Source organism: Schistocerca gregaria, chromosome 2 (genome assembly GCF_023897955.1).
Source record: "Schistocerca gregaria isolate iqSchGreg1 chromosome 2, iqSchGreg1.2, whole genome shotgun sequence".
NCBI classification, from domain to species: Eukaryota; Metazoa; Arthropoda; class Insecta; order Orthoptera; family Acrididae; genus Schistocerca; species Schistocerca gregaria.
In genome coordinates, this window is record NC_064921.1 from 417,204,305 (window position 1) to 418,357,737 (window position 1,153,433).

Consider the following 1,153,433-nt stretch of genomic DNA (forward strand, 5'->3'; position numbering starts at 1 on the left):
GCCTCAGTAACTGAACTCCTTCAGGTTATCCTACTAACCCTCCTTTTCTGAGGAAGAAAGCACTTTTTGTACAAATATCTTGTTGCATTATGTTTAAATTTACGACACACTTCTGTTCAATATTGTATGGCATAACTTGGCTACAATACATCAATGTTAGAAAGGGTTATTTAAAGTGTGTTATTATGCAGTAATCTACTTGCATCAATGTTTATCTCAGAAGGTGCAAAGACCCGTACTGCAGGCCTTTACTCGCTTTTTTAGGCTAAGACTCCACAGTTTTTATTTGAGCTAAAATGCAAATTTCTCGGTAATCAATCTCAGTGAGAGATGGGATATGAATGGGATAAAGGTAACAACCCTCGCTATGACTTCAGTCTGAAATAGTGGAGAATTCTACCCTCCATTGACAACAATATTAGAGAAATTGAAAATTATTGTGTTTTACCTCCATCTAGCCTACGACGTGTCCAGACTGATCCACTTGCTGGGTATTAGATCGTGCAGTTTCACCAAACTGTGGGGATGATGATGTCGGTGTTTTACCCTCTATTACAACAAGTCCCATATATTTTCTATGGAGTTCAATTCAAGTGATTTTTGCCCTCAAAGACAAATTTCCAATAACGTGAGGCACCACAGTTATTTGTGTAGCTCCGTAAATTATCACGTGCCCCTTGGACGGGTAGCAGTGATCACTACTGGTTTCTGTAGTTGTAGCCTCAATTGGTGACGATTCCTGATTGTTAATGGCGTCGAATTTGAATACTGACCTGAGACTATACTTCATTCCCGCCCCCTTCATCGTCCACTAAATGATTAAGTTGTGACTAAACATGAAGTGACTATTTCCAAACTTATTTCAGTGAATACAGAACTGTGACACGTTATGCTAGTGTTCAAATAATTATGTTGTGTAGTTACCTGACGTTGTCAGTGTAGAGACGCGATCTATTATTTCAGTGAATATCAACATTTTTGTAAAATTCTCAATAGCCAAGATCTCATAGAGGAAACTGGATAGCTACTTTCGACCGTCGCCAGTTATCGTCAGAGCAGAATATATATAGTAGTGTCTATGACTATAAGACAGTTTGTCAGTAGACAATTAGCAATTATGTAATAGCCAGAAACATCAAACCACGTCTGTTTCTTTCTCAAACCACGTCATTAAGTCAGAGCACAAGAATCTGTCTTCATCTGCCCAATATTTATTGTTTGTAACTCTGTCTTGTTACTTATTTATTGAAAATTTACAAGCATGTCTCCTTTTGTGTTCACGATACTTCCGAACGGAGGTATGTTGATGCATTTGACTTTCTGTTGTATGGACTTTCCATTTACTTGGATCCTCTAATAAATATTAGCTGTTTACTTAAAGAACCGAAAGAAGAAGACGCATACACCTATCAACTCTTGTTATGGGGGCAGTCTCACCTTGCCAATGCCTACAAAACACATAATCAGCTCGCGGGATCCCCACCCATATCTTACTGAAATAGGTATTCAGAAACGCTGCTAACTCCTTGTCTTTGTTTACAAATGTTACTGATATAGGCAGTGACGGTGTGACGTCAGAAGAGTGCAGGTAAATGTAAAGGGGCGTTTGCTGTACCACCGGCCTTCAACCTATATAAAAAAAAACTGCTACTTACTATTGAAATTGCCACACCTGGAAGGATAGTAAACGAATTTTTTCTTATTGTGTATATACAGTATAGAAGGCAGGATGCACAATCAATTTTTAGACGTTTTAGGCGAAATTTTGTGTACAAAGCTGTGCAATGTTTCAAAAGTATTTATCTCTGATAGTATACATTTGCTAAGACTAATTAATCCCCGCGGTCACAGTAGCTGATTAAGACTGAGAATCGCATCATAAATCAACATAAATTGAACGTACAAACCTTATACAAATATCAGCCTCCAACCGCGCCTCTCTTGATCAAAGGACAAACGAAGGCTACCTAAGCATTCAAGCGAGCGTCACAGGCTCTTACAACTTTAACGGCTACAAGAAGACAAAGACAGTAATGTTTTAACCTCCACTATTTATAGGTAATTTAATATGCATCTTTGTAATTATTTCTAAGTACAATTGTCTGCTTCGATACGTACATTCGCCGACCACAGAGTTATTTGTGGAATATAAATACACTACTGGCCATTAAAATTGCTACACCACGAAGATGACGTGCTACAGAAGCAAAATTTAACCGAAAAGAAGGAGATGCTGTGATATGCAAATGATTAGCTTTTCAGAGTATTCACACAAGGTTGGCGCCGGTGGCGACACGTACAATGTGCTGACATGAGGAAAGTTTCGAACCAATTTCTCATACAGAAACAGCAGTTTACCGGCGTTGCCTGGTGAAACGTTATTGTGATGCCTCGTGTAAGGAGGAGAAAGGCGTACCATCACGTTTCCGACTTTGATAAAGCTCAGATTATAGCCTATCGCGATTTCGGTTTATCGTATCGCGACATTGCTGCTCGCATTGGTATAGATCCAATGACTGTTAGCAGAATATGGAATCGGTGAGTTCAGGAGGGTAATACGGAAGCCGTGGTGAATCCCAACGGCCTCGTATCACTAGAAGACGAAATGACAGGCATCTTATCCCCTTGGATGTAACGGATCGTGCAGCCACGACTCCATCCCTGAGTCACCAGATGCGGTGAACGCACATTCGAAGCGTGTATTCGTCATTACCATACTGGCGTATCACCCTGCGTGATGGTATGGGGTGCCATTGGTTACACCTCTCGCTCACCTCTTGTTGGCATTGACGGCGCTTTGAACACTGGACGTTACATTTCGGATGTGTTACGACACGTGGCTCTACCCTTCATTCGATCCCTGCGAGGATAATGCACGATCGCATGTTGCATGTCCTGTGCGGGCCTTTCTGGATACAGAAAATGTTCGACTGCTGCCCTGGTTAGCACATTCTCCAGGTCTCCCACCAATTGAAAACGACTGGTCAATGGTGGCCGAGCAACTGGCTCGTCACAATAAGCCAATCACTACTCTTGATGAACTGTGGTATCAAGTTGAAGCTGCATGCGCAGCTGTACCTGCACACGCCATCCAAGCTCTGTTTGACTCAATGCCCAGGTGTATCATGCCGTTATTACGGCCAGTGGTGGTTGTTCTGGGTTCTGATTTCTCAGGATCTATTTACCAAAATTGCGTGAAAATGTAATCACATGTCAGTTCTAGTATAATATATTTATCCAATGAATAAACGTTTATCACCTGCATTTCTTGTTGGTGTAGCAATTTTAATGGCCAGTAGTGTACATAAATATTGCACAAACATAAAATTGAAAAATTGTTATTCTTTTTGTACATGATCTACAACCATTCGTACAGTAACTAAATAATAATAATAATAATACAGATAAATGATTATTTTTTAAATTTTTATATATATTCTAACGATTTTATAAATGTCTTTACAGGAGACGTCACACCGACTATTACTTCTTGTTCAATATCTTCACATTTTTCATGCAGCCATTTTCTGTTTATTTCACTCCTACGTGCCTTGCACTTCTCTAATCAGGAACTTCCCTCAACATTTCTGCACTTCCTTCTTTCCTCGATCAATTGATGTATTTGTCGGTTACCACTGGTTTCGTCAAAGGTAAATACCTTGTACCTGTGTTTTTATTTAGAACTTCTGTGATTGCCGTTTTTAGAGGTGTATATTTCTCTTGATCGAAAGTATCTACAGAACTACTCCTTGTCGCCGAATCTATAGACACGCGTTTCCCTTGTTTCCTTAGTTTTTCCGAATCCCAGTCCTTTGAAAACTGATTCTTCCTGACTAGTCTCTTAAACTTCAACCTACTTTTCTACATCACTAAATTATGATCCGGGTCTATATCTTTTCTTTTGTAGGCCTTCCTTGAACAGATTATTCGCTATTATTAGCTGAAATTTGTTGCCTTTGTCCTGTATTATTTCTACTACTTAGCCAATATTCCCCCGTAATCCTTCCTTGACTTCCTTCCCCTGCAACAGCATTCCAGTATCCCACTACCAATAGATTTTCAGCCCGATTTACAAAGTGTTGGGGCTTATGAGCGCTCAACGCCGAGGTCATCAGTGCCCTGACACACATTAAAAAGAACGAATGTGGACAGACCTAATAAAAGTGAAGCACACACGCAAACAAAGCAGGAAGAGAAGGAAAATGCTACATAAGAAAGTAAAATGTAAGGAAAGGGAAACCGTAGCAACAAGAATGCCACAGGAAATTGTCATGGGCTGGCCACTTACATAAAACATGAGCAAATTAAGATCCTCTCCCTGGAATCTTTCTAAAAACTTTTGACATAGCACAGAATTTTACAACATTAACCACATTCGTCCGAGTGTTGCCTAAAAGAGATGGCAGGTCCGCTGGCAAGTCAGCCGCGGCCCGCTGGTTCGAAAATAAAACGCAATTCAATAAAACGTGGCGCACAGTGACCTGGACGCCGCAAGCACCACACATTGGAGGGTCCTCTCTCCGGAGCAGGAAGCCATGTGTCATAGGGCTGTGGTCTATCAGAAGCCGAGTGAGGAGAACCTCGTCCCGTCGACGGGGCTGAAAGGAAGTACACCACACACGCGTTGTGGGCTTGACTACACGGAGCTTATTGTCAGTCACTTCCAGCCACTCATCCTCCCACCGAAGCATGACCCGTGAGTTCAAAAGCGAGGTGAGTGCGTGCAGGGGGATAGCACACTGAGATACTTGTGGATCGAGACACTCCTCTTTGGCTGTGAGATCTGCCCTTTCATTCCCAGCAATGCAGACATGCCCCGGAACCCAGCAGATAGCCACCACCTTCCCCAGTCGCTGTAGTTGGAGGAGGGCATCCTGGATGGTCTGGACTATTTTATCTGCTGAATACAAACGTAGCAATGAGTGAAGGGCACTTAGTAAATCGGAACAGACAAGAAATTTAGGACAAGAAGAATATCTCATCTGCTCGAGTTCCCGCAAGAACGCAGACAATTCTGCGTCAAAGACAGTAAAAGTCTGAGGCAGTTGGACGTTGAGGACACGATACGGAAAAACAACAGAGCAACCAACGGAATCCCCTTGTTTCGACCCATCCGTAAAAACAGCTACATTGTTATGGAGCTCACATAAAATGGCAGAAAATGCTGCATTAAAAACTGTGGCAGGAGTGCAATCTCTCTTGTACTGCAATAAATCTAAAATCACTCCGGGCCTCTTCAGTAACCAGGGTGGCAGGCGTTTGAAACCCATAATTTGGGGTTGTACAGACTCCACACCGAGGGACACTAGCACGCGTTGCACACGGATGCCAAACAGCAACGTAGCCCGGAGACGGTGGGAAAAAAGGCTTTCCAGAGGTGGATGAGCAACAATATGGTGAGCAGGCGAGGTCAGAGCTGCAAGAAACTTACAAGCCTGGCGCACCAGCAGGAGGTGCCGCCGGATAGTAAGTGGCGGTTCCCCAGCCTCAGCACGGCCTAGCTGACCCATACACTGTGCACCCATAGTCCAGCCGTGAACGCACAAAAGCTCGATAAAACTGAAGGAGACGCGCCCTGTCCGCACCCCAAGACGCGTGGCTGAGGCACTTGATGATGTTCAGTGCCTTCTGGGTTCTGGCTTTCAAGTCACGGAGGTATGGCAGCCACGACAACCTGGAGTAAAAAATTAGGCCCAGAAACCGCACTGTGTCTCTAAAATGTAGGACAGTATCCCCCATATGCAAGGCAGGCAAAGTAAAAAGACGACGAGAACGATTAAAATGAACACAAATACACTTATTAGCAGAAAACCGAAAACCCGTCTTTGCAGCCCACTCCTCTAACCGCCGCATTGTTAGCTGCAACTGACGGCTGCAACACTGGAGGAGGAATAGAAAACAGCAAAGTCGTCCGCAAATAAGGAGCACTGTACTGGACTCCTCACCGTAGACGTTAGATTGCTGATGGCTATGGCAAAGAGGGTAACGCTTAAAACACTGCCCTGGGGGACACCGTTCTCTTGCTCAAAGCGATCAGACAGTGTGTTACCAACTCGGGTCCGAAAAAATCGCTGAGACCGGAAAGACGGAATGAAAATGGGAAAGCCCCATTGATGCAGTTGTGCAAGTATACAGTGTCTCCAAGTAGTATCATATGCCTTACCGATATCAAAGAATATACCGATACAGTGATGCTGACGGAGGAAAACCTGCTGAACAGCCGCCTCTAGGAGGGTCAGGTTGTCGACTGTGGACCTAAATGTTCGGAATCCACACTGACAGGGTCTAAGGAGCTGTCTGGGCTCTAACAGCCAGACCAGACGACGGTTAACCATCCGTTCCAGGGTCTTTCCGACACAGCTTGTCAACGCGATACTCCGATAACTACTGGGGCATGTGCGGTCCTTTCCTGGTTTGAGGAGAAGGATGAGAATTGCCTCCCTCCACGAGGTGGGGAACACTCCTGTCTGCCATATGAGATTAAAACATTCGAGGAGGTTTTCCTTTGACGCCGATGGTAGATGTCGAAGCATGGAGTACCAGATGCGGTCGTGACCTGGTGTAGTGTCAGAAGTCTCAGTAAGTGCCAATTCAAGTTCCCACATGGAGAAAGGGGAGTTGTAGGCCTCAGAACGGTTCCACCGAAAGTCCAAGTTTGTTCTTTCGACAGTCGCAAGGGTTGCGACGAAACGCTGGATCCTGGTTTGCAGTGGCAGTACTTTGTGCAGAATGCTCTGCCAGCATCTGAGCAATGGCTCTGAATGTCATTTGGAGGCATCCCTGGTTCAGGACTGCAGCTATTTGTAAACGGATGCGTTTACCGGAAATCCTCTGGATGGCTTCCCATACTTTTGTGGAACAAGTGGAACGGTTGATGGAGTCCAGGAACTCCTGCCATGACCTTTTCTTGCTCTCGTTAATGACACGGCGTGCCCTGGCTCTCGCGATTCGAAAGCGGTAAGACTGACCACTGTAAGGCGGCATTTAAATCGTCGAAGAGCCGCACCCCTGAACCGGATGGCTGAATGGCACTCTTCTGTCCACCAAGGCACAAGGCGCCGCTTAAGAGGGCCAAAAGACTTTGGTATGGACAGGTCAGCAGCATGATGGATGACAAGTGTGATGTGATCCACCCATTTCTGTACGCTGTTGCGGCGGTCAAACGGCGGTCAAAGACAGCCACCGACTGAACAGTGGCCAGTTAGCCCTGCCAATAATCCACGATGGCAGCCTCTGCTCCAGTAATACACCATCCAGGAGATGAATGCGGATGGGGAAGTGATCGCTGGAATGAAGGTCGTCAATGACCCCCCAGTGAACAGAGTCGGTGAGGGTTGGAGAACAGAAAGATAGGTCAATGGCTGAGAATGACCCAGCAGCAGCAGAGAAATGAGTCGGATTACCAGTGATGGGGATGTGCAACACTTGAGATGTCAGGAGGCTCGCCAAAACTCGACCTCGAGCACAAAGAGAAGTGGAGCCCCACAGGACATGATGGGCATTGAAGTCGCCCAGGAGGAGAAATGGGCAGGGGAGTTGTGCGATAAGATCTGTGAGAGCCTCTAAGTTTACTGCAGGTCAGTATCCAGGGGGAGAGCAGAGAAGTGGTGGTCATTATTGACAAACAAGGCGACCCTGTCTTTGGCCCTTCCCCTGTCAGGTCATCCTTGCGATATAACGTATAGCCCCTTGGTACAGGAGCATCAGATAGTTTTAAATGCGTTTCCTGTAAACACAAGCACAAGGGCGTTGCTGCGCTAGGAGGTTCATTTTCTCCACATGTGCCCGGAATCCATTCATGTTCCGCTGTATAATGAGAGCCATCTATCAGGGTGGGAGTACCTTCATCCTCACTTTCCGTCGGGCTGGAGAGCCCCAACAGGTGGAGGCTCAGTTTTGGGCGAGATGATTGCCCCAGTCTGACATCAACCTCCATCGCCTCTGAAGAGGAGTCGAGAGAGACGTCAGAGATAATGACATCAACATCAGCAGACTGTGTAACTTCAGTCTCCTTCAACGGTCGAGTCTTTACCTTTGGCTTTGGCTTACAGTTTTTGGTCTGAGGTGGCATTGGAGCTAAAACTTCAGAAGCAGTAGAGGGTGTAGCAGCGCTGGACAGTGCACAAAGACTGGACCCGGGAAGGGGCAGGAAGGTCAGCGACCACGGCCTGGTCAGAAGGCCGGGGGGGGGGAGGGGGGGGGGGAGCAGCAGGCTTCACAGGAACGGCAGCAGCACACGTACATTGACAAACGCAGGTGCTAGTGCTGACAGTAGCAGCCTCCTTTGGTGTAGCGGCATCAGTTTTCAAGACTGGCTGTTTCAGAACGGAATAAAAGGAGGCAGCGAACGTTGGCGCTGCATGGACTTGTATATTTTCTTTGCCTCACCATACAGGATGTGTTTTGTGGTCTTAAGTTCCTGGATCTTCCGTTCCTCAAGGAAAACTCTGCATTCCCTACTCCACACAGGCTGATCCCCAGAGCAGTTGACACACTTGGGAGGAGAGGAGCAACCAACTCCCTCATGGGCGGCTTTGCCACAGTTCCCGCAAGTGGCTTCCCCTTAACAACCGAGAGTAGTGTGTCCAAAGTGTTGTCATTTAAAACACCGCATGGGGTTGGGGTGATAAGGCCGTACACTGAGACGTAGGAAACCTGCCTTCACATGCTCTGGCAATTTGGTGCTGTTAAAAGTAAGGATAAATGAGCCGGACTTCATGAGAGCACTATCCACACGTTTCATAACGTGTTGCACGTCGACAATTCCTTCCCAGGAGCATTCAGCCTTCTGTTCATCTTGGGGAATGTCAACGAGATCCCTGCAGGTTACAACATCTTTTCTGTACTTCAAGGTGTTGTGAAATTCAGTCTTTATCGCAAACTTCACAAGGAATTGTGCCTTCTGAAGGTTCTTGACTTGTTGGAAGCTAGTTATTTCAACCAACAAGGTGCCATTTCACAAGCGCTTTACAGATTTTAATGTGCCAGCAATATCTTCTAAGTCTTTCTGTATATAAAATGGTGAAACTTTATAGAAACTCCCAACCTTTCATTTAATTATAAGAAACACATTCTGCCAAGCAGCATGCGTTTTGTTACTACTAACTGAAACAGGAGGACTGGCTACACGAGCCCTCTTGTTGGATTCAGTGTTAGAAACTACCAGCGGCCCACCCTTTCCGCTGGGAGGAGAAGACGAAAAGTTCGAGGGTTCCGTCTAGGGAACTAGAGCAGCTAAGGAACTAGAAGTCCACCTACACAGAGCGCCGCGTGCCTATGTTGTTGTTGATGCGGTCTTCAGTCCTGAGACTGGTTTGATGCAGTTCTCCATGCTACTCTATCCTGTGCAAGCTTCCTCATCTCACAGTACCTACTGCAACCTACATCCTTCTGAATCTGCTTAGTATATTCATCTCTTGGTGTCCCTCTACGATTCTTACCCTCCACGCTGCCCTCCAATACTAAACTGGTGATCCCTTGATGCCTCAGAACATGTCCTACCAACCGATCCCTTCTTCTGGTCAACTTGTGCCACAAACTTCTCTTCTCCCCAATCCTATTCAATACTTTCTCATTTGTTATGTGATCTACTTACCTAATCTTCAGCATTATTCTGTAGCACCACATTTCGAAAGCTTCTATTCTCTTCTTGTCCAAACTATTTATCGCCCATGTTTCACTTCCATACATGGCTACACTCCATACAAATACTTTCAGAAATGACTTCCTCACACTTAAATCAATACTCGATGTTAACAAATTTCTCTTCTTCAGAAACGCTTTCATTGCCATTGGCAGTCTACAGTTTATATCCTCTCTACTTCGATCATCATCAGTTATTTTGCTCCCCAAATAGCAAAACTCCTTTACTACTTTAAGTGTCTCATTTCCCAATCTTATTCCCTCAGCTCCCACCCGACTTAATTCGACTACATTCCATTATCCTCGTTTTGCTTTTGTTGATGTTCATCTTATATCCTCCCTTCAAGACACTCTCCATTCCATTCAACTGCTCTTCCAAGTCCTTTGCTGTCTCTGACAGAATTGCAATTCCTCTCCATGGACTTAAATACCTACTCCGAAATTTTCTTTTGTTTCCTTTACTGCTTGCTCAATATACAGATTGAGTAACATCGGGGATAGGGTACAACCCTGTCTCACTCCTTTCCCAACCACTGCCCCTCGACTCTTATAATTGCCATGTGGTTTCTTGTACAAATTGTAAATAGCCTTTCGCTCCCTGTATTTTACCCCTACCAGAGGTTGCCCTCTAACGACTGTTCCACCTCAACAGCTGTGCATCTCATCAGCACGCAGCACACCTTGAGATTGAGAGGTTGTTTATAGAGGTTTATTCCATCCTCGTTATCCCGGCGGTCCAGCCAAGATCCCCATTCCCTGAGACACACAACATTCCACCGCCGCGCCGCACGGTGGTCGCTGAAGTATGCCCAGAGCTTACAGTGACAGGGGACTGGCGGCGCTGACCAGTCCCCAGCTCAGGAGCCCCGGAGTCGCCAAGCCTGTACCCAGCACAGGAATGCTGAGCCCCTGGGGGCATTTACAAAGCGAATTACATGTTCGTCATCCTTATATACTTATGCTATCTGTTCATCTTCCGCTTGCGACGTGGGCTTGTGATGGATTCCTGTCATTTATGATGGGAAACAACCCTATTACAGAATTGTTTTCACTCTCTGACCTACCTTCCCTTTAATAATGAATCTTACTACCTTCATACCATTTTCCTATTTTCTGCCTCTGATGATATGAATCTATAGTCACCTGTTCATACATGTTAGCAATTCACCTAACTGCCCCCATTATGTTAGTTTGATCCACAGGATTTTCCGTTTCTGATTGTCAAGCTCCAATACCACGAAACTTGGAGAACTGGAGGACTAGCACTACCAGAAGAAAGATATTGCGGAGAAATGGCTTAGCCACAGCGTGGGGGAAGTCTGGAAACATACCCCAGGCTGTGGTTAAGCCATGTCTCTACAATATTCTTTGTTCCAGTAGTGCTAGTTTTCCAAGTTTCGCAGGAGAACTTCTGTGAAGTTTGGAAGGTAGGAGACGAAATACTGGCGGAAGAAAAATTGTGAGGAGGGGTCGTGAGTCGTGCTTGGGTAGCTCAATTGGTTGAGCATTTGCCCGGGAAATGCACAGGTCCCGAGTTTGAGTCTCGGTCCAACACACAATTTTAATCTGCCAGGAAGTTTCAAAATCAGCGCACACTCCACTGCAAAGTGAAAATTTCATTCATTATGTTCACTGCCCACCTAGAGGCTAGCTGCCACTAGTGACACTCCTGGCACGTGACGCGGTAGGGAAAGTATATTATCGGAATAGGGACGCTGGGTATCGTTTTAGCGACAATGAGGCTGGAATGGGCAAACACACTGACGCAAGGCTTGTAAAAGACACCGTAATGATAGGGCGCCTGGGGACGAGCATCACGGAAATAACAAAGTTGCTCGTCTGTTTGCGTAGTTTTATCATACCTATGGAAAACGGTAGAAGAACGGTGAAAAAAGGTGTTGGCGACAAGGTTCCAGACGTCCACGCCTCATCACAGCACATGTAGGATGGAGTCTTTCCCGCTAAGCAGACGAATGGCGATCTCTGGCAGATATGAGGACAGAACATAACACTGGTGCAGACACAAGTGTTTTGGAGCACACCGTTCAGCATAAATTGTTGAACATATGACTTCCCAGCAAATGATCCATACGTCCCAACGTTGAATCAATGACACCGTCATTTCAATAGCAGTAGACACCAGATAATCACCGTTGGACCACGGAGCAACAGAAACGTGTCGCCTGATGGGGTGAACCATGTTTTTCGTTGTACGAAGTGGATGGTCGTATCCGAAACTGTAGTCAGCCCAACAAACAACCGTTAAAAAAATTGACCACTTAACGGACGGAGGACAGTGTTGGCTGTATTATGCTATGGAGGGTACTCACAAGGAGCTGCCATGGGACCTGGGGCAATACTCAAAGGATATATGACAGCTGTGTGGTATGAGAACACTATTTCGGGCCAGCTGCACCCCTTCATGAATGATGCTGACATGACTATGACATCTTCCAGTAGAGTGACTCTCCATATCATCAGGTCCGAATCGGTCTACGGTCGTTTGAGATGCATGTCAATGAACTTTCTTCACTTTTTTGGGTTGCTAGTTCACTTGATCTTATTCTGTTGGAAAACATGTGGCACGGCGTACCTGTAGGTCATCAACTCCGTGTCCGCAAACCACCAGCCCTTAGTTTATGGGAACTGCATGCTCTGTGCGTAGACAGATTCTGTCACATAATTTCAGGACTTCCAAGGACTTGTCGAAGACGTGACTTGCACAATCTTAACTCCGTTGCTTTAGAAATGTTGACCAACGAGCTATTAAGCAGTTGGTCGTAATGTTTTGTTTCATTAGTGATACTGCTGTCTAATATTGGCATAAATGAAGAAAGATAATATGGAATACCCATAATGCTTATTACACAGATCCACTTTGTAACTGCGGGGTGTAAGCCAACTATTCCTACGAAATTTTAGCGTTTAAGGAAGATCTAAAGAAACACATATTTTATGTGACAAAAATATCAAAGGTTCAATCATTTGACGCTAGTAATGTGCAGAGACGGTATTCAGACTGCTATGTGATGGGTACTGTTTTAGATATGTTGCTCAAAATGTCATCCGTTTACATGGATGCACAACTGACATCTGTGTGTTCATGATTGTCAAACATGCTCCAAACAAACACGTGTTTGATGAACAATGGCTCCAGCTTCATCCAAACGGGCATGCGGCGCTTCAAGAGTGTCATTTGGTGACTCGTGCACAAAACGCTTCATCTCCTTCCACGAAACGAGCGAGGCTTGGAGAACGTGGTGACCACGTTACTGTTCCACCCCTCATAATCCAACAATTGGGGAAACAAACGGGAAATGTTGTGTGACATCAACGGATAAAGTAATCTATGGTGAGACATTCCAACTGTTCGATATTCCACATAAAGTAGCTCGTGCTAAGAAACACATGAAAAAGCCTGGTGGTGTCCTGCGAGGTCCCACTCAATGATTCTTTCGAACCGATACGCTAACAGGTTTTATTTACAAAAACCAGCAATGAAGCAGATTCATTCAGGAAATACACTGAAGAGTCTCCACTTGTGCATAGAACTGTGGCTCGGATACTTGGCCTCCACCATTTCATTTCGGGAATACTGTAAGAACACTGTTTACAACGGGAACATTATCCAAATCACCTAAGGAAAGTGTAGAGAAGCAATTACAACTGAAACTATTGAGATGCATCGGAAGATATCGTCTTGGAGTAGCTGTCGTTCTGACATTTGGCGAGCAACTAATAGTACAGAAATCCAAATCCACTTGATGTTTATAGAAGCTTGCACATTTGTGATTACTGCAGTGTAAAATATGTATTTTTTACGCTGCAACTAGTAAGTAAGTAAAAAATATACATGCAGTATTTCAGAGTTGTCAAGAGCTGATGATCAAATATAAATTTCACCAGGATGTAAGCGGTCGCCCTCTTATTGTGTTCCTCGCGTAGAAGGGTAGAATCTGATTCTGGCACTTCACGAAGATCAGTTTACTGTAACAACGCATTTAACGAATGACTCTTGCGCGGCCTTTTACTACTCATGGTAAAGGCCCAGGATGGCTTTTACTTTATTTGACACCATTTCAGGACCGTTACCATATACGTTGCTGCAAACACTTTTGTGATATCTGATACCACAAGTTGTTCGAAGCTAGTAGTTAATAAATATGTATTTCAGCAACAGCTGTCTGTGGTTCTTAAATACGACTTTCTACTATTTCTGTAACTATGACTTGTGTAATACAATTTTGGAATCCTTCCGTACTCTTTCGATAACCTTGTATCGCGACTAGAAGTACACAAGAAATGTGTTGTATAAAATCAAATTGGATTCCGCAAAGGCAGATATTATTAAACTCTGTTCGCTCCGTTTGTTCATGAGATCCAGAACACTGTAGATGACAGTGTCACTGCTGATAATCCCTTCACTGACTTTCGGAAGGCATTCCATACACTTCCAAGCTGTCATTTAAAGAGAACAGACTAACATAAACAAAAATACGGCCTTACCGTGTATCAGAACGGATTTGCGATTTTATTCAGGGCTTCCTTGCACATATAACTGAACGTGTTGCTCTTAGTACAACTGAAACGACGTATGTTAAGGTAATTTTGGTACTCCAAGAACGATTGATAGCACCGCTACACGTATAAAACTGGAATATGTAGACGGATGTTCGCAATCGCTGCAGTTTCCTATATGAGGGGAGCGACGCCAGTCAACCGTCGTGTATTGGAAGAAGACCTGCTGAGGAACGTTAATAGGTGAAGGGACTTGCAGGTCACGCTAAACGTAAATAAATGTAGTGTATTGCGTGGAAGTAGGGGAAGAAACTCAGTGCTTGTCGACTGAACTATTGGCGACAAATCAGTGGAGGTAGTCATTATCCTAAAACAGCTAGGAGTTATCCAGTTAGCCAGAGCGCCCTAAAGTAAAATAACCTCATTAAAAGGTTTGTAGGAAAGGCAGGTATCAAGCTGACATTCGTTGGGAGAATATTCAGGAAATGTAATTCACCGAGGAAAGAAGTCATTTACAAAACACATGTTCCACAGATTCTTTAGTTACTGTTCATCTGTTTGGGATAGTTTTCAGATTTGATTTAATCTAGTAGTGTACACCTATGAAACTGTCACACGAATTGTACACCAGGGTCACAGTTACCCTCAACTATTTTCTGGAGGAACTGCCTGAATGTAGAATTTTTTTATGAAAAGGGACTCTCGCATATGAAACTAACTTTATTTTACCTCTATTACGTTTTTTTAATCAATATTAGTCGTTTTTCATCCAAAGTTCGAGACAAAGATAAAACTCGCATGGAAGTTTTCGATGTTGAAACTTGAAAGTGATGCGGCTCTAAGGCTTTTAATCCCAGTTTAATTAGCCGAAGATGATATTCATTTAATGAAATAAACATATTAGACATTTTGAGACCTCATTTACACGTAAACTCATTCATTAATTGTTTCCACGCTCTTGGAATATGGACTACAAAGTTATCAGCAGCTGGCTTCTGTTACCGGCAGCTGTGTTCCAACGATGTCCGTTCTTAGCGTGAACGATTGTATTTTCTTCATCGCTGTCTGAAGGTTCGGCAGACTGATCAGTTTCCGCACTGTCCATAAATCCGGCAGGAGCATCACCTTCAGAACCACGTTGATCAGGAAAATCATTTACGTCACTGTCATGATTTTTTCTTCCACTAGTAAAGTGTCATTCACATGTCCGATTTCCTCATAAATTTATTTCACACTCAGCGACTGAATAGCAACACACCCACCAGGATAGCCGAGAGCGCTAACGCGCTGCTTCCTGGACTCGGGTAGGCGCGCCGGCCCAAAGTCGACGTAGGGCCGGTGTGCCGGCCAGCCTGGATGTGGTTTGTAGGCGGTTTTACACATCCGCCTTGGTCAATACCGGGCTGATCCCCACGTTCCGCCTCATGTAAACGGCTCGCAGACATTTGCAACAGATTCGCACTATTCCATGGCTTACATTAGACGCAGACAGCTGGGGTACACAAATTCCTTTCCGGGGGCTACAGAGTGGCGGCAGCAAGGGCATCCGGCCACCCTGTAAACTTACCATGCTACATCCGATTAACCATGGCCGACCCTGCGTAACTATGGGACAAGACTCAGACGCATTCGGGAGGACGACGGTTCAATCTCGCGTCCGGCCATCCTGATTTAGGTTTTCCGTGATTTCCCTAAATCGCTCCTGGAAAATGCCGGGATGGTTCCTTTGAAAGGGTACGGCCGACTTCCTTTCCCGTCCTTCCGTAATCCGCTGAGACTGATGACCTCGCTGTCTGCGATCCTCCCTCAAAAACAACCCAACAAGGCTCAGACAAAGAAAGAAAGACTAAACAGCAACACAATCTGTACTTCATATTTCTGTCATATTAACTAAACTATAAAATCTTACAATTTTGAACATACGTCCTCCACTAGGTCTCATTTGAGGTTGAGTTTGCACGGTGGCAACGGGCTGTGTATGTGTTGTGGCGCATGCACAGTAACAAACAAAATACTCCAGGGTCAGACTGACCCTGGTGTACACTCTTAGCGTAAACAGAAGGGACAGAGAAGATACAACGACTAGCGGCGCATTTCGTCAGAAGATCGTTTACTCGGAACGAAAACGTTACAGAGATATTTAAAAAACTCCGGGGTCAGGCGCAACAAGAAAGCCAAAGAGGTATTTTACACCTCAGAAAGGCTTATTGTTAAAACTCTAGGATCGTGTGTTCCAAAAGAGACGGGTCAACATTACTTCTTCCACATACGTCTGACTAAACGGCCACAACGTGTGAATAAGAGAAAATAGAACTACTACGGTTTATCCTCAAAAACTCTTCCCACGTGGCATTCGCTAGCGGCACAGGGTGGATGGGAAAAGATAGTGCCTCCAGAAGTACCCCAACCACGCTGGCAGAGTGTAAATATGGATCTTATCGGTCTTCGGTCGAAGAAAAGTACGTGGTGAAATTTGTGCGGCAAACTTTTAAGGTTATTTGCAGACTCTTCCTCGCACACAGAGGGTGCTGCTCGAAGTGCGCAATTACCCGGTGGACTGCTTGACCGGTGATCCGTGTTGTAGTGCGGTCCCCCGAGGACGCTTTCCGGCAGCGCGCATTAACATTTACCGTCGGAGCACTAGGCCGTGGAGCGCGCATGCGCAGTGCCCGGCTCCAGGTGGCGGCGACTGGGCTCCACGGCCAGTGTGGCTGGGCGCGCCGCTGCTTCCGCCCGTGCTCGGCCGCTGCGCCGTCGCCGTCGAAGTCGCCGCCGCCGCCGTCGCCACTGCCTTCGCGAGCCCGGGCTGCCGAGCTACGCGGGTCGTCGTCTTTCAGGCGCCCACAGTGTCCGACCATAGGCCGGCCGGCGCGTTGGCTGGCGACGCAGGAGGTGCCAGAGGGGACGCGAAGCGACAGGTGGTGGCAGCACTCGTTTGCGTGGACGAGCACCGCTCTGTCGGCCGGTGAGTACGCGAGTTTTTTCCATGTTACAAGGTACTTCTACGACGCCAATCCACCTCCGGCTGCGTCTGGTGGATTCGGTGCTGCCTAAAAGAACTAACGTGTTGCTGATATCGCTTACCATCGACTCTAGAATGTGTTGTGAGGTCTAATAGAATGGATCTATCTTTTGAGTATAGTAATAGTATTTCGTAGCAGATTTAATTTTTACTACATAGCCGGTTTGTCTGAACTCGACCATCTTGATGAAAGCGGACGATGGAGGACTTACGAGTTTATTCGATTGCTTTTTTGTTCGTGGAGGCTAAAGACAAAAATAGGATTCACCTTTATTGACAAGCATTTTTCCCAGCCTACAGACAAAGCTTTTAACTCATTCAGAGAGTGTTCTACTAGTGCCCAAACGCTCCAACGTGCATGACTTTAATATTCACTAGTGATTGCTGTCATGTAGCTCGGTCATTCAGAGTTGCAAATATTAAGTAGTTGGGAGAAGGGGAGGAGATGTTTACAACAATACTCGTTATCTTTGTTACGTCACACATCTTCCTGCGTTGTTCACACGAATATGAACTGAACTGATCATGTATTTGAGTAGCAATGACAACTTAATTGAGACATAAAACTGGCTGTTAGCGCTTCGAACAATTCACAACACGTTGTACATCAGTCGGTGTTAATAACGTGGATGGATATTGCTCACCAAATGCATGGCCAGTTCCTTTCACATTTATGAAGTGATTCATTAAACTTGTAGAGATCAATTAAGTACGCTGTGTTTTCATGCAAACGTGAAGTGGCCGCTTTCAGACTGAAACTGACTGTGTAATGAAGATTATTCTGTGTGATTATGGGTGTGATGCATATTGTTACATTTAAAAATATTTAATAGCTGCTGACCACTTCCTATTCAAATAGTTATATCTGTAACATTAAAGTACCTTTTGTAAAGCCTGTGATATTATACACGAAAATATCGAACTTTTTTGAACCACGCACGCTGTCTGTTCACACATCCTAAGAGCCCATTACAGTGTTAAAAAGGTGGATTAGATTCTCCTATATCTGGGGTTCAGTACCACCATAGAGAAATACACTGACTTCTATATAACATTAGGCTTGTTGCAAAACAGAACGTGCCTTGACAGCCAGAGTGAAACTCGTTGCGGAGTCATCCATAAACATGGAAGCAATTTCAGATTTATCGCAGTAACTCGTGTGAGTATCATTACCATAAATTAATGAATTAATAGAGAGTGTTAGATTCAAGATTACTGATAAAATACATGCAAAATGTTGAAATTGTGACATTACTCAGTCTCATCCTCATGAAGCACCAGCGTGATGGAAATACTAACAACCATCTCTTAATCTTAGCAAATGTAAAATTGATAACTTCACGAATTGTAGAAATGCAATACATAACTAATGAGCAGGTGATGTTATATAAGTACGTGCAAATAAATATGTATGGAGGTCCGAAATGAAATGAAATATAGGCCTAGCTCCAGATATAACAGAGAGTTTACTGCGAATCTACCTCAGATACCACCTTGTAATAACTGTGCACCTTGCGTATCTCAGGTAAGATACTGGGAAACTATCTTTTGTGTACAAGACAGATTACATTCAATAAGCGTATACCTCCCATACGGGATTACCACCCTGTTACGTTGGATCCATACTAGATCGGACTATCAAGGGTCGGGAAGAGAAAAGAGGAAAGAGACGTTGCCAGAAATACTGAAATCTCTAAACTGGGAAAACTCGAAAGAGGTCTCCCGAAAAGAGGCTTAGAAAACTGCCTGAACCGTCTATCAAGGAGAAAAATATAAATAACATTCAATGTACTAGTATGAGGATGACACGAAAAATAACTCTTATGTATAGTAGAATAAAAATCACCCCCTTTTACGAACATGACTGTCGTTTATGCAATAGATAGGTAGATGAAGTATTTCATGAAGGCTCTGTTTAATTTTCTTGTGCGAATAAAAATATTACTTACACTGATAACAGTAGTCATTTGTTATAGCCACAATCACCAAATCTATTTTATGTCATGTTCAATTAGTAGCACATAGTAATATTTTGTGAATGATACTGAAAGGATTATAATTTAAGTAAATAACATTCTGTCACCAATTTTTCGTACAAGCGGTACATGATTACGAATCAAATTTCATTGCAGCATATGCAGTTGAACCGTCACAACTTCTGGCTTTGATAATGAGAATAATTACGTGGAGGTATAGACCATTTTCAGTCAAGCCAAATAACGTGTTTGTTAACAAAATTTTGCCAGAATAATATGTTCATGCTGACTCAACTATTCTTGTATCGCTACCGTCAGAGTTATATGTCTGTGTTAGTGTACAAATGAAGTCAGTTGCAGCCGTCACATTTTGCTTTCACTGGCACTTATGAAATGCTCTTCTTTACAAAATGTTAAGAAAAAGACCACGAACATACGTAACTAATATCGTTACAACCTATGACTTCGGTTGCATAGGTGTTACAGAAAATTTAGGTAATTTTTGAATAAACTGTGTTCTATTTTGCTATTTATGTACAGCAAGCAATATTTACTACGAGTGGCAAACAGATTGGTAAATTCATGCGCCACAGCGTTTGGAGAGATATCTGTTGATTTATGGCTATGGTCTCTTGTACAGTTCACGTTGTGTCTCCGGTCGAGAAGTTAAGGCACAATACATGTATGAATAATATTGAATGAAACATTGGTTTCAGAACTTCGCCTTCGTATAGATATTGTTTCATTTTCCGCATTCGAGATATTTGCCAGCAAAAAAACTTGTTTCGTTTAAAACGTATTATTAAAATGTATTCGTTTCATGTTAATATCTTTATTTAACCAATGCTTTGCATATACGTTAAGTTGTATTGCAAATCGTATGGGCTTTCCGTTAGTATCTGGTAATTGCTTTCACATTAATGTCACCAGACGAATTACGTAACTTTCAGTAAAAATAATTTACGCATTTTCTTGCTGCCCGTTACCATGAGCGACAGCTTGCGTAAAACCTTTCGCTTTTTAAAATTTCATCCTGGTTTTTTTCGTTTATCACCAGTCCTCCATGAGAACATTCCTTGAGCCATCATTTTCATCTCAAAGTGGTAGGTTCGAATCCTGCCTCAGCCATGGATGTGTTTGATGTCCTTAGGTTAGTTAGGTTTAAGTAGTTCTAAGTTCTAGAGGACTGATGACCACAGATGTTTAGTACCATAGTGCGCAGAGCCATCAGAGTGGTACTTGCACTCTGCATCCTCAATTATTTGTTGGATGTATTCCAGTCTCTGTCTTGCCCTATAGTTTCTACCCTCTGCGGCTCCCTCTGACACCACGGAAGCTAGTCCCTGTTGTTTTAACATATGTCTTGTCATTCTGTAATTCCATCTTGTGATTTGCTTCCATATGTTTTTGTTCATTCTTTATCAGTCCACTTAACTTTTAATATCATTCTACAACGCCACATTTGGAAGCTTCGATTTTCAGATCTTCTCACAGTCCGTGACTCACTGCCGTACAACGTAAATTCCAAGAATTTTCTTCCTCAAATTAAGGTATGTACTTATTACTAGCAGACTTATTTTGGCCAAGAATTTCCTCTCCACTTACTCTAGTTCCTTTTTCTGTCCTTCTCGCGTCGTCCATCATGTGTTATTTTGCGTCGAGGCAGAAAAATATCTTAATTTCATGTACTTAGTTGGCTAACATTTTTGAGATTAAGTTAATCGTTACTCTCATTTCTACTGCTCCTCACTATTTTCGTCTTCATTCGGTTTACTCTCATTCCATATAGTCAGACTATTGATTGGCTTCAGTATCCCTTGTAAATCTCTATCACTGGGGATAGCAATTTCATCATTGAATCTTATCATTAATATACTTTGATCCTGAATTTTAATCCCACACTTGAACTGTCCTTTTATTTCATTACTTCTTCGACGTATAGTCTGAACAGTAGGAGCCAAAGACTGCATCTCAGTCTTAAACACTTTTTAATCCAAGTGCTTGGTTCCCTTTTGGCTTCTGTAGACATTATATATTACCCGCCTTCTCCTGCAACTTACTTATCTCTCAGATTTTTGCACATCTCTCACTATTTCACTTTGGTGAACGGTTCTTCTAGGCCTAGAACTGCTGTGAAAGGAAGTTGATTTTTCTTGATTTGGTTCCATTATCAAGAGCTGCGTCGGAATCGCCTTCCCAAAAGCCAAAGTATCGCTATTTATCAGTTACAGATTTCTTTTTCCCATCCTTCTGTATTTAATTTTTGTAAGCAATTGGGATGCATGAACCGTTATTTCAATTGTGCGATAGTTCTCGCATTTATCAACCCTTGCTCTCTTTGGAACAGAGTGGTTGATTTTTTCCCGAAAGTGTAAGAAGTTCTACACATCAATTTGTAAGTATTTTGATTGCCACTTCCCCCCAATGATTTTTAGAAGCGCTGAAGGAATATTAACCATCTCTTATACCTTATTTAATCGTAGAACGTATAATTTCTTCCTGTATAGATCAAACTGTGATTGAGCTTGTGGTGGTTATTTGATGTTAAGATCAAGTGTTTTTACGTCGTAACTCTTCGATTGTGCAAATCTACTACAGTGGAAATTCAATGGAACAATTGTACTTGAATTGCCGTATTTGGCAGAGATGTATGTTTGACCAATTGAGGTGAATGTGGTAGCCAGTACCGAAACCAGTAGAGAGCAAATAAAATAATACAGTTTTTGGCACAAAAATGATCTCTTAAAAATGGTTTTCTTTTCGTTGGTAATTTACTGTTTTTCTCATTCTCATCTTCGCGTTGGAAATTCGGGAGATACGAATGGGGGCTATACTTCATAACCTTATAACAGTGGAGTGGTCAACAAGACACTTTTTTTCCAATTACAAGTCACAAGTCCTTTGCATACATATTACGTGTCTTTAATTCCGTGCTTTACAATGCCTTCCGCATCCTCATGTCGTGATAGCTGCTGATTCTTGGCCTTTAAGACAGTTTCCCACTCGAAGGGAAAGAGGTTTCCCTGAATCTCTGACCTCTATTTTGCCCTCTCCTCCGCCCTCTTTGATAATACTGTTATGAGCGTGACAACGCCTTCTTTTACCGGAGTTTTCGACCGAAATTGCAAGTAAATTTTATTCACGATTTAAGCAGTAGCTGGATTAGAAGCCACGACACAGGACTTTTTGATTACTAGTAAAAGACGCTATAGCTATACCACAACTGGGAACTTTGCTTAGGAAGGTTACTAATGCAGAAATTTGAGCGTGGATAAATGAAGTTTAAACGCCACTTCAGTTATGCTCAAAAATATGTTTACAAGCTTTCAGTTCCTGTTAGACGTAAACGACCGAACACTTCAGTCATTTCGAATAATTTTCCGTTTCATTTTTAGTAATGTCAGTAATTTGAAGTTTGCCTCTGTTCTTAATTGCAGTTATCCCGAATACTCTGAAATTATTTTTCATACTCATAAAAATACCTCTGAGGAACAATGCGATTCCATTCTTCAAGAAAAGAGATAACATATAGGTGGGGAAGTTTAATTAGACTGCCAATTAGTTACTACAAGCTTCTGAATTGTTATATATCCTCTGTTTCGTAACGTTAAAATAATAATTGAAATATGTGTGAGTGCATTCTTAATTAGTTTGAAAATGTAGTAATAAGCACTGCTTTTTTCATGCAAAAATGTGATAGCAACATCAGCTTTCGTGTTTGTGAACTATTTTTGTTACTTAGTTTCTGTTTCCATGGATCATTTGCGCGATAAGTCGTGGTGATGTGGAACGAGTCATTTTGCATTGACATCGCAAATTAATTTATAAATATGGCTACATGTTGAACATTTATAAGTTTCTTGTGCATTTATCTCAGAACTTATCTGCTTATTTACGTAGCACTGTCAACAGCACCCATAATTTTTGCTCTGATTAGTAACATATTTTGTTAACATTGAAATCTCTGTAGCCACTTCCTTTTTATCAGCAGCTATTCATGTGGACCTCAAAAATAAGATATATCCTTATGAGGCCCTTACATCAGTCCAACGATTCGCGAATTATACTCGCAGTCACTGCAGATATGCACATCTACATAAATACTCAGACACCTGACCGTGCTTGGAGGAGGGTGCTGCTTGCACCACCTCAGATCCCCTTCCAAGTTTCGGAAGCGAATGATTCACGGAAAGAAAGACCTTCCCGGGTTCGATTCCCGGCGGGGTCAGGGATTTTCTCTTCCTCGTGGTGACTGGGTGTTGTGTGATGTCCTAGGTTTAAGTAGTTCTAAGTTCTAGGGGACTGAGATGTTTAGTCCCATAGTGCTCAGGGCCATTTGAACCAAAGAAAGACTGTTAGTATTATAAAGTTGCGTCTCTATAACTTACCTCCAGTGCCTTTTAGTGAGTGATTCAGAAGACAGCAATGTATTAGTCGCTTCCTCTAGGAACGTATGCTATTAGAATTATATTATTAAGTTCTAGGGGACTGAGATGTTAAGTCTCATAGTGCTCAGGGCCATTTGAACCAAAGAAAGACTGTTAGTATTATAAAGTTGCGTCTCTATAACTTACCTCCAGTGCCTTTTAGTGAGTGATTCAGAAGACAGCAATGTATTAGTCGCTTCCTCTAGGAACGTATGCTATTAGAATTATATTAAAGTCATAATGTGTTAGGCCCCTCTTGCAGCGTTTGCCACTAGGTGTGGATGAGCTTCTCCGTGACGCTTTCGCGCTACAAAAACGAATCCGTTCCATTAGAGTAATTACAGTGCGCGCAGAAGCATTTAAGCAGTCAATTTGCGCGATTAGTGCGGACAGAAATCTTGTGGTCCTATACAAAGAACCCTCTGCCATGCACTTCACAGTGATTTGCAGAGTATGTATGTAGATGTAATTGTGCACTATTCCAGCAGCCCTTGTTTCGGCCTTGTGTATTTCCTCTGTCAATACTACCTGTTAAAGGTCACAGATTCAACAGCAATACTCAGGTTTCGCTCGAGCGAGGGTTTTGGGAGCTACTGCCTTTTTACATTAAATTTCATGAGGATTCTTCTGCTGAACCTCCCGATCGCTTTTTCTACGATTTATCGTGAACCGTGCAGCCAAACAGTATGTGCATAAAGAAACATGGGAGTCTATACGAAACATGTACAGAAACAATATTTAAATATGATAAAGCAGTTGGTGGAACACCGAGATTACAAATTATCATGCAAATACTCACCGACTGAAACCTCCTGGCAGAATGAAATTGTGTGCCGGATCAGGGCTTAAACTTGGCAACGTTGCCTTTCGTCAGAAAATGCTCTGCCGGTTGTGATAACCATGTCCAACTGACGATCCGGCCTCACAGCTTTATTTCTGTTGTTACAGTCTTCTTAGGGACTTAAGAATATTGTTCGGCCTACATACAATGTTATATCGTCATTCATTACCGCTTTGTTGTGTGTGACACTAGCCACATCAAGGGGTATATTTACTTGGAACCTGTTACTTACCATGATATGGGAGAGAAAATATTAACTTAGGTGATGGAACCGAGATTAACGTGACAGACATTCAGATGAGTTCTGCACATGCATGACTGTTCTTAACAATCATGAAATCTGGAATTGGTGTTCTCTACAAGGTTTCAGTGAAAGCACTTTTCCATTGCCTTTCTCGCATCTCTTAGGAAACGTGATGTTGATGAGTCAAGACTACTTGTGCAATGATTTATTGTGTTGTGGCTGTGTATGGTATGAAATAAAGGGGGAGAGTGAATCTTGCTGTGGACACTTGCATAAAACCAAAGGTCCCACCGAGCTTACCGTCCTCTTTCATCGGACGAACCGTCATTATAATGGTTGAATGTCCTCTCTTAAGAGGCACTGTAGAGACATATGGAGCTTAATCCTGTACATTTCAGGAATATGCATTGTTTATCATTATTATACAATCATCTCTGTATCTCTATACTATCGCAGTAAATGAAATAGTAAATGACACGAAAAATTCTTCAATCGCTTTTGTACTTGCTATCTGTGAATCAAGTGATATTCCAACCGACGTGCGTTAGGAACCTCGGCTACCGGAGCAGGTTGTGGGACACATAGAAGAGGTCTCCCGAACCACCTATTGACTTCATAGATAGGTGAGTGTCGAGCACTCAGTGGTGACCGTACAGAGAAACATTGAATTCCTAGGTACAGATGCATAAGGTGTATTGCCAAAGAAAGCAGAGGGAGGAAGCCGACAGGGATAGTCTGATTACACGTAGTGAATGAAGTTTACTGGTAGTGTTGGAGGGTGTCGATCAGAGATTTTCTTGGGGAAAGGAGTGGGTGTCGGGTGGATGGTGTTTGAAGATTCAGGGTGACAGAAGCAAGTGGAGACACGCCACTACGAATAACTGTTTCTCGTAAATGGGTATGAAGAGTGAAGCAGTTAGTACCACAGATTATCAGGTGTTTAAGTTCTTCCTGTGACAGAATTTTACCTGTCAAATAGCTAATGGTAATTTTCGTTCTAGTAATTGTAGCTACAATTTTCCCTGCTAATTATCTGACGTACCTTTTAAAAAAACATCAGAACTGGTAAGGCTTCAATTTGTAGGTCGGGTCGTGCACTTATAATCATAAACCTAATGGTGTACTAATATGAGCAAGAAATTTGATTTATTAAAGTCACGAGAGTCATATGCGGAAAAATTATGGAAGTCTTCTTTATTTGAAACTTTAGTACTGAAATTCAATGTCAGTGTAAATTTTGAGTGAGTAAGATTCGTAATTTGCTTGCATGAAGTTTGTACTGAATTTAATAAGGTATTTGTTTTAAGAGGGTTACGTAAACGTCAAAATAAACAATAAAAGAATCCTTCAAAGGTACCGCAGGTCTCTGCATGTTGATGCGTAAATAAAACCTATGAGCCACTGTGTGTGTGTGTGTGTGTGTGTGTGTGTGTGTGTGAAAAAGATATATGCAACTACACTCTGCAAAAATGGTTGTAATGTCGTGGAGAACAAACACGCAATCACTGGTTTTTAAACATAGCTATTATCAGTCTTGATTGCATTAATTTTTAAATAGTCGGTTTCTCTGCAGTATGAAACATCCTCGGATTTAAATATCGATTAAAAAAGTCTATCTTTCAATCATCGACACATTTTCATAATGCATCACATAACAAAAATGTGACGTAGGATGTAAATTTACTGGTAATTTGATGGCGCACCCTTGTAATGAAACCTGTCATTTGAAAAACTGAACATTCAGAAAGGATAATAAATCAGTTACTCTCCTTTCAAAACTACTTTAGAAACGACAGTTCCGCAAGAATACACGGAGATGCGGTGCAGAGTTGCCATGTGGATGGACGGATGGATAGGTTAACATTCATCAACGATCTTCTCCAAGATCGTGGTACTGATGAGAGATACCATGCCCCGTCAGGAGCACACGCGTGTACGAGTACAGCTGCCCATGCAGCTTCAACACGATACCACAGTTCATCGTTGGCTAATTGTAACGAACCAGCTGCTCGGCCACCATTGACCAGACGTTTTCAATTGGTGTGAGATCTGGAGAATGTGCTAGCCAGGGCAGCAGTCGAACATTTTCTGTATCCAGAAAGGCCCGTACAGGACCTGCAACATGCGGTCGTTCATTATCCTCATGAAATGTAGGGTTTCGCAGGGATCGAATGAAAGGTAGAGCCACGGGTCGTAACACATCTTAAATGTACCGTCCAAAAGCCGTCAGTGTGAATACGAGGTGACCGAGACGTGTAACCAGTGGCACCCCACACCATCACGCCGGGTGATACGTCGGTATAGCGATGACGAACACACGCTTCCAATGTGCGTTCACCGCGATGTCGCCAAACACAGATGTGACCATCATCCTGCTGTAAACAGAACCTGGATCATTCGAAAAAATGACGTTTCGCCATTCGTGCTCCTGTCTGTGATGCAGCGTCATGGATAACCGCAGCCATGGTCTCCGAGCTGATAGTCCATGCTGCCACAAACGTCGTCGAACTGTTCGTGCAGATGGTTGTTGGCTTGCAAACGTCCCCATCTATTGACTCAGGGATCGAGACGTGGCAGCACGATCCGTTAGAGCCATGCGGATAAGATGCCTGTCATCTCGACTTCTAGTTATACCAGGCAGTTGGGATCCAGCACTGCGTTCCGTATTACCGTCTTGAACCCACCCATTCCATATTCTGCTAACAGTCAACGGATCTCGACCAACGCGAGCAGAAATGTCGCGATATGATAAACCGTAATCGCAACAGGATACAATCAGATCTTTATCAAAGTCGGAAACGTGATGGTACGCATTTCTCCTCCTTACACGAGGCATCACAACAACGTTTCACCCGGTAACGCCGGTCAACTGTTGTCTGTGTATGAGAAATCGGTTGGAAACTTTCCTCACGTCAGCGCGTTGTAGGTGTCGCCACCGACGCCAACCTTGTGTGAATGCTCTGAAAAGCTAATCGTTTGCATATCACAGCATCTTCTTCCAGTCGGTTAAATTTCGTGTCTGTGGCACGTCATCTTCGTGGTGTAGCAATTTTAATGGCCAGTAGTGCATTTTCTGATAACGAACCGAATTGCCTATGTGAAGCAAACATTTTTGTTATTGCAGTAAGGTGAATATATTACAGGAAGAAATGTACTCCAAACTGGAAATGTGTGACAGTTTTCAACGAGAAGTCATTTCAGTTATATATGACTCTGAGTTCAGTATAATGTAGGTGCATACAATTAGTGACAGAAGTCATGGTATACCTCCTAATATCGCGTTGGACCTCCTTTTGCAGAGCCCAGTGCTGCAGCTCAACGTCCCAAGGACGCAACGAGTCGTTGGACGTTCCTTGCAGAAATATTGAGCCCTGCTGCCCCTACAGTCGTCCATAATTCAGAAAGTATTGCCGGCGAAGTATTTTGTGCACAAACTGACCTCTCGATTATGTCTCATAAATGTTCGATAGTATTCATATCGGGCGATCTGGGTGGCCAAACTATTGACTCCAGAACGTTGTTCAATCCAGTCGCGAAGAACTGTGACCCGGTGACAATTCACACTCTCATCCATAAAAATTCCATCGTTGTTTGGGAACATGAAGTCCATGAATGGCTGCAAACTGTGTCCAAGTAGCCGAACATAGCCATTTCCAGTTAATGATATGTTCAGTTTGATCAGAGGATCCAATCCATTCCAAGTAAACGCAGCCCACGCCATTATGGAGCTACCATTAGCTTGCACACTGCCTTGTTGACAACTTGGGTTCGTGACATTGTGGGGACTGTTCCATATTCGAATTGTACCATGAGCTCTTAATGCCACATTCGAATCCCACCATCAGCTCTTACCAACTGAGATCGGGACTCATCTCATCAGGCCACGGTTTTCCAGTCGTCTACGGTCCAACCGACATGGTCAGGAGCCCAGAAGAGGCGCTACAAGCGACGACGTGCTGTTAGCAAACGCACTCGCGTCGGTCGTCTGCTTCCATTGCCTGGTCAATGCACTGTCCTAACGGATACGTTAGGTCTCACATTAATTTATGGAGTTATTTAACGCAGTGTTTGTTTTCTGTTGGCCCTGACAACTTTACACAAACGGCGCTGCTCTCGGTCGTTAAATGAAGGCGTCGGCTACTGCGTTGTCCGTTGTGAGCGGTAATGCCTGAAATTCGGTATTCTCGGTTCACTTTTGACACTGTGGATCGATTTTCGAAATGAACAGTCCTATGCCTGTAGCTCCACTACCATTCCGCGTTCGAAGTCTGATAATTCCATTCCTGCGGCCATAATAACGTCGGAAACCTTCAGACATGAATCACCTGAGTACAAATGACAGCTCCGCCAATGCACTGATCTCTTATAACTTGTGTACGCGATAAGAACGCTATCTGTATATGTGCACCGGGTCATCCCATGACTTTCGCCACATCAATGTGTAGTGTACATAATAACATATGTTTCCTGAGCATCGTCTCAATTTAGTGAATGATTGTAGTATTACATGAAGGAACACGCACCAGAGACCGCCGTGAGCTGTTTCCGGTTTTTTCTACTATTTTTGTTTTGTGCAGTGTTTGTAAATTTTTCATACCTACACATTATGTGCTGTATAATATACTGAAGTTGCCTAGAAGAGACTGTTAATCGTTCAGTTACAGAAAGAATTTTATGGTGAGCGAAATTCTATACGTTTCTAAAACTAGTTATGTAATGTGTCCTTTGAAACAGAAGAAGGTGTACAATGGAGAATGTGTAAATTAACTGAGTTTCTTTGATTTTTTAGCAGTTTTACCTTTCTTGAAAACGGATATATCTCAGTTTTCAGTAGGTCCTGTTCCAAAATGTATTTAACTTGTAAATGATTTTTCATAATTTACTAAGTTTGATTTCACTAGTTATCGGTGTGTAGTAGAGTAATAATGTAACAGACACACTACTGACAAGATTTCCGCCGAGTGGTTCTGGGCGTTTCAGTCCGGAACGGCGCTGCTGCTACGGTCGCAGGTTCGAATACTGCCTCGGCAGTGAATGTGTATGATGTCCTTAGGTTAGTAAGGTTTAAGTACTTCTAAGTCTATGGGACTGATGACCTCAGATGTGAAGTCCCACAGTGCTTAGAGCCATTTGAACCATTTGAACAAGATTTCCTCGAGTGAAATACTTTTAAATTTAAATACGGGTATATTTCATAAATAATTGGTATTATTGGTATTATTGTGGACTGTTGATGCAACAACAATCAAAATTACCTTAGTTGTAGTCGACAGGAGGTAGAAGCACGTGTTTTCGTTTTTTCGTTGTGTACTCTTAAAATTGGCGAGAGGTAGAAATAGGCCCTGCAGCGGTCTCAAGTACTGAGCGTGTTGAAGACCAGAGGTTGTACATTAAGATCGAAACTTTACGCTGCAAAAACCCGACAGAAATTCTCAGTGTGTTAAGCGAAGTTTGCGATGAGTTTACTGTGGACCGTAGCACAGTTTCACTCTGTATTAATCGTTTTCGTGGTGGTAGTATGAGCATAGACGATAATCCAACACCTGGAAGATAAAGAAGTCGACAGATGAACGAAGTGTGAAACTTGTGTGGCAATGCTCTTCTAGAAGATCGCAGTGCGACTTGTGAGGAACTCTTTGGAGTCACGGAATTCCCCAAAAATCAGTATTCCATATGCTCTCAGAAGATTTGAAGAAGAGAAAAATTTCTGCAAGATGGGTCGCATACTGTTGAAGAGAAGCAGAACCGCCTGAACATTGCAAACTTGCTCAGACAGCCATTCAACCTTGAAAGTCAAGGAGTCTTAAGTCGAATTGCCGCTGTTGATGAAACATGGACTAGAGGCTTTGAACCGGAGTTGAAACCACAATCCAATGAGTGGAGAGCTTCAGATTCTTCACGTCCAAAAAAATTTCTACGAGTTCCATCAACGCTCCAAGCAAATGATGATTTTTGCTTATGATAACTAAGGAATCATTATGGCAATTAGACTCCCACGTGAAACAAGTGTCAAAACAGTGTATTATCGTAACTGCAAGTAAAAGCTGCGGAGAAAAATGCGCAAAAGTCGACCAGTGTGAAGTGCGCAGTGCGCACTCTAACCAAGCAGCAGAATTCTTTCTACTTAATTTCCTAGGTTGTACTGGGAAAACTTCTCCGACAACACTTCAATCCCTGACAGATGTTAGGAGTATCACTGTAACTGACATTGTTAGTTGACTGTTGTTCAACCCTATTTACCAGAACTATTACAAACTACTATGGTCCCTCCATATATTTCCAGTGACGACGTTTGTAACAGCGTCTTTTATGAGTGCTTTGCCTGTAGAAAGCGTAAATTTATAATTATTTCTGGCAACGTAATCGTTAATTTGGGGACATATCAAGTCTATTGGATTGAAATGGCAATAATGAGGTGGCCGGTGGTTGGCTGATTCGGGGAAGGCGAGCAAACAGGGAGATCATTGGTCATGACGGTCATGACGTGACAGCCAAATGATTCTATGCCCATACGTTGTTGCCAGCTCTTACATGGGGCTCTTTGGTTTATGGAGAATTATTTCCAGCTTTGAAACGTTGTCACATATCTCGACGCTGAAGTCACTCAACATTTCATCCTTTCACTTCACCACAGTAGGTGTCTTACCAACAACAACGGCAAGGTTAGAAGCATTATCTAGAACAACTGTTGGTGGCTTTCCCAGAGAAGAGCGTGTGGAAGAAAACCTTGCGTTGTGTTTGCATCATGATGAATAAGCCTGTCCTGGTTGTCGGAAGGCACTTCCACTCATTCCAGACCTGCTTGACAAGATCGCCAGAATGGGTCCACGTCTCTTCAAGCTAACTGATCTATCTGCCTTAAAAATCAGAATCGCCATGCAGCTTTAGACTCGCTCTCCATAAAAAGCTCATAGCTACAGAAATATCCAATGAACTATGTTGTGTAAAATTGTAAATAGCGATGTGCAACTCCATCAGAAAAGACCAGACTCTTCAAGGGTAACTAATAACTTGCTGAGTGTGAATCTTCCTTTCTGCGATAATAATCATAAACATGATCGCGAATAGCATCCTCAGTAAATGAGTCTGTGATCTGCCTATCCATACAACGTTTTTTTAGTTTCAAGTTCTCAAGTTTTTTAAAAGTTCCTTTCCATTGTAAACCATTTCCTTGCAAAGCTGCACTGTAGTGTTTTTGTTTACATTCAAAGCTACAGCAGCTACACCAATTTCCTTGTTGATGTACAGCAGCGGGCCGCAGTTATTTCAGTCGCAAAGTGGGACGGCAACGCGAATATTATTTCTCTCGTTCGACCTCGAATGGGAATCCCTTGAGTAAGAGAACTACGTCGAATTTTATCACTCGTAATTTTCGACGAAATTATTTCTAACATTGCTCACTACCTTACAAAAATAACAGTAACAACGAATAAAATAAAAACCGAGACAGTAAAAATTATAACAAACAAAACTACAGGGTTCAACAAAAACATAGGACAGAAAACTACCTCAAACTGCAGCACTGCGCAAGCACGAAGTCTTGCATAGGAGTCGGTGAAGCTTTGGCAGCTTCGGATAATTGCTGCGGCTACAAGGCTCCTGAGATTGATAGAATGTGTCTTGTGCCTCTCTGGGTTCTGTCTTCCATCCTCTTGCTTGCACTTCTGTCCTAGATGTTAATCTTTAAGTAATTCTAAACAGCATTTAAGATTGTTAGAGTCACTAGGATAATCAGTAAGAGAATATTTTTATGTTGGGAAGATGAACCTTTAATGGAAGTGTAAAACACGAATGACACCGCAATTATAGTATATTGTTCATGAGTAGTGTGGTGAATCTGATTCAGACACACTTCCTACAAGAGACGTAATAATCTGTTAGGAACTAGACGAAAGATGAAACATTGTAGGATAGCTTTAACGATTGCGCATATTGGAAAGCTCGACAGAAAATGTGCCATTACTCATCTTCTGCTCATGGGTGATTTTAACGCCAGGATTGGAAATCGAACAGAAGGGTATGAAAAGGTTATGGGTAAATTTGGAGAGGATATGGAGGCCAACAGGAACGGGTAACAACTCTTAGATTTCTGTGCCAGTATGGGCTTAGTAATCACAAAACTTTTTTTAAACATTAGAACAGTCACTTGTGTACTTGGGAAGGCAGGGGAACCAGATCTGTCATTGACTATACAATAACAGACCAGGAATTCAGGAAGGCTGTGAGGGACACACGTGTATTCTGGGGATTCTTTGATGACACTGATCATTATTTAATCTCCAGTGAAAAGGGGACTGTGAGCCCGAAAGTGCAGGAGGTCAGGTCCATATGTAGGAGGATAAGAGTGGAGAAACTTCAGGATAAGGAAATCAGGCACAAGTACGTAACAGCGATCTCAGATATATACCAGTTAGTTGAATGTAGTCAATTACAGTCATTGGAAAAGGAATGGACAAGGTACGGGAACACAGTGCTAGAAGTGGCTAAACAATGTCTTGGAACAGTAGTGTGTAAAAGTGGGATGAAGCAAACAGCTTGGTGGAATGACACAGTCAAGGCAGCCTGTAAAAGGAAAAAGAAGGCGTATCGAAAATGGCTACATAGTAGAACTCAGGTAGACAAAGAAAGTTATGTTGAAGGAATAAACAAAGCCAAACAAATAATTGCAGCATCCAAGAAGAAATCTTGGGAAGACTTTGGAAACAGGTTGGAGACTATGGGTCAAGCTGCTGCAAAACCATTCTGGAGTGTAATTAGCAGTCTTCGAAAGGGAGGTAAGAAGGAAATGACAAGTATTTTGGACAGGTCAGGAAAACTGGTGGTGAATCCTGAGAATGCCTTGGGCAGATGGAGGGAATATTTGGAAGAGTTGCTCAATGTAGGTGAAAATGCGATCAGTAATGTTTCAGATTTCGAGGTAGAATGGGATAGGAATGATGATGGAAACAGAATCACATTTGAGGAAGTGGAGAAAATGGTCAATAGATTGCAGTGCAGTAAAGCAGCTGGAGTGGATGAAATTAAGTCGGAACTCATCAAATACAGTGGAATTTCAGGTCTTAAATGGCTACACAGGATAACTGAAATGGCCTGGGAGTCGGGACAGGTTCTATCAGACTGGACAAAAGCAGTAATCACACAAATCTTTAAACATGGATACAGAAAAGATTGTAACAACTACAGAAGTATCTCTTTAATCAGCGTTGTGGGTAAAATCTTCTCAGGTATTGTTGAAAGGAAAGTGCGAGTATTAGTTGAGGACCAACTGGATGAAAATCGGTGTGGGTTTAGGCCTCTTAGAGGTTGTCAGGACCAGATCTTTAGCTTACGGCAAATAATGGAGAAGTGTTATGAGTGGAACAGGGAATTGTATCTATGCTTTATAGATCTAGAAAAGGCATATGACCAGGTCCCTAGGAGGAAGTTATTGTCTGTTCTACGAGATTATGGAACAGGAGGCAAACTTTTGCAAGCAATTAAAGGTCTTTACATGGATAGTCAGGCAGCAGTTAGAGTTGACGGTAAATTGAGTTCATGGTTCAGAGTAGTTTCAGGGGTAAGACAAGGCTGCAACCTGTCTCCACTGTTGTTCATATTATTTATGGATCATATGTTGAAAACAATAGACTGGCTGGGTGAGATTAAGTTACGTGAACACAAAATAAGCAGTCTTGCATATGCGGATGACTTAGTTGTGATGGCAGATTCAAAAAATGGTTCAAATGGCTCTGAGCACTATGGGACTTAACATCTGAGGTCATCAGTCCCCTAGAACTTAGAACTACATAAACCTAACTAACCTAAGGACGTCACACACATCCATGCCCAAGGTAGGATTCGAACCTGCGACCGTAGCGGTCGCGCAGTTCCAGACTGAAGCGCCTAGAACCACTCGGCCACCAACGGCCGGCGATGGGAGATTCGATTGAAAGTTTACCAAAGTAATATTTCAGAGCTAGATCAGAAATGTAAGGGCTACGGTATGAAGATTAGCATCTCCAAAACGAAAGGAATGTCAGAGTGAAAGAAATATAAACGGATTGAGTGCCAAGTAGGAGGAACAAAGTTAGAACAGGTGGACGGTTTCAAGTACTTAAGATGCATATTCTCACAGGATGGCAACATAGTGAAAGAAGTGGAAGCGAGGCGTAGCAAAGCTAATGCAGTGAGCGCTCAGCTACGATCTACTCTCTTCTGCAAGAAGGAAGTCAGTACCAAGACTAAGTTATCTGTGCACCGTTCAATCTTTCGATCAACTTTGTTCTATGGGAGCGAAAGCTGGGTGGATTCAGGTTACCTTATCAACAACGTTGAGGTTACGGATATGAAAGTTGCTAGGATAATTGCAGGTACTAGTGGATGGGAACAGTGGCAGGAGGGTGTCCACAATAAGGAAATCAAAGGAAAACTGGGAATGAACTCTATAGATGTAGCAGACAGGGCGAACAGGCTTACATGGTGGGGTCGTGTTACGCGCATGGGAGAAGCAAAGTTACCCAAGAGACTCATGGGTTCAGCAGTAGAGGGTAGGAGGAGTCGGGGCAGACCAAGGAGAAGGTACCTGGATTCGGTTAAGAATGATTTTGAAGTAATAGGTTTAACATCAAAAGAGGCACCAATGTTAGCACTGAATAGGGGATCATGGAGGAATTTTATAAGGGGGGCTATGCTCCAGACTGAACGCTGAAAGGCAAAATCAGTCTTACATGATGACGATGAAGATGATGATGACTCATGTTAAAAAGCTAGCAACGAAGTTTAAGTAGGCTTTGTCACACCAATCAGCTGTTATTGACGTTTGGATCTTCGTGCAGGCTAGCCGAGTATGAAATCTCCGCCTCGTCTTTAATATAACGTCTGGGATTCTTGGCCGGGGGTAGGAGTACCACAGATGACTGTCAATGTCTTCAGAGAACATGAAACAGAGGGAACTTATCATAACTTCTAGCTCTACTTTGATGGACAGTTTAATAGGTTTTAGACGCACAATTGATGACTTATCTTTAGCGGTATCTCTAGTATTTAAAGACCTTATTCCTTCAGCGTGCTTAGACTGGCCTGTTTATCACGCGTACTAACTTATTTGCATTGCTTTTGAAGAGTACCATTCAATAACAGTTCATTTTATTCCCCTGTGGTCACAAATTTTCGCTATTTGACTGGAAAACAGTTCGTCATCACTAATCATTTTGTGGCAAACATGGGTTACGTTTCTAAAGAAACGTTTCTTAATTATTTATCCACACAAACGTGATGTGTCTTTACCATTGCAAACAACAGGAAACTTAAATGTGCAAACTTCTACGTGAAAACTTTGTAATAGTAAAGTTTCCACGTTCATTATACACCGAAGAGCCAAAGAAACTGATACACCTGCCTAACGGGTGCAGAAGAGCAGCAATACGACTACACTAATGTCTGAATTAGTGCTTGAGAGAACTGACACCATGAATCCCGCAGGGCTCCCCATAAACCTGTAGGATTATGAGGAGGCAGTGGTCTCTTCTGAACAGCACGTTGCCGGCCGTTGTGGCAGAGCGATTCTAGGCGCTTCAGTCCGGAGCCGCGCGACTGCTACGGTCGCAGGTTCGAATGCTGCCTCGGGCATGGATGAGTGTGATGTCCTTAGGTTAGTTAGGCTTCAGTAGTTCTAAGTTCTAGGGAACTGATGACCTCAGATATTAAATCCCATAGTGCTCAGAGGCATTTCAACCATTTCAACAGCACGTTGCAAGTCATCCCAGGTATGCTCAATAATGTACTTGTCTGGGAAGTTTGGTGGCCAGCGAAAGTGTTGAGAAGAGTGTTCCTGGAGCCACTCTGTAGGAATTCTGGACGTGTATGGTCTCTCATTGTCCTTTTGGAATTGCCCAAGTACGTGGGAATGCACAATAGATATGAATGGATGCAGGTGATCAGACAGGAAGCTTACGCACGTTTCACCTGTCAGGCTGCTTCCATATCACTGCAACTGCACACGCCCCATACAATTACAGAGCCGTCAGCAGCTTAAGCAGTTCCCTGCTGACATGCAAGGTCCATGGATTCATAAAGTTGTCTCCATACCCGTAAATGGCCATCCGTTCGATGCAATTTGAAACGAGACTCGTCCGACCACCAACATATTTCCACTCATCAACAGTCCAATGTAGTTGTTGATGGGCCGAGGCGTGGAGTAAAGTTTTATGTCTTGTAGCCATCAATGGTACACAAATTGGCCTTTGGTTCCGAAAGCCTATATCGATGATATCTCGTTGAATGGTTAAAAAATGGTTCAAATGGCACTATGGGACTTAACTTCTGAGGTCACTAGTCCCCTAGAACTTAGAACTACTTAAACCTAACCTAAGGACATCACACACCTCAGTGTCGGAGGCAGGATTCGAACCTGCGACCGGAGCGGTCGCGCGGTTCCCGACTGTAGCGCCTAGAACCATTCGGCCACTCCGGCAGGCCGCTGAATGGTTCCCACGCTGACACTTGTTGAAGGGCCAGAACTGAAATCTGCAGCAATTTGTGTAAGGGCACATTGTCACGTTGAACGTTTCTCTTCAGTCGTCGTTGGCCTCATGCTTACAGGATCTTTTTCCGGTCACAGTGATGTCCGAGATTTATGTTTTGCTGGATTCCTGATATTCACGGTACACTCGTACCGGAAAATCCCCACTTGATCGCCACCTCTAAGATGCTGTTTCCATCGCTCGTGCACCTACTATAACTCACTTAAATCTTAATAACCTGGCACTGTAGCAGCAGTAACATATCTAAGAACTACCCTAGACACTTGTTTTATTTAGACGTCGCCGACCGCAGCGCCGTATTTCATATCTGTATTTGAATACGCACGTCTATACCATTTCCTTTGGTGCTTGGATATATAAGGCACGACCATTCTTGATGGCGTGTATATGCGGTACAGAATAACAGAAACCGTCCCTACCTGCAGTACGACTTTGTTCCTAAAATACGAAACAATGGGACAAAACGCTGCTCTAAGGAAACGTACATGTTGTCATTGTCAGTGTCAGACGCTTACATTAAGATATTCGCCGATTTTAAATAAAAGCGTTTTATTTATTCTTCTCTCAGGTGGCTCGTAGTGAGAGGAAATTACACACTGATCTGATAATGTTCTGATCTGCCTAAACGTTATGGCCAAGGCTCTACTACCGATATTAATCCGTCCATGCGACAGCAGCATCGCCTGGCGAGGAATGACTGCTAGACACACTCACAGTCCACGTAGTATCAGTGAGGTCTCTGTCCGTGTTTAGAATGGGAAAAGCGTGCAATCTGCCTGAGTCTGATCGAGGGCAGATTGTGATGGCTCAGAGGCTCGGCACGAGCATTTAGAAAAGTGCACGACTTTTTGAGTATTCGAGTAGTAGTGTGGTATCTTCAACACGTGACGAAACCAAGGTGAAACCACATCCAGATCCGTTGGGCGGCCACCACTCATTTCAGATGTCGAACGTCGTACACTGGGCAGACTGGTAAGACAGGAAAGGCGGAGAACTGTGGCGGAACTAACATCAGAGATTTCTACTGGACAGAATAAAAGCGTGCCTGAATACACAGTGCACCGAACACTCCTAACGATGGGCCTTCGCAGCCGACGATCCATGGATGTGCCAATGTTAACACCACGTAATGGGCACGTGACAATCGGCACCGGCCGTTGGGGCAGTGACAGGGTGTTGCATGGTCTAATGCATCCCGATACGTTCTTCATCATGCTGATGGGAGGGCGCAGATCCATCGTCTTCCAGGGGAACAGGTTTCTTGCCACCTGTACTGCGGAATACTGTGGGACGGAGACAAACTGGCGGTGCTCCACTATGGTCTGGGAAGCATTCACGTGAGCACCCATAGGCCCAGTGCAGCTCGTGCTGGGCACCATCGTGGCCAAGGACTGCCTCACACTTGTTGCGGATGACGTACACCCATCATGACGGTTACGGTTCCCGACGGCAGTTATATTTTTCATCAAGATAATGCGCCATGTCACAAAGCCAGGAGTGTGATGGAGTATTCCAAGGAACACAGAGGCGAGTTCCAATTGATGTGATGGCCCCAAGCTTAGCAGATCCGAACCCCATCGAACTCATTTGGGATGGGATTGAACGTGTGTCGGAGCTCATCGCCCCCCTCCCCGGAAATTACGTGTACCTATCAAGGCCTCGTCGCTTCCATGCCATAACGGGTCGTCGCTGTCATCCTGTCAAAGGTGGACATACCGGCTATTACATAGGTAATCATAATGTGCTGGATGATCAAGTGTACAGATAGTTTTTGTTGACGTCTCATCGCAAATCGTTGGACACGTCCTAAATGGTTTAGCTTGCTACTGTGAGTATGGCTAAAACTACTGTAATCGCCAACTGTGTCGGTTCTTAGTCTTCTCTTACTTCTAAAGTTGCAAAATTTGTAACTCAAACCTAGGACCTCCACTTTAATTTTCTCTGGGTGAAATATCTTCATTTTATTCTTCATCTGAGGTTTAGTCAATACTGTTTCACTTATTTAACGGACCATCTTAACTATTGCACTTCTTGCTCCAGAATGCATGCGAAACTCAGTTATTGAATGTCGATAGGCTCCGACTGTGTGTGTTCTCTGTGGTATACCAGTTTTATTTCATTAGTGTTACGCGTTCTACGTAAAAACTGGAAATTGCTCTCCGCCGTTCGGTGTCGTAATAGGTAATAATCCTGATTCATTTGTTGTCCCTTTTAATCCTCGCAGCATTCTGATCCGGATGAAGTACAGCTTGTATGCTTTTGTTCTTCGTTTAATCGTTCCATAATCTTGCGCTAATTATAATCCTCCATACCGTGTTTTTTACCTAATCTGTAGATTACATTGGCCAGTTAGCCTGTTTTGTACCTGTATCTTTTTGTTTTCAGAATTAAACTCGCCTAAACTCTTGCGGTATATCTGATTATTTTCAAGCTACAATGAGACAAAATTATTATGAAAAGGTAGAATACTTTTTAGTCTAATGAAGGAAAAGTCTTTCAAAATAACGGTTTCCCTTCTTTTACCAATCCATTTACGTTATATAAAGGGCGATCAAAAATTTTCATTCCAAGGTGTTCAGCTCCTATTGTACTGGGATAACACGTCCAGCAAGGCAAGAGAAGCTTATTGGATGCAGGCAGAATCTGCTTTCATTTCTGAAGACCGCGGTGCGCCATTCTATCTTCTAAGAGATCCTCTGACGGCACCAGTTGGGCCGTGTGCGTCTTTGCTGTGGTATGAATGGAAGGAGGGATTGTGCATCCCCTTAGTCCCACGGGTAATAGCCAGTTAGCAACAGTTCTTGCTCACACGTATGGCCTCATAAGCCCTCTTATCTCTGCTGTGCTTACAGCACTACTACATTCACGAAGATCCAAAGCTGGTACTTTTTGCCAATGATACAAGTATAGCTATCACACTCAACAGACAAGAATTAACTAATGAAATTGTAAACGATGTTTTTCAAAAAATCATTAAGTGGTTCTCTTCAAATGAGCTCTCATTAAACTTTGACAAAACACCGTATATACAGTTTCACACAGTAAATGGAATGACACCATTAATAAATATAGAAATCGGTAGCTAAGGCAGAATACTCAAAATTTCTAGGTGTATGCATTGATGAGGGGCTGAACTGGAAAAAAAAACACAATGAAGATCTGCTGAAACGTTTGAGTTCAGCTACTTATCCTATTATGGTTGAAACGTCCCATAGAAAAATTATACGTGACTGTGCTTAAACTGACACATATTATTTTTAGCGCAACGCATTCTGACTTTCAAAAATCCCTACGAAAGAATGGCCCTGACTAACATTAACCTATACCTTTCACAAGTCACTTACCTCACCAAAAATCTTCGTTACTCGAACTACTGCAATACAGCGAGCGCCACTACTGCCAGCTAAATAAAAGATTCAAACTACAGAAGGCACTAACTACTGATAGGCATAGTTAGCGAATCAAAGATTTTAATACAGAACAAACAATGTATTTACCTTAATAGTCATAATATATATAGCAGTTCATGACATCCATTCTTACAAATTTCAAAACTCCGCCATCTCTCTCCCCACATCCACCACTGCTGGTGGCTCACCTCCAACTGCGCAACGCTACGCGCTGTTCACATCCATCTGCCCAAAGCTACAATAGCGAGTATTACAACAATGCCAACCAGCCACAGACTGCACACAGCACAGGCAGTGATGTTCATACAGAGCGTTACCAATAAAAAAAACCTAAACAGCATACTTACATAGCCCCCATGCTACCCACAAAAAATTTTACCAATTGTTTCAGACAGTGGCCAATACAGATTTGAAAATTTTTTCATAATTACAATAACAAAGATATAAAATGCACACACTTATTGATACAATGTTGGTCAAAAGCTAAAATTTTCTCACAGTTCATAAAGACAGTCCTGATCATTCATCACAGTAAAATTGCAGATTTTTTTTCAAAGTCTGAGCAGTAAAAGAAAATGCACACGGAAGTAGTGGATTTCCATGCTGTCTTGAAGAAGTAGTGTTGTCCTTCCAACAGACAGCCAGTGCTGACTCTTGACATGCAGACAGGTAATGGGCCACAACAGAGCAAACCCACAGCAGAGTCAGTCGAAGTTTTGAAGACTATTGGTAGGTATGTCATCACAGAACAGACCCACTGTAGTCTCAGAAGAGATTACGGTATTAGTGGGCCACCAGAGATGCAGACCCACTAGAGTCCTTGTAGAAATAATGGCATTGGTGGGCCCTCAAAGATGCAGACCCATTGTAGTCCTTGTAGAGATGGCCAGCAGCCATCTATTGTGACTGTGCAGGTCCACAATCACCATCGAAGAGTCTTGAGGAGAATACAGCAAGTCCATAAACCACCACTTGCGCACTCACAAATTTTTTTTGAAATATCCTTAGAATGAGCAATGCTGTTATCCAGTCCCTTGCTGAATTATTAACACACGTGTAAACACTATCAGTCCCTACTTTTCACATATTGTCCATATACTATGACCAACAGAAACGTGTGCAGTGAAATTTAACTTACAAGTTACTTAATTTGATGAACTGGTGTCAATTACAATTTTATAAGATAAGAATACAATAAAGGTACTAAGTTCACCATTAACGAACATAACAATTCAGATAACATTTGAAGTAATAGGGGCTTTACAAAAGAATAGAAATAAACATATACATCAGTGTTACAGGAATTATGACATAAGTAAATACATAAAAGATCAGTATAACTTTTGAAACATCAACTCCACACGTGAGCATTAAAACAAAACAGAGCAAATAATGGCTAAACATCTTTATGAAGTAAATGACATATTATTAATTATATATATATTATATAATATATTAATTATATATATTATTTAATAACATTATTATTAATTATATTTGAGGATAACAGTATTCCTCATCAGAGTACACAGAGACAGGAAGAAAACAAATACACAAGGACACACAAACACATAGTGGGATAACACAAAAGGAAAGGCCAGGGTTTGTTTTCAGTGTAACATTTGGTACTGCAGTCCAACCCAAAACTTCATTCCATAGATCGTCCCTCTTATTTCAACATTTGCTCCAGCCAAAATAATTCTTATCCAAGCATGCTTTCTGTATTTATATGTTCACATATTTCTTACCTCATTATTTATTTTCCATCACCTTACCTCATCATTTATTTCCAAGAAAATGCTACCAAAACCTGTTGTCCCTAAACCCTACTTTTTTGTTCCTATCCTCTTTCAAAATACTTTTTTGGCCAAACCATTTTCTTATAGTTTCTCAATGCATTCCTTCCAATTCATCGCAACTCATTCTCTTATATGGTCTACCCTGTCTTAAGCTAACTTCAATCTACTCAGCTCAGATGCTAAACTAAGGGACGAGGCAATGCAGCAGCACAAAACTTGTAATACAAACAGCAATGAAAGAAATGAAAATTTTCAAAGCAAGCAGCAAATCAATTTGCAATATTACAACTGATATAAGGCAATATGCAGCAAACAAGAAAATAAATCCATAGTAAAGCTGGCGTAACAGAGTAATACAAAGTCAAATTCAGTAACACTATGCCTGGCAAACAGCAGCAGCAAATGCAATAATTTATAACTAAACATGACAAAGCTGAAGCAGAAAAACTTTTACAGTAAAAATGGCCATATTTAATACCTATGTCACATCTTTACACTAGGGTGATGCATCACAAAAACTTACTCTGCAAGAAAGTTACCAAGTCGTTAAAAAAATTATTTATACAATTCCTTTGAAGAGAATGTCTGTTTGTGCTCTCTTTTCTAAGAAAGTACATGGCTCTGAGCACTATGGGACTCAACTGCTGTGGTCATCAGTCCCCTAGAACTTAGAACTACTTAAACCTAAGTAACCTAAGGACACCACACACATCCATGCCCGAGGCAGGATTCGAACCTGCGACTGTAGCAGTCGCATGGTTCCGGACTGCGCGCCTAGAACTGCGAGACCACCGCAGCTGGCCAAGAAAGTACATCATGAAATTATTCTTTACTGGGTATGTAGACAGAAAACGTTTCTATTAGTACATCTATTAAATTTTAGTTTAAACAATGCTGCGGTGCAACAAGAAACTAGATATTGAACTAAATGAGCAATCTCTCAACTGCAAAGACAATAGATGTAAAATGTTTCTCATTTCATTATGCATTTTAGTAAATATCACAAATTAAGAGCTCCACAGTGTAATCATATGTTTTAAGTTTCAGCGTGTCGTATTTGCGATGCTTTCAACAAAGAAATGTCAATAGTGAGGATAATGGTCTCTTTTTTTTTCTTCACCTAACGGCATTGTTTTGTCAGACGACTATTTCTCAGTTGGGCGCCCAAAACGCATTACGTGCAGGTAGTCACTTAACTTCCTTACCGAAATATTTACGACAGCAGTTTGCGCTACAGTGACAGTCTCATATAAAAATTTTACAGGTCGAGAATTTGCGTTACAAATATGTAGAAACAAAATCCCGTAAATATAACAGCGTCCAAAAAATTTTCGCCAGCATTGTGATGCATTCACACATTTACACACATTTCATAATTCTTAAAGTACGATTCTTGGTTTCCAACATCCTTTTCCACAAATCAGAGTCCCTAACCGCTACTCATTATTCGTTACCTTATTACACATATACATATTCATCAACACATCTGCAATATTTCATCATAATAAATACATAGCATAATCAGATTCCTCATATAGCATCATCTCATTGATCATAAACACACCTCAACAGCATACACATCATCGTCGTAATAATAATATCAAAACAGATCAATCACATCTCAAAATCGTTGTAGCTTTCTGAATATTTTAAAACCTAAAAAAAATTCTCTGCTCATTTCAAAATGTCATCTATCTCAAACGTACTTTAAAAATCATGATCTCATACCAAATACGACAATCAGAGCTCTCATAGTATCCCAATGGTTGCGAAAAAATATGAACATTTCACAAAGTACAGAGAAAATACAGTTTCATATGTGTGAAGTTATCCAACTGTGTAATTACGCAAACATCTGTCACTGGTGTAGTAAAAAAAAAAAAAAAAAAAAAAAAAAAAAAAAAAAAAAAAAAAAAAGATTGTCTCTCTAAGTTAAATGATCAGACAGCTGTGTAATTTATGTGTTAGAGAAATGTGGTACCGATGTGTAAAGTTGTATAAGCAAATACTAAATTAGCTAGGGCTCCTTGTGTTTGCCATACACATGGTACACAATGTAAGCGTGTACCCCCCTGAGGATTAATGTAATTATACACTCAGGTGTTACAGACTACAGCAATGGAATGAAATGTATCAGGGAACACCTTTGTATCATTGTAATACAAAAATCTTTAAAAATAAATGTTTTAAGTACAAAATTAATCACTCAAATACGTGTACTGTAGCGCTAAACTGTGCGTCTTGTTGTAAGATATTCTGTGGAAGTGTCGTAGTTATCGTCCTCCGAAAACTAAGTTCTGCAGAAGTCAATGTACTTACCTCTTGATAAACAAAAGTGAAATGCTTTGCGTATAGGTATCGTAATTAGTAAGCTTATTGCCGTGATGAAGTAAGTACTGTACTGCAACGTATTGTTGTGCTACAGAAAAGGCTGTCTCATTGTAACTATACTACAAAGTTACTATTAAAACATGTTTTCCTTTCCAGAATAATTCAGAAAAACTGTGCAGATATAAAACAGATACAACATAAAAGCAACAATGTCACACATTAGTAGCGTCGTGGTACAATCGTGTAGCTGTCAAAGAAACCAAGTGCTAAGTCATCTTTAATCCCACAGAATGTATTTTCAAGTAAACCAAAGTGTTGCATTAAAATCTCATTAGTAGTGACAGTATATGTTCTAAGTATATAAGCTTAATAGTCGTTAAGTAATCGTGCAACTAACAAGCAAGAAGGTACAAATAACAACACTGTGTCGTCTGTTCACTATGACAATGCATTCGTTATTTCTGTTTAAAAATGTTCCCTAGGTTTTAGACTGGATGTTTAACTTCAAACATTGTTGCATGTTAACAGTTTCTTAAGTCTGATAAGGCATACTAGAAATGTGAAGTGAAAAGTTTTATGGCAAAGACAAAGTTAAAAACAGATTGTCTCTCAAGAAACGGTTTTACATGTGAAATGTGATGCAATCATTCACCCTTTATAGTGCGCAGAGTTTCAACTTCCAAGTAACTATCATGTTGTATACGTCGGTAAGGAATGCTAAAATTTTTCTCAAGGTTAGCGTCTATGTTATTTTTCGTTGAGCCAGCCGGTGCACGTGGCTGCCTGCGGTGCGAGTCATTGTCTGTCTTTTTGTTGGCGCGCGTCGTTATTGGGATTAGTAGATCTAACTGCTACAAATTCACCTTGTCGGGAGTGCCCTGCTCTGTTTGAATCCCGCCAGTTCTGATGAAATTCAGGTCTGTCGTTATGATTATATCGTCTGTCGTCATGTCGGTAGTTCCTGTAGTTTCATTCTTGTCGGTTACGTGGTGGAGAATTTCTCCCGGAATCGTAACTGCGCGCTGGACCGTTGCGTCTGTAGTTATTCTGTCTTCCTTGATAATAATTATTTTGATCCCCATATTGTGTGTTCTCTGATTGTCTCTGTGATAGTCATTACTGCGGAGAGGTGATCTTTCCCTGTAATTATTACTACTCTGCCAACGGTTGTCATAAGGGTGGTGTCTGTTTTGGTCACGATTGTGTTGTGAGAACAGCCTTGTGTCCAGTTATTATTTCTTTCATCGCGGAATTGTGATGGATGTGACCTGTAATTGTTGTGTTCCTGTTTTCGCGTTCCGCGATTGTCAGTGTCAATTTCTAATTCTTGTAAGACTCCCTGAAAAGCTTCAGTGTCGTCTTTGCAACGGCCTGCCAAAATAATATGTCGTTAATGTTCAGGTAATTTGATTAAGCAAATGCGGATGAGTTCTGAGGGGCTGTATGGGTTTGACAGGTACTGATTCTTGTGCAACAGGTCTTCAAAATATTTCACAAGACTGGAGAATTGACATTGTTCGAAATGTTTCATCATTATGATGTTATGTTTTACTCGGTCTTGTGTAGCTTGAGACCAATGCGCTGAGAGGAAGGCATGGTAAAATTCTCCTTCACTCTCCTTTCTCTAAGTAGCCACACATAAATTCTAATCTGTGCTCCAATGACCAGTTGGGAGGAAAACAATGAGAGAATTGATGAAGCCATGCTTGTGGATGAATGTCGTTGTCAGAATTTTTAAATATTTTGAATTTACGTGTAGTAATGAACAGCTTATAGTCAAAATCATCGTGTCGGCGAGTCGCATGTCGGTCATTGTTACGTCGTTTCGGCGGTTCCATCTCAAAATTCGGTGTACCTTGCCAATTTCTTTCATAATTTTCGAAGTGCCCTGTGTTATTATTTTGTGGCTGTCCCGTATTTCTATGTCCCTCTTGCCGTATTGGAGCGCGAGTGTCCTCTGAAATATGTAATTCTTGTTTTACCTGTGTCAGCTGATCTTGTACTTCCCGAATTTCTCTTTGGTGTTGCGTATTAATTTGATTTTGATTTTGTTTGAATTTCCTAATTTGTTCGAACTCTTCTGTGTCATTAAAGACTGCCGGTTTTGTGTCATTCAGATTATCATCTATCTTCGTAGATAAATTGCTTAGCTGATCCGAAAGTTCAACTACTTTCTCTGATAATGAACTGATTTCCTCCATGTGTCTTTATGAACCAATTTTCAGAGTATCTACTGTGTCCTTTAAGTTTTTGCAAGTTGCGTAACCGAATCGGTATATGCAAGTGAGTCACTGTTAGCTTGCAAGGTCTCATGATTTTCATGAACAATAGTTTGCAGTTCTTTTATGGCTGCTTTGTGATTCTGTAATGCTTTTTCATGCCGCGAAAAAATAGTTTGGAAGTGCTCACAAATTTGAGTTTTTACGTCATTACTGACTTTTTGATATTTCGAATCGATTTTATGTAACTCAGTAGTTAAATCTTCACGTGTTTGTTCAAGCGTATGTTCCACTGAGTCTAACTTTTGAAGCTTTTGTTCCATTGTGTCTAACTTTTGAAGCTTTTGCTGTGTTTGTCTGATTTTGTTCCATTTGTTGCATTAATTGCAATAATAATGTATTAGTGTCTGGAATCTGTTTCTCTATGCTTGTTGGCAATGCATTTTCACCGGCAACATTCACATTCTGACTAGCAGAAAATGTGTCTTGACTCATTTGAGAAAACGGTGAGGACCCCAAAACATGAATCTACAGTATTTACAACATTGTGTTCTGTCATTTCGGATTCCTGAGGCGAGCTGTTGCCAACCGATCGATCGATAATGCTTCCCTGTTCACTAATTGTTTCACTGCCTACACCATTATTTGCAGCCCACTCCATTTACCTATGCACAGTTACCAAATTACTACTTTGAACATTAGTTATTCATTACTCGGCGGCGATAACACACTGCTTTCGTCTTCACTGTCATTTCTCAGTTTCCTTTGAAGCTTAGTCTTACGTTTTTCACACGCCATTACTGTCACAATATTTCACACGGCAACACAGAAAAGCACAATTTGAAGAGTAAAATAACAAAACACATTAACATAGCATTGAAAATAATATCTAGTTAATTGCAAGCGCAACTGCGAAATACTTGGTGCAAATCTACATGCATGCCACAACTGTTTTACTGTACAACAATGAAAAACTACAACTACAAAGGAAATTCTCTCTATAATTACGCGCTAGCAATAAACAAAAGCTACACTAATTACACAAACTACAAGAAAAAATCAGAAGATTCCAGTGAGGTATCCTCGGCTAAGGGTCGACATATGAAACACCCCCTTAGAAAAATTATACAAGACTGTGCTTAAACTGACACACAATATTTTTTTAGCGCAACGCAATCTGACTTTCAGTAATCCCTACAAGAGAATGGCCCTGACTAACATTAACCTATACGTTTCACAAATCACTTACCTCACAAAAATCTTCGTTACTCGAACTACTGCAAGACAGCGAGCGCCACTACTGCCAGCTAACTAAAAGATTCAAACTACGGAAGGCACTAACTACTGATAGGCATAGTTAGCAAATGAAAGATTTTGATAGAGAACAAACAATGTATTTACCTTAATAGTGTTCAAAAGTCATAATGTATATAGCAGTTCATGACATCCAGTCTTACAAATTTCAAAACTCCGCCATCTTTCTCCCCACATCCAGCACTGCTGGCGGCTCACCTCCAACTGCCCAACGCTACGCGCTGTTCACATCCAACTGCCCAACGCTACAATGGCGAGTATTACAACAGTGCCAACCAGCCACAGACTGGACACAACACAGCCAGTGATCTTCATACAGAGCACTACGTGGCGTTACTCTGCTTTCGTGTGGCATCATATTCTGGAGTAACTCATCATTAAGTAAAAGAGTGTTCATTGCACAAAAGCATGCAATAATTGCTGAAGCTCATCCAAGATCATCCTGCAGACACTTATTTAAAGAGGTAGGGATATTCACTGTATCCTTTAACAGTCCGAACGAGTTCAAAATAATAGCAGTGTACATTCCTGAAACACTAGGAGAAAGGATGATCTTCACTACTCAAGGTTAAATCTAACTTTGGCTTAGAATGGCGTAAATTGTGCTGCCAAAAAAGTGGTTCAAATGTCTCTGAGCACGATAGGACTTCACATCTTTGGTCACTAGTCCCCTAGAACTTAGAACTACTTAAACCTAACTAACCTAAGGACATCACACACATCCATGCCCGAGGCTGGATTCGAATCTGCGACCGTAGCAGTCGCGCGATTGCTGACTCAGCGCCTACAACCGCTAGACCACCGCGGCCGGCTTATGCTGCTACAAAAGACTTTCGTCACTTACCTAATACCGTCAAAAATCTGAGAAATAGCCATATAGAATTTAAAAGGAAATTAAAAGAATTTCTGAATGGTAACTGCTTCTACTCATTAGATGCATTTTTTGATATAGTAAGTGGGTAATTTCCCCATCCCCAACCCCACCAAAAAATTAAAATTATGAAGTGTCATGTAATACTTTGTGTAATGTAATATCTTATATAGACACTTTTTATTAACCTGACACGTTCTACATCATTACAGAGTGTCGTATTCATGACCTATGGAACAAGTAATAATCTAATGTAATCTGTACGGTCTGCCACTGCTGCCCTTACAATACGTCTCTGCTGCTTGGACGTCCAAAACCTCGTCTATGGGTGTGAGAGACTATTCACGTGCGGCAGCACGTTTAACTTGTGTGGCAGTTATCCGAAACGACCATTCCGCTACTCGGAAGGCAACAATTTGACTTCTTTCAAATTCGCTCAGTTTGTTGTATTAAGCACGAGTGCGTGTCTGTCGCATGGTTGCCTGCTTGCTTCTCGCAGTAGCACCACACTGAAACTTCTGGCTGTTAGCAATCCATATGAAAAGGTGCACGCAGATGGCGCTCTGGTAGCTGTGACACTACTCTACCTGTCAGCGGAAGACGTAAAAATCATTATCGGTACATCTACTATCACCCAGGTGGTATATATTAACGACTCGGTGGGAGCGAATGAAAGAGCGGGATCGTGTTGTTAGATGTCTCCAGATCGTGAACAAAAAACTGTACGTCACATAGCATGAGGTCAGCGTGACTTTGATGGCAAATGGGACAATAGGAGGCAGTTGAAGGAACGAAAACTGTTTATGTCAATCAACGAGCAGTAACGGTGCACTATGGTGGTGTTCCGCATTACAAATGGTTCAAATGGCTCTGAGCACTATGGGACTTACCTTCTGTGGACATCAGTCCCCTAGAACTTAGAACTACTTAAACCTAACTAGCCTAAGGACATCACACATATCCACGCCCGAGGCAGGATTCGAACTGGCCAAAGTAGCGGCCACGCAGTCCCAAACTGAAGCGCCTAGAACCGCACGGCCACAACGGCCGGCGTTCCACATTACAGAGTGCCCCGGAGGCAACTTTTGGATGACTTCACACGAGGAAAAATCATCGGGGAACTGGAAGACGGGTGCAGTGTGACCATCATGGTTCACGTCATGCGGAGCTTTCCGGACCAAAGGCACTGCTGCCCGAAGGAAAGTAAGTGATCGCGATTGGTCGAGTACAGCAACAGACGACGGTACATTGTGAAACAGCCAAGATGGGAGCCACGTCGAACAGTGGGCTCAATTGCATACAGATTTTGCACAACTGCAAAGCACTTATTATCATGCTCCGCTTTGGCATAGCAACCACATGAAGTGGTCTCTTTGCCAGATGACCATGGGGTCCTGGGTTCGATTACCGGCCGGATTTTCTCTGCCTGGGACTGGGTATTTATTTTGCCCTCATCATTCCATCATCATTTCGTGAAAGTGGACTGTGTACAGATCGGGAATTTGTACGGCCACTGATGAAAGCGCAGTTGAGCGCTTCACAAACCAAATATCATCATCATCATCATCATCATCTTTACCTTTTCCAGAGGACCAATATATGGGTCACTGGCTCATTTCGGATGAGAGCACATTCAGTTTGTGTTATGATACTGGACGTGTCCTGATATGGCGAGAAATGAAAAAAAAAACATAACGTTCCAAGCAACACGGTCGAACGTGATCGTTTTCGTGGTACAGGAGGTGTGGTAAGGCGATGCATAATGTTGCATAACGTTCTGACCTCCATATATTTGAACACGGTACATTAAATTTTATTGCGGCTCTGAGCATTATGGGACTTAATTTCTGAGGTCATCAGTCCCCTAGAACTTAGAACTACTTAAACCTAACTAACCCTAGGACATCACACACATCCATGCCCGAGACAGGATTCGAGCCTGCGACCGTAGCGGTCGCGCGGTTCCAGACTGTATCGCCTAGAACCGCTCGGCCACTTCGGTCGGCAAATTTTATTGCGACAGTGTTATCCTTCCCGATGTGCATTTTTGCACAGATACATTCGATTCTGACTTTATTTTTGTCTATGACAGAGCGCGACAGCGTCGAAAATCGCATGTGGAGGAGCTCATTGAATAAGAGGGTAAACACCAACGAGTATGCAGCAGTTATCAACCACGCACTTGGTGGAATGGAGCGCCCTGCCACAGGAACTCCAAACCAACATTGTGGCCACTGTGGGAGGACGTCACAGCGCATGCATTGCCGTCAGTAAGATATGCCGCCTTTTGTAATGTCCAGGGCATCATCTTATATCTCGGTGACTTCAATGTAAATACTGTGTTTCAATAAAAGTGTAATTTCTGTTGGCATCATCGCGAATCTATTTCAGTTATATTCAGTACTGTGTTGTACTGTACTGTAGCAGTTCTTTCAGTGAATAGTCAAAGTTCTACGGAGCTACGATACTTGGCAGTGGCACATCGTGTGTAAGTTGTTTTCGTCGTTAAGTTTAGCACACCAGTGTGTATATATAATGGATCTTCATAAATACACTTAAGACGGCTCCGTACAAGCACGTTGCTTTGTGTATCGCGAGAGTTCTTATACATGGCAGAATGCCCAAAGTGCTATCAACTTCTCTTTTCGGTCATTATTGTCTCTGGTGGAGCTCGAAGTGAGAATCAGTAATGCTTCAATATTGTCTACGTTGTACCTTAGAGTAATTTTCAACGGCGCCTTACTGTAGTGAAGATTAGGACAAAGAAACAAATAAAACAGACATTGGGAGATTTTGTCATTAACGGTTCTCACTATTTATGCTGAGAAGTGGAAGACAACACATTAGATACTTCTAGATGCTTGATAGTGAGACGAGACATGATAATGTCATTTCAGTGTGCAGATGATCAGGTAGTGATCGCAGAATCAGGACAAGAACTGTAATTTTAGTCGGAGAGGATTATAAAAATGTGAAGAGGATGTATGTAGAAAAGGTCAAAGCGGTGATAACCGTCAAACATGAAAAATCTGTCAAAATATAATTGGAAGGAATGAAACTGAAACAAGCAAAATCTTTTAGTTACTTGGGAAATTTGGTGACAGAAAGTGAGGGGGAAAGAGGTATATCATCCATAGGTAAAACAGCTTTTGGAACGAATCCTCCCCCCCCCCCCCCTCCACAAAAAAAGTTGCTAGTGTTCTGTCTGAAGCGTAGTAGCGTATGTCAACAATTCATGGACAGACGGAATATAGTTTCGGTAGTGTTGCAACGTGGTTGTGAGGAAATATGCTTTAAGTGAACTGGAGAAACAGAATGACGTATAAATCAACATAAAATTATAGGAGAGGCAAAAAAATCGGTAGACAGGGTAATAAGAAGGAAGACGCCTTGGGTGGGATACTTACTCCGAAGGAAGTACCAGCAACATAGAGTCACAGATATAAGACGGTAGCAAGAAGTAGAGTTCGTAGAGTGGACATTACGAATGGACGAAGCTACTAGCAGGATACGGGAGGGACACAGAGCAAAGTCGAGAATGTAAAGCTGACACCTGTCGTAAGACACACATACTAAACACAAAGTGCTCTATACAACCTGGCGCTGTTGTAGCTGTAGCTGATAACTCCCTGTCCAAAAATAAAGCTTTTCTCAACCTGAAGGATCATCTGAATATCACCGTACTTTATTACGCTTCGTCCTATTGCAGGTGAAACGCCCAATGCGTACAAAACTATTGCGAGTTTTAAATGATCCAGCTCGTACACGTGACACTCATCGAGTTCATATGACGGCTTAACGTGGGGGAGTGTACATGGTATTGGCTTCGAATATATTATGAAAGCGATGTGCTCATCCTGTTACCTTCTCTACTATCGGACCAGTAGACCTCACTTGAAAATATTCTGTTTCCTGGATTGTGGTGGCGTCAGACTCCTTCACGTCTGGCGGAAATTTCGGTTGCAGGTTAAAATTAGTTTATTACTGAAGGTGGAAAACACGTAAAACACAACAGAAATAATGATAACTAGTCCTCAGAGAGAGTACTGAGAGTGCTGAGCCCGCCCGGTTGGCCGTGGGGTCCAATGCACGGCTTTCCGGGCAAGAAGGAGCGCCTGGTCCGCGGCACGTATCCACCCGGCGGATTTGTGTCGAGGTCCGGTGAGCCGGCAAGTCTGTGGATGGTTTTTAGGCGGTTCTCCATCTGCCTCGTCCAGATACCACGTGCAGACACGATCCCTACATCGCAACCGGCAACGCTGCGTATTACATACGTTGAGGCAGCGAGGAACATGTCGGACGCGGACTTTGTTCCGTTCCAGTTGCCGAACCGCGTGGGACCGGACTCCCTGGACGCGACGACGCTGCCCCGGTCGGAACCGTCGCCAAGCTAGACAGCATTGACCACGTCTCCTCTTCAGCCGTGTGAGGCAAGAGAGCACCAGCAGATCGATTCGAGTTCGGACACGGAGATGCGGGAGGTGCCTACTACTTGTCGTGATTCACAGGATGTGGACATGAGCACCCGCAAGCAGAAGTTGCCCAAGCGAGGAAAGAAGAGGAAGCTGTCTGCAGGAAATGCTTTGCGAGATGGTGACACGTTGCAGGAGGATGAGCAAAATCCATCTGCGGCCCGGGCTGTGATCCCCACTCCAACGGCTCCTGATTCGCTGCTGGCATCGTCCGCCCAAGAACAAAGCCACATTGACGATGCTCAACTCACCGGCGAACCCCCTGGGGATTTTGCGGCTAAGAGACCTGATGAACGTAATGCGTCACACAACGTACCACACCTGGAGATTGGTGACTGGGCTTCCGAGATGGAGATGGAAAGAATATCAGACCTGATGACCGCGGCCAGCGGATCGTCGGACGGACATCTTGGCTGTGTCGATCAGTAATATCTACGGATGGCAGGATGGTCGGACGGGCGACGTGGCGCTTACTGGCTTAAACGACTGCAGGATACCTCATCGTACTATCAAATGACCCATGTGTATCGAATAGATATAGTCAGTGTCAACGGCATTAGTTCCGCGATCAAAACCCAGCTGTTGAAGGACGTGATTCGGGCGAAGGACATTGATATCGTCTTGCTTCAAGAGGTACGGCATGATGTGCGCCTGGATGTTTATGGATACGAGTCTTACGTCAACCCAGCATCCGACGACGGTGGTGGTACGGCCATAGTACTACGCGATGGCATCGAACCAACGGCAGTTTTTCCCAACAGCGAGAGGCATTGCGCTTACCATCAGTACAGTCTGACCTGTGAATCTGTATGCCACATCTGGTACTGCGAAGCGTCGAGAGAGAACACACTGAAGTAGCTTCACTGTTTCAAGGCGCTACAGAGCACTTCGTGGTGGGTGGAAACTTCAACAGTGTCTTAAGCCCTGCGGATCAGATCCATCACCATGTCCCATGTCCTGTCTTTCAAGGTACGGCCAGGGATCTCACTTTGCATGATACATGGACATCCATCCACGGTGACCGACGCGGATATACACACTTCACCAGCCACTCGGCCAACAGGTTGGGCAGGATTTACGTCTCCCGTTGTTGTGTCACAACTGACGAGCTGTAGTAGAGTACATTGGACTGTTAACGTCAACATTCTCCGGGAAGGGGCTTGCCGTGTAGCCTCACCACTACCTGGCACATATGTGAGCGATGGCGGCATACCTATGACTCCACCACACGATGGTGGAACACTGCACCTAACCAGCTCATCACCGCTCGCTCCTGACGTATAGACGAGACGGGGCGCTTTGGCTCCAATCCACCTATGAGTTTTACGACACGGTCTTGCGGGAACTATCGTCGCAAAAACATTTACCAGAGTGCCAAATGCCCGTTCACCGGAGAAACCCACGGCTTATGCAGATCACTGCTGACAGATTGGACGGCACGCGGGTTCGAGCGAGACTGCAAGATTCCATCCCAGAGGAACGTGCTTCCCTTTATCACATCGTCAGAGAACGGAGACACCGTAAGAGACTACTCTTCACGGCAGTTATTGCGGCGGAACGGCAACGTACAGAGACACCGTCTCCCGTGCCCTCACTGACAATGACACTGAGGACGTCCTACACGACCTGCCCCCTTCGGGTAGGGCGTAAGGCGATGGCACATTCTTGTAGGCCGTCACGTGGGAAGAAATTCGCATGGCCCTGTCGCGGGGTGCGAGAAATAAATCCCTAGGACCTGATGATCGTCTGCTTGAATTTTATACCACCTTTTCTGTCATGATGTTGAAAGTTTCGCGGCAGATCTGCTGCGAACTCCTGGATTCAAAGTTTCGCGTCCTCCGCCCTCCTCCCTGAATTTTTTGAGGGCATGATCATTCCTTTCCCAAGACCAAACAGGGGTTTCAGACCGCAAGACTTCCGGCCGTTGGCGTTAGTGAATTCGGATTAAAAGCTGTTCGCCCACATTCTTTATGCTCGCCTCTTCGCTGTTGTCAAAAATGCCATTCATGCTGACCAAACACGTCTGGGAGGTGGCAGTATTATACACACGGCGTTCAGCTCTTATAGAGATCTGGTGGCACTCATGTCGGCATGCCGGTTAGAAGTCACCCTCTTGGCAGTTGACATAGACCACGCATTTGACCGAGTTGAGCAACACTTCTTGCAGGCTGTCTTAGAGAAGATGGAACTGTGGCTCTCCGTCTCATCCACGGAGCCCATTCCACAGTCCTGGTCAATGGCTACCGCTCGCCACAGTTTACTACTGAGCGCTCAGTGCAACAAGGATGCCATCTATCATTCTTTTTCCTCGCTGCCGTCATCGAACATTCGTGGTCTAGACAGCATTTGGAGGGCACTCGCTTCCGAAATGTGCATTTTAAATGTTCTAACTACGCGAACGATGCAGTTCCTTTTGGGGAGGTCGGTAGAAGATGTATGTACGGCGATCGCATGGCTTCAGTGATACGGTGAGGTGACCATGAGCCGTATCAAGTGCCCATTACCAAGGGCCCCGCAATGAAAGGTTAGGGAGTCACCTTCCGTAGGGCACGAGCAGCTTACAGCAACAGACATGAATCGCAGACTACTCAATGCCATCCGCATGCAAGTTCACCTCCATAAATTTTAACACTTTACTTGTTCATGCGAGTACATTTTGCCAACATCTATCTCGCTCCGAAACTTAAGCATTACACACACGTTCTCCCAGTGGCCGCTACGGCAGCTGCCAAGTTCCAGGGGGCCTTAGGTCATTTTGTCAGCGAGTGTAGGGTGATCAAGAACCGTTACTAGACGCTAACGTTGCTCACACATGCAGGCGGCATTGTACTGATAAACGTACACAACAGGGCCCGCGCTCTCTTTCTGCAGACGATGCATCGCCTGCTTACTTAGGACAAGGAAACCTTCCCTGTTACACTGATCCAGGAGGTATTGCCTCACTCCTTCCGGTTGCCGATTGCTGTTGGTTATATCACGCCAGTACTGCCACATTCGCACCTATCTGGTCGACATGGGTTATCTACGGGATGTCTTACCCAACAGGCAGGATCCTAGAACCGAGGACTTCTACCGCTACTTTCAGCGGACACTGCCTGATAATGCTGTTGAACGCCGACATCCGGCGGTTGGTCGGAGGCGGCTGTGGAGTTAACGTACGCCCGCCTTTCCTTCCCACCACGGTCAGGGCGCTGTGGTACGTGACAACTGAAAAATTCCCCACCCGACGACGTTTACACATGATATACTCCAATCTTGCCGAGGCTCCTGTCTGCCCCAGATGTGGCGCTGACGACACCGACATGCACCTTTTCGTTTATGGGTCGGCTGCCGACTGCTGGCTCCTCACACGGCGCATATTGGCGATGCTGCTGCGACGGACACCTCAGTCCCTAGAGCCCGCCGAACTGATTCATCCCGACGTCACTTACTACCCTACTACTCGTCATAACGCCACGGTATGGGTTCAGTGTATGGCATTGTCATACTTTTCTAGTGAGAGCGTTGCAGGAGTGTTAGATTTTGGCTTTATTTAAAGAGTAACTACATGTTTTTACGGCCTCTTTGCGAATTACTTGGGGTGGTTTTTTACATGCCCTCCAGACCATTGGGGTGTAAGAGTATGAGAAGAGATTGAGTTATAGCAAATGATGAGAGACATGAACGGTAATTACAGGGTGTTTCAACATCGCTGAACGAGAAGACGACCTGGACATCCCGCCGTCTGGCTGCTGTGGATACCCACGAAAACAGATAAAAAATATGAAAAGATATTACAAATAAAAACAAAGCACTACAGAAATGAAAGACAAATAAAATATACTGCAAGTATTGTACCCCTTCCTGTATCATCTTCTTTCATTAACGAATTTTTTTTGGTGGGCGGAGCCTGAAGTGGTGGCAAACAACTGTCCTAGTTAGCTTTTAGGGTGAAAGTGGGGGTGGCACTAGCTTTGTTTTTGTTTTTAGGTTATATAGGTTTTTGAGGATAGTATGGATGATAGTGACCAACACCTGAAGTGGAAAAAGAAATGGTCAGAGCATTCAAATATCTTAAAAACATAAAAAACAGATGGTAGAGCACTTGTCCGCGAAAGGCAAACGAGTTCAAGTCTCGGTCCGCCAAACAGTTTTAATCTGCCAGGAAGTTTCATACCGGCTGCACACTCCGCTGCAGAGTGAAAATCTCATTCTGGGAACACCCCTGGGCTGTGGCTAGGCCATGTCTCCGCAGTATCCGTTCTTCCAGGAGTGCTGCTTTTGCAAGTTTCGCAGGAGAGCTTCTGTGAAGTTTGTAAGGTAAGAGACAAGGTAGTTCCAGAAGTATAGCTGTGAGGACGGGTCTTGAGGCCAGCCGGAGTGGCCATGCGGTTCTAGGCGCTACAGTCTGGAGCTGAGCGACCGCTACGGTCGCAGGTTCGAATGCTGCCTCGGGCATGGCTGTGTTTGATGTCCTCAGGTTAGTTAGGTTTAATTAGTTCTAAGTTCTAGGCGACTGATGACCTCAGAAATCGCATAGTGCTCAGAGCCATTTGAACGGGTCTTGTGTCGTGCTTGGATAGCTCAGATGGTAAAGCACTTGCCCTTAAAAAGCAAAGGTCCCGAGTTCGAGTCTCGGTCCGGCACACAATTTTAAGCACCCAGGAAGATTCAGATTAAACTAATCTTCTTTTTAATTGAAGGGTATACATCCCTGTTCCTTCTACACTGAGCTGGACTGCCATAGAGTTTTCGCTACGTGCTCTAAATGTCTCTGATCAACCTCTATTTTATAAGATCACACCATACTGTAACATCTAAGACAGCATCATTAGTTTTGTGATACGACTGTGTTGTATAAAGTTGGTTTCACAAAGGTGTGTGCTTGTTGGAGGTAAAACGTGATATGTGTGTAAAATAATGTTGTTGGTAATTGATCTAGGATCGTATTTGAATTCTCCTGCCACGTAATGTTAGCCCTACATTCGAAAATATGATCTTAACGTTGTATCACAGGAGGAAGGGAAAACATTGTGAAATACTGTGCAGAGTGGAACTGGGATGGAATGCTACGCAGTGTGCTCCATAAAGCAGCAGAAACCCCAGTTGAACCGCTAAGCACGGTTGAGAGCGGTGTGCCGTGTCCATGCGGGCCTCCCTTCCCTTGGCCGCCCTTTGAGGACAGGCGACCGGCGCCCGCCCGCATTCCAGGGCCCGCCCTCTGCTATAAACGGAGCCCTGCGGCACCTCCGGCGCTGTAATCTTGGCCCGCGGGCTCCGCCATCAAGGATATACAGCCGAGGCGACGCGCCGGACAAAGGATTTTGTGGCTGTCGTAATACAGGATAAGTGTTCGCCTCTCCAGGGGAAAATAGTTTAAAATACCGTAGCTTTACAACAACTTTTCTTTTAAGACGTGTAATAAGTAGGCGATAGTACCTAGAAATCACTGAATTGTATCACAAAACTGTGTTTTAGCTGTAGTTGAACAAAATTTGCAGAACCCAATAGCGGTCTCAAAGAGGCTTGCCAAATGTTTTGTGCAAACAACATTGTGGCGCAGGATTCCGGTGGGTGCAGACTTCAGCCAGCCGCTGCTCAAGCATCGACTGTGCACTCGTCGACTCATAACCTATAATAAAAGATGTATAGTAACTAAATTTTATTAACTGAACGATCTGTACATTTACGATTCTGAATCCATTAGACAAAACAAAGAAGGAGCTCGCTCTTCGTTTTCCAAATGACTTCAACATCTGATATAACAGCATAAAAATCCATGAAAGTGGCCTAGCGGTTCCAGGCGCGAACCCTACTGTCGCAGGTTCGAATCTTGCCGCGGGCATGATTGAGTGTGATGTCCTTAGCTTAGTTAGGTTTAAGTACACTGCTGGCCATTAAAATTGCTACACCACGAAGATGACGAGTTACAGACGCGAAATTTAACCGACAGGAAGAAGATGCTGTGATATGCAATTGATTAGCTTTTCAGAGCATTCGCACAAGGTTGGCGCCGTTGGCGACACCTACAACGTGCTGACATGAGGAAAGTTTCTAACCGATTTCTCATACACAAACAGCAGTTGACCGGCGTTACCTGGTGAAACGTTGTTGTGATGCCTCGTGTAAGGAGGATAAATGCGTACCATCACGTTTCCGACTTTGATAAAGGTGGGATTGTAGCCTATCGCGATTGCGGTTTATCGTATCGTGACATTACTGCTCTCGTTGGTCGAGATCCAATGACTGTTAGCAGAATATGGAATCGGTGGGTTCAGGAGGGTAATACGGAACGCCGTGCTGGATCCCAACGGCCTCGTACCACTAGTAGTCGAGATGAAAAGCATCTTATCCGCATTGCTGTAACGGATCGTGGAGCTACGTCTTGATCACTGAGTCAACAGATGCGGACGTTTGCAAGTTAACAATCATCTGAACGAACAGTTCGACGACGTTTGCAGCAGCATGGACTGTCAGCTCGGAGACCATAGCTGCGGTTACCCTTGATGCTGCATCAGTCATGGGCGTCTGCGATGGTGTACTCAACGACGAAGATGGGTGCACGAATGGCGAAACGTCATTTTTTCGGATGAATCCAGGTTCTGTTTACAGCATCATGATGGCCGCATCCGTGTTTAGCGACATCGCGGTGAAAGCATATTTGAAGCGTGTATTCGTCATCGCCATACTGGCGTATCACCCGGCGTGATAGTATGGGATAGCATTGGTTACACGTCTCGCTCACCTCTTGTTCGCATTGACGGCACTTTGAACAGTGGACGTTACATTTCAGTTGTGTTACGACCCATGGCTCTACCAGTCATTCGATCCCTGCGAAACCCTACATTTCAGCAGGATAATGCACGACCGCATTTTGCAGGTCGTGCACGGGCCTTTCTGCATACAGAAAATGTTCGACGGCTGCCCTGGCCAGCACATTCTCCAGATCTCTCATCAATTGAAAACGTCTGGTCAAAGGTGGCCGAGGAACTGGCTGTTCACAATACGGCAGTCACTACTCTTCATGAACTGTGGCATCGTGTTGAAGCTGCATGGACAGCTGTGCCTGTACACGCCATCCAAGCTGTGTTTGACTCAATGCCCAGGCGTATGAAGGCCGTTATTGCGGCCAGAGGTGGTTGTTCTGGGTACTGATTTCTCAGGATCTATGCACCCAAACTGCGTGAAAATGTAATCACTTGTCAGTTCTAATATAATATATTTGTCGAATTAATACCCGTTTATTATTTAGGTTTCTTCTTGGTGTACCAATTTTAATGGCCAGTAGTGAAGTTGTAAGTTCTAGGGGACTGATGACCTCAGAAGGTAATTCCCATAGTGATCGGAGCCAAAAAATCTTCAAATGTGTGTGAAATGTTATAGGACTTAACTGCTAAGGCCATCAGTCCCTAAGCTTACACACTACTTATCCTAAATTATTCTAAGGACAAACACACGCCCATGCCCGAGGGAATACTCGAACCTCCGCTCAGAGCTATTTGAACCTGTCACCCCACAATAACAATAAAAACGATAAGAGGCACAACTGCATAAACAATTAGAAGTCCTTGACTGAGATGCTCTACATATAAACAGCCTGAAAGAAAAGTTAGTCCACCTAGAAAGGCGTCATCGATTTTAATATGAAGAAAGCATATGCCTCCTGGGGGATAGTAGACGAACTGATGCCAGCGTCATCTGCCGACAGATAGTGTAGTTGCATAGCTACCAGAGCGCCATCTATGTCTACCCTTTAATACAGAGTCCTCGCAGTCAGAAGGCTCAGTGTGGTGCAGACTTGTGGAGTAAGCGAGCAACCATGCCACGGAGATTCTCTCATACTTCCTACAGTTACCGGTGAGTTTGAAAAGGGTCAAACTGGGATCCTGTGAGTGCCGGGATGGTCCTTTCGGAGAATTTCCAAGAACGTTAGACGTTCTGACTCACTTGCGCACGATGCTGGTATCAGTGGTCACGTGAACATTCTTACACACATTGAAGAGGTTCAGGTCGTGCACCCAGTACGGAAGTGCACCAGGATCGTCGTATTGCAATGGCAACAGTCGCTGATCGTACAGCTACCACAGCACAGATAAGAGGGCTTGGGAGGCCAGACGTGTCAACAAGAACTGTTGCAAACTTGTTGTTAGCAGTGGGACTATGAGCACGTAAACCTGTAACCCATCATTATTCACGCAGCATCATCGATATGCACTACTCGACTGGTGCGTCACCGAGCGAGATGGCGCAGTGGTTAGCACCCTGGACTCGCATTCGGGAGGACGACGGTTCAATCCCGTCTCCGGCCATCCTGATTTAGGTTTTCCGTGATTTCCCTAAATCGTTTCAGGCAAATGCCGGGTTGGTTCCTTTGAAAGGGCACGGCCGATTTCCTTCCCAATCCTTCCCCACACCGAGCTTGCGCTCCGTCTCTAGTGACCTCGTTGTCGACGGGACGTTAAACACTAACCACCACCAACACCACTGGTGCCGTCAGAGTATCATCTGGAAGGTGGAATCACTAGCTGTGATCTTCAGCGATAAAAGCAGATTCTACACGCAAGTGGCGGTCGTTCGCGCATACAATGTAGACCTGGTGAGCACTGTCTCATAGAGTGGGTTCTTCCAAGACACGCTGGCCCCACGCGAGGCCTTATGATATCGGTATGCGATAAATTACAACTCTCGTTCACCTTTGCGGTTTCTGGAGGGGACACTAACCAGCGCCCGATAAGCTAATCCGCTGTTTTTCCGTTCTTGCAACGAGAAGGTGATGTGTTGTTCCAACAGAGTAACGGTTCCAACAGTAGTGATCGCTCAGACACTATCAGTGAAACTTAACGTGCTCTGCAAGATGTGCAGCAACTTCAGTGGCGAACACGTGTGCGATACGATGCGACGAGAAGTGACTCGAGTGACTTGTCAGTCAATAACTCTTAAAGAATTAAGTGAACAGGTCGAGCAGGCGTGGCATAACACATCCCAGGAAAGTATTCGCCATCTGTACGATCGACTGGATGCCGAGCCAGCACCTGCATTTGGCGCCAATGGAGACTACACCGTTAACTAATATGGGCGTTTGAGCACGGGACGATACCTGGTACATCAGAAACGATTGTGCCAGTGATCTGTAAGTGTAATCATTTCATGTACTTAATGTGCGCTGTTGCAACAATAATATGGAGTGAATTGTAAACCTCTAAAAGGGCGTACCACTTTTTATTCGATATAAATACTTGTCTCCACTGAGATTACCCTTACAAAAACGGAACTCAGTTTAATCTAAAACGACTGACTCATGTCAAGAACATTGCACGAGAGCACCCCATATGAGCAACACCTTAAGCAAACGTGAAAGCAGAAGTCAGATAACATACACGATACACAGCGACACACCAAGAAACGTACAATGTAGACGTCAAGGCACGTAGGAAGGCAACTTCAATTGCTAAAATACAGAGAGAAGTTGCTGTATTAAGATTCATGTCCCATGCAATCTTACCATGTTGCACCCAAATACATGACATATGTATAAGGCACTGTTCCTCAAATTTCATGAATTCAAAATCTTGCCAATTCTTTATTGCCGTCAGAGATTCAGAGGTGAGCTCAACAAAATAAGTCACTCATCATCATCATCATCATTCATCGTAAAGCAAATATTTTCTGGCTCCATACCGCTATATACTCTGGCTTTACGTAGGCAGACACTGTCTGTTGTTCCAGCCAAATGAGGCCTTGCGTTAACGACGTGTCACACGCAGTGTTGGCGGTCCATAACCTCACTACCTTGATTCCTCCCACACCACCTGCTCCGAAACGAGGCAGGACTGTTGAGTTTCCTCCAGGATGGCTTCGCTTTCTTTGGTGGGATCCAACTGCTTGTGCTCCATTACAGCTGCCTCACTGATAGCGACAGCTGCCGGACGTCCTCTTACTGCACAGAGCCGCGCCATCACCAGGAGCTCCATGAACCATCACACCGATACAAAACAAGGTCGGCCAGGGCGCCATGCCTGGCCTCAACGTCACGCCAACCACTTGTCTGTTGTAGACCATGACTGCTGCAGGCTGTTGATGCGGCCGATTCTGTCCTGACCTTCAAACTGTCCACTGGTATGATGCATCTCAGCTGCAAACTTCTGCGTGTTGCTGTGCTCCCAGAGGCAGCAGAGAGAAAGAGAAGACCTGTGCTGTTGCTGTTAATAGGTGTGGAGGGAAAAACCTCTGCTCAGATTGCAAAAACGTGTCATCATAGTCCATGTGAATAGTGATTGTTGAATGACAGATGCTAATGGTTTGAATGACGTGTCAAGTATACCTGGTATTACACATACATCTATACTCGATGATATTAGCGCGCCCCTTCCAGGATTCAGGGAGATGCAACAGCCCCAGATCAAATCCTTCCAGCATATTAACAATGAGGGTCCATATGCCAGCCAGCCTGAATGTACTTTCTAGTGGTTTACCACATCCAACTACGTAAATACTGCGCTGTCATGCCTCAGTTACACAATTCACAATCATTTCGGACACGTTCTCACACTTTCAAAAGTGGTAACATTAGATGCAGATGGTGTACGTAAGTTCCGTCTCGGAGGGGAAGGGTGTAAGGAAGGGCATCTGGCTACCCTCTTTCACTAACATTACTAAATGCTGATTAACACGCTAGCTGTGAAGATAAGGGGTATTAAGCTTGTAAAATTTCTTGCCGCTCGGCAGTGGCGTTCGATAGGAGGCAGATTATATGAATCCCGGAGTTGAAAGAAATTTTCGCCATTGAATGGCCAGTAAGGAAAGAAAAGTGCTTGCTTTAATTTCTTGGCCATCAAATTTTGCGCGGATATTCTGGATTAAATTCAGAATCTCCAGAATCTCTCCACAGTCTCTCTGAAAGCATGGGGATATGAATCTGTTAATGGTGATTCATTAACACGAAGCTCATAGGTCTCCTTGGCTCTATTCGAGGGAAGTAGACTAAGTGCCTGCACCAGGGTTCACCCCTTCTCCCTTCTTCCGTCTCTCTTGATTACGAAACAAAAAAACATGACGCTACACTCTTTCCACACATTCCACTGTATCATTTTGCAGAAACGCTAATATTTTCCGTGCCTCTTCTTTCTCACTTTGCGAAATTCCTTCGGTTTCTTTCAGATGAAATGTCAATTTCGACAATTGCTGTTGTAGATGTAATGCAATGTTTCTTTCGATTGTCGTCGCCATTGCACTGTTTTGAACTAACGCCACTAGCACTGTTAGGAGTTATTTGTCGACTAAGCAGTTCAAATAGGCTCCGTAGGCGCTCACCGATGGATACCTCCAGTTCCTCCCCTGTTGCCACCAGCAGCCAATATTGTAGTTGCATGGTAGTCAAGATATAAGCTGAACATCAACAAAAGTAAAACGAGAATAATGGAATGAAGTCGAATTAAATCAGGTGATGACGAGGGAATTAGATTAGGAAATAACTGATGATGGTCGAAGTGGAGAAGATATAAACTGTAGACTGACAACGGCAAGGGAAGCGTTTCTGAAGAAGAGAAATTTCTTAACATCGAGTATAGATTTAAGTGCCAGGAAGTCTTTTCTCAAAGCATTTGTGCAGAGTGTATCCATGCATGGAAGTGAAACGTGGACGATAAATAGCTTAGACAAGAAGAGAATAGAAGCTTTCGAAATGTGGTGCTACAGAAGAGCGCTGAAAATTAGATGGGCAAATCACGTAACTATTGCGGAGGTACTGAATAGAATTTGTGGCACAACTTGACTACGAGATGAGATCGGTTGGTGGACACATTCTGCGGCATCAAGGGATCATCAATTTAGTGTTGGAGGGAAGCGCGGAGGGTAAAAATCGTAGAGGGAGACCAGGTCATAATACACTAAACAGATTCAGAAGGATGTAGGTTGCAGATGAAGAAGCGTGCACAGGATAAAGTACCATGGAGAGCTGCATAAAACCAGTATCTGGACAGAAGACCACAACAACAACAGTATGGTAGATAATAAGTAGCCCACCAAACATCGTAAACAACACTGACCTTTTGTGACATCGCACTCAATGGGTTTCTTGTTAGAACTAGAGATTGGGAGTCATTTCTTGGAAAAAATGCCGTAGATCATGAGCGCTGTCGAAACACCACGATTAAGACTGGTTGTTTTCTTGTCAACATAAACATCTTATTTGGATGGGAGAAGTCAAGCGCAGATTAACCGGAACAACAGCAAGGAATCTGATTTTTTTTAAAAAAGGTTGAAGAAAGAACCACACACAGCGACATCGTCACGATGGTCTTAGTAGCAGTACTCATCGAAGCGACTAAATTATTATTTAGGCACATTGATCAGCACGCAGCAAAGATCGTCGAAACGTTGGCGCTGTAGTTGTTTTAGTGTCTCTATCACAAATACATTTATTTGAGTGGTAACAGATTTTACTCAGTTTTTGACCATTGTCTAGGTGACATATTTGATTAACATTGCAAGAGCACCTGCTAAAGGAAGCGCAAGATAAGCCACTGCAAGTGTGAAATGCTGGCTCATTAATAACTGGTATATTTGCCAGAATGTCGAACGCAGGCATGCAAACGTCCATGCATTGTATTGTACAGTTGCCGGTTGTCAGGTTGTGGCATGGAGATCCATGCTTGTTGCTCTTGGTCTGTCAATACAGGGGCGCCTAATGCCAGTCGTCCGATTATGTCCCATATGTGCTCTATTGGGGACAGGTTTGCTGACAGACGAGGCCAAGGTAACATGTCGACACTCTGTTGGGTTACAACAGAAGAATGTGGGTGAGTGTTATCTTGTTGGAAAACGTCCTCTGGGCTGGTGTTCACGAATGCCAGCACAACAATTCGAATCACCACAGTGACGTACAAATTTGCAGTAGGCGTGCGCGGGCCAACCTTGAGAATGCTCCTGCTGTCATACGAATTCGCGCACCAGACGATAACTCCAATTGTATATCCAGTGTGTCTAACAAACAGACAGTTTCGTGCAGATCCTGAGCTGGCCCCCTACTAATCATGCACTACCATGACTGGCACGAGACAGAACCGGCTTTTATCAGAAAACATAAAAGACCTCCATCCTGCCCTCCAATGAGATCGCTTGACTCGACTAAAGTCGCAAATGGCGATGGTTTGGCGTCAATGGAATGCTCGCTACAGGGCGCTGGGTCGGAACTGTCGTTGACGTAACCGATTTGTAACAGTTCGTTGTTGCACTGTGGTGACAGCTGCTGCCCAGATTGCTGCTGCAGATGCAGTACGATATGCCAGAGGCATAGGCCGAATACGATAGTCTTCCCTCTCGGAAATGCGACGTGGTCGTCCGGAGCCCGTTCTTCTTGCGACCGTACATTCTCGTGATTATCGCTGCCAGCAATCATGTACATTCCGCCAAGTCTTTCTGGAGTATCGCAGAAGGAACTTCCAGCTTCTCGTAGCCCTATTACACGAACTCGTTCGAACTCAGTGAGGTGCTGATAATGATATCTTCGTAGCCTTAGAGGCACTCTTGATTATCGTCAGCTCACCCCGTCCAATCTCAAAGGTAACTAATGCTCACGACCGTTACAGCGTAGATGTAAGGCAATCTGATTTGCATCCTGCTAGCACCACTCGTATGCGACTGGCGCGAAATTTGAGTAGACATCTTCTAGATGTAAAAAAAACGTCTAGCACCTTTCATTTATGTGTCACAACTCCTTCTTGGTGTTGCTATTTTCTTCCGTCCTTGTATTTATTTTGAAGACACAGCTAAATGAAATAAGACAATTAATAATGTCACACAAATAGCTTTTATCGAATACGTCAAGGCGTTTGGTAGATTAAACAGGAAAAAATCTGGTCAATACTACACGACAGCGAAATTTCACGACACTGGATATGGACCATAATGAAACTAAATTTGCCAGAAAAAGGGAGCAAAATAAGTAATTATGGCTGTATAATTAACCAAGATGTTGGAGAAGGTTTCAGTCTCTTTTCAGTTACATCCAAGTTATGTATAAATGACATGACTGAAAAACGGAATGCTGATAGAAAAAGAGCGAAGGGCCACTGGATAGAAACGTAAATACACTCCTGGAAATGGAAAAAAGAACACATTGACACCCACCATACTTGCTCCGGACACTGCGAGAGGGCTGTACAACCAATGATCACACGCACGCCACAGCGGACACACCAGGAACCGCGGTGTTGGCGGTCGAATGGCGCTAGCTGCGCAGCATTTGTGCACCGCCGCCGTCAGTGTCAGCCAGTTTGCCGTGGCATACGGAGCTCCATCGCAGTCTTTAACACTGGTAACATGCCGCGACGGCGTGGACGTGAACCGTATGTGCAGTTGACGGACTTTGAGCGAGGGCGTATAGTGGGCATGCGGGAGGCCGGGTGGACGTACCGCCGAATTGCTCAACACGTGGGGCGTGAGGTCTCCACAGTACATCATTGTTGTCGCCAGTGGTCGGCGGAAGGTGCACGTGCCCGTCAACCTGGGACCGGACCGCAGCGACGCACGGATGCACGCCAAGACCGTAGGATCCTACACAGTGCCGTAGGGGACCACAGCGCCACTTCCCAGCAAATTAGGGACACTGTTGCTCCTGGGGTATCGGCGAGGACCATTCGCAACCGTCTCCATGAAGCTGGGCTACGGTCCCGCACACCGTTAGCCCGTCTTCCGCTCACGCCCCAACATCGTGCAGCCCGCCTCCAGTAGTGTCGCGACAGGCGTGAATGGAGGGACTAATGAAGACGTGTCGTCTTCAGCGATGAGAGTCGCTTCTGTCTTGGTGCCAATGATGGTCGTATGCGTGTTTGGCGTCGTGCAGGTGAGTGCCACAATCAGGACTGCATACGACCGAGGCACACAGGGCCAACACCAGGCATCATGGTGTGGGGAGCGATCTCGTACACTGGCCGTACACCTCTGGTGATCGTCGAGGGGACACTGAATAGTGCACGGTACATCCAAACCGTCATCGAACCCATCGTTCTACCATTCCTAGACCGGCAAGGGAACTTGCTGTTCCAACAGGACAATGCACGTCCGCATGTATCCCGTGCCACCCAACGTGCTCTAGAAGGTGTAAGTCAACTACCCTGGCCAGCAAGATCTCCGGGTCTGTCCCCCATTGAGCATGTTTGGGACTGGATGAAGCGTCGTCTCACGCGGTCTGCACGTCCAGCACGAACGCTGGTCCAACTGTGGCGCCAGGTGGAAATGGCATGGCAAGCCGTTCCACAGGACTACATCCAGCATCTCTACGATCGTCTCCATGGGAGAATAGCAGCCTGCATTGCTGCGAAAGGTGGATATACACTGTACTAGTGTCGACATTGTGCATGCTCTGTTGCCTGTGTCTATGTGCCTGTGGTTCTGTCAGTGTGATCATGAAATGTATCTGACCCCAAGAATGTGTCAATAAAGTTTCCCCTTCCTGGGACAATGAATTCACGGTGTTCTTATTTCAATATCCAGGAGTGTATATGCTGACGGCCAGACATTATAGCCCCTTCAGAGAAAGTATTGCAAAGACACATTTTTAAATTAAATAAAATTGGCCAAAATTATAATTCCAAAATACTTAAGGAAAGGACAAAACTAATGGTATTCGGAGAAAGAACGTAGTGACAGAAAATAAAATCATCGAGCAACTGAGCCATTTTAAATATCTAAGCTGTGACGTTTCTTTTGATTATGATGATAATACGAATAATAAAACGGCAAAGTTTGTGGATGTCTGCGGAACAATGAAAACAACATACAACAAAAAACAACTACAACAGTTCAAGGAAACATAAAGGGAATGCCTCAGGTGAGATAACGCATGCAATCTAAGAGACAAAGAAACGAAGACATTAGTAAAGAGCTTAAAATATTTGTAATGACAGAAAGAATCGGCTCGTACAAGCAGAAATGGTAGCAACTGTTAAACAGAAGGCAGCAAGGCAAATATCATATAAAAGTTTCGTTACAATTACCGAAAGGGGTAAGGGGTGTAGGTCGGCCCAGGAAGCAGCGGAACTAAGACAATGAAGCCGAAACAGGCTTCTCGAACCTAATCCATGAACGACGATGATGATGTTGCCTCTCACATTTTCCCAGTATCCTGCTAATAGACCGATGTTTGCCACCTGCCTTAATTCCGATCAAGCCTACGTGATCATTCTATTTCCTATCCCCATAAAATGTGACACAGATATTTGTGTGAGATGACCGATTCAAACTGGGACTCACCTCTACTGTAGTTCTAAGACCCTTTCTACGTATTGTGAAGTGCACCTCACCATCTGTAGCCCGTTAGCCATCCTACAATGTGCCGCTGGGCACCGAAGCTATCACGTCTGATCTCCGAAACTAATAAACTCACTGAAATAATTCTCTTTCATTGATTAACAAAACACCTCGATCAGTTACGTTTCTTCCCAAAGTCGCATATGGCATTGTGTTGTCTTTGCATTAGGTTCGAAAAATGTACTGTCAATTTTTACCTCGCGACAAATTTAGGGCCTGTATCTCATGCAAATAAACTTAAATATTCTTGAATTCATACATGGTACCGATCTTTATAGTGCCTTTTAGCGTTCCAAAACCCTTGCTAATTTAAGTTAGAGCTGAAATTAGTTTTTTTTTCTAGATACAGGCGAAAATATGGCGTCCAGAGAAGTTTCCTACTTAAGGTCTGATAGGCACAATGCCATGCGCAGCTGAAGTTGCAATATAGTGGGAGTCGACAGTGTCAGGCTCCGACTGGAGTACTGGTAGCGGGAGCAGTCAGGTCAGCTGGCTGTCGTACCCCAGCTCCTCTAGATCGCCCAGTAAACTCGCAGTCTGGGAGCTACTGCTAGCCCTCATCTTTTTCCTGCCTTTTCAGACTTAACGTGTTTAGGTTCTCCATGGTTTCCCAAAACGTCGAAATAGTTCCATTCAAAAGGAATCAACTGATTGTCGTCGTCATCCTGGTTCTACCCCAGCTTGTAATACATCTCGAATGACGTCATCATGCATGTGGCAGGAAATATTTATTTTCCTCCCTTATTTTCCAGGTCACTCTATTGGCTCGTTGCTGCAGTCTTTTTTTTCCTGATTAATGAACTGTCGTTTCATCACTCATAACGATTTGCATTGCAAAAGTTTGACCTTTTCAATAACTGCCGCAACATTGACACAAAACGCCTGCCTCTCATTAGTGTGCAGAGTGTAGACTAATTGTATTTGATACGGGAGACAATCACATTATTTTAGTGTTATGTCTCTCACTGTTTATATTTCCAATGCTAAATACAGGCCGACTTTGTTCACATATTTGTATGTGACCCTGAATAATACTTTAAGTACTTCAAAAACTTAATACATTGTTAAAGATGACGTTCTTTATTCGCACAATTTTGTCTTCTATTACCTGACAAAGTCACTTTTATATGTTCACCGTTGACACGTTTAGAATACCGCTGATCACCTTTACACGTCGTATAAGAGGCAACCTGCTTTAGCATGTTATTAGTGCTCAGGTTCGTCTGTGAAATCACAACCGTCAACAAATAAGTGTTTCTGACATAATTTTAATGATTCTTTACAGACTTTCTGGACTACATCGCTACATTTGGTTCCCCTGTGCGTCACTTTCCTTGAAGAATTATGTCATGAAATTTAACTAATGACGAAAAACCAGTCCAAGTTCAAATATTTTATTTTTTATACGATGACTAATTCAGGGCCTTGACTAACAGGAAACTGCTGTACTTTTAAGACCAGTATCGCTATCTGTTCCAAGCACTTAATCTTACATCAGTTACAATCGGTTTCTTAGGCCGCCATATTCTCCTACAATTACGAAGTACACTTCCGCTGCTGCAGGCTGTATATTATTATGCGCAACCACGAAACAAAGTATCCTTCTTTAAGTCTGTGGTACGATCATTATTTATATAGAATGACGGTGAAATTACACATGAAGGAATGGGTCAGTGCTGTATAACTACCCCGTATAACTACTGGTTGACTTATGGAGCCGCACTCATAATTATTCTATATAGGTGCTGAGATACTATTGTTAAGGTACCCCTAAAAAATATTCAAGGAGAGTCAAAATTGCAGGTTTCAGGCGAATGGGAGACAATTTGAAGTACATCTTATCCGAAAACGTCCTACATTTTGTGAGAAAATTTTCATTAATGTAATTACATAAGTAAATGAAAAAAGCATGCTAAACTTAAAAGAACGCAACATCCCCAAGCTTGGAAAAGAAGACCCAAAGAGATTCTAGTCATACATAAAGCACACCAGTGGGAAGACACAATCAATACCTTCACTGCGCGATAACAACCGTGAAGTCACTGATGACAGTGCCACTAGAGCAGATTTATTAAATACGGTATTCCGAAACTCCTTAACCAAAGAAGACGAAGTAAATATTCATGAATTCCTATTAAGAACAACCGCCAAGATGAGAAACATAGAAGTATATATCCTCGGAGTAACGTAGGAGCTTAAATCACTTAATAAAGCCAAGGCCTCCGGTCCAGATTGTATACCAGTTAGGTTCTTCCCAGAATATGCGGGTAAAAAAGCTCCATATTTAGCAGTTATATACAACCACTCGCTCACAGAAAGATACGTACCTAAAGACTGGAAGATTGCTCAAGTCACACCAGTATCCAAAAAGGGAAGTAGGAGTAAACCGCTGAATTACAGGCCTATATAACTAACGTCGATTTGCAGTAGGATTTTAGAACTTATTCTGTATTCAAACATCATGAAATACCGCGAAGAAAACGATTTATTGACATACATTCAGCACGGATTCAGAAAATATCGTTCTTTTGAAACACGACTAGCTCTTTGTACTCATGAAATAATAAGTGCTATCGACAGGGGATGTCAAATTGTTTCCATATTTTTAGGTTTCCAGAAGGCTTCGAACACCGTTCCTCACAAGCGTCTTCTAATCAAACTGCGTGCCTACGGAGTATCACCTCAGTTGTGCGACTGGATTCGTGATTTCCTGTCAGAAAGGTCACAGTTCGTAGTAATAGACGGAAAGTCATCAAGTAAAACATAAGTAATATCCGGCGTTCCCCAAGGAAGTGTTATAGTCCCTCTATTGTTCCTGATCTATATTAACGACATAGGAGACAATCTGAGTAGCCGCCTTAGATTGTTTGCTGATGATGCTGTCATTTACCGTCTTGTAAAACCATCAGATGATCAAAACGACTTGCAAAATGATTTAGATAAGATATCTGTAAGGTGCGAAAAGAGGCAATACAGCCTGAATAAAGAAACGTGCGTAGTTATTCACAGACATGATATGTGAATTGGAGTGTCAATCATTAAAACAATGGCGTTTTTGCGACGGGATCTTCTCGTGAAATTTCAATCACCAGTTTTCTCCTCCGATTGCGAAAACATTCTTTGGCATCCACCTACATAAGGAGAAACGATCATCAAGATAAAATAAGAGAAATCAAGGCTTGCACAGCAGAAATTAAGAGCTAATTTTTCCGGCGTGCCGTTCGAGAGTGGAAGAGTAGAGAAGGTGGTTCATTGAACCCTCTGCCAAGCACCTTATTGTGAATAGCAGAGTAATCACGTAGATGTAGATGTAGAATGAAATTACTAAATGTGTTTCATTACCCTATTGAAGACACACACTACTAATCGAGAGCAAACGTTCCTTGCAGTAAATTTTCAGTGAAACCTTCCAAGCACGCTTTATGTACGGAAGAAACAGTATAAGTCTCTACTAGCAACCAAGACAGGAAGATGTCTAGTGGAATCCTTGATCTCAATTTCAGGTAAATCACACATTATATTTTTACTCTTTAGCAGAGCTTACACTATGATAATCACTTGTGATTTGTTTAGGTTGCATTATTTGTCGGATGTTCAATGTTAGTGAATGTATCGCGTGACTTGTTGACTGTTCTCTAAGAATAAAATCGCCTCCCCACATGCATTACACATAGTAAGCATCTGCTGCTTTAAACTAACAAGAGCTATTTAAAAAGAATGAGGAAATTTGTCTCTCAAAATTCTCACAGAATAGCAGTAAAACTCCTACACAGAGAAAAGTTGAAAGTTTTGCTCAGTTCGCGTAAAATTTCAGTTGAAAGTTAAAGTCACATAGTTGCGTGTTTATAGAAAATGGCACCGCAGGAACGATCGTTCTTTTTACTACAGTTAGCAAAATAAGAGTTCATTGCTGATGTGTCACTAGCGTTTGGACACCAATTTCACCAACATCCGCCATGTCATACGCAGATTTACAAGAAGCGTTGAAAATTCGTGGAAGATGATTACTTAATGAAACACATAAGTACGGGTCGTCCACAAACATCGACCGAAAATGTCGTACGCCTCCCGTCGGCTTACGGAAGGAGCCCTAGAAAATTCACGAGCAAACACAGTCCCTCTGGAACGTTTGCATCATTTAACCTTTAAACCGCAAATAGTTTAAGCATTCATTACATTCTGACGATCACACAAAAAGGTATGAATTTTGGGCTGAAATACTAGAGGACAAGGAAGAGGACAGTTTTTCAGGATGATATTTTCACCACTTTTGTAGAGTTAATCGTCGAAATTCTGGATTCTGGGTTAGTGAATATAACTCTGTCACTTACCAAAGACTGAGGCCCTCTGTGCTGTTTCTGGGATATAGCTTTTGACCATTCATTTTCACTGAGAACACTCTCACAGGGATCTCACATCTGAACATGTTACAAAAATGGTTATTTCATTAACTTTAAAGTAATTGACTTAACTTCATCTTCTTGCCAAGTGGCACCCCACTTTACTTACCTAGGTTACACTTTTCCAGGACGTTGGATTGGTAGAGGATAAGATCAGGTCATCAAATCTTACACCTGTGATCTTTATCTATGAGGGAACCTAAAAGAACGTGTTTCTGCCGCACATATTCCTGCTGCTCTTAAAAATCTGCGGTATCTTACTGTTGAAGCTGCTACTTCGCAAACTAGGCAACGGTTGATTTGTGTGTGGCATGAAATGAGGTACAGTTTTTATGTTTGTTTTGTAGCAGATGATGATTCCCGTGAGTGCACAACCCTTTGAACTCTGGAATCTGAACTTTTCTCTGACCAGAAGCGTTGGACTTGTGTTTATACCCTTTGTGAGAAATTTTTTTTGAGATCTACTTATTTTTGAATAACTGTGTGTTATTCTGTCATTGTGAAAAATACATACACAAATTAGGAGGACTTGTAAATTAATCGATGGAACATACGTTTTCACTACCATAAATTCAAGAAAGATTGTTAAACCCTACGTCATTGTCGACTGGTGGAAAAACAAAATCGATTGTTACAGCCATCTGTTTTATGCCCATAAGCATCTGCAGAAGCCTGAACGCCTGCCTGAATTCTGCATAGAGCAGCATTGTTCGACAGCCCCACTGAATATCGAAAACGTTAAATGACGCCTGACGACATTGATGTTACTGAAATACTGTTTGCGGTGGCAAAGCTGAAGATGAACGGCCATGCTATTGAGCGTCGGCGATTTGCAAAGAGGCGTAACGTTCCGACAAAACGATTATGTTGCAGCGAACGGGCGGGCAGTAAAATACAACGACGCTACGTGGAATGTAGCGCCAGCGAATGACGTTGCAAATTATGAGACACTCTTCTCTAATCACTATTAAACCAATGACAGAACTGATTACAAGATGCTTTTAGAATGCTGGAGTAGTCTAACATAATAGAGCATTCGCTTTTCCCATAACCTAACAGAAAACATATCTGATGGAATAAAATGACCATAAGAGCAGTTGTTTTTATTTTTTATTTCTGTGACAATGATTGTATATCAGATGGTCTGCCTCATGTATCGTTATATCCAAATGGACTATAAATGTTAAGCTACATTCAGATTCGATGATGGCACCTTAAGTGTGCTGAAACCGGTCATCCAGTAAACAGCATTTAAGCGATCTTGGCTTTTGAATTATTTCTACAGCAGAGTGATCGCCCCACAACACACTATGTGCTACGGTCGCAGGTTCGAATCCTGCCTCGGGCATGGATGTGTGTGATGTCCTTAGGTTAGTTAGGTTTAAGTAGTTCTAAGTTCTAGGGGACTAATGACCTAACAAGTTAAGTCCCATAGTGCTCAGAGTCATTTGAACCATGTGTTCACAAAAAACAAATCAACGTACATTTACTTAATGTGGGGAGTGATGAGTAATCGGGGCCCTACCGTTAATCTGAAATTCAGAAACGGAAATGATATATAAACGGTGACTATAGAGGTATAATTATTTTGATGATTTTCATTACTTTTCAGACTTTATTTTTCCTAGCCTTATCCCGTGATTTCACGGGATCGGCACATGGTTCTCGGTTTGGTAATTTGTACCCAATCTGCATAGGTCTAGTGTTACCCCAGTAAGAACGTTTTCAAAGCTGTACATTTTTTTACTGAAGCCGGACGTGGGTACCAGCGCGTTCCTAATCTTGTACAAACAAGAAATACCAACAAACGTCCTTTCTATAAAATAATAACGCAACCAGTGTCAACACTACATTATTTTTATCTTTAGGACCTTATGCAAACTGAATGGTGATATCCAACCCTAGATGCATTACGACAATGCCCACGTACATTCAATGGTTTCATGGATTTTTATTTATACGATGTGTGTTCTAAAGCTATATAACAACTACTGCTCTCTTATTTCTACAGGTTTACGATATGGCGCAATCCCACGTCCGGTTCAATGATTGATAGTCTAAAATCGTATTCATCTTGTCCGATGCCTAAATACCGCACGCCCAGACTGCCCAGCACACCGCGGAGACGCTAGCGTCTGTGTCTGTGATGGCGTTGATGTACGTTCTCTGTCCGCCCTGGACGCCACATCGTTTTGCCTGCTGAGAGTCTTCTTAATGAAACTCTATGCTAGTTCCAGAGCCATTGCTAAGGTTATAGACGCCATCTCAGTTGATGAGATCGTTCCTGGTTCGAAGTTATGTGGCCTCTCTAACGACGCTATCCCATTATTTAGAAGTCTGTGCCAAGGTCGTTTTACGTTCGTACCCCGTGGAGCCAGAGGTAGCAGGCTTCTTCTCATTATACGAAAATCCGGATTCGAATACTAAAGGCACACCAAATGAACTTGTCACGTGTAGTTATGTTCGGGTGTAATTTCGCTCGTACATTAATATAAGTGTCTAATGCCCTGCAGCAAGCAAGGTGGAACATTGACTAGACACCGGCCTCTTATGTGTATGGACAATTGTTCAAATAGATGGCCAGACATTTAAGAGACTAAACTACCATCACGGAAACTCTGACTGTCGCTGTCTCCAGACAGCTTGACTGCTGTATACGTCACTCTGTATCCAAAATTGTGCTTGTCTGTAAGTAAGATTTACTCACGTCATTAATTCGAAGCTGACAATCCTTTGCGTTGTTAACAGCCAATTGACAACGTGTCCTCTTACCTTAGTCACTGCTGTGCTTACTTTGATCAGACGATGGACGATAACGGTCGAAAATAGATAACAAATTTCCTGTATGGGATCTTGGCTAAGAAGAAATTTATGAAAAAAAATCAACTTTCATAGCATAAATTGTTTTGTGTTGGCAGAAGAGCCAACACCGTGTAATGAGTGGAGGCCGAAATGCACGCGTTTTAGCTCACGCAGGCTGGCGTGAGGAAGGAAGAACTATACTGACGTAAGGTCTGGAACAAGACAAGGAATGAGAATTCAGAAAGCGGACAGAATTAGTTTGATACTTAACTTTAATCCATTAATGATGATCGTCCCTCTTGACGGTACACGATTCACAATATTATCTGTAAGAATACATTCTTGAAGATAGTAATTATAGTAACTAAATATGGCACCATGCTAGGTCGTAGCAAATGACGTAGCTGAAGGCTATGCTAAACTGTCGTCTCAGCAAACGAGAGCGTATGTAGACAGTGAATCATCGCTAGCAAAGTCGGCTGTACAACTGGGGCGAGTGCTAGGAAGTCTCTCTAGACTAGACCTGCCTTGTGGCGGCGCTCGGTCTGCAATCACTGATAGTGGCGACACGCGGCTCCGACGTATACTAACGGACCGCGGCCGATTTAAAGGCTACCACCTAGCAAGTGTGGTGTCTGGCGGTGACACCACAAATCGCAAACGCCATTATGGGATCTATAAAAAGGCCATTGCGATAGGGTCGCCTCCTTTCTTAATCCGACTTTGTGCTGCATTTCTAATGCAGGTTGACCCTTACGTAACAAATGATAGCAACTTGCCACTTTTTACGATGCCATGAATTTAATTAAATTGCGCAGTTACTGGTTTCCAACATTACAATTCATTTTCAGACGGCTAATTCACCTTAAGATACATTTTACATTAGCTTTCATTTGATGTTTTCCCACATAATGAAATTTCCTTGGGGTGGTGAAGCCTTACAACCGGAACAAAATGTAAGACAATGTCTGTTTAACTGTAATTGTACCTCACAACGATTTTAAATGATGTAAAGAAACTATTAAAGTGAAGATGTTTAGGTTACTTACGTTGAAAAATTAGCGCCATTGCGTTCCAGTGCTGACCGCTACACTATAGGTGCTCAGACGTGCTTCGTCGTCTCGTTTCTCTGTAGTACCATTGCCTATTCTATACCTTTATTAATATGGATTGAACTTACGCGGTGACCGTAAAATACACTCCTGGAAATGGAAAAAAGAACTTTTTGACACCGGTGTGTCAGACCCACCATACTTGCTCCGGACACTGCGAGAGGGCTGTACAAGCAATGATCACACGCACGGCACAGCGGACACACCAGGAACCGCGGTGTTGGCCGTCGAATGGCGCTAGCTGCGCAGCATTTGTGCACCGCCGCCGTCAGTGTCAGCCAGTTTGCCGTGGCATACGGAGCTCCATCGCAGTCTTTAACACTGGTAGCATGCCGCGACAGCGTGGACGTGAACCGTATGTGCAGTTGACGGACTTTGAGCGAGGGCGTATAGTGGGCATGTGGGAGGCCGGGTGGACGTACCGCCGAATTGCTCAACACGTGGGGCGTGAGGTCTCCACAGTACGTCGATGTTGTCGCCAGTGGTCGGCGGAAGGTGCACGTGCCCGTCGACCTGGGACCGGACCGCAGCGACGCACGGATGCACGCCAAGACCGTAGGATCCTACGCAGTGCCGTAGGGGACCGCACCGCCACTTCCCAGCAAATTAGGGACACTGTTGCTCCTGGGGTATCGGCGAGGACCATTCGCAACCGTCTCCATGAAACTGGGCTACGGTCCCGCACACCGTTAGGCCGTCTTCCGCTCACTCCCCAACATCGTGCAGCCCGCCTCCAGTGGTGTCGCGACAGGCGTGAATGGAGGGACGAATGGACACGTGTCGTCTTCAGCGATGAGAGTCGCTTCTGCCTTGGTGCCAATGATGGTCGTATGCGTGTTTGGCGCCGTGCAGGTGAACGCCACAATCAGGACTGGATAGGACCGAGGCACACAGGGCCAACAGCCGGCATCATGGTGTGGGGAGCGATCTCCTACACTGGCCGTACTCCTCTGGTGATCGTCGAGGAGACACTGAATAGTGCACGGTACATCCACACCGTCATCGAACCCATCGTTCTACCATTCCTAGACCGGCAAGGGAACTTGCTGTTCCAACACGACAATGCACGTCCGCATGTATCCCGTGCCACCCAACGTGCTCTAGAAGGTGTAAGTCAACTGCCCTGGCCAGCAAGATCTCCGGATCTGTCCCCCATTGAGCATGTTTGGGACTGGATGAAGTGTCGTCTCACGCGGTCTGCACGTTCAGCACGAACGCTGGTCCAACTGAGGCGCCAGGTGGAAATGGCATGGCAAGCCGTTCCACAGGACTACATCCAGCATCTCTACGATCGTCTCCAAGGGAGAATAGCAGCCTGCATTGCTGCGAAAGGTGGATATACACTGTACTAGTGCCGACATTGTGCATGCTCTGTTGCCTGTGTCTATGTGCCTGTGGTTCTGTTAGTGTGATCATGTGATGTATCTGACCCCAGGAATGTGTCAATAAAGTTTCCCCTTCCTGGGACAATGAATTCACGGTGTTCTTATTTCAATTTCCAGAAGTGTAGTTCGTGAGCTCTGAATTTAGGCCATGACAGCCCCGTCACAGCACACGGGGGTCGGCGACGGCCACTCAGCCGGAAAATACTGCTCACAGTATGCTTCACAATGACAGTCAGCGTACTTCACTGCCCCTACATACATAAACCTGAACTACTTCAGTGGGTCATAATTCCCCTCCGAAAGCTCGTAGAAACGGGAAAGTTGTTTTAATGGTCTCTGTAACTCAGGGAGCATCTGAATCACTACCCGTTGTTTGCAAGTTGTCGATACAAAGTATGGCAGTGTTGTCGTATGTGAACCCCATCTGTCTGTAGCCCTAATCACATTTTTGCGAGTAAACAGTTCCAGGTACACACAAATAAATGCAACCTCTGTGTGGCATACTGCCGGTACAACAATGATTTCACTTCTTTTGTGCTTCATTGATGCATGGTGCGTACCGAGAAGATTCAAGTTATGCCTCTGTTTGAGCAGTGCTTTTCATATCGTCATTTTTTCTGGAAAAGGGGGCGGGGTGGGCGCGGAAGATAATGTTTCCTGGAATCTTGAACGTATGTCACGGTAATTCAACACTAATATCCTACGAGGTGTGCATCTACACTGTTGCTGCCTTAGTTATAGAACTCTGAAGAGCATCTCCATAATCGTCTCGCATTTACTAAACAAACACATAACGAAACGCTCTGCTCTACTTTAGATCTCATCAGTCTCCTCTAGTCCCACCCGGTAAATTTCTCACGCTGTCGTTTTTCAAGGGAATCATCTCGACATATCTCATGTATCGATGCTGTCAAAGCATGTCGATTGCAAAATATTCCTTAGAAAATACGTATTTTTCGCACTCTGAAACACTTACCAACACGAATTAGAAAAATAGGAATACATGCATCAAATAAGACAGCCGCATTAGAAAAACGACTTTGATTTTAACTGTTATCTTCAGATAGTCAGCTCTTAATACGTCTTGGAATGGCGTCTATACTTGACTTCAAAGAAGAGCTGCGTGGTTCGTCAGGGGTTTGTTCAGTCAGCGAGAAATCGTGAGGGAAATGTCGAAAAATTCTATTGGGAGCAATTGTGAGAAGAAAGTCACATGCTTGTGAATCATTTCTGTCCATTTCTCGTCTGAGAACCACTTTGTAGCTGAGCGCAGTAGGACGGGAGTAGGAACGCCGGTAGAAAAACGGTTTCGGGCGTGAGGTGCTTGCAGGGACCATCGGTGGGTGAATAGCTGATTGATTGTGCACCCAACTGCGCGCTCCCTGAATACAAAATCGAGAATGGCCTCCCACGAGCCAGCACTAGCGGCCGTTGCTACTAAGACATTCCTGGTGGGCTTGTATTCTAAAGGAGCAGCGTTCACACATCTACTCTGGCCGTCTGATTACGATTCAGGCGTTTTCTCTACGGGTGCAGAGATGTTACATTAAATGTCGCGAAGTTCTAACCGTTACGCTATCGCTGATACCCACGTTACTGCTCCATACCTAGCGACGTTGAACTCTAGTGGTTCATATCGTGAATACGATTTCTGTCACTCTCCTACGAAGTAAGTATTTTACAGAACCATCTCTTCATTGTCCCTCATACTAATATTCACGATTTAGTATTTTTAATGTAGTGATCAAAGAAGATAAAACAAGTAGCAGACTTCAGTTCATTGGTTGGATACTGAGTAAATGCAGCCAGTCTGCAAATAAGATTGTTTAGAAAGCACCTGTTTAATTCATTCTGTTGTTCAAATGTGTGGGACCCGTATCAGGGCATGTTAAATGTACACAAATAAGAGGAGCACGAATGGTACATAGATTTCTTGGCTTAAGCACGAGCATCAAGGGAAGGCGGAAAGACTCAGCTGATACACGCTATTAGCAGCTAGTCCCTACTTACAGAGTTTCGAGAACCAGTGTTAAGTGAGGACTGTAGAAAAAAAATGGTTCAAATGGCTCTGAGCACTACGCGACTTAACTTCTGAGGTCATCAGTCGCCTAGAACTTAGAACTAATTAAGTCTAACTAACCTAAGGACATCACACACATCCAGGCCCGAGGCAGGATTCGAACCCGCGACCGTAGCGGTCGCTCGGCTCCAGACTGTAGCGCCTAAAACCACACGGCCATTCCGTCCGGCTGAGGACTGTAGAAATGCACTACAAAAATCTCTGTCGCTCATTTAGGAGCACTAAGAGAAATTTAGACCAATTACATCACACAAAGACACATTTAAGCGTTATTCCCGCTCTCCTTATATAACTCGAACGAGAGTATATGTGTTAAAATGGGAAGAAACCTTTGCCATGCACTTCACAGCGCTTTGCAGAATATAGATAAACGTAGAAGCCATTGAGACTCCGACGCTCAGAACATCCCCAGGAGACCAAATGAACAACCCTTACAAAAGGTATATAAAACTTCGAATGTTTTCTCAAGGCATAGGAAAGAAGGACAGCACGGTTCACTGGAGGAAGATCGGTCGTAACTCCGGGGGCACTGTTGGATGGAACGATTCCACACGAAGCTGATATCTGCCGATATCTTAAGACGGAAGAAGAGCAGAGGAGATGGAGCGATCACCCCTAGGTTTATGCAATTCTGAATCCGGAAGAGATGCCCTTTGGAAGGAACCATCCTGGAATTTGTCTTAAGCGATTTAGGGAAATCACGGGAAACCTAAATGAGGATGGCCGGACGCTGGTTTGAACCGTTGTCCTCACGAATGCGAGTCCAGAGTGCTAACCACTGCGCCACCTGTCTCGGTATTTGTGGAGGAGGCCGTTAGGCATTGTTGTAGCCCTTCGCTGAAGAAATTTGATAATTACATTGAGAAAGCAGCAAAGGAAACCAAGGGGAAATTTGGAATGAGCATTATGGTTCAGGTAGTAAAAATAAAAACTTTGAAGTTTGCCGATGCCATTGCAAGTCGCTCAGAGACGGCAAATGAATTGCTTCAACAGTTGAAGACAATGAATAGTATCTTTAAAAGATATTACAAGCTGGACAGCAATAGTAGTAAAACATAGAATGGTTTCAACTTGCATATTAAAAGAACGGAATACCTCTAAGGAAAACAACGTGTATTATTTTGCACTAAGAAAAGAGCAGCCAAAAGAAAAATTGAGGCGTGCTAAGTTTCCATACCATGGACGCGTTTCTGATTAGATAGCTAGGGCTTTCCGTAATATAAAAGTACAGGTAAGTTTTCGGACGTAAAAACAGACTAGCAAATCCCTACGCCATTTCACCTACAAGGAAAAGTGATGAATCAATGTTGGATATGTAAGTCAACTGTGATGATTTTAGAAAATATTACATAAGGTAGACGGGGAGAGTCTATGGAACTAGGTCGATGGAAAGTACTTTTAGTAGCAGTAACTAATCTTCGCTCAGCAATCACTTATATGCTATACACATAATGGAAAAGGCCCTAATGCAATGGGAGGTCTACATATAACTAATAAGGGTACACTGATGAATATCCATGGAGAAATGGTAATTCATGGCACTTTTTAATATACATACCGAGCCTGTTCTAAATGAACAAACGGATTTGAAAAGCAGGAATTACTTGTAGAATTTTAAAAAGACGTTGTATTCGTCTCTGTATATCGTATTTGGATGTTCCTCTTACTGTTATGCGGCCTCAGGTCCATTGTGTTGAATTTTCCTAAGTCATACGCAATTGTTTTCATTTTCTGGTGTCACCTGTCTTTGACAATTTGAGGTCAGTGCTATGTAAACCCAAAGGTTTCTATGGTTGTTTTATAATTTTATATCGTATTTGTATCATGACAACAAGACAGTTTAATGTTTTTATTACATGATGTACCCAACAGTGACCTCTATACTTCTTATTGCAGGTGTTGTTTGTTTGCTGCTGCTCTCTGCACTTTATGTCCTTTGACGCCTTGTTTACTCTTAATAAGTAGTTTGAACTAGCTCATACCTTTACACGACGTGCATCATGTAATAATTTTATCCTATGCCTTTCTTAATCTTGATGGTTGGTTACCATACGTATTTCCTGAAACATTGTGATCTGTTACTATGTATTTTTCTCAGTGTTAGCTGCATACATAAGATTGTGAGAACAATGTTTTGGCATCCTTCTGTATCCAGTAACGTATGCTGCAGTGAACATTGAATATGTATCGTCACAAATTGTTCCTTTATAGGAATATGGTGTTAATGTTTGCAGAGTTTATGCTTCAATGTTGTTCTCACTGTAACTGGCCTCAAACTATTTGTGCACACCCTTCTGTTTCAGGAACATTGATTTTCATTTTTCAACGTTGTCCTTCCACGTTATTTTGCATTTACGTTGAACTAGATACTTACTTTTATATTATTATAGTATTACTTACTGTAGGTCATGAATTACATGATGTACCCAATGTTGGTTCTTATACTGCTACCAAATGTGCCATTTGGTTGCCATCCTGCCTCAAATTACATATTGGTTGATAGTGATAAAAAAGTTTTCTTATCTTTTGGTACCCTCTATGAAATTTCTAAAACCGATTAGTGAATTCCACTTTCATACCTAACTACTCTCATTAAGGAATCTGTAATAACTGACATTTTTTGTCCGATGTACATCATGGAATATTTCTAACATGGGGTTTCTCAACTTTATTAACTGATTCTGTATATTTATCTCGAATGATGTGATGGGTTAATAATCTTAAAGTAAAATGATATACATGTTTCCGAGAGGGTCGTTTGGCACCCTAATATATCGAGTAAAGTGTCGTTTATACTCGACATCTTTTGCGTTTTTGTTACCTAATGTCACTACTTACCCGTTTCATTGAAAAACAAAGTAAACATACAGACATATGTTTATGTGCATACGTAAATGAAGAACTCTCAGAAAATGATAACCTATGATATGAGGCCGTAGTTAAGTCTGGCTTGCCAGCAATTAATGGACTGTTCACTTTTCAATATTTTGTGAAATTTGGAATTTCGTATATTATTGTTAATGTAATGTGTAAGATAATTTATTACATCTGTTTGTATGCTCTTAAGTAGTCATTGGTATTATGATATACAACATGTCAATTAAGCCTGGCACGAGGCTTCCTGGCAGATTAAAACTGTGTGCCAGACCGAGACTCGAACTCGGGACCCATGCCCTTCGAGGGGAAATGCTCTATGGAATGAGCTTCCCAGGCACGACTCACGACACCACTGCATAGCTGTACTTCCGCCAGTATTTCTCCTACGTTCCACTCTTCACAGAATCTCTCCTGTGAATCTTGGAAGAGTAGCACTTGTGGAAGAGATGATATTGCTTAGCCACAGCCCTGGGGATGCTTCCTGTTTCGAGGAGCGTTTAGTTTCATCTTACACCGTTCTAGACACATTGATTTGCAAGTAGACAGGGCAGATCTTGGCACATCATGCCGTATGTGAGGTGTCATTTTTAATTATCGGAATCTATTGGACCTGTTCGATGTCAGTCCAGACACATTTAAACAACCTTTTTCTTACTTCTTGTCTTTATTTTTTTTACTTTTATAAAAATCCCCCCCCCCCAACTATTATTATATTACGAAAATTTTTCACAGTTCATCCTATTAGCCGCACGGTATTGGCCGAGCAGTCTAGGGCGCTGCAGTCACGGAGTGTGCGGCTGCTCCCGACGGAGGTTCGACTCCTCCCTCTGTCAAGTGTGTGTGTGTTTGTCCTTGGGATAATTTAGGTTAAGTATTGTGTAAGCTTAGGGACTGATGACCTTAGCACTTAAGTCCCATAAGATTTCACACATTTGAACATTTTTCATCCTATTGTGACGTAGGCATAACCACGTGAGGTCGTATAAATTCCTGCTATCTTTCAGTTCAACAGATGTTTTTCGAGTGTTCTTCTCCAAAATAAGTCATCCGCTTTTACACCATTAAAACCACATCAAAACCATATCTTCACTTTATAGTAAAGCCCCGGTGCTCGTATGCTGCTGCCGACTGCGACATACACTCTCTGATCCAAACTGTCGGAATAGGCCTACGTATTGTGGAACTGACCACGAGATGTCACGACAGATGCAGGAGGAGACGGGAAGTATTGTCGTTAGAGCAACAGTAAAGTAGAAATGTTCGGTCAGTAGAGTTCAATGATATTGGATGTAAGTAGTTTTCGTTGTCACAGGAGTAATAAATCCTTCATGTAATTTCAACCCTTGTAAGCTGCTGTAGTTGACTCTTGGAGATGTGACTGGAAAGTGGAAATGTGAAGGAATAACTGCAGCTAAACCAGGACCAGGTAGGCCTCATGTGCTGAGGCATGGGGACCATCGATCATTGCAGAGCCTTGTTGTAAAAATGGCACAGTCGGCAGAAGGAATCACTCGTGAGTTTCAAAGTGCTTCCGGCAGTCCATCAAGCATTATTATTGTACTTAGGGAGTTAAGAAGTGTAGGGTAGAATGGTCGAAGAGCCTCTCATGAGCCACACAATCCTATAGTCAGTGCTAAGCGACGCTTCTTCCTCTTCTTCGCCTTCTTCTCTTCCTCCTTTGTCTTTTCCCGTTTCTTCTACGGGTTGGCGTTGTTACATAGGTTGCGGCAATGTTTGTGACCGGTTGCCTTTCTTCACGCCACGATTCCTCCCCGCAACAGATTCTGCGTTCTCCATCTACGTCCGACTAAAGCGAATGTATGATCAAGCGTGAGGGCGTTTTCTCACATCTTGTTTGGCGGACTCGCTAGCCTTCGTCGACAATCCGCTGGCGAATTCGATCCGAGGCAGATTTGGTTCAAATGGCTCGAAGCACTATGGGACTTAACATGTGAGGTCATCAGTCCCCTAGAACTTAGAACTACTTAAACCTAACTAACCTAAGGACATCACACACACCCATGCCCGAGGCAGGATTCGAAACTGCCACCGTAGCAGCCCCGCGGTTCCGGACTGCAGCGCCAGAACCGCGCGGCCACCGCGGCCGGACGATGCAGGCTTGTCCACCCGTATAAGATAAGCGGTGCCTTAATGTGATCGGCTGTCCGGGCGGGTCAATGTTAAGCGATGCTTGAGGTAGAGCGACGCCACTGGACAGTGGATGGCTTTAAACCTATGATTTGGAGTGATTAATCTCTGTGTTCTATGGAAGGATTTGAGCACCGCGAAAGTCTGTAGGAGGTTACCTGCCCTTGTGTGTGCTGCCAGCAGTGAAGCATAGAGGAGATGATGCCACAGGATGGGAGTACTTTTCGGGGTTAGGTTGTGGTCTGGTTGTTGCGTTTTTTTAAAAAAAAAACTAAAACTAAAAACGCTATAGTGCAAGGATACGTACGCATTTTTACAGTAAAGGAATAGATCGGAAACGGTAATTGTTTGCATCAATATTACACTTCACCTTGACATAAATCAGCATTTGGGATGCAACATTTTCTGAACAGTGACATTCCTGAGATAGACTGAACTGCCTACAGCCCTAACCTGAATCCAACGGGACGTCCTTGCTATTAGTTACAACATCTACTTCTCTGGTTTCGACTCTTGAAGATGAATGGACTGCCATTCGCTCACAGATATTCACACGCCTCATCGACAGAGTCACTAGCAGAGTTTAAACCTTACTAAAGCAGAGTGGAAGAGTGGACACATCCCATATTAATGTCCACTAGTGGGTGACGGGATACTTTTGATCAGCTATATGGACTTACTCTTACCCACACTATTTGTAGGTAATCAGCGATAAAGCTAAAAACGCAGGGACAGCGCCCAACTGCCCTCAGCAAAGTGGGTGGCTAGCTTGAAATGTGCGAAGATACGGCTACGCCAGAGCAACAGATTGGCGAAATGAACGATACTGGATCGTACTGAATGGGACACTCCATTTGCGAGGGCGTACAGGCACCGAACTTTTCACGAGACACAGTGGTAAGGGTGTACCGTGAACACCTCCATTCGAGATGAACTGCGTACGCAAGCATCAACTGCCGCTAGCAGCAGCGTTTCTACGTATTAGCGTGTCCCCGTTGACTATAGTTGATCATACTAGCCGACTGATCAGTTAAGTGCAGCAAACAATCCAACAGCTGGTGAGCAGCCGTAGCATCCACAATTGCTGCTTACCATGGGGTGCGGAAACCAAAGCAGCGCTCGTCAAGTGCCCCTCATCTCACTGCACGCCATACAGCCTTATCTGATGACCTTACGCTTATTTTCGTACACGGTGACAGCTAGTTGCAATTAAGTCGAAACCTGCGCGAGGCGATGCAACTCACTTGCAAATGAGGCGACATGCTATGTAATGTCACCGTCTGCCACAGTCTCTCACGGATAAACCTTATTGATTGTCACTGGTGATAGATTTTGTGGCGAGTTTGGTCGACTACAGTACCACAAAGGTGGGCTGTAGCTCCAGGAAGACACTACTCACCAATGGCTTCGAAATGAGGATGAGTTAAGAAATGTTCTGCAACTATGAGTTTGCTCTCCGTTTCCTCCCTGTCACATGGTTTAAATTTAAAAGACATCATTGCCTTTCCATCAGCTCCAATGAATCTCCATGTTTCCTGTCAATCCCCTAATAACTGGTTATGAAATGGAAATGAGCTTTTGGCCCTTAAGGGGCCTTCGTACAGGTCTTATTACATTAGACGCCACAGTGGGCGACCTATGCTCCGCATGGGGTAGAAATGATGATGAAGACAACACGAGTCCCTGATGGAGAAAATCCCCGACACAGCCGGGAATCGAACCCGGGCCCTTTACGATGTCAGTCCGGCACGCTGATCATTCAGCTATCGGGGTGGACATAGCTGCTTATGAGTTTATGTTTACATCCCATCAATTATGTTTGAGTGTATCGCTAATGTGGAAGTGCGTAATGAGTAACTGAATAATCCATGTCCCTCTGTCTCTGTTTTACTTCTTGGGACTGGACTACCTGGAAGTTTAATGTCACAGTGAACTAGAATAAGAAGATATGAAACTACCAGTATTGTCTTCATCAGCAACAGCTGAAAGTACTTTTACGCATATATCAAGATGAAGACAGAAAACCATTATTTGAGCACGAAAGAAAGGGCAGCAATGTTTGACAGACCTCAACGTGACACCTGTGCGAAATCGTTCAAACACGTCCTCCAGACGTTTGGGATCCTTGTACTTTAACAACACATGTGTCAGCCAAGAAACTGTCAATCAGTGGACACTTTTTTTTCAAAGTTGGTCGCTTTGTTACTGACACGTAACACAAGGCTGAATAATCACAGCTTAGGCAGAACATGTCACTGCTAACTACCCAAATTTCGCGGTGCAACCACTGGACTTCAAATATACAACAGTAAGAGCCCGCATTTAACCTCTATTTGACTTTTTTTTTCTTTTAATTTCCGTGACTCGCGGCTCTGCCTGTAACTGCCGATCAACTGTCACAATAGTGAAACTTCCAACGGTAAATCACAAACGCTCGAGATAATGACCAAGATCGTCTACGAAAATTGGAATGGGAACTCTGCGATTTCCAGAGTTTACAGCAAAACTCAAAATATGTCGATAATTCGAGCTATATTAGGCTATCAGCGTAGTAATTCGGGAATGATTGACTTGTTTCTCCCGCACGGGCATTCGCGTTCATTCCTATATACAGCTAATAATCGCACATTTGGTTCGTTCGTAACCATATATCCCAATTTATTGACATAGAAGAGCCCGCTACTCACGCGACCGTAAAATTGCGAAAAATTCCACAGTGCATAGAAACCTTTCCCGAGTATACATTACGCTCGTACAAGGGAATACCCTTACTTCTCTAAGGGTGCCATCAAACGAAATATCCCTGTTCCTTAGTGATGCACTAATGTTCGCGCCTGTCTCAGTGATTAAGGCTGCGTGTCAAAACAAAATTAATGCACGTACAAGTCCTCTATGGATTTAAAGAGGTATCCTTCAATTACTCGTTTCACGACAAACCCCCTCACCTTGCGAACATAAGACGCAACCGGAAGTTTCTCGAAAGTCGTTCGAGAAAAAATATGGCATGAGTGAAGACTCAGAAGCAATTGTTCAGTTCTATGAAGATCTCAGATAGGCAAATATTAATAATTTCAAATCATACAGCTTCGAAACAATTTTTTATGACTTTCGTGGGTCTGACAGATGCCGCAAGGAGTTACATTTATTGAAATCGTACAATCTAAAACAAACAATTGATTCTCTGTTTGAAATAAAACTTGCACATAAACGGTTCTATGAGTATCGCCGAAATCAAGAAAGTTTGTTATAAAAATCTGTTTTAAGACGTTGGTGAATAATGGCAAACGCCTCCGGAACTTGTCGCATATCGCTTTAGCAGGACGATATTACAGAGAAAGCCACCGAGTAAGGCAAGATACGTTAGTATCTGAGAACGCAAGTGGCTCTGAGCACTATGGGACTCAACTTCTGAGATCATTAGTCCCCTAGAACGTAGAACTAGTTAAACCTAACCAACCTAAAGACATCACACACATCCCTACCCGAGGCAGGACTCGAACCTGCGACCGAAGCGGTCGCGCGATTCCAGACTGCAGCGCCTAAAACTGCACGGCCACTTCGGCCGGCGGAACGCAAGTTCTAAGAACATACCAAGTTGTTGTTTACTGAGCTTTTCGCGTCAGTATCGCACTTATCATGGAAATGAACAGAACCAAGTTTCTTTTTGTAGTCTATGGCCCACACACACACACACACACACACACACACACACACACACACACACACAGAGAGAGAGAGAGAGAGAGAGAGAGAGAGAGAGAGAGAGAGAGAGAGAGAGAAGAGAGAGAGAGAGAGAGAGAGAATTTTCTCATGAGATGTACGTTCTTGGCCATCTCTTGGAGCAAATCACGGAAGATTTGACAACTGCAATGGCGTCTTGACGATATCTTGGTACGACGAACAAAAATAGCAACTACCCGTGAACTGAGTGAACTGTATTAGTAGAGCTCTACACATGCTATCTTATTTGCGTCTGGTCTCAACAGAAGCTACTTATTCATGTGCGTCAAGAGCGAAACAATACAGCGTAATGGCATCTACTACCTGGTAATTCGGAAGCGCTAGCAATTTCATGTGTTAGTCGCCGGTATGACAGACTAGTTCTAGTCCTGAAATAACGAAGTTGCTAGCGGTACATCAGGTCCTGCAAGCGATACACCCGCCACTTACAATCCGATATTGTGTCATTTCTGCTGTGCAGCACGTCTTACGCCTCTGTCACGGTTCCTCCAATCCCGAAACCTAAGAAAATTACATAGACAGTCACATAAACAGAAAAACTGACTTCAATTATAAAGGACAATCAAACGAAAACGAGACACATGGGAAAAAGTAATTAACTATTTATTATTTCCGAAGTGAAAGTTGATGGCCCATGTGTTGCCAAGGTTGTTTCGAATACGCTGCAGAAGCTTCACTGGGAAATCAGCGCTATTTTCCATACAGTCCCGATCTCTCCCGACGAGAGACATTCGTGGCCGTAGATTCGCTTCGGACGAAGAGGTGCACGCCTGTGTACAGTCACGGTTCCGTAGGTAAACGCAAACATTTATTGTACGAAGACATTGGCCGTCAGGTCTCACAGTGCGATTGCTTTTGAGACAGTAGATCAGTAACTTTTTTCCATCTGTCTCGTTTTCATTTGACTGTTCCTTACACTAGTATGAGGATGTACGCGTTGTTACCTGTGCTTGTGTTAAAAGAGAAATAAATATAAACAGAGAAATTGAAGTAAGTGACTACTTTCACAGCATACGTGTATACCATAGACAGGAACTAACATTCGGAAATATGTGATATTTCTTTCAGTTTATGGAAAACAGTCAATTTCTACAATCCATTTTTTTTTATTTTTCGTTTGTCGATTGACTATAGTCTTGTCCTGGGAAAAAGATGGCTGTTACTACTTATTGCGGTGACTTACCTGCACTCCTTAACCATCAAAATATTTATTTCTGGTTCCATTTTGACAGAAATCAATAAGCCAAAAAGTTATAGCCACTGTCCACCACAAGACCTAATGTCGCCTTGTGTCGCTATTGGCACGTGACATGGTAAGCAATGCCTATGGACGGAGTAGAGTCCAATGGGGAGTCGTAGAGACGATACGGGCGGCGAATGAGGATGTCCATTGATGTAATCTGCTTTCACAAACAGTAGACAGTTATGGCCTTGCGTCTGGGAACGATCACCTCTCACACGACAAGGCTGCGGCTGTTCGTGTGGTACTGTCGCCAGCATTTATGAAGATTGGTTTAAGAATGCTGCAGACATATCTTGGTGTCCAGATGTCAGACGTCCACGACTCTTCACAGAAAATGGAGGCTGGAGGTTTGCGTACTCTGCAAACCAGGGTTGGGGGACTATCCGTAGAAGATCTGACGACAGAATACAATGCGGTTGCAGACCTTATTGTTGAACATGCCAGATGAACTCTACTTGTTCACATGTTGATCCAAAGACATCGTCACTTAATCATTACAGTGGACACGGGATCATCTAGATTGGCCCAGGGATCGATGGAAACATGTAACCTGGTCATACGAATCACGTGTCTTATTACATCTAGTACATGACTGAGTACGGATGTGTCACCATGCAGGAGAATGGCAGCACGAAACATGTATGCAAGCTAGTATTGGCTGTATTATGCTTTAAAGGAAATTCACCTAAACTTTTATGCCACCTGTGGTAGTATTTAAAGGCACCGCTACTACTATGGACTACGTAAACATTATTGTGGGCCATCTGCAAAACTCCGCGACTGATGTCTCTGACGGCGACGGCGTCCTCCAGCTGGATAATTATACGTCTGACAATGACAGACTCGTGCTCCTGTTGATGGAGGGGTACGGTAGTGGACTAACGATCTCTTGGCCACAGAATCCACTAGACTGAACACAGTGTAATACGTCTGAAATAGTATGGGGCTCCAGTGGCACACCCGCAGAACCACCGGTTCGTTGTTTGCGTTGGTTGTGTGACCTGTGGGCAGACATATGGTGGCGCGTTACTCCGGAAACCTACCAGACATATAATGCAAAACTGCTCTTGTATTGTCCTCCAAAGGTTCACCAAAACACTATTAACAATGTGATGAAATGATCGTGTGGCATCAACGGCCGGGAGGCCCAATTCGTGGAAATTCGGTCGCCTAGTTGTAAGTCTTATTTCAGGTGACCCCACGATGGGCGACTGGCGTGTCAGTGATGAAATAACGAGGACAACACTACACCCAGTCCACGACCAACGAAAATCTCGGACACAGCTGGGAATCGAACCCGGACCTGTCACACGGTAGGCAAGGACTTACGGTATAGTTAAGCAGGCAGACAAGAAGTGATATTATGTTTAGTCTCATCAGTGTACATTATGTGTAACATTCTAATGACAGATACTGTCTGTTGGTTTACCGTAATCCTTAAAGGCAAACGTTGAGCGAAATACTATTTTTAACAAAGGTATTTTCTTAACCTACTCGTTAAGTTATATGCATGAGATGTATGTGTTTGGGGATGAATAATGGTTACAACTCCATTGCATATTTATAAAAAGTGTATTCTAATACATAAACAAGCGGTTTTAAATATAGTGCTCTGAAGCTCATGCATTGTTTAATACATTACGAGCATTGATCGTGCTCTCTAAAGTCAAGCACGTCTGTTTTTCCGTTCGGAATATACCCCACATTCGTGAGACGGAGTCAAAGACTAATTAAGAGGCAGTAAACAGGGCAAAAGCTCTAAGCTCTGGCCGTGGAGTGACTCCTGCTCGACTTGTCTGGTGTTTCCGAAAGTGCGCGTCCCCCTCAACAATGAGGGCTGCTAGCGGCTCCACCTCGCTGAAACTAGACATTGTTGTACACACAAAGCGGTTGTGTGTCCAGCGGTTTCGTAATTTATGCAGAAAAAACCTTTTTTTCGGGTATGTATACCATTCAGAGATGTTGTGTGTCATCTAACGGCAATCATATGGTGATTATCGTTATCCTTGACGAGACCACTCTATTAAAATATCAAGCAGAGGCAAAGCGGGCCTTATAAGTGAATGACATATGTGTGTGTTTCAAACGAAATATCATTGTAACTTTCATGAAAAACTTTTAAGTCAAAATGCATGCCATATGTGATAATGGAAGGTCCAAGTACCTACAACTTTAGAATGTGATACACTTGTAGCTCGTAATAACGTTCAAAGGGTTACGAGAACAGTGTATATAGTACGCTGCTTGATGATGCCTTACTAAGCCTCTGCTTGGCTGACGGCACGATCAAGTAACACCTTACGCTGCCAACAAGATCAGGATGAACATTTCTTTTCTCTCAAACGAGTCTGTGAAGAGCAGACTAATCTCTTCTTTTTCGGTCTATGTGCAAAAGAAACTTTGTTTCGTAATATCTGGAAATGGCTGACGCACTATTTCGCTGCATTTTTTTTTCTTTGTGTACTGTTGAATTACATCCTCTTTTGCCAAATCCAAGCTACTTGGGACTAGGGCAAAGAGGCTGAATTGACTCTGGGTTTCATATCTGATAAAGTTGGGCTTCATAGAACAGCAAAACGTCTTGTTTCTTTTGCAGGTGTTTCGTAAGGTTATACACCAATGTCGAACCCTGTTCCTGAAAGGATCTGCAAGCGGATGAGATTCATTTTATGTATCCTAGTATTACATGAGGACACCCGTCATCTAGGGGAAGCGTCTTTGATTAGTAAACAAAACGATTAGTGGTTTAGAAAGTCTGATTAATATTTGGCACTGGCAGCCAAAGACTTTAAGCAGTCTCCATTCTGCAACGGTCTTGTCAAGGAAGGTGGAGGATAGGACAGAGGTTCAAGACACTCTCTTGTCCTTGGAATGGGAAACTGCCCATAAAGACGGAAGAATCACCAATGATCAACGGAATGAGGATGCAGAAGGCAATGGAAACCACTGCATTAAAGACACGTAATGTGTGTCAACAGGAAATGTGTTCTGTAATAGAAAAAGTGTCATGATGATCTCTCCATTGGCAGAAGATTCCGGAATAGTCCCCATTCGGATCTCTGAGAGGAGAATGCCATGGGGAGGTAGCCATGAGGGAAAGGGTGAATAACAAACGAAAGGGTAACGTTCTACGAGTCATGAGTTTGAACGTGGTAGGGAAACTACAAAATCCGAAAAGAGAAATTCAAGGGTTCAGTCTAGATATAGTAAGGGTCAGTGAAGTGAACTGGAAAAGAGACAAGAATTTCTGGTCAGATGAGTAATATCAACAACTGCAGAAAATGATATAATGGGAGTAGGATTCGTTACGAACAGGAAGGTAGGGCAGAGAGTGTGTTATTGTGAACAGTTCACTGATAGCAAACCAGAACCGACAACGATAGTTGAGGTATACATAACGATGTCGCTAGCTGAAGATGAAGAGATAGAGAAAGTATGATATCGAAAGTATCACCCTTTCGATATCATACTTTCTCTATCTCTTCATCTTCAGCTAGCGACATCGTTATGTATACCTCAACTATCGTTGTCGGTTCTGGTTTGCTATCAGTGAACTGTTCGCAATAACACACAGTACGTAAAGGAAGATGTAGATCTAATAGTCATGGAGGAATGGAGTACAGTAATAGGAGAAAGAGTAGAAGAAAAGTTTACTGGAGAATATGGGCTTGGGACAAGGAATGAGAGAGGAGAAAGACTAATTGTGTTCTGTAATAATTTTCAGCTAGTAACAGCGAATACTCTGTTCAAGAATCATAAGAGGGGAAGAGGTTCTTGGAAAAGGCTGGGTGATACGGCAAGATAACAGTTACATTACGTCATGGTCAGAGACAGATTCCGAAATCAGATACTTGATTGTAAGGCGTACCCAGAATCAAATATAGACTCAGACCATATTGCAGCAGTGATGAAGAGTAGGCTGAAGTTTAAGAATTAGTCAGGAAGAATCAATATGCAAAGAAGTGGGATATGGAAGTGCTAATGAGTGTTGAGATATACTTTAAGCTCTCTAAGGCTACAGATACAGCAATAAGGAATATCTCAGTAGACAGTACAGTGGAAGAGCAGTGGACGTCTCTAAAAAGGGCCATCACAGAAGCTGGAAATAAAAACACGGATACAAAGAAGATATCTGCAAAGAAACCATGGGTAATAAGGATGTACTTCAGCTGATCGAGGAAAGAAGGAAGTACAAAGACGTTCAGGGAAATGGAAATTCAGGAACACCGAAATACAAGTCGCTGATGAATGAAATAAATAGGAAGTGAGGGGAAGATGAGACGAAATGGGTGCTTGAAAAATGTGAAGAATACGAAAAGTAATGATTGAGGGAAGGTCTCACTTAGCATATACAATAGTGAAGAAATTGAGAGCGAGGGTGATAACATTAAGAGTGCAGCGGAAACCCGACTGTTAAATACGTCGGGTGAGTTGGTACATGGAAAGAGCACATTGAAGGCCTCTATGAGAGGAATATAAGAGAGCTTTGGTGGACTTAAGATCAAATAAGGCAGAAGAGATTTATAACATTCCATCAAAATTTCTAAACTCATTGCGGGAAGTGATAAGTAACCGGCTATTCACGTTGGTTTGTAGAAAGTGTGAGTCCGGCGACACATACTTTCTTAAAAATATCATCTGCACAATTCCGAAGTCTGATAATTCCAGAATTATCACACAATCAGCAAAACAGCTCAAGCATCCAAGATTGTGAAAATAATGAGATAGAGATGAATGGAAAAAAATCGAGGATCTGTTAGATGACAATCAGTTTGGGTTTAGGAAAGGTAAACACACCAGAGAGTCAGGTCTGGTGTTGCGATTGTTAGTGGAAGCAAGGCTAAATGAAAATCAGGACACGTTCGGAGGATTTTTCGACCTGGAAAATGCGTTTGACTATGTAAAATGGTGCAAGATGTTCGAAATTCTAGGAAAAATAGGGTAAGCTATAAGGAGAGATAGGTGAAATAAATATGTACAAGACCCAAGAGGGAACAATCAGAATCGACGACCAATACTGAAGCTTTAGGATTAAAAAGGCAGGGATGTAGTCTTTCACCATTAATGTTCAATCTGTACATTGAAGAAGGAATTGTGGAAATAAAAAAAAAGGTTCAAGAATGGAATTAAAATTGAAGGTGAAAGAATATCGGTGATAAGATTCGCTGATGACATTCTATTCTGAGTGAAAGTTAAGAATAACTGCATGATCTGCTGAAAGGAATGAACAATCTAATGAGTACAGAATACTGACAGAGATAATATCGAAGAAAGTCGAAAGTAATGACAAGAAGCAGAAATTAGAAGAGTGAGAAATTTAACATCAGGACTGATGGGTACGAAGTAGATGAAGTTAAGGAATAGGGTATTTGAATATTTTATGTAAATTGTCTTAAATGTATAATTATGTCATGCTTTTTTTTTCTCTTGAATTTCAGTATTCTTTTTCAAAACGGAAATGAAATTCAAACAATTTGAACGCCGTCTAGAATGCTCCATACGAGTCTTGTGATGCCTGTGACGTCACTGGCTAGCTCGCTGTCCCTACTGTCATGATGCTAATTAATAGTGATGTCCTGTTTTGGAAAATAGATTACAAATTGAGTGTAGTACCATGCTGTACAAATTTACAAAAACTCATGAAAAGTTGTTTTTGAGTGTTCCAGAGAATGAGAAGAAGCGTAAACGAGAAGATGCGTAATACGTGGTTGCACTGTGCCTGTAATTATCACCACGTTGACACTAAATTAAAAATACGTTGCACTCTGAAGTTTATGTTAACTTTTCTCCGAGATATGCTCTCCCGCTGTTACAACAAAGAATAGCGTCATTCAACGAAATTGAACTTCTTGTGGAAACTGTCGTCTTACCTAGCTACACCTCAATTGTTGGTCAGTTCAGTTGTTAGAGCGCTAAGCCGTCGAATTTTCTAAGACGATGTCCATATATGGCTGGTTCTGTTCTAACCCGAAACAACATTTTGACTTATTTGGAAAACCACTCGACAGTCCTCTCATATGAAAACCATATCACTATTCCAAAATTTCATCACATCGATCAGAAACAGAATATTATTGTGTTTTCCTGGCTATTTGCATGTGCTTACATTTACAATCGGTGTTCACAAATGTCACGTTCAAAAGGATATTGTCTAGTTAATGTGCCCACACACTTTTTACTTTATTAGAAATAATGTTTTATATTGGTAATGTCTAGCTAGGATTATTATTGCTTAAACTTGCGCATTTTCATCATCTTACATAAAGAGGAAGTAAGCCTGCTTCAGACGCTAACTTTAGTTTGCACAAACAAACATCACACCCCTTATTTGGGTGTTACTCGCATGTTGTACACGCTTCATCTCTCCGTATAACCTCATCGTCCTACACCTCGTTATACTTGGGCGTAAGATGATATCTTCACTACTGGCAATACTTTCTAGAAAAGCGAATTGTTTGTTCGCACAGTAAATGCATTTATCCTCTGTTGTCCGTTTCTCGGACTAAAACTAATGCAAGGTTGTGTATAATACATCCCACAATCGAAACAACTGTTACTATCAGTTTTCGCAAACGCAATTTTCGTATTTTTTGCAAAACAGTTTAAAACATGTGACCCCCACTGTAGTCGAATGTGCTATCCGTATGGCCACGGAACGCCTGACTGATACATACCTATGCTGAGTGTCCTCCACAAAGGAAATCAGAACTAAGTTTTGTCAAGAATAATTTTATTGTCTTTGGGTTGTAGCTCATAACTGACAGTCGAGAAATATATGGCTGAATTTGAAAAAGTTATACAGTTCCGTAGATTTGAGCGGGCTTAATGAAGTTGCAGAAAAAAGAATGTCCGTCGTTGCATGTGCGTCCTTGCACATATCACTGATCTAAGTGACAGGACCGTAAACGCATCTACTTTCGCAAGGCTTTCACTATCAGCGTTCACAAAATTCCTTTTTGTAGTTACTTAAAAGTTGTAATTGTGTTTCTCATCACTAAATAGCTAAACTGTTTGCATTATAAGTATGTAAAAACCGTGTATCTTCGGCTAACGCTCCAACAACACAAGTATAGCTTCGTTTTACTCCTAGAATGTGACGTCCCCAGAGCATCAGCCCTTAACAGAGCGTTTTCGATCACGTGACCAGATATCGACATTTCATGATTTTTTAAGCTCTAATTACATAAAAATGATAGACCTTTCGTCAGAATACTGACCGTAAATTCTATTTAAATGTTGTAATCAATCAGCATAACAACAATCCGAACTATATTTTTAATACTGGAAAATAGACTTTTCTGCTACCTTGGCAGCAAAACAGCCAATGATGGATGGAGCAAGGAGGACATCAAAAGCAAAACTAGCAGTAGCAAAAAGGGGATTCCTGCCCAATAGAAGTCTATTAGTATCAGACATACGCCTGCCTTAATTTGAGGAAGAAATTTCTGAGAGTATACACAGCACTGTGTAGTAGTGAAACATGAACTGTGGGAAAACTCGGATGGAAGAGAATCGAAACATTTGAGATTTGTGTTACAAATGTTGAAAATTAGATGGACTGATAGAGTAATAAATGAGTTTCTCCGCAGAATCGGAGAGAATCAGAGTAAAAGAGAGGAGGAACAGGATGAGAGGACATCTGTTAAGACAACAGAGAGCGAGAGAGAGAGAGAGAGAGAGAGAGAGAGAGAGAGAGAGAGAACTGTGGAGGGCAAATCATAGAGGAAGACAGAGAGTGGGATACATCCAATAAATAATTGAGAACGTAGGTTGCAAGTGCTACTCTGAGATAAAGACGTTGTTGGTACAGGAGAGGAATTCATGGTGGGCCACATTAAACCAGTCAGAAGAATGATGACTTAAAAAATAAAAACTATTACTTGCTAGTTTGTGCGAATGGAAATGCGTTTTCCCACAGCTCAAAAATGGTCATATGATCATCGGTTGAAAAATTTTCAACTAGAAACCACAAAATGCATCTATTTTTATATGTACACCTGACCTGTCTAATATTATGGTGGGATTTAATTTACTAATTTTATGAAACGTTCCATGCCAAACTCTGTTGGTGACCCTCTACCGCAGCCTATTAAAATAGGTCTCCGACATATCATCAGCCAGCTACTGACTGAAAAGCTCTGGAACATTTTTGTATCCCAGCATAGTCAAAGCGCTCCTCTGACCGTGTGTTTGAAATGACAAGATAGGAGACAGTCTGTTCGTAAGGATGTGATCAGGTAAATTGCTATGCAGTATGTAGTGTTGCTCTCTACAGATTTAGGTTTTCAGTTAGGAAGATGCCAAAGTTGCTATGTGAAGATTTATTGTGTGAAGATTTGCTATGTGAACATTTGCTATGCGAAGATTTGCTATGCGAAGATTGGCTATGCGAAGATTGGCTATCTGAAGATTTGCTATCTGAAGATTTGCTATCTGAAGATTTGCTATGTGTAGATTTTTTAATAGTTACTGTTGACACCTTCAGTTAAAAGGTCGAATGTGCAGCTCATGGGCTCCCAAGTTATTGCTTGAAGTTAAACGGTTGAATTTTAGGTTCCATTACCTTATGTTGTAAGAAAGTTGGCATTACGTAGATTAGTGAGGTGACTGTTATGCAATATTAACTGCGTCAAGAGATGGAATTGCAGAAAGTAATGTATGTCACACTTTCATGAGGGCGTACTGAAAACTAACGCCTCCGAATTTTTTCTGTGAAAACTCAGAAAGTTTTTGGAATAAACATCGTTTTACGCTACGTCTTTATTCTTCATGTCTACATATTTATTTCTCAACATATAGTCACCCTGGCAACGAACACATTTCTGATAACGAGAGACCAGTTTGTTGATACCGTCACTGTAAAATGTCTGACTTCGTTGACGGACCCACGAACTCACTTATGCATGTACCGATTCATTACTGCAAGTGTTCTTTAAGTTTTGGAAACAGTTGAAAATCGGGTGGAGGCAAATCTAGTTTGTATGGAGGATGATCGACGACAGTGAACACAAGGTGCCGGATTGTTGCAGGTATCGCAGTGCTCGTGTGTGGTCTGGTACTGTCAGGGACGAACTATTCGAATTACAAAGTCGATTATAGCACGTTGTTTCGCACCTTCCGACTTAACTACGTAGTTACGTTACACCGAGAAATGTCAAGTGCTACAATTCGGAGACCTCTAGTGGCCGAGGGCTGCAAATATGTAGAAGAATAGGTATGTTTTTAAAAAAAGACTTGAGCCTTTTCAAATAAATAAATCGGAGTAATTACTTGTCGGCTCTTCCTCGCAAATATTGTTTCAAATTGGAACAGAAAAAAAAATCGTTCAAATGGCTCTGAGCATTATGGGACTTACCTTCTAAGGTCATAAGTCACCTAGAACTTAGAACTACTTAAACCTAACTAACCTAAGGACATCACCCACATCCATGCCAGAGGAAGGATTCGAACCTGCGACCGTAGCGGCCGCGCGGTTGCAGATTGTAGTGCCTAGAACCGCTCGGCCACCCAAGCCGGCAAATCGGAACAGAATTAGTTTTCAAAGCCTTACAATTAACCTGACTGTTCAAAAATAAGTGTTAACCACTCGGCACATCGACAGTCGGTCGATAGAGTTCGTTACTCCTGCTGTAATGTGTGTGCATAGTTAATTATTTAGGCAAATTACACAAGGAAAAGCAAACAGTGACGATGAAGAAATGTCCTTGTAGTCCCAGAATATGTGGCCGATGTTTAGAAGACTCATGCTAGCATTATTGTCGTACGTATGCAATCTGATTTGGTCAGTATCGATCTAATACTATTTAAATGTGTTGTGTGAAATGCTTGGACTGAAAGAGAGAGGATGCTTTCTAATCGGTGACTGCAGGTATTGAAATTCAGTCCACAAAATATCGTCTATCGTTCACTTACCTGTGGGAAGGCGATACCACCATGTCTCAGAACCAGTGTTCAAAAACGTTAAATGTAGATCCATATATTGAAATATATCTTCTGCGATACGTATGAGTTTAGCCAGTGATAGACTTCCTTTACGCTGATGCAGAGGAATAAAATGTCTGAGAGGTTCTTGTGACTAATCCAGTGAGATATTGAAGACAACGAATTTGTTAAAATGTTATTGACTTAATCATCAACATTTTTGTGCACTTTAGTCGAGACTGATATCAGTAAATTCGCTGACCATGTCCTTTTATTCGTTTCGCTTTTAGCGCGTGAACGATAAGGAGGACTGTAACACAGGTACCTTACGGCAATGATTCGTTAGAAACAATCTTTGAGAGTACTCATCGCGGACAACTTTGCAGTACTACTTTTCGTACCCCTTTGTTCTTTACACCATTCTTAAGGATTCTTCATAAAAGAAAATTTCCTGATCATCTGTAACCGTCACCTGAGAATGCGTCTTCTAGCGGCGTGAAACCGATCGTGATCTCTAATAATAAATACACAGAAGCGCCAAAGAATCTGGTATATGCATGAGTATTCAAATACAGATATATGTAAATAGATATAATATGGCGCTGTGGTCGGCAACACCTGTATAAGACACTAAGTGTCTGGCGCTGATGTTAGATCGATTACTGTTGCTACAATTACAGGTTATCAAGATGTGAGTGAGTTCGAACGTGGTGTTACAGTCGGCGCACGAGCGATGGGACACAGCATCTCGGAGGTAGTGATGAAGTGGGGATTTTCCCATACGACCATTTCACGAGTGTACCGTGAATATCAGGTAAAATATCAAATCTCCGTAGAAAGATCCCACAAGAACGGGACCAACTACGGCTGAAGAGAATCGTTCAACATGACAAAAGTGGAACTACTCCGCAAATTGCTGCAGCTTTCAATGCTGGGCCGACAACAAGTGTCAGCATGCGAACAACTGACCGAAAGATCATCGGCAGGGGCTTTCGGAAATGAAGGCCCACTCGTGTGGCCGCGACACAAATCTTGACTCCTCAACTGGGCTCGTGAACACCGACTTTGGACTGTCGATGACAGGAAACATGTTGCCTTGTCGGGCGAGTCTGATTTTAAATTGTATCAAGTGGATGGACATATACTGGTATGAGACAACCTTATGAATCCATGGGCCCTGGATGTAAGCAGGGAACTGATCAAGCTGGTGGAGGCCTGTAAGGGTATGGAGTTCGAGTGATATGGGATCCCTGATATATCTAGTTACGTCTCTGACAGGTGAAACGTACGTAACCATCCTGTCTTATCAGCTGCATCCGTCCGGAGCTCGTAGTCGTGCGGTAGCGTTGACGCTTTCTACGCCCGGGTTCCCGGGTTCGATTCCCGGTGGTGTCAGGGCTTTTCTCTGCTTCGTGATGCCTGGGTGTTGTGTGCTGTCCTTAGGTTAGTTAGGGGGACTGATGACCATAGATGTTAAGTACCATAGTGCTCAGAGCCATTTGAACCAGCCAACTGCATCCATTCATCTCCATTACACACTCCGACGGACATGGGAAATTCCAACATGACACTGCGGCACCCCACGCGTCTACAGTGGCTGCAGGAGCTTGAACACTTCCTCTGGCCACCAAACTCCCCAGACATGAGCATTATCGAATATATCTGGGAAGCCTTGCAACGTGGTGTTCACAAGAGATCTCGACCCCCTCGTACTCTTTTTTATGGACAGCCCTGCAGGATTCATGGTGTCATTTCCCTGAAGCACTACTTCAGCCGTTAGTGGAGTCCATGCCACGTCGAATGGCGGCACTTTCGCGCGGGGGCCCTACAAGATATTAGACAGTTGTACCAGTTTCTTTGGCTCTTCAGTTTATTTTGCAGCATGTCTTTACTGCGTCGAGTGAAATATAGATTCGACCATTGACTTCTAGAAACAAGTAAAGTAGTTGTTGTTGTCTTCAGTCCTGAGACTGGTTTGATGCAGCTCTCCATGCTACTCTATCCTGTGCAAGCTGCTTCATCTCCCAGTACCTACTGCAACCTACATCCTTCTGAATCTGCTTAGTGTACTCATCTCTCGGTCTCCCTCTACGATTTTTACCCTCCACGCTGCCCTCCAATGCTAAATTTGTGATCCCTTGATGCCTCAAAACATGTCCTACCAACCGATCCCTTCTTCTAGTCAAGTTGTGCCACAAACTTCTCTTCTCCCCAATCCTATTCAATACCTCCTCATTAGTTACGTGATCTATCCACCTTATCTTCAGTATTCTTCTATAGCACCACATTTCGAAAGCTTCTATTCTCTTCTTGTCCAAACTAGTTATCGTCCATGTTTCACTTCCATACATGGCTACACTCCAAACAAATACTTTCAGAAACGACTTCCTGATACATAAATCTATATTCGATGTTAACAAATTTCTCTTCTTCAGAAACGCTTTCCTTGCCATTGCCAGTCTACATTTTATATCCTCTCTACTTCGACCATCATCAGTTATTTTACTTCCTAAATAGCAAAACTCCTTTACTACTTTAAGTGTCTCATTTCCTAATCTAATTCCCTCAGCATCACCCGATTTAATTTGACTACATTCCATTATCCTCGTTTTGCTTTTGTTAATGTTCATCTTATATCCTTCTTTCAAGACACTGTCCATTCCGTTCAACTGCTCTTGCAAGTCCTTTGCCGTCTCTGACAGAATTACAATGTCATCGGCGAACCTCAAAGTTTTTACTTCGTCTCCATGAATTTTAATACCTACTCCAAGTAAAGTACGCACGAGAAAACTGCTCGCTTCCAGTCTCTGCTCGTTGGTGGTGAAGGCTGTAGGGAGAGGCTGCGTCAGGACACCCAGAGGCACGATTCCTCGCTGCGAGCAGGCGGGTTCGGCGCCCGGTGTGAGCAGCAACAATAGGCGGACACGGGAGGCGCGGCTGCGGCCGCGGCCGCGGCCGCGGCGGGGCTGTGGAGGTGAGGCGCCTGGGATCGCGGCGGCGGCGGCGGCGGCCGTGCTGCTGTCAGCCGGCGATCGATTGTCCGGGCGCGCGGGGTCAGCGCCGGACCGGCCGCTCCGCCCTCGTGCTCAGATGGCCCGACCGCCCAGCACTCGGCGCCGCCGCTACGAGTAGCCGATATGCCTGCCTGCCAGGCACTCTGCTAGCTGCGCCGTGCCGGTAACAGCGTGCCGAGTCAGCTCTGAGCAGCCCGCCACTCCGGGGACGTACTCAAGTGCACAAGTTCTGCACCGGCTTGTCAAGTTGGGCAACTTCGTCCTTCTCTCTCTCTTCCCCATCCTTGGCTCTCTGCCTCCCCCCCCCCCTTTCCTCCGATCTCCTCTCTCTCTCTCTCTCTCTCTCTCTATTCTTGTCTCGCAAGAAGACCAGATGACAGTCGGATTCTTGTAATTTTTCTATTTGTGGTACGCGAAATTTCAGAAATCACGTATCAATTATCAAAGTACTTCGAAACGATTCTCAAAAATTTTCGAGAAAATCGAGTTTGAATTCCTTCGAGGAAATCGATTCTGCAATTTCTGCGAACCACTTTCATTTAATGAAAGTTGGACGTCCCTCGACGTGCCACGTATCCAGTGGCGGCTGGTTATCAGGTGCTAATGTTCTGCAGCACACTGTCAACATCGCACTAAAATTTTGCCGTTTCTCTGGGAATCTAGGTCATATATAGCAGTAAACTTACACACTTCATGTAAGTGCTGGCCGAAAATTGACATAAAATTACCCATTTCTCTTTGAATGCAAGTTGGTATGCACTGATTGCCATGATTGCAATTACATTGGCTTGGGTCCGATTCCTGCTAATACTATGTTTTTTTTCATTTTATTTTATTCCTTTCAGTGTTAAACAATGAATTACAAAACTTAAATCTGCTAAACAATTCCATTTATGTACATAACATTAATGTGTTGAACTTAGTTATGATTACTCTCCTTGTACGTCACAAGGGTATAACCCACCACATTGCAGCACATTGTTAAAATTGTGCACAAGCTGCTACTGGCCATTATTATCGATAATAATTGAGAATGGTAACTGGTGGATCACTGTTCCGAGTCACACTTCAGTTTTTATTTATTTATTTTTTGGCCAATTCGATTACCTATTTAATCCACACTGATATATAAAGACAAATAATTGTTTAATGTTGCTACCAAAAATACTGAAAAAATACTGCACCGATTTACTTAAGATTGGTACATGATTGCTATAACAAAATTTAGGACAGACCTAAGCTACATATACTTTTAAGCGCTGTGTGTATAATATATATTCGTATCTATACAACATATCACGGGGAAATATTGTCACCAAAAGACTCGAAAACCCCTTGGACAATTTATTTCAAATTTTTACAGAAAACTGTAATAAACATTCAGACTGAAAAAGGCTATATAGCGAAATGTTAGCAAAAGTCTGGAAAAGTTCTTGACTGGTTTATCGTACTTCACATTTTTACGTAATACTCTACAGGTGTTCTTTTGAAACCGTGAGAAAGACTGTGATAAAGAAAATGTGGTGTGATATAAATGTGCGGTTTGTTTTCCTTCTCGAAGTCACTTTTAACTACGATAGCAAACTATTAGACGAATTATATTTCCCACATACATCCTTCATTGCTATATACAATTTTAAACAACACATCAGTGTAGTTTTCTTCCTAGAAGTCAGTTTTACCGAAAACAACGAAGTTCTGTTTATGGATTATCAGCTTTGGAATCTGAATTTCCAATACTTTTTAGTCCTATCCATTCGCAGATTGAAAGTATGTGAAATGGTGTCGTTGAAGCTACACGGATCTATCAGCTGGAAAGGTCACTCTCATACATCGTGTACCAATGATTCCAGCTTAACATTGTCAACCAGTATTGACGCACGCATTTCAAAGTTTGTAAATACATGTAGATAACAAGTAGAAGTACGTGCAGTATTACTTTGCCACTATCTGCGCAGAAGGGGCTGTACGGGGAGCGATAACGGTAGTGGTGGGGAATCGCTTGCTGACAGGACAGCGCGGCAGGCTTTGCACAATCGGAAATCGCACAGAACTTGTAAGTTACGGCCAGCGAGTCAGCAAAGACATTTCTAACAGATTATGCCAATACGACAAATAATTCGACCAGTCAACTGTTTATTATTAAAAACACAGTGCGCACAGGAGTACGCTGAAATTAGACCAGAGTGAGCGATTTATTTTCGCGTCACTTGTACACGCCCACTAACAAGCTAATGCGGCTGCACCTGCGACAGAACCATGAAACAGTCTACTATTAATCAGACAATTGGAGGTCGATAACATAACGAAAATCTCAAGCTTAGTATGAAAGGAAAACCTTGATTCCTTTATTTATGGTGTTACAAAATCCAATTAATTCTCATTCCACCAGCTGTTGTCGGTAGCCCCTGGGTGGATTACATTATTTCATTGAAAATATTTGTGGTCACTCATATATAGCAATAGATAAGAAAGTTATGCACGTTAGCTATGTGGAAAAACAGTTTATGCTTTGCGTGCTACCGATCGAGGTGGGGCAGTAAGTAGCACACTGGACTCGCATTTGGGGAGACGGCAGTTCAATCCCGCGTCCGGCCATTCTGATTTTCGTTTTCCGTGATTTCCCTAAATTGCTGCCGGCCACTGTGGCCGAGCGGTACTAGGTGCTTCAGTCCGGAACCGCGCTGCTGCTACGGTCGCAGGTTCGAATCCTGCCTCGGGCATGGGTTCGTGACCTCAGATGTTAAGTCCCATAGTGCTTAGAGCTCTTCGAACCTTTTGAACCTAAATCGATTCAGGCAAATGCCGGGGTCGTTCCTTTCAAAGGGCACGGCTGACTTCTTTCCTCGTCCTTCCCTAATCCGATGAGACCGATGGCCCCGCTGTCAGGTCTCCTCCCCCGAAACAACTCCCCCCCCCCCCACCCCATTTGTGTACTGTCATTTGCCAAAAATTCGTTCCGGTATCTCGAATCATTTATGAGAATCAAAGGGTAATAGTAATATTTCACTTCAGCTCTCGTTTGCGCAGCCGATCAGAAGTGAGCACGCTACATACAATTTACATTCATAAGATTTGCCATAGATATAGAACTCATCTCACGAAAAATTAAGTATGTGACATCCATTTCTTACACAGCAACGTGTAGACTAATATGTACCAAATGCAAACTCATAGCGTCCCCAATTTTTCACTACAAATTTGAAATTTGAATTTTACAGGGTATTTTATTAAATATAGAAATATCACAACAACTATGACCGTTAACGAAATGATAGGCAGTTCATCATGAAGCTGACGAATGAGGTTATGAGATAGTGTCACAATCAATTTTTTTACCCAATAGTTTCTTCAAATCATTTGATAAATGTAGCAGTGCAGCAGACAAGCACACCTCTTTGTTCTTGCAGTATAGCAGAGGCGAACGGATAATGATTTGTTCTAACGGACGAAACTCGCAGCTGTTTAAGCGATAGGTAACTAAGGTGACCGCCCCTTGGGAACATAGGGGTGAACTCGCTCAGCGCTGGGAGCGCGAAAGCGTTTCTGAGCACCGGCCAAGTAATCTTGCGCGAGCATTTCTGTTAACACTTCTCGTTCGCATTTTCCTACGACATAAGTGCAGATTCCATAAACAATGTTTGTTATTTATTTAACGAATTTTAAATTTAAGTAACATAGGTATTGGAATTGAATCAGTATAATGTATAAAAGTAATGCCCCGATGAGAGACTCAAATCATCAATCCAGAGATTACTAGCCTGAATTAGCAATACAGCCACACGGCCCATCAAAAATCGTTTTACCTTTAGTAAATTAAAGGCGACTGAAGGACTTCAAAGACGATTGTGTGCACAATTTTTGAGAGTCGCACCGAAATGCTTTGGAAAATTCGTACTTCAGTTGTGATCTTCACGGACAGCAAATAAAAAAACTCACAAAAATCTGATTGTTTCATAGTCCTGATATCTCTCTCTCTCTCTCTCTCTCTCTCTCTCTCTCTCTCTCTCTCTCTCTGTCTCTCTCAAGAACACAATCACACACAGAAACACAAAGTGTGCAGGTAGACATTTGAACAAGAAAACATAATACACTGTAACAGGTTTTTGAGACGTGTACACAGTTGGTTAAACAATGGAACATACTGGAAAGAGCCTCACAGTAAGACGACAACCACATTTACTCCTGCACAATATTTATTTTAACAAGCAACCAAATTTTGAAAATAATATTAATACTGGTTAATACGTCCCCTACAGCAAATGACTTGCAAGAGCAGTTGAACAGAGTGGGTAGTATATCGAAAAGAGATTACAAAAGAATATCAAAAAATTAAAACAATGATAATGGAGTATAGTATAATTAAGTCGGACGATGCTCAGGGAATGGGATTTGGACGTGAGACACGAAGCGTAGAAATTACGTTTTGCTATTTTGGCAGACTGGCTACATCAAGAAATTTGTTTCTGAAAAAGAAGTAATTGGTAATATCCAACACAAATTTAAGCAGTAGAAAGTCTTTTCAGGCAAGAATAGAAAAGAATCCTTAGATATGTTGCGCTGCAGATGAAGCTGAAGATTACGCCGGTTCATTGAATAGCTAATGACAATGTACTCAGTGAAGCTGGGGAGAAAACGAAACTTTCTCCACAAATTGACTAAAAGAGGGGTCCGGTTTTCACGACAGATCTTTAGGCACCAGCAAAGCGTCGTCGAGAAACGGACGGCAGTGTGCGGAGGGACGAATACAGTAAGCAAGTTCAACGGGATGTAGACTGCTGTAGTCATGTGGGGATGAAGAGCCCGGTACGGGACAGGCTAGCGTCGATAGCAGCATGAAACACGTGCTCAGACTGAACACCACGCACTTGGTGCACCAACCCAACGATGTCAGGAATCTAATATATAATAAAATTAGCTTCTAAAACAAAGACGAATCGCATGAGCTTCACAGCTCTTTCTATTCCGTACAACAAATTTTGAATGTGTAGTAATGCTGTGTTTTACTATGTGACTGAAGGTAGTTTATTGTAAAGTTCTGTAGGAGAAATAAACATTTATGCTGATAGCTGAAAACTAATGCAAAATACGTAGTCACAAAGTTGCCATATTTCTAAGTTTATTATTGTTCGTGGAACATGCGATAAATAACCTGCGTCTTGTCCTAAAACACACTGCACTCTAGAGGTGATTGAAGTTTTACGTGTTCCTTCTCCGCGAACACTTGCTTCTGTCTGTCCAACAGCGAACCAGAGTTTGCCACTTTCCTCGGCTTTTCTTTTCTTCATATCATCTGCCAGAATGAGACTGTATTTCTTCGGATCGTTCAACTGTCTTTCAAGTTTTTTATGAAGCATTTATCATCAAAGCTTTCCGAGTTGCAGTAAATATGTTTGGCGACTAGCTTAGAACCAACTGGTTCTTTCTCCAGCCTGGTCTACAGAGGCTGCACTGGAGGTGTCTGAACTTATTTCATCATCAACAGTTATTCGTTGGTTCGCCTTCTCAAATGGGACACGATCTACCAAAGAAGAACCTTGCATGTCTTTTGAGTTCACTCTGTACAGTTCTGGTAGAGATTCTTCTCTTTGTTCTGCCGTTCTCGGTAAAAAGCACTACAGTCTTTTGTATTTACAGCAACCGAGGTTCATCATCACTTTTCACTGTATATAGGTGGCACTAATTGTGAAGAACCAAAAACGGGCCGGCCGTGGTGGTCTCGCGGTTCTTAGCGCTCAGTCCGGAACCGCGCGACTGCTACGGTCGCAGGTTCGAATCCTGCCTCGGACATGGATGTGTGTGATGTCCTTAGCTTAGTTAGGTTTAAGTAGTTCTAAGTTCTAGGGGACTGATTGACCACAGATGTTATGTCCCATAGTGCTCAGAGCCATTTGAACCATTTTGAACCAAAAACGGGCTATTTTCATGGTGAATGGAAAAAAGGGGAAACGTGTTAACTTTTCTTCCTTTCTATTTCATTCTGCTATCTTCCTTAGCGCCTTTGTTTCTCTTTTTCCCCACCCAAAACTTAATTCGGAATCCATTACCAAGCACAAATACAGACTTAAACCTCTGAGTACCAATGGTTTCTGCCAGCAATCACCATATGCCTTTCACATAAGCCATTGCGCAACGCCATTATTGGAGATTGTGATATGTGGTTTCTTTATTATAGTGATGATACGTAGATCACTGGCAGTAAATATTTCTAACGTTATCTTAACGTGTATTTGAGTTTTTATTCCTCTTATTATGAGGAGTTTCGAAATAATACCGCTAGAGCTGTATGTACTTTTGATATCAATTTATTAAATTTTAGACCAACTGTGGCTTGTAATTGAGGACTATAATTCAGTTTTACGCATTTTTAATCCATGGACGCTCCGAGAATTGTGACTGTGTCAAAGAAAAGTGCGAAACTGCTTTCAAATATATCTTGTGAAACGATAGGTGGTTGAAAGCTGTATGTATCAGTGGTTCCCAAGTGAAACCATAACTTCAAAACAATTGATTGTCCATATTTCACCAACTTCTTCTTGTAGTCGTTACTTACTATGACAATAAAGGTTAATTTGGTGAAAAACTGAAAACTATATACGAAAGTGAAGCAACCTCCTTAAAATAAATGGTTGTTTACTTTTTGTCAATTTCTTTTAAAAAAATGGTTCAAATGGCTCTGAGCTCTATGGGACTTTACATCTGAGGTCATCAGTCCCCTAGACTTAGAACTACTTAAACCTAACCTAACCTAAGGACATCACACACATCCATGCCCGTGGCAGGATTCGAACCTGCGACCGTAGCAGCAGCGCAGTTCCAGACTGAAGCGCCTATAACCGCTCGGCCACCGCGACCGGCGTCAATTTCTTCTTATATTCGTAGCTTACTTTTATGATAAATGTAAGTTGTGTGAAAATTTTAGAATGAATTTTTTCTATGTCGTTTAATTTCAAATGGTTAACGAGGGGAACAACTTACTTGAAAAAACACAATAATTACTAGGAAGATGATTAGAAGCATTCAGGATGAAATGTTGCCAACTACTATAAATTGAGAACGGCTGTTTTTGATTGTAAAGGGTGGCTATAATTAAAATTTCGCTATTCGAGAGGATGATCGTAGGACAATGAAACTTCGTGGAAACGTCTGTATGGAAATAATTAAAAGATAAACTATTGGAAGAATAATAAACGTTGCTCAATGTGACGTCCATTTGCATACATGACAACCTGACATCGCACTAGAGATGGTTCGTGGCAATTCTTGAACGGTGGACAATGCGTTGTTCAGCTGTCTTTACACAGCTCGTGCACTGCTTGAAGATGGCACAGTGCGTCAAGCATTCACCACCACGGCAACAGTAATATCTTCAACAATTTGTGGTGAAATTCGCTGTCGGCATCTGTCGGGAGCAATTCCCACATCGCCATTTAATTCGAACTTCTGAATCATGTTTTTCAACCCCACTGCAGAAGTAGGACCTGTTTGTAATCCTTTAATGCGTCGGCACTCGCAAAGACCAGCAGTGGTATTGCTGTTTCGATAAAAACACTTTACGAGTAAAGTCTGCTCATCTTGTCCGGACTCACGTTGACTGTTTGCAACTGCAGTGGACTATGATGATTGTGTTTCAACATTACGTCGCCGTACCAGTACCGGCGCCTAGCGATAAGTCATAAGACTAACGCTGCTAACAACGCAAATCCTACAGAACACAGCCTGAAAATCATTCCTATAAGACTGGATACCCATATGGTGAAAAGAATTTCTGCCTACGCTGGCTCAAGCAGCCAAAGTTTCTGTCTTAGAGCCATCCCATGTTCAAGCTGCAGTTGTATTGCATTAAAGAAAGTAATGGATCACGCACTTGGTAAACATAATTCACCACAATCATGAAATGTGGAAACTCTGACTCGTTCAGTTTGTGCAATTTACAAGTAAATCCCTCTCCCTTCCAAAAATACAAGAGACACGCCAAAATATTAGGATATTCGGTAAAACGAGCAACCTGGGACGTTTATTGTGCGGAAATGCTGTGGTTCAAATGGCTCTGCGCGCCATGGGACTTAACATCTGTGGTCATCAGTCCCCTAGAACTTAGAATTACTTAAACCTAACTAACCTAATGACATCACACACATCCATGCCCGAGGCAGGATTCGAACCTGCGACCGTTGCGGCCACGCGGTTCCATACTGAAGCACCTACAAATGCTATGCAGGTGAGTGATTCAGAAAGACGTGTACAAAACTCAGTGGTCTGGAAGGAGCACTAAGTGTAAATAAGTGACATATTCAGCACAAATTCTGTCTCTAGGAAAATGAAATCAGTCATTGTAATTAAGTAATTACCTGTACGCTCAAGAATTATTCATAAAAATGGTACACTAGAGACACTAGATATAAAACTTAATTGGAAATAAATAAAAGCTTATAGCTAAAAGAAGATATATTTGTCGAAGAATTAGGAATGAATCTTTTAAACTGTATTGCGATCATATGGGGAGGAGGATTTTAGCTTCAAGTCAAAATATGAATAGTCAAACTGAATTTTCACTCTGCAAGAACTCTTAGCAGCAAACGTATCACATTTAAATCCACTTTGCTGCAATCAATCACGATGAAAACATATTTCGAAACTAAATTTCTTGCAATCAGTGGAACCTTCAAATAACACACATTAACAGAAATAGCTCTGCAACTCTCAAATACTCTGCGATCAACACAGCGTACTTGTCTTGTGCAGTGCATAGCTCAGCAGCGACTAGAAGTCCACTCACGACGAGTCTTCAAGGCAGACTCTGAAACTTACCTGACCGAGTACGACTCACGACCTGTCGTCATAGTTGCACTTCCGCCATTACTGTAGCGTTGCACGAGAATTTCTGTGAAGACTGAAGTGTAGGAGGTGGAGTACAGGAGGAGGTAAAGCTATAAGGGCGGATCGAGGGTCGTGCATTACAAATCCGTCAGTACAGCACGCCTGCGAAAGGCAAATATCCTAGGTTCGAATCGCGGTCCGGTACAAGGTTTTAATCTGGTAGGAAATTTCAGAAATACTAATATTTTGTCATAAAAGTATTCAGACAACTCCTTGAAACGCAATAACAGAAAAATAAAAAAAAAATAAAATGTCTTTAGAAAAACAAAGAATTTTTATAAAACGAAGAAACACAGGAAACAAACATACGAAGTATAGAAGAGAGAAGAGTGCCAGCGACTTGCTGGAACTTGTAGTAAGTTATAGTTGATCGTCTATTAATTTGCCTCTTTTCTGATTTCCGCTGATGATATATGCAAATTTTATCTCAGTTTCCTTAAGCTCCTCACAGCCATCAGGTTTCGGTCCGAGCCAAGTTTTAATTTGTTTTAATGACATATATCCAAGCTACTTACGAAGAAACCATCACCTTCCTACCAAGAACTGGTAATGGAATAAATTATCGTACAAAATAAAATGTGCGGCTGTATTACCTTGGACCAGTAGTAGCTTAGGAAGTCAAGACGAAACGGAGTCACTAAGAGGAGTTGATGGGACTGAAACCGACTGTTCCAGATTGCAAGTGCTGTACTTTGCTGCACCGTACCATTTCAAATTCCTGTGTTCTTTGCTTCGCAGAGAGATGTCTGCGTGCCTAGGCAGCCGGGTTATAAAAATCCTGCATCATTTCGACCAGACAGAACCCGGTCCCTGCAATTTTCATTATGCAGAATTTACGGTTTCTGCTCCGAGAACCTTGAATAGTTGGCGTAGTTGGCGGCTGGGCTTCCGTCACTGCCTGAGCTCGTCACTTTTTCCCCCACTCATGCCCTGCAATTACGTGTGGTCTTTCTGCAACAGTAGGCAGACAATTCAGGGCTAAACAAAACATTTGCTGGTAGTTACGTAGCTGAAATTATGCGCATCTGCCAGTAGCAGAAGGTATGAATTAACGCTGAAAAGGGTATACATAAACATTCACTTTAACAATTGTGGTCCGTCAGATAGCTACTGATAACGAACGAAATTTATGCTACATGAAAAGAAGTTCTAATCCGTTCAGACATTCGGTCTGAGACGCGGATAGCTGCTACTTTCATAATATGTTGATGTTTCTTTTAAAATGAATGTTACGACAACATGAAAAAAGAGTGTGCTGTCCTTCATTTCTAAAAATAATTGGCGTTGTCTTGCCAACTCTTCGTTTTGAACGCACTAGAAACTCTCTTAATTACTGAAGTACTAATGACACTGACAAAGTGATTTACGCAGAATGAATCTGAAATTAAATATTTCTGGTAACTGGGAAAGCTAATGCTGGTAATTGACTCACATGTAGCAAAGGTAAAATCATATCAATAGTACGAGTGTAAAGACTAAAATCATATTTATATTTCATGAAAGTTGGAAAAATGAGATGAAACTTTACCTGAACAGCTAATATTCAGTACCTTTCTAGTCATTAATAGTATAGACTCATAATAAAGATTATAACAATGGCCATATTGATGAAGGGTGCACAGTCACTGTTAGAAGCGAATACAAACAATGGATGTAATCTCTGTTAGAAATTAAACAGTCCGATTGGCGAAAATTAATAAAATTGTGATGACAGTTTTCTGGTAGAGTGCTTGAAAGATACAGAAGTACAGAATGGAATCTCGCAGTCAACAGAAACTTCATGTATGCTGAGGATGCATAGCACAGACTCATAAGGTATTACATTCTTTGGTACTGGTGCCAGATATTATGCCGGATGTTAACTGTTTTCAAACACTATAATTAGTAATTCTTGTGATGATATGCTTCGACCATTTGTTTCATGATTCATTAGCGTGAGATAAATGTAGAACATTTTAGCCAAAGGAAACTGTCAAGAGACAGGCGAATGACATTAAATGGTCATTATTACCAGAAAATGGATTTCTACGACACTTGATATCCGCCATAAGAAACTTATACAACGAAATTAAATTTCTAATAAAAAAGGAACAAAATAAATAATGAAACTTTTGCAAGGTTCGCAGAAGAGCTTCTGTAAAGTTTGGAAGGTAGGAGACGAGATACTGGCAAAAGTAAAGCTGTGAGTACCGGGCGTGAGTCGTGCTTCAGTAGCTCAGATGGAAGCCGGCACGGTAGCTCAGCGTGTTCGGTCAGAGGGCTAGATGTCCTCTGTAATAAAAAAACTGAGTGAATGGATCAATAGTGAACTTCAATGGGCGTCAGGGGACGTCCGCCATGAACAATTGCAACGAACTAAAACGAACAAAACGAGATTAAAAAAAAAAAAAAAAAGATGGTAGAGCACTTGCCCGCGGAAGGCAAAGGTCCCGAGTTCGAGTCTCGGTCGGGCACACAGTTTTAATCTGCCAGGAAGTTTCATATCAGCGCACACTCCGCTGCAGAGTGAAAATCTCATTCTGGAAATAAATAATAGTGGCATTATAATTAACCAAGGAATTAAACAAGGCTTCCTTTCTATACAAAGGATATGACTGAAAAAAAGGCATAAAAAGAGTGAAGTTAGATAAGGATAATTATATAAAATGAAAAGGTGAGAATGGCATTCCGAGATAAATAACCGTTACTCAGAAATAGTGACAAAAAACAAAACCATCGGGCAAACAAATTATTTTTTCTACATGGGGTGTGAAGTTTCTTTTATGATTAAGCTATAAAAAATAAAACGACAATATTTCAGGGTATCTCTAGAACAATAAAAAGAACATTAAACGAAAAGTCATCTAAAGAAACGCGACTGCTCCAGTACTGCTTTATGTATCTGAGACTTCGATGGCAAACAAGGAAGAACTAGATCGAATCAGAAGTGAAGTTCATCAGATCAATTAATTGATGTAAACTAGAAGGTAGAATAAGAAACAAATAGTATCGAAAATAAGCTTAAAATATTAGCAGTAACACAAAAAATATATATGAGCAGAAATGGAAGCAAGATGCAAACAGAATACAAGGCATATGTCCTAAAAAAAGTTAACAACATATTCTGAAAGAGGGAAGGAATGGAATTAACACGCTGAAGCTGAATAAGGTACCTCAAATCTAATTCATAAATGCAGACGATAACATCATGACAAAGACTTTTCCTGCAACAAACAACACATAAAATACTCTGTCATTCAACATGCAAACAGAAACTGCCGAAACAGCCACACTTAAGATCTCATAATCGTGACTTCACATCAGGTTACGCATGTTTAATTTCCAAGGACGCTGGACACAGATCGTCGTACAGAAGGAGCAAGCTTTCGACCTCCACGTTTTAGGATGGGTCGTGGACGTCCAACACCTTCTCGTCTACTCGTCACTTCACCATGCTTGAACCACTTCCCATACACGCTGACGACAGTACCACGTAACAGCCGACACGCTTCACCGTTTCCGAAACGCTCGTCACTCGACGCTAGGTATAGGACCACAACAATACACACTTTGTCAGTGGACTTCTCTACTTGCGGTCCGTCTCGTTGCTAGAATGACTTTCTGTTCGCGTCTTCTCCGCCGACATGCTTTCCTTTTCACGTCACATGGCCACACCTCTATTGGTGGCTTTCAATCGTGCGGTCGGCAGTTAATGTAACATTTTTGGTCTTCAGTAGAGCAGTGTTTCAGGAAGCAAAATCAAGTTGCAAGCTTAGTGTTGGCATTATCATTTCGCTTTCTCTAGTTAGCCCATCGAAAGGCGCTTTCACTCACAGTCTTTACGGTCTGCCATTGATGGAAAAATATATTTGCATCATTTCGTTAGAAATGTTCCCATTAGTATGTCAGAGGAAATACGGTTATACGATTCATATGAATGTGCCGTCAATTATTCACAAAAAACCTGATAGAAGGAATATCGTATCACATTAATAAGAGTAGCCAATAGGATGAAACTGATATTAATTACGACAAAAGATTAAATGAAGGGTGATGGCAACTGTGGGGTGTTTCCACTCAAACAGGGAGAGCTCTGCCTGACAAATTGATCGTTGCATTATCCAGTAGCTGTCAGTACCTTCACATCCGTAAATTAAGGTTTTGAAAATACAAATCGGTAGGCGCTTTGTTCACGAAACAAGTTTATCAATACCACCAACAACACCATTTTTGCTTCGTGGCTATGCAAGAGAAAACGCTACCTTCTGGAGGTCGTGAGCGTTGGTTTGATGGGGCATACTGTCTACATTGCAGTCGGCAACGAGTCCAGGTAAAAAGTTTGCTTTCTGGTACGTGTTACCCTAAATGAACTGATTTTATCTACAGCAATTCGTCAGGCCTCTTGGGATTACACGTCGCAGACACCCGCTGTATCTCGTTCCCAACGGACAATACTGGGTTAGCTTTGCTACATATCTGAGAACCCAGCGAGAACGACGGAGGAGACGAACGCCCAGTGTCAGTACCACGATGTGTGCTGCCCTAGGAGCACCAGCACTCACCATGGTCGCCAGGTTTTGTGGAATTGCGCTATCGAAGTTGTCAACTGCCACAAAATACACCCGAAAGTCTACAGTGTATCTCTTGTAAGCATTTGTGAAAACTGCAAATATTTGGAAGTTAAAATTGATTGGGAACGCGTAAAAAGCTTTTTAAAAGAAAAGGGAGAAGATGGGAACTAATGTTTCTAGTTGTTCTCAACTATAAAAAGCTAAAAATAAAAATGGCTGCGTTGTCCCTCAGTACCTTTTCAGCCGTCAGTTGACTAACGAGACAGCTCACCATTAGAGCTAATACAGAGGCTTACCTACAATCATTCTCCCCACGCCACGCAAGGAGGAATCAATTAGTCATACCAGAAGTGTCTTCCACCACTCACTGTTAGGTCACTGGCGAATTGTTTATGTAGATGTAGATGTCGCTGCCAATGACCACACGGTGCTTGGAAAACAAGCTCGGACCTACGTTGACAGTCAAAAACACTGTAGTGAACGAACCCAGGGATTACAAACAACATGAGCTTAAATCAATGCCAACGAGTGAATCCAGAACCATCTTAAATGGTAACACGACATTTCACAGATCTCTAAGAATATAGTCAATGGCCTTGCCGCAGTGGTAATACCGGTTTCCATCAGATCATCGAAGTTAAGTGCTGTCGGACTGGGCTAGCACTTGGATGGCTGACTATCTGTTCTGCCGAGCGCTGTTGGCAAGCGGGGTGTACTCAGACCTTGTGAGGCAAACTGAGGAACTACTTGATAGAGAAGTAGCGGCTTCCGTCTCGTAAACTGACATACGGCCGGGAGAGCTGTGTGCTGCCTGCATGCACCTCCATATCCGAATCCAATGACGCCTGTGGGCTGTGGATGAAACGGCGGCCGGTCGGGACGTTGGGCCTTCCAAGGTCTTTTTGGACAGAGTCTAGTACTGTAGTTCAAGAGAGTAAGGTAACAGTTTCACTCGATAAAGAGTACATAAATTTCAGTAACGATGTGTTAGTTGTCGATAGCAGTAGATTTGTTTCCTGTAGTGGACCGAAGGTCATACCCACGTGACGTCTTTGCCGCGAAATCTGGAGTCACAGCAGCCGAAGTGTCTGTAGACAAATAATGCCACCGCCACTCCCGAACAAGTTACCATATGGCTGGAGTGTCGCGATACTAGGCCCGTCTCCGATTTAACAGGTGCTTAGGTGTGTTAATGAACGCCGAATTGAATCTAAGCTTGGTGACTCAGGCGCTGTAGATCAACGAGGTTACGGAGGCTACGCCCAAGTTGGATGTAAGTTCAACTATGGTTGGGTACAGGAGCGAAACTCACGAAACAAAGAAGTATAGTAGTGCTTCCTCAGAGATCACTTTCATTTTGTTTATTTGCGTCTTTAAAGGTTTGACCAGGCGCTCTGCTTCAGACTTCGATACAGGATGGAAAAGAGCGCTGGCTAGATGTTTAATGCCGTTCCCTTGGAAAAATCATTGGAAGTTGCCCTATGTGAGGCAGGCCATTGTCGGCCGAGGTGGTTGTGACGCTGCGGCTATTTGAATATTGCACGGATGAATCTTAAGTTGCTTACCCTTCGAGAATGGATACCGCACAACGCAGCGAAATATGGGAAAACTGTGACGTCATCGAACTTAAGTCTTTCACCAACACTGTTGGATTAGATTGAGTGCTGAATTATTAACAGGTACAGTTTTTTGCGTCATATGGCCCAAGTGACTTTTATTGAGGGCTGAGTTTTAACCAGCTGAACAACGTTATGTTGTACTGCCCTTGTTGTTCTCACTTGAACAAATATTTCAAAACAAGTTAAAGTTTTAATCAATGTGCTGATTTCAGCTTTAAAAAGTTAATAAACTTCAGGAGGAAATATTACCTTTCAGTGTATGAATAAATTCAGTTTTTAACACATGGACTTTTTTATTTTCCATTCTCCGTTGTTGGCTGCTCCTGCTTTTCTTTCTATTATTCCTAGACTCTCTGTCTCCATTCTAGGCGTCTCTGTGACAGTTATTAAAAAACTGGCAACTTCACCGAAGAGGGCACAAAGTGACCCATTTACTGTATGATGTTGATTTTTGCTTATGAACAAGATTAATACGACTAAAGTGACGTCAAGAGATCTGTTATTTATTTGAACCTCGTATCTTCTACATCGTTTCACCAATCATACAAAATTTCTAACCCCTTCGACGGTGTAGATACAATGGCTATCGCAGTAGAGAGGTATTGTAGCTTTGTCACAGCCTCAAAACGTGTGTCCGCACTATAAATTCTTGGAGCCACGGTAAAAATTCTTGCACACATTGTTTCATATCTTTGTTTATGTTTATATTTCTTTTTCTATAGCATTACCATAAATTTCTCCACCCTTAAATTAACCTTTAATTCGATGGATAAAATCATTATCTTCTCATTAAAACCCCGCTAGACATCAAGGGCCTTCGCTGGAAAAAAACTGGCTTTGTTTATGACCGTTGAGTAAATTTATTTACTTATTTATTTTTCTGTTCTATTGCTTTGTGTGTTACATAGAATGTTCAGTACTGAAAAATGATTGCTCCGATTTATAACCAGGACTAGGGTTCGTAAACTAAGATATTACAATAAATATATTAGCAGCAGTCAAATACAAACGAGACAAATGGAAAAAAAATTTAGTAAACTATTCATAATTTCAGAAGTAATCGTCATAAATGTTTCTACATTTGTTCCATTGTGACACAATGCTGGCGGTGCCTTCATGGAAAAACGTTTGCTGTTGCGAACAGAATCGATATTGTACCGAGGCGTGTACATCTCCGAAGCAAATGGACGGCCACGGATGTCTTTCTTCAGGGCTCGAAAAACATGGACATCGCATGGGGAGCGACCGGGACTGTAGCGAGGTTATGTAAGGGTTTCCCAGCAAAACGTGTGTAGTGTACTCGCATCACCCTTGGCCCACATCTTGCCAAGGTTCTTTCAACAACGCTGCCGAAGTTTCACTGGGTCACTGGGAATCCCTTACACATCATCCATTATCTCCATGGTGCCCGATTCCAGAACTCAAAGTGATTTGTAATCACTGAAGTTGTGGTAGGGGGATGGGTTGCGGGTGGGGGGAGCGATGTATTGTAAGGACAGTAACTTACCGCCATCTCTCCCTAACGCTTGAAGGATATTCTACGAAAATTACCAGGAGTGCACGGCAACCATAGCACCTGTAAGGCTGAGGCTTTAACGTGAGAGGTGGTAACATTGGAAATCTTTCAACCAAGTGTACCAAATGCTTAACTTATCACTTTTATAAAAACGCTATGGTACTAAGATATCGCCATCCATGTCAAATTCAGCCATGTCTGAACGGCATCAAACCACATGAAACAAGGTTTTATACAGACATAGTTGTATCTCAGCAGTACTAACAAAACTAGTATCATACATTTACCTGTATTGCGAGAACGCCCATTTAAGTGCTTCCCCATGCTAATAGTACACGACTGAACACCTTTTTGGCGCTTCTTGATGTATGAACACCTGACAGATCATTTTATTTATTGTCTGAATGAGTTAGGCTGAAATCATGTTGCCATTACACATCAGTAATTAAGGAATTTGCGGTAAAGTCAGCTCAGAGTAGCCTGTCGGGAAAACGAATTGCTCTCCACAATTCAGTACTTCACCGCATCGGAGGAATCCTCATTAACTGGTATTTTTGTATCACTGCGGCACGTCCTCGCCTGTTAGGCAACGAAACAATGCACATTTGAGAGCTACCGACTGCCAGAGTTACGCGTTCTCCTGTTCTAATTATTCAAAATTTGAACTTTCTGCTTCGAAAAATATGAATAGATGACGCAGTTCAGAGCTCTCTTAGCAAGGAATGAACACGCAATTTTTTCTGTGTTTCTACCATCATAATCACGTAAGGTACCGCGACGGTGTCCTATTCCAGAGTGAAAAAAGCGCTGACAAAAGCTGAATGCCAGAAATTATACGTCTCTGTAAACGGCAAACGGGAAAGTTGCGACTCTGATTAAAGTTCGAAACATAGTTTCGCGCAAATTTGACTTAAGCTAAACTAGTTCTCATTTGGCAACCAGTTCTACTCAAACAGGATATCAGTCCCATGAGGTCATCAGTCAGTGGACTACTTCCTCAAACACACGAAAAAAAAAGTATTTGAAACGATAGTAAGACCCAAACAATACAGGATACTATATTGGTATCGCTATGTGGGTGACATCAAATGACTTCTAAATGAAACAGCTAGTCGTATCCAACAACTTCACAATGATATGAGCACAGTTCACCCATAAAACTTCGCCAAAGAAACGGAAAATGGCAAAATATTGAAGTTCCTGGACATCACAGTATACAGCCACAACATTCGACTGCAGTTTTTCATGTACTGGGAAGTCACCACCACATGCACTGCCATACACAAATACTTGAATCACCCAGTTGCACACAAACGAGCCGGTTTCCAATTTATGCTGCACAGACTGAACAAAATTCTACTCAGCGAAGAAAGTACAAAAATTAATCAGAAATAATCAAACAAATGGCTATAGAGGTTGGATATGATAGAAATATTATAGAGCAACTGAATCAAAAAATTAATACAAAAATACAGAGGACACCTAGCACATAAAAGCAAACAACCTGTCACCCACTTACAAACACAGAGATTCAGAACAAACACACAAGAAGCTGTTAACAAGAAACACCCATAACAACAAACACAGACACCTAGAACATAAACATATAGAACCCAGACACACAGAACAAAGACACATGCGCACATGAACAAGAAACATCCGTAACAACAATCAAATAGTACACCGTCACTTACAACAACAAAGCATCCCATAGAATAGGCAACATACTCAAAAAACAAGGGCTAAAATAGCCTACAGAGAAAACTAAGGGCTACCAAGCACAGACCGACACAAAACATTTGGAATTTACCAACTGGCATGATAGGACAGAAAGTCAAATCGTATAGGACAGACAACGGGAAACTTTAATATCAGATACACACAACACAGAACAGCTTTAAAAAGTTACAGCTGCCATTCTACATTTGCTAATCACCTTATGGAGATGAAACACAAGCCAACAAACATTAACACTGACTTGAAATTTCTCAAATGCAGCAATAGCCCCCACAAACACCGATAATTGAAGAATAGCTCTCAGATCCAAAAGCCATAGCATAAATGAACACACAGTTCTTTGCAGAGGAACTTTGTGCTCCGCCTTCAAAGAACTATCAGACAAAACCAGCCCCTAAAGACTCCAAATCCCCCCCCCCCCCCTCTCCTCTCCTCTCTCTCTCTCTCTCTCTCTCTCTCTCTCTCTCTCTCTCTCTCTCACACACATACACACACACACACACACACACACACACACACACACACACACACACACACAGATTTACGTGATATCAGGCATAACCATAACTCTCCCAGTCGTAAAATTTAGTGGACTAACTATGAAAGAAAACAACTGCAATAAATGACATAAATATCCAGGGAACCACAGAACGTGATAACAAAGAATACAAAACTGTGTTTTTCACATTTGGAAATTCTGCCTTAAAGGCTAGAATGTACATGTGGACAAGTAGGCGCATTTTCCTGCTTTACAGAAAGATAATAAAAGCCTACTAATAATACTAAAACTTAAGCGAAACATGTATGGGAAATAAAAATTGTTTTTGCTTAAGGTGCATTCTTTCCACAAAAGTAAATCTAAAAATAACTTTGTTAAACCGTCCTATACATTATTTTGTTGGTTGCTACTGCACACATCAGCAGAATTTCGCTGTAAGCAGTGTTTGGAATCTTCAGAATCCATATCAAACACCGTTTATTAATTTAACTTACACACACCTATAAGTGTTCCAAAGCATAGCCAACCATCATACTCGAATCCATTACATTTCCTTATTCCTCCGTAGGATGCCCAAGGTATCGTCTGTGTGGTTGATATAATAAATGTTGCTGAAATTTTATGTGTTCATTGTTGACTGCATGTAGTATATAGATTTCTCTATTGTAACTGCGATTTCTGCCTTCAGCGTAGGAAATGCATACTTGTTAATTTCCATGATAGCTAATATCCCCGCCCCCCCCAATCCCATTCGCTTCTTTTGACGGCGACGATCTGCTGATTCATACGATACTAAAACGTTAGTGAATATTTGGTATCGTTACGTACTAATACAAGTAACATCAGATTGTCTAAATCTGAAACAAGAATAAAAATTTCTCTATGTTTCGCAAATGTCATGACGTCTTGTCGCAAACTACATTATTCAAATATTTGTGAAGTCGTTTTCATTCCCGATTTGTGCAACTTCTAATAGTTAAACACTTAGCAACCGCAGATAGAAGGCGCGTATCTCATATAAATCTAATTTCCACTGTAGGCTGCTCAAGTTCTTCCTTACAAGTTATGACTGAAGAGACCGCGCGACTGCTACGGTCGCAGGTTAGAATCGGGCATGGATGTGTGTGATGTCCTTAGGTTAGTTAGGTTTAAGTAGTTTTAAGTTCTGGGGGACTTATGACCTCATATGTTATGACCCATAGTGCTCAGAGCCATTTGAACCATTTTATGGCTGAAGACGCTTCAAAATAGCTTTGAAAATCTCTAGCTGAGTTCATAAATAGAAACAAAGGCCAATTTTAGCAATAGTGGAGGTATAAATTTACTATGATTTCTGCTTCAGCTCAGTGTCCTCAAAATAAGGAAAAAACTGTGAACATCAGCGTAACGTAAATAATGTTTTGACGTCATTCGACAATCTTTGGCGAAATTCAACAATGAAAAAGAAAAGAAAAGAACAACGCAACTGGGTACTTTTGGATACATGTTTAAATATATTGAACAATGTTTAGAACAGTTGCATTACTCCGAAATGAGAAATAAATCTCACGTGGCAGCTAGTTACTACACATCGCAGTTATCTTTCAGCTAGCTCATTTGCGAACGAATGATTACTGTAACGTGTTTCCTTCAGTTTTGCTTCGTTTCTTAGTTATTATCGAAAGAACACTACTCTTTTAAACAATGTACTGACACATCTGACAAATCATTCCATAGTTAGGAAAAGTGCGATAAAGAAGATTCACGTGTTTAATACTTTATGGATTGTTCAATATGCACTGCTGAATGTCTGTTGTGACTGATTAACAGACTGGGCCATTTTTATAGGATGCATTTCCGTTGATTTTAGCCTCTAGATTTTTATTTTCTGGGGGCATCTACAAATTATCGTAGCCAACGACAATCCTAAAGCAGAGAATGCTGATAAGATTGTCATGAAACCTGCAGAAACATGTGAAAGAGTTCTTTACCTGCCAAAATCTATCACTGAAGGGGTCATGCGTGTAAAGATCAGCAACGCTGTGATCAATTCTTATAAGCTATCAACTGCAAAGATACTAAGTGAAAATGTGCAACTCTCCGATATTATAGCAGTATCAACTTATAAAGGAAGCATTACTGCGCAGTGTACCAACCTGTCTTGGCGGGACCAAGTAACCGTCGATTTTCGTCCAAATATTTTTAACACTCGTACTCAACAGCAACCGTTGTCCCAGCAGCGTGCTAACAGTTTCGAGACACCTAGATCGTTATTTCGTAGAATTAGCCACACCTAAACAATTTCTCAGTGACACTTCTAAATTATTCAGAAAATAAAAAAATCGTAAAGCTACGATTCAATAATTCAATAATGCCTCTGTGCGAAAATTATCATCAAACAATGTCTGCACTCACAGAAAGAACTTTCGGCATCAGTTTCTACTGATTGGAACACTCCTTCCCTCGTTCCTCCATTCCTCTTTCTCGCCTCGCTCCCAGAGAGAGACAGAGGAGACCTAAGCTTCGTTTATGCGAGTTTACTTGGCCTGGACTGGATCAGCCCTTTAGTCGCGCTGCAGCCGTTCTTATCTGACGCTCTCCAGCGACGATGGAATTGATTTTGTCTCAAAGAAAGCTACCGGCTGATTTATCTGCATTGTGCCTTTACCCTTCCTTGTTCAAGTGATGCAGAATAATTGGAAGACCTTTGAGCAGATTGGAAGGATTAAGGAGGAAAACTCTGTGTGTGCAAGATTTTGGGCCTTTCGCTTGTAGAAGTTGTAATGGAGTCACAGAGCTACCAGTATCGGAGGGAGACCATACAAAATAAGGTACAGAAGAAGAAGAGCACAGTAGACGTATATTACTACAGATATACTGCAGAGACAGTATATGTAAATGAAGCTATCGAGGAGGTACAATTAGGGCATCATATGTCGGAAGTCAGAAATACCGCGTTATATCCAACGCAGATAGTAACCTTGGACACGGGTGCCTGGAGTGGGTAACAGTATACCAAAACGGAAGCAAATACTTTACAGTAATCATTCGTTTGCAAATGAGCCTCCGGGAAGACAACTGCGAATGTGTGGTAACAAGGTGCCATTGACCTAATGATACTGTCCTATTTATTAAAAATGAATTTGAGATATAAACTATTACGTTAGGTTCCCATATACTTGGTATCTTGGTGGGGGAATGTGGCAGATGTATGATGCAATACCGGAACATTTTGCAGATAGTGTAAGACATAATTCAACGAGCCGCTACAGCCCAAGATGGATAGGACGAGCAGCTACTGTGACTCCAAGATAACATGTGACGCATGACACGGTGTACTGAGATATTCATCACAATTTTGTGTATAGTATTCATCACTGACAAGTTATGTTCCAGTAAACGCACAGAAGCGTTGACGAAGAGACTGGCGGAAGACTAATGTTTGTTTTCCAGCGGGGAAGAAGGACCACATAGATTTGTGTGTTTCTCTACGTACGAAAAGAGAATGGTTAATAATGGAAAGCGGTATGCTAGTGAGATAGGTGTTTCCAGGCTAAAGAGCAACTGTTGAACGTAACATGTATCGTGTATTTCTATTAAGATGTTTTCCTCAAATCAAAGATTCGCAAGTCTTAGGACGAATTCTATCACTGGCCAATTCAGTAGTTTCTTTGGCCATCCATTTCTCTGACAGGCGCACGAAAAGTAAAAAATTATTTTCTGAAAACCTTTTTTGTTTGTAACTTAACAAAGAAGAATCGCTCAGCTTCCCAACAACCTTGAATCATTTATATTTTGTGTACCATCTATTCCGGATCTGTTGCCCCACCCTGCACCACTTTGCCGTTTTAGAGTAGGATGCATCGGAGAGACACATGAAATTCTCTTTAGTCTAACGTTTCGGGAGGGGCTGGACTGTAAACGTGACGATTTAGTGGTAACTGGAGGAAAGGAAGTCAGCTACAGAAAATGGGAAGAGATTGTAAAATCAGTGCCGGCCGTAGTGGTCAAGCGGTTCTAGGCGCTTCAGTCCAGAACCGCGCAGCTGCTACGGTCGCAGGTTCGAATCCTGCCTCGGGCATGGATGTGTGTCATGTCCTTATGTCCTTAGGTTAGTTAGGTTTAATTAGTTCTAAGTCTAGGGGACTGATGACCTCAGCTGTTAAGTCCCAAAGTGCTCAGAGCCATTTGAACCATTATAGTCCCACCATCAGTACACAGCGCATTAGCTGTCAGCAAAATATTCTACAAACCCGAGTGTGGCGTACGTAACATTGCGATGGACTGTACCAATTCCATGGACATCCAGTGCTTAGAGCCGTTTGAACCACTTTTTATTTGTTGCAAAATCAGTGTAGCTCAGTGTAGCTATTAAGATTTAATATTTTGCCGTGACTTTCAAAACTTGGAATGTTTTAAATGGAGATATGCGTTTATGATATATGAAGCGTCGAGGATTCGAAGAAAATTTTCAGGATGAAATATAAACATCTTATCACTATAGCTGCGTTTGAAAAGTGTTTTCTTAAAACCTTTACTTTAGATAAAAGTCTTGTAATCCATTTCATTATTAAACATTCGTATATAAATTTATTATAGTCATTTGGTTTATAAGCGATTGCAAAGAAACACACGTGCCATGGTGCAAATTTTAGTCGATAAAGAGGCGGTCTGTAACAGTTTTAATGTTGTTCGATGCATTGGGAGAGAATTCCCCACTTAAGTCGTCAATTCTATTAGTTGTTCTGTGCATGTATAATAGACTCAGCACGGTAATAAGTTTCTTTGACGTTAAGTACAATGAAAAACAGATTTTGTTAAACAGGACAGTCGCTCTGAAGTACTGAGGTACTACAGGAGATCTCAACAATGCGTAGAAGGTGCATTACAGAGCTTAGAACGAGACAGCATTCCGATTATACGAGTATTACGGTAAACAAAAAACAGGTAAATCATTCTATTGAAATTTTTGACTATCGAAAACTATGGTTTAAAATTCACAGCTGTCTTCATTGCTTTTTTCAGAAATTTCTTGTTCAAATGTCTGATAGTCTGCCCTTTTTGCAAGTGCTAATCTGCTTTTAATGTCCTTGCCCCGTCCGTCCCTGGTTATTTTGTTGTCTGGGTAGCAGAATCTCTTAACTTCGTCTACTTCGTGTCTATCAGTACTCGTTAAGCTTCTCGCCGTTCTCATTTCTGCTACTTCTCATTACTTTCCTCTTTCTTCGATTACTCTCAATCCATATTCTCTACTCATTAGACTGTCCATTTCATTGAACAGATCATGTAATTCTTCTTCACGTTCATTCATTGCTTTTAATTACACCGTAGGTTCTTTTGGTTTTACTTCTGTGTGGTAAGTCAGTCTTAAGGACCGTCATTTTGTTTTCAATTCTTCACATTTTTCATTCAGCCATTTCTTCTTAGCTTCCATGCACTTCCTATTTATTTCAATTCTTCAGCTACTTGTATTTCTATGTTCCTGAATTTCCCTGAACATTTTTGTACGTCCATCTGTCATCGCACAGCTGAAATATTTCTCCTGTTACCCAGGGTATCTTCGCTGTTAACTTCTTTGTACCTATGTCTTTCCTTGCAACTCGTGTGATTTACCTTTTTCGAGATATCCGTTCATCTTCAGCTGTGCTAGCTACTGAGCAGTTCCTTATTGATTTTTGAATAGCCTTAGAGAAATTCAAGGGTAACTCGTCATTACTTAGTACTTCCGAATCCAACATCTTTGCGTATTAATTCTTCCTGACTAATCTCTTTAACTTCAGCATACTCTTCATTACTACTATATTGCGATCTGAGTCTATATCTGCTCTTGGGTACGACTTACTGTCCAGAATATGATTTCGGAATCTCTGCCTGACCGTGAAGTAATCTACCTGAAGTCTTCCCGTATCACCCGGCTTTTTCCAAGTATAGCTCCTCCTCGTGTGGTTCTTGGACAGTGTATTCGCCACCACTAGTAGAAATTTATTGCAGAATTCAATTAGTCTTTCTCCTCTCACATTGTTTGTCCCTAGCCCATATTCTCCTGTAACCTTGTCTTCTACTCCTTCCCCTATAATTGCATTCCAGTCCCTCGTGAGTTACATTTTCATCTCCCTTTACGTACTGTATTACTTACTCCATATCCTCATATACTTTCCTTGTCTCTTCATCTTCAGCTGGCTACGTCGGCATGTATACCTGAAATATCGTTGTCGGTTTTGATTTGCTGTCGATTCTTGTAAGAACAACCCTATCACTCAACTGCCATGCCTCTTATTCATAACGAATCCTGCTCCAGTTGCACCATTTTCTGTTGCTTTTGATATTACCCAATACTCATCTGACGAGAAATCTTTGTCTTCATTCCATTTAACTTCACTGACCCCTACTATATCTAGATTGAGCGTTTGCGTTTCCCTTTTCAGATTTTCTAGCTTTCCTACCACATTCAAGCTACTGACGTCCCCCGCCCCGACTCGGAGAACGTTATCTTTTCGTCGGTTATTTAACCTTTTTCTCATAGCTATCTCTCCCTTGGCAGTCTCCTCACGGAGATCTGAATGGGGGACTTTCAGAATGTTTTGCCAATGGAGAGATCATCATGACACTTTTTCAATTACAGGCCATATGTCCTGTGGATATACGTTATGTGTCTCTAAAACAGTGGTTTCCATTGCCTTATGTATCTTGGTGCCGTTGATAATCGCTGATTCTTCCGCCTCTATTAGCATTTTCCCACCCTAAGGACAAGGGAGTGCCCTGAAACTCTGTCCGCTCCTCCATCCTCTTTGACAAGGCCTTTGGTAGAATGAGGGTGACTTCTTATGCCGGAAGTCTTCGGCCGCCAATGCTGATTATTAATCAAAATGTAAGCAGTGGCCGGTTTGATTACCAATCAAAGACGCTATCCTTGTACCACGGGTGCACGCGGCAATAAGAAGAGATAATAAATGAAAACAAACAATATACGCTAGAGATCGGAAATGGCGCCAGTAAGAATCCTTTGTTGAGGATGGCATACCTAGAGATCAAGGCGCCGCTGGTCCATCAGTGGTGTAATGGCCCCTTGCCTTCGCGCTGTAGCTCCGCGTGTCTGAGGAGTCTGAGAAGGTACAGTTGCTGTTGCTTCCTACTCGTCGACATGTTCTCGCTTACTGAAGCGTTCAAAATGGTCAAATGTGTGCGAAATCTTATGGGATTTAACTGCTAAGGTCATCAGTCCCTAAGTTTACACACTACTTAACCTAAATTATCCTAAGGACTAACACACACACACGCCCATGCCCGAGGGAGGACTCGAAACTCCGCCGGGATCAGCCGCACAATCCATGACTACAGCGCCTCAGACCGCTCGGATAATACCGCGCGGCTACTGAAGCGTGCGGGGGTATGAAGGAAGTCGTAAACTAGTACTTAGTTGAGGGCACAATCATGCTGTTGTAATGTAGGAGTGACAGGGCGAAATGTCGGGATCAGATGTCTTTTAAAGAAGCTGTTGTTTCTGAAGCTGTGGAGGGTTCAAGAGAAAAAGTAACTGATGCAGTGTATTCACTGGCGAATGTGCTCCACAACAGAAACAGTGATGTCTGGGAAAAAAATTATATGCTGTAGTCTACCGATCAGACGGGAAACTCACAATTTCACCTAACGTAGGCAAAGTGGTTGTATTCTTGGTTATTCCATCTCCACCATGAGAGAAGACATGTGCTCGCTGAAATAAAAAACAGGGTACAGAGTAGCGCCACTGTTAGGTCCCTGTGATCGAAAACCGCGCAACTTGTGAATTCTTTTAGTCTTAGCAACTTGCATTTATGGGTAAAGGCGAGCTTGTAGCTTATCATTCATTTGCATAACATTTTTCTAAGACTTCTCTAAATTTACTTTAGTAATTAATCAACATTTAGAGAAGAGAAACCGTCCTCGTGTCTTGTTTTCTTGTACTGTCGTCCTAACTGCCAAAAGTGTTTGTATAACAATGCACTTGTTGGGCGTTCTCTGAATGTAGATTAAATATTAAGACAAAATGCAGCTTTCTTCCAAACTGTTTAATACACACACAGACACACACACACAGACACACACACACACACACACATATATATATATATATATATATATATATATATATATATATATATATGCTCCACTCTTTTTTATCGAATAATTATTTATTGAACATGACGATACGTACTCATTGAGAGGGATAGGTCACTGGATGAGATAAAAATTAAGCAGTCCTGTTTAGTGATGTCCTCCGAAATCCTCAAACTTGTATAAGTCCGAGCGTCACCATAATCAGGGCTGTTACGGCACCGAAGTCGCTGGGAGTGCTTTTTCTGTTTGGTTAACGTGTTTGCATATGCTTCAGAACCGATGGTGCAGCCTCTTAGCACCACATCAATGAGTATGACACCCTCACAGTCTCAAAGCTTAGTGATAAAGTCTTTACCGGCGAAAGCAGTTCCTTAGAACTGGACATTGTGTCAAACAAAGCTTCTATGGCGTGTTCAGGTACAGCTGCCCATGCAGCTGCAACACGATACCATTGTGACGAGCCCGTTGCTCGGCCACAATTGACCAGACTTTTCAACTGGAGAGAGATCTGGAGAATGTGCTGGGCAGGGCAGCTGTCGAACATTTTCTATATCCAGAAAGGCCCGTACAGGACCTGCAACATGCGGTCGTGCATTATCCTGCTGAAATGTAGGGTATCGCAGGGATGGAATGAAGAGTAGAGCCACGGGACGTAACACATCTGAAATGTAACGTCCACTGCTCAAAGAGCCGTCAATGCAAACAAGAGGTGACCGAGATCCGAGATGTGTAACCAATGGCACCCCATAGCATCACGCCGGGTGATACGCCAGTATGGCGATGACGAATACACGCTTCCGATGTGCGTTCACCGCGATGTCGCCAAACACGGATGCGATCATCATACTGCTGTAAACAGAACCTGGATTCATTCGAAAAAATGACATTTTGCCGTTCGTGCACCCAGGTGCGTCGTTGAGTACACCGTCTCAAGCGCTCCTGTTTGTGATGCAGCGTCAAGGGGGGTAACGGCAGTCATGGTCTCCGAGCTGATAGTCCATTCTGCTGCAAACGTCGTCGAACTGTTCGTGCAGGTGGTTGTTGTCTTGCAAACGTCCCCATCTGTTGACCCTGGGATCGAGACGTTGCTGCACCATCCGTTACAGCCATGCGGATAAGATGTCCGTCATCTCGACTGCTAGTGATACGAGGCCGTAGGGGTCCAGCACGGCGTTTCGTATTACCCTGCTGAACCCACCGATTCCATATTCTGCTAACAGTCATTGGATCTCGACCAAAGCGAGTCGCTATGTCGCGATACGATAAACCGCAATAGCGATAGGCTAGAATCCGACCTTTATCAAAGTTGGAAACGTGATGGTACGCATTTCTCGTCCTTACACGAAGCATCTCAACAACGTTTCATCAGGCAACGCCGGTCAACTGCTGTTTGTGTATGAGAAATCGGTTGGAAACTTTCCTCATGTCAGCACGTTGTAGGTGTCACCACCAGCGCCAACCTTGTGTGCATGCTCTGAAAATCTAATCATTTGCATATCCCAGCATCTTCTTCCTGTCGGTTAAATTTCACGTCTGTAGCACGTCATCTTCGTGGTGTAGCAATTTTAATGGCATCAGCCTCTTTGCCGAGCGACTAATCGTATATCTGTCGACAGGGTTTTCGATATACTGCATACAAAGATTTGCGAATGTTCACAACAGTCTACCAGTGTCGACAGAAAGTATCTGTTTGTTTCCACTTGCAAGATGATTTTTAAAGCAGAATTTTACGTGTCCGTTCTAAAGAGCGGTTCCAGATTAGTCCAGTTCGATATTCGGTTCATTTCTACGTATTAAGGGGGAGAGTAAAACAAGAAGAATAACCCGTACTCCAGCAGCCGGCTGCATGCCGGCTGCACGCAGCACGGGCCACGACTGTGCTGGAGTACTGGTTGTTCTTCCTATCTAACGGACCTTGTTAGTATATATCAATGAAATGAGTATTGCACTGGACTAATCTGGGACTACTCTTTCGAATGAACACGTAAAATTTGCCTTAAAATTTATTTTATTTGTATCAGGAAACGAATCGATACTTCGTCGACACATGTGACGTACTAACAGAAGCCGGCCGATGTGGCCGAGCGGTTTTAGGCGCGTCAGTCTGGAACCGCGTGACCACTACGGTCGCAGGTTCGAATCCTGCCTCGGACATGGATGTGCATGATGACTTTAGTTTAGTTAAGTTTAAGAAGTTCTAAGTCCTAGGGGACTGATGACCACAGATGTTGAGTACTATAGTGCTCAGAGCCATTTGAACCATTTTACTAACAGAAATTGAAAGACGTAATAAAGAGTACTTATTTGCGATGACTGCAGCTGCATATTGCAGGAACGGAATCACAAACACCCGCCGAAGTACCGGAGAAAACGAGCCTGATGTCTCTTAGGAGGGACACACTGTGCGTCGATCAGTCATTGAATTGTCGTATAATAATCCTGATGCTTAAAGATTGCTACTACAGAGACAATTCCGCGAGTCCTCGACTGTACTTGGGAACTCCTGTACTAGCTCTCTTTTCCACGCTGGCCCATTTTTAATCGACAAGATTCGGCATGATTAGCGTCGTAATTGGGCAGTGGCAAAGTCTCGCGAGTCGTCGATTCTCCTAGGGAAGAGAGACGGCGATTTCGGAGATGACGTCTTAGTATCAGCTGACGGGTTCAAAGCAATTATATGGAGCTCATTTTTGATCTCTAGTACCTGATCACTGCAAGAACATATTCCACCCGTCGACACTGAGGTTACACAAAAACTGGCTTCCAGAAAGTTCATAACGTTCCACGTGAGAAGGCAAAGATGGAACTGCGCAAGAAGAAGACAGCTTAACTGCACCACGCCTGATTGAGAACAGGGCAACAGCTACTCTCTGGCCACAAAGAAAGCCAGTTGATCTTGAAGGCTTTAAAATGCTACGATCAGGAGCGGGCAGATCCTACGAGACCACTCCGCTCTTGAGGCTTCAGTACATTCGATATCAGTTGTGATGGTCGTAGCAATGAAAACGTTAACGGAATGTTACAATGTCGTGCATTTGCAACATTCGCAAATTGAATAATGTTCCGTCAGCCACTTGACGCATAATGGATGTGGCGAAGTTCTGGGAACGTGTAAAATGGTAACATTCCGTGCAGAAAAGTATCCCTTGTGAATATAGCTACACTACGATGTATACTAACAGCATTTTTGTAAGTTTCCAGCTCGACGAAAAGCAAGATACTGTAGAGAAGTAATCACGAAACCTACCTGCGTCAATACGAGGGCTTGACAAGTCAGCAAATGACTTGTAGCAGACGACGCATAGGGTATTAGTGCCTTCCCCTCAGGTCTCTCTTTTATATGTTACTTATGAATGGTGTGCAGAAAGGATGACAGTCGGTACTCCACTCTACGTTCAGTAACATTCCTGTTATAATCTTTACACGAGACATTTGTGTATCTTGATTCGCTCGAAGGATTCCAAAGGTAAATTTTCCATAATACGTAACGTCATTCTGGTAACGTCTTAGTAAGCGAACGGATGTGGGAGGGACCCAGTTTGTTAACGTGTTTGTTCAATACAAGTGTTTCGCGGTAACTAAGAAAACAAACGCTAAAGCCCTTGAGGTATGCATTTTAGAGCGCATGTTTATCTATCATTTTTTCTTTTCGTTTTGGTCCATGCTACATCCTCCCAAAATATGGAAGGCAAAGAGCTTGCAGTATAAGAGAGATGTTTCACAGTATCGAGACGGAGAGGTGCTCATATCTCTTAAGGTATGCATTTTATAGCCAATGTATACCAGATGTTCTTTTATTCTTGCTCTTTGAGGCATCCGTTGCTGATGTTTTGCCGTCGAGTTTTGAAACATCCTGTGTAGGTTCTGGTCACTCTCAGGTAACCATAATACCTGATCGTAGTGCAGGAAACATCAAACATTAATAATAATAATACCAATAATAATAATAATAGATTTATTGCAGCCAAATAGCCATTTAGTGCGTGAAGTACAGGAATTATTCTCTATTCATTATTATTATTCTTAGTCACTACAGAATTTCACCAGCGATTCTGTTCACATCCTACAGATTAGCACATGATATCTCTCACGCTGGCCACCGCACCTCGCACGTATACAGCTCGTGCTGCGCTCGTGGAAACTCTGGATGTTGCACCGTTTGTGGTGAAGAGAGAGTCTTGTCACTATGGGGCGGAGTTCGTATCCTCTCTGCGTCCATTCACGGTTTGTCATAGCATCTGCAACACATAAATCCTTCCATATCATGCGTTTCGTCTCCTGTAGTTCCGTCAATAAGTCCTGGCAGGCTGTCGTCATTGGTAGTAAGTGCTTCAGTCACAGTTCTTCTATGAAGAATGGCTCTCTGACCAATTCATACACAAGCCACGAGTGTGTGTTTGGAGAGACATTACACCCTTTTTAAGCCAGTAGCCTTCAGCTTTTTTCAAGATCTGTCTTCTTCAGATGAATCCATATGTTTGCCAATCGGTAAATTGCAACAGGTTCAGCTTTGTGTTCAGACAGTCGTAGGGAGAGTTTGCCTATTTTATGTGGCATGTGAATTCTGTCCCCTGTGACTGAAGAGTAACTCCTACGTACGTGAAACTGATGACTGACTTTAGCGGTGTCCCTCCAAAGTAGGAAGTGCCGGGTCTTCCTCCTCTTCTGAAGGCCAAGGAGACTTCCTTCTCTTCATTCAAGGATAGGCCATTTCTTCGTGTCCAGTACACCAACTGGTTGAAGGCTTTCTGCAGATCATACTCAAAACCTCAGGTTAATGGCATGTTGTTTACATACAAGAGTAGATTTACATTGTCCTGTTTTATTGTCTCAATGACGTCTGCCGTAGCTAAAATCTAGGATAAGAGGCTCAGTGGGTCACCTTGCAACACTCCAACTGATTTCTGTATCAGGCTCGACTTATCTATACTTCCATGTATTTCCACCCATTGAAAAGAAGTCTAATGATTGGAAACAGGTAATGTCTTTGACCTAAGGCGGTTTACAGTTTCTTCATTACAATAGATCTATTGATTGTGTCGAACGCCTTGGTTGAAGTCTATGAAAATTGCATGAAGGTTTCCCACTCGGTTCGCTAAATCAATTTTTATTTCGGTTTGGAGGCAGTGTAGAGCTTGTTGATTTCCCACATCTGAAACCGAACTGTGAATAGAGGAGTTTCTCATCGATGATATCTCTAAGACACTTGCACAATAGTGTTGTAAATATCCTGAATAGGGTTTTCTCTAGTTCAATGCCTCCGTACGCATTTGGGTCAGCCGTGTTACCTTTTCCCTTGTACAGCATTATCACCTTCGAATGTTTCCACTGATCCGGTACAATTCCTCGTTTCAGGCAGTCATTGAGGAGCGCTGTGAGTCGAGTCACTAGAACAGGGAGCGTAGTTTTCAGGTGCTCTTTATAGATGTTGTCTGGGCCACATGCTTTATTGTTCTTCGCGCTCATAATTGTGTGGATTATTTCTTCTTCTGTGAAAAATTCAATCTCCTGTGTAGGGGCTGGAGTCACTGTGGGGCTTCATGCCGGCGTCTGTCGTTAGCCTGAAGGATTGAGGTTGAATGTCTTCCCCAAACTTCCATTGGGATGTTTCTGGGAATTTTGGTTGCTTCGGCTGAAGAGCCTTGTACGGTCTCTGTCTCGCTGATTCTATTAGACGTTTTTCCTCTTCCTCCCAGAATACCCTTTGCGCTTCCTTAATCTTGGTTCTATACTCTCTTTTCAGCTTACTATAGCTGTCGAAGTCATCCCGTGATTGAGTTCTTCTGGCTATATGCATGGCAATGGTGGCTTTCTGTCTGACTTCGTAACATTCCTTGTTGAACCACGGTTTAGCTTTCCGTTTTTCTATGTCTACTGTGTGAGTTGCTTTTAGGATGAGTCCTTGTATCCCTGATGTTGCTTCATTGCCATTCTCTCCTTGTAGCAATGTTGTTATTGTACTGGTGTCGATATGTCTGCTGGTGTGTGCTGGTGTGTCTGCCTTCCTGCTTAGCTTGACTGGAATTTTCGGCCTATTTTTTACTGTTATAGCGATGTTTGTTAGGTGTTTCCTTTCCACTTCCAGGATGATGCGTTGTTCTAGTCGTTTACGTTTGGATTTCACAAATACGTCAGTTGGCTTGAACCGTTATGACAGAAAGAAGTTGTTATTGACAAGTGCAAAGCCTTCCACTTCCAAGCAGTTCATGACACCTGTCGTTCTTAAAAAAAAAAAAAAAAAAAAAAAAAAAAAAAAAAAAACCAAATTATGCTAAGGACAAACACACACACCCATGCCCGAGGGAGGACTGGAACCATATCATGGTATTCAATGGGATCCCGTGGTTAGTCTGCAAGGTTGCATTATTATCTAAGATTACACGACCATTCTGGATGATCAGTTCCACCTCATGGTACAATTTTTGTTCCCTCTACGGTTATGTTATGTTCCAAGGCGATATGGTTACTGTTCACACAGCTCGTATCGTCCAGGAAAGACTTGGTGAAGGCGAGGAAGAATTGCCGCATCTCCCCTGGCCACTAGAGTCAAATGGTTCAAATGGCTCTAAGCACTATGGGAGGTCATCAGTCCCCTAGACTTAGAACTACTGAAGTCGGCCGGTGTGGCCGTGCGTTTGTAGGCGCTTCAGTCTGGAACCGCCTGACCGCTACGGTCGCAGGTTCGAATCCTGCCTCGGGCATGGATGTGTGTTAAGTCCTTAGGTTAGTTAGGTTTAAGTAGTTCTACGTTCTAGGGAATGATGACCTCAGATGTTAAGTCTCATAGTCCTCTGAGCCATTTGAACTAGTTTTTTTTTAGAACTACTTATACCTAAGTAACGTGAGGACATCGCACACATCCATGCCCGACGCAGGATTCGAACCTGCAACCGTATCAGCAGCGCGGTTCCGAACTGAAGCGCCTAGAACCGCTCGGCCACAGCGGCCGGGCCACTAGTCTCCAGATGTTAATACACTCCTGGAAATTGAAATAAGAACACCGTGAATTCATTGTCCCAGGAAGGGGAAACTTTATTGACACATTCCTGGGTTCAGATTCACACTGACAGAACCACAGGCACATAGACACAGGCAACAGAGCATGCACAATGTCGGCACTAGTACAGTGTATATCCATCTTTCGCAGCAATGCAGGCTGCTATTCTCCCATGGAGACGATCGTAGAGATGCTGGATGTAGTCCTGTGGAACGGCTTGCCATGCCATTTCCACCTGGCGCCTCAGTTGGACCAGCGTTCGTGCTGGACGTGCAGACCGCGTGAGACGACGCTTCATCGAGTCCCAAACATGCTCAACGGGGGAGAGATCCGGATATGTTGCTGGCCAGGGTAGTTGACTTACACCTTCTAGAGCACGTTGGGTGGCACGGGATACATGCGGACGTGCATTGTCCTGTTGGAACAGCAAGTTCCCTTGCCCGTCTAGGAATGGTAGAACGATGGGTTCGATGACGGTTTGGATGTACCGTGCACTATTCAGTGTCCCCTCGACGATCAGCAGAGGTGTACGGCCAGTGTAGGAGATCGGTCCCCACACAATGATGCCGGGTGTTGGCCATGTGTGCCTCGGTCGTATGCAGTTCTGATTGTGGCGCTCACCTGCACGGCGCCAAACATGCATACGACCATCATTGGCACCAAGGCAGAAGCGACTCTCATCGCTGAAGACGACACGTCTCCATTCGTCCCTCCATTCACGCCTGTCGCGACACCACTGGAGGCGGGCTGCACGAGGTTGGGGCGTGAGCGGAAGACGGCCTAACGGTGTGCGCGACCGTAGCCCAGCTTCATGGAGACGGTTGCGAATGGTCCTCGCCGATACCCCAGGAGCAACAGTGTCCCTAATTTGCTGGGAAGTGGCGGTGCGGTCCCCTACGGCACTGCGTAGGATCCTACGGTCTTGGCGTGCATCCGTGCGTCGCTGCGGTCCGGTCCCAGGTCGACGGGCACGTGCACCTTCCGCCGACCACTGGCGACAACATCGATGTACTGTGGAGACCTCACGCCTCACGTGTTGAGCAATTCGGCGGTACGTCCACCCGGCCTCCCGCATGCCCACTATACGTCCTCGCTCAAAGTCCGTCAACTGCACATACGGTTCACGTCCACGCTGTCGCGGCATGCTACCAGTGTTAAAGACTGCGATGGAGCTCCGTATGCCACGGCAAACTGGCTGAAACTGACGGCGGCGGTGCACAAATGCTGCGCAGCTAGCGCCATTCGACGGCCAACTCCGCTGTTCCTGGTGTGTCCGCTGTGCCGTGCGTGTGATCATTGCTTGTACAGCCCTCTCGCAGTGTCCGGAGCAAGTATGGTGGGTCTGACACACCGGTGTCAATGTGTTCTTTTTTCCATTTCCAGGAGTGTATAATCTTCAGATTGTTAAGCACCACAGCTGATAGTAATGTTAATGATTAATGAAAGCCACCTTAGGTGTATCACTACACAAATTTTTCTGCTACTACCCGTAGCTGCACTTAAGTTCTTTTCATTTCTTGTAGCCACTGTTATAGCACAGGGGACTATCGCACCCGACAGAGGCCAGATACTGGGTTTACATGTTTGCCTGTGTCATAGTGCGATGCAGCCTGGGCAGTATACTGAACACAGAATGCCGTGTCTACTCGCCATACTTCCGCCAGGAGGAAATGTGCAATAATCCAGCTGACGCGGTTTTCATTAAACATTAAGATCTCAATATTAATTGAGCCTTTGTGGTCTACTCTGAAGAGAAGGGTGCGTGATAGGTGTCCACGTCCATGTGATAGCTATCCACCTCCATCATCGTTACCTGAACTTAACCCTGTTCTGCAAGAAGAATGGCATAAGATTTCCCTGAAAGTTGTACAACATCTGTGTTGTTCTTTTCCGTGACGACTGGAAGCTGTTTTGAATCCCAACGGTTTTCCTACGGCATGGTAACTTCTTGTGTGTGTGTTTTTTCTTTTTTTGTTAATGAACACACCTCCATTTAAGTATTGTTGTTTATTTAATTACGACTCAGGTTTAGTCCTTTTACGCCATTTTCAAGTGATTGAGTTTATATCATTAGCATATATTGCAGGATGTTAAACTGGCCATATATTAAGAAAAATATTCGCCATATTATTGGCCAGTTTTAAGTTGATGTTCTGCAATATATAGTAATCACATAAACTCAGTCACTTGAAAATGGCAGCATAAAAGGCCGAAACCTGAGTCGTAATTAAATAAACAACAGAACAGTCTAGTGGTTGTGTGTTCATATAAAAATTATTGTTGACCGTTGCTCAGCAACGTAAAAAAACTGTTTGTTATGTGTTTGGTGCTTCCATGTTTTTGTCCACCGCCTGTTTTCACGCAGGCCTAGAGTTAGTATGCCCTGCTTCTAGTGCAGGTGTCAGCGACCGGTCGTCCCATGTTATGCCGAGTGTTTGCCTAAAGCTGTCTTCCTGAATACTTTGAACGCAATATCAACATTTGACTACTAATTATTTTTCAGCTTTTGACCTTATTCGCTCTCGATCGTTGTCCTATAGGTACCGCAGACGCTTATTTTGCACCGAAACGTGTGAAACATTACATCTCCTATGTCGCTGGTGGCCTCAGGTGAGCGCTGCAATTTTGTCGCGGACATCTGCATTCGAGAGCCCTTAGAGGCTCTTAATGAAGCATCGATTGTCCATAACCCTCTGAGATTTCTCTCCTACACTACTGAATCAAATACGCAAGTGTCACAGTTTGGGCGAAAATTGCCGCATTGAATGTACAAACAGGCAATATGCGAAAGGAAATATCGCTCATTATTTGCGGAACGAATAATGCTGACATTTTCAAAGTATGCTGCGAACCTTTTTCTAGTTTCTACCACACATAATGAATGTCACATAATATATAGAGTACTTACAAACAGCGGATTGCGTGCTGTATATCAGGTGCCAGATTGTGAATCAATCTAGGACAATCTTGTACAGTTGACTTACAAGGATAAGTACTATGAATACATTAAAACTGTGAATCAATCTAGCACAGGGTTGTACAGTTGACTCGCAAGGATAACTACTATGACTTATCACTTTCCAAACACTGAGCTACCAGTGGAATCGCACCACGAAATCAAAAGAGAAATTCATGATAATTTGAGTCTGTTTCTGAGGTAGATACGACGGATTCAGACTCCTAGTTGGTCATGAGACGATATCAGCTCGACGAGTAGATGAGAGTGCTGCCCGCGAAAGACAAGTGCCAATGTGGCACACAGTACAATGTTGTCAGGAACTTTCAGTTTTTCAGTTCTACGTTCACGAAGATATTTGCTTTCGGTTCAGAGGCCCCGCCTCCCCTATACGTACAGACACACGTAATAACAGAAGTTCAAACAATGTGCTTAGTATGGAGCAAAAATAACATTTAAACTTAGTGCAATGAAGGACAGTTCTGTGTGAGTACAATACACGTAACTATGCATGTTTACCGGTAAGCTTTTTAAACATGTGTTAATGATTTGTGAAATGTTTCGCATCAGAAAAGTGAACAGCAAGTCAGAACTGGAGTGCCTCTGGAATTAGTACTGTTTCAGTATTTGGACTCTCATCAAACTGGCATGAGAGTACCGATACGACGAAATCAGAGACGCTGTGCTAAGATCGTAATACGTCTGTGAAAACATACGGTGGTGCACTGACTCCCAGCCTGTTGGTAATTACCCAATGAGGGGAAATGTAATCTTCTCAGGGGTGACTGAACTGTATTATTTATTTAAAAATGGTTCAAATGGTTCTGAGCACTGTGGGACTTAACATCTGAGGTCATCAGTCCCCTAGAACTTAGAACTACTTAAACCTAACTAAGCTAAGGATGTCATACACATCCTACTGCAATCTTCTCTAAGATATTCTAAAAAGTAATGTACTTAAGAGTGGTCTCACATTTAAGTAGAAACTGTTTACTTAGAGTATCACAGTTTGAGAAAGTTATTAGCACATTCACCTACGAAGTAACTCTTAAGTAATAAAATGCCGCCAGTTGGTATTTTTTCTGAAATTTCTAAGGTGTTTGATTCTGTAGATCACGTTGTGCTCTAGGAAAGAGTTAACTTTTATGGAATTGTTAGCTTTACACACAAATGGTCTGAGTAATTCTTAACAAACACAATGCAAAAAAGTACGCTTATTAATTCAGACAATGTTGAAAAACAGGATATGTTTGCGACTGGTGAGAAATCACAAAGGGAATACCACAGGGTGCAATTCTGGGCTCACTCGTGTTCCTTATATGTGTAAATAACCTTTCACTTCATTTTCAACATACAGAACCCTTCCTTTTTGCAGACAGTACTAGAGTTAGAATAAATATCATAAGGGAGAAAACAACAGAACAGATTTTTAACTATGTTTTACAAAGTGATATCACAATGTATTATTTGAGTGCTCTCTGAACGTGTATTGTCTCTAAATGTCGGAAAATCACAGAATATTCAACTCTGTTGAACAAATAGTCATGTAAAATTAATGTAGCACTTTAACAGGAGTCAGTAAATACGGTAGAATGCTCCACAGGTTTGGGTGTACATATTGATGAAAACGTGAACGGGAAGAAGCTACTTTTGCTCTTCGTGTAACTGGTAATCCTGAAAACGAACGAATCAACCTCCTGACATATTTCGCATGCTACAAGTCAATAATGTGTTATGGATTAATGTTACGGGATATATCATAACTTGGAATGAAAATAATGACTGAAAGAAAAGCATTAGTAAGAATAATACATGGATATATAGTGTTTACCTTTGGCCGACATTTAGGCACCTTTTCAAAGAGTTGGACATTTTAACAACACCGTCACAACACAGACATTCACTAATGAAATTCATCATAAATAATTCATCACAATTTGAGAAGAATACTGATATCCATATCAAAAACACTGGAGAAAGAAGCTCTTAGCGGCGACGAAAGAAGAATGACACCCATCGACAGAACGTTTTGGTCAATTGCCCAGTAACATAAAATGTTTGACATGTAACATAAAATGTTTGACATGTAACCTAAAATCATTTCTCTTGGACACCTGATATTCCGTGGACGAATTTCTATTTGGAAATTGGCAGCCTATAACAAAAGAAAAAAGCATGCCGCATTTAAAAGAACGTAAAACCTCAAGATTTACAGTAGCTCGAAAAGTTGCACGAATTTCAGTGCTAGACGCTTTTAACTCTTTCTACAACGAAACGCTGTCGCTAAATGTAAGGGAAAATCTAAACACATTCTGGTTCTATGTAAAGTACACAGGAGGAAAGACAGTCAATATCTTTACTGTGTGATAACAATTATGATGTTTCTGACGATAGTGCCAACAAAGCAGAGTTACTAAACACGGGTTTCCAAAGTTACTTCACCAAGGAAAACTAAGTAAATATTCCAGAATTCGGACCATGAGCAACTGCCAACATCAGTAACTTAGAAATAGTTATCCTTGGTGTAGAAACTTAAAACACTTACTAAAGGCAAGGCCTCCAGTCCTAATTGTTTATCAGTCCGGTCCCTCGCAGAGTATGTTGATACAGTAGGTCCATATTTAGCAATCACATTCAACCTATCGTTAGTTGAAATAACCGTACCTAACAATAGAAAGATGCACAAATCACATCTATGCCCCACAAAGTTAGCAGGAATAATCCGCTGAATTACAGACTCACCTCGCTAACGTCGATTTGCAGTACGGTTTTGGAAAGTGTACTGTGTTCGAACATTATGAGTTATTTCTAAAAAAACGATTTATTGACAAACAGCCAACAAGGGTTCTGAAAATATCGTTTTTGTGAAACACAACTAGTTCTTTATTCTCATGAAATAATGAGTGCTATTGACAGGGATTGTCAAACCGATGCCATACAATTAGATTTCCAGAAAATTTTTGACACCATTCCTCACAACCGACTTCTAGTCAGATTGCGTGCCTATGGACTATGGTCTCAGTTGTGTGACTGGTTCGTCACTTCTTGTCTGAAGGGTCACATTTCATAATGACTGACAGAAAGACATAGAGTAAATGGAAGATTATTTGGCATTCAAACAGCAAGTACTATATGCCCTCAGCTGTTCCTGATCTAAGGAAATGATTTAGTAGACAATCTGAGCATCACTTTTAGATTGTTTGCCGATGATGCTGTCATTTACCGTGTTATAACGTCTTCAGATGATCAGAACAAATTGTAAAAAGATTTCTGCAAGAACAACTTTAAATAACGAAAAGTCTAAAGTTATCGTCATGAGTACCAAAAGAAAGCTGACAAATTTCGCTTACAACAGAAGTCACTTAAATCTAAAGGCTGTGAATTCAAGTAAACACTTAGGTATTACAATTATGTATAACTTAAGTTGGAAGGAAAAATGGTTCAAATGGCTCTAAGCGCTATGGGACTTGACATCTGAGGTCATCAGTCCCCTAGACTTTGAACTACTTAAACCTAACTAACCTAAGGACATCACACACAGCCATGCCTGAGGCAGGATTCGAACCTGCGACCGTAGCAGCAACGCGGTTCCGGACTGAAGCGCCTAGAACCGTTCTGCTACAGCGGCCGGCTAAGTTGGAACGATCACATAGATGATCCTGAGGGTAAAGGATACCAAAGACAACGGTTTATTGGCAGAACCCTGAGAAAATGCAAGAGGCCTACTAAAGAGAGTGCCTGCTCTATGCTTGCACGTCTTCTTCCGGAGTACTGCTGTGCGGTGTAGCATCCTCTTCAAATAGGTGTGATGTGAACTAGGGTGGCAATCATTAAAACAAAAACGTTTTTCGTTGGCGCTCACAATGCACAGGGAGGGTTAATCACCATAATAAAATAACAGAAATCAGAGCTCACCCAGAATGATTTAAATGTTTGGTTTTCCCGCGCGTTCTTCTAAGTTTAACGGTAGGGAAATAGCATGAAGGTGGTTCGATGAACCCTCTGGCAAGCAATTAGCTGTCAACTGCAGAGTAACGATGTAGATGTAAATGAAAATTGTTCTGTCACGGGCACCATATGTTGGTTAGCTAGTCTGTGAACTGTATTTGACAGACTCTGTACCCCACATATGCGTAACAACGTTAGTTCCCTAACGCTTCACTAAATTTTGTAGTGGTCACGATAGAATACCTACGTTTACTGGTGGCTGGCCGCCCAGCCGCAAATTTCGGTTCACAGCGCGCGCCCAGTACGGTTGCACGTGACGCGGGCGCAACAGCAAACAGCGTGTCACCAGCGGCCGGATAATGCCATACACTAGCTTTATGGCTGCAATACGCAGGCGGCGAACATCAACCGCGAACGTGCTGCATGCCTGACACGGGACCGACTGGAACACCTGTCGCCAATGGAATGTCGTTTGTTCTCGCCGCCACCACACGGCAAACGCGCAACGCTGCCATTTCTCTTCAAACGTGAAGTTTGTACTTATTAAGCGGGATAATGGATGCAACGACCCAATAATTGGTTGTTAATATTTTTAACTACTATGTAAATTCCGTGCAGTAATGAAAGCACCATTCTGTGCCACTTTCGTATGATTGTTTCACTAAACTTTATTACGGACCGCCATTCCTAAATTCCCAGTAATGTTCATTTTAGTATTCATTCCGATACACCGATTTTTTTCATTGAAACAGAGGATGGGGATATTATCAGGGACATGGCAGATATCAGAGAAGAGATGAGAATTATTTTGAAACCTTACTGAATGGTCAAGGTGCACAAGAAAGTGACACCGAAGTCATTAAATTAGAGGAGGAGCAGGATCCAATCTGTTGGTTAGAAACCGGGAATTCTCTGAAGCAGATGAAAAGCGGGAAGGTGGCTGGAGTAGATGAGTTGACACCGGATATGATTAAGGCCGCAGGAATAAAAAAAAAAATGGTTCAAATGGCTCTGAGAACTATGGGACTTAACTACTGTGGTCATCAGTCCCCTAGAACTTAGAACTACTTAAACCTAACTAACCTAAGGACATTACACACATCCATGCCCGAGGCAGGATTCGAACTTGGGACCGTAGCAGTCGCACGGTTCCAGACTGCGCGCCTAGAACCGCTAGACCACCGCGGCCGGCGCCGCAGTAATTCATGGAATACAATGGTTACACCGGGTCCGGGGGTGATATGGAAAGAAAACAAAGTGCCGGATGAATGGAAAAAAGGAATTATGACACCAGTGTTCAAGAAACGTAGTAGAAAGAAGTGCGCCAACTACCGAGGAATCACACTGTTATCACACTGCCTTGAGATAAGGCCCTAAGGTCATAGAAAAAAGATTGGGGAAAATTCTGGAACACCAATTAGAGGAACAATAGCACGGGTTCAGAAGCAATAGGGGAACAAAAGTTCTCATTTTCTCCCTCCGTCAGTTAATGAGGAGTATTGGACGAAAGAAAAGGACTTGATAGTAATATTTGTGGATTTGGAAAAAGCATATGACAGAGTACCAAGGGATAAAATATGGGAATGCTTGAGAAAACATAATGTTCCTGATTCACTAATTAAAAAGGTCCAGATGCTGTACTATGGTTATAAGAGCAGTGTACAAGTAGGAGGTGGAAGACCAAAATGGTTTAATACAGAGAGAGGTGTTCAGCAAGGTAGTGTAGGAGGTGGAAGACCAAAATGGTTTAATACAGAGAGAGGTGTTCAGCAAGGTAATTTGCTGTCTCCTTTACTCTTCATTACACTTATGGACACAAGCATGAAAGAAATCAACGCTTTTGTTTTTGCTGATGACATCGCCATGTGGGGAGAGACAGAAATCGAGGTTCAGAAAGGACTACTTTACTGGAACACAAAATTTAAAAAGTTTAAAGTTAACTGTGATTAGGAACAAGACAGTGGCAATGAAGCTGGGCTGGCCAGCCAGACTTTCTCAAATCATATTGGAGGGGGGAAGGTTGCATGTGTGAAAACCTTCAATTACCTGGGTAGCTTCATATCAAACGATGGAAGATCCAAATTAGAAGTCTTAAACAGAGTAACAAAATGATCTAGCCTCTTCCACCAAGTACGAAATCTAATCTGGGACAAGGAAGTCCCTGAAAAAGCCAAACAGACCTTGTATAAAACTTATCTCCTGCCAATCGTGATGTATAGTCTAGAGGACTGTGCCATAAAAGAGAGGAGAGTTCCTTAGGTCAGCTCTATAAAAAACTGGGAGAGACAGACTTAGGAATGATTACGTAAGGAGAGATCTACAGGTGACATTGACTAGAAGCGAGAGGATGAGCGCTTTGAGATTGCAGTGGTTCTGTCATGTGAAGCAAATGCCCCCAACTCGAACTCCTCGCCAGTATTTGGAGATAGAGGTACCAGGAAGAAGACGAATTGAACGGCCTAGAATGAGAAGACCAAATGGGCGGAGTAGAAAGAGATGGACGGACCAGGTTAAGGAGGATCTCAAGAGGAGAGGAATAACGTGGGATATAGTGATATAGCGGATATATCAAGACAGAAGCCCTGTTCACAAAGTTCCTACCCGGCTCACTGGAAGGACATCGTGATGATGGTGATGATGATGATGATGGTAAAAGCAAGAGTAAAAATAACAATAGGCGTAGAAATAAGAACGGTATTATGTTTCAGTCTTTATCAGGGAATAACACTGCAGTTTTTTATTTCAGTCATTTTTTCAGGGATATGATAAAGGAGGGAGCAGTGCGTTAACGTTGTGAAGAAACAGCTAAAGGTTTTAGCAGAACATTCAAAAGATTCTCATCAGGGGGCTCTTATTGTATACTGCAAAAAAATATAAAGTGTAATGATATTCGTTGAAGAATGACACGATCTTTAAGAAATCACGAAGGTTTAGTTTTCATCTTTTCCATTCATAAACATGTCTTGAAGGCTACTGCCGCAGCTATTATGTATTTTTTGAATACGTGACACACGGCTGTATATATGTCCATTATTATCACTGTCAGTTTGTTCGAATAACGATCACGATGGTACAAAATGTCACTACATTATTTACGTATCATGCCAGCTCATATACCAGAAAACGACAAATTTTCATACATTGTTCAGGGATACCTTCCTACGTACACTGTCTCCTCTTTTTTTTCGGTTTATCAGTCTTCTAACTGGTTTTAATTGGCCCGCCACGAATTTTTCTTCTTGAACAACCCCTTCATCTCAGGGCAGCACTTGCAACAATAGTCATCAAATACTTGCTGAATGTAAACCAATCTCTATCTTCCTCTACAGTTTTTGCCCTTTACAGCTCCCTCTGGTACGATGGAAGTCATTCCCTGATGTCTTAACAAATTTCCTATCATCCTGCAACTTATCCTTGTCAGTCTTTTCCACATATACCTTTCCTTTCTCAATATGCGCAGAACCTCGTCATTCTTTGCCTTATCAGTCAATCCAATTTTCAACATTTGTCTGTAGCACCACCTCTCAAATGATTCGATTCTCTTCTGTTTCGGTTCTCCCACAGTCCTTGTTTCACTACCATACAATCCTGTGCTGCAAACGTATATTCTCAGAAATCAAGGCCTCTGTTCGATACTACTAGAATTCTCCTGGTCACGAACGCCCATTTTGCCAGTACTAGTCTGCCTTTGATGTCCTTCCTCCTTGCTCCGTCCGTCATCGGTTATCTTGTTGCTTAGGCAGTAGAATTCTATAAATTCACCTACTTCGTAATCATCAATCCTGATATTAAGTTTATCACACTCGCTGTTCTCTTTTCTGCTACTTCTCATTACTTTCGACTTACTTCGATTTACTCTCAACCTATATTCTGTACTCATTAAACTGTCCATTCCATTCAGTTTCTCGTTACAGAGTAACAATTTAGTTATGATCTATTTGATTCGTCCCTGCAATCACCCTTGAAAAGTGCTGTAGTGTGTTTTCGTCGCTGTGGCAAAATCTCAGCATGGTGTGGTTATGTTGCTCCTCAATTGCTTTCATTGAATCCACAAATGAGATGCTTATCGACCAGCTCCTCATCAGCAATCGTTTCCCTTCTGCTGTATATCACAACTAAGGTACGACTAACACTGCTCCGAAAGCCCGAGATTGAGCAGTGCAGTACGGAATGCAAGTTCAAGGTCGAAGTGTAAAATGGGAGTTACTGCTGTCAAAAGGTAATACCTTTGAGTCTATGGAACATGTTCGTTTCTAAACAAAACAAACAGTGTATACTGTCGATATGTTTACTATTGTCCATTGTTGTGCACTATTGTCAGTGCAATATATGTATAAAGCTAATTGGGGAAAGAAACCAAACGAAATACAGTAATTGTAACGAGCTACCGGAAGCCGTGAGCCTGTTATACCAAAATACTCAAAAGATATCCTCTGCAACCTCTGAAAATTTGTTTTTGGGGTTCTGGTGCATCCTGTGAATGACACGACGTCACATTAAACGTAGAGCATACATAAACTTTTATACTGTGATTTTGATGTTGTTGTGGCTGTGATCTTCAGTTCAGAGACTGGTTTGACGCAGCTCTCCATGCTACTCTATCCTGTGCAAGCTTCATCTCCCAGTACCAATTGCTACCTACATCCTTCTGAATCTGTTTAGTGTATTCATCTCTTGGTCTCCCTCTACGAGTTTTACCCTCCATGCTGAACTCCAGTACTAAATTGGTGATCCCGTCAGCCCTTGAACATGTCCTACCAACCGACCCCTTCTTCTAGTCAAGTTATGTCACAATTTCTCTTCTCCCCAATTCTGTTCAATCCCTCCTAATTAATTACGTGATCTACCCATCTAATCTTCAGCATTCTTCAGTAGCACCACATTTCGAAAGCTTCTATTCTCTTCTTGTCTAAACTATTTATCGTTCACGTTTCACTTACATACATGGCTACACTCCATACAAATACTTTCAGACACGGCTTCCTGGCACTTAAATCTATACTCGATGTTAACAAATTTCTCTTCTTCGGAAACGCTTTCCTTGACATTGCCAGTCTATATTTTATATCCCCTCTACTTCGACCATCGTGACTTATTTTGTTCCCCAAATAGCAAAACTCATTACTACTTTAAGCGTCTCATTTCCTAATCTAATTCCCACACCATCACCCGATTTAATTCGACTACATTCCATTATCCTTGTTTTGCTTTTGTTGATGTTCATCTTATATCCTCCTTTCAAGGCACTGTCCATTCCGTTCATCTGCTCTTCCAAGTCCTTTGCTGTCTCTGGCAGAATTACAATGTCATCGGCGAACTTCAAAGTTTTTATTTCTTCTCCATGTATTTTGATGCCTACTCCGAATTTTTCTTTTGTTTTCTTTACTACTTGCTCTATATACATATTGAATAACATCGGGGCGAGGGTACAACCCTTCCCGAACACTGCTTCCCTTTCGTGCCCCTCGACTCTTATAACTGCCATCTGGTTTCTGAACAAATTATAAATAGCCTTTCGCTCCCTGTATTTTTCCCCTACCACCTTCAGAATATGAAACAGAATATTATAATCAACATTGTCAAAAGATTTCTTTAAGTCTACAAATGCTACAAGCGTTGGATTGCCTTTCCTTAATCTATTCTCTAAGATAAGTCGTAGGGTCACGTGTTCCAGCATTTCTACCGAATCCAAACTAATCTTCCCCGAGGTCGGTTTCTACCAATTTTTCCATTCGTATGTAAACAATTAGCGTTAGTATTTTGCAGCTGTAACTTATTAAACTGATAGTTCGGTAATTTTCACATCTGTCAGCGCCTGCTTTCTTTGGGATTGGAATTATTATATTCTTCTTTAAGTCTGGGGATATTTCTCCTGTCTCATACATCTTGCTCACCTGATGGTAGAATTTTGTCAGGGCTGACTCTCCCAAGGCCATTAGTAGTTCTAACGGAGTATTGTCTACACCCGGGGTTTTGTTTCGACTTAGGTCTTTCAGTGCTCTGTCACACATCACGCAGTGTCATATCTCCCAATTCATCTTCTTTTACCTCATCATCCATTTCCATAATATTGTCCTCAAGAACATCGCCCTAGTATTGACCCTCTATATACTCCTTCCACCTTTCTGCTTCCTCTTCTTGGCTTAGAACTGGGTTTCCATCTGAGCTCTTGATATTCATGCAAGTGGTTCTTTTTTCTTCAAAGGTCTCTCTAATTTTCCTGTAGGCAGTATCTATCTTATCCCTAGTGATACATGCTTCTACATACTTACATTTGTCCTTTAGCCAACCCTAATTATCAATTTTGCACTTCCTGTTGATCTAATTTTTGTTTGTATTCCTTTTTGCTGACTTCATTTATTGAATTTTTGTATTTTATTCTTTCATCAATTTTCTCCTTTTTACTAGCCCTCGTCTTTTCATCTACTTGGTCCTCTGCTACCTTCAATATTTCGTCTCTCAAAATTACCCATTCTTCTTCTACTGTATTTCTTTCCCCATTCTCGTCAATCGTTCCCTAATACTCTACCTGAAACTCTCTACAACCTCTGGTTCTTTCAATTTATCTAGTTTGCATCTCCTTAAGTTCCCACCTTTTTGCAGTTTCTTCAGTTTTAATCTACAGTTCATAACCAATAGATTGTGATCAGAGTCCACATCTGCCCCTGGAAATGTCTTACAATTTAAACCTTTGTTTCTAAATCTCTGTCTTACCAATATGTAATCGTTCTGACACCTTCCAATATCTGCAGGCTTCTTCCATGTATACAACCTTCTTTTGTGATTCTTGAACCAAGTGTTAGCTATGATGAAGTTATGCTCTGTGCAAAATTCTACCAGGCGGCTTCCTCTTTCATTCCTGAACCCCAATTCATATTCATCTACTACGTTTCCTTCTCTTCCTTTTCCTGCTGTCGAATTCCAGTCACCCATGACTATTAATTTTTGCCTCCCTTCACTATCTGAATAATTTCCTTTACCTCATCATACATTTTGGCAACCTTTTCGTCATCTGCGGAGCTAGTTGGCATATAAACGTCTACCATTGTGGTAGGCGTGGGCTTCGTATCTATCTTGGCCACAATACTGCAATTACTATGCTGTTTGTAGCTGCTTACCCGCATTCCTACTTTTTTATTCATTATTAAACCTACTCCTGCATTACTCCTATTTGATTTTGTATTTATAACCCTTTATTCACCTGACCAGAAGTCTTGCTCATCCTGCCACCGAACTTCACTAATTCCCACTATATCTAACTTTAACCTATCCTTTTCCCTTTTTAAATTTTCCAACCTACCTGCCCGATTAAGGTATCTGACATTCCACGCTCCGACCAGTAGAACGTCAGTTTTCTTTCTCCTGATAAAAACGTCTTCTTGAGTAGTCCCCGCCCGTAGATCCGAATGGGGGACTATTTTACCTCCGGAATATTTTACCCAAGAGGACGCCATCATCATTTAACCATACAGTAAAGCTGCATGCGCTCGATAAAAATTACTGCCGTACTTTCCCCTTGCTTTCAGCCGTTCGCAGTACCAGCACAGCAAGGCCGTTTTGGTTAGTGTTACAAGGCCAGATCAGTCAATCCTCCAGACTGTTGCCCCTGCAACTACTGAAAAGGCTCCTGCCCCTCTTCAGGAATCACACGCTTGTCTGGCCTCTCAACAGATACCCCTCCGTTGCGGTTGCACCTACGGCACGGCTATCTGTATCGCTGAGGCACGCAAGCCTCCCCTCCAACGGGAAGGTCCACGGTTCATGGTAGGGGGGGGGGGGGGGGGGGCGTGATTTTGATATTTAACCGAAACCAGTAGCAATTATAAAGGACTTATAGACAGCTGTGTGTTACTCATTTCATAAAATTTTCCAGTCTTCATGAGCTTCATAATCATCTTATAGTAATGGAACGTATCATGAGATTCCGAAAATCTGTATCTGTAAATGAATAGTCAGGCTAATAAATCTGGAACCATTCTTTGAACTCATTTATTCTTCCCTAAGTTTAATATGAGAGGGAGAGTCGAACGAGAGCTTTAAATTTGAATAAAAATGTACAGTTTGTGCCATTTTCCCTAGGCTGGCAGTACTTTTACCAGTGGTGTAAGGAATGCCGTATAGGCGGCACATAGAACAGATAAGGGAAGCGCATCCACAACACCAGTTCAAATTGGTTTCCATGCATACGACATGCACCAAAGAACGCCGTCCTGCCATACATTTTCTGAACTGTGAAGGTGCGAAACATGGTGATATCCATCCAGCGAATGAAGATCCAGTTTGGTGAAGCGTGTCTATCACTTCGGGAAATGTATGAGTTGTCCAGAGTGTTCGGAAATGGCGTGACGTCTTTGACAGACGCTCAGCGCCCAGTCAGGCAAACCGAGTTTCGTGACCAAAGTCTAGGGCTGCAGTTGAAGCCATGAGTGAACTAGCCGGAAATCTGGACGCTATTCATGGCTCAGCAGGTCACATCATTCATGAAGTGCGTAAGTTTCGCAAAGTGTCTGCAAGTTGGATGCCACAGCAACACACTCCAGAGCCGAAAGAGACACACGTTGACGTGTGTGAACGTGAGAAAAACTTTCGTAGCTTTTTTATGCGGATGATGCCTTCTTCGCGAGAATCTTTACAGAAGACGAAACCTGGGTACATTACCAACAACCCGGAACAAAGAAGGCAAGCAAGGAATGGCACCATTCTTCATCACCAAAACCGAATAAGTTCCGGAAGCTGCCATCTGCAATGAAACTTCCTCTGACTGTCTGTTGGGATGAACGAGGAGTGTTCTTGGATCACTATATCCAATATATCTTATTCCAATATGTTGTAAAAATCAGCTTCGTCAGCAATAAGATGAAAGCAAATGGCTTATTACTACTGGTGTCATTCTGAAGAATGACAATGCTCGGCCTCATACTGCTCATGCAGTACTTGCAACCATTGACGACCTGCACCTTGATACTCACCCACATCCGCCATATTCACCAGCTCTCCTACGGAGTAATTAACACATGCTCGGACCACTCAAAGAGCCAATGGGAGGAAACAAATTTCGTTACGATGAAAAGGTTAAGCAGGTGGTGCACGAGTTACTACGCACACGAACAAACCAAATATTTTTCAGAGGAATCTTATTACACGTTGGACGAAATGTGTTAAACGACAGGGAGACTATCGAAAAATGATACAGTTGTGCTCCACTTTCGTTCAGTAAAAGAAATTAGAAAAAATTGCTTAAAGTATACATTTAACTCACCCGCGTATTATGAAGTCCGTGAATTGCTATTATACGTGAACTAATTTTGACGCTTTTTGATATTCTGTAGAAGATGTCTCAGTACAATTCGCTGTTACAATGAACACATTTGTTGACTTTAAGTAAACGTGAATACCAAACTTTAGTATACAACGAGAACGTGATATCTATAATATACAGGGTGTTACAAAAAGGTACGGCCAAACTTTCAGGAAACATTCCTCACACACAAATAAAGAAAATATGTTACGTGGACATGTGTCTGGAAACGCTTAATTTCCATGTTAGAGCTCATTTTAGTTTCGTCGTCCACCTACGCTCAATGAAGCACGTTATCATGATTTCATACGGAATACTCTACCTGTGCTGCTAGAACATGTTTCTTTACAACTACGACACAACATGTGGTTCATGCACGATGGAGCTCCTGCACATTTCAGTCGAAGTGTTCGTACGCTTCTCAACAATAGATTCGGTGACCGATGGATCGGTTGTTGTTGTTGTGGCCTTCAGTCCTGAGACTGGTTTGATGCAGCTCTCCATGCTACTCTATGCTGCGCAAGCTTCTTCATCTCCCAGTAGCTACTACAACCTACATCGATGGAACGGTGGAGGCGGACCAATTCCATGGCCTCCAAGCTCTCCTGACCTCAACCCTCTTGACTTTCATTTATGGGAACATTTGAAAGCTCTTGTCTACGCAACCCCGGTACCAAATGTGGAGACTCTTCGCGCTCGTATTGTGGACGGCTGTGATACAATACGCCATTCTCCAGGGCTGCATCAGCGCATCAGGGATTCCATGCAACGGAGGGTGGATGCATGTATCCTCACTAACGGAGGACATTTTGAACATTTCCTGTAACAAAGTGTTTGAAGTCAGGCTGGTACGTTCTGTTGCTGTGTGTTTCCATTCCATGATTAATGTGATTTGAAGAGAAGTAATAAAATGAGCTCTAACATGGAAAGTAAGCGTTTCCGGACACATGTCCACATAACATATTTTCTTTCTTTGTGTGTGAGGAATGTTTCCTAAAAGTCTGGCTGTACCTTTTTGTAACACCCTGTATATATGATCATTAGGCTCGTTCTTCCATCCATTTAACCTTTTTATCTCTCATAATGTAGTGTATTTGAAACTTTATTTGTTCCTGTTAAACAACGGTTACGTTCACCAGGTACCATTATTGAGCAGATAGCGCAGAAAGAAGTGCAGCAGCAAGCATTAGGAATCCTATGCGACAGCATAGCATCTCCTTAGAAATTTGTCTTCCTATACGGCTCTCAGGACATAACATGGCTCACTACACACAGACGTTTTCAGTGTACTTCTAGATTAATTACCTAAGAAGTGATCTGCACCACATGTCGTATGCCAATGCATTTTGTTTCTTGTTTTATGTACTTAAAACAGTCCTATGAGTTTATGACCAACGACATTTCTCCTCGAATATCTATTAATCATCTTTTCTTAAAGATAAGAAAACAGCAGAAAAAGTAGGAATGAGCATTACGGCAGTGATTGATTAACCTTAGGCAATCAATATTGCTAGAATTGGCAGGGCCTATACATCTGCCGTCGTTTTGAGAGAGTTATCCCTCAAGTTGTGGTTTATGGTACTGGAGCGAAACATTGACAAATGTCCCAGACGCTCCCATTCTTTGCCCTCGTACACGGTCAAAGTGTTTTCCGCGTTCCATCCCCCCACTCTCCTTTGGCTGCAAAGAAAGCAGTTCCACTTTCGGCTCCTCTGGCCATTGGATTTGTGTGCTGCTGCGTAGCAGCGGCTGATGGCATATAAAGCTTTTGCTGTTATGCCTCTGAGCTATTTAACGACACATGAAAGTCTTTGGTGCGAGAAAGAGTACAAAGAAACGCAGATATTATAACATATTTTAGTTTCATGAACAGGAAGCTTCTGCATTTCAGATAGTTCTTGATATTTGTTCCTGATATATATAAAATAATAGTTCACCAGTTTACCTTCCATTAGGAAAGTGGGTGCACTTGACTGTGATATGATTTATAAATTATAGTGCAGCAATCGGTCGTCTTTTCCTTTTTTTTTGCTGGTTTTATTTGGCAAATCTAGATTTTGGCTAGGGACCTAGCCATTATCGATGCACTATTTTCTAGTCTTGATGCATGTCAGTTCCCTGGTGAGTTTATAAAATAGTATGGTAAATGACAATACAAAAGAACTGGAATTTATGTAAGTAGTCACATCACTTTCTGCTATACATATACAAAGACGTCAACATAATTCTATGTCTTGATTCAAACAACAACTAGAGCACGTTTTGCGGAAAGTACTTTGTAGAAACCGCTTTTTGTGCTTTCTGAAAAACTGCAGTATAACATCTACTACTTTAGAGTGTCATTCAGTGAAGTATTAGTTGCTTCATTCCGAAATGGATGGCAAAGTGTGGATCCCAATTTACATTAAATCTTTCAAAGGAAGGATAACACCTAATTTTTACACAATTTTTTATACAAATCCGTTTCACAGGCTGAGATCATTGACGCTCAAATGCCACTGACGTTACCAAAGCAGAACTCATGTTTCCTGTGTATCTGTAAATATATAATGACAGAACCGTATTATGACTTCAAATGTAACATCATTCGAAACCAGTGTCCCAAACTATTAACAGACTGTTACTAAACAACAGTCAGTCAGTCACTTTCCACAGATTGTCATCATTCTCATTACTATAGCATCATTTACAGTTCGTTATCTTTGGCATCATTGAGGAAATATGGCGATCGAACTTTATTTTACTAATAAAAAACAGCCTCCATTGTAATAAATCATTTGTATTAAATCACGATAACGGATTTCGATCTTTGTGGCCATTCTCAGACAAAAGATTCCAGATGAGGTGAGAAGCCTGTTCACACAGCCGCTGTGTCCCTCCTACTTTTGCCTAGCACACACTGCTCGTAGTCTGAAGATGGACTAAAACCAGTTTACCGGAATAAAAAGTAAATAATTTATTGCGATCTGGGCTGAATTTTATTATTATAAATTGCAGCATAGAATATCATGCAGTTGCTCTCCATACTTAGGCACCCGCATGATAAGAAATAACTGATAGTCCATACACAGTACTGGCTGTTACCAGCAACTGCACTCACGTATTGGTAGTTTTGATATGATGAGTGTTTGTAGTAACGGAGCTACTGTACGTCAGCTGCCCTCACGTGTCTACTTGTTAAGGTAAGTATAGTTCACGATGGAAATTGCACTAATGCAGGCAACGACGGGGCATGCGCAATGTCGCTACCAGGTCATGCGTGCGGCCGACTTTATTTTTTAAGTAGCCTATGCTTTGCCTTAGGACCCAAGCTATCTCTATACTAAATTTAATAGAAATCTGCTCTGTGGTTTAGACGCGAAAACGTAACACACAGTCAGTTCTGCATTTACTAATATTAGTACGGATTAAGCACATTGACGATTATGTAAGCATTGTATTCATTACGTTGAATAGCATTACGTAGAACATACGAATCTTTACCAGCATTTTCACGGGTGTGTTAAGGTTCAAAAGTCAAAGAGTAAGTAGATATTTCAATGCGTAATTATTTTTCCTAAATTCTCGTTATATTCAGCAGTCTATAGATATACTACACACTTCATAAAGTAGACTGTGTTCTTCCTCGACGTTCAAGTTATTTCCATGCCAAATATCATGGAAATCGTTTCAGCAATTTAATTGCGGAAACATAACAGACAGAGATACTTCTGCTGTTAAAGTAATAGTAGAACATATAGAAGTCTCTTCGACTGTAGACAAAATAACAACCTGTAATTCTGATCGTTTGTGAAATTTCATGGACTAAATCCAAAGTAGCATTGGCGCCCGTAGTCGCCCCGTGTGAGGTTCCGCCGTCGTTTCGCCAGTGGCCTTGTCAAAGGGGTCGGAGGACCAGCCAGAGGTTTATGGCACTCTCTTGTATTTGTGGATGCAACTGCCCCTAAAACGCGGAAGAATCAGCAATTGTCAACTGCAAAAGAATGCAGAAGGCAATGGAAACCACTTAATTAAATCCACATAAAGGTATTAACAGGTCATGTGGCCTGTAATTAAAAGACTGTCATGATGATCTCTCAGTTGACTAAAGATTCCGGGTCCCGAACTCGGATCTCTTGAAGTGGACTGGCAAGATTGAGGTAACAAGGAGAGAGAATTTGAAATAGTGGGGCAGTGAAATGAAATGGAAAGAAGGTAAGGATATCTGGGGAGATGAAAAGAAGTAATATCAATATCGGCAGAAAATGGTACAAAGATTACGAATAGCAAAGTAACACAGAAAGTTATTACGAATAGTTCAGTGATTGGGTTGTCCACAGTAGAATATACAGCAAACCAATGCGAACTGTAATAGTTCAGGTATACAAGCTGGGTTCACAAGCAGAATTGAAGAGATAAAAGAATACTGAACAGGTGTTCAGTATGTAAAAGAAGTGATAACCTAGTAATCACGTGAGATTCGAACGAAGCTACAGGGCAAGGAAGAGAAGAAGGAATTTCGGCAGAATATGGGTTTGGTAGCAGAAATGAGAAAGGAGGAAGATCAACTGAGTTCCGCAATAAACTTCAGTTAGTAATAGCAAATACACTGTCAAAAACCATAGGAGGAGGAAGAACACCTGGAAACGGTATGGACACACGGGAAAATTCCAGTTGGACTTCATCATGGTCAAAGAGAAGTTCCGGAATCAGATAATGTAAGGCGCACCCAGGAGAAGATACAGACAATTTATTAGTGATGGACGCTAGGCTGAAGTTTTAGTGAGTGATACAGAAGAATGAATGGGAAATTAAAAGTAAGGATCTGGATATTAAGAGTGCAATGGGAAATGCGTTAATAGGCGCAGAGGATAGGTGGAAGAGTATACTGAAGTCTTCTCCGATCATGTGACTGAGGAAGAAATGGCAGTTGATAACGAAGACATTAGAGATCCTGTATTACAGTCAAAATTAAATAGAGCATTTGAACACCTGGAGTCAAACAAGGGAGAAGAGTTAAGTAACATTTCTTAGGACTTTCTGAAATTATTGGGAGTTCTGGCAACCAAGCACTTATTGTCGTCGGTGTATTAAATCTATGTGTCTGCAGACACTAGATTCTAGGAAATATATAAACACATTCCCGACGAGAATAAGGGCAGTAACCCGTGAGAAGTACCACATAATCAGCTTTACATCTCCACGTATCCAAGCTACAGACAAACCTAATATAGGAAAGACTGGAAAAGCAGACTGTAGGTCTGTGTGCCGTGTAGTTCTCATATCTTCGGAAATTTGAAAACCCACCTTTTACACCTCCCAGCGATTTCATTGAAAGTGACTCCATCTCGTGACTGGTGCCACGACCTGAGACCTACAGAAACGCAGGACATATATGTGGCGTTGAAGGGTGCGGAACTCGGAAGTCGTATTTGCCGCGTTTTATTTTCGGGTGTCAGTTTGTTTTGCCTTGTGGCGTGAAATATTAGTTTATCTAGGTAGATAACGGAGTATTTCGATTGCGCCGTTGGTTTCAGAAGGAGGAGGATGTGCTTAGTGTGTTTTCGCACAAAGGTTTGATGGTGATCTTTCAGAATTGGTTTATTGCGGTGTATAGCGGAAGGCCAACGTTGTGAACCTTTTTGGACGTGGTTTTGTGTGTACTCTCGAGCAGTTAGTTTCACGTATTTGAGTGAGTGTTTCCATATTAACAGGCTGTTGTTAAATAGGACACGTTGATGGCTCTTGTGTGTGCGAAACTGTTGTGGAGCTCACGAGCAATAGTTTATGTTCTAATAACCTGTTTTCTCAGCGGTGCTGTAAGAGTTTAGTGCCGTGGAGTTGGGGCAGGACTTGTACGGATGACATTATAGGAGGAGTGCCCTATTAGTGTTGGTATTCGTTAGATGTCGAGCAAAGCTAGTATGGCATCGATAGGACACGTTTCCTAAGTCTGCTGTGTTTTGTTGTTACACGTATTGATTCACCATTATTGTAAGTGGTTGGCTGAATTAAACTCGGCGGCGCCATGAAATTTCAGTCGTTTCGTGCTCAAGATGCCGCTTTTGTGTGAGATGGTGACGTGAGCTGCGACAGAATAGAATCCGAATGAACTTGAGTTTCATTGTGAACCTTTACTAGTTTGATGTTGGGCCATGTATTTCTTCTGTGGCCATGAATGCACGCCCTTTTGACAAACTTAATTTAAGAGGTTGGTTCTGCACCACGATTGCTCTCTTGTTTTTAGGTAAATGAGTGAGGAGGCCTTGTATCAGGGGCCTCGTTGCATTTAGTGTTCATACTGGTCCCTCTATATTCAACCATAACCGCGAGTAGAGCACTGCGATTGGAGTGTTGCTGTCATGGTATAAAGCATGGCGAACAGCATTAGGTGCTTAACTGCGGTGTAGAGGGCCATGCAAGGTGATCAAGATGTTCAATGCCTTGACCGGCGTGTGTGTCTTACTCTATGGTTAACAAAGTCAGTGATAAATTAGGCTTCCTGCCTGTCTGTGGGCACGCCACCACCACACACCAGCGTTAAATGAGGTAGTGTTGCCTCGTATTGAGGTTCTAATCCTGCCAAGAATTAAAATCCAGATTAAACTGCGGTTAGTGCTATTAGAATAGTGCTATTTGAATAAAAGAGCTGTTATCCGTTAGTAATAAGTCGTAAGATTCCATCGGGGCTAATACCTTAGTTTAAGTGACAATGTGGGTATCAAGATTAGACAGGACCAAGGAGACTTCTATATGGACAGTAGTTTGGGTATTGTTAAATGTGTGGCCAATAGCCTCCCATTCCTGGAAGCTATCACCTTAATTTGTGGTTGAGTGGTACCTGTCGTATGTTGTGTGTGTCCTGTTGCACTGCAGACAGACGTAATGAACGAAGACAAATTTTATTTAAGTTTTACCAGCCAGCTCTAAGCCAAGTTAGACAATGCCAACACACTTGGTAGCAATCAGAATAACAAACAGGCAGGGAGCCGATACAGTAAAGAATATGGCACACCAGGAAGCTATTGCTTCACCTCACTTGAGTGAGAGGTATAACCCGGTAATTCAGCAACATGACATCACTGAGGAGGGATGATAACTTCATTCTGAGAGCACTGCTCGATGCCGCACGAATGAGTAGATATTACATAACTACTTCAGTCAACTGACATGATCTATAGTGACACAGAATGAGACAAAGAACGCTGATGATCCCACAAAGTTAGGGCAAATACGGTCATCCTCACCCGGACATAGCATCATTACCTCAGGTGAACAGTAATAAATACGCGGGCTTCCAAGCCCATAACAGTGAACCAGCTATGACGCAGAGCCTGCGACACACTGCCAACCGTTTTTGAGATGGCTTCTACCTTCGAGATTGGTTTTTTCATAGCCAACTGAACCTGGTTGCTGTGAACTGTCAACATCTCAGACATTGATGAGAAGTCTTAGGATTTCTAGCTCCTGCACGCCGAGAGCCTTACAGGGGCATTATGTACTTGTTGCTGTATTTGTTATCGGGAAGACGTGCTGAAGGCTGGTGCCCCCGACTTGTGTCTGTGAGCAAAAACTGGCACCTACAGTCATCCTCTGTGGGACGGGCACGTTTGTATCTGTACCACTGTCGACAGCACATGCACAGCCCTTCAATACCCACTAGAGTACCCTAGTAACACCAAGTCTACGATCTGGTGGTCAGCGCCGCTATGCGAACTGCTTCTGCTGCACACTGCCATACATGAAATCACGGTATTACGAGAACTGTTGCAATGGGACAGTGGCCCTGAGAATCTGCTGAGGCGTTCTACTCTCATTGCTGTCATCGCAGTCTTCCTCGCTGCTGCTGAAGAGAAGATTGCTCAGTTGTAACAGTTGACATGAACAAATACATATCTTACTAATGCTATTTCATTAGTATGCTTTGCGAAGGGTCTCAACAAAGGCCCTTAAATCGCAACCCCGTGAACTATTATAGTTGGTTCCTAAGGTTCGCTTACTTACGCAACACTCTAACGCCTTGAGGGAGTATGCCGCCCATCCAAAGTTTATTGGCTGTAAATAACGTGTTTCCATGTAGGGTCACCTAACAGTGAATTCGAAGTGTGTTGTTTCATTATTATTACAAAAAAACGTTTTTGAGTTCAATAAATTTTAAAATCCCTTAGTAAGGAATTTTACAAGCATTTTATAATGTTAATTTAAATTTTGCAGTTTATAGAATTTCTAAATTTATTCTTTTATTTATTGCATTTTGAGGGCCCAATCTTTCAGCTATCTAGACTGACAGAGACAGATAGCGCTTGATACCTAGCATTAGTCCTTTGGTTTCTGTTACAGAGCAAGCTTGTATCTGTTTCAAACTGCCTTTACCCCAAGCACTTTGACAGTGCCCGGAAGAGCTGCGTTTCCGTGTTGAGCCTTCTTCCATGGACATCGCTGGGTCGAAATCTTGGAATCATATTTGAATTGTAATATTGAACATATGAAATTAAGGAAGCAAGGTAATTGGTACAGGAATTTGACCTCAGCACAACCTACTCGCAGTAGTAAAGCCCCAGCATTCCACTCGCAAATCGATTTACACTGGGTTACAAACAACGATTAATTTGGCTTTCGGATAGGTAAAGGTACCAGAGGGATAGTTCTGACATTGTGCCTGATAATGGAAACAAGAGTTACAAAATTTAACACTCGTTCATAAAATTTGTTGATCTCAAAATAGCATTTGTGAATCCAGAATGGTGCTATATGTTCGAAATTCTGAGGAAATAGGTGTAAGCTCTACGGAAAGAGAGATAATACGCACTTTGTACAATAACCTAGAGGGAACTGTAAGAATGCAAGACCAAGAAAGAAGTGCTCGCATTAAAACGGGTTGTTAAGGGGGGATGTATCCATTCGCTCCTTCTGTTGTTTATACATCGAAGAAACAATGATGGAAAGAAAAATGAAGTTAAAAATGAAGTTCAAGAGTGAGATGTAAATGCATAGTGAAAGCATATCAATGCTTAAGATTCGTGATTTTGAGTGAAAGCGAAGAGTTACAGAGTTGAAGGGGATGAACCATCTAATGTGTGAGGAATATTGATGGAGTGTAATGCTAAAGAAGACGAAACTAATGAGAAGTAGCAAAAATGAGAAAATTGCTTTTCGGAGTCGAAGAGTTTGTCATAGTAGAAGAATTCTGGTGTACCTCATCAGTATAGAAGAAGAGTAAAAGGAATAGCCTTCTTGGATTTCTTAGTTTTCACAGTTTGTGTCCGTATATAACGAAATTTCTGATAGTTTGCGTCCCTGTAATACATCTTATGTGCATCTGGTAAAGGACTCTAATTCTAAAATCCAATATTAATCCTAATAATTTAAGAATTTCCAGGTCGCGGACTGTTTCGTCCGTATGTGGAAGAAAAGTATCCTTCACAACTGAATACAATATGTCAGTGCTTCGTTTTACTTGTCAGTACACATATATCAACAACTCTGAGGCAAGTTCGGGATGTAAGAAAATTTTTACGACATGAATAACGTTTGTTTTACTTGCCGTCAACCCTTCGCTGATCGGAATAGTGACTACATTACAAGAAAAATTGATAAGGGCTGCTTGTCTTAACTGATCTCTTTCATGGTTTGTCAGTCTCGTTCTTTATGATCATTGCCCAGTGCATCAACGGTCAATATATCTCTGCTAACTGTTGTAAGGTGTACGTTCATCATCAGCAAACAGAAAAAAAGATGAAACTGGACAGCTGTCTGTATATAGTTTTACTTCCTGCGACCATTCTCCACAAAAAACTACGTTTCATTAGAAAAATAGTCTTTATTTAGAAAGGAAAAGGAAAAAGTAAAAGAAAAATGCGTTGAACAACTAAGGTATTTGGCACATTGTGAGTGCACCTAACTAGAGAGCGCTGACTGATTTACGAGACATGGAGTTTATATGAAACCAGTAGTCTTTTACTGAAAAAGGTGTTGCACATGGCTCGCCGTGATTCACGGCGTACGTAGGTATGTATCTTCCACGTCGTAGATCAATTTTGTTTTTCATTTCCTCGCCACAGGCTACTATAATCATTTATAACCCACGTTAAGTTCTGGTTTTCCTCTTAAAACTCTGTAATGAATTTCCATGAAACACGAATTTCCAAGAAAATTTACAAGAGTTGACAACAACGTGGACTAATTCGTTTAGAGCTAGTGAGTATACATCCTTGAAGAGAGGGAGAGAGAAAAGGACAGTATAGAAGTAATAATAGCTTTTCATGTGCCTTAGAATATTTGGGATGCACTTTCTGCACTCTCCATGTGACAATTCAGATGAGTATCACCTGTTATAAATTTGTATTAATTTAGTTCTTAAGCAAATATGATTAATTACGAATACTCACACCTCACGAGTCGTTAAGTATAACTAATGCAATCTAAAAGGTGCAATAGAAGTACACAACGTCAGATGTGCTTCAAGTATTAGCATCTGCACTACTGTTATTTCCTGTCTTTGTGTACAAACGACCTATTTTCTGTGCTATTATTATCATATCCATTCACACGACGTTCTACAGTATTAGGCCGAAAAATCTAAAGACAACCATAAACGTAATTAATGACCGTGAAAGCGCTGTTTACCATTATATCAACAAAATAGGATATAGGAATAGTTGGAAAATCACATAAACCACGAACTTCTCGTAGAATCACATTCGTTTAAATCCTGAGTATCTTCCTACATATCCCATAAGTTAATGTCGCCATAAGTGAGAACCTGGCCGGTGAGTCGATAAAAGTTCATTTGCGTCGAATGATAGTTCATAAACAGTTTTAACTTCACACATACAGGATGTCTCAGTTTTCTAAAGCGCCCCGAGTAACATTTCGTCCAGACGCAAAGTAAAACATCTATAAATCAAATTTTGCTTAGCTAACAACTTGACATTAACCTGCTTGATTGCCTTTCTTGTACAGCGTGGCAACTAATGTTCCGTATGAAATGAAATCGTCATAACTTCTGAACGGTTTGCTTTAGGACGTTCAAACTGCACGGTTAGCAACGAGGCATGACAGGAATTCGAATGCGCATGCGCACGCAATGAAACCCACTTCCATTTGCATGGGTTCGTCAATAGCGCGCTTGGGGAACTGAGAATCTGCATGTCATAATGGAAAAGTCTCTTGACCCCCAGCCGCTGACTGTGTGGTGTGGTGTGCAATGTCCAGTTACAGAACAATCGGTGACTACCGAACGGTGCGTGAAGGTTTTGGAAGATCATTTCATCGCCGTTATCCAAAGTGACCCTGATTTCGACAAGATGTGGTTCATGTAAGACGTAGCTCGACCACAACGAAGCAGGAGAGTGTTTGATGTCCTGGAGGAGCACTTTGGGGACCGCATTCAGGCTCTGCGGTACCCACTGGAATGGGGCCTTATAGGTCGCCATTTTCTCTTGATCTGAACACATGGGACTCCTTTCGTGGGGCTATATTAAAGACAAGGTGTACAGCGATAACCACAAAACTATTGCTGGGCTGAAAACAGACTTTCAGGAGGTCATCAACAGCATCGATGTTCCGACACTTCAACTGGTTATGCAGATTTTCGCTATTCGTCTGCGCCACATCATCGCCAATGATGGTAGGCATATCGAACATGTGATATCCTAAATCCGAATACCTGCAACGACGTTTAATGTTGAATAAAGTGTGTGCACGTCGTGTTTTGCATCTAATTTACGCTTTCCTTTATATTGTTCAATAATTATCACCCCATAATTCTGTTCGTTTCTGAGATATGCACAGTAATCCGTCTTTGTAAATAGCATTCCATATATTTTTCCGGTAACACACTTCTCCTTATAGAAACCGGTTCAGAAACTTAGAACACTGAATCATTTACGTGGAGACGACTTTATTGAAGACACACCAAAACTGACTTTGACTCCCTGTGCTATCACGCAGTGCATTTAGCAGGAATAACTAACTCTTCCAACCTCTGGAGTTATCAGTAACCAATATAAACACAAGATAGTGCACACCATTCATTTAGGCAACTGTCTTCAGCCGAAGATTTGTTTGAGTAAAATGTACATTAATGACCGGAACATAGATACACGTATAAATAGAATGTTAGTTAGCAAAACAGTAATGGATATATGTAGCAAAGCTCTGTAGTACTTTTAAATGATATGCTGTGCATAATAACCCCAGTTGGAAGGATAGTCGATTAAATTTGTAGGTGATTTGAGGTCATGCAGGGTGAAAAATTTAAATACACGGAATTGCCACATCTGGAAGCAACAACGGCTCTGGCTGGAAATGACTCCGAACTGAGCCAAGGTGACTGTTACCGGCACTTGTTTGCAACTGCTTCAGTTTTATGCCAGAGTTCATCAATAGTAGTGGATCACAAGTAGTGACGTGGCATTCTCTCAGCAACCATGACCAAACCTTTTATGTGGTTGGGAAATCTGGAAAGCGCGATGGCCAGGATAACAGTCGAACACACTCTTTATTGAGGCATCTCGGAAGAAGATTGTTCAAATGGCTCTGAGCACTATGGGACTTAACATCTATGGTCATCAGTCCCCTAGAACTTAGAACTACTTAAACCTACCTAACCTAAGGACATCACGCAACACCCAGCCATCACGAGACAGAGAAAATCCCTGACCACGCCGGGAATCGAACCCGGGAACCCGGGCGTGGGAAGCGAGAACGCTACCGCACGACCAGGAGATGCGGGCAAGAAGATTGTCGACCGGTGCTCTTGCAGTATGTTGTAGTAAGGTACAGATAAACCCTTTATTATAGCGCTAAATGGATGAAAGCACAATGACGTATGGTATGTTGTCCTTATCTCTACCTTTGCCTCCTCTCCCCTACCCGATAGGTCGTTGCATTCAGTGTAATGGTGTACTGTTATCCTATTGGTTAAGTGAGAGACAGAGGTATTTATTTAGGGTCCTTATCGTTATTATGTATTACCACTTTATTACCCTGATCACTATAATTTATCACCAAGTTAGAATATTTTTTACCCTGCATTCTTCATTACTGTAATTTATGACCCAATTAGGCTACCCTGATATCCTTATTGCTATATTTTATGAGCCAATTTATTACACAAGTAGCATAATTTGTTATGTACAGTTAACGTTATGAGGATAGGCTGGGTGTGGCAATACTTTCTTTAACGCTTTAAACAATTTGGAAAGCGTAGGACCTTAACTTTTCCCGGCGAATTGAATGTTCAAATAATTTACTGGTTTGTTGCCGGGTAACGCCGTCGACCACTGCGGGTGTTTTGACAGAAGCACACCCTGCCATTCTCAAGGCACAACTGCAAGGAGGAAGCAGTGTGCAAGGGAATGTAATACCGCGGTTCACAGAGGAGAAACAAGGAAGATACCACACACAGAACAAGTAACCGCAGAGTCAACACACAACCAAAGATAACCAACGTCAGAAATATCGATAGTGACTGTTAATCAACAGGTGAGGTAGCCCTAATTCTGTCCCTCTGTTTTTGATGAGAGTCAGAGTCGGATTCCAAGCACAATTTGGACAAAATTGTGTACGTCCAAATGCTGCTTGGAATCCAGCTCTGGAGTGGTGTACTGAACATCGGTTTTATACCTTACACCCATACTGCTGCTGATTCAAGTGTAAACGTATTATGACTTCCTCACCTATGAAATCGACAAGATTCCCCTCTTGCTCTACCGTACCCAAGGCGGAGAAACGTAGTAGTGGTCCTATTTAACCTTTAAATCGGAAGTCCATTGCCTCTTATGTTGTTTTCATTTTTGTTTTGAGTGTATTAAAGTTAGATGGTTGTATAACTCATCGGTATCACAGGAGCCCGGGAGTCCCTCCACAACTCTATCATTTCCTAGATGTAGTTTATTGTTTGCCCTGGTGATATTAGGAATATCCCATTCCCCGTTGCTTAAATGAGTTCATGGTAAGTAGCTCCCATATGATACTGAAACAGTGATGTCTGTGGCCGTCGTTTTTGTGGGTTCAGCACGAGGAACATTAGGCATAAATGCCCACATTGAAGTTGTAGTAATGTTGGAAATAGTAAAACACGTAATTTTTATTGAAGTATTAATGCAATTCTTCAGATAGGTATAAGTCTCTGGATAAATCAGAGTACTAGAGGCTATTCAAATTTCTTTAAAATCTGCAACTCAGTTAGTTCCAGGTCCTCATGCACCATACAAATTTACGATCTCAATTTCTTTAGATATACACATTTTCTTAACAGTCATATTCCACATAGTCAGTCCACAGAATCTTGGAATGCAGAACTTTTATGCAGTTTAAGCAGATTTGTGTTTGTAAGTGGTATAGCTATAAGCTTTTTTAAATAAGAGTTCAAACTATTTCCTGTGGGGGTTTAAATATGATCATCTCCCAATAGCGACATACCTTATTATCGTATTGGGTCTTTTCGACATATAAAGCTCTTATTGAGTGCTTTTTACATTTTTTAACTGTTTGAACAATGGCTGCTACTCCTCCGCCTTATGAAGGCCATTTAATAGTTTCTGTCAAAGGTTTAAATATTTCTGAGAGAGAAGGAACTTGTTACAACTGTTCTAATTACAGTATTCCTGATTTATGCTGAAGTGCCTTATGTTCCTCGATAGCTTTGGGTTTTATTGTGTACTAAACTGACTTCAATATGGCATAGAACTTATATTAGGTGTGTGGATGGTCTTACCTTTTACTTTCCAGCATTTTTTTTTTTCAGTTCCATCAGAATTTGTAGTGACAGTATTCTTGTGAGTCAAAACACCTCTAGTGCCGTTCTATTCTTGGACATTTATAGCCCTGAGTCTTTCAGTGACCAACGTAACTGAGCTAGAATGAGTTTTGAGAATTCATTGATTGACACTCCCAGGCAGCTTAAAACTGTGTACCACAAGATGACTGAAACTTGGGGCCCTTGCATTTCTCGGGTAAGTGCTCTACTGACTGACCTACCCAAGCGCGACTCATGATGTGTCCTCAGAGACCTTCTTCCGCCATTACTTCGTCTCCTACATTCCAAACTTCACAGATGTTATCCTACCAAACTTGCAAGACTAGCTCTATTGGAAGAAAGGATATTGTGGAGCCATGGCTTAGGCACAACATTAGGTATGTTTCCAGAATGGGATATTCCCTCTGCAGTAGAATGTGCACTGATATGAAACTCCCTGGAAGGTTAAAACTGTGTACTGGACCGAGACTCGAACAGGGCACCTTTGCCTTCGTGAGCATGTTCTCTACTGACGGAACTACCCTGGTACAACTCACGACCCACCCTCACAGCTTCGCTTCTGTCATTACCCCGCCGCCTCCCGTTGAATCCTATGAGAAGAGGCTGTATGTCGTGCTTGGGTAGCTCAGTTAGTAGAGCGTTTGCCAACTAAAATGGTAGTTTTCGAGTTCGATTCTCGGTCCGACAGACAGTTTTAATCTGCCAGGAAGTTTCATATCAGGGCTAACTACACTGAAAAGTGAACATTTCTTTCAGGAAAACCACGTCTTGAATGACGTTTAATACTTTCGATGATAGGTTCACTTTTTGTATTGTTGTACAAATGGATGTTCGGTATGTTCATCAGCCCCTGGGAATGAATACAAGAAATGTGTACAAATTTGTCCTTAGTCTAAGGAATAATTGTGTGATTACCTTTTATCTTTATATATGGATGCATGTCCATAGTATGCAGTTTATACAGTTAAGTATTGGTAAAAATAAACTCTTGAAAATCTCGTATGTATCGCCTGTCATTCAGTTTGCTTGCTATATCCAATAAGTAAGTGCCAGTATCGTTTGTGATTTCAACAAACGTTGCATATGGTCCTAAACTCACTCAGCTTCATATCATTTCCTACATGTACTTGATAAATGTGAATTAAATTCGTATTGTCTTGGTTGACAGCAGTAATAAGGTTTGTGTATTCCCTACCAGCTGTTGGAGTCCCCTACAAGGTGCATGGCTCAAATAAAAGACATCAATCCCCATATGATGAGCGATACAGAAATATTTCCATATTTGATCCTGGTTTTCCACAGCAACATCATCCAATATAAACACAGTGCTTGGATTTTTTCTTTCTGGTGACGGGATATAGCTACTTTTTCTGAATGTTGTGTGTGTTATATCGTGAATTACAGACAATATCTGCTGTAGCAGCTGGTATTTGGGTTGCAACAATATTTTTGAAAATATGTACACATGCTTGGGTGACGATTTCCTTAAATGGATGCAGAGTTTGACACAATAAATCCATGAAAGTGGTTCATATTTTCTGAAACACAACATATATGGCTCCAAGCTTAGTCATCTGTCCAGAGTGTGCTGGATCAAACTACTGGAATGCATTATCTTTTTAAATACTTGTTCTTGCAAATGAGTGCTCTCTCTTGGTTAAAAGTTCAACCATTAATGGGCAGCTCCTTCAGAGATGCTAATAGCAATGAGGGAGTTTGAGTACTTCCACCGAGCATGGCAACAATTTCCACTGAAGTAGCAAATAGATGATTCCACTCATCCAAGGATAATGTCACTTTCGTTTCACTATGTGTAGGATATCCGGAAACCACTACTCGAGAGAACTCATGATCTGACAACATTTTGCTGTCACTGCTGTTTAAACTGTATGTTTAAACATACTACATTATTTTCACATCAGGAGAAAATACCAGTGAGCTATACATATACAATCAACTATATTCTATTACCATCACCATCATCACTAATAGGTACAGATATTTGTACTCTGAGCTATAAATATCATTTGGAGCTGTGTATGCAACTTTAAAACAGAAAAATGTGTAGCTATCTCATCTCTGCTTTGGGAATAAAACAAAATTCATTGCAATGTGGCTATTTCATCACCATCACTCGTAACATCACCACGTGCAATGTTTAAAATGATTAAGATTATGATACTTGACACTTCGTGTACAAAAGAAAGACCGATAGTTTTAGTTGTTAATCTTAGTTGTAGCAGTGAATATGTACTACAGGTTATGAACACTGAACATCTTTCAGTTTTTGAACTCACCCATTTAACCACTGTTAAAAGAGATGGACAACTGCAAGATGTTTCTGTTTCCATGAAATCTACTAAGCCCAGTCTCCCTAAATACTCTAGAACAAATTGATGCCACTCATTTCACAATGCTGCAACTCGAATACTATGATTTCGACGAGAATGAGCATCTTAATTCTTGTTACTTGTTGAAGTGGCTTAAATGTAAACATGTCTAAATATGTGTCAACTTACAGAAAAATCACCTAATTTGAACGCAATTTACTTTTATCGCGTTCTTAAACAACTGATGCCCTATTTACGTAATTCGTTACATAGCTTCTACAAGTTCCTTCGTTTCAGAGTCATGTGTGCTTATTTCTAACTATTACCATTGTTTTAATCCATATGATTTATAGAGAATGATATGTTTATGGACCTGTTAAACTGTGCTGTGAAAGTTGTGTAGGGTAACAAAATATATTTTTCTGTGCATTACGTGCGTTGCTATTTCTTAAAATGCAAAATTTTCAATCGTTATTTTAGCCAGTGGGGTGGAGTAGTAATGGGAGTTCTCAATTTTGTGTTAAGCTCTGAAATTACCTACTACAGCAACTGCCCATCTTACAAATCACATTAAAAGTAACTGCGGAGAAGTAAAACAATTTTGTAAGAAATGTTAATATGCACTGCTGAAAATAAATCATTTTGGTTAAAATATTGTCATTCCTTTTTTACTTGCGCCAGCTACACTGTAATATTTTCCAAACAACTGTGTCTTATATCCTTTAAATTCATTCTGTTTCGTATTCAAGCCAATAGGAGCAAAAATATAATTAGGTTTTCTGTTTGTAAATTTACTGCAAGTGCAGTTGAAATGCTGTTCGAATGATTCTTTACAGTCGCGGGTGTCTTTTTATCTCGTTCCGATCATGTCTAACTTGCTGGACAACCAATTTTCAAAAATATCTGCCGCATAAATATTGAGCAAAACATGTCTGAGGCCAAATATTTTCGACAAGGCTCTATTCGAATTAATACATCCTTGTATTTTCTCTTTGGTGCGCTTTAATTTGCAAAATTGGTAAAAGAACTACTAAGATTGTTAGATCATTTCGTTTCAGTGACTATTTTAAGCTGCTTGAGAAAGTTCACAGATTCTGATTTCTAGGGCTATGACGGAATATAGCTTCGAGGTGAACCCAGGGGGAACTGAAAATTCTTCCCGGAATTCTTAGTAGTGACGCGTCGCCTTTGTTGCCCGCAGCCCCTACTATGGAAAGGCCCAGGCGACACCTATACCTGGAGTTGACGGCGTCCAGGGCGGCGAAAACCAATTTTGGCCGCCGTCAGTCATCAGCTTTGACGGTGGATAATCTCTCTCACCTGAAAGAACGGCCGCACACAAAAGCCGGCTGGCGAACAAAAGCGATTTCTAATTTGGCAGGAGCAGTTGCATTGACGTCTGCTCACAGGTCCTCACAAAAGGCACCTCATTGTCTCTGCTAACAGGCAGGTGGTGATGACGTCAGGTGCTCTTACATTCAGGGAGCATTCAGCTTCCACTGCAGACTTCTGACGACTCTGAGGTGGGCGGCAGCGATAGGACACAGGCCAGCTTACTCCTTGCCGTTCATTGACCCCACTCCAGTACCTACGCATTTCAACTATACGAGTCGTATCTTGGTGAAATGTGTGTACTGGGCTCTCTGTGTGCCGCTGATTGCAGTGGTGATGGTCCCTCTTTTGAGGAAGCGTCTAGTTTTTGAATTACTAAGATGGGTGCTATGCGAACTATATGCCCTTGTTGCGCCCAAATACACCACTACACTGCATACTGTTGGGTATTGTTATGAGTCCTTACGGTAAGTTCATTCAGGTAATACGCGGTATAGTTGTGCAGAAAGAACTGACCATAGTGCACTAGTATGTACCGTATTTACACATCCTAGATATGGCTTCATGCTGTTTAATAGTCTAGTAAAATGTTTTTTTATTCCGATCTTTGATCACAATGTCAATTCTTTTGACTATGACAGGTCTCACTCAGTAACGACCATCCTCAGATTTTTTTGCGCACCATGTCGTAAAGTGATAAGGCCTTAATGTCATAGTCAAAACATCTAAATATACGGCCTTATCACTTTAGGACATGGTGTAGAAAATATCTGAGGGATGGTCAATACCGATTGGAACCCGTCATCGTCAAAAGAATTGATATTGTGATCAAAGACTGGAATAAAAAACATTTGACAGTATTGGATCGCTGTTCATATACGCGACTTTTCGCAGCTGGTGAAACAGTATAGTATATTTAATATAAATAGCGATGTTTTTACGTTCGCACTGTTAGTAAAATTATTCTTCTCGTTAAAAGTTTTCACATTAATAATATGAAGTTTGTTTGTCAACCACCGTGGATCACATCAGGCAAATTCACGTCGTGGACATTTTACGAAACTATGTATCGTCTAGAAAGCTATGTAACGTAATGTGATGGAAGATGGAATAGAAGACCGCTCTTTTGTGAACACCCTATTCGGTCTTATTAAAGATAAGCTCTTCGAGTAAATATCTCTATCTGTAAATGATTCATTGTATGTTGATGGTAAGAATTTCTTTGAGTGTTGAAGTGTTTATGGGCCGCGTCAATTGAAAGTGGGAATGAGGGAGGTTATTCTACAAGCAACTATTAATCCTGATCACTAGCTAAGCGAAACAAATTGACAGAAACCACTACAGAGAGGTACAGGAAAAAGTATGCAGATGCAGAAAAGTTTTTTTAAAAAAAAAAAAAAAGAAGCGTGGTTGAAAGTAGATTCTGGCGCCCACAAAGAAGTTTGATTGTACATGAATGTAGTTAATAAGGCGGTAATATTTTGTAAAATCGCACCGTAATCAAATCACTGTTCCTTAATAAAAAAGGAAATGTATAAAAAATTTAGAGAACACACGGAGTAGTAGGTTGATTGTCGTTGATTACAATTTACGAAACTGTGCTATTTTTTTGCCGTGACGAAACCTTTTGCAGCTAGATTTAAAAGAAGAAACTGCAGTCGTTCCCGTAAAATAACATCAATTTCTACGAAAGAAATGGAGAGCGAAAAAGAAATAACCGGGTCCATTGCAGCAATCGTATACAAGGTCATCGCCCTTTCGCAGGCGAAGGGTACAGAAGACACAGTATTTCCAATACATACCAATTACTATTTTAAAATTTTTGATAACTTTATGGAGACAGAGATATCGTAATATATATAAAATCAGTGAACAAGCAGTCTAGATTGCTATGGTACTTTATTAAAACGACCGGTTTCGGCCTGTAATTATACAGCGCCATCAACTGACGAGGATGGTGCGCCTCACAGGCAGTTGATCTCAGTTGCTGAAACTGCTCAACTCAGCTGGCTGTTAGATGCACAGTCATCTTCGTCTGATGGTGTTGTTTGAAGGTAGGCTAAGTATAGGCCGAAACCGGTCAGTTTAATATAGTACCACCGCGATGTAGACTCTTTTCCACTGATTTTATAATTACATTTTAAAATGAAATCACAAATGAAGGAACTTTATCGAATGTAGGAGGAAAGCACGCATGTGCTATGGTGAACTCTATTTCCGCTGTAACACTTTCTTATACCATTCAGCTTCATAAATCACCTTCTGGATTTCTTGGTACAAAGATGTACTTTTGTTTTCTAAGCGAAGTGAACAGTTTGAACCAAGTGTGAGACGGTTAATAACACAGGAAAATCCTTTTAACATAGTCACTGATGCTAACATTTCTGGTAAGCTGACACGGAACCATAGTGTCCGTTGGTTAATCAAGTTTCCATTCCAAATTTAAGAAACAACACCTTACTGATGCTTGGGTCTTTTGGTGGGCAAACCGATAGAGGTATGCTGCTAGAAATTGAAATTCAGATATCCTCACATGAAAAACGCATTTGCTCAGAAGTAATCCCCGCCCAAACCACTAAATACACCCATCAGCTAAAAAACTCATTTTTACCCAAAAATTTAGTCATCGCGAAAAATTTTTAGTGATGTCACATTACATGAAAATCATCAATGAGATCGCCCCACACTGGGAGTCAACAATTGACATCAATTATTAAATGAAAGTACCGAAACGCTATGACATTAAGGGGTTGATATAAAAAAGGAAAGATCGATTGGTGATTAAAACGTAAAAGACATGTATTTATTTCTGTATCGTTTATACAACACAGAATTACAAATCCCGGTGCCGATTCTACAGGGCATCGATACGACTCAGTTACTTAGGAAAAGGAGGGGGACGAATCGTCTCACCATTATTTGTGATCATTCGTCGTCTGCAGACACTGAGACGGTGCAGCGCGTGCCTTCGGAGCGTGAGTCTACAACCCTGATCAGCAATCGCTGCTACACGCGAGGCTCAGCCAGATACGATCTCGGCGCTGTCTGCCCGTTGTCGGTTGCGAGGCCGAAGCTGTGATGACGGAAGGCGGACGTTGGTGATGGATGGAAGAGCCTCCATATCCTCTTGCCTCCTTCCTGCTTCATCGGATCTCTCTTCACTCCTCATCCACCTCTCAGCTCAACGATTTCTCGATTATTTTTTCTGCATTTGACGTTGTCATTGGTAGACCAAATTTTCATTGCAGCCCAATGACTAATCACCGTTTCATGGCCACGCCTCCCATTGCGTGAGCTGGTGTGTGACTCGGGATCTGGCGCGTTTCTCATACCTAACGTTCTCACGATGTTTTTCATTTTCATTCCGATACTGTTGTGAGAGCAGCCACACAACAGTTCTTTGTATCCGCTATCTGCGCGAGAACTAAACAGACTCATATCTTGGCTTCGTCACAGAGTCCGCTGACGTCTTTGATTGAAGCGATAAGTCACAGGAACCAGAAGGCTGCAAATTCATCTAAATACTTAGGAATTACAATTACAAATAACCTACAAAGTGTACAACATTGCTTCCGCCGTTTTTCCCCAATATCTGAGGTTTTAATGAAACAAATTGCTTACACATGCATCATTCAAAGTATTTTCCATCGCTGGCCACTACTTTCTCCCAACTTTCGGGCAGTGAACGAATCCGGCGTCGAAAGAATTGTTCATGTTTTGAAGCGATCCACGAATCGATCCAATCTGTGACTTCTTCATGAGATCGGAAGTACTGATCAGCCTGGCCGTGCGCCACTGATCTAAACAGATGATAGTCAGTGGGAGCAATGTCTGGAGAATACGGCGGGTGGGGTAAGACTCCCCATTTTAACGTTTAGAAGTACGTTTTGACCTCTTGGCAATGTGGGATCGAGCGTTGTCGTGCTGCAAAATCACGTTATCGAGCTTCTTGCTGTATTGCGCCGTTTGTCTTTTAATGCTCTGCTCAAATGCATTAATTGTGTTTCATAACGAGCGCCTGTGATTGTTTCATTGGTTTTAACACCTCATAGTACACGACGCCGAGCTGGTCCCACCAAAAGCAGAGCATGAACATAGAGCCGTAAATATTCTTTTTGGCTGTCGAAGTGTAAGCATGGTTATCGTAATGAACCCATTTTTCGTCCCTGGTCATAATGCGATTCATAAATCCCCTCTGTTTTTGTCTCTGAAGCAACTGTTCACGAACACACTAACGCCATTCAACGTCTCCTGGTTTCAGCTCACACGGGACCCAAGTTCCTTCTTTCTGAATCATAACCATAGCCTTGAGACGTTTTGAAACTGCTTCCTGTGTCACTCCCACTAATCGTGCCAATTCTTCACTCAGCAATGTCTCCAATTTTGGCCGGCCGCTCTGGCCGAGCGCTTCTAGGCGCTTCAGTCTGGAACTGCGCCACCGCTACGGTCGCAGGTTTGAATCCTGCCTCGGGCATGGATGTGTGTGATGTCCTTAAGATAACCTAAGATGTTAAGTCCCATAGTGCTCAGAGCCATTTGAACCATTTCTCCAATTCTGCGCCTTGGGAAACATTCTCTTTTCCACCGCTATTCCAGTCTACGACGTTAAAATCACCGTTCTTGAAGCGTTGAAACCACTAACCATACGTTCTTTCACTAATAGCGTCATAACCATACGTACTTGAGAGCATTCGACGAAACTCAGCCCCTGTTTTCTTCATATTGAAACAAAACAGTAACACCTCCCGCAAATGACGAGAATTAGTCCCGGAAACTGACCTTTTCAATCAAGAACTCCTTTATGATACAGACACAAATCCACTAATGTTTGAATGAGGTTATGTTGACCGAGGTCCAAGCTAACTGCCTAACGTCTGCGATCTGTTTCTTTCGTTCGCTACTTACCGTTGTCACCACCTATCGGCAAACGGCGGAACAAAGCTGTACACCTTGTAAATTCGAATGATAATGTTGTGGGTAGAGCAAACCAAAGACTGCGATTCATTAGCAGATCACTTAAAAGGTTCAACAGGCATACTAAAGAGACCCCTTACACCACGCTTGTCACCATATTCTGGAGTGTTGCTGTGTGGTGTGAGGTGCGCATCAGGTGGGACTGATGAATGACATCGAAAAGGGTTCAAAGAACAGCAGCTCGTTTTATACTATCGAAATAGGGGAGATAATCTCACAGATTGGAGTGTCAGTCATTAAAACAAACCTGTTTTACGAAGCCGAGGGATCTTCTCATGAAATTTCAGTCGCCAGTTTTTTGCTCGGATTGGGACATTCTGTTGGCACCCAACAACAAAGGGAGACATGATCATCACGATAAAGTAATAGAAATCAGGGATCGCACAGAAGAATTTGAGTGCTCCTTTTCGCGCGCGCCGTTCGAGAGCGGAACCGTAGACAGACAGCTTGAAGGTGGTTCATTGAACCCTCGCCAGGCACTTTATTGTGAAAAGCAGAGTAATCACGTAGATGTAGATGTAGAACGTTGTTACTGTCCAGGAAACGCCTCTTTAAGAAGGCTGACTTCTTTCACACGCCTTCCTGTGCGAATTCTTCACGCTTTGTGTAGGCTCCTCCTAGTGGCTGTGGGGTTCTGGAATTGACGGTACTTTCCTACTTTCTAAGACAACTGAAACGAATTCTGCCAGGTCACAAGAAATCACATTCTTTCGTGATTACATTCCTGACATTCCATACTACTGGTTGCAGGGGTCCAACAATTTTCGGCACGCTTCTTACTGTCCGCCAGGCTCTTTGCAACGTATCCATTCTTAAGCGAGGAGATGACGTCCGCTGGACACCCGCTATGTGGTTGCAGAATGGCTCCTGTGTTCACTTATCGACGTCCACCGGGTGGAGTCTGGCTCCCTCATCCTCATCAGTCGCTAGCTCTGCGAGTTGGTGAAAGTGGTCCCGGGCGGAGGTATCACAATATAAAATTCTTGTTCGCATGTTTGAATATTGCATTAGGCATAAATTTATTTTGAAGGCATCACAAGATACATTACATGACCGAGTATTAGTAATAAAACTTCATTAACTTGTTCATCACCAGATGTATTTGCCAGGTTTTAAGGACGTGCTCATTTATACCTGTGTATATGTGACAGAGGGGGAATGTAACGGATTTAAGTGTTGTGTGAGAGTCAATGTCAGGAGCAGAGAATAGTGACTGCGTTATCAAACACTTTGGAGACGGCGCTGTTAATAACTGTTCGCGGTGTACTCAAAATTTCCCACAAAAATTATTGTAATAATACCTCATTATCACTTAAAGATACTGTCGTATGATGCGGTAAGGTATATCAGTATACAAATGATATTTTACAATAGAAAATTATAAGCCTGTATTTGTTATACAGATTGCGAATGAATACAACCTTTGTACATATAATCATGCACGTATTTATGCACTTATTTATGCATGTAGGTTTGTATCTGAGAGTGTTAAAGGATCAAAATAAATGTGTCACTATTGTTTAAACAGCCTCCTCCGTTTTGTAGTATACAGTATATTTCGGAGTTTAATATCGTTAGGGAATAACAAAGCCGTTTTCCTAAGAAACCGGGCTTATGGCTAACTAATGAATGGCCGTATTGCTCGAAAACTAGGCTTTTCCCGAACAAGAAATCTTCACCATTGCGTTCACCGACTCGAAATGGCCCTGACATATTAGTTTCACCCAAATGCTACTCATACAGTTGAAACACATCCCTTGTCAGTTACAGCAAGCTTGGCCCATGGTCCTTTACGTACTTTACTGCTAATACATACTCCTTTGAGCTGGTACTAACTCTGATTACGGAGAGTACGTGTAGGAAGTAACTACATGACGAGAGTCAGTCTACGCTCTGCTTCAAAATTGCTTGTGTCGCTGTTATAGTCATATGTTATTGGACGCTTTCTTTGAGTTGTCAAGGCTGTACGCCTAGTTGGTTAGGAAGGAGTTAAAGTTTGTGATCTCCGAAGATGGGTGCAATCCGGAAACGTGTAACATGTTCTAATAAAAGAGTCAATTGAATATCTCATGACTTTATTGCGATTGTACAGCATTGGTTGCCAATTATTATTATATGACGGTGAAAGGTGTTGCGTCAAATGGAATACAATATAAGGAGATGAAAATGTACCAAGCGCCATAAGTATTCTAACACTTATCAAATTAACTTCAGACGCGCGGTTTATCTTTTAGTAATGCTTGTGGGCAAATTATTGATCTAACATGGTTGGGAAGCATTTACTAATAGATCACGTACAGCGAAAGTTGTGAGAGGATAAATGAACGGTGGCAATATGAACGCACTGAGAAGACCGTCAGAGATTGCTGGTTGGTTGCTTGATTTGGAGGAGAGGACCTCAGTTCCACATCGATTGATTGAAGTTTTCTTTAATTTTACCAGTTTATCTGATTTTTAAATTTTATTAGTTTTAAATGAAAAATCATAGCATTTGCAATTTATGTTGGTCCTTGGTGATGGGGGGGGAGGGGACTGAACATCGGTCCCATCGGGAAAAATGGGCTAGGATGTCGGCCTGAAGCGGTTTAGGGTAATTGCGTTAAAATCCAGATCAGGATGGCTGGACAGGGGTTCGAATCATCATCCTCAAAATGAGAGTCCAGTGCGCTAACCACTGCACCACCTAGATCGGTCTAGAGTTTGTGTTCTACTTTCTTATTACCACTACGTTTCGTGTCAGAAATGATATACAAAGCCGAAATAACATAATTTGCTGATCTTTAATACAACACTGTAGCTTAGCAGAATAAATAACCACACAATATTGAATCTCCAGTATAGCACAATTTTTTATCATCAAGTAATCTGTTCTTATTTGACAGGGAACTATGTAACTGCCTCAACTACGTATTATAAGCTACTACTACGCTCAGAACGCTTATCACGCGCCTAACTTGTTATCTGTTGTCTCTCTTTTGGTTCCTTATACACGTCTATCTGAAATGAATCTGAGAATCGTCATAGTTAGAAAAGTATCACATACTAGGTGTTCGGAAATTTCCGTTACAAACTTCTAGGACTTTTGAAAAGGTAACCATGTCTGGAAACGTACCGTTTCCGTGCTATAGCCGTGTGGAAATAAGATTCCTTGGTTGGTATGCAACGAAGTAGTCGTGGTGGGAGTACTTACGTCGGATGGACTGACGTCATTTGACATCTATCTTCCATCTCTGACCTGTTTCGTCTGTCTGTGAGTGTAAGTGCAACAAGGCTGAGTACAAGTTCACAGAATACACTGCTATGACATTCAGTATGGCGAAGCTCACGGTGTAAGTAGGCTGCTTAGGTTTTCTTATTGGTAACGCCACGTAGCGCTCTGTATAAAAATCACTGGCTGTGCTGTGCGCAGTCTGTGGGTCGTTTGCATTGTTGTCTGCCATTGTAGTGTTGAGCTGTTGGGTGTTAGCGGCGCGTAGCGTTGCGCAGTTGGAGGTGAGCCGCCAGCAGTGGTGGATGTGGCGAGAGATGGCGGAGTTTTGAAATTTTGTGAGACTGGATGTCATGAACTGCTATGTACATTATGGCTTTTGAACAATATGAAGGTAAATAGATTGTTTGTTCTCTATCAAAATCTTTCTTTTGATGACTGTGCCTGTTTGTAGCTAGTGCCTTCAGTAGTTTGAATCTTTTATTTAGCTAGCAGTAGTGGCGCTCGCTGTATTGCAGTAGTTCGAATAACGAAGATTTTTTGTGAGGTAAGTGATTTGTGAAGCGTATAGGTCAATGTTAGTCAGGGCCATTTTTTGTAGCGATAATTAAAAGTCAGACTGCGTTGCGCTAAAAACATATTGTGTGTCAGTTTAAGCACAGTCATGTACAATTTTTCTAAGGGGACGTTTCAACGGTAATGAAAGAGCAGCTCGTCGCCTTTGTCAAAGGCGCTATCCACACCATCCGACTCCATCGCATACCATTTTCGCCACAATTACGAAGCGGCCCCGCCAGCAGGTGTGATTGTGGTGCTCCAAGGAGACACCGCACACAAGGATTGGAATAGGCAGTACTGCATCACGTCCCATTTTTTTCTTTGGTTATTAACGAGTGGAATTGGAATCAAGCTATGTACTGTGTCACGCTTAATATATTATTTTTTAAAAGCGGTCGCTTTACCAACATGTTTTCAACTGGTCGTAGCACAGAAGTGGTACGTTTCCAGTTCAAAATATTATCTTCTCAGTCCCCTCTACAACTAATGCAACATTGTAAGGGAATTTTCGAACACTGTATATCTCCGTGAAACGAGGGAAATTTGGTAACACTGATAAACATTTTAAGGTGGCTACACACGCTTGGGTTTGGAGGAAATAAATTTGTATTACCTTTTACACCGTGTAGGAGAGAAGAAACACCATCTCCCAGAGAATTTTCTCTCTCTCTCTCTCTCTAATTCTGTTCTGTCAAAACCAATGACATCTTAATGTTACTAGATATACAGTATTTTCACAGTTGGTTTATCCCAGTACTGTGATTTTGTGGGTTTGCGCTGTAAGGAAGGAAGACTGTGCTCACTCTGATGGAGCAATCATGTAAAAGCTAGTGTTGCATTACGGACAACGACAACATTTTACGTACATTCGTTATCTTCTCCATCACATGACTATGTTATGTTTTACTTATTTTATTTTTAATCTCATTGTGACGTGTTTCATGTTCGCAGCGCCATTCTCAAGCAGTCTTAATCAGTTCCACAATAAATAAAATAAATAGAAGAATTTATAGCTGTGGAACACTAATTTCCAAAATATATAGTAAAATATTTTGTGAACGTGTTAAATTCAGATGACGCAGTTATCTGCAATGTCATCGTTTATTTCATTGTAAGACTACAGAATGGGGTTTTTCATAAAAATCAACAGGATTCTAATGGAATATAGTCAACGCTTTACTTCATTACCCCGCACTTCTATGTAGTCACTGGTTCAACCGAAGTAGAATAGTACAGACTGATATTCCAGATATTTTGAGGTTTCCGTGTCTTTTTGAACCTGAATGGGTAGCACACTACGTTACCAGCAATATGTGCAGTGGGCGTTCTGCAAGTTCAGAGGGTAAAGTATTTTGGATAGCTCCTGGCCTGGTGATCTTTTGTATACCTATCGGAGGAACTGGCATGCTGTAGCTATCCTAAGGTACAGGGCCAAAATTTAAACAGTACATTCTTCCCTCATGCAAGTTGAGTAAATTGCTTATTTCTTTTGCGTTAGGTGTGGTCTAGGGTGGGCTTTGGACCGTTTACAAAAGCACACTTTGTTCGTGGGCGGTTCTCGAGAAAAACGTGGAAACCATTATTATTGGAGACCGAAAACACCAGTTGTGGGAATGGCCACTTCTGTAATTTCTATTCTTGACAAATCGTTCACTCATTTACCATTTCTTCTTGGAATGAGGTCCTCGAGGAACTTTGAGATTGTTTTACATACCCACATCCAGTGGTTCAAAGTTATCATACTTATTCACGTAAAGTATGCGCGTATACGTTGGTGCCATCTGGCGGCGTAAAAAATCTTACACAGATATACTTTTGTCACACAAAATTGTTTGTACTTGCAAATCCAAATCCGCATTTTTGCTTTACTGTAGGTGTAGCCTATAAATATTGTCCAACTTGCGTCAGGTAGTGTAAAGCGAACTTGATCGTATGGGAGAACGATTTTGTTTTGACCTCATATTATGCGTAATTATTTGTTGTTTACATGTGTCAATGTAGATAAATGTGTCGAATATATAAATACAAAACCTACTAACCTACATAACTCCTGTTATATAAACAGGGCACCAAACAGAATTATATTTTACACTGATGATATGCATTTACACCTGGAAACAGCGTGAAATATTATGCAATGTCGGGTGTATTTGTGACACATCCAAGTGGTGATTATGATTGAGCGTGGATTAGCGTGGATAATGTTTTTTTGACTATTTTGAAATTTAAAACATTATCGTCCTAGGCAAGCTACTATCGTGTATCATAGCGAACTGAATACAGGCGTTCTACGGATCGGAGCGTGGAATGTCAGATCCCTTAATCGGGCAGGTAGGTTAGAAAATTTAAAAAGGGAAATGGATAGGTTAAAGTTAGATATAGTGGGAATTAGTGAAGTTCGGTGGCAGGAGGAACAAGACTTCTGGTCAGGTGACTACAGGGTTATAAACACAAAATCAAATAGGGGTAATGCAGGAGTAGGTTTAATTATGAATAGGAAAATAGGAATGCGGGTAAGCTACTACAAACAGCAAAGTGAACGCATTATTGTGGCCAAGATAGATACGAAGCCCACACCTACTACAGTAGTACAAGTTTATATGCCAACTAGCTCTGCAGATGATGAAGAAATTGAAGAAATGTATGATGAAATAAAAGAAATTATTCAGATAGTGAAGGGAGACGAAAATTTAATAGTAATGGGTGACTGGAATTCGAGTGTAGGAAAAGGGAGAGAAGGAAACATAGTAGGTGAATATGGATTGGGGCTAAGAAATGAAAGAGGAAGCCGCCTAGTAGAATTTTGCACAGAGCACAACTTAATCATAGCTAACACTTGGTTTAAGAATCATGAAAGAAGGTTGTATACGTGGAAGAACCCTGGAGATACTAAAAGGTATCAGATAGATTATATAATGGTAAGACAGAGATTTAGGAACCAGGTTTTAAGTTGTAAGACATTTCCAGGGGCAGATGTGGACTCTGACCACAATCTATTGGTTATGACCTGTAGATTAAAACTGAAGAAACTGCAAAAATGTGAGAAATTAAAGAGATGGGACCTGGATAAACTGAAAGAACCAGAGGTTGTACAGAGTTTCAGAGAGAGCATAAGGGAACAATTGACAGGAATAGGGGAAAGAAATACAGTAGAAGAAGAATGGGTAGCTCTGAGGGATGTAGTAGTGAAGGCAGCAGAGGATAAAGTAGGTACAAAGACGAGGGCTGCTAGAAATCCTTGGGTAACAGAAGAAATATTGAATTTAATTGATGAAAGGAGAAAATATAAAAATGCAGTAAATGAAGCAGGCAAAAAGGAATACAAACGTCTCAAAAATGAGATCGACAGGAAGTGCAAAATGGCTAAACAGGGATGGCTAGAGGACAAATGTAAGGATGTAGAAGCTTATCTCACTAGGGGTAAGATAGATACTGCCTACAGGAAAATTAAAGAGACCTTTGGAGAGAAGAGAACCACGTGTATGAATATCAAGAGCTCAGATGGCAGCCCAGTTCTAAGCAAAGAAGGGAAGGCAGAAAGGTGGAAGGAGTATATAGAAGGTTTATACAAGGGCGATGTACTTGAGGACAATATTATGGAAATAGAAGAGGATGTAGATGAAGACGAAATGGGAGATACAATACTGCGTGAAGAGTTTGACAGAGCACTGAAAGACCTGAGTCGAAACAAGGCCCCCGGAGTAGACAACATCCCATTAGAACTACTGACGGCCTTGGGAGAGCCAGTCATGACAAAACTCTACCAGCTGGTGAGCAAGATGTATGAGACAGGCGAAATACCCTCAGACTTCAAGAAGAATATAATAATTCCAATCCCAAAGAAAGCAGGTGCTGACAGATGTGAAAATTACCGAACTATCAGTTTAATAAGCCACGGCTGCAAAATACTAACGCGAATTCTTTACAGACGAATGGAAAAACTGGTAGATGCAGACCTCGGGGAGGATCAGTTTGGATTCCGTCGAAATGTTGGAACACGTGAGGCAATACTGACCTTACGACTTATCTTAGAAGAAAGATTAAGAAAAGGCAAACCTACGTTTCTAGCATTTGTAGACTTAGAGAAATCTTTTGACAATGTTGACTGGAATACTCTTTTTCAAATTCTAAAGGTGGCAGGGGTAAAATACAGGGAGCGAAAGGCTATTTATAATTTGTACAGAAACCAGATGGCAATAATAAGAGTCGAGGGGCATGAAAGGGAAGCAGTGGTTGGGAAAGGAGTGAGACAGGGTTGTAGCCTCTCCCCAATGTTATTCAATCTGTATATTGAGCAAGCAGTAAAGGAAACAAAAGAAAAATTTGGAGTAGGTATTAAAATTCATGGAGACGAAGTAAAAACTTTGAGGTTCGCCGATGACATTGTAATTCTGTCAGAGACGGCAAAGGACTTGGAAGAGCAGTTGAACGGAATGGACAGTGTCTTGAAAGGAGGATATAAGATGAACATTAACAAAAGCAAAACGAGGATAATGGAATGTAGTCAAATTAAATCGGGTGATGCTGAGGGAATTAGATTAGGAAATGAGACACTTAAAGTAGTAAAGGAGTTTTGCTATTTAGGAAGTAAAATAACTGATGATGGTCGAAGTAGAGAGGATATAAAATGTAGACTGGCAATGGCAAGGAAAGCGTTTCTGAAGAAGAGAAATTTGTTAACATCAAATATAGATTTATGTATCAGGAAGTCGTTTCTGAAAGTATTTGTTTGGAATGTAGCCATGTATGGAAGTGAAACATGGACGATAACTAGTTTGGACAAGAAGAGAATAGAAGCTTTCGAAATGTGGTGCTACAGAAGAATACTGAAGATAAGGTGGATAGATCACGTAACTAATGAGGAGGTATTGAATAGGATTGGGGAGAAGAGAAGTTTGTGGCACAACTTGACTAGAAGAAGGGTCGGTAGGACATGTTTTGAGGCATCAAGGGATCACAAATTTAGCATTGGAGGGCAGCGTGGAGGGTAAAAATCGTAGAGGGAGACCGAGAGATCAGTACACTAAGCAGATTCAGAAGGATGTAGGTTGCAGTAGGTACTGGGAGATGAAGCAGCTTGCACAGGATAGAGTAGCATGGAGAGCTGCATCAAACCAGTCTCAGGACTGAAGACAACAACAACAACAACATGTAATGTCATCTCGTTTTACTTCAGTTTTCAGTCATTTAGTATTCGCTAAATGATCGTGAATTGACTTATTTAAATTAGGTTAAAATGAAACGAAGGTATCATCATCAAACTTCAGTACTAAAATAAGAATAAACTATTACGGACGTTCTAGAAGCGCGGCTTATTATTCCTTACTCACTACATCAAATTTGTCTATAATGTGTAATTATTTTTCACTTACCTCGCCATGTAAATACCTAATACTGGAAGATGCCGTACAGTCTTCAAAAAAATAGATTCTTCTCCTCTGAGTTGCGCCCTACTGTTTTCAGTAATTATATTAAAGACATCTTTCCACCACCAGAAAGGTGTTACTAAATTAGAATAGAGTGATTTAATAGCTTTTGGTACTATGACATAATGACATCCCTAGAAAATGAATTGTTATGTGATCATTGATTTAGAAAAGTTTTTCCACTCAACCTTAGCTTTGTGGACAAGTAGTATTTAGCGACGGAGAATTTAATTTAATTCAATCCCTGAGTGCAAAAGCTTATTTGCAGGCGTCCCAGCTTCCCTTGTGCTCACTGCTTGAATAAATGAGCCAGATTAATAGAAGGACCTACATTTCCATACTTAAGTGAAGGGACAGAGGATACTTGTGCGTCTCACTCACTCTCTACCCCCATCTCCAACGCTTTCCCTCTCTCTCTCTCTCTCTCTCTCTCTTTCTCTCACTAGGTGCAAGCCCAATCTGAGGATCTGATTTTCTAGACGTCTACACATTTGAGAGATCATTGCTCTCTTCTGTACTACGTTTAATTTAGCCAGATTACTTCCGCATCTGTCTTCCTCCTTAGGTGAGGGGTCAGAGCGGCTGACTTCCATATGGAAGACCTGCGTTCGATTCCAGCACTGCCAGCGATATTTCCTTGGTGGCAGGACTGGAACGGTGTGTGCTCAACCTCGTGACGCTCATTGAGCTGTGTGGCCGAGTAGCAGCGGCCCCAGGTCACAAAAATGAAAACGGCCGGGAGATCGGTGTACTGACACCCGCCCTTCCATACCATATTCAGTGACGCTTTTGACATAGGATGACACGGCAGTTGGTCGGTACCTATGAGCCCGCCAGAGCCTGTGGATGGAGTGTATGCTGCTGCCTCAACAAGTCGCAGATCCCCTTCACTAATTTTTGTAGGTGGAGTGACTTTCCTATGCCACACTCGTTTGGACGATTGCAACAGTGATTGCTTTCATAGTGTACTGCCTGAATGTTATCAACTCTTCATTCATAGTGCGCAATAATTGCTCAGAAACCTGTTCTAAAGAAGCAAACTTTTCAATATTTCCCGCGGCACTGTTCCCTCCGTTCTCAAATTGTCTAGTTTTCCATGCTTTGGCACACTACCTGTCAACCTGTTCCTGTTTCCGGTGAAAGTTTTTATGATTAGCTGCTTTGCCTTTCACAGTTATGTACCCGCCTAAATGCTCAGATTGTTTTAAAGCACCACGTTTGAAATTCTTTAGCTACTATTTTTCCAGTTTTCCTCGTATCACTGTCTCACATCGATCGAACGTTGTACTACCGATTTAGTTTCAAAAATCATCCTAATTTCAGGCCTGTACATCTACCTGCACATTCTTATTTTTTAGGATAAAAACAAAATGATAGGAAAGATGTTTATTTGCTTCAGTAACCTATTATTTTTTATCGCGGGTAACGCAATCTTGTCCCATACACAGTAAAATTTCATGGTTTTAGTGCCTCCGAGGTCATATATTTCACTTACACCACCGTAAAATAATATCTCTAGTATGATGACGACAGTAATTAATATTAATATCCTTACACAGCCAAATATTTCATTCAATTGTTACATCTCATTTCTCTCTTTTGCCTATGGCACTGTGTCGATTTGAGAATTTTCTTGCTTCAGTCAGCTTTCATATGTTCCCTAACACAGTTACTAGAGCGTCTGTAAGCTATAAACTTCGATAACGTAGTTAAATGTGTCGCGTCTCTCATGAGGTTACGCAGCAATAGTCATGGCGAATATTGGAAAATGAGTGGAGAGGTGGAATGATACTTGGCTTGATTTGATACCTTGGTGTTCATGTGCAGTCAAGATACATTTAGCCTAGTGTTATATACCGAAATACATGAGACATCGGACAGCGATCACTGAGAAAAGCAACTAAATGATGGCGGAAGGATAATACAGTCCAGCAAAAAGTTTGGAAATTTGTGGTAAGTCCTATGGGACCAAACTGTTGAGGTCATCGGTCCCTAAGCTTACACACTACCTAATGTAACTTAAACTAACTTAATCTAAACACACACACACACACCCATGACCGAGGGAGGACTCTAACGTTCGACAGGGTGAGCCGCGCGAACCGTGACAAGGCACTCTAGACCGCACAACTACCCCATGCGGCACAGCCCAGGAACACCAAGACAGTTAATGGATCACTTAAATCTTCGTGTTTAAAAAAGAGAAATAAAAATTGGCGACAAATGAAAATTTGCACCAGGATTGTAATTCGAGCCCAGGTCACCTGCTCACTATCCAGATGCGGTAACCACTACACCACCCTGGCACAGTAGTTTTGCACAACTGCACGGACTACACGAGCATGCCTCCCTTCTGAGTCTAAATCCCAATTCATGACAGACCATTTCTTATCTCCCCTAGACTCTAACAGCATTGCAGAGGCTTTCCAACTATACTGGATGAGCAGGATCCTCTATTTCGTTCGATATTGAAGTGCTATTCCAATAGAGTTGGCGAGCCTCTGCAATGCTGTTCGTGTTTACCAAGTGGGGATATGGACTCAGGACGGATGTATGCTAGGGCAGTCCCCGCAGTTGTGCAAAGTCACCTGCCCGTATGGTGTAGTGGTTATCGCATCTGCCTAGTGAGCAAGAGACCCGCTTCGAATCCCAGCCATGATACATGTTCTCATTCGTCACTTCAGTGTGCATATACGTAACAGATGTTTGAGGCTTGAAATCGTCTCTGCAACCATATAGCTTGATTAAAGGCAAATACGTCAGGAAAGCATGTACTAATCTCCTTTCTCTAACGATACGTGTTCTAGTCTTCCCAAGCCACGACAACTCCATAATAAGAAAATCAATGTGCACTTATGTTAAATAACTTTCGTGATCTACGAAGCCCTAACTACACTCCTGGGAATGGAAAGAAGAACACATTGACACCGGTGTGTCAGACCCACCTAATTTGCTCCGGACACTGCGAGAGGGCTGTACAAGCAATGATCACACGCACGCCCCAGCGGACACACCAGGAACAGCGGTGTTGGCCGTCGAATGGCGCTAGCTGCGCAGCATTTGTGCACCGCCGCCGTCAGTGTCAGCCAGTTTGCCGTGGCATACGGAGCTCCATCGCAGTCTTTAACACTGGTAGCATGCCGCGACAGTGTGGACGTGAACCGTATGTGCAGTTGACGGACTTTGAGCGAGGGCGTATAGTGGGCATGCGGGAGGCCGGGTGGACGTACCGCCGAATTGCTCAACACGTGGGGCGTGAGGTCTCCACAGTACATCGATGTTGTCGCCAGTGGTCGGCGGAAGGTGCACGTGCCCTTCGCCCTTGGACCGGACCGCAGCGACGCACGGATGCATGCTAAGACCGTAGGATCCTACGCAGTGCCGTAGGGGACCGCACCGCCACTTCCCAGCAAATTAGGGACACTGTTGCTCCTGGGGTATCGGCGAGGACCATTCGCAACCGTCTCCATGAAGCTGGGATACGGTCCCGCACACCGTTAGGCCGTCTTCCGCTCACGCCCCAACATCGTGCAGCCCGCCTCCAGTGGTGTCGCGATAGGCGTGAATGGAGGGACGAATGCAGACGTGTCGTCTTCAGCGATGAGAGTCGCTTCTGCCTTGGTGCCAATGATGGTCGTATGCGTGTTTGGCGCCGTGCAGGTGAGTGCCACAATCAGGACTGCATGCGACCGAGGCACACAGGGCCAACACCCGGCATCATGGTGTGGGGAGCAATCTCCTACACTGGCCGTACGCCTCTGGTGATCGTCGAGGGGACACTGAATAGTGCACGGTACATCCAAACCGTCATCGAACCCATCGTTCTACCATTCCTAGACCGGCAAGGGAACTTGCTTTTCCAACAGGACAATGCACGTCCGCATGTAATCCGTGCCACCGAACGTGCTCTAGAAGGTGTAAGTCAACTACCCTGGCCAGCAAGATCTCCGGATCTGTCCCCCATTGAGCATGTTTGGGACTGGATGAAGCGTAGTCTCACGCGGTCTGCACGTCCAGCACGAACGCTGGTCCAACTGAGGCGCCAGGTGGAAATGGCATGGCAAGCCGTTCCACAGGACTACATCCAGCATCTCTACGATCGTCTCCATGGGAGAATAGCAGCCTGCATTGCTGCGAAAGCTTGATATACACTGTACTAGTGCCGACATTGTGCATGCTCTGTTGCCTGTGTCTAGGTGCCTGTGGTTCTGTCAGTGTAATCATGTGATGTATTTGACCCCAGGAATGTGTCAATAAAGTTTCCCCTTCCTGGGACAATGGATTCACGTTTTTCTTATTTCAATTTCCAGGAGTGTATCTCTGTGTGTAAGGGGAATATATAGGAATTTGTTTCTAGGACAGCTTGTGATATTATAATGTTACTATGTATCAGGTCGATTCAAAAAAGGGAATAAACGTTCTGACGGACAAACTTCATGTGCGTTACATGTAACTAAGCAGCATTTCACAGACAGACTTCTAAATCTACAACCCGCAAGCCGTGTTTGTTGTTGCGTTCACACCGCAACCAAAAAATCCCTTCCACCCACCCTACCCCCCGCTCCTATCCCCACGCATCCCAATCTCTCCCCTGCCTTTTCCTATTCCGTTCGAGAACGGTGCGCAGAAGGAAAGATAGTTGATATCGTTCAGTAAGAGCTCGAGTTTCTCCAAGTTTAATGTCTTGATCACTACGCGATGTATATGTCACAGGAAGTAATACGCTTCTTTTAGTTCTTGTTCTTCTTAAGGCCTTTTAAGATGCACAAGGTCTGGTTTTTAAGGTTTTATCTAAAGCTTGTTGATCTCTCTAACACTCCGATGCTGAATGAAGCAGAAGAAACCAGTCGTGCAGCTCTTCTTTGGATTCTTCGTATCTACTGGGTGATCAAAAAGTCAGTACAAATTTGAAAACTGAATAAATCACGGAATAATGTAGATAGAGAGGTACAAATTGACACACATGCTTGGAATGACACGGGGTTTTATTAGAACCAAAAAAATACAAACGTTAATAAAATGTCCGACAGATGTCACTTCATCTGATCAGAATAGTAATAATTAGCATAACAAAGCAAAGATGATGTTCTTTACAGGAAGTGCTCAATATGTCCACCATCATTCCTCAACAATAGCTGTAGTCGAGGAATAATGTTGTGAACAGCACTGTAAAGCATGTCCGGAGTTATGGTGAGGCATTGGCGTCGGATGTTGTCTTTCAGCATCCCTAGCGATGTCGACTTCAGGTAACCCCAAAGCCAATAATCGCACGGACTGAGGTCTGGGGACCTGGGAGGCCAAGCGTGACGAAAGTGGTGGTTGAGCACACGATCATCACCAAACGACGCGCGCAAGAGATCTTTCACGCGTCTAGAAATACTTTGTTTTATTTTTGGTTCTAATAAAACCCCATGTCATTCCAACCACGTGTGTCAATTTTTCCTCTGTATCTATATTATTCCGTGGTTTATTAAGTTTTCAAATTTATACTGACTTTTTGATCACCCGATACTTGCGATCAGCTAATTTGGTGTGGGTCTCAGATAGACGAATCCTCTAATAAAACATCTGCCTTCCGCTCATCGAGATTATTTCTTTGAACATAGAGTTATTCAGATATTATTACAAGATGGTGCTTTTAACCGTTAACGGTCAAAGTAGTCACAGTGTTTATTCAAGTATTTGTTCTGTCGGTATTCTTATTTAGCTGGATACGCATAGGAGATGTATATGCTTCTTCAGCGAATCACACGGACGAAAATCACATGTCACAGCTTTAGAAGCAGCTCAGTGTATCCCACATGATAAGTGATCGCTATAGCTTACACCTGACGCTAAGAGCTATGGTTGTAGAGGTTGCCCAGTCCTGCAGAATTTCGGCATATTATCATGAGCTGCCTACAAGCAGCTGATGCAGGTTTCTTTCATGAGAGCGAGAATATGGTGCAGTACTGGTGGAAAAACTGCAAAGCAAGGATGGATATGTGTGACCGATATGAACAGTGTACAACAAATTAGGTACATTATAATGAGTGAATAGTTAGATTTACAATGTATACTTTGTCTCAGACTTGCAAACTGGAACTGTAGCCACAGTTCTGAGAAGTCTTGACGTAGAATCGGTCGGAATGCCGTATACACTCATTGGTTATTTTTTTTCTATGCATTATGTGTGTCTTTAGGACAGAATAAAAGCTACAGCTTGGGTTCAATGACGACAAGTTGACAAAAATTGCATTCGATATCTGTTCTATGATACATATCAAATAAACATATAGGCCAGGGAGCAATTCTCCTAAGAAGGCTTCCCCATTTCTCGCTTAATGTCATCGGGCATCGTCCAGCACATAAACTCACGTTAAAAAGGGGCAGTATATGTGACTCCAAAACTAGCCAGATGTAGCAGTTGTTTTACAGATTACCCTCAAAAAGTTGGAGACGATATTGTATATAATTTTGATTGTGCCATAAATCATTACACTTGCCTTTGTCAATTATTCCATCTGTCTTGTTGGATCCACCACGGTAGCTTGTAACACGCCAGCATCCAGCTTAGAAAGTTAATGAAATCGCACATCTTGCAGACGCTATGATATGCATGCCACAAACCAGTAGACCATACAGAGTAATTAGGTTAATAACTAATGAAAATTTTTGCCTTGAGCACCGCAGACGAGCGCGTAAGCAGTATTGGCCGCTGTGGTTATGGTTATGTTTGGTGGGCATCCAGTGATGTGCTCAAATTGAGAAATCGAGTTCCAACACCCATCTGCATTCGGTTGTCTTTTAACTGTAGCTTTCTCTCACGCACCGCTGTCCATCAGTTGTTCCACGTTGGTAGTCACTCCGGACACTGTGGGCGAATATATGGATATTTAACACTACCGAATTTGCAATACGTAACTTTAACAGAAATTAAATGGACGGGGAACTAATTTAATCAGCATTTTGTGGTGGCTGGGAGCCGAAAACTGAGATTTGTTTAGTGCACACTGCACAGTCGTGTTAGTCAGCAAAAATAGACACGCGTTGAAGATATAACTTATTTTGTGTGAATTATTGTGAATGCCACTTCGTTTCTTACTCGCTGAGCTGGAAGAAAATTAGTTACTGAATTCATTAGTTGTAATGAAATCAAATGTAGATATTGATTTCTGCAGCAATAATAACTGTTGGTAATTAGATTCCAGCTAGTTGGCTGTAGAATGAAAACTGGACGTGGTTTCCGGCGTTCCAATTAAATTAAGCACTCTTTTCAGAACTACTGTTCAGCTAGCATAGGCTCAAATCTATCGCTCTGGTATACACAGAGACATAATAACAGAGTACGTACTGCAACGTCATGTGTAGTCATCTCATCACCTGAACTGTTTAAGTTCGCTTCCACATGAAGTCCCGAACCTCCCCGCAATACTGAAAGTAAACAGCTTTGTCACATTTTGCTAGAGGACATTTCCACCCTCGAACGGTGCAATGGATCAGCTTCTGCCGGTTTCTAAGCAATATCATTTATTGCTTCTTTGCTGTGATTTCAACCATTCTGTTTCATAAAAATACGTGTATTTAATACCTTTTCCTTAGTACAAAAAGTAACTTGAAGATTTGAATTGAAGTTATGAAGCAAGGTGTTAATGCACTCTAACTCACACACAGTGTTGTAGGACGCAGTCTGGGAAAATGTGTTAAATAAAAGTCAATAATACTTTTAGGGGATATCCTATCGATTAGGTTACAGTATATGGACCGCACATCGCTTGTGAGAGCACTAACTTACAACTATTGTATGACGTGTCTGTAAACGATTATTAAGACACACTAGCTAAACTAACGAAGTGTGTATTCACTTAATTATTTCTATATCCATATCTACACCTGTACTCCGCAAACTATTGTGTAGTTCCTGTCAAAGCATGTTTGATATTGCACCATTCCCTTCACATATCTACCTCTACATCTCCCATTCTTAGTTAAGGGCCTGGCAGATGATTCAGGCATGGAGCTACCTTGTCACCATGATCTCAACGGGAGTGATAAATAGTATATTCTTGGATTCATCACTCTTCACTCAAGTTCTTTTCTGTGATTTGTTAAGGTTAATTGAGGTTAAATTTGGTGTTGAATTAACTAAGTTATTTCGACATTTGTTGGCGTCCACTTACTTTTTATTAAATGATTATTTCCGTGAACACGCAGATCGAATTGTGAAGGGGGGTCTTTTGTCACCAGTTATTGCCAATGTGTTTATGGAAGATTTTTGCATATGTCCCCTGGAGTTAGCGGCATTGAAAGCTGTGGTTTTTTTTAAATTGATTTTATTTTGCCTCATTGAGTTTACACATATTTTAGAACATAAGAATTTAATCCATATGAATATTCTTTTCACTATATAGGTGGAAAAGATTGACTGCCTTTTCTTCTTGCAAGTGTTGGTCAGGAAGAAGGCTGTTAATACCTTCGGACATACCATTTATAGGGAGCCCACGCACACCGGCTTCTGTCTTCAGACTGGTAGTTGTCGCCATCCGGCTCAGGGTGAAGAGATACTTCGTACTTCTGTTCATAGAGCTCTGGTCATCACAGACCTACAAGAATGTCAGAACAGTTAGCCCATCTTGGTTGAAATTATTCTGAATCCTTATTGTCAAAGAAAAGATGAAACGCGCAATGCATTATGGACCAACTGCGAATCGGGTGAGTGAGGAAAATAAGGAAGTGTCAACTTTGTCTGCGGCCTGTTTGCCTTAGCAAGGTGGTAAAGTGGTTCAAATGGCTCTGAACACCATGGGACTTAACTTCTGAGGTCATCAGTTCACTAGAACTTAGAACTACTTAAACCCAACTAACCTAATAACATCACACACATCCATGCCCGAGGCAGGATTCGAACCTGCGACCGTAGCGATCCTGGGGTTCCAGACTGTAGCGCCTAGAACAGCTCGGCCACTCCGGTCGGCACCAAGGTGGTAAACAAGACTGGTTGTAGTAGAAGGTACGATGCTTGTTTTTCAAATACTATCTAACATTATGGCCGTTTAAGAGTCTGTGAAGGAAGATCTAGTGTTGCAGAAGGCTTCTGTCTACCGTATCCCTTGAAGTTATGGCATGTCAAACATTGATCAGAATATGACCATGGAAAACCGATCTAATCAGCATAAGCGTCACACCCAGTTTAACTGAGGAGAAAATCTGTTATTGCAGAACACTGCCTAGGTACTGGTCATCTTATGGAGCATAACAACACAGAGATTCTAACGTGCATTTCCAACTACTGTTATAACGTTTTTAGGGAAGAAGCTCGGGTTGAATTAACAATTGACCTTATAAGGATAGACGGAGGTCTTTGCCTAAATTCTGCTTGGAAACCTGGTCCCTCTAGGTAAAACAACAGAGGGACAGACTTAATACTACTTGGTGACACACTGCTAATTAATATTCGATACTGGTAACTTCCGATGTTGATCGTTTTAGGATGTGTCCTGGTGCCATTGTTTACAGTGTGTATGTTCTCTTTCTGTGATTCTTGGTCAGCGATTCCCGTCATACCGAGTTCATAAATTTCCTTGCACAGCGGTCTCTCGTAGCTTTTGTACCTTGAAAATGGCGGGGTGCACACTTGTTGAAATATCAGCTGTTGCCGAGGATGTTACTGGCTGCATTCTCGTCAGTTGTTTGGACATACTAAATAAGCTTTCACTGGTTGCTTGTCAGTTCACTTCATCCACTAACTCCGTAATCCTCCTCTGTAGGTGACAAATACGTGACCCTTTACGCTGCCCTTATTTCCCTTCTTTGTACACCTTTAGTATCTTCTGTTGGTTCTATTTGGTACGGGGTCACACATTTGAGCAATGCTCTAGGTGAGCCGCTTGAGAGTTTTCTATGCAATTTTCTTCGTCGGCAGTTTGCATTTGCCTACTATTCTACCAATGAACTGAAGTCTGCCACATTTTATTCATAATCCTGCAGTTTGTGGTAGGAAAGCCACCACTCTCATAGTATATTTCAATGTAGATCCTACAAAATGTTTGAAATCGTTAGAGAAATAGATATACGGGCAAGCAATAGGGAGAGACGGCTAATATACAAAATCTACAGAAGTCAATAGAGAAGAATAAAAATGGAAGATATATTATATTGAATAATATTAATTTTTCCTTCTTTTCTTTTCTTGCGTATAAGCTATATGTAAAGTGAATGAGCTATAAACCGAAGACATCACCAGAAGTAAATCAACGAGTTCTTTATGGCAAGCATAATGTTTTGATACATCATTAAATATCTGTATGAAACAAAGTAAGAAATACGCTCTTCAATTTATTAATTCATGTATCTTCACAGTTTTCTTTCAAGAAGTGGTAGCGTACGGATGTGTGCCTGATTCTGTCGTGCCAGCATTGTTAAAAATGTATATTTTAACCAATCATTAAATGTGTTATAAAAAGTTATTAGAAAAGGAATACCTATTCGCACGGCTGTAAGTTCAGCTCTTACTTGTTCATCTTTTCACTTGCCGCCGCGACCCTTCATCAGAAGGTTCGGTGCAGACAAGAATAATTAGCGATTTACCTGGAGGAGCGTTCCTAGATCGACATTGTCACACTCAAGAGTAAACACAGTGGAATTAATGTGAAGGTAATGACTCAGACTTTATAGGCACCTACTGAACTTGATTTACGTATACTTAAAGTGTTGCGCTTCTTGTGTTTAACAACTTGTAGACAGATCGACAATTTTGAAGGTTGTGGTGATTATTTGATACTGCACACTACTGGAAGCAGCACTACGCAATGCAAATTATGTTTATTGACTTTGAATGTAATGGTATTCAAGGTCTGTTGGCACTGAAATCAGCTAAAGTCCACCCAAAATTGTGCACAGATTCAAAAATTACCTTCAAAACTTTCTCAACTATTCTGTCCAGTCAATTTTTTCCAATTACTTAAGGAATTATTAATCCATTTCCATTTTCACATCCGTATCGAAAGACCAATACAGTAATCACTTGGCTAACAGTGGTATAAGATGGGGACTCAGTATATTTTCTCCAGTAGTCGACCCTGCATCTATCGAGAAAGCTACATAGGAAATAAAAGAAATTTTCAGAAGGAGGTGTTCAATTGGTGGGAGTATAACGATGATTAGATTCACTGACGACATTATCTTATGCGAAAGTAATCTCTTGAATTAAATGAATAACCTACTGAGAACAGAGTGTGTATTGAAAGTAAACGAAATAAAGACAAAGTTATAGAGAAATAGCACAAATGAGAGTACCGACAGACTTAACATGTAAATTGTCTACCACGTAATTGAGCATGTGAAGGAATTTTGCTACCATGTAAGAAACATAATGCATGGCGGATGTGGGGCTGTCAGTTTATTGTTTTGCATACCCCTCCGATCTCTGGTGACCGACAGAGAGGGAAAGCACCTGATATGGTCCTGCAAATTAATTAATGGAAATGATAATATTGCACAACAGAAGTACGTAATCGAATGAGAATTACTAGAGGTGACCCAGTCAAGCATGAAAATACGGGCATCATACCATGTGCAGACACGTATTAATGAATGGCGTGATAATCTTACCTATAACAGAAGCAAGTGGTCAGGTTTATTACTGAAAAGCAAAACACATGAGTTATCCACTGTGAAAAACAACTGAACAGTTAACCCTTAAGCAAGGGGTTTTAATGGTGAACACAGGTGGCTCAGCATGATAAATGCAATGTTCTATGAATAACACCCGAATACTTTCAATGTTTAGTAAACTACTAGAAGAACACGCAAAAATAGGTTCGAACACCAGTTATATCGCCAAACTACGTACGGGAGGCAACTAGCAGGCGGCGAAGCATTAAAACGTAATAACTGGCAGAACTAATACCGCGACCTTACAGATATGATGATCGAAGTTTTGACCCATCTTACTAAAATTGCAGCATAATGCAGAAGGCAGTGTCGGTAATGACTGGAGATTCTGTGTCTCCCGCTGTGCTCGGTGCTCAAGTCGAGACGTAGTTCTGTGCAATTGCAAGTCTCAGCTTCTCAGTTGTCAGCAACAAGTCTTTGCCCAACGATCGCCTAGCGACCATTGTCTTCACTGTTTACGCCAGAACAGACTTTTCTGTATCTGTCAGAGGCAGAATGTTCCCAGACAATGGTGGCATTGCGACCTCCGTCCAGTAAAACGTCAGTAGAAGCGTTACATATTCTTCTAATCTTTCAGATTTACTCTATGTTTAACAAACATGACAGGGTTGGAGAGGGAGGCAGAAACGTTCTCCGACTCCACATAAGCTTTTCGTAACAGGCCTTTGAAACGGCCGGCATGTGGGTCCAGACGAGAACGTGTTTACTCTATGCAAAGTAAGAGTGAGAATCAGTCAGAACGTTGGGTTCTGAAATTTAAACTGGAAGATATTCTTTGGTGCCGCTCCTCGGGCAAATTGCTTTAACGACAGCCTCTGGAGTAAAACACCTGACTAGAGATTCCTTGTCTTTCTGAAGGATTCTACAGACAATCCGGCTGTTTCTTCGGCGGGCTGGAGGACAATGTCGGTCTGGCAACTTGGAGGTGAAACTTTGCCTTGTCTCCCTACAAGCATATTGCGCCCCTGACATATAATAAAGATACCTCTATTTTCCCAGCTACACTCTGTGCCCCAGGTCTGCATTCCTCCACTCAAATGGAAGGGAAAAGAAATAGACAGCAGCTGGTGCTAATGAATCTTGATTCCAGATATTTTACAGCATCATAGATCGACGACTTGATCAAGATAGCAAGCATAAAAACATACTTAAATATGATGCATGACTGTTCCAAAGAAAACTGGCCACGTAACACAGACGAGGCAAGGAAGACATAATGAACAGATTAACATCAGCGAAGGGTTCATAACTTGCCAACAAAAGGATGCTAGTACCAAACACAGTTCTCAATTTCAGAAAGTAATTTCTAAAAATGTGGATATGGATCATAGCGTAATTATGAAGTGAATCATCTGCTGCAGAAATGTTAACGATGTGATGTTATATAGGAACACTAAAAATTAGGTGGGCAGATAATGTGGGAAATGGAGAGGTTTCTCGCAGCACCATGTAAAAGAATATGTGAGTACACAAGTGTAGAGCAAGGACTAGGATGATACAAAGCATTTCACCACAGAATGTATTTCATGGCACTAGTGGAAGTTATAGAGAATAAAAATTATAAAAGAGATACTTAGAAAAAGTAATAGAAATAACTGAGGACTTTGCATACAGATGTTACTTACATGTTAGGAAACGACAGAGAATTGGGGAGGAGATTGGAGTGAGAATACAGAAGATCCCAAAAAAGTTTCACACATACCATTATTTGTTGCTGATGCAAGTTCTGTGCAAATCGTAATAGATGATATATGAAAAATATTCATCCAAAGCGGCGATACAAGACACTGTAAAAGATTACTCGTCCGTTAACAAAACCAAACTCAGCTATGTCCTTGGATGAATACCCTCAGAGCTATATATAAAAGATATATCTCTCCTATGAGGTTATCTGTGATGTGCCTTCACGACAAACCTTACATTCGTGATAGGCAACGGCATGAAAACCTGGAACGTTACTGGGCTGGGTCTGCTGGTGTACAGCGCTGAGACGAAACTGTTGGTATTGTGGCGCTGGGAGTGAACTGCTGATGCTGGTAGTGTCAACTTGAGGCACAAGGTGTATCCGGCAGTAGCCTAAGTAGTAGGGAGAGGATTGACATCCATTAGTCGCTGTGAGGCCACGTTACTTGGTGTAGCAAAAGAGTGCCCTGCTGACTTCTCTCTGCTGCGACCAGCACGCTACCTATTGGCGAGGTTGGCGCTCCCAGACGCTGTGGAGGTGACGCGTAACTTCGTGGTATATACCGCAGGGCATAGAATTAAACTCTTTGTTTTGATTAAAGCCAATCACGCACGTCCTCCTGGTGGGGCAGCTGCCCGTACAGCCTGCCTGGTGTGCAGCAAAATCGACCACCAGGCGGATACAACAATACCGATAGGTGCACCGTCAGACAACGTGTGAAACAACGAAAAGAGATGTACAGCGAAAGTGTGCTGTCACGATATTTCTGAAGTAAGTATAAGCCAAATGATAAAAGTCCCAGAATAGTACCGACGCTGTACCAGCCTGTGTAATGAGGAGGCTTGTTCACAGAACTTCGGTCGTCTTTCTCATTTAACAATTTTCAAAACGAATTTCTTCTTACCACAAAAAATGAAAGTATTAACTGCGCAGTGATAGAGATGGTTTAGTGTGGTCATTTGCCGTGAATGCAGCTGGCAGTTTGAACAGAGGTGGCCCGGCGGGAGGGAGCATACGCTTTGCAGTCGCTTCACGCCCAGCTCTGCCTCCTGTACGCCCACACCCCGCCATTACCGCGCTGCGCCGCCAGAAAATCAAAGGCAGCCCCCATACCCCCCTCCCTCTGTCCCGCCCACCCTCACGCTGCGGCGCTTCGGCCGCAATCAGCGCGCCGCTCCCAGTTGCGCCGCCGTGATACAAGCAGGCCCCCAGGGACCGTGAGCGATGCCTGGCAACGGCCGCAGGGGGCCGTGGGAAGGCACACGGTGTGCACCTAACTAGCCACGCAAATGCTCGCACATTCTTCTCCTAAGCGAATCTCCTTCTGCAGCCATTCTACAGACGATGGTTGTTCAGAAAACAGTGCCTTCAATTTATCTTCAGGAAGACTCCAACATATGCAGATGCCATAGTAACAGAGTAAATAGGGCAAGATTTGTTACTGCATACTTTAAAAGAAATATTGTATAGCTAAGATCGCTGCCTAAACTATTTTTGTTGATTCGTTTAGACAGAGAAGACGGTATCTTCGGATCTTCATAGCCTTTGATACTTGTACGTTATGTTCCATTCTGCGTTCGTTACACATACCATGTTCACATTATAGTGGAGGGTATACTGCACATTCTACATAAGTTTGTCAGAAATACAATTAAAAACAGGTTTACCACACTTAAGAGCCAAACAAATTGGTGTAGGGCCCCCGTAAGCACGCAGAAGTGGCGCAACGCGACGTTACATGAACGCGACTAATGTCTGATATAGTGCTGGAGGGAACTGACACCATTAATCTTTCAGGGCTGTCCATAAGAGTACGAGCGAGAAGAGATCTCTTCTGAACAGCACGTTGCAAGGTAACACAGATATGCTCAATAACGTTCATGTTTGTGGAGTCTGATGGCAAGCGGAAGCGTTTAAACTCAGAAGAGTATTCCTGGGGCCAATCTATAACAATTTAGGACGTGTGGGGTGCTGCATTGGCCTCCTGGAATTGCCCAAGTTCATCGCAATGCACAATGGACATGAATGGATGCAGATGATCAGACAGGATGCTTATGTACGTGTCACCTGTCAGCGTTGTATCTAGACGTATCAGGGGTCCCATATCACTCGAACTGCACACGCCCCACACCATTACTGAGTCACCACTAGCTCGAACAGGCCCCTGCTGGCATGCAAGGTACATGGACTCATTAGGTTGTCTCCATATCCGTACACGTACATCCGCTCGATGCAATTTGAAACGAGTCATCAACAGTCCAATGTCGTTGTTGACGGGCCCAAGCGAGTCGTAAAGCTTTGTATCGTGCAACGATCAAGGGTACAAGATTGGGTCTTCGGCTCCGAAAGCCCATATCGATGATGTTTCATTGGTTCGCATGATGACACTTGTTGATGGCCCAGCATCGAAATCTGCAACAGTATGGGTTGCACTTCTGTCACGTTGAACGATTCTCTTCAGTCGTTGTTCGTCCCGCTCTTGCAGGATCTCCTTCTGGCCTCAGCGATGTCGGAGAATTTATGTTTTTGCAGACAGCTGATATTCACGGTACACTCGTGCAATGGTCGTACGGGAAATTCCCCAGTTCATCGATACTTCGGAAATGCTGTCGCTCGTGCGCCGACTATAACACCACATTCAAACTCAAATAAATCTTGATAACCTGCCATGGTAGCAGCAGTAACCAATATAACGACTGCGCCAGCCACTTGTAATCTCATACAGGCGTTGTCAACCGCTGCGCCATATTCTGCCTGTTTACATATCTCTCTGTATTTGAATACTTATACCTGTACCAGTTTTTATGTCGCTTCAGTGTAAAAGTACACACAGTTAAAATGCTCGTTGCAGAACTTGGCATAGCTACATATTTAGCAGTCAACTGATGCTTGTAAGTTGTTAAAATCCACAATATGAGTTTATAGCGACAACTGACAAACTTCGACGGTGTGCTACGTTTGTATACATGCCAAGCTCCGCAAGTTGCATTTTAGTTGTCTATATTTTTGTATGTGACAAACTTGTTAATAATTTTATTTTCCACAAATCTATGTGGAATGTGCAATATTCTCTACACTAAGTTGTTAACATGGCGTAAGTAATGAACTCACAATGGAACATGAAGTATCAAGTTTTTCAAGATTAGGAAATGACAGTCTTACCTGTCAAAACTAACCAATAAAAATACTTTTGAACGCGATGTTGGATATAAAAATTTTCTTTAAAGTACAATCATATCAGTGCTTCTCGTTTCTCAGTATGAGGAACTTCTATCTTATTGCATACTGTCATTTGCCTCAGAGTCACCCCAATTTTGTATACACTTCTGACAACGATGAAAAATAGCCGGCATGTCACCCTCATTAAATCTTGAACAAGCCGAAGCTAGGTACTGTATTATAGGTTTCGAGTTCTTCGAGTACTAATACAAATTAGTAGTGCTAGATCCGTTATACCTACTTCCTACTACGCAGTTACTTCAACAACAGGTTATTATTCTATATGAGCTTTTTATACATCTACGCCGAACCACCCAAATAATATTTAAATCCAGTTCGGATGATTATTTCACTTTTTTTTTTACAATGATTTCGGTTTCCCTGCAGCACGTTCTGTAGATGTTCTCGTACGGCCACCACATCGTCGAAAACACACTTAAAAAAAACTAAAAAAAAACAGGCTAACCGTGAAGGAATTGTCCAAATGGAAAGCAACTCGTTGGATGTGATGTACATTTAAAACAAATAAATGATTACAGTTTCACAAAAATGAGAGGCAAACAGCTTCAGAAACTGCACCGGTCGGTAACACGTTCGTCGACCTCTAACCCTTATGCAAGAAATTATTTGATTTCACATTCACTGATAGAGGTGTTTGATGACTACCTGAGGGATATCGCGTCAAGTACTGTCGAACTGGCGTGTGATACAGTTTAAATCCAGAGCAGGTTGGTCCTACCCATAATGCTCCAACATCCTCAACTGGTTAAAGGCCCGGCGGCCTTGCTTCCCAAGTTAGGGTTTGGCAAGCACAAAGACAAGCACTACAAACTCTCGCCGTGTGCAGGCAGGCGTTATCTTCTTGAAATGTAAGCCCAGAATGGCTTGCCTTGAAAGGCAAGAAAACGGGGGTGAAATATCATCGGAGTACTTCTGTGCTGTAAGGGTGTCGCGGGTGACACCTAATGGGGTCTTGCTATGAACAGAAATGACGCCCTAACTCCTGTATGTTGATGTGTGTCCATCCTTCTGACTGAAGGATTGAGGGACTTTGGCCGTTTATGTAATAAAAATATTATATGGCTGCCAATTTCTGACCTTGAGGACACCACGCCTTAACTGACCCTGTGGGGTCTAACACCAATGTTGACACAATTCCATCAGCGGCCAACCTCTACGGACTGGTTTCCGCAGAGTGTAACAACCATCAACTGACTTCTGCATGTCGCGCCGTAAGGCGGACCACAGGTTGATACCCTACCACAGCAAGGGGCGTGTCCTGACAAGTGTCACTGAGTGTAGAAGAACTGTCTTCAGTGATGAATCCCGCTTCGAATTGAGTCCTTACGACTAGCAAAGGCGTTTTTGGAGACCCCTGGACAGCGCTGAGATACCAACTCGCATTTTGCCCGCCATACGGCCGTGCAAACGGGAGTATTAGTCTGCGTTATCATTTCATTTTATAGCAGGACCCGTTTGTATGTCATCCTAGGCGCCCTTACAGTACAGCGGAACGTTGACGATATTCTATGCAATTTTTGTTGCCTTTCACGGAAAGCCGTCCTGGGCTTGCATTTCAGCAAGATAATCCACATGGCGAGAGTTTGTATTGCCTGTCTTCGTGCTCTCCTGCCTTTGCCAGCGAGGTCACCGGATCTCTCCCCATCTGAGAACGCTTGGAGAATTATGGTTAGGGCTCTCCAATCACATCAGGATTTTGATAATCTGATGCACCTATAGGACAGAATTTGTCACGATGACCCTCAGGAGGCTATCCAGCAACTTTCTTAATCAGTGCCATATCGAATAACTGCTTGCATAAGGGTCAGAGGTCGACCAACGCGCTATTTAGTTCCTCAATTTGTGAATATCTTTCCTTTGGAAGAAAAAGAAATTATCGTAATTGTTTTCCGAAACTAAAATCAATTGTTTGTCTTTACAAGTACATAACATCTACCAATTCGTGTTCCATTTTGATAATTATCTTGTGGTTCGCGGTTTTTTCTTTCTTAGAGTGTAATTTTAACGTCCCATGAACGTCGTCGTATTTACTGATGAGGCACAAGCTATCACGGGAAACATTGCGGCATCAAAGTGATTTGAGCAAACGACCGATCACAGTAAATATCGGCATCTCCTGAGTCCCAATAAAATGTGAGAAAATATGTAATTTAAAAATTTTCACAAAATTAACCTATATTGTCATCGTTAGCAACGAAAATGATAAGAGTGTGAGACCTTAAATTTTCCCGGCTTGCACGTCCTATGGAATACAACAACACGGGTATTTTCGCTTGCACGTCCAGCTATTGGGATAGTGTTAATATGGAAGCTGTTGAATTGGAACTATCAAGCAACATTATAAACACAGATGGTGGATTTTGTTTAAATGCTGCTTGGAATCCGGCTCTGTCTCTCATAAAAAAAAAGCAGGCGGACAGAATTAGTGCTACCTCACCTGTCGATGTTTCTGACGTTCGTTATCTTTGGTTTTTTGTTGACTCTGCGGTTACTTGTTCTGTGCGTGGTATCTTCCTTATTTCTCCTCTGTGTGAACCGAGGTATTAAATTCCCATGCACATTGCTTCCTCCTTGCAGTTGTGCCTTGAGAATGGCAGGATGTGGTCCTGTCGAAATATCGGCGGTGGTCGATGACGTCACCCGGAAGCAAACCCGTAAGTTATTTGAATACGATAAGAAATTCTGAAAAAGTCAACAACCAATTATTTTATGGAGGTGGTTTCATTTTGGAACCATTGTCACATACCCTTATCATTCTTCCAGCATTCCTTGTGGAAATAAACTCAGATACACTTCTACGGAAGATTCACAGCTTACATTAACGTATGGTCCGACCTCTTCAGCGAAGTCTCCCATAGCTGTTAATTTGTACGATGTAAACCACGTTATTGGTGAGTTTATCATGGCAGGCTCATCTTAATAGTCGTCATTATCATCGTTATGAACTGTATTGTCAATTAGTAGTTCAGGACGTGCTACCCCTGATGTACTTGCTTGATAGGCAGTATTCACAGAAGCATTTTCTGTCTCAGATGTCTTTAAATCGAAATCACTTGAAGTGTCTTTTTATTAAAAACGGTCGTTTGCATCATGGGTAAAATCTCGAAACCTCCAAGTACTCATAATGCCTAAAACAAATTACTGTCCTAAATAACAAGTAGAAATGGGCCTAAAGTTAATAAACTTACAACCAGTTACAAAATTTATTTTAGAAGTACATAGAGTCCAAGTGGTTCCCTGTAGGAACTACTCGAAAAAGCTGTACTACAAACTCAAATTTACGTTACAGTAGGTTTCCTAGGCATACTTACTTTCTCAGTCAATGATCTCTACTATCTTAATCATGAATATACAAACACAACATTTCAAATAAATTATGTAGCAAAACTTTCGAATGCAAATCTCCTACAGTCACGTGGCAAAGACTCCGCCCCTTACTGTAGCTTTGTGCGCCGAAAGAGCCTGCTGCATCCATCACAATCGTAGAAATACCTCTGCGTACCGCTTGGCTTCTCAGTTTTGCATTAGCATCGTTGGTTTCAAACGAAAGGCAACGGCACTTCAAGGAGAAAGAAAACTAATAAAATGGTGGTTCGGAGAAAAACCATTGCGTTCAAATCAAATGGCTCTAAGCACTATAGGAGTTAACATCTGACGTCATCAGTCCCCTAGACTTAGAACTACTTAAACCTGACTAACCTAAGGACATCACACACATCCATGCCGAGGCAGGATACGAACCTGCAACCGTAGCAGCAGCGCGGTTCCGGACTGAAGCATCTAGAACCGCTCGGCCACAGCGGCCAGAAAACCATTCTGGCTTAAAGGGTTCAAAACTAGGACAACTTACACATTGCCATACAGTTGACACGTATTTACTGTTGTCCTGAGGGTGAGAGGTCTACCGTTGAATATGGAGCAATATTGCTTCCACAGAAACACATGGCAATCATTAGCACTGTACAGTTAACATCCAACGAACCAGACACGCTAGCAGCCGAAGGGGCGTCCAGCCGTAAGACCGCTATCACAGTATGACCCTAGGTAAGCTAATTGGAGCGTTTGTTGCTTCAGGGCAACAAACATTTCATTACCATATTCCGAAAACAGATTTTAATTAGCACCCTAGCTGTGGGAATAGGTTGTATGGTTGTGTCAACCTGCAGGTTAACGCTTTGTTTCGTGAGAGTCGGAATGTGTGTACATGCACAAAGACAATTTCAGCAGGGGTGGCACTAATGTGAAAATAATTGCCATTGCAGAACTTTAATCTGCTTCAGAGTTCCGTAGAAGCTAATTACACTCTCTAACTCTATCGGAAACAATTACAATTCCTCATAAATTGAGTTCATACTACTATTTCAGCTGCAGCCCTCTAATTAAAGAATTCTTTAAAGCGAAATGAGAGAATTAATTTAGGACTTCTCTCTTTCATAACAACGTCATTAATGCTGGTGATACAAAACATTTATCAGGCACGCACAGAAGCGGGAAACAGCTGAAAACGTCGTTTTCAGGAATTTCTTTTCCCATGTACGAAGAACTGCCTGGGGACTGATGACTGATAACCATCACATTCCATTCCATATTCAGCAAGACCATTAGTCCATTATTTTTAGTATCTAGTTCTATAAGAATTTATTTTAAATGGAAAATAAAGATTTCAAGTTCTTAATTATGTCAGTAGGGTATAGGGGCCTCCTTTAAGTGCCTATATCCTACTGAGATAACTGAGAGATTTAAAGCTTTTATTTTCTCTACTGACAACTTTAGACTGTGCGCATGAAAGAAGCTATACAGGTAACAACAAAAATCTTTTTGTCAATAGATATATTTACGAAACCAGCTAGTACGAAAAACACGAGTCATCTTTTACACTGCAAAATAATTTACCTCGATAATATGTGTGTGTGTGTGTAATCAGTCCCTGTTAACACACATCGATAAAAAGAATATCGCAATATATTAATTTAAAAGTCATTTCGTTTTATAATGGGAAACAAACTGACGCTTTTCGTCGGTGCTGGATGGCCTATGAAACACGTGAGGAGCAGTATTTGTTTTGGAAAATCAAGCTGCAAATATCTGCTGAAACACCAGACAATGCACCTCACGACCTCTAATAGAGACGTCCTGCATACACGGTGTTTCAGAAGTGATTTTCAATGTACAGGGGCATGACAGGAGTGTCTATTGGCAGCAAATAGATCAAAAAAATGGGCTATGACCAATTGTAGATGTTGGCTACTGTGAAACAAACCTCCTCTACTGCAATATTTTTGCTTTCCTATGTTTTGAGAAGTGGCAGTATGGGCTAAATTAAGAAATAAAGTCCAGTAAACATCTGGTCTAAAATGCATACCTTAAAACGTTATGAGCACTTGTTCACTAGGGAAGCTGTGTTTCAGAGTAGTGAAGATGAAGAATTGCTCATAGCCCTTAAGGTACACGTTTTAGAGCCTATGTTTGCTTGACTTTCTTGTTTCGAATCAACATTCCTGTCATATCCGTTAACATTGACCATCACTTCTCAAGTACCCTGTTTACACTAGCTTTACGTCAAATGTTAGAGCGTCGAGGAGCACATATTTTTCTTTGTTTGGTTAACCTTTTTGCGCTGGTATCAACGGGGATATTGGAGCAAGCCAGGTTTAAGTGGAACAGAAAACATTTTACAACTACATTCGATAGCTCTTGAGAAGACAATTACTGTGATGTAGCATTTGTTAATGTTGACGTTTAAACCTATCGTACAGTATTCGAGAAATGTGTTAGCCTTTGAGAGCACGGTGGCCGACTCTGACGTTAGCGTTGCAATCACCGCCAATCAGAGCTCTCGTGCTACACTGTGTCAGAATGTCAACAAATTTGCTTGTTTATTTGTCCGCACTGCCGACCGCTCATTTGTGCTTCAAAATTCGTTCCGTGCAGACACGTAAACCAATGAGAGGTTGAATACACTACTTAATTAATAATCAGCAATGAGAGCTAGAAAAAGGGGTGTTAGCGTCTTTGATTAGTACTCATTACATCGGTTACGGGTTGGAAACCAGCCACTGCTTTAATTTTGATTAATAATCAGCATTGGAAGCAGAAGACTTCCGGCATAAGAAGTCACCCTCATCCTACAAAGGCCTTGTCAAAGAGGGCGGAGGAGAGGACATAGGCTCAGCGCACTCTCGTGCCCGGCTTAGGAAACTGCTGCTAAAGGCGGAAGAATCAGCGATGATCAATGACATGAGGATGGAAAGGCAATGGAAACAACAGCGATACAGACCCACAGAATGTATCCACAGGACATGCGGTCCGTAATTGAAAAAGTGTTATGATGACCTCTCCATTGGCAAAAGATTCCGGAATAGTCCCCCCATCCGGATCTGCGAGGGAGGACTGCCAAAGGGAAGCTCACCATGAGAAAAAGATTGAATAATCAACGAAAGTATAACGTACGAATAGTTGGGGCCTGAAATTTTTAGAAGCCTGAATGTGGTAGGGAAGCTAGAAAATCTGAAAAGGGAAACACAAAAACTCAATCCGGATATACACTCCTGGGAATGGAAAAGAGAACACATTGACACCGGTGTGTCAGACCCACCATACTTGCTCCGGACACTGCGAGAGGGCTGTACAAACAATGATCACACGCACGGCACAGCGGACACACCAGGAACCGCGGTGTTGGCCGTCGAATGGCGCTAGCTGCGCAGCATTTGTGCACCGCCGCCGTCAGTGTCAGCCACTTTGCCGTGGCATACGGAGCTCCATCGCAGTCTTTAACACTGGTAGCATGCCGCGACAGCGTGGACGTGAACCGTATGTGCAGTTGACGGACTTTGAGCGAGGGCGTATAGTGGGCATGCGGGAGGCCGGGTGGACGTACCGCCGAATTGCTCAACACGTGGGGCGTGAGGTCTCCACAGTACATCGATGTTGTCGCCAGTGGTCGGCGGAAGGTGCACGTGCTCGTCGACCTGGGACCGGACGACAGCGACGCACGGATGCACGCCAAGACCGTAGGATCCTACGCAGTGCCGTAGGGGACCGCATCGCCACTTCCCAGCAAATTAGTGACACTGTTGCTCCTGGGGTATCGGCGAGGACCATTCGCAACCGTCTCCATGAAGCTGGGCTACGGTCCCGCACACCGTTAGGCCGTCTTCCGCTCACGCCCCAACATCGTGCAGCCCGCCTCCAGTGGTGTCGCGACAGGCGTGAATGGAGGGACGAATGGAGACGTGTCGTCTTCAGCGATGAGAGTCGCTTCTGCCTTGGTGCCAATGATGGTCGTATGCATGTTTGGCGCCGTGCAGGTGAGCGCCACAATCAGGACTGCATACGACCGAGGCACACAGGGCCAACACCCGGCATCATGGTGTGGGGACCGATCTCCTACACTGGCCGTACACCTCTGGTGATCGTCGAGGGGACACTGAATAGTGCACGGTACATCCAAACTGTCATCGAACCCATCGTTCTACCATTCCTAGACCGGAAAGGGAACTTGCTCTTCCAACAGGACAATGCACGTCCGCATGTATCCCGAGCCACCCAACGTTCTCTAGAAGGTGTAAGTCAATTACCCTGGCCAGCAAGATCTCCTGATCTGTCCCCCATTGAGCATATTTGGGACTGGATGAAGCGTCGTCTCACGCGGTCTGCACGTCCAGCACGAACGCTGGTCCAACTGAGGCGCCAGGTGGAAATGGCATGGCAAGCCGTTCCATAGGACTACATCCAGCATCTCTACGTTCGTCTCCATGGGAGAATAGCAGCCTGCATTGCTGCGAAATGTGGATATACTATGTACTAGTGCCGACATTGTGCATGCTCTGTTGCCTGTGTCTATGTGCCTGTGGTTCTGTCAGTGTGATCATGTGATGTATCTGACCCTAGGAATGTGTCAATAAAGTTTCCCCTTCCTGGGACAATGAATTCACGGTGTTCTGGAGTGTAGTAGGGGTCAGTGAAGTGAATTGGAAGAAGACTAGGATTTCTGACCAGGTGAGCATAGGATAATAACAACAGCAGCCGAAAATGGTACAACGGGAGCAGGATTCGTTATGAATAAGAAGGGTACTGTGAACTGCTCAGTGATGGAGATATTATTTTAAGAATCAAACCAACACTGACAATAATACTTCAGATATACATGCCGACGTCGCAAGCTGAACATGAAGAGTTACACAAAATATACGAGGGTACTGAATGGGTAATACAATATGCGTAGGGAGATGAAAATCTAATAGTCATGGGGGACTGGAATGCAGTTGTAGGGGAAGGAGTAAAAGAAAAGGTTACAGGGCAATGTGGGCTTGGGACAAGAAATGAGTGAGGAGAAAGACTAATTTAGTTGTGTAATAAATTTCAGCTAGTAATAGCAAATACTCTGTTCAAGATTCACTACACGTATACTTGGAAAATGCCAGGTGACACGGGAAAATTTCAATTAGATTACATAATGATCAAACAGAGATTCTGAAATCAGATTTTTAATTGGAAGGCTTACCCAGGAGCAGATATAGACTCAGATCACAATGCGATAGTGACGAACAGTAGGCTGAAGCTTAAGAGATTAGTCAGGAAGAAGCAAAACGCAAAGAAGTGGGATACGGAAGTACTAAGAAAGGACGAGATACGTTTGAAGTCCTCTAAAGCTATCTATAGATACAACAATAAAGAATACTCCAGTTGGCAGTAAAGTTGAAGAGGAATGAACACCTGTGAAAGGGGCAATCACAGAAACTGGAAAAAGAAACATATATACAAATTAGGTAACTGCAAAAATCTATGGGTAACAGAAGAAACACTTCAGTTGATCGATGAAAGAAGGAAGTACAAAACTCTTCAGGGAAATTCAGGGACATTGAAATACAAGTCGCTGACGAATGAAATAAATAGAAAGTGCAGGGAAGCTAAGACGAAATGGAAGCATGGAAAATCTGAAGAAATCAGAAAAGAAGTGATAGTCAGAAGGACTGACTCAGCATATAGGAAAGGCAAAACAGACTTCGTGAAATTAAAGCAAGGGTGGTAATATTAAGAGTGCAACCGGAATTCCATTGTTACATCCAGAATAGAGAGCGAATAGGTGGAAAGAGTACATTGAAGGCCTCTTTGCGGGAAGATTCGTCTGATGTGATGGAAGAAGAAACAGGAATAGATTTGGAGGAGATAGGGTATACAAAATTAGAATTTAAGAGAGCTCTGGAGGACTTAGGATCAAATAAAGCAGAAGGGATGGACAATATGAGTTCAGAGTTTCTAAAATCATTAGGGAAAGTGGTAAAAAAATGATTATGCACGATGCTGTGTAGAGTGTATGGGTCTAACAATATAACGTGTGACCTACGGAAAAATTTCATTCACACAATTCCGAAGATTGCGCGAGCTGACAAGTGCGAGAATCAACACACAGTCAGCTTAAAAGCTCATGCTGCCTAGTTGCTGACAAGAATAATATAGAGATGAATGGAAAAGAAAATTGAGGACTAGTTAGAGACCGATCAGTTTCACTTTAGGAAAGCTAAAGGCAACGGTAAAGCAATTATGACGTTGCGGTTGATAATAGAAGCGAGACTAAAGAAAAATCAAGACACGTTCAAATAATTTGTCGACCTGGAAATAGTGTTCGACAATGTAATATGTTGCAAGATTTTCGAAATTCTGAGAAAAATATAGGTAAGCGATAGGGAGCGACGGGTAATACGTAGTATGTAGAAGAAACAAGAAGGAATAATAGGAGTGGACCACCAAGAGATGCTCTGATTTAGAAGGGTTCAATCTGTACATCCAAGGAGCATTGGTGGAAATAAAATTAAGATTCAGGAGTGGAGTTAAAATTCAAGCTGAAAGGGTACCAATGATACGATTTCCTGATGACATTGCTATCCTGAGTGAAGGTGAAGAGGAATTACATGATCTGCTGACTGGAATGTACAGTCTAATAAGTACAGATTATGGACTAAGAGTAAATCAAAAAAAGGCGAAAGTAATGAGGGGTAGCAGAAATGAGAACAACGAGAAACCTAACATTAGGATTGACAGTGAGGAAGGAGCTAAAGAAAAAGAATTTTTCGACATAGGCAGCAAAATAACGAATGACGAGCGGAGCAAGGAGGACATCAAAAGCACACTAGCACTGGCAAAAGGGGCATTTCTGGCGAAGAGAAGTCTACTAGTATCAAATATAGGTCTTAATTTGAGGAAGAAATCTCTGAGAATGTTCGTCTGGAACACAGTATTGTATGGTTGTGGAACATGGACTGTGAAAAAACCGGTACAGAAGAGAATTGAAGCATTTGGGATGTGGTGTTACAAACTAATGTTGAAAATTAGGTGGACTGATAAGGTAAGCAATGAGGACGTTCTGTGATGAATCGGAGAGTAAAGGAAACACTGACAAGGAGAAGGGACAGCACGATAGGATATCTGTTAAGACATCAGGTTTTGGCTTCCATGGTGCTAGAGAGATTGGAGGACATCCAGTAGATAGTTGAGGAGATAAAGGGGTTGGCACAGGAGAGAAATTTGTGACGGCTGAATAAAACCAGTAAAAAAATTGGTGGATGTGAAATAAATGCCGTAAAACCAGTATAGCGGTGTCTGGCTGTCTATCTAGAAAGCCAATTTCCGACGCGTCTGACAATTTGTACAAATCTTTAAGACTTTAGAGCGCACAGGCTGCCTGATCGTAAAAAAGAGGACAAGGATAAGACTGCAACTGACAGAGTACACGAAGGAGCTGTTCTCGCTAAGACGCTAATAAACCCGCACACTGGTAGGAGATATATTGCCAAGGAATGTGGAATGAGGCAGGAGAGTGTCATTCTCATCCTGCACAGATAGAGTTTGCATTCCTATCATATGTCACTTCATCAGGCACTCGACAACAGTGACTCCCAACGTAGTATATAATTTTGTCTGTCTGGCCTTCAGCAACTAAGAGACGATCCTACGTTTTTTCAACGTGTGCTTTTCACCGATGAAGCATCGTTTACTAACCACATTAGTGTAAATTTGCACAACATGCACTGTTGGGCATCCGAAAATCCACACTGGCTTCGTCAATTGCAACATCAACGGTCGTGGAGCGTAAACGTACGGCGCGGTATCATATGGCATTACATTGTGAGATCTTCCTTTATCTCAGGCGCTCTAAATGGACATTCTTAAGCACATTTCTGACGAATACTCTGTCGATTCTTCTAGAAGACGCACCACTGGATATTAGAAAATGTGTGTGGTTCCGACACGATGTTTGTCCATCTCACCCGTCCCGAGTTACAACGAAAACACCGAATGAGATCTTTCCTAGATGTTGGACAGGACGAAATTCTGTTTTCAAATGGCCTGCGAGATCACCCAATTAGACTCCTCTTGATGTTTTGGAGAGCACTCAAAAACTCAGTCTACGACGAAGCCCCAACTACGCCAGTCGATATGTCTCGTCGATTCGCCAGTGCATGCTCTACTATGTCAACCACTGTGATTTCATCCGTTCATCGATCTTTCGAAAGGTGATTGTAAATTTTCCAATTTGCCTCTCAGTTCATTGTCTACAGTTTAAACACATACTAAATTAAAGGATAAAGTACTGCAATGACAAACAAGTCGACAATGTGTTTTGGACGTAGTTGATAACGCTGGCATTCGTGCTTAACGTTCAGCATGAAACTTCGTTTTTGCTACGTATAGGCCACCCAAAATATTTTTAATAAAATGTTTAGTTCAAAGAATGTACCGCATATGACATAATTTAGAGCAGTGCAGGTAGATACAGTTGTCCGACGGCATGTATCTTACTTCTAAGCAACACACTGCCGTGTACTGGAAAACAAATCTTCCTTCTAACGTTTAGATATTTAACACAGTAGGTGCTTTTTTCAACGTACAAGACCTCTGAGCCTGGCGAACTGGCGCCAGTGTTATTTTGTTCTTGTAACGTTTACGTCAATTGTGGTTGAACTAAAATATCTTTGATTTTGGCGTGTCTTATCTTCCGGGTTGGCGGGCGAAGGGATTGGGTTGTTAGCCTTCGACGGGTAACCCTCGAGATCTCGTGACATTCGCTGGGAAGCGAGTGTCGACTGCTGCCAAACGAGCGTGATGACCGTTATATGTTGTGGTGTGAAACTGGTCGGGCGTTTTGACGACATGGGCAACTTGGAGATACAAGTTATGGCACTACGCTGGCAACAAAATTTGAAGTGAAACGGTGAAGCTGTGAAACCCGCTCCTTCGTATTGTGTACGTGATATAAAGTAAGTGGCCGTAATTGTGTTTTGTTGACCGACGCACTCAGAGACATTTAAATTTTGTTATTATCGTGAGACTTTCACAGTTGAACTTTAAGTTGGTGTGGAAGAGTTCAGTTGGCCTAGTTAAATGGTGGCCGTTATTTTAGAGTTTTCTCAGAAGTTTTACTAGTGATCTGTGTTTCCGGTAATCAAATGATTTTATGTTGTCGCTTTCAAAGTCTGCACTCTATTAATACATTTATCCATGTGTAAAATATTTAAGGTCAAAGTTGCTAATTTGTCAGTAGGGTAACGTGTTCCTTTACACGCTTACCCTAACGAGTCAAAAGTTCTGTCGAGTGTCTCTATGTTTCAGAATAATTGGAATGTCTTTGTGATTCGCGTAAAAATCTTTGATTGTGCCAGCGCCTTGGCAGGGAGTGAAATGTCATCCGAGGTCTAGGCCTGACAGTGTTTAAGAACCTGGCCACTACCGGGAGTTGTTCACATACCACCATCCAAGGTTTGGTATTTATCTTCCTTCCCTCGAGATGAGTTAAGCTGATAAATATATAAATGTGTATTGTATGTAACCTGTTCTCATATGAATCTGTTTCCTTAAATATTAGCGACTGGCAACTGGATAAACTTTAAATTGCAAAGCATGTGCTGATTTCCTTGCGCAGCTCTTTCTAGTACTCTTTTATTAACACGTCTGAGCACGTGAACATTCATTTTTTAAAGATCAGTGTTTCTGCTATAGTTTTTTATGCTAGTGGTTCTATCATGTTATGTAATTGGATCTTAGTGTGGCACTTGTGTAGAAGTGTCATTACGTCACCCTTTATTGGTAACTGTTTACATTACATGAATTTGAGGGAAATTCTATATGGGAGTTAGAATTTCTGAAGTTGATCAGTAATTCTTTTTTCTTAATAAGGGAAAATAAAGCGAGGGGTATTAGTGCCCGGCGTCGTTAAGAATGTAATTGACCTTTTAACAAGTGCTTCTTTAACGGATTGAAATAGTAAGTTTATAAGGGTATTTTAGTGTAGAATGTTAAGTGTGGCCATCTTAATGTAATAACTGGTTTTAAGAAGTCTGATGAAGTGGGTATGTGAAGTAATTGATAATTGCTCTGCTTAAGGTTCCTACAAATGCCTGGCACAATAAATTTTTATAACTTTCTCTTAAGGGGCTGTTTATTTGAGTACTGAGTACCTTGAGATTCTAACTGTATTTGCAAAGCTTTATCTAGTGGCTCGTCCACAATTTGTAATTGTCAAATTCCTTAGAACATCTAATTGTGAAAATTCATTTAAATACGTATTGTTAATAAACTATCTTAATTATAATTAGTGACTACCAACCATGATTCCATCTCACTTCCTCTTTTATGGTACCTAAGATAATGTGGGCAAGTGTGGTACGAAAATGGGACCACGTACCAACCTCTTCATTTTTGAAGAATAAACAGTTGATTTCTCTGTTTCAGCTCACGTAAATCTAAGATGGTTCTAGGGGAAATAAAGATTGATCTCGTAGCGCAGGCCGACCTTACGATATACAACTATGCAGCCTGGACCGAGACACCTGCTTGGCACTGTTTGCACCGTAAATGCTGTTTTCGGCCACCGTGCTCTCTCACTCTGACATTTCTCGAATCTTTTTAGGACAGGTTTCAACGTCAACATTAACGAACGCTATATCACTGCAATTGTCTTCTCAAGAGCTACTGAATGCAGTTATAAAAAGTATACGATTCCATTAAAAAAAGGTATCTGCACCAATTTCTCCCTTGATACCAGCGTTAAAAACATTAAACAAACAAAAAGATACGTGGCCTTCGGGGCGCTAGCATTAGCCGAAGATCGCGTTTCAATATGTGTAACTGTTCACGAAGTAAAGGGGGTGTTACGTCTTACGTGGTTCACCCTGTATATATAATCTAGCGTTTGTGGGTGAAGTTGACGATAACTCTAAAACTGCACATCGCCAATCAGTGGTTTTTGTGTCTGGTGCAACAGCCGTTGTGCTGGGCTGTTGTGATTAGGAGAGGTCGGGGGGTTTCATGGGTGTTTGACCTGGTCGCCATCTCATTATAGTGGCCATCTGGACCTTCCTGTCCCTTTCAGAGAAAAAATTCTTGATTTTTCTGTAACATTCTCGACCTATTACCAATATTTCTCAATGTTGACGAATGTTTGCAAAAGTTGCAGACTGTTCTCGAATGATCTAGATTACTATTTTGAAACTCCGCACGTTTCGTTAATCAACACTCCAGCGAAATTGCGTTAAGCGATGAGTAGCAGACGATAGAAAAACTCAATAAAAAGTGATTCCGCTTGCACAGAATAAACTAAGTAAAGAGAATGGTTGTGTAAGCTGACAGTTATAGCAACAAAAAATTAAGTACTTCAATAAAAAAGTCAACAAATACAATTTTGATATCAGGGCACTTAGAAATACTTAAATGAGTAAATATGAAATCGCAAACTTCACAACAAAATTCCTAAATCTGCTTTGTGTTCCCGGCATGCTTTCCCAAAAATACTTCTAAAGAACGCCACAGAAGCGGAAATATTAACCCATCCCTTTCATTTCACCTTACTATTCAACTTCAGATCTTCAGATTACTGGCATTTCCGTTAAGATTACGGTACTCTATGACCATTAATGAAGCGCGAGGGAAAATGTTCCAGTGTAGAGGAGATCGTTTTCAATGTACCGTGTTCTTCGCATGGCCAAATATAGGTAGTCTTGGCGAGTTGGACAGACACAAAACTCGAAAGTGAAACACCAGATGTAGTTTACAAAAAATGTATTTGTGTAAGATTGTACACGCATACCCTAAAGGAGATGATGAAGTGCGTTTTCACAATTCAGAAACCAATGGAAGCAGCCCATTTTCAGTTAGTAGTCTTTTAACAGACTGCTGTAATACTGTGATAAGAGAGCTGAATTCGTAGGGGGAACAGATATTGAAAGAAACGGTGAGACAATAAGAAAAATAAAGAAAGAGCGCAGAGACCAAAGGCTTCTTTCTTACGAAACTTGCTCCGAAAATGCTTTCCTACACATGGTTCCGTTGTCGTTCCGTCATACTACCTTATATTTTATAGGGGGAGCCTCAACTTAAAGTGGATGGAAGAACATGTTGCTTCTCTCGAATAGATAGGGTTGATCAAAAATATGGAAACACAAGAAACGCAAGACATTAGTACGCCTAATACGACGAATGAAATCGGTTGGCATTCAAAATAGTTTCCAGTCGTCTCCGTAAGAGTAAATAGAGATCCGGGTATTACTTTCAAGGAGCTCTTTTACTACTGTTCTTGCAAAATAGAGGCAAGTACAGGTAACAATGATGGAGATGGAGAGCGATCACGGATCCTTCTCTCCAAAGTGGACCACAAAGAGTCACTTTGGTGGCCATGGGAGGTGCGGCAATTCGTCCTCGTGCGCACAACACCAGTCCTTTAGGATGCAAGCAGTGTGAACAGGTAGTCTGGGAACACAGCATCACCACTGGGGAATCAAACATTTCACCATGGAACTTCCTGGCACATTAAAACTGTGTGCCGGACCGAGACTCGAACTCAGGACCTTTGCCTTTCGCGGGAAAGTGCTCTACCAACTGAGCTATCCAAGCACGACTCACGAACCGTCCCCACAGTCGCGGTCCGGCACAAAGTTTTAATCTGCCAGGAAGTTTCAATTCAGCACACACTCCGCTGCGGAGTGAAAATCTTATTCATTTCCGCATGGGTTCGACTTGATCATGCACCACAATCGCATAATCCTTGCAGAGTAATCATGGGGGCCATGGAGTACCACGATATGGCTGCCCAAATCATCATCGTACCGCCGGCCGCAGTGGCCGAGCGGTTCTAGGCGCTACAGTCTTCAACTGCGTAACTGCTACGGTCGCAGGTTCGAATCCTGCCTCGGGCATGGATGTGTGTGATGTCCTTAGGTCAGTTAGGTTTAAGCAGTTCTAAGTTTTAGGGGACTGATGACCTCAGAAATTAATTCACATAGTGATCAGAACCATTTGAACCATCATCGTAACCCCCCCTCCCCTCCCGCCATGTTCCACAATTTGGACGTAAACAGGACTAGAAACTGGAAACAGTGTGAAAGTAAACTCAACATACTTCAATTGCTCCATAGTCTAGATTTTATGGCATCGGGACCACGTTTTCTTGTTAGTGGCTTTTGCGTCACAGATTTGTGGTTTTAGAATTCCAGCTAGTCCTGAAATGCCCTGTCTACGGAACTCGCTTCGTGTTGTTTCGGTGCTGCCTGGGTTCACAACTGCGGTGTTTAGTTGCACTTTTGTCCGAGTTTTGACTTAGCTGTTGATGTTCTTCCGCTTTCCCTGTATGCAGAATAAATCTTCGACACGGTGCCTCTTGGAGCACCTTCGGCTAACTTGGATACTCAAGCACTCACTATAATCGCCTGCCCGGTTAGCTGTGCGGTCTAAAGCACTGTCTAAAACACTGCTTTCCCGGCACGAATCCGCCCGGAGGATTAGTGTCGAGGTCCGGTGTGTCGGCCAGTGCGTGGATGTTTTTTAAGGCAGTTTTCCATCTGCCTCGGTGAATGAGGGCTGGTTCCCCTTATTCCGCCTCAGTTACACTATGTCGGCGATGCTGCGCCAACACTTTCTCCACGTACGCGTATACCATAATTACTCTACCACGCAAACAATGGGGTTACACTCGTCTGATGTAAGACGTTCCCACGGGGGTCCACAGGGGGTGAACCGCACAATAACCCTAGGTTCGACGTGAGACGGCAGTGGGGTGAGTTGACTGTTGTAGCCTGTTGGGGGTTGAGTACAACCGCGGGCTAGGGCTGGGACGAGGCCTCTTTGTCGTTTCTACGTCCCCAGTCCATACAATACAAAACAATGTAATATGCACTATATGAGAGCAAACTGTCTGTTCATGTTTGAAATCACTTTGCTCCGATCAATGCACTCACGCCTGTACATAACACTGTTGTGACCACGCCTGATCCTTTCAACAAATTGAGGACATTGCACAGGTGGCGTTTCTGGTGGAATGTAGCAGCGCAGGCTGCAGGCTTGGATAGCATCTACATTTATATGCAAGCCTGCACTTGCGGTATTTACATATTTTTGTACAATCCTAGTATGTGCCACCATTCCATTTAGGTCTGTCACTAACTTAAGATGGCTAAGACGAAGATCAACGTACAGACATACCTTTAAAATTTTACTCGAAGTTTTAAATTCATGTGAAAATATTAAATTTAGGTAACAATATGGTTACCGTTTTGATCAGGAACAAATTTTCAATTGGCAGCCGTATGATGTACTAAAGCTTACCATGTTCACTTTCGAAATGTGCCCGTTTTATAAGGCGAAAACAATCTGCGCACCCGGGCTTCTCAGCACTATTCCTCACATAAACTCTGCACAGGAATATCTTGGACAAAATTTCGTTCTGCATATGTTTGGGGCGTTAAAAATTGGCATATGGCAACACTGTAATCACACTACCGTAAGTACCTGTCAGCGTATGCAGCAGTGCTGTGTAGATGCAGTGGATAGGTTTTGGGCTGGCATGTAGGAGGTCGAGGGTTAGATTCTGGGACGAGGCATATTTGTTAAAAGTAGTCTGGGTGGTACGGTATTTTGGTCTCTTAATAGTTATACAGCGATTACAGTGGGGCCTCTACAAAACTTTTACAGCTACGTACTGCGAAACAGAAATAGAAGGACAATCGTTTTCATTCTTCAGCTCTTACGGAAGCATTCTACACGTCGTGGACACGAATTGTTTCGCACCACTGCATCTACTAGATGTTTTCTGTGTGCCCTCCTCCAATGGTCCCATCGAAATTATTTACAAAGCACGTTGACAGTCCTACTAGCGACTATGGCCCTAATGAATTTTAATGAACCCAAACGTGACAAGAATAATAGTTTAATTGATTGGACCATTGGGGGAGCGTACACACAAAACTAGTTTGTAAACTAGTAGAAGCATTGGTGTGAAACAATTCGCGTCGACGACGTGTAAAAGGTTTCTTTAAAAGTTCACCAATGTAAACGATCGTATTTCCGTTTCTGTGTTCGTATTACGTAACTAAAAATGTTTTGCAGAGGACCCACCGTAATCACTGTATGACTACTGAGACGCCAGATTCCGTACCTTGCTGACTACTGGTAGCAAATAAAAACAAATAATTCACGACGCAGAATCGAACCCTCGACCTCTCCATTCTAACCCAAAAGGCTATCCACTGCACCAACTGCACAACACTATTGATGAATCGAGACAGATGTAGTCACGAACTCGTGATTACAGTGTTGCCAGATTGTCAATCTTTAACGGCCGTTTACTGCCCGAAGTAAACGAAGGACGAAATTTTATGAGACACATTTTTGTATTGCCATCATGTGAGGAATCGCCTGCGAAGTCCGAATGCGCGAATTTTTCTTGATCCTGTACATCCAAGAACTAAACTATTACACAGAATTTTGTTAAAACATCTAGGAAAGATGTCTACATCATATTTTAGTTAATTTGGCGTTCCGGAAGATTGTTAGATCCAGCTTGCTTCACGGGCTATTAGGATACAGTATTTATGATGGGCACTACGAATAAACTTCATTAATGTTACAACTGGTTTTAATTCATTTTGTTACTGAACATAGTTATTTATTAACCGATTGCAGAATGCTTATTAGGTACTGTAACAGCAATACTCTCCTTTGTAGTGTCCAGCACTGCTATATTTGACATTCTCGATAATTTTTTATTCATATTGCAATAACAATCAAATTATTATGAATACATGAACTCTCGACAACGTTAAAATTTTATTCCGTCATGGAGAGGGTCGCACAGCGAACGAAATGTATGTAAAATTTTCTCCTGGCTCGAAACAACATTCTCGGAAATATTACAATTTTTGTGTAAGACTCCAACTACTCATTACCAATGAACTTCAAAATGGAAAGTACCACAATTTCTGGTGAAAACGCAATAATAATAATAAAATAATAACAACAATAATACTGCCGCTTTCAAACCTTGTTTTTTAGGGTACTTCTCCTCGTACATATTTGTTAATAAGCGGCGCGAAAATTCTTGTATTGCCGGTGGCGATGTCTTGTGTGTATCCACTAGGAAGCACTCGGTGCGTGGTTTTGCTTCCATATCGTTAAAATCGGCTACTTTTTCCAACATCTGGATGTAAGTATTGCATAGAGCTTTTATATCTTGTATAGGAAGCTTATTTCGGCCACCGTGGTCATTTTTGAGAGAGCAACACGCGCAAATATCTCAGGGAAATTTACGTTAAGTCCAAGTACAGTTTCAGAGCTAATGTCGACCATAATCTACAGATGTAGACTCCAGATCAACGAAATTACAGAAAGTATGGTTTGATTATGGAGAGTTTAATATGTGCATAGTCGTTAGAAGTTAAATGTCTGTAAAACTGTTACGCTGGCGAATGAATCTAGTGTTGGCTTTTTTTGTATTTCAACAAGATTTCCTATGTTGTACATGTACTCCCAAATTATAGAGTAGTGATAGGGAGAAGGTTTTGAGTATGAACTCGTCCGTGAGCTCATTACTGTCCTCTTCAATATTTTACTTATTATCCTTCTGAAAACAATTATTCATCTCGATCCCCGAGTGCTTCTAGTATCACATGAAGTGAAGAAAACGCAGTCTTAGATGAGTGACTTTCGACGATGCTAGCAATGTTTCCGTCCCTTCGACAGAAGGACGTTTATTTGTTTCAGTGATGGTATTAAGAATTTACCCTTAACGCGATAATGAATATTAAATACGCATTCATTTGCACGCTTTTGTACAAAGGGCTTCGGGTCTGATGTAGTGGGCTACGGCCACTACAAAAAATTTTGATCCATTGTCTGTCTTAGGGTCGATAGCACTCACGTCCAACATTTCCTGAACTTAAAGCAAGAAGATTTGCAGGGGCTGGATTGTATGAAGTACTTTGATTATAAGTGCTACACTGTAAATAACGCAACCATAAAAAGTTTCTACTTTAAGAAAGTTTACTTGAATTATAAAAAAGTTTTGGACTGTATTGCCATGACTGAATTTCTATATAGTTATTTGAGATCGCTGTAATTTACTAAATTCACTACTCATAGAAAATTTAATCTCCCCACCTTGTCCATGTCTATAAAGTGGTAATCACTATTTGAACAAACTCTAGACTAAATGTTACTGATAACGGTTTTGTGTTCGTCACTGAGTGCCTTATTGCCACTCCTATCACCGAATGTTCACCTCTGACATTCCTCTATTTCACGATCGAATGGACCCATCTCACTGCTTACTAGTATGTAAACATTTAATGAATTGTGTTAGAAGTATAAAAGTAACACGGATAGATGTGAGCTGAAGCGATGATGAAAATGGAGTGCCTATTATAATTCTGCACTTAAATTACTCCTTAAAATCATTGATTATAAATTTACAAAATGCAACAAAGAGCTGTAGCAAAAATGTAATGGTGCCTTAACAAACACGAGTATGTCTGAAGAGGCCGCTCTTTGAAGCGCGGTGTGGGGGGGAGAGGGGGGAGGTTCTTGGTGCTCGCTTCCTATTTGAGCTAGGAACATAGGGTAAAAGTTGGTTTAGCCGTGGACCAGCGGTCATTTGTGTAGCCATTCGAAGTTCTCTTTTACTGACTTCGTTGCAGCATATTAACCAATATTTAAAGGAAGAACTGGAACTGGAGTCCATGCAGATAGTGCGATTCGATTAATTCTCTTTGAAAAAGATTGTAACTAGGTTGAAATTAGTGGTTAGATAATGGAACTATTTATACACTCCTGGAAATTGAAATAAGAACACCATGAATTCGTTGTGCCAGGAAGGGAAAACTTTATTGACACATTCCTGGGGTCAGATACATCACATGATCACACTGACAGAACCACAGGCACATAGACACAGGCAACAGAGCATGCACAATGTCGGCACTAGTACAGTGTATATCCACCTTTCGCAGCAATGCAGGCTGCTATTCTCCCATGGAGACGATCGTAGAGATGCTGGATGTAGTCCTGTGGAACGGCTTGCCATGCCATTTCTACCTGGCGCCTCATTTGGACCAGCGTTCGTGCTGGACGTGCAGACCGCGTGAGACGACACTTCATCCAGTCCCAAACATGCTCAATGGGGGACAGATCCGGAGATCTTGCTGGCCAGGGTAGTTGACTTACACCTTCTAGAGCACGTTGGGTGGCACGGGATACATGCGGACGTGCATTGTCCTGTTGGAACAGCAAGTTCCCTTGCCGGTCTAGGAATGGTAGAACGATGGGTTCGATGACGGTTTGGATGTACCGTGCACTATTCAGTGTCCCCTCGACGATCACCAGAGGTGTACGGCCAGTGTAGGAGATCGCTCCCCACACCATGATGCCGGGTGTTGGCCCTGTGTGCCTCGGTCGTATGCAGTCCTGATTGTGGCGCTCACCTGCACGGCGCCAAACACGCATACGACCATCATTGGCACCAAGGCAGAAGCGACTCTCATCGCTGAAGACGACACGTCTCCATTCGTCCCTCCATTCACGCCTGTCGCGACACCACTGGAGGCGGGCTGCACGATGTTGGGGCGTGAGCGGAAGACAGCCTAACGGTGTGCGGGACAGTAGCCCAGCTTCATGGAGACGGTTGCGAATGGTCCTCGCCGATACCCCAGGAGCAACAGTGTACCTAATTTTTCTGGGAAGTGGCGGTGCGGTCCCCTACGGCACTGCGTAGAATCCTACGGTCTTGGCGTGCATCCGTGCGTCGCTGTGGTCCGGTCCCAGGTCGACGGGCACGTGCACCTTCCGCCGACCACTGGCGAAAACATCGATGTACTGTGGAGACCTCACGCCCCACGTGTTGAACAATTCGGCGGTACATCCACCCGGCCTCCCGCATGCCCACTATACGCCCTCGCTCAAAGTCCGTCAACTGCACATACGGTTCACGTCCACGCTGTCGCAGCATGCTACCAGTGTTAAAGACTGCGATGGAGTTCCGTATGCCTCGGCAAACTGGCTGACACTGACGGCGGCGGTGCACAAATGCTGCGCAGCTAGCGCCATTCGACGGCCAACACCGTGGTTCCTGGTGTGTCCACTGTGCCGTGCGTATGATCATTGCTTGTACAGCCCTCTCGCAGTGTCCGGAGCAAGTATGGTGGGTCTGACACACCGGTGTCAATATGTTCTTTTTTCCATTTCCAGGAGTGTATGTGCACCGTTCAGATTTTACGTGCAAAAATATGCCAAAAAAATCGTTTACTGGGAGTTTTTTTGAAGCGCGCCACTTCTGTGCTTTAATCCAGTACGAAGTGGTTCAAAACTGGCACAATGATAGGTGAGTGGGTAAAGTCGAAACTTTTTTTCCGATAATTTTTATCCATTGTCGAGGTACGATGGTTTAAAGTCGAACTAAATGTAGCACACATTTTTCTTTGAGGTTTCTGAAGCGCACCACTTACATACTTTAGACTTAAACCAAGTGGTTGAAACTTTCCTCGAATGTGGATAAACGGATAACCTCAAATCTAAATTTCCGTTATCTTATTGTGTTTATCCGTTAACGAGATACGATTATTTAACGCTGAGCTAAAATAGCACCTAAAATTCGTTCTTATTTGAACTGAAAGCGCCGGCCGCGGTGGTCTAGCGGTTCTAGGCGCGCAGTCAGGAACCGCGCGACTGCTACGGTCGCAAGTTCGAATCCTGACTCGGGCATGGCTGTGTGTGATGTCCTTAGATTAGTTAGGATTAAGTAGTTCTAAGTTCTAGGGGACTGATGACCAGAGTAGTTAAGTCCCATAGTGCTCAGACCCATTTGAACCATTTGAATTTTAAACTGAAAGCGCGGTGACGGTTTTGAGCGAATCAAATAAATAAAACGCAGTCTTGCGATAAAATTAAAAAACCTGTTTCATAAGTTTACCTTCATTCGGGTTTCACATGGAGAGTCATGTTTTTGTAAATTTTTTACTCGTACCACTTCTACGTTTCAAACTTATGCGACTCGGTTTAATTTTTTTAAGAAGGTGGACAAATACAGGTACTTAACGGTGGTCCTTTGCTTTGTGAAAACATTAACTGTTACCATGATACAAGCAGCATGGCTCTAAAATCAAAGAAAAGCCTTGACTGGATGAGTCATCGTCCCAGCCAACAAATATCTACATTGCTTGCGAAGTTATAGTGGGCTAATATGAAAATTATGATATAATAAAAGTTGGCAACCAGAATGGAAAATTATACTATCATAGCACAAAAAAGGCTAATATATCCTGGCCACAGGATGTAAAAGAAGGGAATTAGCTTTACGACTTATCTGGCACCTTCAAAGACGTTTAAATCAAAGGATACTGAAATATTCTCCCTTTTTTATGATTTTTACCCTACTTCCCAACGCACTGAGCTGTGTTAGTTACAATTTACAAGCTGAAATTCTTGCCTTTTTCCCCAAAAGCCAGAATTACCAGTCAGTGCCAGTCAGATAATACCAAGAGCATACATGTAATAGCTGAAACGCTATTCCCGGTGGGAAGGAATGTAATATTTCTCGGCATGTATATGTTTCTACGGGGGAGTACGAGTACAGTGAGACACAAATTTATGTGTTAGTAGTGCGTCGGATGCATTTAAAATACGATGTATCAGAGAGCAGGAGTGCGTCTATAATGGGAAGTATAGTGGGAATACATACACCCTAAACTTCAATGATACGTTGTGTCATACTGCTCGACGTGACAAATGCCATGTTCGAAGATATGATGATATGTGGCATGTTATAACACACGGCATTATCATGCTGCTTTACGTGACATGATGCCTTGTATTACGTGACATGGGTACTAATACTAACGAGTAAAAAAGCGGGAATATATCAAGATCTTTAGATATAATTGTCTCTGAAGCTGCCTGATAAGTCGAAAAGCTAGTTTCCTTCTTTTACATCCCTTACTCTGCACAGGATACATTCGCCTTTCTTGGGTTATGATTGGTGCATTTTTCGTCTTGGTAATGTTATATTGGGTAATTACGATATGATGATAAATACTGTTTTTTGTCCACTATTTTGGTTTGATTAGTCTGTTTTGCGTACCATGCGCCATGTTTGAATCATGGTTATGGTTTGACCAGTAAAACTGCAGCTGCGCAAAATGCGGTTAAAAACATCGAAAGATAACAATATCACAACACTTTATGGTAAACCTATTCTAGGTCTATCACATGTTGTTGTTTGTTTATGAAATAGGAGACAAGTTCCGTGCCAAAACTTTTATTAACGAACAGTTCTAGCCTTTGAACGCTACAGTCTGTGTATAGTCACACACAGACTGTTTATAGTCACACACAGATTGTTTATAGTCACAGACAGACTGTTTATAGTCACACACAGACTGTTTATAGTCATACAGGAGTGTGGTGAGGTAAACTGAAAGCGCTCTTCACTGACTATCGTCTGATCCCTTGTATGTTTCTGTGGGATGACTCTGTAAATGTTTATTAATTTGTTTAAAAATTAATCCTGCTGTGTGTTCACAGCATAATCATCACAGATGGAGCGTCGTGCCTCAAAATCGTCGTTAAAATAGCTTCCACATGAACGACGTGTTTGCTTTCTGAACCCGACATTTTCCGACATTTTCATAACACGGATACACAATGGTCCATATATTCACGGTGTTTTGTAAATATTTTTGGAGGTGGTAATTTAGACTAATTCTAGTAAAAATTTCCACACAACCTGTGTAGGACTTTAACTGATTACAGAGAGAGAGAGAGAGAGAGAGAGAGAGAGAGAGAGAGAGAGAGAGCTATTAGAATTTCACCCAAGTACATGCTGATGGCTTTTAGTAATGGCAAATGATTATTTTAAATGAAGATTTTTATAAATTCCACTTCCGACTTAAGTGCGCTTTCTAATAATCTTGACATCAGCTGTAGCTCTTCTGTCTTCGTTCTTTTATGAGACCAGTGCTCTTCACAAACATCATTATCTGCTCGTCTGTTGTATTTACTATTTCATCGTAGACCTTGCCTTTCTACCATCGCAAAGGGAAAAGTTCTTAAGGGGTGACCATTTTAGCTGTTTCGTCTTCCTGGAAATATTAGCTTTGCGTTACTTGATGATCAAAATGAGCAGCGGCCACGTCACCCTCTAAGCGCAAGATGATCCGCGTAGATTCAAAGACCACTCCGATAAAGCTGAAAATTCGTTTCAAGAAAGTCTGGATAACAGGGCCCTGTAAGACGATGCCGTAACACTAGAGCTTCAATCAACTGTCTGTCATAACACAACACAGCTTTACAGAAAAGCATTCTTCAAAATGCGTCTCCAGAAATAAAAGTAGGTTTCGATCGGACCACTGATGTGAGTAATGAGTGTTATGAATGCCATGACGAGTGAAAGTGGCTACATTAGTATACACAGTTAATATGATTAATGCGCGACTTGCAGCTGCCCAATGACTAAAAAGCAATTGGTCTACGTTCAACGCCTTCTGTAAAGTTTTAAATATGCTATAGATGAAAGAGATGGAAGCTGTACTCGCGTAATGTCTGTCATACTCTTGTACAAAGTTGGCAAAATAAAACTGTCCCATGAAATATTCAATGGAACCCAAGTGACACAGATGATATAATCTGCTTTGCCTTTTCTATTATGGGTGAAACACACTCTAAGAAGGAGTACACCCTGGGATGGAAATCAGTAGCTTCCCAAACTAGCAAGTCAGTAAAGCACTCTCCTCCTCTGACCCTTATGCAAGCAGCTATTCTACTTGGCGTTGATTAATAGCTGTTAGATGTCTTCCTGAGTGATATTGTGCCAAATTCTGCCCAATTGATGCGTTATTGTCAAAATCCCGAGATGGTACGAGTCTCCTGTCCATATGCTCCCAACATTCTCAACTGGGGAGAGATACGGTGACCTTGCTGGCCAAGATAGGATTTAGCAAGCACGAAGACCAGCAATAGACGCTTTCGCCGTATGCGGGCGGGTGTTATCTTGATGGAATGTAAACTCAGGATGGCATGTCATGAAGGGCAACAAAAAGAGGTATCGAATATCGTTGCCGTACTGCTATGCTATAAGGGTGGAGCGGATGACAACCAAAGGCTTCCTGCTATGAAACGAAATGGTAGTCCCGAGCGTCACTACTAGCTGTCCGGCTGCATGGCAAGCGATACTCAGATCGGTATCCCACCGTTGTTCAGGGCATCTCCAGATGTTTATTCGGCCTGGAATCTCATTCACTGGAGTGGAACTGTCTTCAATGATAAGCACCGCTTCAAATTGAACCTGGATGACCATTTTCAAAGAAGGACCCCTTTGGCTGTCTTCCGCGGCTTCTTTACAGCACAGCGGCATATCGACGAAATTCTACGTCCCGTTGTGTCGCCCTTCGTGGCCATCCATCCTGGGCTTACTTTACAGAGGGATAATCCCCGGCCGCACACGGCGAATATTTCTACTCCTTGTCTTCGTGCTTTCCATATCATACCTTGGACAGCGAGGTCGCCGGATCTCAGTTGAGAACGCTTCGAGCATTATGGACAGAGTTAGGCACGAGATACCTCAGGAGGACATCCAACGACTCTATCAATCAACGCCCAGCCGAATCACTGCTTTCATGACGGACAGAGGTGAACCAATGAATTACTGACGTACCCATTTCGTGAAGCTCTCTCTCTTCAATAAATCATTCATTTTTTCTGAAATAGAAATCATTTGTGCATTTTCTCGGGGCGTATGAATAACCCATTAAATTTCGGGCTTGCAGCCAGGCAAATAATACTTGTGCAACTGATATTTCGCCGGGGTATCATTTGGCCAGGCCGAAATATCAGTTGAAGAAGTAATATTTGAGCTGCTGCCTGCCAGAAATTCAGTGGATTATTATTAGTTTTTTGTACATGTACATCACACCATCGATTTATGCCACATTCGGATTTTTTTTTTCTTGGTGTGTATTTCCTGGGCCAGTTCAAGTTTCTGCATCCTGTGTGTAGAACAAAAACAAGAGTAGAAATTCAGCGAAAATGGGAATAAATACTCTTGAATCGGTGCCCTGCGGTTAGGAAATCTGCTACTGTGCTCTCTACAAGCAGCAGCAGCCTTTGGATTACAAAACCCATGCACAAATATCAGATCGATGTATTCGGCATTTGTAAAGATGTGCTGCGTGCCTGAACGATACAGTAGAATTGACTAACAAATCATGGTAGAAAAATCAGTTATGTAACCTGAAGCACAACTTCACAGCATGAACATCAAACAAAAATGATAAACTATATATAAAACCATAGCGAAATGAAAACCTTGTTAAGGTTTCTAGTTTATTTTTGGTATTCCGTTAAAGTAATGTGAGCTCTATTTTCATTGTATATCTGTACACTGGATATTTTTCTAACAGTCCTCAGAGGTTCTGATTACAAGGAATGTGGCATTGTGATCTTTGGTTGCCAGTAGCATTGTCGTTGCCAGTATCATTCTGTGAAAATTAGGTGAGTCGGGTGTTTGTCTTCCTACTAATTGGGCTGAAAATTCTACGAGACCACAGAGAAAAAAATGTAGAGGATGTTGAAATTTGGAAGTATGATTTCGTAAAGCTCGATTTGAGAAGTGTGCAGATTTTCAGGTACGTTGTTGCTGCGTTGATTGCTAGCACGTAATTAATTTTGTGCTTCAAAAGGCGAAGTTTTTAATGGAATTTTTCTTTATCGTTCTGGTCAGTCAGCTTGACATCAAGTTGTTGTTGTTGTTGTTGTTGTTGTGTCTTCAGTCCTGAGATTGGTTTGATGCAGCTCTCCATGCTACTCTATCCTGTGCCAGCGCCCAGTACCCACTGCAACATACATCCTTCTGAATGTGCTTAACATATTCATCTCTTGGTCACCCTATACGATTTTTAACCTCCACGCTGCCCTCCAATGCTAAATTTGTGATCCCTTGATACCTCAGAACACGCCCTACCAACCGGTTACTTCTTCTTGTCAAGTTGTGCCACAAACTCCTCTTCTCCCCTATTCTATTCAATAAGTCCTCATTAGTTACGTAATCTATCCATCTAATTTTCAGCATTCTTGTGTACCACCACATTTCGAAAGCTTCTATTCTCTTCCTGTTCAAACTATTTGTCGCCCATGTTTCACTTCCATACACGGCTACACTCCATACAAATACTTTCAGAATCGACTTCCTGACACTTAAACCTATACTCGATGTTAACAAATTCTTCTTCTTCAGAAACGCTTTCCTTGCCGTTGCCAGTCTACATTTTATATCCTCTGTACTTCGACCATCATCAGTTATTTTGCTCTCCAAATAGCAAATTTTATTTACTGCTTTAAGCGTCTCATTTCCTAATCTAATTCCCTCACCATCACCCGACTTTATTCGACTGTATTCCATGATCCTCGTTTTGCTTTTGTTGATGTTCATCTTATATCCTCCTTTCAAGACACTGTCCTTTCCGTTCAGCTGCTCTTCCAAGTCCTTTGCTGTTTCTGACAGAATTACAATGTCATCGGCGAACCTCAAAGTTTTTATTTCTTCTCCGTCGATTTTAATATCTACTCGAAAACTTTTCTTTTGTTTCCTTTACTGCTTGCTCAAAATACAGATTGAATAACACAAGGGAGAGGCTACCCCCCTGTGTCACTCCCTTTCCTACCACTGCTTTCCTTTCATGCCCCTAGACTCTTATAACTGCCGTCTGGTTTCTGTGCAAATTGTAAATAGCCTTTCACTCCCTGTATTTTACCCCTGACACCATTAGAATTTGAAAGATAGTATTCCAGCCACTGAAGACATCAAATAAAGTTATTTATTCACATGGCTTGCAATCAGAATTTATAGATTTACCATTCCTTTAGCATTCTGTTAACTCAATTCGTGACAGAGTATGTTCTTTTGTGCAAGTGACTTTTATAAATCTGCTTGTTAAAGAGTCAAAATTTCAATATAGTTTTTAAATGCTAGTCTCTTTGTCTTTTAATAAGGCGAATCTCCATCACCGCCCCCCCCCCCCCCCCCCGATGAGAATTACGTTTGGTAACTGTGTAGCTTCACATTGCGCTTTTTGGAACACAGTGGCTGAAACCACAGCTTAATGTGCTTAGCGTAGCTTCACGTCCTTGTACTTGCATTACACTTGAGCCAGGCGTACCTTTCTTTAGATGCTTTGCTACTGCGATTTATATGGAATACTTTATATGGAGTGCTTTATTGGTGTTAGTCCTGACATATTTACTACTCAACCTGAAACATGCTGCTTATTACTTGCTTATTGGCTATTTTTGTTTCATCATTCGCATTCTCCATTAAGACTTACCTGACCTGCCGCTGAGTGTTGGGATTCACATCTGGATGCTCTTCTGAGAGGGTCCTCACCTAGCCTGCCTACAGGGCCTCAGACTTCCCTCTAGTACAATACCACAACACCACGCCCACTCTTCCCCGCCGTGTCGTTGTGCTGTTCAATGTCACAATGTTAGCACAAGATCGTAAAAGATGAAGTGAAGCATAAAACCATTCGAAAGGTGGTAACAGTGATAACACATGAAAGCTTCCAGCAGCTGACGCCTGCCAAGTTTAAGGCGTCAGCTACGTACATAGCTATGTAGAAGGATAAGAATTTCCAAGTTTGTTTTAGAAAAACCTTGTTTTAGCGACGTTTTATTGTGCGACTACTGCGTGCTGTCATGTGAGATAGTAATTAAATTTTTGCCTCGGAAACTTTGGAATGAAATTAAACAAAAGTATAATTAACTTTCTAGGAAATTTCCTCTGATATAACAATGTAACTTATTCTAGGGAATCTGGTGTATGTGAAGTATATGGATTAACAAAGTTATTAGCGCGAAACGCACTTCCGTGTCCGCCCTTGGACTAATTCACGTGAACTTCTCTGCAGCCCTTCCGCTTAGCTCCACTGCTCCGACTGCTGTGTGCTGTGCAAACTCCTGAACTTTTATTTCCTGTAATTAAACGGGTAGCGGCGCGGCATCGTTTCGAGTTATCTTTCTACAACCGGGACTCTCGCGGCAAACAGTTGCTTTGCTGATAAGCTAGCTATATGTGCAAAGTAAACATGTCGCTGTGTATAAACCGCATCGCTTTCTTCAGTAGCATCTGACGTTAAGAGCGTCTGCAACCTATTTTTCTCGAGGACCTCATTTCATAGCGAAAAGGTTTGTTTCACGGTGTTGACTTTTACTGTCAACTATGTTGATGAAAGCAGTGTGTGAAGGATTTACATATCGAATACTTCCACATGTACATACATACTCTGAAAATGTGCGTAAAGTGCTTTGGCGGAAGATATCCATCATGGCGCTCCCTGTTAGGGCTTCTTTCTCTTATAATCGTGTATGGAGCGAATGTCTAATTGCCTCTCGGGGTGCTGTAATTTTATTTCGTACTGACCGCCCCTACGGAGCGATACATAAATGGCTGAAGAATACGACTGTTCACTTAGTGCTAGTAAGCAGGAATTCACGGGATAATTTTCATCTATTTTCAAGAGGGTGCCGTTTCGAATTTTTTATTTCCACCCCGCAGTCCCATCTTTCAGACAAACTTAGGACAATTAGTGCCGCTCTGCTTTCTACACTTTGAATAGTCCTCTATCTGATGCAGATCATACACACATGGGCACTATTCTTAGTTAGGATGAATAAATTATTTGTAAACCGACCATTTTCCCAGAATCCTGCCACTGCCAAAAGAGGTGCCTGGTAATGAGAAGTAGCATTATGGGATTTCTAGGACAGATTACGTTCATTGGGTGGAACTGCCCTACCAAAAAGGCGTATAGAGTTTTATGTAAGGGGTAGGAAACGTGCCTAAGATGCCTGTAATTAATATCCCTCACAATAACTAAGCTAATAACATACTCTCTTTAACCGCAAAATGTGGATTTTAGTTTAATGCCAACCAGTGATGCACATTTTATGTAAGAATGACATGTAAATCATCTATAAATGTCTGTCACATATACAATGGTCCTGACACGTCAGAGAAGAGATTAAGCCCTGTCATGAAACTAATTCATCAAACGATATGCAATGGTAATTCAACACACGTCACACCGTACGACAACATGATTCAACTCGCATTTTTCCTTTACAAATGTCATGAAATTCTTAACAAGTGTTCTACAAATTCTAATACGTTAACTTTCTGTTGTAAGAGGGAGGCAGTGATATGATGATTAAAAAGGAGATTTCATGTGCAAAAATCAAATTTATTACTCAGAGTGTCTTACTTTTGGCTGTAAATTAAAGCTAGTTATTGTAAGTCCCTATACCATAACATAATATATTATGATTTGTATGGATATCATCTCAGTAGTCGTGTCTCTCTGGATGGGGAATAAGATAAAACGATTAGGAGAGCAAAGTGAAGTATGGACGGTAGTTTGACCGTTGTGGAAAGAAATCTTGGATCATTGGAAAGGAAAGTCACTACTAATAACAAGGACAAGAATATTAATCAGTTAACTCCACTGTAGCCCCAACCAAAGAATTATCTACTCGCCACGAGGTATCAGGACTGAGTACAAAGCAACAAGATTCTATCTCTTGTAAAATTACTCACTCTTAAATATTCATTGAGCACACCAATTAAAGTATAAGCGGGAAAATCACTACACTGATCTAAATAAGGCTAAAGACCTTACTTAGCGAGGATACACTTCGGGTCTACGTGCATGAAAATGAATAAGGGACAAAGCACTAGCACAAAGTCCAAAGCTCCAAAAGAGTAAGTGATTTGACAGGCAGTAAGTACATCATACACTAAGAATTTTTGGAGGGCAACAAGAAAGCGCTGACTATTTAAAGTCTAGTGATTTCCAAACTCAGGTACATCGTGACTTATTCTAATTTCCTGTGCACTAGGAATACAACTGCTTACCAACCGAGGACTGGAAAACCATTCCTCGACACAAAGTCAACCTCTATCGCTTGTTCAGAGCAGAATCCGAATATTTGAGGAGAGGGAGGTGGCGCCCGCTACACTACCCAACGAGAATGGGCAGAAAAGCCGCTAAGGGCTTCTTGCTGTTTTAGCAGTCGACTTGAAGGCGGGAAGGCCTGTGATTCGCTAAAGTTGGTTCAGGGAGATATATTTGCGACACCTAAAACGCGACATTCTTAGCGTTTATAATGCCACCGGAAAATAAGCAAATGGACTTTTTTGACGTCTACAAAGCATTTAAACCATTCACCCGGTGCTTTCAAACTTAAAGGTCAAGGCGGGAAAAGGAAACTATTATGGCTACATCAGAGACACTGCTGAATTTGAGGAAAAATAAAACAAACTACCTGCTCCCATATTTCGTCAAGTTTGAGATTTTGATGCGCAAATGAAGAGCAACAAGGTAATGTGTGAGTTAACGAGTATTTCGCTCCCATTTAAATATATGGTCGAAAGAGTCAGCGTTCAGGAATTGTGAAACGAACTCTGTCGTCCAGGATCGTGTGCCACAAAGAACGCAGATTCGCCATGAGATGGGGTAATTCAAAGGCGTCCATTGTGCAGAATGAGGCTTAGCCGCTGTAGTGTGCGAGTGAGACAGACGAGAACCTACATGACAAGGAAACCCCATAGAAGTTGTTTGTGGCCAAGGAGACGTAGCAGTGTTAAATATGGCGGACCTAAGATCGGCCATAAAGGGAAACATTTAAGATAATTATTTAATTCTGTAGTAATTCAGGAAATGAAGCCACTGTAATTTTAATCCACCATCCTTCATTAATTTTGATAGTGATGCCAATAAAACTTGAATATTGATCATATCTATAATAGTTTAGTATTTACTGTTTAAGTGAAATTAACAAGTTTTGTAAAAAAGACCTGATGCTAAAATCTAAACGCTTTGGTCGATCTTAACGATCGCCATTTCATACAGAAGCACATCATTAAAATGACAAATGTTGTAAATATCAGCTATGTAACTTTATTTGTTTAAAATATATAGTAAATTTAAATTATCAGTACTTTTTTAAGCATCAGGTCCTAATTTCCTCCACACAGAACACATTGAATGACGACAGTATGACACCTTGTTGAATCATTAGATAATAGGATATGTGTTGTTAAGTTTAGTGCATAATAGTTACTTTTATTCTTTATTTATTTATCTGAAAGCGCGTTGGTGCAAGGCTACTGACCGTGACTTTCAAAGTAAGGGAGGAAATCGTACTGGTTTTGTGTAAAAGAATTTAACGTTTATTATATAATGGATACATATTGTTACTTTATTTAGAACGTGAAAGTGGTCAATCTTTGATTATTTAACGTGGGGGACGCGGCCGGAGACGGGCAGAGGGACTGTTCTGGTCCAGACACCAAAGGGTACAGTTCGGATTGAGACGCAAAAGCGGCCAGTCGGTCTTTAGGAAGTGAAACGACTTAGAACATTTCGAATAGTGTGGTATCACGGGACTTAGTCTCTGAGCGGTGAGCAACCACGCGCCTGGTGCGAACTCTTAACTTTTCGTGTAAATGACCAGGTAGCGTATCGAACTTGCGTTTCGCGATGAGATTGTGGATCGAACTGTGTGAAATGGATACGCGCTCAAGTGTAACAGTAATTCTAGTTAATAACAGTTTCGCTATTAGTTTGCTTTCTGAATAAACATTATTCTAACCAAATCGCATCTGTGTGGTTTACATCATTTATGGGTCGTTAATTTAGTTGCCGATATTATTATTACTGTTATTATATGTTATATTAACTTCGTATTTCCCAAATTTGCCACCAGCCAGACAATTTAACCAAAGGGTCACAAGTGTCTAATTTAGAGCATGTAATGCGACAGGTGCGGTTCAACCCGTAGAATAGTTTGAGCCAAGACATTTCGTCGAAGAGGAACCGCATGTGAGCCCGAACATCTTTCGGATGTTAGCTTGCAAATGCCATCGCAAGAATAAAAATCAAATAAGATATGGAAGGAGTTACAACATTCCGTTAGAGCTACTTATAGCCTTGGGCGAGCCAGCCAAAGAAAGCAGTGCTGGCAGGTGTGAAAATTGCTGAACTATCAGTTTAATAAGTCACAGCTCCAAAATATTAACATTAATCCGACCTTGGGGAGGATCGGTTTGCATTCCGGAGAAATGTAGGGACACGCGAGGCAATACTGAACATACGACATCTCACAGAAAGAGATGAAGAAAAGGTAAGACTACGTTCATAGTATTTGTAGACTTATAGAAAGATTTGGTTTGATGCAGCTCTCCATGCTACTCTATCCTGTGCAAGCTTATTCATCTCTGTGTAACTACTGCAACCTACATACTTCTGAATCTGCTTAGTGTATTTATCTCTTGGTCTCCCTCTACGGTTTGTTACCCTCCACGCTGCCCTCCAATACTAAATTGGTGATCCCTTGATGCCTCAGAATATGTCCTACCAACAGATCCCTTCTTCCTGTCAAGTTGTGACACAAACACCTCTCCAATTCTATTCAATACCTCCTCATTAGTAATGTGATCTACCCATCTAATCTTCAGCATTCTTCTGTAGCACCACATTTCGAAAGCTTCTATTCTCTTCTTGTCCAAACTTTTTATCGTTCATGTTTCACTTCCATACATGGCTACACTCCATAGAAATACTTTCAGAAACGACTTCCTGACACTTAAATCTATACTCGATGTTAACAAATTTCTTTTCTTCGGAAACGCTTTCCTTGCCATTGCCAGTCTACATTTTATGTCCTCCCTACTTCGACCATCATAAGTTATTTTGCTTCCCAAACAGCAAAACTCAGTTGTTAGTTCAATTGTCTCATTTCTTAATCTAATGCTCTCATCGTCACCTGATTTAATTCTACTACATTCCAGTCCTGACAAAACTCTACCACCTGGTGGGCAAGATGTATGAGACAGGCGAAATACCTTCTGACTACAAGAAGAATATAATAATTGCAATTCCAAAGAAAGCAGGTGTTGACAAATAAAATTGCCGAACTATCAGTTTAATAAGTCACAGCTGTAAAATACTAATTCCTTACAGACGAATGCGAAAACTGCTAGAAGCCGACCTCGGGGTGTATCAGTTTGGATTCCGTGCAAATATTGGAACACGTGAGGCAATACGTACCCTGCGCCTTATCTTAGAAGAAAGATTAAGGTAAGGCAAACTTACGTTCCCAACATTTGTAGACTTAGAGAAAGCTTTTGGCAATGTTGACTGGAATACTCTCTTTCAAATTCTAAAGTTGGCAGGGGTAAAATACTGGGAGCGAAAGGCTATTTACAATTGTATAAAAACCAGATGGCAGTTATAAGAGTCGAGGGGCAGGAAAGGGAAGCAGTGGTTGGGAAGGGAGTGAGACAGGGTCGTAGCCTCTCCCCGATGTTATTCAATCTGTATATTCAGCAAACATTTAGAACTCCTATCAAGTTGCTATTGTATATTTTCGCAGTTACTTCCTTGACAATATTTAATTGTAGACAACTGGAATATGTGCTAAAGTTCTTAAATTGCTATTAATAGTGGCTACCAAGCCATTAATACGTAACATGGAGAAAAAGGATCCAAACACAATTCCTTGGGGCAAGCCTAAAGTTACTTCTACTTTTGTCGGTGACTATAAAGTGCTGCATCCTACCTACCAAGATATCCTCAAAGCAAAAACATATTTTGTTTGATACTCCATACAATTTTCCATTTTATTGCTGAACGTATAGAGTCAATTTTTCATAGAAGTATAGAAATACTGAATCCACCTGATTTCCTTGAATCAATTCAGTACGAACATTATTTCAGAAAAGCGCAGATTTAGCTTATCAAGATCGATGTTTTCTTAATCCTTACTGGTAGGCACGTAAGACGTCATTATTTCGCGATATCTCGTTACGCCTGAATTCAGAATTTCTTCTTGGATGTAACAAGAGAGGATCGTCAGTGTGACGGAACATTAGGTTTTGTGTGAAATTTGTTACCCCTCTTGTAGATGGGTTCTAAATGTTGTTTTTTTTTCAATGAATGGCCATAAGTTTTTATTCAAGGTTTCTACGGTATATTATTATTCAGTTGGGAGATAACTCAGCTGAAAATTCTGTGTAAAATGTGGCTGGAATCCCATCATCCCCTGGAAACATATTTGACCTTAATGATTTTAGATGTTTCTAAACACCACTGACACCAATATGCAGTTTCACACTGACAGAATGATTCACTTTGATCTTTTGCCAGATTGTAATTCCGTCCTGCGAATACTACTTTACATATGAAATTTTATTAACTGAGAATTGTTTTCCACATAAATCAGTCTCGTATACTGTGCAACATCAATATGTTTCCTTCTTCCTTTCATAGTCATGTTCTGAAACCCCACTGTTGCATTGGATACATACTTATGCATTCAAGTTTTCGAAGCAACTGACTATTCAAAGCTGGCAGGGATAATTATAATTTAGTTAACGTCGTTTAATAGCTCAAAAATTACTTTGAAGCGGTCTCCCACATATTTACCACCTTTACTATATATGTAAAGTGTCAAATATAAGTTGTTACGTGTTATCCTGTATGGCCATCACTATATATGTAATTATATGGTAGATCATTAACATATATTTTTTTTAAATTCAGTAGCTATAGTCATGTTTTTCGTCCAGGGAGGTATCACAATGTTCCACATTATAGAAGTTGAGCGACCGGCAGTAGTCACGCTATGCTGATAGAACATTTTCACGCTGTATAATAAAGATATTCGTTTTTGCGAAGGGCGTAATGCAACACACTTTTTTTCTGAATGCTGATTGGTTTTATTCAGAATTCCAATACACCATATCATCACAAATCTGTTGGCTACAAAAACAATTTTTTAACATTATATCGTTTTTTTGCGACGGCCTTACACCATCTTACTGCGAGGGCCTGTGTAGTAGCGTGGTACGACTCTTTTGGTCGACGTCGGAGCCAACGTCTTGATGCGTCAACAACCTCCACATCATCCACGTACTGGCTACCGAGGAGTGTATCCTCCTTTGGGGCAAACAAATGTAAAGCGAAATGTGCGATATCGAGGACGTAGGGTGGATGGCAGATCTGACGTTGTATTTGATAATGGGAGCAAGTCTGAAGAAACATCAAGTCACATTTATAAAATTTGTCGACTTGTAGAAACTCTTCGATCACGTAAACTGGTGCAATAAGTTCGAAAATCTGAGGAAAACAGGGATAAGCTGTCGGAAAAGATGGGTGACATACAAAATGAACAAGAACCAAGAGGGAACAGGAAGAGAGGAAGACCAAGTAAAAAGGGCTTAGATTTAAAAAATGTGAGACATGGATATAGTTTTTTGCCCCTACTATTAAATCTGCACATCGAAGTAGCAATGGCGAAAATAAAACAATGGTTCAAGAGTAGAATAAAAATTCATTGCGAATAGATATTAAAAGATTCGCTGATGACATTGCTATCCTCAGTGAAAGTGAAGAAGGTGACAGAATCTGTTGAATGGAATGAACGATCCAATACAGAATGTGGACTGAAAGTGAATCGAATGAGGATGAAACTAATGGGAAGTAGCAGAAATTAGAACAGCGAGGGACCCAACATCGGAATTGGTGATCACGAAGGAATCTTGTACCCCGGCAGCAAAATACCCCACGATGTACGGAGAGAGGAGTACATGAAAATCGGACTGGCATTGGCAAAAACGGCATTCATGCCCAAGAGAAGTCTGCTAGTATCAAACAGAGGCCTTAATTTGAGAAATAAATTTCTGAGAATGTACATGTGGAGCACAGCTTTTTATGGCAGTGAGACATAATGGGGAAAACCAGAAGAGAAGAGAATCGAAGCTTTTGAGATGTGGTGCTACAATAGAATATTGAGAATCATATCGATTCATAAGGTAGGGAATCAGGAGTTTCTCTGGAGAATCGGCTAGGAAAGGAATGTATGGAAAACACTGATAAGAAGAAGGCATAGCATAGCAGAACATGTGTTAAAACATAGTGGAATAACTTCCATAGTACTAGAGGGATGTGTAGAGAGTAAAAACTAGCGAAAGACAGAGGCTGGAATCTATGCATCAACTAATTGATGACGTGGGTTGAGTTACTGCGAGATTAAAGGGTTGCGACAGAAGAGGAATTCATAGAGCGCTGCATCAAAACTGTTAGAAAAATAATGACTCAAAACAAGAGGGGGGGGGGGGGGGTTGATGAGGAAGAACAATGCTATGAAGTTCTGTGAGCTCCACTCGGGTGTGCACACATTTGTGAGGCATTTTGTGGCCTGGAGAGGGTGAAGTTAGTCTGTATTTTTGTGACGACGAACACATTGAAGTGGTTTCTTGGGTTTCCTGGGAGTAGTAGAATACATTTCAACGTTGATCGTTGCAGCACGATGGAGGAAGTCAAACAGAACAACCGTTCCAGAGCCCCAGAACACCGTCGCTATAACTTTACCGGCTTTGAACTTTTTTATCGAGGAGAGGTGGTATGGCGCCATTCCATGGATGGACGGTTTGTTTCTGGTTCGAAGTGATCAACCTGTGTATAATTGCCTGTGACGATGTTCGATAAAATATATATACGTCAGGCTCGTGATGCGCAAGCAATTCCGCAGAGATGGTCTCTCGTTGCTCTTTATGGTTTTCTGTTGCTTGTCGAGGAACAGAGCGGGCACACGGCTTTGAGAATTCCAAATGGTGGATGAATTTATCAATGCTATCAACAGACACATCAAGTTGTGTAGCGAGGTTTTTGATTGGTATTTATAGAATGAGAGTGTAAGCACGTTCTGACATTGCAGGACCGGCCGACACGCGGGAGATCCGATGGGTTTGCGCGACCTTCTTGCGATGATGGCGACGTTTCGTTCAACGACTTAGCGTGATTTTATTCACTGTCAGGTCTCCGAAAGCATTCTGAAAGTGCCTTTGAATATGTACGATGCTCTGGTTTTTCGCTAAGAGGAACTCAGTGACAGTTCTCTGCTTGGAACGTTCTCCGTTACAGAGCCCATATTAAGGTTGCGTATAGCGCCGCCACCTGTCTGAACTTCATGAAACTGAAGTGGCTGATGCGGGTATATTCCACGATGACCCATAACAAATTCCACATTTTTCTAACGAAAAGTGGCCCAGAAAGAAAATGTGTTACATCATTTATAGAACTTCACTCGTAGGATTGATGTTTCTTGACTCCTAATCCAGACTGGCTTCGAATGTTCGGGGATCTACCGTATACAAGTCTCAAGTCGTCTTCTAACACCTCATGTGAAGTTTTATTTGAGGTGTGGGCGCACACACACACACACACACACACACACACACACACACACACACAGAAACATAATTTTTACTTGTCTCACAATTTTATATAATAAAGTTCCATATCTCATGCGATTGTACGCTAACTGAGGGTCCTTGGTTCAGTTTATTGGGAAGAAAACTGTACCCACTAGCACCAAAAGTGATGAAGTTCCATTTGTCTCCATCTAATTCTGTCTGCAGTATGAAATAACTAACATCGCCACAGTTTATTGCAATGTTCAAACTTTGCTGCTACTTAACACCATCGAATCAGGGTACTGAATTATTGAAATGCGATGTCACAAAAAACTCGACGATTCTTAAAAATGTTGCCTTGGGACTGCTTGTTACTTGGATGCTTTCCATGCATCCCGTACTTTGGATAAGCAAACCTCTTTTGGAAAACGTCCTCTTTCAACCACTCCTGATAATAAATCTTTATTTAATGCAGATTTACACCATCAGATCTTTTTTCAGATACGGTAAAAGTATTTATAACAACCTACAGGAGAACGTTTTATTTTCTGTGTTTGTTTCTGCAACCTGTTACAAAAAGTTTATGATGTCTGAAGATATAAACCGGTTCTGAACATAGAATTCTGTATTAACGTCCGCTGATGATTGAAATAAGTCGTTTTTCAAATTCTTACGTGCTGTAACCACAACCTGCTCGGAACACTCATTACGTTTCAACGTCGGTTCGTTCATTTACCTGCCGCTCTGCCTGCCTCTAACCTAAATATAATGACCCGTCGCTAATTGTCTCCACAATTAGGCACGCCTCTGTTTGTGAGTGCTGCATCATTTGCATAAAGCACCACTTCAGACACCTCAACATCTTTCCCAGCGAAATAAGCTACAATATTTGTGAGTTTATATATTTTATATGAAATGAATTATGTGACAAAAGTCCAAGCCGAAATACCTCCAGCGAACTGACCTTTCCTCTCCGCATCTATAGTTAATTCATTTTTACTATTTTTCATAAGTAAGGCCACTATTGCACACGAAATGCCACTGATTTGAAATAGCAGGGAAAAATTTCTTGTCATTGACTAAGGATAGCTGGAAAGTCTTTCCGCCTCACATAACCAGATATGATATTGGATGAAAGGCTAGCCACAGTTAACGAAGACCATGCAGGCATGCTTATTACAAAAGGTATAGTGAGACACATTTCCACTTTCCATGCCTGTAATTATACTTTTCTTCTGTGCTTCTTAATCACTTTCGACGACTTTGGATTGGTTCCATAGACAAGGCGATAGCATTTCCACATCATAATCCAAATAATCTACTGAGTATTACCAGATGATCTTCCTGCTAACGGAATACCTGCCAAAGGAGTAAAGAATAGAAAGCGAATTTTTCCCAAGATAGCCTGTTCAGAGGTATTTGTTAATTAACTTTTATTGGTATCACTCATAATTCCCCGATGTGTCCCTACAGTTTTTTCCAAACATAGTCACCCTTAGACAGCTACAATACTCACACAAATTAAGCGGGAAGGTTAACTGTAATGCAGTTATGCTTGAATGGATGTCAGTTGTCAATGCTGACAGTTAAATGTGCTCGTGCCAAAATGGCTCACATCGATGTTTACCATGGGTATGTTCTATTGTTCAAAATGGTTCAAATGGCTCTGAGCACTATGGGACTCAACTGCTGTGATCATTAGTCCCCTAGAACTTAGAACTACTTAAACCTAACTAACCTAAGGACATCACACACATCCATGCCCGAGGCAGGATTCGAACCTGCGACCGTAGCAGTCGCACGGTTCCGGACTGCGCGCCTAGAAACTGAGAGTTCTATTGTAGTACGGTGATAGTCTATTGCATTACAATAAGTATATAAGAAATTAAATTAAAGCTACCTTCCATGTAGGTCGCGACTCTTAGTAGTAAGATATCCGGAAGCTTTGTGAATCTGTCTTTATCCATAATAGATAAATCAACTCTCGTGGCTCTTTAAAATTATAAGATCGGTCCCGAACAAAGACATTCAATTTGTGGCGCACTTATATTCTCAAATGGATTTAGGTCAGGTGACCAGGATGGCAGCACAAGTACCCTTCTGTCCATAGTGTACTTGACACGATTATGACACGATCTGCGAACGGACAGGAAATTTGTTACAAAGGCAACCTGTGAGTTACTGTAGGGTTCTAGGCGCTTCAGTCTTGAACAGCGCGACTGCTACGGTCGCAGGTTCGAATCCTGCCTCGAGCATGGATGTGTGTGATGTCTTTAGGTTAGTTAGGTTTAAGTAGTTCTAAGTTCTAAGGGACTGATGACCTCATTTGTTAAGTCCCATAGTGCTCAGAGCAATTTGAAACATTTTTTTTTTTTTTTGTGTGTGTTGCTGTAGGCGTACACCACGATGCCCAGAATCTGGGAGTAGCTTCCTGAGTTCGCCTCAGGAAAAAAAAAGAACCTCAATCATTAAATGTGAAACAACTAAGTGGAAAAAAGGCTCCTGTACTATTCGAAATTCCATCACATTTACTAAGAATCTTGGGGAAGCCAGGTATCACAAAATAATTTTATCTGCTGCGCAAGGTATTTGAGGCAGGGGAAATACCCTCAGACTTCGAGATGAATATAAAAGTTCCAGTCCTAAAGAAGGTGTGTGGTGACGGCTGTGAAATTAGTGGACACACATGCGAAATATTGATACTAATAACTTACAGAAGAATGCAAAAATTCGCAGAAGCCGACCTCCGGGAATGTAATTTTGGGTTCCTGAGAAACATACACGCGAGGCAGTAATTAGTCTTATCCTAGCAAAGATTGTTAAGAAATATGCAATAACCTTTGAGGCAGGTGTAGATTTAAAAAAAAACTTAGTGCCGGTTGGACAATACTCCTTTCAATTCAGAATATACACTCCTGGAAATGGAAAAAAGAACACATTGACACCGGTGTGTCAGACCCACCATACTTGCTCCGGACACTGCGAGAGGGCTGTACAAGCAATGATCACACGCACGGCACAGCGGACACACCAGGAACCGCGGTGTTGGCCGTCGAATGGTGCTAGCTGCGCAGCATTTGTGCACCGCCGCCGTCAGTGTCAGCCAGTTTGCCGTGGCATACGGAGCTCCATCGCAGTCTTTAACACTGGTAGCATGCCGCGACAGCGTGGACGTGAATCGTATGTGCAGTTGACGGACTTTGAGCGAGGGCGTATAGTGGGTATGCGGGAGGCCGGGTGGACATACCGCCGAATTGCTCAACACTTGGGGCGTGAGGTCTCCACAGTACATCGATGTTGTCGCCAGTGGTCGGCGGAAGGTGCACGTGCCCGTCGACCTGGGACCGGACCGCAGCGACGCATGGATGCACGCCAAGACCGTAGGACCCTACGCAGTGCCGTAGGGAACCGCACCGCCACTTCCCAGCAAATTAGGGACACTGTTGCTCCTGGGGTATCGGCGAGGACCATTCGCAACCGTCTCCATGATGCTGGGCTACGGTCCCGCACACCGTTAGGCCGTCTTCCGCTCACGCCCCAACATCGTGCAGCCCGCCTTCAGTGGTGTCGCGACAGGCGTGAATGGAGGGACGAATGGAGACGTGTCGTCTTCAGCGATGAGAGTCGCTTCTGCCTTGGTGCCAATGATGGTCGTATGCGCGTTTAGCGCCGTGAAGGTGAGCGCCACAATCAGGACTGCATACGACCGAGGCACACAGGGCCAACACCCGGCATCATGGTGTGGGGAGCGATCTCCTACACTGGCCGTACACCTCTGGTCATCGTCGAGGGGACACTGAATAGTGCACGGTACATCCAAACCGTCATCGAACCCAACGTTCTACCATTCCTAGACCGGCAAGCGAACTTGCTGTTTCAACAGGACAATGCACGTCCGCATGTATCTCGTGCCACCCAACGTGCTCTAGAAGGTGTAAGTCAACTACCCTGGCCAGCAAGATCTCCGGATCTGTCCCCCATTGAGCATGTTTGGGACTGGATGAAGCGTCGTCTCACGTGGTCTGCACGTCCAGCACGAACGCTGGTCCAACTGAGGCGCCAGGTGGAAATGGCATGGCAAGCCGTTCCACAGGACTACATCCAGCATCTCTACGATCGTCTCCATGGGAGAATAGCAGCCTGCATTGCTGCGAAAGGTGGATATACACTGTACTAGTGCCGACATTGTGCATGCTCTGTTGTCTGTGTCTATGTGCCTTTGGTTCTGTCAGTGTGATCATGTGATGTATCTGACCCCAGGAATGTGTCAATAAAGTTTCCCCTTCCTGGGACAATGAATTCACGGTGTTCTTATTTCAATTTCCAGGTGTGTAGTAATGGTGACACGAAGTGATTTACAGATGGTGAAAGATGCAGACTGCAGTTACGACAGTCGAAGGCCAGGAAGAGGAAGAAGCAGTTCATAAGAGAGTGATACAGTGTTGTAGCTTATATTCTATGCAATTCAATGTGAACATTGAGCATGTAGTAAAGGAAACTAAGAAGCATATTTGAAAGACGATTAACTTACATGGATAAAAAGTGAAGTTTTGTCACGACTTAGTAATTTAGTCAGAGAGAATAAAGGAAATGGAAGAGCAGTTGAATGGAATGGATAGTCATGAAAGGAGGTTATTAAGTGAACATCTTCTAAAGTAAAATTAGGAAATTAGAATGTACTCGAAATAAATCAGACGATACTGAAGGAGTTAGATTTGGTAGCGAGCCAATAAAAGTAGTGCCTACATTTTTCTATTGGGGCAACAAAAAACCTGATGGCAGACGTAGAGTGGAAATGAAATATATACTACCAATAGTAAGAAAAGCACTTCTAACTAATAGACATCCCCCAGCACTAATTATGTTTCTATGCCTGAGACACCAAGGGATAATTTTGTAATGTATGGAAGTATGTGTGCTCGCGAGAAGGGGAAGGTGTCGGATTATGGAGGGAGACCAAAGTTAAAAAACAGTAAGCAAATACAAATTAATTTAAGTTGTACAGATCGAAATACTTGGTCCGGACAGACTAGCGCAGAGAACTGCTTCACACCAGTCTTCAGTCTTTCACTAGGACAATTCACTGGACAAATAAATTATACTTGGACTGACATGTGATTACATTTTCATGCAATTTGGGTGCATAGATCCTGAGAAATCAGAACCCAGAACAACCAACTCAGGCCGTAATAACGGCCTTGATACGCCTGGGCATTGAGACAGGTAGAGCTTGGATGGCGTGTACAGGTACAACTGCCCATGCAGCTTCAACACGATACCACAGGTCATCAAGAGTAGTGACTGGCGTATTGTGAGGAGCCAGTTGATCGGCCACCATTGACGGACGTTTTCAGTTGGTGAGAGATCTGGAGAATGTGCTGGCCAGGGCAGCAGTCGAACATTTTCTGTATCCAGAAAGGCCCGTACAGGACCTGCAACATGCGGTCGTGCATTAACCTGCTGAAATGTAGGGTTTCGCAGGAATTGAATGAAGGGTAGAGCCACGCGTCGTTACACGCCTGAAACGTAACGTCCACTGTTCAAAGTGCCGTCAATACGAACAAACCGGTACCGAGACGTGTAATCAATGGCACCCCATACTAACACGCCGGGTGATACGCCAGTATGGCGATGACGAGTATTCGCTTCCAATGTGCGTTCACCGCGATGTCGCCAAACACGAATGCCACCATCATGATGCTGTAAACAGAACCTGGATTAATCCGAAACAATGACTTTTTGCCATTGATACATCCAGGTTGGTCGTTGAGCACACTATCGCAGGCGGTCCTGTCTGTGATGCATCGTCAAGGGCAACCGCAGCCAAGGTATCCGAGCTGATAGTCCATACTGTTGCAAACATCGTCGAACTGTTCGTACAGATGGTTGTTATCTTGCAAACGTCCCCATCTGTTGACTCAGCGATGGAGACGTGGTTGCACGATCCCTTACAGCCATGGGGATAAGATGCCTGTCATCTCGACTGCTACTGATACGAGGCCGTATTACCCTTTTGAACCCACCGATTTCATATTCTGCTAACAGTCATTGGATCTCGACCAACGCGAACTGCAATGTTAAGATACGATAAACCGCAATCGCTTTAGGCTACAATCCCACATTTATCAAAGTCGGAAACGTGATGGTACGCATTTCTCCTCCTTACACGAGGCATCACAACAACGTTTCACCAGGCAACACACACACACACAGCCGACTCATGAACAATCAGCGAGCAAAAACGCGTCGTCTGATAGGGCGACCGACCGACGATACACCAAGATCCGATCCGGGTCAAGTGATGCGTGGTGGCAATGGTCGGGAGAGCCATGTCGACGCAGACCTCAAAGCTGCTCCAACCCGACTGTGCTAGTGCCGCATTGCAACTTCCCGACTGGCACGCCCGAATTGCGCTCCAGACGTGTTACAAATGATTAGCAGCCCGAACTCGCGACCCGAACTCAACTAGCTTACGACAGACAACGACCGGGAAGTAATAGCAGTCGAGCAAATATACTACGAGAGGGAATATATCGATACGTATTGCTAGCGCCGGTCACGGTCTGGCAAGTAATTTAAATTAACATAGTGAGGTGGAAGTACGTTAAAAGCAGGGTGTAAAATACATGATGGCGGGAACATGAGCCACGGACGGCAAACACATAAGAATTCCCAGAATTGAATCTCTGCTCACCAGTCTGGAGTAAGTGTTGATGGAATACCTCCTGACATTCGAAGAGGAGTACTACCCAGAGGGAAAAAAACCAAAGCAGTAACATCTTCAGATCGTTCTCATTTTATTCACTGAAAGTACGCTCACAAATGACGATGAGAAAGTGTTTATTTACAATGACTGAGATAATCAAAGAACCACAGTAAGGAAATAGAAGACTTTCATGGCGTGTGAAAACCCAGGAGAACGATTCATGGATGACACTTCGAACCCAAGGCCACATAGAAAAGTGCTGTTGCGATGCCACAAAAGGACCAATCTTCAGTGACAGGTTTACGGTGGAGTGACAACGTTTTGTGAATGTGTTGCCGAGCAGACAGCTATTTACATTGTTGCGCGTTTATATCCTCAGCTATTGTAGAAAACTTGTGACAGTCTTAATTAGCATTTTTGAGGTAGCTATAATTCAGTGTGCAGTTACGGAAAACAAGTAGTCCTTTCCCAACGTTATTAATTAAGGAATTTATGCGAAATTTAAGGCATGCAATACTTCCTTTCTTACTTCAGATAAGTCAGAAAGCATTAAAAGTGATTAACCTGATTATCTACTAATAATGCATAAAGATCACGGCTTTTCCTTCTCTGGCTATGATTGATAAATACGTTGTAGCGTTTCGACGCTACATGCTGAAACCTGACCTCTGTGCGTGCGGTCGTTAAAAAGCTGTTTAGTCACCACAAGTTTAAAAACGTGCTCTCTTCAAGCCTGCGAAAGGCCACCCCCCTCCCTCGCCCCTCCCCCTGACCCCTGTAGACGATAGGGTTGCGCGTGCGCTATCTGTGAGCTCCAAGGATGGGCAGGCTTTCAAAGAAGCTGAAAGCTCCGCCGTATAAAGTGGTAAGTTGCTGTCTTTCGGGGTCAGGAAAATCCCGAGCTACTGGATGCACTTTTGCTGCTGCAAGTAACGGTTTTTTAGCGGCTGAAAGTCGCTTGAACCGCTCGTTGAGTGCTGTAAGCTTACAACTTTTCAAGACAAGTGACGTGGAGCTGACACTCACTCGCTCTCTGAAGACGTATAAGTAGGATACAAATCCTGATATTGAGATCCTGATTCAAATGATTAACTATTCCTATTAATGACGCCACGCGAAGAGCTGGATGGCAGACGACAGGACGCTGGGCGAGAAAATGCCAGTGTGATCTAAAAAGCCTTAAAACCATACCACACCAATACGTTCAAGCAAAGAAGTATTTTTACTTAATTAAAATCACTGTGACAGTTCGCTTCTAGATCGCAGGTTAGAATTATACCATCAGATTGTGGCAAGGAATGACGAAGTGTGAAAATTATTATGTCCAGAATTAAAAAAAGCATATATTGAACCAGTTTATATTCCTAAATACGAAACGATCTCTGCTTTTGATAATTTGTCTATTGCCTTGCCGCTATACGTGTAGTTGCAGATACAGACGCATGCTTTTACCTGGGTTGTCAGTGCCAAACCACATTGCATTTTTTATTTAATGGCGTTATTATCGTCACTATTACTTTGGCACCACGCATGTCCTTGATTATGGTTTCTAATTTTCCATCCACGTTTTTATTTTATTAGTTATCAACATATTAGCTATACTTATTACTCGCTTTGCCTTTAAAATGTGCTGTTGCAAATGGTAGACTATACCATCCGCTTTCAGTTCTTTTTACTTCGTGTTCGACCTTTCATAAAGTGCTGGTAAAGAAAAAGTACACCTGAAGATATCTAATGGCTCTGAGCACTATGGGACTTAACATCTATGGTCATCAGTCCCCTATAACTTAGAACTACTTAAACCTAACTAACTTAAGGACATCACACAACACCCAGCCATCACGAGCCACAGAAAATCCCTGACCCCGCCGGGAATCGAACCCGGGAACCCGGGCGTGGGAAGCGAGAACGCTACCGCACGACCACGAGATGCGGGCATACACCTGGAGAGACGACATCGATTTTGATCTGATGACGGGGTATACCGCCTGCGGGGACTAGATTTTCTGATAAGATAGCATAGTAGCATGCCTACCAGAGCGCCACCTGTGTCTCTCTTTAACAGCGAATGCTCACAGAGAGAAGGCTCAGTGTGGTGCAAACGTGTGAAGCAAGCGGGCAACCACAGCACAGAGACGGACTCGTGCTTCCTAAAGCCATCTGAGTGAGCTTCAAAGGGGTCAAATTGTGGCTTTCCGAGTGGCGGGATGATACTTTCGCAGACTGCACAAAGTTAAATATGCTGCTTCAATTTTTCAACGATGCTGGCATCACTGGTCATTCTCCCACCCGTAGACGAGGCTCTGGACGTCGATGTATCACACACGCCCGCCAGGTTCGTCTTATCGTAAGGGCAGCAGTGGCAGATCGTACAGCTAGCACAGCACAGGTTCGAATGGTTCAAATGGCTCTAAGCACTATGGGACTTAACATCTGAGGTCATCAGTTCCCTAGACTTAGAACTACTTAAACCTAACTAACATAAGGACATCATACACATCCATGCCTGAGGCAGGATTCGAACCTGTGACCGCAGCAGCAGCGCGGTTCAGAACTGAAGCGCCTAGAACCGCTCGGCCACAGCTGCCGGCACAGCACAGGTAAGAGTTCTTGGGAGCCCAGACGTGTCAACACGACATGCTGCGAACCGATTATTAGGTGTCAACACGACCTTCTGCGAAACGATTATTAGCAATGGTACAAGCACGCCTCTAGCCTGTCTTCTACTTTAGTCAGAGAATCGATCTCTAGACCGTCCTCCATATACGCCACAGCATAGACGAGCATGGCTGGCCTGCTGTCAGAGCATCACTTGGAAAATGACGCCGTGGTCTTTAGCGATGAAAGCAGATACGGCTTACACGCAAGTGATGGTCATTTCTACGTACGACGTAGAGCTGAAGAGCACTGTCTCGTAGAGTTCATTCGTCCAAGACACATTTGCCACATCCCACGCATTATTGTCTGATGTGCTTTAAGCTACAACTTTTATTCACCTTTGTTATTTCGGAGATTGGAATAATGGGAGTATAACCCTTCGTGATTGTAAGGATAGAGTAAACCAATTAATTTACAGTAAACGAAGTTCAACAATATTTCAGATATACATGTCGATGCAACAAGCAGAATATGTAGAGAAAATATATGTGGACATTGCACTTATGATTCAGTACATAAAGGGAGATGAAACTCTAATAATTGTGGATGATTGCCACGCGGTGATAGCGGAATGGATAGAATGATTTACGACATAATATGGACTCGGGAGTGAAAATGAGTGAGGTGCAAGACTAATTGATTTCTCCAATCATAATACGCTGTCCTAAAATCACAAGAGGATGAGGCCTGGAGAGAGGGGAAAATTTATAATGGATTACGTCAGCCATTCAGTTTTGTTTGTAGACCCTATTAGTCTGGAGACATACCATCAGGTCTGCGGAAAGAATATCAGCTGGTTAGCACCGAAGATATCAGCCGCAGTTAAGCGCGAGAACTGTCGCACAATCGGCTCATGCTTCCAAGTTACTGAACATAATAATATTCGGAAGAACGAAAACAAAATTCACAATCAGTTGGGCTTTATGAAAGGTGAAAGAATCACTGAAATGGCTGGAAGCAAGATCTAAGAAAATGCAAGAACCTGTCGACCAAGAAAAAGCATTCGACAACGTACAGTGGTGCAACATGTTTGAAATTATCAGAAAAATAGGTATAAACTGTACATAAAGACGGATAATGCACCATATAATGCGTGTTATAACCAAGAAGGTGCAATAAAAATGGAAGACCAAGAGAGAAATGATGGGATTCAGGTCCATGACGCATATGGCACGAGCTCAGTGTATACATCATTACTTTTTCTGTATGTTTATAATCCGTACTGGTGCATTTCTCTAACGCGACTGCGGATCAAAACTACATGTAATTTATATGATAGTACCCTAATTATTGTTCTGACCATTTGGAACACGTCTTAAGCATACCTGCAGTAAATGCGTTTCTAAAGTATTGAAAGTTCTGATAAAAACTCGCCACAGCATCCGGCTAAGCACAGTTTACTTATTTATTCTCTCATTCAACAGTGCGGCTTAACCATCTGAAAAAAATGGCGTGTGACGAGGGCCTCCCGCCGGGTAGACCACTCGCCTAGTGCAAGTCTTTCGAATTGACGCCACTTCGGCGACTTGCGCGTCGATGATTAGGACGTCACAACACCCAGTCCCTGAGCGGAGAAAATCTGCGACTCAGCCGGGAATCAAACCCGGGCCTTTAAGATTGACAGACCGTCGCGCTGATCACTCAACTACCGGGAGCGGACAGCCATCTGAAATACGAGTACAACAACGTAGTTCAGGGTGCTGAAGTTAAGGGCTCTATTATGTCATTAATTGAAAGCCCAAAATAACTGCAAGAATAAGCAATGATATACCAGCAACTCACTTTAGGCTAATGCATCTTGAGGAGAACGATTCGATGAACACTAAACCCTATAACTCCTTGCTACGTTTCTCATCATATGCAGGCGCGGATGTAGACGAACGAGAAAAATTCGAAAGTAATACGCTGGACATTTGCACAAGTAATTATCTATACTTGCAGATAAACTGATTTACGAAGTTTCTAATTAATTGAAATGCATTGAATTTCATTAGCACTATGTTGGTGAACCAAAAGAGAAAAACGAATTCTGATGACGTGAATCAAATAAATAAACACATGAAAAAATCATAATACGGAACTGAGTTATTCTCGTGCGTTCGAGAAGGCGAAGGTAAATGTTCACTGTGACAAGACAGGTATTGAAAACGAAGCGATCTTCTAATTTAATGTACAGGATATAAGTTCACTCTTGGTTCCTTTTTATCTCTCTTTCGCTCGCTCGCTCACGCTTGATAACACACAAAGTATCTCTCTCTCTCTCTCTCTCTCTCTCTCTCTGTCCGAGCTTTCTCTCCCTTTTTCTATCTCCAACCCTTCCCCCCCCCCCCTTCCCCACCCACTCACTGTACGTACACAAATACACTGACGGGAACAAAATACATTTTAGAGGTTTCCAATTCCCTCAAGGCTATTGTTGCAACAGTGCTAACAGAGTTGATTAAATTTACAGGTAAATAGCACAAGTGATTCTAAGATACCAGGTATCGATCCATGCTGCAACAACCATAATAGTACGTAGTGTGGCCTCCACGGGCGGCAATGCGAGCGCTGACTGTGGCATCCGGTCGATCGTACAGATGGCGAATACTGTCCTGGGATACGTTATGCGCCGCCTGCCCGGCCGGTTCACGCTGTTTTGTAAGAGCTGTTGGTTGACGAGTAGCACGACTCACTTCTCGGTCCATCATATCCAGCACGTTCTCGACTGGAGAGAAGTCCGGGGATGGAGCTGGCCAGGAAAGTTGCTGCACGTCTTGCGGAGCACATTGAGATTCACGAGCAATATGTTGGTGAGCATTATCCTGTTGTAACAACACATCAATTTTCTGTAGCAAGAACGGCAAAAAAAAGAAGGGTCCAACAACATTCTGTACGCTAATTGGTTTACTGTATATTAATAAACTGTCCAGAGTAACTCAATTTCTATGCTACCCTCCTAATCATGAAGGCTTCCACTCCAGTTATTCCGTTTTCCATTACCGTTATTATCAGCCGATATTTGTCTCATCATAAATTCGTATCTGCTATCGATTTCAGTTCACTGACCTCCTCTCCCGACCCTTGGAAGCATTTCACTTTTAAGATTTTTTGCTTCCTCCTCCACAACATTCAGACTTGCGACACACCAAGCTCCAACTGATAGTTTAATAGTCCCTCGTTGATTATGCGATCCTGTTCTCATGCTCACCTTCTCAGTGGCTATACCTCTCCGGAGATCCGAATGGGGGACTGATACAGATTCTTTTCTCAGTGGAGAGAGCATCACGATTCGTTTCCCTTACAGGCTCGCATCTCTTGCAGACACACATTAAGTGTCTTTAATGCAGTACGGTGACCTGACCCGCTCCTCCGCCCTCTTCAGGAAGACAGTTGGCAGAACCCCAGGTTGACTCCTTGCATCGGAAATATGGATCAACACTGCCGATTATTTTTATTCAAAATCTAAGCTGTGACTGGGATCGAAGAAGGACCCAAGACGTTTTGATTGTTACCCGAAAGAGCTATCCCTAGGATACGGGGACACAGTGATAATTGTTAGTGAAGGTAAATTATGTTTCAGCCGGGTGCTGCATGCACCCTGTTTTGTGTGGCTTTCTTAGTGAGTTAGGCTTGGAGCACGGAATGGCTGAGGTGCAGCTTTCCGAAAGAACGTAGGCGCTTGAAACCCTGACCGCAATGAAAAAATCATTGTGTAATAGGTTGCGGCTACTCATTAGAATGACAAGACTCGATTATGTTTATCTGTTTGAGACTTATGCTTAACAGCAGGAAGAAAAGCAATTTAATGCAAAGTGGACAATTTTATAAGGCTGACCTGGTCGAGAATGAGGAAAAGCTATCTCAGTTTTGCATCTAACATTTATTTGCCTGGATTGCGGTTTCCTAAAATGATATTACCGGTTTCGATATTGCTAACAATCATCTTCGTATCATACACTACTGTTAAAAAGCGTAACACGTCACGTGCTGTACGACCAAGAAGTGACTCAGTACCTGATTGTACAACATGTACCGTGTTACACTTTGTATCAGTATTTTATGATATGAAGACGACTGATAGCACACATATAAATATCACACTGAAAATTTATAGTTTCTTCATTGCTACCCAAGAACGCGGGAAAGACAAAAACTAGTTTTTCTGTTGGAGTACCCGTGGTCTAAGGGTAGCGTCTTTGATTAATGATCAAAACGTCTTCGGTCCCGGGTTCGATACCCGCCACTGCCTAAATTGTGATAAATAATCAGCATTGCCGGACGAAGACTTTCGGCATAAGGAGTCAGCCTCATTCAAAGAGGGCGGAGGAGCGGATAGAGGTTCAGGGCACTCTCTTCTCCTAGGGGTGGGAAATTGCCCCTAAAGGCGGAAGAATCAGCAATGAACAGGATTCAGAAGGCAATGGAAACCACTGCATTAAAGACACGTAAAGTGTATACACAGGACATGTGGCCTGTTGTTGAAGAAGTGTCATGATGATCTCTCCATTGCCAAAAGATTCCGGAATAGTCCCCCATTCGGATCTCCGGGAGGGGACTGCCAAGGGGGAGGTTACCATAAGAAAAAGATTGAATAATCAACGAAAGGATAATGTTCTAAGAGTCGGGGCGTGGAATGTCAGAAGCTTGAACGTGGTAGTGAAACTATAAAATCTGAAAAGGGAAAGCAAAGGCTCAATCTAGATATAGTAGGGGTCAGTGAAGTGAAGTGGAAGGAAGACAAGGATTTCTGGTCAGATGAGTATCCGGTAATATCAACAGCAGCAGAAAATGGTATAACAGGTGTAGGATTCGTTATGAATAGGAAGGTAGGGCAGAGGGTGTGTTACTGTGAACAGTTCAGTGACCGGGTTGCTCTAATCAGAATCGACAGCAGACCAACACCGACAACGGTAGTTCGGGTATACATGCCGACGTCGCAATCTGAAGATGAACAGATAGAGAAAGTGTTTGAGGATATTGAAAGGGTAATGCAGTATGTAAAGGGGGACTGGAATGCAGTTGTAGGGGAAGGAGTAGAAGAAAAGGTTACAGGAGAATATAGGCTTGGGACAAGGAATAAAAGAGGAGAAAGGCTAATTGAGTTCTGTAACAAGTTTCAGTTAGTAATAGAGAACACCCTGTTCAAGAATCACAAGAGTGGGAGTTATACTTGGAAAAGGTCGGGAGATATGAGAAGATTTCAATTAGATTACATCATTGACAGGCAGAGATTCCGAAATCAGATACTGGATTGTAAGGCATACCCAGGAGCAGATATAGACTCAGATCACAATACAGTAGTGATGAAAAGTAGGCTGAAGTTCAAGACATTAGTCAGGAAGAATCAATACGCTAAGAAGTGGGATACGGAAGTTCTAAGGAAGGACGGGATACTGTTGAAGTTCTCTAACGCAATAGATACAGCAATAAGGAATAGCGCAGAAGGCAACACAGTTGAAGAGGAATGGACGTTTCTAAAAAGGGCCATCACAGAAGTTGGGAAGGAAAACATAGGTACAAAGAAGGTAGCTGCGAAGAAACCATGGGTAACAGAAGAAATACTTCAGTTGATTGATGAAAGGAGGAAGTACAAACATGTTCCGGGAAAATCACGAGTACAGAAATACAAGTCGCTGAGGAATGAAATAAATAGGAAGTGCAGGGAAGCTAAGACGAAATGGCTGCAGGAAAAATGTGAAGACATCGAAAAGATATGATTGTCGGAAGGACAGACTCAGCATAGAGGAAAGTCAAAACAGCCTTTGGTGATATTAAAAGCAACGGTGGTAACATTAAGAGTGCAAAGGGAATTCCACTGTTAAATGCAGAGGAGAGAGCAGATAGGTGGAAAAAATACATTGAAAGCCTCTATGAGGGTGAAGATTTGTCTGATGTGATAGAAGAAGAAACAGGAGTCGATTTAGAAGAGATAGGGGATCTAGTATTAGAATCGGAATTTAAAAGTGCTTTGGAGGACTTACGGTCAAATAAGGCAGAAGGGATAGATAACATTCCATCAGAATTTCTAAAATCATTAGGGCAAGTAGCAACAAAACGACTATTCACGTTGGTGTGTAGAATATGTCAGTCTGGTGATATACCATCTGACTTTCGGAAAAGCATCATCCACACAATTCCGAAGACGTCCTCAATTAATTGCTTGACGTATTCCAATCTCTGCCTTCCCCTACAGTTTTTGCCCTCTACAGCTCCCTCTAATACCATGGAGGTCATTCCCTCATGTCTTAGCAGATGTCCTATTATCCTGTCCCTTATCCTTATCAGTGTTTTCCACATATTTCTTTCCTCTCCGATTCTGCGTAGAACCTCCTCATTCCTTACCTTATCAGTCCACCTAATATTCAACATTCGTCTATAGCGCCACATCTCAAATGCTTCGATTCTCCTCTGTTCCGGTTTTCCACAGTCCATGTTTCACTACCATACAATGCTGTACACCAGACGTACATCCTCAGAAATTTCTTCCTCAAATTAAGGCCGGTATTTGAAATTAGTAAACCTCTCTTGGCCAGAAATGCCTTTTTTGCCATAGAGAATCTGCTTTTAATGTCCTCCATGCTCCGTCGGTCATTGTTTATTTTACTGCCTAGGTAGCAGAATTCCTTAACTTCACTGACTTCGTGACCATCAATCCTGATGTTAAGTTTCTCGCTGTTCTCATTTCTACTACTTCTCATTACCTTCGTCTTTCTCAGATTTACTCTCAAACCATACTGTGCACTCATTAGACAGTTCATTCCGTACAGCAGATCTTTTAATTCCTCTTCACTTTCACTCAGGACAGCAATGTCATCAGCGAATCGTATCATTGATATCCTTTCACCTTGTATTTTAATTCCACTCCTGAACGTTCCTTTTATTTCCATCACTGCTTCCTCGATGTACAGATTGAAGAGTAGGGGCGAAAGGCTACAGCCTTGTCTTACTCCCTTCTTAATATGAGCACTTCTTTCTTGATCGTCCACACGTATTATTCCCTCTTGGTTGTTGTACATATTGTATATGACCCGTCTCTCCCTATAGCTTACCCCTACTTTTTTCAGAATCTTGAACAGTTTGCACTATTTTATATTGTCGAACGCTTTTACCAGGTCGACAAATCCTATGAACGTGTCTTGATTTGTCTTTAGCCTTGCTTCCATTATTAGCCGTAACGTCAGAATTGCCTCTCTCGTGCCTTTACTTTTCCTAAAGCCGAACTGATCGTCACCTGGCGCATTCTCAATTTCCTTTTCCATTCTTCTGTATATTATTCTTGTAAGCAGCTTCGATGCATGAGCTGTTAAGCTGATTATGCGATAATTCTTGCACTTGTCAGCTCTTGCCGTCTTCGGAATTGTGTGGATGATGCTTTTCCGAAAATCAGATGGTATGTCGCCAGACTTGTATATTCTACACACCAACGTGAATAGTCGTTTTGTTGCTACTTGCCCTAATGATTTTAGAAATTCTGATGGAATGTTATCTATCCCTTCTGCCTTATTTGACCGTAAGTCCTCCAAAGCACTTTTAAATTCCGATTCTAATACTGGATACCCTATCTCTTCTAAATCGACTCCTGTTTCTTCTTCTATCACGTCAAACAAATCTTCACCCTCACAGAGGCTTTCAATGTATTCTTTCCACCTATCTGCTCTCTCCTCTGCATTTAACAGTGGAATTCCCGTGGCACTCTTAATGTTACCACCATTGCTTTTAATGTCAACAAAGGTTGTTTTGACTTTCCTGTATGCTGAGTCTGTCCTTCCGACAATCATATCTTTTTCGATGTCTTCACATTTTTCCTGCAACCATTTCGTCTGAGCTTCCCTGCATTTCCTATTTATTTCATTCCTCAGCGACATGTATTTCTGTATTCCTGATTTTCCCGGAACATGTTTGTACTTCCTTCTTTCATCAATCAACTGAAGTATTTCTTCTGTTACCCAGGGTTTCTTCGCAGCTACCTTCTTTGTACCTATGTTTTCCTTCCCAACTTCTGTGATGGCCCTTTTTAGAGACGTCCATTCCATTTTAACTGTGGTTCCTACTGCGCTATTCCTTATTGCTGTATCTATAGCGTTAGAGAACTTCAAACGTATCTGTTCCTTCCTTAGAACTTCCGTATCCCACTTCTTAGCGTATTGATCCTTCCTGACTAATGTCTTGAACTTCAGCCTACTCTTCATCACTACTATATTGTGATCTGAGTCTATATCTGCTCCTGGGTACGCCTTACAATCCAGTATCTGATTTCGGAATCTCTGTCTGATGTAATCTAATTGAAATCTTCCCGTATCTCCCGGCCTTTTCCAAGTATACCTCCTCCACTTGTGATTCTTGAACAGAGTATTCGCAGTTACTAGCTGAAACTTGTTACAGAACTCAATTAGTCTTTCTCCTCTTTTATTCCTTGTCCCGAGCCCATATTCTCCTGTAACCTTTTCTTCTACTCCTTCCCCTACAACTGCATTCCAGTCGCCCATGACTATTAGATTTTCGTCCCCATTTACATACTGCATTACCCTTTCAATATCCTGGTACACTTTCTCTATCTGTTCATCTTCAGGTTGCGACGTCGGCATGTATACCTGAACTATCGTTGTCGGTGTTGGTCTGCTGTCGATTCTGATTAGAACAACCCGGTCACTGAACTGTTCACAGTAACACACCCTCTGCTCTACCTTCCTATTCATAACGAATCCTACACCTGTTATACCATTTACTGCTGTTGTTGATATTAACCGATACTCATCTGACCAGAAATCCTTGTCTTCCTTCCACTTCACTTCACTGACCACTACTATATCTAGATTGGGCCTTTGCATCTCCCTTTTCAGATTTTCTAGTTTCCCTACCACGTTCCAGTTTCTGACATGCCACGCCCCGACTCGTAGAACACTATCCTTTCGTTGATTATTCAATCTTTTTCTCATTGTAACCTCCCCCTTGGCAGTCCCCTCCCGGAGATCCGAATGGGGGACTATTCCGGAATCTTTTGGCAATGGAGAGATCATCATGACACTTCTTCAACTACAGGCCACATGTCCTGTGGGTACACGTTAGGTGTCTTTGATACAGTGGTTTCCGTTGCCTTCTGCAGCCTCATGTCGTTGATCTTTGCTGATTCTCTCGCCAGGTGCTTAACTCATTTAAATATCAGTTATTAATGACAGATTCATACAAGGTGACGAAAGAATTTTTTTCCGGGTTATCAACGAGATTACCTTCAGAATGTTGTTACGTACCTGGCAAAATATATTTTCCTCCCCTTTCATGAATATGCATTTAACTGTTGTTGTTTATATAAAAGACACACGGAATTGCCCAAGTATTGATTTTGCCAATTTTCCATTATAAACGAAGACAAAAAATAATATGTGTAATATCGAAAAAATTTCATTTCATGCATTCTCGGAAACATCTTTGAAATTATGAAACAGTCGTACAATGAAATACGTATAATTTACAAATGTATAAGTACAGTATCCAAACTAAGAAACATAGTATGGAAATTACAAATCCTCTGTAATATTTATTTAACTCAGATCTAGATTATAAACGGTTTTTCTTGTTATACATCTTGGAGCTACGATGAATAAATTATTAAGTTAGCTATCTCTTGAGCAAGCGACATATCCTGGGCTCAGCTGCTTTGTGTGTCTACAACGCGATTCTGTAAACGTCTTTATGGCAACACTTCATAGCTCTGTAGACAACTATTGTTTCCGCCTACAGCCGCATGCACATTGCAGTTGAAAGCCGTCAAAAGCCCTGTCAGGCGTCGCGGGCTTGCTTCAATTGACGCGACTGTAGGATTGTCTTAGTAGAAAAGAATAAATGTACGCAAGTCCGGCATTTCTTCACGCATCTCAGTGTTTATAACGTCATATTCTGTGGGCTGTGTGTCGTACAGTGATAAATTTGTGCAGGTACATTCAGCGGATACTGTCTACTGTCTGCGAGACATCTTTCGATTAGACTTAGTAACAAATAAGTAATAAATTGTTTTTCACTCACCTCAGTGTTTATGATGTATACTGCGTGATCAAAAGCATCCGGACACCCCCCAAAAACAAACGTTTTTCGTATTATGTGCATTGTGCTGCCACCTACTAACAGGTACTCCGTATGAGCGACCTCAGTAGTCTTTAAACTACTTGAGAGAGCAGCATAGGACGCTCCGTGGAACTCACGGACTTTGAACTTGGTCACGTGAATTGGTTTCACTTGTCTCATATGACTGTACGTGAGATTTCCACGCTCTTAAACATCCCTACGTCCACTGTTTCCGATGTGATAGAGAAGTGTAAACGTGAAGGGACACGTACAACACAAAATCGTAGAGGCCGACCTCGTCTGTTGACTGACAGAGACCGCTGACATTTGAAGAGGATCGTAATGTGTAATAGGCAGGCATCTATCCAGAACATCACACAGGAATTAAAAATTGCATCAGGATCCACTGCAAGTACTTTGACAGGTAGGCGGGAGATGAGAAAACTTGGATATCATGGTCGAGTGGCTGCTCATAAGCCACACATAAAACCGGCAAACGCCTAACTAGGCCTCGCCTGGTGCAAGGAGCGTAAACGTTGGACAATTGAAAAGGGGAAAAACGTTGTGTGGAGTGACGAATCACGGTACACAATGTGGCTATCCGACAGCAGGGTGTGGGTATGGCCAACGCTCGGTGAATATCGTCTGTCAGTGCGTGTGGAGCCAATAGTAAAATTCGGAGGAGTTGGTGTTACGGTGTGTCGTGCTTTCATGGATGGGGCTTGAGCCCCTTGTTGTTTTGCGTTGAACTACCACAGCACATTCTTGCTTCCCACTTTTGAAGAGCAATTCGGAGATGGCGATTGCATCTTTCAACACAATCAAGCACCTGTTCATAATGCACGGCCTGTGGCGGAGTGGTTACACGACAACATCCCTGTAATGGACTGGTCTGCACAGAGTCCTTTACCTATAGAATATCTTTGGGATGTTTTCGAACGCCGACTCCGTGCCAAGCCTGACAGATCGACATTGATACCTCTCCACAGTGCAGCACTCTGCGAAGAATGGACTGCCATTCTCCAAGAAACCTTCCAGCAGCCTGAGAGAGTGGAAGCTGTCATTAAGGCTGAGGGTGGGCCAACACCATATTCAGTTCCAGCATTACCGATGGAGGGCACCACGGACTTGTAAGTCATTTTCAGCCACGTGTCCGGATACTTCTGATCGCATAGTGTTTCATGATCTGCAAGTCATACAATAATTTTGTACGTAAATTCGTAGCGTATGTGGATACTTTCTCAAAAATGTATTGCTAATAGAATTGGTTTCATGCCTTTCAGTGTGGACGATGTAATATTTTCTGAATTAAGTGTAATACCACCATGTGTTTTTCTTGGTGCACTCACCGGCTATGTGGGTACTGTATGCGAAATTTATCACGAATATCATTAGTAACACAGAAGTGATAAAGCGTCATGCCTTATGCGGCAGTATTTTAAGCATCTCATTGTTTGTGACGTCATATCTCCTGAACTATGATAGGTGGGTGATTCTAGCCCCCACAGTGATGGTTGCCTGACAATAAGGGGTATGTGTACCACGTTTGTTAGAAATCAGTCTAGAGGTTTTGCAGGGGATGTGGAACACATTTACAGAAATACATAGATATTACATTTACTTACACACTTACATACACATATACATTTTCATAATATGTACGGATTATATTAGCAGATATCAAAGAATTAGATGCAACACGGAAAAAATTAACATTGTTCCTTTGACCAAGTGTAAGATTGAGGACGAGAAGTCGGTTTTCCAGTCTGATAACGGTTGCGACTACGGGTAATTGCGATTGTGAAGGAAAAATCTTTTTTGTTGTTAGGTCGCGTCATATTTCTGCTAACGATCCACGTTTCGATCCCTCGTTTGGGGTCTTCTTCAGGATATTGTAGTGCTCACCGTAGACTGAGCATCAGAGACCAGTGTCGCCTTGTCTTATAAAGGGAGTTCTCTTATGCTCGTGCTGTAGAAATGCTATTATTAGGTAAAAAACCCTAGGCTACCATTGGGATGCTCTGACCGTTTCGCTTCTAGTCAATTATGTGAACTCACCAACAGCAGCAAAAGGAATTTTACCAATAACACTTTGGCACGATAACTGCGGGATAAATCCCCCTCTAACTACCAGTGTTAGCCACAGGAGATTTAGCCAATAACCTGCTACTTCAGCATTAGCTCGGGAAAATTTCTCTTACTATCCAATGTCGACGGTCCACCGTTGGTGACCCAAAATTTTTAATCCAATAACCGCACTTCTCCTGCAAAAGCGAGAGAAAAAGCACCTTTATAAGAGAAGGTCTCTGGCACTCTGAATCTACAGAGGACACCACAAAATCTTGAAGAAGTTCTCAGCAGAGGATCGAAACATCGATTATTTGAAGAAATTTTACGCCGCCTAACGACCCAGAAGATTTTTAACTTCAGTGACATAGGCCACGAAACCTGCAGACTTACATAGTTACCTCTCTAGTTGAAAGGTAGACGCCCCAACGCCCACTAGGTGTCGCTGTCTCATTGGTCTGCCGCTGGCTGGTGGGTGAACGCTTACTGCACGTGCTCGAAGCGCGTCCCGTGCTCTCCAGTGACGGCCGGTCCTCGCGGCCGAGCATATCGATTTCTAATCGCAACCAGCCACGTGTACAGCGGGACGCGCCGTGTACTCCAGGTCGGCCCCAGAACAGAAGTCAGCGGCGGCGGTCGCATCGATCCCCTCCACCTCACCTGCTGAGCGCCCGCCGCCGCTTCTTCCTCCCCCACCCTGCCCCTTTCTCCCCGCCCTGCTCCAGCCACCACAGCTCCTGTGCGCCAGCGCTGGGGTTCCCACCCGGCTTTTACTCACCGGCTGCTTCATCCTCGCAGCGCACACAAACCTCGCCGAGTCTGGCCGCGCCGGTTGAAATGCGGCTCCACGGTCTCACCTTTCTACCCTTCGCTCTCCGTTCCCGTCGCTTTAGACGCACCGTTACCCAGCCTCCGTGCAAAGATACTGCGGCAACTATCTTTTCCTCTACTGCAGCAGTCAGCGTAGCTGCCACTCCTAGAAACCTTACTGAGATGTGCTTCTTGCTGCCTACGGTGTTTGCGGCATTTGACGTCCCACATACTGTCTCCCGTGCGTTGAGAACGGAAACACCTGAATTTCCGTTAATCTAAAGTAGTATGAGCATTTCTCTTCCGTATAAGACAAAAGCCTTATTCAAAGCAGAATCTACACGACTACTCTGCAATTCAGATTTAAGTTCTTGACAGAGGGTTTATAGAACCACAATCATACTACGTCTCTACCATTCCACTCCCGAACAGAGCGCGGGAAAAACAAACACCTAAACCTTTCTGTTCGAGCTCTGATTTCTCTTATTTTATTTTGATGATCATTCCTGCTTATGTAGGTTGGGCTCAACAAAATATTTTCGCATTCGGAAGAGAAAGTTGATGACTGAAATTTCGTAAATAGATCTCGCCGCGACGAAAAACGTCTTTGCTGTAATGACTTACACCCCAACTCGCGTATCATATCTGCCACACTCTCTCCCCTATTACGTGATAATAGAAAACGAGCAGCCTTTCTTTTTGCACCCTTTCGATGTCCTCCGTCAATCCCACCTGGTAAGGATCCCATATCGCGCAGCAATATTCTAACAGAGGACGAACGAGTGTAGTGTAAGCTGTCTCTTTAGTGGACTTGTTCTATCTTGTAAATGTCCTGAAACTTCCTGGCAGATTAAAACTGCGTGCCCGACCGAGACTCGAACTCGGGACCTTTGCCTTCCGCGGGCAAGTGCTCTACCACCTGAGCAACCGAAGCACGACTCACGTCCAGTACTCACAGGTTTACTTCTGCCAGTATCTCGTCTCCTACCTTCCAAACTTTACAGAAGCTCTTCTGCGAACCTTGCAGAACTAGCACTCCTGAAAGAAAGGATACTGTGGAGACATGACTTAGGCACAGCCTGGGGGATGTTTCCAGAATGGGATTCTTACTCTGCAGCGGAGGCAAAGGTCCCGAGTTCGAGTCTCGGTAGGGCACACAGTTCTAATCTGCCAGGCAGTTTCATATCAGCGCACACTCCGCTGCAGAGTGAGAATCTCATTCTTCTAAATGTCCTGCCAATGAAACGCAACCTTTGGCTCGTCTTCCCCACAATATTATGTATGTGGTCTTTCCAACTGAAGTTGTTCGTAATTTTAACACCCAAGTACTTAGTTGAATTGACAGCCTTGAGAGTTGTACTATTTATCGAGTAGTCGAATTCCAACGGTTTTCTTTTGGAACTCACGTGGATCACCTCACACTTTTTGTTATTTAGCGTCAACTGCCATCTGCCACACCATACAGCAATCTTTTCTAAATCGCTTTGTAACTGATACTTGTCTTCGGATGACTTAATAGACGGTAAATTACAGCATCATCTGCGAACAACTGAGAGAACTGCTCAGATTGTCACTCAGGTCGTTTATATAGATCAGGAACAGCAGAGGTCCCAGGACGCTTCCCTGGGGAACACCTGATATCATTTTAATTTTACTCGATGATTTGCCGTCTATTACTACGAACTGCAACCTTCCTGACAGGAAATCACGAATCCAGTCACACAACTGAGACGATACCCCATTGGCCTGTAGCTTGATTAGAAGTGTCAAAAACCTTCCGGAAATCTAGAAACACGGAATCAATTTGAGATCCCCTGTCGATAGCTGCCATTACTTCGTGCGAATAAGGAGCTAGCGGTGTTGCACAAGAACGATGTTTTTTGAAACCATGCTGATTACGTATCAATAGATGTTTTCTGCCTACCACCGGTTATGAACAAGTACTTTTGAGTGGGGTATTTATTTGTTACGAGACTCAGATTTTCTCTGAACCGTTCAGCAACTATATCACCGGAGTCTGGGGGTCGGTAAAAGGAGCCAATTATTAACTGAGTTCGGCTGTTAAGTATAGCGTCCACCCATACCAATTCGCACGGAGTATCTACTTCGACTTCACTACAAGATTGAATCAGTAACTTATCATGTTTTCGTTAAACGGGGAGGTAACACACAAGCAACCCTCTGCGTGTGAAGTCCCAAAAGACCAACGATGTTTATCGCATTCGACGGCCCACATATTGTATACTATACAACCACAATATTGGCTGATAATGGCAACACGGAGCGGGACTGCAGGTATCCAATAATGAGCACAGCGTGAGCGTAGTTGAACTGCTTAGTCGACAACTCAAAACAGTACTGCAGTGCTAGTTCACTGGAGGTACAGAGGAATGGCAACGATAAACAAAACAAATATCGCATTATATGTATAACAACAGTTGCCGAAGTTGACATTTCGACAGGAAGGAGCCCATGGAATTTCGCATAGTGAGTCAGAAGCTACATATGAAATATTTGCGTTTCTGGAAGATGAGTCAATGGAATATGTGGTGTCGTATACGCTCGTTGTGCGGACAATGTACAGGAGGAGTACAATAAGACGATGCGAGGTTAACAAGTGAAAATCATACTGAAACAGGTGTCAAGACATGTAGCTTATCAGGACAGCGAGCCACAAATCCCGTCTCTAGTGAAACGTAGTAAAGGACAATCGTTGTCCAAGGAGAGGCTAATAAAAATAATTACGTACACAGAAGATCATCCGCAGCATAGAAAAATACGCTTATGAACAGATTTCGAGTACGTCCGCATCAATATGGCCGTGTAGTGCCTGAAAATCTGGAAATGATATGTCACATCGTTCACTAATGAATTTGTTTCTAACTCTGACCAGTCAGGATCAGAAGAGGAAACGCATATGAAAGGAACCCTGGATAGTAGAGGTACCAAGAGAGTTGTATGAAATCAACTATAATCAATACCTTAATGCATTTGTATACGATTACGCTGACTATTGATCTGGATGGCAAACTGGCTGGAAAGTTATTTACTGTCCTGCAAGAAGTTGGAGGTGCTCTTCCCCCTGCGATTCCTTCTCATGTGCTTGATCTTGCAAGGGAAGTAGGGAATATTTACGTCACAGGAATCAGGAGTGGGCAAATGAGAGTAACCCAAAATACAACTAAGTCTACAGTATTGACACTGCTTTTGGGCATTTAGCTCTATCTTGATTCCTGGTTTGCGTATAGAAATCATTGTCCTTTAGAGCGAACTACCCCTCCTGAGAAGTGTGTCCCAATGCAAGTCATATCACCTGGAACCACTGAACAGATTCAGCCCCTGGACGTGCCTATAAAACATATTATGGCACTACCTGCAACTACACATTCAAAACAGCCACTGCATGACAGTGATAGGCTGTTTCAAATTCGGTTGCATGCCATGACATTCCATCAGTTCTCGTCATCCCGTTACAAAAATACAGGCTGACAATTGTTGAACTCTATGAAATAAAATCGTCATAACTTCTGAACGGTTTGTGTTAGGTCATTGAAACTGTATGGTTGACCGCGGGGTATGATGGGAATCAGAATGCGCTGTATGGTTTGGTTTAGCGACGAAGGCCACTTTCATTTGGCTAGGTTCGTCAATGACCAAAACTGACGCCTTTGGGGGACAGAGAATCCGCATTTCACGATCGAGAAGTCTTTTCACCCTCAACAGGTGACTGTGCGGTGTGCAGTGACCAGTCACGTAATAATCGGTGCGATATTCCTTGATGGCACGGTGAATGCCCAACGGCATGTGGAGGTTTTGGAAGATGATTTCATCCCCATTATCCAGAGTGCCCCTGACTTCGACAATATGTGGTTCATGCAAGACGGAGCTCGACCCCATCGAAGCAGGAGAGTGATGTCCTGGAAGATCACTTTGCGGACCGTATTCTGGCTCTGTGTTACCTAGAGGCCTTTGGCTTGGGCCTCCATTGTCAGCAATGTTCTCCAGATCTGAACATATGCTATTCCTTCTTGTGGGGCTATACAAAAGATAAGGTGTACAGCAATAGACCCAAAACCATTGCTGAGCTGAAAACAGCCATTCAGGATGTAATCGACAGCATCGATGCTCCGTCACTTCAGCGGGCCACGCAGAATGTCGCTATTCGCCTGCGTCACATCATCGTCAATGACGGTAGGCGTATCGAACATGTCGTAACCTAGATCTGAATATTTGTAGTGATGTTTACATGTTGAATAAAGTGTGTGCACGCCGAAGTTTGTAACTAATGTACATTTTTTTATACAGTTAAGTACCTTTTACTCTATATGATTATATATGCCTTCTTTAGGAGTGGCCACCTAGATACCCAGCTGAGAGTGTTGCATGGTTTGTAACTCTCAAAGTCTTAGTCTTCGATCTTTCGATCTTGATGGTGCGAACCTTTCGTGATCACTGTGGCCCACATTTTTCATACTGTGTTCATGGTGTAAGAATTTTTTTTATGTCGAGGGTGTCCATTTTGTGAAATGTGATACATACATCCGATAGAAGGTTGATCTCTGCCACTCCTTGACACTCATGTCTGTCGCCTTTCTGATACGCATGGTAAGTCATTGGCAGCTAATATTTTTCCTCTCATAATTGATAAATAATATTTTCAAATGAGCCTTCCAAAAGACTGCACTTGCGGACACTCACTGAAGATGTTCCTTGTCAGATTGACGTTATATTTCTTTCAGAAATCTACACCTACCATGATGAGAGACACCAGTCAACTGCTCAATTTCATATGTATTTTCTCCCAACGAGGGGAAACAGTGCCGTCAGGTGGCTATTTGTTGGGTATTTCGAAGTCCTTGCATCAAACGACTTAGTGTGATAGATCATGTCATATGGGTCATGGGGAACAACTGAGAGACAAAAAAATTGGCTGACGCTTCCCCGCTTTGCTAGGGGGTCCCTTTATTTCTGCTAGACATGGGACGATGAGATTTCACCGAACTATCAAGACCTATTTAGGAACCAGGTGTCCTGCATCCTGCGGTATTGACAGCGTCTTTGCCGACCACACCCGGCGCGACGATGCTGCGAGGAAGATGGCACTTTTAACTTTACCACTAGCACTCTGCTGGCGAGCTCGAGAGAGCACTTCCATCACTCGGCATTAGGGAGGGGAAGGGGGGGGGAAGGGGAGGGGGTGAGTGCCCGAGTACGCGTCACTAAAGGACCCTATATTCACATGACCTCCCTACCGGCGTCCCTGATAGGCTGGCGTTTCGTTTTTTTCCATCAGTCACCTGACTGGTTTGATATGGCCCGCAGTGAATTCCTCTCCTATTCCAACCTCTTCTTGCACTTCCAACCTACGTCGTCAATTATTTGCTGGATGTATTCCAATCTCTATATTCCTACAGATTTCAGCCCCTACAGCTTCCTCTAGAAACATGGAAGTTACTCTTTGATGTCTTAACAGGTGTCCTACCATCTTGTCCCTTCTTCTTGTCATTGTTTTCTACACTCCTGGAAATGGAAAAAAGAACACATTGACACCGGTGTGTCAGACCCACCATACTTGCTCCGGACACTGCGAGAGGGCTGTACAAGCAATGATCACACGCACGGCACAGCGGACACACCAGGAACCGCGGTGTTGGCCGTCGAATGGCACTAGCTGCGCAGCATTTGTGCACCGCCGCCGTCAGTGTCAGCCAGTTTGCCGTGGCGTACGGAGCTCCATCGCAGTCTTTAACACTGGTATCATGCCGCGACAGCGTGGACGTGAACCGTATGTGCAGTTGACGGACTTTGAGCGAGGGCGTATAGTGGGCATGCGGGAGGCCGGGTGGACGTACCGCCGAATTGCTCAACACGTGGGGCGTGAGGTCTCCACAGTTCATCGATGTTGTCGCCAGTGGTCGGCGGAAGGTGCACGTGCTCGTCGACCTGGGACCGGACCGCAGCGACGCATGGATGCACGCCAAGACCGTAGGATCCTACGCAGTGCCGTAGGGGACCGCACCGCCACTTCCCAGCAAATTAGGGACACTGTTTGCTCCTGGGGTATCGGCGAGGATCATTCGCAACCGTCTCCATGAAGCTGGGCTACGGTCCCGCACACCGTTAGGCGGTCTTCCGCTCACGCCCCAACATCGTGCAGCCCGCCTCCAGTGGTGTAGCGACAGGCATGAATGGAGGGACGAATGGAGACGTGTCGTCTTCAGCGATGAGAGTCGCTTCTGCCTTGGTGCCAATGATGCGTGTTTGGCGCCGTGCAGGTGAGCGCCACAATCAGGACTGCATATGACCGAGGCACACAGGGCCAACACCCGGCATCATGGTGTGGGGAGCGATCTCCTACACTGGCCGTACACCTCTGGTGATCGTCGAGGGGACACTGAATAGTGCACGGTACATCCAAACCGTCATCGAACCCATCGTTCTACCATTCCTAGACCGGCAAGGGAACTTGCTGTTCCAACAGGACAATGCACGTCCGCATGTATCCCGTGCCACCCAACGTGCTTTAGAAGGTGTAAGTCAACTACCCTGGCCAGCAAGATCTCCGGATCTGTCCCCCATTGAGCATGTTTGGGACTGGATGAAGCGTCGTCTCGCGCGGTCTGCACGTCCAGCATGAACGCTGGTCCAACTGAGGCGCCAGGTGGAAATGGCATGGCAAGCCGTTCCACAGGACTACATCCAGCATCACTACGATCGTCTCCATGGGAGAATAGCAGCCTGCATTGCTGCGAAATGTGGATATACTATGTACTAGTGCCGACATTGTGCATGCTCTGTTGCCTGTGGTTCTGTCAGTGTGATCATGTGATGTATCTGACCCCAGGAATGTGTCAATAAAGTTTCCCCTTCCTGGGACAATGAATTCACGGTGTTCTTATTTCAATTTCCAGGAGTGTATATATTCCTTCTCTCATCGATTCTCCGGACAATCTCTTGCTTTCTTACAGTATCGATCAATGTAATTTTCAGTATTTTTCTGTAGCACTACCTCTTAAATGCTTCGATTCTCTTTCGTTCCGGTTGTCCTCCTGTTCATGTCTCACTGCCAGACAAAGCAGTACTCTAAAGGTACATTGTTAGAAATTTCTTAATGTCTTGTGTTTGAACTCGTAGATTACCCATTGCCAGGAATGCCATTTTGCCAGTGCTGCTCTGCTTTTTATGTCCTCCGTGCTCCGTCCGTGAAGAGTTATTTTGTTGCCTAGGCAGGAGAATTCAAAAATGCTCAAATGTGTGTGAAATCTTATGGGAGTTAACTGCTAAGGTCATCAGTCCCTAAGCTTACACACTACGTAACCTAAATTATCCTAAGAACAAACACACACACAGCTATGCCCGAGGGAGGACTCGAACCTCCGCCGGGACCAGCCGCACAGTCCATGACAGCAGCACCTTACACCAATCGGCGAAGGAAAATTCCTTAGCTTCATCTACTTCGAGATCACCAATCCTGATGTGAAGTTTCTCGCTGTTTTCATTTCTGCTACTTCCGATTACTTACTTCTTCCTGCGGTTTACTCCCGCTTCATAATTTTACTCATTAGACTGTTCATTCTATTCAACAGATTCTGTAATCCTTCTTCATTTTTATCCACGATAGCAATGTCATCACCGAATCTGAACAGTTACGCTTTCACCTTGGATTTTAATCCCACTCTTTAACACCTCCCTTATTCCTGTCTTTGCTGTTTCGATGTATAGACTGAACAGCAGGAGCGAAAGATTAGATCCCTCTACTACACCCTTTCTAATCCGAGCACTTAGATCTTGATCTTCCATTTTATCTCTTCCACTCTTATCGCTTCCTCCTGGCTCTTGTACATGTTGTATATTACCTTTCTCTCCCTATAGCTTACCCCCATTTTCCTCAGAACTTCGAACATCTTACACTGTTTTACACTGTTGGACGCTTTTTCCATATCGTCGAAGTCTGAGAATGTGCCTCGATTATTTTTCTGTCTTCCTTCCACTGTCGCGTAGAACGTCAGAACTATCTCTGAGGTGCCTTTCCCTTTCCTAAAACCAGACTGGTCGTCAACTAACAGATCCACGGTTCTCTTTTCCACTATTCTGCATCTTATTTTTGATAGCAACTTGGATGCATGAGCTGTTTAGCTGCTATCTTTGGAATTTCATCATCTACATCTACATCTACATCCGTACTCCGCAAGCCACCTGACGGTGTGTGGCGGAGGGTACCCTGAGTACCTCTATCGGTTCTCCCTTCTATTCCAGTCTCGTACTGTACGTGGAAAGAAGGATTGTCGGTATGCTTCTGTGTGGGCTCTAATCTCTCTGATTTTATCCTCATGGTCTCTTTTCGAGATATACGTAGGAGGGAGCAATATACTGCTTGACTCTTCGGTGAAGGTATGTTCTCGAAACTTTAACAAAAGCCCGTACCGAGCTACTGAGCGTCTCTCCTGCAGAGTCTTCCACTGGAGTTTATCTATCATCTCCGTAACGCTTTCGCAATTACTAAATGATCCTGTAACGAAGCGCGCTGCTCTCCGTTGGATCTTCTCTATCTCTTCTATCAACCCTACCTGGTGCGGATCCCACACTGCTGAGCAGTGATGTTTCTCCGAAGGTCTGTTGGATCTCGTCAGTCTCATACATTCTATCGTGAATAATGGTTTTGTTGCCACTTTCTCCAATGATTTTAGAAATTCAGATGGAATGTTATCTATCCCTTCTGCCGTACGTGATCTTTAGGCTTACAAAGCTCTTTCAAATCTGATTTTAAAACTGGAACTCCCTGTCGCCTTCTGTTTCTTCTTGTCACGTCATCAGATTAAGTCCTCCCCGTCATAAAGGCTTTCAATGTCCTCTTTCAATCTATCCACTCTCTTCTCTGCATTTAACAGTGGGATTCCCATCGCATGCCCAATTTCACCTTTCTTACTTTTACTTTAACCGAAGGCTGTTTTGACTTTTCTATGCGCCGAGTCAATCTTCTTAAAAATCATTTCATTTAAGATTTCTTCACACTTTTCACAGAGTCATTTCGCCTTAGCTTCCCTGCGCTTCCTGTTTATTTCATTCGTTACTTGTATTTCTGTATTCCAAATTACGCTGTACATTTTTGTATTTTCTTTTTTCGTCGATGAACTGAAATATTTATTCTATTACCCATGGTTTCCTCCCAACTACTTTCTTCGTACCTATGTTTTTCTTTCCAACTTCTGCGACTGCTGTTTTTAGAGATTGCCATTTCTTTTCAACTGAACTGCCTACTTAACTGTTCATTATTGTAGTATCTACAGTCTCGGAACTTCAAGCGCGTCTCTTCACCACAAAGTACTTGCATATCCCACTTCTGTACACATGGATTCTTCCTGACTACTCTCTCAAACTTCGTCCGGCTCTTCATGATTGCTTCCGGTTGATCTGTTGCTTCTGGACGGACGGTGACGTCGTAACGCCGCGTTCGCTGCTGAGGGGATTGTCGACGTCGGTGGAGGTGCCACGTCTGCGGTAGCAGTTGAGTGGTTCAATGTTGGAGGCACACGGTATGTAACCGGCCCTCCCCTACCACATCCGGAACACGTTTTAGGCTGACTGTCATAAATAACTATGGCCCGACAGTCTCGTATCAGGATCAATTATTCAAAAGGACAGCCACAATTGCATTATTTATTTTGCCGTCAACCGGTTTCAACCCGCGATGGGGTCATCCTCAGGGCAATTTACACTGTAAAGTTCAAACATTGGTATGTAATCATGTACGTCATCTACAAGTCATTAGTCAAAGTTACACAAACAAACAGATTTTTATACCCATTTGGTCGCCCGCTCGTCATGGTAGCCGCTTCGTATAAGTCGTCTGCAATAATATCAATTTTGCGCGGCGTTTGTTGTTATGGTAACGGCATACCGTAACGATTCTTCCGCCATGTTGTTGTTAATCCATATGGTCATCTGCTGCGGCGTTATCTTCGTACACCATGCGTTGTCGTGGTGTGTTCTGGCTGCTATCCATAAAAGTTGTTCCTAGTAATAAGTAAAAAAAACTTTACAACTGGAACAAACTTTAAAATTTACGTTTTCTTGCTTACACATGTAACTACCGTTGGTCACCGTGGAGGTCGTTACCTTCTGCCCACGTGTTGTTGGCCGTTATTTAAGCTCATGCAGAGAACTAACCATGCATAGTTACCAACCATGCAGAGGCAGGGTGACGACTCCAGCGAGCGACCAAATAGGTTTCCAAATCTGTTTATTTATGTAACTTTGACTAATTGCTTGTAAATGACGTGCATGATTACTTACTTATATTATAACTTTACAGTGTAAATTGCCCTGAAGATGACCCCATCGCGGGTTGAAACCGGTTGGCGGCAAAATAAATAATGCGATTGTGACTGTCGTTTTGAATAATTGATTATAAGTAAGTTAATCGCTGTTATCTCCACACAACTATGTTGTCTAAAAATACTCCTATTTGGAGGTTTGATGGTACCTGCCGTCTGAGTTCAGAGCGCATCTGGCATACTCCGTCTTAAATTTAGTTCACTTTTCAGGCGCGTGTTCGTGTATTGTGCCATAGGGATGGAGCGCCACCACGATGTCTGCTGCCGATAGTTCGACGGGTAGCTCGAATATGCGTATAGTCTTTAGTCCCAGTCCGGCATGAGCAACCTCGACGTTGCTAACATTTCCGTTTGCATGACGGAAACATAGTCCTTGTTTCATGTATTGAAAGATCCTGTCGCATGTAGCATCGTTAGTAAGTTTCATATGGAACGTGTTACGATCGAAAAGTGGATGTCGACGATGTCGGTAGCCGGGATCATGCCCTATTCCTTTCAAAAGCACTAGACATAGAGGCTTATGGTCTAGCAAAGTACTTTCTAAAAGCGAATCTCAATGCTGATTTTCGTAACTGATTCGCTATGATCTTGCCGCGCGTCATGCTAGTGTCGGTCTAAGGAAGTGACCAAGGCGCGCTTGTCCAAACTACAGGTGGAAACACATAGCACGTCCACTTTCTAGCACATGTGTTAGTCTTATTTGCCTGCTTTGGAAAAAAAAATGGTTCAAATGGCTCTGAGCACTATGCGACTTAACTTCTGAGGTCATCAGTCGACTAGAACTTAGCACTAATTAAACCTAACTAACCTAAGGACACCACACACATCCATGTCCGAGGCTGGATTCGGACCTGTGACCGTAGTTACGGAGAATATCTTCAGATCTAGTTCTATTGAATGATTATGATATCAGTCTTGACTTGTGGAACAATATAATCAAGCAGCTGCAGTCACTAGTACATAATCATGTATCTTTGAGAAAACTAACGAATGTACTGAAACGTGTCTGCTCCAAATCAGGATATTTAGAGGATCACCAGCGACAATTTGAAATCCTACTGACTTCTATTTTAAATTATTTATTTTGTTAAGAAATTACGATCATTGTAGGTGAACGGTGTAAAAAATGTTATGTTTAAGCATTTCTTTACAGATTATCATCATTCTAATGGTTTTGTATCATAATAATAAGTTAATTATTATGTTCAACTAACAAAGTACACGTACGTAGAAATTTAACTTAAAAATATGAATGTTAAACATAAAATAACAGTTTAAAATATTATAGAAATACATGTAAAATAAATAATTAGAATAATATCGAATATTTAGATATTTTAATTAGGGATGCTAAATACTCGCAAAGTGTACAGTTTTTCTTTCAAAAATGGTATTGCAGAAAGTAGTTGTATTACACAGCGATGTATGCGGCTTGAAAGCTATTTTAATTTTCGTTTTGGTGGAAGTTTTCACTTTTGAAAATTAATTGTGGTGCGGTATTTTGCTAAGTTTCAAATTATTATAAAAATAGACTATACAGTTTTTAAGAACGTTAATTACACATCGTCATCTTCTTCATGAAAAACTTTTTTTTTAATATCATCGTTTCGAAGATATTCCCTCTAAGCCTAATATGCCAAAGTACCTTTTGGTGTGTGTTTTACTCCTTAGAAGAGAACTTCCAACGACTTGAGTTGCTAACTAAGCCAGGGAAAAGGATGTACGACACGATGTCACGATATTAGGTGGAATTCCATGACTTCTGTTACCTCGGTGTATAACCTTACATGTAAATAATTGTTTCGTCATATCTCGTAAGTAGTGTTCTTTTCTTTCACCATGGACGAGCACAGAGCAACAATTTTACATGACGTACCATGCTCTAAGTGTACGTAGCTCGTTTTTGTGGAAAAAGTCACTTGTGTAGTCGGCAGCATCGCTCCCTACGCTCCTCGGAGTATGGGACCACATCATCATCATCATCATCATCATCATCCCTCTGCTTATGGAGCCCTCATATAACAATTCTAAAAAAAGTTGTAAAATATTTAAAAAATGTAATTCATAGAAATTTGTTTTAGGAGTTTCTATGTTTGTTAACCATGTAAGCTGCCATGAATTAAAAAATTAATTATCGAGGGTTAATTAAGTAGGTAATGTTTTATTTCAGAATTTATAGTTTTCATTAAAAGTTTTTGCCTTTCTTGAAAAAACAGCTGAAGACGGGGGAACGAAAGAGACGACTAGCTACGGGAAGTAGAGCCTTCAACGACGTAAAAGAATCAACGAATGGAAAACGCTTTGCTCCGTATCGCGGGAAGTAGACAGAGTGGGCAATCTGATCACTGAACTTGGAAATCTGATACTGCAGGCGGGGATAAGAGGAATCAAAGTTGAGGCGCCCGTAAAGACGTTACTGGGGAGCAGGTGCGGCCCGCTGCCATATTGGAGCACAGGTGGGCGCGCTGCGGCTGGGAGCGGCGCCAGGCGGCGGCTCGCCTTATTGAATCTGTGGCTGGCTGCAAGAGGCGCTCAGCAGCGCGAGGGTGCCGGCTGGAGGACGCTCATATCCAGCAGGTGGCAGGGGGAGGGGGCCGCCTTCATAACGGGCCGTGTGGGGACCGCCTCTGTGCACAGCACACGGCGGACTGACATTTTGGCAGAGAGTTCGTAGGCAAGCGTGATCCAGAAAGAGTCTGCAGGCATATACACTTATAAATGTTTGTTGTTTTCCTTGTCCTTAGTCCTCTACCTGATAACTGAATTCATATGCACTCTAAATTAGAAGAAGGGAAAATCAAACGACGCAACACGAACAAATTATCTGAATGGGACAACAGATGTGATGTACAGACAAAACAAATGATTACAGTTTCAGAAAAATTGCATGATTTATTCAAGAGAAGGAGCTTCAAAAATTGGGCAATCAACAGAGCGTCAGCTCACCTTTGGCCGTTATGCAAGCACTTATTCTGCTTGGCATTGAATGATAGAGTTGTTACATGTCCTTCTGACGGATATCGTGCCAAATTCTGTGCAATTGGTGCGTTAGATGGTCAAAACCACGAGCTAGTGGAAGGACCCTGCCCTTAATGCTTCAGACAATCTCACTTGGGGAGAGATCCCGGCGACCTTGCTGGCCAATATAGGATTTCGCAAGCGCGAAGAGAAGCAGTAGAAACCCTCGCCGTGTTCATATGGGTCAAATGGCTCTGAGCACTATAGGACTTAACATCTGAGGTCATCAATCCTCTAGGCTTAGAATTACTTCAACCTAACTAACCTAAGGACATCACACACAACCATGCCCGAGGCAGAATTCGAACCTGCGACCGTAGCAGCAGAGGGGTTCCGAATTGCGGCGCTTAGAGCAGCTCGGCCGCAACGGCCGGCCACTCGCCGTGTGCCGGCGGGCATTATCTTGCTGAAACATGAGCAACAAAACAGAGAACTGGACATAGAGATGTCGTAGACACACCGCTGTGCGGCTGTAAGTGTGCCGCGGAGCCGGCCGATGTGGCCGAGTGGTTCTAGACGCTTCAGTAGCAGGTTCGAATACTGCCTCGGGCATGTATGTGTGTGATGTCCTTAGGTTAGTTAGGTTTAAGTAGTTCTAAGTTCTAGGGGACTGATGACCTCAGATGTTAAGTCCCAAAGTGCTCAGAGCCATTTGAACAACGTTTTGGGTGTCGTGCCACGGATGGAACTGAAGGGCTCCCGCTGTGAAAAGAAATTGCGCCCCAGTACATCACTCCCGGTTTTCAGACCATACGGCGGGTGACAGTCAGGTTGGTATTCCACCGCTGTCTGGGGCGTTCCCAGACATGTCTTCGGTGGTCATCGGGGCTCAGTTCGAAACAGGACTCATTACTGAAGACAATTGTACTCCATTCAACGAGGTTGCAGGCCGAAGACGTCTTGGTAACGCCCCGGCCAGCGATGGGATACCAACCTGATTGTCGTCAGCCATACGGCCCGACATATCGCTTTGGTTGTCACCTGCGGCACTCTTACAGCATAGAGGTACGCTGACGACGTTCTGGGGCCAGTTTTGTTGCAATTCATGGCAAGCCATCGTGACCTTACATTTCAGCAAGATAACGCCCGTCTGCACACGGCGAGAGTTTATAGAGTTTCTACTCCTTGTCTTCGTGTTTGAAAAACCCAACTTTGGCCATCACGTTCGCCGGATCTCTCCCTCATGAGAACGTTTGGAGCATTATGGCCAATTAACTCCAACCAGCTCGGTATTTTAAGGATGAAAGGGCCAATTGTATAGTATTTGGCACGATATTCCTCAGGAGGACATCCAACAACCCTGATAATCAATGCCAGACAGAAGTACTACTTACACAGAGACCAGAAGCGTTACTGACTTGCTCAATTTATGAAACACTTTCCCTTCAATAAAATTTTGAACTTTTGTAAAATTGTAATCAGTTATTTGTCTGTAGATGTATTGTACATCCACTAACATTCGTCCCATTCGGATAACTGCTTCGTGATGCGTCGTTTTATATGTCTGAGAGATTATTTCTCCATGCTAGTCTAACCTGTGCATCTCTATTTCTGCATTAACGGCTGCCACCTACGTCTTCAACGAACTGCTGTGTGGGTAACAATTGGTCTCAAAATTTTACTCCCCAACTACAACTATATTCTGATAGCCACCTAAAGTCTTTGGCGGGAAGGTACCTCTCTGGTACCACTATAATTTTCGTCCTCCTGTGTATCATTGATGAATGGTGAGCCGGAAGAACAAATGTCGATAAACTTTCGTAAGAGCTCCATATTCTCTGGAGGGATGTAATAAGTTACCCAATTTCTTCTTTTCGTTGGATTTTCTCCATTTCATTAAAGCTAGTTGATAAGGACTCGTGAACAACACTTAAGAATCGATCGAACAAGTACATAGATTTGTGATGAGTTGGGGCTTTGTGGCTGTAAAATAATTGGGAACTTCATTATAGATGAACATCAGTGGCTTATCTTGATGCTCAGTTGAACACAAAAGCAAACAGCTGGTGATTTCATGATTTTTCATGCTCAATTGAGCAAAGAAATAAATATCTGACGGTCGTCTACAGTGAAGTTTCACAAGTATGTCGTAAGGCACTTCTTTGGGTATGAGTAATACGGTAGCTGATCAAAAGTATCCGGACACCTATTACCAGAAACTGTTACGGGATGTGTGCACTCTTTGCCCCTATGACGACTTCATCTCTGCTGGTGACACTTCAGTAAGTTTGTTAATGACTGTGGAGGAATGACAGCCTACTCTCCCTCAAGAGCCGAAACCAGAGTGATATATGAAGCGACGTCGACGTTCTAACTCATCCTAAATGTGATTCGTTTTATTCAGGTCACGATTTAGGGGAGTGTAGTAAATTTTACTAATGTTACTCTCAACAAATCATATCCTCACAGATACTGCTTTATAACAGGATTCATTGTCATGCAGATACAAAGAATCATCGTTTACGAACTGTTCCTCTACTGTACGCAGTACGAGGTGCTGTAAAATATGTTCATATTCATCCGCATTTAGCTTTCCCTTAAGTGCAATAAAGGCAAGACATCTCAGCACGAGAAACATCCCCGTACCGTTTAATTACCTCCTCTGCACTAAACTGTTGACAACGTACGAGATGGCATGTATCATTCTCCAGACAACCGCCTCATCCAAACCATTCTACCCTAGTGCAAGAGTGTGGAGAATGATACATAATTCCAAATCAATCGTTTCCGGTCGTCCATGTGCTAGGCTGGGAATCGGTGGACCAATCTCAAGGAACTACACCATTCAATCTAAAGTATCAGGACGCACGTATGTGAACTGGCCGCGGGAGGCGGAGGCACTAAAGTAAAAGTTGGCGGCGAGTATTCTGTTGCCTTTTGAAGAACAGGTCAGTCAGAAGGGCTCAATGGTTTCGAAGGCGGAAGAATCTTTGCTTATCATCTGAGTAGCAAATCCATCCCAGACATTTCGACGCGTTTAAAGGTGCCGAAGTCGGCTACTGGTGACGCAGTTCTGAAGTGGATACGTGAAACAGCATCCATAACTAATAAAAGATCAGACAGGCGTCCGCAGCTCGTGCCGCCTCTGTATCATGGGGTCCCAGATTCGATTACCGGCTAGGTTGGAGATTTTCTCTGCCCGGGGAGTAGGTGTTTGTGTTGTCATCCTCATCATCATCATACGTGACAGTGGTTAGATTTGACTGTGTAAAGAAATTGGACTGTGTAAAAATCATCAAACATCAAGATCAGACGTCGTGTATTGAAGGATAGGGATACTTTCCATCACACAGCGTATTCTTCCACTGAATCTCAGCCTAGAATCAGCTTTTCCTACCATTTTTATGTGTGCATCGCACTTTAGGCCGATCTAGACAGATATTCGTAGATGTTTTACATTATATTTGAATGCGAACGTTTTAGGATAGGTTTTATCGTGACTGCTATTGATACCGAAAGAAACAACACGTATATTATTACCAGGAACCGTTTAAGTTATTATTTATGACTTTATGTTTTTGACTCCGCCTGCCTATAGCGGGTTAAATCTACGAAACGCATTGAGGAATTAAAAAGTGACTGGTTACAATAAACTTGTTGTTTCATTAGAAGTATTTCGCAGCTTTTACTATTTGCAGTGATTTTTCCTCAAGAGCGTGATCGAACAGTAATGAATTTTTTTCTCTATTTAGGCACAATATGTGACACTTATTTACGTTATTGGTTAACTTATTGTCGCTGCAGTAATCATTGTCAATCTGCGTTTCATTCTACATGTCACTAGTCTCCTGGTGTTCAGATATCAGCATCCCCTGAAGAAAGCCTCATACAGCTTTCGACGTTGTCCACTAGATCATTAAAACATAAACAATAATGGCTCGATAACCCCACTTTGGGGGTGCTCCAAAAATTGCTTTTAAATCTATAAATTTCATCCCGTTCAGAAGAACACATTGATTTATACCTGTCAGAAAATCCTGAATCCTGTTACACATCTGCCTCGATGTCCGGTAAGCTCGTATTTTGTTCACTAAACGACATAGTGGAGCTGTATCGAATACCTACCGAAAGTCAAGAAGCCCATAAACTTTGACGCCTTTGTGTACTGCTGTCTGGATTCAATGGACGAAGAGAGAGCGTTGTGATTCTCAAGTTACTGTTTCTGTAATCTATGTTGGTTTTTATAGAGGGTATTTGTAATTGTATTGCGCATAGCAGCGATCACAGTGACCAGTAATAAAATACACTCCTGGAAATTGAAATAACAACACCATGAATTCATTGTCCCAGGAAGGGGAAACTTTATTGACACATTCCTGGGGTCAGATACATCACATGATCACACTGACAGAACCACAGGCACATAGACACAGGCAACAGAGCATGCACAATGCCGGCACTAGTACAGTGTATATCCACCTTTCGCAGCAATGCAGGCTGCTATTCTCCCATGGAGACGATCGTAGAGATGCTGGATGTAGTCCTGTGGAACGGCTTGCCATGCCATTTCCACCTGGCGCCTCAGTTGGACCAGCGTTCGTGCTGGACGTGCAGACCGCGTGAGACGACGCTTCATCCAGTCCCAAATATGCTCAATGGGGGACAGATCCGGAGATCTTGCTGGCCAGGGTAGTTGACTTACACCTTCTAGAGCACGTTGGGTGGCACGGGATACATGCGGACGTGCATTGTCCTGTTGGAACAGCAAGTTCCCTTGCCGGTCTAGGAATGGTAGAACGATGGGTTCGATGACGGTTTGGATGTACCGTGCACTATTCAGTGTCCCCTCAACGATCACCAGAGGTGTACGGCCAGTGTAGGAGATCGGTCCACACACCATGATGCCGGGTGTTGGCCCTGTGTGCCTCGATCGTATGCAGTCCTGATTGTGGCGCTCACCTGCACGGCGCCAAACACGCATACGACCATCATTGGCACCAAGGCAGAAGCGACTCTCATCGCTGAAGACGACACGTCTCCATTCGTCCCTCCATTCACGCCTGTCGCGACACCACCGGAGGCGGGCTGCACGATGTTGGGGCGTGAGCGGAAGACGGCCTAACGGTGTGCGGGACCGTAGCCCAGCTTCATGGAGACGGTTGCGAATGGTCCTCGCCGATACCCCAGGAGCAAACAGTGTCCCTAATTTGCTGGGAAGTGGCGGTGCGGTCCCCTACGGCACTGCGTAGGATCCTACGGTCTTGGCGTGCATCCATGCGTCGCTGCGGTCCGGTCCCAGGTCGACGAGCACGTGCACCTTCCGCCGACCACTGGCGACAACATCGATGAACTGTGGAGACCTCACGCCCCACGTGTTGAGCAATTCGGCGGTACGTCCACCCGGCCTCCCGCATGCCCACTATACGCCCTCGCTCAAAGTCCGTCAACTGCACATACGGTTCACGTCCACGCTGTCGCGGCATGATACCAGTGTTAAAGACTGCGATGGAGCTCCGTATGCCACGGAAAACTGGCTGACACTGACAGCGGCGGTGCACAAATGCTGCGCAGCTAGCGCCATTCGACGGCCAACACCGCGGTTCCTGGTGTGTCCGCTGTGCCGTGCGTGTGGTCATTGCTTGTACAGCCCTCTCGCAGTGTCCCGAGCAAGTATGGTGGGTCTGACACACCGGTGTCAATGTGTTCTTTTTTCCATTTCCAGGAGTGTATTGTATAGAACACTCTTGATCACAAGAAAACACTTTTATTCACAGGTGGTGAACGGTTCCGACCCGGTACGTATCACCTCCGGACCATACTCCAATGCTGATGCGTGGAGACGATGACACGGAACAGGAACTGTGGATAACACACACTGCTGTCCATTGCTCGACATCAGCATCTTCACGGCACTATATAAGTTCTTCTCAGGCAAGCAGTTTTTAGGTTTCCCTGCTGTTGTAACATCTAGTTACGTTCATCGAAAGCCGAGACGGTTTATACAACTGTAACGTTCGATAAGGCTAGAAGTACTTTCATATCGCATATAGGGCGCATGATTCTGGTCAGAAATATTGAGTATACCGCTTTTCGTTACCTGACTTTACTTAAGTCATCCAAAATAGTATGATAGGAGTACTTCCGTATATGACGTGCGTAAGTGACCTCCAGAATAAGATCTGTAGTTGTCTGACACAGTTGGCATAGACGCAGTTTGTGTAGAAAGATAATGTTGTTAAAGAATTGTTACGAAATACGTAGATACTTGCAGATGAGTGGCACATGGTTCAAACCTTGCCACCACACCCTCAATTGTATAGAAATATACCGTAACGTGCATAAAAAAATACGATATCTATTAGTGCAGTGTCCATATTTTACACTGTATGTATAGTTCGATGCAATGTTCCTTCGGACATGCATACATTTTCTAAACAATGCAATAATCCTTAGGACATGCATGTATGTCCGAAGGAACGTTGCATCGAACTATACATACAGTGTAAAATAGAGACACAGACCTATGGTGTCTCATGTCAAAGCAAGGCAATCTGATGAGGAAGAACACCTCTCCGTGTGCGGGAATCATACGATTTGCATGCGAGCGCTACGGGACGTAGACACTAGGACATATTAGTGCACGGATAGCCAAAGCGATTAAAGCGACCGCTTATGTAAAGCTGGAAATACGGATTCTAGTCCTGCTCCAGCACAAATTATTCTTATGTTATTAGTAAATCGTATGGTCATTGTAAAATCGAATTTGCAATTTGTGAATGCGTCAAGCATCCAAGAGTATCTGTAGGTATCGATTGATAGTCGAAGGATCACATTGGCTGAATGGGTCGACCACACAAAATGTGTCTGGCAAATGCAGATGCAGATGTATTTTCTGGAGGAACCATAAGTACATATGGTTAAGATCGTTAAAATTGCTTTACTGATTACTAGTCTCAGCTCAATCTTCAGAAAAATAAATTTATCTTAAGATAAATAAAAATTGTTACTTAACAGAGAGTGTGTCATCCGCCAGATATTACACATGGCCGTAGCCTGCTGAGTTGAACGTCATCAAGAATGTGTAATGTCTCCTGTCTTATTAACACTGAATTAAGTAATATATTTGTTTTTTACCTGGCGACTGCTCTTCAATGAGCTGAAATCAGTAAACAACAAGGAAATTGTAGCGTGATTGTACAAGGATAATTATCCGCACATTTCAACCCTACGGATCGCCTGTCTCCGGACTTGACAATGTCAATTCCTAAGGAATCGTACGGCTAGAGCCTACAGTCCTGTTACCCTTCCTACGGTTCTGTATTGCGTGTTGCCGACTTCCCCATCCGCTTGTTACACGGACACTGCAAATTATACCGAAGTACTTACAAACTGTTTTCCGCCCGTTCGCCAGCAGCCGCCACGAGTCCTGGTGACGCGACCCTCCTGACAGGGGGCACTGCCGCGGTACCACATCGTTGCCTCTGGTATGGGACCTCCCACGCTGTCCCCTGTACTCATCCGCTACGCGGCTGTTTAGGTCGCCGCTTGGCCGATCTGCGGTTGCATACCGAGAGTTCCTCCGTGACCAGGCGCCGACCGTACCCAGTTCTTCAGTATGGATCTTCCCCTGTTGAGCGCAGCTGCAGCTCACGGTTCTAGGAGCTTCAGTCCGGAACCGCGCTGCTGCTACGGTCAGAGATTCGAATCCTGCCTCAGGCATGGATGCGAGTGATGTCCTTAGGTTAGTTAGGTTTACGTAGTTCTAAGTCTAGGGGACTGATGACCTCAGATGTTAAGTCCCATTGTGCTTAGAGCCATTTTAACCATTTTTTTCAACTCACGGGGAATCGTTCCGAGACCAGCGTCAAACCTCTGTCGATCCTGAGGAAGTATCTCTCGGCGGATCCCAAACAGCGATGACCTACGCCGATCGTAAGAGGAGTCTCTCCGCGGGTACTGACAGGCAACGACCTCCGCCGCCTGGTGGCGGATGTCCTCCTTTACTCACGGTCGGTGACTACCCGCATCCGCTAAAGACGTTCCAGAATACAGAGACTGACTTGAACTCTGTATCAGGTTATCGTCATGTTTTTTCATAGTGTATCACATTACACACAAACAGACTACTGTTGTGTTTGCTTATTTGCCATTGTCGACAGGAAATGAAAACGTGTCAAGTCCAGAGCTTTTCTTCATGCGAGGATTCTTCTTATTAAAATGAGTTTTTCTACCAGTTTATTATTTATCATACATATATCTTTTATCTCTTGACAAATTAAAAATGGCGCCTGCAGCCCTTGTCAAAATATGTGCCTCACAAGGCGCCCTGCTTGGCGCGCAGCGTGATACAAACTTAAGGCTATTTCTGAAATCCGTAAAAATAGATAATTCCGAAATTGGAATGAATTTTGGTCCCAATCACGATGGAGATTTCGAAAATACTTGGAAAACACTGCAGCTCTTTGAAAACCATGTCAGTTTATTGGAATGTTTTCTAACTTCAAATGTTTAAAAAGATATTTAAAATTCGACTACAAAAGATGCTCTCGCTAAGGCCCCCAAAGTTTAATTATATTTAATTTAAAAAGAAATCAAATGAATCGGTTCATCTGTGGAGGCCGTTGGTCACTTCCCGTACTAGAAAATTTTGTTTCGAGTAAAACGCGTTTAAAGTTTGGAGTAACAAAAAAAAGTTGTTTGAAAGCTTACAGTGCGTGGTGTTCACACATCCTATTGAGAAACATGTCCCGCCATATTTAATGTGCAGGGGGCCATCATGAATCACGGTAACTTCATTGTAATTATTGTCTTTGAATGACAGCGTCATTCCTATTTGTCTCATTGAGTAATTTCTTCAGTACTATCTTTGCTATACTGTAGCTGTTCTTTCCTCGTATGGATAATTTTCATCAAGGTATGTTACTTTCCCCGTTTTCTGCGCACCAGTTTGTAGAGTGCAGCGCTACAGAGAGCATGAGTCAGATCCAGCAGCTTCAGACCCGCTGTCAGCCGCCTGGCGGCAGTGCAGCTTCTCGCGACAGCTGGGCTACTTCACGTCCATCAGAGTGAGCCCTCATTAGCAAACCTGAAGACGCCTCACTACAAGTTATTCTCCGCTGTCAGAGAGACTGATGTTTGCTGAGAGCACTACCGAGAACACTGTTGTTTTGTAGCTGCCTGCTGACTAATTCTGCAATATTAAACTCAGTAGCTAAGTATTCCAAAATACGTTCATTTTCCATGAGCTCAAAATAAAACGCAGATGAGCTTTTTTCTCTAACAAAAAATGGTTGAAATGCCTCTAAGCACTATTGGACTTAACATCTGAGGTCATCAGTCCCCTAGACCTAAAACTACTTAAACCTAACTAAGGACATCACATACATCCATAACCGAGGCAGGATTCGAACCTGCGACCGTAGCAGCAGAGAGTTTCCGGACTGAAACGCCTAGAACCGCTCGGCCTTTTCTCTAACCATTGATCTCAAAATAATAATAGCAACAGAAGAAAACCATTTTGAGCTACCAAATGTACTTACATTCCTTCATCCTTAAGCAGTTTCAGCTTAAGCAGCCATCATCGCAGAGAGCTTACACATAAAGAATTGTAAAAACGTTTGTAGAGATACAGACAAGCTTTTTAGAAACACGAAACACTTGTGTGGCGGATAATCGTCTGGAAAGTACTATTAAAGCTGTACATCTATTAAATTCAAACAGAATGCAGCTGGATCTTGTAACACACGAAGAAACCCGAAAACCCAAATAAGAATGTCATCATAATTTAAAGTAGGGAACAGTGTTATCTTGACAGGTACGACAATTTTGACAATAATATAATACCTTAAAGTTTTGATGAACACCAGTTTCAATAATTGCTGAGTATGTCATGATACAAAGGTAGAAAGAAATATTTTAATTAGCTATCTAACATCTCAGTTGTTGTTGTTGTGGTCTTCAGTCCTGAGACTGGTTTGATGCAGCTCTCCAAGCTACTCTATCCTGTGCAAGCCTCTTCATCTCCCAGTACCCACTGCAACCTACATCCTTCTGAATCTGCGTAGTGTACTCATCTCTTGGTCTCCCTCTACGACTTTTACCCACCACGCTGCCCTCCAATACTAAATTGGTGATCCCTTGATGCCACAGAACATGTCCTACCAACCGATCCCTTCTTCTGGTTAAGTTGTGCCACAAACTTCTCTTCTCCCCAGATTTTATATCCTCTCTACTTCGACCACCATCAGTTATTTTGCTCCGCAAATAGCAAAACTTCTTTACTACTTTAAGTGTCTCATTTCCTAATCTAATACCCTCAACATCACCCGATTTAATTCGACTACATTCCATTATCCTAGTTTTGCTTTTGTTGATGTTCATATTATATCCTCCTTTCAAGACACTGTCCATTCCGTTCAACTGCTCTTCCAAGTCCTTTTTCTGTCTCTGACAGAATTACAATGTCATCGGCGAACCTCAAAGTTTTTATTTCTTCTCCATGGATTTTAATACCTACTCCGAATTTTTCTTTTGTTTCCTTCACTGCTTGCTCAATATACAGAGTGAATAACATCGGGGAGAGGCTACAACCCTGTCTCACTCCCTTCCCAATCACTGCTTCCCTTTCATGTTCCTCGACTCTTATAATTGCCATCTTTTTTTTGTACAAATTTTAAATAGCCTTTCGCTCCCTGTATTTTACCCCTGCCACCTTCAGAATTTGAAAGAGAGTATTCCAGTCAACATTGTCAAAAGCTTTTTCTAAGTCTACAAATGCTAGAAACGTAGGTTTGCCCTTCCTTAATCTAGCTTCTAAGATAAGTCGTAGGGTCAGTATTGCCTCACGTGTTCCAACATTTCTACGGAATCCAAACTGATCTTCCCCGAGGTCGGCTTCTACTAGTTTTCCCATTCGTATGTAAAGAATTGGCGTTAGTATTTTGCAGCTGTGACTTATTAAAATGATAGTTCGGTAATTTTCACATCTGTCAACACCTGCTTTCTTTGGGATTGGAATTATTGTATTCTTCTTGAAGTCTGAGGGTATTTCGCCTGTCTCATACATCTTGCTCAGCAGATGGTAGAGTTTTGTCAGGACTGGCTCTCCCAAGGCCGTCAGTAGTTCCAATGGAATGTTGTCTCCTCAGGGGCCTTGTTTCGACTCAGGTCTTTCACTGCCCTGTCAAACTCTTCAAGCAGTATCGTATCTCCCATTTCATCTTCATCTACATCCACTTCCATTTCCATAGTATTGTCCTCAAGTACATCGTCCTTGTATAGACCCTCTATATACTCCTTCCACCTTTCTGCTTTCCCTTCTTTGCTTAGAACTGGGTTCCCATCTGAGCTCTTGATGCTCATACAAGTGGTTCTCTTATCTCCAAAGGTCTATTTAATTTTCCTGTTGGCAGTATCTATCTTACCCCTAGTGAGATAACCCTCTACATCCTTACATTTGTCCTCTAGCCATCCCTGCTTAGCCATTTTGCACTTCCCGTCGATCTCATTTTTGAGACGTCTGTATTCCCTTCTGCCTGCTTCATTTACTGCATTTTTATGTTTTCTCCTTTCATCAATTAAATTCAATATTTCTTCTGTTACCCAAGGATTTCTACTAGCCCTCGTCTTTTTACCTGCTTGATCCTCTGCTGCCTTCACTACTTCATCCCTCAGAGCTACCCATTCTTCTTCTACTGTATCTCTTTCCCCCATTCCTGTCAATTGTTCCCTTATGCTCTCCCTGAAACTCTCTACAACCTTTCGTTTAGTCAGTTTATCCAGGTCCCATCTCCTTAAATTCCCACGTTTTTGTAGTTTCTTCAGTTTTAATCTACAGTTCATAACTAATAGATTGTGGTCAGAGTCCACATCTGCCCCTGGAAATGTCTTATAGTTTAAAAACTGGTTCCTAAATCTCTGTCTTAGCATTATATAATCTATCTGAAAACTGTCAGTGTCTCCAGGCTTCTTCCATGTATACAGTCTTCTTTTATGATTCTTGAACCAAGTGTTACCTATGATTAAGCTGTGCTCTGTGCAAAATTCTACCAGGTGGTTTCCTCTTTCATTTCTTTGCCCCAGTCCATATTCACCTACTATGTTTCCTTCTCTCCCTTTCTCTACGCTCGAATTCCAGTCACCCATGACTATTAAATTTTCGTCTCGCTTCACTATCTGAATAATTTATTTTATTTGATCATACATTTCATCAATTTCTTCGTCATCTGCAGAGCTAGTTGGCATATAAACTTGTACTACTATAGTAGGTGTGGGCTTCGTATCTATCTTGGACACAATAATGCGTTCACTATACTGTTTGTAGTAGCTTACCCGCATTCCTATTTTACTATTCATTATTAAACCTACTCATGCATTACCCCTATTTGATTTTGTGTTTATAACCGTGTAGTTACTTGACCAGAAGTCTTGTTCCTCCTGCCACGGAACTTCACTAATTCCCACTATATCTAACTTTAACCTATCCATTACTCTTTTTAAATTTTCTAAACCTACCTGCCCGATTAAGGGATCTGACATTCCACGCTCCGATCCGTAGAACGCCAGTTTTCTTTCTCCTGATAACGACATCCTCTTGAGTAGTCCCCGCCCGGAGATCCGAATGGGGGACTATTTTACCTCCGGAATATTTTACCCAAGAGGACGCTATCATCATTAACCATACAGTAAAGCTGCATGCCCTGGGGAAAAATTACGGCCGTAGTTTCCCCTTGCTTTCAGCCTTCGCACTACCAGCACAGCAAGGCTGTTTTGGTTATTGTTACAAGGCCAGATCAGTCAATCATCCAGACTGTTGCCCCTGCAACTACTGAAAAGGCTGCTGCTCCTCTTCAGGAACCACACGTTTGTCTGGACTCTCAACAGATACCCCTCCGTTGTGGTTGAACCTACGGTACGGCTATCTGTATCGCTGAGGCACGCAAGCCTTCCCACCAACGGCAAGGTCCATGGTTCATGGGGGGAATAACTGCAAATCATTACGACGAAAGTTAAGTCCAAAGTAATATGTCGGTCAGAGATAACATTGTGAAGGAGAGTTGTAAAAGGAAATTAAATGCGTGTACATTGCTCGATCATGGAAATGTTAGTCTCTAGTTAGCTAGCTAGCTTGCCTGCTATCAAATAGTGAGATAGCACCTTTTGTTATAGTACTACAAACAGAACGCTATGAGATTGTTTCTATTCAAAAAAAGTCCTATTGTGTGACAGAGATGCACCGACTTTGTTCTCAGTTATTCTGACTTGAGAACTTGAACTGAAATGATACTCTGATAATGTACGACGAGTTAATGAACTTTAATTGTTAGAGATATTAGCTATTGCACTAAACCTTCATGAAAGTAAACAGTTACAACGAAAAATGTACATAGTATCGAAGAATGCAATACCTGATTAGCCATGAGTAGGAAACATTAATACGACTACACGAAGATAATACAAATACGCCGATTGTAAAAGTTGTAATTGTCAGGATCACCGAACTGAAAAAAATAGTAATTAATCTGATCCATCGGTGTGCGTGTGCGTGTGGTGTGATGATTATAAACTAACTGCGAAGAAGGAACAATAAAAATTGTTCGTCAGTAATGGAAATCTCACGTGTTGGCTTCATGATTAATTGAACTGTGGGATAGTTCATGATCAAAATTAATCAACTGTGAACATATTAATTGAGAAGTGACTTGGTGAACATTAAGCATTGAAATGAATGTTTTGCCAAAATAATATTACGACGCACAAAAGCAAGATAGCATTATAGATTATCTCTGAATTTGCGTCATGCCGTAGTGAACAATTCTGCCTCGCAGCTTAACAACAACTACTGATACTGAACTGCAAGTGAATTTTTCCTGGCTTCAGTGGTGTGAAACGACGCCGGTGATGAATGATTCACACAATACTGCAATACCTAACTAACCAGGAATAGTGAATCATCATAAAACCATAACATACAATTAAAATCAGCAGTTCGCATGGCTGAGAAGACTGTGCGGACTCGCAAACGGACTTTCATACATTACGCGAGGAACAATTCTTTTAAGAGATTTTCAGGTGCTGTTCCACGTTATCCGACGGGGACAACCACCACTGCGCGTCGCCTCTCCATTCCTTCGACCGAGCTGTAGCAGTAGAGGCTCAACATCAACAGCGACAACACAAGGGGAGTGGGGGCGTCACTACAAACTTGCTCAGTAATCACATGCATAAACTTGATAACTTTCAAAACACTATGGACCATAAAAATACAGTAATATGTAGTAGTCTACTTTAAGTTCAGGCTTACAGATGTATAAATTACAGAATAACTGTCTATGATAATACATCTACATTTACATCTACATGACTACTCTGCAATTCACATTTAAGTGCTTGGCAGAGGGTTCATCGAACCACAATCATACTACGTCTCTACCATTCCACTCCCGAACAGCGCGCGGGAAAAACGAACACCTAAACCTTTCTGTTCGAGCTCTGATTTCTCTTATTATTTTTTTTTATGATCATTCCTACCTCTGTAGGTTGGGCTCAACAAAATGTTTTCGCATTCGGAAGACAAATTTGGTGACTGAAATTTCGTAAATAGATCTCGCTGCGACGAAAAACGTCTTTGCTTTAATGACCTCCATCCCCTATTACGTGATAATACAAAACGAGCTGCCCTTTTTAGCACCATTTCGATATCCTCCGTCACTCCCACCTGGTAAGGATCCCACACCGCACAGCAATATTCTAACAGAGGATGAATGAGTGTAGTGTAAGCTGTCTCTTTAGTGCACTTGTTGCATCTTCTAAGTGTCCTGTCAATGAAACGCAACCTTTGGCTCGCCTTCCCCACAATATTATCTATGTGGACTTTCCAACTGAAGTTGTTCGTAATTTTAACACCCAAGTACTTAGTTGAATTGATAGCCTTGAGAATTGTACTATTTATCGAGGAATCGAATTTCAACGGATATCTTTTGGAACTCATGTGGATCAACTCACACTTCTTGTTATTCATTGTCACACCATACAGCAATCTTTTCTAAATCGCTTTGCAACTGATACTGGTCTTCGGATGACCTTACTATTCGGTAAATTACAGCATCAGCCGCGAACAACCTAAGAGAACTGCTCAGATTGTCACCTAGGTCATTTATATAGATCAGGAATAGCACAGGTCCCAGGACGCTTCCCTGGGCAACACCTGATATCACTTCAGTTTTACTCGATGATGTGCCGTCTATTACCACGAACTGCGATCTTCATGACAGGAAATCACGAATCCAGTCGCACAACTGAGACGATACCCCATAGCTCCGCAACTTGATTAGAAGTCGCTTGTGAGGAATGGTGTCAAAAGCTTTCCGGAAATCTAGAAATACGGAATCAAATTAAGATCCCCTGTCGATAGCAGCCATTATTTCGTGCGAATAAAGAGCTAGCTGTGTTGCACAAGAACGATGTTTTCTGAAACCATCATGTTAAAGATTTAAAAAAAAACGAGAAGATGTACAGCCAAACAGTGAAGGATCTATAGTCAATATTCTCAACAAATGGCGTCCATAACGATGTATTATGTAAGTCTATAGTGACATTTCGTCTAATCATAATAAAACATTTAATGAAATCAAGAGTATTTAAATGTTTTTATGTGAATCAAAAAATATCTTTAACAGGTATTAATCGTAAAACCACAATACGGCAGGAAAATATAATAATATACTTGAAATGATGATGCGCAATGTGGATCTTGTTTTTCTGTTAGACAGTTTTAGATAAATAATAAAAATGAGACGTCACCAATATTGCTACCTTTATGGGGATTCAATACTTTAAACCAATGTGTATAAATCGTAATAAGTGACGTGTCATATGAAAATGTTAATAATAGGTAACAACAATCAAAACAGTGAACCACTTACGTTCGTTATATCTGGATATGAGTTGTAAGGGCCAAAATCAAACCCAGTTACATGGGCACACTAAACCTAGAACTCTGTCTACTAAGTACTTAAACTTTAGTTACTGTTTGTATAATCTGTAAATGGAGCATATATAAGAAGCAGAGTAATTAAGTTAGGGCTAGTCATTAGGCAAAAGGCCCAAAATAGAATGTGCTATACAGATGCTCGAAAGGAAGACCTTGGGAAACTAGTAACATAGACCTTGGGTAATACAAGTTGTAACATGTCTATCTAATTAAAAACTTCATTATTTAAATGAAATAATAGTTGAATGTCTTTGTAGCCAACGAAAAACATAGAAATAGAAGACGATTTGTGTGGACTAACGTACGATACGTCTTAAAAATATGTGTCACGTAATTGTGACAGACCAATTAACCTTTATAAATGCTGAACTACGCTTCAAAGAGACAGTATTCGTCAACATGAATCCCTGAAACAACATCCCGAACGTTCTTCCTGTCGTTTAACTCCCGACGATAGAAGTCCGCTCCTTCGGTACGGAACCATTCGAGAATCTCTGTGCGAATTTCCTGATAACTGGAAAACTTGTTTCTTCCAGACGTTCTTTCAGCTGGCCGAAACGTAGTTGAAAGGGGACTGTCCTATTCGCCATGACGGTTTTCAAGATGTTTTGATCATAAGTGTAACTCATGTTACGAATGTGAAAAACGTGAGTCTGTTCTTGAGACAACGGATGTTTGTCAGAGAGGTTACATATTTTGAAAAGAGTAACAGTCTGTGTGTGTTATTCTGGCAATAGTCTTGGTTTGAGAAGAATGGAGGCTGGCCTGTCGTGCAGTCGAGGCAGCATTATTTAAAAAGGAATTTGTAATATAGTCAGAGGAATATTTTTTGTGAAAATGGGATTATATGAATGCAAGAATGTCAAAAGCGGAATTTTTGAAAATGGGATTATATAAATGAAAAAATGACAAAAGCGGAATTTTTAAGTTTACACATATATATGTTTGAAGACTGTAAAACTATTATAATGCAGTATATAACTTATAATTGAAACAAGTGTGAAGGAAAGTAGTGGTACACAGAAAAATGATAAAAACATATTTTACTAACTTGTCCAGTCGTGGGAAGTTTATGAAAAGCTATGTTGTTATGGCTGAGTGAAGCATAGTTACACCTGGAGTCTTTGTTCTTATTTGTCAGTCGTCAAGTTTAGTTCCTACATTCTTTACCTTTATGAATGTGTTTTTATACTCGCATTCCATATCACGAGTTGTATACTGTGAATCATGTTTATGAAATGTGATTTGTCTTACATTGCACATCGCAAGTATGGCAAATAAAATTTGTTTTTGGACAGTCATATCAATATTCGTAATAGTAACAAGATACAGAACAGACGAGCGTTAGGTGCGCACTGGTAGGCCAACATATGTAATTATCATGAACATTCATGTCCAATTTAAGGCACAGTGATTGGAAGATTTGTGAACATTATCAGTTCAGAGGCTTAATACTAGTAGAAGATCTCAGTAAAATGCTATTCTCTGAATTTTCAGTCAGTTATATCGGAAAGTCAGATGCGTTACATTTTATGTTCACTTGTTGTGTAATTACATCAACAGTACGGATACATTGATTGTTTACAAGACTAAGGTAAAGATTAGCAGTATTGAGGGCCAACATTTCAATCCCATTTATTTGTTTTGCAGAAAAATAGCGTATGTAAATTTCATTGAAAATGGATTCATTCGTCGAAGACGAACTGTGTCATGTACCTATTAGTCTGGAGATTGCATCGTGTAATTTGAACTTCACACAATTTCCTACAAAATTTAACTGTAACAGAGTTCTCTTGCCCTGGAATGAGATTTACGTATTCATATATCAAAATATGTTTTATCAATTTGTAAGAGAGTAACTTGACACAAAGACGGTTGTAGAAGCCTCAACATTAAACTTTCATAGTGAATAGAATTATGCAATGTCTCGACTGAATGGCGGATTAGTATCAGCGACATTTTTGCGGCCTTGCTGAAATTGTTTTCATTATTTCACTATGGCTGAACGCAACACAGTATTTAGTCCGTATAGCAGCCAAATTTCATGGTGAATCTGTGTGCAGTTTAATCCTTTTGTTCACAAGAATAGTACTGCCCCTCACATTTCAACCTCGGAGTACGTTCTCAGTTGCCATGAAATTTTACTCGCACACTGTGATGCAGCTGCTAGTTGTACCGTAGAAAACTCGGATCATATACTCCCTTCTGAGAATACCCTGCTCTTGTTGTGCACTGGTTTCAGGGTGGGACGACATGTGTCACTTAATTTTTGTATTCCGTATGTACTTCTGAGCACTTCACGCTTCAAAATTTCCATCCCTTGAATACCATAGCAATGCTTCCAATTTGGTTTTTAGTGTGATGAACCTGATGCAAATAAACGACTCAAGTGACAGACTAAGCAAATTACAAAGAGCTAAACATTAATTATTTGCAGACATCCTGGTCAAAATTACAGGAAACCAAATTAAAATTGCGATTGGAGCGGTTCTAGTACAATATTTACCAAGTTTTGTTGATCGAAGTTACTTTAAGTGCTGGTGACTACTTTAGGACGCTTTCACATTATCTTCCAAGTAGCGTCGCATCTGTTATTTCTGGATAACAATAATGTAATACTACAGGTAGGCAATAAACTGACACTATCAGAGCATATAATATCTCTGTTTACCGTTGACTACTCAATAAAAACTCACTAAAATTTGAGAATTACTTCATAGTATAAAATAATTTTTCTGACTTGCATTAAAATTATATCCATTACATATTTCTGTCTATAAATTAAGATAATTTTTCTGACTTGCATTAAAATTATATCCATTACATATTTCTGTCTATAAATTAAGATTTGGGCTGTGTCGCGTGTCTGAATCAGGTGCCTTGTTTCACTACTTAGTGGACGTACGAAAAGTATTACGTATAAGAGCAAAGAAAATACCGCCTGGGTAGTCTTCAGATAGAGACGATTGTAGGATATAAGTCGTCGATCTGCGATGACAAGTAATTGCTCTGTTTTGTTTGTCGGACTCCTGTTGGCTCTGATAACAATTTAGATTTTTCTTGCACCTTAAATAAACTCATATAGTCTTCAGTATTAAATGTTCTGTTTGAGTTATATGGTAGGACTGAACAATTCTCAAAAACCCATTTCTTTGCTGTAGTCTTTTTCGTAGACTGCATCACAATCTTCCTGTAATCCGATACGTTGCCTTTCTTGCACAAGGCAGCAAACGGTTAAAATTTTTAAGTCCCGTTGCGAAGCTATCTCGCTTAAATTATGGTGGTGTTGACACGATGCGCGTGGGAAGAATAACATTTCGCCACTGAGAATGGGTCAGGGAGAAACACAAGCAGCGCTTCTGACGAGCCAGACAGTGTACCTCAGCTGAGCTATAGTGTGTGGAGCATCTAGATAGGATTATTTCACCTTCATTACGTGATGAAAGATACGCTATTGCTGCCGGCCGTAGTGGCCGAGCAGTTCTAGGCGCTACAGTCTGGAACCGCGCGACCGCTACGGTCGCAGCTTCGAATCCTGCCTCGGCATGGATGTTTGTGATGTCCTCAGGTTAGTTAGGTTTAAGTAGTTCTAAGTTCTAGGGGACTGATGACCTCAGAAGTTAAGTCCCATAGTGCTCTGAACCATTTGAACCATTTTTGAACTTTACACAGTCCATTTTTTTTACACACTCCAATCTAGCCACTGTCACGAATGATGATGAAGAGGAGAACACAAACACCCAGTCCCCGGGCAGAGAAAAGCCCCTACCCAGCAGGGAATCTAATCCGGGACCCCGTGATCCAAAGATAGCAACGATAGCCACTAGACCACGAGCTGCCGAAGCTATAGCTCCCTGAACGTAAGTAACCTCCGTACCAGTGACTCAAATGTAATGAAGAGGATAGTTATCTTCTTCCCCTTCGTTGGGAAGACTGCTACCGTAATTTTTTACTTATTCCACTGCCTCAGTTCCAACTTTTGGCTCCAACAGTGCGACAAGAGAAATTTCATTACTAATTCGTTGTTTTAATTTTTCCCGTTGTCGTTCACCAATTTGTACAGACAAGATTTTCAAGATGAAATACGTAAGAAATAAGAGAAATACAATCTTCCACTACTGCAATTGCGACAGAATCTGCAAATGGCACGCATACTCAACAACTTCTCACGCAGCTACCTGAAGTACGTGATGCTACAACATTCAGTGCAGGAATTGGAAGACGTGGAGAACTCTGAGATACAGACGGAAAAAGAAAGATTACCGTAGCAAGATAAAGATATAGATTGAAGGCCCTCATGGTCCCCTGTTCGTTTTCGGAAACGTCCGGTTAGCTGAACTATTATGAAAACTGCGCAGTCTTTAAATTAGCTGTATTGCGACGGAGCACTTTTCCAGTTATTACAAAACAATTTTACTTTCACTCCAAACCACAAACTTTCACAACGGTAAGCAATTTCGAGGTCGACATAACGAGATCGCCATTTCTACAGAATGATAAACCGTCATCACTAGATGCCGAAGGATTTAAACAACGCCTAATAGATTATTACGGTAATAGGGTAATATCAGTTATGGAGAGAATTGAGAGCGCTATTTGACAGTGCACCAGACTACATCTAAATAGATGACCAGCTGTTGCACATTCAGCTGTGAAGACGACGTCCTCTAGCGGAGCACGAGCCACAACGGGCGAATATTCATACATATCTTCATTACTCATATGCACCAGTTTCATCAAAATTATCTTTTGGATTTTTGTTTTAATATTTTAGCAGGAAATTGGTTATGCTTATTAATATTTTAGGACACTAAACTGCTGTGTCATCAACGCCTTTTCACGTACCAGCTACTAGTAATGGTCTATACTTAAGAATGGTTCGCTGATAATGTCTTAAACATTTAAGCTAGTTGTCGATATAGAATTTTGCGTCTGGTCATCTTTTTTCCATCTCTTTCTTGTGCCTTTGTCCAGCATCGGTACTGGATCGATTTGGTTAATAACGGGTGTGGCATGTTTAGCTTATGGGATGGCTGGATGCCCTTCCTGTCGCCAGTCCATGACGCCCTGAAACAACTGGTTTTCGGTTACAACATTTTCTTCCAAGACCTGTTCAACCTGTTAAAGCCGCTCAAAATAACCGGTATCCAAAATAACCAATTTTCGGTCTTTTATTCCTATTATTTCCTATGGCAAACGTAGAAATTCCACAAATACTGAAATATTTCGGCTGCCTGTGTTTCAAGATATGTAGAATTAAAATATTAAATTAAATAGGCAAATAAAAGAAAACTTCGTCCATCCTCCGTTCGAAAATTTGTAAGTGTTTGAATAGCACAAAAAAGGACCAGTATTGTCCTACTGATCCTAATTTTTTGAAACTCTGCTCAAAAACTGTGATCATGTTGCAATCGAGAATCATACTATTATCTAGGTATTTCGAATGGCTTGTGCTAAAGGGAGAAAACTGAGGGTGAGGAATAAGGCTACAGTCAGATAAAGGCATATTATATGGACACAGACAAGAGATCAGCTGCTTTTTATTTTTGTTGTAAGCTATGAATGAATGGTTAAGTCTTATGTTTTGTCCTTATGTAATGCCGCAAGCGCTGGCCGCGATGGCCGAGCGGCTCTACGCGCTACAGTCTGGAACCGCACGTCCTCTTCGGTCGCAGGTTCGAATCCTGCCTCGGGCATGGATGCGTGTGATGTCCTTCAGTTAGTTAGATTTAAGTAGTTCTAAGTTCCAAGGGACTGATGACTTTAGAAGTTTAGTCCCATAGTGCTCAGAGGCATTTGACCAGGTAATAGATTAAAGGAAAATGGATCTCATTTGATATGCAAAGCTTCTGCACAAAGTATCACCAACGGAATGCCGTTGACTTCGTAATCGTTCGTATTGTGTGGAGTGCATACAGCTCAAAGTTACCCAGACGGTATCTCTTTTAGAGCCGAAACAACTGAAAGCTTTCGTTTCTGGAACCCCTGACCATGTTGCCTCAACAGGAGCAACTAGAAAACGGACACTGTTTATGCAAAAACATTTTACTTCTTAATTGATGACACCGTCTCCCAGGACTGTTGAACGACGAGGCTAGGATTGGTAACGGTTACTACTCTACAGCAGCACACATTGGAAAAACAAATTTAATTCAGAAATTCTGCACAAATTATTCATCATAAACTATACCGTAGTGGCTCTGCTCATTTTTTTTTAGTGAATAATGAAAGCGTGTTTCATTAATGTGACCACTAAAAATAATTACCTATGAAACAAATGCTACTTCCATCTTTCTTAACCGCTGTTTCTGCTTGCTGCTAAGAGACAGCAGCATATGAGAACAAGAAGGGAATTACTTGCAGTAGTACAAACGTGATGTTGATCCAGTGAAAAGTTGTTTGTATTGAAGAAGAGAATTACTCGGAATTATACGAACGTGGCGTTGATCCAATGAAATGTTGTTTCTTTGGTATTAGAACATGTCGTGCGATAACCTAAGTTAAGTGCCAACTTTATATTTGGAAAATAAGTCCTCATTTCTAAATTAGTTTGTTTCGTTGTAATGCATTAACAGGACCACAGTGTACTGAAATTCATCCATTTTTGAGGTATATTTGTAAAGAACTTTTCCTTCTCTTTCTCCTTTTGGCAGTGCTACTGACAGTTGTCCGGAGAAATGGAAACCACAGACGAGATTGTTCAGTATTTGTTCAGTCTTGTTTTGATTGGTACCTGATGCATTTTTTCATAAAACAAAAGAGGCCCAAACTATATTACACGAAGAAGTGTCAGTACATTTTGCATGAAGATTAATTACGACGAAGCTTTGTTACAAAATCAGTGTTACACTTGTTGTCAAAATGAATGAGCAAGAACGCTTTTCACAACAAATTTTGGATTGTTTCAGACATGGTTCAACCAATTTTTTGCTGTTGCTTTTCTAAGAATGGTACATGTGTTTGTATCTTTGGAAACGAAATAAGTCAAAATCCTGTGTCCAAGATGATGGCTTTGCTTTGCAATGGTTAAAGGAATAACAGGCAAATACGTCACAAAAATTCTGGACCGACCTAAACAATTGTACTTGAAGAAGTTTGTATTTTAAAACGAAAAAAAAAATAACTACCATGAGGGCAAGTGCTTCGCCTTTGAAACATATTGAAGGATCATCTCCACGTGTAAAAAGATTTAGTGTTCTGGGGACTTATTTCTTATCTTGCCGCGCGGGGTAGCAGCGCTGTCTAAGCCGCCTTGTCACGGTCCGTGCGGCTCTCCCCGTCGGAGGTTCGAGTCCTCCCTCGGGAATGGATGTGTTCGTCCATAGCTTAAGTTAGTTTAAGTTAGATTAACGAGTGTGTAGACCTAGGGACCGATGACCTAAGTGATTTGGTCCCAAAGACCTTACCACAAATTTCCAAATTTTCCATCTCTTAAGGACTGAACACCGTTTTATATGAAAATATGAAAAAGTACACTGGTGTCAAGCACACTTCATAGCGATGCCATTCAATTAGAAATTTATTTGCAGAAAGATATTTGCTCGTAGTACATTTTTCCAAAAAGGAATTGTGTCCAAATACAACTGCTGTTGGGTACTAAAAAGCTAGCGCAGAAGCTCTATTTCGTTGTTGAGCACAAAGGAATTAATTTTTCAGTATTACTGTTCTCTTTTTCAGGTGTTCTCCAAGGAGAGAATATTAGTTGCGTCGAGTCAAAGCAGCGCAGAAGCATTGTTGATCCGTGAAGCTGAACACCGTGCGCTGAAGAAATAAGGTAGGTTGTTCTCTAGCTGCACAATGACAGTCAGTCGTAGGTATACTAGCGAGACTGTCGGTCCGACACACTGATTGACATCATTCACGTAACAAGCTGACAAGCTCGTGCCAATAACAGTTCGGATGTATCACCGCTCATCTCTCGGAGGGAAACTCTTGCAATCGACATGTGAACATGTCAGCGTCAGTGAGATTATTGACTGCACTGTATATCATTCGTTTTAGTTCTGAGAGTCAGTTTCAGTTTAGTTTATTGTGATGCTTTGTGTATCTACATGATAATATAATGACGAGACTGTGCTGAATATTATTTGGCTTATATAAAAATCTCCTCCTAACACAGCTAGATACATCGTCTTGTTCCTTCACTATTAAGCTTCTGACGTGAAAAGGAAGCCAAGAGCGACTACAGAAATAAAAACGTAAATGCTTCATAATGATTTTTGAATATTTCGTTATTCTGGAAGTGCGTGTCAGCATTCACTTGGCCATGGCTAAACTTACGTTGGAAATGTTACTTCAGTTTATGAACCGTTTTCTCGAAAGACTTTTACGTAACCTACTAAAACATTGCTTCAGCCTTTTTCCTCGAAGTTCAAGGTTTTATTGTGAAAAACTTAAAAAAACATTTATGGCTCAAAGTATTGGCCATCGATGGCCGTTACATTCTTCCAATTTTCGGGCAGCATACGAATCCCACAACGGCATAACTGTGCGTCGTTTGAGGAGATCCATGAATTGATCGAGTTTTGCACTTGTTCGTATGAGTGGAAGTGTTGTTCAGCCAGGCCGCGCGCATTTGGTCGAAAAAAGAAGGTGGTCAGAGGGAGAAACGTGTGAAGAATACTGCGGATGGGTTAGGACTCCCCATTTCAATGTCTCCAAGTAACTTTCGCGGGTTTTCCGACGTGGAGTCAAGCATTGCCATGCTGAAAATTCACTTTTTCATGTCTATCTTTGTGCTGTGGCCGTTTGTCTTTCAATGCTCCGCCCAAACGCTTCAACTGCTTTCGATAACAGCCTCCTGTGATTGTTTCCGTCGGTTTCAGTAGCCTCGAAAACCTTCGGTCTTCCACCACCACGCCGGTCTTCGAGGTGAAAAGCACCGTTCTTGAAGCTATAAAACCATACTCTGCGCGTTTTTTCACTAACACGTGCCTCACCACAGGTCTTTTCCTCGTTCTGTGAGCCTCTCACGTTGAATATTTTACTTTAAAGCTGAAAATAAAAATTTTCGGCAAATTACGAGAACTGGGCTCGTAAGTTGACATATTCAATCGAGAATAACTTAACGATGCAATCACAAATCGAATATTATTTTGATGACGTTATATTTACAATTGTCTAAGCTTGTTGTATGACACTACCTACCACCTGTGCCACCGCGCCTACGGATATTTACTGCAAAACGGTGTATGGAAAGTGGTAGACCTAATAGAATTGGTGACAGGATTCTCTCGAAGTCGTTTAAGAAACCTGCCAGTAAACTAAATCTCAATGACCAAAATTGTTTTTTAATTCCTTGTTGGCCAGGTATAAACTACAAGCGTTAACCAATACGTTATCTCACTAAGTTTCAATTTCCAGCGCTCCTAATGCAACGTGTCTGTATCCATCAGCTACCTATCAACCATAATTGTTAACGAACCTTTTACTTCTCTCTGTACTGTTCAGATGTTTCCATTCCATCTCATAAGAGATACATCATATATCTCTAACAGTTCTTTTTAGTAAAAGTAGCAGTCCTACGTTAGTAACCCTAAGCCACTGTACTCAGTTGAGTTTAGAGGGGTTTCCAACATTACATTTTTATGATCTTACTTTTTGTTTTACAGCTCTATAAACAGGTTCTTTCGAAATGGTTAACATTGTAACCATAAGATTTCGCGTTGAGTTAGATAACAGTTTAGTATTATACTTCATGTTTCAAATTGTCCAAAATTTGAATACTTCTCAAACGTTTCACTAAAGTTTGGTGGCACCTGTATACAGAGTGACTGAAAAAGTAATGGTGATTTATTTTGACTCTAGTAATTATGCTATCAGTGAATTACGTATACCACACACTGAATGTAAGGAAGCGGCACGAGACGTAAGAACTGGAGGCTTGAAGAAGTCTAAAGTAGTAAACATGGCGGAGGATCGTCACTTTTCAAAGAGACCAAAGCAGTTAGGGAGTGAGTGAGTGTCTGTTAGTAATTACAGCGTTTGTAGTCGGCCATTTAACGATAGCAATGCTTCATACTAACAGATAAAAGCAAAATAAAATATTTGTGTTGCTTCTGCTACATTCGGTGTCACTTGTTCCACTTACAACGCAGATTTTGTGTGCAATATGTCATTACAAAAAAAGAAGACATGAGCGTCTCATAGAAAGACACATGCTAAGCTTGGCTTTTGAAATTTAGGAACGTCATTTATAGCGCTTACATATTACGTGTACCCATCTCCATTTTTAGAAACATGTTGGAAATACGACCACTTTTACGTTTAATTTATTTGCCGTGACTCAGTACATCATTTGTTTTACAGTTCCACCCATTAATAATGAACGGAAAAAAGAGACTTAATTAGTTTTCACGAACATTGTTGTTTACAGATAAACCGTTTTTGTCCTTCTGAAAAGACCCGTATTATTCTGATCTACTACAAGTAACGTTCGATGTGACGACCATCAAGGTCGTTGTACACATTGTCTCTGCGAATGATGAGGTGGTAAAGGCGCTCTATCACACATAGTGTGTCTGCAGACTGCCCTGCAGCCACCACAACTCGTGTGTCTCAAACTGTGCAGTGAATTCAATTAATTGTAAACCAATCTGGAGTAAAATTGAAATCTGTTGGGAATTTGTTCTTCTTAGTGAGAATTGCGAGCATAAGTGAATTTCAAAGGGAAGCTGCTGACAAAGTTATTATATCATCACATGAGCAAAGGGTTTAGCACGGTTCCAGAGTAGGTCCACATTTACTGCTGTGCCGACTGTGGCTAAAGAAGTAACATGAATAAACAGTGGTTTGTCAATTAAATAGAGAAATCACATAAATAAATTCATATACTTTAAACTGAGTGCTGAAAATATCGTTACAAGCTGATAATAAAAAGTCACCAATAAAACCTTTAAAGTCCGCAGGAAATTGTAAATTTCAAATATAAATAAAAGTCCTTTTAGTCTGTAAATATACATGCCACCCAAATAAGAACATTTGAATGGATGATAGAATTCTGTATGTATACTGAAAATTATTAATTTGTTATTCAAACTGTTGTAGCTGCCTCAGTACACAGACAACCCGTCATATGTGGCGAGAATCGCTCCTGCCCGAAACTGAGGAACTGTGGTCTTAACCGGGTCAGACACGTGCTCGTTCTGCTGCGTCGGCTGTCGTGCTGGGTCAGTCATTACGCATGCCATCAAAATTCTGTTTCACTCCGGTGAAAGCCTCTCATTCATAGTGCGTTACCTCGGTCTCGTCGTCAGCAGTGACCATAATAATACTGTTATTTCAGAAATCCTGTGTGCTACTGTTCTCCTTTAGACTTCCTACTGCGAGCCCGTTTTACTTAGCTTGTAATTTTTGTACTGGCAATGGTAGGGAGTTTCATAAAGACCTAAAATTTCGTTACATTTGAAGGTATTAATCTAAGTCACAGAACGGCTCAGAATCGTTTTCCATCAACCATCCCTATTAAATGAATTAAGCCGAGCTACATGCTTATATGTATGCAGTGAAACTTTATTGTACATACTCATTAGCTAATTCCATTTAATCAGTCTTATTGATGGCTAAGGTTTCTTCATTTCTGAAGTTTTTCTTCGTAACGAGAGGAAGAAGCAAAACATACCCATATAGGGGAGAGATGCCTGAATTGTACCACTTTTGAGATTTTATTTATTATAGTGCAGTAAGTTATAAAATTATTTAAACAGTGCCACTCTCAACTGTAGGGTGTTCTTGGTATCTGAATTAAAGAATGGAGCTTCTGGGAGAAATAGATACACTACACTTAATTTTCTAAATCTCTGCAAGCAGTACAATTTAAGAATCAGGTTTTCTAACTTGTACCAGTTGGTCCATAAATTGTACCGCCCGTGTAAATCATCTCCCTGAGCTTGAAGGTATGTTCTACTCTATGGAGATGTTCCATATATTAGTTCTTAAGTCCTACTTTCAGACATTACAGTATAATTGTCTCACTCCTTTTCTCACTCCTGCACAATTCTCATGTATCCACATTTTACATTTCATGCATCTGATGACATTTTTCCATTCGACTTTCTCCGTACAACCAGCAGTACCATTCCTCCTTTTTACCAACGAATTTCTGTGGTGGTTTCCCCGCAAAGTTTACAAAACCCTTCCTTTTCACAGGTGAAGCTATAACTCCGTTTGTTTCTGCTGTGCCGAAAGCAAGTTTTAATTCTTCCAACACGCAAAATCTGAACACCGTCTCTCCAAACGTTACAATATGCTTTTGCAGTTAATATTCACCTTCATTGGGAAATAGTTTCTCTGGTGCAAAAAAGTTTGAACTTCGTTTGCATTTTTATTTTTGTTTCCAGCATGCCTCTTAATTTTTGGCTTAGAAGCATTTATGTGCGTGCACATTCTTTTAATCCATGATCCCCATTTAGACACACTGTTACAGCAAAAGGCTATTCACCTGTGCTCCACTTTACATAACGTCTTCTTGTTGCCACACTGTGGTACAAAATTATTATTTGACTAACAAATGAGTATAACGATCACATTAGAAAATTCATCCCATCCTTTCTAAACATTATGTTCACTAATAATGCTAAATATATTTTAAGCTCACTATAGGAGCAAGTTTTTAAATCGCACCCGTACAATATTGCGAACTTACAGCGGACATTACTGGCAACGTCGTCATTTTTTCGGTCTCAGTTTCCCACAAATAAATTCAGATAGGCGACGACCTAAAATGTAAGGTTATTTCATAAACATTCATACATAAATAAAACATTATGTTACTACTTAATTTAACAAGGATAATTCTTTTGCCGCATACAGAAAAACTTAGCTGAAAACTATAACAAAATGAAAGCTGTCTTCAGACGATCTGCTCCTCATCCCACAGAACTTGTAGCTGACAATACGTCTCCATGCCACACGCAGCTCACGCTGACCGCAGTATATGTCGAACAGAACAAAAGGCACAATAAAAACACCTCTCAGCCTTCACTCGCGGAATTTGACGAACTGTATCAAGGTTTGTCCTATATATTGAAGTGAATGGCTATGAAGCTTCGAGACAGAAGCTTGTTCATTAAAACCTGCCAATGTGACTTAGGTGTAAGTCTAAGAACCAAGAGGAACAGCTCTTGTGGAGTCGGGTCAACATTGTGAAAGACTTAATTTAGATACAGAGTCTACATAGGATGTGAAATGATCGAAGGTGGTTGAAACAGGAATGTCTCAGTCAAACGCCGAAGGAAAGCTGCTTTGAGAAATATGTTCTGAAGCAGACTCGTTTGCTTTATGCCGAGGTCGTTTTCCAACGTAGACAGGATTTTCTCATTAATAAGCAATGCAATCATTCTTGGTTATGGTGAATTTTTGAAACAAAGTGCGTGGTTCGCGAGCATTTTCGTTAAGCGAAAAATAGCTTGTAATACTTTTTTTCAAATTAAACTATCATTGTTTCAATCGTTTAAATAGATTGGCAATCAAGAATTTATATTTGCAGTGTAGACTGGATTTTTGCGTGCAATACGTAATTCGAAATAAGAAGACATGAACTTCTCAAAAAACTACAATTAAATATTTTTCAATTAGCATATATTTGACGACTTTTATATTTCCATATTACTTATGTGTCAAAATGTATGCCGTATCAGCTGTGAGGTGTCAGCACTGGAAGACAAACAACAAAATTATTCGCCCTCTCACATTCCTCAACCTCCCCCCAATGGCCGCGTTAATTACTCATTTGCCCTTGAGGTAAACGGCGAACTATACTTACCTCACGGCCGAGTTCACCAATGTCAAATAAAATTAAGTACGCTTTAAAATATTACACTATAAATTGTTTTTTAGCATAACACTACATTTTAAGAAGATTCACGACAGATGACTCATAACGTTGTTGACGTTTTCAGATTGGGCTGTTAGTTGGTAGATGCTTGTTATTGAGAAATATTGCTGAGTGCTGCGGGCCGCACGAATACTTGACTGGGGCCACATTCGGCCTGCGGCCGCAGTTTGAAGACCACTGCGCTAGAGCGTTTTTTTTAATATTTTTAATCGACTTCCAATACGGAGGAGTTTCTCAATTTTTCAAGCACATCATTAATTTTTGTAAATGTATAGCTATTTACAGCGTTGAGAGCTTTCGTTTATGATAGATGGATTAGATGGAGACTGCATCTGAAATGTTATCGGGATAGAGTAATATAAAAACAGTTGTAGAGGACACAGCTGCCTTTGGGTCTGCCTACTTTTAGGCGTACTGATACAGCTTCATATGCTATATTACTAAATGATACTCACCTGCGTTTGATACTTGTGAGGCAGCAATTATTTTGAAAAAATCACTGTAGGATTCCTTTCAGTTTCTCGTATGATCAGAAATCGTCTTGAAAGCTGCATATTATCACGATTTTCTGCTACTTTAGGTAATCTATCCTTGATTCAGTGACGGCGTTAGTTGTTCACCTATCTCGGTTGCATTTTTGGCAAATACAGTGACTTGTCATATGGACCAGTCATGGCTGAAAAGCTTTTGTACTCTGCTGATTTAATAAAAAGGTGTGACTCTACATCACAGACTGTGTTCAACCCCTGATACAGACATCATTTCTATTTTACGTCGAAATGCCTGAATAGTAAGGTTGCATGTATTAGCATTACTGAAGTATCGAGAACTTCTCATGATCAATAATTTTGGTGGTATAAGAGATACTATTTTATCAGCACAAGTATCATCCCGTTGCTGTGGGCATAAAGTTTTCTTTCATATGGAAAGAGGTACATGGAGTAATCTATGCCATTCAAAAAAGCTGGTCTGAAATGATATGTTTGTACTTAATTCTTCCGAAAGTTGAATATTCGAAGGGAGGAAACATCACAGTGATCAAAGCAGGAGTTTAATAAAGTAATGTGACACTGATAATTATAAGGGGCTAAAGCACAGAAACACTTTTGAGAAACATTGATCCTTCTGAGAATCATATTTATACACAAACAAGCAATGTCATCGGTCCGAATTGTTTTTAACCAAATCTCACCATCCTGTATCTCCTAGGAAAAAATTGTGTACTTACTTTATGTTTTGAAATATTAATCAATACTTGAAGTTACATTTGTTGTTTATGGTAATTCACAAAATTTCCATATATAGAATACTGACAGTAGTGTCTTTTGCCAGTTGTAAAGTTTGTAATTAACGTGAAACTGGAATTAGAACACAAAGAACACCTACTAAATGCACCACACACACGCACACACACACACACACACACACACACACACACACACACACACACACACACAATTAATACTTATTCTAACACTTCCATGTCCTTGCTATCGTCATCTTCATTAAGAACAATCCGTGAATTGAAGTTCACATAAAACTGAAGTATCGCTACTAGTGCACGATGTAGACACTTAATTATGTTGTCAGTTCAGCACTGCATAGCAACAAAATCATGCTTCGTGCTTCGGACCCATGCAGAATTGATCTGAGAAATAGGTGAGACGCCTTGTCGTGAATGAACAGTGAATGTACATGAATGTACAATATAGAACCAAAGATAGAGATCCAGGTGTCAGGAGCATGCAATGGCGCTACAATCTTAGCACCGATTACGGTGAGCGTTAGATCCTTGTGCTTCTCAGCATCTCAAATATATAACGATAGTTTCAATTTATAATGAATGTGAACCTCCTACTTGTAAAAAACGGCTGTTATATGCTGCTCTTATTTTTTCCTTTGTAGTTAGGTACACAGTTGTTACTAGGTAGCAGTTGTTGATGGCGAGCTGTGACAATATTATTTATCACGCAACAGAATAATGTGGGTTACACAAATAAAGACTGTAATCTGAAATTTAGATTGCAAGGTTCCACTTATGAAAAATGCAAATGTGCATGGTTCAGCGCGCGGTTGGCCGACAACTGACACGTTACCAACCATTCGCATCCCATCGTTTAAAAAGAAAACTAAAACACGAAAAGAAGATTTAAAATTTATTAGCAAAGGTTAGTCATGTCTCTTCCAATAAATGAAAACCAACTCCCGTGAATCATATCTATAAATAGCGACAAGATTACAAAGAGCAAGGAAATGGTGTGTTTACTTTCTGCAAGACGTGAGACAAGAGAGTGGCAGACATAAAAATATGCCCTTTATTTTGTTTTAAAACAGCAGATAAATGAAATACATACGTAGGTGTGGTTAGCACAATGACATGCGTTAGGGAGAACCTCAAAATGAAAAGCTCGCTTACCTTACTGTGTACACTAATTTATTATAATTAGCCATTACATCTTCTTCAAGCATCTGCATTTATTAACCTTTCATGGGGCGATCATCACGTTGCTCATCAGTCTCCTTTGTAAGACGCTTACGTACTAACAGTAAATGACACCTTACCATGCGCAGTTTTTCGGCAGAACCTAGAATTTAAAGAAACATTCCCCAGAAGATTTCATTGTGGCTGTGTTAATAGATTTTCCTTAATTTGTAGCGTTTCTTAAAAGCTATTTTTGTTGATACCGGTGGGCAAACAATAATTTCAGGCATTAGGCCTGATATGACTTGCCGGCTTATGAATGTGACCAACAGCCAATTTTGTGTGTGTGTGTGTGGGCGGGGGGGGGGGGGGGAAGGGGGAAAACATCAATGGAACGTTTATAGATGTTTCCCAGCCACATTACACACTCGTTCGCACTCCTCTCCCACTATTTCTTGTCTGCCCATCATATTTAACAGTAACTTCGTCCGCATAACATAGCAACCTGTGTCAGTACTCACTCGTGTAGTATTGTACATTCGTATAATTTCGTTCTTTGAGCATAATGCAATACAAAGTTTATTAATTTGCTTATATCTTCTTTTTGCCTGTGTTTTTGTACTGAAATGTAAATACTCACTGACAATGTGTTGACTATCTGTTTAGTATTGTGTTGTACTAGGATGTCCCAGAAAGTCGGAAGTCTGTTCACAGCGAACTAGAAAACAAGTATTATTGCGGGAAATCAGTACTCTCTATTTCTGTTTTTAATAAGACAGATTTAGTTTTATTCAGTTCTATTTACTGTAACATATGGACGCACGAAATACAAATATCAAGAACGAAAGGGTAAGAACTACGATAACTCCTAAATAAAAATACATACAATTGACATATCATTTGCCTGAGTTTGGGTTCGGTAGCTACTATGAGAGAATTAACACTTGATGTTAATTGCTGCGATAGCTGTAGAAGAAGATAATTACGCTTATGCAGTGCAGAATCGAAAACAGGACTGTGCATCCGCAGTTCTCGATTACAATTTCAGATGCTGCTCGCTTCCAGACATGAATCAGCAATGAAGGGTCACCGTGTGCCCAGCTCCGCTCCAAGGATAGGACCTTATCTCGCTCCTCTATATTCGCCGTAACTCGTGGCTAATTGCCTGCTGCGTGTTCGGTTTGGATAATACCGCAGGAGATGTACAGCACATAATTAGTAAACACAAACGAACCTGCGTCCATTGTTCTCGCCTCTAGTGCTCCCACCGCAGAGTGCCGGGTGCGTGCGCTAAATGAATTACGAGTCCGTTACCTCCTGCGAGGAGCCTTAACTAAGTTCCCGGAGAGAAAAAAGCTTCTAAATAAACTTACATTCTTTTTTTCCCTTCTTTTGTTGCCTGCAATGAGAAGCAACTGTCGTACAGCGCCTGGAATTACAGGCTTAACAAACGTGTGGTATAAAATTAGTTCGCCGGAGAAAATATTTGTGACTTCGTTAGAAGAGTACACTGCTCTCTTGGGACTACTATAAATGTGGCTTAACTTGTACCTGTTGGTCGTGTGATCCTCAATTATCGATATAAGTCGTGGCAGTGGAGTGGTGCATATGTACCAGTCGTTTGTATGGAATAAGTGCAATAAGATGTTCTCTTATTAATTTAATGGCCTTTGGCATTAACCATTTAGCAAGGGAAGTGAGTAGCTACAGATCTGGCATACAATATGACATACATAGCTTAAGTATTATATATTACATTAATTACAGGTAAGCTTCATGATACACTTTGTACATTCACATACTCAATGCAGTCCATATATCACAACTTCTTACGCTGTAACCTTTGTGTCTGACTTGCAACTGGATACCCGCTTCCTGCAGAAATCGGGCAATACTGACACAGGCCGTCATAGACGTAGGTTGGGGAATTCCTGCTCAGATTAAGGCCTTAAGAAAGTAGCGGTGCTGTCTCTCATAGCGTGAATACCCTAGTGTCGTATGTCTATGGTCTGCAATCTCAGTTGGGTGGACTTCGCAGTATGGAGGTAGCTGAACTTCCATCCTATAAAGCTGGGGTGCTGTCTCTCATAGTGTGAATACCCTAGTGTCGTATGTCTATGGTCTGCAATCTCGGTTGGGTGGACTTCGCAGTATGGAGGTAGCTGAAGTTCCATCCTATAAAGATTTGAAGGATAACAGCCGCAACCCAGCCGGATGAGCGTTATAAGTAATGGTATGATTTTTTTGACACCTTGATGTGGGAGAACCAGGTTTTACACAGAATAGTCGGCTGTGTGGCATAATGTCTTCCTTTGGGCTGTTGTGTGATCTCCCACGTCCCTGAACAGTCTTTATAGACCTTTTTCTTTACGCCAGCAACAAAATCTGTATGTAGAACGCAACTGTATTAAAATTGGTGAGCAAACACATTTTGTCTCGCCAGGTGGTCTGCCATCTCGTTGCATGAAATTCCAGTGACCCTTGATACATAATAACTGGAAACATTAATGTTGACTTTCATACTTAGAGATTATTTTAACTGCATCGAGTACATGGTGGTTAGTGTTGTAGTCTCACCGCTGTTTTTCCAGGTTTTCCAGTGCAATTATCGAATCGGTGACAATAAGGGCGCCGTTGATCTGACTTTCTGCGTACTGTAAGGCTTGCTAAATTGCAAGAACTTCGGCAATTAAGATGCCGGCTTCTGTCGGTAGCTTAAACATATCCCAAGATAGTGGATCTCCACAGAAGAAAGCAAAGCTGGTGCCCCCTCTTCCTTTGGAGCCATCAGTAACTATTTTGATCGATGAGAGCCACGTTGATGAAATTAGATGGGAAACGTTAGTAGAAGCAGCAAAAGTACGATCCGACCCTCTGGGCTGATAGATTGTGGACCGGTAGTTCAGAACTTCATATTCCAAGCTAAATGCAAGGGGCAGAGAGTCTTTTAGGGCGAGAGGTATCACGTATATTTGCCACCTCGACTTGGAGACATGTCAAAACAGCATAAAGAAGCTATTTTTTTGCCCGTGTCCGATGTTTTAGTGCGTCAACGCTGAGTGTCGAACGTGTCTACAAGGAATTATGTGCCGCTCGTAACAGTGCAACCAGTCGAAAATGAACTGAAGAGCCAACGAAACTGGTACACCTGCCTAATATCGTTTAGGGCCCACGCAGAAATGCAACACGACGTGTCATGGACTCAACAAATGCCTGGAGTAGTGCTGGAGAGAAATGACACTATGAATCGTACAGGGCGGTCCATAAATCCGCAAGAGTACTAGGGATGGAGATCTCTTCTGAACAGCGCGTTGCAAGGCATCCCAGATATGCTAAGTAATGTTCAGGCCTGGGGGTTTGTTGGCCAGCGGAAGCGTTTAAACCCAGAAGAGTGTTCCTGGAGGTACTATGGAGCAGTTCTGGACTTGTGGGGTCTCGCATTGTCCCACGGGAATTGCCCACATCCGTCGGAATGCACAGTGGACATGAATGGATGCATGTGATCAGACAGGATGCTTACGTACGTGTCACCTGTCAGAGTGGTATGTAGACGTATCAGGGGTCCATGTCACTCTAACTGCACACGCCCTACACCATTACAGAGCTTCCACCAGCTTAAAGAGTAATCTGCTGACATGCAGGGTCCATGGGTTCAAGAGGCTGTCTCCACACCCGTACACGTCTACACGCTCGATACAACTTGAAACTAGACTCGTCCGACCAGGCAACATGTTTACGGGCCCAGGCGAGGCGTACAGTTTTGTAGCGTGCACTCGCCAAGGGTACACGAATGGGTCATTGGCTCCGAAAACCCATATCAATGATGTTTCGTTGAATTTTTCGCACGCTAACACTTGTTGATGGCCCAGCCTTGAAATCTGCGGAAGGGTTGCATTTCTGTCATGTTTTACGATTCTCTTCAGTTGTCGTTGGTCCCGTTCTTGCAGGATATTTTTCCGGCCGCAGCAATGTCGGAAGTTTGACGTATTATCGGATTCCTGGTATTCATGGTACACTCGTGAAATAGTCGAACTGGAAAACCCAATTTCATCGCTTGCTTGGATATGCTGTGCCCCATCGCTAGTGTGTAGACAGTAGCACCACGTTCAAACTCACTTACATCTTGATAACATGTCATTGTAGCAGCAATAACCGATCATAGAACTGCGCCACACAGTTGTTGTCTTATACAGGTGTTCCGGACTCAACGGCATATTCTGCCTGTTTACACACCCCAGTATTTCAATACACATGCCTACTCCAGTTTCTTTGGCGCTTCAGTGTAGATCCCAGCAGACAAGGAACGGAGACGAGTGTCACGTCTTGTAGAAGCAAATCGATTTCAAATCCAGTTTCTGGCTGTCAGTGAATGTAAGTATAGCTCAACTACTTCTCGATTCTGTTACACAAAAACCGGTACAAATGCATATTAGTAATTAAATACAGACCGCTGTCGATGAAATTTGTAATCGGTCCGTGCACGACAATGCTCGGTGCCAGATTATTCCAATGAGCAGCGTAACAAAACGTGATTTTTCAGGGGACGATATCTCGGGCTCATCTGGACACAAAGATAAGGTGTTAAGTGCTTTGGATAGCCGTTGGCCTAGCGAACATTTCTATACTTTTCGAAAAAATGAGCAAACTGTTGCTATCCTACGGCACAGGGTCAAAATTTAAACGTAACACACTCCTCTAACCCAGGAAAATTGAGCAAATCTGTTGTTTTTCGCATTAAGTGTAGTCTAGGGTGCACCTTTGGTAGCGTATAAAAGCACCAATTGTTCATCGGCGGCTCCTGAGAACCCATGATTTTTGGATACGAAAGTACCAGCAGTGGGGATGGGAAATTTCTATTCATGGCAGAGTGACGTTATTTGTTCTTAACACTCTCCGATATCACTATCCATTACCGAGATCCAAATGTTCAGTTACCGTAGTTATGAACGTAAAATATTCACGTAATAACCGGTCGCAGGCGTAAATGTTGTTTCAACTGACGAACTGAAAACATAGCAAGGGTTTCTAGAACATCGCAAGGGTTTTGAAGTCACCAAACTATGTTTTTAGTCAACATTTTGTCACCATCAAATCTTTGGCACGCTGTCTCTTTTCAGTGGCGACCGCGCGTATATAAACATGCCGAAAGTGGTGCTTCAGTGAAAATTAGGTTATAAAGGGTTTACTATGTCAGAAAAAAACTTAAAATAACTTACCAAAATTTATAAAATGGAAATACAACAAAGTCAGTAAATTGATCTTAATGTCATTTTTCAAGATAGAAATCATAGCCCTACAGTTTTCGATGAATTGTGATCGACGAGCAAAGTATCCAGAGAAAATGTAAAATCAATGATATTGTGTTACCCTTTTATTATACTTACTTATTTGTTACTATGCTCCAAAATATATAAATGTGTCGAAATATATAAGTAAATTCAAAACTTTACAGGACTGTGGAATTCGTTTTATATAAGTATCAGACACTGCTGTTGGACTATAAAGGAGGGCACCAACTAAGGATGAAAAAAATGAATTTTCTCCTTTTTAAAGGATTCTGACAGAAAAATGGGGAACCACCTGCATCAATCCTTATTCCGTCTTCGTCACCAAAAATTCTGACTTTCGATCATATTCGCGCTTTTTTGTGCACAGAAAGCGACGGTGGGAGAGAGGAAGAGAGTGATATTAAAGAGAAAGAGAGATGGGTAGACACACTAGTAGTAAGAGCCAAAGAGATAGGAGTTACTGATGATCAGAGACAGTGGTAGAAAGGAGAAAGAGGTATGGGTGGAGATAGAAGCAGTGGGACCAAGAGAGAGAGAGCAGACAGTGAACATGAAAAATACAGAGGAGTGGAGACCATACATCGGCTTCGGGGTCTGAACACTCCTTCACCGGCGAATTTTAACACGTAGGTATAAGGAAGGGCAGATTTTGGACTGAAATTTTAAATGCCTGGGTAAAGGGAAAAAATAAGCTGGACACCCCAGAGTTATCCTGCAGCTGAAGTATGGTGGAGATAGTGACAATGGGAAACATAAAAACAGTCAAAGAAAAGACAGTGGTATAGGGATATACTGTAAATAATCAATGAGAGAAAAGGTGACAGTGGGGGAGAAGCATATGCATACAGCTACAGTGAGAGAGGGATGCCCAGTATGAAGAAATAACTAAAAACGAGAATATATTCCCCTGCCAAAATTGTTTGGTGTGGAAGAAGGAATAAGCACTGAGGCAGATGGTTCCCCACTCCTCTGTCAGAGTATCTTTAAGAGGAACATGTACGCAATTTTTGTGCTCCGATAGAAGCATTTCACCGCTGTTATAAATATATTAGGTGTTGTTTTAATGTGAAATATTTCACAATACTTACAATTCGTGCTTTACTTGCCGAGTTTTTTCTAATCTACTTGCCGGTCTCCACCTTTGCTCTTCCCTCACTGTCCACCTCCTCCATGCTCCATCTCTGTCCACCTCTTCCTCTCTCTCTGTCCATCTCCTCCTCTTCCCGTTTTTGGTCCACATCCCCCTCTCCCTGTCTCTGTCCTTGTCCTTTCTTTGTCCATTTCCTCCTTCGCCCTTTCTGTCTATCTGCCTGCGGGAGAAAGTTTCGTAACGGTTTGATATAATGTGTACTGTTTGTTGCAAATCACTAAGTGCTGTCATTTTCAAATTATGGAGAAATATTTTTGGATAATACTACTTTTTCATCCCCACTCCCCATACAGCGATTCTTTACATACAGAATATGACACGCGTACCAAGTTTGAATCAAATTGGTCCAGTTATTAAGGATGAGATGTGAAACAAACATGCATACTGGAATTATTTCGGTGTATCATAAAACGCCTAAAGAACTATATGGAACGACTGTACCCTCGGTCAGGGGAGCATTCACTTCTTATTGTTTACAATAGTTATTGAAGTCAATCAACAGAAATAAAGATTATCATAAACTTCAAGTGAGAGAACATTGGGACATGAAGCCCATCAGTTGCCTGTAAAATCCAAAGAAAGTAGAACAACTTTTTAAATCAGAAAGATAATACATTTTTATAAACAATAGAATACACTGAATTCCTAAAGGGCTACCGTTTTAAAACCTTGCCCAAATATATTCCTTTAAAAGAAACAGTAACCTTACATAAGGACTCCAGCTACACAGGCAATAATATACATCAGACACTTCTCTTACAAATAGTTCCCAGCTCACGGCATCGGCAAAGTGCGGACATGAAAATCCTGTGGAGCAGCAAAGACGGGCCACACCTGGTTTTGCCGCTTGGGCCCGATTTATCGGCCCGAAAAAAAATGGCTTTGAGCACTGAGACTTAACATCTGAGATCATCAGTACATTAGAACTTAGAACTACTTAAACCTAACTAACCTAAGACATCACACACATCCATGCCCGAGGCAGGATTCGAACCTGCAACCGTAGCGGGTGCGCGGTTCCAGACTGAAGCACCTTGAACCGGTCGGCCTTACAGGCCCGACCGAGGGCGCGAACTGCAGAATGTGCGTCCAGCTTCACTCCCCGGACGCCTCTTCCCCCACCTGATTAACTCAGAGGGCTGTCATTGGGTGCTCCTGAGCCGTAACGGAACGTTAAATTCTTTCAGATTCCAGAACACCTATTTGAAACAGAGGGGGAACCGCAGCAACGTCCCCACAATCTGGTAACATTGCGTGCCAAGAGCTGCAACAAATATGTTCGATAATACCTCACGCAGAACCACGGTTTGAGGAAGAGAGGTCTTAGTACCCAGTTCTTATCTGACCAAGAGGTAAAAACTGTTTTCCTTAGCCCCAACCGCGGCCGTTTGTACAGCCATTCGAACAACTGTCTTACTGTAGCTATGTTACAGTATATTAAGCAAGATTTGAACGGCGAACCGGAGTTGGCACCCACGAAAATTCTGCGAATCGAGTAATGATGGTAATTGAGCTATAATTAATTCTCAGCTAATTTCACCACTTGTACGTGCGCCGTTCGGATTTTACGCGCAAATAGGTGTAAAAAGCACTTTCTTGTGGGAGGTTTTCGAAGCGTTCCACTTCTATTTTAAACCTGCACAGATCGGTTCAAATTTTACACTCAAGTAAATAAATGGATAAACTCAAAACGAAATTTTTTATCCAAAAAAATGCTGAGGGATCGCGTTTTACATTGGATGTAAATGTTGCACGTAAAAATCATTTTCAAGATAACTGAATGGCAGATCTGTTCAAAGTGATTCAAATAAATAAAAATATCACTGTTACTATAAAATAGAAAACTTGCTTTGAAATATGTAACTTCAGTTAGATTTTATGTGCAAAAAATATGTTTTTGGAAGTTTCTTATGTGCGCCATTTCTATGTTTCAGATTAGTGCGAATCGGATGATTATTTTAATGGTTTTTCTGTTGTTTTTGTCGAAGCTTTATCCGTTGTCACGATGTAAGCAACTTGGTTCAAAAGACAATGAAGAAACCTACACAGGATCAGGTCGTTCGAGTCAAGAAAAATCTACACTCCTGGAAATGGAAAAAAGAACACATTGACACCGGTGCGTCAGACCCACCATACTTGCTCCGGACACTGCGAGAGGGCTGTACAAGCAATGATCACACGCACGGCACAGCGGACACACCAGGAACCGCGGTGTTGGCCGTCGAATGGCACTAGCTGCGCAGCATTTGTGCACCGCCGCCGTCAGTGTCAGCCAGTTTGCCGTGGCTTACGGAGCTCCATCGCAGTCTTTAACACTGGAAGCATGCCGCGACAGCGTGGACGTGAACCGTATGTGCAGTTGACGGACTTTGAGCGAGGGCGTATAGTGGGCATGCGGGAGGCCGGGTGGACGTACCGCCGAATTGCTCAACACGTGGGGCGTGAGGTCTCCACAGTACATCGATGTTGTCGCCAGTGGTCGGCGGAAGGTGCACGTGCCCGTCGACCTGGGACCGGACCGCAGCGACGCACGGATGCACGCCAAGACCGTAGGATCCTACGCAGTGCCGTAGGGGACCGCACCGCCACTTCCCAGCAAATTAGGGACACTGTTGCTCCTGGGGTATCGGCGAGGACCATTCGCAACCGTCTCCATGAAGCTGGGCTACGGTCCCGCACACCGTTAGGCCGTCTTCCGCTCACGCCCCAACATCGTGCAGCCCGCCTCCAGTGGTGTCGCGACAGGCGTGAATGGAGGGACGAATGGAGACGTGTCGTCTTCAGCGATGAGAGTCGCTTCTGCCTTGGTGCCAATGATGGTCGTAAGCGTGTTTGGCGCCGTGCAGGTGAGCGCCACAATCAGGACTGCATACGACCGAGGCACACAGGGCCAACACCCGGCATCATGGTGTGGGGAGCGATCTCCTACACTGGCCGTACACCTCTGGTGATCGTCGAGGGGACAATGAATAGTGCACGGTACATCCAAACCGTCACCGAACCCATAGTTCTACCATTCCTAGACCGGCCAGGGAACTTGCTGTTCCAACAGGACAATGCACGTCCGCATGTATCCCGTGCCACCCAACGTGCTCTAGATGGTGTAAGTCAACTACCCTGGCCAGCAAGATCTCCGGATCTGTCCCCCATTGAGCATGTTTGGGACTGGATGAAGCGTCGTCTCACGCGGTCTGCACGTCCAGCACGAACGCTGGTCCAACTGAGGCGCCAGGTGGAAATGGCACGGCAAGCTGTTCCACAGGACTACATCCAGTATCTCCACGATCGTCTCTATGGGAGAATAGCAGCCTGCATTGCTGCGAAAGGTGGATATACACTGTACTAGTGCCGACATTGTGCATGCTCTATTGCCTGTGTCTATGTGCCTGTGGTTCTGTCAGTGTGATCATGTGATGTATCTGACCCCAGGAATGTGTCAATAAAGTTTCCCCTTCCTGGGACAATGAATTCACGGTGTTCTTATTTCAATTTCCAGGAGTGTAGTTTGATTGCCGAGCTATGGCGGTCTGATGTCAAAATAATGGAAGAGTGAAAGATGGTAGCCAGAACGAAAAACTCACCAATCATAGCACAAAAAAGGTGAATATATCGTGGGCAAGATCAGGAATGTAAAAGAACGGAACAACATTTCGACTTGCCTAACAGCTTCAGCGACATTTAAATCAAAACATGTCGACATGTTCGCGCTTTTTTACGACTTAACCCTATTTCCCCAGCGCAATTAGCTGTCTCAAACCCATACCTTATTACAAGCTCGGTAAATGGTGTGAGAACAAATACACACAAATTTCTGAGCTTCAAGGTAGTGGGCTGCGTATACAACAGGAAGAATCAAAGGATGGAGGTGCATTTACAATAGGAAATAGTCTAGACGGGCGATGCATGCGTCCTACACTTTAATGATATGTGGTGCAATATTGCACGTCACGACAAATGCCATGTATGATGACATGAAGGCATGTGTCAAATTATAGGCGACATGACATCATTTATCATGTTACCTTACTTGACACAGTGCATTATATTACATGAAATGTGTACTAACTCTGACAAGTAAAAAAGCTCAAATATATTAAGATGTTTTGGTTAGATGTCCTTGAGGCTTCCAGATAAGTCCGAAAGCATGGTCCCTTCTTTTACATCCCTAACTCTGCCCAGGACATTTTCGCTATTTTTGTGCTGTCGTAGAAGTATTTTTCATTCTGGTAATCAATGACTGGCGCCCTCAGGGCCTCAGCACTCGTTTGGTGGGTATGGGCTTGCCGACCCGGAGTTCCTGTGCTCCTGACTGGTATGCGGTATGCACCGTCTGCCACTGTAAGCTCTGGTCATACTTCAGCGACCACCGTGAGGTGCGCCGGTGGAACGTTGTGTATCACAGGGAACGGGGACCATGGCTTCACCACCCGATCGCGAAGATGGTACAAATCTCCATAAAAAAACAACCTCAGACTGAAGGTGTGCTCACCAAAGCATACAGGGCTCTGTCTAGGTGAACATTTATTTCCCCAACTGCTCTTGGGGCCTAGATGTATCCTTCGAAATTTGCTCTTCCACATCCCAGCGGAATGGGTGGGTCGGTGGTGGGTGCCAACCCCAATCAAATAAGAGGGCTCATGCAGCCCGACCTCCAGACTCAGTGATGTTTCCGAATCCTAGTATCTTCGGCATCAGAATGCATGCTGCTAGTTAGAGAATGTTTTTATTAGTTAAAGGAAAGAGGGAATCTGAAAAATCTCGCCTTTTCACTTTCGAAAGAATTTAGAGGGGACTGCAGGCACATTAAAATCTGTTAAGCAGTTATGGAATTGGATGCTGTTCGTCAAAACCTCAAGTTCACAACAAGTGGCATACCTTCAGAAGGCCAAAAGCCTTCCGGAGTAAGTTATTGAGACTGAGTTCCATGCCACCTTAGAGATGAAACTTCCTGGAAGATTAAAACTGTGCGCCCGACCGAGACACGAACTCGGGACCTTTGCCTTTTGCGAGCAAGAGCTCTACCATCTGAGCTACCCAAGCACGACTCACGACCCGTCCTCACAGCTTCAATTTTGCCAGTGCGTCGTGCAGATAGGAGGCGAGGTACAGCAGGAAGCAAGTGATGACCTTCATTCCAGTGCCCACATCCCGCCATGGATCCAACGACTGGGTGGACGATTACTTGAAGAGAAGCCACCGAAATGGAAGATGAGCAGGGATAACTGAACGCTGTTCAGCCAGATGGCTGTGTTTGAGCATTACGACAGCGTCCAGGACTGGCTTGTTCACAGTAAACAAGTGATTCATCATCTTGGGAGGTAACCTGTTTTTGGTGCACCAGTGAGTACCACTTAGCAATTCGCGACAGGCTCTTCGACGATTTAAATGCTGCCCAACAACAGGCAACTTCACAGCTTTGCGGGTAGCGAAAGCCAAGTCTTGATGAATAATTAAAGAGAATAAGAAGAGGTCATAGTAAGCGTTTCTCGACCCCGTCAACCGTTCCCTTGGTCTTCAAAGGTATAGGAAACCATAAGAAAGTTTTCCGTTGAACACACATTTACCAATGACAACATTGCTGAAACGGTGGTGCCTCGAAACAACGCCTGGAGACATCGCAACTACTTCCGATACCAACCAGGATCCGGCGTTTCGTCGCTACCGTATGACTGCAGACAGGGGAAAGTTGGATTCCAGAACCACAATTCCAGATCTTACAGCTGCCCTTTCTCCATGTGGGAGCTGGAATCGGCACTGTGAGACTCGTGGTACTGCATCCAGTCAGCACCAAATTCGGTGGTGCATGCTTCGACATTTGCCAGCTCCGTCAGATCGTGTTGAGCAGACGAATGATATTCCTCTGGGCAGTGTTTTAAGTGTTACCCTTTTTACGAAAGCCATAAACAATATCGTATCTATGGTAAGGGGTCCTTTACTCTTTATTTGTATATTATTTTACTGTTTCGTTTTCCTCCAGTTTTATGTTGCTTCAGGTTGAAACAGTGATCTGTCACTTGAAACTTACAGTGCAAAGATTAGAGGAGTGAGCTGCAGAGACAGGTTTCCTGTTTTCTGCAGATAAGTGTTGGTGTGTTCATTTTAATCACTCTTTCCGTATTTTTACTTTACCTGACTTGCATATGAGGGATACCATTCTAGTTTTAAAGATTCAGTGAGGTTTCTGAGCCTTATTTTCTACTCCTGACTGTAGTGGCTACCATACGTGAGAGACCTGGATTTCAGAACCGAGAAGGAGCTGAATATCAATACGTGCCTTAGCCATAGGTCTTGGTGAACACACAGGGCGCGTATGCTTCACTTTTATAAGGCTATGGATGCACAGTGTGTGGATCAGTGAGGTCTTCTTACGAGAAGATTACTGATGTAATTCACCACCAGGGGATTAGACTGCCCACAAGTGCTTGAAAGACATGCCCCGTATCCAGTCTCTGGGCTGAGGCTGGGGAACCATCACTCACCATCCGGCGAAAACTCCTCACGCTGCGTAAGGCATGTATGTTCCTCGCAGCTCCGACTTCACATGCGTACCACTTTGTTGCTCGTCCGCCTCTGGAACGTCGTTCCTCCTATCGTCCACGAGCAACATTGCTTAGGATCCACGTGCAGCGTGTGCTGGAGTCACTTGGTATGAAGCACATACAATCTCAAAAACAGCGTTTTAACCGTCTGCCACCCTGGTTACTGCAGAAGTCCAGAGCAATTCTACATTTAGTGTAGTACAGGAGAGATCACGGTCCTGCATACGTTCTTAATACATTACTTAAGAACTTTTTAACTGAGCACAACAGGTTGACAGCTGTCTTTACGATTGGATGGAAACATGCCGACTCTGTTGGTTAGTCCGTTGTTTTCTCAGTTCGTGTCGTCAAGGTCTGACTGCCTCAAGACGTTACTGTCTCTGATGACGAATTATATGGGTTCTTACAGGCACTGGAGTAGATGATATGGGTTTCGAGTGCTAAATTCCATGTCTGTTGCGTTTCTGTGTGTGCCCTTCACTCTTTACAATGTTTGTACAGAGTAGATAAAGTAGTTCAGAATATCCAGGACGGCTTCCTCCTACTACAGCGGCTACCCAGGGAACATGGCTACTGCGGAGAATGACAGAGCAGAGGTAGCAGCCAAGCAGGCATTACGCGACACTGGGTTATCCGGATATTTTTCATCAAATAATGTGTTCATATTGAAATAGCAATGTGTGTTCGCAAAATAAGCCCATTCAGATATGTCTACAATTTCCTAAGGTTTTTCCAAGTAGAGATGGAGTCGAAAAGGTCCAAAATGAAATTACGATTCGTATCGTCGGTAAGGATAGAATTGTTGTTCCCTACAGCCGATTAGGAAGGGCACATACAAGATTTGTGCTTTTCGGAGAACACTTCAGGTGTAACTACTGACCCATGTTACATGCAATCAACAAAAATCGCACCACCATCCAAAAAATGGCTTTCGACCAGAGTAAGAAGATTAATTGAATCTACTTTTCATCTTGGCAAAATGAAATGGTGCTACTGCGTTGTTTAGATTGATTATGGGTGACATAGCTCCTCCATGTTTCGTGGATAAACATGCCGCCAACCGCCACATTGTCGAAACGGCCCAAAACACCTCACATCTTGGACATTCTTCGCTCTATATACTGGACAGTAAGCACACAATTAGTGGTATCCGTGTTTTTCCTTGACAATCGTGCAACTAATGCAGCGTTCTACACGAATAAATTAGCCATAGCGCCATATGTCAGTTTTTGATAGACTCGCAATTAGTAATTGAGAAGTTGACGATTTCATCGATTTATATCATGGGCCTGCCACCTCACTTCTCATCGGTAACATTCTTACGGCATATTTTAAGTCTCGGCTAAACTGCCTTATTTTATCTGCACAAATTGCTGTAGAACAATGAACTGGACACAGCTGATAATGAAATCGAGAGACTGTAGATCCTTCAGTACACGGTAATCAAATTACAGCATCCGCTTAGAAACGGGTGGAAGAAACTGTTTACGATGCCATTGTTATTTGCATCAACCGAAACTGAAACAGCTTCTGACTCAAAGAAACAAAAAAACAACAGACTGTGCCAAATTTGCCCAACTTTGTTTTGAGCTGTCAGTATTTAAATGTAAGCAAATGGTCCTTAAATTACGAATGTACCCCATATACCTCTCAGAAGGCTCACTCTTCGTGCATTCGTTAGCTTAAGCAAAATAAATGCGTTTGAAGATTCCGCCTTGACACAAAAAACAGTTTGTTGTTGTTTATTATTATCCTCACATATTTTGCTGGAGCAGAATTGGGGTTACCTTTATTTAATAGAACAAAGTAAATAATATAAAAAGAGCGCCGTCAGTTTCACAAAACTTTGAACTGAGGAGCACATTTTGCTGCTACTGTTGTTTTTGCCTTGTTGCTCGCAGGCAGTGTTTTAATACAGTTTGTTATCTGCAGCTAATAATGTTTTTACACTTCGTCATAATGTTCATGAAAAGAAAGACGAAACTGTTGGTATTTAACAAATTTTTTCACTGTGTCACGGTTTTCGACTGCTACTGCTAAACAACTATTATAGTTATGTTATCTTCGTTTCCAGCATCTGATTTAGTGATTTTTTGCGGTTTTTACTAAAGTGCCAAGAGTCAGCGAATGTCTCACTTCGGAAAGTTTGTTCAATTTCTAAATAAAAAAAGGACTGCAAGTTGGATTTATCTTTGTTGCTGTATTGTGATTCTGTAGAAGTCACTAATTCCTACGTCTCTAGAAAACTACGTGTTCTTTTGGCTGTCTTACGGTCCGTGTACATTACCATTATTCTTGCTACGTTACATACGCCCATACTCTTACTGAAATGGAAAAAGGCTAAGTGATATTATAGGAAGTACCCTCCACCATACACATCGCAGTCGTTTGAAGATTGTAGATGAGGATGATTCGAACAATACTTTGACAATAGAATTTGAGATTTGTGCATGGACTGTGCTTGCCTCAGTGTTGATAAATTTCTTCTAATTTTTGTTTTTTTGTTTTGTGACCGTAGTTCCTTCAGAGATCAATTGCATAGAGCTTAGTGCTTGTTCAGTATTTCTGTCCTTACGGCATGTCATTTTGTCCGTTGTAGGTCGCCTCAATATATTTTTTTTTCCAGAGTGTTGTTAGCTATTACGTTTATCGAACTCTTCAAATTTCAGAAAACTGATAGCTGACTGAACTAGTAGCAAGGGCCTGACTAAATTCTATGTATACAGTCTGTTGGCTAAACATTTATGTGCAAAGTTCTCGGCAAGAACGTTGGGAAAAATGATATCTTCTTCTCGTTGTTTTCTGAACGCCAGTATCTGATTGCTTTTCTTCTGACTTCGAAGAAAGCCGCAGACTTATGAAATATCGGATTTCTTCGGTTATATCGTACTGTATTGACCGTCCACACGAACGAAATATTTTACGTTCTTCGTGATGTCGACGTCCAGTTTTTAACTTCAGTGGGAAAGTTGATGAAATGCTTTTGTTTCCCGTTTGCAATAACATTCGCAGTGCGACCGTTTAATATTTCTGTTTCTGCAGCTATTTACAGAGGTAATGACTGTTGGTTCCGCTACATTTAACTACAGAAATTTCAGCAAAACTTTAGTGTTATAGCTTACTGATATATAAAGGTGTATGTTGAGTCTCACGCAGTGGTACTACACTCCTGGAAATGGAAAAAAGAACACATTCCCACAGGTGTGTCAGACCCACCATACTTGCTCCGGACACTGCGAGAGGGCTGTACAAGCAATGATCACACGCACGGCACAGCGGACACACCAGGAACCACGGTGTTGGCCGTCGAATGGCGCTAGCTGCGCAGCATTTGTGCACCGCCGCCGTCAGTGTCAGCCAGTTTGCCGTGGCATACGGAGCTCCATCGCAGTCTTTAACACTGGAAGCATGCCGCGACAGCGTGGACGTGAACCGTATGTGCAGTTGACGGACTTTGAGCGAGGGCGTATAGTGGGCATGCGGGAGGCCGGGTGGACGTACCGCCGAATTGCTCTACACGTGGGGCGTGAGGTCTCCACAGTACATTGTCGCCAGTGGTCGGCGGAAGGTGCACGTGCCCGTCGACCTGGGACTGGACCGCAGCGACGCACGGATGCACGCCAAGACCGTAGGATCCTACGCAGTGCCGTAGGGGACCGCACTGCCACTTCCCAGCAAATTAGGGACACTGTTGCTCCTGGGGTATCGGCGAGGACCATCGCAACTGTCTCCATGAAGCTGGGCTACGGTCCCGCACACCGTTAGGCCGTCTTCCACACACGCCCCAACATCGTGCAGCCCGCCTCCAGTAGTGTCGCGACAGGCGTGAATGGAGGGACGAATGGAGACGTGTCGTCTTCAGCGATGAGAGTCGCTTCTACCTTGGTGCCAATGATGGTCTTATGCGTGTTTGGCGCCGTGCAGGTGAACACCACAATCAGGACTGCATACGACCGAGACACACAGGGCCAACACCCGACATCATGGTGTGGGGAGCGATCGCCTACACTGGCCGTACACCTCTGGTGATCGTCGAGGGGACACTGAATAGTGCACGGTACATCCAAACCGTCAGCGAACCCATCGTTCTACCATTCCTAGACCGGCAAGGGAACTTGCTGTTCCAACAGGACATTGCACGTCCGCATGTATCCCGTGCCACCCAACGTGATCTAGAAGGTGTAAGTCAACTACCCTGGCCAGCAAGATCTCCGGATCTGTCCCCCATTGAGCATGTTTGGGACTGGATGAAGCGTCGTCTCACGCGGTCTGCACGTCCAGCACGAACGCTGGTCCAACTGAGGCGCCAGGAGGAAATGGCATGGCAAGCCGTTCCACAGGACTACATCCAGCATCTCTACGATCGTCTCCATGGGAGAATAGCAGCCTGCATTGCTGCGAAAGGTGGATATACACTGTACTAGTGCAGACATTGTGCATGCTCTGTTGCCTGTGACTATGTGCCTGTGGTTCTGTCAGTGTGATCATGTGATGTATCTGACCCCAGGAATGTGTCAATAAAGTTTCCCCTTCCTGGGACAATGAATTCACGGTGTTCTTATTTCAATTTCCAGGAGTGTATGTTCAGCCAATATGAAACATCACACTTGACGTGCATTATGCGGTACGAGATCTGCATATCCGACTGGCACAAGTTAACAATTAGAAAAGTTAATAGAATGTTAATAAACACAACTCGAGCCTCTACATTTCATTTATACGTCATATTATGCTTTAGTGTAAATATAAAGTAATTTTTGTATTATTAATGAACTGACGTTTAATTTGAAGATTTTTTCTGTATTCAATACACAAGGTCATAAATTTTCACGTACGCTTTTTTTAAGAATAATCACACACAACTTTCGTAGTTTTCATCTACTATTCTGCTTTGCTATATAATGTAACAAAAAACTGATCAAGTACCAATCGAATATGGGCTGCCGAAAATAAAAGAAATGCTTTTAAGTGTAAATTTACAGTTAGTATATTTACAGTTTTTCTCACAGACAAATATTGTAAAAATACTCCAACAAGTTTCTGTTATACTCTGTTCTGAGTAGCAGTAAATATGTAGATTTTTTAGCGGAATATCTGCGCAAAAAGTAACATATTCGGAGTGTGTGGTCTGGAAGTCAACTAACTGTGTCAGTTTATTCCATTAATGCTTTGCATTCCTTTCATATAAGTTTTATGGAGACTTTTTCAGGATTTGCTAGACTTTGAGAATCTTTAGCACTTATCTCACTTTGAACGAATCCTAGTTTACTATACAAAGTAGTTGTGTGGTCATATTCATGAAATAATTGTACGAGAAATTTAAGAGTTGTGTATTTGATAGACTCTTGCACTTTTTAACTAAAGCCGTGAAACTTATTTCCAGGCTCTCTGGTACAAGTTGGGAAGTTACGTGTATGTTATTATCGGTGTATTATCACCGGCTCTTTGATCGAACATTGAGTTTCTCTGAGAGCGATCTGATACCAACAGGTCTCAAACCATAGGTGTAAGATTTGAAATTAATTAGCGTACTTTTGTGTGCCATAGCGAGGCTGCCAAACTGATCCAAGAACTCACAGATGTTATGAAATTGTTGTGGGTGACCTAATGAAGTGTTTACTGGCAGTGACGTAATAACTTCGTAGAGTTGTTGAATACGTCACAAAATTGTCTGGATCACGTGACCGATGACAGAAAATGTTCTTGCGACGCCACTAGAAGACGAAGGTAGTAATATTGCGCTATGTTAGGCTTACAATTATTTCATTAGAGACGTGGCACGAGATCGGAACGAACAAGACTGGTGAAGGAAAACGGCAGCGTCCTTTCCAAAGGAGTCATCCAAGCGTATGCCCGTAGGATTAGAGGAGATACGGAAGACCTAAAACTGGATGTTCCTCCTTCCCTCACTCTATGACCGTTTGCTCCTCCCCCTCACTTCTCTTATCGCACACTCTGATCTTCAGCTTCGATTATTGTTCCTGCAAATGAGTTTTGGATTGGTAACTGAAAGCGCTCAAAATGAATGGGTAAATCGTATCGCGTAACTTTTTGAAAAGTGAATGAAATAAAATATTCTGTTAAATTTGGAGTGAAATGTTTTGTTAAAAACATCTTTTATGTTCGTTAAAAGCCACGGCTTATTTTTTCAGGACGCTATCGTCAGAAATATCATACGTATTCGAAGGTGAAGACATCTACCTTACCATGGATACAAAAAAGCTTTCTTTAATGTTTTGCGATAAGCAAATTAAACACAATACTCAATTAATCATTTAGTTTTCTCTGTGAGGCTTGATGCTCCAGTAAAGCCACCTAGGTGCAATGGCAGCGTATACAATTGAAATAATTGTTTTTAATAAAACTGTACATCTGGCCTAAATTGAAATAGGATATATTATAAGACGCCGTTTTCTATTTATTGAGATTAAATTCTTTCAATACTTTCAGAAGTAAATGACTATTAAGAAAGTTTTTATCATTTTAACAACAAAGGTGTCGGTTCAATAATGCACTTACACAAAACGGCCAGGGCAACATTTAATTGTTACGTAATTAAATAAGGGGCAGGGAAAATACTTTCTTGCTACTAACAAAAACACATGCTACATTCGATACTGACATATATATTTAACAAAATTATAATTACAGTACATATAGTTAATTAGAGACCGTGATCTACATGCGACCTTACAGCTAGGAAGTCAGAACCAAGAAGATGAAAGAGAAGAAGAGCACAAAGAAATAAAAGTTCTTTTCTTATGTACTACGAGACAAAGATCATGCTTATTACAATCATAGGAGCGCATATAGCTCCTTCACTGTCGCTGAATATAGATCACTAGATTTTACATTCCTTTTCTTCAAGAAGCAATGCTATAACGGTTGGAATCATTGGTATAGTGGGTATAAGAGACATCTTTCCAGTTGCTGGATCTGTGGGGATAGTAGCTTCAATGACAGTACTTCGCATGGTTTTAACCTGTGAGTGGTTATGATTAGAGGATTCAGATTCTGTAGCAGTATTCTAATGTAATACGGTAAACCGTATCCATAACTTTCCTGTTTCCTGTAAAGCTGATGGCAAGGAAGAAAGCAAACCAGCACATTTTTGTGTAGAATTTTTTTTCGAAAGTGTGTTTACGCATAAAGAATATATATGCGAGAAAGTAATTTATCTAGTGTTTTACATGCGTTCACATCGTAGTTGAAACTGTGTGCGAGAAACATGTCGAAACCGTACATTTTCATAGCACAGCTCAGCATTTCCTCCTCGCAGTTGGTATTAACAGAAAACCTGTACATTACTGTTTAAAAAATAAGTGTCCTTAGCCTACACAAATACTCATCAGAGGATCGTGCAAGAAATTAAAGTAAATTGGCCAAGAACTTTTCAACATTTTTGATAACAACAGTTGTTACTTTCATATAGTAAATAACCGTGTCGTGTAAGGATATAAAGTGAAGTGTTCAAATAACTGTGACTGACGCCCGAACAACAGGGAACTGACATGCATCGAGACTAGAAAATAGTGCATTGATAATGGCTAGGCACTAGCCGAAATCTGTATTTCCCATATAAAACCTGAAAAAAGGACAACTGATTGCTGCGCTCTATAATTTATAAATAAAGAAAAAAACTAAGAACTATTCAAGATTTTTAGTAAAACCTTAATACAGACATAGATACGAGGACGCGATCGTTCAGTTATTTAATGCTGATGGTATAGTACCAGAGTTATTTAGAGTGCCGCACCACTCGAACTTACATTATTATAAGAATTATGGCTCTATACGGAGATACTGTGCTTATCGCCTGCTTCGGTAATGCTTTGTATCAACGATTAGGATAAAGTCTTCATTATGAGGTAGAAAGCGAGCAGGAACGACAACTTGGTTTGTTTCCACAAGGCCAAGATATCCTTTGCTGGGCAGCAAAGCACCCAGAAGATCATTTCGTTTCAGGCTGAGAGAAGGGCTACAATTCTCAATACTAAAATTGTCAATAGCTTATCCAACGATTCACAACTGATTCAATTACCAAAAAGTTGTAAAATGAAAGGATTTCTGAATATTTATGCCGTTAATAGCATTTCTTTGTTCGACCCGCAAATACGCTCACTTAACATTTCGTTTCATAAAAAGAAAAAGAAGCAGTGCTTCTTACAGATATTCCAATACTGTTCAACACAAGCAGCGACGGAATTCAGTTTTCCAATACCTCTCTCGTTTCCCCGTTTAATCAAATTAGATTCACAGTGTTGGAATTTAATTCGAGCAGCTTTCTGTCATGCCCTTTGTTGTCCTCTTCGTCGACATTCTTATTGTAGTTGATGTTCAGTCTCAGCAATGAAGGTTATTTGTGAAATTAAAAATGCCAGAAAAATTTACTGCCAGCTGGTGTGGCCTCGCGGTTATAGGCGCTTCAGTCTGGAACCGCGTGACCGCTACGGTCGCAGGTTCGAATCCTGCCCTGGGCATGGATGTGTGTGATGTCCTTAGGTTAATTAGGTTTAAGTAGTTCTAAGTTCTAGGGGACTGATGACCACAGATGTTAAGTCCCATAGTGCTCAGAGGCATTTGAACCAAAAAGTTACTCTTTAAAACTGGTACTTACATTGCGACCGGTAACACATTTAATAATTTTTAAAAGGTTGTGCAATAGAGATGGCATCTTGCAAAAGGTTCTCGCTCGGCGCCCATTGAAAGTGTAACTACCGTTACCTTTTTAAAGTTATTAGGAGAAAATGTCTTTACTAGAGAGCTTCATTTTAAAATGCACGAGTCAAGGTAGACGGGATTCTTAATTCACTACGTAACAGCAAAATTTTTGTCCTGCCGAAGGCATGTCTTGTATATTTCTGTTTAGTCTAGAAATATGCCATTTTGACCTGACGTCCAAGTCAAAATGAAATCGAAAAGTAATTAGAAACAAAATACGTAAGCAAACTGCCTTTTAATATAACACCATTTTAAAACGGACTAATAAGTAGAAAGTAATTGCTTCTAGCCCCCATACAGATTCCTAACTCCAACAGGTAGTCCTGTGCCTGTTAATATTTGTAAAATTTTAAACGAAAAATTTCGGTTGCATGCAATAGATAATTGGAGTATTAATAGTTCGCCAAGTTACTAAGAGTTTCATTGGACTAGAAATTATATGAACTGTTATGTCGTTTTGTTGAACGACAGCTACTCTCTACACTCCTTGCTATAATCTATTTCATGCAACAGACTTTTTGATCTTAAATTTTTCTAGTATTGTCGCAGCTACTAAAAATACGCTAGAACAAATTTTTAGGGCTACTTGTATAGGGTGAGGAATCTGTATGGACTAGGAAAAATTATTTCATATTTTTTGGTATGTTTTAAAAACGTGTAAAATTAAAAATGATTTTTGATTTAGATAATTATTTTCTACTTTTTAGTCTTGTGTGTGAAATTTTTCAATCGATATCAAACATACAGATGAGATTACGAGAGAGTCATGTGGTAAATTTGTAGGTTTATTTCAATTTCTCTTGACCTGACTCAGTCAATATCGTGCTGCCTCCTACGCATATCTCGCGGAAAAGATCATGAAGAAGACATGAGAGAGATTCCAGCTCACACATAAGCTTATCAGCAATCGTTCTTACCACTAAAAGCTTTTGTGTGGTACAGAAAAGGGGGAATATCAACGGTACACAAAGTACCGTCTGCCACACCACAGACATAAAGCTAGTTTATGTTGCATTTTCATCCAGTTCTGAGCGATATCGAAAGTTTTCAAGTGTCTATCTCGTTGGGAGGAGTTTGAAATAAATCGCAAAATTTGTACCGAACGGACAAGTAGACAGGAAAATAAAGTAACCTCCACCAATCACCATACACGAAAGCGTGTTAATCTTACTTTATCGTCCAGTTCTGACCTATTGAAAGTTTAACTTCTCTAGTTCATCGGGAAGGTATAAAATCAGTTTCAAAATATGTACCGAACAGACAAACAAACAAGAAAGTGACCTACAAAAATCTTTTAAAACTGCAGGGACAATAAAAATTACCCGAAACTTATTATACACAAGCGGTCAGCTTCCACAGTGCTCTAAGAGTCTCACTCAAAACAAAACAAAAAATGTAACTAAAGGAAAAGGTTACATTATAATAACAGTTCACCATTGCGGAGGACATATGATACGAAGAATGTGCGTACTGTGAGCCCCAAGTGGGTTTTCGTCTCACTTTCTTTAATAAGTTGGAGAACATTACATGAGACACCTAGAGAATGCACCTCTACTGTGAAGACATTTCACAATCCCTTTAGCAGTCACTAAAGTAATGGAAAATAATCAGAACGATGACTGGTATTGAAAATAAGAAGTTCGAATGCTCTCATTCATAAACCTCTTCCCTTGTGTCCTAAGACGATTGTAGGTGACTAATATGATGATCTAAGTATGAATGTATAGAGGACCAAAAGCCTATCTGGGTCTAACAAATTGTACAATAATTTGTCGAAAGTGATAGCTGGGATTGTGGAAGCAGTTCTTTACAGGATGCAGAATAGTTTTCTTTTCTGTCACTTCCCAACAGAAATTTACAAGGGAAGCGTAAAAATGTTTGCCCCTGTTGAAACGAAGCAAGAAAATAAAACAAAACGGCCCAGTAACAGTTCAGCTCTTCACTAACTACAATTTCTCTTTTAAATTCCTCCATCTGTTCAGACTGAATAACAATCGATGATAGAGGATGGAGATATCAGTATGTAGCCCATATACTGTTTCTTATTTGCTTCTGTCAGCAAGAAGATTCATGTGTGTGGAAGTCCTGGAATGATCCCTTCTGATTAGACTGACTTTTTGTTCTGCATTGTTGTACACTATTCAGTTCTGTGCACTGTAACATCTCCATATGTTCAACAGCTAAAGTTTACATTTCTTGCACTTCTGCTGAAAATCTGTCTATGCATGACGAATGTTTGTGTAGGGATATTCGACAGTCATGTATCTTTGTCGCTGGTGGTACTTTTTATTGATGTGTTTTGCTTGTCACTTTCTAGATATTTATCAAGTGTTTCATTATTAAACGAAAAGTAATCTTGTTTACAATACATCACACATCCTGAAGTTGACGACCTTCTCAATTATCGCTACTTTTTGAACTTTACCTATGATATTCTGCATTAAGTGGAGGGAGGAGGAGATCAGTGTTTCACGACCCGTCTACAACCAAGTCACTAGAGACGGAGCAAAAGGTCAGATTAGGGAAGGATGGGGAAGAAAACGGGCGCTGCTCTTTCAAAGCAATCATCCCGGAAACTGCTTGAAGCTGTTTAGAGAAACCACGGGTTTGAACCTTGGCGGATCTAGAAGACTGACTGGTGAGGTTTATCTTGGACAGAAATATCTAGCATTACGACGTTAGAAATGGAGGTAATGGTGGAACCTATATGGAGAGACAGATTGTAATATTAACATTAGTGAAATCCGTGTCGCAGTTAGGTAGAACACAACAGTACTAAACAAATACTTCATCTAAGTTTTGCAGCTATTACTCATTTATTCGCTTGTAGGTCAACAAAACAAATACTGTAGAACATCTTGTATCCTCATTGTCATAGTGCTTGCGACCGAGATCTGGCTGAAACCCGAAGTAGGAAGCTCTGAGATATATATCGTGAAGCCAGATTAGAGGCCATAGGAGAGTGAGCGTACTATGAAGTTGACAAAAATATTGTCGCCATTTAGGTCGAATTTGAGTGTGACAGTGAAGTTATCTGGTCGCCTATAACTGGTGTAGGCCAAACAAAGGTAACTTTTGGTCTTATTAAAGGCCACCCGATTCTGCTGTAACACCTCTAGAGTCATTCAAAGAAAGTCAACGATCATGCAATACTTGTTGGAGGCGACTTCAACCTTCCGAGTATAGATTGGGATGTCAGTGGATACACGCGAAATACTTTCCAACAGTTCATAAATCGTCGTGTGGAGAGCTATGTGCCTAGTAAGTGGATAAAGGATGGAAAAGACCCACCATGGTTTAATATCGAAATTCGGAGGATGCAGCTAGCTCGGTAATAGTGGAACCTATATGGAGAGACAGATTGTAATATTAACATTAGTGAAATCCGTGTCGCAGTTAGAACACAACAGGCTGTTGTACTCTGTGTTCAAAAGGGAAAGCGCAAATGACGAAAAGCGACGTATTAGCTAAAAATGGGCCGTACCTTATCGAAATGTCAGTATGGAAACGGGGATTATTGATAATGACGTCATTATAGAAACTGCGATTACGAAAGTTAATAAATCAGTCAAGTCGGCTAGGAGAGTGATCCTGCTAGATAGAGCAGATAAGCAGACATTAGCTTCTCACTTAGACAGTGATTTGGCATCACTTAGTTTCAGTAAGATGGATGTAGAGGAATTATGAGCAGAGTTTAAGTAGACTGTAAATCTGGACAGGAGAGCTATGTGACTAGTAAGCGGATAAAGGATGGAAAACGCCAAGAGGGTTTAATAACGAAATTCGGAGGATGCTGAGGAAGTAGAGGCTGTTGTACTCTGTGTTCAAAAGGGAACGCGCAAATGACGAAAAGCGAATGTCAGTAGATATTCGTGTGTCTGTCAAAGATATGTGTGAGATGCATAGAACAGCTACCACCGTCACAACTTAGAAAAAGACCTGTGAGAGAACCCGAGAAAATTCTGATCTTACGTAAAATCGCTAAGCGGGTCTAAGCCATTGAGTCCATTGTTGACCAGTCTGGTGTGGCAGCTGGAGATTGCAAAATCAAGCCGAAGTTTTGAATTCCATGTTGAAGAGATTGTACAGAAAGGATATTCGTACAACCGTACTGTCATTCGACCGTCAGACCGACTCCCGTATGAACGACATAGTGTTTAGCGTGCCTGGCATTGAGAGACAACTGAAAACTTTAAAAGCAAATAAATCACCAGGTACGGATGGAATCACAGTTCGATTTTACAGTGAGTACTCCACGGCATCTCTCGCCTAGCAAGAAGTCCCAAGCGACTGGAAAAAGTACGGGTGACTCCAGTATATAAGAAGGGTAAAAGAATACACCGGTAAAATTGCAGATGAATATCCCTAACTTCGGTGTGTTGCAGAATTCTTGAACGTATTCTCAGTTAGAATGCAATAAACGTTCTTGAAATAGAGAATCTAATGTCCACGAGACAGGACGGTTTTAGAAAGCATCGCTCATGCGAAACTCAGCTTTCCCTTTTCTCTCATGATATTCCGCGAACTTTGGATGAAGGGCAACAGGCACAGTGCATATTTCTAGATTTTCGGAAAGCATTTGACATGGTGCCCCACTGCAGGTACGAGCATATGGAATAAGGTCACAGATATGTGAGTGGCTCGAAGAATTCTTAAATATTAGAACCCAGTATGTTGTCTTCGACGGCGAATGTTCATCAGCGAAAAGGGTAGGACCGCTATTGTTTTCTATATACATAAATGATTTGGCGGACACTGTGGGCAGCAATCTGCGATATTTTGCTGATGATGCTGCGGTGTTGGGTAAGGTGTCGAAGTTGAGTGAGTGTGCGAAGATACAAGACGACGTAGACAATAGTCTCCATTGCTGTGATGAATGGCAGCTGGCCCTAGATGTGGAAAAAGTCAGCTAATACGGATGAGTAGGAAGATCCAACGTGTACTGTCCGGATACAGTGTTACTAGTGTCCTACTTGACACAGTCAAGTCGCTTAAATATCTCGGCGTAGCGTTGCAAAGCGATGGAAAATGGAACGAGCATATGAGAACTGTGTTAGGGAAGGCGAATGGTTAACTTCGGTGTATTGGGAGAATTTTAGGAAAGTGTGGTTCACTTGTGAAGGACCGCATACAGGACGGTGGTGCGTCCTATACTTGAGTACTGCTCAAAAGTTTGGGATCCGTACCAGGTCGGATTAAAGGAAGGCATCGGAGTCATTCAGAGGCGGGTTGTTAGGTTTGTTACCAATAGGTTCGAACAACACGCAAAATGCTTCGGTAACCAAATGGCAATCCCCGGACGGAAGGCGACGTTCTTTTCGAGAAACAATACTGAAAAAAATTAGAGAACCGGCGTTTGAAGCTGACTGCCGAACTACACTCCTGGAAATGGAAAAAAGAACACGTTGACACCGGTATGTGAGACCCACCATACTTGCTCCGGACACTGCGAGAGGGCTGTACAAGCAATATTCACACGCACGGCACAGCGGACACACCATTACCCGCGGCGTTGGCCGTCGAATGGCGCTAGCTGCGCAGCATTTGTGCACCGCCGCCGTCAGTGTCAGCCAGTTTGCTGTGGCATACGGAGCTCCATCGCAGTCTTTAACACTGGTAGCATGCCGCGACAGCGTGAACGTGAACCGTATGTGCAGTTGACGGACTTTGAGCGAGGGCGTATAGTGGGCATGCGGGAGGCCGGGTGGACGTACCGCCGAATTGCTCTACACGTGGGGCGTGAGGTCTCCACAGTACATCGATGTTGTCGCCAGTGGTCGGCGGAAGGTGCACGTGCCCGTCGACCTGGGACCGGACCGCAGCGACGCACGGATGCACGCCAAGACCGTAGGATCCTACGCAGTGCCGTAGGGGACCGCACTGCCACTTCCCAGCAAATTAGGGACACTGTTGCTCCTGGGGTATCGGCGAGGACCATTCGCAACCGTCTCCATGAAGCTGTTCTACGGTCCCACACACCGTTAGGCCGTCTTCCGCACACGCCCCAACATCGTGCAGCCCGCCTCCAGTGGTGTCGCGACAGTCGTGAATGGAGGGACGAATGGAGACGTGTCGTCTTCAGCGCTGAGAGTCGCTTCTGCCTTGGTGCCAATGATGGTCGTATGCGTGTTTGGCGCCGTGCAGGTGAGCGCCACAATCAGGACTGCATACGACCGAGGCACACAGGGCCAACACCAGGCATCATGGTGTGAGGAGCGATGTCCTACACTGGCCGTACACCTCTGGTGAGCGTCGAGGGGTCACTGAATAGTGCACGGTACATCCAAACCGTCGTCGAACCCATAGTTCTACCATTCCTAGACCGGCAAGGGAACTTGCTGTTCCAACAGGACAATGCACGTCCGCATGTAATTCGTGCCACCCAACGTGATCTAGAAGGTGTAAGTCAACTACCCTGGCCAGCAAGATCTCCGGATCTGTCCCCCATTGAGCATGTTTGGGACTGGATGAAGCGTCGTCTCACGCGGTCTGCATGTCCAGCACGAACGCTGGTCCAACTGAGGTGCCAGGTGGAAATGGCATGGCAAGCCGTTCCACAGGACTACATCCAGCATCTCTACGATCGTCTCCATGGGAGAATAGCAGCCTGCATTGCTGCGAAAGGTGGATATACACTGTACTAGTGCAGACATTGTGCATGCTCTGTTGCCTGTGACTATGTGCCTGTGGTTCTGTCAGTGTGATTATGTGATGTATCTGACCCCAGGAATGTGTCAATAAAGTTTCCCCTTCCTGGGACAATGAATTCACGGTGTTCTTATTTCAATTTCCAGGAGTGTATTCTACTGCTGCCAACGCACCTTGCGCTTAAGGGCTACGAAGACAAGATACAAGAAATTAGAGCTGATATGGAGGCGTATAGACAGTCGGTTTCCCTCGCTCTATTTGCGAGTGGAACTGGAAAAGAAATGACTAGGACACCCTCCACCACACACCGTACGAAGGCTTGCGCAGTATCTATATAGATCTAGATGCAGAAAGCAAATCACGATATGGCCGCCAAAATTAGCACCGAACCACCTCAATGTTTCACTCTTGGCAGAAGTTAGAAACAATTTGTAACAGGACTCGTACGACCAGATGACTTCCATTGCTCAGTTGTCCCTGATTTATGGATTTATCACCACGTCTTCCTGTTATGATCGTTAGCATAGTTTTGGGATTCCTGCTTCCCCTGCAATTCCCACCCCCTTCGTGTTGCTTGGCTGCACACAGGTTTCTCGAGTGTGACATTCAATTCTGCAGTGACCTTTACGGCTTTCATTCTCTTACTTTTGTCAGCCCTCTTCAGCGCCAGTCTGCAACGATCATACAACACATAGTTTCGTCCGCGCTGTGGCTTAGTGCATGAAGCGTTCCGCTTTCTCTGTATGCGATATCAATTTCCTATATGGTGCCTTTGCAAAACCGAAGCATACACACCATACTAGCAAGAGCAGTACACCAAGTTTGAAGTCACTTACGTCTGACATAATGCACTCACAATTGCACAGAACACTGTTCTGGCAACGACTGAGACTTGCAACGGTTTGAGGACATTTGCACAGGACATTGCAACAGTACTATCTGCAGGCTTCACGGTAATCTGCATTGTTTTCGAGCATGTATTTCTCACGTTTTTTCGATATTGTTGCCCAACCAAAGTATGTATCTTAATGAAACTAACTACCTACAATAAGTTATTAAAATAGTAGGTGCACTATTTTATGAGAAAATAAACGTCGCGACTTATTGTGATGCTTGTACTATTGACCATTCAGGCACATGATCAGTCCTCATACGCGCTCGGTGTTGAGCATACAGTGCATAGACTAAAATATCAAACACTGACAATTCTAACGATGATAAAATCCAAGTCGGAAGCGTGTACGCAAGATGTAGCGATCTGTGTTGCTTTCTTACACTTATTGTACTCGTAGTTAGATATTCTTGGCCGTGTCCGCCAGTGTTTTATCTTGCTACAAGCTATCTTTGATGCAGCTTGATACACGTGAACTACCATATGGTACAAACGTGGAGTGAGGTACAAGCTGCAGATGGTACAGTATGTACCATTCCCGTAGGAGTGTCCGTCAATTGTACTGAACTTGCTTCTGATTGGTCGGCACACTCGCGTGTTACGTGTCAAAACGCCTAACTTCTCTTATTATTTATTTATATGCTTTCCATTTTATTTAACCCAGTTTTCAGTATGACAGTCTCTCATGGCTACGGTACGAGTCTACCGTTTTCGTTTATTAAATTTCACTAGTTTTGAGAAACATAAGAGTAATGATATTACAACAGAAGTCCTTCGGACACCTCCGGGTCACTTTTGTGCGTCCGGGAGACGAAGTTAAGAACTTTAAACATTGCAGCGTGTCAGCAATCGTAAGTATCGAAATAATTACCTGGTGTTTACCTAGGTTTCAGCGTGGGTAACCACGCCTTCTTCAGAACAAATATGAAGCAGCTTGCCTAAATAGGCATTTAGCCTTTTACTATTTTTATTTAGGCAAGCTGGTGTATATTTGTTCTGAAGAAGGCGTGGTTGCCCACGCTGAAACCTAGGTAAACCCCAAGTAGTTTTTACAATCAAGGCGGATTTTTCATAATTATTTGGAGACGAAGTTCTTCGGCTGCGCTAGTCACTCTGATCCGGGTGTTCTTCACAGCCGAACGTGTATCTCTGTTTCGTACGGACGTGTCGTACTCTATATCGGAAGTTGTCAGAAAAGGTACCGTACTACAAAAAAAGCTATGTCGAGTGTTGTCGAAGCCAGTGTAAAGAACAGTGTAAACAAACAGTATACATTAATGAGAGGTGTCGCTTACTATCATTGTCAGTACTACAGATCTTGCCCTCAGCAGATACAGAGACTAACCTGGGCAAGTGGCATCCCTTAAAAACACAATCACAGGTTCACGTTGGAGATGACAGCATAGCGGCCTCCGCCGAAGAAGACCCCGCAACCGACGAGCTGTCTTCTGCGCTGGGGCAGAACTTTAGAAGACGACAGGTTGGTAGGAAGAACAGTTAGGGACTATTATTCAATCTCTCCAGCATCCAGATCTGACTTCCAACACGATAACGTATAATTTATAATAGTTTACTAAAATTTATCAAGGGGAGATAGTTCTGAAAACGCCTAGGAGGCAGCTGGAACAGCCGAGGTAACTTTGACAATTTAACGTTTGCGTCGGTGATGTCAAGTCACAGATCATACGTCTGCCTATAGCTTTGTTTCTAGGCCGGCCGAAGTGGCCGTGCGGTTCTAGGCGCTGCAGTCTGAAACCGCGTGACTGCTATGGTCGCAGGATCGAATCCTGCCTCGGGCATGGATGTGCGTCATGTCCTTAGGTTAGTAAGGTTTAACTAGTTCTAAGTTCTAGGGGACTAATGACCTCAGAAGTTGAGTCCCACAGTGTTCAGAGCCATTTTATTTTATTTTTTGTTTCTAGTTAACTCTGCATCTGCACAGCAAAATATAGGAGATTAGTGAAATAGGGTTAAATCATTTCGGGAAAGAAAGGAAGAGGAGACCCAAAGAAGTACAATATTTGGAAATGACAGTGAGTACCACTACTACGAAACTGCTCATCACTGGCGGTGGTTGCCGAAACTCATATAGAAAAATGGGTGCTAGGAGTAGTTTCTTGTGAGTCCACGAAAAGAAAATTACCGAGACAGCGTCTGACAGAGCAAAGCGAACGCCTGCGGAACAGATCCGCGAACGAACGCTTCTGCAGAGCGAGGCAGCGCTGACGTCACACGACCCCCAGGAGCTGGCGTGACGTCAGAGATCCGCACGCGTGTAGGGAGTGCTCTGCCGCACGCAACGACAAGCGCTATCGAACACAGCGTAATGCGCCGCGTAGCGTTCGCGGTTAACCCGTACTCAGACTTCGAGTTAACAGAGCATACGGACTGCAGACATCTGCTTCCCCATTACAAAAGGGTAAGGACACTAGCGATATAAAGCAAGGATTATGATAAATAAACTGCCAATATAAAATAACTGTGGATTTATTTTCATAACCTGCTATTAAAAAAAATGGCTCCGAGCACTATGGGACAACTTCTGAGGTCGTCAGTCCCCTAGAACCTAGGACTACTTAAACCTAACTAACCTAAGGACAGCAAACGCATCCAAGCCCGAGGCAGGATGCCTGCGACCGTAGCTGTCGCGCGGTTCCAGACTGTAGCGTCTAGGACCGATCGGCCACTAACCTGCTAATAAATGTACCATAAAAATGCCGACAAATTATCTGTATTTTGCGTTCCCAACAATTACATTGCCTTCAAAATCGCTTTGGATGACTCGAATGCTAAAAAAAGCTTTTCTACATGCAATCATTCCACCTTCGGGTGTTAAACATGATGTATTGTGGGATGTTGTAAATTACTCAATAATATATGCTGCGTAAGAGCAGTGTATGTTGTGGTGTGAACTTATACGATATAAACACCATCTTCTGCATCTACATCTGCATATATATGATTACTCTGCAATTCACAATGGAGTGCCTGGCAGAGGGTTGATCGAACCACCTTACCTTCAGGCCACTTCTCTACTGTTTCACTTTGGAACAGCGCACGGGAATAACGAACACTTAACTCTTGGCATCAGCAAAATATTTTCGCACTCTGAGAATAATGCTGATGTTTGAAATTTCATAATAAGAGTCTGCCCCAACGAAAAATGCCTTTAAATGATTTGCTACCTCAGCTCGTGTATCATAACCAAGGCACTCTATCCCCTATTTCGCGATAATAAAAAAACGAGCTGCCTTTCTTTAACTTTTTCGATGTCCTCCGGCAATCCTTAGTAAATGGGTTATGTTTTCTAAGCGTTCTGACTTTCATTTGCTTTCCCCACCAGCATGATCTATGTGATCGTTCTAACTTGCGTTATGCGTAAATGCAATCCCTAAATATTTAGCTGAACTTTTAGCCTTTAGATTTGTATTATTTATCGTGTAACCAAAATTTTGCCGACTTCATTTTATTATCCATCTGGAGGACTTCACACTTTTCATTATTTAGAGACAATTGCCTCATTTTGCAACATAGATGTATCTTGTCTAAATTTTGCAGTTTGTTTTGATCGTCTAGTGACTTTCTAAGACGGTAAATGACAGCAGTATCTGCAAATATTCTAAGATGGCTGCTCATATGCTCTCTTAAATCGTTTATGTAGATCATTAACAGCATAGGGCCTATAACACCGCCGTAGGGAACGCCAGATATTACTGCTTCACTCGATGACTTCCCACAGTTACTACGAACTGTGATCTTTCTGACAGGAAATCACAAATCCACTCACACAACTGAGACGATACTCCATAGGCACGCAATTTGGTTAGGATCTGCTTGTAGGGATCGGAGTCAAGCCCTTCAGTAAATCTAAACATATGGATTCAATTGGACTTATCCTGTCTACAGCAAAAATTGGAAATTTGTGGTAAGGTCTTATAGGACCAAACTGCTGAAGTCATCGGTCCCTACGCCTACACACTGTCACACTATTTAATCTAACTTAAACTAACACACAGACACATGCCCGAGGGAGGACTCGAACCTCTGATGGTCGACGGACGGGGGAGGGGTCGGAGGAGCCAAGACGCTCTAGACCGCGCGGCTACCCCGCCTGTGACGACGGTGCTCATTACTTCGTAAGAATAAAGAACTGGTGGTGCTTCACAAGAAAGACATTTTTTGGATCTTTTTTTTTCGAGGTAATTCATAATGTTCGAACACAATATCTGTTCCAAAATACTACTGCAGATCGACGTTAGTGCTGTGGGTCTATAATTCAGCGAATTACTCCAGTTACTTGGCTATTGGCATATAGAAGAGCACATGAATTCACACCACCAAATTTAACTGTTCTTGAGCAGCATGTCACAGCTTTCTATTAGTGAGCAGTCCGCCCCCGGCAGCTGAATGGTCAGCGTGACGGATTGTCAGTCCTCTGGGCCCGGGTTCAATTCCCGGCTGGGTCGGGGAATTTTCTCCGTCCAGGGACTGGGTGTTGTGCTGTCCTCATCATCACCCTATCATCCTCATCGATTGCAGGTCGCCGACGTGGCGTCAAAGTGATAGAGCGCCACCCGGCAAACGGCCTGCCCGACGGGGGACCCTAGCCTTACGATTAAATAAATAAAATTATTGCGTAGGTTACAACATCCTACAATCCTTGGAAATGACCATGTTTCGAAATTATAACTGCAGTAAATAATGATTTAACAACCTAAAGAGGTGTGATTCCATTAAAAAATTTAGCGAAGGCTATGGACCGAGTCATCATCAAACTACTGCTCAAAAAACTGTGACGATTGGATAGCTCATTGATATCTATAATCTGTACTTCCAAAACTATTATGTACTGTACATGATTTACGTACAGCATATGAAGTAACAAAATCCCACATATTTATTTGTTTAATAGCTGCCACTGAGTTAATTCACTGTCTTGCTTGTAGATGGCGAACTGTAACAGTGGCTTCAATTCGTAAGTTACGTGGTTTACTACACAACCAGTTGTCGTCTTTGCTTTTTTTTATAAAATTTATTATACCGTTAGCTAATTATGTAGTTACTGCATAAAATGTATTATGGCGTTAACTACACTCCTGCAAATTGAAATAAGAACACCGTGAATTCATTGTCCCAGGAAGGGGAAACTTTATTGACACATTCCTGGGGTCAGATACATCACATGATCACACTGACAGAACCACAGGCACATAGACACAGGCAACAGAGCATGCACAATGTCGGCAGTAGTACAGTGTATATCCACCTTTCGCAGCAATGCAGGCTGCTATTCTCCCATGGAGAAGATCGTAGAGATGCTGGATGTAGTCCTGTGGAACGGTTTGCCATGCCATTTAAACCTGGCGCCTCAGTTGGACCAGCGTTCGTGCTGGACATGCAGACCGCGTGAGACGACGCTTCATCCAGTCCCAAACATGCTCAATGTGGGACAGATCTGGAGATCTTGCTGGCCACGGTAGTTGACTTACACCTTCTAGAGCACGCTGGGTGGCACGGGATACATGCGGACGTGCATTGTCCTGTTGGAACAGCAAGTTCCCTTGCCGGTCTAGGAATGGTAGAACGATGGGTTCGATGACGGTTTGGATGTAGCGTGCACTATTCATTGTCCCCTCGACGATCGCCAGAGGTGTACGGCCAGTGTAGGAGATCGCTCCCCATACCATGATGCCGGGTGTTGGCCCTGTGTGCCTCGGTCGTATGCAGTCCTGTTTGTGGCGCTCACCTGCACGGCGCCAAACACGCATACGACCATCATTGGCACCAAGGCAGAAGCGACTCTCATCGCTGAAGACGACACGTCTCCATTCGTCCCTCCATTCACGCCTGTCGCGACACCACTGGAGGCGGGCTGCACGATGTTGGGGCGTGAGCGGAAGACGGCCTAACGGTGTGCGGGACCGTAGCCCAGCTTCTTGGAGACGGTTGCGAATGGTCCTCGCCGATACCCCAGGAGCAACAGTGTCCCTAATTTGCTGGGAAGTGGCGGTGCGGTCCCCTACAGCACTGCGTAGGATCCTACGGTCTTGGCGTGCATCCGTGAGTCGCTGCGGTCCGGTCCCAGGTCGACGGGCACGTGCACCTTCCGCCGACCACTGGCGACAACATCGATGTACTGTGGAGACCTCACGCCCCACGTGTTGAGCAATTCGGCGGTACGTCCAACCGGCCTCCCGCATGCCCACTATACGCCCTCGCTCAAAGTCCGTCAACTGCACATACGGTTCACGTCCACGCTGTCGCGGCATGCTACCAGTGTTAAAGACTGCGATGGAGCTCCGTATGCCACGGCAAACTGGCTGACACTGACGGCGGCGTTGCACAAATGCTGCGCAGCTAGCGCCATTCGACGGCCAACACCGCGGTTCCTGGTGTGTCCGCTGTGCTGGTGTGTCCGCTGTGCCGTGCGTGTGATCATTGCTTGTACAGCCCTCTCGCAGTGTCCGGAGGAAGTATGGTGGGTCTGACACACCGGTGTCAATGTGTTCTTTTTTCCATTTCCAGGAGTGTAGTTATCAAGTCGCTATAGGCTCATCATCAGATGGATGTCTTAAAGGAACATTTCTGTTTCAGTTTCCTTGCATTTTCCCTACAGACATTTTGCTTTAGCTTCCCTGCACTTTCTATTTATCTCATTCCAGAGTGAGATATTGCTGTACTCCTGTCTGTTCCTAAGCATTTAACACTTCCTTCTTTCGTCAATCAAACCTAAATTATTTCTTTTGTTACCTAAAGTTTCTTCGCAGCTATCTTTCTTATACCAACATTCGTCTCTTCAATCTCTACGACTGGCCCTTTTTGGAAATGTCCATACAAATGAATAGGCTACTTTGGTACGCAGTATTACAGTATCGGAAGACTTAGAGGACAGTAAACAGATCTTATCATTCCTCATAACTGCGGTGTCCTTTCCATATTGATCCTGCCAGATGATTCTCTTAAACTTCAGCATACTCTTTACCAAATTGTGATCGTATATGAGTTCTGGGTACATCTTACAATTCTAAATATCATTTCAGAATGCCTTTCTGACCGTGAGGTAACCCAGTTGGAGTATTTCAAGACGTTTTCAAGTACATAACCTCCTCTCGCGATTTATCAACAGGGTATTCTCTATAATTAGCTAAAATTTGTTGAAAATCTCTTTCCTACATCCTAGCCAATATTCTCTCGTAACTCTACCTATTACATCCCCTAGTACAGCACTCCAGTCATCCATGCCATTAAATTATCATTTCCTTATTCATATTAAACTATACTGTTAATATCCTTACAAACTATCTCTCCATCTTCTCTTTGTGATTTCGGCATGAGTACTGGAACTAATATGATGGCATTGGTTTGCTTCTGATTCCGATGAGAATAATCCTATCACTGAGGTATTGAGAGTACCTCTCTGCTTTACCTTCCTCTTCGTGACGAAACCTTCGCCCGTTACACTTTTTGCTGCTGCTGTTGATATTGTCTCCCACTCATTTAGACTAAGCCTTCGAATTTCCATCTTCAGATTCTCTATCTTCACTGCCACATTCAGACTTCTGACATTCCACGCCCCAAGTCGTAGAATGTTCCCCTTTTGTAAGTTCTTAAATAAGATTACTTCATAATCAGACAGTGATTACGAAATTAGATAAAGAAGTTCTAATGACGAGATACGTTTGACGTTCTCGAAGGGAATAGAAACAGCAATAAGGAATACCTCAGTAGTCGGTACAGTTGAAGAGGAATGAACATCTCTAAAAAGAGCAATCACAGAAGTTGGAAGGAGAAACAGATACTAAGAAGGTAATTGCGAAGAAACCACGGGCGACAAAAGACATACTTCTACATCTACATCCATACTGCGCAAGCCACTTGACGGTGTGTGGCGGAGGGTACCCTGAGTACCTCTATCGGCTCTCCCTTCTATTCCAGCCTCGTATTGTTCGTGGAAAGAAGGATTGTCGGTATGCTTCTGTGTGGGCTCTAATCTCTCTGATTTAATCCTCATGGTCTGTTCGCGAGATATACGTAGGAGGGAGCAATATACTGCTTGACTCCTCGGTGAAGGTATGTTCTAGAAACTTTAACAAAAGCCCGTACCGAGCTACTGAGCGTCTCTCCTGCAGAGTCTTCCACTGGAGTTTATCTATCATCTCCGTAACGCTTTCGCGATTACTAAATGATCCTGTAACAAAGCGCGGTGCTCTACGTTGGATCTTCTCTATCTCTTCCATCAACCCTATCTGGTGCGGATCCCACACTGTTGAGCAGTATTCAAGCAGTGGGCGAACAAGTGTACTGTAACCTACTTCCTTTGTTTTCGGACAGCATTTCCTTAGGATTCTTCCAATGAATCTCAGTCCCTCATCTGCTTTACCGACGATCAACTTTATATGATCATTCCATTTTAAATCACTCCTAATGCGTACTCCCAGATAATTTATGGAATTAACTGCTTCTAGTTGCTGACCTGCTATTTTGTAGCTAAATGACAAGGGACCTATCTTTCTATCTATTCGCAGCACATTACACTTGTCTACATTGAGATTCAATTGCCATTCCGTGCACCATGCGTCAATTCGCTGCAGATCCTCCTGCATTTCAGTACAATTTTCCATTGTTGCAACCTCTCGATACACCACAGCATCATCTGCAAAACGCCTCAGTGAACTTCCGATGTCATCCACCAGGTCATTTATGTATATTGTGAATAGCAACGGTCCTATGACACTCCCCTGCGGCACACCTGAAATCACTCTTACTTCGGAAGACTTCTCTCCATTGAGAATGACATGCTGCGTTCTGTTATCTAGGAACCCCTCAATCCAATCACACAATTGATCTGATAGTCCGTATGCTCTTACTTTGTTCATTAAACGACTGTGGGGAACTGTGTCAAACGCCTTGCGAAAGTCAAGAAACACGGCATCTACCTGTGAACCCGTGCCTAAGGCCCTCTGAGTCTCGTGGACGAATAGCGCGAGCTGGGTTTCACACGACCGTCTTTTTCGAAACCCATGCTGATTCTTACAGAGTAGATTTCTAGTCTCCAGAAAAGACATTATACTCGAACATAATAGGTGTTCCAAAATTCTACAACTGATCGACGTTAGAGATATAGGTCTATAGTTCTGCACATCTGTTCGACGTCCCTTCTTGAAAACGGGGATGACCTGTGCCCTTTTCCAATCCTTTGGAACGCTTCGCTCTTCTAGAGACCTACGGTACACCACTGTAAGAAGGGGGGGGCAAGTTCCTTTGCGTACTCTGTGTAAAATCGAACTGGTATCCCATCAAGACCAGCGGCCTTTCCTCTATTGAGCAATTTTAATTGCTTCTCTATCCCTCTGTCGTCTATTTCGATATCTACCATTTTGTCAACTGTGCGACAATCTAGAGAAGGAAGCACAGTGCAATCTTCCACTGTGAAACAGCTTTGGAAGAAGACATTTAGTATTTCGGCTTTTAGTCTGTCATCCTCTGTTTCAGTACCATTTTGGTCACAGTGTGTCTGGACATTTTGTTTTGATCCACCTACCGCTTTGACATAAGACCAAAATTTCTTAGGATTTTCTGCCAAATCAGTACATAGAACTTTACTTTCGAATTCATCGAAAGCCTCTCGCATAGCCCTCCTCACACTACATTTCGCTTCGCGTAATTTTTGTTTGTCTGCAAGGCTTTGGCTATGTTTATGTTTGCTGTGAAGTTCCCTTTGCTTCCACAGCAGTTTTCTAACTCGGTTGTTGTACCACGGTGGCTCTTTTCCATCTCTTACGATCTTGCTTGGCACATACTCATCGAACGCATATTGTACGATGGTTTTTAACTTTGTCCACTGATCCTCAACACTATCTGTACTTGAGACAAGACTTTTGTGTTGAGCCGTCAGGTACTCTGTAATCTGCTTTTTGTCACTTTTGCTAAACAGAAAAATCTTCCTACCTTTTTGATATTTCTATTTACGGCTGAAATCATCGATGCAGTAACCGCTTTATGATCGCTGGTTCCCTGTTTAGCATTAACTGATTCAAATAGTTCGGGTCTGTTTGTCACCAGATGGTCTAATATGTTCTCGCCATGAGTCGGTTCTCTGATTAACTGCTGAAGGTAGTTTTCAGATAAAGCACTTAAAAATATTTCACTGGATTCTTTGTCCCTGCCACCCGTTATGAACGTTTGAGTCTCCCAGTCTATATCCGGCAAATTAAAATCTCCACCCAGAACTATAACATGGTGGGGAAATCTACTCGAAATATTTTCCAAATTATTCTTCAGGTGCTGAGCCACAACAGCTGCTGAGCCCGGGGGCCTATAGAGACATCCAATTACCATGTCTGAGCCTGCTTTAACGGTGACCTTCACCCAAATCATTTCACAATTCGGATCTCAGTCAATTTCCTTAGATACTATTGCACTTCTTATAGCTATAAACACGCCTCCCCCTTCACTGTCCAACCTGTCTCTGCGGTATACATTCCAATCTGAGTTTAGGATTTCATTACTGTTTACATGTGGTTTCAGACAACTTTCTGTCCCTAGTACTACACTCCTGGAAATTGAAATAAGAACACCGTGAATTCATTGTCCCAGGAAGTGGAAACTTTACTGACACATTCCTGGGGTCAGATACATCACATGATCACACTGACAGAACCACAGGCACATAGACACAGGCAACAGAGCATGCACAATGTCGGCACTAGTACAGTGTATATCCACCTTTCGCAGCAATGCAGGCTGCTATTCTCCCATGGAGAAGATCGTAGAGATGCTGGATGTAGTCCTGTGGAACGGTTTGCCATGCCATTTCCACCTGGCGCCTCAGTTGGACCAGCGTTCGTGCTGGACATGCAGACCGCGTGAGACGACGCTTCATCCAGTCCCAAACATGCTCAATTGGGGACAGATCCGGAGATCTTGCTGGCCAGGGTAGTTGACTTACACCTTCTAGAGCACGCTGGGTGGCACGGGATACATGCGGACGTGCATTGTCCTGTCGGAACAGAAAGTTCCCTTGCCGGTCTAGGAATGGTAGAACGACGGGTTCGATGACGGTTTGGATGTACCGTGCACTATTCAGTGTCCCCTCGACGATCACCAGAGGTGTTCGGCCAGTGTAGGAGATCGCTCCCCACACCATGATTCCGGGTGTTGGCCCTGTGTGCCTCGGTCGTATGCAGTCCTGATTGTGGCGCTCACCTGCACGGCGCCAAACACGCATACGACCATCATTGGCACCAAGGCAGAAGCGACTCTCATCGCTGAAGACGACACGTCTCCATTCGTCCCTCCATTCACGCCTGTCGCGACACCACTGGAGGCGGGCTGCACGATGTTGGGGCGTGAGCGGAAGACGGCCTAACGGTGTGCTGGACCGTAGCCTAGCTTCATGGAGACGTTTGCGAATGGTCCTCGCCGATACCCCAGGAGCAACAGTGTCCCTAATTTGCTGGGAAGTGGCGGTGCGGTCCCCTACGGCACTGCGTAGGATCCTACGGTCTTGGCGTGCATCCGCGCGTCGCTGCGGTCCGGTCCCAGGTCGACGGGCACGTGCACCTTCCGCCGACCACTGGCGACAACATCGATGTACTGTGGAGACATCACGCCCCACGTGTTGAGCAATTCGGCGGTACGTCCACCCGGCCTCCCGCATGCCCACTATACGCCCTCGCTCAAAGTCCGTCAACTGCTGGTACGGTTCACGTCCACGCTGTCGCGGCATGCTACCAGTGTTAAAGACTGCGATGGAGCTCCGTATGCCACGGCAAACTGGCTGACACTGACGGCGGCGTTGCACAAATGCTGCGAAGCTAGCGCCATTCGACGGCCAACACCGCGGATCCTGGTGTGTCCGCTGTGCCGTGCGTGTGATCATTGCTTGTACAGCCCTATCGCAGTGTCCGGAGCAAATATGGTGGGTCTGACACACCGGTGTCAATGTGTTCTTGTTTCCATTTCCAGGAGTGTATATGGGCGTTGTGACCGTTTATTAATGAGAGCAGTTCTTGGACCTTTCTATAGACGCTCCTGCAGTTTACTATTAGCATATTTATATTGTTTTCCCTGTTGCATTTTGCTTACTCCTATCTTGCCGCTTCTCAGGAGGCGTCTTGTCGGGCCTAGGGAGGGAATTCTCTAACCTAAAAAACCCCCATGTGCACTCCACACGTACCCCGCTACCCTTGTAACCGCTTCCGGCGTGAGGTGCACGCCTGACCTATTCAGGGGGATCCTACATTTCTCCACCCCATAGCGGAGATCGAGAAATTTGCACCCCAGCTCTCCGCAGAATCGTCTGAGCCTCTGGTTTAAGCCTTCCTCTCGGCTCCAAACCAGAGGACCGCGATCGGTTCTGGGAACGATACTACAAATAGTTATCTCTGATTCCACCCCGCGAGCGAGGCTTTCCGCCTTCACCAATTCCACCAACCGCCTGTACGAACTGAGGATGACCTCTGAACCCAGACGGCAGGAGTCATTGGTGCCGATATGAGCAACAATTTGCAGTCGGGTGCACCCAGTGCTCTCTATCGCCGCCGGTAGGGCCTCCTCCACAACTCGGATGAGACCCCCCGGCAAGCAGAGTGAACACTGGCCTTCTTCCCCGACCTTTCCGCTATTTCCCTAAGGGGCTCCATCACCCGCCTAACGTTGGAGCTCCCAATAACTAATAAACCCCTCCCCCCGTGTGCCTGCTCGGACCTTGCTGAAGGAGCAGCCACATGTCCACTCACAGGCAGAGCGGGCGATGCCACACGGCCAGCCTCCACATTGACCCTCCGCCTCGTGCGCCGCGAACGCCGCTGAACCCGGCACTCCCCTTGGTGAGAGGGTGGCCCAATCGCGCCCGGTACCCGCGAAGATGTCTAGACAGCAGGGACAGTGGGTGAAGCATGTAACACATGGGGTGTACCTTGCGACGCACCAGACTCCCCACTGCCGATACACTCCGAGGCAGCAGCCTGAAGACGACTGACCGAGGCCATCAACACACTCAGCTGTTCGCGAACAGTGGCCAGCTCCTCCTGTCCTCCTGCGTCCGTACGCAGCAGTCACACATCCTATCCATCCTAAGTAATTAATTTACTGAAGAGACTTAATCAACTTTTAACTGGACTGCTAATTAACTAAAGGCGGCTGTCTGACTAAACTGTGATTGCTAACCACTTCTTGTAGAAAACAATGAAAATAGCACCACCTGTCTCTGGACTGTATTGAAAACAAACACTAGCACTATGGTTGACTAAAGCGACTCTCTCTGACTGTATTCAAAACAAACACGAGATCTGTGGAACACTATTACTAGCACTCGACAATTAAAGCTTCCAAATGCAAAAACACACGGAAGAAGAAGTGACAAGTAAGAGAAATACAGTTAATACTTAAATTAATGTAGCTCTCTGCACAGCAGACGTGAAGCAGACGGCGGTTAGGACGACACTTCAGTTAAACGACGAAAGATGGAAGTACAAAAATGTTCAGGCAAATTCAAGAATACGGAAATACAAGCCGCTAAGGAATAAAATAAATAGGAATTGCGGAGAAACTAAGACAACATGGCTGCATGGAAAATGTGAAGAAATCGAGAAAGGAATAATTGTCAGAAGGACTGACCCAGCATAAAGGAGAGTTAAAACAACTTCCGGTGAAATTAAAAGCAAGGATAGTAATATTAAGACTGCGACAGGAAATTCGCTGTTAAATAAACAAGAGAGAGCGGATAGATGGGAAGAGTACATCGAAAGCCTCTTATTACACGGAAGATTTGTCTGATGTGATAGAAGAAGAATTTGGAGTCGATTCAGAAGAGATGGGGGACAAAGTATTAGAATTTAAGATGGGTTTGGAGGACTTAAATAAGGCAGCAGGGATAGATAACATCCCATCAGAATTTCTGACATCATTGTGGAAGTGGCACCAAATGACTATGTAGAACATATGAGTGTGGCGAAATACCATCTGACTTTCGGAAAATGTGATTGACAAAATTCCGACGACTGCAAGAGCTGAGAAGTGCAAGAATTATGGCACAATCAACTCAACAGCTCATGCATCCAAGTTGCTGGCAAGAATAATATACAGAAGAATGGAAAAGAAAATAGAGGACGTCTTAAATGACGATCAGTTTGGCACTAGGAAAGGTAAAGGCACGAGAGTAGCAATTCCGACTTTAAAAAAAGAATACCATTCACACAATTCCGAAGACTGGAAGAGCCAGCAAGTGCGAGAATTATGGCACAATCCGCTTAACTGCTCATCCATCCACGTTTCTGTCGAGAAAGTTAAACAGATCAGTGGAAAAGAAAACTGAGGACGTGTTAGATGTCGATCATTTTGGATTTACGAATGTTAAAGGCAACAGAGGGGCAATTTTGACATTGCAGTTGATAATGGAAGCAGGACTGACGATGAAACACTTCCATAGGATTTTGTCGACCTGGAAAAAGCATTCGACAACTTCGAACAGTGCAAAATGTTCAAAATTCCGAGAGAAAAAGGGGTAAGTTATAGGGGAAGGATGGATAACATACAATATATACAAGAACCAAGAAGGGACAATTACAGTGAAAGACCAAGAACGAATTGCACGGATTAAGAAGGGTGTCAGACAGGGAAGTAGTATTCCGCCCCTGTAGGAAATAAGATGCAGTGATGGAAATAAAGGTTCAAGAGTGGGATTAAAATCCAAGCTGAAAGGATACCAATGATAAGATTTCCAGATGACATTTCTATCCTCAGTGAAAATGAAGATGAATACAGGACCTGTTGGTTCAAATGGATCTAAGCGCCATGGGACTTAACATCTAAGATCATCAGTCCTCTAGACTTAGAACTACTTAAACCTATATAGTCTAAGGACATCACACACACCCATACGCGAGGCAGGATTCGAATCTGCGACCGTAGCAGCCGCGCAGTATTAGCCGAGCGGTCTGAGGCGCTGCAGTCATGGACTGTGCGGCTGGTCCCGGCGGAGGTTCGAGTCCTCCCTCGGGCATGGGTGTAGGTGTTTGTCCTTAGGTTAATTTAGGCTAAGTAGTGTGTAATCTTAGGGACTGATGACCTTAGCAGTTAAGTCCCTTAAGATTGCACACACTTTTTTTTTTTTTTTTTTTTTTTTGCGACCGTAGCAGCAGTGCGGTTCCGGACTGAAGCGCCTAGAACCGCTCGGTCACAGAGGCCGGAGGACCTGTTATCCCCGTTGAATGCAACAAACAGCCTGATGAATACAGAGCAAGGACTCAAAGTAAATCTAAGAAAGACGAAACTAATGAGGAGTAACAGAAATGAGACAACGGAAAACGTGTCACTGCTAGTGATCACGAAGCAGATAGATTTAAGGAATTCTGCAACATAAGCAGCAAAATAACCCATGACTGATGGAGCAAGGAGGATATTAACAGCAGATTGGCTTTAGCAGAAAGGGCATTCCTCAGCTAGAAAAGTCTGCTACGAACGGAAGAGAAACGAAGCATATGAGAAGACTGTTGACAATGAAGTGGAATCATAAGGTAAGCGATTAGGATGTTCTCCGTAGAAACGGTGAGGGGAGGAAAACGCTGATACGAAGAAGAGACAGGGTGATATGACAACTGTTAAGACATCAAGGAATAAATTCCATGGTACTGGGGGAGCTGTAGAGGGTAAAAACCCAAGACTGGGTAGCCGGCCGTTGTGGCCGAGCGGTTCTAGGCGCTTCAGTCCGGAACCGCATGACTGGCACGGCGGCAGGTTCGAATCCTGCCTCGGGCATGGATGTGTGTGATGTTGTGAGGTTTAAGTAGTTCTAAGTCCCACAAACACGTAACCACATTAACCAACTGTTTGCAAACTAACTAGTTAAAAAGATGTCGATCAGAATGAGCGAGAACGAACTTGTTCCGTGCCCTGCTGCCATCTCTTGGGTATGTGTGGCAGTAGTTGGGAGACAGAAATAAATCCTGCCTTTGTTTTCTTCTTCTAACTTACGGAATGTTGAGACCTGGTTTTCAAGGCTTGATGGGTTGGTTTTCGTTCCATTCTTGTATTTTATAGTTGCGTGTATCCTTTCATGACTCGAATTCTGCCAAATCTCGATTTATTATTTTCGGTGTTTATTCCCTTCTTCCAACTACCAATTCAATTGTAATTTCTGTAAATTTAACTTCGAACAATGTGCAGTTTCAGTACCGGTTATTGTGACTATATATAACAGCCCGGAGTCAGTCATTCCACAGCCGAGTTTCAGACGAATAACCTGTGCTGGTTAGAACAACAACAATGCTTCAGATTAACTGTGGAATAAGTGTTAAGCAATTAGGCCGTGTGTAAAAACTGTGACATTGTCTGCTCCATACGTACTTGATTATTTTTCAAGACCTGTGAACTTCGTGGTTAGGTTTTACTGCCCTTATTAATGTGGTATATCGAAGGTTACATAGTAGTACACTGTCCATATAACTGTATTATTGGGAGGTTGTGAACAGTGAAATTAAAGTGCTATGAAAGAGAACCGTGCACCTGTCGGGTATCTCATTTAAAGTAGTCAGTGTCGGAATCCACAAACCCTATTTTTCAGCCAGTGTAGCAAAACAGTATGACGACACCGAGGTAAAACATCAAAATAACGGAGAAATAAGAGCAGGTGGAATCGCGGGTAGGATCTGGCTTAAACTGGCGGTTTTGACCGCACGGAAATAGTTTATAATATATGGACTGAGCTGAACTGAATGGAGATAGAAAGGACAAAAAAAATGGTTCAAATGGCTCTGAGCACTATGGGGCTTAATTGCTGAGGTCATCAGTCCCCTAGAATTGAGAACTACTTAAACCTAACTAACCTAAGGACATCACACACATCCATACCCGAGGCAGGATTCGAACCTGCGACCGTAGCGGTCACGCGGTTCCAGACTGTAGCGCCTAGAACCGCTCGGCCACTCTGGCCGACGAAAGGAAAAAAACAAACAATATTAGCAGAAGAATACACGACCATTAAAGAAGAAGAATGTTATCGTGATTAGTAACAAAACACTCCGTGTCATCAGAATATTACGAAGATAAAATTGACTTTTGCCTAGGCAACTTAGAGAGTGGTTATAATTGAACTTCCGCTAATTGAGCCATTACCGTATGGGTACCAACTTCGTAGGATGATTTTAAGACTGCGCTGCAGGATTTGCCTTGTTGGTAGTGGTAATGGCATGAGTTTTCGCTAGGAGCCGGTACTGGAACGGCGACGTGTGGTTGAAATAGAAGCATCAGTGTGCATTACATTTGCAGGCAGTCAAGGTGAGTCTCGACAAGGTGAGTAGGACTTTACTCGTAATTCTATTTTATGAAAACAACAAGTATAATGCTGTTGTTCTTCACAAGAATGGGCTCGTTAAAGGGAAGACTTATCGCAGCCATGTTGAAGAACATGATTGGGAAGTTCGAATTAACTGACGACTTGCTAATTGCTCTTGGGAGAGGCTGATGGCCAATTGCACAACCAGTTGTTAAAGAACATAGTGTCGCCGTGGCTGAAAAAGCTGGATGCAATGTACTATCTCCAACCATTGCACGAGCTATGTCACGACAGCTCAACATACTATGATCCACCGTTTCTAACGTGGAACATAAACGTCGCCAGCAATTAATACATGTTACCCTCTCATGTGGTGATTAAAATGTGCTTCGTTCAATAATGTATTCGTTAGTTTTCTTCCGCATGTCGTCACTATCGTTTCCACCAAGTTTCTTGCCGTGCGATCACTCGTTTTTCATGGGGCACTCTCAGGTAGCGAAAGTTTAATTATAACCACCCTGTATTATGAGAATCAGTGAAGTAGCTTTGTAGATATTTAACTTAATTAATGCTGGATAAAATGTAGACTTCTAAGCAAAAATAATTTCAGTGGTATGATCCCAATAGAGTACTAAAATCTCGAAGAATCATGGGTAACGTAGACACTTATGGGTGCTGTCGAAGAGCTCTGTGAACAGAAGGCTTTTGAGAATGGCTTTTTATGTATGACGCTCCCTGCTAGAGTCAAGAGTCAGGGTTTGCAGTGGCACTCCTCCATGCACACAGGGAAGCATATAAACGCAAGATGTTTCTCTTCAGCAGTCGATTCCATTAAAGTATGAGAGAGGAAGGTCAGCAGTCGTTTCTTGACTTGACGAGAAGCCTCATTATCCAACAATCACATAGACGTCTTCAGGTGGAGGAAGATCTGCAATACTTTCCAATTTAACTTCTCCCTGGAAATGACCATCAGTTTTGAAAGCATCAACCACTTTAAACCCCACTCGCACAAGATATGCCTAGTGCCACGGATAGAAGAAACCAGGAAGATTAGAGTGTCTAAATGGTGACTGAGTTCCTCATCAACGCTTTCCTAATAAAGAATGTTACTATGGGTAGTTTCTTTGATTAACAGTCAAAATGTCCTCGGATACGGGTTCGGAACCAGCCACTGCTTAAAATTTGCCTAGTAATCAGCACTGGTGGCCGATGACTTCTGGTATACGAAGTTACCTTCAATCTACCTACGGTGTTGTTAAACGGGGCAGAAGAGCGGACAGAGGTTCACACCACTCTCTTGTCCTTGGGGTGGGAAACTGCCCTTAAAGGCGGAGAATCACCAATGATCAACGGCATGAGTTGCATAAGGCAATGAAAACCACTGCATTAAAGACGCATAACCTGTATCCAGAACACATGTGGGCTGCAGTTGAAAAAGAGTAATGGCGATCTCTCCATTGGCAAAAGATTCCGCAATAGTCCCCCATTCGGATCTCCGGGAGGGAATTGCCAAATGAGAGATGGCCATGAGAAAAAGAGTGAATAACCAACGAAAGGATAACGTTCTACGAGTCGGGGAGTGGAATGTTAGAAGCTTGAATATGGCAGGGAAGAAAATCTGAAAGAAGGTAAGTTTTCTGATCAGATGAATACAGTGTAATATGAACAAAAGAAGAAAATGCTATAATGGGAGTAGGATTCGCAGTGGTAGGTAAAGGATTAGAAGGAAAGTTTGCAGGAGAATGTGGGCTTGGAACAAGTAATGAGACAGGAGAAAGTGTAATGAGTTCTGTAGTAAATTTCATCTAGTAACAGCGAATACTGTGTTCAAGAGTCAGAAGAGGAGAAAGTATAGTTGGAAAAGGCTGTTAGATACAGGAAGATTTCAGATAGATTACATCATGGTCAGATAGAGACTCCGAAATTAGGAACTTAATTGTAAGGCGTACTCAGAAGCAGATTTAGATTCAGAACACAATGTAGTAGTGATGAAGAGTAAGCCGAAGTTTAAGAGATTAGTCACGAAGGATCAATTTGCAAAGTAGTGGAATACAGATGTTGTAAGGAATGACGGAATACACTTGAAGTTCTCTAAGGCTGTAGATGCAGATATAATGAATAGTCCAGTAGGCAGTGCAGTTGATGAGGAATGGACATCTCTACAAAAGCAATCACAGAAGCTGAAAAGTAAAATTTAGGTAGAAAGAAGATAACGGCAAAGAAACCGAGGGTAACAAAAGAAATACTTCCATGAAAGAAGGAAGTACATAAATGTTCAGGAAAATTTAGGAATACAGAAATAAAAATCGTTGAGGTACATGGAAACTAAGACGAAATGTCTACATGAAAAATGTGAAGAAATCGGAAAAGAAATGATTGTCGGAAGGATTGACTCAGCATATATGAAACTAGAAAGAACCTTCGGTGAAATTAAAAGGAAGGGAGGTACCATTAAGAGTGAAACGGGAATTCTATTGTTGAATGCAGAGGAGAGAGCGAATAGCGAAGAAGTACATTGAAGGCCTGTATGAGGGGGAAGATTTTCTGATCTAATAGAATAAGAAACACGAGTCCATTTAGGAGAGATGGGGGATGCAGTATTAGATTCAGAATTTAAAAGACCCTCGGAGGACTCAAGATCAAATAAGGCAGAAGAGATCGACAGCATTCCATCAGAATTGCTAAAATCATTATGGGAAGTTGCAAGAAAACGACTACTCACGTTGATGTGTAAAATGTGTAAGTCTGGCAATATACCGCTGGACTTTCGAAAAAATATTGTTCATACAATTCCGAAGATTGCACGAGCTGACCAGTGCGAGAATTATCGCACAATCTTGCATCCAAGTTGCTGATAAGAATTATATATAAAAGAATGGAAAAGGAAATTGAAGATGTGTTACATGATTATCAATTTGGCTTTAGGAAAGGTAAAGGCACCAGAGGCAATTCTGATGTTGCGGTTGCTAATGGAAGAACGACTAAAGAAAACTTCAAGATGCGTATAGGACTTTTCGACCTAGAAAAAGCATTCCACAATGTAAAATGGTGCAAGATATTGCAGATTCTGAGAAAAACCGGAGTAAGCCCTAGGGAGAGACGGGTAATATACAATATACATAAAAACCAAGAGGGAATAATAAAAGTGGACGACCAAGAAAGAAATGCTCAGATTAAAATGGGTATGAGAAAGGGATGTAGTCTTTTGACCTTACTGTTCAATCTATACATCGAAGAAGCAATGATGGAAATAAAAGAAAGGTTCAAGAGTGGAATAAAAATTCAAGGCGAAAGGATATCAATGATACGATTCTCTGATGCCAATGCTATCCTGAGTGAGAGTGAAGAAGAGTTACATGATCTGCTGAATGTAATGGACAGGCTAATGAGTACATAATATGGATTAAGAGTAACTCGAAGAAAGGCGAAAGCAACGAGAAGTAGTGGAAATTAGAATACCGAGAAACTTAACATCAGTATTGAAGGTCACGAAGTGGATAAAGTTAAGCAATTCTGCTAACTAGGTAGCAAAATAACCAAGGACGGACGGAGCAAGGAGGACATAAAAAGCACAGTGTCAGTGGCTAAAAGAGCATTTCGGGGCAAGAGAAGTCTACTAGTTTCAATTGGTAAATGAAATTTCTGAGAACAAACGTTTGGAGCATGAGCTGTATGGTAGTGAGACCTGGACTGTGGAAAACATCAACATTAGGGAATTGATGCATTTGAGATGTGGCACTACAGGCGAATGTTGCAAATCAGATGAAATGATAAGGTATAGAATGAGGAGGTTCTGCTTAGGACCTGAGAGGAAAGGAATATGTGGAAAACACTGACAAGGAGAACATCAGTTAAGACGTCAGGGAATGTCTTCCATGGTACTAGAGGGAGTAGTAGAGGGCAAAATTTGTAGACGAAGACAAAAACTGGAATATATACAGCAAATAACTGAGGACGTATGGTCCAAGTGATGCTCTGAGATGAAGAGGTTGACACAGAAGCACAGAAGCGGCCCGCTTCAATCCAGTCGAGAGACTGATGGCTCGGGGGAAAAAAACAAGGTATATTCATCCTGGTGAGTGACTAGTAGTAAATGGCAGGTGATCATGGGAGCAGAACCGCTCACCATAGGTAAGAACCCGCAAGGAAATGTAGTAATATTCATGTTGTACTTTACTTACGGGTATTATTTGCTGTAAATTCGGAGTTCTCGTAGTTAAAGCCTTTCTCTATGGAGAAAGTCCACCCGTTTAAAATTTTTATCTCTAATTAGTTTGCAACAAAATACCAGAGTGCTGCAAAGGATATCAACTATTGCTAGATGTAGACATTGCATGTACGAGCCTTATACGAAACGTAAAAGAGTGGTACAGTTAGATTATAGGATTAATGAGCCACAAATTCCATCGTTTCCAATATTTGGGAGTAGAGATATTCAATGGAACGAGAAAGTACACTTAGCTGTAGGTAGAGAAAATGATAGACTACTCGGATAATAGAGAGCTGAAGTACATCTACAGAAAGAGATTGCATATAAATAGTTGTACGACTTGGAATGGGACCCCACATCACGCCTGACTAGAAGGCAACATCAGGTCGGTACGAATGACCACTGGCTTGCTCAACAGGTAAGAGCTTGTTGCAAAAAATTAATAATGCAGTTAGTAAAATATTCTAGGGAAATGTTGTAGGGCATCGCGTGGCTTCAAGTGCTTGAAATGCCACATGCTTTCGAAAAATCGCCACCTGCTCTGTTATATGTTTTTATTTCTCACTTCTTTAATCAAACTGTCCCAGAACACGTTAGTGCGGGTCATAACAGACGTGTCGTCTGTTTTGGCCCGGTGACCGTCTTCTAGAACACTCAGCTAAAGCAGATTTTCCGCTGCAGGGTGGGCGAAAAAGTCTCTCATGTTCCTTCGTTCCATATTCTGAAGACTCACTGTTTGTCATTAATGAAACTGGCCGGACTCTCAGTGTGTTATGTAATCTCCAGTTTTTCTAAGACGTGCAGCATCTCACCACTTACCGCATTTTCGGCGGAGGTCTACCGCTGGACACGTGTTGTATCCTCAACAGGCAGATTATCTTATCCTAAAGGGAACCATAGCCGGCCGCGATGGCCGTGTGGTTCTTTGCGCTTCAGTCCGGAACTGCGCGACTGCTACGGTCGCAACTTCTAATTCTGCCTCGGGCATGGATGTCTGTGATGTTACGTTAGTTAGGTTTAGGTAGTTCCAAGTTCTAGGGACCTCAGCAATCCCGTAGTGCTCAGAGTCATTTGAACCATTTTTGAAGGGAACCATAGAACGGCAAAAATAAAAATTTATTTTCCTGCCCCTCGTTGATGGTCTTATAGTGATTCACACTAGACATCACTTCATTTATTTGGTAATCTCAATTCCATGGAAGCTGCGACTACAATAATGCATCTTCTACGTCTTTCACATCGACTCCAATTTCTTGTTCCGTCACGACGTGGTCTCTCTCTGCATAAGGATTTGCAGTTTTCTATTGCTTCATCTTTTACTTGTCACGTCGGCCCTCCGCCACACACCGTCAGGTGGCTTGCGGAGTATGGATGTAGATGTAGATGTAGATGTAGGGCCTGTACCCCTAGGACCTATACCTGAAATGTTACTCCAGTTGTTAAGTTTCTATCGATTCTGATGAGATTAAACTTGTCACTGAACTGTTCACAGTATTTCACTCTGCCTTCCAACGGCTTCAATTACTTGTTGAAGGTACTCCATTCACTGTCTTCCCTTACAGCTTTCACCATACACAACTTCCTCTAGTAGCATGGAACTTCTGCGATCATCCTGTCCCTTCTGCTTGCAAGTGTTTTTCATATGCTCCTTTCTTCGCCGATTCTGCGGTGAACTTCCTCATTCCTTACCGTATCAGACCACATACTTTTGAACATTTTTGTGTAGCGCTGAATCTCAGACACTACGATCCTTTTCTGCTCCGATTTTCTTGCAGCCATGAGTCAATATTGTACGGTGCTGTGCTCCAAACAAAAAATTCTCAGAAAATGCTTCCTCAACTGAGGCCTACGTTTGATAATAATGGATTTCTTTTGATCAGAACTGTACTCTTTGCCTGGGCTAGTATGCTTCTAACGTCCTCCTTGCTTCGTCCGTGAGGAGTTACTTTGCTTTCAAGGTTGCAGAAATCCTTAACTTCGTCTCTTCGTGATCACAAATTTTCGTGTTGAGCTACTCGTTTTTCGTATTTCTGCTACTTCTCATTCATTTCGGTTTTTTTTTCAGTTAATTCTCAGTCCATATTCTGTACTTATTAGACTGTTTATTGTCTTCATTTTCCTTTAGTCTTGCTTCCGTTAGGTCTCTTGTGCCTCTACCTTTCCTAAAACCAAACTCATCATCATCTAACACAATGTCATTTTTTTCAATTTTCTGTGTATTATTCGTTTCAGACAGATATATGACTCTGTATGTCCATCTTTTTAACGATAGTTGCCGGACTGGGCTGTTCCATTGAGGATGTCAAACTAAACTCCTTTCAGCCGTCAATTTTCAAACTTATTTAATTAGGCAACCAGTTTCGGCGCTTTATCACGCCATCTTCAGGCGACGTCATGCAAAGGTAACCAGTTCCAGAGTACTCTGACATTGAAACTTCCTGGCAGAATAAAACTGTGTGCCGGACAGAGACTCGAACTCGGAACCTTTGCCTTTCCCGAGCAAGTGCTCTACAACTGAGCTACCCAAGCACGGCTCACGCACCGTCCTCACAGCTTTACTCCCGCCAGTACCTCGTCTCCTACTTTCCAAACTTCACAGAAGCTCTCCTGCGAAGCTCAGTTGGTAGAGCACTTGCCCGCGAAAGGCAAAGGTCCCGAGTTCGAGTCTCGGTCCGGCACACAGTTTTAATCTGCCAGGAAGTTTCATATCGGTACACACTCCGCTGCAGAGTGAAAATCTCATTCTGGCTACTCTGACGTTGGTCACTTGTACATGACTCCATACCGTGTGTATTGACAGTCGGCGGGTGAAGTTTGAAGTGGTCACTGTAACAAGTAGACATCTACTAATACCGGTATTGCTGGCCCCTGCTTCGATCACAAGAGAGGTAGATTATTCCTACACGTCTGTCAGGGGCCTGCAGATGGCGTAATAAAGCGACGAAACTGCTTCGCTAATAAAATAAGGTTGAAAATTCACTGCTGAAAGGTGTTTGATATGACATCCTCCTTAGATAAATGAGTTGTAAAGCTGATTGTGCTCTAGTTGCCGCACTTATTTGTCCCTGCTATCCAGGAATTGTGTGGATGATATTTTTCCGAAAGTCTGATAGTATGTCACCTGTTTCATAGATTTCAACTTGAATAATGGTTTGGTTGCCACTTCCCCCTTTCAGAAATTTAGATAGAATGTTCATCTATCTCTTCTGACTTATTTGATCTCAGATCTTCCATAGTCCTTTAAATTCTGGTACTAATACAGGATTTTCTATCTCATCCATATATCTGTCAAGTCACCTACCTCAATCCTTCCACTTATCCACTGTCTCGTTTGCTTTTAACAGTGGGATTCCCATTGCATTCGTAATGTTGTCACTCTACGTTTTCATTTCACAGGAGATTATTCTGACTTTCTATATTTTTTGGGGAGTGACATGAAAACACGGAAGTGTAATGTGGATATTTTATATATTTAACTTTTTTTGTAATTTATACATTGCTTTAATGGTCGCTGGAGAAAAATTTAGTCACCTGAGATCAGCAACTAACTTTATTGACACTTTTCAAGCAAGCTCATATCCACAATAATAAAGGAAATTAAGGGCTTCATAAACACGATAGGGCGTCATGCACAAGTAATCCGTTCTGGAATACATACACATGACAGGGCGTCATGTACAGGCCATCAGTTTCGGAGTGCATGCACTCGGCATGACGTCATTACAGGTGACTAGTTTCAGAGCACTCTGACATTCGTTGCTTGTAGATGACGCCACACCGTGTGTATAAAGCCCTTACCTCATTTGATATTTTGAAGATGAGTTACTTAAAACGCCTAAATAAAATTCAGTTGCTGCACATTAGGTGACTAAATTTTTCTCCAGCGATCATGATAGCAAAACACAAGTAAAAAAATAATGCCCACATTTATATAAGCTCTATAGTCTTTCCAACCAACATTTCTTTTCAGACTTCCTCTCACTTTTCCTGCAGGCCTTTCGCCTCGGCTTCCCCGCGTTTCCTATTTATTTAACTCCAAACTGGTTTATACATCTGTGTTTCTGTCTTCCCTGCATATATTTGTACTACATTCTTTCACTGATCAGTTTTATTATTTCTCCTACTACCCAAAATTTGCATCTATATCTGTCGAACATCTGTGGTTGCTTTTTTAGAGATACCCACTCCTCTTCAACTGGACTCCATGCAGTGGTATTCCTTATCGTGGCACACACATATTTAGCGAATTTCAAACTTGCCTCATCATTCATCAGTACTTCTGTATTCCCTTTCCTCCCACATCGATTATCCCGTCCGCTTCTCTTAAGCTACAGTTTGCTCATCATTATTACTAAGTTGGGATATTAGTTTATATCTATTCCTGGATACGTCTCGCAATCCAATATCTGATTTTGAAGCTCTATCTGACCACTATGTAATCTCATGCCCCGGAACCTATTCTAAGTATACCTCCTACTCTTGTGTTTCTTGAACAGAGTGTTCCCTGTTATCAGCTGAAATTTATTGCAAAACTCAATTAGTCTGTATCCCTCCACTTTATTTGGTCACTTCTGGGGTATCCAACTTTTAGGAGCAGTTACCTATTCCTAGGGCAAAGGGTGCCCGAACCTTCCGTCAGCCACTCCACCCTCTGTGACAAGGCCGTTAGCAGACTGAGGGTGACTTCTCAAATTGGAAGTTTTCCAGCCCCCATTCCTGTTCATATTTATTCAAGGTTTCAGCATTGCATTGATCGAATCTGCGGTCAAGGACTTTTTAACTACTGGTCAAAAACACTAGCACCTATTTGATATTTTAAGATTTCTGTGTAAACTTCACTCTTACGAAATTAACCTCTACGTCACAACATTTTTTTAAATATTGTTAACTGTCGTGGGTTCATTTCGTTTCCCATTCAAACAGCATCAATATTGTCGATATATGCGGTAACCTAATACTGTTTTCGACGTTGTTACAAAGTTTGATAGGGAGCAGAGTCTAAAAAACGTTCCAGAAACGAAATTATCTTCGAAAAATCTGTAAGTCTGATCGCAGGTTTTTCCTTCGTTATTTAAACAAAACATTTTGTTGGCAAATGTACACTATCTAATCAGAAGGAACCGGGCACCCCTAGGTAATGTGGAGGTGACCGCTAAATGTCGCGAGAGGTAGACCCGCCAGGATAAAAGGACGAGGTGAAAATTGTCATTAGAGAACCAGTAATAGCATACTGGGTCGGTCGGGCGAGTTCATTGACTTCCAACATATACTACTCACTGGATATCACCTGAATAACAAATCCATGAGGCACATCTCGATATTTCTAAAGATGCCCAAGTCGATTGTTGGAGATGTGATTGTGAGGTGAATGTGCGAAGCAACGACCACAGCTGAACCGAGACCAAGCTGACGTCATATACTGCCGGAAAGGGTAAATGGATATTGAGGAGGGTGGTTGTAAATCATTGCATGAAATCAGCAGAATGATTCAGTCAGGATTTCCAGTTTTCTACCAGCAGGCTAAATACCACAATGACTGTGCACCGGGGGTTAAAAGGCATCGGGTACAGTAATTGAACAGCTTATAAAGACACGATGCTAAACAACAATTGAAGTGGTACAAAGAGTGAGTCCACTGCGTTATTAGCGTTGAGTCGTAGAATGGACGCAGGAATTATTAGACTCCAGCGAGTAATAATGGAACAGTGAGTACGTACCAGCATGATAAGGTTAAAAGTGAAGAAATCAAGGGTGGTGATGCTTACACAAAAAAGACAAGAATTAAGGGACAGACTTGTTATCAACTATACTGAAATGCAGTGGACGGACTGGGTCAAATACCTTGGCCTGATAAAGGAAAGTATACTTCTGTTCAGATTACACATTATGACAAAAACGAAGAAAAGAATGTTCGCCTTATTCACAAGCTGTTCCCACTGCTCTCAAAGAATCATACGAATATCATAATGAAACGTGGCTCCACAAATCAATAATCCTTCCAGCAATTTATACAGGTGCTCAACTTTGAGGGGGGAGGGGGGGGAGGACAGCAATTCTGTCGAATATTAACAACCTGCAAGTTACACAGAACATGTGCATAATGCAGGGTGGTTCAAAAAGAATACCACAACTTTAAAAATGTGTATTTAATGAAAGAAACATAATATAACCTTCTGTTATACATCATTACAAAGAGTATTTAAAAAAGTTTTTTTTCACTCAAAAACAAGTTCAGAGATGTTCAATATGGCCTCCTCCAGACACTCGAGCAATATCAACCCGATACTCCAACTCGTTCCACACTCTCTGTAGCATATCAGGCGTAACAGTTTGGATAGCTACTGTTATTTCTCGTTTCAAATCATCAATGGTGGCTGGGAGAGGTGGCTGAAACACCATATCCTTAACATACCCCCATAAGAAAAAATCGCAGGGGGTAAGATCAGGGCTTCTTGGAGGCCAGTGATGAAGTGCTCTGTCACAGGCTGCAGACAGTGCTTAAACCAATTTCAGACGATAAGGTTTCATAACTAACCTTTTTCGTAGGACTCTCCATACAGTTGATTGTGGAATTTGCAGCTCTCTGCTAGCTCTGCGAGTCGATTTTCATGGGCTGCGAACAAATGCTTGCTGGATGCGTGCTACATTTTCATCACTCGTTTTCGGCCGTCCAGAACTTTTCCCTTTGCACAAACACCCATTCTCTGTAAACTGTTTATACCAACGTTTAATACACCACCTATCAGGAGGTTTAACACCATACTTCGTTCGAAATGCACGCTGAACAACTGTCGTCGATTCTCTTCTGCTGTACTCAATAACACAAAAAGCTTTCTGTTGAGCGGTCGCCATCTTAGCATCAACTGACGCTGACGCCTAGTCAACAGTGCCTCAAGCGAACGAATGTACAACTAAATGAAACTTTATAGCTCCCTTAATTCGCCGACAGATAGTGCTTAGCTCTGCCTTTTGTCGTTGCAGAGTTTTAAATTCCTAAAGTTGTGGTATTCTTTTTGAATCACCATGTATTAACCCTAAAAGCACCCAGATGGGAGCAGTCATTAGGGCGTAAATCTAACGTCCTGATAAGGCATGACTATTGTTACAGTTATCTTGGAACACAAATGAACAAGTCCAGCCTTTGAAGAAGGGAGCACTTCTGTAAAACATAAAAAAATAAAAGAAGTAAAATAGCTATTTCACTGGACAGTGTATGACATGACTGGAACCGAATGATTTGATGTGATGCATGCAGCCATTACATGCGACATTCCGATGGAATGCCTGGAGAACGTGGCCTGCCATCATGTGTAGTGCCAACAGTGAATCACGAAGGGATATGGTTCTACAGCATAGGTGGTTGGGTAGTGTTTAACGTCCCATCGACAACGAGGTCATTACAGACGGAGCGCAAGCTCGGGTTAGGGAAGGATTGGGAAGGAAATCGGCAGTGCCCTTTCAAAGGAACCATCCCAGCATTTGCCTGAAACTATTTAGGGAAATCACGGAAAACCTAAATCAGGATGGTTGGAGACGGGATTGAACCGTCGTCCTCCCGAATGCGAGTCCAGTGTGCTAACCACTGCGCCACCTCGCTCGGTCTCTACAGCATAAGAGCATTTCACATGTTTAAGTATGGTCCCTTATTACACTTGAAAAGTCGATGAACGCGAAAGGATTGAGAACATTGTTCAGCGTTATTTACAGCATACTGCAGTCGAATACTTCGCAGGACTATGATGGTACTAGTGTGACAGTGCAAACCTGTATGAAGCAACTGCTGTGGTTTATGGACAATGACTTCGCAGAAGGAGACTAACTTGCCGGAAATTCCGATCAGAACGCATGGAAAAAGTCTGGGGTGAGTTAGTAAGTCGAATTCGCTCTAGATCCCAGGGTCCTACATGACTACCTTTTCTGGTTTCGACTCTTGAGGAACAGTCCTAGTGAGCAACTGCCGAATCATTTACAACGAAGTCCCTGAGTTTGCAACAGTTCTAACCTCATACAGTGTTATGAACTGAAAGATATATAAATCAGAAACTGATAGCAGGGAGGTTTATCGAGTAAACCGAAGTGCATATCGAAAGGAGAGGGTACTGGGAAATGGAAGTCCTATATTCGTCGCATTAGGCAAGAAACTCAAATCCACAGAGATAGAAATTAAAGCTGCACCTGAGATGGCTTGAGAGAAACTCAATATTATATAATTTTAATTGAATCATTCTATCGACCGCCAGACTCAGTCCTGGATGTAACCGAAAACTTCAGAGGAAACCTCAGTTCGATATTACGAGTAGTCCCCTGTCACCCTGCTATTGTTGGAGATAACTTAAATAATCCAAAAATCTTTAAATAACAGTAAAGCTTCTTAAGTGATGGGCGTAATAAGACATTTGGCGAAGCGTACTCTGGAAGCTACCTACAATAAGTGTAAGTAGATCGTAATGGAAAATAACAGCCCTGGCGTCTTTGCGGATGTTCGTATTGATACTGGTATGTGTGCCAATGAGAGAGTTGCAGCAGTAATGACTACTGAACGACAAAGGGAATCTTAAGAATAATTATGAAGATTTATATATTTAGTAAGTTACATAACGAGTTAGTCTAGTAACATGTCATAGAGTAAGAGCTTTCTTTGGACAGAAACTGCGGATCAAATTTTCCCATGCACTGGATAGACATGTACTAGTAGATTAGTTTGGAAGTTACATTGCTTACATCCTCTGTAAAGAGTCTTCTAAAGAATGAATGACTTTTCCGTAATGTAAATGAAAGCATAGACTAGACAGGTGTTGAATGAAACGTATTTGGCTGTCGACAAAGCAATGCATGAAGACTTTAATGACAGCCGTGGCAGAATCTTACCTAAGATCTCTCAAATGACTCAAAGAAGTTCTCCTCATATGAAGAGGCTCTCAGTGGCACAAAAGCTAGTGTCTACTTGGGCATGACACAGAAACAGAAATAACCTGAAAATTGCAAATCATAAACAGATATACTGCCCTAGTTTACTTCTCATGCCACAGCAAAAGTGAGTGATATAGGCATTAGTGTTAGTCGAACTGAGAAGCAGCTAAAATTTTTAAAGTTACGTAAGCATCCATGGCCAGATTTTTACTGCTGAGTTAGCTTCCATTTTGGGCATAATACATCGCAGATTCATAGAACAAAATGTTGTGTCCACTTTACAAGAAGAAAGCTCAGGTCACACCTGTCCACACTAAGGGATTGACAAAACCGTCTTCGAGTCCCTCATATAATTCTAGAACACATAATGCGGTTCGAATAGAATTACGTCCTCTAAGTCAACCACCACGGATTGCGGAAATAATGATCATGCAAAAACAAACTTGTACCTTTCTTATCACAGCAACATTTACTAGCAAAAATATGACTATGTGAATTATTGAACAAAAGTTTAGATGGAATTCAGGATTTCCTTGTGGCCAGAATACAGCAAGTTATATTTGATGGAGAGTTTTCAACAGAGGTAGAAAGAAGTGAGTTCAGATGTGCCCCAGGGTAATGCATGGGGACCATCGTTGTTCATGTCGTGTATTAATTACCTACCAGACAACATGAACGTTTACCTCGACCTTTCACAGACGATGCAGTTATCTACAATGGAAGAGTGGCTGAAAAGAGCTACAGAAATATTCAATCATATCTTTATAAGATTTCGAAGTGGTTCAAATATTAGCAACAAGCTTTAAACCTACGAAAATATAAAATCATGAACTTTGCAAAACAAGGAAGAGATGTATTCTATGAGTAGAATATGAGTAAGTCATAATTACAATCACGGAATTGAAAGTTTCAGTAAAGAAATTACAAATAACATTCATCTACGACAGTTTCTAGCATACAGACTAGTGAGACACATGTAGCAGAAAGCGAAAAATACAGCCAAAATAAATGTAATACATTTAGAACGATCGGAACAGGGTTATAAAAATCTCTGGGTTCGTGATTCACCCACGAAGAAATTTCGTGAGAATTGCTTAATCAACAGAAACACAGAGCTCATCGAAATGATTGAATTAGATGGAACTGTGCAAAAGATTGTAGAAGCGGAAAGCAGCAGGGACAGACGGGGTAAATTCCAAATTGTTTAGACACGTAGGCCTTCCAGTGATGCAACGCATTCTGCAGCTCATTAACCTATGTTGGACTGCGGGTATCTGCGGAGTGAAATATCGAGAAATATGGCTAAAATTTTCACCATATTCCATATTAGAAGAAGTTAACAGAAGCTACTGAAACAACTACAGAGGAATTATCATCGTTTACCCTGGATATAAAATATATTGTACTATCTTAAGTAATCGACTTCGCCCTATCTCCGGTTCAGTTAAATTAGATGAACGAATAGGCTCTAGAAAAATTCGATCCTGCACTGATCCTATGTTTAGTGTGAAGCGACCGTTAGAGAAACGTACACAGTGCTTGTAGACTATGAAAATGGTTTTGACAAAGCCAGTAGATAACTTCTGGGACACATCACGCAGCAAGAGAAACCCTAGTGCATGTAATTAGCTATTAAAGCTGTTTACAAAGAGACAAAAATTGTAGTCGAACGGTAGAATTTGTGTATGCAATTAAAACCAACGCACGTAGACAAGGATGTGGCCTGCCTCGAACTGTTTTTCAACATCTACGTAAATGAACTGGTCATGACTTGGAAACAAAATGTCACCCTCAGCATAAAGGTTAACAGAGAGAGGTTCCCTCTTAGTAGTACCCTACTATACATGCATGACCAAATAACGACTCACGAAAACTAATGTATTCTTCAAAGAGCTGTCCATTATATTAATTTTTTTTCTAAGTATAACTTGAAAATTTCCACTAATAAAATAGAAGTTATAGCATTCAAGGGAATCCCCCATAATGTGTAATAGTATGATAAATAATGTAGTTTTGGAACAGGTAACCTACTTTCAACTTCCCATCTGTGACACACGTAGAAATTTCGGTCTTGATATTGATACCAAAATCCTATAATTTAACGCAATCTATGACACAAAAGCAAACCACGAAAGAGGTACAGATGAATATTTACGAAATCGTGGCAGTATCTACTATGGTCTACGGATCATAAAGGTGGTGCTCCACTAAAAAAGACATGAGCAGGATCCAAACAGCAGAAATGTCATTTATCTATAGTGTTAAGGGGTCCACTGTAGACGATCCCTTCAGAAATACAAGCTGAGGTGTTGAACAAGAAAATCGATCCAAATGGGAACAAACGGTGAGAACATATATATCGAATGCCTGAAAACAGACTTCTAAAACAAGATAGAGGGAAAGTCATGGAATAGATGGCTGGACCTTGTTGAGTGAACACATGGAGTCACCTAATACATTAAAGGAAAGGAGAAGAAGAAGAATAACAAGGGCTTGTACAATTATAAGGATGTAAGAGTTAATAGGGATATAAAAATGGAGTGATCACAGAGGCTTAATTGTAGGTAAAGCAGGTGATAGACTCCGTAGGATACTATGAAAATGCAGTACGGGATGGAGACTCCTTACAAATTACTTCTGGGTATCAAATATATACCAGATAAAATTAAAATATTATATTGAACGTAAACAAAGACTGGTGGCTAGAATGGTGACATCTTTATGTAACTCACAGGAGCTGATCATAGAAATAATAAAAGAAAACATGAACAGGCTGCTGATTAAACACAGACTCAAATTATCCATCGTATCCCTACTTATAAAGTTTCTTGAAGCTGTATTAAGTGAAGAATCGATGATCATTTTACAGGGCCCGTGAAGATAAAGTTACGCCAATTACAGCACACACACACACACGCGCGCGCGCGCGCTCACGCACACGGAGATACATTGAAGCAGTCATTCTTTCAACGCCTCATACACAATAGGAGCCGGAGATACCTACCAGTAACAAATCTAGCAGCCCGACTCTGGATTGCTTCTATGTCCTCCCTCAATCCGACCTGATAGCAATCCCAAACGCTCGAGCAGTACTCAAGAATAGGTCGTATTAGTGTTTTATAATCCGTCTCCTTTACAGATGAACCACATCTTCCCAAAACTCTACCAATGAACCGAAAACGACTATCCGCCTTCCTCACAACTGCCATTACATGCTTGTCCCACTTCATATCGCTCTGCAATGTTACGCCCAAATATTTAATCGACGTGACTGTGCCAAGCGCTACACTACTAATGGAGTATTCAAATATTACGGTTTTCTTTTTCCTATTCATCGGCATTAATTTACATTTATCTATATTAAAGTTAGCTGCCGTTCCTTACACCAATCACAAGATCATTTATGTAGATAGAAAACAACAGCGGACCTACCACAATTCCCTGGGGCACTCCAGATGATACACTCACCTCCGATGAACACTCGCCATCGAAGACAACGTACTGGGTTCTATTACTTTAGCTGGCCGGTGTGGTCGACCGGTTCTAGGCGCGTCAGTCTGGAACCGCGCGACCGCTACAGTCGCAGTTTCGAATCCTGCCTCGGTTATGGATGTGTGTGATGTCCTTAGGTTAGTTAGGTTTAAGTAGTTCACAGTTCTAGGGGACTGATGACCTCAGCAGTTAAGTCCCATAGTGCTCAGAACCATTTTTCTATTACTTAAGAAGTATTAGAGCCACTAGCACACTTGAGAACCAATCCCATATGCTCGTACCTTAGTTATGAGTCTGCAGTGAGGCACCGAGTCAAACGCTTTCCGGAAGTGAAGGAATATGGCATCCGTCTGATACCCTTCATCCATGGTTCGCAAGATATCATGTGTTGGAAGGTTGAGGTAGATAGAGGGACGGAGGGGACAGGAGGGCGTGGGTGGGGAGAAAAGGGCTGGAGAAAAAGGACATAAAGAGGGACTGCGGGCGGGGTGAGAGGGAGACGTGGGAGAGAGAGAAGGGCGAGTAGGGGAGAGAGAAGGGGAAGGAGGAGAGGACAAAGGAGGAAATGAATAGGGAGGAGTGAATAGAATATGTACAGAAAAACTGTATTGAGGAGAAAGTCGACATACAGAGGGAGAGGGACAAATAGAGGGGCGAGGAAGGGCATCATATTTGTCGAACGGATATGTGGCTGAAGCCAAGAGAAAAAGACAAGTTGCAATAAAATTGAATGGGCAAATTTGCTTCGTTTATCCTGAACTTACGAGAAAGATGAGAAAAGTGGGTTGTGGAGCGTGCGGCCTGCAACGGAAGACCAACGTGAAGTGGAGAGGCGTTGCCGGGGTTCTGGCCAACTGCCAGAGCGACAAGTGGTAGCAGCCAGGCGCCGCCAGCGACAGCGACAGCAACAGGTGCCGCCGACAGCCGCCGCGCGCGCTTAAAGCGGCCCTCCGGCGGTCCGGCCACTCACCGCGGATGAATCTATCAGCAAATGGACCGGCAACTGTCTCGCCGGACCGGAAATTACATAGGCGTCCGCGAGGACGTGGGGTGGAAAGAGGAGGCACTTATCCCCTTCTCGAATTTGGGGTACAGAATTCCGGCTCAGGCTGTCCACGGGAAATTATGCCCTTCATTCGTAGCGGTGGTGGTTTCGGTATTGTGCTGCATTCAAGGCAGTTGCGACTGCTCGCAGAACATTGCTAAGATACAGTGCGCAAACTAATCTCTGACCAATCTTCACCCAGTCGCCATCTAACTGCTGAAAGGGTCCATTCCAACACTGTTGTGTGAATTCTAAGAGCTACTTTCAGCATGAAGGAAGCATTGCTGCAGTGTACCTGCCCAGTATCCTTCCTGACCGCACATGGAATCACTCCTTCCTCTTACTGTACAACTCAATCGCAACAGTAATTCAGCATTTTTCTGTGGTCAAAGAAGACTTTTTATGGTTTGCTTGGACCACATTACCTTTTTCAGTCCCACAGTGATTATGGAAGAACTGAAATATACGATCTTTCTATGGCGTATGTGTGTTCCTCTGTACCTCATTTATCGAACATAATGCATAAATATCATTTTCTGTGACAGAAGAGAGGAAAAAAAAGCATGAAAATCCTAGATTCAAAAGATCCCACTTCAAGAAACAGGATCTTCTGAAGCTGCATCAACTGCAGCACAGCATCAAATCCTGTGATAGAATTATTCAGTAATAGAATTATGGATTCCGCGGTCTAGTTTTCATGACTACACACTAAATTTTGAGACGGGGAATGGGGAGGGGAGATAGGGAGTTCAAGGAATAGGTCTCATATTTGTTCACTCTTAGGCCGAATGTAACGGGAAATTTGTATTTATGTAGGTTTCCGACTTTAATTTTTGCCTGAGTTACACTTTGCTGACATGACCTAAAAAAACGTTCCTTTAAAAGAAAGAAAGGAATGAAAATAACGCAACGATGTCAATTAGTATGATCATAAGTGAAGTTTTGTAAGAAAACAGTAGTGGAATATGTTGAACAGCCATTTTAAAAGTACTCTTCTTGTTTATTCACTTTGAGGAATTTCAAGCAGTTGTATATTTGCTGGTATTATTAATAATCAATATGACATTCTGAAGTTTTCAGATCTTAAAGAATGGTAGTGTTAACTTGTGCCCTCTTGCACAAATTTCTATGGATACCCTTGGGCATTTAATGATTCAACCTTAGCAGTTCAACGTTAATGTAAACAAGGCGTTTCGACTATTCTGTACTAGCACATAGTGCAAGTAACCGCGATAAACCAAATCGTTCACTTTCTGGAGTTGACAAAAAACAAATGGAAATGCAAAGTGAGCCATGCTCACTCCCAACTATGCGCTTTCGTGAACTTCGCTGTCTATCTGTGTTTGGTTTCCCACCCTTGTTGCTGTTACATCGTGGTTCTTCTTCCTTCTATGTGTGGCAGCAGCGATGTGTATGGATATTTCTCCATGTACCATCTTTGGTTTTGTGCATATAGTTTCCGGCTAGGGGGTCTGCAGTGAGTCGGTCGGTTGCGGCGGACCAGGGAAGTTAACTCGCGTGGTGCAGTCGGCTGGGTCCGCTAGCAGTCCCTGCACAGTGTCGGAGGGTGTGTGGAGCTGTCCGATCGCTACAAGCTGAGTAGTGGTTTCAACTACCCAAGCAACGTCTGAAACGTCCCCTTCGAACAATTATACAGGACTGGGCTTAAACTGACACACAATATTTTTTAGCGCAACGCAATCTGACTTTCAATAATCCCTACAAAAGAATGGCCCTGACTAACATTAACCTATACCTTTCTCAAATCTGACTAACATTAACCTATACCTTTCTCAAATCACTTACAAAAATCTTCGTTACTCGAACTACGGCAATACAGCGAGCGCCACTACTGCCAGCTAAATAAAAGATTCAAACTACTGAAGGCACTAACTACTGATAGGCATAGTTAGCAAATGAAAGATTTTGATAGAGAACAAACAATGTATTTACCTTAATATAGCAGTTCATGACATCCAGTATTAAAAATTTCAAAACTCCGCCATTTCTCTCATCACATCCACCACTGCTGGCGGCTCACCTCCAACTGCGCAACACTACGTGCTGTTCACATCCAACTGCCCAACGCTACAATGGCGAGTATTACAACAATGCCAACCAGCCACAGACTGCACACAGCACAGCCAGTGATTTTCATACAGAGCGCTACTTGGCGTTACCAATATAAAAACCTAAACAGCCTACTTATATAGCCCCCAAGCTCCCACAAAAAATTTTACAAATTGTTTTGGGCACTGGCCAATACAGATTTGAAATTTTTTTTCATTATTATAATTAGAATAACAAAGAAATCAAATGCACTCACTTATTGATTCAATGTTGGTCAAAGGCTAAAATTTTATCACCGTCCATAAAGAAAGTCCTGATAGTTCATCACAGTAAAATAGCAGTGTTTTCTCAATGTCTGAGCAATAAAAGAAAATGCACACGGAAGTAATGGATTTCCATGCAGTCTTGAAGAAATAGTGTTGGTTGTCCTTCCAACAGAAAGACAGTTCTTACTCTTGACATGCAGACAGGTAATGGGCCACAACAGAGCAAACCCGCATCACAGACAGTCGAAGTTTTGATGAATATTGGTAGGTAGGTCATCACAGAGCAGACCCACTGTAGTCCTGGTCGAGATTACGGTATTGGTGGGCCACCAGAGGTGCAGACCCACTGCAGTCCTTGTAGAGATAATGGTACTGGTGCTCCATTGAAGATGCAGACCCACTGTAGTGCTTGTAGAGACGGCCAGCAGCCATCTCTTGCGACTGTGCAGGTGCACAATCACCATCAAACAGTCTTGCGGAGAATATACCAAGTCCATAAATCACCACTTGTGCACACACAAAGTTTTTGGAATTGTCCTTAGAACCAGCAGTGCTGTTAACCAGTTCCTTGCTGAATTATCACCACACGTGCAAACACCAACAGCCCCTACTTCTCACATATTGTCCATATACTATGACCAACATAAACGTGTGCAGTGAAATGTAACTTACAAGTTACTTAAGTTAATGAACTGGTGTCAATTACAATTTTATAACATAAGAATTCAATTACAGAGACACAGAAAACATCATGAAAACATAGTAATACAAATAAGATTTGTAGTAATACAGGCTTTACAAAAGAATAGAAATAGACATATACATCAGTGTTACAGGAATTATGACATAAATGAATATATAAAAAAATTAGAATAGTTTTCGAAACATTAATTTCACACATGAGCATTGAAACAGAACAAAATAAATAATGTCAAAACATCTTTACAAAGTAAATAATGTAGTATTAGAAAAATTCTACAACATAAATCTTATTAGCTAAACACATACAGACAGGAAAAACACAAATTCACATAGTGTAATAGCAGAAAAATACAGGACAGGATTTGTTTTCAGTGAAACATTTGGAACTGCAGTCCAACCCAAAACTTCATTCTGTAGATCTTTCGTCTTATTTCAACATTTGTTTCCAACAAAAAAATCCAATCCAAGCTTGCTTTCTGTATTTATATCTTCACATATTTCTTACCTCATTATTTATTTTCCATTATCTTACCCCATCATTTATTTCCAAGAAAATCGTACCTAAACCTGTTGTCCCTAAACCTTATTTTTTTGTTTATATCCTCTTTCAAAATACTTTGTTGGCCAAATCTCTTTCTTGTAGCTTCTCAATGCATTTCTTCCAATTTATCAGAACTTGTTCTCTTATATGGCCTACCCCATCTTAAGTCAACTTAAATTTACTGAGCTCAGATGCTAAACTAAGGGACAAGGCAATGCAGCAGCACAAAACAATTAACACAAACAGCAATGACAAAAAATGCAAATTGTCAAAGTAAGCAGCAGCAAATGCAGTAACTTACATCTAAACATGACAAAGTTCAAGCAGAAAAAATATTACAGTAAAAATGGCTATGTATAATACCTATGTCACATCTTAACACTAGAGTGATCCATCACGAGAACTTACACTAGCAGATAAGTTACCGAATCGTAAAAAAAAATTATTTATGCAATTTCTGTGAAATGTCTATATATGTGCCCTTGTTTTCTTGGAAGTAGATCATAAATTTATTATTGACTGGATCTATAGGCCTAAAATAACTATATTAGTACATCTATTAAATTTTATTTTAACCAATGGTGCAGTGCAACTAGAAACTAGATATTAAACAAAATGAGTAAATAAATACATATAGCAAGCCATATGGCATTTCTCTCAACTAGCAAGACAATAGCCGTGAAATGTTTCTCATCGTTTCATTAGACATTTTAGTAAATATCATAAATTAAGAGCGCCACAGTATAATCATATGTTTTCAAGTGTGAGCGTGTCGTATTTGCGATGCTTTCTACAAAGGATAATGGAATCCTTTTTTCTCCACATGTGCCTCTGAAAGGCACACACTAATGGCTTTTTTCCAGGTGACTGTCCCGCAGCTGGGTGCCCACAATGCTTTACGGGCAGGTGGTCACTTAACTTTCGTACCGAAATATTTATGACACCAGTTTGCGCTGCAGTGACAGTATCATTTAAAAATTTCTAAGTTTGAGAATTTGCGTTTCAAATCTGTAGAAACAAATTCCTGTAAATATAACAGTATCCAAAAAATTTTCGACAGCATAGTGATACATTCATGCAGATACACACATTTCATAACTCTTAAAGTACGATTCTCGGTTTCCAACATCCTTTTTCACAAACCAGAGTCCCTAACTTCTATTCATTATTTATATACACTCCTGGAAATGGAAAAAAGAACACATTGACACCGGTGTGTCAGACCCACCATACTTGCTCCGGACACTGCGAGAGGGCTGTACAAGCAATGATCACACGCACGGCACAGCGGACACACCTGGAACCGCGGTGTTGGCCGTCGAATGGCGCTAGCTGCGCAGCATTTTTGCACCGCCGCCGTCAGTGTCAGCCAGTTTGCCTTGGCATACGGAGCTCCATCGCAGTCTAACACTGGTAGCATGCCGCGACAGCGTGGACGTGAACCGTATGTGCAGTTGACGGACTTTGAGCGAGGGCATATAGTGGGCATGCGGGAGGCCGGGTGGACGTACCGCCGAATTGCTCAACACGTGGGGCGTGAGGTCTCCACAGTACATCGATGTTGTCGCCAGTGGTCGGCGGAAGGTGCACGTGCCAGTCGACCTGGGACCGGACCGCAGCGACGCACGGATGCACGCCAAGACCGTAGGATCCTACGCAGTGCTGTAGGGGACCGCACCGCCACTTCCCAGCAAATTAGGGACACTGTTGCTCCTGGGGTATCGGCGAGGACCATTCGCAACCGTCTCCATGAAGCTGGGCTACGGTCCCGCACACCGTTAGGCCGTCTTCCACTCACGCCCCAACATCGTGCAGCCCGCCTCCAGTGGTGTCGCGACAGTCGTGAATGGAGGGACGAATGGAGACGTGTCGTCTTCAGCGATGAGAGTCGCTTCTGCCTTGGTGCCAGTGATGATCGTATGCGTGTTTGGCACCGTGCAGGTGAGCGCCACAATCAGGACTACATACGACCGAGGCACACTTGGCCAACACCCGGCATCATGGTGTGGGGAGCGATCTCCTACACTGGCCGTACACCTCTGGTGATCGTTGAGGGGTCACTGAATAGTGCACGGTACATCCAAACCGTCATCGAACCCATCGTTCTACCATTCCTAGACTGGCAAGGGAACTTGCTGTTCCAACAGGACAATGCACATCCGCATGTATCCCGTGCCACCCAACGTGCTCTAGAAGGTGTAAGTCAACTACCCTGGCCAGCAAGATCTCCGGATCTGTCCCCCATTGAGCATGTTTGGGACTGGATAAAGCATCGTCTCACGCGGTCTGCACGTCCAGCACGAACGCTGGTCCAACTGAGGCGTCAGGTGGAAATGGCATGGCAAGCCGTTCCACAGGACTACATCCAGCATCTCTACGATCGTCTCCATGGGAGATTAGCAGCCTGCATTGCTGCGAAATGTGTATATACACTGTACTAGTGCCGACATTGTGCATGCTCTGTTGCCTGTGTCTATATGCCTGTGGTTCTGTCAGTGTGATCATGTGATGTATCTGACCCTAGGAATGCGTCAATAAAGTTTCCCCTTCCTGGGACAATGAATTCACGGTGTTCTTATTTCAATTTCCAGGAGTGTACATATAGACACATCATCACATTCCTGATATAGCATCAACTTATTGATCATAAACATACCTCAACAGCATAATACACTTTGTCATCGTAATAATAACATCATAAAAACTCAGTCAAATCTTAAAATCGTGGTAGCTTTCTGCAATAATTTCAAATCATAAAAGATATTCTCTGCTCATTTCAATAGTGTCATCTACCTCGAACGTACATTAAAAATCATAATCTCATGCCAAATACATCATTCAAAGCCCTCATAGTATCACAATGGTTCTGAAAAAATATGAAGAGTTCACAAAGTACAGACAAAATACAGTTTCATAAGTGTGAAGTTATCCAACTGTGTAATTGCGTAAACATGTCACTGTTGTAGTAAAAATGTTTGTTTCTGTGTTAAATAATCAGGTAGCTGTGTATTTTATGTTGTAGAATTGTGGTATCGATGTGTAAAGTTGTATAAGGAAATACCATATTAGCTAGGGCTCCTTGTGCTTTTCACACACATGGTACACAAAGTAAGCGTGTACCCCCTGAGGATTAATGTAATTATACCCTCAAGTGTTACAGATTACAGCAATGGAATGTAATGTATCACGGATAACCTTTGTATCATTGTACTTCAAATATCTTTAAAAATAAATGTTTTAAGTACAAAATTAATCAAACAAATATGTGTACTGTAGCGTAAACAGTGCGTCTTGTTGTAAGATAATCTTTGTGGAAGTGTCGTAGTTATCGTCCTCCGAAAGCTAAGTTCTGCAGACGTCAATGTACTTACCTTATGATAAACAAAAGTCAAATGCTTTGCGTATAGATTTCTTAGTTATTACGCTTATTGCCGTGATGAAGAAAGTACTGTGTTGTAACATATTGTTGTGGTACGGAAAAGGCTGTCTCATTGTAGCTATACCACAAAAGTTACTAGTAAAACATGTTTTGCTTTCCAGAATAATTCAGAAAAACTGTGCAGATTTAAAACAGATACAGCGCAAAAGCAATAATATAAATTGTGTAACTCATTAGTAGCTTCATGACATAATCGTGTAGCTGTCAAAGAAACTAACCACTGTGTCTTATGGTATCTCACAGAAAGTACTTTAAATCCAGAATGTATTTTCAAGTAAACCAAAATGTTGCATTAAAATCCCATTACCAGTACTGATTAATGTTCTAAGTATGTGATCCTTATAGTCGTTACGTAATCGTGCAACTAACAAGCAAGAATGTACACACACAATAACACTGTGTAGTCTGTTCACAATAACAATGCATTCGTAATTTCTGTTTAAATATGTTCTCTTGGTTCTTGACTGGATATTGTTCAAACATTGTTGCATGTTAACAGATTCAGCGCAAAAGCAATAATATAAATTGTGTAACTCATTAGTAGCTTCGTGACATAATCGTGTAGCTGTCAAAGAAACTAACCATTGTGTCTTATGGTATCTCACAGAAAGTACTTTAAATCCAGAATGTATTTTCAAGTAAACCAAAATGTTGCATTAAAATCCCATTACCAGTACTGATTAATGTTCTAAGTATGTGATCCTTATAGTCGTTACGTAATCGTGCAACTAACAAGCAAGAATGTACACACACAATAACACTGTGTAGTCTGTTCACAATAACAATGCATTCGTAATTTCTGTTTAAATATGTTCTCTTGGTTCTTGACTGGATATTGTTCAAACATTGTTGCATGTTAACAGATTCTAAGTCTGACAAAGCATACTAGTAATGTAAAGTCAAAAGTTATATGGCTAAGACAATGTTAAAAAGCAGATTATCTTTCAATAAACGGTTTTATATGTGAAATGTTGTGTAAACCTTTACTCTTCCTAGTACGCAGAGTTTCAACTTCAACGCAATTAACATGTGGTATACATTGGATTCTGTAAGGTCCATTTCAAACTAGAAAGAATTTGTGACTCAAGTCTTTCTTCTTATGTGACAATGAAAGAGCTTTAATGGGAACTTTCGGACCAATATATAATTTCTTTGCATTTGCTTTGTCGTTTAGTTTTCTCCTTTTGTCTGCTGCACATTTTATATTTTTAATAGCCAAATCAATTATGTCTTTGTGTCGAAGTTTACCTGTATTCGGAAAAGGTACAAGCTCTCTGAATCTGTTCGGTGGTTTTTCATACTTCAGTACATGGGTAGGTGGTAAGGCAGTGGCGTCATGAGGCATTTCATTCAGCACGTTTTGAAATAAGTGTAAATATCTGCCTCAATGCTGATGCTTTCTGTGACAATAAAGTCAGCAAAGCTTATTGATTTCTTTCATAATCCGTTCGGAGGGGTTACAATGTGGTGAGTACAATGAAATAATAACAGGTTTGATTTTATGATTCCGAAGTATGCGTGACCAAACAGCAGATCAGAATTGCGGTCCGTTATCTGAAATTACTTTACTAACGTGTCCAACTTCACGTAAGAAATTTTTAACAAAGGCGTTGGGTACCGACCGTCCAGTGGCTTTACGTAAAGGTGTGAAAAAAACAAATTTTGAAGGAAGTTCAACAGCGACTAGAACGTACGAAAACCCATTAGATGTTCTAACAAGCGGTCCCAAGAGATCAACAGCAGCAAATTCTTTTAATTTAGAAGGAATGATAGGAAACAGCGGAGCACGATGGGAGATAGTAGATGGTTTCGCCTTTTGACAAAGTTTACAAATAGACAAGACTCTTCGAATTCTCTTTTCCATATTGTTAATATAACATATCGTTCGAAGAATATGATAACATCTCAGTGAGCCAAAATGTGCATAACTGAAATGAATGTACCAAATGAGCTTATTAACAAAATCGTCAGGAATGCAAAATACCCATAGCTTGTCATCAACAGTGCAGCGTTTGAACAGTATGTTGTTTCTAACCAGATAATAATGCCGAATCTGTGTGTGTGTGTCTTTGCATGCCATTTGCTTTTGATGTCTTTCCAAATCGGACCTTTATCTTGTTATCGGACCTTTATCTTGTTCATGAGCAATGTCCTTTAAAGATGTGGTGATGAAGTTTTCAAAGGCGACTTTCTGAATGTAAAGAATACTGAAATTTTTCTCGAGGTTGCCTTCTGTGTTACTTTTCTCAACCCCAGCCGGTGCGCGTGACAGTGCGTCCGCAACAATGTTCTCCTTGCCGGGAATGTAGACTTTGTGAAGTGGAATTCTTGCAGAAACAACGCCCAACGATTTAACCTGTCATGATTTAATTTTGAAGACATAAGAAATTGTAATGCATGATGATCACTGTACACTTTTACGTGCTTACCAGAAAGAAAGAGACGGAATTTGTAAAATGCCCAAACGATAGTTAAGCTTCTAATTCTGTAACGGAATAATTTTATTCAGATTTTGTTAGCACTCGGCTAGCAAAAGCAATGGTTTTCTGAACGGTAGTGTCATTTTCTATGGCTTCTTGAAATAAATTGGCACCAAGACCGACTTTAGAAGAATCCGTGCTAAGGCAGAAATCTTGTGACAGATCTGGATGAGCTAGTATTGGCGCGTTAAGTAGCTATTCTTTCAAAGAATTGGATTCCAACTGTGCTTGTTCGTCCCAGTTCCAAATAGTATTTTTTCCAGTTAGAGGACGAAGTTTTGGTGTAAGAAGAATTTGCATATTCAGAAAACGACGGTAAAAATTTACGAGACGTAGAAAACTGCGGACTTGTTTTTTGTGTGGATGGAACTGGAATGGCTCTGATTGCTTCTAACTTTTCAGGATCCAGCTGAATGCCTTCAGAAGAAATAATATGTCCCAAAAACCTCACCTTTGACCTGCCGATTTCAGACTTTTCCAAGTTAACTGTAATTCCAGATTCTGCAAAAATACGTAACAAACTGTTGAGGATGCGATTATGTTGTTCCCATGAAGCTTCTGCTATTAAAATATCGTTCACATATAAGGTGATGTGATGTTTTAAGAACTCCGCGAATGAATGCTGCTGAAGAAATGTTCAAACCAAAAAGAAGTTTCCGAAACTGATAACAAACGCCGAAACAAAGGAAAGCTGTGTATTTTCTACATTCTTGATGAAGTTCGATCTGATAAATGCTGGATCTGAGATCAATGGAAGACAACACTTTTACACCATTAAAATTTTAAAGAAGTTCTTCCAACGTTTGCGGCCTGTCTGTTTCAGGAACAATGATAGTATTGACTTGTCTCGAATCTAAGACAAGCCTGATCGATCCATTTTTCTTCTCAACAACATTAATGGATTGTTGTATGAGCTTACTGCAGGCTCAATAATGCCCTCGTCAAGCATAGATTGTATTTCTGTTCTAACACGGTCCCTATAATGTGCTGGAATTACGTATGGTCTAACACAAAATTTAGTATGCTCATGAACAAGAAATTGGTATTGAAATCCCTTGATTGTTCCTGTTTACTGAGTAAAAACTGTGGAATGTGCTTGTAAAATCTCAAAAAGGCCCTGCCTATCAGTGTCATTACAATTCTCAATTGTTTGAATTTTATTCTGAATTAACTCATTAGTTTCAAATATGCCGTCGATATCATCCCTGTCAGTACTTGAAGAGTGATTGTTAGTGTCTAGTTCCGTAGAAAATTCCGAACTGTTGTCTAACAGAAGGTAAAGGCGAATAATTTCCTCGTCATGGTTTGAGAGCCAATCTTCAAATTTCAAAGCTATTTACTTACCTTCTTTCTCTAAACTTATTTCAGCACCGTGAAAGTTTAAGATTGCTCTGTATTCATTCAAAAAGTCTACTCCCAGTATAATTTCCGTTGACAATAATGGAACAATAAGAAAGTTCACAGAGAAGCTGTGGCTTTGGCAAAAGAATTCTAACTCGGTTTGTTGCCGTACATCTACACTTCTACCAACGATTGCACCTTGTAATTTAATCTTACGTAACGGATGTGTGGGGCAATGGTTTGATTTGTTGCATTTGCTAAAAGCTGTTTCATTGATTATTGAAATGGGACTGCCAGAGTCAAGTACTGCCGTAAATTTTACTTCATTTACAGTAATGTGAATCACAGGATATGCAATGTTGTTATGTTTTACGTCGTGTTCCTGGAGTAAGATGTCCCTAATGTCTTCCATTTTTACGTAATTACTAGCTACGGCAGCTGCATCGTCAATTTCATAAGTACGTTTTGTGGCTGCCAGCGGTATGAGTCATTGCCTATTGTGTCTTTGTTGGCCCACGTCGTTATTGGCATTTGGAGACCTAACTTCCACAAATTCACATTGTCGAGAGGGCCTTGCTCTGTATGAATCCCGCCAGTTCTGATGCAATTCAGGTCTGTCGTTACGATCATATCGTCTGTCGTCATGTCGGTAGATTCCATAGTTTCTTTCTTGTCGGTCACGAGGTGGAGAATTTCTCCCTGAATTGTAACTGCGCGCTGGACCGTTGCATTTAAAGTTATTCTGTCTCCCTTGATAATAATTGTTTTGGTTCCCATATTGTCTGTTTCTTTGGTTGTCTCTGCCATATTCATCACTACGGAAATGCGATCTTTCTCTGTAACTATTACTCTGCCAACGGTTATCATATGGGTGGTGTCTGTTTTGGTCACGATTTACGTTGTAAGAGTAGCCTTGTCGTGTCCAATTATTGTTATCGCGAAAATGTGACGGATGTGACCTGTATTTGTTGTGTTTCTGTTTTCGCGTTCCGCGATTGTCAGTGTCAATTTGCTGTTCTTGTAACAGTCCCTGAAAAGCTTCAATGTCGTCTTTGCAACGTCCTGCTAAAATAATATGTCGTAAATGTTCAGGCAATTTGATTAAGCAAATGGGAATGAGTTCTGAAGGGCTGTATGGGTTTGACAGGTACTGATTCTTGTGTCTTGTGTCTTCAAAATATTTCACAAGACTGGAAAATTCAGATTGTTCGAAATGTTTCATCATTATGATGCTATTTTTTACTCGGTCGTCTGTAGCTTGAGACCAATATGCTGAGAGGAAGGCATGATAAAATTCTCCTTCACTGGCAAATCGTGAATGACCGATTGCATTCTCACAGCTGGCCACACATAAATTCTAATCTATGTTCTAATGACCAGTTGGGAGGAAAACAATGAGAGAACTGATGGAGCCACGCTTGTGGATGGATGTCGTTGCTGGAATTCTTAAAAGTTTTGAATTTACTTGTAGCAACAAAGAGCTTATAGTCAAAATGATCATGTCGGCGAGTACCAGATCGGTCATTGTTACGTCGTATCGGCGGTTCCATCTCAAAATTCGGTGCACCTTGCCAATTTCTTTCATAATTTCCGAAATGCCCTGTGTTATTATTTTGTGGTTTTTCCGTATTTCTAAGTTCTTCTTCCCGTGTTGGAGCGCGGGTGTCCTCTGAAATATGTAATTTTTGTAATACTTGTGCCAACTGATCCTGTACTTCCCGGATTTCTCTTTTGTATTGCGTATTAATTTGATCCTGATTTTGTTTGAATTTCTTAATTTGTTCATACTCTTTTGTGTCAGTGATGGCTACAGGTCTTGTGTCATTCAGATCGTCATCTGCCTTTGCAGATAAGTTAGTGAACTGATCCGAAAGTTCGGCTACTTTCTCCGATAGTGTACTTATTTCCTCAGTGTGTTTTTCTGAACAAGTTTCAGAGTGTCCATTTGTGTTGAAATCTTATCTACTGTGTCCTTTACGTTGTCCTGAGTTTCTGCAAGTAACGTAACCGAATCGGTAGATGCAACTGAGTCAATTTTAGCCGACAAGGTCTAATGATTTTCATGAACAGTGGTTTGCAGTTCTTTTATGGCTGTTTCGTGATTCTGTAATGCATTTTCATGCCGCGAAAAAATAGGTTGAAAATGCTCACAAATTTGTTTTTTTACGTCATTACAGACTTTTTGACATTTCCATTCAATGTTATGTAACTCAGTAGTTAAATCTTCACGTGTTTGTTCAAGTGTGGTGTCTAGCTTTTGAAGCTTTTGCTGTGTTTGTCTCTGATTTTGTTCCATTGTGTCTAACTTTTGAAGATTTTGTTCCATTGTGTCTAACTTGGTGCCAATCTACATGCATCCCACAACTGTTTACTGCACAACAATGAAAGACTGCAACTACAAAGGAGTTTCTCTATACAATTACGCGCTAGCAATAAACAAAAGCGGCACTAATTACACAAACTACAAGAAAAAATCAGAAGATTCCAGTGAGGTATCTTCGGCCAAGGGTCGACATATGAAACGTCCCCTTTGAACAATTATACAGGACTGTGCTTAAATTGACACACAATATTTTTTAGCTCAACGCAATCTGACTTTCAGTAATCCCTGCAAAAGAATGGCCCTGACTACTATTAACCTATACTTTACACAAATCACTTACCTCACAAAAATCTTCGTTACTCGAAGTACAGCAATACAGTGAGCGCCATTAGTGCCAGCTAAATAAAAGATTCAGACTACTGAAGGCACTAACTACTGATAGGCTTTGTTAGCAAATGAAAGATTTTGATAGAGAACAAACAATGTATTTACCTTAATAGTCATAATATATATAGAAGTTCATGACATCCAGTCTTACAAATTTCAAAACTCCGCCATTTCTCTCCCCACATCCACCACTGCTGGCGGTTCTCCTCTGACTGCGCAACGCTACGCGCTGTTCACATCCAACTGCCCAACGCTACAATGTCGAGTATTACAACAATGCCAACCAGCCACAGACTGCACACAGCACAGCCAGTGTTTTTCATACAGAGGTGGCGTTACCAATAAAAAAACCTAAACAGCCTACTTACACGTTCGTTCACGTTGTCTGGCTCGTTTCGGTGGTTGGCTGTTGGAGAGGTTTTCCTGAGAGGAACACCGAGTGTTTCTATTGGTGAAATTTAGCCGCCATGAGTTGCAATTAACTATATTGGTTGGCTACAATTCAAGAGCACCAGCGGAATTTTCTGCCTTGTGACCGTTAGTGTTCCGGTTAGCTGCCCTGGCCACTAACGTAATTTCAGGCAGCGTCCTTTCCTCACCTGTTGCCGCCGTTCCAAATGGTGTGCAATTTTGGTACTCCATCGTGGGTTATCGCGTTTGTAAACTTTTATGTTTGAGTTCTCATGTACTTATTGACAGCAAGCAAGTCGTTTTATCGGTCGGTCCGTGGGTAGCCCCTGGTTGGGTTCGACGGATCAAATGTAGCTGGGATCACCACCTGTCTCACCTGAGGGAACGAGGGCAGACCTCCCTGGAGGTTTCTGAGTGCCATTTTCTTTATCGTATTTCTCACAGGTGTTTAGTTGCCTGTTTATAATCTACCATAGCCAATGATTTAAAAAATTCTTGTTTCTACTGGGTTTTATGTTTTTTTTAAATTTTGGAAAACCAATTGTGGGCCTTCAGCCACTTAAATCCTTATTCTTAAAAAAAAATTGTGGGCCTTCAGCCGTATGTATGGCATGTTGTTTATGTTTGTCTATTGGTCCTTGCCTGTTAATTACATTATTTGCAATTTTAACTGCATGTTTTTACCACTTCAGATTTACATTGCATTTATCTTGTTGCTTTCCACAACCCTAATCACCAGTTCTGCCCAGTGGGTTTAGCGGCGTCTCACAAGGAAAATGCTCACTTTTGATTAACTGTGCTGTCATCAGTTAAAGGATTGTACGAATACAATGTACACAAACGAAGACAAGTTGGAAACGCTAACCACATATAAAGAATTCAACTTGGCAGAACAGTAACCGTTACACTACATGTAGTACAGTAGTTAAAAACCTTTATACGGTGTATTATGTACGGTTATGTTGTGTAGAGTAATGGCAGCCTTTACTTCGAAAATGTATTACTTTTATTTTAAATTCATCGTAGGAAGGAGTAGTGCTACTGAGGAGGAGGAGGGAGAGGAGTTGGAACTCTGCAGAGAGCGATATCCCGTCGGATCCAGAATTAAATTTTCACTCTGCAGCAGAGTGTGCACAGATATATAACTTCCCGCCAGTCTAAACCTGTTTGCCAAACCGAGACTTGGCAAACCGAATAAAACAGCTATAGCGAAACATGTAAATGATAATGGACACAGTGTTACAATATACAACGATCTCAAAGTACTACGTAATTTAGGAAAGAACTGGAAAATGGACATCATGGAAGAAATAGAAATATTCATCCATGGCCACAATGGCCAAATAACGAGATGCTGAATGAAATGATAGATTTCAAAAATTTGCTTTTATTTTTCAATTTCACTACAGTAGTCCTAGAATAAAAGATGCATAGCATTACAGTCGTTTGACTCTAGCCCCAGCAATAGCTTAGAAATATGTAGAATAAACTAGTTTTTATCATGATGTGTTCAATAATATCGTAACAGGTACTCAATTTGTAATGTATTTCGTCAACCTACATCTGTAATACGATAACAAGACGTGTAAACATCTGACACCATAGAGATCGATAATTCGACAGTCAAATCGAGACCAACTTTATTACGACCGCCATCTTGTCCACTGCTCTACAGAACTGTTTGTGATGGTGTTTCCTAGTAACTGCTATGTTACTGACAATTTGTGAACAGTGACCAAGAGAGCCATGACAATGGAAACACCCCAAGGCATCACAACGAGACTGCCACGCAGGAAGAAAAAAGTAAGTGACCGTTACAAAACATTTTCGTGCAAACATCAGTCCAGCTCCCAAAGTGACACCGCCTCTTAATATGTTCTCTTCTTCCACAGGGTGACGACAGCATTTACGAAAAGACTATGTAACATCAGTATGGCCTTATTGTAAAGTTGTTTTTGTTATGCCATTTAGTCTGAAGATGAGGTATTACCTCAAAACTTGTTGATAAATATATAAGTAATACAATAGTTGACAAAGTTTGTGGGTGGTAGCGGTAATATATATTTTCTAGCCTTTCTTCCTTAGGTGTGCATATATAGACTCCGTCTATTGCGATATTCCAGCAACTCCAGAGGACTTACAGGAACGTGCCGTGTTTGCTTGTAATTCATTGCACCAGGAAACACCGAAACCAACGTTGAATTGTTTCATCCAACGAGTGCACGAAAGTACCACTGTCCAGACTCACCACTCCGACTCCTTTTTGTGCTCACAGTGACTTACAGTGTTTTTTTTGTCATCAGTCTTCTGACTGGATTGATGCGGACCGCCAAGGATTTCTCTCATGTGTACCATCGAAGTTAGTCCCTGATGTCTTAACAGATGTACTATCATCCTGTCCCTTCTTCTTGTCATTTTTTCCGTGTATTCCTTTCCTCTTCGATTTTGTGCAGAACCTCCTCATTCCTTATCTTATCAGTCTACCTAATTTTCAACATTCGCCTGTGGCACCAGATGTCAAATGCTTCAAATCTCTTCTGCTCCGGTTCCCCCAGAGTCCATATTACACTGCCATACATGGCTGTGCTCCAAACGTACATTCTCAAAAATTTCTTCCTCAACTTAAGGCCTATGTTTGACACCAGTAGACTATCTTGTCAAGGAATGCCATTTTTGTTAGTGCTAGTCTTCTTTTGCAATCCTCCTTGCATCTTTCCCCATATGTTATTTTGCTGCCTAGATAGCAGAAATCCGTAACTACATCTACTTCGTGACCATCATCCCTGATGTTAAGTTTCTCGCTGTTCTCATTTCTACTGCCTCGCTAGTGCTTTTATGTTTCCTAAAGCCCAACTTGTCAGCTATTTCAGTCTTCGGAATTGTGTGAATGATACTTTTCCGGAAGTCAGATTGTATGTCGCCAGTCTCGTGCACTCTACACACCAACGTGAACAATGGTTTTGTTGCCACTTTCACTATTGATTTTAGAAATTATGATGGAGTGTTATCTACACCTACTGCCCTGTTTGATCTTAAGTTCTCTAAATTTGTTTTAAATTTTGATTCTAATGCTGGTCTCGTGTTTCTCCTTCTGTCACATCAGACATATCTTCCTCATCACAAAGGCCTTCAGTGTTCTCTTTAAACCTAACCGCTCCCTCTTCTGCATTTAACAGAGGAATTCCTGTAGCACTCTTACTGTTATCACACTTACTTTTAACTTCAACGATGTTTGTTTTGACTTTCCTGTTGCTGAGTGAGTCCCTCCGACAGTCATATCTTTTCGATTTCTTATTTTTCACGCATCCGTTTTGTCTTACCTTTCCTCTACTTCCTGTTTATTTTGTTCCTCAACCACTTGTATTTCTGTATTCCTGAATTTTCCTGAACATCTTTGTACTTTCGTTTTTTATCGATCAAGTGAAGTATTTCATCCGTTACCCATGGTTTCTTCGCAGTTACCTTCTTTGTTCTTATGTTTTTCTTTCCATCTTCTGTGACTGTCGTTATTAGAGATCTCCATTCCTCTTCAGCTGTACTGCCTACTGAGCTATTCCTTATTGTTGTATCTATAGCCATAGAGAACTTCAAGCGTATCTCAACATTCCTTTGTGAAAACAGTTATCGAATCCTTCCGTAGGAAAAAAAATCAATATCTGTTCGGGCACGTAATTTTTGGGTTCAACTAAAGTAGCGTGCATTATTAAGAAAAAAAATTTGTGTAGTATTTATCAGAAAAAAATTTTAAGTATCTTTATGAAAATGTGGTTCAGAAAGGTTTGTAATTTGCATTGTAGTGGCTTTGATATGTTTCCATAACAGTTTTTAGAACAAATTGGACGTAGTGGAAATGGGAAAGCGAATACCTTTTTGAATGAAATTTGCATATAGTATTTTTCAACTTCATTGCGTTTGGAGGTCTCCTAGCACTTATCCGACTGAGCAAAAATTTTGACACTAGTTGGAGCAGCAAATCGTTACTTTGAAGAAAATGACGTACAGCTAACACCGACCCCTAGGTATACGGATAGGGGGCTAGTTCTACTTAAGACTTGTCCATCGGCTGCCTATACTTGTCTGTGAAAAACGTTGAAGTGTGCTGGTCTTTAGTATATGACGTACTAGTTTAAGAGAACTTGCCTGTAGTGTATGCTGCTTTCATGTTGGATGATTGTTTAATTTTTGGATATTGGCCGTTCAGCTTCATTTTCGACGGATAACGGGTTGCCATTGTGTCGTACTACCACATCTGTGTAATGATACTATATTAGTAGACGGCCGCAACAGCACGCAACCGGTATTGTGTGCAATCATCTATCTTTTTGTAAAGGTTATTGGATAGATTTTCACTATAACAGTCTACCACTGTTCCTGAATTCTACTGCAGTGATACTTTTGACAACCGCAGTGAAAGCCATAGCTTGTCATCCAGTATCACCATGCATGTAGTTGAACCTACTTAGTATTACATATTACAGACTCTCTCCCTGTATAAAGAGTAACGTGTATTATTTTCAAAGCGATAAACCCACAACCAAATTTTTCGATTATGCAATTCAGAATTCAAATGATGCAAGTTCATTTTTTTTTAAATTATATGGTTGATATATGGAGGCGTGCTGAAAAGTAATGCCTCCGATTGTTTATGTGAAAACTCTTAAGGATTTTAAATAAAATTAAAGTTATTAACATTCCACATCTTTATTCTTCATGCCTACATGTTTATTTCTCAATACAGTCACCCCAACGACTAACACATTTCCCCCAACAACAGACCAGTTTTTTAATGCCGTCATTGTAGAATGTTTCACTTTGTTGACGGAGCTGCAACCTCACCTCTAATTGCTCACTATCAACATGAAGTCGTGAAAGATGTTCATTAAGTTTTGGAAACACATAAAATTAGGATGGGTTCAACTGGTGACTGTATGGAGGATGATCGATGACAGTGAACCTATGGCGAGGGTTTGTTGCAGATATCGCAGCTTTCGTGTGTGACCTGGCATTGTCATACCGAGGAAGGGAGTGCTCCATGTTCGATTCGAATCCCTATTACAGATTACTATTTCTTATGCACCGTCAGAGTTAGGTTACACACCGCTGTGTTACACGTTACAGTTCGGAGCCCTGTAGCGGCAAAGTGCTCCAAATGTGCAGATATAAAAAATAACAATGTAGGATGTTAACATCTTTTGTTTTACTTGAAAATCTTTAATAGTTTTCACGTAAAAGGTTAGGAGGCAATACTTTTGTACATGGAAAATAAACTAAGTAAACTCCTCATTCATGTAGACACATCGTATAAATAGCTGGAAAAAGCAACATCCACATTTGTATAACTTTATAATAATCTTTGCACCTTATAAGAATAACTAACATATGACAACTCTGTAAGTAAGAACAGTACATTTGAAACAATGAAAGTGTTAAGCTCATATGCGGTGGCATGTGGCATAACCACTTTATTTGTCATGTTGCCGAGTAACGTGTTTGTTTACATCCGAAAAATAAATCTACAGTCGAAGGTTGTATTTTGCTTACAGATTTTCCTATGTTTGAAGTTGTCCTTTGCTTACGCGTTCTGTATGACAAAAAGAAACTGGAACGGTTTGGCATGAGTCTGATGAGAGCCCCATATGATTATTAAATAAATGCAGTGGTGACTGTTTAATTATATTGTATGAAATTTTATAAAAATAAAATAATATAATACTCTTTATACGGAAGAAGTCAAATTACATTTTTCTCACAGTTGATTGACACTTACAAATCAGTAAAGACATAACGGATTTATGTTATATAGAACTAATTTATGCACAAGTCGGACTCAGGTTGGGTGGTTTTTACGACACTGTACTTAGTGTGTGGTTGTATGAGGAAATTATGGAAATTCCTTAGCAAAAATGTGTTTGGTATCTCCGGTAATTAACCATGTCATTTGGGGATGCATATTTATGAGAACAAATTTCGGTTTCTTCAAGTAAGGTAATTTTTATCCTTTGTTGGCCGGGTGGAGTACTTGTAAGTTGTGAGCTTGGAAGCCATCACTTGCTTTAATCATAAATATGTGTGCAAGTGATCCTAAATGTTGTTACCTTTACATAGGAAAAAGTATTGTCTTCTTAAAAACCTTCAGATTGTGTGCTGCAACCTTAATTTTTTACATATGAAATTAGTGAATTTATTCTTCGCTCTTCTGTTGCCTGTGTCTACCATCACTTCCAGAAAAATTAGTAATCAAGTTAACTAATTTAGATTAAACTTTGAATTGTTGATCTACCCATGTATCACCTCAGTAAAATAAAAACGGCGAATGGCTGAGGGAATATGAATGAGAACAGTGACGGGTTTAAGTTTACAAAAATATTGACAAGTTTTTATTAATCCCTTTATAGCTACAACGAGCTGATGAATCTTACACAAAAAAGGACAAACACAAACCAGAAAATGGATGAGGTTGATTTGCAAATCATTTATTGGTATGGAAGCTACACAAATTGTTCCCTAAATTAATCCCTTTTACATCGCAATCTGGCATTCTTTACATGAATCCACTGTGAGGCTCAATTCTATTCAAGTGAAAACAACTACGACCAAGTGCACCACAAACTATGGTTAACGGAGAACAGGGAGCTCTGAATATCATGTAACAACCATACGCCGGTGCAGCAGTACCTTATCATTTCCCCTTGATTCAGGCGGCAGCAGAAATAGGCGCGCTGTGGGCGAGGAACGGCACACTGCGGCAGCTGTAATCTTCTGACACGTCCAAGAAAATTTGCAAACAACGTAGATGGGCGTTCTGACAATTAGAACGCAGGAAACTTCCCTATAAGAGCCCTCAAACCTTGGCAGATATCAATGTGAGGTGCTGGTCTGGCCAAACCAACTTGATTCTTGGGCCGACGGTGCTTTCTGGAATTGTCAAACATCAGACGGCCTACTCACGACGAATAAGTTCACCCTTCTGACGCAGGATATGTCTGAGATAATATGCAGTTCCACTATCGGTACAGTTACAAACTGCCACTGGCTCTTAGTCCACCACAAGCTACAGACTACAACACTCGCCCTCTGAGGAAAGACCTCAAGTTTTCCGCCAGGGAAGGAACAGAAGACGGAAAATGCAAAAAATTACAACCACTTTCCACGAAGCCTCGATACGGGAGCCGAATTAGCAAAAATGCGACAGCCTCCACACTGTACAAACCAGTCGAACTACCCACGCTCATTGAATCTTCCCTCTTGATAGTTGTGTTAACCTGGTAGCCAATCCAGACACAGCACCAGGGTTCCCACACTGGTGGGAGCAAGCCTTTGCTTTGGGTATCCCGAGAGGGGCCAATCAGGGACTCAGTTACTCTCTTGTCTAGAAAAAGAAGATTTTAGACTAGGTAGGCGTCGTTCTCAGGGTTAGCATGGCCATGTTTCCGCAAACAACGTCTACCTAGATTGGACCACAGTCCCTCATTTATAGAGGAATCTTTCCAGAACGACAATTTCCAAGGCTGTTAAGCTTCCCGACAGGTGTTTGGACGAAATATATGTTTTTGCCGGTCTTTAAAAGAACCTGGCAACTCTCTAGCATCAGGAGGTTACAATCTTGCCTGCTGTAACCGTACCATCCCAGCTTCCAACATGGGAATGCTTGAAGTTTTATGACCTGCCCACCGTTTGCACAAAAGCTGAGATTACACCGCCGGCCGCGGTGGTCTTACGGTTCTGGGCGCTGCAGTCCAGAACCGTGGGACTGCTGCGGTCGCAGGTTCGAATCCTGCCTCGGGCATGGATGTGTGTGATGTCCTTAGGTTAGTTAGGTTTAAGTAGTTCTAAGTTATAGGGGACTGATGACCTAAGATGTTACGTCCCATAGTGCTCAGAGCCATTTGAACCATTTTTGAGATTACACCACTCTCTCTTAAACGGCTTCCTCCATCCACTTTCTGCCAACTGGCCAGCTTCGGGATTGGTCTGCTGTCTGGCCCAGGTAAAATGTTTTGTGCATTGGCTCCTTCCTGCTGCAACCCTAAGTGGAAAGCATGAAGTACGACAGCCTGAAGTCTCTCTGCAGGTACAATACTCAGAATGCTGATTCCCAGAGTCACTCACACAGCCAGGTCGCTAGGACCAGCATTTGTGGCCCACAATACATCACTTTATCCCTGTCCTCCCTCGCCTCTACTGCGGCTCCTCGGGTACAAGTTCTCTACAGGCTACACATGCTGTTATATTAAGATGCTGCCCACAACTTCCTCATGCAAAAAAGTAATAAACCACACATATAAAATGTACAACTCGTGAAAACCAAGATCATGATCTAAAATGTGATAATTAATGTGAATGAGAGTGTTGTTAAAATGAGAGAGAGGAGTGCCACTTCTCAAGCTTTGTCTGTCCCTTGATGTTCATGCTCAGCTACAGGTAGGACACATGTGGATTTGCTTAAGTTTTTTAAACGAAGGGCACCCGTGTGTTGCTTGAATCATGTGTTCAAATTTCTTCCTATATGCCCAATGTATATCTTTAAACACTTATTGCAGTTAAACATGTATATTCCTGATCGATTGTATGGCTTGCTGTTAGGTTTAATATTATGGATGGCCTTGCTCTTCATTTTATCTAGAAACTGATTCTGAAATTTGTTTCTTGGAAAAGGTTTGCTACTTTATTCAAAAGTTTTCCTGAAAATGGTGATGTACACATGTATTTCTGTTACCTGTGATATGGTGTTATTTACTGCTGGTTTATCTTTGTGGTTGATTATGCGCAAATTTATTTTATACCTAGCTCATCCACAAGTTTTGGATTGTAGCCTTTATTGTAGGCAGTTGCTTTAATGTTGTTTACTTTGGATGTAGCAATTCCGTGTAAATTTGGATGGCATGAACTTGTATTGATTGTGTCACTCCTACGGAATGTAGAGTTTGTTGCTCTGTCTTTATTGCTCATAAGAATCATTCCAACTATAAGATAAAAGAGTAACATTATTTCTTCTCTATTGAATTTAATATTTTATTTTATAATATCCCATATAATCGAACTACAGTCACGAATGCATTTATTTAATAACTATGCAGGGCACTCATCACACCCATGCTAAACAGTTTCAATTCTTTCTAGGTATTCGGAACCTATAAGCAAGATATAATTTTGACCATACCAGAATCTGAAATATAACCTTTAACCATCGATGTATCTTTCGGTTGTAAACAATGATATCAGTCGGCAACATGGCAGGTACTGGGCTGTTTTTGACGGGGGAAAAACGCGAACATCAGAATAACAACAAGCACTGTAGAAAGTAAGTACACCCAAGCAGCAAAAATATGATAAATATACAACTCGCTAAGTCTAGTAGCTAAACAAGCCTGTTAATTTGCACGGGGCAGGTGCAGCATTTAGTTTGCTGCCGATGTTGTAACTACACAGTTGGACAGAAGTATTCACACACAAGTTTGATTGTAGTAGATCCGGCCCTTATGACGAACGTGATGAGCTGTCGATGGTGTTACGTCCAATATTCACGCTTTGTGCCCCAAATGTTTGCGTACACACAAATTTGGTTAAATCCAAAGCACTGGTTAAAATCCTGAGACCGAAACGCTGATAGGTGTTGTAGTTTACCTAGACATAATTATTCACACACCGGCTGTACATTCCAAACACACCACCACAGTTCCAAGCTGGATGTCGCTGAGTGAAGGTAGCAGCAAGTTCAGTGTGCCGAACACGCAAATACGCCAGTGAGAACAACATGGGTAGAAAAGAGAAGGGAACAGCTACAGAAGAGAGGAAGATAATGGTAACGTTGCATGAAGAAGATAAATCATATGCCGAAATAGCAACGATCGTTATGAGGAGCCGTTTTACAGTGTGCAGTGTTTGTTAACAGGTACTAAAAACAAAAACATTGATAAATGGGCATCGTGTTGGAAGACCACGTCACGTTTCAGAAAGAAAAGAGAGGCACATTGTAACGGTTATTAAGAAAACACCTAAAATAACACCTGCACAAATACACGAGCTTCCTGGGAAACTTTCACCCAAAGACTATACGGAGGATATTTCATCGAGCTGGCTACAAAGCTCGAGTTCCAAGAAAGAAGCAAGGCAAATAGGAATAAAAGGTTGCAATCTGCAAATCAATATTTTCTCTGACGAGAGAGCAGTTGATGGACGTATTTTAGTGTGGAGAAGGCAAGATACCGAGTTTGAAGCCGGCCGGTGTGGCGCTGCAGTCTGGAACTGTGTGACCGCTACGGTCGCAGGTTAGAATCCTGCCTCGGGCATGGATGTGCGTGATGTCCTTAGGTTAGTTAAGTAGTTCTAAGTGAAGTCCCATAGTGCTCAGAGCCATTGGAACCATCTTGAACCGAGCTGGAACCTGCTAATATGGCCTGTACTGTAAAATATGGTGGTGTCGGTATCATAGTCTAGAAGTGTATGACTGCGTTAGGTGTGGGGAAACTGGTATTTATTACTGGAACTATGGATCACTATTTGTATCTGGATATTTTAAAGGGAAATTTGAACGTCAGTGCTGAAAAATTAGATTTGAATACTGACAACAATTTTCAACAGGGCAATGATCCAAAACATACAGCATACAATGTACGTTTGTGGAGTCTGTATAATACCCCTCACACCCTACAAACACCACCGCAGTCCCCAGACATGAACCCTAATGAACATTTGTGGGACGAGCTAGAAAGAAGAAACAGAAAACATCATATTTCCGGTAAAACACAACTGAAGGAGGTGATCAAGAATGGGGGAAGACTGACGCAGAAGTCAGAAGGAAGCTAGTACAATCAATGCAGGATAGGCTGAAGGCTGTTTTTAGAAGCAAGGGAATGAATACACGCTATTAGATGTATGAAGCTAAATCAAATAGCGCAGTATAAGTGACTATGTGAATACTTATGAACCTCCATTATCACAGTACAGTTAAGACTTTAATTTTGTTTTCGTAAAAATTATTGTTAACTAAATAATACGTGTAGAGAAGAAAAACACTGGTGTTGACGTTTAAACTAAAAACAACTTCCAAAACATTTTTAACAATTTTGGCCTGAAAACAATGATAAACACTGCTTCTATGTTATCCATAATTTCAGTACTTGCCTGAGAACAAATACTTACAAATTTTGACAGAGAAAATTGTGACTTATTTTTAAAACTAGGTATGTTTGTAATGTATTTATAAAACTTGGCCTCTGTGATTGTTACTGTAATAAAAAGCTAAAGATAGGCTTGGTAAAACCCACCATAATGCAGACTTGCCAAAGTCTCCTCGGATGGCAAATTAGTACTTTACCCTAGGACTTTCGCAAATCAAACCTGGGTTGAAGTGTATATGGAAAACCATTTAGATGTTAAATTCTCCAAATCCTGCGCATTGCTTAAATTAATTTTTGGGAAGATACTTGTAAATGAAGCCACTTCAACAGTAGCAGCTCAGTAGAACAGAACCACAACAGCAACTATTATAAAGTCCTCCTAGATTATTCAGTTTCACAGTTCCTTGCAAATACACTACACTAATCCACAGTTTCTAGATGACTATAACACGTACAGATAAGTATACAACAGGTTCCTGCATACTGCGAATACATCATTTAATGACAAAATAATATACCAATACAGAAAATAAAAAAGTGTTATAGTACGTCATAAAGTATGGAACTGGAAAAGGAAGCTACAAGTATAATAACAATCAGATATGAGCGTAGAGTAATTGGAATTGTAAATGACTGCAGAATTTCTCCGGTACTGCGGAGCAGTTGCAACAATATCTTCCTGAAACACATATGTAGCACTCAAAATAAAATACAAGAGAGCTTGAATTCAGAAGGCCACTACAATAATTAAAAGATAAGAAAGCAGCAGCTATAGATGAGGTCCACTCTCGACTCTGAAGGCATGCATACACAGAAAACAAACCATACGAATGAAATTAAACTTCCCCGCAGATTAAAACTGTGTGCCGGAGCGAGAATCGAACTCGAGACCTTTGCCTTTCACGGGTAAGTGCTCTACCATCTCAGCGACCCGTTCTCACAGCTGTAATTCCGCTAGAATCTCGTCTCCTATCTTCCAAATTTCACAGAAGCTGTCCTGCATACCGTGCAGAACTAGCATTCCTGGAAGAAAAGAAACTGCAGAGACATGGCTGCATTACAGCCTGGGGGCATGGATGTTTTCAGAATGAAATTTTAACTCTGTAACGGAATGTGCGCTAATGTGAAACTTGCTGGCAGATTAAAACTGAATGCCGGGTTGACACTCGAACTCGGGTCCTTTGCCTTCGAGGGCAAAGGCTCATCCATCTAAGATACCAAAGCACGACACACGAACTGTCCTCACAGCTTTATTTCCAGCAGTAGAGCACTTTCCTGCGAAAGGCAAAGGTCCCGAGTTGGAGTCTCGGTCTGGCACACAGTTTTAATCTGTCAGGGCGTTTCATACTAGCGCACACTCCGCTGCAGCTTGAAAATTTCACTGTGGCACATTAATTATCATAATGCATTGGTACATTAGTTGAGGTATTTTTCCACAGTATGTGAATAAAGGTAATGCAGGTCAATTCCATTACTGTGCACTCCACCCGAGCAGGTCTCAGAAGGCCCAACGGGACCGACCGACCACCGCGTCGTCCATAATATAAGGGCGTCACTGGATGCAGCTACGGAAGGACACATGGTCAGCACACCACTCTCCCGGCCGTTGTCAGTTTTCGTGACCAGATCTGCTACGTCCCACTCCAGCAGCTCCTCAGTTGGTCTCAAAAAGGCTAGTGCAACCCGCGTTCGGCAGACGGGGATGGTCTTTCTTCCAAGAGGTAGACAAGGCCAACAGCTCTCATCTTCCGTGATCTGACAGGAACCAGAGATGTCACTGCGACAAGACCGTTGGCTCATTACTGTCAGCTTTCTCAGAAATCAATGGTGAAAGGTAGACTAATGCGTTACATAAGTAAATACAATTTAATTTCTGAAGCGTCAGAAGATCAATAACGCACATTACAGAGCTCACTAAAATGGTACCTGAAGCCCTTAACAAGGATGACTGGGTTACAGGCATATTCTTAGATTTCTCCTACGCTTTTGACATTGCTTACCATAAATACTTCTAAACAAGTCAGAAAGAATACAAGAAACGTGTGGTTCCAGTTTTACCTATAAAACAGGCTACAAAAGTAGAGACAATTTTCAGGAGATGATAGATTTGTAGTGGAACTGTTGTCAGAAAAGTAACAGATAGAAATAGATGCGCCTCAGGGTTTTGCATTAGGTACCATTCAGTTCTTAATATCTATCAATGACTTTGCAGACAGTGTAAGAATTGGAAAGAAGTTCTCTTTCCTGATGTCAGCAACACCATAGTCACCGATAAAATAACAAAGCTCACATTAGAGAAATAAAATGAAATCTTCAATGATATTTACCTTGGACAGTGTACAATAAATGAACACAGTAGACTAAGGAAGTAAACACCATCCACTTCCGCGTAAAGAGGGAAAACAACTCAGTCGCCTTTTAGGCGACTGTGTAATAAATAGGAATTTTGTAGGGGGGAACGTTGATTGTCAGTTAACACGGAATGAACACACAAAGATACTGGCAAAAGCAATGTCATCAGAATGATATGCTCTTAGAATTCTGTCACCAATCTGCAGCAGCCACTGTCTTGTAGCGACATACTGTTCCATATGAGCTCATTTCTTAGCTGTGAGAATCTTTTCTGGAGATCTAAGGCACAAAACATGGATGCAGCTTTCAAATTGCAGGAATAATGTTGAGGAATAATAATTAGAAGTAGTAGTCTGACTCATTGCAAACAACTGTTTAAAAAATTGCTTCTCCTTTATGCACCAAGTAAGTACCTATCTGTGTTGTATCTATTTTGTATCTATTCCGTAGATCAGGGAAAACATTACTAAACATTTCCCTGATAGTTCTGCATACAACCATGGAACAAGTACTACTTTAGACGTATTTTATCAAGGACAAACAAACGAAAAGCTCAAAACTATATATTCTACTTGAGAATGTAACTGAATAATAAACTACCACTGAACATGAAACGCATGGTGAAATACATATGTTGAAAAAGTCTGCTACATGTTTCATACGAAATGCATACTGTTCGATTACGTGTTACTTAGAGGATTAAGAGCAGTGTTTCACAGAAAAAAAGGGCAACTATAACATCCTGTCACATTACAAAACATGATTATAATGTAATGCTTATATAAGATTATCATACGCCTAGATCTACAGTACGCGACACGACGCCATTCACTTGAGTTCAACATCTAACTCATTATTGGGGGGGGGGGGGGGGGAAAGGGGGGGAAGAGGGGGGGGAGAGATGCTCAGTTTTTTAGACTGACTGAAGCAACGACATGAAGGCGTACATGAAGAGAGATTTTTGAACAGACTGGTGGAAGACCAGGAGCATAGAAGCATTTTCGTGGTGAAGGAGTCACATGCGGATATCCGTACTGTGTGAAGTGATACATTATGTTTTATAAGTTATCTGTCGTCCTGTGTAGTGCCAACAGTGAAGTATGGAGGAGGTGGTGTTATTATACAAGAGAGTTTTTCGTGGTTAGGGTGTGACCCCCTTGCACTTAAGAAAATACGAAGTGCAGAAGGGTATGAACACCGTTCATTTCTCTGTGTACTGCATACAGCAGAGGAACAGTTTGGAGACAACGATTCTTGATATGAGTCTGACAACGCACCCCGTCTGTGAGGCAAAGATCTGTGGACAATACGATTTCCGAAACAAGTTGGCCTGCTCGAGAGTACTGACCTCAACCTATGGAACACCTTTGAGAAATAACAGGCTGCCATTTCTCGACAGACGCACAGATACCTCATTACAAACGTTCCCAGTAGAGTTCAAGCCGACATAATGACGAAGGCTTGACTGACCCCACATTAGTGTCCATTAGTAGGTATCCGGACCCTTTTGGTCACATAGCATATACTTTCCCGTAAGATGACAAACTTCTCAAACACTGCAGCACAAAAATATTTTACGAGTGACAATCAACGCTTAATTGTCGTTCTTCGCAAGGAAGGTTGGGATTTTCTTTTCAGGAGACGTAAATATTACTGGAAGAAAGTCTGCCCCCGGCAGCTGAGTGGCCGACGGCAAGGTAACCCAGCGTGTTCCGTCAGAAGGTTAGCTGCCCTCTGAAAAAAAAAAAAAATGCGTCGACGACGCACTGAAACGGGTGTCTTTCGACATCCACCCCGAGCAGATACAACGAGCGAAAACGAACAAAATGAGATTTAAAAAAAAGAGTGGTCAGTGGGACAGAATGTCATTCCCGGTTACGACAGAGATTTTCTCCCCTTAGAGTCTGGGTGTTGTGTTGCCCTAATCATCATTATTTCATCCCCATCGACGCGCAAGTAGCCTAAGTGCAGTCAAATCGAAAGACTTGCAGCCGGCGAACGGTCTACCCGACGGGAGGCCCTAGTAGCACGACATTAACATTTTTTTACTAGAAGAAAGAAGAAAATCAATACAATATACAAGACAGGTAATTAGACACTGAGCACAAGTTCCGATTTTACAGAAATCTTTTAGGAAATCACCATGGCTTGACAGAAGGAACCATGGCAGAATCTGCCCGAAACGAATTAAGTAGAACAGTGAATACCTAACTTTGTATTTGAGGACGAAAATTTGAAGCGTGTTCTTGCAAAATGCGAATCCATCGAACCACAGCGCTCTTAGGTACCTAATTGTCCCTTGTAGACAGTGGCTGGGGGAGACTTTCAAGCTCGGGAGGTAAGTACCTGTTAAGCATACATCGGTAACTAACAAATAATATCTTCACATATACAGGACAAGTGATAGTCACAATCTCCAATGAGAAATTCGTTGTCAGGTGGTGCACCACAGATCTTAAGTGTTTGAAAAATATTCTGCGTCAAGCCACTAAGAGTTACTGTTAAAATAATTCTTCATTTATTAAAAGCTGCGATCTTCTAAAGATCTTTAGGTATCACAAAATTATTTTTTGTTAATAAGTAGACATGAATAATGGGATGTAGTCGAATTAAATCAGGTGATTCTGCGGGAATTAGATAAGGAAATGAGAATCTTAAAGTAGTAGATGAGTTTTGCTATTTGGGGTGCAAAATAACTGAAGATGGTCTAAGTAGAGGGGTATAAAATGTAGACTGGCAATGGCAACGAAAGCGTTTCTGAACAAGAGAAATGTGTTAACATCGAGTATAGGCTTAAGTGTCAGAAAGTCTTTTCTGAACGTATTTGTATGGATTGTAGTCATGTATCGAAGTGAAATATGGAGGATAACTAGTTTAGACAAGAAATAAATAGAAGCTTTCAATATGTAGTGCTACAGAAGAATGCTGAAGATTAGATGGGTAGATCACGTAAGTAGTGAGGAGGTACTGAGCAGAACTAGGGAGAAGAGGAATTTGTGGCACCTCTTGACTTGAAGAAGTGATTGGTTGGTATGTCATGTTCTGAGGCATCAAGGGATCACCAGTTTAGTATTGGAAGACAGCGTGGAGGTTAAAAATCGTATAGACAGATCAAGAGATGACTACGCTAAGCAGATTTAGAAAGATGTAGGTTGCAGTAACTACTTGGAGATGAAGAAGCTTGAGCAGGATAAAGTAGCATAGAGGGCTGCACCAAACCAGTCTCTGGACTGAAGACCACAACAACAACAATATGTATAACGACTCCACATGAAAAAGTGGAACCTGATCGGCAGTGTGTATAACTGATTCAGTATGTTCTGTATTATATGGCACTAGTTACTGTTCAACTTTTTTAATATTGGCGACAGTGACGCAGGATGGTTTTTATTTGATGTGACGGCACAGTAAAAACATGTCCACGTATACTACTGTAAATAGTTTTGTGATAGCTGTAAATTATCATAGGACTGAAATCAGAAGTAAACGAAGAATTATTCCAGCTGCATTATGACGTTTTTGATCACAGACATTTTTAAGATCGTCTATTATTTGAATAACTAGATTTACTAGAAGGAGTACAATTCCTCACATTAAAGTTATATTATTTCACACGCTAAATCTATCTATTTTAAATTAGATATGAAACATTACTTGTAAATTTTTTCCCCCTGTGATGTAGAGTAATATCGGCGGGAATCTACCTTCAGCGTTGAGATTTTTTCTCTCCGCAATATGAAAACCACACCACAGACATGAAGAACGATGTCCGTCGGCAAAATTACAAAGCAGTTTCCCATTTACAAGGCTTGTGCGCTATCTGTGTTCATGCTCTGAATGTTCGCTGGAAAGATTCTGGGCATCGCTCCAAAAAATAGCGAGAGTTATGACCGTGCGATAAAGTGTCTTCGCCGCACTCGCATTTATTCACGTTCTAGAGGAAAAATTAATCTAGTAGCATGTATCTTAGATCCTTTCAGTGGGGCTGTACTTTTTACGAGAGGAAAGAAAGGGAAAACGCTGTGTTACTGGTAAGGAGAATACCAGTTAATTAATTCATGGAACAATTCCGTGCTTTCTCTACATTTCGTATTATTTCTGAACGTAGGCGTATTTCTGTTTATAAACTCTGACTTTTTCCCTTTTTTTTGTAGCCTGCTAAGGATAATTGAAATCTTTAAACATGGAAACAGAAAAGATTGTAACAACTACAGAGGTATCTCTTTAATAAGCGTTGTGGGTAAAATCTTCTCAGGTACTGTTGAAAGGAAAGTGCGAGTATTAGTTGAGGACCAATTGGATGAAAAACAGTGTGGTTTTAGGCCTCTTAGAGGTTGTCAGGACCAGATATTTAGCTTACGGCAAACAATCGTGAAGTGCTATGAGTGGAGCAGGGAATTGTATCTATGCTTTATAGATCTAGAAAAGGCATATGACCGGATTACTAGGAGGAAGTTATTGTCTGTTCTACGAGATTATGGAATAGGAGGCAAGCTTTTGCAAGCAATTAAAGGTCTTTACATGGATAGTCAGGCAGCAGTTAGAGTTGACGGTAAACTGAGTTCATGGTTCAGAGTACTTTCAGGGGTAAGACAAGGCTGCAACCAGTCTCCACTGTTGTTCATATTATTTATGGATCATATGTTGAAAACAATAGACTGGCTGGGTGAGATCAAGATATGTGAACACAAAATAAGCAGTCTTACATAAGCGGATGACTTAGTTGTGATGGCAGATTCGGTTGAAAGTTTGCAAAGTAATATATCAGAGGTAGATCAGAAATCTAAGGACTGTGGTATGAAGATTAGCATCTCCAAAACGAAAGTAATGTCAGTGGGAAAGAGATATAAACGGATTGAGTGCCAAAGAGGAGGAACAAAGTTAGAACAGGTGGACAGTTTCAAGTACTTAGGATGCATATTCTCACAGGATGGCAACATAGTGAAAGAACTGGAAGCGAGGTGTAGCAAAGCTAATGCAGTGAGTGCTCAGCTACGATCTACTCTCTTCTGCAAGAAGGAAGTCATTACTAAGTATAAGTTATCTGTGCTCCGCTCAATCTTTCGACCAACTTTGTTGTATGGGAGTGAAAGCTGGGTGGATTCAGGTTACCTTATCAACAAGGTTGAGGTTACGGATATGAAAGTAGCTGGGATGATTGCAGGTACTAGTAGATGGGAACAATGGCAGGAGGGTGTCCACAATGAGGAAATCAAAGAAAAAATGGAACTCTATAGATGTAGCAGTCAGGGCGAACAGGCTTAGATGGTGGGGTCATGTTACACGCATGGGAGAAGCAAGGTTACGCAAGAGACTCATGGGTTCAGCAGTAGAGGGTAGGAGGAGTCGGGGCAGACCAAGGAGAAGGTACCTGGATTCGGTTAAGAATGATTTTGAAGTAATAGGTTTAACATCAGAAGAGGCACCAATGTTAGCACTGAATAGGGAATCATGGAGGAATTTGATAAGGGGACTCTGTTCCAGACTGAACGCTGAAAGGCATAATCAGTCTTAAATGATGATGATGATGATGAGCCTGCTAAGAAACGGAGATTTTCTGTGTGATTCTGATAACTCAGGCGCGCCAGATTCCAAATGCTTTGAAACCGTTCGTTCACGGATACATTGGTAACCAACCGCCTGCGCACCTGCGAGAAGGAGCACGACGACTCGTAATTAAGATTTTGAACAGTGCGTTTATTACACCTTTGGTACCGAAAACATTATGCAACTAATAGTAATATTGATCTGAAAACCAGCTTTTCCGCTGTCAATCATGCTGTCGATTTCAGTCATTTAAAACTCTGTGTTGACGTCCTAAGTACGATTCGTATTTTTATATCGTCGGATGCTTTTCCTCCTTTACAGGCGTCTTGCCCGAAAGTGGCATGATAGGTATGCGACTTTAATGAAATTTAAAGAAATTATGGGGCTGTAGATAAATGGGAAACAGAATATCAGAATGCTAATAAGGTGAAGAGCTGAAACGTCTATCGAAAATTGAAATACATTGTTCACATAAAACATTTAGTACTTCCATTTTTGGTAGCACAGTTCTTTATTCTTGGTTTTTAAATAGAAAGTTGTTTCAAAATGATCTCTCAACTACAAGAAACTACTACAGAGTGCCACCTGTGTGGCAATCAGTGCATTTCAGTAAGTCATGTACTGGCTGCAGTCGTAAACGGGACAATGTTGGATGTGCACATGACTGATTGGCGACGTGCGTCGAAGAATCATTTCAAGCTAACCACGTCAGTCCAAAATGTATCGAGACTGGATTGATAAAGAACAGAAATACCTGAGAACGGTGCTTTTAACGCCTCAGGGGTGCTACATAGTCACCACATACTCGAGTACAACGCTCGGAACATACACACACCCATGTGAATCTTTCAGAAAAGGCCTCCTTTTGGGGTGCTGTACAACTCGCTCGTCACATTGACTTGAAAATTTCTGCACTTTGTCCAATTTGTCGTTGAGTGGTAGGTTCGCACTGATAACAGCAAATCTCGTCATCAGTGATGACTGTTTTCAGGAAGAAGTGTCAAACTTTTGCATTAAAATCACGTCGTGGCTACCGTCCTTAAGACGATGCTTTTTTTTCGGGAATCACGGCGCGCTGGATACACTTTGCAGACACTTTTCGCTTCTTCAAAACAGCCTTCAGAATGTCTGGAGCACTTGACTGACGAGATATTGCTCCATTTCAATTTATGACACAACAACGTTGGCACAGAATGGCGCCCTTTCGATACTTAACACTGTGTGCTCACAACTGACTGGTCGAGTATACATCTGCTGTTTACAAATGTTACTTCAAGCTGCCACCGTAATGACTGCACTAACGTCGCTTATACGCCAGGAATAAAACCAGTCTCAGATGTTGGGCGCTGCTCAGCCCGTCTTAGTGACACGATTCCCCAGCCCCACAGACAAAATGTCTGCGATTCCAGCCCCACAGATGAAATTTCTGGGAAGAGTTAGTCATTCCAACGCGGTGCTCACAACGTGAACACCTTCCACCCAGTGGTAGGAAACAGCCAAATGGACAGTTGTTCAGTCTCTGCTGACGTAAATAGGACTGAAAGGGGTTGGGACCAGCTGAGACATGCAGTGCGTCATCTCAGAAGCTTTCCTGGCCTCACAACGGTTGCCGTTGAGGAGTGGATCAGGCTGCTGTTTCTCAGTTATCTTTGGACGACATTTTAAAGAAATTGAAGTGTGCTACAACGCACTGGTAGGGGAGGGAGTGGGAAGAACGAGGATAGACGGACGAACATGATTGTGGGACTAAATAGTCAACATGGTAATGAATGACACTCAGCAGGAGATTTATTCCACAGATTTGCGAAGACCTGCCTTCACTACGATTATTATTTTGTTTCTGATACACAGTATTTTTTGTTGCATAATGTTTACTCCTTTATTCTTTGCTCCCCTTAAATTTAAGCCCAAAAAATTAGCAGATATGCAGAATGTGCAAGAAAGTTCAGTTTATTTGCATCCGCTTCGTCAAATATACATTATGAAATCTTGACATAGTGCCCCACTGCAGATTGTTAACGAAAATCGGAGCATGCTGACACGCCCGCTAAACCCGCAGGGCAGAACAGATGATTAAGATTGTGGAAAGGGCCAAGTAAGGTATCGGTCAGGTTCACTCAATATTGTAATTTATTACAATTTCATAACACCTTTAAACCAAAACGGAACTTAGCAGAACCTTTAGAGCTACAAGTTTCAAAAAACGCAATTATTTCACAGCTGAGGGCCTCCAAACAAGAAATCTTAAAACCAAACAAAATAAAAAAGCAGTTAAAACAGCAAATAAAATAATTAAAACATACAGGGTGTTATAAAAAGATACGGCCAAACCTTCAGGAAACATTCCTCGCACACAAATAAAGAAAAGATGTTATATGGACATGTGTCCGGAAACGCTTAATTTCCATGTTAGAGGTCATTTTAGTGTCATCAGTATGTACTCCAACGTGATCAAATTGTAAATTTTCACAATAAACATGTGTGGGCTGACAAGAATCCGCTCGCAATTCTGCAATCACGTCATCAACACAGATTTTCTGTGAACGTTCAGGCAGGCATTGTTGGTGATGTCTTGATTGGGCCCCATGTTCTTCCCTACGCTCAATGGAGAACGCTATCATACGGGATACTCTACCTGTGCTGCTAGAACATGTGCCTTTACAAGTACGACACAACATGTGGTTTATGCACGATGGAGCCCCTGCACATTTCAGTCGAAGTGTTCGTACGCTTCTCAACAACAGATTCGGTGACCGATGGATTGGTGGAGGCGGACCAATTCCATGCCCTCCACGCTCTCCTGACCTCAACCCTCTTGACTTACATTTATGGGGGCATTTGAAAGCTGTTGTCTACGCAACCCCGGTACCATATGTAGAGACTCTTCGTGCTCGTATTGTGGACGGCTGTGATACAATACGCCATTCTCCAGGGCTGCAGCAGCGCATCAGGGATTCCATGCGACGGAGGGTGGATGCATGTATCCTCGCTCAGAGGACATTTCAACATTTCCTGTAGCAAAGTGTTTGAAGTCACGCTGGTACATTCTGTTGCTGTGGGTTTCCATTCCATGGTTAATGTGATTTGAAGAGTAGTAATAAAATGAGCTCTAACATGGAAAATAAGCGTTTCCGGACACATGTCCACATAACATATTTTCTTTCTTTGTGTGTGAGGAATGTTTCCTGTAAGTTTGGCCGTACATTTTTGTAACACCCTGTATATGGTATCACAGCTAGGCTGGAAAGCCTCAAGGCAAAAGTAGATAAAACAAACATATGCAAAGTGCAATACGAACGGTTGAGGGCCACAAGTATATTTGAAAATCTTAAAATATATTACCGTAATCTTTTAAAGCTGAAGTGCGCAATGTTTTTGCTTAAAGAGTAATTTCAAGAATATGGTTTTAAGCGGCTTAAGGCCAACAATTGATATTCAAAATTCTAAAATACATAATGTCCAGTATTAACAAGAATCTTTAAATCATTTGCTATGATAGATTATTAACAGACAATTAAACACCGGTGAGATGGACAATAAAGAAAACGGCACTCAGAAGCCTCCAAGTACATCGGTCTGCCCTCGTTTACTTAGGTGAGACAGTTGGTGAGCCTAACTACACTTGATCCTTCGAAACCCAACCAGGGGACAGCTACGGACCGACTCTAATGGTTAATAAAAAAGAAAAAGAGAAGAGAAAAGAAATGATTAGGAAATGTGGGAAGAAATCGTTAGTGGCAAGAGCTTTTTTAAAAAAAATCGTTCATGACCGTGAAAAAGATAAAGAATTAAAAGCAAATCGGACTTCGTGTTACAGAAAAGCTATCGGAGTTCGTGATTCGGAAAGCTATTGTTAGGGTGGTCGTTGTTGCGTTTTTGAGCAAAAGTTAACCCAATTTTCACTACAAGAAATTGTTGAAAAAGAACAGAGACTAACAAAATGTAACTGACAGGGGGAAATGGCGTAGATAAGAGTTCATCCTTTACCAGGTTAACTTGTCTTCTTTCTTGTGGCGTCCAGGTCTTCAAAAATCTCCTTCATTTCTGCGTGAAAAGTCTGCTCCGAAATAAGTCTGCCCCGAAATCTTGCAATAAGTTTCATTGTCTAGGAATTTCTAATGTATCCAAAACCGTCTTGATATTAAATGCAATTTATGTTAGTTGCTTCTCTCTCCATCCTCCGAATTTCATAACAACTTCCACAATGTCTACATATTAATAAGTTTTTTCGTCTTAAACAGATCACGTCTGCATTAAGCGTCCGCTCTCGAGAGACAAAAAAGAAACGGATAGAAAAACATACAAACAAACAAAAAAAAGGAGTTACTCTCTGCCGTCTAGCGTTCATACCGCTACGACGGTATAATTTTTATCTCAGGGAACGAGTGTAGCGCGGCGAAATTCCCGCCAGCAGTCAGTACATGAGCACTCGAACACCAAAGGTTATGAACGTGATTATCCACAGTGAAATATGTATTAGTTGTCAGAACTACATACCGTGTTGGACAACAACAACAGGTGAGGAAAGGACGCTGCTTGAAATTACGTTAGTTGCCAGGGCAGGTAACCGGCACAATAACGGCCACAAGGCAGAAAATTCCGCTGGTGCACTCGAATTGTAGTCAACCAATATAGTTAATTGCACCGCATGGCGGCTAAATTTCAGCAACAGAAACACTATGTGTTGCCCACAGGAAACCTCCCCAACAGCGAACCACCAAAACGACCAACACAACATGAATGGTCGTTGGTAGTTGAAACCACTACTGAAGTTTGACGTCCTGGGTCGTAGCGGTCGCTCAGCTCCACACACGCTCCGACACTGCGCAGATCCAGTCGACTGCACAGAGCGGAGATAACTTCCCTGCTCCGCAGCAACCGACCGACCCCCTGCAGCCATCCTAGCCGGAAACTATATGCACAAAACCATTGATGGTACACAGTGCAAATATCGATACACAGCGCTGCTGCCACACGTAGACGGGAGAACCACGGTGTAACCGCAACAAGGGCGGGAAACCAAACACAGGTAGACAGCGAAGTTCACAAAAACACATAGTTGGGAGTGAGCACAGCTCACATGCTGAATAGATTCCCAGGTATGTGAGTGACTCAAATACTTCTTAAGCAATAGAACCCACTACATTGACCTCAGTGACGTGTGCTTACCACAGACAAAGGTATCGTCAGGAGTACCCATGGAAGAGTGAAAGGACCCCTCTTACTCTCTGTCTATATAAATGGTCTAGCAGACGTGGCGAATAGCAGTCTGCTGCTATTTGTTGATGATGCTGTGTTCAACAGGAAAGTATCACTGAGTATCTCTAAACGCAGAAAAATGTAAGTTAATGGAGATGAATAAGAAAATCAATCAAGCAATGTTCGAATACAATCGTGTCGACTAAATATCTAGACATAACGATGTGAAAAGGGCCGAGCACCTAAGGCCGGTAATTGAGAAAACGAATGGACGAATTCCGTTTATTTGGACAGGTTTAGGAAAAAAATGGTTCAAATGTCTCTGAGCACTATGGGACTTAACATCTATGGTCATCAGTCCCCTAGAACTTAGAACTACTTAAACCTATCTAACCTAAGGACATCAGACACATCAATTCCCGAGGCAGGATTCGAACCTGCGACCGTAGCACTCGCGCGGCTCCGGACTGAGCGCCTAGAACCGCTAGAGCACCGCGGCCGGCTGGTTTAGGAAAGTGTAACTCATCGTCAAAGGAGACCGCATGTAGAACATGTCCGTGACCTATTCTTAAGTACTGCTCTAGAGTTGGGTACCCCAACATGTCGGATTAAATGAAGACGTCGAAGCAATTTAGAAGTGTGCTGCTAGTTTTACAATAGGTCCGATGGACATGCAAGCGTTACGGAGAAGCAACGTGAACTCAAATAGGATTCCGTGAAGGGAAGACAATTTTTCGCGAAACTCTACTAAAAAATTTAGAGAACAGGATTTGAAGCCGACTACCGACAACGTACATTTCGCATAAACACCGCGAAGCCAGGATAAAAATTTTACATAGCAGTCGTTTTTACCTTGCTCCATTTGCGAGTGCAATAGGAAAGGAACTGGGGCGGTAGTGGTTCATAGTATCCTCTGCCCCCCCACCCCCCGTCCCTCCGTACACCATAATCTGGCGAATTCTTGTGTACACGTAGATACACTGAAATCGAATGTACAGAGAGAACTAGTATTGGTAATAGGCTTCAGTTGTCATCCGAAAAAGAAGTCAATTAAAAAAGGTACACATTTAGTATTTTGTATTTCAAAACGCATTACAGGTATGAGACAAGCGAGAAAGAGAAATACGGTAAACGACAAACGATAATGGATATTATGACTTGTCACATAGGCTGTAGGCAATGGCATCTCTATTGTGGCAGTAGACTGCTGGCCTGAAGATCATTCTCCCATCGACTAAACTATACAGGGGAAAGCAATGCTCTGTACTAGACACTCATTTGCTTCTCAGAGTGTGTGGCCTCTCAGGATAACACTTTCGCCAATATGGGGCATAACAGGAGGTCCACTGTTTTGGACACTGACTACAATGGCTGCTTCAGGAAACCGACAAAAGTGAGGCTAGGTGCTTCCACTGAATCCCATTTAAAGACTCAGTTTCAGCAACAAAACAGTGTATTATAGAAGTTACATTTCTTACTTTTGCCACTATAACAGACCTTGCTACAAAAAAGCTATGTCAATTTTGCAAATTAGGTTTGTTGGCTGCTATTACCTCACCGCCAGCTACCTACCAACCCTGTCCATCCTCTCATTACGTCCTTCTAAACGACAAGGTTCTATCTTCACCATCTTGGTGAAGGTTTCAGAATTACTGTGGCTATTCACGTAGAGTTGTCTAATGGAGAGCTACATAAATCTACATGTCCTTCAACAAACACAGGGTGTCCCAGGAGGAATGGTCAGTATTCAGAGATATGACAGGAACGATCATCCTAAGTAAAAATCTCCATTAAACATACCTCAAGAACTATGAGAACTTCATCATTTCGATATTGTGGACCAAATCTCTTCTACAATAAGCTCTTTGCTTTCCATATTTTGAGAGGTATTAGCATGGACCAAAACACGAAAAAATATTCAGTAGGCATGGGTTCTAAAGCGCATATTTTGAGATCTCCGACCACTTGTTCGCCTTCGCTATTATGAAACGTACCTCTCGTACTGGACTCGTTTTCTCAGCTCTAAATATATGAATTTTACAGTCCTTGTTTACTAGATGATTTTTTCTTCTATTGGTTCATACTACCTCCAAAAAATGGAAAGCAGAGTGATTCCAGTAGCACACATTCGTTTCACAGCATCGAGGATGAATTTCTCCTAGCTCTTAAGGTACACATTTTAGAGACCCTGTTAACTACATTTTTTTGCTTCCAATGATCGTTCCTGTCATAAACCTGAATATTGACCATTGGTCATAGGACACCCTTTATTCAACACCTGACAAAAACAAAAAAATTGAAGCCCCCAGTAGGGGAGGAGAAAAGGAAATGAAACTTTATGGGTTGAGAGGGTGTGTGATGTTATTTTAATGGTTACAAAATTTAGTTAAATCAACAAAAAACGGTTCTTGTTATCAATACGATATAACACCCCCTCTGACTTGAATGCATACCCCCATTCGGTTGGGAAAGCCATCGTAGCCATTGTACCATCTCATTGCGGAATCTGGCCTTAAATTCTTGTAATTGTCCCATGATGGTCTGGATATAGGCAATGAAACGGAGTTGACGTCCGAGGTGGTCCCGCACATGTTCATCGGAGGCAGATTTGGTGGTCTTGCTTGCCAGAGGTGTATCTGAACACCATGCAGACAGTTCACACTGGCGCGTGTGGACGTTACGGTTTGTCGCCTGAGAGAAACACATGAGGAAGACCGATGTCCATGAGGTAACTTTGTGCCGTTTACAGTACCCTCAATCACTACCATACGTCACACGAAGTCTTACCCCGTGCTACCTACAGCATTATGCTTGGCTTACATCGCTGCTATGCTTCCTCAGAACATTGGAAGAGTGGTAAATTTCCCAAGGTCGTCGCAATACTCGCCGTCCATAATCAACTGGGAAGTCAAGGAACATGATTCATTGCTGAACACAGTGCCATGTCTTGTCATGACACCACGCGAAACGCGGATATTTAGTTAGGCTGCTGCCAGTCTCCAAACAACTGTCCGGCATGACACAGAACGTTGCAGGCCACCCATGGCGTGCTCCCGGATGGAGGATGCAGATTTGAAGGGGTTGCGATGTGCTTGATGCACAGTACGGCTTGTGGTGCACGGCCATCGTCTGCGGAAAACCGGACGACGAGAATACCTGCCCATACAGTTCAACATCATGCCACTGTCACATCCGAATGCCCCAAAAATCTGCACGTTGCATGATTGGACAACCTGGTCAAATAGAGTTCCACAATGAGGCTCCTATCAAATTCTGTCAGGTGGTAATAATGCTCTTCCTTACGAGTAAGTGGCATCTCCATGCTCTTCAGAGTGGTCAATCAACGCTTGACGCTATTCACACTCCTTACATGTCCCACTAAGCCCGGTAACAACACGCAACACGGACAACACTAATACACTCAGGCGCCCGTACTATATCTCACAAAGAATTGCAATTCTCATCATTTACATATCCGCAGATGTGCTGAGTTACAATGATATGAGACCATGTCTTCGGGGTGATTCAGCTGTATATATTCGACAATGCGTTCAAAGGGCATGGCAGATATGTTTATGAGTTTTTCAATCAAACTAAGACATGATATTTTCCAAGATGTTTCTTTGTCCTTTAGAGAAACCATTGTGTTCCCAAGAACGTGCTTATTTCAAATGAGTACATCAAAGGTATTTTCGTGGAGATTTTCTGAGTGAAATCCCCATGCGAGGTGCCGCAGTCATTAGGAAACGTGGTTAACGTTTGTGAACCAAGTATATATTTCAACTGGTTCATCTCATGAGTTCCCAAAATCGTTTAAGGCCTACTCTTCGTTATCCCTCTCTAATCGTAGCTTGTTCTTCGTTTCTAGTAGTACTATACTTGATGACACCTTAAAATCCAATTTCTCTTTGTGTATAAATAATACGTAGTGTATAAACACAACACAGTTATTGTACTGAATCACGAAACCAGCCTGGCCAGATGGGGCAAGAATAAATGAGGCTAACTTACGTCAGATCGATATAGCTCCCAATGTACCTATAGATAACAATGCTGAAGCGGCTGATGGACCCTTTATGAATCATATCTCTAGCTCTGGTACGCCAACAATCTTCGAGAGCCAGAATTTCCTCTACAGGAATCAGCACAGGTACCGCCCGTGTGAAGTCCAGCTTTTTACCCTCGTATACGATATTCACGAACCTAGAGAGACTACTGCTAAGGCAATGCATTGCAGTTTGAATACAGTTCTGCACTGATGCCTAATAAACAAACTGCGTCTTATTCAGTACTGGACATGTCTGCAATTGGATTGCAATTGTCCTAACAAACTAAATGCCGCACGTCACTTATAAAATCGAAGGTAGCGCCTGGTCTGTCTCAGAAATGTGACGAAGAACCTTTGCCCTTTACAGAATATATAAAATATCTGTCAGATAAAGTTTACAGTCCTCTGATGATAATCGCCGTTTTCTACAGAGGTGAAGTTGTTAGGAAATTATTTGTAAATATAGGGAAACTCGAAGATGATCAGCTAGAGGTGCGAAGATAGCCAGTTGACCAATATAAATCACTGTAATGTAACACCCATTTATATATGCGTAACATCGTTTATCTATTCACTCACCCGATTCATGGTTGGTCAGCAGCGTCGATGACTGAGCTGACAAACTCTCAGGGTCTGAGATGAAATAGGCCAGTCCTGGCCAAGATATGCTGTCTCAGCTTCTCCCATCATTGCGCTATTCGGTGCTTGTGTGTGTGAATGAGACGCCCATATACATATGCAGGAAACATAGGATGAAAAAAAAGAATATTCAAATGCATGTCTCCAGCCATCATTGATAGCGGATTGTCTGTGCAGTCGAAGATATTGCCCTTGAAGTAACATTTTATAAAAGTCTTGTAAATGATTGGATTGGACAAACAGGTCGTTGATCTGAGTGCTACAGTGTGTCAGCTCAAATTGGAATTCATGAGGAAGATTAACAGCCAAATAGGAGAATGATCTGGCAAGTATATCGAAATGCGTCTTCCGTCATGTAATATTTCTGAGAGCTCATGATTAGTTTGCTGAAACGAAGAAAGACGTATCCCTTCCACAACTGATTGCTTTGAGTTACGGGAAAAGTTATATGTCATGAACTTGAGGCTGATTTTTTCAAACGATTACTCTGTTACCTAATTAGTCTCCTCTTGCATTAATACACTCAACGAATTCAAATGACTGGTGGAGTCGATTATAAAAGATGTCATCACCGCTCTAATTACTCTTAACACAGTTTTTTTCGTAATGGCCACTTTCAGTTATGCCAACATTAACTGTCCTTCGTCAGAAAAAAATGTGCGTCATATAGTCTTTGTGGGCTGTGGTGTAATGACGTTCCAATAAGTGTTTTTCCAATTCATAATAGTACGATGGCATGTTAATCACTGTGGAATGCCCTTAAATCATGAAGAAGTAAGGCAGTTCCCACTCTGCTATGAACGATCTGGTTTTTCCAGTTTGTTACTTTTGGACAATTGATTGAACGCCATAGTGTTCTTAATGCACAACGAAAATCTACTTTAACATAAGTAGTGTTTTTCAACAAAGGCCCTGCATTGCTCTAGCGTATCCGTCTGCAGCCGTCCTGTTACCTCACCTCCTGGCGCCTCTCTGACAGCCCGAACGCTGTTGCCTTCGGAGTGTAGCCGCAGCTCTCGCACTCCCGGAACGTTGTTTGCCAAGCTTTCCAGGGGCTGTATAGTTACGAAGTAGCCGTTCATACAGGACCGGGTGGTGAGAAATATCATCCTAAAAACAGCATTTCGGAACGCAGCATCTCCCTTCCTCTTAACTAACATACACGGTCCAGTCACATGGATATGGACACATCAGCATCCAACAACCACTCACAGTGGGCAGGTAACATCACTAGCATTAGAGGTTATATAAAGCAATTCGGGGAAGGAGGGGGGGGGGGGGGGGGGCTGAAAAATGCAGTCATTATCATAATGCAGAAACGGAGCGATTTATCTAACGTCCGAAAGGATGATCATTGGCTTTCGGGCCAAGGGTGGAAGAATATTTGAAACAGGTAAGTTTGTTAAGTGTTCCCGTACCACCGTCCTTAATGTATACCGTGCATGGAAAAGTAGCGCTATCCAAAACTGGCATCGAGACAATAGTGGTGCACCATTGGCCGTAGATAACAGGGACGAACGTCGGCTCCGGAGATGCGTATGGGCGAATAGTCGTGTAACTGTGGAACAATTGGTTGCCCAGATGAACCAAGGGACTACCAACAGTGTCTCATTAACGACCGGTCAGCAAACTTTGCTACATAAGGGTCTCCACAGCAGGCGCCAGCTTAATTTAGCCATTGTGACTGCTGGAATTTGCACGTCAATACCGCAGTTGGACGTGCGCTGTGTGATGATAAATGGCCTTTTCAGAAGAATCATGTTTTATACTCCACCGCGCAGTTGGATGTTGGTGAGCGTGGCCCTGAAACAATCTTCATAAGGGTCCATGCCGAAGGAGGGAGCACTGTAGGATGAGGAACGTTTTCGTATCATTCCCTGGTTGCTCTTGTCATTCTGGAAGGCACAGAGGATCAACACAAGTATCAATCTATCCTTGGGGACCATGACAACGCCTACGTGCAGTTTGATTTTTCCGCAGTGCGATGGCACCTGCCAGCAGGATAGTGCAACGGGTAAGACAGCTCGCAGTGTACAAGCGTGGTTCGAAAATAACCGAGATGAGTTTGCCATACTCTTCTGGCCGCCAAACTACCCGAATTTAAACACAACGAGATTCTGTGGAATCATCTAGATAGGGCTGTTCGTGTCATGTATCCTCAATCGAGAAACCCAGAAACATTGGAGTCGCTATGGGTTCACATACCTGTCAGTACCTCCCAGGACCTCACTGACACTCTTCCTGAATGTCTGCGCGGCACAAGTAGTGTATTGGGGCTTGTGACAGGTGGCAGGACCATGTATAAAGGAAAGGAAAACAATTGTCCTCTTCCATCTACACAGCAAAAATTCTCGCTGCCATTAGATTAAATAACAATATTGTCGTCCACATATCTAAAGAAGCATTCAGGTTTCAGTGCTGCCGAATGCAGGGCACGTGCCCGAAATCTTCCACAAAAGGATTGTCAACAGTGTACAATCCGACTCCCAGCCTCCATGAAAACTTTGTTCAGTATTTTCGTGAATTCATTTAGTTTCTTGGTAATTGCTTCAGAGAATTCATTCAGTCTCTGGAGAAAGAGTACAGGTGAGTTTGTTGTTTGCCAGCTCCAGTAATTCTGAATAATGGACACCCTTGACATCGTTCGCCCTTCCCCCCATATTAAAGTTGCGATTATGTTACAGCGTAAGTGATAAACCAGTCCACTCATTCAGCATCCGACAAAGTGTTTACCGTTCTCTATCACACAACACAACCGTTCGGACAGCATGGTGACCTTCTTCTTCTCCTTTGCCTGGGCCGGCCTCTGTTGCCGAGCGGTTCTAGGTGCTTCAGTCCGTAACCGCGCTGCTGCTACGGTCACAGGTTCGAATCCTGCCTCGGGCATGGACGTGTGTGATGTCGTTAGGTTAGTTAGGTTTAAATAGTTCTAAGTTCTAGGGGACTGATAACCTCAGATTTTAAGTACAATAGTGCTCAAAGCCATTTGAACCATTTGATCCCCCGCACGGATTCGACCGGGGGCCGGAGAGCCTCCACGTGCGCCGGGAGCACGCACTCGGCTTTCTGGTCAGGTCCCAGGCAGAGTGATAATGCAGAACTCGTTATGTTTTCAACGCCGAGAAATATGGTTTAGTCAGTTAACCGAAACTCGTACACTGTCATATTTTTTTCCTGGAGCCATACCACTGCTCATATTTATCTTTTCTTTTTTGTTTTTTGTTTTTGTTTTCAGTCGACCAGACATGATGGCAATAGGGCAAATTCTCTCTCACCTGTCTGTCCAACTGTTTTCTCCATCTTCCACTCGGGTTTTCGTGTGCTTGTATGTAGGCGTGTGTGTGTGTGTGTGTGTGTGTGTGTGTGTGTGTGTGTGTGTGTGTGTGTGTGTGTGAGATACAGAGAGAGAGAGAGAGAGAGAGAGAGAGAGAGAGAGAGAGAGAGAGAGAGAGAGTTGCGATTCTGATCCTGAATTGCTTTTGTAATAAAATTTAATATTGGTATTATAAATATTGGACAGGCAGAATAAATTACATTCTTCTGTTTCATTACGTTAATTCCAGTCAAACGCTGCTGCAGGCAGGAGGTAACAATCACATTCGCCTCCTACTAAAACTAATTCAGTACGAATGATTATTTTTGCAGTCGCCAGAACAGTTATATCGTAATTTGATAATAGTGCACAACACAATTCAGAATAACTATTGTTCTCAATGGAAACATCTGAAAATCACAATAGTATGTGGCAGGCTCCATTGTAGAACCTAACGAAAAATTAATGCTTTCAAGAAAATTCTGCAGAAATAAATGAGGATAACTACGAGCAACAATGAGACCGTAAGAAGTAGGACAGGTTGATGAACGGGGATCTGTTGATCGTACTCGTTCCTTCCTGACGATTGGCTTCTATGCCTATAAGCAGTACCGTAAGCTTCGCAACTCGGTGGGCCTTGTGCTTACTCTGAAGTGCTGTTATTTTGTGACTCCAGGAAGGACAGAGTAGATGTAGTGGTTAATATTATCTGAGACCTGACTAATAACACAGGGTGTCCAGGCTAGAGGTGTACACCAACAAATGCAATAACCCAACGTTTTATGTTGTTGGGCAAACACACAATCTATAGAACCTCTCTTCATGATGTGATCCTCCTCACATAATGAACAGCGCTGCGTCGCATGGTGCATGCGCGCCAGTGGCAGGCCAGACCTATCTCGACATTTTGGAAAACTGCATTTCCAAATGTGTCTCCCGGTGTCATTTTCCACCCAGACGGTTGCCCCCCCCCCTCCCCCCTTTGCCTACGACTACCCTGAGGATGTTACAAATTTTCTCTATGAGACGTTTCCCGAGCGTATGATCGGAAGGTGAGTGGGTCCCACTGGCTGGTCCTCGCGGTCTCCACTGGATCTCAAATGGCTCTGAGCACTATGGGACTTAACATCTTAGGTCATCAGTCCCCTAGAACTTAGAACTACTTAAACCTAACTAACCTAAGGACATCACACAACACCCAGACATCACGAGGCAGAGAAAATCCCTGACCCCGCCGGGAATCGAACCCGCGAATCCGGGCGGGGGAAGCGAGAACGCTACCGCACGACCACGATATGCGGGCTCCACTGGATTTCAGTGCATGGGGATTTGTTGGGTTTATCGAGAACGTTTTTATAGAACAAAGGTTCGACATCTCATTCATTTGAGACAATGGATCTGCGCCACAATGTAGATCATAACACCTACCGACATTACGAACATGAGGTGTACAATGATGGACGAATAAACTTGTAGATCTCAATAGGTACTGAAATATAAACAAATGTTTTAAAATACCTCTAGCCTATTCTAAAACTACATCTACATATATACTCAGCAAGCCACCAAACGGTGTGTGGTGGAGGGAACTTTACGTGCCACTGTCATTACCTCCCTTTCCTGTTCCTGTTCCTGCCGGAAAGCCTCCGTGCGCGCTCTAATCTCTCTAATTTACATTCGTGATCTCCTCGGGAGGTATAAGTAGGAGGAAGCAATATATTCGATACCTCATCCAGAAATGCACCCTCTCGAAACCTGGACAGGAAGCTACACCGCGATGCAGAGCACCTCTCTTGTAAAGTCTGCCACTAGAGTTTGCTAAACATCTCCGTAACGCTATCACGCTTACCAAATAACCGTGTGACGAAACGTGCCGTTCTTCTTTGGATCTTCTCTATCTCTTCCGTCAACCCGACCTGGTACGGGTGCCACACTGATGAGCAAAACTCAAATATAGGTCGAACCAGTGTTTTGTAAGCCACCTCCTTTGTTGATGGACTACATTTTCTAAGAACTCTCCCAATGAATCTCAACCTGGTACCCGCCTTACCAACAATTACTTTTATATGATCATTCCACTTCAAATCGTTCCGCACGCATACTCCCAGATATTTTACAGAAGTAACTGCTACCAGTGTTTGTTCCACGATCATATAATAATACAATAAAGGATCCTTCGTTCTATGCATTCGCAATACATTACATTTGTCTATGTTAAGGGTCAGTTGCCACTCCCTGCACCAAGTGCCTATCCGCTGCAGATCTTCCTGCATTTCGCTACAATTTTCTAATGCTGCAACTTCTCTGTATACTACAGCATCATCCGCAAAAGCCGCATGGAACTTCCGGCACTATCTACTAGGTCATTTATATGTATTGTGAAAAGCAATGGTCCCATAACACTCCTCTGTGGCACGCCAGAGGTTACTTTAACGTCTGTAGACGTCTCTCCATTGAGAACAACCCGCTGTGTTCTGTTTGCTAAAAACTCTTCAAGCCAGCCACACAACTGGTCTGATATTCCGTACGCTCTTACTTTGTTTTTCAGGCGACAGTGCGGAACTGTATCGAACGCCTTCCGGAAGTCAAGGAAAATGGCTTCTACCTGGGAGCCTGTATCTAATATTGGCTGGTTCTCATGAATAAATAAAGCGAATTGCATCTCACACGATCGCTGTTTCCGGAATCCATGTTGATTCCTACAGAGTATATTCTGGGTTTCCAGAAACGACATGATACGCGATCAAAAAACGTGTTCTAAAATTATACAACAGTCCGACGTCAAAGATATAGGTCTATAGGTTTGCGCATCTGCTGGACGACGCTTCTTGAGGATTGGGACTACCTGTGCTCTTTTCCAATCATTTGGAATCTTCTGTTCCTCTAGAGACTTGCGGTACACGGCTGTTAGAAGGGGGGCAATTTCTTTAACGTACTCTGAGTAGAATCGAATTGGTTTCCCGTCAGGTCCAGTGGACTTTCCCCTGTTGAGAGATTCCAGTTGCTTTTCTATTCCTTGGACACTTATTTCGATGTCAGCCATTTTTTCGTTTGTGCGAGGATTTAGAGAAGGAACTGCAGTGCGGTCTTCCTCTGTGAAACAGCTTTGGAAATAGGTGTTTAGTATTTGAGCTTTAAGCGTGTCATCCTCTGTTTCAATGCCATTATCATCCCGGAGTGTCTGGATATGCTGTTTCGAGCCACTTACTGATTTAACGTAAGACCAGAACTTCCTAGGATTTTCTGTCAAGTCGGTACATAGAATTTTACTTTCGAATTCACTGAAAGCTTCACGCATAGCCCTCCTTACGCTAACTTTGACATCGTTTAGGTTCTGTTTATCTGAGAGGTTTTGGCTGCGTTTAAACTTGGAGTGAAGCTCTCTTTGCTTCCGCTGTAGATTCCTAACTTTGTTGTTGAACGACGGTGGGTTTTTCCCGTCCCTCACAGTTTTAGTCGGCACGTACCTGTTTAAAACGCATTTTACGATTGCCTTGAACTTTTCCATAAACACTCAGCATTGTCAGTGTCGAAACAGAAATTTTCGTTTTGATCTGTTAGGTAATCTGGTATCTGCCTTCTATTACTCTTGCTAAACACATAAACCTTCCTCCCTTTTTTTATATTTCTATTTATTTCCATATTCAGGGATGCCGCAACGGCCTCGTGATCACTGATTCCCTGTTCTGCCCTTACAGAGTGGAAAAGCTCTGGTCTTTTTGTTATCAGTAGGTCCAAGATGTTATCTCCACGAGTCGGTTCTCTGTTTAATTGCTCGAGGTAATTTTCGGATAGTGCACTCAGTATAATGTCACTCGATGCTGTCCCTACCACCTGTCCTAAACATCTGAGTGTCACAGTCTATATCTGGTAAATTGAAATTTCCACCTAAGACTATAACATGCTGAGAAAATTTATGTGAAATGTATTGCAGATTTTCTCTCAGTTGTGCTACCACGAATGCTGCTGAGTCGGAAGTTCGGCAAAAGGAGCCAATTATTAACCTAGCTCCACCCATAATAATTCACCCTGTAAATGGAACAAACACGTTTCAGCGGAATGCATTTTGTGTTTTATTACAGTAACAACGTTAGGTATATCTTTGGTTCAGTACAGATGAGACAGATGGATGGCAGATGGATTGCCTTGTGGGGTAGCCGCACGGTCTAGGGCGCCTTCCCTCGTCTGAGGTTCGAGTCCTCCCTTGGGCATGAGTGTGTGCGTTGTCCTTAGCGTACGTTAGTATAAGTTGGATTAAATAGTGTGTAAGCTTAGGGACCGATGACCTCAGCAGTCTGGTCCCATAAGACCTTACCATAAGTTTCCAAATTTTTTGGAAATAGGTTACAGGACGTATAATAACGTAAGTGAACATAAGTGACAAAAGTTACGAAAGGTGCGTCACCTCAAAACAAAAACAAAAAAAAAACCTCATATATTCCTTGGGAAACAGCGAGAAGCTGTAGATCCAAGAAAACAACTCCAAAATTTCTCGAAATGATATCTACATGTTGTCAACTGCATGGAAACTGACCACGACGTGTGAAATCCGGCAACGACGCAGAGTAACTATAGCAGACAAGCAAGGAAACTCTTGAGTGCGTTGCCGCAAAAGGCCAATGATATTTACGGAATTCGACATCCCATTCGACACCCCACATGTTGTGTACCGTGCAACCACAATGTTGGCTGCAATAGGCAACAGGGGGCGAGACTGGAAGTACCCAGTGGTGAGCATAGCATGAGGCTACAAAGCGTAGTTCAGATGCTTAGCCGACGAGCAACCCGTAGCCGAGCTACAGTGCTCGTGGTGCTGACACAAAGCAGAGCAATGGCAACGATGAACAAAGCAAACATTGCTTTATATCGGCAACAACAGTTGCCGAAGTTGACATTTGGTCAGAAAGGAGTGAGAAAGAAGTGGCCGATGAAAGTCAGCATTTCTGCAAGATTCGTCAGGGGAATGTGTGCTGTCCTATAAGATCGACTGTGCGTAAAATGTACACGAGGAGTATAATAATGGCGATACGTAGTTAACAGGTGAGAGTGATACTGAGACAGCTGTCGAGTCACTTAGTTCATCATCCTTGTCTGACAGGGAGTCACAAATCGCGTCCCCAGTGAAACGTAATCGAGGACAATCGTTGTCCAAGGAGAGGGTACAAAACGTAATTACTTACATGAAAGATCATCCACAGTCAAGTAAAAAAAAATTATGAACAAATTTCATATAAGTCCGCAGCGATAAACCATTTATTGCAGCATTGCATTAGAAAAACTACAGGTATTCAAGGGAGAGTAAGACGCACTTGTTACAAAAATTCGTGTTTGCGCTTTTTAATGTAGTTCAATACAATTTAATGGGCGTGCAGGATAGTGATCTATTACGTTATGCACATTAAACTGCGCGGGACATAGATTTCAAGGGAGGCAGAGGATGACTGCATAACCTACAGAATTGGAAGATGTAAGATAACGAAATTTCAGGTAAAGCGTCTACTTGACTATGCACAGCAAACTGCAGAATCACGCCGAAAATTTGAAGATGAGATAAACAAACTTATCATAGTTCAACAAGGAATTTTCCAACTCCCATCAAAAGGGATTTGAAGAGGAAATTCATATGAAAGGAAACCTGATAATCAGAGGTATCAAGAGAGTTGTACGAAGATCAGCTAACATCAGTGTCTTAACGCGTACGTATACAGTTATGCTCATAGTTAATGTGGATGGTAAATTGGCCGAAAAATATTTTATTATGGCGTGAAAAGTGGAAGGTACTCTGCCCCCTATGATTCTTACTCGTTTGCGTGGTCTTACAAGAGCAGCAGGAAATATTTGCGTCATTGGAAGCACGAGTGCTAAAATGAGTGTAAGAGAACAACTATGGTATGGGCACTGCTTATGGCAATAGCTGGTCAAAATAATATGTTTTTACTTGATTCTTGGTTTGAGTGTAAAAATCATACTCCTGTAGAGCGAACTATCCCTCCTGAAAATTGTTTGACGTAGCAGTTCATATCACTGGTCTTCATGGGTTGTCAGCCGAGTAGCGTCATCGTCTCGTAGCAACGTTTCGATGGAATGTGACTCCATCATCTTCAGGCGAAGATGAGTGAAGCCTTCATATATGAAATTCGCCGAGAAAGCCTGCACTCACATTCACCATCTTGATGTTTCTTCTTTCCGAGTCCATAAAACACATTATGGTAAAATCTGCAGCTACGCCTTAAAGGACAGCCAGTTTCGCGATAGATCCTTGACAGATCGTTTCGCATTTGGTTCCATGCCATTACAGTCCATCAGTTCTCATCACTCCGTTACAACAATATGATTCTGTACGCGTTCTTTAAGAGTGGATACCTAGCTGATTGTCCTGCAAGGTTTGTAACTCCCAAGGAATTCGCCTTAGACCTTGATGGTGCGAACCTTTGTGATAACTTTGGCCCGTCATTCTTCAATCGGTGCTCATTGAGTAGGTTAATGGTTTGTTTTGAAGAATTTTTGAATGTCGAAGACATCCATTTTGTGAAGTGTAATTCATACATCCGATAGAAAGTTTACCTCTGCACTTCCGTGACACTCATTTTCTGCCGCTTTATTAATCGATATAGTGTGTCATTAATAGCTAATATTTTTTCTGTCGTAACTGTTAACACAACAGTTTCAAATGAGCACTCCTAAAGATTGAATTTGCGACCTCGCACTCAAGGGGTTCCTGTAAGAAAAAAAATGTATCATTGCGAACAACCGTGACCAAGGAAATCCCCGACACGTCCTTTAAGTTCCCGGGGTTTCTCTTAATACGAGAGATATGTCCACGATCCATTTCCAGGCATATCTTTATCCATTTCGAACAGAACCTCTGCTTATAACGCCATTGTCATCAGAAGGACATTAAATAATTGTCTTCCTTACTTCTATTCAGGATACGAAAACATAAAGAAAGTGGCCATTTCTGCTACAGAATGTCAATCAAACACCTTTTAGCCGTCTATAATTGCACATTGTTATTTTGTTGGGCTACCAGTTTCGGCGATATATTACGCCATTTTCAGGCTCTTGTGTACAGACAACAATAGTAACAGTATGAAATACATAAAAAGGGTTGATTAAAGTGTTATATGCAGTGGTAATACGTCATAACATTACAACACCAAAATGTACAGGAAACTACATCAAAATTACAGATTAAGGAATAAAATAAGATAAAATTGCACAGTGTGTTAACATAAACTACGGAGAAAAATATGTATATTATATAATCGTGAAGGAAACCTGCTGAACGCAGGCGAGTATTACATGTTATGCATAGATAATCACGGTGTAGCCGGCTACAGTTGAAGTAAAACAATATAGTTGGTATGCTAATGAGTATAGACTAAAAGTAAAAGATTAGAGTACATATTGCCATATGTTAGTAAAACATAAAGCACCTACTGGATGTCAACCCCACAACTGTATCATCAAGTTCCATATACTAATAATAACTAATAAAACGAGAATGTAAAGATGAAACTTACTTAATAAAACATTTTTAATGAACCAATTTATGAATCTAATGTAATATGCTGTGACGAATTCTCAATAAGCAGTAACCATTGAAAGATATTGAAAAGGGCACAACGAGCGTTGTCATGAAAGTGATAAGTTTGCTAGTAAGCATTGCGTGTGGCTGGGTGACATACCAAACCATAAGCTGTGAAGTAAGTCTGAAGAAGAGTTCTGCGATACACAGGCAGTATAATGGAAAGACACTCATTTCAGTCAGAACAACGAAAGACATTCTTCACTGAACAGCCGATGTCCCGCAACATTTCTGAAAAGATGGACGTACAGAGACGTTTCTCCTTCTTCCCGCCCAGTAGGCACATTACATGTCAGCTGTCGGCTATAACATTGTCCGCACTGATCTCTCCGGCAGCTGTGCAGAGCGAATGAGTTTTTAACGGAAAAGGTGAGATAGTCACCTAGTCGCAACTTGGCATGGCATTCTTCGAATTATGTCCAGGAGCTACGTCCGGACAGAAGAGATGCAGCGCAGTGGAATTGAACGGCTGGTCGAAGATACTAGCCAGTACGAGTACCCAAAACGCTCACTGTAGTTAACTAAAACACTGAGTAAAACTGTATCACAAAATCTAGGGCACATTATGTTCACCAAATGTCTGATGTCTTTACTGCACAATAGTCACATCTTAAAGTGTGCGGATATTTTATTTCAGTCTCTCTGTATGCTAGTCACTTACGTATGTTCATAGATTTCTTAATATGATACTCCCTTCCCAATAATTACGTCCCCAGTCCTTCCACAAGGCTTTTACACAAATGAAATACATTCCCATACATGCTCGGAGTGAAAAATTTTAAAGGGATGGTTGTGAGTGAACTGGCTGGACCAAAGAAAAATTCATTCCAAAGGAAGCACTTGCTTTATTTTGTAAAGTCAGTGGAAGAAAAGAAAATCTGGTAGTTATATATGAACATACGTATGTATATATGATGTTCCACATTTCCTCCTAAGCCAATGTAGCGATTTCAACCAAACGTGGTACACATAGTATTATTTACTGTCCGGAGAATATCGCTGTGGTTATAAGAACCATCCACTTATCAAAGGAGAAGCGATGGAGCTGAAAAAGCAGTGTAGTCCACTTCGCAGGAATACCCATAATTTAATTATCCAGTGTTTGAGAATGAGAGCACTGAAGATACTTGCTACAAACTTTACACTTAATTTGAAACCTCTACGAAACTGTTTCTAGCTGAAGACCCCCACAAAATGATGAAAGGAAAGAAGTCTGCAGCTCACTACATTTTCGCTGTTCATGCAATAAAAGTGCTACATAAAAAATGCTGATTTAACTTATAACCTCTTTTCTATTAACTACATTCATCACACATTTTGCAAACAATATTCACATATATCACTGAACGTACCAGAGAAACTATGTCATTGCTCCATATTTAGTTCAGACGATACGACGTCGCTAAGACTAACTGCTGAAAAACCATCTCATCATGCAAAACGTTTAAATTGATTTCTTCGCTGCTACCAATTCTGTTTGCAAAACTTTCCGCACACAGTGCCCGGCTCTGCCGCTGAATGTACCTACAATCATCTATCTCTGAACGACAAAAAATTCAGGAGATACGTCGCCAAACACTGAGATGCGGAGAAACTGCTGTATGATGCATGACGCTTAAATTTGTTATTTCTTTACTACTAAAGATATTCGCAACACGTTTCGCAGGCGCTATCCACATATCGAGCAGAATTTACCTAGAAAAATATATCACTGTTCAACACACAGCTCACGACAGATGATGTCACGAGCGGTAATGCGTAAAAAGTTGCCGCATCATAGTCTACGTTTTAATTTACTATTTCTTGACTGACAATTATGTTAGCAACACATTTCGCAGACGGCTGGTTGTATCTACAAAATTACATGATTGTACAGCATGCAGTTCACCATACCGTGCGTGGCGGAGGGTACCTCGTACTGTAACACCACAGCTCTTATGCTGTTTGGATTTATTAGGCTTTTGTTTTATTTAATGTTACATCGTTGAACTTCTGTAATTATGATTGATTGAATAGATGTCACAAAATTATATACTCTCTTCTTTGTTTAAAACTTTGATGTCATGATTTGATTCTATGCAATGTAGTGTATCTGTCATTTGAATTCTTTATCTCATTTGGAGGGAACAAAACTTACTGTATATGATTGTAATTTTGTATGAATAATTTTTGATAGAAATGTCAATATGTGCAAATGTTTTGTTTTATTTAATGTATTTGATTATTGTTATGTAAACTGCTGATCCTCACTTCGGGTTCTTAGTTCTTTAGTATATAAAAGGTGTAGTGGTTCCCCTCGGGAACGAAACTGTGTAGCGCGCGCAAATTGTGGTTGGCCTAGGTGGAAAAGGTGGAACAAGAGTTAGTCGGGGACGAGCCACGAGTCGTGGACGAGCTACGGGTCGGGGACGAGCTACCAAACTGTGCACTGCCATGTAAATGTTGCATATTGTGCTGGTTCCGAGAGAGGTTTTTTCCGCTACTTTCCAATGCCTCGGATGGGTGGATAAATAGCTAGAACTATACTGGAGTTAGTATCTATCATCGCCACCAAGAAATGACTGAGTCCAGCAATTCTACCTGTAATTCCACCTACCGACATGCAATCGCCACCACATTGCGCAATCACTGTAATGGAGCACTATAGCAATGTACAGTGAAGGATCAGCTTAATGGATGTGTTAGTGTGCTCAAATATAAGGTAATTTGTAACTGCATTTATGTACCTACCTTGATTTTTCTCCTTATCATAACACCTCTCAGGTTCCTCTCCGTTTGAACTAAAGTGATTTCCGAGTGTCCCTACTGAAAGAACATTAAATACCAGTGTTTTTGCTAATTAATGCCTCTCGAACATAGTAGAAAAAAAGAAAGTTAAAGTTAATGAAAGTAATTTTCCTAATAAAACTGCTTATTAATGTATTGTTGCCAACTTCAAATTAAGAGTTCGTAAGACTGAGGCTTATAAAGTTTTGCTTCGTAAATGTTCTCATTACCGCCTGTTGTAAATCACAGAAGGTGAGTCAGTATCTTATATATATGTTAATTTTGTCTCTCAATGTAGTATGAGTGGAAAACTGCAGTATGAAACGTTATATACTCATGTGTGCTAAGTGTTTATCTCTCTTGTGTATTAAAAGTGCATATGAATAGTATACCAGGATCCACAGTTTGTCTATTGTGTTAATGCTTGGTAACAAGTAACGGAAAGACCATTAATTATGATAACCATAATTTCTTTATTGAAATGATAGTGAGAAGCAACCTGTTATTGGATTCCAATTAACTTTCATATTAAATAGTAAAGTATTTATCTGAGAGAGACTTAACCTATATCTAATTAATGATTTTGCAGTGAATAGTAATAATAACGTTATAAAGACCATTCAGTTGGTGTAAGCCCTGAAAGTAATAGTGTGTTCCGGTATCTGTTACAATTTTGCAAATAGTTTGTGCTGCTCCAGTTGTTAGCTTCAATCTTAAAACATACGTATGTGTCAAGAGTTCACTGCACTCACGTGTGACAAAGTATAGGTTGTGTTTATACATTAAAGTTACTAATAACTATTTTCTTGAACGAGAATGTTAATCATTCTCTTGCCTAGTTAAGTTCGCGACCGTTTTCTTTACCCGTTAAACAGTACAGATAGACAAAATTTTGTTTGTTACTGTTCAAATATTTCCGTAATTCTGACTTTCACTTCCGATAAGCCACCTTCGTTAGGTACAACACGGTCAACACAACAAAACTCCTCTCAGAGGGTAACACTGCTCTGTTGCGTTATACCATAATTGCTTTAATAAGATTGTTTTATTTCACAACCTGCTTTAAGGTTATGGTACAGCAGTGACAGACACTAGTGTTATAGTACCACAACTAGCATGTTCCCTCCCTGTTCCACTCCCAAACAGAACGAGGGAAAAATGACTGCCTATTTGCCTCTGTACGAGCCCTAATCTCTCTTATCTTATCTTTGTGGTCTTTCGGCGAAATATAAGTTGGCGGCAGTAAAATTGTACTGCAGTCAGCCTCAAGTGCGGGTTCTCTGAATTTCCTCAGTAGTGGTTCACGAAAAGAACGCCTTCTTTCCTCCAGAGACTCTCACACGAGTTCCTGAAGCATTTGCGTAACACTCGCGTAATACTCAAACCTACCAGTAACAAATCTAGGAACCCGCCTCTGAATTGCTTCTATGTCCTCCCTCAATCCGACCTGATAGGAATCCCAAACGCTCGAGCAGTACTCAAGAATAGGTCGTATTAGTGTTTTATAAGCGGTCTCCTTTACAGATGAACCACATCTTCCCAAAATTCTGCCAATGAACCGAAGACGACTATCCGCCTTCTCCACAACTGCCATTATACGCTGGTCCCACTTCATATTACTCTGCAGCGTTACTCCCACATATTTAATTGACGTGACTGTGTCAAGCGCTAACCTACTAATGGAGTGTTCAAACATTACGGGATTCTTTTTCCTATTCATCTGCATTAATTTACATTTATCTATATTTAGAGTTAGTTGCCATTCCTTACACCAATCACAAATCCTGTCCAAGTCATCTTGTATCCTCCCACAGCCACTCAACGACGACACCTTCCCGTACACCACAGTATCATCAGCAAACAGCCGCACATTGCTATCCACCCTATCCAAAAGATCATTTATGTAGATAGAAATGTATAGAAGTACATGTGAAATTGTTAAACACATGTGAAATATTTTCGCCTTGTGTGTTTGCTAGCAAAGCCATGGGTGAAAAGTTCATCCTAAAGCCCTGGAAGGATTTTAGTCACGTTTGGTACACAATGTGACGAGCGATACTGTAGGCGTAAGAACCACCAGACTCCTATTGGGGTGAATGTGATAACATGGGGACAGGAAGACGTGGAGGTGGACAGGTAGCGAGGGGAAGGAGGAGACAGGCACAAATGAAAGGACGAGGATGAAATGGAAGAAGAAGGAGATGGGGATATAGACAGAGAGAAGGGAAAGGAGGACAAAAACTACAATGATGAAATGATAGGAGGAAATGGAGAGAGAGAGAAGGAAGAGGAGGAGTAGTAGGAGGAGAATGAGTAGATGGACAGAGAGTAGGGGTGGGGAAGGCGGACAGAGAGAGGGGGCGATGGAAATGGACAGAGGGAGGGTGGAGGTCATGGACAGGGGAGATGAATACAGAGAAGAGCGAGGCGAAGTAGAAAAACAGAGAATGGGTATAGAAAGACGAGGGAAGAGGACGTGAATAGAGAGAGGGAGAGAGGGGCATGTACAGTGGATGGAGGAGGAGATGGACTAGTAGAAGAACGGAATTCATAAGTACCCAGAAACGCCAGGTTTCTCATACATTAAACCTTAGAAAGATTACCAAGTCTAATGGTAGTATTTTAGAAGCTTACAAATAACATTAGACGCCACTAGAGCTACATCATTCTGTCCTAACATTGCAGAAGACGACGAAGCGCGGCAAAAAATTAGTTTAGCTAAGGTTCCTCTAGTGCAAACATCAGTTAGTGGCTGTACAAACGCTGCAAGCGAGTATTCTGAGAGCCTTTTCACAAAATTAATTGTCCCTAGCAGTGCATGTGATGAAGTCGCCACCACTTAGCTTCTCAGAGCCAAACGGCGTCTGAAACTTCCCGGAACCTACTGACTGCAACGCGTCTCTTCAAATACAGTCCGGCGAGTGCGTCACCTCCAAAGGGCTAGTGTGAACAGCGGACAGGCCGCTACAGCGCCTCCTGCCATTGTCTGCTGCAGCACGAGCACTCCAAACGGATTAACAGCGAGCCTTTTTTCTTCATTATTATCATTATTATTATTGTTGTTATTATTTAATCCCCCCCATGCGCCATATGACCAGGAGGTGGACTGACAGCGGTATAGGCATCCCTCTCTTCGGACAATTGACGGTAGAAATCTTACTAGGTGAAAAAGAGACAAGTAAATAGGGGCGGAAAATAAAATGGAAGAATGTGAATGCCGGGAGAAAAGAGATGAGCGGGTGGAGTAGAAGGGGAAGAGGTGACGCTAATAGTTGTAGGGAAAAGAGGAGAATGGGGAAAGAAAGGCAAATGAAAAATAAGTGGGAAAGAGGAAACGTGAGGGAGGGGAGGGAGGAGAAGCACTAATGACTTGGATTGGGTGGGATAAACAGCTTGTTGTTGTTGACGACTTCAGTCCTGAGACTGGTTTGATGCAGCTCTCCATGGTGCTCTATCCTGTGTAAGGTTCTTCATCTCCCAGTGCTTACTGCAACCTACATCCTTCTGAATCTCCTTAATGTATTCATCTCTTGGTCTCTCTATACGATTTTTATCCTCCACGCTGCCCTCCAATTCTAAATTTGTGATCCCTTGATGCCTGAGAACATGCCCTAACAACCGGTCCCTTCTTCTTGTCAAGTTGTGTCACAAACTCCTCTTCTCCCCTATTCTATTCAATACGTCTTCATTAGTTACGTGATCTACCAATCTAATCTTCAGCATTCATCTGTAGCACCACATTTTTGAAAGATTCTACTGTCTTCCTGTCCAAAGTATTTATCGTCCATGTTTCACTTCCATACATTGCTACACTCCATGCAAATACTTTCAGTAACGACTTCCTGACACTTAAATCTAGACCCGATGTTAACAAATTCCTCTTCTTCAGAAACGCCTTTCCTTGCCATTGCCAGGCTACGGTTCATATCCTCTCTACTTCTACCGTCATCAGTTATTTTGTTCCCCAAATAGCAAAACTCCTTTACTACTTTAACTGTCTCATTTCTTCATCTAATTCCCTCAGCATCACCCGACTTAATTCCATTATCCTCGTTTTGCTTTTGTTGATGTTCATCTTATATCCTCCTTTCAAGACACTGTCCATTCCGTTCAACTGCTCTTCCAAGTCCTTTGCTGTCTCCGACAGAATTACGATGTCATCGGCGAATCTCAAAGTTTTTATTTCTTCTCCATAGATTTTAATACCTACTCCAAATTTTTCTTTTGTTTCCTTTACTGCTTGCTCAATATACAGATTGAATAACATCGGGGAGACGCTACAAGTCTGTCTTACTCCTTTCCCATCCACTACTACCCTTTCAGGTCCCTCGACTATTATAACTGCCATCTGGTTTCTGTACAAATTGTAAATAGCCTTTCGCTCCCTATATTTTACCCCTGCCACCTTCAGAATTTGAAAGAGAGTATTCCAGTCAACATTGTCAAAAGCTTTCTCTAAGTCTACAAATGCTAGAAACGTACGTTTGCCATTCCTTAATCTTTCTTCTAAGATAAGGCGTAAGGTCAGTATTGCCTCACGTGTTCCAACATTTCTACGGAATCCAAACTTTTCTTCCCCGAGGTCGACTTCTACCAGTTTTTCCATACATCTATAAAGAATTCGTGCTAGTATTTTGCACCTGTGACTTATTAAACTGATAGTTCGGTAATTTTCACATCTGTCAACACCTGCTTTCTTTGGGATTGGAATTATTATATTCTTCTTGAAGTCTGAAGGTATTCCGCCTGTTCATACATCTTGCTCACCAGATGGTAGAGTTTTGTCAGGACTGGCTCTCCTAAGGCCGAGTGTAGTTCTACTCCCAGGGCCTTGTTTCGACTCAGGTCTTTCAGTGCTCCGTCAAACTCTTCACGCAGTATCGTATCTCTTCCATTTCCATAATATTGTCCTTAAGTAGCCTACATCGCCCTTGTACAGACCCTCTATATACTCCTTCCAACTTTCTGCTTTCCCTTCTTTGCTTAGAACTGGGTTTCCATCTGAGCTCTTGATATTCATCCAAGTGCTTCTCCTTCCTCCAAAGGTCTCTTAAATTTTCCTGTAGGCAGTATCTATCTTACCCCTAGTTAGATAAGCCTCTACATCTTTAGATATGTCCTCTAGCCATCCCTAGTAAGCAGTTTTACACTTCCTTTCGATCTCATTTTTGACTCGTTTGTATTCCTTTTTCCTGCTTCATTTACTGCACTTTTATATTTTCTCGTTTCATCATTTAAATTCAATATTTATTCTGTAGCCCACGGATTTCTACCAGCCCTCGTCTTTTTACCAACTTAATCGTCTGCTGGTACGATGAGTAAATGTCAGAGTTCATGATCTGGGAGGGGGAGATGGAGAGTAGGTGGAGGGTGTGTAAGTGCAGGTGTGGTGCAAAGCGAGCTTCCGTGGACATCGCTCTGGAAGCTGGCTGGCCGTGTGAGTTGCTTTCTCTAGCGGGACGCCACAGCACGCACTGCTAGGCGACCAACTCAAAGATACGGTAGAGGAAAAACTGCTACCGGTAGGAGCAGATACAGGTCTCACACAGAAGATAGCATTTTTTTCCAAGCCTCCATTCAGATTTATGTTTTCGTGATTTTCCCTAAATAGTTTAAGGCTAGTACCTGTATGCTTTCTTAGAAATGGAAGCCACGGACATGCTTCACAAATATAGAAAAATGCCGATATGATTCCTCAGAAAAGAGGAACGCCTATTTCCTTGCACATCCTTCCGTAAATATGAGCTTCTCCTGCTCGCCGAGTAGTTAAACTGTAATTTTCCTTCTTCTATATTTTTTCCCCATCCGATTTTGTGATTTGTCACTAATGTCACAAGTGGCAGGGGTTCTTGTCAGTGAAATGCACGCCACAGGATGTCTGGCTCAGAGCTGTCCCTGAAGTAACTGTTTTGTAAGAGTTTATTCTGTCACCGTGAGGCCGACTGCTGCTCAGTTTGCTTTTGCAGTTTCAGTACAATGTGCAAGAGCCATACACTGAACATGATAGTCCTCCCTCTCAGTAGCGCCATGTGGCGTCCAGAGGCCAGTCTTCTTGCGACCAGACATTCTCGTGACCACCGCTGCCAGCAATCATGTAGAGTAGCTACATTCCTACCAAGGCTTTCTGTAGTATCACAGAAGGAACGTCCAGCTACTTGTAGCCCTATTGCACGAACTTGTTAGAACTCAGAAACATACTGACAATGAGTCTCAGTCATATTAAAGGCTATCTTGACTAACATCAACTCATCACATCAAATCTCAAGTTAACTAACGCTCATTATCGTTACAGCATGGGAATGGAGCAAAATTTTAATGGACATTATATTTCCTATGTAGAGACATGCTTACCAACTTCCATTCATATCTTGGTGTTTCGCCTTTTTTTTTCATCAGTGTAGATGCGTATGCAGTCGTTTACTCGAGATCCGACCTCTAAAAAGCGAGTGACTGTGACTTCTAGAACGAGAGAACGGGCAGAGTAGCCCGGTAGTTAGCTCACTGGACTCGCATTCGGCACAATGTCGGTTCAAACTCGCGTCCAGCCATACTGGTTTCGGTTTACCGTGATAGCTCGAGACGGTTTTTTCGAAAAAGCATGGTCGCTTTTCTTCTCCATCTCTCCGTAATCCGGTTTTGTGTACTGTCTCTAATGCCTCATTGTCGACGGGCCATTGAACACTTATAGCTGTGGCCGCCCACTTCATAAAATGTAGCGCCTACTGCATCGGCATCCGACTTCACGCACAACCACCACAGGATGCCTGCTTCACAGGACGTATACTCACCAGGAAAATTACGCCGTCTGTGTCGTCAACACAAATACACTCCTGGAAATGGACAAAAGAAAACACATTGACACCGGTGTGTCAGACCCACCATACTTGCTCCGGACACTGCGAGAGGGCTGTTCAAGCAATGATCACACGCACGGCACAGCGGACACACCAGGAACCGCGGTGTTGGCCGTCGAATGGCGCTAGCTGCGCAGCATTTGTGCACCGCCGCCGTCAGTGTCAGCCAGTTTGCCGTGGCATACGGAGCTCCATCGCAGTCTTTAACACTGGTAGCATGCCGCGACAGCGTGGAAGTGAACCGTATGTGCAGTTGACGGACTTTGAGCGAGGGCGTATAGTGGGCATGCGGGAGGCCGGGTGGACGTACCGCCGAATTGCTCAACACGTGGGGCGTGAGGTCTCCACAGTACATCGATGTTGTCGCCAGTGGTCGGCTTAAGGTGCACGTGCCCGTCGACCTGGGACCGGACTGCAGCGACGCACGGATGCACGCCAAGACCGTAGGATCCTACGCAGTGCCGTGGGGGACCGCACCGCCACTTCCCAGCAAATTAGGGACACTGTTGCTCCTGGGGTATCGGCGAGGACCATTCGCAACCGTCTCCGCTCACGCCCCAACATCGTGCAGCCCGCCTCCAGTGGTGTCGCGACAGGCGTGAATGGAGGGACGAATGGAGACGTGTCGTCTTCAGCGATGAGAGTCGCTTCTGCCTTGGTACCAATGATGGTCGTATGCGTGTTTGGCGCCGTGCAGGTGAGCGCCTCAATCAGGACTGCATACGACCGAGGCACACAGGGCCAACACCCGGCATCATGGTGTGGGGAGCGATCTCCTACACTGGCCGTACACCTCTGGTGATCGTCGAGGGGAAACTGAATAGTGCACGGTACATCCAAACCGTCATCGAACCCATCGTTCTACCATTCCTAGACCGGCAAGGGAACATGCTGTTCCAACAGGACAATGCACGACCGCATGTATCCCGTCCCACCCAACGTGCTCTAGAAGGTGTAAGTCAACTACCCTGGCCAGCAAGATCTCCGGGTCTGTACCCTATTGAGCATGTTTGGGACTGGATGAAGCGTCGTCTCACGCGGTCTGCACGTCCAGCACGAACGCTGGTCCAACTGAGGCACCAGGTGGAAATGGCATGGCAAGCCGTTCCACAGGACTACATCCAGCATCTCTACGATCGTCTCCATGGGAGAATAGCAGCCTGTATTGCTGCGAAAGGTGGATATACACTGTACTAGTGCCGACATTGTGCATGCTCTGTTGCCTCTGTCTATGTGCCTGTGGTTCTGTCAGTGTGATCATGTGATGTATCTGACCCCAGGAATGTGTCAATAAAGTTTCCCCTTCCTGGGACAATGAATTCACGGTGTTCTTATTTCAATTTCCAGGAGTGTATTTACCGGCGGCCATTACACAACACAACACCAGGTCTCCACAAACGGCTGCCAGGGACTGCTACTCGTTCACGGAGCCTGCAAGACAACTTCACCAAGGGTCGCATCTAGCCCAGGAACTACTTTCATACGCCAGGCGCGTGACTGCAAATGGTTCCGGCAGATACATCCGCCGACCGGGCTTTATAGGGACTGCTGGCAAAGGGCAGTTCGACGCACCGTTTGGAAGTAAACAGAGCTGCCACACCGGCAGCCATAGCCAGACGCCTGTTCCAGCTGGCCGATCTCTTGCAGATGGACTTGGTATAGTCGACGAACATCTTGACTTTGTAGAATTCTTTTATTGTGCCCTCTCCCCGTGAAGAGTCGCGTCTTTTCTATTATTATTTGTTATTTTTGTGACGATCCACAGTTGGAATCCAGTACTGTTTCATTTTTGTGAGTCTAATAAATTGTTTTCTGACATGTGTTTTGCCGGCCGGTGTGGCCGAGCGGTTCTAGGCGCTTCAGTCTGGAACCGCACGATCGCTAATGACGCAGGTTCGAATCCTGCCTCGGACATGGATGTCTGTGATGTCCTTAGGTTAGTTAGGTTTAAGTATGAAACTTACTGGCAGATTAAAACTGTGTTCCAGACCGAGACTCGAACTCGGGACCTTTGCCTTTCGCGGGCAAGTGCTCTATGCCATTCCGAAAATAGCTGGGGCAGTTGAAAGCGAGAACTATCGCATTATAAGCTTACGATAGGGAAAAACGAGTGACATACAACAGGTATAAGAACCATGAGGGAACAATAAGATTGAGTGACCAAGAGCGAAGCGCTCGGATTAAAAAGAGTATAAGACGAAGATGTTGTCCTTCGCCCCTGCTGTTTAAACTATACAATGAAGGAGCTACGATGGAAATAAGAGAGAGATTCTGGAGTGGGATAAAAACTTAGGGTGAAAGGATATCGACGATAAAATTCGCTGATGACATTGGCATCATCAGTAAAAATGGAAAAGAGTGACGGGGTACGATGAATGGAATGAACAATAAAATGAGTACAGAATATGGATTTAGTGTAGACCGGAAAAATCAAAGGTAATGAGAAGTAGCAGAAATGAGAATATATGCTCTTAACATAAAAATTGGAGATCGGGAAGTAGACAAGGTTAAGGAATTCTGATACCTTGGAAGCCAACTAACCGTTGCCAGAAAAAGCAAGGATGACATAAAAAGCAGAGTAGACGGGGATAGAGGGCATTCACGGACAAAAGAAGTCTTCTGGTATCAAACATAGGACTTAATACGGGAAAGAAATTTCTGAGAATGTATGTTTGGTACACGGCAATGTATAATGGTGAATCATCAACAGTGAGAAAACCGGAACAGAATAAAAAGAATCTAAGCGTTTCAGACGTATTGCTACATAAGAATGTTGAAAATCAGGTAGGCTGATAAGGTGAGGAATAAGGAGGTTCTCCGAAGAATCGGCAAAGAAAGTAATATACGGAGAACACCGCCAAGAAAACAGAGCAAAATTGTAGGTCATGTGCTTTGACATCAGGAAATAATTTTTATTGCAGTAGAGGCAGCTACAGAGGGTAAAAACTGTACAGAAAGACAGAGATTGGAATACATCCAACAAATAATTCGACTAGGTTGCATATGCTACTCTGAGAGTGATGGAGAGGAATTTTTGGACAGCAACAACAAACTAGTCAGGAAACTGATGACTCAAAAAACGATGTAAACAGCAGATTATACAGAATGGGTCAAAACTCAGCTGTTAAGATACTTTAATAAGGATTCTCTCATACTCACACTACTTCAAATGAATTACAATGAAAGATTTAGTTTCATCGGTTTCAGTACTGTAAAGTGGACTATTAATTAGATTTGTACGAACATATCGAACGAAACAGCCAACACAAAAATAACTCATCGCTACTAAATTCATATTCGACAGAAGCGGTAATCAAATGGCTACCTTAACGTGTTTTTCATAAGTCACCTCACGTGAATACAGGGGTGTAACATAACTGAACCTTTTCCTCTGAAGTTTAGCTTAAGGTCTTGTTAAATCTTCCTCGTCGACTAAAACCATGCGCAGGAACGGGACTCGAAGCTGAAATGTTGCAGGTTCATAGCGTAAATCTTTCAGGAAACATTACAGTACAACATTTCAGTACAATAGAATGTTTATTTGCCTGTGTTATAGTTTCAGCATTACTAATTTAATGTAACTTATGTGCAATCTGGGCTTTAACGGATCATCCGTTTCAGATTGGTATTTAAATAATTAATAGATTTGCCTGGCATTTGTCAGTTACGTGCAAAGTAACGTTGGATAGCCGTTTAGTTATTTTTTGTCTTTTTGAAAGTACACGTCTGCAGCTCTGGTACACATTAAAATCCCAGCACTTCAGCACCGTACCACGCCGCTGAAACGAAACGGTACAGTCAACAAATAACATTGAATCATTCCTGCAGCTTAAGGATAACAATACATGAAGAATTCCTGCTGTATGTGGCAACAAATCTGTCATATAACACAGTGGTTAGACGCTTCCAACAGGTTGAATGACGAAGACAACAGTACCAGACCTGGTCTTTGCGAAGAGCCAGATATCGCAAAGGAAGTGGAGGCTCTGCTGCTGGAAGCCCCCCATGTCACTCATGGATCAGTTTTCAATACCTTGCACAAAATTTGGAGCATGACAATGGTCGCCTCTCACTGGGTTCCAAGACTGTTCACGTCCATTCAAAGATCTCGTCCAACGAGGGCCGCAGAGGAACTGTTGCAGCTGTGATGGGTCAGCGCAGACTATTTCTTGAATCACCTAACAGGCGAGAGATGCGCGTATCACAATCACCGAAGACCAAGGAGCAAAGGAAGCTTTAGAAAGAAATGGAGTCACCACAGCCAAAAAATGTGAAGCCCTCATCGGGAAAAGTAATGCTGGGTGTTTTTCGGGACTGTTGTGGCTAGTAATAAGATATTCTGCTCGTAAGGGGAAAACTGTCAAAGACCATATTACTGAAAGCTACTGACGATGTTAGGATCGTCAAGACGAAGCGTAGCCGTACACTGTCCAAGGCGGTGTTTTTGCTGTTATGCCTTAATGCCATCATAGTTTAATTTAATTATCATTATTAACCTGATGAATGTTCTATTATCCAAAATTATTATTGTGGCAACAGAAGTCCGCATGTAAAGCCTCTGTCTCTGAGAATATTATCGTTACCTGTACTATTTCTCTTCCATAAAATCTAATATGTTGCTGTACAATCTGAATTATGAAAATCTTTATTCCGACTTGACAGCATTCCGACAACAAAAGAACAGAAATAAACTACTCTTCCTACAAATCATGAAAAATCAATTCTCTTGTATGTGACTGCGATATTTTTCATTGTCTAACATCTGATAACAATTATACTGTAATGCTCCTGCCCACAACAGAGGGCTTACTTCGTCTTGCCGCTGCAATTTCACAAATACACTGTATCCAGGAACGTGCTGAAGTAATTCAAAAGAAATACTGAATGGTCATAACTACTGATGCAACTACTCCCTTTTTCTCTGTTACAGAAAATACATGGTCGGGAGTGGTTCAGTCAACAACTCTTAAACAGTGTAAAAAACGAAATCAATCAATAAAAACTGTTAATTAACTGTATTCTGAATGCTGACGATTCACACACTGACAAACCTTACTCAGACCTTTCTTTTCCTTCCACAATTTGATTATCAAATACTTTATTCATTCCACAAAGTTTCGGTCAGATCGACGATACGATTATTACTTTTAATGTATGCATACACAAATCTGACAGACACTTCCAGTGCGAAAGCAAGCAACAGCTACGCACAGCAGAAACGCTAATTACCAAAAATCCTCGATGAATACAAAAATCTCTTCTCGCACTACTGGCACACTCAGAGCGGGCTGAGCCTCTCTTGACGCACGGCTTCTCTCCAGGACAGGCTACGCCCGAATACCAACAAGTGTTCGCTCGCTACTACTCGTCACAATAATTCCTCAGGCTCAGAGTCTATGTATGCACGCAACAGCAGAATCAATACCCAACTTTATATATATATATATATATATATATATATATATATATATATATATATATATATATATATATACTTTCAGCTTCTTCATCTCCTTTCCTCAGATAAAGAAACCGTTTAGTAGCGGACACCTCCAGAATCGCGACGAGCTCTTTTCCTAAGTGGAAGTGATGGTGATGTTGGTTTGTGGGATGTTCAACATCACGGTCATCAGCGCCCGTAAAAGTTCCCAATCTTTCCATTTCCAGTCCCGCCACGTCTCGAATGATGATGATGAGATGGTGAGGACAACACAAGCACCCAGTCCCCGGGTGGAGAAAATCCTCAACGTGGCCGGAAATCGAACCCGGAACCCAATAATCCAGAGGCAGCCACTCGCGCACGAGCTGCGGACAATAAGTGGAACTCTTCTCTACAATCCCAGAATATTTAGGGGAGAACTAAAACCGCAGCCGCTGTTTGATATTTTCAAAGCGAGACCTCCTTCGTTCACAGTAACTGGGTGATGAAATCTGTTAACTTTGTGCTGGGTAACAGAAGTGAAGAAGTCGATAATTGGGCTGGAATCGCCTGAAGAGGAGGCGACCGGTCTAAAGGCATTGTGAAACGGTGTCAGCCTCTGCGGTGGAGCGCTTTTATTTCGCGGAGTGCTGTGGCTGTGCGGGCGTGTGGCTGCTGGAGGCTGCGCCCCTGCGCCCAGCCGGCCTGCAGCAACGAGATTGTGGCGGCCGGCGTCAGTGCCCACAGCTCGCGGCCGTCGATATCGATTGCGCAGTTTAACGTAAAAGCAATTCCGTGTGCCGTCCGCGCCAGCATTAAGCCGGTGTCGCCGCAACGTGCCACAGCCGACCTCCCACGCGACTCGATAACCCAAACTAGAGCTCCGAAATCAGCGAGGTAATGGCGTGTCATTAAACGTACATCGTCATCAACATTCTGCTGCGCGCAGCTGCCAAACGCCAGGAAAATCAATTAGCTGGTCTGAGTCGGATGGTCTGTGAAGCCCTGAGATAGTACTTTTCAGTTATATTAAGTCACTGATATTGTAATTATAGCGCAGACAACAGCAGTGTTGTCACACTTTTTGGAACTCCCTGGCTCTGGACTAAGACTCGGCCCAGGATGGTTTCCAGACGTTACGGTTCAGCACGCTACTAGCAAGGGAAACTCCCCATCGCATCCTCCGCATTTTTAGTGGTAAGAGGGTTCAGTGAATAGCCCGTCAAAAGCTGACCACAGGTCAAGACTGAAAACGGGAAGAAAGTTAGTGGACTGTCAAAGAAAAGCAAAATAAAAACAGTAAAGGTCCAAGAACAGGAAGAACTATAAAGAGCAATCTGCAACATCAACGGCGTCGTAGATTAAGTTGTCGTGTTGGACTGTCCACCGGGCGCGCCATGTCAGAATTTTTTTTCCTTTTTTTTCTTTTTTTTTTTTGTTCGCTTTATTGAAATTTCTGTCCGTGTCGTGGTAGAACATCCGCCGTTTGCAACAGCGAGGCGTAACGTAGGGGCCTATAATCATGGTTGATTCTGCTCAACTACTCATTTAACATCCAAAAGGAAGTAGTTCAGATGGTTCAAGTGGCTCTGAGCACTATGGGACTTAACTACTGAGGTCATCAGTCCCCTACAACTTAAACCTACGTAACCTAAGGACATCACACACATCCATGCCCGAGGCAGGGTTCGACCCTGCGACCGTATCGGTCGCGCGGTTCCAGACTGTAGCTCCTAGAAGCGCTCGGCTATCCCCGCCGGCAAGGGAAATGGGTTTCGAATGGGAACCGCAAACGTTTGATGGCAAGGCGATAACTGAATCGAATCCTCCACCGAGAAACACGTCTAGTGTACCGTAGACGGCATTAGCGATAGTACGTGTGTCATATCATAAGATTTCTTACAGACGGGTGAGGTGACGCAGTGGTTAGCACACTGGACTCGCATTCGGGAGGACGACGGTTCAAACAAACGTCCGGCCATTCAGATGTAGGTTTTCCATTACTTCTCTACATCTCTTCAGACAAATACCTGGATTATTCCTTTGAAAGGAACCCCGATGGGACTAATGGCCTCGCTGCTTGGTCCCCTCCCCCAAACCAACCAACCAGTTTCCCGATATAGATGTTCGTATGAATGTGAATGTGATCACTCTCAAGGAAATGTTGTTGTTGTTGTTGTTGTCTTCAGTCCTGAGACTGGTTTGATGCAGCTCTCCATGCTACTCTATCCTGTGCAAGCTGCTTCATCTCCCAGTACCTACTGCAACCTACATCCTTCTGAATCTGCTTAGTGTATTCATCTCTTGGTCTCCCTCTACGATTTTTACCCTCCACGCTGCCCTCCAATGCTAAATTTGTGATCCCTTGATGCCTCAAAACATGTCCTACCAACCGATCCCTTCTTCTAGTCAAGTTGTGCCACAAACTTCTCTTCTCCCCAATCCTATTCAATACCTCCACATTAGTTACGTGATCTACCCATCTAATCTTCAGCATTCTTCTGTAGCACCACATTTGGAAAGCTTCTATTCTCTTCTTGTCCAAACTAGTTATCGTCCATGTTTCACTTCCATACATGGCTACACTCCAAACAAATACTTTCATAAACGATTTCCTGGTACGTAAATCTATATTCGATGTTAACAAATTGCTCTTCTTGAGAAACGCTTTCCTTGCCATTGCCAGTCTACATTTTATATCCTCTCTATTTCGACCATCATCAGTTATTTTACTTCCTAAATAGCAAAACTCTTTTACTACTTTTAGTGTCTCATTTCCTAATGTAATTCCCTCAGCATCACCCGATTTAATTTTACTACATTCCATTATCCTCGTTTTGCTTTTGTTGATGTTCATCTTATATCCTCCTTTCAAGACCCCGTCCATTCCGTTCAACTGCTCTTCCAAGTCCTTTGCCGTCTCTGACAAAATTACAATGTCATCGGCGAACCTCAAAGTTTTTATTTGTTCTCCATGAATTTTAATACCTACTCCAAATTTTTCTTTTGTTTCCTTTACTGCTTGCTCAATATACAGATTGAATAATATCGGGGAGAGGCTACAACCCTGTCTCACTCCTTTCCCAACCACTGCTTCCCTTTCATGCCCCTCAACTCTTATGACTGCCATCTGGTTTCTGTACAAATTGTAAATAGCCTTTCGCTCCCTGTATTTTACCCCTGCCACCTTCAGAATTTGAAAGAGAGTATTCCAGTCAACATTGTCAAAAGCTTTCTCTAAGTCTACAAATGCAAGAAACGTAGGTTTGCCTTTTCTTAATCTTTCTTCTAAGATAAGTCGTAAGGTCAGTATGGCCTCACGTGTTCAAACATTTCGACGGAATCCAAACTGATCCTCCCAGAGGTCCGCATCTACCAGTTTTTCCATTCGTCTGTAAAGAATTCGCGTTAGTATTTTGCAGCTGTGACTTATTAAACTGATAGTTCGGTAATTTTCACATCTGTCAGCACCTGCTTTCTTTGGGATTGGAATTATTATATTCTTCTTGAAGTCTGAGGGTATTTCATCTGTCTCATACATCTTGCTCACCAGCTGGTAGAGTTTTGTCATGACTGGCTCTCCCAAGGCCGTAAGTAGTTCTAATGGAATGTTGTCTACTCCGGGGGCCTTGTTTCGACTCAGGTCTTTCAGTGCTCTGTCAAACTCTTCACGCAGTATCTTACCTCCCATTTCGTCTTCATCTACATCCTCTTCCATTTCCATAATATTGTCCTCAAGTACATCGCCCTTGTATAAACCTTCTATATACTCCTTCCACCTTTCTGCCTTCCCTTCTTTGCTTAGAACTGGATTGCCATCTGAGCTCTTGATATTCATACACGTGGTTCTCTTCTCTCCAAAGGTCTCTTTAATTTTCCTGTAGGCAGTATCTATCTTACCCCTAGTGAGATAAGCTTCTACATCCTTACATTTGTCCTCTAGCCATCCCTGCTTAGCCATTTTGCACTTCCTGTCGATCTCATTTTTGAGATGTTTGTATTCCTTTTTGCCTGCTTCATTGACTGCATTTTTATATTTTCTCCCCTCAAGGAAATAATGAAAACGTAATAGTTTGTGACACAAGATGCAACAAAAGAACGCAACAATTTCTCTGTGCTCTCTCAAAACATATGTTCCTAACATTTTTAACTTTCTTTCCGATTTGGAAGTTTTGGCTCTTGAATTCCTTTTTTGTAACATGGTTTACACCCGTTTATTTGTTGTTTTCGTTTCTGTGAGAGGTGTACGTCGTATCTCGCCTGTTGTCACTATTCATCGCATTTCCTTGCGACGTTAACGTATTCTTACCACACGATTCATATTCGATAACCAACATATAATGTGACGACTGCGAAGACAAAAGAAAGAGAACCAACATTTCAGTGACCGGACGGACAGTTAATGATGTTGTGGGGAAAAAAAAGAAATGGCACGAGAAAACTTTGATCTCGGTTCGCCCGCATGGCACTGCAACACGATGACCACTTACCGAGAACACCGTTATTAGTTAAGACTACTCTTTATTTGTACTTCTTGTTCTTGAACGGTGAACTGTTCCTAATTTTCTTTTTTTTACAGTTCTGTACACGTTCATCCTATTTTCATGCTTGATCTGTGTTCAGTTTTTGTTGGCTGTACACTGGACCATCATACAACTAAATGTGAGAGATGTGGGATGGGGAGTTTCCCTCGTAAGAATAGGCTATAGACTGCTCTGCAAGACGAGCTGGATAAAGTAACATAACATATTAACTACTCGGAGCAAATGCAGTTGTCCACGGAACGTTCGACGTCCCGAGGTCAGAGTGGCTGTAACGTCGAAAAGGGCTATCCCACAGCAGTTGAAGGAACCAGAAATGGCAAGTACTGTGCCAGTCAGCGAGCACTTACGGTGCTCTGTGTCGTTCTTCATCACAACGTGGCCCGGAGACGACATTTCGATGACTTCACTTAGCGAAGAATTATTGGAGAAATGGAAGGAGGACGAAAGTCTTAAGAGTGTCGGTATTGCTCGCAGCGTTCCGAACCACAGATACCGCCGACCGAAAGAGACGATGTGGTCGACCACGGTCAATTACAGCAGCTGATGACCGCGACTTTGTACAACAAACAAAAAGCGACCCACGTCCAACATATTTAGCAGAACTGCAAGACACGAAATGTCACGCTCCACAAAGTGCGGTGACTGCATGGGGTGGTCTCTTTGCACGACCACCAGTTCCGTTGACACCCTGAGATTGGAGGCACGATTTGCGACTTTGCCAAGAGGAGTGGATTAGCATGCTCTTATTCAGATTCAATCCGGCTAGTGATTCTGAACGCACTCTCATTTGACGAGAGGTGGGAACATACAATACACCCGGGAACATTGTCGAACATGATAACTTTGGTGGTCCAGGTGCTATCGTGTGGGGGAGTCATAATGTTGCGTAGGCGTACTGACCTCCAAATCCTGAGCGCATTTTTATGGATGACAATGCGTGGCCGCATGGAACAGTGAAGGTGCAGGAGCTCTTGGAAGGAGAGAGTTTTCGGCGAATGGACTCACCTGCCTGCTCTCCCGACTTATGGGGAGTTGAAACGCCCTATCTAGACCACGTTAAATTTAGTGAATGGCTTCCCTGTATTTCAGGAATCACTGTATCCATTGACACGAAACTTTTACAGGACATTAAACTGTGTATTCTGAGTCTACGGAAATACAATCATTGCATTTCAGCCACTACTTTCGGAAATACAATTTTTTTACATGCTTAAAATTTTGTATACGTTTGGTACGTTATCCTAAATAATTTCAATTATACAAAACATTATGTTTTTCTTTTAGTTCAGTAGACTTAGAATATGGATGTTATTACTCCCTGAAAATTTGTGTACTCTGCTCGAAGTGGTTTCTGAGATTTACGGCAAAATGCAACAGAAAATGTAAATTTTGAGGAACGGCTTCTAAAGTTTCAAAAGACTGTAACGCAATACATGCTTAATTTTTTATTTTTACCCACTCAGAAGCACCATGCATCATACTATGTATCATCCTCTTGATCTTTTTCCAAGTTTTTTCTTCTTTTCTTCTTTCTGGACTCAGTGGTCAGCTGTGCTGCATACTCTCCTTTATCTATGACCTAATCCATCTGTTCAAGTTCTCTGATGCAGTTTGCTCCAGAATTAATTCCCATATGCTGTAGCACTTTCACCCTACCAATGTTGACATCATTAAAGTAATAACAGCATCACTAACCCCCCTCTTCCTTAAGTGTATTCATTCCAACAAAAACATTTTTTGGTAAGCGAGTCCATATAAGATTATTGAACTACTCATTGGGATTTTGAATCTGACCATGCAGACACTTGTTCAGTAATGCAGGATTTGCCACGTCTCTGTAAGTCGGTTTTATGACATCCATGACTGCTGCTGGGATGGAATGTTTATGGCTGAATGAACTGTTTGAGTACTGAGCACTGCGATAATTGCACCATGTTTTGTGATTGGCAGGAGAGCCAACACCGTGTTCCTAGAGGAGGCGGTAAGGCACGCGATTTAGCTCTCGCAGGCTGGCGTGAGGTCTGGAACAGGACAAGGAAATTAGAATTTAGAAACAACGGACGTAGCTGGTGGAATACTTAACTTTAATCCATTAATGATGAAGGTCGCTCTTGACGGTGCAAAGTTCACAATATCAATAGTAACTGATAATAGCGCCTTGCTAGGTCGTAGCAAATGACGTAACTGAAGGCTATGCTAAACTATCTTATCGGCAATTGAGAATGTAAGTAGGCAGTGAACCATCGCTAGCAAAGTCGGCTGTACAACTGGGGCGAGTGGTAGGAAGTCTCTCTAGACATGCCGTGTGGCGGCGCTCGGTCTGCAATCACTGACAGTGGCGACACGCAGGTCCGACGTATACTACCGGACCGCTGCCGATTTAAAGGCTACCACCTAGCAAGTGTGGTGTGTGACGGTGACACCACACCATGACTAAGGTCCAGGAGGGCAAAGGTGGTGTATTGGTTATTCATCAGTTGACAGTACGTGGAAGAAGGTAGCCCACACTGCCTCTTTCATTTTCGACTAATCCTCAGTATTATTTCTAATGGCCATCCCATAATACTGCTGTTGTTCATCAATCATTTTGTCTGTCAGCCTGCTTCTTATGGTTTTACATCAGAAAGTTTCTTGTCTCTCAAACTTCGTTTCAACTTTCCCAACCTGGTGTCCATCCTTTTCTGACCAATACTAACACTTAAATTAAGCTTTATAACAGGTCATCCACAGCGTTCTATATAAAAATTACCCATTTTATTAGGTCTTGAAGCAATGCACGTAAAAATTTTAACATTTTCAACTGGTGTAGATTGTATTAAAAAAAATACCTCCCATGTGAGTTTATAAGTGATGTATTTATCATTTTATTTGTAAAATTGCAAATTTTATAGTGAGATATAATTCTGAAACGTGAATTTTGTTTTTCCTTTCTAACTCCACTTAAATCTCTACGAGCACGTGTGGGTGCTTTAGGAAGGCGTACGTCCACATTCAGCAACGACCATCCTGCAGTTGTCAACCCTGGTGCCCTAGTGATGGAGGAATGGAAAGCCCCACCACAAGAACAGCTTACATAAAGGTTTTCTGGGTACGGTACCGCGTCATAATGTATAAAACTACTGCTGCTTCAGAAAAGAAAAGAACGTATCGGCCAAGGTTGCAGCAGCCTTCTTCTGGGTCTATTGTTCGCCAGTATATATATACACTCCTGGAAATGGAAAAAAGAACACATTGACACCGGTGTGTCAGACCCACCATACTTGCTCCGGACACTGCGAGAGGGCTGTACAAGCAATGATCACACGCACGGCACAGCAGACACACCAGGAACCGCGGTGTTGGCCGTCGAATGGCGCTAGCTGCGCAGCATTTGTGCACCGCCGCCGTCAGTGTCAGCCAGTTTGCCGTGGCATACGGAGCTCCATCGCAGTTCTTAACACTGGCAGCATGCCGCGACAGCGTGGACTTGAAACGTATGTGCAGTTGACGGACTTTGAGCGAGGGCGTATAGTGGGAATGCGGGAGGCCGGGTGGACGTACCGCCGAATTGCTCAACACGTGGGGCGTGAGGTCTCCACAGTACATCGATGTTGTCGCCAGTGGTCGGCGGAAGGTGCACGTGCCCGTCGACCTGGGACCGGACCGCAGCGACGCACGGATGCACGCCAAGACCATAGGGTCCTACGCAGTGCCGTAGGGGACCGCACCGCCACTTCCCAGCAAATTAGGGACACTGTTGCTCTTGGGGTATCGGCGAGGACCATTCGCAACCGTCTCCATGAAGCTGGGCTACGGTCCCGCACACCGTTAGGCCGTCTTCCGCTCACGCCCCAACATCGTGCAGCCCGCCTCCAGTGGTGTCGCGACAGGCGTGAATGGAGGGACGAATGGAGACGTGTCGTCTTCAGCGATGAGAGTCACTTCTGCTTTGGTGCCAATGATGGTCGTAAGCGTGTTTGGCGCCGTGCAGGTGAGCGCTACAATCAGGACTGGATAGGACCGAGGCACACAGGGCCAACAGCCGGCATCATGGTGTGGGGAGCGATCTCCTACACTGGCCGTACACCTCTGGTGATCGTCGAGGGGAAACTGAATAGTGCACGGTACATCCAAACCGTCATCGAACCCATCATTCTACCATTCCTAGACCGGCAAGGGAACTTGCTGTTCCAACAGGACAATGCACGTCCGCATGTATCCCGTGCCACCCAACGTGCTCTAGAAGGTGTAAGTCAACTACCCTGGCCAGCAAGATCTCCGGGTCTGTCCCCCATTGAGCATGTTTGGGACTGGATGAAGCGTCGTCTCACGCGGTCTGCACGTCCAGCACGAACGCTGGTCCAACTGAGGCACCAGGTGGAAATGGCATGGCAAGCCGTTCCACAGGACTACATCCAGCATCTCTACGATCGTCTCCATGGGAGAATAGCAGCCTGTATTGCTGCGAAAGGTGGATATACACTGTACTAGTGCCGACATTCTGCATGCTATGTTGCCTCTGTCTATGTGCCTGTGGTTCTGTCAGTGTGATCATGTGATGTATCTGACACCAGGAATGTGTCAATAAAGTTTCCCCTTCCTGGGACAATGAATTCACGGTGTTCTTATTTCAATTTCCAGGAGTGTATATCAAGAAGCAGTTTGTTCAAGATTTGCTTCCATTCATTTACGGACTTGGCTGATCAAACAGAACAGCAACCTGCATTTCCTACCTCTCAAATCTGATTGAGTGTCTCACGTACATCTTGCCAAAGTATACTGAAAGATATACCTCGGTAAGTGCATTGCAGGATTTATCATAACAACGTTAACATCAGAGAGAGTAACCTCTGTCTTTTAATCAAATCAAATAAACTGTAGTACAAAAAAATTCCGGCTTCCGTATAGGCAAAACTGTTTTCTGTTGTTAACTGCTTCGTGACCGTCAACATACTTCATTGTAGAATAGAAGGATACTGATTGGATTGCACGATCTTGTCGACGGCGAACTTATAATAGCCAAGCTCCTTCCAGTGTGTTAAAGTTTTTAATGTTTCCCTCTTCGTAATTAAGTGTTTAAGCAGACATGTTAGTGCTTTCATAGTCACGCTCAGATCTTCTTCATTAAATACAAATTACTTCTTTCCTCGCTGTCAACAAGGAAACGAATTCGTAATGGCTTCGAGTTGAAACTGTGGAGGCATTTGCTTCATTTTTATGTAGAGATACTACAGAAAACATGTACAATGAAGAAACAGATCAGTCATTGCACTTAGAATAGAATGTGTGTTCTTGGGAGAGTCAGGAGTACGGCACTTCGTACTTCACATATAACATTAGACATAAACAGCATTGGTCGGTTCTCAAGTGCTTTATTTTTAGTACTTTCAGAGAGGACTTTCAATGGGCAACAAATCCGCGAGTGACCAGTGCGCTTGTGAGTACTCAGGCAGAAAGAGAAGTCAATAGCGGGAAACAACCTGTTGCTGTGGTGAATGTGTTACTTGGGTTGTGTTTGGTAGAGAGATATTTCCTGATGCAGTACGACTCTGCGTTGCCGTAAGGTTGGAGGACCGGCATAAGGACCGCTTGGTGTGTTATTTGGGCAACAATTTTCAGCAGATTGAGATTGTAGTGGAAACTTCCTTCCTACAGCCTGTCAATGTCTCATGTTCTGTTAATAATGACATATAATTTAACATACACGGAGATGTAAGTAGTTGCTTGCTGCTGATTGCTTCTGTTAGTACTGAAGTTCGGAAGACCTTTCGAGCGTGCACAATATTCGAGGCACTGGTCAACCATTCGGGTTAGTGAGGTCGAAGTCTCTCCTACACCCCCGGGTTTATGTCTTTAAAGAACATCTTATATCACGTATTGTGAGATTCAGTATTGTTCCTTTGGAAAGACCGAATTTTACATTCACATCCTATTCGAGACTTTACGCCAATTCTATTTTCGCCATAGATCTCTTTATCTTATCTCATTTTGAGTATATTCGAACTGGATCGTTTGTACGAGGTCGTTCTCCAATCGTGTGTTTCATCGGAACTCTTACAACTCTTCCTTCCGCATTCTTGAAGAAAAACAGTTTATTCAGTTCGTGACACCTCGAAAACAGTGAAGACAGCAGCAGCGAAATGCCGAATGTAAAGGAGACTTAGAAAGCCTGTTAACAAAGCATTGCGACATATTTTGCACGGAATGTGGTTCAAGGTTCAAGAATAAACAAACCCAAGAAAGGATACGGAGGTTAGTTGAAATTACTTGATTAGGAACGAAATTTGGTTGACGTGGTAGTGGAAGAAGTGAAGTAATCCTCCTACCTAGTGAGAAAGATTAGGATGTTCAAGAAAGTAGAGACGCAAAGGAGATGAAAGTTTTATTAGGTACAGCAGCGCTACCGATATTAGATACTGATAAGGAGAAGGAGAAGAGAAACACAGAACTATACAGAATTCTAACTTGCCCGAATGTTTAGAACGCATCATTACGGAGAACTGAAACTTGGACCACTGGAAATATGAAAGGCGAAGAACTGGAAGCAACTGAAATTTGGTGCTGTCGATGAATATTAAAATTATGCCTGCGATAAAGCAGGAAATGAAGACTTAGTAATATATTAGGTGAGGACAGAAGTCTGTTGAAAATACTTCCCAAATAAGTTAATGGAGAAACTGCTGTAGCATTCATAAACATTTAAACTGGTCACGAAGACAGCAACAGAGAGGAAAATGGAAGGGTCAGAGAAAGACTGAAATATGAAAAATGGATTAGCATCTTTATTGTTTTAGTTACCTAGAGACAATCGCAGCAGCTTTAGATAGGGATAGATCGTTAGAATACAACCAGTCCAAAGATTGATTACTTACCAAATGCAGCTATGTACATGGTCTCGGCTAGTCAAGTTATTTAGTGAAAATGATCGGAAAGTAACGTACAATGTATTTATACCCTCGTATTACAGCTATAATATTGAAATTTCACAATGATGTAGTTTGAAGTTTGTGCTATAATGTCATGTGGCTAGGGCCTCCCGTCGGGTAGACCGTTCGCCGAGTGCAAGTCTTTCGATTTGACGCCACTTCGGTGACTTGGCCGTCGATGGGGATGAAAAGATATGATTAGGACAACACAACACCCAGTCCCTGAGAGGAGAGAATCTCCGACCCAGCCGGGAATCCAACCCGGGCTCTTAGGATTCACATTCTGTCGCACTGACCACTCAGCTACCGGGGGCGAAGTTTCTGCTACATGGTGTATTTTGTTATCATGTGCAGGTCTAGAGAGAGAAGCCTGAGCTATGGAACAAAAATGGCGTGCATATTATTGTCATCAGCTCGTGAAGTTCTGTATTTGTGACACAAAGGACATAGACCAAGTGAAATGCAAAGCGACATGCCTGGTGTCGATGAGCACGACTGTAGAGGCCTTAACAATGTTTCCAGGTAGTGTGTATCCTTCGAAGCCGGTCGTATGAACACAGTGATCCGCCAGGCCCCGGCTGGCCGTTAACAGCTACATCCCCGCAGAGTGTCGGATCAGACGCTCTCCTGGACCAATGCACATCACCTGGATAAAGTGCTATAGTCCATACAAGCCATGTATGTCCCTGTCAATTTTTCTTGGTTTATGCCCTTTGGCCCACGAATATCTAACTAGACTTCGCTGCTCTTCACAAGTTGATGCACTAGCATTTGCGCCAATTTTGTTTAGTAGTTTGGACTTCTCTCAATAGAGGTGCACATAGAAACAAAATACCCTCTGTAGTGCTCACTGCAGACTATATCGTCGTGAAATTTCAACATTCCACCTGCAATACCAGAGGAGAAAAAAATATTGTGGGTTACTTTCCTATCCGTCCTCGTATATTATTATTAGGAGGGATCCTTTTCCTTATTTTCCAACCTCTGAAATTAAAACTTAAGTGACAGTGCAGTGAAACTTGGTACAGATGTGCTGTGGATTGTCTTTAGTATGTCCTTCCATTTTGTCACGTCGCATTTTTCAATTCTGAGTATTGAGAAAGCCTGTAAAGAAGCCTGAAAATAGCATCTCCCGACAAGTGTGAAGTCCTGCTGAGGGGTTTTACTTGAATTCATATACCTCTCCCAATGTAACTGTAATACGTTTCCTCCTTCAAGACAATTCTCGGCCGTATACTGCAGCTGCAATGAATACGCTGCTGCGGCTTTTCAATGGGCATTATACACTACTGGCCTTTAAAATTGCTACACCAAGAAGAAATTCAGATGATAAACGGGTATTCATTGGACAAATATATCATACTGTAACTGACGTGTGATTACATTTTCACGCAAGTTTTGGATGCCTAGATCCTGAGAAATCAGTAACCAAAACAAACACCTCTGGCCGTAATAACGGCCTTGATACGCCTGGGCATTGAGTCAAACAGAGCTTGCATGGCGTGAACAGGTAAAGCTGCCCATGCACCTTCAACAAGATATTACAGTTCATCAAGAGTAGTGACTGGCGTATTGTGACGAGCCAGTTGCTCGGCCACCATTGACCAGACGTTTCAATTGGTGAGAGATCAGGAGAACGTGGTGGCCAGGGCAGCAGTCGAACATTTGCTGTATCCCTGAAAGGCCCGTACAACACCTGGAACACGCGGTCGTGCATTATCCTTCTGAAATGTAGGGTTTCGCAGGAATCGAATGAAGGGTACAGCCACGGGTCGTAACACATCTAAGATATAACGTCCACTGTTCAAAGAGCCGTCATTGCGAACAAGAAGTGACCGAGGCGTGTAACCAATGGCACCACATACCATCACGCCGGGTGATACGCCAGTATGGAGAGAACGAATACACGCTTCCAATGTGCGTTCATCGCGATGTCACCAAACACGGATGCGACCATCATGATGCTGTAAACAGAACCTCGAATAATCCGAAAAAAATGAGGTTTCGCCATTCGTGCACCCAGGTTTGTCGTTGAGTACACCATCGCCGGCGCTCCCGTCTGATGTGGCGTCAAGGGTAACCGTAGCCATGGTCTCCGAGCTGATAGTCCATGCTGGTGCATACGTCGGTGAACTGTTCGTGCTGATGGTTGTTGTCTTGCAAACGCCCCCATGTGTTGACTCAGGGATCGAGACGTGGCTGCACGATCCGTTACAGCCATGCCGATAAGATGCCTGTCATCTCGACTGCTAGTGATACGAGGCCGTTGGGATCCAGCACGGCGTTCCATATTATCCTTCTGAAACCACCGATTCAATGTTTTGCTAACAGTCATTGGCTATCGACCAACGGGAGCAGCAATGTCACGATACGATAAACCGCAATCGCGATAGGCTACAATACGACCTTTATCAAAGTCGGAAACTTGATGGTACGCATTTCTCCTCCTTACACGAGGCATCAGAACAACGTTTCACCAGGTAATGCCGGTCAACTGCTGTTTGTGTGTGAGAAATTGGTTGGAAACTTTCCTCATGTCAGCACGTTATAGGTGCCACCATTGGCGCCAACCTTGTGTGAATTCTCTGAGAAGCTAATCATTTGCATATCAAAGCATCTTCTTCGTGTTGGTTAAATTTCGCGTCTGTAGCACGCCATCTTCGTGGTGCAGCAATTTTAATCGCCAGTAGTGTATGATCACCTGCCACAAAGCCAGGGATTGACTCCCACTGAATTTCATGTTTTCGTTCAACATGCTGCTCGCTGGCTATGAGGACAACATTTGAGTACAGAAAATGAGCTGCAGACGAGGGTAGGTAATTGGCGTAATCCACAGGTGGGTGCTCTAGATGACGAGGATTTGGAAAGTTGGTACCACGCTATGACAAATGCCTTGGTCGCAGCGGTGACTACGTACACAGGTAGCAGGAATATATAGCTAAATGTTGCAAATAAAACATTTTTGAATTTCACAGAGGTTGAAAAAATAGTTCTCGTAATATTGTTGTTATTTTTATTACTATTGAATATAGTCGGCACTGTGAGTTTAGAATTTTTTTCTCTTAAATTGCTTCTGTAGTAAATTTATGCCAACAATTTGATATACAATGCAGTCTTCCGTGACCGGTTTTTACAAATGTAAACACTTCCTGGTTGAGAAACATCGTTAGGCGCATTTACATTGCGTGTTCATCTTCAAGAAACATTTTCAGAAATGAAAAACTTGTAAGTGCGTACAAAGCTCATGGGGTTCGAATTCGTACAGATATCATGCACTGCAGAGAGGGCATAACAGTTCATCACATGATGCTAAATCTATTTAACTGTCACTGACAGGAGACATCATTCTTGACTGCCAATAATCGATCGTTAAAAATTCCTTCTTTGTGAAACATCAATATATATATATATATATATATATATATATATATATATATATATATATATATATATATATATATATAACAATTTTTACGGTTCTCTATTGGCACTCTGTTCATATTTTACAATGAATATTAATACCAATGGACGTTGCCTTTTGTCCTACGTTGAAGCAATCCATTTTTTCTCCACTATATTTATACGTGGGTATTTGGCATCCGGTGGCGCCACAGAAGTTAGTTAACTAAATGCACTGTTTTCCAGTGGTTTATTTCGGTAAGGCTTCACAGACTTTACAGACGTCTGTATAAAACGTGCCCTTTCTTCGAACGAAAGGGAGTTTCAAATTGTATTCTCCAGACACTCCTATTGCCATTGCCGCACTTCCCTTTTGAGGGCTCCCTGGGTTAATGAAGCCGCTGTTTCACAAAGGTGACTTTGAGAGATACATCCTTGACGTGACTCATCTGGATCATTTACACTCACCGGATAACCATCGTTAAACATATACTGGGTAGCTTCTGTTATGGTTTCACGAGTTTTTCAAATCTCAAGCTGATTCACCTGCTCGGAGACAACGCAGCAACATTTAAATCACAACTTCACGCAAGACAAGCTTTTAGTCGGTCAAAGACGGATTGCGCTAACGTCTTTAGGCTCTTAAGGTGACTAACTTATGTGGCGAAGGGAGAGGCATTCGGCCACAGAATCAGAGTCAAATTACTCGCTGAATCGTGGATGGTCGACAGAATCACAGGTGGAGCGAACAAGGGGGTTAGAGCTTGCAGATTCTACACAGTAACTTTATTTATAGACATTTGTAAACTAGTATCTGTAATAAAAGTATGCAAGGTAGAACAATGGTAGTGCAAAGATAAAGCAATATTATAAATTGCGTATCGGTTCAAATGTGGAATTTGAGGTATGTTAACTGAAAAAATTGAAATTGTATATTGGGAATCAAAACAACGACCACGAGAGAAAATTTATTATTTACTTATTTTGTAATTCTGTTCTTATAATTAGAGGCTTTACAGTGTGTGAAATTATATTCCTTTTATGTAGAAGGTTATCACGTATGAACACTAAGTTTATATCACTTACATGTCGTTGTTCCCGTTCTTGGTGCGTACTCAAAATGTACGTCTGCATCCTCTGGATTTTTCAGTTAATCACAATAGAAAGATTTGAGAAAAGCCACGTACGCTGCTCGTGTGCAAATCATGTGAATTTTATTGTATGTGAACAAGGTTGGAGGGATCAGACAGTGGTACCGAAAGTACCCTCCGACACACACTATTAGGTGGCTTGCGGAGTATGATGTAGATATAGATGAAATTTATCTAGATGCAGATGAATGTCGCCTACGACGAGCTACATTGGCCAGTGCAACCAGACCCTGGAAATTCAGTTCCGAGAGGTGACATCTTTTATATGGCTCACTGTAAGTTCATCTAGCGCGATTCTCCCTAAGCGTTACTGTTCGTATCTTAGCTAACGTAAAACGTCCGTAGCCCTGTACTGACATTATACTGACGAAATGATTTTTTGAGCTGGTACCTGCTGCACAATAAAGTTAGTCAAGTGTCAATGCAAGATAGCCTGTTCTTAAAGTAATATTTTTGAGCGTGTTTCACTCGAATAGATGAAATGCAATATCGAGACTTTCTTAATCTCTGCCTTGCATCACTAGCTGAAATTCAGCCAGACGATGTAGCTCGAAAGCGTGTTGATGACCGAAATTTTCGTCAGAAATGAGTAGACAAGATAAAAATTTTTGGGACCACTAGAAAAATGTTATTGATATCAATAAAATTTCGTTTTGTTATTTTGTTGCACGTTGAGCAACAACATCAGACAAGTATCCAACAACTGAGGAGAAAAATAGGTTCGTTAAGCTTACAAGGAGAATTACACCAAGCGTAGACATAAGTAAGCATCCTGCAAGATGCGACCTATATTTTTTCTTATTATTATACTGACCGTCATAAATGCGGAAACACTTCTGCAGCAATGCTAGCACTGTTTTAAAATCTATGCACTCAATTTTGTTTGCTTAGAGCTACCACTTCATGATGAAAACTAAAAGACCTCGTAGATGTGTCAGGTGTTCGTGTGTTGGTAGAAATGGGATCGTTTTGATCTGCTTATGGAAAAGGTTTTAAGAAACGTAAAAAGAATTTTTCATGTTAATTATCTTCCTAGCGGCGAAATAAGGACTCAAGAATATTACAAATGTCTTTTGGAGCAACTGGATAAGTAATGCGTTATGTGGTCTTAATTGCAACAAAAAAGTTTAATCAGGTCAATTACAAATAGTTTGGCAGCAATAAAACGAACGAACTGGAAATCCCAAATTGCGGCGTGACTAAAAAGTGGAATTTGTATCAGTGTTTAGCCGCGCTGTAGGTGCCAAGTATAGTCACGAAATCACTAGACATCTGAACATAACAACTTACGCTTTCTATAGTAAAATGGCTCTGTACACTCTTTGAGTATATTTTCTTACATGGGATAAATGATAAGTTCGTACTATAAGTCTTTTTAATTTTGCATTAACCTAGGATGCGCACCCATCTTTTTGTCTACATGAACATGCGTGTGCTTATTGCAGCCATTTGGAGGTTTATGTGGTTTGGCCAATATTCGATCGCTTTTAACGGACGATATTGTGTACAAGAGAGTTGGGAGTGTTAAATGGCAAGTAAAACAGATTTAGTGTTTCTGCAGAGGTCGTTCAGCAAAGTTAATCAAATGCCTGACTTTCGCCACACTAAATTTTATGAGTATATTCCAAAGCTATCGTTCTCGTAGTGCAAGTAAGCTCCCTCTGCAAAGCGAAACGCAACATTAATGAATAAATCATCTGTTATTTACGTAAAGCACACACACACACACACGCACACACACACACACATACATACGCACACACATATTTGTCATATACGAAGATATTATGTTTTACTGGATGAAAATAACTACTATACTGAGATGGTATATACTAGGTTAGTTTCATGAAATAATAAGCAGTCAGTTTCATAAAGGAAATTTAATTTCTTCAGCAGTTATGGGCACTTAGGGCCCTTCTTCATAAGGTTATACCTATCGCATTATTTGCGGGTATCAGTAAAGTGTATACAGCACAGGGCATGGTCCTAAAATATATATACTGTAGGAATAAGTAATATAATAATCCATTAATACAATAAGAGCTCTTAGATGCCCACATATTGAGCACTGTGAACTACATGTAGGTATCTAACAGCTCTTGTTGTATTAATGGATCCAGTAGTCCATTACATATTTCTCCTACGTATATTTTTTGGAACTGTGACATTGTGCTGCGTACTTTATTATTGACATACAAATAATATGATAGGCATAACCTTCTGAAGAAGGGGACTAATTAAATTTCGTTTATGCAACTGGTTGCTTATTATTTCATTATATACTAGGTTGGTGAGTAAGTACGTATCGTTTTTCCATAAGTTCAATATATGCAGCAGATACACGGAACAGAGACTTTAGTCATCAATAATATATTCTCCTTCAGTACTTACAATAGTCCGCCAACAATAGGGTAGGTTCTCGATTCCACGACTATGGAAATCACGTGGTTTTGGGGCGAAGAACTAATCAAGCCATGTAGGTAGCGCATTTTCACCCGCAAACCGAAGTTCCTTGAAGGTAGTTCGGTAGAACGTAAAGGGGAAAAATCTGAGGGCGCAAGATTGACTGAATAATTTGGGTGCGGAATGACTTCCCAACCTAACCCAGTACAGTGTTTTCTCTCAATATAGCAGAACGCAGGCGAGCGTTATGGTCGACTATCATGAAATTACACAGTCTTCCTGGTCGTTGTTCTTGGATAGCGTCTGCAAGACGTCTGAGCTGTCGGCAATAAATGTCACCAGTGGTGGCTGCATCTCGTTGAGGCAATTCCTAGTACACCAAACCGTCGCTGTTCCACCAGCTGCACGACATTATCTATTGTGGATTCGATCAGGTCTTTGTATGAGGTGTTGCTGCTTTGTTTGGGCTCAACCATTCCTTTTGACTCCTTATCTCAGCATAAAGACATTATTTCTCGTTACCTGTAACAATACAGGACTGGAATCGTCTGCGTTGTTCGCGAGTCAGTTTATGAAGAGCAAGCAGAGATGTACATATGTTGTGATTGTGACTTAGAGGAGGGGTGACGAGAAACTCGTCACGCGGGCGGCACTTTGGCACGCGGGCCGCTCCGTCTCGTCTCACTGCACGTTTTCCCACGACATCGGTGTGCTGTCTGAGCGGGCGAACTGCAAAGGCGCCGCTTCGACGGTAGAACGACCGCGCGCGAAACAGAGTCCGGCTTGCATGCGGCTTGATTTCATATTGTGTCACATTAGGAAATTTTAAAAACTTAAGGTATTTATTATGAAGAGCGGTATTATATTGTTAGTGGATGTTGGTAGAAGCGTATATACAAACAACGGCCGGTCGGAGTGGGCGTGCGGTTCTAGGCGCTACAGTCTGGAACCGAGCGACCGCTACTGTCGCAGGTTCGAATCATGACTCGGGCATGGATGTGTGAGATGTCCTTAGGTTAGTATGTCCTCAGATGTTAAGTCCCATAGTGCTCAAGGCCATTTGAACCATTTTTGTAGTTAATGGATATTGTTTAATGGTAGACAATAAACTGTTACAGCTAAATAGTTAATAAGAAAGCAGTAGTAAAGGTGGACTGATAAGGTAAGGACTGAGGAGGTTCTAGGCTGAATCAGGAAGGAATAGAATATGAGGAAAACAATGATAATGAGAAGGATGATAGGACATCTGATAAAAAATGAGGTAATGGCTTCCATGGTACTAGGACGGAGCTGTGGAGGAATATAGGCGTTGGAATACATTCAGCAAATAACTGAGGACCTAGTTTGCAAATGCTACTCTGAGACGAAAGGTTTAACACAAGAGAGGAATTCGTAGCGGGATGCGGACAGCTGCAGGAGATCGTCGCTGCCAAGAAGCGGTGTCTGCGTGACCATCGAGCATACCATTTACTATTTACTCACCTTACTGTTTTATCATTTACTCTTTCAACTGTTTTACTGTTTACCTGTTTAACCATTTCACACCCCATTTATCAATTTATCCGTATACTTCTTCAACCCCTCACTGTTTACACTTCACCCCTTACTAATTACCTATTACTCATTTCCTAGTTACAATTTACCATTATCTGTTTACTATTTATCATTTACTAGTTACTGTTCAACACTGACCATTACACATAATAAATTTCCCGTTATGCATTACCTGTTACCATTATCTGTTATCCGTTTCCTAGGAACACTGAAAAACTCACCACAGTAACGGACATCCCAGTAGCTGGCACCTACTCCCCTGTCCCCTCCTCCCCCCCCCCCCCCCTCCAGCACTCCTCCTGCGGCGGGCACTGACAGTGAAGTTGAGAGTACAAAAACAGTAGATTCCTCTGCGTGATAGCATTATATAGCATTATCAGCATAAAATGACAAGCGTTTTCTACTGGGAGATAAACTTACTACCTCTACCATGCTGTAAATATGATGCCTGACTGACCTTGGAAGTCGGTAGTTGAAAGCATAGCAACCATAATTTCTTGCCTGCATGAATGTGTATTACTAATGCACTATAATGTTGGGCATTACGAGAAAAGTGAGGCAAGTGTTTTGTACTGAAAGGTGCAGTTGATTCTCCAGCAGCTGGCCGATGTGGCCGAGCGGTTCTAGGCGCTTCAGTCTGGAACCGCACGTCCGCTACGAATTCTAATCCTGCCTCGGACATGGATGTGTGTGATGTCCTTAGGTTGGTTATGTTTAAGTAGTTCTAAGTTCTAGGGGACTGATGACCTCAGATGTTAACTCCCATAGTGCTCAGAGCCATTCGAACCATTCTCCAGCATGGAGTCCTTACGATGTTTGACTGACTTTGACAGCATAGCAACCATCGTTTGTTACCTAAAAAACGGCCTGTTACTACAGCTCATTTTTCTATTCCATCAAAGTGTCTCCATCACTGTGAGACAGCATAGGGCTACAATCGTTTTGAACTGCAAGATGCAGTTTATAGCCCCGATAGTGTTCCTCTAATATTTGGTTGGCGTTGATATAGCTTTTATGACCAGGTTTTTTCGAATTTATACGTGGGAATAATATTGTTCACTTTGGTAACTCTCGTCAACAAGTGTACCGGGAGCTATAAATTAGATCAGCAGCAGGGTCCATATGAATTTAGCACGTCATATTTCACAAAGCTGAGAGCCAAATTCATTGTATGTCAGCCAAACAAGACTTGTAAGAACAAACCAAACGAGTTTAGTCTTGCCAATACCTGCCTACCTGCCCTGTTACACTTTAAAAGCATCATAGAACAATTCAGGTGCGAGAAATAAGTTTGAGGCTCTATTGTACAAAAACCGTTCTTTGCAACTGCAATTTTATGCAATGTTTAGGATAAATACATTTGTACATGGCACAAGAATTTCAGAGCAGTGAGATAGTACTGAGAGTGACCACGTTGGCTGCACTGTGAGCTGAATTTGGTACTATGGTGTGACTGGCAGTTTCATTTTAATGAAAATTGTTCTGCCAGTATCATCCTGTATTTCTAAAATTTCCTACCAGGGCCATCTAGCATACAATTAAAGTCCACACCATTCACTATCCGTAATTTTTAAATTTGTCACCCATCCGTTATCTTTAATTTTCAAATTTCTCACTGTCTCCCAAATTTAATGTTTAAATTTCTCGACACCCGCTGTGTTTCATTTTCCACCATTTGCTATCTTGATAACGTCATGTATTCAAGGTCAATCAAGACATGCTCGCAAATGCCAAGGTCATTGTTGACTCAGTATGTAGAACGCCAATAACTGCAACATGACGTCATCTTGGTTCAAGGTAATTCAAAGTGGTATGAAATATCTTTAGCTATAATACTAGAGATTATTGTGCGGCGAAATGTTGAAGCTGGGGTGTTCGCTTACCTGAGTCCTCGGACAGAAAGCCTTTGGTATCGATCGACGCAGAAACGTACAACCATCCACGGTTATGTTTGCTATAAAGCCTATGATTTACTTAGAGTAGTTACGGAACTGTAGCGTCTCTGGGAAACTGGGGGAAATTTTTGAACGCAAGACGAATGTGGCTTTACAGCTGCGAAGTGTTACTTTCCTTTTCTAAAGTGATATCTACGTTACAGAATGGCGGTTATATCGCAAATTAGGTTGTGAGGGCCAAGCACGGCAGTGGGCGGCATCACAGGAGCAGAATGAGCAATGAGAACTAGGTTCTACGTACCTTTACGAGAGGACCAATCAAAAGAACAAGAAGGCGAAAGGTGTGTCCGAGTGCAGGAGATGAGGCGAGCTAGGGAAATAGATATTAGCGTGCTATTGGGGTTCTCAACTGTGTAGGATGAGCGGTGACTGTGGCAAGAGGGATGGAGTGTAACCAAATCGATGACAGACAGAGGTTTGCAGCTCTACCTGACGCAAAGAGACCCATGTTCACAGCGCAAGGTAAAATGCAGGAGCGAGATCGCTATAGTTTGTTTGTAGGTGGGAAGAAGACTGGAGGACACGTAGCATTCTGTTATGGTAACTAGCATTGTCTGAGCGATTTGAAATGTCTGTGAGTGTTACTCAGTTAAATTAAACCTTCCGTTTCTTCTTCTTCTCCTTCTTCTTCTTCCTCTTCTGCACGTTCCATATTAGGGCAATTGTGGCAAGTCCGTTTGTCATTTTTTTCTCAGTCTGACAGGGTCTGTTTTTCCTTTGGTTTAAGGTTCTTTATCAGGTGCTGTTATCTCTTTGAATCCGTTCATTGTAGATCACGATTCCAATTTTTTTTTCATTCAGTTTTAATTTAACATTCCAGGTTTTCAATAGAGTTCTGATATCTTCATGTCGTATTTTGTTTATTCGTTTACATCCTTTCACTATTCATTTCTACTTCTTATCCTTTATTCAGTTCTTGTTTCTTTCCATGTTTTATGCTTTGAAGTTCTGTTAGTTGTTCCACAGATTCTTCCACATGTGTTCAACTTAAAGTGTATATCTTCTTCATAATCAAACGATATTTTGCATTGAAGATAGCTAAAACATTTTACTTGTTCTATTCTGCTTTCAACGACAACTTTCTTAGTTCCCACTCGACGCTCCTCTGCAAAAAGCCTTAGAAGAGATTTAGTAGTAGTTATTTTCCTATTATATTTCTTACATAATTTATTTAGTTCACAAAGCTCTTTTTGTAAATGTCTTCTGTTGAAAACGTAGTCAAAGGGTGTAGAAGTACATTTTATTAAAGAAAATCAATGAAACACTTTCTGTTATCATTAGTTAGTCTTATATCCTTCGAGTGTGTTCGCGTATCATACCTACTGTACGTAGTCGATTCTTTTTCAGTGTGCCCCGTAGTCTCTGTGTGTGATGGTATAACGGAAAGGATGGTAGCCTAACTCTATGTACAGTTGTCAATCCTCCGGCGTTGATAGCCTTACAGTTCATCGATCCCATGGTGGGTCTTAGACCCTGCCAGAAAGGCCTGTCTTTCACTTTTTTTAAAAAAAGTTACTTTTGTCCTACGGGATGAAAAACTTTTATAATGAGAGCAGAGACTCAACTACTTACAGGTAGAGATACTAGTGGTGGCAGAACGAGGCTTCTGAGAGTGAGTATCCTTTTTTATTTTTTATTTTTTTAAGTTGGCTAAATAAAGGGGTAGGACGCCACATTACCACGGTGCTGAACTTTACGATTGACTGTGTAATAGACACAGCATGCCATGCGGTCGTCATCTGCAGCGTGCCTTACAGCCACGTCCCGGTTCTAAACACGTCGGCAACAGATGGGGAAGCGCGCGCGCAACGGCCGCGAGGTAGACGGGGATTCGGCCCGCACTTTGCCGGCCGAACGGGACGAGCGGCGGCCGGTGAGCGCTTTTTCAGCCTCTGCCGGACGGCCCCGCTGGAATCTGGCCATAAAGCGTGCCGCGCCTGCAAAACGAGCACCGCGTCCGGCCGACAAGTGAATGCACGGCGCGCTGCCGGGCCCTGCGAGGGACGCAGGGGCGCGGCGAACCGGCAGGGCACAGCCAGAGCACGCCGGCGCCGGTTTATCTGCTGCTATGCGTCACGGTCCAGGCGCAATGCTGCTGTGCAACGCGCCACAGGCTGCTGCTGACTGCAATACATGCTGCTTAAGAACGAGCGACCCGATGCGTAACAATTCATACTCTACTGGCCATTAAAATTTCTACACCAAGAAAAAATGCAGTTGATAAACGGGTATTCATTGGACAAATATGTTATACTAGAACTGACATGTGATTACATTTTCACGAAATTTGGGTGCATAGATCCCGAGAAATCAGTACCAAAAACAACTACCTCTGAGCATAATAACGGCCTTGACACGCCTGGGCATTGAGTGAAACAGGGCTTGGATAGCGTGTACAGGTACAGCTACCCATGCAGTTTCAACACGGTAACAGCTCATCAAGAGTAGGGAATGGCGTATTGTGACGATTCAGTTGCTCTTCCACCATTGAACAGACGTTTTCAATTGGTGAGAGATCTGGAGAATGTACTGGCCAGGACAGCAGTCGAACATTTTCTTTATGGAGAACGGCCTGTACAGGACCTCCAACATGCGGTCGTGCATTATCCTGCTGAAATGTAGGGTTTGGCAGGGATCGAATGAAGGGCAGAGCCACGGGTCGTAACACATCTGAAATGTAACGTCCACTGTTGAAAGCGCTGTCGATGCGAACAAGAGATGACCGAGACGTGTAACGACTGGCACCGCATACCATCACACCGGGTGATACGCCAGTATGTCGATGACCAATACACGCTTCCAAAGTGCTTTCACCGCGATGTCGCCAAATGCAGCCATGGTCTCCGGGCAGATAGTCCATGTGCTGCAAACGTCGTCGAACTGTTCGTGCAAATGGTTGTTGTCTTGCAAACGTCCCCATGTGTTGACTCAGGGATCGAGACGTGGCTGCACGGTCCGCTACAGCCATGCGGATAAGATGCCTGTCATCTCGACTGCTAGTGATATGAGGCCGTTGAGATTCAACACGGCGTTCCGTATTACTCTCCTGAACCCACCGATTCCATATTCTGCTAACAGTCATTGGATCGCGACCAACACGAGCAGCAATGTCGCGATACGATAAACCGCAATCGCGATAGGCTACAATCAGACCTTTATCAAAGTCGGAAACGTGATGGTACGCATTTCTCCTCCTTGCACGAGGCATCACAACAATGTTTCACCAGGCAACACCATCGCAGGCTCTCCTGTCTATGATGCAGCGTCAAGGGTATCCGCAGCCATGGTCTCCGAGCTGATAGTCCACGCTGCTGCAAACGTCGTCGAACTGTTCGTGCAGATGATTGTTGTCTTGCAAATATCTCCATCTGTTGACTCAGGGATCGAGACGTGGCTGTACGATCCGTTACAGCCATGCGTATAAGATGCCTGTCATCTCCACTGCTAGTGATACGAGGCCGTTGGGATCCAGCACGGCGTTCCGTATTATCCTCCTGAACCCACCAATTTCATACTCTGCTCACAGTCATTGGATCTTGACCAACGATAGCAAAATGTCGCGATACGATAAACCACAATCGCGATAGGCTACAAACCGACCTTTATCAAAGTCGGAAACGTGATGGTACGCATTTCTCCTCCTTACACGAGGCATCACCGGTCAACTGCACCGCTGGTCAACTGCTGTGTGTGTATGAGAAATCGGTTGGAAACTTTCCTGATGTCAGCACGTTGTAGATGTCGCCACCGGCGCCAACCTTATGTGAATGCTCTGAAAATCTAATCATTTGCATATCACAGTATCTTCTTCCTATTGGTTAAATTTTGCGTCTGTAGCACGTCATCTTCATGGTGTAACAATTTTAATGGCCAGTACTGTATTTATTTATAGAAACATGTTATGCAACAGGGACGAATTTCAAAATATCCTAATGATTTTAGCAGTGTTGTTACATAGGCTCTATGATTTCAGAACCAGCTTCAATGACGAAATCAAGGCAACAGGCAACCTTTATTCGTCCACTTTCAGCAATGTGTTGTATCCGGTATAGCTGACATACGGATTCTAAACTAGGAAACTGTTTATTGACACCTGTGCCGGCGTAAGCTGGCATCAGCACTCCAATCTGCAAAAGGACTGCGAGAAGATCGATAACAGGCACCGCAGCAAGCGAGCCTATCAGGAGAGAGGCCAAAGATAAACTCGCCAGAAACGGCCCGACGACGCCCTCTCGATCGCCAGTATTTACATCGCCGCCACGGAGGTCCCTGTCAGTCGTCCAGTGAGTCACCGAGTCATCATTCACAGCCCAATCACGTGCAGTCGCAGGCTCAATCAGAGTCTCTTTCTCAGGCAGCACATAGCGACCCGAGCAATCTACATAGCGGACTTGTACTTCAAAAGCTGTAAGACTAACGTCGACTATTGTGGAAGAGCTTGTACCACAATTCATGGACAAGCCTAAGATAAGAAACTTCTGGTTCATATGAATGAAGAATCCTGTTAATGCATGAGTGCAGTTATTTTGTAGAAAGAGGACACTGGCCACCAAATAACTTCCTCTCCTTGCTTCCCGTGGTACAAGTCTGCAGTGACAACAAGACGATACAGTAACACCATTATGTTCACCCTTCTAGGCCTCTAACTAAATATTAACAGTATAAAAAATGCCTCTTGCAGCGTTCTCCAGAACTTATCAGCTAACCCCACGGAAATTGAAAATATCTTCAGAATACTTACTGTGACAAAAACAGCTATTTTTGAACACTGTAGTAAACAATACAGTCTTGCCAAACATGAGTAAGTGGAAAATAGGTAATCAAGGCCCTTCCAGAATGAGATTTACACTCTGCAGCGGAGTGTGCACTGATATGAAAGTTCCTGGCAGATTACAACTGTGTGCCGGACCGGGACTCGAACTCGGGACCTTTGCCTGTCGAAGGCAAGTGCTCTACCACCATCGTCTTTTTCCATTTTGTTCGCTTTAGTTCGTAGCATCTGCTCGGGGCGGACGTCGTCAGACATTCATTTAAATTCGTTGTTAATTAGTTAACTCAGTTTTTTTTTCTTTACTTTATTACATGGGGCACATTACCCTCTGACCGAACACGCTGAGCTACCGTGCGGCTATCATCTGAGCTACCCAAGCACGACTGACAGCCTGTCCTCACAGCATTACTTTTGCCAATACTGCCTCTCCTACCCTCCAAACTTAACAGTAGCTCTCCTGCGAACCTTGCAGAACTAGCACTCCTGAAAGAAAGGATATTGGGGAGACATGGCTAAGCCACAGCCCGGGGGATGTTTCCAGAATGATATTTTCACTCTGCAGCGGAGTGTGCGCTGATATGAAACTTCCTAGCAGATTTAAACTGTGTGCTGGACCGAGACAGGAGAGCTTCTGTAAAGTTTGGAAGGTAGGAGACGAGGTACTGGCAGAAGTAATGCTGTGAGGACGGGGCGTCAGTCGTCCTTGGGTAGCTCAGATGGTAGAGCACATGCCCGCGAAAGGTAAAGGTCCCGAGTTCGAGTCTCGGTCCGGCACACAGTTTTAATCTGCCAGGAAGTTTCAATGAAGGCCCTTGCTGGAAGACATGACTGGTGGAAAAAAGTTGAAATTCCGACAAAATACTACGGAGCACACTCGTAATGAGAACTAAGTCTATGCGGAGCAAGACAAATGAAAAAGTCAGTATTCCTAGCCACAATCAAGGAAACTATGACGAAGTCCAGTCGCTACAAGCTATCCAACTCCAGTCCTCAGGGCACACTACCTTGGTTGAAGATCGGCGATGGACAGTAGACTCCACGGCGGCGGCGCTGGTGAAATTCGTCGGTTCCAGGTTGCCTTCTACTGTCCCAGTGCAAGCTTAAGACCTCGATTTGTGGAGTGCTAAATCTTTCTAGCAGGCTCCTTGGCCGTGTCGCGGAAGCAGAATATAGTCTCGATCAGAGCACGCCAGTGCTAGCTACGCGACGATTGAGATTTTGGCACGGCCACCGTCGTCGCCCTCTGGCGGTCTACTGCCTGACTTCCTGGTCCTGCAGCGGTTTGAATGGAGACGCGAGAATCTGAATTGTGCGGCCAGCAGATGTTCCATCGCAGGAACTCTGCGGTAAGGGCGCCACAGTACAACATCTTTATTGGTACAAGCTATTGCTGTTCTCCTACTGTTTTTTGAGCCTCTTTATGTCACAAGCTACTGCTGGAAATAAAAATACATTCATTCACGTATCCCAACAAGAAGAAGCCGTGTGGTGTAATGTCTGAAGATGTCAGAGGCCAAGTATCTGGTACTTATAATTAAAATGCAGCTACTCAGAGAGGACCAGTCTGGGCTGTAATCATCGTATTGGAGCGATATTTGGTATATATACTAATGCATTAATGTGGAACAGGTTTACAAAAAAAAAAAAAAAAAAAAGTTTTGACTCCAGGTGCAGATTGGTGATGTTCACAGACTGTGTGTTGGTACGACATTCACACTGTCACCTGAAAATCCTAAGTGCCGTTCCTAATCCATAACAATTGGAAATATTTCTATATACACATATCAAAAGAAGTTTTGCGTCACCCCAGTTCCCAAAACTTCTGAATATAGATGTCGGCTGTGGATACTGTATCACAGTCCCTTTGCTGTTCTGATATGTCACTAAACCCGCCGAAAGATGTAAACAAACGTGCATGAGCAGCGTCTATTTGACGAAGGGGTCTGACAGCCGATAAGTTCCAGACATTCCACTAGGAAGGAGGTACACGCCTCGTGTTGTATGTGGTCAAACCATGCCTTGGTACGATCTTGTCCGCATTGTTACTTTGTGCCAGGAAGGGCTCTCAACAAGGGAAGTGTCCAGGCCCCTCGGAGTGAACCAAAGTGATGTTGTTCAAACTTGGAGGAGATTCCTAGACAAAGGAACTGTCGATTACATGCGTCGCTCATACCGCCCAAGAGCTACTACTGCAGTGGATGACCGCTATCTGCGGATTTTAGGTAGGAGGAACCAAGACAGCAACGCCACCAGTCTGAATAATACTTTTCGTGCAGCCACAGGATGTCGTGTTACGACCCAAACTGTGTGCAGTAAGCTGCAGGATGCGCAGCTTTACTCTCGACGTCCGTGGCGAGCTCCATCTTTGTAACCACGACAACATGCAGGTCTTCACAGATGGGCTCAACAACATGCCGAATGGACCGCTCAGGTTTTTTCATCACTTTCTCTTCACTGGCCAACCAGACAATCGTCGGAGACGTGTTTGGAGGCAACCGGGTCAGGCTGAATGCCTTAGAAACACTGTCGAACGAGTTCAGCTAGGTGGAGGTTCCCTGTTGTTTTGGGGTGGCGCTCCATGGGACCGACATACTCCGCTGGTGGTCATGGAAGGCACCGTAGCGGCTGTACGATACGTGAATGCTATCCTCGGACCGATAGTGCAACCATATCGGCAGCATATTGGCGAGGGGTTCGTCTTCATGGACGACATTTCGTGCCCACAACGTGCGCACCTTGTGAATGAGTTCCTTCAGGATAGCGACATCGTTCGACTGGAGTGGCCAGCATGTTCTCCAGACATGCACCCTATCGAACATGCCAGTGATAGTTTGTAAAAGGTTGTTTATGGACGACGTGACTCACCAACTACTCTGAGGGATACATGCCGAATCACAGATGGTAGTGGGACAATCTGAACCAAGAGTGCTTTGATGAACTTGTGGATAGTATGCCACGACGAGTACAGGCATGCATCAGTGCAAGAGGACGTGCTACTGCGTATTAGAGGTATCGGTGTGTTCAGCAGTGTGGACTACAACATCTGAAGGCCTCGCTGTGTGGTGGCACAACATGCAATGTGTGGTTTTCATGAGCAATAAAAAGGGCGGAAGCGTTGCTCTCTGTTCCTATTTTCTGAACAGTTTCCGGAACACTCGAAAGCGAGGTGATGCAAAACTTTTTTGATGTGCGTAACTTCCTTGAAGCCACAGAGCCACGTTTGTACCTAATGACCACAGCTGGAACTAATTTTTTCCAGCGTAAATCGGTTCCGCATTAACGCATTATCATGTCTACCGAATTTCGCTGACATGCTGTGAGTAGCTGCACTTTAATTGTAACCACCCAGTGTATACTGCAGTGTCTCTGGGACATGCGAGCACAATGCGGAGTTGAGGCAGTATGTCATTGGCTAAGTGTTGTACGTTGTTGTACCAGTATGGATGAGCTGCTTTCTGTTACATCAATAAATCAGTAGAGTCCTCTTGGAGTGATGGAAAAAATCAGCAAAATTTCAACAATATTCACTATAATTATTACGTTGCCCATAAAAAAGAGTACTGTCACGCACGGTCCCAGAAAAAATGAAAGAAAAGAAAATTACGTTACGTGCACCTTTTGTACGTTCAATGGTTTCCTAAACGTGCACGCTATGCGGCTTAACTTTCTCACTAACATGTAATGCTGATTCATAACTGAATTAGCTGTGATAAACATCTGCCGCTTGTCATGTACTGCGTAAGAGCATTGTTGATGTGAATCATTTTCTTGTAGCACCAACACGAAGCGCTTGCACTATTTATAGTCTGAACAGCTTGTCGCCTTACCACTCGTTAAGTGGCCGTATGGACAACTGAAATAAAAAGATAATCACATTCTGAAATCGTTAAGAAGTTGTACATATGAATTGCCGATATGAAGAGATCTGACTGGAATGTATCAAACAAGTTAATATCGAAACACGTATTGGGCTGGAAACTTCCTAGCAAACAGAAGATACGGCCGTATCGAATGCGAGGTGGTAGAAACGCTACTGCTCATCATCATTACAAACGATGTAGCGACAGACATCGTTTACAGCTCCCGAAAAGGTATCAGACTGCAAAATCGAATTTAGAGATGTGAATTCGTTAGAAAAAAGTTGCGAAAGGTATAAAGACCAGAAGATCAGCTGCAACAACACAAACAGATTCACTTTCTCTTCCCCATCATCCTCAGCGTCGTTCCAGAGCGCATCATATTCACTCCCGTCCAGAGTATTTTAAATAAACCATTCCTTGAATGGTTTTGCGATTACTGATGCTTCCATTGTTTTTCAGGCAGCCAAAACCCAATATGCAGCAATGAGGAATGGCATAATGTTTAATTTTTTGTCTCGAAGTCAGCCAATGGTCTGGTTCGAAGAATCATTTTTCGTGCTGTTCCTCAACGTAATCTTTGAAAGGTTTATTTGTACTAATGTCTATGGTTGAAGCACAGAAGTCATTCCTCCAGGAATAGTAACAAGGGGTCTTCTTTTTTAACATCATCAGTTAGCTGACCACTAAATGACGGTAGTTTGGAAAGGCGATTAGGATGAAGTTGCCTATGTTTCGGAGCCGGTCAAGCATTAAGTTTCAATCATCACGAGTCTCGTTTCAAATTGTAGCGATGGACGTGTACGGGTGTGGAGATAACCTTACGAATCCATGGACCCTGCATGCCAGTAGGGGACTGTTCAAGCTGGTGGAGGCTCTCTAATGATGTGGGGCGTGTGCAGTTGGAGAGATATGCGATACCTGATACGTCTAGATACGACTCTGTCTGTAACCTGTACCCATTCATGTCCGTTGTGCTTTCCGACGGAGTTTGGCAATTCCAGCAGGACAATGCGACACCCCACACGTCCAGAATAGCTACAGAGTGGGTGCAGGAACACTCTTCTGAGTTTAAACACTTCCGCTGCCCACTAAACTCCCCAGACATGAACATTATTGTGCGTATCTGGTGAATCTTGCAACGTGTTGTTCAAAAGAGATATCCACCCCCTCGTACTCTTACGAATTTATGAGTACCCGTGCTGGATTCAAGGTTTCAGTTCCATCCGACACCACTTCAGACATTAGTCGAGTCCATGCCACGTCGTATTTAGGCACTTCTGCATGCTCGCGGAGCCCTACACAATATTAGGCAGGTGTACGAGGTTCTTTGGCTCTTCAGTTTATCTCGTTTTAACATATAAGAAGCAGTGTACATCAAAAATGGTGTTTATTTTTCTGGTATAGTTTCATTCATGTAAGGGACATTCAAATGAAAATGAGACAGCTGGAAAAAAGTAAGTAAACTGGTTATTATTTCAAAAGTAGTCGCCATAACTGTTAAAACATTTAGGCCACTATCAGAGAAGACGGTTAGTACCTTCATGAATAAAAACTTGCAGTTGCCTACAGAACCTTGATTGTACCACGATGTGCACTTCTTCGTCTGAAGCAAATCGACAGCCGTGAATGTCTTTCCACAGAACTCCAAAAACATGGAAATTATATGGTGAGAGAGCGTCGCAATTAACACAATGTGGTACATAGTCACTTAGCAAAAATTAAAGTGCATCATCATTCCAAACGTCAAGTAATGCTGACCGACATCATGGTTGTCTTGAGTACGCTGCAGATATTTCACTGGGAAACTATTGCACATTCTTACAGAGTTTAGAAGGTGTCAACAGTCTTTGATGATTTGACTGATAACTTAAAAAGTCTGACAGGTTGCAAAACAAGTTTAAAATGTAAACTGAAACAATTTCTTCTGTACAACTCTTACCATTCCACAAACTAATTTTTATTTAAAACTGGTAGCCAATAAGAAACCTTGTTTTTAAGTCTGGTTGCTTGAGTGGGATTACCCTAGATATCGTGGAAGCTGACTCATTCCATATCATTTCGAAAAAAAAAAAAAATAGTTCAGTTGGTCTGTGCAACAAGTATCTATCGAACTAGTAATTGGTACTGTGATGGCCTTGTTCTGTACACTAGCGACTTTCTCAGTGAGGTCATTCTGTGTCGCGATATGTGAGCAGTATAGCAAAAGCGGATGGGCTGGCCCATGTAGACCAAGTGAACAGTTTCATAGAATGAGTTCAACTGACTGCTCTATGTATCGTCAACCTCAGCTGATGGTGCTGTCTGAAGATGGCCTAAGACTAGGCCGAAACCGGTCATTTCATTAAAATAACCATTGTGATCTAGACTGTTTTTCCACTGTTTTTATACAGTTGACTGGAACCTGGCGACACTGAGCTGGCGCTGAGCAGCCCCTCGCGTTTGAGGCGTGCTAGTGTGGGCAGGCACTGCGCAATGCATACCGCTGATCTTAAACTTCTGTGGCATAACGTAGGTGCATATGTCTCGTTGCTACTGTTTATGGCGAGACAGAAATTAGAGTAAGTAGAAGAGAAGAGAAGAAGAAGAAGAAGACAAGAAAGGTATAGTCAGAATTTCTATAGTTCTTCAAGTGAGCACAGGTCCATAATAAACAATTGAGAGATGCTCTTAACTGGTGGTGTTTCTTTAACTATTCCGTTGGTGCAGTTAACCATTGGTGCAACATTTGTTGGTAAGTACCATGCACATTCTTATGTGACACAAAAGAGTTAGATTTGTGAGCCTCGGTATCGTTCAGTTACACGCTTTCAAAATATGATGAAACTAAAGTGATGTACTTCATACAATATCGTAGTTAACATCGTAGGATGTAAGTCAGTATCAAAACAAATACCTAGTTTCCAAATGACTTATCATCCAGTTTCAGAAATGTAATGTGATTTCAACCGTAGATGCGTATCTACGCAAATGAGTGGCGACAGCTGACAGTAACGCTGCAATTTGCATTTAAATTCAGGAAAATCCAAAACAAGGATTTTCGCTTTTGTGCTTTAGTCTGTGGCTATATTTCATCTACATCAGTAAGATAATGAAATCGCACACGCTTACTACGTTGTCCATTATGGGTCCACAAAATTATACCTTGAATTCCTTGAGGGATTTAGCTTGTAGAAACTTTGTGACTACGATATCAGTTGCTGAAATACGAGATCCACGATAAGTTACTTTGGTTTCTGTTGAATGACCTCTCTTCAGCGATGGAGAATGTATTGACTTCTCGCAGTAACTGAATGAACTACACTGAAAAGGAGTGTCAGGAATTCTTCTGCTTTACCAAATATTCAAGTAATAAAATATCTGGCCCAAGCTCTGGAAGATATATTTGTGACGTCTTTTTGACATCAGTACTGTTCTTGTGATGGTGGAATTTTCTGATGCATTAAAATGCTTATCAGACGAGGACTCAAACCAAATTCAGCAAAAACAGTTTCAATTTGTGTGACTTCCAAAAAATGGTTCAAATGGCTCTGAGCCCTATGGGACTCAACTTCTAGGGTCATTAGTCCCCTAGAACTTAGAACTACTTAAACCTAACTAACCTAAGAACATCACACACATTCATGCCCGAGGCAGGATTCGAACCTGCGACCGTAGCTGTCGTGCGGTTCCAAACTGAAGCGCCTAGAACTGCACTGCCACACCCGCCGGCCGGAGAAATATTTGATAAGAGGCCTCATCAAATAGCAAAAATCTGACAAAGGGATAACCATTCTTTCGATCTGATTTTCTTATTGCTTATAACCATGTGCTGTCCTAACTTTTATGCCCTTTTTCTACACAGGGACAACAGCCTTTGTCTACGGAGAAGCCCCAGCGGTTATATCCAATGGGCGTTCATCATTTTCCCGTTTCAATCTTATACCTATCACACACCGTTTTAAGGCTAGTGCTCAGCTGGCATCTTTGGATCTATGTAGAACAGGACAAAATGCCAGATTATTTGCGAATACGTCAGTTTCTCTGAAATGTTATTTGCATGCTAGGTGAGGTATTTGCCTTTCCCAGCAGACCTTAGATATTGTAGTATACTTACGCAGCACACACACACTATGAACAAACTCTGATAACTAATACCGATTTCATGTCTGGCTAACATTTTCACCTCGATGAGAGCCTAGAGAAAACAAAGTGTGTGTCTTTATCTTAGCACACCACTGCATGAACGCAGACATTCAGAAAATCACAAAGAGTGTACCAAGATGTAGGGAGACTCGATAACGTTTTTCTCGGAAAAAAATATGCAGCTGTAATAATTTACACGTAAGATTAAGAACGTTTTTCTTCGTGATGCGAGAAATTTGTTATATATTTTCATAAATATACAGCTCTTTTTCGGAAAGATTGAAATAGAGCACACGATCAAATACAATGCAAAACAGTAAATATGTTAGCATAAAGGCCTGGAAATAACATTTTATCTTAAGAACTGCATTTAGCTATAAAATTTACGTTTGAAAATTTGGTTCTAATAGCTCTGAGCACTATGGGACTTAACATCTGAGGTCATCGTCCTCTAGAACTTAGAACTACTTAAACCTAGCTAAGGACTTCACACACATCCATGCCCGAGGCAGGTTTCGAACCCCTGACAGTAGCTGTCACGCGAATCTGGACTGAAGAGCCTAGAACCGCTCGGCCACCCTGGCGGGCGAAATTTTGGCAGTGATGTTTTGACACGTAATACAGTAAGGACATAAAATGGGAAGCAGACTCCGTATAGAAAGACGCCTCGTACCTTCCTTCTGCTGCTGCAGATTTGTTCCCCCGTGTCAACGCTCTGTGTTTCTGCAGCATGATGTTGATAGGAGGCTGTCAGTTTGGTGTTGTTAAACAGTTTGTTGGCCGGCCTGGTTGCTGACATTTGTCGCAGTTTTTAAAGCTTGCGTCTATTGCAACGATTACGATGATAATACACATTTTTACTATATTTTGGCATTTCTCTCGTTAGGTGTCTTAGGTAAGATAGAGATTGTAATTTCTCGGTATGTCGTAGAGCCACAGATACTTTTGTTACAACATTTCCAAACTGCCTCATTTTGTATGGAGCTTAAATTTATTGCTTCTTTGCTACTAACTCTATTCGCAAAATATTTCTCGTACAGTATCCACATATGCCGCGGAAGGTAGGTACATGAATATATCGTTGTACGACACATAGTTCAAGAGATATGACGACATAAACACTGAGATAAGTGAAAAAATGCCACATCACGCATGAAGTTTTAATACACTTATTCTGTACTACTACGACAGTCCTACGGCCGAGTCAAAATTAGAAAATCCCTGACACCTGGCAGAATTATCGACAGCTTTCAGTTTCGAAGCGAAAACGGCTGTAGACGAAACGATAGCCGTCTGTAAGAGCTGTGAAGAAGCGTTGCAATACAGGCGTTTACAAAGTCGCGTTGTAGATAGGCGAAGCAGCAGCACACAGTGAACAAAATCTGTCCAGGATGATGATCCTTAATTTAGGTACTGTAGTTCTACATTGAGCATATTTCTTTGTACAACTGTTTCATAATTTCAAAGGTGTTGAGTGCATAGTTCCGCGTGGTCAGTGCGTCAAGAAAGTTCCCACTAGAGCGCGCCCTGCTAAGCGCAACAAGCGCAGGCGCAGCACTCGTCCGTCTCCGCACTACGAGATGGCGCTGCCTTAGAGACGGACCAAATTCTGCTTCCGCCGATACGCGTATTAATATGTAACGGAGCCAATGAGATTGCTGCTATCGTAAAACCTTTTCTCCTCGCGGATCACACTCGCGCAATAATACATGAACGTGCGAGGTATTATAATGAGTGTACAGACCTCCGATTAGTCAGTCCCCATTAGTCTGCATTTGTCTGCACCAGTTTGTGCCGGTCTGCATTAGTATGTACCAGTCTATAGTCCCGTTTCAGTCTGAACCTAATAATATTACCATATTCCTGTACATAGCCATGAAGGTAAATGAATAGACACTTTGTCAATTATCAGAGATATGTAAGAATAAGATAAAGTACCAAGACCAAAGGAACTCCAGATTGTCAATTGTAAACAGCATCCAGAATCAAGTTACGTAATACCTATGCTTTTTATTATTTTAATAAATGTGTGTGAAAATTAATCAAGTTCTGTTTAAAGTTGGTCACCGTCACTCTGCTACTCTAAGTGTGAAAGTGTCATTTCTATCGTCTGACCTAACGGCAAAAGATAAACACGCCACGTCAAGACCACGAGACATATTGCTGACACTCGCCTACTTCGTTAGAGCGACAAGTCAAATAATCTCATGGTGTGTGTATTGAAGGTATGCACACCACACATGCAAATGAGATTTTTTCGATACTACACTACAAACAGAGTTCAATTCTTATTTTCCTTTCTACACTACTGGCCATTAAATTTGCTACACCACGAAGATGACGTGCTACAGACGCAAAATTTAACCGACTGGAAAGAAGATGTTGTGATATGCAGATTGTTAGCTTTTCAGAGCATTCACACAAGGATGACACCAGTGGTGACACCTATAACGTGCTGACATGAGGAAAGTTTCCAACTGATTTATCACACACAAACAGCAGTTGACCGGCGGTGCAGTTGACCGGTGATGCCTAGTGTAAGGAGGAGAAATGCATACCATCACGTTTCCGACTTTGATAAAGGTCGGTTTGTAGCCTATCGCGATTGTGGTTTATCGTATCGCGACATTTTGCTATCGTTGGTCAAGATCCAATGACTGTGAGCAGAGTATGAAATTGGTGGGTTCAGGAGGATAATACGGAACGCCGTGCTGGATCCCAACGGCCTCGTATCACTAGCAGTCGAGATGACAGGCATCTTATACCCATGGCTGTAACGGATCGTACAGCCACGTCTCGATCCCTGAGTCAACAGATGATTTGCAAGACAACAATCATCTGCACGAACAGTTCGACGACGTTTGCAGCAGCGTGGACTATCAGCTCGGAGACCATGGCTGCGGATACCCTTGACGCTGCATCATAGACAGGAGAGCCTGCGATGGTGTACTGAACGACGAAGCTGGGTGCACAAATGGAAAAACGTCATTTTTTTCGGATGAATCCAGGTTCTGTTTACGGCATCATAATGGTCACACCGGTGTTTGGTGACATCGCGGTGAACGCACATTGTAACCGTGTATTCGTCATCGCCATACTGGCGTATCACCTGGCGTGATGGTATGGGGTGCCTTTGGTTACACGTCTCGGTCACCTCCTGTTCGCATTGACAGCACTTTCAACAGTGGACGTTACATTTCAGATGTGTTACGACCCGTGGCTCTACCCTTCATTCGATCCCTGCGAAACCCTACATTTCAGCAGGATAACGCACCACCGCATGTTGCAGGTCCTGTACGGGCCTTTTGGATACAGAAAATGTTCGACTGTTGCCATGGCCAGCACATTCTCCTGATCTCTTACCAATTGAAAACGTCTGGTCAATGGTGGCCGAGCTACTGGATCGTCACAATACACCAGTCCCTACTCTTGATGAACTATGGTTTCGTGTGGAAGCTGCATGCGCAGCTGTACCTACACACGCCATCCAAGCTCTGTTTGACTCAATGTCCATGCGTGTCAAGGCCGTTATTATGGCCAGAGGTGGTTGTTCTGGGTACTGATTTCTCAGGATTTATGCACCCAAATTGCTTGAAAATGTAATCACATGTCAGTTCTAGTATATTATATTTGTCCAATGAATAGCCGTTTATCATCTGCATTTCTTCCTGGTGTAGCAATTTTAATGGCCAGTAGTGTATTAGAAACTTGGCACAATGATACCCGTACAACGCTGGATTTATCAGCCAGTATTATTATACAGTAACTACAGGTCGTATACATGTTTAGAGATTAACACTATAAAAAACCTTATGTTGCCATCTTTCATATTCCACAAACATTCCCATGTTTCTTTGGTGTATTTCGCATTGCAACCTCATAGTACATACACGAAGTTGCCCCAGTTCGCCTCTTTTTCTGCGTTTCTATGTCTCTAACTGGCGGAAAACCAACGACAAATATACGGGGCTCGATACCAGGCTATAGATAATGAAACCCGCAAAGAGAACCTTATTTCTGAAAAAAAAATAATTACATAAATAAAGAATCTCAAGGTATCGGAATTCAGACACGCCTCAGCAATTGGGGAAGAGCGCTCCACAAGAAATAAAAAAAAAGTTCTCTTCAATCGACTGTTACTAAGGGAAATACAGACATGACCTTGAGAACGAAGGCTGACTTAATTTATTTTTATCAAAGCAGTAAATGTTCTACTGTAATAATTAAATGAATATGCTATCTACATACAACTGCATTATACAATATTTTCTGAGCTCTTACACCATGCAATTCATCAAAATCTCCAATACATAAATGTTTATTTTGCTCTGCATCGACCGCATCTGTGGTCTCTGTTTTGTGCTGACTAACTTTGTTGAAGTCAAATGTAAAACATAGAATGAGGATAAAGATCTGAATACTCAGAGTATTGAAAGACGCTTCAGTACAGATAAATGACCGGCTTCCCGAAGGGGAAACATGTTCTTCGATCTCTGTGCACTTTGAGCTGAGAAAGAATTGACGAACACTTATAACTCCTCCGCCAAACAGAAACAGTAAATCTCAACAGAAAATTAGTGTGTAATTACTACTACCGGCTCATAACACGCGAGCAAGTAGTCAGAACGTGTGGTTGGTCAGTGTTGCTGAACTAGGTAGAAACCAAGCCCTAAAATTTTAGCTGTTGACCTCAAAGCTTGAACCTTCTGACACACAGGTCAACGATTCTCTCTATCCACTGCAGTAGTAGCCTTTGGGCGGCCTGAGCGAGGCATGACATCGACAATTCCAGTCTCTCTGTATCTCCTCCATGCCAAAACAACATCGCTTTGATTCACTCCGAAACGCCCGGACACTTTCCTTGTTGAGAGTGCTTACTGTACAAAGTAACAAAGCGGACGCGATCGAACCACGGTATTGATCGTCTAGGCATGGTTGAACTACAGACAACACGAGCCGCGTACCTCCTTCCACTAGAACTTACCTGCTGTCGGACCCCCTCTTCTAATAAGCGCTGCTCATGCATGGTTGTTTACATCTTTGGGCGGGTTTAGTGACATCTCTGAAAAGTCTGTGTCTGTGTCTGTGTCACAATATCCACGGTCAACGTCTGTCTTCAGGAGTTCTGGGAACCGGAGTGATGCAAAACTTTTTTTGATGTGTGTAGATCAAATATTTTTCTTTTTGCTCAAAAGTGGTCCATCGTATACGTCGTTTTAATTAAAGAAACTATCTAAGACTTATGTTTGGCCAGTTAGGGATTCTTACGCTGACTTCGAAGTGCATCTGCTTCCTTGTCAAGTTTATGATTACCAACATGGAACTCAAAAAATGTGTGTGAAATCTTGTGGGACTTAACTGCTAAGATCATCAGTCCCTAAGCTTACACACTACTTAACATAAATTATCCTAAGGACAACCACAGACACCCATGACCGAGGGAGGGCTTGAACCTCCGCCAGGCTGCATCCACCGATGTTTTCTATACAAACACATTGATGAAATCGTTCACAACTGTTTGTAATCACGATACGGTAGTAAACGATTTTAGAATTCATTCCTACGAGCTAGATCCTATTACCACCAAAAAGCAGCTTAGGACAATCCCCCAGAAAAACTAATTCCATTCGCTATAGAAACACTTTACCTCCGTTTATTGCAGGAATATAATTTACCGAGGTAAATGGAACAACAGACAATAGTTTAATGTGCCATCAACTGTAACTCAATGCGACTGATCATGTGGAGAGAATGTTAATTAACCATATCAAGAAGATTGTGACTTTTTACCCGAACCAGGATATTTTACAGTATATTGTTTAACCAAACAATTTCAAGAGAATGTCCGAATGATTTCTAGTAATTTGACTTCCTAATTACCGGCCCATAATGAAAGTTAGTGCAATTAATTGCACCTAAGAAGTATTTTTTCTGTAAATTATACAAGTATTTTTGTAAGTAGTCTCACTTGTTTGACCTTTTCTGCTCACGTCCCATTCCCAAGTGATTACTTAAGGAAGCATTTCTATACACGTCTTCCTTGCGTTTGCACATATGCACCTGCTGGCAAAAACTGGGACTAACATTTTGTTTCCATCGTGAATCGGTTTCGCATTAGAATGTCTACCAGGTTTCGCTGCGATGCAATAAACACTGCCACATCTGTGTGAGTAGCTACATTATAATAACACTGGAGAGACAAAGTAACTGGTACACCTGCCTAATAATGTTAGGAGCCCCGCGAGCAAGCGGAAATGCCGCACGACGACGTGACAAGGACTCGACTGATGTTCGAAGTAGTGCTGGACGGAGCTGACTCCATTAATTTTGCATCAGTCTGTAAGGGTACGAGGGGCTGGAGATCTCTTCTGAACAGCACTTCGCAAGGGCTTCCAGATATGATCAATAATGTCTGGGGAGTTTGGTGGTCAGTGGAAGCGCTTAAACTCTGAAGAGAGTTCCTGGATCCCCTCTGCAGCAATTCTGGACCTGTGGGGTCCCATTGTCCTGCTGGAATTGTCGGAATGTACAACGGACATAAATGGATTTACGCGATCAGACAGGGTGTTTACGTACGTGTCACCTGACTGAGTCGTATCTAGACGTATCAGGGTCTCATATCACCGCAACTGCACACGCCCCACACCATTACAGAGCCTCTGCCAGCTTCAACACTCCCCTGCTGACATGCAGAAGTTGTCTCCATACCCGAACGCGTCCATCCACTTAATACAATTTGAAACGAGACTCGTCGGACCAAGCAACAAGTTTCCAGCTATCGACAGTGCAATGTCCATGTTGGCGGGCCCAGGCGAGGCTCAAAAATGGTTCAAATGGCTCTGAGTACTATGGGACTTAACTGCTGAGGTCATCAGTCCCCTAGTACTTAGAACAACTGAAACCTAACTAACCTAAGGACATCACACACACATCCATGCCCGAGGCAGGATTCGAACCTGCAACCGTAGCGGTCGCGCGGTTCCACACTGTAGCGCCTAGAACCGCTCGGCCACTACTGCCTGTCCCAGGCGAGGCGTAAAGATTTTTGTCGTTCAATCGTCAAGGGTACACGAGTGTGGCTTCGGTGCCGAATGCCCATATCGACGAATTTTCGTTGAATGTTTCGCCAACTGACACTAGGTGATGGCCCAGCATTGAAATCTGCAGCAATTTGCTCAAGCTTTGCACTTGTCACGGTTAACGATTCTCTTCAGTGGTTGTTGGTCCCGTTCTTGGAGGCTCTTTTTCCGGTCGCAGGGATGTATGAGATTTGATGTTATATCGGATTCCTGATACTCATAGTACATTCGTCCATACCACCACTTTCAAACTCACTTACATCTTGATAACCTGCCATTGTGTCAGCAGTAATCGATCTAACAACAGCGCCGGACACTTGTCATATATAGGCGTTGCCAACGGCAGCGCCTTGTTCTGGCTCTTTTCATGTTGATGTATTTGAATAAGCATGCCTATACGAGTTTCTTTGGCGCTTCAGTGTATAACCAACTGGCAACTGTGGATGATCCGTTTACGAGCGAAACTGCTAATTTAAAAGAGAATACAGCTGTGTGCAAATCATTATTTTCCACAAATTTGTAGAAGCTAAAGCGAATGCCGTGATGCCAAGATCTCTACTTCGTGTGCCAAAAAGAACAGAGATCGGAAGCTGGAGTACTTTAGGCAGTCGCTGTAGTCATGTTGGTAGTACACTGTTGCGGTAGGGTGCAGAGCCTTTTAAGACGGAACGACCGGCCGAGAAATCCACGCGGTGTAACGGGGCCAGCGGCACAAGGGTGCCGCTTCGTTAAGTGTGGCTGGGGAAGCGGGGGTGGGGGAGGGGCGGGGGCGTGGGGAGGCGTTAACGATTCCAGACCGCGCCGCGACACGCCCGGCGCCGGTCCGGGTACAGCAGTGAGAGCGTCTGCCGACGCGCCGTTAAAAGCGCCCCGGGAGCGACGGACAGGAGAGGAAGCACTGTGCTAATGCCGCGGGGCCGGAAGGGGCGGGCCACAGGCGGAGGCGAGCGAGAGGCGGATTACCGGAAGCCGGGAACACCCAGCTGCGCAGGCAAATGGCGGCGTCTGAGTGGCTGCCGGCTGCTCGCAGGGAACCCCCTCCCAGGGAGTGCCGCGCTAACGCTATCACCACGCGCCGCCGTTAACAGCGCTGCCACCTACACGCAGAGCGGCTGCAAGGCGAGATGTTTCCACCAGGCGGCACGGTGGTATCTACTCGCAGCATTCGGGATAAAAACTCTCACATAAATGCTAATTTTACGCTACCGGATTTACTTCTGCACGGACAAAAGTTGTCTTCCTGAGTGCGTTTTCTCGAATTTTAGCGGACGGAAGGGAAAAAGCAGAGTGTGCACCTTTAGTAATACACTCCCGTCAACCAAAAAGTTTCGGGACTGTCCAGGTGCAAATAAGACTCGCACACTGAACATTCTGTGAAAACTTCATTATGTATCTAGTCCGTTTCTACCATTAGTCAAGACTAGGCGGCCACCTAGGGCAGCAAAATTTGGTTTGAATTTCTCCAAATCAGGTAGCGGAAAAGCTGATCAAATGAGGAGAAAAAGTACGAAAAAGAAGAAAAAGTAAAACATCGTGCAGTTTTCAAAAGCTTAAGGAACAGTTACTTAATAAGTCTTTACTCACTTTGACGAAAGCAGACACATAGCCTCTACCTACCTCAGAACGAAAACAGCCGAGTAGAAAACGGAAACAAACATGACGTTGATTCATCTACGTTACATGCTGGAGTGGGAAGCTCGTGCGCTGGTCTGTGATCATGTGATCATACCTCCATCAACTCCTCTTTTTCCTTTTGTCTCAGCAAATCATTTCTATTGCGTCAGTTGAACTGAGGACCGTACCCAGAAGATTTGGAAATCTGGTCGACTTAGATTAGTGATTGAAATTATTATAGGAGATTTGCATTGTTGTGCCCTTGTATGTGGGTGCTAGTGGGGCGGGAGGTGGATAGTAGCAAGAGAGAGGGGGCTTAATTTTTCAGTTCTCGTCAAGGGTGTCAAAAACACGTAGTAGCAACGGCCCTGTTATGTACATGGATAGTTCATCCATCTTGGGACTCGAGAATGTCGAAGTTGCTTGGTATCGATACATAGCCACAGTGAATTCCGAGACTTCCGAGAATGTATTATTTTTTCGTACGATATAATCACAAATTAACAATTTTGTGATTTTTTTCCCTTTACTTGTATTGTGAAACCTTCCTTTTTGCCAAATTTTGTAGTTCTAGTGCAGCGGGAAGTACCCTATAGGTTTTGATGACTGAGTTGGCGAATATCAAATTACATGATATAAATTACAGTACCTTCTAGTTTCATTGACTTTTTTACAGAATTAAGGAACCGTGGATCTAAGTATGAGGCGTAAATTCCAACGATACGTCTACCTGTTCCTGAAGAAAAGGAAAGTTAACGGAAGGACGGACAGACAGTCGGACAAAGAATTATAAAAGAGTATTTTCTTACGATATAATTACAAATTAACAATTTTCAAGTTTTTTTCCCTTTACTTGTGAAACCTTTCTTTTTGCCAATTTCCATGGTTCTAGGCCAACGGCAAGTACCCTACAGGTTTTGATGAGTGAGTTTGCGATTAGCAGAATACGTGACATGTATCGCCGTATATTTTCACTATGATGACTTCGAAGCCTCAGTTTTTTAGATCATAGTATGTGGCATAAATGTTAACTTGATTTCTCAGAAAATGGGTTCTGAACAGCAGGTCAGACTGACAAACACACAGAAGGTCGATTTTACTGATTACGCCACGGAACCCTAAAAACAGGGAAACATTAAGGTAGTGGTTTTAATACTTCAGATGTTCAATATATTCTTCCCCTACTTCAGTACGATACACAGAATGTTCATACAACAATGTTAAACCGTCATAGAACTCCTTTTTTGGGATGTCGTTCAACTCGCGCATCACATTGGCCTGAATGTCGGTGAAGTGGTCAAATCGTTGACCTTTCATGCGAGTTTCTGCATTTCGTCATTTGGTGGTAGATTCGTATTGATAACACCAATTCTAGTCTCACGTGACGAGTTTTCCCAGAAAATAACTGTCCGCGTTTCGTCATTTCAGTCAAGTTGCAACAGGCAACCCAGAGGTTTTTTTTTTTTTTTTTAACATTTCCTGCCCGCAATTGGCCAGTCGAATGCAATTCTCAGACGTTGAATTAAAACAGCTACCAGTCGCAATAGAAGCTGATTTAATTTCATGCACGACCGCTTTTGGGACTGCGCCTATCTTCAGATGGTTTAAATTCAATTACATGTTACATTGTTCAATGTAGGAGATCAGTGTTGAAATAACAAACAAATAATGTGTTGATGACTAAACAGATCTAACTGAAGCAGTTGAAAGTTCCTAAGGAAGTATTATGACACATACACACACCTGGAGTATGCATGACGTTTTCAAGTTACATTAGTCACTTTTTTTGTTTGAAACAGATATCTTGTATTTTTACATATTAACTGTATATAATTCACGTTGGCACTTCCATTTTATGCGTTTGAACCGTACATGTTAATAACTTCAGAGGCATATACACATACAACATCTAAGACGTTTTCATAGGAAAACAGAGATATGACCAAACACTATACATCTAAGATGTTCAAAGATGTTACACGTACTGAAGCGTAAGAGATATTACACATTATGGAACTGATACATGATTATGGAACCACACTATCGTTTATAATATATTGAAGTTCTTAACACATACTGCATACGTCCACTGGGGCCCGAACAGCACAGTAACCCTGGGTTCGGTGAGGGGGGGGGGGGGGGCGGTGGGGTGAGTGGCCTGCTGTAGCCTGTTGTGGGTTTGTGAACCACTGTGTGCTACGGCGGGGATGAAGCCTCTGCGTCATTTCTAGGTCCCCAATTTCCATACAATACAATGCATCTGTAATATCACTTTTTAAAAGCTTCTCATGTCGTCTCATCGTCGAGATTTAAGGCTACACTCCATACAAATACCTGGAAAACATTTAAATTTATACTAAACATTAACATACATTTTAGAAAGATCTGCGTTGTTAGATCCAGTCCGTATTTTATATTCTTCAGTCGTTACTAGTTATTTTGGTGCTCAAACTGCTAACATCATCTACTACTTTTAGTGTCTCGTTTCCAAATCTGTATTCAGCGGCATCGCCTGAGTTAGATAGACCGCGTTCTGTTACTCTTGTTATAATGTTTTTGATGTTCATTATAAGCCATCTTCAATACACTTGCCATTCCGTTCAACAGCGCTTCCAAGGACTTTGCCGTCAATGACAGAATTACATAGTCGTCAGTAAACCTCGTAGTTTACGTTTTTTCTCCCTGAACTTTAATTCTCCTTGGCTGCCTTTACTGGTTGTTCAGTGTAGACATCGAATAACATCGGTGATAGTCTTAAAGTCCCATTTCACTCCCTTCTCAGTTACACCGTTTCATTTACTTCTTCTACAGGGCATTATACTTGGCAGAGTAGTTGGTTCTACCTGCACTGGTCTGATGCTGGGTTGTCGTATGACGATTCGACTTAAAGCCGAGTTTATCGAGTCCATTCTTGCTTGCACATTCTATCAGAAGCAAAGATTGGTGCTAAAGACTGATAAACCTCTTCCTCAACATTCTCAATTCCCTCCTGACGTGTAAGGTTGACTTCCATAGTGCTATTTCTTGGTTACTAGGTCCGGCATAGCGGCTGCCATAAAATGCTCTTTGTCGTCCTTTATCAGAAGGGCTCGGTACATGTTTTTTGCTACTATTTTGTGTTTCTGTCATGTTCGGATGCTGCGTAGGACCAAAAAGTTCTGTATCTAGGACTGTGTCGTTTCCTCAAGACACTGGACCCTGTCCATCAATTGTTATTCCGCTATGCGAGCGAGCTAGTGATTTTTGCAAAACGTTTTCTTCACTTTTACCTGGAACTTATACCAGCTGTTGATCTTCGTTCTTCTCGAACCACTGCTAAACACATTGTGTTATCGACGTGTTGTATTTGGCGACTCGGTCGAATCCTTTCAGCCATTCAGTATCTCGTAAATACTGTTGGATGCCTGACTTAACAGCGGTTTCGGAACCCGTTGGTCTCCTTAATATATGATAAAAGTGAACGATGTACTGCTTGTATTCCGGTTCCTATTTGTCCAGGCGACGACTCTTACAGTGCCTAACCGTAGCCATCCATACTGATGTTTATGTTTTCATATACCTAGCATCTTCTCCAGAAATGTCACGTCATAACCAGCATTAAGACCAAACCCGAAAGCAGGATCATCAATGAAGTACATCAGTTAGCACTGAAAGCACGTTATTATGAACACCAGTGTACAGATAGATCGGAGCATAGCTGAACTCGTGACAGAGTGTGCTGTTATTTATACCAACATCGAATATTCCAGGATATACAAATAGTAAAAATACAAGAAATTCCAAGAACCTATCAGACATTCTTTCGCTTACGCCATAGTCCCACAGCGATCGCAGAGTCGGCGTGGTTACAAGAGAGTTGGCAATGTTAGTTGTAGGGATGGCCGGATGCCCTTCCTGCCGTCACTCCGTACCCCCCAGGATGGAATCAGTGTACCCCAACTGTCTGCGTCTAGTGGAAATCTTGAAATAGTGCGGACGTGTTACAAATGTCTGCGACGCGTGTAACTGAGGCGGAACGAGGGGACCAGCCCGGTATTTACCTAGCGGGATGTGGAAAACCGCCTAAAAACCACATCCAGACTGGCCGGCATACCAGCCCGCGTCGTTAATCTGCTGGGCGGATTCGATCCAGGGCCGGCGCCCCTACCCGAGTCCAGGAAGCAGCGTGTTAGCGCTCTCGCCTACCCTGGCGGGTAAGAAGCTATCAGAAATGATATTCACTACATGACTGCTGGTGGTCGGCATTCAGCAACGCTAACCGTTACACCACACTGTAGGCACCACAGCTCACGGCAAAGCTCACTTTAAAGGAGAAACAACACACTCGATTTCAGAAGTTCTCACTGGAACCGACACCAGCACTGTGGGTCTAGATCTTGTCAATGGTCCTCTTTGTGGTACCATTATTAGATCGCCACTTTCTGGCCGCTTTGTCGCTTCCACTTCGCTATGACGAGGATCCGAGCTAGCTCCTCCCACTGGAACTTCCTGATCGCCGGGTGGGTCTCCATTTTCCTGGAACCAGAGGCCTTCGTTGGCGTTCTCCGCATCACAACTGTAGTACTGGCTAATATGAAGAACACGTACATGGTCTTGATGGTTTGACTTCATGATGAGAGGTTAAAATCCTCGCCTTCATATGTGACATCCAGCAGCCAACGAAGGGCACGATACGGCCAAAAATAGGGCTTTGGTGTTCATTCCCATACTCCCACTTTCCACGTGCATAAACGCCAATGCGTACCGCGTAGTCATCCTAAGTATCATCCACTTGAAAGGAAATATACAGTGACGTTTTAGCCTCGCGATCATGGAGCAGAAGGAACAGAGTCAAGCTTCCACTGTCTTCCTTTCGGTGTGTTGTATGGGAATGTTAGGAGGGGTAGTATCGTATTCCAATCTAAAAGTTTGACATCAATCATTATCAGGACCACATCTGCCAATATCTTAATAAAGCGTTCTGTGAGACCATTTGCCTGTCTCTAAACAGAGTAATTGCTACCTTTTGGTATGAAACCTCTCTATACTTATAGGATGATCACAATGACGTACTAAGTTTTTGATAATAAAAATAATTCATTAACAAATACATAATTATATTATATAAACATGACGATGTCAATTTTTCAAGATTCGTATTTTCTATTCTTTTATATTGTGTTTGTGAAGGCTTAACCATGGAAAAACACCATAAAAGGAAGATTTAAACAGTTTCTAGAAACAGTAATGTCACAGAAAAGACCGATACAGAAATCCAAATACAAAGTTCTGAATTAAACAGAATATATTATAAATTTACGAGGCACCAAATTCTTCTAAAATTACGTGCAAAATAACATTTTTATGGGAGAAACTCAGAGGTTAAAATCAAGGAACAAGCACAGATTTTTCATCCTTTAAGTTTAATCATTGAAATTAAGTGAAAGAGATGGAAGCATTTCATACAGTAGGTCAGAGACGGAAAGGAATGCCTGCGTGAACAGTGTACTGCCTTAGGTGGGTAACGATGTGAGAAATACTGTACATATTCGCTGCAACAATCCACACACTGTTGGAATTACCAGTGTATAGCCTGTTACAGAAATTTTTCTCAAGTGAGCACGAAGAAACCGTGATGTCAGAAACAATGAAAAATTGAAGTAAATAAAACTTCAAGATATTGAATGTACATATGCTGCAAATTAAATTAGCTGGGCGATGATTCTTAAATGATAAACTGTCATTCCCTTCCGACCTACACTATCACAGTGAATATTTATTTTGACCATTAATTCTGATGTTAGTTTCACTAAACTTGACTTACGAGACTATGTCCATCACCTTTGGCGTCATACTTGTACATTTCAGTAGTTTGCTAAAACGAACATTTGCTTTACCTTGGAAGTCCTTTCAAGCCTTGCGTAGCTTCGACCACTTAAAAATCTTCCATACAAGTGATTATACTTTTTATTGTTTCAGAAAGAGCAATGGCTAGTCAGTTCATACCAGATGACCCATAGCGTCGTGTTCAGAATTATCGTTCTACATCGAAGTCATGGGTGTGTATGGAATAGACGAACCCATAAGTGTAACATACCTGAGTGAGGTGGTGCAATGGTTTAGCCACAGGGTAGGTATTGGGGAAAGCCGAGTTCTAAATATCGATCCAGAAATTTTCAATCGTTCAGCTGGAGAAAGTTAAGGAAATGTAGATGCGGTTAGCTGTTCAAAACACTAGGTGATTGCCGTCCGCATTCTTACTGAGTTGAAACCATTTTCCGACTCAGATGACGTACTCATTAGCACAATGTCAACTTTTGAGATTTTTTATCCTTATTTTTCTGTCTTTTTATGTTTACATCTGAAATTGGAGCCAAAGTTTTCTCAGGGGCTCATCTCGCGTAATGGGCCCTAGTAACCGATTGGCCCATCCTTCACTTTTATGACGGTCTCCGAACTCGCAGGCGCACCTGCCGACCCAAGTTTTAGCGAGAAATGACAACCCATTCATCATGGAGGCTGCCATTGCAGTAAGTACTGGCGTTGGTTCCTGCAGACAGGAGACCAATAAGTTTTTCTCGACATCTGGCAAAAAGATCTGTTGTGTTAAAACCGTTACTCGTAGCGGTACATAGTACGGTTTTTTGGTGAGAACTCGCTCCTCTATACATTACGCAGTATTAACATATGTTATTAGATATTGCTATACACTTTTCATTTCCACATTGTTATTCTATAGTATAAATTACATAATACTTATATGTTATGGAATACGGAAATGAACAAGTATCCATAGGTGAAGAGAAACGATGAAATTAAAGAAGATAAGTAACAAATACTGAAAACAGCAATCAAGATTCTCTCTGCACAGCAAAGGATTCAAAGATAACTAAATCTGAATGTCAGGACCACAATACCAACCGTGAAGACAGTGCTGTTTCTCAGTGAAGCTTACGACATAATTCCAATGAATGAAAGCTGTTTCTAGGCTTTAAAAATTCTATCCAAACAGTTGAAATTTCCACCGTACTTATATCAGTACTGATCATCTAAGCAGAACCACTTTCTGGCTTAAGCCAATGAAGAAATCTAATCATGGCTTGAAACCACCTGTCTAGCTGTACGCTGCATTTCGACGTGGCACCGATTCGCCATTGGCATGACTTTGTTACAAACTGTCAATGTCCTTTTTTCGCTTAGTGTACAGAAGGAACATGCAGTCCTTTGAAGAAGAAGTCCGAGAATTTTAAGTAATTGCACAGCATAAAGCGGTTACCAGATCGTGATATGCAATTTACATCCCAAAATTTCCACAGGCACACTTCGTTAGTTGCACTGCGCCTAACACCAATCGTTGAGAATAATGGCACGATCTTATTTAGTGAGCGGAGGTGGAAGTCCACTCGCAAACATCAGTCACTGTCGTGTTACCTGTCATCAGGTTTTGCGGAGGTAATACCCAAGACTAATCTCTGTTTTATAGTGGACATTACTTCATAAAATTTTGTGATAATTTCATTACAAGAGAAGATTCACTTCGAAACAACAGTGTTAAATAACCAATACACATGAAATATTTGCAAACACAGAAAAATTTCAATTGTCACTTTAGACATAATTGAATATTTACTTTCATTTACCAGAAATATGAAGTTACTTTTACTTTGCACGGTCTTTACTTAGTTGCTGATAGGATTTAGCAGAAACACTGCAATGTTGTATGAATTTGAGTTAATTATTATCGCATGTAGTTTCATGAACTGATTGAATATCAGTTAATTGGCAAGTGCAATAAAATTTCTCACAGTTGAAATAATATTACCTGTCCTACTTGTGATTCACCCGCCAATGAAGGTGGAAGGACGGGAAACTACTTTGTGGTGGGTTGCAGATGGTGCGTCGTAATGCGTCTTGTGCAATAATTAATGACAACAGGCTCTTTTTCAGTAACGAGAAACTATTTATAACTTAAACCATACAGAACTTTCCTTGCAAAATTTTAATTCCCAATTGTTCTTGCACACTTTGCATTGTGGTCAGGTACGAGCACGATAATCCACGCTTTGCCATACTTAAATCGCCATTTCGACAACACACTTCAGTACGTCCTTGAGCACCACTGCACTACGTCGGTACTTCACGTCCGATAACTTGCAACTATACCTGACCTCTCGCTTTCTGAGCGTGCTCGAACCGAACGATATTGTTGCTTCACTTGAAATTGAAACGTATTCTTTGGATTTTGTACAAAACGAATTTCCCTGAGCTTGCCATCGTTTCAGTCAGAAAGTTTTTCGGGACCATTCTCAATTACATTACAGATTTTAAGTAATGAACATTGACAAAAATAACGAGGTTCATACACTTATAAGAAATTACATAACAATTAAAACAATAATTAATTAGTAATTACGTGACAATGTGTTTAATGTTATACATTACAGTCAATATTAACAATTAGGGTAAGATAAATGACAGATAAAGAAGAAAAAGAAAAAGCAGAACAAGATTAAAAGTGCAAAGGCCTTGCGTAACAATATTGAGACAGCAGATCCTATTGCTCGTAGTCACAATGAGAAACGCAGGGAGAAGTACCGTTATGTCAATAGAAAAGCGAAGTCATATTTGGTAAATTTCTTACTGCAACATAACAGCGCACGTTATTCATGACAAGATCACTTACGAAAAGTAGGGTCGCTGAAAATAACGGAAAATTAAAGTTTCTGGTCCCTCACAAAATTTATGGTATACAACTACAATATCTGACTATAGATAGTCTCCATCGTACCAGTTATCCCTTACTTGTGACTCTCAGACCTGATGTCTAATATATAAACAAGAAAACAAAACCTAAGTGACGCAGAGAAAGCTTGTTAAATGTAACACAAAGAGGAGAAAATTTTCGCTGACTGAACGTAACACACTAAAACGGCATGTGATGATTAGATCTGATGACAGATGGAGCATTTTAACAACAAAACGGCTTCTCGTAGAAGGAAGACAAAGAAGAAGATGGGGAGATGAGCTACAACCTTATAGATGACCATAACACACACTACTGAAGGAAGTTCGGCGAGTCTTTTGTCCAGAAAGGGGGAATGGGGCATTATTTGCTGCAGAACAGCGAAAACAGCAGCAGCAACTGCTACAAAGATTATTGTAGACTACAGTAGCGAAGAGCGTGATAGTCGTATCATCAGATAATATTCATGGAGAATAATAAAAAGAGAAAAGAGCATTCCGTTACATAATTTCGTCTGTTACGCTTCATATTAATTTTCTTTTCACAGCTTCACTGCGAAGTTTCAGAGGTTCATGGAACATATCATTTCATTAAATGAACAGTAATGAAATAAACTTAATAATAATAATAACATAACTGAGAAATGAAATAACTGTAACGGAAGACGGAGTGGCGAAGGAGAAATACTGTTCCACTTTTCAGATCTGCCCGCTATTTCACTGCAGTTAACTATACCTTCTGCTGTCAAGTAACTTCAACCTTCTGTATGCTACACATTTCTTCTTTCCTTTATTTTATTCCTCACATATAACAAATTGGGCGATGTTCACACAAAAAATTGTTCAAATTCAATGAAACGCAGTCCGAAGAGTGTACATGGTGAGATGGCTCAAGTACTCAAAATGTTCAAATGTGTGTGAACTCCTAAGAGACTAAACTGCTGAGGTCATCGGTCACTACAAAATGGTTCGAATGGCTCTGAGCACTAAGGGACTTAACTTCTATGGTCATCAGTCCCCTACACCTTAGAACTACTTAAATCTAACTAACCTAAGGACATCACACAACACCCAGTCATCACGAGGCAGAGAATCGGTCACTACACAAAAACTCAATGGAGAACATTAATTAAAATTGAAAAATTTGGATCGACATTAGAACCACAATCCTGTGAGCTGGCATTTTTGTTGTTAAATGACCTCACGCTGTACTTTACGATTGCATCACAATCAACTATCGGTCTGCCTCTACACAAGCACATCGCACTAATTGATTTCGTGCAGTGGTGGGAGCCGTGGTGAAATAAAGACTTTTATTGAAAATAAGGTTTTGCTTCCAGTCACGTAAGATGATGTACAGAATGGGTCTCTGAAGGAGGCATAGTCAGTTGCTTTCCACGCTGTAGAAATAAGCAAGGGCTTGGCTTTTATTGCTTTATTTTACCAGTAACTAGCGTGGTGAAGGCTTTTTATTGCATTACTAGTATGGTCGGGTCATCAAGACCCCAGTTTATTGTTTCAAAATTAGGACCGTGACAATAACATAAACCCTTACAATGAATTTAATTTTAAAAGTTATTAATTTTTTTAAGGTGTACATACTTAAAAAGTGTGAACTGCAATGAACTGCAAGCATTTACTTGTTAATGAATATTTTAAAGTAACAAAAATTCACTATACAAAGAAACGTCGAATTTTGCCTTCACATAGTTGTTGACATTGAGAAATTATTGATAACTTACAATATGAGCCATAGCTATGAAATAATATAGATTTCGAACACTTGATCAAGGATGTAACGAAAACCACAAAGAGGTATATACACAGTCCTTACGAAAACTTTTTGTACAGTTACTACACATTGGTGTGTTGCAAGTAATAGCGCAAATTCTTGTTTTGCTGTCTTTTGTACTGGTTTTTCCTAAAACCCTTTCACTTTCCATCTCATTTACATTTCCCTCTTGATATCCTAACTCTGAATCACAGACATGTCAATATCTGAGTCATCAATGCAGATGAACTCACTCTCTTTTTCATCAAGGGTTGGTTACACACAGTTTTCGAGTTTAGGATTAGTTACTTTAATTTCATTATGAGAGGGTAACGCCATTCAGTCTAGGATAGCAAAAAATACTTCGTCATAAAAATCTCTTACTCGATATGGTGGGGTCGGTCTGACCCAAACGAAAAAAAAAAAAAATCGGTCTTCGGTCACAAACATACTTGTTATACACGACCGCTCTGTTCAACAGCTCAGAGCACACTGTCGGATGGTACGAGACCCGTAGCGCTACAGTGTTACAAGTTTTCAAAATAGACAAGAAGAAAAACTTGGTTCCGCATGGCTCCACCATACCAGTTACGAGTTAAACGCAAAGTACAGATTTATTAATGTTTATCACTACCGCTGTCCAGATTAGAAACAGATCTTTCGTCATTAACGAAGCTCGTACACTTATTAATTGTCATTAATTAGTCGCAATACAGAAAATGATCTTATATGAATGTGTGGTGTCTGTTTCTTTGGACAAGCCCGAAAGAATATACACTACACTGTGATACGTACTATGTAAACTGAAGGCGGAGGAGAAAGAAAGGAAAGGGATGGAACTACTGATTTCAACGCATCGCGACTTTATGCGAAATCAGAGGCGACGAGATTCCACATAAATTTCCCACGCAACTGACTACGGTAGTTCCCTTCCTTTCCTTTGTCCCTACTCCACATTCAGTTTACATAATAAGTACCCCATCTGCAGATTCCGTGTGGTGTCTGTTCATTAGGACACGTCCAAAAGAACAGACACCACACACATTCATGTAAGTCATTGGCCTCGAAAGGCAATAAATCCACCAGCTCCAGTACGGGTGCTCCTCTTGTGGGGATGTCAAAGCAGCAGGTGTAGGGCTCATGGACGGGTAGTGCGGTTAGGTGACTCTAGATGAGAGTGTGGGTCGGCTGGGAAATGTGCCGGGAGAGTCTGCACAATTGTGATACACACTGTGTCTGGGTGGTGCAGTGGTTAACGCAGATGCCTAACAAGTAGGAAATTCCATGTTCGAACTACGGTCTGGCACTCTTTTCCACTCGTCGCCGCTTAGTCTGCCTGAAGACATCGATAGTTCCTTTCCTTTCCTTTCCTTTCCTTTCCTTTCCTTTCCTTTCCTTTCCTTTCCTTTCCTTTCCTTTCCTTTCCTTTCCTTTCCTATCATATCCTCGACCTTCAGGTTACATAATACAACAATTTCGTTTGTACCGTCTCTCATAACAATTCCGGATAGTTTCCAAAAACAACCGTTCCTTCATCATCAAATTTGCACCTGAATTTTTTGATGTTATTGGACAATGCTTACATGAACAGTAAACGGCGCTTGGATGCAAGAAAAGAAGAAAGGAAGTTCTAGCGTAGTCGCTTTCGTGATGCAGTGCTTCAATGCGTTTTCCGTAGCAGTTTTTACGAAACTTTTGGATAACTTCTTGTTCGTCGAACAATGGAATGACGAATATTGTAGTTTTTATTTGAACCTTCTTTATCCCTCTTGGCTGCAGAGAAACTATAGTCTCCAAACATAAAGGTTACCTCTGTTTACAGTATTTCGCATTAACAATTTTATTGTTAGAAATGTACGAACACTTTTCTGACTGAAGAAACAAGGCAAGCGAAATCACACTTTATTTCGCCTTTAGATCTTGCATGATCCTTAAATAAACAAAAACAGTCAGCAATGTGTTTCTACATGCTAGAACGTTCGCCAATTCTTCTATTGTTCTCTCTAGACAAACAAATTTTCATTTATTTAAAAAAATGTATGCATTCATTCTGTATATAGTATCAGGCGTCAGAAAAGGTATAATATCCACATTTTTCGAAAAATGAAGTATACAGCCAACCGGATGCACAGGACTAGGTTTCAGTACCACTAATGGTATCTTCTTGAAAAGGAAAATCACCTATAATGTTTTAAACATATTATAAATAAACATCTAAAATACTTAATACTTTACAACATTGAAGTGGAGTTCATTGAACAAAACTGTTACTTAGATAAGTTACATGGCGTTAAAACTGTTGCTGGGTGCTAATAGCGTAATGACTTCGACTGTATAAAATACACAACTGTTAGAGTACTACATCAGTTAGATGTTTTAACCATATTATATATAGTACATGAGCAGGGATGTATAAAACATACAAAACGAATAAAATAATTTTTACGAAAATGAAAACGACAATAAGTGGTAAACAACGGTTAAAATGATTGATTACAAATACATGCTATATTTTACATAAAATCTGCAAAATAGAATGTGGTATACAGTACCATCTGGCGTGCTTTCAGCAAGGAATTACAGAGTCCATAAAGGAAAGGGAGAACGGCGCTTCCGAAATGGAAGAGAACAGAAAGAGGAACCAAAGCACCATGTAGTTGCGAGCCGTGCCTTAAAGGCGTCCAAGAACTTTGTTTCTTAACTGTAGTTATTCGTTTAAGATGAGGACATAGTTACTGACCATGTGTCTAAAGATCTCAACTTCTTCCAAGAGATCATGTTTAAACCCTTTCTTATCTCTCTGTAGAATCGCCATTTTGTCTACTCTTTTTGGATTGTGTCCCTATATTAATAAATGCTTCGCGAAGGTATAATTATAAACATTGGCGTCTTTCTTCCTTAGCAAGTGTTCCTTATGTCTATAATTTTAAACTGCATTACATCTGACATTAAAATAAATGTAATGAAGTAAAAGTTCAGTAATAATAATTATAGGATTTCTAATAGTATCGAAACCAGGCATATAAATATTATAATAACTCAAAATGGATGTTTTTTCCTTCTGAGCAGCTACTGGATGTGTTACTTATAAATTTCGTCTGCGTGAGGCCCCTTTTGCATGTGGAAAATGGAAAACTGGAGCTATTATTCAGATCTTATCTTAAAGTGCACATGTTTCTGTATTAAGTGATGAACTGGTTCACCGGCGGAAACGCCCAATGTGTTTGCAACCACCACGAGTGTCCCGCCTTACAGAAATGTGTGATGTTCCAGCAACCCCATAACCACAAAGCTGCTAGGAAATGGAACAGGGAGGAATAACTGGCGCGCTCTGCTAATAATATGCTCGTAGGCAAGGTGGAGCCTTTCCGTAGGTAGAGTACGCTCAGCTAAGGCTACAGTTTTTAGAGGTGGTTGAATTTATCAGAGAACAATAGATCAAAGTGTTAAAATTTCCTTGGAACTGGGTCTGGAACGTATGGAAGGTAAATGTTGGCGTAATCGTGGCATTAACCGATACTTGGACAGTGTGTACTTGAAAACCAAATTTTGATTTCTAGGATGTATAGGTTTTATTGATTTGTTCAAGGACACTGATAAGTGACAGTTAGAGAATAAGTGTGGGGGTAGTTAGATAAATAAGGCGAGATAATGTGAGGGCCTGTAAGAAATTGTAAACGCTTGAGGTTACGGAGAGCCAAGCTACGTTGTCGCACGTGAATGGAGCTGGTAGGTGATGCTTGCGGTGATCGTTGTCTCAGTAACCTACATATACCAGTCTGGATGGCGGCTCTATTCTGACTGAACCAAAAGTGGGACCAGTCGGTCAGAAAACCTGAAGATGGTTTAAAATATCGCCGAAACTGGTTGTCCCGCAAAATAAGAATTTGGAAATTTAGAATATTCTGTACGGAACAGCTGAGGTCCTGCAACCACCTGTAAAAAAATGGACATGCAGAGACTTAATTAACGTGTGTTCTGAGGTTTTTGGATCTTATTTTCAGATTTTTTTTCGTGTTGAGAGTTAGTACATGAGATTTTAATGGCTTAGTAAAATTAATGGAGCTTTTGTTGGTTGTGAAAACGAAATTACAGATACAGATGCATCCCCTGTTTATAGCTTTGTTGTTGATGGGATGAATTTTAAGGTACGAGGGATACATATATTGTTGTGGGTCGGAAGGAAACATTCGAAGGTATACAGTGCTGGATAGTGAACACGTGTGATTGTAGGCATACTAGAACATGTGAAACAGAGAAAGTGACATCTCCTGTGTAGATAAGAGAGGAATGGCGATATTTGGGACAACAGTCTTGTGTGACAGTGAGAGGTCAGATTTGAACAGTTGTGAGGATAGGAAGTGGATGTGATAGGTAGGTGTTGCCGAATATTGTGCGTTCCCTCTCATACGACCATCCATATCATGCTAAAAAACTTGTTAATAGCTGGTCATCAGATGCGCAAATTTATTTATTTTTATTTATTTATCTATTTATTTTTGTACGTGAAGCAAAGCTAGATCCGTCTCTGTCGCTAGTTTCTCAATAAAACTTTTACTTCTCACGTAAAATTAAAAAAAAAAAAAATACTGCTCTGTGATTCACACATGTTCGCCTCCAGTGTTTCTCATTCGATTTTGAGGAGACTGTTCGGTAACAAAGAAAAATGAGGTTTGTATATCTTGTATTTCGATATCACAGGTTGATAATGAACTGGTTTTCTTTTTCTGTTGTCCATAGTTATTGTGATACTTTTCAGAAAAGTAAACAAGTGGGCGTGTTCTGAAAAGTTTGCGGTGAAGAATATAATCACTGGCCATTTTACATTTGGCGCGTTTTAGTTCGCAGACTACAGTGTGAGAAATGTAACGGTGGAAAGACAGCGATACGTCTTTTCAACATCATCATCATCTTATTATTGTTATTCTTATTCTTATTCTTATTCTTATTCTTATTCTTCTTCTCTTCAACTACTAGGCGAAATCGCTTTTTACGGTACCCATCTCTCTCTTTTCGCGATATTTGAGGTTTCTGGACTTTAAGGGGATTCTGTCATTCTGCATTCTTTCTAGGTGTTCATTTCATTTTCTTCTATAATCTAGAACTTTAATGTTTGGGCTAAAAAAATTTGGTTCTTCTCTAATATCTTGATTCCTTGGTCTGTGTTGTATTGTGCAACCTTTAATTCGTCTCAGGAATTTCTCTATCGGGCCTGGATACCACTTTCTCACTTTTTGATAATCATCCAGGTCTCATTTCCGTCGAGCAGGGTAGTAACTACACAGATTTGTAAAATTTAATTCCAGGGTCTTTCCTAGTTTTGTTTTCAATATTTCTGTTAATAGCTCCCCACACCCGGGCAAATTTGCTAAGCTTAATTTCTATATCTTTGCTGTAGCCATATGTCACCTCACTTGCTAGGTAACTGAAGTGCTTTACTTGCTCTAAAACCTTCTGATTTACCACTATTTTCGTTCTAATATATTCCTTCTCCGTGAAGGCCATTGTCTTAGTTTTTTCTCTTGAGATCTCGACGTGAAACTCCGCACTTATTTGTGTCAGAAGTAGATTCCTTTCTGAATGTTCTTTTCTTTATCTTCTAGGGCCCCTGCATCGTCAGCATACAGTAAATTATTTAGGCCAGACAAACGTGTGGTTCCTGAAGAGGGGCAGCAGCCTTTTCAGTAGTTGCAGGGGCAACAGTCTGGATGATTGACTGATCTGGCCTTGCAACATTAACCAAAACGGCCTTGCTGTGCTGGTACTGCGAACGGCTGAAAGCAAGGGGAAACTACAGCCGTAATCTTTCCCGAGGACATGCAGCTTTACTGTATGATTAAATGATGATGGCATCCTCTTGGCTAAAATATTCCGGAGGTAAAATAGTCCCCCATTCGGATCTCCGGGCGGGGACTACTCAGGAGGATGTCGTTATCAGGAGAAACAAAACTGGCATTCTACGGATCGGAGCGTGGAATGTCAGATCCCTTAATCGGGCAGGTAGGTTAGAAAATTTAAAAAGGGAAATGGATAGGTTAAAGTTAGATATAGTGGGAATTAGTGAGGTTCGGTGGCAGGAGGAACAAGACTTCTGGTCAGGTGACTACAGGGTTATAAACACAAAATCAAATAGGGGTAATGCAGGAGTAGGTTTAATAATGAATAGGAAAATAGGAATGCGGGTTAGCTACTACAAACAGCATAGTGAACGCATTATTGTGGCCAAGATAGATACGAAGCCCACACCTACTACAGTAGTACAAGTTTATATGCCAACTAGCTCAGCAGATGATGAAGAAATTGAAGAAATGTACGATGAAATAAAATAAATTATTCAGATAGTGAAGGGAGACGAAAATTTAATAGTAATGGGTGACTGGAATTCGAGTGTAGGAAAACGGAGAGAAGGAAACATAGTAGGTGAATATGGATTGGGGCTAAGAAATGAAAGAGGAAGCCGCCTAGTAGAATTTTGCACAGAGCACAACTTGATCATAGCTAACACTTGGTTTAAGAATCATGAAAGAAGGTTTTATACGTGGAAGAACCCTGGAGATACTAAAAGGTATCAGATAGATTATATAATGGTAAGACAGAGATTTAGGAACCAGGTTTTAAGTTGTAAGACATTTCCAGGGTCAGATGTGGACTCTGACCACAATCTATTGGTTATGACCTGTAGATTAAAACTGAAGAAACTGCAAAAATGTGAGAAAGTAAGGAGATGGGACCTGGATAAACTGAAAGAACCAGAGGTTGTACAGAGTTTCAGAGAGAGCATAAGGGAACAATTGACAGGAATAGGGGAAAGAAATACAGTACAAGAAGAATGGGTAGCTCTGAGGGATGTAGTAGTGAAGGCAGCAGAGGATAAAGTAGGTAAAAAGACGAGGGCTGCTAGAAATCCTTGGGTAACAGAAGAAATATTGAATTTAATTGATGAAAGGAGAAAATATAAAAATGCAGTAAATGAAGCAGGCAAAAAGGAATACAAACGTCTCAAAAATGAGATCGACAGGAAGTGTAAAATGGCTAAACAGGGATGGCTAGATGACAAATGTAAGGATGTAGAAGCTTATCTCACTAGGGGTAAGATAGATACTGCCTACAGGAAAATTAGAGAGACCTTTGGAGAGAAGAGAACCACGTGTATGAATATCAAGAGCCCAGATGGCAGCCCAGTTCTAAGCAAAGAAGGGAAGGCAGAAAGGTGGAAGCAGTATATAGAAGGCTTATACAAGGGCGATGTACTTGAGGACAATATTATGGAAATAGAAGAGGATGTAGATGAAGACGAAATGGGAGATACGATACTGCGTGAAGAGTTTGACACAGCACTGAAAGACCTGAGTGAAAACAAGGCCCCCGGAGTAGACAACATTCCATTAGAACTACTGACGGCCTTGGGACAACCAGTCCTGACAAAACTCTACCAGCTGGTGAGCAAGATGTATGAGACAGGCGAAATACCCTCAGACTTCAAGAAGAATATAATAATTCCAATCCCAAAGAAAGCAGGTGCTGACAGATGTGAAAATTACCGAACTATCAGTTTAATAAGCCACGGCTGCAAAATACTAACGCGAATTCTTTACAGACGAATGGAAAAACTGGTAGATGCAGACCTCGGGGAGGATCAGTTTGGATTCCGTCGAAATGTTGGAACACGTGAGGCAATACTGACCTTACGACTTATCTTAGAAGAAAGATTAAGAAAAGGCAAACCTACGTTTCTAGCATTTGTAGACTTAGAGAAAACTTTTGACAATGTTGACTGGAATACTCTTTTTCAAATTCTAAAGGTGGCAGGGGTAAAATACAGGGAGCGAAAGGCTATTTATAATTTGTACAGAAACCAGATGGCAGTAATAATAGTCGAGGGGCATGAAAGGGAAGCAGTGGTTGGGAGAGGAGTGAGACAGGGTTGTAGCCTCTCCCCGATGTTATTCAATCTGTATATTGAGCAAGCAGTAAAGGAAACAAAAGAAAAATTTGGAGTAGGTATTAAAATTCATGGAGACGAAGTAAAAACTTTGAGGTTCGCCGATGACATTGTAATTCTGTCAGAGACGGCAAAGGACTTGGAAGAGCAGTTGAACGGAATGGACAGTGTCTTGAAAGGAGGATATAAGATGAACATCAACAAAAGCAAAACGAGGATAATGGAATGCAGTCAAATTAAATCGGGTGATGCTGAGGGAATTAGATTAGGAAATGAGACACTTAAAGTAGTAAAGGAGATTTGCTATTTAGGAAGTAAAATAACTGATGATGGTCGAAGTAGAGAGGATATAAAATGTAGACTGGCAATGGCAAGGAAAGCGTTTCTGAAGAAGAGAAATTTGTTAACATCGAATATAGATTTATGTATCAGGAAGTCGTTTCTGAAAGTATTTGTTTGGAGTGTAGCCATGTATGGAAGTGAAACATGGACGATAACTAGTTTGGACAAGAAGAGAATAGAAGCTTTCGAAATGTGGTGCTACAGAAGAATACTGAAGATAAGGTGGATAGATCACGTAACTAATGAGGAGGTATTGAATAGGATTGGGGAGAAGAGAAGTTTGTGGCACAACTTGACTAGAAGAAGGGATCTTGTTTTGAGGCATCAAGGGATCACAAATTTAGCATTGGAGGGCAGCGTGGAGGGTAAAAATCGTAGAGGGAGACCGAGAGATGAGTACACTAAGCAGATTCAGAAGGATGTAGGTTGCAGTAGGTACTGGGAGATGAAGCAACTTGCACAGGATAGAGTAGCATGGAGAGCTGCATCAAACCAGTCTCAGGACTGAAGACAACAATAACAACATAATATATGTATTATTTCAAGAACGCAAAATTTTAAACAAAGCTAGGGAGACACAACAGGCTGGTTGGTATCTCATTAGTCATTTTTCCGTTGAAAGCTGGAATGATAGTGATGTTCTGATACAAAGATATTGTAGCGTTTATAAGGTGTTGTGAATATTAGGTGTTGAATATTAGGTGTTGTGAATACTGCACAGGCTTTTGTCTACATTTTAAAACTAATATCAGTGTAGTAATATTCCTCTCTTTGGGGATATTCTTTCTCTTCCAACATTCTTTTATGAGATGTAGCATTCGTGGACATAGCATCATTCTTCCATATTTTAGCAATTCAGCATTAATACATCTCTTCCTGTCGTTTTTCTGTTAAGTGGTGTCAAGGCCTACGTTATTTCGTGAGAAGGTATTTCGTCTAAGCCCTTGTCTACTGTTTCAATTTCACTTTCTTGTGCTGTATCATCATGCCACAACCCTTCGTAGATATCTATACATTGTTCTTCTTCCCTATTGTTTGTTTCTCTCTTCTCTTTTTCTTTTTTGTTTAATGTTTTCAAAACCTTGCAGGGCATTTGCTGTCTCCCGTGAACATCAATCTCGACATTAGAAATAAATCTATCCCGATGTTCCTGACGTGCTTTTCTTTCTACACATTTAGCAACATTTCTTCTCTCCGTATAGGTTTGCATGTTTTCATTTATGGGGCTGCTTAAGTATTTTATGGCAACGACCTTTGCGCAGTGGATACACCGGTTCCCGTGAGATCACCGAAGTTAAGCACTGTCGGGCGTGGCAGGTGCTTGGATGGGTGACCATCCAGCCGCCATGCGCTGTTGCCATTTTTCGGGGTGCACTCAGAACTCGTGATGCCTATTGAGGAGCTACTCGACCGAATAGTAGCGGTTCCGGTCAAAGAAAACCATCATAACGACCGGGAGAGCGGTGTGCTGACCACACGTCCCTCCTATCCGCATCCTGATCTGATGTGTAGTGTAAATTCGCGTAGTCGTCTGTCTTCTGTTTTTGTTGTGAACGGCCAGTGTCGGTTGGTCAGTCAGTGTGCTCCCTGCCGCCGTTGGATAAGCAGCTGCAGCAGCAAGTCGTATAACCCTAGCCTACTTGTTTGTTAGATAGTTTAATTAATTTCTTTGCGTGTTTTTGGGTACTTCCATTTTAATTCATATATTTTGGGCGTATTATAGTATTTGATAGTTGTAGCATCGCGCTTTAGTGTTTCCTTCGTAGATTCTTATTTAAATTGCGTGTGAGTTTCGTATAGGAGGTGCAATTTCGAGTTTTAGTTACTGTAATCGTAAATTCAGCAGATTGTAGCGCAGTCGTTAGGCATTTGTACAGGTTAGTTGATACATTCTTTGCGTGTTTCGCTTGCGTTATCTAGGCACGGACTCGTGTTTCGGTAATTGTTGTTCAACATCGATTAGAATGGACAGGAACTGCGATTGCTGTGTTCGGATGAGGGCTGACTTGGCATCCCTTCGGTCACAACTGCAATCGGCGCTGACTTCGGTCGCGCAGCTTGAGGCTGTTGCCAATGGGCACCACTGTGGGGAGCCGGACTTGGGTATCACGGGGATGTCAACCTCGTCCCGTCTGTCCCCAGATCGGTCTGCCGCTGTGGTTGCCCCGGTTGCTGCCCGCAGTGGGACTGAGCCCTCGCCTGTGGTTGATTGGGAGGTCGTTCAAAGGCGTGGCAGGCAGCGAAAGGCGTCCCCGGAGGCTGATCAGAAAGCCTTCCCGGTGCGTCTGACAAACCGGTTTCAGGCACTGTCTCTGGCTGAGCCAGATGCAGCTGCCTGCCCTGTTTCAGAGGATCATTCTCAGCCTTCAAGGTCCGGGCAATCGCAGAGGGTGTGCTTACTGGTAGTTGGGAGCTCCAATGTTAGGCGCGTAATGGGGCCCCTTAGGGATACGGCGGCTAAGGAGGGGAAGAAATCCAGTGTGCACTCCGTGTGCATTCCGGGAGGAGTCATTCCTGATGTGGAAAGGGTCCTTCCGGATGCCATGAAGAGCACAGGGTGCAGCCAGCTGCAGGTGGTCGCTCATGTCGGCACTAACGACGTGTGTCGCTTTGGATCTAAGGAAATTCTCTCTGGATTCCAGCGGCTATCTGATTTGGTGAAGGCTGCCGGTCTTGCTTACGAGATGAAGGCAGAGCTCACCATCTGCAGCATCGTTGACAGAACCGACTGCGGACCTTTGGTGCAGAGCTGGGTGGAGGGTCTGAATCAGAGGCTCAGACGGTTTTGCTACCGTATTGGCTGCAGATTCCTTGACTTGCGCCATAGGGTGCTGGGGTTTCGGGTTCCGCTGAATAGGTCAGGAGTTCACTACACTCAGCTGGCGGCTACACGGGTAGCGGAGGCTGTGTGGCGTGGACTGGGCGGTTTTTTAGGTTAGAAGGCCTCGGGAAAGTGCGAGATGGGCTGCAATGTCAAAGGGTGCTTGGCAATTACAGGACGTGCTTGGATCAAGGAACAGTCGGAATTATAGTTGTAAATTGTTGTAGTTGCGCTGGAAAAGTCCCTGAGCTTCAAGCGCTAATAGAAAGCACAGAAACTGATATCGTTATAGGTACAGAAAGCTGGCTAAAGCCTGAAATAAGTTCTGCAGAAATTTTTACGAAGTCTCAGACGGTGTTCAGGAAAGATAGATTAGGCAGAATTGGTGGTGGAGTGTTTGTGTCTGTCAGTAGTGGTTTATCTTGTAGTGAAGTCGAAGTAGATACTCCGTGCGAATTGGTATGGGTGGAGGTTATACTTAACAGCCGAATTAAGTTACCGACCCCCAGACTCCGATGATACAGTTGCGGAACAGTTCAGAGAAAGTTTGAGTCTCGTAACAAATAAATACCCCACTCATACGGTTATAGTTGGTGGGGACTTCAACCTACCCTCGGTATGTTGGCAAAAATACTTGTTCAAAACCGGTGGTAGGCAGAAAACGTCTTCCGAGATTGTCCTAAATGCTTTCTCCGAAAATTATTTCAAGCAGTTAGTCCACGAACCCACGCGAATTTTAAATGGTTGCGAAAACACACTTGACCTCTTAGCCACAAACAATCCAGAGCTGATAGAGAGCATCATGACTGATACAGGGATTAGTGATCACAAGGTCATTGTAGCTAGGCTCAATACCATTTCTTCCAAATCCATCAGAAACAAACGCAAAATAATTTTATTTAAAAAAGCGGATAAAGTGCCACTAGATGCCTTCCTAAAAGACAATTTCCATTCCTTCCGAACTTAGTATGCGAATGTAGACGAGATGTGGCTCAAATTCAAAGATATAGTAGTAACAGCAAATGAGATATTCATACCTCATAAATTGGTAAGAGATGGAACGGATCCCCCGTGGTACACAAAAAAGGTCCGAAAAGCTGTTGCAGAGGCAACGGAAAAAGCATGCGAAGTTCAGAAGAACGCGAAATCCCGAAGATGGGCTAAAATTTACAGACGCGCAAAATTTGGCACGTACTTCGATGCGATATGCCTTTAATAGGTTACACAACGAAACATTGTCTCGAAATTTGGTAGAAAATCCGAAGAAATTCTGGTCGTATGTAAAGTACACAAGCGGCAAGACGCAGTCAGTACCTGCGCTGCGCAGTGCCGATGGTACTGTTATCGACGACTGTGCCGCTAAAGCGGAGTTATTGAACGCAGTTTTCCGAAATTCCTTCACCAGGGAAGACGAATGGAATATTCCAGAATTTGAAACACGAACATCTGCTAGCATGAGTTTCTTAGAAGTAGATATCTTAGGGGTTGCGAAGCAACTCAAATCGCTTGATACGGGCAAGTCTTCGGGTCCACATTGTATACCGATTAGGTTCCTTTCAGATTACACTGATACTATAGCTCCCTACTTAGCACTCATATACAACCGCTCGCTCACCGATAGATCTGTACCTACAGATTGGAAAATTGCGCAGGTCGCACCAGTGTTCAAGAAGGGTAGTAGGAGTAATCCATTTAACTACAGACCTATATCATTGACGTCGGTTTGCAGTAGGGTTTCGGAGCATATACTGTATTCAAACATTATGAATCACCTCGAAGGGAACGATCTATTGACACGTAATCAGCATGGCTTCAGAAAACATCGCTCTTGTGCAACGCAGCTAGCTCTTTATTCGCACGAAGTAATGGCCGCTATCGACAGGGGATCTCAAGTTGATTCCGTATTTCTAGATTTCCAGAAAGCTTTTGACACCGTTCCTCATAAGCGACTTCTAATCAAGCTGCGGAGCTATGGGGTATCGTCTCAGTTGTGCGACTGGATTCGTGATTTCCTGTCAGGAAGGTCGCAGTTCGTAGCAATAGACGGCAAATCATCGAGTAAAACTGAAGTGATATCAGGTGTTCCCCAGGGAAGCGTCCTGGGACCTCTACTGTTCCTGATCTATATAAATGACCTGGGTGACAATCTGAGCAGTTCTCTTAGACTGTTCGCAGATGATGCTGTAATTTACCGTCTAGTAAGGTCATCCGAAGACCAGTATCAGTTGCAAAGCGATTTAGAAAAGATTGCTGTATGGTGTGTCAGGTGGCAGTTGACGCTAAATAACGAAAAGTGTGAGATTATCCACATGAGTTCCAAAAGAAATCCGTTGGAATTCGGTTACTCGATAAATAGTACAATTCTCAAGGCTGTCAATTCAACTAAGTACCTGGGTGTTAAAATTACAAACAACTTCAGTTGGAAGGACCACATAGATAATATTGTCGGGAAGGCGAGCCAAAGGTTGCGTTTCATTGGCAGGACACTTAGAAGATGCAACAAGTCCACTAAAGAGACAGCTTACACTACACTCGTTCGTGCTCTGTTAGAATATTGCTGCGCAGTGTGGGATCCTTACCAGGTGGGATTGACGGAGGACATCGAAAGGGTGCAAAAAAGGGCAGCTCGTTTTGTATTATCACGTTATAGGGGAGAGAGTGTGGTAGATATAATACACGAGTTGGGATGGAAGTCATTAAAGCATAGACGTTTTTCGTCGCGGCGAGACCTTTTTACGAAATTTCAGTCACCAACTTTCTCTTCCGAATGCGAAAATATTTGTTGAGCCCAACCTACATAGGTAGGAATGATCATCAAAATAAAATAAGAGAAATCAGAGCTCGAACAGAAAGGTTTAGGTGTTCGTTTTTCCCGCTCGCTGTTCGGGAGTGGAATAGTAGAGAGATAGTATGATTGTGGTTCGATGAACCCTCTGCCAAGCACTTAAATGTGAATTGCAGAGTAGTCATGTAGATGTAGATGTAGATGAGGGTGACACGGAAGTCGGATGGTCCCGATGGCCCACTTGTGGCCTGAAGACGAAGTGCTTTTTTAAAAGTATTTTATATACGCATCCTCTTTTCATTCTCGAGAAAATGTGTGACATGTATTGTATGTTGTCCGTAATGAGGATGGCAGCTATGCGTCACGCTTGGAACTTCTACCACGTGCTATGGCCTGCTTGCGGAGCTTTCTTTAGTATGTTGCTGTAAGAGCAGACGCCGAAAATTAAAAACTTACTGACATGAAAAGACACTTGACCCATCAACTGATGATGTTGATTTGAAGTTTTTTCAGTCTGTATTCCCTGATTTCAGGAAACTTTGTGACAGGCGTAGAAAATGTCTTAAAGCTAAGTTCATGTCATTTCAGAACAAGCAGCTGAACGAAGCAGAGCAGAATATGTTAGTATTTTCATTATAATCAGGGGCTGCTTCCATTTAGTCATAACACATTTTCTACCCCTACTTGGAGTTCATCACCCAATGCTACAATGTCGATGGTGACTGATTTCTCTTTAAATCTAGCAACGTTTCTCCTGAATACTCCTCAGCTTGTATCATATACTACGTTGCGACACTCAACAATCTTAGAAACTCTGTCCGAGCTCTTTTATTTTGTAAACATTATTTGTATACTGCATGTACCACTTTCAGTAAAGTAGAGTTGGCAGTCAAAGGAAAACAGAGCGTACCATGAAATGGTTCCAGACAAAAGCGATAGTGATCACCAGACGCATTAAGACATTGTGTCCAATGGGAATGGAGACGATCATTTCCTGTCTCATAGAAAGCGGTCGTCCGATGACGGATTCACAACCGGATGCTCTTCCTCGTCGACTGAAACCGGCGTCTATGCATGTCTTTTTTCAGCTCCTCAAAGATGTTAAAATCTTATGATGAAAGGTCCAGGCTGTACGGACGATGTTGAAGTGTTTGCCAACTAGATCGTTGAAGCGTAGGCTTCGTCCGATTGGCAATGTGGGGGCAGGCGTTATCGTGCAACAGGATAATTCTGTCTGACAGTATTCCTGAGTGTTTTGATTTCTTGGCGTGTCGCAGTCACTACCTAATGTCTTCATAGTACTGCATATTATTGTGGTTCCACTGCCGAGGAACTCCACGAGAAGAGGGCCCCCTGTAGTCAAAGAAGAAGATCATCATGACCTTACTGGAACAGCTTTGGATTTTTTTTCGGTGGGGGGGGGGGGGGGAGATCTTGGATATTTCCACTTTTGGCTTCGCCGTTTGTCTGTGGGCTGTCGAATTCCTGAGCAACGAAATCATCCTGTTTTACGATAACGCTCCACCCCACTCTGTCAATAGCCGAAGGCTAAGATTCAGCGGTTTTGTTGGTAAACAGAGCAACGTCCTCCGTACAGTCCTGATCTTTCACCATGTGATTTTCACATTTATGGCGACCTGAAGAAAGACGTATATCGTATCGTCTCAGTATGAACCACGACTGATGTTTACCACATATTGTAAGATGGCTTGCGGAGTACAGATATAGAAGCACTGTTTTGTGTTACATTGCACGTCGGCCACAAAAAGTTGTTTCCTCCAGCAGAAACTATACTGAATGCTGATAAGGAGAAAAGTTTGTAATTACTCAAGCCTGTAAGCTGGGCTACGTTTTCAGAGCGATTATATTCCCTAATCGGAAATTTAAAATGGCGTGAAGTGAAAGGTGTGCTTCAGTATGGAGATGGACATAAATGTCAATAAATCAATATTTGCAGATAAGATATGTGGCAATTTAATAGCTGATTCCTGTCGTATAAATTTCCTGTAAGCTTCTCTGACTTCACCGAGAATAAGTACCTGTAATGGATTGCATGGAAGCATTTATAGCAAACGAGCGCCACCTAGCAAATGGTAAGTGTAAGCTGAAATTTAAGTGTTGTGAAATTGGGACAATCGATCTCATCCATTAGCAGGCCCAAATCTGCGGCTCGTGAATGACATCAGGAATCAGTGGTTGAGTGATTTTTTGCTCGGGGCTTTATACTGTCTCTCTCTCTCTCTCTCTCTCTTTCTCTCTCTCTCTCTCTCCCTCCCTCCCTCTCCTGATGCCGCCCACCACCCGAGCCAGCAGAAGAAGCGTTGCCTGCCAGCGGCTGATGGAAGCCTGTGAGGCCCGTAATAAATGATGCAGCCTCTGCGGCCGACGACGCGCCAGAATAAATGACTGTCGTTTGCTAATGCCCCAGTTTTGACTCCGCCCACATCAGTCAGCCCCACCCTCCTCTCTCCAGTCCCTCGCTCTCATTACGGGCCTTACTCAACGTTGTCCATTTCTTTCCTCCCTCTCTCGTCGCCGCTCTCCATCCTCTATCACTATCTACCTTTCCTGCATCGCTCGTCTGGTCTATCTCCATGTGTATATCCCTTCACATAAAACTTCACGTTTACCATTTTCACATTCGCTTGTTGACTGTCCAAACGTTCAGAAACCATAAAGATAGACGGTCGACCACGTTTCCTTCTTTCCTCTGAAACTTAAATTCGTACCTATTTTTAGGCATCTATTATCATCCATCCATTTGTTCTAAATGACCATCCCAGGAGTTACTTGTAATTTTTTACAGTCACTTGGGATTTTGCGCTGGACGAGACATTCGCGATAACTGCAAAGCTAAGTATAGTACTCTCTGTGGAAACGGGATTCCATCGTGATCTGGCATCTTTTTGCTTTCAACTTTTTCAGTGGTTTCTCTACATCAGCGATGTTTATTACTATGTCCTCCATACGGGAGTCTCTACGATGGTCAGACAACGCTATCTTGGTAAGATTCTCCTGCGTGAATGATGTCTTAAACCCGAAATTTGAAACTTTGGCTTTACTTTTACTATCTTCTACTGCGATGCCTGTCAACGACTGACTGGCTAGAAGCCTTAGACCCACTTAGCGAACTTATTTAATATCTCTGTGTCATACGGCTTTACTTAGTATACGAACGTGAAAAGGAGAGTTTGCGCTCTGCGAATATGACCGAGTGAGAAAATACTCTCTACGAACACTGTTGCCATTTGGATATCGTCCCTGTTATTGGTCTCGTGTTCAGTCATGTTACTGGTCAGATGCAGCTCTCAACGCTAATCTGTTCCGTGTAAGTTTTTTTTTTTTTTCATTTCCGTATGATTTATGCAGTCTACCTAATGCAACCCTGTAAATTTGAACCTGTTTATGGATTCGAGCCTTGGTCTCGCTCTTCAGTTTTAACCCGCATTCGTTCGTCCCTTACCAGAGTGATGTTTTTTGGTGCCTTCGGATGTGTCGTAAGCTGATCCATTCCAGTCAAGTTGCGCTAATTTCATTTTCTTCAATTCGATTCAGAACTTGCTCATTTATTATTTGACCTACTCATCACATTTTCAGCATACTTCAAAAGTTTCTATTCTCTTTTGGTCTGAACTACTTACATTTCACGTTTCACTTCCGTACAAGGCTACACTCCATACAAATACCTTCGGAAAAGGCTTCCTAACACTTTGATGGCTATTGCATTTTATATTCTCTCTACTCGGCCATTGCCATTTGTTTTGTTGCTCAAACACCAAAACTCATCTACCACTTCTTGTGTTTCATTTCCTCATATAATTCTATCAGTAAAGGAATTGATAATATCTTCAAAGAGGTTATAAATTAAATAATGACACAAGCAAAATGAGGATAATGAGATGTAATTGAAACACGAGACCTATCAGTATCCATTCTTTTCAGCTGTTTTTCTAAGTCATTTGCCACCTCTGAAGATTACAGTTCCATGTACAATGAAGCGCCAAAGAAACTGGTATAGGCATACGTATTCAAACACAGAGATGTGTAACCATGCAGAACACGGCGCTGCGAACGTCAACGCTTATATTACACAACAAATGTATGGCGCTGTTAGATCGGTTACTAGTGCTACAATGGCAGGTTATCAAGATTTAAGTGAGTTCGAAAGTGGTGTTACAGTAGGAGCACGAGTGATGGGACAAAGCATTCCGAGGTAGCTATGAAACGGGGATTTTCCCGTACGAGCATTTCACGAGTGTACCGTGATTATCATAAATCCGGTAAAACATCAAATCTCCGACATCGCTGCGGGCAGAGAAAGATCCTGAAAGAACAGGTCCAACGACGACTGACGAGAATCGTTGAACGTGACGGAAGTCCAACCCTTCCGAAAATTGCTGCAGATTTCATTGCTGGGCAATCAACAATTGTCAGCGCGTGAAACATTCAACGAAACATTACCGATATTGGCTTTCGCAGCAGAAGGCCAACTAGTGTACCCTTGACGACTGCACGAGACAAAACTTTACGCATCGCCTGGGACCCTCAACACAGACATTATACTGTTGATGACTAGAAACATGTTGCCTGATCGGACGAGTCTCGTTTCAAATTATACCGAGCGGATGGACGTGTACAGATATGGTGGCAACCTCATGAATCAATGGACCCTTAATATCAGCAGGGGACTGTTCAAGCTGGTGGAGGCTCTGTAATGATATGGGGCATGAGCAGCTGCAGTGACAAGTGACACGTATGTGAGCATCCTGTATGATCACCTGCATCCATTCATGTCCATTGTGCGTTCCAACGGACTTGGGCAATTCCAGCTCGACAATGCGACAACCCACATGTCCTGAATTGCTAAAGAGTGGCTCCAGGGACAGTCTTTTGGGTTTAAAAATTTCCGCTGGCCACCAAACTGCCCAGATATGAACACTATTGAGCATATCTGGTATGCCTTACAACGTGCTGCTCAGGAGAAATCTCTAGCCCTTCGTACTCTTGCGGATTTATGGACAGCCCTGCAGCACTACTTCAGACATTAGTCGAGTCCCTTCCACGTCGTGTTGCGGCACTTCTGCGTGCTCGCCGGGACGCTACACGATATTGGGCAGGTGTAACAGTTTCTTTGGGTCTTCAGTACATAAGTCTGAAGTTTCTATTTCTTATCTTTGAATTTTAATAACTTTCCCAAATTTACCCTTGCTTTCCTTTACTTCTTCTTCAGTGTACAGATTAAAGTACATCGCCCGAGGCTACAACTATGGCTCACTCTTTCATTTTTTATACATTTTCATGTCCTTTGATTCTTACAATAAATTGTCTAATTTCTATACAAGTTATAGATAACTGTTTCTGTATTTTACGCATGCTATCTTCAGAATTTAAATTAGTGTATTCCTATCGACATCGTCACGAACTTTCTACCGATCTCCAAATGCTGCAACAGTAGGTGTGCCTTTCCTTGCTTTTAAGAAATTTTGAAGTATCAGTAAGGACCTGCGTGTTCCTGCATTTTTCTGAAACCCAAACTTATCTACCCCCATAGAATAAAATGTTATTGCTGTTTCTTCTACAACCGAAAATTGTTCTCTCTGTGTAGATGACGTGGTGTGCAGCAACACATGAGGCAATACAACTGGAACGAAGTTATTAACCTAAGTTCACGCTCACAATTTAAATGACGATTTAACTTTAACCTTAATAGACATAATAGCTTGCTGTCTCAAAAAACAGCAACAATGACTTTTGAGTTGCGTCGCAGATAATTCATAATGGTCTTCTTCAGTTCTGGGGCTGTCTCATAAATCATATGTTCGGTGTTCATTGCACAGTTATTAATTATGTAACATTTTCATTTTGCATGCAGTACGGCATGTTAAAACTGTAATGAACAGGTGGGTGGTAGGGTTAGGGTGGAGGGCGTTATTGGGATTTTCTATGTGTTTCATTTAACTTATAAAGTCCTCATTTGCACATCACAAGCATTCTAGTATCAGAGAGACCGATTTAACTCGGCGTCGATTCATTGTATCAAAGGGCGATAAAAGCATACCTGAGAGAGTCATAAACGCCATGAGGAGCGTGCACTGTGCTCAGTTCCCCATTAGTTTGGAATTACGGTACAGGTCAAAGTCTGAGACAGAAACTGAAACACTGATGTATTCATGTAGACTTTATGCTATATTTCCCAGTTTTACCCCTTTATGATGTACTGCAAAGAATTATACACTTACCTGTCTGTACTTGAATTACTTCGCGAGTGTAAAATTGAAATTCTACCTCTGTCCATGGAGTCTCCAGACATGTCTTAGACCTGTAATCTAACTGACTGGAGTAGAAGTGTCTTCTGTGATGAGTCCAGCTTCGAATTGAGCTGCGGTGACCAACGAAGAGGTGTCTGTTGACGCCCCGAACACCGGTGTGATACTAACCTGAATGTCGCCCGCCCTGTGGCCACACAGTCGAGAGTGATCATCGCTGGTTCCATTTCAGTTTATAGCAGAGACTTATCGGTTGTTATCCGCGACACCCTTACAGCAGATCTGAAGGTTTTGTTTCCCTTCGTTGCAAACCTCACTGGGTATACATTTCAGCAAGATAAAGACCACTCGTACACAGCGAGAGTTTCTACTGTTTGTCTTCATGTTTGCCAAACCATACCTTAGCCAGCAAGGTCGCAATATCTCTCAACAATTTAGAACGTTTGGAGCATTATGGGCAAGGTCCTCCAACTAGTTCGCGACTTTGACGATCTAACGCCACAATTCTACAGAGTTTGGCACTATATCCCTCAGAACGACATCTGGCATTTCTGTCAGTCAGTGTCAAGCTGAGCAACTGCTTTCATAAAAGAGCCAGAGGTGTACCAATGCGACACTGACTTGCTCAATTTGTGAGGCTAGTTCTCTTGAATCAATCATCCAGCTTTTTTTCTGAAATTGTAATCATTTATTTGTCTGTAGATGTACATCACATCTACCAATGTCCATCCGATTCGGATAATTCTTTCGTGGTGTGTATTTTTCTTTTTCCATTATTTCTTTTTTGTCGTAGAATGTATTACAGACTATAAGTACGACAGTTATTGATGTTGATGAAGTTCAGCTACTGTTACTCGTTGGTATTGTTCTAAGCCGAAAGAAGTGCATTAAGTAAACGACAGTTTCTTCTTTTCTTTTCTCAAATAAATATTTAATCTACCATGTACCTCCGAAAGAAACCAATGGTGTAACACAAGGATCACTAATTCTATTGGATCACTGTCCGAGTTGAAACCATTTGAGTTTGAAGCACATATGTTAGAACACGCTATTCGAATGTAATCGACAACTTGTCAGACTGTAATAGCGCGTGATCAACATGCAATTGAATTCAGTTCTGCTACGTATGTATACGTCGCACAGTATCGTCAAATCTGCATACACACTAATTATTCCACCAGGTTGCGACCGCCTCACAACGAGATTGCTGTCGGAAAACTACCCTGTGGAAGAGTTTCCAACAAATAGCACAACCGTCACATTATTACACGTGCTACAAAACATCCTACGTTCTCGCAGAGCGACGCACGCCTAGTAGTAAGATAAGCTAGTAGACATATGATAGGATTCGGGTTGTGTGGTGTACATCACATACTGCAGGTCACGTAGCCGAAGATAACTGAATTCAAATCTGGAATGCTATGGACCAGACTTCTTTTCTTTTGAGCGGCGGGGATTCGTTCTATCACAGTCGAATATACAGGATGATTTAAAAAACTATGTGGAGGAATTCTCCCATCCATCAAAGAAGACAACAGTTTTGAGAGAGTGACCGAAATTTGTGTTACGGATGTGCAGATGTTCGGAGATGGCCTATCGCAAAGATGAGTCGGCTCACGAAGTGTCGTATAAACTTCTCGGAGAGCACTGCTGCTTTCATCTCATCCGGAAGTTGTTGCAGGGCTTTTGTTATTCATTCTGTTGAGCTGAGTTCCAGATGCGCATCGATAAAACATTACATAGAATTTCCCTGTGTAGGATAGTCATCGTTAATCTGTGCACGTCGAATTCCGATATTACGTTGAAAATAGCAACTATCAGTATATGTTCACGATCAGTGCCTTGCATCTTAGTCCAAATTACCTTGCCGTAATATCCCAGTATGCTCGGCGTTTTTTGCAGTAGTGATTCTGGTGGAAGGCTTACGCACCTCAATTAGGCGCCCAATGATGAAATCGAGTCCCATCGTTTACAAGGCATTAATGAAAGCATCTCTAGCACATGGTTCCCCTGCAGAAAGAGAAGTAGTATTTGCCAGCATGAGTGAAATTTTTTAACATTAGCCAGCATGAATTAAAACTTTTAAAATTTGACAGTTTATGACGAAAGAAGTGTATGTCATATTTTCCATAGTGCCCAAAGATATTTGTTAGGGAAAAAGAGATAATTTAAAAATAAATAATACGCACCCCAGGTATTCATCGTTGGATCTGATAGTCAATTTGCTGTAATTAGTATTTACTGAATGAAGTAGCATTCAGCACGCTTAAAGGATGTTCACACTATACCACACAATGTGTTTACAAATATGTTGTTGTAAAAGATGGCTTCGTTCCACAAGTTACTCCGTCGCGACCTCGTCACGGTATTTAATTTTACTTTGCGGAACTTCTATGTCGTTGACATGAGAAACATTACTCATATATGAGGAAAAGCCAGGCGTCTCTTCCTTACAGGTCACACATATGGGAACAACCGGCTTTCCCAAACCCCATCCATGACACATCCGACTCCAATGCTTCCACTGGTTGGAGTCATTCCGCATGATACTGGGGACATGCCGTTTGTGAGTGTTCTTGAAATCTTAAGTACATCACAAGGTGGTGGTAGTGGTGGTGGTGGTGGTCGTGTTGGTGGTTTCGAGAGCATACAACGGCTACGATATGCAGCACTCTTATTGTTATAATGTAGGAATTAAGTTCATGCATTGAAAATTAACATTATGATAGTGAACAGAGAGCAATCACCGCTTGCACTTACGATACGCATGTTCAGAATCACGCTGTAACAAGATTGTAATCTGGTACTTCCTATATCTCATTTATGTTATTTATTTTATTTCTGTGTCTATGAAACGACACACCTAGCATGTGGGGTATTTGCGTTAGCCACTTTCAGACTATTAAAACGTTACATCAGGAATAATATTAACGCCTCTCTTATTTCTCGTATTGATAAGGGAACATTTGTCAGCATTAATTTTTGGTCTTATTTAAGATCTTGGCAAATGAGACAGCAACGCAAGTTCCTACTCAACTTAGCGACTAACTATCGGGCATTCTTCCATTCAAGTGCTAAAAATGCAACAACAGTTTAGTAAATGTGATTACACGTTATTAATAGGTACTACAAACGATACACTTTAGTAGAAACTGATGTGGTACTACGATCCACCCACTCAAATGAGAATTTAAAAACAAGTAATTCACATCCCCAGGCTTTCATCATTGGATCTACTAGTGAATTCTGTATAACTAGGGTTTACTGAATGCAGCAGCATTCAGTACAGTGTAAGGACGTTCACAGTTCTCTTACACAATACCAGATACAATTGTGCACTTTGATGTAGAACAACTACGTACTCTGTCAGTAACACTAAAAAGCAGTGTAAGAAGCAACGCCATTCAAAGCAGAAATACATACTCATTCCGTGACAAGATGGAATAAAGTTGAGTAACAATTCTGTCAGAAGTTACTAACGCGGAGTTCTCCATTAAATGCGAGAAAATGGGAAATACTGATGCGAACTAAAATAAAGCAGAATACCAAAAACATATTTACAACGCATTTGAACCGTGCTGTTCACACACAGTTTCTTAATCAGGAACAAACATGACTGCACAGGACTCTATGCGACGAAACAAACTTTCTCTAAATGTAACAAAAAGACACATAGAGTCAGTTATTCCACCCAATATTACGGATGCGAAAAAAAATCAAGCAGAGTTACGAGTAACATATTCACAATGCAAATGAAAGAGTGCTTTACACACAAGAAACCGTAACCAGGAATACAGAACGATAGAAGCAGCATCTGTTTACTACGAAACGAAAACAAATGTGAGGGACTTCAAATCACCCAATAAGAAACTGAGCTGCAAGGTCGTGTTACAGGAAATTCCTACTGATTTTCGCCCATCCTGGGCAGCAGTTCCTCGGGAAGACGACAAGTGCCTCAGTCAAAGGTTTCAATTTAAATGCAGCAGCATATTAAAGAACACCATAACCCTTCTAATACCGAGCATTTTTTGTTACACTGAGTACCATTGGGGTCTTTAGTGACCCAAACGGAATTTATTTTTATTAAGGATAGTTTTAATAATGGTAGAATAAAATCACATTTCTTATTTTTTCCACAATCTAAAACATGATGTCAGTGACGTTACATTAAATTAAAATACATATTTTTAAATTATTTATTTCAGTAAAGTTTACAAATGATTCTCATGAAACTACAAACATTTTAATTAAATTCCGCATTGACATTTATGACGCATTACACTTGCAGAATAAATTGCAGAGAGGTTTTTACACACAGAATATCCACTTTTGAACATTTATCGGTCAATTTTCTATCCTCAGACCTTTTACAAAACGGACGCCTTCCTCTTTTTTTGTCTGTACTGTTGATGGAAGTACTGGGGAAATAATTTTGTCTGGATTTCTTCCGACGAGCATCTTTTCTAATTCTGTGAGAAACGCCCGTCAGTTGTTGGTCTTTTCTGCCCAGTCTGGTGCTAAGATGTAGCCATATGACAAATGCATTGAGAGCACTGATATCAATCATGTTGTAAAGTAATACCATATGCCAGCTTCTGCTCATCCTCTACGTAGCGTACGTTCTAACCAGCTTGTCCACGGTATCTACTCCTGATTTTGTTTTTATTATAATCCAGAATCATTACTGGCTTGCATTCTTCACCATCTTTCACTACCTTCCCCGAATGCATTGTACTGAGGAAAGTAACAACTTTTCGCTTTTTCGGACAATATGAAACAATTGAAGCATGCTCTTGTAATCCAAAAATAGATGAATATTGGACTCGACCTTTGGTTTGAGTGAAAGTTTGTGGTAGTTCTCCTTTATTTTTTCTAATTTTTCCTAAGAGTGTGAGATTCATTTTCAGAAGGTCTCTCGCCAAACTAAGGCTAGTGAAAACATTGTCAGTTGTTACATTTTTGCCACTGTTTTCTAAGCCTTTCGCCACATCTAAAGCACCTTTATTGCCTTCACCAACTTTACGAGATTCATTTTCTTGTCGACCAGTGTAAACTTGGAGATTGAGAACGTAAGACGTTGCACTATCACATGCAGCCCATAATTTCAACCCATATTTTCCTGGTTTTAAAGGAATATTTCCGAAAGGGACATCTACCACAAAATGCAACAAGTTGTTAATCAATTGTTACGCTGCTGTGAGGAACCTATGCCTATTGCAATGTGTGTAGACTACCCACATTTCAAATATTTCTCTAATGGGAACCAGCTAGTCAGGAGCACGGTTGTGATGTCTCACATCTGCGTCAACAAATCGGATGCACCTTGAAATTTCTGTAAAGCGATTTCTAGCCATTGCTTCACTAAAAATTGGTCTACCATCCTCTTTCTTCCACAGATGTGTAACTGCATCATTATGGGCCTTGTAAGCGCCTGCTAGGATCAAGACAACGATAAAGCACTTCAGTTCAATGGCATCTACTGGATTCCATTTACTACCGTAAACAGGACTACCCTGTTCGTTAGACCACTTTAGAGTTACATCAACAATGTTACTCCTAAGAAACAACTGAAAAGCTGATTCTATGGAGTCTACATTTTTCACTGTGAATTTTGTTGGACCTGGCTTTACTAGCATTATGTTCCATCTCTCTTCTCTTCCACAAGCTCTTCTCAACTCGTGTTTGTGCCACAATCCTTCTTTGTTTTTAGACCTAAACAAAATAAAAAAATAAAAAATACAAAGGATATATCTTGGTGCTAGACCCTAACGCGCGTTACAAAAATACAATGTGTACTTACATATAACGGTCAGAAATATGTGTTACTTCCTGTTCAGGCTGGACATCTGCACTACCCAAATGTACTTCTGAACTTCCGTCTGATTGAGGAATATTCCCATCTAAGACGTCAATTTCTCCATCGCTGCATGAGACGTCAAAAAATATATCGCTGGTATCACTATTTGATTCTCCAGATAGAGAATTATCCTACAGTAATATTTCAAGCACATCGTCTTCGGAAAGATGAATAGATATTTTCCACTAAATGCATTACACACAATAGTAGTCTCCACTTGTATGGAACAAATAACTGGTGGCTTATAAAGTATTGGCAACAATCACACATTAAAACATTATTTACAAGAATAAAACAAAGGAAAAAATAGCAACAGTTACGGATTCAATGCAGCATTATTGGGTAATAATACCGCAAAGAGAAATGGGGTCACATTTAACCTCAATGGTATTCAGTGGTTCTCTCTTGATTTTCTGCAAAACTAAATATTTTCAAAAAGTTATATTAATATATTACAAACCCATTACTTAATTCAGGAATAGTCTGAATTTTTCATAATTTTTAGGAATAGGATATAATGTATATTTTATGGAAAATTGTTAAGTGCAGTCGAACACATCAGTATGCAGTCGATTGATGCATTTTTCACAAGTTACAGCCGAATGCAGCAGTAGATATTTTGGCAACTACACTGAGTAAAAAACTCATATTGTGTGGAAAAGGTATCAATATACGTCACAGCAGCTAGAAAGGACTCTTAGTGCGAAACGGATTCCAATGAGAAAAAGATTTATTTCCTGTGTTTTTATCACCATATGTTAATAAATGGTGGGGTTAACTTATTTTGGGTAATGTATGTTGACTGAATTATTTCGGCGAACCTTGATTTTTTTCTGTTTGACAAATGTCTCTTATTGCTATGCTATAAATACACTAAAAGCGTTCTCTTGCACACACTGTTTTGTTTGTTTGACTATCGTATTTCTCTTAATAGCACATATGAATTATATCGTGACATCCTAGGAAGGTTAATGGGAAATGCACATAGCTTAAATCTTCCACCTGATAAATTATATGACGTGCATGACAGTCACCTGTGGAGGAGATATTACCCGCGGTCTTCGAAATATATAGCTGCCTGGAAAAACTGGGACGCACGAGGCGCACAACTTTGTTCTGTACATTGTCTGTGTTTAAATTCGTTTTTTCAGTTTGTATATCACATTATACTATCCTCTTCGTACATACTCGCTATTTATATAAATTTTTATGTATTTGTAATCCCCCATGTGCTATTCTTCTTTTAGGTGTACATCAAGATGTAACTCTAAGGATACATACAGCAACTCTTCACTGTTTATTTTTCTAGCATTGATAGCTACAGCTGTGTATGCTCTTTTAATAAAGATTGCTGTTATTAATTGCCATGCAAGGCAAAACGGGCTTTCCTCGTTTTTTAAATTTCAAGAATAGAGACCACAGTATTATTTGTGTCCTGCTTTTAGTCGACCTATCAATATTTCAAAAGGTTATGTACTCTAGCAGGAACCTAGTGACAAAGAAATTCAGCTGCTTGTAACACTGGAAGCGTTACAGTGGCATAATTTTTCTCTTTTTTGGTTTGCCGCACATTTACATCGCCAGATTTACATGACCAGTCATCATTTTGGTTTTTAAGTTTCTTTTATTCCTGTCCACTGGTTCTGAGTGCTTTCTCCGTGTCTGATCGATCCTCACTCTTCTTCACAGATGATGTTGACATCCAACATAAATGACTCTGGGTGATCAACAGTGCCTCACGCTTCTTTGGCAGCGCTTGTAGCACTACGGATGAAATCCACCTTCTTCAGAAGAGCATGTGAGAAGCTACAGAAAAGCAGAAAAATGCCACTGTAGATGCAATAGATATAATATCCTTGTGATGTGGTGTTTGACTTATAGCTGGTTCGAATCTTGGTACAGGAAGAAAATTTGACCATCGATATTTGGCAGTCAAGAAGCGTGTGGTGTCATAAAATTTCTGATTATCAGCCTTCGCATCATTGTCTTGAATTAAATTGAATTTTTTCAGTGTTTTGTTGAGTCACCACTCGTAGAATAACGTCGCAATGTTGATGAAGATCCACCTCTTGGATTTTAATCGAAGCTCTGGCTTCATCGTTATATGCAGGCATGGAGGCTCTGCGCGATGCAAGCTTTTATTCAAAACTCAATAACTACATTCCACATAGTTTCATCACGACCACATACACGCGACGATTACGCATTTCACAGTCACATGAGACAATGATCAACATGGCAGTGAAAATAAAGTTTTGAAATACCGAGACAGTTCTCCAGAACGTCAATAACCTTCTTTCCTGCAGCTGGGATAATTCGTATCTTATCAAGTGTACGTATAGGTGATATGCACCTTATGACCGATCAGAAACTTTGTTTATCTATTGCGCGAGATTATGAGACGTAACAGGCAGCCAGATACGTTCGTTAAATGCAGGAATTTATTATGTCCTGGTTCCCTTGTGTAATTATTCAGTTTTCAATATTCGCGTTTTAAGAAAAGAAGAATTAAAATACTTTTTAAGGAATATAGTGGGAAACTAGTAAAGTTTTAATTTTGTTCATTAATGTCGACCCATTTCCAAATGTGCTGATGGAGTTTCCTAATACGTCTCACGCCTAGATACAAAGATCACGGTCTGGCACAGAGGTAATGGTGTATCAATTAAGCTAGTTTCCTTATAGGCCTACGCAAGTATCTGTTAAGTAATAAACTGTGGAATAGTTTTGTTTATGAGGCCTTTGAAAATATTCTTGTTACATGTATGTTTTTAACCCATTAAGTACCAAATTATTTTTTTAAATGATTAATTATAATGTACATAGTGTATGAACCACAATAAGTACAAAAATAGCCAAAGAATATTTATACATGCTGATATAATGGCCGTCCTCAAAATAGGACACTGGGATCTAACAGTATCGTATACCATACTAAACTGTATTCAAGACTTAACTATTTATTTCTTGTGAAATGGTACAAACCACTTCACGCACAGTGTTACAGGGCATTTAACACAATACGTTTTGGGTTTCCCATTGCATTTAGTTCTCACACATCTTCTTCGCGTGCTTCTTTTGTCAACCATACGACCAATTCCATCAAACCTGATGTCTGGTATCATTCTCAACTGACTTGATGGGTATTCCATTGGACGTTCAATATTCGGTCTTCCAGTGTCCAATTTCAGGTATGTAACTGTAACAGCACATCTGAAATCCAGTAAATCCTGTGCATTTTTCCCATGTACTAGTCTGTGGAAGAGTCAAGCATTTACGAGGGCCATTTCCAGCAAACGTGTAATAGGACCCAGTACCATTTTGTCCTTCTAATTACCGTCGTATATTTTCCAACTAACCAGTCATGGTGGTCAACACCTCCCATGTACGCGTTATACGACTTCAAAACGGCAGGTTGTTGCACTTGTGTCTTCTTACTTGCTGTCTGCTGTACCGCATAGCTGCTCCCAAAGGCTCAACTTGGTAAAAATTTGTACCAATTGTAACACATCTGTTGTCGTGCCATCGAACAAATAAGACTTCACCATTCCAGTCGAACTGGTAATCATAGTTTCCTCGAACTGTCTTTTTCATTTCGTTGTTGCTCAGTTGTGGACAGTCACCAGCTCGATTCTCTCTGACAGTCCCAGTTGCTCGAAAACCCAAATTTCTCAGATGAATCAGAAGATCTCTACTACTGAAGAAATTGTCAAAGTACACACAATGATTCTCGGGTTTTTCGATGCAGTAAAACAAGTTTAGGACTACTCTTGATCCCAATAGTAGGTCATTCCTTGCAGTATCTTTTGTATCCTTTCAAGAGTATAAATCAAATTTGAAACAGTAGCCACTTGCTCCACAAAGAGACCACAACTTATAGCCAAATCTAATAGCCTTGCCTCGGATAAACTGTCCACCTGGAACTGTATTATTTACTAATGGGTAACATATTGATAAATATACTTACAAAATACACTGTAAATTTCAAGCAACAAAATCTGGTAAAATTACCGCGTTCTAAAAAGAAAATACATCAGCAGTAGCAGAGATTCATATTCGAACGTGCAGTAATACAAATAACTGAAATGATCCCAGTGTCCTATTTCGAGTACATCAAATTTTATAACAATGGAAAACAGTGAATATAGCTCCAATTGAGCTAACAGTGCTAGTGGTTTAAAAGACACATTGTTGACTATAAATAATAGCAAAAAGATCTTTGCAACGCATTTCAAATATTACTAAATACTCGATAAAGTACATACCTGTAATAACGAAAAGTGTGCCTTAGTATTCAATAATCAATTAAAGGTAGGATTTATTGCTTTTAATTTCCTGTAAGCATACATTTGTTATAAAAAGCATCAACAAATGACGTAGAACAGTAATAGTTGCAAATTAATAATTTATTGTGTATTTATAAAAAAAATATGTGCTCTGTCCTCAAAATAGGACACTGGTACTTAATTGGTTAAGGCCGTTAAACTCGTGTGCCGTGACTGCATTACATTATTTTTTTTCTAAACAGCGTATTCTGAAGTTAATGAAAGTTGGTTAGGTATCTCTTTCTTCATTCTGAAACTTTGAGAAAAAGGACACTGGACAAATGTTTGCGTTATCCACGTGAAGGATGGTATACTAGAACTTCACAGTAAATCCAATGTAAGGCGTCAGACAGACAAGAGTTGAAGGTGTACAGAGTAGCTTACGCAGTAGCCTGGTAAATAGGAAGAGTAGAGGATGTTTTATATGAACACATAATGTCATTCAATTTGGTTCGGAAAGGTGTCTACTATTCAGGAACAGACATTTTCAGTTTCTTGGCAGCAGTACAATTTAGGAGAAATACAGTACGTTGATGAATTTCTTAGCTAACTGTGTTCATACACTTAATATTAACTCTATCACTTAATATTAACTCTATCACATCACATGAATCTTGTGTAAAACCTTACGTCTTCACAGCCTCTGTGCTATAGTTTGATCTCGGTACTTAATGCCCTGTCTCTTTGTCGATGATGGACGAAAAAGCCTAGTAATTATGTTATTCGCTGTTGTATGTGTGCATACAAATGTCCTTAGTAAGGTTTTCAGGTAACTTGTGGTTAAACAAAGAAATTTTAACTTTTATCAATAAACATGAGCACCTCACTTCGCAGTTGTGACAGAAATATAAACAAATTTCTTTTCTAAATAGGTGTAACGTATCTTTGTTTTTCTCATGTGTTTCACAATCTACAGGAGCTTCTCACTAAGATTCTACGGAATGAGGAGCGTATCTCATCTAACGTAAACTTAATACAACATTAATAAAGCATTGTGCTTGACGGGGACCATTCCTGTCAATGTAGGGCAAGGTAAACCAGAAAACAGGGCAAGGTAAACCAGTAACGAAACCTCCAAGCACATAAAAACTATGTGTAGGACCAGAACTCGAACCGGAAGTCTGCCGTGTTCCACTCCTAGCTTTCATCTGTTAGGTGGTTTCAAAACGGTGAACACTCCACCGCAAAGTAGAATAGTTTTGATCTGAGTAATGACTGTACTGTTTTAAAAAAGGCTCTTCAGATTCCGTACGTCAGTCTGATGTTTCTGAGAATGTTGAATGGTTTCACCACTTCACATCGTAAATGAAACAGCGGTGAAATCCGTGGGTACAAAAAATACACTCCTGGAAATGGAAAAAAGAACACACTGACACCGGTGTGTCAGACCCACCATACTTGCTCCGGACACTGCGAGAGGGCTGTACAAGCAATGATCACATGCACGGCACAGCGGACACACCAGGAACAGCGGTGTTGGCCGTCGAATGGCGCTAGCTGCGCAGCATTTGTGCACCGCCGCCGTCAGTGTCAGCCAGTTTGCTGTGGCTTACGGAGCTCCATCGCAGTCTTTAACACTGGTAGCATGCCGCGACAGCGTGGACGTGAACCATATGTGCAGTTCACGGACTTTGAGCGAGGGCGTATAGTGGGCATGCGGGAGGCCGGGTGGACGTACCGCCGAATTGCTCAACACGTGGGGCGTGAGGTCTCCACAGTACATCGATGTTGTCGCCAGTGGTCGGCGGAAGGTGCACGTGCCCGTCGACCTGGGACCGGACCGCAGCGACGCACGGATGCACGCCAAGACCGTAGGATCCTACACAGTGCCGTAGGGGACCACACCGCCACTTCCCAGCAAATGAGGGACACTGTTGCTCTTGGGGTATCGGCGAGGACCATTCGCAACCGTCTCCATGAAGCTGGGCTACGGTCCCGCACACCGTTAGGCCGTCTTCCGCTCACGCCCCAACATCGTGCAGCCCGCCTCCAGTGGTGTCGCTACAGGCGTGAATGGAGGGACGAATGGAGACGTGTCGTCTTCAGCGATGAGAGTCGCTTCTGCCTTGGTGTCAATGATGGTCGTAAGCGTGTTTGGCGCCGTGCAGGTGAGCGCCACAATCAGAACTGCATACGACCGAGGCACACAGGGCCAACACCCGGCATCATGGTGTGGGGAGCGATCTCGTACACTGGCCGTACACCTCTGGTGATCGTCGAGGGGACACTGAATAGTGCACGGTACATCCAAACCGTCATCGAACCCATCGTTCTACCATTCCTAGAACGGCAAGGGAACTTGCTGTTCCAACAGGACAATGCACGACCGCATGTATCCTGTGCCACCCAACGTGCTCTAGAAGGTGTAAGTCAACTACCCTGGCCAGCAAGATCTCCGGATCTGTCCCCCATTGAGCATGTTTGGGACTGGATGAAGCGTCGTCTCACGCGGTCTGCACGTCCAGCACGAACGCTGGTCCAACTGAGGCGCCAGGTGGAAATGGCATGGCAAGCCGTTCCACAGGACTACATCCGGCATCTCTACGATCGTCTCCATGGGAGAATAGCAGCCTGCATTGCTGTGAAAGGTGGATATACACTGTACTAGTGCCGACATTGTGCATGCTCTGTTGCCTGTGTCTATGTGCCTGTGGTTCTGTCAGTGTGATCATGTGATGTATCTGACCCCAGGAATGTGTCAATGAAGTTTCCCCTTCCTGGGACAATGAATTCACGGCGTTCTTATTTCAATTTCCAGGAGTGTAGATGGTCATGCACCACGCAGGCGAAATATATTTCATTTACTGTAAGAGTTGTGCCTAGCATTTTCAAAAATGCTGACTGAGTTGTTCTTACATATTATGTGTAGAAAATAGAATTATAAAATTACGAATGTCAGGCAAATTAAAAGGAAAAATGTACATAGGAAGAGGCTTGGATTGTAAAGAAATAAACCTTCATCAGCACAATGCAAATGTGTTCAGTTCTTTTTTTTTTAATCAGAGGAATTAAGAATACAAAGTGCAAATTGTTGCAACATCCGTCATGTTTACAAGAGATCATTAAAAACGCATATGTATATTTTGTAAAGCTTTCAGAATCATATTTCAGAGCATGACATCACTCACTGGAAAGATATTTGACAAAGTGCATCCAACGAAGAGAGCTCCAATTAAAACAGAAGTGCATATTTGCGTATTTGACACACTGTCTGGTCACCTTCCTGTTACTATGAACTCATGCAGTGTCTTAAATATGGATTACTGATCCTAAGCAAAACTGGTATTAACGATAAAAGTGTAAATCCCTGGGGCCAAAACCCGTGTCAGAAACCCCTAAAGTGGACTAACAAATAGGGTAATCCTGTTTACAGTAGTAAATGGAAACCAGTAAATTCCATTGAACTGAAGTGCTTTAGCGGTGTCTTGATCCTAGCAGTCGCTTACAAGGCCCATAATGAAGCAGTTACACATCAGTGGAAGAAAGAGGATGGTAGACCCATTTTTAGTGAAGCAATGGCTAGGAATCGCTTTACGCAAATTTCAAGGTGCATCCGATTCGATGACGCAGATGTGAGACATCACAATCTTGCTCCTGACAAACTGGCTCCCATTAGAGAAATCTGTCGGTCGGTCGTTACCTGCAGGCATGCATAATTGGAGGGGTGTCAAAGGGGTTACCTGCCTATAGGTGCTAGAGCGGCATAGGAGCGCCATTCAGCTGAATGGGTGTCGACCTGTAGGTACAAGTACGTTTTTAAAGCGCTCAACAATGACAATAGTGTGCGGGTAACACTGACGGTGTTGCCAAACTGAGTGGTCTTACAGGGACCATTTTATTCAAGCACGTGTCAGTGTTGCAACACCCTTACCCCCCTTCTTCCCCGTGATCACGATACAGGAAGATGAGCAACAGAAGGATCGCTTCAGACAGCGTCGAGATTTCGTTGAATTGTTTTGAATGGTCCCTATTGGTCCCAGCATGTATTTTATGAGTCATCAGTCTTCCAATTATTTTGATGTGGCCTGACACAAATTCCTCTCCTGAGCCAATTTATCTCAGAATATTTGCTGAATGTATTCCAGTGTCTGTCTACCTCTACAGTTTTTACCCTGTACAGCGCCCTATAATTATTCTGTGATCTTTTAACAGACGCCCTACGTACTGTCTCTTTTTCTTGTCAGTGATTACCATGTATTCCTTTCTTCGCTGAGTCTCCTGAGAAAGTCCTCATACCTTACCTTACCAGTCCACCAAATTTTCAACATTATTCTGTATCACCATATCTCAAATGCTTCGATTTTCTTCTTTTTTTTTGGTGTTCACACAGTCCATGTTTCACTATCTTGCTCCAAACGTATATTCTCAGACATTTCTACTTCAAATTAAGGCCTACGTTTGATGCTAGGAGACCTCTCTTGACCAGGAGTGCCATTTTTTCCAGTGCTCGTAGCTTTCTGTGTCCTCCTTCCTCCGACCATAGTGGATTATTTTGCTGCGTAGCAGAAGAATTAATTAACTTCATCCACTTCGTGATCAATCCTGATGTTAAGTTTTTCGCTGTTGTCATTTCTGTTACTTCTCATTACTTTCGTCTTTCTTCGAGTTACTCTCAGTCCATATTCTGTACTCATTAGACTGTTCGTTCCATTCAGCATATTCTATATTCTTTCTCATTTTCACTAAGGATAGCATCGTCATCAGCAAATCTTACACAGAAGTCTTTTCACCTTGAACTTTAAATTCCATTCTTGAAACTTTCATTAACTTTTGTCGTTGCTCCTCGATGTATAGATTGAGCAGTAGGGCCGAAAGACTAGATCCCCGTCTTACATGCTTTCTAATCCGCGCACTTCGTTCTTCGTCAGCCACCCTTTTAGATTTTGTACATTATCCGCTTCCCCTAGAGCTTACAACTATATTTCTCAGAATTCGTATATATTGCACCATTTTAAATACTCTAACGCTTTTTCCAGGTCGACTAATTCTAGGAACGTGTTTTGATTTTTCTTCAGTATTGCTTCCATTGTCAACTAGAACGTCAAAATTCATTCTCTGGTGCCTATATCTATTCTAAAGACAACTCGCCGATACACAACAAATATTGTAATTTCTTTTCCATTCTTCTCTATATTATTCATATCAGCAACTTGTATACAAGAGATGCTAAGCCCTTGTTGGCTCTTCCAATCTTCGGAAACATGAGGATGATTTCTTTTCCGAAAGTCAAATGGTATATCGCGAGACTCTACAATTTACACACAACGTGAATAGTCGTTTAGTTGCCATTTCCTCAACGGTTTTAGAAACCCTGATGGAATTTTCAATGAATATAACTCCATATTCTGGTGAAGTATGGGACGACAGCTGTTCAATGTTCAATAAAAACAATACCGATCACCATTATATACGCCTAGAAATAAACCTATATAACGGCGATTGGTATTTTTTTATTGAATGGTGGAGTGTTATCCATATCATCTGCCTTATTCGATTTTAAGTCTTAGAAACCTCTTTTAAATTCTTTTAAATTCTTATTCTGACCCTTGATCCCCTATTTCTTCGATATCGACTCCTATTTCTTCTCTCACGTCATCAGACAAGTCTTCCCCCTCACAGAGGACTTCAATGTACTCCTTCCTCCTATCTACCCTCTCCTCTGTATTTAACAGTGGAATTCCCATTTCACTCTTAATGTTACCGCGTTTGCTTTTAACTTCACCAAAGGTTGTTTTGACTTTTCTGTGTTGTTGTGGTCTTTAGTACAAAGATTGGTTTGATGAAGTTCTCCATGCTGTTCAATCCTGTGCAAGCCTCTTCATGTCCGAGTAATTACTGCCGCCTACATCCTACTGAACTTGCTTATTGTATTCATCACACCCCACGCTTTTCTCCAGCACTAAATGGTGGTCTCGTGATGCCTCAGAATGCTTCCCTCCAACCTATCCCTTCTTCTAGTCAGGTTGTGCCACAAATTTCTCTTCTTCCCAACTCTATTTAGTACCTCCTCATTAGTTAAGTGACCTACCCATATAATTTTCAGAATTCTTGTGTAGCACCACATTTCAAAACTTTCTATTCTCTTCTTTTCTAAATTGTTTATCGTCCATGTTTCACGTCCATACTTGGCTACACTCCATACAAATACTTTCAGAAACGACTTCCTGACACTTAAATCTGTACTTGATGTTAGCAAATTTCTCTTCTTCAGAAACGCTTTCCTCACCGTTGCCATTCTACATTTTATAGCCTCTACTGTCTTACAGTTATTTTGCTTCCCAAATAGCAAAATAGAATTTTATAAATGCTGAGTCAATCCTTCTGGCAACCATTTATTTTTAGATCACATTTTTCCTGGAGCGATTCCGCCTTAGATTTCCTGCACTAATGACTTGTATTTCTGTATTCCTGAATTACTGTGAACATTTCTGTAGTTCCTTCTTCCGCCGATCAGATGGAGTATTTCTTCTGTTACCGTCGTTCCTTTGGAGTGACCTTGTTTGTACCTGTGTTTTTCATTCCAGCTTCTGTGATTGCCCTTTTTATAGATGTCCATTCCTCTACCACTGAACTGCCTACTAAGCTGTTCTTTATTGCAGTATCTACTGCCTTACAGAGCATCAAGAGTATCTCTTCATTTATTAGTAATTCAGCATCCCACTTACATGCACGGTCTGAAGCGCTTTGCACCTTTCGCGCGGCTCGCCCTGTCGGAGGTTCTAGTCTTCCCTCGGGCATGGGTGTGTGTGTTGTCGTTAGCGTAAGTTAGTTGAAGTTAGATTACGTAGTGTGTAAACCTAGGGACCGCCGGCCGGTGTAGCCGAGCGGTTCTAGGCGCTACAGTCCGGAACCGCGCGACCGCTACGGTCTCAGGTTCGAATCCTGCCTCGGTAATTGATGTTTGTGATGTGCTTAGGTTAGTTAGGTTTAAGTAGTTCTCAGTTCTAGGAGACTGATGACCTCAGAAGTTGAACTATTGGAAAAGTAGGGACCGATGACCTCAGCAGTTTGCTAAAATAGGAATTTACCACAAATTTCCAAAATTTCTTTGTGTGTTGATTTTTCCAAATCAATCTCTTAAACTTCAGCCTACTATTTATCACAACTTCGTTGTGGTCTGGGTCTATTTCTGCTCCTTAGTACGAAATGAAATCCAGTATTGGACTCTCTGTCTGACTATGATGTAACCTAAGTGGAATCTGCTCGTGTCTCACCGCCTTTTACAGGTGTACCACCTCCTCTTGTAATTCTTGAACAGAGTATTCACTGTTAGCAGCTGAAATTTGTTGCAGAACTCAATTACACATTCTGCTTTCTCACTCCTGGTACCAAACTCGTATTCACCCATAACCCTTTCCTCTACTCCTTCCCCTACAGCTACATTCCCGTCCCCTATGACAATCCTGAATTACCCGTCCAATATACTCATGTACTTTCTCTATTCCTTCATCTCCAGCTTGCGACTTAGGCATGTGTTGTAGTCGGCGTTGGTTTGCTGTTGATCCTGATGAGAAAAACTCTTTCACTTAAACGTACACATTGACTCACTCGCTGCCCTCCCTGTTTTTCACAACGAATCCTGCCCCTGCTCTACTACATTTGCTCTTCTTGATTGTACCTTACACTAATCTGACCAGAAGGCCTAATTTTCGTTCCATCTCACTTCTACAACCCCAACCATATCTAGACCCCAGGTTAGTATTTCCTTTTAGATTTTCCGGTTTCTGTATCACTTTCACACTTCAGATATTTTACGCTCCGACTCGTAGACGTTATTCATCTACATCTACATCCATACTCCTCAATCCACCTGACGGTGTGTGGCGGAGGGTACCTTGAATTGCTCCATCGGTTCTCCCTTCTATTCCAATTTCACATTGTTCGTGGAGAGAAGGATTGTCGGTATGCCTCTGTGTGGGCTCTAAGCTCTCTGATTTTATTCTCATGGTCTTTTCGCGAGATATGCATAGGAGGGAGCAATATACTGCTTGACTCCTCGGTGAAGGTATGTTCTAGAAACTTCAACAAAAGCCCGTACCGAGCTACTGAGCGTCTCTCCTGCAGAGTCTTCCACTGGAGTTTATCTGTCATCTCCGTAACGCTTTTGCGATTACAAAATGATCCTGTAGTGAAGCGCGCTGCTCTCCGTTGGATCTTCTCTATCTTATCAACAGAATCTTCCGTCGGTTCTTGGTAGAACAACATTATAATAAATGAAAAGCACCAGTTTACTTTTGTTCTACAATATTCTTCTCTATCTCATCTATCAACCCTATCTGGTACGGATCACACACTGCTGAGCAGTATTCAAGCAGTGGGCGAACAAGCGTACTGTAACGTACTTCCTTTGTTTTCGGATTGCATTTCCTTAGGATTCTTCCAATGAATCTCAGTCTGCCATCTGCTTTACCGACGATCAACTTCATATGATCATTCCATTTTAAATCACTCCTAATGTGTGCTCCCAGATAATTTATGGAATTAACTGCTTCCAATTGCTGACCTACTTGACTGTAGCTAAATGATAAGGGATCTATCTTTCTATGTATTCGCAGCACATTACACTTGTCTACATTAAGATTCAATAGCCATTCTCTGCACCATGTGTCAATTGGTTGCAGATCCTCCTGCATTTCAGTACAATTTTCCATTGTTACAACCTCTCGATATACCACAACATCATCCGCAAAAAGCCTCAATGAACTTCCGATCCACAAGGTCATTTATGTATATTGTGAATGGCAACGGTCCTACGATACTCCTCTGCGGCACACCTGAAATCACTCTTACTTCGGAAGACTTCTCTCCATTGCGAATGACATGCTGCGTTCTGTTGTCTAGGAACTCTTCAATCCAATCACACAGTTGGTCTGATAGTCCATATGCTCTTCTTTTGTTCATTGAACGGCTGTGGGGGAACTACCTCAAACGCCTTGCGGAAGTCAAGGAACTCGTCATCTACCTGCGAATACGTGTCGATGGCCCTCTTGAGTCTCGTAGACGAATAGCAACAGCTGGGTTTCGCACGATCGTCTTTTTCGAAACCCATGCTGATTCCTACAGAGTAGATTCTAGTCTCCAGAAAAGTCATTATACTCGATCATAATACGTGTTCCAAAATTCTACAACTGATAGACGTTAGAGATATAGGTATATAATTCTGCACATCTGCTCGACATCCCTTCTTGAAAACGGGGATGAACTGTGCCCTTTTCCAATCTTTTTGAACGCTACGCTCTTCTAGAGACCTACGATACACCTCTGCAAGAAGGGGGGAAGTTCCTTCGCGTACTCTGTGTAAATTCGAACTGGTATCCCATCAGGTCCAGCGGCCTTTCCTCTTTTGAGCGATTTTAATTGTTTCTCTATCCCTCTGTCGTCTATTTCGATATCTACCATTTTGTCATCTGTGCGACAATCTAGAGAAGGAACTACTGTGCCGTCTTCCTCTGTGAAACAGCTTTGGAAAAAGACATTTAGTAATTCGGCCTTTAGTCTGTCATCCTCTGTTTCAGTACCATTTTGGTCACAGAGTGTCTGGGCATTTTGTTTTGATCTAGCTACCGCTTTGACATAAGACCAAAATTTCTTACGATTTTCTGCCAAGTTAGTACATAGAACTTTACTTTCGAATTCATTGAACGCCTCCGTCGGTGTGGCCGTGCGGTTCTAGGCGCTTCAGGTTCGAATCCTGCCTCGGGCAAGGATGTGTGTGATGTCCTTAGGTTAATTAGGTTTACTTAGTTCTACGTTCTAGGTGGCTGATGACCTCAGAAGTTAAGTCGCATAGTACTCAGTGCCATTTTGATAACTACATTCCGCTTCGCGTAAGTTTTGTTTGTCTGCAAGGCTTTGGCTATGTTTATGTTTGCTGTGAAGTTCCCTTTGCTTCGGCAGCAGTTTTCTAGCTCGGTTGTTGTACCACGGTGGCTCTTTTCTATCTCTTACGATCTTGCTTGGCACATACTCATCTAATACATATTGTAAGATGGTTTTGAACTTTGTCCACTGATCACAACACTAGCTGTACTTGAGACATGACGTTTGTGTTGAGCCAGCAGGTACTCTGAACTCTACTTTTTGTCACTTTTGCTAAACAGAAAAATCTTCATACCTTTTTCAATATTTCTGTTTACGGCTGAAATCATCGATGCAGTAACCGCTTTATGATCGCTGATTCCGTGTTCTGCGTTAACTGTTTGAAATAGATCCGGTCTGTTTGTCACCAGAAGGTCTAATATGTTATAGCCACGGGTCGGTTCTCTGTTTAACTGCCCAAGGTAGTTTTCAGATAAAGCACGATCACTTCTCTCTTGGTAGTCCCTCACTGAGATCCTAATGGAGGAATCTTTTGCCAGTGGAGAAATTTGAGTGAGGACAAGTTACTCTATTTTTAGTATATGGGAATTATTAAAGATTTTTATTACAACCTGATACACCTTGATCAAGACTCCAGAAAGTTAACAGCCTGTGCAGATGTTGATAGAGTCTGGTAATGGACTAAAAGCATGAGGTATTTTTATGATTCTTAGCTCGTAGAAATGGTTTCTTTGGAGTTGAAAGCAATTAGTGGCGGACCCATTCCTTAGTAAATGTTGTCAGACAGGGCTCCAGCAGAACAATGCCGCGATACCTGTTGTGGCGTCAGCAGAAGTTTGGGCAGGGGTGATGATCTAAAGGGACAAATCTACATAGTGGAGTCATAAACCAGGCATTGTGTGCAGAGCCACACATAATAAAAATTCACAAGGTTTTGTGTTCACCAATATTGCAAGTGAGCCACTTCCCTTGGCCGCCCCAACTGTGTAAGAGAACTCCAGCATCTGAGAAACGTTTAGAGATGGAATCTTTATTACACCTCATAGCTACGAATAACACGCTCCAAGGCAGAGGCGAATTAGATACAGATCTTTGAGATTATATCTGTACACTTGTTGCCATGGGAAGAGACATGACTTTGGAGAAAATCCTCTTTTCCCCCTCTGCAAAAACTTTAAAAAGCCGGTAATTGGTGGTTTCTTTTTCTTTTTTTCAGAAACGCAGGTTTCTTAACTCTTGCCCTGGCTCGACACGAGTTTGTGCTGTCGTGCAGGAGAGAAGATTTAGCAACTCTAGAGCCTTGTGATTGGCTCAAGATGGTGTGAAAGCGGTGTCCTTCATGCACTTTGCAGGAAAACGGAATTTTTTCTCGATAGGTGGGAAGCACTCGGGTGCGGAACTTTGGTCTGGTAAGCACTTCTGGTCGAGGCTCTGGCATGTGTGTTTGATTCTTGAGACCTGTCCTGAGACTGACTTCACTTGCAAGTAGTCTAGACTGGGGAGTATGAGGTGAAGTTCTTACTCTACCTACAGTGTGACTTCAAACGTCTCAGACTACTCGTCTACAGAGGGCACACTTATTCATTTTTGGTTTACCAGTCTTGCCGTTTGATATCCGTGTGCGCTATGTCGTATAGGTGAGCCAAATTAGTCCTTGGTACGACCAACGAACAGGTGTGTCACATACAGAAATCTACTGTGATGTCAGGGCTCTGGTAGAGAGTAAATTGCGATCCGTCTGCCTGATCGCTAGACCGTGATATTTTTGAATTTCTTTCGTGGCCGCGACCGATTCACAGGTGCCGCTTCCATGTCTCAACACCTCCGCCGCACACATCTCGCGAGCTGCAAATCATGTCGCCGACGAAGTACACAGGGTAACGTACTGCGTCTCTGGCAGTATAAATCTCAATCGCCACTTGCGCTCAGCTGCACCTATACAGAGAAACTTCAGTAGGTTTTATCAAAGTCTGCTCACAGTCAAATCACTTCAGCTTGCGTTATCCACATTTTTAGGGCTACTGTACTTGGCTCACTGATCACCTTGTTTAACTGTTAGTTGTTTAGGGAAGTCAATGTATAACTTATTTTGTATAATTTATGCCTTGTTTGGTAAAATAAATGTGCTTAGTACACTAAATTTTGCCAACATTCTCTGTCAGTTAAATAGTCCAAACAAGTTACTTTTCAAATTATCATGAAATTTTTTCCAATAACAGGCCACATGTTTTGTGGATATAAATGACGTGTATTTAATGCAACGGTTTCCACAGGCTTCTGCATCCTTATGGCGTTGTTAGTTGCTGATTCCTCCGCCTTTAGGGGCAGTTTCGCATCCCAAGGACAAGAGAGAGTCCTGACCCTCTCTTCGGTCCTCCGACTTCTCTGACAAGGCCATTGGATGAATGAGGGTGACTTCTTATAACGTCAGTCTTCGGCCGCCATTGCTGACGTTTATTATTCAAAGTTTAAGCAATGGTGAGGTTAGAGCCTACGGGTGCAAACTAAAGCCCGCATACCATACCAAAAATTTTGGTCATGCTATACTCCAAACGAGTAAGACAAAATGTCGAAAGCTGTGTCAAGGGTGTCGTCCTGTTGCTCATGGCACTGCGAACAGTTGTGGAAATCAACGTACCGAGGAAAGGGGTGGTTTCATTGGCGCTCTTTATGCCACTCCCTGAGGCCTTTAGTGTCAGTTCTGTGCGGCAGTATGTCTGAAGAATTTTCCCACACCACCGATGAGAGAACCAATTGATTCAGTGCTGGGTGTCGCAGTTCTGATCTTCATCGCAGAAGCGCCGACAGAAGAAATGTTGATGAGAAGGGGCGTGACGACCTTCCCACGGTGTAACACGCCCAAGGTGGCACTGGGTACAAATGTGGTAAAATTTGGTGTCAATGTCAAATCATGAAAATACCTAATATATTTCATGAACTTCTGAGGTCTGGCATTTTTTTTTTTTTTTTTTTTTTTTTTTTTTTTTTTTTGCCTATGTCGACACCTCGCTACGTGCAGTGTCGCCGTGCCTTAGGGTGACTTTTGCACCACTAAAGAGGCAGACCGTAAGTGACATTGAACCAAAGTTCAAACCATTGCTTTGCAGTAGTGGACAGTTACGGATTTCAAATGACTAACCCTTTAATTCTGTATATACGAAATCAACGCCAAATGGAAATGGCGTTTATAGAAAAAAAAGGTTTTCATTTGGTAACAGGCATGCCACATGCATCCTACAAACACTTATAGAGCAAATGTGTTGCCACTCAATGTTTGTTATTAAGATCAGGCACTGTCAGTGCGGCCTCAATAGGCCAAACTTGGAATCTGTAAAGTTTGGAGATAGTTCCCTAACATATACTGCAACTGTTCACGGAACTATTAGCAAACGCTGTAAATCATTTAAATAAACTTGCTGTTCCGCGTCAACGAAATGTTGAAACCGAAGAAAAAAATGAAAATATTGTTGGCATTGTTTACCTTTACCTACACAAATGGCAATGAAATTTAATGAGTCTGTATGGACTACTCTGATCCTCAATTTTCCCAAATAAGTGTTCAGCGTCATAGCGATTGCACATCTCGCGCTGTTCGCAGGAGGGCAACATTGCTGGATATTTTCGTAACGCAGTTATTATGATGGCCGCTGCCTCGTGCTTTATTGGATTTTCGTTTCTCTCTTTCACTGTTATACAGCCTCATAAAAGGAAATATCTTCTAGTGTCGTATGCATGAGACATTAAATAGAAGTCTGAATGAAACGAAAATTCGTTTTGTGTTGCTGTATTATAGTACGGCTATTTAGTGAAGAGATGTCTAACAACATAACACTCACTTTGCGATGGGCAGAGTGGAAAAAGGCAGATGAAGAGTCGTATTACTGGTAACATCAGCAGGCTTGGAAATGAGAAACAGTGTCGAACAAAAGCAAAAGAAAAAGTTTCTTTAACTATCACAACATTCCACCAATAAACATTTCCCTTCAGTCCCAACGGTTAGATACGGTTTGTTCGCAAAGTCATAGGTAAGCAACAAAGCAACCGTAAGAGCAACCGCTAACTGTTGAGAGTAACGAGGAGCATTTGGTGACGTGGAAAAAATGTAACGATTTTATAAATGCAAAAGAAAAAGTAATAGAACAACAAAAGGCCTACACTAATCAGGCGGTCATGAGTACTTACACAGAGGTACTTCCTGGCAAACGTAACACCAACTTCAACCGCAAGTGGAGCAAAGGCAACAAACGATATACAGTGTGGGAATATCTGTTGCAAGGTGCCTGCTGGGAATTCACCAATTATATAGAGAGATACAGCAATTCGCTAATTTCTGTAAAATACAGTTCGCATTTTAGGAAATGACACTGAATTCCAGTAATCTAAAGAAAATTTCTGTAATACAGACAGTTTTTAGCCAATCGAAAGCCAACGTAACTACTTTGACGGTAACGTCATTCAAATACTAAATAGTCCAGTGCTGTTGATAGTAACTTCTAAAAAGTCTGTTTTATAGTAGGTGCTAATCTCTCCCAGTCTGTATGATTTATGCTTGATACCGCTGATGACAACAAGGATCCAACAGTGGTAGCGTACCAGTCGGCGTAAAAGGAACCATTAGTTGTGGAATGAGAGCTCCAGTCTTAGATCCGTTGCAGAGCAGTTGCTGTAATTCACCTACGTTTTTGAATATACGCTCCTGGAAATGGAAAAAAGAACACATTGACACCGGTGTGTCAGACCCACCATACTTGCTCCGGACACTGCGAGAGGGCTGTACAAGCAATGATCACACGCACGGCACAGCGGACACACCAGGAACCGCGGTGTTGGCCGTCGAATGGCGCTAGCTGCGCAGCATTTGTGCACCGCCGCCGTCAGTGTCAGCCAGTTTGCCGTGGCATACGGAGCTCCATCGCAATCTTTAACACTGGTAGCATGCCGCGTATGTGCAGTTCTACATCTACATCTACATCTACATCCATACTCCGCAGACCACCTGACGGTGTGTGGCGGAGGGTACCCCGAGTACCTCTATCGGTTCTCCCTTCTATTCCAGTCTCGTATTGTACGTGGAAAGAAGGATTGTCGGTATGCTTCTGTGTGGGCTCTAATCTCTCTGATTTTATCCTCATGGTCTCTTCGCGAGATATACGTAGGAGGGAGCAATATACTGCTTGACTCTTCGGTGAAGGTATGTTCTCGAAACTTTAACAAAAGCCCGTACCGAGCTACTGAGCGTCTCTCCTGCAGAGTCTTCCACTGGAGTTTATCTATCATCTCCGTAACGCTTTCGCAAATACTAAATGATCCTGTAACGAAGCGCGCTGCTCTCCGTTGGATCTTCTCTATCTCTTCTATCAACCCTACCTGGTGCGGATCCCACGCTGCTGAGCAGTATTCAAGCATTGGGCGAACAAGCGTACTGTAACCTACTTTCTTTGTTGTCAGATTGCATTTCCTTAGGATTCTTCCAATGAATCTCAGTCTGGCATCTGCTTTACCGACGATCAACTTTATATGATCCTTCCATTTTAAATCACTCCTAATGAGTACTCCCAGATAATTTATGGAATTAACTGCTTCCAGTTGCTGACCAGCTATTTTGTAGCTAAATGATAAGGGACCTATCTTTCTATGTATTCGCATCACATTACACTTGTCTACATTGAGATTCAATTGCCATTCCGTGCACCATGCTTCAATTCGCTGCAGATCCTCCTGCATTTCAGTACAATTTTCCATTGTTGCAACCTCTCGATACACAACAGCATCATCTGCAAAAAGCCTCAGTGAACTTCCGATGTCATCCACCAGGTCATTTATGTATATTGTGAATAGCAACTGTCCTATGACACTCCCCTGCGGCACACCTGAAATCACTCTTATTTCGGAAGACTTCTCTCCATTGAGAATGACATGCTGCGTTCTGTTATCTAGGAACTCCTCAATCCAATCACACAATTGATCTGATAGTCCGTATGCTCTTACTTTGTTCATTAAACGACTGTGGGGAACTGTGTCAAACGCCTTGCGGAAGTCAAGAAACACGGCATCTACCTGTGAACCCGTGTCTAAGGCCCTCTGAGTCTCGTGGACGAATAGCGCGAGCTGGGTTTCACACGACCGTCTTTTTCGAAACCCATGCTGATTCCTACAGAGTAGATTTCTAGTCTCCAGAAAAGACATTATACTCGAACATAATACGTGTTCCAAAATTCTACAACTGATCGACGTTAGAGATATAAGTCTATAGTTCTGCACATCTGTTCGACGTCCCTTCTTGAAAACGGGGATGACTTGTGCCCTTTTCCAATCCTTTGGAACGCTTCGCTCTTCTAGAGACCTACGGTACACCGCTGCAAGAAGGGGGGCAAGTTCCTTCGCGTACTCTGTGTAAAATCGAACTGGTATTCCATCAGGACCAGCGGCCTTTCCTCTTTTGAGCGATTTTAATTGTTTCTCTATCCCTCTGTCGTCTACTTCGATATCTACCATTTTGTCAACTGTGCGACAATCTAGAGAAGGAAGCACAGTGCAGTCTTCCTCTGTGAAACAGCTTTGGAAGAAGACATTTAGTAATTCGGCCTTTAGTCTGTCATCTTCTGTTTCAGTACCATTTTGGTCACAGAGTGTCTGGACATTTTGTTTTGATCCACCTACCGCTCTGACATAGGACCAAAATTTCTTAGGATTTTCTGCCAAGTCAGGACATAGAACTTTACTTTCGAATTCATTGAAAGCCTCTCGCATAGCCCTCCTCACACTGCATTTCGCTTCGCGTAATTTTTGTTTGTCTGCAAGGCTTTGGCTATGTTTATGTTTGCTGTGAAGTTCCCTTTGCTTCCGCAGCAGTTTTCTAACTCGGTTGTTGTACCACGGTGGCTCTTTCCCATCTCTTACGATCTTGCTTGGCACATACTCATCTAACGCATATTGTACCATGGTTTTGAACTTGGTCCACTGATCGTCAACACTGTCTGTACGTGAGACTAAACTTTTGTGTTAAGCCACCAAGTACTCTGAAATCTGCTTTTTGTCACTTTTGCTAAACAGAAAAATCTTCCTACCTTTTATAATATTTCTATTTACGGCTGAAATCATCGATGCAGTAACCGCTTTATGATCGCTGATTCCCTGTTCTGCATTAACTGATTCAAATAGTTCGGGTCTGATTGTCACCAGAAGGTCTAATATGTTATCGCCACGAGTCGGTTTTCTGTTTAACTGCTCAAGGTAGTTTTCAGATAAAGCACTTAAAAAAATTTCACTGGATTCTTTGTCCCTGCCACCCGTTATGAACGTTTGAGTCTCCCAGTCTATATCCGGCAAATTAAAATCTCCACCCAGAACTATAACATGGTGGGGAAATCTACTCGAAATATTTTCCAAATTATTCTTCAGCTGCTGAGCCACAACAGCTGCTGAGCCCAGGGGCCTATAGAGACATCCAATTACCATGTCTGAGCCTTCTTTAACCGTGACCTTCACCCAAATCATTTCACAATTCGAATCTCCGTCAATTTCCGTCGATACTATTGCACTTCTTATCGCTATAAACACGCCTCCCCCTTCACTGTCCAGCCTATCTCTGCGGTATACATTCCAATCCGAGTTTAGGATTTCATTACTGTTTACGTCTGGTTTCAGTCAACTTTCTGTTCCTAGTACTATATGGGCGTTGTGACCGTTTATTAATGAGAGAAGTTCTGGGACCTTTCTATAGACGCTCCTGCAGTTTACTATAAGCACATTAATATTGTTATTCCTTGTTGCATTTTGCTTACTCCTGCCTTGCCGCGTCTCAGGAGGCGTCTTGTCGGGCCTAGGGAGGGAATTCTCTAACCTGAAAAAAAACCCATGTGCACTCCACACGTACTCCGCTACCCTCGTAGCCGCTTCCGGCGTGTAGTGCACGCCTGACCTATTCAGGGGGACCCTACATTTCTCCACCCGATAGCGGAGGTCGAGAAATTTTCACCCCAGCTCTCCGCAGAATCGTCTGAGCCTCTGGTTTAAGCCTTCCACTCGGCTCCAAACCAGAGGACCGCGATCGGTTCTGGGAACGATACTACAAATAGTTAGCTCAGATTCCACTCCGCGAGCGAGGCTTTCCGCCTTCACCAACTCCGCCAACCGCCTGTACGAACTGAGGATGACCTTTGAACCCAGACGGCAGAAGTCATTGGTGCCGACATGAGCAACAATTTGCAGTCGGGTGCACCCAGTGCTCTCTATCGCCGCCGGTAGGGCCTCCTCCACATCTCGGATGAGACCCCCCGGCAAGCAGACAGAGTGAACACTGGCCTTCATCCCCGACCTTTCCGCTATTTCCCTAAGGGGCTCCATCACCCGCCTAACGTTGGAGCTCCCAATAACTAATAAACCCCTCCCCCCATGTGCCTGCTCGGACCTTGCTGAAGGAGCAGCCACATGTCCACTCACAGGCAGAGCGGGCGATGCCACACGGCCAGCCTCCACATTGACCCTCCGTCTCGTGCGCCGCGAACGCCGCTGAACCCGCCACTCCCCTTGGGGAGAGGGTGGCCCAACCGCGCCCGGTACCCGCGAAGATGTCTCGACAGCAGGGACAGTGGGTGAAGCATGTAACACCTGGGGTGTACCTTGCGACGCACCAGACTCCCCACTGCCGCTACACTCCGAGGCAGCAGCCTGAAGACGGCTGACCGCGGCCATCAACACGCTCAGCTGTTCGCGAAGAGTGGCCAGTTCCTCCTGCGTCCGTACACAGCAGCCACACATCCTACCCATCCTAAGAAATCAATTTACTATAGAGTGTTAATAAACTTTTAAATAGACTGCTAATTCACTAAAGGCGGTTGATTATTGACTAAACTGTGATTGCTAACCACTTCTTGTAGAAAACAAGGAAAATAGCACTACCTGTCTCTGGACTGTATTCAAAACAAACACTAGCACTACTAGCACTATGGCTGACTAAAGGGACTCTCTGACTGTATTCTAAACAAACACGAGATCTATGGAAAACTTAATAGCACTCGACTATTAAGGCTTCCTAAAAGCAAAAACACGCAGAAGAAGAAGTGACAAGTAAGAAAAATACAGATAATACTTAAATTAAGGTAGCTCGCTGCACAGCAGACGTGAAGCAGACGGCGGTTAGGGCGACACTGACACTACTGGCACTATGGCTGACGGACTTTGAGCGAGGGCGTATAGTGGGCATGCGGGAGGCTGGGTGGACGTACCGCCGAATTGCTCAACACGTGGGGCGTGAGATCTCCACAGAACATCGACGTTGTCGCCAGTGGTCGGCGGAAGTTGCACGTGCCCGTCGACCTGGGACCGGACCGCAGCGACGCACGGATGCACGCCAAGACCGTAGGATCCTACGCAGTACCGTAGGGGACCGCACCGCCACTTCCCAGCAAATTAGGGACACTGTTGCTCCTGGGGTATCGGCGAGGACCATTCGCAACCGTCTCCATGAAGCTGGGCTACGGTCCCGCACACCGTTAGGCCGTCTTCCGCTCACGCCCCAACATCGTGCAGCCCGCCTCCAGTGGTGTCGCGACAGGCGTGAATGGAGGGACGAATGGAGACGTGTCGTCTTCAGCGATGAGAGTCGCTTCTGCCTTGGTGCCAATGATGGTCGTATGCGTGTTTGGCGCCGTGTAGGTGAGCGCCACAATCAGGACTGCATACGACCGAGGCAGACAGGGCCAACACCCGGAATCATGGTGTGGGGAGCGACCTCCTACACTGGCCGTACACCTATGGTGATCGTCGAGGGGACACTGAATAGTGCACGGTACATCCAAACCGTCATCGAACCCATCGTTCTACCATTCCTAGACCGGCAAGGGAACTTGCTGTTCCAACAGGACAATGCACGTCCGCATGTATCCCGTGCCACCCAACGTGCTCTAGAAGGTGTAAGTCAACTACCCTGGCCAGCAACATCTCCGGATCTGTCCCCCATTGAGCATGTTTGGGACTGGATGAAGCGTCGTCTCACGCGGTCTGCACGTCCAGCAGGAACGCTGGTCCAACTGAGGCGCCAGGTGGAAATGGCATGGCAAGCCGTTCCACAGGACTACATCCAGCATCTCTACGATCGTCTCCATGGGAGAATAGCAGCCTGCATTGCTGCGAAAGGTGGATATACACTGTACTAGTGCCGACATTGTGCATGCTCTGTTGCCTGTGTCTATGTGCCTGTGGTTCTGTCAGTGTGATCATGTGATGTATCTGACCCCAGGAATGTGTCAATGTTTCCCCTTCCTGGGACAATGAATTCACGGTGTTCTTATTTCAATTTCCTGGAGTGTAATTCTATCATTGATGTGTTTCCAACGAATCTCTCTTGGTTCAGACATGATTTTAAAAAGTTGCAACTCAACGAAATACACTGGGGTGCAATATTTAAGTTCGAAAGTAACTTCCGGATGACGTGACACCACCACAGAGTGTAGTTCGATGGAACTTGGGCCAACTGCTATTATACAGTACACTAGGTAACAGAAAGGGATGCTGATTGAGACGAACGGAAGCACTTTTATCCGAAGACAAAATATGAGAACGAAGTTTTTCGCGCAGGCTCTGATATGTAATACATTCTCAGTTTTCTTGCCGCGTCAGTTCGGGATAACATCACATCAAAAACTCCCATATGTTCATTGAGAAAATCAAACAGATAGAGTTGGTCCAAATGACATTCTAGTTAGATTGGATGTGGTATAGCTGTTCACAAAAGTTCATGTCGAGAACACTTTGAAAATTCTGGCGGATCTTTTTCTCCTGAAACTATGAAGTTGTTTCGGCATGTGATGACGACTACCTACTTTTTGTGTGGTACTAAGTTTCATTAAATTACGGTCGGTATGGCGGTGGGCTCTCCGTTGTCTCCGTCATTGGCTAACTTTTTTATAGAGAATTTTGAGGAACGTGCATTAAATTCGGCTCTCCTCCGTCCATCCTTATTTTATCGTTATGTCGACGATGCGTTTACGGTCTGGCGACACGGCACAGAAGCACTGGAACGATGCGTGGAACAGATGCATAGCGTACATCCGATCATCCGGTTCACTGTCGAAATGGAGAAGGAAGGTTGCCACTCTCAGATGTCTTGGTAGAACGACAGGCGGACGGGTGTCTGGGCCACTCTGTGTACCGCAAGCCAACACATACCGATTTATGCCTTAATGCACAGAGTTTCCATCATCTCATTCAGAAGGGAGGCGATTTGAGGGCGTTGGTCTTTAGAGCAAAAATTGTTTCTGACGAGAACCACCAGAAGTCTGAAAGAATGGCTATGGTGCATGCGATATAAAGGCAGCGTTTTCCAAGAAAATGGAACGTGAAAATGCTGTACACTCACAGGATGAACCACCGATTGCGGTTCTTCCTTTTTGTGGACCTATATCCAGTAAAATAGGAAGAGCCCTGGGTGGACAGGGTGTAATACTGATTTTTCGTCCTCCTAAGAAAATTAAGGATATGATGCGCCCTGTTAAGTACCGTCTCGACTTCAGGGTCCCTGAAATATATAATATATATTATATGCAAAGGCTGTCCAGAAAGTAAGTTACGATTGATCGCGAAATGAAAATCAGAGTGAAAATCATAAATGTTTCATTTGTAACAGTTAGCTACTCCTTTCAGCTACTTCTCTACGTAGTCGCCGTTCTGACTCAGACATTCGTCGTAGCGTTGTACCAACTTTCCAATACCCTCATCATAGAAGGCAGCCGCCAGTGCTTTCCGCCAATTCTCTACGCTGGCATAAAGCTCGTTGTCTGTGCCAAAATGTTGCCTTCATAGCCAGCGGTTCGTTTGAGAAGAGATGAAATTCAGTGGGAGAAAATTACGGGCTGTATTGTGGGTAACCAAACATTTGCAGGAACATCTTCATTGCCCTGCAGAATGAGGCTGAGAATTGTCTTGAAGACAATTGAAGAAGACATTGAAGAAGAAACCGCACGGCAGTTATGTAATGTTGGTTGCATAACTTCAGGGGAAAATTCTTACCAGGCCCTCGTACTCGGCGGGAGACACTATTTTCTATAACATCTGTACGCGCTCACTCAGAGATCAGGAATGAAAAGAGCGACATAATTCTACCTAGACACTGCCCAACACATCTTTGCAAAGCGTTATCGGATTTTCATAGTCGTTTCCATTTCGCGACCGATCGTAACTTACTTTCTGGACATCCCTCGTATTGTATAATATATATTCGAAGGACAGTTAGATTTCATTCAGGCAATTCCACTACGACAGCTTTCCTTTTTTCAGGTAGCCTAATTCACATGCTCGTTTCACCTTAAATCGATCGAATTGGATATTATAATATGCATGATCTATTACGGTGAATGTCTTGCGATAACGTAGTCATACAACACTGAAACGTTTCAACAGCTGAACGCCAGAAAATCCTCTTGTCTATGTTGGACGTCGACTACCACCATTTAAAGCGAACGAAATGGCTGTGTTATTTGCAAACCTGGCACCATTATTTACACACCTTGCAATTTCCCTGCTACGTTGCCTTAGAAAAAAAAGGAAAATGTTCAAATGTGTGGGAATTCCTAAGGGACCAAACTGTTGAGATCATCGGTCCCTAAACTTACGCACTACTTAAACTGAAATAATCTAAGAACAACACACACACCCATGCCCGAGAGAGGACTCGAACCTCCGGCGGGATGGGCCACGCAATCCGTAAAATGGCGCCTCAAACCACGCGGCCACACCGCGCTTTTGCCTTTTACTTCACGTCTATCCCTACCTCTTTAATAAACAACAGCCATACTTAATAACTACCTCAGTTTATCCCGTCCTGGAACTCTCTTTTCTGCTAATACCAGTGTACCTTGTATTTAGCTGACATGAACTGAGGTTGAGATACATATTAAGTATGGTTGTTGTTCATTGGAGTACATGAAATATCCCTGATTTCCACATGGAATTAAAAATTAACATGTAAAGCGACTCAAAAAGTTTTGTGTAGATGTTTTGCGAATCGACTCCATTTATTTTGTCACAGGTGTTAAACAATTAGCAAAAGCGAATAAACATCAAGACAGAGTCCAATACATGGCCTGATATACGGAAAGGAACTGCAAAGAAAAATCCGACATGAAATTTAAAGGAAGTTACCAGACGTTAAGACGATTTAGGCTTGCCATGATAACTTCCTAGCCACTGGGACTGTAAACAGACAGTCAGGGTCTGACAAAAAGCGCACATCTTATGAAACGCTACAGCTCACCAGAGAGACCTTCCAAGGAAGACTATCAATAATAGTTTGTCGAACATGACGAGGGCTAAGGATCTTTCGTTCAACAGCTCACAAGGTACTGTCCAAATGACTCCTCTTGCACGCTTACACAGCGTAAATATTAAATGGAAATGACTTGCACCTTCGTCACGAAGTTGCTATTGATATATTGGAACGGATCGGACGAAAACCAAACGATCTGGGAAACATCATTTCCTCTGACAAAGCATCCTTCCACATGTGTACAAAGGTTTATCGGCACAACAATCGCTTCGTATCACACAGAAACGCTTATCTACAGAGTCTGACGCAGAATATGGTCTAGACATTTCACAGGTTACTAAAGGAACCCATATGGAACTGTATAATTATTTTTTTACGTAACTTATTAGTTGGGTTGGGTTGGGTTGTTTGGGGAAGGAGACCAGACAGCGAGGTCATCGGTCTCAAGGGGAAGGAAGTCGGCCGCGCCCTTTCAAAGGAACTATCCCGGCATTTGCCTGGAGTGATTTAGGGGAATCACGGAAAACCTAAATCAGGATGGCCGGAAGCGGGATTGAACCGTCGTCCTCCCGAATGCGAGTCCAGTGTCTAACCAATGCGCCACCTCGCTCGGTCAAACATATTTGTACTTTACATGATATCGCAATGGGGAAGTATGTCTCATGGTTCTGTTCGACTGCATTTGGAACTCGTGCGCTTTCATGTGAAAATATCGCACTTCAGGACAGCGAAGGAAAGAGAAATCAGTGATCGTAAGGAAGCATATACACAGTCGTTTTCGCTCACTTCATTTGAGAGTGAAGCACAAAAGGGAACGTCAAACAACAGAAATTACTTTTCACCAGGCGTTATAGTGGTCTGCGTAGTACGTATGCAGATGTAGATTGAAGCCGGTGTTTGACTAGGAAATATAAATGTTCAAGTATATTCTAGGAAGGAGACTCCCTCATTTCCATCCACAGCCTCCATCTACAGGAATTTTTACGTAACGATGTTTCAGATTACATAATCCAGACGAAAATTTCCACACGTCAGGTTTAAGGCTTGGTTGAAAGTAACCAAACTTTACCAAGTAGTATCGAAGTATTTCCTAGACAGGTAACAGCTTATACTGATAATGACTTGTCATTCAAAATTGGTCCAGTCCGAGCGAGGTGGCGCAGTAGTTCACACATTGGACTCTTATTTGGCAGGACGACGATTGAGACCCGTGTCCGGCCATCCTAATTTAGGTTTTCCGTGATTTCCCTAAATCACTTCATGCAAATGCCGGGATGGTTCCTTTGAAAGAGCATGACCAACTTCCTTCCCCATCCTTTCTTAATCCGATGGGACGGATGAGATCGCTGTTTGGCCCCTTCCCTAAATCACCCATCAACCAACCAACCATCCACGAACCTAAGAAACATTCTGCGGCGATATAACGTGATATTAAACAAACAAGACGACGCTATAGATATACGAAGGCGTTCAGTAAGCTATGCAACACGCTTTTTTTCTGGAAGCAGTTTGACTTTATTCAGGATTCCAATACACCATATTATTCTCAACCCCTTTAGCTACGAAACCCTATATTTCAACATATTCTCCTTTCAGTTCTTACTGGGAGGGCCCACATGGACCACAGAAATGGTCGACGTGGGAGCCAACGTCTTGCTGCATCAATAGGCCCCCAATCATCCACGTACTGATCCAGCGGAGTGCATCCTTCATTGCCCAAAGAGATAGCAAGTGCGACAACCAGGCTGTAGGGTGTAGGCGGAGGGTCTAATGAAGTTTTGTGAGCTCCTCGGGTGCGCAGACTCGTGGGAGGCCTTGCGTTGTCAAGGAGAAGTTCGTTTTCACTCGTGTGGCGACGAAAACGCTGAAGTCGTTTCTTCAGTTTTCTGATGGTCGCACAATACACCCCGGTGTTAATCATTGTACCATGACGTAGGGGATCAGTCAGAATACAGAACATTTCTGGCTGAGGGTGTGGCTATGTTTCTTGGGAGAAAAATTGGTGTGATCCCACTCCATGGATTGCAGGTTTGTTTCCGGTTCGAAGTGATGAAACCATGTTTCGCTGCCTGTGACGATGTGGACATAAACTTTTCACGATCATCCTTGCAATATGCAAGCAATTCCTCACAGATGGCCCTTTGTTACTATTTACGGTATTCCGTTGGACAGCAAGGAATTAAACTAGCACACACCTTTAAGAGCCCCAAATGTTGCACGTGTATGTCGACACTGCCAACAGAGACGTTCAGCTATGCTGCGAGCTGTTTCATTGTGATCGAGTGAGGGTGTCTGCACGTTCCAACATAGCAGGAGTCACAGGTTTCTGCGACCTTTTACAGTGACGACAGCTCAACGTCTCACTGTGCTATTATTCACTGCTTGGTCTCCGCAGACATTCTGTGTGCGCTTACGAAAAATTGCAATACTCTGGTTTTCCGCCAAAAGACACTCAATGACAGGACTCTGATTGGGACCCACCTCCGTTAGAGATGTCATTTTTGATGGCTACGTATGGCGCCACCACCCATTGACATTTCGTGAAATTATAGGGGCTGAAGCGAGAACATATCGCGATGCCCCACGAAATTTTCTGCATTTCTTCAACAGAAACCGGCCGAGAAAAAAATTTGTTGCAATAATTATTGAACTCCCGACTTATTTCTGGCCGAGCGGTGTTGAAATCTCTGTCCGGCGGCCCAGGTTTGGATTTCCCGTAAAGTCTATTTTTAGAAGAATTCTGAGATTGTTCCTTAAGCCATGGATTGGCACTCCTTCTTAATTTTCTAATCCTCGTCTCTGACGAACGCTACGGCTACAGAATGTCCAGCTTCAATACTTCCATCAGCCCTTCTCTGAAAGAGGCGAGTATTGCAGCTAAGTTTCCTGAACAGACTATTGGGAGGCGTAATGGCAGTGACGTGTATTCTACCAAAGCAGATGAGACACTCGTTAGTTAGAAAACAAAAGCATGTTGCATTTTTTGTTACTGTTATACTTTTGTTGTAGAAGTGACGGTATTGTTGACGCAGGATACGTTGTTTTTTTATCGTAGCGACTCTATGCAGCATTGCTACTGTTGCCTATCTGTGTATCAAGTGTATTCTTACTGCTGCGGTTGCTAACGCCCTGACAAAGTTATGTCTGTTTTTTTCCAAACAAATTTATACATTTTATGGCACAAATTTCGGCAATGCGATGGTCAATTCTAACAGTTTAATGAAGATATTTCTTCCGACCGTTAACCTGTAGTGCGAGTAAATGTTATAAGTTGCTTCCACATGGCGACGGTGGGGAGACGAACCTTTTAGGGGCACTAACTGTAAGCTATCCTGTGGTGTCCTCCGGCATAATCTGTCCGTTTACAGATTTCGCGACGTCTGCCCAACATTTATTACTGTCTTCTATGTTTACTTGTATTCTGTGCAACAGAAGCGCTGTATCAGTTCCTTCGTTCATACGAAAACTCTGAAAATAATGAGAAAATTTTTAAAAATTCCTAACATTAAGTAACTGATTAAAATCGAAATGTTTTATGACATGTTAATTGAATATTACTCTCTGATAAACTCTCAGATAAACATTTAATAACGAAATGTGAACACTGGCTCGAAAATGTTTCCTTTTGTGGAGGTTCTCCAAATATTCGTGAGTAAGACGTCTTCAATTCCTGATGACACAGCTAAAACAAAAGTTACTACCATAAAACACACCCACGTTCTCAGCTGAGTTAAGTGACAGCTACACCAGCGTCTGCACTGGGACCTACAACATTGTGGGTGTTAAGGTATTGATGTAATAACAGGATGAGTAACCTTAAGTTACAGCTCCCGACTTTATTATCTTTGGAAAAGGAAATGGTACCATAGGCTTGTCCATTTGGAATTTATAACATTTCTGTTAAGATATTTGGAGACGCAAATTATAGTTCTGACACGATGATTACTTACAAATACACTTCTTAATTGTGGACTCGAATTCTTCTGGACAATTTAAGTTTATCAAGATGCGCTGATTATTTTGAGCATTGTACCATTACGAGCGTAGAATTTATTTTGATTACATTAATTATATTCACAAGAGGAATCTACGAATAGAGTCTGATGTAATTTTTCTTAAAGAGATGACTGGTAAAACTCGATTTTTCGGCAGATGATTTACGCCGTACTTCTCCTTTCGCTTTAAACGTACTTTCGAAATTACCTATCTGGTCAAAATAGCTGGCATTGCAATATAAGCGACGTATTTTCTAGGTTACTGCTGTAACAGATCTATAATGGTACATATTAATATTGTAGATTAATTACATTACTAATGGTTTTGTATTGTATACGAAATATGAAGACCGAATTTCGGAAATGGAACACTTACTTTGTCGGATATTCTACCACACATTTATACACTCCTGGAAATGGAAAAAAGAACACATTGACACCGGTGTGTCTGACCCAACATACTTGCTCCGGACACTGCGAGAGGGCTGTACAAGCAATGATCACACGCACGGCACAGCGGACACACCAGGAACCGCGGTGTTGGCCGTCGAATGGCGCTAGCTGCGCAGCATTTGTGCACCGCCGCCGTCAGTGTCAGCCAGTTTGCCGTGGCTTACGGAGCTCCATCGCAGTCTTTAACACTGGTAGCATGCCGCGACAGCGTGGACGTGAACCGTATCTGCAGTTGACGGACTTTGAGCGAGGGCGTATAGTGGGCATGCGGGAGGCCGGGTGGACGTACCGCCGAATTGCTCAACACGTGGGGCGTGAGGTCTCCACAGTACATCGATGTTGTCGCCAGTGGTCGGCGGAAGGTGCACGTGCCCGTCGACCTGGGACCGGACTGCAGCGACGCACAGATGCACGCCAAGACCGTAGGATCCTACGCAGTGCCGTAGGGGACCGCACCGCCACTTCCCAGCAAATTAGGGACACTGATGCTCCTGGGGTATCGGCGAGGACCATTCGCAACCGTCTCCATGAAGCTGGGCTACGGTCCTGCACACCGTTAGGCCGTCTTCCGCTCACGCCCCAACATCGTGCAGCCCGCCTCCAGTGGTGTCGCGACAGGCGTGAATGGAGGGACGATTGGAGACGTGTCGTCTTCAGCGATGAGAGTCGCTTCTGCCTTGGTGCCAATGATGGTCGTATGCGTGTTTGGCGCCGTGCAGGTGAGCGCCACAATCAGGACTGCATACGACCGAGGCACACAGGGCCAACACCCGGCATCATGGTGTGGGGAGCGATCTCCTACACTGGCCGTTCACCTCTGGTGATCGTCGAGGGGTCACTGAATAGTGCACGGTACATCCAAACCGTCATCGAACCCATCGTTCTACCATTCCTAGACCGGCAAGGGAACTTGCTGTTCCAACAGGACAATGCACGTCCGCATGTATCCCGTGCCACCCAACGTGCTCTAGAAGGTGTAAGTCAACTACCCTGGCCAGCAACATCTCCGGATCTGTCCCCCATTGAGCATGTTTGGGACTGGATGAAGCGTCGTCTCACGCGGTCTGCACGTCCAGCAGGAACGCTGGTCCAACTGAGGCTCCAGGTGGAAATGGCATGGCAAGTCGTTCCACAGGACTACATCCAGCATCTCTACGATCGTCTCCATGGCAGAATAGCAGCCTGCATTGCTGCGAAAGGTGGATATACACTGTACTAGTGCCGACATTGTGCATGCTCTGTTGCCTGTGTCTATGTGCCTGTGGTTCTGTCAGTGTGATCATGTGATGTATCTGACCCCAGGAATGTGTCAATAAAGTTTCCCCTTCCTGGGACAATGAATTCACGGTGTTCTTATTTCAATTTCCAGGAGTGTACATTGTAGTTTTAAAAAGCTATTTCTGATTTTCCTGTTCTGTTCAGTGCTATGGACGTATGCCCCAGTGGCTCGTTCCGGTCGATCTGTGACCGCAAAAAGTTGATCTGTGCCTCCTTTCCGGGTCCGATGATCAAGTGGCGCCTGCGGCGAGAGAGTCCTCCTCTGATGTGCGCAGAGAGGTGTTTGCGGATTTGACGACTAGCTCTTGTGTGCGGAGTTGCTCGGCAAGTGTTTGGTCACTTGGGAGCCGTGGTAGAGCCTGCTGCTGCTGGAACGTGGCCGAGGTGAAGAATCGATGGTGCGGGACCTCCCGGAGGCCGGAAAGTTCATCCTCTAGTCCCTATTGCGGCGAGCAGGAGGCTTAAAGTTGGTTTTCGTTTTGCGACCTTGAAAGCCCATGACTGTCTCACGTCGGATGAGATCCAATGACCTTCTTCTGAAGGGTCATAGATGTAAGAATTAACAAAAGTAACATTTTAATTACCGTGTAGTGTGTTCAAGGAATTGTGAGCGAGACTTTAACATACTGTACCTGGATTTGCAAATGAGATTTTAAACCTTGTGTTCAATACTAAGCAACAACGAATTTAACTAAGAAATTTTTTTCAATAGTGATGTTCTATCTTGTCTAATGTGTTATTTTAAATAGTTTTAGTTTTTGTCGAATCTCAACCTACATGAAGGTATAGTGTGACTTTATATGAACAGGGCAATGAAGTTGTGTATGACAAATTGTAAGTAGCTATTAAAATTATGGGTGAATTGCGTCCTAGGCCTTAGCAGATCCTTATTTCATTCTCATTCTGTCATTTGCTAAGCCATTTTAGTGAACTTAGTTGTTATTATTAATTGTGTCCTTGCCAGTATATTGGGAGATTTCTAAATAGTGTTGTAATTACTAGAAATCTGGGTGTCTCGTACTTTTATGAAGATATGTATTTCAGGATAGCTGTTGCAATCGGTACCGCAGGCACTCTGCTGTCGCTTATTGTGTTAGCGCTGTGCTAAATACGCTCGGAGCTGGCCGAATGATTTGTCCATACATCGAATGTAACGTTTCCTCTTGGCAGTCCAGCCCTATGGGTGCTGTGTGTGGTATAATAGCTTGTGCCCCTGATACTCCTGTATCCTCGCCACATTCATACCAAAGTTAAATTTTCTTCCGTTTCACTAAACAATATTCATTACTGTAAATTATATTATGTTTCCTCTTAGAGCATACTTAGTCTTTCTACGTTCAGATCATTCTTGGTACTTGGGTTCCGTGATTAAACGTTGTTTGTGTTTTAGAGTTATCTCACTTCAGGTACCGGGTTTAATTTTACCTACTTTGAAGTATTACAGCAGAGCTCCAATTTATACACGGTGTTTCCCAAATTCAAGACAAAGCCTCGACGCCTGTTGTTCAGGGTTGAAAACGTTGTGAACCTTCTGTCATTCCATGTTACTTAGTTTAGGGAGTTGTTGGCTTCTGGGAATTTAAATTAAACGCCCATCGTGTGAATTCCTGCTGTATAGTATTAATTGGACTGATTATTCATTATCTTCAAATATCTGTAAAAATGAACCTAACAATTCTGAAGATGTGCAAAGAGCTTTGCGCTGAAAATTTAGGGTGGAGGCCTGCTCCACAGATTCTCACCATTTGATTGCTACTCAGGCTGATTATTCATTATTATAAAATATCTGCACAATTGAATTTAAAAAACTTGGAATTGTGTAAGAAGCTTTATGCTGAAAATTTGTTCTGGAGGCCTACTCCACAGATTCACATAGTTTGATTATTGATTGGGCTAATGATTCATTTTTGGAATTTGTAAAACTGAATTTAAAATTTTCATGTGAAGAAAATTTAACCAGAAATCCCCTTTTACGGGTTCATTGGTTTTATATTATCAGGGCATATTGTGTGTTTTGTACATTGTAAAACATTTGTTTGAATAAATCACGTATACATTGATGAATTGAAAACAGCGGAAAGTGTTGTAAATGAAGCTGAATTTGGGGCCCAGTCTTACCACCTTGCTTTTCCTTAAATTTGTTCAAGGTTCTGGTAAGCAGTTGCAGCTCTACCTCTACGTAATTGAAGAGAATTCTGTTAAAAATGATGTACATAAATAATTCCCTTTTCTGAGTCAGATGGCATAAAGTGTTGCCAATAATTTTGTCTGTACAGGAAGTTTCTGGCAGATGGCAAAGCTGTTTCTTACTGTCGCAATTAATGGAAAATTTAGAAACGTTTACAATATTATGTGATCTCTGAATAAATATAAAAATATCCCCTTGTCTTAAGTGTCAGTGGGCTTGCCATATATACTTCGCAGTTTTGTGTGTAAATTGACCTTGGAGTGAGAAGTGTTTGTGTTAAGACCACCTTATAATTCACAGTAATATATTTGTTATTGCAACTGACTGGGTACTGGTATACGGTGTACTAACGTCAAAGGTGATGAATACTGCTCCGCTTGGAATGACTGTAAGACTCTAAGACGTTCACTTATTTATGGGTTTTCTGATTGGAATTCATAACATGATGCGAACTTACAATGCGATATACAATTTCTTATCAAAATTCACACCTCTATTATTAATTACCTTGATTATGGGTCAGTGAGTTCGACCTTAGGTATTTCCGATTGATTATTTTATTCAGTATATAGGCAGAACAATTTTTGGTCGACTGTTCAGTAACATAAAACATCTGACAAGTAGAAACGCTAATAAAATCATTCATTCCGGATAACATTTTCTACTCTTTAGACAAGTTGTTGATTGATAATTAGTGGTATACGTAGTATAGAACTAAAGTAAATTCCCTCCTGTAAATTTAAAACCTTGCTCCTATTTAGTGATCTGTATAAAACCAGTATGAAACCATACATACCAAGCTCGTTCTACACCATTCTCTTAACTATCGTACCAGTAATCTATAGAACTTGAAGACAACGTAATTTTTTCGTGTGCCGTTCGTGGGAGGTATGCAGATACGATATCCGTACCTCCCATGCTATGGGTCTAATGTCTGTGCTAGCTGCAGACCTTTTCTTAGTATTTGTTCCCCATGAAACTATACCGATAGACACTATGAAGATGAGGGGAGTTATGTGAAAACTGTCCCTACGTCTTTACTGATAGAACATCTGTACTCGATTTTGGAGACAGGAAAAAGTTAAACGACACGTAAAGGAGACTAAAAGCGACTATTATTCTTTGTCTTATAGCATGCGAACTGCATTACTTCATATTTTTGTGATATAATACTTCTTAGTTTGACTTCAGCTTGTTACTTTCGAATTCGCGAGGAATGTTTAATAAACAAACTGGTACCTACTGTCTTGTGTTGCACCAGACACAGATTGCTGCTCTTTTGCTACGTTAACTGCGTTGCGAATAATTAATGAGCTCTCGTATTCCACCTTTACAGGCAGCGGGCATCCAGAGTCGATCCTCTCTACAGGGCAAGATCCAACAGAGCCTTTCAGAGTTGCCTGCGTCGCAAGTAAGTTATAGTCTCCTACTTACCCGTCACTTTTATCAGACCCATGATTTTAGTAATCAGTGACAATAGAATAGTTCATCTGTTCTTGGAAGTATGCTATGTGTTTCGGAAGGTAGTTGTTATTAATCTCGTTTGCAGTGAAATAAATAAATTATCGACTTGTTTGATGTTCTAAATAGGTACGTATAGAGTTCTGTTGGCCGGTTCGAATTCTTGATGTTGTATAGAACGAGACATAAAGTATCCATGTAACCCTCCAGTATAGTAATTGAGAAAATTTTTCTGCCTGATGATGGTTAGTAGCTTTTGAAGCTGGTAACGAAAAGAAAGTTGTTCTTGTCAGATGACGGTCGTAGAACATGATTTTCTAGGTAAAGGAAGATTCAAAGCATACCTTTCTTTTATGAAAAGGTCATTTGTCTACTTTTGATATACAGGGTGTTACAAAAAGGTACGGCCAAACTTTCAGGAAACATTCCTCACACACAAAGAAAGAAAATATGTTATGTGGATATGTGTCCGGAAACGCTTACTTTCCATGTTAGAGCTCATTTTATTACTTCTCTTCAAATCACATTAATCATGGATGGAAACACACAACAACAGAACTTACCAGCGTGACTTCAAACACTTTGTTACAGGAAATGTTCAAAATGTCCTCCGCTAGCGACGATACATGCATCCACCCTCCGTCGCATGGAATGCCTGACGCGCTGATGCAGCCCTGGAGAATAGCGTATTGTATCACAGCCGTCCACAATACGAGCACGAAGAGTCTCTATATTTGGTATCGGGGTTGCGTAGACAAGAGCTTTCAAATGCCCCCATAAATGAAAGTCAAGAGGGTAGAGGTCAGGAGAGCGTGGAGGGCGTGGAATTGGTCCGCCTCTACCAATCCATCGGTCACCGAATCTGTTGTTGAGAAGCGTACGAACACTTCGACTGAAACGTGCAGGAGCTCCATCGCGCATGAACCACATGTTGTGTCGTACTTGTAAAGGCACATGTTCTAGCAGCACAGGTAGAGTATCCCGTATGTAATCATGATAACGTGCTCCATTGTGCGTAGGTGGACGAATCTAAAATGACCTCTAACATGGAAACTAAGCGTTTCGGACACTTGTCCACATAACATCTTTTCTTTACTTGTGTGTGAGGAATGTTTCCTGAAAGTTTGGCCGTACCTTTTTGTAACACCCTTTATTTGGTTATCATAAGACCTATAGAGTAGCGTTATCATAGAACATTATCGTGTACTAGAATATTAGAAGCATGATTTATTTTCGAACTAGTCTATGAGTGAGTCAAGGACTAAAACCAGGGTGTTGAGAGATGGCAATACGTTTTCCTCAGTATGGATAAACAACACTAGTGAGGGTGCCAATCTCCTGCAAATATTAGCTGGTAAGTTACTTTGGAATAGTTTACACTAATGAAGTGGATACACAAGGAGGATGACAGGTAGTCCAGATGCATATCATTTTCTGCTGAGATAGACGAGAGCGGAGGCACTCTCTGAGATTAATAAGGGATTTTCTCCCACTTCTGAGTCGTAGGGTACGCTTTTCCTGAATAGGGGAGATTTACAGACCTGCGGCTGTGAGGTTAGCGTGTAATGTGAGAATGGTATCAAATTTGTGTGGCTCAAAGTGACGTTGTTGTTAGTGTTAACCAGTGGCCTCGGTGACGAGGATACTATAACGGACACGTAAAAGTGCAACCGCCAACCATCGAAACAAACCAGCAGGCAACGTGGTTCACGTCTACCGCAGCAGCTCAGCCATGCTGCTATGCAGGGTATTCCTAACCAGACGTGCGGACAGTTCTAGCAGCAAAGCGTCGGCAGGAAAGTCCATATGCTGGCTCGAATGTTGCTGATTGACAAGGTGTCGTTTTCTACCAGAAATGTTTTTAATTTTTATAAGATGTTGTAGCGCACAGCTTGCTTGCAACGCCAGGAAACTGCGGCAATGAGCAGCAACAGTTTCACAGATTTTAAACTTCTTGTGTCAACTAGTGGCAGTTGGCCACCAGCATAAATGTGACATACGTAAATTAACTGTAAAGGTGGTTTCTCTTTCGATGTTAGTCAATTGTCAGGATGAGCATTACTGCTTAGGGCATTTGATTCTAACGAATTATGTCAGAGTGAAAAACACTAAATAAATTACATTTTCTCTCTTAACAACATGTCGGCAGGATGGGTTCTTCCTTGGCTCGTGTATGAGGTAGAATGATACAGCATTTTTACATAAAATGACTTTTGTAGAAAGTTTTGTACAACGGTTTCTTTACTCGATAGTTCTGGCTGGGAGAGCGGCAGCTGTGTCGTTTGCGAAGCCTTCTGCTGCGGCAGCGGCGGCGTCTGATTACGCGTGGCGGTGTGTACCTCGTGTCGCCGTCTCGCCCAGCTGACTGGAGACGCCCGTCGTGCGGTGGCCTGTTGCGCGCGAGGAGGCCCGTCGTCCTGAATCGGACGGTGATACCTTGGATGTGGCGTCCCAGTGTTTCTCTTCTCTAAGCGGCCACGTGTGTCAGTGTTGAGCGTCGGCCAGCGGAGCGGCGCGCGGGGGAAGGCCAGTGTCCCGGACTCGAACAACGGACTCCCGCTTGCCAGTCTCCGGCTGACAGATCTTCATCCCAGCTCACAGGTGACTGCCGATGTGAGGCCGTCTCCTTCCCGACCTCACTTGGGGACGTACAAATCAAATACCTTCTAACATCTGTCTTCTCACGCCGAGGCTGCTGCTTGCTATTCAATTACAGCGGCGGACTTGCTGCTTCTGTGTACGATGTAGTCTCCTTCTGCATGAAGGTCTTCAGCTCCGAAACTGAACTGAAAACTACTCTTCCTCTCGGGCCCACTGCGTCTCGCGTATTTATTCACTTCACTTCACTGGAGGTGAACGACTTCACGGTCGTTTCCTCTTCTGTCACGTTGAAAAGCTTCTCGAGGAATCTTCTTCACGTCGGTCATTGGCTCTTGGAATGTAGGCGAGGGCCTGTGATCACATGTTAGAATTGAGAAACAAATGAGCCGGTCGGGCGATGCCCTGACGTCTGAATCGACAGCGTCTACTTATGTGGGGAGGGCGATGGCTTCTCCTGAACGTGTTGACTTGCAAACGCCGGTCGTTGCACTGCTGCTCTGTCTACTGTTTGCCAGTGTGTATTTGTTCTAATTTCTTAAGTACCACTAACCAATACGATATGGAATATTATTTGTTGGTTATACGATTGTTAATCACCGAAAACAAAGGGCGAAATATCTAGCATGCCTCCGGAAAAATTTCAAATGGATCGGCCCACAACTATTTGCAGGGTAGGCAAACTCCAGACAGATTCAGTTGAAAGAGCTTAAGGAGGTTATGTTACAGTAACCTGATTCGACTTATTCACACTAATAATGCTGTGTCGTCCGAACAAGACACAGGCAGGGCAAGAGCACCACATGTTCAAAGATGCAAGCTGGTGCCAGTGCCATAGAGATTCACCACTCGCACGAGCTCCACCATTGCCACGTCGGCGCTGAGAATGAACATATCGACTTCATCTCGGCCAACTGCCGGCCGAGTAGAATCCGCCAGTGACCGGACGACAACGGACAGAAGCCCACTAGGAGGATAGAAGAGCAGCTCTAGCCCACTTGGTTGTAGATCTTATCCCACGCAATTGAACCTCGTGAGTCTAAGAGACACATCTACATGAACATGCGGAGGTATCGGAACCCCCGACAACACAATCCTATTCTACGGGAAATACAGACAACACAGGAACACATCAGGAATGCAACACTTACAAACTGAACAACCCATATACGATGCAATCAGAAGACCAGAATTATGGGAACTAAACTCACTGACAGAAAAAATCTCAGATGAATGCTATAAAGAGTACAGACGCTAGAGACCGTACAGACGACAAACCTATATGCAGCACCTACATAGACGCCATAGTGCGGAGGTTGAAAACCGAGACAGAAAGAAGACCGACGGAAATGCATTAGTCTAAACATAGTGTACAGATATCACAATAGATTACTCATAACTAAAGCTTAACATAAATAGATGTAAACAGTGTCGGCACACCGTCGCAATTTCCACAGGCAAACACGGCACTTTAAACTTGTGAATAGCGTAATTATCTCAGTAACAGCTTTAGTAATTAGAATAGAAATTATAAATTAGCATAGATCTTCTTAATTAAAGGTAAGAAAAGAATTGGAGACTGAAGATCAATGGCTTGGCCGGACGGAGTGGCCGTGCGGTTCTAGGCGCTACAGTCTGGAACCGCGTGACAGCTACGGTCGCAGGTTCGAATCCTGCTTCGGGCATCGATGTGTGTGATGCCCTTAGGTTAGTTAGGTTTAAGTAGTTCTAAGTTCTAGGCGACTGATGACCTCAGACGTTAAGCTGCATAGTGCTCAGAGCCATTTGAACCATTTGATCAATGGCTTGACGACTAATTCAAAGGCTTTCATCCTCAGTTCCCCAGGGTGGAGGGACTGTAAACTTCTTCCTTTCCTATCTTCTTTCCTCTACTTCATTCTGAACTACATTTTTTGATTTCTTTTTCAAAATTTAAACTTCATGTAAATTTTTGCTAATCGGTTTGGGAAGGCTGCCTTAAAGAAAAGAAAATAAAGATGAACAGCGAACAACGATAACCAAGTAAAAGAAAACAAAATAAAAGATACAAAAAACAAAACACGATCAACTATGACCCGCCTTCACGTGGCGGGACACGGGTGACGGTGCGATCGGATGCCAGAACTGGTGTGGAGGTTCAGCCATATCAGCGCCCATATACCGATGGCAGCGGCTAAGTGGTCAATAAAGACCCACCTTAAGCAATTAGGTGGTGGGGGATGAAAATGAGGGCGGCAGGTGGAAAAAAAAATCATCCTCCAGGGCTGACTTAGACAGGGAACGTCGTTTAATGAAGTGAACAGACAGTTGTTGTAAATCGGATTTTCTATGTACTGTGAAGTTTACCTGCAATTATTCGCACTTAGCCGTTGATTGCCTTTTTCGTGTAGTATTACAAGCATTGTTGCAGACATCACTATTGGATTAGTGACAAAGACAAGTAAACCTTTTAACTCATTTGTGTGTGTTACGAATTTGTTAGAGTGTTGTAGAACCTTCGTTCTGCTATTCTGTTACCTGACCTTGGGGCGTAGCTGCGTAATAATGGAAGGGAGAAATTATGTTAGTGGTGCACTGCACCACAAGGCGTGTCACGAACTTACAAACTCGGCCTACCGTGACAACAGTGGCAGCTCGGCCTCCACAGTAGAAGCGACGAGTCCTTTACAAAACTGGCGTGACCAATCGCCCTAGTAGTCTGGTCCCTTCAATCCCACAAACCGATCGACCAAAACTGGCGACGAGGGTTTACAAAAAGTAACAAAACCACCAACTCGTCGAGTCTGTCTGTTTGACGAATTTTCATGCGGTTTCCATAGATTGCTTCAACAAATCTTGGGCCATAACGTAGGCTTCATTTCATCAAAACTGGATCAGAGAACAAAAAAAGGTCGTTATTGACAACACTATCGTATTAGTAGTCTGTTGAGCTTAGTAGTTGGGGTGTTGACACTAACGTAGTAGTAGTCTGTTGAGCTTAGTAGTTCAGGTGTTTACTTTAGTGACGAGGTGGTACACGAAAGAAGCAATAGATACCGCTGTCAGTTCAGCAGCACACCAAAGAGCCTATAAATAGTGCTGTTAGTCTTTTTTATGTCATAAACAGATGTATTTTCGGAAGTTCGCGTCAGTGATTGAATTAATCGCAAAACTAACAGCGAATTTGCTTGGCTAGGATACTCGCATTTACTGATGTCGTTTAGTATATTAAAAATTTAATTACACTGTTTCACATTTCTCGATCTTTAACTTCTGTTGCAAAGCTCTTTGCTGGTTGTGTGTCTATTCTTTTACCTGTCTGCTTCATATGTATATTACTAGCATCATCAACCCTTTATTTTATGTTTTAAGTTCCACGATTTTCCACCATTTTACCATTAAGTCACCGATTTTATCGCCTGTTTTTATTATTTATCTTCATTTTTTTAAAACAAATTCTGTAGGTGGTTCTTACCCTTAGTGGCAGCTTCTTGTTATTACTCCTGCAGTATATTGCAGCGTAACGTAGCGTGCTGGCCTCACTTATCCTTACTCGGCACTCTCCAGGCTTCGCTTGGCGCTCTGTCTGTGTGCGTCCTTGCTTCAGCTTGTTTGCAACTGTTAGCAAGGGTATCCGTGCTGAACTTACTTCGCAATGCCACGATCGCCGGCTGCCTCTATTTTGCCGTTCTTCTCTGCGTGGAGCAACTCTTACTACATGTAGCCGCAACAGAATACCAAAAAAGTGAAAATGTACACACCTGGAAATTGAAATAAGGACACCGTGAATTAATTGTCCCAGGAAGGAGAAACTTTATTGACACATTCCTGGGGTCAGATACATCACATGATCACACTGACGTTCTGACAGGCATATAGACACAGGCAACAGAGCAAGCACAATGTCGGCACTAGTACAGTGTATATCCACCTTTCGCAGCTATGCAGGCTGCTATTCTCCCATGGAGACGATCGTAGAGATGCTGGATGTAGTCCTGTGGAACGGCTTGCCATGCCATTTCCACCTGGCGCCTCAGTTGGACCAGCGTTCGAGCTGGACGTGCAGACCGCGTGAGACGACGCTTCATCCAGTCCCAAACATACTCAATGGGGGACAGATCCGGAGATCTTGCTGGCCAGGGTAGTTGACTTACACCTTCTAGAGCACGTTGGGTGGCACGGGATACATGCGGACGTGCATTGTCCTGTTGGAACAGCATGTTCCCTTGCCGGTCTAGGAATGGTAGAACGATGGGTTCGATGACGGTTTGGATGTACCGTGCACTATTCAGTGCCCCTCGACGATCACTAGAGGTGTACGGCCAGTGTAGGAGATCACTCCCCACACCATGATGCCGGGTGTTGGCCCTGTGTGCCTCGGTCGTATGCAGTCCTGATTGTGGCGCTCACCTGCACGGCGCCAAACACGCATACGACCATCATTGGCACCAAGGCAGAAGCGACTCTCATCGCTGAAGACGACACGTCTCCATTCGTCCCTCCATTCACGCCTGTCGCGACACCACTGGAGGCGGGCTGCACGTTGTTGGGGCGTGAGCGGAAGACGGCCTAACGGTGTGCAGGACCGTAGCCTAGCTTCATGGAGACGGTTGCGAATGGTCCTCGCCGATACCCCAGGAGCAACAGTGTCCCTAATTTGCTGGGAAGTAGCCGTGTGGTCCTCTACGGCACTACGTAGGATCCTACGGTCTTGGCGTGCATCCGTGCGTCGCTGAGGTCCGGTCCCAGGTCGACGGGCACGTGCACCTTCCGCCGACCACTGGCGACAACATCGATGTACTGTGGAGACCTCACGCCCCACGTGTTGAGCAATTCGGCGGTACGTCCACCAGGCCTCCCACATGCCCACTATACGCCCTCGCTCAAAGTCCGTCAACTGCACATACGGTTCACGTCCACGCTGTCGCGGCATGCTACCAGTGTTAAAGACTGCGATGGAGCTCCGTATGCCACGGCAAACTGGCTGACACTGACGGCGGCGGTGCACAAATGCTGCGCAGTTAGCGCCATTCGACGGCCAACACCGCGGTTCCTGGTGTGTCCGCTGTGCCGTGCGTGTGATCATTGCTTGTACAGCCCTCTCGCAGTGTCCGGAGCAAGTATGGTGGGTCTGACACACCGGTGTCAATGTGTTCTTTTTTCCATTTCCAGGAGTGTATGTTCTGCAAGAAGTTCTCTCTGCCAGATAGAGAAAGGGAGCTTCAGGCTTGTACAGGCAGACATAGATGGGCACAGACTCGTCTGTCTAGATACGTCCATCTAACGTGGCCCCTCCCGCTGGAGGTTCGAGTCCTCCCTCGGGCATGAGTGTGTGATGTTCTTAACATAAGTTACTTTAAGTGGTGTGTAAATCTAGGGACCGATGACCTCAGCAGTTTGGTCCCTTAGGAATTCACAGACAGTTGAACAACATTTGTCCATATAGGATACGTTGACATGCATGGAAGGACACGAGGTGTTTGGCGTATTCTAAATCAGAGCCAGAATGATATAATGCTAGCTCCTGTGTACCGTGCATAGGAGTGTGATGTTTTAAATATTGACGAGCATGTTGTGTGGAAAGAATAAGGGATGTGGGAAGCAATAGTTAGTTGGGGTGTAGGTTTTGGGATGGAAGAGTGATGGCAGCTGAGGAAACGGAGGGTGGAGACTTATTTTGGGACAGAATGATGTAGTGGTCTAAGGAAGTGGTAGGGCTGGGTTCAACAGTGAGCGACCATTGATCGTGAATTTTCTTTTGTAGTGGTCTAAGGAAGTGGTAGGGCTGGGTTCAACAGTGAGCGACCATTGATCTTGAATATTCTTTTCATAAAAATTTCGTGCAGCACAATAAGGAAAGGGACACCAATAATTGGAAAACTCACTGCAGTAACTACAACTTACAATCCTTGAATAGGGCATGGAAGTTTTTTCTTGACTGCTAATGATTCATATGACCACATTACATCTCCTAAAATCATTTAAAAATTACATGCCCTCTGCTCACGTCCTAGTAAAATATATTTAAACTTGCTATTGAGGAGTTGACTGGTAATAAAATAGAATAACTCTACATTTATTTTACAGATCCCTGAGAGCAGAACTGGAGCTAACAAGCATGAGGACTAATTAAAATTGTAACACCACTGTCATCAATAAAATCGTTACTCATTTACTTAAATAACGCTCCTTAAGCTAATTTTTTACACATCATATAAAATACGAGGGGCGTGACGAAAACTAATTCCTTTGTTTTTTATGTGAAAACTTAAAATTTTTTTAATAAAACAAACTTTATGAAAATTTTACATCTTATTCTTAATTTCTACATGCATTCAGCCGTCTGACGCTGGAGGGCTCCGAGTTGTAGTCTGTAAAATGACAGTGTACAAGGTAGTCAGGTCGGTGCTTGAGAAACAGCGTGCTGTTATCTAGTTTGTAATTCGAAGAGCTCGTCCACACTTGGAGCACTCTCTCCTGCAGAATAACAATGCCGGATCATTCAAGAGCGCTGCGACGTCTGCAACAATCCGAACCCTTTGGTTCGCTGTCATTTATCACCCCCATGCAGTTCCCACTTTGCCCGATTTTCATGCGTTAAAAAGCTTAAAGAACACTCACAAGGGCTTCACTTTAATAGTGTTGAAGCGGTCCAACCAGGGCTAATGTTGTGGCTCCGTCAACGAAGTCAAATATTCTGCAGTGACGCTATGCATTAATCTGCCTCTCATTGGGTGAAATGTCTTCACTTAAAACTTCCGGGCTGATAGGCCGTGGTCAAAGTATAAAACTCTCTCCTGACATTTCGTCTCCGACTACGAAAGACATCCTCCGAGGATGTCTCCCGCAGTCGGAGACAAAACGTCAGGAGAGAGTTTTATACTTCGACCACGGCCTATCAGCCCGGAAGTTTTAAGTGAAGACAATACCGGACGTGAAAACTTACATTGTAAGATGGGTGAAATGCGTTCGCCACGAGGGTGACTGTGGTGAGAAATAGATAAATAGAATAATTAAGATTTGGAATGTCAATAACTTTCTTTTATTTAAAAGGCTCTAAGAGGTTTCACATTATCTTGGAGGTATTACTTTTCAGTAAGCCCTCATATCATGGATATACAAGAGAATCTAATGCCACAATTAGTGATCGAAAAAATTGAAATGATGATCAAATCGACCCTGCTTAAGTAACATGTAATAATTGCACCAACGTTCTCTGCAACATTCTTCTTGCAGCGGTGTACCATAGGTCTCTAGAAGAGGGTAGCGTTGCAAAGGATTGGAAAAGGGCACAGTTCATCCCCGTTTCAAGAAGGGACGTCGAACAGATGTGCAGAACTATAGACCTATATCTCTAACGTCGATCAGTTGTAGAATTTTGGAACACGTATTATGTTCGAGTATAATGACTTTTCTGGAGACTCGAAATCTACTCTGTAGGAATAAGTATGTGTTTCTAAAAAGACGGCCGTGTGAAACCCAGCTAGCGCTATTCGTCTACGAGACTCAGAGGGCCATAGACACGGGTTCACAGGTAGGTGCCATGTTTCTTGACTTCCGCAAGGCGTTCGATACAGTTCCCCACAGTCGTTTAATGAACAAAGTAAGAGCATATGGACTATCAGACCAATTGTGTGATTGGATTGAAGAGTTCCTCGATAACAGAACGCAGCATGTCATTCTCAATGGAGAAAAGTCTTCCGAAGCGAGAGTGATTTCAGGTGTGCCGCAGGGGAGTGTCATAGGACCGTTGCTATTCACAATATACATAAATTGCCTTGTGGATGACATCGGAAGTTAGGCGTTTTGCAGATGATGCTGTGGTGTATCGAGAGGTTGATACAATGGAAAATTGTACTGAAATACAGGACGATCTGCTGCGAATTGACGCACGGTGCAGGGAATGGCAATTGAATCTCAATGTAGACAAGTGTAATGTGCTGCGAATACATAGAAAGATAGATCCCTTATCATTTAGCTACAAAATAGCAGGCCAGCAACTGGAAGCAGTGAATTCCACAAGTTATCTGGGAGTACGCATTAGGAGTGATTTAAAATGGAATGATCATATAAAGTTGATCGTCCGTAAAGCAGATGCCACACTGAAATTCAATGGAAGAATCCTAAGGAAATGCAATCAGAAAACAAAGGAAGTAGGTTACAGTACGCTTGTTCGCCACTGCTCGAATACTGCTCAGCAGTGTGGGATCCGTACCAGATATGGTTGATAGACGAGATAGAGAAGATCCAACGGAGAGCAGTGCGCTTCGTTACAGGATCATTTAGTAATCGCGAAAGCGTTACGGAGATGATAGACAAACTCCAGTGGAAGACTCTGCAGGAGAGACGCTTAGTAGCTCGGTACGGGCTTTTGTTAAAGTTTCGAGAACATACCTTCACCGAAGAGTCAAGCAGTATATTGCTCCCTCCTACGTATATCTCGCGAAAAGACCATGAGAATAAAATCAGAGAGCTTAGAGCCCACACAGAAGCATACCGACAATCCTTCTTTCCACGAACAATACGAGACTGGAATAGAAGGGAGAGCCGATAGAGGTACTCAGGATACCCTCCGCCACACACCGTCAAGTGGCTTGCGGAGTATGGATGTAGATTTAGATGTAGATTACGCCACAATGTCACTGCGTAAAAACATCAACACTCCAATACTTTTCACCCATTTATAAAACATACCACATACATAGGATATCCAGATTGTTCAGGAGTCCAAGGTCCAATATATCGGCCTCTTACAGGCTATCAATTTCGCGTTTTCTGTGGAACCATCCTCCACAAACTTTTGCCCTGCACACTCCCAAACCGAAGCCCACTGAAAGAGGCGAGCTCAGTCAGCACATCCGCAAGGCCATACTCGGCGGCACACCTTACTGCCGCAGCGCGCGTATCGCCTCAGAGTGGCATTTAAATTACCACAGCCTGACGTCGTGTAGAGACGGCAGAGATGAGTAGGTTAATTAAGAAAAGACGTTCATGATTTAAGTATTTAATCAACTCTAATAAAATAAACAATAGGAAAGAGATTTTAACAAATTAAGCGAAAATTTGAAAATAAATTCTTAAGGTTTTCTCGTGGGAGATAATACCAATTAACATAAACTAACTACTTGCCGCCCCACGGTTGTGATGTGTTTCTTCAGTTTCACAAGCGTGAAAGAATCGGGAGTACCAGCTTCACACAAACGTCATTGAACTCCCCTGCCTTGTCTGTCTCAGTAAACAATTTTAAACAAACATTTTAAACAAGGCAAACCTATATTAAAACAATTTAAGTAACATTTCAGGCGCAAGGGAAGCGGATAGTGCGGGGGTACGTAACCCACCTTAAGAAAACACCGCCCAACCGGAATGCAGTAAGGAGTACACTCAAAACAGTAGCTGAAGTTCCCCATGCGTGAGGAGACAAGGACTGATGTACTGCCGCACCGTACCAAACTACACGGCAGTATGCTTTCATTGTGTAAGAATGGTTCAAATGGCTCTGAGCACTATGCGATTTAACTTCTGAGGTCATCAGTCGCCTAGAAGTTAGAACTAATTAAACCTAACTTAATTAAGGACATCACACACAGCCATGCCCGAGGAAGAATCATCATGTAAGAGACAAAGCAGAATTTACAGAGCTGCAATTAAACCCAGAGCTACAAAATACCTCGTCATGTAAAATATGCCACTTGGGAAGAACCACACTGCAGAACAAAATATAAGGATTAGCACCTTTTACTGAAAAAAATTAAAATTCCAAGACTTACACAGGAATTAGGTTGGACTGTGCTGCCACTTAAATGCGAAGCTGAGTAGAACATCACGTTTTACAGTCAGTGCCTGAAGGAAAAAAATTACGGTCCGTATGATGGACCTAGAAAAACTGGCACCAATTTCACTCCGAGTGATAACGAACTGGATGGCACATCAAAATGAGAGGTTCTCTAAACAATTTGGCAATGTTTAGAAGCTTAAAAATCACCAAGCTGTACTCAAAAACCTGCTCACCACATGATAAGATTTGGGATGAGTTCGTATACACGAATTCCAGCGTAGACACGAGCGACGGACATGGTGGTCGCCGACTCAAGGAAGAGACACAGTTGACAATAAGAGAATAGCAGCAAAAATCCGCTGAAAACTCCACAGACAAGACGGGAGTAACCCGAGCCCCGTCGAGGAACACCTCGCATACAAAAGAACGTGGCCTGCACGTCGCACATCGGTAACGGACTACACATGCCAGCATCAGCGCCTTACAACTCCAGCGAGCATTCTCACCGTCGTGAGCTCGGCCCCGGCCTCCAAAGCCCCACTAATCACACACTGAGAGCCCCTAGACGTCCTGGCCGACCGACCATGCTTCCGCCTTGATGAGCAAACGATTTTAAATATATTTTGTTTGCCACAAAACCGATGACACTTTGGGTGCTGGAGATGCCGCAATCCGACACACTCGGATTATTATCTGCAAACAGACAGCTATCACCATCCCTTACAAATATTTTATCTAGAGAGAACACATTAGTTTGGGCCTGGAGCACTTGCTCAAGCATTATGCTTCTCTACGGCTGAATACGCCTGCCCGATACAGACCATGTCAACCTACACGAAGAGAGTTGGCATGAGCCTTAATGAATGAGGTCAAATAAGAATGGGGTGTACTAACCCACGTCCCTACCGAAGCTTTACATAGCCACGGGTTTTGCGAGTCCCGGCTCCCGAAGAACGTCTCACGAATTCGCAAAGAGGCTGAGACTAGCCGTTGATGATCGACAACTTCTTTCTGGCACTGAATGCGGACCTGGACCACTGAGACCGCGTAAAAAGTTCTTAAACGCAGCCACTGAAGAACCACTACCTGACTGTTCATCAGCACAGGTAGTGCCTAGTGGCTCCATAACAAACTGGAACTGCGCGGTCATCAGCGTCCGTGCGAAGTCCCAATTTTTACACAGGCCAGTTTTTGTACGTAGTCCAATCCAACCACTGGCACGAATGATGATGATGATAATTATTATGAAATGATGAAGACAACGCCCAGTCCGCGGGCGGAGAAAATCCCCAACTGGGCCGGGAATCGAACCCAGGACCCCGTGATCCGGAGGCAGTAAGACTAGCCATCAGACCGCGAGCTTTGGATTAAACGTGGAGGATCCTGAACCGCATACGAAGAGATATGACCCAAGTGAAAGCAAACATCAGATGGGGTGAATGTAACGGAGATGACCATTGGGACAATGGACCTGTGCAAGACGAAACAGTAAAGGGAAGTAAGTGTAGACCTCAAAAAAGTTTTGAACACTACGGCTACGCACAGTATAAAATAAGCTAGGTTCTGCTGTTAAAACAGAATATGAGGGCCCTGGCCCAAAATGCTAAAGAGGAGAGGTTTAAATCCAATGCAACCCATCCGTTTTAGAAGAATTTCTTCTAAAATACGTCCGATCTTCTCAGAGTATGGAAGTGCAAGTTATCTTTCGCAAGAGAATCGAAGACAGTCACTCAGGTCAATGAAGGATTGCTTGGAGTACGTAAGGCAACATTGTACAGGACCACCTGTCAGTGTGAACTTTCGTATCGGGAGACAATAAGAAGCGTTCGAAAACGGTGCGAGGAACGTCGACGCTGTCTACGCTGTCTACAGCGTGAAAAATCAGCGTCAACGGAGCACTGTATTCAAATAGGTCGCTCAATGGTCTACGAAAATCTCAATATTCTAACTTCTACGACATCCTCACTGGAGTTCAAGGAAGCCATCGAAATCTGACGAATGATAATGTGGAATACTGTAAATTAAATAGTCAGCTCTCAAAGACAATACATTGATACACAGTGTTTATCCAGAAGAGGATATGACACCGTGTTCAATATAGAGAGAAAGTCAGTAGTACACATCTCCTCCGCCGATACTTCTCCGGTTTGGGTCCACATGCGAAAATCGCGTAAGGTCGACAAGAAAATGGCTAGACGGTTCTGAGTCGAAATTTCGGCAGTAGTAAATTACTGGACACTCCTGCATTCCAGTAATTTTATAGAATAAACAATACGCCGTGAAAACATGAAGATTCACAAGTTACTAAAAAGCTAAGTTTGGTTCAGTTAGATTTGTTCTTTCAAGGAGTGTCAAAGCCACATGGTAATGACATTCTTGTAGAGCGATATTGACAGAGCAACAGACATGTTCATTTTACAATTGCTATTAGCACACTTTCCTTGCGTTCTCATCCACCGTGTCAAGCATAGTGAACTGTCCATTAGCAAGTTCAATGAAAAAGTAATCCCTGCGCCGGACGGCCATTGCAACTCAAGAGCGCGCAAGGACTGCCCGTTGGTAAGTGGTGACGTAGGGCACTTCACGGTTCATAGCGATTAAATCCTCCGTAATGGCTCCCATGATTAACGAATATTGCTCGCGCGGGAAAGCTCTGCGCGGTATTAATAACTGCGAATGCGTCTCGCCGCCTCAATAGAGACGAGTTTTGTCGAGAAGAAAACCTGTTAGTTTCAGTCAAGAGAGTTTGCAGCGGTGACGCCATAATTTTTGAAACGCGTAGGAGCCTAACTGCTGCATTCAGTTAAATACTTTGCCACAAACTCTGTCAGTTAAGCATATTTTCCTGGCATATTTGAGTACTTGGTTCAAATGACTCTGAGCATTATGGGACTCAACATCTGTGGTCATCAGTTCCCTAGAACTTAGAACCACTTAAACCTAACTAACCTAAGGTCATCACACACATCTATGCCCGAGGCAGGATTCGAACCTGCGACCGTAGCGGTCACGCGGTTCCAGATTGAAGCGCATAGAACCGCAGGGCCATACCGGCCGGCTATTTGAGTACTGAACGATGAATATTGACTGATTGTAAATGATTATACCGACTAAGTAATATTCAATATTATTCTGAATGTCAGTTTCATGCCATAAATTTTGTACCTAAAAGGAATTTATGCTTCGTTCATGTCATTCATAAATTATAACGGATGTAGATGTAAAGAATATATCCTAAATATTCGACTCAATATTTCCTATGAGCCGGCCGCTGTGGACGAGCAGTTCTAGGCCCTTCAGTCCGGAACCACTCGACTCCTACGGTCGCAAGTTCGAAGCCTGCCTCGGGCATGGATGTGTGTTATGTCCTTAGGTTAGTTAGGTTTAAGTAGTTTTAACTTCTAGGCGACTGATGATCTCAGATGTTAAGTCCCATAGTACTCAGAGCCATTTGAACCACCTGAGGAATACTAGGAGAAAGCACCAAAGAATATTTATACCGTTTCATGAGTGTGAGACTACTGCGTAGAACTTGTCAGATAACAGTCTCTTGCGTAGTAGTCCACATAAAATGAGTTATAGAAGGATCGTTCAGTAAGTAATATAACACATTTTTTTCTCGACGAACTTCGGTTGAAGAAAATGTGGAATTTGTTGTGATACAGAATATTCCCACTTCAACCCCTGTAAGTGCATGGGTGGTGGCACTGCACGAAGTCTTGAAATTGACGTCTGTAACGGTGGTCATAGAGTTTCCCTTAACCGCAAAACTAGAGCATCGAGGATATACATACGCCCTTTTTTTTGTTGTCAGTCTACTGACTGGTTTGATACGGCCCTCCAAGAATTCCTTTCCTGTGCTAACCTCTTCATCTCAGAGTAGCACTTGCAACCTACGTCCTCAATTATTTGTTTGACGTATTCCAATTTCCGTATTCCTCTACAGTTTTTGCCCTCTACAGTTCCCTCTATTACCATGGAAGTCATTCCCTCATGTCTAAGCAGATGTCCTATCATCCTGTCCCTTCTCCTTATCAGTGTTTTCCACATATTCTTTTCCTCTCCGATTCTGCGTAGAACCTCCTCATTCCTTACCTTATCAGTCCACCTAATTTTCAACATTCGTGTATAGCACCACATGTCAAATGCTTCGATTCTCTTCTGTTTCGGTTTTCCCACAGTCCATGTTTCACTACCATACAATGCTCTACTCCAGACGTACGTCCTCAGAAATTTCTTCCTCAAATAAAGGCCGGCATTTGATATTAGTAGACTTCTCTTGGCCAGAAACGCCTTTTTTGCCACAGCGAGTCTGCTTTTGATGTCTTCCTTGCTCCGTCCGTCATTGGTTATTTTACTGCCTAGGTAGCAGAATTCCATAACTTCATTGACTTCGTGACCATCAATCCTGATGTTAAGTTTCTCGCTGTTCTCGTTTCTACTACTTCTCATTACCTTCCCCTTTCTCCGATTTACTCTCAAACCGTACTGTGTACTCATTAGACTGTTCATTCCGTTCAGCAGATCATTTAATTCTTCTTCACTTTCACTCAAGATAGCAATGTCATCAGCGAATCGTATCATTGATATCCTTTCACCTTGTATTTTAATTCCACTCCTGAAACTTTCTTTTATTTCCATCATTGCTTCCTCGATGTACAGATTGAAGAGTCGGGGCGAAAGGCTACAGCCTTGTCTTACACCATTCTTAATACGAGCACTTCGTTCTTGATCGTCCACTCTTAATACTCCCTTTTGGTTGTTGTGCATATTGTATATGACCCGACTCTCCCTATAGCTTACCCCTACTTTTTTCAGTATTTCGAACAGCTTGCACCATTTTCTATTGTCGAACGCTTTTTCCAGGTCGACAAATCCTATGAACGTGTCTTCATTTTTCTTTAGCCTTGCTTCCATTATTAGCCGTAACGTCAGAATTGCCTCTCTCGTGCCTTTACTCTTCCTATTGCCAAACTGATCGTCACCTAGCGAATTCTCAATTTTCTTTTCCATTCTTGTAAGCAGCTTCGATGAATGTGCTATTAAGTTGATTGTGTGATAATTCTCGCACTTGTCAGCTCTTGCCGTCTTCGGAATTGTGTGGATGATGCTTTTCCGAAAGTCAGATGGTATGTCGCCAGACTCATATATTCTACACATCAACGTGAATAGTCGTTCTGTAGCCTCTCCCCCTAATGATTTTAGAAATTCTGATGGAATGTTATCTATCCCTTCTGCCTTATTTGACCGTAAGTCCTCCAAAGCTCTTTTAAATTCCGATTCTAATACTGGATCCCCTATCTCTTCTAAATCGACTCCTGTTTCTTCTTCTATCACATCAGACAAATATTCTCCCTCATATAGACTTTTTATGTATTCTTTCCACCTATCTGCTCTCTCCTCTTTATTTAACAGTGGAATTCCCGTTGCACTCTTAATGTTACCACTGTTGCTTTTAATGTCACTAAAGGTTGTTTTGACTTTCCTGTATGCTGAGTCTGTCCTTCCGACAATCATATCTTTTTCGATGACTTCACATTTTTCCTGCAGCCATTTCGTCTTTGCTTCCCTGCAGTTCCTATTTATTTCATTCCACAGCGACTTGTATTTCTGTATTCCTGATTTTCCCGGAACATGTTTGTACTTCCTCCTTTCATCAATCAACTGAAGTATTTCTTCTGTTACCCATGGTTTCTTCGCAGCTACCTTCTTTGTACCTATGTTTTCCTTCCCAACTTCCGTGATGGCCCTTTTTAGAGATGTCCATTTCTCTTCAACTGTGCTGCCTACTGCGCTATTCCTTATTGTTGTATCTATAGCGTTAGAGAACTTCAAACGTATCTCGTCATTTCTTAGAACTTCCGTATCCCACTTCTTTGCATATTGATTCTTCCTGACTAATGTCTTGAACTTCAGCCTACTCTTCATCACTACTATATAGTGATCTGAGTCTATATCTGCTCCTGGGTACGCCTTACACTCCAGTATCTGATTTCGGAATCTCTGTCTGACCATGATGTAATGTAATTGAAATCTTACCGTATCTCCCGGCCTTTTCCAAGTATATCTCCTCCTCTTGTGATTCTAGAAGAGGGTATTCGCTATTAGTAGCTGAAACTTGTTGCAGAACTCAGTTAGTCTTTCTCCTCTTTCATGCCTTGTCCCAAGCCGATATTCTCCTGTAACCTTTTCTTCTACTCCTTCCCCTACAACTGCATTCCAGTCGCCCATGACTATTAGATTTTCGTCCCCCTTTACATATTGCATTACCCTTTCAATATATCTCATACACTTTCTCTATCTGTTCATTTCATCTTGCGACGTCGGCATGTATACCTGAACTATAGTTGTCGGTGTTGGTCTGCTGTCGATTTTGATTAGAACAACCCGGTCACTGAACTGTTCACAGTAACACACCCTCTGCCCTACCTTCCTATTCATAACGAATCCTACACCTGTTATACCACTTTCTGCTGCTGTTGATAGTACCCGATACTCATCTGACCAGAAATCCTTGTCTTCCTTCCACTTCACTTCACTGCCCCCTACTATATCTAGATTGAACCTTTGCATTTCCCTTTTCAGATTTCCTAGTTTCCCTACCACGTTCAAGCTTCTGACATTCCACGCCCCGACTCGTAGAACGTTATCCTTTCGTTGATTATTCAATCTTTTTCTCATGGTAACCTCCCCATTGGCAGTTCCCTCCCGGAGATCCGAATGGGGGACTATTCCGGAATCTTTTGCCAATGGAGAGATCATCATGACCCTTCTTCAGCTACAGGCCACATGTCCTGTGGATACACGTTACGTGTCTTTAATGCAGTGGTTTCCATTGCCTTCTACATCCTAATGTCGTTGGTCATTGCTGATTCTTCCGCCTTTAGGGGCAATTTCCCACCCCTAGGACAAGAGAGTGCCCTGAACCTCTATCCGCTCCTACACCCTCTTTGACAAGGCCGTTGGCAGAATGAGGCTGACTTCTTATGCCGGAAGTTTTCGGCCGCCAATGCTGATTATTTATCAAAATTTAGTCAGTGGCAGGGATCGAACCCGGGACCGAAGAAATTTTGATTATGAATCAAAGACGCTACCCCTAGACCACAGTATATGGAGATCTGACAGCGAAAAAAAGCACGGTGAGTCGTTGGGCGAAGCAGCTGTCTTCATCCCAACCACGCTGCGCAAACGTGTCCCATTTCCCGTGAGCACAGCTGAGTCGTGCAATGTTGGAGCAGATACACCCATTCTTGGTGATCGATAGAGCACGATCAGACACCTCACTCCTCAACTCCTGTTAGTAATGCCGACGCACTCGTCGCTGATGTACTGAAAGATATGCCCCTCTGGGTTCCACTCCTCCAAACAGAAGATCATAAAGAGCAACGGAAGACCATCTGTGCGGAATCGCTTGGGCGTTAGGAGGCTGAACGTGACAATTTTTCGTCGAACATCATCACAGGCGGTGAAACATCGGTTCATTACTTCGAATAGGAAACACAACGGCAATCTAAGGAGTGGCACCACCTCACCTCTCCCCCGAAGAAGTAGTTCAAAGCCGCACCTTTAGACGGTAAAGTCATAGCGACAATCTTCAGGCACTCTGAAAGGGTCATTCTGTTTGATGTCCTCCATCACGGTGCAACGATCAACGCTGAAGTGTATTGTGCGAAGTGTATTGTGCTAAACCTCAATGAAGCGAAGAAAAGATTTCAGTGTGTTCGACGCTACAAAATCTCAACAGAACTTCTCCTTCTCCGTGACAACACATCGTCTCCTAGGAGTCTGTGCATCGAAGAGGAGGTTACAAAACTTGATTGGACTGTTCTCCTCGTCCATCCTACAGCCGGGATCTCGCACCATCCACTTTCACCTGTTTGGCCCAATGAAAGTTGAACTCCGCGAGATGCAGTACGTGGATGATGGGGAGGTTATTCACGCGGAAAGACGTTGGCTCCGACGTCACCAGTAGAGTGATACCATGCGGGTACGCAGGCCCTCCCAGTGAGATGCCGTAAGGCCGTCGCATTGAACAGAGATTTTGTTGAGAAATAGGGCTTTGTATCCAGAAGAATGGGGATAATTAGGTGCATTGGCCTCCTGACTGAATTCAACCTACTTTCACAAAAAGATATGTTGCACTACTTATTGAACGCCCCTCGCATTTGATATTTTTACATTTGCGTTATGATATGAGTACCACCCTTCAAAAGTACCAACACGATACTGATGGTTGAAGATATCTACTATACCATCATGATCATAGTGTCTCTGTGAGGAAATACTTCGTGCCTCTAATGGGTAAGTAAAATATAAGTCATGATTCGGAGTTCTTCGTACGTTGACGAGCCAAAACACTGACGGCGAATGCCAGGCGCAAGAGTAAATGCCTCCTGGAAATGTTGCGGGCAAGTGATCTCGAAACGAAAGCATGTAAATGGAGCTGAGACGAATGGAGTCATTATACCGACGATACGGACTGGAAATGAAGAAATCCACTGACGTAGGCCGACCAGAGTGGCCGAGCGGATCGAGGCGCTACAGTCTGGAACCGCGCGACCGCAACGGTCGCAGGTTCGAATCCTGCCTCGGGTATGGATGTGTGTGATGTCCTTAGGTTAGTTAGGTTTAAGTAGTTCTAAGTTCTAGGGGACTGATGACCTCAGAAGTTAAGTCCCATAGAGCTCAGAGCCATTTGAACCATTTTTCACTGACGTAGACGACCGTGAGAAAGGGCGGATTGTTGTTCGCGCGCTTCTGTCTTCAGCGTCGATGGAAAGCGGCTAATGAACGATGAAACCACGACTCTGGGACTGGGTGTTGGATGTCCATTGCCTCGTCGGAGAATCTCTCTGTAGAATAGCATAGGCAGCGACTCTGGTAGGTCTGACAACATAGTACAGGTACAGGTATTTTGGAGCACATCGTTCAGCGCACGTTGTTGAACATGGGACATCGCAGCTCGCGATCTTTACACGTCCCCATGTTGACTCATCCTACATAGTCAACAACTACTGCTGTCGGCAAGGGATAATCGAAATGGTGCAGTGGATCTACGGCTGGTTGAAATAGGCCACCCGCCACTGGGGGGAATATTATGCTACTGGGGCTCGCTCATTTGGGCTTCCATGTAACCTATGGTAGTAAATGAAGACACCATGACACCAGTGGTCTACGTGAACACTATTGCGGATTACATGCTTCCACTCATGCTTGTGGCTTCCTGCAGGATGATGATGATGATAATGATGAAGATGATGTTTACTTCGTGGGCCGCTCAACTGCGCGAACATCAGCGCCCATACAAAGTACCAATTTTTAGACAAATTTTTACACAATCCAATCTAGCCACTGCCACAAATAATGATGATGATGATGAAATGAGGAGGACAACACAAACACCCAGTCCCCGGGTAGAGAAAATCCCAAACCTGGCCGGCCGCGTGGAGTGGCCGCATGGTTTGAGGCGCCATGTCACGGATTGCGCTGCCCATCCCGCTGGAGATTCGAGTCCTCTCTCGAGCGTGCGAGTGTGTGTTGTTCTTAACATAAGTTAGCTTAAGTAGTGTGTAAGTGTAGGGACCGATGACCACAGCAGTTGGGCCCCGTAGGAATTCATACACACACAAATCCGGTCGGGAATCGAATCCGGGGCCCTGTGATGCAGAAGTAGTAACGCTAGCCACTAGACCACGAGCTGCGGACTTCTTGCACGGTGATGGCACCATCCAGCACGACTAATGCCGTCTCACAAGGTCAGATTAGCGCACAGTGGTTTGAAAAGCATGATAGGTAACTCACGTTATCAACCTGCCCACCAAATTTGGCTGATCTGAACCTGATGGAAAAAATCGCAGACACTATAGGACGCAGAAATCTGGTTCCACAAACTTCGGGAGACCTACCAAGGATTCAGTGAATCCATGCCATTTGGAATAGTTGCTGTATTGATTTCTAAACGTGGACCAATGCACTAGTAATGAGGTGATTGTATTGGCTCATAATTGTAATTAGTAAAAGCATGTAGCTGAACACAGTCAACATTCACGATAATAAGCGTATAGTTCCGTATGTTCAACCTAGGTGGAGGTTTACACGTACTTGATATACAGGTTGGTAATAATTTAACTTTCGCTTTTTGAGAATGCCCTTGATAAACGAGTGATCGTAGGGCAACGAAACCTTTTGGAAACATTTGTAAAGGCATGCGGATGAGGAAGAATAAACCTTTGAAGGAAACTCATTTTGTTCTCCACATGAAAGGATAATATTTGGTGATTGAAAAAGATGTTTATTACACTACTAAATGCTATTTCAATATTTGAGGTATAGTGTATAGCTAAGAGTAGCCCAGTAACGAATTGAATTACTAAACATAATCCTAATAGAGACCCAAAATTCCATCATAAAGAAATATTTGTTGGTGAAGGTAGATCGATGTTTACGTTTTGGTTTACAGACGTTGGTCATTGTGACAACACTTTTACCACGACAGCCCGGAACCGCACTAGAAATTGCTCTTCTTTTGCCCGAAACAACGGTTCACCATGGAATGTTCCTCTGCCGTGATAGTCCTCTTCTTAAAGATAGTTTGTGGTGCAATGAGCCGTCGGCCTCACCCGGAAGTATTTTTCAAATCGACAGTTAATTCGAAGTTTTCAATCATGTTCTTCAGCGCTTGTGCAAAAACAGGACATCTCCCTATTCCTTAATACGTCGTCCGATAAAACAGCCTAACGAGTAAAGCTCTGTTCACACTGTCGGGTCAGCGCGCAAGTCGCCGAAGTCGCCTCAAATCGAAAGACTTGCACCAGGCGAACGGTCTACCCGTCGGGAGGCCCTAGGCACATGATGACCCTGTAAGGGTGTTTCAGCTCTGCGTCGCTATACCGGTACCGAAGACTAACGGCAGCTATCTTAATAATTGGCTCCTTTTATCGACCTCCCGACTCAGCAGCGTTAGTGGCAGAACAACTAAGAGAAAATCTGGAATATATTTGACATAAATGTTCTCAGCATGTCTTAGGTGGAGATTTCAATTTACCAGATATAGACTGGGACATTCAGATGTTTAGGACGGGTGGTAGGGACAGAGCATCGAGTGACATTATAGAGTGCACTATCCTAAAATTACCTCGAGCAATTAAACAGAGAACCGATTCGTGGAGATAACATCTTGGACCTACTGATAACAAATAGACCAGAACTTTTCTTCATTGTAAGCGCAGAATAGGGAATCAGTGACCACAAGGCCGTTGCAGCATCCCTGAATACGGAAGTAAATAGGAATATAAAAAAAAAAAAAAGGGAGGAGGGTTTATCTGTTTAGCAAGAGTAATCGAAGGCAGATTTCAGACTCCCTAAGAGATCAAAACGAAAATTTCTGTTCCGACACTGACAATGTTGAGTGTTTATAGAAAAAGTTCAAGGCAATCGTAAAATGCGTTTTAGACAGGTACGTGCCGAGTAAAACTATGAGGGACGGTAAAAACCTACCGTGGTTCAACTACAAAGTTAGGAAATTACTGCGAAAGCAAAGAGAGCTCCACTGCAAGTTTAAACGCAGCCAAAACCGCTCAGACAAACAGAAGCTAAACGATGTCAAAGTTAGCGTAAGGAGGGCTATGGGTGAAGCGTTCAGTGAATTCGAATGTAAAATTCTATGTACCAACATGACAGAAAATCCTAGGAAGTTCTGGTCTTACGTTAAATCAGTAAATGGCTCGAAACAGCATATGATGATGGCATTGAAACAGAGGATGTCGCGCGTAAAGCTGAAATACTAAACACCTTTTTCCAAAGCTGTTTCACAGAGGAAGACCGCAGTGCACTGCAGTTCCTTCTCTAAATCCCCGCACAAACGAAAAAATGGCTGACATCGCAATAAGTGTCCAAGGAATAGAAAAGCAACTGAAATCACTCAACCGAGGAAAGTCCGCTGGACCCGACGCGATACCAATTCGATTCTACACAGAGTACGCGAAAGAACTTGTCCCCCATCTAACAGTGGTGTACCGCAAGTCTCTAGAGCAACGGAATGTTCCTAATGATTGGAAAAGAGTGCAGGTAGTCCCAGTCTTCAAGAAGAGTCGTCGAGCAAATGCACAAAACTATAGACCTATATATCAGACATCGATCTGTTGTAGAATTTTAGAACATGTTTTTTGCTCGCGTATCATGTCATTCCTGGAAACCCAGAACCTACTCTGTAGGAATCAACGTGGATTCCGGAAACAGCGATCGTGTAAGACCCAACTAGCTTTATTTGTTCATGAGACCCAGAAAAGATTAGATACAGGCTCCTAGGTAGATGCCATTTTCCTTGACTTCCGGAAGGCGTTCGATACAGTTCCGCACTGTCGCCTCATAAACAAAGTAAGAGCCTGCAGAATATCAGACCAGCTGTGTGGCTGGATTGAAGACTTTTTACCAAACAGAACACAACATTTTGTTCTCAATGGACAGACGTCTACAGACGTTAGAGTAACCTCTGGCGAGCCACAGGGGAGTGTTATGGGACCATTGTTTTTCACAATATATATATAAATGACCTAGTAGATAGGTGTCGGAAGTTCCATGCGGCTTTTCGCGGATGATGCTGTAGTATACAGAGAAGTTCCAATATTAGAAAATGGCAGCGAAATGCAGGAAGATCTGCAGCGTATAGGCACATGATGCAGGGAGTGGCAACTGACCCTTAACATAGACAAATGTAATGTATTGCGAGTACATAGAAAGAGGAATCCTTAATTGTATGACTGTATGAAAGCGGAACAAACATTGGTAGCAACTACTTCTGTAAAATATCTGGGAGTATGCGTGCGGAACGATTTGAAGTGGAATGATCATATAAAATTAATATTTGGTAAGGTAGGTGTCAAGTTGAGATTCATTGGGAGAGTCCTTAGAAAATGTAGTCCATCAACAAAGGAGGTGGCTTACAAAAGACTCGTTCGACCTATACTCTAGTCTTGCTCATCAGTGTGGAATCCCTACCAGGTCGGGTTGACACAGGAGATAGAGTAGATCCAGAGAAGAACGGCGCGTTTCGTCACAGTATTATTTGGTAAGCGTGATAGGGTTAAGGAGATGTTTAGCAAACTCAAGTGGCAGACTCTGCAAGAGAGGCGCTCTACATCACGGTGTAGCTTGCTGTCTAGGTTTCGAGAGGGTGCGTTTCTGGATGAGGTATCGATTATATTGCTTCCCCCTGCTTGTACCTCCGTAGGAGATCTCGAATGTAAAATTAGAAAGATTAAAGCGCGCACAGAGGCTTTCCGGCAGTCGTTCTTCCCGCGAACCATACCCGACTTGAACAGGAAAGGGAGGTACACATCGTTGGGTGGCTTGCGGAGTGTAAATGTAGATGTAAATGTAGATGTAGAACGCAAATCCTGTAGCACACAATCTGACTATCGTTCCTATAAAGCTGCGTACCCATATCGTAAATAGTTTTCCGTCTACACTACCTCAAAATGCGAAAGTTTAATTATAAGGACCCTGTAATTAAATAACAGCTTTACGACGATGCAACTGGTTAAAGTATGTAGATACAGACGTCAACTACCATGTAAAATTATGGTCACTGATCGTCTTAAACGTGTGTACAGTCGATGATCACGACACGTTCAGAAATTGTATTTTAACGAAATTCGTTGTAATTAATCAACAGATGCATACACTGTTTGCACAAAGAGGAATGCCCAGTATTCAGTGATATGACAGGAACGACCATTCGAAGCCAATATGTGTAGAAAACGTGGGAATAAAGTGCAAACCTGGAGAGCTGTGAGCAATTGTTGAGCAGACGATACGTGTTACACAGCGGCGAAGATGAGCAAGTAATCATAGCTCTTGAGGTATACATGTTCACAAGATTTTTCTTCTTCGACGGATCGTTCCTGTCATATTCTAAATATTGACCATTCTGCTAGAACAACTCGTATGTTTATGGAAACTACAGTCAAGTCGTTTACGAACGGGATACTGCCCTACCAAGTTGCAACTCAAACGACCCTACGTATTCAATTAAGATATTTTTAATGACAAGTTTATTATAGTAATTGCAAGACAGGTATGTGGATAAGAATTTGTCTGTCCGATCCGGGTTTTTGTAGTTTTCCCGTATCATCTCATGATTGTGGGTGGTTCGTACCAGCAGACTATTACCCTGCCCATTCCTCTCTTACCTATTATTAAGATATGAAAAATGAAATGATTTATTGTCTATGCGTTCTGTGACGAGCTGTTGGGTAAACAATGTCCGTGCAAGTAGTAACAAATTATTTGAATCATTATTTTATAATTTATTACAATATGAGACGTTACCATTCCTTATAAGAACCTGATATGTGAATACATTTTTCTGTCAACGTTACTTTACCGACACAGAGTTGCAGAGTGGGTAGTAGAGATGGCGTATATATACTAAGTCTTGACAGTGGCCACTAAAATCATTTTCGTAACACAGAATCGTTTCAGTGTAGCACCTGTTGTGACGTTAATTGATAGCTCGCTGTCCTCGCGGCTCTACAAGTATGTGTGGACATATTTAGTTGTGTGCGTCGGACCAGGAGCATATACTACGTGCAGACCCGCTGAGACCATTCACACACGTAACGTGCTCGCTTTGCACAGCTTGAACACCGACTGCAGCCGGCGGAGAACTCGGTTACGTTAACCTGCTTAGAGAAGTCTCAGGGGAAATATGTCGGAGAAACTTCGCAACGTGAACTGCACAGAAATTCTCAGTTCTCATCACGGCATGCTAACGACTTCTAGACATTTTCATCACTGTTTCTGTGCAAGCGGAAAGCATTTCTTTGTTTTGAAAAGCTTTCCTGGGAAGACTTCCGTGCATCTACGCTCGGAGGTACTTAACTTTACAGTTGGGAGCAGAAATGAAAACTACGTTCTTCTTCTGACTTTCTGTGGGAAATCTCTGTAGGCGTGGCACAGGTAACTGGCGAAGATCCAGGAGGAAGAATGGTTTATTCAGAGCCCGCCTACCGCTGCTGACGTTAATTTGCATGTGCTGAATAGCTGAGTGGGGTCTCAGCTGGAAACGGCGGAAGCTGCCGACACCCTAAAATAGCCCAGCACGTGCTACCAGCGGCTAAGAACAGTGCCCGCACCACGAACTAGCCTAATGACAGACAAGAACTATGAATGTCATAAACTGGCGACAAAGGGGCGTGTTGCAACATTTCGCTACTCTTGGATCTGCGTTAATAGCCCCGAAAGCCACCTGGCGGTGTGTGGTAGAGGACACGTCTGCTACCATAACTAATATCCCGCGTCACTCTTCCACTTGGGAATGATAGTGTGAAGAGCGACTGTCCGTATGTCTCTGTATGGGCTCTAATGTCTCGAATTTTCTCGTCGTGGTCGTTCAAACACGCCGTTCTTCGTTGGATTGTAAACAGTAACGGTCCTATCATTCTTCCTTCGGGTACTCCCGAAATTACCTACACGTCTGTCCGTTTGGTTCTGTTAACAGCGACGCGTTGAAGTCATCGAGCCGTCACTGATAATGAGTCCCCCAAAGAACACACAACTGAAATATTATACACAAGGAGAGCCACAACTCCACCGACAAACTTTCAGAAGTTGTTCAGAGATGCTGAATCGGTATAGGTTGCAGGGATACGGGAAGTGGTAAGTGACCTACACTATCAATCAAATTTTTACAATTTTATTTAACACAAACAACTTATACAAGGCAAACGCCAGTAGTGTGAGCCCACTTAATTATTCAGTTAAGCAAATGTAAATTATCTACCATACATGAAACGCTATAAAAGTGAACGAGACGGTGCCAGTATAAGATCTGATAGGGAGACACCAAGGGTAATATTTAAAAATCTAAATCATTTAAGGGATGCCAATAAAGGGATCGGAAGTCACTCTTAACATAATTTGGCCTGACAAACTTTTCAAAACGCAAAAACCGAAATTAGGCAATTGTAATATAGAAAGATAATTTTAAAAGGCCCCAATAAGAAGACAGATTAGCATCAAAAGAGCTCAAAGACCTAATTGAGCGATTTAATCTCACAACGTGCTTTAAATATGCTAGTAATTTAAACGAGCACTGTACAGTTTCATGGATTTAAATTTAGTACGAGCAGACTTCCAATGACAACTCTGGTTCCATCTCGACGTAGAACGCCAAGGCCTCGTCGGCCGTTTTATTCGACACTGGTCACAAGCGCTCGTTTTACTAGTTTTACACGGATAGAATAAGAACAATTTTATAGTTCTGAAACAGAAAATGAAGAATGTTACCAAACGTGTAATAGCACCTCGAAAACAATCACATATCCCTTGAAATAAAGAAACAAATTTGCATATTTAACATCACTGAACTGCCTAAATAGTCTCACCCATAGATAAACAGTTACTGCACTGCCGCTTTGGCAGACCTGAGCATGTTTAAGCAAGTGTCAAAATCTATTTATTGGAAAATGCCGACTGGGTGGTGCAGTAGTAACGGGCACATACAGATTTCGCAATACACACAAAAGTTATCACTGCCTGTCCATTAGAATGCATGAAATGTACTCTTAGTTGTGGATACGACGAACCATCAGCTGTATAAGGGAATTACGACAGTGAAAACGTTTGCGGGATCGAGTCGAACACTTTTTGCTGCATTACAACGTGTACTCGTAAGCACATTACGTTATTCCCGTCGAGAGACGGACATTTTAATAGAACGTCGCTGCTTGGTATAGGCAGATATCGCAGTGCCCCTGTTGTTGAAAGAGAAGGAAGCACCGTTCCTTCGGACATACATGTGTGACGGAGGAGCGACGCCATATGGAACTTTAGGTATGGCCGCAAATCGTGCACGGAGAGGCAAAGCAGTTAACGCGACCGCTAACGCAAAACAGGAAATCCGGGTTTAGGACTCGGTCCGGCGCAAACTTTCATTCCCTTACACATGTGATGGTTTTCCGTATTCACAACTAACTGTGAATACATTTAATGTATTTAATAGCGACTGTGGTCGCCACAGTGCCTGTTCTTTCGGATACGAATGCAGACACTGCAGTACCATATATACTCTTCGAAGTTTGACTAAATTAAAACATACATAGGACGCCTCAACTTAGAGGGTATCCAATAAGTACACGCTCATTTGACACAATACAGTCATTAAGCAATATAGCGGACCGGTGTTCTTTTTCAGCTTCCTTTATATGAATGTAATAACTGCCACACACTTTTGCAGTATGTGAACCTCGATGAAGTGTACTCGTGACGGAATTAAAACCTGGCTCCACTACGTCGAATTTTCCAGAAGGTAGTAAAAGGGCAATGTAGATGGCCGAAGAAGCAGATACTTTACACTTGGCTATCTTGCCACATAGCCACCACAAACAGGAAGACTGCCGCCTTACAGAGTCGCCTGGACCACCTTCCACGTACTTCTGACCGCTAGCAGATTGGCTCCCTCCGTACCGTTCGATCCCTTCTCTGTCTTTCGCTCTTGCGCGAGTCTCCTCATCAACCATCAGCAACATCGTTGAATGGTTCGGACGCTGACACTTGTTCATGTCCCACCATTGAAATCTGCAGCAATTTGCGGAAGGGTTGCACTTCTGTCAAGCTGAACGATTCTCTTCAGTTGTCGTTGGTGTCGTTCTCACAGGATCTTTTTCCGACCGCTGTGATGTCGGAGATTTGACGTTTTACCGGATTCCTGATATTCACGGTACACGTCTGAAATGGTGGTACGGGAGAATCCCCAGTTTATAGCTACCTCGTAGATGCTGTGTCACATCCCTCGCTCGCCGACTAAAACACCACGTTCCAACTCACTTAAATCTTGATAACCTGCCATTGTAGTAGCAGTAGCCGACCTAACAACTGCGCCAGAAACCTGTTGTCTCATATAGGCGTTGCCAACAGCAGTGCCGTATTCTGCCTGTTTGCATATCTCTGTGTATGCATATGCATGCCTGTTCCAGTTTCTTTGGCTCTTCAGTGTATACAAAATTTCGGCATCTACAAAATGTACATACATATATATTGGTCTCGTACCCAAGTATGTTTCGCGGCATGTTAATCGATTATTCTGTTGCTTCTTGCTACAAAAACATCACATTCATGACCAAGCAACACAAAATTCTGATACTCTGCCTTCAGTAATGAAAGATAAAACTCAGCTGATTATATCCCATGCGCTGTCTTTTGCTTAAGACCTACATTTCTCACTTTCTTCTACACCATCTTTTACGTCGTGGTCCCCCATTCCTCCTTGTATTCATTTACTTTAGCGCGAATGTCAACATATCCCAAATTTTAGTATTTTCTATGCCAGTGTCATATCATGGGTACACATTTCAGCTTATATATGCATTTAAAGCCACATCTTATACATTTGCATGTTTCTCTCCAGCACTAAAGAGTACAAGTCTTGCATTTGTTTTATTTTTTTTTAATTGGAACTGCTAAATATTCTGTTGTTTTACCATATGTACATCTTCTCTTCTATTTAGAGTAGTTCTCCATATTTAACACATAATCCTGCCATGTGTGTTACAGTTAGAAATTTAGATACAGGTGAGACAACGGTTCGATTCTTTATTCATATTGTCCCCTTTCCCTTCCACCTCATTCACCACGTGCACGCACGCACGCACACACACACACACACACACACACACACACACACACGATGAATTTACAATTAATGTTATTAATGTTTTCTAGTATATACACTTCACTTTTCTGTTTAGATAAAATATTTACGATTAATTTATAATGATACTGCCTTTCCAACATACTGACGATAGTCATTTACTGTCAGGCGATGCCCAAGTGAGTCGAAAAACGGATCGGTAAATATACTGATACTGCAGAAAATCTGCAGTTTGTGTTTCTCATCCCTCAAAATGGTTCACAACAGCTGTTGTGCCAGCAGTGGGCCTTTATCTATGTCCTCTGAAAATAAAATGATTTGGGAATCTGTACACCTACAACAGTGTTTACTGTTCCAGTTATCTGTGAGGCATTGAATAGTCTTCAAACAGACAACGGGTAAGTATCAATTTAAATATAAACGATTTGACCTTTAAAGGAGTGAAGATTATAGGAAGAATTGTAGACGCTGAGTGAAATGTGACTGTCAGTATTTGTGCATAATTCACTAACAGCAATTTACTACTTATTACCAATCTTGACGGAACCCTCTTTATGAATTCTTCAGTAAGTACAAATTGCGTAGTACATATCAATCCTCGAGTTCGGTATTAATCTTCACAATGTATGCAAACTAATTTTATCCCTCAGCACTTAATTCTCATCTCATTTTTTCGCAACTCCATTATCCATTTCTACGAGCCAGCAAAGACTGAGGAGGCGATTTGTTTCACAGGATCATATTTCAGAGCGGCAACGTATTAGCGTAGCTCTGTAAGCGGCGAGTCTGTAATTGTCATATTCCCATTTTCAAATAGTTTTTCGTGTTTCATGCTGCGCGTAGAGGCCGCTCGGTTTAAGACGTCATGTCACGGATTGCGCGTCCCCTCCCGCCGGATTTTCGAGTCCTCCTTTGGGCATGGGTGTGTGTGTTGTTCTGGCATAGGTCAGTTTAAGTAGTGTGTATTCGTAAGTCTAGGGACCGATGACGTTAGCAGTTTGGTCCCTTAGGTGTTCACACTCATTTGAACATTTGTCGTGTTTTATGCCATTTATTCGTAATGGTTTCCATGTGCCTGTACTGTGAGATGTAAACAATAGCAATTTTATAAGTAATTATCAATGCTTGTGGAGAGTTAATGTCATATTTGAGAAAGAATCTATTTACAATTTTGTTGTAGCGTACTTACGCAGGAACTCGCACATATTAATTGCCACACACAACCACCTGTACACAACATGTGTTCAAAATAGCAAACGTACTAAAAGAAAACAGTCATAAAGTTATCTTCTCATATAGCCAACAAATATAACGATATAGATCGTCCACAGGGTAAGATGTACCATTCTTTCCATCTACACCACCACAATCCTTCTTAATGAGGCCTTACGGAATAATAACAGAATAGGGGTCTTATCACTTAGAAAACGAACACTGATTGCACTAAACCAAGACGTATTCATGTGGTGTTCACCAGCAATCTTGTGGGTACCTCTTAAAGGAACTAGAAATTTTAGCTACACCTTCAGAAAACAGATCGCTAATGAAATTTGTCATAAATAATCCATCACAATTTGAGAAAATGTCCATACCTACAACACTAAGAGAAAAATGTACATTAATACTTATTATTAAAGATGTGAGTTGCTGAGAAAGAAGTTCATTATGCACCAACAAATTTTTTTAGCAATCTCTCTCTCTCTCTCCCTCTCTCTCTCTCTCTCTCTCTCTCTCTCTCTCTCTCTCTCTCTCTCTCTCTCTCTCATGTTGGTCGAGATCCAATGACTGTTAGCAGAATATGGCATCGATGGGTTCAGAAGGGTAATACGGAACGCCTTGCTGGATCCAAAACTGTGAAATCTTATGGGACATAACTGCTAAGGTCATCAGTCCCTAAAGTTACACACTACCTAACCTAAATTATGCTAAGGACAAACACACCCTCATGCTGCTGGATCCCAACGGCCTCGTATCCCTAGCAAGCGAGATGACCGACATCTTATCCGCATAGCTGTAACGGATCGTGCAGCCACATCTCGATCCCTCAGTCAGCAGATGGGGACGTTTGCAAGACAACAACCATCTGCACGAACAGTTCGACGACGTTTGCAGCAGCATGGACTATCAGCTCGGAGACCATGGCTGCAGTTACCCTTGACGCTGCATCACAGAGAGGAGCGCCTGCGATGGTGTACTCAACACGAACCTGGCAAAACGTCATTTTTTCGGATGAATCCAGGTTCTGTTTACGGCATCATGATAGTCGCATCCGTGTTCGGCGAGATCGTGGTGAACGCACATTGGAAGCGTGTATTCATCATCATCATACTGGCATATCACCTGGCATGATGGTACGGGGTGCCACTGGTTACACGTCTCGGTCACCTCTTGTTCACATTGACGGCAATTTGAACAGCGGGCGTTACATTTCAGGTGTGTTACGACCCGTGGCTCTACCCTTCATTCTATCCCTGCGAAACCCTACATTTCAGCAGGATAATGCACGACAGCATGTTGCAGGTCCTGCACGGGCCTTTCTGGATACAGAAAATGTTCGACAACTTCCCTGGCCAGCACATTCTCCAGATCTCTCACCAATTGAAAACGTCTGGTCAATGGTGGCCGAGCAAGTGGCTCATCACAATACGCCAGTCACAGCTCTTGATCAACTGTGGTATCGTGTTGAAGCTTCATGGGCAGCTGTACCTGTACACGCCATCCTAGCTCTGTTTGACTCAATCCTCAGGCGTATCAAGGCCGTTATTTCGGCCAGAGGTGGTTGTTCTGGATACTGATTTCTCACGATCTATGCACCCAAACTGCGTGAAAATGTAATCACATGTCAGTTCTAGTATAACATATTTGTCCAATGAATACTCGTTTATCATCTACATTTCTTCTTGGTGTAGCAATTTTAATGGCCAGTAGTGTTTGAAACAGATTGTAAAAATGTCGCCGTCGAAGGCATAGTTATGAACATGCGTTGCTGTGAAATAATAAATTAAAATAGCCATTAATTACAGACTCGTCACGAGAATTAGGTAGACGTTTTACGTCTGTGTCCGACCTCATCTGTTCGCAATCGTCTCTCTTAAAAATATGACCGCCAAATATGATTATAAACGTTAACACATGTAAGTTTCAAAACGGCGAAATTAAACTGCCTTTCAAAATGGTTCAAATGGGTCTGAGCACTATGGACTTAACATCTGAGGTCCCCTAGAACTTTGAACAACTTAAACCTAACTAACCTAAGGACATAACACACATCTATGCCCGAGGCAGGATTCGAACCTGCGACCGTACCAGTCCAGCGGTTCCGGACTGCACCTGTACCTTGACATGTACTGGCAATGGTTACACTTTCATAATGTAAGATGGACTCTTACGGAGTTCAAGCATTCGGGAGTGGCCGAGCGGTTCTAGGCGCTACAGTCTGGAACCACGCGACCGCTACTGTCGTAGGTTCGTATCCTACCTTGGGCATGGATGTGAGTGATGTCGTTAGGTTAGTTAGGTTTAAGTAGTTCTAAGTTTTGGGGGACTGATGACCTCAGAAGTTAAGTCCCATAGTGCTCAGAGCCATTTGCACCATTTTTGAGCCAAATTATGCGCGTCAAAGGGCAAGCTGTATTGGTGGCTTGTCATAATAAAACTGAGTACACCGAAAAGATGTTCGTCAGAAGTGTACAAAGCTTGAATTCTGACTGAGCCAGACCCAGAAAAAAGGGGAGAATAAACTAATAAACAATGGGACGCTAAAGTGACCGTAGATTAAATTAATAAAAATTATCTAACGCCTGGGAAAGTACATGTACACTGAAAGATACCATCTAAATATTAATACTGTAGCATGGAACTAAAACGTAGAGATTGGAAAAAATATGAAAAATAGCTTAACATCCTTTAGGATATATTACAGGATTTAGCAGACACCAGCTGTGTAAAACCGATGGGAGCAAAAGAGAAAATCCTGTATGGCTCAAACGGCTCTGAGCACTACGAGACTTAACTTCTGAGGTCATCAGTCCCCTACTTATACCTAACTAACCGAAGCACATCACACACATCCATACCCGAGGCAGGATTCGAACCTGCGACCGTAGCGGTCGCGTAGTACCAGACTGAAGCACCTAGAACCACTCGGCCACCCCGGCCTGCAAATTCCTGTGTGATGGGCTCAGCAGGCCGAAATGGCCGAGCGGTTCTAGGCGCTTCAGTTTGGAGCCACGCGACCGCTACGGTCGCATGTTCGAATCCTTCTTCGGGCATGGATGTGTCTGATGTCCTTAGGTTGGTTAGGTATAAGTAGTTCTAAGTCGTAGAGGACTGTTGGCCTAAGATGTTAAGTCCCATAGTGCTCAGAGCCATTTGAACCATTTTTTTTTTTTATGTGCTCACATCCGCGAACAGGCCGATGTGGTGAAAGCACCCCGTGGAGGTTAGCGTTACACTGGAAGAAGGACCGTCACGATACCGGAAAAGAAACCAAAGAAGTTAATACATGAACAGCTGTAAGGAGGAACTCATAACTAGATAAACAATCGAAGGCTAAGAATCGTGTTACGTAACTATAAGAAGTCTATGGTTTATCGTTGATATAAAATAAAAGATAAAACAGTGCACATTAGTAAAAGAGTATCACTGTCTCGACCGCTTGGATTGTCTTCCCAGTTGAACAAGGAATTCTTCAACTTCGCACGGGACACACAAAGTGTGCTCAGCAACATGCCACCACATGTGTGCATGTATACACAGATGCGGAGGTACTGTAGTGACTACGAGTCTCCGTGCAGCGACGCTACAGACGAAGTGAGCGCTCTGCTAGGAGCGGTGCACCCCTGGCGGGGCAGAAGCGACCATCCTCCACACGCCGGCGCAGCCTCCAGTTCCGGGTTGGCGGCTGGAGGAGCGCCGCGCTCAACAGGTAGCGCGCACGGCGCGGCGATCGATGCAGCTGGTGGCACGCGGGCCCGCCCTGCCGCCCCATGCAAACCAAACACACCGCCTGCGGTCGCGCGCCGCCACCAGCGGCCGACACGCCCGTAGGGCCGCGGGACTGCGGGCGAGCTAACCATAGCCGGCGAAGTCTACAGGGGTGTAAGGCTTACGGAACACAGGTGGTTATCAATCGAAAAAAGCGACATTGTTCTCGTTAAATACAAGTGAGAAGAACTTGGGGAGCACAAAGTAGGGCAAGTGAAGAAATTCTGCTACAGAGGCTGCATAAAAATATAGAAACACCAAAAACACAACACACAACTATTTCTAATACAGCGTAAGAAAACAGGTGGCTTTCCAAATACACTACTGGCCATTAAAATTGCTACACCAAGAAGAATTGCAGATGATAAACGGGTATTCATTGAACTAGAACTGACATGTGATTACATTTTATCGCAATTTCGGTGCATAGACCCTGAGAAATCAGTACCAAGAACAACCACTTCTGGCCGTAATGGTTCAATTGGCTCTGAGCACTATGGGACTTAACATCTGAGGTCATCAGTCCCCTAGAACTTAAAACTACTTAAACATAACTAACCTAAGGACATCACACACATCCATGCCCGAGGCAAGATTCGAACCGTAGTGGTCGCGCGGTTCCAGACTGAAGCGCCTAGAACCGCTCGGCCACTCCTGTCGGCGACAATGTGGGGCTGCATCGCCACTGAACATGATAGCTGTCCTCTGGAGTGCAGCGCAACCACAATTCTGGCTCTCGTGTGCACGTTGTTAACTATTAGGGGCGGTAGAAAACCATTCGCATATTAATATACTGCTTCAGCTGTATTTAATCTTCTATTACTGGATCGCTACCGGTTTCGTGATATTAAAAGCCACATCTTCATTAGAGTTAAAAAGCTCGGGACTTTGTACACAATATTCGTTGAACGTCAGGAAAAGACAATGCGAAAAGGAGGTGTGCCATAGAATAAAACAGCCGGATTCCAATATAGTTATATGTTCACCTGAAGATGTGGCTTTTAGTGCCATGAAACCGGTAATGATCTAATAATAAAGGTCTAAATACAGCTGTATCGGTTTTTAATACCCAATAGTACTAACCATGGCTGAGGTTACCTTCCCTACAGGGTTGTCTGCAGCGCCATTGGCGAATTTGATCCCAATCAGCAAAGGAGGCTTATCAATCCTCCTGTAGGTGACATTGACACATGCGCGAATAAAAACGTCACTTGCCGACCTGTTCTGGCGTAACCACAAGCGACGGAACGAAGATCCGGAAAGCAAGACAAGAGAAGGCAGTGAGGGAACGTCAGCGCGGAATTGGACCGCGCCGCGCTAGGAGCAACATTTGCAAGAAGTGAATATAAACGCGGCTCCTGCCAGCTTCGGGGCTCAGATCGCCTCAGTGTACTGACATCAGTGGAACGTATTTGAGTAGCGTGCTACAAGAACAACTGGTGGTGATCCTTATCAGTTACTTTCTGGACTTTGCCGAAGATTATGACTGCATGATACTTGTGTCACCGATGTATCTCCAGAGTTTTGTCAATTTCTTTATAGAAATAAAACTACTAATGTTATTTGTTAGGGGTATAGCATTTAGAGAACGCTGCATCTCTTGGGCAGCGTATTAGCGACAAGTAGGCAAGGTCCAACACCATCGTTATTGCGAATTGTGTCTTTCCAGAGACATCCTTTCTAGCTGAGTGGTGGAGTCAATGGCTGCCCTGCGGAGAACCTGAGTTGGATTCCCACTACTGTGACAGATTTTTTCCTTTGTAGGAGGACTGGCAGCTGGTTCCCTCAGCGCAGTAGTGCCAACTGAGGAGCTATTTTACCATGTAGTGGCGGGTCCACTGTGTGGAGTCTCCATAACGGCAGAAGAACAATGTACTGACCACAAGTACATCTGTACTGCACCTAAATGAAGCCAGAAGGCACAGAATAACACAGCAGCCGGTAGACATCCCTTGGGCCGTCATGGTCTGGGGAGGAGGTCGTTTCTTTTTATGGAGACAACCTGTGAAGTAGTCCTACATGTTTGTAGGTAGGCATCTGGAATCGGAGAGGTGCCAAGGGATTGCCTAGCGTCTAAAACTACTTCGCAAGTTGTATCGCTACAGATACATTTTTTTAATTCTCAATAAAGGCGGGCGGTTGTCACCGACGGTGTTGCCGAACTAGGTCGAACTGTGTGCGCGGTGTGGAATCAAATATTAGCCCTAACTTGGGAAGAAGTTCCTTCGGATTTGCCTTCTTGAACACAGCGTTCTTTGGAACTGAATGATGGACTGAGAAAAAACCTGAAAAGAAGAGCATTGAGGCGTTTGATGTGTGGTCCAATAGAAGGATTTTGAAGACTGGTTGGGCTCTCAAGACAATAAATGAGGAGGTTCTCTGCATAAACGACGAAAGAAAGTAAGTATGAAAGAGACTGAAAAAAAAAAAACAATAAGGTGACAGGACGCGTTTTAAAACATCAAGGAATAGTTTCCATGGTACTAGCAGAGCAGAGCAGAAAACTGAGGGGAAAGACATAAATTGTAATATATGTCGAACAAATCATTTAAAGACGATGGATCTAAGTGCTTGTTAGCTGGTGCCTAAAAAACGAAGGAAAAGTACCAGTATTCGAGCAATGTTGTGCCCCATTGTGAGAATAAGATAGTAGTGATTACTACATGTACAGAGGCATATAGGTTCAAGTCTGCTCTGATGTGGATCTGATGTGGATATCCATTTGGTGGATAAAAAGCAGCACAGCCTCAGATATGATTAACATTGCAAGATCACAGGTTAATGTAAGCGTGAGTTAAGTCTCTGACAAGTGAAATGGTGATACACTAATTATCGATGTAACCATCAGGATGTTGAACGCAAGCGTGCAAACCAGCATGCATTGTGCTGTACAGGTGCCGGATGTCTTTTTGTGGAACAGAGTTCCATGACTGTTGCACCTAGACGATCAATACATGGATGGCTGATGCCGGTTGTTGATAATGGCCCATATGTGGTCGATTGGAGACAGATCAGTGATAGAGTAGACAAAGGCAACATTTCGACACTGTGAAGAGCGTACTGGAATGCTGCTTGTGAATGCCATCGCAACGGATCTTATCAGCAGATTAACGTACAAATATTGAGTTAGGGTGGTTGGGATAACCACAAGAGTACTTCTGCTCTTGTACAAAAACGCACCCAGACCTAAATCCAGGTGTAGATCCAGAGCGTCTAGCACACAGAGGGAGGTTGGTTGCAGACCCTCAACCGTCCTCCCCCTAACGAACAAACGGCCACAACTGGCGTCAAGGCAGAACCAGCTTTCACCAGAAAACACAAAAGACCTCTTGGTCCGCAATGGGCTCTCACTTGACGCAACTGAAGTTTCCAATGGCGGTGGTTTGGGGTCAGTGGAATAAAGGTCATCTGGCTCGGAGCTGTCCTTCAAGTAACCGACTTGTAACGGTTCATTGGGGCCCTGTGGTGCCAACTGCTGCTCGTATTGGTGCTGCAGGTGCAGTGCGATGCGCCACAGCCATACGCCGAAGATGACGGTCTTCGGTCTCGGACGTACCTCGTAGCCGTCCAGAGTCAGACCTTCTAACGACTGTGACGACTGATGCCAGCATTCATGAACAGTGGCTACACTCCTGCAATGTCTTTCTGCAGAATCGAAGAAGGAAAATCCAGCTTCGCAGTCATATTACACAACATCGCTACATCTCAAGTGTAGATAATGTCGTCTTTGTCGCCTTAAAAGCATTCTTGACTAACATCAACTCACTACGTCTAATCTCAAAGGTAACTAACGCTCACGGCAAATACAGCTTGTATTTAAAGGAAATCTGAGTTTCATCCTCATAGTGGCGCTAGTAGCGCCACACTCAGGCGAGTGTTTTGAAAAGAGGGTGTGAGAAGAATATCGAAAGCAGTAGTCCAGTCGTAACGGAATGTAGTCGCATTAAATCAGTCACACAAAAGCACACCGTTTCCTTTATTTCACTTACCCATGGTAACAGTACTGAAAACACCGCGCACTCGAAGTACTGTATCTCACCTCTTAGCAAATAAGTGAGGTGGTCTTATCATATTCGTTTTTGTATGTTATCGATGTGCACATCAGAAAGAGAGAATAAGCTGTGTTTCTTTTAAACAACTTTTGGTCTTGTTATGCCACAGACTTCGCCTCTGACTAGGCTCATATATTCTTAGTCGAAGTGTGATACACGACGGACGTATTCTCTAAAGGTGTTTCGACTTGTGATTGTATCTGTCAGATTAAGTAAGATTTATTGTAAAGGACAGCAAGGATGAATATGATGTATATGTTGGAAAGCGAAAGGAATTTATTTGTTGAATAACTATTATTTTTTTTAAAGAGAAGAACTTTCAGGTAAGACTGCTGCACTGCGCACCTAATTTTTAGAAATGATTATTGGGAGCTAGTTAATTTGGTTCACTGGCTCAGAGTTAGGAGAAAGGTCGCCCCACATCCCCCAGTCATGTATCAGCATATTAACTGATTAAGCTGTTCGACTTTTATAGAAATTCTCCGTTAATAGCGCAGACTTTTTAAATCATTGTTCACTTTTTTAAGCATAGTATTTTTCAGACCTGTGGTATGTGTCCAGAGCATGTGAAGTTTTACTCAGTGTTTTTGAATATATACTTCATTAAAAAACCGTTGTCTATCATTTCATAGTAATAGTTACTCTCCCCGTCCCGACTATCATCAGGCAATACCATATGTGTTACGGAACACATGGAAAATTTATTTAGAAATCTAGCTTAGCCATTACCTCCTTGCTGTATGATGTGCTTTCGAGAAATCCGCAACAATGTTGTGAAGACGCGATGGAAGAGGACATTTTGATTAGGGCCAGATAATTATTTTACTTCAGTTTCGTGGTTAATATAAAGACAAGTTGTATTCAGATCAGTTACAGTTCAGTTCAAATTATGTTCTGTTTAGGGCTTATGTTCGATGACAGTTTGCGAGGGACATCGTTCTGCTTATACATCGACTTTTATAGTGTGGGAAGTAAAGTTGTGCAAAAAGTTTCATACAGAAACAAATTCAGTGGGGAGGTTACAAATCTTACTGCATTGTTGATACAAAAATCACTAATATACAGAGAAAAACATCAGGTTCCACACCCAAAACGAGAAAAACAATTTTTACATATTTATGTTTTGCTAAACCCACAAAAGCTATATATTTTTGTTTTATATAAACTCGAATGTAACTGTATCCTATTAAGTTTATACAAGTTGTTGTTTTAACACTGTTTTGTATATTTTAAAGAGTTTTGTAATTCTCAATCCTGGATACATGGCGAGAACAATAAACAAAAATAAAGGAATGCTAGTGAGCAATCACAGTATTAACAACTACCATCTGTTGTGAACTCCATGGGAAATCATATGATGTAGCCTGTGACTTAATCAGACACGCAGTTAACAGCACATTGAATAATTGCAATCTCGCGAATGGCTTTTTCTGTAAATAATAAACCTGAATCAAACTGTTGCGGAAGATGAGTTAAATTTTATGACAACAATAATTTTTACTACAAAAAATAATTTTTTTTGTAATAATGAGAATAGATTGACGTCTCTTCCATTCTCTCTCCGCATATCTGTTGTAATGAATTGGACTGATTGACACGGCATGAAGTTGCCCGACATTGGATGTCAAAATATAATGGATTAAATTGATTGATGGAAATTAATATGCAAACGGTCTCACACTGGGTGCCAGTACGTGCAGCAAAATAAAATTGTACTGATGGATTAATACGATAACACATTCACCCAACACAAAGTGCCAACATGTATTGGACTGAATACGGAAATGATAAATACTTGCAAACATTTACGTTCATTACTATTATACACAGGTCAACAGTATAAATATTGTCTCAGCCTATTTGACTGAGCGTAGCCCCTTGTCAGTACTTCGGCAGGTATAGGGAGGGCGTGGGCAGCTTATGCAGTCTCTGTGCGAATGTCGCTGTAGACCGTCCCTGGTATCACGTGGCCTTCGTCTCCCGTGCCCTGAGTCGCTAAAACGGCGGTCCAGGTCGGCTCAGCCTCTTCTGCTGGTTGACAGGTGCAGTAATAGATACGGGCGCAAGTCGTCCATAGTGTGCATTGATTAGCTCTCGGGGGACGTGTTACTTTTGTATTTAGAAGCTGAGGTCAGACAAACAGATGGATCTACATCTACATACATCTACATACATACTCCGCAATACGGTGCGTGACGGAGGGTACCTCGTACCACAACCAGCACCTTCTCTTCCTGTTCCAGACCCAAACAAAACGAGGGAAAAACGACTGCCTCTATGCCTCTGTACGAGCCCTAATTTTCTTTATCTTTGTGGTCTTTCCTCGAAATGTAAGTTGGTGGCAGTAAAATTGTACTTCAGTCAGCCCCAATTGCTGGTTCTCTAAATTTCCTCAGTAGCGATTCACTAAAAGGACGCCTCCTTTCCTCTAGAGACTCCCACCCGAGTTCCTGACACATTTCCGTAACACTCGCATGATGATCATACCTCCCAGTCAGAAATCTAGCAGCCCGTCTTTGAATTGCTTCTATGTCCTCCCTCAATCCGACCTGATAGGGATCCCAAATGCTCTATCATTACTCAAGAATACGTCGTATTAGTGTTTTATAAGCGATCTCCTTTACAGATGAACCACATATTCCCAAATTTCTACCAATGAACCGAAGACGACTATCCGCCTTCCCCAAACTGCCATTACACGCTTGTCCCACTTCATCTCGCTGTGCAGTGTCACGCCCAAATATTTAATCGACGTGACTGTGTCAAGCGCTACATTACTAATGGAGTATTCAAACATTACGGGATTCTTTTTCTTATTCACCTGCATTAATTTACATTTATCTATATTTAGAGTTATTGTTGTTGTTGTGGTCTTCAGTCCTGAGACTGGTTTGATGCAGCTCTCCATGCTACACTATCTTGTGCAAGCTTCTTCATCTCCCAGTACCTACTGCAACCTGCATCCTTCTGAATCTGCTTAGTGTATTTAGAGTTAGCTGCCATTATATACACCATTCAAAAATCCTGTCCAAGTCATCTTAAAACCTTCTACAGTCACTCAACGACAACACCTTCCCGTTTTGAGGATCCGTCCTTCTACCCTTCTTATATACAGGCATCACCTGCGCTTTTTCCCAGTCGCTCGGGACTTTACGTTTGGGCAAGAGATTCGCGATAAATGCAAGCTAAGTAAGGAGCCAACATAGCAGATTACTCTCTGTAAAACCGAATTGGAATCCCATCAGGACCTGACGAGTTATTTATTTTCAACCCATTCAGCTGCTTCACAACCCCATGGAGGACTTGGATGCTAAAAGATCGAAGCACTGGACCGTAAGAATGTACGTGCCTCAGGTTCCAACGAAGCAGTTTTGCACCGTTGGCTTTCCGTCCAGCGCCTCCCCTACGCTGATTTACGCCAGTCGTTCACCAACAGCGGATGTGTTGTCAGGACACGCTCTCGCCGACAGCCTTCACTGCGTGTAGTTTTAGCAGACCTAAGCTATTTGACTTGTATACTCCGTGAGAAATAGAAATATACTAACGGGAAATAAACCTATCAGCGAAAGGTAATTAATGTAGAGTAATGAAATTTCGGAAATAAATTTGTCTAGATAACATATCTAAGTGACTTACTTCACAAGATCACAGGCTAATGTAGGCTCGAGATAAGGCATTGTAAATGTGAACTTGTAACCTCCCAACAATAAAAAATATAAGTATATAACATTGGCGTTTAGTGTAACCTCGCAACAGTAAAAATAATTATATATAACATTCACATTTAGTATAACCTACCAATAATACTATGTGACTAACCTCTCAATAAAATTGTGGCTCACTTTTAACCTTTCAATAATTGACTGTGAATCTAAACTGATAAATTTGGTGGTCAACAGTGCTGCGTCATGGCCCTGACAGATCACAGTGAATATATTGAAAACTCTTACCTTAATGAAGTCGCCGGATAACGCGTATATATCAGCTCCTATAAGAAATTTTTCTGGCACAGCCCAGTGCAATGCTGGCCGATAGATTTGTCATGTGTAAAAAGAAACAACTGATTTTTCTTTACAATAATCGGGATGACCTGGAATCTGAGAAATTAGTAAATTCTTTAAATTGAGATGAATGATTGTCAGAAGTTAATTTTTATAAGAAAGATTATTATTAAGAAATTAAAAAAATACATGGGACTTGATATAACAATAGTAGATATGCGCGAGGCTGCTTTTACCTTATATTGCAACGCTCAGACACCGCCATCGCTCCCCACGACCGGTCCCGCCAACTCGATACTCCAGACTGCTAGCTGCTACTTACTCCTACTGCCACACGGTTCCTACTGCAGTCAACACTGCTCTCTGGTCATATCGCAGGCAGCTCGTGAGCAATCCATCAAAATTACATCTGCTCGAGTGCGCTAGCAATAAATTCCTTAGTCATGGACCTCTTACAAACTGATAGTACATTAATAACCAATGCATCTGCCAAAGTGTTGAATGCAAGTATGCAAACGTGCTTGCATTGTTTTGTAGAGTTGCCGGATGTCAGTTTATGGAATGGTGTTACATGCCAGTTGCGTATAGTCAATCAATATAAGTTCGGATAATGTTCTGTGCATGACGCCGGAGTTCTCTTCCAATGATGTCCCACATGTGCTCGACTGGTAACAGATCTAGAATAAGATTTTCACTCTGCAGCGGAGTGTGCGCTGATATGAAACTTCCTGGCAGATTAAAACTGTGTGCCGGACCGAGACTCGAACTCGGGACCTTTGCCTTCCGCGGGAAAGTGCTCTACCAACTGAGCTACCCAATCATGACTCACGCCCCGTCCTCACAGCCGTGCTTCCGCCTGTACCTCGTCTCCTACCTTCCAAACTTTACAGAAGCTCTCCTGCGAAACTTGCTGGACTAGCACTCCTGAAAGAAAGGATATTGAGGAGACATGGCTTAGCCACAGCCTGGGGGATGTTTCCAGAATGAGATTCTCACTCTGCAGCGGAGTGTGAGCTGATATGAAACTTCCTGTCAGATTGAAACTGTGTGCCGGACCGAGACTCGTACTCGGGACCTTTGCCTTTCGCGGGGAAGTGCTCTACCAACTGAGCTACCCAAGCACGACTCACGCCCCGTCCTCACAGCTTTACTTCCGCCAATACCTCGTCTCCTACCTTGTCCGCGAAAGGCTAAAGTCCCGAGTTCGGGTCTCGGTCCGGCACACAGTTTCAATCTGCCAGGAAGTTTCATATCAGCTCACACTCCGCTGCAGAGTGAGAATCTCATTCTGGAAACATCCCCCAGGCTGTGGCTAAGCCCTGTCTCCTCAATATCCTTTCTTTCAGGAGTGCTAGTCCAGCAAGTTTCGCAGGAGAGCTTCTGTAAAGTTTGGAAGGTAGGAGACGAGGTACAGGCGGAAGTACGGCGTGAGTCATGATTGGGTAACAGTTCTGGTGATCGAACAGACAAGGGACAAGCCAATACTCTGTAGAGTATGTTGGTTTTCAACAGCGGTATATGGGTGAGCGTTATCCTATTGGAAAACAGACTGTAAATGCTGTTCATGAATGCCACCATAATAGTCGAATCACCAGACCTACGTAAGAATTTACAGTCAGTACATGGGACATCCACGAGTAGGCTCCTGCATTCATACGAAATCGCAACCCAGCCCGTAACTCTACAATTGGGTCAATTGTGTGTAGCACGCAGACGGCTTGGTTGCAAGCCGTTAACAGGGCGTCACATAACAAACACACGGCCACCTCCGGCACCGAGGTAGAACCAATCAGACACAAATGAGCGCTCGCTTGACACCACTGAAGTCACAAATGGTGATGGTTTGGGATCGGTAGACTGAACGCTACAGGGCGTCTGACTCGGACCTGTCCTTGAAGTAACCGATTCGTGTCACTGTGGTGCCAACTGCTGCTCAGATTGCTGCTGCAGATGCAGTAACATGCGCCAGAGCCATCTGCCTTCTCGGTAGTGCTACGTGGTTGTCTGGAGCCCAGTCATCTTATGACCGGACATTCTCATGGGCACCATGTGCCATGGCTACATTTTTCCAGTATTGCAGAAGAAACCTCCAGCTTCTCGTGGCCCTATTACAAGACCTCGTTCAAAATCACTGAGTTCTTGATAATAGCGTCTTTGTCTCCTCAAAGACATTCTTGGCCAACATACACCACATCCGACCTCAAAGGCAGCTAACGCTCACGACCGTGAGAAGGCGTATTTAAAGCACACCTGATTCGCATGCTGTTAGTGGCGCTACCAGCGCCAGTCTTTCGCAACTGTGAAATTTGAACAGACATCATCTTTCAGATGTAGAAACTCGAGTTTCAACTTTCTTTCATATCGCCCATCGCCTTCTTGGTGTTACAACAGACAAAAGTCTAAATACATAAGAATTTTTTCTCGACTGAAAAGGAAGATGCCTGCGTGGCCACCGAATACTGCGGTGCTAGAACTACGACAGAAACTATGAAAACAGTAAAATATGCCTTCTCGTTGCAATTTTCACTTCAGCTAATGTCTGTGGCAGAATGTGCAAGAACTAGGATTAGCAGTGGAATACACGAATAGAGAAGTCCGATTATTTTGCCGCGGGTGTGAAGCAGTAAGACATCTCCCATCAGAAAGTGTTGATGAAGTGTGTGTGATGCTAATGGACGAAGAAAGCTTCTGAAATTGGCAGGCTGTGCGGTCAGCCAGTGGATGTAAAATGCCCGTATACCAATAAAAATGTGTAATTTTTTAATCAGAGGCACCAGATCATGAATGCTGCATAAGTTTGGTATAGTACATGATCTGAAGGGAGCTTTTATTACAAAACTGTCATCAGAGCCTCCCTCACTATTTCTGTTTCCGTTGACGGCCGGAAAACCCATGACTGAAATATTTATGGTCGGAAAGAAGAAGCTGACGTCATAGGTCACAAAGCCCACTGTCGGAAAGCCAACGACACCGTGGAATGGTGAATGGTTATATCACAAGCTGATGATAAACAGCAGAATTAATGGAAGGATTCAAGTTAATACGAGTAGAAAAATGATACATGTGCTGCGTTACGAGTTTCTATGCTTACGTAGGTAGGCCACTGTGGCATTAACGTTTTCTTATAATATTGGCAAATGTGGAACGTTGTTCTTATTCGTTTTTTTTTACGACTGGCGTTAGTTATTAAAGTGAGGGATGTACATTTGTATCCACAGGCGCAGAATGACCGTTTAAATTTACGAGTATAGAAGTACGCACGTCAAAAGCGCAAAAAGTCGAAATCAGTTCAAATCAAATGGCCCTGAGCACTATGGGACTTAACTTCTGAGGTCATCAGTCCCCTAGAACTTAGAACTACTTAAACCTAACTAACCTAAGGAAATCACAAACATCCATTCCCGAGGCAGGATTCGAACCTGCCAACGTAGCGTCGAAATCAGTTGATCGTGGCTTAAATGGGAGTGATTTTGCTGCAGCATGCTTCTCCAGCAGAAGTTAGCGTACGTAACTTAAAGCTGGGTTACTTTGGCACAATTTGACGCATAATCCAAGCAATGCTATGGCGCATGTAGGACGACCGAAGCAGGAAATTTTTGGGGGGGTGGGGGGGGGCGCTGATTGACGGAGACAGTGACGAGGTTGATTTGAATGTTTAAAGTTAAAATATTGTACTGTCGGATATTGAAACAAAACGAACTTAAGTAAAATAAAAGGTAAATTCAATAGAGACAACGAAAATAAGTAAATTATACGAATGCAAGAAAAAAAACCGATTACGAAATCAATACTGATTGGGAAAAAATGAATGGAAGTGTCACGGAAGCTAAATGGAACGCACAACAGCCGGCTTTCGTCCTAGCAAGATAAGCTGAACGGAGCACAGTGGGACACCACACGTGTGGGTGCTGTGGTGGGCAACAGATATGGGATAGCTGTGGCGGATGGTGGTGCATTGCATCGTGAGAGTAGCTGTGTTGGCGTCGTTGTATACAAGATTTTAGCAGTTGAAGACGATGTATGTGCCGCTATTCAGACGTGAGAGCCTAGGTTCATTTGTGTGCACTATAAAAATATAGATTCCGATGAACACATAGTAGAAATGCTGCAGTAGAGATACTGTTCGCGCACTTCCAGTGCAAAACTGAAATAACTCGTGGCAGTAACGTCAAGGCTGTAACATGGTAAGGCGCTGCAGTCATGGACTGTGCGGCTGGTCCCGGTGGAGGTTCGAGTCCTCCCTCGGGCATGGGTGTGTGTGTTTCTCCTTAGGATAATTTAAGTTAAGTAGTGTGTAAGCTTACGGACTGATGACCGTAGCAGATAAGTCCCATAAGATTTCACAGACATTTGAACATTTTATTCCGTAGCATGGTAAGGAACTCGGTGAAAACCATGCGCGGTTGTCTGCAACACCTGTTTAAGTAGGTATTGGCTTATGTGTCCAGGGTGACTGGCCAGGTGAGTTAATGCAACTGTTATTCGAAAATCGACATTATCAATGATTAAAAATGGTACTTTTGATCTGCTCGCCATTAGTCCACTTGTTTATCCACCTCCAAATTAATTTTAAAGCGCCTTTCTAATATGAAGATTAAACAGAAGCCGAAAAGAAAGACGTTCATGCGGACGCACTGTGCAGTAGTCACTCTCGCGAAGGGGACTCTACCGATGAGATCAGCAATGAGTGAGAAATACCCATCACATTTGCGAGAAACAGACTAGGACCTGGTGAGTCTACGTTTAGTGCACCAGTAATTTAGTTAGCGTGTAAAGGAAATTTTGATATTTTGAGAGGTGATAGTACCGACCGAAACGAGGACGCAGTTCCAAGAAGTATGGGCTCTAAAATGTATACCTTAAGAGCTATGAGCACTTGTTCATATTCGCTACTTGAAACACTTCTATTCTGCTAAAAAAGTGCTCATAGGTCTGAAGGTATACATTTTAGAGCCCATTTTACTGAAATTTTTATTCTTGTTTTGGTGGATACTACTACCTTTCAAAATATTCGACACTTTTTTTACACCCTTTGTATTACACTCCATAACTGACTAAAAACCTGATGAATTCCAGTTTCTATAAAACAGTTCAGTCTCTTAAAAACTGATTTTAGTGCTGAGGTAGTCTTAGTAACTAAAAGAAATACTGCACGACAGCTACGGTGGGAGGTGCGAATCCTGTCTCGGGCATGGGTGTGTGTGATTTCCTTAGGTTAGTTAGGTTTAAGTAATTCTAAGTGCTAGGGGACTGATGGCCTCAGATGTTAAGTCCCATAGTGCTCAGAGCCATTTGAACCAAAACAATGACTATAACTGCTACTACTTCAATAGCCTACCAACTAGAGTACTGCCTCCTTTTTCTACAGTTCAGTGGTTAGGTTTTTCGCTAATTGTATTCTTGTATCTGGTTCCAGACTGCTTCGAAACTGGAGATATTGTTTTGGCATTGCTACCGCTGCCAGGATCTCAACTTATCCAGTGAAACTGTGCAGTCTCAAGAACATTATGCCAGTCGTGTGGCAAAAATTGAGATGGATGATTAATTTCTGATAACTATACAATTTTTGTGAGCCATTCCAGGCGACTGAGTTATGTCTTGAGGATAAGAGACCATTACCCCTATATCGAAAGGAAAAGACCATCCTAGATGGAAGCCGGAGGAGAGCTGACAAAATTATGCCCCGACCAGTGAGACGGAGGCAAAGCTGTCCGCACATGGGTGGAGCAGTAGAACGTGCCAACTATTTACCGTCATAAAAAAAAAAAACGTTGGGAGTCTTTCCGAATATGCAGAGCGATATCTAGCGTGACCCATACTCTAAGCACGTGTTTGAACTTTGACAAATGAAACAGAAGAATTCCAACTATGTCACGTGCACGCCATCTCTCTTCAGTACAGAGACGCGATACGCCGTATTGAAGCCGGTATGTATATATGTCGTTTCTAAGCATCACGAAATTGAGAATCTGCCGTCATTAAGTTATTATTTGTTAAGCATCAGAATAAAACTGACGATCTCTCATCGTTAATTTATTATTTTTTTGCAAATAAAGTGCGTCCTGTAGGATTATAGCGTTTCAAGACAACAGCACGCCGAGAATCCATAAAACATTCGATGTTCTTGGTAGAGTTTGTTATAATTAAATGTCAGTTAATAAAATATGTACAATGAAAGCTTTCAGGTGATATCAAAATACAAAGTATGATTACATAATGCTCGCGGGTGATAGAGCGCAATGGGCAGAGTTGCAGAATTGTAAAATATCAGGTGATTTGTTATTGGTTCGCGTCTCAATGTATCCAACATCTGCTTACTATCCTTCGCGTTTGTCTGATTGGATTAATCTACAAGACAGCTTGCACTACCTGCAGGAAGATATTTAACAGTTTTGTAAGTTTCGTATTTCACGTGTTGCAAAGAATCTGTTGCTGAACAGGGACAATGATGTAGTAAGAATGTCTTTAGAATATTAGTAAAAGCGAGAATGGTGAAATAATTTTCATCCTTTTTGGAGAACTACTATTTATAATCAAGTTTTTATAAGCCTATGACCTTATTGGAAGGACATGGTACTTTCCTTTCGCCATTAACGAGTCCGTGGATGCTGAAGTGTTTATGTATACTACAGACAGAACAACGTGAGTATCAGACGGACAAGGGGGAATATGAACGTTTTGATAGAGCTAACGTAGAAATTTTTGGCCCATTCTTTTTGTAAACATTGTAATGCGCGAGCCAGATAGAGCGGATAGCCGCTGGAGCGCGCTGCGATAGTATATACCATGTTGAGGCACACGTACCATATGCACAAGTCGCGTTGTTTCTGACAGCAGCGCGCTCAGATCGCCACGCTCATCTGCTTTCGAAAGCGCTATCCGTGTGCCGACGGCTTAACCTTGGGGATGCATATGAGGAACGATCAAAAACATTGGCTACCTAAAAAGAGAGTCCTGTCCTGTAGAACATGAGCTGCAAAAAGTTAATAGATAAATTAGTTAGTGAAAGATAATATATGTAATTAAAATATCTCTCTGTATTTAACACTTCGTTAAGTAATGTTATCGTTACCTTTATATTCGAATCTGAGTAATGACAAAAAAATGCAAGACCTAAGAACAGAATTAAATCAAGTGACGAATTTGACTGATCGTTGGATAAGTAAGAACCAAGACAGCAACAGATTTGGCATCTTCCCACGCAGACTAGGATTTAAAAGTCATATGTACCGCCATTTTTATTAATAAAGATATCTCAAGCATCAGGTACACTCTGCAAATCACTTGTGTTGTGGCGGAGTGTTGTTCTTTTTACATCGTATATTAGTGTGTCTTCACATTCCATTCCTGGGTGGCAACATGGGAATAATGACTGCTTGTATGCACTCTAACGGGCTATTTAATATTTCCCTATCTTTATCTTCGGGGTCTCAGCATGTGTAGACAAAAAGTTTCGTAATTTATGCTGTGTAAAGCAGTTCTTTCAGGTCTCTGAATAGGTTTTGTAGTACGTCGGTCGTCTTTCTTCGGGTGACTGCCACTGCCAATAATAGTCTCAGTGTTATGCTTCTGGCTGATATTTGTTTCTCATGTCCAGAGAACGTCAATGTCGAGTCCTCTTTTGCCCTGATTCATGCAGTATTTTTTTTTCAAAATTACGTTCTTTGTCTTTTTTTACCGTACTTTATAATGTGTGATGTGTAACACCAGTTCATCAATAGGTCGTTCCATATTTTACGTACTATAATATTTACCTTGCACCTTTTCTTTCCCTTTGCTACATGTCCATGTTCATAGACGATCCTTAATGTATGTGTATTCATTATGAACAGTAATGTCAGACTCTGGTATATGTAATTTTTGGCATCTCAATAGAAGAGAGCAAAAATTTAGTCAGCAAGACAGTGGAAGACACGAATACGATTCTAATCCTCCTCTGTCATACTAATTGAAAAATGGCTCTGACCACTGCGCGACAACTTCTGAGGTCATCAGTCGCCTAGAATTTAGAACTAATAAAACCTAACTAACCTAAGGACATCACACACATCCATGCCCGAGGCAGGATTCGAACCTGCGAGAGTAGCGGTCACTCGGTTCCTGACTGTAGCGCCTAGAGCCGCACGACAACTCCGGCGACCATACTAATTGAATCAGTTATGAAGTTTAATAAGGGCGTTTGAATTTGCTCCACAATGACGGATTCGGTCTGTATCGCAAGAATTGTGCAAGGAAACCTGCTGCCTAGCTCATTTAAGTGCCGCAGAGCTGTGTATAACGTAACTGGCTTTGAATTTCGTACTAACCCCCCCCCCCCCCCTAAATGAGGTCACAATAAATTGCTGTAAGCAATAAATCTTCGAAGTCAAATCAATTACAGACTCTGTAGTGTTCATTCAATTCGCCATTGAGATCACCGTGTGGCATCTGGGTGCGTACAAGATCTAACTGGAAATAGTCATGGAATTTCAATTGAATAATAATAATACAGTTAATCATATTCGATTAGCAGTGTTAGAGGAGTCACGACCAACTGTTATACACTGTCCTGAACAAACTATTTATCTAAGTAAATTATGTGTCATCTGTCACAGGGCGTTCGACCACCAGAAAACAATCACGTATCGACTGACAGTTGCAAACTCACATACATTAGACCATCCAAAATTGATAATTAAGCTCTCATCTTCAGTCCGCAATCACGTATTAAAAAGAAAAGAGAGTGTTTACGTTTGAAACTAGAATCCATGTGGCATGCGTGTGTCAACACGAACAGTAACGCAACAAAAATGACATTACTAATACCATGTTTCCAGTTAGTTTCAATGCTGTATTAGAGCTTTTTGTAAAATCATCTGACATCCGAATCCATCTATACAATTTCTTAACACTAATGTCGTCTTCGAACGCACGTAGGGAGTTCTACAGTGGTAGGCGGGAAGAGCAGATACGACACCAGTGTCAGGAAATAGGGAAGAACTAAGTCCACGTCCTCACAGGTGTAATGCATTAATTTTAAGTACTTCCACTTTTAATTTAGAGTAATTTATAGCGTCTTTATGTCATTCACATGACGATGAATAGAATTCACTCGAAAGTATGGGAATTTAATGTTATTAAAAACAGTTGTTAACATATCAAATAGTGGAATGATACAGAAGAAAATCACTTACTACATACAAAGCCCCTACGGTGGTCACTTTCAGCCAAACGTCACTTGTAGTATTATGTTATCGGTACTTTTCATGCACAATCCTTCCAAGCCGGATGTAGGCCTATTGTGCATTGGCGTTCATTTCTCGTCTCTGTCGTTTGTGCCTGTCTATGAGAGAAGATCGGGTGGGGACTGGTCCATGTATTGCAATAATTTGTTATACAACAATATAACCTTCACGGAAAAAATACGGTTTTCGTGGAACCTAAGCGGTTCCTGATATTTGAGGCAGCAAAAAGCATCCACTTTCAGTTTTCTGTCATTCTCGTGATTGTTTTTTCTCAAATTGAGATGAACGTGCTATAACGTTACTTAATAATAATTTTAATTTGCTGTCAATCCAGCTACTCATGTTATTATGTTTTACACTAAGGCAGAAGAGGTGTTTGATTTCCAAAAAAAAATCAGAGGGAACGAACAAATGATAAAAAGCACTTTACAGTACAAGGTGCATTGTATTCTCAACAACGTCGAAACATTCAGGCATTATTCGATGACTGCTTCCATCAAAAAACCTATCTTATTTTCCTTTTCTTGTCTTCACCATTAAATCGTGTGCGGGATGTGACGTAACCACTGTGCGAAAATATTTTAGTGAAAATAACGTTTCTGTTTGCACAAACTACACTTTACTTCAATACCATCCATAGACATTTTTCGCCTGTAAACGTCTGAAACTTACTTTATCAAATACTTGAGTTACAGGACGTAGCTTTACAGGTTTAAGCACGCAGGTAGGCTGCTGCCTGGAGGATTACTGTACAGCAACGCTAGTTACTCTTATCTTAATGTATGGATGTACAGGCGCAATCTTCAGCCGTAGCGGAGCCCAACTTCAAACTCTGTTTTCCTAGTGAGATAAGATAACGGTAAGAAGAACTGGATCTCCGTCATGCAATACAACAGATAAGCCGCAGCACGCTAGTCTAGGCTCAAAGATGTTACCGGGGTTCTACGTATTTCGTACTGACCAGCATTACATGCCTTGCAAAACTCTTTCTGAAAAAGACTGGATTAATATTTGACAAACGTGCAGCTTAACAAATACTGTTTCTCAACAACAGAAATTAAGAGAAACTTTCACATCTCAACGTCTGTTTCATCATGTAGCTTGCTCTCTAGAAACCAAATTATTCGACTTTCAGCAGAGATTATAACATCCTGTTCAAGGCTACTAGTTGCTGTCATCGAATTCAGCTAAACTTTAGTCTTTCTCAAACCAGTGCCATATTTAGATGCAGGTCTGCCAAGCCTTCTTTCCGAATGCATTCCAATTCTTCCTACAGATCTGACGATCACTACTAAAATTGCACATAAATTTGTTAAAAAGAGTACGCCATTTCTTCATAACTCCCGACTTAGATAAAATCATAAAAATAGTTCCTATAGAAAAACAACACGAATTTTCTTCTTATTAAATATTTTCAGCCGATATTGTTTCCCCTTGAGACTGCCATTTTTTAATTACTTGGCATGAATACCAACAAAAATTTATTTTGTCGGTTCACGGTACAACCGATGTGTTCAGTAACCCACTCATCGTTATCAAATGGATTACTTCGGGTTTTACGAATATAGTGCTCATACCGACATATGTAGAGAAGGTTAAGCTTTGCCCTGTGTTTTATTTAACGATGTTTCGCTTTCAAATCGGTTCACTAAGTACAAGATCATATTTTCCATCCACGTTGTTTCAGTTCCAACTAAAATTTTATTTCTTTTCTTAATCCTGTTCTTTTAGTTCCACAAAATTACCTAAATTAAAAGGAAAGCAATTAAAACATGAACAACATTCTTAGATAATGAACAGTTAGGGCGTAGTTGTCCATAGGTGTGAAACATATCTCAGTACCGGGATGTGTCCAAGATGGGCACGAAGAATGCAACCAAACTGACGAATGCGGAAGAGGAACTGTAAGAAACATGTTGGTATAAGGAAGCATTCAGCTCCATTTAAATGTAGAGAAATTAGACATGTTTATGATTACGTCATTTCAATTATCTTATCTTCGGTGTATTGTTAATTTTCTTCAGCTAAATAAGCAATAACTAAAAGAGTATGAGATAGTGTACACAAACTTTTCAGAAGTTTCATATGGATATGAATACTGAAATATGCCAAATTATATCCACTAAAGTGAGTGCAATATAAAATTTTGTCTCTAGTAATTCATAGTTTCCCTCACGCAAGTTTTCGGTATGCACCAGGAAGTGAAGATTATTGAATCAGGGCAGATACCATGTAAATGACATTTTTCCTGTGAAAACGTTCACACCTTCAATGAATTAGACTAGGTATAATAGCGCTACATACAATTCAAGCCACTATTATTTCCTATCCAAAAATTACGTTTCAGATATAGAAATGGGAAACGTCATTCACGGAAAAGAGAAGAAACCAAAATTTCTCAAAGTTATTTTATTTTATTGTTGGGTTCGCTCACATAGTTCATATGTACGATTGAGGCACGTGTAGAAACGACTTTCTACATATATCTCTGTACACGAATCAATAAATTACCATCTTAAAAATTCTTGACTAACATATTTCCTTGTGTACCAATAATGAAGTCTATCGTACTTAACTTTTCTACTGGTGTAGTGGACGTTGCCTGAAGATACTTTCTTCACAGTCTGACGAATTTTTCAAGCTGTTTATATCCACATTGACAAAAGTTGTCCAACATCGACGTTCATGGGATCATCCAGTGAGTAAATTTGAGATTGTATTGTGTGTGACTCTTCGCAAATTACTTAAAGGTGAACATACAAACAAACAAAAAGATATAATATAAAATTTTAAGGCAGGTTCGAATACAAGTTATTACATATTATCATTTATGGTCAGATAATTTTCAACGTTAATTCAATATACTGAGCATCAGTCCAAAATATGGTACATGAAAATCAGTTCTTATTTTTAAACAGGCCACAACAGCTTCACATTGCAGTCGACTCTTAGTGAAATGGAAAAATGGCACTTACGTTCCAGCTAAATATTCGTCCCTCGCACTATGATATCTTGGTAACACTAAAAATATTATTAGCCATATTCAATCCACATTCACGGCTTCTAACAAATTGAGAAAATGGTACAGTACATGGAACAAGCTAACATATTATGTGCTTCTGCACCATTATCTTATTTACGAATGTAACATTTGTACTTTCAGACTCCGGGACAGGAGTAGTGATAACGGAGTATATCATTCTGCCACTATGGAATCCAAGCCGATCTCTCTTACCAACACGCAATGCTGTCACACAGAACACGTCACCAGACTTTTTCTGGCAAAAAGTGAATCCTACAACACTTTGGCACAGTGCAGTTCTGTTCTAAAATTCCTTACTGCGCCATGTGTCGGACACTTTGGCCTCGGATTTCTTGACGTTATATCTGTGACTGTTCGCGCAAATGATGATTTGAGTTCATCGTCAATCAACACGCAACGGCATGCACAGTGTAAGTGGTCCGGCCGTAAACGGTGCGTAGAATTCATCACAGCAGTGCGAAAGTCCGCGGATACAACATGAGGCCGAAACATCACAAAGGACATTTGCTGGCTACTTCGGTAACTAACAGTTCACGTATTGCGTTTTGAGAGGTGCACAAGAGGATGGACAATTACTTACGCTCACAGCGGAACCGCGAACGAGCGGGCGCAAGCAAGGACTCCAAAGAGTAGTGGAGGAGATGACACTGCGCGTCAGAGGCGTGGTTCGAGCCACCAGTTTCCGTCGCGCGCCAGGTCCCTCCGCAGAGAGCGCGCTCGCAGCCAGGCCGCCGACCCCAGCAGCAAGAAGTACACCAGCCAGCCGACCAGCACGGCCTCCACGATGCCGAAGGAGCTCCACAGCAGCTCCTCAGGGACCCGAGCCCCCTCCGTGGTCGTAGACGCTTCTGGGCCCACCTCAGCTGCAACTGGCGTGGTCGTTGCAGACCCGGTGGTCGTCGCACATCGCTCTTGACTCCTGGCGAACTCAGGTTTGTTCTGCCACAACAGGCTGCAGTCCCAAGGATTGCTGTTCGCACGCACTGATGTCCCGTTGTCCACCAGAGACCAGTTCACAGCCACGAGGCTGTTGTTGGAAATGTCGAGGCTTTTCAGGTGCAGCCCCTTTAACGTTCGCTCTCCGAGCGACGACAGCTCGCACGAACTGACGTCGAGTTCCTCGAGATTGGGTGGCAATGTTATGTTCAACTTGCCGATTGGGTTCCCGGCCAATGACAGCCGTTTTAGTTGCAGTAGGCTGGAGAAATCTTTATCCGAAATATTCTTCATTTGGTTCCACGATAAGTCCACAACTTGAGTACTTACAAATGGGTTCAGCGTTCCCACCGGCAGGTACTGTATTCTGTTGTGGTCGAGATAAAGTTCTGAGACGTACATGCGGTGATCAGGCCAACGATGCACGAAATCAAAGATTTCATCTGTATCGATGGATATGTGATTGAACGAAAGATTCAGTTTTAATGGAAAACTTACGCTTATGTTCTCTATCTGTGGAACTGAATAAAGTCCACGATTGGAACAGTCTAAAACGTCGGAAATAAGATCACATTTTCCTATTTCGTCCAACGCCACAACGCCGGTCAGCAGCGAAAATAGTACGCTAGTGGTGAACTGCGCTCGAACGTTAATCATGTCGCAGCCTTTGCGCCGTTCACCTGACGGCGCGGCAGCATGCGGGCCTCGAGATGTCCTCCAGTTCCAGACAGAATCGGGCTCTTCACTCGACTGACCCGGCGCACCAGCGACAAACACTCCTCCGGTCGGCCTGCAGGCTTATCACCGCCGCGACACCTCGCTGATACGCTATCAGCTATCGCTGAATTACTCGCCCAGTTCTGCGGTATTTGTGGCACTGTCTGCGTAAGTTGCAGACGAAGTTTCTTCTTAAATATATCGAAGATTTAATCGGAACAGAAGCTCTTCTTCAAAACCGAGAAGCAATCGAGTGGATAAAAAGAGGTATTAAGGGAGTTATAATGAGTCTCCTGCTCAATTGATATCTCTGAATATTTTGGACTTGCGTAACATGAGTTTACGGACCACACTAATGTATCCAGGCTAGAAATGCCAACCATGCCGACCAAATTCAGGTGTAGGAACATACGATAATTTTTGGCCAGTACTTCAGTATGGTGACAGATTTCAAAATCATATGAAGAGACAAGCGCTACTGATCGTGATAAGGAGCTTCCTCCAGTTCCTACAATTGTTAGATGTGTGTGTGTGTGTGTGTGTGTTGAGCGCAGCATTTGTAAATGTTTTGCCTTCAACACATTTGTTCTGTATGACAGAGTAAAGCTATTTGGAGTGCGTAGCTACTTGTTCATGTACTGAATTTTGGGGTGACTACATATTTTTGCCATAATTTGTATAACGTGTGGACAGCTAAGTAATCCTTCGCCGCTCATGCATGGCATTGTGCCTTGAAACAGAAGCAGGGCGTTCACTACGGAACAAACGACGGAAATGAACTGAGTCTTTTAGTATCGGTGGGGACGCATGCAGAATTGCTATACTTTGAACAAAACGTTATAAAGTCCAAAGTCTTAAAGGAAATGCAACTAAATTTGGCACAGTTCTTAAGGAGTATTATTTGAATATATAGATACGTTTTAATGTTTATTGAAGTTACACCTTTTTAATTATGAACAATTGAAATTTTTTCTACATGACGTAGTACATATGTATTTTTGTACAAAGTCTGAGATACCACTATTACAAATAACTGTGGAACAGAATATTTATTTCTTCTTTTGGTAGATTTTTATAGCTTTCCAGAATTCAGTGGAAAATGTACAGAATTTTATAAACTTTCTCTAACATAAATGCCTCACTATTGAACCGAATGAAAATTCCTTCCACAGAATGTTTCATTGTAGTACTGAGTAACTGTATGCCAAATTTAAGTACATTAATGTCAGTGGTTTGTAGCGAATAGGTACATAAAGCTGCCAAAATGTAGGTTACGCGAAACCTAAATCGAAGTTTTTACAGTACTTGTATTAGGCCTTAACTTATCTGGGTGAACTAGTTCAAACCACATCCGTTCTCCACTTCAAGCAGTCTTTTCTTTACCTCTTTCTTAGGTTAACCTGATTTAGAATTTGAGTAACAATAATTTTAGCTGTATCAGTTTGTTACTAATTTCCTTCAATTTTGAGAGTTTGAATGTCCTGGATGAAATCCTAGAGTGTGTAGAGTCTGTAGTCTGCCAAGATTAGCACAGTTAAAAACTTAACATGGATCACACGCTGTAACTTCATCACCAGTTTTGGAAACGTTGCCTTGAGGCATGGTTTTCCTATCACGGAGATGTAATTTTCATTAGGATTTTGATGTTTTCCATGTGTACAGTTTTGTAGAAGTTCTGCATCTGCAAAACACCGAAATATTCTCCACATTGTGATTCCATAAAACTGCAAGGGTCCATCGCAGGGGTAAGTGATATGAGGGAATACAGAACAACAAAGGGGCGTTGCTCCTTGCAGTCGTTTGTTAGTTATTATTTTACCCCACTTAGGAGTGGAATTCGAACGTAACATTCAGAAATTGAAACTTCAATACCATGTAGTGAAGGAAGATCCAGTAAAAAATGTTCACAATTTTTGTCGCTTTCGCTTACGTCCCCGTTAACAATTTTACCTGTCTTCAAAATAGAAATTAGTGATAGTTTCTAATAGCTTCTGTTTCATAATGTATTTACCATGTAAATGGTTTGTTATAATACTTCTGCTTAACCCTCGAGAGGACGCGTGCGTCGTCTTACATTAGGGGGCACGAGGCGTACTTTGTGCTCCATACTAATCCATCACCTTAGTAGAGACGTATTCAGGGAATACCTCGCTTATTAGTATTTTCTTATCATCTCTAGTTGGGGTTAACTGACATAATTAACTGACATAATTTGTCACAGATGGGATGCTTCTAGTAAAATTATGGGTAACGATCCCTAATACATAAAAGTCTGCTAACTTTCTGCATTAAAGCATTTTTGTTTTATTATTTGAATAAAATGGTTTCTTTTGTTAAGATTCACAATTACTAGCTTGCTTTTGGTTCCTTTTGTTAGGATTCACAATTCCGAACTGGCGTTTTAAGCTGGTTTTCCTTCTATTTTGCCTTGCTTTCACCGACACTGCAAATTTCCTTCCACCTACCTTGTCTCTTCACATTAAATATATCTCATCTGCAAGCCCAAAATTATTTTCATTACTATCATTGTATAAGAATAATATACAGTAAAATTGAAAAAACAAATGGAGGATCTGTTACATGACTATTAGTTTCTCTCTAGGAAAGATAAAGGCACGAGAGACGCAGATACAAGTTGCGATTGATAAAGGAAGCAAGACTACAGAAATATTGAGAAACGGTCATAAAGTTTGTCGAACTGGTTACAGTTTTCTGTAGTGTCAAATGGTACAAGATGTTCGAAATTCTGATAAAAGTAACGGTAACCTATAGAGAAACACGGATAATATACAAAATGCACAAGAATCAAGAGGGAACAATAAAAATGGGGGACCAAGAACGAAATTCGCAGATTAATATAAAGGTGTAAAAAGGAATGTAATCTTGCGCCTGTACTGTTCAATTTATACACCGAAGAAGCAACGAGAGAAAGAAAAGGAAGATGCAAGAGTGTAATTAAAATTTCAAGTGAAAGGATATCGACGGTAAGATTCACTGATTAAAATTGCAATCCTCAGTCAAAGCGAAGAAGAATTACAGGATCTGTGAATGGAATGAATAGTCTAAGGAGTACAGAATATGAATAGAGAGTAAACGGAAGAAGTAAGAAATGAGAAGTAGCAAACAATGAGAACAGCGAGAAGAGATGAAGTTAGGATATTTTGCTACCTATGCAATAAAATAACACATGACGGACGGAGCAAGGAAGAGATCAAATGCAGACTATCACTAGCAAAAATTGCATTCCTGGCCAAGAGTACTCGGCGGCGAGGAGTGGCAGCGTTGTTTGAGGCGCCACGTCACGGACTTCGCGTCCCCTCCCGCCGGAGGTTCGAGTCCTCCCTCGGGCATGGGTCTGTGTCTGTTGTTCTTAGCATAAGTTAGTTTAGTGTAGTTAAATTAGTGTGTAAGTATAGGGACCGATGACTTAAGCAGTTTGGTCCCTTAGAATTCACATACCATTTGAACATTTTTTGAGAAGTCTACTCGTATCAGACATAAACCTCATTTTGAGGAAGAAATTTCTGAGGATGCACGATTGGATCACAACATTGTTTGATGGTGAAACATAGACTGTTGGAAAACCAGAACAGAAAAGTTTTGAAACATTTGAGATAAGTTACTATAGAAGAATGTTGAAAATCAGGTAGACTGATAAGGTAATGAATGAGGGTATTCTCCGCAGAATCGGCGAGGAAAGGAATACATGGGAAACACTGAGGAGGAGAAGATGGGAGAGGATGGTAGGATCTCAGTTAAGACATCATTTAATAACTTTCGTGGTTCTAGAGGGATTTGTGGAGGATAATATCTGCAGAGGAAGACTGATTGGAATACATCCGGCATATAAAGGAGGATGTAGGTTGCAAGTGGTACTCTGATAGCTCATTAAGTTCGTCACTGTGAAGTTTTCACGTGACCTGAGTAAGAAAAACACCTTGTGTACCTTATAGATAAATTACTACGAAACCAGACCCACAACAGCTGCTATATTAGTGAAAACACAGAAACTAGATCGGAGATATTGTACTCAGATGACCAGGCGCAAGGTGTATTTTGTTCGCCAAACGCGACACACTCACTTTCTAACATCTCACAGACACGCTGGAAGCCGTGGACAATGGAAAGAAAACCTATCATCAAGGTAGCTGAAGCAATAATGATGGAATAGCTATTTGCCCTGACCCAGCAAAGCATGGAAAGTAGCAAAAATTGATGTTAATATCCATTTCGCGTACTTCATACACTAGCGCCCTCGCTGCAAAGTTAACTTTATTTCACTTACTGGATTTGGTGTGTGGTTGAGTAATAATGTAACTGACAGACTATTAAATATAGTACTAAGAAGATTTTCCCGACTACATATACATCTACATAGAAACTCCGTAAGCCACCGTAAGGTGCGTGGCAGAGTGTACCCTGTACCACTCCTGGTCATTTGTCCTCCTGTTCACTCGCAGATAGAACAGGGGAGAAACGACTGTCTGTAAGCATCCGTCTGAGCCCTAATTTCTCGTACCTTATCTTCATGGTCCTTATGCTCGATGTATGTTGGCAACATTAGAATCGTTCTGCAGTCAGCTTCAAATGAAGATTCTCTAAATTTTCTCAGTAGTGTGTCTCGAAACGAAAATCACCATCCTTCCAGGGATCCCCCATTTGAGATCCCGAAGCATTTCCGAAAAATTATGTGTTGTTCGAATCTAGCGGTGCGGAGTCTAGCCACCAGCCTCTGAACTGCTTCGATGTCTTCCTTCAATCCGACCTGGTACGGATCCCAAACACTCGAGCAGTATTCGAGAATAGATCACACCAGAGTTAAATGCTTTTAAATTTAAATCGAGTACTTGTTCCTAACCACAAGATGATATTGTACCTCGGAACATGTTTTTACATTTGGAATGGTTACCGGCTTGTGTGCCAAAAGCTAGTGAGGGTGGAAGCTTTTTATCACCGAGGCGAGGCTCTGCTCTACAACGTCATTCGTAATGACGGAATTGAATCTGCTCTTCCCACGTCTCACTTAACGAATCTCTTACAGTGTCTTTACTGCTTTGTCAAATTACTTCTGAACGTTGTTGCGTCCTACAAAGCAGAGAAGACAGTTTGGCTGCACTGTTCTAACCTTTTCTGCTGGGTTGCCTCGCTTAAGAGTGTCAAGGTGGCTGTCTTCCTCACCCAGTATGGGCGTCGAAACGTCAGTTCTTCCCGACTGGCAGCTGGCGTCTCTTCAACGTGATTGAGTAAAGCTGACTGTTCGAACTTAGAAAACATTTTTTCAATCAGTTTCCGTACTAATTTTCTCGCGTAATAGAGCAAAGAGAGATATCAAAGTTCGTCATGTAAGTTACACACTATAGTGCTAGACATTAATAAATTTACATAATAATAGTAATATATGCTGTACAGGTAGTACACAAGTCATTTGAATTTACTCTGTTCAGTAAGGTAATTCTTTTTCTCCTGCTTTTCCTTTATTTCTCTTGTCTTATCCTGTGTCGTCGCGCTGTTATCATGTTACACTTGCGGAAGAAATCGCAGCACCAAGGAGTTGAGCAACGTAAACTAAAGTTTCTAGGCGTGTTTCTACATTTGAAAGATTATTTCTATTCAGTTTCCTCACCAGTCGTCTAAGACCAAATAAGATTTGCTTTAAGTAAACGCTGCAACAATCGTGAACTTAATGATCTTTGAGAATGGACGTGGTGAGGTGATGTTAGTTAAGAATGCTTTTAAAGCCACAAAGACGACATAATTCGGAGTGAACGAGGCCGTGTAATAGGGCTATGAGAAGCTGAATGTTCCTACTACGATATTGCAGCAACGCTTGGCAGGAATGCAATCACTGTACATGATTGCTGGCAGCGGCGGTCACGAGAATGTACGGTAGTAAGAAGACCGGCTGCAGACGACCAAATGGCACTATCGAGACAGGAAAGCTTTGTGTTCGGCGAGTGGCTCTGGCGCACCATAACGCATCTGCAGCAGCATTTTGAGCAGGAGTCGGCACCACTGTGACACAAGGAACTGCCACGAATCGGTCACAACAAGGACAGCTCCGAGACAACGCCCAGTAGCGTGCTTTCCATTGACCATAAACCACCACCAACTGCAACTTCAGTGGTGTCAAGCGAGTGCTCGTTGTAGGGCAGGATCGAGGTCTGTTGTGCTTTTAGATGAAAGCTAGATTTGCCTCGGTGTCATTGATAGCCATGTTGGCCAGTTGAGGGCGTATCGGGTTAGAACAGCGGTATGTGGACGACCACACATTGGACATACACCTGGATGTATGGTCTGTAGTGCATCTTCGTATGACAGCAGGGGCACTCTCGTGGACATCCCAAGCATATTGCCTTCTAAATGGTACGTCAATGTAGTGCTGCCGTTCATGAACAGCACTACAGGAGGTGTTTCCGACAGGATATCGGTCGTCCACATACCGCTGTTCTAACCCGATACGCTCTAGCGAGTGTCGATATGTTATCTCTTCGTGCTCGATCACCAGATCTGTCTCAATCTAGCACTTATGGGACATCATCGGACGACAACTCCAGCTGCGTCCACAAATGGCATTAACTGCCCCTGTATTGACCGACCAAGTGCAAGAGGCATGAACGCCATCCCACAATCTGACATCCGGCACCTGCACATTGCAACGTATGCACGTTGTCATGCCTGCATTCAACATTCCGGCGGTTACACCGGTTGTTAATCTACCACCGCTTCACGTCTTCAATGGCTTCTCTGACCCTTTCGCTAACGTCATCTTACAATGTTAATCTCTTAAACATATCACCCAGACAAAGGTGTTCCCGAAATTTCATTAGCCTATTTCAATTATCGATTGGTACAGCGAGATTTCTCCGTCAGTGTGCTTTGTATTTGGTATTGTTACTGATAGAGGGTGGCCAGCCGTCTACATGTCACCAGACTTCTCACCGGGGCGGAATTTGAGTACTCCACGTATCTGCATTTATAGTCATCTGATTTGCACGTGTGAGAATGTTTACTAAATGTTTGCGAAGCGTGGGGCTCAAATGGGACCTGGGCACAAGCCTGATCCTGGCCCTCGTAGCGACTGCTACGGTCGCAGGTTCGAATCCTGCCTCGGGCATGGATGTGTGTGATGTCCTTAGGTTAGTTAGGTTTAAGTAGTTCTAAGTTCTAGGGGACTGATGACCTCAGATGTTAAGTCCCATAGTGCTCAGAGCCATTTGAACCATTTGAACCATCTGGCCCTCGTAGTTAATCCGCTGGGCGGTTTCGATCCGGGAGTGGCGTTCTTCCCCATTTTCCGGAAGACCGCGCTGTAACGTACCCGGCTACCCGGGAGGGTAATAATGCAAATTGAAAGATAAATTCACATTTACTGCTTACTTAAATCCTAATTTAATAAAGTACACTGACGGAAAAATATCTCAGTACCAATCAATAATTAAAATAGGCTAATGAAATTTGGGGAACTTGTTTGTCTGGGTGATATGTTTAAGAGATTAACATTACAAGATCACGTTAGCGTAAGCGTGAGATAAGCCATCGCAGGCGTGAAATGCTGCTTTATTAACAACCGGTATATCCGCCAGAATGTTAAATACAGTCATGACAACGTTCGTACATTGTAATGTGCAGGTGCCGGATGTCAGTTTGATGGATGGTGTTCATGCCTGTTGCACTTGGTCGGGCAATACAGGGGCGGTTAATGCCATTCGTGGATGTCGCTGGAGTTGTCATCCGGTGGTGTCCCATAAGTGCTAGATTGAGACAGATCTGATTAATTGTATATACCTTTCCTGTGCACAGACGGAAGAGTTGCTTAAATATCGTGTAGATTCTTGTAGAGAGAAGTGTCGACGCAAATAGTGAAAAAGCACTTTTTAGTGTCACCCAGTGCTGAATCAATCGTGACAACTTTTGCCTTTGCTTGTAGCATCCAGCAAACAAGTGGTTCGTATCCTCTGCGACTATACAATGAAAAAGCAGTGATTCGCCTCTATAAATGCTATGTAAAAGCTGTCTAAGCGCGCATGATTGCGTACAATAAAGATGACGTATTTACGTAAGGTTTTTGAGGATTCTGACCATTGATTCTTGTATTCGTGTTTCATTAGCTGTCTATACAAGGGCTATTCGGAAAGTAAGGTCCGATCGGTCACGAAATGGAAACGACTGTGAAGTTCAAAACTATATTACTCTAAACAGTTAGCTAGAACTTCCATCTACTTCTCTAAATAGTCGCCGCTCGGACTTAGACACTTGTCAGAGTGTTGTACCAACTTACCATTGACCTCGTCATAGATGGGAGCCGCCTGTACTTTCCACCAAATCTCTGCGCTGGTCTGCAGCTCGTTGTCTGTTCCAAAATGTTGTCTTCATAGCCAGCGGTTCATGCGAACAGAAACGAAACTCAGTGGAAGCCAATTACGGCCCGTATTATGGGTAATAAAACGCTTCCCATCGAAAACGTTGGTTGCCCTGCAGAGTGAGGGCGAGAATTCTCTTGAAGAAGGAAACGCATGACTGTCACCGTATGTAGGCTGAATAGCGTCAGGCGAAATCTCCCAACAGGCCTTCACACTTGCCTTGAGACACTTTCTTCTAGACGTCTTCACATGCTCACTGTGCGCTCAAAGCGCTGTGTGAAGTTAATCGGATTTTCACTGTAGTTTCCATTTCGCGATCTGTCGAACCTTTCTTTCCGAATGGCCTTTGCATTTTTATACAACGTACTGTGCCGGTACATTAAGGAGGTTTTCTTCCCCTACATATACTGTTTGGTCATCTCATCTGCCATTTCGTTTCCATTTATCTCACTCTGACGCAACACAGTAAATATTGACACGACATTTATTGTTTTAGATCTCTCTTAATATGCCCTCTAATCTACACACTGCGGAATGATTTATTTGTGCAATTTCGCGTTCTTTAGCTTGGAGATAGCTAATTTCTAATACGAAATAATGATTTACTGCTGATGAACAGTAAGAGTTGCTTTTAGTGTAGTGATTAATTCATTTGCTGTAATCATGTTACTTTTTGAACGTCAAATAGTTTACCCTCGAGGTTTGTATTATCTCAACACGCACTAACTGTGCCATCTAAAGTTGATCGATGAAAGAAGAAAGTACAAATTTGTGCAGGAAAATTAAGGAATACAAAAATACAAGATACTTGGGAATAAAGGTGAATAAAAGTGAAGGGAACCGAAGGAGAAATGGCTGCATGTAAACAGTGAAAAAGAAATGATTGTAGAAAGAATTAGTTGAACTGATAGAAGAGCTAAATCAACCTTAGGTGAAATAAAAAGCAAGGGCTGTAACATTAAATTCACTGGGATTCCACTATTAAATGCAAGGGAGAGAGCGGGTAGTTGGAAACAGTACATTGAAGGCCCCTTAGAGTGGGAATACTTGTCAAATCATGTGATAGAAGAAGAAAGGAGTCTATATAGAATTGCAATTTAAAACATAGTGGAAGTCTTAATATCTAAAAAGGCAGAAAGTATAGCTAACAATCCTACAAAGTATCTAAAATCATTGGGGGAAGTGGCGAAAAAAAGAAAAGAATATTAACGTTGGCGATATACCATCAAACGTTCGGAAAAACCTCATCCACACGATTCCGAAGTTTACAAGGACCGATAAGTGGGAGAATTATAACACGGTTAGCTTGACAGGTCATGCATCGAAGTTGCTGACAAGAATAATATGCAGAAGAACGGAAAAGAAAATTGAATCTGTTGTGGATAACGATCGGTTTCGCTTTAGGAAATTTAAAGGCCCCAGAGAGGCACTCCTGACGTTGCAGTCTATAATGGAAGCAAGGGTGAAGAAATATCAAGATCTCTTGATAGGATTTGTCTACCTGGAGAAAGTGTTCGACAATGGCAAGCGATGCAAGATATTCGGAATTTCGAGGAAAGTAGGGGTAAGCTATAGGGAAAGACGGGTAATAAACAATATGTTCAAGAAAGAAGAAGGACTGGAAGACCAACAACGAAGTTTTAGCGTTAGAAAGGGTGTAAGACAGGGATGCAATCTTTAGCCGCTAACATTCAATTTAAACATAAAATAAGCAATAAGGGAAATGAAAGAAAGGTCCAAGAATGGAATTAAAATTCTAGGTGAAAGGATATCAATGATGAAATTAGCTAATGACATTACTGTTTTCAAAAATGGCTCTGAGCACTATGCGACTTAATTTCTGAGGTCATCAGTCGCCTAGAACGTAAAACTAATTAAACCTAACTAACCTAAGGACATCACACGCATCCATGCCCGAGGCAGGATTCGGACCTGCGACCGTAGCGGTCGCTCGGTTCCAGACTCTAGCGTCTAGAACCGCATGGCCACTCCGGCCGGCTGCTGTTTTCAGTGAAAGTGAATAAGAATTTCAGGAAGTGTTTAATAGGATGAACAGTTAAATGAGGACAGAATATGAACTGAAAGTAAATCGAACAAAGACGAAAGTAATGAAGTGCAGCAGAAATGAGAACAGTAAGAACTTTACCATTATAGCTGGTGATCATGAAGTAGATGAACGAATTCTTCTTCCTAGGCAGTAAAGTAGTAATTGACGGACGGAGCAAGTAGGACATAAGAAGCAGACCAGCACTGGCAAAAAGGGTGTTCCTGGCCCAAGAGAAGTCTACTAGAATCAGATATCGGTCTTAATTTGAGGAAGACATTTCTGAGAATGCACGTTTGGAACACAGCGTTGTATTGGAATCAAACATGAACTGTGCGAAAATCGGAGCGGAGGTAAACCGAGACATTTGACAAACGGTGCTACAGAAGACTGCTGAAGAAAAGTAGACTGATAAGGTAAGGAGGTTCTGTGCTGAATCGGAGAGGAAAGAAATATGTGGAAAACACTGACAAGGAGAAGAGATGAAGCTACCTACCACAGGGCAGCTCCCTGAGCACTTACGTGCGCGTAGCGCGTATTTTACGATCTGCCATCTATCTTAAAAGAACTTTGTTTGGGCTTGTTCTTTGCAAAGAAGCCTTCAGAGAAAGCTGGAGAATGCCATCCTGGGTGAAAGACAGTTCACTTTTCAAGTGGAAAAGCTCTGTAACAGTTAAGGTTTCTCTTCTTTTCGTGATGGAGGACAAGCATCGCCCAGATACAAGACCACAAAGAAAACAAAAATTTTTTCCCTCCCATCTCAAGAAAGCACCTCATTGGGAAGCTTAAGAAATATCTTATTGATGGGATCTCCAAGCTTCATTTCTTAAAACCTCTTTGGTTAATCCCTGGCCGAGCTTTCCCTATGGTGGAGGAGGATTTCCGTTGACCTTCCGCAGGTATCTCTGCAGCAGAGAGGCAATGTAATTGAAAAAAAAAGATTATAATTGGATCAGAGGTGCGGATGGACACACTTCGACTTGGTTGCTGGACGTGAACAGAGATACCTGGACGAAAGACGGGGACTTGCATCCGAGGATCAGCCCATCACTTCATGCCTGATAACACTGAACAATATCAGAAATGAAAATGTGTAAATTGCATAATTTCGAGTTAGTTATGTTTATTATAAAATGATACAGCACCATCGTAATCATAAATATTTAGCTCTACCTTTTTAGAAAAGGTAATCTACATTTTTGTACAAATAACTCACTCACTAAATATGCATTCGTGTTCCAAGATTCAGCATAACAAATTTTAAGTGAATAATTACTTGACCTCTGTTATGTGTTACGCATTGATAAATTTCAGTGCCGTTCTGGATGTACAAAAGCAAAATATTAAGAAAAAATGAAGATAACGTTATATAAATGAAAATGCTTTGTATGTCTACTTTCTACCAGAACTATGTAAAGCACAAAAGAAAATATATAAACTAACTGGTCACAAATTTATATAAGGGATTAAAAATTTTATGTGTCCACATGTACAGTATATACAATTACATACTATTTTCAGAGACAGATTAAGAAGATGACCGTTTCCGCTTGGCTTGACATTTTTAAAAATAACGAGGAACATCCCTTACGACTATCCAGCAGTAATCTGCTAAAATAGCAGGGCTTCACTTTCCGGCATACCTCTTCTCAAATGTGGCCATATCTTGATGAAATCAGACGCCATGTTCCTCACTTACTGCACAACAATCTTTGAGGAAGAAGTCAAGATAACTAAGAAATTCATTTTCAATGACATGTCGCAGCCAAGTTTTTCATAAGATGACAACATGTTATCTACAATCTCCTTGTAATTTATTGCTCGTTTGTTTCCTAAGAGCTGTAAACATACTGCCTTAAAACATTACCATGCATGCCTCTCGTCACCTTGTATGATTCCATCAAAAGTGTGTTATCCAAAAAGCTCTGAAACCTGTGGGCCTACAAAAGATGCTCTCCTTTACTTTGGAATCACTTAAGTAAGGGAATTTTTGCCTGAAGTACTTAAACCCGTCACCATCTCTTTCCATTCCCTAAACGCAGTTTTAAATGAGACCCAACTCGATGTGCAAGGGCGGGAGCAGAATCTTGTTAGGGTCTAGTAGAGGTTCGTCCTTAATGTTATATATTCCTGGTTGAAGAGATTTTCTGGTGGGCCATTCAAATTTACTGTAATGAGATGCACGAACTCGGCTATCCCATTCACAGAGAAAGCAGCAATGTTTAGTATACCCTAGCTGCATACCTAATAGCAGTGCAACCAATTTCAAGTCACCACAAATCTGCTATTGAGGGTTATTGTACTTGATGGCTTCTAGTAAAATTTTCGTGTTTTGGTATGACTGTTTCATATGCATACAATGCCCAACTAGAACAGAAGGAAGCTCATTACCAATATTTAAAAACACTGCTTTTAATCTCAACTTCGACGAATCAATGAAGAGTCTCCACTCATCAGGGTTGTAATTAATTCTGAGAGCCTTCATTAGACCATATGTGTCTACACATGCCACAAGACTGTCTTGCATGTTAAGAGAAGGGATTAATTGTTGCTCTCTTGTGCGGTAGAATGAAACATTTATATTGCTTTCCAGAAAGTTGCGCTGCTGCAATCTTCGTACAATCAGTCTTAGCTTTAGAGAGGTCAAGTCTCTAATGAGATCCTTTAACTCATTTTGAGACAATTTTTGTGGATCATCAGATGATGATATATTTGGAAAGAACTCTGGATCTTGTGAAGTACGAGGTTCAGGACATTCAGAGTCCCCATTAGAAGTAATCTCGTACTCTGTCGGTGGTTCTGGTATTGGCAATTCTTCCCCATGTAGAACTGGAGGTATGGCAGATGGAATCTTAGGATAGATCACTGAGTCTTCTTCTTAGATATTCCCTTCCTGATAGGAGGAACCATACAAAAGTATTAGTCACTGGCATGGTTAGTTGGCTCTCGCCAGATCATGGGCACTGGAAAGGGCATTGAACGTCCTTTCCCATGAATCCAATACCTGTGGTTGCTGGCACAAGTGGTGCAGATCACATGTGGAGCCCAGGGTTTATCCTGATCACCTAGTTTGCATCCTAAATAACAACTGTAAGCCTTTTTAATCAATGGAGTTATTTGCTGTTTTTGTGAAGCAAATGTCACTTCCACACACACATAGTAAAATGTGTCAGCACTGTTAACACAAACTCGTAGCATTTTTGTTCATTTCAACTGCAGTAAACTTGAAAAACTGGTAGTTAATCTGGAAACAAACGTATAAAAATTATTACATGCATTAATAAAGTCACTGAATATAAGAATGTAGGCTTGTGATTAAAATTCTTCTAGGTATTATGACGCGTCATTCCTAAAAACTAACAACAATAATAAACTAAAACCGACGTTTCGGCCGAATTGCAATGGTCTTCCTCAGGGCATGAGAGAAGAAGAGAATAGCAAATTAAAGCATTAGGACAACACATAGAAAAAGAGAGATTTAGTTGAAGAGTTGGTAAGGAAATTGCCTTATCAGAAGAGATTAAAGTTCGTAAGTGAGGATTATAGACTGAAGAATTTCTGGAATAGTGTGATAGGTGTTGGCAGACGGCACTATGTTGCCTGCAGGGGAAAGAAAACTTTGATAAACACCATAAATTGTGGCATCCAGGGGAACAGTAGAGAAGTGATCGGCAGTGACAAAAAATATGACAGGGCGTTCATTATACTTTAATGAATATTTACAGAAACGTGCATAGGAACCCAAGTTTTTGCAGTGTTTTTCTTTAGTTTCTTGCACTGATTACTAGTCTTCCCTATGCTATGTATATGTCAAAAGCAACTCTGTAACTAACGAACTACGTAGAGTCAGGATTTTGTAGGTGTAACCTAGTATGACTATATGAAATGATAAGTCAGTGATAAATATAAGCTCTGGAAATCAATAAGAATAAGACAGTTACTCCTGGAAAGGCTTGTGTAGGAGATCAGAGGGTACTAGCAAAAAGCAAGAATGGTGTATTAGTAGAGTAGCTAATTAACTGAATTTGTTTCGGGATGGTGTAATGTGAACAGAAATTAGGGAGACCTTCGAGGATGTTGTCCTGTGTACGAGTAATGATTGAAAATAGAAGGAATTAATGATGCATGGTAGGTATGGGGAGGAATTCAATTGGAATTTTTGACTGTTTTGCTCTGTGGCAGAATTACAGAGCAAGAAGTGACTGGTAGACGAAATCATGAATTTTGGCACACAGCAGTAAGGGAAAGAATTAAATGAATAGTCAAGTGAAGAAGGAGAAAGATAATGATGAAATGCATAAAGTAAAGTGAGAAATAATGTGAGAACTACGAGGTAAACAGAAATAAATACAGGGATAAAGTAGGAGAAGAAGCAGAGAATATTATGAGTGGACGTTCTTAGGTAGCTTTGCCATAATATAGTCACAATTTGAATTCATTAAAAAGCATAAGTGAAGTGGAATTATGTTTTGGGGATCAACATATAACATGGAAATCGATGATTACTGTAATGGTGTACATCATAGAAAATTAAAGGAGAATTAGTTAAAATGAAACATGGAAAAGGTACACAGAAATATTAAATTTCAGTAGATATTAACTGGAGAATTGCCGATCTTACCATAAAAAGAAGTATTCCCCACGAACAGCATCCAAAGGAACTGAATTTTCGTGTGGAGAGTATATAATTTTGCTTTTAAAATACAAAAGTGAATTATTTACTTATTTGAGTTTGCAAGAAAAGGCGTAGATATTTTCATAGCATTATGAGTGTTAATGTACTAGTAGTTCTGTGTTTCCACTCTAAATTTGGCTAGAACATGCAAATGAAAAAAGAAAACGCTAGGAAAGGTAACAATAAAAGAGATTTATAAATTAGAATTGGAATCTATGAAGACCTGTAATTTTCAACTGATTGTCTAGGTTAGTAATAATGGATTGACTGTGTGATTACTGCTAGCATTAAAGAAAATAACAAGCATAAATGCCACAATACTTGTAATGTAAGGACTTAGAACAGTAAGCCCCAAAAAGTGATTAATGTGGTACTACGTAACAGATGCATTGTACTATCTTTTGTTGTATGGCAATATAGGAGAGATGAAACTTGTTCTTTCACTGACTATGTCATTTTATTTCTATTGTTTAGAGGATAATTTAGCAATTAAGGAGAAATGAAATGATTATTCTTATGTTAGTCTGTTATAATGACAATTTGTATGCAATTTTGTTTATGCTCAAAAGACAACAGTAGTGTTTCAAGTTATGTCAGCTTACATAAATACAAGCAGTACGCAAACAACATACTTCATCTGAATTTGAGAAGTTTTGTTGCGAGAGGTTCTAGCGAACATCACATGATAAACGGGGGGAGGGGGTGACACATGTGAAGATACACTACAGAACGATATAGATTTTTTTCCTATTTTCCTACAATTTTTCTATACTTTTTCGATGAAGTTGCAATTTTGTATGAAACTGTTTAATGATGTACTAGGAAGTTTTGAAAATGTAATGTGAAGTGGTGAGTTGAGCGGTGTAGAAGCATATCGATAAGTCGACAGAGAAAGCATCAGTGCAGAGTCGGGAGCGCGAACAAGAAAGTCTTGCTGCGTGAGTGTCAGTGTGTTTACCACTACCGTGGCTAATGTAATATAACTGCTTGAACAGTGACACATATTGTGGTCTTGGGTGCGTACGCACATATGGAATTAATTTCGTGTTGTGTTGGTTGTCTGTCTGAATTGCTATTCTACACATTAAGCTTAAAAACTATAATGCACAAACCACTAAGCTACGTGAACGCTGTGAGCGTACTATGTCGATTTTCGACTGCATAGACTGTTTAATGCGTGCCCAGGTCTGTAAATTTAAACAAGAATATGGCAACGCATTTCCTGGTCGTGGACTGATGTGAATAACTTTAATCTGGAACGTATGGAGCGCCGATCGCTGTGCAATTGATGTGACCACTGTAACTATTGTAAGAGGTGCGACTGTTCGGTGTGTATGGGGACTGTTAATATAAGTTACAAGTAACTTAATGTACACTCCTGGAAATGGAAAAAAGAACACATTGACACCGGTGTGTCAGACCCACCATACTTGCTCCGGACACTGCGAGAGGGCTGTACAAGCAATGATCACACGCACGGCACAGCGGACACACCAGGAACCGCGGTGTTGGCCGTCGAATGGCGCTAGCTGCGCAGCATTTGTGCACCGCCGCCGTCAGTGTCAGCCAGTTTGCCGCGGCATACGGAGCTCCATCGCAGTCTTTAACACTGGTAGCATGCCGCGACAGCGTGGACGTGAACCGTATGTGCAGTTGACGGACTTTGAGCGAGGGCGTATAGTGGGCATGCGGGAGGCCGGGTGGACGTACCGCCGAATTGCTCAACACGTGGGGCGTGAGGTCTCCACAGTACATCGATGTTGTCGCCAGTGGTCGGCGGAAGGTGCACGTGCCCGTCGACCTGGGACCGGACCGCAGCGACGCACGGATGCACGCGAAGACCGTAGGATCCTACGCAGTACCATAGGGGACCGCACCGCCATTTCCCAGCAAATTAGGGACACTGTTGCTCCTGGGGTATCGGCGAGGACCATTCGCAACCGTCTCCATGAATCTGGGCTACGGTCCCGCACACCGTTAGGCCGTCTTCCGCTCACGCCCCAACATCGTGCAGCCCTCCTCCAGTGGTGTCGCGACAGGCGTGAATGGAGGGACGAATGGAGACGTGTCGACTTCAGCGATGAGAGTCGCTTCTGCCTTGGTGCCAATGATGGTCGTATGCGTGTTTGGCGCCGTGCAGGTGAGCGCCACAATCAGGACTGGATACGACCGAGGCACACAGGGCCAACACCCGCCATCATGGTGTGGGGAGCGATCTCTTACACTGGCCGTACACCTCTGGTGATCGTCGAGGGGACACTGAATAGTGCACGGTACATCCAAACCGTCATCGAACCCATCGTTCTACCATTCCTAGGCCGGCAAGGGAACTTGCTGTTCCAACAGGACAATGCACGTCTGTATGTATCCCGTGCCACCCAACGTGCTCTAGAAGGTGTAAGTCAACTACCCTGGCCAGCAAGATCTCCGGATCTGTCCCCCATTGAGCATGTTTGGGACTGGATGAAGCGTCGTCTCACGCGGTCTGCACGTCCAGCACGAACGCTGGTCCAACTGAGGCGCCAGGTGGAAATGGCATGGCAAGCCGTTCCACAGGACTACATCCAGCATCTCTACGATCGTCTCCATGGGAGAATAGCAGCGTGCATTGCTGCGAAAGGTGGATATACATTGTACTAGTGCCGACATTGTGCATGCTCTGTTGCCTGTGTCTATGTGCCTGTGGTGCTGTCAGTATGATCATGTGATGTATCTGACACCAGGAATGTGTCAATAAAGTTTCCCCTTCCTGGGACAATGAATTCACGGTGTTCTTATTTCAATTTCCAGGAGTGTATTTCCTTACTGCCAAGTTACCATCGAACAAGAAAGAACAAATATGAAATATGTGGTTATAGCGACTAACTTGGAAAAGGCCAGTTGATACGGGAAGATTTCCGTTACATTACATCATGGTCAGACAGAGATTCCGAAATCAGAATCTGAATTTTGAGGCGTACCCAGGACCAGGTATAGACTCAGATCACAATTTAGTAGTGATGAAGAGCTTTCTGAAGTTTAAGACTTTTGTGAGGTACAGTCAATACGCAAAGAAGTGGGATACGGAAATGCTATGGAATGAAGAGGTATATTTGAAGTTCTCTAAGGCTGTAGAGACAGCAATAAAGAATAGCCCGCTAGGTAGTAGAGTTGAACAGGAACGGACGTCTCTAAAAAGGGCAATCACAGAAGCTGGAAAGAAAAGCATAGGTACCAACAAGTTAACTGCAAAGAAACCATGGGTAACAGAGGAAATATTTCAGCTGATGCATGAAAGATGGAAGTACAAAAATGTTCTGCGAAATTCAGGAATACAGTAATACAAGTTGCTGAGGACTTAAATAAATACGTAGTGCAGGGAAACTAAAACGAAAAATGTGACGAAATCGAAAAAAGAAATGATTCTCGGAAGTACTGAAGCAACATATAGGAAAGTCAAAACAACCCTCAGTGAAATTAGTCGCAAGGGTGGTAGCAGTAAGAGCTTAACCGGAATTCCGTTGTTAAATGCAGAGGAGAGAGAGGGGACAGGTGGCAAAGTACATTGAAGGCCACTGTGAGGGAAAAATTTATCTGGTAGAGGAAGAAACAGGAGTCGATCCAATATTAGAATCAGATTTAACAGGGCTTTGGAGGACTTAGGATCAAGTAAGGCAGAAAGGATCTGTAGAATTCCATTAGAATTTCTAAAATGATTAGAGGAATAGTTAACAAAACGACTCTTCACGTTGGCCTGTAGAATATATGAGTCTGGCAACATACCGTCCAAGTTTCGGAGAAATATCATTCACAAAGTTCCGAAGACAGCAAGAACTGACACATGCGAGAATTATCGCACAATTAACTTAACAGCTCATACATTTAAGTTGCTCACAAGAATAGTATACTGAAGAATGGAAAAGAAAATTGACGATGTATTAGACGATGATCAGTTTGGCTTTAGGAAAGATTGAAATACCAGAGAGGCCATTCTGACGTTGCGGCTGATAATGGAAGCAAGACTAAAGAAAAATCAAGACACGTTCAGCGGATTTGTCGACTAGAAGAAGTGTTCGACAGTGGAAAATGGTGCAAGATGTTCAAAATTCTGAGGGAAATAGGGGTAAGCTATAGGGAGAGATGGGTAATATATAATAAGTACAAGAGCCAAGAGGGAACGACAAGAGTGGACGACATAGAACGAAATGCTCTGATTAAAAAGGATGGAAGACACGGATGTAGTCTTTCGCCCCCCACTTTTCAATATATACATCGAAGAAGCAATGATGGAAATAAAAGAAAGATTCAGAAGTGTAATAAAAATTAAAGGTGGAACAGTAAGAGTGAGAGAATTCTCTGATGACATTGCTATCCCGAGTGAAAGTGAAGAAGAATTACATGATCATCTGAATGGAATGGACAGTCTAATGAGCACAGAACATGGACTGAAATTAAATCGAAGAAAGCTGAAAGTAATGAGAAGTAGCCGAAATGTGAACGGCGATAACTGTAAGATGAGGATTCATGGACACGAAGTAGATCAAATTAAGGAATTCTTCTACCTAGGCAGTAAAATAAGCAATTTCGGATGGAGCAAAAATGGCATTCCTGGCCAAGTGAAGTCTACTAGTATCAGAGGAACAAATTTCTGAGAATATACTTTTGGAGTACAGCATTGTATTGTAGTGGAACATGAACTGTGGGAAAACCGGCGTAGAGGAGAATCGAAACATCTGAGATGATGCTACAGACGAATGTCGAAAAGTAGGTAGACTGACAGCGTAAAGAGTGAGCAGGTTCGCAATGAGAGAGAAAAGGAACGTGTAGAAAACACTGACAAGTAGAAGGGATAGGATGATACGACGTCTGTTAAGGCATCAGAGATTGAGATTTAGAGGGCATAAGTTGTAGAGGAAGACAGAGATTGGAATACAGTCAGCAAATAATTGGCGACGTAGGCTGTAAATGCTATTCTGAGATGAAGCTGTTGGCACAGTTAGTGGCGTGCCGCATCAAACGTCAGAAGACTGATGACTAAAAAAAAAAAAAAAGAAAAAAACACTACCAAACACAATGACGTCGGGTTACGTCACTCGTTAACGGAGAGAAGCGTTCGTTATGTTCATTGTTGCTCTGAGATACGCAAACTGGAATTAATTCCAGAGACATCGAACGCTTCTGTTACATTCGCAACGACGATCAGTACGTCGCTGATAATAATTGGAACACACGCTAAGGGATTACGGTCGACGTCGACGACTCGCCAACGGGACCAGATGTTTTTGTTTTGAAAGGAACTGTTTTGAAAGGAAGTACTGTTTTGAAAGGAAGTACTGTTTTGAAAGGAAGTACTGTTTTGAAAGGAAAGTTGGGTATGAAATATCGCAAACTATATTTTTCTAAGCATTAATGTGTAAACTTAAAATGCAGAAAGAGTAGCTTTTCATCATCATTCATTCTGCTAAATTGTAAAGTATCCTATTTTAGTGCTATTCTAATTTCTTTTCAATAACATTCAGAATATTAGCAAAACAAATTGGTTTATTCGATTATATTATTTCCTTCCGTAACCATAATGATTTTGCAAACCTATTAACTTCATAGGCTGACTTTATTGTTGCAAATGATTGCTATTAACAGGAATCAGGTAAACGTTACAGTTTTATTTCTTTTCATTCACTTTTTAATTGAAAATGCCTTTCCATTTGTGTGGTTTGTAAGTGACATGCTGTTCACTATCCGCCATTATACTGGGAAGCAGTGGCACACAACGAATTGTTCAGTTTGTTTTGGCAGATATCTTACCGACGATACATTATTTGATCTGAACAAATGGGGGATCGTTTATAACGTCATATGTTTTGGGAAATTACTTACATGTGTCAGTGTAATGATCAGCTAACCTGGGGGAAAAGCATGCTTAAAACTTCAGTGAGTGAGGATTTAGAGGAGACGGATTAGCATTTTGTCACTCTTTGTAGTTCAATATGGTCGGTTATACACTGAAGAGCCAAAGAAACTAGTACACCTGCATAATATGTCTTGTAGGGCCGCCAAGAGCACGCAAAAGTGCCGCATCACTACGTGGCATGGACTAGACTAATGCCTGGAGTAGTGCTGGAGGAAACCGATGGTGTAGGACTGTCCATAAATCCATAAGACTAAGAGGGGGTGGGGATCTCTTCTGAACAGCACGTTGCAGGGCATCCCAGATATGCTCAATAATGCTCGTGTTCTGGGGAATTTGGTGACCAGCGGAAGTGCTTAAACTTAGACGAGTGTTCATGGAGCAGTCTGGATATGTAGAATGTCGCATTGTCCTGCTGAAATTTCCGCAGACCGTCAGAATGCACAATTAACATGAATTGGTGCAGGTGATCAAGCTTACCTAGACGTATCAGGGGTCCCATATCAATACAGCTGCACACGGCCCACAACATTACAGAGCCTCCACCAGTTTGAACAGTCCCCTGCTGAAACGTAGGATCCATGGATTCATTAGGTTGTTCCATACCTGTGCACGTCCATCCACTCGATACAATTTGTAACGAGACTCGTCTGACCAGGCTACATGTTTTTAGTCATCAAAGGTCCAATGTCGATGCTGCCGAGCCTAGGCGAAGCGTAAAGATTTCTCTCGTGCAGTCATCAAGGATACACAAGAGGGCCTTCAGTTCCGGAAGCTCATATCGACGATGTATGGTTGAATGGTTCGTACGCTGACACTTATTGATGGTCCAGCATTGCAATCAGGAAGCAGTTTGCGCAAAGGTTGCATTTCTGTCATGTTGAACGATTCTCTACAGTCGCTGTTGGTTCCATTCTTGCAGGATCATTTTCTGGCATCGGTGATGTCGGAGAATCAATGACTTACCGGATTCCTGACATTCACGGTACTCTCGTGAAATGGGGGTACGGGAAAATCCCCAGTTCACCGCTACATCGGAGATGCTGTGTCCCATCGCTCGTGCGCTGACTATAACACCACGTTCAAACTTACTTAAATCTTGATAACCAGCCGTTGTAGCACCAGCAACCGATCTATCAAGTGCCCCAGACCCTTTGTGTCTTATACAGAATAGGCGTTGCCAACCGTAGCGCCGTATTCTCCCTGTTTACATATCTCTGTATCTGAATATCTATGCCTGTACTAGTTTCTTTGGCGCTTCAATGTAGCTCAATCAATATTCAAGAAGGTAAAGTTCCAGATGATCCTAAATTTTGTGACACGACTGGCGCTTTATCCTGCAAGGCCCTGGCATTCTGAGTTGTCGTCATAGCCCGAGAGAAATGGTAATTTCGTTTCATTTCTTTTACACTTCATTAGATAACGTGATATGACATTATGTGTAGTAGTAGAGGGTTCATCCATGGCTCAGTGGGTTTAATTATTTGCATATTCAAGTAGTAACTTGGTACGGTCGGAGCAATTTTTATGCACCCAACAGAGATATTTTGTATTTGAGGGAAAGGCGTTTTGAAATGACCGACATTCTTATCTTACGTATTCCTTAGGATCCTGTATATACTGGATATAGCAAGTAAAGCGTTTCTGAAGAAGAGAAATTTGTTAACATCGAGTATAGATTTAAATGTCAGGAAGTCGTTTCTGAAAGTATCTGTATGGAGTGTAGCCATTTATGGAAGTGAAATGTGGACGATAAATAGTTTAGACAAGGAGAGAATAGAAGCTTTCGAAATGTAGTGCTACAAAGAATGCTGAAGATTAGAAGGGTAGATCACATAACTGATGAGGAGGTGTTGAATAGAATCGGAGAGAAGAGAAATTTGTGGCACAACTTGACGAGTAAAAGGGATCGGCCGCTAGGGTATTATTCTGAGGCATCAAGGGATCACCAATTTAGTATTGGAGGGCAGCGTGGAGGGTAAAAATCGTAGAAGGAGACCAAGAGATGAATACACTAAACAGGTTCAGAAGGATGTAGGTTGCAGTAGGTACTTGGAGATGAAGAGGCTTGCACAGGATGGAGTAGCATGGAGAGCAGCATCAAACCAGTCTCAGGACTGAAGACCACAACAACAGCAACAACAACAACAACAATGATCGTGTAAAAGGGATTTAAGATGCAGTTAAATTATTCTGATGCTCGCTGCTTGTATTTGATTTTATTATTTTTCGTATTTGTAAATTATATTAGTGGGTGCTACTTGTTGGTCTGCGTGCTCAGAAAGAGCGAATAAAATTGGTGCTAATACGGACCAATAATCTGAATTCGGTAGATAGATAACCTTCCCAGTTACTGACGCTCGATAATTTTGTAATAACAGGCATCCAGAACTTATTTTACAAGGCCTTTGCTTTCTTATTATGCAGTCTGTTGCACGAAAAGTTTGATTACATATCTGAGTTTATGACAAGCTATCTATCACAGCTGATCCATCTGGAACCGACTATAGAAACAACTGAAAGGTTCACTATTCGAGTCAGCGTTTTGCACAGTGTTGCACTACAGAAACTACTTCTTGCGATTTGAAAGTATTTCTGTTTTCATTGGTCAGTGCTGAGATTAGTGAGATGTGTAACTGAGGAAACTAATTATTGATTCGGTATTGATAAGAAAGAAGCAATCTTGAAGACGAAGATTTATGTTTTTTCTAGTGGTGCTGGCGCGTGCGAGCCACCGCTGCTGTAATCACGCTGGCTGCATCAAGCAGGGCGCGGCGTTTTGCCATAATGGCTCGCCTCAGTTTATTGGTACGACCGTGGGGTCTACAGCCAGGGACGTTACTGAGATCAGGACACACCTGCAGCATGGCGACGTGGCAGTTATGTGTTTCATGGATCGTTTGCCATGTCAACACGCCTGGCCATGGAGTGAATAGGTACTGGCTGCCTAGGCTATGGAAGTCACCAAGTAGACGACAGCACCATCATTAGTATACTGGTGCCCAGACGTGCAGCCAAAAGTGTCTGTCATTCTGAAAGAACACCACCGTGCGGGTCAGCAAAAGCTCCATTGGACCCAGGACCAAATCAGCTGACTTGTAGCCAACGGCCCAGTTAGCAACTACCGCCTGCAGGCGCAAAGAGCCAGACACGGGAGACCAGAGTTCACACTCTGGATGACACCTCGTTCACCGTGGGCCGCTGCCGGGCCAACCAGCAAAATCACTCGGCCACTTTCAGGCCATGAGGCAGGATTGCATGACCAGCATCATGCGTGCCAGGTGCCTCTCTGGTAAGCAAGCTTGCTTTGTTGTGAGCCACGCTGCACTGTCTACAGATGTCTATAGGATTCTGAAAGCACACTGCTGCTGTGAACCATGGATTCGACGCCCAATACCTACCTGGTGCGATTGGGCACGCCGTAAAAGAGAAATAAATCAACTACTTACAAACTGAAAGTGGCTGGATATGCTCCGTCTTCCCACTGGGGAACCTGCACACCTAGGTGCTGCCCTGACAAGTCTGCTTGTGTTTTCTCACCCTACAGTGGGGTCGACACTACCCGGCACTAACGACGCCGCTACATTTGTGTCTGCATCCTACAGGACCATCCGCCACGTGGTCCAGCATCAGCTTCTCTAGTCACAGGGTGAACTAGGACCCCTCTAGTAGCCAACCATCTGATTAGCACCATCGCCGCCAAGGGACAACAGTTAGATCTGGGAAAAACTATTCATTTATTTCATTTTTTCTGCGTAATTCCTAAGGGATTTTAGTCAAAGTTATTTCATTTTCAATTTTTCTGCCATGAAAAGTGAATTAACTGATTTAAATGCGGTGGTGCCAATATTCTGATAGCCTTGTAACATGTTGTCTGCAACAGACAAGAAACAAAGGGATGCAAAGTGTAAGGGTGGACTTGCCAATGCACAGTGTATACTCAGTCACATATTTGTAGGAGGTCCTCATTTAATGCTAGTTTCCACTAGTATTAGGCTGATTAATTTCAGGAGTCTAACACCTGTGTTTCATATATGTAGCCAGATTTTCCTACTGTCGTAGCAGAGATCTAGATTTTTAACACCTTGCACGTGATCAGTTTTCAGTCAACCTTAAAGTACTGAATGTTTTTTGGTCTCTATACTCTTTTTTTTAAATTTCACCATCTTCCCTCTTTCACAGGGAGAACATTAATAAAACCGACAAACTGCAGAAACTGCAGAAAAGGGTCCTATGAACATATGTCCGGAAATGGACTATGTGCATGCAACAACAAATCGTCCCAGAATACAGTGCAGTGATGCATCGCATCCACGTCACAACAGATCTTAAGATTGGCCTCCATGGAATGCAATGCAGATTAGTGATGCCAGTTCTGGTAAAGGCTGCTTCGTCGGTAAGGAGGACTGATGACAGAAATCCCATAATTGCGATGGTCTGGTGCAAAAACCATCAACAAAATCCTTCCCTTACAGGGAAAATTATTGCTGATAATCCTTGCTTTCGTTGCACGTGATTGGGATAGTAGCTGTTGTAATGAGGCTACACATAGTCGAACATTGGCTTACTCTATGTTGGCAGTCCACTTGCCTGAAACTTTTACTAGGGTTCATCTCAAAATCCTGTAGAATCTGATCCTCCAAATCTGGTACCCACAATCGGACACCTGCCTGCACATTCATCTCTCTGAAAGAATCCATGACCACAACCACCCCCCCCCCCACACCCAAAAGGTCCTGAAATATGGTGCGATGTGTTTAGTATCTGTGAGGATACGTGTCCTGCTATAGATGTGCTGCTTCTTGATCGTTTCCTTCTTCTTGGCCGTAACCAAACACAATATTGGCCTGTTCCCGACATGAATACCAGATCATTCTGCTGGTTACAGTACGCTGCATCAATCACGCAGAATGCAACACAAGGCCTGTAGTCAGAGGAACTAGCATTCATCATCGCTATCTGCAACATCAACGCTGTATTTCCAGACACATGTATATAGGACGTTTGGTCCTCAATTTCCAGTCAGAAACCCGTCCCTGCAGTTTGTGGCTTTATTAATGTTCACCCTGTATTATTGTACCACTCTGGTGGGTCATCGACCTTGTCTATTGTGAGGTGTTAACAATGCTGTCCGTAGTAATTTATCCACACTCCTAGTTTCTTACTAATTATTAGATCTACTCCTGCGCTAACGCTGTTTCTTTATACTTTGGTAACCCTATACTCTACTAACTGGAAGTCCCATTTTTCATGCCATTCTCCTTCACTAATTCTGTTTGTATCTTGTTTCTACCTATTGCGAGCTTTCAAACAATAGTGAAAGAAATGATGTTGGCCCTCAACTACGTACCCGCTGACTCAGTGATGAAATATAAAGATTTGGCTGGTTTCGTTGTCTAGGGGCTGGGATATGTAGTTGCAGCATTACAAGCCAAATACTGCTGACGTTACACTATACTACATGAATGTACACATGAATCGAATGGTCTAAGGTTCCTATCACTCAGCAAATGCGAATGTAGCGTAGAAATTTGTAAATGAAAGATTGAAATAAAATAGAATCTGCAGATACTATCTTAATGACTTTAAATGATGAGTACGATAGTAGAAGTATATTTCTGGAAAAGACTTATTGCTGGCGATGATCCAGCAATTAAATAAAATATAAATTGAATAACAGGGAAACAATAGATTCCTACTGCACGTAGTTAGTTATGAACAACAACAGCGCTCGCGAGATATTCTCTTCTAAACATTCACTGCGTCTTCACTGTAGAAGCCACAGAAGTCTCACTAGTGCACAAATCGGCACTCCAAAGTATTTCTATCTGCCGCGACCACGCGCAAACCACTCCACACACTCCACACACTCCTCTCGCGCCGCCTCCCACTCACTTCGGTAGTCACCTCCCTTAATAACGAGCGCTGTGATTTTCGATAGCCGCCCTGTCATGTCTCCAAGCCAACGCACACTCGCAAACGTTTTGAAACACATTCGAAATACTGGATTTACATTAAAATAACTGAAAATTAAATCAATATTCCTACTGCTCGGCCATAAACGCGCTCAACACGTAAATACATAAACAAATCGAACGAATAGCAAGAAAATGTAGGCCAGTAACCTAATGTCTCTGCGCTTTCTAAAACACAGTTAATATTTGACCAATTTCTTCACGAATAGTATATTTCGGATATGAAAGAAAAAGACATAGACGAATAAGTATATTTATAAGCATGGTGCTACCGCTTTTTCGTGTAACTGTGGAGTACCTATGGACTGATGCGATCGATAGTAATCGGCCACTTTGACCTCCAATGTACTATTCAAGTTATATGTCTGTAATTTACACCAATTTAGGTTTACACTAATAGCTTTCTAAAGACACGTTAATCGACAAAATTGGATAAACCGCTTAGATTTTGGAAAATTCGTTGCTGGGTGTTACCTGTATAATTAATAGTCAGATACCAAACTTTCATAAATATATTGAAAATCTAACTACACTAGGGTGGATAGCAATGTGGGGCTGTTTGCTGATGATGCTGTGGTGTACAGGGTGTCGTCGTTGAGTGAATGTAGGAGGATACTAGATGACTTGGACAGGATTTGTGATTGGTGTAAGGAATGGCAGCTAATTCTAATTATAGGTAAATGTAAATTAATGTAGATGAATAGGAAAAAGAATCCGATAATGTTTGAATACTCTATTAGTAGTGTAGCGCTTGACACAGTCATGTCGATTAAATATTTGGGAGTAACATTGCAGATCGATATGAAGTGGGACAAGCATGTAATGGCAGTTGTGGGGAAGGCGGATAGTCATCTTCGGTTCATTGGTAGATTTAGGGAAGATGTGGTTCATCAGTAAAGGAGACCGCTTGTAAAACACTAATACGACCTATTCGTGAGTACTGCTGGAGCGTTTGGGATCCATATCAGGTCGGATTGAGGGAGGACATAGAAGCAATTCAGAGGCGGGCTGCTAGATTTGTTACTGGTAGGTTTGATCATCACGCGAGTGTTACGGAAATGCTTCAGGAACTCGGGTGGGAGTCTCTGGAGGAAAGAAGGTGTTCTTTTCGTGAATCGCTACTGAGGAAGTTTAGAGAACCAGCATTTGAGGCTGACTGCAGTACAATTTTACTGCCGTCAACTTACATTTCGCCAAAAGACCACAAAGATGATAAGAGGTATTAGGGCCCGCACAGAGGCATATAGGCAGTCATTTTTCCCTCGTTCTCTTTGGGAGTGGAACAGGGAGAGATGATGCTAGTTGAGGTACGAGGTACCCTCTGCCACGCACCGTATAGTGGATTGTGGAGTATGTATGTAGATGTAGAATCGTCGTGCAAATAAAGGTAATGAACATGTTTTATTTTGAGGTATCATGATTCCTCTGGCTACTATTAACTTGTACACGAACTGTGAAATGTCTGCCATGATTATTTCACAAAGTCCGTCATCTTTGGCACTCTCGGTACACAAGACTCTTTCATCGACACAGCATCACGATGGAATTCCCAGCCACGCGCTCCCCGGCTAACGTTCGGCACCACGTGACCGCTGGCGAGCCCCGTTCTGCCGAGAGGCCCCAGCGCGGCCAACTCAACTCCGAACTTAGAATATTTCCAGGGCGCCACAACTCGCCCGCTATCTCACACTATGCATTTCTCTTTTCACCTTTGAAGCTCGCACATTAACCTCTTTATATTTCTGCTGGAATCTGTATTGTCTGTGGCAGCCACCTTTGTAGAAACGAATTATGCAGCAGACCATTCAACCATCTTAAAGCTCCACTAAAGTGAAAGAATGTGTCTGAAAGGACTAACCACAAAGCCCCTCGATCAGCATTACATACGAACTACTGAGGTACGTTAGCATCTCAGTTAATGAGGTCAGTGAATATTATATTGTTTTTCAGTTATCGGGTACAGTAACACAGATGATGTGTGTGTGCTGCTTTGTAAATGATCTTTATAAAGAGCCTGCTGTGCCTTCTTAAGTGAAGGTTTTTTTTCCTGTCTCCCATATATCCCGCCGCCGATAGTATCGCCGTTAACGTTGCTTTATGCCGTGTAAAGGACACGCTAGCACAACATGATCGACCGATCCATCGGCCGTTAAGCTTCGGATTACCGCCCTCCCGTTAACGCACGCCGCAGCATAATCCCCGAGCGGTTCGTTAGCTGTGCCGCAGTGTTGCGCTGCACCCTCCGGATGCCGGGAGGGCGCGCAGTGCCGGGGGCCTAAGGCTTGCACAGTCTTCTTCACTACAGATGTTTGCGCAGCTGTTAGACAAGACGCCTGTGGCCTGAACAAACATTAGCCGGTCGCTGTCGCGCGACGGCAGCGCCTGCGGCGGTCGCTACGGCAAACACGGACGCCTCCGTGTCCGCTGAAGTACCTTCTGGACTGTGCCGGAGTTTGCTGTGGACGCTACACCCACAACTAGCTCGGACTGAAAAAGCATCGCACAAAACGTGGAATACCTAATGTTTTAAAGTTGTATTAACTTAAATGGAAGTTTTAAACTTTCAGACACTTTGATATGTAATTAATAACGGCACATCAAGTTTTACACGTTGCCAAGGTCAGAGCAACCATTACATCTAATAAATACTAACAAGGAAACCTCCCCATCGCTCCCCCCTCATATGTAGTTATAAGTTCGCACAGTGGATAGGCCTTGAAAAACTGAACACAGATCAATTGAGAAATCAGGAAGAAGTTATGTGGAACTATGAAAAAAAAGCAAAATATACAAACCGAGTATTCCATGCCTAAGATAGGCAACATCAAGGATAATATCAGCCCAGGTGCGCTGTGGTTCCTTGGTTAGCGTGAGCAGGTGCGGAACGAGAGGTCCTTGGTTCAAGTCTTCCCTCGAGTGAAAAGTTTACTTTCTTTATTTTCGCAAAGTTATGAGCTGTCCGTTCGTTCATTGACGTCTCTGTTCATTGTAATAAGTATAGTGTCTGTGTTTTGCGACCGCACCGCAAAACTGTTCGATTAGTAGACGAAAGGACGTGCCTCTCCAATGGGTACCGAAAACATTTGATCGCAAGGTCATAGGTCAACCGATTCCTCCACAGAAAAACACGTCTGATATATTCTATACGACACTGGTGACGGCATGTGCGTCCCATGACAGGGATATGTTGTCGACCCACCTAGCTTGTAAACTTTGCAAATGGGTAAAAATATTCTTCTACATTACCCGATTTAGGTTTTCTTGTGGATGTGATAATTACTTCCAAAAAAGTGTTTAGGTATAGCGTCCAAATACTAAGGCGCATTTACCTCGCATCGGACGGACGGACGGCCAGAAAATAATTGTCCGAAAATAAAAAAAATTAAACTCTTCACTCGAGGGAAGACTCGAATCAAGTACCTCTCGTTCCTCAGCTGCTCACTCTAACCACGGGACCACGGCGCTCCTGAGCTCATATTATACTTGATGTTGCCTATCTTGAGCATGGAATACTGAGTTTGTATATTTCGCATATTTCTTCATAGTTCCACACAACTTATTCTTGTTTTCTCGATTGATCTGTGTTCAGTTTTTCAAGGCCTGTCCACTGTGCCAACTTATAACTAAATCAGAGGGGGTTGCGATGGGGAGGTTCCCTTGTAAGAAAGAGCATTTTATAAATCCAGACAATTAAACTCAGATCACAGATTATGATGTTGTTGTTGTTGTTGTCTTCAGTCCTGAGACTGGTTTGATGCAGCTCTCCATGCTACTCTATCCTGTGCAAGCTGCTTCATCTCCCAGTACCTACTGCAACCGACATCCTTCTGAATCTGCTTAGTGTACTCATCTCTCGGTCTCCCTCTACGATTTTTACCCTCCACGCTGCCCTCCAATGCTAAATTTGTGATCCCTTGATGCCTCAAAATATGTCCTACCAACCGATCCCTTCTTCTAGTCAAGTTGTGCCACAAACTTCTCTTCTCCCCAATCCTATTCAATACCTTCTCATTAGTTACGTGATCTATCCACCTTATCTTCAGTATTCCTCTGTAGCACCACATTTCGAAAGCTTCTATTCTCTTCTTGTCCAAACTAGTTATCGTCCATGTTTCACTTCCATACATGGCTACACTCCAAACAAATACTTTCAGAAACGACTTCCTGATACATAAATCTATATTCGATGTTAACAAATTTCTCTTCTTCAGAAACGCTTTCCTTGCCAATTGCCAGTCTACATTTTATATCCTCTCTACTTCGACCATCATCAGTTATTTTACTTCCTAAATAGCAAAACTCCTTTACTACTGTAAGTGTCTCATTTCCTAATCTAATTCCCTCAGCATCACCCGATTTAATTTGACTACATTCCATTATCCTCGTTTTGCTTTTGTTAATGTTCATCTTATATCCTCCTTTCAAGACACTGTCCATTCCGTTCAACTGCTCTTCCAAGTCCTTTGCTGTCTCTGACAGAATTACAATGTCATCGGCGAACCTCAAAGTTTTTACTTCGTCTCCATGAATTTTAATACCTACTCCAAATTTTTCTTTTGTTTCCTTTACTGCTTGCTCAATATACAGATTGAATAACATCGGGGAGAGGCTACAACGCTGTCTCACTCCTTTCCCAACCACTGCTTCCCTTTCATGCCCCTCGACTCTTATGACTGCCATCTGGTTTCTGTACAAATTATAAATAGCCTTTCGCTCCCTGTATTTTACCCCTGCCACCTTTAGAATTTGAAAAAGAGTATTCCAGTCAACATTGTCAAAAACTTTCTCTAAGTCTACAAATGCTAGAAACGTAGGTTTGCCTTTTCTTAATCTTTCTTCTAAGATAAGTCGTAAGGTCAGTATTGCCTCACGTGTTCCAACATTTCGACGGAATCCAAACTGATCCTCCCCGAGGTCTGCATCTACCAGTTTTTCCATTCGTCTGTAAAGAATTCGCGTTAGTATTTTGCAGCCGTGGCTTATTAAACTGATAGTTCGGTAATTTTCACATCTGTCAGCACCTGCTTTCTTTGGGATTGGAATTATTATATTCTTCTTGAAGTCTGAGGGTATTTCGCCTGTTTCATACATCTTGCTCACCAGCTGGTAGAGTTTTGTCAGGACTGGTTGTCCCAAGGCCGTCAGTAGTTCTAATGGAATGTTGTCTACTCCGGAGGCCTTGTTTCGACTCAGGTCTTTCAGTGCTCTGTCAAACTCTTCACGCAGTATCGTATCTCCCATTTCGTCTTCATCTACATCCTCTTCCATTTCCATAATATTGTCCTCAAGTACATCGCCCTTGTATAAACCTTCTATATACTCCTTCTACCTTTCTGCCTTCCCTTCTTTGCTTAGAACTGGGCTGCCATCTGAGCTCTTGATATTCATACACGTGGTTCTCTTCTCTCCAAAGGTCTCTTTAATTTTCCTGTAGGCAGTGTCTATCTTACCCCTAGTGAGATAAGCTTCTACATCCTTACATTTGTCCTCTAGCCTTCCCTGTTTAGCCATTTTGCACTTCCTGTCGATCTCATTTTTGAGACGTTTGTATTCCTTTTTGCCTGCTTCATTTACTGCATTTATATATTTTCTCCTTTCATCAATTAAATTCAATATTTCTTCTGTTACCCAAGGATTTCTAGCAGCCCTCGTCTTTGTACCTACTTTATCCTCCGCTGCCTTCACTACTACATCCCTCAGAGCTACCCATTCTTCTTCTACTGTATTTCTTTCCCCTATTCCTGTCAATTGTTCCCTTATGCTCTCTCTGAAACTCTGTACAACCTCTGATTCTTTCAGTTTATTCAGGTCCCATCTCCTTAATTTCCCACATTTTTGCATTAGATTATGACAGTTGATGAAATTACAGATCGATTGACCGCAATCACGTTTCGAATATATTCATAATGTAGCGTACGCCAATCATTGATAAATTGAAGTTCAGAAGACTTACATACAACTAGCTCTCATAATTTCACTTGTATATAAGCAAATAAAAAGACCACGTACCTGCAGATCTTCTGACCATAGAGCATCACAATTCGTCCCTAAAGCAGGTGCTTTCAATAGAAAATGTTATACAGTTGGGAACACTGGGAAAGCCACAGTCTCTAAACAGATAACCAGTAAATCAATGGAAAAATATACCGAATATTCAAAAAACGAGTATCAATTTTAGGTAACCTTGTTGCAGCAAAGGACGATATCAGTCCATGGTTTTGGATTAATCTTGGCGTACTTTCCTTCACACAAAGAAAAATAATAAGGTAGAAAGCAAACAGATAAGAAATAAAGGTTTCTCCAGCCCCTATAGAATCTTATCGAGTGAAAAGTAAGAAAAAAATTTTAAGTACTCGACAGAAGATACTATTGTTCAGTGAGAGACCAGAGACTTGAATACGGAGCGCACTAAACACGGCAAACCATCATCCCTTCAGCATCAGTGAGTGGTACCGACAGCTCACAAAGCGAGCAGTGAGTGCACAAAACTGCAATGGCGCAAACACGTGCATTCTTGCGAGGCCTCGAATGGAATCGCACTGATGTGGTTTTACAGAGGAGCGATTCCAGTGCAATCGAAGCCAGTTCGTGTTAAGTACATAAGACGCCGATTTCCCCACTAATGATTTAACATCGCCATCATGAATCTGCTAGCGATTGAGCTGCTTCTGAAGGCTGCTTAAGTGTGCGCTCTGAGAACGAATCTTCCCCGTTTCGTTGTCTCGAAGGGAATACAATGGAGTGGCTACTTCAAAGGAAAATAGTTGCTTAACTTATCCCCGTCGTGTGGAGCAACCCCAGCGGCTTTTGACTGTAGAGGTGAGGAAAGTGTCCTTTAGTTGGTCGTTTTGCGGCGGCAGTACGAGGGCGATTCCGATAAAAGCCATCTTATTTCGTTATGGTGTGTCTGTGTCACCAATTTCAATGCAACGGCTTTATCGCTTAATAATTTAAGCTCTCTTTCTGTCACATTAATGCTCAGCTGAAATCTTCCCCAACATCTGATGGCCCTGCATTAAGGCAGAACGTCAGTGGAACCAGGAAGTCGAGAAAAAGTGTTTTTACTGATATTTGCCTATTATGTCATACAACTCGTCGAATATTCATACAATTGGCTCTCGTACGACTACATGACTCAAAAAATTATAAGTATTCTTCCTCTCTCAGGGATTCGACGACACATTAGCTGAGGTTTGTCCACCTCTGGTTGATACACTTGGAAATATTTCAGGGTAACAATACGAAACAAGCACATAAACTTATTACCTAAAATCATTTCCAGTAAATCAATTACGGGCAAATTTTTGAAACTGCCAACGTGTAGTGGAAATATGGGACTATCTGGTTTGATGTCAGAATAATTATGTAATTACCATAAATATTTTGTTACAAATGCCAAGATTACGGTGGCTGTTAGGAAAAACCGTTAATGTTCGATTTTTTTCGTCACCCACAATCGGAAACATCATCTCCACAAGTTCACGTTGGCGCTACATGGACATTTCTCGTCCTCATCATAAAGACTTAACAGGGGTAGCTAAGCGCAGCTATCCTCTAGGATTGACAATGTCTACTACGACTGTAGCTGTGGTTGTATGTTTCCACTGCATGTTACTCAGGTTATTAAAAAGCTGGAAGCATGGTGCTCTGTCGGCCGGTGTGGCCGAGCGGTTCTAGGCGCTTCAGTCTGGAATCCCGTGACCGCTTCGGTCGCAGGTTCGAATCCTGCCTCGGGCATAGATGTGTGTGATGTCCTTAGGTTAGTTAGGTTTAAGTAGTTCTAAGTTCTAGGGGACTGATGACCTCAGATGTTAAGTCCCATAGTGCTCAGAGTTCAATTCTATTCATGGTGCTCTGCGTGAGTTTCAAGTTTACTAGTTTCGTCACATTCGTCGCATTACATTAGCTTAGCAGTCCATCGCCATGTTAGAACACAGCATTCTGTTAACTCCATTAGCGTCGAATCAGGCTCGTGGATACCAGGCTTACCTCTAATTGCGTCGCGTGATGTCGTTCTTAGATGGTGGAGTAGAGGGCATACATGCCTGGGGTGCACGCTACGACTTGACACCCAACAATACTCTATCCAAGCGTTGTTAATCAAGGAAAACCACTTAAGAAGATTCTACGTGTACCATCAATTTATTATATCCGCCCACCCGACCCCACTCATCTTCCATATGTTAGCATCACGCACGTGGCATGCATGCAAGAGCTACTATGTCGCAGTGGCTAAATCATAACTTAAGTGAGCTTACATAGCTCCAAAGATAGTATAATATATCTTTAGTGTCTACTCATACGCCTAAGCTTTTGTCACGTATCACTTTGTATAGTATCACGCTTGGACCACTGGATCCCATAATATGCTGTGACATAGACTGTAGAAGTATTTCACCGCAAAAATTACGTGTATTTCATCACATACGGGTATGTGTTTGCATCACATAATATACAACTAAGAGATGTAGAGTCAGAATCATGATGTATTGTTGACGTTTTGGACTCTTGCTTTTGTCAGCGACGTTCTGTATGTACCACCTTTAAAACTCTTATGGCAGTTAACAACGCCATACTGCCTCTGGATAGTTTTACCTCGTGTGCATTCGAAATTCGAAAACTTTCCTTTGTTTCTCCTAGTTAGCCATGGTAGTTAATTGGTATGCTGCCGTCTTGTCGTTCCAGTTTAACATTCTGTAGGCGGAGTAAGCGAACTTCAGTATCAACACTTTTTGTTCTAAGAGTCTTCAGTTTGTATGAGGGCTATTTCAACTTATAATCTAACACTGTAGATTAATGGTTAACCATAATGAAAAGGCTGCCTTAGATTTTATTATATAATGAAGAACATTGCTAAATTAAGTGTTTACTAGCTGTTTGTTGCCTGTAACTGTTCCATTCTGTTCCAGTATATTCATATAGTAATTTCGGAGGAACACTTGTAGTAAGACAAGAACACTGACGCTGCCACATTCATGGTCAAAGGAGAATTTCTCTGAAGATAAGAAATTCCTTAAACACAAGAAATGAAGAGACAGTTTGGGAAAGACTACAGCCAAGATTTACATGTCTGCAACACTGAATCACAAATGACAACGTGTTTCGTTATCTGGCATTCTTCTATGGCTTCGTACATAGCATTACCTTACTTAAAACAATACACACATCGCATGCTGTCGACATCTGCAGTGTTGTGTAGCGCTCTGCAGTACAGTAAACAAGTAAATAAAAATTAGGGCAAGAAGTCTTAGGAAATAAAATTACTTGTAACGAGCCACAGGAGAACCTTTATAGAAAAAGACTCAGAAAACGACCCTCAAAAGCATCCGACATATGGTCGGTGGAATTTGATTTCAATGCCTATGTCGTTCACAGTTTAACGTACTGCACCTATCCTCTCTGTGCTTCATGTAACATCTTACCGATTACCATGTTTTGTTGCTTTGTCAAAAAAAAATTTGTACACACAGGGGTTTTCATTTGAAACAATTAGTAATGAATCTTTAATGAAGTGGCTGACCGCTGTTTTATCCCATTTGTTTTTATTTCTCCACCATACAATTACCGTTACAGCGTAGCACGCTGTTGTAAACCTCGCCAAGTTAACATCAGATACAAATCGGATAAATTTAACATCCATACATCGTATCTCCTCCCCCCATGGCCCATAGATCTTGCCGTTGGTGGGGAGGCTTGCGTGCCTCAGCGATACAGATAGCCATACCGTAGGTGCAACCACAACGGAGGGGTATCTGTGGAGAAAGCCAGACAAACGCGTGGTTCCTGAAGAGGGGCAGCAGCCTCTTCATTAGATGTAGGAGCAACAGTCTGGATGATTGACTGATCTGGCCTTGTAACACTAACCAAAACGGCCTTACTGAAAGCAAGGGAAACTACAGCCGTAATTTTTCCCGAGGGCATGCAGCTTTACTGTATGGTTAAATGATGATGGCGTCTTGTTGGGTAAAATATTCCGGAGGTAAAATAGTTCCCCATTCTGATCTCCGGGCGGGGATTACTCAAGAGGACGTCGTTATCAGGAGAAAGAAAACTGGCCTTCTACGGATCAGAGCGTGGAATGTCAGATCCTTTAATCGGGCAGGTAGGATGGAAAATTTAAAAAGGGAAATGGATAGGTTAAAGTTAGATATAGTGGAAATTAGCGAAGTTCGGTGTCAGGAGGACAAGACATTTGGTCAGGTGAATACAGGATTATAAATACAAAATCAAATAGGGGTAATGCAGGAGTCGGTTTAATAATGTATTAAAAAAATAGGAGTGCGGGTAAGCTACTACAAACAGCATAGTGAACGCATTATTGTTGCCAAGATCGACACGAAGCTGAGCAGTATTTAAGCAGTGGGCGAACAAGCGTACTGTAACCTACTTCCTTGTTTTCGAATTGCATTTCCTTAGGATTCTTCCAATGAATCTCAGTCTGACATCTGCTTTACCGACGATCAACTTTATATGATCATTCCATTTTAAATCACTCCTAATGCGTACTCCCAAATAATTTATGGAATTAACTGCTTCCAGTTGCTGACCTGCTATTCTGTAGCTAAATGATAAATCTTTCTTTCTATGTATTCGCAGCATATTACGCTTGTCTACATTGAGATTCAATTGCCATTCCCTGCACCATGCGTCAATTCGCTGCAGATCGTCCTGCAATTTTCCATTGTTACAACCTCTCGATACACCACAGCATCATCTGCAAAAAGCCTCAGTGTACTTCCGATGTCATCCACTAGGTCATTTATGTATGTTGTGAATAGCAACGGTCCTATCACACTCCCCTGCGGCACACCTGAAATCACTCTCACTTCGGAAGACTTCTTTCCATTGAGAATGACATGCTGCGTTCTGTTATCTAGGAACTCTTCAATACAATCACACAATGGGTCTGATAGTCCATATGCTCTTACTTCGTTCATTAACCGACTGTGGCGAACTGTATCGAACGCCTTGCGGAAGTCAAGAAACACGGCATCTACCTGTGAACCCGTGTCTATGGCCCTCTGAGTTTCGTGGACGAATAGCGCGAGCTGGGTTTCACACGACCTTCTTTTTCCAAACCCATGGTGATTCCTACAGAGTAGATTTCTAGTTTCCAGAAAAGTCATTATACTCGAACATAATACGTGCTCCAAAATTCTACATTAGAGCTACTGACAGCCTTGAGAGAGCCAGTCCTGACAAAACTCTTCCATATGGTGAACAAAATGTATCGGACAGGCGAAATACCGTCAGACTTCAAGAAGAATATAATAATTCCAATCTCAAAGAAAGCAGGTGTAGAGAAATGTCAAAATTACCGAACTATCAGTTTAATAAGTCACGGCTGCAAAATACTAACTCGAATTCTTTACAGACGAGATGAAGCAGCTTGCACAGGAGAAAGTAGCATGGAGAGCTGCATCAAACCAGTCTCAGGACTGTAGACCACATCAACAACAACAACATCGTATCTCTGATGAGTTCAGGCTCCAACTGTCTCACCGCAAAAGTACATGGCAAGTGTTTACAAACTATACTCTCTAACAGCTGCTGCCCAAGAAATATTAAAATTTCTCGTATAGTTTCGTTACAGCGATTAGTATCTTGTCACTGCAGTCTGTTTAAGTATTTATATTATTCTTGTTCAGGTGATTTTCATGCACTGGGAACAACAGTCTGTTTGCAGCAGGACTAAAACAACCTGTGCACCTGTTCAGGTTACTACTGTCACCACTACACCATAAAGCACGGCTAGTCCGGTGTCGTGAAAGAATCGAATGGATATTGGAATGGTGCTCAATTTTCTTCGGCGGTGAGAGCGGTTTCTGTCTGTATGCCACTGATAGACACACACGGTACGGCGTAGAGCTGATGAGCGGCCCATCTCGGCGTGCATTCGCCCATGACGCCAAGATTTCATCACAACAATCAAGATGTGGGGGCCAGTCAGTTACAACTCGCTGTCACATTTGGTGATTCTACAGCGTAAGTAACAACTGCCTGCCCTTTTGCAATCCATGCTCCTGCCGTTTCTGCGACAGGAGGATGACGTGCTTTATCAGCACGACGTTGCATGTACACTGAACGGGTACTGCCATGGCCGACCACATCACCAGGTAGCTTGCCAATTGAGCACGAATGGGACATGACGAGGTGCTCCAGAGCCTGCAAGAACTATTAGCGAATTGTAACAAAGATTGCAAGATGCTTGAGACCATCTGTCGCAGTATGCCCTTCGGCGTGTTTGCACAGCGGTAGTGTGATTTACGGCTTACTCATGAGACCTTTTGGGCATTCATATTAGGTGCATTGTGCTGCCAGGTACCCCATATCAGCGACCTCCGTAGACATCGTGAGAGAGCAGAAAGGCGCTCTCCGCGCAACACACGGACTTCGAACGTGGTCAGATGATTGTTTGTCACTTGTGTCATGCGTCTGTACGCGAGATTTCCACACTCCTAAACATCCCTAGATCCACTGTTTCCGATGTGATAGTGATATGGAAACGTGAAGGGAACGTACAGCACAAAAGCGTTAAGATAGGTGGGTGTGTTGTCCTTAGCGTAAGTTGACTGACAGAGGGTCGTAATGTGTAATAGGTGGACATGTATCCAGACCATCACACAGGAATTCCAAACTGCATCGAGATCCACTGCAAGTGCTATGACAGTTAGTTGGGAGGTGAGAAAACTTGTATTTCATGGTTGAGCTGCTGAATCCACGCTGGTAAATGCCAAACGACCCCTCGCTTGGTGTAGGGAGCGTATATATTGGACGATTGAACAGAGGAAAAACGTTGGGTGGAGTGACGAATAACGGTACACAATGTGGCGATCCGTTGGCATGGTGTGGGTATGGCCAATGTCCGGTGAACGTCATCTGCCAGTGTGTGTTGTGCCATCAGTAAAATTCGGAGGCTGTGGTGTTGTTGTGCGTCCTGTTTCTGATGGAGGGGCTTGCAGCCCTTGTAATTTTGCGTGGCACTATCATATCACGGGCCTACACTGCTGTTTTAAGCACGTTGTTGCTTCCCACTATTGAAGAGCAATTCGGCGATGGCGATTGCATCTTTCAACTCGATCGAGCACCTGCTCATAATGCGCGGCCTGTGGCGGAGTGGTTACCTGACCTGAGATCTACTTCGTACCGGGCCTCACCGACCGACATCGATAACTCTCCTCAGTGCAGCACTCAGTGAAAGAGGGGCTGCCATTCCCCAAGAAACTTTCCAGCACCTGGCTGAACGTATGTCTGCAAGAGTGGAGGCTGTCATCAAGGCTAAGGGTGGGCCAACACCATATTCAAATCCTGCATTACCGATGGAGGGCGCCTCGAAGTTTTTTAGCCAAGTTTCTGAATACTTGTGATCACATAGTGTATACCCCTTATTGTCAAGTAAAAGCTGCAATAAAGATACGAATCACCTACCTGTGCTTGTTCGGTAGAAATGACGACATAAATAACGAGAAGCGAGAAAAACAGCCGCATCACCCATGATGTTTTACTACATCTGCGCCTTACTACTGAGTCACCCCTAAGTCGACCGAATTTAAGGAAATTCCAGACAGCTGGCAGCGCCTTTGACAGCTTTCAATTGCGAAGAGCAAAAGGCTGTAGGCGAAAGCAATAGCCGTCTGCAGAGCTATAGAGGGGCCTTGCATTAGGGACGTTTACAAAATCGCGTTGTAGATACCCAGTGTGCAGAAACTGTCCAGGATACTGTACATGGTAATTTACAAGATCACTTATAAGCGATACAGATCGAGCGCACGACTGCCATGGTTGCAGATATAGATTTTGTTTACCCCGTTGACAACAGATATGAGTAAGAAGACAGTAATTGAACTTACCTCACTCGTCATCCAGATCTTCATCATCGACAATTCCACGTGTTGCGTACGCAGCCGGGGCAATCCTTTTTTGCCGTAGCCGGGGTGCACTGTAGCTATATCTCTGAGGAAAACTGTGAGAGTCTAAAAGGAAGCTTTTAGCCACTCTCCCGCAAATTGTGAAACTACAGGTACTGAAATACGTTCAGGTTGTCAAAATCTCATAACGCACTTCCCTACAGAAACCATATTAATCCCAAGCAGCGTTTGTAAGATAATCCCGTTTCTGAAGCAGTGACTTCAAAGAATATTCTTTAGCCGAACAAGAGACTAAAATAATACTTTGCTCTATCGTCAGTTTTTATTTATCGACCCAGTATTTTTCTTGATCGTAGTTCTTTTATATCATTCCACACTATATACGAAACGAGAAATCAATGTCGGTCTTCCTTTTTTTACCAATTTATACACACACGTCTCCCCATTACAATCTACCCAATTTCTAAAATCGTGATTCGCCAATAAGCGACATTCCGAAGTCTAAACTACTTTCCTCCGTACACAATCTCGGAATTAACTCCCGCCAGGTGACAGAATTACAAGTTGGCACTACGCCGGCACTATCACAATATGCGTAGTTATAAAATCTGGACACAAAAGCAATAAATAATCGATATCTTCCGTCATGGCAGTAACGCCCTCGAGATATTGGCTTGCAAGTGATCTAGGAAGTTACTTCACACGTGTTTCACGAGAATGTAAATAGGTAAGGAAACATTATCCAGATTCGTCTTGCATGAAATCAAGTAAATGATAGTGGACTGAATAAATAGGTACGAATTTTTGTTTAAATAGTAGCGTAGAGTTGCAAATTATATCCCTGAAACTCTGGGTTTGTTTAAAAAACAAAAACACCCTCAATCAGGTCACTGGCAACAGTGATCGAAACGTCCGTAGATTTACATATTAACAATGCGGTCACAAAAACAGAAATATTTTAGTGACTGTGACAATGGCCGTGGAAGCATATGCTTGTATCTACTATCAAAATTAATATTTGTATACAAATCATATACGTATGCAATCTTCCCAGTAACTTCAGATGCCAAGTTTTCTCATACTTCATGTAACATCCCATCTGTCCTTAGTATCACAATATTAATCTCTATAGATCATTGACTCCATAAAAGTGAATAACACTTCAAATCCCACACCATCAACATTTAAATACCTGAAACTTCCTGTCAGATTAAAATTGTGTGCCACACCGAGACTCGAGCTCAGGACCTTTGCCTTTCGCGGGCAAGTGCTCTACCGTCAACCATTTTTTTTTTTTTTTTGAATCTCATTTTGCTCGCTTTTGTTCGTTGCATCTGCTCGGGGCGGACGTCGTAAGACATCCGTTGAAGTTCGTTGTTGACCGATTAACTCAGTTTTTTTTTATTACGGAGAGTAACTAACCCTCTGACCGAAAACGCTGAGCTGCCGTTTATGAATTGTATATGCTACCGCTACACCACAGCCAGCTATTATAGCGTCTGAGCTACCCAAGCACGACTCACGACCCGTCCTCACAGCCTCAAATCTGCCAGTGTCTCGTCTCGTGCATTCCAGACTTCACAGAAGCTCTCCTGCGTAACTAGCAGAACTAGAACTCCTGGAAGAAAGGATTTGCGGAGACACGGCTTAGCTACAGCCTGGAGGATGTTTCCAGAAAGAGGTTTTCACACTGCAGCGGAGTGTGCTCTGATATGAAACTTCCTGGCAGATTAAAACTGTGTGCCGGACCGAGAGTCAAACTCGGGACCTTTGCCTTTCGCGGGCAAGTGCTCTACCGTCCCGGACCGGCACACAGTTTCAAACTGCCAGGAAGTTTCATATCAGCGCACACCCCGTTCCAAAGCGAAAATTTCATTCTGCAGCTACACATTGTCATATGGTGTCCATAGTGTTCGGTGTACGGGACCGGTAAACCATCAACCTTCAGGCAATACTTTTATACCTTCGTTACAGTATTTCTTTGTATCGTTTCTGTCTGTGCGCAGAACTATTTCTGTAAAGTATTTTTCCAATTGTCTACCGCACTGACATAACTAGCCGGACGGGATGGCCGAGCGGTTCTAGGCGCTACAGTCTGGAACCGCGTGATCGCTACGCTCGCAGGTTCGAATCCTGCCTCGGGCATTTATGTGTGTGATGTCCTTAGGTTACTTAGGTTTAATTAGTTCTAAAGTTCTCGGGGACTGATGACCTTATAACTTAAGTCCCATAGTGCTCAGAGCCATTTGAACCAATTGACATAATTACAGCGGCGATCTCATTGGCTTTTGTTTTCTAGCACCTCAAGAGATTAGCAAACAACTTGAGAGACTACAACAAGCCCACCGTCTAGGTTCAACGGCTGTCCCGAGTATCTATTTGTACGGAGTGATGTATGATGGAACTACCATATCAGTCCAGCTGTGGATAAGGCTAGTGAAGAGCTCAAATCTGTTGCAATAACGCTAAGGAACAAGTGATGGAGATCTCCCACAGAACCACTTTTCAGTTTTCCAGTGCTATTCAAATAACAATAAATATAGAGAACATTCGTAGAAGAAATGCACAATTCGACACTTTATTTTATAGACGGAGTGAGTTCAAGAAATGACCTTCAGGGTTATAGTGATAAGGGGTTCGTTTAAGTGTGAGCCTACAGCATATACCATAATCACCACCATGCTAAAATTGGGGTATCTGGCTTTAAACAGCGAGGTCCTACAACTTTTTTCCCCGTTTACTATATGCGAATGGAACTGGGAAGGCGTGGTCGGTGGGGGTGGAGAGGGTGGGAAGGGGGGGGGGGGGGCGAGTATAGGTCTAGTATGCTTTATACTCAATATTCATCACCAGACGGTGTGCGGAGGAGGACTTTCCCATTGTGAATACAGATGTTTATTTTGCAGATTTTTACCTCTAACTTAATTTGGTTATTATTGTTACTATATGTGGGAGAAGAGAACTTTGTGGCACAACTTGACTAGAAGAAGGGATTGGTTGGTAGGAAATGTTCTGAGGCATCAAGGGTTACCAATTTAGTGTTGGAGGGCAGCGTGGAGGGTAAAAATCGTAGACGGAGATCAAGAGATGAATACTCTTAACAGATTCAGAAGGATGTAGGCTGCAATAGGAACTGGGATATGAAGAAGCTTGCACAGGATAGAGTAGCATGGAGAGCTGCATCAAACCAGTCTCAGAACTGAAGATCACAACAACAACAATATGTGTCTACACGGCCCGTCAAAAAAATCCAGAGACTGGTTTTAACACTGGCGTAGAAGCGACGTCAGCGCAGTGACCACGGCGGCAGCTTGAATGAACAACTTTAAATAACATACGTGTTTTTCATCTTTCAGTTGTGAGCAAAAACAGAGGTTCACCGTTCTTGTTCCACAAATCTTAATGGAGAGACATCACTAATTCAAGTGTTCAAGGTATTTTCTAGACTTTTTCGAAAATGAGAGAAGTGTGTACAAAGTTTGTCCGGCTCACTTTGATTCTCGATTTAAAACAATAATGCTTCAACGCCTGTCGAGATTCCATTGAAAGTCAACAGATAAATAGTTCTCGTCTGGAAAAAAATCTAGTGTGGTTAATACGAACTAACCACGGAACCACAAAATGAAGAAATTTATGTGATGATGGAACGGTTTGACGACATAACCGACATCCAAGCCAGTGTGACCCTCGATCTCAGCAGTGTCTTAAAGTAGGATTTTTCTGACACTTTCACATGGTCGTATGAACCCTCTTTGTGTTGTAATAAAGTAGGGAGGGAGAGGGTGGGGAGAATTCGTAGTACACTTGAAGCATTAAAACCACCATCTCAACTTTTTTCTGCTGTTCATTAACTCAGGCTCGAAACTTTTTGTATTGAAACAGAGCGTGTTAGTTTAATTTGGATGAATATTTCAGTCAGTATATAATTTTTTTTATTTTTAATTTTTTGCTTTTATTACAACAGCCTACTTGTTTACATATTTTGTCTTGTTAACGAAGAAAGGACTGTAGTCATACGCTACTCCACAACATCATTTCCTATGAGAAAAAAAAGGAACATTGATTCAATTGTCCACAAGTGCTCTTATCTCTTTTACAAGTAATGCTTGTGTTGCTGATGTTTACTTTAAAAATTGAGTACCTAATTTAGGAATGGTGAACGATAAACTAAAATATAGGCGATGTGACGATGACAGTCTTGGCCTGCTGCAATAAATACTAAGAGATCATAAATTTTTCAGGTTGCTTCAGCCTACTCAAGGCGATCACTGGCGACTCTTATAAAATAGACGTATAACTGCTTCTACTTAAAGACTTATGTTATGAATGACCGCCTTCTAAGTATTCGGCACATAGGTCTCTGTTGTTGATTGTTAATACTCTTTGAAGTACCATTCTGCATGACACAAGAATTTGTTTGCTAAATTCCAATACATGTTCTCAGAACAACGACCTGTCACTTTCAATTAATGCACAACACACTACTTGATTAATACACACGACTGACAGAAATTAGTGGAAGTCTCAGCTTCTATCGAAGCTCTCTGACCGATCCTTCGACAGTACTGTACAAACCGAAAAGCTAACGGATATAAAAAATCCACAGCAATAAACAGTAGAGTTCAGCAATCCGGTTTCGATACACCAAGAAGACCCGGGTACGTTCTACAAATAATCCCTTAGTCACTCCATCAATCTCTTCATTCATTCGTGTGTACAGTACTATGGTCGATGTACTGAGGCTTCAAGTAATGGCGATTAGTCTGTACCTTTGGGCCTTCCAAGGCCTGTTCGTAGAGAGTTTATTTTAGTTAGTTTTAGTATGTAACAGAATTTTATACACATAATGTCTACGGTACAGTTACATAATCCACCCGCAGGAAGAAACTGAAATGATACAATAGATGACTGCGCAACGAGCAGAATTGCAAAAACATGAGAGTTGTTCAACAATCACACAGTCTCATCCACTTATCAATAGAAAATTTAATTCAGCGTGAATGAACCAATCTTTATATACGGAGAGTACTCAGTGAAGATTACGAGTCTAATGTCTCTTGGTGGCTGTACCAAGTATTCACTTTTCTCCAATGAAGATAACAGAAGGATCCTTGTACCATTTTAATAATATTCTATAAGGCAGCAGAACAGAAACGACATCAGAATTACTGAGTAGCATGTTCAGTGATGATGTAACGTGTGTTTTGCAGGTGTGGCACGGCGGCGATGAGGAGGTAGCCGGCGCGGCGCGGCGGGATGCGGCGGGTGTGCGCCACGGGGCTCGTCCTGCTGCTCACCCTCACAGGTCTGCCAACCTCTGCTTGCAACTGCTGCCAACTGCTGCTCTCTGTCATTCTCTCCAATTGTCAAATTAACGTGTCACAGTACTTCAACGCCTGTCTGTAAAGTAAACACTCACGGAAATAGAAACTGTTGCACCTTGAAGCACCAGTCCCCAGTTATCACACTTCTTTTCCATTGTATTCAAATCTTATTTCAAACATAAACGTCTGTATTAATACATTCCTCAATTCAGTGTGGCATGCAGACTAAAAATGTTGCTTTCACGATTTTCTTGTCATAGGCTACCTGAATTTTTCTGTCATGTCTCTTCTTTTCTCTTTGCTTCCTTGGGGACTACAATGATGTACAAACTTTTATATGGAATTTCTATTCAATTGTTTCACAGAATCGTTATGTCGGATTTGTTGCCATTATCAAGAACACAATGAACTGAAAAACAATTAAATGTACCACAAGATGCCCAATATGATAAGATGACATGTCGTCGTCGAAATAACATATCTGTACTTATAAGTCAGTCATCATATCACAGGATGTGAACACAGATCACAATACATAATTTGGCTAATAGTGTGCACAGCAAACGAACCTCAACATACCGTATTGCATATATGACAGCTGACACAGTGCTTGACCTGCATGCATCATGTCCAGACGCCAACTAACATTAACATTTGGCAAAAAAAAAAACAAAAAACTTCACAACTCGTTATGAAGTTATATAATCATATAATCTTTGGACTTTTCAAGGCAGTGCCGGGAAAGGAAAACAAGACTATTGGTTTGGCGTAGAAGAATACGAATCTCCGTTCTCGGAATGCCAATATGATCAGTTTAAGATATGTTACAAAACGTGATCCTGAAAGAAATCTCATAGATGCAAGGCTATAAAATCACTGCAGGTGATATACATAAAGGAAATGCATACACACGACTCTTCACAAGACTCATGCGAATGACAAGAAACACCACAAAACTCAGAAACCAACACACCTGCAAAACCCTGAGTGCAGAACACACTTAATGGTGTTCCTTACGCTTTCCCAAAAGAAGACAGTTTTTATAATATATTATTTAAAACATGATTGTACTGAAGATGGAATGTGGAAAGGTGGATGGGGTGGGGGATAAAAGGGAAGTGGATTATGTTGGGGGTGGAGGTGGAGGCGGAGGGGAGAGGGTGGAATGGGGAAGGCTAGGAAGGAACGAAAATGGTACTCTGGCATGTTACACTACGTACATAATCATATACTGCAGTAATACAAGAAATAATTAATTTTATATTAATGTTGTCTTACTAGTTACACCATGTGAAGATTAGAAGTACACATAGTAGATTATACACACATCAACAGAAATGAGAACAGTGCAGAACTAAACATTTGAACTGGTGAATACACATTAGATGAAGCTAAGGTATTCTGCAAACTAGGCCATAAAATAACCCACGATGGATGTAGGAAGGAGGACGTCAAAAGCAGACTAGCACTTGAGAAAAGGCACTACTGGCCAAGCTAAGTCTACTAGCATCAAAAATAGGTCTTAATTTGGGGAAGACATTTCTGAATATATAGATATGGAACACAGTTTTGTATGGTAGTGTCATGGACTGTGGGAAAACTAGACAGAACAGACTCAAAGCATTTGAGATGTGATACTATAGAATAATGTTGAAAATTAGGGGGACTGAAAGGTAAAGAAGGAGGAGGTTCTCCACAGAATCGGTAAGGAAACGAATACATGGAAAATACTGACAAGAAGGAATGACAAGGTGGTAGGGCATCAGTTAAGACATCAGGAAATAACTACCATAGTACTAGAGGGAGCTGTAGAGCGTAAGAACTGAAGAGGTAGAGAGAGAATGGAATAAACTTAGCAAATAACTGAGGAGGAAGGCTAAGAGTGCCACTCAGAGTTGAAGATGTTGGCACAGCAGAGGATTTCGTGGTGAAATGCATCAAACCAGTCAGACGACTGATAAATAAAAAAATGCGTTCTAAAACTAAAATATATTATACAAATAATAATCATTTAAATATAATACAACCTGTTTTTAAAATGAAGTAAAAAGTATAAAGTAAACTAATTTCTCCCAGCCCCATATAAGTTTCTGATTTCATACATATAGTTTTGAAAATTCATGATTCCAAATTTGTAATAGCTACAAAAATATTGTAAGACTTACAATGGAAAACATGGTATGCACAAAATAGGTATTAGTTATAAGTCAAAATATTCATACTTCAGATATGCATTCTATGCATTTCCTAAAATAAATAAATAAGCAAGGAAGAAAAACGAAATATCCCTCGGCAAACAGCAGAGAATAAAACGAATCAATATTGCATCGTTATCAAATTTTGAGTTATGCAGGTAGTTCCAAGTCTCTAGCTCATTAGTTTGAAATCAGTTACGAAATTTCTATCAAACAGAAAGAAAAGACAGAAGAACAAATCAACACAACAGACAGAAGCAAATTACTATTCCATTGCCATCCTGTTCTGAACTATATTAACAGGCTGAAGAGTCTAGCTTATTGAGAAGTTAATTTGAAGTCAGTTGCAAAATTTGATGAGTGCATTTAGACAGATATAAAAGTGAAGTACCCTTGGCTACACTCTCATACAAGAAAGAGAGTTAATATTGCACTGTCTTGCAGTTCTAAGATATTTTGAATGTTTCAAATCTCTAGGTCATAAGGAAGTTAGTTCAAAATAATTTCAGAATTTGTATTAATCACACAAGAAATTGTCATAGCAGAAAACTCCATCAGTAAACACTTCCGGGCTAAATTGCCGTGGTCGATCTGTAGAACTTCTTCTCCCTGACGTTTCGTTCTCAACTACGGAGAACATCTTCCGAGGTGAGTGAACGACTGGCTGCTAGGAGCTGGGGCCACCGCTTATATGGAGGCCGTAGAGGGCGCCACTGCACGTCACGTGGTGTCGATGTGTAGCTATCTCTGGGTATCGTCTGTTCTCTCGATTGCAAGCAATCGATTGTTACGTTGATTGGTGCAATGTCGACTGCCATATCTTGTCCAATTTTAATCCTTCTTCTTTACGATTAAAATTGTATTGATGTTTGGAGATTTAATTGCCTCTCTATATATACGTGTATAATAATGATACGTCCTCGATAGCACGCTTGTATCACCAAATTTTATTCGTGATCTCCATCCTTAAAAACATGTTTCGCTACTGCCAATTTGTCGATATGTCTCAAGCGACACTTTCTTTTGTGCTCCGTCAACGGTGTATTGATGTTTCTTTTTCTAATTCGTATGTTAACCCTGCCACAACTACACGGAATTTTATATATCCCTGGGGGGGCTAGGAGGTGACGAGCATCTTTTGTTGATCTTAGGCATTCACTAATTTTCTTAGTAGGTCTGAAAATAGTCTCCACCTGAAACTTGGCTAGTACCTGTTAATAAAAGAAGAATATTTAACAAAAACTGTTGGAAAGTTGTTAGAGATTAAAAATTAGGTAAGTTGTTGGATTAAGACCATCTACCGAATAGCTGGTATGTCCACTTTGGCAAGAATAACAGCGACAACGTGTCGTGACATAGGAGCAATGAGGCCTTAGTAGGTTAGTGAAGAGAGGGGGTACTGTAGTTGCACATGCAAATCACCTACGTCGCATAAATTCCAGAGAGAGAGGGGATGAGCTCTGATGCCACATTGAATCATGTCGCATATTGGTTCAATCGGGTTCAGACCCTCGAGTTAGCAGACCATCACATCGCCACTGCATTCTTCAGACCACTTAGCTACACTTCTGGCCTTGTGACACCACGGATTATCTTGTTGAAAATGCTACTGCCATCAGGAAACATGATCGTTATGAAGAGGTGTACGTGTTTGTAACCAGTGCACAATAATCCTTGACCTTCATGCTGCCTTGCCCAAAATCCAGTGGACCTACGGATGACCAATATGAATGATCCCCAGAGAATAATGGGACTGCCACCACCTTATCTGTGTCTTGCAGTACTTCTGTCAAGGAGCTATTCCTCTAGTAGATGGTGGATTTGTGGCCTGCCGTCTTCCTAATGGAAAAGGGATTCATCAGACCATGCAATGCTCTGCTATCATCCAGTGCCGATGGTTACATATCCATTTAATTAATAGATGTCGATGTTGCAGTGTTAACATTGTGTCGTCGGCTGTGGATGCTCTTTGTTATGTGTGTTCAGTGCTCTGTGTGTTCACGTACACTTGAACTCTTCGGAGCATTAAAGTCTGATGTTTATTCTGTCACAATTCCCAGCCTGTCGTGTTTTACCAGTCTTACCAGACTACGATGTACGATCCTTTTAATGAAGATGGCTGCCCAACCCCATTCTGTCCAGATGTGGTTCCACATTGGGTTCACCAAGTGATGAAGACACTCGCTACAATACTCCTCTAACACCTCACAGGCCGTGGACTTTCCGAAATCTTCATGTCGAGCATGTGGACCATCACAATCTACCCTCAGTCAATCTCAGTTGGATTGTGTGCCTGCACCATTCTACACACGGAAAGCATGCTCATTAATACTACATGCATTGTGTGTGTGTCTGACTAGCTGTCATTCCACAACAGGTGACGCTGCTATCCCCTGGACAGTTTTACGTCGGTTGTAGGTTGGTGGTCATAATGTTTTGGCTGATCAATGTACACCTATAGTATGGAGACAATACTTTAGTACTGACTTAGTCTATATGACTCATCTAAATTCACGAATGCGTTCATAGTTTCACTGGCGTCAATACTTAGACAGTATAATGTATTACTGTTTATAGCTGTAAAGTTAAAGTAGAAGAACGTTGGCGGTGTTATAGGGTAGGAGTTGGTGAAGGAGGAAGGGAGAGTTGAAGGGGAACAAGTGAAGCATGAAGGACGGAACACTGATATTTCACGTTATAAGGAGGTGCACCATCCAAAAAAGAGTAACACTGCTGTGGGCAGAGCTTGTGTATGACGCATTTCTACCACTAGGTGTATCATAGCGCAACTCGTTGCCAATTCAGTGCCTCCTGTGTTGCCGACGTCACCTGTTGTGTTCACGTGTAGTGACTGTTTTTTCTAGCGCTGTTTTGGTCTTGTTTCGTTTTACATGATGGCAGGTTTAAGTGAACAATGTGCAGCTGTGAAATTTTGTTTTCTGCTAAATAAGAATGCTGCTGAAACTGTTTTAGTGTTGAAAACAGCTTACCAGAATGACACTATGGTAAAACGGCGGTATGTCGATTGATGACAAACTTCGTTCTTAACGACTATCAACTATTCAAATCATCGAAACATAGAAAAAATTTGACAGCTTGTCAATCAAATCTTTTATTTGGAAGTTTTATGAAGATTGCGCAACAGTGTTCGTCAAAAAAGGCCCGATTTGTGGCAGACAGGAGACTGATTCTTCCACCATGACAATGCACTTGCAAACACAGCCGTCTCTTTTAGATAGTTTTTGGCTAAGAATGACGTGGTTTCGCTGCCCCACACATTACTCCCCTGACTCAGTGCGACTTTTTCTTATTTCCACTCATGAAAAGGGGCATGAAAGGACACTGATTTGACAGCATTGAAGATGTCAAGAAAAAATGAGGGAGAAGCTATCAGCCATTTCTATAGATGACTACAGAAAATGTTTCCATTAGGGGAAGCACTGGTAAGACAAATGTATTATCTTTAATGGAGAGTCTTCCGAAAGAGATTTGTTTTGTAAACAGTTAGAAAATATGTAAAAAATAAATCCGGTTTATTTTGGTATCCCCTCCCTTATACATAAACATATACTGTAGCAATACCATTCAGCTTCACATTATTGTGGTCTTAATAACACCATCATATGGAGATCTGAAACATATATGAGCGTTATATACATTTTTAAACTAAAATACCAAAACACTCATATTTGTAAGTAATAATATAAAAAAATCTGTCACAACTTACTGGAAAAAGTTTAATAAAGGAGATAGAGGGTGATGAAAGTGGAGTGAAGGAGGAAAAGCTGAAGGGGGAAAGGGAGGAAAATTCTGAAGATGCTACATAATCATTCTGCATTATGTACATAACCATATACAGAAGTAATACATAAACATTCTCTAATTTTATGTTAATGTTGTTATACTAATCTTACCATGCATCCATCTGAACCACATATAATAGGTTCTGTATACTGTCTTTAGATATCATTTACAAATAATAACTAGCAAAATGTATTTAAATTATTTGTCAGTTTCTAAATATTAAAAGTTAGTAGAAATAGAAAGGTCCTATGAGATATATGATTGTGTTATTGGGATAGTATACTAGCACTGAATTAACCTTTCTTATTTTTCATCATTCAGGCATACAGTCAGGGTTCAATGTTATCGCTACGCAGATAATATGAACCTCACATTACAACACAGCTAATGTTTGTAGCCCAGTAGCTAAATTAAAAGAAAATTGGCAGTCACCATACATTGTCAACATATATTGTGTATATCTATAAAATTAAAATTACAATGATCCTAGTATAGCGACATAGTATAGAGAACTGCAGCATAAAAATATTTATATACACTCATGACCAAGCTAAATCTTTTGGTTGGTGGAAAATCTTTATAGTGTCCTAAAAGGTATATGATTGTATTAAAGGCGATGATAAATTAACACTTCTCAAATGATGTCTAATGATGCTGTAGTAGTTGATTATTTAGTAGATCATGCAGAGAGTTAATCACACAGTTTTGTATTTCCATTTCCTATACTATATTCATTTTCTCGTTTTCATGTAGTGTATGCACAAGTAAAAAGCCACTTCACTCTATTTCACTTGGTAGTTATTCTTCTGTAATAACTTTGTGAATACTGAAATACATCTCTCTGTTTCAAAACATGTCTTTAAACCTATTGTCAGAAGAGCACCCAATCTTTTCAATGTACTACTCTCCTGGAAATTGAAATAAGAACACCGTGAATTCATTGTCCCAGGAAGGGGGAACTTTATTGACACATTCCTGGGGTCAGATACATCACATGATCACACTGACAGAACCACAGGCACATAGACACAAACAACAGAGCATGCACAATGTCGGCACTAGTACAGTGTATGTCCACCTTTCGCAGCAATGCAGGCTGCTTTCTCCCATGGAGACTATCGTAGAGATGCTGGATGTAGTCCTGTGGAACGGCTTGCCATGCCATTTCCACCTGGCGCCTCAGTTGGACCAGCGTTCGTGCTGGACGTGCAGACCGCGTGAGACGACGCTTCATCCAGTCCCAAACATGCTCAATGGGGGACAGATCCGGAGATCTTGCTGGCCAGGGTAGTTGACACACCTTCTAGAGCACGTTGGGTGGCACGGGATACATGCGGACGTGCATTGTCCTGTTGGAGCAGCAAGTTCCCTTGCCGGTCTAGGAATGGTAGAACGATGGGTTCGATGACGGTTTGGATGTAGCGTGCACTATTCAGTGTCCCCTCGACGATCACCAGAGGTGTACGGCCAGTGTAGGAGATCACTCCCCACACTATGATGCCGGGTGTTGACCCTGTGTGCCTCGGTCGTATGCAGTCCTGATTGTGGCGCTCACCTGCACGGCGCCAAACACGCATACGACCATCATTGGCACCAAGGCAGAAGCGACTCTCATCGCTGAAGACGACACGTCTCCATTCGTCCATCCATTCACGCCTGTCGCGACACCACTGGAGGCGGGCTGCACGATGTTGGGGCGTGAGCGGAAGACGGCCTAACGGTGTGCGGGACCGTAGCCCAGCTTTATGGAGACGGTTGCGAATGGTCCTCGCCGATACCCCAGGAGCAACAGTGTCCCTAATTTTCTGGGAAGTGGCGGTGCGGTCCCCTACGGCACTACGTAGGATCCTACGGTCTTGGCGTGCATCCGTGCGTCGCTGAGGTCCGGTCCCAGGTCGACGGGCACGTGCACCTTCCGCCGACCACTGGCGACAACATCGATGTACTGTGGAGACCTCACGCCCCACGTGTTGAGCAATTCGGCGGTACGTCCACCAGGCCTCCCGCATGCCCACTATACGCCCTCGCTCAAAGTCCGTCAACTGCACATACGGTTCACGTCCACGCTGTCGCGGCATGCTACCAGTGTTAAAGACTGCGATGGAGCTCCGTATGCCACGGCAAACTGGCTGACACTGACGGCGGCGGTGCACAAATGCTGTGCAGCTAGCGCCATTCGACGGCCAACACCGTGGTTCCTGGTGTGTCCGCTGTGCCATGCGTGTGATCATTGCTTGTACAGCCCTCTCGCAGTGTCCGGAGCAAGTATGGTGGGTCTGACACACCGGTGTCAATGTGTTCTTTTTTCCATTTCCAGGAGTGTATATGTCATATGTGTGATACATAATCTTGTAGAGACTGGATCTTCTCATTGCAATGGTTTTATTTATACTGTGTCTACGGATGTTGCCTAAGTTTTTATTGGTTTGGAAATCTACTGAGACATTTTTCTCTATCAAATGTTTTAGAAATTTTGTTTGATGCAGTGCCTAAGTATGGCAGGCTAACAAATGCGTACTTTTTCACTTGTTGGTCGCCTCTAATTGGGGTAATTTTCACAATAGCAAGGCCTTATTACCAGTAATTTTCTTTTCTTATAATATTGTGACTACATCTGGCGTATACCCATTGTTGACTGCAAAAATTTAGTTCTGTCTCAATCTCTTCACTGTTCAGTAGAAGACTGGTGTACAAGTGTACTGCATAGTTGAAGGAAGCATTTTAATGTGTACTTTGACAACTAGATCAGTTGCCAATTAAACAGTCAGTAGTTGATAGTTTCTGGAAAAATCCTATCTAGCGTCTGTTGGTGGTATTAACAATTTTTAAGTCAAGGAGATTAGTGGTTTTGGTAAATTGAATTTTATAATTGATGCTATTCAGATCATAATGCGTTGATTGTATTTCAGTCAGAGAGCCTTCAACAAGGCTACTGAGCCATCACTGTATCTTTTATAATAACAATTTACAGCCTGAATATTCAAAATAAAAAAAAATTACTCACAGATTATTTACAAATATGTGAACCAATGATCATGCTGTTGTGTATGTTTTTCTCTTTGCAAAGTTGGGTTGCTGTTAGTAGAAGAAAAAATGTAATTATAAGTACAGTTGCTAGAACATCGTGTGGGTAGATGCAAAAATAATTACCAAAAAGTAATGAGGATTACAGAATCATTGAAAGCATCAAGGAGACACTGACAACAAATTAGACAATCGGTTCACAGACAGATGAGGGAACAAGATTTTTTAATTATGAAGGAAATTGTTTAAAAAGCTAAAATAGTACAGTTTTATTGGTAAAGCAAAATTAACAAACTAAGTAAAGTCCTCACTGTTAATTTCATTGATATTTTAAGAAAAAGCTCAAGTACTGTAATTTCATTCCCTTGATAAGGAGCCTAAAGAAGGTATTAGTACGAATCTGAGAACACCAAAAATTTGTAGAGTGTGTTCCGAATTAGACCACTGTTAATTCCTAAACAGTACTGCATATAATTTAGGTAAAAACCTAGATGGACTGTTTAAAGAATATTACAGGTATAAAAAACGTGGTAAGGTTAGTAACTGACAAGTTGTAGCACAAGAAATTAAAACTCTGTGTATACAGGACAGTGGTATACTAATCTTATATCGTTTGATACAGGTAATGTGCATAAAAATATACAAAAACCCTGAGTTCTTAGAGTTAATATGGGGAACCCTAATGAAATACAGGAAACTGTTACAGTTGACTGTGGCCAATAAATGTTTTATTTTCTAAGGAGAAATTTATGCACGAGAGTGTCGTCTGGCTATGTGTAGCTGTCTGTTGCGGACATTGGCTGACATTTATATAAATAACACAGAACTACGATTTTTTTAAGAATTTGAATAGTCGTACTGCAAGTTTTTGTTACTATAAAATGCGTGTCGATGACTCAGTAGTCATCAACTTGTAACAAGTATTTTTTTTAATATTTTCTAGTCCATATTCAGTGAAGCTATGACTGTACGATTATAATGCAAACAATGCGCCAGTCACCATTTCTGTTAGCTGATTACAATGCCCTTGTCTATTATAAAGTAAGCAGATGGGAATCAAGTTTGATGGTGTACATATTATCACTCCATGAAACTGAACTGGTTTTTGTGGTTATGAGTGTACGCTTAAAATGCAAGCAATGCGCCAGTTATTATTCCTATTGGTTAATCACGACATTCTTGTCTATTGTAAAGCAAGCGGACGGGAATTCAATTTGGTGCTGCACGTATGATGGCTCCACGAAAAAGACAAACCCGTTTTATTGGCACAATACAAATGATTTTCGCATATTTTTCCTTTAGTCAAGCTATCTGCCAACAAATCACGCGATTTCTTTCTTCGTTACACTATTTTTACCTGAGAACGCTCGCTGTTTGCACGAATTCCATACAATATCGCCTTTCTGAAAGTGAAAGACGAATCTCCCAGGCCGCATCGCAGTATCCAGTTATTCCTGTCGAGCAGCTCCGGATCAATGATACTTCCGAACCGTAGGGAAAAGCTTGATAGTAGCGCCACATCATCCCCCCCCCCCCCCCCCCCCCCCCCGCTTCAACGTCCTCGAGCGATCGAAATAGGAAGCTAAAATTTTTTTAACAACAGATTTTTCAAAAATATGTTCATTTTGTAGTACACATCTTTCTGAGAGAACTTTGGTACATGAAACATATATGTTAGAGGAACTGGAAGACTTTTTGTTTGGTCTTAAGGGTGCCAAAGTGCAGTGCCACACCTCTTCATACAGCGTTCTCCTATCGGACGCCACTTTATTTCGCTGTTAGAAAGACAAAGATGTATATTTTGCAATGGAAGCCATCAAACCCATATTCAAGCAGAGGAAATTAAAATGTCCTGTAGCGCCTCTCCTGCTTCGAGTCGGCCGGTTTGACAGCCCACCCCCTTAGAAAAACTCACAGCTAATACTGGCTGAGACTATTTGCAATAGGGAGAATTGGAACTCTTCAGAAAATTATCACTCTTTATTGCCTATTAGCTAACAACTTTCTAATTTGCGAGACATAAAATTGAATATAATAAACATAAAATCAGTAAAGACAAGTGACAAGCTATATAGACACGATTCTTCAATCCTTCGGTCCCGACATTTTTTGTCATATAACTTGGCTACAGCTGTACAAGGCGTACTTTCCTTTATGTGAAAGAATCTATTACCTCATTTCGTCAAACGTTTTGCCACATGAAATACCAAACTACCGTTGTCTAATACTGAAAGATCTGTAAATGCAAACAATACCAAAGACTGTTGTGGTTTCTTGATTTGATTACGTCTATTTTCTCTGCTAGATGAAACGTAATATTGCAGCAATTGTTAGGCACGCGAAATAAGCGTGACTGCTTCCATCATTTTTATCCATCTCATTTGCATAAATAACACGAAAGACTATAATTAACGAAGTAGCAATATCAAATGACAATTAGACCTACAGCAAATAAAAAGTTTGATGTTAGGAAATAGTTTCACATCTCATTCAAACACTCCAGTTTCTCAAGCATGAGATCGAAAAGTAGCAATACGAAATTTGTGTATAAATTTGAAACCGGCATATTCTTCGCTATAATTTGTATGATGTCCCCATTTCTTCTCATTCGTCCTACTAACGAACAATCCTGTCATCACTAATTCTGTAGCTATTCCAGCCATTGTCGAAACTTATTTTCCAGTTATCTTCGTCATCCCTGCCATAACACCAATTTAGCTAAAGCCGCATTTATTCTCCGTTTCCGCGTTATTACGTGTTCGTTCGTACAACGGGTTTTTCGCAATATTTCGAGAATACGAGTAGAACTTAAGTGGTTGCTAACCGTGGACTGTACAACTGGGCCTTAGTAATATAGCGATCTGGAAAAAATTTTCTGTCAAATTTCATTTTCTTGGATACGTCGATATGATTAATATGTAATCTTTCTTACCTGTTACTCCAGTTAACCGTTTATTTCCATTGTGGTAGTCTGAATCTATGCATTTCGCTAATAGCTCTAATTACTCTGATCATTCGCGCACCCAATCAACCTCGTAAACCAAGATAGACTGCCAAAGATTTTTATCTCTTGATGCGACAGGATTCCCCTACAGGAGACTTAACTTACACTAAGTAAGCATCAAAAATCAACTTATGATTAGTTCAGAAATAAAGTTAGAATGTGTTCAAAAATGTTCAAAAACCAACAGGAATGCGTTTCAAAATCATATGAATAATCAATAGACAAACGTGCGCTGGATGCTAGGCGCTTTGTGAAACAAGTCTTTTTTTTTTCTCTCTCAAGAATACGAACTTGGGCCCCCTGAAATTGAAATTGCTACCCGGGGCAGATAACCCGGTTTCCGCCCATTCCCTTCCCCTAGATCCGGGCCTGCTGTCGAGTCCTCTGTAGTGAAACGTAGTTGCAGATCGTTGGCTCCCTAAATATACCTGGAAACTCGTTTAACGGCGACCCATTGTTGGTTCTGTGGATCATTCCAGCACTGACTTAAATTGTTTACAGCGTATGAAATATCTAGTGTTGCCACTTGTGTACGATACAGCAGACACCTTATCTCTTGTTTGTAGTGTGTGATGTCCCTTGTTTCAGTAAAATTTTTATCAGATTTTGTGCTTACTTCAATGGAAGTTCGAACAGGTGTGCAGTTTGAAATTCCAAAAAAGTACTTCACTTATTTATCTCTTTTCGTCTACTTAATCACGCATGTTTCACGATTTCTAGTCATGTCCTAGTTCGTGCCAATTCATTGGTTTAATTCACCAATATCTATCATGAAAACTATTTCTTTCCGTTTTTCTTTCATTTCTAGATTGCTTCCTTAATAACCAGCAAAAATTCATTTTTCACGTACACACACTGTAAGGAATAGTATTATCAATTTGTCAACAAAGAAGTACACAAAGAGTTCAATTCTTGATTTTTTGAGTCCTATTTCAAACAGCATATTGCTCAACTTCAGATACCACTGTACTGCTTCAAACCAGACAGACACTTACGTAGCAAACGTATCTGTGTGCTTTCTGAGCACATCGCTGGATGTGACACATTAATTTCGATGTCAGTGTCCTCCAGAAAGGCGCTTACTCTATCCATCTACTCCATGTCTAGGATGTATTCTTCGGGAGAAGCAGACAGGTGCTCAGCCGAAGTGTACCTAGTGTAGACTTCATCAGAATCAGCAACTTTTCTTTGAACACTTCCCTTAATCACTAATGTTTGGTTATACTGAATTGTTTCTTTCTTCTCATTTGTATTCCTCTTAAATTTGTACTTACAAGGCAATAATCTGTTCTCTTGCTGAAGATCTGTCAACGGCCAATTTCTGTTTTTCATTAAGGAGTCATATTCTTCACCAATCCCGTTTTTCCCACGGACCACCACGAGCAGATGATAAATCTTCTTCAGTAGTCTGCGGATCATTCAAACATGGAGTTTGGCGAAATAAACTGAGGCCCTCCTCTTCTTTCTCTCTTTACTGGTGTAAGCTGTAATCTTTTATCGAAGTACGTATAGATATTCTCCCATCACAAATGTAGCCTTCGAAAATCATTGTCTGACTGTCGTTTAACAACATCGCTAATACTAGTCGTACAAGTATCATCTGTAGAAAGCGAGGGCCACAGGAAACAAACTCAAACCTTGTAGCGGTCCTCTCTGAATTATTCGAACCCAGTTTCGACCTTATGGACGTTGGCTGGGGAATGTGCGGTTGGCGTAAAGATATGGGACGTCAGTTCGCTGCGCAGAAGTGAATGCTTTTTGGTACCAGGGGAGAGTTATTGTTTGTTGTCAGTGGAGATTGAAAAATACTCGCGATTTTGGCAGAATTCTCTGTTGGAAGGAACCCTCGTGATTGGAAAGCAGTGATTCCTATTTCTGTGACTGGCCACTGACGCCTTTTAACGGCACGGAATAGGTGGGGCATAAGTCAGAGCCGCAAGGAAAGCAGATCCGGCTATGAAAAGTGTGCGCATCAAATTTGGGCTAGGATGCAATGGTGTTCTGATCGATTTCGCGTAGCAGTGTGGTGGAGACTGCGTCATCTTGGAGTCCCGAGGCGTTACCGACCCTGTCTCTGTGAAGAGCCATCTCAAATGCAACACACATATCGGCGCAGCAAGGTCATATTTACGATGAGCACAAATCGCAGCACTTGCTGAGTAGTGGGAGTTGATTTCACACTTGTGGAATCCTCGACGGTCTCCTGTCTCATCTCCTTTTGCAGTGAAAATGAATGTGTGGACTTCTCGGTTTTAGTCGCCAACCTCCGGTCATTGTTCTGATCGAGAATTACAGGATTAAACAGTTGTCAGTCATCGTTGGACTTCGTGGGACAGCAAATTCTTCAGAGGGTAAGAAATAATTCAACTAAAAGGGCAGTGACACTGCTTTCTATTTAATCTTCATGCTGATTTCGACAGATATAATTGACACTGGTTTTGATTGTTCATTTTATTTGTTGTTCCCGTAAATGTGCTTATCAATAAACGAAAATATAAAATTTTAATCATTGTCTCTGTTCGCTCCCATCACTTACATTAAATTGTAGGCATTTACTCTGTGTCTACGAAGAGACTAGTCATCGGCTCAAAATAATACGGCTCAAAATAATATCCAACAATCTACCCCCGTCGCATAGCATTAGTAGCTGGAAGTATTGTGCGAGATTTCCTCCTTAAGATGTACCCTTAAGGGCATAATTTTCGCGTTATCCATTTAAGTTCGTGCACAAAAATTTAGTGGTTACTTCTTAAAGAGTTTTGGAGGCTTAAGAGAAATTATACCCCGCGGATTTTTGCAATCTACTCGTAAATTTTCCATTCACATTGTGTTTATTTGACAAAATACAAATTATTTGTCAGTGCCTTCGAACACAGACAGGCGTTCCGCCCCTTTTCGTACGTCGCACCCATCATACTTAAAATTTACTTGTTGCCTGTTTATGGCCATTGCACTAATTGTCTAAACATTAGCAATAAGTTTTTGGTACGTATGATTCATTTTTTATCTGAATTCTGTTTTAGTCACCATTCAGTATGAAACTGACATTTCTCATACTTTCTACAAGAAGCGGTGTCTTACCGGCAACAGTTGTGATAGATATCAGTAGGCTTTGTACATCACACATCCACCCACAATTTGTTCTGTGCACTCAGAAACCTCCACGTATATATGACCGGGTTCATTGAATAAGAAGAATCTATAAAACCTACCATAGAAGTTTTATTTTTTAAGATTTACTTGTTGTGTTTCTTCTCCATTACACAGCATTGTCTTGCAATATGACCATATTAGTTGTAACTGATACACCATGACCCCTTATTGCTCTTTGGTGTATTTTGCTTGGGTCACTGTTCCCTTTGAAAATGAATTTTTCCTGTTAAGAATGCTGATCTCACCAGGTCTGTTACTTCTGGCAAAAGCATTGTTTTTATTGGGCCTGTAATGAATTTTATTCCTGAGCTTTCAGTTCTCAATATCATTGCTTTTTATGTTTAAGGGGAACCTGTCAACATTACTGGTGTGAGCACTCATCTTTGAATTAAGATTTAGCGTGTCTTAATTTATGAGTGGTTTACATGATATTGCTCATATAATCTTAATTGCTTTTTGACAGTTCCACAGTCGTGGTAAAAAAAAAAACCTCAGTAGTGCAACTAGTCTGTGTAAACAACCGTTTAATCACTTGTGTTGACTTCCTTCTTGAATTTGTGTTGGTACCAATGTCAGGACTTGACTTGACGTAACTCCTTTGGCCCCTACGGGGGCATAGGGCATCCAGGAGAACTTGCCAGACGTCTCTGTCTTTCGCCATTTGAATCAATTCTCCCCAGGTCTTGCCAACTCTTTTTGCTTCCCCTTCCACTGTCCTCTTCCATGCGCCCATAAGTCTTCCTCTCTTCCTTGTTCCCTCGGGATTCCATCCCAGTGTTTTTCCCTCAATGGCTCAATCTGGTTTTCTCAATGTGTGGCCCAACGACCCCCAATTTCTCTCTCATGTGTGGCCTTTCATAGGTATCTGGTTTGTTATTCGCCAGAGCTCCTCATTACATACCTTTTCTGGCTAACAGATATTTATGATGCGTCGGAGACATCTATTTATAAAGTTCTATAACTGGGATGTTATCTTTCTATCCATTTTGGCGTACAGAAGTACAGACTTTACGTTTGTATCAAAGATATGGATTTTTATTTTGTACCAGATATTTCTATTTTTCCATATTGTATAAAATTGTATGAAGGCAGCATTAGCCTTTTTAATGCGGTTTTTCGCGTCATCTCCTGCTCCACCATCTTCCGTCACCATACTACCTGGACACAGGAAAGAGTCGACAGTCCCCACCCGCTGCTCCCCTGTTAACAGTGGCACCTCCATGTTGCCTGAATTTACTCTATTTCCTGTGTTTTGCCTATATTTATCTTCAGGCCAGCAGTCTCTGCTTCTTCTTTCAGAAAGTTTAATTCATATGTCAGCCTTTGAGCTAATAAAACCATATCATTTGCAAAATCCAAATCCTCCAGACGTTCATGGATCCCCCACTGGATTCCTCGTGTCCCACCTGCTGTGACTCTTCTCATAACTGAGCCTACAATAAGTAGAAAAAGTGTTGGTGTTAAAATTGAACCCCACAGGACTCGAGCTGTAGCTTTTATGGGTTCCGTCAAATTTCACTTGTGGAGTATGCAACATTTGTAGCCACCATATAGATCCTTTATCATGTTTAAGATCTTCTGGGGTATACCATACTTCCGCAACACCTCCCAGAACAGTTTATGTTTCACGGAATCGATGGCCTTTTGAAAATCAATGAGGGGAAGGTACATGGTTGCTTGGAATTCTTTGCTTTGCTCTAAAATGATCCTAAGAGTGTTAATAAGAACAACACAACACTTGTGCCCTAAAATCGGCCTGTTCTTTACGCAGTCACATTTCAAGCGACTTTTCAATTCTGTTTAAAATAGTTCTGGTGATGACCTTACTGGACATTGACAGCAGTGTAACACCACGCCAGTGGTTACAGTCTGACAAATTTCCCTTTTTTGGGTGCTTTACCACCAAACATTACTCTTCAAGTCAAATATGCTTCAGCAGGGGATGGAGCATTTTACCAGTACTTTCAATATCGGCTTTTAAGAGCACCGGTGCTATGTTGTCTAGGCCTAGCACCTTTGCAATCTTTAGGGCTTTCAAAGAAATTCTAATTTCGTCCATTGTGAGGCACTGTAGATTTATATCCTGATTTTCTTCGAATTCCTCTGGAACATCTCTAACCTGTTCCTCTTGGTTATCTTCACAATTCAACAGTTCCTTGAAGTGCTCCTCCCATCTCTGTAGCTGTGCCTGCTGAGTTGTAAGCATCACCCCACTCTTGCTCTTAACTGGTCCTTCACGTCTGAAGTTCTTCATTGAAAACCGTTTGGTTATGTTGTAGACCTCTTTCAAATTTCCTTGACTTGCTGCCTCTTCTCCTAACTTTGCTTGCTCTTCTATACGCTTCCTTTTATCTCGACGTAGCCATGTTTTCACTTTTCTCTTCGCCTCTCTACTGCCTTTTTGCTTTACGTAGGAAACACTTCCAATAAGATGGGTCGTATTTTACGGAAATACGATGTGAAATGTGTATTCCGACCGCCATCTAAAATTAGAGTGCTTTTGAGTTCTGTTAAGGATGATCTTGGTGTGCGTAAGGCGGGTGTGTATCGCATTCCTTGAAGCTGCAGCATGGCATATATTGGTCAAACTGCCACCATCGTGGAGGACGATGTACTGAGCATAAACGGCACAGACGATTACAGTAGCCAAGTAGATCTGCTATTGCCGAACATTGCTTGAATACTGGTCACGCCATGTTATATAATAACACCGATATATTGGCATGCAAGTCCAGCTATTCGGACAGTGTCATTAAGGAGGCAGTTGAGATTAAATAAGCGTCCAACGTCGTTAACAGGGATGGAGTTTTTTGTTTAAACTCTGTTTGGAATCCGGCTCTCTCCCTTGTTAAAACACAGAGGGACAGAGTTAATGCTACCTCACCTGCAAGTTCGTAGTCTATCGACATCTCTGACTTAGGTCATCTTTGGTGGCACTACGGTTCAGTGTGTTCTCTTTCATCCATCAGTCCGAGAACCGAGCTTTTAAATTTGCATGTTCGTCGCCTGTCCATTGCAGTTTGCCTTGAAAACGGCGGGGTGTTCTCCCGTCGAAATATCGGCGGCCGCTGAAAGCGTTACCTGGCTAAATTCCCGTAAGTTATTTGAAAGTTGTATACGCAAGGAGAAACTCAGATCTCAACATGAACCCTGCCGGGCTGTCCACAAATCCTCAAGAGTACGAGGGGATGATGATGTCTTCTGAACTGCACGTTGCAAGGCATCCCAGATATGCTCAGTAATGTTCATGTCTGTGGAGTTTGGTGGCCAGCGGAAGTTTCCAAACTCAGAAGATTGTTCCTGGAGCCACTCTGCAGCAATTCTGGACGTGGGGGGAGGCGGTCACGTCGTCCTGCTGGAACTACCGAGGTCCGTCGTAATGCACAATGGATATGAATGGATGCAGGTGATAAGACATGATGCTTACGTACGTGTCACCAGTCAGAGTCGTATCTAGACGTATCAGGAGTCACTCCAACTGCACACGCCCCACACCATTAACCAGTCTCCACCAGCTTCAACAGTCCCCTGCTGACATGCAGGGTCCATGGAGTCATGAGGTTGTCTCCATACCCGTACACGTCCATCCGCTATATACAATTTGAAACGAGACTCATTTGAGCAGATAAGGTGTTTCCAGTCATCAACAGTCCAATGTCAGTGCTGGAAGACCCAGGCGAGGAGTAAAGCTTTGTGTCGTGCAGTCATCAAGATTCGTTGAAAGATTCGCACACTGACACTTGTTGATGGTCAAACATTGAAATCTGCAGCAATTTGCGGAAGAGTTGCACATCTCTCACGTCGAACGATTCTCTTCAGTCGTCGTTGGTCCTGTTCTTACAGCAGCAGTGTCAGAGATGTGATGTGTTATCGGATTTCTGATATTCACGGTATAGTCGTGAAATGATCGTACGGGAAAATCCCCACATCATCCCTACCTCGGAGATGCTGTGTCCCATTCCAAACGCGCCGACTATAACACCACGTTGAAACTCACTTAAATCTTGATAACTTGCCATTGTAGCAACAGTAACCAATCTATCAACTGCGCTACACATTTGTTGTCTTATATAGGCGTTGCCGACGCAGCGCCCTATTCTGCTTGTTTACGTATCTCTGTATTTAAATACGCATGACTATGCTAGTTTCTTTGGCGCGTTAGTGTATTTTTACAGTAACCGCACTTAAAGTTGACCAACTTCAGGGGATGGTATGAAGTATAGAGGTAAAGCAGAGAATCTGCTGCGCGATGTCGGGACGCGAGAAGGGAGATGTTTTCGGGATAAGTTACGCCACTACGCGCCTTGCACTCATCAGTTGATGTGAGAAAAATAACACTCATAACTAACAAGGTTTCCTGAATGCGGGTTATACAGAGTCTCATCTTGAAATGTGGCACTTAATCGTTGGAAAAAATATGAAAATAAAATAAGGTTGTTGCAATAAAATTTTAAACGTGGCTGTATTTCACCAATGGTACACGTAGAAACTTCAATAACTTTAAAACAACAGCCAGCCAGTTGCAGGATTAATTCTAACTCTTTACCATGTGTCCTTCATCATGGTTTCCTCAACCATTAATGTGTCTTCTTCAGAAGGGAAAGGGACCTGTGAAATCACCTATTGTAAAAACGAATGTTGAAGCCGTAGGGCTTTTGTAATACCAGGCAATCAGGAATGTCACGGGTGTTAGATCGCTGACTTTGGCTGCCATGGCATAAAAAAGTAGTCGCCTCCAAGTATTCCGACTTCTTCCGACATGCAACAATCAGTTTCGTGGCACAATCAGTCGGCTTACTGTGCAGGTATTGTACAATACGTTTGTTTTTCATTCCGCATTGCGAAATAATTGCGTCAACATTTTCTATTAATTATTCATTTGAGTGTTATTTTATTAACCGCGGAGGAAAATGATGACAGACCACCTTTTATGCCTCAAAATTTACGATCATCAAAGTAAGTATTAAGTAAATAAAAAAATATGCAAAAATTAGAAACTTCTTGGTTGTAGCATCCTGAGTTTAAGTCTTGGCTGAAGAGCTGTGACAAGGGAGTTACAGAAGCTTCCCGTAAAATCCGTAGTTGTGATCTTTCGTGCAGAATGTCTGAACTAATGAGACACAAAAAGTGCCTAGATCTCTAAGCAGAAGCCTTGTTATTTCGAAATTTTTAAACATGTCAACGTTTTTAAGCAAAATTTAGACTCATACCTTTAAGGTATTATAAATAGAACTAACAATGTGCAGATTTCATGAAAAAATGACATGGGTATTACACTAGTTAATAATTTTGTGCCACTAATGGGAAGCTTGTGTCCAGAGTCGAAATATTCAGATCTCCTCTAGGAAAGAAAATTGTGACAAATATTTTACATCAAGCCACAGAATCGACCCATAAACAAGAAGTTACCGACAAAATGAAGAACAAGTGCTCTAATATTATAATTGTCTCGAATGAAAAACAGTCGACAGTTGCACTGTGCACCATGGACTAGTGCTAAGTGTAATGAGGCAGCCTGCATCATACAAAACAAACTATGACCATGGGTGGCGAGGGTGCAACACTATCTGCAAGTTAATGTTTGAACATTATATCTAAAATAAAAAATTAAAATTAGACACATAGTAATTACATATACAACAGCTTCTATAGGATCTAACACAACGTTCTATAGGCCAATGTGACGATGGAACCACTTTAAAGTATAACGTTATTAGGTAGTTCATAAAATAATTTTCTACCACTTTATACGTAATTAAAAGATGTATTGGAGCATTTTTGTTTTATAAAGAGGTTCTGTAAAACGTAAAGCTAACTTTATTATTAGAATATATAGCAAGTACATTAAAATACTGAGATGAAATGGGGTGGTGTTCATTGGTATCGGTCACTTTAGGAAATTTTTCCCTATCTTTTTCCATTTTTCTGTGTCACAGGGTATCACTTAAGTTTTTATGATTTGTGATATGAGAAAAGTGATCAGTACAGTAAGTTTTATTAACGTGACGCATCACATTACCGACTACGGTAGGTTATGATCGAGCCTGTATTCTGCTGTTATCAAAGAATGGACTATGCAATGTGTATGTATTATCAATCACTGGAGAGAGTACGAGGAGGAGAACAGTAGCAGGTTGAGACAGACCGGTGGTCAGTAAGAGGTGAAGGTCTGGAGGTGAGTACGGTCACAGACAGAGAGCTTGCTGCTGCAAGACTAGTCATCGCCTCTGGACTGAAGGCGGCGTGGCCAGTACTGTGACGGGAGGCTTGTCCAGTCGTAGCAGCGCCACTGGCCTCGTTCACCGTGCATGTGTTTGGAATGCACCCACCACGAATGACGAACACTTGAGTTGGTGATCGACTGCGTTGCGTAAGCAGATGGTACGTTAACACTGCGAATTTTCGGAAGGCGGAGTGAAGATTTAAACCAAGAGTATCGGTATTATGTCACACCAGTAGAAAGTGTTCATGACCGAAAATGAAATTGAACTGTATCACGGACGTGTTTCCGTGCAAGCGTAACCTAACTGCCGGTGCGCCCAGTCTACTTATAACTAAAATCAGTAGAAAGACGAGCTGCTGCGCACTTTGGAACGTATTCACTAATTCACCTAATTAATGTTAAGACCAGAGGGAGACGATACAAGAACTGCCGAGAACTTGACCGGTCGAAAAAGGAACATGTATATGAAGAAGTCAGCTTCATTTCTTTATTGTATAGGTTAAGGCTAAAGGCAGACTGCAAGTATGAGAATTGTCATTAACAATGGAAGTACTTATTGAATAAGAAATGCTTTGTTTTAAGTTCATTAATTTATTGAAAATTTCAACTTGCAATTTTTTAAAACAATTGGATATATCAGTTCAATAAAATTTTATCTAGGAAACGATTTTTATGCTTGTGAAGACCACTGGTTGAATGTGATCGAATTCATGCAATTTCAAGCGATTTCTAGTATTATATCGCGTAGTCTGCACGGTCAAATGTTAGTGCACTTCGTGAGCTATCAAAAGAAATTCATTAAATGTTTTGAGCACCAAAATTGATGTGATACAGCAATATGTAACTGTTCAGCAATGTTGTACTTATCTCGAGCCCCTAAGTTCCAGATGAAGTGTTTAAAAGTGTTTCCTTCACAATCAGTCATAATTCGGTACGTTGCGCTTCCGGTAATCTATGTGTCCTCCGATCTCATGGTAGCAGTACTACCGACAGACGACTCCTGTCACAATACTGGCCGTTTCGCCTCCAGTCTCAGAGTCCACTCTAAAAAAAAATTGGTTCAAATGGCTCTGGGCACTATGGGACTTAACGTCTGAGATCATCAGTCCCCTAGAACTTAGAACTACTTAAACCTAACTAACCAAAGAACAACACACACATCCTTGCCCGAGGGAGGATTCGAACATGCGACCGTAGCGGTCAAGCGGTTACAGACTGTAACGCCTAGAACCACTCGGCCACCCCGGCCGGCAGAGTCCACTCAGTGGGCGGCTAGTCTCGCAGCAAGCTCTCTGTCGTTGGCAGTATTTAATTCCAGGCCGTAGTTTACTTCTTTGATAACAGTCGAATGATGTCTCGAAGCCGGCTGCAGTGGGCGAGCGGTTCTAGGCGCTACAGTCTGGAACCGTGCGACCGCTACGGTCGCAGGTTCGAATCCTGCCTCGGGCAAGGATGTGTCATGTCCTTACGTTAGTTAGGTTAAAGTAGTTCTAAGTTCTAGGGGACTGATGACGTCAGAAATTAGGTCCCATAGTGCTCAGTCCCATTAGAACCATCTGATGTCTCTAACGTAAATAGCGTAATCGATAAAATGACACGGCTCAATTAGTTAATGGTATTACTTTCGTGTTAACTGTCAATTTTATTTAGTTTTTTGTTGTTGATGAAACATAACTCTTCGAAAGTTTCTACATTACTATAATTACTGATAAACCACTGACTTCGTCTGGGTTAGAAAGCTTTGGACTATTGTACGAGAGGCATTCAACAAGTAATGCAACACAAGTTTTTCTCTCAGCCAGTTTAGTTTGACAAAAAAAGGCGGAATTTGTTTGTGGGACATAGTAGAATATTCGTGCTTCTGCCTCTATAGTTTCATGAAGTTCCAATAGATGACGGCGCCATATATAGCAGCTGTCATTGAATTTCTTTTGTTGGAGAACCAGAGCATGGCAGACATTCATAGACGTTCGCAGAATATCTACGGGCATTTGGCAGTGAACAAAAGAACGTTGAAATGTTGGGCGAGGTATATCTAAACCATCACAACGAGTTCAGGCAAACCTGTCCGATCTCCCGCCTGCTGGCCATCCGCACATGGCTGTGGCGCGTACAGTGTTGGAAAATGCGGACACTCTCATGCGACGTGACCGATGGATAACAATTAAACAACTCGATGCAGAACTGGACGTCTTGGCTGGTGGTATTTACACACTTGTCCACCGTTTGGGGTACTGCTGGGTTCCTTGACGCCTGACCACAAAGAGCGTCTCATTGGTCCAATGGAGAATGCATTTCGCTGGAAACAGTAAGTGGATGATTCGGAGGTTATTAATGCCTTCCAGCAAGACTGCATAAGGCCGTCGCATTGAACCGAAATTATGTTGAAAAATAGGAGTTTGAAGCCAAAAGATTGGGAAATAATATGGTGTATTCGAATCCCGATTAAAACTAACCTGGTTTCAGAAAAAAAATATGTTGCATCACTTATGGAAAGTTCGTCGGAAGAAATACCGGGTGATCAAAAAGTCAGTATAAATTTGAAAACTTAATAAGCTACGGAATAATGTAGATAGAGAGGTAACAATTGACACACATGCTTCGAATGACATGGCGTTTTATTAGAACCCCAAAAACAGTTCACAAAATGTCCGACAGATGGCGCTGGACAGCAAAACGTCAGTGACTGCGCATGACAATCCTGTATAATAGGAGCTCTAATGAGAGAGAGTATCAGATGAGCCAGCAGTCGCAGCATGTTTACAAGATCGCGGTATGGGTTGGATTTACCACATCTACCTTTATCGGGCCTTTTTTCTTCGAGGAAATGCGTGATTCTGGTTTTGTAACTGCTACCGATATGTTACAGAATCTTATCATCCACAGCCTGGCTGATAAACACCTGCTGCAACGTACGATGTTTATGCAGGATGGCGCTCCACCCCATATTGCTAGACGCGTGAAAGATCTATTACGCGCGTCGTTTGGTGACGATCGTGTGCTCAGCCGCCACTTTCGTCATGCTTGGCCTCCCACGTCCCCAGACCTCAGTCCGTACGATTATTGGCTTTGAGGTTACCTGAAGTTGCAAGTGTATTGTGATCGACCGACATCCCTAGGGATGCTGAAAGACAATATCCGACGGCAATGCCTCACCATAACTCCGGACATTCTTTACAGTGCTGTTCACAACATGATTCCTCGACTATAGCTATTGTTGAGGAATGATGGTGGGTATATTGGGCATTTCCTGTAAGGATCATCATCTTTGCTTTGTCCTACTTTGTTGTGCTAATTATTGCTTTCCTGATCAGATTATCCGTCGGACATTTTGTGAACTTTTTTTTCGGTTCTAATAAAACCCCATGTGATCCCAAGCATGTGTGTCAATTTGTGCCTCTCTGTCTACATTATTCCGTGATTTATTCAGTTTTCAAATTTTTACTGACCTTTTGATCACCCGTGTGGCGTTCGCTGTGTTATTCAGTGGTTTGGTAGTTAACTAATTTGTAAATGGAAATGATAATCTTATTTTATTACATTGAGTACTTACTAAAAAATTTTTCTCCCGGCTAAAAAAAATGGTTCAAATGGCTCTGAGCACTATGGGACTCAACTGCTGTGGTCATCAGTTCCCTAGATCTTAGAACTACTTAAACCTAACTAACCTAAGGACATCACACACATCCATGCCCGAGGCAGGATTCGAACCTGCGACCGTAGCAGTCGCACGGTTCCGGACTGCGCGCCTAGAACCGCGAGACCACCGCGGCCGGCCCTCCCGGCTAAAGATTTGATCAAGTTGCTAAAGAACTCCAAGTTAACGTAGTGTTAAAGTGTTGTCTGTAAGTTGTGTAAGTGTTACTACACTCCTGGAAATGGAAAAAAGAACACATTGACACCGGTGTGTCAGACCCACAATACTTGCTCCGGACACTGCGAGAGGGCTGTACAAGTAATGATCACACGCACGGCACCGCGGACACACCAGGAACCGCGGTGTTGGCCGTCGAATGGCGCTAGCTGCGCAGCATTTGTGCACCGCCGCCGTCAGTGTCAGCCAGTTTGCCGTGGCATACGGAGCTCCATCGCAGTCTTTAACACTGGTAGCATGCCGCGACAGCGAGGACGTGAACCGTATGTGCAGTTGACGGACTTTGAGCAAGGGCGTATAGTGGGCATGCGGGAGGCCGGGTGGACGTACCGCCGAATTGCTCAACACGTGGGGCGTGAGGTCTCCACAGTACATCGATGTTGTCGCCAGTGGTCGGCGGAAGGTGCACGTGCCCGTCGACCTGGGACCGGACCGCAGCGATGCACGGATGCAGGCCAAGACCGTAGGATCCTACGCAGTGCCGTAGGTGACCGCACCGCCACTTCCCAGCAAATTAGGAACACTGGTGCTCCTGGGGTATCGGCGAGGACCATTCGCAACCGCCTCCATGAAGCTGGGCTACGGTCCCGCACACCGTTAGGCCGTCTTCCGCTCACGCCCCAACATCGTGCAGCCCGCCTCCAGTGGTGTCGCGACAGGCGTGAATGGATGGACGAATGGAGACGTGTCGTCTTCAGCGATGAGAGTCGCTTCTGACTTGGTGCCAATGATGGTCGTATGCGTGTTTGGCGCCGTGCAGGTGAGCGCCACAATCAGGACTGGATACGACCGAGGCACACAGGGCCAACACCCGGCATCATGGTGTGGGGAGCGATCTCCTACACTGGCCGTACACCTCTGGTGATCGTCGAGAGGACACTGAATAGTGCACAGTACATCCAAACCGTCATCGAACCCATCGTTCTACGATTCCTAGACCGGCAAGGGAACTTGCTGTTCCAACAGGACAGTGTACGTCCGCATGTATCCCGAGCCACCCAACGTGCTCTAGAAGGTGTAAGTCAACTACCCTGGCCAGCAATATCTCCGCATCTGTCCCCCATTGAGCATGTTTGGGACTGGATGAAGCGTCGTCTCACGCGGTCTGCACGTCCAGCACGAACGCTGGTCCAACTGAGGCGCTAGGTGGAAATGGCATGGCAAGCCGTTCCACAGGACTACATCCAGCATCTCTACGATCGTCTCCATGGGAGAACAGCAGCCTGCATTGCTGCGAAAGGTGGATATACACTGTACTAGTGCCGACATTGTGCATGCTCTGTTGCCTGTGTCTATGTGCCTGTGGTTCTGTCAGTGTGATCATGTGATGTATCTGACCCCAGGAATGTGTCAATAAAGTTTCCCCTTCCTGGGACAATGAATTCACGGTGTTCTTATTTCAATTTCCAGGAGTGTAAATCAGAGTTCATACAACAGATTCCTTACAACTTTTGATTAAGATGGAGCAGTTATCTTCAGCAAAATGATAATTAAAACACCGAATATCAGCCGCGCAGAACACTGACATATGTTACCTAAAACAATATTCTTCGCAACTCGTGCGTAATTAATTTCGGCTCCATACATAAGCTATAAAGTTTGTTGTAACGATCGTGCTATGAGCACTGTTTTAAAGAACCAATCTGATTCGAATTATTTTCATTAAAATGAGTTTGGGACCACCGGTGCACATTTATTTTTATACATTTGTTTTACGTTCGGCATTGATGCCTGCAGAGTTGTGTAATTTGAATTTGCCGCTGTGATAATTGTTAAGATGGCGGCAGACAATTGACAGAGTCTTTCTATTGTTAGAGCAAATAAGTAAATATTTAAAAAAAATGTTTATTAAACGCTATAAACTATATTTTCATATTGTACAGTATTTAGATCTCATCAAGCAAACATTTGATTTGTTTCTAAGGAAAACACAGACAAAAACGCGATACAAATCGCTATCATCAGTGGCTGCGCTCGTTGCAGCAGAAAGAAATAATTAACACAGATAATGCTTACTGAGAGAGGAATTAAAGTTACAAATAATTATTGACTCATATTTATAATAATAATGAACTCTATTTTCGAGTAATAAATAACAAATAATTACAATTTCTTAACAGACCTCAGTTTGATATGCGTCCGCAACCTACGAAAGCCAACCAGCAAAAGATAAAAACAATGGAAGACAAACACAGATCATAAAAGCAATTTACAGTTGTCATTGTCTTCGTATGATACACATCGACATGTCCAATTACATAATAGAATATTACATAAATAATGAATATTTATTAGTTTTCACAGCTTTTTCATACGTCGAATAGATAATGTTTATAACTGTTAGAGGCACAATTTCCTCTCGTCACACTGTAGCCAGAAATGTATCACGTCGATGTTACACCCGGTATGTGACGGGTAAAACGTGATGAATCAGGCGGCACATTCAGTTGGGTATGAATGCGTGGGTGACCAAAATGCGACAAACGTGCAGCGACGTGCCGCCCGCGGTGCTCACCCGCTGCCTCGTGCCGTGTTGCAGTGGCGGCGAGTTCGCCGGCGCCGCAGGGTCAGCACGGACAGCCGCAGGCGGGCTCGCCGTCGACGCCCAACCCGGGCGGCGGCGGCCCCATCATCCGCAGGGGCCGCGTCTGGCGCGAGTGGCGCCGAGGAGACCCCACGCTCATCAACAGCCTCTGGAAGAGCAAGACGCCGCTCGGTGCGTACACAGACAAATGGGGGCCAACAAATCACAGGGAATGCACTACTCTTTGACGTGCCATTGGGGCCAACAGGTCCTTAATCCCAAATCTATCCGTTTACAACCTATTAATATTTTATTGGTTGAGCTCGGGGTGACCCGCTGTAATGGGCCAGATCCCCAACGGAATTCTCTACTTCTTCAACCATACCAAAAAACAGTAAAAGACCTTGGAATAATCTTGGACGAACACCTAAACTGGGAAGAACAGTCACAGCTTGCCGGAAATCGCTCTCCTCCCTACATGCAATTCAAAGATTTAGAACAATATTTCCAACCCATGTTAAACAAAAATTAGTCCAAACACTAGTCTTTCCTAATCTTTACTACTGTGATGTAGTTCAACACGGCACAAATATTGAAAATTCGAGATGCCTCGAGCTAGTGATGAAGGCTTGCGTTAGATACGTGTGCAGTATACAGTTGTATTATCGTATCAGTCCTTCATACTCCCAGCTAGGTTGGATACGCCCACATACGGCACGCGATCTCCACACGATGTCCTTACTTCATCGATTTCTTAGCCATTGGTGCCCGCAATAGTTATCTTCTCACATTAAACACCTATCATCATTCCACAACCGCAATACCAGATCGGATACGTCTAGCACCTTGGCTGTACCTTTACATAACACAAAATCTTTCTCCGTGTCATTCTCCATCTCAGCCATACGACTATGGAACGCGCTCCCCTGTGATGTGCGTCTTATCCAGAACCACTCAACATTCAAGAGGGAACTCAAGAATTGCATATTAGGGACGGTATAGCCACCATTTTTGTGCCCCTCTCATCTCTTTATTTCTCCTCTCCATCATAGCTTCGAATTTTACCATTCTATTTCTCTTCCTCTAATCTATCTACCTCTTCTATATCTCTTTCACCCCATTCTATCGCCTTATGTCTCTGCTCGATGAGAATAACTCACAAGCTGCAAGAATGTAACGAGAAAATTCACAACTAGCAATAGGACTCACATTCATAAAAGAAAAATATGTTTACTTTCATATACATAGTTATTATTATCATTATTATTATTATTATTATTATTATCATTCTTGATTGTTATAATTATTTTTTGATTGTTATAATTATCATTGTACTACATTTATAATCTCTATTTTTTTCTGTAACATTAATACTGTATAACATGTTATATATCCTTACGTTCTGTAGAAACTGAAATTTGTTCAATCTGAGTATGCCTTGTTAGGTGTTAGAGAGGGCCTGAAGGCCCTCATCTTGCCAGGTAAAAGAAATGCATAAATAAATAAGTAAAATAAATCTATGCGAATCAGAAAAATGGATATACTTAAGTATGTATACAGTATGGTCTATTGATCGTGACTGGGCCAAATATCTCACAAAATAAGCGTCAAACGAAAAAAACTACAAAGAACGAAAAATGTCTAGCTTGAAGGGGGAAACCAGATGGCGCTATGGTTGGTCCGCTAGATGGCGCTGTGTTTTATAAAATAGGGACCCCTATTTTTATTACATATTCGTGTAGTACGTAAAGAAATATGAATGTTTTAGTTGGACCACTTTTTTCGCTTTGTGATAGATGGCGCTGTAATAGTCACAAACATACGGCTCACAATTTCAGACGAACAGTTGGTAACAGGTCGGTTCTCTAAATTAACATACAGAACATAGTTACGTTTGAACATTTTATTTCGGTTTTCCAATGTGATACACATAGCTTTGTGAACTTATGATTTCTGAGAACGCATGCTGTTACAGCGTGATTACCTGTAAATACCACATTAATGCAATAAATGCTCAAAATGATGACCGTCAACCTCAATGATTTTGGAAATACGTGTAACGACATTCCTCTCAACAGCGAGCAGTTCGCCTTCCGTAATGTTCCCATATGCATTGACAATGCTCTGACGCATATTGTCAGGCGTTCTCGGTGGATCACGATAGCAAATATCCTTCAACTTTCCCACAGAAAGAAATCCGGGGACGTCAGATCCGGTGAACGTGCGGGCCATGGTATGGTGCTTCGACGCCCTATTGTCCTGTCATGAAATATGCTATTCAGTGCCGCTTAAACCGCACGCCAGCAATGTGCCGAACGTCCATCATGTTGGAAGTACATCGCCATTCTGTCATGAAGTGAAACATCTTGTATTAACATTGGTAGAACATTACGTAGGAAATCAGTATACATTGCACCATTTAAACTGCCATCGATAAAATGGGGGCATACTATCCTTCCTCCCAATAATGCCCCACCATACATTAACCCACCAAGGTCGATGATGTTCCGTTTCTCGGAGCCATCGTGGATTTTCCGTTGCCCAAATAGTGCATATCATGCCGGTCTACACTACCGCTGTTGGTGAATGGCGCTTCGTCGCTAAATAGAACGCTTGCAAAAAATCTGTCATCGTCCCGTAATTTCTTTTGTGGCCAGTGCCAGAACTGTACACGACGTTCAGAGTCGTCGCCATCCAATTCCTGGTGCATAGAAATATGGTACGGGTCCAATCGATGTTGATGTAGCACTCTCAACACCGACGTATTTTAGATTCCCGATTCTCGCGTAATTTGTCTGCTACTGACGCGCGGATTAGCCGCGACAACAGCTAAAACATTTACTGGGGCATCATCATTTATTGTAGTTCGTGGCTGACGTTTCACATGTAGCTGAACACTTCCTGTTTCCTTAAATAACGTAACTATCCGGCGAATGGTCCGGACACCTCGATGATGTCGTCCAGGGTACCGAGCAGCATATATAGCACACGTCCGTTGGGCATTTTTATCACAACAGCCATACCGCAACACGATATCGACATTTTTCCGCAATTGGTAAACGGTCCATTATAAGACGGGTGATGTATCACGAAGCAAATACCGTCTGCACTGGCGGAATGTTACGTGATACCACGTACTTATACGTTTGTGTCTATTACAGCGCTATCTATCACAAAGCGAAGAAAGTGGTCCAACTAAAACATTCATATTCCTTTACGTACTACACGAATATGTAATAAAAATGGGGGTACCTATTTTAAAAAAACGCAGTCGATATCCGTTTGACCTATGGCAGCGCCATCTAGCTAGCCAACCATAGCTGCATCTGGTTTCCCCCTTCTAGCCTTACGAGTTTAGTTCCTTGTAGTTTTTTCGTTTCATTCTTATTTCATGAGATATTTGGCCCGGTCACTATCAATGGATCACCGTGTATATATCCCACATCTCCTAAACCAATGGACCGATTCCATCCACTGGAAAGAATCACTGTGGTATTCAGAACCACCCATCTATCATTGGCTTGGAGGTGAAACATCAGTGTAGCCCACATAGTGAGAATATCCACAACTTAGTCATCCAGTATTAAAAAATAAGGCCACTTAGGGACTTGCAACAAACTTTAGTCATAATTTGAAATCTTTGTTAAATATTTTTTCGCTGACAAAATGACGAAAGGAGGGAATTTTATCTCTTTCTACTTTTTCGCTGTTAATGCAGTAAAACATCCACACGAATGTTTCTGTTTGTTACTTCTTTACAAATATTATACTTGTCACACTTTTCCGTACAATATTCACATATGCCAGTGAATGTATCAGAAAAATTACATACCTATAACTCAATGTTCCGGAGATATGACGCCATAAACGCAGAATGCCTAAAAAATTACCACGTCATTACTGACATCTAAATTTCTGACTTCGTTACTACTAAAGCTATTCGAACACTGTACGCAAACAGTATCCCCATTTGCCGCTGAATGTACTGCAAAATTATATCACTTTGCTACACACAGTTCAGGAGATACGACGTCAGCGACACTGAGATGCTTCAGAAACTGCCGCATCATGCATAACCTTTCAATTTATTACTTCTTGACTACTGACTTTATTCACAATACATTTCGCAGGTAGTAGGCACATGCACCACTCAACATATCTGCAAAATTATATAGTTGTACAACATATAGTTTAAGGAGATACGATCTCTTGAATATTAAGCTGCTTGAAAGTGAAACTGCAGGACGCCATTTGCTAAACATAGAGCTGAAATGTGTTTACAAAAATTCGTGAAATTAGTTAAATACGTATGAAATATATTTGACATTTGCTAAGGGAACAAATCCACGGGTAGAAAGCTCATTCTAAGCCCATGGAACATTTTCAGTCAAATTTGGCACACTTATTATTTACAATCTAGAAAGAAGTAATGTAGATGTAAGAGCAACTAGCGTCCTATTGGGGCTAGTGTTATAACATAGAGACAGAAGGAAGGACGAGGAGATGGACATAAAAAGAGGATTAGATATACATAGATAGGGGAAGGAAGAGACAGGCAGAGAGTTGGGGGAGGAGGAAAATGACCATGTGAATTGGGGAAGAGGGAGAAAGGGGAACGGAGGAGATGGGCACAGAAAGGAGAGTGGGAGGTCAAGATGGACAGAGAGAGGGAGAGGACGATGGAGAGAAAGGAAGAGGCTGACAAAGAAAGGGGCAGCAGAAAATGGAATTAGAGGGGCAGGACTTGATGGACAGAGGAAGCAGTAGATGAATAGCGGGGTGAGGAGTAGATTGACTGAGAGAAGGTGGGAGGAGGAAATGGATAGAGAGGTGCAGGAGGAGACTAACAGAGCATGGGGGTGGTGGAGATTGACAGAGGGAAGGGTGGAGAAGATTGACAGGGAAAAGGAAAGACGGATAGAAAGAGGAGGGAAGAGAGGTGGATGAAGTGAGAGAGGACAGGTAAAAATAGGAGGAGTGGGAGGGCGATACAAAGGAGAGGTAAGAGGAGATGGACGGTGATAGGGAGCAAGAGGAGATGGACAAACAGAGGAAGAAGAAGTAAATGGACAAAGAGAAGAGCGAGGAAAAGAACGGATTAATAGAAGAATGAAATAAATAAATAGCCAGGCATCACCACGTATCTCAGATAGTAATAAATAAAGAAATAACTGTGCAGCACGTTAAAAGATCACTACTTCAAAACCCACTGCCTCCCACTGCGATGCATAATTTTGAAATTTGGTTCAAATGGGCGTACAACCTTCCTCTTCCTCTCTAAGAGCGCAAAAGTGTGGCGCCCTGAGACGTCACTTCGAGCCCGACGTTGCTTCAGACAGCAAGGTATCGACACATGAGAAAAGATCACTACCCTGAAGCTCATGTGACGTGTATGTTGAATTAGTGATATCACATTGGCATCAGATTTCACCAAAACTCTGCCCAGCACCAGCGCGGACTTATTGCACTATGGGATGGTCTCGATACCCCCTCTAACTCCTTCTTTTGACGCCTATGCGATGGGGGCCAGAGCTACGGCGTGCGGCGTTGAAATCACCATGTTTTCTTATTAATGGCTGAGGAAAACATTATGGACACACAAGGAAGTGTATCAGATTGATACGATTACTCCTCAACGCTTATAAATGGTGTCAATGAAACCACGCCTTTCTTTGGGATGTTGATTCCCACACATTTCGCGATCAAAACAAACAAAAAAAAACTATGAGCAACGGAAGGAAGTTCTCCACAACCTTTCACACTACTAATATCCCCGGACGTGTCAACGCTTCTCTAAGAATATTCTGGGACTGCATCCCGTTTGGACTGGATCATAGCCGTTTGAAGTAAAGCGTGACAGCAATTTTTGGTCTGGTGTACAGATTGCAATCACCAGTGACCGTTGAAAACCACTCGACGATATTTGAATTAGATCCTAAGTAGTAAAGAGTACTTACGCATTTTCAGCCCTCCGTTTCAAGTGCTCCTGCTGCTTGATAGCGGTAGCGTGTGACAATGACACTTGCATGAATCAAACGGGAGATGGTCTCTCTAAGAAGCACACAGTTCTGCAACAACCTTGTGGCACTCACCCACGTATCTTGACAGTTATAAAAATTTACCTGTGGAGTAGTGCTAGGCGCCTACAGGCCACTCTTTCACACCAATATGATTCAACGTGTGTGCATGCAGATGCCTTCGACTGCTTCACAGATTGTCTTTGTAAAGGCAAACTTTTAAAACTCACAATGTAGGTGGGCAGGTACCACAGACGGTGCTCCTGAGCGGTGGGGTTCTTACAGGGACCTTTTGCCCTTTTATTCACGCAATATCAACGTCACACACTTCCCATTCCCTCTCTCCCCACCACGGTTCTCGTGATCACGGAGCAGGAGGGCGTGAAACACCACCCTGTGCTGCTACAGAACACGTTAAAATATTGTAGAAGTGTTTACAGGTGTCCTTAGTGGCTCCAACTTATACACAAGAACAACATTATGATCACGCTGCACTCCAAATATGTGGGATAACGTTTAATGGGGATGCCACCCTAGAGGTGGGCTGAAACGTCCGGAGGTGTCAGCAATGTCTAATGTTGTCTGGATCGTCGTCCTGTTGTTCATTGGACTGCAATTTGTCGTTTTCCACCGCGAAGCGGGTGGATAATCAACGCCCAAGGGGAAGGGATTGTTTCACTGACGTCGTTTATGACACTCCCTGAAGCCTGTTCTTGTCAATTCTGACCGACGGAGTGTTTGAATTGTTTCCTTCGGTCACCCATAAGACAAGTGCTTGGTTTTCAACGCTGGGCGTCGCAGTTCTGAGGTCCATTGCAGAGGCGTCGATAGAAGGGGTGAAATGTGTGTAAGAGGGGGAGTGGACGATGCGCAGAAATGTGGTGCATTTTGGTGTCAGAGTGTCAACATTTACCCACCCTACCCCTCACGTGAACTTCTGAGCTCTGGTCTTCGCATGTGTGGACACCTTGTTGTTTGAAGTGTTGCCGAGGGTGCTCTAAAAGAAGTTGTGGGTACCTATGAGGCAGATTGCAAATTCCTACGAGGCAATGGGACATAATTACCGGGTTTCGAGAAGTGTTGTCCAATGTAAATGTGGGACTGTGGGGAGATACTAGATATACAGAGTCAGTCACTAACTATTGCCACCTAGAATAACTCCGAAAGTAGGAGTTGAAACGTTTGTGGGACATAAGTTGCATGGAACAACGGGGGACATAATATGACATTGGTTTTTTGTTGCTGGTGGGGTTGCGTAAGAAAAAAAGAATTGGAAATTTGTGGTAAGGTATTATGGGACCAAAGTGCTGAGGTCATCGGTCCCTAAGTTTACGCACTACTTAATCTAACTTAAACTAACTTACGCTAAGGACGACACACACCCATGCCCGTAAGAGGATCCGAACCTCCGACAGGTGGGGGGGGGGGGGGGGGGGCGGAGAAGTGCGGGCGATGACAAGACGCCTCAGACCGTGTCCGTGTGCCTACACTGCGCGGCGGGTCGTGTAAGAGATATGAAGGGTAACTTTGTTTCTTTAAGTGAGATGCTACAGTTGGGTACTTATTTTCTGATAGCGGCTATTGAAACGTATCCAATGATGTGGAACAGTATGGTCTTTCAAGGTCAACTAAGGTCACAAACGTGGCATGAACGTCCATTTACGGAAGGGGTTCGAAGTGATAGCCATTGGTATCAATGCAGCGCTGCAGTTTTCTTATCATGGATTGAGTGGTATTCCATACCACTTCGGCACTTATGGAAGCACATGCTCTGACAGTTCTCTCTAGTATATCACGCAAATAGTAAATATTCGCCGAACACTTGCCATTGACATGTAAAAACCACTCGACGATTTCGCAGTACAACACTAATAGAAACAGTAAGATAGTATCGTCGAATCAAGCGAATGTGTGTGATGTATTCCTCCGAATAACAAATCGATAGGCTTATCATTTACGGAGAACGTCAACGAAATTCAGTGAGAGCTAGAAAGTTACAGCTGAAACATATCCTCAACGTACTCACCCTACATTTAAATATGTGTATGATAAATTGAGAACAACTTGACCTTTGACGCATCGCCGGCCGCGGTGGCCGTGCGGTTCTAGGCACTTCAGTCCGGAACCGAGTGACTGCTACGGTCGCAGGTTCGAATCCTGCCTCGGGCATGGATGCTTGTGATGTCCTTAGGTTAGTTAGGTTTAAGTAGTTCTATGTTCTAGGGTACTGATGACCTCAGATGTTAGGTCATATAGTGCTCCGAGCCATTTGAACCATTTTTTTAACGCATCGGAAACATATCCGGCAAAGGAAAGTTACTAACGAGGAAATGGAAACTGGTACTCTTGCCACTGTGGTTCGTGATCCTTGTGCTAGTTCGCGTCAAATTGCAGGGGAATCTGGCATGACCCATAGAAGTGCGGTTCGTGTTCTGCATTCCGTAAATATCATCCTTACCATAGTCTCCACCAAAAATAAACTGCTACGGATTGTATGAGTCGCAATGAATTCTGCCAATGGGCTCACTTTCAGATTCAGAAGGATGAAACATTTATTAATTTGATTCTATTTAGATACAAGGATACATTCACAAACCGTGGAAATGTTAATTTGTATAACATGCCTCGTTGGGAAACTGAAAATCCATGTTGGCTGCGGCAAGTTGCAGACCAAAAAATGGTGGTCGGTGAATGTGTGATATGCGATTCTGGAGGACGGAAATATAGGCACCTATTTCATCGAAGGGAATCTTAATGGTAGCAAGTACACCATATTCCTTCAAGAAAAATTAGGTCTGTTATTGGAAGAAATACCTTTCGGAACAAGGAACAGAATGTGGTATCAACACGATGGGTGTCCGGCAAATTTTTCGCTGATGGCTAGAAATGAGGTGCAGAGACATTTTCCAAATCGTTGGATTGACGCCGAGGAGATTGTCGTGATCGGCTGGTTCGCCAGAATTGAGGCCTCTGGATTTTTTTTTTCTTGTGGGGATTCGTAAAAGACATTCTACACCTGAAGATATGTGAAAGATAACTGGCAGAGCATGAGCTTCGATACGTGCTAATGTGATAAGGAATACTTACTCAATCCATGATATGAAGATTGCAGCACTACGTTGATAGCAATGGTCATCAGTTCGTACATCTTCTGTAAATGGAACTTCACGCCGCTTTTGTGACCTTCATTGAGCCAGCTGGTGTGGCCGTGCGGTTCTAGTTGCTTCAGTCTGGAACCGAGTGACAGCTACGGTCACAGGTTCGAATCATGCCTCGGTCATGGATGTGTGAGATGTCCTTAGGTTAGTTAGGTTTAAGTAGTTCTAAGTTCTATGAGACAGATGACCACAGATGTTAAGTCCCATAGTGCTCATAGCCATTTGAACCATTTTTTTGACCATCGTTGACCTTGAAAGACCTTACTGTTTCACACCACTGGATTCGTGCCCCCCCCCCTTTTTTGACCTTCGTTGACCTTGAAAGACCTTACTGTTTCGCACCACTGGATTCGTGCCCCCCCCCCTTTTGACCTTCGTTGACCTTGAAAGACCTTACTGTTTCACACCACTGGATTCGTGCCCCCCCCCCCCCCCTACCACCTGACTCCATGAACCATGGACGTTGCCGTTGGTGGGGAGGCTTGCGTCCCTGAGCTATACAGATAGCCGTACCTTAGGTGCAACCACAACGGATGGGTATCTGTTGAGAGGCCAGACAAACGTGTGGTTCCTGAAGAGGGGCAGCAGCCTTTTCAGTAGTTGCAGCGGCAACAATCTGGATGACTGGCTGATCTGGCCTTGTAACAATAACCAAAACGGCCTTGCTGTCCTGGTACTGCGAACGGCTGAAAGCAAGGGGAAACTACAGCCGTAATTATCCCGAGGGCATGCAGCTTTACTGTATGATTAAATGATGATGGCATCCTCTTGGGTAAAATTATCCGGAGGTAAAATAGTCCCCCATTCGGATCTCCGGGAGAGGACTACTCAAGAGGATGTCGTTTTCATGAGAAAGAGAACTGGCGTTCTACGGATCAGAGCGTGGAATGTCAGATCCTTTAATTGGGCAGGTAGGTTAGAAAATTTAAAAAGGGAAATGGATAGGTTAAAGTTAGATATAGTGGGAAATAGTGAAGTTCGGTGGCAGGAGGAACAAGACTTTTGGTCAGGAGAATTAATGGTTATAAATACAAAATCAAATAGGGGTAATGGAAGAGTAGGTTTAATAATGAATAAAAAAATAGGAGTGCGGGTAAGCTACTACAAACAGCACAGTGAACGCAAGGTAGACACGAAGCCCACGCCTACTACAGTAGTACAAGTTTATATGCCAACTAGCTCTGCAGATGACGAAGAAATTGAAGAAATAAAAGAAATTATTCAGATAGTGAAGCGAGGCGAAAATTTAATAGTCATGGGTGACTGGAATTCGGCAGCAGGAAAAGGGAGAGAAGGAATATGGATTTTTTTTTTGGGGGGGGGGGGGGGCGGGGGAAGAAATGACAGAGGAAGCCGTCTGGTAGAATTTTGCACAGAGCACAACTTAATCATAGCTAACACTTGGTTCAAGAACCATAAAGGAAGGTTGTATACATGACCTTCATATCTCTGATGCGACCCCACCTAGCAACAAAGAACCAACGTCATAATATGGCCCCAGTTGTCCCATGCAACGTTTGTCCCACAACCTTTTAAGCTACTATCACACGTTCTGAGTTATTCTAGGTGGCAACAGTTAGTGACTCAATGTGCATGCCGTGGTGAGTACGGGCTGACATAGGCGTGAGCGTGTGCTGCGGGTTGCAGGCAACGCTGAGCCGTACATCGTGCTGGCGCTGCTGATCGGCTTCGTGACGGTGGTGATCGGCTGCTGGCTGTCGGACAACTGCTGGTCGCCGGAGCCGGAGCAGCTGGTGACGCTGGCATAGCAGCAGAAGCAGCCGCACAAGGCGCCGCCGCAGCTGCTGCGCCTGCCCTGCTGCCCGCCGCGGCCCCTGGCGCTCATCGTGCTCACGTCGACGGCGCCGCCGACGGGGGCCGTGCCCGTGCCGGTGCTCTGCTGCAGCGCGCCCTGCGCCTGCACCAACCCCGTCTAGGGCGGCGCGACTGCAGCCTCTTAGAGCCTAACTCCCGGCACACGAAGCGCCGGAGACAAGTGTATTTCTTGTAGAATGTAGTGCCGCGCCTGGGCCACGCTGTGTCACAAACCGTGAACCTCGACAGTCCGCCACCAAAGCTCGTTTCCTTAGTTGTCAGACTGACGTAAGCTTCCCCGATATGTCAAAGCAAGTGCTATGAGGAGCGCTTTGAAGTAAAACGCTGGTTGGAGGAAATATTTAGCTTTCTCAGAGTTTCAGCGGGACACTAAAGCCGACCACCAGCAAATACGAGAATGTTCAATGAATGAGAGCCGAAGTGAAGCTATAGGAAACGTCACTAACGTTTTTACATTGTGTATGAAATGTCGATGCTCTGATGAGCACAGTCAACAAACTGGAGAGATGAGTAACACCTATCAGACAGGCAGTTAATGTAAATACGTGAAACTGCTTGAAGTTACAGAATGTGCTGTTGCAATAGCTGAGAGAAGTGTAGACCACTATTGCAGGATATACGGGGAACTGATGCTAATCAACGCAGTAAAAAAAAAAAATTTTGAACACGAGAATAAGATTACCCATTTGTTAAACGCAGTAATGCATTTATCATGTTAAGGAGAAGACCACTGTATGTTCGTAGAGTGAACACTGGAAGTACCTTTGGACATATCTTTCATCATACGGGAGGAATGTCATCTGACAAAATGTGGCGTATCGCCTTGAGGTACGAGTAGTAGCATCCAAACAAAGCTTACACGATACACACGGAGGAAGCTCGAAATAAAAATGCATCCAACTCTTGAGAAAGAAGTATGAGGTATTACGGAAGTGTATTAGACGCCAAAGATGGGGACGACAGTAGAATCAGAATCACGTTGTATAAATCGTAAAATGTAAGAACAGCGCTTATTTGTTTATTGTTCGGCTATAGCAATAGTGTCGAACAGTTTCGAATGAAATTAATGATCAATATTTGCACAGCATTGTTACAATGAAGCTGATTTCTTTGTTATAGAGATGCTTGGGGATTAAAGTACCGAAATTCAGTTAGTTTGAGGCTACTGTGACACCACATTTCACATTAAATATTTAGCACTAAAATACTTAACAATCTTCTTACAAAGTAGACCGTTCACTGCTAAAAACTGATTGCTGTGGCCTGTTATGCAAGCTACTCACTTTGTGAATACTGATTAAAACGCGTCACATAAAAGCTAAAGGAAGTGCGTTCTGAGACCCATGCATCACAAGGTAAACGTAATTACGCTCAGCGTTCTATTTCCGCTCTGATTCACAAACGATCTCCCATCACTGAATTTTACTTTTCAATCAGTTTTATATCATCACACCAGTAATTCCAGAAGATCTGTCCAACATATTTTTTATAGTGTTTGCTGACTGAAAAAATATGATGATAATTGAAAGCATTGCAGTTAAAGATATCGTTTGAATACATATTGTTCGCTGGAATAGCTAATTGTATTCGAGTACGTTTCACATTGTCAGAAAAGCATCAATTTATTTTCTGTTTTTAAATACGAAGGATTGATTGCTTGAAATGCAATCGAAATTGCCCAACACGTTAGAGGTGGAGATGTTAGTCCGAATGAAGAGTGTTCTGTTCGGGTCAACACTTCCCTTGCACCCAATATTCATTAATGGCAACGAGCCTCTCAAAGGTACGTACACGAAACAATTCGCCACGAGAATCTCTCTCTACGTAGGAGAATCACTAATCGGGACACAGATATAGCAAGTAACCCAGGGCTTTAATTGATGACGACTGCAACAAACTATCTGGGATCAATGTGTTACTACACTTTTGTGTGTTTTGTATGTATTAGTGTTTTGTATGTATAAAATAGGATAAGCTTTGTAGATGATCTCGTAAAATCGTACTGTGGGCCGATCACCAATAACGATGATAGCTATTTATTATCGTCAGTAATGCTGCGAGGTGTTTGATAAAGAAAGGCCTCAACATTCCGTACATTTAGACCGTGATTAAAAGTATTTATTTTGAGAATGCTATATGCTTAATGACAGTAACAGCAAATAATATTTCTATCTATGGAGCATAAACGTAATCAGTGTGAGCGAAAAGTAATGTTAGTTAACAGATCCTGAAGTCAGAGGCCTAACAGAAATTTTAGCAATTAAAAAAAAAAAGAGAAAGAAACGTTTTCTTTTGTATAATGTATTCTCTTGGTGCAGGGCAAATGAAACGTAAAGAAAAATGTTTCCTTTCCCCTGCACTTCTGATTTTCAGGGTAAATATAATTCCTGGGACAGTTATTATGTAACAGCTATTATGTAACCTGTGTAGTACGAGCTCTGCAAGGCATCTGTTCTTTAGACAGACTCCTTCGTTCCACGATAGATGATGTCATTTGTCATCATCATTAATTGCTGTGTTTGTATATCAATATATAGATAGATGTGAAAAGTTATAGATGTGATGTGAAAAAAATTTTCGTTCTCGCATGAGACCCATGTAAATGTGCACTCTGAATTTGATATTCATATATACCTTACGTGTCTCGATGTTCTTTATTGTTCTTTGTGTGGAATTTATGTCTGAGATCGTATTTTATATGTCAAATGAATGTGTATCTTAAACTTTATTATAAAATTATTTCATGTGTCAAATTTCATTTCATTTTGTTTGGCCCCTGCGAATATCTAAATGTTTTGTTTGTAAACTAAATGTGGACAGGAGTCTGTATGGAAGATGGTACTCAGTTTCAATTTCATTTATTCCCAAGGTTTTACATTCTATGTCCTTGGTATTCATACCTGTTACACCATACATATTCTGACGATATTTTTAGCAGGCGGTGTGCTTGTCGCTGGCTTCTTTAAAAGACAATTTCAGTAACTTTATTTATCTAAGGCGCAGTCACTTACGCTTTCTGCATGGATACCTGCTTCAGTGATCACTAACACTGCATTAAAACTAACAGAAGGCCTAAAATGTGTTGTCTAAATTTCGGATTCTATCGTAACTCAGTAAAATAAAATAGCGCTCTAAAGTAAGAAAAATGTCTGAAATTAATTAATTAAAACTCATAAATGAAAAGTTTACTTGTTTGGAACATTGCATATGAAGTATGTTAAGACTGAGAAAGTAATAAAATACCTAAATAAAATTTTTAAACTAGAGTTGTAAACAGATCTATAACTATTTTCTTACTGTCTTTTTTGTCAAAAGGCTACAAACATTTTTGCAGTTTCTGCAATGAATGAAAGAAACTTTCTTCTGTGACATAAATCTATATCTTTGTGGATGTAATGAGTCAATGCAGTGTTCAAATGCAGTGTTTACATGTAAGACAGATATGTAAAGGAAAATATATGTAAATGTACATTAATTTTAACACTGACTTTATAACAAAGAAAATCACTTAACAACATTACTAGTTATGTTTTCTGCAAGAATGTCACCTAAATGTTCAGTGAAATAAATTGAGGAAAGCGTTGTATATAAAACAATGATTATTTGCTCAATACACCAGTAATAATCTAAAACATGAGTCTCTTTTTAAATTTTTCCTTCAGTCTCCTATGTACCAATAAAAAGTTGCTGAAAGAAATTACCATAAAATATTCTTCTTCTTCTACTAAACCGACCACACAGTCAAAGAACAAAACAGAAAAATTTGCAGAAACACTATGCAGAATAGATAAGGGATATTAAAAGTGATGTCAGATTCTGAAAAAGTGAAAGCCATTTTTAAGTTATCATCCAGAATTAAAATTAAATATTTATGATTGGGCAGAAAAAGTGAAGAAATCAGCTGACCCTTTGAATTATTTCCAGTCAGTAGTGCTCTGCAGAAGGTGATATAAATTTTCTGTTCTACAAATGTTTTCAGAATGGTGAAAAAATTTTCTCAAGCCATAGAAAAACGAACATACAGAAGGCAGCTTATTACCATAGCGCACCAATAATAAAGTGTCTCTTGAATGATCTATGAATGTATCCAGATGTAAGAAAGTCATCATGACACAACTTCAGCTAGGAATATATCGTCGCCACATATATTTATATTTTCAGACTGTCACAAATATAGTTGCGACGTGTGTTCCTGTCCGTAAGAGCAGCAGGCATAACAGTGAAAACCTGTCTGTATATTCATTTAAATTATAAGAAAAAGCTAACGGGTCACCGACAATCATAGATCACTAGAAGTACGACTTGACCGCCTACGTATCATCAGGCACCGTGGGGAACCAATTACTGGACAATTAAGTACTAGTAGAATGTTCCAAACTAACTGTGACCTTGATTCCACTAGACCTGCTTTTTTAAAACTAATTCCCACGAAACCATTGGGTCTCGTCAAACGTGTGGCTTTCTTCTTAGTATTAAAGAATGTAACTTAAAAAATTACGCCACAATAAAATTTAGAAAAAGAACAGAATAATGACCAACCACCATTTGCACACGTTTGTCTGAACAGTCAATAACTAAGTGTCACCGACATCGAATAAGCTTGTCTTTATCGCCTGAGCGGTAGAGGTCACATTGGTACCCGTTGGTACATTTACAACTATAAATTTGCAAGAATTAGGGTTCTCAGTACATGTACACAAAAAATAAAGACTGCAACAGACTTGATGCCAAACCTATCAGGTCAACCCAGCTTTGTTTCATAACCCTTAATATCAAGTACATCGGCGAGAATAAGAAAACTTCGATTCATCTCATTAATATTTAAATTTGGAAGTAATGTTTCATTGTATTATTTTAAACATAAATTTCATTAAGAAGTCTTACCTTAATTTTGAAACAACTTTCGAAACAAATAAATGATATTTGTAATAATTGTCGGTTTTGATTCAAATAATCCATTTACAGGGGTTTCAGATAAAAGTGAATATTACAAGGGGTTCCAGTTTCTGGAAACTTTAAGAAACCATGCACTAGTATATTGATCACAGTATAAACATAGATCAAACCCAGCGTAGTTGTTCAATAATAAGAAAACATTTTTACTAACGTGTGACGAACACGGTGTTCGAAAACTCCCGTTGGACTTCTAGGACTTGTAAAGATGAGTGAATACATAATTTCTTGAATAGGAACCCATGTCCGGACGGTTTCAGTTCAGATGTTTAACTCATTCACTTCTGGTTGAGAAATTCTATCACGCGTGACGCAGTACAGTTATTAGGTAACAATTCGGAAGTAACCATAAAAAACACCCATTATCACCTAAGCATATTTGTTTGTGATAACACAAAACATTACATGTTTACATTATTCCAGAACAAAATAGAACCAGCATACTGTTCGTACAGTACAGTATTGGTGCATTACAACAACGACTCGATGTGGCGACCATCAACGTTGTTTCGTTATGTTTCCTTTGGAATAGTTACCTAATAAATTAACGTGCGTCACGCTCAGTTCAGTTCCTTAACAAGAAGTGGATGAGTTAACCATGGGAAGTGAAACCGTTGTAAAACGGAACCAGTACTTTTCCAGACGCAGATTCCTATTAAAAATATTTTGTACTCACTCCGCTTTACAATTCCCAGAATTTTGTAACTAAAATTTCCGAATATCGCTTCACCAACCACTGGGAAAGTATGGACTCTACAGACTATTCATACTGCAATACCCATATGAGCAACGAGCTGACAGAAAAAAAACATCGAATAATTGTTTCAAATATCTCTAAGCACTATGGGAGTTAACACCTGAAGTCATCAGTCCCCTAGACTTAGAACTACTTAAACTTAACTAACCTAAGGACATCACACACATCGATGCCCGAGGCAGATATTATTCCCATTATAATATACACAAATCTTCTCGAACTCTGTGGACTAGACGTCTTGTTTAGCTACACGCCTTCCTCCCATCTTTTCCTGTGTGTAAGCTCCACAACTCGTTGCGATACACATCCATTCTTTCTAGAAGTTCGTCTCCAGCTGACGAAAAGTCTCAGTTATCGCTCCTTTTGGCACATGCAGAGCAGTTCATCTTACAAATGGGGGCACATCTTATCTCCGAACACTTTTTGTACACTATGATTTTACTATATTTATTTTTCCACTACTAATAAACAGGTCCTGCTAAAGGGTGCAGTATCAGCCACAGCTCAGATACTCAATACAAAACAACGAGCGATGACAGTGAAAATTTTGACGCAAAAAGTCACCTTCAGTTTACCAAACACCTTTTAAAAAAGTAAAAAAAGAGCAGAGGTTCACGGCACAATTCTGCCCTTGGTGAGAAAAAGTGATTTTCAGGGAGGAATAATCAGTAATAATCGATGAAATCAGAAATCAGAAGACAAGTGAAAGCTTGGTTACAAACTAATAATTTGCATCCACAGAAAAAGTAACCTTCAATTGAAAAAAAGTGTCATGATGATCTCTATGTTAGCAACATATTCCGGATCAGTCCTCCATTCGGATCTCTGGAAAGGGGTTGTCCATCACTGAGGTGAACATGAGGAAATCATTGAGAAACTAATGAAACGGTAACAGGCGACAAGTCGGAAGTTAATATCGGAAGTTTGAATGTAGCAGGGATGCTATAAAATCTTAAAAGAAAAACGTGAAACCTCAGTCTAGATACAGGAGTTAGAGAGGTGAAATCGAAAGGAGACAACATTTCAGGCGTAGGAGCACACACGGTTATCCATTACATCCTCTGCATTTCCGAAGACGACTGTGAAAAAAGTACAAGACACACAGAAAAATCACGCTTATAGGGAAGCTTCCTGGCAGATTAAACCTGTGTGTCGGACCGAGTTCGAGTCTCGGTCCGGCACACATTTTTAATACGCAAGAAAGTTTCATATCAGCGCACACTCCACTACAGAGTGAAAATCTCATTCTCGAGACGCTTATAGTGTTTGGAGTATCTCTCCAAATTTCGATTTGTGCTACGCACCCGTTGCCGTAGAGCTAGAGACTGTCGTGAAAGAACGTGGCGTCTAGTGGAACGATGCGTGCGACTTTATCCCTGAATTTGCTAAATATGAATCATTTATGAAAGTTCAGTGAAGGTTTTGCAAGAAATAAGAAGGCATGCCTCCGACATATTGAACAGTCCACGATGGTACAGCACATTTCGTAAGACTGACTACTTGTGTGATGCGAAGAATTATTACAAGACCAGGCAGCAAAAATAGGATTACAAATTTCATTTGAAAAAGCAAAATTTATGACTGACATCAAAGATGCACCTTTTCATCTCAAAATTGATAATAACTACATCTCTCGAGTCAAAGAATTTAAATATTTAGGTGAATGGATTGCAGAAAATTGCAATGAAAAGAAATCTGTCAGATCAAGAATCCAGAAAATGGAGACGGCGTTTCAGTTAACAAAAAACATTTACAACACAAAGAGACTGTTGTGGAACTGCAAAATACGACACTACACAACAGTAATTAAACCCGAAGCTCTCTACGCATCTGAGACACTAAACCTTTAACACAGAACATTAAAAGAGGAATTAGAAGTGAAAGAACGTAAAATAATGAAAAAAATCCTAGGACCAAGCACTAAAGATGGTGTCCATTATCCCAAACCCAATGCAGAAATATATAAAAATATCTCCAAAATGACAGACACAATGCGCATGAGATGAATACAATTCATGGGACACTTAGAAAGAATGGGCTCAAACAGGTTAACGCACAAAATCCATACATTTTTAGCCGGCCGGGCTGGCGGTTCTAGGCGCTGTAAACTTTGGCGGCCGGTAGATGAACGTTTGACGCTAAATTCAAATATTACCGCACGGCTAGTAAGGATTGTAAACAGGTGACATGTCGATACCAGGCCATTAAGTCTTTGCGAATTTCTCTCCGTGCATTCAACTGCATGGAAACTATGGCTCGCAGACAGGGTCATTTGCACCCTACGTCCTTAATTATTTGTTGGCTCTATTCCAATTTCTATCATCCAACACAGTTTTCACCCTTTATAGCTCCTTCTAGTACCATGAAGGTTATTAACACATTTCCTGTCATCCTGTCACTCCTTCTCGCCAGTGTTTTCCAAATGTTACTTTCTTCACTGATTCTTAAATTTTCAACACAGTCTTGTAGCATAGCAACTGAAATGCTTCGATTCTCTTCTGTTGCGGCTTTCCCTATGCCCATGTTTCAGTCCCACACAATGCTGTGCTCAAATCGTAAAATTTCTTCCTCAAATGAAAGCGTTTGTTTGGTACTAGTGGCCATCTTTTGGCAAGAAATACCCTCTTTGTCCATTCTAATATACTGTTTATGTCTTTCTTGCGTAGTCCGTCGAGGGATATTTTGCTTCCAAGATAACTGCGTCTACTTCGTCGTCATCAGTCTTGATGTTAAGTTTCTCACTGATCTCATTTCTGCTGCTTTTCCTAGCTTTGATCTCTTTATTTTCTACTCCCAATCCATATACTAATTAGACTGTACATTCCATGCAACAGCTCCTGCAATTTTTCTTCACTTTCATAGAAGATGCCAATGTCATCAGTGAATTTGATGATTGATATCCTCTCACCTTCAATATTAACCCTACCATTACACATTTTCTTTATTTCCTTCATTGCTTCTTTTATATATAGATAGAACAGTAGGGGAGAAGGATTACATCCCTACATTAAGCAATCCGAACACATCCTTCCTGGTTATCCAATCTTTTTGTTGCCTCTTCTTTCTTGCACATGCTGTATATTACCCCCCTTTTCTGTAACTTTCTCCTATTTTCCTCAGAACTTTGAACATTTTGCTGCATTTAACACTGTCAAACGCTTTTCAGAGTTCTACATATCATATGTCTCCATTTTCCTTCAGTCTTGCTTCGACCATGAAAAGTAACATGAGTACCGCCTCTCTGATATGTTTACATTACATAAACCCAAACTAATGGTCATCTAGCAGAGCCTGAGTTTTACTTTTCGTTCTCCTGTATTTCATTCTTTTCAGTGGCTTCAATTGGCTCTGAGCACTATGGGACTTAACATCTGAGGTCATGAGTCCCCTTGAACTTAGAACTACTTAAACCTAACTAACCCAAGTACAGCACACACATCCATGCCCGATGCAGGATTCGAAACTGCGACCGTGGCGGTCGCGTAGTTGCGGAGTGAAGCGCCTAGAACCGTTCGTCCACTCAGCAGCTTCGCTGCGTAAGATGTTAAGCTTGTGGTGTGGTACGTCTTACAATTAGCGGCTCTTGCTATATTGGCAGTTGTATGTATGTTACTTAGCCAGAAGTGTCATGGTACGTCGACAGTCTCGTATATTCTACACACGAACGCCAACATGCGGGTAGTTGTCACTCCTTTCAATGATTTTAGGGATTCTGAAGGAATTATGTTTTAAACTCAGACTCTAATAATGGCTCCCTGTGTGTTGCACAGCGACCCCAGTTCCTTCTCCTCTTATATCCTTACACGAATCCAACGAGTCCTCTCCCACATTCAGCGCACTTCTTCCACCTATCCACTCTCTCCTCTGCGTTTAACAGCGAAGTTCCAGTTTGCACTCTTAATCGTACCACCATTCTTTTAATTTCGCCGAACGTAGTTTTGACTTTTCTACAAGCTGCGTCAGCGCTTCTAACAATCATTTCTTTTTGTATTTATTCCCCTATTTCCCCCAGCCATTTAGCTTTCGCTTCCTGGCATTTCCTATTTCTTGCATTCTTATGTGATTTATATTTCTATATTCCGCTCTTTCACTGAACATTTTTGTACTTCCTCATGTAGTCGATCAATTTGGAATATTTCTTCTGTTTGCCAAGATTTTTTTGCAGTCATCTTCTTAGTCCAAATGTTTGTATGTCCAACCTCTGGGTTAGCCATTTTTATAAATGTCAACTCCTCTTCAACTGAACTGACTACTACGATATGCCCTATCACAGTACCCGCATCCTTACAGAAATTCAAACGCGCCTCATCATTCCTCACTATTTTAGTACTCCACTTCTTTACAAATTAACTGTTCCGATTGATTCTGTTAAACTTCAGTCTACTCTTCATTACTACTACATAATCTGAGTCAATATCTGCTCCTTGGTACGCCTTGCACTATGTGACCAAAAGTATCTATACACCTGGTTGAAAATAACTTGCAAGTTTGTGGCCCCTCAACCGGTAATACTGGAGTTTAATACGGGGTCGGCCCACCCTTACCCTGGCATACGTTTAACCAGGTGCTGGAAGGTTTCTTGGGGAATGACAGCCCGTTCTCCAGGGAGTGCTGCACTGAGGAGAGGTATCGATGTCAGTTAGTGAGGCCTGGCACGAAGTCGGCGCACCAAAACATCCCTAAGGTTTTCTATAGGCTTCAGGTCAGGATATTGAGCAGGCCAGTCCATTATTGTCTGTATAAATGACCTGGGTGACAACCTGAGAAGTTCTCGTGGGTTGTTCGCAGATGATGCTGTAATTTACCGTCTAGTAAGGTCATCCGAACACCAGTATCAGTTGCGAAGCGATTTAGAAAAGATTGCTGTATGGTGTGGCAGGTGGCAGTTGACGCTAAATAACTAAAAGTATGAGGTGATCCACATGAGTTCCAAAAGAAATCCGTTGGAATTCGATTACTCGATAAATAGTACAATTCTCAAGGCTGTCAATTCAACTAAGTACCTGGGTGTTAAAATTACGAACAGCTTCAGTTGGAAAGACCACATAGATAACATTGTGGGGAAAGTGAGCCAAAGGTTGCGTTTCATTGGCAGGACACTTAGAAGATGCAACAAGTCCACTAAAGAGACAGCTTACACTACACTCGTTCGTCCTCTGTTAGAATATTGCTGCGCGGTGTGGGATCCTTACCAGGTGGGATTGACGGAGGACATCGAAAGAGTGCAAAAAATGGCAGCTCGTTTTGTATTATCACGTAATAGGGGAGAGAGTGTGGCAGACATGATACGCGAATTGGGATGGAAGTCATTGCAGCAAAGACGTTTTTCGTCGCGGCGAGATCTTTTTACGAAATTTCGGTCACCAACTTTCTCTTCCGAATGCGAAAATATTTTGTTGAGCCCAACCTACATAGGTAGGAATGATCATCAAAATAAAATACGAGAAATCAGAGCTCGAACAGAAAGGTTTAGGTGTTCGTTTTTCCCGCGCGCTGTTAGGGAGTGGAATGGTAGAGAGATAGTATGATTGTGGTTCGATGAACCCTCTGCCAAGCACTTAAATGTGAATTGCAGAGTAGTCATGTAGATGTAGATGTAGATGTCTGTATACATTTGATCACATAGTGCATAATCCAATATCTGGTATCGAAATCTGTGTCTAACCCTGATGTTTTTCTGATATCGTCAGAGTGGGGGTAGTCTGTAGTGTTATGAACGCTGAATAAATTTCCAACTGAAAAGATCGCTAAAATCATTTATTCATTTAGATTTCCGATTTCGGCAATTCTCTGTTATCATCTTCGAATCTATGTTTGTATCACTGGACCATATTCTCTTTTAGTACTGAAAGAGGAGACGGTGTAATGATGCAAACGTAGATCCAAAGGTGACAACGGGGAAACGCCGAAAACGGTAATCTATGTGAATACAGGATTTTAGAAATATCAGCATTTGAAAATTTATTCAGTTTCCAGAATTCTAGTCCCGTTATATCATTTTGTTTTGCTGTTGATATTATCTAATATTGTTCTGATCATTTGGCTTCACTGACTCCCACTCTATCTATATTTAGCCTTCGTATTTCGTTTTCAGCTTTCCTAACTTTTCTACTACGTTGAAACTTCGGACGTTCTATGCTCCGACACATAGAACGTTGTCCCTTCGCTGGTTATTCAATCTTTCTCTCATGGTCATCTCCATCGTGGCACTACCTTGACGGAGATCCGAATGGGGAACTAGTCCATCACCTGTCACCAAAGGGGAGATCATCATGACAATTTTTCAATTGCAGGCCACATGTCCTATGGACATACATAGTGTGCTTTCTGCGTCCTCATTCTTTTTATCGTTGCTGATTATTAGACCTGTACCGGCAATTTCTCACCCCAAAGGCAAGAGAATGACCTAAACCTCTCTCCCCTCCTCGGTCCTCTACGACAAATGCGTTGGCAGTACGAGGCTGACTTGTTATGCCGAATTTTAATCAAAATGTAGGCAGTGGCGGGGTTTGGAAGGGGGACTTGTCGCAGACTCTATCCCTTTTCTTTCATTACAGGAAGAAACGGACCCAGTCATTCTTGTAGCGGCAGGCTGAGTGGAGACAAGGTGGGCAGGGGTTGAATTCCGAGTCCTGGCCACGAGTACTCATCCTCCTCCCCATCTCCCTCCCCTCCTTAACCTCTAATTTTGCTGGTTTAAAAAAAAAAGTTTTTTAGAAATGAATTACACAGTTCCAGTATTCAAAAGAGAACTTTCTTTTCATAGTGGGTGTAGCGTCCGAAGATCCATACGATTGTATTAGATTTCGTTCGACGGAAAACTAGAAATCTCGCGTAGAGAAGTTCAACTGTGGAAATATCTTCAGTTGATCGGGTAATGAAAGCCAGCTATCGGTGAATTCACTGCTACTGTTCTCGTCCATTAGAGACAAGCTTGTGCGGTAACGTATTAGGTTGATGACATGAGTCGTTGATTGGTCAGCATCAGATTGTGAATTACCCTGGGCAACGGTGAGGCGACTCCCAATAGGAGGATAGGAAGAGTAATGGGGAACCACGCTGTTTTCCAAGTGGCAGTTTCATCACGTGGGGTGGGGAGGGGGCGGGGATGAAGGCTTGCTGTACTCTCCAACGAGAAAGCGGAGATCTGGTTGTAATATGTGTCACTGGAGTCGAAAAATATGATCGGTCATTGGGAAACGACCTAATAACTGCATCAGACGGAAGCAAGACGGTCTTGAGGAAACAGTCACCAACTTCGGACGGAAAGCTAAACACCCGGACATAGTTATATTCCATCTCCACATTCGCCAGAAGAACCATACTTTTAGAACCATGACGTTGAATGGAAGGGGTTTATTGCGTGTACCACAAAAGGAGTATATCAGCCTGAATCAGGTTCAGAAACTAGACAATAGACCACACGGTTCAGAAGCGATGTGAGCCATGTGAAACTCTTATAGAGTTACCTCGATCGTGTCTACAAGCCAGTCATCAATTTATGAGAAACCTGGTTGCACATGACACGTGGACTAGTCAAAAATAAAACTGATGGTTGCTGTACGTGGAAGGTTCCTGGAAGCCTTGGATAACATCACGGGATATGGGTACGCCGCATCATAATTGATTCACAACCAGGAGACACTGAGACACAAACAACAATGAGACACACACAAGGACTCGCACTACACAGAAGGGAAACAAGGAATCTCTGATGGCGCTGCGGTAGAACCTTTTCGACCGACAAGCGAAGCAAGAATACCCCTACATCACTGGCAGTGCCCCGGAAGACGTGTAATTGGGCTCAGAGTAACCAGCGAACCACTCAACATGTGAACAGGAGTGATGCTACTATTTGATGATGTTGGCAGGGATCGTTGTAATGTGACATTTACTATTGGCGTCTATACACCAACAAGCCCGTTAACAGTGGTGTCGGGCACATTTGGCCAGGAATCTCATTGACTGGAGACAAACTGTCTTCAGTGACGAGGCTCGCTTCGAGATGAACACCTGTAACCAGTGAAAACATGGCTGGTGACGCCGCAGACCGTTTGGATGCCGACCAGACTGTCGCCTGCCACCCGGCCCGACAACTCTGCAACCAGGATGATCCACGTTTCCGTTTCTTTCCATGGCAGGTTGTCATCTGCAGAACCTTACAGGACATTGGACGTTTCAGCTAGGTAATGCCTGCCTGCGATCGACGATAGTTTCTACTACTTGTCTTCTTGCTTGCCAAACCCTACCTTGGCCAGAAAGGTCGGCAGATCACTTCCCAACTGAAAACGTTTGGAGCATTATGGGTGGAACTATCCAACCAGTTCGGAATTTTGACGATCTAACACATCAGTTGGACGGAATCTGGAACAGTATCCCCCAGGAATATACCCAACAGCTTTGTCAGTCAAGGCCAAGCTGAACAACTGCTTGCATAAGGACAAGAGGTGGAGTAATAGGTTTTTGACTTGATCAGTTTGTTATCATTTGTTTTTCTGCACGTTTGCATCACATCCACCGATTTCCACACCATTCTGATAATTACTTCAAGGTGTATCCTTTATGTTTTGTCTGAGAGTGTACATATAGTGACGAAACTTCTACATTCAGATGCAAATTTACAGTGACAGCCCTGCAATAATTGCGGGAACTACTTAGAATTGAGTAATTATGCCGCTCTTTGACAGCATTCACTGAACTGTTAAAAGAGGTAAAAATCTACCAACTCTTCATCCGTTAACATATACGACAGTAGATGTTCGTCCTGTGGCGCAACGGAGCAGGGAAGCCCCTTCCTCCCAAATAAATGTTCGCGCTTAAGAATATTTCACAGCGCATAAAACCGTTCTCCTGCCTCTGTAGATCATCATGTGGTTATACAAATGAGCTTCTCCGTTGATAACTGCATTCGTGTTTAAACTGGCAGTCAGCTCCTATGTCCTTAGCTCGACCCGCCTCGCAAAGTCCAGTTGTGCACCTGCGAAGATCACATTCCGGCCGTAAGTTCGTAGGTGAGTTGTGCAGAAGATCATTTGAGCAATTATTGTTTGCCACGCGGGGTGGTTCAGTATGCTGTTGTGGGTTTGGAGACATGAGTTCTCCGGCGCCCGGTATTTACAATGCGAAGTCAGCATGTGTGCTAAGTCGGTGCAGAAGCTTAGTAAAACCAATTTGTCCTGCCTTTCGCAGGTCGTTGTGGCCAAGCGGTTCTAGGCGCTTCAGTCTGGAACTGCGCGACTGCTACGGTCACAGGTTCTAATGCTGTCTCGGGCATGGATGTCCTTAGGTTAGTTGGTTTTAAGCAGTTCTAAGTTCTAGGCGACTTACAACCTCAGATGTTAAGTCGCATAGTGCTCAGAGCCATTTTCTTTTGTCCTGCCTTCCCTTTAAGATGACCTCCTTATCAAGAATCTAGGGAGCTAATGCCAGATGCCAAGATAGTCAAGAAAATAAAAAATAAAACTAACGAAGCTGTAAGAATCTTCAGACCGGACATTTACAGGAAAGTAGACTGGATGTGATCAAATAGTATACAGGTGAACTGCTGGTTCGTAGCGTCCAATGGGCACAATATTTCGGCGGTCAGGCATGTCGCCATCGTCAGGTGCGTTGACGATCTGAGCGCCTGAAGGCGAGCGGCCAACCTATATTCTGTCCCACCGTAAGTCATTCACTCCGGAGTCCAAGGACGAAGCCGCGCGTCGGCAGTCGTGGAGGCGTTTGCATCGGCGTCTGTTGTAACATCGCTATAGTTGGTCTGCCCACCCCAGTCGCCAGATAGTTGTATCTGCTGAGTGTCTTCTTAGTTAAACCCAGTGCTGGTTCCAAGCCTTACCGAGACTATAGCCGCAGTCTCAACTGATAAGATTTTTCCTAGTGCTAATTTCGATGATTTCTCTAACGACACTGTCCCAAGTTTTATATGTCTGCGCTAAAATCTTTGTAAGGTCGTATTCCACAGTCGATTTTCTGACTGTGTTCTGCAACTGCGGACTTGTTCGGGTACATCAGCCTCGGGTGTTCTCAGCATCGATCTTCGACTTAGCGCACTATCTGTCAATACATGCCTTGACACGACGGCACGAAATCTGATATATCCTGTCCTTCCAGCAAACAGAGGTCAGCTTCGACACTCCCCAGTGTATTTTTTTTGGGCAGACAAAAGACGGTTCTAACGTGGTGCTTTCTTTCAGAATGTGCCCGACTTTCCCCGATAGTGCGCCCGTGTACGGTACAAAGGCTCCACCGTGAGTTCTTCTTCCGTCTCCATAAGTTATACTATAGTGGAGGGGCGAAAAGCGCGATAATATATCATTCTATGTTTTTTCGGAACATATTTCCGAGATACTCCAGTTTCTGAGGTGATGTACGTCAGGCGCAATAATGTTTTTAATACCCCATTTTTCAGCGGAGATTGGTGGCAACTATCTGCGTAAAAATACAAGTCAGTGTGCGTTTTCTTCCGATACACACCATGGCCCAAGGTGCCATCCACTCTTCACCATGACGTCCAGGAATGGTAGTCTCCCTTCTTCTTCGAGGTCCATGTTGTATATCATGTTGGGGTGTATGGAGTTTATATGTAAAAGAAAGTCAAGGAGTTGGTCCCTACCGTGGTCCCAGATTAAGAATATGTCATCCACATAATGGAAAAAGCAGATTGGTTTCCATTTGGATAGCTTCGGGCTTCTTCTTCGAAAAGCTCTAAGCGCAAATTAGCAACCACAGGAGAGAGTGGACGCCCATTGTGACTCCCTCCGTTTGCTCCCTGTGTTATTCATTAAACAGAAAATACATGCAGGTTACAACATGCCTGAACAGGCCGGTGATCTCCGTGTCATATTTCTGACTTATGAATTCTAGTATCTCGCGTAGAAGCACACTGGTGAATAACGAAATGACGTCAAGCCTGAATTTGTTGAGGCGTTTCAAAAAACTCACTTGTGATATGGACATTTACCCACGTAAGGAGTTAGATACTTTGTCAACAGATATGTTGGAGCTCTGATTTTTCTGACAATCTGCGTAACGGCATCCCATCTTTGTGGACCTTGGGGAGTCCATAAGTCTTGGCGGTATAGATCCTTGAGGTGCCAATTTTTTGATGAAATTCGCAAAAATCATTATGCACATCTTAAAACTGCATTTTTTAAAAATATTCTGTCTTGCTTTTGACCTCAAACTTTGTAGACATGGCGAACGCAGCGATTTACTAAATCTAGGAATATTCCGTGGTATTATAAATTCCACTGCAGAAATGGATGCTGCGCTTTGTGATCATCTTTTGAAGGTTACTGTTTTCAAAGGCACTTCTACAGCTCTTCAGAATGATTTACTTTTCTGCATGCTGGAGGTTTACCATTACCGAATACGAAAGATTTTATGTCAATTATCAAAGAGGGGTCAACGGTTATTTCAATCATTTCACAATTTGTAGTGGTTATCAAATACATTTTGTCTGAGGATAAACATGTAGAAAGATTTTGGACGTTCCTCCCTTCTCGTGAACATCATGCAAAAATGTTAGCAGAATCGCTTAAAGGAAGTTTTCTCGACATCATGGATGGTTCAGATGAAGTTCCCGTTGGAAAGCACCCCCTGGAACGCTGTTCATAAATGGCACCACAACGGGTTGAATCAGCAGACAGACTTACAGTTTTCAGTCAAAGTTCGTGAGATGTTCACGAGAGTGCTCCTGCTGCCATACGAGATCACATCCCAGACCATATTTCCACGTGTACGTCCAGTGTGTGTAGCACACAGACAGGTTGGGTGTGCAAGTCCTCAACTTGCCTCCTTCTAACCAACACAGCCATCACTGGCAAAGATGCAGAACCGGCTTTAACCAGAAAACACAGCATACCTCCACCGTGTTTACTTAAAGCTGTTTTATACGACTGACAAGGAAAGAATTCAAAAATTCAGACCCTTAAAACAGTGTAGATCGCGTTGGTTATTTTATGAAAATGGCCGGTTTCGGCCTGGCTGAAGTTGACACTGCGAAGAACAGTTACAACGACTGAGGTCAGACGGCTGTTCTACGCACCATCAACTTCAATTGATGGTGTTGTGTGAAGATGGCGCCGGCCGCGGTGGTCTAGCGGTTCTAGGCGCTCATTCCGGAACCGCGCGACTGCTACGGTCGCAGGTTCGAATCCTGCCTCGGGCATGGATGTGTGTGATGTCCTTAGGTTAGTTAGGTTTAAGTAGTTCTAAGTTCTAGGGCATTGATGACCACAGATGTTAAGTCGCATAGTGCTCAGAGCCATTTGAAACATTTTTTTGTGAAGATGGCCTAAGCCTAGGCCTGAGCAGGCCATTTAACTAAAATATCCATCGTGGACAGACTTTTTTCACTGATTCTGCATAGCTTACAAGAACGCTGTCTCTCAAAACCGTTACAAAATATGTTAAGGGTGGTAGGACGAGAAACGGGCCGACTTGGAGCAGGAGAGGCACAACAGGACATTCTAATTTACATTGCCTATACTATTACAAATAAATTCATAAATATTTGTTTGCATGACCAGGAAGGATTCAGAATTCACACTCATAACAGAGGAGGTTCACAAACATAACAAAACAATTTTTTTTTACATGTGAAATTTCATCATTTTTATACTTGGTTGTTGTTGTGGTCTTCAGTCCTGAGACTGGTTTGATGCAGCTCTCCATGCTACTTTATCATGTGCAATCTGCTTCATCTCCCAGTACCTACTGCAGCCTACATCCTTCTGAATCTGCTTAGTGTATTCATTTCTTGGTCTCCCTCTACGATTTTTACCCTCCACGCTGCCCTCCAGTACTAAATTGGTGATCCCTGAATGACTCAGAACATGTCCTACCAATCGATCCCTTCTTCTAGTCAAGTTGTCCCACAAACTCCACTTCTCCCCAACTCTATTCAATACCTCATCGTTAGTTATGTGATCTACCCATCAAATCTTCAGCATTCTTCTGTAGCACCACATTTCGAAAGTTTCTATTCTCTTCTTGTCTAAACTATTTATAGTCCATGTTTCATTTCCATACATGGCTACACACCATACAAAAAACGACTTCATGACACTTAAATCTATACTCGATGTTAACAAATTTCTCTTCTTCAGAAACGCTTTCCTTTCCATTGACAATCTACATTTTATATCATCTCTACTTTGACCATCATCAGTTATTTTGCTCCGCTAATAGCAAAACCCATGCACTACTTTAAGTGTCTCATTTCCTAATCGAATTCCATCAGCATCACCCGACTTAACTCGACTACATCCCATTATACTCGTTTAGCTTTTGTTGATGTTCATCTTATAGCCTCCTTTCAAGACACTGTCCATTCCGTTCAACTGCTTTTCCAAGTCCTTTGCTGTCTCTGACAGAATTACAATGTCATCGGCGAACCTCGAAGTTTTTATTTCTTCTCCATGGATTCTAATACCCACTCCGAACATTTCTTTTGTTTCCTTTACTGTTTGCTCAATATACAGATTGAATAGCATCGGGGAGAGCTACAACCCTGTCTCACTCCCTTCCCAACCACTGCCTCCCTTTCATGTCCCTCGACTCTTGTAACTGCCATCTGATTTCTGTACAAATTGTAAATAGCCTTTCGCTCGCTTTATTTTACCCCTGCCACCTTCAGAATTTGAAAGAGAGTATTCCAGTCAACATTGTCAAAAGCTTGCTCTAAGTCTACAAATGCTAGAAAAGTAGGTTTGCCTTTCCTTAATCTTTCTTCTAAGATAAGTCGTAAGGTCAGTATTGCTTCACGTGTTCCAGTATTTCTAAGGAATCCAAACTGATCATCCCCGAGGTCGGCTTCTACTAGTTTCTCCATTCGCCTATAAAGAATTCGTGTTAGTGTTTTGCACCTATGGCTTATTAAACTGATTGTTCGGTAATTTTCACATCTGTCAACACCTGCTTTCTTTGGAATTGGAATTATTATATTCTTCTTGAAGTCTGAGGGTATTTCACCTGTTTCATACATCTTGCCCACCAGATGGTAGAGTTTTGTCAGGACTCGCTATCCCAAGGCTGTCAGTAGTTCTAATGGAAAGTTGTCTACCCTCGGGGCCTTTTTTCGGCTTAGGTCTTTCAGTGCTCTGTCAAACTCTTCGCACAGTATCATATCTCCCATTTCATCTTCATCTACCTCCTCTTTCATTTCCATAATATTGCCCTCAAGTACATCGCCCTTGTATAGACCCTCTATATACTTCTTCCTTCTCTCTGCTTTCCCTTCTTTGCTTAGAACTGGGTTTCCTTCTGAGCTCTAGATATTCATGCAAGTGGTTCTCTTTTCTCCAAAGGTATCTTTAATTTTCCTGTAGGGAGTATCTATCTTATCACTTGTGAGATAAGCCTCTACAGCCTCACATTTGTCCTCTAGCCATGCCTGCTTAGCCATTTTGCACTTCTTTTAGATCTCATTTTTGAGACGTTTGTGTTCCTATTTGCCTGCTTCACTTACTGCATTTTTGTATTTTCTCCTCCCACCACTTAAATTCAGTATCTCTTCTGTTACCCAAGGATTTCCAGTAGCCCTCGTCTTTTTACCTACTTGATCGTCTGCTGCCTTCACCATTTCATTCCTCAAAGCTACCCATTATTCTTCTACTGTATTTCTTTCCCCCATTCCTATCAATTGTTCCCTTATGCTCTCCCTGAAACTCTGTACAACCTCTGGTTTAGTCAGTTTATCCAGGCCCTACCTCCTTAAATTCCCACCTTTTTGCAGTTCCTTCAGTTTCAATCTACAGTTCATAACCAACGGATTGTGGTCTGAGTCCACATCTGCCGCTGAAATTGTCTTACAATTTAAAACCTGGTTCCTAAATCTCTGACTTACCATTATATAATCTATCTGAAACCTTTTGATATCATCAGGGTTCTTCCATGCATTTTCACTTGGTATTGGCTGCATTTGTTGCTGTAGGTACACTTTTCTTCATAAGTAAGAGAGACTCGTCGATGAATTTTGCACAGTATACAAACCATACTTACAGGTGTATGAATAGAATTTCCCAAATCTGTTAAAAACTGTGGTAAAAATTGAGATAATTAATTATAAAATTCGAGTTTTCTGTAAACACAAAGTTTAAAACGTAACAGCCCATTCATTTTTCCATAGATTAAATAAATTCTAGAGTTTCGTACACCTTTAAGTATGGTTTGTAAGCTGTGCAAAATTCATCTAAGAATTTCGCTTACTTATGAACAAAAGTTTTCCTATAGCAACAAATGCAGCCAACAATAAGTGAAAAAAATCATGAAAATTCACATTTAAAAAATATTATTTTTTCGTATTTTTGAACTTCCACTGTTATGAGTGTGAATCCTGAATCCTTCCTGGTCATTCTGACAAAGTTTTATGAATTTATTTGTAAAAGTATAGACAGTGCAAATTAAAATGTCCTGTGGTGCCTCTCGTTCTCGAAGTCGGCCCGTTTGACGTCCTACCCCCTTTAAAAATAACCCACAACAAAACAGCTGCTAAGGCCTTTACTGCAATAACAATTACACAAGCCGAAAATTAATTTAAACTCACAGATTCTCTTCGGCGTAGTAGAATTCAGAATAGGCACAGTCTTTGGCCTATCGTGGTAGAACGCCATGCGGCCCTACAAATTTAACGGCCGCAGTGTTCGTGTAAAATGTCAAAGTTCTAATACAGTGAGACAAGGTTCAGACAGCACCTTGACAACAAGGCACCAACAGTCCACTGTGTATAACAGTGTCTCATATTGTTGACAACTTTTTGTTTTGTTTTTCTGCAACAGGAATCAGTCACTCCATTCTGGCAGGAGATATCTTCAAACCAACGTTTCAGGTTGTCCCTCGTAAGCTTACTTCTTGAGACATAGCCTGGCAGGCGCAAAAAACTTTACGCGGCTCAGTCACCGTCGCGTTTATCCCATACAATCCCGCTCGCAGCCCAAAACACCCGCCTGCCTCAACAGGCTCACGGCTACTCCAGATAACAGCACAGTGATAACTTGACCACTTCCTTTACGCCCCCCACGGTCCTTCCTCCGACGCCTTACTGATTGGAGGCCACATTCCAACTATAATCCGCTCATAATTAGAATAAATATGATGCAAACAAACACAAACGCGATGATTAGTGTTGTTCCGCTCTTGGAAGTAGGTCCAACTTACATATTAGAAATATCATTACTGTTGCACTGTGTATGAGACTTTAATATATTCTTAAGTGTTAGCAGCCATCAACGCTTTTGGTAATCGTACTTAAGCTACGTAATTTTCATTTTGAAAATCGTGTGAGTCACAGTCTCTGTAACGGGCTTAAACGCTACTTGTGCCGTACTTGTTTCGCTGTTCATATGTACTTTGAAAATGGATGACATTTCTTCCTGCGTGGAGCACCATTAATGAAATTAGAAGGAAAGTCAGCATTGGCCGTAATTTTGATGATTTATTAACAGCAAAATCGAGTTTCGTTCACATAATGATTATCTTCAGTGGAGGAAGTTAAACATTTCACAGTGCGATCAGTGTATAAGAAATGAAAGACCACAAATACACCTGTGTATATATCAACAGTTGGTAAGTGCAAGTTAAAGCTCGTAGACACTGTGTCTCGTTATTAGCAGTAACAGAAGCTATGAAGCGATCACAATAACTGAAGCCGCTGTTTACATTCACCTATACAGCAGACCTCGGTGTGACAGGGGCTTGGAACGTCCTGTATATAACATGTGTCACGTGAAGACTTAACATTATTTGGCAAGAGATTACCTCAAACTACTAAATGTGCTCTTGCAAATCACTGATTGAATATTTCAAATTAAAACTGTACATTAAAAACGCGTAGCATAAAGGAAGGAGGAAATGCACATCTTGCCAACATACACTGGCGTGTTGTTTTCAAAACAACTTAAAAAAACATACAAGAATTAGAATCAAAAGTTAAATTATAAAGTGTCAGATTACAGGACTAGTAAAATAGAAAAAAACAAAAATATACAAATAACATGGCATCAAATATAACGGAATTTGTTATAGAACAGCAACCTCCATCTGGCGTGGTAAGTCAAAGGTGCAAAGTTCTTAATTTACGTAAAATATTACGTTAAAATCAGCAAGTCGAATACATAAATAGTGGCAATTGTAATATTCTTCATAAAATATTTTTTAGGGTGCAGACTAACATTTTTTTTTGTATAAAATGACATGGTGTCCCGTTTGGACATGTTATCGCATTATAACGGTTTCTGAGGCTTAATTACAAATATATGTTAGGTAAGATCAAGAGCGTGTTTCTTTTCCGTCCGATTACCTAACAAGCGTATCGCCAGAGTTTTCTCATATATTATTTTCTTCGGTTTCTAAATTAAATGATATTCAAAGCTATATGGCTCTCTACTCGTCTCTTTTTGCGTCTCTACTCCAATTGTTCACACCACTGCAGGCATGTTGGATCATTTGCCTGGCAGTGAGGTCTAAGTTAAATGCACCGGTAAAGCTCCTGCCCTCTATTATCGCTGAATATATGTGCGCGCAACACACAGCATAAAACGTATCAGCCCGCATCTCGTGGTCTCGCGTTCTCGCTTCCCACGCCCGGATTCGATTCCCGGCGGGGTCAGGCATTTTATATACCTCGTGATGGTTGGGTGTTGTGTGCTGTCCTTAGGTTAGTTAGGTTTAAGTAGTTCTAAGTTATAGGGGACTGATGACCATAGATGTTAAGTCCCATAGTACTCAGAGCCATTTGAGCCATTTCTTTTTATAAAACGTATCCTCATTATCGCACTTGACTGTACTGGAGACAGCTTGACTTCCGATCCACGTAAAATGAAATCCAATAAGATCCCAGAAAACGCGTAAGAATACGTAATGTAATATTTACATCAAGTTTATTCTTATGATGTACGGAATATAACGAGGCTCCGCTATCGCGACGCGGATGTGCGCTCGTGCAAAGATCGCCAGACAGCCCAACGACACAACCGACAATGGGGAGATCGAAGACAGCCGCAAGTAAGGACTGAATTCCACACTTGTAGTCTGACTCGCAGTTACCCACAGAACCAAAAGGTGAACAATGAGCGTGCTTTATATCAAGAAACATTAGAAACAATAAGTTTGTGCAGCACCGTATACACTCTTCTCCGAAAGAAATTTTCAGTTATTTGGGTTGACTGCTTTACAAGATGGCTAGAGCTTTTAATACTGATAAAACCCGTGGTCTAAGGGTAGCGTCTTTGATTCTCAATCAAAACGTCTGCAGTCCCTGGTTCGATCCCCGCCACTGCCTAAATTTTGATAAATAATCAGCATTGGCGGCCGAAAACTTCCGGCATAAGAAGTCAGCCTCATTCTGCTAACGGCCTTGTCAAAGAAGGTGGAGGAGCTGATAGAGGTTCAGGGCACTCTCTTGTCCTAGGGGTGGAAAATTGCCCCTAAAGGCGGAAGAATCAGCAATGATCAACGACATGAGGATGCAGAAGGCAATGGAAACCACTGCATTAAAGACACGTAACGTGTATCCACAGGACATGTGGTCTGTAGTTGAAGTGTCATGATGATCTCTCCATTGGCAAAAGATTCCGGAATAGTCCCCCATTCGGATCTCCGGGAGGGGACTGCCAAGGGGGAGGTTATCATGAGAAAAAGATTGAATAATCAACGAAAGGATAATGTCCTACGAGTCGGGGCGTGGAATGTCAGAAGCTTGAACGTGGTAGGGAAACTAGAAAATCTGAAAAGGGACATGCAAAGGCTCAATCTAGATATAGTAGGGGTCAGTGAAGTGAAGTGGAAGGAAGACAAGGATTTCTGGTCAGATGAGTATCGGGTAATATCAACAACAGCAGAAAGTGGTATAACAGGTGTAGGTTTCGTTATGAATAGGAAGGTAGGGCAGAGGATGTGTTACTGTGAACAGTTCAGTGACAGGGTTGTTCTAATCAGAATCGACAGCAGACCGACATTGACAACGATAGTTCAGGTATACATGCCGACGTCGGAAGCTGAAGATGAACAGATAGAGAAAGTTTATGAGGATATTTAAAGGGTAATGCAGTATGTAAAGGGGGACGAAAAACTAATATTCATGTGCGACTGGAATGCAGTTGTAGGGGAAGGAGTAGAAGAAAAGGTTACAGAAGAATATGGGCTTGGGACAAGGAATGAAAGAGGAGAAAGATTAATTGAGTTCTGTAACAAGTTTCAGCTAGTAATAGCGAATACCCTGTTGAAGAATCACAAGAGGAGGAGGTATACTTGGAAAAGGCCGGGAGATGCGGGAAGATTTCCATTAGATTACATCATGGTCAGACAGAGATTCCGAAATCAGATACTGGATTGTAAGGCGTACCCAGGAGCAGATATAAACTCAGATCACAATATAGTAGTGATGAAGAGTAGGCTGAAGTTCAAGACATTAGTCAGGAAGAATCAATGCGCTAAGAAGTGGGATACGGAAGTTCTAAGGAATGACGAGATACGTTTGAAGTTCTCTAACGCTATAGATGCAGCAATAAGGAATAGCGCAGTAGGCAACACAGTTGAAGAGGAATGGACGTCTCTAAAAAGGGCCATCACAGAAGTTGGGAAGGAAAACATAGGCACAAGGAAGGTAGCTGCGAAGAAACCATGGGTAACAGAAGAAATACTTCAGTTGATTGATGAAAGGATGAAGTACAAACATGTTCCGGGAAAATCAGGAATACAGAAATACAAGTCGCTGAGGAATGAAATAAATAGGAAGTGCACGGAAACTAAGACGAAATGGCTGCAGGAAAAATGTGAAGACATCGAAAAAGATATGATTGTCGGAAGGACAGATTCAGAATACAGGAAAGTCAAAACAACCTTTGGTGACATTAAAAGCAACGGTGGTAACATTAAGAGTGCAACGGGAATTCCACTGCTAAATGCAGAGGACAGAGCAGATAGGTGGAAAGAATACATTGAAGGCCTCTAAGAGGGTGAAGATTTGTCTGATGTGATAGAAGAAGAAACAGGAGTCTATTTAGAAGAGATATTGGATCCAGTATTATTATCGGAATTTAAAAGAGCTTTGGAGGACTTACGGTCAAATAAGGCAGAAGGGATAGATAACGTTCCATCAGAATTTCTAAAATCATTAAGGGAAGTGGCAACAAAACGACTATTCACGTTGGTGTGTAGAATATATGAGTCTGGCGACATACCATCGGACTTTCGGAAAAGCATCATCCACACAATTCCGAAGACGGTAAGAGCTGACAAGTGCGAGAATTATCGCAAAATCAGCTTAACTGCTCATGCATCGAAGCTGCTTACAAGAATAATATACAGAAGAATGGAAAAGAAAACTGAGAATGCGCTAGGTGACGATCAGTTTGGCTTTAGGTAAAGTAACGACACGAGAGAGGCAATTCTGACGGTACGGCTAATAATGGAAGCAAGGCTAAAGAAAAATCAAGACACGTTCATAGGATTTGTCGATCTGGAGAAAGCGTTCGACAATATAAAATGGTGCAAGCTGTTCAAGATTCTGGAAATAGTAGGGGTAAGCTATAGGGACAGACGTTTTATATTCAATATGTACAACAACCAAGAGGGAATAATAAGAGTGGACGATCAAGAACGAAGTGCTCGTATTAAGAAGGGTGTAAGACAAGACTGTAGCCTTTCGCCCCTACTCTTCAATCTGTATATCGAGGAAGCAATGATGGAAATAAGAGAAAGGTTCAGGAGTGGAATTAAAATAAAAGGTGAAAGGATATCAATGGTACGATTCGCTGATGACATTGCTATCCTGAGTGAAAGTGAAGAAGAATTAAATGATCTCCTGAACGGAATGAACAGTCTAATGAGTACACAGTATGGTTTGAGAGTAAATCGGAGAAAGGCGAAGGTAATGAGATGTAGTAGAAATGATAACAGCGAGAAACTTAACATCAGGATTGATGGAGACGAAGTCAATGAAGTTAAGGAATTCTGCTACCTAGGCAGTAAAATAACCAATGACGGACGGAGCAAGGAGGACATCAAAAGCAGACTCGCTATGGCAAAAAAGGCATTTCTGGCCAAGAGAAGTCTACTAATATCAAATACCGGCCTTAATTTGAGGAAGAAATTTCTGAGGATGTACGTCTGGAGTACAGCATTGTATGGTAGTGAAACATGGACTGTGGGAAAACGGGAACAGAAGAGAACTGAAGCATTTGAGATGTGGTGTTATAGACGAATGTTGAAAATTAGGTGGACTGATAAGGTAAGGAATGAGGAGGTTCTACGCAGAATCGGAGAGGAAAGGAATATGTGGAAAACACTGATAAGGAGAAGGGACAGGATGATAGGACATCTGCTAAGACATGAGGGAATGACTTCCACGGTACTAGAGGGAGCTGTAGAGGGCAAAAACTGTAGAGGAAGACAGAGATTGGAATACGTCAAGCAAATAATTGAGGACGTAGGTTGCAAGTGCTACTCTGAGATGAAGAGGTTAGCCACAGGAAAGGAATTCGTGGCGGGCCGCATCAAACCAGTCAGTAGACTGATGAAAAAAAAAAAAATGTTGAACTTATTCTCTATTGCAGAGATCTGGTACCACACTTATAGATAATGATTTGGAATACGCATGCTCGTAAGGTCGTTAAATTATGACGAGATTTATTAATGTAAGAAAAGCTGATTTGTGTAAGTATTTTCAAAGTTATAATACATTACTTAGATTCTAAACGTGGTTGCGTGAATTTGGCTGCGCTGCTGCAGTCGCCGATAGTATAGAGGAATCTGCAATCGGCTGAGACCTGCTGTGTCGGTGTGTCGTGGCTGCCCCGTTAACAAGACTAGTGTGCGTAACGGTACGTAGTTTAGATCCCTCTCCGTCGTCACCGTCTAGTTACGTGCTACCACGTCCTAGCAAAGTGTTCGCTGTTGCCGACTCAACCTAACGCGATCGAAAAGAAGGCAAACTGACTTCTGACTTTGCTTAATGACTGATCACAATCCGGAGCCCTCGCTAGGTTTCCTTAAATACAGACTGATATCATCATATTTGTAATACAGTTACAAATATAAAATTTACTTTCTTATTAAACAAGTGATAACTGCGCTTTAAAATAAGGTGACTCATCAGTCAGGAGGAAAACGACCTCTGGACAGGTGAATACAGTGTTATAAATACAAAACCAAATAGAGGTAACGCATGAGTAACTTTAATAATGAATAAAAAAATAGGATCGCGGGTAAGCTACTACCAACATCGTGGTGGACGCATTATTGTAGCCAAGATAGACATGAAGTTCACGCCTACCACAGTAGTACAAGTTTATAAGCCAGCTACTTCCGCAGACGACGAAGGGGCTGAAGAAATGTATTATGAGATGAAAGAAATTATTCAGATGGGGAAGGGAGACGAAAACGTAATAACCATGGGGGACAGGAATTCGATAGTAGAAAAAGGAAATGAAGGAAAACTAGTAGGTAAATATGAAATACGGGGAGGAATGAAAGCGGAAGCCGCCTGGTAGAATTTTGCACTGACCATAACTTAATCATAGCTAAGATCAGTCAGGCAATACTGACCTTACGATATACATTAGAAGATTCATTAATGAAAGCAACCCTATGTTTCTAGCATTTGTAGACTTAGAGAAACCTTTTGACAATGTTCATTGGAATACTCTCTTTCAAATTCTGAAGGTGGCAGAGGTTAAAACAATTAGTACAGAAACGAGATGGCAGTTATAAGAGTCGAGGGGCGTGAAAGGGAAGCAGTGATTGGGAAGTGAGACAGGGTTGTAGCCTATCCCCGATGTTATTCAACCTATAGATTGAACAACCTGTAAAGGAAACAAAAGAAAAAATGGAGTAGGAATTAACATCTGTGTAGAAGAAATAAAATCTTTGAGGTTTTCCAATGGCATTGTAATTCTGCAGAGACAACGAAGGACCTGGAAGAGCAACTGAACCGAATGGACAGCGTCTTGAAAGGAGGCTATAAGATGAACATCAACATAAGCGAAACGAGGATAATGGAATATAGTGTAACTAAATTAGGTGATGCCGAGGGAATTAGAATAGGAAATGAGACACTTAAAGTAGTAGATGAGTTTTGCCATTTGGGTAGCAAAATAACTGATGATTATCCAAGTAGGGTTCAAATGGCTCTGAGCACTATGGGACTCAACTGCTGTGGTCATCGGTCCCCTAGAACGTAGAACTAATTAAACCTAACTAACCGAAGGACATCACACACATCCATGCCCGAGGCAGGATTCAAACCTGCGACCGTAGCAGCAGCGCGGCTCCGGACTGGAGCGCCTAGAACCGCACGACTACCGCGGCCGGCCCAAGTAGGGAGGATAAAAAATGTAGACTGGCAATGGCAAGGAAACCGTTTCCGAAGAAGAGAAATTTCGTCACATCGAGTATAGATTTAAGTGTCAGGAAATCTTTTGTCGAAGTATTTGTATGGGTTGTAGCCATGTATGGATGTGAAAAATGGACGGTAAATAGTTTCCACGAGATGAGAATAGAAGCTTCCGGAATGTGTTGCTACAGAAGAATGCTGAAGATTAGATGGGTGGATCACGTAACTAATGGAGAGGTACTGAACGGATTTCTGAGAAGCGGGATTTGTAGAACAACTTGTCTAGAAGAAGGTATCGGTAGGTAGGACATATTCTGAGGTATCAAGGGGTCACCAATTTAGTATTTGAGGCAGCGTGCAGGGTAAAAATCTTAGTGGGAGACCAAGAGATGAGTACACTAAGCTGATTCCGAAGGATGTAGGGTGGAGTAGTTACTTGGAAATGAGTAAGCTTGCACAGGATAGACTAGCACGGAGAGCTGCAGCAAACCAGTCTCTGTTCTGAAGACCACAACAAGAACAACGATTCATGAGTATTACAATGATCTGAAGTTTTGTATCGCGCTTGGATAGGCGGAGCGTGGGTGTGCTCCTGTGAACTGCTTCTTTAACATAGGCCGGGAGTGAAGGAACCGAGTAGGAGCAGGAGAGGTGAAGCACTTCTGTACTGCATGTAACTTTAACACTTTTTATAGAGTCAAGAACACCAATAAATATTAAATGAATACATAACTATGGCAAGGATGAGCACGTAGCTGTGAAGGCGTAGTGCTTGTCTAATCCTGTGAAGTTAGGATTACTGTTATGTATAACCTCAAAACTAACAAATATTCGTTGCTGTCCAACTTTAACTGAACGTAACTCATGCAATGTCTCAATAGCAAGCTAGCCCACCCAGTAGTAGAAGCGATATTACCAGGCTGTCTGCTCTTGATGAAATGGCCAGAAATCCAGACGGCACTCACTGAGCTTCACAGCGTCGGCCACAGGGTGCTGTGGTCGGCGTAGTTAGTATTCTCTCTTTGTACCAGCTTACTAGAGCGTGCACCTACTATCCACGCCACATGAAGAGTGTTGGTGCAACGTAGACAGAAGTTCCAGAACTTTCTATAATACAGTTGACGCATTAAATACGATAGTAAGAGCTTAACGTCTCTCACAAAAATTCAAAGGGGTTCATCGGGTTCTATCATTGACAAATTCTATTCATGCATTGCCCAGATTAGCTTCTAACTGGAAAGTAAAGTAGCTTGTTTTGTAAGAAGGCGGAAATTTGTTACTAATCAAGCATGCACGCAAAGAAAACATATAAATGATATAGTCCGTGGACGATATATCTTACGTTTCATACGTTACCAAACTTCAGGCATCACACAATTACACAGTAGCATTTTAAAGGCTCTTTTGTTGCTATAGGATAAAATTACTGATACTGTAAAAATTTCAGCCCTGCGCATGCTGTCACTATATCAATCAATAGCTTATAAAGACTGTAACGTAAGGCAAAATGGCTGCATGAAAAAGGCGAAGAAATCGTAAAAGAAACGACCAACTGAACGACGGACTCAGGATGTGAAAAAATCAAAACAACCTTCGGTGAAATTAACAGCAGGGATGATAACGTTAAGAGTTCAAGGGGAATTCCGCCGTTAAAGGCTGAGGAAAGAGCTGTAGGTGGAAAAAGTTCATTGACGACCTCTTTGAGGAGAAAGACTATCCTGATGACACAACAGAAGAAGAAAGTCGATATAGAAGTGATAGCGGATCCGGTATTAGAATTTAAGAGCTTTGTAAGATTTCATAAGAAAATGCCAGAAGGCGTAGATAAAATTCCATTAGAACGTTTAAAATCAATTGAGGAAGTAGAAAAATAGCGACTATTCACTACGAGTCTGGTGATACAACGTCCGACTTTCGGAAAAGCATTATCCACATAATACCGGAGATTGTGAGAATTACCTCACAAACAGCTTAACAGCTCATGCATCCATGTTGCCGACAAACATAGTATACAGAAGAATGGAAAAGAAATCTAAGTATGTGTTAAGGATATCAGAGAGGCTCTCCTGACGTTGTGGTTGGTAATGGAAGCAAGTCTGAAGAAAAATCAAGACACATACATAGTATATGCCGATCTGGAAAAGCTTTCGACAATGTCAGATGGTGCAAGATGTTCGAAATTCTGAGAAAAATAAGATTAAGTTATAGGGAACGACGGGTAATATACAATACGTAGAAGAGCCAAGAGCGAAAACTAAGAGTGGAAGACATAGAACGAAGTGATATGATTAAAAAGGCTTAAAGACAGCGATGTAGTATTTCGCCCCTACCGTTCAATCTATACACCAAAATGCAACTACGGAAAAAATAAAGGTTCAAGATCGAAATTAAAATTGAAGATGAAGGCCAACAATGATAATATTCGACAATGACATTGCTAACCCCAATGCAAGTGAAGAAGAATTACAGGATCTGCTCAATGGAATTAACAGTCTAATCAGTACAGAATATGGAGTGAAAGTAAATCGAAGAAAGACGAAAGTAATGAATAGTTGCAAAAAAAAAAGAACAGGACGGAACTTGATATCAGGAAATTAAAACTGACCGGTGATCACGAGATATATGGAGTTAGAGAGATCTTCTAGATAAGTGGCAAAACAATTAATGACGGACGGAGTAAGGAGGACATTCTAAGGAGACTAGCACTTTCAAGAAAGAGTTCCTGGCCAAGTTGCCTAGTATTATATTTAGCCCTTAATTTGAGGATAAATTCCTTGGAATGTTCATTTGGAGCACAGCATTGTATGGTAGTGAAACGTGGACTGAGGGAAAACGGGATCAGAAGAGAATCCAAGCATTTGAAATGTGGTGTTATAGACCAACGTTGAAAATTAGGTACACCTATAGGGTAACGAATGAGCAGGTTCTGCTCATAATCGGAGAGGAAAGGAATATGTGGAAATCACTGGCAAGAATGAGGAACGGGATGATAAGACATCTGCTGAGACATGGTGCTAGAGGGGGCTATAGAGGGTAAAAATTCTAGAGAAAGACAGAGATTGGAATGTATCCTGAATACGACGACGTAGGTTGCAAATACTACTCTGAGATGAAGAGGTTGGCAGAAAAGAGGAATGCGTTGCAGGCTGCGGGCCGCATCAAACCAGTCACAAGCCAGAAGACTCGTCACCAAAAAACAAAAACAAAAACATTATAGCGGGTGTGCAATATTCGCTGTCACACTAGAAACGGATTTGTAAATTCAGTGCAACTATAGGTTGTCCATCACTTAAGGAGAGATAGTTCATAAGGGACATCTGATGATCATTTCCGGTCACCAGTCATTGCTGATGTGAAGAGCAGCGCCACAGTGAAGTGACGAAATTAGAAGGGGGCCTGTAAAGAGACGATGGTTAGAAACAGAAAATAATAAAGAAAGATTGGATAGATTGTGCAAATGTAAAGAGGGAACTATTTCCCAGAAATTTAATAGACACAAGAGACAGTATGAGAAGGTAAATTCTGACATAAATACAACAGCGTCGCTCACTGTTAAAAGGAGAATAAAACTAACACATAGAAACTGAATTTAGGAAATGAAATTAACATATGAACTGATTCTGCTGATGAGGTATCTTTCAACTAGACAACGGAGATTTGAACAGTGTGTAAAACATTACCAGCAGTAGTGAAATACAGTAACAGCATGCGAGGTAAAGTTTTAATTATCAACACGAAAATATGGCTTTACGTCATTACGTTTTTTTGTTTGAAGGTAAATCTCAGAGTTCCTGGTATACATTGAAATCCCCCCGCCATGGAACCCTATGTGATGCCAAAATAGCCAAAACAAGTAGGCGAATCCCATCTCCACTTCACTAATGTGCAGTGCCTGTTTATTCTGAATCCTCTAGCGGCGTGCTACGTTTTGTGGCGCAGGGATCTAATTTCTTGGCAGGACTACTACATACACCTGGAAACAAAAATAAAAAAAAAATTATCACGTTACTTTATTTTTGGAGGCGTTAAGTAAAATATTTCTGGTTTTCACTAAGAGTAGGAATGTTGTCAGCTGTTGTTATCATTGATATTGTTTTACCCTGAGTCTGAATGACAGACCTGAACCTGTCTTATATGTCTGTTACTGCTTCTTCCATGTACATATTATCCCCTTTTTAATCCGCGCAGCCGGCCGGAGTGGCCGAGTGGTTCTAGGCGCTACTGTCTGGAACTGCGCGGCCGCTACGGTCGCAGGTTCGAAGCCTGCCTCAGGCATGGGTATGTGTGATGTCCTTAGGTTAGTTAGGTTTAAGTAGATCTAAGTTCAAGGGGACAGTTGACCTCAGAAGTTAAGTCCCATAGTGCTCAGAGCCATTTGAAACATTAATCCGCGCACTTCATACTTGGTCTTCCCATCTTATTCTTCCGCAGATTTTTAGACAATATAGCTGTGTGGAGATAACAGCGATTAATTTACTTATAATCAATTATTCAAAATGACATTCACAATCGGTTATTCATTTTGTTACCAACCGGTTTCAACCCTCTATGGGGTCATCTTCAGGGCAATTTACATCATTTGGTCGCTCGCTGGAGCCGTCACATTGCCTGTGCACGGGCAGGGTGACGACTCCTGCTAGCGACCAAATGGTGTAAATTGCCCTGAAGATGACCCCATCGCGGGTTGAAACCGTTTTGCAGCAAAATAAATAGTGCGATTGTGACTGTCAGTTTGAATAATTTATTATTCTTCCACGATTACTATTGATGTTGTAAAACGTTTTTTTTAATATTTATATGGATGCAAAATAAGTAAAATAATGATTTTCTCTCATTGAGGCGGGGACCTTATCTCGAAATATGTTTCCTTTTCTGAGGAAGGCAAAATAAAGATGATGATTGCCTGAGGAACAGGAGCTGCCGCCTGAAGTCCATTCTAAATCCGGGAGTTCGATACGACCGACGAGCGAGTCACCGCGTTTGTTACTGTCGGTGTTGTTCTGCTCAGAAGGGATTGGCCTCCGCTTCCGCTGAGGACTGTTTTTCCGGCAAGACGATTCTTTCGAGGTATATCTTCCACGGCTCTGTCTCCTTTCCCTGCTACTCTGCTTATCTTTAAGCTAAACGCCTTTACGGGAACGACAATAGCGTCTGAAACCGAAGACCCCGGGATACGCGCATGGAGAAGTCCGGTCAGATTTCCATTCGAGATACCCTCCTCCACCCGACCTCAGCGGCAGCACGGAATAGGATACACACAATGCTATCTCCTCTGGCAAGACAAGTTTATCGTATTTGAAGAACCGGAACAGGGATGTGCCAACAAAAATGGGTAAAAAGCGTCCGATTTGTATAAATAAATTCTGGAAATTGTCGAAGAAGACTGTCCGTTTCCTCAAATTGTATTTCTCAGTTCAAAAGCAAGGTATCCTGAATAACTCCTATTGCCAAGAACGATTCATTTATTTCCCCGTAGAAACACTAGCTCAGTTACACGGTTACGTCACAGTGATCTTCTGTGCAGATAAAATGGTGGACGTAGTTTTATAAAAAATTAAAAAGGGAAGTAACATTTATGAGCATTTTATTTATTTATTTATTTATTTTGTGCGAATCAAATGGTGCTGATGACAGCTCGTTGTGTAAGTAAGATAGCACAACTCAGAACATCTTTACACCTCACCTACTGTCAGCCCTTTGCTGTTGCAAATAAGATACTGTTGGTGATATACTAGGGTGTGAACGTGTTAATGTAAGACAGAATTTTCTTGCAGTGAGAACTAACACAAAAGTAACGCCAGCCGTTGCGATGTGACGCAGTGCTAAGTTACTGGGCTGGTACTGAGGATCCCACTTCAAATACCAGTACAGCCTTGCAGATGTAGCTTTCCTATAAATTCCCTAATGAATTCTTCGAAAACCGATTACGTCTCATCATTCTGACCTCGACGTCGACGGAACGTTTAACTTTAATCTGCCTGCAGTTGTTGCTGCTGCAGTTTCGTAGATGTAATTAATATATCAAATAAGAAGGATCAGCTGATAATCAGTGAGAACTCTTGCTAACAGCTGTCATAGGTACTGTTAAATGGTCGTAAGGTATATAAGCACTATAAACGTCTCTTAGTATTGATGATAAATGCGACCTGCACTAAAATGCTCAGTATTTCATATAGAGAGAAGTGGTATGGAGTATTATTCAGAAAAAGCTCGTAAAAGATCCGCAGACCTTTCCGTTGCGATCTGACAGTGCTGGTCTTTATAAATTCGTAGGAGCAACTGAGATAAGTATGGGTATAGAGCACTATGTTTCTAATCTTAGATAACGTTGTTGGGAACAGCAATCTGTCAGTTAAGAAACATTAGTAAAATAACGTTGTTGGGAACAGCAATCTGTCAGTTAAGAAACATTAGTAAAAAAACAGTCCCGATAATTGAAAGTATGACTGGTTTCGGTCTCTATTAGACGTCATCTTCAGGTAATGCACAATCCAACTGACGATATGGTGGGTGGAACAGCTGTACCGACCTTTGCACAGCTGTTCCGGGTGTCATAATCGTGTGATCGAGACTCAGAGGGCAACGTTGGTGTAGTAACTGTCGACCATGCAGCACTCTGTGTTCGGAACATACGAGTCTTCGAGTTGCCGTTTGAAGTTCCGGCTGCGCTGCGGGCTAAGGAGGAAGTACCAAGTCACGGGGCAGAAAAGTGGCATACGTTCGATACATATCCTGTTCTGAACGGAGTCGGTCAGAGCGCGAATCGAACTGCGCAAACACATCCCGTCTTACGTGATCATTGGTGGCTGTCAATTATTCAACCGCGCACTTGTTTAGGGTGATGGTAGGAAGGACATGCACGCTCTGAATCCCTGCAGAGGCTCCACGTGCAGACACTTCGCCTACATCGCTACCCACCACGCTGCCTATTACATACGTTGAGGCAGCGGGGAACGTGACACTGACGCTGACGTTCTTCCTTACCGACCCCCGCAGGCCAGGCTTCAGAAACTCACGACGACGCAGCCTCCATCGGAACCGTCGACGTGTTCGATAGCAGTGACCGCGTCTGCAGCCCTGCATTGTGATTAAGGAGACCACTAGAAGATCGATTCGAGCTCGAACACGGAGCTGCGGCAAGTGCCTACTGTTTATCGTGTTTCTCAGTGTAACGGCTCTTCTTCTTCATGATGTGGTTTGATTTGTACTTGGCCTCGGCTAAAGCTCGGTGACAGTCGGTAGAGTGTTGAGATCGTTATCAAGTTACGAAGACGACGTTACACAAAATAACAATGCTGAACCGAAATGTCGGCGTGCGTGAGATATTTACTTCACCAAGAATCGTAATTAATCGTTCGTAATCGATGTTTAACCGATTAATGATGAAATATTAATAATAAAACCAATACAGTCACATCCACAACAAATTCCCTACAAGCTGGTCGTAAATTCAAGCATCTAAGAAATCGTAACATTGGGCTTGTTATTTGAGTTAAAAATTCTACACAAGCGCCGAGCGCTACAGTCAAATACTGTCGCTGCGCGTAATTACTTGGGAGTTTCATGTCAGTAATTTGATAGAATTTTAAATCACAAATGCACGACTTGGCACGTGAGGGTGTTTTATTGCACAATATCAGTCACTTCCTAACCGAGCCTTGAGAAGAAAACTTTCCCAGATGTTGGGGGGATTTAAATTATATGCTTCGGACCTATCACTGAAGTTCCATAAACCACTGGCTATTATGAATGATACTTGTCTGTCAGTGTGCGTTGCCTAAATCACTATCTACGTAATGTTTGGTTCAATTATCTAATTAAAAGTTCACTTTATTCTAGCAGGTAAAAGTCCTCCGTTCGAATTCTAATACCGTGATATTTGAAGTCAGAAGATCGTATTACTGCGTCATAATAAATTGCAGTTATTCAATCTCAAAAACAATCTAGGCGCACCTACATGTACGAGCATTCAACTATATGACCTGCTTCGGCTAACTCTCGTAACGTAGTGACAATGCCTTGAATTATACTTAGTCATTACTCACGATTCCCAAAGAGTACTCACATAGAGTATTCTTTGGGATCGTTGGTTCTACTTTGCGAATGTTAATTTATGCCAATTTTGCGATTTATTATGATTTTGATTTGAATTTTACTGAAATCTAATCTTTCTTTCGTAGATTGCTAAATTGTTACGTCTTAGATTCCTAATTTAATTATTTGGTATTGTCCTAATAATAGTGATACATGGAACTTCGTTCGGTTATTCACTTTTCTGGGAATTTGGGAATTGGGGGGAAATGTTTGGAGTATTGGGAGCTAATTTTTGATTTTTATTTCTCGTCCAAGGCAGTGGCATTACATCAGGAAACGGACACGCTTTTCCGCAAGCAGAAGCTGCCCAAACGACGAAAGAAGAGAACGGTGGCCGCACCAAATGCTTCGCGAGATGGTGACACGTTGCACGAATACGAGGAACATTTCTCTGAGGCCTGGTCTGTGGATCTCACCCCAACGGTTCCTGGTTCGCTTCTGGCAACGTCCGCCGTAGGACAAAGACAAGTTGACGATGCTCAGCCCACCGACGAGCCCATGGCGATTTTGCGCCTGACACCAGATGAACGTCACCGTCGGCTTATTTACCATACCTCCAGCCTGGTGCTTGGGCGTCCTAGATGGAAAGAATGATGTCTGGGTCGAGCGACAACCTGATGCTCGCGGTTGACAGATCGTCGGACGTACATCTTGTCTCTCAAGATCAGTAATACACATGGTGAGGGTGACAGGGGCGGTTAGACGGGCGATGTGGCGCTTACTGGCTTAACGACTTTAGAAGACGTCATCGTACTATCTTATGACCGTGGTGTATCGCATAGGTACAGTCAATGTCAACGGCATTAGTTCCACGATCAGAACCCAACTGTCAAAGGACATTATTCTGGGAGCGGACATTGATATCGTGTTTCTTCGAGAGGTACGTCGTGATCTGCTCCTGTATATATATGGATACGCGTCTTACGTCAATACAATTTCCGACAGTGGTGGTGGTACGGGAATTCTACTAAGCGATGGCATAGAACAACAGATATTCAATATTTACATCAGCAGGAAGTGTTCCGCTCACCATCGGCGCAGTCTTCCTTGTGAATCTGATACTGCGAACTCTTTATTACTCTCCTGAGGTAGCTCCATTGTTTCAAGGCGCCACAGAGCACTTCGTGTTGGGCCGGGACTTACGCGTCTTATGCCCTGAGGATCAGATCGCTCACCTTGTCCCACGTCCCTAGCCCTTTCATGCTACGATCAGGGGCCACGCTTTGCATGATACGTGGACACTAATCCACGGTGACCGACGCGGATATAAACACTTCATGAGCCACTAGATCAGCAGGTTGGACAGGATTTACGTCTCCCGAGGTCTTCGGGCAGCGACTGTCGGTGTCGAGCTGTGACCCATTGCTTTCACCGACCATCAGGGCTTCATCTGCGCAGTGACTGTGCCACAACAACACAAGAGACTTGCACATACCTGGCACAAATGTGAGCGACGGCGTCATACGACACGATGGTGGACACACTGCGCCAAACCACCTCTTCACCGCACGCTCATGGCGTATGAACAAGGCAGGGTGCTTTGGCTCCGATCGACCTCTGAGTTTTACTACACGGTGTTGCGGGAACTAGCGTCGCAACATCTTTCATCAGAGCGCGAAACGGACGTCCACTGGACACAGGCATGGCTTCTGCAGATCACGGCTGACAGATGGGACGGCACGTGAGTTCGAGTGAGACTGCTTCTCCTTATCACATCGTCAGAGAACGGAGACACTGAAAGACGCGACTCATCACGCCAGTTGCTTCGGCGGATGGGCAACGTGCAAAGACACACCTCGCCATCTCCCGTGTCCTCACAGATTATTACCGCACTCTCTATCTAGCAGGTCAACGGCCAGCCAATGACGTTGAAGACATCCTGCATGACCTGCATGACGCCACATTCTTGGAGGGCATCACGTGGGAAGAAATGTGCATGGCCCTGTCGAGGGGCGAGAGAAACAAACCCCTGGACTCAATGGTCTTCCACCTTTTCTGACATGTTGAGGAAGTTTGGCAGCAGATGTGCTGTGAACTCCTGGATCCTGACTTTCGTCTCCCCCCCCCCCCCCCTCCTCCTTTCCCGAATTTTTCGAGGACATGATGATCCCTGTGCCAAAACCAAACGGGGATGGGGACCGCAAGACTTCCGGCCATTGACATTAGTGGATTCGGATTACAAGCTGTTTGCCCAGATACTTCGTGCTCACCTCCTCGCTATTGTCAAACACGTCTCGGAGGTGACAATAATACACCCATGGCGTTAAGCTCTTATAGTGATATGGCGGCGCTAATGTCGGCATGCTGCTTAGAAGGCATTCTCGTAGCAGCTGAGCAAGACCACGCGTTTGACCGAGTTGAGCACTATGTCTTACATATTTGTTACTGAAAAATCAGATATATGTACAGTATTTAACAATAATTTTCTGAGAATTGCTGATGAATGGGATAAAAATTTATTTTCTATGGGGAATTCCGAGATTGATGTCTGAAATACTCCTGTGTGATACAGACAAGGGGGAGATAGTAATTAAATCACTGAAGACTAAGGACTCTCATGGATATGATGGAGTGTCTAGCAGAATATTAAAATACTGTGCTGCACATGTCAACACTGTGTTTAGCCAAATTTGTAATTTTTCCTTTAGGAACGGTCAGTTTCCTAAACAGTTTAAGTATTCAGTAGTAAAGCCGCTTTATAAAAATGGAAAATGGGATAATGTAGACAATTTTATGCGTATTTCTATGCCATCAGTGTTTGCTAAAGTTATTGAAAAGGCTGTTTAAGTGAGGATAATACATCATTCTATATCATACGATTAGCTATCAAATGTACAATTCGGCTTTAGAACTCGTTTAACAATTGCAAATGCTATATGTTCTTATCTCTGTGAGGTACTAGATAGGTTAAGCGAAAGATTTCGAACGCTAGTCATATTTTTTTGATTTAACTAAAGCGTTTGATTGCGTTGATCACAAAATATTGATCCAGAAGTTGGACCATTACGGAATATGGGGAGTTGATCACAATTGGTTCACCTCTTACTTTAGCAACAGATTTTTCAAATGGCCATTATTCACATTGCTGAGAATGGCTGGAACGTGGGGTCTGAGTGGGGTATGGTCAAGTGGGTGTTGCCCCAGGGATCAGTGTAGGGAACGCCCTTCTTCCTTACTTATATAAATGATATGCCCTCTAGTAGAAGATGGGACTGTCCCCAATATCGGCAGGTGTGGTTCTCCGTATCATCTACGGAGCCCCTTTCCTAGTGGTCATTGGCTACTGCTCGCCACCGTTCACTGTTCACCGCTCAGTCGCCCTATGCACTTCATGGCCTATGACAGCGTTTTCAGGGCTTTCGCCTCCGCAATATGCATTTCAAATGTTGTGACTACGTGGACGATTGACTTGATCATGCCGGTAAATTTCTTCAACGTTTACCTCGCTCCGAAACTTAATCATTATACACACGTTGTCCCAAGGGTCAGTACGGTAGCTGCCAAATTTCAGGCGGCCTTAGCTCATTTCGTCAACGATGGTAGGCTGTTCAAGAACGTTTACGAGACACTAACGTTTCCCATACGTGCAGATGGCATTTGAATGATAAATGTGCACAATTGGACGCACGCTCTATTTCTGCGTACGAAGCATCGCCTACTTTCTTCGGACAAGGACACTCTCCCTGGTACTCTGATTGAGGAGGTGGCAAATCGATCCCTCCGGCCGCCGATTCCTGTTGGACATATCGCACCGGCACCGTGCCACATTCGTACCTGAATGGTCGACATGAGCTATATGTTGGATGTCCTACTGACCACACGGGCCCCTAAAACCAAAACTTCTAGCTCACTTTCAACGGACATTGCCTGCTTATATGATTGAAAGCCGACACCCGGCGGTTGGGTGGAGGCTGGTGTGGAGTAACATACACTCGCCTCTCCTTCCCACCGCGATGAGGGCGCTATGGTATGTGATAACGACTGAAAAATTCTCCGACTGACAATGTGTACACATCATACACCTTGCCGAGGATCCTCTCTTCCCCAGTCGCGCCACTGTCATCAGCGACATGCAACGTTTCGTTTGTGATACGGCTGCGACTGCTGGATCCTCACATGGCGAATGTTGGCATTGTTACTGCGACGGAGGCCGCAGTCCATAGAGCCCACCGAAATGATCCATCCAGACCTCACTTACTACCCTGTCACTCATCATAACGCCACGATGTGGGTTGAGTGAGATCGTTGCAGAGCTGTTAGATTTTTGGCACTATTTAACGAGCAACTACACGGTTTTATGGCGCAATGCTTCATATGCCTCGCTCTTTGTAAATTACTTGTGGTCGTTGTTCACGCGCCCTCCAGATCATTGGGGGTGTACCGGATGTGAGACAGATTGTTATACAGCACATGATGGATTGATAAGAGACATAAACTGTAATTATAAAAGACATCATATTTACCTCAGTGACTGTAACACTTCCTTTATTTCACGACTGGAATTTCGGCCTTAGGCCATTATCAAGTGAACATGTTATGGCTATTAGCCCATGACAACCTGACACATTTATATGTCGTTGTCGTTACTATTAAATAAATTGGTGACGCTGCTACATAGTGCGAGCCCACATATCCATATGTCATGAAACAACATAGTCTGTAGACACTCATGTTTGTGAATGCATGTGTGACTAGTGATGGGCTAACGATCATGAGTGTCTACAGACTATGTTGTTTTATGACATATGGATATGTGTGCTCGCACTATGTAACAGCCAGCCGCTGTGGCCGAGCGGTTATAGGCGTTTCAGTCTGCATCAGCGGGACCGCCACGGTCGCAGGTTGGAATCCTGCCTCGGGCATGGATGTGTGTGATGTCCTCAGGTTAGTTAGGTTTAAGCAGTTCTAAGTTCTAGGGGACTGATGACCTTAGATGTTAAGTCCTATAGTGCTTAGAGCCATTTGAACCATTTTTGAACTATGTAACAGCGTCACCAATGTATTTAATACTAATGACAACGACATATAAATGTGTCAGCTCATTTTAGGGTGACATGGCCTAATAGCCATAACATCTTCACTAGATAATGGCCTAAGGCCGAAATTGCAATGGTGAAATAAAGAAAGTGTTACAGTCACTGGCGTAAATATGCTGTCTTTTATAAAATTCTACATGACTGTGAATCCCAGGTATAAAAAGTTAATCAACTGTAATTATTGGGTGATTCACCACAGCTGAACGAAAAGACGACCTGGACACCGCGCCATCTGGCTGCTGTGGGAACCCCCGGAAGAAGGTTAAAAAATACGGACAAAAAATTACAAGTAAAAACATAATAAGAAAAATGAAGAAATCAGATGTAATAAAAATATTGTACCCTTCCGTTTCTTTTTTCGTCAAAACGATCAGAGGTATATTTCAGTTTTGTTCGTTGGCGGAGCCTCAGATGGTGGCAATCAACCGTCCTGATTAGCTGTAGCTTTTAGGGTGAAAGCGGCGGTGGCACTAGCATTTTTGTTTTGTTTTTATGTTACATAGGTTTTTTGGGTGCTGTCTAAACATTATAAAGAAAATAAATTAGAAATACCTTGAAAACTGTACCTGGAAAATTGTAGGTCACGGAATAGAAAAAAAAGGATAGCGTTTCTAATTAGTAACCAAAACGTCCTCTGTCCAGGGTCCGAAACCCACCACCACTTAAATTTTGATTAGTAATTAGCAGTGGCGGCCGAAGACTTCCGGCGTAACATCCATCATTCTGCCAACAGCCTTGTCAAAGAGGGCGGAGGAGCAGGCAGAGATCCAGAGCACTCTCTTGTCATTGGGGTGGGAAATTGCCTCTAAGGTGGAAGAATCAGCAATGATTAATGGAGTGAGGTTGCAGAAGGCAATGGAAACCACTGCATTAAAGACACATAACGTATATCCCTAGGTCATGTGCCCTGTAACTAAAAAAGTGTCATGATGATCTCTCCATTGACGAAAGATTCCGGAATAGTCGCCCATTCGGATCTCTGGGAGCGGACTGCCAAGGAGAGACTGACGACGAGGAGACGACTAAACAACTAAATGATTACGTTCTACGAGTTGGGGCGCAGAAAGTTTGAACGTGGTAGGGACGTTAAAAAATCCGAAAAGGGGATTTCTGATCATATGAGTGTAGGGTAATATCAACAGCAGCAGAGAGTAGTATAATGGGAACGGGACTCGTTATGAATAGGAAGGTAGACAGAGTGTGTGTTACCGCGAACAATTCAGCGATAGGGTTGTCCTTCCCAGAGTCGATAGTAAACCCCCACAGATAACGATCGTTCAGGTATACATGCCGATGTCGCATACTAAAGATGAAGAGATTATATGAGGATACTGAAAGGGTAGTATAATACGTAAAGGGAGATGACAATTCGATAATCATGGAGGACGGGAATGCAGTTGAAGGGTATAACACTACCGTCTGTTACTGCTATACTATAACCTTAAAGTTGGAGGCAGATCGTACAATGGAATTATCTTGTTTCAGCAATTATGGTACAAAACAACAGAGCAATCTTACCCTCTGGAAGGAATTTTGATGTGTTAATCGCGATGTACCTAACGGAGGTGGCTTATCGGAAGTGGAAGTCAGAATTACGTAAATATTTAAACAGTAACAAACAAATTTTACCTATCCACACTGTTCAAAGAAAACAGAAACGGACGCCAGCCTAATGGAGCAAAAGAATGAGTAACATTCTTGTTCAAGAAACCGAAAATAAGTAATCTCAACGGGGAAACACAGCCTATACTTCGTCACACGTGAGTGCAATGAACTCTGGCACCTGCAAATGTTAACGTTAAGGTTCGAACTGACACTTAGAGAAGAATAAACTATTTGCATAAATATAATAGATAACGATACACACTATTATCATCAGGGCTTAGATAACTGAATGGCCTCTATAATATTACTATTAACATTCATTATAGAATCATAAATTGGACATAGGTTCAATATTACTTTTCAAACATATTCCTAACTGACATGAAATATGGATATGGTTCACAGCAAAATTAGGTATTATGCATATATTAGGTCTCTCATTACTAAACTCCTTTCTACTTGGAATGAAAATTAAATGAAGTTCACTAACAAATTTACTTCTCACTGCCTTTTGAATAGAGAAGTTAGTGTTTTCATAGATAGTGGTCTTTCTATTAACCGTTATTTAGCATGAGCACAGTAAACAAACTGTTACACTATTAATAAACAAAGGAACCCAATATTGTACGGAACTTCAGTGGAATAGCAAGAGTAATTGAAACTTTCAATACTTAAGTAATTTTGAGGATTACTTTCAATGGGTGGGGGAGGGGGCATTAATCTTGACCACTGTAATAGAGAAAAATAAACTCCCTTTCATTATGTTAGTGAAACAAGCACTTAGCAAGCATGAACATGTAACTCTCAACAGTTGCAGTTCTGAACGTTTACTGCAGTGAAACAACAAAATTGAGATATTTGTAAGATCCTTTCAACAAACAATATTAATTTTAGCACACTCTATTGCCATATTAATTTTAATGCTTTCATTGAAGGACACTATGTAAGCAATTTAGTGTGTGAGGGACTCTAACTGGATATGTGACTGAGGATAAATCACGGTAGGTACAAGAGTTCAGTCAAAATTTACCTTATATTTGAGTAGACTATAACATCCTATGGGCTAATCCTTGGCTGTACATTATCATAGTTCGTCTGTTCCATTACAGTGATTGCGCAATGTGGTGGCGGGCGCAATTGCAATTAGAATTGCTGCCCTCTGTCATTTCTTGGTGGCGATGATAGATATCAATTCCAACATAATTCCAGCTAGATACTGCATCTATCTGAGGCTTTGGCACATTGGAAAACTACACAAAAAGTCCCTCTCGGCACTAGCACAATTCACAACCTTTTCGTGAGTTCCACAATCTTTTCGTGAGACTGACTCTTGGTCCCACCTTTCTATCCATACGAACCACATTTTGAGCGCGCTGCATGCTTCCGTTCCGGAGGGGAACGACAACGCCTTTTGCATACAAAATAACTAAGAACCCTAAGTGAAGTTCAGCGGTTTACATAACATCAACCAAACATATTAAACAAAACAGAACATTTGCACATATTGACATTTCTACGAAAGATTATTTAAACAAAATTGTTAAAACTCAAAGATAACCAAATAGATTATGTGAGAAAGACAAAACATATAATTTCGTCATATTACAGAGATTAAACTCCATTACAGCATCGAATTAATCATACAGTAATTACAGAAGTTCAAAGATGGGATGCTGAAGAAAACAAAAAGCTAAATGAACCAACAAAAGGTATGTAGTGCGTAAGTTGTGTTACAAGGGGAAGTACTAGAAGGAAAGGTAGAAAGAGAATATTGGCTTGGGACAAAGAATAAAGACTAATTGAGTTCCGTAATAAATTTCAGCTAGTGATAACGAAACTCTGTTCAAGAATCACAGGAGGAGGAGGTATACTTGGTAATGGCCAGGTCATTCGGAAAGATTTCAGTTAGATTGCATCATTGTCAGACAGAGATTCCGAAATCAGATACTGGATTGTAAGGTGTACCCAGGAGCAGATATAGACTCAGATCACAATGCAGTAGTGATGAAGAGTAGGCTGAAGTTTAAGAGTTTAGTCAGGAAGAATCGGTACGCAAGAGAAGTGGGATACGGATCTATTAAGGAATGAGATTACCTTGTAGGTGGGTCAGCCACAGCTAAGAGTATTCATCTAGACATAATTTTTTGAATTTTAATGTACTTAAGTTTTAGGGTTTTTTCAGTGTACTCTTCCGTAACATCTATTTAGTTGCTCTTATATGCGCTTGATGTTCCTGTTTTACACTCTGGCTTCAACATGACTTAGGGACGTTGTTAACGAAAAATGTCTGCTGTCACTATTATATTGATATTCTATTGACGGTTAAAAAAGTTTCTGTATTTATTATCCCAATATTCTTTGTTCTCATTCACCATTCGTGTAATCGACGAAAGACCACCAATCATTCGGTCGAGTCGCCACTTCATCAGTGTATGCGCCAGGCGTCCGCCGGCAAACTGTTTACTTTCTTTCCGTCAGTAGGATAGAGCACGTGACCGCATCCCCTCTACACGGTTCCATGTAGATAGGAAAAGCGGTAAGTGTGTTTCTCAGGTTCTGCTTTTCTTCCATTAGCTATTTACTTGACGATTTTGTCTAGGTAGAGCGTCCCTCCACTGTGTGGCAACCAGTGCTTGTCTCTTCATTATCGCCTAAAATGAGATATTAATTGTATTTCTTTGTTTTCTTCTTACCAATAGATCACTACGATACAATTTGTTTTGGACCCATCCGCGATATCGGAATTTAGCAGTTTTTAATCCACGACATACCGTCTTTTAGCGGTGTTTTGTATTTGAAAGACAACGAATGTTGGAAAAAAGATTCAGAGCATTTCGGCTCTAATGCTTTAATCATGTGAGTGATAACATTTTCATATTCTCATGTAAAAGTATTTAATATTTATTTTAAAATCTTAATTTAGCACAATATTGTATGTGTCAGGGTCTTTATTCATTCTGGATATACTGTTGTACTGATGTCACCTGAAGATACGGCTTTAACGCTACGAAACCGGTAGTGGTACAGTAATAAAGGATCAAAATACAGCTGAAGCGATTATTAATATCGAAGATGAATGACGAGATGGCTTGAAATTCTCTAAGACTGTAGATTCAGCAGTAAGGAATAGCTCTGTTGGCAGTACTGTTTAAGAGGAATGAACATCTCTAAAGAGGACAATCACAGAATTTGCAAAGAAACGTAGATACAACGAAGCTAAATGCGAGGAAACTACGGGTTACAGAAGAAATACTTCAGTTGATTGATAGAAGAAGCAATTACAAAAAAAATTCAGGGACATTTGGGAGTACAGAAATGCAAGTCCCTGAGGAATAAAATAAACAGGAAGTGCAGGGAAGCTAAGACGAAATGGCTGCATTGAAAATGTGATGCAATCGAAAAAGAAAAGACTACAGAAAAGCCAAAACATTATTCCGTGAAGTCAAAAGCAAGGGTGGTAACATTTAGAGTGCAACGGCGATTCCACTGTTAAATGCAGAGGAGAGATCTGACAGGTGGAAATAGTACATTGAAGGTCTTTATGAGCGGGAAGAGTTGTGTGATATGGTAGAAGAAGAAACAGGAGTCGAATTGGAGGGTCCAGTATTAGAACCTGAATTTGAAAGAGCCTTGGGGGTCTGAAGATCAAATAAGACAGAAGGACTAATTAACATTCCATCATAATTTCTACTATCATTGGGGGACGTGGCAACAGAACGACTATTCACGTTGATGTGTAGAATGTAAGAGTCTGTCGATATACCATTTAACTTTCGGGAATGTAACATCCACATTATTACGAAGACTGAAAGAGCCGATAACTGAGGGAATTATCGCACAATCAGCTTCACATCTAACGCATCCAAGTTGCTGAAAAGAATAATAAACAGAATAACTCAAACGAAACTTGAGGATGTGTGAGATTGTGATCCGTTTGGCTTTAGGATAGGTAAAGGCACTAGAGAGGCAATTCCGTCGTTGCGGTTTATAATGTAAGCAGGATGAAAGAAAAATCAAGACACGTCCATAGAATTTGTTGACCTAGAATCAGCGTTCCACAGTATGAAATGGTGCAAGGCGTACAAAATTTTGAGAAAAACAGGGATTCGTTTTAGAGAGAGACGGGGAGTATACAACGCATACAAGAGTAAAGAGGGAGTGGACGACAAAGAACGAATTGTTCGGATTAAAAATGGTCTACCATAAGGATGTAATCTTTCGTCTATATTGGTCAAGGTGTACATCGAAGAAACAATCATACAAATAAAAGAAAGGTTCAGGAGCGAAATTAAAATTAAAGGTGAAATTATATCAATGATACGATTTGCTGATGACATTGCTATCCTCGGTGAAAGTGAAGATGATTTACAAGATCAGCTAAACGGAATGAATAATCTTATGGTTACAGAATATGGACTGAGAGTAAATCAGAGGAAGATGGAACTGATGAGAAGTAGCAGAAATGAGAACACACAAGAAACATAACATTGGGATTGGTAGTCACGAAGTAGGTGAAGTTAAGGAACTCTACCACCTAGGCAGTTAAATAACCAATGACGGACGGAGCAAGGAGAACATCAAAAGCAGACTACCACTGGCAAAGAGGGCATTCCTGGCCAAGAGAAGTCTACTATTATGAAACAAAGGCCTTAATATTAGGAAGGAATTTCTGAAAATGTACATCTGGAGCACAACACTGTAAGGTAGTTAAACGTGGACTGAGGGAAAACCGGTACAGAAGAGAATCGAAGCATTTGAGATGTGGTGCTACAGGCGAATGTTGAAAATTAGGTGGAATGATAAGGTAAGGAATGAGGAGGTTCTCCGCAGAATCAGAGAGGAAAGGAATATATGGGAAACACTGACAAAGAGAAGGGGCAGGATGACAGGATCTCTGTTAAGACATCAGAGAGAGTTGTAGAGGACAAAAACTGTAGAGGAAGACGGAGGATGGAATACATCCAGTAAATAATTGAGGAGTTACGTTGCAAATGTTACTCTGAGATCAAGAGCATCGGAGGAGAAGAATCAAAATAGTGAGAAAACTAATGACTCGAAAAATAAAAAGGTTCAACCGGTAAGGTCACGTTCCCAGACGAGGAGCAGCAGGCGATGTGCAGTTAGCATCGGCACTCGCTCCAGTCATCTGCTGCGATAGCCTGTTAATGCCAAATTTCGCCCCACTGTCCTGACGGCCAAGTCATCGTACGTGCAAAATCGATTCCTGCGGTTATTTCACGTAGTGTTGCTTGTCTGTTAGTAATGACAACTCTATGCTCACGGCGCTACTGTTGGTCTTTAAGCGAAGACCATCTGCTAGTGTGTTGTCAGCAGTGAGAGGTAATGGCTGAAATTTGATATTCTCGGCACACTCCTGACACTGGATATTGGAATATTGAATTCCCCAAAGATTTCCGAAACAGAATGTCCTATGCGTCTAGATCCAACTACCATTCCGCTTTCAAACTCTATTAATTCCTTTTCGTGTATCCAAAATGACGTCGGAACCTTGTCACGTGAATCACCTGAGTACAAATGACGCGTACGCTAAATTACTGTTGTTCTATAGCTTGTGTAAGCGATCCTAGCGCCTGCTGTATACGTCCACATCGGTATCTCATGACTTAAGTCACCTCAATGCTTTACCCCATCCGAAACACAAAACTACTGGTTTGTATTGAAACAATTTGACTGTTAGCTTGTACACTGTGTTAACAATAAAGTGAAAAACACTTTCGTTTGTAAACAAATACAAATTACACTATTTTTATTTAATCTTAATTAGTGTTCAGGACTGAGACTTGCTACGTAAATGAAAAACAAAATGTAGTAATGATTGAGATTCACTGATATATCGAAGAAGAGCAGCTGAATGGCACGCTCTTTAAATGTGGACACATACAAATAGAATTCGGCACTATCCGATCACAGAGTTAGTGCTATCGATTCTAAAATAATTTCCCATATTTGAAGTCTTTATCAAGTACTTTCAGCTACAGACACCGGGGAGTCAGAAACGCAGTCCTAGGATGGTAACGGACCGTTATAGTCTTGAGGAAAGTGTAAACGTTTCCCGTGAAACTGAGATGGGTAAGTCTGATATTCGAGGTTAACAGTTTAACAAATTAAGAACTTTTGTTATGTACGTACCTTGCACAGAACCTAACAGTAATTTTGCCCTGGTTACGTACGCAGATAGTGTACAGCGGGGAGTCTAATGAAGGTAACTATAAGGTAAAAGAAAGTATGTAACTGCGTATTAATAGGGGCCACAGCCAAACTTTTGCGTGATGAATAAAAACCACTGCAGCTACTGTAAATCCTTTATTAAAGACCCGACCTGGTTCATAATTTTAAATTACATAATCAGGAACAAATGTGAATAAAAAGAATAGAGAGAACGTAAATAACATTACGCAAAGACAATATCACAGTGATAAGGAGTGTCCATAACACTGAGGACATACAAATAATGGTCAAGCCAGTTTTACAGTCCAATCCCAACCCTTTCTTTAAAAAAAAGTCATGGATTAGAGCGCGGCAATAAAACTGGAATCTACGGACTAACGGGACGAGAGGGTGATGTAATTTAAAATTAGGAAACCGATCGTACCTTTAATTAAGGAGTTACAATAGATGCTGCGGCTTTTATTCAACAAGCATAAGAGGAAGTAGCTATTCGTAAAATATAATTGCAGATAAAAGACTAATTTTGAGTAACAAAGGAAATTCGAATGAATGATGGCCTCTTGGCAATATATATCTGAGAATAAGTGGTGTGAAATGTAGACAGAACCAAATTATCAGACCTCTTAACGAAGAGCATTCTCATACTACGAAAAACTCAATAACAAAAACGGACTAAACGGAAATCGTGATTAATTCACTGTTATATCTCTTTGAGGTACACAACTGCGTTCCATTTTACGGAAGCATTGTATATAGAAATATTAGCTTTCGAACTAGGTCTGTAATTTAGTCTTCATTTAAGTAGCGCAATGCAGGGTAAAACGCCGTTCACAAATATCCAGGAGTTAGCCTTGCGTGTTGGAATACGAAATGAACATGACGACTGTGCCAGACGAGACAAAAGATAGGGGCGAAGGTACAGCAAGAAGAGCTGAAAATTAAAAGAAGGCAATGAACGAAATATCTCTTGTGTCATGCCATACCCTTCGCGTGCCCCACTGCGCAGCATTTTCCCGTGAATACTGTAGTGTTTGAAAACGAGGTAATATATTTGGATAAACCAAAAGGAACTTCGTGTGCGTGGTAGTGTTTGTAAAAAGGAAAGGACCGAAATTTTGCTGTTTTTCATTTACTTCTTATACAACAATTATTTTATGACAAGATGCTAGTACATGCTCGTCTTACCAGTGTCAAACGTCTTTTGTTTAGCAGGTAGTCTGACGTTTTGACAGCACGAGTGGCTAGCGTCCTCAAGGGTTTACACTCCATTTCTAGTGGAGGGTAAATCTTTGACAATGCTAACGAATGACGTTGGTTAGAGTCCATAAAATTGACTATTGGCGGAAGATGTTGAGACAATGATCAACATTTAAGACGTCAACAAGTGACCGCGAAAGCAGCAACGACAATAAAAACGTTTTAACAACGTTTCTTAGAGCCATTGAAATGTCGATCGTAATTTATTTCCTTCGCTGCCTATTGGTGCCATACTGACTCTGACACTCTGCCGGCCGCGGTGGTCTCGCGGTTCTAGGCGCGCAGTCCGGAACCGTGCGACTGCTACGGTCGCAGGTTCGAATCCTGCCTCGGGCATGGATGTGTGTGATGTCCTTAGGTTAGTTAGGTTTAAGTAGTTCTAAGTTCTAGGGGACTAATGACCACAGCAGTTGAGTCCCATAGTGCTCAGAGCCATTAGAACCAACTCTGACACTCTAACGCGATAAATAACAATATTCCTCAATTGGCTGAAATGGCTCTGAGCACTATGAGACTTAACTTCTGAGGTCATCAGTCCCCTACGGACATCACACACATCCATGCCCGAGGCAGGATTCGAACCTGCGGTTCCAGACTGAAGCGCCTAGAACCGCTCGGCCACACCGGCCGGCTATTCCTCAATTGTCTTTTATACGTACAGGTAGAGAGAGGGTAAATTATTTGGGCATTACCAAGCAACATCAGACTAAAAACTATGCTTACAGCATGATGTATTCCACACAACAGTGTGGGTGAAGCAACATGTGAGGGCCTCCCTAACTCTAGCTTCGCGCAACGATAGTAGCTAGGGGCGTGACTATCCCAGATGTGGAGTCCACACGTAAATTGGAAAAAGCGCTATCACGGAATTTGTCGTTGTACCAGGATACAAAACGGTCAGTAATCATTTTATGAATCCTATAACAGATTCATCTTGTTGGAAAACAAAATCTGCTCATATCCTACTAAACTCCACACAATTTTCTGGGTTTGGTACCGCGTCCTAACGTAAAACCTACTACAGCCGCAGTAGTTTTTACATTATGACGCGGTACCAAACCCAGAAAACTTTTATGTCGACTGACTCTGGCCGCGGAAGCCTACGCAGTTATATCGAAACAATTTTTTTGCAGTACTCATATCGTAAAATCGGTATTTCTGTTCCGTTTTGTGTTGAAGGAAAAAGTAAGCTTCAAACATTTTCCTTCTTTTCTTTATTTCGGGCACTATAAACAGCGAAATTTCGAAGATTAGTTGTATGAAGATGCATCAAAAACAGAAGTCAGCCAGGTCAAACCACTCCTTCACCCTTGCTGCGCTTCCTGTTCAACCGAAAAAAAAATCTGGTTCTGAGACAGAAGTGGCACTGAATCTCTGCGTCCGTCAAAGCGGCACCGTAACGTGTAAATCAAACGTTGCCTACTAATTTTTGTGATGTTTTCCAGGTCCTGCTCCTCTGCGTAATGCGGTGAGGATTCAACCAGTCGTTACTGGGAGTAGCTTCCAGTTCTGAAGGAGCGAACATCCATTACGCTGCCTAACAGCTGTGAGGCCTTCTTTATCCAACAATATTACAAATTCATTTCCCTTTATACGTAACCACTAATCTGTCGACTCAAGCGGAACAGCCGTCCGGATTTTTCAGCAGTGCTCCACTGACGCAAAAGCAACTTCGTGAGGCTAGCTACGCGGTTGGCAGTAACATTCCCCTCGTTGCGGGCTCCGAGTTGTAACGATCGGAAAATTACAGCACTGGGTGTGTGTCAAGCGGCGAGCAGGCCCGCCATTAGCCATGCCTAATTAAGCGGCACCAGCCGCGGCAACGCGACGGGATGGCCGTGAAATAAGGGCCGAGCCCTGCTGCAGCGCCGCTTATCTGGTATGAGCATCTGAGGCCACGCCGGCTGCTGTCATGGCGCCACACTCCCCACACCACACAGCTTGTTAGTGTCAGACCTCTCCTTTTACCAATACATTCATTTTGGCCCATACTGACTTGCTGATTCGAGGCATGCAGCCTGGGGACGGTAGGTCCTCACCAGTTTGACGTTGAGAAGTATTGAGGAAATTTGATAATTATCTGCACCAATGGCCATTAAAATTGCTACACAATGAAGAAATGCCGATGATAAACAGGTATTCATTGGAAAATATATTATACTAGAACTGACATGTGATTATATTTTCACGCAATTTGGGTGCATAGATCGTGAGAAATCAGTGCCCAGAACAACCACCTCTGGTCGTAATAACTGCCTTGATACGCCTGGGCATTGAGTCAAACAGAGCTTGGATGGCGTGTACAGGTACAGCTGCCCATGCAGCTTCAACACGATGCCACAGTTCATCAAGAGTAGTGACTGGCGTAATGTCACGAGCCAGTTTCTCGGTCATTTTTCAGTTGGTGAGAGATCTGGAGAAGTGCTAGCCAGGGCAGCAGTCGAAAATTTTCTGTATCCAGGAACGCCCGTACAAGGCCTGTAACATGCGGTCATGCATTATCCTGATGAAATGTAGGGTTTCGCAGGGATCGTATGAAGGATAGAGCTACGGGTCGTAACACATCTAAAATGTAACGTTCACTGCTCAAAGTGCCGTCAACGTGAACAAGAGTTGACCTTGACGTCTAACCAACTTCGTACACTCGTACTACTACATGAGGACGACAAAATGTGTAGGCAATAGCACTTACTTCTCAAGCGTTATTGAGAAAATCGCAAGATAATTTCGGCCGTCAAATATATACCTGTGCGAGGCCATTTTTACAATGAAGCGGCGCAGCCGAATTGTTAACGTTGAAGCCCCGTAATCGCAGGATCGCTGGGTCCAGTCACGTTCGTCAGTTTACTTTTTATTTTCCACACAGTCATTTCCTTTACTGTTTATATTGCAATTGATATAATGGGAAAAATACATGTAATCGGATGAACTTTTATTAATTTCATAATGTTATCTAGCAGTCTACAAATTTTTATTATCACACATAATATAATATAGTAAACGACCAACGGTAAAGTGATACTAAAAGTGTGTGCTCGCTCGTGTCTTCAAAATTGTTCGTATTTAATCGAAAGAGAACTAGAAATTGCTTCTGGTAAAGATGCTATTACAATAGACTCGATCCTGCATGACTAATTATCAGCGCCGATATTTAAGGAAATACTGTGTTATGCATCGTTTGCTTCCAAATTATCGGCTGAAAGAGGAGTTTTTGAAAATGTTAACGAGGTTTTTTTTCCACGGAAAACCTCAAACGACCTTGCGTATACGGAAACATACCATTTATTCAATGCATCTGGTGCCGTTTAACTTTATGTTTACCATGTTTTTTTTCTGAAAATAACACCCTGCAACTTGTACTCGTAATGTCGAGAGCGACGATTAATTGTACATCTTTCGAAAGCCGTCTGTGCCGGTCAAAACATGGAGGTAACAAGTCGTTTCAGGCTCCTTCCAGATATAAAGGATTTCTCAAATCACGGACAAGCATACATTTTCAGTCTCACTTTATGCGTTTGATCGTTTACTATTCGGTAGTTATGAATATTATATTATTTGTGACAGTAAAATTTTGTAGACTCTCAAATAACATTGTAAAATTAATAAACGTTCATCCGATTACACGTATTTTTCCAATTATATAAACTGCAGTATAAATAGTAAAGAAAATGACTGTGTTGAAAATAAAAAAAAACTGACGATCCAGTAATCCCGCGATTACGGGGCTTGAACGCTATCAACTCGGCTGTCGCCGATTAATGTTAAAAATGGCCAAGCACAGGTATATATTTGACGGTAGAAATTATCGCGATTTTCTCAATAATACTTGAGAAGTACGCCCTATTGCTTACACATTTGTTTGTCCTAATGGAGTACTACGAGTGTACGAAGTAAATCCGCGTTCCAAACTTCGTGGCCTCCCCTTGTTAGATATGACGAGACAGTTCTTTGTTTTATACCTTCTATGTGTATGGTTGCATCTATTACATATATTTTCTTGCCCATGGCAATATTTTATTAGTAATGTATTCATTAATTACGTTACAATGTGGTTGCGAATTTAAGGTACCAGTGGAGATTGGGAGTTGATTCAATGCATCGTAGTCGGTTGCAACAGGTCCGAGGTTTCGGAAAAACTTCGAGCCAGTCACACCTGATGTAGCGAAACAAGAAATGTCACATCCTTTGATAGTGTTACATGGTATGAAATGGTATAACAACCAAATACATAGAGAGTACATTTTCAGAATGATTCGATTTAGTGTTGGAAAAACTTGGCTTACTTTTGCTACTTTTGTATGTGTACCTCGTCTTCACTTCCTGTGTGTGATATAGCTTCCGAGTCAGTGGATGTGTCGTTTAGTAAGCACTGCTAATCTGTCAGATGTGGAGCCTGTCCTAACCTAGGGTACTGTCTCCCCTCTTTGTATACCACATACAGTGCTCACAACTTCATCTGCGATGTTGTTTACAGAGTTCCAAGTATTTTGTCTGCGTATTAAGTGTTCTAGATCCTGGCATGTGTTCAGGTGTGCCACATTCGCCACAGGCTCAAGTGAGAGTGTTTCAGGCAAAACCTGTGGCAATGCACAGAATACGCATGCTGAGTTTAAGTACTTCAGATTCATCGGCTCTCAGATACTGGGGAAGAAACAGTTGACTCTTCTTTCCTTATCAGCTGCGTCCCATTCTGTCTGCCATTTGTTTAATTTCCGTTTGCCGGTAATGTCTTGTCCTCATTTCTCTTATTCTGTCACGTCTGCACCTCATCAGCCAGTAGGCCACTGCTCTGTGGTGAATTGTAATATCTACTGGAAAAACTTTGGGTGTGTTTGCCGAAAGCCGCCGAAGTTCTGAGTAGAACTCTTCTGGCCTTGCCTCATCTAAGCATAATCGAAGTGCCCAAGCACTAGCCGAAAACCAAGTTACAGAGTGGAGTAGAATTGCCTTCGGTGATGAGACCCGCTTACAACTGAGGACCGATGACCAGGGGATACTTGTCTGGGGGCGCGTCGGACAGCGGTGGGCTACCACCTTGACTTTCTCCCGCCATACAGCGCGAGGGCCAAGAGTGATAGTCCGGGAAGCCGTTTCATTTCATACTAGGACCCCTTTGTCTGTCCTCTGCTGCACTCTTACAGTAAAGCGGTACGTCGACAAAGTTCTACGCCCTGTTTCTTGCCCTTCGTTGTGAATCATCCTGGGGTTACATTGCAGTAAGATAATAACCGCACGAATGCCGCGAGTATTTCTACTGCTGGTCTTCGTTTTTGCCAAATCCTACCGTGGTCAGCAAGATCGCCGGATCTATCCCCAATTCAGAACATGTGGAGCATTATCAGCAGCCCCCCCCCCCCACACACACACTAGTTCGGGATTTTGACGCTGTAACGATCCAGCTGGACAAAATTTGGCGTGACGTCCCTCAGGCTAAATCAAATGACTTCCATACACGTCTAATTAAGATTCACTAATGACCCGTGATCACTGTGACACCGAGCCAAAGTACCAAAGCAAGACGAAGCAAAGGGCAGATTGACAAGGTAGTATTTTTGCTCCACGACAACGCCCCAGTTAATTTTTTCTTACCCTTGTATGCTCCTCACATGATAACCAGTGTCTTCTTCGCCCTTCCTCGGATGAAGAAACCGTAGTGTGGCGGTCTTTTTCAAACCGCTAACAAGGTGATGCTCGGAGTGGTATGTTTTCCACAGACAAAACATGGATAGACGCGGACATGTATCCAACCCGATGCCACGAGACCAAATAACCAAACAAAGGACTATGCCGATGTTAGTTCATTTGCACATAGTTGATGGGTAAGTAAGACAGACTTTATTTATATTAAGTTATCCTTGATAGTACAAGCTAGTGATCCTCAATAATTTATGAGTTATTTTAAAAACACTGTTAACAACCTAGCCAAATAAAATTTTCAACACACAGACTGAAGGGCTAGTATAAAAAACAAAGACGGAAATGCAACAAATTCTGAAATTAAAACTCCAGAAGGGCTGATTTTAAGGAACAGCAGACAGCAACCAATAACGCCTGAAGGGCTGATTAAAAAAATTGCAACCAACAACCGCTAACGCCTGAAGGGCTGATTCTAACAACAAATAGCAAACTGCAACTACTAATGCCTGAACGGCTGATTTTAAGAAATAGAACTACAACCAATGATGCCTTAATGACTAATCAAAGAAATGCGATTAAAAACTCAATAATTAGCTAGTACTTGAAAAGTTAATTTTGAAACAGGCCTGAAGGGCTATGTTAAACACACGCTATTTGACAACAAGGTATTTGACTGAATAATCAACAAGACACTTTAGACAGAAGCAGAATGTTTAACAAAGGAATCACAGTAACAGGTAGACTTTCCACAGATCATAATTACAATCGGTAGTAAAATAACTGCAGACTTTGTCCACACTTCTAAATTAGTACAAGCTGCTTCACATTTCGCTCATGCATAACCTGGCCGATACTTTAAAAAATGGTTCAAATGGCTCTGAGCACTATGGGACTCAACTGCTGTGGTCATCAGTCCCCTAGAACTTAGAACTACTTAAACCTAACTAACCTAAGGACATCACACACATCCATGCCCGAGGCAGGATTCGAACCTGCGACCGTAGCAGTCGCACGGTTCCGGACTGCGCGCCTAGAACCGCGAGACCACCGCGGCCGGCGCCGATACTTTACAACCGGCTTGTAAACCACCAGTATAGCGTCGGAGTGTCCACAAGTCTAGAACAGACTAAAACATTCATTTACCTGCCGCTGCTGACAAATAAATACAATAATAATTAAAATGAGAACTTGAACTGAATTATGCTGACCCCACGCTAATAAGTTGGCGCCGCAAGGAACATTTTGTTACTGAAATACAATTTTGTGGCCCCTGCCGCCAGTCAAACAAACCGATTTTAGATATCAATACCCCAGACAAATAGTACACAGAAAATACTTTCTGTATGAAGTTGTTAAACAAACAGAGCATAAAATGTCTTAATTTAGGGAGGGACAGATTGAGCCGACAAAGCGAGCAGATCAATAAGTACAGCCAGGCAATTCAAACTGCGTAACGACTAACTAGAACGGCTGGCGATAGCGGAAGAGTCTTTAAGAGGTGGGACACAGTTTCATAGCAGTCTGCAGAAGCAAATAATAATTATACTCACCGTACCATCAGGATGCTGATTTCAATGAAAATATATCAAAACCGGAATTAATAGCCTCTAACGAATCTCGCCTGTCTGTGTCAAGCAAACACCGATGCCATCATTCCATAGTTCCTTACTGGATTCAACTAGCAGGTAGCACCGTGTTAACAGCCCGTACTGCAAGCTCCACAGGCAGTGACGTACGGCGTACTCTTTCCTCTCTAGCAAGGCCGGGCGTGTTTCCTTCCTCATACAGGCCATCACCTCTCGCTAAAAGCACACACGGTGCAACCTACACGCTATCACGTGCCAAGCCAATGCAGAACTCACTGCATGACCGTTAGCATTGACATCCATGACATACAGCGCCGGAAAATTCTGTCGCATTAAAGTGTGCGTCGAGAACGACTGACAACTTCAAGTTTTATGGTAGCAGCTTGATATTTTTATGGTGATTACAAAAGCTTATGACTATCCTTAATACTTAATCTTCAATCGGGGATTTGTTACTCCAAGGTTGTAATGAAATTAGCGAGTATATTTATAGCCGGCCGCTGTGGACGAGCGGTTCTAGGCGCTTCAGTCTGGAGCCGCGCTGCTGAAACGGTCGCAGGTTCGAATACTGCCTCGGGCATGCATGTGTGTGATGTCCTTCGCTTAGTTTGGTTTAAGTAGTTCTATGTATAAGGGATTGATGATTTCAGATGTTAAGTCCCATAGTGCTTAGAGCCATTTGAACCATTTCCAAATTTATGATTGAAACAAATACACAGCTTACAGAACTGTTTGTACAGGGTGAAATTGAAACTGTTGATAGTGAGTCTACAACCGACTATAATGAAATATTGAACTAATGGTCAGAAAAGCATATTTATTGCGTCTTGGACGTACATGGTGTACAGGGCATAACAACAACGTAGCTCACAGTAACTGTTCGAAGCGACGACCGCCAGTCTCGAGGTGTCGCAGTGGTTAGCACACTGGACTCGCATTCGGGAGGACGACGGTTCAATCCCGTCTCCGGCCATCCTGATTTAGGTTTTCCGTGATTTCCCTAAATCGTTTCAGGCAAATGCCGGGATGGTTCCTTTGAAAGGGCACGGCCCATTTCCTTCCCAATCTTTCCCTAACTCGAGCTTGCGCTCCGTCTCTAATGACCTCGTTGTCGACGGGACGTTAAACACTAACCACCACCACCACCAGTCTCAGTGCGTGTACTGCACGGCGCATGCAGTTCTGCTGCATCCTCGCCAAGATCCCGGGTGTCCGTAGTACATTGGAAAATGCAGCGGGTGATAAAGACCGTATACCCCTGACCTGCTTGCTAGGGTCCAAGCTGCATGGCTCCTGGTACAACAGACGCCAGGGATCTTTGACAGAGTGCGGCAGAACTCCATGGGTCGTTGCCAAACGTGCAACGAGACAGGCGGCCGTCACTACGTTGTTGTTATGCGGTGCGCGCTGTGTAAGTCCATAACACAATTAATAAATGTCCAAATGTATGTGAATTCCTAAGGGACCAAACTGCCGAGGTCATCGGTCCCAAGACTTACACACTACTTAAACTAACTTATGCTAAGAACAACACACACACCCATGCCCGAGGGAGGACTCGAACCTCCGGCGGGAGCGGCCACGCAGTCCGTGACGTGGTGCCTTTAACCGCGCCGTCAGTCCGCGCGGTACACAATAAATACGCAATCCGACGATTGGTTCTCTGTCCCCATATAATCGGTTGCGGATTCACTGTCATCTGTTTCAATTTGACCCAAAAAGTTCGCAACACCCCGTATTTTTGTACATTGTTCGATACACTTAGGCCACGTACATAGTTGCAAGCAAGGGGACACGATGTACTGGACATGCAGACAACAGGCTGACACCGCTGCCATACAAAAAAATGTCGTATCATCCAAATATTTTAAGTATGCTGTACGCTGTGTTGTTCGCCTGCAGTAACTTAAAATTTACAGCCAACCGTACGTTAACCACGTCGTACGACTTTTTGTGACTGACGACCAAAGAAAATTCGTATTTCCCTCTCTTCGACTAATTTTTGAAAGTGTCCGACACTTCTTAGCACTTCTCATAAATCATTTTAATTTTCTTTCGACATGATTGATCTTTTACCGTATCAACAATGCCATTCGCAAGTAGCTTGTATAGTTGTGATTCCTATTATTACCAAAAGTCATTCGGTTCTCCACGATACGATAGATTAATTGAATATCTTATAGCCACACGAATGACAACTGCTGGATCTTATCGTTCACATAGATAAGACGTTTGGAAGTTCCTCCAATCCGTAGCGCAGCGGTACTGTTATCGCCTACCAGGCAAGGGGCCCCGGGTTCGATTCCGGGTAGGGGACTGGGTGTTGTGGGTACTTCTTCATCATTGACATGCAAGTCGCCGCAGTGGGGTCAACTAAACAAGGCTTCCAATAATGCGGCCGAACTCCGAAGAGGATATCCCGGCCAATAAAAACCATGCGATCATTTCATTTTACATAGGAAAGTACTGGCCGTATCTTAAATTTAGCTCTTAACGAACTATCTCTTGTCGGTGAAAATAACTGTTATAGTTCTTTCCACTGTAATTTTACACGTAATAGCAGTCTTTGTACCTCGGCGCAACAGAGAGCTCTCGTTATGAATGGATGTAAGTACAATAAGAAGCCGCAGTGATATATTAGACACCACACAAAAATACAACAGCGCTAGCTGAAAGCACCCATGCATCCACCATCGACCCATCTCTTGATTAAAAACGCCTCTAATACGAAGCTCTCCCAACAAAAAGGGGGAAGAGAAAGCAGAGCGCAAATAGCCCAGAGGAAAATGCAGGCCTTCCCGCTAAGGTGCGAATAACAGATTCAGGGTAAAGCGGGTGCATTGTTGTGGTGGGCGGTGCACCTCCTGTTTGACATTAAAGCAATAGTTAACGGCAATGATGATAGCTGACAGCGGATGGTTACCGTACTGTTCATACCATACATATTATTAACTTAAATGTTACCAAATCTTAATTTGTACGTGCAAATAATTATTACATCGCAGTCGCATTTTTCTCTTTGCTCAAAACCAGTGACTATATATGGAGCAAGAGAAAAAAGATTTCTGCTCAGTAAACAAACTCAAAGCAGTCTCTTCTGCTGCGTAACACAGGTTACCTTAAGACGTATCCTCCTACGAATTACTAAGAATCATCCGTCGAAACTTAAGCTACTATTTGAAACACCAAACGTTGTCTCAAATGAAGGTGTGAATGAAGCAATATTCATCCATTTGACGCACACTGAGGTGACAAACGTTATGAAATATTTCCTAATATCGTGTGGAGCCGCATTTCGCCGGGCGTAATCCAGCAACTCGATGTGGCATAGACTCAACAAGTCGTTAGAACTCTCCCGTAGAAATATTCAGCCATGATGCCTCTATAGCAGTCCATAATCCCAGAAGTCACCGGTGCAGGGTTTTGTGCACGAATTGACCTCTCGATTACGTCCCATGTCGGGTGAACTGGATGGCAAAATCATTCCCTCGGTTTTCCAAACCAATCGCGAACAACTGTGACCCACTGACATGGTACATGGTGTACGCAGTCCATCCCATCTAAACACATCCCACAGCATTACAGAGCTACCAGCAGCCTGCACAGTGCCATGTTGACAATTTGAGTCCATAGTTTCGTGGCGTCTGTAGTCTGCATCACACTCGAATCCTGCCACCAGTTCGTACCAACTGACCAGTCCATGGTTTTCCAGCCGGCCGGTGTGGCCGAGCGGTTCTCGGCACTTCAGTCCGGAACCGCGCTGCTGCTCCGGTCGCAGGCTCGAATCCTGCCTTGGGCATGGATGTGTTGGATGTCTTTAGGTTAGTTAGGTCTAGGGGACTGATGACCTCAGATGTTAAGTCGCATAGTCCTTAGCTTAGAGCCATGGTTTTCCAGGGTCTAGCTCGCTCGCATCCCCCCCCCCCCCCCCTCTGAGATGGTCACGAGCCCAGGAGAGGCACTCCAGGCGATGTGCTGTTAGCAAAGGCACTCGCGTCGGTCGTCTGCTGCCATAGTCCAATTTCGCTGCACTGTCCTAACGGATACTTCAGTCGTTACCACCCACATCGATTTCTGCAGTTCCCTCGGAGTGTTGCCTGTGTGTTAGCAAAGACAACTCTAAGCAAACACCACAAATCTCGGTCAAGTGAAGGTCATCAGTCACTGTGTTGTCCGTGGTGAGAGGTAATGCTTGAAATTCGGTATTCTCGGCCACTGTGGATACTGGAATACTGAATTCATTAACCATTCCCGAAATGGAATGTCCTGTATGTCTAGCTAGAACTATCATTCCGCGTTCAAAGTCTGTTAATTCCCATTGTACAGCCATAATCAAGACGGAAACCTTTTGACATGTGTCACCTGATTGCAAATGACAGCTGTGCCAATGCACTGCTCTTTTATGCCTCCTTACGCGATACTGCCGCCATCTGTAAATGTGCATATTGCTATCCCATGACTTTCTTCATCTCTATGTGCAATGAGAGTCGTCGGTATCGTTTTTCACTTCCTATTATCTCTTTATCAGCTAAACATTGATCGAAAATTCATTAAATTTCATCACAATTATGCGTTCTCCATTGGCTAAGCTGTATTCAGCTTTCAGGTATTTTATCAACATGACAATAATGTTGCACTTCGTACTTCATGAAAGTGCGTTAGTACGTAGTAGCAATAGGTAAATCACAATTCAATGTGAAAGTGACAAATATGGTTCTAGTTTCCGAAAGTCGATTCGTTTTGAAAAGTCATCTAGTACTCCTGGCGTAAGTAATCGACTACCGCAGCAGACACAGTCTTATCTACACTGAAAAAAAAAGAAAATAAATAAATAAATAAATAAATAAAATGGTGCATGGCAAACACTAACGCGCATAAATGCCGCAAGCGACGTGGCATGAATTCGACTAACGTCTGAAGTAGTGCTGGAGGGAATTGACATTATGAATGCTGGAGGGTTGTCCATAAATCCGTAAGAGTACGAGAGGGGTGTAGATCTCTTCTGATCAGCACGTTGCATGGCATCCCAGATATGCTCAAAAACGTTCAAGTCTGGGGAGTTTGGTGGTCAGTGGAAGTGTTTAAACTCAGAAGAGCTTTCTTGGAGCCACTCTCTTGCAAGTGCTGATGTTTAGGCTATAGCATTGTCCTCCTAGAACTGACCAAGTCAGTCGGAATGCCCAATGGACATGAATGGATGCAGGTGATCAGACAGGATGCTTACGTATGTGTTACCTGTCAGAGTCGTATCTAGACGTATCACGGGTCCCACATCACTATAACTGAACACACCCCACACCACTGCAGAACCTCCAGCAGCTTGAACAGTCCCCTGCTGACATGCAGGGTCCTTGCATTCGTGAGGTTGTCTCCGTACTGGTACACGTCAATCCGCTCGATACAATTTGAAACGAGACTCATCCTACCAGGCGACATGTTTCCAGTCATCGACAGTCCAATTTCGGTGTTGAGAGACCCAGGAGAGGCGTAAAGCTTTGTGTCGTGCAGTCATCAAGGGTACGCGAATGGGCCTTCGGCCCCGAAAGCCATTACCAAAGATGTTTCGTTGAATGATTCGCACGCTTACACTTGTTGATGGCCCAATATTTAAACCTGCAGCAATTTGCTGAAGGGTTGCACTTCTGTCAAGTTGAACGATTCTCTTCATTCGTCTTTCGTACCGTCATTGCATGATCTCTTTCCGGCAGCAGCTATGTCGGAGACTTGATGTCTTTCCGGGTCTTGATATTCACGGTACACTCGTGAAATGGTTGTACGGGAGGATCCCCACTTCATCGCTACCTCGGAGATCCGTGTCCCATCGCTCGTGCACCGACTGTAACACCACGTTGAAACTTATTTAAATCCTGAAAACTTGACATTGTCTCAATAGTAACCTATCTAACAATGCACCAGACACTTGTTGTCTTATACTCTGCCTGTTTACATGTCTCTGTATTTTAATACGCATGCCTATACCAGTTTATTCGGCGCTTCAGTGTATGAAGTTAATAAGTACTTTAAAACAAATAAATTTATATTTGCAATAAGGTAATATGAAAATAAAGTATTTTATTCGTGATTAATAAGTTACCTTAGTAAAATATAGGTATGAAGCTAGGCATCCATGTTCCCCTTTTGGCTGGGATGGCTAAAAGACTGTTTTAAGTTAAAATTTTGCAGAAGTAGTAAGTTTTAACGCAAATATGGGTATGTAATGTCAGAATCTGTCTAAAAAATCTTTCTAAGCATACCTCATTCATCCCTGTACGATTAGTATGTGCTGAGAAAAAGGGAAGTTGATTTGAGAAACAATATACATTGATTTACGAAATTTGTGTGTTGTTGGCACCTATCTGTATGAGTTACGTTGAAATTGGTATCTGACTGCCCTATATGTTCACCCCTGTCCTCTTTCCATGCCACTCCCATCAAGCCTCAAACATGTAATTTATTGGAGTACTTTTGATTATACACCTGTGACTGTTGTAATTAGTTGTACTGGTTGGATTTTTCTTCTATTATCTTTGGATCTTTCGTAACATCATATTTATAACTTAATTATCCTTCAGATTTAGTGCAAGAGTTTGTAACGCCACTGCAGCCGTGCCAACCGTTGCCATGTATTTTGGAAACGGCAGCGTGCTCTCAGAAGAGCACCAACGTCAGGACGCTATTATGTGGAATAATACTAGGTACTGAGGAGTTCTGTGTTGTCTGTGTGATTAATTGCCAATGATTTAAGTATTTCTATTCTATGTCATTTATACGCTATGTTTGTATTTTCGTAAGAATTTGTTTCATTTTGGCAGATGACTGACGATGGACAACGTCTGGAACATGTCAGCTAATTTAATTTTTAACAAGTGACCGATTGATTTCAGCGACGTAATGAAGCAGTGACATAAGACGTGTCCTGAATTTCCGTAATAGTCGCAGAGTTCCTGAGCGACTTTATGTCGCAACTAGAGATAAAATGAAATGTTGGCTCCCTGTGGCTCTTCTTCTATCTACGAAGGCGAATGTGTCTGGCCGATCAGTGCGGTTCAGAGTAATCGGCACGTCGTGCCAACTGCCCGGCGAACTGAGGCGAGATACGTTTCCCGGCCGTCTGGCACGCCTCAAAACGATTCTCCCTGGGAACCAATCCGGGTGTCGGAATTTATACCCACCTCACGAGTTATTTATGTGGTTCGTGGCGGTCGATCGCTCACCCCAACGGCCAATAAATACAGACCACGTCGCGTCGCGTGCCTTATCTAATTCCGATTCGTCCCAAGGGTTGGCTCCACCTTCTCACCTTCTATTTCTTCTCCTTCCCCACTGTCTTCTAGCGGCGTCTGCTTCTCTACGCCGAGCCTGCGAGCAAATCAAAGAGCTCCTCCGTTAACAGGGGCACAAGCTTGGTAAGGCAGTGATCTCTACTCGCCATTATGCTTCTCTGCAATGCAGAAAGTGTCTTAGATCTTTGTCTAATGATAGCTGCCAGAAACTCCAACCACTAGCGAGTAAAAGAACAGAGGGACGATTTCTCCATTAGCAACTACTTTGTATTAATTCCTTATTTATCATCAAAAGAATCTTGTTAGAACTCTCTTTTTCGTAACTCGGGTACAGCCTAGGCTGTGTAAAATTAATATAAGTATTAAGAACTCTCAGAAAAAATGTGCTTCACAGTATGAAATTTTGGCAAAGATAGCGATATTTCGAATATATAATAATAAATTGAAACATTCTAAATCGTAATACATTTTCTTAGAATTCATGGTGAGGTATTTCGTTTGTAACATCCATCATCAGATTACACGTAACTTACTCATACCACATGAGGAACCGGCGCTCGGAACCGCCGTGTAGTATCAAAAGGTAGCGATCACTGGTATTTTTATTGTGCGTAGTTTCACTGTGAAACGGCATATAAACCAGAAACTGTTCAGCATTTGAGACACTGTTTAAGGATGAGTAGCTCTCATTATTCATGCAGAGTCGAATTCACGTTCACACGGTGGGGGTGATTCACAGTTCTACACAACGCACTCCACCGTGATGTTCCCTATTCGAACGTGTATACAGCTTCTCCTATCCTTTGAGGTTGTAACAGCTGATGAGTACAGATTTATTTGCACCTGTTGTTGGAGTTGGAGACCATATAGTTAACTCCACAAACAAAAAATATAAAATCATTAATTTCGCTGATGATCATGTCATTCGTTGTCAGGGTACGAGGTTACTGGCTTCATATCACTTGGTAATTCGACCAGTAGCTGATGCAGCATGTCATTCGTCAGTTCAGCAATTTGTAGGTTCCACAAATCCATCGATGAGAAAAAGAAATGACTCGAGCCCTTCTTGTCAGTGGCTACAGGTAGAATCATAAATGATTATCTTGTTTAGTACCAAAGGTGGCTTTAAGTAACGGATTTTCTCTGAACTGTATGCTCTCAAAAAAAAAAAAAAAAGAAACAAAGAAAATGCACAACACAAGAAGCTCGACCTGCAGCTGTAATCTGAAAGGCAGGGAGGGCAGGAAACCTACATCTACATAAACATAAATTCGTAGTCACTGCACAGTGCATCGCGCGAGGTACATCATACCAATATTTCAGATTGTGTTCCCTCTCCATTCAGATATTGAGCGACGGAAAAATGACTGTATGACTGCGTACTGATGACCCCGTGTCAGATATACGAAGATGCCAGCAGAATGGTCGGGCAGTTTTATTCTAATACCAGTTCTCCACATTTTCGCACCAGGTTTAGCAAGAATTATGTCGTCCATCCTTCAAGGATTCCTGTCTAAGTCAGTTGAGTACCTCAGGTGCACCTTCGTATGGGCCACACTAAGCTGCCAGGGCCCCAGGTGTCCGTATCTACATTCGTCACCCGTTGCCACACCCAATCGACAAGGACTCCAAACGCCGAAACAATTTTGTGTACTGGAGGTACCTTTAAAGGCCAATAGCCACAAAGGAACGTCATAGATCCACCGCAACACCACTAATCATCCATGTGGTCAACCTAAAAGATTTGAGTTTGCACACCAACCGCTGTCAAGGATTAAACACAAGACAAATCTACGATAGTCGCAGATGTAAAATGACTTCTCAAACTTCGTCGCATTCCAAGAGTTGATTTCGCCAGCGACACCATCATTATCGGACCTATACAGATAAACTGTGAATTAATCGAGCTGTACGACAGCAAATGTCAACAAGAAGTCTGCAAAGATATCCTGCGTCATGATACATCAGGAAATTTAAAAACTGAATGCAGACTTTGATGTGATTATTCAGTTAATATACGTTAGTAATTTTTCTGTGTTTATGAGCATTCTTGCCTAATTGATAATTATCTCAGTATGAGGATGAAAGTTGTTAATAAACAAGCATCATTTGCTTTGTAAACAGACATTCTACTTCTACACTGCTTTCATATCACTTAGGGGAACGGCGGTTTGTGCAGGCCGGTAGGTAGGATGGTCCACTTGGAGTTTATCGGCTACCGTAAAGCGTTTCTGTCACAAGTAAATTTTATTTCTATTTGAGCATTGACAGGTAAGATTTTATGAAAGCTTTGAGAAGAAGCACTCAGGACTGTGTCACAGAAATCGTAACTCCACAAGTTTAATGCGTTGTGTTGGCTTCAATCGACCAACAGTTAAAGGATTTTTGAACCAGCTGTTATGTTTTAAATTATCTTATACTTTCAATGTACAGGCTAATTCAGCTCCCCTCTGCCATTGGATTTTATGTAATCCGCAACACTTTCAAAACCCACATGCGAGAGTTTCATGTTCTCTTGCTCGCTATGCACAAATTAACAGTACCACAGGAAAAATGAAAAGAACCTTTTTGTAGGAAATTTGATGTAGTTAAATTTTATACTGGTATACGTTTCCGAATTATTAAAAGAAACATGACTGTATGTCATTGTTGTTCGTTTGTCTCGAATAAATCGGAAACCACAGCCTCTAACGAAAATGTATCCCACTATAAAATATGAGGGTCTAATAGTTCATACATAGTGGCAAGAGAGTCCGAAAATCAGGCACGTGGTATTTGAAGGTGTTTTGGGTTGCATAAAACCCTGTGGTTGGGTTAGCTGAGAAACCCTATATAACCAGCTTAATTTGTTTATGATTCAGAAAAGCCTTTTTTGTATAAAAACTCACATTTTTCTGTACCCGTCACTTAACATTTCAAAAATGTTGTTCTTATTGCGTGTCGTTTCAGTTATAAGTCTTTTTTTCCACCGTTTAAAACTAATGTCCAAGTAAAGGTATTGAGCACGTATAACTTATTTTCAATCAACGACAGAAGTTAACATCAATTTTGGCTGAGGTGGCCAACACAAGTCAACATCACGTATTTACCTTGCGTTTTTGTTACCAGTTTCAGTCATAGCCTCATTTTCAGGCAATCACACCTGCCCTGAAATTGCGGTTACGACCGGGAAGCTAGCACCAAGATCGGAAGATGAAACTATTGCCTGACAAAAAAAAAAAAAAAAAAAAAAAAAAAAAAAAAAAAAAAAAAAAAAAAAAAAAAAAGAAGAGAAAAGTTAAGACGAACTTTGCACCGAAAACGGGAGGAGGTTATTAAATGAAACGTCAAATCGTGAGGGGATATGTGACTTTATTTAGTGATTAGAAAATCAAGTTAAATTACAAAGAATTTAACAGTCTTAAGAACCAGAGGTTGTACAGAGTTTCAGGGAGAGTATAAGGGAGCAATTGACAGGAATGGGGGAAAGAAATACAGTAGAAGAAGGATGGGTAGCATTGAGGGATGAAGTAGTGAAGGCAGCAGAGGATCAAGTAGGTAAAAAGACGAGGGCTAGTAGAAATCCTTGGGTGACATAAGAAATATTGAATTTAATTGATGAAAGGAGCAAATTTAAAACTGCAGTAAATGAAGCAGGCAAAAAGGAATAAAGACGTCTCAAAAATGAGATCGACAGGAAGTGCAAAATGGCTAAGCAGGGATGGCTAGAGGACAAATGTAAGGATGTGGAGGCTTATCTCACTAGGGGTAAGATAGATACTGCCTACAGGATAATTAAAGAGACCTTTGGAGACAGGAGAACCAATTGTATGAACATCAAGAGCTGAGATGGCAACCCAGTTCTAAGCAAAGAAGATAAAGCAGAAAGGTGGAAGGTGTATATAGAGGGTCTATACAAGGGCGATGTACTTGAGGACAATGTTATGGAATTGGAAGAGGATGTAGATGAAGATGAAATGGGAGATACGATACTGCGTGCAGAGTTTGACAGAGCACTGAAAGATCTGAGTCAAAACAAGGCCCCCGGAGTAGACAACATTCCATTGGAATTACTGACGGCCTCGGGAGAGCCAGTCCTTACAAAACTCTACTATCTAATGAGCAAGATGTATGAGACAGGCGAAATACCCTCAGACTTCAAGAAGAATATAATAATTCAAATCCCAAAGAAAGCTGGTGTTGACAGATGTGAAAATTACCGAACTATCAGTTTAATAAGTCACAGCTGCACAATACTAACACGAATTCTTTACAGACGAATGGAAAAAGTAGTAGAAGCCGAACTAGGGGAAGATCAGTTTGGCTTCCGTAGAAATGTTGGAACATGTGAGGCAATACTGACCCTACGACTTATCTTAGATTAAGGAAAGGCAAACCTACGTTTCTAGCATTTGTAGACTCTCATAAAGCTTTTGACAATGTTGACTGGAATACTCTCTTTCAAATTCTGAAGGAGGCAGGGGTAAAATACAGGGGCGAAAAGCTATTTACAATTTGTACAGAAACCAGATGGCAGTTATAAGAGTCGGGGGGCATGAAAGGGAAGCAGTTGTTGGGAAGGGAGTAAGACAGGGTTGTAGTCTCTCCCCGATGTTATTCAATCTGTATATTGAGCAAGCAGTAAAGGAAACAAAAGAAAAATCTGGAGTAGGTATTAAAATCCATGGAGAAGAAATAAAAACTTTGAGGTTCGCCGATGACATCGTAATTCTGTCAGAGACAGCAAAGGACTTGGAAGAGCAGTTGAACGGAATGCATAATGTCTTGAAAGGAGGATATAAAATGAACATCAACAAAAGCAAAACGAGGATAATGGAATGTAGTCGAATTAAGTCGGGTGATGCTGAAGGAATTAGATTAGGAAATGAGAGACTTAAAGTAGTAAAGGAGTTTTGCTATTTGGGGAGCAAAATAACTGATGATGGTCGAAGTAGAGAGGACATAAAATGTAGACTGGCAATGGCAAGGAAAGCGTTTCTGAAAAAGAGAGATTTGTTAACATCGAGTATAGATTTAAGTGTCAGGAAGTCATTTGTAAAAGTATTTGTATGGAGTGTAGCCATGTATGGAAGTGAAACATGGACGATAAATAGTTTGGACAAGAAGAGAATAGAAGCTTTCGAAATGTGGTGCTACAGAAGAATGCTGAAGATTAAATGGGTAGATCACATAACTAATGAGGAAGTATTGAATAGGGTTGGGGAGAAGAGATGTTTGTGGCACAACTTGACCAGAAGAAGGAATCGGCGGGTAGGACATGTTCTCAGGCATCAAGGGATCACCAATTTAGTACTGGAGGGCAGCGTGGAGGGTAAAATCGTAGAGGGAGACCAAGAGATCAATACACTAAGCAGATTCAGAAGGACATAGGTTGCAGTAGGTACTGGGAGATGAAGAAGCTTGCACAGGATAGAGTAGCATGGAGAGCTGCATCAAACCAGTCTCAAGACTGAAAACCACAACAACAACAGCCTATAACACCCTACCTCTCCAGCTAATCAGGCTTTTCTATATGACTGTGTACCTAAAATCTATGGGGAAAACGCATCTACTTCGAAGAATACTGCAAAACCGAGAGGAGTAAATGAAGTTATAACTGAATCGCCACTTCTCAGTATTTTAGCAGTGGCGATCAGAAACGAAGTTCGGTTAACTTCATATTACGTAAACTAGTTTTTAGTTAACAATAGTCAGTGGAAAATTTTGAAAAAAGTTTTCAAAGTATATCATTAATGAAAAGAACCAACGGTTCCAGTTCCACACCGGAACAAAACTAATTATATTGAAACAGAACTTCATGCTCGTAAGCAATCTTATGTAAGGATAGTTATTAGCACTTGTTTCGACTCAGATCTTGAACATCCGACGCTGGTCGGCTCATTATATACTCTACCAGGCCAGGTAACAACACCAAACATGAAGAACACTAACGCACTTCGCTCGCCATCATACCTGTCGTAGGGAATTGCAACTCTAGGCATTTACATACCTGCTGACGGTGGCTACAAGAAAAAAATTATATTGATATCCAAACGTGCCTTCCGAGTACTTAACTTGTTTTCGTCGTACCGTCTAAATAAGATGAAAACAGTGTAGCAGTCAAATTCCTCTTTCCGAAAACAATAAATATTTTTTTCAGGTACCGACCCGCCATTAAAATACTACTTGAACAGCAATGAAGATAATGAAGAAGAAAGTAAGAAATACAGCAGCGGCTTAATATTAGTGAATGGAGTCACACAATGCTTGTGAACCCACTGTATCTTCACAGAGAAATATACAATCGAGTTTAAGATCTTCGACCACAGATTGAAAGATGTGTGCATCTTTAGGTCAGAAGACAATGTGATAGAATTAACTGTAATTATCGATAGATACGCGGTTATAAGGTAACTCAGGTCGTATTGAAGATAATGTGGAAGGGAGAAATAGCAGGAGTACCTAAGAGAATTAATACGACTTTATCAATGAACATCTTGGGTTAGTTTAGTTCAGTTGGCAAGGAAAGAAGGAAAACACGGTTGTGTTTAAATTAGTGTCATTAGAGACGAACCGCTGCTTCAGATGTGGCAAGTTAGTGCGAGGCAATCGGCAGTATCATATTCAAGTGAATCATCCCAGAGCCGGCCAGAGTGGCCGAGCGGTACTAGGCGCTACAGTCTGGAACCGCGCGACCGATACGGTCCCAGGTTCGAATCCTGCCTCGGGCATTGATGTGTGTGATGTTCTTAGGTTATTTAGGTTTAAGTAGCTCTACGTTCTAGGGGACTGATGACCTCAGAAGTTAAGTCCCATAGTGCACAGAGCCATTTGAACCATTTGAACCATCCTATAATTCGCCCTAGTCACAAAGTCACAAAATCAAAAGTCGATTTCAATTCTACTCCTCCGTAATTTGAGTCCAATTTACCAACTACTGCACCATTTTACTCGGTAGGTTATGATACAAATTAATTACAAAGTATAAATCAAATAAAGCAGGCACTGTACTTAGTACAGACTTGTCCCTCTTCCATAACTTTTTGACCTTTCAGTGCCATTTTCCATTAGTTTTTCTTTAACTTAGATCAGTGTTTTCTAGATTTCTTCCTGATCTGTACATGTAACTTAATACATTTCTGTTTGGATTTCAAAATAGCTACGCTACTGACACTGCTATTTACGCTTTCAGTGCGCATATTATCAAAATGTTTAATTCTTGAAGTGACGACCTCCTGTGACACATTCGACGAAATGGATTGTGAAATTCGTAATATTGTATTAGAGGAATCACATTTTTATGGGATACGTAATCAATTTCATACCTTACTTAGTCTTTTTTAAGAAAAAGAAAGGAAAACGTTACACTAGGCTCTTCAAATCATTCACTGAGGAATGTAATTCAAGTACATGGGAATAAATTACAATATGCACTGACGTGGGTTCGACCATGTCCTTGTTCGTACTGTTGTTTGTTGGTAATCTATCATGTCGTCTGATAAGGTTGTAGAATCACTTTTTACGTTTTATGTAAACGTTATTGTCAAGTCAAACAAAATATCATCTACATAATGGTAAATGATGTTATTTCAATTTGCATAATTGGCTTAAGTAGTTCCAGTTTTCCCTCCGACTTCGAGTAATAAAATATCCACCAAGAACTAATTTAAATTAAAACCAGTTTTAACTTTTATCTTGAGGCTAATTTAAGATGAAAATTAAAACTAGCAACCAAAGGTTTGTTTAAGAAGTGCTTAAACATTTGGATAACAACGTTTGTCATGAGAATATTATAGCTGATTCCTTCACTCCGAATACTGGTTTCATACAGTTCCCCATACTAATCTATCTTGTGAATGCCTCTTCATCTCCGAATAACTACTGCAACTTACATGCTTCTAAATGTGCTAATAGTAGTCAGCTCTTGGTCTCCCTCTACAAGTTTTACCCCCCACACTTCCTCCAGTCTCACTGGTGATCCCTGAATGTCTCAGAGTGTATTTTATTAACAAATCCGTTCTTTTAGACAAGTTGTGCCACAAATTTCTTTTCTCCCCAGTTCTATTCAGAACATCATCATTAGGTATGTGATATGTAACTTCTTCTGTAACACTATATTTCAAAAGCTTCTATTCTCTTTTTCTCTAACCAGTTTATAGTTCATGTTTTACTTCCATACATGGCAACACTCCATAAAAATACTTTCTGAAGGTAATTCGAATACATTGCATTATCCTTGTTTTGCTTTTGTTGATGTCCTTCTCATATCAACTTTTCAAGACACTGACCATTCCATAGAACAGCTCTTACAAGTCCTTTGCTGCCTGTGGTAGAATTACAATATCATCTGCAAATCTCAAAAGTTTTATTTCTGTACCCAGGACTTTAATTCCGATTTCAAATTTTTCTTTGGTTTCTTTATTGCTTGTTCAATGTACAGATTGGATATATCTAGGACAGTCTACAATCATGTCTCACTCGCTTCACAACTACTGCTTCCTTTTCAGGTTCGCCAACTCATGTAGCTGCCGTCTGGTTTCTGTACAAGTTGTAAATAGCCTTTCGCTCCCTGTATTTTACCCTGCTAACTTCAGAATTTGAAAGAGAGTATTCCAGTCAACATTGTCAAAAGCTTTCTCTAAGTCTACAAATGTTAAAAACCTAGGTTTTCCTTCCTTGAACGATCTTCTAAAGTAAGTAGTAGGATCAGTACTGCCTCGCGTGTTCCTACAATTCTCCAAACTGTTACTTAAAAACCGTCTTGATTGCAAATATCTAGATGTGACGTAGCATGTGAAAACTGCTGGATGGTTCTGAATGAACCGAAACCGGTCATATGAATAAAAATATTTGCAATCAAGACGGTTTTTAAGTAACATTATAAAATTCACTGATTGCTGTTGCCCCATAAGACATTATGTCTGTTTTTGCAAAATTCTCCAAAAGCCAAACTGATTTTCCCGAGGTCGGCTTCTACTAGTATTTCTTTCTATTGTAAGGAATTCGTGGCAGTATTTTGTAACCATGACTTTTAAAACTGATAGTTCGAATGGTTCAAATGGCTTTAATCACTATGGGACTTAACATCTGAGGTCATAAGTCCCCTATACTTACAACTACTTAAGCGTAACTAACCTAAGAATATCACACACATCCGTGCCCGAGGCAGGATTCTAATCTGAGATTGTAGCAGCAGCTCGCTTTCGGACTGCTGCTCCTAGAACTGATCGGCCACAGCGGCCGTCTAAAACTGATAGTCCGCAAATCCTTTTCAACTTTAATTATTACAATTTCTTGAATTCTGAGTGTATTTCGCCTGTTTCATACATCGTGTACATCAGATCTACATCTACATCTCTATATCTACATGGATACTCTGAAAATCACATTTAAGTGCCGGGCGGAGGGTTCATCGAACAACCTTCAAAATTCTCTATTATTCCAATCTCATATAGCGCACGGAAAGAACGAACACCTATATCTTCCGTAGGAGCTGTTATTTCCGTTATTTTATCATGGTGAAATTTAGCTGATTTCTTTTAGTACTCATGTGAATAACTTCACACTTTTAATTATTCACGTTCAAGTGACACTTTTCGCACTATACAGATATCTTATCTAAATCATTTTGCAAGCCGTTTTGATCATCTGATGACTTTACAAAAAAATGTTCAAATGTGTGTGAAATGTTATGGGACGTAACTGCTAAGATCATCAGTCCCTAAACTTACACACTACTTAACCTAAATTTTCCTAAGGACAAACACGCACACCCATTCCCGAGGGAGGATTCGAAACTCCGCTGGGACCAGCCGCACAGTCCATGACTGCAGCGCCTAAGACCGCTCGGCTTACCCGCGTGACTGACTTTACAAGACGGTGAAAGACAGCATCATCTGCAAACAATCAAAGAGTCCGGAAATATTCTTCTGCATCGACTAGGAGTATCGTACTTACCTGTTACTAAGACAGCAGTGACTAGCTGAAAAGTTCATATACTTTAGTAAATATGTGGACCAGCTTGAATGATTTGCGTGTCATGGAGATTCATGTAAGCTTTAAAGAAAGTTTATTACCAAACATGAGTTCATATCAACGCTGTTATTCAAAAATAGGTAGCATTCGTCTTGGTACAAGCCGATGCGCAATAAAATACCAGCGGTTAGTTCTGTGTAACTCTCAAGTTCATAGTCAAACGGTAAAAGAGTTGCACCATGAATCTGCACTAGTAATTTACAGAAATTCCGACAGAGTTTCATAGTCTCATTCTTTTTACCCAGTTAGCTTTATTTTTCGTGGGAGCTATTCACTGCTTAACATGACTCACGATTTTTAGTGAGTCACGAGCGAGATTGACTCCGAAAAATGTATAACTAAGAACCTTAAGTGTGGACGATAGCAGCAGCCGCGAATGAGTTACCACCCAAACCACCGTACCGGACTGACTCGTCGCTGCCGCATCCGCAAATCCAACTGGGCTGAAACGTAGTAGCTTCCTTCTTATATGCTGTCCTATGCCCCTGACTGTGACGTCACAAATCTGCATCTAAACTCGTATTGCGCTGGCATAAACATTAGTAAATGATGCATATTAGGTAAGAGTTGTAAGCTCTGTTCCATAAGCACCACCAAGACAAGAAAAACAAGACTGACTGGTTGATTCGACATTAATTCGTAGATGAGATAAACATTAATGTTATCCATGACTCTGCAAATTTATAGTATAAAAGAAACACATGTAGATCTTTATACCAGTATTTCCACAAAACTGTCTACATATTCATCTATTCTACACAAGCCATCTTATAGTATATGTCGCGCTCTATTTCCTGTTCTGTTCACGAATGGTGCTTGGGAAAATTACAGCCAATACAGCTCCGTGTGATATTTAATTTATTGAATTTTCTCGAGGTGTTGAACAATATTCAAGAAACGGTAAAACGAGTGTTTTCTAAGCTCCTGTTTCGTAAATGAAATACATTTCCTTAAGGTTGGAAGAAAGACCGTATAGTCTTCATGTGTACCGCAAATGTTCGTGTTGTATCAATTTATTGCATGCTGCAGGTTTGTGAGAGAGAGGATTTCCTGTCGTGTGAACTTCAGAGAGCTTTTTTTCTGGTCTCCACAATAGGCATGCTTTGGTGGGCTCCAGCTTGTGCACAGGGTGCAGTAACTTTAGACAGTAGTATGCGTGGGAGTGGGTTACTGTGCTGACGCATGTCTAATACGCCGCACGTGTCTGCTGCCTTTATAGATTAACATAGGTTTATTTTATCTGTAGGATCTCTGTATTTGTAGTGGCACAAGGTCAAAGCAGTCTGATTACTGATATCCTGAATTTAAGACTATAGATTCTCAGAGGCTGAGTATTCTTAGTTCGTGTTGTGACCCCGAGGGCCGCGGTGGACGAATACAGGACGTGGTGTATTACTAGCGAGTGCAGAGCACGGATACACCGTGGTCTGTGGTCGCTGGTAATACACCGAATCCTATACTAGTCAACCACGGCGCCCGGAGTAACAGCACGAACTAATAACGCATGAAGATGGGCGTACGATCCCTAAATCTGTCGTGTTCTATACTTTGCAACTGTAGCGGATGTTCCTCATAAAGGATTGCCTATAGTTTCCGTAATTCCAGTGATCTAAAGTTCTATTATCAAATACTTTAATAGTTTTAAACATGGATGTCTCCAGCAGCGGTAAACTAGTTTCAACATAGGATTGTACAGCCAACCGATGTCACATAAACTGTAGGTACATTGACCTAGGTTTGGATAACTACTGGGGGGGGGGGGTCTTCATTAGAATGAAATTATGATTACATTTCCAAAAAGCAATGGTCAGAATTTAGAGCTGCTGTGCACTTTAGACTTGACCACAACTGCTCTAAATTCTGACCACTGCTGTTTGGCAATATAATTTTATGATTTTTCATAAATTCATTCTGATTAAGACATCCCTAGTGTGTGTCGAAACCTAGGTCAGTGTACTTATCAGTTATGCGCAACCGGTTGGCTGCATAATCATATGTTGAAATGTAATATTTTAATGTTCAATATTGTTTTACTATGTTATTAAAGCACTAAAATCACTGACTTAATGAAAATTGTGCCATATTACGTTGTTGTTTTAGAAATGAAGGTTCCAAAGATATGTTTCTGAAAATCGCCTACCAGAGATAGTAGCAGTTGCTGGAAGTGAAACCTGCACGGACGTGTTCTCTCTCCACCGCGATACGGCTCGATCACGATAGCGGAAAATAGCGCTAGCTTCCACCTCGTCTGAAATTACTTCGTCTTTCCTCAAGATATAAATTTCTCCTCCATTATTTCCGAGTCGACATAATCAGTTCTCATTCCCACTGTCTCCATCTTCAGTAAAAAACAAACATGTTAACTTTGGTCGTAAAGACATAGTACTTCATTAACATAAGTACACAAAAGTTACATTAATACTACACTGAGTTATAACAGCATCATACGTTTACGTGCAGGATTACTTAGCGGCTATTATCAAACATATGTTCTGAGTTAGTATGTGTACCGAGTAAAATCACTAAAAAGATGAAGCGAATCAACATTAACACCATGAACGAGATACAAGGGAAAGAAAACTATTCGTATCGATCTATGTCAACTACTGGAGCGCCTCGATTATTTTTGGGCGTTGCCGCAGAAACTAGCTGTCCAGTGGCAGCAACTGGGCCGTTTATACAGCACGAGGAGGGCTAGACCAAGCACTGCAATAATGCAACGCAGTGGTAGAACGGAGATGTTTCAGGAGGAGCCAAGCTGCTACCACAGCACCAGATCACAAATTTCTTGGCCAGAGCGCGCCTGGCAGAACATCAAGTGGGCTACGAACCAATATAGATAACCACCTATCTTAGTAGATTTGAGAGTAGTGCAGCAGTGCCTGCAGCAAATAGAGGGCCACATTAGACTGGACAATATGGGACAGCACCCAGAAGCTGGAGGTTTAGGCCCCCACCATCTCACATTCTGCTAGTGGAAGGTCGGCCTACTAGGACTTGGTACTTCTCCAGCATCGGGTCGTCTCCTGGCCCACTTCCGCAGCAAGAGGGCTCATGTCCCAGAAGACAGCTAAACGAGATCACGGCGACGCAACCACCCACCCTTACATGCTGGTGCAGATTGCTAGTCACGACGAACCATCATCTGTTGTGGTGAGATCGTCCACCACTGACAAACAACCCAGCAGTCTTCATGGCAGCTGGCTACATCTACAAGTGGTATGTTCCGCTAACTGTGGTGCACGCTGCAGCGCAGGCTTGTGGAATGAGCAGTCTTGGTCATCAGTGTCATGGCTCGGAAGCCCTCAACTCACCGTTGGCATGCGCTCTCCACGCCACGTACTCTGAAGGGACGTTGTCACCGCCTCCATAGACGGCTTAGAGTGTAGTACCATGGATTTTAATAAAACGTTTCGACTTTTGATGCTGTTTGTCTAAGCTACCAGGCGTGCTTCGCCGCCCCAGCACACCGCCACGGTTCAACTCCTCATAGCAGTGTACCTAAGCCCACGGGTCATTTCAGTGGGTGTCAGAAGTGCTGTTGTCGACTTCAATTTGACTGCAGTGGATGTTAGGAGGTCCAGGCTCCATTCACCATGACAATGGGCCTCTGCTTGCAGTCTTTAAACGCAGGGTGGCTTAGACAATTGTCGATAATATTTACGTGTGTGGAAGAGTTGGAATCCGTTGGGTGACTTGTTGACCAACTCGCTCTAATTTTTAATGCTGTTCCGAACAGAGTTCCGTTACTACGTACTTAACAAAACTTTTATTACACCCTCGAATACTGACAAATTATGTTCAATAGCAACAAAACGATTATCAATTCACTCCTTCGTCTCACACTTTGTCTAACTTCCTTCTCGTCATTCTGGTTTGTTTCTGTCGTCACTAGATTTTCTGTTGTTACTGCATCCACCCTGGTATTAATCTCTGCTAATCTTTGATCTTGTTCATCGAATCGTTTCGTAAGTACCTTCTCTTGATCTTTCTCCTCACATCAAGATGTCTATTAATGCTCTACGTTCTTGCTTATTCTCATCGTATAGTGTAGAGGTTGCTTCAAAAAGAATATAAGTATTAGAAAGTATTATTTTCTCCAAACTATCGATCGCTGCTCCTCGGCTCGGCTATTTGAGAAACGAATACTTAGTCTAGTTTATATTAATAGCCGCTAGATGTCGTCTTCTGTTTTGCTTGTTAACCGTCATATGTTTAAAATGGCTACACCGCAGAAGAATTCATTTTGTGTTCTCGAGTTTGCGAAGTGCAGTTCCGTGATTACAGTGCAAAGACTTTTCAGGTTCAGGTACAAAATTGGTCCTCCGAATTGGTGGAACATTCGCAGATGGTATCGACAGTTTCTAAATACAGGATGTGAATGTAAAGGAAAGAGTCCTCGCCGCCCTCATGTTCCTGAAAAAAACGTTGCACGAATTCAAACTGCTTTCCAACATAGTCCTTCAATATCAACTCGTCGTCCCAGTCGGGAGCTACAACTGCCTACACCAAAAATTTGGTGTGTTTTGAGAGGTCGACTGGTTATGAACCTGTCCAAATTACAGCTCTTACAACCTCTGCGTCCTGGTGACAAACGCAGATGTGTGGCATTTTGTAACGAGATTATTGGTGCTACTGACAATGATGACACTTTCGCACAATGCATCGTGTTCAATGATGAAGCGACTTTCCATGTTAGTGGTCAGGTAAACAAACACAATGTTTGAATTGGAGGCCTACAGAACAAACATGCAGCTGTTGAACATGTACGAGATTCGCCCAAAGTCAATGTGTTTCGTGCGATATCCCCATCATCTGTTTGCAGCCCATTCTTTTTTGATGGAAACACGGTTAACGGTCAGCAGTATCTCACTATGTTACAAAACTGATTGTTTCCGAGACTACACGAACTTCATTTACAACAAAACGGGCCACCCCCTCACTGGCATCGCCAAGTGTGTGAATATCCGAATGAAACTCTACCGAAACGTTAGAATGGCCGTCAAGTAGCTGGCGACTTATCATGTCTCAGCTGGGCTCCATGGTCACCGGATCTGACACCCTCTGACTTCTTCCTGTGGGGTTTCATTGAAGACAACGTTTATGTACCACCACTCCTACAGAACCTACCGTAACATCAGTAACGAAGGACATGCGTGGCCGAGTATGGGAGGAATTCGAGTATCGATGTGATATTGTTCCTATCGCTGATGAAGGAGATATTGAACATTTGTAATCTGAACTTGAGAGGTTCATAAACATGTGTGTAAGGTTTCATATTCGTATGTCTTAAAGTTTAATAAAAAATGTTCAAATGAGTGTGAAATCTTATGGGACTCAAATGATAATTGATTGACGACTCCAAGGAGTATTCTGTGCACCAAGACCAGATAATGGATATAATTGGAAGGAGAAACTTCATTGGTCGTATTTTTTTGTTTAATTAACCGCAAAATCGATTTTCGGTCACTTAGTGACCATCCTCAGTGCTAGAAGTTAAAAATTTCACATAACGATCAGAGAGTATAAAACAGAAAATCACAACTACACCTGCGTATCAACATAACAGTTGGTAGGAGCATACCTGTAATATACAATTAAAATTGGTAGGCTCTGGTATCAACAAGCGTAGAGGGATTACATAAACTGAGGCCGCTGTCTACATGCACCTGTTCAGCAGACCTCGGTGTGACAGGGCTTGGAACGCCCCCTATGTGGCATATGTCACGTGAAGACTTAATATTACTGGTTTTGCGAGATATTACCACAAAATAAAACTTGTGCACTTGTGAATCATGAAGTAATTCAAATTTAAAATGTATGTAAAACACATGAAACCTTCCTCCAACCCCACCACACCATCCACACTTCGCCTAACCTCCTTCACCGCTGTGATAATCCTTTCCCGATAGTGCGTAGCAGAGTTGCCATTGGTCACCACTGCCAGATTCCCGTTCGGCGCCAACCTCTCCATACCGACCCCACGGAACACCTGGTTCTTAGTCTCTTCTTCCCTGGCCTTACCATCACCTGCGCCACCATCTATGTCCGCCCTAATGACCCTATTCCTTTCGACTTCGTCTCCCACACTGACTGTACCTTCTCCTCCTACGTGATCGCCGCCGACCTCAACATCTATAGTCGTTCCGCCACCCAGTTACAGGGATGGCATTGGTTCCTCTCCACCCTCCAAGGCGGCCTTGTCCACCTTTCCCCAGCAAACCCGCCCCGAATCCGACTCCACTCCCGATGTCATCCTCTGCTCAACCAACCGCCCTGGCCATATAGCGGTGGTCCACAGCTCGTAGTTGTGCGGTAGCGTTCTCACTTCCAACACCCGGGATCCCGGGTACGATTCCTAGTGGGGTCAGGGATTTTCTCTGCCTTGTGATGACTGGGTGTTGTGTGCTGTCCTTATGTTAGTGAGGTTTAAGTAGTTCTAAGTTCTAGGGGACTGATGACCATAGCTGTTAAGTCCCATAGTCTCAGGGCCAATCGAACCATTTTTTCGTATAGCGGTGGATGTCCTGTCCTCCTCACCATTTCAGACAGTGGTCGCACTGCCCCAACCCTCGTAATGACCTTCCCCCGAAGTATGTCCATGATTATTCCCGTGCTGACTGGAATGCCTACCGGGATACCCTCTCCACCCAGGTCTACAGCCACCCCTTCACTTACCACCACCCTGACGATGTTACCCAAGCCGCCTCCTTTATCCAGCAGACCTTGTCTGTGGCCGTGGAGGCCCATCTCTCTACTGTCGCCATCCACCCCCACCGTCCTACCTTACCTCCACAGGTTGTCCTCCTCCACTGTGAATCCCACCGTCTCTACTGTGCTTTCCTCCACACGCGGAACCCGGACACACTACAACTCCAGCGATACATCTGAAACCTGCTCGTGGCTAAGAAACGCCGAGACTGGCGACAGACATGCACCTGTGTAAATGCTACAGTACCTATAAACTCGTCGAAGTTCTGGTCTGCCTTCCGTCGCCTTACCGGTACTAAATCCTCTCCATACTATCTTCTTCTCCATGATGATCAACCATTCCCTGACACTCTTAGTAAGGCCAATCACTTTGCCTCCTACCACTCCAATGTCTTTTCCATCCCCGACAATCTCCTGTTCAATTACTCCCTTTTCCCGGATGTCCGTGATCGAACTGACACCTCTGTCCCTCCCCTCGCACCTGGTTTCCAGTACTTGGACAACATTCCACACACGGAACTCAAGGCCCCCATATCACTACACAGTATCTCATTGCCACACTTCACACAAAACACAACACCGCTCAGGGTCACAATTGTGTCACCTACCACCACCTTAGTGAAGCTCCTGTCCCATTCCTCTCCACCTTGGCTAGGCTCTACAATGGAGTCCTGTCTACCGGCTACTACCTCGACCTATGGAAAACCTCCCGTATCCTGATGTTCCTTAAACCTGGCAAACCGCCGTCCGCCGTCTCCTCCTAACATCCCATTAGCCTTACCTTAGTCTTCATCAAGGTCCTGGAATCCATCCTCACCCTACGCATCCACCAGCATCTCCGCTACCACTGCCTCCTTCCCGTCACCCAGTGTGGCTTTCGGCCGTCCTGCTCTTCCAATGATCTACTCCTTTACCTCACTCATCACCTTTCCGAGCAGCGTAATTCCCGTCCCTCCACAATCTTCCTCTCCCAGGACCTCGAACGTGCATAAACCATGTGTGGCATTCCGGTCTCCTCTTCAAGCTCCAAACCTTCGGCCTTCCCATTAACTACGTCCGTCTGATAGGCTCCTTCCTCTCTCTACGTCCTTCCTATGTCACCATCCATAGTACGGATTCCTACACATTCTTTCTCTCCGCCAGTGTGCCCCAAGGCTCCGTCCTCTCCCCCCTTCTGTACACAGCGGATATGCCGCCGCCGTCACCCCTGTCCACCTTCTCCAGTTGTCGATGACACCACCTTCCTTGCCTTTGCCCCCACCCTGCAGCTTTCCCAACACCTTCTCCAATCCCATCTTGACCGGTTCGCCGCTTGGTGCAACCAGCGGTTGCTTAAGGTCAATCCCACCAAAACCCAGGTGATCATTGTAGGCAAAACCACCCCTTCCTTCCGCCTCCTCGATTTCGTATCAAACCATCTATGGCCGTCCTATCGCCCTCACCCCCACCCTTAAGTACCTTGGCGTTACCCTCGACCGTCGCCTCTCCTGGACCCCCATCTCCAAACAATTCAAGCCAAGGCACGCTGCCGACTCCATCTCCAAAGTTCCTTTTCAGCCGTACGTGGTGTCTGGACCCCTCCACCATACTCCACACCTATAAATCCCTCATCCACCCTATCCTCTTTTACACCCATCGAGCCTGGATCTCCCCATCCCCCCCCCCCCCACCTTTAACATATCCCTTCAGATTCTTGAATGCAATGCTCTCTGCCTCACCTATCACATCCGTCTCCTCTCCCACAGGTGGATCCTGTAAAACCTCATTCCATTCCCCCATCTCCACCTTTTTGTTGAACGGATACAGATCCTCTAAATCTCCCATAAACTCGATCCTCCTCATCCATTTGTCTCACCCATCCTCTCCCACCCCCGCCTGCTGCCCCACCTGTATCTCCACATCCCACCTGCTCACCACCTCTCCACCCTCTTTACCCTATCCAAAGGTGGCTTCAGCCAGCTCCTTCTACATGATGATGCCCTCCTCCCCTCCATCTACCCCTTCTACCAACTTTTAACCTCCCCTCCAACTTCCTGCGGTTTTTTCATTTGGGCACCCTTCTGCCTTCTCTCTGTTTTTCCCTCCATCCCTCCTTCCTCTACCCCTCTTCCACTGGGTTTCCCCTACCCCCTCCTCCCTTCCTTCCTCCCCACTATCTCTCCTGCCCGCGGCATGTTTTCTCTCCCCTCTCCCTCCCCCACCCCTCCCTCCTCTCTTGGCAGGTCTTCAGACTCGTACACGCTTAGTGGACTTTCGCGCACCGGAGATCATCGTCTCGTGTTTCTGTGTGTGATGTCGTTCGTGTTCAAAAGTTCCAGTGTTATTCGTTTTGTCCTCCAACGTTCGTGTGTGACAATAATCATCTCTGTGTTTGTCCACGTGTCTGCACAATTTTATCTTGGACTCTACGCCTGTGAATGGCTCCGTGTATTTAAAAAGTGTCTGTCTCAGTCTATGTATCCACCCTGTTTATTCTTTGATTGTCTTTATTTGTGCCTTTAGTTTTCTCTGTGGCCGAAGAGCAGCGTACTGTGCCGCTGATGGCCTGCCTGTAACAGGTATAAAAATAACAATAAAGAAAATAAATAAAAGTCACTAAATGACCGAAAATCGATTTTTCTGATAATAAAACAAAAAAAATACGATCAGTGCTGTTTCTCCTTCCAATTAACTGCTAATGTCATCAGTCCCTAAGTCTACACACTAATTAACCTAAATTATCCTATGGACAAACACACACACCCATGCCCGAGGGAGGACTCGAACCTCTGCCAGGACCAAAGTTTAATAAATATATCCATTTGAAACACGTATATTCTTTTTCAAAGGCCCTGTATTAAATTCGTGCTGCCTCTCAACGAATCATTTATTAACTGGTAGTTCTACAATAATTGCATGAGAGCTTCATTTTCTGTAAGCGTTCGAACACCAGTATTGGGGGGGTGTCTAAAAGCTTTCAGGCGATGTGACGCTAGCGGTTCATGGCTTGCCGTCTGCACAAAACTTCTCCCTAGTGGTACAAAGACAGAATCAGCTGGCAAGGCCGCCTTGTTTCGGTCAGCTTCGCCAAGCCTGTTTCTCTTCCCTCGCTAGAGATGCCCGCATCCAGCCCTCCGAAGCCATATTCAGCTGCCACCTCTTCTGTCCGTTCAAAAAATGGTTCAAATGGCTCTGAGTACTATGGGACTTAACTACTGTGGTCATCAGTCCCCTAGAACTTAGAACTACTTAAACCTAACTAACCTAAGGACATCACACACATCCATGCCCGAGGCAGGATTCGAACCTGCGACCGTAGCAGTCGCGCGGTTCCGGACTGCGCGCCTAGAACCGCTAGACCACCGCGGCCGGCCTTCTGTCCGTTCACTCGCACCACTTGCCTCTACCGTCGCCTCGCCATCCGTGATAGCAAACCTTTTTGCTCGCACTTTTTCAACACTCATAACCACCACGACTGGCTAAAATACAACTCTACTTCATACACGAACCACTAAGAAGTATATACTGACTTACTATCCTTAATATCTTTACACGAAAAAGTAGTGAAACGAGTTCCTCCAAGTATCACTGTAATAATCCCACTAATGACTACAGAAACATTACTCCAAAATTTGACAACAATTACAGCCAACGAACAATTACGTTAATCTGAACAGACGAAGTGATGGAATACTGAAAAGAATTATTAATACATTTGATATGTCTGTCTGCTTTACTGGAGGATCCGACTGTCCTAGATTTAATTCTGTCAGCGGTCGCCATGATGCAAGATTACCGTTGTTCCCGTGTGTCTTCCTTACTTATGAGCAATTCGATGGATTATGTTTTGTTCTGTCTCGAATCTGTCAAGGATTCGTTGCCTGACTCTGGTGATATAAGCTTGCATTGATAGTGATGCTCTCGCTGCCTTCCTCTACTCAGTGCTTGGCCAATAATCGTTAAGAGGACAGCCAGGATTGTTTAACTGGTGATTACATTTCATGGAGATTAACTAAATCTATTTCGCAACGAACAACGCAAAAGGAGGGGGGGAAGGAGCCCAAGCAACCAAAGAACCCAGATAACTAAAAGCATCTGGACCATTATTAGACCGGTTTACTCCCACATGGCACCTTTACTTTCATTAATTTCTGGTTGCGCATCACTATATTATCAGAGCTCATTTCAGGATAGAATTTGTTGGTTATGGGACAGTGGGTAGCATTACTGTTCTACAAACCGAAGATATCTAATATCACTTTCACTAGCCGACATCCTCCTAGTTCTGCACAAATGAACATCCAAGAAGTTAACAACGACATAATGCGCACTTTATGTAAGCTAAATGGTCCCCAAATAATTATGTCTGATCTGGGTGTATCATTACGTTGCTCTTGGGATAACCGTTCTCATATGACACTTTCATAATCATGCCACACATGGACTGAGTAACAACTACTACTGTAACACAATCTATTCAAAAGGAATTTTGACGCCCCTCTTTGATTTTGGAGGCAACAACATAGCAAACCAAGACACGATCTTATAGTGGGGAGTCGGGATGTACGCAAGCAGACACAAATATTCCCAGTTAATACACAAAAATGAAATGCATCCTATTAAATCCTTCACATGAACCCTTCCAAAATCTACGTTGGAGTTCCACAAGAACGGTCGTATGGAATAACGATCCATAGCTAACGTTTAACTAAAATCTTGTCGCTGCCATCATCATTGATCGTTCTTGGATAGTATCAAATTTTCACACGAAACATCTCTGCTCCATTTTTCCCCAAAAACGATCGTCAACTCATCGATTGTGCAGCCAAGTCCACGTGGGATCTTGGAAGTCAATCAGTCCAAATTACTCACCATCTCCGATGCCATCCCCGATAGCTGAGTGGAAGTCTGCCTTCGGCGGTGCTGCGCAACGGACGTCTGTTTACGTCCCTGCCGCGAAAGTTCACGCTAGCGCAGGTGTTTACCTCTTCGACGTACCCGCACGTTTCGAAGAATGGCACATGCATACCGAAAGTCGACTTTGATTAGTTTTTCGAATGAATATGCGAGACCGAAAGCCTACGAAATCGAAAGGTTCCTAGGAGGCGAAGTTAAACTTGACTACAACGAACTTATTGGAATACACCTCTCCATAGTGATCAGTGTCGTTTACGTCAAACTGATTAATGATGCAGTATGTGATAGAATCATCCGAGATATTAAACATGGACTCAAATTTTGTCTCTCTGATGGACATGTTGGAGAAGTAACTATTGATCACGCAGGAATGGGCTTATGAAACAAACGTATTTTCGAACTTCCCTTCGAGGTTACGTCTGACTTGGTCATTGACGCCTTACGCCGCTATGGAAGAGTGCTTAGCCACGTTGAGGAAAAATAGTCCAACTTCACGACTTATCCCGTTCTCAATGGCGTGTGTCAAATCAGAATATAACTGACACAACATGTACCCTCATATTTGTTCACCAGCGGATGTAGAGCTATAGTCATCAACGATGGACAACCCAAAACATGCTCAGGCTGAGGGAAAGAGGGCCACGCCAGTTCCGAATGTATGCAGCGGAGGATTGTGCAAGTTCCAAATGACGAACTCGTGCCCCGTCCACGTTAATACCGCTGACACTAACGTAAGCGGATGCGTTTCGGACAAAACCTATCCCGAAGAATGACCAGCTCCAACATCCGGACAGCTTACGGCAGCCGACTGACGAAACGACGAACACTTCTGCCACTCAGGCGCCGACGACGAACTTAAACGACCGGAAAGGATTGGTAGGAGGTGTGGAAATTGATCCTACGGTTGTGCCGACAGCTGCTTTCGTCCCTGAGCACCGGGAGTCACTTCCGCACTCGGATACGGAGGCACATACGCGCAAACAACGGTCGCCGAAGCGCCACAAGAAACGACGGCTAGCGCCGTCGGATACCTGCTTACTGCAGTCCACGTCAGACGGACTTGCGTGTAACGTCGACGTAGTGCATCCGGACGCGCAACGGGAGGTTCTACCTCCCACACAGCAGTACGACGCGAATCATGCTAGACAGGGGTTGAATACAGACACACCGGACGGAAATCCGACGGAAGGAGTCCCTCAACCCACCGCAGCAACGCCACCGCCTTCGGTCTGTCAGGAGGGAGAAACACGACGGGAGCTGGACTTCCAGCACAGGAACTGGGCCGACGAATCCGATACTGACCCACAGACCGACGACGCAACCGCAATGGCGAGTGCTGCATCCACCGGATGTTAACCACGCAGAAGATGCAGACTGCCGCACAGACAGCATGTCGCCGAGCAGCAGCACGCAAATTAACATAAGCGTCCATGTGCGCTATACTCACAGAGGAACAGCGGCAGGCATATCGAACAGCCTCTATTAATATTAATACGATCAGAACGCCGGTCAAATTGCCATTATTACGAGACATGTTTGCATGCGTGAGACGTCGACATCGTTCTTCGGCAGGAAGTAAGTGTTGAGAGCTTCCCCGACCTCTATGAGTACGATACCTCCATTACACCTACTACTGACGGCGGCATCGTAACAGCGATACTTCTACGTGGCGGCATAGTAGCCGAGGACGTGGTGTACATGACGTCAGCGCGAGGACTGGCGCTCACAGTGCTGGGAGTACGGCTCGTTAACAATTACGCACCGTCGGGGTCCGACAGACGGCGCGATCGATCCCGATTTTATGCAGAGGAGTTTACAACACTATTCCTAGGTCGGTATGAACATGTCTTATTTGGAGGCTACTTTAACTGCGTGCTCGCACTAAAAGACAACACCCACGTTATAATTCATGCCCGGAGCTGCGGCAACTGATACAGGTCATGGATCTCATTGATACATGGGAGACGATTCATGGCGACAGACGCCGATACACCTAAGTCACAAGTCACTCTGCAAGTCGTCTCAATCGCGTTTACGTAACACGTCGTCTCGAACCAGCGACCCTCGATGCGGAATTGGGGCCTGTCGCCTTTTCAGATCACATAGCATACATATGCACGGTCTCCCTGAGTCGTCAACGAGTGTGGAGGAGTCGCAGTGTTTGCAAAAACTGAATACAGCACACCACAGGGAACCTGAGTGCAGACGCTTAATCGAAGACGCTTGGCACATGTGTGAACGACGCCCCCGGCATATCCGACGACGTTGCAGTGGTGGCTGGAATGCTTTAAGCCTGTATAGCGCCGAGCGTTAATTGCATACGGAAGAGAGCAGATTATGTGAAGGCGACACACGACGGAATTTTATTTCATGATGCTCCTCGAACTTTTCCATAACGCCCCGCCGTATGGAGTGTGTCCCAGTCCGTGCAAGGGCCTTTGAACGAGTCCGTGGAGAATCACCGTCACGTTATCACGTTATCAGAGAAAAACAACGTAGCCGCAGAAACTTCATACAGACGGTCGTACTGACAGATGGACGACGTAAGACAACGCAAAAAGACGTTACCAACGTTTTTGTGGAATGCTACGGTTATCTCTATGAAGAAGCGGAACACGATCAGGCAGCCTTTCATGAGGTCCGACGAACGCTCTCCGCTTGTCTCGACGAGACGGCTAACCGGGAGTTAACAGGGGATGTCACAGTTGATGACGTAATGGAAGCGCTTGATAAGAGAGCGTCGCACAAATCGCCGGGGCCCGATGGGTTTGCGTTAGAGTTTTATCGTACATTTAAAGGTCTCATGACTCCACAATGGACTGCTATGAACTGCGAATTGATGTCTCTCAACCTGCCTCTTCCACTCTGCTTCCTAGAAGGAATGATCATCCCCATCCACAAACCATCCGGCGGCACAGGGATACAGGCCTACCGGCCGCTGACCCTTCTTAATTGCAGCTACAAGATCTGCACCAGGATACTTGCAGCACGCTTTAAACGCGTAATACGCCAAGTGATATCACTAGACCAAACCCAGCTAGGAGGCGATGGCAATATACAAACGGCACTCAGCGACTACCGCGATCTTATCGTACTGGGATCAATATGTCGTCTGTAGGGTGCATTGGTATCGATAGACTTCTATCTTGCCTTTGTCAGACTCAGCCATTCTTATGTCATGGAAGTATCAGAAAAGTTTTGTCACCGTCATTATGAGACTACTCCACGGAGCCCCATCCCGAGTGCTCATCAATGGACGCTTTGTGGGGCCCATCACAATCTCATGATCGGTCAGACAAGGGTGCCCGCTGTCGACGATATTGTAGCAATCGCTGTCGAGCCGCTGCTCGCGAGCTCCGGAATTGCCTCCAAGGCGTGACCATAAGGCACAATAAGTTTATATACAGACCATACGCAGATGAACTAGTGTTTTTAGCACGGTTAGGCGACGAGGCAAGAGCGGCCATGCACTGGATTAATTTGTATTGTATGGCTACGGTAAGTAGCCTGAACATGGCAAATTCGGGAGCGATGAAAATCGGGAGAGGACTCCCGACAGGAAGTGTAGCACCAGTACAGCAGATCAACGAGATGATATGCCTAGGAATTATCTTAACAACAGACGTTCGACGGACGGCGGCACTGAGCTACATACATCTTTTGCAAGCAATTAGTGCGAGTGTCCGAAGTCACAGATTAAGGGCACTGGTTATGATACAACGGGACACCTTTACCAACACTTATCTAACTTCTCCCATCTACACCTGGCACAAGTCCTTCCTATGCCGGTGGTATTGGTGCTCCGAATCCTGGCGACATTAGGATATTTTGTAACCACAGGTCTGCTTTGTAAGGTCGGATACGAAACCCGCACCATTCGTCGTAGTCGTGGAGGTCTTGGACTAGTCCACGTACGCTACCCATCAGTGGCTATTTATGTAAGCACGATGATAAATACGTGGACACCACACCGGATAAGTCTGACGGGCACCTTATAGACGAACTCGCTCCACCTTCTCGTTCGGGTCCGGTAGCGGTGTCTCAGTTTTCACCATCGCTTGACCATATGCGAACCTTTTTTTGTGGAATACAGTTATGTACATATGGAACTACCGACTACCAGGAGGGCAACGACTCTTGATATATATGACATCTTGACTCGGCGACGGCGGAATAATACCGTAGAGCCAACCAACAGTTATGTCAAAATGGCTCTGAGCACTATGGGACTCAACTGCGGTGGTCATTAGTCCCCTAGAACTTAGAACTACTTAAACCTAACTAACCTAAGGACATCACACACATCCATGCCCGAGGCAGGATTCGAACCTGCGACCGTAGCAGTTGCACGGTTCCGGACTGCGCGCCTAGAACCGCGAGCCCACCGCGGCCGGCAACAGTTATGTGGTCAATGGTATGGCGTACAGTGCACCACCCACACCTTAATACGGGAACGCGCGCGCTTTCGTATCAGGAGGTAAATGAGAAATACGTGACTCGTTCCAGGTTGCATACATTTCATATGGCGGACGAGCCACTGTGTCCGCGGTGCAATGTTATAGACACAGAGCAACACCGCTTGATATACGGGCCTTCGGCGGACGTATGGTGTGTGGTACAAAAAATGATCGCCTTTCTCCTGCGGTTGGTTCAAATGGTTCAAATCGCTCTGAGCACTATGGGACTTAACTTCTGAGGTCATCAGTCGGGTAGATTTTAGAACTAATTAAACCTAACTAACCTAAGGACATCACACACATCTATGCCCGAGGCAGGATTCGACTTTCGGCCCTTACTACAAGAACATCACTCACAACGTATGAGACATCCGAGATATCGAATACATTACGCTGATCTTTTAGGGAGTGCCTTGCTTGATCCCCCACCCAGTTGGGATGTCCCAGGTAGGAGAATGTAATTATTGCCTATAAGTATAACACCAAAAGAAAGACCAGGACAGTGGAGAGGATCCACCACCATATGTGATGACGTACCGGGCACCAACGCGAGGTATAACGAGATTAGCGACGTACGCTCCCAAGAAGGGGAACGTGGTCCGTTATTGTTCTGTACTGACAGAAGCAGGATATTTTTTTCATTGTTACGTAAAAAAGTCCACTTATTTACGTTTCCCATAAATATTTATTTTATAAAGGTCATCGTCTTTTAATAAAAAAACCTGATAGAAAAAAAAGTGGCCAGCCCGACAGAATGTCAATGCCAAGGGCCCGGGTTCGATTCCCGGTTGAGTCGGAGATTTTCTTCGCTCAGGGACTGGGTGTTGTGTTGTGCTAAATCATCATCATTTCATCCTCATCGACGCGCAAGTCGCCGAAGTGGCGACAAATCGAAAGACTTGCACCCGGCGAACGGTCTGCCCGACGGGGGGCCCTCGTCACACGACATTCACATTTTTACCGCCCAGTGTTGTTCTCAAAGTCCCTGTGCCCTGTATAGCTGCCTGTTTAGTGAACTGCCTATGCGGCACGGAACGTTGTTTAGTTGGCGTGCCTAGCGCACACCGCCAGTGTGGAATAGGGCGATCGTAAGCAAGGGAGATCACCGGAAACCGACTGATCTAGCATTTGCACTACTTGCTGAAATGATGGACTGGACTGTTAAAAAATTTGTCTTGTTTGACATCAGGGACATTGTACATGATCGCATCACGCAACATCTGAATATAAAGCACCGTAAGCAAATTTGAATTTGCATTTCCTTGTCATGCCTTTAAAATCTCTTACCCACTCGCGATAAGATTGTTCTGACCGTTTATTTACAGTTAGAGACTTGGCACCTAGCTGCTAAAAAAAAAAAAATAAAAATAAAAATAAAAAAATAAAAAAATAATAACAAAACGAGTGGTCAGCGTGACGGACCGTCTGGGATGGGGATTTTGTCCACTCAGGGACTGGGTGTTGTGCTGTCTTCATCATTTCATCCCCATCCGGCGCTCAGGTCGCCCAATGTGGTGTCGACTGTAATAAGACCTGCACCAAGGCGCCATACCTGCCCCGCAAGGGGCCTCCCGGTCAGTGACGCCAAACGCTCATTTCCATTTACTATCTGCGATCGTTCTTGCATTTTATATTATTATTTCACAAGCTATATTTAATTTATTTTGGATGCTGGTGACTGCTTCTCCGAACAGAATCAAATCAACTAATTTCAAACGCAATGTTCTTTAAATATTTCATACTAATCACACTCTCAATTTCAAGTATATTAAGAAAATAATTACTCTCTATCTCACTGGTACAACCACATGGTTGAAGGCTGTACAAATGGAGAAGGATATGCTACCAATAAAAGTCTTACAAGTTCTGGAATAGAATAAAACGAAATAATTGAATATTCTGTTACTTAGCTGAAAAGCTATTGGGGATGCTGAGGGCACCACAGGATCAACAACTTAAAATTGATTTACAAAGCTCCACATGCTCACATTAGAATCATGAATACAAACTATCCAATATACTCAGAAAACAATTTAAAAAGTTGGTCCTACGGTAAGCCTAACTGTGGTTGTACTGAAAAGGAACTGATTAGTGCTCTAAATTATGATATACGTGTGCCTACTGTTAAATTAGGAAACTGCTTGACGGAGACCAGCACAGGTTCTGTCCTTACTCACAGGCATCCGAACCCAAATCACCATCTTCCCCAACCTGTCACTACTAACAAAGAAATTTTGGACACCTTGAGATAACGTATAGGGACGGAACAACCAGTTTCAGCTCAGTTCCCTTACTTTTCCAGCAGACACTGTGAATTTGGTTCTGGGATCTATGCATTGCCAGAGAGGATGTCTAGTGTTTAGTGACTCCGATAAAGATCTGTTTATGTTCTAACTTCTCAAACTTTGTCATCGTTTTCATTTCAGAAGACATATGAGGGAGAAAGCAATATGTTGCCCGACTCTTCCTGGAACTTAACCGACGCCGTGGTATACTCCACTATTCCTTTTGTCATTTCCTGTAACAGTGCGTGTCATTCAACGCCCCTTGCTCCAAGCTTGAGAGCTACGTGGTATTCTACTCCAACATCGCCTTACTGCGTTTCGCCATTTCCTTATTGTTTTATTCTTTCATTCATGTCCCTATTATCGCCCTAATCCGCGGTCCCGAACACAGTTTTCCATATTCTTCGCCCAGTATCCAGTCAGTATGAGGCACAACATCTACGACTTGCTACATTTGCTCTCGCAACTCCTCATACAACTTACGTGGTCTACTGTTGTTGTTGTTGTGTTCTTCAGTACTGAGTCTGGTTTGGTGTAGCTCTCCATGATACTCTATCCTGTGCAAGCTTCTTCATCTCCCAGTACCTACTACAACCTACATCCTTCCGAATGTGCTTGGTGTATTCCTCTTTTGGTCCCCCTCTACGATTTTTACCCTCCACGCTGCTCTCCAATACTAAATTGGTGATCCCTTGATGCCTCAGAACATGTCCTACCAACCAATCCCTTCTTCTAGACAAGTTGTACCACAAACTTCTCTTCTCCACAACCCTATTCAATATCTCCTCATTAGTTATGTGATCTACCCATCTAATCTTCAGCATCCTTCTGTAGCACCACATTTCGAAAGCTTCTATTCTCTTCTTGTCCAAACTATTTATCGTCCATGTTTCACTTCCATACATGGCTACACTCCATGCAAATATATTCAGAAACGACTTCCTGACACTTAAATCTATACTCAATGTTAACAAATTTCTCTTCTTCAGAAACGCTTTCACTGCCATTGCCAGTCTACATTTTATATCCTCTCTACTTCGACCATCATCAGTTATTTTGGTCCCCAAATAGCAAATCTCCTTTACTCATTTCCTAATCTGATTCCCTCAGAATCATCTGATTTAATTCAACTGCCTTCCATTATCCTCGTTTTGCTTTTGTTGATGTTCATCTTATATCCTCCTTTCAAGACACTGTCCATTCCGTTCAAGTGCTCTTCCAAGTCCTTAGCTGTCTCTGACATAAATACAATGTCATCGGCGAACCTATAAGTTTTTATTTCTTCTCCATGGATTTTAATACCTACTCGGAATTTTTCTTTGGTTTACTTCACTGCTTGCACAACACACAGATTGAATAGCATCGGGGAGAGGCTACAACCCTGTCTCACTCCCTTCCCAACCACTGCTTCCCTTCCGTGTCCCTCGACTCATATAACTGCCATCTGGTTTCTGTACAAATTGTAAATAGCTTTTCGCTCCCTGTATTTCACTCCTGCCACCTTCAGAATTTGAAATAGAGTATTCCAGTCAACATTGTCAAAAGCTTTCTCAGAGTCTACAAATGCTAGAAATGTAGATTTGCCTTTCCTTAATCTTTCTTCTAAGATAAGTCGTAGGGTCAGTATTGCCTCACGTGTTCCAACATTTCTACGGAATCCAAACTGATCTTCCCCGAGGTCAGCTTCTACTAGTTTTTCCATTCGTCTGTAAAGAATTCGCGTTAGTATTTTGCAGCCCTGACTTATTAAACTGATAGTTCGGTAATTTTCACATCTGTCAACACCTGATTTCTTTGGGAGTGGAATTATTATTTTCTTCTTGATGTCTGAGGGTATTTCGCCTGTCTCATATATCTTGCTCACCAGATGGCAGAGTTTTGTCAGGACTGGCTCTCCCAAGGCTGTCAGTAGTTCTAATGGAATGTTGTCTACTCCCGGATCCTTGTTTCGACTCAGGTCCTTCAGTGCTCTGTCAGACTCTTCTCGCAGTATCATATCTCCCATTTCATCTTCATCTACATCCTCTTCAATTTTCATAATATTGTCCTCAAGTACATTGCCTTTGTATAGACCTTCTCTATACTCTTTCCACAGTTCTGCTTTCCTTTCTTTGCTTAGAACTGGGTTTCCATCTGAGCTCTCGATATTCATATGAGTGGTTCGCTTTTCTCCGAAGGTCTCTTTAATTTTCCTGTAGACAGTATGTATCTTACCCCTCGTGAGGCAAACCTCTACATCCTTACATTTGGCCTCTACCCATTCCTGCTTAGCCATTTTGCACTTCCTGTAGATCTCATTTTTGAGACGTTTGTATTCACTCAAAACATGTCTGAATACATATCCAGCCTTTCATTCCCATCGTAGTCTAACAGACATATCCCCTAACTTCATTCCTCATCTCATCTGCCGTCGATTCCTGGTGATCACCACAACTTATTATCAGGTAAACAGCACTCCGCTTTGCGGATTCTCATCCCGCAGCACCCCCACTTCGTCCTCGGCAAAGAAGTGAAGCAGCGCCACGACAAGAAACCACTTCATCCGTATCCCCGCGTACGGCGACCCACGAATCGGAAATATAATCAATATCCTGCTCCGTTTGAAAAAGATAGTTTGTTGTTGATCAGGATTCTTACTCATATACGATCATAAACCCTTATCTATGCAAAACTCACACACACCAAGCTTACTTTCTGCATAATCAGGTACCAGATTATTGAGAAGGCCATGGGGGCCTTGTGAGTGAGACAAGGTGTTAAATGGGACACAGAGAATTGTCAAGTAGACACGGCTAGCAGGATGCTAGTAGTTGGATTGGACATCAAGTGTATGTTTTCACAAAAACTAATCAACTATTAATTAGAAAAATTTGGAAATTTATGGCAAGTTCCTATGGGACCAAACCGCTGAGGTAATCGGACCTTAGGCTTATACACCTACTTAATCTAACTTAAGCGGACTACGCTAAGGACAAGACACACACCCACGACGGAGGGAGGACTCTAACCTCCGACGGGGACAGCCACTTGAACCGTGGTAAGACGCCTTAGACCGGACCGCTATCCCGCGTGGCCTCTTAATTAAAGTAATAAGGATGTAAACTAGTAGTTCTAAGTAATGATCTAAGAACTAAACATTGAAGGATAATTCACGACCTCTTTATGTGGTTCGAGCTAGTACTTAAGATGAAAAAATTGTAAATATTGTACATTATGTCCATGTATACTTAGTTCTGTTGCAGATAGGTCAAGGGTAGATACCTGAAATTGAGTCTTCCAGAGAGGGGAGTTAATCCAGCACAGCAGTTTTTTTCGGTTTTGTGAGTTACCTTATAAACAAATAGTCAAGCCGCATTAGCTCAAGGCATACAGAGGGCGCTAAGGCGTCGGCATTCTGAGTGCGACAGCGGGGCTATTTACACAGCACATGGCGGCGAAGCACTGCAATATTGCAACGCAATGGTAAAATGGAACTGGAGTAGAAACAGCTAAGCCATTTCCACCCACCAAGCCCCATACTTGTTGGGATTGAAAGCAAGGCGTCAGCACAGCAGTTCGGCCGCGAACCAGTGTGAAGAACCATTAGCTTTAGTAGAGGTAAGAGAAATCTAGCAGTGTCTACAGAGGCAAGAGCGCCCTGTCAGACCACCACGTTGCTATGAGGGAGCACGCAGCCACTAAAATTCAGGCCTTCATCACCACACGTTGTGCTAGGGCTACGTACCATCATTGGCTAGGGCGAGATCCACCAGTGTCTGGTTTCCCCTGCAATCAATGTGCCATTCTTCATTGTCGCTGGCTCTATCTGCAAGCAGCCGTGTCCCGCTAACTGGGGTGGACGCTGCTATATAAGTTTCTGGAGTCGACGTCTCTGGGTGGCAATGTGACGACTCGGTAAAGTTTAGTTCGCCGCCAACTCATGTCGCCTTCACTATGTGCTGTGAGGGTGCATGGATGCCGCGTCCACTACAACGCTGCAAGTGTACTCACATGAATTTTAATAAAAAATGTCGCTTTTGGTGCTGATTGTCTAATTTACCAGCGGTCTACTCCCTCAACAAACCCACACAGAAGTGCTCCCGCACCTCGGGCCACTTCACTAACCAGGAGAATCCTTTGAATATCTATCTAATTCTTAATCCTTGCCGTCTGGAAGCCATCGAGAAGAGAATGTTGCAGATTTACGTCTGAACATGCAGGAGAGCTTCTGCAAAGTTTGGAAGGTATGAGACGAGTTACCGGCAGACGTAAAGCTGCAAGGACGGGGCGTGAGTCGTGCTTGGGTAGATCGTTGGTAGATCACTTGGCCGCGAAAGGCAAAGGTCCCGAGGTCGAGTCTCGGTCCGGTACACAGTTTTAATCTACCAGGAAGTTTCATATCAGCGCGTACTCGACTGCAGAGTGAAAGTCTCATTCTGTATGTTGATGTATTTTTTCCGGTCTTTATCCTGTTTTCCTAAAATCATTATATTTGTAACCTGTTGCCAAAAAGTTTTCTAACTTTTATTATGATCTGTTATTAGCTACTTTATACTTCACGTAGTATGTGGCGGTGCGTAAACCAAATACAAATCAATAAATATAATAAAATAATCTCTTGCAAGTATTCAAATGATCCATTATTAATCTCGACTGGAAATTATTTTCATTTACTCTGTGTGCTATCGGTCAATTTTAACGTTTCTGTAACAGTGTTGATCACTTACGTTTCATTTACCTCCAATTTATTAATCGTATTGAGCGCTTCATACTGTTTGTAAAAGCTTTGGGCCGTACTCATGAGGCGAGGACAGTTCTTCAGTCCTGTGATGGAGCTATTGTGGCGTGCATTGGCGGGGGCGGGGTGGTGAAAAGGAAGTGTGAACCTGTGTGGTGAAAGGGAGGGGAGGAGGTTGCTAGGTCTCGTGGGATTCCTTATTCGCTTACCAACATATGGAGTGGAATTTGGCAATAATTGGATGCTAATGTCGCTTTTGCTTGTATTAAATTTATTCGGTTAAGGAAAACTATAGCGGACTAGGACTCATGCAAAAATCTCAGATTGTTTCCGCCGTTATTAACTTCTTTACTCCATTTTATAGAAAATTTCTTAAACCCTTGACTAGATTCTACAAATTCGATGGCTACAAGTGTGCCTCAATGATGTGCTGGTTGCCCTGGGGAGAACTATATTTATTCATATCCAATTACGAACAGTGCAATGAATTAAGACTTTTATGATTCTGCAAAGCCGTACGTAAAAATGTACAGAAAGAACAGATATCACTCAAAGAAATTGCATTTAAAAACAATGTCGATGTATTACTATAATTATTTGTTCTATGTTAAAAATATTAATAACTGTGAAACAGCCGAATGGTCTTATATACTACCTACCCTGGTCTTGATCTTGGATGAAGATAGACAAGAGAGACATTGTAAGTGTACTAACGTTGCATTTTTGTTAAATGTATGTGATTATTTGCTCTTAAAATCCCTTAGTTGTATACCTTGAGGATATATGCAAGTTAAGAAAGTAACTTTTTTTTCAGAGTATCACCAAGCGCAGTACAGCGCGAGCCTCTGATTGATTGATTGTCGGCCATTTGCACGCCGCAATGTATTGTTTGAATATTGCCAATATTAAAGGGCACGGTGCCGCCCTAATAAATTACAGTGTTTGCATTTTAATTATGTTATTTAATTCCAGTGTCATTTTAATTTATTTGCGAAGATTAATAGTAGTTTCCATTAAATTCTTGTTGTTGCCGATTAACGACTATCTTTCATCTTCATGTAAATTCACAAAACTTAACTTACTCCGAAATGATGAGTGACAAATATGCCTACGTGAACTAAAAATGGCTCTGAGCACTATGGGACTCAACTGCAGTGGTTATCAGTCCCCTAGAACTTAGAACTACTTAAACCTAACTAACCTAAGGACATCACAACCATCCATGCCCGAGGCAGGATTAGAACCTGCGACCGTAACAGTCGCACGGTTCCGGACTGCTCGCCTCTACGTGAACTCTCGACGTTAAATTAGTATTAATTTCCATGAAACAGCAGTGCAAAAAGAATCTGAGATGTTTTTTCAACATACGAGCTAGAACGGTGCTTCACACCGCACTTACAGTGTTTCATATTGCGGGCATTAAGGCCTCACATAATATTTCCATAAAAGTTGACCGTGGTAAGTTGTGTTGTCACTTTATTGTGTGTGGCATCATTTTATGTGTAACTATCGGTTTATGTGCCTAGAAATCATACTGTTTAATGAACTGTGCGTGTACGCACAATTAAAGCAAACCACGTGACGTACAAAACGGATACATACATAGATAGATATTAAAAACAACACAATGAGTGCGGCATAGTAAGGATAGAAATTACGTGATAAGGCACTTCTCTGAGGGAGTGTAACAGTTTATTTGTACTGCGAATCAAGATGAGATTTGCAAATTTCGTGAACACTGTCGTCATCTCGTACAGATGCAGCTGTGTGACTAACACACGGTAAATTTGTCAACGGCATCTTGCTGTTAGCGACCATTCCGTTCAAAATGCCACGTATCTTGATGTGGATAAAGACGAGACAAGAGGTTGTGTAGGGAGAGTACAATGGGTGTAACGATCGTTCATTTGATTCATTCACGATGCGCGGTGTCTCCTTAATAGGTATTCATGCGACATAACCTCGATCCTTTACTGGTATCCGTTAATTGGGAAAGCTGTCTCAGTATAAAGGGACAGATGAATTGTTGGCCTCTGATTGTGGAGAATTTATCTCTTAATCGGATGTGCAGCTACCTGTCATATTTTTCAGGCGGTGAATAGCGGTACGATCTACACTGAATTCAACTTTTTGGCATGCACAATTGATATATTAGGTCTACAAATTTGGTTTCGCAGATTCTTCTGAAAGTTCGAGGCTTTATTGTAGAAAATCTACAAAAAAATTACGATTCAAAGTATTGGCCATCGCTGGTCAGTACTTTCTCCCAGCCTTCTGGAAGCGTTCGAAACGCATGGCGGAAGAACTAGGTGTCGTTCCAGGAGACTCATGCATCGATCCAATTTCGTACTTGTTAGTGTGACTGGAGGTGCTGATCAGCTAGACCACGTGCGACTGATAGAAAAAGGTGGTAGTCAGAGGAAGCAGTGGTTGGAGAATACGGCGTGTGTGGTAGGGCGTCCCATTTCAACGTTTGCGAGGATGTTTCGACGGGTTTTGCGCCACGGGGTGGAGCACTGTCACACTGAAAGTTCACCTTTCCATGTCTGTTGCAGTATTGTGGCCGTTTGGCTTTCAGTGCTCGGCTCAAACGCATCAATTGGGTTCGATATTCATCTCTTGTGTTTGTTTCCGTCAGTTTCAGTAGCTTGGAAAAACTTCTCTCTTCCACCGCCATCGATGTCAAAATCACCGATCTTGAATCGTTGAAACCATTCTCTGTACGTTCTTCCAGTAATAAGTGCCTCACCGTAGGTCTTATCCAGCATTTTATCGGCTTCAGCAGTAGATTTCTTCATATTAAATTAGGAACTTAAAATTTCCCGCAGATGACGAGAACTGGGCTCGTTTGTTGATATATTCCATCGAGAATAACTTTATGAAGCAAATACACGTCAACTAATATTTTGATGGCGGTATATTTACAAATGTCTGAGATTTTTGAGTGACTTACGACCTACCACATGGAACATCACGTGCTACTGTTGCCACCTGTTCCAAAACCGCGGAAGAAAAGTTGTCGTCCTAATAGATACTTCAATATATACTGGAATCAGAACGTATAAATAATTTGAACCGGTTGCAAATTACTGTTTGGATCTAGCTTTCGATACTTACTAAGGGCGTCTTCGTCAGAATAAAATTTTCATAAACCATAAAATTACATGGAGAAAAAGCAATGGTCCGAATTTAGAACAGCTATCTTCAAGTAAAAAATAAAATAAAACGTTGCAGCCTTGGCCATGTGTGCCTAACTAAGAAGAACAGCATTCACTTGAAGCGGATCTTGAGTACCTGTCGATTCAAAATGGCCATTGTCGAGGTTTTCATGCTCTGTTTTCAGTTACCAATATGTCGGCGGAACGTTAGTCTTTACAAGCTTCTTTCAGTGTCCACTGTTATCCCCCCCCCCCCCCCCCCCTCTCTCTCTCTCTCTCTCTCTCTCTCTCTCTCTCTCTCTCTCTCTCTTTCTCTCTCTCTACTTTTATATATTTCTTACTTCCCTTTCAACTATTGCACCAGAACTGTGTGAAAAAGCCGAGGAAACATCTCGATTCTAAAGGTTAACAAAGACATTTTGTTTCTCTCTCTGTATTGTCCGAAGTCTGGAATATCAAGTTAGTCTCTCAGTGTGGAAACTGATGAAAAGAATATGAGTCACTGGCGGCGGAGATACAAAAAGGTTCCGAGCGCTATGGAGTGCAATAGGAGCACTGGAGCAAATGGAAACGCATAATGAATATTCATGGAGGGAACGCGAATAATAAAGTGGGCGTGAGCCGCTCGCATTTCGTCGAAATAATTGTTTCAGCCTTGCGTGGGACGTAACTGCCAGCTTAACGGATACAGATAACGCAATCCGCGTCCGGCGCACAGTATGTGATTGTTTCAGCGTCTCCATAATTTTACGTTCGCGTGCGGTGGGCACACGGTCTCCCCTAACAAAACACAAATTGAGGTGACCCCACCTTATTCGATGTAGCTTTCATTTGTTGATTCGTGAGGAATACTTAGGTGATAATACCTGTGGTTGAACTATAGAACTCGTCTTACGCGCTTTTTTCAATAGAAACATAATCATCGCTTAAAAGTGAAATGAAAGTCCGTAGCTAAGATCTTGTGAAATTAGTTCACTCTGTTTGTTCGTGATATCTAGAAAGATGTAGATGCTTGTGTCCAGGTTGACACGGTTTTCCTTTACTTCCTGCATTCGACTCAGTTACTCACTGTCGTTTAGTGAACAAATGTTCAAATGTGTGTGTGAATTCCTACGGGACCAAACTGCTGCGGTCATCGGTCCCTAGACGTGCTCAATACTGAAATTAACTTACGCTAAGAATAACACACACACCCGTGCCAGTGGGAGGACTCGAACCTCCTGCGGGAGGGTAGTGAACAAAACAAGAGGCTCACGAATATCGGTATAAATTTGTGACTGGATTCTTGACTTACTAGCAGGTAAAACTCAACACGTCGTTGTTCGAGGGACGAAATCATAAATGGAAATGTAATTTCGTGTCCTACCCAAGTTGATGTGAATGGGAGTAATGCAACGATCTGAGTGTAAACAGGTGAAAATATCCATTACTCTTGTAAACACGTGGGCCTCCGCAGCCGGGGCCAATCTCATAAGCATACTTAGAGATATATGGCCGCACCATCTTATAAAATACTTACAATTCTGAAATACCCAGTGCTTCAGCCGAGCTGCTGCTGCCTTCCTCTGATCAGCAGTCCGCTGCCACGCAGCAGGAGAGGCGGCAGTACACCAAGAATGATTTTAATGGTCTATTAATTGTTGTTCCATTACAATTTTTATGGTAAGTTAGAGGAAACAGTAACCAACGTAGATACCTATGTGTAACCGTCAGGAGATATCCAAAGAACGATCAAGTGAAATTGTTTGTAGGGAAATCAATTCTCGCCTTAGATATACGAGGAATCTTGAGGTAATGCAGTTCATACACATAGTGGCTCCGAATGAGTTAGGTCGATCGATTCTTGAGTTCTTCTCATTAGTATGAAAGCCTTAGCGGGATAGATTCGTCGAAGAGGTAGAGAGAATGCAATTAAGAGCGGTGCGTTTTGTCACGGGATCCCTTAATAAGGAGCCCGCATCTCGTGGTCGTAAGGTAGCGTTCTCGCCTCCCACGCCCGGGTTCCCGGGTTCGATTCCCGGCGGGGGTCAGTGATTTTCTCTACCTCGTGATGGCTGGGTGTTGTGTGATGTTCTTAGGTTAGTTAGGTTTAAGTAGTTCTAAGTTCTAGGGGACTGATGACCTAAGATGTTAAGTCCCATAGTGCTCAGAGGCTTAATAAGGACGAGAGCGTTACGGAGATGTTCAACAAACTCTAGTGGCAGACGCTGCAAGTGAGACATTGTGCATCAAGGAGAGGTTCACTGCTCAAATATCGAAACCGTACGTTCCAAGAAGTGTCAGGCAGCATATTACTTCCCCCCACATATAACAAGGACAACGGCGTTGCCGCAGTGGATGCACCGGTTCCCGTGATATCACCGAAGTTAAGCGCTGTCGGGCTTAGTCGGCACTTGGATGGGTGACCATCTAGGCCGCCATGCGTTGTTGTCATTTTTCGGGGTGCACTCAGCCTCGTGATGCCAATTGAGGAGCTACTACACTGAATAGTAGCGGCTTCGGTCAAGAATACCATCATAACGACCGGGAGAGCGGTGTGCTGACCCCACACCTCTCCTATCCGCATTCTCCACTGAGGATGACACGGCGGTCGGATGGTCCTAGTAGGCAACTCGTGGCCTGAAGTGAGATCCTCGAGTGCAGCTGGAAGGGAACTCGAGAAACGATATCGGTACTCGAAGTACCCTTGGGTACACACCGTAAAGTGGCTTGTGTATTGCAGTTAAGCGAAAATCAGAAATTCTGATTCGTGTCACAACAGAACTATTGCGCTCAAGCCCATGTAAAGGTGTGAATGCTGCAGTGTACTATTACAACGATTAAAAGGCTAATCATGCTGGGTGACTCAAAAAGAAAGAACAGATTTCATTTGACACTATCGGCAAACTATAAACGATAGAAGCACATTGCTCTTCTCATTGAACAGAGGAAATGTCAAAGTTTTGACGACAGAGCTGCTCTGTTGTTTGTTTGTTAGCAACATAGCAAGTACAACACCGGAGAAGTAATTTAGGTTTTCGAATTTGCAGGAAGTCAATCTATTGTTGAAGTGCAACGCGCATTCCGCCGTAGATTCAGCACAAGCCGTCTCTGCACAAGCAGATTTATGACTGGCATAAAGAATTCTTGGATGTTTGTTGCCTATGTCAAGGAAATAGCACTGGTCGGCCACGGATGTCTGATGAAAATGTTGAGCATATCCGTCATGCGTTCACATGGCGCCCTCGGATGGCCATAAGACTCAAACAACAGTGTGGCGTGTTCTGAAACGACGCCTACATATGAAGGCGACCAATCTACAATTACTCGTGGCGACCACAACTGAAGGTACGAATTTTTCATGTCACTTCTCCAGTATATGGCAGAGGATACTATTTATGAGAGATTCATCTTATCGTATTGATCGATGTTTCATCCATAGCGTAAAATAAACTGACGTAATGTAAAAATTTGGGGGTCGCGAAATCCTCGTGTCGTCATCGAACATTATTGGAGTCACCGAAACTGATATATTTTGTACTGTTTCTGTTGACATAGTTTATGGACCAATTTTTGTGGAGAAAACGGTGACAGATTTATTATACGAAGACATGCTGCAAAACTGATTGTTTCTTGAACCTCAAGAATATTCCAGTGATTTCATTTTTATGCATGCGGTGCCCTTCCTTACTTTCATCTTGAGGTGCGACGTTATCTTAACGGCACCATCCCACAACGTTGGCTTGGGAAAGGCGGACAAGATCTTGCTCGTCGCACTTGAATTCCCAGATCAACATGCCTCAAACCCTGCAATTTTTTCTGTGGTGGTACGTAAAACACTGAACCTCTGTTCCATTTATTGTAGCCACTCTTCAACAAGACCCGAGAGATCTAACTGTTGAAGCTGTCGGCCCGTGTGTGAAATAAAATGGACGACTGTTTCGATTTTTCTCGAGCAGTGCATGGTGTCCATGTGTATGATGTAGAGGTTGTTCGAACATAAAACTTTGAACCTTCTTTTATTCAGTGACACCCGGAAAATATTTTTTTCATAACTTGTCTGCAATAAACCACTGAAATCTATGCTTTGTTTTTGAATCACCCTGTAGATTAACAGGAACGGACATATCACAATCATAAACTGGAAAGAGCTAAATATCTTGTGCTTTTATTTATTTACTTGAACAAGAAAGATACTGTACTGAAATCAGAGGAAGAGGGTGGAATTGCTATTGATCATAGGGTTTCATAGGTTAAGAGAGGCAAGCCAGAATTGGCAAAAAGGGACTGAGCTTGGTGAGAGAGGTAACAGTTAGCAGCAAGGAGGACAGCATGTGAGCGTTGGCATCTCGAAGTGTAGAATCATAGTCCGGAATTTTTATTTACTTTTTTACGGGGAATTTTAGATTTTACAACAGCGTGTATACAAATTTTGCAATAAAAAAAATCGGCAAAGTGTCAGTGGTGGCGCTAGTTGTCTAGCATTACGCAATACATTCAGTGCCCCATAGGGCACAGTTGAGTATCTACTCGCTCGGCAGTTGCCGCCTGGGCGGATGACGTGTCTCTAACACGGCAGCACGCAAGTCGACGTGTGGCGCAGAGCGACAGAGTTAATGAGTGTTGTGCGTCGCAATGGACTAGCTTCTACTTGAAGCTAGCGCCGGGACCGGGGTTGTCTAATAGGTTACGCCTAATTGTGATTGCAGCAGCTCCGAGAGAGCAAATTCTTTAGATGTGATTTAATAATAAATATAAAATAATTTTGGGGCAAATTAACGGTAAGCGTTATGTTGCATGATCTCATGTTTTCCCTCGGCGGTCTCGAAAAATGTATGTAGGCTAGAGTATCCGGACGGTATAGGAGAGGTGCTGTCAGTGTAAACGCTACACAGACAATGAACACCCGACAAAGACCGTAGTGGCAGAAGACTGCATCTCTCATGGACAAGCAAAGAATTATGGTAGAGCGAGGTTGTTACAGCAATAAACCACCTTCTGGGACTGTATTCTAAAAGAGCCTATAAAGATCCGACGTCACGACTAACTTATAAATAAATATAGTGGTTTTCATGTAAGCAATGTCTTGGACCCATTCTTGAACATGTCAGTTGTAGACGAGAACGCATAGTAGCCACGCCGGCAAAGAGACGGATCCGGCGCCAGTCGCGCAGCGACTCAAGAAATTGGATCGAGGCCTGACGTCGCTGCCCCCCCCCCCCCCCTCCCACCTCACAATTCCTTAACGCACTAGGCACGTATCCAAAACCAGCCGGGTGGTGGCTCGGAGATGATGAGGGGGAGGGGGGCGATACAAAGGTGGGGCAAAGCTGAAAACTGTCTATTTTCCAATATCGCAGCAAATTAATCGATCGAGTCAAATCAGAATAAACTACTTAGAATCTTAGGACCAATAGAGCAGTTTTCTCCGCGGCTCGCCAGTCTCCCTCAGAGCTGGAAATGATAAAAAAAGAACAGTCAGTCATCAAGAACACCTGAAGATGACAAGAAACTGTTTCGCAGCAATATCGCGTTTTCTGGATGACGCCACTCAGTTCATTACCTGAGAAATATTCAGGAAGGTTATTTTGTTGATTCTGATACTCATTTCATTGTTTCATTTTATGAGGTTAGTGAACGTGACAAACTATAATTTCTATTTGAACGCTGGGGTATAAAATCGTTCAAATCGCTCTAAGCACTATGAGACTTAACATCTGAGGTCATCAGTCCCACTAGACATAGAACTACTTAAACCTAACTAACCTAAGGAAATCACACAGAACCAGGCCCGATTCAGGATTCGAACCTGCGACCGTAACAGTAGCGCGGTTCCGGACTGAAACACCTAGAACCGCTCGCCCACAAGGCCGGTACTTGGGTATAGAATAATTAAATTTAATACTTCGGAACCATGAGCATTGATCCTCTATCACAAAATTTTGTTTGGTCTTTATGTTGTTTATAGTATTATTGGTACTGACCTTTTATTCTCTACATCTTGTTCCTTCATTTTCTATTTTAATTATTCTGCGTTATTTGGAAAACAGTAATTCTGTTCATGAAAATCTGACTTGAAATTTGATTAAATATTTCTTTAAGGGTTTTTATTTGTAGTCAGCTGTGTCATTTGTTGAAAATTGATTTTAATGTGATTCAGTTCTGAGTAAATTATGTCTTCTGCTAAGTAACGGATACATCCCTGCCGCCCCAAACACTTCGATTTCTCAGCCATTGTCGCTGCTTACCACATCGTATCAACACATACTTCACTCTAAAACATACACGCAAACAAAATTTCAGGTTTTGGCTGGGACAATGCACAACATTGTCTCAGAAATGAATTGAAATTATTCCAACCCTCCAGTCCCCATCAACGTTTTCGGTAACTTCCATTGGTTATGAGGTGAATGTAGAAACTAGGTGTTCTCTTGTAAGGTACCCCTTATTTGCAGATAAGAGCGCATTTTGCTATATTTCCAGTTTTGCTATATCACGTATGTGATTTGAATGTATCTGCGCTGCAGTACGTACGGAGTAAGGAGCGAGCGTAAGGTTGCCACGCTGGTTAGCTATCTGAGGCTTCAGAGCCAGTGGGCTGAGGTGCCGATGCAGAAATCGCTCGTGACGTCAGCAAAGAGACACGTAGGGAAAGTGTATTTATTCTGGTGTGAATAAAGTTGCTGTTACTGATACATATTTGACAAAAAATGTTGCCTTATGCCACTCAGACATCAGGATGAGTCTATGGTTCAGCAGTGCGGGGTAGCCGTGCGGTCTTGGGTGTCTTGCCACGGTTCGCGCGGCTCCCCCCGTCGGAGGCTCAATTCCTCCCTCGGGCATGGGTGTGTGCATTGTCCTTAGTGTAAGTTATGTTAAGTTAGATTAAGTAGTGTGTAAGCCTAGAGACCTCAGCAGTTTGGTCCCATAGAACTTACTACCTCTACGGTTCATAAATACTACCTTTAAGCAATTTTACAATGCCAGGAAACGTTGATGTTAATAAATAAATGAACAAATTTCGCATAATTGAATATGCACGATCTTATACGAACCATACCGCATGTACGCTCGATTTACAGACGCCATAGTCGGCAGTGATCGATCTAGTCATGCGGTAGCCCATGTTCTGATACCGTTAATAGTTCGCTTATAATCAGAGTGAACAAGTTCATTTTACGATGTTTCTTAAATAAACACACCTTGGTGGCATCCCGTGTAAAAATTCCTTGTACAAAAACTTTTTCCCGATGAAGATGATGGAGAACTTCACCAAAAGCTCGATAAATATATGAAAACATTAAAATATGAATATTTATCTGTCGACTCTATGACGGAAAAGACAGTCGCGATATCAGGACTGATTTGTAACACTACATGCTAAAATCCAAACCATTGGATACATGATTTGCTGGACTCCCAAAAATGCATGAGAGAGGTCTATAAGACTCCAGTCTCAGAAGAAATATCAAATTCTATTTATTAAGTCAGTTTTATCAGTTTATTATGGGTTTGGTGACTGAATGAATAAGAAAATAGTCTTATGATATTTTGACCCTTACTTTATTATATGAAACACAATACTGCATACATAAAGGTACAATTTTTCCGAAATTAAACAAAAAGCATTCAGTTTTATTCAGATCACGGCCAAATTTCTGCTCATTAAAAACAAACAGTGTCAAATAATTGTACTTTGTTATCTGCAAATATTTGTTCGTGTTTGCTGCAGTTTGAAACATTGGTTTCGTTTAAACTACGGGATCGCGTGGTAGATGTTTCTGGCGATCTTTCAGTTATCGCAGTCTGTGGATGTGGGTGAGCACCTCCACAACACCTTGTAGAACATTCTTTTGGAGGTGTGGTTGTTGTCTCGCTTCTCCATGTGAGGGGATATCATTTCTTGCTCTAGTTCATTGAGAAAAAAATCTTCTTTTATCAGATTTGCTTTTCGTGTTGTTGGGATCTTGCTGTGAAAATACATACAGGGAAATTATGGCTACCACACTCCTCTCTTTTGTATGTGTATGTACGTGCCATCTGATAAGTAATTTTACTATAGAACAAAACAAATTCAGGCATTTTTATAAGTTTCGCGATGACACTGTGGTGCAGAGAAAACAGCAGTAGGACACATTTGTTTCTTTGCGAACAAGTAATTTGCAATTGCCAAATGGTTTTGGGAACCAAATGAAGACATAACTTCTTTAGACTTAGAAACTTTCACTGCTGGTGGAATTTTTTTTTTTTTTTTGGTCACTAAGTTCCCACTGCTGATATCTTTTACTGCAATAGTTCCTTAAATAAGGGAACACCTCGCCAAAAATATTCATTGTAGTATGTACTGATTCCTTTTATTGCCTTTGTTAGTGTCTTTACTGTAGAACATCAAACACTTGTTTGTGTTGTTGATGCTCTTCACAGGCATGCAGCCCTATTTTATCCTCCTAACATAAAAATATTTCGATGGTCCAACTGGCTACCATCTTCAGCGGAGACTGCGGGTGCACAATCACATTCTGAGATAACACTGGATACGGCAGCTCCATTTTACCCCAGGAACAAGTCGCTGGGAGTGCGCGAAAAGCGGATGGCCTGCCCTCTGCTAAGCGAATCGCAGCGCCGCCGGCGCTGGAAACTAACAAGAGGAATGAATCAGAAAATAAGATGAAGCGGGCTGAAAATCAGACCGTTCTTGTTTTACATCTAATAAAACAGGAATTCACATCTTGCTTGAAGGCAAAGTTTTATCTTTATTAATAACGCCACAGGATTATCATATTCCAATGGATTCCTTAAATACACAATCCCTATAACTGGGAGCCAGAGCACTAATTTGCATCTCTTTCAATGACATGCTACCTACTTCCTTGAGATAATGTTCAGGAACGGCAGATTTTTCGGGCTGGAGCAAACGTATATGTCGTTGATGGTCTACACATCGGCCATGAACAGTACGAATACGCTATCCAAAATAAGCCTTTCCACAATAACATGGAGTTTTATGGACTCCAGTTTTCTCACTCTTAAGTCGTTCTAATATTCAGTTGTCTGAGAATTGTTAAGATTTCCGAAGAAATATTCCCCGCAGAAGAAAAGCAACTGTCTTTACAAGTGGCAGTTGTTAGTTCACATGGTGGTCCAAAATGGAAAGCACGAACAATTTGATGATTGGTAGAACCATTTTGTCTGAAAACAACGTTAAGATAACCCAGATCCTGCGTTAATTTGTCAGAATCCGAAATATCATTAGTGCTCTTGACCAATGTCCGTAGAACTCCCATGCGTTGATGGCTGGATGACAAGTAGATGTAGTGACCTGTACGCTTGGATTTACGGTACATGGAGTCCCAAAGTCCCACTTCTTTTTTGTGTACTAAAACACGTCCTAATAACGTAATTTCCCGCCTTTTCCCATTTCCATCAAAGATTAGATGCGTGGATGAGGGCAGTTTAAATGGTCTAAAAACCGATGAGGAACTTCCATTCATTGTGGCCAAACGTTAAAAATATCATCCATGTATCTAAAAAAAAGCATATGGGCAGTAGAGGAGAAGTTCTGAGTGCAGTATCTTCAAAATATCCATCAAATAATTGCCGACAATAGGGGAAAGAGGACTCCTCATAGTGACACCGTAAGTTTGTTTAACAACGTATCATTTAATAAATAATATGTCGATGTCAATAAATGAAGACACAGCTAAGTAATTTATCACTAAAAAGTGACCGATTATCAACAAGGACTCCTCAAAAGGCACCTAAGTGAAAAGTCAATAAAAATTGAAACAACATCAAAACTAATGGTTCAAATGGCTCTGAGCACTATGGGACTCAACTGCTGTGGTCATTAGTCCCCTATAACTTAGAACTACTTAAACCTAACTAACCTAAGGACATCACACACATCCATGCCCGTAGCAGTCGCACGGTTCCGGACTGCGCGCCTAGAACCGCGAGACCACCGCGGCCGGCTAATTAGGTCTGATGTTCCATTACACATAGACTTCAAGCGTTGAATAAAATCAGTGGAGTTGGTTATAAAATGTTAATATTTTCCCGCGTGAGGTATAGGAGCAGAAGCAAGGTATTTGTACCAATTGCAAGTGAGAGCGCCCTGGTAAGTTTTGTCTTATCGGTATCAAGTAAATCATCTCTAGCTTACGAAGGCGAAGCTTGGAGTACATTAAATAAACTCGCTACGGTCTCTGAAGGGACAAGTTGTTCATTAGTGGTGGCAGTGTTTTACTTTACTTAGTTCAGTCATCGGGATTCATCCTTTCATAGCAGTCTGCTCTAAAAAGTTCCGGAACGTAGCGAACTTCAGCCATGTTGTGAGTGTAACTCCTGGCTTATCTGGTCAGTTTGTCAACGGATCTCAAGGCTCTTTGTAGACCTTCAGATTTGTAAAATGAAAATGTGGTGAAGTAAGTAATACTGGCGAAGTTATAGTGAAATAGCTCTGTGATTTGCACAAGAGATTCTACGTAAACCAGCAATTATGAGTCCAAAAATTTATTCATTTCCTCATACGTAAGACTGTCAGTTCTTCTCCCTTGATACTGGTAGTTTGCCTACCTTCTAAATTAGTACAATGCACGATGTGCTCTAATGTTCTTTGTGAGATAAGTCCCACACTTTTTTAGGAGTGGCAGCTACAGTACTTCTTACTGGAACAGGTAAAATTTTCATGGTACCGTGTACTCGATTCTGCTGGATAGTGGCTGTAACAGAATGAAGACTTCTGTGGTGTGTCTCATCAGGTTCGTCACTGCTGGAAGGCGGGCTGTATTTGAAAAGCTATCATTTTTCTGCGCAGAGAAGGTTCAAACCACTCACAAATAGTTGATTAAAACTTTTGATCAGTTGTTCTGGTGCCTTATGACATTCTTTTGCTTCTAATAGACAATATGGTACTTTTGCTGCAAGTAAAGTATCTACCATAAGTATTCTGTTTATGAAACTAAACATTACTCTCAGCGGAAACAATTTTGGCATATAGAAATACTCTTACCTTACAGAACAATGCTGGGTTATAGACTTCAGAGTACTTCTAACTTTTTAGCTATCAGTTGTAGCTGGGCCCAACTGCTAATTTTTTCAGTAATCTTCCTAACATAATGTTAATAAATAAAAATAATTAATTTGGCTAGTACTAAATAGTATTTTTTCCTACAGAAAATCATTTGCATTTAAAAGGACTAAAAACTAAAATAAACACTTTTTAAGATAGTTTATTGATAAAATGAAAGGTTAGCGTGTCTCAAAAACACCTGTTACGCATCCACGGTTCAATGCAACGCCTTATTTAAGTACAACATGCAGATTTCACTGAGAAGAATATCGATACTCTTTCTGTGGTCAGGTGCAAGACATGACATACGTTTGAAGAGTATTTGTGTCCCTTGGTGCAAACGACTATTCTGAACTTTTCGCACACCTCAGAATTTCATTAAATTTGCCTTTTATTTTCGGATTCTGTGGGATAACATAACTTCGTTATAGGGATGCGAGTCAGTCTCATACCTTTAAAGTTTCGCTCGTATGTTATTTCAAGAAGGGTGTGAAAGAAATGTCGAATGTCTTGGCCTAATTTTAAGGCTGCCGAAGCAGTGCCTAGCTCCAGATTCCAAAGATCCTGCAAAGAACTTCAGGTCGTTGAAGGCTGTGTAAGAGACTGTTTCTGCCACTACGCTACGAAGGAACGCACCAGAGCATCGCCAGAGACAGCTTCATAAGGTTGATCTCCGCTGAGGGGTTCTTCCAGTGCCGCAGTGCAAACTCTGATCAATTGTTTCACAACAGCTTCTTAATTAGCGGCTAATTGCTCACAAGATCCCTCTCTCTAGAACATTTTCTGCGTGCTTATTAAGCACTAAGCACCTCGATTAGTGCAACACCAACAGATATTCATTAATTTCAAACTCATTTTCATCCCTTGTTCCTATTTTTCATTTAAATTACTGGCTGCAACAAGTAACAGTTACTTGTACAAGAATATTTACGTAATGTTGTCTTGTTTTTACCTTACTCAAGAGGTGTACAAAGCAACGTATTTAAGACGGACTTCATTATTTCATTGTGCGTCTCGTGAATTTCCTCCCGAGACATCTGAATCTTTTTAAAGTACTGATCAGCATTTTGACTCGGTGAGGAAAACATCATCAAACGTATCAACTTTTCGTTTATGTGGTAGCGAATAATCAGCAACGGAGAATTTTGCCGATTTTGTCTCTTCAGAAAGTTATTTGAGTCGAATCGTCAAACTCCTTCCAGTCGTCCAAAATAATGTTGTGGGAATTTTGAATTAGAGATGTGAATTTTTGAAGTTACGGGCATACGACCACCAATTTTCTTTTTGTTATTTAGTGGTGTAAATTCTAGTTAATTTCTTACTAGTATTTCAACTAACCACTAGCTACCACATTTTTCTTTAATACTCTAAGATATTTAGTTTCTTTAACTGGACTGAACTGCGAAACTTGCAAATGAAGGAAGTGTATGTCGTATATAGAGCCTGGTAGGATGTCTCACTTGTGATGTCGTCTGTCGCTGAAAGAATTTTAAGTGGTAGGGAGTTTAGATCTGACAGTGGTAAGATGCTGGAAACTAAGAAGACAATAATTTTAAACATATTTATTTTCCACAAAGGACAAATGTAGCATAAACAATGACGATTCATATTTACTTTCCGTGGAGTCCAATATATCACACCAAACGAGACGAACAATATTAAGCACCAAGAAAAAAACAACAACAAACTGACAAAACTTTAAATTGCTATCCGTTCTTTGTTCTTTTGTTTTTTTATTCATAACACTGCAAAACCGTTGAACTTAATAAACGTTAGGAAAGTCGCCTGCAGTTGAAGTCAGTGGATTTAACAAATGTTGTTTCTCCTTAGAAATGGATATTACAATGACCACGATTCACAACACACTTCAGACATTAAGAAAAGTTTATATTTAGTACAATACCCAACTTGTGTATTGCCTTTAAAATAAGGAAGGGAGCATTAGCAAATCAACAAGCAGGCGTAATTATTCACAAGAGCAATCAAGAACAAACTGAAACGTAAGGTCTCAAGAGGCTTGAGGGCGGCCCACGTCACAAACATTTCCTCGAATCAGTAGGGAACCTAAAACACACAGATAAGACATATATTAAATTTACATGAGAAATAAATGACAAATAGGACATGGAACCCACGTCATGGCAGAGGGGGCACACAACTGAGCCCATTCCGTTCATTAAATACTTAACGTTAAGAAAGTAAAATTTACATTACAAAATAAATTACAACATGCACAGAGGCCTGTTTATGTTGATTGAGGAACCCAAAGAAAATAACTGAGGCTATTTGACCTACTAGTACTTAAAGTTAACTGACAATAAAAATGTAGGAAATACTACAACATAGAAAATACACGCACTAGTAATGGGGATAAAGGCAAATCCTTCTAGATCAGCTACTCACAAAACAGAACTAGATAAAATGCAGTTGAATGAACGTTTAACTCGGACACGTCTTTGTTCGTAGGACGCTGATCCACATTAAGGGCGTCGGCGAAAACAACGGTTAGTAGCATAAACCAGGCTAGATTGTGACAAGAACACCAACAGAAACTAATTAGCTAAAACAGAGTTGTTTCCACGAATCGCGGCGGACACTTTACGCAAACAAGCTGTGGCGCTCACGGTCGTTCCTGAATCAAACCTAAACGGATCAAGAACGGTGTATATGTTCACTAACCAAACCGGCAAGAAACAAGTCTCGTTGAACTCCAAAGTGCGGCCCGCTACCGGAAAGGTAGCGGTGACTAACCAGTAGGCGTAAGCACGCTCTCCAAAGTAAACATCTGCCATCCAGACGCGATGGACGGACTAGCACGGCTACCCGTTTTAGGCCACAATCCAGATAGTTTTGTTGTTTTTCTGTCAAACCCCAGTAGACCGATAGAGTGAGCTGCGTGTGCGCTTAAATCGCGTCCGAATGCTACAAGACCACCACCTACCATCAGAGAAACCGTAGCTATTTAATGCAACTCAAAGAAGTTCCACCCACATGCTCAGAGTTCATGCCTATTTCTTTGGATTTTCGTGTCTTGCAAGTTTACAGTATTGTGCTTTTGTGTTTTACCTTTGAATTGGAATTTGGATGTTCTACGTTGACTGTGTGTGTGGACTGGGTAATCGCTTTCGTCTACATCAAATACTTTCACTATAGTATGTCTTTTAGTAAATGGCGCTATCGGGAATGTTTCGTTGTTCCTACCGCAGGTGTGAGCACGACCACAGCTGTGCTTGAATACTGTTTAAATAGAAGTGCAACGTGAGAAGTTGGTAGACTATCTGTCCCTATGAAAAATTCTTTTTTTTATACAGTTAATTGCACGAGGGAACTCGATTTTGTATTTGCAAATAAGTGTTCTCAGCATAATGTGCAAAACAGTGTAATTGACGTTAACAGAACGGTGAATTGCAAAAAAGGTCACTTTAAAGCAATTTTAACATATGAACAATTTTTTTTTTGACAGAGTCCACTGACCACATTTCTGTTTACATACTGACGTGCGTAGTGATATGAATATCTTGTACTGAATTCTCTAGATACATCACTTCGAGACAATCGTATAAGTTCGTGGTGTCTCCTCGAGAAATAGTATTGCATGCTACTTCCACATGCTACGTCATCTCTTCAGGCGATGTTGCCTGTAACGGAGCTCGATGAAGACGTTTCCTCTTCATGTCGTACGTACTGTTCCGTGAGGAACAGATGGGGCCTCTGTAGGACCAGGGATTTGATGAACATATTACAGAGCGCGTTCAGAAGCTGGAGAAGCGTGTATGGGGCAGTTTCTTGATAGAAGAGCACTTTTTCCTGACTCGATAGGAACGAAAACTAAGCCGATTGGACGAATTTCTGTACCTGTAACGCAATGCCTCATTCAGAAAGAAAAATATACTCCAAGCGCGTCAAACTCAAGTCCGGGCCAAACAACGCCCAACTGAAATATGTATCCCTTCCTTTTGTTGACGATGGCATCTCAGAGTTAAGCAAAGTATATTATTTCGAGAAAGGTTACAGGCTTCCTCATGCGAGACTGCTTCAGACAGCGCTTTATTAAAGTCGGCTAACCAAACAACGTACTGTACATGATCGATTTCCGAATACACATTCAAATTACGTGGCTGGGAACCCAATCACGTCTGTATCGATTCAAAGAAACACGTCCAGGCACGGCTATCCGATAACGTCTGGCATCCACTTTACCTCGTAGGTACACTTCATATTAACTGTTTGACATTAAAATATTTTTGGTCGGCCGCGATGGTCTCGCGGTTCTAGGCGCGCAGTCCGGAACCGTGCGACTGCTACGCTCGCAGGTTCGAGCCCTGCCTCGATCGGGCATGGATGTGTGTGATATCCTTAGGTTAGTTAGGTTTAAGTAGTTCTAAGTTCTAGAGGACTAATGACCACAGCAGTTGAGTCCCATAGTGCTCAGAGCCAAAATATTTTTACAGCGCATACTAAACCCAAACTCTCCGTCGAGCGTACCAACAATTGAGCTTATATAATAACGCGTTATTGTAAATTTGTGCGCGCCGAAAGAAGAAAACTCTTTGAAAAACAGGACGACAACGATAATATTCTTACTGGCAGTTGACACCCTGTGAAATTACCTGACATACTTCAGGAAAATTCCGTTCAAAACTGACTCACAATGAACATAAGTGTGCTTCTGATAGGAGATCGAATTCCGTCATGATTGTAAATAACTCCTCACATCAGTAGATACTGCCAAAGAAAGATACACTTTCACATAGTATATTCACAATCAACAGCTAAATATTGCAACATATTAAGAACATAATTTAATTTCATGCTTCACATAACAAAATCCGAAAATCCCCTTTTCTTGAAATTTCCATGTCCGTCACCAATTTTTTGTTTACAACTATGGGGAGACTTCAAAATGTTATTATTGTGGCAGGCCAAGTAACGTTTATTGAATGCTGCACTGCATTGCCAAGAGACACAGATACATCGCTTTGTTTTTTCAATATAGTCACGAAGTCTCTATGAACAACGGTCGGAAAGTTGTACCAGTCGTCCAATTTACTACGAGAGAAACCCACTCCCTGGTCATGGAGTTACTTGAGAACTGGGCTGTTCCCGCAAGCAGCAACAAAAAGTGTGCAGGAGTAGGAAAATTTTTTAGCCGTCTTCCTGTATTGTGTTTCACTATAGAAATGATTGTAGCTTATTAGTGAAGTGCACCAGTGGTATCTTCTGCCTTATGGCCGTTAATGGTTCGGTTACCCGGCCTGGTCCTTAGCGTAGTTTTCCGGCAGTGTGTTCTCCTCACGGTGTTGATGCTGTCCAGCGCGGCGTGTAATTCGACAGCTTGATGTTGTTCTCCTTTTTTTGGAGTGGGTATTGTGCCCTGACTGTCTTTAGATGGCTATTACCAAGACGTAGTGATGCTGCGATCTTTGTCCCCACTGACTTTCGGAAATTGATTAGGTTGTTGATTTGTTCTCCAGCCGTCCCTAGGTCATGCTGCCACCCGATTATTTAGTGTTACGCTTGGCTGCTTGTCTCACCTAACCTGTTGTTAGAATTTTCTCCCCAGGCCGACCCTTGGAACACTTCTGAGCACCAGTGCTCTGTTGTTTGGGATTGGGATTTTCTTTTGTCTCAAATACTGTGCGAGGCCTCCAGCCATGTATTAATTTAGTTTGTTCTAATGTTCAGTATGTGGCCTTCAGCCGAACCTTATGTGGAATATTTTAAGATACGGCCGTCAAAGAAAAAATTCGTTTGAAATTTCAAAATTTTCCTGTATCTTAATTTGGTATCCAGGCCTTAAACCTTCAGTTGTTTTATGTTCAGTATATGACCTTCAGCAGAGCTTTATGTGAAATATTTTAAGATTAGGCCTTCAGCCTACTTAAATTAAAATTTGAAAGGTCTTTGTCTACAACCTTTTAAAATTTCCTTACTGGAGTTCTTGTTAGGCGGCCTTAAGCCTTCAGTTCTTCTATTTTGTAACTAAGGCCTTCAGCCGTGTGTATTCCTTAACGCAAATTTAATAACTTGTGTTCTTGCCTTCAGCTGTATTGTTTCTGATATCCTTTAAGGGCATGTGTGCTTGAGTGTTTTTGGCAAACAAAGTTTGTATGATTGTGCAACTAGCAGCAACCTTTCCACGACCCTATCTGCTCTGTCCTGCGAAACTAGATTTCACATGACGTGCCAGTGCAATATTTTGCCAGGTACAATTCGTTAATCTGTATGAAATGAATTGACAATTACGACTCACCGTCGGTATTCAAAGGTAGAAATCGTTATAAGCAAGATCCCAAACTAAATTTCTATGACAAGGCCTCGCTCGAACAACAGGGTTTTCGCAAATCTGAACCAGCACTTTAGTCACACACAGTGAAACGTGCCTAGTGTTTTCTTTCCACGCTGAACCTTGACAGTGTAATACTATGCATTCGCAAACAGAAACAAGAGAGCAACATACGACTCTGAAGACGAGACTACAGCTGTCAAAACAATTAATATAGTATTAAGCCTTACATAAAAAAAATTGAGATAAAAGTCGTAGTAATAAATACAATGTCAACCACCAAAATTTAAAATTCAAGTGGTTTAAAATAAAATAGCAACATCACCAGTCAGATTAGATATGAAATAAAATAGCAGCATCACAAATCCGATTAAATACAGCAGTTAATGTGCCTACACTACAAGATTTGACAACAGACGACTTTGAAGACGTGAACCTCCAACCACGAAGGCACAGTTTTCACAATTGCGGATCGCTATCCATAACACGATGAGCTGGATTTCCAACCCTGGTTACCATTCACCATACGTAACACCAAGCAAAATTCTCCCATCAGAGCTACTCACTGATCAGCTTTGCTACCTCTGGTGGGATCCGGCGAACCCATCCGTACGAAGCAAAGTACAGAGATGTTTAATGAGTGATAAGTATTGATAGTAACGCAAGCACGACTCAGAAATATCCCGAAATGTGTCTTGACTTTTATTGCTCGATAGGGACTTCCCACTTCACCAATTTCGGATTTAATGTTTTAACTATTGCATCACCCAAGGAGATCATGATGATTCCACCGTGATCTCATCACGGAGTTGGGAGAATTCCCTTTACTGAAACAAGTATCGTATATAGAGGCGTTCCCCGGCCATTGTTTTTTCAACTGTACGTGTAGGGTAACCTTAGGAACTACTGTAGGGGTTTCCATATGATTTTACTAACAGACAGACTGATTCACAAGGAAGGTTGCGTATACAATTTATTACCGCTATGCCAGTCGTCCAGCCATGGATACTTAGTGCTACATGTGCAAAGCCGGAGCATGTCACTAAGTCATACACAATGACGGAAAAATTCCCAGTACCAGGTTATAATTAATGTAGTGTAATGAAATTTTGGGAATAAATGCGTCTACGTGCCAAATTTAAGTGAGTAACGTTGCAAGATCACAAGATCACAAGTACGAGGAAAGCTAATTCAGATGTGTAGTGCAGGCACATTAACAGCCGATGCAACGACCAAAATATTGAATACAAGCATGCACGCTTTCATGCATTGTGTCATGCAGGTCCCGCCTGTCAGTTTGTAGGACGTAGTTCCATGCCCATTGCACTTGGTCGGTCAATGCAGAGACGATTGGTGCTATTTGTGGATGACGCTGCAGTTGTCATCAAATGACGTCCCATACGTGCTTGATTGCAGAGTGGTCTGAGGACCGGGCAGGCCAAGGAAACGTGTTGACAATCTATAGAGCATGTTGGGTTGGAACAGTGATATGTGGACGGGCGTCATCCTGTTGGAAAATGTTCGCTCGTATGCTGTTCTTGAATGGCGGCGCGACAGGTCGAATCAGCAGACTGACGTACAAATCTGCAGACATAGTGCGTTGGATAACCACGAGAGTGCTCCTGCTCTCTTACGAAATCACACCCCACGCCACGGCTCCAGGTGTAGATCAACGTGCCTAGGCTGCAGACAGGTTGGTTCGGTTGTAACCGCTGCACGGCCGTTACTGGCTCCGAGGCATAACCAGCTTTCATCGGAAAGCACAACGGCAGGCCGGTGTGGTCGAGCGGTTCTGGGCGCTACAGTCTGGAACCGCGCGACCGCTACGGTAGGAGGTTCGAATCCTGCGTCGGGCTTGGATGTGTGTGATGTCCTTAGGTTAGTTAAGTATAAGTAGTTCTAGGGGACTGATGACCTCTGATGTTGAGTCCCATAGTGCTCAGAGCCATTTGAACCATTTGAAAACACAACAGACCTCCACCCTCCAATGGGCTCTCGCTTGAGACCGCAGAAGTCGCAAACGGCGTTGTTTTGGACCTATGGGATGTGCACTGTAGGTCACGGGGCATCTGGCTCGGAGCAGTCCTTGACGTAACCGATAGTATCTTTTGATTGTGTCACTGCGGTGCCAAGTTCTGCTCTAATTCCTGCTGCAAACTCAGTACGGGACCATCGACTACGATGGTCTTCAATCTGGGTAGTGCCATGTGGCCATCTGGAGCCGGATCTTCTTGCGACTGTTCTTTCCCGGGATCACGACTGCCAGCTATCATGCACACTGGCCACAGTCCTGGCAAGTCTTGTTGCAATATCGCGGAAGGAACATTCAGCTTCTCGCAGCGTTATTATATGATCTCTTTCAAGCAGTGAGCTGTTGACAATAGTGTCTTCGTCATCTTAAAGGCATTCTGGACTAACATCAACTCACTACCTCCACTCTCAATAGTAACTAACGTTGAGCACCGTTACAGCACGTATTTAAAGCAAACCTGATTTCTAACCTCATAGCAGTGCTTTTAGGGCCACTCTTATGCGACTGGCGCAAAATCTTAATACACATCACGCATAAAATGTAGAAACAAACCTACCAACTTTCGTGTATCTTGCACAAATTTGTGTGGGAATTTTTCCGTCAGTGTATTACATTTTACTTATGTATTTCTCAGCGTTTAGCAAAGCTGACTTTGCAGTACGAGATGAGAGAAAATAAGGAAACAGTAGTTCGTTAGTGAAAAGTTCTCGTTTGCGAGAGTAGTCATAGCCACAGCTGACGGTTTTGCAAATATTTGTTCAACTGTGCTGCACGGTGACGCACTGCTCTGCTCACTGAAAACTACCTTTGATTAAAACATGCATCTAAAATACCTGCATGTGCTTCCACGGCTTGGAAAACATTGCTTCGCTGAGCTGTACCTGGTCTGGTAAGCGGCGGCGTGTGTACATTTCATCATCGCCATACTTCACCCTGCGCACTCTCGTTACACCACTGTTGTCGTGTGAAGAGGCAACTAACTATATCGTTTGCTTATGCTTTACTTAGTGCCATTACGAGAATTATGTTGACAGACAAACAGTGAGTTCCCTTGTTTGAAAGCGTCTGTTGTCATAATAACACACACACATACACGCAAATTGAGCGAGAGAATGAGGGACCCAATAACAGTTCCCTACCAATCTTAGAACTAAGTCACAATTGTTTGATGGATTTCTTCTTTTTTATTCATCAGTCTTCTGACTGGCTTGATGCGGCCGCTCGAGTCCATCTACATCTAAATCTAAATCTACAACCAAACTCCACAAGCCACCTGACGGTGTGTGGCGGAGGGTAATTTGAGTACCTCTATCGGTTCTCCCTTCTACTGCAGTCTCGTATTGTTCGTGGAAAGAAGGATTGTGGGTATACCTCTGTGTGGGCTCTAATCTCTCTGATATTATCCTCATGGTCTCTTCGCGAGTTATACGTAGGAGGGAGCAATATACTGCTTGACTCTTCGGTGAAGGTATGTTCTTGGAACTTCAGCAAAAGCCCGTACCGAGCTACTGAGCGTCTCTCCTGCAGAGTCTTCCTCTCCTGTGCCAACCTATACATCTCAGTACCAACACTTGCAACCGACGTCCTCAATTACTTTCTGGATGTATTCCAATCCCTGTCATTCTCCACAGTTTTTGTCATGTACTGTTCCCTCTAGTACCATGGAAGTCATTCCCTGATGTCTTAAAAGATGTCCTATCATCCTCTCTCTTCTCCTTGTCAGTGTTTTCCACATATTCCTTTCTTCTCTGATACTGCACAGAATCTCCTCATTCCTTACCTTTGATGGATTCTGAGTAACTGGCTCAAATGGCTCTGAGCACTACGTGACTTAACATCTGATCTGGGTAACTATTATGTGTTTAATGTGGTAAACATTTTACATGCAAATGGCTGCACAGCCGAAACAACGCAGTATAAAAAATTAAACTAAAATGGATGTAAAAAAATAAAAGTAAATTGGGCATAAAATGCAGGGAAGTAATTTCTTTCAAGTAATACCTAAGAACTACGTCACGAAGCAGTCACAATGAAGAAAATCCTGTACGAAATCAGGTTACATTAATGGTACAATAACTTGCTGCGTCCTGACATTTCGATTGATGACCCTGCTGTTTAGTCCCTTTATCTCCAAACCAACCAACCTTCACTTCAGTTCCATTCATCCTGCCACATGTCACGCCTGTTCGACCATTCTGTCTGTTTCTTTTGCCTTACCTACGGCAGCTTTCAGTTTACATTTCTTGAAACTTTCGTGATTCTTACTTGTATATCAGTTTACATGTAATTTTTGCCCTTTGTTCATTTTTATCGTTTCACTTATTAGTATTCCCTTCTAAACTTTGAAAATGGTCTCCGTACTGTTTCCACTAGCCGTTAGTCGATCTGTGATATCACATTATACAATAAACAAAGAGTCGAGACGCCGCCACTACACTCATCAGTAAAAACGTTGCAAATAAATCCATCAATGGAGAAAATTGAATTTATTTTTCCACATACAGCCCACGAATACCACAGAAATATGGTAATGTCGTATATTCGTCATATCCCCGTAGAGTGTGTGGTGTAGTGCCATTTATCACCCATACTGGGTCACTGTTAGCTTCGTATAGGCGGCGGGTCACGCCTACTCCGTGGCAGACGTTCGTTTCTGCGAACCAGCTATTTGCTAGCATCCCGCTGTTTCAGCCGAAGAGTGTCATTACCGCCCAGGCAACAAAACTCTACTGTAAGATTAAACGCAGAATTAGCCATATGCCAGTACTTCATACTATACCTTCATAACGTAAGAAGATAACATTAGTGTCAAGTGCTACCTAATATTTGTTTTACTTATAGAAATACGAAAATTAGACGCAGATTTTAAATGTGACATTAATCAGTCACTTAATGTGAAATACGACGGGCCTTAAATAAGTAATAAAACATTTCTTTCTCAGCCAATTTCAGTTGAAAAAATTAGTAATTTTTTATGGGACATCGTGAAATATTACAGCTCGAACACATAGTTTTATGAAGTTCCCACAGGGGGCGGCACCTTCAAAATGGCGTACGTAGAGGAGGTGCGTTCCAGAGAGAATGCTATCATTGAGTTTCTTTTGGCGGAAACCCAGAGCAACCCACAGATAATCCTGGGCGACTCCAGAACGTCTACGCAGATATGACAGTGAAAAAAGGCACTGTGAGTTGTTGAGGAAGGTGTCTTGTCATCATCGCAACAAGGTCGCAAATACCCGTTCGATATCCTGCGTGACAGCCGGCCACAAAACACTTGTGATTCCTGTGATTCCTGGAACGTACGGGCACTCTCATTCTAGGTGGCAGACGGATGCTAATCAAACACTTCGCGGCACAACTGGACCTCTTTGTTGGTAGTGCTGATACACTCCTCCACCAACTGGAGTATTCGAACGTGTCGCTCACTGGATTCTGGCTGACTAACAAAAGACCACAAAGAGCAGCGAAGGACCATCTATACGGATTGTTTGAGCTTTACGAGTCTGACAATTTTCTGTCGAAAATCATCATAGGCGATGAAATATGGCTTCATTGCTTCGAACCGGACGCAAAACGGTTATCCATGGAGTGGCGGCACACCACATCTCCTCCGAAGAAAAAGTGGATTAGCTGCAACCTCAGCCAATAAAGGCATACTGATGGGCTTCTGGGACTCTGAAGGGGTTATTCTTTCTGATGTCCTTCCCCATAGCGCAACGATCAGCTATGAACTGTACTGGACTACAATCAGTAAACTGATGAAAGGATTTCTGCTTGTTAATTGTCACAAAAATGCAAACGAGCTTCTCCTATACCATGGCAAGCAAGGTCACACACAAGTCTGAGTGCCCTGGAAGAGCTCACAAAAATTCTTCGTTCCGTTCTTGCTTATCCACCCTATAACACGGATCCCCTAATTTCCCGATTGTACCTGTTTGGTCCAAAAATGTGTTGCATTACTTATTGAATGACTTTCGTAACTGTTAACCAACCATTTATAAAGACGTCTCACGGTATATCTAGTTTTTCACTTTATAGTAACGAAAAAAATGGTTTTCTTTAAATTATTTGATTTTATGTTTCTTTGTCATTAACTTCATTTTTATTAATAAATTTGCTTTCTTATTGATTGTGTGAAAGTATAAGTATAATGTAAACGTCACTTGTGAATAGTTGTGAATAACTGAGTGTATTATGAGACCGAGAAACATGTATATCGACGGGATCAGTGAGTCATATACAACAAGGAAATTTGTGATTTGTATTACGCCAGTTTGCGATATTGAGGAAACAAGAAACAGCCGGTATTTCAGTTTTATGAAGAAAATTGTATTAATTTTCTACGAATGGGTTTTTCGAAGCTACTTATTTAATGAGTTGATCTAGAGATATGTTAATAATGCAATTAGTGCAAGATAGATGGCATGGAACAATGAGGTTTAGAATTGCAAGCTGACTGCTTATGATGAGTCCTATCCAATCAAAAGAGAGCACATATTTTGTGACACGAGAGAGAAAGAGCGTTCTGGAGGCTAGAAGATTCGGAGTTCGGACATCATGGCGATCAGACTGAGCTCTGAAAATATGTTTAAGTTTAGACTGGTCGTGGTCTTAAAAAGATCGCAATGCGTCGGAAAGTAATATGGGCGAAATGTGACGTCAAATTCAGGATTTTCTATGTGAATTGTGACCTTGTTGAATATTTTAAATCCGTATGGCGTACTGTACAAATCGTAACCGAGAACTCAAAGTTCAAAGTGATCAGTTTGTAGAGTACTGAGCGATCATTCAATGCACAGACAATTCGGTGTATTCTTTCGGTAGCGGGTTAAGGTGAATGCCATAAGCTTGCTACTGAGAGTGACTGTCCCTATGTGTGATTGTCGTATTGGAACCCCAAAACAGTACAGACTTGATAGCTGAGAGGAGATTCAGAAGTAACGATAAACAAGTCTGGCAAACCTAAACATTTCGTGCACTTTGTTGTTACATTTATCGTCTTTCTGCTACAGTTTCTCTAGACGAGAAACTCTGTTCTCAGCATCAGGGAAAGCGTCTGCTGCAGAAGAAGATAACTGAGAGCAGAGTGGACCATTTTTGTGTAAGCAATAAACCGCACCGCCACAAACATTGCCACTGACCTGCAAGCACAGTATCCCGTAGCTGGTCGGTCGAAGAGATCGTTCCCACCCTGCACTTACAGCAACCAGACATGCAAAGGAGCAGGCTTGACGGGAATTGCTGACAACTCCCTTCTGACAAGACACTTCTTAGGCCACACACTGTCAGCTTCTTGGAGTACTGCACTTTATGACCATAAGCTGACGAGCCAGAAGATTAGGACCAGTGACTACCGTGACGTTGGATGCCGCCTTGTGGTCCTGCGGGCACGTGACGCCGTAGGAAAAGCACATCTGCGTCGTTTGTAGGCTTAGCAACTGTGAAGTACACAGTAAAAGTGTAATCTGTTGGAAGTAATGTTACACCTCATAGAAAATGTTCTGTTATGATGCCTACAAGGACCGAATGTTTTCCACTGAAGATGGTCACACAGTAGCCGAAATCGATTTCAGTCGTTATGAGCGATACAATCATGTATCCAAAATTTATAAACAAGAATACGGTCCTGGCGCACATGGTTTCCAATAGAATTAGACATCAATAAGTGCTACTCTGAGACAAATTCATGGCGGGCCGCATCAGACCAGTCAAAGACTGATAAAGACACTGATGGGACACCACCCTAGAGAAATTATGGGCTGCAAATAGGGAAATCCATTAATATGAGCGACTTTGACAAAGGGCAGATAATTATTACTGATACACCTTACTAAACCCGCAAGACAGGACTGATAGTTAAAGTTGTGGAAAGCGCCCAAATAAGCGGCTATCAGTTACACTCGAACACCTAACCTTTTATTTGATCAAACATTACAAGAGCCAAGAAAAATTTAAAAAAAATACAGCTTTAGTTTTGGAACTTAATAAGCGGGTGAATGCGCCATACAATCTCATGCCTCAAGGACAAGACCACTTTAATTTAAAAACGGCTGAAAGCCAATAACTTAAAGCTCAACAAAAATCAGAAATTTAAAAGGAAAATCCTAATCTTAAAACAGTTCCTTAATTAGGTCCAAGGCCAAAAGAATCTCACACTTTAAGAGCAAACATGTTAAATTCAAAATCAGCTGAAGGCGCAAAACTAAGATTTAATGACATTAATTTTGAAAATGAAATAGGCCTTACGTAAAGCAGTTGTTAACATAGGCTGAAGGCCCAAACCATCTGACGCCTTAATGGTAAAACCACGTTAATCTAAAAATCGGCTAGAAGCCATGCAAGTACAAACAACAAGAAAAGGCAGTACACCCAAGGGCGCTCAGAAGTTCCAAGGGTCGGCCTGGAATTGAAACACTAACGCTCACTTAGATGAGGGAGGCAGTTGGCCCAACCATTTCCAATCCGACAACAACCCAACTGACAGACACTCAAGGGACTCACTGACAAGATAAGCTCCACTCCACCCAACCAGCACACGACAGAGAGTTCAATGGAACAACATAGAAGGTATTGGCGCACACAAACAATTATATATTGAGCTGTCAAACTACACACCATGCTGGACAGCTACAACACGATGAGGAAAATACATTGCCTGAATTTACGTCAACAGCCAGGGCAGGTTACCGGAACGTTAATGGCCACAAGGCAGAAGATTCCGCTGGTGCACTTCAATTCAAATAACCAAGTACAATTAAACTCCACTGGCTAAAATTTGCCAACTTGAAAACACACGTTGTTGCTCCCGGGAATATCACAGCAACCGACAACGATCACCAAACGACACAATGTGAACAGTCGTGATTAAGTCAAAAGTCAACTTTCATGTCCAGGATCGGTGAGCCACGAACCTTGTAGCAATCGGAACAGCACCACACACTCCGACATCGCATAGAGGCCGCCAGCCGGCCGGACCAAACTATGCGCCGTGGAGATTTCCTCGCTGCTTCACGCCAACCGACCGACTCCCCAGTCCAGGATACGGTGAAGGACCAAATATACGTCGGCCGATGAGACGACCAACTCGAACGACCAACCAGGAGTCGTGCCACTCCAATCTCCCTCCGTCAGACAGTGCGTGTGTGTCGCCAGCGGTCGGCGAGCGTTGGCTGCCCGCTCCTTACCGCCACTCCGTCTGCTCCAGAGATGGTACGACAGTGCACTTATCGATACGCGCTGCTGCTACCGCTCGCGGGCAAGTAAGGCAGGAAGATAGTGCTGCTAATAAATGGAATAAGTAAACGAGGCGGCAGTACAGTAATAGAAGATGACAAACAATAAATGGCATGAGCGTGAGCCGTGCACCGCTCAATTACGCAGACCCTTTGTAAGGTGTCAGGCAAATCCAACACCTTCCATGAAAACCCTGACATGATAAGCAAATCCAGTAGTATGTCACATAGCTCCGAATATATCGTGACATTAAATTAACCAAAGTAATACGAGCAACGAGTGATCAAATCGAATACCACAGACTAACACAAGAATGCCTAAATGCATGTCGTTCCTTCCCACCGTCAGACCGACGCAGTTTCGAGGGGAGAAACGAGAACAGAAGCCGAGGGCGGAACCGTGTTAAGCTAGAAGGCCCTACGATAAGGGACGGACTGGACACCCACGTCGGCTGCCTACCTCTAAGACTACCACCCGCACGTTTTAGAGTGAGACTTTTTCGCGTGTCTGTTACATTAGGACCACTCGCCAGCCCATGTTAAAAGGTAGAGCCCTCCAGAAGAACAGTATAGATCTTCCGATAACGCTAAAAGGACCACACCAACTGCAGGTTTTAGCGTGAGAGTTTTTCGCGTCTCTGTTACGTTGCAAACTTTAAAACATTACCCCACCACGAAAAGTATAACGTTTCTCATTGGATGGACAGAATTTTTATAGGCGGAGCTTAAGGTTAACATTGAGACCTTGATTGGTCAGATGAAAACATAGCCAAATAGTTTTTTTTAAACCAACTTCGGTAAATTGTAGTAAGGAGAAGTTAGAGGAGAGTTGCTTCCGAGATGGCGAGGTGAGCGGAGCTGTGCTGCCCACCGCTGCTCTAACGCTGCCTAAACACCGTCAAGGTAATGAACGCACGCGATGCCGCATGTTTGAGCCCATAAGGCTTCACTCAGAACTGCAGAAGTCTTTATCTGTTACAACCCCTTTTTGCGTAATACTAGTGTCGATCGTTAATTAAAACTCATGGTGTTCACATTTGCCACTTGAAGAAAAGATCTGAAACGCGATGATTTTTCTATTATAAAGTTACTGAGAAACCACATCAGCCTCTGTAATTTACGACAAGTTAGATAAGTAATTAAAGATAATTGAGGGTCACTGTAGACCATTTTTATAGTTTTCTCTTTTGTGAAACTTAAATTTAACACAGATGATAGATGTGATATGGTATAGGTCATCCTTCGATCGATTGTAGAACTTGGAAACCCATTCAGGGAATATTCGTTCACATTTTTGTTGAACGCAGTTGGTTTTTACCATCCTGTATCAAAACATTTCCTTTTACCAATAGTGCCATTTATGAACGATGTTTTGTTAGTAGAATAAAACTTCCAATGGTAAATTTAACTGCTTTTTCGACGTTATTTTACCAGATAACTAAAAATAGGAAAGCCTTGAACCCTTTCCACTAAATTTAGTTAGTATTAAGATTCTTTTACAGGGAGTGCAGTGGAACCGACGCTGAGATCAATTAGTATTTGGTTATATCATCGCTAGTCTCACTGAACTCTTCTGAATTCTACATGTTATGTGTGGTCTGGCGTCTCCTTACCAGCAACAGGTCCCAGGTTCAAACTAGTTAATTCCCTAAAAAACACGCTCAGAGCGTCTTTGCGCGAAAATGGTAGGGAGACACGCTATAGAACAAACAGACACCACCATGAATGTTTACATCTAGAACGAGTCTCTCGAAAACGGCAAAGCTAGCCGAAAGATCACGTGCTACTGGCCTGAGCATATAAGGAAAGAAGTAGAAGGGCTCTTAAACTACCATTAAGCGCTAATTGGTTGGATGTCCACGACTCTTCACAGAACATGGTCTTCGGAGGCTTGTCAGCTCTGTAAATGGCTCTGAGCACTATGGGACTTAACATCTATGGTCAGCAGTCCCCTAGAACCTAGAACCACTTAAACCTAACTAACCCCGCCGGGAATCGAACCCGGGAAGCGAGAACGCTCTGTAAAGTAGGGTAGATAATGACATGTGGCATCTCTGCTGGATGATCACAATACTGATGCACAAACAAGTGTTTCGAAGCACACCGTTTATCGTACATTGTTGCATCAGTCCACCCCTACCCGTTCGCATGTTGAGCCAATGACATCGCCAGTTGCGACTGTAGCGGGTGCGGAACCATCGGGATTCGACCGTCGATCAATGGAAACGTGTAGGCTCTTCGGGTACATCACATATTTCAACAATATGTCGATGGTTGTCTCCACAAACGCCGACATCGGGGTGAACGGCGGCTCGAAACGTGCGGAGAGCCACGGACGCAGGCTAATGGGAGCATTATTATGCTGTGAGAGACATACTCCTGCACTTCCATGGGGCCTGTGGTGAAAACACGCTGACAACTGACAACCATCTGCATCCTTTCGTACTTGATGTCTTCTCCGACAGTGATATCAACTTTCAACATTATCATTGCCCTTGTCTCGGAGCCAGGACTATGCACAGTGATTTGATGAGCATTATAGTGAACACATAGCACTGAAAACGGAAAATCTTGCTGAATAGTTAAACGTGATTCTGCCCTTTTCATCCGAGTCTTGTGGTGAGAGAGCTGTCGTAGTGAAAAGTGTAAAGCGATTAAAACGGAGCTAACGTAAGTCAGAAGCTTCATGGGGTTCAAAATTTCGATAATGGAAGAAATGACGTGCATTTGATTTATATTATGAATAATGTAATTATAAGAATTTGTCGGTCTATAACATAAATATATGTTTAAAGGAACATCATTTATGATATTCATTATGTTCACTGCTCAGTCGAAGATATGATAGAATTTATGTAATACTGCGAATTTTGAACCACGAATTGATACATATGTGTTGCCAATAAATTAGTTGTTTTGTAAACTGCCAATTTTGAACCACAAACTGATGCATATGTGTTGTTAATAAATTAGCTGTCATACGATGATATGTCTTGAAACGGACAATTAATATGCTTTGACCCTTGTGCGTATTGTTTTGGTCAGGAACACTCATTCCTCTACACAGACGCTTTTCTCGAGCCCAGAAATTGAATCCGGCACTCCTCCTACAACAAGTAAGTTTTCTAGCTACGAGTTATTGGACCAGTTATAGCTGTACAGTGTTTGTTTTCAAGCGCTGGTCTTACGTTTAGGAGGGTCCCCTCTCAGTTGATGTGGAGCCCCTTTGCTGTTCTGCTTAGGCAGGCCTTTCGACGTATGAGGTATCAGAGATTAACTAACGTCAACGGAGGACAGCGTGCATGGGCCACCTGGTGTAGGCCTATACAGTGATGAGCCAAACAAACTGCTACACCTGCCTAATATCGTCTCTGCTCCCCGCGAGCTCGCAGAAGTACCGCAACAAGACGTGGCATGGACTCGACTAATGTCTGAAGTAGACCTGGAGGGAATTGACACTATGAATCCTGCATGGCTGTCCATAAATCCGTAAGAGTACGAGAGCGTGGAGATCTCTTCTGAAGAGCGCGTAACAAAGCAATTGCTACAGAGTGGCTCCAGGAACACTCTTCCGAGTTTAAACACTTCTGCTAGCCACCAAACTCACCAGGCATAAACATTACCTCTTCTGTCACTATCTCTCTTATCTTTATCATCATTCTCATATATAGTGTCATTACCACTGGGTCTCACCTTGCTACACTTCCTCCAGCTGCCCTCCCCCCTGGCACTGTGTCTTTCACTCTTTTCCTGGCACTCTAATGTCATTGTCAGCTATGTGCGATTTCCCGTATCCCATTCTTTCTCCCACACTGTCATGGTCTCCTTCGCTCTTTCTATAACACAACCACTGTCTTTTTCTTCTAGTATTTATTACTTTTCCGTCCTTTTGCCACAGCCAGTGTCTTGTTCTGTGTCAGTAGACAAAAATAAATATCTTCATAAGCCAGAAGATAAAGACGCCGGGGAACATAGAATTAGGGAGCTGGTAGACCCAATCTAAGAACCTTTTAAATTAACAGGAACATATTCGCATTTTTTGTGCTCCCATAGAAGCATATTTTCTGTGCTTCCTTTCTTTTGCTGCTGCAGCAGTCATATAACTCATTTGAAGACAGATGTAACTATCAGTAAAATTTCGATAGTTTATTTATGTTAAACTGAAACAACGCAAAACAGATATTAGACCTCAGAACGGAATGTACGTGGAAAAATAATTTCCTGTGCTTCAGCACAACAACATTATGTTCCAAGGTGACAACCGAGACAGTTTACAGCATGTTTATCTGTGCGAATTTTACGCGTAGAGGCAGAATTCTGAACTTCTGTATCTAAGAAAAGGATAACGATATAAAGAAAGTTTTTATATAAGATCTGGACCTTAGGAATACATCGTAAAACGTTTAGCCATTTGATGTGCATAACCATCTTGGAATCCTCGACTTGGTTTTGGTCCGCTGGTGACGGCCTGAAATAGTGAGGAATCCTTTTTTCTGGTAGTTTCCAAGGAACCGCCCATGAGGTAATAATGTCTCCCTAAGTCCCGTAAAGCCCACCGTAGGAAGCTCACCTCAGGTCACATCAAATGCAAAATGAACCAACCGATTTGCCCCAAACAGGAGGATGAATGTAATATTCATACTTTGATCTTGTACTGCAGGATAGGGACACCAAGACTATTCTTCTGTTGCGTAGAGGTATCTTCCAAAGCCCAATAAAGGTTCAAAAACTTGACCGTAGCAATAAAACCGACATATTAGCACACCCACCCCCCTGCCGCCCCACACCTTTTAGACGCAGGTAGTTCTCATCCCCACAGCGCTTCTTTCCAGATGAAAAGTAATACGTGTACCGTGTTTGGATGAAAACAATCCAGCCCTTAAGAAAGAGAACTTGAACGCATATACGTACATTTTTATATGCCTAAATTCTCAGCGTTTCTCCACACATCTGATGCTTCCAAACCCGTAGCAAAACACTCCCAATCTCTTCCAATATTCAAGATATCCCAGAGTGGTTCAGAAACGATACTCGCGAAATATGAAATTCCGTCTCACAGGAAGGCCGTCCCTTTTAATTAATTTACACAAAGCCCCCATTTCAATGGCGGTGCCCACTGGCGCGCACTGCATTCTGCCTGAGTAAGAGCGGCATTCTGCCCTCCTCTCTTTGTGTGTTTTCCCACTTGCGCGCGGCCCTGGAACACTTGTTATTTCCGTAAATGTCACGTATACATATTTCCCAGTGTTATGCATAAATGTGAAATAACACACAAGAGTTGCCCGTTCGGCGGAATGCTCGTAAAGCGATACGAAATAAACAACTGCAGGCGAGGTCCGAATAAAAGGTACCCGAATAAAAGGTACAAATATATTTTAAAAGGTGCAGAAGTATTCTCGTGTTTCTTTCTTCGTATGACATAGTCTACCTCAGAGATTTGAATATCGACACGGTTATTTTGTATCTGAAATAATTCGATTATTTCACCAAGGAAGTTTGTTATTTGAACTGAAACTTAATAGCAGTATCACGAACGATATGAGTATTACAACTTTGACTTGCATCTTTCTCTGTGTTTTGCTTCTGTACAGCCATTTGAAGCCCTTCAACTTCTGAATAGAAGCGTTTAATTTTGCAAGTACAAATAAATCATTAGATAAATCTAGATTCAGGCAGCCTGTTGCTGTCATTGGAAATTTGCTTTCAGGTAAGCACTACATCTGCGTTGTTGCTAATCTCCTTATTAATTGTCAAGCTCCGGTTTCCGGTTACTTCTCATTCTCCATTTGGCACAAAATTTATTTTGTATAGAATGACGTCAAATAATAATGTGAGTGCTATTTCACCGAATGTTCTAATTTGTTTCATGGTTTTGTTCCATAGTTAGTTTCAACATAAGAGGAATTTCGTATGCAATAATTTTTAATTGGAATGAAATGTGCAAAGAGTAAACTGAGAAAGAGGAAGAAGACTGCATCAGTATAAGTGGACATACAAGAGATTACGGTAGCGCTTCTTCAAGTCATGGTATGCGATACAGTGGCCCAATGGAACTTCGTGATACACATGCCTCAACAGACGGCTGCCGGCTAATTTCGGTCTTGCGGCAGAACAACGAGAAGAACAACATGATGATGGTATAGCATGAGCACAATGTATGACTGGCACATTGCAGTGTTTGTGGACAGCGTTTTCCGTATGTGATCGGCCATGTTCGATAAGATTTCGCATATTCCTCCAAAGCAAGTAATACAGCGAACATGATACGCTTGAGAACGCTGGCATCTATCCCTTACCACAGTACTCACTGAAACGATATTCTCGAAATTATTTTGATCGAGAAATTACTTACGTAATTTTGCTGAAGCAATAGGTGATCAAATGTGTTCAACAGTTATTTCTCCCTATATATGGTGCTCTCTAAGATAGGAAAACTACCCCCTACGGATCAATTACCCGAAATGGACGGAAAATTGGTAGATGTGATGTAAAGTACAGGCAAACAAATGCTTACAATTTCAAAAATTGATGAGCTTTGGAAGAAAGGAAGCTTCACAAAATGAGCAAGTCAACAGCGCGTTGGTCCATCACTGACCATAATTCAAGTAGTTATTCGGCTTGGCATTGATTAATAAGAGTTGTTGAATGTCGTCCTGTGAGATTTCGGGTCGAGTTCTATGTAAATGTCGCATTTGAGCGTTAAAATCCCTAGCTGGTTGGAGGGCCCTGCTCCAAAAGTTCTCAATTCGGAAGAGATCTTGGTGGTCTAGGTAGGGTTTGGCAAGTACGAAGACAAGCAGTGGGAACTCTCGCCGTGAGCTCGCGGGTATTGTCTTGCTGAAACATAACCTCAGGATGACTTTCGATGAAGAGCAACGAAACGGGGTCGTATGGATACACTGTATGGTTGCCGCGGATGAAAGCCAAAGGGGTTCTACTATGGAATCAAATGGCACCCTCCATATCATCAGTTCCGGTTGTCGGGCAGTCTGGCGGGAATCAAACGGTTGGTATTCCGCCGCTCTCCAGACGCATCTTCGGCCTGGAATCTTATTCACTGGAGTGTAATTGTCTTCAGTGATGAGTTCCGCTTCCAAGCGACCCCCGGTGACCAGCTAATACGTGTCTGTAGACGTCACAGATAGCGGCGGGATACGAACATGATTGTCGCCCGCCATACGGCCCGACAAACAGGACTGATGGCCTAGGGTACCGTTTCATTTCAGAGCAGGACCCCTTTGGTAGTCATCCATAGCACAGCGGTACGTCCACAATACTATATGCCCAGTTTTGTTGCCCCTTACGGTAGATCATACTGGGTTCAAATTTTAGCAAATTTGTCCGCACACGTCAAGGGTTTCTACTGCTTGTTTCTACTAATTGTCTCCTTGTTTTCCAAACCCTGCGTTGGCAAACAAGTTCACTGTATCCCCCCCCCCAATTGATGACGTTTGGAGCATTATCCAGGGCTCTTCAACGAACTCGTGATTTTGGCCATCTAACGGATCAACGGGACGGAAGTTGATACGATGTCCCTTAGGTAGACATACAACAACTCTTTGAATCAGTGCCTAGCCAAATAACTGTTTGCGTAAAGGCCAGAGGTGGACCGACGCTTTACTTAAATTCTCAATGTGTGATGCTCTTTCTCTTCAATAAATCATCCAATTTTTCTGCAACTGTAATCACTTTCCTGCACACGGAATCACTTCCGTGGTGTGTCATTTTTTTTGTTTGCCTTAGAGTGTAAAACACTGCAAAACGGATTTGGAGTCGTCTCTAGAATGAATTTGGAATCACTCCTGGATGGTTGTTGCTAGCACGAGCCTTTTACTTGTTGTACTCGGCCTTGCAAGAAGAATAGAGACCATTTCATACTTCATTACTTTTGTTACACAAGTAGAAAAACAGTCATATGGATTTGTCACTCTAATTGTAGTGAATTGTAGCTATGATGAATTGAGGTACGATGAAAGTTAGTGGTAATGTCAACGTAACATTCCATTTATTACATATGGAGCAAGATAATTGTAATCCAAGAAGCTTGTCTCAAATTAGAAAAATGAAAGCAGAGATTTCGATCCCAGTGTTATCTTGGCTGCTGCAGTGGGGCAGATCTGACGAAAGATCCGAGCCCAAATATGCACTAAGGTGGAAGCCTGAATTCTACACACATAGGCAACACCATTGCCAGCCATTATGCCAACTGTTCCAACAACACACTCGCACTTTCCCAAGCTATGAGGCGGTTGTTGTTCGACACTGTCATCACCAATACGCCCTGCAAAGATCAAACTTCCACTAAACTAATCCTACATGTTCTTACTGAACTGCAACCGAGGCGAAGTGCCCCAAGACAGACTACAGCTTCAGACAGAAAGTCAAGATTCTCTTTACTTTTCAGTGTAACTAAACACTTCGCCGGGTACAAAATTACGGTTTTCCGGCGAAAGATAACGGCACGGTGAACTTCAAAATGCTTATCGTGCCGCTAAGCCTTGTGCTGTTGAAATCGAGGTTTGGGTTGAGGTCAGCTTTAATTTTCCGTCTCGCCGTAAACGGAACACAACCCTTAAAAAACGAATGTACTTAAAATTACTTGTTGTTGATAAATACCTTAATTACCTCCGAGCAAGTAATAAACGTATCGGACAAGTATATAGTATATAGAGATGTTCAGTAAAGCGCTGTAATATGTGCCTCACTAGGAGGACGTTTCGCAGTTAATTGAAGTAAGAATTCCCCAGGTAGTCAGCACGTGACAAATGGGGTATTAGTATGTGTGCGATGTAGTACAGTCCCAAGCATAATCTTCTGAGAGCATATATACTCAGCATGATGGAGATATAGTCTCAGTTGTTGTAAGTATAATTTTGTTAGTGTTACATCGGCAACTGTTAATGTGTAGCCAAGATGTCATTGGGACCATCAGATCGTTCGTCAGAGCCTCCCCATCATATTAGTTCGATACCTTTCCTTTTGTCCTCTACTTTCAAGCAAGCATCTAGGATTAAAGTTTTCATCCTCATCCTGTAATAAATGTAAATATGTGTAGACATCGCCAGTATCTTTTATCGTACTTCACTCCCACATAGCTGCAACCTAACATACCAATCCACCATAACAGACAATAGATCTGTTTTGTGTAACAGAAATTACGTAAAAATGGGTATTTATTAGCTCTAAATAAACCCATCTATTTTTCTTCCAAACATGGTTTAAAACAGGATAAATGGTTGTACTCGATTACTAGCAGCTACATACGTCCATAGACGTGTCCAAAACAGTTCTGTGGCGTTCTGTATTGGAATAACGAGGTGTTGAAGCCATTCTATCCATTTCTGTACCAGCATAAAAATGTACGTTACTTCACGATCAAATCAGATCAAAATAACTTTGTGACTGATGTTTCAGTTAACGCAGCATGCTCGCTGTGATTTATTTATTTATTTACTCGTGTCCAGAACATAACATACATATATAGCCGACCAACAGCAATTTACAGACAATATAAGTACATGTTTAAATTCCATATGATATCAATTTACGAACAGTATAAGTACATGATTAAATACCACATGATATCCAAAATTCCGCCGTTTGAAGTGCTGTATCATTGGCGATAACCAGATCGTACATTGGCATGGAGCTCGGAGGTTTCTTCAGTTGAGCAGGTGTTGATGATCTTGGTGTTCGCCACATAGGCATAGTTCATCTCCTGGAGAGAAACCCCTTTTTCAAATTGAACTTGCATCGGGCTACACTAGTTCTCAGCCTGTTGAGAACCTACCATGTTTCATATGGGAGATGACGTCCTTTAGAAAGCTGTTCTTTAGGGTTGCTTCAGTATCTCTCTGATGGTGAGTTACACCAAAGCTATATTCGACGATTTGAAGGTGACTTTAAAATTGGTTCTGTTCAACGGAGGAAACTCTTTATTGATCTTAATCTTGGATGTTGGTATTCACATCCGAACAAGGGGTGTCTTGGATCTGTCTCCTGTGTCCGCTCCTTTTTTGCTGCTGGTGTTCTTCTTCTGGTATATGGATGTGCTATGCCCATGAGATGATATATTTTATTAATAGGAGTTGCCCGCAAGCAGCCAGTGACAAAGCGTCTGTTTCACACATTCAGCAGCGGAGAAGCATAAGGACAATGCAGATGTGCGAAGTACATCTGGTTGTGAGCCTCAATTGTTACCTGTCAGTTTCCGAATAATGTTGTTCCTAGAAGATACTTTCACTTTTGCGTCCTTGCAATGGACTTTAAAGGTGAAGGAACAGTCTAACTTTACTCCCAGATATTTTGGGGTATCACAGTTGGCCAGTTGTTGTCCTGTCCAGGTTGTGTTTGGGTTCCTTCTAGCCTCTCTATTCCGTAAATGGAAAGCACATACTTGTGTTTTAGAGGTATTTGGTTTCAGGTAATCGTGGTGATAATAGGCAGACAGTGCTTGAAGACCTGTAGTTAGTTTGTCGTCCACCTCCTCAAAGGTCCTTCCTTGGGCAGCAACTGCTGATCCATCTGCATAGATGCAGGTTCAATTGGTTGGTCATTGGCACAGATATTATATAACAATGGGACTAACACACTTTCTTGTGGAATGCCATTATTTTGTATCCTGCATCCACTTCTTTTGTTTTGTAGAGTAGCAAGAAGCGTCTCTATTTTGTAACAGGCATCTCATAAATTGTGTCAGATGATAGTCTTTCGTAACAGCATTGGTCTTTCCTAATAATTTCTCATGGTTGATGTTGTCATACGTGGCAGTGAGTTCGACGAATGCAACGCCAGTTATCTGTTTGCGTTCGTAACCGCTGTGATACTTTTCTTTGTAGGAACTGCGGAAGCTTGTCGAGATGCATGACTACATGCAGAACGTGTTGCAACGCGTCAGTCATATATAAGACGGCGCGCTATGAAGAAATTATCCGAATGGGACGGAAAACGGTGTATGTGATGTACATGTGCAGGCAAACAAATTATTACAGTTTCAGAAAAATTTGATGATCTATTCACGCGGAAGAGCTTCACAACGTGAGCCTTAGAAACTCTCGCCGTGAGCGGGCGGCTATCATCTTGCTGACATGTAAGCCCAGTTTGGCATGCCATCAGGGGAACACAATCGGGTATAGAAAATCGCGGTCGTACTGCTCTGCCGTGTGAGTCCCGCAGATGACAAACAGAGGGATCCCGCTATGAAATGAGGCGGCATCCCAGACCATCACTCCTGGTTGTCGTGCCGTGTGGCGGGCGACAGCCAGGCTGGTACCTCGCCACTGCCTGGGGCGTCTCCATACACGCCTTCACTGGTCGTTGATGCTCTGTTTCAAGCGGCACTCATCACAGAAGACACTACTGCTCCAACCAGTGAGATACCACAGCGAATGTGCCCGACACCATTGGAAAATGGCTTGTTGGTGTACAGAGGTCAATGGTATTTGGCGCAAGGGGCGTCGTGAGCTCAGCGCCCTTTCTCTGAGCCGCCCATTAGTGGTCCTTGTGGTCACTGCAGCAGGAGTTGCACGACGGATCGATGATGAATCCGGAGCTGTGAATGCCTCTCTGATGAATGATCGGTCCTCTCTCTAGGTCGACTGCTTCCCTCTTGACGCCGTATTCAGCCATCGTTTCCCTATTCCTGTCAACATCGTCAAACAGTGGCATAGCTCCTATCCAAACGTCAAACGATTTGCCGATTACTCCACCCGGCTTCTTTAAGCCCAACGACACATCCTCTCTTAAATGGTAATATCTGCGTCTATTGTTCAAGTGTCTCTCTGCGAGACATAGTTACTGTCCGGTTGGGTACTCGGAATCACATCCACAAAAACTTTATGCCCTTGTTTCGAAATGCCACCTGTTTATTATCCTTGTCAGCTGGGAGGTGAAATTCCTCTGCAGTGTTACACAGTCATCCATTTGCCACAAAAGTACACAGTTTGGGATTTTTGATGCATTCGTCGTTTGAACGTTCATCGTAACGTGAACATAGCACTCTGATGCGTCTCGTAGATGGAAGGAACAGGTAACATTACTTACTGTCGTTGTATTGTGTACATAGTTCCGCGTCACAACAGCGCAGTCCCAGCGCTCGTCCGTCTCCGCACTACGAGATGGCGCTGTCTTAGAGACGGACCAAATTCTGCTTCCACCGATCCACATATTAATACACTCCTGGAAATTGAAATAAGAACACCGTGAATTCATTGTCCTAGGAAGGGGAAACTTTATTGACACATTCCTGGGGTCAGATACATCACATGATCACACTGACAGAACCACAGGCACATAGACACAGGCAACAGAGCATGCACAATGTCGGCACTAGTACATTGTATATCCACATTTCGCAGCAATGCAGGCTGCTATTCTCCCATGGAGACGATCGTAGAGATGATGGATGTAGTCCTGTGGAACGGCTTGCCATGCCATTTCCACCTGGCGCCTCAGTTGGACCAGCGTTCGTGCTGGACGTGCAGACCTCGTGAGACGACGCTTCATCCAGTCCCAAACATGCTCAATGGGGGACAGATCCGGAGATCTTGCAGGCCAGGGTAGTTGACTTACACCTTCTAGAGCACGTTGGGTGGCACGGGATACATGCGGACGTGCATTGTCCTGTTGGAACAGCAAGTTCGCTTGCCGGTCTAGGAATGGTAGAACGATGGGTTCGATGACGGTTTGGATGTACTGTGCACTATTCAGTGTCCCCTCGACGATCACCAGAGGTGTACGGCCAGTGAAGGAGATCGCTCCCCACACCATGATGCCGGGTGTTGGCCCTGTATGCCTCGGTCGTATGCAGTCCTGATTGTGGCGCTCACCTGCACGGCGACAAACACGCATACGACCATCATTGGCACCAAGGCAGAAGCGACTCTCATCGCTGAAGACGACACGTCTCCATTCGTCCCTCCATTCACGCCTGTCGTGACACCACTGGAGGCGGGCTGCACGATGTTGGGGCGTGAGCGGAAGACGGCCTAACGGTGTGAGAGACCGTAGCCCAGCTTCATGGAGACGGTTGCGAATGGTCCTCGCCGATACCCCAGGAGCAACAGTGTCCCTAATTTGCTGGGAAGTGGCGGTGCGGTCCCCTACGGCACTGCGTAGGATCCTACGGTCTTGGCGTGCATCCGTGCGTCGCTGCGGTCCGGTCCCTGGTCGACGGGCACGTGCACCTTCCGCCGACCACTGGCGACAACATCGATGTACTGTGGAGACCTCACACCCCACGTGTTGAGCAATTCGGCGGTACGTCCACCCGGCCTCCCTCATGCCCACTATACGCCCTCGCTCAAAGTCTGTCAACTGCACATACGGTTCACGTCCACGCTGTCGCGGCATGCTACCAGTGTTAAAGACTGCGATGGAGCTCCGTATGCCACGGCAAACTGGCTGACACTGACGGCGGCGGTGCACAAATGCTGCGCAGCTAGCGCCATTCGACGGCCAACACGGCGGTTCCTGGTGTGTCCGCTGTGCCGTGCGTGTGATCATTGCTTGTACAGCCCTCTCGCAGTGTCCGGAGAAAGTATGGTGGGTCTGACACACCGGTGTCAATGTGTTCTTTTTTCCATTTCCAGGAGCGTATATGTGGTCGAGGTGCCCAAGGGAGGAGATACATATTGGAATTCTCTTGCAGTGGATACCTCTTGAGAGGCTCCGGCATCTTTCTAAATACTCTGGAAGTTTGCGTTTTTGCCATTCCGTCCCTTTTAACAGGAAAAATTGGCGAGCTCCTAAAGAGACATAAAATCCATTCCGTCTTCAGGGCTCCAACAAAAATTCGGCATCTCATGAGGCCTGTGAGAGACTATCTAGGCCTCAGAACGCCGGGAGTATATAAAATGTTGTGTGGTTGTGGACAGATTTGTATCGGAAAGACTGTGCGTGCTAAAGAATAGCGCTGTGAAGAACACGGAAGATGGTTTCGTTTTCGGCATCCCGAGAAACTCAACGCACTAGGAAACGGGTATCTTATTGCAGTCCAAGAGACATCAGTTACTATACGGACTAGTAGGACCTGGAACAGCATAGTTCAAGAGGGGATTGGAATAAAAATTTGTGACAACTACCTCAGTAAAGACAGCGGCCTACAGCTAAGCGTAGCTTGGGAACCGGCCATCGGTAGGTGGAAGCGGACGTGGAAGGCGCTCCACCAAAACACTACCTTGTATGGATTTGGAGAGGGCACCAGTATAAGGACGGCAGCGTCAACGAATAAAAGCATTCACCACTTGACATGGGCCGAGGAGAGCCGAAAGCTCGTGGATTTTAAATCAGTTGACGCGCCTAGTAGCGCGAGACGTTTATTACGTCTTATAATACTCATAATTGTTTAAACACGAGTCTCAACTGTGGTGTGCTTACTGTAAGACCTTCGGTACACACACCATCAGATTATTTGACTTGTCGCTCTAGCGAAGTAGGCGAGTGTTAGCAATATGTCTCGTGGTCTTATTGTGGCGTGTTTATCTTCTGCAGTTAGGTCAGACGATAGAAATGCCACTTGCACGCTTAGAGTAGCAGATTGACGGTGACCAACTTTAATCAGAACTTGAATAATTTTCACAGACATCCATTAAAATAAAAAAATCATAAACGTTACTTAACTTGATTCTGGATGCTATTTACAATTGACAATCTGAAGTTCCTTTGGTCTTGGTAAGCTAATCTTATTCTCACATATCTCTGATACTTGACAAAGTGTCTATTCATTTAACTTCGTGGCTATGTACAGGAATATGATAATCTTATTAGGCACAGACTGAAACTTGACTATAGACTGGTACAGACAAATGCAGACTAATGCAGACTGACTAATCGGAGGTCTGTACACTCGTTAAAACACCTCGCGCTTTCAGGTATCACTGCGAGGAGAAAAGGTTCTACGTTAGCAGCAATCTCATTGGCTGCGTTACATACACTCCTGGAAATGGAAAAAAGAACACATTGACACCGGTGTGTCAGACCCACCATACTTTCTCCGGACACTGCGAGAGGGCTGTACAAGCAATAATCACACGCACGGCACAGCGGACACACCAGGAACCGCCGTGTTGGCCGTCGAATGGCGCTAGCTGCGCAGCATTTGTGCACCGCCGCCGTCAGTGTCAGCCAGTTTGCCGTGGCATACGGAGCTCCATCGCAGTCTTTAACACTGGTAGCATGCCGAACAGCATGGACGTGATCCGTATGTGCAGTTGACGGACTTTGAGCGAGGGCGTATAGTGGGCATGCGGGAGGCCGGGTGGACGTACCGCCGAATTGCTCAACACGTGGGGCGTGAGGTCTCCACAGTACATCGATGTTGTCGCCAGTGGTCGGCGGAAGGTGCACGTGCCCGTCGACCTGGGACCGGACCTCAGCGACGCACGGATGCACGCCAAGACTGTAGGATCCTAAGCAGTGCCGTAGGGGACCGCACCGCCACTTCCCAGCAAATTAGGGACACTGTTGCTCCTGGGGTATCGGCGAAGACCATTCGCAACCGTCTCCATGAAGCTGGGCTACGGTCCCGCACACCGTTAGGCCGTTTTCCGCTCACGCCCCAACATCGTGCAGCCCGCCTCCAGTGGTGTCGCGACAGGCGTGAATGGAGGGACGAATGGAGACGTGTCGTCTTCAGCGATGAGAATCGCTTCTCCCTTGGTGCCAATGATGGTCGTATGCGTGTTCGGCGCCGTGCAGGTGAGCGCCACATTCAGGACTGCATACGACCGAGGCACACAGAGCCAACACCCGGCATCATGGTGTGGGGAGCGATCTCCTACACTGGCCGTACACCTCTGGTGATCGTCGAGGGGACACTGAATAGTGCACGGTACATCCAAACCGTCATCGAACCCATCGTTCTACCATTCCTAGACCGGCAAGGGAACTTGCTGTTCCAACAGGACAATGCACGTCCGCATGTATCCCGTGCCACCCAACGTGCTCTAGAAGGTGTAAGTCAACTACCCTGGCCTGCAAGATCTCCGGATCTGTCCCCCATTGAGCATGTTTGGGACTGGATGAAGCGTCGTCTCACGAGGTCTGCACGTCCAGCACGAACGCTGGTCCAACTGAGGCGCCAGGTGGAAATGGCATGGCAAGCCGTTCCACAGGACTACATCCATCATCTCTACGATCGTCTCCATGGGAGAATAGCAGCCTGCATTGCTGCGAAATGTGGATATACTATGTACTAGTGCCGACATTGTGCATGCTCTGTTGCCTGTGTCTATGTGCCTGTGGTTCTGTCAGTGTGATCATGTGATGTATCTTACCCCAGGAATGTGTCAATAAAGTTTCCCTTCCTAGGACAATGAATTCACGGTGTTCTTATTTCAATTTCCAGGAGTGTATTTTATGGCCTTCCAAAGATTCACAAGAAAAACACATTTCTGCGTCCCACACCAAGCACCACTGAATCGATGACTTACATCTGCCCAGCCTCCTTACTCCACATGTTGATCACTGTGTTCACTCCATCAAGAATACGACCGATTTCATCATTCGAATTAAATGCCTTCGTCTTGGAGAAGGAGATATTACAGTCAGCTTTGATGTAGTGTCAATATTCAACCACGTCTTCACCCAGGATTCCATAGATCTCCTCTCCCAGTTATTCGTCGATGTCGTTGTCGATTTATTAAGCACACTCTGTTGTCAACGTATTTATTGTCTGATAGTGAATATTCTAATGAGGCGGATGGTATCGCTGTGGAGAGCCCATTAGCACCAGTTGTAGCCAACCTGTTTGTTGAATATTTTGAGGACATCGCCCTGGACACAGCGCCTGTAAAGCCTAATTGATTTTTGTGATACCTCGACGGCGCGTTCCTTGTGTGATATCATGGACGTGAAATACTTGGAAGACATCAACAATATCCACAACAAGATGAATATCACGGTGGAGGCAGAGACCTATCGTACCTTGGCTTTCCGTGAGGTCCTTGTCTGCCATACAGCAAATGGGTGTGTCAACCACAGTGATTACCGGAAACCCACTCATACGGACCGATTTCTACACGCTAACAGCTATCGCCATCCGGCGCAGTAATGAACTGTTGTGAGGATCTTGGTGCATCGAGTGAAACCCGTTCAGACGCTGAAAACTGCCGAAGGAACTGAGTCACTCACGGAAACGTATTGAAGGAAAACGGTTACAGCAACCACAAGATTTCGCAAGCCATCTTTCAGTAAACACTGAAGTAGAAGGACACCTGAGAAGACCCGAAGAAGTTTCTGTCTTTGCTGTACTTTTGCTCAGTAACAGGGAAGATTAGTCAGCTGCTAAATAGATATAGAATCGATACTATCCTCAGAGCTCCAACAAAAGTTTGCCAATTCGTGAGGTCTGAAAGACGATGTAGGCATCAGAACGCCAGGAGTATATAAAATACCGTGTGGGTGTGGACAGTTTTATATCGGACAGACTGCGTACTGTTGAACAGCGCTATGTAGAACATGAAAGATGCTTTCCGTTTCGGTACCCTGAGAAATCAGCGATAACTGACTTGCTCTAGAGAACGTACATCTTATTGTAGAAGTTATTACATGGACTAGTAGTTTCTGGGATTCCCTAATTAAAGAAGCAATCGATATAAATGTTCGTGACAACACTCTCAATATAGACGGCGGCCTACATTTAAGCACGACTTGAGATCCGGTCATCGCTAGGTTGAATCGGGTACGGCGAGCGCTTAACGAAAACCCTAGCTTGTTTGGCGTTGGAGTAGGGACGAGTGACATCACAGAAGGCAGCGTGGCTGCATAAGGACGGCAGCAGCAACTAAAAAACACTGACCAGTTGACAGTGATCAAGGAGTACTCAGCGGAAAAAGCGTGGATCTTATACCACGTGAGGCACCTGGAAGCCAGAGAGAATTTTATCAGTACTTATCGCCGCAAAACGATGCATTTATATATTTTTACATGTAGCCTACAATATCTGCAGCCAAAATACCTAGTACGATGTAGTAATAGGTAGTTACAGTTTTTACGTTGGACGTATTAATAACTACAATTAGAAGCAGAAACAATCCGTCCAAAATATAATGATGCAGTATTATGCTCTTAAGGAGAGAAGTGTTGGTTTCTTCACCATCAGAGAACGATAACATTATGAGACTATCCACGAGGCATTTCTTTTCTATCTGTTTGACTGCATATTTTTACGTTTCCAGTTCAGTTTATGTAATGATACAAACACAGAATATCCTAATCGAGCCGGCCGGGGTGGCGTAGCGATTCTAGGCGATACAGTCTGGAACCGCGCGACCTAGCCGTTGGCAGGTTCGAATCCTGCCTCGGGCATGGATGTGTGTGATATCCTTAGGTCAGTTAGGCTGAAGTAGTTCTAAGTTCTAGGAGACTGATGACCTCAGAAGTTAAGTCCCATAGTGCTCAGAGCCATTTGAATCTTTTTTTTTTTTTTTATCCTATCGAATTAGAGGAATGAGCTAGTACAAACTTTTGCTTTCCGAGAAAATAAGTTCACTGAATTAGTAATAAGTGAGAGTTTACAGCTACTTTTTCTAGTCTCCACATCACTTAGGACACATATTGGAGGTTGTAATTGGTTTATCAACCCTTAAAATTGCCGTAGTTGGTATAATATTTATCTGGAAGAAATCTATTTTTAATGCTACTCTGACGAAAATTAAAATCTCGAAGCTTTGTGCCTAAAACTAGAGTGAATGTGGTGAGACAATTTACTCGTCACAAAAACAGTAACTTAGATCGTGGAGGAAAGTGTTAGCGTAAGACAAATAAAATTTTTATGGTAACTCAGTGGATGTGTGTTTCCTCTTAATTTCCTAGAGTTTCTATAATCACTCGCTTATGGTTACTGATTTTTCCAGAGGTCATATTATTCTGATATTCAATAAAGCTTACAGAATACCGATAAATTTTTGTTTGGTGTGGGGATGTTTGTCGAAGAACACAGGGAAATGAAATTCCTTAAGAATATAATAGATTCGGAATGGCGGAAATACATGATATGTAGGAACGAGAGAGCACAGCTGTGTACGACACAAGCTAGCCCCCTTGATGTACTGCTGATACGTGCTTGGCTTAAAAATGTATGTCTCATTCGTGCAGCGAAATAATTCACTTTTGCAGATGTAATTTTCTCAAAGCCTTGCGTCGTAATAACCGTTAGAATTCCACAGAGCTATTTCTTTTACTTGAATGTATAAAGTTGCTCTTTAATGATACCAGAGTGGCATCACTACTTCGAATTCGTGGAGCTATTATACATTTCTCTCTGTACGACTAGGCTGACATTCGGTTAAGTTCTGTCCATTGGAAGGTATAAATGTAACTGCAACACGGCTGGTCTCGGCGGAGGTTCGATGCCTTCCTCGGGGATGGGTGTGTGTCTTAGTGCTTAGGATAATTTAGGTTAAGTAGTGTGAAAGGTTAGGGACTGATGACCTTGGCAGTTAAGTTCCATAAGATTTCACACACATTTGGACATTTAACTGCAGCGCATCATGTGAGTATTTGCTATAAGCGCTAATGGTCCTCTTCTCCTGCTTCTGCTGCTGTTGGTAGTGTGTGAGAGAGTGTATGTGTATGTGTTTATGTGTGTGTGTGTGTGTGTGTGTGTGTGTGTGTGTGTATGTGTGTACGTGCGTGCAGGTGTTCGCGCCTGCGCTTGCTCGTTCACGCTCGAGCGTTAGACAGAGAGATACATACAGAGTTCATTCTGAATAGTGTCAAACCCTAAACAATAGCCACCGAGGTACGCGTGTGTATCTACTTTTATAATACCGTAACAGAATTTACAAATAGCAGGCTGAATAGGCAAGTTAGAGCGTTCACAAACTGTGACTACTGTAACAGCAGAATTACGACTAGTGTAGTCTGTTTGTTGCCCCTTTCATGGTTAATAAATGAATTCTCGGGTAGCTGCTATACTGTTCAGAGGACGCATGGGCGCTGTGCTGTAAGGTCGAGAGGTCAATGCAGTACTTGCTGGACTCTATCAAATGCTTCTCGAAGCCCAAAACGCCGAAAGTATTACTAATGTAATTCATTTAGCTACGCGAAGCAAAAGAGGACTCTGTTCCGCACAAGTTCTACTGCCCATTGGTCACTAGAAAATCAGCACAGCACATGGCCAAAACTCAACAGAATCCACTGAATGTTGCGTATACGAAGTCAGGATAGTAAAATAAGCATACGCAATGCGTTTTAGCGTTACGCGTGTTTAGGCGAGGAAGTCGACCGCTCGGTGTAAACCGAATAGTTTGCGCGGCTGAATGCTATCGGGCCCAGGGAACAGGGCACGCCGCGGCCAGCGTGACTGGTTGACCGTTTCCGCCTCTGGCGAGCTCAGGTGCAGAAACAAGGACCGAATCGCCGGAAATGGGTAAATCCCAAAGTTGCGAATTTGGACCGCTGCCTTTGTACAGAATATGCTCCAGGAAATAGCGGAGTGACAGACACTCTTACAGATGGCGAAGTTACAGCTCATTGAGATTCGACAATAGCTCACATCAAATGTTAATGCAGATCTGAACACATCTGGGATCTCAGAAAAATGAGCACATCCAGTGAAGTACCTTTAAAACTACAGAAGTTAACATCTCACAGTGAATAAGCAATGACCTTCTGAATTAACAACTTTTAATCACTTCATGAGATTTCAATAAACGCGATCTCAGATTATAGCATTGCACTGAAGCTATCATCCCTGAAAACTACATATCTATATCTACTTTATTTATTTACTTATTGAGGACGAGTTTTATGTCTTTTTCATTATGCAAATGTTTGTCAGAACATCGTAATCTCCACATTTACACAGAAAATGAGTACAACATGAATATTTCATATTTTTAATAAATAGTTTACTTTCTCGCCAATTACTTTGTAAATGTTGACGCAAGTGCTACTAAAAAACTACGTTAATTTAAAAGTGGTCAGTCACATGTGATAGCGAATACCACAATTCAAGAGAGTGTCAGAAGACGCTTCTGTCAAACAGGCATAAATACTTGTTTAGGCAATTTTAACGACGATCTGTTATCATTTAAAGTAAGCGCGCTTGCGCAAGAATGCTGGCTTATTTCTTTATGAACCAATGATTACTTATATCTGTTGCAATGGTCTCAGTGTAACTGAATGTTTATGACAGCCGGCCGGAGTGGCCGTGCTGTTCTAGGCTTTACAGTCTGCAGCCGAGCGACCGCTCCGGTCGCAAGCTCGAATCCTGCCTCGGGCATGGATGTGTGTGATGTCCTTAGGTTAGTTAGGTTTAATTAGTTGTAAGTTCTAGGTGTCTGATGGCCTCAGAAGTTAGGTCGCATAGTGCTCAGAGCCATTTATTGTTGATGACATTTCTGTATTTAAATATTGTTGTAATACATAATTAGCCATATTGAGTCAAATCATGTTTGTAGAGGTTGAGAACGATGGATTTTTGGTGGTGATTCTGGATGTTCGTTGAAGAGCATTGGAAGGAGGCAGACCTGCCTACAGTAACGTGAGCGATTCAGCTATTCAGGTGATTGTTTCTGGACGGTGGACGGTCGTTACGACACTAACTTTTTAACGGACTTTATATTTCGAGATGTCTGAATGTACTCCAGAGGAGACCTTCTGCCGATTGATTCACGGAACTGTGAGTAGACAGAGCATTAGTTACTGTTCTTCGTATCGCATATGTTCATATGAGACTCATCACATTGAACTATGAACTATTTTGATCTGGACAACCTTTCGTCTATTACACTACTGGCCATTAAAATTGCTACACCAAGAAGAAATGCAGATGATACACAGGTATTCATTGCACAAATATATTATACTAGAACTGACATGTGATTACATTTTCATGCAATTTGGGTGCACAGATCCTGAGAAATCAGTACCCAGAACAACCACCTCTGGCCGCAATAACAACCTTGATAGGCCTGGGGTTTCAGTCAAACAGAGCTAGGATCGCGTGTGCAGGTACAGCTGGCCATGCAGCTTCAGCACGATACCACAGTTCATCAAGAGTAGTGACTGGCGTACTGTGACGAGCCAGTTGCTCGGCCACCTTTAACCACACGTTTTCAATTGGTGAGAGATCAGGAGAATGTGCTGACCACGGCAGCAGTCGAACATTTTCTGTATCCAGAAAGGCCCGTACAGGGCCTGCAACATGCGGTCGTGCATCATCCTGCTGAAATGTAGGGTTTCGCAAGGATCGAATGAATGGTGGAGCCACGGATCATAACACATCTGAAATGTAACGTCCACTGTTAAAAGTGCCGTCAATACGAACAAGAGGAGACAGAGACGTGTAACCAGTGGCACCCCATACCATCACACCGGGTGATAAGCCACTATGGCGATGGCGAATACACGCTTCCTATCTGCGTTCACCGCGATGTTGCCAAACACGGATGCGACCATCATGATGCTGTAAACAGAACCTGGATTCATCCGAAAAAATGTCGTTTTGTCATTCGTGCACCCAGGTTCGTCGTTGAGCACACATTCGCAGGCGCTCCCGTCTGTGATGCAGCTCAAGGGTAACCACAGCCATGGCGTCCGTGCTGATAGTCCCATGCTGCTGCAAACGTCGTCGAACTGTCCGTGCAGATGGTGGTTGTCTTGCAAACTCTTGCAAACGTCCCCATCTGTTGACTCAGGGATCGAGACGTGGCTGCACGGTCCGTTACAGCCATATGGATATGATGCCTGTCATCTCCACAGCTAGTGATACGAGGCCGTTGAGATCTGGCACGGCGTTCAATATTACCCTCCTGAACCCACCGATTCCATATTCTGCTAACAGTCATTGGATCTCGATCAACGCGAGCAGCAGTGTCGCGATACGATAAACCGCAATCGCAATAGGCTATAATTCGACCTTTATCAAACTCGGAAACGTGATGATACGCATTTCTCCTCCTTACACGAGGCATTACAACAACGTTTCACCAGGCAATGCCGGTTAACTGCTGTTTGTGTATCAGAAATCGGTTGGAAACTTTTCTCGTGTCAGCACGTTGTAGGTGTCGCCACCGGCGTCAACCTTGTGTGAATGCACTGAAAAGCTAATCATTTGCATATCACAGCATCTTCTTTCTGTCGATTAAATTTCGCATCTGTAGCACGTAATATTGGTGGTGTAGCAATTTTAATGGCCAGTAGTGTATAATGTCCAAATGGGCTTAGTTTTCGCGAGTCCTTGATGACTCTTTACTTTGGTGATTTTCCTACCATTCTCATAAAGCTCTCAAGGTTACTTTTCGTATTTTAACTGAATATCGTAGGACAACTTCCAGTTCATATGAGATGTCCTTTCTTGAATAAACATTACTGAACATAATTGTCTGTCTTCTACATTCACTACAGACGTTAGGATGGTACCCTTTATATTAAATTATTTATTTATCTTTTATTTTATGCTACTGTGTATTTTATCAATTCGCTGTTATGGCCAATGCATAGACTATCTGTGAGAGGAGACTGTCTTATTTGCCTTGACGAAATTCATGATGTTTTAGCCGTAAGTGTGAATGAAACTGTGAATTTAATGCATGTACTCAAGCTGTGTAGTATCGATATAACCAAATTCTTTGTAAATCTTTTCCTGAGACCACAGCCCTTGGTCACAGGGGCTAGTTTTACTTTTCCAAGGAAGCAGTCAGTGTGTGTTAGGCAGTCTGCCAAGTATTTGGTTTCAAAAGGATGGAAGCTGGACTGCTGTGTGGCGGAGGCAGCTGTATTTAGAAATGATTTTGCATTGATACCTTTTAATGAAAAATACTGAGTAAGTGGAATTCTACAATATCAATGGAGGAATAGTGTTAAACAATGTGCAAGATAATCCAGTTTTTTATTTGTAGTTGTGTAGTTTCTCATTGTTAGAACATTGCGTACGTTTGGAGTAGAAAATTTATAATGCAAGATATGATTTTGTCTTATAACTGAAAAAAATGTCAAGCAAATTAATTGTGCACAGGAAAATTAGTAATGAGTATTTTGCTAACTTGTCTAACTTTGTGAAAATGCTTAATGAAGCGTAGCTTAACTTGGACTCTTGTTCTCAATTCATCAGTCGTTAAGTTCTCATTTTCCATTCTTTATCTGTACAAATATTTTTGTACAGTTGCGTTACACATCGTAAGTACGACTAACTAAATCTGATTTTGACAGTTCCATCATTATCTTAACAGTAAAAGGAAACAGACAAACGAGAATATCGCTTGCACAGGTAAGCCAACAAATTTAATGATCATCAAAATCCATGCCCATTGTAGGGCACAGTGATTATCAGAGTATTATTTGTAAAAATAATGTATTAAGTCAGAGGATTAATAGCAGGGGAAGGTGTCAGTAAAGAGCTGTCTTGTGAGTGTTCAAGCAGTTTTAACGAATGGTCAGATTTTATGTTAATTTCCTGTGTAATTATACTAAAAGCTCTGGTACAGCTATAGTTTGCGAGACTAAAGATACGGATTAACAATGTACAGGGCTAACATTTTAATCTTAGTAATTTGTTTTGCAGTCAAATAGCAGACACATATTTAATTGAAAACGGATTGGTCCGTCACAGGCGAATTTTTTGTTGTACTGGCTGGACGGTGATTCGCATTGTGTCGGGTGAGCTCCTCATATTTCAGTTCAAAATTTAATTTTAAAACAGTTCTGTTGCCCTGCACCGAGATTTATGTATTTCGATGTTACAATAGGTTTTGCATATTTTTCTCAGATACCAAACAGACAGATAGAAATATGAGTTTAGAAGCTTTTACAATATAGTTTCACATGTAGTAGGGTAATGGCGGCACTACCACACTTTGATCTGTTGCGAAATTTGTTCAAGATGGAATAGGGACCTGACTCTACTCTGCATGATTGCCAAATCTTAATCCCTCCCTAACGTATTGTTCTATTCCATATCACCCCTTCCACCCTCCGACAACATACTGTTCAGTTCTCACCCCACTATGCTTGGTTTCTAAATCTATACTCCTCCTTAATCTGTTGTTCCGTTAAGTGTGGCTTTTCAATGTCACTGCCCCTCTCTGGGAAATCACCAGCTTTGCCCCCTCCCCCTCCTGGAAATCCTATACCACTTTCGGTATCTAATTAGTTGACTAATTAATAAAATTATCAGAAATTGATGGGAAATAACTCGTCCACTCTCATGACCTCATGCGTTTTCCTCACACATTTAGGTCAAAATCCTTACTGCCTCCACTGAGATTCGATCCCAAAGTCCCTTCGTTTCCCACCCCCTTCTGAAAATATTAAAACCCTTTTGATTGATTGAAATGTCCCAGCAATATATTGCAACGTATGGAATATTGTTAATTGAAGCAATTTATGAGACACAAGACGATGTGTGGAACATTCAAACAATTGGTGACTATCTGATCGCGCAATGGATACCGTAGACATATAACACTCACAGCACATAATTACATTATTACATATGGAGCTAAACGTATCGGGTGAAAACAGCTTTCCGATTCCACGTACCTGCTTCTTAGTGCCCTATTGGTTGATGACGGGGTCGTGGACGCACGCACGTTGAACAGTCATCAGGGATTGCGGGAATGTCGGACCTCTGGCCACCCGCTAGTTAATTCATGGAGAAAGCATCAGGTGCCCTCTTCTCTTTGATACCAAACTCCCTTCCTGTTTTGCTCCCAAACACACGCTCTCCATACCAGGTCAGTGGAAGCAGCTGCTCTTTGAGCTTTCCATGCTGTGCAGATACTGTCTGAGTTAGTTCACAATACAACTGGCAGAGGACACTGGGAGAAGCAGTCTCCCCGCCGCTCGTTCCTCCAATCCCCTCCTCCCATCACTTGTCCCTTCAGTAACTTCCATTAACAACACGCTGATACAGATACCTGAGAAATTCCTGTCAAAACACAAGCTCTCTTCTCTCTCTCCCTCTATTTCTCTCCCTCCTCCCTCCCCCTCTCATCGGCTGACTTACCTTTACGTTTTATACTTGAGGGGTGATTATATCGTTCCATCTAAGTTTTAGAGTATATCCTTTGTCCATCTGTGTTCCCTACCCCAATGCTTTTGGGCTGGAGGTTTTATGTGTTGCAAAGGGACTGGCTGATCGTTTTGGATGTACACGTGGTAGTCACTAGTCACAAAATGGGGGCTATAAGGAGGGCGATCCGAAGACCTCTTGAGTTTGACTCTCAAGCATGTTGACAAGCATTGTCATAAAGCCAATGATACACTTGAGCCGTGGCGGCTCGCTCAGAGTCAATTTTCCACCGAAAGCAGAGACTCGCCGACCGCAGAACGAGGGTAGCAGGTGGCGCTCAGACAGGAAGTCCCGAGAAACGGGTTAGGCTGGGTCGTTGGAGTCGAACCGGGATCTGGAGAGAGAGTTTGTGAAGGCCTGTACCGTGACATGCAGCTCGGCAGTTGTGGCCCGTGTGGTTCCGGGACTGGCAATACATTTCTTGTCGTCATCGTCCTTAAACTGGCACCGTGGCTTCGTTACACGTCCGCCTTAAATGCAAGATTTTATTTACTACGGGCTTCCCTCTTGGTATCTCGGGAAGTACGTGAAAAGAATGAAGATTAGTATTTTGGAGGCTAAGGCCTCTCAGTTACGATTAGAATCTTGTTGCCTCGCGGAAATTGTAGTGTTTATACCTATACATGGTGTTTCAAAAACGTAATGCCAAACTTTCAGCAAACATTCCTCACACACAAAGAAAGAAAATATGTTATGTGGACATGTGTCCGGAAACGCTTACTTTCCATGTTAGAGCTCATTTTATTACTTCTCTTCAAATCACATTAATCATGGTATGGAAACACACAGCAACAGAACGTACCAGCGTGACTTCAAACACTTTGTTACAGGAAATGTTCAAAATGTCCTCCGTTAGCGAGGATACATGCATCCACCCTCCGTCCTATGGAAACCCTCATGCGCTGATGCATCCCTGGAGAATGGCGTACTGTATCACAGCCGTCCACAATACGAGCACGAAGAGTCTCTACATTTGGTACCGGGGTTGCGTAGACAAGAGCTTTCAAATGCCCCCATTAATGAAAGTCAAGAGGGTTGAGGTCAGGAGAGCGTGGAGGCCATGGAATTGGTCCGCCTCTACCACTCCAACGGTCACCGAATCTGTTGCTGAGAAGCGTACGAACACTTCGACTGAAATGTGCAGGAGCTCCATAGTGCATGAACCACATGTTGTGTCGTACTTGAAAAGGCACATGTTCTAGCAGCACAGGTAGTGTATCCCGTATGAAATATTGATAACGTGCTCCATTGAGCGTAGGTGAAGGACATGGGGCCCAATCAAGACATCACCAACAATGCCTGCCCAAACGTTCACAGAAAACCTCTGTTGATGATGTGATTGCACAAATGCGTGCGGATTCTCGTCAGCCCACACAAGTAAGTGGTCCCGACAGTCGGGATACCAGTTACTTTGGAATAAGGCTGGGCATCTCGGACATATTCTGAGTCTTGGTCACCTTTGTGCTCACACGGCAAAGACTACAAAATCCACCGGTTAGTCCCTCAACCGTTAGGGGTAAAACTAAACGGGACTAGGGGCAAGTAAGGCTAGCAACCTGCTTCCCCAATGCTTTAAATTTGATGCTGGCAACAATCAGATAAGGGGGCTATGCTCCAGACTGAACGCTGAAAGGAATAATCAGTCTTAAATGATGGTGATGATGACGATGATGATTATCATGATGATGATGATGATGATGATGATCATCATCATCATCATCATCATCATCAGAATCGAGGAATTACAGTACATACTGACGAAACTAAAATGAGCTCTAACTTGGAAATTAAGCGTTTCCGGACATATGTCCACATAACTTCTTTTCTTTATTTGTGTTTGAGGAATGTTTCCTGAAAGTTTGGCCGTACCTTTTTGTAACACGCTGTATATGATGTGCTATCATCCTTAAGAGTGTAAGCGTGTTTGCTTTAATTGAATCCTTAGAGCGCTTTGTTTGCATGACTGACATAGGTGTAGTTTAGAATGGAGACAAGGCTCGCTAAGTTTATCGTGTGTTGATGTCCAGGGCTGTTATTTACCTATCTTCTTGCTGCCGGGAGAGACGCAAACTGTAAGCTAGTTGACTTTTTCCATTTCTCTCGCTTTCAAAGTGGTATTGAATACTTGTCAGTGGAAGAGGGCTCTCATGGTTCTGAGTTCTTTATACTATTCCATTTAACGGTCTCTTTCATTGTAATAGAATACCCTCTGTATTCATTCATACTTGTTGTATTGCCCAAGGCGAAAATTGTATAGGGGGTTTTCTTACTTTATACATTGACGGAAAGAAATCGCACTACCAAAAATAATTAATGTAGGGTAATGAAGTTCCGGGAATACATTTATTTAGGTAACATATTTAAGTGACCAACTTTGCAAGATCACAGGTTAATGTAAACGCGAGGTAAGCCATTGAAAATGTGAAATGCTGGTACGTTAACACTCGGTGTGACAGACAGAATGATGAAAGAAAGTATTCAAACGTGCATGCATCATGTTGTACTGTTGCCCGATGTCAGTTTGTAGGATGGGGTTCCACGCCTGTTGCTCAGTATATACAGGGACGATCAATACTGGTTGTCGATGACGCTAGAGTTGTCGTCCGATGATATCCCATACGTGCTCATTTGGAGGCACATCTGGTGATAGAGTACGCAAAGGTAACGTATCGACACTCTGTAGAACATGTTGGGTTACAGCATCGGTATATGGGAGAGAGTTATCCTGTTGGGAAAAACACCCCTCCGGCCCCGGTGGTCTCGCGGTTCTAGGCGCGCAGTTCGGAACCGTGCGACTGCTACGGTCGCAGGTTCGAATCCTGTCTCGGGCATGGATGTGTGTGATGTCCTTAGGTTAGTTAGGTTTAAGTAGTTCTAAGTTCTAGGGGACTAATGACCACAGCAGTTGAGTCCCATAGTGCTCAGAGCCATTTGAACCATGTTTGAAAAACACTCACTTGAATGCTGTTCATGAAAGACAGCACAACATATCAGATAATCAGACTGACGTACAAATTTGAGGTCACGGTACATGTAATTAGCGCCAAAGTGCTCCTGCTGTCATAGGAAACTGAAAACGAGGCTATAATCATGGAGACTTGTTTAACATTATTGTACCCAACCTCTAGTACAGTATCATGTTTTTCCGTTCCTTTAGGGTCATATGGAGATTTGGTACTTGTATCTTAACTAAGAAGATTTTGTTTATCTCAGGTGCACCTCTCATATTTCTGGCAGAAAACCCAACGAGATTCTGGTCATACATAAACCACACCAGTAGCATTACCTTCACTGCGCAATAATAACGGTGAAGTCACTGATGACAGTTCCATTAAAGCAGAGTTATTAAACACGGCTTTCCGAAACTCCTTTACCAAAGAAGACGAAGTAAATATTCCTGAATTCCAATCATGAACAACTGCCAAGATAAGACACATAAAAGTAGATATCCACGGTGTAGAAAAGCAGCTTAAATCACTTAATAAAGCCAAGAGTCCTGTCCAGATCGCATACCAGTCAGGTTCCTTTCTGAGTAGGTTGATAAAACAACTCTGTATTCAGCAATTTCCGACGGAAGTGGCCGAGCGGTTCTAGGCTCTACAGTCTGGAACCGCGCGACAGCAGGTTAGAATCCTGGTACACATCAGGGATTAAACACTACTAGCTGTTTATACTCGTGAAGTAATGAGTGTTATCGACAGGGGATGTCAAATTGATTCCATATTTTTAGATTTCCAGAAGACTTTCGGCACCGCTCCTCACAGGAGTCCTCCAACCAAACTGCGTGGCTGTGAATATCGCCTCAGTTGTGCGACCGGATTCGTGATTCCCTGTCGGAAAGATCACAGTTCGTAGTAATAGATGGAAAGTCATCGAATAAAGCAGAAGTAATGTCCGGCGGTCTTCAAGGAAGTGTGATAGGCCCTACATTGTTCCTGATCTATATCAACGACATAGGAGACAATCTGAATAGCCATCATAGATCGTTTGCAGATGATGCTGTCATTTACAGTCTTGTACAGTCATCAGATGACCAAAACGAATTGCAAAATGATTTAGGTAGGATATTTGCATGGTTCAAAAATTGGCAATTGACACTGAAAAAGGATAAGTGTGAAGTTATTCACATGAGTAATAAAAGAAATCCGCTAAATTTCGATTGCGCGATAAGTCACACAAATCTGAAGGCTGTAAATTCAACTAAATACGTAGCGATTACAATTACAAATAACATAATTCGAACGATCACATAAAAATATTGTGGGTGGAGCAGACCAAAGGCTGCGATTCATTAGCGTAACACTAAAGAGACTTCTTAACTCACGCTTGTCCAGCTATTCTGGAGTATTGCTGTGCGGTGTAGGATCTGCATCAGGTGGGACTGACGGATGACATCGTAAAAATATAAAGAGGTTAAGCTCGTATTGTATTATCGCGAAATAGGGGAGATAGTGCCACAGACATACGTGAAATGGAGTGGCAATCATTAAAACAAAGGCGTTTCTCGTTGCGAAGGGATCTTCTCATGCAATTTCAATTACCAGTGGTATTCTCCGACTGCGAAAACACCCTGTTGGTAACACCCTACACGGAGAGAAATGATCATCACGATAAAATAAGAGGAACCAGGGCTCTCATAGAAATATCTAAGTGCTCGTTTATCAGGCGCGCCGTCCGAGAGTGGAAAGGTAGAGAGACAGCTTGAAGGTGTTTCATTGAATCCTCTGCCAGGCACTTTATTGTGAATAGCAGAGTAATCACGTGGATGTAGATGAAGATATTTGCTACGCAATTTCGGCTGGGGTTGTCCAAGTGCGAGAGCGAGCTCGGGTCCCTTTAGAGCGTTCGATCAGCTCCACCGGATTCCTAGTTTCTGCAAACGCAAGATACACATTGGATATTCCAGCCGGTTTGCGTAACAGCGGCAGGAGATTCTCAGTCTGTACACAGCGCCTATCTTTCCAATCTGCGGATCACGTAGACATGTTTATCGTCAAAATCATTGTGCACACTTTTGGCTCCTTGGCTTAGAGAGTTGATCTGATAGTTGTATTTGCTGTCCTAACAGATTCTGGATGCGTCTCCTGTAACAAAGTATCTGCGAATGAAGTTTTACAAATTATCGATTTCGTTAAAAGTAGAATTTCAGTACCCAATCTGTCTAAACATTTTTTTCTTGTGGAAAATTTGTGCTAGTTACCAGAATTAGATTTTACGCTCTACAGCGGAGTGTGCGCCGATATAAAACATCCCGACAGATTAAAATTGTGTGCCTGACCGAGACTCGAACTTGGGACCTTTGTCTATAGTGTGCAGTAATGTACTGATTGAGCTACCCAAGCATCTCACAGCTTCAATTCTGGCAGTATCTCATCTCCCACCCTCCAAACATCACATAAGCTCTTCTGCGAACCTTGCAGAAGTTTCATATCAGCGCACACTCCGCTGCAGAGTGAAAATCTCATTCTGGTAATAACCCTTAAGGCTGTGGCTCAGCCACGTCCCCACTATATCCTTTTCTCCAGGAGTGCTAGTTCTGCAAGCCCAATGAAAGAAAATTTGGTCCTTTCACCATTCGCTGATTTTCTCGTAAAGTGATGAGTATTTGAATACTACAAAAAATTACCGGCATTCTCCTTTTGATTCTAATTTTATAAACTCTGCTCAAAAATAGGGTCGTAATCGGAGATCGTACCCCTACTTTTGAATTACGCATATTCTTTGCTAAAGGGTGAAAACTGAAATCGGAGAAGTCCGTTTTTCGTGTCAATTTATCCTTAGTTTCTTATGATCGTCGTTCTTGTCCTACGTTCTTTCATTTTCAAATTTTGCAGTCCAGTCTCCTTCATTCTATCCTATATATAAGAAACTACATTGTCTGACGTGATCGGTTCTAAGATCAGTACTGTCAGCTCTGTGTGAAAAGCTTTGCTTCTCTTCTCCTGACAGCGTCCTGTGTACACAGCTGTTAGTTTGCTGGTCTCTTATGTTCTACAACTTCAAGTCTGTTGTAAACCGTGGAAATTTATTTTATGAAATGGTTGATAATATTTTTTTAGGAAATTGACATATTACCAACATCATCATGTGACGATACGAGGTACATCCATTAAAATATTTTGATTGATTTCATGTTCGTGGAAGCGCCTAAGGTCGATTACATATTCTGTGGGAAGGTCTGTTCGCCGAAAATGGTAACGTGTTTATTTATATACATGATGTCCCTGGAGTAATGATCAATATTGAAGGGTATAACAGAAACAATAATTCGAAGCACAAAAGTCTTGTAAACATGTGCACACCTTAAGAGTTAAGAGCACTTCTTTACATTGGGTGCTGTGAAACAGTCTTCTTCTACTGCTAGTTCTTTGGTTTCGATATTTTAGCGGTAGACGTATGGTGCAAAACAATGAAAAAATGTCCAGTAAAAATGAGCATACTCTAAGAGCTATGAGTTCTTGTTCATCTTTATAATTGTGAAAAACATTTCTTCTGAATAAGTGCTCAAAGCTCTTAAGGTATGAATTTTGGAGCACGTGTTTAACGAACATTTTTGTTCCGAATGGTGGTTCGTGTCACACCTCTGTATAACGATCAATCCTTCTGGGAAATCATGTATACGTAAGCGATTGTGTCATAATAAATCATCATACAAAGGATGTCAATATTTTATTCAATTTACAAAACGTTGATAGAACTCTGTTGTTAACTACGGCAGTTAATAAATTAAATTAAGAATACAATGGCGAACTACGCATAGTTAATGGTGATAGCTGTCTCCACGTCACATTTTTGGTCGGCTTCAGTTTGTCAATGGGAAGCACAATCTTTGGAGCGAAACACATGATAAGGATGATTTCCGCAGCAATCGATACCTCTTATTCTACAAAGGAATAAGACAGAATTAATGCTATTACTTCACCCTGAGTACAAACCACCGGCCTCCACATTCATGTAGGATTGGTGTCGAGCCTTAGCGTTTCACAAATCTCGCTCACACTAGTCAGACCATCACAGATCGTATGTTTCGAAGGCTCATAAATCAGAAGTTTCTCCATCTCTGTGGAAGAGAAGATTTCCACTTAGTGTAATTCAAATGGTTCAGATGGCTCTGAGCACTATGGGACTTAACATCTGAGGTCACCAGTCCCCTAGAACTTAGAACTACTTAAACCTAACTAACCTAAGAACATCACACACGTCCATGCCCGAGGCAGGATTCGAAACTGCGACCATAGCATTCGCGCGGTTCCGGACTGAATAGCCTGGAACCGCTCGGCCACAGGGACCGGCGCTTAGTGTAATGAGTGGCTGCTACTTTGAATGTTGATAAAAGTGCGACAACGGCTTAAACCAAATGAAAGATCCCGCTAGTATTAGATCACAAGATTAGTGAGAACATCTTGACACATCACGTTTGTGGTAATCCAGAATTATGAGACCACTAGAAGCTGCTGTCCCAAATAGGCGTTGTGAGGTCAGCGGGCTGACAGGAATTACAGGAATCAGTAGGTGGTGAAGGCATCCGTGGCAGGATGAGACAGAGTTCAGGAAAACTCTATTATTAATTAAGGTAGAGACGATTGAGGTGCGAGCCCTCGTCCGATGGACGCAGCCTTACGCTGATCTGTGGCGTCTTTGCATCAGTGAAGTGTCGGCGGTCGTCCCAGATGGTCATGTGCTCGCGCCTTGTGGTGTCGATCCTTGGACTCAGAGGGGCGTGGCCAGCGGCTGAGTGGAGGAGGCTGTCTGACCCGCCACCCCCACAGGTCCGCTGTGCTCTACCGCTGAACTCTTCTCTGACCACTTTTAAGCTGCTGTTCCGAGATACGTTAAGCAAGCCCATGTGAGCTAAAACAGAGAGAAAAACATTTCCATAAGTATATTCTGCACAGTAATGAACCGAACATTACGGGTCATTGAGTTACGATGGCAGAAAAGGCAATGAGTCACCATTAAAGAACGTTACAGGCAACGATAAAACATCCATAAATAAAACTTATCCACGCAGGTATAAATATACCTGCGTGGATAAGGGGTAAATAATACTCTTAAATAACAAACTGAGCTCTCGCACAATAAAGAATATTTTTAACATGAACAGAAAGAGACTATTAGCAACGTTCGTGTCTTGCTTTCTGATTACGCCAAAAATTTTTATCACTATAATTCGAACCAGAACGCGTACACGGCTTCAACTAAGACAGAAAATTTAACTTGCCTTTGCGCTGTGTACACATTAGGGGAAAGAGCATAATGGCAACAGAGAGAAATGAGAGTGAAGTTATGGTACGTTTATCGACATAAGTACCAGTAAACGCCTCTTAATATCACTGGGGTTAACTGAAGCGTAACATGCACGGTATAAGCACCCCACAGCACAGCTGATAACTCCAAATAGATCCACGTACGGTATACACGTTAAGGTGCGCACCATGTATGACCATGCTGCTCTACCAGTCAACGCTGCGTGTAATTTCTGTAGATGCGACGCAGCAGACATTGAACCAAGGCCGTCTTCCACCAGATTCCAGCGTCGTATATTTTAGGCATGTAATAGACAGAATGGCAGTGTAGACATGAGCTCAAATTTCTACACAGTTTCGGCAGATGCTTGTAGCGTTCATGTCCCACACAAGTGCTAGGAGCTACTTTTGGATTGTCATATTTCTTTATCTGTGAAGAAAAATTGAAACCGAGCTCATACGAGATGGATGTAAGCTTACGCGGCAGACAGAATGTGTGGCCATTTGATTGACGCTAAGCAGGCCAATGCTTTGCTACAGCCAAAGAGGCTAGACTGCGCTTTCGATTACATATCGTAAGCTCGAAGGACTCATAAATAATATAAATTCTCTAAGAATTTAAATGGGATTCCTCTGAAATTAGACGACAGAGTTCTCGGGAAAAATACGCTGCTCTCATAGTATATTTAGGGTAGGGATCACTAGAATAAAAAGCATGTAAAGTCTTTATTTTTCCTTGCTCACGATATGAACGGAATAGGACAAAGTACTGCAATTACTGGTACGATATACCCTCCGCTATGCGCTGTACAGTACCCTACATGTTTGCAAAGCATATATGTACACTACTGCCCATTAAAATTGCTACACTAAGAAGAAATGTAGATGATAAACGGGTATTCATTGGTGAAATATATTATACTAGAACTGACATGTGATTACATTTTCACGCAATTTGGGTGCACAGATCCTGAGAAATCGCTCTCCAGAACAACCACCTCTTGCCGTAATAACGGCCTTGATACGCCTGGGCATTGAGTCAAAAAGAGCTTGGATGGCGTGTACAGGTACAGCTCCCAATGCGGCTTCAACGCGATACCACAGTTCATCAAGAGTAGTGACTGGCGTATTGTGACGAGCCAGTTGCTCGGCCAGGACGCGCAAGATTAACCGAGCGGTCTCAGACGCTGCAGTCTTGGACTGCGCGGCTGATCCCGGAGGAGGTTCGAGTCCTCCCCCGGCCATGTGTGTGTGTGTTTGTCCGTAGGATAATTTACGTTAAGTAGTGTGTAAGCCTAGGGACTGATGACCTTATCGGTTAAGTCTCATAAGATTTCACACACATTTGTATTTTTTTGCTCGGCCATCACTGATCAGACGATTTTGATTGGTGAGAGATCTGGAGAATGTGCTGGCCAAGGCAGCAGTGAAACATTTTCTGTATCCAGAAAGGCCCATACTGGACCTGCAACATGCGGTCGTGCATTATCCTGCTGAAATGTAGGGTTTCGCAGGGATCGAAGGAAGGGTAGAGCCACGGGTCGTAACACATGTGAAGTGTCACGTCCACTGTTCAAAGCGCCGTCAATGCGAAGAAGAGGTGCCCGAGAGGTGTAACCAATGGCACCCCAGACCATCACGCCGGGTGATACGACAGTATGGCGATGACGAATCGACGCTTCCAATGTGCGTTCACCGCGATGTCGCCAAACACGGATGCGACCATCATGATGCTGTAAACAGAACCTCGATTCATCCGAAAAAATGACGTTTTGTCATTCGTGCACCCAGGTTCGTCATTGAGTACACAATCGCAGGCGCTCCTATCTGTGATGCACCGTCAAGGGTAACCACAGCCATTGTTTCCGAACTGATAGTCCATGCTACTGCAAGCATCGTCGAACTGTTCGTGCAGATGGTTGTTGTCCTGCAAACGTCCCCATCTTTTGACTCAGGGATCGAGACGTGGCTGGACGATCTGTTACAGCCATGCGGATAAGATGCCTGTCATCTCGACTCCTAGTGATGCGAGGGCGTTGGGATCCAGCAGAGCGTTCCGTATTACCCTCCTGAACACATAGATTCCGTATTCTGCTAACAGTCATTGGATCTCGACCAACGCGAGCAGCAATGTCGCGATACGATAAACCGCAGTCACGATAGGCTACAATCCGACCTTTATCAATGTCGGAAACGTGATGGTACGCATGGCTCTTCCTTACACGAGGCATCACAAAAATGTTTCACCAGGCAACGACGGTCAACTGCTGTTTGTGTATCAGAAATCGGTTGGAAACTTTCCTCATGTCAGCACGTTGTAGGTGTCGCCACCGGCGCCAACCTTGTGTGAATGCTCTGAGAAGCTAATTATCTACATATCACAGCATCTTCTTCCTGTCGGTTAAATTTCGCGTCTGTAGCACCTAATCTTCGTGATGTAGCAATTTTAATGGCCAGTGGAGTAGATACTGATGTAAATTGCCATCGCAGGGAACTGAGAGTTAATTCATCTGTATCCGAAGCACTAGGTTCACAAGAATCATACACGTGCCACAATGGCGCAAATTAACAGAGGGTGCTCAGTCACACGACGGACCACATGTTGCGGTGGGTGAGCGGCGCGCCGTGTCGCGTGTTGCTGCCGGCGCCTGGCAGTTCCGCTTCCCCGGCGTACATAAACTACGAGCCGACGCCTCGGGCTGGCGGCTCCGCGGCGCACACCAGACGCTGAGGCTGAATTATTCTGCGAGGCAGGCGCTCCTCCCCGGGGCCGCCCCACTCCGGCAATTCGCTAGCAGACAGCAGGCACACCCTGTCTCGTCAAACACACCTCATTCTGCCTTGTCCCTGTGTGACGCGATGTTAAAGTTGTGGACACTTAAACGCAGTAAGTCCATCGGACAAGAAATTTGTCTCGCTCTGGAGGCTGTAATATTGGTAATTTTCGCCTCACAAACATTAGTATACGCTAAATAGTAAACGCCTGATGGCCTGAAGTTATCTAACAGTTGTAATGTAAAAGAAAGAAACCATCGCATAGCAACGACAGAATCTGTTATTCTTTATCTTTGCCGCTCCTGCTGTAAATCACTATCTACACGTATCGATTAATGATATAAAAAGAATTCTGTAGTTTCAAGACAAATGAGTCCTTGAGCGCTTCACCTTTTACTGTTTCTACACTCCTGGAACTGGAAAAAAGAACACATTGACACCGATGTGTCAGACCCACCATACTTGCTCCGGACACTGCGAGAGGGCTGTACAAGCAATGATCAGATGCACGGCACAGCGCACACACCAGCAACAGCGGTGTTGGCCGTCGAATGGCGCTAGCTGCGCAGCATTTGTGCACCGCCGCCGTCAGTGTCAGCCAGTTTGCCGTGGCATACGGAGCTCCATCGCAGTCTTTAACACTGGTAGCATGCCGCGACAGCGTGGACGTGAACCGTATGTGCAGTAGACGGACTTTGAGCGAGGGCGTATAGTGGGCATGCGGGAGGCCGGGTGGACGTACCGCCGAATTGCTCAACACGTGGGGCGTGAGGTCTCCACAGTAGATCGATGTTGTCACCAGTGGTCGGCGGAAGGTGCACGTGCCCATCGACCTGGGACCAGACCGCAGCGACGCACGGATGCACGCAAAGACCGTAGGATCCTACGCAGTGCCGTAGGGGACCGCACCGCCACTTCCCAGCAAATTAGGGACACTGTTGCTCCTGGGGTATCGGCGAGGACCATTCGCAACCGTCTCCATGAAGCTGGGCTACGGTCCTGCACACCGTTAGGCCGTCTTCCGCTCACGCCCCAACATCGTGCAGCCCGCGTCCAGTGGTGTCGCGACAGGCGTGAATGGAGGGACGAATGGAGACGTGTCGTCTTCAGCGATGAGAGTCGCTTCTGCCTTGGTGTATGCGTGTTTGGCGCCGTGCAGGTGAGCGCCACAATCAGGACTGCATACGACCGAGGCACACAGGGCCAACACCCGGCATCATGGTGTGGGGAGCGATCTCCTACACTGGCCGTACACCTCTGCTATTCTCCATGGGAGAATAGCAGCCTGCATTGCTGCGAAAGGTGGATATACACTGTACTAGTGCCGACATTGTGCATGCTCTGTTGCCTGTGTCTATGTGCCTGTGGTTCTGTCAGTGTGATCATGTGATGTATCTGACCCCAGGAATGTGTCAATAAAGTTTCCCCTTCCTGGGACAATGAATTCACGGTGTTCTTATTTCAATTTCCAGGAGTGTATTTCATGAAAGGTGGACGCGGACTTGCTGCATTCCGCGAGCTCTATTTTAAAATTTGTGGGAAATATTCTGTAAATGTGCTAATTGTCATCTCAGTCAGAGAACTTGTATGTTTACGTAATTAATTACGAGCAGGCACCATCAAGAGGACAGTAATCTCAGGTACTGCCTGTTATGTGCAAAGCGTTTTTTTAATACGCACCAGCTATTGTAACTCTAATACAAGAAAGGTACGTAGCATTAAAAAATCGTGTGTTATATATGAAGGGTGCTTATATACACAAGTATCTTCATCTACTCATTACTTGCATGTTAATTGTTTTGTATCGCCGGCCGAAGTGGCCGAGCGGTTCTAGGCGCTACAGTGTGGAACCGCGCGACCGTCTCGGGCAAGGATGTGTATGGTGTCCTTAGGTTAGTTAGGTTTAAGTAGTTCTAAGTTCTAGGGGGCTGATGACCTCAGAAGTTACGTCCCATAGTGCTCAGAACCGTTTGCACCATTCTGTATCAGAACTTACGATCACGCTGATGGACCCAATTCAGCATTGAGGCCAGAGGAACATTATTGTTTCCGTATCATTTCCGAATCAGTCCTTCCGTCCGGGTATAACAGCATCACGGTCGTGAAAAAACGCGGAAATGGTAATGTTGCTTTCTATCAATCTCAAATAAATTAATCTGGTGTTCTATGCCCAAAGAATGTCAGGTATTTAAAACATATTTATCAGGTGAAATAATAATTACATTGACTTGTTATCGTAAGACAATACACGCAATATCTGACTGTTGCCAAGTTACACACAAAATTTCATTATATCTTCATCACTATATCTTTTATAACACTACACGGCAGTCGACCGCGGTGGTCTCGCAGTTCTAGGCGCGCAGTCCGGTACCGTGCGACTGCTACGGTCGCAGGTTCGAATCCTGCTTCGGCCATGGATGTGTGCGATGTCCTTAGGTTAGTTAGGTTTAAGTAGTTCTAAATTTTAGGGGGCTGATAACCACAGCAGTTGAGTCCCATAGTGCTCAGAACCTCTTCAACCATTTGAACTACACGGCAGCACTCTAATGCAGTGTAACATCGCTTTAGTACAGTAACGAAGAGCTCACAATTTTTTCAGGTATGCCTTATCCATGTTGCAAGGCGTGTGCAAGAACTCGCGCGCACGCTCTAGCGCGTGTTCGTGTGCGTGTATGTTAAAGGCTGAACAACTACCGTGAGACTTTAAGTAAAGCCCTGAACTATTGGGTTGGTGCATAAGCACATAGCGTTACGCCATGAGTTTAATAAATATAAGAGATAAACATAACAGAGACTTAAGTCATTAATAATATATTCTCCTTTACTGTTTCAAACAGTATGCCAACGTTTAGGTATCTTTTCGATTCCGCGACTTCCGCGTCTGTAGAAATAACGTTGTTTTCAGGCGAAGAACTCGTCGAATCATGTTTGCAGCACATTCTCATCGGACAAGGAAGTTCCTTTAAGATTGTGCAATAGACAACGGGAAACGTAGAAGTCCGAGTGCATAAAAATCTGGTAAATAATGTGGCTACAGAATGGTTTTCCAACCCTCCTCCTGCTAAGCATTTTTTGTCTAGCACACTGTGGGTGGGCGTTAGCGTGAAGAAGCGTCACTTCATTCTGTTCTCCTCATTGTTTTTCTGTGTCTCCGTCTGTAAGACGTCTCAGTTGTTGACTGTTGAGACGTGAAGTCACCGCCGGCGCGCCAGTCGGGAACGAAGGAGAAGTGACGGCTGTGAGAAGCAGTCAGCCAATCGCACCCTGACCGACCTCCCTCCAGGACGACAACGACACAGTAGCGGCCCCTCAAATGAAGAGGACTTAAGAGCCGCGCCTAACTGCTGGGAGCCCACAGCGATAGCAGCTTCAACATTAGCCAATTCATTAGTACTCTCTAGATAGCACAGATCTGAGTTTGTCTATTCTGAAGAAGACTGATTATTTTTTATGTCGCCCTCTGCTTGCTATACATATGTCAAATTTGAGTACTTATGTCTTGTCTCATTATAATAAAACTCATTAATTCGAGTTGTTTGATTGTTTGTCTGGCGAACCTAGTATGCAGGATTCCTAGACAAAATACTAACAATAAATGTCACCAGTATTGATTACAATTCAGGGAAGAAATTCGTAGTACACCACGCCGTCGTTGTTCCACTAGATGCATAATATTATCTTTGGCGGCTACACGCAGGTCTTTGTAGGGGGAGTTGCGGCTTTCTTTTCCTCCCCTTGTGTTAGGATAAAGACAATGTTTCCCGTCACAAGCAATGATAAAGTATAGGGATGGTCTGCGCTGTACATCAGACAATTCCTGTCAAACTAGCAGAGATGCACATACAGGGAATAGGAAAAGTAATGTGAACAGTGATCGTAATGGGATGGTTGTGTTTGACGGTCAACAACGCAGTAAGGCACGTGTTGTGCTGGACTGTACGTGTTCACTACAGACTAGACATCAGTGCAGGTTGTTTACGAGGAGAGCAGATTTCATATCTGCATTCAGAGGCCGAGGTCTACGTGCAATGAAAGACCTAACAGTTCCAAAAAGGTCAGATTGTGGGGGTCCGATTAGATGGAGCATCAGTGGCCAAGACAGCCAACTTATTGAACTTTTCAAAAGCATCTGTTTCAACAGCCATGACAGCCTGTACAAAACACGGAAAAACATAATCGATGAAATGTAATAGTGTGCGCAAATCAAAACTAAATGACAGAGATCGTCGTACGCTAACACGAATTGTGTCGAAAGAACACAAAACTGTGGCGTCTAAAGTGACTGTATAGTTCAATATCCACGTATTTAACGACACTGTCCGCCGAGAACTTCATAGAGCGAATATTCATGGACGATCTGGTATACCGAAACCATTAGTGACGGCAACCATGCAAAGAAGTGTAAAAAATGGTGTCACGACCATAAATATTGGACGGCTCATCAGTAGAAACATGTCATATTGTCCGAACAGTCAACGTTTTCATTATTTCCACCATCGGGCCGGGTTTACGTCTGGAGAACGCTAAAAGAAGCCGACAATCCTGATTGCTTGATTCCAACGGTTAAGGATTCAGGTGGAAGTGTGATAGTGAGGGCAGCCATATCATGTCATTCTGCTGGTCCTATGATTACTCTCAAAGGCCATGTTACACCCAAAGGCTATATGAACATTTCAAGTGATCATGTGCACCCCATAATTCAAATGTTGTTCCCAAAAAACGATGTCACATTTCAGGATGATAATGCACCGATTCAAACAGCCAAGATAGTGGAATCGTGTTATGAAGAGCACGCAAGTGAACTGCTGCAGCGTCTTCCCTAGCCACCACTGTCACCGGACTTGAACGTTATCGATCCCTTGTGGGCAGTATTGGAGTGCAGACTCCGGAGCAGATTTCCGCCTCCCTCGTCACTATAGGACTTATAAGACGTTCTGATCGAATGGTGGCACAATATTCCACTGGAGACTATACAGTCTTTATATGCCAGTATTCCAAGAAGAATCTGAACTGTATTACGGGAAAATGGGGGTCCAGCCTCTTATTAATAACCCATTCCCAGGTACATCCAGATGTTCACATTGTTTTGCCTATCTAATGTACGGCTAACTGCGATTTTTGTGATTCTGACTTAGAGCATACGAGAATAATAAATTCAATTTTTGAGCCATCCCCAGTGCAGACAAATGTCGCACGGTGGTGGAATGATCACGGTTCATCACATTTGCCAGTTCTTGTGTGCACTGGCGCGGATGATTGTTGATTAATGCTATTAAATGGTCTTCGTCAAACCCCTAAGGTCTTCATGAACACGGAGAGTCACTAACGTCAGAACGATCCTCCTTAAACGAGAAAACCAGTTTTTTCGTAGTTTGTCTAGTGCCATTATTCCCATATGCAGGGGCAATTGGTTCTGGCTGCCTCCCCTGCTGTCACGCCTATACCGCTTTCAAACAGAAAAACATATGGAAAATGTCCCAATTTCTCCACTCGGCACTCCATTTCTAGCTTCCACAGCTCCACTCATTGTCTATAGATGATAAAATAACAATGTGTAAACTCAGATAGCAACAGAGAACTACAAAATAAATGGCAATAGATAAATAAATCCATAGAAACCGAAATGTCAACAAACAAAACGAATCTTAGGCAACACTCTAATATCAAGCTACGCTCTAATATATGAACATAATGTTCATATATTAGGAAAGCTTCTTAAGACCACAAATATTTAACGAAAACAGACACATACGCTTACTTAATGTAGGAAACAGGGATGAATTTCACATGACTAACTGTTAAAAAATTAAGCACTAATTTTCGAGCAAGAAACTAACCAAAACTTGTTTACACGCCAAACAGTGACACTAACGGTTTTTCTTCTGATCGGCACTCACTGAATCTAGACTTTAAATAATAATTAAATCAATAATTACTTGAACCACTAAGATGCGAACAGAACTTGAGAACATGATTGTCTAATACTGCTGTTAGAGAGCCCCTCGAAATTATGTTCCTCAAAATGTCTTAATTACAGACTCAATCACTACACAGTGCATTCAAAAATCGGCAGCTTTCCACAACAGCAGCTGTTGACTTACCTTTTCCCATTTGAACCCCAGCTGCATGTCAAGGAACAGTATTTATTGCTGATGTATTGCAATTGCAGAATGTAATTAATTAACTACTCACATAATATTTGCGTATGTACGTCATAAAGCTGGTGGCAACAGATGTTAAGTAGCAGCTGTATTAAATGAAATGTGCAAAATAATTCAGACTAAACATGTGTCATGCGCCCTTTCGGACACCAACGTTTCGTTCTTCGTCTTAGATTCATGTTTCTCCCTCCTGTAAACATTGTCTAGCACCTGTCTTCCTCTATTGGTTGCATCCATTTTCCTGAGAATGTCCCACATCGTGCATCATTTTACATCGTCGAACTTCTTTTATAGGTCGACAAATCCCATCGACGGGCCTTGATTTTCCTTAAGTTTCACTTCCATTATAAAGATTGACGTCAGAATTACCTCTCTTTTGCCTTTACCATACGAAATAGTACGGCACTTTGGCGTCAGAATAACTGCCGCCAGGCCACTACAACTAAAATTAAATTATAGTTTCCAGTAACTACACCTCTTAAAAGGTTTTCGTGCAGGCTACCCATAATGAAATAATAGACACTCATTGTAAACTTTTTCTGAAACGGTACAAAATCGAATTTAGAACTAGAATCTTTAAACTGGCACCGTCACAAACAATCACAACCCGGCAGGGTTAGGCGCCCTAAAAGTAACAGACAATAGGAGGAGCCACAAACAAGGGTAGAAGGGCAACAGAGTAAAAACTAAGATTACATTTCAAATAAACAGGGCCACAAGGCTAAAATCCTGTAAAATCTTAAATCACGGCGTGGTACACATTCACATAAGTATGAACAAAGGGAGTGGACACAACTTGGATCGGCATAAACGGCCACAAATACTTCAAACTTCTGAGTTTTTTTAAATACAGTGTCATTAACGAAATTTCAGTATGCTTCCAGAAGACCTCTAGCTCAAACGGCGGTCATCATAATAAATGTATTGCAAGTAATTTAAAAGTTTAATAAATTTGTACTCTAGTTTTAACAACTATAAGAAATTCAGGAAAGCAATGGCCAGCAGTGCAGTAAAATTTATACTGATTTGGTGAGCCACAAATGAAACATGCCGTATTATAGACCTTCAGTGGCAACTGTCTTCGTGAATTAAACTACTTAATGGAACAGGTATTAAACAAACAGCACAGTGCGATGTAACAATTCCAAAATCTGATTCAGACTGCACAGCAGCTTCACAGTTTAAGAAACAAATGAACTTTTCTAGGTTACAAAGGTGTTCTAATCAGTATGTCTATAATGTGAGAATCACATACTTCCAAAGTTTGGAACTGAATTCCTCTCCAAAATGGTATAAGAGACTATATTTTAACTGCTCCTACTAAGTACAGTGCAATTTAAAACAAACACGAAGAATTTTCGCTCACCATCTTGGCCTCAGTTCGTATTCAAACGTTAGTTAGGAAATCCCAACCACGCAAAACTATTTTCGTATACCATGCGTCGTATTCACCCAAACTACAACTTCTGCCAAAACACAAACACGAGCAGAATCGATTACCATTTAAATCTGTAGCGTTTCCTATAATGCAGTAAAACAAGATTGTACAGCAGGTTCTACAGCCAGTCTGAAATTGAATCACTTGCTGGAAAACCACATAAAGACTACACCTTCAAGTTACACACACAACACTACTGCTGACCAAATCAATTTTAGACTTGAAATATCCCAATGGATTAACACATGCACATTCCTGATGCAGCCAGTTCACACCAAAAAGCATCAATCCAGAGCAAGGCGTTCCTCTGAGTAGCACTGCACGGTAGATCCCAATAATCACGCAGGTGACTCATGCGACCTCAGGGAGCCAACCCCCTAAAACCCACTCCCTCAGCCGTTCCATAACAACTGGCCCCGTCTGGCCGCACTTAAACTCAGTATTTCAGTATTGCTGCTCTCTTCCTGATGCCTGGCCGAGCCGGCACACCTGCCTCCGGCCCTCCCGAACAGTGTCGGCCGAAACCTCCTTCCACTCCCTCTTTTTCCCCCTACGTGGCTCTCAATCAATGATAATGACTTCTGTTAGAAATCAATATCGATAGGAGCCCGAAAGGCTCACAGAAATTCCCTTAAAAGAGCTTACGCAGTTTCTTGAACAATGTAGAAACTTTAAACCAGCCCTCGCTAACACCTGACAAAGCCAAACTCCCTCCCTAAGATAACAGAAGAGACATAATAGAGATTGTAAACTCGAAATGTAACTCCATGTTGTTCCAAAAACCCCATATCATTTCCCACAGGCTGCAGCCTAAACCGATCCCAAAATAAACGAAATTCTTCAGGAAGATACCAAAAGATTGCTGAAAGAACGTATTTCGAATAATTGAAACTGACTGTTGCAGAGACACACAAATCATTGCAAAACAACTCATAATTAAAATTTGCCATTATATTGTCAGCAAAAAGCGTAATAGCAATGAAAGGAGACTTTCAAGGTAAAGTCATTCATTGAGGACTACATATCGTTCAGCTAGCAAATTGCAGATATGCTACTACATTTCACATGCTGTTTTAAATGGCCGAGGCGGTTTTATTTCATTAAGCTCGAGTACTGTAGTGTGCGAGTCGAGGTGCAATCAAGTGCCCGATCAGCCATCTAAGGACGTACGGACACCACCCAGTGAACATTGTTATGTTGTAGTGTACACAGCACACGCATCATGGATATGTCGAAGAAAAAACGACACTTCCTTAGCGAAAATTTGAAGTAAATGTCCTGTCTCACAGAGTGACCATTCAGTCTAGGAACATTCCTCTAGACTGAGGCCAATCCACATACCGTGCCGCGCGGTTTGTGGCGTCATGTCGCAGACTGCGCGGCCCCTCCCGCCGGAGCTACGACTCCTCCCTCTGGCATGGGTGTGTGTGTTGTTCTTAGCATAGGTTCGTTCAACTTAGTTTAAGTAGCATGTAAGTCTAGGGACCGACGACCTAAGCAGTTTGGTCCCTTAGGAATACACACACATTCGAACATTTTTTAACCATGCCGGCAATATCCTTTCTTCCAAAAGTGCTAGACCCGGAAGTTTTGCTGGAAAACTTCTGTAATGTTTGGAAGGTACGAGATGAGGTACTGGCGCACCATCTGAACCACACTCTCCAAACAGGGGCGATTAAACGATTCATTGTGACGTCCGTGCGTAACATTGTATGAAAACAGACCAAATCGTGACTACATTTCACATCTTCGGTCAGCTAGTGTCCAGTCTCTGGGTGATTCAGTCAAATGCAGAAGGGAAGCGTGCCAGGTACTTTATTTCAAATGTCTCGTTTCATACAGTTCTCGTCGCATTTTCGCTCGGAAGCTGGTTAACATGTACATACTTTCATACGGAAGGAAGGATCGAAGGAAGGAAGAAAGGTAGATTAAAGTTTAAAATCCTGTCAATAGCGCAGCCATCAAAGACGGAGCGTAAGTTTGGATTACGAAAGGATGGGCAGGGAAATCTGCCATGGCCTTTTCGAAGGAATCATCGGGGAATTTGCCTGAGCCGTGTAGTGAAATCACAGAAAACATAAAGCTGGATCACCAGGCGAGGATTTGAAAGTTAGTTCTCCTGTATACGAGTCCAATGTGACCTGCATTCACTTACAATAGGAATTATTGAGGCGCACGCGACTTAATGTCATTGATAATGTGCGTCACTAGACTCCAGTTCCTTTCAGTTACATTGTTACATCAACAAATGAGCAGCTTCATGCAAGCTGTGTTCCAGGCCGCACGCAACACGGCAGCTCTTTTCTGCCATTTCGGTTCACTGCACTGATTCCATACACACTACCCGCACGTACACATCACATCACTCCCATGACCTACGCCAGCGTTGTAGCTGTCCCATGGCCGCCTGCCATCTGTTCTGTACCATCTACACCGCTCAAAAGTGAACACTGTCCTCTGTTTAGGGGTTGATTAATATTTTTTTCTGGTATGATATTTATTTTTGCATTTGTATTTACTTATTACATATGTAGTATGGCTGGCCACCAATGATAGACACGTGATAGCAGGTCAAGCTATATCCAGCTGTTGACAGGTTAAGATACGTATTTTATGTTACTGACAGTTTATTCGTGCATATAAACTTAAATATCAGTTACTTTTGAATACATTATGGGAGTGACAGTGATCAATGTGTTACAAACATTTGCTATAAAACAGTCTTGTTCACTATTTGTTTATTAAGGTGACCGTTTCGACCACTACTGTGGTCATCTTCAGACCATTGAGCAGGAACCTCTTTCTGCTGGTGATTCTCCAGCAGAAGAGATAAATCATGAGCAAGACTGTTTTATAGTAAATATTTTAAATATCAGTGTCAAGCAATTCCTCAAACCCAACGATCTGCAACATTTAAAAATACAGTCGTGTCTAAAAATGAAACAGGTATGGCCTTCCCTTTTGTACGACTGTGGATATCTTTTAACAGCATCATTTTACTAATTTATATGGCATATTTAACCAGGTCGTATCTGGCTGTTTCAGTACGTTCTAGTGTAAAACGAAAAAGGAATTCTTGGAATCATATATTTACAACAGTACTACAGTTACCTTAAACATGGTTGCAAATCAGTAACTGCATAAATTTGAAGAGGTTGAAAAAAATCAGTCAACCAGTTGCAAACCAAAGGTTTATTCAGCCCTTGGCTTAGGTTTAGATATTTCTGAAAATATATTTTTCAGAAGGGGTGGAACTTGTTACATCACATGGTGTTAAATTACATTAGTTGGCCTTCGTCTTTGGCATGATGAACACTTAGTTATGCAAATATTTTTTTTACTTTGGGCCCCTGTTATAGTTTTACATTGACCAGAGCCTTTACCAGTGAGCGAAAACATCTGTACATTTATTCTGTAATCTGACTGCTGTCTTAACCCGTGGCATGTGATGTTTCTGGTTTTTATTTGAATTTTATATATGAGAAGAGCTGCGCGGCTTCAGCTAATGCAATTTACCACTATGAGATATAACAAGACCCACTCCTCCTGAAAAAGATATTTTTAGTAATCTCGAAATCTAGCTCAAGGGCTAAATAAATGTTTAGTTATCAACCGGTTGGCTGATTTATTCAACCTATACTACAGCTATAATGATAAAGTACAGAAAACATCACATAGAAATCTCCAAAATTATTTCATTCGACAGTAGAATTTGTCCTGTCATGGTGTTTCCTGGCTAATTAAATCTGCCAGGCACAGCATTTCGCTGACCTACTGAGCTATCCAGCCACTCCACACAGCTCTATTTCTACAAGTATCCCTCTCCTGTATTCCAAACTTCGCAGACACTCTCCTTCCTACCTCACTGAACTATCGTTACAGGTAAATATCTAGTTTCGCAGATTCAACACTGAAAGACAAGTCGCTGATAATTTTCTAGGGAAGCCGTTTTTCGGACATAACCGTGGCTGACGCCAGTGTGTAGTCATTAAGTTTTAGACTTAATGGAAAAATTTTTCAAACAACTACTGAAAAAGAAAGTTATTTACAGCATCGTATAGGAGAAAACTTCGACCGGGAGAATCACTGAATAAGTTTAGAAGGTTTCTCAAATAAAAACGCTGTTGAATGCCGTGTTCTTAATACCGCAGTATTGCTTGTAAATATCATCATGCTCTCGCTAGTTTGCGAATCTATGTCACTAGTTCTTGGTGTTGGGGTCTTCAGTTCTAAGGCGATTGGCTTGATACAATTCTCCACGGTAATCGACGTATCTTGTGCAAGACGCTTTACGTCTACTTAACTATTGCAGCCTACATGCATTTGTACTTCCTTCTGAATTCCAGCTTCCCTCCACAATATTTACGTCCCCTCATAACCCACACCTCTCCCTTTACCACTGCTCCAGTCTACTCCAAATTGACGATTCCTTTAGACCAGAGAATGTGTGCCATTAACCGATCACCCTTTTAATCAAATTTTGCCATAATTTTCTTTTCTGCTCTATTCAATTCAGTATCCTTTCGTTAGCTACGCTATCTACCCATCTAATCTTCAGCTTTCTTCTGTAACACCACATTTCAATAACTTCTATTCCTTTCTCGTTTCAACTGTTATAATGACACTAAAACGACCTAAAATAGGAAATCTATTAAATAAATTTTTAGTGCGACAGTGAGTAATATAACTTAGGCTGAATAAGCAGGAGACTCCGCTTTTAGGTTTATTGTAACTAACTAAAAGCCTTTCGCACTTTGTCGAAAAATGAAAAATAATCTGCAGCAGATACATAGAATAAAGGAAAATCAAACATCCTCCACCATTGTCCACTGATAAACAACATTGATATTTGCCTTGGAATAATGAACCGCTTTAAGGTGAATTTTATCGATAAGGTACATCATTCGCGAAGATGCAAGATCGCAGTCTCATGTTTTGTGTGGCATCACTTGGCGGCAGTTATGCTTTGTCAACACAGATACTCCATTCATAAATAAATAGGATACAAGCCCTAAAAGTAAATTAGGGTTAAAGAAATGGACAAACTTTCAAGCTCATAAGGTCACAGAGGCTTTTTCTTTTACTGGGCGAGCAACCAGAAATTAACGGAATCTGTTCTGCAGCGAAGTTAATAAACTTTCAAGGTCATTAGGTCACAGACGGGTTTTTTATTTTACTGGGCGAGCAATCAGAAGGGGACTGCAGAGAGTGCCCCTGATGGAACTATGAATGTTTAAAGGAGAGCTTCACACGATGGCAGCGCCCGGGGCTTTGAAAATTGCACTGCTTTCCGGGCCGGAAAATTGGACTTCCTGTACGCTCTCGCAGTAGTCAACCGCAGAGCCAACTTCGTATTTACGTAGATCCTCCAATGTTTCAGGATGTCTCTGGAAACAGACACTGGGCTGATTTTCTTCAGATTTCGCCAACACATTGTGAACCAAAAGGGTATTTTTTTTAACCTAATAACAGATCAGTAGATGACACTGCCATTAAAAATCATTTTATCACTCAAGAATATTTTTTCAACATTATGTTTTTCTGTTTTGCTGATTATTCAGTTTTTATCGAATTCAGTAAAGAAGTATTCCGTAATCTTTGAAATGCACGAGTATCAGCTTTTATGAAAATTACTTCTCAGCTAGTTTAACTTCCAAGATGGGCACAAAAAAGTGTAAGGCAGGTAAGGATCCAGAGTAAATAGTGAGGGATGTACTTTGACCATAATTACTCGTCTAGCCCGGGCCCAACACACCTTTTCTACGAAGTTTCACAACAGCGTATGCACTCTGCATAGGTTTCATTTCACGTAACCACAAATTATAATGCCAGAATACAATAATTTTGAGGTATTTAGTTCTCATTTGCACATGTATACTATTTTCAAATTAAAATACATTACAGGAAATGGTTCATGCACTTCTTCATCTTCTCCGTCGTACAAGATGACATGACAGTGTTCATAATAACTGAAATTGGGGATAACGATCATGACCTAGAGAAAATTTTGTGAGCGTTGTAAGTTTTGGGCAGAATCCAAGTTTAGTTGGGAGTGGGAAATCAGTTGTAAGATTTTTAATTATTAGTGGCTACAAACCTCAATTGATGTGACCCCATTTGCTCAGTGGGGCTGCCGTAAATGGTGCACTTTATTTGCCCATGTGAACGATGTCCTTTTTGATCCTGCGCATAAAGCACAGTTACCCGCCTATGAAAAAACATATTTTCTGTTTACTCTGCAGCGTCAGTTAGTGCATATACATCAATTATTAAGATGTTATGGCTTCTGCTCTATAATGTTTTATTATACCGCTGAAAAATGTCATATAATTACCATTCCTCTCTCCATGTTTCACTCAAAACAGTAAAATCCAATCCTCTTTATTCTCAGGCATCGTTACACATTGAACTGTGATCTTAAATTTTCCAATATCTAATTGTCGTTGTCCTTTCCGTTTGTCTTGTTCGTTGCAGCTGTTTATTCATCCGTTTGACACTTTTGACTAGGATTTTTTGGAGATCGGAATAATGAGGTGTAGGTCCGTCGTTCCAACCCCCAACCTGGATGACAGGGTTGACACTCAGCTTTTACGCCCCCATGGAATTAGGTTCAACCACTCCTTTAGAAATCCCAGTCCCCTTTGCTTCGAAAGGTTGGGGAAAGACATCAGAAAGACTCTGCCCACAGATGCTCCAGTAGCGCCGGAATCGGCAAAACAAGTGACGATCTTTGGAAAAAAAATGGGAAAGAAATGATGCGTATCAAAGTAAGTGAACGAAGAGATCGTATCAGTACAGGACACCATCGAGTAAGAACTCCTCTTGCCGTCAAGATACAGACCGCCGCCCCTTTACCTCTGTGACTATGCTAGTGGACGAGTCGTTATACCGTTACGTTTGTTTCATCCTATCATTTGACAGCCGGAGGGGTAATCAACTTTTGTAGTATCAGCTAAGGAATTTGTGATCCTTATAGATTAATCTACATAATCTCAATGATGACAGGCACACTGCATCGAGGATAATTATCCCCTAAACCAACAGAAAATAGATGGAGCCTGGATCTGGTACCGGTAGGACGCTGGTCGTATAACACTTAATTAGTGGCGTAATTTCCAGTGTCACAATTAGCGGGCTGCCACACATCATTGTTCGGAACCTGTAACCAAAGAGACCTACTTAACTTTCACTATAAATGGTTGCACACAGCAGGGAAAAGATCGGTGTCAACTGAAAAGCAGTGTTCGGTTGTTCCATACCGAACAGTCCGTCACCAGCCTCGATGTCCGCAGCTCTTGGTCCAGTGGCAGTCGGCTTTCGGCCGTGGTCGCGTGCGGACCGGCTCCGTGCGCCGGACAGCGCACCGTAGTTTGTTTACTTCCGCGTCACGGTATTTCGTGTTGTGTAGCGTCCATTTCTATTGCACCTCATGGCGCACTGTTACCGCCGAGCGACAGTTAAAGTAACATTCCAAGCCGAACATGCTAGACCACGCGCTTTTGAAATTGAGCAATTCATTCGCGAAGAGCTACGTCTGGACCCTCAGGAAGTGATAGGTATTCATTTCTCTATCACTAGCAGCATCGTCTATATTAAGATGACGACGGAGGAAGCGTGTGCTAACGTAGTGCGACAACACGCACGCGGACTCAAGTTCAAACATTCTGACGGGCATATTGGAGAGGTGACGGTCGATCACGCTGGTTTCGGACTTCGAACAATCCGGGTTTTTGAGCTCCCTTTCGAAGTGCCGCAAGATGTGGTCGTCGAAGCTTTCCGACCCTATGGCAATGTTGTGGGGCACATCGCGGAGAAATGGCAGACATTCACGACATACAACGTGTTGAATGGTGTCCGCCAAATCAAAATCGAACTCTCCAAACATGTACCATCCTATCTGCTGATAGGTGGCGTGCGAGCCATCGTTATGTATGATGGCCAGCCGCGGACGTGTGCCGGTTGCGGACAGGAGGGCCATGTTCGGTCAGAATGTCTCCGCCGACGTTTGCTCCAGGTCCCGACCAGTGACTCAGCTCCCAAAGTGACGGCCGCTTCTTTACCAGATAGCTACGCCACAGCCGTACGCAGCCCCGATGCGTCACTTCAGGAAGCACCTCTTCTCCACCCGGCACTCCCCACTGGAAATGACGGTGCTGCCATGGCCTCACCGGCACCATCTCCTCTGACGGCTACGACACCACCAACTCTCCAGAGCTCGATGGACATCGACGCGAATGCGGTGCCTACTTCTGCCTTTCTTCAGACTGGCGCGACCTCGGAAATCGAACATCCACATTCTGATTCAGAACAGCACCTCCGAAAGCAACGGTCGCCCAGAAAACGGAAGAAGAGGAGTCAAACGCCATCTGACGACACACTTCTTCATGTGGCATCACAGGCAGTGGAGCTGATACACGACAGTGATCTCCCTTCGAGCGTTCTGACGACAGGAGAGGCTGCTCCTGATGTCCCATCTGAAGAACGATCTCACACGAATATGACGGAATCCAAGGAGGGTGCCTCCCTGGACCCCACTACAGCAGCGTCGCTACAACTCGCCCTCGAGGAGTGTGACAGTCGCTCACCGTCTGTTCCAGTCTCCTGGGCTGATGATATCGACGAAGGAGCAGTTCGAGATGGTGGTCCTCCCATCAGGCAGTGCCCCATGGAGGTGCCTGACCCACCTTCCAGCCAGTGATTACGACAACGGTGACTACGTCAGATGTTACACGCCAGCCAGACATCTCTGCCGGAACATCTGTGCCAATGGTGGGAGCACGCCCCCAACATTACCGCATAGTGACGATGAATCTGGCCACCATTCGGGCCCCCCATAAACTGGCAATGTTCCGTGAGACCATTTATGCTGCTGATGTCCACATTGCCCTCCTCCAAGAAGTTTTTGTCGCCGATTTCCATGCCCCCACTGGCTACGTGGCACACATCTCCCATGCTTCTGACAACGGTAGTGGAGTTGCCATCCTCCTCCGTTCTGGACTCCCTGCTGAAGATGTAGTGTACCTTGCTAATGCTAGGGGTATGGCTCTCACGCTGTTCGGCGTCCGTATCCTCAATGTATATGCGCCGTCCGGCTCCAGTCGACGTCGTGATCGACACACTTTCTTTGCTGACGAGGTAACGCCGCTGTTTGAGGGTCCCCTAGATGATATGGTCCTCGGTGGCGATTTCAACTCCACGCAAAGGCCTGAAGATCAATTACCGCATCATTCCCCTTGTGCGGCCCTCTCCGTCATCATCGACAGACTCCAGCTTGTTGACACATGGACAAAGGTGCATGGCACCCGTGCAGGTTTCACATATTATACGGCGCATTCATCTAGTCGTCTCGATCGTATATACCTCACACGTTCCCTTGCTGCCGACACGCGACATGCCGAAGTATGGCCTCTGGCTTTCTCTGACCATGACGCCTACATCTGCGATGTCGTCCTCGCCCGCCAACAAGTGTGGCACAGCCGCGGCTTGTGGAAATTCAACGTTTCCCACCTGACTGTCCCTGACTGCCGACGAATCGTTGAGGATGCGTGGGCCCTCTGTCATCGTCGTCGCCCCGCCTACGCATCCACCTTATCGTGGTGGGTATCATGCGCGAAACCAGCTCTGCGCAGGGCGCTGATAGGATATGGCAAAGACTTCAAAGCCTGGCAAGCGAGCACCATGGACTTTTATTATGCAGTCCTTCGTGACTGCACTTCGATGGCCTTCTCTCCTGATCGTCAGATGATGGTGCATCGTGCTAAAGCGCAGGTCACTTCCCTCACGCGACGGCGCTTAGAAGGGACTCTTGTCAGATCCTGCACCCGTGACCATATGCCTCATGAAACGCCATCGATGTACCACCTTCTCAGGGAACGCCGACGTCGTCGTCGAACCCTCATCCACGATCTCACAGATGCGGAAGGACGACGACACACTACGCAATGCGACATTGGTCACGCTTTCTATTCTCATTTCCGTCAACTGTTCGCTGCCGTCCCTCATCCCCCGACCTTAATTGAGGAGGTGGCAGCAATGACTGTCAACACCATGCCAGAGGATGTGGCTCAAGAACTTCAGGGACAAGTGACCTCTGATGAAGTCCTAGATGCTATCAAGGTGGGGGCTGCCAACAAGTCCCCTGGACCTGACGGCCTCCCCCTCGACTTTTACAAGTATTTTAGCTACCTTTTGTTACCTGCTTGGACGTCCATCTGTCGTGAATTGATGTCACCCACAACGATGATCCCAGCCACCTTCCTTGATGGGGTCATCATCCTGGTCCCTAAGCCACATGGGCGATCACGGATCTGTGATTACCGGCCCATCACTCTACTCAACAGTGACATGAAAATTTTCACCCGTTTGTTGGCCTCACGCCTCAAGAAGGCAGCAAGATCCGTCACCTCCCTTGATCAGACTTCGTTGGGCGGTGACAACAACATCCATACGGCCCTTTGCCGTTATAGGGACATGATTGCGCTCGCGCGCTCGTGACATTTACCTGGCGCATTGGCATCGCTTGACTTCCGTCAAGCTTTCGACCGTTTCGACCATACTTTTCTGAAATCGGTCCTCCAACACATGGGTTTTCCGGTTCGTACAATCACCGTGGTAATGCGGCTCTTGAGCGGCGCAACTTCAAGAATACTCTGTAATGGTCGCCTCACCGCGCCTCTAGCGATCGAGCGCTCTGTCCGACAGGGATGCCCACTTTCCACGATACTGTATGCTTTGGCATTAGAGCCCCTCCTACAGGGGCTTCGCCAACGCCTGGTGGGCCTGACATTGCATGGGCACCGCTTCTGTTGTACAGCCTATGCTGACGATCTAGTCCTCTACCTCCGCAATGAAGACGATGTTCGCGCTGCTCTGACTTGGGTGACGACTTATGGGGAGGCATCGGGCAGTTCTCTTAACATTTCCAAATCGAAGGTTCTGCTCATTGGTGAGGGTCTACCAGAAAGATCTGTCGCTCCTCTAAGTGTGGCCACCAGCGTCCGCTGTTTGGGCATTGATTTTATGAATGACCTCCGTCGCTCAGCGGCAACCAACGGTCGACGTCTCCTACAAACGATCAGGGCTGGCCTTGTGGACCACCGGCTTCGATCCCTCGACATTATACAGCGCGCGCAATACGTGAATGTTTATCACGCCTCACGCATCCCCCATGTGGCACAAGTGTTCCCGGTTCCGATTACCCTCGCACGTCGTATGTTGATGGCGATGGGATCCTTTGTCTGTGCCGGGATGTTATTTAAAGTTCAATATTCCTCCCTTGCCCTCCCGCGGGAGCGTGGTGGAGTGGGCTTATTCCATGTGCCAGACAGAGTTACCGCACTTTTTGTTAGCTCCCAACTGAAAGTCTGGCGTCGCTGCCCGACGAGCCTGACCGGACTGCTTTTGCGTGAATACGCACCAGTCTCCATGTCAGCCCCGGTCATGTTATCCGACATTCCACCCCCCTTTTATCACTTTCGGTACTTCTTCTTTGAAATCAGTTACATTCTGCACTCCTTACCCCTTCTCCGTATACTCCAGACAAAGATTGTATACGACACCTTACAAATGTGTCAAACCCCCAACCCCATTGAACACAAGTTTCCCCAGATCATATGGCGCCGTGTGTGGAAAGCAGTGCATGCTGGTTACCTCGACACCAGCGTTCAGTCCACCTGGTATATCACCGTCAATGGCAAACAGGTCAACCAGTCTCGTTTGCACCGCATCCGCCTTGCTGACACACCACTCTGTGTTCACTGTGGTGTAGAGGACACGGACGCTCATCGGTTCTCATGTGGTCCGTCTGCTGACGTCTGGAGGCTCGCGCAGCGTATCCTGGCTTTCCTCACCCGACAGCCGCCTGCTCAGATTATTTTCCTGACGCTTCTATTCCCGGATGTGATTCATTACCCCACAACAAAAACTAATGCCGTGAATTGGATACGCGGTCATACAGTCCGCTACCTTTTTGGGCCCGATGAGAAATCAGAACTAGGTTATTGGACGTACCTTAACGATCGACATTGTGCACTTGTTCGCAACCCCAGATACAAGCAGTTCTTTTCCAATTTTCTACGGAGCGCCTTTCATGACCCGCCTTCCAGCTGGAACGTCCAAGCCATGAGATGCTGATGCTTTTTTGCCGATATGATGTTCTGAACGTACTACACACGGAATCCCCACTAAAATTTCGAGAAGACACGTTTGGATGTTCCGCCAATCAGACGGCGCAAGCGACTCCTAGAATTGTGGTGCAACGACTGCCATAATACAAAAAAATGAATAAATAAAAACATACATACAAAAAAAAAACAAAGAAAAATAAAGAAAACAAAAATGCAATACAATAAACTAAAAACAAAAAAAAAGTTCCTGTTCACAACAAATTTCATTTTTTTATCGCTACTCTCTATGTCTCTTCCCCCCTACTTTCTTCCTTTCCTACACCTTTGCAGTAATAGGTTAGTTGTTTTGGAATAGGTGTAGATAGGTGCCAACGCCTGAAGAGGTGCATTTAATTTTATTTTTTTGTTAGAATACAAGTGGCGGTGGCAAATAGACATTTTTTTGTAGTTTTTCCTTTCCTGTCCAGATTAAAAAAAAAAAAAAAAAGGGTAGCGTCTTATTAGAAAAAAAAAGTAAAAAAAAAAAAGTGGCTAGCGTTACTGCTTCTGGATCAGATGGTCGCGGGTTCGATTCCCAGCGGGGTTGAGAATTTTAACTACCCGGGGACTGGTTGTTTGTGTTGTGCTCGTCATTTCATTTTACCGTCATCATTTCTGACAGTGAATATGTTGGATTGTGAGAAAACTGGACTGTGTAAAAATTAGAACTTTGTACGAGCGCTGATTACCGCGCAGTTGAGCGAACCACAAACATCATCATCATCATTATCACCAATCTCAACTGTTTCTTCTCGGAAATAGATGTAAAATATGTACAAAGTAAATCCATTAATGGTAAGGAGACAAGTTGGTTGTTCTGATGAAATAACGAACTCGACAGATTATGGTAATATAATATTTAGCCGGAAAAGTACACAGGGTTATCTAACTTACATCTACTCAGCCAGACCTCCTATCAACAAGCGACAAGACAGCAAGACGGTGACAAATGAAAAGAACTCTCATTTATTTCCGGTGCTTTATATTCACCATCTATACAGCTAAGAATCATGAAAGAAGGTTGTATACGTGGAAGAACCCTCGAGATACTAAAAGGTATCAGATAGATTATATAATGGTAAGACAGAGATTTAGGAAACAGGTTTTAAGTTGTAAGACATTTCCAGGGGCAGATGTGGACTCTGACCACAATCTATTGGTTATGACCTGTAGATTAAAACTGAAGAAACTGCAAAAAGGTGGGAAATTAAGGAGATGGGACCTGGATAAACTGAAAGAACCAGGGGTTGTACAGAGTTTCAGGGAGAGCATAAGGGAACAATTGACAGGAATAGGGGAAAGAAATACAGTAGAAGAAGAATGGGTAGCTCTGAGGGATGAAGTAGTGAAGGCAGCAGAGGATAAAGTAGGTACAAAGACGAGGGCTGCTAGAAATCCTTGGGTAACAGAAGAAATATTGAATTTAATTGATGAAAGGAGAAAATATAAAAATGCAGTAAATGAAGCAGGCAAAAAGGAATACAAACGTCTCAAAAATGAGATCGACAGGGAGTGCAAAATGGCTAAACAGGGATGGCTAGAGGACAAATGTAAGGATGTAGAAGCTTATCTCACTAGGGGTAAGATAGATACTGCCTACAGGAAAATTAGAGAGACCTTTGGAGAGAAGAGAACCATGTGTATGAATATCAAGAGCTCAGATGGCAGCCCAGTTCTAAGCAAAGAAGGGAAGGCAGAAAGGTGGAAGGAGTATATAGAAAGTTTATACAAGGGCGATGTACTTGAGTACAATATTATGGAAATAGAAGAGGATGTAGATGAAGACGAAATGGGAGATACGATACTGCGTGAAGAGTTTGACAGAGCACTGAAAGACCTGAGTCGAAACAAGGCCCCCGGAGTAGACAACATTCCATTAGAACTACTGACGGCCTTGGGAGAACCAGTCCTGACAAAACTCTACCAGCTAGTGAGCAAGATGTATGAGACAGGCGAAATACCCTCAGACTTCAAGAAGAATAAAATAATTCCAATCCAAAAAAAAGCAGGTGCTGACAGATGTGAAAATTACCGAACTATCAGTTTAATAAGCCACGGCTGCAAAATACTAACGCGAATTCTTTACAGACGAATGGAAAAACTGGTAGATGCAGACCTCGGGGAGGATCAGTTTGGATTCCGTCGAAATGTTGGAACACGTGAGGCAATACTGACCTTACGACTTATCTTAGAAGAAAGATTAAGAAAAGGCAAACCTACGTTTCTAGCATTTGTAGACTTAGAGAAAGCTTTTGACAATGTTGACTGGAACACTCTCTTTCAAATTCTAAAGGTGGCAGGGGTAAAATACAGGGAGCGAAAGGCTATTTACAATTTGTACAGAAACCAGATGGCAGTAATAAGAGTCGAGGGGCATGAAATGGAAGCAGTGGTTGGGTAAGGAGTGAGACAGGGTTGTAGCCTCTCCCCGATGTTATTCAATCTGTATATTGAGCAAGCAGTAAAGGAAACAAAAGAAAAATTTGGAGGAGGTATTAAAATTCATGGAGAAGAAGTAAAAACTTTGAGGTTCGCCGATGACATTGTAATTCTGTCAGACACGGCAAAGGATTTGGAAGAGCAGTTGAACGGAATGGACAATGTCTTGAAAAAAGGATATAAGATGAACATCAACAAAAGCAAAACTAGGATAATGGAATGTAGTCAAATTAAATCGGGTGATGCTGAGGGAATTAGATTAGGAAATGAGACACTTAAAGTAGTGAAGGAGTTTTGCTATTTAGGAAGTAAAATAACTGATGATGGTCGAAGTAGAGAGGATATAAAATGTAGACTGGCAATGGCAAGGAAAGCGTTTCTGAAGAAGAGAAATTTGTTAACATCGAATATAGATTTAAGTGTGAGGAAGTCTTTTATGAAAGTATTTGTATGGAGTGTAGCCATGTGTGGAAGTGAAACATGGACGATAACTAGTTTGGACAAGAAGAGATTAGAAGCTTTCGAAATGTGGTGCTACAGAAGAATGGTGAAGATAAGGTGGATAGATCACGTAACTAATGAGGAGGTATTGAATAGGATTGGGGAGAAGAGAAGTTTGTGGCACAACTTGACCAGAAGAAGGGATCGGTTGGTAGGACATGTTTTGAGGCATCAAGGGATCACAAATTTAGCATTGGAGCGCAGCGTGGAAGGTAAAAATCGTAGAGGGAGACCAAGAGATGAATACACTAAGCAGATTCAGAAGGATGTAGGTTGCAGTAGGTACTGGGAGATGAAGAAGCTTGCACAGGATAGAGTAGCATGGAGAGCTGTATCAAACCAGTCTCAGGACTGAAGACAACAACAACAACAACAACATGTGAATACAGGTTTTAGTAAGAAATCCCTTTAAATTTTCGTTGTCAGGGATCCGGATGGAGGGCTATCAGCAAAGAGGGCAATACAGTGTCTATAAAAATTGGTGCACCTACTCATCTGTACAAAATGTAAAACTACAAAGAAGTTCTACATTTCTCACATCGGAAGTTACTGCTGACATTCGCCGAAGAATTATTAAGAGCCCGAAGAATTATACACGAAAACTGGCCCAACAGGCGTGTGTAAGTTGGAGGAATGGCGAGTTGGTATCGAAAAGTCTTAATTGGAAGCCATATCACTCGATGGTTGTGCAGCAGTTATGAGGGGATGACAGTCAGAAACGTGTAGATTACTGAACGTGAGTTTTGAATAACATCAGTGATGGTTTGTTAGATCTTTTCCATTACAGCAAGAGTGGTGAAGCATGGTTTCATCTTTCCGGTCATGAGAATTTGCAGAACACGAGGTCCTGGGCAACGGAGAACCCTAACACTGTGTACCAGCAACCACTCCATGGTGAAAAGTTCCACGTTTAGTGCGGTGTAAAAGGAATGTGCATGATTGGACCTATATTTTTTACACTACTCTCAACTTGGTTGCAAATATGAAAATATCTGATAGAGTCGGTGCTCAACTCACTGGATATGAAGACAGCACTGCTTTTTCCAGCAATATGGGGCAACATGCCACACGTATGAGGTGTCCCTGGAACGAGTGCATGATATCTTCTGTGCGGAACGAACTGTCACCAAGCGTTTATGGCCACCACGTTCGCCGGATCTAAGAACATGTGACATTTTCCAGTGAGGGACACTTGAAGTCTGTGACACAAATCCACATACAATGCAGGAACTGAAAGACAATCTCAGCCGTGAAGTTGCCGCCGTCGATAGCAGAAATTCACACCAGGAGAATATGAATATCCTTAGACGTGGATAGCTGTGCACTGATGTTTCAGGGGTTCACTTTCAGCATCTTCAATAAATTCATTTTTTTACTGTATTTTTCGTCGAAAATAAACGGTAAATCCATTTCAACTACTCGTTTCTTTAATTTCGCTGCACTTCCTTTATACTTACATAGACTACATTTATCTGCGCCATCCTGTATTTTCCCGTTTTAGGTTTGGTGAAGAAATGTAAAAGAAGGCTTCTCACTTGTAAATAAAACTGCTTGATGTCAACCCCTGAAGTGGTAGACATGTCCAAAACCAGTAAAAAACGTCTGCAATCATTATTGATCAGGTATTTTTTAACTAAAGTATAGAAAGATGAATAGACATACCAACTAATGTTCTCACAACCGTATGGTCTCATTTGGAAACTTATACTGAAAGCGCGGTCGCGAGCGTTAACGAAGTCTTGTGTATCTGATACTTCTGCTGCAATGTTGCAGACTAACCACGTGCTACCCGTCACTGTTGCCACATTTCCAAAACATTTTAACAGTTTTGCGTGTCGATAGAATTTAGTCGCTGCACAGTTTGAATTAGTAAGAACCGTATTGTAAATTATACTATTTAACACGCCCTGCATAGAGACAACCTTTACCTCACGAGTGTGGTTTCTCATATAAATAATGATTTATTTACGCACTTTATGTCATAAGTAAAAATTTCGCATAACGAATGGCACAAATGTTTCTCACACTGGGATCAAGTCTTCTACCGCTGATTGCAAAATACCAACAAGGAGGAATTTCAAAGGACGTCTCTTAAGTATGGTATCAAGTAAAATAGTCTGACCCAGCGAACATAAACTTCAGTTGTCGTGCTATAAACGTGATTAAAATTACAACAGAATTCAGTTTTGTGGTAAGTATGTTAAATTTAGTTCTGTAGTCTTCTTCACGATAGCTTTTTATTTGCCAAGATCGCAAGGAAGGATACATAGATTTTTAGTTTCAACCAGTAAAATGGCCAGCTTCAGATGACGTAATAAAAAGGAGATTCTACACCGATTACTGAAATATGACGTAATCGTATTTAGAAATCCAAACTCACAAAATCAAAACTACAATTTCTTACTTTGGAATTGTAAACACGATTGTGACAATGACTCTTATTTCAGTAGTGGATGTAGACACCGCTTTCTCTTATGTTATCCGAAGACGACCATTTAAGTGGACGAAACAAGGAATCCATGTATCCTTCCTTGTGATCTTGGCAAATAAAAAGTTCTCATAGAAAAGACTGTAACATTATATTTAAAAATCGCCTCCTACCACAGTGTCAGGTAACTTTAATATGTTAAATAAGTAGATATTTCCAAAGAAATCGTGTCGTTTGTTATAAAAACGAATAAGAGTCACTGTTCAGCCTCTAAGAGTGTACGATAGGTCTAATCCTTAATTTATTGCAATAATTTTTTCGCTATTCTCAGTTTTACTGAACAATAGTTATTTGAATGAGCAGGGAGTTCACTGCAATATTTTTTCGCTGTTCCAAATTTTACTAACCAATAGCGACTTGATGGACTGCAGTTCTATCTGCCCTTTACGAAATTAAACAACTTACATCTGATGACTGCATTGTCTCCGAAAACCGAAAAAATCGTGCCATTTGTCAGATTACAAGTCTAACCGCTACACTAAAATGACAGCGGATATACATCCTCTGCAATTCTTGAGTCCCAACTTACTGTTAATTCATACTCTTTGAACATCTTCAATAGTATAAAGCAGTTCTTCAGATTCCTTCCCGTCTGCGGCTCACTTGCGAAGCACTGGCTCTACCTTACATGATGTATTTCTTAGAAAAACTGCTAAAAGCCGAGATGCTGGCCGGTTTCGGTGTTTTACAATCCTAGAAATATTGCAACACTATACTTACCATAGGAACGGCTCATAAGTCTTTTCATCTTTGTCAGTTATCATGACGCAGCTACATCTTCATGATACAAATTACACATATAAACGTATAATAACACAATTACATAGATCACAGGCTACTTTACTTAGATTTGCAGTGTTTCTATGGTTTTATACATACTCAGATAATTGTAAGTATCATGTAGAATCTACATAAAGTCAGTGATGTATTCTGTAGATGTGTTGAATGTAGCCCGCCCTCAAGATGATATCTGTTAGCCAAGACATCTAGTAAGATTTGAGTAGCAGCGCTAGAGTGAAACTTTGAGAGCCATAAAAAAATAGGTTCTTGCCATTAGAAAATATGAGACATGGAAATGTCTCAAATTCTTTTTGGCAGCTCTGTAACCGTCGACTTCCTCTTAGAAATAGAGTTAAATTATCCTTCCAAATTCATTGGTTATTTTCTTGTAATTTTTATGAAACGTTCTAAACGTAATACATCACAATGAGAAAATTTAATTTGTGACTGCAAGAAAGTCATTTTACTCGTAAATGGCTATAGTTTCTCTTACATTTCGCTTTGTGAACAATACAGTATTCTTTCCACCTTAACTGCAACTACAGCACTGACAGAATGTTTTGCGCATCGGCGCTCCGCTAGCTCTGTGATGTTAAGTTTGTTTGTAGATGCGAATTCCACTTTTACTATAAAGTGTAGCGTTGCTGAAAATGTGGTGCACATAAAGTCATTTGTGTTGTCCCTTCTCTAAGGTAGGTGGAAAGGACCAGAATGAAATGCAGTAACACTGTCTTAAGAAAATCTCTCAATTCGTCCTGCAGTTTTTGTGTAGACTGAACAGGCCTCTTTTTATAATCATCAGCTGAATGTTAGAATGTGCCAAACGTAATTAATTATTACTATAATATTTTTGTTGCTGTTGTTATTTGTTCGGTTTTAGAAACTCTTACGTGCCTTGTTTTTGCTACCTTTTGAAAGTTGAGTTATAAAGAAAGAACCATTTCATTTTCACCTCATTTTATATTATCCTTTACCTTTTCTGTTCACCTAATTTTCAGCGTAGAAGGAGAATAAATAGTCATAATATCTGAGAACAAGGAACTGGTAGTCTAGGTATAAATCTACATTCATTTATGGTGAATCATCACTGTACCGATAACGTAATTCACGTCGGACCGTGTTCCCTCACTGTACAACAAGCAAATGCACTGAAACCACCAGAAAGCCACGGCGCAGCCTTGAATAGTTTTCTGTTGTTTCATCTGTTGGTTCCACAGGATTAGCTAAAAATAGGAGGAAAGGTTTGAAGCCACTGAGAAATTATGCATTTGTAATGAAGTATGAAAAGGTTGAAATACTGCGTTCTTCTGGCTTTTGGGTCAAAATCCCAGAGTTATTGATTAACAGTTACTTATATAACGCATGATACTGAGAACAAATCTCATATCCCCTGGCAACAATGGTTCAGATTGTTGTTTTAGTATCCGTAGTTGCCTGCTCTGGGAATACCGAGCTACATTGTGAAATTTAATCTACAAGCCTGTAGGAACAAGTTGGAGAAGAAGGAACTCTTTCCGTACTTGAAATGTGATTTAATTTAACAACGAGACGAGCTGCGAGAGCTTCAGCGAATTAAACTAGCTAGTAGCTTGTGGTACGTAAGATGGATGCAATAATGTCGTCTGTTCTCTAGTTTATGTGAGAATTTTCCGTGGAGTATTGTAACATTCAATGTGGGGGAGTTACTCTAGAAGCCGCTAAAATCGTAATACTGAAATTAGAAAACGACTGTATTTCAAAATTCGAAAGTTGCATATTTATTATGTCAGCAACAATTTTGGAAAAACATTTTCTAGATTATGTACGTTTCAAAGAAGACATAATGATGTAAGTAGTCTTCATGGGTTGCCGCGGGATCACGTTGACCAAATTCCACAATATACCTAGCCAGAAGCAAGGAAGAACCACTTGAAGATGTCGGACGGTTGCTCGGAGGAAATATTATGGAATTTGCACAACGTTATCCGGCGGCAAACTCGTGAAGACTACTTACAACACATCCGACGGGAAAGCTTGAAGAGTCACAAGACATAGTGTTCTTTATAAAGAAAATAATAAGTGCCTCCAAATAAGTACAGCAGTGCTAGAGCAATTTTTATCAGCGCGCGTCTATAGGAACTAACTTTCGCATATTTCTTCTATAGACAGTTTCCAAACAAATTGTTTATAACATAGTCTTCAGTCAAGTCCCAATTACATCGTGAAGAATAAGAAATAAAATTAAAAGCTTATAACAGACTCTGAAGCTACCAAATAAATGGCTGTACTTAATGTATGTAAAGAAGACTTATTTACTTCAATATTATTATGAAGTGTTTTTGTTCAAGAAAGGTTTATTGGATTACAGATGCTGTGCAATGTATAAAGATTTGTATATTGTTAATTGTGCGGCTTTCTGCCGTGTTTCTAGAATAACTTCATTTTGTAGTAACCAACGCTATCGAAGCAGTTAAATTGTATAATGTAAGTGTGAAATCAGCACTGCAGCAGAATAAAGCCAATGTATCATCTGTCACAATTCTAAGATATTTAACACAACTGGTACTGTGCTGTTGTATTTGGTTCATTTTTTCTGCTGTGAACCGAACAACTTTGTCTACTCCCCCCTTTATTGCCTCCCCCCCCCCCCCCCAGACTAATCTGACCACTCTGTGCGGCAGACAAATAATTATGAGTAACTGGGTCATTAGCTGGTACCACATCTGGTTATGTGGCGCCGTTCAGCGGGTATTAACAGGACATTTGATACTTCAGCGTTGAAAGCGTTCTACAGGCTATTGTCACTATTGACACTATAAAAATTCATCGCCACCGCAAAGTAATTTATGGATGCTTTGCAGTTTAAATAACTTCCCACGAATTTACCTTTCTATAAACTGTTGGTGCAATGATAATATGTTTGTCTCAGAAGTGATGATGTATACGGCGCTCCCATGTCCGCGTGTTTACTTTCCATTATGTCGTACTGGAAAAGATAGCATAGCGTTTGTCACTGCGTTTTCCCTCGAGAGACAGGGATATGCTCCAGTTGAGGAGAGAAGGGAGAACGAATTTCGTCTTGGAAATTTAGAGAAACGCCAAGAAACTTTGCTGTTTTATGATTACCCTTTGAAAATGAAAATGAGACGTAATTACTAAGAAAATACCGAAGTAACCTGGGGTTCATGTGTTACAGGTATGAAAAGGTCAAGAACTAATGAGCGTCATAAAACCTTAAGCGACTTAGAAAAACTAAAGGGAACTTAAATTGTTTGGTCAGAAAGGAATCTGAAGCGTCATTTCCTACTAATACCATTGTTTTACTAAGGAAGCACGTCTGTCGGTGGGAAGAAGTGGGTATATACAAACGAAAGCTTTAAACACTACTGGCCATTAAAATTGCTAAACCAATAAGAAATGCAGATGATAAATGGGTATTCATTGGACAAATATATTATACTAGAACTGACATGTGATTACATTTTCACGTAATTTGGGTGCATAGATCCTGAGAAATCAGTACCCAGAACAACCAAGTCTGGCCATAATAACGACCTTGATACGCCTGAGCATTGAGTCAAACAGAGCTTGGAAGGCGTGTACAGGTACAGCTTCCCATGCAACTTCAACACGATACCACAGTTCATCAGGAGTAGTGACTGGCGTACTTTGACGAGCCAGTTGCTCGGCCACCATTGACCAGACGTTTTCAATTGGTGAGAGATCTGGAGAATGTGCTGGCCAGGGCAGCAGTCGAACATTTTCTGTATCCAAAAAGGCCCGTGCAGGACCTGCAACATGCGGTCGTGATTTATTCTGTTGCAATGTATGGTTTCGCAAGGATCGAATGAAGGGTAGAGGCACGGGTTGTAACATAACTGAAATGTAACGTCCACTGTTCAAAGTGCCGTCAATGTGGACAACAGGTGACCGAGACGTGTAACCACTGGCACCCCATACCATCACATCGGGTGATACGCCAGTATGGCGATGACGAATACATGCTTCCAATGTCTTTCAACGAAATGTCGCCAAACTGGGATGCGACCATCATGATGCTGTAAACAGAACCTGGATTCATCCGAAAAAACGACGTTTTGCCATTCGTGCACCCAGGTTCGTCGTTGAGTACACGATCCCAGGCGGTCCTGTCTGTGATGCAGCGTCAAGGCTAACCTCCGAGCTGATGGTCCATGCTGCTGCAATCGTCATCGAACTGTTCGTGCAGATGGTTGTTGTCTTGCAAACGTCCCTATCTGTTGACACAGGGATCGAGATGTGGCTGCTCGATCCGTTGCAGCCATGCGGGTAAGATGCCTGTCATCACGACTTCTAGTGATCAGAGGCCGTTGGGATCCAGCACGGCGTTCCGTACTACCCTCCTGTACCCAATGATTCCATATTCAGCTAACGGTCATTGGATATCGACCGACGAGAGCAGTGATGTAACGATACGATAAACCGCAATAGGCTACAATCCGACCTTTGTCAAAGTCGGAAACATGATGGTACGCATTTCTCCTCCTTACACGAGGCATCACCTCAATGTTTCACCAGGCAACGCCGATCAACTGCTGTTTGTGTTACAGAAATCGGTTAGAAACTTTCCTCATGTCAGCACGTTGTAGGTGTCGTCACCGGCGCCAACCTTGTGCGAATGCTCTGAAAAGCTGATCATTAGAATATAACAGCATCTTCTTCCTGTCGGTTAAATTTCGCGTCTCTAGCACGTCATCGTCGTGGTGTAGCAATTTTAATGGCCAGTAATGTATATTATCTTTTATGTGCAATATTTTAGTTTTTTTTTAAATAAAAATTACTAGAAGATACTGTAACGAAATTTCTCAAAACCGTAGCTATGCTTATAAAACGCTTAGAAAGGAGATAGTGATTCCAATGAAATGAGAATGTTGTACTTTACACACAGCGGAAATGATTCTGTACACCAGAAATGATGTCTTGCAGAAGAAGTGCGAGTTACAAAAGACGATACAGAATGGAACAATTAACGAGGAAATTACCATAATAAATTTTACGACAACATGAACACTATTTTAGCTTAAAATAACACGCACACAATTATAGAGTAGAATACAACATTAATGTCATTAAGATGATCAGGGAGGGAATGGAAAAACTCAAGCCATGAATGTGAAGTAGCATCAGGTGTACAGACTAGTAAGTGATGAAAGAATTACAACGCCTACAACAAAAGCAACAACATGATGCTGTGCTAAAGATATAGTGCGCAAAAATATTTGTGTAACCATACAAATTATTATGTTCCGCGTTACGTAGCCCTTATCATCTATAGTAATATTGACTGTAAGTGATATTGTTTGCTGAGTCATCAAGCGGTGGTGTGTGTGTGTGTGTGTGTGTGTGTGTGTGTGTGTGTGTGTGTAGGTGAGTGAGGGGGTGGATCGTGAGCAAGCAAGGTGTGGCCAGCGCTAGTTTATAACTACCCACCCTGCTTATCGCACCTGCATGCGTGGAAGTCGTGTGAGTTTAGGAACTGCTGCGTAGAAGGTTTTCGCCACACACCGAACCTCTCCGTTGCACAGAGAACAAAGTCTCTAGCCGACAGATTCCCAACGATAAGGTTCTGTTTGAAAGACTCTGTCGTAAGGTGAAGCTGCATCGCACAGTTACACTTGTGTTTTGTAATGTTATGTTACACACGTATTGTTAGACGAAATTTACATTTTTGTATTAATTATAAAGCACAGGATTTAATGCTTCAAGAAGTTTTTTCAATTACGTCTCTCTTGATTTCCTAGAAGTAAATTAAATCACATAAGTGCAAGTCCTATCCTATGCTGACATGAAGTGTATTACGAACATAAGATAAAATCGAGAGACACGTTTGTTGAGACCTGTTGAGATGTTAAATTTGAACATCTTATTGAAAAGTTAGTGCCGTTATTGTTTCCTATCGCGGTCTTGCAACACTTCTAGATTTAAAACAGTCTACTTCACTGATTGAGCTCTTAGAAAACTTAACAAGTTATGTAAAACGCACTCCAGAAATTCTATGTAGATCTCTACTATTTGCAGGTACGTATTTATTTATTAGAAAGTGTTTACCTATAGGAGAAGCGCTCAGAAGGTTTGGGGAGGAAATTACTCTGCAGCGAATTGACTCCCAGGCCATACTTTGTCCACGTTTTGTGATTTGTGACATCAAACTGGACCAATGGGTTCCAGTTCTATTAATTACATATGGCCACTGACGTTGAAACAAATTCTCACGCAGTTCTGAATATTTGTAACTAACGAGAATATACTTTATTCCACATTGTCCCGAAAGTACAAACACAATTATCTTTAGCTTTTCGGGTGATTGAAGAAATTTTTGCGAGTTTATTTCTTGGACGCTACATTTGAGATTAAGTGTCGTGTAGAAAGTCAGGATCAGAAGTTCGCTGTCGTGTACATGATCACATTTTACACCTGCCTGGTTGCTGCTGTGGGTGTTAATACGAATCACTATGGTAACTGACGCAGCTAAAAAACGTTCCTTTCGTCCGGCGTGCGTGTTTGCAGGTAAGAGCTGAGCGTTACATGCGTCCACTCTCATAAGCTCTTATCTTACTGGGTTTATTTAGAAAGCTGCTTTAATCATCTCATTGCAGACGGTGAACTTCTCATAAGCATAATAATTTAGGAACGTGTAACTTTATTATCTAACCCACAATTTTCGAAAGAGCTCACAGTGTCAGCCTTGACATTCCTATAGCACGTCCATCAAGCTTTTCTAGTGACTTGGATTTTTCCGAAGAGCTTACAATCAAATAAGGCAAAAAGGAGGTAATGACAGTGGCACGTAAAGTGCCCTCCGCCACACACCGTTGGGTGGCTTGCGGAGTATGAATGTAGATGTAGTTGTAGAAGTAGTTGTAGTAGTTAGATGCTTCACCCACTGTTCCTGCTGTCGAGACATCTTCGCGGGTACCGGGCGCGGTTGGGCCACCCTCTCCCCAAGGGGAGTGGCGGGTTCAGCGGCGTTCGCGGCGCACGAGGCGGAGGGTCAATGTGGAGGCTGGCCGTGTGGCATCGCCCGCTCTGCCTGTGAGTGGAAATGTGGCTGCTCCCTCAGCAAGGTCCGAGCACGCACACGGGGGGAGGGGTTTATTAGTTATTGGGAGCTCCAACGTTAGGCGGGTGATGGAGCCCCTTAGGGAAATAGCGGAAAGGTCGGGGAAGAAGGCCAGTGTTCACTCTGTCTGCTTGCCGGGGGGTCTCATCCGAGATGTGGAGGAGGCCCTACCGGCGGCGATAGAGAGCACTGGGTGCACCCGACTGCAAATTGTTGCTCATGTCGGCACCAATGACTCTTGCCGTCTGGGTTCAGAGGTCATCCTCAGTTCGTACAGGCGGTTAGCGGAGTTGGTGAAGGTGGAAAGCCTCGCTCGCGGGGTGGAATCAGAGCTAACTATTTGTAGTATCGTTCCGAGAACCGATCGCGGTCCTCTGGTTTGGAGCCGAGTGGAAGGCTTAAACCAGAGGCTCAGACGATTCTGCGGAGAGCTGGGGTGCAAATTTCTCGACCTCCGCTATCGGGTGGAGAAATGTAGGGTCCCCCTGAATAGGTCAGGCGTGCACTACACGCCGGAAGCGGCTACGAGGGTAGCGGAGTACGTGTGGAGTGCACATGGGGTTTTTTTAGGTTAGAGAATTCCCTCCCTAGGCCCGACAAGACGCCTCCTGAGACGCGGCAAGGCAGGAGTAGGCAAAATGCAACAAGGAATAACAATATTAATGTGCTAATAGTAAACTGCAGGAGCGTCTATAGAAAGGTCCCAGAACTGCTCTCATTAATAAACGGTCACAACGCCCATATAGTACTAGGAACAGAAAGTTGGCTGAAACCAGACGTAAACAGAAATAAAATCCTAAACTCTGATTGGAATGTATACCGCAGAGATAGGCTGGACAGTGAAGGGGGAGGCGTGTTTATAGCGATAAGAAGTGCAATAGTATCGAAGGAAATTGACGGAGATTCGAATTGTGAAATGATTTGGGTGAAGGTCACGGTTAAAGCAGGCTCAGACATGGTAATTGGATGTCTCTATAGGCCCCCGGGCTCAGCAGCTGTTGTGGCTCAGCACCTGAAGAATAATTTGGAAAATATTTCGAGTAGATTTCCCCGCCATGTTATAGTTCTGGGTGGAGATTTTAATTTGCCGGATATAGACTGGGAGACTCAAACGTTCATAACGGGTGGCAGGGACAAAGAATCCAGTGAAATCTTTTTAAGTGCTTTATCTGAAAACTACCTTGAGCAGTTAAACAGAAAACCGACTCGTGGCGATAATATATTAGACCTTCTGGTGACAAACAGACCCGAACTATTTGAAACAGTTAATGCAGAACAGGGAATCAGCGATCATAAAGCGGTTACTGCATCGATGATTTCAGCCGTAAATAGAAATATTAAAAAAGGTAGGAAGATTTTCCTGTTTAGCAAAAGTGACAAAAAGCAGATTACAGAGTACCTGACGGCTCAACACAAAACTTTTGTCTCAAGTGCAGATAGTGTTGAGGATCAGTGGACAAAGTTCAAAACCATGGTACAATATGCGTTAGATGAGTATGTGCCAAGCAAGATCGTAAGAGATGGAAAAGAGCCACCGTGGTACAACAACAGAGTTAGAAAACTGCTGCGGAAGCAAAGGGAACTTCACAGCAAACATAAACATAGCCAAAGCCTTGCAGACAAACAAAAATTACGCGAAGCGAAATGTAGTGTGAGGAGGGCTATGCGAGAGGCTTTCAATGAATTCGAAAGTAAAGTTCTATGTACTGACTTGGCAGAAAATCCTAAGAAATTTTGGTCCTATGTCAAAGCGGTAGGTGGATCAAAACAAAATGTCCAGACACTCTGTGACCAAAATGGTACTGAAACAGAGGATGACAGACTAAAGGCCGAAATACTAAATGTCTTCTTCCAAAGCTGTTTCACAGAGGAAGACTGCACTGTGCTTCCTTCTCTAGATTGTCGCACAGTTGACAAAATGGTAGATATCGAAGTAGACGACAAAAAAAAATGGCTCTGAGCACTATGGGACTCAACTGCTGCGGTCATCAGTCCCCTAGAACTTAGAACTACTTAAACCTAACTAACCTAAGGACATCACACACATTCATGCCCGAGGCAGGATTCGAACCTGCGACCGTAGCAGTCGCACGGTTCCGGACTGCGCGCCTAGAACCGCGAGACCACCGCGGCCGGCGAAGTAGACGACAGAGGGATAGAGAAACAATTAAAATCGCTCAAAAGAGGAAAGGCCGCTGGTCCTGATGGGATACCAGTTCGATTTTACACAGAGTACGCAAAGGAACTTGCCCCCCTTCTTGCAGCGGTGTACCGTAGGTCTCTAGAAGAGCGAAGCGATCCAAAGGATTGGAAAAGGGCACAGGTCATCCCCGTTCTCAAGAAGGGACGTCGAACAGATGTGCAGAACTATAGACCTATATCTCTAACGTCGATCAGTTTTAGAATTTTGGAACACGTATTATGTTCGAGTATAATGTCTTTTCTGGAGACTAGAAATCTACTCTGTAGGAATCAGCATGGGTTTCGAAAAAGACGATCGTGTGAAACCCAGCTCGCGCTATTCGTCCACGAGACTCAGAGGGCCTTAGACACGGGTTCACAGGTAGATGCCGTGTTTCTTGACTTCCGCAAGGCGTTTGACACAGTTCCCCACAGTCGTTTAATGAACAAAGTAAGAGCATACGGACTATCAGATCAATTGTGTGATTGGATTGAGGAGTTCCTAGATAACCGAACGCAGCACGTCATTCTCAATGGAGAGAAGTCTTCCGAAGTAAGAGTGATTTCAGGTGTGCCGCAGGGGAGTGTCATAGGACCGTTGCTATTCACAATATACATAAATGACCTGGTGGATGACATCGGAAGTTCACTGAGGCTTTTTGCAGATGATGCTGTGGTGTATCGAGAGGTTGCAACAATGGAAAATTGTACTGAAATGCAGGAGGATCTGCAGCGAATTGACACATGGTGCACGGAATGGCAATTGAATCTCAATGTAGCGAAGTGTAATGTGATGCGAATACATAGAAAGATAGGTCCCTTATCATTTAGCTACAAAATAGCAGGTCAGCAACTGGAAGCAGTTAATTCCATAAATTATCTGGGAGTACGCATTAGGAGTGATTTAAAATGGAATGATCATATAAAGTTGCTCGTCGGTAAAGCAGATGCCAGACTGAGATTCATTGGAAGAATCCTAAGGAAATGCAATCCGACAACAAAGGAAGTAGGTTACAGTACGCTTGTTCGCCCAATGCTTGAATACTGCTCAGCAGTGTGGGATCCGCACCAGGTAGGGTTGATAGAAGAGATAGAGAAGATCCAACGGAGAGCAGCGCGCTTCGTTACAGGATCATTTAGTAATTGCGAAAGCGTTACGGAGATGATAGATAAACTCCAGTGGAAGACTCTGCAGGAGAGACGCTCAGTAGCTCGGTACGGGCTTTTGTTAAAGTTTCGAGAACATACCTTCACCGAAGAGTCGAGCAGTATATTGCTCCCTCCTACGTATATCTCGCGAAGAGACCATGAGGATAAAATCAGAGAGATTAGAGCCCACACAGAAGCATACCGACAATCCTTCTTTCCACGTACAATACGAGACTGGAATAGAAGGGAGAACCGATAGAGGTACTCAGGGTACCCTCCGCCACACACCGTCAGGTGGCTTGCGGAGTACGGATGTAGATGTAGATGTAGACGTTAAACTTAACATCAAAATTGGGGACTACCAAATAGACAAAGTGAAAGAATTCTACTACACTGAAAGCAAAAATATCATTTCACATACGAAACAACAAGGACATCAAAAAGAGACTAGTATAGGCAAAGAGGGCGTTCTGGGCCAAAATAAATCAAATAGTATCAGAAATTTGCTCAAATCTTTAGATTTTCGGATGATCGAAGAAATTTTTGCGAGTTTATTTCTTGGACGCCACATTTGAAATCAGGAGCAGAAGTTCGCTGTCGTGTACATCTCAAATGGTAGGTAAAATTTCTTCGGTATTTCTAACACGTTGGGAGAAAGGCAACCAATCGGCTATTTACGCTGCTTTGTAAACATACGTTCAGACATTCGGAAACGTATAAACCACACTAGACAGCAACGCCAGAAAATTGTGGAACTACCGCACAGTCTGCTTAACAGTTCAAGCATCGAAGCTGCTCAAAATACAGAAGAATATTGAGGGCCTGTAAAACGTTTTTTAGGAAAAGGCAAAGGCCTCAGAGAAGCAGCTCTGACGCAGTGCTTGATGTCTGAAGTTGTTGTAGTTGTGGTCTTCAGTTATGAGACTGGTTTGATGCAGCTCTCCATGATACTCTATCCTGTGCAAACTTCTTCATCTCCCAGTACCTACTTCATCCTACATCCTTCTGAATCTGCTTAGTGTATACATCTCTTGGTCTCTCTCTACGCTTTTCACCCTCCACACTGCCCTCCAATACTAAATTGGTGATCCCTTGATGCCCCAACACCCTTCTTCTATTCAAATTGTGCCACAAACTTCTCTTCTCCCCAAATCCTATTCAATACTTCCTCATTACTTATGTGACCTACCCATCTAATATTCAGCATTCTTCTGTAACACCACACTTCAAAAGCTTCTATTCTCTTCTTGTCCAAACTATTTATCTTCCATGTTTCACTTCCACACATGGCTATACTCCATACAAATACTTTCAGAAATGACTTCCTGGCATTTAAATCTATACTCGATGTTAACAAATTTGTCTTCTTCAGAAACGCTTTCCTTTCCATTGCCAATCTACATTTTATATCCTCTCTACTTCGACCATCATCAGTTATTTTTCTCCTCAAATGGTAAAATTATTTTACTATTTTAAGTGTCGTATTTTCTAATCTAATTCCCTCAGAATTACACGACTTAATTCGACTACATTCCATTATTCTCGTTTTGCTTTTGTTGATGTTCATCTTATACCCTCCTTTCAAGACACTATCCATTCCATTCAACTGAAGTAAGCCTTAAGAAAAGTCAAGACAGGTGCATAGGATATATTGACCTAGGAAAAGTATTCGACAGTTAAAAATGTTGCAGGAGGTTCGAAATTCTCTTATCTTATGTTTTATGTGTAAGATATAAAAGCTAAACCAAAGAATGAAAGACCATTATCGTTGTGTTCGGATAAGAAACATAGTAAGACATGACTATATATTCAACGTATACGTCGAAGAAACAATGGCAGATATCAAAGTTTTGGTGTCGGATTAAAATTAAGGGTGAAAAAATACCAATGATACTCAATAATGTTTTTTTTCTGTCCTCAATGAAATTGAATAAGAACAGAAGGATCTGTTGTATGAAATGAAGCCTCTAGTTAGCACAGAATCGGACTGACGGTGAACGGAAAATAACGGGGAGCAACAGAACTGGTTCCCCCTACTTATACCTCCCGTGGAGATCACGAATGTAAAATTAGAGAGATTCGAGAGTGCACGGAGGCTTTCAGACAGTCGTTCTTCCCGCGAACCATACGCGACTGGAGCAGAAAAGGGAGGTAATGACAGTGGCACGTGAAGTGCCCTCCGCCACACACCGTTGGGTGGCTTGCGGAGTATGAATGTAGATGTAGATGTAGAAGTAGGACTGACGTTAAACTTAACATCAAAATTGAGGACTACCAAACAGACAACGTGAAAGAATTCTACTACATTGAAAGCAAAAATATCATTTCACATACGAAACAACAAGGACATCAAAAAGAGACTAGTATAGCAAAGAGGGCGTTCTGAGCCAAAATAAATCAAATTGTATCAGAAATTTGCTTTGAGGAATAAGTGTTTGCAAATGTACATTTGGGGCAACGAACTGTATGAAATGAATAATGGACTATAAACCCGAAAAAAAACAATCAAAGCTTTTGAGACTTGGGGCTATAGAAGTATGTTGAAAATTATCTGGGCGGATTAGAAAGGACGATCCCCGAAGAGTTAGCGAGGAACGGAACGTATGGAAAGCACTGACAAGACGAAGCGTCAGGGCGACAGGACATGTCGTAACACATCAAGGAATAACTTCCATGGTACGTGAGGGACCTGTAGAGGATGAAAGGTGTAGAGGAAGACAAACATGGGAATTTACCCAAAAAAACAACTATTGGGGCTAAATGAAAGTACTGCTATGAAGAGCTTGGCGCAGGAGACAAATTCGTGGTGGGTTTCACAACCAGTCAGAAAATGGCTGAAAAAGTGTTGATGTTTGTAGGTTGTTGACACATCTGCACAGCAGCGCTCAAGCATTTAAAAAACAATCGTAAACCCAAGTCGACGAAAGTCAGAAAAACGTAGTATGTCTTTTTTTTACTCAAAACTCTTAAGGAATTTTAATTCGTTCTTGCTATCAATTTGTGTCTTCATGATCTGTTATTAGTTATTAGGTCCTCTTGTTTGGTCTTACACGAATGTGCTTCAGGGCTCTTATGTAACATGATGACGGCTCTATTTTATATACATAGAGCACCATTATCTTAAAAAATAAGTCTTGAATGCAATTTCTTTCTCGACTGAGACACTGATTTTACGACGTTCTCACCGTAATGCGACGAGGTCGCCATTTGGAACATGTTTGGCCCGGTGGTGTCCTATGAAGTACTGAAGAACTTCATGATGTCCGTGCATCAGTCCTCTTCATTTAATATAAAAATCTTCATCGTTAACCCTTGACTACCCAATAAATAAATAACGAAATCTAAGCTGAGGTAGTAGTGCCTTCCGTAAATAGTGATGACGTTGGTGGCAAAGGTGAAACGACATTCACAGTGTCCCTGTCTCCATCAGGATGTATAACTCAAGACATACACACCCTCTGTTTCCATACATTTTTGTCTGTGTCTACTCAATCGATATCTTTTTGTCTCTCATCCAAGTGTTCGTATAAATTGGAGAGTGTGACAACAGATATATGGGCTACGGACTGCGCGCCGAAGCGGTCATTTTATAGCGAGAGAACAGAAAAACGCCCGTACTACTCGTCGTGATGGAAACAAGGAAACTGCAGCTGACATCTCGTCGTTAGTGCGAAACTTTTTAGGTTTAATACTTTTTCAGATTGACCAAGATAGCCATCCACGTCTTACAAGGATTTTTAACACCATTACATTACTCATTTTCTCTTCATGCATATGCTACATTTTGGTTTAAAATTTCCCTAATTTTTTTACACTATCGGATTGTTAGTGCCTGGAGAGTAGTCGACAACAGCTTATGACTTTTGAGAAGATTTTATTGAAAAAGTCAGTAGTAATTGTTGCGCTCCGGCAGGAAAATAAAAATTCGTACTTCGAATCTGTAACTGATATTCCGTCCCTCAACAAGGGGACTCAGTAACGTTGACTCGATGTAAATGGCTAGGTAATGAACAGTGACTGAATGTCACTCTTATTAGCAATGTGATTCGTCTTCTGTATCAGTTATGCGATGTAATAGTAGTGCTATAAGAAAGTCAATTAGAGAGAAATCAACGGAAGTGATTGTTAATGATTTAACAAAGTGGTTCTCTGAAAATTGTCTCCCCCAAAATTTAAAATGAAAACATACTATATTCAGTTCTGTTCAACACAGAGTCATATCAATAACTGATGTAGAACATGAATAGGAGTCAGTAAATAGGGTAGGATACCCCAAAATTTTGGATGCACATATTGATGAAAACTTGAACCTCAAGGACCACATTACTCAATTGCCCAAATAAGCAAGTTCAGATACTTTTGCTTTCCGCGTAATTGCTAGTCTTGGAAACAAATGAATTAACATCATGACATATTTTGCATCTTTCCACTCGGTAATATCCTATGGATTAACTTTACGTGATAGCGCACCACTTACAAGGAAAGTATTGATGGCACAAAAGAGAGCAATAATAAATGCGATAATCCTCAGAGGTCATGTAGGTACCTATTCAATGAGTTTGGCATTTTAACTGCGCAGACAAGTGCCAGTTAAATTCGTCATAAATACTCCATCATAATTTGAGAAGAACAGTGACGTTCGTACATACAACACTATACGAAACATAATCTTTAGTAGCCATTATTAAATCTTCCAGTATTTAAAAAAAGAAGAGGAAACTTGTTTTTAAGTGTAAATGTATGAGGAGCACATGGAAAAAATTTCGTTAATGCTAACAATAATCAAGTATACATATCTTTGCCCACGTAATTTCGATCATAGAATCGTTCAAATAATCTATCTAACATGTAACTAACTAATTTAGCCAATTAATACGAGGAGACGGGTGTGATAAAACATGTAGCTGCAATTTTCTTCAGAACTATCATATCTGAAACTAGGACAGCAATGAACTGACGATCCAAAATGGGACAGGCAAATCCTGTAAATATTCAGGTTCACTAATCTTCACAAAACACTCTGCATCTTTTACCTAAAAGCCTGTTTTGCGGAAGAGTTTCATATAAAATTAATTGTATATTTCTTTCACCATGTTATCAATTTCGGTCAAGTATTACCTGAGTACCAACAGTGTTTCGATCTAATCGAGCCAACATATGCAAATATGCTGCAGTGAAAGTTAAAGAAAAAGACATATGTTGGCATGATATTCTGGAAAAATTGTTTGTACTCTGGTAGGAAGATGTTCATCATAGACCGAAATTCATAACCGGATCTAAAACCTGCGGTCCATAACTGGAACAGATATTTAAATATTCTTTTCTGGATTTGTCCATTTTTGCACTATTACGCAACTCGTTAAATCTCTATATCTTGCTGTACCCTTTCTGCGTACAGACAATAACTGAATGTGAGGGACTCAGCTGTTCTATCACTGTAGAAAAATATGCAAGAAGCGTTTCGAGATTGTCAATAACTTTGGGTTCCTCTAAACAGGAAACAGTAGTTAGTATCAAGTATCAGATGGACTGCCCAAAATGACAATTGCCTAGTTAGAGAAAAAATACAAAAAAAGGTAAACCTCATCTAAATTTTTTATTTGAAACCCATTTGAAGTACGTCTTCCTTCCAATGTTTTAATTAAAAGCGAACTGCCTGTAAGTAAGGTTCGCGTTTCGAGAATACCGCGTTAATTGGAATATCGGAGAACGCACGAACACCGTGGTGGAGAAGGGCGTTAGATTATCAGATGAGTTCCCATTTTATCCAGCGAATCGGCTGTGAGTGAGCTTTTCACGAGGGCGAGTTAATAATTATTTTAAACATTGGTTCAGAATGTCTGTATTACTTCCACCATACGGACTGTTATTTCGAGGACAGCGACTAATTAATAATTCACAGATAACAATAACAGTGATGCATTATAACATCCATTTCTCGGTCCGTCGGTCGTACTATAATCATCATGTATATTATTTCGTGTTTGCATTTTAAATTGTGTTTATGGCATGGGCATGAGATGTGTATTTAGCAGCTAGTGTTGTCATGACAATATTAAGTTTTGTTTTGCATTGATGGAAAAGTGCTCTCCTTAGCTACAGAATTATGCACATGCCAAATATGTAGTTAAAATGTAATTGTGACACTAATGTACCGCATGCGTCTGATACCAAATATTCTTACATTCCTCTGTAATCCATTTTCCACACTGGCATACATACAAAACACATAAAATTCATTGGGGTGAATCCACGACGTCTCTCCTACAGCGAGGTGGTGAACCACACTCGTATTCTGAAGGCGTGAGTTCCAATCCCTGACCGTTCATACAGAATTAAGTTTTCCCTAAATCGACTGACGTTGTTTCCATCGGAACAGAAACGGAATATTGGCAATATTAAGTCGCTTCCTCCATCCCTATCTCATGTTCGACTTGAAGTAAAACTGACTTCTCTCCACAGACTTCTACACCAGTATCACTAGAAACAATCTGATGTTGTTCGGTTCTCTATCCGGTGAAGCCTTTCGATGTGACGCCGCTTAGGCGTTTTGCATGTCTGTACTTAAGTACATATTCCGCGCAGCTTCTCGATTGCCTCACGATGCAGAGTGGACCCGTTTCTAGACTTCCCATCACAGAAAAATATGAGAAGACGATGATTCTTAAGAGGATCAAGCTATGGAGTCCCCTTCAGAAAAGGCGCAAGTGAAGTTACTCAAAAACTTTCGACTTCAAAAAATGGCTCAAATGGCTCTGAGCACTATGGGACTTAACAGCTGTGGTCATCAGTCCCCTAGAACTTAGAATTACTTAAACCTAACTAACCTAAGGACATCACACACATCCATGCCCGAGGCAGGATTCGAACCTGCGACCGTAGCAGTCACACTTCACAAATTCGTATGTTTCATTCGTTACGTGGCTGACCGAGGTGACGCAGTGGTGAGACAGTAGAAAAGCGTTCGAGAGGAACGGGATTCAGGTTTCGACGTGGCCATCAGATCGGATTATTTGTGGGTTCCGTAAATCGCAGAAGACAGTGGTTGGGGCTCTTTCTAAAAGGCCGGCCGGTGTGGCCGTGCCGTTCTAGGCGCGTCAGTCTGGAACCGCGTGACCGCTACGGTCGCAGGTTCGAATCCTGCCTCGGGCGTGGATGTGTGTATGTCCTTAGGTTAGTTAGGTTTAAGTTGTTCTAAGTTCTAGGGGACTGATCACCACAGATGTTGAGTCCCATAGCGCTCAGAGCCATTTGAACCAATCTTTCTAAAATTTTGAAAATGTCTTATTATACAGGTCGTCCCAGGAGGAATCGTCAGTATTCATAGATATGACAGAAATGATCATACGAAGCAAAAAACTGTCGTAAACATTGGCTCTAAAATGCATACTTTAAAAGCTATGAGCACTTTTTCCTTTCATTATTGTGTAACACATTTCTACTGAAAAATTGCTCGTAACTCTTAAGATACGATATTTAGTGCCCAAGTTTATTGGACGTTTTTGGTTCGAACGATCGTTTCTGTCATATCCCTGAATTCTGACCACTCATCCTGACACACATTGTGTATGCAAGATGTTCGGAAACTATTCATTCAGATTGATATAGAATGTAGAGAGCATCAAAACAAATATATTTTGTCAAGGTACTTACGGTCCATGACGGTAATTACTGTTCTACCGAGGTTATCACAGAAAGTAGTTTTTTTTTTTTTTGGTCATCAGTCTACTGACTGGTTTGATGCGGCCCGCCACGAATTCCTTTCCTGTGCTAACCTCTTCCTCTCAGAGTAGCACTTGCAACCTACGTATTCAATTATTTGCTTGACGTATTCCAATCTCTGTCTTCCTCTACAGTTTTTGCCCTCTACAGCTCCCTCTAGTACCATGGAAGTCATTCCCTCATGTCTTAGCAGATGTCCTATCATCCTGTCCCTTCTCCTTATCAGTGTTTTCCACATATTGCTTTCCTCTCCGATTCTGCGTAGAACCTCCTCATTCCTTACCTTATCAGTCCACTGAATTTTCAACATTCGTCTATAGCACCACATCTCAAATGCTGAAGACTGAAGCGTCTAGAACCGCACGGCCACACCGGCCGGCCATTATGTGTGGACTTGCGAACAATATGTTCTAGGTAGGTCGGAGAAACGCCCATCAATTAGAAAACTATAATTTTCCCAAATGAGTCTTGGGTGATTAAAATCACTTCTAACGATGACAGTATGGTTGGGCAACTTATCATTAAGCCTTGCGGTTAAATCTGAAGGATTGTTTGTGTCACAGCATCAGATTACAGCTTCGTCAAGAAAGGGTTTCGTTGGTGCAGGGAGCATGTTGGTTGGGTCAATAAATTTTTCTGGCTTCGTGACCGCATGGTCAAAATGTAAGACTACCGACGTTCCGGTCACTGTTGCAAGTGACCTTACTCAGTGCGTAAACAAAAACTCCCTGAAGAAGGTCACTTGAAACAGTGACCGAAACGTGGGTAGTGTTATATACTGACCGTGCGGTCACGAACCCAGAAAAATTTTATTGACTGTTACAATGGCCACGGATGTCTGCGCTTATATGTTGGTTGGGGTCAATCCGCAGTGGTCTATAGTGATATTCTCCGACGAATCTTGTTTAACTGTGGCAAATGACTCTTTCGACCAATTAGTGCGGAGAGAAAAGGGAACACGTTACACACCGTACCATGTTCATGGACGTCATCGGTGTGGCTTACGCGCTGTAGCGTGGAAAGGCATTGTGGGCATTGTGCACAATGGCTGGATACTACTGCACACCTTTGCGCAACATGGCGCTACAGCACAGTGGTACCCCAGGGAGAATATTCTGGATCATGACTATCTGTTTAGGGGTGCGGTAGATCCCGACCTTCTGTTTGTGGACGACAGTGCTCAGGCTCACTGGATAGTGAAAATACTGAACGTCTGAACGTATAGTATGGCCTGCCTACTCCCCGGATCAAACCTCTGCAGAGCACGCTTTGGATGGGCAGGTTGTCCTCATGAATTTTTCGCTGGGCGTCAGACATGATGGGGCAGAACGGTGACAATATAATAGGTGATTATCGTAGGTAGGTACCTTGTACATTTCTCTGCTTGCTCAGTATCTGGGGAGGAAATTCCAGTTCACTGTTAGAAATGGTTCAAATGGCTCTGAGCACTATGGGACTCAACTGCTGTGGTCATTAGTCCCTTAGAGCTTAGAACTACTTAAACCTAACTAACCTAAGGACACCACACAATCTTGTCCAGACAATTTCGAGTGTGGTTTCAGTTTCGGTGGATCTGAGTTTCTTATCTACTGCAATACTCCATGTGTCGTTAGCCTAGCATTTCGGTATACGGTTAAACGTTCCCCAAATAAGTTAATCGGCAAGCCAACCTGTGTATAACTAGCACATCAAGCAATTAAATACTTAGTCCCTGAGTCACAAATAGGGAAACAACGAGATTTTGATCAGAGACAAAGCCGGTGATACCGTATATAGTCTTTGTCTTCTAGCTAAATGAAATTTAAAACGGTATATACAGTCGATAAAAAAAAGCACTCGATGAGTCGTTACTGTTCAAACTACAGTTAACATATACTACAAAAACTTTTTCCTCTGTTCTGGGTGTTGTGAGTTGCCGTATGTACAGGACGTACTTGGTCATTAACGTGAGCTCCACAGCTTTTCCGAGCGCTCAGATGTAGGACGTATCGTTACTCTGAGATGGCTGTTGCTGTTGAAGAATGCTGCATTACGGAACAGCTGAGGTCGCATAACTTTAGATGGCACAGTAACGCAGCACAGCGCTCGTCCGTCCCGTATGGCTCTCCGAACGCTTGCTGGAAATGGGTCTCGCCACAGTATAGTGGTGGCCAGCGGTGGGTACACGAGACGACATAGCCAATGGCAGCGGGTAGTGTCTCTGCTATACAATGGACCGTAATAAAAGCCACAAACATACTTCATCTTCCTGCGGCTTTCCATTTCTTTTAACTATAACACAGTGCACATACGGTCGAATATTAGTATACATCCACATACTCTCCTTTCGTTATCTTATTTGTCCATTGATTCTGCCGAGCGTGCTGACAATGTGAGGCACATGATTTCAAAGTGGTTCCAATGGCTCTGAGCACTATGGGACTCAACTGCTGTGTTCATCAGTCCCCTAGAACTTAGAACTACTTAAACCTAACTAACCTAAGGACATCACACACATCCATGCCCAAGGCAGGATTCGAACCTGCGACCGTAGCAGTCGCACGGTTCCGGACTGCGCGCCTAGAACCACGAGACCACCGCGGCCGGCCCTGATTTCAAAATTCTTAGACTATGTACTATGGTGCTGTCCTCTGCCAAACGCCTCATGTAATGTTACTGTACAACAATCTTCCAGAAGACTCCTAAAAGTGTGTAATAATTTGGCTTAGAATAGCATTCAAGAATTTGAGCTGCGATAACCTCTGGAGACGTAAGTTGATTATGAGAGAAAGCCAGCATAACGTGATGTATCACACATCGTTTCGTTAACGAAGTGAAAGTTGTTTGTATTTCGATGCTTTTATAGTTTCTGAATTATTTGTATCGTGTTCAAAGCTTGAGATAAGCGTAATACAGTGGTAGTTCTGCTCTGAATCATCTTAAAGATTATTACATTATCTAGAATTGCAGTGGGACGGGAATCCTCGGCGGCAATGCTAGGTGAACCATCACCGGCACTATTTATTAAGGGACACATAGAGACCCTCAATCAAGAAGACTGGAGGTACTGTGTAGTATCTATCCCAATAAAAAATACTATTGACAGTTTTACCAATCCTACAGGAGATGACAAATGTAATGGGTTAGTGACGTGCACGTTACAGACGGCGGTACTACTGTGTACATAAGATATATATATAAGGGGAGTGCATCTGTGGAGCTATCATCTGATTCATGTGAAAAGGGTTCCGACGTTATTATAGCCGCACAACGGGAATTAACAGACTTTGAACGCAGAATAGTAGTGTGAGCTAGACGCATGGGACATCCAGTTTCCGAAATCGTTAATCAATTCAATACTCCGGGATCCACAGTGTCAGGAGTGTGCCAAGAGTATCAGATTTCAAGCATTACCTGCCACCACAGACAACGCAATGGCCGTTGGCCTTAACGACGGACAACAGCGGCGTTTGTGTAGAGTGGTCAGTGCTAACAGGCAAGAAACCGCAGGCATCAATGTGAGTCATGCGATGAACATACCTATTAGGACAGTGTTGTTGACGTTAATAGGCTGTGGCTGCAGACGACCGAAGAGTGTGCCGCTGCTGACAGCACAACATCATGCACAGCGCCTCTCCTGGGGTCGTAACAAATTTGGTTGGACCCTAGAAAACCTTGACCTCGTCTAATGAATCCTGATTTCAGAGTTGATGGCAGAGTTCGAGTTTGATGCAGACCACACGAAGCCATGGACACAAGGCCGGCCGTGGTGGCCAAGCGGTTCTAGGCGCTTCAATCTGGAACCGCGGGACCGCTACGGTCGCAGGTTCGAATCCTGCCTCTGGCATGGATGTGTGTGATGTCCTTAGGTCAGTTAGGTTTAAGTAGTTCTAAGTTCTAGGGGACTCATGATCTCAGGTGTTAAGTCCCATAGAGCTCAGAGCTATTTGAACCATGGACACAAGTTGTCAAAAAGGTACTGTGCATGCTGGTGCTGGCTCCTTAATAGTGTGTGCTGTGTTTACATGGAATGGACGGGTGCCTGTGGTCCAACTGAAGCGATCGTTGACTGGAAATGCTGATGTTTAGCTAGGTGGATGCTACATGTAGCAATTCATGCACTTCAAGTTTCCAAAAAAATTAGGATCTTTTACGGATTGCAGTGCACCATGTCACAGGGCCACCATTGCTCGCAAGTGGTTTGCAGAACATTCTGGACAATTCTAGCGACAGACTTGGTCACCCACTGAATACTTGCGGGACCAAATCGAGAGATAAGTCATGCACAAAATCCTGCACCGCCAACACTTTCGCATTTATGGACGGTTATGGAGGCATCATAGCTCAAAATTTCTGCCGTTTTGTTGAGTCCATGGCACCCCAAGTTGCTGCAGCACCCCATGCAAAAGGAGGTCTCAAACGATATGAAGAGATACCACATGACTTTTGTGCCTGAAATTACCAAACAGTAAGCTGTGGTAGATCTGAACGTTAATAAACTTCTATTCAAAACTGAGTCTCAGGATCTGCGTCACACATTCCTTACTTGTACGCTGAAAAATCTTAGAAGTCGTGCATACTGCCAAGTGAATAGTGATTCTGTGCCACAAGGACAGTAAAGGTCATTAATACAACTAATGCAAAAGTTAATAAATCACTTAATCATCAGCCGGCCGCGGTGGTCGAGCGGTTCTAGGCGTTTCAGTCTGGAACCGCGCGACTGTCACGGTCGCAGGTTCGAATCCTGCCTCGGGCATGGATGTGTGTGATGTCCTTAGGGTAGTTAGGTTTAAGTTGTTCTAAGTTCTAGGGGACTGATGACCTCAGATGTTAAGTCCCATAGTACTCAGAGCCATTTGAACCAACTTAATCATCCACTAATATTCCTTACTATCACATTGTACCAAACAGTGTTATGCAGCATCAAAACACCACCATGTTCCTCCAAACCCTCTAATCTACATCAGAGCAAGACTAAGAAATATCTAATGTGCTCCTTTCAGTGTATGTTGGTACAGCTGGATTTGTCAACCTGGCGTCCCACAGGCCCGTGCCAGTGAAAGTACCTGGGTATGGATGTGACACGCAGATCGACGCAGTTTTTGCCACTTGCTGTTGACTCGCAAGGTACTCTAAGCTCAGCATAAAAGCAACTCCCACGTGGAGTGCTTGACGGAGAATGTGACTTACAAAGAGGGACTGAGGGTATGAGTCCGACCTGTTTCAGTATTTATCATTTTAATATATATCTGTGTCTTTATTTCACCATCTGTGGCTACTCAGCCACGTCGCACATTCCGGACGCACACTACTGTAGTTGACAGTTAGGTTGCAATTTCGGCAACTCCTGTTGGAGCCGCTTGCCTTCTTGAGGCGACCGCGTGGCAAATACCTACTCAGTGCACTGACAACTGTCACCAGTTGTCGGCTGCCTGCAGGGCTCGCGTTCTCAGACACACCCACCAACTGCGCCCGTTGTGTATGCCAACTAACAACACCCCGCTTAGATAGGAAAATGTATTGCAGTATATGTCAACTGCAGTTTGAACAGTAAAGGGTCATAGAGATTCTTTTTTTTGTCCAACGTACACTCTTTTTCAAATCTCATTTAGCTAGAAGACATTAAGGCCATGATACAGTATCATCAACTTTTTCTTGTATCTATGATCAAAAGCATTCGGTTTCCCTTTTTGCGACCCAGGGACCAATTATTTAAATGCTTAAAGTGCTAGTTACACACAGAGCGGCTTTCCGATTAACAGTGAGTGCTAACGTGAGGATGGGGAGACAGGATCGCTATCCAGTTACAAAAAATCGTATGTTGTATCAATGATTAAATAAAATATGAAGAAACTACAAAAGGTATCTGAGAAGCGAGAACACTACTGGGAAAAAAGCAACAGACTAATATGCTTGCAGTGTTTCAAAAAGCCTGGCAATGGTTTTTTGAAACTGTTGTGTAGTTTACCAAAAACACAATATTATGCAGTTTTCACAATGAATCTCTAAGTGGCTACAGATTACAACCGGTGTTCCACAAGATTCAAAGTTTCGAACACTCCTGTCCTTGGAATGATTCCGCTGCCCCTACCTATTTGATATGTACAACATGCAGTACCTTCAAGTAACACTTGAAAGAGTTTCATACTCACTTGCTCCTTACGCACAAACTACTAGTCCCACAGCAAAAATGAACAGTATATTGCATAGGAAATTCATTCTGTTTAAATCTTGTATTCGGATACGCAGGAAGACACGGTTTTTGAGTGTTCAAGAAAAGCGCATTTGAAGGTCACTTTTGTCTGTTTGACTCAAATAATTCGTAAACTACGGCCTCTAGCGGAAACGTAACCTTGTACAAAATTTTGCTGGATTAAATTTCATACAAATACGTCCTTTTCATTTTTTTCTGTACGGCTAATAGTTTGCATGAAGGGCGTGAGAGCGTATGAAACTTTTGTGTGTGGTATTTGAAGGTACTGTATTTTGCACAAAACACATGGGCATGGCCAGCTCAATCAACCTGTGTATAAATTACTGGTAGATCAGAATTTGTGATCTTTTCTGATGCATTATAATCAAGAACAACAGATTTGCGACAAAAGTAGGAACAAGAAAACGTGAAAACTAGAAAAATTGCTGACTCGATCTCGGAAAATGGGCTACCACTTAACTTAATAAACATGTATTTCATTCTCTTCTCTATAACGTAGAATATATCAAAACAAAAGTAAAGTACAGAGGAACTGAAGGCTGAAGATTCCTACGAATACATGTTGAACAGAAATTAAAATTCCACTAGTCCTACTCAACATTATGTCTACATCCAATTGCTGATTTTGGTGATTTAAGTGTCATACAAAATAATGTTCAATGTCAATTCTGAATATGTTGTTGTTGTGGTCTTCAGTCTTGAGACTGGTTTGATGCAGCTCTCCATGCTACTCTATCCAGTGCAAGCTACTTCATCTATCAGTACGTACTGCAGCCTACATCCTTCCGAATCTGCTTATTGTATTCATCTCTTGGTCTCCCTCTACGATTTTTACCCTCCAATCTGCCCTCCAATACTAAATTGGTGATTCCTTGACACCTCAGAACATGTCCTACCAACCTATCCCTTCTTCTAGACAAGTTGCACCACAAACTTCTCTTCTCCCCAATTCTTTTCAATACCTCCTCATTAGTTATGTGATCTACCCAGCTAAGGTTCAGCATTCTTCTGTAGCACAACTTTTCGAAAGCTTCTATTCTCTTCTTGTCCGAACTATTTATCGTCCATGTTTCTCTTCCATACATGGCTACACTCAATACATACAAATACTTTCAGAAACGACTTCCTGACACTTAAATCTATACTCGATGTTAACAAATTTCTCTTCATCAGAAACGCTTTCCTTGCCATTGCCAGTCTACATTTTATATCCTCTCTACTTCTACCACCATCAGTTACTTTGCTCCCCAAATAGCAAAACTCCTTTACTACTTCAAGTGTGTCATTCCCTAAACTAATTCCCTCAGCATCACCCGACTTAACTCGACTATATTCCATTATCCTCGTTTTTCTTTTGTTGATGTTCATCTTGTATCCTCGTTTCGAGACACTGTCCATTCCGTTCAACTGCTCTTCCGTGTCCCTTGCTGTCTCTGACAGAATTACAATGTCATCGGTGAATCTCAAAGTTTTTATTTCTTCTCCCTGGCTTTTAATACCTACTCCGAATTTTTCTTTTGTTTCCTTTACTGCTTGCTCAATATACAGATTGAATAACATCGGAGAGATGCTACAACCCTGTCTCACTCCCTTCCCAACCACTGCTTCCCTTTTATGTCCCTTGACTCTTATTACTGCCATCTGGTTTCTGTACAAATTGTAAATAGCTTTTCGCTCCCTGTATTTAAACCTTGATACCTTCAGAATTTGAAAAGGCGTATATCCGTCAACATTGTCAAAAGCTTTCTCTAAGTCTACAAATCCTAGAAACGTAAGTTTTCCTTTCCTTAATCTATTTTCTAAGGTAAGTCGTAGAGTCACTATTGCCTCACGTGTTCCAACATTTCTACAGAATCCAAACTGATCTTCCCCGAGGTCGGCTTCTACCAGTTTTTCCATTTGTCTGTAAAGAATTCGCGTTAATATTTTGCAACCGTGACTTATTAAACTGATAGTTCGGTAATTCCCACATCTGTCAACACCTTCTTTCTTTGGAATTGGAATTATTATATTCTTCTTGAGGTCTGAGGCTATTTCGCCTGTCTCATACATTTTCCTCACCAGATGGTAGAGTTCTGTCAGGACTGCCTCCCCAAGGCTGTCAGTAGTTCTAATGGAATTTTGTCTACTCCCGAGGCCTTGATTCGACTTAGGTCTTTCAGTGCTCTGTCAAACTCTTCACGCAGTATCATATCTCCCATTTCATCTTCATCTGCATCCTTTTCCATTTCCATAATATTGCCCTCAAGTACCTCGCCTTTGTATCAACCCTCTATATACTCCTTCCACCTTTCTGCTTTCCCTTCTTTACTTAGAACTGGGTTTCCATCTGAGCTCTTGATGTTCACGCCAGTGGTTCTCTTTCCTCCAAAGGTCTCTTTAATTTTCCTGTAGACAGTATCTATCTTACCCCTAGTGAGATAAGCCTCTGCATCCTTACATTTGTCCTCTAGCCATGCCTGCTTAGCCATTTTGCACTTCCTGTCGATCTCATTTTTGAGACGATGTATTCCTTTGTGCCTGCTACGTTTACTGCATTTTTATATTTTCTTCTTTCATCAATTAAATTCAATATTTCTTCTGTCACCCAAGGATTTCTTCTAGCACTCATCTTTTTACCCACTTGATCTTCTGCTGCCTTCACTACTTCATACCTCAAAACTACCCATTCTTCTTCTACTGTATTTCTTTCCCCCATTCTTGTCAATTGTTCCCTTATGCTTTCCCTGAATCTCTGTACACGCTCTAGTTTATGCAGGTCTCATCTGCTTAAATACTGAATATAAACATAAAATATTCATTACACAGAAACTTACAGTAAGTGAAATATCTAATGTCTACACTCGAACTCCATTAGGAATTTTTTTTAAGAAAGTAGGAATAATAAATCATGTAAATTATTTAGAATGTTTTTAACTTTCACAGTAAATTAATATGCATATTTATTACCCAAGAACGGCCTCTTTTTTATCAATTTAGTGAGTTTTAGTGCCTGCTTTTCTTCTAAAAAGCAATGCTGCATCTCTATTATTTTGTTGCAGCATTATTTGGGTCCCTTTATAATGCATTTAAGGATAATGTGTCATTTACCAAAGTAGTTTTGTCAGCTCCAGGTCCTTCGCTCTTTCTATCTGAACAAAAATATGTTACATAACTTTGTCTTAAAATACACACTAATGGCCATTAAAATTGCTACACCACGAATATTACGTGCTACTGACGCGAAATTTAACCGACAGGAAGAAGATGCTGTGATATGCAGATGATTACCTTTTCAGAGCATTCAGAAAAGTTTGGCGCCGGTGGCGACACCTACAACGTGCTGACATGAGGAAAGTTTCCAACCTATTTCTCATACACAAAGAGCAATTGACCGGCGTTGCCTGGTGAAAAGTTGTAGTGATGCCTCGTGCAAGGAGAATAAATGCGTACCATCACGTTTCCGAGTTTGATAAAGGTCGGATTGTAGACTATGGCGATTGCGGTTTATCGTATCGCGACATTGCTGCTCACGTTGGTCGACATTCAATGACTTTTAGCAGAACATGGAATAGGTGGGTTCATGATGGTAATAAGGAACGCCGTGCTGGATCCCAATGGCCTCGTATCACTAGAAGTCTTGATGACAGGCATCTTATCCGCGTGGCTGTAACGGATCGTCCAGCCACATCTCGATCCCTGAATCAACAGATATGGACTTTTGCAACACAACAACAGTCTGCACGAACAGTTGGACGACGTTTGCAGCAGCATGGACTATCAGCTCGGAGACCATGGCTGGGGTTACCCTTGAGCTGCATCACAGACAGGAGTGCCTGCGATGGTGTACGCAACGACGAACATGGGTGCATGAATGACAAAACTCATTTCGTCGGATGAATTCAGGTTGAGTTCACACCATCATGATGGTCGCATCCGTCTTTGGCGACATCGCGGCGAACGCACATTGGAAGCATGTATTCGTCATCGCCATACTGGCGTATCACCCGGCGTGATGGTACGGGGTGCCACAGGTTACACGTCTCGGTCACCTCTTGTTCGCACTGACGGCACTTTGAACAGTGGACAATACGTTTCGGATATGTTACGACCCGTGGCTCTACCCTTCATTCGAACCCTGCGAAACCCTACATTTCAGTAGGATAATGCACGATAGCATGTTTCAGGTGCTGTACAGGCTTTTCTGGATACAGAAAATGTTCGACTGCTGCCCTGGCCAGCACATTCTCCAGATCTCTCACGAATTGAAAACATATGGTCAATGGTGGCCCAGCAACTGGCTCATCACAATACGCCAGTCACTACTCTTGATGAACTGTGGTATCGTGATGAAGCTGCATGGGCAGCTGTACCTGTACACGCCATCCAAGCTCCGTTTGACTCAATGCCCAGGCGTATCAAGGCCGTTATGCACCCAAATTGCTTGAAAATGTAATCACATGTCAGTTCTAGAATATTATATTTGTCCAATGAATATGCGTTTATCATCTGCATTTCTTCTTGGTGTAGCAATTTTAATGGCCAGTAGTGTATATTCGGGGAAAAGAAATACGTAGCCTTTATAATAATGATTCCAAAATCTGAAGGTGTCCAAGTAAAACTGTTTCCCGCACATATATTTATTGTATGGATGTGCAGATTCCCAAAAAATCTTTAAATCTAGAGAAGACTCATGACTGAAAAATTGGACCAAATCCATGTTAAATTTCATTGAGACAAAAAAGGTGCATTATGAAGGAATTATCCAAATGGGGCGTAAATAGTTACATCTAATGCACATATACAGATAAAGAAATGTTTGCAATTTAAGAAAAATTGGATGATTGATTCAAGATAAATAGCTTCACAACTTGAGCAAGTCAATAACGCGTTGGTACACGTACGGCACTTATGCTAGCTTTTATTCGGTTTAGCGTTGGTTCATAAATTGGTTGGATGTCCTCCTGAGGGTTGTCGTACCATATTCTGTCCAATTGGTGCTTTAGATCGTCAGGATCCCGAGCTGGTAGGATGACAATTTCCATAATACTCCAAACATTCTCAACTGGAGAGACATCCGGAGATATTGCTGGACAAGGTAAGATATGGCGAGCAGGTAGACGCGGAATAGGACCTCTTTTCGGTGTGGGCGTGAACTATCCTGCTGAAATGTAAGCACAACGTGGCTTACCATGAAGGGAAACAGAAAGGGGTTTAGAATATTGTCGAAGTACCGCTGTGCTGTAGGGTTACCTCGGATGACAACCAAAGGGGTCCTGCTATGAAATGAAAGAATCCCACCGACCACCACTCCTGTTTGTTATCCGTTTGGCAGGTGATAGCAAGGCTGGTATCCCACCGCTGTCTGGAACATCTACTGGAGGTCTTCATTCAGTTCGAAGCTGGAGTGAAAACTGGCTAGTCCTGCTTCGAACAGAGCCCAGATGGCCAATGAAGACGTGTCTGGGGACGCCTCGAATAACGGTGGGATACCAAAGTGACCATTTCAGCAAAGTAATGTCAGCCATCACGCGACGAGTATTTCTACCACTTGTCTTCCTGCTTACCAGATTCAGCCGTGGCCAGAAAGATCTCTGGGTCTCTCCGCAGTTGCGAACATATGGAGCAGTATGGCAAAGGTCCTCCGACGAGCTAGGGATTTGGACGATCTAACTATGCAATTTCATAGAATGTGGCAGGATGTCCCTCAAGAGGAAATCCAACAACTCTGTCAATCAATGACGAGCCGAATAACTGCTCCCATGAGGGGCATAGGTGGATAAGTGCGGTACTGCCTTGTTCAATATGTGAAGCTCTTTCTCTTGAAGATGTTATGCAATTTTTCTGAAAATGAAATATCATTTCTTTTTTTGTTTTTTTGTGTGGTTTCCGTCTTATTCGGATAATTCCCTCGTGGTGAATATTATTCATTTTTCTTTTTTTAGAGCATATACTATTCGTTATTAATTCTTCGAAATTATCAACTTCACACGAATAACTCATTCTATATTTAATAGTTTATGAATCTTGACAAGTGGTACTAACTGCAAAACATTTCTCATACACTATGTGATCAAAAGTATCCGGAAACCTGGCTGAAAGTGACTTACAAGTTCGTGGCGCCCTCCATCTCTAATGCTGGAATTTAATATTTTGTTGTCCCACCATACCATTGATGACAGCTTCCACTCTAGCAGGCGTACGTTCAGTCAGGTGCTGGGAGGTTTCTTCGGTAATAGCAGCTCTCTCTTCACAGAGTGCTGCACTGACGAGAGGTGTCGATGGCGGTAGGTGAAGCCTGGCACGAAGTCGGCATTCCAAAACATCCCAAAGGTGTTCTATAGGATGGAGGTGAGGGCTCTGTGCAGTCCAGTCCATTACAGGGTTGTTATTGTTGAGTAACCACTCCGTCACAGGCCGTGGGTTACGAACAGGTGCTCGATAGTGCTAAAGGTGCAATCGCCATCCCCGAATTGTTCTTCAGCAATGGGGAGCAAGAAGGTGCTTAAAATGTCAATGTAGGCCTGTGCTGTCATAGTGGCAAGCAAAACAATAAGGAGTGCAAGCCCCCTTCATGAAAAACACGATCACACCATAACACCAACGACTCCGTATTTTACTGTGGGCACTGCACATGCTGGCAGACGACGTTCACTGGGCATCCGCCATGCCCACACCCAGCCATCGAATCGCCACATTGTGTACCGTGATTCATCACTCCAACCAAAATTTTTCCACTGTTTAGTCGTCCAGTGTTTATGCTCCTTACACGAAGCGAGGCGTCATTTGACATTTACCGACGTGATGTGTAGTTTATGAACAGCCGTCCGACCGTGAAATCGAAGTTTCCTCACCTCTCGCATAACGATCATAGTACCTGCAGTGAATTCTGATGCAGATTAGAATTCCTGTGTGATGGTCGGGATAGATGTCTGCCTATTACACATTACGAGCCTCTTCAACTGACGGCGGTCCCTCTCAGTCAACAGACGAGGTCGGCCTGCACGCTCTTGTGCTGTACGTGACGCTCTACGTTTCCACTTCACTATCAGTCTGAAACAGTGGACCTAGGGATATTTAAGAGTGTGTAAATCCCACGTACAGACGTTTCACAAAAGTGACACCCTACTACCTGACCACGTTCGAAGTCCGTGAGCACCTGCAGTGAATCCTGATGCAGTTTAGAATTTCTGTGTGATGGTCGGGATATATGTCTCCCTATTACACGTTACGAGCCTCTTCAATTGTCGGCGGTCCCTCTCAGTCAACAGACGAGGTCGTCCTGCACGCTCTTGTGCTGTACGTGACGCTCCACGTTTCCACTTCACTATCAGTCTGAAACAGTGGACCTAGGGATATTTAAGAGTGTGTACAGACGTTTGACAAAACTGACACCCTACTACCTGACCACGTTCGAAGTCCGTGAGTTCCGCGGAACGCCCCATTCTGCTCTCTCATGATGCCTAATGTTCACTGAGGTTTGCTCATATGGAGTACCTGGCATTAGGTGGCTGCACAATGCACTTAATATGAAAAACGTTTGTATTTGGGGGTTTCCGGATACTTTTGATCACACAATGTAAGCACAACAAACAAAAAGTTTGAAGATCGATACAGATGCACGACACCGTGTACTGTCTAAATAAAGATTGCTATCGATGTATATTTTATATGAATTATGCAGTGAAAATGAACTGATAACATGTCACCATTAGCCAGGACCCCCATCTGGGTTAGTTCGGCCACATGCTGCACGTCTTTCTATTTGGTGCCACTTCGGCGACCCGCACATCGATAACGATCAGATGAAATGATGAGTATAACACAAATACTCAGTCTCCGAACAGAGAACATTTCCATCCTAGCTAGTAATGGAAAACAGATTCAAGGACCTTGAAATAGGAATAGTAACTACAGCCCAAAACTGCGGACAGTTTTTCTCTCACCCTTCTGTCCACTTTGTAAAGGCTTTTGATTTGTCGACTTGTAACGTAATCACATTCGTAAACCATCGGAAAAATCACTGTAAGTGCCATTTAGATATTTTCAGTGAACGTCGATCTCCTGGGAGTGGTAAATAATTCGCGACCATTCCACAATGGTGGCATCGACGTGGTCACAGAGAAACCTCTGTATGAAATATATAGAAATCTACGCGACATCTACACTCTCCCAATCTTCTGTTTCCCCTACGTATTTTCAAAATTCTCTGTAGCAGAATCTGGGTACTATGAGACGCCTAGGAGCTTGAACTACACACGTTATCCATGAATTACACAGAATTGTCCTGATGGACAAAGAGATAAGTGCTCCATTTCATGTACAGAAAAATGCAGATGATCATTGTCAACCGCATCCACTGTACGTTATTGAAGCACTGTCCGATTCTCACAAACAATTCGGAATTTTGGCGGTGACGAAAGTAACTGTACATAGAGTTCAACTACAGTGGAGGAAAAATAAATTGTGCTGAAAAGGCGAGAGCAGAGTCAGTCAAATTTCTTTCCAATATAAATCTGTCACTCTCTTGGAACTTAAACATTGAAGTGCTTTTTTTAAACCAGACCTTTTGAAGAAGTCTTACTACTAATAGCTTCATTCCAGACAGTTTCATGGTCAGCCAAATGATTCCCAAAACCAAACATCTTTTAATTTACACTCGGTGTACAATAGAACACGAGACGCGAACTCATTCTGATCCAGTTCGCCGTTCCATCTATAAATAGGCTATGTGAAGCCCTACGCTTTTCTTCTTGCCAACGACCGAACGAACGACACGTATCCCACTTGACCTATTGAGAGCGCGCTGACAGGCCTCTCCAGAACCTGCTCTCCGAACGCTCGTGTCCTCTCTGTCGTCCAGAGAGACGTGCAGAGGAGATCCCGTTGCTCAAACGAACGCTCCCGACCTGCGCTTGACACAGGATTTCAGAACACCGGTACCACGGTTTTGGTTGTCACACGCAGATTTTTTCTGCTCATAGTGTTCCTTTCTTCTTCTGCCTTCTTTCAAATTCGTCCTGAGGCACTCATATGAAAAAGATTTCGTCCTGAACATTCCTGTGATTTTTGTAAACGGGACGTTATTCAATCTAGCTACACCAGCTTGAATTAAAAAAGCAAAGTAAGTGTCACTGTGGCTACAGAGCTCATAGCGGAAACTTTTTATTACCATTTTCTTCGCTTTATTACGAATGCATCTTCGTTTACTATATTTTTCTCATTTCACTTTGGGTTTTCAGTTTTCCGAGTGGTTTTATGAGGCCCGCCAAGACTGCTCAGAGCAGCGCATGTTAATAATTATGTGTTGAATACATTCCTCCAAGTATCATGGCAGCTTTTGGATTCCATCATAACAGTATCCCTATAATCGTGTCCCTTCTTCCTGTCAGTGTTTTATAAATATTCTGTCATCGATTAGGCGGACAACGTTCTCGATTCATTCAGTCCACCTACTTTTCAACATCTTCCATTATCATCTCATCTAAAACTCATCGGGTCTCTTGTTTTCAGGTTTTACCACATTTCCGGATTCAATGCCATATAATGATGCATTTCAGACATACGTTCCTCAATGGCACATGTGTCAGGCTAGCAGACTTCTTTAGCGAGAAGTGTCTTTTTGACTGTCTAACCAGTATCTTACCTCTTCCCAGCATAATTCGTCATGAGTAAATTAGGTTACAGGGTAGCAGAATTCCTTTACTTCATCTACATTGTGATTTTAAATTTTGATGTTAAGCTTAATGCTAATTGCATATGGTTTAGTCTCAACCCCTAGTGCGTTCTCATCAAATTCCTCATTCCGTTCAAGAGCTCCGGCCATTCCTCCTCATTTTCAATGAAAATAAAGTCACTGACATCCTTTGACCCTGAATGTTAAATCAACTCCTGAAAAGTTCTTTTCCGACGTTATTACATCGACGTACAAACTGGACGGTAAGGGAAGAAAGACTGCATCCCATTCCTATACCATTTATTATCCGAGCACTTCGTTCATCGCCTTCCATTTTTATTGCTACCTCTTTGTTCTTGTACACAATGTAAATTACATTTCTTCCGCTATAGCTCATGTCTAAGTTTCGGAGAATTGCGAAAACCTTTCACCACTTAACAAAATCCAATGCCTATTAATTCCATAAAAGTGTCTATTTTTTAAAAGTCTTGTTCACATTGTCAAGCAAAACTACAGAATTTCCGGTGTGGTGCCTTTATTTTTCCTAAAGCGAAACATACCAGCTTCGCTTTACACGGTGCCATGTTGCTGACATTTCACGAAGCTCCGAACATACGCAATTGGCATGCAATTGTAACATACGCAATAGGTTTCCCAATAAGTGAGTCACCTGGAAACTACTCAAGTAATAGAACCCTGTACTCTCTATATACTTAACTGATGGGACGGATAGTATGAGCAGCAGTCCGCAACAGTTCGCTCCGGACGTTGCAGTACACGGATAGTATCGTCGTTTAGTGACTATGGTAGGATACAACATGACTTAGAATTACTTTCTTCGTTTGATGAATGAGAAATTACAGTACATGTCGAAAGATGTTAGTTAATGCAGATACTAAACTAAAGTCCTCCAGAACAGGCCATGAAGGCCCAACGGTACCGACTGGCAGCCGTGTCATCCTCACCACATAGGCGTCAATGGATGAGTATATGGAGGGCATGTGGTCAGCATACCGCACTCCCGGCCATATGTCAGTTTCCGAGACCGGAACCGCTACTTTTCAATCGAGTAGCTCCTCAGTTTGCCTCACAAGGGATCTGAAGGGAACCAGTGTTACCATTGCGGAAAGATCGTTGGAAGTTAATGCAGATGACGAGCAAAAACAATACTGTAACGCTGAATACAGTGTTAGTGGTATGCTGCTTCACTAAGTAACGACGATTAAATATCTTGGCGTTGCATTGCCATGGAACATGTAACGGAACCAGTGTGTAAGGTCCTCAGTAGGGAAGGCAGATGGACGGATTCTGTATCATGGAAGAATTTTAGGATAGTGTCCCCCTTCTTGAGTACTGCTCGACTCTTTGGTATCTTCATCACTTAGGATTAAAGGAAAGCAACGAATCAATTCAGAGGTGTGCTGCTTTATTGGTTACCTATAGGCTAGATCAAACCGCGAGTATTGCGGAAAAGCTTCATGAACTCAAATGTGAATCCATATAGGGAAGATTACGCCCCTTTCGCGAAACACTATTCAGAGAATTGGCATTTGTGGCTGACTGCAGAACGATTCCTCTGCCTACAACGTACACTGTGAGACCAAAAGTATCCGGAAACCTAACTGAAAATGACTTACCCTTCATCGGTAATGCAGGAATTCAATATGGTATTTCCCCATCCTTAACCTTGATGACAGTTTCCACTGTAGCAGGCATACGTTCAATCGAGTGCTAGAAGTTTACTTGGGGAACGGAGTGCTACACTGAGAAGAGGTATCGATGTCGGTCGGTGAGGTCTGGGCGTTAAAACCGTCCCAAAGGTGTTCTATAGGATTCAGGTGAGGACTCTATGCAGGCCAGTCCATTACAGGAATGTTATTGTCGTGTAACACCGCTGCGCCACAGGCTGTGCATTATGAACAGGTGCTTAAAACATCAATATAGGCTTGTGCTGTGATAATGCCACACAAAGAACTAAGAGGTGCAAGCCCCTTCACGAAAACCATGACCACACCATAACACCACCACCTCCGAATTTCACTGTTGGCACTACACACGCTGGCAGATGACGTGCACCAGGTATTCGCCATACCTACACCCCGTCATCGGATCGCCACATTGTGTACCGTGATTCTTCACTCCATGCAACATTTTCCATTGTTCAATCGTCGAGTGTTTATGATCCTTAAACCAAGTGAGGCCTCGTTTGGCATTTACCGACATAATGTGTTGCTTATGAACAGCCGTCCAACCATAAAATCCCAGTTTCCTCACCCCCCCCCCCCTCCCCAACTGTCATAGTACTTGCAGTGAATCCTGATGCAGTTTGGAATTCCTGGGTGATGGTCTGGATAGATGTCTGCCTGTTACACATTACGAGCCTCTTCAACTGTCGGTGGTCTCTGTCAGTCAACAAACGAGATCGGCCTGTACGCTTTTGTGCTGTACGTTTACCTTCACGTTTCCACTTCACTATCACATCGGAAACAGTGGACCTGGGAATATTTTAGAATGTGGAAATCTCGCGTACAGACGTATGACACAAATGACACCCAATCACCTAACCAAGGTCGAAGTCCGTGAGCTCCACTAAGCGCCCCATTTTCCTCTCTCGTGATGCCTCATGATTACTGAGGTCGCTGATACGGAGTGCATGGCAGTTGGTGGCGGCACAATGCTCCTATGAAAAATGTATGTTTGTCGGAGTGTCAGGACACTTTTGATCACTTGGTGTACATTTAGCTTAAGGACCACGAAGCAAGATAAGGGCAATGAAGGCTCTTACGGATGGTTTCCTTCACTCCATTTGCGAGTAGAACAAGTAAGGTGTCAGTGCCCACACTTTTTGTGTCTGCACAGTGAGTGTACTAATATGTGCAAACTTAGCTTACCACTTAGCATGCTAATCGACAAATCACCTGAACTGTCTTCTCAAACCCAGGGTTTTAAAGGGACATTCTAAATAAATATGAACCATGTCCCGTAAAGGAGCTAACATTAGGTGCGGATCGTAACAAAAATCATTAGAACTGCTGCTGTCACTTAACTAGAATGTATAAATTAATAAAAGTGAAAGCTTGGGATCTATTCTAGCAAGACAAAACAGCTATTCCCCTTTTTTTTACATATAATTTATGAACTGTGCTTTCAGGGGTCAAGTGATACAAAACAATCATGTTCAGTTACTTTCAACAGTCAATAACAAAATGTTTAACTCTTGGACATATTGAATTGACGATAATTAAAATCGTTATCTCTGCATATAAAAAAAATTGTCACAGTAAAGAATGATTTAAAATATCAATTATCTCATTTACATCTACGTTATCATATCTGGTCAATGCACTGATTTGGTAGAGAATAAATTTACTTTTTGAACCAATGAATAAGAACTCTCATGTACTCAATGTGAGGGTAGGTTAGTAAAAGCGTATGCAAGTTGGAGTGAGCAATCTTTCAGCTCGTCATTTACTGTGGCCTAATCCGTGACGGTACTTTATCAAGCAGCAGCTGCAACAGTGTTGTCTCTGTGCTGGATTTGAAACGCTGATCCCCTGTTCTGGCCTTGACTGAATTCACCCGGTCTCAGTTTTCCTGCATTCCATAGAACTTTAACCTTTCCCTAGTAGAAATAATGGCTATAGCACACTCGCTAAGGGTTGGAGCGAGGTGCACAATTCCCACAGGAACAACTACTTGTTTGCTATCTGTCGCTAGAATACATGAAGCATATCGTCCACACTTCGCAGAAAGCAAAGCTCTCAACGCCCTCACTATTTTCCACACACTTGTGCGGTCTGCCACGAGATGAGAGAGAATTATAGCAATTTTAGTTCTCAAAATGGTTTTATATAATGGGGATCTCCCCACTGCATCGTGTCTGCATTGCCCAGTATGGCTTCAGCCAACCGCCATCTAGCTAGAGGTGAAGTTTATTTTTCTTGATGTGTCGCAGCCTAGCCCTGTTAATGCTGTGCATCCACTTATCCGGCCGTATTTACATCAAAAAGAATATTGTATTGTTCTGGCCTTATCCCTTTCTGCCCTGAATATCGCCTTATTTTTTAGGTGGGGTTTTCTGATACTATTGACTGCCTGCTCAGTTCGTCTCCAAAATGCGTTTCACTTTAAGTTGCTTATGCATGCCCCTGTCCATATATTGTTAGATATTGTTTTCTTGGTTATCGGCACATAAGATTACTGCAATTGCCTTTTGTTGATATAATTTTTTGAGAATCTTCTACTGTATCGTACTGTCGTCATGGGTCAAGCTGAAGTGAGGTCCGTAAAATCTGGGAGCCCTACAAAGGGAATAAAAAGGTATCCTCCTCCATGCTTCAAATGGTGGCTTGCAAAATGTATATGTAGATGTAGCTGGAGATAGTTATCCTGTAACTGAACCTGACATTAATTTCTTCTCGTCTAGATATTAGTCAGTAACGTTGATGTATGAGTCTTATAATGATTGTGCGATGCTTCTCACAGCTCTGTCCTCAATTCATTCGACATTGTGTGGGTGACATTTTTCCAAAAGGCTGATCGTCTGTCCCCAATCTCTATTAAACTCTGATCCTGAATCATTTGTGTCTTCCAAATCGACTCCCGTATCATGTTAAACACTTGAAAAAAAAATCTATTTGAGTTACTCTTTGCTTTGATGTATTACTCATTGTACGTCGAATAAATGCTACAAAGTCGCAAAACCCATATATTCGTTTTGAAGCATCCTGTGTAGTACGGTAATACTACCATCAAGGAGCCGCTTAAGGAGGAGTAATGTGGCGGACAAAATAGAGGCAGTGAATAAAGCAGGCTCAGTAGCGTATATCGTGGGACGGGACCTGTCCTACGGCGTGCAGCTCGAGTGCCGGAGGTAAGGGGCTTTCCCGGACTCTGCAGCGGCGGCGGACGTAAGCTGCGGGGGATGAGCACACAGTGGCAATCACCTCTGGCACAACCCACGCAGTCCGCCGGTCTAGCAGTCTGCAAGGCTGTTCTAGTGGCAGTATCGCAGGCGCTCTGTGTCCTCCGCCTTGGATAGGAAAGCAGCTCTTTTACTGTGAGGGGCCCTGACACTTCCTTCCTCAAATATGTGCATTCTACCACAAAGATGATGAATCTTGGTGAATACAACTTTCGTAACTGTCTGCAGAATTTTTTACTCTCCGTTTTGAAAATAATGTTAAACTATTGATATTTTAGAAATTCCTTCGGATATTGCCGATAAGCGCCTATGCTCTCTGCGGAAAAAGTCTTAGATATTACTTTTAGATTAATAGCAGCATCAACCATACTTCTGTCTTATACACAGACAATGCTCTCTTCATGAAGTTGTAAAATTTAGTTCATAAAGTCAAAACATTAAAAGATCTGCAGTAATAATAACTGTGGTGTTCATTGTCCGCAGCTCGTGGTCGTGCGGTAGCGTTCTCGTTTCCCACGCCATGGTTCCCGGTTTCGATTCCCGGCGGGGTCAGGAATTTTCTCTGCCTCGTGATGACTCGGTGTTGTGTGATGTCCTTAGGCTAGTTAGGTTAAAGTAGTTCTAAGTTCTAGGGGACTGATGACCATAGATGTTAAGTCCCATAGTACTCAGAGCCATTTGTGGTGTTCATTATATGAAATAAAAACAGGACCATGGGGCCCTGTCTTACACTAAACAAATGTTAGTAACCATCCCATTTCACACCGCACACTACGTCAGAGGCCCTATTCTGTGTCTTTCAGCCACTCTGCCGATCGAATAGGTAGGCTTGCGTACTGAGCTGCGTTGTTTTCGAATGAGAGTCCCCTCGTTAATCGGTATGCATTTCGGAAGCGATGCCTTACGGTTCTAGCGAACCGAAACGTCGCTGTATTGGTGCATGCTCACTGCACCGTGCACAGCGGCACATTCCCGAAGCGTTCACCAGCCAATACAGGCATGCTATTCTTCGCAGTTCCGGAAAGTATAGTACGTAATACTGTTTCAAATTTCGGTGATCACGTATTTCCATGCATGCATTGTAACGATGGCATATTTGACTGTCTTCTGGAAACTGTCATATATCATTTTATTTTCATTCACATCGACATCTCGTTTTGGATTTTATGCTTCTGAATATAAGCTAGAAATGATGTGTACTACCTCACTGTACAAATACATGTATAAAAACACCTGAAAAATTCGTCACTTTTTCTGGTTTCTGTCTTTCCTTAGTTGCTTCAGAATTCATGGAAGTATGTTTAGTCTGTGCAACTAATCGATGGTATTTCGTTTATCGACATACAGGTTTCGTTTCTTTTAATTGTGAAGAAGCGAAACGCGTATGGCAGTAAACAAACTGCCTTCAATTATTTACCTAGTTGCATAGACGGAACATACGTTCATGAACTCGAAAAATTGTTTAAGAGAGTGTCAAAGAATAAGAAGATGCATAGATTATGGCTGTAACTGGCTCCTAGAGATCCGATTGATGATGCCTTCCACTGTGAACCCTCAGACGGTTTTACGACCGTATTGGCTGCAGATTCCTTGACTTGCGCCATAGGGTGGTGGGGTTTCGGGTTCCGCTGAATAGGTCAGGAGTTCACTACACTCAGCTGGCGGCTACACGGGTAGCGGAGGCTGTGTGGCGTGGACTGGGCGGTTTTTTAGGTTAGAAGGCCTCGGGAAAGTGCGGGATGGGCTGCAATGTCAAAGGGTGCTTGGCAATTACAGGACGTGCTTGGATCAAGGAACAGTCGGAATTATAGTTGTAAATTGTTGTAGTTGCGCTGGAAAAGTCCCTGAGCTTCAAGCGCTAATAGAAAGCACAGAAGCTGATATCGTTATAGGTACAGAAAGCTGGCTAAAGCCTGAAATAAGTTCTGCAGAAATTTTTACGAAGTCTCAGACGGTGTTCAGGAAAGATAGATTAGGCAGAATTGGTGGTGGAGTGTTTGTGTCTGTCAGTAGTGGTTTATCTTGTAGTGAAGTCGAAGTAGATACTCCGTGCGAATTGGTGTGGGTGGAGGTTATACTTAACAGGCGAATTAAGTTAATAATTGGTTACTTCTACCGACCCCCAGACTCCGATCATACAGTTGCGCAACAGTTCAGAGAAAGTTAGAGTCTCGTAACAAATAAATACCCCACTCATACGGTTATAGTTGGTGGAGACTTTAACCTACCCTCGGTATGTTGGCAGAAATACTTGTTCAAAACCGGTGGTAGGCAGAAAACGTCTTCCGAGTTTGTCCTAAATGCTTTCTCCGAAAATTATTTCGAGCAGTTAGTCCACGAACCCACGCGAATTGTAAATGGTTGCGAAAACACACTTGACCTCTTAGCCACAAACAATCCAGAGCTGATAGAGAGCATCATGACTGATACAGGGATTAGTGATCACAAGGTCATTGTAGCTAAGCTCAATACCATTTCTTCCAAATCCATCAGAAACAAACGCAAAATAATTTTATTTAAAAAAGCGGATAAAGTTCCACTAGAAGCCTTCCTAAAAGGCAATTTCCATTCCTTCCGAACTGACTATGCGAATGTAGACGAGATGTGGCTCAAATTCAAAGATATAGTAGCAACAGCAATTGAGATATTCATACCTCATAAATTGGTAAGAGATGGAACGGATCCCCCGTGGTACACAAAAAAGGTCCGAACGCTGTTGCAGAGGCAACGGAAAAAGCATGCGAAGTTCAGAAGAACGCGAAATCTCGAAGATGGGCTAAAATTTACAGACGCGCGAAATTTGGCACGTACTTCGATGCGAGATGCCTTTAATAGATTCCACAACGAAACATTGTCTCGAAATTTGGTAGAAAATCCGAAGAAATTCTGGTCGTATGTAAAGTACACAAGCGGCAAGACGCAGTCAATACCTTCGCTGCGCAGTGCCGATGGTACTGTTATCGACGACTGTGCCGCTAAAGCGGAGTTATTGAACGCAGTTTTCCGAAATTCCTTCACCAGGGAAGACGAATGGAATATTCCAGAATTCGAAAAACGAACATCTGCTAGCATGAGTATCTTAGAAGTAGATACCTTAGGGGTTGCGAAGCAACTCAAATCGCTTGATACGGGCAAGTCTTCAGGTCCAGATTGTATACCGATTAGGTTCCTTTCAGATTACGCTGATACTATAGCTCCCTACTTAGCACTCATATACAACCGCTCGCTCACCGATAGATCTGTACCTACAGATTGGAAAATTGCGCAGGTCGCACCAGTGTTCAAGTAGGAGTAATCCATTTAACTACAGACCTATATCATTGACGTCGGTTTGCAGTAGGGTTTTGGAGCATACACTGTATTCAAACATTATGAATCACCTCGAAGGGAACGATCTATTGACACGTAATCAGCATGGCTTCAGAAAACATCGCTCTTGTGCAACGCAGCTAGCTCTTTATTCGCACGAAGTAATGGCCGCTATCGACAGGGGATCTCAAGTTGATTCCGTATTTCTAGATTTCCGGAAAGCTTTTGACACCTTTCCTCACAAGCGACTTCTAATCAAGCTGCGGAGCTATGGGGTATCGTCTCAGTTGTGCGACTGGATTCGTGATGTCCTGTCAGGAAGGTCGCAGTTCGTAGTAATAGACGGCAAATCATCGAGTAAAACTGAAGTGATATCAGGTGTTCCCCAGGGAAGCGTCCTGGGACCTCTACTGTTCCTGATCTATATAAATGACCTGGGTGACAATCTGAGCAGTTCTCTTAGACTGTTCGCAGATGATGCTGTAGTTTACCGTCTAGTAAGGTCATCCGAAGACCAGTATCAGTTGCAAAGCGATTTAGAAAAGATTGCTGTATGGTGTGTCAGGTGGCAGTTGACGCTAAATAACGAAAAGTGTGAGATGATCCACATGAGTTCCAAAAGAAATCCGTTGGAATTCGATTACTCGATAAATAGTACAATTCTCAAGGCTGTTAATTCAACTAAGTACCTGGGTGTTAAAATTACGAACAACTTCAGTTGGAAGGACCACATAGATAATATTGTCGGGAAGGCGAGCCAAAGGTTGCGTTTCATTGGCAGGACACTCAGAAGATGCAACAAGTCCACTAAAGAGACAGCTTACACTACACTCGTTCGTCCTCTGTTAGAATATTGCTGCGCGGTGTGGGAACCTTACCAGGTGGGATTGACGGAGGACATCGAAAGGGTGCAAAAAAGGGCAGTTCGTTTTGTATTATCACGTTATAGGGGAGAGAGTGTGGCAGATATGATACACGAGTTGGGATGGAAGTCATTACAGCATAGACGTTTTTCGTCGCGGCGAGACCTTTTCACGAAATTTCAGTCACCAACTTTCTCTTCCGAATGCGAAAATATTTTGTTGAGGCCAACCTACCTAGTATTAATGAGCAACTATGGTTGTTGGCTCAACCATAACAGCCAGTGTGATTTTATTCGGTATTATCTCGTGATCGTTGCAATTATTATTGTTGTAAAGCTCCGCGATGTCTTTTCAGTTAATTTCAGATTAATTTTGCTGTTATAGGACTACCAGACTTGAGTATAGGAACTTTACATTTATAACACGCTGCGTTACAAGATTAGAGTTACTCAGTTCAGAAAAGGAAAGTGTCACTTTTCAATAATAGCAATGCAGGTCATTTTACTTTCTTTTATTGTCCTTTAGCATGTAACATTTCTCTAACAATGAGTACAGTCATCCATCCCGTGTTAGCAGTTATGCTTGTTTCACATTCACGTTGAATAAACCGTTCCTAACTTGCGTTTCCATACTAATATAGCGTTACCACCGATCACAGAAGCCTTCTCATTTAAATTCTAGTATCAATATGATTCTCCACGAATAATACTGTATCACAAACACAACACTGTCTCAAACTTAAATCTCATTAACTGATCCGCGAAATAACTGAATTACTCTAACATTTTTCTCCTAAGAACCAACTCAACCCTTTCAACGATTGGTTATACTTCCTAAAAAATTCTTAATACTGATTTATCAGCAATCCGCCTCCCCGCCTCCCCTCAGCGCCGAAGCCAACAACGACTCTCTTCACACACTGGGAACATGAGTGACGATTATCGCTGGGGCGCTGCTGTCATTATAAAGCAATAAAATGCTCACTCCACGTAAAAACCGTGCTCAGCTTTGGAAGATTCAGTTGTCCACGATAAGCAGGGAATGCGACATCGATACGACATTAAATACAGCAGTACTCCTTATATTGTTCGTAGGTGTTTTGGTGTTTTAACTTTATGAATTAAGTTTTACAGCCTGATAATGAGAGTATTATCTCTAGGAAAGCGTTATTGACCTTGTATAGGACAGAAATGTTGTTGAACCCTACCGAACGTTATTGTAAAAATTTAACAACCATTATCTGACATTCGTAATGGATAATATTAAATTTAACAGCCCCGTGGATGTTGAGGTAGTTGCAAGTCGACAAGTAAATCGTACAACTTCGGATATTAGAATACATCTTCACCTAAGTGGAGGTGTAATTCTTGTGCTACCATAAAGTGACAAGAAAATCAACGGAAAAGTACATGTCGGTGACTGGACGGCGACGTGAGTTCTATTGCTACAAATCTACTATTATGAGGCAAAATATTACGACTTCCTGACAAAAAAAAGTTTAACTTTCTCTGCTTTGGGGAACTGAAATAACTGAATGGCGACCGACGAACATTTGTGGCGCACCAGGATTCGAATCTGGATTTCCCGCTTCAGTTGTCTCAGCGTGTATGTCTTCAGACCCACATCTCCATATGCCGTATACTACAGAGTAGCGTCCTCCGTCCATTATTCCCCTTAACTCGCAGACCTACTGTATTGTCGCAAGAAGTCGGACGGTACAGTCCATCTGCAATGGAAGATCGACATGCTGTCCAGTACATATATTATACAGGGCGATACAAAATTAGGAGTACGCAGCTCGTTGGTGTAACGTATCCATCGGAATAAGAGTAAAACGTTAAATATTGTCTGAAATTGCTTCATTTGGTCGTGCACAAATTGTCCATTTAGCGAGATGAGACTCTGAGATACTCTTTCACTTCCAGACTGAAATGTGCACTGTCGACATTAGTCGATGTGCAGGCGAGCACGACACGTCAAACACCTTTACTGGCCCGTGATGTAATGCCTATCACATTATGCAGCATAATTCGGAAGAAAGCAACTTCCGACGGAACTTGGACAATTTACTATTTTTTTTTGCATACATTACACCCACGAAGTGTGTACAGTCACTTTTGGATTACCCTGAGTAGATAACACATGTCGGAAAGGCACCAAATACACTCCTCGAAATTGAAATAAAAACACCGTGAATTCATTGTCCCAGGAAGGGGAAACTTTATTGACACATTCCTGGGGTCAGATACATCACATGATCACACTGACAGAACCACAGGCACATAGACACAGGCAACAGAGCATGCACAATGTCGGCACTAGTACAGTGTATATCCACCTTTCGCAGCAATGCAGGCTGCTATTCTCCCATGGAGACGATCGTAGAGATGCTGGATGTAGTCCTGTGAAACGGCTTGCCATGCCATTTCCACCTGGCGCCTCAGTTGGACCAGCGTTCGTGCTGGACGTGCAGACAGCGTGAGACGACGCTTCATCCAGTCCCAAACATGCTCAATGCGGGAGAGATCCGGAGATCTTGCTGGCCAGGGTAGTTGACGTACACCTCCTAGAGCATGTTGGGTGGCACGGGATACATGCGGACGTACATTGTCCTGTTGGAACAGCAAGTTTCTTGTTGGTCTAGGAATGGTAGAACGATGGGTTCGATGACGGTTTGGATGTACCGTGCACTATTCGGTGTCCCCTCGACGATCACCAGAGGTGTACGGCCAGTGTAGGAGATGGCTCCCCACAGTATGATACCGGGTGTTGGCCCTGTGTGCCTCGGTCGTATGCAGTCCTGATTGTGGCGCTCACCTGCACGGCGCCAAACACGCATACGACCATCATTGGCACCAAGGCAGAAGCGACTCTCATCGCTGAAGACGACACGTCTCCATTCGTCCCTCCATTCACGCCTGTCGCGACACCACTGGAGGCGGGCTGCACGATGTTGGGGCGTGAACAGAAGACGGCCTAACGGTGTGCGGGACCGTAGCCCAGCTTCATGGAGACGGTTGCGAATGGTCCTCGCCGATACCCCAGGAGCAACAGTGTCCCTAATTTGCTGGGAAGTGGCGGTGCGGTCCCCTACGGCACTATGTAGGATCCTACCGTCTTGGCGTGCATCCGTGCGTCGCTGCGGTCCGGTCCCGGGTCGACGGGCACGAGCACCTTCCGCCGACCACTGGCGACAACATCGATGTACTGTGGAGACTTCACGCCCCACGTGTTGAGCAATTCATCGGTACGTCCACCCGGCCTCCCGCATGCCCACTATACGCCCTCGCTCAAAGTCCGTCAACTGCACATACGGTTCACGTCCACGCTGTCGCGGCATGCTACCAATTTTAAAGACTGCGATGGAGCTCCGTATGCCACGGCAAACTGGCTGACACAGACGGCGTCGGTGCACAAATGCTGCGCAGCTAGCGCCATTCGACGGCGAACACCGCGGTTCCTGGTGTATCCGCTGTGCCGTGCGTGTGATCATTGCTTGTACAGCCCTCTCGCAGTGTCCAGAGCAATTATGGTGGGTCTGACAGACCGGTGTCAATGTGTTCTTTTTTCCATTTCCAGGAGTGTATATACAGGGTGAGTCAGGAGGGAAGATACATGCTTTGAGGGGTGATAGCATTCGTGATGCATGCTCTATTCCGAATGGGTTTCCGCGACATTTAAAATCACTTTTGTATGTTTTTTTTTTTTTTTTTTGAATAACTCGAAAACCGCACCCTCTAGCGAAAATATGTCACATTACAAAATTAAACTATATTAAATTTCCTAGAAGAAAGGTCCTATTTATTTTTTCTCTAGAGCTAATGGTTTGTGCGAAAAGAGGGCGAGAATGCTGAAAAAATCGTTCGATGCCCATGCGCTGTAGCTTACATAGTTTTGTAGGCTAGTTTGAGGTAGGATATTGAGGTAGCAAGTTGAGACGAACAGTTTGACACGAAACATTAAACTACCTCAAATTGGTCTACATTCGTAATAGGGCGTATATCCATATGAAGTTTTTTTGTTCAAAACCACTTATACTATCACCAATCAAAGCATGTACTTTTCCTCCTGACTTACCCTGTATAATTAGGGAGAAGACGGCCGATAACTGTTCACCTCGAACTCTTCCGGGAATCGGCGAAATGCAGCAGGTAATGAGGACAATGGGCAAAGGCCAATACATTCGTACTGTCTGATAGGTTGAGAATTTGGATCTGACGGGAGGCGTGCTAGGGTAAATCCGTGGATTTGTGATGACTACTGTCTGGATGGCGCATTGGTCAGGGCGTCTGCCTAGTATGTAGGAGACCCGGGCTTGAAACATGGTCGGGCACAAATTTTCAGTAGTCCCCATTGATTTAAATTAATGCCCCTCGCAGTCAATGTATGAAATTGCTTTGTGTCTATTTCATTATGAGTACTGCCTAACGCGAACCTGAATGCAGCCTTGTGGTTCTGTGCGCGTGCAACGCGATGAAGAAAGTGTATGAGCGGAGCAGACGAATTAGGAATCATTATATCGGCGATAAGGTCGCAAATATGGATGTTGATATAGGTCAGACTGTTAAGGTCTGGCGCATGGAAACGAGCATCTTGGGAACGGTGAAGACGCCCGGCTGTTCTCGTGCTTTCATCGTGAGCGTCTTTGAGTAACGAAGATACCACGAGTAGATAACAAGACGTTGGAAATCCATGCCCAGAACAATAATTGGAGGTTGGAAGTTTACCGACTCCGTAAAGCAGAACAGGCTGTGATCTGGGACGTCAGAGTACAGTGTCGCTACACGTAGCAGTGTGTCGGAGCACACGGTTTACTACATGACGTTGCACATGCGGTTCCACAGCGAACGACCCCTACGTCTTCCCAAGTTGACCCAACGACATTGTATTGGGTACTGAATTATCGAGATTGCAGGGACAGTCGACGGCAACGAGTCGCCTGAATCGAATCACATTTCTGCCGGCCGTTGTGGTCGATCGGTTCTAGACGGTTCAGTCCGGACCAGCACTGCTGCTACGGTCGCAGGTTCGAATCCTGCCTCGGGTATGGATGTGTGTCATGTCCTTAGGTTAATCAGGTTTAAGTAGTTCTAAATCTAGGAGACTGATGACCTCAGACGTTGAGTCCCATAGCGCTCAGAGCTGTTTGAATTTGAATCACATTGCTTGTTGCATCAGATGACTGATCGCGTCCACAGAGATCGTCATCCAGGTGAAGGGCTGCTCGAAATATGCAATGCGCTGTGCAAAATTAGAAGATGGAAATGAGTCATGAAGAATTGGCGTTTGGCTCAGCTCATATTTGTCACATTTGCCAGGTACCATGTGAGTAAGTGGATGTAAAACACGCAGACCACTCTCATTTCACCGGTGCATACCGAGGCACAGCACATACCAGTTGGAATGTTAACTACAGGCCTCTTAATGCAGCAGCCGCCGTATTCCACAACCTTAGAAATTATGACGGGCTTTGCTTGATCGCGAACAAAACATAGGGTGATAGTTATATTAAAATCATTTCACATTTCTATTCTGGTATTAAATATGGAGAAATATAAAACTCCTGTTAAAAATATAGCAGTATTGCATCAACAGCGGTGCTGCAATATACATTTCATATTAGTTGATTCGCTCAATTTTTTGATGTGCTCCGTCGAAAACAGTGCTTCTTACCAAAAATCCGATGAACGCAGGGTACTGAGAACACATTCTTCTGGTGATCGAGATTTTAATCTAGTTAATTAGAAGGCTGTTCATCCGTATGAGTATGTGAACAACGAATCGAATGGAAGCTCGTCTATAGCCAATTGAAAACTTTGATGTTTGCTAGCCAACGAAACAATTACAGAAAAACCATAGAGCTTACAGTGTACGAAATGTGTTCAAGTGTGGAAAACTTTAAGATTTTTCTGATTTATATCTGGATTGATGTGCCACTTTTTCAGGGTATATTAGAAAACTTTCATAGTCTTTGGCTTAAGACGTATGAAATGGCCCTGCCTTTCACGTTAGATCACCTGTAGTGGCGTGGGTTGCTCTACCAAAAATTAATAATGCGGAATTGCAAGTTATGACCGACAAATGGCAGTTACGAGGGGGTGCTCAATAAGTAATACAACACATATTTTGCTTGGCCAGTTTCTGTCGTGAAAATGGAGAATTTCTTATGAGACCACCTGATAGGTGGCGGTGCTATTAGTAGCTTTCAAAATGGCGCCTGTAATGGAAGAGAGTTCTAAGCAAAGAGCTGCCGCTGAGTTTCCTTTGACGGAAAACCAGAGCACCACAGATATTCATAGGCGCTTGCAGAATGTCTGCTCTCATTCGACCTGATTGATGGATCAAAACCAAATATGTCACTGCTCAATTGGACATCTCTGCTGGTAGGGCTGTCACACTTGTCCACCGGTTGGGGCTCTCATAGCGGTGTGCCCACTGCGTCCATCGCCACCTAACAGAAGACTACAAACAACAACGAAGGGCTATCTGTGCAGAATTGCTTGCGCGTTACGAGGCTGATTGTAACAATTTTTGTCAAACATCCTCAAGGGCTATAAAGTATCGTTTCATTGTGTCGAAAAGGTAGTCATCCATAGGTTGGTGACATACCACCTCATCTCCGAGGAAAGAGTTCAAGGCCGCGCCCTCGGCCGGTAAATTCCTGGCGACGGTCTGCAGGGATTTTTCTACTTGATGTCTTCAAATGGTTCAAATGGCTCTGAGTACTATGGGACTCAACTTCTGAGGTCATTGGTCCCCTAGAACTTAGAACTAGTTAAACCTAACCAACCTAAGGACATCACACACATCCATGCCCGAGGCAGGATTCGAACCTGCCACCGTAGCGGTCTCGCGGTTCCAGACTGCAGCACCTAGAACCGCACGGCCACTTCGCCCGGCTTGATGTCTTCCCCCACAGTACAACATTCGATTCTGAGGCGTATTGTGCTACCTTTATGAAACTGAAGAAAAGACATCGTGTGTTCATCGCCACGAACGACCGAAGTTTTTCTTCTCCATGAGAACGCAAACTCTCACACAGGTCCGCACACCCGAGTGTACCTCACAAAACTTCATTCGATTGTTCATCCTCATTCACTCTACAGTCTGGATGGTTCAAATGGCTCTGAATACTATGGGACTTAACATTTGAGGTCATCAGTCCCTAGAACTTAGAACTACTTAAATCAAACTAACTTAAGGGCATCACACACAACCATGCCCGAGGTAGGATTCTTACCTGCGACCGTAACAGTCGCGCGCTTCCGGACTGAAGCGCCTAGAACCGCTCGGTCACCGCGGCCGGCCTACTCTCTGGATCTCGCGCCTTCCATCTGTTTGGCCCAATGAAGGATGCACTCCGCGGGAAGCAGTACGTGAATGTTGGAGAGGTTACTGATGTAGCAAGGCGTTGGCTCCGACGTCGATCAATAGATTAGTACTGTGCAGGCATACAGGCCCTCCCAGTAACGCTGCGAAACGGTGTCGCGGAGGTTATGTTGAGCGACAGTGGTTTGTAGCCAAAAAGGTGGGGAATAATATGATGTATTGGAATCCTGGATAAAACCAATCTGCTTTCATGAAAAAGTGGATCATTACATACTGAATGTCCTTCGTACAGCCGGCCGGGGTGGTCGCGCGGTTCTAGGCGCTGCAGTCTGGAACGGCGAGACCGCTACCGTTGCAGGTTCGAATCCTGCCTCGGACATGGATGTGTGTGACGTCCTTAGGTTAGTTAGGTTTAAGTAGTTCTAAGTTCTAGGGGACTGATGACCTCAGCAGTTAAGTCCCATATTGCTCAGAGCCATTTGAACCATTTTCCTTCGTACAATGTGCTGAGCGTGGCATGAGAGGTGGTATTGTTCGCTGCTCACATACACAAGTATCTGTAAACAATAAGTACGTGATGCACTATAATGTAAATCTTGAAGTTATCAGTCTGTGCAGCTGGAGCCTGATGCAGTACCTCACACTTTCTGATGAGGATCTCTGCTGACGGGTATGACTTACGGAGCATACATGATGGTTCAGACATAGCCTACATTATAGGAGTGGATATGGGGTACCCAGAAAATTTACGCGAACTTTATTTTGATTCACTGTGATGTTGACGGAAAATTGTACCAACGCCTATCATCAAGAAGCCAGGAGATACAAAAAAACTCATTTCCACATTTTACGGTAAGAAAAAGTATGTGACTTACAGTAGAAATTTAAAGCAGTGTCTTAAGAGTAATTTTATATTAAGGAAAATTCACCGCAAATTGTCATTCCATCAAGCTGCCTTGATGAAACAGTATGTACTAACACTGAGACACATTCGAAGGCAAAGAACAATCTCAAAAAATTTCTTCAAACACGATTTATAGTATTTTCAGTATAGCATCAAATATGTGCGAAGGAAAGTGATGTGATACTAATAACAAGATTGGGTGGTACAGAGCAACTGCTCTCACTGCATGACTGAAATTTAAGCGCAGTGCCATATTTAGTCGCAGTTGATGGAACAGGCTTAATGTTGTCTTTGATAATCCTATGGCGATAGAAATAGCTATTTTGAATATGTACAAGACGTTGCTTGTAGTGTTTCATAGTGACTACACGATGAAAAAGTTTGGATTAAAAAATGTAAAAATGTGTTGCACAGACCTGGTTAGTCTAATATACCACGAAACAACCTCAAATATTTATTTTCATGTTAAACGTCATAGACACATGTGGTTTAACACTTAGGCTTATAATTACAGAACATGCTATACAACAATAACAGGAAACTGAGTTTAATGGAAGATGAATTATTAGGAGAACCGTATCGAATATCTATGCCGCTTACAGGGTTAGACCACAAGGCAGACGGAAGTGTGTGTTGAGTAATCGTGACAGACGGTCATTGAAGAGGCGTGTGACAAAAAGAGGGCGACCGCTGCGCTTCGAAAATGTGAACGTCACTGAATATAAAGATAATAGCATGTACAGCAGTGAATGTAGAAACCATGTATGTAAAAAACAATTTTTTAATGAACCTAATGTCGAGAATACTTTCGGTTTGAATTGTTTTTCGTTCCCATTCCTCTAGAACACATTGTTTTAGCTTCGTGCAACTTAACATCAGTCACTTAATAGGCATCGTCTCCCTTTTAGCACATCTGGCTGGGCTGTGTGTTATCAGATAGCTGGGATATGAGGAGATAACCGGCGCACTACGCTTTACATCAAGTAGTGATGTTCATAAGATGTTTTTCACGTGCGTGTGTGTGCGTTATACTAACGACTGAGATCAAGCATTTTTTTTTTCGATTTGACATGGCACAAACAATTCAAGACCATACTTTTCTCAGCATGACACTAAATTCAGGTGTGTGTGCGTATGTGTGTGTGTGTGTGTGTGTGTGTGTGTGTTTGTGTGTTTGTGTGAGGGAGGGAGGGAGGGAGGGAAAGAGAGAGAGAGAGAGAGAGAATAGAGAGAAATGAAGATGACAATCACTGGTCCACCTAACATTATGTGAGGGGTGATGTCAATCACCACTGTAAATAGTCCTTCTCAGCAAGGCAGATGGTGAAAGCTATTTATTGCCTGGAAATGCATATGTTCGATGATGTGTAACCACAAGCACAATTTGTGACATTTGTTTTTCTCTCGTATTGGGGGCTAGTTGATACATTTTCGTGGAAAGCTGATAAATTTTTGGGACAAGTTGACATATTTTTGAGACAACTTGATTCTTTCCAGGGAAAGTTAATACATTTTTGACGTCACGTTGACAAACCCTTGGTGCAAGTTTATGCATTTATGTGAAAATTTGATGCATTTTTGGGGCAAGTCGGTACATTTGGAAAGAGGCGCATTAACACAGTTTCGAGTCCAGCTTATACACTTTATGTGGGTACACAATATAAAATAATTACATATAATATTTACAAATCTGCCACATCGTCATCATCATTAAAGTTCATTTCTGATATTCTCTGGTGTATAAATCAAACAATTTCCACACTCTCATTTTTCAACATGGCACAAAATGCACAGCATTGGCATGTAAAATAGTTTTAATTAATGTAAGTTACACACTTGACACAATTTTTTGGATAATTTGTGTGTGTGAGTGTGTGTGTGTGTGTGTGTGTGTGTGTGTGTGTGTGTGTGTGGTGTGTACTTACAAAAGTGCTTTGATTAAATATAAAATACTTTTCAGTATTGTGCCCAAAGAAGCTTTTGGGAAGAATATAGTATAATTAGACGCTTTTCAACGTAAAAAGTGTGTGTGTGTGAACAAACATAATTTTTGATAAACAGAGCTGGGGATACTTTTAAACATGGAAAGCTTCTGTAAAATATACATACTGGACTGTGATTGGCTGAAAAATATTTCCCTGTCAGCACAATCTTGTAACTTAAGGCACTGTAATTAGTTGTTTTGTTTTTAATGGATTCTAAAGAAAGTATTTGCTACTGCGATCTTTGTTTTGTTTTAATATTCTTACCACAGGTACAATGAGATTAGTTGTTCCAGTTTAATGCATGCTAAAAAAAATTCTGGACACTGTCATCTTATATTTTAAGCGTAATCGTTGGCGGTTTCATATTTAATTGATGCTAAAAAAATTTCTGACATTGTAATTCTTAAGTTTTTTTTTTAATTTGGCACCGCATTTAATTTTTAAATTTCCGACTAACTGCCATCTTGATTACCTCATTCCACTTGGATATCGGCATGCCATTTACCGTGCGTGTAGGAAACCAGATAGGAAAAAGGCGCTGGAATGTCCACTTTCAAAAAAAAATAACAAAAGTAAAGTCCCGAATTACCTGCCTATGCTGGTATTACACGTATATCTTATTTGGTGTTGGTATTTCGTTTCCTTTCATCTTTTCTTGACATTACACATGTTTTCAAAGAATTAGCACGTTGACACAGATTTGGCAATGTTAATGGAAAGATGCCATTCCTGTTGCCACATCTTGCTCCCAGGATGAAATTTGTTACTTCAACTTTCTACATGTAGTGTTCTGTCATGTCAAAGCGTGTGTATGTCTATGAAATGTTTAGGAATCGTGTACTGAGGTAGGACATGGGTACCAGCCCGGTCTTCAACGATTCGGATGTGACAAACCACTTAAAAACCGCATCCACACTGGTCATCATACCAGCCATAGTAGTCAAAGCACGGGGCGGGTTCTGTCTGGAGCCGGCTGACCTCCCAGAAATGGGGGAATGGCGCGCTAATGTGAGCGGCTTTCCGGGATACATAGTACTACTCAACGTTTTGGCAGGGTCTAAGAGTTTCTCACTCATCATTTCGACATGTACCACCGGATCTTTCTCTTTGTTGTGGGCATCTTGACATTCATTTTGATTGTATTGCCATTGATTAGAAATACCGTGCAAAACGTGCTGGATTTCCTTAGAATCGTCCAACAACGATACTTTCCCGCGGCCAGTAACATCTCCAGTATCGGAATAGTGTGTCGGCACGCTTCCTTGGGCAGCAGCCCATACTACTTTCGTTGCTGTTGAACGTGCGCCATCCATACAAGCATGGGGCTCTGTCAATCGCAAGTTCTAGGAGTATCACATCTTCACATATTTGTAAGGATACTGCATATTATTGTGTATCGGTTGACACATTCAAAAGCAGTACAGCAGCAATAACTTTTTGGGAATCTAGGGAGTTGGGAGCAGCTTTCGGAGGCACAGTGTTTAAGAAGCAGAATGCGGCTTCCGATGTTCGATTACCGATCACTACTAGGATTTCTGTCTGACATTTACCATTTTTCTCCCCTCTGGCACTTTTCGTTACTGTGAGAAATGCCTCATAGCACATTGATTCAGAGCCTACGTTAAACAGTAATTACCCCTATAAACGACTTGGTGAATAATTTCAAAGGTAGGAAGAACGCAAAAAGAAAAAACCACGCCTGTAAGTAAAGCATAGTAATGTTAAAACCAGCGTTCGGGGTGATGATAGCTTCAGCAGTTTGGATGACAAGATCTATTTGTTTGTCCCCGTCAAATATCTACAAGTTGTCCGTGTGTTTTCCACCAATGGCATTTTCTGAGAAAATTCTGGTAGTTTGTGAGAAGCTTATTTTCCTCTGCTCACGTCAAATACGAGCTCCATCTGTTTGCGACTATAGGTCTTCATAGTTACCGTTGTTTTAAAATTTGATAATAGCTGTAAAGCCGAAACTGCATATATACACAAACAAAATAAAATTCCACCAAGACTTACTTCCATGATTTATTTTGATAGCAAGGTCACCGGTATGCTTAAGTTAAAAGTGTCATCATTTCAAGATCTACATGCGTTAGTTTTGGGTTCATCGTTCTACACTAATCAGCATGCTAAAATCAATCACTTCACTACCTTACTTCAACAACTGACAAATGTATTTACAGAAAAGGGGTAAAGAAAATTGTAGATATGTTTGGAGAAAGTAAAGGTAGAAGCGCCAGAGAGACATTTCTGACGTACTTGATAAAGAAAAATCGAGACATTTTCATTGTATATGTCAATCTGTAATAGCGTTCGACTTTGTAAAATAATACAACGTGTTCTAAATTCTCAGAAAAGTGGGTATAAGGTATAGAGGAAGACGATTAATACGCTATGTGCACATGAAACAAGGGGGAACCGAAGGGGAAGACGATGTAGTAGAATTAAAAGTGGATGGAAAAGAGGGCTGCCGTTCAACCTGTATATCGAAGAAGCAATTACGAATCATAAAAGAAGAATTTAGGAGTGGAATTAATATTCAGGATATCAGTGATAAGATTAGCTAATGTCATTGCCATCTTCAATGAAAGTCAAGAAGAATTAGACGAGCTGTTTACTAGAATCATCAGTTTCATCAACACAGAATATGGGTAGAGCGTAAACCAAACAAATACGGAAGTAGTGAGATTAGTAGTTAACTTGACATTTAAAATTGGAGATCACGAAATGGACGAAGGGAAGCAATTCTTCTACCGTAAAGGCGAAATTCCGTACGATGGAAGATGGAAGAAGTAGACTAGGTGCTCAAAGAGAGCATTCCTAGCTATAAGAACTCTGCTGGTATGAAATTTAGACCTTAATAGGAGGAAGAAAGTTTTGAAAGTTGTCGTGTAGAACACAGCATTGTATAAAAGGGGATCGTGAACTGTGAGGAAAGTGGAATAGTAGAGAATCGAAGCATTTGAGACACGATGGTACAGAAAAGTGTTGATAGTTACGTGGAACGGTACGGCAGGAAAGTAGATGGATCATTTTTTAAAGAAAAAACTGAGGAATCCGATAATACACGGATAAAACGCTTCACTCAGAAAGACGCAGAATCAGAAAGAGGCAGTTATAGTGTTATATTAAGAAAACAGAGTGACTACTAGAAATTCTTTAAGCTTCCGAAACGTTTTCACATAAGAAAAAGATGTTGTGCTAGCAAATAAGGATTTAACCGCTGAACTGTAAGTATCTTTACATTTTATTACAAAACTTCCGTAAATTGTTTTAACTATAACTTATATGTGCAAACGAAAAAATCATGTAATATATCAGGACACCAACTGCAGGTGAGCTTGTAAATAAGGCGAAATCCGTCTGGGTGCACAAGTAATATGAAAAATTTAATCTGCTACATGTAAGGGTTTTTCTTAAATTACAGGAGTTAGAAAAAATTTTTTACCTTTCGTAACCAGCGGAGCTGCAATGGTCGATAATTCTTGTCATCAGGTCTGATCGTCGTCAGGAGTTACGAAACGCTTCCATCGCGTGTGGTTTTCGGGCTAGCTCTTTGAAGTAATTAGCTGCTATCTCATTTAATATTACTCCACAAGACTGTTTATTCTTATCGAGGGTAACGTAGCAATTTTCCAGTCGATACTAAACAAATTTAAGTCACCTGTAATAGCACCCCGTATAAAGGTATTTTCATACAGATCTATTGATTTCCCCTCCCCCAGTTTAAGATGGTAGAGTGAAAAGTTAAATTTCGGACAGTTGCATTTTGTTCTGACAAATAATAACGTCCAGAGGAAGCACTTCGTGTGCCCCTGTTTCCCAGTTCCTCTCGTTGCACGGCCAGTGTCACAGCAAAAAGGAACGGTGATTTTCTGCATGTTCTAGATGTTTTGTCACCTATAGCACCTGCGAATGGCCTGCAAAGCCGAAATTGGTTAACCGTGTCAAATGCAATACATATAAATACTTACAGATCATGCAATTATAGCCGGAGTGCAATGATGTCTTTAACATTCAGAAAAGGAGGAAAATTTTATAGGCTGTTCAGTTCCCACATATAGTTTATTGGATTTCGTGAACTTCCAAGCAAGGTGATTTCATGTATTGTTCACATTATTAGTCAGAAAAATATCTGTTACATAACTAACAAATCAGTTGAAGTAGAGAAAATATCAGGCATTGTTTTGAAATGAAACTGAGGAGAAGCACTGTCCATTTGAATTACTAGAGACGCAGACTGGAAACATGAGTGGTCTCGGTGAACTACTCGCTGCCAATGTCTTTTTCAAATACTTGCTTTATCCATTATTGCTAAGTGTAAACGCGACTATCTTACTTTTACACGAATGTGTGTTGAGCTCAATACGTGAGTAGTTGACAGTGTTATACATGACACTTCTGGTTCTATGACAGTGTTCGCAGGTGTGTTAACACATAAAATTATAATTAAGAATGAGAAACAAAACTAGAGAATTACAGCTATAAAACGGTTAAGAAAACTACAAAATTAATTTTGATTCCATCTGCGACATCTCCATTGTATCGTGTCACCCTTGAATGCAATTTATTCATGAGAGATTCCACATGCGTGGCAGCGAGTGACTACTTGTAGGCCGCCGCCAGGATTTTTGTTTCGACGGCTTGCCTTCATGGGAACGAGAATTTTCGATACCTCCCTAATTATTTTTTTTGAGCTATTTCAGATAATGCGTTATTGCATCGATCACCCAAAACGCTGATTTAGCCACAACAAAAGAACCTTAGGTACTTTCAGGCCGCTAATTACGTTGAAATCGAACAAAGTATAGTTGTTCCTATGGTTTTCTAAAACACAAAATTTATGTAAGTATACGTGAAGACTGTTGTCCACAACACGCAATAAGTTCAATGTACACAATAATTTCCCTCCAGTTGCTGCAACGTTTCTGCATTTCATTGAAAATTTTCGTCCATCATTAAACTTCCTGAGCCGAAAATCAGATGGGTGATAAGACGAAAAAAGGCCGTCTCTGACCCAGAATAATTAATTTTTACACGACGATCACCCTGTATCTTCCTTACAATCAAGTATACTCTGTCTTAGTAACTAAGAACAGTTCTAGACACAAATGTTTTGTTGAAATCATCAAATTCCTTAGATTTTCGTTGTCATTTTGTAACCCTTTCTTGGAGAATCAAAACACGTCCTCATATCTGGAGATTCTGCCGATTTTATTGCGCTTTTATTACGGCATACAGTCGATTCGGAAATATTACACGGTTTTGCATCTGCTGCTATGCACGAAATTTATAATATTCCTGACCACTTCTCTACTGTCCATCTCACTAAAAAGTCCTGCATTAAGTTCTGTACGAAAAATTCTGTTTTAAAATATCTTGTCATCCTTTATGCACGCCGACTGGTGAAGCGCAACATGTAGTCTCTTGCTCCTCCATTACACTCACGAGAAAATACCAATAACCTTCCCACGGAACACAAACTACAGGTGAACATACGATATCGCAAGGGAACAATGAACATACATATGACGCTGACCTCGTTCGCTACTAGTAGGTGTGTGGAAACAAAGCTATGAAATGGACAAATCACAGAGCTTCGCGTCTGAAGATGTCATGCAGTGGGTATGAACTTGGCTATCTATTTTCGTGACAGCTGCTACAGTGCCTGTTTGATATTGTGAAATTCCGGTAGCAATTCTGAGACGATCACCACTGCACATTTTTTCTTAAATGTACAAGTGATTATGAATAGAACAATTAGTCTAGCACGAATCTTTGGTAAAAATATGCAAAACCAATGAGGCCTTTCAATTTCTTCCTCATACAAGGAGGAGGAAAATTAGCTATTTCTCTAAGTTTTGCACTGTCCCGGAACATACTGTGTGATGAGACGAGATGACCAAGGAACTCAATTTTTTGATTCTGAACACCGGTTTTTTCAGGTTGGTAGTAACTTGGCCTACAAAGACTTTTTTAAATCTTTTGTATCACATCAGTATGATCTGACCATGTTTGTGTTGCCATCAGCAAACCATCCACAGGTAATGGAATGGGGAGAAGATAGGGGACAGTGTTGTGGAGACTGGGCTGTTGTTCAGCTTAGAGGATTTCGGGATATTACAGAAATGGCGTCAGGATGTATGGTAAACACAGGACACCTGGCAAAAATGTGTGTCGCAGTTTTAAACTGTGGTAGCTGCGTTAGGAAAGAACCAGAGCTCCAAGTGCTAAAGGAAGGCACAGAACCTCGAAAGTTACATGTGGTGAAAGCTGGTTAAATCCGAAAACAAGTTCCGTCGAAATTTTTACAAAGTACCAAACGGTCTTCAGAAAGGATAAATTAAATACAGTTGGTGGTGGGTGTTTATTGCTGTCAGCAGCAGTTTATCTTGTAGTCAAATTCAAGTACATAGTTCCTGTGAATTGGTAGAGTTTAAACTTCACAGTAAGATTAAACTAATAATTCGTTCCCTTTACCAACTCCCCCTCTCCCCAAGACACACAAATACACATATGCTACAGTTGCTGAACAGTTCAAAGAAAGTTTAAGACTCATTTGAAATAGGTACCCATTTCACGTAATTATGGTTGGTGGATGGTTGCGTGGACCTGTTTGTCTGGAAACTTAACGAACACCTAAGGTTTTAAGGGGCGCGAGCATGTCGTATGTTTACGCTATCATTACTGCAGCTATGTTTGGACCGTGTTTGGTTGTGATTTTGTTGCGTTTGATGTAATGCAATAAAAGAATGACTACAAGAATGTTAACTTTGTTTTTCATGTATGGTCGTGTCCGGTTCATTAGTAACTTGGAGTGGATTCTCTGTCGATTTCTCTGCATGAAGTGCCTTCTGTGCGCACAGTTTGGTTACAAAAAAATGGTTCAAATGTCTCTGAGCACTATGGGACTCAACTGCTGTGGTCATTAGTCCCCTAGAACTTGGAACTACTTAAACCTAACTAACCTAAGGATATCACACACATCCATGCCCGAGGCAGGATTCGAACCTGCGACCGTAGCAGTCGCACGGTTCCGGACTGCGCGCCTAGAACCGCGAGACCACCGCGGCTGGCAGTTTGGTTACACTGTTCTAACGCTACACAATGTAGTTTAATGGTGCAGGGGTGTAAGAGATAAATTATACGTTTCGTCTGGGACGTATATAGATGTCTGTCACGTTTGCGTAATTTTTGTTGTGTTGGTAGAAGAGCCAACACCGTGTTACGAATGGAGACTGAAATGCACGCGTTTTAGCTCACGCAGGCTGGCGTGAGGAGGTAAGAACTACACGGAGGTGAGGTCTGCAACGTGACAAGGAATTAGAATTCAGAAAGCGGACGTAATTAGGTAATTAGTTTGAGACTTAACTTTAATCTATTAACGATGAACGTTGCCCTTTACGGTACATGATTCCCAATATTATCTGTTCAGATTATAATAACTGAATATGACGCCTTGCTAGGTCGTAGCAAATGACGTGGCTGAAGGCTATGCTAAAACTGTCGTCTCTGCAAATGAGAGCGTAGGTAGGCAGTGACCCATCGCTCGCAAAGTCTGCTGTACAACTGGCGCGAGTGCTAGGGAGTCTCTCTCTACACTAGACCTGCCGTGTGACAGCGCTCGGTCTGCAATCACTGATAGTGGCGACATGCAGGTCCGACGTATACTAACGGACCGCGGCCGATTTAAAGGATACCACCTAGCAAGTGTGGTGTCTGGCGGTGACACCACAATTTTCTACCGGGGTTCATCATTATTATGTAATCTTCGGAGCTCTTTGTCATGTTCTTGTGTTTAATAAGTGCATATTCTTGGCTTTAGTCAGCTGGATTTTCGTATGGGCTTTTCTTAATCTATGGTCCAATATGCGTAGTTGCACTCATGTGGCTACTGATTTTACTCATTAGCTCTTACTGGGTTACTCATTATAGCCTCGTGTTACATGTAAGTAGTAGGTGTGCCACGTGTGATGTTTCTCGGCAATAGTTTGTCGATATATATTATGAACACCGCTTTTAACCCTGTGGCTATATATTGACGATGGCTGTTAGGTATATATGTGACTGCGATCGCTTTGCTGGATTAACTCTTTGTAAGTGTTGGTTCCTCTCAAGTCCATTACGTCCTTCCAATGTAAGTTAGATGCCAATTTTTTCTGTGTGGATAACAATACCATATTTTTATTGTTATTTTACAATGTGATTTATCTCTTCCTATTTGTAAACTATGATTTATGTTGCATTTGCTTTCATACTCTTTTGTCGTATTATGTATGTTTCCATATGCAGGGGCCTGAAGCTGATACCATGTGGTGTCGAAACTGGTAGGATGTTTTAAAAAGAACAAACGACATCAGATTCAAATACAGCCACTGGCTTTGCCATCATTATTTAGGTACTAGATAGAGAACAATTTGCAACTAAATTTGTTAGTTGAACATGTGGGACAGATGAAAATACTGCAAGAGAAATTGACAGTAAATTTTAGGCCGCAGTCAATTCTGTCTCAGCTAAGCACGATTGTTCACCAAAGGCAGTGAAAAACAAACTGTAAGAGATGAAAAATACAACTGTTCGTGATACCATTAAGTAACGAAATGATCATTTAAATAAATAATATGCCAAAGTCAGATAGATGGTGCAAGACGTGCAATCAATTACACACCAACCTGAGAGGACGTGACCAGCGGAACCATTGTTAGGTCAAACGCAGCGAGAGCATTATGAGCTGTGTTAGTTGAAGAGAAGGTATTTTTTAAAGCAACGACAATTTCAGACTTCACTGGGCAAGAGGAGTAGTCATCCCATAGTTTTCATCTGAGCGTTCCGCCGTGTGTTGATGTTCAGAGGATAAGCTTTGTTAGTGGATACATGCATGAAGATACTAGACTCTGGGCTACAGAGGCTGCGGAATACTGTGGGACTTACGATAACCTGAGACCACATTTATGGTCAAATACTGGTCGAATGGCAGTTAAGGGCACCCCAGGAGAAAAGTTTTCAGTCAAGAACCATTCAACTTGTGGCAAGGAAGCTTGAGATGTTACTTCGAGAAGTACACCAATAAGACGCAAACAGCAATAAACCATTGTCACAAAGCGAAGTTGTCTTTTGATGAGCACGAGAAATTTAACCCATGTAGCAGAATCGAACGTGGAGAACTTTATGTCGGTCCTCGAATCCATGGATCAGATACATGAAGACACCAATACTAGAACATGCCAAGCAACAAATCAGCTAACTATGGCGAGTACTAGCAATGGTTTGGGATATAACACACTTGGTAATTAACATGGTGGCTACTACAATCATCAAATGAATCCTAAATGTGAATAAAGAGGTAGTAGCTGTAACAACAACTACAACAACACTTGAAACAAAAGGAAAAGAGAAGACCACTAATGTAACTGAGGTCATATGCCACCAAATAACTGCTTCGGAAACAGCCAGCGGGAAAGGTACAATCACCGTGACTTGAGAAATCAAAAGTTGGTGACAATAACAATCGTTCGATGGGCAACAGACAGGAAAACTAGACACGACCACATCTAGACCAGAAATGTTGGTTGCGGGATGGGGTAGGGGCTGTTAGAAAGTTAACATACTGAGATACAGTGACGGTGCAGATATTTTACAGGAACTGAAGTCTAATATTGACAATTGCAGCATCGACTGCTTGACTGTTACGCAATCCATGTTCAACCCGGGACAGCGACCCTACCTGTCTCGTTTATAGTAAACATAGGCTCAGCTGTAAATGTTGTGTCCCCATGTTTATTTAAGGGAATTTGTGAGTAAGTAGGAGTTCCAACATTACCTGTTAATAATTGATGAAAAAATGTGAAAGTTCAGACCTAGATGTGGTGCGACAGGGTTCTCAGTTATCAATAGTTTCGTGGTGGATTCCATTATCATCATTGAATTCATTACAGGAAACGACAAAGTTTGACATTTTTTCAAGAAAACCGTTTTGTATAGTAAACAGTGGTCTTGTTTCAGTGGATTAAGAAAAACGGTGATGTCCATGGGAAAAATAGCCAAAGTAGCAAGGCAAAGCGGATAACTAGTGAAACACACAAAACAAACAGACTGTTGTGTGAAGTTAATTTCGTTCCTTACGAAAAGGAGTGCATAGGGTTGATGGTTGCAGAGTCAACTCTTTAACCAGAAGCAGATGCTCTGACTTATTAGATATACTACATGAATGATCACGCAGATGTGCCTGAGAAGCCTATAGAAATACAAGGTCACCAGTACCATCTAAATGTCATGTGACGCAAAACTTTCTGCCACATTTCATATTGCTATTGATAGATTAGAAAGGTGCCCGACTGGGATGTCATGGAGCCATCAGATAGCCCTTACTGTAGTCCATTTCTTGCAGCAGCGAAACCCAGTGGAAACGTCCATTTCGTTATAGACGTAACAGCTATCAGTCATATCATTGTGACTGCCCCAATGAGATGTGAGAATATAAGTGAACTGACACAAAAATTCCACGGAGTAAATTACCTGATATGTACTGAGCCTTTTTCCTCATATTGGCAAATAGCCCCGGACCTGGGTAAATACACAGTTTTTATACTTGCTGGGAGGAGTTACTCGTTTATTGTGTTGCCTTTTGGTCTTTATGTGAGTGGAGGTGCATTCATTCATAGCAGTACCTTTCTGAAGGTCGTTTATAAAAATTTTGACGGAACTTGTCTCAGCTTCAGCCAGGTTTCACTACCTATAACGATTTGAGTTGCAGTGCTTTCCATTAGCACTTGGAGCTCTAGTTCTTTCCCAAAACAGTACTGCAGTTAACAACTACAACACCGATTGTTGCTAGCTGTCCTGTGTTTACCCTGCACGCTGACGCCCTTTCTGTGATATCCCGAGACCCTCTAACCTGAACAACAGTCCGCTCTCCACAACACAGCCCCCGTTCCTCTCCCCCTTCCACTACATGTGGATGATTTGCTGATGCCAACAAAAACATGATCAAGCCATATAGATCTGATACAAATATTAAAAATAATTTTGTAGGCCGAGTTACTGCCAACCTGCAAAAACCGATGTTCAGACACAAAAAAAATTAAGTTCCTTTGTCATCTGACATTATGTTACCGGACAGTGCAAAACTTAGAGCAGCAGCTAATTTTCCTGCTCCTTGCATGAGAAATTGAAAGGTTTCATTCGTCTTGCTTATTTCTACCAAAGATTCGTGCCAGACCAATTATAATATTCAGAATCATTTGTTAAGGAAAAATGTGTGGTTTTGGTAGTCTCAGAACTGCTGCCGCAATTTTACAATATCAAACAGACACTGTAGCAGCCTGTACGTGTCCGGCTGCAGTCCTTTGTTAATCTTGTCAGAGGTTTCTTTTGCTATATTGGTTTGTAAAACGAAAAATTCCTTCCGGTGCAGTTTGGATGTCGGAGACAGCCTTCACAAATGCAGCTTGAGTTTCGAAAACTTCCTTCACCAATGCCGCTTGCTTTTAGGAAATTCCTTGCCTTCATGGCATAGCATACTGCTTTCCTGACATAGCTTCTCCTACTTTTCCCACACAACTTCAGCCTAGTTGAGTACAGTGGGCACTGTCCGAGGATTCCATTTTCGGAATAATTTTAACAATGGATTTTTCAGTTGTCTACTTTAAGCATTTGATTCAACATTTTTAGCGCTCGGCTGGATGCTGCATTTCTCAGTTGCAATAGCCTTTGTTTTGTAAAGCCTACCACAACAAGAATGGGAAAAATCACTAACTGTTAGATAAACAGCAGCTAATCGTCCTATAAAACGAATATTTAATTACGTGTTACTACATAAACAAGATCTACCATCCTCGGTCCCGAGTTAGAAGCCCGCCACTGCTTAAATTTTGAATAAAAATCAACAGAAATGACAGACGAAGTCTTTCGTCTTAAGAGGTTAACCTCATTCAGTCAATGGCCTTGCCAAACAGGCCGGAGGGGAAGATAGAGCTTTAGAGCGATCTCTTGCCTCTGGGGCGGGAAACTACTAAAGAGTATCAGCGATGATGATCAACGGCCTGATCATGCAAAAGACAATGAAAACTACAGCACTAGAGTCGCATAATGTGTATCCACAGGACATGTGACGTGTAATAGGAAAAATTGCATGACGATGCCTCCACTGACAAAAGATACCGGACTAACATCTCCGGAAGGGGACTGCCAAGGGGGGAGGTGACCATGAGAAAAAGACTGGATAAACAACGAAAGTATAACGTTCTACGATTCGGGGCGTGGAATGTCAGAAGTTTGAATGTGGTAGGGAAACTAGAAAATCTGAAACAGTAAATGCTGAGGCTCAATCTAGATATAGTGGGTATCAGTCAAGTGAAACGGAGAGAAGACAAGGCATTCTGGTCAAATGAGTGTAAGGTAATACCAACAGCAGAGGAAAATTATATTATGCGAATAGGATTCGTTATGACTAGCAAGATAGTGCGGAGCGGGATTCATCGTAACGGTTCAGTGAAAGGATTGTTCTCATCAGAATCGATATCAAACCAACACCAACAACGTTAGTTCAGGTATACATGCCGAGGTCGCAAGATGAAGATGAAGAGATAGACATATGAGGAGATGAGAATCCAGTTGTCATCGGGGTTTTGAATGCGGTTGTAGGGGAATACTTAGAAGAAAGATTATAGGAGAATATGAGCTTGGTACTGGGAATGGGAGAGGAGAAAGTCTAACTGACTTCTGCAATAAATATCAGTCGGTAATAGTGAATTCTCTGTACAACACTCAGAAGGGAATGAGGTATACTCGGAAAAGATTACATCATTGTCAGGAAGAGATCCCGAAATCAGATACTGGATCTTAAGACGTACCCAGGAGCAAATTTAGAGTCAGATCACAATGTAATAGTGATGATGAGTAAGCTGAAGTTTAAGAGTCCAGTCAGGAAAAATCATTATAATGAAGTCGGATACGGAAATACTGAGGGAAGAGCCGGCCGCGGTGGTCTCGCGGTTCTAGGCGCGCAGTCCGGAACCGTGCGTCTGCTAGGTTAGTTCTAAGTTCTAGAGGACTGGTGACCACGGCAGTTGAGTGCCATAGTGCTCAGAACCATCTGAACTAAGAAGAACACATACGCGTGAAATTCCCAAAAGATATACGACGACTGTTCGGAAAGTAATGTTTAAAAGCTCACGAAATGGAGACACGGTGCAAAACAAAAATTTGGCATTCATAACAGTTAGCTACACCTTCTAGCTACCTCTGTAAGTAGTCACCGCTCCGACTTAGACATTTGTCGTGGCGTTGTACAAACTTTCCAGTACCCTCGTCACAGAAAGCAGCCGCCTGTGGTTTCCCGCCAATTCTCTACGCTGGTCTGCCTTTTGTTGTTTGTGCCAAAATGCTGTCTTCGTAGCCAGCGATTCATGTGAGCAGAGATGAACATCGGAGGGAGATAAGTAAGGCCTGTATTGTGGGTGATCAGACACTTCCCACCGAAAACGCTGCAAGGGCGTCTTCACTACCCCTGCAGAATGCGCCTAAAAATTGACTTGAAGAAAGAAACGCTTGAAATTTATGTTTTTTGGGCTGCACAGCTTCAGGCGAAATCTCTCACCAGATCCACATATTTGGCGGGAGACACTCTTGTTTTAGGAATTTCTACGTGATAACGTCGTGCTCTGAACTGAAACCGATGGACAGTCACACTAAAGATACTACCCAACACATTTGTGCAAAGTTCCATCGGATCTTCACGGTGGTTTCCATTTAGCGCCAAATCGTACCTTACTTTCTGTGTACGCCACGTATACATTGCGATAAGGAATAGCTCAGTAGGCAGTTCAGTTTAAGAGGAATGGAAGTCTCAGAAAAGAGCAATTAAAGAAGTTTCAACGAAGGTAACTGCGAAGAAACCACAAGTAACGGAATAAATACTTCAGTTAATGGCTGCAAGAAAGAAAGGTCAGGAAATTAATAAAGAAATGATGGGTGCAAGGGCTGACTCAGCATATAGAAAAGTCAAAACCGCCTTCGGTGAAATTAAAGGCAAGGGTAGTAACGTTAAGGTTGCAATGGGAATTCCACTGGTAAATGCAGAAACGAGAGGGGACAGGTGGAGAGAAAACACTAAAGGCTTGTCTGAGGGGGAGGACCGGTCTATCGACATGAGAGAAGGAGAAACACAGATCGATATAGAAGACATAGGGGATCCATTATTAGAATTAGAAGTACAGAAAATTTAAGACTGAATAAGGCATAAGATAAAGGTAACATTTCATGAGAATTTCTAAAATCATTTGGAGAACAAAGCGACTCTTCAAGTTGTTGTGTAGAGTGTATGAGCCTGGCGTTATACCATCTGATTTCCCGAGAAATATCATCCACACAATTCCGAAGACTGCAAGAGCCAAGTTCTAGAATTATCGCAAAATCAGCTTAACAGGGCATGCATCAAAGCTGCTGACAGGAATAATACACATAAGAAAGGAAAAGAAAACTGGTAATCCGTTAGATGACGATCAGTTCAGCTTTAGGAAAGACAAAGGCATTAGACAGACAGTTCTGACCTAGTGTTTGATAATGGTAGCAAGATTGAAGAAAATACAAAACACGTTCATATGATTTTCGACCTGGAAAAACGATCGATTATGCCCAGTGCTGCAAGGTGTTCCAAATTCTGAGAAAAATCTGGGTAAGCTCTACGGATAGATGAGAAATACAGTATGTACCAGAGGTACCAGAGCCAAGAGGGGCCAATAAGAGTGGAAGACGAAGAACGAAGCGTCGGATTGAAAATGGTGCAAGACAGGGATGTAGTCTTTAGCCAAGAGAAGTCTACTGTTATCAATAATTGGCCATAACATGAGGAAGAAACTTCTGAGAACATTTGGAGTACGTTCCAAGTGCAGCAATGTATGATTGTGAAACATTGACTGTTGGAAAAAGAAGAGAATCGAAGTACTTGATATGTGGTGCTACAGAAGAATGTAGAAAATTAGGTGGACTACTAAGATAAGGGGTGAGGAGTTTCCGACGAGGTACACGGAAAACACTGACTAGAAGAAGGGACAAGCTTGTAGGACATCTGTTAAGACATCACGGAATAACTTCCACGGCACCAGAGGGAGATGTACAGGGTAAAAGTTGTAGAGGACGGCAGAGGTTGGAGTATACTTGGCAAATAATTGAGGACTTAGGTTGCGAGTCTGCGACAGATCATGGAAATAAGCAAGAGTATTTATTCTGACACTGATCCTGATAAGTCATTCGACTAAGAAGCTCGGAATAGTTGAACTGGGAGACAGCGATATCAATACGGGCACACCGTTCCTAGCTGTTAGCACCCACAACAGCAAGACTCGCTCGTTTGAGACATTATAAAGGCTGTCGTGCATTTTTTCGTATGTGGGACGCTACGTCGCAGGAATGTGATGAAATACACATCACATAGATTTCAGGGATGAGGAAATGTAAACGAGAAAAATAAGTCATAGAACATTTAATTAGTTTTAAAAAGACACGAGCGAAAACGCTAATTTCAGAGGTCATATCTCGGATTCTGTTGATCACACAGATAAGAAGTCAATATTTTTATACATCCCTTGGCCAAGTGACCATTTGTAAGCCGATCGGAAGAACGGGCATACTGTAGCTAATCTGTAGGGCCAATTTTAAAAGTTACACACTTCCCCCATTCTAGGCAAATTGAGCACTCCGTTTGGCTCAATTGCATTAGATTGATGTAGACCTTACAAAAGCACCACTTATTCATGGGTGGGTCCTGAGAAAATCCCGAGAAACCTTGACTTTCAGGTACGACGTCACCAGTTGTGTGGATAGCCATTTCTATAATTTCTGTTCATGGCGTATGCTCTTAAGACGATATTCTTGAAAATTTAGATGTAGTTTTTTGACATCATTACAAGCCACCGGGATCCAGGCGTTCAAAGTTACTATGCTTATGCAGAAAACAGCTAAAATCAGTTTTTAGCCGTTTTTGTAAGGTAGGGAGCAATTATCTGAGTAACTAACAGTAACACATAGCTCAAATTTTAACTGAGCATTTTTAAACATTTATCGAGGAATTAAAGTTTCCCAATTTCGAAAATCTGCGCCCCTTTCCAAGACATAGCCACAAAAACCATTATTTGTTTGGGGTACTTACACAATTCTTATTCATGGCAAATCGTTGAAATGTTTACTGTATATTTTTCAGATGATGTTCTCGGGGACCCTTGAAACATTTTTCCTCAATATCATAAATTACAGAGATCCAGAAGTTAAAAATTACCGTACATACGTAGGTAAACTATGCACATAATACTGTATACGACCTGGGGTGTAAAAGTAATTTTATCTGGCGTGGTGAACTATGAAAAGGAAACTTGAGGATCTTTAGATGACGATCAGTCTGGCTTTAGGAACAATAAAGGCACCAGAGTGGCAATTCTGACATTGTGCTGGATAATGGAAAGAAGAATGAAGAAAAATCGACACTTTCATTGGATTTGGCCACGTGGAAGAAGCATTCTATAATGTAAAATGGTGAACGAGATTCGAAATTCTGACGAAAATAGTGGTAAGCTATGGGGAAAGCTATGGGCTAATCTACAATACGCACAAGGAACAAAAATAAGACCGGAAGGACAAGGACTAAGTGCTTGGATTAAAAAGGGTGAAAGAGAGGTTTATGGTCTTACGCACCTACTGTTCAATCTAATCATTAAAGAAGCAATGATGGAACTAAAAGAAAGCTTCAAGAGTGAGATTAAAATTCAAAATGAAGGGATATCAGTTATAAGATCCTCAATGAATGTGAAGATTAATTACGGGATATGTTGAAACAAATGAACATGCTAATGCCTACGGAATATGGAACGTGAGTAAATAGAAGAAGTATCAAAGTAATGGGAAGTAGCAGAAATAAGAATACCAGTGAAGTTATCAGATTGGTGGTCACGAACGACATGAAAATAAGGAATTCTGCTATGCAGCAAATCAACCAGCTGTAGACGGAGGGAGAAGGACATCCAATGCAGACTAGCACTGGCAAAAAGGGTATTCCAGGGCAAAAGAAGTGTATTGGTATCAAACATAGATCTTACTTCCAGAAAGAAATTTCTGAGATGTACGTTTGGAGCACAGCATTGTATGGAAGTGAAACGTGGATTGTGAGAAAAACCTGAAAGAAAGATAATCGAAGCATTTGATATGAGGTGCTACAGGAGAATGTTAAAAATTAGGTGGGCTGCGAAGGTAAGGAATGAGAAGATTCTCCGTAGAATCGGTGAGGAAAGGAATAAGCGAAAAACACTCACAAGATGAAGGGACTGGATGATAGGACATCTGTTAAGACAACAGGGAATGACTTCCATGGCAGTATAGGGAGCTGTAGATGGTAAAAACTGTATAGGAAGAGGAAGATTGCAATACATGCAGAAAAAATTGAGGACGTAAGTTGTGATACTCTGAGATGAAAAGCTTGACACAGGAACGGAGTTCGTGGTGGGACGCGTTAAATTAGTCAGAAAACTGATGACTCAAAAAAATAGCGTTTTTTCTCCATGGAAACTTTATGACGCGCTGTCTCTGTTTCATAGGCGCTTCACATCTACATGAATATGTCCCAAGTGTTACTGCAGTGACAAAAAATTAGCTAAACTGGGTCTTAAGATGCATGAAAAGAACTAAAACTGACCGCCAAAAGTTTTATAAATTTGGACAGACTGTAAATTCAGTAAAATATTTCTAACAACGTTTCTACTGATTTAAGATAAAATCACAAGCCTGGCGTTTTCGATTAATTGTGATCGATGTGCAAAGTATCCGGAAATAATGTAAAGCTAATGATATTGTGTTAACCTTATATTTCGCTTAGTTATTTGTTGTTCGTATGTGGCAAAGTGTGTATATTTGTGGACGTATGTAAATTAACTGTCAGAATTGTACTGACCTATAGAATTAGTTGTATATAAGCAGCAATCTCTGGTGTAGCAGGGAGCAGTGCGTAACCAGCAGAAAAATGCTTCTATCGAAGCACGAAGAAAGGCGAAACGCTCCTCTTAGAAAGATTCTGTCAGAAAAGTGAGGAACCGGCAGTCAGAATCCCCATTCCGCTTTCCTCACCAAATATGTTGGCATGCGAACACATACGCACTTTCCTGTGTTGAAAGAGAGTAGAAGAGTGACAGTGGCCGTGGAAGAGAAAGGATACATTGTCACAAAGAAAGAGGAGGCAGTGAGGGTGGGAGAGGGAAAGTGGCAGTGAGTAGGAAGGAGAGATGGATGAAGGCAATAACAGTGGAAGCCAACGAGAGAGGAGGTAGTCATTGAGAGCTGGTAGCGGTAAAGGAGATACAGAGATGGGTGGAGATGGAAGGAGTGAGAATAAAAGAGAGAGAGAGGAGAACAGTGGAAATGTAAAATATAGTGGTGTGTCTGGATCCCTCTTGTCCAGAGAACTTTAACATGTAGGTGTAGGGTAGAGCGCATTTTGGACCGAAGTTTTACACTTGGCTATAGGGGGAAACGTAAGTTGGACACCCGCCCTCCCAGAGTTTTTGAGTTGCCACGGTATGGTGGAGACAGTGGCAGTGGGAAAGAAAGGGGTCAGTGATAGTGGGCTATACGTGCTTAAATCTATGGGAGAAAGACGAGACGGTGATTATATATATATATATATATATATATATATATATATATATATATATATATAGAGAGAGAGAGAGAGAGAGAGAGAGAGAGAGAGAGAGAGAGACAGACATGCTGAGTAAGAAGGCTTAACTACCAAGAGGGACCGGATAAAAGGATTTAGAATGTTCTGTGTTAAAATACCGCGAATGTGTTCGCAAGCCAAAATGTTGTTATTAAGGTGGAATGTGGATTGAGGCGGCTGTTGGCTGACTGTTTTTGTCGAAGTATTTTAAAAAGGAACGAGCTCATCTTCTTTGTGCTGCGACAGGAGCATTTTTCCTCAGTATTTTACAAGTTTCGTTTGTCATTTTGTTTAGCTGTACGTACATAGCCAAGTTCAGAATACCAAATATGTGCTGTGCCTTCCACAATAAGGAGGTAGTAGATCGAAAACCAAAGACCTCATTCCAGACAAAATTATTGTGACTATATAGGTAGTACGAGAAGGATGTAGTAGATCGAAAATCAAAGAACTCATTCCAGTCACAATTATTGTGAGTATATAAGTAATACGAGCGCCAGTGTGTGGAAAACAAAGTGATTATTATCCACAGATCATGGACACGTGTAAAGAAACGTACTGAATAATAACGGTTATCTATATGAAAACGGAAATTTGGCTTTACGGTCAGAACTTAAAGCAGTCTAATTAATGGTCACATTGTTAGCACTAGAAATACTATTGTGCCTGTAATATGTTTTTAGTTAGTTTTCGCTCTGTGCAGCCAGTTGCTACTGGAAGTTTTGACTGAACGAGCAACTGGTTTGAGTGCTCATCCGTAATGCTTCATGTAAGACATTAAGAGCAGTGTAATCTCACTTAGCGTTTGCTAACAGCGCGTGAGAAATGGCTCGATGTAAACTGAATTACGCGGCAGCCACATTTCAGAGCTGCGTAGGCTTCATCATAAATCATCTACATCTGGGTCGAAAGCACTACGATGGGAGAGTTTGCTATCATTAAATCTGGTTGACCTGAATACGAAGTCGGTAGAACAAAGGAAGAGAATAATAAACTTTTAGAGGCCGTCTAAATCATTATAATCAAATCTCATCCATCTACCTCCTCTCTGTGCTCCATTCTCTTTCTCTTCCCTCAATCAAGATGAGAATAACGTCGAGCTATCGGAAAAGTTTGGACCTTAAGAAGTCTGCAGACTCCATCTCTCAACAGCTATTACCCGAAAAGGCGACGCTGCAGATATTAAATTCTAATAATAAAATTGCTCTCCCATTCGGGGCTACACCAGTAAGAAATTATTTAACTTTTTCTTCAGTCATAAGCGTTAGTCACCACTTCAGGTAATCACAGATATGGATTTATACTTACAGATACCGTGTCGTATAGAAAGAATGCCATTTAACACTGTCGTAATACTAACGAACTCCTTTCCTCTATAGGAGAAGGCCACAAGTTCGAGAATAAGCTTGGACAGAGCTTTTACCTGCTAGGATGTTTCATAACAGATTATTTTCTGATGGTGATTGGAAAAAGCCTAAGCACTTGTCACGTAAACAAATCCTACCAGTCATTAAATAAGCATTAGTAGCTGCACAATTCCGCAAGATCAGCACCTGAAAGAGTTGTGGTAGGACTTATCCCTGGAATGAATAGCCAAAATCTTCTTTTTAAGTTCAAAATGTGAATGAAATTTATCCATGTTTAATCACGTCTTCAGAAATCTGCCGATTTCGACAAGGTCTCTTACAGCCTCTAATGTGTACAAATAAGTAGTTTGTGTGGGCATATGCGGAGCTTAATTGTTCTTATCTCGTCAAAACATAAGAGAACACACGGCACAGATGAACTGATCCAAAGTTGCTTCACATGCCATTAAGTAGAGAAAAGGTCACAGAACCATTCCGACAGTCATAATCATTATCAAAAGATCCGACCCACGTGTTTTGAAGTGCTTTGCTCATAACTATAAACAATGATTCTTCAGCATGAAAGTAGGGGTTACACCAACGTATCCCGAGGCTTTTCTAGAATACAGACTAGCTAACTGGAAGAAATATCACGTGAAGACTAACCGCACAATGAGGGAGAGCGTAGGCTGACTAAAAATGGCGTGAGGTCCGGCCTTATAACGACTCGCTCCATGATATTAATGAACATCGTTAGTTAATAATAATTTACTGATTCTATACGTCACAGAGTCCATGTTTTATCGGTCATTTATTTTGTTGTTTTATTTTCTTTGAACATTATTTCGCACCGGCCCGGGTGGCCGAGCGGTTCTAGGCGCTACAGTCTCATATTATTTATTCCTACGGTGTTTTCTTCCAGTTTTATACAGTCACAATAAATATTTCAGTGTTTGGCATATCCAGAACTTTCACATAAATGGGTGAGTGGGAAAACCCAAAATCCTAATGAGAACCATGCCCCAAGATAATATTTCTTGCTGAAAATTTGCAACGAATGGTGCGTGTTTAGTTTTTAACAGTGCTAATCTTGTCAGACTGTGGGCTTTACATAGGGTAGGATTTGGTCCAGGAGCTTTCACACTGCCGATATTGAAGGCAATCGGTAACAGGAGAACCAATGCAACTGTCATTATTGTTACTCAGTTTGAAAATCAGGTTAATCTGAGGGGACATGCAAAGAAAACACTCCTTTAGGATGAAGAGAAGAATGCATATGGTTTGCACTAGTCCATCGAGATAAGGTAAAGCCTTCGATTCAGGTTCCCCGTAACTTACGTTTTGGCAACTTCATGTACCTCTTCCTAAAAAATTACTGACGTTATAGTACTTAAATTTGGCATGCAATTACATTGCCTTAAAATTTTGGACTTTATAAGTATTGCTGTTACACATATGCCGATCTGAGGCAAAATATAATTTCAGAATCCCTGCGCCAGGCAGCCTCAGGTCTCGACTGAAAGTGTGCTTGCTGATATTGCGCCACACGTTTTCCTTGTTTATGTAAGAGCGTCTTCGTCAATACCATGGTGAAAAACTCTGTGGAATAAGTTTTCCTTACCACAATTGTAAGGCATTTGTGTAAGAGAAAAGCCCAAAGATTTGGTAAATTTGTCTTTCTATTAGAAAGAAATTTGTGAAGCTGTAGAAAACCAGTGAAATAAGATCTGTTCCAGAGAGTCTTGTAATAATAGTATACCAAACTTTGTGCAGAAATACATGAACATCGTTCGTTCAAATGTTTCAAGAAAGGAACATTTGTACTCACGTTGTTGAAAATATTTCTGTTGTTTGTAATTAAAAAAGTAATAAATATGAAAACGTGTGTGTGTGTGTGTGTGTGTCTGTTTTCATGTAACATTGCTTAACAACTGTGCCAAATTTAGTTACATTGCCTTAAAATTTTGGACTTTATAAGTATTGCAACTTCGTATACATTCCCCCTTAAAAGTTTCCAAAGGCCAGAAAGTGTTGCTCTCTCGAAAGTAATTTCCGTAATTGCTGTTACACATATGCCGATCTGAGGCAAAATATAATTTCAGAATCCCTGCACCAGGCAGCCTCAGGTCTCGACTAAAAGTGTGCTTGCTGATATTCCTCCATACGTTTTCCTTGTTTATGTAAGAGCGTCTTCGTACATTCCTTTGCTTACTATGGGTAGCCCGCATACACCGACACCGCTAATCGTTCCTCCCCACGCTGTTTGTAATTTGTGTTATTAAAATTCTCATAATAAGCAATGCAATGTAAGCAATGGAATGTACGAAGACGCTCTTACATAACAAGGAAAACGTGTGGAGCAATATCAGCAAGCACACTTTTAGTCGAAACCTGAGGCTGCCTGGCGCAAGGATTCTGAAATTATATTTTGCCTCAGGTCGGCATATTGTATGGTTGAGCGAACTAATGTTTGTTGGTGCCTTCAGACTTCTTGGTTGTAGCAATCTATAACCACATTATTTAGGATATTCCTTAATGTCGTTCGATTCGTTAAGAGACACTGCCCTTTGCACCGACATTTACACTCTAAAGAAAAAAAAATTGATGTACTTGCCTGGACAAACAAAAGACAGTTTCAGAAAAATTTAGTGATTTTTTCAAGAGAAAGAGTTTCAGAAATTGAACAAGTCAACTGAGCCGTGGCGACTGACACTAGTTATCCGCCACTTGCGTCGCAGACATCGACCCTCGCCTGGTCGTGTATCTCTGACTGTTCCGCCTTTGGTTTTCCGGTTTGGCGCGTGGCCGAGCTCTCTCTCGCTGTTCAGCATTCAACGAGCCAATATGTCTGTCTTTAGTCTCTATTCGCCGTGCCTGGGCCCCACCGTCCTCACGTTTTGCCACGCGTCGGGTGTACAGTGATGGTCAGTCGACGCGTTTGCGTGAGGAACAATGGCGGATCCGTTCTCTCAGGCTGGACATCTTCTCATCGCGTAATTGGAAGCATTAAATTATGTGTGATGGTGGCATATTGTATCTGCCGAAGATCAGCTAAGGATGGTTCTGAATAAGAGAGTGTTAAACTGAACTTACGAAGTCTAAGGCTTTCAAGTGTTATTTGCTGCTTGTTTTAAAGGTTCCTTGCAGTGTTAATTTTGTGAAGCATGTTAATTAGTGTGATCTTCGCCCAGTCTTGGTTTTAGACTTTCGTTTAAGATGGAGGGTAGAGTTTTCTAAGTCAGTGTAATTTTAATTCTTTTATTCGGTAAATGTCTGACTTTGGTTGTCAGTGACGTTGCAGATAGTCGAATAGTTAGTAAGCCTTGCCTGGTCTTGAAAAAGGTGAATCGCGAGTTGAATTTGTCTGCCACGTGAAACATATGCTGTTTGCAGAAATGGGGTTTGTCGCCTTGGCGGGCAGGCTAAGATCATGTATGTGTGTGTATGTGTCTGTGCGTGTGTGTGTGTGTGTGTGTGTGTGTGTGTGTGTGTGTGTGTGTGTGTGCGGCTTCTTTTCTGCCCTGGTTTGCAGCCTGATCATCTTCGAAATTGCTTGCCGGGTGCTTTCTACTCGTTTGTTCCGAGTACAACCGAGTATAAGCCATGTTCCCATCCTTTCGTTAAATATGTGACCTGTCCTTCGGGGCGGACGAGATCTTTGTATAAAATAACTCAAAGTGAATCATTAGTGTTGTGTAAATTTTTGTTACGTAAGCAAGGAATTTAACGGTAGGCTTATGGTGCTGACTGTCTGTGATTCTTTTGCAAAGAGATCTAATTTAATTATTATCTTTAAAATATTGTTTGTTATAATAACGCATGGCAGACGGTTAAAGTCAGCTGTACATTCTCTTAAGAGGACAAAGGTCCGAATTAAATTTTATGTTATTATGATTTGTAACTCCATAGTAATGAAATTTGTTCTTTAGTGGTAATTAAAATTACGTACCAACCACAAGATTGTCCATCATCAAAGATCCCTAGCTTCTTATCTCCTCTCAGTAGCTGTGGTTAAATTGCAATTTTGATTTTCCTAGCACGCAACTTAAACAGTCATCAATAACGAGACGGTCGACCTCTGACCCTTACGGAAGAAGTTACTCTGCTTTGATTAACAGAATTGCTGGATCTCCTCCTGAGGAATATGCGCCAAATTCTGTCCTACTGGCGTTCTACATCGTAAGACCCTGTGCTGATTTGACTCCCTGCCCGTAATGCTGCAAGCGTTCTCAGTTGGGAAGAGATCCGACGGTCCTACAGATCAAGTTAGGGTTTGGCAAACACAAAGACAGGTAGTAGAAATTCTCGCCGTCTGCAAAAGGGCATTAATCTTCTGAAATGTAAGCCCAGGATGGCATGCCATTAACGGCAACAATACAGAGCGGAGAATAATGTTGACGTACCGCTGTGCTGTAACGGTGCCGCGGATGACAACTAAAATGGTCCTGATATGAAATGGAATTGCACACCATACCATTATTCCTAGTTATTGAATGGTATGGTGGGCGACAGTCACGTTGGTTTCCCACCACTCTCCTGTGTGTCACCAGACATATCTTTGCTGGGCATCGTAGCCTCATTGACTGGAGTACAATATTATTCAGTGACGAGCCCGAATGACTAGCGAAGACGTGGTGGACTAGCAACCTGAACGTGGCCCTAAACATGGCACGACAACCAGTTGTGATGGTCTGAGGTGCTATTTCATTTCATATGATGATCATCGGCGACAACCTTACAGCACGTTCGACGATATGATACACCTCGATTTGTCGCCCTTAATGACAAGCCAACCTGGTTACGTTTCAGCAATATAATGCCCGTCCTCACACTCTGAGAGTTTCTACTGCTTGTCTTCGAGCTAGCGAAGTACTACCTTGACCATCAAGATCGCCTGTTCCCTTCCCAGTTAAGGACTTTGAAATTTTATGACGATCTAAACAGGACAAAATTTGTCATGATGCCACTAAGTAGGACGTACAACAACTCGTCGATCGCAGGCCGGGGTGGCCGAGCGACACCATGTGCTACAGTCTGGAAACGCGTGACCGCTACGGTCGCAGGTTCGAATCCTGCCTCGGTCATGGATGTGTGTGATGTCCTTAGGTTAGCTAGGTTTAAGTAGTTCTAAGTTCTAGGGGACTGATGAACACAGCAGTTAAGTCCCACAGTGCACAGAGCCATTTGAACCATTTTTTTGATCTCGTCGATCAATGCCAAACCGAAGAACTGTTTGCATAAGGGCCACACGTGGACCAGTGCTCACTTTATGAAGATCCGTCTCTTGAATAAATCATAAATTTTTTCTGAAATTGTAATCATTTATTCGTCAGTACATGTACATCGCTTCCAACGATTTACGTCCCATTCTGATAATTTATACTTAGTGGGCCGTTCTCTCCCTATCTCTCTTTTTGTTTGTTCATTAGTACCTTTTTTGTCATAGATTGTATAAGAAGTAGACCACTTTCATGTCCATTTATGCTTGTCTGTATTTGTTTTAATACAGTGCACGCCAATCAATCTAATGTATCGATTGCACTATCTTCTCTTTCACATTTTTTTGGATTGAGTAATTGTCCTGGATATTAAAGGTTTAATGTTTCAAACGACGCTCCTCAACTTCACAGAAGTCCTCCTTGGTGGCTGTGCGGTCAGAGCGGCGGATTACTAAGGGGTACTGGTTCGCTTCCCGGCCAGGTTGGAGATCTTCTCCGTTCGGAGACTAGTTGTTGTAATGTCCTTACATTCGGATTGTCAAAACTGATATTGCTACTGAGGTGGCTGAATGGACCGGACTCGAAGGCCAGTTAAAAATAAAATAAAACTTTACAAATTCTAAGCAAATGCAAATAATAAAAAACAAAATAGATCATACACCACAACATGCTTCGAGAAGTCAAATGGGGTTCCCTGGAGGGAAGGCGAGGAACGCTACTGAGAAAATCTGGAGAACCAGCATTTACAGCTGACTGCAGAACGTACCTACTGTGGCCAACGAAAATGTCGCGTAAGGGCCATGAACATAAAGTAAGAGAATTTTTTGATGCCAGTCGTTTTTCCATCACTCAAAGTTGCGAGTGGAACAGGAAAGGAAACGACCAGTAGTGGTACAACGTACACTCCGCCACGCACCGCACTATGGGTTGCACAGTATGTGTCTAGATGCAGACATAGATGTATAGCACCGCATATACGGGAAAAATGATGACATTAACATTCAGTTGAAATACTGGAAGGTAAGCCCAAACCGGCTACGAATAGGGAAAGTGATTTTGTCGTATTCCTCTTGATTGAGTACGAGCATGAGTGAACACTCGATACAAGAGAAATGAGAAACATATCCCAACCCCAAAAATTCTACGCTGGTAAGCGCTGGTGAGCATCGCAGACACAAATATCCAACATTTAACAATCCCAAGTTAAGTAAACTGTAAATCGGCCGCTCCGAAACTTCATTACGGACTCTGTGCGTAGCGCTGGACATTTATCTTAATGCCTCTGTGCTGATGACTTGGCAGCAAAGGAAAGGTGGCCTTTGCTGAAGACGCGAGACGGCCTGTTGTTTATCGCCCACTGCCTTCCTCCAGCTCCGTGACTCATCAATGCGGAAAGTGCCGATTTCGGTGGCGAATGGACCAACCAACCTCTCTATAACCCTACCGTTGCTTCTCTCTCCTCCTGTGCTGCGGTTCCCAACAAGCCCCAGAGTCCATCGAAGCATTGGCTTAAGAAAAGATTTACAATAACGTTTGAACTCCCATCTACTCAAACTGTAAAAAAAAGTCAATCAGAAAGGTTCCAGAAAATAGCGAAAACACTCTCAAATGCCGTCCGATGTGGCCGCGAGGGTCTAGGCGCTACAGTCTGGAACCGCGCGACCGCTACGGTCGCAGATTCGAATCCTGCCTCGGGCGCGGCTGTGTGTCATGTCGTTAGGTTGGTTAGGTTTAAGTAGTTCTGAGTTCTAGGGGACTGATGACCTCAGAAAACTTTTAAGCCTTGTTAAATAAAATAACATTCTACATGTTTAGTCTTCATATCTACAAATTTACAGCACTCTGCCGCTAGAGGGCTCCGAATTGCAGCGTGTAATGTGGAGGTGTCTAACGTAATTAAGTTGATGCGCCAGTGATAAGGTTGGGAACAGGGCACAAGGCTGCTGGAATGGAATGCTGAGCCATAAGCTGAGGATACAGTACAAAAAAGACATTTATTTGACAAAACCGATATGAAAACACTGGTAAGACAACAGTTACAGATAAAGCTATCATAAGCAACCAGTGGTATACTCACGGTTACGGGACTACTTAGAAATTTTTTATAAACAAGTTACCCATTTAAGCAAACAATAGTGAAGACGTACGAGATAAACAACCTTACGGCCCAAAACCTTAATAAAACAGTATTATTATTACATAGAATTAATTCCACACTTCATATTAAAAAAAACTTAGTGACTGATGTAAGTAGAATGAATGAATTTTGACCCAGGCAAATGACGGCCCCTTCCAAATGTCAATATGATAACATAGTTTCTAACAAATAAGGTTTCAAATTATTCATATGGAAATTGTGTTAACAGCGAAAGTCTCTATCACAATTGAGTAACCTGGTTAATAACCAAAAAATCTGCAGCTTACAGAGAAAAGAATAACAACAAATACCGGGTGATCATTATTCAGTGCAATAGCCTGAAAAGAGTAGACACAAATTATCACACTATGGACGGTTGGCGTTCGACATCGGCCGCTCATCTGAATTTCGTGTGCGGGACCCGACCGGAAACAACAACCATCAAGGGTTATACACTGCCAACAGCTTCTGTAACACACACAAAACCATCATTAATATACAGTTCACTAAAACAAATCGCCACAAGCGTAAAATACGGGACCATCAAGGTAGAAAACAAGTGGAGATAAGATTCGATTATAAGTTACTTAAATTCTGTATAGCGTAATAAACTGCAGTTACAATTGATGTTACTTCTACCGTTAAGGCAGCTTGAATCAAATTAATATTCATCAAATTTTTTCTGCCTTTGTTGTGAAATACCTTTACCCATTGTATTCTTCCCTCCACCATTTTGTGACAGAATTAGTTCTTTGTCATAGAACTGTTATCTCCTACACTCTAAATTTACTTGCAGTATCACTGAGCTACTTAAATGTTTTACTGATAATTTTATATTTAATGTATACCTCCAAAGTTAGTGCATTTACTACTGACGCGCCACTGCATTCCAATTTCTGCATATTCCTTAAGCTTCCGTAGTGTTAATGAGGAAGTTTCTCTTTTTAGTGACGTTGCTTTAGCTCATATTTGCTCTTCTTTTCCAATGAATTTGTACACAGTGGTCCTTTGTAAACAGAACTCTAACTTCTGGATGCTGAATTTACGCATAATGTTACTTTCTCAAAAAATGTATTAGAGGTTTTATATGTAATGCATACCTGTAAATTTATTGCTTTATTAGTAGCCTTGTAGAAGAAATTTTCATTCTACTTTCATGTAAAATGCTGTTACTCAAGACAAGCAAGGCTTAGTTCCTACGCATATGTATTTAGCACCCTCTACATGTACCTTTGTACAGTTGGCCTTCGTCTTTGGCATGGTGAATAATTATGTAATGCTAATAATTTGTTCTTTGGACTCCTGTTATAATTTTATGTACACAAGAGCCTTTACGAGTGGTCGAATACATTTACGCATTTATTCTGACGTACTTTGAGTGTAACTTGGCTGCTTTCTTAAGCCATAGTATTCTTTCTTTCCTTTATTGATTTTCAATTCTTTCTTAAGCCATAGTATTCTTTTTTTCCTTTATTGATTTTCAATTCCCCCCAAAGGGGGCGGGCTGGCAGCAGCTTAGTACGCTGCTCTACAGCCTATAGACTTTTTTAAAAACTGAAGAAGAAAACAAACCAGAAAAACAGGCGATGAAACGGTGACTTAAAGTGTAAAATGTCGGAAAAGTGCGGAAGGTTAAAACAGAAATCAAAGTGGTTGGCAATGTTAATAAAATACACAGGAGTCATACAAGTAACATAGTAGACACACAATTAAAAAAAAAAAAAAACCATGGAGACAGTCTGGTTTCTGTTTGCAAGACATAAAAAATCACACCCGGCGAGAGTATGATGGCCGTTTGCAACACTTCCCAAAAGACACTCAACACGGAACACTAACTGTAAAACACTCACTGTAAAACAATGCACGAAAATGGCGGCACAAAGATGACACTCCCAAGCCAAAGGCAGATGGGGGGGGGGGGGGGACCTGGAGGAGGGGGGAAACCAAGGAGAGAGGAAAGGAAAAAACAAAAAAGGGGGGACCAAGGAGGGAGAGGACTCATAAGGGGGGGAGGGGCAGGGCAGACACGAGAGGGAATGAGAAAAGGCAGAGGAGGGAAATGCAAAAGGACTCCGGGGAGAGAAGGGAGCAGAAAGAGGGGAGGTGGGGGAGAAAGAGCGTGGAAGGGGGGAGAGGGAGCCCGGGAAAAGGACAGAGGAAAGGAGGGGGAGTGAGGATCAGAGTTGATAGAAGGGATGAATGGAGGGAGAGAGGGCATCACCTGGGTGTGGGAGTTCATGGAAGCTACCTTGGGAAAGGGGATGAAGGGTGTAGAGATGGAGGGTAGGGGGGACACAAGAGTGAAGACGTGGCAGGGGGCGGGGATGGGAGAGGAGAGGAGCAACAAGGGGTGGAGGGATCAAGGCGGAGGTGTAGAGGATGCAGATATGTTTGAGGAATAGGAGGAGATGGGGGAAAGGAATGGGGTCATAGAGGATCCGTGTGGGGGATGGGAGGCATATATGGAAGGCGAGGCGGAGTGCATGAGGGACTTACAGAATTTCGGGGAGGCAGATATCCAGGCGGGACTGGCATAATAGAGGATGGGATGGATTAAGGATTTGTAGGTGTGGAGGATGGTAGAGGGGTGCAACCCCCATGTCTGACCAGAGAGGAGTTTGAGAAGTCACAGGCGGTTGTGGGCTTTTGATTGGATGGAGCTGAGAGGAGGGAGCCAGGTGAGGTGACGGTCAATGGTGAGCCCAATGGTAGGTGATGGTGGGTGTGAGGCAGACAGGACGGGCACAGACAGTAAGGGAGAAATCCAGGAGCCAGAAAAAGCGAGTGGTACAAACTACGATGATTGCCTGGGTCTTGGAAGGATAGATTTTCAGGAGCCACTGGTTACACCATGCAGCAAAAAGGTCAAGGTGATTCTGGAGAAGGCATTGGGACAGTTGGAGGGTAGGAGCAAGGGAAGGAATGCGGTGTCATCGGCATATTGCAAGAGATGTACTGAAGAGGGAGGAGGGTGGGGGGGTTGCGGCATATCTGGCGTGTACAGAAGGTAGAGAAGAGGGGAGAGGACAGAGCCCTGGGGCACACCTGCAGAGGGGTAGAATGTGTGGGAATCGGCATTGTAGATGATATATTCTTTTCGTGTACGCATCCAGATGATAACGTCTTCGTGACACAATATTTCCGCAGTGCACGGCCTCTCCAGCACTCCTACATGAAGATGGCGGCCAGTTGGACCGAGGAAATATTGTGTCATGAAGACGTTATGATCAGGCTGCATATACCTGAGAAGAATATTATCAATTATTACGCCAGAAAAGCCTTTGTAGTGGCATTATGGATGGCAACATAAAAGGAGCGGCGGCAGAGGAAGGAAGCCATCAGACGGATGTAGTTGATAGGAAGGGCATAGGTTTGGAGTTTAAACAGGAGACCAGGATGCCAGACACGGTCGTAGGCCTTTTCGAGGTCAAGGGAGACAAAAATGGCAGAGCGACGGGAGTTAAGCTGGAGGGAGAGGAGATGAGTGAGGCGGAGGAGTTGGTCATCAGCAGAGAAGGAAGGTCAAAAGCCACATTGAGTGTTGGGGAGGAGGTGGTTTTGGCGAAGGTGGTGATGGATGCGCTGGGAAAGGATTGATTCCAAGAGCTTGCTGATGTGAGACAGATGGGACGATGGGAAGAGGCATCAGATGGAGGCTTGTTGGTATTGGAGAACTTCAGAATACAGGAGGTTTTCCACAGGTCGGGATAGTAGCCAGCGGCAAGAATGACATTGTAGAGGGTGACAAGGACTTAAAGGAAGGAGGGAGGGCACTGTTTGAGGTAGCTGTAGGTAATGCAGTCGTGGCCGGGAGCAGTGTTGTGTTTAGTGCAGAGTGTGAGGCTGGTGTCCTGTGTAGTGATGGGAGTGTTGAGTTCAGATGGTGGTGTGTGGCCCAAGTACTGGAAGCTAGGAGCAAGGGGAGGAACAGAGGTATTCGTATGGTCCATGGCGTCAGGGAGAGGGAATAATCAAAGTGGGGATCATCTTTGATGGAAAAAACATCTGAGAGGTCAGAGGCAAAGTGGTTGGCCTTACTGAGGTTGTCAGGAAAGGGACGGTCATTAAGGAAGAGAGGGTACCGGGGGTGGGGCGGTTCCGAGTAATGCGGTGGAAAGCAGACCAATACTTGGAATAGTTTATGAGGAGCGTGGTGTTGAGTTGTGCACATGTCTGGCGCCAGGCACGGCGTTTTTTCGCAGTAAGCAGGTTGCGGATGTGTCATTGTAATTGCCGGTGGCGGGTAAGTGTATCCCGGTCACGAGTGTGGAGAAAAGAGCGGTAGAGGCGGAGGGACTCTCGAAGGAGAAGGACGGCCTGTGGAGGCAGGGCAGGGCGGTGAGGGTGGATGTAAGCCATAGTATGTGATGTTACTGGTTTTTATATCAATTTTATATATTGCCAGAGCCGCTCGGCTTTAACTAATGCAATTTATCAACGTGTGATGTAACAAGTGATTAGGCTTACCTCACAAATGTTTTTCTATGATTAACATTTTCTTAGGTATGTTAAAATAGTTGCTAACAGTTTATGCACGGTGGTCTATTGATCGTGACCGGGCCAAATATCACACGAAATAAGCATCAAACATAAAAACTACAAAGAACGAAACTTGTCTAGCTTGAAGGGGGGGAAACATGATGGCGCTATGGATGGCCCGCTAGATGGCGCTGCCATATGTCAAACGGATATCAACTGTGTTTCTTAAATAGGAAACCGCATTTTTAATTACACATTCGTGTAGTACGTAAAGAAATATGAATGTTTTAGTTGGACCACTTATTTCGCTTTGTGATAGATGGCGCTGTAATAGTCACAAACACGTGGCTCACAATTTAGACGAACTGTTGGTAACATGTAGGTTTTTTTAAATTAAAATATAGGTAGGTACTTTTGAACATTTTATTTCGGTTGATCCAATGTCATACACGTAACTTTGTGAACTTATCATTTCTGAGAACGCAACTGCTGTTACAGCTTGATTACCTGTAAATACCATATTAATGAAATAAATGCTCAATATGATGCCCATCTGCCTCAATGCATTGGGCAATACATATGAAATTTGCATTCTTATACGACAACTATCCATGGAGTTCCACCCAATAATATCCAAACAGCAGACTCTGTACACAATTTATTAAATTATCAATACTAAACTCCTTTAAATGAAAACAAATTCATATAACTTACAAAACATAACAAACGGTTAAAGAGTGAGCTATAAAAAAAACAATAACGGCGTCTGCCACCGTAAAAGCAGGAACCTTTTACAATAGTGCTTTTAGAGTTTATCCAAAACACAAAATCCAATAATAAGATAACTTTGCAGTACAATTTAAAATTATTTATATAAAAAACTTTACGATAACGGTGCTTGGCACCATAAAATGAAAGAAGCGCAACACACAACCAATAAATATAATAACAAAATAATTTGATACAACCAAAGGGTGCGGGCACCTCCCAACGCAATCACAGAAGAGCGAGCTCTCAACACTTCGGAGCCTTCCCACTAGGAACGGTCCCCGAAATGAACCGCTGAGAGCTCCCCGACATGCCTCCCACAACTGTCCATCACTTATTCACCTTCGTTATATTCTGTAACACACGACAGATAGTATCAACAAAAGATAAAATTCAAAGTAAATTATAACACCCCGACAGCACATGGTAACCACAGCGCCATTAACTCTGGCGCCCTTAAGTACCGGAAGCCAACACACAAATCTCAAACAATTCTCGCTTCCTAAAACGAAACAATAAAAGCCAAGCGCACATGAATAGTCAAACCACAGTCTTATAAGTGCCTTAACGACGCCAAACACGACTATTCCACCAAGTTAATAATAACACAATAAAAAAATACAGAACATACCACCAAATGCTTTTACACAACCAATTGACTAGATCGTGTCGTTCAGGTCCCAGAAGACCACATATATCAAGCAGCAGTAATTCACTATGTATATACTGTACAAAACCGCCCTTCTTAGATAGACTTTATCTAACACCTCGACTGCCAAATGTACCACACATGAACGCGACTCTTGGCAGGACTCCAGTTGAGCAAATAATTTAGCACGAACAGATATCGTAACGAGCCACACACACAGCAAAAAGTTCGAACAACACAGTCCCACATCAGAAAAGTTCAGAAACCGCTGCTGGAGCTTCCATGGGAAAATCTGAAGAGCCAACTGAGCCCACACCCTAACCTGGCAAACGACTCCAAAATTCAGCAACTAGTTGTCTCCGGGCCAGAATATCATAGGACCCCACCGGATCTCCACATCAGACAGGCAGAAAGAACAAATACGCCGACACCAATTAATCACCATCGCATGGCCAGCACAGCGGCGAGTCGCCTCCACCCCGGACCACTCTGCTCACAATTCGAGGCACAACAACCTTAGCGGTAGTTACTTAGCAGGTCAAGCGGAGCGAACTTCACGTTCCGGCCAGTCCCCGGAAAACCAACTACCCTCTCGCTCTCCGCCGGCCACCGCAAACACACGCCAGCGACGTCATAGCGAATTGCCACCGGAGCGCCACCCGCACCAGGACAGCGAACTATAATCGATTACAGTGCGCGCTCTGGACAAGATCACATGTTAGCGGCGCGCACCTTATCAACGTGTAACGACAGTCCTCTCAACAGCGAGTAGTTCGCCTTCCGTAATGTTCTCACTTCCATTGACCATGCGCTGACGCATGTTGTCAGGCGTTGTCGGTGGGTAACGATAGCAAATATCCTTCAACTTTCCCCACAGGAAGAAATTCGGGGACGTCAGATCCGGTGAACGTGCGGGCCATGTTATGGTACTTCGACGACGAATCCACCTGTCATGAAATATGCTATTCAATACCGCTTCAACCGCACGCGCTTTATGTGCCGGACATTCATCATGTTGGAAGTATATCGCCATTCTGTCATGCAGTGAAACATCTTGTAGTAACAGCGGTCGAACATTACGTAGGAAATCAGTATACACTGCACCACTTAGATTGCCATCGATAAAATGGGGGCCAAATACCCTTCCTCCCATAAAGCCGCACCACACATAAACCCGCCAAGGTCGCTGATGTTCCACTTGTCGCAGCCATTGTAGATTTTCCGTTGCCCAATAGTGCATATTATGCCGGTTTATGTTACCGCTGTTAGTGAATGACGCTTCGTCGCTAAATAGAACGCATGCAAAAAATCTGTCATCGTCCCGTAATTTCTCTTGTACCCACTGGCAGAACTGTACACGACGTTCAAAGCCGTCGCCATGCAATTCCTGGTGCATAGAAATATGGTACGGGTCCAATCGATGTTAATGTAGCATTCTCAACACCGAAGTTTTTGAGATTCCCGATACTCGCGCAATTTGTCTGCTACTGATGTGCGGATTAGCCTCGACAGGAGCTAAAACACCCACTTGGGCATCATCATTTGTTACAAGTCGCGATCGACGTTTCACATGTGGCTGAAAACTTCCTGTTTCTTTAAATAACGTAACTATCCGGCGAATGCCCGGACACTTTGATGATGTCGTCCAGGATACCGAGCAGCATACACTGCAAACGCCAGTTGGTCATTTTCATCACAATAGCCATACATCAAGACGTTATCGACTTTTTCTACAATTGGTAAACGGTTCATTTTAACACGGGTATTGTATCACGAAGTAAGTACCGTCCGCACTGGCGGAATGTTACGTGATGCCACGTACTTATGCGTTTGTGACTATTACAGCGCTATCTGTCACAAAGCGGAAATAGTGGTCCAACTAAAGCATTCATATTTGCTTACGTACTACACGAATATGTAATAAAAATGGGAGTTCCTTTTTAAAAAAGACGCAGTTGATATCCGTTTGACATATGGCAGCGCCATCTAGATGGCCAACCATAGCGCCATCTGGTTCCCCCCTTCAAGCTAGACAAGTTTCGTTCTTTCTAGTTTTTTTTCGTTTGACGCTTATTTCGTAAGATATTTGGCCCGGTCACTATCAATGGAACACCCTGTGTACATTTTTCTGGCCCAATCTCTCTGGAGAAGATCGAAACCTATGTCTAGAGCTTAAAGAAGCCTTTAGTTTGCAACTGGTTGACTGATTTTTTCCGGCCTCGTCATATTCATTAAAGATGCATCTGCAGGCTGACCCAGTCCTTTGACCTTGAAAACCAATACACCATTTTAATACTAAGATTACCTCCCTTTGACGGCACAAGGTTTTCAACAATCCACAACCACCCACCGGCAGCAAGTGGCACAGCAAAATCTAACTTAAAATCCAACCTTTAACACGCATGCTAGAAATTCATTGACAAATCGTCAGAGTAGATATTCACTCAGATAAGATACTAATTTGTCGAATATAGACCACTACTGACAGCAATCAAGAACTAGTAGTAAAATCAGTCGGGGCACAAGTCAATTAATTCCACTTGCGATTAACGGTGATGCAAACTCAACACTCAAGCGATTGAGCAGAGCACCCGCCGAATAAACAGAGTGGCCATTCGAAGCAATCGCAGTTTGAAAACGATCCACCAGGCACATAACTCATCATATGAAAATTAACTCAGGAAGCTGCAGTAGATATACAAGCTAGGCCAAATTCCGGGGGTCTCGTCTCACCACAAAGGTGGAACGACTTTTGGACACAGTCTTTGTTTACTGCAGCCACACCCACTTCCGCTCGCCAACAGCCATTGGCGCCGCAATGACACCTATGTGGCAAAGTAGTACACCGTGCGCCAACTGGTCCGCTGCGATGTGTCGTGCAGACCAGTTCCGTACTCCTTCCTCCTGCAGAGCGCCGGGCCCCGTATATTAAGGGCGTGCTCGCCAACCAGCGCGCCGCAAAGCATTTCGTTTACACAGAGAAAATACCGCAGTACTTTGAGCAATCCTGCTGACAAGATGACTCTTGGATATACTATTATTTATATATATAAATTTGACAATGCTGACGCTGATTTTGAGTTTAGCATTTGACGATGCCACTATGGATCCAGTATATTAGGACACGTTTTTGTAAAATTGATCTGTAGATGGTCACTATAGACCGAAACCGGTAGTCTGATAACAAAATATTTCTGGCCATAGGCGTGAAGGAAATTCTATATTCGTGTCACTGTTCAATTCACGACCATGTGGTAGTTCCAAAATAAGTTGTTTGTAATTGTAATTCCTAGGTATTTATTCGAATTGACCATCGAAGAACTCACTATGATAGTGATGAAGCAGTGCGAACAGAGATGAGATCGTGGCTCCATTGACAAATTCAAACACTCTGCAGTGACGGTATCGTCAAACTGGTCTCTCATTGGAAGAAATGCGTTTGTCGCCAGGTTGACTGTATTGAGGAATAATTATGTTGTCATAATGAATGAAGGCACAGAATGTTAGTAATGTCTGTTTTATTTAAGAAGCCTTAAGAGCTTTCACATAAAAAATTCAGATTCATTACTTCTCAGCTCATTCTCGTATGTTCTCAGGCTCTGTGCTCGGATTATACTTACCGCTCCTAAAAGCAGAGGACAAATATGTAGTTCTGAGTGCTCTTCACTTAGAACGTCGGAGATATATTGTCTGTTCAGTCCTTCATTGACCGAGCGAGGTGGCGCAGTGGTTAGCACACTGGACTCGCATTCGGGAGGACGACGGTTCAATCCCGTCTCCGGCCATCCTGATTTAGGTTTTCCGTGATTTCCCTAAATCGTTTCTGGCAAATGCCGGGATGGTTCCTTTGAGAAGGGCACGGCCGATTTCCTTTCCAATCCTTCCCTAACCCGAGCTTATGCTCCGTCTCTAATGACCTCGTTGTCGACGGGACGTTAAACACTAACCACCACCACCACCAGTCCTTCATTCACATTACCGAGACTCGCCTATTTTTAGCCACAGAGTGCATTTTGTGTTCCCTCTCGCCGTAGACCGTCATCTGGAAAGACATTAAGTCCCTCGTATTGTCTGCAGTCGCATTTCCAGAGAAAATCTCCGCCATGTGGCCTTTGACTCTGTTGTTTCGCTGGCGGTCCCCGCTAACTCTAAAGTCCTGGCGCCCGTCACTCGGAGCTCGACCCAGATCGACTTTCCGGCTGAGGTCTCCCCCTGGGTGACAGAGGGGCAGTCATCGTTGCAGGTACACTACGGCTCTAAACACCTCCCTGTTCTGTTGCGAACGGGTACCGGATGAAGCTTCCCAGAAGACATGAGTCATGTATTGCGAAAGCGATGCACAAGACGTATTCACGGTGAAACTACATCAATAGAGAATTGCGATAACCAACTGCACATGAATCTCACAGTCACTCGTTAGCCCCACGAATCAAACTGATGTTAGTAAAATTAACTGAAGCTCATAATAGTATTACTTAAAGAAATAAATGAGAAATATTATAGGAGGAAATCCAGCCTCAGGTTAAATCCTCTCAACTTCATTGAATTCCTCAACAACGCTCACATACTGTGTGAAGTTTTGTGTATGTTGCATAAAATTTTAAGATAGCTCTGTTCGGCTCCTTGCTCTGTTAGAACCTCAAACACAACAGGGTGACTGATCAGTATCAAAGCCTTTCCAAAATGTATAAAGGCAAGGCAAACAGGTAGATGTACTTACTTGTATTACTAATTATTTCACATGGAATGTAAGGAATTTTCAGTGTACTAATCCCCGTGCAGAACCAAGCTTCGTCTGTGAGGTGAGTTAGTTGAAGTGTAATGTCCAATCTGGTAGTCAAAACTCTAGTAACACTTTGTACGCTATGGACAGACGGTTAATAGGCAGGTAATTCATTACATCTCTAGTACTACCTTTATTAAGTATTAGGACTACCTTTGCTTATTCCAGTGTCTTGGCTTTATAGATTCTTCATCCATCAACTAGAAAATATCGACTGAGAGACCATCCTACCTCAAGAAGTTCCTTTTTTGTCTTGTGTATGGCCTGTTGACATCAAAGGTGAATATTTCTGGGATTTGTGAGACAGAAGCAACAGGAAGCTCAGGACAGGCAGAAATGTTTCAAGTCGACTCAAAGAGGTCAGATCACCTAGTGACTGAATTGGCTGATGATGATGATCTGGGCCGTCTCTAATGACCTCGTTGTCGACGGGACGTTAAACACTAACCACCACCACCACCATGATGATCTGGCTGACAGAAAGCACAGTTACGATCCCTGGCAAGGATCAGTCGACCGAAATATTACTGCGCCTGGGAGTGAGGGTGTTTCGACCGGCTTGTTTCGAGTCAGCGCATTATCTGGGTTGATAGTATAAGTGCATCTGACATGAATTAATTGACAATGCGATACGTTTGTCCTAGTCACCACTGTAGAGGAGAATTAGGCATAGTGTTTATGGTGGGAAAAATGGCTATTGGGATTCTTGGGTCTGGAAAGTGCTCTCATGACTCGGGGAATACCTTAACTTAGTCTCCATGGAGGACCCAGTCCCATTATGAAATCTAGAGTGTTTGCTGTGCCTGTCCTCATAGTTACAATAATTTTTGTCGGTTTTATAAATCTTGATGAAAGGTAAGTGATGAGTTCGTGTATTTATTCTAGAGAGGGAAAGGGATTGACGTCTTTTTAATGGAAATATGTTGGAAGTGTCGAGTCCTGATTCCATAGTCTTACTTTAGCTATTAAAATTTTGAAATTTAGAACATGCTATTAGAGGGAATGAGATTTTGTGTAATGACGCCAATGAGCGGTAAGAGGCCATCTCGGCGGTGGCGTCTGGCCAATTTGTGTGTGCTTGTGTGTGTGTGTGTGTGTGTGTGTGTGTGTGTGTGTGTGTGTGTGTGTGGTTCCAAATGGTTCACATGGCTCTGAGCACTATGGGACTTAACATCTATGGTCATCAGTCCCCTAGAACTTAGAACTACTTAAACCTAACTAGCCTAAGGACATCAGAAACATCCATGCCCGAGGCAGGATTCAAACCTCCGTAGCACTCGTGCAGTTCCGGACTGAGCGCCTAGAACCGCTAGGCCACCGCTGCCGGCTGTGTGTGTGCTGGGGGATGGGGGAGGGGGGGGGGGGTGCGGGGGGGGGGGGGGGTGTAAAAGCAGCTGCCGAAATATGGGCTCCGCGATAATACTTGCAGGAAGTCCTTATAAGAGGGACCAAGAAGAAGCAAATAAGGAAAGAGAAGAAAAAGAAGAAAAAACGGAAAGCAGCAGAGGAGAAGAAAGGTGGTAAAAGCATAGTGCGAATAGCAAGAAACTCAAACCTAGATGAGGTCTTTTTGACGCAACTACGAAGACAAACAAGCGTAGTCTGCCAAGAAACATTTTCGAGTTTAAGGCCAGATTATTTAGCGCCAACCGTGCTCCATCCGAACCCATGAACTCTGTACAGTATTTGAGGAATACAGTTTGACTTCTATTTGTGAAAAATGTAAAGAATTTGTTTATAATCATGATGTACAATTACATATATTTAGTTCTTTGTTAAAACAGTTTTTACCGCTTATTTTTTAGTTCAAGCCTAAGTGGCCTCTTTGCCTGTTAATGGCGGGCAAAGTGTTTGTCTTGCCTCTGTGTGTTAATTTGATCGTAAGGAAATTAAACTATTCGATACCATACATCAAAATTTAAAAGATTATAATTACTCATGCATTTTCGTCTGTTGCTACTCAGCATAATGCCACCACGTGTTTATAAAAACGGCCAAGGGCATTAATATTGTGTTTGAGTAGTACAATGTTTGGAAATTGGGTTGTAAAACTGTAGTTAAATGGCACCGAAAAATCTCACTCTTTCGGTTCATTTATCTGTCAGTGATTTAAAGGGGGACGGGTGGTGCACATTGAGAGCAGGGGGGGGGGGGGGGACATTCTTGGTCTAAGAAAACGATACCGAACTTCGAGGGGCTATAAAAAGTATTTCGAGGAAAATGTTGCAAGTATTAACCACGTCCAGAAACATCATAAAACGATGCTTTGACGTTATGCGGATTAACTCCTGCCACTCGATGACCCTTCGTTAGAGAATGACAGTTTTGACGATGACATGAGTTTGTCCAATGACGGACTGGAACACCAGAAAATGATCCCAATCGCATTCATTACGTTATATGCTTCGAACACATGACAGCCGTAACAAAAACACTGTGGAGCATACAAACTCACCTTCATTGCTGGAGGTATGGCCCAGCATTAGACGTTGAACACAGCAACGTCGACGCTCTGTGGCTTGTATGACGTTTCCAGTCATGGGTTACTATCTTTGATTTGCTCCTCAAGACACTGTATCACCTCGCATTTTATCGGCATCGTTTTGTTTCGTCCCCTTTGCGTTGTGTATGGTACAATTCACGTTGCGTCTGTTTTCAATATCCTTCCCCTTTTCCTCTAGAAGCGATATCGGTGAACCTAGTACTTCATTTTGTGACTTCTTTACTGTTACTCCATATCCAGTTGTTCATTGTTATTATCATCTTTTTTTATTTCCTGGAAAAGAAGTAAACTTTCTTAATTTGCTTCATAATTAGCAAATATCTTTTCAGAATGATAATCTTTAAATTCCATTGAATTTAGTGATCTTAAGTGTAAACCGCAGATATGTATTAAGTTCTGATATTTAATTTTATGTTTGTCACTCTTCGAGATGGGTGTCTGTTTAACCAGACACTTTTTATTGTTTCTTCAATACGATTCTCTCGCTAAAACATTCTCCTTACTGCTGTGTCATCACTGGGTGTATCTTTAGCTTTACCTTTCAGGTCAACGTGGTGCAATTTTTTCTACATCTTGCACACCACATTTTTCCCTTGTTTTAGGCGCCTCACCGTTCTTATTGAGTTGTTGGTCCTGTCTTTTGCACTGATATTTGCTTTCAGTTGCTTGTCAATATATCTCGATCTAGTTCAATTGTAATTTTAGTTTCCCACCTTTCTACCAGAGAGTCAGTTGTACTTTCAAGGAAACGTTACCAGCTTGACCATAAAGGGAAAAGAAAGAACATTCGTAGGATGTTAGTACGCAAATCATTATGCATTTACGTCCTTCTGGTAGTACAGTTTTTAAGCTTTCAAGTGCACTGGCTCTTTATCACTCATTTACCCCACTATCACTCACTTCACACCAATGCGGAGGCATAATGCCCGAAAGCGAAGTACTGTACAACGGAGTGAATAATAAACGAAAGTCAGTCCTAACAGGTCTCTGAAGGGCCAACAATAGCAACAGACCACTGTGTCAGTCTCGGCCGTTAGGCGTCGTTGGATGTGGATGTGAATGAACATTTGGTCAGCATACCGCTCTCCCGGTCGTTGTCAGCTTTCGGGAGCGGAGTCGCTCTTCTCAGACAAGCAATTCTTCAACGGGGCTCACGATGGCTTGCCAACATCGTCCGGTGGAACCGGCAGACACCCATACAAATAACAGCCAAGCCCGATAGCGCTTAAGATCGGTGATACGTCGGGAACCGGTGTTACTACTTCTTCAAGGCCTTTGATGGAGTGAATAATCGGGTTTTGAAATGTTGGTTTGACAAAGGTAACATCCTACATTATTGTGTCAATGTGCGCGGTTTCTAGCCTGTAGCTGGTGCCTGCGATCACATTGCTTTGAACATTTTTATGTTACGGTTCTGAAATACAGTGTAAATTAATGAAGCGAATTAGTGTGTCATTAAGGAAGTAGCGTTGCGCTATTCAATTATATAGATTGCTTTCGCTTTTAAAGCTGGCAGTGTTAATGTGGAGCACATTTGCAGGAGATGCTTTATTCTTCAACGCGATTGGTATGAATAAATTTTAAGCCTAAAATAATTAATACCATTTTATATGAAATCTTCATTTAGTTGGGTTAGTTAATTTTGATTTTGAGTCGTATATAAGGCAGCAGTGTATCAATACGAGAATATTGTTAAAATAGTCTAGCTCGCGAGAACCTCACGCTCGGGTACTAGGCAGCTGCAGTGTGGTGACGTGAGTGATAAAGAACCAGTGCGCGTCAACGTTTAGAAGCTGTGTGTTCACGAGGCTGGACCAGAGCGTATCAGGACGCATTCCTCTTTATAACAGCCGTCTTCCAGCAACACAGCCGTCTTCCAGCAACACGATGAGCGCTCATCCACGCTACACAGAAACATCCACCGGAGAGCTCGCTACCACAGCAAGAAAGCCAATCATGTTTATGCGCGGCTGGTGCCAGGCGTTTCTTGTGTGACTCACGCTACGGGGTCGTGGGGCACGCGCCCACAAAGCAGTTTTGGCACATTGCAGGATGCTGGCCAGAATCTATCCGGTATCTCGCTGACAAACCGGGCCTCTTCCCGTGGAGTGGGGACGTGGCCACTACCTCACACCGATACAGCATTAACGTGCGGGTAGAAAATAAAATATTAACTTTGATAACCCCGTCTTTCTTGGCCTTCAGCTGCCTTCTGCCCTCACCCTCAACCATTCCCCTCGACGTCCGGTCTCTGCTAGAGTTCGCGTCGGAAGAGGTGGCCTCGTCTTCAGTGGCAGCAGTTTGATTTTGTCAATAGGGTAAGGAATGCTAATGTACTTACGTACTCGCATGAGTCGGGGAAGAATGATGAAGCAAATGAAATTTTCCTGCAGAGATAAAGTGCGAAATACCACTCCTTAACATTTACCAGAAGTGAACGCCCCTATGGCAATGACATATTTTCGCTCAAACGTGTCATACTAGCAGAACTGTCAGGTAACAACCCTGACCAGTACTTGAAGGTCTATGTAAAAAAAAATGGCTCTGAGCACTATGGGGCTTTACTTCTGAGGTCATCAGTCCCCTAGAACTTAGAACTATTTAGACATAACTAACATAAAGACATCACACACATCCATGCCCGAGGCAGGATTCGAACCTGCGACCGTAGCGGTCCCGCGGTTCCAGACTGTAGCACCTAGAACCGCTCGGCCACTCATGCCGTCTTAATGTCTATGTAGAGGCAGCAAATACCAGGTGTAATTTGCAGTAAAGCTTTCCCAAGATAGTCACCGCTGGACATATCAAGGTGGGTATGGTCAGGTACTTCCAAGATCTCCATTATGCAATTACATTACCAATAGAATGTGAGGACATCGATGTATGGGGACCGGTACGCGATAGGCGTGGCCGTTCTGTACACATGTTAGGTTTTACAGATGTGGAGTACATGTTATGGTAGTGTCGCCAGGATAAGGGGAATATAGGGTAATATCTACCAGCTACACGATTTTGATGAAGGTGATGAAGGTTGACAGGGAGAAAATAAGCAGCCGGTTTTCGTATGAGGAGGCCCTATATCCGCCTAAAGGCGTTCCCATTAGGTGGAGGGAGCACATATGCAGCGGCGAAATTTGCAACAGAAGATGCTGTGTAACCCGTGGCCTAGGGGTAGCGTCTTTGATTCATAATCAAAACGTCTTCGTTCCCGGGTTCGATCCCCGCCACTGCCTAAATTTTGATAAATAATCAGCATTGGCGGCCGAAGACTTCCGGCATAAGAAGTCAGCCTCATTCTGCCAACGACCTTGTCAAAGAGGGCGGAGGAGCGGATAGAGGTTCAGGGCAATCTCTTGTCCTAGGGGTGGGAAATTGCCCCTAAAGGCGGAAGAATCAGCAATGATCAACGACATGAGGATGCAGAAGGCAATGGAAACCACTGCATTAAAGACACGTAACGTGTATCAACAGGACATGTGGCCTGTAGTTGAAGAAGTGTCATGATGATCTCTCCATTGACATTCCGGAATAGTCCCCCATTCGGATCTCCGGGAGGGGACTGCAAAGGGGGAGGTTACCATGAGAAAAAGATTGAATAATCAACGAAAGGATAATGTTCTACGAGTCGGGGCGTGGAATGTCGGAAGCTTAAGTGTGGTAGTAAAACTTGAAAATCTTAAAAGGGAAATGGGAGGGCTCAATCTAGGTGTTGTAGGGGTCAGTGAAGTGAAGTGGAAGGAAGACAAGGATTTCTGGTCAGATGAGTATCGGGTAATACCAACAGCAGCAGAAAATGGTATAACAGGTGTAGGATTCGTTACGAATAGGAAGGTACGGCAGAGGGTGTGTTACTGTGAACAGTTCAGTGACCGGGTTGTTCTAATCAGAATCGACAGCAGACCAACACCGACAACGATATTTCAGGTATACATGCCGAAGTCGCAAGCTTAAGATGTACAGATAGAGAAAGTGTATGAGGATATTGAAAGGGTAATGCAGTATGTAAAGGGGGACGAAAATCTAATAGTCATGGGCGACTGGAATGCAGTTGTAGGGGATGGAGTAGAAGAAAAGGTTACAGGAGAATATGGGCTTGGGACAAGGAATGAAAGAGGAGAAAGACTAATTGAGTTCTGTAACAAGTTTCAGCTAGTCAAAGTGAATACCCTGTTCAAGAATCACAAGAGGAGGAGGCGTACTTGGAAAAGGCCGGGAGATACAGGAAGATTTCAATTAGATTACATCATGGTCAGACAGAGATTCCGAAATCAGATACTGGATTGTAAGGCGTACCCAGGAGCAGATATAGACTCAGATCACAATATAGTAGTGATGAAGAGTAGGCTGAAGTTCAAGACATTAGTCAGGAAGAATCAATACGCAAGGAACTGGGATACGGAAGTTCTAAGGAATGACGAGATACGTTTGAAGTTCTCTAACGCTAAAGATACAGCAATAAGGAATAGCGCAGTAGAGAGTACAGTTGAAGAGGAGTAGACATCTGTAACAAGGGCGATAACAGAAGTTGGGAAGGAAAACATAGGTACAAAGAAGGTAGCTGCGAGGAAACCATGGGTAACAGAAGAAATACTTCAGTTGATTGATGAAAGGAGGAAGTACAAACATGTTCCGGGAACATCAGGAATACAGAAATACAAGTCGCTGTGGAATGAAATAAATAGGAAGAGCAGGGAAGCTAAGACGAAATGGCTGCAGGAAAAATGTGAAGACATCGAAAAAGATATTATTGTCGGAAGGACAGACTCAGCATACAGGAAAGTCAAAACAACTTTTGGTGACATTAAAAGCAACGGTGGTAACATTAAGAGTGCAATGGGAATTCCACTGTTAAATGCAGAGGAGAAAGCAGATAGGTGGAAAGAATACATTGAAAGCCTCTATGAGGGTGAAGATTTGTCTGATATGATAGATGAAGAAACAGGAGTAGATTTAGAAGGGATAGGGGATCCAGTATTAGAATCTGAATTTAAAAGAGCTTTGGAGGACTTACGGTCAAATAAGGCAGAAGGGGTAGATAACATTCCATCAGAATTTCTAAAATCGTTAGGGGAAGTGGCAACAAAACGACTATTCACGTTGGTGTGTAGAATATATGAGTCTGGCGACATACCATCTGACTTTCGGAAAAGCATCATCCACACAATTCCGAAGACGGCAAGAGCTGACAATCAGCTTAACAGCTCATGCATCGAAGCTGCTTATAAGAATAATATGCAGAAGAATGGAAAAGAAAATTGAGAATGTGCTAGGTGACGATCAGTTTGGCTTAAGGAAAAGTAAAGGCATGAGAGAGGCAATTCTGACGTTACGGCTAATAATGGAAGCAAGGTTAAAGAAAAATCAAGACACGTTCATAGGGTTCGTCGACTTGGAAAAGCGTTCGACAGTATAAAATGGTGCAAGCTGTTCGAGATTCAGATAAAAGTAGGGGTAAGCTATAGGGAGAGACGAGTCATATACAATATGTACAATAACCAAGAGGGATTAATAAGAGTGGACGATCAAGAACGAAGTGCTCGTATTAAGAAAGGTGTAAGACAAGGCTGTAGCATTTCGCCCCTACTCTTCAATCTGTACGTCGAAGAATCAATGATGGAAATAAAAAAACGGTTCAGGAGTGGAATTAAAATACAAGATGAAAGGATATCAATGATACGATTCGCTGATGACATTGCTATCCTGAGTGACAGTGAAGAAGAATTAAATGATCTGCTGAACGGAATGAACATTCTAATGAGTACACAGTATGGTTTGAGAGTAAATCGGAGAAAGACGAAGGTAATGAGAAGTAGTAGAAATGAGAACAGCGAGAAACTTAACATCAGGTCACGAAGTCAATGAAGTTAAGGAATTCTGCTACCTAGGCAGTAAAGTAACCAATGACGGACTGAGCAAGGAGGACATCAAAAGCAGACTCGCTATGGCAAAAAAGGCATTTCTGGCCAAGAGAAGTCTACTAATATCAAATACCGGCCTTAATTTGGGGAAGAAATTTCTGAGGATGTACGTCTGGAGTACAGCATTGTATGGTAGTGAAACATGGACTGTGGGAAAACCGGAACAGAAGAGAATCGAAGCATTAAAGATGTGGTGCTATAGACGAATGTTGAAAATTAGGTGGACTGATAAAGTAAGGAATGAGGAGGTTCTACGCAGAATCGGAGAGGAAAACACTGATAAGGAGAAGGGACAGGATGATAGGACATCTGCTAAGACATGAGGGAATGACTTCCACGGTACTAGAGGGAGCTGTAGAGGGCAAAAACTGTAGAGGAAGACAGAGATTGGAATACGTCAAGCAAATAATTGAGGACGTAGGTTGCAAGTACTATTCTGAGATGAAGAGGTTAGCACAGGAAAGGAATTCATGGCGGGCCGCATCAAACCAGTCAGTAGACTGATGAAAAAAAAAAAAAGAAAAAAAAGAGATGCTGTAAGGAGAAGTTGTCTGCCCCCGGTAGTTGAGTGATCAGCGTGACAGGATGTCAATCCTAAGGGCCCGGGTTCGAATCCCGGCTGGGTTGGAGATTTTCTCCGCTCAGGGACTGGGTGTTTGTTATCCTAACCATAATCATTTTATCTCCATCGACGCGCAGGTCGCCGAAGTGGCGTCAACTCGAAAGACCTGCACCAGGAGTACGGTCTTCCCGACGGGAGGCCCTAGCCACACGACATTAGGAGAAAATTTTGTTTGTTGGAAACACTTTCCTCTCATACTCAAGCACCTCGATTCACATATAAAAGCACCCTGTCCTGTGATAGTGAACTTCATCAGGACAGACGTATCCCTTTCGTAGCCTCAACTTGGAGAGTCAGTGTTTGTCACTTTTACACCTTTTCGTGGCCTGATCCAGAGTAAGTAATAACACAAGTACATACTGATAACAAGACTAACATTACCAAGGGCAGCATATGAGGAAATCTTACGTACTGTGCATCTATAGTACAGTAAGAAATATAATGAAGTGACGAAAGTAACGGAATAGCGATAATCACGTACACAGAGGGGAGTAGTATCGTGTACAAATGCCATAAAACGTCAGTGCATTGGCTAAGCTGTCATTTGAACCCATGTGATTCATTCAGGGCGGTTTACGACGTGGTTATGGCCGCATCAGACTTAACAGACTTCGAACGCGGAATGATAGCTGGAGCGAGACGGATGGGACACTCCATTTCGGAAATTGATAGGGAATTCAGTATTCCGAAATCCATAATGTAAGCATATGCCGAAAACACCAAGTTTTAGGCAAAGTGTAGGTCACCACGGACAACGCAGTGGACGACGGCCTTCACTTAAGGACCGAGAGCAGCGTTGTTTGCGGAATTACAACTAACAATGCGTGAACTAACCGCAGAAACAGTACGGTGAACGAATCCTCCAGGACAGTGCGGCGAAATTAGGCTTTAATGGGCTATTGCAGCGGGCGACAAACGCGAGTGCCTTTGTCAACAGCACAATATCATCTGCAGCGGCTCTCCTGGGCTCGTGACTGTATCGGTTGGACTCTAGACGGCTAGACAACCGTAGCCTTGTCAGATGAATACCGATTTCAGTTGGTAGGACCTTATGGCAGGATTCGAGTGTGGCGTAGACTCTATGAAGCCAGGTTGCCAATAAGGCACCTTGTACGCCGATAGTGGCTCCGTAATGATCTGGGCTGTGTTTAGGTGGAATGAACTGAATGCTTTGTTCTGACTGAACCGAACATTCACTGTAAACAGCTATGTTCGGCTACATGGAGACCATTCCAACCATTCATGGACTCCAAGTTCCCAAACAACGATGGAATTTTTATGAATGCACCATCTTACCGGGCCACAATTGTTAGCTGTTGGTCTAAAGAACATTCTGAAAAATTGGAGCGAATGACTGGACCGTCCGCCGACATGAATCCCATAGAACGTTTAGGGTCACAATGGAGAGGTTAGTTCGTGCACAAAACCATGCAATGCCAACACTTTGGCAGTTATAGATTGCTATAGAGGTAGAATGGCTCAATATTTCTGCGGGGTACTTCCAACGACTTATTGAGTCCATGCTAGGTTCGATAGCTGCACTACGCCGAGCAAAACGAGGTCTGATACGATATCAGGACATACTACATAACTTCAATCTATTCAGTGTAAGTTAGTATATGTGATCTGGATGTATACTGGGTATCACCTCTGGCAGTAACAATGGCTCTATACCGACTGGACATGGAATCAAACTCAGCCTGGATGACAGCTAGGTGTAAGTCATTCGATAATGCTTCAGCTGTGTACTAGAGACCAACATTGTAATTGGACATTGTTGGCTTGCCGGTCTCTCGGCGCCCTATGATCAGATGATTTCAGTCACTGAGAGATCTGGAAAAGGTGCTGATCATGTCAAGACTCTTATACCCTCTTTATCAAAATAGGATAGCAGAGGAACACGTGATTTTTCGTTACCTTGTTGAAAGGTAACTTCCCAGAAACGTTGTACATGGGCCATAGCCACCAACCTTAATCCCTTGACCAACTAAGCGATCCCATATTGACTGACAGCACCCAATACCATCACATCTCATAAATGGCCCATACGATCATGCTGAAGGATGATGCCAGTCTAACAAGTTTTGTTCTTCCAGACACAGATACGTCCGTCGTGATGCCAACCACAGAACTGGGACTGTGAAAAGATGACTTGGTGCCACTTCTGTGGCCAGTGCTGCCGTTGGGCACACCACTGTCGGCACGCATCTCTCTGCTTCTTCGCAAATGGATCCGCAACACGCAACACTGGTCGCCGTACTGACTGTACGTCGAGGTCTAACCGTTATTACATTGTCCGGTTGGCCACTGCAAACGAGATACATATGACCCTGCACGGCCAGGCGAATAATATGTTTATGCTCTGTGTCGCCAGCCGAGAGGACCTCCCTTCAGATCCTGCATGCCGTTGAGTATGGCTCTCTAGAGCACACTGATTTCATATTTGCGTCATCGCTGTGGTATTCCAAGCAACAAGAGCAGCAGAGCAGCATTATTGTCGGGTGACAAACCACAGACGCGGTAGGTCACAGCAATGGCGCTACCGAATTCTCTCGCAGTGAAAGACGTTTCTCCCTCTTTCGCGAGACATAACGCTATCTTCTCACAGACTAAGAATATTCAAGAGCAATCTCTGACTTAGAAGCTTCCTGGGTAATCTTCCCTTGAATGAGGAAAGTGGATAGCGTTATTCCTTCCTACTTTATTCTTAACTTCTCTGTGATGTTGGACTGAAATGCAAATCATTTGCATTTCCATGCAAGGTGTTGCAGCTTGTGTCTACAGGCGTCAATGGTTTTGAAATATGAATATCTAACATTGTAGAAAAACACGGCACTACATGTCTATTGACTGCTGTCCATGACAGTGACAGTAATAGGATTTTGACATCCAATGTGGCCTTCTCAGGTAAGAGACGGGATGTGGATGGTTGCGGAACAACACAAGGGAGTTGAAGGTTAGGACTCACAGAAATCTCAGGCAGATGACTCAGTTCTCTCGTTATATACAGAAGGACTCTTATTATCGATCTGAAAGTAATAAAGTAAAGCGACTATACTACGGTCGGGAGGGGGGAGGGGTGGACTAAAGTATGGAAACAAATGTAGATACTAGCCAAGCTTGCATGCTGCCCTGTTGTATGTGACAGCAAACGGCCATTGTGCAGTGTCATCAACACGTTTCAGATGTCCGTCGTGGGCGCAATAGCGTTCTGTGTAGTTTTGAGTACATTATTTTAGATGCAAGTGATTCGAACGTGGAGAAATTGTTGGTGCTCGAATGGTCAGTCCTTGTGTAAACCAATGTAGCTGAACTGTTTGTTTCAGGAGGCACCGTGTCGAAGACTTATAACGCATACAAGGAAAGCGGAAAAACATTTTCATCTAAATCACAACGGGGACGAAAATGTGTGTCGAGTGATCGTGACACAAGGTCACACTGGACAGGACTGTGACCAAAAACAAAACAACGGCAGTTGCAGCTGTCGCTAAAGAACTGAATGCTGCACTAGCGGACCCAGTGAGCGCCAAAACAACACGCAGAGATGATAAGACAGTTGTTAATGTTGATGTTTTATTGATAATCGACTGGTTTCGCGGGTTAAAGCTGCATCGTAAGGTGCAAAAATCTTAAAAGGTCAAAGGTGTACCCATCGCTCCTGGTCAAGATGTATTATTCAGTGAAAATTGTCTTCATTGCCTGCCCTGTTAGCCGTGCTTTCTGGGCGGGAAGGTGTGCCGGTCCCCGGCACGAAATCGACCCGGCGCTTTAGTGTCGAAGTTCGGTGTGCCGACCAGTCTGGGATGGTTTCTAAGGTGGTTTTCCATCTGCCTCGGGGAATGCGGGCTGTTTCCCCTTATTCCGCCTCAGTTACACTATGTCGGCGATTGCTGCGCAAACACTTTCTCCACGTTCGCGTACACCATAATTACTCTACCACGCAAACATTGTCGTAACACTCGTCTGCTGTGAGACGTTGCCCTGGGTTCGGTGTGGAGCGGCGGTGGGGTGAGTGGGATGCTGTAGCCCGTTGTAGGGTTGTGTAGCACTGCGTGCTACGGTGGGAACTAAGCTTCTCCGTAGTTTCTCGGCCCACATTCCATACAATAAAACAGAATACTCTAACATTCTGGGTGGTGTCTGTTTGTTCTATATCGTGTCTCCCTACCACTTTCGCGCAACGACGCTCTGAGCGTGAATTTTAGGGAATTGACCTCCACCTCTTCTATTTGTATTCTCTTTTCTTGTTCCGCTTGTTGATACTGGTTTCTTTGTTGATGATTTGTCGGTCTATTATTTCTCCAGTACCCGTACCGGCTGTCGTTATTCCCTCTGTAATAGTTGTTGCAGTTCCTGGGTGAATTATAGTTATTGCCACATTCTCTTCTAAATCCATAACCGGTTCTTTGTTGAAGTCTATTGTCGTTTCTTGGTGCGAAGTTATCACATAGTTCGTAACTATTGTTTCTTCGTACTGTGTCTTGTGGATTCCACTGCTTTTTGCTTTCGTTTTCATGTGCGCTTCGTCTTTTTCTTGCGTCATCTTCCGAAAATATGAACTCTAGTTCCCTTAGAATACCTTTAAATGCTTCGACGTCATTGCCTCCGCGACCTACTAATGACTGCTGGTATTTCAATGGTAGCTTCATCGCGCATAATTTAATCAACTCTCCGTCACTGTATGGTACATCTAAGCATCGATTTTTCTTTGCCATTAATTCGAAAAATTTCACGGGACTCTTCTCTCCTGAATTTTCAGAATATGGGTTCTGTAATAATTCGTACTTCACTATGTTCTGTGCTTCGCTGGACCAATATCGTGAGAGAAACTTCTCTCTGAAATCTTCGTACTATCGGCATGTCGCTGCAACATTCTGCATGGTTTCTGCGACTGTTCCTGACATGTTTGCACATATAAAGTCTAATTTGTGTGCTAGCGTCCAGTGTTCTGGTAATCCTACTCGGAATTGATCAATAAAAGTTCGTGGATGTAATGAGTTTCCTTCTCGAAGGTGTTGAAATTTTCTGACTGTGAGGAAATGATCGCTGCCGTACTTCGTCATAGTTTTTTTCTCTAGTTTCTTGACTTCTCCCTGGGTGTTGTTACGTAATGTTTTGATCTCGTCCCGAATCTCACTACGCAATGATTGTACATCCACTTGTAGCTTGTCAAAGTCTGTTCTCAACTTATTGTAACCTGTTATTAAGTTTCCTATCACTTTTCGAGATTCTTTTGCGTCGTCTTCAATATGACTTAGGTGAAACTGATTTTTTTTTGTTTTGTTCTTTAATCGCACGAATTTGTCTCGTGGTTTCTGCATTTTCTTTCGCCATTTCTGCAGTCTGAATTTTAATTTGGTTCGCAAATTTCTTTATTTTCTCTTGTCATGGTTTCGCTCATTAATTGTAATAATTCTGCCAGATTGGTGGGTCCTATTGTGTTTTCTTCCGACGTCCTAGGCTCTGTGTTTTCGCCCAATTGTTGGTTTGCAACCGATTGCATTGAACTGTGCTGTGACACGTTTCTGCTCGCATTCCTTGTACTCTGTGGTGAGGGAGGTCTGATTACTTGTACTATGGGTTCACGTATTCAAGACGCAAGTTAGAATCCTCATCGACTGTCTCTCTTCTTTCCTGCTCCTCTGTCGTATGCTGACCTAGGTTTTCTGTACCTTGGCGTACATTATGCTCGTTGTGGTGCGTTATTTGTCCTATTTCTCGCGATACTGCATCGTGTGTTGTATTGCCCTCTATTCTCTGTCCATTTTCATGCTGGGTCTCCACCTCAATTCGGTCAAGGTCTCGATCTGCCATTGCTAATCTTTCCGAATCCCCTATTTTCTGTTTTAAAAGCGATTCACGCGCCCTACTTCGCGTCAACATGCGCTCATACGATCTCACGAGTTTCATAAACTTTTTTTTTTCACACGACTTGACAATCAATTCACTTAATTGTAGGGTCAGAAACAACTTGTCAACGATGTATCCGCCACCTGCGCGCTTGCATTGGAGAGAAAACTTAATTCTAACAATTTTTAAAATTCATAACTTAATTATGCTATTGTCTCTGCTACAATGTCTGACTATTTATTGAATACTTTCTTACTATCTATCGCTGCAGCTACTGGTTTCGACTATGTATAACTTCAGAAAAAAAAATTTACAAAAATTTTTCAACAAAATATTTTGATATTTTTTGACCTAGTTAGGCATGTGGTCCACCTTCAATCATGGTATTTTACCATCCTGGCAGGGTCGCTATTTTCTAACATTCTGGGTGGTGTCTGTTTGTTCTATATCGTGTCTCCCTACCACTTTCGCGCAGCGACGCTCTGAGCGTGTTTTTTAGGGAATTGACATGTTTGAACCTGGGACCTGTTGCTGGGAAGGAGACGCCAGAACACACATGACATGTAGAATTCAGAAGAGTTCAGTGAGACTAGGGATGATATAATCAAATATTAAATGATTTCAGCGTCAGCTCCACTGCACTCCCTGTAAAAGAATCTTAATACTAATTACTTATCTAACGAGTCGTAAATTACAGTGACTGATGTGGCTTCTCAATAACTATATAACAGAAAAATCATCGAGTTTCAGATTTCTACTTCAAGTGGCAAATGTGAACACCATGAGCTTTAATTGACGATCAACACTAGTATTACGAAAAAAGGGGTTGTAACAGATGAGACTTCTGCAGTTCTGAGTGAAGCTTTATGTACTGTTATGCAGCACCCCGTGCGTTCATTACCTTGTCGGTGTTTAGGCAGCGTCACGGCGGCGGCGGGCAGCACAGCTCCACTCACCTCGCCATCTCGGAAGCAACTCCCTCTTCACTTCACCATACTATAATTTACCGAAGTTGGTGTTTTCATCTGATCAGTCAGGGTCTCAATGTTAACCTTAAGCTCCGCCTACAAAAATTCTGTCTATGAAATGAGAAACGTTATACTTTTCGTGGTGGGGCAATGTTTTTAAAGTTGGCAACTTAACACAGACGCGAAAAAGTCTCACACTAAAACTTGCAGCTGGTGTGGTCCTTTTAGCGATATCGTAAGATCTATACTGTTCTTCTGGAGGGCTCTATCTTTTAACATTGGCTGCGGGGTGGTCCTAACGTAACAGAGACGCGAAAAAGTCTCACGCTAAAACTTGTGGGAGGTGTGGCCCTTTTTGTGTTATCGTAAGATCTATACTGTTTTTCTGGAGGGCTCTAGCTTTTAACATGGGCTGGGTGGTGGTCCTTGACGTAACAGAGACGCGAAAAAGTCCCAAGCTAAAACTTGCAGCTGGCGTTGTCCTAGTGGTTAGCTGGCGACGTGGGTGTCCAGTCCGTCCCTTATCGTAGGGCCTTCTAGTTTAACACGGTTCTGCTCTCGGCTTCTGTTCTCGTTTGTCCCCTTGGAACTGCGTCTGTCTCACGGCGGAAAGGTATTACATGCATTTAGGCATTCTTGTGTTAGTCTGTGGTATTCCATTTGCTCACTTGTTACTCGTATTACTTTGGTTAATTTATGGTCCTTTTAGCGATATCGTAAGATCTATACTGTTCTTCTGGAGGGCTCTATCTTTTAACATTGGCTGCGGGGTGGTCCTAACGTAACAGAGACGCGAAAAAGTCTCACGCTAAAACTTGTGGGAGGTGTGGCCTTTTTTGTGTTATCGTAAGATCTATACTGTTTTTCTGGAGGGCTCTAGCTTTTAACATGGGCTGGGTGGTGGTCCTTGACGTAACAGAGACATGAAAAAGTCCCAAGCTAAAACTTGCAGCTGCCGTTGTCCTAGTGGTTAGCTGGCGACGTGGGTGTCCAGTCCGTCCCTTATCGTAGGGCCTTCTAGCTTAACACGGTTCTGCTCTCGGCTTCTGTTCTCGTTTCTCCCCTTGGAATTGCATCTGTCTCACGGTGGAAAGGTATTACATGCATTTAGGCATTCTTGTGTTAGTCTGTGGTATTCCATTTGCTCACTTGTTACTCGTATTACTTTGGTTAATTTATGGTCCTTTTAGCGATATCGTAAGATCTATACTGTTCTTCTGGAGGGCTCTATCTTTTAACATGGGCTGCGGGGTGGTCCTAACGTAACAGAGACGCGAAAAAGTCTCACGCTAAAACTTGTGGGAGGTGTGGCCCTTTTTGTGTTATCGTAAGATCTATACTGTTTTTCTGGAGGGCTCTAGCTTTTAACATGGGCTGGGTGGTGGTCCTTGACGTAACAGAGATGCGAAAAAGTCCCAAGCTAAAACTTGCAGCTGGCGTTGTCCTAGTGGTTAGCTGGCGACGTGGGTGTCCAGTCCGTCCCTTATCGTAGGGCCTTCTAGTTTAACACGGTTCTGCTCTTGGCTTCTGTTCTCGTTTTTCCCCTTGGAACTGCGTCTGTCTCACGGCGGAAAGGTATTACATGCATTTAGGCATTCTTGTGTTAGTCTGTGGTATTCCATTTGCTCACTTGTTAGTCGTATTACTTTGGTTAATTTATAGTCCTTTTAGCGATATCGTAAGATCTATACTGTTCTTCTGGAGGGCTCTATCTTTTAACATGGGCTGCGGGGTGGTCCTAACGTAACAGAGACGCGAAAAAGTCTCACGCTAAAACTTGTGGGAGGTGTGGCCTTTTTTGTGTTATCGTAAGATCTATACTGTTTTTCTGGAGGGCTCTTGCTTTTAACATGGGCTGGGTGGTGGTCCTTGACGTAACAGAGACACGAAAAAGTCCCAAGCTAAAACTTGCAGCTACCGTTGTCCTAGTGGTTAGCTGGCGACGTGGGTGTCCAGTCCGTCCCTTATTCTAGGGCCTTCTAGCTTAAAATGGTTCTGCTCTCGGCTTCTGTTCTCGTTTCTCCCCTTGGAACTGCGTCTGTCTCACGGTGGAAAGGTATTACATACATTTAGGCATTCTTGTGTTAGTCTGTGGTATTCCATTTGCTCACTTGTTACTGGTATTACTTTGGTTAATTTAATGTCACGATTTATTCGGAGCTATGTGACATACTACTGGATTTGCTTATCATGTCAGGGTTTTCATGGAAGGTGTTGGATTTGCCTGACACCTTACATATTGTAAAAATAACTCCTTATTTTCAGTTGTTCGATCATTTGAAGGGAGTCTTTGATACACTGCATCACAAAATAAATTTTGTGTTACTCGCAGCAAATTAATTTTTCCCTTAAGACAGCATAAAGTGAATGCAGTTCTAAAGCGTAAAGTCACTTCAGACGGCTTTAGGTTAAGAAACCGAGTGTGTATCAATAAAAGAAAAAATTTAGCAGTTATCGGCGGAATTCTTCTTAGTATCGTGGCTTTCAACTGTTTCAAACGTCCAGAGTACAGAAAAATTTGTAACACGAAGGGAGTTCCATAATGAGGGACTTCCAGAGCCAGCTCAAATTCAGAACCACTCAACACTGATGTAAACGCCTGTAACAGGAAATCGTGGGATGCGGAGCCGTAAAATTTGGACTGTGGAACAATGGAAGAAAGTCATTTGGTCGACTGAGTCTTCTTTCACACTTCTGTTTCCAACTTATGACCCAGGTTACGTTCCAAGAGTGAAATACGTTACCTGTTCAGTAATGACCTGGGTGGTCATATCACAGTATTCCACCGGCCGCATGGTTACTCTGCAAGATAGCGTAACTGCTAAGTATGTGTGACCATTTTCGCTGAACGGGTCATCCCATGTTAGGATGTTGTTCCCCAATTGCGATGGTGTGTTCCAAGAATCATTCAATCCGATACACACGATCGAACAGCGAAGGAGTGTTACTCAAGCGTCACCTTTATGTTACAACATCTCCGGACGTAATTATCATTTTACAATGCAACAAAAGGCACTGATTACGTATTTTTTTATATGTTCAGATGTGCTAACAAAACTAACGGGGTTCCATTTAAAAAAACGTAGGTTTGTGTTAAAAAACACACTTCCGTGCATTTTTGTATGGTTTGTATTAAACAATTACACTAGCCCCTCTCCTCACGTTCGGTCTGTGGAATCGGTTCGTCAGTATTTGATGTGGTTTACGAAATACATCAAGCGGTAACGTTAAGTGACTCACCCTGTATTTCATACGTTATGAATAAAAATAGACACAAAACTGGTGTAAAATTCTATTTATGTTTCTTCCTGATGATGGCATCACAGCCGAAAACCGGTTTGAAATAAGTAGTAAATAGTGTAGAATATTACCCCAGCGTTGTGTATGTTTTCATTCATAATATAACTTCAATGGATTCATCACCTTGTTATCATGATTAGCTAATGATGTAACATGGTACAATTACATTCATTTTATTGGCTGTGGTAATTAAGCGCAAAATTAAGACGCCTCCCTTTCGCATAGTGAGTCTACCTCAGGTTTCAGCAAGAAATGCAGAGGCCATAGGTCAAATCAACATTCGCCCTTTCATAATAACGAGAGGTGATGTTAGGTACCAAAGTCTAATACTGCAACTTACGTTCTCAAACATGTGCTTTTTTTTAAACCTACTGTGATGCTATTTCATAGGCTTCGCTGCTATGATACAAAATCTTCCACGCGAGGTTGCTACTGATATTTTTGGGTCATAAGAAGAAATTTAGAGGTGTGGCAGTAGAGATGTTGCATTGCAACTGCCGGTGGAACATCGTACACGTGGCGTGGGGAGGAATGTTTTATGAGAGTATATTTATAATTATATTCTTTAAAAACTGTCTTGTTTCCTTTCTTGATTGATAACAGAGGTGGACGGAGCTCTTGTTACCCTGAAATTAAGAACAAAGGGCGGCTAAATAGCTTATGCGAGCAAATATTCTGAAAACTGGAAAGAAGCTCCTAATGGAGAGAAAGTAAACTCATTTATACGGATGAATGGGAAAGAAAAGTCCCGAATTTTTTTGAGGAGCCTCAGCAGTTTGCCATTCAGCTTCGTTAAAGCCGTTGTCTGTGAAGGAAGGTTCTTGCAGGAACGTTTCTTTCGCCAAGGTCCTCTGATGTAACTTTCCTGCACTGTATTTTCACAGAAAAACCACTACCTTTTGCCCGTTACAAGCTTAGGAATAATAAAGCTAACACACACACACACACACACACACACACACACACACACACACACACACACATACAGAGAGAGAGAGAGAGAGAGAGAGAGAGAGAGAGAGAGAGAGAACGAGAGAGAGAGAGACAGACAGACAGACTGAGATACACATACACAGGGAGAGATACGGAAAGGGTTGTGGACCTACTATTTATTCTCCAACTTCGCTGCTCCCAAGAGTTTCACGTGGGTACGAATGATAGATGACGAAGGAGTACTTTCCAAAAGATACGGCTGAAAGTAATACTCCCAAAGATAGTTAAATGCCTCTTAACTTACTTGTAGGGCTGTTTCCTTCTTCTGTATGAGACCGAAGTCTGTGAAATCTTGTCTCAGATGTCAACACATTAGCAATATGAAATGTTTTGGATGGTCCCATAGCGTCAGTAGCAGTAATAACGACATATGCCGCCGGCCACTTTCATTCATTGTTTCCATTTCACGGTTACTTATATCGCTTCTTGCAGCAACGAGCTTAATACGATTCTCTATATCATAGATGTACTATGTGTACCTCGTTTCAGAAAACCGCTGCCATCATTTGCTGAAGTCCGCAGTAAGTGTGAAACTTCCTGGCAGATTAAAGCTGTGTGCCGAACCGAGACTCGAACTCGAGACCTTTGCCTTTCGCGGGCAAGTGCTCTACCAATTGAACTACCCAAGCACGACTGACAACCCACCCCATAGGTTCAGCTCTGCCAGTAGGTCATTTCCCATCTTCCAATCTTCATTCTGGGAACAATAAGCGTATTTGTTGTTTTATTTTAATCTGCTTTTAGATATGATTCATTAAGACCTACTACGCGTATCTCTTTTCAGATATATCACAGCCACCTAAACTATGCCCTGTCATCCCCATCCAGCGCCGCGCAGGTCCGCCGATGTGGCGTCGAATGCAACAAGACCTGCACCAAGACCGCCGGAACTGCCCCGTAAGCGGTCTCCCGGCCAGTGCCTCCAAACGCTTATTTCCATTTGCTGCTACGAATTGCCTTCTGTTAAGCTATAGATTGGTGCAGCGTGGAAACACCTTTAGCTAGGACGCTTATTCGAGTTTCACGGTCAAGAGCTGGCTACTTTTTCAGTAAGAGAATTGTGTTTGACAATAGCGTGGATAGACAAGTGCTCATAGCTCCTGAGGCATGCATTTTAGAGCTCACATTGTTACCTTCACCCTTCTCCATCATCACTGAAAGTTTGTAACATTATCACGGAATCACTTTGTGTAATGGAGAAAGGTGTCCCGGATAGAAAGCCGCAATACATGTTTGCCCAAGCGTGTCGTACATCATATGATATGATTGACAGAAGTCGGCAAGCGTGTCGAGTTGAAGAATACCGTGGAAACAGCGCTCCATTACTAGACGTTATCGTGTTGGAAATAGTTACAGTTGTCCGCCGCTTTCCATGTTGATGTATAAGGTAGGCACCCCCATTCTGGCCACACATGAGCGAATAGGGCCCGACCCACTGCCGAGTCATTTGTCAGGCAAAGGTGTTATGTGGACGCAGTATGGTGGGGCGGAGTTTAGCCCACCACCCGCAAGGACATTGTTGGGTTAGCAGGCCTCGTGCCGCTGCTACTCGGGCAAGTAGTTCCTCAACTGGCATCACGAGACTGAGAGCAGCTCAGCCCTGGAATCAAGGAAAAATCTCTTGCTGCATTTTCTCACGTTGAGAAATCAGAGGGAGCGATCTGTTTTACTTGGTAAAACCTTTTAAAACCAAGGCCGCATAAATATTTCTTTATTTACAATAACCGGATTCCACAGTCATTGCTGTCATGTATACATCTTCCAAAATATTTTTTATAAAACGTGTTAATTCTGCGCTGAAACGTCACGCGAAGTCAGCAAGTTCGTGGATAAAATTTAACACATTGTACAAAGGTTTCTCATAAATGAAACATGTAAAATCAACAAACGCCTTATTAACATAGCAATATCCACGCATACAGCGCTCACAGATGATTATTTTGTTGGTCGTAGCAATCATCTGTGAGATCTACAAACACGGATGTGGCCGTTTGTTCGAAGTGTTTTTTTGATTTTAAATGTTTTACTTTTGAAAAACCCGTGTAAAATGTAGCACATTACACAGAATTGTCTAAAATAAAACATTTAAACTAAAATAAAAACACCGTGTGTAAATGGCCACTTCCATATGCAGGGTGTTTCACTAAAAGTGTTTGCCTCTGTAAGTTACGAATTAATAGACGACGGAAATATTTATTGTGGTAGGTCACCATAAGAAACGTTACACTGTCCGTGGAGCTATGAACATAGTTTACTATGTTATTATTCAAAGAGTTACAGCAAAAAAAAAAAAATACAATTTTTAGATGGAATAATAGTTGTTTCTGTCATGCGCTGGAATCAATAACATCCTATTACTCCTAGTTTGGGAGCTACAACCCTTCACAGTTTTAGGGTGACCTACCGCAATAAATATTTCCGTCACCTATTACTTCCTAACTTACAGAGGCAAACACATTTAGTGAAACACCCTGTATACAGCCCTCACAGATGAGGATAAACTGAGCAGCATTTCATTCAGTAACATTAAACTTGGCGTTACGTTCCAACTCAGAATGAACACGTTTTTTTGGAGATGTGTTGATGATAGAAACGTCTCTGGAAACTGATTGTTGCAAATATTGAAATATTTACGCGATCTTTGGTTTAGAAAGTTTTCACCAAAAATCTCTGTCAGTACCAGGAATGGAGCGTTTACACATACATTAAGTTAACATGTTAATGTGCCGCGTTTTCACTATACGTTGTGATATCGAACTTATCGAACAAGAATTTTACTATCTCATTTGAAAAATAATTATATGTGGCTATACTTCCGCACAAGAATTTTTCTTGGGTGTATCAGGTGTTGTAAAAGGAATTCCTTTAATTTGGTTTCAAAAAGACTGCTATTGTCTCGAGGCTTTTCACTCCAGTGAATGGATTGACAGAGCCTTTTATTGCTGTGCATTTCAATCATTTTCGTACGAAAGGACATTTCAAAAAAATACATGATTATTTAGAGAGAAATAGGGAGAAAGTTACACGAAATTACTCTATTTCTTCGACACAGTACGTGAGCATTATGAAAGGCAGTTCGTCTGTAGAATTTCGTTAAGAAATTTAAAAAAAGTGAGATAGTCAATTCATATAGTTCAGAAAGGAAAGTGAAGTACAAAGAAGGTCTGTTACTGAAAATAATTAGGTTAATTACAATTTTTGTCATATCTCTTTCAGAAGTAAGGAAAATGTTATGAGCATCATGAGCACCTGACGGAATTCAAAGAGGGTCTAATTTTTGGTCTCCATTTGGATGGCAGATCGTATCGTACAATACTCAGATTTGTGGGGCATTCGGATGCGATAGTGGCCGCATGTAAGGCTACATGTTCTGGTCGACAGCGTCTGGCCACAAGAAGAGAAGACAGCCGTGCTGTGCACCAGGCACGTTACAACTCCCTCACATCCACGCCTGCCATTCAGGAGCAAGAGACTGACATCCTACAACATTTTATGTCATCCCGAATGATTGACTGGTGACTAGCAGCAGCCGAAATAGGGTACTACCGTCCGATGCGTATGTTGATATTAACACCAAATTACAAATTGCTGAATTTGAGAAAGTGCTGTAACCAGGAAGGACGGAGTGCTAATGAAAGGCATCGGATTGTGTTCATTGATGAATCATGATTCCCCACCATCACAGATTACCATTTTCGCAGAGTATGGCGCCTTTCAGGAAGGTCACATTTCGTAGTAATAGACGGAATGTCATCGAGTAAAACAGAAGTAATATCAGGCGTTCCCCAAGGAAGTGTTATAGGCCCTCCATTGTTCCTGATATATATTAACGACTTAGGAGACAATCTGAGTAGCCGTCTTAGACTGTTTGCAGATGATGCTGTCATTTACCATCTTGTAAAGTCACCAGATGATCAAAACGAATTGCAAAATTATTTAGATTATATATCTGTATGTGCAAAAACTGGCAATTAAAAAAAGCACTCCGTCTTCAGGCCACAAGTGGCCCATCGGGATCATCCGACCGCCGTATCATCCACAGTTGAGAATGTGGATAGGAGGGGCGTGTTGTCTGCACACCTCTCTCCCGGTCGTTATGATGGTTTTCTAAAAGTGGCAATTGACCCTGAATAATGAAAAGTGTGAAGTCATTCAAATGAGTACTAAAAGAAATCAGCTAAATTTCGATTACGCGATAAGTCACAAAAATCTGAAGAGTGTAAATTCAACTAAATACTTAGGGATTACAATTACAAACAACCTAAATTAGAACGATCACATAGATAATATTGTGGTTAAAGCTAACCAAAGAGTGCGATTCACTGGCAGAACACTTAGAAGGTGGAACAGGTCTACTAAAGAGACTGCTTACCCCACGATTGTCCGACATACTCTGGAATGTTGCTGTGCGGTGTGGGATCGGCATCAGGTGGGACTGACGGATGACATCGAAAAAGTACAACGAAGAGCAGCTCTTTTCTATTGTCGCGAAATGAAGAGATAGTGTCACAGACATGATACGTGGACTGGAGTGGCAATTATTAAAACAAAGGCGTTTTCGTTGCGCGGGATCTTCTCACGAAATTTCTATCACCGGTTTTCTCCTCCGATTGCGAAAACATTCTGTTGGCACCCACCTACACAGGGAGAAATGATCATCACGAGAAATCAGGTCTCGCACAGAAAAATTTTATTGCTCGTTTTCCCAGCGTGACCTTCGAGAGTGGGACGATAGAGACAGCTTGAAGAAGGTTCATTGAACCCCCTGCCACGCACTTTATTGTTATTAGCAAAGTAATCACGTCGATGTATATTTAGATCTAGGTCCCGTTCTTCTGTTCCTGACCATAATATTAACATGTGAGCACGAAAATTGAAGAACCGACTATCAACATTAAATGTACAATAAGTCCAATGATGCTTATATAATTCGAAAGGTACATACATGTGCACAAAGAATAAATACGGTGTGTATGTAACCCTGTTCTCTGTCGAAGAAAGAGAGTAATTTCCTGTGACTTTCTCGCTGTTTCTCTCTTAATAATCTTGTATTTTTTTGAAATGTGGGGAAAGGTAGTAGAAGCTTTCACATTCATAACATTGATGTTACATTCTCTATCACGCACTGAAATCTCCAATACCTGAACATCTAAGACTGAATAACTACCAACCTCTGCCTTGCGCACCGGTCAGCTGCTATGGTAGAAATGACACACGAAAGTGACATTTCGTGAAATCGCTTTCTGGGGCTTTCCTTTTTACATTGTTTATTTGCAGTAAAACAAGCATGCTGGACAACTACATAGCAGAAACTGCTAGGTTGATGATGCTGTAAGAATTGAACTCCACATATGGTAATAACAGAGTCTGAAATTAACGAATATTGGCGTCCTTATTTCCCTTACTTTTCTGTAACAGTAACTGTGTGATCATTTGCCGCTATTACCAGAAAATTTGAAATAAGTTTCTAATTTTTTACTTCTTCAGAATTCCCTTATTATGAGGAAACTATATTTGTTTTAGGGTGTGCTTAGAAGGAGAATGCAGAGGGGTCCGAGTGAAAGACGCACAGCTAGACTCACAGTAGTAATCTGGACATTTATAATGATACTGCATCTGTTTTATTTAGCGATCATAATACTAACACGTGAGCATCGAAAATTGTAGCACTGATTTTAAAAATTAACTACATAAGGAGGCCAATGTAACTTACATAATGCCAAAGGAACTTTGCCGTAGATGTGCGCAAATGAAAAAAAAAAATCATGTGTATATATAGCGATAAGGAGAGACACGCACAGTCATGAGAAAGGTTTTCCTTTCTCTGACTTTGCTACCAACTTCCACCAATCGTAACGATCAAGTGCTATAGTAGAAACGACACCCAAAAGTAACAACGTTTTGTGAAGTTGCATTTTAAGGACGTTCATGTTTAAATATTGCACATAATTCATCTACAGTAACACACGTATATGGACAGCTACAATGCTGCAACTGCTATGTCACTAATGTTGTCAATAGTGCAAACGAAACTTACTAACGAATCTGTCGGATACAACAAACGTTGTTCATTGGCGTCGGTTTTTCACTTAGTTTGTTCTAAGAGTAAACGGAACTAACTCTGTTCGTTCGCTGCCATCACCACAAAATTTAGTGTGTTCCTGATTTTGAGTATTTTCATTCTGAGTGACCACAACGTCCTTGTATTGTATTTTATTGAACTGGGGGCCTAGAAACGACGGAGAGGCTTCGTACCCACCGTAGTCCTCAGCGGTTCACAACCCCACTCAGGCTACAGCAGTCCACTTACCCCACCGCTGCCCCACACTGAACTCCACCCAGGAATGTCTCAAACCAGACGAGTGTAAACCCAAATGATTGCGTGGTAGATTAATTATGGTGTACGCGTACGTGGAGACAGTGTTTGCTAGTGTAACTGAGGCGGAATAAGGGGAACCAGCCCGCATTCGCCGAGGTAGATGGAAAACCGCCTTAAAAACCATCCACAGGCCGGCCGGACAGCCGGACCACGACACTAATCCGCCGGGTTGATTCGTGTCAGGGAGCGGCACACCTTCCCGCCCAGAAAGCAGTGCGTTAAACCCCAAGACTAACCAGGCGGGTACAACGTCCTTTATTATAAGGACACTATATTTGTTTTAGGCTATGCCCCGAAAAAGAATATTAACGGATGCACTGAAAGACAAAGATCTAGAGGGACACAGTGTAGAGAAAGTAATAGGAATAATGCAGATGTTGATAATTCTATTGTCGTTCTGAGATATATATTTAAATGTGTACTGAAAATAATTTCAAATAATTAGGAAACCTTAATAGCTGTTTCATGCATTTACAAAGCAGATATTGTAATGCCTAGCATATGCGTCTGAATCGACTTTACGCTTTAGAACTGCATTCACTTTATGTTGTCCTAAGGGAAAAATTAATTTGCTGCGAGTAACACAAAATTTATTTTGTGATGCAGTGTATCAAAGACTCCCTTCAAATGATCGAGCAATTGAAAATAAGGAGTTTTGTCTACATTGCAAGTAGTTATAATGTAGTATTTGCCACGGATCAGTTCTGCAGTTAAAATTTCAGACACTTTTAGATACATGAGAGATGAAGTCCACAGAAGCAGTTGATCGAATTTCAACCACAGGCGATACTAGTTATTATTACTCTGCGAGCAGCTCGGATATCATCTTTGTCCCACTGGCAGTAAGCCAGTTATGATGGTTGCGTGTAAAGCTTGTTTCAGCAGAGGATACAGCGGCTCTGTGACGACCTTCACAAACGGATCAGTGGACGCATCCAGGTCAGAGAGGATGCACCGTCATACTGATAGGTGGGCTCGTACTACCAAGTTCTTCGTGAAGTCGCTTTTGAAATCACCTTAATAATATCACCCACCCTCTCAACCAGTGGAGTTTCACTTCTTTTCCTCCTCACATCTTGGATGGCTCACTTTTCTTGTCAGGTGGTGTAGCTCAAATATAGTATCCCACAGTAACCTGAAATTTGTTTCCATACCGTCAAGGATATTACTGCCGTTTCACGTGTAATTTAGTACGTCAACGTCCTTGATAATTTCAGCACACAATTAAAGATCGAGTTGATAGGTTTTATAGAACAACAAATATGCAAAAGGACCATAGAAAGCCGAACAGTCGGTCTGGAAGTGTTATTTTCCCTACATTAACGTTCCCTGCCTGGCAATCGGGTAAATATTTCCAAAATGTCTTCGCTGCAGAAATAGCTTTTGTACAGTTGCGGTTACGTAGAAGTTGCAGCCCGGCAAGCATTTCCCGTAGTGATTGGGACCGGGCTATTTCCCGCTGGAGCAGACGCGGCTGTCTGGCATCGGGTCCTTCCGCTGGCGAGCTTAACAGCCTCCCAGGCCGCGCAACTTCGCATCGATTTATGGCGCTGGTGATTGCGCCGCAACAAAGTTGGTCCCGGAACACCACCTTTGCGCTCATCTCGCCGGGACACGTAAACACCAAACCCAGCAGCTAAGTCTGCGTGACGCGGTGCCGCAGTCACGTCACACGCCTTCGTTATCACCCTATCGGCTCAGTAATACTACTCCATAGATAAACTGTTCTCCAATCTCGTTTATAGACTGGTATTTCACCCGCGTGAGATATTCTACTGGAGGGCGCTTCTCAACAGGAAGGTTCGCTTACCTAGAACACAATGACAAAAGACAGTAACCAAAAATTATAATTTAAGAATAATGAAGGAAGAAGATATTCATAAACCTTTTTTTGGAAGGGTGAGGAAAGCAGTGAAACCACAAGAAATATGCCAAACATATTGTTAACAAAGTTATGATTACAGAAAGACACATAAAAACATACCTGCACCAGAAAATCTTTTGCACAACGGCAGAACAATTGTAACAATTTAACACTGACTACCTCACGTGCCTCATGAAGTAGTAGTGGAAATTGGAACTTACCAAAAATTCATCTCTTAGGGCACCATGATATAGGCAATGTCGTGCCTGAATAGGAGGTGAGGGCGCAGTAAAGCTCTGAAAATTTATGCACGTGTATACAGTATCAGACCTAAGTCGAAACGAGGCCCCGAGAGTAGACAACATCCCATTAGAACTACTGATAGCCTTGGGAGAGCCAGACCGGAGCAAGATGCATGAAACAGGCGAAATACCCTCGGACTTCAAGAAGAATATAATAATTCCAATCCCAAAGAAAGCAGTTCTTGAAAGATGTGAAAATTACCGAACTATAAGTTTAATAAGCCACGGCTCCAAAATACTAACGAGAATTCTTTACAGGCGAAAGGAAAAACTGGTAGAAGCCGACGTCAGGGAAGATCAGTTCGGATTCCGTAGAAATGTTGGAACACGTGAAGCAAAACTGACCCCACGAATTATCTTAGAAAATAGATTAAGGAAAGCAAACCTAGGTTTCTAGCATTTGTAGACTTGGAGAAAGCTTTTGACAATGTTGACTCGAATACCCTCTTTCAAATTCTGAAGGTAAAATACAGGGAGCGAAAGGCTATTTACAATTTGCTCAGAAACGACATGGAAGTTATAAGAGTCGAGGGGCATGAAAGGGAAGCAGTGGTTGGGAAGGGAGTGAGAGAGGGTTGTAGCCTATCCCCGATGTTATTCAATCTGTATATTGAGCAAGCAGTAAAGGAAACAAAAGAAAAATTCGGAGTAGGTATTAAAATCCACGGAGAAAAAATAAAAACTTTGAGGTTCGCCGATGACATTGTCTACATCTACATGACTACTCTGCAATTCACATTTAAGTGCTTGGCAGAGGGTTCATCGAACCACAATCTCTCTACTATTCCACTCCCGAACAGCGAGCGGGAAAAACGAACACCTAAACCTTTCTGTTCGAGCTCTGATTTCTCTTATTTTATTTTGATGATCATTCCTACCTATGTAGGTTGGGCTCAACAAAATATTTTCGCATTCGGAAGAGAAAGTTGGTGACTGAAATTTCGTAAAAAGCTCTCGCCGCGACGAAAAACGTCTATGCTGTAATGACTTCCATCCCAACTCGTGTATCATATCTGCCACACTCTCTCCTCTATAACGCGATAATACAAAACGAGCTGCCCTTCTTTGCACCCTCTCGATGTCCTCCGTCAATCCCACCTGGTAAGGATCCCACACCGCGCAGCAATATTCTAACAGAGGACGAACGAGTGTAGTGTAAGCTGTCTCTTTAGTGGACTTGTTGCATCTTCTAAGTGTTCTGCCAATGAAACGCAACCTTTGGCTCGCCTTCCCGACAGCAAAGGACCTGGAAGAGCAGCTGAACGGAATGGACAGTGTCTTGAAAGGAGGATATAAGATGAACATCAACAAAAGCAAAATGAGGATAATGGAATGTATTCGAATTAAATCGGGTGATGCTGCGGGGAATTAGATTAGGAAATGAGATGCTTAAAGTAGTATAGGAGTTTGGCTATTTGGAGTGTAAAATAACCTATGATGGTCGAAGTAGAGAGGATATAAAATGTAGACTGGCAATGGCAAGGAAAGCGTTTCTGAAGAAGATATTAGATTTAAGTGTCAGGAAGTCTATTCTGAAAGTATTTGTATGGAATGTAGCCATGTATGGGAGTGAAACTTGGACGATAAATAGTTTGGACAGTAAGAGAATAGAAGCTTTCGAAATGTGGTGCTACAGAAGAATGCTGATGGGTACATCACACACCTAATGAGGAGGTATTGAACAGAATTGGAGAGTAGAAACATTTGTGGTACATTTTGACTAGAAGAAGGAATGTGTTGTTAGGGCATATTCTGAGGCATCAGTGGATCAGCAATTTAGTGTTGGAGGGCAGCACGGAGGATGAAAGTCGTAGAGGGAGACCAAGAAAAGAATACACTAAACAGATTCAGAAGGATGTGGGTTGCAATAGGTACTGGGAGATGAAGAAGCTTGCACAGGATAGAATAGCATGGAGAGATGCGTCAAAACAGTCTCTAGACTGAAGACTACAACATACAGTACCATAACTCTTTACTTAATTTTACAGGCTGGTTCCCTTACCTAGAATGGTACAAATATCTCTGAGCACTACGGGACTTAACTTCTAAGGTCATCAGTCCCCTAGAACTTAGAACTACATAGACCTAACTAACCTAAGGACATCACACACATCCATGCCCGAGGCAGGATCCGAACCAGCGACCGTAGCGGTCGCGCGGCTCCAGACTGTAGCGCCTAGAATCGCTCGGCCCCTAACGTAGAACACAATTACAAAAGTCAATAACAAAAAATCATAATTTAAGAATAATGAAGGAAGAAGATATTCATAAACATTTTTAGAAGGGTGAGAAAAGCAGTCTAACCACAAGAATTATGCCAAACCAGGTTAAAGATGGTATCATCACAAACACGTACCACTTGTTTTATATTTTTACATCGATTTAGTTCACCGCTTTTTCCTTATCCTAGGCTTGCGTTTTCGAAATGATTTCCTCTGCTTTCTGGCGTATTTTGAAGTGACTTTCGACGTCTTGGACGGTTGGATATTTTTATTACAACTTGAGAATGTTGGGTTGTTTCCTGGTTATCGCTTGAAAGTAAGTTCTGAAATAGATGTAAGTATATAATTTTACTATATAGTTTCGTATACAGTTAAACTGCATTTTAACCGAAGCAGGTCAGCTTTCAGCATCTCCAAAAAGACATCCCAAGGGATGAAAGCTATCGAACAAATTTTGGCCAAGAACTTCCCATAAATTACTCCTTCAAGGTACACATTAAATTCAGTCCTGGTAAGAACACAATAAGAATAATAAGCTAAAGACCATTTTCTATCTCATTCCCAGTGTGATAGTTCAATAACTGTGTGTCATGTAAGTCATTTACTTATTGCTTAATTCATTCTGTAAAGTAAGTCTCATGTATCTGCCTAGTAACCATATGTAAAATTTACGATATGTCTATATTTGAGGGAAAAAAGAAAAAAAATGTCAGTTTACTGACATTCACGGTAGCTCAGTTATCATTTTGTGTACTCTTGTCAGTCGCTGCCCCACAAGATACGTAAGTACCTACGTAAAATTTTAAAACGGTCATTGCATGCCTTTAAAACAAAACAAACGAACTAGAGTGACTCATTCCGGCTGATAAGCCAACACCTTCCTTATCAGACTTCGCAGCTTTTAGCTGAGCGGGCCAACCTGGTGGTGGCGTAATTCTGCTGTGTCGGCCGGAAAAGTGCTGATGTGGCGTGTCGGAAGCTACCAACCCGGGGCAGTAAAATTCTCGTTTGTTTCGTGCCGCCATACAGGAGCCCCTCTACGCGACTGGAGTCGTCACCTTATCAAAATAGGAGAGGGACGAATCAGTATGAATAATAATAAAACGACAGCGTAGTCAGCTGCTGCCCACGTCGATAGGTCATCATGACTTTCCCGTAGTTAGCAGCTAGTTTTTATTTCTTTTTTTTTTTTTCGAGGGGCGGAGGGTGACAGGTGCTGGGGGAAAGTGCGAATCAATGTCGTGACGCTAGCTCACCAGCTCAAAATGATGCCTACATTTTTAATATCCCGCGTCGCGTCAGTAAGGGTCTGGGAACAATATTCTTCATTGTGATATCATTTGGGATGCTGCAGTGATGTCGACAATCTGTTCATCCCACTGTGCATAGATTTTCCGTATCTTCAGATCTTCTGTCATGATGGCGTGAGCGGTACCGTGACTGATGGTCGACATGAGCCAAATGTCTTCCATAGTCCGCCGTCAGTCATTTCTGACGGCACCATCCACAGCTGCAATGACAGCAGTAATGGTACGATGACCCTGCCTTGGCCGACCGCTGTCTTTCAACGACAGCCGACTTTCCCGAAACATTCCGAGCAGACACGAGTACACGTGATATACTGTGTTCAGCATACGCAACAAATATTCGCTCGTGAATTTCGCATACTGACACACCTTTCACGCTCGAAGACCGCGCTACACCGCGCTCTTTCTCTTCACCAGCCTCCATAGCGAAATCGGAATCACACATGACTCCCTAATGCCAAGTCAAGCAAATTTAAAAATTTAACAGAAAACTGGCACAGTTGATACTCGATAGAGGGAAGTTCTACATTACACACACACACATATATATATATATATGGCCAGTGTGGCCGAGCGGTTCTAGGCGCTACAATCTGGAACCGCGCGACCGCGGCGGTCGCAGGTTCGAATCCTGCCTCGGGCATTGATGTGTGTGACGTCCTTAGGTTAGTTAGGTTTAAGTAGTTCTAAGTTCTAGGGGACTGATGACCTCAGATGTTAACTCCCATAGTGCTCAGAGCCATTTGAACCATTTGAACACACACACACACACACACACACACACACACACACACACACACACAGAAACATACACACACCTGCGTTATCAACGTCGGCGCCATGCTCGTTACATAGTCCCTTTTTCATTTGACTGCCCCTCATAAATATTGTGTACTAAATAAGTGAAATTTCGAAGTTACAGAGACACAAATACTGGTCCTGTTTTTCAGAATTATGTGTCACTTCAATAAAATATCGAAAAAAATATACCACATTAGTATTCCAGTATTCACACATTATATGAAGTTAAGCATTTGTGTGGTGATAGTGTACCAATTAGTTTATAATAACGAAACACGTTTTGTGGCAAAAATTCGAAATTTCTCCTATTTAATATACCTTCATAAAATGTAATTACCGGGTGATTATAACTAAACCTTCCCAATTTAACAAGTTATAGCACGGGAACTAACTACCGTACGAGTACCAAACTTGGTAGCATTAATGTCCAGAATATTGGATGCATGATTTCCATGCGTCACAGCGCCGCCGTCCAGTTCCGGCTAGGGCCACCAGCTCTAATCAGTCATCGTGATTCACAATCTCACACACCTGACCAGTCGCAGTGCACTTGTCGACGTGTCAGCATGAGGTTGGACAAACGGAGCAGGGCAGTACTGGTGAAGCTCTTTTATCAAAAGAACAGTGATGCTGCAGCTGCGCTTCGACAATATCGCCGGCTAAAAGGATTACTGAAGGGTCACCTTTCCCCACTTGCTGTACGGTGCATGTTGAAGTTAGACTCAACTGGAGACCTGGGAGTCTCTTCGGGAACATGCCGACGACCGGTTGCACGACAAGTGGTTGATCAAATCTTCGTTGGTATGGTAGACAACGCTGTCCGCAATTCCCAATCGTTAGGCAGTGCGCGTGCTGTGTCACTACAGTTGAACATCCTGTGGTCCACTGTACGGAAGGTGCTTCAGACCATTCTCATATGGTACCAGTACAAGATCTTTATTGTACAGCAGCTTGCACCACAGGACGCAGAGACTGAAGTTGACGAGGGCTGGCCCTGGAACATCCTATGGGCGGACGATGCTCATTTTCCTCTGACGGGTGGGGTGAATACACAGAACTGCCTATGGTTGGTATCTTCATCTCCAGTCATTGTGCATGACGTTCTTCTGTATGGTAAACGAGTCAGCGTATGGTGTAACTTCACGATTTTGTTCACCAGGGGCACATGCTTTTTTAAAAAAAGGTTGCCACGCAAGGACGAAAGACGTGCAGATTGCGATATGCTTCACCGGGATGTCAAACCCGCCCTAAAGGAGAAGGTCGCATTGATTTCAATAGTTTTCAAGCAAGATGGGGCCCACCGCACATCACTCATAATGTTCATCTGCTTCTCCGATACATATCAGGAAACGATAGAATTATCAGCTGATCATTTCCAAATGCTTGGTCGACATGATCACCTCACCTCAGTCTCTGTGGTTTCTGGTTGCGCGGCTACCTGAAGGATAAGATTTACCAGGGGAATATTCAAACATGTGCTGATCTGAAGCGCAGCACATCAAGAGAAGTAGCCAGCATACCTACGGACATGCTTCGTTCTTCCGTTGAGAATGCAATCCTGCGCTTTCAGACTATTCTGGACACTGATGGGCGCCATATCGAGCCCCTTTTGTAGCAACTATGGTACCGGTATGTAATGGTACGATGTACCTTAGCAACACATTAAAAGTGTTTCAATTGAACAGATTCTGCATTATTTCTCTTCCCCATGTCCTTGACATTAATGCTACCAAGTCTGGTATTCATATTGTAATTAGTTTCCGTATTATCGCTGTCACTTGTATGAGATAGGTTACGCGACATTTAGAGTTACTTTTGTGAAGCTGCAGGAACCCTTTAACTTACCTTTATGTAGAGGTAATTGTGGACATAACTTAGTAAAAGGGAGGTATCTATTTCGTAATTTCCCTGGGCACCCTTTGACGTGTTCGAGAGCTGTAGCAGTTACTTTTTCTGTGTGTAGGAGAACTGGTCATCTGGCTAGTAGCTGTACTGATTGTAGACAAATTAGAAATTCGGGTTCTGTGTGCGGGGTGGTTAAACGGGAGTGTGTGATATTTTTTAAACAAATGAATTAAGATAAAAGTAGAACACGTCCAGTGGTGGAAACACGTTCTATTACAACTACCGCAGATGCGATTGCTGCTTTAAGTCAGCGAGTGCCATTTTAACAAAGGAATTGGAGCACGAGAGCCAGAGAAATTTCGAACTTAATCGATAGCTAGAAACTGGAAAATCGAGTCAGATTCAGCAGCAATTTCAATCTGACGAAAATACGTCAGTACTTAAAGTACCTTCTGTTCTATTTGACCTGGCAGTGGCCGCATTAATTAACCTCATCTCGGGCAAGGCAATGTAGGGCGCGAAATTTTTTATCAAGGATGATGAGACGAAATAACCCATCATGGTGCTACCATGTGTTTTGCAGGGAACGCCAAAGCATTCGTTGTATACCAGGAGCTGTTTACTAGAACGTAAACGTTTCAAGAGTGGTCGCTGGACTGTGCTAGTGGTACCAAAAGAGTAATAATTCGCAGTTGTTGCGCGAACTAAGTACCTTTTCAATGGAGCGCAACGGCTCTGTGGAGGCATTCTCGGATAGAATACATATGTACAGACCGAGAATGCAGAAGCTAACAGCGTGTTGCTGCAGGAGCTGGAAAATACAGCAGCAAACAGTTGACCACTGTGTCTTCGCTCGTGAAATCAGCTGTCTTTAACTAGGAAATATAGATTTTGCTGTGACTTCAAATATCCAAACCCACGAACCAATTACGATGCTTATCCAATTCTAAACACAGAAACTTTGGATAATCTGGGCCTGTGCAAATTCTTATGAGCGGGTACTACCAATTGGAACTGGCGCATGAGGATAGGCTGAAAACAGCATTTACAGCATTGTTTACCACTTTCATTAAAAACGCATGGAGTTTGAAGTAACGAACCCATCGGCAACTTTTCAGCGTTTGTTGGATGGGGTACTGAGAGGAATAAAATCAAAAACTTGTATGGTATATCACTACGACATAAATGCAATTTCAAGGGATTTACGGGAGCATGAGACGTTTGGACGATGTCTTTGATGACTACGATCCTTAGTTCTTGCGCAAACTCGGGTAAACTATATGGTACACGTGATTAGTGAACATCGCACACAGGCCGATCCTCGTCTTATAGGCGCAGATCAAAACTTTCCCACCCCACAAACATCTGAGCAGTTACAGACGTTCAGCGGACTCCGTAATTATTATAGATGGTTCGTAAGGGATTTTGCAAAAATGCCCGAGCCTTGAACAAGCAGCTGAAAAAGGAGGCAAAATTCCATTGGTCGCTGATATGTCAACTATCATTAGAAATGATAGAAACTTAAAAGAAATGTTAGTTTGAAATCCAATATCAGTTTTTCCGGATTTCGAGAAAGACTTTATCATTTCATGTCAGGCTTCAAATATGGCAGTCGGTTATGCTTTTGGACGGATGGTTTATGGTGAAGGACAGTAAAGCAATGTGAGGAGTAACTACTCAACGACTGAGATGTAAGCGGCCTGTATAGTATAAGGTATCTTCGCTGTTACCTTTATGGCTGCTTCGTTTGAAAGATCCGACTAGTAGACTAACTCAGCGAGCGCTTATGCTTAATGAATTAGAGTACGAGGTAATCCATAAGCCAGGAAGACGGTATGCAAGCACGGATGCGTTAAGAGATACTGAGTACGTTAAGGAAAAACCTGGAATAGCGCCAGGAGGCACAGGCAAAGGATAAGGAGTTCCAGACAGATAATTCACAGCCACAGTTTGTTATTCATCAGGGTTTGTTGTCCAAAACGACGAGATGTGGACCACATGTACGTTTCCTGCAGTTTTTCAGAAGGAAGTTTTGCAGAAAACTCATGACCATATGTTTTCAGGTCACGGATGGTGACGTGCGACAGATAGATGTGTAGCAGAGCAGTTTTGATGAAGAAAGAAGAATCTCGAGGTGGTGCAGCATGATAGGGATTGTGTCCCACGTCCGTAAAGGGGCGACATTGCGCATCAGAAAGTGCCGTTGTAACGGTTACCAGAAGCGTCCAGTCCATCTTCTATGTTGGAGGTGGAAGTCCTCCGACTATTTAATAAAACACCTGCAGGGAGTAGGTATGTTCACACGATCGTCGGTCATTTGGCTTGATTTTTCTCAACGGTACCGATGCCAGACCAGCGGGCCAGTACCGTGGCACAGGCGTTAGTAAACATCGATATATTGCAGCTTGTGGTACCGGATCAGGGTACGAACTCTGTCTCAGGTTTAATGAAACGACTTTGCTGCGTGTAGTACATACGGGAGCTACAGACGAGTCTATTTCATCCACAGATCAATGATATAACCCAACATGTGCGAAAGACAATGCAAAAATGTTGAGTTATTGCGTTAATCTCAGGTACGATGATTGGGGCATCTATCTTCCTTTGCTTATGCGCCTATAAGTCGAAGGTCCATACTGCAATGGGCTTTAAGATTACGTCTCCGTATGACGTCTTGGCGTCGATATTAGGGCAGTGTGGTGAGGCGGTAAGGACGTTTGCCAGAAGAATAAGGGAAGTTCGAAGGAAAGTACAGAAGGCGAACACGAAGGTGTCCGAATGACAGGATCAGTCAAAGGGACGAATAGCGAAGCTGCCTTAGTAATGAGTGGGACAGTGGTGATGGTCACAAATCCGCATACTCCAAAGGGGAAAACAAAGAAATTTGTAAATAAGTACTATGGATTATACCAGGTCGTGGAACTGACGTCACCAGTCAACTTGAAGATACAATTCCCCACTAAAACGTCTGTTATACACTTAACTCGAATAAAGCACATAAAGGAAAGACAGAGGGTACACTGCAGTTATCGGAACTAACCAGGAGGAGAAAGTTACAAGGGATAAAAAAAAAAGAGTCCTGGAATTGGTGAGCAATATAAGGGACATGTGCGCCGAACTGGTTAAGGTCACGTAAGTAAGTTGTAGATTGTAATTTGTTGGGGGAGTTTTCGGGTTAGTGTATCGGGAATTGTCTATTTTTATTTCCATAGGGACATTTGTTTCTCTTTTGTGCGTTGTTAGATTTAGTTATGTTGTTATTCTTGATATTCCTTTTTCTGTGTTGTGCGGTCTCGGCAGGAGGGAACGTTATGATCGAGTGGCCAGGTACGGACTGATATGCGAACATCTGAAGCGAGTTTGTTTCTGGGTTAAGTGAATGGGATGAGTTGTGGGAAGGAGCACAATTAAATCACTGGGGCAAGTCAAACACAAATGAACTTCAGTCATGTTTCAGCAACTAGTATATAACCTGTTTCGCTTTTCCAGACGTTTACTCAAATGGAATGTGCGTGAAGCTCCACCAGTAACAACCCCGCTACGTTCATCTTTTTCTCTACCAAACTTCGTTAGTTACACGTTCGTCAGAAATTTTACGATTATTCAGCTTCCTCGAAAACTTAAACAATTGACACTGCTGCAGAAACATTTAGAACAGAGAATATTTCTTTCACATTTCGATAAAGTAGTAGCTCCCGGATCCTGTAGCCCAAGAAACAGATAGTCCTTCCCTTTACTGACAAAAAATTACAAGAATTAGGGTAACGGCCACGAATTGTGACACCAGATAAATTCAGAGCGCTCTTAGCATAGCAAAGAAAGGGATGGACTGTCACTCGTGATCTAAGAATAAATAACTAGATATATTTATCGAATAAAATGTTCTCGGGTTTCCAACCGCGTCAATTGCTTAAAACTACACGAGCTGCGTGGGATTAGCCGAGCGGTCTAGGGCGCTGCAGTCATGGACTGTGCGGGTGGTCCCACCGGAGGTTCGAGTCCTCCCTCGGGCATGAGTGTGTGTGTTTGTCCTTAGGATAATTTAGGTTACGTAATGTGTAAGCTTAGGGACTGATGACCTTAGCAGTTAAGTCCCATAAGATTTCACACACATTTGAACATTTTTTGGAAACTACACGAGCTTTCGGCCAAGCACACCTTGGCTATTGTCAAGTGGTATGACTGCCAGTGGCCTGTTAGTGCGCCCTTATGTACGCTATTGCCGGCTGTGACGTCACTGGTGCCTTTGACATTGCCATATATGGGCATGTTTTGAGTCGGCGTTCGATGTGCCCTCTTCATTTTATATTTATTATATACACTCCTGGAAATGGAAAAAAGAACACATCGACGCCGATGTGTCAGACCCACCATACTTGCTCCGGACACTGCGAGAGGGCTGTACAAGCAATGATCACACGCACGGCACAGCGGACACACCAGGAACCGCGGTATTCGCCGTCGAATGGCGCTAGCTGCGCAGCTTTTGTGCACCGCCGCCGTCAGTGTCAGCCAGTTTGCCGTGGCATACGGAGCTCCATCGAAGTCTTTAACACTGGTAGCATGCCGCGACAGCGTGGAAGTGAACCGTATGTGCAGTTGACGGACTTTGAGCGAGGGCGTATAGTGGACATGCGGGAGGCCGGGTGGACGTACCGCCGAATTGCTCAACACGTGGGGCGTGAGGTCTCCACAGTACATCGATGTTGTCACCAGTGGTCGGCGGAAGGTGCACGTCCCGTCGACCTGGGACCGGACCGCAGCGACGCACGGATGCACGCCAAGACCGTAGGATCCTACGCAGTGCCGTAGGGGACCGCACCGCCACTTCCCAGCAAATTAGGGACACTGTTGCTCCTGGGGTATCGGCGAGGACCATTCGCAACCGTCTCCACGAAGCTGGGCTACGGTCCCGCACACCGTTAGGCCGTCTTCCGCTCACGCCCCATCATCGTGCAGCCCGCCTCCAGTGGTGTCGCGACAGGCGTGAATGGAGGGACGAATGGAGACGTGTCGTCTTCAGCGATGAGATTCGCTTCTGCCTTGGTGCCAATGATGGTGGTATGCGTGTTTGGCGCCGTGCAGGTGAGTGGCACAATCAGGACTGCATACGACCGAGGCACACAGGGCCAACACACGGCATCATGGTACGGGGAGCCATCTCCTAAACTGGCCGTACACCTCTGGTGATCGTCGAGGGGACACTGAATAGTGCACGGTACATCCAAACCGTAATCGAACCCATCGTTCTACCATTCCTAGGCCGGCAAGGGAACTTGCTGTTCCAACAGGACAATGCACGTCCGCATGTATCCCGTGCCACCCAACGTGCTCTAGAGGGTGTAAGTCAACTACCCTGGCCAGCAAGATCTCCGGATCTGCCCCTCATTGAGCATGTTTGGGACTGGATGAAGCGTCGTCTCACGCGGTCTGCACGTCCAGCACGAACGTTGGTCCAACTGAGGCGCCAGGTGGAAATGGCATGGCAAGCCGTTCCACAGGACTACATCCAGCATCTCTACGATCGTCTCCATGGGAGAATAGCAGCCTGAATTGCTGCGAAAGGTGGATATACACTGTACCAGTGCCGACATTGTGCTTGCTCTGTTGCCTGTGGTTCTGTCAGTGTGATCATAGGATGTATCTGACCCCAGGAATGTGTCAATAAAGTTTCCCCTTCCTGGGACAATGAATTCACAGTGTTCTTATTTCAATTTCCAGGAGTGTATTTACCGACTGACAGGAAATTGTGAAACTCTCATACGCCACTCACAATTTGTCACACGCAACTTGCCAATGCATTTTATCCAGAACTTAGCGCATGGTGTCAAGCCGCAAAATTACAAGCATTTCCTATCTCACACTCAGTGCTCTTGGGCTCAAAACTTAACATTCGTAAATACAAGTCCTTAAACTAAACCAAACCAATTACAAGAAAATACCAGCAAATTGACATCCATGAATACCACGCTCCACGACTGAACCATGCCTGAAGATAAGATAAGAAATCCATCAAATACAGTTAGCCTCACGTTTATTCAATGTCCTATGCCACATATAAATGCAAAAATTCCACAAACTCGACAATTCCTATTCCATACCCTGTTACGGCACAGTCTCTCCTTTATTCCGGGCAATTTTCCGCTAATACTGACCAAAAGCAAGCTGAAGATTCCACCACAGAACTACTGCTGTGAATCCAAATCCTCGACGAACACATCTTCTCCACTCGATGGTCAAAACTAAGTGCCCGAGTTCCGCCGCTGGCCACCGCAACGCCGTCGTTCAGGCGCGGACGTCGCGGACTCGGGCAGCAGAGGCGTGATGCTGTTCAGTCACTAACCGCGGCTGAAAATATAAAGAGATGGCGCGGAGGGTGGGCGACAACATGCGAACAAATTCCGGGAAAGTAAACACCTCCGAACGGCTTGGACGACTTCCTGCCGGCCTCCCGCCGTGAGTAGACACTTTCAGCTCAGCTGTGTATTGGGTACTGTCGTTTCAGTTACCATCATTTTTTAAGAGGAGACCCCGCATCACTCTTTGCTTGCTACAAGCAACCATTGGCCCATTTTATATTATCGGATATTTGAACAGATACAGAACGAGTTGTATATCGCGTTTTAATTTTAATTCGTCGTAGTAATTTAACTTTCGTTTTAGCATCCTCCTCAGAGGGAAAGTGATCCATTTTAGCTACCTCTTTCCTTCAGTCGATTAGGCTCTGACTATTCCGATTTCAACTTCATCTGGTAACTGATCATTTAAAGTTACGACACGGGCGCTTATGACAGCTGTTTTGCGCCTTAAGCAACAACAACATTACGACCCCTGAGGTCGGGGGATAACAACAGTAAGAACATGGAAACACGTTGCCAGTGACATCCATCACTTTATGCTATTGCTAACATCACAAAGCTACAAGTTTCATGGATATCCTCTCAAGATAAGAGAAGACAGACTGCATAGCGTTTCAGTGAAAGCATTGCCTTATTTTTCTAAAGAACTGCGCCAATTTAACAGCAAACTCAAAGCGAATTGTTTTAACCTAATGATTTGTCGGTGATGCAAGTTCGGTGCGTCAGTCACTTACAAAGGTCCACTGGAAACTGCCGTCTCTTCCTTTTACGGGCGCATGTTCACCCTGATTCACTAGTGAGGTAGAAGATCCATTACCAACTAGACACTTGTATCTCACGAAACTGGAGTTTCACCCTCTGTGACTGGGCAGTGTCTCTGGTTTTAGCCCAGACTGTGCAACCGTTAGGTTGGCGCTACAAACCTACGACTCTGTGAAAAACTAGGATTGTACTGGAGCAGATTTCGTTTCATTCAGTCTGTGGACAGAAGCACACAGCGAAAAGGTGAGAAAGGGAAACGAACTGCATAACAGCGGTAAAATGAAAAAGCACAGACACACTGTCCTTTTGCCGTAGGTCAAGAGTTAATGTGGTAGCGAAATGTGAACAATAAGAAGTTAGTCGCTGTCAGCACATCAATGCACAAACTCCACTTATTATTCGTGAAACAGGTCCTATTGACCCATTTCGATGTCTACACATGCGGAAAACTTCCTTTATCTTCGAGTAGATTAATTTTCTTGCATTCCTTGGCCATGTTTTGTGCTAAATCTGTCACTTGATGTTAAGCTTTAGTGACCTGTTAGGCAAAGATGGACTTGCTTCAGTTTTATAAATGAAAAGCAGCCACAGGTATACAGAATCGTACATTGATTTTTTTTTTTTGATGCCATCAGTTACAGTTAATATTGTATATCACTCAATGTACAGCTTGGTGATGTGTTTAATACTATGAATGGATTCGATTTATGCTGTGTTATTTGTATAAAAGGTGACTGACAGTAGTTCCTTTTGGATGAAAGTTATTCTGATTATGCGCATCCACAAACACTTTTGTGTTAGCTATGATATGATGTTATTTGGTGTTTATTTGTCCTTATTATTGGTTACGTGGAAATTTATTTTAGTATGTGTCTCATATACTAATTTTTAATTGTAGCCATTATTTACGAAGCTTTTTTTTAAATAATATTTACTTCTTTGATTTGATCAGGTGGCTGTAATGGGATTACGTGGATTCCGCTGAGCATTGCTCTCTGGTAACCCATCTTATGCTTATCTAAGTGAGATGAGAATTTTATTGACTGCGGCTTACGTTATTTTCCTTTATAAATTCCGAAACAAATTTCTGTCAACTGTGAGACCTACGTGTGCTGAGACCCCGGACTCCCTGGTGCTCAATGGTGAAGATGATATTGTGATGCGTTTTATTAATTTACTTTGTAAATATTTCAATTTCTTAATCTGTACAAGGAAGTTAAATTCGTTTTTCAACATTGCTATTGTAGTTTTGCAATAATACAAAAGTTGACAGATAAAAAACTCACATATTTCTGGTCAAGTTAAAGTTTTCCGGTCAAGGAAGTTGTTTTTAATTGTTTCTACTGATTACTTAAGAAGATGTAAGTGTAGAAATTTGTGATTTTCAATGAGAAACGAAAAACGTGGCACGCAAATGATTGTTATTTTGCACATGGAAGCTGGTGAATTCATCTATAGCCCAAAAAACGTCATACCGACGAAATATTGATGTATTACACCATTTGAAGATGGGTCAGAGCCGAAAGCTCTTAAAACACACAAGAAAATTCGGCCTGTGTTTCTTTAAGTAATTCAGTCCACAGACATCGAGATCAAAAACAATTAAGATGGATAAATGAATGTACACAGCTTCAGGTGGATGCAGTAGTTATAAGGAGACGAATAAGCTTTCACAGAATAGACTAGGGTGGAGAAATTTTCCAAAATGTCTTCAGACTGAATACCACACAACAACACAAACCAGGATGATTGTAGTCAGAAGATCACAAAGAAACGTACACTCATAGACTGTGCAGTCGTGAGTTACCAGAAAGTATCACATCCGATCGGTGTTACACATTCACTACACCACAAGAGCCCCCAACAAATCTCCTGGATGGATAGATATTCAGCGATCACATGCGCTGCAGACCACGCGCTGCTTCCACAAACTGCTTCCATTCCTTCTTGTTTCATGCCCGGTTCGCCGGGCGGGATTGACCGAGAGATCATAGGCGCTGCAGTCATGGACTGTGCGTTGGTCGCGACGGAGGTTCGAGTCCTCCCTCGGGCATGGGTGTGTTTGTCCTTAGGATAATTTAGGTTAAGTAGTGTGTAAGCTTAGGAACTGATGACCTTAGCACTTAAGTCCCATAAGTTTTCGCACACATTTGAACATTATTTTTGTGCCCTATTCCTCCAGGTGTCTTCAATTCCCAGGGCTGCTAGGTCTTTCGCCAGGTCGGTTATCCAGCGCGGCCTTGGTCGTCCAATGGGGCGTTTGGTGTTTCGTTTCCCTGCTAGTGTCATCTTCGCCTGTCTTCCATCTGGCATACGGACTACATGGCCCACCCATTGTATTCTTTTGCTCTTTATCTTCTTTAGGATGGTTGGTTGTCACATCAGAAGGTAGATTTCCTCGTGTTTGCTCCTCCTCCATTCCCCGTTATCTAAAACTGGTCCTCATATCGTCCTCATTACTCTTCTTTCAAATATTAATAGTTTTCCCTTTCTCATTTAGCCATGCTCCATGTTTCTGAACCGTACTTCACTGCTGTCGATTTAGCGCCAAGCACCTCTCTGAGGGAATGCATGCATTTCATTCCCACTGATATTCTTTCCTTTATGTCCATTTTTATGTTGTTGTCCGTGGTAAACCAAGATCTCAAGTATTGGAACTGGTCTATTCTCTTGAACATCTTGCCACATATCTCAAGAAATTCTACCTGCTCTTGTCTTCTGCCAAATTGCACGCAATCTGTTTTGTCTCGATTCTCTTTGAGCCCTACCTTCTGTGCATAATTGTCCATTTTCTGGTACATTTCTTTCAACTCGTGCTCTCATTCACTTAATAGTTCTATGTCATCTGCATATGCTAGACAACTGATGTTATCGTCTATCTCTGCTCCAGGCCACTCCTGTTGCCGACACTCATTTATCACTTTCTCTAAGATGACACTGAACAGAACGCATGAGACAGCATACCCTTGCCTGAGGCCTGTCTCAATTTCGAATGTTTCTGATGTGGCTCCTCGGAAACATACTGCTGCCTTTGACCCTTCCGTATAAGCCTGCACCATTCTCACTAGCTTCTCAGGGATTCTGAAGTCCCACAATGCATTGTATAGGCTATTCGTATGGATGTTGTCATATTCTCGTTGAAAATCTACGAACAGTGTGTGTTCGTATTTATTTCTGTTGACTTGGAGCTCGGCAGTGAGTGAAGCTAACTGGCGAGCTACATCAGAATAACAAAGGGGAGACCCGCTAGCTCGGCCCTTCGGGGCGCGTGAATAGCCAGTGTGAAGCAGCAAGGCGGGGCACAATGCCAGGCCACCATAGTGGCGCCGGCACCGGCTACAAGCTGCAGGCTACAGGCTACAGGCTATAGGCTACAGGGCGCGGCACAAAGGTCCGGCCACGACCCGACACCGACCGCTCCCGCCCCTTCTTTGTAGCCGATGCGATGCAGGCTGCGTCACAGGCTGACCGTAGCAGCCACTAAATGCCGCCGGAGGCACTTTGCCCAGTACCACACACGATTCAGCTGCTTCCTGCCAAAAGCCAATGTACAGCTATAGCTTCTAGGACGAATTTGTGTTTTTAACGTTCCTTAACTTTGAGGATAATAACTCGCACAACACTTTTGCTCAGTTGCCTCTTTTGATGTTCATTCCCTTCTGTTATCGATTACTTAACAACGTCGTGTGCAATGTATAATATGCACCTAGACCCTGCCCATGACCGTCAGGAAATGTTCCAAGATTATCGCCTGAAGACGAGTAAGAAGTCTCGAACGAAATATTCCGAAGCTACAGCGCCACAGTATCAGATCATCCACAACATTCACCACTTAGAAAACATTCTAAGAACACAATTCGCACTTTTTTTACCTGAACATATCTAAGAGACTCAAATAATTTTCTTCTTCTTCGGTATATCTTACGGCAGGTTTCAACTAGACACTCTCTATCGTATCCTGTTATGAGCATCTTCCCTCATCTGTTTCTACGTATTGTAATGCCAACATCAATATTTTGTATCAGCAGTGTATGCCACAGAACTCAAGATTTATGAAGTGATGCATATTTTTCGATAAATGACTCTTAAGCCTATGTGATAACTGATAAACGAAACACTTACTATTATATTATATTATCTTTCATTACTTTTATAAACAGTTTCCTATAAAGAATAATCACATAGCAAAAGGTAATACCACTAAAAGAATGTACTAGCATTGTACTGTCTGCGAATTTTTCTCCTTCCATTGTTCTTTATGATGTGTGAAGCGACTGAGATCGAAGATAATCTGAAGTCTGTTCTCTCAAATATCGTAAAAAATACTCGTGTTCTGTGAGAGCGAAGTAATCTGAAATATAACGTACTATTTACTAAATGGAATTCTAGTGTACGGACTTTTATTTGTAACTAAATACCTACTACAAATGTTTTGGGTCCGCAGCAAACAGCAAAGCGGCCATTAGCACCTGGCACAGCTATACTGAATTGTTGGTAACTGGTGAATAATACTGATACTATGAACAGTCAGAACGGTGTATTATTCTGACACTTAATCCAGCATAAAGCGAAAGGTTGAGGTTATCTATTTTCTAGGAAAAATTACGTTGGTAAGAATACACAGTCCAGACTGTGTTTTGTCTGCCGCCATTACCTGAGCGTATGGAGCGGCAAATTCAAACTGTAGAAATAATCAGACATTAATTCTTTCTATTGATATTACAATATTTGAACTCTGAGGACAGGAGCCCACAGGAATTTATTATTTTTCTGTTCTAATAGTGAAAATAACGTTCAGTAGAATAATCTTAGACTTTACGTAAACGAAATAATTTTTGTGGCTGGTGTGTAAAGAATAATTTTTCCGAGAGTAGTTTATCAATGACTTAAAAAAATGTATATTTACGTCACCAGTGTTGCTATGGGAAGATATTGTGGTATGATATGTTAATTATGTGGTGCACACATTTAATGTCACTTATTGAATTAATGAAACACCACTTCAATATTTATTTGTAGTGATATGACACAACAATTCATTATAGTCCGCCTCAGCAGCATAAATAATAATTATCAGAGATTATTTATTCCTTTTCAATAATAATATTATTCTTGCTACTACATTTTCATACGTTTTACAATAACACTAACACACCACCACAACAACTTTTAACAAACACAACAAACCCATCACAGTATGTTCCTCCATTCGTAATGTAAATTATTCCAATTATCTTCCTACCTCTTCCTCTGATCTCTAAATTTGCCTCTTTAATTTTTTGTTGGAGACAATTCCAATGCAGCATTCAGGGTGATACAACTGCCACTACAGATAATATTCTGGCCTCCAGAAATCCCCTCGCGAAATTGTCATATGCTCCATCTCGCTACGCAGAAGCTACTAGTCCTACAGAAAAACTGAACACGTCTTTTGGAGGAAATTTGATGTAGTTAAATTTTATACTGGGATACGTTTTCGCTACACGCAAAGTTTTCGAGATATTCAAGAAAAACTAAGAAAAGCGACCTCCAAACGCACCTCAACCGCCACTGTTGTTCATGGCACTCCTTCCTACTACTGTACAAAAACTTCCGACTTACTCTAATTCCCGATATTGGTGCTGTTATATTGTCTATTGGTAGGGCTATTACGCCAACGGCATAGTTAGCTATTCCTTTAACATAGTTAAGCGCAATGAAAGAAAAACAACTTTTGTAAAAGCTACACTAGAGCTAATTACATTGACAGTTCGATCCAAATTTCGCAGTATCATTTCCAGAAGGCTTGACGATTACAACGATGAAATTATTCATTTTGTGCTGTTAAAATTCACAGAACTGCAATGCTTTCCTCAGAGCCATCCCTAACCCAACATTGATTCGCCTCCCAGCTCCATCAAGGTGTGCTCGAACAGCGCAACGAAGTGTACGATGATGTCATGAGTCAGTGAAGCTATCTTGTCCATGTCATATGCCCCATCCTTGTCCCAACTGTTTGCCACCACATCCACTATCAGTCCATGGTCCCCCTTTGTCAAGGCCCTACATATGGACCCTAGGTCCTCTATCATATGACTTAGCCCTGCATTTGGCTTGAAGATAGTGGTGACCTGGTACGCTGTCCCTAAACTTTCCTGTGACTGAGAACGTACACCATGCCCATGGCTACTACCTAGCAGCAACACTTTCTTCTTCCTAACACTTTGTACATTCCTAGGATTCTTTGCTTCGGTTGAAGTGTGCTGCACATTTCCTGCTCCTCATTCTACCTGAGGTTCTTCTCCATTTAACTCAGGCAGCGGTAGATACCTGTTTTTGGTGTTGATGATAAAACTGTCAGATCGCGTTCTCATTCTTCCTCTCCTCCTACCATCTACCAGTTCCCAACCATCCTCCTCCGCCCTATCTCCCTTGATCCTTATGAGTCCCTTCCTCGTTTCCACCTCTGTTCACCAATAAATGTTCCTACTGCATACTCTGCAGTTTCAGGGGAGAGCCTGTTCTGTTCTTCCAACATTCTCCCCACTGCAACCCCTCCCAGTGGAAATATTTCCTACAAGATTGCCAACAAATCCCTCTACTCACTGCCCCATAACAGCTCCCACATTTCTCATTCATGGTCAGTGTCAGAAGAGCAATAACGTTTAAAGAATGTTTTAAATTTGTCAAGGACGCGAGATTGGCTGTGTGTAAACAAAAAACGACGCAGAGGTCTCATGTGCGGTGGTTGTTTTTGTGCTGATTTAGAGAAGAATAAATGTGTAATTCGTTTGCTTTTAGAGAATTTCGTTATCAGGCGTGTACTCAGGTTTTTAAACGTTTATAACTAGGAAAATTTAGTCCTAAATCGCATCTATCTAACTAGTAAACAATACCAAAATTATAAGGTTAATACGATTTAGAAACGTTTAATTACACTTTTATTGTGACAATAGACACTGATGAAATTAGTAGCTATCTTTTTTAAACGAATTTTGAGCTCAATAAAACTAGAATAGAATTTTTGTGTTGACGTCACGCAAAATTTTTGGTTATGTCGTGATTATCGGGCCTTCAGTTAAAGAACAATTTTTATCAAGAACAAGGTCTGCTGGGATGCTAATATTCAGTTTGTGACAAGAACGGACACTGCAGCTAGTATTTAAATTTGACACTATATCCTCTTAAATAAGATCTTTTAGTGGACGAAGAAATTACCTGTGATCTCACTCGGCGGCCTTCTTGATGCAAGCTGCTAGGCTGAATACCGTAACACCTACAAGTATTAAAAAGAAACGCAAAGTATATCTATATTTAAAAAAGCTGATAAAAACGCTCTTAACGCCTTTTTAAGAGACAGTCTTCACTCCTTCCGATCTGATAATGTAAGCGGAGAAAAGTTGTGGAATGATTTCAAAGAGATAGTATCGACAGCAATTGAGAGATATATACCACATAAGTTACTAAGTGATGGTACTGAAACCACCATTGTACACAAAACGGGTCAGATGTCTGTTGCAGAAGCAACGAAAAAAGCATTCCAAATTTAGAAGGACGCAAAATCCGAAACACTGACAAAGTTTTGCAGAGGTTAGAAATATACGTCAATGCGAGATGCTTTTAATAATTTTCACAACGACGTTCTATCTCGAAATCTGGCAGAAAACTCAAATAGATTCTGGCCATACATAAAGTACACCAGTGGCAAGACGCAATCAATACCTTCACTGCTCGATAACAATGGTGAAGTCACTGATGACAGTGCCACTAAAGCAGAGTTATTAAACACGGCTTTACGAAACTCTTTCACCAAAGAAGACGAAGTAAAAGTCAAGAACAACTGCCAAGATGAGAAACACAGAAGTAGATATCCTCGATGTAACAAAGCAGCTTAAATCAGTTAATAAAGCCAAGATCTCCGGCCCAGTCTGTTTACCGGTCAGGTTCCTCTCAGAGTATGCTGATACAGTACCTCCATATTTAGCAATCATATACAAGCGCTCGCCCACAGAGAGATCCGCTCCTAAAGACTGGAAAATTGCTCAAGTCATACCAATACCCAAAAAGGGAAGTAGGAGTAATCCGCTGCATTACAGGCCCATATCACTAACGTCGATATGCAGTAGCGTTTTGGAACATATACTGCATTCGAACATTATGAAGTACCTTGAAGAAAACGGTTTATTAACACATAGTCAGCATGGATTCACAAAATATCGTTCTTGGGGAACAGAACTAGCTCTTTATGCTCATGAAGTAATGAGTGCTATCTACAAGGGATGCCACATTGACTCCGTATTTTTAGATTTCCAGAACGCTTTCAACGTCGTTCCCCACAAGCGTCTTCTAACCAAACTGCGTGCCTATGGAATATCGCCTCAGTTGTGCGACTGGATTCGTCATTTCCTGTCAGAAAGGTCACAGTTCGTAGTAATAGACGGAAACTCATCGAGTAAAACAGAAGTAATATCCAACGTTTGCCAAGGAAGTGTTATAGGCTCTCTATTGTTGAGAAATCTGGGTAGCCATCTTAGATTATTTCAGATAATGCTGTCATTTACCGTCTTGTAAAGTCCTCAGATGACCAAAACGAATTGCAAAACAATTTAGATAAGACATTTGTACAGGGCGAAATGTGGCAGTGGATCCTGAATAAAGAAATCCAATAAATTTCGATTACCGATAAGTCACACAAATCTCAAGGCATTAAATTCAAATAAGTACTTAGGGATTACAGTTACAAATAACCTAAACTGGAACGATCACATAGTTAGTGTTGTGGGTAGAGCAAACCACTTAGAGGATTTCTTCCTGTCAGGAAGGTCGCAGTTCGTAGTAATAAACGGCAAATCATCGAGTAAAACTGATGTGATATCAGGTGTTCCCCAGGGAAGCGTCCTGGGACCTCTACTGTTCCTGATCTATATAAATGACCTGGGTGACAATCTGAGCAGTTCTCTTAGACTGTTCGCAGATGATGCTGTAATTTACCGTCTAGTAAGGTCATCCGAAGACCAGTATCAGCTGCAAAGCGATTTAGAAAAGATTGCTGTATGGTGTGTCAGGTGGCAGTTGACGCTAAATAACGAAAAGTGTGAGATGATCCACATGAGTTCCAAAAGAAATCCGTTGGAATTCGATTACTCGATAAATAGTACAATTCTCAAGGCTGTCAATTCAACTAAGTACCTGGGTGTTAAAATTACGAACAACTTCAGTTGGAAGGACCACATAGATAATATTGTCGGGAAGGCGAGCCAAAGGCTGCGTTTCATTGGCAGGACACTTAGAAGATGCAACAAGTCCACTAAAGAGACAGCTTACACTACATTCGTTCGTCCTCTGTTAGAATATTGCTACGCGGTGTGGGATCCTTACCAGGTGGGATTGACGGAGGACATCGAAAGGGTGCAAAAAAGGGCCGCTCGTTTTGTATTATCGCGTTATAGGGGAGAGAGTGTGGCAGATATGATACATGAGTTGGGATGGAAGTCATTACAGCATAGACGTTTTTCGTCGCGGCGAGAGCTTTTTACGAAATTTCAGTCACCAACTTTCTCTTCCGAATGCGAAAATATTTTGTTGAGCCCAACCTACATAGGTAGGAATGATCATCAAAATAAAATAAGAGAAATCAGAGCTCGAACAGAAAGGTTTAGATGTTCGTTTTTCCCCCTCGCTGTTCGGGAGTGGAATTGTAGAGCGATAGTATGATTGTGGTTCGATGAACCCTCTGCCAAGCACTTAAATGTGAATTGCAGAGTAGTCATGTAGATGTAGATGTAGGATGCAGAACACTTAGAGGATGCAACAGGTCTACTGAATCGACTGCTTACACCACGCTTGTCCGCCCTATTCTGGACTACTGCTGTGCGGTGTGGGATCCGCATCAGGTGGGACTGACGGATGACATCGAAAAAGTACAAAAAAGAGCGGGTCGTTTTGTATTATCCCGAAATAGGGGAGATACTGTCACAGAAATGATACGTGAACTGGAGTAGCAGTAATTAAAACAAAGGCGTTTTTCGTCGCGACGGATCTTCTCATGAAATTTCAATCACCCGTTGTCTCCTCCGATTGCGAAAACATTCTGTTGGCACTCACCGACGTAGGGAGAAATGGTCATCACGATAAAGTAAGAGAAATCAGGGCTCGCACAGAAAAGTTTAAGTGGTCGTTTTTCCCGCGCGCCGTTCGAGAGTGGAACGATAGAAAGACAGCTTGACGGTGGTTGATTGAACCCTCTGCCTGAAACATTATTGTGAATAGCAGAGTAATCACGTAGATGTAGATGTAGAAGGCCAGTATTGCCTCAGGAAATGCAAACAGCAGGCACAATTCACGGAACTAACCGGTGGTGAAATAGATCAGTTAAGAAATGTACAATGACCGCAACAAACCTCCAGGTATCAATAAGAAAACAACAGTTAACACCTCAAAATCGAAAACTGAACTGAAGTTCACGAATCAGAGCTGAAGCTTGCCGGTTCCAAAAGGGGACCATTACTCAACACAGCGAAACTGGCTTCAACTTCCTCATCGATGTGTCACGTCCCAGAGCTTGCAAATATACCCAGCAACCACTCACCAGACTCCGTGCTCAAGACGCCTAACAAGTGCTCGCAGTACTGGCCGGGCGGACCTCTCATGCCACCTTCCTCGCTCCGTTACCACTCCCCAACTAGCCACGCCACAACACGCCCCGTACCTACCAACGACCTCAAGAAAAGATGTTAGTGGCCTCAAACGAGTAGGAGATCACACGGCAGATCGAGCTAGTAGGAATTCGAACGGCAACCCCGCCACGGCTGATCTCCACCTCTCCCTTTCCTACTCTAATTTTTTGCTTTGTGCACATCGTATTTATTAACCTTCATTCTTTACGGCCTACACCAAGAACTTCTAAAATTCTCAGCCCTGTACTCCAGTTGACCCCACAGAGTCCCAGTCAATGTAACAAATGTATACCTCATAATTCATTTCTGTAATTCTTTCTCCTATTATCCACAGAAAATCAGTAGTATCTCTTGTTCTTTCTCCCTTTCTAAATCCGTACTGGTCTCCCCCAGTATTTTCAAGAATTTTCTTTTCAATTCCCTTTAGAATGACTGTTGTTACAGCTTTTGTAACATGACTGATAAATAACAGTTATTCAGAATTTGATATAGGCCCTAAATTAATTCATTAAACTTCAATCTAGGGTAATCATTAAAGAGACTGGCATAAATGAACCAGAAAATAAAGTTTTTAATGATATGTAAAGCTACTAAGAATCAAATGCGTTATATGGCAAATCAATACTTTTCTTTCCTTTTTTTTTGTTAACTTACGTGATGGGCAACCAGGATAACGTAACGATTTCGATCGCTCTTCCATTCTTGTTGCTGCTTTTTATTTTCCAGGGCTTCTTCATTTTCTCCCCAGGTTGCCTCTGCCTTTCTTATGTCAGTTTTGCTCCCGATTTCTTACTTCCTCTAAATTTTGCATTTAATTCTTAAAAAATTCTTTCTGTCATTTCACATTCTTCGAAGTCGTTTCCTTCCTGTTCATTCCTTATTTCTGTAATCGATGTTATTGCCGAGTTCCTCTTGCAAAATAAGACTGTTTGTTTATTATCCTGTTCTCATTCATTCGAAAGAAATGTCCAAAAAAGATTAACCTCCGCTTAGTCAGGAATTACGATATTTTCTCTATATCTCATTTTCCAACGAACTGTAGTTTGTACCACTGTTTATCTAATAATCCGTCTTTCAAATACCTGTATTTTGTCCAGCTTATAGTTCATCGTTAGACATTCACGTCCACATCTACAATCTAGTCGTACAATTTCATGCATTTCTCGCTGTAAATATTCTTTGTCAAATCATACGCTCTTTCCATTTTGCTGACTCCTGCATTTATTACACAGGGCATTCTGTTGTATTGTTTGTCCAAAATATTTAAATTCACTTATTCGCTCTATTTTACCTCTCTGTGTTTATATAAATTTTTTGTGCATTTTTTATATTTGACTTGAATTTTGGGTTTTCAGCAGAAACTTTGGGACTAGTTCCGTTTCCTTTTAAATGCTATTGTTACCTTGTTATTGAAATCTACTTTCCTTTTAACTAAATTCAGTACGAGAACATAAATGTAAAGTGTGATTAAACTACGTCAATGACGCAGAACGAGGTAATGCCATAATGTACAGACCTGAGTCGCATTTGGAAGAGTAGCGCGTCAAACCCCCGTGCCAGCATTCAGATTTAGATATCCCGTGGTTTCCCTTGTCATCACTCATGTCGTGAATAAATACAGCCTTTTACCTCTAATAACGATGTAACGTAAGGTAATTCACTCTTTTTTTCCGAATGTCGAACTGTGCTCCTCCACTTTTTTTTAAGACTGTCGAACTATTTGCTCCTCTATAGATTTCCTTCTAAGTATATTCTTAAATTTCTTCAAAGCCATTCAGTTGGGCTTAATCATACAAGGAACTTCTAAGACCTTGCGCATTCTCGTGTTTAATAGTGATGACATTGGACATTGGACAAACAATTTCGTTTATTGTTGGCTACATTACGTACAACTGTGCTACAGCTTTATCACATATAACTACTCTGTTATTTCAGTTCATAAGCCCTATGGATGGTAGTGGAGATGATGTAAGCTTTCCGTGGTGGCCATTCAAGCGTCCTCACAACAAACTTGTTGGTTCACTGGTGAGGAGCAGGAGAAAATTCAGCATTGCTCCTGGTGCAGTTGGAGCCATCTGTTCATCTCGCATAGTGTACAGTGATATTCCTGTCCAAATTCGAACGGCCACGCAGTTGTCGGAGTCCCAATCGCGATCGTAAACAGCTCAGCACAGCTCCGGAGCCGAGCGTTCTCGCTTGGCAGGTAGCTCGGCGGCATCTGGCCGCAAGCCGTGCAGAAGGTGCCGACAACGTGCGAAGACGATGTCTACAGGGGAACGATACCGAGCCGCCGATCTCTGGCAGGTGGTTTTTCCACGTCGGAAGTCGCTGAGCAGGTCAGTGTCCGGTAGGGTCGGCGATCGTCCTTCGAGTCCCTCACTGACCGATGCAATCCGTACGGCAGATGGTCCAGTTAAATGCCGCTGAGTGACGATGGCTGAACAACGATGGTCTCTGGACCACATTGCACTAGCCATCTGTACATCAGTCGCTGAACTAATGCACTTTGCCTACTGGATGGGGACTATATATATGTCCGACGACCCAACGTGTTTTTCTTTAGTATCCTCAAAGTCACGTAATAACCACGTCGTAATGTTGAAGTACTGACAGTTTATTTTGGTAACACCACTCTTTGCCAAATGAGTGATCGTATCAACGTGTTGGAGCAACATAGAGTGTTATAATGCTGAAACATTTGCTTGCGGCTATTTGCTTGCCAGGAGGTGACCCGCAAGAGCTTGAAAACATCCACAAGTATTTATATGAAGACATGAGCGGAAATATGGGCTAACCCTGAAACGTAGAAGCTTAGGGATAAGTGTCGCCATCTGTTTCTAGATACGGAAAGTATCCAAATAGACATTTATCTCATCCCTAACTATCACTTAGGAGTGAAGCCAGGGTCAGTTTTGATAGTTTCCGTACCAATCAACAGATGGCAACACTCATCTCTAAGCATTTACACTTGAGGGTTACCACGTTTTTCCTCCCATGTCTTCAGATGTTCACTGTGCTCATGCAAGTCAGGTTATTCTTATATGTTTGATTGAAATCTATAAAATAATTTTCTGTCCATTATTGGGCTCTATAATGAGTGTCGCGGTTTCCTGTCTTGAGTGCGTGCCAGTACAGCAGTCGTTAAAGCAGAATTTACAAATGTAGTCGATCGTGAACATTCGACCCCAACCTGTGGAAAACCTCCCGTGTCCTGATTTTCTCCAAACCCAACAAGCCTCCACCTGATGCCTCTTTCTATCGCCCTATATATCTCACCTCAGTGTATAACTAGCTCTTGGAATCCATCCTCGCTTGGCGCATCCATCACTACCTCCACCGAAAACACCTCCTGCCCAACACCCAATGTGGCTTTCGACCTTCCTTCTCTGCCGATGACCAACTCCTACACCCCACTCATCTCCCTCCAGCTTAACTCTCGTCGCTCCGCCATTTTTGTCTCCCTCGACCTCGAAACTGCCTACAACTGTGTCTGTCATCCTGGTCTCCGGTTTAAACTCCCGACCTACACCCTCCCTGTCAACTATATCCGTATGATTTCCTCCATCCTCTCCAGCCAACCCTTCATCATCCATCACGCCGATTCCCGCATCTTCGGCCCCTCTCCAGGTGTACCCCAGGGCTCTGTCTTCTCCCCTCTCCTCTACCTCCTGTACATGGCATATATGCCCCAACACCCAACTCTCCCTTAACCTCCTGCAGTATGCCGATGACATCGCATACCTTGCCCTCGCTCCTACCCTCCAACAGTCCCAACGCCTTCTCCAGAATCACTTTGACCTTTTGCAGCATGGTGTAACCAGTGGCTTCTGAAAATCAATCCTTCAAAGACCCACAAAATCATCATAGATCGTACCAATCACTCCTTCTGGCTCCTTGATTCCTCTCTTACCATCTGCACCCGTCCTGTCCACATATCCCCCACCTCCTTGGCCTCACCATTGACCGCCACTTCACCTGGATCCCTTATCTCCGTTCTAGCCAATCCAAAGCTCACAACCACCTCCAACTTCTCAAACTCGTCTCTGGTCAGACATGGGGGTTGAACCCCTCTACCATCCTCCACTCCTACAAATCCTTAATCCATCTCATCCTCTATTATGCCAGCCCCACCTGGATATCTTCGTCCCCCCTGGAATTCTATAAGTCCTTCTACATCCTCGAGCGCCATGAATTCTGCCTCACCTTCCATATATGCCTCCTGTCACCCACATGAATCCTTTACGACCTTATTCCTTTCCCCCATCTGCTCCTATTCGTCAAACATATCTGCATACTCTACACCTCCCGCCACCTTCACCCCCCTCATCCCATGGTTGCTCCTCACCTCTCCAACCCCTGCCCTCTGCTGCGCCTTCGCTGTTGTGTCCCCGCCTACCCTCCAACTCTGCACTCTTCATCTCCTTTCTCAAGGTGGCTTCCATCAACTCCCCCTCCCAGATGATGCCCTCTCTCCCTCCATTTATCCCTCCTATCAGCTCTGATGCTCACCTCCCCCTAAGTTCCTCTGTCCTTTTCCTCTCCCCCCTTTACATCCTGTTCCTTCTCTGCCTTCCCTCTCTCTGCCTTCCTTCTCTCCCACAAGCCCTTTTGAATTTCCCTCCTCTGCTTTTCCCCATTCCATCTCGTGTCTGCCCTGCCCCCCCTTCCTTGTGAGTCATTTCCTCCCGTCGCCCTACCCATTTTTTCTCGCTTCCCTCTTTTTCCCCTCCTCTGTCCAGGTCCCCCCCCCCCCTCCATCTGCCCTGGGCTGTGGTGTGTCATCTTCGTGCCAACTTTTTTTGTGCAATGTTTCCAGTGATTTTTCAGTGTTGTGCGTCTTTGCTGAAGTGTTGCGAACAGACATCATACTGTCGCTGCGTGTGATTTTTATGTCTCTTGCGAACAGAAACCAAACTGTCGTCGTGTTTTTTAATTGTCTGTCTATTGTTGTACCTGTCTTCTTCCTGTGTATTTTATTAGCATCGCTCAACCGCACCTGCTTTTATTGTCTCTTATCTTCTTATGTTTTAAAAATTCTGTAGGTTAAAGAGCAGCGTACTATGCTGCTGCCAGCCCGCCCCCTACGGGGGGAATGGAAATTCAATAAAGGGAAAAAAAGAAAAAAAAAGAACATTCAGTTAGTGGAAGCACTAAAATGGAGGCCGAGAAATGTATTGAAGTTTACAGTCGAGTGCCAAGCGAAATATAATGGTCATGCTAATTAGTAATTCGCACGTAGGAAGTCGTCGAACATTGGAACATTCATAAAAGTACAAGTTTTATTCTAACTTCGTGCCACAGTTTTGTTACTATAATTTAGTAATGTGAACAAACTATATAATAAGTTACTAGCGACGTTGCAGTCAATTGTGTGTAGTGAATCCACCCTCCCGATCGTCATATAATGGTAATTAAGAAACACTCAATGATCCACATGGAGTGACGTAATTAAGAAACCATCAATGACCTACGTGGAGAGGGAATGTTACAAAGGATTTGAGCAAGAGGTGAGCACTCACTAGTGGGGACAGAAGAAGATTCAGCAGTGTTCATGTTGCAGCCAGAATTATTTATTGATCGCATACAGTATGCAGTGATAACCCAGGCCATGGAAAGCGGAATGTGGCGTGGATCAAAGAGCACAGCATAGTCACTCTGTCGTAACAGTGAAGAGCGCTCCAGTGACGCCACTAGTTGCCAACAGGGTGGATGTACGGACTTACTGGGAATAGACAGGGTGGCAATATGCTTAAACAGAAGCTTACTCCCATTTGAGGCGGTTATGGGCTCATCAGACAGTTACGAATTTCATTCTTTTGTTAAATTTATATCTGTAGAACACTTTTTGCAGTCAGAGGATATATCTGTTGCACTGTAGTACCAACTTTATCGTCGTATTGCAGAGTACCATATCTAGATATTCTTGGGAAAATTTACATATGTAACCGTCAAATGCTGCTGTATGTAGTAACAATGTGTCTTCCTGCAATTGTGTTTGTGAGGGGCATGTGTGCAAGGAATTCTAGGCATTGAGCGGTGTGTGATGGAATGTATCCGATGGGGCTGGGGCATGTAAGTCACGACTGTCCCTTGGGCAGAGCACCCAGGCTTCCACAGTGAGCTGTTAGTGGCCACCTGTAAAGCGCAGGCGGCAAGGTGGCCTATTAACTGAGAGTATCATAACTGAAGACACTAAAAATACCGAAGCTGTCTACAGGCATGCTACAAGAAACCTGAAGATAGCTTGAAATTCGGGATGGTGAGACAAGCTTACTAAAACTATCTTCAGTTACGTCCGAACAGGCCACAGAGAGCCCAACAGTACCGACTGACAACCGTGTCACCTTCAGCTGGTAGGCAGCACTGGCTGCGGATATGGAGGGGCAGGTGACCAGCACTGCTCCCTCCCAGCCCTTGTGAGCTTTCATGACTGCTGCCTCTACTTCTCAGACAAGTAGCTCCTCAAACGCCCTTACATCTACATCTACATCTACATGACTACTCTGCAATTCACATTTAAGTGCTTGGCAGAGGGTTCATCGAACCACAATCATACTATCTCTCTACTATTCCACTCCCGAACAGCGAGCGGGAAAAACAAACACCTAAACCTTTCTGTTCGAGCTCTGATTTCTCTTATTTTATTTTGATGATCATTCCTACCTATGTAGGTTGGGCTCAACAAAATATTTTCGCATTCGGAAGAGAAAGTTGGTGACTGAAATTTCGTAAAAAGCTCTCGCCGCGACGAAAAACGTCTATGCTGTAATGACTTCCATCCCAACTCGTGTATCATATCTGCCACACTCTCTCCCCTATAACGCGATAATACAAAACGAGCTGCCCTTCTTTGCACCCTCTCGATGTCCTCCGTCAATCCCACCTGGTAAGGATCCCACACCGCACAGCAATATTCTAACAGAGGACGAACGAGTGTAGTGTAAGCTGTCTCTTTAGTGGACTTGTTGCATCTTCTAAGTGTCCTGCCAATGAAACGCAACCTTTGGCTCGCCTTCCCGACAATATTATCTATGTGGTCCTTCCAACTGAAGTTGTTCGTAATTTTAACACCCAGGTACTTAGTTGAATTGACAGCCTTGAGAATTGTACTATTTATCGAGTAATCGAATTCCAACGGATTTCTTTTGGAACTCATGTGGATCATCTCACACTTTTCGTTATTTAGCGTCAACTGCCACCTGACACACCATACAGCAATCTTTTCTAAATCGCTTTGCAACTGATACTGGTCTTCGGATGACCTTACTAGACGGTAAATTACAGCATCATCTGCGAACAACCTAAGAGAACTGCTCAGATTGTCACCCAGGTCATTTATATAGATCAGGAACAGTAGAGGTCCCAGGACGCTTCCCTGGGGAACACCTGATATCACTTCAGTTTTACTCGATGATTTGCCGTCTATTACTACGAACTGCGACCTTCCTGACAGGAAATCACGAATCCAGTCGCACAACTGAGACGATACCCCATAGCTCCGCAGCTTGATTAGAAGTCGCTTGTGAGGAACGGTGTCAAAAGCTTTCCGGAAATCTAGAAATACGGAATCAACTTGAGATCCCCTGTCGATAGCGGCCATTACTCCGTGCGAATAAAGAGCTAGCTGCGTTGCACAAGAGCGATGTTTTCTGAAGCCATGTTGATTACGTGTCAATAGATCGTTACATGCCAACGGTGCCCTGGAGCCCCAGACGATCACTCATCCAGATGCTAGCCAAGCCCAACAGCACTTAACTTTGGCTATCTGACTGGAACCGATGTTACCACTGTGGCAAGGACATTGGCCTACGATTATTTTCATGGCATAAAATATATTTAACAAAATTGTTAACATTTAACACTAAAATTGTTTGTAAAATTTATAACTAACGATAAGGCCGTGCATTATATGCATGTGACACACCAGTATGTAAGTCTTGATGACAGCTAAAATGAATTGATCTTTATTATTGTTAAAGAAGCAAGTAATTATAAATTGTTTAGTGAATAACCTGAGGAATGGTGGCTTAACTGTGAAAACTCCACATTTACAGTAATATCGCCTGCATGGGGATCACATCCTATTATCATATTAGTCCAATGTTTCTATGACGAGAGCTTAGTAAACTTATATATTTAAGACTGTCAAGGTATATAGGGCTGAAGCACCAGTGCGTTGATAGATACTGTATTGACTAGCAACAGCAGGAGCTCCGAATATTAAAAAGGTTAGTAAAAATTACAGATAGAATATTGTACACCAAAATCATAAAATTGACTCAAGAGTATTTAAACGGGATCTTGAAAGTTGTCTAATGTTGTAATGTGTCTGACTTCATGAATATCGACCAGGCTGACAGAGATAAAGCTGACTAAAGTAGTGCCGCGGTTTTTAAATAGGTGTGCAATCTACACCCCGCGGTTGTGTTTAAGTGTGTTTTTTTCGGACTTAGAGAGTATTTGTAACCATAAATGTTGCACGTTTTAGATATTTTGTTGCTCTGCTCCAATAATTTATTCTGCACTTGCTACTGTCTGAAAAATGCTGATTGTACTACCAGTCAATTGTTGAGACTGTAAGACCACGGTATTTTACCTCCTTACATCATCAATTAATCTAATTAATTTGGTCGATTGTATTAACCAATTTATACAATTTGAGATCGAAGGTTAGGTGGTGTTCTCAGTTCTTTAATCTCATTGGTTAATAATGGACAGTTTCACACTAACAGCTGTAGTAATGTATGCTTTAGAAAAGTAATTTTTGCGTTGGCTCGGATAGCGAGAGGTACCAAGAAAGTGACAGACTTCGGGCAGGTTGGGGGAGAGCTGGGAGTTTTTATCTCAGTGGCCGAAACGCAGAATTTTACAGTGCACCCCAGAGCCATCCTGTATAGCTGAGCCGGTGAAAGTTGACCGCGGGCAGTAAGTGTAGCAATCTAACAAGAATCACGTGTAGTTTTTTCAACCCCACTGGAATTTGTCTCATGTCGTCACACAGGCGCCCATGAGTCAAAGGTTAAGAATTCCTTCTACACGGAACGTGTAACACTTTCCTGCCACGGTATACAGGAGGCTTTGTCGTTGGCTAAGCCCTTCGGCTGGACGTTGCTTTAAATTGTTCAAGAATCTTCCAGAATGCTGTATAATTGCTCGGGACTGGCCCGTCGTCTCATGTCTAGAAAGAGTCGGAGGTAATCTGGTTGTAACAGAGGCCATCATTGGCTGAGACGGGCTTCCACATTAGTGAACCGCGGTTTGCTACTATCAAGGTAGAAACAGTCAGGGGAACATCTGATGGGTGTACAGTCAACACACATCGCTGAAGAGTAAACAGTTTTGTTTGAGACATTGTCAAAGTATCCAGTGATCACGTTCAGACTCAGTTTGAGTAAGTGCCAATTGCTCCACCTGAAGCAGAATCATTTTGTTTCTATGCAAGCACAGAAACAAATCCCTACTTCTTCATGGAGTTTTAGGTATTCCAAAGTGCTCACTTACGTCAGCACGCTCGAGTCAAGTGGCTACTCCTGAAAAATGTGTAAGCAGATTGTGTTGACCCGTGGAGGGACTCTGTAACATGAATAACTTCAACCGTAGAAATATGTAAATGCAACAACACGTCCTCTGTTTAGTTCAAATGAAAGCAGCACAATATACTTCACCTCCATGACGACTGTAACAGTCTCCAGACCGATGTGGAAAACATGCTCTCCATGCGAATATTTATAGTGACATATGGGCCACAGAGAACGCAATGACTCAGTCTAGATACAGTAGGGGTCAGTAGAGTGAAGGATTACTGGTCAGATGAAATAGGGTAGTATCAACAGCAACAGCAAATGGTATAACAGGGGTAGGATTCGTTATGAATAGGAAGGTGGGACAGAGAGTGTGTTATTGTGAACAGTTCAGTGACAGGGTTGTTCTTATCAGAATCGACAGCAAACGAACACCGACAACGATAGTTCAGCTGTACAAGCTGACGTTGCAAGCTGAAGATTAAGAAATAGAGTAAGTGTATGAGGATACTGAAATGGTAATACAGTATGTAAAGGAGGATGAAAATCTAGTAGTCATGGGGGATTGGCATGCAGTTGTTTGGGAAGGAGTAGAAAAAAGTTAACAGGAGAATATGGGCTTGGGGCAAGGAATGAGAGAGGAGAAAGATTAATTGAGTTATGTAATAATTTTCAGACAGTAATAGCAAATACCCTGTTCAAGAATCACAAGAGGAGGAGGCATACTAGGAAAACGCCGGGTGATACGGGAAGTTTTTTGTTAGAATACAGCAAGGTCAGGCAAAGATTACCAAATCAGAGACTAGATTGTAACGCGTACCCAGGATCAGATATAGACTCAGATCCCAATATAGTGGTGATGAAGAGTAGGTTGAAGTTAAAGACATTAGTCAGGAAAAATCAATACGGAAAGAAGTGGTATACAGAAGTACTAAGGAATGACGAGATACGTTTGAAGTTCTCTAACGCTATAGATACAGCAATAAGGAATAGCGCAGTAGGCAGCACCGTTGAAGAGGAATGGACATCTCTAAAAAGGGCCATAACAGAAGTTGGGAAGGAAAACATAGATGCAAAGAAGGTAGCTGCTAAGAAACCATGGGTAACAGAAGAAATACTTCAGAAGATTGATGAAAGGAGGAAGTACAAACACGTTCCGGGAAAATCAGGAATACAGAAATACAAGTCGCTGAGGAATGAAATAAATAGGAAGTGCAGGGAAGCTAAGACGAAATGGCTGCAGGAAAAATGTGAAAACATCGAAAAAGATATGATTGTCGGAAGGACAGACTCAGCATACAGGAAAGTCAAAACAACCTTTGGTGACATTAAAAGCAACGGTGGTAACATTAAGAGTGCAACGGGAATTCCACTGTTAAATGCAGAGGAGAGAGCAGATGGGTGGAAAGAATGCATTGAAAGCCTCTATGAGGGGATGATTTGTCTGATGTGATAGAAGAAGAAGCATGAGTCGAATTAGAAGTGATAGGGAATCCAGTATGAGAAGAGAATTTAAAAGAGCTTTGGAGGACATAAGAACAAGTAAGGCAGGGCGGATAGAAAACATTCCATCATAATTTCTAAAATCATTGGGGGAAGTGGCAACAAAACCACGTTGGTGTGTAGAATGTATGAGTCTGGTGATCTACCATCTGACTTTCGGAAAAGCATCATCCACACAATTCGGAAGACGGCAAGAGCTGATAAGTGCGAGAATTATCGAGCAATCAGCTTAACAGTTCATGCATTCTAGTTGCTTACAAGAGTAATATACAGAACAATGGAAAAGGAAGTTGAGAATGAACTAGATGACGATCATTATGGCTTTAGGAAAAGTAAAGGCACGAGAGAGTCAATTCTGACGTTGCAGTTAATAATTTATGGAAGACTAAAGAAAAATCAAGGCACGTTCATAGGATTTGTTGACATGGAAAAAGCGTTCGACAATGTAAAATGGTTCAAGACATTCGAAATTCTGACAAAGGTAGGGGTAATCTGTAGTGACAGACCGGTCATATACAATATATACAACAGCCAAGAGGGAATAAAAAGAGTGGATGACCAAGAACGAAGTGCTCGTATTAAAAAGTGTGTAAGACAAGGATGTAGCCTTTCGGCCGTACTGTTCATTCTGTATATCGAGGAAGCAATGGTGAAAATAAAAGAAAGGTTCAGGAGTGGCATAAAAATTCAAGGTGAAAGGATATCAATGATACGATTCGCTAATGACATTGCCATCCTGAGTGAAAACGAAGAAAAATTACACGATCTGCTGAATGGAATTAACAGTCTAATGAGTACAGAGTATGGATTGAGAGCAGATCGAAGAAACACGAAGGTAAAGAGAAGCATTAGAAATAAAAACAGCGATAAACTTAACATCAGGATTGATGATCACGAAGTAGATGAAGTTAATGAATTCTGCTACCAAGGCAGTAAATAACCAATGACGGATGGAGCTATGAGGACATCAAAAGCAGACTAGCTACGACAAGAAAGGCATTCCTGGCATTTGAGATGTGGCCCTAGAGACGAATGTTAAAAATTAAGTGGACTGATAAGGTAAGGTACGAGGAGGTTCTACGCTGATTCGTAGAGGGAAGGAATATGTGGAAAACAGTGATAAGGAGAAGGGGCAGGATGATAGGACATCTGTTAAGACATCAGGGAATGACTTCAATGGCACTACAGGGAGCTGTAAAACTGTAGAGGAAGACAGAGAATGGAATACATCCAGTAAGTAATTGAGGACATAGGTTGCAAGTGTTACTCTGAGCTGAAGAGCACAGTAGAGGAATTCACGTCTGGCCGCATCAAACCGGTCAGAAGACTGATGGCAAAAAAAAAGCACCCTTTTTGAAGTAGGACACCATAACAATAAATGTGTTTAAGTTCACTACATTTTCTCTCAGCTCTCTGTTGTCAGCACCGGTGAGAATGGACATTTTTACAAAATGAGAGGCTAAACAGTAACAACCACTTTACTATATTAACAGAGTCTTCTGTCGGTTCTTGGTAGAACAACATTAAAATAATAAATGAAAAGCCCCAGTTTGCTTATATTCTACAATATTACTTTTATTGCTAACCGGCTTTTGTCTTACAAGGCCATCTTCAAACATTTACTGAGTATTATCACCAAAGAAGTTAAATGTTAGCAGACAACATTGGAAGAGAAGTAACACATGTAGAGTGAAGTAGAAACATACAGTAAGTAACATCTTTGCAATGAAATAGTAAAAACTGAACACTACATAAATAACAATGGGATTGACAGGAAAACCTTTAGCACAAAATAGGAATATCATGCCTACATCACAGTTTCTATTACTAAACAAAACTAATAATATAAGATAAAATTAGTACTAGACAAGGCTGCATCAAGAGGTATGAAAAATGGAGAGTGATACACAACCAATTAAAAAAGAAGAGACAGTTGTCAATGTAAATACAGAATACATAACGAACTTAAGCAATATCAATAAGATAAACAGAAATGAATAAATGCACAAAAATGGAGGTGTTTGAGGGAACCTACAGTTTGAGAGTGCGTTGGTACTGCATTTTAACATTAACATTATAAGCAAATCAGTGGCTGTGTACCAGTTTTCATTAAATAAATGAGCAAAGTGAATTATGAACAACTACCAGCCACTGACCCACCTACTTACTTAGCAAACAAAAGCCATAAAGCCAACCTGCTGGAAGACCTGGAAATTAACAACCATCTTGCTCACAGTCCAGATCTCATCCATGTTTCTACTTCACTCTAGATATGTTACTTCTCTTCCAATGTTGTCTGCTAATATTTAACTTCTTTGGTGATAATACTCAGTAAATGTTTGAAGATGGCCTTGTAAGCCGAAAACCGCTTATCAATAAAAGTAGTATTGTAGAACAAAAGCAAACTGATGCTTTTCATTTATTATTAACCACTTTACTGTTCATGCATAAAAATTGGGGGCGCGATTTTTGATATGTGTTGTGCCAATCTTGAACTTAGTCTGACCAGTACATTTAATTTAATGTTGTAACTGTACAGATTCTATTTTGCAATTCACTTGATTTTTGGTAGTAAATATCTGGTTACATCCTACTTTTCTTATGTAAATGTTATTAGTCATTATCCGACTCGTTCTGAATAGGTTGTTTACGAACGTCAATCAATTAGGATCAATTAAATAATTTTTGTCTAACATCTGAGGGCAGTCAACCCTGCAAGACTTGTCAGACAACAACATGCTAAAATTATGACCCATGTCAGCTTTGCGTGTGTTCTTCCGGTTTAATACCACATGTATCTGAAGAAACGTTTGTGATGTATACAGGAACAAGAAGTTTGGTCCTTGCTCTCCCCCCTCCCCCCCCCCCCCCCTTAAATCATTCAACCAGATATACACATGTGTCTGATATGAATAACTTATCTGCTGCAACCTGAGTTATTTTACGGTGGGATAGTTACGTAATGTTTTCCTTTTAAGGGTCACTACCCATTATACATTTATTTAATTATTTCACTATTGTCTTTCCTAATCAGCGTATTTATGAATGATCATTCCTTCTATGATTTATTAAAGCGACAGTGCGTCACTCAACATCTTTTTGAGTAGAGCCATGTTAAGAACCTAGGGACCTCTGCTGGTTAGGTAGTAACTAATTTATCTTGAGTGGGGATTTATTCCATCATATTGTTGCAAGATGTTGCAACACGATTTCTTGAGAACAAGCGTTTTCTAGTTCTGGTATGGCATATAAATACGAGGTGTCATTAACAATCTATAAGGAGGCTTTGATTTAAGTTGAGGGCAAATGCATTGTATGTTTGTATTGTCTTCTTTGAGATTAAAATTACAGTTTCAAACAGCTAAATAAATATTTTAATGAACATCTAACAAATCAATAAGAATAAAAAAAACTGAAGAAGAATCCCCTTCTGTACAGAATTCGAAAATGAGGTGAAAAAATTAAGGCACACACACTTCAGGGAATTCAGAAAAAGAACTTGGTACTAAATGTGAGTCTATTGTCATCATAGGAACGTGGTAAAAAGCTGGTTCGTGTTTACAAAGCCACGTTCTCTTTGCCGACTGACAATTGCTTATTAGAGAGCAGGACCACCTATCGTTTCAGAGGTAGTGAGAGAAGACCTTAGAAGCCAACCAGTATGAGGAAATACGGGCACAAAATGACATGCTAAGATATGACGCAATATGCATAATTGTGAGCAACATCGCAAAAGAAACTGTGTGTTTGTGTATATAAGAGAGAGAGAGCATAGATCCCCACTTTGCTTTTAGACGTACTGTGGTATGTAGGTCATGCAAAAAAAAAGAAAGAAAGAAAAACTAACGTAATGGAGACTGAAATAAAGACAACTTTCAGCAAGAAGTAATCAGCGGTCGAACGAGACTATGCACGACCACAATGAAATGTGACTTCTAAAAATATGCGAAGGATGATCACTTACTTTTTTTTAATTTTCTTTACGACTTACGAACAACTGAAAGTATAACACAATAATTGCCTGAATTTTTTTAGAGAAAGTACTGTTATTTATTTGTTTTGCAGATTATTAGAATACAGACATTAACTATAAAGCTATGACTTGCAACAGTGTCTCAAGAGCGAAGCTCACTTGTAAAATGTATCATTCAATAATAAATTAAGCCCATAATTTCCAGCTTCATGGATTGGAGATGAGCAGTCTGCAAGAATAGGCAGAAACTAGGTTTTGTGTGTCGAACAATATTTTCTCCTTGCTTACTCGTTTTCTCAAAACGGTTTTGTTTGAATGACCGAAGGAACACCAACGCTATACCACTGAGGACGAGAAAAGCGTATTTTGGTGAGAAGGATTAGGTTTTCCCAATCACGCGATTGACGTACTACGCTGAACGCCTGAAAAACCCTGCCAGAAATGCAACGACCAAATGGTACTGCAAGGTAGATAGGTCTGTTTAATATTATACAACTTCTTGATTTCGAAAAAAGGATTCTTTCTCTTAGGGTGACTCAAGTTGTTTGCCGTGAGCTACCGGAGAAGCAGGTTTTCCCATCTTCCTGACTAGGACCAACCCTGTCATGCAGGATGGCAAATTTCGCGTCAGGTGAGTAAACTATATGACATCGAGGTATAATTCGAAAAAAGCTACGCCATTTAACAAGACCACTCCACTCTCGGAACTTAATTCGATTGGAAACGTGTGAAAAAAAGAACAACACTGTATGTGTTAGGGAGTACAAGCGATGAGACCGGTCAGTGTGAATACGGCAAAACTAGTGGACCTACAATTTCCATGATATCCGGAAGCCCACAGCGACTCGTTGCTGTCATCAGCGCACATATCGCCGAGGTACTGGAGCAAATACATAGTGAGCCAGGTAATGAAATAAGATAAAACATCGTTTAGTCTAATCACTTGAGGAACTCATGTTATGTTGAAATGGGGTATTTGCCTCAATGCTAACAAAGTAGCAGAATATGACTCAAAATATACGACTTGTTTTTAACATCACGATCGTTTTAAACTCACAGTTATGCATGTGAGTATGACATTAATTTCTTGTAATATGATCAGCTCGAGAGGGAACACTTGTACTGAGACATATAGAAATCTTGCCGGCCACTGTGGCCGAGAGGTTCAAGGCTGATACGGTCGCAGGTTCGAATCCTGCCCAGGGCATGGATATGTGTGATGTCCTTAGGTTAGTTTGTGTGGCGTCCCCGCACTCCAACCGCATGCAAATATTGTCGACGCCGTAGAGCTGCTACTGCCACAGCTCTCGCAGTGGACTTGAGACACGATACGCAATGACATAGGTATCTTTTGGTGAACGGGAGACAGAAATGCGAACGATGGGTGCTTCTTCTGATTTAAGATTGAATGATTCATTGCCCGGATAAGCAGTAATTGTTAAATCTTATCTCATCCTCATCGTACACACCACCAATTGCGAGGAAACATTGTAATTATAAGTCTTCTCGTAAGTTGTTGGATCGTTGCTATGGATTTGTTGAAACTGTGTGAAGCGAGATCCACAGATACTCTTTGATCACGTCTGAGTGGACATAAGCCGTAATGTTAAAAAAATGTTCAAAAGTTCTCTTTTCATTTAATGAAGTAGGTATTTTCATATTCAGATTAAACCGTATCTGCTGAACAGTCGCTGGTTAACTATCATTGTTTAAATCACTTAATAATGTAATCCACGCTTGATATTCCACTTTGAACAAACAGTTTATTGTTCCTTAACCACTAAATACTTTATAACTTTCGCACCACATTCACACGCAGTTGGTTGGTAAAGTCAGATCTAGTAAAATTAAGTTTCTTAACAATTACGACAACTTGACTCTTCAGTGCAATTATATTATCTTCGTGAAGTCGTGTAATTGTGTCCTACTCGAGACTAATTTAGTCCTTTGATATACTATCCACTCTTCTTTTAGTTCCAGCCATTTGAAAGTCAAGTCCAAAACTCACTAGTTTCGTCAATAAAGTTCAATTAACCCGTTATGCACGGTTAAACGAGTTACTGTCTGTGCTTAGAAAGTCAGTTTCCGCAGTTCGTGAATCACGTCACGCCAGAAATATTTCTGAACGCAAAACAATCTCGTCGCGTTCCGTACTCTCAATAACTAAGACAAGAATTGTTCTCGCGCGTCTTCAGAGGACGAAAGCCAGCAAGCGACTTCTTCTGTGGAAAGAGTATTTTAGGCGCACTGAATTTCTTCGTTGCGCTTACAACTATCTTCCACATAGAAGCTATCTCTGACTATCACCACCTTGGACTTAGCTTTCAAGATATTAATTGCAATTATCACTTGAATATTTGTCCATTAATTAAACCTGAGGTTTCTTCCTTCTCTTTTCATAACAAAAACTCTCAGTGATGTATAATGTTGTTATCAAAACTTATCGGCAAAGATGTCGTATTTGCCAAGATAACTCTTCCCTACTTCATATTATGATATTCTGTCTTAATTGACTTTAAGGGGGTCGTTGGGGTGTTACATTAGGTTTAAGTAGTTCTAAGTCTAGGGGACTGATGACCTCATATGTTAAGTGCCATAGTGGTTAGAGCCATTTTTGAAATCCAAAAATATATTAAGAAACAGTTGATTTCACATCAAGCCTTTCACTCCAGCAACTAATTAACAGACATACACATTTATGCACACAATTTTGAAATAACTGACCATTTCTCCAGAAATAAAATAATTCTAGTCTCCTTTCCTCGGTTCCAATAAAGGTTTTTGGAAGATTTTCCTTGTTTTTCAAGCGAATTCTGAACTGGAAACACTCTCTCGTTCGCATTTGGGATCCCCTCTGTTCCATCAAGCTCAGCTGCGTCTCGTTTCCACTGAGAAATCTCTCTCACTGTGTTAACTAGCAGACAGCACTGCTAGCACACTGTACTTTTTTCGGATCGTCTTTCTGCTAAGTGATTATACATTGCCCACTACGAACTAGCCCTGTGTAAACATCTCGGAGGAGCACTTACAATCAACGTCGTAATATTTTTTAGGGTGAATTGCAGTCCCTGTCTTCCCCTTTCCGGATCCCTTAAGCACCTAAGATTCTGTTCTTTAATGCCTCGGCGCATGTCCTATCATTTTGTCACTTCTCGAGAGAACCTCCACATAAAAGTTATCTCTGACTAACATCACCTTGGACTTAGCTTTCAAGATATTAAATGCAATTATCACTTGGATATTTGCCATTAATTAAACCTGAGGTTTCTTCCTCCTCTTTTCATAACAAAAACTCTCAGTGATGTATAATGTTGTTGTTATCAAAACTTCATGGCATTAGCTTATCGGCAAGATGTCATATTTGCCATGATAAATCTTTCCTACTTCATATTATGATATTATTTCTCAATTGGCTTTAAGGGGGTCGTTGGGGTGTCATACTTGCCCTCCCCCCTGGACGATGATGTGGGTATTTCATTCCTACTTGGAAGTCCTTACATAGTTCGGGTCTTTATTTTGGTTTTTCCATTCTCACACACATTTACAAATTTGAACTGTACACCATTCATACATTTACATCGATCTTTACTGAAAATGTACCTAATGTTCGTAGCTTAAGTAATTCATTTTATTGCACTGTTGACGTCGTATCGTAGCACTGTCTCTGCGACAGCACTGGACCTTGTGGGGTGCGAGACATGGCCCAGTTCGAAGCCTGTCCTTCCGCTCCGAACCACTGGCGACGCTGCTACTTCATCAGATCGTACAATGCAGGGATTACGATCCGATTGTCGCCGGTCGAGGGTTGATCTCGTTGACCTGTGGTGACGTCAGCAGTAGACTGCACCACAGCTTAGTGCAGCCTGCAGCTTGGCTGTCCGCAACATCACAGTCGTAAATCTGAAACACTTATTACACTCCCTCTCTTTGTGCACACACACACACACACCCAACACTAATGGTTCACTTTTTACTAACGACAGTATATTTTGTTTCTGCTTAATAATGTCATTCAATAGTTTGAATAGTGTCTGATTATTCTGTGGAAACTTCTTCAGTTTATTATTCATGGATTGTTCACACTATTGTCACTTAATTGTTTTACTTACGTCATTTAAAATAGTGCTCACTATCTGGTACCTTCATGGTTACTTTGGTCTCTTTCTATACCAACTTCGTTTGCTTTCCCCAAAATAAGTGATCTAGTGATCTTATTTTAAAATTAATCTCCTAGCCACATGAATCCTGAACGTAGTTTTCATTGTGCTTGCGTGTGTACATGCGTTGCCTATGTTATCACAAAACATGTGAACAATATTCCAAATAAACATTCATCTTAATCTAAAACAAACACATAATTAATCGACTACATTGCAATAAATTCTTGTTTTTTATTGTTTTATGGTTTGATCAATTAATAACTCAATTGAACTTATATTCATTAATTAATCCATCTTGAATTAATTAAACTTAATTAAGAAAACACTATCGATTACGAACTATTCATCTACTAATATCAATAGAAAATATGAACAGTGATGATCTTCTCTTGCATTACAAATCTCTTGATACAAAATTCTTTCTTATAAACTAACTAAAATATCTTTTTAATTCAAAATGAGGATAAACTCCTTTTACTTTTCTATGTTCTTCGTCTCTGAGAAGATAAATTCCAGCATGCGGTATCTGAATAATCCATTAAGGTTCATTATACAGATAACACCATTTCTTATTCAGTCTCATTTTCCTTGATGACTTAGAATGATTTGTTAACAATACATCATCACCTACTTCATAGGAAATTACTACTCCTAGTCTCTTATGAAACTGATTCTTGCGTATTTTAGCCTTATGTTTTAATCTTGAGTATGCCTTAAATATTATTTCCTGGTGATTTCTTTGCTTCTGATTGATAGATGGTAAAGTACCAAGCCAATTATCATTACTCTGTTTATTAAATAAGATATCATTTGGCGAAAACCAGTCGATAAGTGTGGTAGCTCGTTGTACATGGTTTTAAAACTATCTATCAGGTCCACCCATCGATGGTGTTGTTTCCCCATACATTTTTAAAAACCTATTGAAGTCTCGAAATATCCATTCTATTGGGTTCCCCGACGGTTTGATACGAGATATGAATACTTCCCATGTCTTCATAGCCTCACGCCACATCTTACTTCTAAAGTAAGGGGCATTATCGGAAATTAACCTCGTCGGTTTACCTATGTTCACTAAATAGTCGTCTTTGATTTTCTTTTACATTGGTTTAACATTAGTCGATCGTAGCGGATACAATTTCACATATTTCCAGAATAAATCATACATAGCAAATACATACTTAAAATTCCCCTTGGCTGCTGGGAAAGGTCCTCATGTATTGCGTGATAAAATACCCAGTGGTTGCTTAGGCACTATGGGATGCAAAACGCCTTTAATACCATAATTAACTGGTTTTGCTCTTTGACATATTTTACATCTTCTAGTACCTTTTGAGCTCTCTTTAATAAATTTGGATGAAAACGTAATTCCTGTAGATTCATAACGCATTTATGAGCTCCAAAATGACCCCAACGGACATGGGTAAACCATAAAATAGGATCAACATGGTTATCAGGAATACAGATCTTCCACCGATCTCTCTCATTTTTTCGATAAAACAACACACCTTCTTTTATTGTGTAGTGATTCTTAATCTTTCTTCTTCTCAGTACTTAAATGAGATAATTTCGTTCCATCTATCATCTATCCTTTGCAATTGTCCCAAACGGGAAAGCATCTCACTTACTTCCTTAGTATATGGAACAGTTTCAAGTATTATTATCTTAAAATCTACGATCCGTTCTTCTTCGATTTCACTTGACTTAGGTGTTGGCAGTCTCGACAATGCGTCTACCACGACATTGTCGCGACCCTTGACGTGCTTAACTGTTACGTTGTACTGTTGTAACACTAATGCCCATCGTGTAAATCGTCCATTCGTGTAACTCGTCCATTCGACTTGACAACAGAAAAGTGACAGCTTTGTGATCACAATATATGACTATTTTCTTACCATATACTAGGTATCTGAATTTCTTCAACGCCCATATTATCGCTAATACTTCTAATTCAGTTGTACAGTTTGAACGTTCAAAATTAGAGAGTGTTCTAGTAGCAAAAGCAATTATTCTAATGGTATCTACATTAGTTTTGTCATCCATCTGAAATAACGTAGATTCCCGTCCTGTCTCTGATGCATCAGTCGTGATGAAAAAAATCCTCTTCCATTCGCGGATGGTGCAGCAGCAGAGCATAAAGCAGAGCACTACGTATTTCATCAAAAGCTTGACTGCAAGCATCAGTCCAATGCCATGGTATATTTTTTCGTAACAGTTGTAACAGGCATTCTTTATGCAATAACTGGTGTGAGACGAATTTTCTGAAAAAGGACGCTAGTCCCAAGAATGATTTCAACTGCTTCCTATTGATAGGATATTTGCTGTTTCTAATTGGGTCTAACTTCTTAGAGTTTTTCACAGTTCCCTCTGCCGTAACTATAAGACCAGGGAATTTAATCTGATCTCTACCGAATTTTGATTTAGCCTAAACTAATTGTCACTCCATATTCCAAGAATTTTTCTAATACCCGATTTAATAATTCAAGATGTTCTGCCCACGATTCCGTGGTAATTAGTAAATCGTCTACATAAACCGTAACTCGTTCCAATAGATCTGGACCAAGCACTGTGTCTAGTGCTTCTATGAATACACCACCACTAATGTTTAACCCAAACGGCATTACTTTAAATTGATAGGTTCTTCCCAAATAAATAAAAGCATGGTATTTTCGTGATTTTTTTAGAGATCTTTGTTTGCCAATATGAACTTTTAGATCGAGGGAGGTCAGAAACTTCACTGCATGAAATTTTTGCACGATTTCTTCAAGATTTTCTGCACGAGCCCTCACTGGTTTGATAATCTTATTGATATCCCTCGCATCTAAGACTAAACGTATCTCTCCTTTTCGCTTATTTACAGCTAAAAGAGGGCTGGAGTACTCTCACGAAGAAGTTTCAGTAACACCCCAGACTAACGTCTTCCTTATTTCCTTCGTCACTGCTTCTCTTTTTGACCAAGGGACTGAGTATGTCGTCTTACAGAATGTATTATGCGGGTAGGTTTTAATGTGGTACTCGAAGTTTTTAATTATTCCTGGCTTTTTATTAAATACAGGTAGATATGATCTTAACACTTCTCTTAACTCTACCTGCTGCTGAATTGATAAGTATTCTGATTCCCTAACCTTTTCATCGATGCTCAACATCTCGGTTTCAACCTCGGTTAATTTATCACGGTCATCATCTATGTAATGCACAATATTCATCGGAACATAATTGAAAATCAAATTTTGACAACATTTTCCTAAAATAATTCTCTTCTTTCTTAACATTATCTTCAATGGCTTATCGTTAACAGTTAACGTACAAACACCTTCCTTAATGGCCAGGATTGCACCATATTCATATAAAAAATCCATTCCCCAAATGCACGGTGTAGTTATTTTAGATACTATCGAGAAAGCACATTCCAATTTAGCTTCTTGTAGTTCTACTGCTACCCGCAGTTGTATAATTATCTTTAGCGCCTTAGCGCTAAAAGCCATCGAAACGGTAAATCCTGACACTGGTAAAGTGAGTAGCTTCTGTTGTCTACTAACCATATTTAAACAATGGCTCGTCATTACACCGCCCGTTGCATCTGTGTCAATCAGAATACTTACAGGAATATTGTTAATCTTAGCATCTACTACAGCCTGTAAAGTAAATTCTTCCTTATTGACTTCAGCCCTTGGTTCTTTCATTAACTCGTCTCTCTGTCAGAGCCGTTATTATAATTAAGGACATTGATTAACTCGTGAAGTTTGCATCCCTCCTCATAAACAGCCATCCGAGGAAGGCCTAAAATGACTGGCTCTCGTTTGACCGCCCGTCACTTAGGTTCCTCGGTAGTTCGTGTATTTCAACTAAATGTACTTCATTCACCATTTGTGGGTACACGTTGTCTCCTCTTATGTTTCTACCATGCGGTAATGGTATAGGTCGATTAGAATTACAGGAGTTGCCGGTAGTATTGGGATTATTCCAATCTACATTAGTCATTTGGCACGTTCCCCATCTAGATTTGATCGGAGGCTCCATAGGAGCACAGCCATCGCCACAACATTGGTGGTTTGCCGATTGCCGTCCTCCATACTTTCTTTTCCTATACATCGCTACTACATTTACTCTTTGGAGTTTATTTTGCCCTTGCATTTGGTCATTGTTCGGAGCGAAAACACCTTTAGAACGATTCTAATTTGAATTCCAGTTTGGATTATCCTTTCTCCTGGATCACTTTGTGCGCTACCATTTTTAAAATTCTGGTTATAGTTATTAAAATTCTTATTTTTAATTGACCTATTTTGATTGAACTGATTGTTATTACCGTTATTACTATTATAATTACTGTTGTTGTTGTGCCATTGTCTGGCGTCCTCCATTAACTGATAAAAACGGTTATACGTCAAAGTCCGGTGCATGAATAAGCTTCTCCCTTATATTGAACGGCAGCCTGCCCTTCAATATACAGATTTCTTCACGGCTTGAAATGGGTTCCATCCAGTATCTAGTTTTATTTATATAACGTTCAAAGTATTGTCTTAACGTTTCTTACTTAGGGTTGTAAAATTCGGGTTGGTAAACTTCTTCCGCAAACGTTCTTGACGACTCAAGGACCAATATTTCGTCAAGAAAAGCCTTTCAGACTCTTAACACGTATTACATGTTGCACTAATTTCCGCGGCCCATAATGCAGCTTCTCCTGTGATCTTAGAAACGATAAATTGTGTCTTATCAAATTCAGTCCAGCTGCGCAGAAATACTCTCTTAATCGATTTTATGAACACTTTCGGATTGACGTTGTTTTTCTCACTAGAGAATGTGGGAAATTACCTACTCTTAAAGATGCTGTGTTCCACCTTTAGCGAAGAAACACAGCTTCGTTGGACATACGGATCACCTTCTACTCCCCAATGTGAATTTACTTCCCACGGATCACTAGCATAGGTGTTGTACTGCATGCACGGACGCTTCGTCTCGCAGTTGGATTTTAATTGACTACCTACATTTTCATTTTCTGATTTTGTGTCACTATAACAACGTTGTTCAGATGTTTAAGCAAACTGTACAAGACAGTCAAACCCGACTTTGTACTATTATGAAACTCATCAATAAAATTATTCGTCAAATCTTATAACCTACTACTCTTACTAATTACACTCCTGGAAATTGAAATAAGAACACCGTGAATTCATTGTCCCAGGAAGGGGAAACTTTATTGACACAATCCTGGGGTCAGATACATCACATGATCACACTGACAGAACCACAGGCACATAGACACAGGCAACAGAGCATGCACAATGTCGGCACTAGTACAGTGTATATCCACCTTTCGCACCAATGCAGGCTGCTATTCTCCCATGGAGACGATCGTAGAGATGCTGGAACGGCTTGCCATGCCATTTCCACCTGGCGCCTCAGTTGGACCAGCGTTCGTGCTGGACGTGCAGACCGACGGAGACGATGCTTCATCCAGTCCCAAACATGCTCAATGGGGGTCAGATCCGGAAATCTTGCTGGTCAGGGTAGTTGACTTACACCTACTAGAGCACGGTGGGTGGCACGGGATACATGCGGACGTGCATTGTCCTGTTGGAACAGCAAGTTCCCTTGCAGGTATAGGAATGGTAGAACGATGGGTTCGATAACGCTTTGGATGTACAGTGCACCATTCAGTGTCCCCTCGACGATCACCAGAGGTGTACGGCCAGTGTAGGAGATCGCTCCGCACACCATGATGCCGTGTGTTGGCCCTGTGTGCCTCGGTCGTATACTGTCCTGATTGTGGCCCTCACCTGCACGGCGCCAAACACGCATACGACCATCATTGGCACCAAGGCAGAAGCGAATCTCATCGCTGAAGACGACACGTCTCCATTCGTCCCTCCATTCACGCCTGTCGCGACACCACTGGAGGCGGGCTGCACGATGTTGGAGCGTGAGCGGAAGATGGCCTAACGGTGTGCGGGACCGTAGCCCAGCTTCATGGAGACGTTTGCAAATGGTCCTCGCCGATACCCCAGGAGCAACAGTGTCCCTAATTTGCTGGGAAGTGGCGGTGCGGTCCCCTACGGCAGTGCGTAGGATCCTACGGTCTTGGCGTGCATCCGTGCGTCGCTGCAGTCCGGTCCCAGGTCGACGGGCACGTGCACCTTCCGCCGACCACTGGCGACAACATCGATGTACCGTGGAGACCTCACGCCCCACGTGTTGAGCAATTCGGCGGTACGTCCACCCGGCCTCCCGCATGCCCACTATACGCCCTCGCTCAAAGTCCGTCAACTGCACATACGGTTCACGTCCACGCTGTCGCGGCATGCTACCAGTGTTAAAGACTGCGATGGAGCTCCGTATGCGACGGCAAACTGGCTGACACTGACGGCGGCGGTGCACAAATGCTGCGCAGCTAGCGCCAATCGACGGCCAACACCGCGGTTCCTGGTGTGTCCGCTGTGCCGTGCGTGTGATCATTGCTTGTACAGCCCTCTCGCAGTGTCCGGAGCAAGTATGGTGGGTCTGACACACCGGTGTCAATGAGTTCTTTTTTCCATTTCCAGGAGTGTACATACATATGTTCTGCCAATAAAACGGCATTTGATTCGCATTCCCCAGAATATCTTATACACTCCTGGAAATGGAAAAAAGAACACATTGACACCGGTGTGTCAGACCCACCATACTTGCTCCGGACACTGCGAGAGGGCTGTACAAGCAATGATCACACGCACGGCACAGCGGACACACCATGAACCACGGTGTTGGCCGTCGAATGGCGCTAGCTGCGCAGCATTTGTGCACCGCCGCCGTCAGTGTCAGCCAGTTTGCCGTCGCATACGGAGCTCCATCGCAGTCTGTAACACTGGTAGCATGCCGCGACAGCGTGGACGTGAACCGTATGTGCAGTTGACGGACTTTGACCGAGGGCGTATAGTGGGCATGCGGGAGACCGGGTGGACGTACCGCCGAATTGCTCAACACGTGGGGCGTGAGATCTCCACGGTATATCGATGTTGTCACCAGTGGTCGTTGGAAGGTGCACGTGCCCGTCGACCTGGGACCGGACTGCAGCGACGCACGGATGCACGCCAAGACCGTAGGATCCTACACACTGCCGTAGGGGACCGCACCGCCACTTCCCAGCAAATTAGGGACACTGTTGCTCCTGGGGTATCGGCGAGGACCATTCGCAAACGTCTCCATGAAGCTGGGCTACGGTCCCGCACACCGTTAGGCCGTCTTCCGCTCACGCCCCATCATCGTGCAGCCCGCCTCCAGTGGTGTCGCGACAGGCGTGAATGGAGGGACGAATGGAGACGTGTCGTCTTCAGCGATGAGATTCGCTTCTGCCTTGGTGCCAATGATGGTGGTATGCGTGTTTGGCGCCGTGCAGGTGAGCGCCACAATCAGGACTGTATACGACCGAGGCACACAGGGCCAGAACACGGCATCATGGTGTGGGGAGCGATCTCCTACACTGGCCGTACACCTCTGGTGATCGTCGAGGGGACACTGAATGGTGCACTGTACATCCAAACCTTCATCGAACCCATCGTTCTACCATTCCTATACCTGCAAGGGAACTTGCTGTTCCAACAGGACAATGCACGTCCGCATGTATCCCGTGCCACCCAACGTGCTCTAGAAGGTGTAAGTCAACTACCCTGACCAGCAAGATCTCCGGATCTGTCCCCCATTGAGCATGTTTGGGACTGGATGAAGCATCGTCTCCGTCGGTCTGCACGTCCAGCACGAACGCTGGTCCAACTGAGGCGCCAGGTGGAAATGGCATGGCAAGCCGTTCCAGCATCTCTACGATCGTTTCCATGGGAGAATAGCAGCCTGCATTGGTGCGAAAGGTGGATATACACTGTACTAGTGCCGACATTGTGCATGCTCTGTTGCCTGTGTCTATGTGCCTGTGGTTCTGTCAGTGTGATCATGTGATGTATCTGACCCCAGGAATGTGTCAGTAAAGTTTCCCCTTCCTTGGACAATGAATTCACGGTGTTCTTATTTCAATTTCCAGGAGTGTAGTTATCGATCATCTTAACAGTATTCTTTTCAATTTCATTTAGTTGTTGTCATATAATTATCCGTCAAGGAATTAACCGTTATCGATACCATGTCACACGGTTCCGATAAATTACCAAAATTTTCTTGAAATTTATCTATACAATCAGTAATTTTATTTCCTGGTTTTCTTGTTTAGTTAATCTAGACTCGACATCTTCCAATTTAATATCCACTTTGACCTTTTGATCGGCAAATCTAGCTTCAACATTCTCTATCCGGTTATCTACTTTAACCTGCTGTTCAGCTAATTAAGAAAATTTACTATTGAAATACGCTGTGCTGTTCTGAAAATTTAATGTCTAATTGTACTTGTATTTCAGCAAATTTTTCACCCAACATATTCAATTTTGATAACATCACACTGAGTATATCTACACTTACAGAGCTGTTCGGTGGGACTTTCATTTTACATTCGCGATCAATTCCCTCTCTAACATCAGAATTATTATCTGGTAATTCTATGACTTTATCTTCTGTTCTAAACCCCGATACACACGGTATCGCTTCTTTATCTGGTTCAGTAAACGTTTCACCTCCTACACTGACAATATTTCTATTACCTTCTTCCTGTTCTGACAAATCACTAATCTGCTCCCCTGATTCGGGTATTCTCTTATCTATATCACTACGCAGTCTCAAGTTTCTTTTACGCATCATGATAACTACAGAACACAAAGCACAGTGTAATCTCAATTATAACTACGGTACAAAGTCTACCCTAAGATACTCAAAGGATCACTTATTTTGTGGACTGCTTACTTTTCTCCGTAGTTATAAATTATTGTGGCGTGGGTGTGATCACTGTCGCGTTCTCCGACGCGGTGTGTCGTTCTGCATTTAGTTCAGAGGAAGTCGTGGAACGCTGGCTGCGTTATGCAGGAGTCAGCACCCCACGTCGTCTCTGCAATCGTAGTTGAGAGGAAGCGTCGGACGGTGTGAAGCCCGGCGTCGTCGAGTTCTATTCTATGAACAAAAAATGTGTAGCTGTTGCCAACAAAGACCACGTCGTCTTTTCAACAATCCGACTGGCGTCGTCTTCTCGATGAGGCGTCGACTGGCGTCGTTAGGCGCTGAGTTGTCTCCCCGATGAGGCGGCAGCTGGCGTCGTGGAGCCCCACTTTGGGCGCCAAAATGGTGAGTGGCGCCCCCGAACTCCAACCCGTACTCAAATTGTCGACGCCGTAGAGCTGCTACTGCCACAGCTCTCACAGTGGACCTGAGACACGATGCGCGATGACGTAGGTACCCGTCGGTGAACGGGAGACAGAAATATGAACTCGTACTATGGATGCTTCTTCTGATTTAAGATTGAATGATTCATTGCCGGATATGCAGTAGTTGTTAAATCTCATCCGCATCGTACACAGCAACAATTGCGAGGAAACATTGTAATTATCAGTTTTCTCGTACGTTGTTGGCTCGTTGCTATGGAGTTGTTAAGCCTGTGTGAAGCGAGATTCACAGATACTCATTGATCACATCTGAGTGGACTTATGCCGTAATGTAAAATAAAAAAAATGTTCAAAAGTTCTCTTTTCATTTAATGAAGTAGGTATTTTGATATTCAGATTAAACTGTCCCTGTTGAACAGTCGTTGGTTAACTATCATTGATCAAATCACTTAATAATGTAGTCCACGCTTGATATTCCACTTGGAACGAACAGTTTCTTTTTCCTTGGCCACTAAATACATTATAACTTTTGCACCAGACGCACACGCAGTTGTTTTGTAAAGTCAGATCTATTAAAATTAAGATTGTTGACAATTACGACAACTTGACTCTTCATCGTAATTGTATTATTTTCCTGAAGTTGTGTAATTGTGTCCTACTCGAGACTTATTGAGTGTAGTCCTTTGATATACTATCCACTCTTCTTTTAGTTCCAACTATTTGAAAGTCAAGTCCAGAACTCACCAGTTTCGTCAATAAAGTTCAATTAACCCGTTATGCACGGTTAAACGAGTCTATCAGTTACTGTCTCTGCTTAGAAAATCAGTTTCCGAAGTTCGTGATCGCGTCACGAAAGAAACACATCTGAACGCAAAACAATCTCGTCGCGTTCCGTTCTCTCCATAACTAAGACAAGACCCGTTCTCGCGCATCTTTACAGGACGAGAGCTACCAAGCAACTTCTACTGTGAAAGAGTATTGTAGGCGCATTGAATTTCTTCGTTACGCTGACAACTCTCTTCCACATAAAAGGTATCTCTGACTAACATCACCTTGGACTTAGCTTTCAAGATATTAATCTGAGGTTTCTTCATCCTCTTTTCGTAACAAAAACTCTCAGTGATGTATAATGCTGCTGTTATCAAAACTTCTTGATGTTAGCTTATCGGCAAAGATGAAGTATTTACCAAGATAACTCTTTCCTGTTTTATATTATGATATTCTGTCTTAATTGACTTTAAGCGGGTCGTTGGGTGTTACATTAGGTTTGAGTAGTTCTGAGTCTAGGGGACTGATGACCTCAGATGTTAACTCCCATAGTGCTTAGAGCAATTTTTGAAATCCAAAAATATATTAAGAAACAGTTGATTTCACATCAAGCCATTCATTCCAGCAACTAAGTAAGAGACTTACACGTTTATACACATAATTTAGAAATAACTGACTATTTCTGCAGAAATAAAATAATTCTAGTCTCCTTTCCTCGGTTCCAATAAAGGTTTTTGGAAGATTTTCCTTGTTAATCAAGCGAATGCTGGAACTGGAAACACTCTCTCTCATTCCTATTTGGCATTCCCTCTGTTCGATCAAGCTCAGCCGCGTCTCCGTTCCATTGAGAAATCTCTCTCACTCTGTTAACTAGCAGACAGCACTGTTAGCACACTGTACTTTTTTCGGATGGTCTTTCCACTAAGTGATTACACATGGCCCACTACGAACTAGCCCTGTGTAAACATGTCAGAGGAGCACTTAATCAACATCCCAATATTTTTTTAGGGTGAATTGTAGTCCCTGTCTTCCACTTTCTGGATCCCTTAAGCACCTAAGCAGCTGTTCCTTAATGTCTCGGCGCGTGTCCTATCATTTTGTCACTTCTCCAGAGAACCTCCTCATTACTTATCTTTCAGTCTTCGTATTTCGCAACTCCGTTCTACAGTACATCTCAAACACTTCGATTCTCCTCTTTTGAGCTTTTCCACGGTCCATGACTCACTGCAAGTTTCCCGTTGGTATTAACCGGTAGGAAACACAGTGGTGTACTGCGGGCTGCTGCCACTCCAGACCGGTGACGACACCTATGTACAGTACAGATACCACAAACACGAGCACAAGGTGTTTGTTGTGAACCACATCCCCCGCAGCCGCCACAGTAATACGTGTCATCAGCCTCGCCACTAGGTGATGAGCTGCAATTAGCGCTGCCGTCACGGGCACGGATTATCCTTCCGCTGATACCGTGGCCACCGATTCCGCGGAGGTACTCTTCCACCTGGCGACTACAAAGGACGACACCCAGCTAACCAGAGCTAATTCATATCGGCGGTCACTGTAAACTATAGCGATGACTGCAACCGCCAGGTCCTCAATCAGAGCTCCTGTTATTCAGCGCTGTAGAACGTTCGGATTCGCGCACGAGACTTCACTTCGAATTATCCACGCTTTGTCCAACGTCTGAAGCACCCGCCCGTCTGTGCGCAATACAGCGTCGATCTTGTTAAATCCAGCCTAGTCGTCAAATATTATGTCTCCATGCTCGTTGCCAAATATGTGAGGTCTAGGACGCCTGTTTTACCGGTTCGCAAGTCAAACAATTCAAACAAATCGTATTAATGAGTTTTATTACAAAATGAAAGGGGACAATACTTAACTTTGACGATTACACTGTCATTCCCTACTGGCGTGCCGGTGCTTGGCTTTACCCCGTAACAGATCTCTCCTCCACCGGCCGCGTTTTCAGTCCGTCCGAAGGAGACAACTTCACGCAGCGCAGCAACCACTTCTACCTGCGACTGGCCACAAGCTTTGCCTCGCCGTGACTTCTCTCGCGGGCCGTCCCTGAGCTCTGCCTCTCTCCAATGGAAACCGAAGCACCGACGTCGCCCTCGTAAGAAGTCTCCCAGTGCGTCAGATATTTCGATGGACTGGAACTAGGTGCTGTATACTGAAGTCAGAATGGAATTTCATTTCTTTCTTGTTACCTGGGCAGCATAATTTGGGTTGGCTCAATCAGCCACGACATAAAATATTTCGTATTATGCTGTGCTCAAAATATACGCTGAGGTGGCAAGTCATGGTATACCCCCCAGTACCGTGCCGGACCTCCTTTCTCCCGGTTCAGTGCAGTAACTCGATATGACACGGACTCTTCAAGTCGTTCCACGTCCCCGTAGAAGTACTGAGCCACATGCCTCTCTAACCGTCCAAAATTGCGAAAGTGATACCAGTACAAGATGTTGTGCAGGAACTGACGTCTCGATTACGTCCCACAAATTTTCCAGGGATTCGCGTCGAACGATCTGATTGGTCTAATCGTTGACTCGAATTGTCCAGAATGTCTCTCAAATCAATTGTGAACAACTGTGGGCCGATGACATGGCGCACTGTCATGGGAGCATGAAATCCAAGAATGGCTGCTTACCGAATACAACCATTTAAAGTCAATGATCGGTTCAGCTGGACCAGAGTACGCATTCCATGTAAAAACAGCCCACACCATTATGGAGCCACCGCCAACTTGCACAGTGCCTTGTAGACAACTTGGCTTCGTGGGTCTGCAACACAGTCGAACCCTACCATCAGCTCTTAGCAGCTGAAACCTGGACTCATCTGAGCAGACCAACAGTTTTGTTTTGTAACGTAGGGAAAAATAGCATTGGTGCACTGGTACTGCGAAGGGCTGAAAGCAAGGAGAACCTACAGCCATAATTTTCCCGAGGCCGTGCAATTTTGCTGTGTGCTTAAATGGGATGGCATCCCCTTGGGTAAAATATTACGAAGGTGAAATAGTACCCCAATCGGATCTCTAGGTGGTGACTACTGAGGAGGACGTCGTCATCAGGAGAAACAAAACTGGCAATATACGGATCGAAACGTTTAATTTCAGATCCCTTAATCGGGCAGGTAGGCTACAAAATATAAAAAAGGGAAGTGGATAGGTTAAAGTTATATATAGTGTGAATTAGTGACGTTCGGTGGTAGGAGGAACAAGTCTTCTGGTCAGGTGAATACAGGGCAATAAATACAAAATCAAATAGGGGTAATGCAGGAGTAGGATTGATAATGAATAAAAAAATAGGAACGCCGATAAGCTACTACGAACAATACAGTGAACGTATTGCTGTAGCCAAGATAGACTCACAGCTCAGTCCTTGTTATTTGGGCAGCAAAATAACTGAGGATATTCGAAACAGAGAGGATATAAAATGTAGACTGGCGATGGCAAGGTAAACGTTTCTGAAGAAGATAAATTTTTAACATCGAGTATAGATTTAAGTGTCAGGAAGTATTTTCTGTGAGCATTTATATGGCGTAGCCATGTATGGATGTGAAACATGGACGATAAACGGTTTGGACAAGAAGAGAATAGTAGCTTCAGAAATGTGATGCTACAGAAAAATGCTGAAGATTATATGGGTAGATCGCTTAACTAATGATGAGGTACTGAACAGGATTGGGGAGTATAGGATTTTGTGCTACAAGTTCACTAGAAGAACTGACCGGTTGGTACGGCACGTTCTGAGGCATCACGGGGTCACCAATTTAGCGCGGGGGGGGGGGGGGGAATAATGAATACACTAAGGAGATCCAGATATATGTAGGTTGCAGTAGTTTATCGGAGATGAAGAGACCTTAACCAGTTAGAGCAGCATGGAGAGCTGCATCAAACCAGTCTTTGGACTAAAGGCTACAACTGCGAGTTTCATATGGTACTTGTGATAAGTAAGAAACTGTGAATGTTGATGCAGACAGCAATTCACGACCACACTACTAGAAGTAGAAACAATTTTCATAGGGATTCTATGGGGTTCACAACAAGGTTAATACTGTGGAGCAAAAATCTGTAATAGGTTCCCAGGGGACATTAAATTATTTAAAATCGAAAGAAATGAATTATTCATTAGCTAGCCATCCTACATTTTATCAGCAAATTTGGATTCAAGAACGTTAATTCAGTGTAGCTTCGTCTATCGAAAGCATAATTTAAAACTGTAAAACATTAAGAGATGTACGTCAGGTGGCTGATGACTATGGTGGTGATGAAACAAAACATGTAAATCATCCTCATTATAAACTGATTGTGTGTAGCTCTTTTTATTTAGTTTCATGTCTGGGATTTGCTTACGTGACTCGAGAACAATTCATTCGACGAAGAAGATGCGGTCATATGAAACTCCATAATTTATCGAGGAAGAAGTTGTTTTAAGAGCAACATAAATGAAAATGATTTTATTTGGACTCACCGTTTGAGTTCCATCATATCACTTATTAACAATACGTAGCATTGATAGTTAATTTAATGCATGATAGTGGTGATTCAGGCAACATGCGCACGTTATCAAGCATGTTTCATTTTTTGACGAAGCTGAAACCCAAATAATTGTTTTTAAGCAAATAGAAACAACAGATTCAAAATCTAAATGCACTTACATATAGCAGATGACATTAGATGTGAATTTACAGAAGTGTAGTAGCGTGTGGAAGCAGTAAATGAGACTGTGGAGATGTGATTTCGTCGTCCCTATGTCTCGTTGAATTTACTTGTACTACACAAAAATATTATTTCACAGTGTTACATAGTGCATAAATCGAGATCGATAAGTTTTCAAAAATATTTATTCACCGATGTAGTTACTGAGCAATTTTGCACTGTTCCCATTTCCAGTAGTGCACTGGACTGAACAGAAAATGATACGGCAGTGAATAAACAGTCATTTCTGAGTATCTTAAAAGAAAAATAAAAGAACCAGCTATTCATTTTCCAGTTATCAACGTGTGTTACGCTTTCGTGAAACAGAAAACTGACTGTAATACTGAACCTTGCTTGTAAGCATAACACAGTTTATTCCGGCAAATGTATTGGAAAAATACGCTTTTCGGCAATGTTTATATGTTCCGGTGAACGAACATTTCAAAATATACTGCACGGTAGTCACAGTTCAAATAAATTCTTCTTAAGAAAATATCTTTCGCAGTCGGCGCTAGTAGTTGTTGTTTTTATCGCAGTAAATTCATTGGTTATTTTTTCTGCGGGCTACAAATCTCACGTTTATTACTTTATCCAAATGTTTATCATAGAACTGACATACCCTGCCCGTGTTCCTGTATTTTTATACTGTCAATGGCAAATGACAAGAGTTTTCCTCTCTTTCAAAAAGTTACAATTTTCAGCAAACTCGGCTGTAGCCACAGTGAAAAAAAAAAACGAAAAAGTTACATGTAAAGAAACACAGATTCATTCCAAATTCATCAGCTACTTAATGTAACATAAGGACTGTAGAAAACTCATTGCAATTTCAACTCCATCACAAAGAAAATTAAATTAATAGATTTATGGCAACATATTAATTTCAAGGTAAGGACTTTGTGCTTTGAAATCTGTAAGGTGGCAGATTGAATCAACGTCTATTTCACACCTTACATGAGAGATTTTATATTTCTTAGTCACCTGAAGTACTTGGGCGATAATGAGCAGATTTGCCTATCAAAATATACAGTATGTAATGCACATGGATGACACTCAATTCGACGGTATTAACACACCGAACCCCTGTCATGTCAGTAGGGAAAAGGTAAAATAAAAAAAAAACCTGGAGAAACGTTTTAGTTTCGTGGCAGACGCGAGTTGCTCCGTCACAGACCGAGTACAACGAAACGTTTCCAAAAAGGAAATGATGACTCATGGCGAGAGGAACAAGGAACGCGCCAGGCGATACATCGAGGGGAGGAGGTAGCGGAGCAGCAGTGCTTGCTACGGCGAAAATCCTTAGAAAACTGCGTTGAGGAATTTCCAGATGGATACAAACAGACCAGTGATGCAACTGATCACGTGGAATACTCGTGGTACGCTCGTGATGAATGTGTGTTAATTTTAGGCGTCACGAGCAGGAACAAAATGTCCTATTGGCTGAAATAAACTCAGAATGAATAGAAAAAGGCGATACTTCGATGCAGTTTAAAGGTAGGCTATTTGTGATTGGCAGAGGCAGTTTCCACAAGGTGAAGGGAACGCTTCCATTGCTTTGAAAAAGTCGTGATGAGAAGCATGAAAGGTCAAAGGTGGGGGGGGGGGTGGGGGGGGGGACAATTTGCTAAAAAAGACACAAGACCGAAAACTTCGTGGACTTTCCTCTGAACCAGCGTCAAGTGTAGAACAGAGTGCATCACGCTCTATATGGCGCCATAGAAGGAACTTTGTGTGAACACTGCGTTCATTTTGGCTGACATTCAGCTAGGGTCGTTGAGCTCAAATAGCGGAGAAACGAAACAGCCACGTAGTTAATTGTTCTTGCGAGAACAGAGAGGACATTGAAGTATACACGCTGCACCACCTATGCACGTATATATTGCCATATTTTCCAGACTACAGATGAGTGCATGTTTTCTCGCCTAACGAGAAACAGGACGGTTTCAGCTGATAAAATGAGTAAAGATATTGATTAGCGAGAGTAGCTATGCAGCCTACAGCACATTCCAGCTAAAAGGCAACTGCCACTAGCAGAGGCGTAAACTTGCTGTTTCACCAGCTTGCATCCACTGTGAACTCGAGCAATCTTGAGTAATCTTTTGCTGATCTGGTCACAAATACAAACCATCCTCCATTGGGTTGATTGTCGTCCTAAATAGTACCAAACTTAGAACCAGAATCGGATGATTTGTGTTAATATTGGCCTACATCACGGTGTAGTATTACAAATAATCTCATAGCGAACCTTCTATTTAAATTGGATATTCTTGTGTTCAGGGTTATTTCCACAAAACAGGATGTAATGCGTTATATTGACAACTGTCCTGTAAGTGTCATGTCACAACCTATGTAAATTCGTGTTCTTGTTTGACAATAATTCTGACATTAAACAAATTGTGTACAGCTAAACACTGACGTACTCTGTCATAGAATAAGGGTGCACTCCTAGCCCCAATCATTATTTCTATAGACGCCAATGTACTCACATGGTGTTTTTGCTGATGTCTGACAAATGAAAAAACGAGTTGAGTGCCAGAAATCACGAACACATTTTTACAAGAAAACTGTTTAGATTCACTGTATATAATAAAAATGATCCTTTTTTGTCAAAAATTAGTCACTCCACACACACACACACACACACACACACACACACACACACACACATAGTCGCCCAATTAGATGCTTCTGTAACACTGTACACATGTTCCTATATTTGTAGCAGTGATCGCAATGTGCCTGATCATCCACCTACTGTGTCAAAATGCTAAACACAGCATCAAAAATATGTACTCTCTTCCTGTTGATTTTGTTATGGTCTTCAGTCCAGAAACTGGTTTGATGCTACTCTCCATGCTACTTTATCCTGTGCAAGCTTCTTCACTTCCCGGTACCTACTGCAACTCAAATCCTACTGAATCTGTTTCATGTATTCATCTCTTTGTCTCCCTCTACAAATTTTACCCTCCACGCTGCCCTCCAATACGAAATTCGTGATCCATTGATGCCTCATAATATGCTCTTCCAACCGATCCCTTCTTCTAGTCAAGTTGTGCCACAACTTCTCTTCTCCCCAATCCCATTCAATACCTCCTCATTAGTTAAGTGATCAACCCATCCAATCTTCAGCATTCTTCTGTAGCACCACATTTCGAAAGCTTCTATTCTCTTCTTGTCTAAGCTATTTATCGTCCACGTTTCACTTCCATACATAACTACGCTCCATAAAAATACTTTCAGAAACGACTTCATGACACTTAAATCTACACTCGATGTTAACAAATTTACCTTCTTCAGAAACGCTTTCCTTGCCATTACCGGTCTACATTTTATATCCTCTCTACTTCGACCATCATCAGTTATTTTGCTCCCCAAATAGCAAAACTCCTTTACTACTTTAAGTGTCTCATTTCCTAGTCTAATTCCCTCAGCATCACCGGACTTAATTCGAGTACATTTCATTACCCTCGCTTTGCTTTTGTTGATGATCATCTTAAACCCTCCTTTCATGACACTGTCCATTCCGTTCAACTGCTCCTACAGGTTCTTTGCAGTCTCTGCAAGAATTACAATGTCATCGGCGAACGTCAACGTTCTTATTTTTTCTCCATGGATTTTAATACCTACTCCTCATTTTTCTTTTGCTTCCTTCACTGCTTCCTCTATATACAGATTGAATAACATCAGAGATAGGCTAAAACCTTGTCTCAATCCCTTCCCAACCACTGCTTCGCTTTCATGCCCCTCGACTCTTATAACTGCCTTCTGGTTTCTGTACAAATCGTAAATAGCCTTTCGCTCCCTATATTTTACCACTGCCACCTTAAGAATATGAAAGAGAGTATTCCAGTCAGCATTGTCAAAAGCTTTCTCTAAGTCTACAAATGCTAGAAACGTAGGTTTGCCTTTCCGTAATCTTTCTTCTAAGATAACTCGTAGTGTCAGTATGGCGTCACATTTCCCAACATTTCTACGGAACCCAAACTGATCTTCCCCGAGGTCGGCTTCTGTCAGTTTTTCCATTCGTCTGTACAGAATTCGTGTTAGTATTTTGCAGTCGTGGCTTATTAGTCGGATAGTGTGGTAGTTTTCACATCTGTCAACGGCTGCTTTCTTTGGAACCGGAATTATATTTTTCTTGAAGTCTGAGGGTATTTCGCCTGTCTCATACATCTTGCTCACTAGATGGTGGAGTTTTACTAGGCCTGGCTCTCTCAAGGCTTTCAGTAGTTCTAATGGAATATTGTCTACTCCGGCGGCCTTGTTTCGACTTAGGTCTGTCAGTGCTCTGTCAAACTCTTCACGCAGTATCATACCTCCGACTTCATCTTCATCTGCTTTCTCTTCCATTTCCATAATATTATCCTCAAGAACATCGCCCTTGTATAGACTCTCTATATATTCCACCTTTCTGCTTTTCCTTCTTTGCTTAGAACTATGTTTCCATCTGACCATTTGATATTCATGCAAGTGGCTCTCTATTCTCCAAATGTGTCTTTAATTTTCCTGTAGGCAGTATCGATCTTACCACTAGTGCCATGCGCCTCTACATCCTCACATTTGTCCTCTAGCCATCCCTGTTTAGCCATTTTGCGCTTCCTGTCGATCTCATTTTTGAGACGTTTGTATTCCTTTTTGCCTGCTTCATTTATCTGCATTTTTATATTTTGTGTTTTTATCAATAAAATTCAGTATCTCTTCTGTTACCCAAGGATTTCTATTAGCCCTTTACTTTTTACCTACTTGATCCTCTGCTGCCTTCACTATTTCATCTCTCAAAGCTACCCATTCTTCTAGTGTATTTCTTTCCTCCGTTCTTGTCAATGGTTCCCTAATGCTATCCCTGAAGTTACCTACAACCTCTGTTTCTCTCAGTTTATCCAGGTCCCATCTCCTCAAGTTCCCACCTTTTTGCAGTTTCTTCAGTTTTAATCTACAGTTCATAACTAATAGACTGTGGTCAGAGTCCACATCTGCCCCTGGAAGTGTCTTACAATTCAAAACCTGCTTTCTGAATTTCTGTCTTACCATTATATAATCTATCTGAAACCTTTTAGTATCTCCAGGGTTCTTCCATGTATACAACCTCCTTTCATGATTCTGAAACCAAGTGTTAGCTATGATTAAGTTGTGCTCCGTGCAAAATTCTACCAGACGGCTTCCTCTTTCATTTCTTAGCCCCAATCCATATTCACCTACTATGTTTCCTTCTCTCCCTTTTCCTACTACCGAATTCCAGTCACCCATGACTATTAAATTTTCGTCTCCCTTCACTATCTGAATAATTTCTTTTATTTGATCATACATTTCTTCAATTTCTTCGTCATCTGCAGAGCTAGTTGGTATATAAACTTGTACTACTGTAGTAGGTGTGGGCTTCGTATCTATCTTGGCCACAATAGTGCGTTCACTATGCTGTTTGTTGTAGTTTACCCGCATTCCTATTTTCCTATTCATTATTAAACCTACTCCTGCATTACCCCTATTTGATTTTGTGTTTATAACCCTGTAGTCACCTGACCAAAAGTCTTGTTCCTCCTGCCACCGAACTTAACTAATTCCCACTATATCTAACTTTAACCTATTCATTTTCCTTTTTAAATTTTCTAACCCACCTGCCTGATTAAGGGATCTGACATTCCACGCTCCGATCCGTAGAACGTCAGTTTTCTTTCTCCTGATAACAACATCCTCCTGAGTGGTCCCCGCCTGGAGATCCGAATGGGGGACTATTTTACCTCCGCCATATTTTACCCAAGAGGACTCCATCATCATTTAACCATGATTGCTAATCTCATGACCATTGTTCATCGAACTATACTATCTACATCCGACGTTGCTCTCCATTGCTCTTACAAGTGACGAACACCCAACAGCAAGCTAATGATGGTGCTGCAGTCTTAGTTTGGTGTACAAATATATACTGGAATCAATTCATCTTTTTTAAATGCTCCAAATCATAGCACAAAATCTAATGAGCCTGTAATAGTTATTTCATTAAGAGACCTTATCACAGAGTGTCACTCAAAGCTACCAGGATGTGACACTGGAAGCTGAAAAAGTTACTGTGTGTTACATGATGGCATAATGGTCTTATTGTACTGTCCTTGGCTTATAATCAAAACTTCGTATGTGCCAGCTTCGAACCCAACCATTGCTTAAATTGTGAGTGAAAGTCATCAGCAATGGTCGCCTAAGAGTTTCGACGTAAGAAGTCACCCTCGTTCTGCCAGCGGCATTGTCAAAGAAGATGGAACGGACAGGAGTTTGGGGCAATAACTAGCCATTGGGTAGGAAACTGTCCTTAAAAGACGGAAGAACTAGCAATAATAAACGGGATAAGGATGCAAAAGGCAACAGAAATCACTGAATTAATGAAGCGTGATATGTATCCACAAGATATGTTACCTATAGTTGATAAGGTGTCATGATGACCTCTCTCCATTGGCAAAATATTCCAGATGAGAACCCATTCGGATCTACAAGAGGAAACTCCAAGGTAGAGGAAACCGTGAGAAAAACTCGGGGTGTGAAATGTCAAAAATTTTAAAGATTTGGGAAAGCTAGAAAAGTTGAAAAGGGAACATAAAGGCTCAATCTAGTTATAATGTGGACTCACTGAGGTGAAATGGAAAGAATGGTTTCTGGTCAAACGAATACAAGTCAATTTCAACATCTGTAGAAATTAGTATAACGCGAGGATTTGTTATGAGCAGGAAAGTAAGGCAGAGTGAGCTACAGTGAACAGCTCAGTTATAAGTGTTGTTCTCATAAGATTCGACAGCAAACCATCCACCACAAACGATAATTCAAGTATACATGCCAACGTAGCAAGCAGAAGATGAAGATATAGCGAAAGTCTATGAGGATATTGAACGGGTAATTCAGCATGAAAAGGGGGATGAGAATCTAATAATGATGAACGACTGGAAGGAGGGTGTAGAGGAAGGAACAGACGAAAGGATTACGGAATAATATGGGCTTCGGACTGGGAAACACAGAAGAAACATTAATTAAGTTCTGCAATAAATTTCAGATGATAATAGCGAATCTTGTATTCAAGAACCACAAGAGCAGGAGGTACACTCGGAAAAGAAGGTTCCAGTTCTATTACCTCATGGTCAGACAGATGTTACGAAATCAGATATTGGTACCCAGGAGCAGATACAGACTCAGATCACAATTTAAAAATGATAGAATCGTTTGGAAGAACCTGGATGGAAGGAAGTGGGAATTCGAAGAACTGAGTAATGATGTATTAGAAGTTTGTGAAGGTTGTCAATACTACGATAAGGACACCACAGTAGGTAGTTCAATTGAAATGATGTGGGCATATCATACAAGATCAATCTGCAGGATCCTCGTCGCCATTGTAGAATCTTGTACCAAGGAAGCACACATGAATTAATATGGTTCTTTATTTATCTGAAGCTCATACGTAACTTGAATACCGTCCATATTCTCTGGTACAAGGTCATCAGTAATAGTCCTCTTGCAGGCAATATCGGTAATCTTGCTATTACAAACTTTTATCACTGATATGGTTGCTACACCTGTGATATGAACTGAGTCCGCACTGCAACTGTCTGACAGACACCAATCTGTATACTGAGTGAATGAGTCATTGAGGCCCTCCACTCAGTGAAGGAAACCTAAATGTGTTCTGCTAAAAGGATGTTGGCGGTCTGTTGCTTGCTAGTGCGTCTCTGGCCTCCCTTGTAATAGGCGCGCTTGATCCAGCGATTACTATCGACCTTCGCACTTCATCTCTGCCGTCTGGTGTGATAGAGACATCTTACACCGGCACACAGTCACTGATGTTGGACAAACCTAGACTTTAATAATAAAATGGGAAGGTACTATTAATCAGAGCTCAGAGAGAAGTTGTGAACCAAATGACAATAGATTTATTCATCCTTATCATCACAATAAAACAAAAATGACTAAAGAACATCAAACAAACATTTTTATTTGACAAACACTTTCATTAACATGGAGTATATGGTGACCAAAGTGATCTGCTGGGGATCGACACATGACGCTAACTGGAAAACCAATCGCTTTATCTGACTTCATACACGGGTTATGGCACAAAAACTACTCCACCATCAAGCATCTCTATTCTACCATCCCAGAAACAAAAATATGGTTCGAAAGAACAGGGTACTGAGAAACATATATTGCAGCCCTACGCCATAGCAGTGAATACTTCACCCTCCTGCTGGTCAGGGTGGCACACCAGATGCGTTCAGCGACTGAAGTCATGGACGGCCGCAATCTGTAATTAATGGTGCGTGCCCGAAAATTGTAAGTACGCAGTCTCGCGTTCGGTTAATTCAGTACACAGATACCTCCCTAAAAGTCTCTGAAACCCTGATAGATTCCAGTGTGCAGGTGGACCCATTTGCTGGTCTGCCAAACCAATTTGACAACGTGCCATGACTGTGAATGACGATATATGTCGAATGCTTAGAGAGCCGACCCAAAACAAATAAGTACACCCACGCATCACTCGCTGTGTGCGTGACGCTAGAATCAGTACCCCTGGCGGTTCAGAAGGTGATTGGCACAGGCTCCAAGTGGCACACTAGAAAAGGACACAAGTCTCACCGTTTAGGTAGTTCTTTACTAATGAAGCGCCAGTACAAAGTGCGACCCCTTCTCTTTCTGTCCGCTTCCTCCTCAGCTCGGTAGCAAAGCACATTTACATCTAAGACTTCCCCCTAGTCCTTTGAATGCAGGTAAAGCTTACAATTATTTCTTCCCTAGATCACTCAAGCAAGAGCATTAATTACTGCCTACCATCATCATGATGTATGAAGTCAAAATTGCAATAAAGATCATATTTCCGAAGAGCATCAAGTGACGTAATACCAAATCAGAAGTGAGAGTTCCCTACTATGTCTAAAGGTAATTGCAGAGAAAACTTGGGTGACAGAACAAATATTTCAATTCATCGGAGAAAGTAGGAAATAAAAAAACATTTAGGGAAAGACAAGAACTACAGGGAAACCAAGGAAAAATGGCTGCAGAAAAGATGTGAAGATACTGACAAAGAAATATTCGTCGGGAAGATTACTGAACATACAATAAAGTCAAAACAACCTTTGCTGAAATTAAAAGCAAGGGAGGTAACGTTAACAAAGCATTGGGAGTTCAACTATTAAACCCAGAGGAGAGAGCAGATATGTGGAATGAGTGAATTGCGCCATATACAGTTGTAACCATGAGACTATCCAACGGCTCCAAAATAAATACTGACTTTTTATTTTTTGATCCGACTGGTTTGATGCTGCCCACCACGATTTCCTTTTACTTGTCAACATCTTCACCTCAGAGTAGCACCTGCAACTTAAATTCCTCAATTATTTGTTAGTGTATTCCACTATCTGTCTCTGCAGTTTTTGGCCAATAGGAAAGGAATATGTGGAAAAGAAACAAAAGAAGAGGAGAGAGGATGATATCTTCAATCAGATATCATCCTGTCTCCTCTTCTTTTGTTTCTTTTCCACATATTTCTTTCCTCTCTGATTGTGAGGAGGTACTGCACAGAATCAGAGAGGAAAGGAATATGTGGAAAAGAAACGAAAGAAGAGGAGAGAGGATGATATCCGACTGAAGATATCATCCTCTCTTCTATTCTTTTGTTTCTTTTCCACATATTCCTTTCCTCTCTGATTCTGTGCAGTACCTCCTCATCCCTTACCTTATCAGTCCACTGAATTTTCAACATTTGTCTGTAGCAACACATCTAGAATGCTTCGATTCTCTCCCACAGCCCATGTTTCACTATCATACAGGTTTGTGCTCCAAAGTACGTTTTCAGATATTTATTCCTCAAATTAAGTCCTATGTCTGATCCTAGTAGATGTCTCTTGATTAGGATGCCCTCTTTACCTGTGCCAGCTTTCTTTTGATGTCAAATGGTTCAAACTACTCTGAGCACCATGGGACTTAACATCTGTGGTCATCAGTCCCCTAGAACTTAGAATTACTTAAACCTAACTAAACTAAGGACATTACACACGTCAATGCCCGAGGCAGCATTCGAACCTGCGACTGTAGCGGTCACGCGGTTCCAGACTGAAGCTCCTAGAACCGCACGTCCACACCGGCCAATTTTGATGTTCTCCTTTCTCCATGCATCATTGGTTATTTTGCTGCCTAGGTAGTACAATTGCTTATCTTCATCTACTTCGTCACCATAAATTCTGATATTAAGTTTCCACTGTTCTCATTTCTGCTACTTCTTTTTACTTTCGTCTTTCTTCGATTTACTTTCAACACATATTGTATTAGACTGTTAATTCCATTTAGCAGATCATGTAATTCTTCTTCACTTTCACTCAGGATAGCAATGTCATTAGCGAATCATATGATTTATATCCTTTCACCTTGAATTTTAATTCCACTCCTGAATCGTTCTTTTCTTTCTACCATCTCTTATTCGATGTACAGATTGAACAGTAGGGGTGCAAGACATCATCCCTGTCATTCACCCTTTTTAAACCGAACACTTCGTTCTTGGTCGTCCACACTTGTTATTCCCCCTTGGATCTCGTACATATTGCATATCACCTGTCTTTCCCTATACTGTACCCCTATTTTTTTTCAGAATTTCGAACATCTTGAACTATTTTGTACTGTCAAACACTTTTTTTTCAGGCCAACAACTCTTATGAACGTGTCTTGATTTTCTTTTAGCCTTGCTTCCGTGCCTTCACCTCTCTCCAAACTGATAGTCATCTAACACATCCTCAGTTTTTTTTCCCTACTTCATTATTCTGGTCAGCAACGTGGATGCGTGATCTGTAAAGCTGATTGTGCGATAATTCTCGAACTATTCGGGTATTGCAGTCTTCAGAACTGTGTCGATAATATTTTTCTAACGCCAGATGGCATGGCGCCACACTCACACACTCTGCACACCAACGTGAATATTTGTTTTGTTGAAATGAATTTAGAAATTCTGATGTAATGTTATCCATCCCTTCTGTCTTATTTGATCTTAAGTCTTCCGAAGCTCTCTTAAATTTTAATTCGAATACTGGATTCCCCGTCTCCTGTAAATCGACTCATTTTTCTTCTTCTATCACATCACACAATTCTTCCCCCTCTGTATTTAATAGTACGAATCTCGTTCCACTCTTAATATTATCACTCATGTTTTAACTTTCGTATATGCAGAGTCGGTGCTTCCGAGAATCATTTCTTTTTCGGTTTCTACACTTCTTTTACGCAGCCATTTTGACTTAGCTGCTTTGCACTTCCTATTTATTTAATTCCGCAGTGACTTGTATTTCTATGTCGTGAATTTCCCTGAGCAATTTTGTGCTTTCTTCTTTCATCGATTCCGTTACCAAATAGTTTCTCCGCAGTCACCTTCTTAGCATCTATGTTTCTCTTTCCAACTTCTGTGGTTGCTCTTTCCAGAAATGCCCATTCCTTTTCAACTGTACTAACTGCTAAAATATTCGTTATTTCTGTATCTATAGTCTTAGAGAACTTGAAGCGTATCTCCTCATTCCTTAGCATTTCCGTGTCCCACTTCTTTGGGTATTGATTCTTCCTGACTACTTTCTTAAACTTCAGCCTACTCTTCATCATTACTAACATTCTGATCTGAGTATATCTGCTCCTGCGTACGCCCTATAAATCTGGTATCTGATTTAGGAACCTCTGTCTGACCATGACGGATTCTAACTGAAATCTTCCCCTATCACACGACCTTTTCCAAGTATGCCTCTTCCTCTTGCGATTCTTGTACACAGTATTCGCTATTACCACCTGAAATTTATTACAGAACTATATTAGTATTTCTCCTCTCACATTCCTTGTCCCAAGCCTATATTCTTCTGTAACATTTTTTTCTACTCCTTCCCCTACAACTTCGTTCCAGTCCCACATGACTATTAGATTTTCACCTCCTTTTACGTACTGTATTACCATTTCAGTATTCCCATACACTCTCTCTATCTCTTCATCTTCAGCTTGCGACATCGGCATGTATACCTGAACTAACGTTGTCGGTGTTGGTTTACGCGATTCTGACAGGAACAACCCTATCACTGAAGTGTTCACTGTAACACAGTCTTTACCCTACCTTTCTATTCATAACTAATCCTACTCTCGTTATACCATTTTATGGTGCTGTTAGTATTACCCTATACTCATCTGACCAGTAATCCTTGTCTTCTTTCCATGTTACATCACTGACCCTATTGTATCTACATTGAACCACAGCATTTCCCATTTCAGATTTTCTACCTTTCTTACCACTTTCAAGCTTCTGACATTCCACGCCCCGACTCGTAGAAAGTTATCTTTTCTTTGGTTATTCAATATTTTTCGCTCATGTTCGCCTTCCCCTTGGCAGTCCCCTGCTGGAGATCCAGTGGGGGACTATTCCGGAGTTCCAATGGTTCAAATGGTCCAAATGGCTCTGAGCACTATGGGACTTAACAGCTATGGTCATCAGTCCCCTAGAACTTAGAACTACTTAAACCTAACTAACCTAAAGACAGCACACAACACCCAGTCACCACGAGGCAGAGAAAATCCCTGAGCCCGCCGGGAATCGAAGCCCGGGAACCCGGGCGTGGGAAGCGAAAACGCTACCGCACGACCACGAGCTGCGGACTTGCCAATAGAGAGGTCATCTTGACACTTTATCAGTTAAAGGCCACATGCCCTGTGGATACATGTTATTTGTCTATAATTCAGTGGTTTCCATTACCTTCTGAATCCTCATGCCGTTGATTACTGCCGAATCTTCAACCTTTAGGGACAGTTTCCCACCCCAAGGGCAAGAGAGTGCCTTGATTCGCTGTCCGCTCCTCTTGCGTTAGACAGCGTAAACCACACTAGTTAACAGGTAGCCATTCAATGAAGCGTAATAGTTATCGTCATATATGAATCTTGAAAAGATAAATACATTTTTATATAAATTTTTTATAAGAGAGTTACAAGAACGGACTTCCAGTATCTATGGACACGAAGAGCCAGACTCACCAAATCAAGGAGAAACTTTGTGTGTGGACAGGCTTGCAGCGAACAGGCATATCGCCCAACAGTAATTGCGTAGTGCTATGGGTTGGTTGCGACAGCGGGCCCAGTACTAGTCTAACGCGAATGAACAGTTGATCGTAACCGGCAAGCGATGGCGCTGGTTGTGCCTCGTATGCGGCCCTAATTTACATATAGTTCTAGTCGCTCTGTCGAGGGAGTACTAAGTGTGACATTTTTCGCAATAATTGATGCTGTTATCCATGCATTCTAATGGCACCCTATGGCTCATATTCACAGTTTATTTTTGTCCCTAATTTATCCAGCGACTAGTACTCTGCCAAGTCACGATTACTCTGACGGTTAACCTCAGTCTTGTAGATAGGATGCACTGCTCGAAATCAGACAATACACTGCACAATGCTCATGTCTGAGTGCTAATTATATCACATTGCCATTTGTGGGTAACATATCATACAGACTTTCAGGTCTCCTTAAGACAGAACATGTTTGAATCTCCTGCTCCACACGGGATCTGATTCAGTGTCATCTTATCGATAACAAACTACCTAGTATAGATCGCTTTTATAATTCTGGGGTATAGCTGGCCGGAGTAGCCGTGCGGTTCTGGGCGCTACAGTCCGGAACCGAGCGACCGCTACGGTCGCAGGCTCGAATCCTGCCTAGGGCATGGATGTGTGTGATGTCCTTAGGTTAGTTAGGTTTAATTAGTTCTAAGTTCTAGGCGACTGATGACCTAAGAAGTTAAGTCGCATAGTGTTCAGAGCCATTTGAACCAATTCTGGGGTTTACAAACTGATATGCCCCCAATAACCTCGTACATTCGTTGGGCAGGCGGGACGTGAGAGAAGAGCGCGTTTTCGTGAGCAGTTAGTTTACTGAAGGGGGACTGTGAAAAAAGTTCTCGGTTTTCGTATCATCTGAAGGTTATAGGGAACGCCTAACCAACAATAAATTCTTTACATATATCTCAAGTTGCAACTAAGGGTAAAAAGTTAACTCTACAAGAGGAACTTGAAATAACAAAACATTTTAAGCGTTTTGAAGATTTGAGTCTCAGTGAGCAACTTCTCATTAATAACATAGTTGTTTATCACACCATAATGACAGCTTTACAAACATGTCAGTGGCCGGTTTCTCTATGGCTAAGTAAAGACCAACAGGTCTGTGATTTTCCAACCGCCGCTATTGCCTCGTGTTTACAGTTTTCATTTTCAACTTCATATGTGTTTTAACTACTTTTAAGGCGTTACTTAATGACTATTAATTCATTTAAACTATGTAGCTCTGGCACTAACTTGTGATACTGTTTTTGATTATCCTTCAATACGTAAATTATGCCCAATTACCACGCACAATTAGCGCCATCGCTTGGTGTTACAATTAGCGCTTCATTTGCAGCCAACACACAGCACTGTGCAGTTACTATTATGCGGTACACCTGTTCACCATAAGCTTATCCGTACACCGATTTTCTCCGTGATTTGGTGAGTGTGACTGTCTAATAACCCCCGTTTGTGTTCTTCGTGCGCATAGAAAGTCCGTTCTAGTTATTGTCTGTTCTAGAAGAAACTTTTATAAAAATTTATTTACTTTATCAAGCTTCCGGTTTTATATTTGACGATAGCCGTTACTCTCCATTCAGAGTTCACTTTTAGATTCTGCGGTTTATGCTATCTCAGGAAAGTTCTTGTTATAAGTTACTTACGTCAATAGTTACTTAAAAGGGGTTTGATTGGCTCGTGCTTGCAACTTAATGTAACACAAAAGTTACTGTTAATTTACAGAAATTCTGAAGATTCACCACTAGTATGAAACGAGCCAGCTTTAAAATAAATACGTGTAACAGAGACTGACTTTTTATTTGAATGTCAAAGTGGCACGTACCATCAGACGTTCAGAGAAATTTAAGCCACGAAGCTGCAAAGATAGCAAGGGCAAATGATTGACAGAACTTCCACACAGTCAGCTTAACTGTTCATGCGCACAGATTGCTAACAAGAATAGTACACAGAACAATGAAACTGAAAACTGAGGATCTATAAGATGACGATCACTTTAGCTTTATGAAAGGCAAAGACACCAGAGAGGTTGGACTGTCGTTGTACTGAGTAATGGAAGCAAAACCGGAGAGAAGTCAAGGCATATTCACAGGATTTGTCGACCTACAAAAAGCGTTCGAGAATGTAAAATGGTGCCTGATGTACTAAATCCTGAGAAAAATACTATTAAGCCATAGTAAAATTAAGGGTGAAAGGATATCAATGATAAGATTCACTGATGGCACTCCCATAATCACTAAAAGCGAAAAATTACAGGACGTGAATGATATGAACTGTTCAGTGAATGCTGACTATTGTTGAGCGTACACCACAAAAAGACAAAAGTTACGAGACGTAGTAGAACTGAGAATATCAAGGAACTTAACATCAGAACTGGCAGTCACAAAGTAGACGAAGTTTTGCTTCCTGAGACAGATGAAACAAGTAGGACATATAAAGCTGACTAGCACAGGAAAAGAGGGCGTACGTGGCCAATAAAAGTCAATTGGTGTCAAACATAATCCTTAAAGTGAGGAAGAAATTTCCGAAAAAGTACGTTTGGGGCACAGTATTTTATGGTAATTAATCATGGACAGTGACAAAATTGTAAAAGAAGAGAATCGAAGCGTTTGAGGTGTGGTGGAACAGAAGAACATAGAAAATCAGGCGGACTGATAAGATACGGAATGATGAGGTTCCTGCAGAATCGCCGATGAAAAAAAACATGGAATACAATGACAAGAAGAACGGACAGGTTGTAGTACATGTGGTAAAACGTCAGTGAATAACCTCCATGACGTTAGTGGAAAGTGTAGATGGTAAGAACAGTATGGGAAAACAGAGACACGCATCCAACAAGTAACTGACAACTTAGGGTCCGAATGTTACTCCGAGATTAAGAGATTGGGGCAAGAGAGTTGTGGAGAGGCCTTAGAAAACCAGTCAGAACACTGACGCCTTTTAAAAAAGACAAAAATTACAGTGTTCCTTACAGATAACAATGAGGCATTGTTGCTGATCACTGAAAGTGACTTCCGTAAGACGGAAAAGCGTACACTCCCTTGGATGTTGACGTTTGGCTAACGACAGGATACGTCAGCTACTAGACATACTTCTCAGTGCAAAGTAAATGAGGGAAAGCAAGATTTTCTGAAACTGGTACTTCCTGGACGTAGCAGCTGCTAGTATGTACACAACTGCATGGAACTATGAAAGTAAAATTGGTAAAACCTCGTTATTAAGACTAACAAGATCATTTGTCTTCGCCCAGAATATTTACCAGTTTGGCAGAATACTTTCGTATTCACTATTCTGTAGATCTCGGTTTGTTGAAATTTTGAGAGTCTACCAGTTTCGATTGCTATGAGTCATTTTGAGAACCAGTATCTTTTTACAAAACCAAGAAGTGAAATAGTCATCTAGTGTCCACCACCTTCGTCACTTTATTTTCGAGGCACCATGATGAACGTTAGATGACTGTTAGACGTGTTAGTCTTGTAGAAAGGTACATGTTCTCGAGATGACTCATACCACACGAAACTGGGAAACTTTTGCAACTCCATGAAATGAGGCCAGCGAAATTGTTAGCAAGAAAGTATTTTTCAACACAAATGTGGGCGCCAATGTGGATGTGTCAGAGTGCACTGCGACCGAAAAAAAATAAGTTGCAAGTCTAGGAGAAGTAAACAGTGCTGAATTAATGAATGGAGGATGAAGAAAAGAAAGAAGAAGAAGCAGGAAGAAGAAGCCACTCCACGGACTAATTTACATATTTTATTTCAAATGGTTCAAATGGCACTGAGCACTATGGGACTTAACTTCTGTGGTCATCAGTCCCCTAGAACTTAGATCTACTTAAACCTAACTAACCTAAGGACATCACACACAGCCATGCCCGAGGCAGGATTCGAACCTGCGACCGTAGCAATCACGCGGTTCCCATATTTTATTTGTTGTCAGATGTAATGACTAATCAGTAAGATCCCTTAACATCTTAACATTTCAGAACAAGCTAGCAGTCACATTTCGGGTATGTATCTTAGAAAAAGATCTTTGGGGAATACAGCAGAATGGATCCTGGTGTTGTTGCAGTGCTACTACGCTTTTATCCATGGAATTTCCATATTGCTGTTAGACACCTTTTCCTGTCTATCAGCACAAAGTAGTTTATTGACGACTAGTAAGCTCCACGTACGGAAATTCGTAACAAATGGTTTATAAACTAAACAAGAGTAATTTTCACTTACACAACAATCTCCGGGCACCTACCACTAAGGCAACATAATAGATGACGTATTAGACTGGGAGTTACCGTCATACAGTCCCTATGCTACTATCTAAATATAGTTTTCATATATTTTTCAAATTTTCTCTGGATAGCCAGCGTACGTCTGACGACGATGAACTGAAAAAAAATTCACTAGATGTGCATCAACAGAAACACAGAAACAGTCACAATCACACAGAATAATGTTCAACGATCTACATTCCAGTATATGACACAACAGTGGAGGTAGTTTCATTGTGACGTAAGTTGCTTAATTGCATGCGCTGAAAACATGGTTTCTATAGACCGATGTTGCAATGTTAAGAATGATTGGAAGTAAGCAATGCCACGCTTTCTCTCTAAGAGCAAGTATCTACACTTACATCTTTGTGATTACTCTGCAATTCACAATAAAGTGCCTGGCAGAGGGTTCAATGAACCACCTTCAAGCTGCCTCTGTACCGTTCCACTCTCGAACGGCGCGCGGTAGGAACGAGCACTTAAATTTTTGTGTGGGAGCCCTGATTTCTCTTATCGTGATGATCATTTCTCCCTATGTAGATGGGTGCCAACAGAATGGTTTCGCAATCGGAGGAGAAACAAGTGATTGAAATTTCATGAGAAGATCCCGTTGCAACGAAAAACGCCTTTCTTTTAATGATTGCCACTCCAATTCACGTATTATGTCTGTGGCATTATCTCCCCTATTAAGCCATAATAGAAAACGAGCCGCCCTTCTTTGTACTTTTTTGATGTCATCCGTCAGTCCTACCTGATGCGGATCCCACATCGCACAGCGATACTCCAGAATAGGGTGGACAAGCGTGGCGTAAGCAGTCTCTTTAGTAGGCCTGTTCTACCTTCTAAGTGTTGTGCCAGTGAATCGCAGTCCTTGGTTTGCTCTACCCACAACACTATATATGTGATTGTTCCAATTTAGGTTATTTATAATTGTAATCCCTAAGTATTTAACAGAATCTACATCCTTCAGATTTGTGTGTCTTATCGCGTAATCGAAATTTCCTGGATTTCTTTTAGTACTCATGCGAATAACTTCACACTTTTCTTTATTCAGGGTCAATTGCTACTTTTCGCACCATGCAGATATCTTATCTAAATCGTTTTGCAATTCATTTTGGTCATCTCATGACTTTACAACACGGTAAATTACAGCATCATCTGCAAACACTCTAAGAGGGCTACTCACATTTCTCCTATGTCATTAATATAGATCAGGAACAATAGAGGGCCTGTAACACTTCCTTGTGGAACACCGGATATTACTTCTGTTTTACTACGAACTGTGACCTTTCTGACAGGAAATCACGAATCCAGTCGCACAATGGAGGCGATATTCCATAGGTAACCAGTTTGGTTAGAAGATGCTTGTAAGGAACAGTGTCTAAAGCCTTCTTGAAATCTAAAAATATGGAATCAACTTGACATCCCCTGTCGATAGCACTCAGTACTTCATGAGTATGAAGAGCTAGTTGTGTTTCGCAAGAACGATATTTTCTGAATCCGTGCTGACTAGGTGTTAATAAATCGTTTTCTTCGAGGTACATCGCAATGTTCGAATACGCATGAGGCGGGCACGAAAATACTCCATGCTTCGAACAGAAAGATGTTTCGTAGATAACGTACAGTGATGTATTTGTCCAAAACGGTTCACTCGAATTAGTACTGTTAAAGATAACATAATGTCGCGAAGAATGTAGTTGGGGTTGTTTTTCAGGGTATAAATAAAGACGTCTTGTAAGAGATACATTTAAAATAATGTAAATGCATGTAAATTCCTGAATGACCCTGTGAACGTAACTATGCAACGAGGGCATGGAGAGGTGCTGTTATCTGCGACATTTTGTTTTTACACGTGATGTGGAATAGCGTATGTGTAAACTTAATCTACAGTAGTGTTGTATCCGTATGGTTATGATTCGTGCGTAACTGATCTACATCCCTCTGCCGGACGATGAAATCCCACGTATATTTATCCACCATATGTATGTTACCCCCCCCCCCCCCCCGCCCCACTCTTCTTCATATCTTTTCCTGTTCGATGACGTTTATCGCAGTCGAGCAACGTGTAAAGATAAAATAGTGGCTGTAGGCAGCATTAAATCATTTAAATGGCCCCTGACCTTTTCGCAATGTGGTCCTCCCCGCATCTCAGCCTTCTTCTTCACTGCTGTCTCCAGTTATCCCTCTACTCCAGGGGACCGTTTTCCTCATACCACAATCTGAACTGCTTTAGAAATCCCGAAGTTCGCCTGTCTATCCTCCACACCCTGACTACCCTTCATCAGCGCGTATCCTTCAACTTTTGGCGGATGCAAACTGTTTTCATTGAACATAATCACCCGCATGCAACTTCTTTTATATTCGTACATCCTTTTTTTTAACTTCAAGTTGACCTTTTGGTTTTAATTAAAAACGAAGGAATTTAGGGGTTTCAACGGTGTATTGTTATATTTACATTAGTTCTTGGTAGAGGTCACGGTTCCATACTAAACATTTCGTTTCCTGATGTTGGAGGCATCATCAGAGATTATAAAGATTCACATAATTATTTCAGAATCCAATAACGATGCGAGTTTTTTTTTCACACAATCAACACAGTACATCCGTTCCTTAATTTTAGAAACATGTTACGTGTTTCAACTTATCATTATATTGTTTAGATTTCACGTATAAACCTTTCGTCTGAACAGCTGGATGTCGGTATCACGTACCGCCCCCCCCCCCCCCCCAATTCCGGTCTCCCCCTCCCCCATAACAGGCGAAGGAAAAAATAAAACAATTACAAAGATATAGGAAACTTTTATTTAGGCTCAGGACATGAAGACTTTTCCTTTTCACAGTGGTTTGGCAATGCTGATAGATCGTCGCACATTTTGCGTGAAAGATTAGATTATATTATATTAGATTCAATTTTCGCTCCATAGACCCAAAAAATGATATGATTATCGTGGCTACGGTCGCAGGTTGGAATCCTGCCTCGGGCATGGATGTGTGTGATGTTCTTAGGTTAAAAACTTCCTGGCGGATTAAAGACGTGTGCCCGACCTAGGCTCGAACTCGGGACCTTTGCCTTTCGCGGGCAAGGGGTCTACCATCTTTTTTTTATCTCATTTTGTTCGTGATTGTTCGTTGAATTTGTCCGGGGCGGACGTCCGATGATACTCGTTTATTTTCTACTTTGATCCATTCATTCAGTTTTTTGTTACAAAGGGTAGCAAACCCTGCTGACCGAACACGCTGAGCTACCGTGCCGGCGAAATACCTGACACCGCCGGGAGTCGAACCCGGGAACACGGGGATTGGGAAGCGAGAACGCTACCGCATGACCACGAGCTGCGGACCACCATCTGACCTACCGAAGCACGACTCACGCCCGGTCTCACAGCTTTACTTCTGCCAGTATCTCGTCTCCTACCTTCCAAACTTTACAGAAGCTCTCCTGCGAACCTGCACAACTAGCGCTCCTGAAAGAAAGGATATTGCGGAGACATGGCTTAGCCACAGCCTGGGGGATGTTTCCAGAATGAGATCTTCACTCTGCAGAGGAGTGTGTGCTGATATGAAACTTCTTGGCAGATTTAAACTGTATGCCCGACCGAGACTCGAAACTCGGGACCTTTCCCTTTCGCGGGCAAGTTTGGAAGGTAGGAGACGAGATACTGGCAGACGTAAAGCTGTGAGACCGGGCGTGAGTCGTGCTTCGGTAGCTCATATTGTAGAGCACTTGCCCGCGAAAGGCAAAGGTTCCGAGTTCGAGTCTCGGTCGGGCACATAGTTTTAATCTCCCAGGAAGTTTCATATCAGCGCACGCTCCGCTGCAGAGTAAAAATCTCATTCTGGTCCTTAGGTTAGTTAGGTTTAAGTAGTTCTAAGTTCTAGGGGACTGATGACCTTAGAAGTTAAGTCCCATAGTGCTCAGAGCCATTTTGATTATCGTGGATGTGGAACATTCAAATGGCATACGGTCACAGATAAGGTCGAATGACTGCAATTTCTGTATTGTTTCGTGAGCTCCTTGACTGTAAATTGGTGCATCAGTGTGGGTAAGAATTTGAAATTCTCAGTTTTATTGAGAGACGAATCATAGGTGAACCTTCCTACGGTAAGAAAACTATTGTTGATACAACATTTTCAATAACAGTCCCTCGCTATTACTAACGGAAGTAGACATAAAATAGACTAGTTCAATCAAGCCCGCTCATCTGTCCTGCGTAAAGGCGAGTTTTCCTTGTTGGTGCTCTGCACCCTCCGGCATGCTACGAGTTCGACAAACGGTAGCGCCGGCTATTACAGTACGTTCGTAATTTCGTCGATACGCACCACCCGCGTCGTCTGACAAAGGTGCGTGAGGCCAAAGTGGACGGCCGGTGTCTCCTGGTGAATGTTTAACCTGCTGCAGGCCGTTCAACTGCGGCACGAGGCACGCCTCGGCTTTTTAGGGGGCATTGACCCCACAAAATGTGACCTAACGACCTTTCCAGTACAACCGTAAGCGGATTTCCTCGATTTAATCCACGGAGCCTGCTACGAAGGCAAAACCTAGCATTACAAAAACTAATTACTTTATTATATTGTCTTTTATTTATATTTCATCTAGATGATTACATGTAATTTGCAGACTGCGTTCGCAAATCCGGCAGTGTCACAGGGGGAGGTTGTGATGTGTAAAACATATTTGTACCCCTCTTGTTTTATTTGTCACAAGCACGAGGGTTTAATTCAAACTCTTATTGGAGCCTCATGACCATTTCATTTAATGTATGTCGGAGTAAGATATATTATCCCAGCTCGTCGTCAAACGATTACTGTTAGAATTAAGACCTTATCGGAATGCACATTGCGTCCCTTGTACTGCCTCCCTCTTGCATTTCTTGAACATTGTTGTGGAACGACCGCGATGGCGATAGACCTATTACGATCAGTAATTTATTCTGCCTCTTGAGCTTTTCCGGCGTATTGAATCTTCAAAGTAACTTACGAGATGGCTTTCGGGCAAGTTACTCAACACTCGCCAACTACGGTCTTTTCAGGTAACACAGCGTTTTATACGAAACCTAAGGTAATACTACACTACGAAGCTGAGCCTTTTATTATTTTTTTTAATTACTCTCACGACGATACTTCTTACATTTTATGTTAGCTTCGTATACTGTGACGTGGTGAACTAAGCAAAAACTGAATTTTACAAATGTCTCTATTACACTACAGGGCGTTCCACAAAGGACTTTACAACTTCGAAAATGTATGGGAAGTGTGTAGGATAACCAACGGAAGTCACGTAACATCTTTAGTTTAAGGCAAAAAAAACTTGATGTGTTTCCCTACAAAAAAACACTAAATTCAGATTTATACCTTCTCTCAGTAAATGTATATGAGTTTTTAAAGATTTAAAGTCCTTTTTGAAACACCCTGCGTAAGCTTGCAATTTATTTTTTAACTGATTAAAAATTGCTTCATGTCCTGAACATATTCAGGAAGTGAAATGAGGCCGTTTGTACCTACTGAGGAGACTGGTGATTTTGTATTGGATTAAATTATAAAAGTCAAAGTTTTGTATATACTCACTTAATAAAAACGCCACTAAGTGTAGGACTAAAATGAACTAGTTACTTAAGAGTTTAACAGCGTCACCTAGGCTTACGCTAACTGTAACTGTGTGTAAGTAATTTAAAGCACTGCACATGGTTTTTTAAGCCTTTTTCGAGTAACAAATTGCACAGTACATTTATGCATGACAATGAGCTCTCACCTGTTGGAGATGAACAAACCCACTGCAGCCGAGCCAATTCATGTACTGTACTGCAAGCATCGGGCAGAAGACTGCTTTTTATAACGGACACAGACTGAAGAACAATTTCTAATATCTATCGTCTTTTGTGGAAGAATTCAAAGGGATTATTATACTGAAACGCAATCTGACAACTGTGTTATCCGTAATGATACTTATATGATATTTCCTCTTCTGACTGTTCTATGTGAATCCCCTTATGTATTTCTCTGTTGTCACTTACTCCTTTGCCAATAGTAACAGGTTATCGGTATCTGGCCTCTCCGGCTGCTGAAAAGCTTTATTTTACGTTCTATTCTCTCTTTAGGTGACAGATTTTCCATTGTAATTGCAAAAGCATGCTAAGTTATTTTCGGTAACACGTTATCAGTCATTAAATACTTTACGTAAAGTTCAGAAGATACGTAACTTGTTCACAAGAGTGTGGCGATTCATCGAGGAAGTCCAGGATCACAGTATCATCTTAGGTCCAGTAATTTAGACTTCTGTATATCGAGAGTAAAAAGTGGCAAAAAGCACGATCGATTGTACGAAATTCGTGTGCATGGTTACCGAGGAGCTATGTTATCTTGAAAAAATTCATCATGCATATAAATTTCATAATTATATATGAGTTCAGACTGTAATTTCAGCGTCTAATGCCTATTCCGATAGCGTAGCCCTAATTACATTTGATTTTGTATGTGTCTGTGATGACTGATTTTGTAATGAAATTGTATTTCGGAATATTTGTCTATTCCTCTGTAACAACATAATTCTCTTATATTTTTACTGAATCAGTTCTCCTTATGCTTTTTTATCACTATCTTTCTTAGCGTTCGTCCTATTGTACAGAGTCTGCTTTTCTCATTATTTGCGGCATTATGTGTGTCCGGTTGCCGTTCCTGTCGCCACGCTCGCGAGTTGTGACAAACGGAGCTTGTGTGCACGATCTACCTGCGAACTGTGTAAACTTACTCTGCTTGTTATCGTATATTCAATGCTTATACAGGGTGTTTCAAAAATGACCGGTATATTTGAAACGGCAATACAAACTAAACGAGCAGCGATAGAAATACACCGTTTGTTGCAATATGCTTGGGACAATAGTACATTTTCAGGCAGACAAACTTTCGAAATTACAGTAGTTACAATTGTCAACAACAGATGGCGCTGCGGTCTGGGAAACTCTATAGTACGATATTTTCCACATATCCACCATGCGTAGCAATAATATGGCGTAGTCTCTGAATGAAATTACCCAAAACCTTTGACAACGTGTCTGGCGGAATGGCTTCACATGCAGATGAGATGTGCTGCTTCAACTGTTCAATTGTTCCAATTGTTTCTGGATTCTGGCCGTACACCTGGTCTTTCAAGTGTCCCCTCAGAAAGAAGTCACAGGGGTTCATGTCTGGCCAATAGGGAGGCCAATCCACGCCGCCTCCTGTATGTTTCGGATAGCCCAAAGCAATCACACGATCATCGAAATATTCATTCAGGAAATTAAAGACGTCGGCCGTGCGATGTGACCGGGCACCATCTTGCATAAAGCACGAAGTGTTCGCAGTGTCGTCTAAGGCAGTTTGTAGCGCCACAAATTCACGAAGAATGTCCAGATAGCGTGATGCAGTAATCGTTCCGGATCTGAAAAATGGGCCAATGATTCCTTTGGAAGAAATGGCGGCCCAGACCAGTACTTTTTGAGGATGCAGGGACGATGGGACTGCAACATGGGGCTTTTCGGTTCCCCATATGCGCCAGTTCTGTTTATTGACGAAGCCGTCCAGGTAAAAATAAGCTTCGTCAGTAAACGAAATGCTGCCCACATGCATATCGCCGTCATCAATCCTATGCACTATATCGGTAGCGAATGTCTCTCGCGCAGCAATGGTAGCGGCGCTGAGGTGTTGTCGCGTTTGAATTTTGTATGGATAGAGGTGTAAACTCTGGCGCATGAGACGATACGTGGACGTTGGCGTCATTTGGACCGCAGCTGCAACACGGCGAACGGAAACCCGAGGCCGCTGTTGGATCACCTGCTGCACTAGCTGCGCGTTGCCCTCTGTGGTTGCCGTACGCGGTCGCCCTACCTTTCCAGCACGCTCATCCGTCTCGTTCCCAGTCCGTTGAAATTTTTCAAACAGATCCTTTATTGTATCGCTTTTCGGTCCTTTGGTTACATTAAACCTCCGTTGAAAACTTCGTCTTGTTGCAACAACACTGTGTTCTAGGCAGTGGAATTGCAATACTAGAAAAATCCTCTGTTCTAACGAATAAACTATGTTGTCCACATCACACTTGCACGTTGTGAACAGCACACTCTTACAGCAGAAACACGACGTACAGACTGCGTTGTCTTCTATATCTTTCACATCACTTGCAGCGCCCTCTGTTGTTGAAAATTGTAACTACTGTAATTTCGAAAGTTTGTCCACCTGAAAATGTACTGTTGTTCCAAGCATATTGCAACAAACGATGTATTTCTATCGCTGCTCGTTTAGTTTTTATTGCCGTTTCAAATATACCGGTCATTTTTGAAACATCCTGTATATAATATTGTCTGAGGCGCAGATTGGGGATCAGTAAAGCAAATGGCTAAACGAGTGTGAACAACCACCTAACAACCACACTGGCTGGCTGGTGTACTAGACGCGATGGTCGTTAATCCGCTTCATGGGTTCTGTCCAGTCCTGGCTCATCTCTTTGTCTCGTATTACTCTATACAGGGAACTCCTTCTATAAAATAAAGAGTAATAAAAAAATCATCCTGGTGAAACATATTAACACACACAAATTCAAACACACCATAAACTTGATCTGACGAAATTAGTTGTCACAGTTACTGATGCCAATTACAATGACAAAAAAATCGTAATGTCAAAAGTAATTAATGTAGAGTAATGAAATTTCGCGAATACACTTGTCTAGGTAACAGATTTAAGTGATCAATACTGCAAGGTTACAGGTCAATGAAAGGGCGAGATAATCCATTGCAAATGTGAAATGCTGGTACATTAATAACGGGTATAGTCCTCAGAAAGTTGAATGCAAGCATACAAACGTGCATCCTCTGTGTTGTACAGGTACTATGAGTCAATTTATGGGATGTAGTTCCAAGCCTGTAGCACTCAGTAGTCAATACAAGAATGGTCAATGCTGGTTGTGGATGACGCTAGAGTTGTCGTCCGATGTTGTCCCATATTGTTCCAGCGTATCGACAAGCGCCGGCACGAATATGTAGAACACAAGAGCGGAGAAGGCTGTGAGATGACGTCAGACAGTAGCCCGCTGATGAGGACCGCACCACGACAGTAGCGGCCTCTATACGAACAGAATACAAGCGCCGCTCCCGACAGCCTCGGCCGCACAGTGGCAGACGGGCATTAGCAAAACAGCTATTACTGATCCATTTCCATTGCTTGTATGGACATAGTACGTAGATAAAGGCACTGACTGTTCGCATGTCGCCCATCGCTTGCGACACATTCTTATAAATACAAAGTTAAGTATTGTCTATCTTCTTTATTGTAATAAAATTTATTAATGTGATTTGCTTTAATCACCCTATACAAGACAAGTGGGCAGGACCCCACATCGCGCGGCTACAGACTGTAGCGTGCAGGCCCTAACCGGTCTCCTTCTTACCAACACACTGGACCGAAACAGAACCAGCTTTCATCAGACACTACAACATACTGCCAACCTGCCGTCCAGTAAGCTCTCGCTTGACACCACTGAAGTCGCAAATGGAGTTGATTTGGGGTCAGTGGAATGCGCGCTACTGAGTGTCTGGGTCGAAGCTGTCCTAACAGTTCGTTGTGTCACAGTGGTGCCAACTGCTGCTCCATTACTGCTGCACGTACAGTGCGATGCGCCAAAGCCTTACGCAGAACACGACAGTGCGACGTAACCGTTCGGAGCCCAATGTTCTTACGACTGTAAATTCTCGTGATCACCGCTGCTAATAGTCACGCACAGTGGCTACATTCCTGCAAAGTCTTTCTTCAGTATAGGAGAAGGAACATACAGCTGCTCGTAACCCCATTACACGACCTCGTACAGACTAAGCGAAGCGTGGATAATGGCATCTTTGTCGCCCTAAAAGCATTCTTGATTAACATCAACTTAGCACGTCCAATCTCAAAGGAAACTAAAGTTCTATACCGTTATACCGTGCACTTAAAGCAAACCTGATTGACATCCTCATAGCGCAGTCTTAGTGCTACTCTTACGCGAGTGGCTTGAAATTTGAAAAGTCATTGTATCTGAGATACAGAAACTTGCCTACCAAGTTTCGTTTATCTCGCACTGTCCTTCTTGGAGCTGTGATATTTACGTGCAGTGTATAATCGTAAACTGAACCAACAAGAAAACGATTTCCTACGCTGGATGGCCCTGTAGGACATTCGACCAAATGCATGTCGTTTTGACTCGCCGTATGTTCCAAAGGCCTTCATCGATGTGGCCAGTAATATATTGTGGTTGATACATTACTACAAAATAATGCAACGACCAGTATTACAACTATTATTCTTTGCAACATAGGCCTTCTGTTTAACATGCCTCACAACATTTTCTATGCCACCTCACGGCTGGATTAATAAATACACTAACATCCTACCAGTGTAAAAATGCTCCTACTGGAGAAAAAAAAGGAAGAAATATACGAATATATTCATGCTTACTTAAAAGAGACTCACTGAAAAATGGGATATCAGCTGTCTCATTCGACATTCCACAGAACCTCTGAACATTTTCCCAAACATTTAGGAATGCGAACATATTCACGTATTTTTAACTGGAAACTCATCTCCGTCCACCCCCCCCCCCCCCCCCACACACACTAGCTCTGCTAAATGCAACTCATTCAAATACACTAATCCATCCCTGTACGTCACTCATACTCATCCACTTCTAGTTGCGGTTTCTCACCCACTCATTCATCCCAACTCGTTGTCATTACCTCTTTGTGTCGCTCTGTCATTGTCTCCTGTGTAACACCCGTAGTCCCCTTCGTTCTGTCCTCTCACTGTCTCCTCTTGCTCTTTCTTACTGCTGCTGTCTCATTCCTTCCTTCCCAACGTTGCTGTCTCTCCTCACTTTCATTATCACTCTTCTCCTCGTTGCCGTTGTCATATAATCTGTCACTTATTATCACTGGTTATCGCCCACTACCACTTTCTCTTTATCACTCCCCCCCCCCCCCCCCCCCCAACTCCGTGACTCTATCTCCTTCACTTTTTTTCTGTCGCTGTCAACTATTTCCTACTGCCGCTGTGTCCCTCTATTTCAGTCACGCATTGTCTCCATCGCCCTTTCTGTAACGCAACCATTGCCTATCATCTTCCCAATTTTTTTTTTTTTTAATTTTTCCATCTTCTTCCCACTGCCCTGTCTCCATCTGTCTCAGCATAAAAAAGCGTGAATATTTTGGCATGACAAAACTTTTGGAATTCTTTTTACAAGAAGCAGCTGGTACAACTCTTTTCAGTCAGAGTCTTCAAAATGTACAGGAACATACTCGCATTTTTCGTGCTCCGGTAAGAGCATTTTTTCGCTAGTTTCTTTCTTTTCCCTCCTGCACCTGGACATTTAACTCATATTAAAAGAAATGTTTTGGTCAGTGAATAGTAGCGGCTCCAGTCAAAGAAAACCATCATAACGACCGAGAGAGCGGTGTGTTGACCACATGCCCCTCCTATCCGCATCCTTAGCTGAGGGTGACACCGCGGTCGGATGGTCCCGGTGGGCCACCTGTGGTGTGAAGACGGAGTGTTTTTGGTCAGTAAAATTTAGATAGATTACTTATGTGAAACCGAAATAACGCGAAACTAGTTTCACACATCAGACCAGATTTCATGTGCAAAAAGAAAAAAAAAAGGTTGCAAACACCCCAGTAATACAATACCGCAACTCGGAGCTCCCAGGTTATAGCGGATATACTGACAGCATATTTCTCCGTGCTACATCACTCTAGAAATTGCATTTTTGCCTCACACCGGAATTGTACGTGCGTATTTTACGTGTTCAAGTAGCGCCAAATCGATTTTCTGTATCTCGAAAAGGACAAAGAAATGAAGAATTTTTTTAAGTGTTTTTGAAATCGGGCTCTTAGGAATAAGCAGTAAAAATTAAGCCATTTGCTGTGCTTAGGCGTCTCGGAATTTGCGGCTGGATTTGGTACTTGAAAAACAAATTTTTCGGTTGTTTCTCGATAACGGATAAATATTCTTGAAAACGGGAAGATCGATCTTCTACATAAATGTCTAGAGAACATACCATTAAAAATTGAGCAGTATTTTTCTGTTAGTTATTATTTTGATTTCACGTCATACCGGAAGTTTCGTGTCGAAGCAGGATAATTCTGAACGTCTGCATCTTGGAAACGGATAAGGATATCCAGAAAATTTTCGAATCTATTCGAGATCGAGATCTTCGGAATATATCTTAAGAATTTCAACCATTTGCTGAAAACAGCCGTCTTGGAATCCTAGGCTGGATTTTGAACAGCTGGTCACAACAAAAATATACTAAAAAACCCATTTTTGGGGATTTTCCAAGGAGCCACCCACGTACTGGTTGTGACTCAATAAGTGCCATCAGGCCCACCGTAACTACATCAAATGCAAAAATAAACAACCGACTTGCTCCATTTGTCCAAGCAGGAAGAAGTGTGTAATATTCATACCTTTTCCCTGTACTGTAGGATAGTGACACTAAGACGCTCCTTCTACCGGGTATACAAATGGTCCCTAGCCCGCTATCCAAAACTCTTGACTCTACCTTGTTATTACCAATAGAAAACAGGGAACATCCAGTTTTTACTCTCGTCGTTCTGGAACATATTAGGTACGCATGAATAATGGTTCCTCTTTACACTGTCGCAACACCACCTTGCTTTTCTAATAAACTAGTTTGGCACTTGCTAACGGATCAGTGCTCCGAACTGCTATTATAAGGGGGAATGCTTGCATGTTATGAAGCATTTATAGACGCTGAGCACACAGCGGAGAGCTGTCAGAATCAGAGTCTTGGCGCGGAGTGGAACAGTAGCACGGCCGGATGTGCTTGTCATGGGGCCATCAGGAAATCCCCCGGCGCGTCGCGCTGCGTGCGAGGGAAATATGGGAAATCGATGGCGTGGCGCCAGGCTTCCATTAGGAAACTGGATGCGGGGCCTGCAATCCAGTTAAGCGAGCCGTTTGACGCGCTCGCTCGGCGCCGGCCGCCGTATTGCTTTCCGCGGGCGCCTACAGTGCCTGCTAAGCGACACGCTCAGCGTTGTTTATGTTGGCAGTACTGTCCACTGCAGACGCGCCGCTATAGTTTAATCCCGTAAGCTGCGACAATCACCTCCGGTATTTCTGCACCAGTAGATTTTCGTTTGTAGTTTAATTTACGGCCAATCATTTTGTAGGATACAACTTGGATGAGCTATAAAACTCTTCTCATGTACAGATGTTCTATTTCGTCTTTGATTTGTTTCCATGTTTTAACTAAGTTTCTTTTTTTATTTTCTCTTTTTTTTCATGTAATGGAAAGTTCTGTCACTCCCTTTTGAGTGCCGAGGTCTACAGAATAGTAAGTGCTTAAATAAAAGTGAGAACATTCTACATATCCATTTTCATGAATTTTTAAGAATTTCTAGAACTCACCAACTGTTAACAGTGCCAACATGATGCAGTTATTGTCAACACCCACGAAGAGAATAAAATATTATTATCGATTCTGTGCGACAAAATTACGGCTGAGAGTTGGAGACAGTTTGCTTCCTCTACGAGTGCTTTCTTTCGCAACAGGTCTGAAATTCTGAGTTGCTGGACAATGCATCGCAGGGCTTCCTACGAAAACAAAAACAAATGATTCTAATGGCTCTAAGCACTACGGGACTTAACTTCTGAGGTCATCAGTCCCGTAGAACTAAGAACTACTTAAACCTAACTAACCTAAGGACATCACACACATCCATGCCAGGGGCAGGATTCGAACCTGCGACCCTAGCAGCAGCGCGGTTCTGGACTGTAGCACCTAGAACCGCTCGGCCAATCCAGCCGGTTCCTACGAAAACAATTTAGTGTTTATTGATACCACCTTTTGTCTTCTTATCGGTGTTAATGTCCCTGAATGTTGTACCGAACACAGTAATTGTAAAGTTAACAATTTAACACATAAACTGAAGAGTCAAAGAAACTGGTACACCTACGCGGGGGTGTAGGACCCCAGCGAGCACGTAGAAGTGCCGCAGTTATGGTCCACACGGCCTCCCCCGTCGTAGATTCGAGTCTTCCTTCGGGCTTGGGTGTGTGTGTGTGTGTGCTGTCCTTAGCGTAAATTAGTATAAGTTGGATTAAATAGTGTGTAAGTTTAGGGACCGATTACCTGAGCAGTTTGGTCTCATAAGACCTTACCGCTAATTTCCAAAATTTCTGGGAAGTTTGGTGGCCAGAGGAAGTGTTCAAATTCAGAGCAGTATTCCTGGAGCCACTCTCTAACAATTCCGGACGTGTTCAGTGTCACATTGTCCTCTTGGAAGTGCCAAAGCCCGTCGGAATGCACAATGGACATGAGTGGATGCAGGTGATCAGACAGTATGCTTATGTACGTGTCACCTGTCAGAGTCGTATCTAGACATATCAGGCGTCTCATCTCACTTCAACTGCACACACCGCACACCATTACTGAGCCTCCACCAGCTTGAACAGTCCCTTGCTGACATGCAGGGTCCATGGATTCGTGCCATTGTCTCCATTCCCGTACACGTCCCTCCGCTCGACACACTTTGAAACGAGAATCGTCCAACTAGGCAACATGTTTCCAGTCAACAATACTCCAGTGTCTCGTGCTGACGGGCTCAGTAGAGGCGTAAAGCTTCTTCTCGTGCAGCCATCAAAGCTACACGAGTGAGCCCTCGGCTCTGAAAGCCCATATCGATGATGTTTCTTTGAATGTTTGGCTCGCTGACGCTTGTTGATGGCTGAAATCTGCGGCAATTTATGGAAGGCTCGCACTTCTGTCACGCTGAACGGTTCTCTTCAGTTGTCGTTGGTCTCGTTCTTGCAGAATCTTTTTCCATCAGCAGCGATATCGGAGATTTGATGTTTTACCGGATTCCTGATATTAACAGTACACCCGTGAAATGGTCATACGTGAAAATCCCAACTTTATCGCTACCTCTGAGATGCTGTAGCGCATCGCCCGTGCGCCGACTGTTGCACCACATTCAAACTCACTTAAATCTTGATAACCTGCGATTGTAGCAACGGTAACCGATCTAACAACTGCGCCAGACGGTTATTGTCTTACACAGGCTTTGCCGACCGCAGCGCCGTATTCTGCCTGTTTACATATCTCTTTAATTGAATACGCATGCCTGTACCGGTATCTTTGGCGCTTCAGGGTATATTGCAAGAGGTGAATAGGAAAACAGAGAGCTCGTTCAGATAGGTTACCTTCAGTCGCCCATCCCACACAACATTTACGAGTCTGATAGGTATGTGGGAATTTAATTACTCACAAAGTGGCACCCGGCACACTCCGTAAGGCGACTTTTGAAGTATAGATAGCCGGCCGTTGTGGCCGTTCGGTTCTAGGCGCTTCACTTTGGAACCACGTGACCGCTGCGGTCGCTGGTTCGAATCCTGCCTCGGGCATGGATGTGTGTGACGTCCTTAGGTTAGTTAGGTTTAAGTAGTTCTAAGTTCTAGGGGACTGATGACCACAGATGTTAAGTCCCATAGTGCTCAGAGCCATTTGAAACATTTTGAAGTATAGATGTTGATGAAGATTCCTGGTTCTACCGATTTTTTTGTGGGGCCGAGTATCTTTTCTTCGTTTCATTCTTTTACTATAATGCACAAGGCCCTTGTGAATGTTTTTGTCTAAATAAAAACCACACCTTCGTGAGATAGCAAAATATTTACAAGTGCCTGTTTTTACATTTTTACATTCCACTCTTCTCATTGTCACAATCAAATCTACAACAAGGTATTATTAGTAGCAGTGATGTCAACATTCAGTACTTCGTGTTATAATTAGCATAATAAGCACTGTCCATGTGAAGTGATGTCGCAGTTCACCAGGAAGATGAGTTTTAGTTCCGTTACACAAGTCCCGCTTCCTATTAGGCAATCATGATATACCTTTTGCATGGAATTTTTACTTCCCTGAAACAGAATTGCATCGTTTCAGGAAGAACATCTGTAGTTTAACTAATTGTAAAAGACAAAAGTCAATCACATATCTTCAAGATGTTAGAGCTGAATATGGACACGAATACTACGGAAACAGTGGAAACGAACATTTTCTTTGATCGTTGGGGCAAGATGAAATACAATACGGACACAAGCAAAGTCAATAATGGCGATAAACACAGCAGATGTGTCAGTGAAAAATGAAGAAACCGCACCTCGAGAGAACAATACTTTCGCTGTGATGATAGTAGCACGATTATGGTAGCTGATACACTGGTTGCGAGGATGAAGACAGAACGGCTGGCAAGTGTTGCTACTGGCTGCCTTAGCGATACGGCTGATTGATGTATTCCATGTCTGCCGTCATTCCCGTCGATTAGGAGGTTCTGTCGATGGTAAAGAGCATAATTCTTCACCAGACCAGGGTAAAATGTTAAACAAGCACCAAAGATACTAGCTACGAAAACCAAATGAGCTATTAAATTGATTTCTCTGCTTCCTGATATCAAACTAAGAAAAGGAGCTGTTGCAACCGCGCAACTACTGACCATTTAGTTTATTACCTACGTAAGGCAGTCTGTTTGAGAGAAGTGTATTAAACTGAACCTAAGAGCGACTCCAATTAACTAACACTACCGAACAGAACCATATTGGTTTCCAGTGGGTGAACACGCAAGAGTTGGGAAATAGTGAACGCTATCCCCTTACCTTCAACCCGTCAAGGGCAACTGGAACTTCCTGTCATATGTATGGCAACCCTTTGACAAAACGTGGAAGGACAATATTGTGGTATATCAAATTGCTCACATAGATAGAACTAAGATTCCTGCACTCGACTAACAAGCAATTATTTGGTAGTAGACTTTTTATAGTAAATGACAGACAACAATCTTCATCCGAGGCTATAACAATGTGCTAGCAATGGCCGATAGGAAAAATAAAAGAGACATCAGTATGCACTGACGTAGAAGAATCGCAGTACCAATAAGGAGTGGTGCGACATGAACGAAAGTTGGCAGAAGTGTTTCTACATTTGAAAAAAGACTTCTGTTAACATTTCAAGCCAGCCGCGTAAGAGCGGCACTAGTACCGCCACTATGAGGACGCAAATTAGCTTTGGTTTAAAGGTTTAACTGTTGTGAGCGTTAGTTCCCTTTGACATTAGACGTGGTGAGTCGATGTTAGTCAAGAACGCCTTCAAGGCCACAAAGAAGCCATTATTAACACTTCAATGAGTTTATATGGCGTCGTGTAATAGAACTACCACAAGCTGGACGTTCCTTCAGCGATGTTGCAGGGAGACTTGCCAGGGATGTCGCCACTTTACGTGATTGCTGACAGGGCTGGTCCCGAGAATGTACGGTCTCAAGAAGACCGCCCTCTGGACGGCCACGTGGCAGTACCGAGACCGAAGACCGTCGGTGTACGGCTCTGGCGCATCGTACTGCGTCTGAAGCAGCAATCTGAGCATCAATTCGCACCACTGTGACACAGCGAATTGATTCAAATCGGTTACTTTAAGACAGCGCCGAGCCAGACTCTCTGTGGCGTGCATTCCAACAACTCCAAACCAGCGCCATTTGCGACCTCAGTGGTGTCAAGCGGCAGCACATTGGAAGGCAGGATGGAGATCTGATGAACGCTGGTTCTGCCTCGGTGACAGTGGTGGTCATGTGTTGGTTAGATGGAGGCCGCTTGTGGACCGACAAGCAACGTTTCTGCATGCTAGGCACTTTGGACCTACATCTGGAACTACGGCATGGGGTGCGATTTCGTATGTTAGCAGTAACTCCCGATGTTACTCCACGCACACTGACTCCAAATTCGTAAGTCATTCTGGTGATTCGGCCTGTTGTGCTGCCATTCATGAACAGCAGTCTGGAGATGTTTTCCTACAGGATAACGCTCGTCCACATGCCGCTGTTGGAACCCACTTGTTCTACAGAGTGTCAACATGTTGCCTTGGCTTGCTCTCCAATCGAGAACATACGGGACATCATCGGACGACAATTCCAGCCTCATCCACAGTCGGCATTTACCGTCCCTGCACTGACCGACCAATGCGATAGGCAATGAACTCCATCCAAAAAAAAAACTGACATTCGACAGCCGTACAAGACAATACATACACGTTTTTGTGTTTGCACGTTATTAATGTACCAGCATTTCATGTTTACAATGGCTTAATTCGCGGTTACATTGACCTGTGATCTAGCAATGTTAATCAGTTAAATATGTTACCTAAACAAATGTATTCCCGAAATTTCATTCCCTTCATGAATTATTTTTCCGTAAGTGTAGTTCATCATGCAAAGAGAAACAGAGTACAGCGCAATCTTGACACAACTCAAGCTGTTTTTACACGGAGGGGAGGCAACGTCTGAAACAATGACATCACCATATATCGGTTTACTGCATGGACAGAGACACACTCCTAGGAATTTCTGTAGTGGAAAAAAATACTTGTTCACCTACGCAATAAACGTAGAAGAGACAGTGCTAGAGAAGAGCGCAACGATCAGCCCCAAGAACACAGCGTACCTTTGGTCTCCTGCCATCTCTCTCCCAAGGAAGGAATGAAGAAGGAAGGGTTTAACGTCCCATCGACATCGAGGTCTTTAGAGACGGAGCAAGTGGTCGCATGGTGTCAAGTATTGGGAAGGAAATCGGCCATTCCATTTCAAGTTCAGTATTCCGAGAGCTATAATGCCAAGAGTGTGGCGAGAATATCAAATTCAGGCATTACCACGCACCACAGACAACGCAGTGGCCCAAGATCTTCACTTAACAACCTAAAGCAGCACGTTTGCATAGAATAGTCAGTGCTGACAGAAAAGAAACAATGCCTGAGACAACGGTAGAAATCAGGTGGGGTGCGCGACGAACGTATTCGTTAGAACAGTGTGGCGAAATTTGGCCTTAATGGGCTATGGCAACGCAAGACCGATGCGAGTGTCTTTCCTAACATCACGAAATCACCTGCTCGCCTCTTCTCGGCTCGTAACCAGATCTGTTGCACCATAGACGTCTGACAAACCGTGGCCTGGTTGGAGGAGTCCAGCTTTCAGTCGGTAAGAGCTGATGGTAGAGTTCGAATGTAGTGAAGAGGACGGATGTTAGAAAACATCCCTCTCCTTCTCCCTGGACAGCCTACCGAAAATGGGTAATAGCCACGTCTGCAGATATTTAAGAAACAAAATGTTCTCATTCAGCAGTAAACAAAAACACCCTGAAAAAGGTCACTTGCAACAGGGGCCGAAATGTCGGTAGCTTTATACATTGACAATGCGGTCACAAAGCCAGCAAATTTTTATTGAATGATAGTCCTAAGTTGCCAACAGGGCACTTTGCAAGCTATTGGTGGCTCCATAATTGTGTGGACTGTGTTTACATGTAATGGACTGGGTCCTCTGGTCCTACTGAAGCGATCGTTGGCTGGAGATGTTTACGTTTGGTTACCTGGAGACCATTTGCTGCCATTTATGGACTTGATGTTCCCAAACAAGGATGGAGTTCTTATGGGTAACAGTGTTGCTTATCATAGTTGCTCGCCAATGGACTGAGGAATATTCTCGATCATTCGAGTGAACGGTTGTACCACCCAGATCACCTGACAAGAGCCTCATCGAAAATTTACGAGACTTCATGGGAAGGTCAGTTCGTGCAAGGAATCCCACACTGGCAGAAGTTTCGCAATTATGGACTGCTAGCGAGGCAGCATGGCTCAATATTTCGGCAAGGAACTTCCAACGACTTGTTTTGTCCTTGCCATATCGTGATGATGCTCTATGCCGCGCGAAAGAAGGTCCCACACAATATTGGGGCGGGGGGGGGGGGGGGTTGGGGGAGGGGTTGTGACATTTGTCACAATGTATGTTTCTCTGTCCGTTGCAAAAGGTTCTGAGGGTGCTGATCCATTGCTCTGCTGGATGACAGGCTATTGTTATTAAACAACTTCAATTTCAAAATCAGGAGAGTTTTGTACAAATATATCATACAATGCGAGTGCGGGAATGCATACGCCGTATAAACTATTTGTACAATTGAAGGAAGGTGACGCAACTCAAACGGCGCACCGATCTCCAGCAGTGTACATGCAGATGATGAATATTGCTTCGAAACCAAACTAAAAATCAAATATGGAGATACAAAAATTCTGCACAACGTATCCCATTATTGGTGCTGTGTATAGAAGGAGGCTATCGAAATCAGGCTACATGAGAACCTCATCAACCAAGACAATGGGTTTCAACTTATTCAGGAATGGGCTCCGGCACTAAAAGTTCTCCAGACGCTTTGGAAACACATCACCAAGCACGACGAAGGCGTGCGCAGACTGAGGTCCGCCACTAGAATCCCGTGTGTGCTACCTGCAATACCGCGCCCGGTGAATGACGCGGTCCATACATAGGATCAGTGGAGGGAGCAAACGACAAGTAAATATATCGCACCCATTGGTCCAGTACGTCAGTCAGCAGGGGTAATATGATCACGATGGCACGTTATACCATCGAAAATTCGTTCAACAACGATCAATGAATCCGGCTGAATGCCTGAGACACTTTCAAGCACCTGGGAAAACCTACGTAGCATCACTGGAAGTTAAATTAACATCTTTTTCAGATTCGTATCTGTGAAAAACAAATACTTCAGGATATATTAAGGGTCAACGTCACTGCAATTTATTAAACTCACGAGGTTCTGACACTAGTAGCTTAGACACTATACAAAGTAAAATTCTCAAATAAAATCAAGATGAAGGTAATATTGTATAGTTTGAGGTGGTATTGACGCGGTATTTTAGAACATAAAATTAATGTTCTATTCACAATGTTTCACATTTTTCTGAAAAAAAGTTTGAAATTGAATGAAAAATTTCCCACATTTTTCGGCATTTCACTAAACATTACAGTAGTAAACCTTTTATGACATCTTTAATGAAGAGCTGTAAAAGAAAATGTAAAATTTAAACAGAAATGGGGGCAACACTCATGAGTGATGACGTGCCTACTGTCTATAATCTACTTTTTATGTCTGATTGCAGCCCATCGCAACGTAATTACATTGTGAGTGTAAATATTTATTATTGTATTATTTGTTGCCACGGTTCAGACAAGGTGCTCCATAAAACACAAAACTGAAATCAATGTGTCATAAAAGTAGGTTGAAGGCTATGCAAGATAAATCCTTATGGAAATTATGTTTATGCTTAACACATGAATAACAAAGTTTCAAAAACTGTATTAATTACTGTTATGTTACTATCATATATTTTATGTTCTTTATGACATAACTTCATAAAAGGTGTTTTTTTCACTAATTGACTCATAGAAAACTTGCAAATTTTTGGAAAATACGAGATCAATTTTGTCATTTTTAATGGAAGAACACTGTGATGCCGTCAGACAACCAGCGACAGTTCACGTTGACTGGCGCACTGTATTACTACACCGTTCAGTACACCGAGACGTTTCCGCACCCGATTACGTGTTGCGAACATTACTCCTGCGACAACACACCGAGATGAAAGGAGTAAAGCCCCTGGCTCGACCGTCAAAAATATTCGGCATCCTGAAATTCTCTTTCGCAGTTTCCTGGCGAGTCATGTATAGTTGGTCCTCACCTGTACTCACCGAACAGTGGTCCACGTTCTTTCTTTTTAATGTGTGTCAGGGCGCTGATGACCTCGATGTTGAGCACCCATAAGCCCCAACACACCACCACCGAACAGTGGTGCCGCAAGCCTTGATGGTTCTGGTCTTCGATCGGGATCTGCTGTGGTGGGACCGCTAGGTGTTCGCCATTGCCCGACACACCGCCAGCCTCCAAGGTTCCTAAGTTCAACCCAGAGCGCCTGCAAGTTTCTGGTGGCCGCCATGCCCGACAGGCGGAATATGGTAGCCGCTGGACTTCCTCCACTACAGAGGTGTCATCTAATGTTTTCATAGGTAAGAAATAACAACCGTTAAGTGCATTTTCCAAAACACTACGGGATAAGCAGACCGCCCCGGTAACTGAGTGGTCAGCGTGACGGATTGCCGCCCTAAGGGGCCGGGTTTCGATTCCCAGCTGGGTCGGGGATTTTCTCCGCACAGGGAATAAGTGTTGTGCAGTCTTCATCATAGTTTCGTCCCCATCCAGCGCAATGTGGCGTCGAATGTAATAAGACCTGCACCCAGGCGGCCGGACCTGCCCCGCGAGGGGCCTCGCGGCCAGCGACGCCAAACGCTCATTTCCATTTCCACTGGGTAAGCAAGGGTGCCATCACCGCTGCTGTTGCTGTGCATCAGCCTCCCACCATTTAGACGTCGCGCACTGCTTGTGAAACACTGGCCACACTACAGCAGCAACCGCTATATACGAGGGATGTTCAGAAAGTAAGGAACGATCATATGTGTTGGACAGCCCATAGACAGCATCACGTCGCTCTTCTCAGAGCGCACAGTGAGCGCGTACTCCTCGGAACAGGCCTCAGAAGAACCAAAGGTAGTGACTGAGCACCGTGTCAAAATCAACGGAAAGGCGTCACTGGATGCGGATATAGAGAGGCATATGATCCGCAACCACTCTCCCAGCCGTTGTCAACTTTCGTGACGGGAGCCGCTACTCCTCAGTCACGTAGCTCCTCAGTTGACTTCAGAAGGGCTGAATGCACACCACTTGCCCACAGCACTCGGCGGACTAGTACGGTCACCCGCCCAAGTGTTACTCAAACGCGACAGCGCTTAATGTCGGTGGTCGGACGTGAACAGATGTTACAACTGCGGCAAGGTCGTTGACTTGAGCTCGTAAATATGCCCAGTACTGGTGTTTACCGTGAGTTTTCGTGCGGCCCCACACATCATAACTGTCATGCATTCCCACCCTCACGCCAGTTCTCGGCTGCACATTACAGGGTCAATGAGGACACTCCCGTAGCGTTTCCCGTGGGAAGCGTTTTATCACTCACGATACAACCAGAACGTGGTTCCGTTTGATTTTCTCTCTGCTCAAATGAACCGCTGGCTATGAAAATACACTCCTGGAAATGGGAAAAAGAACACATTGACACCGGTGTGTCAGACCCACCATACTTGCTCCGGACACTGCGAGAGGGCTGTACAAGCAATGATCACACGCACGGCACAGCGGACACACCAGGAACCGCGGTGTTGGCCGTCGAATGGCGCTAGCTGCGCAGCATTTGTGCACCGCCGCCGTCATTGTCAGCCAGTTTGCCGTGGCATACGGAGCTCCATCGCAGTCTTTAACACTGGAAGCATGCCGCGACAGCGTGGACGTGAACCGTATGTGCAGTTGATGGACTTTGACCGAGGGCGTATAGTGGGCATGCGGGAGGCCGGGTGGACGTACCGCCGAATTGCTCAACACGTGGGGCGTGAGGTCTCCACAGTACATCGATGTTGTCGCCAGTGGTCGGCGGAAGGTGCAAGTGCCCGTCGAGCTGGGACCGGACCGCAGCGACGCACGGATGCACGCCAAGACCGTAGGATCCTACGCAGTGCCGTAGGGGACCGCACCGCCACTTCCCAGCAAATTAGGGACACTGTTGCTCCAGGGGTATCGGCGAGGACCATTCGCAACAGTCTCCATGAAGCTGGGCTACGGTCCCGCACACCGTTAGGCCGTCTTCCGCCCACGCCCCAACATCGTGCAGCCCGCCTCCAGTAGTGTCGCGACAGGTGTGAATGGAGGGACGAATGGAGACGTGTCGTCTTCAACGATGAGAGTCGCTCCTGCCTTGGTGCCAATGATGGTCGTATGCGTGTTTGGCGCCGTGCAGGTGAGCGCCACAATCAGGACTGCATACGACAGAGGCACACAGGGCCAACACCCGGCATCATGGTGTGGGGAGCGATCTCCTACACTGGCCGTACACCTCTGGTGATCGTCGAGGGGATACTGAATAGTGCACGGTACATCCAAACCGTCATCGAACCCATCGTTCTACCATTCCTAGACCGGCAAGGTAACTTGCTGTTCCAACAGGACAATGAACGTCCGCATGTATCCCGTGCCACCCAACGTGCTCTAGAAGGTGTAAGTCAACTACCCTGGCCAGCAAGATCTCTGGATCTGTCCTCCATTGAGCATGTTTGGGACTGGATGAAGCGTCGTCTTACGCGGTCTGCACGTCCAGCACGAACGCTGGTCCAACTGAGGCGCCAGGTGGAAATGGCATGGCAAGCTGTTCCACAGGACTACATCCAGCATATCAACGATCGTCTCCATGGGAGAATAGCAGCCTGCATTGCTGCGAAAGGTGGATATACACTGTACTAGTGCCGACATTGTGCATGCTCTGTTGCCTGTGTCTATGTGCCTGTGGTTCTGTCAGTGTGATCATGTGATGTATCTGACCCCAGGAATGTGTCAATAAAGTTTCCCCTTCCTGGGACAATGAATTCATGGTGTTCTTATTTCAATTTCCTGGAGTGTATGTTCAGACGACAACGAACTGCAGTCCAGGGTAGAAAATTGTCAGGAACGATAGGAAGCTACCTTCTACAACGAAGGTATGGAAAATTGGTGCTGTCCTACGACAGACTGGAGGGAGACTTAAGTGAAGCAAGTGGAAGATGTAGCTAACTATTGCAGATAAAGCAGTTTTGATTTTCACTGTGATCTTCATTTCGCGACCTTTCGCTCCATATTTTCCGAACAGAACTCGTATGTGCATAGGGTCATCGGTCAATAAATGAAAGTACAAATTTCTAACTCTGAACCCGCAACGGTACTGGATAACCCTTCCCACAAACAGCACTGAATCGAGCGGTGGACACCCAGTACCAGGAGCTTTGTTTGGAGTGGGCAGGGAGTCCAAATTTCTTGCTTTATGTTGGAGTGGAGCTTGTTGAATACATTCCCACAACAGTACATAGCTCCATTCTGAAACCTAGATTAGGAGGCGAAATTTACATGAAAATTATTTTTGTTTCTTGTGTTTTGATTGTGTAAAGAGCAGTTAAATGAAATTTATTTTTTATTATCAATACATAAACCATTTCAGTGTAACTTTTCTCCGAAGTGAGTAAGAATTCCATATTCACTGAGAATTTAGCAGCGTCTGTACTTCAGTGGCTGTTGGGAGGGGCCGGGGGGTGATCACTCATGAACTTGATCATAAGCGTAGCTAATAATATATGTTAAACTACTGGCCCATAACAGTCTGTCGCCACATTCTACCAAGCAATGCCTGCAACATCAATAATTCATCTTTGCATATCATGTGAAAGCCTTCGTGCTCACTACCTACATACCATCTTCGCCTTGACTGATAATGAAATGGGGAAATATACCTGAGGAAAAGTTCATCTGCCAAAATTCTGTTTGTTTCACAGTGCGGAATTTCTGTGAAAAATGCTACCCTGGAATAATGATTAATGCAATGAGGATTTTAGTGTTCACTTTTTAAAATTGGGGTATAATGGTAAGATGAAAAGTGTTTAAGTCTAAACACTTTAAAGTCAAGAGTTTTGCTTATTTATGTCTAAATTAATGTAACCTTCGTGCAAGAGACCAACTACCTTCATAGGCTGCATTCTTCATTTGCAATTATACTTCGCAAATTGTAAATATGAATATAGAATATGTAGTAAACATATTCCGTCACAAACACTTCACAGCAAATTATTAATTAATTCTGTAAAGAGTAACTACCATCAGCTGAGCCATGTACGAAAACAGAGACGTTTAATAGAAATAAGAATAATCAATATGTACATTAATTGCATTGCTGTACCAGGAACATTAATTTGTATTGTTTCAGAATTCCACATTTAACTTTTTTGCTTATAATTAATCAATGCAATTATCGTAAATTAGCTTCTGAAGCTGCGTAACGTATAAATCCACCACCACATCGGTACGTATCAGAGAGCCTGAATTAATTTCTCTGCTGATATCAACTTCCTAAAGTGAGGCTACCAAACGTTCACCAGAACAATCCGCTCGTAGTATAATATTCCCACTTTTGGTTCCATACAACTCTAGAATGTCTGGTAGTGATTATTGCCTGTGTGAACGCACACTATATTTTCCGCTGTTCACAGTTTCACAGGGACGGCTAATTTCAGCTATAATTTACTTCAAACAACATTCTTGATCACCGAGTTCCCAACGTGGTTTAGAAGTCGGACTTAAACTTCATAAATCGTTTACAGTTTCTCAACGCAATTTATTTACATCTTCAATCGATTTTCACCGTCAGTTTTTTCAACTACGCCTCCTCATATTTAGCGGGAAAGAGAGAGAGACCAAGGAAGCCGTTTCATACCAGTAGGTTGGAAGTTTTACTGTTCATCTGCCCATCAAATCTGACGTTTAGCACGGCTGGTGTGTCATTAATTTTCATGTTAGTATCAACCGAATCGCAATTCCCAGTCACCGAAATATATTTCCACAGTCTTCTTCAATCATGGCTAACGTTAGGTGCTAAATATTACAAAGAAATATCTGTTAACACGACTTTCCCTAGTGCTAGGTAACTACACATAGTTACAGGATACTCATGACGAAAATTTTCCCAAGCCGCTACCGGGTCATCCCCTGGTATTAGATTCCACACGTGCCCAGTAATGTTAAGATACAGTCTATAATGACATATCAAACGTCACCTAACGATTTGGTTCTGTCGCTTTCGATGTATGAATTCTATTCCCGTGAATCCAATACAGAAATACCTTTGATAAGAGTGTATCTATTCTATTTCCGTTCTGATACTCTTCCAAGTTACACACTTGTGCGTAATAGGAACGACGATCCATAATTAAAGAAGAACTGAAAACAAATACAATTACTTTGTGTAGACATTACATAAAGAAGATGTACAATATTAGAATATAACAATAGCCTTAAACTACAGGGACCTGTCATTTCGCTTAAGTGGCTGTAGTTAACACTTTAAGGCTGTTTGAAGTGGAACAAATACTTGAATTCAGCAACACGGAGACAGAATAGCTAAGGTGTATGTGTTACGGAAACTGAATACAAGATTTTAGTACGTAAGAGTACTGGTACAACTTCTGAAGGCAAACATCAAAGGAATTTAGAGACGTGACATCAGAATCGTAGCAGACTTTAATCTATACGAATGTCTTAGGGAAATAGATATCGACTGAACATCGGCGAAGATGGTGTGTAAATTTACAGTCATTCCCGCTAGACCACGAAACTGTTCTACTGCCGGCAGAACATATCTCGTGTGGCGATTACTGTTCATTAGTCCATCAAATCTGACCTTTAGCACGGCTAGTATGTCATGAATTTGAATGTCATCATCATTCAGGAATCGCAATACCCACTCATTGAAATTTATTTCCACAGTCTTCTTCAGTCAGCCGTGCTAAAGGTCAGATGTGATGGGCTAATGAACGGTAATCTCCACACGAGATATGTTCTGCAGACAGTAGAACAATTGTGTGGTCTACCGCGAATGACTTTAAATCTACACACCATCAGCGACAGATTACGGAGCGGCCGGTAAACGCAGAACAGTAATTTTTACCTCTCATCATACGCCAATTCAACCGATCTCAGTGAGGGTACGATACGAAGTGTCTTCTTCCAGGTACCGTGTTGTGACATGAGTATGTACATGCAGCTGTAGATGATAATGGCTAGACACCACTGACATCCACGTGAAGCTAAATAGAAGTGGAAACTAAAGAAACCACAACACGAACACTTACTAAAAATACACCTTAATGACATGTGCAGATGTGCTTGTACCCATAATCCAAACTCTGTCCTGAAAGCACTTGTACTTCCGTTATTTTATGCAGTGGTAACATCAGCAGGTCTCGAAAAACGTTACTTGAAGCAGGAAAATTTCGCACGTGCTCTCATCTGATCTGTAATAAATCTAGGAATACTCTGTATGAAAACTATGTTGTTGATGTGTGCAGCAACGTCGTCATGATTAAGGGAAATATGTTTCAGTCCATGTTCTGTGAGTTTCTCCCGTAATTTCGTAAACATTTCGGATAACAACTCCTGTTCAGCCACCGATCTTTGAAATCCGAGAATTATTCCGTTCACTACGTCAGTTTCGGTAAAGACGGGCTTCAAAAATTTCCAACTGACAGTTTATCCATGAACCTCGTTCGCTAGCAAGGCTAGACTTCACTACGATGTGCTGATGAGTAAAACAGTGCATGACATATTCATGTTGATTTTAATACATGAGACGTCTACCGGCGTCGTATTGATGTTCAAAGTTCTCCAATGCTCGACGCTTCCTTCCCTTAGGGATATTCGGGTTACAACTGGTGTTCAAAAATGGCTCTGAGTACTATGGGACTTAACATCTGTGGTCATCAGTCCCCTAGAACTTACAACTATTTAAACCTAACTTACTTAAGGACATCACACACATCCATGCCCCAGGCAGGATTCGAACCTGCGACCGCAGCGGACACGCGGTTTCAGACTGAAGCGCCTAGAACCGTACAGCTGGTGTACGTGCATGATTTAACACAGTCGAAAGACAGTATATTGCGTTCACTTATAGAAGGCTATTTTCCAGCACTTTTCGGAATAACTGATGTAATTGAGGAAAAATCTTCAGGTTGCTACAGGTGAACCATTGTCGTTGGACAAATACTGAAAGTGAATACCGACAGAAAGGAGGAATCCAAAATATTCGTATTGATGTTGTTGTGCCACGGAGCAAGTTAGGTCAGAGGGTGCTGCCAGAGATCCTTAGCGGAACCACAACCGTAAAGAAGGCTGGTTTTCTATCGAACAGTCACACAACAATATTAAAAAGTACTGCACAAACAAAAGTAGAAAAATGGGAGACGTACGATAAGGACCAAATGGTAACAGATGTTTTGGAATTTGCATGCCAATTTGCAATATATTGTATTTGATAACCCACTGTAATATCAACCCTGAGGCACGCGACTGCACTATGACGTCAGACGTGGAGACATCAGTGCAGTACCTACTAAGAACTCGGGTGTCAGACGATGCCACGTTGGAGGACACACGTTACTATTATCACCAGCTTCGCCCTGACTTACTAGAGCAGTGTGTGAATGATTGTGTTGTGATTCCGTTTACCCACGACTACGTGAGCTTAGCAATTATGAAGTTAAAGAACAGGAAAGCACCCGGGTTTTGTATAATGATGGCAGAAGTGTTTACTCGGCTACTGGACCAAATTGTACCATAAGTGAATGTTTATTTGCAGGGCCTGGTGTCCAGAATCCGAAAAGTCTCGAATATAGTCATACGAAAATAAAGGGGAAGATAAAGAACCAAGAGAATCGAAAAATTACAGGCCGATTTGTTTAGTAAATTCTCTATCTAAGGTTCGGGAAAAGTTTCTCTTCCGTCGCTGAGGGATCACAGAGTCGTAACAGAAGCCCCTTGCTATAGGACCTCAGGAAAGGGAAATCCACCGAGGATGCTATGTACATTGTGAATACCTCAGACTCCAAGTGCGTTATAAGCGTATAGACTGATATAGCTGACTGTCCCGTGTGTCTCTATAAAAACCTACGTGATTATTGCACGGACAGTAAGGTGCATTGAGAATGTCTCGGGAACTGTGATAAAAATATCATCAACGACTGCCCACAGAGCTCAGTTTGTGGTTAACAGTTCTCAGATGATGGTCTAGAGCCGTTACTAAACCAGCTTCAGAGTATAACAATCACTGGTCCCTGCATCACCTACGCAGACGATGTGCTAATTATAGTGCTGCCAACTAACGGGCTAAATTACAGGAAAATAGTAGGCTAGTTCTTGAAAGAGTAAGTAACTGCACTGTAGAAAACAAAATAACGATAGCAGCACATAAAACAGTTAGTAAGTGTAAGTAGGCGGGTTTTCATGTTGGTAATGCCACATAGTGCTGTGTATGAAAACCGCTGACTGCGCTGTGAGGAGTCTGTGGATGGTTGGACTCATTGTTGGAATATTCGCTTGTGTAGTGTTTGGCAGCTGGATGTGAACAGCTCGTAGCGTTGGGGAGTTGGAGGTGAGCCGCCAGCAGTGGTGGATGTGGGGAGAGAGATGCCAGAGTTTTGAGAGCGGATTATCTGGACGTGGGTCTGCCAGAAAAACGAAATTTGTAAGGCTGGATGTCATGAACTGTTATATATATCTTTTGAACACTATTAAGGTAAATGGTAAATGCATTGTTTGTTCTCTACCAAAATCTTTCATTTGTTAACTATGCCTATCAGTAATTAGTGCCTTCAGTAGTTAGAATCCTTTATTTAGCTGGCAGTATTGGCGCTCGCTGTATTGCAGTAGTTCGAGTAACGAAGATTTTTGGGAGGTAAATGATTCATGAAACGTACGGATTATTGTTCGTCAGGACCATTCTTTTGTAGGGATTATTGAAAGTCAGATTGCGTTGCGCTAAAAATATTGTGTGTCAGTTTATTGATGATTAGAATAAGTAAAGAGAGAAATGTCTGAATACGTTCAGTTTTGCTCAGCTGTTAGAAAATCAAAGAACGTAAGAGTTTTCCATCACTGTCCTTCTTTACAAAAAAAAGGGGAAGCTTCATATGCTACGAAAAGGTTATCGAGTGAAAAAACCCAATGTGTAAAGGAGCTTGGTATAAGCATTAATTTTCACGCACATGTAGAAATCATCTGCCAGAGAGTCATTAAAATCCGTAACAAAGTAGCGACAACTGGCTGTTACTAAGTTCAGTAAGAACACACCACAACGCACTCTTAATTGCTGTTGTGGGCTACGGGTCGAACGTTCGGGCTCATAGAACCAGGAAGGTAAGGACAGCACCGGCTCTACGGCGAAAACAATGAAACGTGCTCCTGCGCCTGAGAGCCACGTGTAGAACAACACCGATTGAGGCTCTGCTGATGATACTAAGCTTGCTTCCTCTGCACACAGCAGGCAGAAGGAGAGATACACAATATTGACTCATACAGTGCTGATATGTTAATGTGAAAGAAATACTGGCCTCAAGAGCACCAGGGAATAAGAAAATATAGGTTCCATTGACAGAGAATGGCAAGAAATCAGGAACAGGGAAGAAACTGGGAGGAGCGTTATCAGTTCGTTCCTGGCATGAAACAAAGTTCAAGGATGTGATATTTTCTTCTGACCAAGGGAGCTATATACTACCTGTCGGAACATGGTACGTAGCCCAGCTACATACTGAAAATAAGACAACGAACTACAGACAAAAGTGTATATGGAGCAATCAGCATCCAGGAAAAATCGTCTGGGATTGTGCCATTAGACCACATGTTACGGACCAGGACATGAATATCTTTGCCAATAAAATAGTCTATGCCATAATAAGGAATGAGAAATTGTGACATAAGCTGATATCGCTGACAGCTAAAACATCAGAGTACGAGCTGAAAGCCTACATAGCTGAGAGAAAACAAAGAAGCCATACACTATGACAATGAGACACACAAGGCGAATATCCACCTGCAATAACTTTCCGGAAATAGTGAGGGAATGAGCCTCGGTGAAGACCGGAAGGATATTCTGATATCCTGACAGCCGTTTTCTAGTCTCTTTACTTCTTGTATAAATTACAAAATCAGTTTCCAGAAACGCAGCATAGTGTATCAGACCAGCAGCTTATGGCTTCTACATTCAGGATGAACATTTATCTGTGCTCCAGATGGCCAAATATAGTATGTAGACATGTTCTTTTTTAAAAATTATTATTTTTTGTGTTAGGTAGATTTTTTCCCCGTAAACACCACGTTGCTCAGTTATAACAACACATATGAAACTATGTTAAAGTTTTACGTGGTGTATGCATGCCAATTCATAAGCAACCTTCGGTTTGTTCTTGTAAACAAATAACACGCTAAAAGAAAATAGCAAAAAAATAAAAATAAATGTTGTGACGCAAGTCGTTTCTTAGTAGCTGTTTAAGTTACTTGCACGGCGTGGCTGGGTGTTCACTTCCTCGACAGCAGGAAGTCTTGAAACGGAAGCCTGTACTCGGCATTTCTAAATTTAATCTTTATTCGATATATCGATTGCCTCACGGACTTCCCGCCTATAAATTTTACTTTATCTGGCCAGCTCTAATACCCTCTTAAAATCCATAACCTTGTCACGTCACTGTTGGCGCTCCGCCACCGCTGATTTTACACTCACGTTTTTACTAACTGAGGCAAGGAGCACAAAAACTATTTATTAATTATATTCCAATTACTGGAACGATTTCAACCATACGTGGTATGCATATCATTTGCTACGTGGAAAGAGGTGATTTGGGAGTATTGTGTATTGGCTTGGTTCAAATGGCTCTGAGCACTATGGGACTTAACATCTGTGGTCATCAGTCCCCTAGAACTTAGAACTAGTTAAACCTAACTAACCTAAGGACATCACACACATCCATGCCCGAGGCAGGATTCGAACCTGCGACCGTAGCATTCGCGCGGTTCCGGACTGAGCTATTGTGTATTGAACCGAGGACCTAGATACGACGGAGAGGCTTCGTCCCGCCGTAGCTCTCAGTGGTTTAAAATCCCGTAACAGGCCACGGCAGTCCACCCACCCAACCGCCGCCCCACACCGAACCTAGATTAGTGTGCGGTTCGGCCCCCAGTGGCCAACCCCCGTGGACGACTCATACCAAACGAGTGTAACCCCAGATGTTTGCGTGGTAGAGTAATTATGGAGTACGCATGCGTGAAGACAGTGTTTGCACAACAATCGCCGACGTAGTGTAACGGAGACAGAATAAGGGGAATCATCCAGAATTCCCCGAGGTAGATGGAAACTACCTTAAAAACCTTCCACAGGCTGGCCGGCACACCGGACCACGACACTAATCCGTTGGAAGGAGAATAGGGATAGAAAAGAAGCGTAACACACCGACCGAATGTAGAGACTACATTCATCCGCGACTGCTACGGTCGCAGGTTCGAATCCTGCCTCGGGCATGGATGTGTGTGATGTCCTTAGGTTAGTTAGGTTTAAGTAGTTCTAAGTTCTAGGGGACTAATGACCACAGCAGTTGAGTCCCATAGTGCTCAGAGCCATTTGAACCAACATTCATCCAATATTTTATAATGGGAACTTAGCGACTTACGATGAACCTTACACTATTTCAAATCGTTATGAAATTTTTCTCTCTGCCATCTCATATAAAAGTGATTAAACGAAAAAAAGTTTACCCCTTACTATATATTTGCTGTACATGTAGTAAAGCTGCCGTGTCAGACATAACGTTTTAATTTATTACTTCTTTAGTACTAGCTCTATTCGCAACGTACACTGCTCAATACAATTAAAGGACAACTTTTTTTTAAACGCCCTAATTGTCTCCCATGGCGGCGCGGAAGACTTGAATTTTACTCATAGGTGCCTAGTACCTTCATCTGTAGTGGTGCAAAAGCGTGGCCCCCTGCGATTCCACCCTTGGGTCTGACGACGCGTTAAACAGCACGGGTAGACACATGAGGAATATCAAGCCAGACCTCAGAAGCCTATGCGAAGCTTTAGGTGGGTTAGTAATATCACCTCGGTACTAAACCTCACCACAAAAATTCGTGGATGTCAGAAGTGTAAAAAGGTTATCAAAAACGTCATCCTGTTTCTGAAAATTGTGGGAATCAGCGACCAAGGAAAAGGATGTTTTCATTGACACCCTTTATGCCACTCCCTGAATGCATTTTGTGTCCATTCCGAGAGCTGGTGTGACTAAAATATTTTCCACGACCTACGAAATGCTCGACGTCGCGGTTCGGACCTCCATCGCAGAGACGTCAAAAGAAGGGGTGAGTGAAATTTGGTTCCAGTGTGACATCATTAACGCACTGTGCACGTCTCTTAAACTTCTGACCCTTGATCTTTTTTCCACATGTGTCGATGCCCTGCAGTTTGAAGCATCGCCGAGTACAAGACTGATGTCGCAGAGCGCCATGGCTGTGCGCTATTACACAGCAAGGCTGTAGCCACCTTTGAGCCAAATTTCAAACTTCTGCTTAGCAATGGGAGACAATTATGGTTTTTCGAAGAAGTCATCCTTCGATTGTCTTGCACCGTGTATTCCACAGACAGTATCTACATATGTTACCGTATATAAATGCAAAATTATACATGGTGACGCTGTTAAAAGTAGCCTACCTCCCTTTTGAATGCGAATGCAATATTTCGATTCTAAAATAAACAGATGCAACAATGGTCCAAATGGCTCTGAGCACTATGGGACTTAACATCGGAGGTCATCAGCCCCCTACACTACTTAAACCTAACTAACCTAAGGACATCACACACATCCATGTCCCAATCAGAATTTGTACGTGCGACCGTAGCGGTAGCGCGGTTTCAGACTGTAGGGCCTAGAACAACTCTACCACAACGGCCGGTGATACAACAATAGACAGTTTTATGCAGTAATCAATTGTTAGCACTCTTCTGTCAACATTTCAAATCGTTTAATCAGCAAAGTTAGACTTTTCTCTTTGCGGTCTGCTGTAGAAGAAATAACTGAAACTGTGGAAGTATATGTGATAAGAGGTTGGATTAAGGAAACTAGCGAAATTTTCGGGGTTGAGTTTTCGGGTTGAAGGCTACCAGCAAAGAGAACAAAACAGAGTCCTTTGTAAAAACTGAGGCACCTACGTATCTGTGCAGAATGTAAAACGACAAAGAATTCCTTCAGTACGCACACCACACGTTATTACAGACATTCGCCGAAGAATTATTCAGAGCCCATTGAAGTCTACTCGCAAACTGGCCTGACAGGCGATGTAAGTGGGAGGGGCTACCAGCGGATTTTGAAAGTTATTAACTTGAAGCCATATCGGGTGACAGTTGCGCAGAAATTACGGGAGCATGAGAGAAACGTGTAGATTATTCTATGTGGCTTTAGAATAATATCAACGATGAAGGACATAATCTTTACTCCAGTGACTGTTATAAGATCTTATTACACACTAGCAATTTCGGCCTTTGCGATTTTTTTTTTTTTTTTTTTTTTTTTTTTTTTTGTCATCAGTCTACTGACCGGTTTGATGCTGCCCGCCACGAATTCCTTTCCTGTGCCAGCCTCTTCATCTCAGAGTAGGACTTGCAACCTACGTCCTCAATTATTTGCTTGACGTATTCCAATCTCTGTCTTCCTCTACAGTTTTTGCCCTCTACAGCTCCCTCTAGTACCATGGAAGTCATTCCCTCATGTCTTGGCAGATGTCCTATCATACTGTCCTTTGTCCTTATCAGTGTTTTCCACATAATCCTTTCCTCTCCGATTCTGCGTAGAACCTCCTCATTCCTTACGTTATCAGTCCACCTAATTTTCAACATTCGTCTATAGCACCACATCTCAAATCCTTCGATTCTCTTCTTTTCCGGTTTTCCCACAGTCCATGTTTCACTACCATACAATGCTGTACTCCAGACGTACATCCTCAGAAATTTCTTCGTCAAATTTGATATTAGTAGACTTCTCTTGGCCAGAAATGCCTTTTTTGCCATAGCGAGTCTGCTTTTGATGTCTTCCTTGCTCCGTCCGTCATTGGTTATTTTACTGCCTAGGTAGCAGAATTCCTTAACTTCATTGACTTCGTGACCATCAATCCTGATGTTAAGTTTCTCGCTGTTCTCATTTCTACTACATTACCTTCGTCTTTCTCCGATTTACTCTCAAACCATACTGTGTACTCATTAGACTGTTCATTCCGTTCAGCAGATCATTTAATTCTTCTTCACTTTCACTCAGGATAGCAATGTCATCAGCGAATCGTATCATTGATATCCTTTCACCTTGTATTTTAATTCCACTCCTGAACCTTTCTTTTATTTCCATCATTGCTTCCTCGATGTACAGATTGAAGAGTAGGGGTGAAAGGCTACAGCCTTGTCTTACACCCTTTTTAATACGAGCACTTCGTTCTTGATCGTCCACTCTTATTATTCCCTCTTGGTTGTTGTACATATTGTACATGACCCGTCTCTCCCTATAGCTTACCCGTACTTCTTTCAGTATCTCGAACAGCTTGCACCATTTTATATAGTCGAACGCTTTTTCCAGGTTGACAAATCCTATGAACGTGTCTTGATTTTTCTTTAGCCTTGCTTCCATTATTAGCCTTAACGTCAGAATTGCCTCTCTCGTGCCTTTACTTTTCCTAAAGCCAAACTGATCGTCACCTACGGCATTCTCAATTTTCTTTTCCATTCTTCTGTATATTGTTCTTGTAAGCAGCTTCGGTGAATGAGCTGTTAAGCTAATTGTGCGATAATTCTCGCACTTGTCAGCTCTTGCCTTCTTCAGAATTGTGTGGATGATGCTTTTCTAAAAGTCAGATGGTATCTCGCCAGAGTCATATATTCTACACACCGACGTGAATAGTCGTTTTGTTGCTACTTCCCCTAATGATTTTAGAAATTCTGATGGAATGTTATCTATCCCTTCTGCCTTATTTGACCGTAAGTCCTCCAAAGCACTTTTAAATTCCGATTCTAATACTGGATCCCCAATCTCTTCTAAATCGACTCCTGTTGCTTCTTCTATCACATCAGATAAATATTCACCCTCATAGAGGCTTTCAATGTATTCTTTCCACCTATATGCTCTCTCCTCTGCATTTAACAGTGGAATTCCCATTGCACTCTTAATGTTACCACCGTTGCTTTTAATCTCACCAAAGGTTGTTTTGACTTTTCTGTATGCTGAGTCTGTCCTTCCGACAATCATATCTTTTACGATGTCTTCACATTTTTCCTGCAGCCATTTCGTCTTAGCTTCCCTGCACTTCCTATTTATTTCATTCCTCAGCGACTTGTATTTCTGTATTCCTGATTTTCCCGGAACATGTTTGTATTTCCTCCTTTCATCAATCAACTGAAGTATTTCTTCTGTTACCCATGGTTTCTTCGCAGTTACCTTCTTTGTACCTATGTTTTCCTTCCCAACTTCTGTGGTGGCCCTTTTTAGAGATGTCCATTCATCTTCAACTGTGCTGCCTACTGCGCTATTCCTTATTGCTGTATCTATAGCGATTGGCGATTATCAAGTGATATTACGGCTTTAAGTCATGTCAACGTAATGTAAGCTGACATGCTTAAAGCCATAATATCACTTGATAATGCCCTAAGGCCGAAACTGCAGTAGTGTTTGATAAAAACTTATAACAGTCACTGGCGTAAAGATGATGTCCTTCAAAGAGTTTTTTATGACTGTGAATCCCAGATACAACAAGAATATCAACGATGGTTATTTAGAATCATTTCCCGAACGAAAATTTCACTCTGCAGTGGAGTGTGCGTGGATATGAAACTTGCTAGCAGATTAAAACTGTGTGCCGGACCGAGACTCGAACTGGGGACCGTTGACTTTCGCGGGCAAATGCTCTACCATCTGGTCTACCCAAGCACGATTCACTACCCGTCCTCGCAGCTTTTATTCCGCCAGTACCTCGTCTTCTACCTTCCAAACTTCATAGAAGGTCTCCGACAAAGGAACGAGACGAGGTACTGGCGGAATTGAAACTGTGAGGACGGGTCGTGAGTCGTGATTGTAGAGCATTTGCTCGCGAAAGGCAAAGGTCCCCAGTTCGTATCTAGGTCCGGCACACAATTTTAATCTGCCAGGAAGTTTTACAGCCTTTCGGTTACGTCATGAGCAATCCCCGATCACGTGAATTCACAGAACACGAGATTCTGAGCAACGGAGAACCCTCACTTGTGTGTCAACAACCACGCCATGATGAAAAAATCGGCGTTTGGTGTAGTGAGTGTAACAAGAACACGCAACATTGGAATGATATTTTTTGACACTACCCTCAACACGGTAGCATATATGGAAAGTTTTGATATATTTGGTGCTCAATTTACTGAATATAAAAGACAATACTGCATCTTCCAGCAAGATGAAGCAACATGCTACACGTCTAAGGAATCTCTGGAACGAGTCTGTAATGTCTTCACTCAAGAACCAACTGACAACAAACATTAATGGCCACCACGATCGCCGGATCTAGCAACATGTGATTTCTCCTGCGGGGACACATGGAGAGCAAGGTCTATGAAACAAATCCACACACAACACAGGAATTGAAACACATCAGCCGTGAAGTCGCCGCCATCGATATAGGAACTTTACGCCGAGTGTATCTGCGTATGCTTAAACGTGCACAGCTGTGCTTCTATAAATGTATTTTTCACAGTTTATTTCATTGTATATAAATTGTAAGTCCAGTTCAGCTGTTCGTTGCGGTAATTTCATTGCATTTCCTTTGTACATACATGGACTACGTTTTTCTGCTCCACCCTGTATCATTCTACTGCGTATAGTTCAGGAGGTACGACATCATAAACACCAATAAGAGTTAAAATATAGTTTTAAAAAATGAAAGAACAGACACCAAGTATTCATATTTCATTCGCCCATATGGGTATTGAATAAACAACCTTCAATGCGGATGCACATTTACATTCCTTCTCCTGTGGGAATCTACGCTGAAGAGCCAAAGAACTTGGTACACCTGCCTAATGAGATGTAGGGATGCCCCGAGAGCACGCAGAAGTGCCGTAACACGACGTTGCATGGACTCGACTAATGTTTGAAGTAATGCTGGAGGGAACTGACACCATGAATCCTGCGGGGCTCACCACAAATCCGTAAGAGTGCGAGGCACTGGAGATCACTTCTGAACAGTTCGTTGAAAGGCATCCCAAATATAATCAATAATTTTAATGTCTGGAGAATTTGGTGACCAGCGGAAGTGTTTAAACTCAGAAGAGTGTTCCTGGAGTCATTCTGTAGCAATTCTGGACGTGTGGGGTATTGCATTGTCGTGCTGGAATTCCCTAAGTCCGTCGGAATTCACAATGGATGCAGGTGGACAGGATGCTTACGCGTGTGGCACTTGTCAGAGTCGAATCTATATAGATCAAACGTCTCATATCACTCCAACTGCACACGCCCCACACCATTACAGAGCCTACAACAGCTTGATCAGTCCCCTGTTGACATGCAGCGTCTATGGAATCATGAGGCTGTCTCCATACCCGTACACGTCCTTCCCCTCGATACAATTTGAAACGAGCCTCATCAGACCAGGCAACATGTTTCCATTCATGAACAGTCCAATGTCTGTGTGGACGGCCCAGGCGAGGGGTAAAGCTTCGTGTAATGCAGTCATCAAGGGTACACGAGCACCTTTTAGCTTTGCAATTCAGTCTGCCCGAATGTAGAGCTAATAACTGCCATAATTCGAAGTTTGACTCGGATAACAAACGAAAAAAGAAAAATTTTTGTAATGTGGTGTAATGATAAATTTACAGTTTTCGGATTTTTTCCTTTGGTGTTATTGTAAAACCTTACTTCTTGATAAATTTCGTGATTTTAGGCCAATTGGAAGTACTGTATGGGTTTCGAAGTGCGAGTTTTCGAGTATTAAAGTATGTGACATAAGTGGCCGTATCTTTTGATTGCACTGATTTAGAAGCTTCAATGCTTTACACGGCCAAGTGACTACAGACCTCAATGTGTAATATAAATATGAAACTGATACATTTACACTTTCCTGAGAAAAAGGGCTTTTAACAGCGGACAGTTAGACCGACGGATAAAAAAGTCATCCTTTTAGGGATCGTTTTTACCAACTGACGTACGGAGCCCTAAGAACAACGAAAAATGTTCACAATGGCTACATTTTCATAATGCAGATGGTGTCCCAGCATTTGGGAAGTTTTCCACGTTAAGAGTCAAACCTCGCTGTGCGGTTGTGATAATAAAATTGAGTACACAGAAAAGATACTTGTCGAAATGTACAATGCATCACTGTAGAATGAGCCCAGCCTAGGAAAAACCGAAAGGGCATACAAATATAAATGGAACATTACTGTTATAGGGTATAAAATGCCAAAAAGTAGCTGTAATCTAGTAAAAGTATTATACGTACAAGGGAAATATTCAAACAATAGTATGGAACCGAAACGTCGAGAATGGAAGAAGTCTGAAAAATATCTTACAGGGGTATTATAGATAACCATTGTGAATACTTGTCACTGTTTCTTTTGAATGCCTGTTGTGTGTTGTGTATTGTGTATTTAAACTGGGGACCTAGAAACGATGGAGAATCTTCGCCCTGCCGTAGTCCTCAGTAGTTCACAACCCCACAACAGGCCACAGCAGTCCACCCACCCCACCGCCACCCCACACCGAACCCAGGGTTATTGTGCGGTTTGGCCCCCAGTTGACACCCAAATGTTTGCGTGTAGAGTAATTATGGTGTATGCACACGTGGAGACAGTGTTTGCACAGCAATCGCCGACATAGTGTAACTGTGGCGTAATAAGGGGAACCAGCCCGCACTCGCCGCGGCATATGGAAATCCGCCTTAAAAACCATCCGCAGGATGGCCGGCACACCAGACCTCGACACAAATCCGCCAGGCGGATTCGTGCTGTGGACCGGCACGCCTTCGCACTAGGGAAGCAGCGCGTTACACCGCACGGCTAGCGGGGTGAGCATAGATACCCGTACTATGGTTCTGTATTTCTATCGCTTAAAAAAATTTCCAGAGTGTTCTCTTTTCTTGGCAGATGAAATGTAAACATACGAAACCACATATAGTAAACTGTACAGTGTACATTTTCGTTCTTGTTTATACATTTCGTTCAACAGTGTTAAATTAACAAAGACATCTATGAAGGCATGCTAAATGCCTTCCAATTTTCTTATTCTCTCCTCAATATCTGTTCAGTAATCAAATGCCATACATACTACTTTGTCGACTTGGCTGCTTCATTGACGTCAGTTGCAACCCGCTGCCAGAGGCGGGCTCCGAAGTATAGCGTGCGACATGGCGCTGTGTGACATCAATATGTTGGCGAGTGGGAAACATTGTGCTGTAATCGAGATAGTGAATTATGAGAGTTGTTTCACACATGGAGCACCCTCTCTTTAAATACTACCATGCCAGGACACACTCGAGCACTGCTACATCTGCATCAATCCGACCTTTAGGGCTCACTGTCATCTATTATCCTGCATACAGTACCTACATGGCTTCATCCGATTTTTCTATGTGGCCAAAACTTTCGAGGACTTAATTTTCTTAGTGATGCAGAGGTACAAACAGAGGTGAGGTTGTGGCTCCGTCAATAAATATTCTACACTGACAGTATCAACAAACTGATCTCTCATTGAGAGAAATGTGTCCGTCGCCATGGTGACTGGATTGATCTACAAATATGTAGACATTAAGAATAAATATGTAGAATGTTAATAAAGTTTGTTTTAATTAAAAATATTTAAGAGTTTTCACATAAAAATTTCGGCAGTATTACTTTTCAGCACCGCTTCGTAACTGCATTGAGTTCTGTCACTGTTAAAACCACTTTATCAACTTGTCTTTATCCAATAAATAAAGATAAAATTAAAAATACTAATATCAAGAACTCTTATCGTAAGACAAAATAGGAGAAGGAATTTGGATAGAAAATAGCTACAGATCTTAGCAAACAGTATTATTATATCATGAAACAAGTCATTGCATGATAGCAGGGTGATAAATGAAATTTTTGCTACAGTGCGTCACCAGTCATAACATGCTGCAAGACGAGTGATACACTAGAGTGTTTACGCATCTTACAGGCTGCAACCAGCAGCGGCCACCATAGGCCAATAACCAGCCGATGTGATAAACACATCGTAAGAATTAAAGTATAAGTTATATGAAAACTCCTTCTGTTCATTAAGACAGAGAGATGACTAGTCGCTCTCTCCTATAAATTTTGTTATATGTAGGATAATTAATGTTGATATAATGAATACTCATATTGTTAAGGTAATAATTATGGTAATTGATTTAGGTTGAAATATTTCGTTTGGTGCAATTCTTGTAATATAAATAAATAGAACTAATATACCACCAAGAAACGTTAAAAATAAAATATATGATATTCAATATCTTTCCATAATTGTTCCTGTTATTAATCCAACTAAAAAAGTTTGTAGGATTGTCCTATTTCAAGGGTACAATTTAATGTTGATTTCGCAGCCAAGAAAAAAAAATGGTTCAAATGGCTTTGAGCACTATTGGACTTAACTGCTGTGGTCATCAGTCCCCTAGAACTTAGAACTACTTAAACCTAACTAACCTAAGGACACCACACACATCCATATCCGAGGCAGGATTCAAACCGGCGACAGTAGCGGTCACGCGGTTCCAGACTGTAGCGTCTAGAACCGCTCGGCCACTCTGGCCGGCCACAGCCAAGAGATCGTGCGCTTGACGACAGCAAGTTATCGGCATGAGCAGGCACTGATGGAAGCATGTGTATTGTCAATGCACGTGTGGTCTTTATGGTGGCTCTCGGTCGAATAGCATTTCTCTGGAGCTGAGAACAAGTAGGAAGTTTGGTCAAATGACAGTAAATCTATCTGTTGCCATATTTCACGTTGAAAGCCACGTGCAGCTATTAGGAAAGGGAACACCTTGAAGCACCTACTGGGGACAATACGCTGGGCCCAAGAATTTCTTCCGTGGCATGCAGACAATGCGTCCGGTTGACGGAGCGGGAAGAACAGACTACCTGGACCTACTTATTAGGTGCTTCTTGCCACAGCAAAAATCAGGGGAGTGAGAGAGATACAGGTAACCCAGCCAAAGCGATACGACGGCGTTGTAAATGCTCTTTGTGAACAGGGTTGGTTGCCATAAAAATTTGGGAGTTTTCATGATCGACATGGACAGGAAGCTGTTGAGGGAGCCGTCAGGTGATGTCTACCGTCGGCCTACAAAGCTGTTTGGCAAATTCAGGCCTGCAAAATAATTTTAGAGAGAACGAATCATTTTGGCGGCTCCGAAACGATCTATGTTGAGACACGAAAGCACTTCTCTTGACTTACCTGGTGCCCCTGGTCGGACATATCGCAACGTTCAGGCCAACCACATAACGATCTCCAGAATAAATGTGTTGTTCCCTCAGAGCATTACAGAAACTCAAAATAACAAGGTACCTTAACTACTCATGGAGAAAAAAGAAGAGGTAAGTTGGAAGCACAATGTCTCCTCCTGCCTGCGCGTGAATTTCCGATTCAGGGACACCTCTTCTCCTGAAAAGAGAAGAATATTGTTAACTTTGATTAGGATTGGCGAACGAGTGGGGCAGACGAGTTAGATGGGAGACATGTAGTTTGTGGGGTCTTGTGATTGGCACGTAAACCTCGTGGGGGCAGTTGTGGAAATGGATCTGTGGACTTGAGGTTTGAGGAAACTATGAAGAGGTGACACTTTGTCTTCCGATTCAGATTGCTCTCATGAGTGAACCTTCTGAATCAGGCTCTGTTTCTAAACTTTTGTTGTGAGTGGGGTGCACTTGGGACACCTGTCCAGAACGTGACTCCACGCTGGCACTGGTCTTGACTGGAGAGCCTGTAGTGAGGGCTCAGCTGTACTGACAGTCTGGAATTCAGTTATATCAGAACTCGCAGTCTTACTCATCACAGGTCTGTGGCTATGACGTCTCCACTCCATTTGCTCGCTGCTGTATCAGTGAGTCGAAGAGGTCCATGGTATGACCGCTAAACAGGAGAGCCACAGGCTAGAATCTGCCGAGACATCAGGGCTCCATTCGAGAGTAACTTTGATGCATCTAACAGAACACTAGCCGCGACTTTTCATATTTCCTGCCCGCGATGGGGAATTACAGGCGCTGCACGTTGCTGCTCTGCAGGCGCTTGAACCTCGACCGACTATTGAGACTGGTCCGCACATCGAGAAAAGGGGTATTGTGTTGCTGTTCTGGCTTGTTGGGGCAAACAAGGTCACAATGTCGCCTCTTGTTCTCAGCTGCACCGAAGTAGTATAACTTCCATTGTTGAATAAATCCATCAAGGTTATTCAGTGTTAGGTGATTTCAGGTAGTGTTATCGATATTTCGAGCCAGAGTAAATAGCACAATCAGACAGATCTCAGTCTTTGACGTCCAGCTGTCACACTGGGTTGCCAATTGCTCGTTGAATATTTGTACTACCATTAAATCATGTCTAGTTTTATAATTATGTGCATCAAGTATTTTTGTCCAATTTTTAATGAATAAACATGTGCCATAACTTTTATAAAAGACCAGAAACATATGGATATACTTATCACTCATTCGAAATTAATGAAAATAATGAGAGGGCCACTATTTGATTAAGACTATTTCAGTCTTTAGGATCATTTAGAAGCTCTAATGCTGGCTACCATCAACAAAGTTAATGAGGTAAATCAATTTAATAGAAGCATGGAACAAGTAACCAAGTGAAAAGGTTACTAGTTAAAGTGATAGCTGTAAGGGCGGTAACTCAGAGTCGGCTGTCGCCTTCTAAAACATACCGAAAGTTCAGTGTAGTCCTGCAATATGGTGACCGCTGCCAATATCCAGATTTGATGGCACTTTCTGTGACCGTCAGATGCGATTTCTGTTACTAAACTTCTATTTTCACATGTTGAAATCTAATTGATGCAGTGAGGAAAATTAATTTCGCGTCACCATAAGAATTGCTGGCGATAAATCTCTTGATGACTTGTAAATTTTTTATGTTGTTGCTACGTTGCTATGACTTCTGTTTCACTTGTTGATTTTTCCTGACGGGAACGGCGTTTGTTAACGTAGGGTATTGTAATTTCTCTGTGGATATGTCATTAATCGTCGATTAGAGTGATTTTATTTAATAGGGATTTAGAGTTAGTGGTCCACCAGAGGAAATTTAAGGGTAGAATTATGCAGCATTGCGACGAGGAGCAGTTGAAAGCTTTCGGGAGTAACAAACCTGAATGCATTCTCACGAGAAGCAAGGCGCATTTGTTCGAAATTAATGAGAATATTTGGGTCTCGTCACAAATTGAACGGTGTCAGACCTGTAACATTGATCAGGAGGAATTTGCGGAGAATTCTGAGTCTCATGTAGTAGCTGAGCTCCCAGATAAGTCGACCACAAAATTTTCTGATTACGACAGGGTACGTCGGTCAGAAAACGAGCGTGAAGGTGACACCGCAGCAGAGCACCATGTAGCATTTGCAGGCATGGCAAGACGTACAGCTAGTGAGAGTAGCTGAGCAGACTCACGAAGGAAACGTCACAGAATGATAGAATCACGTTCGTCTAGTCCTGGAAGTATTAGCGATAGTCTCAATTTGAGGCCCACCTGCGAGTCATGCAGGAAGCGAAGCGGAGGAGACGGGAAGAGGAGAAGAAGAGAGGCAGGACAGAAAGAAGATAACGTTCAAGGAGATACTGTTGAAAGTATAGAGCAGATTGAGAAGGAAGTCGCGAGAGTTTAAGAAGAGGTTGAAAACGTCAAGAAAACATCGACAGAGACGGGAGAGGTTGCGAACGAAGCAAACCGTGATGCCACAGTGGCAAGATTAGAAGCCCGAGGTGCACGCAAGAATGCTTTGTGGCGAAAGAACAAGTAACGCAGAACAAAACCGAGATGTGCAAAACGCTCCAAAAACGCGAAATAAGAGCTGTCCAGGAAACGCAAGAAGAAATATCGACAACGCAAAGCGCATTGAATAGATCGAGAATCAACAGGTAAAAACATCAGATGTTAAAGAAGAGCCGACTCTTACCACCGCATAGCAAGAAGAGCAGACTCTTACCACCGCATAGCAAAACGAGCCATCAAACGTCGTCCAGCGAGCAGGTCAGCGGTTTGGGCACGTAGAATTACGGTCTGGTACGACAGCACGCCCACATGATCTGGGAAGGCGAGAAGAACATGCATTAAAACATTTCGATGCGCAGTACGAGGCTACTTCACCGGCAGAAAAGCGAATGCTGCAAGAGAACACACCAACCGCCATTGGGCGCACGACTCAGCACGCGCCGTCGGAGACGCAGAGTATGACAGAAACCGAACCAGAACACAATTATATACGTCTTCGGTGAATGGAACCATTATTCTCTGAAAGTGACGACATAAGAAGAGGCCCTAACAATGGATAAGGGTCGATTAGACACCGATTTATAGAGATGCGTGCTGCAGAACCGAGGGAAAATTCGTTCTCAGGAAATGAACTATTCGAGCACAAATGTTTCTCATCCATTCAAAATTTCCGAGTGTTCAAGGAGAAGAACAGTACATCACAGTAAAATGTGGGATAACCTAGTACGAGAAAGTGCTTCCGGAATCAAAGCCACTGAAATACAAAGCGGAATTTATTTACGTATTTTTAGAGGAATCGATTGCGAAGCAAATACGCACTGTTGCTGGGAGTTGTGGCTCGTATGAAGAGTTCATGAACGCGTTCCTTAACAGACATCAAGAGGGAGATTGTAGTGGGCAAAGATCTAGAAGCAACAGTATTCCGTTGTCTGGTGAATTTCTTTGAGTCCCTAATTAAGAAGATCAGCTATAAAGTCGCAAGGAAACTGTGAGGTACTGTTACGTCAAATTACCCACACTGCCAACAACTCCTCTTCGGAAAGTGCAACGATACCACTGAATCCTTCAAGAGCGGGGTACATGAAACAGACTATGTCAGCGAGATACAAAATGCAAGAGACAGAAACAGAAACAATGACCACAGTTGGCATGGCTCGTCAGAAAGGAGCAACAGACGAAATGGGGGAAACTGTCGATCACAGGGAAACAGCAACAACTCGAATTACAGGGAGTAACCAGCCACCATGCCACAACAGAGGTAGACGAGGCCATTACTACGATAATTACAACGAATGGGAAAATGTAACTGGAGAGATCAACGGAGTCCAAAGTAGTTCCAGCGGTATACTGGAGAACCACAGCAGGAAAGAAAGATCTAGAAGAAAAACAGACGATGGCAGCAATAAAACTAACAAGATTATAATGTCCAGCTTAGGCCACCCAACACGTCACAGGGAAAACGAAGCAGAAGCTCAAATAGGAACTGACGCTCACCTACTGCTAATACAGCTCAAAACTAGGCACAAGAAACAATCGGAACGAGCAACTTAACCATGCTAGAATATGAAACAGCAAGGGGGCCTTTGGGTGAGGGAAAGGAGGTTGCGACACAACCGGACACACATCCTATTATTCACGTCACTTTAGGCAACAACAATCTGACCGGAACTGTGGACAGTGAAATCCACGTTACAGCGATCTTGGAATCTGCGTACAAGAGATGCATTGCAAAATCATCCATGGCCAGTACTCACGCTGAAGAAGAATGAAATCACTGCCGCACTCAGAGGAAAGCACTCGCAGATACGGATACAAACCCAGATGATGTTCTGCTGCCAGAGGGCACTTTGGAAGCGAACCTTCTGGTCGTCCCCTCGCTGGCCGCTAAAATAATTTTCGACGTGAATTTCCCGAACCAACATAAGGCTGTCCTTGTACAGGACGTCAGGCTAGGAGAGGTCACATTGCAAAAAGATGCTGCCAGGAAAATTGCATTTGCTGATCACGCAATACGGGCACAAATTCCTGCTGAATTCCTCAACCAAAGTTACACCACAAAAAAGGAGGGAGATAGTAATCAACTGTGGAGTAATGAGCGTTGTCGCACCGCGCAAGAAAGTGAACAAACTCGTAGGGAGGTGAGCTATGCGATTGATAACATGTTGAGGAACCGAAAAAACATTCCAATGAACGACAAGAAGGACATGGAAGCAATCTTCCATGAAAACTTGGATTTATTTCTGCCGAAAACGGAAGCTATTCGTAATTTTGGATATGCATGCCGAGTGTGCGAGAACACGAAATTCTTCATACCACATTTCACGATTCTCATGGCCTACTGTCACGAAGGTTTCTTAGAGATCATGAGGATCCTAGACGATGACACCACTGAACCAAGAACCTCCACGTACAACAACATCCTCACCGTAGTAGAAAAGTCTGGTGGCTCAATGCGTTTGGTGCTGGATTCACGCCATATTAATACCGTTATAGAACCACAAACAGAACGTCCCGAGAAGTTGGCGTAAGAGAATTCTCGTCCCTCGACCGAGTTTCTGGCAAATTACACTCCACCTGAACCGCAAGAAATACACCGCAATCCCCGCCTTTAGTAGATATTACCAATAAAAACGGCTACCATTCACGTTACATGTTTCCTCAGCTGCCTTCATTAGGTGACTTCATGGTATTTTAAAGTGTTCAGTGAAACTAAGACTCACCACTTACGTAGACAATCTCTTGATTGCGGAAACGACATGGGAGACACAAAATGTGATCTTAAGGGAAATACTGCAGACCTTCAAAGAATGCAGCGTAGGTGTCAAGATAACAACGTCATGTGTTGGCATCTCACAAGTAAAATTTCTCGGCCATGACATCACCGTGCAGCGAATCTCGCCAATCCAGACAAGATTAAGGCGATAGGAAAATTTGTACCGTCAACAACTAAGATACAATTCCCTGGCTTTCTCAGTATCACAAATTTCTGCAAGAGACTCATTCACCAGAAGAACATAGCAGCACCACTATTATGCCAGCTCACAAAGAAGAAGGCGCTGTGAAACTGGGACGACGTGATGGAAGATTAATTCCAGACCCTCCAAACAGGGCTGATTAATGTGCCGATTTTGTTGCACCCCAACCTAGAGGAGCAATTTTACATGGCAATGGACAGCTCGTACTGTCGTCGTGACATAGTAATCTTCCAAAGATATCATCAGTCGAAGAACATGGTGTATAAGACCATTGCTTTGGGAAGCAGTGTCTTCAACAAATGTGAGAGAAACTACTCGGTAACTGAGTAGGAAGCATTAGCTGTCGTGTTTGGCTTCGAAAAATTTCGATTCTTCTTGTTTGGGAGAAAAACAAGAGTCTTCACTGTTCACAAAGCCTTGCAGTTCCTACCCACTGCGAAGCCCGGCAAAAAGAGACTCACGAGGTGGGCACTCATGCTACAGGAGTACGATTTTAGTGTTACGCACATACCAGGGCAGGAGAACACCATCGCGGATGCACTGTACCTTCACCAATGTGATTGGAAAGACATGGCACAAACCCACCAGAACAACACTACAGCCTGTTTTACATTTCAAAAATGGGTTTGAGAATTACGTCACTACAAGGAGAATGAGCAGCCTGGCGTGTATGCATTCCAGATGAGCTTATGAACAAAATCTTTCCACACTCAACTATGCACATTTTGGTGCCAGGAAATGGACGAATACAGAAGGTTTTGGTGGTATGTAAGGGCTGTCAGAAATCAAAGCCTGATATGGTGCCAATGTATGCATCTCTGCATCCCATAATTCCAATCAAACTAAAACATCTTGCTGCAACCGGTTTAATGTGCGCACTTGAGCGCACACGTAGAATATAGTTACATACTAGTAGTAGTGGAACTGACACTGACATCCAAGTGCGTCACCTTAACTCCCTTGAAAAAGACTACAGCACAGAGATTACGCAAAGCCTTCTGCAAGGATTTCCTCACCAGGGTAGGGCATGTAGATAGGGTTATCTCCAACAATGGACCCCAGTTCTTGCCAGAGAAATGGAAAGCTGTGTTAAGGAAACACAGGATTAAAACGATATACGAATCCATACAGCTTCCCCACTTGTCCCCAGCAGAAATAATAATGAAAAGCCTGGGAATCCTTCACCGTGTATGTTAAGTGAAATGACGCACCACCTGGACTTCCAGGACGTGATGAACGTGTTGCCACATGAAGTAACTAAGACAGCATCAGTGACTGATTTCAAGAATAGCCAACGTAGAGATCTAATCTGTGAAGCCGTAGATTCCCCGCCATAATTACGAGTGCAAATTGTTGACCTAGCACTCAGGAGGTTGTGTGAGGTGGGAGTGCAGAGCAAAGGGTTCTGGCCTAGGAAGGGACGTGTAAGAGATTTCCGCATTGGTCAAAAGGTTTTAGTTGAAAGTTACCATCTGTCTAACAAGGAGACACACTTGTGCCACAAATTCTACACTGTCTACAGTAGACCAGTCGAAATCAACAGGATCGCTCACTTTAACACACTACAACTCTAAACCTTAAAATCAAGGAAATCTCTGAGTATTCACCGTATCTGTCATGCGAAACCATTTATAGAATAGGCATTTATAGTAGTGTACTTAGGTTAGAATCAGTTTGTACATAGATCTTCAGAGGATCAGAAAATTCTCGGTGATATTACGTAGCCCAGTCTACATTATTCGTTTATATAATTCCTGAATTTGAAATATTTGTAATAGTCATTTAAGAGCTTGTGGTATTATTCCCTGAGGAACGTGACCAAATGAGTGGCGTGGCTGTTACATCGTCGTATCAATGCACTCACTGCCTGCTTGAAAATCAAAGTCGGGATTGTATAGAAATACGTCACAAGCGGCACGTCTTCATATTAACTGACACCTCTGTACGGCATGGTAAGTTCTGCGCGTTTACTGAATCGAGCCCAGCGTCCAATCTGCATTTGTCTTTGTGACAAATGACCGTTATGTCTTTGGACTACACTGTTGTTGTGCATTATCACGCTCCAAGAAATATCAGATTGTTAGTCAAGAAACGACTACATTATGAACATCAAATTCAACTTCTCGTTATAGTGTCTTCCATAAGAACACTATGGCCAGTGAGTGTGTTACTATCCCTCTTTCTGCGGTATCTTATTCACTGCCAAAGGGGAAGGTGTACGTTGCTCTCAGCTGTTTAACGACGGCGATATTGCGGCCATGTCCTGCGCATGTTTGTCTCTATTTTCGGGTGTGTTATGAGAGGTATTAGCTGCCCACACACTAGGTGCGCGGAGACGTTAAGTTTGCTGGGATTCTGGGTCATCTCCAATCATGCGATGAAGCCTTTCTCGAGGTCTTTGTGTTTTGCTGACGCCCAGAGAGCGCCCTAGGCAAAGCACACCGGGAAGAATGAGCATGTACAGTGCAAGCCATAATCGTGTGGTGTATCTGAGTTTCAGGAAAAGGAAAGCAGAAGCCATCAGGGGAGGACGAGAACCGACTTACATTTCTAGACTACATCGGAGAACTAAGTATACCTTATTTTTCATTGCAGCGGCGATTCAAAAAGCGGGAATTGGAGTTGTTCTTATAACATGTGAAGCAACAAGTAAGCGGGAACTAATGTCATTTGTAAGTGTAAGTAGGCTGTTTAGGTTTTTTTATTGGTAACGCCACGTAGCGCTCTGTATGAAGGTCACTGACTGTGCTGTGTGCAGTCTGTGGCTGGTTGGCATTGTTGTAATACTCGCCATTGTAGCGTTGGGCAGATGGATGTGAACCGCGCGTAGCGTTGGGCAGTTGGAGGTGAGCCACCAGCGGTGGTGGACGTGGGGAGAGAGACGGCGGAGTTTTGAAATTTGTAAGAATTGGTGTCATGAACTGATATATATATTGTGACTATAAAGGTAAATACATTGTTTGTTCTCTATTAAAATCTTTCATTTGCTAACTGTACCTATCAGTAGTTAGTGACTTCCGTAGTTTGAATCTTTTAGTTAACTGGCAGTAGTGGCGCTCGCTGTATTGCAGTAGTTCGAGTAACGAAGATTTTTGTGGGGTAAGTGATTTGTGAAACATATAGGTTAATGTTAGTCAGGGCCATTCTCTTGTAGGGATTATTGAAAGTCAGATAGCGTTGCGCTAAAAACTATTGTGTGTCACTTTAAGCACAGTCGTGTATAGTTTTCAAAGGGGACATTTCATATGTCGACCCTTAGCCGAGGATACCTCAATGGAATCTTCTGATTTTTTTTTCTTGTAGTTTGTGTAATAAGTGTAGACTTTGTTTATTGCTAGCGCGTAATTGTAGAGAGAATCTCCTTTGTAGTTGTAGTCTTTCATTGTTGTACAGTAAAAGAGTTGTGGCATGCATGTAGATTTGCACCAAGTATTTCGCAGCTGCGTTTGCAATTAACTAGATATTATTTTCAGTGCTGTGTTCTCTTATTTTTACTCTTCAAATTGTGTTTTTCTGTGTTGTCGTGCGAAATATTGTGACAAAAATGGCGTGTGAAAAACGTAATACTAGGCTCCAAAGTAAACTGAGAAATGACAGTGAAGACGGAAGCAATATGTTAGCGCCACTATATAATGAATTGACTAATGTTCGAAGTAGTAATTTGGTAATTGTGCATAGGGAAATGGAGCGGGCTGCAAATAATGGTGTAGACAGTGAAACAATTAGTGAACAGGGAAGTATTATCGATCGATCGGTCGGCAGCAGCTCGCCTCAGGATTCCAAATGACAGGACACAATCTTGCAAATACTGTAGATTCAGGTTTTGCGTCCTCACCGTCTTCTCAAATAAATCAAGACACATTTTCTGCTTTTCAAACTGCGAATATTGCCGGTTCAAATGCACTGCCGAATGGCACTGAGAAACATGTTTCAGACACCAGGAATCCGAAACGACAGGACACAATCTATGAACTACTGCACATTCAGGTTTTGCGTCCTCACAGTTTTCTCAAATAAGTCAAGACACATTTTCTGCTTGTCAAAATATGAATGTTGCCGGTGCAAATGCACTGCCGAAAACCATAGAGGAACAGATTCCAGACACTAATACATTATTATTGCAATTAATGCAGCAAATGAAACAAAATCAGAGACAAACACAGCAACAGTTAGACACAATGGAGCAAAGTCTTCAAAAGTTAGACACAATGGAACAAAATCAGAGACAAACACAGCAAAAGGTTCAAACGTTAGACACAATGGAACAAAATCTTCAAAAATTAGACACAATGGAACAAAAGCTTCAAAAGCTAGACAACACACTTGAACAAACACGTGAAGATTTAACTAATGAGTTACATCACATCGAATCGAAATGTCAAAAAGTCTGTAATGACGTAAAATGTGTTTTTACGTCACAGTTTGTGTAATTTGTGAGCATTTCCAACCTATTTTTTTCGAGGCATGAAAATGCATTACAGAATCACGAAGCAGCCATAAAAGAAATGCAAACTATTGTTCATGAAAATCATGAGACCTTGCAAGCTAAAATTACTCAGTTGCATCTACCGATTCGGTTACTCAACTTGTAAAAACTCAAGCGAACTTAAAGGACACAGTAGATACTCTTAAAATTGGTTCAGAAAGACACACAGAGGAAATAATTTCACTATCGGATAAAGTAGCTGAACTTTCAGATCAGTTCACTAACTTATCTACGAAGGTAGATGATGATCTGAATGACACAAAACCTGTAGCCTTCACTGACACTGAAGAGTATGAACAAATTAGAAAATTCAAACAGAATCAAAATCAAATCAACACACAGTACAAAAGAGAAATGCGGGAAGTACAAGATCAGTTGGCTCAAGTAATAAAAGAATTACATATTTCAGAGGACACTCGCGCCCCAGTATGGGAAGAGGCACATAGAAATACAGAACAACCACAAAATAATAACACAGGGCATTTCGGAAATCATGAAAGAAATTGGCAAGGTACACTGAATTTTGAGATGGAACCGCAGAAACGATGTAACAATGACCGACATGCGACTCGCCGACATGATGATTTTGACTATAAGCTGTTCATTACTACATGTAAATTCAAAACATTTAAGGATTCTAGCAACGACATTCATCCACAAGCGTGGCTTCATCAATTCTCTCATTGTTTTCCTCCCAACTGGTCATTAGAACACAGATTAGAATTTATGTGTGGCTACTTGGAGGATGAACCAGCTGTAAGAATGCGATCGGTCATTCACGATTGCCACAGTGAAGGAGAGGTTTATCATGCCTTCCTCTCAGCATATTGGTCTCAAGCTACACAAGACCGAGTAAAACATGGCATCATAATGATGAAACATTTCGATCTGAATTTTCCAGTCTTGTGAAATATTTTGAAAACATGTTGCACAAGAATCAGTACCTTTCAAACCCATACAGCCCCTCAGAACTCATCCGCATGTGCTTAATCAAATTGCCTGAACATTTAAGACACATTATTTTGGTAGGACGTTGCAAAGACGACACTGAAGCTTTTCAGCGACTCTTACCATAACTGGAAATTGACACTGACAACCGCGGAACGCAAAAACAGAAGCACAACAATTACAGTTTATATCCGTCGCAATTACGCGATGAAAGAAATAACAACTGGACACGACAAGGCTATTCTCACAACACAAATCGTGACCAAAACAGACACCACCCATATGACAACCACTGGCAGAGTAATAGTTACAGAGAAGGATCGTATTTCCGTAGTAATGAACATGACAGAGACAATCATAGAAACAGACAATTTGGCAACCAGAACTATTATTATCACGGGAGACAGAATAGCTTCAGACGCAACGGTCCAGCGCGCAGTTACGATTCAGGGAGAAATTCTCCACCACGAGACCGACAAGAAAGGAACTATGGAATCTACCGACATGACGACAGACGATATGATCGTAACGACAGACCTGAATTGCATCAGAACTGGAGAGCTTCAAACAGGGCAGGGCCTCCTCGTCAAGGTGAATTTGTAGAAGTTAGGTCTCCTAATCCCAATAACGACGCGCGCCAACAAAGAAACAGACAATGACTCGCACCGCAGGCAGCCACCTGCGCCTGCTGGCTCAGAGAAAAATAACACACTAACCTTGAGAAAAGATTTAGCATTCCTTACCGACGTATAAATCATGGTAATTGCTTTTCAGTTGACAGTCAGTGTACTAGGAAGAGTAAAGGATTGTACTACATTTCACATGTAAAACCGTTTATTGAAAGATAATCTGCTTTTTAACTTTGTCTTTGCCATAAAACATTTCACTTCACATTTCTAGTATGCTTTGTCACACTGAGAAATTGTTAACATGCAACAATGTTTGAAGTTAAATATCCAGGCAAGAACCAAGAGAACTTATTTAAACAAATTATGAATGCATTGTTATTGTGAACAGACGACACAGTGTTATTGTGTTTATACATTCTTGCTTGTTAGTTGCACGATTACGTAACGACTATAAGGCTCATATACTTACAACATTTACCAGTACTGGGAATGAGATTTTAATGCAACATTTTGGTTTAGTTGAAAAGACATTCTTTATTTGAAGTACTTTCTGTGAGATTAAAGATAACTTAGCATTTGGTTTCTTTGATAGCTACACGATTATATCACGACGCTACTAATGTGTGACACAATTTACATTGTGCTTTTGCGGTGTATCTTTTTTATATCTGCACAGTTTTCTGAATTCTTCTGGAAAGGAAAACATGTTTTAGTAGTAACTTTGTGGTATAGCTACAATGAGACAGTCTTTTCTGTAGCACAACAATACCTAACAGTACAGTACTTACTTCATCACAGCAATAAGCGTAGTAACTACGATATCTATACGCAAAGCATTTCACTTTTGTTTATCATGAGGTAAGTACATTGACTTCTGCAGAACTTAGCTTTCGGAGGACAATAACTACGACACTTCCTTAGAGATTATCTTACAACAAGACGCACAGTTTAGCGCTACAGTACATGTATTTGAGTGATTAATTTTGTACTTAAAACATTTATTTTTAAAGATATTTGAAGTACAATGATACAAAGGTTTTCTGTAATACATTTCATTCCATTGCTGTATTCTGTAACACCTGAGGATATAATTACATTAATCCTCAGGGGGGTACACGCTTACTTTGTGTACCATGTGTGTTGCAAGCACAAGGAGCCCTAGCTAATATGGTATTTGCTTATACAACTTTACACATTGGTACCATATTCATCTAACACAGAATTACACAGCTACCTGATCATTTAACAGAGAAACAAACTTTTTTTTTTACTACGTCAGTGACACATGTTTACGCAATTACGCAGGTGGATAACTTCACACTTATGAAATTGTATTTTGTCTGTACTTTGTGAACTGTTCATATTTCTTTGGAACCATTGTGATACTATGAGAGCTTTGAATGACATATTTGGTATGAGATCATGATTTTTAAATTACGTTTGAGGTAGATGACACTATTGAAATGAGCAGAGAATATTTTTTTTAGGTTTTGAATTTATTGCAGAAAGCTATGACGTTTTTGAGATTTGACTGAGGTGTTATGATGTTATTATTACGACGACGATGTGAATTATGCTGCTGAGGTATGTTTAAGCTGATGCTATATGAGTTATTTGGTTATGCTACGTATCTGTTATGATGAAGTATTGAAGAAGTGTCGACGAATATGTATATGTGTAATAATGTAAGGAATAATGAGTAGTGGTTAGGGACTCTGGTTTTGTGAAAAAAGTTGTTGGAAACCAAGAATCGTACTTTAAGAGTTATGAAATGTATGTAAATGCGTGAATGTATTCCAATGCCGACGAAAATTTTTTGGACACTGTTATATTTATAGGATTTTATTTTCTACACATTTGTAACACAAATTCTCAACCTGTGAAAATATTTTTATATGCGACTGCCACTGTAGCGGAAAATGGTGTTGTAAATATTTCGGTAAGAAAGTTAAGTAACCACGTGCACGTAATGCGTCGTGGGCACCCAGCTGGGCGACAGCCACCTGGAAACAAGCCATTAGTGTGTGCCTTTCAGAGGCACAAGAAAAAAAAGGGGAGGCCATTATCCTCGCTATTGACATTCCTTTGTAGAAAGCATCGCAAAAACGACACGCTCATTACTTGGAAAAGATACTTATTTACTTCTGCACACCTGATAATGACAAGCGTCTTTCTACGAGAATTGAGAGAATTTGTACTAACTTATGAAATGTCACATGATTATTGACTGATATTTTTATGCTTTGCCTTTCATAGTTGCTTATTTCATTTGATATCTGGTTTCCAGCTGTGTTGCAGCATTGGTTTTATAAAATAAAAGTAAAAGCATTTGCAAATGTGAACACTTTGTCAACAGATCTATTAAATAATTATTTTATGATCCACATTCTTCGAAAAAGGAGCTCTTGGAATAGAAAGAGCAATAAGAAGCGACTAATAACAGTAACTGTATATATAATTTTCTTTTCAAGTACTTGGTAATTTGTTGTAGCATTTGTTTTTGTGGTGCACCACTTTAATTACATAGACATTAAGATGTGATTATAACTTTCCCTTATCTGCATTGTTGTTTTAGTATACTATTTTTTCTGCTTGTGGGTTTGTCATGTTTAGATATAAGTTATTACATTTACTGCTGCTTGCTTTGCAAATCTGCATTTTTTTGGGTCATTGCTGTTTTTGTTAATTTGTTTTGTGCTGTGGCATTGCGTCACCCCTTAGTTTAGCATCTGAGCTCAGTAGGTTTAAGTTAGCTAAAGAGGGGGTAGACTATATAAGACACGAACTATGATGAATTGGAAGAAAAGCATTGAGAAGCTATAAGAAAATGGTTTGGCCAAAAAAAAAAAAGTAGTGTACAGTGGATAAAAACTATTTTTGAAATAGGATGTGAACAAAATACAGAAAGCATGCTTGGATAGGATATTTTTGGTGGAAACAAATGTTGAGATATGACGAAGTATCTACAGAATGGTGTTTTGTGTTGGACTGCAGTACCAAATGTTACACTGAAAACAAACCCTGCCCTTTCCTCTTGTGTTATCCCATTATGCGTTTGTGTACCTTTGTGTATTTGTTTTCTTCCTGTCTCTGTGTACTGTTCATAGAATTTTTTCTCTTCTAATACTAAGCTACATTCACTATGATGAGGATTACTGTTATCCTCAAATATAATTTGCATTAATAACATGTTATTTACTTAGTAAAGATGTTTACACATTATTTATTCTGCTTTGTTCTAATGCTCATGTGTGAAGTTGATGTTTCAAAAGTTATTCTGATCTTTTATGTATGTACTTATGTCGTAATTTTTGTAACACTGATGTATTTGCTATTTCGATTCTTTTGTAAAGCCTGTACTACTGCAAATGTTATCTGTATTGTTATGTTGTTTAAAGATGTATTTTGTACCTTTGTTATTGTATTCTTATGTTATAAAATTGTAATTGACACCAGTTCATCAAATTAAGTAACTTGTAAATTACATTTCACTGCACACGTTTCTGTTGGTCATACTATATGGACAATATGTGAGAAGTAGGGACTGATAGTGTTTGCACGTGTGTTAATAATTCAGTAAGGTGCTGGATAACAGCATTGCTGGTTGTAAGGACATTTCAAAAACAATTTTTGTGAGTGCACAAGTGGTGGTTATGGACTTGCTATATTCTCCGCAAGACTCTTCGATGGTGATTGTGCACCTGCACAGTCGCAACAGATGGCTGCTGGCTATCTCTACAAGGACTGAAGCGGGTCTACACCTTTGATGACTCGCCAATACCATTACTTCTACAAGGGCTGCAGTGGGTCTGCACCTCTGGTGGCCCACCAATACCGTAATCTCTACCAGGACTACAGTGGGTCTGCTCTGTGATGACCTACCTACCGATAGTCTTCAACGTCGACTGACTCTGCTGTGGCCCATTACCTGTCTGCATGTCAAGAGTCAGCACTGTCTTTCGTTGGAAGGACAACACTACTTCTTCAAGACTGCTTAGAAATCCACTACTTCCAAGTGCAATTTCTTTTATTGATCAGACATTGAAAAAAACACTGCAATTTTACCGTGATGAACGATCAGGACTGTCTTTATGGACTGTGAGAAAATTTTAGCTTCTGACCAACATTGTATCAATAAGTGTGTGCATTTGATATCTTTGTTATGTTAATTATGAAAAATTCTATCAAATCATTATTGGCCACTACCCAAAACAAATTGTAAAATTTTTTTGTGGGGAGCATGGGGCTATGTAAGTAGGCTGTTTAGGTTTTTTTATTGGTAACGCCACGTAGCGCTCTGTATGAAAATCACTGACTGTGCTGTGCGCAGTCTGTGGCTAGTTTGCATTGTTGTCTGCCATTGTAGTGTCGGGAAGCGGCAGCTGGAAGCTAACAGCGCGTAGCGTTGCATGGTTGGAGGTGAGCCACCAGCGGTGGTGGACGTGGGGAGAGAGATGGCGGAGTTTTGAAATTTGTAAGAATTGGTGTCATGAACTGGTATATATATTATGACTGTAAAGGTAAATACATTGTTTGTTCTCTATTAAAATCTTTCATTTGCTAACTGTGCCTATCAGTAGTTAGTGACTTCCGTAGTTTGAATCTTTTAGTTAGCTGGCAGTAGTGGCGCTCGTTGTGTTGCAGTAGTGCGAGTAACGAAGATTTTTGTGAGGTAAGTGATTTGTGAAACATATAGGTTAATGTTAGTCAGGGCCATTCTCTTGTAGGGATTATTGAAAGTCAGATTGCGTTGCGCTAAAAACTATTGTGTGGCAGTTTAAGCACAGTCGTGTATAATTTTTCAAAGGGGACGTTTCATAAGTTTCAGACGTGTGAATACAGGAGTAGGGGTCAAGAGACAGAGCATCTTTGCAGACAAATGGGAGCATGGTTACAGACCACTTCAGCATTGGGTGACAATGCAGCCAGAAGCACCAAGAACACAAGGAGAATATGTAGCATAATCATAAACTAAGAGTAGAGAGGGCTTAGACGTAAAGTTGACTGGTGCTGGGTAAAGAGAATAAGTTAACACTAAGTTTATGTGTGGGATGAAGAGTGGATGTAGTGTTCGCCTAACATAAGGGTAATTCTGGACGGGAAATGGTACTAACGCAACTCTCAGAGACACATCATACCATACATTTAGGACATACGTATAAATGTTAAGGATGTATGATAATACATACTTCTTCTTTTCTTTTTGTTTTACTTATTAATGCCACAAAAGTAATTAAATACTAGCTTTAGATTGTGTTCATTCATAAAACTTATTTCTGGTTTGTTATCTTGGACGTAAGGAACTATGTATGCAGATCTTTGTAAAACATTTTCACTGAAACGTACTACGAGAAGAGTGCGGATTTTGGAAGCCGCCAAATCCACTATCTTCCTGTAGGGAGTCGGAAGGCGACACTCTGATGGCTAGTAACAACAAACTCGTGGCGGCCAGAAGGAGAACGTCAGAGGCAGTGTGGCCCAGATGCTTACGAAGTGGAAAGCCGGTCGTCAGCGCTGAATGAGCGCCGGCACAGCCGAGGATCTGCTGTCTGCCTTAGCGGCCCAGTTCAAGTGAGAGTGGAATGGGAGCGATGTCACGTACCTTGGCTGTCATAAACCAGCCGGCCCCGGGTTACCTGCTAGCACAGAGGGAGGGAGGAAATCCTAACCAGTAGGTGGGTTGCATGCAAAATGCAATGCAATCTCACCACCTAATCCAAGGGGAGACTGCACTCTTGCAGCTATTGGATTGAGACAAGGGCCGAAATGTTACTACCACACTGGAGTCTCATTCCCTCCCACCAGATGTGGCGTTGGTCATGCTTGACACCACGCCAGACTGCTAATCAATGCCAGCTTTAGATGATGTCAACAGCCCAGCTGCCTCACTGATACTGCCATGGACCAGGTGGGGGACCAGAGCCACTTGCTACAGCTGCAACATCAAGCGCTGAGTGGACAACAACCCTCACTGTTGCGCGACCTTGCTGCACCTCCATCATTCAGCCAGTCCAGGAACCATTTGGTTGTGTTAGTGCCAATTTCTATCTGTCTGTCTTTGTAAAAGTAACATGTCTCCCCAGGGACCCTTGTGGAAGCAACGATAGGATGGTTCATGTTTCAAACAAAATCCAGTATACCTTCCCGTCAAATTAATTTTTACAGATGAGCAAGAGTAAAAAAATTGTAAAGTGATTGTTAAGTAATTTTAAGGAAAGTGATTTAGAGAGTTCTAAAAGGTAGAAAAAACAATATTACACTGCCGCAGGAAATCAATACCCAGATAACAGGTGTTATTTATTTGTTTAGATTTTGAGAATGAGTGGGTTTCTTAAATTAGTATTATTGTCCATTTATATATCAATGATGAATGAAACCTTGTGTATGAGTGAGCGGAGAACAGAGCAAAATCCACGGAGTCGTAATATGATTAGGGACATAAGTCGTCTCTGACCTCAAAAATTCTATGTCTCAATAAAAACAACTTGCTGCAAACCATTTAATCACTTAGCAACTGTGTATCTGAAGGCTAGGGTGTAGAAATGACCCTTGGGTCCATTTGAATCATACTACACTCCTCAGCTGAATGAAGTGAAGTTGGGATGATTTTTATGTGTGGCCTTGGTTGCGAAGGACACCCTCGACATTCATGTCATCATTGTGAACTCTCAGTACTATTTTATGAGTTCTTCTGTTACATGACTAATTATGACATTTTGAAGTGAGACATTACACACGCCGAAATCAACCGCGGTGGTGATGTAGGGGGGGGGGGGGGGGGCAATGAGAGAAGACGAGCTAGTCTCTCAATATTCTCCGCATTCAAGGATAGAATTTCTTCCATGGTGTGCAGGCAATGCATTCTGTCGATGGGGCGGAGAGACAGAATACTTGGACCTATGTTTGTACTTCATACCACTGTTGACCAACTGCATCTTGCGGCACCAGACCAGGAATATGTGGGTTACATGATTTCTTTTATTTTATTTGTGGCATCGTTGATCGAATATTTTGTGATGTTACGCTTTTGTAATTTTTATTTTGTCGTGCCTCCTTCCTATTCCAACTTAAACCCGAAGTTGATCTGTAGGGCCGATCAAAACCGATAGTCATTATTAAAAGCAACTGAAATGCAGACAGTGTTTTTTATTTATTATGATAGTTGAGATCATGGATCCTGAGACATGGCAAATTATGAGACACCAGTGTTTTATTGTTGTTCCATTCCTAACATGCCCTTAGTTCTGTTCTGAAATAAGAGAGAGAGAGGGAGAGAGAGAGGGAGAGGGAGGGAGAGGGACAAAGAGAAAGAGATAAAGGTGCGCGCCTTCGAACCTGCTTATATCAATCTCTGGAACTGTAATAGCGCATGTTGCGGCAATGCATTGGGACGGCTCTCAAAGCGTTTTATAGAGAGATTACGGTGATGTTTCGTCTTCATAAGAGTGAAAGAATGTGCTCCACGCTGAAAGGTTTCTCTAATTCAATCCGTCCTGCGTGTGTACAAGCAGTCCCCCTACGTCTCATGTCTGAAAGGCTTATAGCAGCTTGAAATGACGAATATTTTGGAATTATTTGCCTGCAGTTTAGGCCTCACCAAATTATTCATCATGTTGATCGACCGCTCTACAATAGAGAATATTTCATTGTGATATCTCTTAAGACTATGATGGTTATAATGTGCAGTGAGGTGAAAACAGGAACATGAGCTGCTTGACTGTGTGTGTATGTGTGTGTGTGTGTGTGTGTGTGTGTGTGTGTGTGTGTGTGTGTGTGTGTGTGTATGTGTGTGTGCATGTGTGTGTGTGTGTTGACTCTGATGCTGCGGCATTTTCTAAGGAACTGGCATAGCAGTTTCAGTTTGGGAAGAGCAAAGGTGTCACCTGTTATGCAATGTTAACTGCATTAAGTGAGGCGAATACTCATACAGCGTACTCATACTGTGTACTAAAGGTATATTCTTGCTGCGGTGACCCACATGAAGATATAGTGGCCAGTAATTCAACAGAGGAATCACATGGTCTGAGGATATTACGCTGCCGACAATTTACTTCTTTCATTTCACGCTGAAGGCACAGAAATTCGCTTTAATTCCTTAGACAACTGTCTTACAGCGTATTCAGTTCTCATATTGCATGCCGGTTTTGTGTGAGTGTGTGTGTGTAGCTGAGAGAGAGAGAGAGAGAGAGAGAGAGAGAGAGAGAGAGAGAGAAAGAGAGGGAGGGAGGGAGAGGGAGAGGGAGGAAGGTTTGAGTGAGAGGGAGAGAGTCCCTTCTGAAGCATTCTTTGTGTTTTCGGGCAAAACCACTCACGAAATCTAATCAGTTTACCGTGCTTGTTTTGCTTCCCCACAACATCTCACAAGGAAATCATGACCGAGTCAGCATTTACGCATACTCTAATATTTTATCAAAGAACAATATTTTAATCTGATGTTAGTTTAGAGCAATATATTCTACTATGAAGTTACCCGCGTTTTTGCTGGTTTGTTACCTTAGTTCCCTGGAAAATATATGAGACTACAGTTTCATGGCTA

At 42.5% G+C, this 1,153,433-nt stretch overlaps 2 protein-coding genes across 2 annotated transcripts; one reads left to right on the top strand and one right to left on the bottom strand.

Annotated features, from left to right (window-relative positions):
- Window positions 1–16,864: 16,864 nt before the first annotated feature.
- On the top strand, window positions 16,865–707,377 carry LOC126323748 (uncharacterized). The gene is made up of 6 exons (XM_049994749.1): window positions 16,865–17,125; window positions 302,639–302,735; window positions 560,713–560,787; window positions 664,820–664,914; window positions 692,750–692,926; window positions 703,557–707,377. The coding sequence occupies exons 4-6, from the start codon at window positions 664,866–664,868 to the stop codon at window positions 703,676–703,678; spliced, it is 348 nt and encodes a 115-aa protein (XP_049850706.1). The 5' UTR covers window positions 16,865–17,125; window positions 302,639–302,735; window positions 560,713–560,787; window positions 664,820–664,865; the 3' UTR covers window positions 703,679–707,377.
- On the bottom strand, window positions 617,802–618,485 carry LOC126335806 (phospholipase A2 inhibitor-like). Its single transcript, XM_049999270.1, has one exon. The coding sequence runs from the start codon at window positions 618,483–618,485 to the stop codon at window positions 617,802–617,804; it is 684 nt and encodes a 227-aa protein (XP_049855227.1).
- Window positions 707,378–1,153,433: the final 446,056 nt, after the last annotated feature.

Coding starts and splice junctions, on each gene's coding strand:
- LOC126335806 (XM_049999270.1), bottom strand. CDS start 618,485: ATGTACGTCTCAGAACTTTATCTCGACCACAACAGAATACAGTACCTG.
- LOC126323748 (XM_049994749.1), top strand. CDS start 664,866: ATGCGGCGGGTGTGCGCCACGGGGCTCGTCCTGCTGCTCACCCTCACA. Junction 664,915..692,749: donor CCTGCTGCTCACCCTCACAG/GTCTGCCAACCT, acceptor GCCGTGTTGCAG/TGGCGGCGAGTTCGCCGGCG. Junction 692,927..703,556: donor GAAGAGCAAGACGCCGCTCG/GTGCGTACACAG, acceptor TGCGGGTTGCAG/GCAACGCTGAGCCGTACATC.